Source organism: Schistocerca serialis, chromosome 7 (assembly GCF_023864345.2).
Source record: "Schistocerca serialis cubense isolate TAMUIC-IGC-003099 chromosome 7, iqSchSeri2.2, whole genome shotgun sequence".
Classification (NCBI taxonomy): Eukaryota; Metazoa; Arthropoda; class Insecta; order Orthoptera; family Acrididae; genus Schistocerca; species Schistocerca serialis.
Window position 1 is genome coordinate 120,517,386 of NC_064644.1, and position 1,153,433 is coordinate 121,670,818.

At 42.8% G+C, this 1,153,433-nt stretch overlaps 4 protein-coding genes and 1 pseudogene across 5 annotated transcripts; 3 read left to right on the top strand and 2 right to left on the bottom strand.

The window, feature by feature from the left end:
- Nucleotides 1-361,239: 361,239 nt before the first annotated feature.
- LOC126412919 (uncharacterized) lies at nucleotides 361,240-703,881 on the top strand. Its single transcript, XM_050082808.1, has 6 exons — nucleotides 361,240-361,383; nucleotides 486,264-486,377; nucleotides 542,437-542,557; nucleotides 696,720-696,904; nucleotides 702,852-703,055; nucleotides 703,837-703,881. The coding sequence occupies exons 1-6, from the start codon at nucleotides 361,240-361,242 to the stop codon at nucleotides 703,879-703,881; spliced, it is 813 nt and encodes a 270-aa protein (XP_049938765.1).
- A 1,944-nt stretch (nucleotides 703,882-705,825) lies between these two features.
- Nucleotides 705,826-839,187, top strand: LOC126412920 (SH2 domain-containing adapter protein B). The gene is made up of 13 exons (XM_050082809.1): nucleotides 705,826-705,834; nucleotides 709,362-709,604; nucleotides 721,362-721,637; nucleotides 725,557-726,000; nucleotides 732,381-732,562; nucleotides 739,864-740,142; nucleotides 752,545-752,719; nucleotides 763,344-763,453; nucleotides 763,565-763,710; nucleotides 797,356-797,395; nucleotides 825,064-825,216; nucleotides 832,231-832,350; nucleotides 836,488-839,187. The coding sequence occupies exons 1-13, from the start codon at nucleotides 705,826-705,828 to the stop codon at nucleotides 836,675-836,677; spliced, it is 2,367 nt and encodes a 788-aa protein (XP_049938766.1). The 3' UTR covers nucleotides 836,678-839,187.
- A 49,973-nt stretch (nucleotides 839,188-889,160) lies between these two features.
- On the bottom strand, nucleotides 889,161-889,277 carry LOC126413535 (5S ribosomal RNA; annotated as a pseudogene).
- Nucleotides 889,278-921,411: 32,134 nt separating this feature from the next.
- Nucleotides 921,412-960,583, bottom strand: LOC126412078 (dynein regulatory complex subunit 6-like). Of its 2 annotated transcripts, XM_050081483.1 has the most exons (3): nucleotides 960,140-960,583; nucleotides 958,679-958,817; nucleotides 921,412-922,913 (listed from the first exon to the last, which is right to left on the bottom strand). In XM_050081483.1, exon 3 carries the CDS (start codon nucleotides 922,898-922,900, stop codon nucleotides 921,563-921,565), a length of 1,338 nt encoding a protein of 445 aa, XP_049937440.1. In that variant the 5' UTR covers nucleotides 922,901-922,913; nucleotides 958,679-958,817; nucleotides 960,140-960,583; the 3' UTR covers nucleotides 921,412-921,562. The 2 variants fall into 2 exon arrangements, with proteins under 2 accessions (XP_049937440.1, XP_049937439.1); XM_050081482.1 differs by lacking the exon at nucleotides 958,679-958,817 and having other exon boundaries at nucleotides 960,140-960,582.
- An 87,207-nt stretch (nucleotides 960,584-1,047,790) lies between these two features.
- On the top strand, nucleotides 1,047,791-1,105,311 carry LOC126412410 (uncharacterized). The gene is made up of 7 exons (XM_050081994.1): nucleotides 1,047,791-1,048,313; nucleotides 1,048,421-1,048,584; nucleotides 1,058,516-1,058,723; nucleotides 1,063,733-1,064,089; nucleotides 1,071,263-1,071,798; nucleotides 1,096,680-1,096,918; nucleotides 1,105,024-1,105,311. The coding sequence occupies exons 1-7, from the start codon at nucleotides 1,048,268-1,048,270 to the stop codon at nucleotides 1,105,121-1,105,123; spliced, it is 1,650 nt and encodes a 549-aa protein (XP_049937951.1). The 5' UTR covers nucleotides 1,047,791-1,048,267; the 3' UTR covers nucleotides 1,105,124-1,105,311.
- Nucleotides 1,105,312-1,153,433: the final 48,122 nt, after the last annotated feature.

Here is a 1,153,433-nt window from a genome sequence, read left to right on the forward strand (position 1 = left end):
AGAAACCTCAAGTTCCTCAAAAAAGAAGGAAAAAAGAGAAAAATACATGAAATATCGCTTCAATACTTCGTCGAAATTATGTAAGACATGTTTCTGCTATTCATTAACAACTTTCGTATTTATCAACAATGACAGGAAGCACTCGTGTTTGATCATGAAGAGGAACATTCTACTAAGTACAAAAAAAAAAACAATAATTATAAACATAGTTTTATGTTTCTGCATGTAAACTCTACTTGCCTCAAAAGTAATTGTTTGTGTTACGTAAACGCGCAGAAGTTATGCAATCACCTAATTTTTATTACTTATGAATGGTATTTATAATCTGACAGGATATAAAACACACTGTGAACTAACACCAAATGAAGTGCGGTTCTCATTATGTACAAAAAAAAATAAAATAAAAAAAAGAGAAATCGTCGACCCCCAGTTTCTTTCTTACACATTCGTTTGCTTCTTTCGCTGCGAATGTTACCAATACTGCCGGTAATCCTACCATTTACTACATCATTTATGTATTGCATCAAAATTACCGAACCGTAGTCCGCCCGCTTTGCTGGGTGTTAACGTTCTCGCCTCCCATGTAACCGGGCCCGGGTTCGATTCCTGACTTGCTTGGAGATTTTTCTCCGCTCAGGGACTGGGTGTTGTTTTGTCCTCACCACCATTTCATCCTCATCACCGGCGCGTAAGTCGTCCAATGTGGCGTCGGCTGAAATAAGACTTTCACTTGGCGGCCGAACTTCCCCGAAAGGGACTTCCCGGTCAACGATGCCATACCCTCACTTCCAATTTTTTACCGAACCGTAGTTTTGGTAGAGCGCAACTGTAGGCAATACAAACATATCACGGGATTATTTTAGTTCATCTAAGAATCTCAAGCCTTTTACCGCCGATTTATAATTGACATTTAATTGTAATAAATCTCACCGACAGTGACGGATTTGTGATAAGCCTCCAATTCGTCGTTGCCTTGAAACACGCAGCTTGTAATATGAAAACAATGAAATACGTAAATCCAATAGGCGTCACCAAAGTACTGAGGGGGGAACATCACGTGACCAGTTTTCAATTTCAGTCGAACGTGGTTGTACCGTTCTCATCGTACTTACTCTAGAAAGAGGCGACACGTTATTGAACGTATGTGATCAACCAAGTAAATCACGCCAAGCATGGAGCAATTCTGTGATACAAGAAGGCCACTCATTCCAAAACGGCCGTCTTTCAACTTATGAAAGCCGCACACTTGTGTAGTTTCTATCTTAGGATTTTAGATGTAAGTGTAGAATTATTTACCTTTGTTCCCCTTCATGTGATACCCTTTCATTTTGGTGCACGCACAGATTTTTTCGTGTGTTTAGTACGAACGTTTTTTGGACGTACCCTTTACAATTATTTATTATTTAGCTTTCAGACGACCCAAAAACAGTTTGCACCATCCTCACTCCGTTTCCTGTAATCATAAACACCTATCTCTTCAGTTTTTACCACCAGAAATTTTCTAAGAAAAACTATGCTTTCACTGCAGCTCAGTACAGCGTACAGTTCCCCCAATCGTCAACGGGACATTGCGGTACGCGTCACTTCAAGCTGAAAGCGTACACGTGATGCCAGTTACGACAGAATGGGAAGTTTGTAGCCAAACTGACGTACCTGTACATTGCAGCGGCGTCATTCAACCATACAGTCGCTATTGCGGGATATAAAAAACTGAACATCTCATCTTGGTTAATATACCGCCTTCTGCGACTGTAACAAAAGTTTTATTAAGATCATGTGCATTTCACTTCATTTTAAAGCATCTTCAGTCTTCACTGTAGTACTATGTTTCTTTTTTTTTCCCACAATTCAGTTTCCTAGGACTGTGAACAGTTCTCATGCTTTACCTTACTATTATAAACGGTATTAAATTATCAACATTACTCGTTGTTTCTTTTTGTTTCTTACATTTTTACGTTCTTCCGCGCGCGCGGATTTAATGTGTCCTAACTTGTGCGTGTATAAATCATTACTCCACCATGGTGCAGTGGTGGCTAACGTAGGGTGATTACATTGCCTAGTTTATATGATACTATTTTTGTGCTATCTAGAGAGGTTCTGATTTGTCTGCTATACGTTTTGTTAACTTAAATAGCGTTTGGTCGGTAATGTTTGTATGGTAATTTACTACGATTGCCTTTTGGATTTGTAAGTTTTCGTGTTGCTTGAGGATACGTTTCTTGTTACTGAATCTGCCTATTTTCATGTCTGTTTCTATTGTACTGAAAAAGCCAAGCTCCACTGCTGTTCATATTTCACGTAAGCTTGTAACCCACGTTTCGACTAAAAGGTACTGGTAATTACGCAAACGAAAGGAAAAAAAATTAAATGTGGCAGGCTGCTAAGAAATCTTGAAAGCGTGAAAGATTTGAGCTTCTTCCAAGCCGCAGTTTGACGTAATTTCATATACAAATGTAGAGGTTTCTCCCTGAAACGTCGATTCTGTCACACGTCATTGCAATTTTCACATTTCACATATTTATCGTCAAGGGTTGAATATATTGCTATTTCTAGAAAAAGGAAATTCATCTGCTACCTGTTAAATACATTAAACAAGAGTTTTACAACAATCAACAACTGCATAAAACTGTTCCATAGATCTTCGTAATTTAGTAACAGTCGTACTTCCGTTACCAAGACCTTACATAGCTGTTACAGGGCGTCTGAAAAGTAGACGAAGCTAGCTGTGTACCATTTGTAGACGATAACCATATAAACATATAAACCGATCATGTCTGCCGAGCGAACCGTGTGGATGCAGCGATAAATGTGTAGCGAAATGTAGCAATGTTGCCGTTTAAAGCTACGAGATTCTATCGGGGTTAGGCTTCGTGCATTTGCCAGATTTTTTCGATAAAGCGCGGAGATTGCTGAACGCGTCAGAGCGTTATCGAGTTCCAGCATGTAGCGCAAACATGCTCATTATTCCGTCCTGCCATCTACTCTCCAACTGCGTGTGCTGGCGCACGCGCGCGCGTGCACACACACACACACACACACACACACACACACATACACACACACACAGTTGATTCGCAACACAACCCTATGCCAGAGCGTGACTTGAAAGTGCAATGAATGACGACAAATTACAGAAACAAAAATCGACATTTGGAACAAGGCTTACCGCGATTAAAAATAAGGTTGCATGCTCAGGGATCTCCGATACAGCTTTACTTCTTATCACAGTAAGAGATATACGCAGTGAAGATCACAGTTACTTTTTTCTGTATTACTTTCGATAAAGACTTAACGGACGTGACAGAGAAGAAGTAACTGAGAATGGAGTGATGTACGTTGTAGTATATGTTATTCAATATGTGGAATGAGAAAGGAGTGAAAGAAGCTAAGGAGAAGTTTGGAAAGAAAATTAACGTCCAGGAAGAAGAAATAAAGAACTTTGAAGATGAGTTCAACAGAATGGATGATGCCTTGGAGAGATATCGTTGGATGAAAGTCAACAAAAGCAAACCAAGATTAGCTGGGTGTAGCGGGGTGATATCAAACCATGCTGAGGGAAACGAGACACTAATAATCGTAAGAGAGTTTTGCCATATGCAATAAAAATATGATAAAGGCAAAAGTAAAGACTTTTGTGTATGTAAACTGAAGCGGTGAGTGAAAATTTGTACCAAGGCCGGGAATTGAACCCAGGTCTCCTGCTTACTAAGCACATGTGCTAGCCAGTAAGTCACCTTGGCAGAATGGTTCACACAACTGCATGCATTACCCTGGTACGCCTCCCTCCTCGCTCCAAATTCACACTGCCGCCCCAGTCTACTTTAAATTCCCCTTAAACATGAACAGAATTGCCGAGACTCTCAATGTTCTGGAACAGCACCTCAGCATCGAATGTAAATGCGGGATCCAGCCTCAAACTCGGGTGCAGGTACTTACACAAACGAAATGACACCATTTCAAACACTTCACTGGTCTCATACAGATATGGTTTTTCTGCTCTTGCGTAAGGGGGAATTTAAAGTAGACTGGGGCAGCAGTGATAATTTGGATCGAGGAGAGGGGTGTGCCAGCGTAATCAGTGCAGTTGTGCAAACCACTCAGCCAAGGTGGTTAGTGGCTAGCATACCTGCCTAATAAGCAGGAGACAGGGGTTCGATTCCCCGCCTTGGTACAAATTTTCACTTGCCGCTTCGGTCTATATAAGTATAATCATACCTGTATGACACCAGTAAAGCCTCTGAAATTGTCATTTCATGTACAAAAGTAAATAGGATATAAAATACAGACTAATATCAGGGAAAGAATTCCTGAAACAGAGAAATTTATTTGCAACAATATAAATTGAAGTGCTACGAAGTCTTTTCTGATTATGTTTGTGTGGAATGGAGCCTTAAGCTGAAGTAAAACGTGGGCGATGCACTTTACAGATGAGAATAAAAGCATCTAAAATGTGGTGTTACAGAAGGTTAGATTATGAGATCGGGTAAGTAGTGGAGGTATGATGAAGAGAACAGGGGTAAAAGAGCTTTATGGCACGATTTGACTAAAATAAGGAACAGGTTGATAGGAACGGTCGAAGGTATCAAGGAATAATTAATTTGGTAATGGGACGTAGTGAGTGGGCTAAAAAAGATGTTGTGGGGAGATAAGGCATGATTACAGTAAGTGCGTTGAAGTGGATCTAGGTTCGAGTAGTCAAGTCGATTTCAAACGTAGCGTGGAGAGCTGCGTCAAACCAAACAGTCTGAAGAAAATAATACACTGTGAGTGCAGTGAATCGATAAGTCATCTTTATTAGCATACTCTGACCAGTGCACAATAATGACCATAGATCATTATTTTGGTTTTATCTCCCATAAAGTTTCCAAATTTTATATGTCGTACAGCGCGAACGAAATAATTCGATGAGTAATTGCTGTTTATTAGTGTCCTTAGTGTCTTCTTTTCATGAGAGATCTGTCGCTGGAAATGTACTCTAATAAATCTATGTTGTGCCGCGTGACTTGTGTCACATTGTTAGTGGCACTCACAGTAAAAGCAAGTACAGTGGAGACTTAGAGCTATAATGCCTACAAATGTCCTGGTAGGTGCGCAGCTTGAGCATGACAGCCAGTAGGTGCAGGAGGTAACACGTCAGACTTACACTCTGAAAGATAGTGGTTTAAATGCCAGACCACTGTCTTTAAAATATAGTGTCGTACTACGGTAGCTCTGATTTTTCTAAGAAGGTATACTTTTGCCATAATTACTTAATAACCAACTGATATATTTCATAGAACATTTGAGTTTCCAAAAAATTCTTGGAGGGCTTTGCTTCCTCCAGGAAATAAAACTACACGGTCAAATTTACGATAGAAAATATAAGCTGCTATTTGTGTTATCTTAAGGACGTTTAACGAATTATTAATCGAAAACACTTCCTTGACCAATGTGTACAGGGCGATTGCAGTTAAAGTTCTAGTTTCGAAACACTTAAAAAGAAGATGAAGAAGAACCAATGCTCAGAATGACGTCCAGTTTGAGTGGAATATTATCGAACAAGGCGGAAACGTTATGGAAACAAAAAAATTTAACGAAAATTTTCCCAACAGATGGCACTGTAAGCGTCATAACTTAAATGGGTCCGGCTACAAATGACAGATGAATCGCAATACGACGAGTCTGATGTGAATTGCACATTAAACAAAATGTATTGTGCACTGAGTATGCACGCACATGTTTCGCATTAAGCAGATGTGGCACTGTTAGTCAGATAAAGAGTGTCCAAGACCTAGGGCCAAAACCGCACAAAAAGCAACAATGAAGTCAGTTTTTAGCTGTCCGGCGACTGGCGCAAGACCTATTCGTTGCACTTGAATCTTCTTAGTGTTTACATAAACTGCTGAATGCAGCTACTGCTACTGAGTGAAACTTCTAGTCTCTACCGCCAGATGAAACTACTGAGTGAAACTGAACCAAGTGTCTCGTTACTTACTTTTATCATTTCAACACTGATCTACGGAATTTTCCCTAACGAGGACAACACAAACTTAACCTATTCATTTATTACCCACAATATACAAGCCCAACGCAATCTGACTACTATAGAATGACAACATGGCTTCAAATAATTAACACAAAAGAATGGCCCTGAATTGGAAGAAATCCTAACAATAAGCCATACTTTTCATAAGTCACTTACGTCACAGAAAATCTTCATAACACGAACTACATCAATTACAGCAAGCAGCAACTACAGAGAGCTTATTCATGTGACATCCGGTTCCAAAAATTACATAATCGTCAATAAATCAACTACCCAAACATTGCCAGCTACATCCATCCTCATTTTACAATGCATGTCCTATCAGCACTAAGTCTCCACGAATGACACATGTCCAAGCCGTCCGCTCGCTAACTGCTAGTCCGTCCCACCACAGAGTCTCTTACCGACATCTAAATCTACATCGTTACTCTGCAATTGACACTTAAGTGCCTGGCAGAGGGTTCATCGAACCATTTTCATACTACTTCTCTACCATTCCACTCTCGAATGGCGCGTGGGAAAAAGGAACACTTAAATCTTTCCGCTCAAGCTCTGATTTGTCTTATTTTATTATGATGATCATTTCTACCTACGTTGGTACGTGTCAACAAAATATTTTCTCATTCGGAAGAGAAAGCTGGAAAGAAGAAGAAGATCCGTAACCAGAACGATCTCGGTGCAATTAGCTAGGACTGTTCGAAAAAAACGACCACAGCAAATTTTTTTAGAGGTCAGCTGCACTCTCTCTGTGCAGGAAGCCAACCGCACTCCAGCCTCGCAAATTTATCTCTCGCGTGTTCCGGAACTCTCTCTCTCTCTCTCTCTCTCTCTCTCTCTCTCTCTCTTCTCTCTCTCTTCTCTCCGCCTCTCCGCTGAACAACTGTACCCGCACTGCAGTGTTTTCTCTTGCCGCAGTAGTAGGAGAGTAGAAATTGCTTGTAGTGCAAAGCAGCTATCGTTATTTTCTACGATTTCAGCTGACGTAACCTCGCCATTGAACTCTGAAATATTTCTCTGCAACAAATTTCTTCAGATGTGGCAGTAGATGAAAGTCTGAGGCTGCTAAATTGGTAAGTAATGTGGATATTCCAACATACCGTTTTCCAGATCTCTCCAGCCTCCCACAGCCGTACCATTTTTGTCAGAAGGTGCTTTGTAGTGTTGATTCATTCCTTATGCCTTTCCCCAAAATCTCTTTCATCGAGATGGCCAGAAAAGTTGTATAATATTCGCCAGTTATTGTTTTGCCCTTAGTAGCATAATCAGTAAAAAGAATGCCGTTTTTCATCCCAAAAAATTAACCGAGCAGATAGTCATTTCTTTTCCTATTACAGTCACAAAAAAAACAAGAAGGGAAAGGCGACACTGCTTATGCCTCCGTACGCGCTATAATTTCTCTTATATTCGTGGTCCTTACACCAAATGTATATTGGTGGCAGTAGAATCGTCCTGCCGTCAACTTCAAATCCCGATTCCCTAAATTAGTGTTTCGTGGAAAGGACGTCGTATTTCCTCCAGGGATTGCCATTCGATATGACGAAGCCTGTCCTTCATACTTGCATATTGGTCGAACCTATTGGTAACAGATCAAGCAGCACGCCTCTGAATTGCTTCGATGTCTTCCTTTGATCTTACCTGGTGGGGATCGCAAACACTCGAACAGTACTCAAGAATGGGTCGCACTAGCGTTCTATAAGCGGTCTCCTTTACAATGAACCCCACTTTCCTAAAACTGTCCCAATAAACGGATGTCGACCATTCGCCTTCCGTACTACGGTCCTCACGTTCTCGTTTCATTTCATATGGGTTTTCTACATTACACCTAGGTATTTAATCGACGTGACTTTGTCAAGAAGCACACTATTAATGCTTCAATCCAACGCTACGGGATTATTTGTTTTTCTACTCATCTGCATGAACTTTCATTTCTCTACATTTAGAGCAAGCTGCCATTCAACACACCAATTAGAAATTTTGTCTCTGGTCTTCTATCCTCCTACAGTCACTCAACGTCGATACTTTCCTGTACTGCACAGCGTCATCAGCAAACAACCGCAGATTGCTGGTCAAACGGTCCGTCGGATCATTTATGTGTATAGAGAATGAGAGGGGACCTATCACAATTCCCTAGGGTAGCAGGTAAAGAGGGTGCCAGAGTTCGGTTTATTGGCAAAATAGTGGGGAAATACAATCAGTCTACAAAGGAGATCGCATAAAAATTACTAGTGCGATCTATTCTAGAATATTGCTCAAGTGTGATGGGACTAACACGAGACTGTGAACGTTTATAGAGAAGGGAAGCACGTACAGTCACAGGTTTATTTTACGAATGGAAGAGTTTCAGAGATACGCTTAAGAAACTGAACTATCAAACTATCCAGAAAAAGCGCATTTAAAAAATTCCAAGGCTTTAAATTGCGCCGCGCGGGATTAGCCGAGCGGTCTCTGGCGCTGCAGTCACAGACTGTACGGGTGGTCCCGGCGGAGGTTCGAGTCCTCCCTCGGGCATGGGTGTGTGTGTGTTTGTCCTTAGGATAATTTAGGTTAAGTAGTGTGTAAGCTTAGGAACTGATGACCTTAGCAGCTAAGTCCCATAAGATTTCACACACATTTTCTTTAAATTGCGAATCTAGTAAAATACTACCACCCCCTATTTATTTATTTATTTATTTATTTATTCACTTAACCTGATCAGATTAGGGCCATCAGGCCCTCTCTTACATCGGACCAGTGTTCCATACATGCAGCATTTTACACTTCATAGTTACATCATGACCGTAGTTTGAAATAGGAAAAATAGATTAATCTAGTGACAATATGAATGAAGAATAATGACTAAGACTTAATAAAGTAAATAATGGCAGTATTTTTACAAAAGCTGCTATACGTAAAATTATAATAAAAGCAATAATAATAACAGTAAAAGAAAAACTGAAATAGTAATGGTAAACATGAGAAAAATTGGCAATAGTAATGAAGATTTGTGCAGATGTACATTAATATATTGGTGTATGAAGTAGATGTTTACTGGAATAGCGAGTTTTGTGGAAGGGAGATTTAAGGAGGCCGCATCAGTTACGGAAAAAAAAATTGGGAACTGTGGAAGATGTAGTAGGAAAGAAGGACGTAATGGGGTGAAGTGCATTCATGAACAGAGGAAGGCGTTACTGTTGCTTAAATAGATACGTCATTAACTGTTTTTTTTTTAAGCCAGACATGTTTTTAAGTTCTCTAATATAACGAGGGAGATTATTTCAGAGTCGCGTTGCTGCTACTGTAAAGGACTTCGAGAAGGTGACTGAGCGATGTACTGGAACAGAGAGGATTTTATTATGATGGGAACGTGTGTTTCTGTCATGTTGTTCAGACATGAGCGTTAAGGACGAGGAGAGATATGAGTGACAGTGTACATTTATAAGACAGTAGATGAGACAGAGTGTATGGAATCTCTGCGTTTGTCTGCACGCAGGCAGGATAGTTGTGCATATGCTGGTGAAATGTGATCAAAAAGTCGAACGTCACAGATGTATCGGACGCAGGCATTCATGACAAGTTCCAGACGTTGTGAATTTTCCTGAGAAAGATCTTGTAGGATGATATCGCTGTAGTCAATGATGATCCCGTACGGATATCGAGGACAAGATGAGATTAATTACAGCAGGATTCATATGTGAATGGAACGAGAGCAGGTCTTGATCACTGGTACAGTGGAAAGTATCCTCTGTCAGGACTTTTGTGTTCCTCTATACTAACAGAGGAAGGCGTTTATCCTTTACAGATGGCAGTGCTTGACTTTCTTTGTTGGTGTAAAAACCCTTTAATGTTATCTTTCTGTAAAATCTTTCCGATCTGATCAGTTATTTTTTTATTTAAAAGGAGAGAAACTGTATTAGACCATCGTTGTTTTTCATACTTGTCGTTCGGCCTATCATTATTTGGACGTAGAATTCAGGTTACTTCGTTCTCAGAGTAGCCATTTTTCTCGAAAGTCTACGTTGGATGCTTTAATTCGGCGTGCAGGTATACCGGCCGCAAATCCTTTATCAACACGTCGTTTTTGTTGTGGATGGTGTTAGAGTTCTCATGTAAATTTGTGTCTGCGAGAGTTACCTTTCGAAAAATCTTATGTTCCAAACTTTTCTATAACATGTATGCCGGTCGCAGACGTGCGACCTGTCAGTCAGCAAGACTCGACGGAGGAGCAACGCTTCAGATGATGTTCATCGTAGCTCTCGACGAAATGTTAGGAACAGAAGAGCTTTGTGCATTACTACCTTATACCCCGAAAGGCGTAGCAGTAGTAATGTCATCCAGTCGTGGAAGCCTTCATTCTACAACTTTCAATGATTTATTGATACAAGTATTTCAGTACTTCACTGGAGTATGAAGATTGTGCTTGGCAATATAGTTCACCTGTGATAGTCTTCAGGTGCTCCCTGTTATGTGGAGTCGTGTGTCTGCTTATATTAATGCTAGGCGTAGGGATACCCACCCGCGAACTATTTCTGTGACATAAGGCGGATACGTAGCATAGTCCATGTCCCGTGCGCACTCTTTGCAGTCGAAGGTTAACCAAGCTGCGCCTGACCACCTCGGCTCCGTTATGTGTAGGCTGTGTCGCGCATCTACTGGATGACACAGCAGGTTTATGCTTACATAATAAAGCAAATAACGCAATATGAATACAGCTTTTGCGCTGTTCAATGTGACGAAAGGCAGTCTGAAAGCAGGCTTTACAACGGCCGACAAAAATTTGCTTCACTGTCTCAGTAACATTGTTGTACAATGAGACAGGTAGTTGGGATCGTAGCAAACTGCTCTTCTCCCGCTTGTGCTGGGGTTTCCGACATGTGGGGACGTCACTGCTCTTGGCTCGAGAGTTCTTTGTCCGACAGAGGTGAGAGCTACTTGCAGCCGTCAACCTCCACAGCTCATCTCGCACCCCAACATCTTAACTCTTCCAGCACGCAGGTGGAGCTCGAAAGAGAATTACACATTCGTATAAACACTCTCCCTATTAACTGTGTATCGCACCGCTAGGTGACTTTAGGGTCCAGTGGACTAGCACTGTCATTAGATGTCGGTATAGAGTCCGCCACCTGTCCCAGTAATAACTTTTAGTACGGGTCTAAAACAGAGCGTGGGGAAAAAAAACCACAATACATTACCATCCCAAAGACGGTGCAGAAAACCACTGGCATTCCAAACAGCTTCCAGTCGTCTAGGAAAGGATAAATAGGGATTCTGTACGGTTCTCAAGGGAATTTTATACCGGTTTCTCTGTTCAATAGTGGCAAGTTGAGGTAATAATAATGGAGGTGGATAGTGATCACAAAAACGTCTCTTCAAAGTATACCGCAAAGGCTCAGTATTGTTGAAATGTGGTGACTATGCTGACCATGAACCAGAGATGAGACAATTCATTCCCCTGCTCAGGAAATCGACCCTGGACGATGCGAGCTGTGTGAACAGAGGTCCTCTCGTCTTGCAACACAGCACTACAATTGGAGAGCAAACATTGCACCGTAAGATGGACCTGATTAGCCAATAACGTGACCTTGCAGAATAACCACGGTGCTCATGGCTACCCAGGTCAGCACCAAACTCCTGCCATGTTTCACTCCTGAGACTTAAATTCGGCCAGTTGGAAACACTAGGACACAAGGCTCATCCGACCAAATGACATTTATCGCGGTATTTGCATGTTTTTGTGCATCCCCTGCAGATCAGCTGTTTAATGTGTTAGATATGTAAGCTTTTCTTATACATTGCAGTAAACTCAGTAATCAAGAAACGGCCGCCAACATCTCGTGGTCGTGCGGTAGCGTTCTCGCTTCCCACGCCCGGGTTCCCGGGTTCGATTCCCGGCGGGGTCAGGGATTTTCTCTGCCTCGTGATGGCTGGGTGTTGTGTGCTGTCCTTAGGTTAGTTAGGTTTAAGTAGTTCTAAGTTCTAGGGGACTTATGACCACAGCAGTTGAGTCCCATAGTGCTCAGAGCCATTTGAGCCAGCCAAGAAACGGCCAACAAAATGCACAAAATGATCCTTATTCTTTTGTCTGTCCGTAACCTGTTACTTGATATTTTATGTGGTTTGGTGTACGGAATATCACCTCAGTTGGCATAGCTATATTCCCGAAGATTTGTCTCTATCCTTTTCCGTTCAGTAATTCAACGTGCCTCTACGGTTAATGGGAGATGCTTAATTTAAGCAGGGTATCAAGACAAACGAAGTAACGTTATCCATATACACTGTGTGATCAAAAGTATCCTGACACCCCCAAAAACATACTTTTTTCATATTAGGTGCGTTGTGCTGCCACCTGCTGCCAGGTACTCATTAGACATCGTGAAGGAGCAGAATGGGGCGCTCAGCGGAATTCACGGACTTCGAACGTGGTCAAGTTGTTGGGTGTCACTTGTGTCATCCGTCTGTACGCGAGATTTTCGCACTCCTAAACATCCCTAGGTCCACTGTTTCCGATGTGGTAGTGAAGTGGAAACGTGAAGCTACACGTACAGCACAAAAGCGAGCAGGCCGACCCCGTCTGTTGTCTGACAGAGACCGCCTACAGTTGAAGAGGGCCGTAATGTGTAATAGGCAGACATCCATCCAGATATTCACAGGAATTAGTAGTAGTAGTAGCAGCTTTATTTATCTGTAGATCTCTTTTTATAAGGATATAGGACATGTCAAAGTATTTACAAGTTTAGACCAATTCAAAATAAGCTAATTCGTATACACATACATTTACAGACTTCTCGTTAGAGACTATCATTAGATTTACTCCTGGTATACAATACATTTTGTACAAATAACTTATTAAATAATGTAATTCCACACTGTTCACTCATATCTCACTATCAGTCACTGCAAACACTATACACACATTGTCTCGTAACACTTCACTCCACCTCCCCCCATCCCCCCCCCCCCCCCCCCACACACACACACACACCGGTGATCACTGTGCCATTTTCCGTACCACAACTTCCCATTTGATATCCTGAAAAACTGAGTTAGCATCCCTGTATAATGAGTGAGATGTTGAGCTCAGAGAGAGGAAGAGGTGTTAGTGTTGTGCTTTGCATAGCTTGGGGGATGTTGGATGCTTTATAATCATTATTATTATTTATTTGTATAACCTTTTTTTATCAAACCCCTACTCTGTTTTATCTAAGTAATGCTTCAATGTTTAAAATGTATTGCGTAACAGGTACTTTTTATCTGCCTTTTTATATAAGTGTATTTTCGCAATTTCTTTTATCACTTTTGGTAATTTATTGTACAATTTTATTCCTTAGTAGGAAATGCTGTTTTGAGTTTTATGTTTATTTTTTCTTGGTAAATGTAAGTTGAGTCTAGCTCTTGTTCCATGGTCACGGACAGAGCTGTTTGTGCAATAATTACCAATGTTATTTTTGATGTTTACAACTGACTGGTAAATGTATTCACACGGAGCAGTTAAAATCCCCACTGTTTTGAACAAATCTTTACAATGAGCTCGACTACTATTATCGGTTATAAATCTTATGGCTCTTTTCTGGAGTTTGAAAATTGTGTTCATATTTTGTGCATTTGTTCCACAAAACGGAATGCCATATCTAAGAACTGAGTGTCCATATGAATAGTATGTAACTAAAAGATGCATCTTACACACTGATTATAGGGTTCTAAGGCATAACATGCTGATGACATTCTGTTTGCAAGCACCATTGTGCGTTCACACCACTTCAGCTGAGAATCAATATGCATTCCTAGAAATTTTGCATTTCTTACACAGACTATAGAGGTGTCACTTATATTTAATTTAACATTGTCATTTTCCCTCTTCAAACTGAAATTCATGGCATTAGTTTTCTTTAAGTTCATTGTCTCTTTATTGCTTATTGACCAATCGTAAACTTCCTTGAGACTTTCATTTCCTTTCTCTGCGAGGAGTTCCCTTGTTTTCTCAGTGACTGTAATATTGCTCTCATCCGTAATTCCAAACTGCATCAGCATCCACTGTAAGTATTATGACTGTTAGGTGTGAGGTGAAAAAACTTGGATTTCATTGTCGAGCGACTGCTCTTAAGCCACACATCACGCCGGTAAATTCCAAACGACCCCTCACTTGGTGTAAGAAGCGTTAACATTGGACGATTGAACAGTGGAAAAACGTTGTGTGGAGTGATGAATTACGGTACACAATGTGGCGACCCGATGGCAGGATGCAGGTATGGCGAATGCCCGGTGATAGTCATCTGCCAGCATATGTAGTGCAAACAGTAAAATTCAGAGGCGGTGGTGTTATGGTGTGGTCGTGTTTTTCATGGAAGGGGCTTGCACCCCTTTTTTTTTTTTGCGCGGCACTATCACAGCACAGGCTATATTGATTTTTTAAGCACCACCTTGCTTCCCACTGTTGAAGGGCAATTCGAGGATCGAGCACCTGTTCATAATGCACGGCCAGTGGTTGAGTGGTTACACGACAGTAACATCCCTGTAATGGCCTGGCCTGCACAGATTTCTGACCTGAATCCTACAGAACACCTTTGGGATGTGTTGGAACGCCGACTTCGTTCCAGGCCTCACCGACCGACATCGATACCTCTCCACAACGCAGCACTCCGTGAAGAATGGGCTGCCATGCCACAAGAAATCTCCCAACAACTGATTGAACGTGAGAGTGGAAGCTGTCTTCAAGGATAAGGGTGGGCCAACACCGTATTGAATTCCAGAATTAACGATGAAGGGCACCACGAACTTGTCATTTTCAGCCAGGTGTCCGGATACTTTTGATCGCGTAGTGTATGTTTAATCAGTGTTCTGACTTGCTGTAGGATGGATGGTGATCAGAAGAATCTCCCTCATACATTCCTCACTCATTGATATTAGCTACCCTCCTGTGTGTTCAGATACAACGTGACATTTGTACTTGTGTAACTTTTAATGCTGGTCAATTATTTCAGCAATATTTTTTTCTCTCCTTCAGGTGGGTGAAGAATGAAAAACGATCTCCTGAGATGGTCGGTGGTGGTGAGTATCATAGTGCATTGCTGCCAACATGAGTAATCGTCTCTAATGATACAGAAAAAATGAATACACTTTTTATCTATACTGCAGCTTTTAATATGTGGACCATAAGATTCAGAGGAGGATATAACCATTTTAAACTACTAATAATAATCTGAGCATATGTTTACATATAAAAACGTCATTTGGTAATATGTACAAGCTGTTAATGTAACTTCGCATCCGCTGATCAACTTACGAAAGTATTGCTAGTGGTACTTGCGAGCGAGGTACAGCACTCAGTGCGCATTCACTGCACGTTTACACCAAGAAGACGTAATTTTCTCTGAAAATAAACTAAAACTTTCGATTTTTTTCAGAACTGCCTGACAGAAAAATGCCTATACTGGTTCCAATTGAAGATGATGTCGTTGTTGAGTCTAGATACTTACTCAGATTTGAAGAGGGATTTTTCTCACTGTTGCAATATTCATATTTAAATAAGGATTTCGGGTTTTGTACAGAAGAAACACTGATTTCATTCACTATAGATTGTAAGATATATTACATAAATGAGCAGTGTTAGTAAGAGAAGTTTCATCGTATGGTACCTGAGTCGGAAGTCGACTACTGACGGTCCCCAAAACTACTGCTCAGCTGCAGACTCAAACGAATTCAACCGCTGTGGCTACGTAGGTGCCAATGCTTCAAAAATATATGTCAGTTTCTGAGTCATTTCATATGCATTACGAGATACATATACTCGTATTTGTGTGAGTTACGATGTTAGCTACAGTGAAGAATTTTATAAACCATATTGTGACTAGGATTTTCAACCTGAGACTTGCACCAACCATAATTTGGTGAAAAGATTCCATACCTTTAACACGTGACTTAAGTAATAGAATTTAATTTCTGATTAAAGAACGTAATAAAGTAAAGAATGCATTACTTTTATTAAATATTTTAATAACTTTTACTAAGTATTCATATTTAAATAAACAGATTAAATAAAACCATCAATTATTACCGGAGTTCCTGTCTTGAGAGTATTTTTCACGAGATGCTTTTAGCTTTTAAAAGAAATGTATCCACAACTGCGAATACGATTCGACTTTCGCTGCAAAAATTATTAGTGACTCATGAAAATTTGTGCCGGACCGGAACGACCCGAATCCGGATTTCCGGCTTTTATGCATGCGGTCGCCGTAACCACGTCGGCTATCCGAGCACACCCCCCCCCTCCCACCTCCCCCAATCCCTCCATCCTTCCAACAGACCTACCCAGACCTCCACACATCACGGTGTGCCCACGCCTTGCACTCGCACAGTTGCAGTGATTCCTGCACACGGACAGTTATTATTGTCACGTCCTTTCTAGGCACGTAATATTATTTTTCAGGGTCTGTGTTTTACAATGTATGCTTGTCTCAAATACACTGCATAGTGCACACAGGAAAACAGCAGGTCACTTTCATTTATAAAGCACCTTCTGTGGTTATTCTGAAAATATGAATACACAATATATCTATCAGTTTTCGAATATATAGATTAAAAATAGTATTCCATTATAAAATGGCTGCAGAGTGAGTGGCTAAAGCCGGTCAGAGTGGCCGAGCGGTTCTAGGCGCTACAGTCTGGAACCGAGCGACCGCTACGGTCGCAGGTTCGAATCCTGCCTCGGGCATGGATATGTGTGATGTCCTTAGGTTAGTTAGGTTTAAGTAGTTCTAAATTCTAGGGGACTGATGACCACAGCAGTTAAGTCCATATTGCTCAGAGTCATTTGAACCACTTTTTGAGTGGTTAAGGAGGCTTAGGTCATCAGTCTCCTGTTCATGCCACCCCCGCATCCCCTCCACACCCCCACTCCGCAGGACAAGAGCAGTGTACCCAATCTGTCTGCGTATAGACTGCATTCTGTGCGCTAGTGTGCGAAACTGTTCTAAATGTTTGCATAGCGCGTATCTGAGACGGAATACGGGAAGCAGCCGGCATTCATCTAGTAAGATGCGTGAAACCGCCTAACTGTCACATTTAGGCCGGTCGGCACACAGAACCCCCCTTCCCCCCCCCCCCCCCCTCCCCCCCGGTCATTAATCAGCCGAGCGGATTCGAACCGGGGCTGGAGTTTTCCGCCTGTTTTCGACCCACTTTCTCCTCAGTTGGATTGGTGTTTTTTGCACGTCACATCACTTTTGTAAAGCTTGACGAGACAAGCATTACTGTAGTTTTACGCCTCCAGCACTACAGTACTACGTGTAAAACTACAACAACGTTGCGAAATTGTACAAGGCTGAGGTGAAGATTGGCCGAGAGGCAACGACAGGCATGCGAATATACAATCGATGGTTTCACGAAGGCCAAACCCAACAATGTTCTCAGTGGCCCAAGCCATTATTGCCAGTGAGAACAGATGTATTGCTGGCACGGCCGTACAGAATGTGCAGCCTCCCCGACAGCGGTGCGTCCAACTAGAACAATGGACACAGTAGTGGCACAGTTGTCTATTTACGAGGGGCGTTCTTTAAGTATTCCAACACACATTTTGCTCTGAAAGCAGTTTGGTTTTATTTATGAATACACCTTATCATTCGCCACTATTTTGTCTATAATACCCTATTTTTCAACATAATCTCAGTTCAATGCGACTGAGATACGCCACCTTACTGGGAGGGCCTATGTGCACGCAAGGTGGCACTGTACTGGTTGAGGACGGAGCCAACGTCTTGCTGCGTCACCTTCCCATTATCCACGTACTGCTTCCCACCGAGTGCTTCCATCATTGGGCCAAGAAGATGGAAGTCTTCTATGAGGCAGCGGGGAACTCAGCGGGCACACACCTCCGAAAAGCCCAATTGGTGGACAGGTGTGTCAGAACTACCAACAGAGACGTTCAACCGTGCAGCGAGGTGTTTGATAGTGATCCGTCGATCACCTCGAATTAGCATTTCCGCACGTTCCGACATTGCATGAGTCACATCCACGTGCGGCTCGCTGACACTCGGGAGATTGAACAGATGTGTGCGACCTTGTTGCGACAATAGCAGACGCCTCGTCCAACGAGTCACCGTGCTTTTGTTCACTGACAGATTACAGACATTCCGGAAGTGCCTACGAATATCTGCAGTGCTCTGGTTTTACGCCAAAAGAAACTCTCTGCTTGAAGGTTATATACAGCGCCGACAGCTATCGGAGCTTCATAAAACTATAGGGGCTGAAGCAGGAGTATTCCACCATACCGCACAAGAAGTGTAGCATTTTTCAACTGAAATTGGCCGAGAAAAACGTGTTACATTACTTATTTCGTGTTAGAGGTAGCTTGGATTATTTTCTTCGCCTCCTGTGTTTCGTCTTGTGAAAACTGCGGGGAGGTGGGCTGCCGTCGGAGAGGTGCTTCGGCAGCCGACGCGAGCCTGTGGCCGTATAAAGGCGGGAGTCGTAAATGCAGCGCTCAGCCGCGGCGCCGCTGGTGAATCTCGCGGCCGAGGCTGCACGCAATCTGCGGCCCGAGAGGCCGTCTTGGGACGAGATGGGCCGCCTGATTGTGCCACCCTCCTCCCACCCTCACCCCCGCCCCCTGCTGTGCCGTTGCGGGGGTGGCTGGCTAGAGGGCCGCCGCCCGGCGCCTGTCGCGACCGTGATGAGTTTCATCTGCTGCGCCACACCACTCGCTGAGTGACGACAGCGTGCCGGGCCAGAGAGCCACTTGCTGCGTCGCCGCCTCACCTTAAAAGCGCGTCCTGACAGCGGCCGTGTTCAAGCTGCGCCGAGCCACCCGCTGTCGCTCTGCCGCACCCTCCCACAAGCGCACCGTGATAGAGCGTGTTTCCTTCCTCTTGTTACTGTTGTTGCTGTCATAGCTTGAAGACTGAATTGGAGAAGCTCTCCACGCTAATCTGTCTTCTATATCTACACACGTACACTGTCTGATCAGAAGTCTCCGGACACCTATTAGAGGACATTAATGTGGGATCTGACCACCTGGACTCCTATTAGAGGACATTACTTTGAGATCTGACCACCCTGCACCTTCATCACGCCTTGATCTAAGGTGGGGACACTTTGAATGACGTTTCTGAATGTCTGTGGAGGAATAATATCCTATTTTTCATCAAGAGCCGAAACCATAGAAGATAGTGATGTCGGACGCAGGGGGCTTCAGCAACTGGACATTCTAACTCAGCCCTCAGCCAAATGCTTTTCCATTGGGTTCACGTCGGCGCTAAGGGCATGCCAGTTGAAACGCAACAGCTTATTTTCATACGCTTTCGAAACAAATTTGCATTGCTTGATTAACTATTATCTAGAACCCATACAAGTAATTTCATATTCTGAGCTCTGTAACGTAATTTACGGCAACATCATGTCAAAGTACTTGCTTATATTACGTCCATCCAGTGGTGGTGTTGTTGTGGTCTTCAGTCCTGAGACTGGTCTGATGCAGCTCTCCATGCTACCCTATCCTGTGCCGGCCGTGGTGGCCAAGCGGTTACAGGCGCTACAGTCTGGAACCGCGCGACCGCTACGGTCGCAGGTTCGAATCCTGCCTCGGGCATGGATGTGTGTGATGTCCTTAGGTTGGTTAGGTTTAATTAGTTCTAAGTTCTAGGCGACTGCTGACCTTAGAAGTTAAGTCGCATAGTGCTCAGAGCCATTTGAACCACTTGAACCCTATCCTGTACAAGCTTCATAATCTCCCAGTACTTACTGCAACCTACATCCTTCTGAATCTGCTTAGTGTATTCATCTCTTGCTCTCCCTCTACGATTTTTACCCTCCACGCTTCCCTCCAATGCTAAATTTGTGATCCCTTGATGCCTCAGAACATGTCCTACCAACTGGTCCCCTCTTCTTGTCAAGTTGTGCCACAAACTCCTATTCTCCCCAATTCTATTCAATACCTCCTCATTAGTTATGTGATCTACCCATCTAATCTTCAGCATTCTTCTTTAGCACCACATTTCGAAAGCTTCTATTCTCTTATTGTCCAAACTATTTATCGTCCATGTTTCACTTCCATAAATGGCTACACTCCATACAAATACTTTCAGAAACGACTTCCTGACACTTAAATCTATACTTGATGTTAACAAATTTCTCTTCTTCAGAAACGCTTTCCATCCAGTGGTAGGAAGACATATTGTCAACTAACTTAACTGCAGTTAGGACTTTTCATTTACGAACAACTGTCTAACAAGCGAGATATCAAAAAAATGGTTCAAATGGCTCTGAGCACTATGGGACTTAACATCTGAGGTCATCAGTCCCCTAGAACTTAGAACTACTTAAACCTAACTAACCTAAGGACATCACACACATCCATGACTGAGGCAGGATTCGAACCTGCGACCGTAGCGGTCGCGCGGTTCCAGACTGAAGCGTCTAGATCCACTCGGCCACACCGGGCGGCCGAGACATCAAATACACCGTAATTATAGTATTTAAAAAACCCGGAACAACTCTGCTTGTCCTACTGTCAGCCTGCTATGTTATTGGTTAACATAACGTCTAATTACTATGTAATTAACGGTACTGTAATTCATAAAACGAAGCCAGATTAACAATCTAAACAAATTAAACTAGTATATTTGGGCTTTTGTAGTGTACATTGAAATTCTGTTCACAGTAAAAAATAAGGAACTCATATTGGAAACAGGAAACATAATAGGAATACTTGCGATAATGTAGCTTTAGTGTATTTAGCAGAAATGTAATCACCATTGTGAATTCTATCATTTCATTTATTTTTCTATGGAAACAAGATATATGAAATTGTCTTTATATATCACATTCCATGCATTTCAGTTGGAACCATCGGATGGTAACATGATTGGAATTATTAATAACTTCTGTAATGGTATTTAGCGAATTAGCTAGACAACAATATATTAGTTGTTAGCAAGAGTATATAAGACCAGCGAGAAATCGAGTGGGAGGCCATTATGATGTAAGATAGTGAGCAGCACTCTGTAACGTAAGAAATTGTACATTTGAAAAAGTAACAAACTTTTCACGTCTTTTAAAAACCATGGTGTTCTCTGGCCAGTTTTCACTCAACAAACTCACAGGAAATATCAGCTGCATCGAACCAACGAAATGAATATAAGTTCATGTCAACGTTATTATTTTGAACAAACTGAGTTACACCCACCAAATTTCAAGAACATTTATTTTAGCTGCCATTGACAAAATTAATAGTTCGTAAAGATGTTTGTTCCGAATTATTTTCTGTTGCCAACTCTCATCTCCAGCAATGCGGGAAGACCACACGCAACATTTTAGGAATGTTATTATCCACAAACCATTGCCTCCCAGATGCTGCTCCATACCAGGCTGCACTGAATGCTGATACAGTCATCGTCTCCGAACTGTTCCTCTACAGTACGCAATAAACAATGCATTAAAATGTGTTCATACCCATCCGCATTTACAGTTCTTTTAACCAAAATAATGGTACTACATCCAAACCACGAAAACAGCCCAGTACCTTAACACCGCCTTGGCACTAAAAATGATGAGACGCAAAGGTCTCCAGGCATTCGCCATACCCAAACCCTTCCATCAAATTGTCATAGGTTAGCGATTCCCATAATATGGGCCGCGGCCACCTCTGGGCCGTGGGCAGCCCGATACGGCCGTGACCGCTGGTCGAGAGTCGAAGACAAGATGAAAATTGTCGCGTGATTCAGGGATTTCCCGCGTCAGTCATCTAGATCATCGAGTTGAAATAGGAGTTGAAATGCCCTGTCGCCACTCTGTCATGTCGAAACCTACCCTGTGTTTTACATACACAGACACGCACAAGAAAGATAGATCAGAAGACACTGTTTAAGCCGAACTGGGCTGCCGCACGGGCTTGTCTGGTTGCTCATGGTCTATACACATAACATACCACAATCTGATAGTAATTTGTCGAGTTGATAATTTTTCGGACGCAGTTCGTCACAAGGACAGCTCGCTTGAATATAAAGACACAACAAGAAAGAAAGAAGACACACTGGTGTTTTTAGCCGGCCGTTGTGGCTGAGCGGTTCTAGGCGCTTCAGTGTGGGACCGCGCGCCCGCTACGGTCGCAGGTTCGAATCCTGCCTCGGGCGTGGATGTGTGTGATGTCTTTAGGTTAGTTGGGTTTAAGTAGTTCTAAGTTCTAGGGGACTGATGACCTCAGATGTCAAGTCCCATAGTGCTCGGAGCCATTTGAACTATAGTTGAACTGGTGTTTATAATCTCATCTATGGCTAAGATAATGAGAGACGCAACTTTGCTCGAGTTCGTTGTTACTAGAGGGAAAGAAGCGATCATGGCCCTTCTTAAGCAACCAGCCCAGCATCTTCATGGAGTGACTTGGGTGACGGCAAAAAACCAACATCTGCCTGGCCGGCACTAGAACTGAACTCGGAGAGTTCAGGACGTTAGTCACTACAACATTTCAAACAGTCCTCATGGTGATGTTTTTGTATTACTATCCGTTGAGACTCTTGATTGGTTCCTCGAGAAACTATCTGCGTGAATGAGTCTTTTCAACTTTTCAAAAAAAGTAAAGTATGTAGAGGAATAGAGTGAATGTAGATAGTGATTTAAGGATAAAATTAACCAGTTTGAACCCAGATATTCACCGTATCGTGGCTGACAAAAAATGTAAAATATTCCATTGAGTTTTCATCTAGTTATGACAGCTAAGTAAATATAATAAAAATATTTTCCTTATAAAAAATATAAATATCTTTAAATCTGTCTTCTACAGTATTATTTAATAATCAAGCATGTCAAGAAAAAACCAACACACATACATTATATATATGTTGGAAATGGAAATGATCGTATGGCATTGTTGGGCGGGAGGCCCCATGCGGGGGAGTTTGGCCGCATTGCAAGTTCTTTTTAGTTGACGCCACTTGGGAGACTTGCGGGTCATTGATGATGAAAATGATGATGAAGGGCACACAACACACAGCCCCCTACCGGGAATCGAACCTTTTTTTTTGTAACCATACATATTTATTTAAATACATTAACAACCATACATTCGGACCCCCTGCTTGGTAAGCGAAAACGCAACCGCTACGCTGTGGAGGCGGACATAATACACTCCTGGAAATTGAAACAAGAACACCGTGAATTCATTGTCCCAGGAAGGGGAAACTTTATTGACACATTCCTGGGGTCAGATACATCACATGATCACACTGACAGAACCACAGGCACATAGACACAGGCAACAGAGCATGCACAATGTCGGCACTAGTACAGTGTATATCCACCTTTCGCAGCAATGCAGGCTGCTATTTTCCCATGGAGACGATCGTAGAGATGCTGGATGTAGTCCTGTGGAACGGCTTGCCATGCCATTTCCACCTGGCGCCTCAGTTGGACCAGCGTTCGTGCTGGACGTGCAGACCGCGTGAGACGACGCTTCATCCGTCCCAAACATGCTCAATGGGGGACAGATCCGGAGACCTTGCTGGCCAGGGTAGTTAACTTACACCTTTTAGAGCACGTTGGGTGGCACGGGATACATGCGGACGTGCATTGTCCTGTTGGAACAGCAAGTTCCCTTGCCGGTCTAGGAATGGTAGAACGATGGGTTCGATGACGGTTTGGATGTACCGTGTACTATTCAGTGTCCCCTCGACGATCACCAGTGGTGTACGGCCAGTGTAGGAGATCGCTCCCCACACCATGATGCCGGGTGTTGGCCCTGTGTGCCTCGGTCGTATGCAGTCCTGATTGTGGCGCTCACCTGCACGGCGCCAAACACGCATACGACCATCATTGGCACCAAGGCAGAAGCGACTCTCATCGCTGAAGACGACACGTCTCCATTCGTCCCTCCATTCACGCCTGTCGCGACACCACTGGAGGCGGGCTGCACGATGTTGGGGCGTGAGCGGAAGACGGCCTAACGGTGTGCGGGACCGTAGCCCAGCTTCATGGAGACGGTTGCGAATGGTCCTCGCCGATACCCCAGGAGCAACAGTGTCCCTAATTCGCTGGGAAGTGGCGGTGCGGTCCCCTACGGCACTGCGTAGGATCCTACGGTCTTGGCGTGCATCCGTGCGTCGCTGCGGTCCGGTCCCAGGTCGACGGGCACGTGCACCTTCCGCCGACCACTGGCGACAACATCGATGTACTGTGGAGACCTCACGCCCCACGTGTTGAGCAATTCGGTGGTACGTCCACCCGGCCTCCCGCATGCCCACTATACGCCTTCGCTCAAAGTCCGTCAACTGCACATACGGTTCACGTCCACGCTGTCGCGGCATGCTACCAGTGTTAAAGACTGCGATGGAGCTCCGTATGCCACGGCAAACTGGCTGACACTGACGGCGGCGGTGCACAAATGCTGCGCAGCTAGCGCCATTCGACGGCCAACACCGCGGTTCTTGGTGTGTCCGCTGTGCCGTGCGTGTGATCATCGCTTGTACAGCCCTCTCGCAGTGTCCGGAGCAAGTGTGGTGGGTCTGACACACCGGTGTCAATGTGTTCTTTTTTCCATTTCCAGGAGTGTAAAATACCGTACAGTCTCTGCTCAACTATTAATGCCTCTTTACTGCCTTTAATCTGACAATTTTGCATTATCTGTCTTTAGGTTTGATTGGGTAGTTGATTGAGATTCAAATGGGCAAGAGGAATCGTAATTTTTATTGAAATCGTACTTCATTCATTCCAAGTTTCAACAATCTTAACCGCATTCGTCTCCGACTATTTTACCAAGGGCTTTACTAACATTCCCGGGAGCCGTAAATACGCACGCGCAAGGGCCCGCTCTCTCTCTCTCTCTCTCTCTCTCTCTCTCTCTCTCTCTCTCTCACGCACACACACACACACACACACACACACACACACACACACACACAAACACAGCAATCTGATGAAGCCAATTATACATGAATACATTAGGAAACCTATGATACCAGCTGGAATCTTCATTTGCAGAAAGATAAATTCATATAGCTCCATGTTAATAAAAATTAATTATTTCATGCTTAAATATTTCTGTTCCATGTTTTTAAATCAATGTTGTGTTTTACATAACATTTTCTGAATTTATTTCTGTCGATTTTGCTAAATATTTTCGAGTGGTTGCCTCTGACGTAGATGTAAACACTTTAACACTTTGAATTATATTACAAGGCGCGAGCAATAAATATTACAACACTTTTTATGGAAGCTGGTTGGTTTTATTCAGGATTCCAATACACCATGTTATACCTCATTCTTTTGGCTACAAAAAATTATTTTTCAACATAACCTTACTCCACCTTCCAATGCTAGATGCTTATAACAGTTTCCACAACGGAACTTTGTCTCGAAACCTGGCAGAAAATCCAAAGAGATTCTGGTCGTATGTGAGGTATGCTACGGTAAGACACAATCAATGCCTTCTCTCCGCGATTGCAATGGAGATACTATCGAAGATAGTGCTGCCAAAGCAGAGTTACTAAACACAGCGTTCCGAAATGCCTTCACAAAAGAATACGAAGTAAAGATTCCAGAATTCATATCATAACACGAGTAACGTAGAAGTAGATACCCTCGGAGTGGTGAAGCAACTTAAATCACTTAATGAAACTAAGCCTTCTAGTCCAGACTGTATACCAATTAGGTTCCTTTCAGCGTATTCTGATGCAATAGCTCCATACTTAACAATCATATACAACCGTTCCCTCGACGAAATATCGATACCCAAAGACTGGAAAGTTTCACGGGTCACACCAATATTCAAAAAAGGTAGTAGGATTAATCCACTTAATTACATGCCCATATCGTTAACGTTGATATGGAGCAGGATTTTGGAACATATATTGTTTTCGAACATTATGAGTTACCTCAAAGAAAACGTATTTAGATAACATCGTTCATGTGAAACACAACTAGGTCTTCACGCGCATGGAGTGGTATTAACAAGAGATTTCCAATTGATTCCGTATTTCTGGATCTCCCGAAAGCTTTTGACACACAAGCGACTTGTAGTGAAATTGCGTGCTTACGAAATATCGTCTGAGTTAAACGACTCGATTCGTGATTTCCTGTCAAGAGGTCACAGTTTGTAGTAATTGGCGGAAAGTCATCGAGTAAAATAGAAGTGATTTCTGACGTTCCCCAAGGTACTGTTACAGGCCCTCTGGTGTTCCTTATCTATATAAACGACTTGGGAGACAATCTGAGCAGCCGTCTCGGGTTGTTTGCATTTATCGACAAGTAAAGTCATCAGAACATCAAAATAAATTGCAAAACGATTTAGAAAAGATATACACTACTGGCTATTAAAATTGCTACACCACGAAGACGACGTGGTACAGACGCGAAATTTAACCGACAGGAAGAAGATGCTGTAATATGCAAATGATTAGCTTTCCAGAGCATTCACACAAGGTTGGCGCCAGTGGCGACACCTACAACGTGCTGACATGAGGAAAGTTTCCAACCGATTCCTCATACACAAACGGCAGTTGACCGGCGTTGCCTGGTGAAGCGTTGATGTGATGCCTCGTGTACGGAAAAGAAATGCATACCATCACGTTTCCGATTTTGATTAAGGGCGGATTGTAGCCTATTGAGATTGCGGTTTATCGTATCGCAACATCGCTGCTCGCGTTGGTTAGGATCCAATGGCTGTTAGCAGAATATGGAATCGTTGGGTTCAGGAGGGTAATACGGAACGCCGTGCTGGATCCCAACGGCCTCGTATCACTAGCAGTTGAGAAGACAGGCATCTTTTCCGCATGGCTGTAACGGATCGTGCAGCCACATCTCGATCCCTGAGTCAACAGATGGGGACGTTCTCAAGGCAACAACCATCTGCACGAACAGTTCGACGACGTTTGTAGGAGCATGGACTATCAGCTCGGAGACCATGGCTGCGGTTACCCTTGACGCTGCACCACAGACAGGAGCGCCTGCGATGGTGTACTCAACGACGAACCTGGGTACACGAATGGCAAATCGTCATTTTTTCAGATGAATCCAGGTTCTGTTTACAGCATCATAATGGTCGCATCTGTGTTTGGCGACATCGCGGTGAACGCACATTGGATGCGTGTATTCGTCATCACCATACTGGCGTATCACCCGGCGTGATGGTATGGGGTGCTATTGCTTACACGTCTTGGTCATCTCTTGTTCGTATTGACGGCACTTTGAACAGTGGACGTTACATTTCTGATGTGTTACGACCCGTGGCTCTACCCTGCATTCGATCCCTGCGAAACCCTGCATTTAAGCAGGATAATGCACGACTGCATGTTGCAGGTCCTGTTCGGGCCTTTCTGGATACAGAAAATGTTCGACTGTTGCCCTGGCCAGCACATTCTCCAGATCTCCCACCAATTGAAAACGTCTGGTGAATGGTGGCCGAGCAACTGGCTCGTCACAATACGCCAGTCACTACTCTTGATGAACTGTGGTATCGTGTTGAAGCTGCATGGGCAGCTGTATCTGCAGACTCCATCCAAGCTCTGTTTGACTCAACGCCCAGGCGTATCAAGGCCGTTATTACGGCCAGAAGTAATTGTTCAGGGTACTGATTTCTGGGATCTGTCCACCCAAATTGCGTGAAAATGTAATCACATGTCAGTTCTAGTATAATATATTTGACCAATGAATGCCCGTTTATCATCTGCATTTCTTCTTGGTGTAGCAATTTTAATGGCCAGTAGTGCATGTATGGTCCGAAAATTGGCAGTGGACCCTAAGTAACGAGAAGTGTGAGGTCACCCACATGAGTACTTAAAGGAATCCGTTAAACTTCGGTTCACGATAAATCAGTCAAACCTAATGGCCGTAAATTCAGTTATATACCATGGAATAACAATTAACTTAAATTGGAAGGCTAACCAAAGACTGCGTTTTATTGCCAGAACACTTAGAAAATGTAACAGATCTATTAAGGAGACTGCCTACACTTCGCTTGTCCGTCCTCTTTTAGAATACTGCTGCGAGGTGTGGGATGCTTTCCAGATAGTATTGACGGGGTACATCGAAAAAGTTCTAAGAAGAAAGCACGTTTTGTACTATCGCGGAATAGGGAAAAGAGTATCACTGAAATGCTACAGGATGTGGGATAGACTTCATTAAAACAAAGGTGTTTTTCGTTGCGGGGAAATCTTCTCAAGCCAGCCTTTGTGGCTGAGCGGTTCTAGGCGCTTCAGTCCGGAACCGCGCTGCTGCTACGGTCGCAGGTTCGAATCCTGCCTCGGGCATGGATGTGTGTGGTGTCCTTAGGTTAGTTAGGTTTACGTATTTCTAAGTTTAGGGGACTTTATTTATTTAGCGTATGGCAAGTACAAATCACGTATGAAAAATCTAAAAGTACATAACACACAAAACAGTTACAATATCACAAACAAACATCTAGGTTAGAAATATAATCGATTGCACTGTTAGTCGCATCCATGAAGTCCCTTGTTGGCCCAGGGTAGGCCCTCAGAGGGCATTCTACCACGATATGATGAATTGTCTGCCTGTCAGCGCCGCAGTCGCACTGTGGTGATGGCACTATGCTCCATTTGTACAAGGAGTCCGCACAACGGCCGTGGCTCGTCCTGATCCTGTTAAGGGTAGACCAGATTTTTCGGGGCAAATCAAAGCCTCGAGGTCTGTTAGATGTTCCCAATAAGGTGTTAACCTGAGGCGGTGTCTTTTCCTCCCATTCTTCTCTCCAGCGGTCCTCAAGAATAAAAGCGTTCTTTACCAGATCTTTGGCACTTGCGAGAGGGGGGTGTCTGGATTTCAATCTATTTTGCTCAATTCCATTACTCAGGGTGTGGATAGGAAGATCTGGACTATTTTGGATTTTTCGACACTCCCTGACAAGTGCGTGTTCTCTGCACAAATGTGGCGGCGGGATATGGCTCAATACAGGCAGCCATTGGACAGGAGTTGACCTGATCGTTCCAGAGATAATCCTCATCGTTTGGTTCAGGACTGCATCCACCTTCTTGATGTGAGCACTATTTAACCATATTGGGGAACAGTACTCTGCTGCAGAATAGACAAGTCCTAGTGCAGAGCTACGCAGAACGGAGGCAGTGGACCCCCAACTAGTGCCACAAAGCTTTTAGACAATGTTGTTTCTAGTTCTGACTTTTTCAGCAGTGTTTACAAGGTGTTGTTTATAGCTCAATGTTCTATCGAGTGTCACGCCCAGATACTTTGGTGTTCTAATATATGGAAGAATGCCGCCATCAAAGCGGATCTTGAGCTCTTTGTTTGCTAATTTGTTATTCAGGTGGAAACAAGTGGCCTCTGTTTTGGATGGGCTGGGTTGGAGCCTCCAGTCACGGAAGTATTTTCCTAGAGTGGTCAAATCGCTGGATAGTGTGATCTCAGTTTCCTCCATCACTCGGTGTTGTGTGGCCAAGGCCCAGTCGTCCGCGTATCCGAACATTTTGGATCTCGTCCTAGGCATATCGGCCATATACATGCTGAAAAGCAGTGGAGCCAGTACTGAACCTTGGGGCAGGCCATTATTAAGTTTCATGAATTTACTTCTGTTGTTACCGATGACAACCTGGAATGGTCTATTGCAGAGCATTTCGTTGATAAGGTTAGCCGTTTTTAAACATGGCACGATGCGGAGGAGCTTATAAATCAGGCCCTGTCTCCTGACAGTGTCGAACGCCGCCGTCAGGTCAACAAATACCACTGATGTTTTTTGCTGTCTTTGGAAGCCCGCCTCGATGTAGGTTGTTAGAGCGAGGACCTGATCCGTGCAGCTTCTTTTCGGCCGGAAGCCCGCCTGTTCTACCGGTACAGCCTCCAGGATGACTTCGCTCATTCTCTTCTACATAAGTCTCTCCAGTATTTTATAGATCATGCTGAGTAGGGCGATTGGGCGGTAGCTCAGAGGTTGGTCACTCAGTTTGCCCGGTTTTAATATGGCAACAATTTTAGCCTTTTTGAGAGTGTGCGGAATTTTTCCAGTTTGCAACACGTTAGAGAAGAATCGCGCAAGCCATAATCTTGCAAATTTACCACATTGGAGCAGAAATTCTGGGTGAATCCCATCAAACCCTGGGGCCTTTCCTGGTTTTATATCGTTCAGGGCCATATTTAACTCTTCGACTGAAAAGGGTTGGGAATAAGATGTATTGATCTCTGCTGTCGATTTTAGCTCTTTAAGCTCCTTTTTAATTTTTATAGTATGGGCTCGTTCCTTTGGGGCCCTGGACGTCTTACTGATGTGAACCGCAACTGTATTTGGGGACATAGCGCTGGTCATTCGCAGATTTTTACTTCCACCTCCAAGTCTCCGAAGCAAAGACCACGCCCTTCTGCTTGATCTTGTAAAATCGATTTGTTCCACGGTCTCCATCCACTTAGCACGCCTGGCCGCGTCTAGGCTATGTAATTGATCGTCTGCAATTTCTTTATCCCCATTGTCCAGAAACTGTCTATAAAGCCGTTCACTTTCCTCGCTCCATCCTGGCACATATTCGTTTCTGAATCCTTTGGGCATACTAACTTTAGCTGAGCTGATGACGGCTCCAACAAATCTTTCGTAGTTCTTATACGTTGGGAGTATCCATCCAAGGCATTTATCAAGTTTCTCCGAGAAAGCAGCCCAATCTGCCCTCCCAAAGTTCCATCTAGGACGAGGATAAGAGGATATCAGGGGAATAGTAAGACCTATTTCTAAGAGCACTGGACGATGCTGAGAGTGGAGGAAATCCTCAAGTACCCTGCGAGAGACCGGCAGGGGTTTGTTGTTCTTGTCAGTTGTAACAAAACTGAGGTCAGGGCAGGTCTCAGTTAGCCAAGCGGCTGATTTAAATGTACCTCGGTCTTTGGCGTCAAAGATTAGTTGAGTATTATGATCTTCTGTTCATTTCACCAGGTCTTCGCCGTTTTGGTCAGATATTCGATATTTCCACAGTTCATGGTGGCTATTAAAGTCACCCACGTATATTGCTGGGTGAGGCAGGATTTGAAGGGCTTGTGGGGGCCACGATTGCCCTGGAGGCTTGTATATATTATTTATTGTGACTTCACCCACTTTTATAATGACTTCGTGAATCTCGTTTGTGGTAGATGTTGATACGAGAGCCACTTCTTCGATATTTCTCCTGATGTATGTTGACGTGCCATAATGTCTGTGGTGTGTGGCGCCTATTAGGTCATAGCCAGATATTATGCCCCTTGATCTTAGCTGCTCGTCATCTTCAGTATGGGTCTCCTGAATTGCGACTACGTCAATGTCGTTCTTTGTTAAAACTTTATGCAAGTACATGCATTTGGCTCTACTTACGCCTTCAATATTCAGGTGGCAGACTCGAATCAGCGGTCCGAGTTCTCTAGTCAAAGGGTTCGTTTTGCTGGAATTCATCGTGATTTGCCGTGACCAGGAGATCAACTAAGGATTATCTGGCCGCCTGTACTTTGCTAGTTCATTTAGCGTTACCCAGGGTGCACGTGTAGTATTCTACTACGGACGCGAACTAGCTTTACACCCCTTTTAGGGGACTGATGTCATCAGATGTCAAGTCCCATAATGCTCAGAGCCATTTTATTTTGAATCTTCTCACGAAAATCCAATCACCAACTTTATCCTCCGAATGCGAAAATATTTTGTTGACGCCGACCTATATAGGGAGAAACGATCACCATGATAAAATAAGGGCAGTGAGAGCTGGTACGGAAAGATATAGGTGTTGGTTCTCTCCGCGCTATACTAGGTCGGAACAAAAACGAATTGTGAAGGTGGTTCGATGAACCCTACGCCAGACACTTAACTGTGATTTACAGAGTATCAGTGTAGATAGACGGTAAGTTGTTTGCCCTCATGGTACACTCAACTGGTCCACGTCGGAGCCATTGTCGTGCTGCCTCAATAATTGCGTCAAACGTTCTCGCTATCACTCTCGTAAAGTGCAAGCAACGCCGCGCTGATGGTCCTTCGTTGAACTTTACGGTGTTCTGTTAGGCGACGAAAAACCCAGGAGGCACATGCCTTCGAGTACCCCCAACTGGAGGATAAGTGTGTCATCATTACCAACAGTGACACCCAGTTGAGCAGCGAAATGTTTCATTGTGATCCGTCCAACACTGCTGCAGTTACAGCTGTGTGCGGGCGGCCGGCATACGGGAGATCGGTCAGGTTTGCGCGACCTTGTTGCGGTGATAGCAGACACCTCGCCCAGAGACTTATCGTGCGTTTGTTCCCTGTCAGGTCTCCGTAGCCATTCTGTAAGCGCCTATGAATATCTGTGATTTCCTGGTTTTCCACCAAAAGAATCTCAGTCACAGCTCTCTGCTTGGAATGCAACTCCCTTTCTGACGCCATTTCGAATGTTACGTATAGCGACACCGCTTCTTGAAACTTCATGAAACTATAAGGGCTGAAACGACAGTATTCGACGTTGCCGCACGTCAATTTCCGCATTTTTTCAACCGGAATTTTCTGAGACAAAAGTGTTGATTTACTTATTGAAGCTGACACATAGTATCTCTGTTCTTCCACATCATATACGGACTTGGCGAGAAGTGGTTGTAAATGGTAGACAATTTCCAGAATGAGTGAACTTACAAAGAAATTCCTGGACCTAAACTGTATTTTACTTACCTCGCGTCTGGACAAACATCTTTGCAGATTTCTTTAATGCAGCGCACAGCATACAGCAGCAAAGCAACATTAAAAACTACTACTGAAACTTCCACCCCACAAAGTGCAGTGTGCATACGTACGTAATAACCTGGATGAAGAGTGTGGGTTTTTACTGGTAACAAATAACTGACAAAATTCAAATGAAATTCTATATTCAAGAGTAGTACTTGAAAAAAAAAACGAATTAGTACAGTACTATTTACGTAAGGTGACTTTATGAAATAACTTTAGGGAAGGAGAACCTCATCTTCGTATCAGAGCAGTCCATACAACAATCCTACTATATGAGCTTCGTTACTACAATCTCAATAACGCAGAACAATGCTATGAACTTGCGTGCTTACCTCAATCTCTCAAAATTCCAAAAGACTCAAAAATACACTACTGGCCATTAAAATTGCTACACCAAGAAGAAATGCAGATGATAAACGGGCATTCATTGGTCAAATATATTATACTAGAACTGACATGTGTTTACATTTTCACGCTATTTGGGTGCATAGATCCTGAGAAATCAGTACCCAGAACAACCACCATTGGCCATAATAACGGCCTTGATACGCCTAGACATTGAGTCAAACAGAGCTTGGATGGCGTCTACAGATACAGCTGCCCATGCAGCTTCAACACGATACCACAGTTCATCATGAGTAGTGACTGGCGTATTGTGACGAGCCAGTTGCTCGGCCACCATTCACCAGACGTTTTCAATTGGTGAGAGATCTGGAGAATGTGCTGGCCAGGGCAACAGTCGAAAATTTTCTGTATCCAGAAAGGCTCGTACAGGATCTGCAACATGCGGTCGTGCATTATCATGCTGAAATGAAGGGTTTCGCAGGGATCGAATGAAGGGTAGAGCAACGGGTCGTAACACATCGGAAATGTAACGTCCACTGTTCAAAGTGCCGCCAATGCGAACAAGAGGTGACCAGGGCATGTAACCAATGGCACCACATACTATCACGCCGGGTGATACGCCAGTATGGTGATGACGAATACACGCTTCCAATGTGCGTTCACCGCGATGTCGCCAAACACAGATGAGACCATCATGATGCTGTAAACAGAACCTGGATTCAACTGAAAAAATGACGTTTTACCTTTAGTGTACCTAAGTTCGTCGTTAAGTACACCATCGCAGGCGCTGCTGTCTGTGGTGCAGCATCAAGGATAACCGCGGCCACGGTCTCCGAGCTGATAGTCCATGCTGCTGCAAACGTCGTCGAACTGTTCGTGCAGGTGGTTGTTGCGTTGCGAATGTCCCCATCTGTTGACTCAGGGATCGAGATGTGACTGCAAGATCCGTTACAGCCATGCGGATAAGATGCCTGTCATCTCGACTGCTAGTGATACGAGGCCGTTGGGATCCAGTACGGCGTTCCGTATTACCCTCCTGAACCCTCCGATTCCATATTCTGCTAACAGTCATTGGATCTCGACCAACACGAGCAGCGATGTCGCAATACGATAAACCGCAATCGCGATAGGCTACAATCCGAGTTTTATCAAAGTCGGAAACGTGATGGTACGCATTTCTCCTCCTTGCGTGAGACACCAAAACAACGTTTCACCAGGCAGCGCCGGTCAACTGCTGTTTGTGTATGAGTAATCGGATGGAAACTTTCCTCATGTCAGCACGTTGTAGGTGTCGCCACCGGCGCCAACCTTGTGTGAATGCTCTGAAAAGCAAATAATTTTCATATCAAAGCATCTTCTTCCTGTCGGTTAAATTTCGCGTCTGTACCACGTCATCTTCGTGGTGTAGCAATTTTAATGACCGGTAGCGAAGTCTCGTTAGGCTCTCTCTCAATAATTACATCAAAAATATTCACAGTGCATTTCCATTCTTCAAAATCCGTCTGCCATTCAACTCTGCGCAGCTTAGAATTCGTGTAACCTTGTTAGCACTCTGATACAGAGGCGTGGTAGCGACTCATAGATATTGTAGCAACAATCAAAGATTACTCAACTACATGGTTTTTCTCTGTGTGTACTATTCATGTTGACGTTCGTGTAAGGAAGAGAACTTACAGAGTGATCAAAATAATATGCATACGCCACACTTCGATGCAACTCACTTCAAAATGATGACTAACGTCTGGTTTGAAGACAAGTCAGTGAATATGCAGCATTGAAGTGACACATTACAAAAGACACACACACACACACACACACACACACACACACACACACACACACACACACGAGCGCTGACGGCCGCCTCTGAACGATGCACCGCGACGCGCTGCAGAACCTGACTAAAGAGCAGAGTGCGGTGGCGGACGTCCGCCCTCGGAGACGCAGAGCCCTCGTCGCCTGCTGCTGCTGCTGGCGCCAGACTCGGTATCGATTCCCGGCGGTTTCCGCGAAATCCCTGCGGGCTGGTCGCTACGCCGCCTCCGCCGCCGGCACCGTTTCAGGTGTCGCCGCCATGTAATATGGATGACGGCGATCCGGTTGCGCGGCCGCGCGGTCTTCCCGAGCGCTTACCGCGCTGTCTCGCGGGACAGATTGCCAGCCGCTGCTTACAGCTGTTGCGTGCAGCGCGGCCGGGCTCACGTTTCCCGAGTCTCCTCCAGCCGAAGTACGTCGGCCAACAGCAGAAGAAGGACAGCGTCATTAGGGAAACAGAACGAGGGAAGGGTGGGGATGGAAACAGGTCGAATCTTCTTCGGATGCATCAGCCCTGGGATCTGCCTTAACTAATTTAAGAAAAACGTCGAAAATCATAATCTGGTTGCTTTGACCGGGACTTGAACTGCCGTCTACTGGAATACGAGTCCAGTTTCTTAACCACACCGCTTCTAAGACTGGTTTCAACATTTCAACACGAACAGTCACATGTAACGGTTGTTGGTGCTCTCTGGTGGAGGTCTATAGGTGAGGGTAAGTCTAAAGCAGATCGTTGACAGCAAAATCGTATCTACACACATCAAAAAAAGTTTTGCACCACGTCGGTTCCGAGAGTTCCGGAGACCTGTACAGAAAATTGGAATAGAGATCAACATAAACATCAAACTTCCTGGCAGATTAAAACTGTGTTCCGGACCGAGACTCGAACTCGGGACCATTGCCTTTCGCGGGCAAGGGCTCTACCATCTGAGCTACCCCAGCACGACTCACGCCCCGTCCTCACAGCTTACTTCTGCCAGTAAGTCCGGCACACAGTTTTAATCTGCCAGGAAGTTTCATATCAGCGCGCACTCCGCTGCAGAGTGAAAAATCATTCTGGAAACATAAACATCATTTGCGCTCTTTTTATTGCTCATGAAAACTTCACATTGCGTGTTGTACCACCATACAGCGATACCTTCAGAGGTGGTGGTCTAGATTTCTGTACGCACCGGTACCTCTAATACCCAGTAGAACGACCTCTTGCATTCCAGAATGAGATTTTCACTCTACAGCGGAGTGTGCGCTGATATCAAATTTCCTAGCAGATTAAAACTGTGTGCCCGACCGAGACTCGAACTCGGGACCTTTGCCGTTCGTGGGCAACTGCTTCTGTAAAGTTTGGAAGGTAGGAGACGAGATACTGGCAGAAGTAAAGCTTTGTGACCGGGCGTGAGTCGTGCTTCGGTAGCTCGGTTGGTAGAGCACTTGCCCGCGAAAGGCAAAGGTCCCGAGTTCGAGTCTCGGTCGGGCACACAGTTTTAATCTGCCAGGAAGTGACCTCTTGCATTGATGCAGGCCTGTATTCGTCGTGGCATACTATCCGCAAGTTCATCAAGACACTGTTGGTCCAGATTGTACTACTCCTCAACGGCGATTCAGCGTAGATCACGCAGAGTGGTTGGTGGATCACGTCGTCCATAAACAGTCCTTTTCAATCTATCCCAGTCATATTCGATAACGTTCATGTCTGGAGAACATGCTGGATTCTCTTGTCGAGCGATTTCATTATCCTGAAGGATGTGCACGACGAGAGCGCAGATTGTTGTCCATGAAGGCGAATGCCTCGCCAATATGCTGCCGATATGGTTGCACTGTCCGTCAGAGGATGGCATTCACGTATCGTATAGCCATTACGGCGTCTTCCATGACCACGAGCGGCGTACGTCGGCCCCACATAATGTCAGCCCAAAACAGCAGGGAAGCTCCACCTTGCTGCACTCGCTGGACAGTCTGTCTAAGGCGTTCAGTCTGACCGGGTTGCCTCCAAACACGTCTCCGACGATTGTCTGGTTGAAGGCATACGCGACACTCATCGGAGAAGAGAACTTCATGCCAATCCTGAGCGGTCCATTCGGCACGTTGTTGGGCCCATCTGTACCGCGCTGCACGGTGTCGTGGTTTCAGAGATGGACCTCACAATGGACGTCGGGAGTGAATTTGCGCATCATGCAGTCTCCTGCACACAGTTTGAGTCGTAACATGATGTCCTGTGGCTGCACGAAAAGCATTATTCAACATGGTGGCGTTGCTATCAGGGTTCCTCCGAGCCACAATCCGTAGGTAGCAGTCATCCACTACAGTAGTAGCCTTTGGGCGGCCTGAGTGAGGCATGTCATCGATAGTTTCTGCCTCTCTGTATCTCCTCCATGTCAGAACATCATCATTTTGGTTCACTCCGAGAAGCCTGGACACTTCCTTTGTTGAGAGCCCTTCCTGGCACAAAGTAACAATGCGGACGCGATCGAACAGCGGTATTGACCGTCTAGGCATGGTTGAACTACAGACAACACGAGCCGTGTACCTTTTTCTTTGTGAAATGACTGGTACTGACCAGCTGTCGGACTCCCTCCGCCCAATAGGCGCTGCTCATGCATGGTTGTTAACGATTTTTGAGCGGATTTAGTGACATCTCTGAACAGTCAGAGGGACTGTGTCTGTGATATAATATCCACAGTTAACGTCTGTCTTCAGAAGTTCTGGGAACCGGGGTGATGCAAAACTTTTTTTGTTTTTGTGTATAACTGTGCTGGAGCTACGGTCGACACTTGGAAACACTGTAAAGCAGTTGCTGAATTAAGCGTGCCTATGACAGGAGAAGACACGCCCTATGCTACGCTCCAATAACGCCCCCTGGCCAGCGTGCATATAGGCCGCAGCCGCCGACCGAGCTGGCTCAAATCTGTCAATCTCACTACCTCAGTACGTCGCATCGGGACTCATTTCGCACTGCACCTCAGTACGTCTCACTGTGGTCTAATCTTACACAGCGGTAATACCCATCTCGTACCTCAGCCAGCTGTGAGGGAATGTTAGTCATTGTACATAGTTGTGGTATGGACACGGACAAGATTCAATAATTAGTACATCATCTTTGATCGCTGTTAACCACAGAACTTTCGATAGGACATCATCGGAGTTAAGCATTCTAGTTGTTTCGTAATAAAGTGTATTTTAACGACGTGTCCATTTTTCTCGTAGTGAGAGGAAACCGGCCACCCACCTACCATATCACCCTCTCCTCATCCAGCTAGGAACTGTGGTATCAACGTTCGATACCACACTTGTTGCGGGTTGCAGTTATCGACCGCGGTCCGCATTAGTATCGTTGGACTCTCGAGTCGCGACCAGCGCCTCTAGCGTCGCTCCGCGGCTTGTATCAAGTTTCTAGCGGGCTCTCTTCCACTCTTGCTCGGGACGTCAAGTAGTAACGTAGCATAGCCTTCAGCTGACAGGAAGCAACCTCTAACAAGGCGCTTAGTAATGTATTGCCTAAGTGAGACCGAGCGATGTGGCGCAGTGGTTAACACACTGGACTCGCATTCGGGAGGACGACGGTTCAATCCCGTCTCCGGCCATCCTGATTTAGGTTTTCCGTGATTTCCCTAAGTCGTTTCGGGCAAATTCCGGGATGGTTCCTTTGAGGGGGCACGGCGGATTTCCTTCCCAATCCTTCCCTAGCCCGAGCTTGCGCTCCGTCTCTGGTGACCTCGTTGTCGACGGAACGTTAAACACTAACCACCACCACCGCCGCCTAAGTGAGGCCTCAATAGCTACCTGTGTATGATTGAATGTATGCAGCCAAGAAGAATCCTGTAGAACCAGTTAAGTACAATATGTCTTATTTTTTACCAACGACTTCCAATTATTTTAGTCGTTGCAGGTCCAGACCACGCAGCCAGCACCTTATCGACGTTACTGACAAACCTGCTTTGATTTATGTGTTTCTATTGTTGGCCACCAGTCAACATTGGCGACGACTCGTTCGTCGTCATCATAACAGGAACCACCAAACATCGCAGGAGGGCACAGCCACAACAACAATCGTATCTATATAAACACGAGCAAGAAAGACTCTAGTTACTTTCAGTGCGGATGCACCATATCTTCCGGACCCCTGCTGGACTTAGTGAATGCTACGAGCAGTTGGGCTAAGACTGGGAGGGAGGGGCGCTTCTTGCACGTGGCGCGTGACAGGTTGAGAATTTGAGCCTGGCGGGAATTGTCCTGATGGCCAAGGCGATTAAGGCAGCAGCTCTAGAGAAGCGGGGCATCTGGGTCCGAGTACCGGTCCGATAAAAGTTTTCGGCCTTCACCATTACTTTATTTCAATGGCTGTACGCTGCTGAAGTCCTGATTTGCAGTAATGTAACATTATTTTCTCTCCAGTAGTGTACGCTAGTGACTTTTGCCCACGTCTTGCAGGGAGAGAGTGATGGGCGTCATGTCCACGGACCTCAGTGCAGAATCCATAGAAGTGATACAAAAGGATTTTGCTACGTCCAGATTGTTACGGTAGCGACGAGATCTAGCGACGTTTGAGTACTCGAGCAGCCAGCGACGCTGGCTCAGCTGCAGGACAAAGTGTCAAGGCTGGTCTCTGCTGGAGGGTCAGCTTGAGGCAATGGAGACATCCTCGTAGGAATCCGAGACTTGCGTCTGGCTGGCAGCATCTCGTTCTGGTGAATGCCCACTGGGCCACAATTCGACTCTAGATCCGTCAGTTCTGTGGTTGTGGCAGTCCAGTCGGGGGATGGTGGGCTCGTGGCAGCCTCGCAGCAGAAGCGGATATCACAGTGGACGTCGACTCGATGACGCCAAGCCTGAGGTGATGGCCAGTATTTATACGCACAAACGTGGGATTGTTGCAGTGTGGCCGCCACAAATATCTTCAGTATGCTGAAGAGTTCCTGATAACTGGCAGGTTACCGACCCACAGGCTAGGTATGGCTCCTAGACGGGTGCTATGGTCACAAAAATCGACTCTCTTATGTCAACGAGCCTTCATGTCTTTGGCTCGCGCCGCTACACACGAACGAGGAAAACAACCTGATAATAGTAACTTCAGTGCAGGAAGGGGACGTTCCTTCGAGAGCTTTATTTATTTATTTATTTATTCCAGTCGATCTTAGTTGAGAAATACATTATTCTGGAGCTACAGGAGCTAATGAACGATGAGAACGCGGAAGTCCACGCACTTGAAAACAGTTTTTTGAGGCCATGACAGTCATTGGAATAATGCTAGGAATGTTTTTAGAGATAGCATCATGTTATCTTTAATGATGTCAACTTCGTAGTGAAGATACAGGCAGAATTTTTTAAAATTTTCTGTAAAAAAAATATGCGTGTTTAAAATTTAATTATTAATTGCTTACTACATCAGAAATTATGATGTGGTAATCCCACGCCCGGGTTCCCTGGTTCGATTCCCGGCGGGGTCAGGGATTTTCTCTGCCTCGTGATGGCTGGGTGTTGTGTGCTGTCCTTAGGTTAGCTAGGTTTAAGTAGTTCTAAGTTCTAGGGGACTGATGACCATAGATGTTAAGTCCCATAGTGCTGAGAGCCATTTGAACCAGCCATGATGTGGTAAGCCAAAGAAGCCTGTGAAGGCCACGAAAGAGATCGTAGCTGTAACGGACAAACGCCTAATACTTGCGGTGCAGAAGAAGAAATTATTTTCCTCTTAACTTTTTCGTACTTGATCGAATATAACTTCATTTGCTAAAATTAAAGTATGTAGTATTTCGATTCCATTACTAATAACATTGCAGCTTCCAGTACCACATGTCGGCTATCATATTGTAGTGCTAAGTCTGCAGTACACGTCGTTATCTTAACAAATTAGTAGTATCTCGGCGCTTAAACTTGTAAATATAACAGAAAATCTTGTCTGAAATAACCAAGCATAGATAAGGAAGTAAAGTTTGCTATCCCTCACTGTCCAACTGCAGCTATTATCTTCAGCTAATTTAATGAACAGCTGTGCGCTTCATCATAATACGAATTAGCTGGAGTACATTAATTTAAACGCGCACGTTTCTGTGCGCTCCTAGCTGGTTGCCTGACGTCAGAACAATATTACCAGAGTTTCTACCGCTTAATATATGCACCTTTTTCTGCATAATTTCATGTCATCGTAACTTCGTCCCAGTCATTTAATTTTAGCGAATCTAATTGTTAGTTTTTTACATGTTCATAGACCGCTGCTGCTCCGAAACTGTCCACTGAAATAATGAGTAGCTACTCCAGTTGCTAAAAAAAGTTCTTTGTTTACTCCACAACTGTTTCGGCTTCTATACTGAAAACATTTTCCAGCGTAGTCTGTAAATGTCGTGCTAAATGCAACAAAACTTTGTGCTTAATGATATATGAATCACCAAATAACCTACATAAAAAATGTAAGAGCGTAGACTTTAATAACTTTAAGTTCACAAATGCGCAGTCGTAAAAATACGAGTATAGCTTGCATAGTGCTGGGACGAAGGAAAATCGAATGATTACGAGAGTAAACGTCGGGTACATGTAAAAGTGATATACTAGGAAGAAATTGACTTGTTTTGATTATAAAAGCTGTACTTTTGATAATTCACTGCTCATTGAGTCTTTTTCCTGGTGTGTGGAGATGTCGCATGCGTTACCAGTATGAGCTAAAATGCCATGCATAAAAACAGGTTTCTTCCGGTGCTCATACCTCGGGCTCTGTTGGTTAAGACAGAGGTAGGGTCAAATGTTGTGAATAACTTTAAGCTATTTGTATTCCCAACAGAAGACTCTTTTACTGTAACTATCCTCCAGTACAGGGTCAAAAGCCTTAAGGGGCTTACGGAGGCACCGTTTAGTTCATGGGCGTTTCCTGATAAAACCTGAAAAAAGCGTTTTTCATCATTTTTTTCGCCATCAGCCGCGGATACCCAAATAACAAGCCGCAGCAAATTTCTCAAGTTTTAACGGGATATTCATTGAGTACACATTTATATGGAATTACCATCCTCCCGTTTTCAAAATCTTTGTCACGGAGAAACACCTCAAAACAGAGTTTTTGGTTACGAAAATCGAGCCGCAGATTCAAAGACTGCTACGAACAGCAAACAGCTGAAATTTTTACGATATATTCCTAAGATCCCAATCTCTAACAACCTTGAAAATTATCTTGATATCTTCTTTTTCCCTTTTCTAGATACCGAGGTTCAAGGTTCCCTACTTCTACACGTAAAATACGCACGTAAAATCCGTCGTGAAGCGAAAATGTAGTTTATAAGGTGATATAACACGGATAAATATGTTGTAAAGTGTCTCCGTTGTCATCAGAATGGTTCTGGGAACCTTAAGTTCTATAATGAAGTACGTGCGGAATTTTAGTCCGCGTAAAATCCGGTGTGAGATGTAAAATTCATTTTGCATTATTTCATTGTCATTTAAATAAACCATCAAACTTTTAGTTACCTGTGAAGTTTCTTTCATATAAGTGACAATCCCCGGTTTAGTAGTGAAGGGAAGGAACCAGCGGAAAGCCGAATATGCTCTTGTTTAAAAAAGACTAACTGATAAGTGGAGTACCAGCTGTCTCATTCTACCTTCTACATCTACATCTACATTTAAACTCCGCAAGCCACCCAACGGTGTGTGGCGGAGGGCACTTTACGTGCCACTGTCATTACCTCCCTTTCCTGTTCCACTCGCGTATGGTTTGCGGGAAGAACTACTGCCAGAAAGCCTCCGTGCGCGCTCGAATCTCTCTAATTTTACATTCGTGATCTCCTCGGAAGCTATAAGTAGGGGGAAGCAATATATTCGATATCTCATCCAGAAACGCACCCTCTCGAAACCTGGGACAGCAAGCTACACCGCGATGCAGAGCGCTTCTCTTGCGGAATCTGCCACTTGACTTTGCTAAACATCTTCGTAACACTATCGCGGTTACCAAATAACCCTGTGTCGAAACGCGCCGCTCTTCTTTGGATCTTCTCCATCTCCTCTGTCAACCCGACCTGGTACGGATCCCACACTAATGAGCAGTACTCAAGAATAGGCCTAACGAGTGTTTTGTAAGCCACCTCCTTTGTTGATGGGCTACATTTTCTAAGGACTCTCCCAATGAATCTCAACCTGGCACCCGCATTACCAACAATTAATTTTATATGATCATTCCACTTCAAATCGTTCCGTACGCATACTCCCAGATATTTTACAGAAGTAACTGCTACCAGTGTTTGTTCCGCTATGATATAATCATACAATAAAGGATCCTTCTTTCTACGTATTCGCAATACATTACATTTGTCTATGTTAAGGGTCAGTTTCCTCTCCCTGCACCAAGTGCCTATCCACTGCAAATCTTCCTGCATTTCGCTGCAATTTTCTAATGCTATAAATTCTCTGTATACTACAGCATCATCCGCGAAAAGCCGCATGGAACTTCCGACGCTATCTACTAGGACATTTATATATATTGTGAAAAGCAATGGTCCCATAACACTCCCCTCTGGCACGCCAGAGGTTACTTTAACGTCTGTAGATGTCTCTCCATTGAGAAAAACATGCTGTGTTCTGTTTGCTAAAAACTCCGCAATCCAGCCACACAGCTGGTCTGATATTCCGTAGGCTCTTACTTTATCAGGCGACAGTGCGGAACTGTATCGAACGCCTTCCGGAAGTCAAGGAATATGGCATCTACCTGGGAGCCTGTATCTAATATTTTCTGGGTCTTATGAGCAAATAAATAAAAAATACAGAGATCTGACAAGATTTTATTGGTATAATATGCGTTTTCCATTGTCTTCGTGGGTCAAGTGAATCTTTTTTTTTTTTTTCTTTTAAAAAATGATTTTTTTCTCCAGAGGAATCTGACTTCATCAGAAGGGACTTTGATGTCGTTTCTGTGCACAATCCACCACAGGAATTGTAAGACGACTAGTGGTAATCTCATGCCGGATGCCTCTCGTCACACATGCTCGCTTTTGAGTTACGAACGGCATGCACCAGTGGAGGCGACGTGCATGAAGTCATCTGAATACATACGCACGGTAATGTGCTAATAAAGCCGAATTATTACGAGTGAATCAGCGCCGATGAATCACGGTTGTTCCGCCTCCACAGACAGAAAGGCAAGCACCAGCCATATGTTGGGGGGTGGGTGCCAGTGCGTTCATCCCCTGCTTAAGAAGCGATCGCCGTGACTCACTTGCCTCGAGGGCTAGCTGCGTCCTCTCCAGTTAGGCAGCGCGCTAAGCGCACCAGCCGTAGTGCGTCGATTTTATTGCTGTTTGATTAAAATGCTTGCTATTTAACTGATGTCTTAAAATCGGGGCCCTTAGTCACGCGACACCGTGCATCGTTCTCATTGTGCCACAACAGAGGATCAGTTCGCTTATGCTATCGAGTAAGCAAAATTAAACGCATTACTGTTACCAGCAGTCTGTTTGGTTTATTTCTGGTGTGATTATCGCTCCTGTTGAAGCAGCAGGAAACAAAGGGTCATAGCCCGCATCTCGTGGTCGTGCGGTAGCGTTCTCGCTTCCCACGCCCGGGTTCCCGGGTTCGATTCCCGGCGGGGTCAGGGATTTTCTCTGCCTCGTGATGGCTGGGTGTTGTGTGCTGTCCTTAGGTTAGTTAGGTTTAAGTAGTTCTAAGTTCTAGGGGACTGATGACCATAGATGTTAAGTCCCATAGTGCTCAAAGCCACAAAGGGTCATATACAAAAACACATCAACAAAGAAAGCCAGACAAAATATTACTTCTAAATGCTAATCGCCTTAAATCGTGTACAGTGTGCGGGAATGTGTTGAGAGCTAATTGGAAAACGTGGAATGTATCTTAGATTAGTACTCGCAGGAAAATCATCCGCTGTGGGTGTAAGTGAAAGATGTATTAGGCAGTGGTCGGTAGATTCATGTCTCGCTACACGCAGTAAGAAATTAAATCTTCAGAACCGCGTAAGAAATGTGAACTGTTTCGCACAACACGTAATTCGCCTTCACGTAGACAGTTAACGTCGTAGAAAGGAACAAGGTTTAGATAACTTCTTAATATACGTTATGAATTTGATTTTTGAAGGCATTACATCCTCGTTGCAATTCGTTCTCAAGAGCCCGGGATTCAAATGAAAATAACGGACAAATAATTAGTCACTGCCAGGCGATGTCACGCTAATACCGAGCAACACAATCTCTTCGGAGGGAGAGAGTGCCCATACATTTCTTCGGGTACGTCGTATTCAGGTGAAATCGCTCATAATGACTGACTGCCGTAACGATACGAAATTGCTGGGTCACTGATTGCTATATTTCACCCACTGATACAAATATTGCCAGAGTTTTCCACGGGACTAATATCGTGTCGTCTGGCGGGAAACTCATCGGGTGGTACGGTGCCTAAGCGTTCTTTAAAATAAGGAACTTTGTACGCGACTGTTACCTTGTGCCCTCGAAAAAATAAACTTCCATTTCGCAAGGCGAAAAGTTGTTTCATTTCCAAGAAAGAAAGATGTGGTCTGGTCTTCATATCACCACAACGCAGGAAAAAGTTTTGATTATAATTACAATGAAAATTAATTTATGATCCGCAGTAGATGGCGTTCGTGAGGCCTCGAACGCAGGTTTTACGGGCGAGTGTACAGCAACTGTTCTCGCTTACGAGAGTTATGTACACAGTTTATAACTATACCTTTTCTTGACACATCCCAGTTTTCTCCGTATGCTGTACGGGAACTTCATTTCGAAATCAGAGTAAAGTACAGAAATTTCTGAAAACAGAGCCATCCATTTGAAAACTTAGTACCGAGCGAGTAAGAGCCGTAGTTAACGCACTGGATGCTAAATCTTCACCTTCCTGTCTTCATAGAACAAAGACCTGTGTGGAACCTTCCCATTATAATCGTCACTGCAGCCGGCTGTGCTGGTAAGTACTTCATAGATCACTTCTAAATAATAACGGGTTATATGGGAAATGGTAAAATAAGTTATCCTCATAGATAGCTTTAACGTCCTTGTCACATAAAACATTAAGGACTGTAGTGCAATCGAACGCGACAGTGATACAGAAAAATATGCGATAAATTGGAGTGACCCGTGGGGAAATCAGCCAAATTAAAATTAATTGCGCCTGACAGCCCTACACGCTAAACTCTGCTCGCAAAGCAGCAGTGTGCTATAAAACTGTTATAACATACTCCGAGCGAATTGCGTATACTGACAAAGTGACTCACACACTGCACCAACAGCCTCACTTTATATGATAAAAAGAAAAATTAATTATACGATCTTAAATACCGAAAGCCAAAAGATATACTTTTATAAGTACTGAAAGAAATATTCATTGACATTAACAAAACACAAAAGAGCGTTGCCTCACAGTATCCTTTACCTTCACACTGAAATTTCGTACTAAATGTCGTGTAGCAAACTGTGCTAACGATCTTCAGAATGTAACTAAAACTAGAAATCTTCGCAAATGCGATTCCATAATACGGTCAAGTAGATAACGAATGGTTTTAAAACAAATTCATTTACAGAATTGTGGATAGTTGTTTTAATAATGGACCACCTTTTCATAAAACTACTTTACTTTTGATTGCAGTGTCTCATGTGCTCCCACATATCCGTGATCGTGTTCTGGCAGACATTCGAATGTGAATTTCCTGTAGACCACTGCTGATGGAACGATAGAAAAATACACGATAACAAACCTGCGAAATTCTCGACCTCCGAAGTTGTTGTTGTGGTCTTCAATCCTGAGACTGGTTTGATGCAGCTCTCCATGCTACTCTATCCTGTGCAAGCTTCTTCATCTCCCAGTACCTACTGCAGCCTACATCCTTCTGAATGTGCTTACTGTATTCATTTCTTGGTCTCCCTCTACGATTTTTACCCTCCACGCTGCCCTCCAATACTAAATTGGTGATCCCTTGATGCCTCAGGACATGTTCTACCAACCGATCCCTTCTTCTAGTCAAGTTGTGCCACAAACTCCTCCCCAATTCTATTCAATACCTCCACATTAGTTATGCTGTCTACCCATCTAATCTTCAGCATTCTTCCGTAGCACCACATTTCAAAAGCTTCTATTCTCTTCTTGTCTAAACTATTTATCATCCATGTTTCACTTCCATACATGGCTACACTCCATACAAATGCCTTCAGAAACGACTTCCTGACACTTAAATCAATACTCGATTGTCACAAATTTCTCTTCTTCAGAAATGCTTTCCTTGCCATTGACAGTCTACATTTTATATCCTCTCTACTTCGACCATCATCAGTTATTTTTCTCCCCAAATAGCAAAACTCCTTTACTACTTTAAGTGTCTCATTTTTTAATCTAATTCCCTCTGTATCGCCCGATTTAATTCGACTACATTCCATTATCCTCGTTCTGCTTTTTTTTATGTTCATCTTACATCCTCCTTTCAAGACTGCTCTTCCAGGTCCTTTGCTGTGTCTGATAGAATCACACTGTCATCGGCGAACCTCAGAGTTTTTATTTCTTCTCCATGGATTTTAATACCTACTCCGAAGTTTTGTTTTGTTTCCTTTACTGCTTGTTCAATATACAGATTGAATAACATCGGGGGTAGGCTACAACCCCATCTCACCCCCTTCCCAACCACTGCTTCCCTTTCATGCCCCTCGACTCTTCTAGCTGCCATCTGGTTTCTGTACAAATTGTAAATAGCCTTTCGCTTCCTGTATTTTACCCCTGCCAGCTTCAGAATTTGAAACAGGGTATTCCATTCAACATTGTCGAAAGCTTTCTCTAAGTCTACAAATGCTAGAAACGTAGGTTTCCCTTTCCTTAATCTATTTTCTAAGATAAGTCGTAGGGTCAGTATTGCCTCACGTGTTCCAACATTTCTACGGAATCCAAACTGATCTTTCGCGAGGTTGGCTCCTACCAGCTTTTCCATTCGTCTGTAAAGAATTCGCGTCAGTATTTTGCAGCTGTGACTTATTAACCTGATAGTTCGGTAATTTTCACATCTGTCAACACCTGCTTTCTTTGGGATTGGAATTATTATATTTTTCTTGAAGTCTGAGGGTATTTCGCCTGTTTCATACATCTTGCTCACCAGATGGTTGAGTTTTGTCGGGACTGGCTCTCCCAAGGCTGTCAGTAGTTCTAATGAAATGTTGTCTACTCCCGGGCCCTTGTTTCGACTTAGGTCTTTCAGTGCTCTGTCAAACTCTTCACGCAGTATCATATCTCCCATTTCATCTTCATCTACATCCTCTTCCATCTACTTTTTAACAGTTGGGAGATACAGGAACCAACGTTTGTCGTGGCAAGCTAGACAGGTGCTGAGTGGAATTTTGAACATTGGCCTACATTCTGTATCGTCACAAACTCATTTGCGACACTCGTTTTTCCGCGGTCGCAGACACAATACACACGGTGTCCCAGGAGGAACGGTGAATATTCAGGAATATGTCAGGAACGGACACTCGAAGCCTGGGCTCTAAAAAGGGTACCGTAAGAGCTATGAGAACTTCATCTTCGCTTCTGTGAGACAAATGGCTTCTACGGCAATCTCTTTTGTTTCATTATTTTGAGAGGTAGTAGTCTGGACCAAAACAAGAAAAAAAAGTCCAGTAAAGATCGGTTCTAAAGTGAACACCTTAAGATCTATGACCAATTCTTCATCTTCGCCTACATCTCTTCAACTGAACAAGTGCTCATAGTTCTCAAGCTATACACTTTAGAGCACATGTATGTCAGAGTCTTTTCCTTCGAATAATAGTTTTTGTAATATCCCTGAATACTGATCATTGCTTGTGGGACACACTCTGTGTGTAAAGTATATTAATATTATTTTGTATGTTTTAAGGTAGAAGTATGGGCCTTTTTTGTAACTGCAAAAAGGTTGTGGTCTTTTGTTTTGTTTTTTTTTTGCTGTTACTACTGAGTATCAGGAGAATACGTGAAGCTTCCGCACACGAAGTCGCGTCGAGTATTTCGTTGCTAGCTGCATATGTGCCGAAGGCTATCGCTCCTCCGAGAAACGCGCTCTTGTTGTCCCGAGAGATTGTAAAAAAGAACCAATAATCTGTTATTTTCTATCAACGAAGAGGGTTGTGACATTGTTTGACGTAATGCCAGTTATATTCAGATTGTGTTTCGATCTCAAATAAACTTTAAGTCAATAGCAAGTGGACGATTCTTATTGTTGTTTAGTTAGAGAATATCTCAGATAAAGCTTATATGAGACCAAATTAAATCACGATAGTGAGTTCCAGCGTCACATTTGCTTTATATTTTTACAAGTTGCGAAAAGGAAGTCTCTCAGAGGAGATTAATTTTGACGTTGAGTTAAATCGCATTTTTACGTTAAGGGGCGATTTTACTATTAATAAATGTACAAATTTTACATATAAATAATGTCTGTGGCGATCAGAGATAAATTTTACATTTTATTGATGGCAGCATATGCAGATTAATTTAGCTACTGTCACCGTCCTTGCACTGCTTCTACCACATTTTTCTCTCTCGTATCGGGCCCTAGGAACCTGTAACCACTTTTATAAAAAATAATTGACAGATAGATTATGGAGAATGAGGTTTTTTTAGTTTTTGCGACGACGAAGACGACTATTACAGAATGAAATTTTCGCTCTACAGCGGAGTGTGCGCTGATATGAAACATCCTGGCGGTTTAAAACTGTATACGGGACCGAGACTCGAACTCGGGACGTCTGTCTTCCTGCCAGGAAGTTTCTACTTACAGTTTTTCTCCGTATAGTTCTAATTTATCCGATTTCATCCTTCTCATTTCGCGAGACCTTTACGGGATTAAGTAATACGTATTCGCGCTCTCTTAGAATTTGAATAAAATGCGTGTCCTTAATGCACAATGTCTTTTCTGTTCTGTCTGCCACAAGAGTTTAATTGGTACGTCCATTACGCTCTCTCATTTATTAACGAACCCTTGACGAAATGTGCCGCTCTTCGTTGTCTCCTCTTTCTTGTGTTAATACACACTGAAGTATCCGTATTAAAATTATTCTGCAAGTAGATAAATTACATTTTCTTAAGGTTACTGCAGCGACTCTCAGCCTGGCGTTTGCTTCTCCTAAATTTTATTTTATTATTTACCGCGTGATGAAAATAAGCACTAACAAAAGATTCGTAGACAGATGTCCACGGTGACAATATCGTTGAAGTGTTGTCTGTGATTTTACATTGAAACTGAGTTATTTTAAATGCGACATTTCTCAGAAAGTCTCGACCATGGTATAATGTCATTGTTAGCTGATTTTAACATAATACCGCGACACATGAGAGGGACAACTATTAATGACAAAACACTCCAAAAATATTAGACAAAAAATAATAATAGCTGATAGTATCAGCTGGTTAATCATTTAATATACTACTTCAGTTCGTTGCTGTCTATTGTGAAGCTCTTTCCATTAGACCAACAAAGCGATGGCCGAAGCCATTGTTCGAAGATAACTGGTCGTATAACTGAGAAATTGTTACGTAAAACCATTCGCAAGGACCAGAAACAAATGAACCGCTTCTCGAACTCAAAATTATATTTATCAGATTAGGAGTTTATCCTGTGTATATTTTGAATGAATACCAGATACACAGTTATAGAAATATGGTCTATTTGAGTGAAATAAAATGAAGTAACATGATGATGAGGCATTGATGGATGACAGCCCCAACCTGGGAAAGTTCGGTCGCCATTTGACGTCATATTGGGTGACTTGGGAGTCGATGGTGATGAAATGAGGATGAGAACAACGCAACACCTAATACCGAAGTGGAGAAAATCTCCGACCCAGACGGGAATCGAACCCGCGCCTTCTGCATGGCAGTTAGAAGCACTAACCTCTCATCTAAATGGCGCAACTACCTAAGTCAAAATTACAGTGTATAGAAAATGTGGAGGCTTATGTTATAGCTGCCAGACGATACAAGACGCCTCAGTAAGGCGAGAATAAAAGTACCATAATTCGTTTGTTTCATAGAAAAAGATACACATAGTTCCTTTCCGACTGGCCTTTTTAGCAAAAGTCTCTGGCCAAATGCATTACGTTGATTACAGTTACATGAAGTATTTCAGAAAGAAAGTTATATAGTATTACAGTAGTAACATGCATGCTTTCATCGGTTAACCTTAACTTTATTCTTTATATGTTTACGTAGTTTCATGGAGGCTGTGGCGGTACACCACATAACGTGATGATATTGAATAACTTCGCAAATATAACAAAACTGACGTAGTAACAAAATAAATTTTATCGCAGAAAAATAAGAAAGGCTGTAATCAATTAATACGATCTGAGAATGTAATCGCATTCTCTATTCCTTTTGCAAAGGGATAGCTCTCTGTGCCCTTCTGTTTCTTCGTAGTATAAGAATCCATTTCGCGACGAGGACTAAAACGTGTTAGTTCCATGTAATATTTAGCGTAAATATAATCAAATATTTCTTAAAAATGTCGCTAATGTTTTTCTGTAACAGCTCCTATATTCATGATGTGATATTTTTCAATATTTTATGCACATTTTATAGGGGAACATTGGTGCAGAGGTCAACGCCATTGTTCTGATAACGGCCCAGAGTCGTAATAAATATCTTAATATTTGCTAATTTTGACACTAAAAATAAATGTAAATGTAGGAGAACTCTCTTGATTAGCAGTTGTTCCGTTGTAACATGAATTCTTCCTTTGAAACGTGACAAGTAATCGGTCTCTCCAATATTGAATCGTATTTTAGTTAATTGTGTTCAATAATCTTCCTTCCATCCCCGATTAACGTAAATTGCGAGAATCTCCTTAGGGTCACATTGTTATGATACTAGTATAATATGTATGGAGGCACTATTTCTTTTAGTATACATCTAAGGCTTCATGTCCGTAGCTATTGCATTTAATTACCCTACACGTGACCCCTTGTGGTGGTGAGAAAGAAACGGCGGGAAAATGAGACTGGGCAGTCTGCAAAGACCTCTCGATCAAAGGACATACAAGAAACCGAAACGTCATTTGCATGAACCAAAAGTTCGTATAATTGGACCATCCCTGCGCGTTTGTCATGTAAATATCGAAGGGATAAGTCGAGTGAAATGTGAATATCTCTTACAGTTAGTTTTATTTAGGAAGTTTCGGCCGATTGCCTTTATGTATTTACAGTTGTTACTGTTTCCACTGATTCACGGAGTCTGTGAAAACCTAGAGCCGCACGCACGTACATGCATTGCTGCTACAACGCTCGACAGGACTTTTGGACGAGACAGATAAAGTACCACAACATACCTATTATCTACACGGCTAAAATGAAAGAAAGTACTCGAGCGCATTACCAGAGATACCCAGTCAGGCTAAACGTTACGAGACACAGCTTACTGGTAATCGGGCAAACAAACTGGTCCTTTTGTCTGTCGGACTATTCAGAACCCGTATCCCAGGAAAGGGTGGAAGTATCAAGTTGAAATTTAAGTCTCATATCAATGTCTACTGTCCCTTGGTGATATATATGGTGTTTCCGCGTGCAAAAATTAAACAGGACATGGAGAATGCTCCAAGGAACAATTTGAGTTAGGGAGCCTGAGGTCGGAGAAGCCAGCTTAAGTAGATAATAGGAATAAAATCAAGTTACTGCGTAGTTTTTTATTTACATTAGTTACAGGTAACTGCAAATATCAACATTGACACAATGAATGCCCTCATATGTATTGTATCTTACAAAATGTGCTGAAACTGACGGCCATCAACCTCAATGCAAGCGTGGCATCAGAGAACAATATTCTGACGCACCCTGACAAATATCCCTGGTGCGACACGAATCACATCATAGGCAGCTACAATTCTAGCAACTAATTCCATCTACATGTCCACTGGGGTCTCATACACAAGTGACTTTAGATATCGCCGTAAGAAATAATAAAGGGGGATTCAGGTCAGGTGACCAAGCAGGCCATGGAATAGGACCTCCCCTTCCGATGCAGCGACCAGGAAGTACAGCAGTGCCATGGTTGCGGACACCCACGATGAAGTGAGGCGGTGCATCGTCATGTTGTCGAGACATAGCAAGCTCTGTCGTGGGACTTTGTAAATATGATACAATAGAAATACCTTACGGCAACGTAAAGTAAGCAAGAGCTACATCATGACTTCCCAGTAATCAGGCTTGTCCTCCTTGCTTCCTTGCAGTAAATAAAGAATGTACATGTAAATAAACAGCACGATACGTGTAAACTTGTACGCATGTCAGTTGTAAATAAGCTGGAAAACAGTTATGCTAGGTAAAGCCGTATACCAGTATACTTCAATGTCTCCTTATGCTGGCTTCTCCGACCTCAGGCTGCCTACCTCAAATCGTTCAGTGGAGCATTCTTTATGTTCTGTTACATTTTTTGCACGCTCTTACGGAAACGCCCTGTATATACAGCCATTTATGTAACACATTCTGACAGTCGCAAATTCACTCATCAGAGCCTGCAGGGTACTCCCCGTTGACCTAGTATCATGAAATTTGCCAAGAACCAAGGTTTCAAAGTACAACCATAGGAAAAAAATCAGAAAATTGTTAATTTGTAATTATGTCACACGAAAAAAACTATTTCTTTTGTCACTTGTGGTACGAGTTCAAACTTGAAATTAAAACATTCTAGAGGGACTTAGAATCATTGGGACGGATAACTTGCCAGTATCAATGTTGGTAACAGGGAAAAATCGTCGAGAGCCTAGATTCCCGGAATGGACGGACTTTCTATACCCAGTCCTTAGAGCGTGGGTCCAACTGTCACCTGTCCAATTTTTATGGATGACAATGCGCGAGCCGCCGGCCGGAGTGTTAGTGCGGTTCTAGGCGCTACAGTCTGGAACCGCGTGACCGCTACGGTCGCAGTTTAGAATCCTGCCTCGGGCATGGATATGTGTGATGTCCTTAGGTTAGTTAGGTTTAAGTAGTTCTAAGTTCTAGGGCACTGATGACCTCAGAAGTTAAGTCCCATAGTGCTCAGAGCCATTTGAACCATTTGAATGCGTGAGCCCATCGTACTGCGCAGGTGGAGCAGCTCTTGGAACGGTAGGATATTCGGCGATTGAACTGACCTGCACATTCCCCCGACTTAAATCCCACCGATCGTGTGTGGGATCCGTTGGGGAGATGTTTTGCAACACGTCCACGTGCACCAAGGACCATCCAGCCGTAGTCAGCTGTGCTCGTGGAGGAATGGAAGGCCCTACCACAAGAACTCCCTATCGACCTTGCGGCCGGCGCGGCAGTACGTTGCACAGCATGGATTACCGTCCATGGTGATAACACATTCTATTAGGAAGCATGACACGCCTTTTGTAATGTCCAGGGGACCATCATAAATGGTAAATGTAAGCGGGTCCGCAGTTCGTGGTCCCGCGGTAGCGTTCTCGCGTCCCGAGCACGGGGTCCCGGGTTCGATTCCTGGCGGGGTCAGGGATTTTCAGCTGCCCCGAGATGACTGGGTGTTGTTGTTGTGTCGTCTTCATCACCATTCATCCCCATTATCGCCGGAGGCAATGGCAAACCACCTCCACTAGGACCTTGCCTAGTACGGCGGTGCGGGTTTCCCGGATCGTTCTGCACGCTCTGTAAAGGAGTATGGGACTTCATCATCATCATCAAATGGAAGCATCGTTTACGTCTGTTTCACTTCGTATTTTTTTCAGTTACCTTCTGTACTACAATGTTGCAGTTTCTATGTATTGTCCATGTTTCATCGAATTATGTTACTGTCGCTTGATAGATAGATCATGCGACAGTTACTTCCATTCTTAAGGTTTGTACACCAGTGCATCTATACAGTGTGACCTTGTTCCGTTAGGACTTCGACTATGAATAATAAATTTCATGGATTATGTTCACAAAATCAACCTTCTTTTTCAAAATTTTATCCCCGTGAATCAAACAGCAACTGATATCGTTTTAAAATTGTTTTGAAAAGTCACCATAGTCCTTTCTTGGAATTACACGTAGTACTGCAGTATAATTGACTTGGATGTTTTTAATTTCCTCATAGAGGTGTCCTTTCATTGGCAACTTCAGTTTGGCTAACAACCGGAAGTCGTATATGGATGTGTGGTGTTTGTTTCTTCGGAGATGTCCGAACGAGCAGACACTATGTGGAATCTGTACCTGTGATGCAAACTACACAAATTAAAGGTGGGAGGGATAGAAAGGGAAGGACCTCCAGTGGAAATATCAAAGTAGCGAGCATGGAGGACTGGACGGGAACTGCGGATTGGTAGCAGTGTAGGTAGGCTAGGTGAGCAGAGACAGTCCGCGGAATTGCGAAAAACTATGTGTCTGAATGGCGCAGTAGTTAACGTAACAACTTAGTAAGCAGAAGATCCCGAGTTCGAGTCCCGGTCTGGGACACACATTTACTCCTCGCCGCTGATACCGGATAAAGTCTCACTGCAGCTGATATCAATAATTCCTTTCATTTCCTTTTCTTTCCTTTTCTTTTGTCTCCTTCTACTTTCAATTTACATAACGAGATGTCGGCTGATGCAAATCCGGCGAACAGGGTGGGTGATCCAAGACTGTGATTCGTTTGCTGCCCTAAAACTCGTACAAAATCTTCGCTTTGTGGACTGGGGTGTCATCATGGAGAAGCAACCAGGAACCTATCTGTCGGTATTTGGGATGAACTCGACTAATTGTGCCTCATAAACGCTGGAGGACTCAAACAACTTGATGTTACTCCACTACCGTTCTCCGGGGAGTGTCAGACACGTATTCTTACATTCGCGACCAGGATGCCTGCTGCAGTAATGCTAATGCTTTGACTTTCTACACAGCTAGTTTCGAAACTGCAAGGTTCGTAACGCTGCAACTCGGCACAAGATAGAATTGCAATTTGCAATTTTACACAAGCAGTCCTATCGAAACCGGACAGGAATATTCTTAGTTTATTCGGTCGGCGTACAACGTTCGGCGCACGACGTCCGGCGGGTCGTCATAGTAAATAGGGTGAGAGCGCTAAGAGGTGAAGAGCTGTGCCCCATCCCAGCGCGGGTCGTGCGCGCCGCAGCATCCAGAGGCGGCTACTGCGAGCGCCGGCGGGGGCGGCCATCGATCGCTCCGGGGGCGGAGGGCGCGTGCGCGCCGCCTCGCCATTGGCGCCCGCTGACGTCATCCGGCGCTGACATCATCACCGCCGCGGCGGCCGGCAGAGCCGAGGCCGGCGGCGAGCGTGGCGGTGGAGGCGGCAGACGCGCAGGCACCTGCCCGCGGAGAGGCGACACCACGGCCGGCTGCGGCAGCGGCAGGCGTAGCCGGCGCCCGCGCACGCTCAGGTGAGTGGAGGGATGCCTAGCCGGCAGGGGCCGCCGAGATCGCGCGCTAGCGCCCGCGCCGTGTCGATCGGCCGCGGTGACTCATCCAGCGGACGCCTCGCACGCACTGCGTCTGACACCTGCCAGCGGCAGCGTGGGCGGGACCGCGGCCCACAGCAACTGTGCGCGGCACGTGGCTCGCTCACCGCTTTTGATGACGTTACCTTTAATGAACAGCACTACGTACAACAAGTGTAATGAGTATAAAATACATCGTAACTACAGTAAACAACGACGCCTTCATTCATTATTATTTCTGTTTTATTACTCCACACTATGCATTTCAGGCCCATTGACCCCGTCTTGAGGTGTATTTACTTCTGTACTTACATCCAAACTGTGAAGTGCTTGGCAGAGGGTACATCTCATTGTAACAATCATTACAATTTGTTTCCGTTCGAAACGCGCATGGGAGGATAATTCTAGAATCATTCTTTAAACGCCTGTTTAAGGTCTAATCTAATCTTGTCCTCTCAAGCACTACAGAAGCCACACGGTGGGCTTGTAATAATTTCTAGATCCGTCATTTGAAGCTGATTCTTGAAAGTTTGGAAGAGGTTTTCTTGGGATAGTTAGCGCCTACCTTCATGTGTCTGACAGTCCAGATCCTTACTTACCTTGTGACCATCTTCTACGGGTCAAATAAACCTGTGACCATTCGTACTACCCTTATCTGTACACGTTGAATATCACCCCGTTAGTCCTTTTGGTATGGGTCCCACAAATTTGAGCAACATTCTAGCGCGAATCGCAAGACTGTTTTGCAACCAATCTTCTTTGAAGACTGATTACGTTTCCATAGTATTCTATCAGTGGACCGAAGTCTGCTATCTCACTTACCCAAGACTGAGTCTACATAATCGTTCCATTTCAGACCGCTACAAATTGTTACACTCAAGTACTCGATTCAGTTGTTACACTCAGGTACTTGATTCACCTGACTAATTTCCGTTGTGATTCGTGGATATTGTAGGCACGTGATACTATGTTTCTTAGTTTTGTAAAGTTGTTAGATTATTTTTTTGCTCTCGCAGGAAATTAAAAGCATGCTGTAATGTGTAAACCACAAATGTTGTAAACTGAAGCCGTTGTTAAGCATATTTTCATTGTGTTCTGTACAGTCACGTCCACAATTGCTAAACGCGAATAAATTTAAAGTGTCTATTACGCGTTCCAGCTCTGGTTCTTTGCGTTAAAGTCCCCTAACGTTACGTGTGCATAGATGTAACGTATTTCTTGCCATAATCGTTCCACCTGTCTCTCTCTGCTTTGTTCATATTCATATTACTCGTCCAGCTTTTTCCTTGAAGTGACGCAGTATGAGGAATGTGAGGCTGTCCTAGAATTTTGTTATGGAGCACAAACAATATTTTGATATTAATTTTCCGCTCAGTTGCGTTTGCTGTTTACTTACTTACAAGACGTTTGGAAGCCTTTTAGGACTTCATCTTCTGGCACTTACGCACAGATAATGAAACAATAGTCAGTCGTCACGATATCATATTGCTACGGTATACCCGTCGTATCCTCCACTATGGCAAGTTAAACTATATATACTCAGGGTGTTCCATTTATCTTGACTACAACAAATAACTTTATGCCCAGAAGCAAAATAAAAATAGAAGTATGAAGCAAATGCGTTGTGTAGCTACCAGGGGACATTAACATGCATGATTTCCTTTCTTGTATCTTTGTCCGCTACGAAGATGTGAACAGCAGTACGTCTTTCTTACATAGCGCCCTGTATTTTTTTTTCTGTAATCCATTTCCTTACCTCAATATATGTTCAGAAATGTATCACAGTGTATCACTCACGTACATATGACGTTATTAAAAATGTAACAAGAAACTTTCACTCTGCTCTTGTAGCACATTTGTTGGCGTCGACATTTCAGCCAGCCGCTTTCAATTGAAGGTCTGTGCAAGTACACCAACGAACAGAAATGCTACTCATCTATGATGAAAGTTAGCAAGAGACTGAAATTGCACTAACGAGTTTCATATTTTACTCCAGCAAGTGGACGAGTTACGTTACCACTGTGTGCTAGTGCAGGAGAGTCAGAGTCAGTGTTCTGTTACGTTTTCAATAACGTATTGTATGTGACAATGGTACACTATTATATTTTTCAGGACAGGGCTGGAGTAGAGGAAGTGCATTAACAAATAAAAATACATTGTGCTATTTAAAAAGCCCGTACTGCAATTCAAATCTTCATAACGTACGAAGTTACGAGAAAAGCAATCGCTGGTAAAGAACATTTGCTAGCTTGGTGAATTTTTAGTTCCTTGTACGAAATGTCATTAGGGTGGGTCAAATAAATCTGATGTATAGATACCACAACGATATATTTGACGTCCTTTATACTATGTGGTTTTCTGGTGTTCAGTTTTATAAATATTGTCTCACCGTCAGCAAAACGTTGATTATCCATTTCGCATGTACGACATAGTGATTATGTGAATCGAAAACTTGGTTACTGCTGCTGTTAGTTAGTTAGTTAGTTGAATGCTCCGTAGGTCGTTTCTAGGAATGTTATCGAAATTCTCTGGAGCTAATCAGTTTACATACACACGATTTGTGAGTGGTCATTTACAGGTTATTTCCTAGTACAGGCATTTAAATTTAATATGAGTGAATTTATTAGATTTTAATGCTGCTCAGCTAACTAGTGATGTACTAATTGTTAGTTCATTCACCGCACATTAAACTATTTGTAATTGAAAATTAGTTTATAGAATGGAAGCATTTGTCCAAAGGAAATGATTTTAGGATAGACTTAAATTTTTGCCACATTTCTTACATTATTTTATGTTATTGGCCAAATGATCAAAGCTTTATGTGCTTACGTAGTGTAGTACATTTTGAGCCACTGACAGCCTCAGTAATGAGAGTAAAAAAGGCCATTTTGTTTCCTTTTATTGTTGAGGCTGTCGACATGACTATTCTTTCCAAATTCTGACTTCATGACGAGTTTCATTAGCGAGTATACTTATTGTGAAGGAGCGGTGAAAATCCCCAACAGCTTGAAGAAGCGTTAACAAAATTACTGTTGAACATCGTGCATCATTCCTACTGCTTGCAATCGTTATTTACTGCTTAAGTGATGAGTAACCTGAAAATTATACCATAGATAGTAGTGAATGGAAATATGTTAAACATACTGACCTGCTGAATTGTTTGCGAAGTAGCAAAAGTTGCGAAACCCTGGGTATTTGAGGGGCTCTATAACGCCTTTCTTCTGATTCAAATTTTCCTCAATATGCACAATCATAAGTGTGAAACATTCAGCACCGTGTCCTGACTCCTATTCAGTGTGCTATATTAATTATTGATATGTTTTGGTTGGTTCTGTAGAAACGAATACAGAGTGTCCCACAAGGAAGGTTCAGTATTCAGGAATGTGACGGGAATGATCGTGTGAAGCAAAAATTCCAGTAAATATGGCCTCTTAAGTGCATACCTTAAGCGTTTATCTTGTTCTTTACAGTGAAGCACAACTCTTCTACTGAATAAGTGCTCATAGCTCTTAAAGGATGCACTTAAGAGCCGATTTTTATTATACAATTTTTTCTTCTTTTGTTGCATACTACCTAGTTTCAAAATACGGGAAGCAAAGCGCTTTCAGTCGAAGAGGTTTGTTTCACAGTAGCGAAGGTGAACAAGTGCTCACTGCTCTTAAGGCATTCATTTTAGAGACCTTAATTACCAGACATTTTAGCTTCCAATGAACGTCTCTGTCATTCTCCTGAATATTGATAATTCCTTTTGGAACATCCAGTGTAGAGCTGGAATAAATAATTGTGATGTAAGTTCGCATCTGCCCTGATTTCGTGTTTCTTTACACGGGTTGTGTTACAACAGTGGTGGTTTGGACATATCACGAACGTTAAGGATAAAATTCCAACAATAATCCTTCTTATCACAATATTACGTGAAAATTGGCTGGGACAATTTACGTTAATAGTCATGACCTCGAGCGACAGTGAAAGCACACAGATTTATATAGGTCTCATATGATTATTGAGAGGGGCATACAGTCGAGAAATTCATGTGTGTATACGCCTAGCGGTGGGAGACCATTCCAGAAATTCGAAGGGTAATAAAGAGCTATAAAGAATAAAATGTGACTCCTGTGATTTCTATAATAGGTAGTTTTAAAATGTTTACTCGTCTCTGATGAAAACTATATTTTTTTTATGTCAGTTCGTTATAGCGAGTATGTATTTTGGGTGTTCGCATTGCCTCTATGCTGTTTTGTTTGAGATTCTCCCTATTTTACTATCTTAAATACTACTCCATAAATTATTTTGAACCTCTCATTTCACTACACATCACTGATAATTTTTTTCCCTAACTCTACGTCAGGTGAACAATATCCTCATGAGTCTCGGAAGTGATCTATGGTTCAAATGGCTCTGAGCACTATGGGACTCAACTGCTGAGGTCATTAGTCCCCTAGAACTTAGAACTAGTTAAACCTAACTAACACATCCATGACCGAGGCAGGATTCTAACCTGCGACCGTAGCGGTCTCGCGGTTCCAGACTGCAGCGCCAGAACCGCGCGGCCACTTCGGCCGGCAGTGATGTATGTATATCGTATTCCACAACTAATAAAGCTTCCAATAGAATGTGTAGATGGTGGGGTTAATGATACGTCACAAAATCTTGAGGATGCTGGTACGCACATCTGGAAAGCCTTAAACACATTTGAGAGTTGTAATAACTGCCTTCGTGATTTTTTTATGTTTTTTCTGACAGGCTTGATTCGAATTTCTATTGGTGTCAAGACGTTCCTTCTACATATTTATCCAGAGAACACTATCCAGCAACTAGGTTTCATCTACGAACATATGGAACAGATAATTCTGATTGTGGAACACTTCTCGCATGTGCTACGACTTCATACAACCTGCTCACATGTACCGTAATACTATCGACATTTCTGACAATTTCGCGGATACAAGGTGACCCTCAAGTGCACCGAAACATTTTTCAGATTGTGCAGGGATATTTTTTGAATATTTTGGTGTAAGGGGGCCCGATATCTCCGTTTGCTCGTTACAGAGTTATGACGTAATTATTGCTGCTCCAGTTACGAAATTTTTCCGTGAACATACGTCCACACCAAAACATAAAACTAACAAATTAATGCAACAACACTCAAACCCCCCTCCAGTGGTATAGTGTGGCCGCCGTCGTTGCGGAGATGGCTCGGCGTAGCGTCCGTCGTTGTGCCGCTCTTCCGCTGTGTTCAGTGAACTCATACGTACAACGAGCACTGCCGCAAAAACTAACCCGAGAAAGGACGGTGCACTGCTCAGCTTGAGGACAAAGGGTAAATAAATAAAATGTCGTGTGGCTAGGGCCTCTAGTCGGATAGACCGTTCGCCAGCTGCAAGTCTTTCGATTTGACGCCACTTCGGCGACCTGCGCGTCGATGGGAATGAAATGATGATGATTAGGACAACATAACACCCAGTCCCTGAGCGGAGAGAATCTCCGGCCCAGCCGGGAATCGAACCCGGGCCCTGAGGATTGACATTCTGTGGCGCTGACCACTCGGGTACCAGGGGCGGACGACGAAGGGTAAAGTGGCCATGACAATTATCAGCAACACGTGCGGTGAGTGGCTGGAACAAGATCATTTCAAAACACGACACACAGCGCTTACGTCACACATTTTCACTATTGTGCAAATATTTTCAGTATAATACAGACACAAAGTTTTCTGAGGTAAGAAATCAAACAAAAAGAAATACCTCTGAAACGAGCCACCGGGAACCGCGATTTCTTACACCAAAATTCTGAGGAAATATCCCTGAACATACTCTCAAATTTTTTCGGTGGAGCTCCGGTAACAGTGTACAAAAATTTTCACATTGCATATCGCTTTCTTCTCAGAAGAGAGGCTACCACGAATTTGGTTGAAGTTCTCGTGTTGTGGTAATTGCTACCAACGCACGGACAAAACCTACGTAAAAAGAGTACAGAATCGTTCGTCACTCGCCGTTAATCTTGCACAGTACCACAGGAGACACACTTCCCTACTGTATTACAGCAGAGTTATTGTTAGTCTACAAACGGCAGTTAACCATAGCAATACCAAAATATTTTCCATAATACGTACTACCTTGGTGGCGGGGGGGGTGGGGGGGGGGGATCCGTACTGCCAAGGGGGGAGTAATTTCTACCCAGCACAAAAAATTAAAAGCAAATTTTTTAAATAGCTACTGATGTATATGTCATGTCCAGAACCTGAAAATATCCTTTAGCCCAATCTTAGCAAAACCAACGCATTTTCTGTAACTTGTACATCGTGGGGAAGGGTGCAATAAGACCAGTACAAAAAAATTTAAGAGACACAAATTTCGGTAACAGTCGTTGACTTTTATTCATAAGATACTATTTGAAGATACACAGATGTGTAAGGAGGATCTTGAACCGGAAAATATGAATATGACATTTGTTGCAAAAATTGACATTCACTACTAAGAATTCAATTTTTAACTGAAAAATGTAAAACAAATATGGAATCTAGTATAAGAAATCATGAAAAATTTTTTTTTAAAAAATATGAAGTAAATGACCAATTAAAATACTTTCAAAAGTTGGACAAAAGTATCCCCCTCCCCCCATGGGTAATGCGACCGTTAAAGATCGAACATTGCATTGTTGAAACAGACTAGATTGTTTTCTTGAGATCTATGATCAGATAGCCTGCAGCGTTGAAGATCTCTCTTAGGGATTGCTGCTGTATTAATTAATGATGTATTTATTGTGATAGATGAATTTAAGGGTGGCCGAGCGGTTCTAGGCGCTACAGTCTGGAACCACGCGACCGCTACGGTCGCAGGTTCGAATCCTGCCTCGGGCATGGGTGTGTGTGATGTCCTTAGGTTAGTTAGGTTTAAGTAGTTCTAAGTTCTAGGGGACTGATGACCTCAGATGTTTTGTCCCATAGTGCTCAGAGCCATTTGAATCAATCTGCATTTAAGGTAGAGTGCTGTGTTCAGACAGTCTTCGAAAATTACATAGAATTTTTTTTAATTTTATTACAATGTAGGTTAATCGTATTTTCGGGTATACGGATTCGGTACTTAGATCCATATGTTATCAGTGGTCGCTTTTATGCTGTATTGTATTGCAACGTGGTGTACAGTATTTGTTTTGTGGTTTGCTCGTATTGTTGATCGTCCATCTAGTAATTTTTATAATTTGATGTTTTAACGTCAGATTCCTCAGACTGACAGTTGCCCAAAGATGCTACGTATGTAATTACAGTTGTTACGGTGTGTTGATATTATCATTTTGGGCTATCCGTATCATCTTCGTAATCGATGCGTCCTTGGGAATTTATTTGAATCTATCTGTTATCTTTGGTTAGGAACTCCATAAAATTTTGTATGAAATGTTTGTTCTAAATACGTTTCTTCATTTCAAATGTCATCAGGGCGTTGTGTGTATTTAGATTATCATCTCTTCAAGTGCTTTATTGTTAAACCGTTAGGTAATATGTGTAAAATTTACACTTTTTTACTGCGTTTTTCCCGCTTTTGTACCGTTGAGAATCACCATCTGAAGACTACGTCGTAGCGCCTTCTTCATGAAAGGAGGATGAACACACCCCGATGTTCAGCGGCATTTTCGACATTCTTCAAATCGTTGTTAACTATTTGCTTAAAAGCAAAATTTCGTCGGTTTTGTAGGCACGATAATTTTCAGTGAGTGATACTATTGTTTGCTCCTAATACTCTCACCTGCAGAAAATTCATGTTGTATACTTTAATTCTCAACAGCATTATTTTTTAATACATACAAAAAATGGTTTAAATGGCTCTGAGCACTGTAGGACTTAACATCTATGGTCATCAGTCCCCTAGAACTTAGAACTACTTAAACCTAACTAACCTAAGGACATCACACAACACCCAGTCATCACGAGGCAGAGAAAATCCCTGACCCCGCCGGGAATCGAACCCGGGAACCCGGGCGTGGGAAGCGAAAACGCTACCGCACGACCACGAGATGCGAACTTAATACATACAGTCAACAATGTCGGTGACTCCAACTGTAAACTGTTCCCAATCGGAAGTCATAAAATATTTTGTTAGAAACAGTGAGCTATGAATTTGTCTGTAGTACACAGGAAGCACATTCGTAATTTACTTTCTACAGACGCCTGAGGAGGTAGTATTGAACTTATCGCCTGAATGTAACAGACTCTGCTAGTTGCGTTCTTTCTTCATTTGAATGGTCCTTCATACAATATTAAAATCTCATATGATGCTACTGCTGCATCAGTTACAAATGTTTATTGTCTCTGAAGCACAATAAAAAATTTAATTGACAATTATATTTGCTACACGCTATGTCGCATGTCACATATTGCACACAAAACAAACTTCATAAGGATGGTGATGGTAATCAATTCTGTGTGACAGTGGTAATTACGCTGCAGAATTGGAAAGATAATGTAATGTTATAACGTGACTGATGTGTTAAAAACATTGTATTCATGACGTTTAGTGTGTCTGATTGGATTTTCACCAACAGATGTTTTTATGCTGCACTGTCAACAGCTGTGTCGCTTTTATGACTCGAACATGCAAAATGATGTCATGTGAAATATCTGTTCGCTTACAAGAATTTAATTATCAGCTGTACGGATAAATATTTCACAATTGTTCCCTTTACATGTTAATTCTTCTGGTGTTACAAAATGCTTTCCAAATTAACATTACAACGTTACACAGTTTGTTAATTAGAATTATACAAAGGAAACTTTTTGGACAACGTAAACAGTAGAGCATAATGGATTGAATATATGAAGTTTTGGTTCACGCGATTAATGATTTAATATTTGTTAATTATTATACGGTACGGAAAAAAATGCCACACTTGGCGGTCGGCGTACGATTGCTCATCCATGTACGAGACAAAAGTGTATCATGCAAAACCTAGTTCCGCCGATAGGTTTAACAGAAATGTGATTTTAAAAAATCAATGCCGCTTGCAGCGTGGCCAAGAACAGGTGGCATGAACTCTGCGCTGTGTCGCTATTGTCCCATTAGCTCAGAGAGACGAGGCAATGCCTTGAGGAACAGATTTGCAGCCTCTCTCATAATCGAGTTGCGTTCCCGCCAAACTTTTCTTTTTGTTAACGCATCAAATTGCATTAAATTTACACCTCCACAGTCCGGTGCATTTCATCCCGTTATTGGTACCTTTATTTAAATATTAATACGTAACATGAGTTACTGATGGACGTAAATACAACTTTATTTTATCTATGACACAAACAAAACTAACATAAAATAATAGTGGATACGTTAGCATCGTATGTATCCAATGTCGTAGAAAAAACGCAATGGGTAGGCTACACTGATTTGCACATTATGCTATACACAATGATTCCATTCTGTATGTTTGGCTCCACGCTTATCTGCACACAGCCTTACATGTACATGCAGTTTTCACTTTAGAGATGTTCAAAGCGACCACCTTGTATTTACAAGCACTTCACCACTCGTTGGATCCTACTTTGCTGGACCCTACGCATCCACCAGCAGCTACCATTGCCGAAACGGTATGCACGCGAGCTATTAGGTCGTGTACATCCATGGGCGGAGTACTAGAAACTTGTACCTTTAACTGCCCACACAAACAAAAATTTAGTGAATTAAGGTACGGGAAACATGGAGACCATAGCATTGGACATCCTTGACCTACCTATTTCCCTGGAAATGCTTCATTTAAATAGTTACGCACATTCATTTCAAAGTGTGGCGACGCACCATCATGCTGAAACCGTAGCCGTCGGCGAACGTTTTGTAATGCATCAGGCAAATTATTGCAAACGAACGTGCGATACAGGGGCGCTTTCAACTTGTCCGGCTTGTAAGGACTCCAAAGCCCTCTCACCCCCACAATTCCAGCCGAAGTGTTTATGTCAAAGCGCGCTCACGGGTGACATACGGTTTGTGTTCCAATCAATGATAGCTGTTTTGGAGTTTGAAAATACCTTCACGAGTGAAGCTACGAGGGTTGCCCAGAAAGTAATGCATTGCATTCTTTTCTCAGCCGAAAACAATATGAATGCGAAACGTAACGTGTTCTTTATTTGAAGTCTACTGATTGAGCACGCCAAGTTACCGTCACTTCCGACAGATAGCGTAGCTGCAGGAGAGTTTCAAAATGGCGTCTATAGGTGATGTACGTTGCAAGAAACGTGCTGTCATTGAATTTCTCACTGCAGAGAAAGACACTGTGGGGAATATTCACAAACGCTTGTGCAAAGTCTATGGAGCACCTATTGTGACAGAAGTACAGTTAGAAGCTCGGCACGGATGGTGACGTCACCAGAAGGCGGTTCGCGGATCTCCACGATTTGGAGCGGTCGGGGAGACCATCCACGGCTGTCACACCTGACTTAGTCCGTCGGACTTCCACTTGTTTGGGCCTTTAAACGACGCTATTCGTGGAAGACATTTTGAGGACGATGAGGAGGTGATTCGCACAGTGTAGCACCGACTTCCCCACCAGGCCAAGGACTGGTAGAGAAAGGGCATACACGCCTTTGTTTCGCGATGGAGGAAGGCCATAGAACGGGATAAAATTACATGGAAAAATGGGTTGTGTAGATGAAACACCATTCTTTCGTGGGTTTAATTCTCATTATGTTCAATAAAGAATTGATGAAGGAAAAAAAAGCGGCGCATTACTTTCTGGGCAACTCTCGTAGATTCGTCAATCCATATCATGTCATTTATAAAACGTTCCTGATCTACCACTTGGAGCGAAAGCCATTCGAAAAACTGTATTCGTCGAATGCTGTCTTCTGGCAGCTGGTGTGGGTGCAGTTCTTTAATGTGCAACATGTAAACAACCAGTCTTTGAGATAATTCAGCTGTTTTGCAATATCGCAGGTACGTCACCGAGGTGACTGATAAACGGTTTCATGAATCACATCCTCTCTCTTTATGGAGTATGTCTAGTCCTTGGACGACGTCTGTCCATTACTTGCCTACGAAGATCAGCAGCTTCCCAAAAGCGTCGCTCCACCTGACAGAAACCATTTTTATCGGGATGGCGCCTTTTAAGGTTCTGTGCGGCATCCGCAGCTGCAGCAGCAGCAGCAGCTGCTGCTGCTGCTTGGTTATCGGATGCACTGTAGTGTAACGACCCAAGTTTTGTATAAATGATTTTCTTTTGACATATGACCATGTGCAGACTACGTCACCTACGTCAGTTACAACACACTTCAAAATTATTTAAATTCTTTTTAAATTGTCTCTGAATGGTTCTTGAACGAAACTGTAAAACATCATCATTTGAGTCGTATGCGCAGAATTACGTCACTCAGTCCAATTGGTGTGCGCAAACTTTTTCGATTTAGATGTCGTTTGTTTCTCCTCAGAAATTATATTAATGCAAGTTATCTGCTTTAATCGTTATTAGAACCACATTGAATAAACTTTCAAGATTCAAACTCGTGATGAACGTTGTCAAAAATTAATAATCTTGTCAAATAAATTACGTAACATAATTCTTCATAAATAAATTCTCGGAACACGTATTTAAACTTTTAGTAGCATCCACTTGTTTATTATCTTCCTACATATAGACGTGAACCTGAGCCTTGACAAGATAGAACTGAACATTTACAACATGATTAACTTTCTATGACGTAATTGTTGTAGAAACATTACAAATTCTTAATTTTTCAATTTTTAGAAGCACAACGCAACAACTCGGTTTCAGGATCTTCTGTTGCTCTTTGGCTGTCGACCCGCGACGTATAGTGGCCAACAATTTTCTCTCTGGTCCCGGCAGTGAAGATGCTGTCTCCGTTCGTTGCGCCGCCCTCTCCGTACATGAAACATAAAAAATAAATACAAAAACTTTAGACAATTCACAACCATTACAAATATTACAAAAATACATAAACAAAACTAAATTAAACTTATATTCACCTGCAAACTGGGCTGACACTGGTGGATGGGTGACTCTTCAATTTCACGGCCCACTACAGCACGCAGCATCAAAAGCACATCGACGTGCTCATCGTTTGTGTACTCCATCGGGAAGCCGCCATACATGAATATATATCATTTAAAAGCAATGCGTCCAAGAATTCGCAACACCAGCACCATTAATAAAGAGTGTATTCCAGTTACAAGCAGACTACCGATAAACCGTCGGTTTTCGGGTACTGGTCATTCATACAGAAGTTGATGTACCTCTTTAAAGTTCAGTTCTCAGTGATATACCTCTTGGTACCACACTTTTGCAACGCTTGGTTGGAAGTACTCGGGGAGTTCATTGAGACTGAAGTAAGTCCTATTTTTGTGTTTGTTTTTTAATATGCTTCACCAGTACAATGAGAGAAATATACGAGGGTTGCAACTTTAATAGTGGCAATATTTATTTACAGCTCGTACAAAACAGATACGTGTTTCATAGTTGTACTGACCTTCAAAGTAGTCACCAGCATTGTGTATAACCCGTTGCCAGCCATGTGGAACTCGTAGGATTCTCTTATCAGTGCCAGTTGTGCTGACAGTTCGAGCGGCGCGGTCTATTGCCCGACGAATTTGTAGCACTTCTGAAGCGAATGCCATCTAGTGTTTCCTTCCGTTTAGAAAAGGAGTTGAGCTCACGAGGGCTTAAGTCAGGGGAGTGCAGTTGGTGGTATAGCACTTAGCAGCTCCATCAGTCAAATAAATCAGTAACAGCTTGCACTGTACGTGCTTGAGCATTGTCCTGCAAAATGATGGTCAGGTCCTGCAGAAAGTGTCATCACTTTTGTCTCTATGCTGTCCATTTTTGGAACACAACCTACGACCAGCTGAGACAGAAGTGTTCTCCAGAGGAAGAGACCTGCACGACGACCTGAAATTCCAACCCACGCATCGGCGATGGAAATGCCCGTAACAGTAAAACGTGGTGCCGAAGCCCTAAAATAACCTGGACTATGGATGAATGCAAGAAAGTAATTTGGTCGAATGGGTCTCGATTCACACAGTTTTCAATTTCTGGCCGGGCTTACGTCCCAAGAGTGAAACATGTCGGGGGTTCGGTGGTGATGTGGGCAGTCATATCGTGGTATTTCACGGGCCTTATGGCTACACTGCAAGGTTGCATTACTGCCAAGGATTATGAGACCATTCTGGCTGATCAGGTCCATCCGATGGTACAGTGTTCGCTCCCCGTGGCGACGCTGTATTCCAAGATAACAAGGCGCTTGTTCATACAGCGCGCATAGTCTTTGTGAGCACGAGGATGAGTTGTTGCTTTTCGCTTGGACAGCATTCACCAGAAGTTAATGTTATTGAGACTTTTTGGTCTTCGTCGGATGCAATGATGCGCGATCGCTATCGACGTCCGTCATAGTTACTTCAACTTTCCGTTAGTTTGTAGGAAGAATGGTACAAGAGACCCTTGAACACCGCACACGACCCGTATTTATCCATTCAAAGACGACTAAAAGCTGTTTTGGATGTCAATGGGTATCCTACAGCCTATTAAGCATAGCAATTTGTTAGTGGTGTTTCCATTTTTTTTTCCACACCCAGTACCTCGGTACAGTGTGTGCTCCACTGCTCCTCTGGCCAGTGCATCATCAGGATCAATTAGCTACAGAAATCATGTAGCCATGGTTGCCACACCACCACTGACCAGACGTTTTGATGATTCCTGGAACAGAGTTGATGCAGTGTGGCACGACGCGCACGTATCTGTCTTCCCTGTTCAATCTGGTTCGATGACCATCCGGTTGATAGCTGTTGTTGCTGTCGGAGGTGGCAGCTCTGTTTACCAAATTTCGCGCACCCCTAAGTCACTGTGGCGGTTTTTGTGTATCATCAACATGGACAAGTGCAATGAATATGGATGATACGATACTCTATGGTATTCTGCGGTTTGAATTCACTCTGTTTTTCCTTTTTAGCAGTTGCATTGATTTGATTTTGTAAATGATACTGACAATATTATACACATGTATAATGCATTATTCAAACTACAACTTCTCCCGGATAATTATTTTGTTCAAATTGCACAAGAATTCCACCTGACGTAGTGTAATAATGTTGACTGTAAGCTGTGTTCGTATCACTTAAATTACAGATCGTACATCAGAGCTTTTATAATTTCTTTGTCTTCGATGGATTTAATTGTTCTTAGCAAATTGATCACGAAAGGGAACCACAGAATAGCACCCGCACACAACACTGACGTATGCTACCAGAAATATTTTTTTCCGAGATTCGAGCGTAGTTTAATTTTGGCCACATACATCAGCAATGAAATCTTGTTCAACAATAAATACCATCAGCACTGTTCTTAGAAAATGCAGTCTGATTCGATTAATTTTTTCTTTTATAAATAGAGTTCAGTACCACCGGTGCACATTTATTTCTTACACATCGGAATATTGAAAGTTTGCAGTTTCAAGTAATTTAAATTTGCCGCTGTAATAAAAGTTAAGATGGCGGCCAACAAAAAACAGAGGATTTCTTTTTTAATTAAGATTTTCCTTTTCCCAATAAATCATTTAAATCATTTAAACTGATGCTACCAATAAAAAAATTATTAAATTTTCTGCAAATTAGTTTAACACAAACCCATGCTATTTTCAACTAGAAATACAGACGAAGTTGCTATATAATTGCAACTAACAATGGCTGCGCTTCTTGCAGCTATGATAAAACAATTATTACAAAATTATAATTAAAATAGGAAGTGAATTTTCAATAATTAATCATAAATAGTTTTAACGCATTTGGCTCAATTTGTTTTTACCAGCAAATGAACGTAAAAGTACAATAATTTTACATTAAATGTTTTTCATTTAACAGACCTCAAATCGATTCGCGTCTTGCGTCGGCGATGTACATCAGAAGAAGACGACAAAGGGGTACAAAACAAGAGAAAAGAATGATATAGATTAACAAAGAATGTGAGACAAATATTGTCTCTGTTTTACATAATTATCATCTTTTTAAGAAATAATTACATAATTGAATGAATATTATCCACACGTTCATATTCCACTCGTAATAAATATATATCGTGGATGTTATATCACCTACAAACTTATCCGTGTATTCGTCCTACTGTACTGTATCCTGACAATTAATAAAATTTTGCTATTGTAATTTTAATAACCACCAAACAAAGTGACAGTCACGTTTGTCCTCCTGGCCAGTGAAGTGTGAACGATCAGCTGAGCCCCAGGAGTTGTCCGTGGAAGACGTGGGGAAGTGTATTCTGTGTTGGGCCTAACGGTAGGAGTTGTGTGCGCCAGCGAGTAGCTGCGGTAGGAATCCGCAGGTCAGCGGCCGCTGCGTTTGGTGGGTTTCCGCCGGTCGTGCCAGTTCCACGGCCAATCTGGGGCTTCCTTCCCTGTCTGTGGTCGGCGCGACAGCCACACGACTCTGATGTTTATCTCGGCACTTTGGTGAGATGTAAAATGTTCAGTGAAACTTTGAGCCTATGTCCATGAAGTGAGACTGACGTAGCGGGCGAGCATCATACGCGAGGTGAGCTTGGGAAACCGTATAGGTCTCCTGTGAAACACATTAAGACTGGCTTGGAGGTACGCAAGTATGTCTGCTGACAGACACAGGTCCCAGCTCTGACGCTACCACTGAAATCATCGCCTTGATGTGTTAAACACATACGACGTCCCTCTAAACATCTAAAAGGGGTCACGAGTAAATATAAGCCTAAAAAGGTAACTTACTCCTACGAAACCGGAATATACTAGGATTCCCTACTTCCTCACTGGCTAGTAACTCAAGGTTTTACTTTTTGATGAACATGCTTAAGAACATCGTCGTCGACGTCAGACGTATTTTAAAAAATTCGCTGCCAGGGACAGTCCGTTTAAAATTGTCTATCCTTTAAATGTTTACGATTTAAAATTTTTTTTTACTATCGGTACGCATGCGGCAGCATGCGTTGTCTCATGTGTTCCAGAAGGCCGCGCATAAAAATGGGATTCTTCCGCGTCTCATACCTCTGGTTCTGTTGGCGACAGAAAGGTAGGGTCAAGTGTTTTGGATAGCCCATGGCCTACAAACCATTTGTATGCCCAACAACAGGATCGTCTTGTTGTCGCTATTCTACAGTGCAGGGTCTTAGTAAATGGAGCAAATCGGCTAGTGCTTTCAGCATTTGATGTGGTCTACGGTGGGCCGTAAGAGGTTTATGGAGGTTCCATTAAATCATGGGGAGGTCATTAGAAAACTACAAAAAAGTTTTTTGCCTTTTTTCGTACCAAAAACGAGCCGCGTATTCCAAGACAACTACACACAGAAAATGGCTGAAATTTTTACTGTACATGTTCCTAACATTCCGATCCCGAGCAACCTTGAAAATTTTCTTCATATCTTTACCCGTTTTCGAGAAAAAAGCTTCAAAATTACCCTACATGTACGCATAAAACACGCACGTAAAATACGGTGTGTAGGGAAAACGTGCTCTATAAAGTTATGTAGCATGGAGACATGTGGTGTAATATATCTCCGTTACCAGCAGCAAAATTCTTGGAACCTCATATTGTACAACTGAAGTACATGAAAAAGTTCTCTGCGCGTAAAATGCGGTCTGGCATGTAAAATTAATTTTGTGTTATTTCAATTTCACGTCAGTAAATTATCAAAACTCCCTGACCCATGAAGTACTTTTCGTATGAGTGACATGCCCTGCTGCGGCTGGGAAAATAAGGGACCCAGCGGAAACATAATACTGTCGGAGCAAAAAATAAGGCGAATATGTACCTGTTTAAATAAAAGACTGACTGAAAAATGGGATTCCATCTACCTCAGTCTACCTTCCTCAGCACCTTTAAAACTGTTCACAATAATTTTGGCATGCGAATTTATTTGCGCTTTTTTTATGCTGACAGGAAAGGGGACATAAAATTACTGAGCATTGGTTGTGGTATAGAGAGAGTGAAGGAGAGAATGGTAGTGTGAGAGAAAGAGAGACACGTGGTAGTGGAACATAACTGAAAATGACAGAACAATACTAGGACAAGAATGAAGGAGACAGAGCCAGTGGGAGAGGAATAAATAGAAGGAGAAGTTGGAAATGGTTTGGAGCAAGTGATCATGAGAGAGTCTTTGACAAGGGCAGCAAGGAAGTGAGAGATACTGACAATGAGAACAGAGAGCAGCAGTGGAAAGGAATGAATGAGATAATAGCAGTACAGTGAGAAACAGGGAGACTGACAGTGAGAGGGGACTGTGGCTATGACACAGGAGGCAATGACAGAGAGACACAAACAGATAACTACAATGAGTTGGCCTGAATGGCCGGCCGCGGTGGTCTAGCGGTTCTAGGCGCGCAGTCCGGAACCGCGCGACTGCTACGGTCGCAGGTTCGAATCCTGCCTCGGGCATGGATGTGTGTGATGTCCTTAGGTTAGTTAGGTTTAAGTAGTTCTAAGTTCTAGGGGACTGATGACCACAGATGTTAAGTCCCATAGTGCTCAGAGCCATTTGAACGACTTGTGATATACTAATGAGCGTGAGCGTGTTACGGTGAGGGGAGTCCGTGGGAGTGAGAGATGAGTTGCATGTTAAAAAGAGCGCAAATATGTTCGGACGCCAAAATTTTCAGGAACATTTTTAAAGATGCTGAAGATGGTAGAATGTGGCATCTGGTACCCCTTCTTTCAGTCACAGTCTTTTAATACAAACAGGAGCACATTCGCATTATTTGTACTCCGACAGGAGCATTTTTCCAGTAGTTATTATTAGTATTGTCTGTTTCCGTAGCGGCATGGTCAGCGTGACTGATTGCCTTGCGGAGGACCCGGATTCAGTTCGCCGGACCGCACAGTGGGGAATTCTAGAACGGGGTTCACTCAGCCTCATGATGTCAGCCGAGGAGTTACTTAAATAGGAAGTAGCGGCTCGAAGATCAGGAAAGCAGACAGCAGCCGAAAGGGCGCCGTGATGACCCTAAGCAGCTGGCCGCTGTAGCTGAACGGTTCTAGGCGCTTCAGTCCGGAACCGCGCTGCTGCTACGGTCGAAGGTTCGAATCCCGCCTCGGGCATGGATATGTGTCATGTCCTTAGCTTAGTTAGGTTTAATTAGTTCTAAGTTCTAGGCGACTGATGACCTCAGAAGTTAAGTCACATAGTGCACAGAGCCAGCCATTTATCATTATTTAAGTGAACTTTAATGTGAAATGTAGATGCATAACCCTGGTGCGATGTAAGAGGATGCCTGAGTATACTATTGTGATCTGTTCAAATAAATTAATTAACTAAAATTCAAGAGACGTTTGGCACCTACTTCTGGATGAAAGCCTTCTCTAGAGATCTACATGAATTAAGGTGTGCACCCACAAATTTTCATGTTATTGTGCTGCTCCTAACGTCCTCTCCATCTTTCATTATCGTATCCCAATTATATTTTTCTTTATTCACGTATGCTTTTTATCTTACCATTATGGCGTGAAAACCAGCTATCAACGTCCTTGGTCTACCTTCCATCCCTTCGCCTGGCTGCACGTCCCATCCACGTCCATTTTATTTTATTTTCAATCATAATTACATTTTTTGTATCTTATAGTGGCTGTTCTTCGCAAAACTGAGATAGTGCAATAAATGGAAAACTTGATGATAAAATTCGTAAAATATCTGTTTAATAACGTTTTCAGGAGGCCATCCATCGCCAGTACTACTGTTGCTACGCAAGGAACTTCACTGCAACGCCGGTACCCTAGAAACTCGTATTTTTGTGAGCTGGCGCGTTGGCGTCACAGTGAAGTTTCCGTCAGCAGGCCGTCAGTTTTTGTGCAAAGAGCTTCACTGCATGTCAAAACGCCAGAAACTTCCACATGATTTCGCTTCTGGCGTCTTGACACCGACGTGAAATTCCTTACATAAAAACGGATTTTTTTTATTTTTTCTGATTTCTGTCCATGGCAAAAATATATTAATTGTGTATTGTGTTCCAGTTAACATCTGTGAGCGAATAAATGAACTAAGCTGTTCATTCACTTGAAATGAAGGTCGGAGGGTGGCACGGGTGTATACATTGAATAAATAAATAATTCCATAAAATCACGTCAGACAGGCTGTAAGATGCATAACTTTACAGCTATGGGCACTTGTTTATCTTCGCTATGGTAAAACACATCTCTTCTACCGAACAAGTGTCCATAGCACGTAAGGTATGTGAATTTTAGAGCCCGTGTTTACCAATCGTTTTTCTTATTTTGGTACATACTACCACCTCTGAAAGTAGCTTACCCTGAAATCTTAGCAAGAACTATACCGATACATGTATTCCACTGCCAGGGGTACCACAGCGATTTTCGCCTGTAACCTTCGACTCTGTCGTTTCCGGACGAGGGTCCCTTTGCTCAAATTGATACATTTTCGCTTCTCCATCATCCCTGAAAGTTTGTAACGTCATCACGGAATCATTGTATATAAGGTTTTAATATGTCATGATTTCAACACAGTTATTGGTAACGCAATCAGTTTCAAGATGACATATGCTACTCTATCGTAATGGCAGTTGCTTCAGTCTATAGATATGCGTCTCGCCAAGATTTTGTTTATTGGTAGTAATGAAGTGTACCTAGCTAGTTGCGCTATTTCCATCCCGGTTCACACGTCAAAGATACAGGACTACAACAATAACAGCAAAATTTGCTTTCTGGGGTGCTCTGTAAGTTTAGGAAAACGGGATTAAAATTTCGTTTTTAAAGAACAACTCAGTTATAAGATCATAAAATTGTGTTCCGTGTCTTGGAGTTAAAACCGCATCGGGAAGAGACTGACGCTCATTTGTTCTCGCAGTATGCGTACTGTTAGAAGAGAGAACGTTGCCAGGCAATGTTGAGGCATTCCGTTGATCAACAGAATTCAGCCGCGGAATGATCTCATATTGCCGATAACATACCAGCTCGGTACGCTGTTGTTAAAGACAGTTATAATGTTCAGCGAGCAACGGATCGCTGTGGTAATACTTCGTGCTCAAATTTGAGAAGAGACAGGATGAAATACTATTACATTCGAGAAGCATACAATGAATTCCCCGCGTGCTCCGTCGCTAATGGTACTACCGTCAACTAGGTACACCTGCACAAAGGTACTGCTTTATTTCGGCATTTATTTCACTTCTTGTTATAGACCCTACTGTTCTGACGGGATCGCTTTGTTAAGATGAAGCGTGTCTATAATAGTGTTGTTAGTTCGTTATTATCTTGTCTTAACTTCGAATATTATTATTTCCTCTGATATCAGATTTTATTTTGCACCTTCTTGACTTTTGCGAGTAATAAGCCAACAGTATTACACAGCCCACGGCAGTGCTGCTACGATCGTTGTTAGACGTTTTGTTGAAAATCTCTAATTCTTTCTCGGAATCTAATAAATCCAGAGGAAGTTGTAATTCAAATTGATTACTACGTTCTACAGCTTTGTGCGTGACTTGCAGCTAGTCAGTTGTGCTGTAGCCATTTCTACAATCAGTTTGGCTCTCATTCTGCTTTAAGTACGGTTCTATTGTCGGGTAGTAGGTCACAAGTAGTCACTACCGCAGTAGTACAAGTATATATGCCAACTAGCTCCGCAGATGACGAAGAGATTGAAGAAATGTATGATGAGATAAAGAAAATTATTCAGATAGTAAAGGGAGACGAAAATTTAATAGTCACGGGGGACTGGAATTCGATAGTAGGAAAAGGAAGAGAAGGAAATGTAGTAGGTGAATATGGAATGGGGGTAAGGAGTGAAAGAGGAAGCTGCCTGGTAGAATTTTGCACAGAGCATAACTTAATCATAGCTAACTATAGATTTAAGTGTCAGGAAGTCGTTTCTGAAAGTATTTGTATGGAGTGTAGCCATGTATGGAAGTGAAACATGGACAATAAACAATGTAAGCAAGAAGAGAATACACGTTTTCGAAATGTGGTGCTACAGGAGAATGCTGAAGATCAGATAGGTAGATCACGTAACTAATGAGGAGGTACTGAATACAACCGGGGAGAAGAGAAATTTGTGGCACAATTTGACTAGAAGAAGGGATCGGCTGGTTGTACATGTTCTGAGGCATCAAGGGATCACCAATTTAGTAATGGAGGGCAGCATGGATGGTAAAAATCGTAGAGGGAGACCAAGAGATGAATACACTAAGCAGATTCAGAAGGATGTAGGCTGCAGTACATACTGGGAGATGAAGAAGCTTGCACAGGATAGAGTAGCATGGAGAGCTGCATCAAACCAGTCTCTGGACTGAAGACCACAACAACAACAGGTCACAGTTGCACGCCAAATGAAACCATATGGTTCCAGTGACCCTTTCAACTCTCAAACGTCTATGATGTGTACATGCAGACTGAAGCGACGAAAGAAAATTTGTCCTAAGGCTGGGATTCGAACTCGGGTCTCGTACTCTGAGAGATTCTGTAATGATATTTGAATTTAAGGGGAATACCAAGTGTGCTGAGGCCTGAATGGAAATTTGGATTGAGGAGGGAGGTGTTTTAGGGTAATCCGTGCGGTTGTGCAAAGCGACTGTTACAGTGCGGCGTAGTGCATAGCGCCTCTGCCTAGGTGAGCAGAAGATCCGGTTTCGAATTCCAGCATTGGTAAAAAATTTCATATTGTAAGTGTGGTATGTGTTTTACAGTTTTTGGGCATGGTTCCTCTGTGTATACATTTTGTAAACAATTTCCTTTAGTAAATGAAAAGCACCAGTTTGCTTTTGTTCTACAATATTACTTTTATTGTTAACCGGTTTTCGGCTTACAAGGCCATCTTCAGACAATTACTGAGTGTTATCACCAAAGAAGTTACAATGTATGCAAACAACATTGGAAGAGAAGTAACACTTCTAGACTGAAGTAGAAACATACAGTAAGTAACATCTTTGACAGTGCGGTGGTAATGCAATGAAAAAGTAAAAATTAAATATTACATAAATAACAATGGAGTAGACAGGAAAACCTTCGACAGAAAATAGGAGTAGCATGCCTACATAACAGCGTATATTAATAAACAAAACTAATAAAATAAAATAAAATAAAATTAGTACTAGACAAGGCTACGTCAGGAGGTATGAAACATGGAGAGTGATACACAAACCAATTAAAAGAAGAGACAATTATCAGTGTAACTACAGAATACATAAGGAACTTAAGTAATATCAATAAGATAAACAGAAATAAATAAATGCAGGAAAATGGAGGCTTATTACTTTTCCTCAATCCTTAATCATATGTACAGAAACACTTGTCATCTCTAGGGTCACCTTTTCTTTCTGCAAATACTGAATGGCTTTAAGCATCTCAGTAGTGTGTTTGGTATTCATCTCTTGAACTATACAATTATATAAAGCAGTTTTGGGAAAGATTGTACAGGTTTTTTCTGTTGCTCGTTAGCGTACCGCCTGACATTCCATTTGTTGAAATGTGACGTCAACCCAACGGAACTCTCCATTCTGTCGGTCAAAGTTCGACCAGAAATAGTACAGCACCCAACACTCCGTAAAGTGGCTTCACTAGTATATCTGGATATGCACTGCCTATCAAAAAAAGTGAAGCCCCTTGAAGGGGAGGAGGAAACTAAACGAAACTTCACAGCGTGGGAGGCCACGTGATTTTATTTTGGTTATAACAATATCGAGTCAAATGTACAATGAATTTGGCTGTATGAGGCCGCTTATCAGTATGACACTGCACCCGCTCTGGCCTGGCTGCATTCACTGATTCGGTTGGGAAGAGTCTTATAAATCAGTTTTATTTTCTCCTGAGGTAATCTGGTCCTCAATAGCTGTAACTAGTCCTTGGTATCTTGAATACTGGGAATGTGACGGATTTGAGGTTCTATTTGGTCCCACACATGTTCAATCGGCTACAGATCTGGGACTCTTGCTGCCCACAGGAGACAGTTCATAGAGACACGTGACATGTGTGCGGGAGCATTGCATCGTTGAAAAATGGCACCACGATACTGTCGCATCAGAAGTAACACATGAGGTCGCAAGATGTTCGTCAAATTCGGTTGTGCGGTCAGGGTTCCCTCAGTTGTTACGTGGCATGAACTGAAGTCACCCCTTATCACCGCCAGGAGTACCACCGCTGACACCCTCTAAAACATTGACAGACTGGGACCTCTTCCCACGTCAGAACGTTACTCGCCGACGGTGGTCCTTCGGGGTAGTGCAGAACAGCGCGTTTCATAGCTGAAAACATCGTAATGCTACTCATCAGCAGGGGTCAGGGATTTTCTCTGCCTCGTGATGACTGGGTGTTGTGTGATGTCCTTAGGTTAGTTAGGTTTAAGTAGTTCTAAGTTCTAGGGGACTGATGACCATAGATGTTAAGTCCCATAGTGCATGCTTCCGGGTCACGGCACCAATTCAAACGAAGCTGTTTGTGATGTGTTGTTAACTACAGCCTACGCTTGCGACGGTAATTCCCTAGTCCGGCTGCATCTAGTCTCCGACCAATAATGCTGGATAACACAGAACATGTTGCAGAGTGTTCACTACTACGAGGGCGTGCTGAAAAGCAATGCCTCCGAATTTTTTATTTGAAAGCTCCCAAAACTTTCTAAATAAAACAACCATTATTAACATTCTAAATTTCTATTCTTCATATCCTCGTATTTATTTCCTGACACAGCCACCCCGGCGACGAATACTTTTCTCCCAACAAGAAACCAAGTTTTTGATACAGACACTGTAGAATGTTTGACTTGCTTGACGAAGCCACAACCTCATTTCTGCTTGCAACGCTTCGTCACTGACAAAATGAAGTCTTCGAAGTCGTTCTTTAAGTTTTGGAAACAGATGAAAATCGGATGGGGCCTTTCCGGGACTATATGGAGGATGATTGATGGCAGTGAACCCAAGGTGTCGCATGGTTGGAGATGTCACGTGTGTGGTCTGGCTTGTCATGTCGAAAGAGAGGGTGTCCCATGTGTGAACAAACTCTTCGTATTCGAAACACGCTGTTTCTCAAGCACCGATATAGTTAAGTTACATAGTGCCATGTTAAACGCAGCAATTCGGGCCCTTATAGCGGCAGAGAGTTGAGAAAAGCTCCAAACAAGCAGGAAAGTCGACTGAGTAATATGCATAACATGTAATACCTCAATCGGTACTGAGAATGGAACAAAATTTTCGGAGGCATTACTTTTCAGCACATTTTCATTATTCCCGGAGGAGTAGCACAGATTTATTTATTCATTTATTTGTGGTTTTAGAGCGCATAACTACAGTGGTCATTAGCGCCGAGACTAAAGTAGTAATGCACTGCGAGGCACAATGTTAAAACAGCAACTAAAAAGGACAACACTATAAAAGGCACATCAACAGGCAAGGGATTAAAAGAAAACAGCATAATCAAATGTCCTTAGACAGGTTTGTCAAGTGGATAAAACGAAGAACGCGAGCAGCTGCTCCTGGGTCATCTGCTAAAATGGCATCCAGAGTACACGGCAGGCCAAGATCAATGTGCAGTGAATTAAAATTCGGACAGGACGTTAAAATGTGGCGTACCGTTAGCAATTGCCCACATGGGCAGAACGGCGCCGGCGCAGCCGTCAGCAGATGGCGGTGGCTGAACCGGCAGTGTCCAATCCGTAACCGGGCCAAAACGACCTCCTCCCGCCGAGAAGGGCGTGAAGAGGTCGTCCAAGCTGTGGGGAGAGGTTTCAAGGCCCGAAGCTTGTTTTCAGTAAGTGTAGACCAATCGGCATGCCACAGCGATAAAATGCGCTGACAAATGACCCTGCTAAAATCAGATGAAGGCACACCACAAGTAGCTGTCCGAGGCTGGAGGACCGCAGCCTTGCCCACGTCATCTGCAGCTTCGTTCCCAGGGATACCGACATGGCCACGAACCCACATAAAGGTAACCGGAGAACCGTCGTCCGCCAGCGCAGATGTGAAGGGGTACGATGTACTTGGAGCAGACTACGACGATCCTCCCATGTGGACATCGACGTGGTCGACTGAAACTTTAAGGTCGAGTGTGTCTGCCCTCACGATTCCGTGCATTCCAACACTGGACCAGTGTCACATCCGAATGCCCCACAAACCTGGACATTACATAATTCGATTAGGTGGCCAAATGAATACCCAAATCAAACTTCTTTCAACCACTGCCACTTACTGATAACGCTGTCTAAAACGAATACTCAGCATCTCCGTATCCTCCACAATGACCAGTCAACATCTGACATTCTTCCATTCCCTACTAGGCTTTGTAACAACACTACACATGAACAACACGTGTCACAGAGAATTGCACCTCTAATCATTTACGAGACATGATCAAAAAATTCGGCGAATGAATTTTTTTAGCATCAGCTGCTGACACTACAACCATGTGGTGCAATTTGTCTGATAGCATGATCCGTTGAGGCAGGCAGCGTAAAGCTGTAACACGTTGTGACTTGGCATTCAGCATCCAGAGACGCCATAGTGATGTTTTATTTACCGTATACGTCGCGCATAATGGATATCGAACAACTCGTGTACATTAAATTCTGTTTCAAGTTGTAAAAAAGTGTTGAAGAAACTCATGGAATGCCGAAATTGGTGTATGGCGATTATGCTGAAACTCTCAAGTAGTAGGAGTGATTTAAAACCGGAAATGATTCGGTAGAAGTCAAGCAACATCCAGGATGTTCATTAACCTCAAAAACAAAAGAAAACGTGCAAAAAGAGGCAAAAATTATTCATTGAAACGGGCGAATAACTATTAGAGGGCGTACGGAAGAAGTTAGCATCTCGTACGGGTCCGTGCAAAGCATTTGAACCGATAGTTTGGGAATGAGACGAGTAAGTGCAGAATTTGCTCCCAGACGTTTGACTGATGAACAGGAGGAAAGTGCGTGTCTGTTTGCACAGAGTTGAAAGATAGTCTTCACTCATATTCGAACTTCGTGTCAAAAATTTTAACTGGAAATGAAACTTGAATATATTGGTATAAACCTGATACGAAAATTCAGAGTACCGAACGGGAAACAAGTGAATCACTTCGCCCTAAAAAGGCACGTCAGTCAAAATCGAATATAAAATTGATGCATTTTTTCGATATTGAGGGCACAGTGCCATTAGGGTTCGTTCAGAGAGGAACAACTGTAAGCGTAGAATTTTCCAAGGGCTTACTGCAACGGTTGCGAAGCGATGCAGTTGCGAAGTGATGTACGAAGAAAGCCACCATAAAAATTTCCCAATGGCTTCCTTAATCACGCGCCGTGCCACATCTCGCTTTTGGTTCGCCAGTTTGCACCGGAAAATATCTTCCTGTCAAACCATCGTGGAACAAATGTATCATTCTCCTGGTGTAAGTTTTGCATATTTCCACTCAGTAATGTCGTTCGGAATAATTTTCTAGTGTAACTCATTACTTTGAAATAAGTACTGATTGCACCAATGTGATCAGTAAGAATAATGTGTGTTCACCCACGGACGATGTAGGAATTATAACTGCGTCATCACAATATACATATTCGCTAATAAAAGTCGTCATAAATAAATCATAATTTGTGAAGAACTGCGATGTACAAACCTGAATCACTAGAGGGAAAAATGACCTTTATTATCCATCTTTAAAGTTGTCAGTGGCTGGAAAAAAGAGTTCAGTACGGAGCAACAAAAATGTTTGATCATTTGTCGTTAACATAAAATGTCTGACTGACAGAGAAGCAAGTTTTACACCTAATTTAAAATCAAATCTCCTGGATAACTCCTTCTATTCCATTGACGAATTTTTACTTAAAAACTTGCAGCCAGTAAAAAAAAATGAATGAATTTTAAGTGTAGTTGCATGAGCGGGACTAAGAACAATGTGTTCATTAATGTCATGTTTACATATCGTGTAAACTGACTCGTTCCACTTCATATCGTTAAAAGAATCGTTCAAATGATCTATGGAATACGTACCTGACTAACTAACTAACTAACTCTAGACCCGTCTCACTCACCAGCTTTAACACCATGCGACTTCTGGCTCTTCCGTAGAATTAAAACTGTGCTTAAGGGGAAACGTCTTGACTTCATTCCTAACACTGAGAGGGCCACGACAGATCAGCTGGAAGCCTTTCCAAATGAAGTCTTTTTGCCATCATGGATTCAACGTCGGGATAAGTGCATTGCAAGCCAAGGACAATACTTTGAATGAGATTAAATCAAATTCCATGTAAGCTTGTTACTTTGTTCCTGCTCAAATTATTCACAGTACTTTTTTTATTACACCTCGTACATACCCACGGAAGGTGTGTCCAGGTACGAAGTTATATTGACCTCCGATCATGTCTGTTAGGTGCTTCTCTTTTCTCAGGCATTGCAAATGTAGAATAGGTTGACAGGAGAACAAGCCTTTCACCTACATCCACTTCTACACGATTACTCCATAATTCACAATTAAGTGCCTGGCAGAAGGTTCATCGAACAACCTTCAGCCTATTTCTCTGCAGTTCCATTCTCGAACAGCGCTTGGGAAAACGGAACATTGAAATCTTTCAATGCAAATAATGACTTATTATATTATCGTGATCATTCCTCCCTACATACGCTGGCGCCTACAGAATATTTTCGCATCTGTAGGAGGAAGCTGCTGACAGAAAATTCATCAGAAGATCCTGCCACAACGGAAAACGCCTTTTTTTATGATTTCCACCCTAACACACGTATCATGTCTGTGGCACTCTTTCTATTTCACGATAATACAAAACGAGCTGCCATTCTTTGAACTTTTTCGATGTCCTCCGACAGTCCTCTCTGATGCAGATCCCTCATCCGACGTCGCACACCAGTGTTCCAGAAGACGGCAGACAAACGCAGTGTAGACAGTCTTTTTAGCAGTCCGTCTCTTTAGCCCTTGATCGGTTGCATTTTCTAAGTGCTCTGCAAACAAATCCCAATTTTTGATTGGCTTTCCCCACGACATTATCTATTATTCGTGACTGTAATCCCTAAGTATTTAGTTGAATTGACAGCCTTTACATTTCTGTGGCTTTCCATGTAACCGAAATTTAGCGGATTTCTTTTAGTACTCACGTGGGTGACTTCATACTTTTCATTATTTAGAATTAATTGCACAATACAGGTATATTGTCTAAATCGTTTTGCAATTTGTTTATATCATCGGATGACCTCATAAGATGGCGAACGACAGAATCGTTTCCAAAAAATCTGCGAGGGCTGCTCAGACTGCCTACCAAATCGTTTATGTAGATCAGGAACACAATAGGTCCTGTAACACTTCCTTGGGGAATGCCAGATATTGCTTCTACTTTACTCGATAACTTTAGGTCTGTTACTACGAACTGTGACCCTTCTGACAGAAAATTACGAATCCAGTCGCACAACTGAGGCGATACTCCAGAGGCACACAACTTTTGATTAGAATTCACTTGTGAGAATCGGTGTCAAAAGCCTCCAGGGAATCTAAAAATATGGAATCATTTTTACATTCCCTGTCGATAGTACTCATTACTTCGTGAAAATAAAGATCTACTTGTGTTTCACGAGAACGATATTTCCTGAATCCGTGTTGTCTGTTTGTCAATAAATGATTTTCTTCGAAGTGACTTATAATGTTGGAACGCAGTAGATACGTTCCAGATTCAGATATGGGCCTGTGATTCGGTGCATTAGTCCTATTTCCTTGCTTGGTTATTGGTTTGACTTGTTCAGCTGTCCAGTCTTTGGGTACGGATCTTTCGACGAGCGATCGGTTGTATATGATTGCTAAGTATGGAGCTGTCAGCATACTCTGAAAGGAACCTGACCGGTAGACAATCTCCAGCTGGGGCCTTGCCGTTCTTAAGTGATTCAAGATGCTTCGGTACACCGAGCGTATCTACTTCTAAATTACTCATGTTGGCAGTTGTTCTGGATTCGAATTCTGGAATATTTACTTCGTCTTCTTTCGTGAAAGAATTTCGGAAAACTGTGTTCGTTAACTCTGCTTGAGCGTCACTGTCATAAGTGATATCACCACTGTGATCACGCAGTGAAGATATTGATTGTGTCTTTCCGCTGGTGTACGTTACATATGATCACAGGCTCTTTGGGTTACGTTCAAATTGGTTCAAATTGCTCTGAGCATTAAGGCACTTAACATCTATGGTCATCAGTCCCCTAGAACTTAGAACTACTTAAACCTAACTAACCTAAGGACATCACACAACACCCAGTCATCACGAGGCAGATTGGGTTACGTGCCAGACTTCGAGAGTGAATTTAGTTGTGGGAACTAATAGAAGCATCTCGCACTGAGGTTCCCTCTAAATTTGGAGCTTTTGTAAAATTTCGCCAATCTTGTGAGTTTTGCTTTCTTTGAATTTTGGCATGCTTCCTTTCCAGCAGCTTTCTGATCTGTTTTTTGTACCATGGGGACATACAGAGTGTTTCACAATTCATTTTACACACTTCTAGAGGTTGCAGAGGGGCTCAGTAGACCAAGTCTTACATGGGAACCCAAGTCCGAAAACGTCTCCAAACGACGCTACAGGACATCAAAGTTATAGGCGCGCCTGTAGATATGTGTATGTACGGGGTGGTTCTATGATGATGTTGCAAACTTTCTTGGATGATTTATCAATTTGAGGTAAGAGTCTCTGCTCCGGAAACGAACGAGTGGAAAGTATAGGCGTTCTGATAGCCCTGACAGTGGATTACAGTATACCGGTACTGTTGTCGCTAAGATTGTAGGGTAGGCAACTTACAGAGATGGTAGCATAGATAAAAACAAAAAAAACAGTGCAATAAACGTGGGCTCTAAAATGCATACCTCAAGAGCTATGAGCACTTGTTCAGTAGAGGAGGTATGTTTCATACAAGGGAAGATGAGTAAGAGCTCATAGCTTCTCGAGTATGCATTTTAGATTCTAAAGCCCACATTTTTTCCTTGTCTTGGTCCATACTATCATATCTGAAAGTTGCATACCCTACATTGTTAGCAATGTGTTCCACTGGCAGAGGTATCAGAATGATTTTCACTTGTAGCTTTCGATTCATTCTTTTCCGAAGCAGAGATCATCACCTCAAATTTATGCATTCATCCGTCTCCATCATTGGCGACCGCTGTGGCCGAGCGGTTCTAGGTGCTGCAGTCTGGAACCGCGCGACCGCTACGATCGCAGGTTCGAATCCTGCCTCGGGCGTGGATGTGTGTGATGTCCTTAGGTTAGTTTGGTTTAAGGAGTTCTAACTTCTAGGGGATTGATAACCTAAGATGTTAAGTCCCATAGTGCTCAGAGCCATTTGAACCATTTGATCTCCATCATTCTTGAAAATTTGTGATGTCATCACGGAATCCTCCTGTATATACATACATTTCCAGGCACCGGCGCCTATAACTTCGACGCTCTGAAGCGTCTTTGTATGACGTTTCCGGACGTATGGTCCCGTGTAAAACTTGATCTACTAAGTACCCTCTACAGCCTCTAGAAGCGTGTTACACGAATTATGAAACTCCTTGCATTTCTTTGTTGCTGTCGCTGCTCAGAGCGGAAATTTCTGCAGCAAGCCGCAGATGTTGAAGTGAATCGTGGCTAGTGGCAGAGTTATGAGTGTGTATTTGCTTACGTGACTGATCTGGTGGCGTTGCTACGCTACGTCCATCCGCCAGCCTACCACCTCCGCGGCGGCCCCTGTAAGCCTTCTCCCTTTGGGCAGCAGGCCATGCTACTTGTATAGCCGCTACACCGGCCACCTCTCGACGACCCCCCGCCCCCCTCCCCCCCCCCCCCCCACACCTCTTGCGGAGCGCCTTTTAAAGTGGAGGCCGCCACAAGCGCCGCGACCCCCGGCTAATTAAAGCTGCGTGTCCGAGGGCTGCCTTTTACTCTGGCTCACTGCTCCGAGCTCTAAACTACACTCATTCGCGCGTTTCTGATCTTACACCTGTTTACTAGTAAGCAACGTGATTCAGGAGGAATGGGTGAGATTCAAGGAGCCTGTCATTTAGATATGAAGTTGGCGCTGTTAAGGGGCGGTTACAGAGGGCCGAGCGAAGACACCTCTGCATGAAGCTGTTAGGAACCTGTGAAGCATCGACGACGCTAATAAAACATTTTAAGACTTAAATCTTTTATTCTCAATGATTGAAAATCGTCATTCTTCTGCACCAGCCTCCGCTGTTGCTCATTCAGCTGCGAGTTGAATTCTAGTCTGCACGCCCAGACGATGGTGTGAGAGACCTCGGCCCTGCAGTGGTTTGCCAGCTGACAAGTTGAGCCATTTCCCAGTGCGAAGTGGTGTCAGGCTTGCTACTAGAGTGTCGTCAGTCCCACTACAAATTCTACGATGACCCTTGATGACCCATCCGTGATGTACCTGTTGTCGGTAGTCGTGTGATCGATTGATCTCCTCCCTACCGCTGGTAGTTTTCAGCATATGGGGGCACCCGAGTGTTGAACAGGAATGGGGACCCCAAGAGTCCCTCTTGCGGGCTTCCGTGTTGAAGTTCAGCGCTGCTGGCTAGCACCCTGCATTGTGTCGTAGTCGGAAGACACTCAACTTCTCGATCAGTAGATGGAGGTGGCGAGCAGCATGAAGTTCACCAGGTGAAGGCCTTCACCTCGAGAACAACTTCCCCTAGTTCATAGAGTGTACTGGGGCATCTGGGACATAGATTCACTACCGTATCTTAACTATCGAATCGAGTACTTTTACTGTGTATGCCATCGATTCCAGTGATCAACTCATGACGAGAGCTGCAAAGTTGAGCTATTTAACCATTCAGACTTTAATTTTTTTTCTCTGGAAAAAGGAAAATTTTTACTTATGTATTAATGCTCATAGGCGATTTTTTTTATGATTTTAGATGCAAGATTTATACAAAAATATGTCCTCGTTTTCAAAACATACTTCGTACACTTAGCTTCATTTTATGGACTAAAATAACTAATTACAAAAAATTATCTATTATAATACATTGTAAAATGATCATTCAATAAGTACCATGCATAATAACAATATTCAATTATACAGTGGAACATAGAGAACCAAACACATCCGTGTATTATGGTGCTTCTGCACACTGCTACATTGCCTTGCTCATATTTTCATAGTAATGCCCAACAGTTGGCAGCATTAGCGCATGACGAAAAAATTGAACATTCACAAATGTGTACCTCGGGTTTCCAGTGGGAAAAATTACTTCTATTGCTGCTAAGACACAGTAACAGTTAATGCACACAATTGTAGCCAGAGGGTATGAATTGGATAAAGGGATGCTACAATGCAATAGTCACTTAACAGGCTGTTAACTGCTGTGCCAGTTCCTCTCTATGTGTTCTTATGAAAGAGAGAAAGTTTATTGTAACATGTCTTATGAGCTAACAAATACGCTTACCTCGTTTCCTTTGGTTCTCTGCCACAGTCTCCTTTCTGCTGAGTACATATCCTCATTCGTCAGACAGTGTCGTAATTCGTCAACAACCTAACCTTTCTGAGACATATTGGCTCGCCTCCGCCTCTCGCATGACTTGATTTTGCCTGTGGCAGTGTGAGTCAATTTCAATAAAAAATTTATTTCTACGCTTTACTATTCTGTGCCATAACATGGTTGAAATGCAGCATTACATTTGCCATTTTCAACAGATATTTCCCAACATGATCGCTGGGCACAGGAGTGCAACTACTCGGCTTTTTAGTCGGTTGTGGTTCTTCGTACAGCATCACAATGGGGGAATCTGTGTATGGGGGCGGGGTTGTGGAAGCGAGGGGGAGGGCTCCGAGGAGAACCAATGTTACCAGATTCCAGTCGTCATCCTCATACATCCCAACACCTGAAATAATGGTATGGGGAGGGGAGTGACCTTGGTATAGCGCACGATCACCTCCGCTTCCCATAGCAGATAATTTGGGTAACAGGTGTTACATCTGGTGTGGTAAAGCTGGTGGCTGCTCCATATCAACATAACAGTTAGGGTATAAATGCAAATAAGCATTGTGTACGTACACCCGAATCTTGGAACTTTAACAGAGGCAACTATTTATTTAGAACTTAATGGTTCTGAAGCGAATGCAATGAAGTGCTTCCTTCAATTTAGAAATGAAGCTGAAGTCACAAAGGCTTAAGTACGACGAGTGTGGTGGATGGGTGTGTGTGTGTGTGTTGTCCTTAGCGTAAGTTATTTTAAGTTAGATTGAGTAGTGTTTAAGTCTAGGGACCGATGACCTCAGCAGTTTGGTCCCATAGAACTTACCACAAATTTTCTAAGATTACTGAACTTTATGTGGGATGAAGCTTGATACTCCGTACTGAAAATACACGACGTCTATTTGAAGTTGTGAAAACATTGTGAAACGCTCTATATTTAGTTTGCAATGTCAGAAATCTCTCTCTCTCTCTCTCTCTCTCTCTCTCTCTCTGCGTAGTGTGTGTGTGTGTGTGTGTGTGTGTGTGTGTGTGTGTGTGTAAGTGCACGAAACAAATTATCGAAAAATATGATTATTTAAGTCCTTAATTACGCAGTCAAATGAACAGTAATGTATTGGCTGACGTCACAGTGGACAGTTTTCAACCTTTCAAAAATAAGCCGAAATAAAATCAACAAAAGAGCACACCAAATTAACTGCTACATTTTGTCCGAATAAATTATCAGAAATGGCTTTCATTAGTTTCCACAGCTGTTTTATGTACCTAACTTGTGAAACAAAACTAAGAATACGAAAAAGGTTTCACAAACGGACGTATCACACTGTTCACTGAAAGGTACTTTATATAACGAGAAAATACCTTCAAAACTGAACGTAAGCTATCTGACCTGATCACTGATTATCTGTGTAATGACATTATTCTGTATGTATAGCGTAACTGCATGGCTTAAGCGCTGAAATGTTCTTGCACTTACCTCGGTACAGTAAATATTTTCTCTTGGAAGTGGAGTACAGCAGAGATAAAGTAAAATGGTGAACTAAAAATGATATTCAAAAGCGTGTTTACCCCCACGTGCAATGCAATGCCGACACAAGCAACAGAGGCAGTGGTCCAGATTGCTCTATACAGCAGTACCTAATAATACCCGGTAGCACGTCCTCTTGCATTGATGCATGCATGTATACGTCGTGGCATACTGTCCACAAGTTTATCAAGACACTGTTGGTCCAGATTGTTCCACTCCTCAACGGTGATTCGGCGTAGATCCCTCAGAGTGGTTGGTGGGTCACGTCGTCCATAAACAGCCCTTTTCAATCTATCCCAGGCATGTTCGATAAGGTTCATGTCTGGAGAACATGCTGGCCACTCTAGTCGAGCGACGTCGTTATCCTGAAGGAAGTCATTTACAAGATGTGCATGATGAGAGCGCGAATTGTCATCCATGAAGACTAATACCTCGCCAATATGCTGCCGATATGGTTGCACTATCGGTCGGAGGATGGCATTCACGTGTCACACAGCCGTTACAGCACCTTCCATGACCACCAGTGGCGTACGTCGGCCCCACATAATGCCACCCCAAAACAGCAGGGAACCTCCACCTTGCTGCACTCACTGGACAGTGTGTCTAAGGCGTTCAGCCTGACAGGGTTGCCTCCAAACATGTCTGCGACGATTGTCTGGTTTAAGGTATATGCGACACTCATCGGTGAAGAGAACGTGATGCCAATCCTGAGCGGTCCATTCGGCATGTTGTTGGGTCCATCTGTACCGCGTTGCATGGTGTCGTGGTTGCAAAGATGGACCTCACCATGGACGTCGGGAATGAAGTTGCGCAACATGCAGCCTATTGCACAGAGTGAGTCGTAACACGACGTCCTGTGGCTGCAAGAAAAGCATTATCCAACATGGTGGCGTTGCTGTCACGGTTCCTCCGAGCCATAATCCGTAGGTTGCGGTCAGCAGTAGTAGCCCTAGTGCGGCCTGAGTGGGGCATGTCATCGACAGTTCCTGTCTCTCTGTATCTCCTCTACGTCCGAACAACATCGCTTTGGTTGACTCCGAGACATCTGGACACTTCCCTTCTTGAGAGCCCTTCCTGGCACAAAGTAACAATGCGGACGCTATCAAAACGCGGTGTACTTCCTCCGTGGTGGAGTGACTGAAACTGATCGGCTGTCGGACCCACTCCGTCTAATAGGCGCTGCTCATGCATGGCTGTTTACACCTTTGGGCAGGTTTAGTGAAATCTCTGAACAGTCAAAGGAACTGTGTCTGTGATACAATACCCACAGTCCGCGTCTATCTTCAGGAGTTCTGGGAACGAAGGTGATTCATAACTTTTTCTGATGTGTATATATGTATGGGTGAGGAAGAGAATAAATAATTTCTTTAGGTGTGAAAAAACCATGAGGTAAATGCTTCAACAAAATTTCTGCACTACAGTTGGTTTTACAATAGAGTACTAACGACACGCAAGTATGCAAAGCTTTGAGTTTATTTGAATCGCAATTCTTCAGAAAACTCTTTTCAAAATTCATAAATACATCATTCTTTTATCAGTCATTTCCAACGATCTGTAGTCAATATTTAGTAGCTCAATTCCACATAAAAATTTCTCTTACCATTGAGTTCCACGTCTGCTTCCCAAGACACCTCTACTAGTAATCGTAATGGTCTCTTTGAGCGCCCTCAGGCAGAGAAGGTGTAACAACACAACCAAAGATCGCAGATCAACATAGCTCGCTCTCAGATAGGTACATATCGATACATGAAAGTAAGAAGTTCACAGTTCTATAATAGCTAAGATGAGACACGCACACCTCAAAAAGTATAGCAGCTGAAGTCTTCTCTCTTCCATCACAAGGGAGCACCAAGAAGCGCTTGCTTAGACTGGGCGAGAACGACAGGAAATCTGCCATGATATATTTGTCTTTAGCGAATTAGGGAAACCGTAGAAAACAAAGACGTCAATGAGCTAACAGAGATTTGAACACGGTATCTCGACTGCGCTATGCACACTGCGCTAGCGCTACGTCACTCGGTGTGTGCCGAAAGGAGTTTCGGCCCGTTTGTAGGCCTGAGCGAGGGCGGTGCGGCGGCCTTGTTAATAATTTGCCCTAACTGCGGCCGTTCCGCAACGGGGCGCCGCAGGGAAGCAGCCAAGTCTATGGAGGGTGGGGAGGGGGCCGACGGAGAGGTGGACAGACAGAGAGAGAGAGAAAGAGAGAGAGAGAGAGAGAGAGAGAGAGAGCGACGCTGCTGCGCTCTGTTGGCCTCTTGCTCGCTTTGCCCCTTTCTTTACTTACTTCGCTACGTCCGCTGGTCCGTGAGTCGAGTCCCTGGTGTGCTGTGGAATGCTGCTGCTACTGCAGACACCGTTTGAAGTAATTTGCCGCACACCGCACTGCGCCACGCAACCGCTGGCCCCTTGGGGACCCTGGGTCTGGATAACCTCGCCGAAAGGTAAAGATTACCAACTCTCCGTGGCTCCTCTAGAAAAATAAAGCGGAAGAATGTCTAGCCTTATTAAACTTCTACTTTATTTTTTTCTTTCCCATTTACACTGCTGATCATTAAAATTGAATTCCATGTTCACTCTGATGAACCAAAACATTATGAGCGCTGCCCACCGCCAGACAGAAAGTTGTCTCCTGACAGTGCAGGCACGTGACGCAGCAATCTATACTATATAAAGACAAATTGCAGTTTAGTGTTGTTAATAAAAATCCCGAAAAGTCCTTGAACGATTTTCTTCGGATTTTTATACGATACTCTAATAATTATATATATCTGAAAGTTCTTGACCAATTTACTTCAAATTTTTAAACTATAGTCTAATAGATCTTATTATTGTAATTTTCCCTGAGAGATTTAAGTCTCTCCTTTATCTACGATAATTATTGAAGCAGAAGAAATGAATTAAGGAATTAAAATTTGTGCTGCAGCCGAGACTCAAACCCGGGTCTTCTAACTTATTTGACAAACATGCTAACCATTACACCACCACAACACTATGGTTAACATTGCTGCACGAATTACCCAAGTTGAGTGTCCTCCCCAACACAAACTTCAATTCATATCTTCTGCTTACTTTCCCTTACATTGTTACTACTGCCAGGGCTCTTCGGCATTGGAATAGCACCCCAGCGTTGGACGTAATGGGGAGGGGGAGGCGGATAGGGAGGAGGAGTTGGACAGAGAGATCGGAAAGAAGAAGATTAGAAGATATATCCAATTCCCATACATATTTAGCAATTCCGAAGCATTGTCGGATTCTATGGTGAAAGAATATAAAGAGAGCAGCTATGAATGGGGAGTCATTCTAGCAACGATGGGAGCGGGAAATGGAGAAAACCAGCGCCAGAAGCGAATTTGACCAAGAGTAGGTTACTGTGGCCCAGGATCTGACAATATGCAACCCGGATATGGCGAAAACCAGATCGGTTATTCAAAAATGGGACTTAACTGCTAAGGTAATCAGTCCCTAAGCTTACACACTACTTAACCTAAACCATCCTAAGGACAAACACACACACACCCATGCCCGAGGGAGGACTCGAACCTCCGCCGGGACCAGCCGCACAGTCCATGACTTCAGCGCCTCAGACCGCTGGGCTAGAGATCGGTTATTCCAGAGCAGCAAAACCACTAGTGTGCGACAAGGTGTTCGACATCCATGCATGTTCACAGAACGTGGAATTCGGAGGCCTATCCGCTCTGTGAAGTAGAACAGGAGGCCATATGTGACAGTTCTGCCGACAGGGTACAATTCTGGTGCAAGGACAAGTGTTACGGAGCTCAGCGTTCAATGAACATTGTTGAACGTAGGCCTCCGTATCAGACGCCAATTACATGTTCTCACGTTGACCCTACCACATCGTCAGTTACGATTGCACTGGACACGGAATCATACAGATTTTACCCTGGATCAGTGAAAGCGTACAACAAACGTCGCATTGGTATGAAGTGTGCTCCATACTTGGATATGCTAATGTGAGAATTTCATCGCAGCCGCAAAAACTACGAAGGGTGCTGAACAGTAATGCCTCCTCATTTGTTATTCTGCTCGCACTATCGGTTTAGGAATTTCATGTCAAGCATGTTACTCGGTCGACTGTCCCACTTCGCTGACGCAACTTGCAACCATTTGCCACCAGAAGGCTCCGACTTGTAGCGTGTAACATGGCGGTGTGTAACATAAACTATAGTCCCTACCACGCAGTAGCGAAGAAATGAAAGTGTTCCCTAATTAAAGGTCGCCATTTGCAGGGATGAATGTGAGTACTGGTCTCATGGTATCAGAGACAACGAAATAAAACCGAAGAACAACATGAAAGGATGTTCACTTCACAATCCCTACTGAGTATGAAAGTCTATCTTAAATGAATGTAGTTTCCTAGTTTTCTCCTTTGCGTCTTCATCAAAAGTCGGGAAGTAATAGATATCTACTGAAGAAATTACGGTTCCTTTCATACAAGCAGGAGTGAAAATGTGTCAAATTATCGAGTAAAGATAGTTGGATAAAACTTGAAGTAGCAGATAGTGAGATTATTTTGTAACTCACTAAATTTTTCATTCTCAATTCCTGTTTAATATTTACTGGAACAGCACTGTATCTGTCATTCGCGCTTATTTTTCAGTCTTGAATTTATTTTTGTTCGACATTCTTTTATCACCTTCCTTTCCAAAATACTATCGTACTTTTCCTTCAACTAGCGTGGACTTGAATAATTGTAATCTCCAATATAACTTGAGAAAGCTACTCCGTTTTCACAGTTTTTCCAAACAACAGGCACACAAACTCGTTGTGAACGTTATTTGCATGTGTTATGTCATTGTGTGTGGAATGTTTTAACAGAAATTTGACATCATTTGCTAAGCATGAACACAGTACTGCCTTGAAAATTGCGGCTTCGGTATGGGAAAGCTACACAACCGCCAGTGAGCGGTCTAGTTATTTTTGGTAAGTTTATGAACGTAATCATGCCTATCGGCGAGTAACAGCGTGCTATAATCGAGTTTGTAACCGCACATATGGAGCAACTTCTCCTTCAAAAAAAAAAAAAAAAATATATATATATATATATATGGCTCTGAGCACTATGGGACTTAACTGCTGAGGTGATCAGTCCCCTAGAACTTAGAACTACTTAAACCGAACTAACCTAAGGGCATCACACACACCCATGCCCGAGGCAGGATTGGAACCTGCTACCGTAGCGGTCGCGCGGTTCCAGACTGTAGCGCCTAGAACCGCTCGGCCACACCGACCGGCTTCTTCTCCTTCAGGATGACAGTGCCAGACCACACAAGAGCTCTGCAACAATCTCACACCTTTGGTTCAGTGACCTCGATCATCCTACATTCAGTCTCGACTTGGCCCCATTCTGCTACCAAAACTTGAAGAAAACCTTCTAGAGCTTCACTTTGATAATGATGGAGTGGACGCAGAAGTGAGGTTGTGTCTCTGTCAACAAAGTCAAACATTCTACAGTGGCGGTATCAACAAACTGGACTCTCATTGGGAGAAAGGTGTTTGTCGTCAGAATCACTATGTTGAGGAATAAATGAGTAGAGATGAAGAATAAACATGTAGAATGTTAATAAAGCTTGTTTTTTTTAAAAAAAAAGGCTTTAAGGGTTTTCGCATAAAAAATTTGGAAACGTTACTTTCCGTACATAAGAAAAGAGCGGGCATCAGGATTAACTCTTAGAAATCTCATTTGAATGTTGGCTATTTCTGAAAAGGTCGTATTAAGCCTCACGGTAGAAGGAGAATCGTCTACAAGCACGTACTGGAATTTGAAAGTGACTGTACCGTGGCCTATCGAAACTTCTCACAGAAGGACTACGTAACTTGCAAAACATAGCATTGACACCTAATCGCTTAGACCGCTGCTACTGACGTTATACCCTTGCGTCTTCTAAATAACTCAGAGGGGGACAAACTGAATTTAACTCTTCTTAATACGAGCTCTTATCTCTTGGTTCTCAGTGTGCGTTGCTTCCACTACGCTTTTGTGGATATTAAATGACATTCGTCCGTATTTTTCCCTAGTTTCTCCCCTCTCCCATCCTCGGTCACCCTGTCCAATACCTCCGCCGTACGAAGTTATCTGACATGAGACCCGTAAATGAAGTTGTGCAGGCAGATTCCAAACTATTTTCCAAAATTACACAAAGCATCTGCACTTGCCACATTGGTAACTTCACTTCTTACATTTAAGTATGTCCATCTCGCAGACAATGAGTGTAAAGACTACATTTTCCCTGGAGAATTAGAAGACAAAAAATGGTTCAAATCGCTCTGAGCACTATGGGACTTAACATCTATGGTCATCAGTCCCCTAGAACTTAGAACTACTTAAACCTAACTAACCTAAGGATATCACACAACATCCAGTCATCACGAGGCAGAGGCAGAGAAAATCCCTGACCCCGCCGGGAATCGAACCCGGGAACCCGGGCGTGGGAAGCGAGAACGCTAAAGCATAGAAGACAAGAATTATGCTGTAACATAAGTACGACAGTATACACCAAACTCCTTTCGACACTCCCTGCGCAACAAAGCCCTGCAACTCAGATTGATTTGATCCTTCAAATCTTTATGTTTAATATTTAGCAGAACAAGACAGTAAAAGTAATTTGAATTTCTGCAACTTTTGGTATCCTTTCACCTATTTCCAAAAAGAAGCTACGTACGGTTTTTTGAACATTTAACATTTTTAATACTATTAAGAAATAACCTCGTAAGTTGTAAAGATAAAAATGAAGTTTTTAGACTGAAGCAAGGTCGTAAGTTAAATGACGGGGAAAAGCCTCTGCGAGTATGTAATGGATTGCAAGCGATAGGAAGGGGCGAAGGGAAGGGAGAGGTCCCTTTTAAAAAATTAAAGGTAGGTTCCACTTGCAAAAATTGTTGATTACTGACTGTGAGGTCCCTGGTTCGGTTCTTGCTGCCATCTCATATTGTGTCAAAAATCTGGAACCGCGTTGACACAGGCTGTTGTTGGCAAATGAGAAGTTGTGCAGTAAAATGAAAACCGAAATTGACACGAAGTCTTCTGATGTGGCGTCAAAAGTATAGGTTTGCACCAGGCTGGTAGATAACTTTATCTATTTATCCCATTGTTTTCAGTTTTTAATAACGTTATTCCATCTTAAACCGTGAACGCTTCTTGTGGTCAAATGCACTGTGCTCATGTATTAGCCCAGTACTTAGCCACGTTGGTAATTTTCTCTTTAGGAAAGGTCAGTTTCCTGAACCGTTAAAGCACGCAATAGCAAAACTCCTTTATAAAAAAAAGGAGAAAGAAATAATTTAGACATTTACAGACCTATGTTCACCTCGTCCGCGTTTGCAAAAGGTATTGAGAATGTGGTGTACATAAGGATAATTGATCATTTCAGTTCATATAATTTGCTGTCAAACGTACAGTTGTTTGCTTACAGAAGAGGCTTAACAACTGAAAACGTTATATTCTCTTTTCTTGGTGAGGCTCTGGGCAGATTAAACAAAACGTTGCGGGCACTAGGCACCTTCTTTGTTGTAACTAAGGCGTTTATGTGGATCACAAACTATTACTGTAGAAGTCGAACCATTACAGAAGAAGACGAGGAGCTCATAACGGTCACTCTACAGTAATAAGAACGGCTGTAACACGAAATTCAACTAAAACTGACAGTTTCATTTCACAGAATGGGCATACTATGGTTAATGATTCTGAACAATTCGAATATGTAGGTGTTTAGATAGATAGTAAGCCGTCGTGGAAAACTAGTGTTCAGAATGTTGTTCAAAAACTACTTGCTGCTATATTTACCTTTAAAGCAGTAAGCGAAGGTCCAATGCGAAATTTAGTCCTCTCTGCTTATTTTTATTCGCTTACGACATACAGCGCTATATTCTGGGGCAACTCTTCCCATTCGCAAAGGCTATTTTTTACACAGAAACGGGCAGTTCGAGCAATGTGTGGTGTAAGTTCACGAACCTCTTGTTCACCTCTACTCAGGAATCAGGGAATTTTCAGATTGGCCTCTCAATATTTATTTTCGTTAATGTCGTTTGTTGTTAACAATAGATGCTTATTCTTAATAATTAGCAGCCTTCACTCAGTTAACACTAGGCCAAAATCCAGTGGCATTTGGATATCACCTCGAGTTATCCTGGCTCATTCAAGTCTAAATTGAAGAATTCCCTCATGGATTTCAGATTCTATTCTGTTTGGGAGGTCCTGGTAAAATTAAGCTAATTCCTGTGTTATATTGTTGATTATGGTAATTTACACTCGCAGCTTCTTATGTGGATAGGATTTGTTAAATTTTATTTATGTTAATGTCATGCACTATGTCGTTAAATGACCATGGAGATTCGCATCTCAATTTAGTGCTACGGAAATAGACGTGTAAAATAAAAAAAATTAAAAAACCATGAAAGTACCTTTTTAAAAACTTCCTGGCAAGTGCAGTTGTGTGCCGGCCCACGACTCGAACCAAAAAATCTCTTCCCCTTTATGGTCAGTGCTATTAATACTTTACCTGCCGAGGCAAGATCCACAGCCCATGCTCACAGATGCACTCCCGTCAATGTCTCTCTCTTACTTCCAAAATTTCGCTGAAGCGCTATCCATACCTTTAGGTACTAGCATTCCTCAGACAAAAGTCGTCAGTATTTTAAAACACTACACATTCCGTTGCACAGGGAAAGATACAATCTAATTATTACTTTTTATTTCATAATATAAATAAAATACAGATTGAATCACAAATAAGGAAAAACGATTTGTGCATAGTGCCACAAACTGAGCTACAAACACAGACAGGAGAAAGTAGGTTAATTACAATAAATAAATTAAATAACAATTTTAAATGTGTAGTCTCTCTCTCTCTCTCTCTCTCTCTCTCTCTCTCTCTCTCTCTCTCTCTCTCTCTCTCTCTCTCTCCACCTACCTACCTATCTATATGTCTATCAATCTATCTACCTCTCTCTTCCAAGTCGGAAAATACAAACACTTACAGATCGATAGCAGACGCCTCGACCACAATCAGAACAAATAAAACACGAATGCGTCCCACAATAATAAAACGAAACATGCAAAATGACAAAAGGAGATTGTTCAGAAGTTTAAATGTTAAGTACAGTGAAAATTCTGTGTGCAAATGCAAATATGGAACACATACACATAGAAGACGAATTGAATACACAACAAAAAACAGTGAGTAACGAAAAGAAAAAAAGCTGTTTAAAGCAGTAAGCAGAACATAGGAATTGTTAATAATCAAAACAAACGAAATTGTAAGAGAAAAATCGTACTGTTACAATGACCACAGAAGATGTTTTAAAATAAAGCGAAACGCGTGTGGTCTGGTCTTAACAGCTGCTAAAGATGGCAATTAACGTGTACAGCAAAATTATTTTCCCCGTATTTGTATGTGGAATAACTTTTTGTAAGTGGTTGCTGTGCGGAAGCACAATTTTTAGGTGGGCTGACTAGCTTACCAGTAGTATGATAGGGCGACCGTGAGTTATATTGGTGTCTACCGACTTATAGCGGTCACTTACGGTATTAGGTTTTGAACAGCTCACATTTCCCGTGTTTCCTGGCCTGGAGACCACGGTTGTTTCTTGTTCGTGATAAGATACAGTTCAGACAACTTCAGTTTTTGTTGATAGTAAGTGCTGATTTGTCTTTAAAATAATGTACTGTCTACCGCAAGTCATTAATACGAGTCAGCTTTCGTACTAAACACGATAATCGCACGTGGATTTCTGTTTGAACCGCTGCCAAGCGAGAGTCACGTCATCTCCCTCTTCCTAGAAACGGAATGTCGGAACGTCCCGGCTGCTGCCCTGAGCACCTATCATATTATTTACCAGATGATCAGTGGCAGAAACCTCCGAGAGTGACAATGAGAGTGAAATTCAGGCACCTCATGATGTAACATTCTCTTGGTGTGGATGTAGTCAATGCCAAAATAAACTACAGTGAAGTTAATGCAGTATGTACAATGAGTTTGTAGGTGTTTGGACTCACTGTCATTGAAGGGTTTGTCGGGCACTAACATTTTTGCCAACAACAAGAGCATATGAACACATATTTATATCCACATCTACATAATTCTCTGCAGACTCTCGTGCTTGGCGGAGGGTACCCTGTACCACTAATAGTCATATTATCCCCTGTTCCTGTTCCACGATCAAAGAGTCCTGATCTCTCTAACTTTATCTTCGTGGTCCTTACGCGAAATGTACGTTGACGGCAGTACCATCGTTCTGCAGTCAGCCTCAAATACCACTTTTCTAAATTTTCCCTGAAGTGCTCTTCGAAATGAACATCGCTTTCCCTCCAGTGATACCTATTTTTAGTTCCCTGAGCCTCTCTGTAACATTTGCTTGTTGGCGGAACTTACCGGTATCATATCTAGCGCCCCGCCTCTGACTTGCTTATTATGTCTTCCTTTAATCCGACCTAGTGCAGATGCCAAAGACCCGAACACTTCTCAACGGTGGGTCGCACTAGTGTCCCATATTCAGTTTCCTTTACAGACGGATCACACTTTCCTAAAATTATTATAGGTGTGTTTTTCCTTATGATGTGAAATAACAAATAGTTTCTACATTTAAAGCTAGCTGCCATTCATCACACCAAATAGAAATTTTATCTATCCCGCACACCACAACACAATCAGCAGACGGTTGCGTATCCTGTCCGCCAGATCATTTATATATATATATATAAAATAACAGCTGTCCAATCAAACTTCCTTCGAGCACACCCGTTGATGCTCCTGTCTCTGATGAACACTCGTGTCAAATGCTTTACGGAAATCTAGGAATAAGGAATCTGTCTGTTGCCCTTCAATTATAGTTCGTATGATATCATGTGAGAAAAGACTGCACAGCAGCAAGGAGAGCTCCACCTACCAACCCAAGGGAGCCAATGGGTCTGATGATGGTTTTATAGAAAAAACCGAAACCGGTTACTCATTAACAACAGACGTAACGTGATCAAGACTGAACTTTAATCTAAATATAACAATTGATCACTGTATTCCAAAAAAAAAATGTTTACCAAAATTGAGAAAAGAGCAAGCTGAGTTTCGCACGAGCGATGATTTTTGAAACCGTGCTGACTTGTGAACAGAAGCTTTTCCCCCTCAAGAAAATTTATTGTATTCGAACTGAGAATACGTTGACGAATTCTGCAGAAAACTGGTGTTAATGATATTGGTCTGTAGTTTTGCAGATCCGTTCTTTTACCCTTCTTCTATACAGGAATCACCCGCGCTTTTTTCCAGTCAATTGAGACTTTACGCTAGGTGAGAGGCTGGCGCACATGGCTACAGAAAAATCAAAGACAGCGTGTAGCACAGAAGACACCTTCATGGTACCCAATATAGGAGCCAGACATGCGGTGTTGGACTCCGTAAGTAATAATATATTGAGAATTGCTTTACAGCGTACCAAAGAACTTTAACAATCCTTGGTTTACCAGTGCTTATATTGCAAAACACTTCTCTGGAAATAGATATACCTCTGGTAATGTGACATACATTTCACTGTTTCACGTTAAAAAAAATATGAATCCCAACCAAAGACTGTTTTGCTGCTAACAAAGGGATAAATGACCACGCAAATTACTGTCATAAAATCGTGAAATGTGTAGAGAACTTAGGAATATTCCTCTGCGGCCACATACGACAAGAGGCACATGCGGCAAGGCTGCCAACTTGGCGGCGTTGTTAACAGCATCCTTCCCAGAGCCACTGACTGCTCTTTCCGCTTATAGTACAGTTTTACGATTTACGATATTCTACGCTCTTTCACTGTCGGCAGGTTCGCTTCACAAGTTCGTATGCGATTACTCGTACGCTGCGATGAGAACGTTATTTGTTGTTTCTTCCCAGCGGGGGCTTTTACAAATGAGGACTTGAGTACGTTATGTGATACATCTTTCGTAGAATAAGATGTCCAGATGGCGATGTTCTTCAGTGTCCCGTTAAATGATTATCTTTCTTTCTGTATTTTGCGAATAATAAGTCTGGAAGAAAGAATTGTAACTAGGGTTCTAGACTTGTGCGTAGTAGTATAGATATTCAAAATATTTTCCGTTATTTACATCTCACATAGTGTCTTGAAGAATGTTGAAAGATACTTATTGATCCCACCGCCAGATAATCTAACTATTTTCTGATCACTACCACGGTGTCGTGATGTGACAAGACATCAAGGAAATTGGTACGATCAAAGCTATCGGGGAAAATGGAACCCTCCGTAGTATGACGCGGACGGGCGAACGGCTGGTGAATACAGTCTGCTGTGGTGGGGGACGTGGCGTCGCGAACCGGTGCACGAGGGACAAAGCCAGAAACGTCGCGCAAATTGGAAAGTTTATGGGCCACTTGTCAAGCCATTCACGTCGCGGCGCGCAGACCGCATAAAAAGATATGCTCAATAACACGCGTAGGACTGGTCCCGTGTGTAGCTGTGGCCGCGGGGGCAGGAGTTTCCTTTCCTCCGTCGCGCGGGATATGAGGACCCCAGGAGGGAGGAAAGGCACGGAAAAAGTGTTGGGAGAGTGGGGGGAAAAATAAGGCTGCTCCTACAATTTTATTTTATTCCGCTCGCAGGTGGATTTGGCTGCGTACGTGGCCGTTTATTCTCCGGCGGTGGAACACTAGGGGAGGCTTATTTATGGTGAAAGGTATAAAGGTGTGAAGCGGCGTGAATCTGTGGAATATTAACTCAAGTGGTTACTACCGGCGGAACGCGTCTGCTGGACAATGTACTACTGATTCTCTGCAACAACATAACCCATACGTCAGCGTCAATATATATATATATATATATATTGGTGAGGGATATTTCACAACTATTTTGATATACGAAACCCGTGGTCTCTTGTGCGTCATTACAGGGTAATAATTTAATCACGATTTAGTCCCTTTGTTACCTAAATACTTTTGCTTCTGTGAAAATTCCTATACAACAATGGAAAATCTGTACATAAGCCTGAAAAAGAACTAAGGTTTTGTTCTTCGAATATTTGTTTCCTTAGAACCGGTTTTCAAGAAACTACTGTCTAGTGTGCACACAAGACAATGGTGTGGAGGAAACCAAATATTAGAAACAATGATACTGTCAACCAGTTGTCTCTATACCAACTGTACATAGGACTCTGGTGTTAGAGCATTGAACTTCAGAGTGCCTGCAGATTCTTGTCATCTGCATGGTCCGCCATGTTGTAGTTTGGCAAAAAAATTTGCAAAGATCTGTACGTGATAAAGACTTCTTTAGTTATTTGGGGCTTGGAACTTCATATGAACATGCGGTATAATAGGCTGATGAGGCAGCAGAGTCGAAAAGTATTTTCGTACTGCGTTCTCGTGACGTTTCGTGGCAGCCATGTTGCAACTGAGGCAAGAAACTAAATATGAGCATCTTTGGCCGGCTCGCTCAGACAGCTGGAGTTTGACTTCGAGATACACTGAGGTAATAAATATTATGGGGTGGGGGGCGATATGTACATATACGGATGGCGGCAACATCGCACGCACAAGGTGTAAACGGGCAGTGCAGTGACGCAGCAGTCATTTGTACTAAGGTGATCCGTGTGAAAGGGTTTTCGACGTCATTATAGCCGCATGACGGCAATTAACAGACTTTGAACTCGGAGTAGTAGTTGGAGCTAGACGCATAGGACATTCCATTTCGGAAATCGTTTGGGAATTCAATATTCCTGGATCCACAGTGTCAAGAGTGTGGCGAGAATACCAAATCTCAGGCATTACGTCTCACCATGGACAACGCAGAGGTCCACAGTCTTCACTAAACAATTCTCCTGTGGATTACCGTGTAGGAGTGAAATGATGCGACAACTGGAAATATATTCCAAAGTTGACGGAAGAGGAGCACAGCCACTTTTGTCGGCAAAACATCCAATAGATTAAGGGTGAAATTCTGGGGGTATATGGATCAAATGCGATGTCGCTTCAGCAGTAGTGAAATGGTGCTAGTAATATTTGACCAAGGGCCGGCCGAGGTGGCCGAGCGGTTCTAGGCGCTACAGTCTGGAACCACGCGACCGCTACGGTCGCAGGTTCGAATCCTGCCTCGGGCATGGATGTGTGTGATGTCCTTAGGTTAGTTAGGTTTAAATAGTTCTCAATTCTAGGGGACTGATGACCTCAGAAGTTAAGTCCCATAGTGCTCAGAGCCATTTGAACCATTTGACCAAGCCCGTACAGACGACGGTGGTGATTTTCGGGAAGAAAGAAACTCTTCCCCCATGTGGTTTCCATCTTTTCGGAAAGCTGAATGAACAGCTGGCGGGAAAGATTTTCCATCCATAAGGACGTTCACAAAGCGGTTCACGAACGGCTCCATGACCGAGTAACGGATTTTTGTCGTCGAGTAATTGAACCACTGGTAGTGCGTTCCGACCGTTGTTAGCAGAGACTTTGCGACTACGTGTCAATTATCTGTGTCACCTTGAAGTCAAGTGTAGCATTCAGCAAATGTCACTTGGCCTACCACAACGATGTGTAAGTTATGTTTTGAAGTTCTGTCGTAGGTGTAAAAATTTCAGCCGTTTATCTTCACCACGTCACTACTGCTGGTTGAAGTGGACAACAGAGGGGCCTAAAACAGCACTCTGCCATTTGTAATATCAGCGTGCTTCAACAGCTTTAGTTTCTAGTACTTTTTTCACTGATGTCAGTTTCAGCGTCCTCTTTTTAATTAACACATCAGCTAGGTACATCCGGAACACGAAAAATGGTTCAAATGGCTCTGAGCACTATGAGACTTAACATCTGAGGTCATCAGTCCCCTAGAACTTAGAACTGCTTAAACCTAACTAACCTAAGGACATCACACACATCCATGCCCGAGGTAGGATTCAAAACTGCGATCGTAGCGGTCGCGCGGTTCCAGACTGAAGCGCCTAGAACGGCTCGGTCAACTCGGCCGCCCCGGAACATACAAGTTCCTCCCATTGTACTGTCGAGGGTGATGTGCTCTTGGGAAAGGACCATTGTCTTATGGAGTGCGACGAAGGAGTTTCAACTTCACCTTCATCTTCTGCTTCACGACTGCAGTACAATGAGGTGGCAAGAAGACGCTTAAGTGAAAGCGTTTCATTCGGAGTGAACTAGTGAATAAATTACGATAGTTGGCAGCCCTATTGCCACCTGTCGCTGCGACACTGACAGAGACGTCTTCCTGGAGCGACGGGCGCCCAACGCGGCCCCCCGGAAGTTTCCACTTTCTATGCTAATGCCTGCTCCGCCCGCCTCCGCGCCAAGGCGGGAAGAAAATAGAGGAAAAAGGAAGAGACCGCATAATTCTGTCACGTCCGGGACTTGGAGGCCCAGTCTGTCTCCCTTCGTTTGCTCCTACGACACCTGGCGTCAGCGTTAAGTGTGCGTGTTGGGCTGATGTCTAACTACGGCTCAGCGGGGAGTCTGACGTCATCACCCAGTGGGGATAGCTCAGCGTCAGTTTAGCATTCTACAGGAGGCTCTTCATCTGTATGTTTACAATATCATTGTTAAAATTAAATTTATCCGTATTGTATAGAGTTTGTTACATTCAGCGATTGTGTTAAAAAACTTATAAGATAATTTTTCTACTCTAGTCACATTTCGCTAATATGTATTAGCACGGCGCGCTTCAGTAACAATCTGGCATCGTGAGGTGGTTCATAGTTTTTTTTAATACTTTACTTTCTATGTGCCAAGGCCCTTACCGACCATAAGCCTGCTCTACGAGCCTTATCCATTTCTTTCTGTCGAGTGCACTGTTTGTCGATTTGGTGTTAAAGTTCATCCTAGCTGTGTCCTCTCCTACGTCATCTCGCCAGCTAATCCGGGGTTCCTCTTCCCTTCCTTTCGTTCTATCTACTGTTCTGCAGAATACTATCCCAGGTATCCATTATCCGTCATTCTTGCTAGATGGCCTGCACAGTTCAACATTCTCTTCTTCACCTCTTAGACGATTCTACAGTGTTTGTACAACTGTCTTAATTCACTTTTTCCTTATCCTCCACTTCATTTTATTTCCATTATATATTGGTCCAAAAATATTCCTGAGTATTTTTGTTTCGAATGTTAACAGTTTTCTTTCATCTTTCTTTCTAAATATTAGCGCTTCACATGTGTTCAATGTTACCGGTAATAGCTGACTGATAGAAGCGAATTTTGAAGTTAGTACTAAATGATTTCTTCTTTAGAATTTTATGAAACGAACAAATTTTGTTTGATGTTACTAGAAGGTCATCCATTCCTACATCCATTCTATTGTTGTTACTAAAAGACTCCCTAAGTACTTGAAGCGGTCAACAGTCTTGAAAGATAATCAACCTACAACTCAAAGTGCATCACTTCTGATTTTCTTACATATGACCTAGCATTCTGTCTTTCTTCACAAACACGTAATCCTGTGTTATCAGCAATTTTTTAATCTTCCATCATTCTAATTAACACTGTTGTGGAACTACTTATTAATACTACATCATATGCGTCGGCAAGGCTAGTAATGTTCATCTCCTGCAGTTGGGTCCCTTGTGGATAAGTTATTGGAGCATTTTCCATCGATCTTCTCTGAGACGAGGATAAATAAAATAGGTGAAATGGTGTCCCCCTTGTTTCAGTCCAGTCTACACCTTAAAATTTTCAGTTTCTCATACAGATGTCTTTATATGACATAAATTTTCGTATATACGCATTTTAACTAATGTGATTAACTTTGGGATATTTCGGATTCCTCCATTATATTTACGAGTGTCTGTCGATGTATGCTATCATAGTCCTTTTTGAAATCTAGAAATAGTATCCGGACAACTACATTGAATTCCCACGTCTTCTCAATTATTTGACCTAAACTGAATAAATGATATGATGTGAACCTATTTCTGTGAAAATCGCTTTAGTTGTCCCCAGTTAGTGGTGTAGTAGGGCTGACATTTTTCCAGGCCTTATCAGTCATGGTTAAATCGGTCAAAACTTTTATGTTCGGCGTCTCACCCTTTTCAGTCCTGTCCAGCACAAGTGAAACAATTTCTCTGCGGCAGAAAGTTTTTGTATTATGTCCTGGTCAAACGGATGCAATTTGGTGTCATTTTGGGTGGGAGAAAGGCAAATTTTACGTGATCTAATAGTAGTGGGTTACGGTGCAGCTATTAAAATGCAGTTAAACTTTTCGTCTCTCCTTTTTAATAACACTATTAACCGAGGTCGGACATTCATTAAACAATTGTGTCGTGATCAGAAGCTTTTATTTAATTTTTGTTTAATTGGTAAGTTGTGGAAAGCAGCGTGGTCTCGCAGACTTCCTGCTATGAGTGGTTTCAGCTTCTGAGATCCGTCCATGTTACAGGCTAGAACAACAATTATTCTGCCCTTGCTCAGCTTTCCTCCACGGCACTTTTCATCTTGGGTGCGATCAGGAAGACATTTACAAAAAAAAAAAAAGTTCGATTTCTTCCATGTTGTATATGTTGAGTGGATCGTACCCATTCCAAAACTGTTTCTGTTCATCAATTCATTCAATACACAGAGAATTGTCCTCGCTGACACTCCCTCCACAGAAATTTTTAACGCGATTTCGTGACGTCCTATTTAAAATTTGAGAGCCACCTTTCACGTGCCGCAAATCCTTCGAACCCGTAGACTGGTCAATGGATTTGGCTTTCTCCTTCAACATGAAGCCGCCCACGGGAACTTTTTGTCCTATATACTGATTAATGCACTTCAGCATGCACTCCTCAAAAGGGGGGGGGGGCGAATTCTCCTTGACGTGACCTTTGTCTTCGTGTACGTGAGACACGTCCGGTGACACGATCTTTAGTTATACATAAAAAAAAGGCCACGTGTGACTAAACTCGGGCATACGTGTATAGACAGTTCATCCATTCTAGGAATCGACGATTATCGCCTGTCATCACAAGAAATATATTTTCCACATGATATAATAACAGATTAAAAATTCTCTGATTTTTTCCCTTTACTTGTACTGTTACACCTTTGTTCTTGCCAAATTTGATTCTAGATCAACGGGAGCCAGTGGCCTTGCTTCAGAGGTAACATCGGTTCCCGTCAGATCACTTGGTCAGCACTTGCATGGGTCACCATCCGGGTCTGCTGAGTGGTGTTGGCAAGCCGGGTGCACTCAGCCCGTGAGGTCAGTTGTGGAGCTGCTTGGCTCCCCTAACGAAAACCAACAACGGTCAGGAGAGCGGTGTGCTGACCACATGCCTCTCCGTATCCGCATCCGGTGACGCCTTTGGGCTGAGGATGGCATGGCGGCCCATCGGTGCCGTTCGGCCATCATGTCCTGTTGAGACGATGTTTGTTTGTTTAGATCAATGGGAAGTATCCTTAACGTCGGACAAACAGACAGACGAACAACTATAGTCATCTTATAAGGGTTCCGTTTTTATCAAACCCTTAAAATCGGCAATGGCCTTGCCGCAGTGGATACACCGGTTCCCGTGAGATCACAGAAGTTAAGTGCGATCGGGCGTGGTCAGCACTTGGATGGATGACCATCTAGACCGCCATGTGCTGCTTCCATTTTTCGGGGTGTACTCAGCCTCTTGATGGCAATTGAGGAGCTACTCGACAGAATAGTAGCGGTTTCGGTCAAGAATACCATCATAACGACCGGGAGAGCGGTGTGCTGACCACACGCCCCTCCTATCCGCATCCTCCACTGAGGGTGACACGCCGGTCGGATGGTCCCGATGGGACACTTGTGGCCTGTAGACAGAGTGTTTAAAATGATCGATATTATACACGTTAAAACAGCGAACTGTTTTTGCAGCATATTTTTTCGAAATTTCACTCTCCATAGCTTCAGTAACAAGCTTTTACTTATTAACTGATAGACATATTTTACTTCTAGTTCTCATGCCGTTTCACAGTTTCAAGAAACGCCGTTTGATTACAACACAGTATGAAAGCAGACTGCAGACTCAATGAGATATAGATTGGAGAAACAAACGACAGGCACTGAGAGCCTGTGCTGGGGATTCCAGAACTAGAGGGACTTCAGTGGCACTCACAGATGTAGGGGACTTCGAATCGTGGAGAGGGTGATAGCCCTGAATTCTAATTATAAAATGTTGACGAGATGCCTTCACTACTACAACATCAAATTACCAAGAGGGCCAAAACATATTTTTTTTCAATCCATCGAGTATATTTCAAGGGACCAGGAAAGAATTAAAAATTACTGAGTGTTTCAAATAATCGAGGGCCAAATTATTGAGAATCGACTGTAGCTAGTGCATTCAGGATACATGGAGCTTTTACTACGATTCTCGTACTTATAAATTCTTTTACATACTCAGCCAAAATAATAGACTGTATGCTGCCATCCTCACTCAGTTTTCGTCTCTGGAATCAAAAAGATTAAAATGGCTCTGAGCACTGTGAGACTTAACATCTGAGGTCATCAGTCCCCTAGAACTTAGAACTACTTAAACCTAACTAACCTAAGGACTTAACACACATCCATGCCCGAGGCAGTATTCGAACCTGCGACCGTAGCGGTCGCGCTGTTCCAGACTGCAGCGCCTAGAACTGCACGGCCACACTGGCCGGCTCTCTGGAATCGATGCATGGTCACAATATTACTGCGTGCCCTGCAAGCAGGATCGCATCGATGCCCACTCATCCAGAACATTTCTATTTCGATTAATGTGCGTGGTTACAATTTGAGAGGAATCGCAGAGTTACGTTAATCTGGCGACCGTGTTTTATGCAATATATTCAGCTAGCCGTACAGGCGCAGTCGGTGCCGTGGATAATTAATTATTGTCAAGTGCAGCCGGATATAGGGGTAAAACAACAAACTCGGCGGGATTTCAATAATGCAACACTTCCCTGTCGTTTTAACATACCTTGTAAAGTGTGTGGAAGTTGTTTGTCAGTCATGTGAATATAGTCTGCTGAAATAATGGTAGCTGTTGCGAATTAAGTGTACCAGATTGACTTAATGCACAGGATCGTCATTGTCCGACTGACTGAATGGCAGAATAATGCCGCTGATTGCCTCATTGTCATTCGAAAGTGTCACCGACACGCAGCGCGGCAGTGGGGCCACCGCAGAACGGATCCACAGAACTGTCGAGGGGATGTGGTCTAATTTAATTTCGCTGATTGGCAGCGCAGGGACGTAATGGTAACAGGAGAGGGGGGCGGGCGCACCCAGTGAGCATAAACCCTACATGCTTGCGGTCTTTTAAACAGCAGTACTACAGCCACCATTAAAAGCAAGCACTGCTCTGCTACGGCATTATTGATAATTATTGAAATACTCTTTTATTTCTCTCTGCGGTTAGTCGTTAGCTCAATCGTAACTTCGCGGAATAAATTACTCTCGGCTTCATGAAGTGCACCACATATTAATAATTAGAGATCCTGATTGCATCTATAGTTACTAGTCACTGATGGTGTCGTATGATAGTCGGCCGCTGTGGCCGAGCGGTTCTAGGGCTTCAGTCCGGAACCGCGCTACCGCTACGGTCGCAGGTTCGAATCCTGCATGGTTGTGTGTGATGTCCTTATGTTACTTAGGTTTAAGTAGTTCGAAGTTCGACGGGACTGATGACCTCAGTCCCTTAGTGCTCAGAGCCATTTGAACCATTTTGTCCTGTGATTCTGATGTTTTTATCTTAGATGATGTTGTTGTGCTCTCCAGTCAGAAGACTGGTTTGGTGCAGCTCTCGACGCTGCTCTATCCTGTGCAAAACACTTCACCTCCGAATAACTACTGCAACCTACACCCGTCTGAACCTGCTTACTGTGTTGATCTCTTGGTCTCCGTCTACGATATTTACACCCCCACACCTCCCTCCAGTACTAAATTGGTATCAGTTGATATCTCAGAATGTGTCCTATCAACCGATCCTTTCTTCTAGTCAGGTTGTGCCACAAACTACTTTTCTCCCAATATCTATTCAGGACCTCATCATTAATTAGATAATCTACCCATTCAGTCTTTAGCATTCTTCTATAACACTCCATTTCAAAAACATCTAATCTCTTCTTTTCTGAACTAATTATCGTCCATGTTTCACTTCCACTTGCAGGTTCGAATCCTGCCTCGGGCATGAATGTGTGTGATGTCCTTAGGTTAGTTAGGTTTAAGTAGTTCTAAGTCTAGGGGACTGATGACCTCAGATGTTAAGTTCCACGGTGCTTAGAGCCATTTTAACCATATTTTCACCTCCATACGTAGCTACACTCCAAAAAAATACTTTCAAAAACGAATTCGTAGCACTTAAATTTATATTCGGTGATAAAATTTCTCTTCTTCTCTTCTTCATCAGTTATTTTGCTGCCCCAATAGCAAAACTCACCTACTACTTTTAGTGTCTCGTTTCCCAATCTAATTCCCTCAGGATCACCTGATTTAATTCGCCTAATTCGACTTCATTCCATTGTTTTCTGTTCGTCTTATATCCTCTTCTCAAGAAACTATCAGTTCCGTTCAGATGCTCTTCCAAATCCCTTGCTGTCTCTAACACAATTACAATACCATAGGCAAACCTCAAAGTTTCTATTTTCTCCCGATAGCGATTTAAATAGTATAGCAAATACCGTAACGTGGTGGTCATCCTCGACACTTTAGAAGGGACACATACACGTACCGTATTCAGGGAATCCGGATTTTTAAGATCAGAACTATACGAACTGTTGTTGTTGTTGTTGTTGTTGTTTTCTTCAGTCCTGAGACTCGTTTGATGCAGCTCTCCATGCTACTCTAACCTGTGCAAGCTTCTTCATCTCCCAGTACTTACTGCAACCTACATCCTTCTGAATCTGCTTAGTGTATTCATCTCTTGGTCTCCCTCTACGATTTTTACCCTCCACGCTGCCCTCCAATGCTAAACTTGTGATCCCTTGATGCCTCAGAACATGTCCTACCAACCGATCCCTTCTTCTTGTCAAGTTGTGCCACAAAATCCTCTTCTCCCCAATTCTATTCATTACCTCCTCATTAGTTACGCGATCTACCCATCTAATCTTCAGCATTCTTCTGTAGCACCACATTTCAAAAGCTTCTATTCTCTTCTTGTCCAAACTATTTATCGTCCATGTTTCACTTCCATACATGGCTACACTCCATACAAATACTTTCAGAAACGACTTCCTGACACTTAAATCAATACTCGACGTTAACAAATTTCTCTTCTTCAGAAACGCTTTCCTTGCCATTGCCGGTCTACATTTTATATCCTCTCTACTTCGACCATCATCAGTTATTTTGCTAACCAAATAGCAAAACTCCTTTACTACTTTAAGTGTCTCATTTCCTAATCTAATTCCCTCAGCATCACCCGACTTAATTCGACTACATTCCATTATCCTCGTTTTGCTTTTGTTGATGTTCATCTTATATCCTCCCTTCAAGGCACTGTCCTTCCTTTCGACTGCTCTTCCAAGTCCTTTGCTGTCTCTGACAGAATTACAATGTCATCGGCGAATGTCAAAGTTTTTATTTCTTCTCCATGGATTTTAATACCTACCCCGAATTTTTGTTTTGTTTCCTTTACTGCTTGCTCAATATACAGATTGAATAACACCGGCGTAAGGCTACAACCCTGTCTCACTCCCTTCCCAACCGCTGCTTCCCTTTCATGTCCCTCGACTCGTATAACTGCCATCTGGTTTCTGTACAAATTGTAAATAGCCTTTCGTTCCCTGTATTTTACCCCTGCCACCTTTAGAATTTGAAAGAGAGTATTCCAGTCAACATTGTCAAAAGCTTTCTCTAAGTCTACAAATGCTAGAAACGTAGGTTTGCCATTCCTTAATCTATTTTCTAAGATAAGTCGTAGGGTCAGTATTGCCTCACGTGTTCCAACATTTCTGCGGAATCCAAACTGATCCTTCCCGAGGTCGGCTTCTACCAGTTTTTCCATTCGTCTGTAAAGAATTCGCGTTAGTATTTTGCAGCAGTGACTTATTAAACTGATAGTTCGGTAATTTTCACATCTGTCAACACCTGCTTTCTTTTGGATTGGAATTATTATATTCTTCTTGAAGTCTGAGGGTATTTCGCCTGTCTCATACATATTGCTCACCAGATGGTAGAGTTTTGTCAGGTCTGGCTCTCCCAAGGCCGTCAGTAGTTCCAATGGAATGTTGTCTACTCCCGGGGCCTTGTTTCGACTCGGGTCTTTCAGTGCTCTGTCAAACGCTTCACGCAGTATCGTGTCTCCCATTTCATCTTCATCTACATCCTCTTCCATTTCCATAATATTGTCCTCAAGTACATCGCCCTTGTATAGACCCTCTATATACTCCTTCCACCTTTCTGCTTTCCCTTCTTTGCTTAGAACTGGGTTTCCATCTGAGCCCTTGATATTCATACAAGTGGCTCTCTTTTCTCCAAAGGTCTCTTTAATTTTCCTGTAGGCAGTATCTATCTTACCCCTAGTGAGATAAGCCTCTACATCCTTACATTTGTCCTCTAGCCATCCCTGCTTAGCCATTTTGCACTTCCTGTCGATCTCATTTTTGAGACGTTTGTATTCCTTTTTGCCCGATTCATTTACTGCATTTTTATATTTTCTCCTTTCATCAATTGAGTTCAATATTTCTTCTGTTACCCAAGGATTTCTATTAGTCCTTATCTTTTTACCTACTTGTTCCTCTGCCGCCTTCACTACTTCATCCCTCAGAGCTACCCATTCTTCTTCTACTGTATTTCTTTCCCCCATTCCTGTCAATTGTTCCCTTATGCTCTCCCTGAAACTCTGTACAACCTCTGGTTTAGTCAGTTTATCCAGGTCCCATCTCCTTAAATTCCCACCTTTTTGCAGTTTCTTCAGTTTTAATCTACAGTTCATAGCCAATAGATTGTGGTCAGAGTCCACATCTGCCCCTGGAAATGTCTTACAATTTAATACCTGGTTCCTAAATCTTTGTCTTACCATTATATAATCTATCTGAAACCTGTCTGTATCTCCAGGCTTCTTCCATGTATACAACCTTCTTTTATGATTCTTGGACCAAGTGTTAGCTATGATTAAGTTATGCTCTGTGCAAAATTCTGCCAGACGGCTTCCTCTTTCATTTCTCTCCCCCAATCCACATTCACCTACTATGTTTCCTTCTCTCCCTTTTCCTACTCTCGAATTCCAGTCACCCATGACTATTAAATTTTCGTCTCCCTTCACTACCTGAATAATTTCTTTTATCTCATCATACGTTTGACCAATTTCTTCGTCATCTGCAGACCCAGTTGGCACATAAACTTAGACACGAAGCCCATGCCTGCTACAGTAGTACATCTTGGCCACAATAATTCGTTCACTATGCTGTTTATAGTAGCTTACCCGCACTCCTATTTTTTATTCATTATTAAATCTACTCCTGCAGTACCCCTATTTGATTTTGTTTTTATAACCCTGTATTCACCTGACCAAAAGTCTTGTTCCTCCTGCCACCGAACTTCACTAATTCCCACTATATCTAACTTTAACCTATCCATTTCCCTTTTTAAATTTTCTAACCTACCTGCCCGATTAAGGGATCTGACATTCCACGCTCCGATCCGTAGAACGCCAGTTTTCTTTCTCCTGATAACGACGCCCTCCTGAGTAGTCCCCGCCCGGAGATCCGAATGGGGGACTATTTTAGCTCCGGAATATTTTACTCAAGAGGACGCCATCATCATTTAACCATACAGTAAAGCTGCATGCCCTCAGGAAAATTTACGGCTGTAGTTTCCCCTTGCTTTCAGCCGTTCGCAGTACCAGCACAGGAAGGCCGTTTTGGTTAGTGTTACAAGGCCAGATCAGTCAATCATCCAGACTGTTGCCCCTGCAACTACTGAAAAGGCTGTTGCCCCTCTTCAGGAACCACACGTTTGTCTGGCCTCTCAACAGATACCCCTCCGTTGTGGTTGCACCTACGGTACGGCTATCTGTATCGTTGAGGCACGCAAGCCTCCCCACCAACGGCAAGGTCCATGGTTCATGGGAGTAGGATACAGTACGAACTGTAGCGGATAATAAACTGGGTATTTTGAAATTAGGAGTTAACTGTGGTATATGAATCTTACAGCAAGCATGATGTCTTGAATAACCAGTTGGCGTCAGGCACGTTTCATAGCAAAAGATCGTCAGCCTCATCGAAGGTCGTGGCGCTACCACAAAGGAGCAAAGAGTACACAGTCGTTACCGTTTCAGAGTACCATGTTCGTTTTCGGTCATATCAATGTGGTAAATTCTGCAAACAGTCACATTAAGTTTGAAAGAATTATTTATTTTTCCGTAACTAGTTCAGAGCGTAAGAATATTAGCAGGCAACGGTGAGTACAGAATCACGAGGAAAAGATCTTCATGTTCTGATAAGCCAAAATATTATGAAGAACTGCTTCCTAACGTGTTGGCCCACCTCGGGAACACAGTATAGCAGCGACCTTCCGTGGTATGGATACGAAACATTTTTGGCAGCTTTCGTGATGTATGTGGAACCAAACGTCTACGCACAGGTGATGCAATTAACGTGAATTGTGCGGTGGTGCTTTGTGGGTGCGGAGCTGTTGCTCGATAGCGTTCAAGATATTTTATATCAGGTTCAGATCAGGCGAATTTGATGGCCAAGACAGTAACTTCACTTCATTATAATGCTCCTCAAACCCCTGCAAGCTTTCGTCCTTCTAACGCGGATAGTTATCCTGCTGGAATATGCCATAGCTGTCAGGGAAGACATTAAGCCTGCAGGTGGTCTGCAGCCATGTTAAGGTACTTCACATCTGTCATACTGCCTTCGATTAGCACTACAGGTCCTGCGGATGTGCACGCGCATGTCCCCCAAGGTATGATAACCCCTCCCCCCCCCCCGGTCTGGTCTGTGGCCCGGTGCACGTTTCGCGTGGCCATTCCCCTAGATGGCAGTGTATCTACTGTCTACCATCGACTTGGTGCAGCAAGAACGTGATTTATCCGTCCGGGAGACACATTTTCTTTGATCAATGGTCAAATCTCGGTGATCCGTGCCCACAGATCTCGTAACAGGCGATGTCGTTCGGTCAGCATGAGAATACTTAGGGTCATCAGTTCGATAGCGCCATGTCCAACAATGCGCGGTGAATAGTGAGCTCCGAAACACACGTCCATCCACCAGCATTGCACTTGCCTGTCAAATCTTCCCCACGGTGGCGATTAACCTTCTTTACAGTGTGGGAAAGACTCTGATTTCCACGCTCTTTGATGAGGTGCAGACGTCTACACTTGGTGTCACCATCCTTGAACTACTTTCCATAGTTACTCACAGTAGTGGCAGACGAACAACTAATCATCTTCACCATTTCCTAGATGCTAGTTCCCACTTCTTGGGCCATGACAATCTGCTGTTTGTAACAGTAGTTTATGTTAGTGGAGTTCCCCATTTTGCGGCATGTATCGTCGCTAGAATGGACCCACAATCTTCTCTGCTCTGATTGTATACGCTGCACAATACTTTGAAAGCGTCACTTCTTCCAAACCCTAAAACTGTGTCCCATTGTGACGCAGAAGTTTGAAATTTGGCTCAAACCACTTAGACGTCTCTGAGCTGAGTGCCGCCATGTCGCCGAACTAGTGCCTGTTGGCTGCTTGCGAAATCGTCGAAGTGTCGAAAGGGATGCTTGTCACACTGGCGTCTAGTAATTAGTGACCGGCTGTACATTTGTAAAGTGTTCAGTAAAGGTGCGTGCATGGCATTGTGGGCGTTGCTGAACTGGTGGGTCTCAGAGGAACACTTTGCCGTTCTGTTCCTGCATGTGTCAAAGTCTCAACCACCTGTGATCACGCCAAAGGAGGGCGCGAAACAGGAGAGCTGAAAAAGCGTCATCACCATTTGCTTCTTCGGATCACGTTCAAATTTCGACAAATCGTTTTGAATGGTCTCTAGTGGTTCCACGATATATGCGAGAGCCAAAATAGCGGTCGTGCTACACTCTTAGGGGGTGCGATAACATTAAATAGTGTTGCAAACCTACGGTGTCCTTACAGAAGGGTTGAAACGCCCAGGGGGTGTCAGCAGTACCAAAGGTTGTCAAGAACGTCGTCCTGCTGTTGGCTGCTATGAGAACTATCGCTTTCGACCGCGAAATGTGTGGAAATCAGTGCCACAAGAAAAGAAGTAATTTCATTGATGCTCTTTATGCCACCTCCTGGGGATTTTCGCGTCGACTCTAACCAGTATGACCACCCATAAGAAGACAGCCTGATTTCAGCTTTGGACTTCGAAGTTCTGACCTCTGTCGCAGAGGCGTCAATGAAATATGGTTAAGTGGGGGTGACGACCTTCCAACCCGTGACACGTTCGTGATGACATTGGGCAGAATTGTGGTGCATTTTGGTGCCAATATGACGTCATTAATGCACCTTAACCTCAAATAAACTTCTGATTTCTGGCTTTTTCGCATGTGTTGACACCTTGTTGTGTGATTCTTCGCCGAGCTCTCCGTCATACCATCGCACCATTACAGTGCAAGGGGACTGAGCGATGTGGCACAGTGGTTAGCACAATGGACTCGCATTCGGGAGGACTACTGTTCAAACCCGCGACCGGCCATCCTGCTTTAGGTTTTCCGTGATTCCCCTAAATCTTTTCAGGCAAATGCCGGGATGGTTCCTTTGAAAGAGCACGGCCGATTTCCTTCCCCATCCATCCTTAACCCAATGGGACCGATGATCTCGTTGTTTGGTCCCATTCGCTATGTCAACCAACCAACGGTACAAGGTCGAAGGCGCCTTCAAGCCAGATTTGAAACTTCTGCGTTGCATTGGGGAACAATTACAGGATTTGAAAAAGTGACCCTTTGTGTTGCGCAGTAGACTTTCCTCGGTGCGTCGCGTGACCGCAACGTCGTCAGCGGCGTTCAGTCTGATGATGTTTGGTTTGTGGGACGCTCAATTGCGCTGTCGTCAGTGATCGTACAAAGTCTCAATTTTTTACGCAGTCCAAGCTAGTCACTGTGGCGAATGATAATGGTGATGAACTGATGAGGACAACACAAACGCCCAATCGCCGGACAGAGAAGATTCCCAACCCACCAGGGAACTGAACCAGGGATCCCGGGATTCAGAGGCAGCAACGCTAGGCACTAGACCACGAGCTGCGGACGGCGTTCAGTCTGAAGATGGGTAGTGACCATGATTGTCTGACTCTTCAGTGTATATTACAACGGAAACACTGGCTCTCTTATCGTCTGGCGCGCTGAAAAATTGAAGGCTAAATGGAGAGCGAAATAGCTGTCTCATACGGCGAAGCCGGTATTGTATCGTCAACACGTTGCAGTTGAAAGATCGAAGTCTACCGAACGCCCCCATTACAAATTTGCGGTACACGAATGCAAAAGAGCCCTACAGGCTGCACACCGCTCTTTGTTCCGCGTGCAACGAGAGGCGTGGGTACACAAGGAACGGGTGCAATTTCGCGGCCATTATGTGGAGCAATTACTCTCGCCCTCACGGACCTAAGAGAGGCAGTTTTACGCCTCCGCCGTCTCCGGCGACCAAAGTAGCGGCTCTAGGGGAGCGTAATGACGCAATCAACCGCCCCGGGCGTCCGTCACACACGGATAAACCGTGGTCCTCTCCCGATACCCCGTGACGTTGCTTGCGGTCGCCGGCGTCTCGTCCGCATTGCACCGCACTCCTTGAGCGAACACGCTCTTTCTCCGCGCTCAGCGTAGCACCAAGTGACAAATCACTCGCTTGAGCTTGAGAGCATCGTCAACACCACCGCAGCAATCCAATTGGAATTTCTACAGCGGGGGATCAAATTTCGCTACTATCCGAATCCACATGAAATACCATGGCTTCCCTCAAGTTTTACACAGCCTGCTTACATTGCCATTTGCCATAATATAAACAAATAACCGGTTTTCGTGTAAATAGCTGTTTCCCTTGCAATGGCATAATTTCCATGTACATTTATGAAATGAAGAGCCGTTACTGTGTTGCGCTAACGAGTGCAGTTTCTGTAACGTGTGGAATCCACTGGACCTAAATTTGCCTTGTGATGCGCAAGAGCACTGTTCTCCACCTATACTTTCATCGCAGAGCGGTTACACCTGAGACTCGCATACAGCATGTGCAAAAACATCAACAATCCTTCTCGAATAGTGTGTGGCCAGCGCGACGGATTGACAAGCGAAGGAGTCCAAGTTCGATTCCCGGTAGAGTCGGAGATTCCTTCTGCTTGACCAAGCGAGATGGCGCGACACTGGATTCGCATTCGGGAGGACGACGGGTCAATCCCGCGTCCGGCCATCCTGATTTAGGTTTTCCGTGATTCCCCTAAATCGCTTCAGGCAAATGCCGGGATGGTACATTTGAAAGGGCACTGCCGACTTCCTTCCCCATCCTTCCTTAATCAAATGAGACCGATGACCTCGCTGTTCTGTCTCTTCCCTAAATAACCCAACACCTTCCGCTTGATACAGGTTGGTTCACTGATAGTGACCGGGCCAAATATCTCACGAAATAAGCATCAAACGAAAAAACTACAAAGAACGAAACTTGTCTAGCTTGAAGGGGGAAACCAGATGGCGCTGTGGTTGGGCCGCTAGATGGCGCTGCCATAGGTCAAACGGATATCAACTGCGTTTTTTAAAATAGGAACCCCCACTTTTTATTACATATTCGTCTAGTATGTCAAGAAATATGAATGTTTTAGTTGGACCACTTTTTTCGCTTTGTGATAGATGGCGCTGTAATAGTCACAAACGTTTAAGTACGTGGTATCACCTAACATTCCACCAGTGCCGACGGGTTTTGCTTCGTGATACATTACCCGTGTTAAAACGGACCGTTTACTAACTGCATAAAAGGTCGATATCTTGTTTATGTACAGCTATTGTGATCAAAATGCCCAACGGGCGTGTGCTACGTATGCTGCTCGGTATCCTGGACGACATCATCCAAGAGTCTGGACCGTACGCCGGATAGTTACGTTATTTAAGGAAACAGGAAGTGTTCAGCCACATGTGAAACGTCAACCACGACCTGCAACAAATGATGATGCTGCTGTCGCGGCTAATCCGCACATCAGTAGCGCACAAATTGCACGAGAACTGGGAATCTCAAAAACGTCGGTGTTGAGAATGCTGCATCAACATCTATTGCACCCGTACCGTATTTCTATGCACCAGGAATTGCATGGTGACGACTTTGGACGTCGCGCACAAGAGAAGTTACGGGACGATGACAGATTTTTTGCACGCACTTTATTTAGCGACGAAGCGTCATTCACCAACAGCGGTAACGTAAACCGGCATAATATGCACTATTGGGCAACGGAAAATCCACAATGGCTGCGACAAGTGGAACGTCAGCGACCTTGGCGGGATAATGTATGGTGCGGCATTATGGAAGGGAGGATAATTGGCCCCTGCCGGCCGAAGTGGCCGTGCGGTTCTAGGTGCTGCAGTCTGGAACCGCGAGACCGCTACGGTCGCAGGTTCGAATCCTGCCTCGGGCATGGATGTGTGTGATGTCCTTAGGTTAGTTAGGTTTAACTAGTTCTAAGTTCTAGGGGACTAATGACCTCAGATGTTGAGTCCCATAGTGCTCAGAGCCAATTGAACCATTTGAACCATAATTGGCCCCCATTTTATCGATGTCAATCTAAATGGTGCAATGTATGTTGATTTCCTACGTAATATTCTACCGATATTACTACAAGATGTTTCACTGCATGACAGAATGGCGATGTACTTCCAACATGATGGATGTCCGGCACATAGCTCGCGTGCGGTTGAAGCGGTATTGAATAGCATATTTCATGACAGGTGGATTGGTCGTCGGAGTACAATACCATGGCCCGCACGTTCACCGGATCTGACGTCCCCGGATTTCTTTCTGTGGGGAAAGTGTATTTACAGATAATCACGCTGTAACAGCATGCGTTCTCAGAAATGATAAGTTCACAAAGATGCATGTATCACATTGGAACAACCGAAATAAAATGTTCAGCCGTACCTACGTTCTGTATTTTAATTAAAGAACCTACTTGTTACCAACTGTTCGTCTAAAATTGTGAGCCATATGTTTGTGACTATTACAGCGCCATCTATCACAAAGCGAAAAAAGTGATCCAACTAAAACGTTCATATTTCTTTACGTACTACACGAATATGTAATAAAAAATGGGGGTTCCTATTTAAAAAAACGCAGTTAATATCCGTTTGACCTATGGCAGCGCCATCTAGCGGGCAAACCATAGCGCCATCTGATTTCCCCCTTCAAGCTAGACAAGTTTCGTTTTTGTAGTTTTTTCGTTTGACGCTTATTCCCTGAGATATTTGGCCCGGTCACGATCAATGGACCACTCTGTATACGAACGTAAGAACTTACGGGCAACACGACATAGAGTCCCAAAGCGGAAGGAATCTCCGACTCCACTGGGAATCGAACACTTGACTCCTTCGCTTGGCAATCCGCCACGCTAGCCACGCAGTAGTCGAGGTGGACTGTTAATGTTGTTGCACATACGGCATGCGAGTCTCAGATGTAACCGTTATATAAAAGCCAGAACTAACAAAACGCCAAAGTCGCTACTGGGCCGCAATCACAAATGAAAAAAACTAAGGATAAGACTGTATTTTACTACAATAATCACTCCCCATATACACCACGTACTGCATCTTCCTTTTAGGAGGAACTGATTACGCTAAATGCGCTGCCAGCAAAAATGTAAGCGCTACTATCGGTGGCGCCGGGGTACAAAACGTGCATGCTGAGAGGGGTTGTAGTGTTAACGATTCATTTGTCACGGTCATCGGTAATCATATGCCGCTGAGGAGGCTTGCCTTTGCACCCTCTGTTTTGATTCTGCAGGCAGAAACTGTGCTGAATTTAGAGGTGGTCAGCGTTTGTAGCCTTCATTCTAGGGTACAACGATGCTCCATCGACGAGTACATACTCCTGCTGAACAGCTTCAGCCATTTGAAAGGGGTTACATTATGGGCCTGCTGGAACCTGAGTGGACTTATCGATGAAGTGTTGCACACGTTGGCTACAATTTAGAAGTGATGTGTTACTGCTTTCAACAGTCGTCTATGGGACATTCCCACATCTGTAGACTAGGGCTGTTGATAAAATATCGAGGGTGAAAAGCATTTAAACCGGAAAACTCTGGGAGGTTGTAGGGGACATCAAAACAAATATTTTTTCCTGATGTCATTTTTTCCTATGAGGATTATTTAAACCGGTGGAGGTTGTATTACGCTCTTCAGTTGTTAGAGGCCGTATTACGATCTTTAGTTGTTAGAGGGCGTATTACGCTCTTCAGTTGTAGGCAACTGCTGTCCACCAGTGTAGTAGTGCATTGTCTCTGTTTAATAATGGAGCGATACACCTGGAGTGAGTACACTGATGCGGTTGGTGCGTACTACGTAGCGCACCACAACGGACGAACCGCACAGCGGATTGATCAACAAGTGCGGTTCTTCGTTAATGTGTGGGTCGGTGTTGTTGGGGACTGTTTAATTGGTCCGTATCTGCTACCTAGGCCATTAAATGGCAGACACTATTACAATTTTCTCGCCAGAGCGTTTCCACACTTGCTGGAAGACGTCCCGCTCCCTACAAGACAACGCATGTGGTTCCAACATGACGGGGCGCCAGCACATTTCAGTCGTGGTGTGCGTCGATTCCTGGATCGACGGTTCCCAAAAACGTGGATTGGCAGAGGTGGTTCTGTACCATGACCTGCTCGATCCCCAGATATGTCCCCTCTGGACTTATTTGTGAGGGGAGAGATGCGCAACCTTGTTTACACAACTCCTGTTGCATCAGAAGAGGATCTGGTAGCCCGGATAGTAGCAGCAGCAGGAACAATTCAAGATACTCCTGGGATTTTTGCATGTGTCAGACAGAACATGATACGACGGTGTAAACTCTGTTTACATGTCAATGGAGACATTTTTGAAAATCTACTGTAATTCAAATTGGGTTATGTTAATGTGTTCGCTCTTGGTCATAAAAAAATGGAAAAGGGTTCGTTGGTTTAATTAATTTGCCGCCAGTGAAATCTTCCTCTACCTGTTTAAATACTCCTCGTAGGAAAAAATGACATTAGGGAAAAATATTTATTTTGATGTCCCCTACAATCTCCCAGAGTTTGTCGGTTTAAATACTTTCCACCCCGATATTTTCTATACTGATATATCATTATCGAAAGTCCAGTATCAAGTGCTGATATTTTTATTTTATATTTTCTTCGCAGTTTTCGGTAAATATTTGAAACTGTTCTTTAGAAACTGTAGAAGAACATCATTTTACTTTCACTGTGCGAAGGAGTCTTACTACTTTTTGAGCTTTCATCACGGCCAGCGTTTCTCTTTGACAGTGTGAAGCAGTATAGGTGGCACAAAGTAGCAGTCCAGTTGCGCTGGAGAGTGGTGTTGTGAATGGAATAACAAGTTTTCCGACGTGAATAAATAGCAACCTTGTTACATTAAAAACAATTTTCAGCTCAGCTAGTGTTCTATTTCTTCACATCAGCATTGTGCAAAAACAGTTGCTGAAAATGATGAACAAGAATCTAAATGACAAGACTGGTCTTTGCAGTGGTCAGGGAAGTGTGAGGGGAAGTGCTAACGTAATCGGCCCTCGGCGCTACCAACAGAAGCTGTAACTTTTAACTTCACCAGGCAATTTTGACTTTACAACTTATTTCGCTGTCTTTTGCAGGGAATTCAACACGAAGTAATCCGATATGTGACGAAACCGAACGATGGACCCATCGGTCACCTTTTATTCTGCCACTTACATGCAGTTACCATTGTTAGCAAAGTGGTTATAGCCAATCGTGAACATGGATCGTTTTCCTTTCAATTCTTGCTGATAGGCAGGCTGCTAGCTTGTTGATGCACAGAATATCTGATAATAAATCAATATTTAAATATATAGCTCTAAAACCGGTAGTATATTTTGAATGTGCAGCTGATATTTTTATAGGTTGCTACGAGGATATCTTTTTCGGTGATATATCGTTATTTCTTCGATAAATACCCGACCGTTAGTATTGTTCCTTTAAATATCGATGTACCGGATTCCCGATATTTTCGTAAATATCGACAGTCCAACTGTAGACCAGGTTCTGGACGTTCGCGTAGTGCTCGTACGGACGCACGTCGAGGTCGATGCATTTTGCTATCAGTGGTGGCCGACCGAACATCATCCAGGTACGAAACCTGGGCCCATGTTACAACTGCTGCTTCATCAGGGCTCATTGAGAACCATCTGCTTGCAGCAGGATTAAGGTAACGTGTGCCTCTAGGCAAGGCTGCCACCGATATGCCGTCGTCAAACAGGGCGATTTTGGTGTCATGAAAGAGTTGACTGGAGTTTGGAATGGCGTTCTGTTGTCTTCAGTCATGAGAATAGGTTCTATCCGCATGCGAGTGACGGACGTAAACGTGTATGGCGTAGACCTGGTGATCCGCCTATTCCAGAGGGCATTCAACCACGGCAGACAGGTCTCATCCTAGGTTTCATGGTGCGGTGGGCCATCAGACGACATCAGTTGGAACTCATGATCACATCTGGTTTTTCTGTATGGTAAAGTAACCAGTGCCCGGTACATTGCACAGGCTGTTATTCCCGTGTTGTTGTCATTAGTCGACAGTAATGTGGTGTTCTTTTTCAGTAGGATAATGCACGTACACGTACGGTTGCTGCCATTCGATTGCTATTCTTGATGCGCTCGCCAGCAAGAGTATCAAATCTCGCAAATCGAAAACGCGTGGGACATCATGAAATAGGAACTTAGACGTTATACAGGGCCTTCAAGAACCATGCCGAATTGAAAAAAATAGTGCCTGACTTGCACAACGTGTGTTTGTATCAGTAAATCGCGGGCCGGTAGTACCCCCCACGCTACTTCAGATTTCAATATAATTTTACAGTAATTGAAGCTTGGAAAAGTAAATTAAACTTTCCAGATGACTAGGTCGAAGCCAGCCCCACTTTGCCGTATCTTGTATATTCTGCTTTATGGTAAACAGGACGCAATCCATTTGAATAGAGAGCTGTTATCCGCTGCCTTCTATTCTGGCGCACCACAATATTTCAGGTGTACGAGGCAGGAAAGACCATCATCTCCCGTGTCACCCCGGAGTCCAGGGTACCACCCCGTGCCAGCAGCTACAACAACAACAACAACAACAACAACAACAACAACCTGGTGTACTTCGAAGGTCCGTTATTCCCTACGCTGTAGGTCAGACGGGTGCACTGTCATGAGTGCGCGCCACGTTGAACACCTCCTATAAATATAGGTTCATCGAAGAAAGTATGGGGGCTTGAGCCGTCATGTCACGGACTGCGCGGCCACTCCCGCCGGAGGTTCGAGTCCTCCCTCGGGCAAGGGTGCTTGTGTTGTTCAAATGGTTCAAATGGCTCTGAGCACTATGGGACTCAACTGCTGAGGTCATTAGTCCCCTAGAACTTAGAACTACTTAAACCTAACTAACCTAAGGACATCACAAACATCCATGCCCGAGGCAGGATTCGAACCTGCGACCGTAGCGGGCTTGTGTTGTCCTTAGCATAAGTTAGTTTAAGTAGTGTGTAAGTCTAGGGTCCGATGACCTATGCAGTTTGGTTCCTTAGGAATTCACACACACACAGAAAGTATGCATTTCGGGACCAATGTTTTTTGGACTTATTTTTCTTGTTTAGATGACTACTACCGCCTCTCAGAGTGTGAGAGACTTTTTTCTAACGTCTTGTATATTGGAGAGGCATATTTAGACTGTATATCGAAATATCTATATTCTGAAGCAAAAAACTCTTTCTCCATAGTGAGTCCAAAACATATAATTGTGCTGAGTGCATGACAAATGCCGGCCTGAGTGGCCGTGCGGTTCTAGGCGCTACAGTCTGGAACCGAGCGACCGCTAAGGTCGCAGGTTCGAATCCTGCCTCGGGCATGGACGTGTGTGATGTCCTTAGATTAGTTAGGTTTAGTTAGTTCTACGTTCTAGGCGACTGATGACCTCAGAAGTTAAGTCGCATAGTGCTCAGAGCCATTTGAACCATTTTTTGCATGACAAATCTTCTACATGAAGAATGATTCACAATGAGAACGAGATTTCCTTCTTCGTTGTGTTATGGTGAAAAGTCGAAAGCCGCAGTAAGTGTAGAGAAAAATCTGATTGAAAGAAACGATTGTCTCGCTTGAGATCCGTTTATTCGTTGGACGAAAAAGCTTGTGAAACATGACGGCATAATGTGTCTGTTTATCTGTGAACTAAAATCTCCTAACCTTTATCAGTTGGAAGGGCGTAAATACCCTCAGAAGCAGTGAAGTACGTCGTTTTTCTTATCTAATTCCAGTTCACTAACGCACTTGGCCTTACTGATCATAAAACAGGATCCGCTCAGCATATGCAGGGGCGTTCGGTTAATCTTGTTTACTCTTTTATTGCGTATTCGCCCGCGCGCGCGTGCCCTTCTCTCCGTGTGACTGTGTGTGTGTGTGTGTGTGTGTGTGTGTGTGCGTGTGTGTGTGTGGGTGGGTGGGTGGGAGAGAGAGGGAGAGAGAGAGAGAGAGAGAGAGAATGAATGAGTGTGCGTGTGGGGAGGAGGGGGGCGCATTGGTTGACGTGGGAGAGAGACAGAGAAAGGAGCTGGAGATTTCGGTGTGATAGAGGGGCAGTGTAGAAATAGAGGAAAGCGATGCACGTACCGTTTAGTGGAGTGGAGAGGAGAGGGAGAGAGGCTGTGAGTTGACCGCGAGCTGTGCGCAGTAAGCCGCGCTATCACGCCTCGACCGCGAAGGTTGTATCGCCGCCGTTTATAGCCGTCGTAAAGCGACGCGCGGTCGGCCTGGAGAGCGGCGGGTCGTGTGTGTGTGTGTGTCCGCGAGGCGACAGGTGAGCGCTGATTCCTCCTCCCACGATGGAACTGGCGCAAAATTCCACTCTAAAACTCCAGCTGTAGCCGTACCCTGCGTCCGCATCTTTTCTTGTGAAAGCTCGCATCTGTGACCGAGCGGTTCTAGGCACTTCAGTCTGGAACCGCGCTGCAGCTACGGTCGCAGGTTCGAATCCTGCCTCGGGCATGGATGTGTGTGATGTCCTTAGGTTAGTTAGATTGAAGTTGGTTAGGTTTAAGTAGTTCTAAGTTCTAGGGGATTGATGACCTCAGATGTTAAGTCCCATAGTGCTCAGAGCCATTTGAACCATTTTTTTCCCCCCTTGTGAAGAAGAACAATTACAGCATCGTTCCCGTTTTCGATCCATTGTTTTCCTGTCACAAAGGATATGCAAATAATTTTGCGGTACTTCGCCTTGGTACTGGTCCTGTGGAATGTAAGAACACAGATATACTAACACGCGCTTCCAGTTAGTGAGGTGGTTGTGTTAAAGAAGCTTGCAAGGGGTTCAAATGGTTCAGATGGCTCTGAGCACTATGGGACTTCACATCTGATGTCATCAGTCCCCTAGAACTTAGAACTACTTAAACCTAAATAACCTAAGGACATCACACACATCCATGACCGAGATAGGATTCGAACCTGTGACCGTAGCAGCAGCGCGGTTCCGGACAGAAGCACCTAGAACCGCTCGGCCGCAACGGCCGGCAAGGGGAAGATTATTGGCTTTCGGGCCAAGGGAGGGAGCCTTTCCGAAATGGCTTAGTTTGTAAACAGTTCGCGTGCCGCCGTAGATAATGTAAACCGTACTTGGGAAAATGCCATTAACCAAAACCGGAGTCGAGACAACCGTGATGTAGCACGCTCCGTAAATGACAGGGGTGAACGACTGTTTTGGAAATGCGTACGGCCGAATAGACCGCCCAGATGAATCAAGAGGCTACGTATAATGTCTCCTCAAAGACCGTTCATCGAACTTCGCTGCTTGTGGGCCTGTTATCCACCCACTCTAAATGCAGTTCATGGAGCGACGAAGGGTGGAATTTGCACGCTAATACCGCAACTGAATCTCTACTGAGTGGCGACAGGTGGTCTGTTCATGTGAATCACCGGACAGAATCTCCATCGAACAGATGGCCATTGGCGTATACAGCGTAAAACGTCTAAAAGCAAATACCGTGTAACAACCGTCGAGAGGGTACGGGCCGCAGGAGGGAGCTTTATGTACTGCGGAATGTTTTCGTAGCATTCTGTGAGCGATCTTGTCATTCTGGAAGCCACAATGGATCAACAAAAGTGTGTATCTATCCTTCGGGACCATGTCCATCCCAACGCTGTTTGTTTTTCCTCGGACGCTGACATCTACCAGCAGGACAACGCAACATGTCCCACAGCTCTCACTGCACGTCCGTGGTTCGAAGAGCACCATGGTGGGATTACCGTATTCCTCTGGCCACCAGACTCATCGGATTTAAACTCGAGATCAAAAGCGGAGCGAGTGCTACTGGTGTGTTCCGGTTGCATACTTCAAGGGGCTTGCTTGCTTCCCACTGCAGTTCCGCCAGTCTGACATGGTGAGGCCACGACGTTTGAAATGCGGATTTACTTCAAACTTCGTACACTCGTAGTACTCCATTAGGACGACAAAATGTATAAGCAGTAGCGCGTACTTCTCAAGCGTTATTGAGAAAACCGCAAGATAATTTCGGTCGTCAAATATATACTCGTGCGTGGCAGTATTTGCCATGAAGCGGCGGCAGCCGAGCGGGTGAAGTGGTGGCCCAGAGGCTATCGTCGCGACTTCAGAACTTTGAGTTGCTGGTTCGAAACCAGTTTGTTCCTTTTCTGCCGGCACCGAAACTCATCGTGTTTGGTCAGAGGGTTAGCTGCCCTCTGTAATAAAAAGAACTGAGGTAATGGATCAACAACGAACAGAAACAGGTGTCTTGCGACGGCCGCCACGAGCAGATGCAACGAACGAAAACGAACGAAATGAGGTTACAAAAAAAAAAAAGAAAAAATGGGTAGCGTCAAGCCCCGTAATCGCTGGATCACTGGATCGAGTCCCGTTCGTCAGTTTTTTTTTATTTCTAACACAGTCATTTTCTTTACTATTTATATTACAATTGATATAACGGGAAAAATACGTGGAATCGGATGAACTTTTATTAAATTTACAATGTTATTTGACAGTCTACAAATTTTTATTATCACAAATAATATAATGTTCATAACTATCGACTAGTAAACGACCAAACGCATAAAGTGATACTGAAAATGTATGCTTGTCCGTGTCTTCAAAACTGTTCGTATTTAATCGGAAAAGAACGAGAAATTGCTTCTCGTGAAGACGCTATTAAAATACACTCGATACTGCATGATCAATTATCAGCGCCGATATTTGAGAAAATGCTGCGTTATGCATGGTTTGCTTCCAAATTATCGGCTGAAAGAGAGGTTTCTGGAAATGTTAACGAAGTTTGTTTTTCCACGGAAAACCTCAGAAGACCTTACTTATACGGAAACAGCATTTACTGAATGCAGCAGGTGCCGTTTAACTTTGTTTTCCATGTTTTTACGAAAAATACCATCCAGCCACTGTACTCGTAATGTCGAAAGCGACGATTAATTGTACATCTTTTGAAAGCCGTCTTTGCCGGTGAAAACTTGGAGGTAACAAGTAGTTTCGGGCTCCTTCCAGGTATAAGGGACAAGCATACATTTTCAGTATCACTTTATGCGTTTGGTGGTTTGCTTGTCGATAGTTATGAATATTATATTATTTGTGCTAGCAAAAATTTGTAGACTGCCAAATAACATTGTAAATTTAAGAAAAGTTCATCCGATTACACGTATTTTTCCCATTATATCAATTGTAATATAAATAGTACAGAAAATGACTGTGTTAAAAATAAAAAAAACTGACGAACGGGACTCGATCCACCGATTACGGGGCTTGAACGCTACCCACTCGGCTGCCGCCACTTCCTGGCAAAAACGGCCACTCGCAGGTTTATATTTGACGACCGAAATTATTTTGCGATTTTCTCAATAACGCTCGAGAAGTACGCGCTACTGCTCACACATTTTGTTGTCCTAGTGGAGTACTAAGAGTGTACGAAGTTTGAAGTAAATCCGCGCTCCAGACGTCGTGGCCTCCCCTTGTGAGAACTTTGGCGCTGTAGTCGCTTCGCACTCGCCGACTCGTTCCCTCATACTGAAGCATGCAGGAATATAAGGCTACTGGTGGCTTATTGTTACTAGGGAAGGTGAGTACACCATCTTGCTGCTGTAAAGTATAACTGACAACGCGAACTGGCCGATTTTTGGCATCAGATGACCTTTAACGAAGCTGTGTTTTGTGAGACTGTGCAAGATTGTAGACGAAAATTAATGGATGCAAAGTACGTAGTTGCGAATTTTTTCCATTAGGGAAGGAGTGATATCCGGGATAACTTTCACGCTCTAGCCTACTTTTCAGACTAAAGACATGAAAATTTCGTCTAAAGCAATCAAAATGGTTATATTCTTGTTTTTGCACTTCCACCCTGTGTAAAGGGGTTGTGACTGCTCAATGTCATACAATACGATCACGACGACGCCACTCGATCGACGTTAACACTCGTGGTGTCACTCGCCTTCATACATGGCAGTGGACGTTTGAAAATTCGTGACGCTAGCTCAATGGTCGTCAATTGATTTAAATGTTATTCCGGGCTGACTCTTAATTCGATTACTGCCACGGGGGCGAGGAGAAAAAACACATCCTGGTGACACCAGCATTATGCATATTTAGATGTTCGATTAATCTGAACGGTTTGCAATGTTCCAGCGATTCTATTCGAAATCTATGCTGATGTACCGACAAGGACCATTTCCACAGATAAACATGCAAGTACGTAATGGATGTTCAGTTTCTCAATATAGTTCGTCGCAGTCACACATTATACATCCGCTGTAAAATCAATTTCATGTATTTACATTTCTGGTGTCCCACAATATTGGTTGGCTAAATATTATGACGATGCGTTGCATACAACTTCGACAGGTATTGTTTATGATGTAGTCAAGATTACGTAGTGAAGCCAAAATCGTGGATAAAATTGAAATGCAGGTTATTAACAGTTTTCTATTGACTAACTAAATATGAAACATGAATCGGGATTGCAGGTGATGATCCTATCCTTCTTTCCAGTATTCAATTTAACGGTATATGCACTGTTTTTAGTATTTTAGGTCCCCGTTAATTAATATCTGGTAGTTAAGAAGCGAACTATTTTTATGCTGGCGGATTCTCTTCATGTTCCGCGCACACGCGATTCACAATTTTATGTTTGTTGTTGTTGTTGTTGTTGTTGTGGTCTTCAGTCCTGAGACTGGTTTGATGCAGCTCTCCATGCTACTCTATCCTGTGCAAGCTTCTTCATCTCCCAGTACCTACTGCAACCTACATCCTTCTGAACCTGCTTATCTTATTGTATTCATCTCTTGGTCTCCCTCTACGATTTTTACCCTCCATGCTGCCCTCCAATGCTAAATTTGTGATCCCTTGATGCCTCAAAACATGCCCTACCAACCGATCCCTTCTTCTAGTCAAGTTGTGCCACAAACTTCTCTTCTCCCCAATCCTATTGAATACCTCCTCATTAGTTACGTGATCTACCCACCTTATCTTCAGCATTCTTCTGTAGCACCACATTTCGAAAGCTTCTATTCTCTTCTTGTCCAAACTAGTTATCGTCCATGTTTCACTTCCATATATGGCTACACTCCATACAAATACTTTCAGAAACGACTTCCTGACACTTAAATAAAATGCAGAATTACGTAAACTATAGCTTTCCGCTGCGTACATCTTTCGTGGGTTGCACAACCATAATAGTTTCCCAAGACCAAGAGTATTTTTCCCAGCTAACACAAAGTTCGAATTATGTTGTCGGAGTCATTTTCACCTCAACCGACAATAAACATCTCTGATCACTGTATTTTAAACGTGCTTGAAGAGTCTTCAAAATAATCTCCTTAACGAATTTCGCAGTCTCTTACCAATTTTTCATCGACTAGCCCGATAGCGATAACTGAAGGTAGAGAGCTCAATAATGTGTCTTTTATATGTATTAAAAAACAAACGCGCCCCTATATCTTTCTGTCCCGCTTGGTCTTTGCTACTTTGCTTTTTATTACTTTTCATTATATTGCTTCTTAGTAATACTGTGCAGTTATTAAAGTTTCGTATTACTTTCCCCTTTTTATTCTTCCCCGATTTTAACTAATATGATGCTAATTGACACGCCTGCCCGCAAAGTACCGTTATAGGGTTTACGCGTCAAACGAAAACTGGGCACAGAGCAACGTCACTGTTATAACCCTGCGACAAAAAGTCGCGCTATTCCTGTATTCATTTGGTCATGACAACTCTGTCTATGGATCGACAGCGAGTTCTCTAGCTTATCATACATATCCGTAATTTATTTTAATAATTAATCACCATTTAGGGCCTGCACTTCAAGCTTATGTCATGTTTTCTTGTACTGTCTTTAAGGACTCAGAAGCGTCTCGAAAGTGTATTATGTCAACGCAATTACTAGACACTGTCTGAATCGATATTAAATATCAAAACAAATTTACAGCAGTCTTTGAAAATTTTTTATCTTTATAAATGTATGTAGAAATAGGACAATGTTCACTGTTAACCGATCGGTCGTTGTATTACTAAACAACATGCTTCTGTCATTTAGGCAGGTCGGACATTTTGTAACATTTCAACCTGCACCTGAAAATGGCAATAAAGCCTAAAACATGATTGTGTGAAATAAATGAATAGTAATTTACTGGTTAATGGCTGAAATTTCTTTCCAAACGGTTGCGCTGATAGCGGGAATCCGCCAGCACGTGGTTGTACTTGCGAACTCGTGTACTCGTTCTTCCAGGGGAACCGAGTCGATTTGTATCCGACAACAGACTCAGGTTACCAATGGGCAACGGCGGAGACTCTACGGGAATACGGATACCGCAAGTTTGGACATAAGGTCACCGGACGCGCTGGCGGGTTTTAAGGGAATCTACGGAGCTCATTTATGATCTTTGATTTAAACCCAATCAAAAATCTGTGGGACCACCTCAGCTGGGCTGAACACATCGTGGGTCCTCAACTGACAAACCTAGGGCAGCTGGCCATTGCACTGGTGTCGGCGTGGCTCCACAACCCTATAGGTACCTTCCAGAACGTCATTAATCTTTTCCTGCACGTCCCTCAGCGGTTGGCGCTGCAAAAGGTGGTTACTGACGCTTTTGACAGGTGTTCTCACGGGATAGTGCATGTTGTCAAACAAGTATTCTTTTATTCCTTGAATAAAGACGTCTGTAGAAAGAATCGATCTTCGTTTGCAAAATGACCCTCGTACTCGTACTACTTCTTATTCTTCGCGGATGGATCACTTAGGACCACGCGTAATCGACATTAGTTGGCCTTCCTTTTCGCCCAGTATTCCTTCATACACAACGAATGGTCTAGTTTTCGTTGCACGGACCACGTATGTCGGTCAGTTTTTCTCTCTTCTTTTTCAAAACCCCGTGTGTTTGTGATTTTTCTGATTTCATTTCTGTCGTGTAGATTTGGAGATCTTAATTCTCTGAGTTCTTTTTCCGTTGGTTTATACCAGTTCGGTCTTGTAGTTTTGTACTTTAAAAAATGTATGAATTTTGTGCGCTAAACTGTTTGAGTCCATTCGTTTTAAATGCCCCATGAACTGGATTCTTCTCATGCGCATTGTGTCTGTTATTTTTGAGATATTTTTGTATATATCTGCATTGGGTTTTGGATGATGCACACCGTCTTTAGTTATTGGTCGTATGATTTTCCCCATTATTTTTCGTCCTTTCACTTCTAATTCCGCTTTTAGTGTTCTGTGTTGAAGATCTAGAGTCTCAGATGCGTAGAGAGCTTCGGGTTTAATTACTGTTGTGTAGTGTCTTATTTGCAGTTTCACGAGAGACTCTTTTTATTGTAAACGTTTTCTGATGACTGAAACGCCGACTCCTTTTTCAGGACTCTTGATCTGACAGATTTCTTAGTACTCGTACTATTCTTAATATATAGAAATTGTTTCATTCTGTTCTGGAAATACCGAAAAGAAGCATTCAAATGGTTCAAATGGCTCTGAGCACTATGGGACTTAACATCTGAGGTCATCAGTCCCCTAGAACTTGGAACTACTGAACCCTAACTAACCTAAGGACATCACACACATCCAAGCCCGAGACAGGATTCGAACCTGCGACCGTAGCGGTCGCGCGGTTCCAGACTGAAGCGCCTAGAACCGCTCGGCCACACTGGCCGGCGAAGCATTCATAAATATGAAACTTTGATCAATATATCCCACTGGCGTATCGCTTTGATAGCTCTAGTTGATGGTGTTCGTGCTGTAACACTTTGCATTCAATCACTGTAGTAGTAACTCGTAATAAATAAATTATTAAGCGACAGATTTCTGTAAAACGGAATCGTTTCTATTGGGAGTGGACTCCAAACCAGTGCAGCGCTGCAAGTTGACCATATGGATAAGGAGAAAAGTCCCGAGTTTATCCGTTTTCTACATCTACATCTACATTTATACTCCTGAAGCCACCCAACGGTGTGTGGCGGAGGGCACTTTACGTGCCACTGTCATTACCTCCATTTCCTGTTCCAGTCGCGTATGGTTCGCGGGAAGAACGACTGTCTGAAAGCCTCCGTGCGCGCTCTAATCTCTCTAATTTTACATTCGTGATCTCCTCGGGAGGTATAAGTAGGGGGAAGCAATATATTCGATACCTCATCCACAAACGCACCCTCTCGAAACCTGGACAGCAAGCTACACCGCGATGCAGAGCGCCTCTCTTGCAGAGTCTGCCACTTGAGTTTGCTAAACATCTCCGTAACGCTATCACGCTTACCAAATAAACCTGTGACCAAACGCACCGCTCTTCTTTGGATCTTCTCTATCTCCTCCGTCAACCCGATCTGGTACGGATCCCACACTGATGAACAATACTCAAGTATAGGTAGAACGAGTGTTTTGTAAGCCACCTCCTTTGTTGATGGACTACATTTTCCAAGGACTCTCCCAATGAATCTCAACCTGGTACCCGCCTTACCAACAATTAATTTTATATGATCATTCCACTTCAAATCGTTCCGCACGCATACTCCCAGATATTTTACAGAAGTAACTGCTACCAGTGTTTGTTCCGCTATCATATAATCATACGATAAAGGATCCTTCTTTCTATGTATTCGCAATACATTACATTTGTCTATGTTAAGGGTCAGTTGCCACTCCCTGCACCAAGTGCCTATCCGCTGCAGATCTTCCTGCATTTCGCTACAATTTTCTAATGCTGCAACTTCTCTGTATACTACAGCATCATCCGCGAAAAGCCGCATGGGACTTCCGACACTATCTACTAGGTCATTTATATATATTGTGAAAAGCAATGGCCCCATAACACTCCCCTGTGGCACGCCAGAGGTTACTTTAACGTCTGTAGACGTCTCCCCATTGATAACAACATGCTGTGTTCTGTTTGCTAAAAACTCTTCAATCCAGCCACACAGCTGGTCTGATATTCCGTAGGCTCTTACTTTGTTTATCAGGCGACAGTGCGGAACTGTATCGAACGCCTTCCGGAAGCCAAGTTTGACACGCACGCAAATCTATTTGGTGGATAGCCCAATGGATATTACGTAAATCGGGCGGAAGGAAAAGGCCGCGGCCCTCCACGAGGAAGCTGGGCCAGTGAAGTGTGCGCCAAAGACGGCGGTGGCTGGCTTACGCACGCGCCCTTGCGAGGGCGGAGCAGACGGTGGGCGGGTTTTGTGCGTGCGGTCGCCGACGCACCCTGCGTGCGCTAATGAGGCACTTAGCCGAGGGGACAGCCCCTCATTATAAACTGCAATTTTCTCGAGTTATCGTCCGGCAAATTGATTCCGCAAATTCTTTTTCCTCGGCCGAGTGCTGCAGATGGGTTGTTAAAACAGGAAACGGGTGGGGGTTGGTAGGTAGGTGTGGATGGAGCCACGTGTCGGAAGCGTTGCGGGAGATAGAAGGTGGGCGAAAACACACACCTTGCTGCTCGCTACACGCCATGCTCCCCACCGCTCGCCCTTTAATATAATTTCTCATGTTGGGTGATACACAACTATCCAGTTACGAAACGGAAGGTATTAACTTTGAAAGAAAAAAGTAAACGAACTAAACAGGATCTCTGAAATAGTTTACGACTTGGATAATAATTATTTATCTTCCGCTTTGCCCTGTTTGGACTGTTGCGGCGTTTGCAACCAGTGGTTGACATGCCTGAGCACAAGCTACCAAGTTGCCAGTCAGTGACGAACGTGAAACTTACAATAACGAATTAATAAAGGATGAGTCCGCCTTTTTTTATTACACAATTTATTTAACTCCCAAACATGTTTCACTTCATTTGTGTGTGTGTGTGTGTGTGTGTGTGTGTGTGTGTGTGTGTGTGAGTTATTTTGTGTTTGAAAGCTCATTTGAGTGTTGAACAGTGTTCGTTGCAGATTACTGTTTTGATGACTTTTTCCTTGTATGACAGCTTTTGTCCTGTTGTTAAAAATGGCACAGTTGATTATTGTGTTTTAGGATTTGGAGGCCTATTTCTCTGCAACTCCGTCTCAGTACCAGCATGCAGGATGTCAAGTACCAGCTACAACAGTAGTGGGTCAGCTTGCCTCAGAGGAGGATATTATGGCTTTATGCCACCTGCCTGGCTAGCCGCGCAGTCTAACGCACTGTTTCCCAAGCGGGAAGGCGTACCGGTCCCCGGCACGAATCCGCCTGGCGAATTAGTGTCGAGGTCCGGTGTGCCGGGCAGCCTATCAATGGTTTTTTAGGCGGTTTTCCTTCTACCTCGGCGAATGACGGCTGCGTGCTCTTATTCCGCTTCGGTTACACTATGCCGGCGATTGCTGCGCAAACAGTCTCCACATAAGCGTACATTATAATTACTCTACCACGCTATCATTTGGGGTTACACTCATCTGGTATGAGACGTTCCCAGGAGGGGGGGGGGGGGCGTCCACTAGGGGCCGAACCGCATAATAACCCTAGGTTACGTGTGGGGCGGCGGTGGGGTGGGTGGACTGCTGTGGCCTGTTGTGGGGTTGTGAACCACTGAGGGCTACGGTGAGACGAAGCCTCTCTGTCTTTTCTAGGTCCCCGGATCAATACACACACACACACACACACACACACACACACACACACCACAATGCCTAGAAACCTGTAATAGGAAGTATGAAGCATTTTTTATCATCACATAGGAATTTAATGTCTGTTCCAGTGCTTGCGAAAACAATGAAAAACTAAGGGGTCTGACCTGTTGGTAGAACACAATTTGGTTTGATTCCGCAAACATGTTTCACCACATTTGCGACATTCTATGAGGGATTTCCTGCTGTTGCTTCTGAATCAAATTGTTGGGCATGCAGTAGGACGGCGCAGGTTGTCTTTAGTCAGAAAATTTTCAACAGTCAGAAATAAAACGATAGTTATTAAATATGAAGAAATATTCTGCTTAAATGATGTTGCTTCTTGTGAAATGACCAGCACAATTAGACGTTTGAAATTATTAAAAGTCCTCTAAAATATTTAAGTAATGTCACAGTGTCTCTGAATGATGCCTAAGCAGAGCCCAGAGCTGGCCTACGATACCTGCGGAGACTAATTCTCGGAGACGAACGGACAAACACTGCGGCTTATAGACTCGGCTTTGACTGAAGACCGTATACGACTCAGCTCACTGAAGAGAACTGTCCGCTGCAGCTCAGTGTTCCGGTATTTAACGAAGCTTCGACCAATCGCTATCCACACACGTGATTCCCAAGGGTTGGCAATTGCGGCCCCTGGCGGACCTCGGTATAGTTCTTATTGCGCTTATAAGTGTTCCGAGTGCGGCTTATCGATTGTGGTGCAGTACTCAGGAGTCGTGAGTACAGTCACCACAAAATAGACACAAATTTTGTTTTGGGTTAGGAATATGAATATGTTGAAGTCAGAGTTATTTTCCAATGTTTACACTGCATATTTCAGTTGGATTTCAATTATCGTTACATTATATTACGTTATATGTGCCCTATGGCACTCAAACGAATTTAGCCCCAATTTTGTATCTTTACAACATGTCAGCTCCAACACATGGATGTTAAGGCAACCTCAGAGCAATGTTTTTAGTTTATTAGACAATATATGTTTACTCTACTCCACCCCCCCCCCCTCCCTCTCGATTTAAACGTTAACTATCCGTCTTTTGTCGTTGACAGGATGGTAACTATAGTAATAGGGACGTATCGCACTGCTGTCCGATTCTACTTTTTCTTCCTTCCGTTTCTACAAACGTTGTTCTCACAATGTTTTGTAATCCTTGTAGCGCTGCGTAACTAATATGTATGCCGTTTGCAAGCGGATACTGTACGTTCTGTTTCTGACGGTTCTGCATCCATTTCGTAACTAAGGAAATAGCACCACCAGAATGAGTGTTCCAATTCTCTTAAAATATTTATAATTCGTTTCACAGTTCAAAATTTTCACGTCTTCTACGTACCAATTTCTTCGGTGCGCGTTTCCTCGCGTACGTTGCATTGATCGAGACAAGTATCCTCGATATCACTCTTCTTCTAATTGTAATCCTGATCTGATTGCTGCACTAAGATTGCTCGAAATTTACGCAATACAGTAGGGGCATGAGGTTTTGTGTGTGTGTGGGAAGGGGGGGGGGAAGGGGTGGAAGGGGTGGAGGGGGGAGAGCACGTTGACCTGCGCTAACCACTTCCTCCTGCCCTGTAGCAAAGGAAACGATTTTATCAAATACACACAATCGCAAGAGCGTGCGTGTGCGTGTGTGTGTGTACTTGGAGGGCAGTACAAGAGTAACGACAAATAGCAGCTACAAGCACCGCTGTGTGTGTGTGTGTGTGTGTGTGTGTGTGTGTGTGTGTGTGTGTGTGTGTGTTTACTTGGAGGGCAGTAAAAGGGTAACGACAAATAGCAGCTACAAGCACCGCAGACGACACATTATGAGATACGGTCCACTTTGCCACCAGTCGATCGAGACGCCGTCCCTTGGCTGTGTTCGTATGAGGTTCAGCAGCCATTTCCGGCTAGCGGGCGCTGTTAGGTACGGATGGAATGCTCTATAAAATTTGTGGAATGGTCAGTATAGGGTGACACCCCCTCTGTGTGGCCTCCGCAACATTAGCTTCGCTCTGAGGGGAGATCCAGACGGTCTGGAAAACATTGCTACACCGGGACGTGAGTACGTTGTGGACTGCTCGAATAAACGAAAGTTTGCTATACATTCCAAAGTCTTACTTCCAGGACCGTAGTAACATTGAACCCTGAATTTATATCGGCTTCATGGCGTGACATTTATTTGTTTCCCAAGTCCATACTAAACTAGTAGGTGAGTACCCAGCTTTGTCTGTGTGTGTATTTATAACAGTCTTCAATTATTCCATCTCCTCCAGCGTATTTCCTGCTCCCCCTTATCTGTGCCCTTCTCCTCCTTTCCCTCGCTGTCTGTCCATCCCCTCCTCCTTACCCTTCTCTCTCCACGTCATCGGACTTACCGCAACAGGAGGCTGGTGGTACTTAACCCCACAGTATTTCTTTCGACATGGTAGCTAATGTGTGTACCAAATTAATTTGAAATCGTTCCAGAATTGTCCGTTTATGCACATGTCAAATATATTTCACCCATATTTATGGGGGGTAAGACACCAAACGGGCCGATTTGGAGCAGGAGGAGCACCACAGGACATTTTAATTTCCACTGTCGATACTTTTACAAACAAATTCATAAAACTTTGTCAGCATGACCAGGAAGGATTCAGGATTCACACTCATAGCAGTGGAAGTTCAAAAACAAAACAAAATACATTTTTCTTACATGTCATTAATGGAGGTAATTGCGAAGGTTAAAAGACGCAAAGATGGAGGTCTGAATACAGTCAGCGATGGGCATAAGGATGCACGTTAATCTGCGTCTTGTGAAAGATAGGATAACAAGGAAAACTGAAAAAAAAAATTTCACTGCACTTTAACTATATAACATCGTGGCTGTTATTCTCCTTATTTTAAGAATGGTTCGAATGGCTCTGAGCACTATGGGACTTAACTTCTGTTATCATCCGTCCCCTAGAACTTAGAACTACTTAAACCTAACTTATCTAAGGACATCACACACATCCATGCCGGAGGCAGGATGCGAACGTGCGAACCTGCGAAGGTAGCGGTCGCGCGGTTCCAGACTGTAGCGCCTAGAACCGCTCGGCCACTCCGGCCGGCTTATTTTAAGAAACAAATAGTGTATTTATTATGCAAATTGGAAGTGCAGGGTGTAATGGTACTTGAATTACGTAACCATTACGGCACCTCACCTCAACCTCTCGATACCAGCAATATTCTACTGTGTTTCTGTAAAATAGTTAACATATTTCTGTGACAACATTCAGATTTGATTTCATAAATGTAGAGGTACTTCGATACGTCGATATGTATATATTGCAATGATATTATTCTTATGTGTATTCTTTCTTTTGTCACTATGATCATTGACGTACTTGTAACTCTGATTTTTGGGCGCGTAAGCGGTTATTAGAGAGTCAAGCTTTGGTCGTCATGTTAAAAAGGCGCAAATTGTAGTCAGTTTATGAAATGTGAACTTTCACAGTGAGGAAGATATTTTCAAGTATGTTTTATATTGTGAAGTTTTGGAACGAGTTACGTGATATTGCAACAAAAGCAATAAAAAAGAAGTGTAACCTAAATTCGGAGTGCTGATTACTTTTTTACATCACCATTGTCCTAATCTTCAAGAATGGTTTATGAAACACATCTACGAAACTTTTGAATATCGCAGAATAACACCTAGGCCTCTTTGCATCCGAGCTTGGAATGATCACTACCTAGATTTTCGACGATTGAGCCATGAGTTCACAACGAGACCAGCGTGGGAAACACGAAAAGATGACTGCCTAATTTATCCATTATTTCAAGAAATGACTTTATTAAATGTGCTCTTATGACACCTGCCACATAATATAACTTTGTTGTTGCCCGAAAATGAAATATTTAGCAGCGTGAGCAACACTACAATCATAATTAATTTTTGACCTTTGTTGTGGTAGGGTTGTTAGAAGGGAGAGGGAGGAAAGTAAATGGAAGGAAGTAATGATATCAACTGCATCTGAGTTGGGCTAAAAACTTCCCCACCTGGACACTGTGTTAATCGCAAATACGCGGGTTATCTCGGTACGCTCCTCGGACCGCCACATTACCACTTACCGCAGTCCCCGTCCATGTCGTCCTTGCTCGCTAATTTTAGGTTCCTGCTGCAAGTCAAACGTAAATGTGCATCTGCACTGTAGGATTGTGGATTCATTGCCCATCGAGGCGTACCAATTAACTGAATGCGTGACGTCTCTTCTTTCTGGCTTGCCCGAAACACGACGCATTCGTATAACTGTATTTATTGCTATCAAGATCCCGCGTTAACTTCTTGCATCTCGTCTGTCATTGTGTGATAATTACTCGCCGCGAAGCTGGAAGCTGGCCGCAGTGCTGAGTGTGATCCGCTGCCAGCAGAGACGCGCCGCGCTCCTTGCAGCACGCCCGAGGTGTGAGGTGAGGCGGCGGCGCGGCGCGGCATTGTGCCTTATCGCCGCCGGCGGTCCGCCTCCCTGACCTTTGCGATTCCGGCGCTCCTTTATCACGGCAGCAGCCATAGTTGTCGTCTCCTTCTTTTTTCCTCGCTGCCTGCTCCTTTCTTTATTGTTAACGCCAGCCGCCAGCTGCCGCGCTGCTCTGCTCTCTCGGGGGTCGCCTGGCTGATCAAAGACTCTCTCCTGTCTAATGAACGAAGCAATCCAATCTTCCAGCCTGCCCTCCCGCTAAACAAGCAAAAAAATGCATTCCTTCTCCATTCGGTAGAGTAGAAATGCTTCTCTACTGCAGTACTTCTTACAATTACAGATCACTTTCTGTTGAATCAATCTAACCGTGAACTAGGAAGCATTAAGTCAGCTAAACGAACTATTCAGAAGCTCAAATATTTTATCGTTACAATTAACGGGACAGGTTCGTGAACACAAGAGGAAATCCAGAAACATTTGTCAATTTTTTAAATAGTGTATCTCAAGGAATAATAGTTGTAAGCCCAGGTAATGCTTACCATATTTCGACAGATCTTTTGAGAAACGTTTTGTGTATGCACCACAGCTTTTGGTTCCTCACTTTTCAATCAATTGTATTTTGTGTTGCATGCGAAATAAAGCATGTTAATTATTTATTTACAGCATACATACCAACATCTCGAAATAAAAACAAAGTATAAGCTTTATTTTTTGCTGGAAGCTCTTTACACTATTATTTTTAAAGTACACTTTTAAAAAGACAATGCTGTCATAAGCTACGCCTCAAAAAATTTTTAATAACGGTTATCAAAAATTTCAGTAACTAACTCATAGTTTCTCTTTAAAAAGTCATTGATTTTCAAATTTAAATCATAAGGTAAGCCTTCTTTTCAGTTAAGCATATTTTAGGAAATCACAAAAAATTTCAGCATCGATCTTTTCCGGAAGTTCACTTCGTATAATGTTGTAGCACAAGTTGGTTAAAAATTATTATTTTTAACCAACTTGTACGATATCATCAAAAAAGGGAACTTCTGGGAAATTCAAGCTTAAGTTAAAGTTGGTTCTCTACCTACCCTGCGTAACACTAATGCATCCTAAATCCATATTTTTCTTGATTCTGGTGGTGTTCTACCTCCCTTTCCGTGTTCAGACTACTACTACTTCTTATTCTTGCTTCTTTGGTGACTTCTGCTTCGAAGATTCTCCTGCGGCCAGCGGCATATTTAGTCCAGCATACACTACCATAATCTCCACGACCTTAAACCTTGACACTGCACCATCACTATAACGTAGCAGAGCTTCAGCACATCTATTTTTCAAAGTATTTAGTCCTACCACAACAGTTTTCGCGATCCGTTCCCATACACAGTTGTTAAAACCCTCATTTGGGTTTTGAGTCCTGCCATGTAATTACTTCTCTAATAATCTTATGTCACTAAGACAATAAAGACCACAATGTCGTGAAAAACAAACAAGTGAGAACAAAAATGTTCAAATGTGTGTGATATCTTATGGGACTTAACTGCTAAGGTCATCAGTCCCTAAACTTACACACTACTTAACCTAAATTATCCTAAGGACAAACACACACACCCTTGCCCGAGGGAGGACTCGAACCTCCGCCGGGGCCAGCCGCACAGTCCGTGACTGCAGCGCCTGAGACCGCTCGGCTAATCCTGCGCGGCAAGTGTGAACAAAACACAGCTGTGTGCGTAATATGACATGGAGAAGTCATAATGTGTGCAGACACTTTTAATTCATCTAATTTTGGTCTTTCTTCCGTACAATTTCCTCGAAGTAAACTTTTGAAATGTTAAAAAATTTCTTAACACAAAAATTTAAAAAATTAATTTTTACAATTATTCACGTACTAGTCCCCTTAACGTACGAATTCTTATTGCCAATTGGGGCTACAGTCATTATATGTCAACGGCCTTGCCGAGATAGATACACCGCTACCCGTTAGATCACCAAAATTAAACAACGTCGGTCGAGACCAGTACTTGGATGGGTGACCGTCTGGGAACACCGCACACTGTTGACAATTTTCACCTTGCCTTTACGATAGCAGGGACAGAGCGGTGGTGCTGTAAAATAACTGATCACCATCACAAATGTCCTGGATTTAATTCCAAACCTATCTTGAGTGTCTCATGAAGTCAGGGCATTCGATACTGTTGACGGTGATCCGTCCATTGGATGGGGACGTTAAGCTCGGCCAGCTCCCTTTCTGCTGTTGGAGAGTGGTAGGCTATGTGCCCGCACAGGGTTTCATCCTCTTCCTTCTCTCATCATCTCTAGCACGACCCTACATACATACGCATGCTTTACAGTCATATAAACTTAACAGATAGACAAACCTACGCAGCTTTCATACTTCGCGAACGGAAGGTGCCTGTGGGCACGAGGGCTAGTGAAAACCTCTCCCATTAGGTGGCTGAAACTGCACTTCAGGGTCTCCCTCAGCCATTCGTGCCGTACGACTTTACTATACTTTAGTTATTGTATACTATTTATTTGCAGTTACACTTTTCATTAATTATTTCACTGACTACATCTGTCAGCCGCACGTTGGGAGAGAATTATGAAGTCGTTACTTTTGTAGCCCCACAATGGGCAGCAGTAATACAGCGTGTTTAAAAAAGAATATACGTATTTCGAATTCATATATTTATTAAACTTTAAGACATACGAATATGAAACTTTACACACACATTTACGAATCTCTCAAGTTCAGATTACAGATGTTCAATATGTCCTCCATTAGCGACACGAACAATATCATATCGATATTCAAATTCTTCCCATACTTGGGCAAGCATGTCCTTCGTCACTGATGTTATGGCAGTACGGATCCGGTTCTTCAACTCTTCCAGGTTTTGCCGAAGTGGTGGTACATAAACGCTGTCTTTAACGAAATCCCCCAAGAAGAAGTCAGGGGGTGTCAAATTCTGTGCCTGTGGAGCCCAGCTGAGACATGTTAAGTCGCCAGCTCCTTGACGACCAATCCAACTGTTCTGTAGGGTTTCATTCACATATTCACGCACCTGACGACTCCATGGAGTGCCCCGTCTTGTTGAAAAATGAAGTTGTCTTCGTTCAGCCTCGGAAACAACCAGTTTTGTAACATAGCGAGATACTGCTGACCGTTAACCGTGTTTCCATCAAAGAAGAATGGGCCGTAAATAGACGATCGGGATATCGCACAAAACATATTGACTTTGGGCAAATCTCGAACATGTTCAATGGCTGCATGTGGGTTCTGTAGGCCCCAAATTCGAACACTGTGTTTCTTTACCTGACCATTAACATGGAAAGTCGCTTCATTACTGAACACGATGCGTCATGCAAAAGTGTTGTCATTGTCAATACCATCAAGCATCTCGTTACAAAGTGCCACTCGTTTGCGTTTGTCATCAGGACGCATAGCTTGTAACACCTGTAACTTGTATGGCTTCATAACCAACCGACGTCTCAAAACAGGTCAAACTGTTTTTGTAGGCAGTTTTAACTCCAGAGTGACACGACGAGTTGATTTTGAAGGATTACGTTGGAAAGCAGTCTTTCCTTTCCATACACATCTTGTATCTAGAAACTGTGACACCATCTGCGAATGTTCCACCCACCCATTCTGAGGATCAATTTGGTACCTCAACCTGAAACGTCTTTGCACTGTAATCACGGAATTGCACTTCGCAAACTCGAGAACACAAAATGATTTCTGCTGCGGAGTAGCCATTTTAAACATAGGACGGTTACCAAGCAAAACAGAAGACAGCTGATATCTAGCGGTTATTAAATAAACTAGACTATGTATTAGTTTCGCCAGTAGCCAAACAGAGGAGCAGCGATCGATAGTTTGGACAAAATGATACTTTGTAATACGGATACTCTTTTTGAAACACCGTGCATAATGAATCTCCCGCCTGATGAGCCGTTTTATATATTACCTTGCGCCACATAACCTTAGCCGTAGAAAATTATGTATAGATTACATAAAGAAAAAGCGTGTAATAGGAAACCACTTACATTAAAATAATCGTTCCATTACTAATTTGTCTTTACACTAAAACAAAGAGATAAAAATCAGAGCCTGCAACGGCTAGGATTGCTTGGTCTATGTGGAAGATTAACTGCACGAGAATCATTCATGTGAGTACGCGAATGCAGGTCTGGAAGATGACGCTATAAGTTTCAAACAGTGTGACAAATTACGTGGATATTTCAGTACTACTATGTAATAAATGATAGTATTTTATTATCTTCGTAGTACTGAGATATGGATGCACTCCCTTTGAACTGTGATGCTGAAATGACTACTAGGTGTCACGAGAGGCGGGCCCGTCAGTTTAAAAGGAGACGGGCAGTACTACGTTCTCAGTAGAGAAGCAGTAACAGCAGACTGGTTTGGTAATGACTGGTCATTGAAAACAAACTTAGACTAATCACTGGCTGTGACCTGAATAACATATCCATCAGCAACACTTCAACCCTTCTAAAGCTGGCCACGTCGGCTATTGGTGATGTGATTGTGAACGGTAAAGGCGAAGAAACAGTTAAATCAGAACCAAGCAGACTTCAGGTACTGGCGGACAAGGGGCGATGAAAATAGCGGATAATGTTTCTAAGAAATTAGTGGTACCAGGAGAAGGAATCATTTGCAGTTCCAGCCTGTTACCAGCAGTCCATCTGGCACAGTGACTGTGCGTAGGGAGTTAGAAATAATGGAATAAAACGCGCGATCAGTTCCTCAAGTCGTGCATTTTTGTTGTCAGTGCTAAGCTAAGCGACACTGAAGGTAGTGTGAAGAGCGATGCCACTGGATACAGGATGACTGCAAAGGAGTAATTTGGAGTGATGAATCGAACTATATCCTCTGTCAATCCAGTGGCACGGTTTGGGTTTGGCGGCTGCCTACAGAACGTCACTTGCAATCATGTTTAGTGCCAATGGTGACTTACGGATGGGATGGTGTGAGGGTATGAGTGCATTCTTCGTGGTCAGGGTGTGGTCAACTTCTTGCACTTAGGAAAAGTGCGTAATGATGTGAACACATTTTACTGCATTGTTTATTGTGCACAGTAGAGGGATGGTTCTGAAACGATGGATTTTTGTATCAGCATGTGAATGCACTCTACCGTCAAGCAACAAGTGTGAGACAGTGGTTTGTGGACAATAGCATTCCTGAAATGGACTGGCTTGTCGCGAGTCCCTATCTGAGCCGAGTATAACATCTCTGGAACGAGTTGGAACATCGACTACGCTTCAGACTCAAGAGTCCAACATCTTCTCTGGCTTCGGCTCTTGAGTAGAGTGGACAGCGTTTCTCTACAGACATTCAGACGCAGCATTGAAAGTGTTCCGATCAGAATTTAAGCCGTCATGTAGGGAGACTCCATACCCATATTAATGTTCAGTAATTGCTGTCCGGATACTTTTGATCAAATGGTATATATTCCATCAAAATTTCGCACATTGCACTCAAGAATATAACTCGCACAGATGCGCGTTTCAGCGCTTTTACATTGCCGTGAATGTCCTTGATTTACAAACGAAGGCTTGATGATTATGATTTATTTCACTGTCTGTTTTGCTGAGAATTTCCGCTGTGGCTATCGCAAAAGTGTGTTTCTTACGATCCATCGCCGTGAACGTCCTTGCTTAACAAATGAAGGCTTGATGATTATGATTTATTTCACTGTCTGTTTTGCTGAGAATTTCCGCTGTGGCTATCGCAAAAGTGTGTTTCTTACGATCCTGTAGGTTCAGACAGATGATCCTTTGCCTACTTCCAAATGCACGGTAGAGCAGAACCGCGTTGATGGAGGAACTGCGGTAGAGGGGAGACAGAAGTGATGAGATTAGTACGCGAGCACACCTCCTCTCATGGCATCGGAGGTACGCACTCTCGCACTCTGCTGCAGGTGGTGCAACTGATGCCGCGTCCTGATGGTGAGGTCGGCAGTGTGGATAACGGGGGAGGACGAGGGCGTTCCAAAGCCCGTGTCCTGCGTTGCGTGGGAGTCGTGGTGGTCGCTGGTGGGGGTGGTGCTCAGTTAGGGGAGGTCTGCGTTCAGTTCCGCGGCTAACGAGCAATTTGTGGGTGGTGGAGGCAGGAGGGGGAGGGGGGGGGGGGGCGTACCCACCACGGGCAGGACACGTCCGCGCCCAGATGCGTCATCTCGCTCCTCGCCCGCCCAACAAAATACCCCAGCGTTTTTTGCCGGTGCGCGCAGTATTTTGATATTCAGTCAGGCTCTCGTCTCATATTCCTCTTCTCCTTCCTCCCCATTTATAGCCACGAAAGGCATCCCGTTACGCCCAGGTGCATACTAATTCTATTTCTACACGCGCCGGTTTAAAGATATCTGACATCGCTTCCTGCTACCGGTCCAACATCTCTCCAGTTTCCACCCAAAGGTATGATGTTCAAATGATTCAAATGACTCAAAGTACTATGGGACTTAACATCTGAGGTCACCAGACCCCTAAACTTAGAACTACTTAAAACTAACTAACCTAAGGACATCACATACATCCATGCCCGAGGTAGGATTCGAACCTGCGACCGTAGCAGCCGCGTAGCTCCGGACTGAAGCACCTAGAACCGCTCAAATCTTTAAGGAAACCAACTCTTACGGCAACATTGCTCGGCTGTGTTGTTGTTGTTGCTGTTTGAGTCGCTTAGAATATAGCTTATTAGCCCCCTGTAAGTATTTTCCTTCGATGAACGAGCGCTTTCTCTCTCTCTCTCTCTCTCTCTCTCTCTCTATATATATATATATATATATATATATATATATAAAGGGTGTTACAAAAAGGTACGGCCAAACTTTCAGGAAACATTCCTCACACACACAAATAAAGAAAAGATGTTATGTGGACATGTGTCCGGAAACGCTTAATTTCCATGTTAGAGCTCATTTTAGTTTCGCCAGTATGTACTGTACTTCCTCGATTCACCGCCAGTTGGCTCAATTGAAGGAAGGTAATGTTGACTTCGGTGCTTGTGTTGACATGCGACTCATTGCTCTACAGTACTAGCAGCAAGCATATCAGTACGTAGCATCAACAGGTTAGTGTTCATCACGAACGTGGTTTTGCAGTCAGTGCAGTTTTTACAAATGCGAAGTTGGCAGATCCCCATTTGATGTATGGATTAGCACGGGGCAATAGCCGTGGCGCGGTACGTTTGTATCGAGACAGATTTCCAGAACGAAGGTGTCCCGACAGGAAGACGTTCGAAGTAATTGATCGATCGTGTAGAGGAAATTAAAATAGAATTTCACAAAAAAAATCCAATAACAAAAGTTCTAAAATACGAGCTGGTTGACAGCTAATAACAGAGGGAAGGAACCAGCCTCTCGGACAAACATTTCCATCTGTTTATGCATTTCTGGATACACACACACACACACGCACACACACACACACACACACACACACACTCCCACTCCCTCTCCCTTCCTGTCTCTCTCTCTCTCTCTCTCTCTCTCTCTCTCTCTCTCTCTCTGACACACAGCCTCAACGTATAAGGATCCTGTATTACTCAAAATATAAAATACCAAAAAAAGAAGACTTGAAATGAAACTAGTTGAAACCTCCTTTGCAAATGCTGATGGCTGGCTGGCCAGTAACATAAAAAGAGAAAGATTCAGTCACTGCCATGCTGGAGTGTGTACTGTAAATGCTCGTGTATAAATTATCTTTACCGTCAGTATACTGTGTGTATTGGAAATATGAAACTTAAGTTGATTTGATCTTGCCAAATGGTAACCTGTAATGTAAGTTACACATTACACCTTAAGTGTCCCATAAAACATATTTGCTGACTTCTGTAAGGTCTTCATGTATTCGATTTCCCACTTAATCTTTACAATGGTTGCAGATTTTTTGTCACATAGTACACCAGAGGACATCAATAATATTTTTTGCTTAGTAAAACTAGAAAATGAGTTTTGAAACCGAGACATAGACCGTACAAAATAATAAAGCCGTGAAACCTGCCCAAACATATGTTTTCGTCTGTAATAATGGCGATGTTTTACCAGTGTCCCGACAGTCAAGACAACTGAGGAGTGCAATTTTGTCATATGATGACATGATGGAGACCGTGGCTGCTGTTTGAAGACAAATGTTGATGGTGTTGGGACAGCAACCAGCCACAAATTTACATACAGTTCCTTTATTCAAAGGGTGCCGTTATCAGTTTCGAATCGTTGTGATTCATCCTCAGACGGTTTACACTCTTTCTTTATGACATGTGACATTAATCTGTAAACAACACACCACATGTCATAGAGGAACTGAAAGTAAATTTGTGGCTGGTTGCTGTCGCAACAGCATCAACATGTGTCAACTGAGGAGTTATTTATTTAATCACTTCTCTTAACGATAAAAACTTTGTTTGGAACATCGTTTTGGAAAACTTGAACAACTTCGTTAGTAAAATTACGGGTTGGGTAGAGATCTGAGTGTGCTAGAAGCAGATCTGGCATCTCCGTAGCGGCATGCCCAGCGGCATTCTCTGTTCCTTTAATGTTCACGCAGAGAACCCCTCGACGGGCCGTGCTTTTAAAACAGGCTCATCCCAGGATCGTTTGGAAAACACAGAACCCTTTCCTTGAGGCGGAGGGGGTTAATGGAGGCGAGTAATGCCGCTCCATTAGCACCTCTGCTGCACAGTTATCTTCCCCGAGTAATAAGCGTCACCGCTGCCGAGGGGTTGTCCAATTACTCCCCGTGTTGTCATCTCACGTCTGCGGGCACGGCTCCTGTTAATTTTAGCCGGTTGCTGCACTTCACTGTAATGCGACACAGCCACTGCTAAATATTCTGTCGATCCATCTGATGGTTTCCATGTAGCATTAATCAGTTATCATATTCATCTACTAAGGGCGCTCAAAAAGTTTTGCACAGTCGTCTCTAATTTTTTTATTTTTTGCAGGACGAGAATGAAATTTTTTGTGGCCATATACTTGGAACATTTAGCTATAAGTTGGTGTGTAAAAGTATTTTCTTTTATCTACTGGTGAACCATAATGGACCGTCAAGAAGATGTCAGGTTGCTACAAAGGTCGGTGATGGAGTTCCTCTTCAATACTGGCGATGACTCTGCCACATCGATTCACAGGAAGTTGCTCCCTGTTTATGGAGAGGACACAGTGGATCGTAGCAGTATCCAGCGGTGGTTGCAGAGGTGTAAAGAAGGTGATTTCACTCTACTGGACAATCCATGATGCGGTAGACCTTCGACGGCAGTGAGTGATGTGAATAAGGAGACCATTGGTCAAATCATCCAAAATGACAGATGTGTGACAACACTACAGCTTGCTGAAATGACTCGTTTGTCATTGGGTGTGTAGTATCATTGCCACAGATACTACCACAACGCCGCGCCAACACAAGGTTGGCAGCCCGTCGTCTGCCGAGCAAAGCGCACTCTAGCGGGCTGTGCAGCTCGACGGAACTGGAGTGTGCCTCGTTCACTTCTTAGCTAGATTCCAACCTAGGCAGACGCAGTTTCATAAGCGGCCCTCAGCCAGTTCTGTTTGCATTGATTCTCTGAGGAGGGCCCATCAGGCTTAGTCTCTGAGAATATGTTGTGTTAGTTATAGCAGTAGCAGCAGTCCTACGAACTACTGAAGATAAGTTATTTTTTGGTAAACCTTCCGGGATGTAAGGTCGTGGTCCATGAAACTCTTCAGCTCCTAACGTTTCGTCCAGAGCTGCGCTGGACATCTTCAGAGGGGTGTTTCTCCTCTGGTGAGTCTTGCCGACTGACGGGTCGGACGTCTGAGAGCGACTTATATACCGTAGAAAGAGGGCGTGACCAGAGTTACACGTGATATGCAGAGATAATCTTTGTCAGAGATAAAACTAAACTATCGATCGTAATCTCGTCACAGATAAAACTGCCTAGCAATTCTGTAGTGCTACTGTCCAAATATCACTAAGTTTCATGGTCTCTTCTTTCTTTTAATCGGAAAGAAGAGACCATGAATCTTAGTGTTATTTGGACAGTAGCACTACAGAATTGCTAGACAGTTTTATCCGTGACGAGATTACGATCGATAGTTAAGTTTTATCTCTGACAAAGATTATCTCTGCATATCACGTGTAACTCTGGTCACGCCCATTTTCTATGATATATAAGTCGCTCTCAGACGTCCGACCCGTCAGTCGGCAAGACTCACCGGAGGAGAAACACCCCTCTGAAGATGTCCAGCGCAGCTCTGGACGAAACGTTAGGAGCTGAAGAGTTTCATGGACCACGACCTTACATCCCGGAAGGTTTACCAGAAGATATGTCATCCGGTCGTGAAAGCTTTCATACTATGATAAGTAATTTCATTGTACTATGTGTTTGTTGAATAATAATCATTCTCTCTAAAAGTGTGCCGTACCGCATATTATTGCAACTTGGCCTCCTTTAGCTCCTATCAACTCGGCCTCCTACTTATTTGCATTTAGTAACGAGCTGAAAACACCCACTCGGTTTTTGCCTCTAAACAGTGAGACACAACAGAGTGGTGTGGTATCAGTGGTACAGTCACTAAGGTACAGAAAAATCTGTGCCCGTTGGGTGCCTAGATTAAACGAAAATGATGAAGAAGAATGTGTTCGAGGGTCTCATGAAGACCTTTACTGAAGAGTCCACAGTGTTTTGACGGCGTCATTACCCGGGATGAAACGTGGTTGTTTTCGTCCGAACCTGAGAGCAAAACCCAATCCATGGGGTGGCGTCATGCGGGCTCCATTCGGAAGAATAAACCAAGACTTTCACGAACAGCAGGCCGAAAGGTGATGGCCTCCTTCTTCTGGAATCAGTGTGGTGTCATTTACATTGACTTCTTGGAACCTGGCTCCACACTTAACCGGGACAGTTACTGCTTGTCATTGGACAAGCTGCGACATGCCATCATGACCCACAGACCACAGCTTCAGGGTCAGCTCATCAGACTACACCGTGACAGTGCAAAACCCCATACTGCCTTAATGACGCAGGAGAAAATCAGGAAAATGAGTTGGAAAATTGTTCCTCATCCTCCCCACAGTCCGGACTTGGCTCCGTCTGATTTTTACCTCTTTGGTCATCTGAACGCCCGCTTGCGCGGTAAAACTGTGGTGTCACCGCAAGGCACCACACTTGCTAGGTTGGCTTCAAATCGGCCGCGGTCCGCCACTGTCGATGCTAGTATACCGAGCGCCGCCACTAGGAAACTTATTATCTGTGCGTGGTAACACTACAGTATGGAGGCTTCCTTCTGCAGAACTTTGCGTTCTGGAAAAAGCCTTCTCGTTGTGCTCCCCACAACGCAATGAACAAGTCACGGATTGTAGCTAAACCTAAGCCGGCCTGGCACGTCGGATAGAGAGGAGATGTAGTACCTCCAATAGAACCATACCTCACAAGGCACACTGAAGTAAAACCCACGTTTGATCAAGCAAATTGACGAATTATTTGAAGCTGTAGACTTGAATTCAGGATGAGCGACGTTCAAATTCTAGTCTTTTATCAAAATAAAAATGGGTCAAATGGCTCTGAGCACTATGGGACTTAACATCTATGGTCATCAGTCCCCTAGAACTTAGAACTACTTAAACCTAACTAACCTAAGGACATCACACAACACCCAGTCATCACGAGGCAGAGAAAATCCCTGACCCCGCCGGGAATCGAACCCGGGAACCCGGGGGCGGGAGCGAGAACGCTACTGCACGACCACGAGCTGCGGCCTAGTCTTTTATCACTCCTATTGAGGTTCTCCACATTTTTGTTATCTTTTCCCGACGTAAACATCACAGATTTTGTGCTGTGATGACGGTTTTGTTGACAGTCTTGCGAAATAAAATTAAATTAGTTACATGTATTAGTAAAAAATACACTCTTTGAAATGCCGATGGTAGCAGGGGTAAATGACAAAAAGCGAATAGTTACGTACAATTTGTACACAAAGCACATTACATTTATAAAAGTCGAAGAACATGAAACGGAAGCAGTGGATGAGAAGGGAGAGTTGTAGCCCATACCAAAATTTTGTCAGAGTGTAAATTGGACAATCTGTAAAAGAAACCAAGGAGAAATGTGGGAACGGAATTAAAGTTCAGGGGTAAGAAATGGAAACTTTAACTCCTGTGCGCCCACCATATTGGAATTTAAATGGCGTCCTTTCACTGTCTAAGCAGGATGCTAACAGCAGCTTATCTGCTTCTTGAAGCATAAAAACTCTCCTAGCCTTCGTGATGGATCTATTTAACTGAGTACTATCATGTTCACCATGATGACTGTTCACTGTCTTAATAATGACAGTGTCGATAAGGTCAGGCTTTCAGACCTTAAGCGATGAATAGGTTTCGGAAGACCGAATTCAGTATTTCGGCTTCCTCTCTGTCATCTTTTATTTGGTGCCAGTGTGTCACTGAGAGACAGGATGGATTATTTTGACCCGCTTACTGTCTTTACACAGTACATCCCAGTTCCGTTACGATTGCTTGCATAAAATTACAAAATGCAATACCATCGCGTGGCGAGTTGTGGCGTTACGATTCTCAAAGTTTCAACAACAGCAGTGTAGAAGGTGAAAGTGCCTGCTTCACTGCAGCAGGCGTCCTGATCGCAAATATAACAGGACGAGTCCGACAATTGTCGGTGGAGGAGGAGAAGGAAGAGGAGGTGGGGGGGCAGGTAAGTGCTTAACGTCCCGTCGCCAACAAGGTCATTAGAGACGGAGCACAAGCTCGGATTAGGGAAGGGTGGAGAATGAAACCGACCGTGCCCTTTCAAAGGAACCAGCCCGGCATTTGCCTTAAGCGGGTAAGGTAAATCACGAAAAACCTAAATCTGTATAGCCAGACTTGGATTTGAATTGTTGTCCTCCCAAGTGCGAGTCCACTGTGCTAACCGCTGCCCTATCTCGCTGAGTGACAATTGTCAGAAAATGGTGGTGGAGCAACGAGGCAGCATCAAGTTTTTTTGAGACCTCCGTCGTTGTGGCCAACAATTCATAGAATTCGGCCTGAGTACCGTGAGGCAGGTTCCTGATCGCTCATCTACGACAATGACCGAGCCCACGAAGTAAAGTTTGTGTGCAAGTTTTTTGCCAACAAATGGATCACAGTCCTAGATCACCTGCCGTAACCACGGGGTTTGGCCACATCCTCTTGTTCACCAAATTGAAGTTTGCAATTACACTCCTGGAAATTGAAATAAGAACACCGTGAATTCATTGTCCCAGGAAGGGGAAACTTTATTGACACATTCCTGGGGTCAGATACATCACATGATCACACTGACAGAACCACAGGCACATAGACACAGGCAACAGAGCATGCACAATGTCGGCACTAGTACAGTGTATATCCACCTTTCGCAGCAATGCAGGCTGCTATTCTCCCATGGAGACGATCGTAGAGATGCTGGATGTAGTCCTGTGGAACGGCTTGCCATGCCATTTCCACCTGGCGCCTCAGTTGGACCAGCGTTCGTGCTGGACGTGCAGACCGCGTGAGACGACGCTTCATCCAGTCCCAAACATGCTCAATGGGGGACAGATCCGGAGATCTTGCTGGCCAGGGTAGTTGACTTACACCTTCTACAGCACGTTGGGTGGCACGGGATACATGCGGACGTGCATTGTCCTGTTGGAACAGCAAGTTCCCTTGCCGGTCTAGGAATGGTAGAACGATGGGTTCGATGACGGTTTGGAAGTACCGTGCACTATTCAGTGTCCCCTCGACGATCACCAGTGGCGTACGGCCAGTGTAGGAGATCGCTCCCCACACCATGATGCCGGGTGTTGGCCCTATGTGCCTCGGTCGTATGCAGTCCTGATTGTGGCGCTCACCTGCACGGCGCCAAACACGCATACGACCATCATTGGCACCAAGGCAGAAGCGACTCTCATCGCTGAAGACGACACGTCTCCATTCGTCCCTCCATTCACGCCTGTCGCGACACCACTGGAGGCGGGCTGCACGATGTTGGGGCGTGAGCGGAAGACGGCCTAACGGTGTGCGGGACCGTAGCCCAGCTTCATGGAGACGGTTGCGAATGGTCCTCGCCGATACCCCAGGAGCAACAGTGTCCCTAATTTGCTGGGAAGTGGCGGTGCGGTCCCCTACGGCACTGCGTAGGATCCTACGGTCTTGGCGTGCATCCGTGCGTCGCTGCGGTCCGGTCCCAGGTCGACGGGCACGTGCACCTTCCGCCGACCACTGGCGACAACATCGATGTACTGTGGAGACCTCACGCCCCACGTGTTGAGCAATTCGGCGGTACGTCCACCCGGCCTCCCGCATGCCCACTATACGCCCTCGCTCAAAGTCCGTCAACTGCACATACGGTTCACGTCCAAGCTGTCGCCGCATGCTACCAGTGTTAAAGACTGCAATGGAGCTCCGTATGCCACGGCAAACTGGCTGACACTGACGGCGGCGGTGCACAAATGCTGCGCAGCTAGCGCCATTCGACGGCCAACACCGCGGTTCCTGGTGTGTCCGCTGTGCCGTGCGTGTGATCATTGCTTGTACAGCCCTCTCGCAGTGTCCGGAGCAAGTATGGTGGGTCTGACACACCGGTCTCAATGTGTTCTTTTTTCCATTTCCAGGAGTGTAAAAATCACGATTGCAATGCAGTTAAGGACACCCAAGAAAACAGTGCTCCATTACTAAATGTATTTCCAAAAAAGGACTGTAGTGTCTGTTTACGAACATATTTAAAACGATTTTAGATGTGTGCATCTACATCTACATGGATACTCTACAAGTCACATTTAAGTGCGTGTCAGAGGGTTCATCGAACCACCTTCACAATTCTTTGTTATTCCAATCTCGTATAGCGCGGAAAGAATGAACACCTATATCTTTCCGTACGAGCTCTGATTTCCCTTATTTTATCGTGGTTATCGTTCCGCCCTATGTAAGGCGGTGTCAACAAAATATTTTCGCATCCGGAGGAGAAAGTTGGTGATAGGAATTTCGTGAGAAGATTCCGTCGCAACGAAAAACGCCCTTTCTTTTAATGATTTCCAGCCCAAACCTGTATCATTTCTGTGGCACTCTCTCCCATATTTCGCGATAATACAAAACGTGCTGCCCTTCGTTGAACTTTTTCGATGTACTCCGTCAGTCCTACCTCGTAAGGATTCCACACAGCGCAGAAGTATTCTTAGTGGGTCTGTTACATTTTCTAAGTGTCCTACCAATAATACGCAGCTTTGGTTAGCCTTACTCACAACATTTTCTGTGGGTTCCTTCCAATTTACGTTGTTCGTAATTGTAATACCTAGGTATTTAGTTGAATTTACAGCTTTTAGATCAGACTGATTTGTCGTGTAACCGAAGTTTGAGTTCCTTTTAGCGCTCATGTGGATGACCTCACACTTTTCGTCATTTAGGGTCAACTGCCAATTTTCGCACCATTCAGATACCTTTTCTAAATCGTTTTGCAGTTTGTTTTGATCTTCTGATGACTTTATTAGTCGATAAACGACAGCGTCATCTGCAAACAACCGAAGGCGGCTGCTCAGATTGTCTCCAAAATCGTTTATATAGATAAGGAACAGCAAAGGGTCTATAACAATACCTTGGGGAACGCCAGAAATCACCTCTGTTTTACTCGACGACTTTCCGTCAATTACTACGAACTGTGACCTCTCTGAAAGGAAATCACAAATCCAGTCACATAACTGAGACGATATTCCACAATCACGCAATTTTACTACGAGCCGCTTGTGTGGTACGGTGTCAAAAGTCTTCCGGAAATCCAGGAATACGGAATCGATCTGAAATCCCTTGCCAATGGCACTCAGCACTTCATGTGAATAAAGAGCTAGTTGTGTTTCACAGGAACGATGTTTTCTAAACCCATGTTGACTGTGTGTCACAAGACCGTCTCCTTCGAGGTAGTTCATAATGTTCGAACACAATATATGTTCTAAAATCCTGCTGCATATCGACGTTAACGATATGGTTCATGTAGTTGTTTTGTGAACATGATTCATTACTTTCATTTTTCATAGCCACAGTCCTAACAGAACTGAGACGCACTGTGTACTTAAGACGATGGTCGTTTAAGGCTGTCGGGGTTTTGGAAGCGCCGCGATGGATACGGGCGTTGTAACGTAGCGGGCCCAGGCACCCCGATAGCTAACGAGCAGTTGGGCAGGCATAGCCATCAGGCGCACATGGCCGCAAATTGCCGCTGCTTAGAGGTCGCCAACTGCTCCCGCCGCCCCCGCCTAACACGCCGCCCTTCAATTTCGTATTCAGCTGCGCCTCGGGTCCGCCATTCCGGCCACATGTGCCTCCCCTTGCTCGCTCACTACCCCTTACTGCTCCAGCGATGTACTGCGGGGACCTGCCGACAATTCGATAGACCAGCGTATCCACAAAAATGCTCACTTTCTACTCCTCCACTTCCAGGGGGACAATGACCCTCTGTTGGGAAGAAGACAGTTAGCCAACCTATGCGGTAGTAGTATGGAGTCCTCATGCGAAAGCGAAGCCTTTTGAAACACACGGTAAAGTCACATTAATGTGACTACCGCCTATGTTCGAAGTCAACGTGCAATAACCACTCACAGACCGTAGGTGGCAGCATTAGCAGTGGAAGGTACATAAAGTGTATCGGGGAGACGTGGATAACGGTGCAATCGTTGTCGTTATGCGGAATTACAGGCCCATATCGTTAACGTAGCAGGATTTTAGAACATATATTGTGTTCGAACATCATGAATTACCTCCAAGGAAACGGTCTATTGACATGCAGTCAACATGGGTTTCGAAAACATCGTTCCTGTGAAACACAACTAGCTCTTTATTCACGTGAAGTGCTCAGTACTATTGATAATGGATTTCAGATCGAGTCCGTATTCCTGGATTTCCGTAAAGCTTTTGACACTGTACCACACAAGCGGCACGTAGTAAAATCGCGTGCTTATGGAATATCGTCTCAGTTATGTGACTGGATTTGTGATTTCCTTTCAGAGAGGTCACAGTTCGTAGTAATTGACGGAAAGTCATCGAGTAAAACAGAAGTGATTTCAGGTGTGCCCCAAGGTAGTGTCATAGGCCCTTTGCTGTTCCTTATCTATATAAACGATTTTGGAGACAATCTGAACAGCCGGCTTCGGTTGTTTGCAGACGACGCTGTCATTTATCGACTAATAAAGTCATCAGAAGATCAAAACAAACTGCAAAACGATTTAGAAAAGATATCTGAATGGTGCGAAAAGTGGCAGTTGACCCTAAATAACGAGAAGTGTGGGGTCATCCACATGGGTACTAAAAGGAACTCGTTAAACTTCGGTTTTAAGATAAATTAGTCTAATCTAAAAGCCGTAAATTCAACTAAATACCTAGGTATTACAATTACGAACAACTTAAATTGGAAAGAACACACAGAAAATGTTGTGGGGAAGGCTAACCAAAGGCTGCGTTTTATTGGCAGGATACTTAGAAAATGTAACAGACCTTCTAAGGAGACTGCCTAGACTACGCTTGTCCGTCCTCTTTTAGAATATTGCTGCTTGGTGTGGGAACCTTACAAGGTAGGATTGACGGAGTACATCGAAAGAGTACAAAAAAAGGCTGCACGTTTTGTATTATCGCGAAATGTGCGAGAGACTGTCACAGAAATGATACAGGATTTGGGCTGGAAATCATTAAAAGAAAGGCGTTTTTCTTTGCGACGGAATCTTTTCACGGAATTCCAATCACGAACTTTCTCCTTCGAATGCGAAAATATTTTGTTGACACCGACCTACATAGGGCGGAACGATCACCACGATAAAATAAGGGAAATCAGAGCTCGTACGGAAAGATATAGGTGTTCATTCTTTCCGCGGGCTATACAAGATTGGAATAATAGGGAACTGTGAAGGTGGTTCGATGAACCCTCTGACATGCACTTAAATGTCATTTGCAGAGTATCGATCTAGATGTAGAGTCGGAGCGATTTATCTGACGTCCGAATGGCCGTGATCATTGGTTTTCAGGCTGTTGAATCCTGCCTTGACGTCATTTATGTCGGGTGTAGGAAGCCTGCTTTCTCGGATCGCTAGGCAAACAATTCAAACGAATCGTATTAATGAGTTTTATTACAAAATGAACAATGACAATACTTAACTTTGACAATAACACAGAAATTTCGCAAGTAAAGGGGACCATTCAAATAAGAAATCTCTTCAGTATCTACAATTCCTAAGTGTCTGGTCTTGAAGTGCCTGCTGTAGAAGTGGCCGCGACCAATCTACATCTACATTTATGTTCCACAAGCCACCCGAAGGTGTGTGGCGGAGGGCACTTTACGTGCCACTGTCATTACCTCCCTTTCCTGTTCCAGTCGCGTATGGTTCGCGGGAAGAACGACTGCCGGAAAGCGTCCATGCGCGCTCGAATCTCTCTTATTTTACATTCGTGATCTCCTCGGGAGGTGTAAGTAGGGGGAAGCAACATAGTCGATACCTCCTCCAGAAACGCACCCTCTCGAAACCTGGACAGCAAGCTACAACGCGATGCAGAGCGTCTCTCTTGCAGAGTCTGCTACTTGAATTTGCTAAACATCTCCGCAATGCTATCACGCTTACCAAATAACCCTGTGACGAAACGCGCCGCTCTTCTTTGGATTTACTCTATCAACCCGACTTGGTACGGATCCCACACTATGAGCAATACTCAAGTATAGGTCGAACGAGTGTTTTCTAAGCCACCTCCTCGGGAGCGGTGCTTATGTTTCTCTTCATGTAGAGGTCGCGTTGTCGTCCCGGAGTGGGGTCGGTCAGCGTGCAGTTGGCTGACGTCTTCTTCACAGCCCCCTCTGCTCTAAGGTTCCGGACTGGCGTGCCGGCGCTTGTCTTTACGCCGGAACACGGGCGAGGGGTGGAAACTTTTTCGAAACGGCTAAGTTTGTAAACTATTCGCGTGTCGCCGTGGTTAAAGTATACCGTGCATGGCAAAATGACGCTCTCCAAAACTGGCGCCAAGGCTATTGTGCTGCACCACGGGCCATAGATGACGGAGATGAACGATGGCTGCGGATGTGTACAGGTGAATAGACTTAAGGCTGTTAAGGAGCTGACCACGCAAACGAACCAAGGTGCTACGAATAGTGTCTCCTCAACGAGCGTTTGGCGAACGTTGCTGTTTATGTGCTCCCGCGTGGTAAACACATCCACACTAACTGTTGTTCATCGGCGACGAAAATCTGGACGTCCCCTGAGTGGGAGGCCTTTTCAGATTAATCACTTTTTATTCTCCATCTGATAGATGGTCCTGGCGTGTACCGCCCTGCAACAGTCGTCGGAAGGGTCCAGGCTGGAGAAGGGCGCAGTATTGTCTGGGGAGTGTTTTCGTGGCATTGCCCTAGTGATCTCGTCATTCTGGGACCACATTTGACCAGCACAAGTTTGCATCTATCCTTGGGAACCATGTCCACCCCTACATGCATTTTTTCTCCGTGGCACGATGGCATCTACCAGCAGGACAATGCAACATGTCACAAGCTCACAGTGTACATACGTCGTTAGAAGAGCACCTGAACGAGCTTACCACATTACGCTCCCCACCAAACTCCCTGGTTTTAAACTAGATCGATAATCTGTGGGATCACCTCCATCGGGATGTTCGCGACATGGATCCTCAATCGAGAAAGCTAACATAGCTGGTAACGGCACTGGAATCACCATGGCTCCGTATCACTGTTGGTATCTTTCACAACATGACTGACATTAATCCTGCTCGTCCCCGTTCCAAAAAAAAATGGTTCAAATGGCTCTGAGCACTATGCGACTTAACTTCTGAGGTCATCAGTCGCCTAGAACTGAGAACTAATTAAACCTAACTAACCTAAGGACATCACACACATCCATGCCCGAGGCAGGATTCGAACCTGCGACCGTAGCGGTCAAGCGGTTCCAGACTGAAGCGCCTTTAACCGCACGGCCACACCGGCCGGCCACCCCCGTTCCAAAAAGTGGTTGTTCAGGCTTTTGACAGGTGGTGACATTAATGTGCTTATGCCGTGTATGTGCGTGTATGAAACAATACTTATCGTTTTCTCTGGAATCCAGAAATTTTCTACGAGAGACGTTCCAAAAGTAAAACGTATTCTGATCTAACGAACCGCACATTGCTCCCGCAAACCTCCGTCTTGTCAATGTGTCTTAACAGCGGACAGGAACGCTGTCGAACTATTTATTTATGCGGTTTTAATGTGTTCTACTAAATTAACGATTCTGCCAAATGTGAGATTCCTAGTGTAATAAAGTTCGTGAAGGAAAACAAACACTCTATCAAAATGTACAGAACTGTAACACTTGTAACAAACTTTCACTCAAAGTTTCAATTTTTCTCGTGTTTAGGATTTCTACGATTATTTAGAAGCAACATGATGGAAAATAGCTATTAAAAACATACTTAGCTCCAACTTCAGAAGTAATTGTCCTGTTTCGTATCATCAATACACGTACGGCTTATAATAGAAACCGCAGTCAGACACAGACATGGTTGAACAATGTTGATTTGGATCAAACCATGAACAGTTTCGCATTTATTAAAAGTCCATCTTCAGATGGTTGTTGCAAGTCCCGTTGTTTTTTGTTGCTGGGGCCTCGTTTTATATCTTATTGGTTTGCTGCACTAGGATAGAGAGAAAATTTTTTGTTCACTATTTGGGAAAGTTTACAATAGATTTAGTTCTTATGGCCTCTATCAAAGCATTTATGAAAAGTTTTTAATATGGCGAAAACTTGGGTGCTATATGATTCTGCATGATGAAATCGCCCTGTGTTTTTGTTGTGAATTTTAAAATCAACACATCTGAGGATGTGCACTATGTGAGCGCTGTTCAATTCATTAAAGAGCACACTACACCACACCATTCTCTGTTTAATGGCAGCACACATGATAAACATTTACAAAGCGTGGCCCAGCTTCACATGAGTAACATTTCTCGTCGCTTCGTAGCATTTCATGAATTTGATGGAATGTAGCATTACACTGAGGGTCTGCTGCAATGAAGTCAGACAATAAACAACCTATAGAAGGATCTAAAAGTGAGAAATCGCGAAAGGAAATGCTAACAGCTGCAAATCCGAACTAGTGCATCATGGGTAGCTCGCGACACGTAAAAATTGCCTGCTGACGTAAAAAAACTCAAGGCGTGGTATTAAAGTAGCCTATAATTGCAGATTGATTCTGCTAACACGTTTTGTTTAATTTTTTGTGCAGACATTAAGACTTTAATTATAACTTTTGTGTTAAATTCGTGCTGCGCGGGATTAGCCGAGCGGTCTCAGTCGCGGCAGTCATGGACTGTGAAGCTGGTTCCGGTGGAGGTTCGAGTCCTGCCTCGGGCATGGATGTGTGTGTTTGTCCTTAGGATAATTTAGAATAAGTAGTGTGTAAGCTTAGGGACTGATGACCTTAGCAGTTAAGTCCCATAAGATTTCACACACATTTCAACATCTTTTTTCTTTGTTAAATTCGTGACACTCTCTATATTTTAGATTACATTTTAAATAATTTTTCGCAAAGGTGCTAATATATATATCCTCAATTCGTAATCTGGTTCATAATTAGAGAGATTCATTGGCACAAGGCGACTAATAGCTAAATAATTTATTTCCATAACCAAGCAGCTCCTGTTTTCGAGTGCGTTGACCGTCGTCAGCTTGGTTTTGAAAATATTAGTCATTCATAAGAAAGTGCAAAGGCTCAAATGTACGAGTAATTCCATACCTTTGTAATAGATTTCATTGTAATGGAATGTAAATAACTGATAGTGACATGTTTTCACTATTAATAATACGGACCTTTGAGCGAAATTTTCTCATTTTGGTATCATTATTGGTATCTGTTCCCAAATGCATTTACTGCTTCGCTGTTTGCAAATTATTCACCTATTTTTGATTGCGTCTTACCATATGTTCTTAAAAGAATTAAAGTTCGAAGTTTTACGAAAAATGAAGCGTAGTAACAATTAACTATGCATGTGTTAGCGACTCTCATATTTTGTCTACATTTGTCCAAAGGTTGAAAGTCTCAGTTGTCCTTCATTTTCACGCGTTATCGGTATGTTGTATGCTTGACGCCGATTTCTATTGATTTATTTCTTATTTGTGGCCAACAGGAAATGTTATTACATGGATACGACGTAAAGCGGTAGAAAATACGTTGTTTTTTTTATTAGCAAATATTTGCGTAGATGCTGAGAAAAGAGGCCACTCTAACGTATTTGTTACCTGGTATAGGTCTAACAAACTGAAAACCAATCTGCGACGCAACAAATATATACAGTGTATCTACCAGATTGTGTTGTAGCCGGCCGACGTGGCCGTGCGGTTAAAGGCGCTGCAGTCTGGAACCGCAAGACCGCTACGGTCGCAGGTTCGAATCCTGCCTCGGGCATGGATGTTTGTGATGTCCTTAGGTTAGTTAGGTTTAACTAGTTCTAAGTTCTAGGGGACTAATGACCTCAGCAGTTGAGTCCCATAGTGCTCAGAGCCATTTTTTGATTGTGTTGTGTTTATGATGCAGACGATCTTTAACCCTTTCACTTCTTTTGGGACGTATGTGCTTTACGTTAGTTCAGCAGAGTTTCATGAGACTACTGACTGAAAAACTGTTACTTACTGGCTAAAGGAAAGGTTGTGGGAGGGTGAACAAATTATAACAGGTGATCATCTGACTACTGTGAAATTCGGCCGTGAAACAGTCTGTCTTCCTGCCTTTCTTTTTCAGTTGTGGGTCTCAGCGATCCGCATACGACGCTTTCACAGCGCCCGAGAAGTACTTCTCGGCGTTCAAACGGAAAAGTCGGCGGCGCCTGGGCAGAATTTCCGCTCGCGTCGTTCTCCTTATACCCCCCTCCCTCACTGGCAGTGGGTTTCCGGTACATTTGGTCGGCGGTTCTCCATCTGCTCAGGTCCGGCGAGAAGTGAAGCAGAGCTCCCGGGACGCAACGCAACGTAACGTAGCGACGGGTTTGACTTTCAAATGAACGCGCGGCGAAGAGCGAGCGGACGTGGCCACCGGTTCGGCGAGCAGCCGCTGCCTTTCAAAAAGTCCCGCGGCTCTGAATATTCATACAATTCGGAGCGCGGCGCCAGTTGCAATGGGGAGCTTTCCCCTCGCAGGAGCCAACTTAACGACCAACCTGTTTTCGTGCGCCGGCTTGTCCGGCCTTTGACATTGGGAGTCTGCTTTTGTAAGAAGATTGCCAGGCAACCACATTCGACAGTGTCGCTCGTCATACAGTGCAGTACTATGTTGTGATATTCATCAGGACAAATATGATGCTCGACATTCGAGAGAACAGTTAACTAGCTGCCGTGCAAGGTAGCTGGCTTGGACGGTAGCATATGATGTATTCACTGGGCGTTATACACTGCCGGAAAAAAAATGCGTCACTCGCAAGAACGCGTGCATACTGAGCGGTTGTGATGATAGTGATTCATACGTCACCGTCGCCGGATATCAGATGACGCTCAAGGTGAATGTCTGTTCGCCCACTGTTTTGACTCTGCAGGCAGTAACTATGCCGAGTTTAGAGATGAACAATGTTCACAAAACACATTCTAGGGTACAGCCATGCAAACTGTGATATTTCTGGCTGTGGGCGCCAGTATTTCATTTTGCTAGAAGCTCGCCTTGATGCAGCTTGATACACATGAAGTAGCATATGGTACAAAAGTGGAGTAAGTACAAGCGACAGATGGTACAGTATGTACCAGTGCCGTTGGAGAGTCAGCCAGTTGTACTGAACTAGCTTCTGAGTGGTCGGCATGTTCAGGTGCTAGGCGCCAAAACATCTAACTTCTCTTACTAATTCCACTACTGGCCATTAAAATTGCCACACCACGAAGATGACGTGCTACAGACGCGAAATTTAACCGACAGGAAGAAGATGCTGCGATATGTAAATGATTAGCTCTTCAGAGCATTCACACAAGGTTGGCCCCGGTGGCGACACCTACAACGTGCTGATATGAGGAAAGTTTCCAATCGATTCCTCATACACGAACAGCAATTGACTGGCGTTGCCTGGTGAAACGTTGTTGTGATGCCTCGTGTAAGGACGAGAAATGCGTACCATCACTTTTCCCACATTGGTAAGGGTTGGGTTGTAGCTTATCGCGATTGTGGTTTATCGTATCGCGACACTGCTGCTCGCGTTGGTCGAGATCCAATGACTGTTAGCAGAATATGGAATCGGTGGCTTCAGGAGGGTAATACGGAACACCGTGCTGGATCCCAACGGCCTCGCATCACTAGCAGTTGAGAAGACAGGCATCTTTTCCACATGGCTGTAACGGATCGTGCAGCCACATCTCGATCCCCGAGTCAACAGATGGGGACGTTCGCAAGACAACAACCATCTGCACGAACAGTTCCACGACGTTTGCGGCAGCATGGACTATCAGCTCGGAGACCATGGCTGCGGTTAACTTTGAAGCTGCATCACAGAAGGAGCGCCTGCGATGGTGTACTCAACGACGAACCTGGGTGCACGAATGGCAAAACGTCATTTTTTCGGATGAATCCAGGTTCTGTTTACAGCATCATGATGGTCGCATCCGTGTTTGGCGTCATCGCGGTGAACGCACATTGGAAGAGTGTATTCGTCATCGCCATACTGGCGTATCACCCGGCGTGATGGTATGGGCTGCACTGGTTATACGTCTCGGTCACCTCTTGTTCGCATTGACGGCACTTTGAACAGTGGACGTTACATTTCAGATGTGTTACGACCCGTGGCTCTACCCTTCATTCGATCCCTGCGAAACCCTACGTTTCAGCAGGATAATACACGACCGCAATTTGTAGGTCCTGTACGGGCCTTCCTGAATAAAGAAAATGTTCGACTGCTGCCCTGGCCAGCACATTCTCCAGATCTCTCACCAATTGAAAACGTCTGGTAAATGGTGTCCGAGCAACTGGCTCGTCACAATACTCCAGTCACTACTCTTGATGAACTGTGGTATCGTGTTGAAGCTGCATGGGCAGCTGTACCTGTACACGCCATCCTAGCTCTGTTTGACTCAATGCCCAGGTATATCAAGGCCGTTATTACGGACGGAGGTGATTGTTCTAGGTACCGATTTCTCAGAATTTATGCACCCAAATTGCGTGGAAATGTAATCACATGTCAGTTCTAGTGTAATATATTTGTCCAATGAATACCCGTTTATGATCTGCATTTCTTCTTGGTGTAGCAATTTTAATGGCCAGTAGTGTATGTAAATCATCTGACGGGTAGGGTAAATAAATCTGCCACTGTTTGCTAATGATGCTGTGATGTACAGTGAGGTATTGATATTGAGTGATTACAGGTAGATAAAAGATAGGTGGATAAAAGATTACTTAGCCACAAAATTTCTAGTTTGTGTGATAAGAGGCAGCTAGCTCTAAAAGGAAAAAAAAAAGTTAATGCGCGTGAGTAGTAAAAACAGTCCCACAATGTTGGAGTGCAGCGTTAGTAGTGTGCACCTTGACGCAGTCACGTCGATTAAATATCTAAGCGTGGACGGTGCAAAATAATATGAAATGGAATGAGCATGTAAGCAGTACAGTAGGGAAAGCGAATGGTCTACTTCGGGTAATTGGGATAATTTTAGGAGAGGTTGGTTCATCTGAAAAGGATACTGCGTATAGAACTCTGGTGAGACCCATTGTTAAGTGGTGTCAGAGTGTTCGGGGTCCACATGATGTCAGGTTGAAGGGAGACATCTAAACAATTCAGAAACGGGTTGCTAGATTTGTTACCGATAGGTTCGAACAACAAGCAAGTATTACGGGTTATGCTTCGCTAACTCAAATGATAATCACTGGAGGGAAGGCGACGTTCTTTTCAAGGAGTACTATTCATAAAATTTAAAGAACCAGCATTTTAGACTGACTGCAGTAACTCAAGATTTTAAAAAAGGCTGCAACAGCAACTGTTGAAATTCTTCACGATAAAGGATGACAGCCAAAACAGTTCCAGAATAAAAATTTTATTAAAATTCTTGACCAAGGTTTCGGTACATATAAATATACCATCATCAGAAGTAAGAACATTTAAAATTACATCATCCAATGGAGATTAATAAAACAATTGTGCCAAAGGCGTCGTCAATAATTAAGACGTCTTCTCCATTTATACAACATGACTTATGGGCACAGGGTCAATGCGAACTGTTTAGTCATGTTGTACAAATGGAGAAGATGTCTTAATTATTGACGACGCCTTTGGCACAATTGTTTTATTAATCTCCATTGGATGACGTAATTTTAGATTTTTTACTTCTGATGAAGGTATATTTATATGTACCGAAACCTTGGTCAAGAATTTTAATAAAATTGTTATCCTGCAACTGTTTTGGCTGTCATCCTTTATCGTGACTGCAGTAAGATTCCACTGCAGCCAACGTACATTTCGCTTAAGGACCGCGAAGATACTAGAATTCAGGTCTCTTACGGAGACACACAGACAGCGGTTTTCCCACGGCGCCGACGGTTGTCGCCGAGTGGTTCTAGCCGCTTCAGTCCGGAACGACGCTGCTGCTACGGTCGCAGGTTCGAATCCAGCCTCGGGCATGGATGTGTGTGATGTCCTTAGGTTAGTTAGGTTTAAGTAGTTCTAAGTCTAGGATACTGATGACCTCAGATGTTAAGTCCCATAGTGCGCAGAGCCATTTGAACCATTGCCCCTTGCTCTATGTGCGAGTAGAACAGGTAATGAAATGACATGTAATGGTATTAGGTACCCTCCGCTACGTACGGTACGGTGCCTTGCGGAGTACGTATGCAGATGTAGATTCCATACTTAATGTTGTGTTGTCCTGTCAGTTAGCTTATTTGTTGTCAAGTGAATAATGAAGCAACTACAATTTTATTTAGGAAACTACGTGCAGCCCGGAGAAACAATTTTCATGAGATGTTTGAATGTGTGACTGACCTATGTGTCTCAATTTTACTATCATAGATGCGTGGTGCAAAGTACAGTTTGTGTCTGGGGGGGGGGGGGGGGGGAGGTGGGGGGCGACTGCATTCGTTTCACAAGCTGCATCCTCCGCCATATTATGCTATGCATCAGTGATACTATCTGAAAGAAAAGTAATTATTGGTAATTTGTGTAACCACAGCAAACAGCCGTGCGGCAGTGATAACACGGGTTCCCTTCACATCACCGAGGTTAAGCGCTTGCAGGCTCGACTCGCACTTGGGTGGGGTCCGTTCAGGTCTGCCGAGCGCTGTTGGCAAGTGAGGTACACTCAGCTCTTGTGAGGCCAACTGAGGAGCTACTTGATACTTGACTGAGAAGCAGCGGTTCCGACCACGAAAGCTATCGACGACCGGGAGAGCGGTGTGCTTGTGACCACATGTCCCTCGAATTCCCAACCAGTGAGACCTTTGGTGAGGATGACACGGCAGTCGGTCGGCACCGTTGTGCCTTCCGAGGCCTATTCTGACGAAGAGTTTAGAGCATGTAACCAGTTATGAAACAGTGATGTAGTAATTATCTTTTAAAAACAATTCAATTTAGGACCTAAACACATTTAAACCTCTTTGTTTTTACCCCCACATAATATTTCATTTTACCCCTTATAGGGTAATTACTTCCATTTTGGGAACCATTGACTTAGTGGGATGTGGGAAACCGCATAAAAACCAGACCCAACATCACCAGTTCACGAGCCCTCATCGTTAATCCGTGAGGTGGATTCTATCTGGAACAGGTTCCTCTCCTGAACCCTGGAAACGGTGCGTTTACATTTTTGGCTGTCCGGGTGGGTCTCTCCATACGTATGTAGAGCTTTGTTTTGTACGGTTAGTTTATCCTATACAGAATATAATTTTGTTTATATTCACTCAGTCGTGTTTCACCAGTTCTTAGGCATAGTCACATTTAATAAAACTTTTGTATCAACTGTTCTACGCTTTTACATTCTTATAAATGTTCTCCATAACTGCCATATTGACATATAAGAAGAACGATTTCAAAGATATGCAACTCTGACGGCTTTTACTGGAATAGATAAGAACTATTAATAAAATATCAACAAAACCCCACCAAAGAGCAGTCGCACCTTTAGTTAAACAATACTTCGCTTTATTACTTGGCACTAAAGCAGACTCAATACGCAAATTGTAATTGATTTTACTAAAACCTTCTTCCATGAAATGAAATCTAGCTCTCTCTCTCTCTCTCTCTCTATCACATTTCGTCCTACGTTGCTAAATTTAGTACTACAGCTTTATCCCTTCTTAACGGCTATTAAATTTTGTTGTAATGAAAGGTGTTTTGTAATGAGAATCTGTGCGCACAAATCTCTGAAAGCTCCTTAACACTCTCTTCGTTCTTACATAAACTTCGACAGCAAATTTTTTAATTAAAACATCCTTTGAAGCTGTTTATGAGCTGCGCTGCATGGTCGCTGCACCCGGAATAATTAACAGGACTGTTATCGCTGTATTACATCGGTCTCTCTGCCGTGGGAATAGACGAGCCAGAGCAGTGGGCGTCCCACGCTCATTAAAGCCCTTTCACGTACAAAATGAAGCAATTGCTGTCTCCTGCAGCCAAAGGACTGAGTAGTTTTTCTCGACGGATTCATTTGCTTCAGTTAAGAACGTTCGATATGGCACAGCACGACACATTTAATGAAGGAACGTGAGGCAGGCTATATTTTATCACACGGTAGTTTTCACCTTTTCATCTCGCAACTTCTTTGTGTCACATCATTTCATGGTTCTTTTCGAAGTGAATCGGTTAAGAGATGGCACAGTGGTAAGACATTGGAAATAGATTCGGAAGACATTCGTTTAAATCCGCAACCGACCATCCAGATTTAGATTTTCCTAAATCAAATTCAAATGGCTCTGAGCACTATGGGACTTAACTTCTTAGGTCATCAATCCCCTAGAACTTAGAACTACTTAAACCTAACTAAGCTAAGGAAATCACACACATCCATGCCCGAGGCAGGATTCGAACCTGCGACCGTAGCGGTCGCGCAGTTCCTAACTAACCTAAGGACATCACACAACACCCAGCCATCACGAGGCAGAGAAAATCCCTGACCCCGCCGGGAATCGAACCCGGGAACCCGTGCGTGGGAAGCGAGAACGCTACCGCACGACCACGAGATGCGGGCAGAGACTCTGTCCTGGCTAGACTAATTGAAATGGATGAAACTGGAGTTTCTGTTCGACGTAATTTATCATCATCATTTTGTAACTGAGATTCGGAACTGCTCTCCTCATTAGGAGGAAATGAAATTTCAGTGTGTACAATCGACTTTAGATTTTATAATAGTTTGAACTTGTGTCCGTACTGCAACAAATTGTGTACATGATTTGATACCTCCTACAACTGTCATTTTTTCCATATTGCACAGTTGCTGAATTTTAGTAGAATTAATTTTTATTGAACCTAGCATATTTTATGATTTTTTGCAATTGCGGTTAAATCTTAACAGATTGTTCATGCACTGAATTCCTGTATCTTCCATTTAATTGGAAGCTTGAAATTAGTGTGAAATCTAAATGTGCAGTAAGATAATAAATAAAGGAAAACTAAAAGCTGCGGCCGACGGCCTTGTCGCAGTGGTAACACAGGTTCCCCTCAGCTCACAAAAGTTAAGCACTGTCGGGCTGGGCTAGCACTTGGATGGGTGACCATCCGGTCTGGCGAGAGCTGTTGGCAAGCGGGGTGCACTCAGCCCTTGTGAGGCAAACTGAGGAGCTACTTGATTGAGAAGTAGCGGCTCCGGTCTCGTAAACTGACATACGGCCGGGAGAGCGGTGTGCTGACCACATGCCCCTCCATATCCGCATCCAGTGACGCCCGTGGGCTGAGGATGACACGGCGGCCGGTCGGTACCGTTGGGACTTCATGGCCTGTCCGGGAGGAGTTTTAAAAGCTGCAAAAGGTTATTAAATAATTAAAACAATTTATACTATAGATTAGCGATTTCTAATGCATCTGCATTCTCGGTTTAATATGCAGATGGAGTAGATCTTCTTACCCGTAATAATTATATTTCTGAGAAAAAAAGTAGCCAGTTTCGTCATAGGGTTTCGCTACCTGTGTATACAGGAAGACTCTGTAATTGTAGTTAATAGATTGCAAGTATGAAAAGTGAAAAACGACAGCTCATCTATATTTCAAAGAAACGTTGCAAATTATCTGGCTTCTTTCCAATTGGAACAGTGTTAATTGCTTCCAAACACAGTTGGTGATGGAATTGTGGGGAAAATATTGAAGGTAGCTATTATTGATATTCTGAATGGGGGGCTCCATACGGTTCCCAAGTTGTGCAGCGACCGTAGACCACAAAATTACCAAATAAGCAGCATCCAGTCGCAAGATCATGTTTTCTTTATTTAATTTTGCATATCGATTTCGACTGATTAACAGCCATCATCGGTGCTAGAAATACAAGAATAAAAATAAAAATAATTAATAACAGTGACATAATTAATAAATGTACATAAAGCAAAATTAAATGTATATAGACGCATTAAACCATTTACAATGCACATACAAGTTTACCTTTCAACGTGTATGTTCGCTGAGTAATAACAGTGTCTTAAACAGACGTCAAACATGGAGTGATACATAGAGAACTGACTATGACAGCGAGAAACCAAAAGGGGGTGCTACAAAGCAAACCCGTCCTCTATGCAAACAATATAGTTACAATAAAGATGAGAAGAAGAAATGATATACAAAGTGCGGTAAAAAATAATGAAAAAATACTGAAAAATTTCCAAAATGGATACATTGAAAAAGATTTTGTTAATCACATAGTACAGTTTTATACGACAAAATAAGTTTGTTTCGTTCATGTCCGTAATTTTCTTATCTCAACTTAATTTACTTTACATGTGCATTCAGCAATGTGGCGCCATCTGCCGGGGGGAAAAAGTCCTATCTTCCTGAATATCTTACTGTACGCTAGATGGATGCCAACACCGTTTTTACGCTTTGGCATTATGATTAACTTTGCCCTTCGATAATATGATAAATAATTTTTTTTTAATTTATAATTTTTTTCAAAAGTTTTTAAAAAATTTTATATGGTGTGCTTCTCAGCTATGTTTGTACCTATTTTTACTTATTTGTACAATCACTTTTTGGCGTATATAACTGTACTATGTGATTAACAAAATCTTTGTCAATGTATCCATTTTGTAAATTTTTCAGTATTTTTTCATTATTTTTTTACCGCACTTTGTATGTCATTACTGCCTCTCGTCTTTATTTTAACTATATTGTCTGCATAGAGGGCGGGTTTGCTTTGCAGCGCCCCCTTTTGGTTTCTCGCTGTCATAGTCAGTTCTCTATGTATTACTCCATGTTTGATGTCTGTTTAAGACACTGTTATTACTCAGGGAACATACACGTTGAAAGGTAACCTTGTATGTGCATTGTAAATGGTTTAATGCGTCTATATATAAATGTAATTTTGCTTTATGTACATTTATTAATTTGGTCACTGTTATTAATTATTTTTATTTTTATTCTTGTATTTGTAGCTCCGATGATGGCTCTTAATCAGTCGAAATCGATATGCAAAATTAAATAAAGAAAACATGATCTTGCGACTGGTTGCTGCTTATTTGGTAATTATTGATATTGTCTTTTACATAATATTGTAAACTGTCACAATATGCGCACCGTTACACATGTGGTAAATACCACTGTATTAGCGCAAGCAATCCCGTGATCTCATTAACATACAGTGTACGTGACGAGAAGCCGGTATGAGGAGACCACAGGGGTTGGTCTGTTTTCTCTGCGCAGTGCGTGTGCGCCAGTGTGTGACGTTTGACATAGCCGTGCGGGTACCACTAGCGCCGCACGCCCGACTGCAAACCTACAAGCACTGCTTTACACGCCTGTGGTGTGTTCGTACACAATGCTTTTTGTTGACAATCCTGTGTTAGAGTATGTAACGCTCGCTACGCTGTTGAAATCACTTCCGACGTGTCACCACGTTTGCCAGGCGATTAACTGATTGTCGGCTACCGATCTTTAATGTCCGTAGATCCTAACAGTGAGTATAACCCGGTTCCACCATGGATAATATTTCGTCGATTTTTACCGGGGCACTATGCCATTAAAACGAACTTCCAAAATACTGAATTATAAATTTAATAAAACTAGAAAGTAGCTCTTATCAATGAAATTTATAAATATCGTCCATGAAATTGATAAATAGGGGATCATCTACATGTGAGACTCATTAGATAACTGCTGCTTGAGCGATCATCTATGTTACTGTAATTAAAGGGAGCTAACTACACTTAAATAAACATGTTAACTCTCGACAGTTAATACACATGGAGCAAGACTATTTTCATCTCAGGCACGGTCCGTGTCTTTGAAATATTGGCAAAACCGTGAAATGAGAAACCGCACCTTTCAAAATGGAAAAATTTCAAAAAGTTCAACATTTTTTTTGTGTGTGGAAAGTGTTTCTGTAACATCACGTTGATAATTCTCAGATTAGGACACGCTATGGACAACTGAACAAAATCAATTTTGTCGTGCCACAGACGTTACTCATTTATTATTATTTTAAGCATTTTCAGAGGCCTGAAATATATACATATTTTTGTGAATTTTGTTTTGCGTTATACCCTAAACATTGAACGTTCAGATAAGGAACAATCCTGGCACTTACTAACTTTCTGTCACGTAATAATGGTCCAAATTTTGCTTATAATATTTGCAGATGCTGCGGCACATGTGTGCTTGCTTTGCTGTCTTTAAGGCTATCCTTCTCCTTCCAGTCTATCGAAGTTTCACTAGCATAGCGGTAAAAATGCGAACGTAGGTTACCTTAAGTCTGTTTTGAGTACTGTTGCCAACTGTCGAATATGTGTGTTTGTGACCTCTATGTGTGTGTGTGTGTGTGTGTGTGTGTGTGTGTGAGAGAGAGAGAGAGAGAGAGAGAGAGAGAGAGAGAGAGAGAGAGAGAGAGAGAATCTTATGGGACTTAGCTGCTAAGGTCATCAGTCCCTAAGCTTACACACTACTTAACCTAAATTATCCTAAGGACAAACACACACACCCATGCCCGAGGGAGGACTCGAACCTCCGCCGGGACCAGTCACACAGGCCATGACTGCAGCGCCTCAGACCGCTCTGCTAATCCCGCGCGGCTATGATATTTATGGCTGTGAGTGTGTAGCTTGGTATACGGAGTAATTCAGCTGCCCCTACCGTTATCGTTTTATGCAACCAGCCGTTTTCTAGCAGGGCTTGATGGTTCATGTGCAAGATTTTCATATTCTCTCGCTCGCTACGTGAAAACACTCTTGCCGGCCGAAGTGGCCGTGCGGTTCTAGGCGCTGCAGTCTGGAACCGCGTGATCGCTACGGTCGCAGGTTCGAATCCTGCCTCGGGCGTGGATGTGTGTGATGTCTTTAGGTTAGTTAGGTTTAACTAGTTCTACGTTCTAGGGGACTAATGACGTCAGAAGTTGAGTCCCGTAGTGCTCAGTGCCATTTTGAGCCATTCTTTTTTTTTTTTGAAAACAGTCATACAGAAAAAATGGACCATTTTGTAGGAAATTTAATGTAGTTAAATTTTTTGCTGGGATACGTTTCCGTAAGAGGCCGTAGTTTTCGAGTTAGTCAAGATAAACGTACAAACGTGACCTACAACACTCAGCCTCCACCACTCTATATTTCTAGTATGTTGCTCACGGCACTTCATTCTACCACTGTACAGATATTTGCGACCTCACGAATTGCGTATTTCACACATTCGACCCTTCTTGGGCGTCATTCACTGGTCTTATTAGCCACCGGCTTAGTCCAGCACTTACATACTGTAATACTGCCGTTTGTACAAATTTTTACCAAACAATATTGCAAAATATTGTTGCATAAGAATAATTACATAATTGTATCCGTCAGGCCTTCTGACTACGAAACTGCTGTGCTTGTAAATGTTAAGTTTGGCTCGAACTGTCAACCTAATTAGGTTTAGCGTAACTTTTACAGAAGTCTTTCTTCGTTCACTACCCTGACGGGCACGTTGAAGTTAGTAATGTTAACGAAGAAACCTACTATGCTGGTGGCGTAATAGACTAATCAGTAGAGACCAAAAAGGTCGAAAATCGGGCGTAGTTCGTGCAGTCGGAAATTATTGTTCAGTGATAGAATGGCGTACCACAAACAACAAACTAGAAATACTGATTGTTGAAGGATGAGTGTGAAGCGGGTGTGCGTTTCAAGGTCACTTTCGCCCGTTTTTCTCGAATAACTCGAAAACCGTGGCCTCCAGCGAAAACGTATCCCAGTACGAAATTTAAATATATTAACGTTCCTGCAATAAGGTCCTGCTCCTTTTTTTTCGGTAGAACTAATAGTTCGCGCATAGCAAGAGAGAGAATATGAGAATCTCGCGCGTGGTTTTGAAGGCCAGCTATAACATTGCGGGTTGCATAAAACGCCAGCGGTGGGGACAGCTGAATGACGTTGTATATGTATGTTAGGAGTATGTGTGAATACGTGTAACTTTCTATCTATCGAATTGGGAAAAATGAACATTGAGGCACAACGTGACTAAAAAAAGAATTAGTTGATAGCACCATGTTGAGACATTAAGTAATCGTCAGTCCAATGATGGAAGAAAGTGCGTTTGGAGAAGAGGGGCGCAAGAGTTGTAGAGCGATGCCGTGGATTGACAGCGCCAAGCAGGTTCAAATTGTTGTAGGTTACAGTAGCTACCCAGAGATAAAGATGCTTGCACAGGATAGACAATTCTGGAGAGCTTCTGATGTGACTATATGATTCTAAGCCGAAATTCAATTTTTATAAGCAGGTATTTTTTTGTGATCTGATAGAAACAAGCCTATGTACATCAGCGAGAGTTAATAGCACCGGATGGTGACGTAGAATTTAAGTTGTTGTTTAAATAAATTTAGTACTCTTCGGGGATTGAATTAACTGTTGGCTGGGTAACTTCCTAATTATTAACAACCGAACACCTGATTCAATTTAACTTTTTGTGTATTACTTCGAATAAATGCAAAATCTTGATAACAGTCTTCCATTATAGCTCCGTTGACCTCAGTGAGTTTTATGTTTCAAATTATAAACACGATTATTCGTATTGCACAGTCCTAAATAATACTGTAGTACTGCCCAACACAAACGGTTCACACTCTACGAACATTATTCTTAATGTGAACTCAGCCTGTTCAGACGCTTCTGCTGGTCTCTACCGCGGAACCAGTTATAAGGTATTAACAAACAAAATTGCGGAAATCATTTTTACATAAATTACGCAATTGTTTCAGAACAAGTTTGCTACAACGTATTATTTAGTACGGCCGAAAAGAATCTTCTAATATAATTACACTGTTGGCTAGACTACATTTTTGAAATAAAAATGAATGAAGTAGCGTCGTTAAATAACCTCGTTTAGTTAGATATTAATTACCGAACCATTTTTCATACAAACATTTATTGTGTGTGCGTGTATTGTTGGTTGTAATACATCAATGTTTTTGAGATAAAGAAATAATAATAATACTCGATTCCGGGAACTGATGATGCGGTGATCTTCCTAGAATGTTCAAAAGGAAGTAAATCTGCGACATAATTAATAAACAAAAGGTCGAAATTATGTCTACATCACTCAAAAATTGATATAAAGTTCATATCGCAATGGAAACAGGAATTTTGACATTAGCGGTTAGTTAGAGAATACGCGGCCAATGTTCAGCTATGGAATCGTACCGAGCGACGTAACACAATGTTTAGCACATTGGACAAGCATTGTGAAAGATAACTATTCAAATCCACGTCCTGCCATCCAGATTTAGGTTTTCTACGTATTCACTCAGTCGCACCAGGCAAATGCGGGGATGGTTCCTCTGAAATGGGCACGGCGACATTGTTTCCCAACATTTCCTTCAAAATGGTTCAAATGGCTCTGAGCACTATGGGACTTAACATCTGAGGTCATCAGTCCCCTAGAACTTAGAACTACTTAAACCTAACTAACATAAGGACATCACACAACACCCAGTCATCACGAGGCAGAGAAAATCCCTGACCCCGCCGGGAATCGAACCCGGGAACCCGGGCGTGGGAAGCGAGAACGCTACCGCACGACCAATATTTCGTAATCAGGCTTGTGCTCCGTCCGTAGTGACTGCGCTGCCCATGGGACATTAAATTCTAATCTTCCTTTCCTCCTTCGTTGTACACTCAACGCCAAATAAACAGGTATAGGCATGCATATTTAGGTACAGAGATATGTAAACAGGCAGCATACGGCGTTACTGTCGACAACGACTATATGACAAGTGTCTGACGCAGTGGTTAGATCGGTTACTGCTGCTACTATGGCAAGTTATCAAGATTTAAGCGAGTTTCAATGTGGTGTCATAGTCGGCGCATGAGCGATGGGACACAGCATCTCAGAGATTGCGATGAAGTGGGAATTTTCCGGTACGACTATTTCACGAGTGTGCCGTGAATATCAGGAATCCGGTAAAACATCAAATCCGTGTAGTATCATTACCACAGATACTACCACAACGCCGCGCCAACACAAGGTTGGTAGCCCGTCGTCTGCCGAGCACAGCGCACTCTAGCGGGCTGTGCAGCTCGACGGAACTGGAGTGTGCCTCGTTCACTTCTTAGTTAGATTTAAACCTAGGCAGACGCACGTTCATAATCGGCCCTGTCATGTTTGCATTGATTCTCTGAGGAGGGCCCACCAGGCTCAGTCCCTGAGAATATGTTGTATTAGTTCATGGTATTCCATGTTACGATATTGTCGTTTGCATTGATTCTCTGAGGAGTGCCCCATCAGGCTTAGTCCCTGAGTTATAGCCTTAGCTGCAGTCCTACAAACTACTGAAGATAAGTAATTTTCATTGTACTATGTGTTTCTTGAATAATAATCCTTCTCTCTAACAGTGTGCCGTACCGCATATTACTGCAGCCTGGACTCCTTCAGCTCCTATCAACTCGGCCTCCTACTTATTTGCATTTAGTAACGAGCTGAAAACATCCACGCGTTTTGTGCCTCTAAACAGTGAGACACAATACTCCGACACCGCAGCGGCCGGAAAAAGATCGTACAAGAACGGGACCAACGACGACTGAAGAGAATCGTTCAACATGACAGAAGTACAACCTTTCCGCAAATTTCTGCAGATTTCAATGCTGGGCCATCAACAAGTGTCGGCGTGCGAACCATTCAACGAAACATCATCGATATGGGCTTTGGGAGCCGAAGGCCCACTCATGTACCCTTGGTGACTGCACGACACAAAATTTTATGCCTCACCTAGGCCCGTTAATACCGACATTGGACTGTTGATGACTGAAAACATGTTACCTTGTCGAACGAGTCTCGCTTCAAACTGCATCAATCGGACGAACATGTACGGTTATGGAGACAACCTCATGAATCCATGGACCCGGCATGTCAGCAGTGGACCGTTCAAGCTAGTGGAGGGTCTGTAATGGTGTGGGGCGTGTGCAGTTGGAGTGATATGGGACCCCCGATACGTCTAGATACGACACTGATAGGTGACCCGTACGCAAGCATCCTGGCTGATCACTGCGTCCGTCCATGTCCATTGAGCATTCCGAAGGACTTGGCCAATTCCAGTAGGACAATGCGACACCCCGCACGTCCAGAATTGCAACAGAGTGGCTCCAGGAACACTCTTCTGAGTTTAAGCACTTCCACAGGCCACCAAACTCCCCGCCGCGCGGGATTAGCCGAGCGGTCTGGGGCGCTGCTGTCATGGCCTGTGCGGCTGGTCCCGGTGGAGGTTCGAGTCCTCCCTCGGGCATGGGTGTGTGTGTTTGCCCTTAGGATAATTTAGATTAAGTAGTGTGTAAGCTTAGGGACTGATGACCTTAGCAGTTAAGTCCCATAAGATTTCACACACATTTTGAACCAAAGTCCCAAGACATGAACATTACTGAGCATAGCTGGGATGCCTTGCAACACGGTGTTCAGAAATGATCTCCATCCAAGCCGGCCGCGGTGGCCGAGCGGTTCTAGGCGCTTCAGTCCGGATCCGAGCGACTGCTACGGTCGCAGGTTCGAATCCTACCTCGGGCATGAATGTGTGTGATGTCCTTAGGTTAGTTAGGTGTAAGTAGTTCTAAGTTCTAGGGGACTGATCACCTCAAATATTAAGTCCCTCAGTGCTCAGAGCCATTTGAACCATTTTTTATCTCCATCCTCTCGTCCTCGATGGATTTATGGACAGTCCTGCAGGAATCATGGTGTCAGTTCCCTCCAGCACTACTTCAGACATTAGTCGATTCGATGCCACGTGGTGTTGCGTCACATCTGCGTGCAAGTGTATCAGTTTATTTGGTCCTTCTGTGTCGTATCTTGTTCATCATTATTCTTGGTGCCCGGACCCGGTAGCTGAGTGATATTTGTCAGCTCCCAGATGACGGTATGGACACGTTGCCCAACGAGCCTCACTGGTCTCCTCCTGTCGGCATATTCGCCGGTCTCACTGTCAGCCCCAGTGATGATCTCGGATGTTTCGGCCCAGTTCCATTATATACGATACTTCTTTCTTAAACTCAGTTATCTACGCCTCACCTTACCAAGACAATTTTTACTCAAGACAAAGGCAGTATACAATGTCCTCCAATTAGGTCGTCCACCTAACCAGATTGAATAAAAGTTCCCCCAGGTTGACTGGCGTCATGTATGGCGCGCGGTGTTCGCCTGTTACCTTGACACGAATGTTCAATCTGTCTGGTACCTAACTGTCAATGGTAAGCAAATCAACCAATTTCGCCTTCATCGTATCCACCTCCTCCAATCACCTCTAAGTTCCACGTGTGGAGTGCCAGACAATGATGAACATCGGTTTGTTTGCGGACCGGCGGCGGAGGTTTGGCACTTGGTTCGTCGTATTGTGGCTTTTCTAACGCGGGACATTCCGGATCGGATTACTCCCCTTTCATTATTATTTCCGGAAAGTGACTATTTTCCTCGGACAAAGACCAATGTTGTGAATTGGATTCGCCGACATGCCATTCACTACCTATTTGGACAAACTGTGGACTCTGTAGTCGATTTTTGGACATACCTCAATGACCGTCTTTATGTCGTTATCCGTCACCCTAAATACAGACAATTTTTCTCAAACTTCCTTGGGAGTGTTTTCCACGACCCGCCTCGCAGCTGGAATGTATTAAGCCAAGAGAGAAGAAGGTTTCCTATTTGAACCAATGAACATTTCTGAACAATTTAACACAACACATCAATTTCGAGAAGACGTGACTCAACATATTACCAGCGGGGCGCAGAAGGCCTCTGATCAATTACACAACAAAAAGAAAAAAAGAACAAAAAAGGAAAACAGAAAAAAATAATAAAAAATAAAAATAAAAACAATAGAAATAAAAATAAAATTCAGAAAAATGAAGATTTTGTTTTGTTTGTAAGGATAGCCCTAACCTTGATTTCCCATATTTCCCCTGGTCTATAGGTAGCTCTCTGGAGTAGGTTTAGTCAGGAGCCAATGCCTGAAGTGGACCAGTTTTGGTTTGTTATAGGATGAAAAGTGGCGGTGGCACTTAGGGTCTTTTTTTTTGTAGTTCCAAAAGAAATAAAAGAAAAATAACTACAAATTAAAAAAAAGTGGTCAGCGCGACAGAATGTCAATCCTAAGGGCCCGGGTTCGATTCCCGGCTGGGTCGGAGATTTTCTCCGCTCAGGGACTGGGTGTTGTGTTGGCCTAATCATCATCATTTCAGCTCCATCGACGCACAAGTCGCCGGAGAGGCGTCAAATTGAAAGACTTGCACCTGGCGAACGGTCTACCTGACAGGAGGCCCTAGTCACACGACATTATTATTATTATTATTATTATTATTACTGTTATTATTATTCAAAATGTTCAAATGTGTGTGAAATCTTATGGGACTTAACTGCTTAGGTCATCAGTCCCTAAGCTTACACACTGTTGTTGTTGTGGTCTTCAGTCCTGGGACTGGTTTGATGCAGCTCTCCATGCTACTCTTATCCTGTGCAAGCTTCTTCATCTACCAGTACTTACTGCAACCTACATCCTTCTGAATCTGATTAGTGTATTCATCTCTTGGTCTCCCTCTACGATTTTTACCCTCCACGCTGCCCTCAAATTATAAATATGTGATCCCTTGATGCCTCAGAACATGTCCTACCAACCGGTCCCTTCTTCTTGTCAAGTTGTGCCACAAACTACTCTTCTCCCCATCTACCCATCAGCATTCTTCTGTAGCACCATATTTCAAAAGCTTCTATTGTCTTCTCTCTCTGCAGCTTACACACTGCTTAACCTAAATTATGCTAAGGACAAACACACGCATCCATGCCCGAGGGAGGACTTGAACCTCCGCCGGGACCAGCCGCACAGTCCATGACTGCAGCGCCTTAGACAGCTAGGTTTTTGTTATTCTTGGTATCAGTAACTGCTTAATGTCGTTTCCCAGTCTGGCACGTTACGAGCTGCATCAAAGCAGTTTTGGACTGAGGACCACAACAAACAAAAGAATGTGGAGTAGCGAAGGTAGCGACTGGCAGTAACCAGATAGATGGGAACACATGGACGGGGTGAAATAGAGAGCTTAGTAGACGGAGGACATAGGAATAAAGGTGGCGTGAGCAGTGAACACCGGCGGTGGGGACAATGAGGGAGAGGAATGGCTGCCCGATACCTGCCCAAAAAAACGGTCCCGGCCTGTGAACAAGTAGCGGGCGGCGAGAGATGAATAGCAAAGAGGCGGGGTGTCGGCGGCCGGCAGGTGGCTGGGACAGCTCATCACGCGTGGCGGGCCACACGGCCCGCGCCCTGACCGCACGCATCCCACGCACTCGCCGCACGTGCGCCCGTAGCGCCGGCGCCGCCCTCATGCGTAATTCAGGGAGCGCCCATCTGCATGAGTAACGACCCGGCGCCGACCCACGGCCGGAATTTCAATCCGGCTCTGCCGCTACGCCACACGGCGGCGCGGAGACCCTGCCCGCGGCAGTGCTGTAGTGGCAGCGTAGCGTAGCGTGGCGCGCCGCCGCTCTGGTCGGACGCCTGACCTGTGCCTTCTGATTTACAGGAGCCGCGGACTCAGCCGCTGCTTTACATTTAAATGTTATCGCCAATGGCCGTTCGCCCGCCTTAAATCCTCGCCCCGCGCAAAGCGACCCCTCTCCCCCCACCCCACATATAAATTATACCGACTAAAGCTAACTCCTAGAATTGCCAGTGGTATGTGGAATTGCTTACATAGATCTCCCCGAAGCTACGTCTCCGGTTTGGTGCACCCTCAGTAAGTCCGGACTCAGGTTCTTTCTCCCTTGGGAACCTGTCGTATCCATTCTAGTAATCGCTCCTTGCGTTCCCGCGTTTCAGCAGGAGTGTACTTCAGTCTTCCTCCTGTCAACGGGGGTTGATTATTTCATGATTTCCCGAAGTCGATTAAGACGAATTTTAGACCGAGTGAGATGGCGTAGTGGTTAGCACACTGGATTCGCATTCGGAAGGACGACGGTTCAAACCTGCGACCAGCCATCCTGATTTAGCCGGCCGATGTGGCCGAGCGGATCTAGGCGCTTCAGTCGGGGACCGCGCAACCGCTACGGTCGCAGGTTCGAATCCTGCCTCGGGCATGGTTGTGTGTGATGTCTTTAGGTTAGTTAGGTTTAAGTAGTTCTAAGTTCTAGGGGACTGATGACCTCAGATGTTAAGTCCCATAGTGCTCAGAGCCATTTGAACTATCCTGATTATGTTTTCCGTGATTTCCCTAAATTGCTTCAGGCAAATGTCGGGATGGTTCCTTTGAAAGGGCACGGCCGACTTCCTTCCCCATCCTTCCATAATCTGCTGGGTCCGATGACCTCGCAGTTTGGTCCCCCTGCGCCCCCAAATCACCCAACCCAACGAATTTTAGTACGATTCCTTTGAAAACGGAACGGCCGATCGTCTTCCTGGTGCTTACACTATTCGAACTTACGCTCCACTCTTATAACCGTGCAGTCAGCTGAACCTCAAGTAGCTTAGACGGCAAAACAAACGATAAATTCGGGAGACCAGAGAATGTTGTGAACTGTTCTCTAAGGTAGCGCCACCGCCACCATCGTCGGTGTGGCATTCAGCTGTTTGCTGTGAAGCATTGATTGTTTACAAACACGTGCTTCACACGTATTGCAGTTCAAGACGCGAAACGTTCATTTTCGACCATCGGTTCCTCAGCTAAAAAAAAAAAAATGGTTCAAATGGCTCTAAGCACTATAGAACTTAGCATCTGAGGTCATCAGCCCCCTAGACTTAGGACTAGTTAAACCCAACTAACCTAAGGACATCACACACATGCATGCCCGAGGCAGGATTCGAACCTGTGACCGTAGCTGCAGCGCGGTTCCGGACTGAATCGCCTAGAACCGCTCGGCCACAGCGGCCGGCCTTCAGCTACAAATATCGTACTTTAGTATAAGTTTGACCATCATAGGCAACCTGTTTTTTCTTCTTGCTAATTTCTTAATCGAATTTACTTAAAGTGTTAAAGAAGATAACAGGCTATTCGTTATCCACTTTCGTGTTGTTACTAATGTTGCCTTTTGGATACAATCTGATCTTAGAAACAGCTAAAAGTCGGGACAAAACAGGCTATTCGTTATCCAATTTCGTGTTGTTACTAATGTTGCCTTTAGGATACAATCTGATCTTAGGAACCTGTTGTTAAGAAAACAGACAGAAGAAGAAGCTACAAGTCGGGACATGTATTTAAAAAATACGTAATTTTTCGATGATAGACAAGTATTTCTTCATCATAGTTATGAACAAAGCTATGCTCTAGTGCAGCTGGAATCAAACGCACTCTTCAGTTAATCAGAAGCACCATCTTTAGGGCGGAAACAAATTTCTGACACGTTTCAGCAAACTTCTGATTGGTACAATAAGAAAAGTGGCGGTCACTCATGGTCGAGAAGGAGGGCAAGTTGCAAAGCTGTTCAGAAAACAACAGCGTGGCGGTGATAATACAACAATGGGAGCCACGGGGCTGAGCGTTTTCAGTAAGAACGGTAACTGCACCCAAAACTCGTAAGCATTATGGTGGACGGTTTATGAATGAGTATGGTCGTTGTAAGCTAGCGAGATTGCGGTGTGTTTGTGAGGGCCATGTGACGTGTCGGCTGTGGCGACGTTTAGGCAGGATCACTTTCCGGTAGACGCAAGGGTGACACAATCAAGAGGTGTTTCTCGTCTCCTCTGACCAGCTACCTCTCGAAACCAGGCAGATTTTTCAAACGCTCAGCGTAATGATGGGACTCAGTCATGATGTGAAATCGCGAGTTGTTCTGGTGGACAAGAGGCTCAAAACCTTTCATTTTGCTGTGTTGTAAAATAGTTGATTTGGTGGTACGAACATAACACAGACGGGTAACAAGATTCACCTTCATACTGCATACGGCACGAAATGCTAATAGCACAGTGTACCAAACACCGGAAAAATCATGTGATACTAAATACGTTTGAGTTCAAATGGTTCAAATGGCTCTGAGCACTATGGGACTTAACTTCTGAGGTCATCAGTCCCCTAGAACTTAGAACTACTTAAACCTAACTAACCTAAGGACATCACACACATCCATGCCCGAGGCAGGATTCGAACCTGCGACCGTAGCAGTATCGTGGTTCCGGACTGAAGCGCCTAGAACCGCTCAGCCACAGCGGCCGGCTCGGTTCAAAAATTAGGAGCACTAAACGGCGACTGGCTACGCAATTCGCACTCATCCCAACACAGTAAGCTGCATTTAGTTGTGAACAAACACATATTGCAAATATGTAAAACATGTCGGTAAACAGTGATTCATTGCAGATCAAATGTTCAAATGTGTGTGAATTCCTAAGCGACCAAACTGCTGAGGTCATCGGTCCTTAGACTTACACACTACTTAAACTAACTTAATCTAATTTGTGCTAAGAACAACACACACCCATGCCCGAGGTAGGACTCGAACCTCCGGAGGGAGGGGCCGCGCAATCCGTGACATGGCGCCTCTAACCGCGCGGCCACTCCACGCGGCCGACTCGCAGTTTATTCATAGATTGCTGTCTTGTACTTACGTACCTAAATGTGACATTGCGTTACTAGCATAACTCAAGGGAGGGTGTGTCAGAATCAAAAGTGCGTAACTTTAGCATCACAATGGCCACTGACGTGCCTTTCGAATTGTCCGCTGTTCTCAGTAGACCACTTACGGGATTTTATATCCTTGGTGCATACATACGCTTCCACAGATATTCAATTAAGATTTTAAGGTCTGAAGTGAATAAACCGTACCGTTTCGTCTTTGAATTTTTGGAACTGTAAAATTATTTTGCAATTACCCCGCTGGCTCAGAAGTAAAGTACCATAGTGCTCAGAGCCATTTGAATCAGGTGGTTTTTTTTTTTTTTTTTTTTTTTTTTTTTTTTGCACTTACCCGGCAGGTTCACAGTACGGAATTGGACATGAAACAACCATCCGGACTTTCTGTCATTCTTTTCTAGGCGATAAATCCTACTAATGATCCTTTTGTGGAATAGTTGATTTTTTTATAGTATATCCGGACAGACGTCAAAGTAACCTCTGGCGTGTGACAGGAGAGCGTTATGGCACCATTGCTTTTCACAATATATATAGATGACCTAGTAGATAGTGTCGGAAGTTCCATGCGGCTTTTCGCGGATGATGCTGTAGTATACAGAGAAGTTACAGCATTAAAAAATTGTAGCAGGAAGATCTGCAGCGGATAGGCACTTGGTGCAGGGAGTGGCAACTGACCCTTAACATAGACAAATGTAATGTATTGCGAATACATAGAAAGAAGGATCCTTTATTGTATGATTATATGATAGCGGAACAAACACTGGTAGCAGTTACTTCTGTAAAATATCTGGGAGTATGCGTGCGGAATGATTTGAAGTGGAATGATCATATAAAATTAGTTGTTGGTAAGGCGGGTATCAGGTTGAGATTCATTGGAAGAGTCCTTAGAAAATGTAGTCCATCAACAAAGGAGGTGGCTTACAAAACACACGTTCGACCTATACTTGAGTATTGCTCATCAGTGTGGGATCCGGACCAGATCGGGTTGACGGAGGAGATAGAGAAGATCCAAAGAAGAGCGGCGCGTTTCGTCACAGGGTTATTTGGTAACCGTGACAGCGTTACGGAGACATCTAGCAAACTCAAGTGGCAGACTCTGCAAGAGAGGCGCTCTGCATCGCGGTGTAGCTTGCTCGCCAGGTTTCGAGAGGGTGCGTTTCTGGATGATGTATCGAATATATTGCTTCCTCCTACTTATATCTCCCGAGGAGATCACGAATGTAAAATTAGAGAGATTCGAGCGCGCACGGAGGCTTTCAGACAGTCGTTCTTCCCGCGAACCATACGCGACTGGAACAGAAAAGGGAGGAAATGACAGTGGTACGTAAAGTGCCCTCCGCCACACACCGTTGGGTGGCTTGCGGAGTATAAATGTAAATGTAAATGTGGATGTAGACATCATCAGTTCCTTTCTAACAGGGCCGTAATTTATTCGCGCGTTGGCAAGTTGTGGAGAAGTGAGCGAGGGAAGTAAAGGAGCTCAGATAGGACTCTTACAACCACCAAGGTAAAGTGAGTAACGCCTAGAGATCAGAACTGAGCTTCGTATACACGCATTAAACTCGCTTGCGAGTCCACTAACGCCATCTCCGAACTCGCTGTCTCGAGCCTCGTAAGCCTCCGCCGCAGCCCATTCGTCACCTACGTCTGTTCGCGGGTACAAGTGGAGTGGGCTTGCTCAGAAAGGAGGCGAGTTCTCATATAACCGCGGACTCTCGGAAATCCTGCTGCATACGCAACTGTTTTGAAAGAAATTTCCGTCATTAAATTGTAATTTACTGTTCATTTGACACAGTCATCATTTCGGCTTTATAGACATTCGCAAGTCCAAGTTGAAATGTCACAAAACGTCCGACCTGCGTAAATCACACAGGCAAGTTGTACACCAACATAACAATTGAACGATTACCAGTGAATATTGTTCTGTATATATATACGTTTATTTAGATAAAACTGTTCAGAAGACTGCTATACATTTATTTTAGTATTTAATCAGAGAATGTGTAACAAATATGTTGACATACACAGACTTTCGAGAAGTTACTACGTCTGAGACGACAGTACCAGAAGATATGACATGAGGATGAAGTGAATTCTCGAGAAGGTGATTAACTATCACAATAAATTACAGAAATGAACGATAAGCTACGCAACTCGCTGTTAGTCCATAAACGCAAGTTGCCAAGACTGAACGAATGCCGGCCGCAGTGGCCGAGCGGTTTTAGGCACTTCAGTCCGGAACCACACGACTGCTACGGTCGCAGGTTCGAATCCTGCCTTGGGCATGGATTTATGTGATGTCCTTAGGTTAGTTAGGTTTAAGTAGTCGTAAGTTTAGGGGACTGATGACCTCAGCTGTCAAGTCCCATATTGCTTAGAGCCATTTGAACTTAACGAATACAGAAATACCACGCTCTTGTGTCGCAAGGATATGACAATGACGTTACTCTGTGCCCAGTTTTCGTTTGATGCAGCCCATAAGTTTCCTCATGATGGAGGTGGAATGAACAAAAATAGAACCATTTTGTTTGCACTAGACGAAATTTGTTTTTCGTCTGTAGCGTGGACTATAGCGTGAAACTTATTTCACATACCACTCCCCCTTCAGTGGAACAAATATGCAATACTGTGCTTTGCATCCTTTCATTTTCGTCCTACACCCTGCACAGTCTCACAAAACACAGCTTCGTTAAAGGTAATCCGATCCCGACAATCAGTCATTTCACCTTGTCAGTGCTACTTCACAGTAGCAAGGTTGTGTACTTATCATCCGTACTAAAAATAAGTCACGACTAACCTACACTCCAGCACTCTTCAGTACATTGAAGTGACAAGCCATGGGATAGCGACTTGCACATATACAGAGTGGCTTCGTGTACACAAGGTGTGAAAGAGCAGTGCGTGGCGGGGCTGTCAGTTGTATTCAGGTGAATGATGTGAAAAATTTTCCGATGTGACTGTAGCCGCACGATTGGAATTAACAGACTTTCAACGCGGAATAGTAGTTAGAGCTAGACGTATGGGACATTCCATTTCGAAAATCGTTAGGAAATTCAATATTCTGAGATCCACAGTGTCAAGAGTGTACCGAGAATATCCTCCCACCACGGACAACGCACTGGCCGACGGCCTTCACTTAAGGGGAGCCGGAGGTGGTCAAATCCAAAAAATTACGATTTTTTTTTTGCTACCGAAAATTAATTGGAACATTCCTCTTTAATGTAAACTTTGAATTATTGTTCTACTCGCCCTAGAAGTGGAGTTATTACCATTTTCCTCCACGCCTGCAGAGGAAATGGGAGGCCGCTGAATGATTCTAACACCCTCTCGTGACTTCCTGGCGAACTGCTTGGGATTTTCTTGGCCTGTTACGCATACAGTGCCTTATGTTACGCATACAGCGAGTGTGCAAGGGTTGGCTACATTGTTTTCTGTGACAAATGAAGCGCTAAGAGCGCGGAACATCGTCTCTTTGCTGTTTACCGTTTCGAATTAGTTCAGTGTTGCGCCTGTTGTTGGTAGATGGTAGTATTATACTTCTTGTGTAAACGTTGTTCTGGTTACGATGCCACGATTTAGTAACCGTGTATATAAGAAGAGGAAGAACGTTGGGAAAAGAAAATTAACACTAATACCAAGTTGCGAAAAGCAGTGTGGGCATTGTTCCTTCATACTGCCTCTTCCAATGAATACCCTCAACACAGCCTGTGCCCAAAAGATTCCTGGTGCAAATATAATGCAAAAAAGGACTATGATCACAAACATGGTTTGCCAGCAGCTGTGATAAATGCAATAAAACCAATTTTTCATGACTTAGCACAGCCAGAATTGTTACACAAATGTCTACACGGAAAGACGCAGAATCCTAATGAGAGCGTAAACAATTTGATTTGGAAAGTGATTCCTGAAAGCGTGTTTGTAAGCATAAAAACACTGCACTTTGGCATTTATGATGCAATAGCAATCTACAACCAAGGGAACAGTGTCAAGTGTGAAGTTCTGAAGGCATTAGGATTTACAGCTGGGGTGAACACTGTACGAGCACTAAGAAATATTGACAGAGAAAGGATAAGAGGAGCAGAAAGAAGAGAAAGGCATATGAAGTATGATGGAACAACAGGCCTGAAAAGAAGACAAAAGAGGAAGCTTTTGGAGGATGAAGAATAAGACCCTGATAATTCATCCTATAGTGCAGGGATGTATTGAGAAACTTTGATAGCCATTTCCTGTAAATTAGAATTTTTCGAATATAAGGAACATTTTCTCAAAATCCACTCAAGCTAGAGAGATGAAATTTTTATACAGCACTCCTAGTGGTCAAACGTACATTGTAACACAGCCATTTGGCAATATGTTCAGTAGTTTCATTTCAGTTTAATTATAAAGCAATTATTTGTAAAAAAATTTGGGTCATTAATAAAAAAAATAATTGGAAGGAAACTAGAAAAGATACTCCAAAATCCCTCTGTCATAACTGCAATACTAAACTACTCTATATGTAAAAAAAAATTCAAAATTTTCTAGTTGGTAGTTTATTCATAAATGTTCCTCAAACTTAGTGATTTTAACATGGGCAGTATAGGCACCTCCGGCTCCCCTTAACGACCGAGAGCAGCGGCGTTTGTGTTGAGTTTTCAGTGCTAACACACAAGCTGCGCTGCGTGAAATAACCGCAGAAATCAATGTGAGACGTACGAAGAACGTAACCGTTTGGAGAGTGCGGCGAAATTTAGCGTTAATATGCTATGTCATCGCACGACCGACGCGAGTAGCTTTGGTAACAGCACGACGTTGCCTGCAACCCCTCTCCTGAATTCGTGATCATATTGGTTGGACCCTAGACTACTGGAAAAGCGTGATCTGGTCGGATGAATCCCGATTTCATTTGGTAAGGGTTGATGATAGGGTTCGAGTGCGGCGCAGACCCCGGGAAACCATGGTCCCAAGTTGTGATCAAGGCACTGTGTAAGCTGGAGGTGGCTCCATAACGGTGTTGGCTGTGTTTACATGGAATGGACTGGGTCCTCCGGGCTGACTGAGCAGATCTTTGACTGGAAATGGTTATGTTCGGCTGCTTGGAGACCATTTGCAGCCAAACAACGATGGAATTTTTATGGATGACAATGCGGCGTGTTACTGGGCAACAACTGTGCGCGACTGGTTTGAAGAACTGTGGAAAATTCGAGTGAATGATTTGGCGATCCAAATCGCCCGGCATGCTTCTTATCAAACATTTATGGGACATAATCGAGAGATCAGTTCGTGCGCAAAATCCTGCACCGGCAATATTTTCGCAGTTATGGACTGCTATAGAGGTAGCGTGGCTCAGTATTTCTCTAACGGGCTTCCAACACTTGTTGAGTCCCTAACACGTCGAGCCGCTGCACTACGTCAGACAAAATATATATATATATATATATATATATATATATATATATATATATGAAGAGGGTATCTGTTCTTTCAGACATGCATAGGTGACCATGCAGCTTGTTAGAATGAAATTACAATGAAATGAATACCCTTAGCTGCGTACAGGCGTTGATATAAGTCAACGGGGACAGTTGAAAATGTGTGCCCCGACTGGGACTCGAACCCGGGATCTCCTGCTTGCATGGCAGACACACTATCCATCTGAACCACCGAGGACACCGAGGATAATGCGACTGCAGGGACTTATCTCTGGCACGCCTCCCGTGAGATCCACATTCGCAGCTTGTTGCCCCGCATTATATTCAAAGTGCCCCTGCCCGTTATACTCATTACTCGCGGTTTTACTGCCGATTCCCGTAAGAGTTCGGATACTGTTTGTGCATCCGCACAGAAGAAGAAAATGGTCAAATGGCCAGTGAGCTTTAACTATACATACTGAAGATAGTATCTGTTCTTCTGTGCGGATGCACAAACAGTGCCCGAACTCTTACGGGAATCGGCAGTAAAGCCGCGAATAATGAGTCTAATGGGCAGGGGCGCTATGAATATAGTGCGGGACAGTAAGTTGCTAATGTGGGTCTCACGGGAGGCGTGCCAGAGATAAGGCCCTGCAGTCGCAGTATCCTCTGTGTCGGTGGCTAAAATGGATAGAGCGTCCTCCATGCAAGCAGGAGATCCCGGGTTCGAGTCCCGGTCGGGGCATACATTTTCAGGTGTGGCCGTGCAGTTCTACGCGCTACAGTCTGGAGCCGAGCGACCGATACGGTCGCAGGTTCGAATCCTGCCTCGGGCATGGATGTGTATGATGTCCTTAGGTTAGTTAGGTTTAATTAGTTCTGAGTTCTAGGCGACTGATGACCTCAGAAGTTAAGTCGCATAGTGCTCAGAGCCAACACATTTTCAACTGTCCCCGTTGACTTAAATCAACGCCTGTATACAGCTAAGGGTATTCACTTCATTGTAATTTCAGAAGGAGGTATCTCGTGGCTTTTGCCACCTCACTGGAAGTCACGACTAGCCTCACAGTCCTGCACGCTTCAGTTAGAGGGAACAGGTTGACGTGTATTAAGCGCAGCGCCGTAGTTCTCAGACTCGTCAAACACATGGAACTCCAGCGAGAATGAAGGAAGCTCGCTAGCACTGGTGTAACAGCGGTGCCTTGACTTGTCAAGTAGGCAGACCACTACATTAGCCTCGTACTTTAACGAAATTGCTATTGTTTTCGTTAAAGAATAATTATTAATTATTATTGCTTTTAGTTACTTAATTTGCCTTTCTTTAACTTTCTTCTGTAAGTACGATCTTTGTTGTAGAACCTCTCTCTTATTTACGTGTGGTAATAAAAAATTTCACTTTCAAAAGAATTACGTACATTTAAAAATTACGTGAACTCATATTAACTGATTAAGAATATTTAGTTGAGAATTAAATCCTTTACATAATTCGGCCTTGGCACACATTTTCTAAATGCAGTGGATTTTTTGTCAAATATTTACTGAATTCTATCCCGGCGTTAACTATGGAACACAAGATTATCTCTCTTAGCAGAAAATGGTTAATTATTGCCAAGCCGACATTTAATTATCACTGATCTAACCTACTTCGCTATACATTTAAGTTATTTGAAAGAACCAAAATTGTTAAATTTCAATGTTAACTAACATTAACTATCCGCCTACGAATGCACAAACGTATAATTAGTTTAAAATTCATCAGTCTCAGGATCACTGTAAAAGAAGAACAATTTCTTAATTCACTGTTAATTCTTATCTATCTGTTCCCGATTTACGGGTTTGGTTGATTTTTCCTTTAGCGGAACAATTTTTTAAATGTGCCGCCGCTGCAAATCGATCAGTCGCGGCACAGCCCAGCAACACCGCTAAAACTGCTGAAAATTCTTTAAAGAAATTTTATAGATGACATGGGCAAGCTAATTTACATTAATAATACACACTTTTGATAAATTCTGATATATTTAGATCAAACAATAATTGAACTCACATTAATTTGTAGCGCCTCCTCTAATGGTGGCTAAATCTAGACAGAGACAAAAGAAGTCTACCCACTGATAAATCGCTTCGACACAGCTTCCTCTCGCATTCAGCTCTATACCGAGAAGACCAAAGAATACGCTGTACATGGTTCTTTTATACTACTGCTGACTATTAACATTTCTTTGTAATTTGACAATATTATTCTCCTCTGGCTAAATTTCGCATCTCTGTTATCGCAGATACTGACACATTTCACAATCACATAATAAATATAGAAAAATTACTATCCTAAATACAGAGAGAATATTACTACAAAAAATATTACGATAATAACAAATGTCTTTTACGCAAAATTCAATAATATTTTTTGTTCAATAATTACGGTATATACAACTTGCTCAGAGCGGCGTATATGGTACAAATAAACTCTTGTTCATTAATAGCGTGAGTTTGCCAGGGAACGTTACAGTACCCGCTCCGTTTTAATCTCTTGCAACATCACAATATCCCTCGTTAAAAGGGACACATGGCAACCCCAGTTGTAACGTACCTTAGGTCAGGGAAAATGGCCAGATGAGTGAAAGGAATTCAGTTTTTGACACTCAACACGTATTATCGAAAGCTTGCGCACCCGAAGGAAACTAGCAATTGTTGCGGCGGATACCGGTGTGTACTGTTGTGCCTGAACCACTTTCGCCGCGGGAGGGGAAAACGCACGTTGTTTACGCTATCTCGGAAATAATTTCAGGGGCGCCAGCGGGCAGGCGGCGACACGGTTATTGACTTCGCGGCTCGTTTGATATATTCGCAATCACGGCGGCAATAAAGAGCCCAGCCCAGGCTGGCCCGCGAATCTGGCGCGCCGTTCTGCGGCCGTAATGAGCCTCTGATAAAACGCGTGATGCGGCCAGCTGGCCGTTAGCCGGACAGGTGGTGCGCGCTCTGCCGTACTGCACACACCACTCATCCCGCGGGGCGTTTCGATAACATCGCCGCCCGGCGCGTAATTCAGTCGCGCTGGGCCGCGCAAAATCGTAAATACGCGGCATAATGGAATTCCGACGGTGCTCGCCCGTAGATAGCGCTGTGTCACGCTGTCGGGGCCGTTCAGTCGATAAGCGGCGGAGTTAAACATGACAGTGGCTCTATCGCCACCTCCATCCTCGTTAAGGAGGTGTAAGAAGAGAAACAGGATCTTTATTTTATTTGTTTGCTGTTGCGACGGTCCATGCAAATCGCAAGAAGGGCCGAAGCGCAATATCATTTTGAGGCGAATACAGAAGCAATGAAAGCGCAAGGATACGTTTCGTGGTCGCTGTATTCAATGTAGATGTTAACATTATCAGGTGCATAAACTGTTCTCTGTGCACTTGCGTTAATTTCTTATGAAAATGCGAGCTTTCGACAACATCCACCATTGCCTTCGTCAGGAAAGCGATCTACTGTCGAAGAAGTAACGAAATCGCACAGATGTAAGTGATTTAGTATAGCCAACTGCAACTCAAGATTACGTTGGGCCGCGCGGAGTGGCTGCGCGGTTTAGGGTGCCATGTCACGGATTGCGCAGTCCCTCCCGCCGGAGGTTCGAGGCCTCCCTCGGGCATGGGTGTGTGTGTTGTTCTTAGCATAAGTTAGTTTAAGTTACTTTAAGTAGTGTGTAAATGTTGGGACCGATGACCTCAGCAGTTTTGTCCTTTACGAATTTACACACATTTGAACATTATGATTACGTTGGCGTGAACGATCAAACGTCGCTCACAGTGTCTTAATTTCCGTCACGGCATACAGAGGGTCAACCAGAACTCCACAGACAAACTTCCAGAGGCTGTTCAGGGATACCTTTCGTAGCGGTGACCCATCGGATCAGGATATTTAGTGGGCGTGGAAGCTGAGATGATGAGATGGTGACGCTACTGGTGCAAGAGACAGGGTTCAGGAGCTGGTATGGATGGCTGTCAGACACCCTAGTGCGTCAGTGAAACAGAGTTATATGGAAACATATATAGTAGCAATTTACAGTATGGACTGTCTTGTCCAGAGCGGTTGAAGGCGCGCCGATTTGCACTCTGACGTGTGGGAAGGAATGCAGATACAGCGCTCCATTGGATGCGGCCGTTATGTAGAACTGGACCCAGCGGTGGAGTTGTGCAGGTGGCCGGAACTGAAGTTTGTAGGCGCAGGCTTACGGCGGCTCTCCAGGACCAAAAGCACCTCCTCAGGCTCCAACGTACAACGCAAATTATGATTTGTTCTCCAGATAAAATTAGTTTCTGCCTCGTCCATAAAATTCCATACATGCAAATTCAGAGTAACTACTTCATTAGCTTCTAGATCTACATGATTACTCTATCATTCACACGTAAGGGTCCGACAGAGGGTTCATGGGATCTACTTCAAGCTATCTGTGGATTCCCAGAGAATACGCTGCTTGAAAGTCTTTCGGGCAATTTGATGATGGATGCATGTTACGTCATCGAAAATTCGTTCGGTGGCATACCCGAGAGACTTCCAAGTTCAAGCTATTGCTCTACCGTTCCACCTTGGAACGCCACGCTGGAAATACGAACACTGCGGACTTCCCGTGCGGTTCTTATTTCTCTGATTTTATTGTGTTAATCGTTTCTACCTACGTAGCTGGACGCAGAACAAAACAAAACAATGGCATTCGGAGGAGAGAGTCGGTGATTGAAATTTCGTTCAATCGTCTCCTCGCAAGGAAAGACGACTTTCTTTTAATGACTGCAACCCATCTCGCATATCGTATCGTGACACTCTGTCCCCTACTTCGCGATAACACACAACACGGTGACAGTGTTTGCATTTTGTCGATGTTCTCTCTCACTCCTATCTGATGCGGAACCCACACCGCACAGCAGTATTCCAGAAGAGGATGAACAAGCGTAGTGTAGGCAGTCGCTTTTAATAAATCTGTTGCATTTTCCAAGTGTTGTGCTAATAAATCGCAATCTTTGATTTGAATTTCCCACAACACTATTTTTGTGATGGCTCCTTAAGTTATTCGTTATTGTATTCCCAAATATTTAATTGAATTTACAGCCTTGAAATTTGTATTATTTATTGTGTAACCGAAATTCGACGAGCAAGTTGCCGAACAGTCGTCAAATAGAAATACTTGCACTGAGCGGTTCAACTATCCCAGGCGGTCTCTCTCGGCAAATAATGCCATACTATCAGTTCACCTTTTCATGTTGTTATTGACCTAATATAAACACTTAAAATGCTGCCGTAATCTAATCATTATGAGGTATAATCTTACATTAATCTTAACACAATAAGTGATGTATTGAAGTTAGAAACTATGTATATGTCTTACGGCAGCGTACGTCACTGCGCACAAATTACCCAGACTATAATCATCCAGTTTTTGAGTATGAGAGTACTTAGCAACTTTCAAAACACTTTACACATAATTTCAAACTTTTTAGAAACTTTTTCTGCTGACAGCCTAACAAAGTAACAAAGTTTATCGCTTACTGCATTTTGTATTATGCAGTAAAACTTCAGCATCAGATACTACTAACTTCATTTGCAACGAATTTTCCAGACAGTATCCACTTATACCACAGAACGTACCTGCAAAATTATATCGTTGTAGGACACACAATTCAGGGAATAGGACGTCACAAACGTTGAGATGCATCCAGAGTTAGCTTTCTTAAAACTGTTTACCAGTTTGGGTTTTTACTTTTTTATTGCTCTATGAGTGAACATACCGAAACTAACGAATACAAACATAATTACCGTTTTGCGTCTTGAGTCGTAATGCTTTTATGTGCTTAACGTCAAATATTTAACATATTAACTTATTTGTAAAGTAATCCGACGTTTGAAGCTGTTTTATACACGAGAGTTCGATTTTTTAAGGAGTCGCGTTTGGTGGGAATACTGGTAAATTATCTAAATCAGTCTCTTTTCACTATGGATCTTCGCGGTAATTGTCTTATATACAGCTAAATACATTTCAGTTTATTACAAAGTTTCGTCTATTGCAGGCATCAGATCTCTAATTAAGATTAAAGTAACATAAAAATGAGAAATTCTGTGTGTACGTTACTAGATGTCAAATATTACCACAAACACACACTTAAACATAGAACTCGTAACACAAAGTTCAGTGTCACTTGCCAAAAATCTATGCCGAAGTGGGCATCAACTGCCATAGCTATTGGAATAATTGTATTATAACTCACAATGATTTCCATATTTTTGTGAGTGGATTTCTTAATTTTTCACTTTTTTCGTTTTGTCGAACGGTAACGTCTAAATGCGATTTCCCATTCTTATGTTACTTCAATCTCCGTTATGTATTTCATCACTGAGGTAGACAAAATATTGTACTGAAATATATTAAGCAATGAGCACGGCGTTATTCTCAAAACTCTGAACACCTCGTCATCGACGGGCCGTAAAATCCTTATCTTCGTCTTCCTTGCATTCTTTGGGAGGCAACAGTAACTAATTCTCTCGTCGTCTTGTCCAAAGTCAACTGGGGCATTTGTATTTAAGGATGAAGCTTCCAACTGATGTTTGCTAAGCAGTAATTTTGAGTAAGGAGAATCCCCGAGGCTTTAGTTATTTGAAGCAATATCTTATGCATAGAGTGCAGATGAAAGTTGAGTTTTCCGTTTCGTCTTCCAGAAGACAACGCGTGAGAGTTCAGTTAGTGGACCTGAAAATGTCGCACATTTATCGAAAGTGATGGTCTCCCTGGAATGCTACTGTCGTTAATCAAACATAATTTGCTTCCGGAAATCGTTTGTATTCGATTTATGTACTAAATAGCGATGTCATAAAGCCGTACACAGCAGAAGCTTGCAATTTATTTTTTCACTTTATGGTCTGTTGCAAGGCACGTACGTGTTACACAGATACTTTGGTCACAGAATCATCATAAGCCCGATGTAGCTGTTACATCTTTCCGTTATCTCAAGAAAATACTGTTAATTATGCTGTGTTGTACGGTAGGGAGTGAAAACTTCGCATCATTTGACATCACGGGCAGTAATATAAGATGAACGAGTCCGGATGTGCAGTACATATAACTTTCACGACTCAATCGTTTCCAACGCAGATATTTTACTTCGACAGAAGCGGTAATCATTTCGGCCATATACGACCCATTATGATGGGGGTCTCACGAATTGCGACTTCAAGCCATACGTTTTTTATACACGCTGAAAGTGGAGTCGGGAGGAATTTCCGCCCTTGCCGTTTATATTATGGGTATTAAATTCTGTCGCAGATCTCGCTTTTATTCGTCGTAAGCTGCGGCAACGTCTTCCAGAAATTGCCGCACAGAGAAGAGTTAAGGCAGCACGTAAAGACTGATAAGACTGAAGTATAGTCTCGACCCAACGCAGTGCCTTTGCTTAACAGTAATATGATAATATGTAGTGCTCAAAGTTGATTCCGTGAAACATTTTATTTTAATACTATGTAAAACATCTATTTGAAATGCTGTTCGGAAGATCAGAAGAAATATGCCCTATTTCATTAACTAGATTGATTTTGATGGATCCACATTTGAAGACTTCACATACACTGGTCAGCTAGAACATTATGACCACCTACCTAATAGCCGGTACGTCCACCTTTGGCACGATACCGGCGGTGACTCGTCGTGGCATGGAACCAGTGAGGCCTTGGTAGGTCGTTGAAGGGGACACCACATCGGCACACACAACTCACGTAATTCCCGTAAATACCGGCGAGTTCACGTTCAATCACATCCCAGATGCGTTGGATCGGACTCAGATCTGGCAAACTGGGAGTCCAGCACATCAATCGGAACTCGCCACTGTGTTCCTCGAACCACTCCATCACACTCCAGCCCTTATGACATGGCGCATTATCTTGATGAAAAACGACAGTGCCATCGGGAAACATGATCGTCATGAAGGAGTGTACGTGGTCTGCAACCAGTGTATGATACTCCTTGGCCGTCATGGTGCCTTAAACGAACTCCACTAGACTGATGGATGCCCACGTGAATGTTTCCAAGAGTATAATGGGGCCATGGCCATTTTGTCTCCGCCCTGCAGTTCAGGTGTCAAGGAGTTGTTCTGCTGGAAGACGACGGTTTCGCGCCCTGTCCTCAGCGTGAAGAAGAAGACCATGCAACACTCTGCCACTGCGCCAATTTCCTGTGCCAATGGTCAAGTGTCCCTTTCAGTTGTAGTTGCCAATGTCATGGTATTAACATTGGCACATGAATGGGTCGTCTGCTGCCGAGGCCCATCGTTAGGAGTGTCCGGTGCACTGTGTGTTTAGACACACTTGTACTCCGCCCTGCATTAAAGTGTGATGTTAGTTCCGCCACGGTCCGCAGTTCGTGGTCTCGCGGTCGCGTTCTCACTTCCCGAGCATGGGGTCCTGGATTCGATCCCCGGCGGGGTCAGGGATTTTCACCTCCCTCAAGATGACTGGGTGTTTGTGTTGTCATCATCATTCATCGTCATTCATGAAAGTGGTGAGATTTGACTGAGCAAAGGTTGGGAATTTGTAGGGGCGTTGATAACCATGCAGTTGAGCGCCCCACAAACCAAAAACATCAGCAAAAACATTAGTTCCGCCACAGATCGCCGCCTGTTCTCAGTCTGCCCAGACTACAATGACCGATATCTGTAATTGTCGACTAACCCTGTCAGGTGTCAGGCAAATCCAACACCTTCCATGAAAACCCTGACATGATAAGCAAATCCAGTAGTATGTCACATAGCTCCGAATAAATCGTGGCATTAAATTAACCGAAGTAATATGAGTAACGGGTGAGCAAATGGAACACCACAGACTAACAAAAGAATGCCTAAATGCATGTCATACCTTCCCACCGTGAGACAGACGCAGTTCCGAGGGGGGAAACCAGAACAGAAGCCGAGAGCAGAACCGTGTTAAGCTAGAAGGCCCTACGATAAGGGACGGACACCCACGTCGCCAGCTAACCGCTACTACCACCCCCCAGCCCATATTAAAAGCTAGAGCCCTCCAGAAGAACAATATAGATCTTACGATAACACAAAAAGGGCTACCCCAGCCGCAAGTTTTAGCGTGAGATTTTTTCGCGTCTCTGTTACGTTGCAAACTTTAAAAACATTGCCCCACCACGAAATGTATAACGTTTCTCATTGGATGGACAGAATTTTTGTAGGCGGAGCTTAAGGTTAACATTGAGACCCTAATTGGTCAGATGAAAACACAGCCAGATAGTTTTTTTAAACCAACTTCGGTAAATAGTAGTAAGGAGAAGTTAGGAGAGAGTTGCTTCCGAGACGGCGAGGTGAGCGGAGCTGTGCTTTCCGCCGCCCCCTGACGAACACCGACAAGGTAATGAATGCACGTGATGCCGCATAACAGCGCATAAAGCTTCACTCAGAACTGCAGAAGTCTCATCTGTTACACCCCCCTTTTGTGTAATACTAGTGTCGATCGTCAATTAAAGCTCATGGTGTTCACATTTGCCACTTGAAGTAAAATTCTGAAACGCAATTATTTTTCTGTTATATAGTTATTGAGAAGCCACATCAGCCACTGTAATTTACGACAAGTTAGATAAGTAATTAAAGATAATTGAGGGCCACTGTAGATCATTTCCATAGTTTTCTCTTTTGTGGAACTTAATTTAAACATAGATTATAGATGTGATATGGCATAGGTCATCCTTCGATCCATTGTAGAACTTGGAAACCCATTCAGGGAATATTTGTTCACATTTTTGTTGAATGCAGTTGGTTTTTACCATCCTGTATTAAAACATCTCCTTTTATCAATAGTGCAATTTATAAACAATGTTTTGTGAGTAGAATAAAATTTGCAATGGTAAAGTTAACTCTTTTTTCGACGTTATTTTACCAGCTAACTAAAAATAGGAAAGCCTTGAACCCCTTCCACTAAATTTAGTTAGTTTTAAGATTTTTTTACAGGGAGTGCAGTGGAGCTGACGCTTAAATCATTAAGTATTTGGTTATATCGTCGCTAGTCTCACTGAACTCTTCTGAATTCTACATGTCATGTGTGGTCTGACGTCTCCTTACCAGCAACAGGTCCCAGGTTCAAACTAGTCGATTCCCTAAAAAACACGCTCAGAGCGTCGTTGCGCGAAAGTGGTAGGGAGACACGATATAGAACAACAGACACTACGCAGAATGTTAGAACCCCACGACGTCTGGACGTGGTATCGCCTTGGTTTCGCCACATGTTGAAGCCAAACACCACAGCATACCACGAACAACAGACTAGTAGTGCAATTTTCGAAATGCTCGTGTCGAGCCTCTAGGTCATCATAATCTGCCCTTGATCAAACTCTGATACATCGCGCGCCTTCCCCATTCTACACACAGACAGCACGCTCACTGATTCTACATTTACCATGCGTGTGTCCGACTAGCAGTCATTCCTCGCCAGGTGATATTGCTATCGCCTGGGCCGGTTTATATCGATCACACATCGCTGGTCATAATGTTCTGACTGAGCAGTATGTTTGATGTACTGTAGATTTCCACTGGTATGACACGTATTACTGAACGCTTACACCGGCCTATTACCTTCGACCTCGGCAGGCATAATTTTTTAAAATTTATAGAGATGCGCGAAATTTATTCTTTTCGTTACAACAAGCATTCATTCGATCACGTTACTCTTACAAGGGGACCTCATGGCAATTGGATTTTTTTTTATTTTCCTGTCTTTATGATATGTGAAGTTCAGAACTCAAATATCAGTCACAAAAGCAGCTCGATGCATCTCTAAAAAATGATAGAGAAAATTGACTTTTAAGTTGTCCAACCGTCTTTAATACGTTAAGCCAAGGCCGATTTTTCTTCGACAGGTCGTGTGACTGTCTGGCAGAGTGCTTACTCTGCCAGCACTGCTGAAATTTTGAGGAAAGGTGCGTGTTTTATAAACATTACCCTGAAGCGTAAAATACGTAAGGATGAAAACAATTAACTTTTAATGTAATTTTTTATTAAATAATCTTTAATAAAATTCAAGTAATTAAGAATTTATATTTGCAACGAGAACTGGATCTTTGTGTGCGGTATGTAATTATAAACATGAAGACGTGCATTTTTTATAAAAAATAGCAACTAGATGTTGGTTAATTAGCATAACGAGCGAAAGGAGACTCGAAACAGCAATGACAGCGTGGTGATTCTTGTGGGAATCATGGAATTCTTGGTCCACCAATTATCCGTATGTTGGTTACAAGTTTCGACCATTTCTATTTCATTACCATTACGCACAACGCAGGATTCTTATACCGGAATACTCAGAAAATATTCCTAAACAAGCAAAGAAACTTTGTTAATGGAGTTATGGATCTCCCTGTACAGAGGTGCCGCTGTCAGATACAGCCGTTAAACATGCTACCCATCGAAAAAAACACGCAGTTATTATCGCTGTATCAAACAAAAAAACATCCGGCAATTTAATTTAGTGAGTTCTTAATTCCTTTTACAAATTCTTTTCGTAGGACTAACGAGTAGAAGGAATATTGTACGGTGGAATACGGTGCCTAAATATCAGTCCCAACTGGCAAGGAAGCTGCAAAATTTTCAAACAGGAGATAAATTACGACCTGTTTGAAATAACTTCGCCAAAAATCTGAAATTTAGTATAATTTTGCCGCTGCTGTCGTTCGGGTCAGGTCACTGCTAACGAAATCGCTTTCAGGCTGTTCAAAACCCGAGTGGTAATTAACAACTTCAAAAATAAAGCTCCCAAATAACCAGATTATTTTTGCGATGAGAAACCCCTGTTTGAACCTTATGAAGTACCCGCCTTTTACCTTGGATGCCATTCAGAAGCGCGGCCAACGCACACAATTCACTTCTCCTTCTACCACGTCCGTATTCCTCCAGCATCGGCGTATTAGCCTTGGTCTGGAGAAAGACTCGTCCATTATCCATTCAGGAGATCCGGTGAGCGAATTCACGGGCTGGTAGCTTTCTTCAGAAATCCCTCAGCGGAATCACTCTCCGGAACACAGTCCGAGTATGCCCGGAAGCCGGGAGGAGCGAAGAGGCTGGTTTCCCAACAGACAAGTTGAGGAGCGGAGAGCCGTGTAAATATTTGATAGCAGGCGTGGCTCGCTCTCCGTGAAGCGCAAATACACCGGCAGTAATGGCAATTCGTAACGAGTCTTGCGTATTACTCGGTGAATATTTCAGCACATGCGTGCTGTCTAGAGTGGATTCCCTCGTCACCCCTCGCCTCTTGCTTGAGGGTTGGTTCTGAGGAGCCGGGGACAGGCGATAAATTGAGCGCTGACCGTCAAATTGCATCGTCTGACTGCCGACAGACTATCGTATATTAGAGAAATTTCACGTTCCTAGCAGCAATAAATTCAATCTCTAAGATGTATTAAAGTCTGTGTGGGAGAGAGAGAGAGAGAGAGAGAGAGAGAGAGAGAGCTGGTTCTGGATGGATGCCGAATCTACGCAAAAATATATATGTATTGCAGTCTTCTTATCTCAATCGATTTTAGTACACTATTAGATTACGTCACTGGCAGAATAGATCAAATTATTTGAGATACACAGCCGCGCGGGATTAGCCGAGCGGTCTCAGGCTCTGCGGTCATGGACTGTGGGGCTGGTTCCGGCGGAGGTTCGAGTCCTCCCTCGGGCATGGGCGTGTGTGTTTGTCCTTAGGATAATTTAGGTTAAGTAGTGTGTAAGCTTAGGGATTGATGACCTTAGCAGTTAAGTCCCATAAGATTTCACACACATTTGAACATTTTTGAGATACACAGGTCACTCCGTCAACCGAAGTTGTGAAGATCTTTGAAGCTATGTAATATGTCGAATAAACCTTCTGGAAAAATAGCAAGTGGAACCGGTCTTATAATTTCAGCTGAAGAAATAAAATTCGTAATATATACAAAAAAAAGGAAAAATAGAACGAGTAAGTAAATTTGGATATCTTAGAGCAGCTATTCAAAAGAATGGACCAGAAAATTTTTCAATAGGTATAAGAGTTAGCAAAATGGGAAGAGCATATTGTTCGACAAAGAATATTTGCGAGAAGAAATGCATATCTAGAAAAAACAACTAAAACATTAGAGCATATTGCTGCGACCAGAATGCTTATATGGATGTGAATGCCCAAAGATGAACTATAAACTGGGCAGAATAGAAGTACTTCAAAGACGAATAATCAGAGAAATAATAATTGCCGTACGAACTATTGGCGGTTGAAAAATGGGAATTAATGACGATATCTACATAAATATAGAGAATATATCGGAAGTAATGCCTAAGCGAAGATTAATCTTTTTTGGACACCACCACCGAATTAATGACAAACGTAACAAATATTCATGTTTTTCTGGAGGAAGCTATTTCCAGTAGCATGGATTACAAAGATAAGGAAACATATAGAAAGAAATAACACCGAAGAATCAGAAAGAACAGAAAGAAACCTTTTTAAGAATAAGAAAATAAACTTAGAAGGCTTTCAAAGCAGAAGAAGTAACAAATATGGAGAAAGGTGGACACAGGAAAGGATACGAAAAGATGGGGAGAAAATGAGGCATAGGAAACAATTATCGGGAAAGAAGCGGAATTGAAGTTCTAACGCCATTCTATTTCGTCAATGCGAAAATAAGGAAAGAAAGAGATTCTAAGTGCGTTTGTCCGGAAAAAAATACCTGTTTGTACATGGGCCAATGTGCTTTCACTTCCATATGTCTTTTACGTAGAAGCAGACAGTATAGGCAGTGCGGCATGTAGTTACCACACATCCTAACACATGCTTCACTCCTTCTTCGCAGTGAATCACCCACTTCTTCGGGTACCCTTGGCTCCATACGGATTGCGTCACATGCACTGGTTACATGCTCCTGTAACGTCTGTCCTATGGCGGTGGGTTGAGCATACATCAATGCCTTAAGGTTTCCCATAGCAAGAAATCCAACGGATTCAGATGCTGTGAACGGAGTGGTCGTTGCACCGGACCGCCTCGACAAATTTATCGCCCACCAGAGGTTGCGGTGAAATACTGTCACACGGTCCTTAGTTAAGGCCAGGTTCTTATTCAGCAATAGCCACCTGCCTGCATGAAACGAAACACCATGTCAGCCACACAAGTATCAGCATCCCACACATCCAACCAAATGCGAGAAAACGAGACATCCTTAAAATACTCTAAATATACAAACACCAAACAAAACAGCCTGAATCCATCTTAAATGACATAAATGACAATATTTACAGTAGTATCATCTCTGTTTTCAACAGCTGCCTACGTCATTAAAATTGCAATGCACACACACACACACACACACACACACACACACACACACACACACACACCATGACAGCCGCCTAGTGTACAAGAGATTGACCTCATTTACAGATATATCATCGCACCACAATGTATTAACCCAACCTTTAGGCAGTTATTACAAGTAACAGATATAATCTTCAGACTTCTTGCTTTGTAAAGTTTGCTCTCATACAATCACTCTGTCGTCCCTCTCTCTTTCTCTTTCTCTGCCTCCAGCCTTTCATCATATCTATCTATGAATCCCAACCAAAAATTGTTAATTGTGTGTAATTTTACCACTGTAGCCAATATTATTATCGTACTTAAAGTTTGTAACATTTCACCTGATTGTATAAACGAGTATGAAGTTTAAGCTATTTTAACTTGTCAAAATCGCGTACCGCCTGAAGTGTTTATATCAATGCATGTATTCGACACCTCAAAACAAACACCTCCAAATCCTTTGAAATTTATTCTGTAATAATGCTGTTGCGATATATATCCTTTGTACTTTATGATAATGGTTTCTATTCTGCTATGCGATACTTGCACCCAATAGTTTTCAGACGCCGTATTTGTTTTCAGAATATGACAGTGTACATGTGATGTGTTACGATAGTGAAAGGAACCTGTGACTTCTTGAGGCACTCTATTTTACTTATTTTATGTTTACCGTTAGATATACGTTTAATTTTTTGTCAAAAGAAACTCAAAACCATGTTCTGAAATAGTGTTTTGTTCCTCCACTAGACAGTGCCACAAGTTCCTCCAAAAAATCGTAACACAACACACGCAAATGTCATAATAACAAATTTAAATCCACCTGATGATGGAAGTTTAAACCATTGAAACGCGTCGTGGAGGTAAGTAAACAATGACTGGTTACAATAAACTTGTTTCATTTCATGTCAGTAACACTCACCGTAAAGCCTAACCTAGAACGTTCACAACAAATTTAGTTTGTTGTGCAACAAGTAGTGTTCGCTCGTACCATTCGCCGTCGTTTGCAGCAGATAGGGCTGTGCACAACGTGTCCAGTGCTGCGTTTACCACCGAGGCAACGCCACACGTTTTTACGCTGGCAATAGTGCGATGAACAAGGGACATAGACAACCGAATTTATTTTTTACTGGTGAATGCCGATTCTGCCTGCACCACCACGCATTAACGTCTGGAGACATCATGGTGATTGACTGTTGAATTCTTGGCTTGTGTATCGCCATACTGCTCCTGCACCCGGTATTACGGTGTTGGATTCCAGCCCGGCACGCCTTAGTACTCATTTCCGGTACATTAACCAGCCAGCTTTACATCTCTGAAACCGCAGATCCTGTTGTCCTCCCATACCGTTAGAGCTTGCCGACTGCCACGTTGCAACAGGATAATATGCGACGACACGTGGCACGCCATCTTCAAGACTTCTTCGTTAGCCATTGGACAGCACTGCTCCCTTGGCCTCCCCGTCCTCCCGATCACCGAATCCAGCCTATCGAAAACGTCTGGTCGATGACTGCGGAACGACTGGTGCGTGATACACAGCAGTTCAACTTTGGCAATATGTGGAAGCAGCATAGACTGCTATACCCAAACATATACAGTGTCTCTTTCATTCAATGCCAAGGCGTGTAGCAATGGCGGCAACACTCAATACTGATTTCATCATCATCCTCACTCCATATGAAGCTGTATTTTCAATTATCGTTGTACAGCGTTTTATCTCCCACCTCAATTTGCTCGTGATGTTTTCGATCCTTATTGGTGTTGCATTTTGGATGGCCAGCAGTGCAGTTTGTGCGGCTGCGCTGAATTGTTAATCACTTGCACATCAAAGAATGTCACCCTGACGTTTGTTGCGTGGTACGTTCAAGGTATTGCAGTCCCAATGTCTAGCCCGGTACAATGCCCAACCAGTATATGTACGGCTACTAAACAACCGATCCCAGTAGAAGTGGTACGTTTGCAAGTAGCCCCCTCTCCCTTGTCCGTCTATCAAGTGGGCTGTGTCGTGGGGAGAGGAGGGGAGTCGAGGGTGGAATTCGTGTCGGACAGCAGCGGCAGTAATGCAGCAACCGCCGGCCTCCTGCGGTCCCTTACATCAGAGGCGCCCTGGCGCCGGCCGCCGCTGCGGTATTTTGATTTGACTTGCGGCACGCGGCTTGATTGCGTAGCGAGGGCCGCCGGGCCCGGCGCTGCGAATTAATAACGCCGCCAGCCGGACTCTCCGGGGACCGGCCCGAGTCCACCCCGGCGCAGCTTTTGTTTCGCGTCCCGCGTCCTCTCGGGCGTGACGTAGTGTTGCTGCCGCCAGATGTGTGGTCCTTGATCTTCCTGCAACAGGAAGCCCCCGCAGTAGTGCAGTACGACGCGAAACCTGAAAGCAGGGGTAAATGTTCAAGGTAAATTGTCCTCGTACTTTCTCCGGATGTTTATGACTTCATAAATAAAAGGTAAGACTATCACCACAACGTTTTAAAATAAAGCAGCGGAACTGACCCGCACCGCTTGGTCTTTTTTCCATTTGTTTTCAAAACTGGAAGAAACTACAGTTCATCTCATTCGCATTGCGTCTAACGCGCTACGGTTAGTTAAAGCTTTCGGAATGAGATGCCGTGGTAGATATACAGGGTGTTAGAAAAAGGTGCGGCCAAACATTCAGGAAACATTCCTCACACACACAAATAAATAAAAGATGTTATGTGGACATGTGTCCGGAAACGCTTAATTTCCATGTTAGAGCTCATTTTAGTTTCGTCAGTATGTACTGTACTTCCTCGATTCACCACCAGTTGGCCCAATTGAAGGAAGGTAATGTTCACTTCGGTGCTTGTGTTGACATGCGACTCATTGCTCTACAGTACTAGCATCAAGCACATCAGTACGTAGCGTCAACAGGTTAGTGTTAATCGCGAACGTGGTTTTGCAGTCAGTGCAATGTTTACAAATGCGGTGTTGGCAGATGCCCATTTGATGTATGGATTAGCATGGAGCAATAGCCGTGGCGCGGTAGGTTTGTATCGAGCCAGATTTCCAGAACGAAGGTGTCCCGACGGGAAGACGTTCGAAGCAAATGATCGGCGCCTTAGGGAGCACGGAACATTCCAGCCTATGACTCGCGACTGGGGAAGACCTAGAACGACGAGGACACCTGCAATGGACGAGGCAATTCTTCGTGCAGTTGACGATAACCCTAATGTCAGCGTCAGAAAAGTTGCTGCTGTACAAGGTAACGTTGACCACGTCACTGTATGGAGAGTGCTACGGGAGAACCAGTTGTTTCCGTACCATGTATAGCGTGTGCAGGCACTATCAGCAGCTGATTGGCCTCCACGGGTACACTTCTGCGAATGGTTCATCCAACAATGTGTCAATCCTCATTTCAGTGCAAATGTTCTCTTTACGGATGAGGCTTCATTCCAACGTGATCAAATTGTAAATTTTCTCAATCAACATGTGTGGGCTGACGAGAATCTGCACGCAATTGTGCAACCACGTCATCAACACAGATTTTCTGTGAACGTTTCGGCAGGCATTGTTGGTGATGTCTTGATTGGGCCCCATGTTCTTCCACCTACGCTCAATGGAGCACGTTATCATGATTTCATACGGGATACTCTACCTGTGCTGCTAGAACATGTGCCTTTACAAGCACGACACAACATGTGGTTCATGCACGATGGAGCTCCCGCACATTTCAGTCGAAGTGTTCGTACGCTTCTCAACAACAGATTCGGTGACCGATGGATTGATAGAGGCGGACCAATTCCATGGCCTCCACGCTCTCCTGACCTCACCCTCTTGACTTTCATTTATGGGGGCATTTGAAAGCTCTTATCTACGCAACCCCGGTACCAAATGTAGAGACTCTTCGTGCTCGTATTGTGGACGGCTGTGATACAATACGCCATTCTCCAGGGCTGCATCAGAGCATCAGGGATTCCATGTGACGGAGGGTGGATGCATGTATCCTCGCTAACGGAGGACATTTTGAACATTTCCTGTAACAAAGTGTTTGAAGTCACGCTGGTACGTTCTGTTGCTGTGTGTTTCCATTCCATGATTAAATTGATTTGAAGAGAAGTAATAAAATGAGCTCTAACATGGAAAGTAAGCGTTTCCGGACACATGTCCACATAACATTTTCTTTCTTTGTGTGTGAGGAATGTTTCCTGAAAGTTTGGCAGTACCTTTTTGTAACACCCTGTATAAAACTGTTTCTTCCTGACATTTCGTTTCCAACTACGGGAGACACTGTGGCGTTTGCCGTGTTATTCAGTGCTTTGGTATTTAACTAATTTGTAAATGGAAATGATAATGTTATTTCATTACAGTGAGTAATTACAAAATAATTTCCTTTTCTCCCGGCTAAAGATTTGGTCATGTTGCTAAATAAATCCAAGTTGTGTTAAAGTGTTGTCTGTAAGTTGTGTGTCACTAAATCACAGTTCATACACCAGATTCTATACAACTATTGATTATGATGGAAACAGTTATCTTCAGCAAAATGATCATTAAAACCACCGAATATCAGCCGCGCACAACACAGACGTATGTGACCTGAAACAATATCCTTCGCAACTCGTGCGTAGTTAATTTCGGCTCCATACATCAGCAAGAAAAGTTTGTTATATGGATCGTTCTATGAGCACTGTTTTTAAAGAACCAATCTGATTTGTATTATTTTCATTAAAATGAGTTCGGGACCACCGGTGCACATTTATTTTTACGCATTTTATTACCTTCGGCATTTATGTCTGCAGAGTTGCGTAATTTGAATTTGCCGCTGAGATAATTGTTAAGATGGCGGCAGACAATTAACAGAGATTTTCTATTGTTAGAGCAAATTTCCTTTTAACAGGATAGGTATCTGAACTAATGCCGATCAAACTTTTCTAATGTGCACTACTTAGACTAATTTTCATAAAGCAAACCTTTGATACTTTCATAAGAAACACAGATAAAAATGCGATACAAATCGCTATCATCAATGGCTGCGCTCCTTGCAGCGGAAAGAAATAATTAGCGCAGATAATGCTTATTGAGAGAGGAATTAAAGTTACAAATAATTATTCACTCATATTTAGTATAATAATGAACTCTATTCTCAAGTAATAATCAACAAATAATTACAATTTCTTAACAGACCTCAGTTTGATATGCGTCTTGCGTCCGCAACCTACAAAAGCCAACCAAAGAAAGGTAAAAACAAAGGAAGACAAACGCAGATCATAAAAAGAATTTACAATTATCATTGTCTTTGTGTGATACACATAGATATGCCCAATTACATCGTAAAATATTATATAAATAATTAATATTTATCATCGTTTTGTTTTATTTCCGATAGATAATGTTTATAACCGTTAGAGACATAATTTCCTCTCGTCGCACTGTAGCTATAATTTATCTCGTGGATGTTACAACACCTTCCGAGATACAACAGCTACTGCCACTAAAGCTTGAGGAGCTCTCGCATTTTATAGAGCGCACCACCATACATCACGTGACGCCGACTGTGTAGCTATCTCTGGATGGCGGCGTGATTCTCGATTAAAAGTAATCGACTGTAATTTTATTGCCGCAAAGTCAACATCTATATTTTGTCTACTCCAAACCCCATTATTTTCTATTAAAATTATTATGGTGTTTCTGAATCTCTATCTCTTCTCTTTTCATGGGTGCATAATAATGCGATGTCGTTGCTGAATTTTTTTTTTTTTAATCCCCGTTTAGAGAAAAATCTTCTCCCGCTGCCGAATTTTCGGTATGTCCCAGCCGACAGTTCCTTTTGTGTTCGGCTATGTTGACACTTCTTTTCGTAGTTCCAATATACACTCGCCAGCAACTGCACGAAATTTTATACACCCCAGATGTTGCTACGGAATGTCGTGCATCTTTTGCGGTTCTTAAACATTTAACTGAAGAAAGTCTACATTCTACGATTGTATGCTACGCTTAGTTGTAAGTGCGACAACGCCCTTCTTTTAAATTCACACCGCAACACCGAATTGTTTGCCCCTATGCTTTATTGATAGCCATACTGTACACTGGTCTTAACAGAAGTTGGAGCCTGTTAAACCTGGACGGTTACGTGAAATGAGTGGAATTCTTAGTATGAATACTGACCTATGGACTCAGAGAACTTCAAGGGTCTGTCTTCATTCATGTCTACTTCCATATCCCACTTTTTTGCGCATTGTTTCCTCCTTAGCAGTCTCTTAAACTTCAACCCACTCTTCGTTATTACTAAACTGCGATCTCACTTTATATCTGCTCCTGTGTAAACCTTAAACCCAATATCTGATTTCGGACTCTGCCTGACCATGGTGTAATCTAACTGAAACGTTCGACTGTTTCCCTCCTTTTTCCAGGTATACCTCCTCTTTCGATTTTTTAAGATAATATTCGCTACTACTAGCTGAAATTTACTGGAAGTTCAGTCATTAATTCTCTTTTCTCATCCCCGTTGCCAAGCCCATATTCTCCCTTGCCCTATTCTTCTACTCCTTCCCCAATAACAGCATTCTAATCCCCTGTGAATATTAGATGAATACTGAATTATCCAGGCAGTATCCTCATGTACTTTCTCTGTCTCTTCGTCTTTGTCGTCTTTCCATTTCACTTCACTGACACCACTAAATGTAGATTGAGCCTTAGCATTTCCCTTTCCAGCCCATAATATTAATAAATGCTCGAGAACAAGAAAACACACACACACACACACACACACACACACACACACACACACATGCAGCAGCAGCAGCTACCGTTTCATAATCACTATACTGCTGCCAAAAGGGAAAACATGGGTAACATGAACACAAAAACTGAGGGGGGGGGGGGGGGGGGGTATTTTCAGCCACAACTCCGAACAGGTACACTATGTGATCAAAAGTATCCAGACACCCCCAAAAACAAACGTTTTTCTTATTAAGTGCATTGTGCTGCCACCTACTGCCAGGTACTCCACACCAGCGACTGCAGCAGTCACTCGTCATCGTGAGTGAGCAGAATGGGCGTTCCGCGGAACTCACGGACAACGAACGTGGTCAAGTGATTGGGTGTCACTTGTCTGTACGCGAGATTTCTACTCTCCTAAACATCCCTAGGTCCACTGTTTCCGATGTGATAGTGAAGTGGAAACGTGAAGGGACCCCTACAGCACAAAATCGTACAGGCTGACGTCGTTTGTTGACTGACAAAGACCGCTTACAGTTTAAGAGGATCGTAATGTGTAATAGGCAGTAATAGGCAGACATCTGTCCACACCATTACACAGGAATTCTAAACTGCATCAGGATCCACTGCAAGTACTTGGACAGTTAGGCTGGATGTGAGAAAACTTGGTGTTCATGGTCGAGCGGCTGCTCATAAGCGACACATCACGTCGGTAAATGCCAAACGGCGCTTCGCTTGGTGTAAGGAGCGTAAACATTGGACGATTGAAGAGTGGTAAAACTTCGTGTGGAATGACGAATCACGGTACACAACGTGGCGCTCCGATGGCAGGGTGTGGGTATGTCAAATTTCCGGTGAACATCATCTGCCAGCGTGTGTAGTGCCAACAGCAAAATTCTGAGGCGGTAGTGTTATGGTGTGGTCGTGTTTGTCATGGAGGATGCTTGCACCCCTTGTTGTTTTGCATGGCACTATCACAGCACAGACTTACACTGATGTTTTAAGCACCTTCTTGCTTCCCACTGTTGAAGAGCAATTCGGGGATGTATACTGCATCTTTCAACACGATCGAGGTCCTGTTCATAATGCACGGCCTGTGGCGGAGTGGTTACACGATAATAACGTCCCTGTAATGGACTGACCTACACAGAGCACTGACCTGAATCCTATAGAACACCTTTGGGATGTTTTGGAACGCCGACTTCGTGCCAGGCAACACCGACCGATATCGATACCCCTCCTCAGTGCAGCACTCCGTGCTGAATGGGCTGCCATTCCCCAAGAAACCTTCCAGCACCTGACTGAAAGTATGCTTGCGAGAGTGGAAGCTGACATCAAGGTTAAGGGTGGGCCGACACCCTATTGAATTCCAGCATTACCGATGGAGGGCGCCACGAACTTGTAAGTCATTTTCAGCCAGTTGTCCGGATGCTTTTGATCACATAGTGTATATATGCGAGCGACGTGCAAGTAGTAATGCAACACATTCTTTTCTGAATTTCAGGATGTCAGCAAATCATTTGGCTGCAAAGTCCTGTTTTGCATCATGATCTCCGTTCAGTGTGTCGGTCTTACGCCATGTTATTGGGAGGGGCCTTTAAGCTCGCATAGTACCACTCCAATGTTCGAAGTCCGAGCCAAAGGCGTGCCGCGTCAATAACCTCCGCATCATCCAAGTACTGCTCCCCCGCGAAGTCCAAACTTCATTGAGCCAAACAGTTTGCAATCGGAAGGTGCGAGACACGGGCTGTAGCGCGGGGGCGAGAAAGAATAGTCAAATGAAGTTTCGAGCTCCTCTCGGTTGCGCAGCCTTGTGTGAGAGCATGCGTTGTCGTGGAGATGGAGAATTCTTCTGCATTTTCATGGGGACAAACACTCTGAAATCTTTTCTTCAGTTTCGTGAGGATAGCACAATACACATGCACGTTGGTCGTTGCACCAGCAGGGAGGACAGCAAGCACAATAACTGCTTCAGAACCCCAGAAAAGTGCCACCATGCCTTTACCGGCTGAGGGTGCGGGTCTGAACTTTTACTTTGGAGGAGAGGTGGTGCAGGGCCGCTACATGGATTGCTGTTTTTTCCGTTTCGAAGTAATAAACACATGTTTCAGTGCCTGTGAAGACGGTCAACAAAAAAGGAATTGTCAGGATCAGCCTCGTAACGCGCTAGCAAATCCGCACAGATGGTCCTTTGCTGCTCTTCAGTGTCTTCTGTAAGGCGGAGAGGAACCCAAAGGGCAGACACGTTTGGGTACCCCAACTGCTCGGCAAGTGCATCACCACTGCCAACAGAGACGTCCAGTTGTGCAGCGAGGTGCTTGATTGCGATTTGTCGATCACCTCGAATGAGAGTGTCTGAATCGAACGAGGTGGCTCAATAGTCAGCACACTGGACCTGCATTCAGGAGGACGACGGTTGAAACCTGTGTCCGGCCATCCTGATTTAGGTTTTCCGTAATTTCCCTAAATCGCTGCAGGCAAATGCCAGGATGGTTCTTTTGAAATGGCACGGCCGATTTCTTTCCCCATCCCTGACAACATTCGAGCTTGTGCTCCATCTCTAATCTGACCTCGACGTCGATGGGACATTAAACCCAATCTTTCTTCCTTCCTTTTCAGAGTTCCCGCGTGTTCCAACATTGCAGGAGTCAGAGCTGTGTGTGAAGGGCTGGCACGCAGTAGACCAGACAGGGGTTGTTATGATGACAGACGCCCCGCACAACGACTCACCATGCATCTGTTCGCTGCCAGGTCTCTGTAGACCAGGGGCAGCCAAGAAATCGGCTCGTGGCCCTTGCCAGGACACAAGTGCCTAAACGCTCAGCTGCGCTTTACATTTCCCCCAGCGCCACGCTGTCTGAGCGCGGGGAGGGGGAAAAGCGGAAAACTGTGAATGCGCCGCATTTAAATGGCAGTGCGGTCTCACTGCATACTACTTGTCTTTATATTTCTCAACAACATGGATCACAAGCAAAACAAATTTTCAGTTTTATTTAGTTATTTTTGGTCTACCGAAGACGTAATTTTTATCAGGTGCAAACGGCCGGAATACGGACAGGTGCAGACAATTCCAAAGAGTTTTGCATTCAAGTTGCTACGTAACCGCGACTTATTTAGTTTCAAATTCGAAGAAAAGATCTTTCACACAATTATGTCGATCTATATACTTGTGCAACCACGTGATGGGCCGGCCGCGGTGATCTAGCGGTTCTAGGCGCTCAGTCCGGAACCGCGGGACTGCTACGGTCGCAGGTTCGAATCCTGCCTCGGCCATGGATGTGTGTGATGTCCTTAGGTTAGTTAGGTTTAATTAGTTCTAAGTTCTAGGCGACTGATGACCTCAGCAGTTAAGTCGCATAGTGCTCAGAGCCATTTGAACCACATGATGGAGACTTGGAAATTCTACCTGAGGAAATCAATGTAGGTGTCCTGGACAGTTTTAACGTTAAAAGATTTGTCACTGAAACTCTGAATACCTTGCAGGTCTATGAATTACGTCGGCATATGCCCAAGAGCTCCTCCAACTGAAACGACAAATGGTCTCAAATCTAGTACGGAAACAGTTTATGTGCTTCGGCCTGGAACGTATCACTAGCTCTAGAACGCAGTTCTTTTAAAATTCCATTTTTTCCTCTTTGCAGATATTGAATTTCAATAGCATTTATTTTCTTTTTTAGGTGAGTGAAGGATGACCTGAGTTCTGAGCGGAAGTGAAAACCGATGTTGGTGAGTGGATACATGTATAATTCTAGAGCGGCGTAGATAATAGAGTACTGTTAATCTTTTTAGATGTTGCGGATAATCTGCACTTATGTCCTTCTGTTCTGTAGCTTGTAGTGGATTCCTAGGTACACAGCAATATGCACTTGGAGTGAGGAAGTTGCAAATACAGTGTCGATAATATGTGATTAATCTAAAGAGCGTTGTGCATTTCTTTCATTTCTTCATCACAACGTCATGACCGTACACTAAAATAGCTGACGTAGAACGTTTTTCATTTGAAGCTAATAATGTGGAAATGTTGTTGTTTGGAAAACCTCCACAGAAAATCTCATGTGGGAATACTCCAAAATTTCGGAAAAAGGTATCGCAGAAGAATTTAAATGTATAGGAATAATTTTTGCAGCACACACCAGTAAGGAAAACTCAGTTCAGCAAGGATAAGCCATAACGTGACTGTAATTTTTGGTTTGTGTATCTAAAGGTACATTTAATTTTTTTTTTAGATCTGTTAAGCACTTGTTTTCGCTGACCTACACCTTGGTAGTGCTTATTTCTTTATTTTTACATTTAGGAAATACTTTGTGTTTTGGTTACATGCACTGGGTGCAAGAATACTCTGATTCAAAGAAATTAGAGGATATAGTCCGAAAATTGATCTCAAAAAATGAAAGAGAAATTCCCTTAAAATTCCGAAGTCGATTTACAGTTAACAGCCATGCTGCCTGCTTCCACACGCAGGTCATAATGCGAGAAAATTGTGGAGTTTGAAGAAATTTGTTTCCGAAACTGAACACAGAACCACTATGAGTTTTTATATTCGGGGTGGTTGAAGACAACGAATTAACAGATAGCAGTAGTAGTGACCAGAAGAGCAGAAATGGCCTCGAACGTTTTTGAGAAATGAAATAGGAATTTCAAACGTAAGCTTTCGATGTGCATGAAAAGGAAAAATTTCCAATCAGTGCTTATTTGCCCTTATGGCTCATGGCAGTAAGACTTAGACTTAAACTGAAAATACCTGTGTGAACAGTGGAACGATGGAACAAATTACTGGGAAATAAATTTTACAAGGTGCGCCTGAAGTATTTACGAACAAAATACCTTTACTGGCCTTGAGAGTAGTGACCGTCAGCTAGAAGGGAGAACCGATAGAGGTACTCAAAGAACCCTCCGCCACTCACAGTCAAGTGGCTTGCGGAGTATGGATGTAGATGTAGATATCGGATGTAAACCTTTCATCATCGTACTCATTCGTGGCAGTGGTTAGACTGGACTGTGTAAAAATTGGGACTTCTTGCGGGCGCTGATGACCGCGCAGTTGAAGGCCCCGCAAACCAAACATCATCATCATCATCATCGGTTTTAAATCTGCAGGAAACTATCAACAAACGCTTCTAAAGAAATCTCTCGAAGCTCCCTGGTTCATTCTCGAAGGCAGCTACAGGTCATTCGCAAAGCATCCGGTGCACTCTTTCGAATATTGTCCAAGACTGTGCCTGTAGACCCAAGAGCGCCTCACAGTCTAACTGTCCTTTCAGTCTCTAAAGCGTTCAATACACACACACACACACACACACACACACACACACACAATTTTTACTCACTACTTCAGCACTGTACACTTGCGTTAACATTCCACGCCGGCCGGAATGGCCGAGCGGTTCTAGGCGCTACAGTCAGGAACCGCGCGACCGCTACTGGACTGCTAGGATGCATTTGTTCGAAATAAAGTGTGGGTCGCAAGGTCACCCCAGTTTACGGTACTCTCGAATTATTGTTTGCACTGATTGTTGGCAGGCATAATGGCTGTAACTTACAAGTTGCGTGATGACGTGCGTAGACTTCAGATGTCGAACTGCGCCTCCCCTACTGCACGGTGGCCTTTCACAACGGAGCCCCCACCACTACCGTTGCCCCTTCCCCTCCCACTGCCCCTTCCCTTACCGCGCCGGGCACGGCCGGAGTCACTTTGTGCGCCCTCTAATAGCAGTGAAGTGGAACGCGTGCGTTGACGAGTCCTCGGCGGTTTCAGACGAACTACAGACCGAGAAGATTATGCGGCATTCGGGAAGACGCTTCTGGAACTGTCCCCTGGGAGTGTAGTCTGTAATACAGCAGCAGCGACACAGTTGGCCGGCGAAGACGGCCTACCGCGGCCTCCTTTGATGGCGGGGGCGGGCCTAATGAAGGCGCACCTAATCCGCATGCTAATTCCATTTCATTAGAGGCGCCGGGCCAGCCAGCGCCGTGGCCAGCGGGCCCCCAAGACGGATGGCTGCGACCAGGAGCGCCGCGTGGCTGCGGCAGTAGCAGCGCGCAGCCCGCGGTTGCAGCCGCCCCGGGCCCCTTATCACCCCTTTCCGGCCCACTACACTCCGCTTAACTGCTTCCTCCGGGTCCGCCTCCCCCGCCGCCTCCTGCGCAGCCTCCCTCGCTTCCGAGAGCCAGGTCAGGTCGCCCTCAAACGCAAGGCGCTACCGTCGCACCGACAGCGTACCCTGCAATGCGACGTTTCTGCGCAGATGGAGGTTGCTCCGGCACCTACCGCAGCTGGCGAGAATGAAGAGAAATCATCGTCATGAATACAGCTACAGACGGAACATTGACGGCATACCGTACCTTATGGAATACCACGAAAGAAAAAGTATATCACCAGAGAATTAGCGTATAATCCTGATTACTGGATAGTGCCGGTATGGTAGTTCTGGTTGTTAGATTTGATCGTGACAAGTGCCACCATCGTAAGAGAGTGGAAGAAACTCAAAGATGCTCCATGCACTCCCTGAGGTTTAACGGCACAGTTATAACTTTTACGGATCTTATATGGCGTAATATCGAATTTAGTTTGTGAACCTGGTAATCGTCGGCTTTTAAGTTACTTAATTCAGCCATCAAAAATTCTATCTTTGGCGGCAGCGTTATAAGAGAAACTGAGGTCAAAAACGAAAATTTTTTTCTTTCTTGTAATGTGTAAATGATAGCATGGAAAAGTAAAGAATAATTGCTGATGCTATGATTTTCTTTTAATGCCCTTCTTGGTTCAAATGGCTCTGAGCACTATAGAACTTAACATCTGAGGCCATCAGTCCCCTAGAACTTAGAACTACTTAAACCTAACTAACCTAACACACATCCATGCCCGAGGCAGGATTCGAACCTGCGACCGTAGTGGTCACGCGGTTCCTGAATGAAACGCCTAGAACCGCTCGGTCAAAGCGGCCGGCTATTGCCCTTATTAAAGTAGCTACAGCCTGCAGTTAGCTTGGAAGATGATTCGATTGGTCGACCACGAAAAGAAGTAATGTTTTTCCTTCGTAAAATATTAGTTAGGAATAATATGGAGTTCGTAAAATTAATGTGGTTGCGTAACAATCGCTCACAACTAGGCGCTTAAAAAGGTCGCGAACCAAACGAAAAGCCTCCATATTTAAATAATTCACTTAGACCAAAATAGACACTTTTACTACGACTTTCAATGAAAGAGATTCGTAAAACATTTATTTTCTATTCAGAGTAAAATTTTTGAGTTTTTAAAGTGCGCCAGATAAACACGAACTCACGTTAGCAGACCAGACAACCTCGCAACATCAGCAACAGTACTAGTGATTTTTCATATCATTACACGTATGTATAATTACTGATCTCTCGATCGAGTTTTTATGTTTTTATTCACTATAGATTACGTACATCGCAGCATTTTAAAGATACTGACACAAAATATTATTAAATTTTATTTCATGTAGGCATGCTATAGGTGGTCATATAATATGTATTAATCGTGAAACATAGGGAAAATTTTCTAAGTCAGGCTGTGATGTGGCGCAGTTATAAACTTTTTATTCTCAATTTGAAAATTAATTTCATATAAGTGAGGAAGTATATAACTTAAAACTGTTGCTGACTTCACTGCTAAGGTCATCAGTCCCTAAGCTTACACACTACTTAACCTGAGTTATCCTAAGGACAAACACACCCATGCTCGAGGGAGGACTCGAACTCCCGCCGGGATCAGCCTTACAGTCCATGACTGCAGCGCCTCAGAGCGCTCGACTAATCCCGCGCGGCGTTGCTGACTAAGGGGAGAAGGGCGGCAAATGGGAAAAAATACTTTTATCGATATTTTCGAAGAAAAATCTGTTTTCTGCAAAGAACGTCCGACACACGACCCAGATTCGAGTTCCGGATGGTGCCCGCCAAACTGATCCTAAAGCCGATGAAGGAGAAGGATGTAAGAGTATGTCACTAAGCGGCTATCCCACAACCCGGGACCAGTTGCAGACTGCATGCGTAACACCTTCCAGGGGCAACAAAAATTTTATTTACAGTATTTGAAAAATTAAAACGCTGATATAGTCTACTCGTTAATGAGTATGACCTCATATTAAAATTTTAACACAATAAGACATATATTGCAGTTAGAATCAGTGTGTGTGTGTGTGTGTGTGTGTGTGTGTGTGTGTGTGTGTGTGTGTTTTACGGCAGCGTGAATCACAACGCGCAGATTACCCAGACTATATTCATTGACTATAAGAGAATGAGAGAGCTTAGCGATTGGCAACAAACTTTACACACAATTTCAAACCTGAATGAGATTTTCACCCTACAGCGGAGTGTGCGCTGATATGAAACTTCCTGGCAGATTAAAACTGTGTGCCGGACCGAGACTCGAACTGTGAGGACGGGGCGTGAGTCGTGCTTGGGTAGCTCAGTTGGTAGAGCACTTGCCCGCGAAAGGCATAGGTTCCGAGTTCGAGTCTCGGTCCAGCACACAGTTTTAATCTGCCAGGAAGTTTCATATCAGTGCACACCCCACTGCAGGGTGAAAATCTCATTCTGGAAACATCCCCCAGGCTGTGGCTAAGCCATGTCTCCGCAATATCCTTTCTTTCAGGAGTGCTAGTTCTGCAAGCTTCGCAGGAGAGCTTCTGAAAAGTTTGGAAGGTAGGAGACGAGGTACTGGCAGAAGTAAAGCTGTGAGGACGGGGCGTGAGTCTTGCTTGGGTAGCTCAGTTGGTAGAGCACTTTCCCGCGAAAGGCGAAGGTCACGAGTTTGAGTCTCGGTCCGGCACACAGTTTTAATCTGCCGGGAAGTTTAATTTCAAACCTTACCGAAATATTTCCTCTCTGGCACCGCACGCACCCCTGGCCCCACCCTGCGCCCTCCACCCGCTCCCGTTCTCCCCCACAAAATGTTGAGAAGAAAGACGTTTATCACTTACTACGTTTTCGATTTTCACACATTAAAACAGACAAGACATTTTAATACATTAGTTCTTTACTAGTAACCGTATTCATATCGTGTTTCCCACACAGTATCCACCGGATGAAGTTACATAATTATATCATTGTACGACCTATAGTTCACTACATATGACGTCATTAATATTTAGATGGGTGAAAAACTAGCTTTTGCTTAAATTGGTGCGCAAGTTACCCAGACAAAATTCATCCAGCGTTTCACAATGACAGCGCTTAGCGACATGAAATGAACTTAAAACATAATTTCAAACAATTTCTAAACTTTATCTCGCTTGTACTTTGAAAGTCACACATTCAACGCATCAACACATTTGTAAAGCAATCAGACATCTGGAGGTATTTCACACTTAGAAGTCGATTCTTTAAACAATGGGGGGTTTACCGTAATCACCTAACAGGCAGCATCAACAACCGTTCATTATCACATAACAAATGTTTTATTTGAACTATGAATTCGTCAGTCTGAAATTTCTACCCGTTGTGGACCGATGCGTTTATGGTTCAAATGACTCTGATCACTATGGGACTTAACAGCTGAGGCCATCAGTCCCCTAGAACTTAGAACTACTTAAACCTAACTAACCTAAGGACATCACACACATCCATGCCCGAGGCAGGATTCGAACCTGCGACCGTAGCGGTTGCGCGGTTCCAGACTGAAACGCCTAGAACCGCTCGGCCACTCCGGCCGGCTGACGTGTTTATGTTCGAGCTGAGCCAGAGTACTGGGTTAATTGTTTCATGGTTTAAAAGGCAGTTAGAATTTTTAATTCCGCAATGTACAGCGCCTGTAGTATTATTTACAGAATGTGTGACATTTTGTTCTCTGCATTCCCGCGTTACCTTCATACAGTGAACTGAACTGAAAATATTCTAATTTTGTTTCTCGTAATTACATGCACTGAGCAGTTCGTTGTTATTAACTGCAGCGGGAAGCGGGAACCATTATCTAGTCTTAGTTTTGCCATTTAGTGTTCTTCGGATCCTAAACGCGTAACGTTAACTGCAGTCAAATGCTTATTTTGCGGTTTAAGCCAAGCTCTTCAAGCTGGTAAATTAGTATTTTCAGGAAAATTTTAATGTTGTTCCTTAACAGCGCGGCTCACCCGAGTCAAACTATATAAAAACTGGAAACTAAACCTAGGTTTGCGAAGCCTTGCAGTTTATTTTTTGGAAAATAGAGCTGGCACACCGTTAATACGGGAAAAGCCAAACTCCGCACACAAACTTTTCGAGCTTAACTCTGTTGTACGCTGAGCACTTTGCTACCTCCACACAGAGTATTTCTCTCACCTCTGTACCGTACTCAATTGAGAATACGCTGATAACCTCGCCGTTGCTCCCACTGAGAATACCTTCACGGCTATGTAAGTATGCGCAGCGCAGTATCCCTTTAGAGTTTGAAGAGAAAATATTTCCACTCAGCCGTGCAAATAGCTGTCGAAAACACATTTAAATGGCACCTAGCTATTTGCGCTCAAACAGAAACTGTGTACTCCGCAATTATGTTTGTGGTATTCTTTCGTCAGTGTTAATTGCACGTTGTATTTCTTTGTGTAATTGTTGGTTTATTTGGCGGCACAAAATGAAAGAAAAATTTTCAGGTCAAAAATGTTTCGAAACCTCTGCTAAACGACTAGATTTCTGTACCATGTCCTCCCTTGAAATACTGACACTAAACTCCTCATCTCTGTTTTCCAGAAAAGCAATCTGAGATTTACTACTGAACATGCCATTAGTGTGCATAAAACACTTTTTATCGCAGAAACATCAGACGCATGGTTTTCTAGATATGGTACTCGCATAAAAAATGGTGGAGAGTAGCTGCTGGATGTTTTTGTTGCTGCTGAAAGAACAGCGGCTATTTTTCGTGAATCCTGACGCTCTGAATTGAACCGCAATAGAAGCATATAACCTTGAAAATCTTACAAGTTAACAAAAAAGTTACAGATCCAGATCAATAGTTTGAGTACTTTGAGTAGTTGCCGATAACGATTGGACAATGAGCGAAAGGTCCTTGAGTACTTTAAGAAAACTAAAATAAGATTTAGAAACGAAGCTTCCGAAGTATCTGGGAAGGCAAGTTTATAACCAATTTGTATAACGAGTTTTCATATATGCTGTCTGATCAAAAGTATACGAAAACCCGTATGAAATGCGTCTTGCCACTAGACGGCGCGAGGGGTGGACCCGCCAGTATAAAAGGAGGCGGACAGAATCGGCCACCATTGACCACACGTTTTCAATTGGTGAGAGATCTGGAGAATGTGCTGGCCAGGGCAGCAGTCGAACTATGTCTGCATCCAAAAGGGCCCGTAAAGGACCTGCAACATGCGGTCGTGCATTATCCTGCTGAAATGAAGGGTTTCGCAGGGCTCGAATGAAGGGTAGAGCCACGGGTCGTAACACATCTGAAATGTAACGTCCACTGTTCAAAGTGCCGTCAATGGGAACAAGAGATGACCGAGACGTGTAACCAATGGCACCCCATACCATCACGCTGGGTAATATGCCAGTATGGCGATGACGAATACACGCTGACAATGTGCATTCACCGCAATGTCGCCAAACACGGATGCGACCATCATGATGCTGTAAACAGAACCTGGATTGATCCGAAAAAATGACGTTATGCCATTCGTGCATCTAGGTTCGTCGTTGAGTACACCATCGCAGGCGCTCCTGTATGTAATGCAGCGTCAAGCGCAACCGCAGCCATGGTCTCTGAGTTGATAGTCCAGGCTGCTGCAAACGTCGTCGAACTGTTCGTGCAGATGGTAGTTGTCTTGCAAACGTCCCCATCTGTTGACTCAGGGATCGAGACGTGGCTGCACGATCCGTTATAGCCATGCGGATAAGATGCCTATCATCTCGACTGCTAGTGATACGAGGCCGTTGGGCTCCAGCACGGCGTTCCGTATTACCCTCCTGAACCCTCCGATTCCATATTCTGCTAACAGTCATTGGATCTCGACCAACGCGAGCAACAATGTCGCGATACGATAAACCGCAATCGCGATAGGCTACAATCCGACCTTTATCAAAGTCGGAAACGTGATGGTACGCATTTCTCCTCCTTACACGAGGCATCACAACAACGTTTCACTAGGCAACGCCGGTCAACTGCTGTTTGTGTATGAGAAATCGGTTGGAAACTTTCCTCATGTCAGCACGTTTAGGTGTCCCACCGGCGCCAACCATGTGTGAATGCTCTGAAAAGCTAATCATTTGCATATCACAGCATTTTCTTCCTGTCGGTTAAATTTCGCGTCTGTAGCACGTCATTTTCGTGGTGTAGCACATTTAATGGCCAGTAGTGTAAGAAAATGTTAGTAATATTTCACAACAACGCTTAATTTTTTTCCAATGGTAATAACAACAATTACAAAATTTATTAAACACAACAGCGGAAAGATATTTTTACGGGTAGGGGGGGAAGGTAGAAGGTGACAGTTCTGCTATGTGCGCGGAAAAACCCGGTACGCTTCAGCTGAAGGAGGGAATCGTTACTGTACAAGACGACTGCTGATGTGTAGCCCTCATCTCGTGTGGAACAGCAGACAACCTTTTGCTTGAAGTGCAGCTGGAGTCTCTGTTCAGACGGCCTTACACTGGACTTGCAGTCAGAACACGAGACAGTATCTTCAGGACGAGACCTCTTTCCTTTCGGAGCCTTTACTGCCAGCGGGGACTCGCAGCGGCGGCGCCAGGTTTACGGCAGTCTCGAGGGTCGTGCCATCGATCCCCAGGGCCCATACGTCTCCTCCGCCGTAATGCGATTGGCTCTCTAGCCGCCGCCCGCCGCCTTTAGGAGGCAGTCAACTCCGGCGCTGGCGACTGCCCGGATTGCCTGTGATTTAGGCGCTGAGAACGACCACCCAGGGCGCTAAAACCGCTCACGGGTCATCCCCGTGTCGTGCTTACTAACCGTCTTACAACCCACTTCTTATCTCTCCCTAGGAGATATTTGTTGACACAGTCATCCATACTGGTCCGATAAGTTCTTTCTCACACCTTCTGGAGTAGCTTCATCCTTTTTTTCCCCTCATCATTGTCCGCAGCTCGTGGTCGTGCGGTAGCGTTCTCGCTTTCCGCGCCCGGGTTCCCGGGTTCGATTCCCGGCGGGGTCAGGGATTTACTCTGCCTCGTGATGACTGGGTGTTGTGTGATGTCCATAGGTTAGTTAGCTTTAAGTAGTTCTAAGTTCTAGGGGACTGATGACCATAGATGTTAAGTCCCATAGTGCTCAGAGCCATTTGAACCATTTTGAACCCCTCATCATTCGGTTTGTTTAAGTTTATTTTGTTTTCCCTCTTTTCCCTCTTCCTATTTTCCTTCCCCTCTCTTTCTTTTCCATTGTTTTTCTTATATTTTCCTGTTATTCAATTATATTTTTGATTTTCTTTTTCTCCTTTTTCTTTTAACTTTGAACTACGTCTTTCAGTAATTATCTTCGTATATCCATTTATTTTAATATCATCAAGAATCTCGTAAACCCTCACTACTATTCTTATAAATTCTCTTTACAGCGCACAGTAATACACTGACGGGAGAAAAATCATTACACCAAAAAATAATTAATTTAGAGTAATAAAATTTCGGGAATACATTCGTCTCGGTAACTTATTTAAGTCATAAACATTGCAAAATAACAGGTTGATTTAAGCACGGGATAAACCTTGCAATTGTGAAATGCTGGTAGAGTAACAACCTGTGCAACCACCATAATGTTGAATGCAAATATGCAAAGATGCTTGTGTTGTGTTGTACAGTGACAAGTTGGTTCAAATGGTTCTGAGCACTATGGGACTTAACATCTGAGGTCATCAGTCCCCTAGAACGTAGAACTACTTAAACCTAACTAAACTAAGGACATCACACACATCCATGCCCGAGACAGGATTCGAACCTACGACCGTAGCACCTAGAACCGCTCGGCCACCCCGGTCGGCAGGTGACAGGTGTTGTGGGAGGAAGTTCCATGCCTGTTGCACTTAGTCAATACAGGGACAGTCAATACTGATTGGGAATGACGCTGGAGTTATCGTCCATTGATGTCCCACATGTGTCCATTGGAGACAGAACTAGTGATCGAGCAGACCAAGGCAACGTGTCGACACTGTGTAGGTTATGTTGGGTTACAGCTGCGGTATATGGGCGAGCGTTATCCTGTTGGAAAACGCCCCCTGGATGCTGTTCATGAATGATGGCGCAGCAGGTCGAATCACCTGATTGACGTACAAATTTGCGTCCAGGGTGCGTGGGATAATCGCAAGAGTGTCCTGCTGTCATACGAAATCGCACTCCAGACTGTAACTCCAGGTTTAGGTCCAGTGTGTCTAGCACACAGAGAGGTTGGTTGCAGGCCCTCAATTGGCCTCCTTCCAACCAACGCACGGCCGTCACAGGCACCGCGGCAGAACCAGCTTCCATCAGAAAACACAACAGATCTCCACTCAGCAGCAGTGAGCTCTCGCTTGACACCACTGAAGTCGCAAATGACGATCGTTTGGGGTCAGTGGAATGGCTAGGGCTGTCCTTGAAGTAATCGATTTGTAACAGTTCGTTGTGTCACTTGGGTGCCAATTGCTGCTCAATTGGTGCTGCAAATGCAGTACGATGTGCCAGGGCTATTCGCCGAACACGGTGGTCTTCCCTTTCGGTAGTGCCACGTGGCCGTCCGGAACCCGGTCTTCTTACATGACCACCGTTGCCACCAATGATGTACAGTGGTTATGTTCTTACCACGTCTTTCTGTAGCATCGCAGAAGGGACATCCAACTTCTCGTAGGTCTCTTTCAAACTGGATGAGCTGCTGATAATGCCGTCTTCGTCCTCTTGAAATCATTCTTGAGTTATATCAACTCACTACGTCCAATCTCGAAGGTAACCAATGCTAACGACCGTTACGGCCCATATTTAAAGCAAATCTTATTTTCATTCTCTCACTCGCACTACTAGTGCCGCACTTGTGTGAATGGTGCGAAATTTGAACAGACGTTTTCTTTCAGATGTTGAAACACGGCTACCAACTTTAATTTATGTCGCACAACTCCTCCTTGATGTGGCGTTTTTTTCCCCATAAATGTATAATCAAATGGTAAAGTGCTCTGCCGCTCAGGCCACAGACGAACCAATTGGGACCAACCGACCACAGTGTCATCCTTCGCCATCGGTGTCACTTGGATTTGGGAAGGAGGAGCATAATGTCAGCGCTTCGCTCTGTCGGCCGTTGTCACGGACGTTAGAGCCGCTACTTCTCATTCAAGTGCCTCCCCAGTTACATCACCAGGTTTAAGGACCACGGCCACCACTCCCACTAAGGAAAAATACTTGGCAGTACCGGCAACTGGACCTGGGTCATCCCCATGGCAGCCATCTACGCTGACCTCCCAGCTACGGAGATGGATACGATAATGTAAGCCCACAGGGCAAAAAGTTAATAACGCCGAGGAAACATTACACTATCACATTTGATAATAGTATTATTTCGCCAAGAAACATGGCCCATAGGTTTCTTGAGTTATACCGAATCGAAGTGAAGCCACTTATTCACTATTGAGTTTGGCTGAGTTACCAAATCGCCCGGTCGTTTTTTTACGTTTCAAACACTCGCAGGTATTTTACCGTATGATCTGGTCGCTTATCGGGCCAGTCAGGACGCTATACAGTGCCTGAGCGTTCATCAAACCTGGAACATATGCGTGCTGCCCAGTGAAGAAGATTCCTGTGATTTTCGAAGATAGAAGGTTTCACAGCATACTCACTATGAAGACAGAATAAATGGTAAAAATTTATCAATAACGATGTTGAAGTAAAGATCCTTGTTCATACTGCAGTTCTTCAGACTTTACCGGCGATCTGTTGAACTCCTGGATTGTCTTCATGATAACGTCAGTGAGTCGCCCGAAATTTCCGTACGAAAACTACCCCTAAAGCCTCACAGAGCCACCTCTGCCATGAACAATACCTTCCATACATTACTTGTCAAACAGCTATGGGACGTTGGTGCATTCTTCACCTGAAGTCATTTTATAAGAGACGAAAGAGCGATTCACACTAAATGCCTCCAGCGGGCGTAAGGCGCAAGGAATGGTCTTTTGGAGGTGTTGTTATTGTTGTTTTGTTCATCAGAAGGTTTATTTGATCCAGCTCTCAACGCTACTCTATCCTGTGCAAGCGTTATCATCTTCGGATAACTACTGCAACCTATATCTATTTCAACCTTCTTACTGTACTCACCCCTTAGTCTCCCTCTACAATATTTTATCCCCCACTCTTACCTCCAATTCCATACCGACAATTCCTTATTTCAGAATATGTTTTATTAACCAATCTCTTCTTTTAGTCAGGTTACGCCATAAATTTCTTTTCTCCCCATCTCCATTCAGTACCTCTTTATTATCTGTGCGATCTACCCATCTAATCTTCAGCATTCTTCTGTAGCACCCCATTTAAAAAGCTTCTATTCTCTTCGTGTGAATTGCTCGTCATTCATTTTCAGTTCCGTAGAAGGCTATACTCCAGACAGACACCTAAACACTTAAATTTATCTTACATATTAAAAAACTTCTGTTCTGCAGAAATTACTCCTGTATTATAGCCTGGCTGCATTTTAAATCCTCTCTACTTCAGACATCATCATTTGGTGCCGAAATAGCAAAACTCCGCTAGGCCTACTACTTTTTGTGTCTCATTTCCTAATCTGATCCGCAGAGCAATGCCTGATTTAATTCGCAACATTCCATTAGTACTGTTTTACTATTTTTGCTGTTCTTTTTTAAACTTCTTTTCAAGATGATGTCCACTGCGTTCAGATACTTTTCTCCGAAAACTTCAAAGTTTTTTTCCTCTTCCTCTTCTTCTTCTTCTTCTCCTCCTTGAAGTTTAATTCCCCCTCCAAATTGTTCTTTGATTTCCCTTACTGCTTGCTCGGTTTACAGATTGAACACTGTAAGGCATACGCTACAATTCTGTCTCAGTTCGCTCTCCCGACTTCAGATTTTTATTGCTTGCAACTCTCTTGGTACCTACTGAATCCTACCAAAAAATTGTCGAACCCATGCTACGCAGAATCCCTGCCGTAGTGCGTTGCAAAGGTGGGCTAGTACGCTATCAAGCATCTGGTCTAATATGTTGGCCCAGCTGTGTACTGCACATACAGACGCGCAAAATGGTTCAAATGGCTCTGAGCACTATGGGACTTAACATCTTAGGTCATCAGTCCCCTAGAACTTAGAACTACTTAAACCTAACTAACCTAAGGACATCACACACATCCATGCCCGAGGCAGGATTCGAACCCGCGACCGTAGCAGCCCCGCGGTTCCGGACTGCAGCGCTAGAACCGCACGGCCACCGCGGCCGGCATACAGACGCGCAGCGGGGAGCGTTTTCTTCAGATTCCACTTCGACCAAAGAGATCCACGACACAGGCAAGTACACGACATGAATGGACAACGTAGGAGTGGAATCTGCGTGATGTATGAGGAAGAGGGGGAGGGGGACAAAGTGAGCAGTGGTATGCGCATAGCAGGCGTGCCGCCCCCTGGCCAGGTGGTCGGTCTGTCACCGCGGACAGCTGTTGACGCATGCCGGCGCCCGCCACACACCTCTGGAATCGCATGGCATGGCTCTCTCTGCCCACAACACTACGCTGCCTGACGGCACGTTCCAGAGAGTGCCTCTGAGAGTTTTCGGTAAAAAATAATGGCCTACTTGGCAGAGCTACATCACAATAGCCGGCCGCGGTGATCTAGCGGTTCTAGGCGCTCAGTCCGGAACCGCGCGACTGCTACGGTCGCAGGTTCGAATCCTGCCTCGGGCATGGGTGTGTGTGATGTCCTTAGGTTAGTTAGGTTTAAGTAGTTCTAAGTTCTAGGGGACTGATGACCACAGATGTTAAGTCCCATAGTACTCAGAGCCATTTGAGCCATCACAATAGCCGATGCAGGTTTTTCTAGCGCATTCCTCGGATAATATTGTGTATGTGTGTGGGGGGGGGGGGGGGGGGAGGGGAGGTTGTCATGGAAGTGGTAGGTGCGAGAAATAAACCTTTATTTAACAGAAATGTTGATATTTGTCTTGTGCTTACAACTTAAGGCCTTAGCCCCAAGAAATTATTAAAATCCAAAAGGACTGTGGAATCTAGCACAGCCCTAAAATGACAATAACAACTTCCAAAAAAATTTTCTTTAAGTGCAAGTAAAATAATAGTTCAGCAACCTCAGTAGTGTCTTATCAATTTAAATACTCATGAGCAGTCATCGTTAAATTAAACTGAAGAATACAGCACAACAGCAAAATGACAAAAGACAACTCTTGATGAAATTTTTCTTAAAGCATGTTCAAATAACGGTTCAGTAACTTCAGCAGTGACTTGTGCGATTAAATACTAACGGGCAGTCATCGCTAAATTAAATTGTGGAATATCACCAGCAGTTAAATTATAATAATAACTTCTAATAAAATTTTCCTTGAAGCAGGATAAATAGTACTTCAGGATCCTTAGCAGTGACTTACAAACTTAAAAAGTAATGAGTAGTCATCGTTATACTAAACTGCGGAATACAAGATAGCAGCGAAATGACAAAAAAACTTTTAATAAAACTTTTCTTAATGCTGCTTAAACAGTACGTCGACAATCTCAGCAGTGATTTATAATGAGTAGTCACTGTTAAATTATCAAAACAGACGCAGCGCTAAAATGGCAATAATAATAATTTTTAGAAAGAATATTTGTTTTAGCGTATTTTCAGTAAATGCTAAATCGGCTGATCTCAGGAGTCATTTATCACATTACATACTGCTGAGTAATTACAGATAATTCGCTGAATATGACCAGCACGAAAATGCCAGTAACAGGTTTTAATAATTTTTTTAAGCTTCATTAAATACCAGTCATGAAATCCGTTGAAATGACCTTATGGCATACAATCACATACGGCCAACTGTTGACCATATACAGCTATATTAACCTGGTATCAAAATTAAAATGAGCCAGTATATAAACACCGACCAATAGCCCCTCACAGGTTTACAGACGCTCGTAACATCCGGTCGACGGCGACTTCCATGGTGGCTGAACCAGCCTGTCGCAAAGCAAGTTCGTTTAACATTGCCGCTACTACAACGCATAAATTCACGATTAGATACAAGGCACACATTCAGTCCTGATTAGTACTACAACGGAAAATTTTGGCGAGCACATGGATGCACCTAGAGAACGCTGAAGGAGAAACACAACGAGATGGGGCAACTACAGTTACATTCTTTTTCAACGTTGAAACTCTTCCACTGACAAGGGCCTATGAACGTTCGCCATGGCAGAGCGTTATAATTCAAAGTCAATAATCACTTATAGTCACACAAGGAGTGCTGGAACCTTCCGGAAATGGAGAAAATATTCTCACTCCGAGAACACGTCAAAGTATTCAGCTTTCACTTACTACAAGGTTACTCCGGCGCCACAGATTCCGTATGGGCAACGAAGTTTGCCTAGAAATAGTTATCTTAGGATCCTTCCGTTTCCGCGGCAGATACTCTAATCGGTCCTTCCTCCCTAGTTCACGCCGCAATGCCATTACGAGGAAAATGGCTCAACTCGCAGTAGCATCTTAGTCCTAGCTCTCTCGCTGCGACCCACTTTCCAAAGCCGCTCGCTCTGCCCCCTTTCGGCACACCAGAGAAATTCCGTATGGTTCAAATGGCTCTAAGCACTATGGGACTTAACATCTGAGGTCATCAGTCAAAATGTTCAAATGTGTGTGAAATCTTATGGGACTTAACTGCTAAGGTTATCAGTCCCTAAGTTTACACATTACTTTTTTTTTTTTGTCATCAGTCTACTGACTGGTTTGATGCGGCCCGCCACGAATTCCTTTCCTGTGCTAACCTCTTCATCTCAGAGTAGCACTTGCAACCTACGTCCTCAATTATTTGCTTGACGTATTCCAATCTCTGTCTTCTTCTACAGTTTTTGCCCTCTACAGCTCCCTCTAGTACCTTGGAAGTCATTTCCTCATGTCTTAGCAGATGTCCTATCATCCTGTGCCTTCTCCTTATCAGTGTTTTCCACATATTCCTTTCCTCTCCGATTCTGCGTAGAACCTCCTCATTCCTTACCTTATCAGTCCACCTAATTTTCAACATTCGTCTATAGCACCACATCTCAAATTCTTCGATTGTCTTCTGTTCCGGTTTTCCCACAGTCCATGTTTCACTACCATATAATGCTGTACTCCAGACATACATCCTCAGAAATTTCTTCCTCAAATTAAGGCCTGTATTTGATATTAGTAGACTTCTATTGGCCAGAAATGCCTTTTTTGCCATAGCGACTCTGCTTTTGATGTCCTCCTTGCTCCGTCCGTCATTGGTCATTTTACTGCCTGGGTAGCAGATTTCCTTAACTTCATTGACTCCGTGACCATCAATCCTGATGTTAAGTTCCTCACTGTTCTCATTTCTACTACTTCTTATTACCTTCATCTTTCTCCGATTTACTCTCAAACGATACTGTGTACTCATTAGACTGTTCATTCCGTTCAGCAGATCATTTAATTCTTCTTCACTTTCACTCAGGATAGCAATGTCATCAGCGAATCGTATCATTGATATCCTTTCACCTTGTATTTTAATTCCACTCCTGGACCTTTCTTTTATTTCCATCATTGCTTCCTCGATGTACAGATTGAAGAGTAGGGGCGAAAGGTTACAGCCTTGTCTTACACCCTTCTTAATACGAGCACTTCGTTCTTGATCGTCCACTCTTATTATTCCCTCTTGGTTGTTGTACATATTGTATATGACCCGTCTCTCCCTATAGCTTACCCCTACTTTTTTCAGAATCTCGAACAGCTTGCACCATTTTATATTGTCGAACGCTTTTTCCAGGTCGACAAATCTTATGAAAGTGTCTTGATTTTTCTTTAGCCTTGCTTCCATTATTAGCCGTAACGTCAGAATTGCCTCTCTCGTCCCTTTACTTTTCCTAAAGCCAAACTGATCGTCACCTAGCACATTCTCAATTGTCTTTTCCATTCTTCTGTATATTATTCTTGTAAGCAGCTTCGATGCATGAGCTGTTAAGCTGATTGTGCGATAATTCTCTCACTTGTCAGCTCTTGCCGTCTTCGGAATTGTGTGGATGATGCTTTCCCGACCGGGTTCCCGGGTTCGATTCCCGGCGGGGTCAGGGATTTTCTCTGCCTCGTGACGACTGGGTGTTGTGTGCTGTCCTTAGGTTAGTTAGGTTTAAGTAGTTCTAAGTTCTAGGGGACTGATGACCATAGATGTTGAGTCCCATAGTGCTCAGAGCCATTTGAACCATTTTTTTGCTTTTCCGAAAGTCAGATGGTATATCGCCAGACTCATATATTCTACACACCAACGTGAATAGTCGTTTACTTAACCTAAATTATCCTAAGGACAAAGACACACACCCATGCCCGAGGGAGTACTGGAACCTCTGCCGGGACCAGACGCACAGTCCATGACTACAGCTACCTAGACCGCTGGGCTAATCCCGCGCGGCGAGGTCATCAGTCCCCTAGACTTAGAACTACTCAAACCTAACTAACCTAAGGACATCACACAGATCCATGCCCGAGGCAGGATTCGAACCTGCGACCGTAGCAGCGCAGCAGTTACAGACTGAAGCACCTAGAACAGCTCGGCCACAGCGGCCGGTGAAATTCCGTATATCGATCGGCAAAAATAACCGAGCGTTAATAAATCGAGATACAGACTCACACGGCCTGGCGTCTACCCCAACATTAAGAAACTGTACAGGTATACGACACGATATTGCCGTGCCTGTGTTATTCAGAAATACTATGCAATGTTCCTTCGGACATCCATTCATGCATCGTATTTGTGAATAACACAGGCATTGCAATATCGTATTTATCAGCAGACACCGGGCACAAGTGACTTTAGATTAAAATATCTCCTCCGTACGGGAAAATATATATGAATGTATGAGTGCAGGTGTAGACACATGGTTGACGACGTATGAAAGTTTGCGACTGGCCGTTACTCGTGCTCGGATAGCCTCATGGTAAGCAGGAAGTCTGGATTCCAATCCCGGTCAGGCACAAACATTCGCTGTCGTCATTCCAATATACTGCTGATTTTTGTCCATATTCGCAACCGCGGATACATTTAATGCATTACTGTGCAGGGAGGTTCAGGAGGAATGTTACACATTTCCGGAAGCAGTATGTAGACTAATTCGGATAAAACATGTCATACAACACGTATCTCAGCTTTATTGGTTACAGAGATACAGCCGTTAGAATGTAACTCCAGCACATACTCACAGAAGTTATCAAGAAAAGGTAAATCACTTAGTTCAAACCGAGAGAGGCGGCGCAACGGTTAGCACACTGGACTCGCATTCGGGAGGACGACAGTTCAATCCCGCGTCCGGCCATCCTGATTTAGGTTTTTCGTGATTTCCCTAAATCACTCCAGGCAAATGCCGAGATGGTTCCTTTCAAAGGGCACGTCCGACTTCCTTCCCCATCCTTCCCTTATCCGACGAGACCGATGACCTCGCTGTCTGGTCCCCTCCCCCAAACCAACCCAACCAATCAACCAACTAAGTTCAAAGTTTCTTTTCATAAATTTCACCTCCGACTTCGTTGCACTTCCGAATTCTCTTGACAACGTCTTGAGCAGCGCTTCTGAGACCGTCTTGACGTTATTTTATGGCTGTAAGGGTACTGATACCAACACGGTCCCTACGTATGGACTTCCCGCTTAGCTATCTCTGCCAGACCGGAGTCTACAGGTGGCGCGGTGATGCCCCATCATCCAAGTACAGGAGTGGTCTAGCGACTGCCAATTCAGTGCGTGGCAGGTGGTCGGAGGTGGTCTTGCGGAGACTAGATCTCACCGTTAATAATTGCTGATCACATTTGTTTTGTGTCGAACGAGACAGCACACACCAATGTTTTTTTATTCCAGTGTTTGATCACAATATCAATTCTTTTGACGATGACCGTTTTCAGTCAGTAATGACTATCCTCAGATCTTTTCTACACCATGTCCTAAAGTCGTCAAAACATTGACGATGCCATTACAGCCTTATCACTTTAGGACATGGTGTAAGAAAGATCTGAGGATAGTCATTACTGACTGAAACCGGTCATCGTCAAAAGAATTGATATTGTGATCAAAGACGAATAAAAAACATTTGACAGTATTGGATCACTGTTCATACACGCAGCTGGTGACAGCATACACAATCCACTCACCTTAATGTAATCATTGTCTATGTTCGATGTCGGCGTTTAATAGCCACTCCCAGACGGGAGGCAGCAGGATTAGTAATAGAGGATATATAAAACGTTTCGGCTGGTGTGGGGAGGGGGTGGGGGGGGGGGAGACGGAAAACAGTGGATTCGTTGTCGTAATGCGGAAATGGAGCGATTAATCTAATTCCCAAAAGGAGATGATCATTGGTTTTCGGGCCAAGGGTGGAAGCATTCCGAAATGGCTAAGTTCCTAAATCGTTCGTGTGCCACCGTAGTTAAAGTATACTGTGCATAGCAAAATGGCTCTGTCAAAAATCAACGCCGAGGCAACTGGTCCACCACAGGCCATAGACGACGGGGCTCCACGACGCCTGTGGGCAGGTGTACGGACGTGCAGGCGTGCAACTGTTGAGCCTAAGATAGCCGAGGTGAGCCAAGGGGCTACCAACAGTGCCTTCCCAGTGACCGTTCAGCAAACTTTGCTGCATGTGGGCCTCCGCACCAGGCGCCTGGTCCATGTCCTTATGTTGACTTCTGCTCATCGGCTACGAAGGCTAGAATTTGAGCGCCAGTGCCACAACAGACTACCACCGAGTGGTGACAGGTGGCCTTTTCAGATGAATCACTTTTTATGGTCCATCGGACAGATGGCCGTTGGCGTACACGGCGTGAAACGTCTGAAACCGAAGAGACCACGCTGGAAGAGGGAGCGTTACGGTGCGGGGAGTATTTTCGTTGCATCTCTGGGTGATCTCGTCATGCAACAGAGCACAGAGGACCAGCACAAGTAAGCATATATCCTGGTGGCCATTTCCACCCCTACATGCCTGCAATGGCTTGCTTTCTATATCGAAAAACGGTTCGTTGCAAAAGATGGCCGAGCGGTCTGAGGCGCTGCAGTCGTGGACTGCGAGGCTGGTCCCGGCGGAGGTTCGAGTCCTCCCTCGGGCATGGGTATGTGCATTTGTCCTTAGGATAATTTAGGTTAAGTAGTGTGTAAGCTTAGGGATTGATGACCTTAGCAGTTAAGTCCCATAAGATTTCACACACATTTGAACATTTTTTGCAAAAGATGTCCATTTTACATGGCATTTCTGTCCGATATTCATTCACATCAGGAAATGCCGTCTTCTTATTAGTTTGATTTACTCGTATTCCGTCGTTTCTTACTATTTTTTCCGTGGACTCCACATTGCTTTGCAGAAGTATGTATTTTTGATGTGTATCGCAACACAGTCTATCACCGTTTATTTGCATCTTTTTGGCTAAACATTTCTGCCTGTTCAGTCTGTGTAGTGTTACCACCTTAACTGATAGTTTTCCATTGAACCAATTTTTTTTTTCTTTCTCTGCTGTTCGTAATATGCTTTATGTCATTTCACTATGTAACTATGTATGTATTTGATGTGTAAGAGATCTGAACGAGTATTGAAGATCTAAATGGCGGTTTCGAGGGGGTGAGGGAGGGCGAGAGGCAAAGACGAATGAACAGTGAATACGAAGTAGGAGAATTGGTAATGAGATGGAGGAATTGGTATGAGGAGGAAGAAGTTGAACGATGAGCGTGGGGGGAGTGGGGGGGGGGGGGGTGTAAAGGGAGAGAGAGTGTGACTGGTAGGAGATGATTCTTCTTGTAGGGCTGGTACCAAAAAGCTGTGGTTGGGAAGGGAATGAGACAGGGTTGTAGCCTTTTCCCGATGATATTCAATCTGTATATTGAGCAAGCAGTAAAGGAAACAAATGAAAAATTCGGAGTAGGTATTAAAATCCATGGAGAAGAAACAAAAACTTTGAGGTTCGCCGATGACATTATAATTCTGTCAGAGACAGCAAAGGACTTGGAAGAGCAGTTGAACGGAATGGACAGTGTCTTGAAAGGAGGATATAAGATGAACATCAACAAAAGCAAAACGAGGATAATGGAATGTAGTCGAATTAAGTCGGGTGATGCTGAGGGAATTAGATTAGGAAATGAGACACTTAAAGTAGTAAAGGAGTTTTGCTATTTGGGGAGCAAAATAACTGATGATGGTCGAAGTAGAGAGGATATAAAATGTAGACTGGCGATGGCAAGGAAAGCGTTTCTGAAGAAGAGGAATTTGTTAACATCGAGTATAGATGTAAGTGTCAGGAAGTCGTTTCTGAAAGTATTTGTGTGGTGTGTAGCCATCTATGGAAGTGAAACATGGACGATAAATAGTTTGGACAAGAAGAGAATAGAAGCTTTCGAAATGTGGTGCTACAGAAGAATGCTGAAGATTAGATGGGTAGATCACATAACTAATGAGGGGGTATTGAATAGAATTGAGGAGAAGAGGAGTTTGTGGCACAACTTGACAAGAAGAAGGGACCGATTGGTAGGACATGTTCTGAGGCATCAGGGGATCACAAATTTAGCACTGGAGGACAGCGTGGAAGGTAAAAATGGTAGAGGGAGACCAAGAGATAAAATGGAAATGAGATGAATACACTAAGCAGATTCAGAAGGATGTAGGTTGCAGTAGGTACTGGGTGATGAAGAAGCTTGCACAGGATAGAGTAGCATGGAGAGCTGCATGAAACCAGTCTCAGGACTGAAGACAACAACAACAACAACAACAACAACAACAAAAATACGCATTTTCTTATAGTACCAAAGATGTGTTTAAAATACCTTCAGTAGTTGTATAGCAACTACGGAAATTATGGCCACACAAATTAATTTAAATTCTTTCTTTATAGTTAACTCTTTAAGGGAACAAAGCACACAAAATATGCAAAGCTTCACATCATTCCACTAGCCGGGTCATTGCACGTTTTCCAGTCGAAAATGCGAGTCACTGTTCGGTCCTCCAGAACTATATTTTGTCGATCTGAAGTTTGCTATCTTGGGACGGGTCGTCTTTGAAGAAGGCTTTTTACAACTGAATTAGGCACGTTATGGGTGGAAGAAATTCTTAATGCTATTTTTGACGAAGCTTTAAAAGAAAAATTTTAATTTTGTCCCGCTCTGTCCCGTTCGCTGCAGGAGTTCGCGTTTGCGTAATTTTTACGGTCCGTGAGCAAAGGAGCCTTTTGATTTGCGTGCGGCGAGAGCTTAAATTCTCTTTCACTTCCAGCATCCGGTCGATCCGAGGAGACGGCGCCTGTGGGGTAAATTCATCGGCAGCGCCGGGCGGTAGGTTAATTTTTCCTCTCCTAGGGTCTTTACGCCACTGCCATTTCAGTGAAGGGCAGAGATTAGTGGGATGGGGAAGGGGACCGACTGAAACCGGTGGCCATTCTTTATTAAAATATTATACTACGCGCTCCTTTGTGCTTGCTATCTGTACCGTCCCTCCATTATTCGCGGGGGATGGCCTTTGTAACCAGCAATGCTTGTAGTATCTTGGCCCTGTTCACTTAGCTCCTATAACGATATGTTTACGTAATGTGTATACATAAACATACGGTTATAAATGTCCCCGTTCGTAGTCGCTAATTATAACAATATGTTTACTTTTGTGCTGTAACATCTAGCTATAATCAACGGTGGAAATATACACTCCTGGAAATTGAAATAAGAACACCGTGAATTCATTGTCCCAGGAAGGGGAAACTTTATTGACACATTCCTGGGGTCAGATACATCACATGATCACACTGACAGAACCACAGGCACATAGACATAGGCAACAGAGCATGCACAATGTCGGCACTAGTACAGTGTATATCCACCTTTCGCAGCAATGCAGGCTGCTATTCTCCCATGGAGACGATCGTAGAGATGCTGGATGTAGTCCTGTGGAACGGCTTGCCATGCCATTTCCACCTGGCGCCTCAGTTGGACCAGCGTTCGTGCTGGACGTGCAGACCGCGTGAGACGACGCTTCATCCAGTCCCAAACATGCTCAATGGGGGACAGATCCGGAGATCTTGCTGGCCAGGGTAGTTGACTTACACCTTCTAGAGCACGTTGGGTGGCACGTGATACATGCGGACGTGCATTGTCCTGTTGGAACAGCAAGTTCCCTTGCCGGTCTAGGAATGGTAGAACGATGGGTTCGATGACGGTTTGGATGTACCGTGCACTATTCAGTGTCCCCTCGACGATCACCAGTGGTGTACGGCCAGTGTAGGAGATCGCTCCCCACACCATGATGCCGGGTGTTGGCCCTGTGTGCCTCGGTCGTATGCAGTCCTGATTGTGGCGCTCACCTGCACGGCGCCAAACACGCATACGACCATCATTGGCACCAAGGCAGAAGCGACTCTCATCGCTGAAGACGACACGTCTCCATTCGTCCCTCCATTCACGCCTGTCGCGACACCACTGGAGGCGGGCTGCACGATGTTGGGGCGTGAGCGGAAGACGGCCTAACGGTGTGCGGGACCGTAGCCCAGCTTCATGGAGACGGTTGCGAATGGTCCTCGCCGATACCCCAGGAGCAACAGTGTCCCTAATTTGCTGGGAAGTGGCGGTGCGGTCCCCTACGGCACTGCGTAGGATCCTACGGTCTTGGCGTGCATCCGTGCGTCGCTGCGGTCCGGTCCCAGGTCGACGGGCACGTGCACCTTCCGCCGACCACTGGCGACAACATCGATGTACTGTGGAGACCTCACGCCCCACGTGTTGAGCAATTCGGCGGTACGTCCACCCGGCCTCCCGCATGCCCACTATACGCCCTCGCTCAAAGTCCGTCAACTGCACATACGGTTCACGTCCACGCTGTCGCGGCATGCTACCAGTGTTAAAGACTGCGATGGAGCTCCGTATGCCACGGCAAACTGGCTGACACTGACGGCGGCGGTGCACAAATGCTGCGCAGCTAGCGCCATTCGACGGCCAACACCGCGGTTCCTGGTGTGTCCGCTGTGCCGTGCGTGCGATCATTGCTTGTACAGCCCTCTCGCAGTGTCCGGAGCAAGTATGGTGGGTCTGACACACCGGTGTCAATGTGTTCGTTTTTCCATTTCCAGGAGTGTATTTGCGAACGCCGACCGTGTGCGGCTGTTTCTTGTTGGATCGTCTGATCAGTCGGAAGTTGCATTGCAGAGGAGAGTAAATGCCTATTCAAAACATAATTATTTTTAAATAGCACAATATGAATTTCCTAAGGGACCACAGTTTATCATGCATTTACCAGTAGAATATGGCGCGGAGAAAATATTTCGCCGCATGCAACTTCCGTCCGATTTCGACGAAAGAATTCGTGACTGTGAACTCTCTATTTGGCAGAAACATAAAGAAAATTAAATAACTTCATGAAGGAGTGAGACATAGGTTCTATACTAAATAAACAGTCCATACACCAGTTCCATTTAACTCTGAATTTATGGCAATTAATAGATGAACTTAAACTGCAATGAAGGATTTAACATGGATGCCGTTTTGACTGGCACTTCTCTACTCGTAATGAAAATAATTCCTTTGGCGTTTTCACATACACGTCGCACAATAAATCTACTGCTATGCAGTATTGCACTTTTACTTTACACTAAAATAGTATTATTTTTAACAACAATAATACGGCGGCATGACATGCGCGTCCGACACAAGTTACAAGAGACAAGAGATGAAAAAAATGAGTAACTGTTAATCGAGAATATCTCGTACATCAAAAGAATGTGTAAAAGTGTTCTTCTTCTGTCCGTTTTTCGCGCCGCGGTTTTCAGAGTCAGTATATCACTGCATCTCTGACGGCGCTTCGACAATAAACAAGTTACGTCACAGGTCGTTCACCTTTTACATTCTCGCAACATTATTTGCTAACTGTAGCTGTTGCCGAGCGACTGCTCGATTAGTGAATGATTTAAAATGATAAAGCGATCACATAATATTACAATCCCGTGTGCGTCAGGCAGATTTCTTGTGGAGACTTACTCGAGCACATTTTCACTATTCCTCGCCTAGTGACTCAGACTCCAAAAATTCGTTATTGACGACAGACTAATACCGCTCGGTAAGCTTCCTGTAGTAAGTACCCTTTGTAGTACACGGTCCAGTCACATTAATGTGACCCACGTTTATATTCGATGTCATCGTCTAATAGCCACTCACAAACGGCAGGTGGCAATATTAGCAATGGAGGTTATATACAGCATGTCGGGGGAAAGAGAGAAACTATATAGTCGTTGCGTTTATGCGAAAACGGAGCGATTTATTTGACGTACAAAGGGCTTGATCATTGTCTTTTGCGTACCGTGGTGCACCACGGGTCATAGATGACAAGTATGAACTATGGCTGCGGAGATGTGTACAAACGAACAGGCGTGCAACTTTTTAGTAGGCCGGTCAGAAATATCAAGGGACCACCAACAGTATCTCCTCAAAGACTGTTCAGCGAAGCTGCGTATTGGCCTCTGAGTGGTGGCAGACGGCCTTTTGAGATGAATTACCTTTTATGCTCCATCGGACAGATGGCTATTGGCCAGGGGCGCGCGCAGGGCAAGGGGGGGGGGGGGCAGTTGCCCCTAGTGAGAATTCATTCAGTTGACGAATATAAAAAATACCTGTAACTTTAGGACTCAGTTATGTATGATTTAAAATACCTGTAACTTTACCACTAAAATAACAGCAAAATATCGATAAAATGACGTAAAAATGATATAAAACATATGTAAACAGAATTACAGGATGAACTAGAGCAATGAAAAACTTTAAAGGAGAATCGAACTAAAATTAAAAAATTATGATAAATTTAAAAATTGTGTGTTTTTCTTTAAGAAATCGCGTTCGTTGAAGATGTGCAAAATTGTTATACATCCGTCTTACAGCTATTGCCTACGAAGTATCTTTATTTTTATTTCCACACCCACACGTGGTAGAAATTAACAACAGCAAGTCAGGCAACAATGGGAATAATCAGATGAACCAGCAGTTTATTGTTAACTTTTACAAATGCATTTTTGAGCAACATTAAAGCGTTATTCCTGAAGGCACGCCCGTTGTTCGTTCTTTACGTATTAAAAAAATCAGTTGTTTCATAAAGGGACTTTAAACACAAACGTAAAAAAAATATCTTCCTTGAAAAATAATCTACGATACAGTATCTATATGACGAAAAAAGCAAAATTAAAGATAGATATCCTTCAGTTACTTCCGAATGTCGATTTTAATAGGAAAACAAGTATTTCGGAGAGAAAAAGCTTAGAACAGGACCAAACGAAAATGGCGGCAAAATGTATAGTCTGCTAATGTAAAAACAGGTTTTACTATAGTTATAATGCTAGTTTTTTTATGTTCATAGCCCTGGCATGGTACTAAAAGTGCATCAGTATTTCTAAATTTCATATAAGGGGAAAACATCTGGCTTACCATTAAACGACAAATGTTCTTCAGAGAACAATAGTAATTCAGCAAGCATATTAGAATACGTAGGCCTATTCCAAAATAGAGCTGTATCACATTAAAGAATCATTCTTAGTTAGTACACTACGCAGCTGCAGAACACTATTGTTAAGTGCACAAAAGAAGCGTTCACAGTAATGTAAGTGAATTTGACCAGGTTTACACAGCTGAGTGTAGTGAACCGTTTTTTTCCGGACTGTTAATTTAAATCCAACTGCGTTCACTGCATGAGCAGTGTATTTAAGCGCTTAAACGATTATTAGTGCTGTTGTCAAGTAACAATACGACAACCTATCTTGTCACATAACTCGCAGTGTACCTGTGTTGTTCGAAGAGTATGAGTTTAGCGCATATATATATATATATATATATATATATATATATATATATATATATATACCCAGATTTTACGTTTCTGAACCGTATTCTGCCAATAAATTGTATATGTATATATATATATATATATGTAATGTGGTGAAAATTTTTTGCCCCTACTGAGACAAAAACCTGCGGGCGCCCCTGCTGTTGGCAAGTGACAAACACGCTGCATGCGTTATGGGCCGGGGAATGTTTTCCTCGCATTCCCTAGGTGATTTCGTCATTCTCGAAGGCACAATGGAACAACACAAGTGTGCATCTATTCTTGGGGACCGTGTCCACCCATACAAGCAGTTTGTTTTTCCTCGGCACAGTGGCATCTACCAATAGGACAACCTATCGTGTCATATAACTTGCAGTGTATGTGTGTTGTTCGAAGAGGACCAGTATGAGTTTAGCGCATTCCCCTGAACACCACACTCATTGGACTTGAAACCAATCGAGAATCTGTTGAACCAGATCGATGAGGCTGTTCGCGCCGTGGATCATCAGCCTGGAAACCTGGCGCAGCTGGCCACAGCACTGGAGTCTGCTTGTCTTCACATCCCCCTTGGTACCTTCCAGAATCTGACTGACACTCTTCCTGCAGCGGTCGGCTCTGCAAAAGATAGTATTCAGTCTTTTGACAGATGTTCACAGTAATGTGTCTGGACACTGTACTATCAGCATTAGCTGACGAGATACAAAACTATCCTTACAGGGGGATCGCGCATACTCGCCATCACCGATTTCCTCCGAGTTTATGCTTGACGAGAAATGAAAGTGACAGAATTGGGAGTTACAGATGGCCATTCGTTTAGCAAAAAATACCATTTTTGGCCTGGGTCTGGCGATACATGAGCCATTTCTGTTAGCGTAGTGGAAGGATTTCAGATCGGTAATCTGAGGTCCGTGGGGTCGATTCCATATGCGAAAAGTTTTTTTTCTTTATTCTACACTTTTATATTCAATTTTTATGTTGCTTATACTGCAAATGAACCAAAATACTGCTCAATACATTGTGTTTATTAACTTTTTCATTGAAGACACGAAAAGCAAGAAGCAAAGAAAAACCTGAAATTGCAAATAAACTGCCAGGAAGGAACTGTAAGGCATAGCCAAGAACATAGAATACAAAATTAGATGCCTTTATTACTTTACAGTCGACGATTTACACGAGCTTGAATGGTATACATCGTAATAACAGGAGAACTTATTGGACACATGCAGCTGCGGCAAGCTGCTCGAAACTCAAAATGAAGCGAACGGTATAGGAAGTCCTGTTCTCTTTAATTGCTATCACGTCTCGGAAAGTTATTTGCAGAGTACGCCGTAAGTAGAGTCATTTCTTGGATATTATTTGCAGTACCAGATTTTCTTTTGCCTTTCATTTTCATGCCTGTTATGTAATTACTGTCAAATACAATACCCTGAATATTAATTCGGTTTATTTGTAGTGTAAGTAACGTAAAAACTGAAAATCAAACATTAAAAAATTTTCACAATGTGACACGTTCCTCCTCTCTCTCAAAAGACTGAGATATTTCAATAAATGTTTTTCTCAGTAAATCGCGATACAAACGTAATAATAATTCCAAGAATTTTTGCATAACTCTAATATCGTGACGAGAATGAGAAACCTCCAATGACTATGAATAAAAGTTAGTCTCTTTTAGACAACATGCTGTAAAATCCTGCATGATTATATGCCTGCAAGCATTTATGAAGTAATTCGTCGTCAAAATTAAATTGTGGGGCTGCGGACAGGAGAGCGGTGAGGCGGCTAACGAGGTCATTGTTCGGTGACAGATGACCGATCAGTATGACAAAATTCTTACTTAAAAAATGTACGCGAGGATGAGGAAACGATCGTCAGATACGTGTCAGGGTGGTTCTGCTTTGTAATGAGAAATAAATACGAAAGGACTCTAAAATTGTCCGACGCGCCCTGAGTCTGTTCGACGTGCCCACTGTAAAAATAGAGCAATACGTGTAAAATAATATTCATTATACAGGAAACGAGGAAGGTAAAGCGTTCTTAAATAAATACAGTCAATATTAACAAGAGAATGAATATTTCAACTGAGTCAGAGGAATCACCACTAACATGTTCACAGCTCAACTTCAGACAGAAGAAAGGTGCTAATTTGTTGAAGAAACAGTTGAAGACAGCTAGTTTCATTTATCAAAATGCTGATAGTATCACTACTGAGTACTTCTAGAAATACGGTTCATCAACAGTATTCGGCCACGATAACAATAAAATTATTACTTTTATTTGGCAATACAGTGTATCAAAATGAATGTACAGTTACACACACACACACACACACACACACACACACACACACACATATACATACACACACACGCGTGCGCCCGCATCGTGTATTGGATTAATAGGGACTCGACCCCAAGACGCTCGGATTACTGTTCTGTACTCTTTCCGCCGCTTCAACCCCAGCCTTGAAATTACACTAAGATAATGGCTCATGTTCCTCGAGATCTACGCCAGAAATTCTGTTTGCACCAAACTCTTCGCCATCTGGCGCCCCCACTTCCATCACATTCATTTCTGGCCAAGTCCTACATACGCCATAGAGTTGGACGAAATCGGTGATGACCCGTAGGCCTGATCCCGCTGTTATTAGGTTTGCTTTCTCGCTCGTCTGACTCAACGGAGCTCAAATATCTCTCGAGAGCTTCAAGGCATAATTTTAATGCCTCGACTGCTGAGGTTATTTTTAATGTTTTTAATATTTATTAAGAAGACCAGCGAAGACAGATCGAGCCTGTCAACATAGGTGATGTATTTAAAAACACGAGACATCGTACGCAGCCAAATGACCGGATAGGCGGCCTACCGAAATTCTCGCGTCTCGTCAAAAGACGGCAATGGTAGTCGAAATTTTAATGGAAGCTCAAAATTAATCAAATCAGTATTGCTTCACGTAAGAGGATATGCGGCACATATTTTAAATTTCGTTTTTGTACTGTGTAGTCGCAGTTGGCCCAAATAGATGTTGCTTATCACATATTTCATGTGATGTATAGCTGTCAAGGGGAAGCGTCTGTTTCTTCCCGTTACAGAAAAAAACGATTTTTAATGAGGAATTTTACGTGTACATTCGATAGAGCAGCCCCTAAATTAATATGATGCGTAATTTGGTCTATCGATGTGTATTAACAGGGACAGTAAAACAGGAAGAATAACAAGTGTTGCAACAGCGAATGAATGGCACCGTTCCATGGCGGTAGCAGGGTGGACCGCGAGGCGCTGCTGGATCAATGCTCTAAACTCCCGTTTTACTGTCCCTTTTAATACATGTCGATAAAACAAACATCGTTACAGATTAATTTAGGACCACTCTATCGAATGGACACGTAAAATTCCGCATTAAAAATTATTTTGTTTGTGGCGGGAAAGGAATGGACGCTTTCCATTGACACTGAGCGTCGCATGAAGGATGTGATGAGCTATATTTGTTTGATCTGAATCCATCTACACATAGCATAAACGATATTACAAATATTTGCTGAAACATGTGCGAAAGTACAACTGGCGACTCTTAGGAGAGAGACCCGGTATATACCAACGTGTTTGCAGCTCTTTACTGATATATGTGATCACCTCCAATTTCTTAAATCCGCCGCACCCATAGGAACTCTGTTCTGTAAAAATACTAACAACAACTACAACAACAAAACGATATTATTATTACTACTATTGTTATTATTATCATTATCTATAACTAAAAGTAGTACTAACAGTATAACGATTACGTTATCAGATATGTCACTTTAGTTGCGTATTTGAATTTAATTGTCACTTACGCCGTTTGTGTCTACTGTCACATTTTACGATAGGATATTTGGGAACTAAGTCATGTTACATGTAAAAGAGGATGCCATGCTGAATCTTTTATCAGGTAAAATAAATGACTAAACAAATCCGCACTTCCTCGGTGACTGTGTGATATAATCTTACAGATTTGATTTATTGTAAGCGAGATTTTTTCCCCTCAGACGACGAAACTGGACATTTCAAATTAACACGATCATGGAGGTTCGTAATCAAAACTCCCGCGACTTGCGAAAGCATAACAGAAATTATTAAAACTCACCATGCGTGCATGTCACGTCATACAAAAAGAAGCACTCAGTCTTCTGGCCTCAAGTGGCCCATCGGGACCATCCGACCGCCGTGTCATCCTCACTGGCGATGCGGATAGGAGTGGCGTGTGATCAGCACACCTTACTCCCGGTCGTTATGATGGTTTTCTTTGAACGGAGCCGCTACTATTAGGTCGAGTAGATCCTTAGTTGACATCACGAGGCTGAGTGCACCCCGAAAAATGGCAACAGCGCATGGCGGCTCGGATGGTCACTCATCCAAGGGCCGACCACGCACGACAGCGCTTAACTTCGGTGATTTGACGGGAACCGGTGTATCCACTGTGGCAAGACCATTGCCCTTATATCATGTCATACAAATTGGGTTAAAATTTTTAGTCTCAAAATCTGGAGCTATAATTTCCGTCACCGGTGGTGTTGGTGTAACGATACAGCTTAACCTGAGCAGAGTTGCAGATATGACCTTCAACTGTTCATTGGCGCCCACGATTCAGAGAGCACCAGCAACGCGTACTCGACTGCAGCGACCCACGCTGTAAGTTTTCCGATTGCAGGTCGTAGGGCGGCCGCCCCAGGGGCAATTTCAACCAGCGCAAGCTGCGTAATTGCGTTCCGCAGCGCGCTGTTAATACACAATATTGCCGAGTAATTAAATGATTCTATGCTAATGCGAGGCGTATATCTCTGCTGGTGCCGCGTCGGAGGCCCTAGTCGACGTTGTACGTGGCGTTAGGCGCGACAGGTGCCTCTGTGTGGTAGCGGCTGCCGCAGTCTGGTTGCCTCACTGTTGCCTCTTGTAGGTGGTCTCAGTGGCAACATGAAACAGATACGTGCGGAATACTGTGCTTTCATCTCGTGACTTCGGAGTGACCATTTCCAAATGTAAGCTCACGGGATAAAATGTTAGCAACCCCCACAAAAAAAAGGCACACTCGTCACTTTTGCGTGCTGTAGACAATGCCGAGCTGATGCCAAGCGATCAAGTGATGTTCCACATCTGACATAACGTCATAGCACTCAAGTGGCTTGGGGACCCCCGGACCACAGCGAGCATCGCAGTATCACGATAGTAGGCAAACTCACATTGCAGTGTCCTGCTGCGTGATGGATGTCTTAAGAAATACTGCCTGTTGCAAACCTCATTATTTCGCGAATCAAAACGGTTCACAGGAAAGGTGTTACGATCAGAACGAGTGTGCTTAAGTCGTATAGCGAGTTCAGTGGAGGCAGAACAAAGAAGTTCGTGACCAACAGAGGAGAGGAAGAGCTTCCATTTTGACCGGTGAGCTGGTGTAAAAAATAGAGGAATTTGTTCGTGAAAATTGTCGATTTACAGTGGGTAAAATTTCTGCGATGCGTCATGAAATTAGTTTTCGTGCTGCAAATGTGCACAAAAAGCTTGCTCTGCTTCCTGAACCACGTCCGAAACTAATTTCAGTAAATTGTTGCAACTGAACCACATGAACTCAGAGAATACAGGTGTGGCGCGATAGGCGAGGGGGAGTCTTTGAGTGTGTTGGAGCAGCACAGGACTCAAGGTGTTCTTGGAGAATTTAAGAGCAGTCACGCCAAAATCAGGTTTTAAGGAATGGAAGTAGGCTCTGATAATGAAAACAGTAAAGGGAATATAAAATTAAGACTCGTAATAACAAGGAAAGCTTTTCTGAAGAAGAGAAATATGTTAACATCGAATTCATTTATAACCTTTAGGAAGTCTTTTCGTACCTACTTTGTAGTTTAGCCTTGCACGGAAGTGAAACGCAGACGAGTAGCAGTAAAGATAACTAAAGAGTAGAAACTTTTGAAATGCGGTGCTGCAAAAGACTGCTGAAGATTAAGCGCCAACATCGAGTAATACACACACTGACAAAAAACTTGAAGCACTAAGAATTGGAAGAGGAGGCAAAGTGAAATTTCTTGGGCTGAAAGGGTGTATCATGTTATTGCAGTCATTACAAAACGTAGTCAAATTTATAAAGAACCTTGCACTATGAGCCCACTTGTCAATATGTCGTTGCACCCCCTCTGACCTGGTTGAGTGCAGTGATTCGATTGAGCAAGGTGGTATAAAGCCATTGTGTGTGTGTGTGTGTGTGTGTGTGTGTGTGTGTGTGTGTGTGTGTAATGTGTATTGAACCGGAGACCAAGAAACGACGGAGAGGCTTCGTCCCGCCGTAGCCCTCAATGGTTCATAACCCCACAACAGGCTACAGCAGTCCACCCACCCCACCGTCACTCGCAACTCCATAACGAACCCAGGGTTATTGTGCGGTTCGACCCTCCAGTGGACCTGCCCCCCCCCCCCCTCCCCCAGGAATGTCTCATAGCAGATGAGGACGAGTGTAACGCAAAATATTTGCGTGGTAGAGTGATTATGGTGTACGCATACATGGAGACACTGTTTGAACAGCAATCGCCGACATAGTGTAACTGAGGCGGAATAAGGGGAACCAGCCCGCATTCGCCGAAGCAGATGGAAAACCGCCTTAAGAACCATCCACAGGCTGGCCGGCACACCGGACCTCGACACAAATCCTCCGGGCAGATTGGTGCTGGGGACTGGCACGCCTTCCCACTCGGGAAGCAGCGCGTTGGACCGCGTGGCTAGCCGGGCGGGCGGCTTAAAGCCATTGTCTCCTCTCCTGAGGCAAGGTGACCCACAACTGTTCTATCTTGTACTTGACATCCTGCGCACTGGTACTGAGACGAAGGTTGATGTCCGAGCTGGTCCCTCACCTGTTCTACGAATAAAAAATCTGCAGTTGTTGTTGGCCGTGGGAATATCTCAACTTCACACAGACAGTTCACAGATATACGTGCCCCGTGTGGACGAGCATTGTCCTGCTGAATAGTGGCACTATGATAGTGTCGCATGAGAGGTAACACATGAGGATGCAAAATGTCTGTGACGTACCAGTGTGCCGTCAGACTTCCCTGAGTTACTATAACCTGAAGTCATTACTGACGACTCCCCAACTTATGACTCCAGGAGTAATACCGTTGTGCTTCTCCAAAACATTGGAAGAATGGGACCTCTCCCCAGGTCGCCGCCATACTCGCCATCGATTATCATCCGACATAATGCTGAACTGCGAATTATCGCTAAACATAATGCTACGCCATTCTTCAGCTTTCGACGCTTCCCAATCACTGCGCCGCTCCTAACGCAGTCGTTTGTGTTGTGATGTTGGCGGTAATTCCCTCCTCCGGCTGCTGTTGCTACTCTCCGATCAACTGTGCGTGCTGACACAGAACGTTACAGGGAGTCCATTACTTGGATGGCAGCATAGATGTGAAGAGACAACTACGTGCTTGGTCCACAATATGGTTGACCTCCATTGTGGTGGTCAGCGTGGTCGACCGAAACCTATATAATGAGTATGCTTGCCCGTACGTTCCCGTTCAGTATGAAATTGAGCCACTGCCACATCTGAATGCCCACAAATCTGGGTATTGCACGATTCGACCAGCCGGTCAAATGGAGACCCACAATAAGAACCATTTCGAACTTTGTCAGGAACTAATAACGCTCTCTCTCGTAAGAGTAAGCTGCATATTTGTGTCCTTCACATTGATAACACGGGACGCTGTTCACGCCCTTGACATACCCTAACAGACCTGGTAACAACCTAAACACGAATAACGCTAATGTACGCTGGTAATCGTTCTACCTGTCACAGAGAATTTCAGCTCTAATCATTCACTTGCCTGCTATTATGTATACCTGTAGGAAGATATATTGAAGTCTGACCATGTCGTCTTGATGCTTCACTTTTTCCCAATACATGCATATCTGTAATTTTCAGCAAATGTATTTTTTTTCAGAACAAATTTCAGTGATCAGCTGTAAATAAATTCTATAGTGCTTCGGTTTCTGCAAGTTAGTTTGTAATCTTCAGAAGCTTAGTTTAGCAGTCATTCAATGGCTTATTCATAGAAGAATAACGCCATGGTATGTTCAGAAATTTACATATTGTATGTGATTATTTTAGACACCGTTTGGCAATGTTATTTGATTATTTTAGACACTGTTTGACAATGTAAAGTGTCAAACAGTGTTTAAAATAATCACACACAATATGTAAATTTTTGAACATACCATGGCGTTATCCTTCTACGAAGACGATATTGATTGTCTTCTAAACTAAGCGTCTGAAGATCACAAATTAACTTGCAGAAACCGGTAAAACAAAATAAAATTTATTTGCAACTGATGACTGAAATTTAACCCGAAAAAAGTATACATAATTTCTTTAATCTTTCGATTGACCATGATTCTTTCGTATCTTGTGCCAGCATCTCTAGGTGAATATTACACCCGGCATCGTAGACTATATAATCAGTGTTGCACGTCTTGGCCGTCTTCTGCCCCAGCTATATTTGCTCTGTATTTCTCTTTCCATCACCAGTTCGCTTATTACCGGATGGCGTAGCAGATATTCCCTTCTTTTCTCATGCAGATCTTCCATACACTTCTTCCACACGTATTCTTTTTAATACTTCTTCATTTTGTACTTCAACGTCTACATAATTTTTGACGTTCTACGATAGCAGCACATTTCAAATGCTTCCATCTTCTTGGTCTCCTCCGGATATTAATAAACATAGTTAAAGCGGAGTTTTGTAGAGTCCCGCATCGCGATTTTAGACGAATATCTATTTACAGTAGCCAAGTAAAATTAAAGCTTGTTCGATCTTTCGAATTTTTTACTCATCTTCCTTTTCCACATATTCTGGACTTTAGTCACTGACGGAAGAAACACACATCATACTTCTTTTCCACTTACATCGGGACCGCCCTTACTCTTCAACACGAATTTCGTCCAGGTTTATGGTATATGTAGGGCCTAGCCACATATGAAAGTGCCAGGAGTGGCAGCTCTAGATGGCCAACCGTTTAGTAAAACCAACATTTTGAGCGGCGTTCGTGCGAAAAATGAACTATTTGTGTTAGCGTAGTTTCCATGCAGCGCTTGGCGCAGCGGAAAGGTTATGGAACAGTAATCCCGAGGTCGTAGGGTCGAGTCCTTACGTCGAAACTTCATTTTGTTTTCAGTTATAACGTTACTTACACTTCAAATAAACCGAAATAATGTCCAACGTATTGTATTTATTAATATTTCATGAAAGGTATGAAGAGGAAAGACAAAGGAAAATTGGGGCATTGCAAGTAAATTTCGAGGAAGATATTGTTAGGCGCATGGGGGATCTTTGTATACAAAAATTAGATATATATATATATTCTAATTTTGAAGTTGATGATTTACCCTTGCCGGTGTGATATTCGTCGTAAAAATAGGGGAAGCAATAATTTTCTCGGCATCTTGCACTCGTTATACGGGCTCCATTTTTACTGTTGTGTGGTTGTTTTAAGGTTGCTATAGAAAAGCAGCCCTGGTTTACATACATAAGAGGCTCCGTCTCGTCATTTCGCCAAATACTGGGGAGGGTGAAATACAATGGCATGTGTTTCGATGCAGTGTTTTTCAAGGCCAAAATGAAACTCATGGATCAGTAAGTCCTGTATGCTTGAATTACAGTACCTTTCTAAAATTTTGTTGGTAGAGTTCTCGTGGATGCTGCAAGTGCAGTGTTTCCTTGGAAATTTACACGCAATCCCAAATTTTCCTTCGGTTTTCCTTTTCATGCCGTTTATGAAAATATTAATAAGTGCAATCTATTGAGCATTTTTTTGTTTATTTGCAGTGTAAGTGACGTAAAGAAGTGAAAACAAAATAAATTTTCCATAAGGAATCGACCCCACGACCCTTAAATTACTGTTCTGCAATCCCACCGCTGCGCCACCCGCTGCCTCATAGATACGTACCGTAAATGGCTCATGCCTGCCCTACCCGCGCCTAAAACACTTGGCCATCTGAAGCTCACACTCCTGATGCTTTCATTTCTGGCGAAGCCCTGCATTTACCATAAATCCGAACGAAATAGGTGATGACGAGTAGGTGCAGGCTTCTAGTTAGTCGAAAATCCGCCGCCGCCGTTAGTTGCAGCAAGTGCGTGCAGCTGAGACCGCAGTACATATCTGTCAGACTTCGACCCTTTGTGCCTTCTGCGGCAACCTGTTTACTGACTTGAGGGGACAATCGGGGCGAGTGTGTTTGCAAGGGGGAGGCGTTAATTGCGAAACGCTGCTGCCGCCGCCCGTCATGGGAATCGACACGTGTCCGTCCAGCCAGCGCCAGAGCCGCTCCACTGCTTTGTAAACACACACACACACATATTGCGTCACTGTAGGTCCCTGCCTGCTCTGTGTCCAGTGCACTCACTACAAAGGAGATTCCGTCGGTTTTGAGCATGGAGGTAAGTATAAGGGGAGATGGCGCTACGTATCACAGCCGTACTACGTTTTGAAGCCATGGGGGCGTGGCTCGCTGCCATGACACTCTGACCAAAACATTGCCAGTGTGCTATAGCGCTGCGTGTATTACAGTCGCTAATTGCACCATATACGCATGTAACGTCATCAGATTGATTGTTTCAAAGTTTTTGTTTAAAATAAAATCTCGTAAAGGCGAAATTCCGCGTTTCTTATGATTAAAAATAGTTTTTAATGTAATATTACGAATAGCTAGCCTTCAATGTAAACGATACAATTTTGTTAATTCAGTAATAAACGTGTATCACAAACTAAATAATAGAAACTGAAAACTAAGTTAGCTTTACCCTCCCTCCAAAGCCCCATAAATACGTCTTGTTTGTAATACGTACTGGGACATCTCAGTTACGTTACACTACTGGGAAACACTGTTCATTACCACCAACATTTACTGAAATACGGTACATAGAATGGCAAATCTACACAGTGTCCTGTTTAGGCTTATACTTTACGCCAGTTAATGTAGCGTTAGCTTTTAATTTGGTACATGATGAAGACAAAGTGAGTTACTCAACACTTCTATTATCGACGATACGTACGTATTATACTGAAACGTGAACTTGAAAACTAAGAATTTAATTCTTTGAATTAACATACCTTTTGCAAATGTTTTGGGTGTGTAGGGGAAACTGATGGTACAGTATTTTCACGCAGCCTTACTGTTGAAAGGGAAGTTCGGTCTATGTCCTCTTCTCGGAAATGCTGAGAACATATAGTGCTCCATTTAGACGCACGCCAATTCTTCCTCCTCACGGCATTCTCCCACAAAGCTTTCCGACTTTCGTTTTTAGGAAATCTAAAATCATACAGGAGAAAAACACGCTATAGTACTAGTACCGATGTAGTACACGTTCACTCACAATGAAGTTGTAAAATCACGCTTAACGAGACAACTTACACATGAAATGCTATTCCCTTCGATTTCGCATCACAATCAGAACGATTCGTACATCCGAACACCACACAAGTCACCATAATAGCGCAAAATCCTTCCAAAAGCGAGCGACAAGCCTATGCGCACAAGCTTACAGCAGCAATGTTTTGGTCGGATTGAGATGGCTACCCTCGGCTTCACATAGCTTAACAGCTGTGACGTCATGGCGTCTCCCTCTATTCTTACTTCCATGGTTTTGAGTTTCCTAGTAGTGCGCTGCCTACGGTTATCTCCGGTACTACCACAGGAGGCGATGGTCAAGTCGGGGCCCGGACGCAGGAAACAAAGGACACGGTGTTACAATGTGGCGTACTGTTATCTGTCCACCACGAAATCCGCTGGTTGATAGGTCGTCTTTTCACGTCTCTTCCTGTGAACGTGATATATTGTCAACACGTCTCGTCATTACTTAGTGGGTCCACCCACTGTCGCTAGGGACGAACAGTGTTAGAATCACATGGAAATAATCTTCAGTAGATTTCTGCAACGTTAAGGGGCTCTCCAAGTTCATTATTTACTGACAATAACACCGTCAACAATATATTGTCACACATTCAAGATATTTTAGTGACCCTCACACCATCAATAATATAGTCATTATTTTCAGTTTGCAATAACATGTTCTGAAGACAATATGTTGGACCAGGGTAAAGAGTGTGCCACAGTTGTATTAGCATTGCCTCGTGAAAACAGACAACCGAAACTAATGACATGAAAGAAATGGGTTCGTGGGTGGTTGAACAAAAGGAATGACTATTCACATGTGAACCTATTGACTCGTATCCGAAACACTGACCCAGAAAATTTGTTCAACTATTTTCAAATGAGTCCTGATCCATACGGCAAATTACTGGGGATGATACGGTACAAAATCTAAAAACAAAACGCAATTATGACGGTGGCACATATCCATTGTGGTAGTCAGGAAGCTAAGCTTGCGGAATTCCCAGCATTTTAGTGTATAAAAGTCTGACTTCCGGCACCTACGCGCTTGCTGCCCTCCGCGTTTTCAGCTTCTTGCCGAAATTTGTTCGCAGCGTTTTAATTTCCTTTTTCACATCTTCTAGCTTCGTTTCCGGGTATTGCAAGCGATAAATGTCAGATAACTGCAGATAACTGCTGATACCCTTCAAACTTTTTGCTATCGTCTATGTAATCTGACGATCTTTGATTCCATGGACAGCTCCTGTAACATTCAACAAACAGCAGCGTTGATTGTTTGTTCGTTCCTCTACGTCTCATCGTAGATTCAAGACTGATAGTAAGTGCAAATGTAAACAGCAGTTCTGTGATACTCGCTAGCGCCCTACGGTTATTTCGCGAAACACGGTAAACATCTGGAAAGCAAATATTCTCAAACCGGAGGATATTTATGGACCCGTCAGTATTGCTCTGTCAATATCTCCAGTATTGACCATACTTAAATACTCACCCTCAGGCGGTCAGTATTATCAGTATACTGACAATAGCATTGAACGTGTAAGGAACCTATTACTCCTGCAGTTAAGAGTCATTTTCAGTCATCAGTGTCCCTGATTGCAACAGTGACACAAATGAACCACGACCGCACTGGTAGTTACTCCATATACACAGCACTGAAAAAGACAGTCTGTATTTTTAGAGGTGATAGTGTGGACCAAAAGCAGACCAAAATTTCCAGTAAACATGGGCTCTAAAATGCGTACCTTAAGATCTAGGAGCATTTGTTCATTTTCACTACTGTGAAATACATCTCTTGTTCAGCAAGATCTTTACTATTACGAACAAACTACAGTATGCAGTAAACAAACGAGGGCATACTCCTCTGCTCTTGTCCATGGATACAGCATGTAGTAAATATGTGCTAGTGTTGTTATTTTAAGCCGTATTCGCAGTTCTCGATAATGGCAGTGTGTACGTTAGTTCTAATGCAACCAGTTTGTCTTTGATACGTTTGTGAAATGCTTGTACATTGTAGTTCTATTTTTCCACTCGTTTGCGTAATGGAAGTCTATTATTCCACACGAGGAATGACGGGCATGGTCTTCTGTTATGGTCTGGTAAGAGGAAACAAGCAGATTGCTTTATAGGCTCTATACTTTCAGAGTAACAGAATAACCTGGTCTGATTTGTTTACTGTATTCTGTAGGTCATTCGTAATAACAAAGTACTTGCAGAACAAGGTATGTATTTCCTAATAGCGAAGATGAACATAGGCTTCAGCTCTTATGACATGTATATCAGAGTCCATGTTTACTGGGTTTTTGTCTTCTTTTGTTCCATACTATCAGCTCTCCAAATGTAGAAATGGTTTTTATTTTATTTTAACTCTCACTATTTGATCACCGTCCACATGAACGAGTACTTAATGCAGGCGGTCTACGTAGCTCGCAGTTACAATTATTGATCAGACTCGCAGTGTTCAAAATGCACTGGTAGAGGAAAAAGTGTCAAACGGTTCAGTTTGTTTGGCACGTTGATTGCTATCAAAAATAAAGAGTAAACATAAAAATGCACTACTGGAAGAATCCATGCATCAAAGGACAGTGCTCTATCCAGAGGAGCGCTAAAACACTTATTCCCCTTTTCAGCGGACTGAAATATGAACACAACGGCTGCATCATTTAGAGTATGTGTGCGTGTGCGCACGCGCAGTAGTGTCCAAAATTAAACCAACAAACCGAAAAATTCTCCTGTGTCTAATTCACGATATAATCATAAAAATAGTCAACAGACGTCCGTACAAGCATGTTCTGCACCAAAGATGACATTCCAGTCAACGGACAACCCCAACAACGATGACGTCGGGGCACCTATCATCTACATCTTCATCCATACTCTGCAAGCCACCTGACGGTGTGTGGCGGCGGGTACCCTGAGTACTTCTATCGGTTCTCCCTTCTATTCCAGTCTCGTATTGTTCGTGGAAAGAAGGATTGTCGGTATGCTTCTGTGTGGGCTCTAATCTCTCTGATTTTATCCTCATGGTCTCTTCGCGAGATATACGTAGGAGGGAGCAATATACTGCTTGACTCTTCGGTGAAGGTGTGTTCTCGAAACTTCAACAAAAGCCCGTACCGAGCTACTGAGCGTCTCTCCTGCAAAGTCTTCCACTGGAGTTTATCTATCATCTCCGTAACGCTTTCGCGATTACTAAATGATCCTGTAACGAAGCGCGCTGCTCTCCGTTGAATCTTCTCTATCTCTTCTATCAACCCTATCTAGTACGGATCCCACACTGCTGAGCAGTATTCAAGCAGTGGGCGAACAAGCGTACTGTAACCTACTTCCTTTGTTTTCGGATTGCATTTCCTTAGAATTCTTCCAATGAATCTCAGTATGGCATCTGCTTTAGCGACGGTCAACTTTACGTGATCATTCCATTTTAAATCACACCTAATGCGTACTCTCAGATAATTTATGGAATTAACTGCTTCCAGTTACTGACCTGCTATTTTGTAGCTACATGATAAGGGATCTATCTTTCTATGTATTCGCAGCGCATTACACTTTGAAACGTCCCCTTTGAACAACTTATACATGACTGTGCTTAAACTGATACACAATATTTTTTAGCGCAACGCAATCTGACTTTCAAAAATCCCTACAAAAGAATGGCCCTGACGAACATTAAACTATACCTTTCAGAAATCACTTACCTCACAAAAATCCTCAATACTCGAATTACTGCAATACCGCGAGCGCCACTACTGCCAGCTAAATAAAAGATTCAAACTACGGAAGGCACTAACTACTGATAGGCATAGTTAGCAAATGAAAGATATTAATAGAGAACAAACAATGTATTTACCTTGATAGTCATAATATATATAGCAGTTCATGACAAATTACAAAACTCCGCCATCTCTCTCCCCACATCCACCACTGCTGGCGGCTCACCTCCAACTGCGCAACGCTACGCGCTGTTCACAGCCAGCTGCCTAACACTACAATGGCGAGTATTACAACAATGCAAAGCAGCCACAGACTGCACACAGCACAGCCAGTGATTTTCATACAGAGGTGGCGTTACCAATAAAAAAACCTAAACAGTCTACTTACAACTTGCCTACATTGAGATTCAATTGTCATTCCTTGCACCACGCGTCAATTCGCTGCAGATCCTCCTGCATTTCAGTACAATTTTCCATTGTTACAACCTCTCGATACACCACAGCATCATCTGCAAAAAGCCTCAGCGAATTTCCGATGTCATCCACAAGGTCATTTATGTATATTGTGAACAGCAACGGTCCTATGACACTCCCCTGCGGCACACCTGAAATCACTCTTACTTCGGAAGACTTCTCTCCATTGAGAATGACATGCTGCATTCTGTTATCTAGGAACTCTTCAATCCAATCACAAAATTGGTCTGATAGTCCATATGCTCTTACTTTTCTCATTAAACGACTGTAAGGAACTTTATCGAACGGGGTTTACTGGTTAGTCTCGCATCAACCATCGCTGTGTACACTGTCACAGACGGTGCAATATGGCACAGGGAAAACGACTACAGACTGTCTGTGTTGGAGGGCCATAGGAAGGATGGAAGCAGAACAATCGGAAGCTGATGTGGCCCGATGGCTTAATGCGAAACGTTCTGTAGTTCCTGTAAAGTGGCGACAGTCTATAGAGACCGAAACTGAATCCTGGAAACCAGGGCAGGGCCGACCACGTGTGACATCAGAGAGAGGAATGTTATTTGGCTGTAAGGGCATGACGGTACCGCCTTAGTACCGCAGGGCAACTGTCATCCGACCTCGCAGCATCCACTGGACGGGTTGTATCGAGGCAAACGGTGTACAGAAGGCTTCGCTAGAGTGGCCTTCGTTGTCGAAGACATGCTGCATGTGTACCTCTGCGCGTCTTCACAGGAGGGAACGTCCAGAGTGGGTTGGTCAACATGCCACCTGACGGTCGAACGCCGGCCGAAGTGGTCGTGCGGTTAAAGGCGCTGCAGTCTGGAGCCGCAAGACCGCTACGGTCGCAGGTTCGAATCCTGCCTCGGGCATGGATGTTTGTGATGTCCTTAGGTTAGTTAGGTTTAACTAGTTCTAAGTTCTAGGGGACTAATGACCTCAGCAGTTGAGTCCCATAGTGCTCAGAGCCATTTGAACCACTTGACGGTCGAACAGTGGGCCAATGGTATTTTCACAAATGAGTCCCGATTTGGCCTGGAGAGTGATTCTCCACGCACTCGCATCTGGAGGGAACGTGGAATACGATTCCGGGACGCGATCATTGTGGAAAGAGACCGATATCGAGAAGGATCCCTAATAGTGTGGGCTGCTATTATGTTTACCACTCCAATACCTCTTCACGAAATTGTACTGTTGAATCGGCAAGGATTAACTGCTATCAGGTATCGTGACGAGGTCTTGGGATGTCGTGTAGAGTTGTTGCGAGCTACTGTGGCCCAGACTTCATACTGACTGACGATAATGCTGGGCCTCATAGAGCAGGATGGTTGACGTTTTCTTTGAAACGGAATATAAAGAACGCATGGCGTGAGCTGCTCGCTCTCCCGATTTGAAACCTATAGAGTATGTCTGGGATGCAGGAGGGAGACGGGATGCTTCACGTCAGCTTCCACCAACCACTCTCCAAGACTTGCTTGCAGCTCTGCCTCAACAGGAGACTGATGACATCATTTGGGGCATGTTCCGTCGTTGTCAGGCCTGTATTGCTGCCAGACATAGTCACGCTATACTGAACACATTGAAACGTCCCCTTAGAAAAATTATACATGACTGTGCTTAAACTGACACAAAATATTTTTAGCGCAACGCAATCTGACTTTCAAAAATCCCTAAAAAAGAATGGCCCTGACTAACATTAACCTATACCTTTCACAAATCACTTACCTCACAAAAATCTTCGTTACTCAAGCTACTGCAATACAGCGAGCGCCACTACTGCGAGCTAAATGAAAGATTCAAACTACTGAAGGCACTAACTACTGATAGGGATAGTTAGCAAATGAAAGATTTTGATAGAGAAAAAACAATGTATTTACCTTAATATTGTTCAAAAGTCATAATATATATAGCAGTTCATGACATCCAGTCTTACAAATGTACTGTCTCTGATGGACACACGTCCAGATCATCAGCTCTCAAAACGCCGCCATCTCTCTCCCCACATCCATCACTGCTGGCGGCTCACCTCCAACTGCGCAACGCTACGCGCTGTTAACATCCAGCTGCCCAACACTACAATGGCAGACCAGACAACAATGCAAACTAGCCACAGACTGCACACAGCACAGCCAGTGATTTTCATACAGGGCGCTACGTGGCGTTACCAATAAAAAAACCTAAACAGCCTACTTGCAACATTAATCAGTTGCCGAAATGTGTGTGCAAATCCGTTAAGTTGGAAAAAAACCGAAGAACATTTTTTTCTACCGTTATGCATATTGCAGTTATTTACATTCCGTATTCTTTATATTGTTTTGTGGCAAAATAAATGCAAACCTAGCAACATTTCCATTTGTTGCCTTAATTTTGGACTCCAGTGTATATTTACGTATTGCGTTACAGATAGAGCGACATATCTGCATATGAAAGACACACTGTGGCAAGCATGGCATCTTCTTAGGTTTTATTCCATCAGTGCGCAGTCTAAAACCGGTGGCAGCCTTTCCGTTTCCGCTCCCACATTTCTCGCCGCTTCCTTCCGTCGCACAATACTCCACACGGAGAGCAATTCCCCTGAGTAGGCCCACCACCCGCAAGACAGCACTGTATGAATGGCTGCCTCTCGACGAGGCGGCGTACCAGGTGCGTCTGTGGCTACGGCGCTCTACAATGGTGCCTTTCTCGTAATCCACTGCGCGGCTTCCTCGTGCGCGTTTCCTGATTCCCGTGATAGCACAGCCGCCCTCCACCGACATTACTATCTCATGTAACATTTTCTTTCCTGTTTTATACCATATTATTCCCTGTGGTGTCGAGTATTACATGAAATACACTGACGAACCAAAATTTTATGACCATCTGCTTAATAGCTTGTTTGTCCAGCTTTGGAACGAAATACATCGCTGGTTCTGCATATCAGGATCCGACAGGTTGTTGGTAGGTTTGTGGAGGCATGTGGCATTAGATGTCTACGCACAGGTCATGTAATTCGCCTAAATCACGGGGAGGCTGATTTGCATACGCACTGATGGCGCCCGATAGCGACCGAGATAGCTTCCATAGGATTTATATCAGGCGAATTTGGTCGCCGAGATATCGTCAGTTCACTACAATGCTCGTCAAACCACTGTAGAACGGTTCAGTTATACTGCTGAAAGTTGACATCGCCTTAGGGGAAGACATAAGGCATGATGGGATGCCGGTGGTTTGCAGCCGCCAGCGTGTCAGATTACTGCCACAGGTCCCATGAAAGCGCAGCAGAATGTCCCCCATAACATAACACTGTCCCCACCAGCCTGCGTCCGTGTTGTGCTGCACGTTTCGAGCCGCCGTTCACCTCGATGATGGTGTTTGTGGAGCCGACCAGCGACCTAGCGTAGCACAAATGTGATTCATCCGAAGATCCGATATGTTTCCGTTGATCGACGGTAGAATCCCAGTGGTCCCATGCCTATTGCATTCGTAATTGGCGACGTCGTTGGGTCAAGATGAGAACACTTAGAGGTGGTTTGCTGCAGAGCTCCATGTTCCACAACGTATGATGAACGTTGTGCTCCGAAACAGTTGTACGTACACCAGCATTATGCTCTTCCGGCAGAGATGCCACAGGTCACCATATATTCTACTTTACAGAGCAGACAAGCCTCCGAACACCACGTTCTGTGAAGAGTCGTGGACGTCCAACCATTTAGAGCCTGGTGGTAGTTTCACTGTGCTTGTACCCTTTTCCGTTGATGCTCACGGCAGTTGTAGATGGAAATTCGACCAGCTTCGTCATTTTCGATATACTTGTTCACAGGATGCGCGTAATAATAATCTGCCCTTTGTCAAAGTAATTTATGCCAATGGATTTCCCTATTTGCAGCCCATATCTTTGCTAGGGTAGTCCCCTTACGGGTCTGGCCGATTACACACTCTTGTGACCGCATCATGTTCCCGAAACTCCACCAGGCGGCATCTAACGTCACGTTGGGCATTAGTTATGATGTTTTGGCTGATCAGTGGACACTGTTGGCCATGAAAACTGCAACACCATGAATGCGACATGCAACAAACGTCAAAATGGCATGAAGTATATTACATGATTGGATTGCAGTCACACATACGGAGTAGGTGCAATGCCATCTACACTCTGTATATAAGGAAAGGTTACGCAGAGTGTTTCTCATTCATACTTTGCACCTCAATGTGAGAAGGTAAAGTATCTTGCAGCTTACTCCAGAAATCTGCTGGATTGTGGTTTATAGTTCCATGATCAACTGCTCTCGTATGTCGGGATTCTACGATGACTACACGAATACGGAATCGGTGTGTTAAAGAGAGACACACTCATGCCATATTGTATCTTACCGGCCCAACGTCCCAAGCAAATAGCGCCCGAAAGGACAGATATATTTTTCACACGGCTATGCAGGATTCTGCAGCTGCATCATGTAATTCGATTCGTAAAATGGGCTTGGTATTACGTATACCTCGTGTGTGAACACATTTATAAATGAACAATTTAATATTTCACATTTTCTTCTAGGTCTTAGTATAAAACACAGACTGAACTTCCGGGGAGCGGATGGGAGGTTTGGATCCGTTCACTGACTTTAGGCGTAGCCATAACTTCCTACAATTTCTGATATACTCGTACCAGTACTACTGGAACTTATTGTAGGTTTCAAGCATACCGTATCTTGTGAATGCCTTGTAACATGTGTCACACGGCAGAAAGAAGATATGCTGGTGGTGTCAATGGCAATGTGTTCATTGTATGAAGATAAACAAAGGAGACAATTTCCAGGCCATCCAGTAAAATTCAGCGCTTGATTTCATTATAATCTCATAGTTCCTGTTAAAATAAACTGCAGGTATAAAACTGAAACTCCAGGAAGGACAGGAAACAAAGAAAGTAATTATAGCGGGTATATAGTACAGTAGAAAAAATTCATGATTATAAATGAGGTGATCAAAAAGTTTACGTTCGAAGGCTGTACAGTCTAGAATCGACATGCCAATCGGACAAAATCGCCGTGAGCGTTGAGGCAAGGTCCCACGGACGTACCAGGTTGAAGATATCCATTTTGTAAAACACCATGTCCTGCTGCGTGAAAAAGTCCGTCACTACCTCCTGAATATCGACGTCTGACAGGAATCGTCGACCCTTCGCGGCCTTTTTTAAGGACCAAAGGGATAATCGCGTTGGGGAGAGCTCAGAACTATAGGGAGGGTGTTCTAGTGTCTCCCACTTGAGTACTTCTGTGATACGACTTTTGTGATATGGGGACGTGCATTGTCATGAAGCAGCAGCATCCGTTGTCGCAGTTTTCCTGGACGGTGTTTTTCGACGGACGTGCTGCTCCATACACATTCTTCAGTCGCTGATGGATGTCTACCGGTGTTTGTCCTTCGTCAGCCAAGAAAAGAATAACAGCACGTTGGTCCTATTCGATCTCATTTGGTAATAACGTTGCCATAGTTCACGTTTCCGCACGCATGTCCCAAAGGCATGAATGCCACACTAACCCCTTGCCTTCATGTTGATGCTTATATACCCATGTGGGAGTCCCGCTTTGTTGCATATGCGCTGCAGCTACGCCCTCAAGCGGATGCTTTCGGATCGCCCTTTACATCTACATCTACATACATACTCCGCAATCCACCATACGGTGCGTGGCGGAGAGTACCTCGTACCACAACTAGCACCTTCTCTCCGTGTTCCACCCCAAACGGAACGAGGGAAAAATGACTGCCTATATGCCTCTGTACGAGCCCTAATCTCTCTTATCTTATCTTTGTGGTCTTTCCGCGAAATATAAGTTGGCGACAGTAAAATTGTACTGCAGTAAGCCTGAAGTGCTGGTTCTCTAAATTTCCTCAGTAGCGATTCACGAAAAGAACGCCTCCTTTCCTCCAGGGACTCCCACCCGAGTTCATGAAGCATTTCCGTAATTAACACTCGCGTGATGATCAAACCTACCAGGAAAAAATCTAGCAGCCCGCCTCTGAATTGCTTCTATGTCCTCCCTCCTCGACCAAACGCTCGAGCAGTACTCAAGAATAGGTCGTATTAGTGTTTTATAAGCGGTCTCCTTTACAGATGAAGCACCTCTTCCCAAACTTCTACCAGTGAACCGAAGACGACTATCCGCCTTCCCCACAACTGCCATTACATGCTTGTCCCACTTCATACCGCTCTGCAATCTTACGCCCAAATATTTAATCGTCGTGACTGTGTTAAGCGCTACAATACTAATGGAGTATTCAAACATTACGGTATTCTTTTTCCTATTCATCTGCATTTATTTACATTTATCTATATTTAGAGTTAGCTGCCATTCTTTACACCAATCACAAATCCTGTCCAAGTCATCTTGTATCCGCCTACAGTCACGCAACGACGACATCTTCCCGTACGCCACAGCATCATCAGCAAGCAGCCGCACATTGCTATCCAGCCTATCCAAAAGATCATTTATGTAGATAGAAAACAACAGCAGACCTACCATACTTCCCTGGGGCACTCCAGATGATACCCTCACCTCCGATGAACACTCACCATCGAGGACAACATACTAGGTTCTATTACTTAAGAAGTCTTCGAGCCACTCACTTAATTGGGAACCAATCCCGTACGCTCGTACCTTAGTGAGGAGTCTGCAGTGAGGCACCGAGTCAAACGCTTTCATAATCACAAGACCATCCTAGATCTCAGGAGAGGCAGGTTACGTGAAGAACAAATCAATAATCTGAAGCTAATACACCCATATAGCACTAAAGAGCTAAAGAACACATGAAACTAATGGAAGAAACAGCGCATTCACTTGAATTTAAGGCAGGAGATAGACAAGGCGTGGGCATTGTCCAATCCTGTTTGTCTGTGCTTGAAATTGTGAGCAGAGGACAAGACAAGAAATTTGAAACTTTTAACATCAAAAGAGAAATAAAAATAGTCTGTAAAAGGGAAAACGTCGAAGTTTATTATTTTACGCTTCCAGAATATTTATAGAATCTTTCAGACAGTGAAGTGTAGCACAAAAGCATATACTTAAGCAAAGAGCATAAATAGCTGAATAAATGAGGAAATGACAAACAAAAATCACCATCAAAATTAAATGTAAAGTATAGAAATGTGACAGGAAATGATAAATTCAAATTCCTACGAGAAATGAGCCACTCTGGTGGAGAGAAAAAGGAAGCCTTCTGAGCGGGATTTCTAAGGAAACCTTATTACCCTAGTCAAAATAAAATCTTCATAAAAATCACTCTCTAAATTCAATAACTTATCATTACAAACAGTATTACGACCATAATGCACATACGTATCATAAACACTAATATTAAGATCGATAATAGAAAAAATACAAAATTGGAAAAAGAAAAACAAAATAATGATGAAGATATTAGAAACAGAACACCAATAGAAAAACTTAAATTAACAAGTGAACAAATAAAAATACACCGTCCGAACAGGCCTGTAAGGGCCAACAGCACCGACTAGCCGCCGTGTCATCCTCAGCCCTTAGGCGTCGCTGGATGCGAATGTGGCACGTGGTCAGCACACCGCTCTGCTGGCCGTAGTCAGTTTTCGTGACCGGTGCCGCTACTTCTCAGTCAAGTAGCTCCTCAATTGCCCTGACAAGGGCTGAGTGCACCCCGCTCGCCAGCAGAATTCGGCAGTCCCGGCCGATAACGCATCTAAGTGCTACCTAAGCCAGACAGCGCTGAACTTCGACGATCTGACGGGCACCAGTGTTACCGCTGCGGCAAGGCCGCTGACGGTAACTATACAGCCGTGTAGAAATAAGTTAGAGACGAAATTAGGAGCAAAATAGCAACTTTTATTGGGCTTGACCAGACAAAGAATGCACACTGACAAGAAAAATTTAATAACATTTTTAAAAATTTGAAAAGGAAACGGAACTGGGTAAAGAGAGAGCAGGAAAATTTGGAAGCGACTAATGTGAATAAGCAAGAAATTCAAGACAGGAATTAGGAGGTATTCCAAGTCAAAACAGTTAGAATAAACTATAGGAGGAAACTGGACAGTAGAGAGAGGATAAAAAGAGTTGAATACTGGAGGAAGCGTAAAACTATTTAAGCAGCTTAAAAGGTGTTCCTTAGCTGGTTTTTACTGAAAAGAAAATAGTAATAATTTATTATTATTATTATAACTTCATCGTCCTAAATACCTGGTGGATCATTAAAGGTCTTCAGCATTTCCAAAACAATTTACCTTCTGTGTTTCTTAAAAACTCTAAACAATGGAGCCACGATTGCTGGCGAGAAGTCTTAGAGGAAAGTTGCCGTAGGCCGATTTGGCAACTCCATTGTGCTAACAGCCAAGTTGTTCCTCTCAGTCGCCACGCCGCCTCCTCGTAGCCCCCCTTTGCATCCCCCCCCCCCACCCACACCCCCTCGCCCCCACTCAATGCACTTGCCGCAGGCACCATCACTTTAGAGTTCTCAGGTCCGCCTTCGCAATACTGTCTCCCTCTATAGAAGGGAGTCCGCGGCGAGGTGCGGGGGTGGGGAGAACGGGCGGGACGGTAATACCGGCGTTACGGCGTACTAACTGGAGCAGAAATTTTTCTTTCAATTTGAATTGCATAAATAAAAGTTCTCTTCCCGTTTCTTTTCTTCCTTCGCTGAGTCCACTAAATTTTGAAAGGAGAGAGGCGGTGCTTGGCGTGTGGATGCCATAGAGATAGCGAACGACATCGACTTTCAATAATCGATCCGGCGCACGAGGGAGGCTTCTACGGCGCACGTGGTGCGCGGGATGGGCCTACTTAAATCCGATTTACGCCTCTATCTCTCTCCTCCCCCCACTTTCCTCTAAAATAGCGCCACTGGTGGAGTCGTCTGAAAGCGGGGGAGGCGCCAGTGTCTTGGTATAGACGCAATAGTCAGAGAATTGCGTGGGGAGACAACTGACACCAATATCATGCCAGAAAATGAGTGTTCGTGTCCTGGTGCCGCTAAAATGAAATTTTGGTTGTCAGTAAGTAGAACGGACCTGAAACCGGGTCAAGAACACCTGCAGAGCGGCACCTAGGAAATTTTCCACGTATGTCGTCTTATAAATACGAGGGATGTTCAATAAGGAACAAAAAACATTTTTTTTTCCTCGACCATCTGCGGTTGAAGAAATGTATAATTTGTTGTGGAAGATGCCCGCTTCATCCCCTATGAAGTTCCGATGTGTGGCGGCGCTTTACGTAGCCTTCAAAATCGAATCTGTAACGGAGTTGCGATCCAAGCAGAGCGCTATCACTGAGTTTCTTTTGGCGGAAAACCAGAGCACCACAGATATTTATAGGCGTTTGTAAAATGTCTACGGAGTATGGTTCAAATGGCTCTGAGCACTATGGGACTTAACATGTGAGGTCATCAGTCCCCTAGAACTGAGAACAACTCAAACCTAGCCAACCTAAGGACATCACACACATCCATGCCCGAGGCAGTATTCGAACCTGCGACCGTAGCAGTCGCGCGGTTCCGGACTGAAGCACCTAGAGCCGCTCGCCCACAACGGCCGGCTACTACGGAGTACTGGCAGTGAAAAAAAGCGCGGTGAGCGAGGCGTCTGTCAACATCGCAACGAAGTCGCGCAAACCTGAACCGCCTCTCGCGTGCCGGCCCGCTGCATACAGCTGTGACTCCTGCAATGCTACAACGTGCGGACACACTCACTCGAGGTGACCGACCGGTGACAATGAAACACACCTCGCTGCACTACTGGACGTCTCTGTTGGTAGTGGTGCCACACTCGTCAACTAGTTAGGTTACTCAAAGATGTGTGCGCGCTGATTTCCTTGCCGTCCAACGGAAGATCATAAAGAGCAACGAAGGACCATCTGTGCGGAATTGCTTGGGTGTTAAGAGGCTGATCGTGACAATTTTTTGTCGAACATCATCACAGGCAATGAAAAAGGGTTCATCACTTCTAACCGGAAAGAAAACGGCAATCCATAGAGTGGCGCTACATCACTTCTCCTCCAAAGAAACAGTTCAGGGCTGCACATTCATGTCGACGGGTTTATGGGGCTTTGAAGGGTTATTCTGTCCGATGCTCTCCCTCAAAGTGCAACGATCAACTCGGAAATGTATGGCACTACCCTCAGGAAATTGAAGACACGACTTCTGTGTGATCGCCGCCATAAAAATGCAAACGAACCTCTCCTTCTTCATGACAACAAAAGGTATCACACAAGTCTGCGCACCCGAGAGGAATTCACAAAACTTCATTGGACTGTTGTTCCTCATCCAGCCTACAGCCTGGATCTCTTACCTTCCGACTTCTATGCGTTTGGCCCAATTAAGGACGCACTCCGTGGAAAACAGTACGTGGATGATGGGGAGGTTATTAACGCGGCAAGACGTTGGCTCTGACGTCGATCAGTAGAGCGGTACCATGCGGGCATTCGGGCGCTGCAGTAAGCAGGCGTAAGGCCGTCGCATGGAACGGAGATTATGTTGAGAACTAGGAAGAAGAGTGAGGAATAATATGTTGTATTGGAATCACGAATAAAATCGACCAGCTTTCAGAAAAAAATGTTCGTTTTAATTACGTAACGCGCGTCGTAAAGACGGCGAAACGCGTGTGGCACGACGAATTCATTTTATTCATATGTAATTTGCTGTGACTTGGCAAGACAGCCAAGCCACTAGGAGATAGCCGAAAGGCACGCGTTTAAGCTCACGCAGGCTGGCGTGAGGTCTGGAACAGTTAAGGGAATTTATAGCAGCAAAGAACGCAAGTAACTACTGGAATACTTAACTTTAATTCATAATTGGTGAACATTGGTCTGACGGTACATGCATCACAAGATAAATATCAAATGATAATGGCGCCTTGCTAGGTCGTAGCAAATGACGTAGCTGAAGGCTATGCTAACTATCGTCTCGGCAAATGAGAGCGTAATTTGTCAGTGAACCATCGCTAACAAAGTCGGCTGTACAACTGGGGCGAGTGCTAGTAAGTCTCTCTAGACCTGCCGTGTGGCGGCGCTCGGTCTGCAATCGCTGACAGTGGCGACACGCGGGTCCGACGTATAGTCCCGGACCGCGGCCGATTTAAAGGCTACCACCTAGCAAGTGTGGTGTCTGGCGGTGACACCACATAATTAAACAGATCAAAAGTCATAATTAACTACATAATGTTGTACGCAACTCAGGACGGGAGGACAATAAAAGTTAAAAAAAGGTGGTAGTCATTTTGCGGTGAAGATCAGTAGCAGCCCTACTGAAACTCAGAATGCTTCTTACCAGTCGTGTGAAGGCTTATGATTCCTTCACTAATGTGTCCTCGAAAGGTCGCACGGATGTTTCTGTATTTTCCGGTGGTAAAGGCACAGGGGGTGGACAAAAACGTGAAAACACCAAAACACAGCATATTGCTTTGCCTAGTACGGTGTATGAGATCTGTTGGCATTCAAAACACCTTGTTCAAATGGGTCAAATGGCTCTGAGCACTATGGGACTCAACTTCTGAGGTCATTAGTCCCCTAGAACTTAGAACTACTTAAACCTAACTAACCTAAGTACATCACACACATCCATGCCCGAGGCAGGATTCGAACCTACGACCGTAGTGGTCTCGCGGTTCCAGACTGCAGCGCCTAGAACCGCACGGCCACTTCGGCCGGCAAACACCTTGTATTCCTCTCGTAATGGATAGATATAGGTCCTGTATTATCTTCAAGGGAGCCTTATGCCATTCTTCCCGCAAGATTGTGGCAAGCCATCAAGGACCCTTCTCTCCAAAGATCACAACGGCTCAACAGTATCGAGATCTGGTTACTGTAGCGAGCAGGGAGATAGGGCAACTGACAGTCCTGATCACAAACCAGTCCTGGATGACGGTAGCTGTATGAACAGGATACCTGTCGTCTTGGAACATAGCAACTCTATTGAGGATCAAACGTTGTACAGTAGGACGGGCGTGATCAGTCGGAATGGTCACGTAGTCCTTTTGCAGTTATGCGACATTGTAGAATAACCATGCCGTGCGTCGAATACCACGATAGGGATGCCCAAATAATAACAGAACCCGCCCCCCCCCCCCTACACACACATATTTCTCTTTCTAAGGACATAAATTCGGTCAGAAATTGGGAACAGTGTGAAACAAGACAAGTCTGACAAAATGACATTCTTCCATTGCCCCACAGCCCAGGATCTATAGCTCCAGCACAATGTTTTCCGGTTATAGGCATTTGCGTCACTAATAGTAGTTTTGGAATCCCAGTTCGCCATGCAGTACCCACGTTATGGAGCTTCCCTGGTGTTGTTTTGGTGCTGAGAGAGTTCACGAATGGGACATTCCTTCCTGCAGTGCCTTTTGCAGCTGACGTCCTCTTACTTTCTGACATAATTCTCTTCAATAGTCGACCATATCGATCACTTAACTCACACTTTCGTTCGCGTTGTGACTAAGCTGATGACGTTATTTCGCTTTTCCTGTTCGCGGCATAAAATTTTCGATATGCTGCCGCTTCAAGCACCAAACACTGGCTGTCTTGGTTAGGGAAGCACCCACCCCGAGAAATTGCTCACGTTGTAAACTCTCGTAGCTCCGAGCTAATTCACTCGCAATTATACTGAACACTGTTCTGATCAAAACTGACACTTGCAACGTAGTGAACAAATTGCACAGGTGCCGCTTGTGGTCAAACACAACGGCACAACCTGCAGGTTTAGCGAACATCTGCGTTTGTGTTCAAACAATCAAATCTCGTGGTCTTTCCGTATTTTTGTCCAATCGCTGTATTTTAGACCGGCGGCACAAACACCTCCCAACCGGATACCTGAATTGTTAAGAGATCATTGTCTATGCCACGGGTGGGCATTGGGCCGGATCCGACGTGCAATTGGTTTCCACCCGCCCCGCGGAAGAAATTCGTGGGAAGGCGAGGCGCTCCACTCGCATAGTATTGCTCTCGTGACGCATTTTTGGATATTCGCCATTCTGTTGCTCGTATTTTTCCGGTTTGCTTCTGTATAATACAGTCGACATACAAGTATGTTAAGTTCAAGCAATTTAGATTTTTTAACTTAATAAAATGAGCATGAAATGATGGCTTAGTTTATTTACTGTTACAGAAACAAACCATGGCTATGCGATGAGTCATTAAAAGTGTTTTTGGTCAAATATTTAAATAGTTGTGGCTATTAACACCCTAAATTTCAGGAACTCTAATGGCATGCCTGCGGCCAAAAATAGCAAGTTACGCCTTATTGCTTGTTGACTGGGACCACCTGGTCGGTGCTGAATTTTGTTTATTTATTTATTTATTTATTTATTTTTGTTCTCCGTCATATTAACATTAGTAAATACTTCTTGTCCATTTTGAAAGTACTATGACCCTGCAACTGCTTAAACTGAAGATAATTATAGCAAATTAACCGTTACTAGTTGCTTTTATAGGTTTTTATTTCTCCGTCGTGACGTTTCAAGGTGTTTTGCACCCTGTCCTCAGAAGTTTACATTTATTTACGTATCGTGAACACCGTTTCTTTACTAGCGGTGTTGTATAACGTTGCAATGAAACTTTTTATGACAGCTATTGTGAAACGTCGTAGACCTCTAAGTAAAGAAATAATATTCACATTACATAAATAAATGAACATCCGAAGATGAGGTGAATCTGAATGTATTCTCTACAGCGCGAGTTTCGAGGCATAATTTGCTGGCGTGGTGTGTAAGGAATCAAGTGCCGTTCGTACCGGTGCGTTATCCCACGAACTTTAACGTCACTGGTGCTGCAGTTTTGACTTGCGCTGCTGTTGCGTGACGTGACGAGCTGTGTAACGATACAAGTATGTTTATGAGCATAAACGATGAACTTCCAACCACATAAATTTTTTCGATAGTAACATTGCATTGTCACATTTGTTAAACTTAAGCACTTGTCTGCTCTCATGAGCAAAGAGGCGCATGAAAGAGCACGCCTAACGCTACGTATATGCCATGACGTGTAACGAGAACTATCGCTGTGAAGTGACGATAACTTACTGCCGCCTCGTGCCGAAAGTTGCAACTAATGATGCTGTAGACGTTCATAAACCATTTTTGGGAAATATGCAAATGTATATTGTTTGTTTTATTTTGTTAAAAGGATTATGTTATTAAGAATATTGTAAACTTATGTATTCAAAAATGGTTCAAATGGCTCTGAGCACTATGGGACTTAACTTTTGAGGTCATCAGTCCCCTAGAACTTAGAACTACTTAAACCTAACCAAACCTAAGGACATCACACACATCCATGCCCGAGGCAGGATTCGAACCTGCGATCGTAGCGGTCGCGCTGTTCCAGACTGTAGCGCCTAGAACCGCTCGGCCACTCCGGCCGGCAAACTTATGCATTTCTCATTGTAAGGAGACATGGCTTGTGTGCTAAGGCATATTCGGTAGGGAAGTCCCTCCGGATATATTGGTGCGGCCACATCCCGCCTTTTTCAGTAAATACACTCCTGGAAATTGAAATAAGAACACCGTGAATTCATTGTCCCAGGAAGGGGAAACTTTATTGACACATTCCTGGGGTCAGATACATCACATGATCACACTGACAGAACCACAGGCACATAGACACAGGCAACAGAGCATGCACAATGTCGGCACTAGTACAGTGTAATCCACCTTTCGCAGCAATGCAGGCTGCTATTCTCCCATGGAGACGATCGTAGAGATGCTGGATGTAGTCCTGTGGAACGGCTTGCCATGCCATTTCCACCTGGCGCCTCAGTTGGACCAGCGTTCGTGCTGGACGTGCAGACCGCGTGAGACGACGCTTCATCCAGTCCCAAACATGCTCAATGGGGGACAGATCCGGAGATCTTGCTGGCCAGGGTAGTTGACTTACACCTTCTAGAGCACGTTGGGTGGCACGAGATACATGCGGACATGCATTGTCCTGTTGGAACAGCAAATTCCCTTGCCGGTCTGGGAATGGTAGAACGATGGGTTCGATGACGGTTTGGATGTACCGTGCACTATTCAGTGTCCCCTCGACGATCACCAGTGGTGTACGGCCAGTGTAAGACATCGCTCCCCACACCATGATGCCGAGTGTTGGCCCTGTGTGCCTCGGTCGTATGCAGTCCTGATTGTGGCGCTCACCTGCACGGCGCCAAACACGCATACGACCATCATTGGCACCAAGACAGAAGCGACTCTCATCGCTGAAGACGACACGTCTCCATTCGTCCCTCCATTCACCCCTGTCGCGACACCACTGGAGGCGGGCTGCACGATGTTGGGGCGTGAGCGGAAGACGGCCTAACGGTGTGCGGGACCGTAGCCCAGCTTCATGGAGACGGTTGTGAAAGGTCCTCGCCGATACCCCAGGAGCAACAGTGTCCCTAATTTGCTGGGAAGTGGCGGTGCGGTCCCCTACGGCACTGCGTAGGATCCTACGGTCTTGGCGTGCATCCGTGCGTCGCTGCGGTCCGGTCCCAGGTCGACGGGCACGTGCACCTTCCGACGACCACTGGCGACAACATCGATGTACTGTGGAGACCTCACGCCCCACGTGTTGAGCAATTCGGCGGTACGTCCACCCGGGCTCCCGCATGCCCACTATACGCCCTCGCTCAAAGTCCGTCAACTGCACATACGGTTCACGTCCACGCTGTCGCGGCATGCTACCAGTGTTAAAGACTGCGATGGAGCTCCGTATGCCACGGCAAACTGGCTGACACTGACGGCGGCGGTGCACAAATGCTGCGCAGCTAGCGCCATTCGACGGCCAACACCGTGGTTCCTGGTGTGTCCGCTGTGCCGTGCGTGTGATCATTGCTTGTACAGCCCTCTCGCAGTGTCCGGAGCAAGTATGGTGGGTCTGACACACCGGTGTCAGTGTGTTCTTTTTTCCATTTCCAGGAGTGTATATATAGTTTCAGAACAGTACTATGTAGAGAGTCCTAGTTCAGAGTGGGAGACGAGAAGTCTCTTCTCACTCTCTCTCTCTCTCTCTCTCTCTCTCTCTCTCTCTCTCTCTCTCTCTGTGTGTGTGTGTGTGTGTGTGTGTGTGTGTGTGTGTGTGTGTGTGTGTGTGTGATTATTGAGCTAATTATCAATGAGAGCCCTGAATGACAATGGCAGAATGCTACATTTCTACAAGAAGAGCAGCTAAAAAAATACGTGTATTTATCTAAGAAATGTGCTCTGATTTACTACATAATATATCCCAGATATGTTGTGAAGTTGTGGGCTCTGCAAAACTTAAAGATACATGGTACTGGTTATTAGTACAAAGGAGGAAGCAGTATCATTCAGAGCCAATAGTGTGTACGCCGTGAAGTGCATCTAAAAGTAGCATTTTCGACGGAGGTTTAGTCATAGTTCACAAAACAAGCTTATTTTTGGATGTGCTTTTGTTCAATTCAGACCTCGTACAGGGAAGCCATATTCGAGTTGTGAAAGCCATGCACTGTTCTGATTTCCTAGTTACGTAATTATTATTTGAGTTATTCTTAAAGCAAACGCTTTTACAAAAAAAATGGTTCAAATGGCTCTGAGCACTATGGGACTTAACATCTATGGTCATCAGTCCCCTAGAACTTAGAACTACTTAAACCTAATTAACCTAAGGACATCACACCACACCCAGCCATCACGAGGCAGAGAAAATGCCTGACCCCCCCGGGAATCGAACCCGGGAACCCGGGCGCGGGAAGCGAGAACGCTACCGCACGACCACGACGCTTTTACAGTGTCGTTATGTGTACAGATAGGAAACGATCATTTTTTTCCTTCGAGAGTGTGTGTTAAATTGATTACGTTTTGCAGTGATAATATCTGGTAGAAATATAGTTATAAATATTAGCCAATTATTTAAATGAAGCTAATACGTAAATTATGAACTAGCTAAATCCTCTTATAAATGTTACCTGTTGCTGAAGCCGAACTCAAGAAGACTGCACCACAAGGTAATGAGAAACTTTTACCGTTCTTGTTAAAAGCACTGTGGTGGATTGTACATTACGAAAGTTCTCAGTTAATGTGTGTGTGACGAAATAATACTGTTCTTATCCAAAATTAGTTAGGCTCACGTGGCAGTTCACACAAGAAGTGTAATTTCTTGACAGATGTTGAGAAGTGATTTAAATAATTTCAGCTTTGGACGAACCAAAGGCTCATAAGTGTACAGTTACAAAATCTGTCACCACAGTATGCTAAGCATCGTTTGTGTTTGGCAGGCTAGTTAATATAATATGTCTATGATCATTGTCTATAAAGTGTCTTCCACTCAAAGTAGCTATTTGTGTGTGAGTGTAGATATACTCGTTAGGCATTAACGCACATTAAGTATTCATATAAGTCTCACCTCAAAGGCAGTTCGTATAAAGTTAGGTTTCCTCTACTTTCATTTTGCGATAACTTATTATTTATAATTTATCGTGTGTTATAGTGCAAGCACTGTGTAATGTAGAGAACGATCAGTAGTTTAAACTGCTGTACAGTTAGTACACGCGATCGTTTCCCGTTTTCTTCGAGTCCGGCTGCCAAACACTGTCATTAGAACAATTAACATCTCTAATTAGGATACAACGCAAACGAACGTGCTGCGAGATCGAGTGAATATGCAAACCAGGCCCGCGGATCACCAAAAATTGCCCATGCTTGACCTAGAGGATAGTGAATATACAGGGTGAAAAGTATTTAAACCGACAAACTCTGGGAGGTTGTAGGGGACATCAAAACAATTTCTTTTCCCTAATGTCATTTTTTCCTATGAGGATTATTTAAACTGGTGGAGGCCGTATTACGCTCATCACCTGTAGGCAACTGCTGTTCACCAGTTTAGTAGAGCATTGTCTCTGTTTACTAATGTAGCGATACACCTGGAGTGAGTACACCGATATGAATGGTGCGTACTACGTAGCGAACCACAACGGGCGAGCTGCACAGCGGGTTTATCAACAACAATATCCTAATCGCCGTATCCCGCATCATATGACCTTTGCTGCTGTGCACCAACGTCTGCGTGAGACCGGGTCATTTAGCAGATTACCTGGACAGGGACACCGTCGCACGGTAAGAACGCTGCAATTTGAGAAAGCTGCCTTGCAGCATCTGGAGCGGGATCCTTCAATCAGCACTCGTGCAATTGCACGTAACATGGGGACGAATCATACAAATGTAAGAACAGTAGATCGAGAGCAATTGTTACGTCCATTTCACTTACAGCGTGTCCACAACCTGGAGCCAGTTGATTATCCACACAGAGCACAGTTTTCGCAGTGGTACCTGGAACAGTGTGAAATGCGTCCTACATTTCCATCCTCTGTGTTGTTTGCCGATGAAGCAGCGTTCGGGGGTAATGGAGTCTTCAACATGCACAATTCGCATGTCTGGAGTGAGGATAACCTACATGCCACAGTTACTAGCGCTCATCAAGTGCGGTTCTTCGTTAATGTGTGGGTCGGTGATGTTGGGGACTGTTTAATTGGGCCGTATCTGCTACCTAGGCCATTAAATGGCAGGCACTATTACAATTTTCTCGCCAGAGCATTGCCAGAATTGCCGGAAGACGTCCCGCTCCCTACAAGACAACGCATGTGGTTTCAACATGACGGGGCGCGGGCACATTTCAGTCGTCATGTGCGTCGATTCCTGGACCGACGGGTCCCAGAAACGTGGATTGGCAGAGGTGGTCCTGTACCATGGCCTGCTCGATCCCCAGATATCTCCCCTCTGGACTTTTTTGTGTGGGGAGAGAAGCGCAACCTTGTTTACGCAACTCCTGTTGCATCAGAAGAGGATCTGGTTGCCCGGATAGTAGCAGCAGCAGGAACAATTCAGGATACTCCTGGGGTTTTTGCCCGTGTCAGACAGAACATGATCCGACGGTGGAACCTTTGTTTACGCGTCAAAAGAGGCATTTTTGAAAATCTACTGTAATTGAAATTGGGTTGTGTTAATGTGTTGTCTCCTGGTCACAAAAAATAGAAAAGTGTTTGTTGTTTTAATTAATTTGCCGCCAGAGAAATCTTCCCCTACCGGTGTAAATACTCCTCATTGGAAAAAATGACATTAGGGAAAATTATTTGTTTTGATGTCCCCTACAACATCCCAGAGTTTGTCGGTTTAAATACTTTTCACCCTGAAGAGCTAGAAATCAGTCATTAGTCTACAAGCTGGTAGACATGCACGGAGATGCCAGTGCGTTACGCACGGACACGTACGGACTCGTCGTTCTCTGTGTTTGCTCCTGCCCAGCAGTCACGCAGCCACGCTAATGAAGTCACCGATCACAACAGCGGCCGTGGTGATTACGGCGACTGGGCTATTAGCTGCACGTGACTGCCGAAGCCAAGGCGGGACACGCATATTGTAGTGGGGCCGGGCGACTTCCCCCCCCCCCCTCCCCCCCGCCACGCTACAGCCAACCCTCGGCGCCACACCCTCTGTGTGCTCTGCCGGGAGCCAGTGACAGCGTGCAGAGAGACGGGGCAGCACCAGAGCCGCCAGCATTGACACAGCAGGGATTATGCTAATATAATGACGTCAGCGGCTAATTGACACGGCGCTCCCAGCGTAATAGCGGACGTCGGCGGACGAGTGACCGTACTGAGGGACACGGCAAATGATCACCTCTCTAGGGAGTAACCTCACAGAGCGACTCATCCAGTACCTACTAGAGCCTCATGGAGAGCACCGTCGCTATTCTTTCTGCCAAAACATTACACCTTCCATTGCTTGTAGTGTTCCAAGTAGTCTTGGGATCAGACCTCAGATCCCCCAAAGGTAAAAAAAAGTATACCTTCGCTCCATTTCTCTTCGGCTATTTTGTTGCAGACACGCCAAAAACAAATTCAATGGCGTTTAGTTACGCTGACGATAGCGTACGTGCAATTAGGTGTAACTGAAACTTCCTGGAAGATTAAAACTGTGTGCCGGACCGAGACTCGAACTCGGGACCTTTGCCTTTCGCGGGCAAGTGCTCTACCAACTGAGCTACCCAAGCACGACTCCGCTGTAGAGTGAAAATCTCATTCTGGAAACATCCCCCGGGCTGTGGCTAAGCCATGTCTCCGCAATATCCTTTTTTTCAGGAGTGCTAGTTCTGCAAGGTTCGCAGGATAGCTTCTGTAAAGTTTGTAAGGTAGGAGGCGAGGTACTGGCGGAAGTAAAGCTGTGAGGACGGGGCGTGAATCGTGCTTGGGTAGCTCAGATGGTAGAGCACTTGTCCGCCAAAGGCAAAGGTCTCGAGTTCGAGTCTCGGTCTGGCACACAGTTTTAATCTGCCAGGAAGGTTCATATCAGCGCACCTCCGCTGCAGAGTGAAAATCTCATTCTAGGTGTAACTGAGTTGAACAGTCAGAAGATATCCTAACGGAGGTCCTAGAAGTAGTAGTAAAGCACTATCGTAAATGGAGACCCCAACTAAACGCTATCGAAACGGAGGTTTCGTGATTCCACCTAAATAATAAAAATGGCTCTGATCACTATCGGACTTAACATCTCAGGTCATCAGTCCCCTAGAACTTAGAACTACTTAAACCTAACTAACCTAAGGACATCACACACATCCATGCCCGAGGCATGATTCGAAGCTGCGACCGGAGCAGTCGCGCGGTTCCGGACTGAAGCGCCTAGAACCGCTCGGCCACACCGGCCGGCCAAATAATAAAAGGAAGTCGGCCGTGCCCTTTCAAAGGATCTATCCTGGCATTTGCCTGAAGCGATTTAGGGAAATCACGGAAAACCTAAATCAGGATGGCCGCATGCGGGTTTGAACCCTTGTCCTCCCAAATGCGAGTCCAGTCTCCTAACCACTGCGCCACCTCGCTCAAAAAACCAAAGCATTTGGGGACAACCTTAGACAGAGTTCTATCTTTAAGTACATGAAATGTATTCGCAGTTGCGAATATAGCTGTATAATGGAATGATGACAATGAATATTTGTGCTGTACCGAGAAAGGAACCCGGATTTCCAGATTGTTGCTTTCAGTCAGGCTATCCGAGCACGCTTCACTGCCAGACCCAGATTTTCTTATGTCGTCAACTATGTATATGCAATCTGCACTCGTAGAAATGGCTCTGAGCACTATGGGACTTAACATCTATGGTCATCAGTCCCCTAGAACTTAGAACTACTTAAACCTAACTAACCTAAGGACAGCACACAACGCCCAGCCATCACGAGGCAGAGAAAATCCCTGACCCCACCGGGAATCGAACCCGGGCGTGGGAAGCGAGAACGCTACCGCAAAAAACATTTTCAAAAACCTCTCTTTCAGCCGCTAATTTGGAAGCAAACCATACATAACGCAGCATTTCCTTAAATGTTGCCGCTGATCATTGGTCATGCAGTATCGAGTGTGTTTTAATAATGTCTTCACGAGAAGCAATTTCTCGTTCTCTTTCGATTAAATACGAACAATTTTGAAGACACGGACAAGCATACATTTTCAGTATCACTTTATACGTTTGGTCGTTTACTAGTCAGTAGTTATGAATATTACATTATTTGTGATAATAAAAATTTGTAGGCTGACAAATAACATTGTAAATTTAATAAAAGTTCATCCGATTACACGTATTTTTCCCATTACATCTATTGTAATATAAATAGTAAAGAAAAGGACTATGTTAGAAACTTAAAAAAAGGAAAAAAACTAAGTAGCGGGACTCGAGCCATCGACCCAGCGATTACGGGGCTTGAACGCTAACCACTTTTCTTTTGTTTTCATTTTTGTTCGATATAGTTCGTTGCGTTTGGTCTGGGCTGACGTCACAAGCCATCCGTTCAAGTTGATCGTTGATTCTTTGATTCAGTTTTTTTATTACAGAGAGCACGCAGCCCTCTGACCGAACACGCTGAGCTACCGTGCCGGCTACGACTCGGCCGCCGGCGCTTCATAGTAAATATGGCCACGCACAACTGTACATACTTGACGACCGAAATTATCTTGCGATTTTCTCAGTAACGCTTGAGAAGTACGCGCTGTTGCTTACACATTTTGTTGTCCTAATGGAGTACTATGAGTGTACGAAGTTTGCAGTAAATCCGCGTTCCAAACGTCGTGACCTCCCCTTGTTAGTGCAGTGAAAATAACACTCCATCATGAATCTTCCTATTACTTGTAAGTTATGGCTACGAAGTCAGCCTGTATTTACTGATATCAGTTATTATTTTACCCGATATATAATACCAGTTATCAATTGCAAGGAATTTGAACACCGCTATTAATATGCACGATGGTTTCGTATTTCGTTATTACGGAACGCTCGTCCCTTTCATCTCTCTCTCTCTCTCTCTCTCTCTCTCTCTCTCTCTCTCTCTCTCTCTACCAAGATCGAAACCTACCGCAGCAATTCCTTCCCTTCCCGTATCCTGCGCCTCATGCTCTCCAGATTTACAACTAACAATAGCTGGATTCTTTCGTTGTAGCATTCATTTTTCACGATTCGCCGAGTTTTTCATCAGCAGCAGTGGAGAAAAGGGACACAAGGAGGGGCCGTTGGGGTGGAGATGTGTGCGCCACGACCACCACGTAGCGGAGAATCCTTAAAGCTTTCCGCCCTGCAGCGCGATGGGAACTTTTAAGTGAAGTGTGCATATGCTATTTCGTAATAACCGGTTTTATTTCTGCAAACATTTGCATAAGCTTCTCATTTCCCCGGATATTACTTGGGTTGTGTGTTTTTTCCCGCGGCTGCCACCCTCCTGCCACCGAATTTATTCGACACCCCCCGTTCCCCCATCAGACCATCGCACGGCTGCAACCCGCAAGGTTTAATTTAGACCTCCACCCACCGGCGATACACCGAGAGCGGCGGTGGGTACGCAATCCAGCTTCGGGCAAGAACAAACATCACCGCGACAACGGTCCTGATTCCGTTCGCATCCCCCTTTCCGTTGGATTTATTTGCTCCAGTCAGGATTCGTGTCCGTCTCACGTCTCCTACAATCTACAAGTCAGCTATGCTTCCACAGGCGCAAAAGACACTTCGGTTTCTAGCATGGTGCTTCGTTCGCTGATGCGTGGGAACGTTTACGAAAATATTGGGAAAAACTACGAATACTTTAATGTTTGGCGCCCATTCCACCAGAGAGTGTCAGGGATATGATACACGGATCATTGTGCCACTCATTAAAACAAAGGCGTTTTTCTAGCGTCAAGACCTTCTCATTAAATGTAAATCACCAACTCCCCAAAGTGTGAAAATATTTTGTTGGCGCCGACCTGCATAGGGAGAAATGATCATCGTAATAAAATAAGAGAAATCTACATCTACATCTACATGGCTACTCTGCAATTCACATTTAAGTGCTTGGCAGAGGGTTCATCGAACCACAATCATACTATCTCTCTACCACTCCACTTCCGAACAGCGCGCGGGAAAAACGAACACCTAAACCTTTCTGTTCCAGCTCTGATTTCTCTTATTTTATTTTGATGATCATTCCTACCTATGTAGATTGGGCTCAACAAAATATTTTCGCATTCGGATGAGAAAGATGGTGACTCTTTAGTGGACTTGTTTCATCTTCTAAGTGTCCTGCCAATGAAACGCAACCTTTGGCCCGCCTTCCCCACAATATTATCTATGTGGTCTTTCCAACTGAAGTTGTTCGTAATTTTAACACCCAGGTACTTAGTTGAATTGACAGCCTTGAGAATTGTACTATTTAACGAGTAATCTAATTCCAGCGGATTTCTTTTGGAACTCATGTGGATCACCTCACACTTTTCGTTATTTAGCGTCAACTGCCACCTGCCACACCATACAGCAATCTTTTCTAAATCGCTTTGCAACTGATACTGGTCTTCGGATGACCTTACTAGACGGTAAATTACAGCATCATCTGCGAACAGCCTAAGAGAACTGCTCAGATTGTAACCCAGGTCATTTACATAGATCAGGAACAGCAGAGGTCCCAGGACGGAAAGATTTAAGTGTGCGTTTTTACGGTGCGCTGTTCGAGAGTGGATTGATGACGAAGTAGCTTAAAGTTAGTTCGCTAAACCCTTTACCAAGGACTTGATTGTGTATTGTTGAGTTATCACACAGATGTAGATAAGTGTCCCATACGTTCTGTTAAGACAGTTCCAGCCGAACAAGTTACGTGATTAACATCAGGAACATGTACTTCGGGTGTTTCCCAGTTCGCACGTCTTTCAGCATACCTCACCATAGATCTAGCATCGAATAATAATCGCAACCAAATTCTCACTTCTTTGTACCCATCCATACAGGAAAACGTTCGTAAACTCATTCTCAGTGGCAGATGTCCACATGTCGCACACGTTAACCTACACTCCACGTGCAATTCAGTTCCTGTTGAACTTAAGAAAACTTGAAGGCACTTCCTCTTGTCATCATCATAATGTCCTTCACAAAAATTACCATGTATTTCCGTTCCTCTCCACTAATCCGTGAAACAAGTTGTCTGATACTGAAAAACTATCACATATAATTATTGCAACCGTTTACAAATCTCCACTGGGAAATTTTGAGTTTTTGATTAGTCATCACGGTTCTTTGTTATGCTATCTTTCAGACACTAAGAAGCAATTATTAGTGGGTGGTGATCTCAGTGTTCGTATTGTATAGCAACCTAATAGGATAAATAACATACAAATATCACGTTGATTATATGAGTTGGTTAAAGCATTCATTTTTCTCAATACATTCGAATGAAGACAGTAAATCAAAGATTTTTAGCTTCTTTATAGACGAAGGTCGAGATAAGCAAATAAACGTCCAACCACTAGTTAACTATCAATCGTGATGTGCTAGTACTTAAGGTAACATGATATTCTCGTATAGTACTAAGACTCCAATACAGGAACCAGCTAGGATGATTGGCGACTGGAGGGGAGATGATTTAGAAAATAACTTGAAAAATGTGAATGGGGTAGAACTGATATGAAAAAATGGCAACATAAAATTTAACATACTGCGTGATAAGTTTGTCTCACAAATTTAAGTTTTCCCAGTAGGCAAGTTAGAAATGATTAAAAAAACATGCAAAAATCTGTGGATCACTAATGGAAAAAAGCATTTCGTTAATGGAAAAAGAAAATTTGTGCTATTAATAGTAAGTAAACATCATACTTTAGTTGCATAGCCAAGTTATTAAAGTGTCTAAATGCATGCATATCCGTTGCTGTGAATGGGAAGATCACAGATGGTCAAATATTTTAGTGGTAATTTCTTAAATTTAATAAAGAGAGTAAAATCACGCAGCTTAACAGAAAAATCAAGGCATCATGTTAAGAAAACAACTGCCACAAAATTTAATGATTCAGTGCTCTCATCAATTTCCATATATGAAATTTAATAAGAGGAGAAAACTTCATAAGAAGTTGATTTTAAAGAATTATTGTCTTCCATTAGGAATCATCTTCTATGAATTATGTGTGGTACCGTATAAGTCAGGGCCTTTGTACAGTGACAGGAGCGATAGTTATAATTACCGACTTGTTTCATTGATATTATTCTCTAAAATTTTCGAGGAAGTGTTGTGCGTTAGAAAATTGTCTCGTATTGGTTGTAATGATATACGTTAATTATCAAATCACTATTTTGATTACAGAAAGATTGTTCAACTCACCAGACTTTACCAGGATTAAGTAAAAAACAGAACCACTCAAGATTTCTGTGATATATCCGAGGCGTTTGACTGTGTAAATCACAAAAATTGAGGTTTTATGGAAGTAACAGTATGGATAGTGTATGGCCCGTGTCACAAATAACAAAAATAATGCGGAAAATTATAATTCAGATTTCGCAGACGGGAGATAGTTTACTGACTAGGGCAAATCGTTACTGGAGTTTCACAAGGTTCAGTTCGGGGTCCTCCGTTGTTTCCTGTACATTTTAATGATCTTCTTTGTAATTTAGATGAAACATAATTACTTGTTTTTGCAGACGATCCAATTTACGTAATCGATCTGAACAGACATAAATCAGCACAGTAAAATGTAAATAAGTTTAAATTGATTATTGACTTGTTTCCTACAAATGCTCTCTCTCAGTTTTAGAAAACACAGAATATTCAATTCTGTGCAAAGGTTATAACATCGGTCATAAATTTAACGTATAAGCAGAAGTTAACAATCAAGCCAGAATCTTCGAAATTTTTGAAATTACATATCGAAGGAAACTACACTTCAGAACTTCTTAAATAACTCAGTTCAATCACTTTTGCACTTAGTGTTGTTGCACAAGTCCGAAAACAGACACTATCGTGTCAACATTGATCAGCGCAACACATTAAGTGGCAACATTAGTGCATAAGTTCATCAGTAATCTACTCTGCAGTATGTATATACAGCAATAAAAAAGTTCTGGCCGAAGGAAAGAGGGAGCATAGTGGAACATGCGTATTAATAACCACGAATTAAGAGCCACCATAATAATCCTTTCTCCACAACCGATTCGGCGTCTCAAATTACTTCGGCTGTAGCAGCGCGTATATTCCACTAAACGCCGGTGGGACACTCTTTTTATACATCCATTAATCTCAATTTGCCGCGCTGTGCAGTTTAATCTCTTAAATCGAGCCACGCACAGCTACTGCTTCGTGGCCGCACCCCGTTCCACCGAGAAAGCCAATGTCGGTATTTACGAGTCGCTAATTGCGAAAGGATTTGAATAATTGTTAAACGTCCGGGATTAAGAGTACTATTGGTTTCGCTCGCCACTGCTAGCTCCTCCGTACCTCCTGTTCCCTGCGAAACCAGGAGCTGCAGTTTCGGCGAAACCACATCCCATTGTTCCAGTCACAACGGGCAAGCATACACCGGGATTCTCGATAACGTAGTGCCCATAAATCAAGTCTCTTACTAAAATATTTCTATAGGCGATAAAGAAGTTAATGAACTCCTATCGACAACACAGTGGAGCTCTATCGAAGATGTGATGAGAGTCAATGAGTAGTTGCTCCTTGTATATACAGGGTGTCCCAGAAATGTTGCAACAATCTTCGAGGGTTGTAGAGGAACGAATCGAGGATAGGAACCCGTGTCCGGATGCGTCATCCAACGACGCTACATAGCGTCGCAGTTATAGACACTGGCGCTTCCCAATAGACCAGCCTTTCGGTAGCGAAGGTGACTTTGTACGGTAAAGGGCCGTAGTCGGAACGTCTCGCAATGTTGTTTTGTTATTCAGTGATCGCGACTGATTGCCACGATCGCCGTGAAGAAGACGTAGCTAGCTCCTGAGGAGAAATTCCTTCTCTCCTATGACTGCGATGCTTTGTTGCCTTTGTGGATGACGGATTCACACACGAGTTTCCATCTGCAGTTTATTTTTCTCTTTTACACCATAAAACATGGGAGACTTCAGAGTGTTCCAGAAGAAAAATAAAGTGCGAATGGAAACGCGTGTCCGAAACCGTCATGCACCGAAGCAACAAAGCATCACGTTCATAGGAGACAAGGCCTTCCTACGAGGGACGTTCCGATAGTTTCTTTCTTTCTTTCGCTACTGCCTTTATCCCGCATTGTGCGCAGGGTCGGCAGGGTTAAGGACGGATTTGGCACGGTTAATTTTAAGGGGTGGCCGGATGCCCTTCCTGCCGCAACCCCATACCCCCTAGGATGGAATTAGTGTACCCCAACTGGCTGCGTCTAGTGTAAAAAATGGTTCAAATGGCTCTGAGCACTATGAGACTCAACTTCTGAGGTCATTAGTCCCCTAGAACTTAGAACTAGTTAAACCTAACTAACTTAAGGACATCACAAACATCCATGCCGAGGCAGGATTCGAACCTGCGACCGTAGCGGCCTTGCGGTTCCAGACTGCAGCACCTTTAACCGCACGGCGTCTAGTGTAAATCGTGAAAAAGTGTGAATGAGTTGCAAATGTCTGCGAGTCGTGTAACTGAGGCGGGAGTGGGGACCAGCCCGGTATTCACCTAGCAGGATGTGGAAACCGTCTAAAAACCACATCCAGGCTGGCCGGCACACCGGCCGCCGTGGTTAATCTGCCGGGCGGATTCGATCCGGGGCCGGCGCGCCTACCCGAGTCCAGGAAGCAGCACGATAGCGCTCTCTGCTATCCTGGCGGGTCGTTCCGACAGTAATGCCTCTTATTTTCATTCATGGAAACTACAGGAGAAACATAAATCACAATACAGCTAAACAGAACAATATTTCAGCTACAGACTGTCATTTTTCCACATGGTCACCACCATTCTTTATTCATTTTTATCAATGATGAACCAAAGCCTACATGTCACGCTTGTAAAAATCGGAACCAGCTGAGGTTAACCACTTCCTTACAGCTTTGACAACAGCATTCGAGGCTTGAAAATATTCGCCATGTAGTCCATCTTTCAGAAGCCCAAAGAGATGGCCGGCCGGAGTAGCCGAGCGGGTCTAGGCGCTACAGTCTGGAACCGCGTGACCGCTACGGTCGCAGATTCGAATCCTGCCTCGGGCATGGATGTGTGTGATGTCCTTAGGTTGGTTAGGTTTAAGTAGTTCTAAGTCTAGTGGACTGATGACCTCAGATGTTAATTCCGATAGTGCTCAGAGTCATTTGAACCATACAAGCCATAAATTTAAGTAAACGAAATCAACAATGTAACATAGGATCCAGCTTAATTTTTCAAGGAACTCCTCGGCTGAATATAAGAAGTAACCCATGAAGAAATTCTTCAGTTTAGATTTGAAAGCGCTTGGATTACTGCTAAGATTTTTGAATTCTTTCTGCACAAGAGTCAAGGAAGTGCGGTCCAAATGCAGATTGGATTTCTGCGTGGTATTAACTGAGTGAAAGCTGCTAATTCTTGGGAATAGTTAACGGTATTTACGAGGCCCGAATTCAGGAGACCAAAATTTGGGACAGGTTCAGTCATACCGCCCGAGACTGAAGTGGTTTACAGAATTTTAATATCCCCGGAAGTATATGAAAGACTTGTGGGTCGATTACTTACCATATCTGGATAACGTTATTGCTGAAGAAAAGCAGATGTTAAGTCCCATAGTGCTCAGAGCCATTTTCGTCCTCGCTCGGTACACGAATGGAGAAGGAAATCGATAATATCGGTACGAAGTACCCTTTGGCATGCCGTGAACGTTGGCTTGCAGACTACAAATGTAGATGTAGATTTATCAGGGGAAAATCGGTGAGAAAGTTGCGGTTTTGAAGGCAGCGCGGGCACACTGCAGAAGCCGCAGTCAGTATTCCACCGCAGAGCTGGGAGCGGCGCTGGCAAACTCGTCGCATCCCGTCCCGGCCCGGTCACAGTGGTTTGTTTACGGCCCGCGCCCGCCTGTCGTGTCTTCGCCTGGGCGCGTTTTTAATCACGGCGCGCCACGCACTCTGCTCGCCAAGTGATTTCCCTCATGACCGGCGCTTCCCGTCTCTGTACATCCAGCAAGTGCAGTCGCGTCAGCCGCTGCAGCTTCAGCCGCGAACGTCCCGCGTCACAGTCTTCTCGGCATGGTCACCGAGACGCTGCCGCCACTACATCGCAACACATAATAGTGGAAAGAAAATTTCGAGAAAAACTAATCTATAGCTACACTTCCACCACCACCTCCTCCTCCTCCTCCTCTTGCTCCAACCCTCCCTCCCTCCTTCGCCCTCTATTAAATTAGGATTACAAGCTAATATACAGGATCTGTAGTCGAATTAAGTCGGGTGATGCTGAGGGAATTAGATTAGGAAATGAGACACTTAAAGTAGTAAAGGAGTTTTGCTATTTGTGGTGCAAAGTAACTGATGATGGTCGAAGTAGAGAAGATATAAAATGTAGACTGGCAATGACAAGGAAAGCGTTTCTGAAGATGAGAAATTTGTTAACATCGAGTATAGATTTATGTGTCAGGAAGTCGTTTCTGAAAGTATTTGTATGGAGTGTAGCCATGTATGGAAGTGAAACATGGACGATAAATAGTTTGGACAAGGAGAGAATAGAAGCTTTCGAAATGTGGTGCTACAGAAGAATGCTGAAGATTAGCTGGGTAGATCACATAACTAATGAGGAGGTATTGAATAGAATTGGGGAGAAGAGGAGTTTGTGGCACAACTTGACAATAAGAAGGGACCGGTTGGTATATGTTCTGAGGCATCAAGGGATCACAAATTTAGCATTGGAGGGCAGCGTGGAGGGTAAAAATCGTAGAGGGAGACCAAGAGAAGAATACACTAAGCAGATTCAGAAGGATGTAGGTTCCAGTAAGTACTGGGAGATGATGAAGTTCGCACAGGATAGGGTAGCATGGAGAGCTGCATCAAACCAGTCTCAGGACTGAAGACCACCACAACAACAACAACAACAACAACAACAGTACAGGATCTGAACACGAAATACCCTAGTTTCAATTCGTTTCCAACACAAAATCAAAGAAAATAAATTTATTTCCTTCTCAAAAATAAGTTTATTGTGAAATTAAACTTAAAAAATTTGCGACATCAAATCAAAACACTTCAGTCTGAGCCTCTTCAGTGACGGGAATGATGTCCAGTCTGCATTAAGTTTGTATCCAGATACGCTGCAACATGTGCTGAGCCTGTGACAAAGCAGGGCTGGCACATACTAGGCCCACACTATCCTACGTTAACTACACTCCTAATTTATAACTTAAAGCATATATAATTTTATTTTTTTTATTTTTGTATTTTCTTTATTTCTTATTCAAATATTAATGGTAATACTACGATAGTGCGTACGTGACACAAAACATCAGTTTTGCATAAACGGAAATCCCCTTCAAAACCATAGTATTCCGTTGATGCTATGTACTGTACTGATTGTATTATAATAATTAGTTTCACTATCAATTCAGATAAGACAACGGCTTTGCCGCAGAGGATACACCGGTTCCCGTGAGATAACCGAAGTTAGGCGCTGTCGGACGTGGTCGGCACTTGGATTGGTGTCCATCCAGGCCGACATGCGCTGCTGCCATTTTTCGAGGTGCACTCAGCTTCGTGATTGCAATTGACGAGCTACTCGACCGAATAGTAGCTGCTTCCATCAAGAATACCATCATAACGACCGGGAGAGCGGTGTGCTGACCCCACGCCTCTCCTATCCGCATACTCCACTGAGGATGACACGGCGGTCGGATGGCCCCCGTAGGCCACTCGTGGCCTGAAGACGGAGACGAAGCAGACGGATAAATTCGGATAAAATTTCGTGCAGCCAGCTATACATAAGACATTCTGAGCTAATACGTTAAATCTAAAAGAAGGACCCAGTTCATTACCAAGAGTAATTACCCCTGATTTCAGTAATGTATTTGTATTTGCCCAAACTTGTTTAGTTTATGAGATATTGTTAGTTAAAGATTTCAAATAGTCCAGACTTTTCTACTTGATTATGACCAAAGTACAGTAAAATTTATGGATTTAGTCACACACTTCAGTTAATCTGAAGTTTCTGCATCCAGTGGCACCTATATTATGTGACAATCTTCAATGATTAAGAAATACGTAATTTTCAAAAACTAAGTTACATCAGTCAATATGGATGCTATACTTGTAATCCAGTAAATCCTAGTACATTTTTTGGTACCGTTCATTCTAACAGCTTCTGTACTTGTCAAAACAAACTTGATCATAGATCCAGCTGCCAGTTAGGAATGAATATTTTAACCCACGAGATTTTCAAACTACAACTTAGTAACCAAAATTGCGCCGGCCCCGGTGGTCTAGCGGTTCTAGGCGCTCAGTCCGGAGCCGCGCGACTGCTACGGTCGCAGTTTCGAATCCTGCCTCGGGCGTGGATGTGTGTGATGTCCTTAGACTAGTTAGGTTTATGTAGTTCTAAGTTCTAGGGGACTGATGACCTTAGAAGTTAAGTCCCATAGTGCTCAGAGCCATTTGAACCCAACCAAAATTGCTTAACATTCTAGAGCGAGTCTTAAAGTCGACGCTCGCACAATTTCAGACAGCCCCAAGTATCACTTTTTAATTTCTGTCAGTACGTGTTAATTTCCATTTTTCTAAAGCACCGTTTTTGATTACAGAACAGTATGCAGTACGTCTCGTATTTGTGTTAATTTACATCAGCCTCGGAAATCGTTATATTGCAATATGGTGTTGCATAATCAACACCGTGTGAAATCGTCTGCTGGTTGTGAGGAGTATCTGTTAGAATGCGAGTAACACTCTCTGAGTATATATACAGTTATTGAAATTGTATGTTGGGGGGAACATTATTCATATTTCGTGTACCTGTAAGATACTTCAGAACTGCTTAGATGGTTGTTAATGAACTGCCACAATTAGTAAATATTTCCAGTAGTCACTTGTGTAAAAACTTGCAGACTACGAGACATTTAATATTCCTCTGCATGATTCGCAAACGTCCCTTTCCCTTAGCTGCTAGAAACATTTAAAGTGTGTGAGACCTGGTCATCGTCTATGTAAAATCAGTGACATAAACAAAAACAGGGAGGATTTTTCGTGTGGAACTAGAATGCAGTTGCCTTACTTTTCATTTAGTTGGACACAGAATCCTGTGTCATAAGCTTTTAGATGGTGAACCAGCGAGTGTGCGCAGCTATAGAGTGCAAATACTTCTACAAGTAGGTCCGAAAAGTGAGAAAGTCTTGAATTAGCGAACAGCCTGTCCTTCACGTAGCCGCAGAGAAAAATATGCGGTAGTGTGACACCAGGAGAACGTGAAGGCCAATGTTCAATTGAGAACTGGACCAGTGAGGTGGAGCACCATCTTGTTGAAACCGAACGGTTGATTGTAGGTGTTCAGCCTCGGGGAAAGCAAATACCTCCAACATGTCTAGATGCGTCATTCCTGTGACAGTTTCCTCGGCAAAGAAGAAAGGTCCAATTGTCTTGTTGCAGGTGAGGTTACACCAAACACTGACTTTCGGGCTATCTCTAAATTTTTTCTGATACTCTGTGGATGCTATGAGCCCAGTTGCGAACGTTATACTTATTCACAGCTCCAGGGAAATGGAATATGGCGTCATCATAGTACATTACACCTCATGAGAAAGTAGGAATCTAGTCAATTCGGTTAGGCATTTCCCACGCAAATCCGTATCTTCGTTATTTGTCATCTGGCTATATGGTCTGCGGAGTCTGCTACTGGCATGAATACAAATGCAGCCGCTTTTTGAGGACCTTATGAATAGTTGCACGTGGCGTCTGGAGTTCCCCTGACGCCAGACGAATTTGCGTGGACTTATCTTGCTCTTCAGAGACGCGCCGAACCCTGCATGCTGCTCCAGAGTGCAGAATGCCACCAGCATCCAGAAACTGTCTAAGACTCTAAGCCATGCTTTATCCTCGTGGCGTCTGGTGCAACTTTGTTGCTAAACAATGAAAACAAAACTGCATTTGCACCGTATCAGTGGATTTAAATTCTACCTACAGAAGCCCATGGCGCGCTTCCTCCCGAATTCAAGCCATTTTCGATTGGAAGGACAACACTGAAAACACCCCAAGCGCTATGAAAATTTAGCCAGAAACTGTAGGTATACAAAGTACTGTTAGAAATAAAGATTTACTAGTTTTAAACGGCCTAACAAGTAGGGTATTTCGGTGCATACAGCTGTACATTGCTGGCCACTGATACTGCATCATTTTCAGAGCGGCATGCAAGAAACGTCAAATTCCTATGAGATGTGTAAACCTCCCTACCCTCGTTTACAGTTTAATTTTTACGGCTATTGGTGTGGGATACAGAATGTTTATAAATTCTTTAACAAAATCGTTGTGTATCTTGATTTTCGGCCGATTACACAGAATGAAAAATGCAATTGCGTAAGAGTGTTACTTACATTTTTGTAGTTTTAAACCATGTCAACGTAAATTGAGCTGACACAGTTATATGTCGTTGACATTACTATTAAATACATTCGTGACGCTGTTACATATTGCGTGTAATCGGCCGAATGTCAAGATACACAACGATTGTGTTAAGTCATTTGTAAACATTCTGTATTTTTCAGCTGCTCTTGATAATGGCCTAAGGCCGCAATTGCAGCCGTGAAATAAAGAAAGTGTTACAGTCACTGGCGTAAATATGATGTCTTTTATAAAGTTCTACATGACTATCATTTGACCATCGGACAGACTCCCGTATGGACGGCATAGAATAAGCGTACCTGGCGTAGAGAAACAACTTAAAGATTTGAAAACAAGTAAATCACCAGGTCCAGATGGAATCACAGTTCGATTTTACAAAGAGTAATATACGGCATTGGCACCTTACGTAGTTTGCATTTATCGTGAATCTCTCGACAAGCACAAAGTCTCAAGCGGCTGGAAAAAAGGTGGCTTCAGTATACTCGTATAAGAAAGCTAAAAGAACGGACCCGCAAAATTACAGACCAATATCCCTAACTTCTGTTTGCTTCAGAATCCTTGAATATATTCTCAGTTCGAATACAATAAACTTCCTTGAGGCTAAGAATCTTATGTCCACGAATCAGCATGGTTTTAGAAAGCATCGCTCTTGCGGAACTCAGCTTGCCCTTTCCCCACATGGTATATTGAGAACTATGGATGAAAGGCAGACAGACAGATTCCATATTTCTAGATTTCCGGAAAGCATTTGACACGGTGCCGCATTTCAGGCTCCTAAAGTAGGTACGAGTATATGGAATAAGTCCACAGATACGTGAGTGGCTCGAAGACTTCTTAAATAATAGAATCCAGAATGTTTTACCTGACGGCGAGTGTCCATCAGAGGCAAGGGTATCTTTAAGAGTGCCCCAGGGAAGTGTGATAGGACCGTTGTTGTTCTCTATATACATAAATGATTTGGCGGACAGAGTCGGCAGTAATCTGCGGTTGTTTGCTGATGATGCTGTGATGTACGGTAAGGTATCGAAGTTGAGTGACGGTAGGAAGATGCAAGACGATTTAGACAAAATTCCCAGTTGGTGTGATGAATGGCAGCTAGCCCTAAATGTGGAAGAATGTACGTTAATACGGATGAGTAGGAAGGAAAAAACCTGTAATGTTCGGATACGGTATTTACTAGTGTTCTGCTTGACACGGTCAAGTCGTTTCAGTATCTGGACGTAACGCTGCAAAGCTATGAGGTGCAGCGAGCATGTGATAACTGTGGTAGGGAAGGCAAATGGTCGACTTTCGTTTATTGGGAGAATTTTAGGAAAGAGTGGATCACCTGTAAAGGAGACCGCATAGAGGACGCTAGTGCGACCTGTTCTTGAGTGCTGCTCGAGTGTTTGGGACCCCTACCAGGTCGGGTTAAAGGAAGACATCGAAGGAATTCAGAGGCGGGCTGCTAGATTTCTTACCGGTAGATTTGATCAATACGTAAGATGCTTTGGGAACTCAAATGGGAATCCCTGGAGGGAAGGCGACGTTCTTTTCGATAAACGCTATTGAGAAAATTTAAGAGAACTGGCATCCGAAGCTGACTGCCGAACGATTCTGCTGACACCAGCATACATGGTGTGTAAGGACCACGAAGATACGAGACATTAGGTTTCATACGGAGGCGTACAGGCAGTCGTTCTTCCCTCGCTGTATTTGCAAGTGGAATAGGAGGAAAAATGACAAGCAGCGGTACATTGTACCCTCCGCCATGCACCGTACGGGGGCTTGCGGAGTTTGCATGTAGATGTAGAACTCTCTTGTAATTAGTCGTCTGAAGCTGTTTTATACGTTTTGGGGGAGAGGGGATAGAGAATTTACTGGTAATTACTAATGAGCGAAGTAGTCATGAAAACCAGTGAAGTAGAACTTACACCCATATACAGTGGAACTTGGTTCAGAAAAATTAGGAATCTCTGTCGGCAGGAACTGGAAATGATGAGGAAATATTTCTATGAAACAAAATCGACATCCTGGAAAGACAAGGTTTTCCTGTACGTTACAGTCATCCGCCACAAGAAAGAAAGAAAACGACCAGCAGTTCTTTTGCCTTGTTCCCCGCGTAATGTCGACGCCATCCAAACGTGTGACAACTTCCTCGATAGATATTACGAAAACGTTTGCCGTCATAGCGCCGACGTCTATACTCGCGGGCAACCCGGCACCAGCCAGCGGCCCTTTCGCTTCCTTTGTCCTGGCACTTTTTTCCAGGCTCGCTTCCTTTGAAGTCAGCCGATAATTAGCCGCCTCACCCCCACCTCCGTCTCTGCTCTCCCATAACGATGGCAGACTTCTATTTTTTTCTCTCCTCGGTCCGTTTTCCCTGCTTCTGGCTGAGATAATGCATGCGTATGAACATAAAAGCAGAGCCCAACCGTTGCACACAGCGCGCGTAATTTTAATTGTTCGAGCGTTATGGCTAATTATAGCCCACAGAGTATTCGAAGTGAATAATGTCTCCTCCACCCCTCCCCACCGCCCCCTTACCCTTTTTTGTTCTGTACCCCCGGCTGGACGCGTTGCGCGCTGCGAAGGAAGATGGCACAGCAAGAGGCGATAGGTAGAGGACGGGGCGTATTCGGAAGCGCGTTGTGGGCTCACCTGCCCTCACTAACGACTATTGTTCCCTCTTATCCGCTTTTTGCACCGCTTTCTCAAACAGGAAGTTCCGCCACGAGCCTACCCGCTAATAGAACGCAAGTAACCCCAACTTCAGCTGCCACTTTGTGTCCCTTCTTCCTCCATGAGCTGAATTTACTTCGCTTTATTTACTGCGGGGTGGCGCAGAATAGATGTTAAAAAGTGTTTCTCTGCTGTGGTTTTGTTGTGTACAATGGTACGGAGAGGTGGTCTACAGATAGGTGTGGCAACTGACGCGTTGTAGCAACGCTGGACAGGAGCAGGAATAATTAGCGAACAAGATAGTTCAGTAAAAAGAAGATTTACTTAACTTGTATTCCTCCAAGTGTATGAAGACCCGTAACGAATAATGCAACAAGAAACAGTCCAGCTATCACAATGTCAACTAGTATGTGGCTCCCTGTACTAAGCACAAACGATGGTGTCGAAACGAAAAGGCTCCACATGCAAGTTCGTCGTCTGCCTGCCTTCGCCCGTCCTATCTACATCTACATCTAAATCTACATCTACATGATTACTCTGCTATTCACAACAAACTGCCTGGCAGAGGGTTCAATGAACCACCTTCATGCTGTCTCTCTACAGTTCCACTCTCGAGCGGCACGCGGGAAAAAACGAGCACTTAAATTTTTCCGTGCGAGCCCTGATTTCTCTTATTTTATCGTGATGATCATCTCTCCCCATGTAGGTGGATGCCAACGGAATGTTTTCGCAATCGGAGGAGAAAACTGGTGATTGAAATTTCATGAGAAGATCCCGTCGCAACGAAAACGGCCTTTGTTTTAATGATTGCCACTCCAATTCACGTATAATGTATGGGACACTATCTTCCCTATTTCGCAATAGTACAAAACGAGCTGCCCTTCTTTGTACTTTTTCGATGGCATCCGTTAGTACCACATGATGCGGATCCCACACCGCAGAGCAGTACTCCAGAATAGGGCGGACAAGCGTAGTGTAAGCAGTGTCTTTGGTAGACCAGTCGCACCTCCTGAGTGTTCTGCCAATGAATCGCAGTCTTTGGTTTGCTGTACCCGCGATATTATCTATGTGATCGTTCCAATTTAGGTTATTTGTAATTGTAATCCCTAAGTATTTAGTTGAATTTACAGCCCTCAGATTTGTGTGACTTATCGCGTAATCGAAATTTAGCTGATTTCTTTTAGTACTCATGTGAATAACTTCCCACTTTTCTTTGTTCAGGGTCAATTTCCACTTTTCGCACCATATAGATATCTTATCTAAATCATTTTGCAAGTCGGTTTGATCATCTGATGACTTTACAAGACGGTAAATGTCAGCATCATCTGAAAACAATCTAAGACGGCTACTCAGATTGTCTCCTATGTCGTTAGTATAGATCATGAACAATAGAGGGCGTATAACACTTCCTTGGGGAACGCCAGATATTACTTCTGTTTCACTCGATGACTTTCCGTCTATTACTACGAACTGTGACATTTCTGACGGGAAACCAAGAATCCAGTCGCACAACTGAGGCGATACTCTGTAAGTACGCAGTTTGATTAGAAGACGCTTGTGAGGAACGGTGTCGAAAGCCTTCTGGAAATCTAAAAATATGGAATCTATTGGACATCCCCTGTCGGTAGCACTAATTATTTCATGAGTATAAAGGCTATATTTCGGTGGCAGAGGGCGCTCGTAGGTAATTTCTTTTAAAAAAATCGTTTTTGGCTTTGGGGTACAAAGACCATACATCCAACAACTCTTCTGAAGTGCCAAATAAAAATAATCTCAAAAAAGCGAAATAGCACAACATTACGAAGTTAGCATACGAACACGCTCTTAAAGTAAAACAAAAGAGCAATTAGACAGACTCTAGACAGCCGCCATCAGTAGTGACAATGGTATTGAAGCAGAATTACAAACAGCATTGTACAGAACATTACGACAATCATGCATACGTTCTTACACACTGAAGAACCAAAGAAACTGGTACACTTGCCTAATGTCGTGTAGAGCACCCGCTAGCATGCAAAAGTGCCGCAACACGACCGAGCGTCGGCTCGACTAGTGTCTGAAGTAGTGCAGGAGGGAACTGACACCACGAATATTGCAGGGCTGTCCGTAACTCCACAAGAGAACGAGGGGTTGGCGATCTCACCCGGAAACTGGAAAATGACGTTGGCGTTCACAATAGCACGCCCCTACACTGATGTTACGGGCAGGACAAACTGGCTTACACAAGCAAGCGCTCTGCAATGGACACAATTTTGTTTCGTTGACGGAGGAGAGAGGGGAGAGAGAGAGAGAGAGAGAGAGAGAGAGAGAGAGAGAGAGAGAGAGAGAGAGAGAGAGAGAGAGAGAGACAGAGAAGTAGATAATACAGACTGGCTGGCACTCGAATAAAGACGTCGTACGTTTGGAGAGAATGTGCATACGAAAAAAAAGAAAAAATAACCATTTTATAGGTCGTATACTACGAATGTTTTCCGCTCCCATGGGAACCATCCAGATGAAATTAGGCAATAACATTTCTCACAGAATAACACAAGCAGTTAATCTTTCCGCTCTCTATCCGTGGATAACAAGGAAAAAAAAAAACGTTTTACATATCATACAGAAAATAGCGTCTGCCTCCCTGATCGTAGTCTCTCGCAGAGTGCAAATTTTGAAGCTAATCTAGAGATTTTAGAGTTGCACTAGGTTTGTCTTGTGCGTTCTGCAGCTGAAAATGAAAAAAAAATTAACAAAGTGGTCATATGGATACCTGAATAATATCCACTGGCGTACTTCCTCGCTCCATGGAAATGCGATCTTGCGCCAAGTCGTGTAAGCTAAGGCGTGCCTTTTTCTCTCCCCTCATTTTATCTCCCACCGGCTGGCCATTAAAACGCCACATCTCGTCTCCCGCACCGCCGCGAAAAGGGAAGAGCAGATCGGGTTACCGCCTTTTATTTACTTTCACATACCACTCTCGCAGTCTGTCAGGAAGTTGCTTTAAAGTCATAACACACGTGTTTCACAAATACTGAAAGCATTATACGCCTCTCTCTCGTCCCTTTCCCTCCCCCCCCCCCCCCCCCCTGCCCGGCAAAACCACACCTTCATAAATTTTCTGTCGCTCGGCGTCAGTTGAATTTGGTGAAAAGACGCGAAAATAAGCTGTTTGAACAGCATGCTCTGTAACCGTTGTGGGCATTGTGCTTGTAAGGATCAGTTTAAGAATGAAATACACTCCTGGAAATTGAAATAAGAACACCGTGAATTCATTGTCCCAGGAAGGGGAAACTTTATTGACACATTCCTGGGGTCAGATACATCACATGATCACACTGACAGAACCACAGGCACATAGACACAGGCAACAGAGCATGCACAATGTCGGCACTAGTACAGTGTATATCCACCTTTCGCAGCAATGCAGGCTGCTATTCTCCCATGGAGACGATCGTAGAGATGCTGGATGTAGTCCTGTGGAACGGCTTACCATGCCATTTCCACCTGGCGCCTCAGTTGGACCAGCGCTCGTGCTGGACGTGCAGACCGCGTGAGACGACGCTTCATCCAGTCCCAAACATGCTCAATGGGGGACAGATCCGGAGATCTTGCTGGCCAGGGTAGTTGACTTACACCTTCTAGAGCACGTTGGGTGGCACGGGATACATGCGGACGTGCATTGTCCTGTTGGAACAGCAAGTTCCCTTGCCGGTCTAGGAATGGTAGAACGATGGGTTCGATGACGGTTTGGATGTACCGTGCACTATTCAGTGTCCCCTCGACGATCACCAGTGGTGTACGGCCAGTGTAGGAGATCGCTCCCCACACCATGATGCCGGGTGTTGGCTCTGTGTGCCTCGGTCGTATGCAGTCCTGATTGTGGCGCTCACCTGCACGGCGCCAAACACGCATACGACCATCATTGGCACCAAGGCAGAAGCGACTCTCATCGCTGAAGACGACACGTCTCCATTCGTCCCTCCATTCACGCCTGTCGCGACACCACTGGAGGCGGGCTGCATGATGTTGGGGCGTGAGCGGAAGACGGCCTAACGGTGTGCGGGACCGTAGCCCAGCTTCATGGAGACGGTTGCGAATGGTCCTCGCCGATACCCCAGGAGCAACAGTGTCCCTAATTTGCTGGGAAGTGGCGGTGCGGTCCCCTACGGCACTGCGCAGGATCCTACGGTCTTGGCGTGCATCCGTGCGTCGCTGCGGTCCGGTCCCAGGTCGACGGGCACGTGCACCTTCCGCCGACCACTGGCGACAACATCGATGTACTGTGGAGACCTCACGCCCCACGTGTTGAGCAATTCGGCGGTACGTCCACCCGGCCTCCCGCATGCCCACATACGCCCTCGCTCAAAGTCCGTCAACTGCACATACGGTTCACGTCCACGCTGTCGCGGCATGCTACCAGTGTTAAAGACTGCGATGGAGCTCCGTATGCCACGGCAAACTGGCTGACACTGACGGCGGCGGTGCACAAATGCTGCGCAGCTAGCGCCATTCGACAGCCAACACCGCGGTTCCTGGTATGTCCGCTGTGCCGTGCGTTTGATCATTGCTTGTACAGCCCTCTCGCAGTGTCCGGAGCAAGTATGGTGGGTCTGACACACCGGTGTCAATGTGTTCTTTTTTCCATTTCCAGGAGTGTATGAGTAGTATCCTATTTCTACAAAAATAATTTATTTAATGTGACGCAAATGTTTTTCTAACTGCGTATGTAATTCATAGTGGAACTCTGAACTGTCTTCAGCTTCTGTGAAATACTGTGATTGAATGAAACCCCTGTCTTAGGAATTTTATCACTTCAGTTCATTAAATTAGCACTGGAACCTCGTTCTGGCGGCCGCGAGGACGTGTACGGGCGAATAGACGTGCAACTGTTGAGCAGCTGATTGCTCAGATGAACCCAGGGGCTACCAGCAATGTGCTATTTTTATACCTATGGGCCTCTGCAGCAGGCGCCTAGTTCGTGCACCGATGCTGACTGCTGTCAGCCAGCGACGAAGGATGGAATTTGCACGCCTATACCGCAACTGGACGCCCACTTGAGATGAACCACGTTTTACGCTCCATCAAACAGATGGGCGTTGGTGTGTACGGCATGAAACGTCTGAAACACAACGACGCAGCTCGGAGGAGGGAGCATTATGGTCTTGGGAATGTTTCCTTGGCGTTCCCTGAGTGATCTCGTCATCCTGGGATGCACAATGGATGAGCACAAGTATTCATCTATCCTGAGAGCTATGTCCATCCCTGCACGCAGTTTGTTTTTCCTCGGCACTAAAGGTATCTACCAGCAGGACAATGCAAAGTGTCACACAGCTCGCAGTGTACGTGCGCGGATCGAAGAACACCAGAATGATTTTACCGTACTTCCACGGACACGAAACTCCCCGGATCTAAATACAAACGACAATCTGTGAGACCACATCGATCGGGCTGTTCGCGCATGGATCCTCAATTGAGATTTCTAGCGCAGTTGGCTACGGCACTGGAGCACATGGCTCTACATCCCTGTCTGTACCTTCCAAAACCTCATTAGCTCTCTTCCTGCACGTCTAGCGCTGCAAAAGGTGATTATTCTGGTTTTCGTCACATGGTCACATTAACGTGACTGGACAGTGTAAATTCATATTGTTGTCGTCAGGTAACTGGCAACTGCTTCTTACTCCGATCCTCTTCTGAGTCAGCATTCTTACGATTGCCCCATTTATTATGCACCTTTTGTCCTGGAGGGTCCTAGCCAAGATCTTCTGCACGTCTTAATGTCTACAGTGTCTGTCTTCTCTCGACTACCCTGTATATCACGACCTCATTCCTTACTTTATCTGACCATTTGGTAGCTCCCGGTCTTATTCAGATTCACATCTTAAAATCCTCCAAACATTTGTCCCATCGCAGTGTCCAAGCTTCGACACTGCATAGGACAACAGTTCACACGAAAGATTTCACAAACCTTTTTCTTAATTTTTTTAATGGACCAGTGAAAATAATTTTCTTTCCGCTAAACATCGTTTTCGCAGTAGCTATCCTTTTTTTGAATCATGTACAGTCAGGAAATTTTTTCAACGCTTCCCCTTCCCGAGCACGAATGTGAGTCATTGTGCGTCCATCCTTATATGTCTACCACCGCGCGACTGCTACGGTCGCAGGTTCGAATCCTGCCTCGGGCATGGATGTGTGTGATGTCTATAGGTTAGCTAGGTTTAAGTAGTTCTAAGTTCTAGGGGACTGATGACCTCAAATGTTAAGTCCCATAGTGTTCAGAGCCATTTGAACCATTTTTTTATAAGTCTACCAAACTTATATTGTTATGTTAAAAACGCACGAAACCACGATCACTTAATAAACGTTCATTAGTCTTGGTTAATAAGATATTCTGATTAGTCCTGATTACTGTAGTAGATGCTAACAAGAGAAAAACAGCTCGCATATGTCAGCAATTCCAATGACTTTTTAGTCGCAGCGTATTGGGCACGACAGTTTTGCAACCTTTAACTCTGACGAGTTTCACCAAGAATTAGTGAATTCAATGGCAATGAGCAAACCGGGCAGTGCACAGCTTTAGAACCACCCGCTTAAAAGAAAAATTGGCGGATAAATAGAAATTTAAAGTAAGGTAGGTGAGATGGCAGCAGGCAAAGCATGTGAGGTTATTTTAATAACATGATGTCCGTTTTGGAAGCAGGCATCTTGGATGCAACTCGTAATTTCCAAATGAAAAGTGGATCGTGTGACATACCTAACAGATAGAACATACGCGAGAAAAACAGTGGTTTTCGTTGCAAAATGGTTTTGTGCATTATGCGGATAGCAATAACCTAACAACATGCTGCATAACATGTCGATCACCTCCTGTAGCCTTTGTGTTGTTGCCATCATTTCCCTTGAACTATACAAAATTAAGATATGGTCCATTTCAGAGAAACGCTTACTAGGAATTTCTCCTGTCACTGTACCTCTAACAATTGTACCACGTTCAAAAAGTACCAATTGTGCTGTTTGAATTGTGTTACGTGGGAGTTCTTCAATATAAGTGAAGTCCAGGGATGGACCCAAAACTGAACCTTGTGGTACAAAATTGTTGATGTCTACCGAGTCACTAAAATATTCTTCTCACACAGAATTATTCACCACCAGTATTTGCAGCCTTCTTGTCAAATTTAATCCAAACGAGATGTTTTATGCTCATCAAAAATTCTTGAACTGCTGTAGCGCAATTAAATTTGCCCTCCCTGTGCTTACATTGGCGATCTCCATTGTGCCTCCCCGTATTTTCTGGCCACACGAATTTATCCGATTCCGCAGCGTTGCCACCACACACACGAGGCGCGGAGGAAAGGAAAAAGTGTGGTGGTTATGAAGGCGAGAAGTCTGCGGAGGATATAAGCAGAAGACCGAGCTCCCGGAGGTCGGGAGAGAGCGGTATTAGTAATGCCGGTCGCGTGAAGAAGCAAACAAACCGGCAAAAAGGATCAGGAACAGGAGAAAAAGTTAGCCGGCACCATGTGGGCGAGCAAGTTGGTACGTCCGCAAGCTTCCGGGAGACGCCGCGAGAGGGCTCTGCGATCGCAGAGGTGGCCTGTTTAATATTCATAAGGGGTGCGTGGCTTGGCGCGGACGTGTCTTTACTTTGCACTCGAAAAGCGCCGTTCGCGATCCTTCCGCAGAACAGCGGCGAGCGCAGCCGCCGTCTGATACCCACTCCGTCTACGAGGGAGCTTCAGTAGCATGGGGCGACGTCAATAGATCGCAATCAAGTTATACGGAAATTTATTGCGAGCACACATTTATCTAGCAAATCAAAATGAGAGAACGGCGTATGTAATTTCACGAGACAAAGGATGCATGGTACAGTGAGTCATTGCGAAACTCTACGCTCTGAAAGACCACATTAAAGTTTGCAGAACTGTTCTGTCAACGTCTCGCCTTATACATAGGTCCACCAATTTCAACTTCCTCCGTGTATTCGATCTCATTTCGCGTCAGTTTCTTTCCAACGTACAGGTATTATATGTATTCCAGCGTTCTGTCCCCCTTTTCTTCGACATTTAATAGTGATTTTCCATCTGTACATTGTAGGTTAATTACTTAACATCTTTTTTTTTTAAGGTTTCGGAAAAAACGGAATCTTTATAGGATCACTTTTTTTTGTGGCTGTTTGTCTGTCTGCCTGTCTCGCCGTCGGACTGTTCAAAACACTTTTCCTCAGGAACGGGCTGACTTGTCAAGTTGAAATTCATGACACATATTAATGACAACGGTGAAGCTTCTAAGTCAATGCAATCATAACGTACGGCCATTTATGACACATACTTTGATATTAGTAAACTCGCACATTAAATCCCACTGGGTACTCCCCCTTCATGTAGAAGCAAGTAATTTTGCAAGAAGAAAGAATTCACAGCACAAGAAGATTGTTAATTTATAAGTGTGTCACAGAAAAAAAAATTATCCGACTTCAAACTCGAAATTAAAATCCGTGGGACCGATAGATTGCCAGTATCAATATCGAGAACATGCAAAAATCGTAGAGATCCCCGATATCCGGAATGGATGAACTTCCTTTATACATAAGTTAGGCCGCGCGGGATTAGCCGAGCGGTCTTGGGCGCTGCAGTCATGGACTGTGCGGCTCGTCCCGGCGGAGGTTCGAGTCCTCCCTCGGACATGGGTGTGTGTGTTTCTCCTTAGGATAATTTAGGTTAAGTAGTGTGTAAGCTTAGGGACTGATGACCTTAGCAGTGAAGACCCATAAGATTTCACACACATTTGAACTTTATACATAATTTAGTTTGTACGCAACCCTCAGTGTGCAAGTCATGCTCGCATCTGCCCAATTTTATTTTATAGTCGTTATTCTTGCGACTGAATTCGAGAGCCTAGGCATGAATTCGTTTCCTGCGCCACCCTCTTCGTCTCAGAGTAGCACTTGCGCCGAACACCCTCAAACAGGTATATTCTATGTAATTCTAGTCTCTGTTTCCCCTACAGGTTATTATCTTCTACAGCTCCTTAAGGTTCTATGCAAGTTGATCTTTGACGTCTTAACATTTGTTCTCTTATCCTATGCCTTCTCCTAGTCACTGTATTCCAGGTGTTCCTGTTCTCGCCAATTCTGCGAAAAAAAGCCTCATTTCTTATCAGTCCACCTAATTTTCAACATCCTTCTATAACAACAGATATCAAACCCTGCGCTTCTCTTATTTTCCCATTTTCTCACAATCTGATTCATTCCCGCACAATACAGTGTTCCAAACGCACATCATCAGAAATTCTTTGCTCAAATTAAGATCGGTATTTGATACTAGTACACTATTTTTGTCAGGGATACCCTTTTACCTGTACACGTCTGCTCTTTATATCCTCCTAGTTTCGTCTGTCATACGTTAATTTGCTTCCAAGGCCGCAGAATTATTTCACTTTGCCCACTTCGGGCTACCCAGTTGAGACATTGAGTTCATCACTAACCTTATTTTGCTGCTCCTACTACTTCGACTTCCTCTCAATCCATGTTCTATACTTATTAGATAGTTTATTCCATTCAGCAAATGCTGCAATTCTTCCTGTCTTTCACTGAGGATAGCAATATCATCAGAAATTCTTATCATTGCTAACCTTTCCTCATGAAATGTAATCCACTTCTGAACCTTTCCTTTATTTCCGTCACTGTATCTTCGATGTACAGGTTTAAATGTAGGGGTGAAACACTACATCTCTGTCAGATACCCCTTCTATCAGAACACTTCTTTCTTGGTCTTTCATTCTTCTTTCTCCCCCTTGTTTCTTGTACGTATTGTACGTTTCCTATCTTTCCCCATACCTTACAACCATTTTTTTCTTTATAAATTTACGTTGCATTCTTCCAAATTCGACCTGTTTGACTATCTCCTTCATTAACCCAAACCGTTTTCCTTCACCACTACCCTACCCAGAACATACTGGCAGAAGCTTCCTCACGTTTCCTGGCGGATCCCATCTGCACCTGTATGGTACTTGCAGTTTGAGCCTCGACCTTGATATTTTTCAGTTTTCACTAATTTTGCATTTTTGTTATTAGAATCACTATTTTTAGGCTAGTGATTATGACATTGAATATGGTCTATAAAATACTAAACTAAATAAACTAACCAGTAGGGATATTCTACTAATACAGGAGTTCCGAGATGCATTTTGAAAAATTCACGTTTCACTAATATAGTTGATGTGCAAGAATGAAAAACCAAGAATGGTGCTCGGATTAGTAGGAATATAAGACAATGATTTAGTGTTTCGCCCGTTTTGTTCAATGTGTGTATTGAAGAAGGAATGACGGAAATAAACGTTCGGTAGAGAGGTTACAGTTTGTAGTAAAAGGATATCAGTGATGAGATTTGCTGGTGACATTGCTGTTCTCAGTGAAATTGAAGAACAATTACAGGACGTCTTGAACGAAATGAACTGTATAATAAGCAAAGTTGTGGATTGTGGGACATGAGGAGAAGCAGAAATTATATTAGCGACAAACTAAACATCAGAATTGGTGACAAAGACGTATATGAAGTGAAGAAATTCTATTATCTTTGCAGAAAAATAATACATGAGAGACGAAACAAAGAGGACACAAGAAGCGGACTCGCACAGACAAGAGGTACTAAGTGCCGACTTCACAAAACGCTGATACGCCCAGTACTTACTTATGGCTCAGAAACATGGACAATTACGCCGCAGGGTGAAAACAAACTGAGATCACATGAAAGATGTATATTGAGGAGGGGTTTTGGACCTGTATATGAAAATAGGACCTGTAGAGGGCAAAGAAATTACTTACTTTATGACTGCCATAAGGAGGATGACGTGGGAAAGTTCATAAAGCTGTGTAGACTGAGATGGGCTGGAGATGTAATGCAACTCGGTGAGACAGATCCCGCAAGGAAAGCCTGCTGCAGTGAACCTGGAGGAAGAAGAGCAAGAGGACGACCCAGGTTGAGATGGAGCGACGAGGTTGGAGAGGACGCTGCCCGAGTAGGTTGCCGTAACTAGAGGTCCAGAGAGGAATGGCAGAAAATTATGGAGAAGGCCAAGTCCCATCCCGGGATGTAGTGCCAATGGAAGAAGAAGAAGAAGAAGAAGAATCACAGGTGCAGCAGGCAATCCTGGACAAAATAACTTTCATAGTATCTTAAAGTTAGGAACAAATTTCTGAAAATAACGTATGAAGCACAGCATTGTATAGAGGTAAATCATGGACTACGGGAAAAGCTAGCCCACCCGGTTAGCCGTGCGGTCTAACGCACTGCTTTGCGGGCGGGAAGGCGTGCCGGTCCCCGGCACGAGTCCACCTCAATTACACTATGTCAGCGATTGCTGCGCAAACACTTTCTCCACGTTCGCGTACACCATAATTACTCTACCACGTAAACATTGGGGCTCCTGGTGTGAGACGTTCACAGTGGCGGCGGGGAGGGGGGGGGGCTGCAGGAGGGGGGGGGGGGATGTCCACTGGGGGTCGAACCGCACAGTAACCCTGGGTTCGGGTAAGTGGACTGCTGCAGCCTGTTGGGGGGTTGTGTACTACTAAGGGCTACGGCGGGGACGAAGCCTCTCTGCCGTTTCTAGATCCCCAGTTCCATACAACACAATACAATGGGAAAAGCTGGGGAAAAATAATCGGAGCGTCTGAGATTTAGTGCTGGAGAAGGATGTTGGAAATTTGGTGGAGTGATGGGATAAGAATGGAGGATAGTTTCCACAGAACCGGCGAGGAGCGGAACATGTGAAAAACATTGGCAAGAAGAAAGGACAGGATGATAGAACACCTCTTAAAACACAAAGTAATAATTTTCATGCAAACTGAGGAGCTACTTGATTGAGAAGTAGCGGCTCCCGTTTCGGAAACTGACATACGGCCGGGAGAGCGGTGTGCTGACCACATGCCCCTCCATATCCGTACCCAATGACGCCTATGGGCTGAAGATGACACGGCGGCCGGTCGGTACCGTTGGGCCTTCATGGCCTGTTCGGGAGGAGTTAATAATTTGCATGGTACTTGAGGGAGCAGTAGCGGTTACAGACTGTAGGGGAACACATTAAATGGGATTTTAAAAAAAAGCTGGTGAGGAAGAATCAAGTATAATTAGTTTTATGCAGTTGTCCTTCATGCAACGTCTCGTTTTAAAGTGGCATTACAATGGCATATTATTTTTTGGAAACCTGGTAGTTATAAGTTGTCGAATTAATCTGTACCTTTACCAACATCTTCTAAAAAAAGAATGTTCCAGTAATTTGTTAAAGAGAGAGGTCGTTTTTGCTGAATCGTGCACCACTTCTCACACGACATGTGGATTTGTTGGACTTTGTTTGTTCACTCTTCCACAAATGTCAGCAGCTGATTTACATCTTTACAAAATATTCACACTCCTTTATCGGCATTTATCACACAATATTCCTTCTCAGAAGTTCCAGTCTCACCAGTACGAGACTGGCAAAGGCTCAAATGGTTCAAATGGCTCTGAGCACTATGGGACTTAGCATCTGAGATCATCAGTCCCCTAGACTTAGACTACTTAAACCTAACTAACCTAAGGACATCACACACATCCATGCCCGAGGCAGGATTCGAACCTGCGACCGTAGCGGCAGCGCGGTTCCGGACTTAAGCACCTAGAATCGCTCGGCCACAGCGGTCGGCCTGGCAAAGGCGAACGTACCCAAGGTGACATGACAAATACTGTCGGACAGATTAGCAACGTAGTACGAGGTGCATTCAAGTTCTAAGGCCTCCGATTTTTTTTTTCTAATTAACAACTCACCCGAAATCGATGAAACTGGCGTTACTTCTCGACGTAATCGCCCTGCAGACGTAAACATTTTTCACAATGCTGACGCCACGATTCCATGGCAGCGGCGAAGGCTTCTTTAGGAGTCTGTTTTGACCAATGGAAAATCGCTGAGGCAATAGCAACACGGCTGGTGAATGCGCGGCCACGGAGAGTGTCTTTCATTGTTGGAAAAAGCCAAAAGTCACTAGGAGCGAGGTGAGTTGAGTAGGGAGCATGAGGAATCACTTCAAAGTTGTTATCACGAAGAAACTGTTGCGTAACGTTAGCTCGATGTGCGGGTGCGTTGTCTTGGTGAAACAGCACACGCGCAGCCCTTCCCGGACGTTTTTGTTGCAGTGCAGGAAGTAATTTGTTCTTCAAAACATTTTCGTAGGATGCACCTGTTACCATAGTGCCCTTTGGAACGCAATGGGTACGGATTACGCCCTCGCTGTCCCAGAACATGGACACCATCATTTTTTCAGCACTGGCGGTTACCCGAAATTTTTTTGTTGGCGGTGAATCTGTGTGCTTCCATTGAGCTGACTGGCGCTTTGTTTCTGGATTGAAAAATGGCATCCACGTCTCATCCATTGTCACAACCGACGAAAAGAAAGTTCCATTCATACTGTCGTTGCGCGTCAACATTGCTTGGCAACATGCCACACGGGCAGCCATGTGGTTGTTCGTGAGCATTCGTAGCACCCACCTGGATGACACTTCGCATTTTCAGGTCGTCATGCAGGATTGTGTGCACAGAACCCACAGAAATACCAACTATTGAGGCGATCTGTTCAACAGTCATTCGGTGATCCCCCAAAACAATTCTCTCCACTTTCTCGATCATGTCGTCAGACCGGCTTGTGCGAGCCCGAGGTTGTTTCGGTTTGTTGTCACACGATGTTCTGCCTTCGTTAAACTGTCGCATCCACGAACGCACTTTCGACACATCCATAACTCCATCACCACATGTCTCCTTCAGCTGTCGATGAATTTCAATAGGTTTCACACCACGCAAATTCAGAAAACGAATGATTGCACGCTGTTCAAGTAAGGAAAACGTCGGCATTTTAAGTATTTAAAACAGTTTTCATTCTCACCGCTGGCGGTAAAATTCCATCTGCCGTACGGTGCTGCCATCTCTGAGACGTATTGACGATGAACGCGGCCTCATTTTAAAACAATGCGCATGTTTCTATCCCTTTCCAGTCTGGAGAAAAAAAATCAGAGGCCTTAGAACTTGAATGCACCTCGTATACAGCAGGGGTTGCCGTACCGAAGAGATCGTTTTCTACCCTTGCAGTCAGTCAGAGATTATGCTGCATAGAATAAGATCTGCCCTTCTGGCAAGCAAAGCTTTACAAGCCTTCATAATTGCAGTACAAATCATCTGCTACTACACCTACCTGATCACTTTGCATTTAAAATCGAATTGCTAAGCAGAATGTTCATAGAACCACTTTTTTTCATGACATTTCCACTCTGAATGTGACGGGGAGAAAATGAACACCTAAATCTTTCCGCGAGAGCTCTGATTTCCTCTATTTTGGCACGAAGGTCATTTCGCTACGTGTAGATGTGACGCAGCAAAATGTTTCGGTATTCAGAGGAGAAAGTTGGTGATTGCAATTTCGTGAAAAGATTTCACTCAAACGAATAACGCCTTTTTTTCTTAATGACTGCCACGTGAACTCACTCATCACATTCCCTATTTCGTGATAATACAAACCGAGCTGCCCTTCTTTAACCTTTTTCTGTACCCTCCGTCAATCCTATCTGGTAAGCATCTCGTATCGCGCAGAGGACGAAACCAAATTATTTCCGTTACAACGCCAGATATTTTCCTTCGATTTACGCATGTTAATTAAACACTGTACCGCAAGATAAGACACATGGCAGCTTGCAGCACTGTTGACAGGTTTTAACCACAACGAGCAGAAGACTGAACCGTTGCCACAGAAACGGAAAACAAACTCGTGTTACATGACTGGGTGTGGCAGACGTGGCGAGCTCAATACGTATAATCTTCAGATCTTCTCTTTCCGAATGTACTACACATATGGTGTATTTGAAAACTGGAGAATTTTCTTTTTCATTTACAAGAGATCATGTTTTTGAATACCATCCTCTTCTTTTTCAGGTGAGTGAAGGCCGACAGAAGTCCCCAGCAGAAGTGAGGACCGATATCGGTGAGTGTAGCTGTAGGAAGTGCCTAAGCGTTTCTCATTCGCCGCTAACACTAAGAACAATAAAGAAATGTTTTTATGGTCTTCATAGCGTGGAGGCAAATAATATCTAGAAATATTTCAGAACTTTTGGACACGATTGACTATATGTATGTGCATGGACTGGACAACTTGGAACACACAGAACTAAATGGCTCTGAGCACTATGCGACTTAACTGCTGAGGTCATCAGTCGCCTAGAACTTAGAACTAATTAAACCTAACTAACCTAAGGACATCACACACATCCATGCCCGAGGCAGGATTCGAACCTGCGACCGTAGCGGTCACGCGGTTCCAGACTGAAGCGCCTTTAACCGCACGGCCACACCGGCCGGCACACAGAACTAAAGAGACAGCTATTAGACAAAGAGCAACCGCAATGTAATAATAATCTTTGTAGGAAACGTTTGCTTAAATTGATTTTAGTTAAGGAGTTTGCATTTTTGGTCTGCTTACCGAGACTTTATACATATTTCCTCTGAAATTTTTGTTAAAAAAGTAATGTAGGAAGAAACGACCCTTCTGCTATGAACAGTGTCCGGACTGTAGAGTATGTGATCGCAAATTGCTCGTGAGACGTTACACAGACAGCCGACTAGCAGCAGCAGCAGTATGGGGGCAGAAGCAAAAAAGCAAAATACCGCGAAAAAGTTTCTCTCCGTAGTTTTCTTAGTGTCTCTTCATCGTTTTCCTTACCATCTCCCCCCCCCCCCCCCCCTCTCTCTCTCTCTCTCTCTCTCTCTCTCTCTCTCTCTCTCTCTCTCTCTCTCTCTGTGTGTGTGTGTGTGTGTGTGTGTGTGTGTGTGTGTGTGTGTGTGTGTGTTTTGTTCTTAGCGTAAGTTAGTTTAAGTAGTGTGTAACTCTAGGAACCTATGAACTCACCAGTTTGGTGCCTTGGGAATTCACACACATACATGAAATACTGTGCTTGTATCCTAGTGCTTTCAGCGGAGTATGCTGCAGTTATACACACATTCAAAAGTATTTCTTCAAAGCTATGTTGTAGCTTCTGTCATCGAATCAGTGAGATATAGATCCTTTTACAGTTACTTCAAGATCATTCATCTCTCATGAAGTCACGCGATCAAATAATTTTTATAATTTATAAAATGCATTATACAGGCTGATTCAGAAACTTTAAAAATGTGTATTTAATGAAAGAAACATAATATAACCTTCTGTTATACATCATTACAAAGAGAATTTAAAAAGGTTTTTTTTCACTCAAAAACAATTTCAGAGATGTTCAATATGGCCCCCTCCAGACACTCGAGCAATATCAAACCGATACTCCAACTCGTTCCACACTCTCTGTAGCATATCAGGCGTAACAGTTTGGATAGCTGTTGTTATTTCTCGTTTCAAATCATCAATGGTGGCTGGGAGAGGTGGCCGAAACACCATATCCTTAACATTTCCCCATAAGAAAAAATCGCAGGGGGTAAGATCAGGGCTTCTTGGAGGCCAGTGATGAAGTGCTCTGTCACGGGCTGCCTGGCGGCCGATCCATCGCCTCGGGTAGTTGACGTTGAGGTAGTTACGGACAGATAAGTGCCAATGTGGTGGCGCTCCATCCTGCTGAAATATGAATTGTTGTGCTTCTTGTTCGAGCTGAGGGAACAGCCAATTCTCTAACATCTCCAGATACTGTAGTCCAGTTACAGTAGCACCTTCGAAGAAAGGTGACGCTGACGCCTAGTCAACAGCGCCTCAAGCGAACAGATGTACAACTAAATGAAACTTTATAGCTCCCTTAATTCGCCGACAGATAGTGCTTAGCTCTGCCTTTTGTCGTTGCAGAGTTTTAAATTCCTAAAGTTGTGGTATTCTTTTTGAATCACCCTGTATGTTGTATAAGGATATAAAATACACAATGGGCTAACAATGAAAGATTATCGGATCTAACTACATAAAAAAAAGAGTAGTCGTCGGCTCCCTCTTTTACATATTAACTTAAGTTTCTTTCACTACCAATGCTACCCATACTATCGTTAATTCTACCAAAAGTATACGGAACCGTAGTTTTGGTAGTGCGCAGCTCTAGAACTAACACCGTTCTGTGCCTCCATGGGGACAGAGAAACAAAAAAACTAAGGCAGCAACGCGACGAGACCCGAGTGCTGTAGTTTGGAGGAGACAGACGAGGCGTAATTAAGGGAAAGCAGCTGAGGAGGTGCGAGCTTGGTGGAGGACCTCGCGGTGGATGCTGCAGACATCCATCACGGCGGCAGCCGGCACGCGAGGAGGGGCTGGTCGCGAGAGAAAAGAAAGAATTATTATTTCTTTATATTCACGTCGCGGGCGGCGTGCGTGCGTGAATTCCGCGCTGCTCGTTCTCCGGTACTGTCGCCGACAATCACAACTCGGCCCAGCACTGCTTCCACTTTACACCAGAAGTCACGTAAACACCACTCACGGATAAGGCCTTAAGCCGTTGGCACATGGATCATGCATTCGAGCGTTGAGCGCTTAGCGAGCCGAGTTTCTAACGTTGCCGGCCGCGGTGGTCTAGCGGTTCTAGGCGCTCAGTCCGGAACCGCGCGACTGCTACGGTCGCAGGTTCGAATCCTGCCTCGGGCGTGGATGTGTGTGATGTCCTTAGGTTAGTTAGGTTTAAGTAGTTCTAAGTTCTAGGGGACTGATGACCACAGATGTTAAGTCCCATAGTGCTCAGAGCCATTTGAACCATTTTTTCTAACGTTGTAGGGTTGAGAAAGCACGTTGGAGAGTGTTTCCGAACGCGCAGAGCAATATCTAGCATGAAACTTCCTGGCAGATTAAAACTGTGTGCCCGACCGAGACTCGAACTCGGGACCTTTGCCTTTCGCGGGCAAGTGCTCTCGCAGGAGAGCTTCTGTAAAGTTTGGAAGGTAGGAGACGAGGTACTGGCAGAAGTAAAGCTGTGAGTACCGGGCGTGAGTCGTGCTTCGGTAGCTCAGATGGTAGAGCACTTGCCCGCGAAAGGCAAAGGTCCCGAGTTCGAGTCTCGGTCGGGCACACAGTTTTAATCTGCCAGGAAGTTTCATATCAGCGCACACTCCGCTGCAGAGTGAAAATCTCATTCTGGAATATCTAGCATGTCAGACATTCTGAACGTGAGGTTGAACACAGGCTGGTCGGATGGTAGAACGTGACCTACGTTACAGGACGCCTTGTCTCTTCAGTACACAGTCGCGAGACGCCATATTGACTTTTAGCTGAAGCCCGTACATATAAATGCAGTTTCTAAGCACCCCATGTGTAAATTGGCGTTTGTAAATACCAGAAAATTGTCAGATTTGTTGTAATGAAGTGATGGGAAACGTCATATTAGAGTATGTCATTTCAAGGCAACGGCACGTTGTAGTTTCCATCAAAAACGTATTATTCTTGATACAGTTTGTTATAATTAAATGTCTGATATTAACATATCTACGGGTAAAGCATTCGGGAGAAGATGAGGTACCAGACATGGTCCTAACTCGTTCATGGTCGGTGTAGCGTAGTTAGTAAAGACGCAGGATGGTAAGGTAACAGCTAACAGCTGATGTGTTGCTGCTTCGCGTCTCACTACTACAGGGTGATTCAAAAAGAATACCACAACTTTAGGAATTTAAAACTCTGCAACGACAAAAGGCAGAGCTAAGCACTATCTGTCGGCGAATTAAGGGAGCTATAAAGTTTCATTTAGTTGTACATTTGTTCGCCATTTCAGCCAATAAAGTTTTTGGTCCCTTTTTCTTCGAAGGTGCTACTGTAACTGGACTACAGTATCTGGAGATGTTAGAGAATTGGCTGTTCCCTCAGCTCGAACAAGAAGCACAACAATTCATATTTCAGCAGGATGGAGCGCCACCACATTGGCACTTATCTGTCCGTAACTACCAGAACGTCAACTACCCGAGGCGATGGATCGGCCGCCAGGCAGCCCGTGACAGAGCACGTCATCACTGGCCTCCAAGAAGCCCTGATCTTACCCCCTGCGTTTTTTTCTTATGGGGGTATGTTAAGGATATGGTGTTTCGGCCACCTCTCCCAGCCACCATTGATGATTTGAAACGAGAAATAACAGCAGCTATCCAAACTGTTACGCCTGATATGCTACAGAGAGTGTGGAACGAGTTGGAGTATCGGGTTGATATTGCTCGTGTGTCTGGAGGGGGCCATATTCAACATCTCTGAACTTGTTTTTGAGTGAAAAAAAACTTTTTTAAATACTCTTTGTAATGATGTATAACAGAAGGTTATATTATGTTTCTTTCATTAAATACGCATTTTTAAAGTTGTGGTATTCTTTTTGAATCACCCTGTGTATTATTGGTTTAATAGAAGTATATTTCTCTTTCTGAGAAGTGAGTTTGTTCGATGGGCCGTATCTACAAGACAGCTTCCACTACTTTCAGTAAGATATTTTATATTTAGTTTCAAGTTTCGTGTTCGCCATAGCGTCAGCACGGGGCTGTACCCGTGAAGGCACCGCGTACTAAAGACGTCACGCCACCCCTCTGTCCTTGAAGAATGGCTGGCTGCCGCATCGCGGTATGCGACATTCAAATTACTGCTGAGATGCGGGGGCGCAGAATTCGCAGCTGAGAACATTCCAGAAACGTCGTGGCACCGCATTACTTAGTGCTGGAAGACGTTTGCGAGGGGCTTCGTAACGGTCTTATTTCTAGTGGACCGTGTTAGAAAGGTTCTTCACGTTATGCATCGTATCATGCTTTTTATATTTGATAAACGCATCTACGTTCGCCAGTAGACAACTAGCCTGGTCAGTTACCCTGCCTACACTGAGGTGACACAGGCCATGCGATACAGCTTAATATCCATATAGACCTTTTTTGCCCTGCGTAGTCCAGCAACATGACGTGATTCAGACTAATCAAGTCGTTAGATGTCCCCTGCAGAAATATTGAGCAGAGCTTCCTCTTTAGCCGTCCATATTTGCGAAAGTGCTGCCGGTATAGGAGTTTGTGCACGAACTGACTTCTCAATTATGTCCCACAAACGTTCGATGGGATTCATGTCGGGAGATCTGGGTGGCCAAACCATTCCCTCTAACTATCCAGAATGTTCTTCAAACCAGTCGCAAACAACTGTGACCCGGTGTCATTATCAACCATAAAAATTCCATCGTTGCTTTGGAACATGAAGTCCAGGAATAACTGAAAACGGTTTCCAAGTTGCCGGCTATAATCATTTCCTGTCAATGATAGGTTCAATTAGACCAGAGGACCCAGTCCATTTCACGTAAACATAGCCCAAGCCGTTATGCAGCAACCACCAGCTTGCACAGTGCCTTGTTGGCTGGCTCTGAGCACTATGGGACTTAACATCTTAGGTCATCAGTCCCCTAGAACTTAGAACTACTTAAACCTAACTAACCTAAGGACATCACACAACACCCAGCCATCACGAGGCAGAGAAAATCCCTGACCCCGCCGGGAATCGAACCCGGGCGTGGGAAGCGAGAACGCTACCGCACGACCACGAGATGCGGGCACAGTGCCTTGTTGACAACTTGAGTTCATGGCTTCATGGGGTCTGTACCGAACTCGAACTCTACCATCAGCTCCTAACAACAGAAATCGGGACTCGTCTGACTAGGCGACGGTTTTCCAACCCAGGAGACGCGCTGCAGGCGATGTCGTGCTGTTAACAAAAGCATTGACGACGGTCATCCGCTGCCATACCCCTTTAATGACAAATTTCCTAATGAGATAGGTATATTCCAGGTTTGTTTTGCATCTGGCCCGATAGAGGGCCATCAGTATGTGATGCAAAAACAAAATTCGGTAGACCATCTTCTTTATATACTCTAGGCAGTTCCGTTTTATTTTATTTCCTCTAGCGACGTGTTACGGCATTGCTGCGCGGGATTAGCCTCCCTCGGGCATGGGTGTGTTTGTGTGCGTTTGTCCTTAGAATAATTATGGTTAAGTAGTGTGTAAGCTTAGGGACTGATGATCTTAGCAGTCTAGTCCCATAAGATTTCACACACATTTGAACATTTTTTTGTTATGGTATTGTGGCGGACGAGTTCCTGTACCGGGACTGCAGACAAACAAAAAGTTAATTACGTAGCTTCATTTTCTGAGGCCTTAATAATATCATGACTATCCATCATATTCATTCATTGAATTACTGGAACGGACATCCCTCCAAAGGAAACTCGATATAAGATACGTCGGAGCACAAAAGTTGCGTGCAAACTTCCTCAGTTCTCTAAAGAATAGAAACAGAAAATTCTCACAGTTGCATTACCAAATGCGTAAGAGATAAACATTACAAATTACATTAAATGGCTGTAGGATTGACATATCCTGAATACCCCAAATATACGACTTATTGTACTTGAAATTGGTCCATACTACACAGCACAGTTACGAAAAATGAAACTCTCATGATTCTTTCTAGCGAAGACAATATATTTTTGAAGTAGAGAAAAACGATATAACCCTGTCAGAAAACATGGCAATGCAAGAAAGGCTAGAAAATATAAATGTAACTATCTCCATGAATCTCTGAAGTCTCGGCCCCCCCCCCCCCTCATCGACTTTGGTTGTACTATTTTTATCTCTACACCTGTTTCTTCGATACCTAGCGGTAAAGCCACGTCAGACAAGTAATAACTGCAAGCTTCATTGACGGATGCCAGGAGATCTAGAAAAGTTCAAATTCATGTAGTCCTTCTTCCCACGAACGGATTCCGATTGGAACAGAAAAGGTGAAAAATCATAGTGGCACCAGGCTGTAAGATGATTTGCTAAGTAAAGATGTAAGGGTGGGTCAGTCAAGAGGACATGTCGGCTAAAAGGAAGCACATTAAATTTTTCTGTGTTCACTGTACCTGCTGTGAAACTGACTTTGGCTACCCATTGTAGTGGTGGGTAGTGACATAAGGAACAGAGTTTCTTCTGTTCACCTGTCTTCTGTTTTGGCATTTAGTCAAGAAAGCGGTTTTGTTAGGATCGAAAGTAAGACATAGACCTCCTAATTTGTTCGGTTTTAGTCCAACAGTCAGTGCAGTTTTCTTCCTTGCAATAGGTTTCATGCCTACATGGTATTGTTCCCTTTTGCACGCAACAGCATCTGTCATGTGGTGGACTCTTGTTCACTCAGACGGCTAAGGTTCGTTTGTGAAATTCGTTACCAGTGGTCGTACAGGTAACGTGCTCCATATTCACAATCTGTACAGTCCTAACGCCACCAATCTTTACATCTGTCACACTTTATTCAACATCATTTAAATTACACGCTTCCTGGGCAACTGCGTGTTTTTCCAGAATCAGTTTTCTGAGAGCTTAGAGTAATTTACTTTTGCTGGACGAGGTTTTTCCTTTTCTAGAATATCTAATTTTCATTTCTCACTTCACTTCGCTTCGGTTTTCCTTCCGCTCCTTATTTTCTGGTTTTTGGGACCTCTGCTTCTTTCTGGCAACGAACGAGAATTCTGGTAGAGGGGAGGTGCCAGAAGTGGGGGTTTGTGGCCGGCCGGGGTGGCAGAGCGGTTCTAGGCGCTACAGTTTGGAACCGCGCGACCGCTGCCTCGGGTATGGATGTGTGTGATGTCCTTAGGCTAGTTAGGTGTAAGTAGTTCTAAGTTCTAGGGGACTGATGACCTCAGAAGGTAAGTCCCATAGTGCTCAGAGCCATTTGAACCATTTTTGGGGGTATTTGCTCGCAGTCTTGCGGCACTAATTTCTAGTACTCCCGTAGAAGTACGTGGCTCGGTTTCGTAAGATGGACCAATTCAGTACGGTTCAGTTTCAATACATTGCCACGAATTTTTGACCTGTTATTTTTTATTTAACCTTATGGCTAGAGCCTGCCGTCGAGCAGGCCGTTCGCCAGGTGCCGATCTTTCAATTTGACGCCACTTCAGCGACCTGCAGTCGATGAGGATGATAGGATGATGATGAGGACAGCACAACACCCAGTCCAGGGGCGGAGAAAATTCTCCGACCCAGCCGGGAATCGAACTTGCGCCCAGAGTATTGACAATCCGTCACGCTGACCATTCAGCTACCGTGGCGGACTGACCTGTTACGTGTAAACTCTAAACAGGTTGTACATATTCAGTAATATGGTGACATACAATGATTTGTATTTCGTATATACTAATAAATTATGTTAACAGCAACCGTTTTTAATATTAATGTAGGAATAAAACAAAAAATTGAAAACAAGAATTTGGCCCACTGTCTCTAGGCGTGTTATCGTCCTTAATGATCAGAACTGAAGTCTCGTCTCATGCTGGTACACAGGAATGGGTAAAATCCTTTCCCCGAAAAAAGCCTGAGGATTATATGGGTATGTATGTATTAAACCGGGGACCTAGAAAAGACGGAGAGGCGTCATCCCGCCGTAGCCCTCAGTGGCTCACAACCCAACAACAGACCACAGCAGTCCACCGCCACCCCATACCGAATCCAGGGTTATGGTACGGTTCGGCCCCCAGTGGACCCCCGGGAACGTCTCATACCAAACGAGTGTAACCTCAAATGTTTGCGTGGCAAAATAATTATGGTGTACGCGTACGTGGAAACGGTGTTTGCGCAGCAATCACCGGCACAGTGTAACTAAGGCAGAATAAGGGGAACCAGCCTGCATTCGCCGAGGTAGATGGAAAACCGCCTTGAAAACCATCCTCGGGCTTACTGGCACACCGGACCTCGACACTAATCCGCCGGGCGGATTCGTGTCGGGGACCGGCACGCCTTCCCGCTCGGGAAGCAGCGCGTTAGACTGCGTGGCTAACCGGGCGGCCTTTATAGGGGTATATTTCCGTTGAACTACTTTAGCAGCCTTATCTATTGTCACTGTCAGGCGTGGGCACAAACCGTCGCAGTGGTGAGAACTTTTCCCCAAACGTTCACTAGTTGACAAATGTATCGTTGGATTGGTTGGTTGGTTGGTTGGTTTTGGGGAAGGAGACCAGACAGCGTGGTCATCGGTCTCATCGGAATAGGGAAGGATGGGGAAGGAAGTCGGCCGTGCCCTTTCAGAGGAACCATCCCGGCATTTGCCTGGAGTGATTTAGGGAAATCACGGAAAACCTAAATCAGGATGGCCGGACGCGGGATTGAACCGTCGTCCTTCCGAATGCGAGTCCAGTGTCGTATCGTTGGAGCCCACCACATTACAGACAGCTTCTGACTCGTGCAAAAGAGAGTAGTAAGATGTAATCACAAAAGCTACTGCAGAAAGGAAAACTACAGTGACTGTTGGATTAAAACCGCTTAAATTACGAGGTCTATGTCTTAACTTGGATCCTAACAAAAACACTTTCTTGACTGAATGTCAAGGCAGAAGAAAGGCGAACAAAAAAAAGTCTGGCGCTTACGTAACTACCACTACTCCAGTGCGTAGTCAAAGTCAGTTTCCCGCCATGCACAGAAATCACAAAAAAAAATTAATGTGCTTCCTTTTAGCCGATGTGTACCCTTGAGTGATCCTCCCTTACATCTTTATTTAGCAAACTATTTTTCAGCCTGGTGCCAGTATGTTATCTCACCTTTTCTGTTGCAAACGCAATCCGTTCGGGAGAAGACAGACAGCATGAATGTGAACTTTTCTAAATCTCCTGATATACGCCAATGAAGCTTGCACTTATTATTTGTCTGACGTAACTTAACCGCTGGGCATCGAGGCAGCTGGTATTGAGATAAAAGCGCTACAACCGATTGGGAAGGCCGGACTGTACAGATTGTTGGAGTTACTCTCATATTTATAGCCTTTCTCGGGCTGCCATGATTTCTATGATAGTTACATGGTTTTTCTCTACTTCAAAAATATATTTTCTTTGCTGGAAAGAAGCATGAGAGCTTTATTTTCAGACTGTACTGTGTAGTATGGACAAATGTCAAGTATAATAAAGCGTACGTTTGGGGGTATTCCGGATGTGTCGATCCTATAACCGCTCAAAGTAATTTGTAATGTTAGTCTCATAAGCGTTCAGTAATGGAACTGTGAGACCTTTTTGTTTCTTTTCATAGAACGGATGAAGATAGTATGAATGTTTTGTACTCTGAGATCGTATCTGTTATGACACTTTCATACTCTCGCTCTTGTAATACTTGTTTTAAGCGTCAAAATGAACATCTTCTTAGAGTGACTAACATGTAAAAAGCTTCAAATAACAAGTCAGTGTATAAATAGATTTCAGTAAAAAATAAAGTAAATATCGTTGCTTTTCTGTAACTGTGCAATTTTAACCGAAAATCCTTTCAAAGTAAATGTAGATTTAGAAGCTCACGGTATATTCAGTTCTAAAACACTTGCCTAGCGTAGCATGAGTTTCCTTGGCGGCTTACCACATAACTCACTGTCTCGCGCCTGGATAAATTAACTGCATGTCACAAGGGATCGTCTAAAATGTCTGGAGTCCAGACCCCTGAGCGCGGGCTCCTGTGACGTGCAGGGCGGCGCGATTGACACGCGGAGCTGCCTACCTCCTCAGGGGACCGCCACACGTCACGCAACGCCACACGGCGTCCTTGCGGGATCGGAGAGGTAGCGCGGGATATCGAGGGACTTTAAGCGAGTTAGGCTGCTCACTGGTGCGTTCCGAGGGGATCATCTCAGCACCCTCCACTTTAAACGCGCCGCTTCTACGAACTTCAGACATCTCGACTGCCTGCAAACTTTACCACGCCATCATCTCAGCGGTGAACTTCGGAGCAAAGCGTATCAGATTTATTGAGCAAATACCGCCCACTGATTCTGAGTCTCGAGCGTAATTAAATTTCATGTTCAGTAGCGCCGTTACTGTTTACGTGGCGCGTGGACGGAATTTGTGAAAGGACTGCGATAGGAGTGGCTTGCCATCTACATCTACATCTATACTCCGCGAGCCACCTTACGGTGTGTGGCGGAGGGTACTTATTGTACCACTATCTGATCCCCCCTTCCCTGTTCCATTCACGAATTGTGCGTGGGAAGAACGACTGCTTGTAAGTCTCCGTATTTGCTCTAATTTCTCGGATGTTTTCGTTGTGATCATTACGCGAGATATATGTGGGCGGTAGTAATATGTTGCCCATCTCTTCCCGGAATGTGCTCTCTTGTAATTTCGATAATAAACCTCTCCGTATTGCGTAACGCCTTTCTTGAAGTGTCCGCCACTGGAGCTTGTTCAGCATCTCCGTAACGCTCTCGCGCTGACTAAATGTCCCCATGACGAATCGCGCTGCTTTTCGCTGGATCATGTCTATCTCTTCTATTAATCCAACCTGGTAAGGGTCCCATACTGATGAGCAATACTCAAGAATCGGACGAACAAGCGTTTTGTAAGCTACTTCTTTCGTCGATGAGTCACATTTTCTTAGAATTCTTCCTATGAATCTCAACCTGGCGCCTGCTTTTCCCACTATTTGTTTTATGTGATCATTCCACTTCAGATCGCTCCGGATAGTAGCTCCTAAGTATTTTACGGTCGTTACCGCTTCCAATGATTTACCACCTATGGCATAATCGTACTGGAATGGATTTCTGCCCCTATGTATGCGCATTATATTACATTTATCTACGTTTAGGGAAAGCTGCCAGCTGTCGCACCATGCATTAATCCTCTGCAGGTCCTCCTGGAGTACGTACGAGTCTTCTGATGTTGCTACTTTCTTGTAGACAACCGTGTCATCTGCAAATAGCCTCACGGAGCTACCGATGTTGTCAACTAAGTCATTTATGTATATTGTAAACAATAAAGGTCCTATCACGCTTCCCTGCGGTACTCCCGAAATTACCTCTACATCTGCAAATTTTGAACCGTTAAGAATGACATGTTGTGTTCTTTCTTCTAGGAAATCCTGAATCCAATCACAAACCTGGTCCGATATTCCGTAAGCTCGTATTTTTTTCACTAAACGTAAGTGCGGAACCGTATCAAATGCCTTCCTGAAGTCCAGGAATACGGCATCAATCTGCTCGCCAGTGTCTACGGCACTGTGAATTTCTTGGGCAAATAGGGCGAGCTGAGTTTCACATGATCTCTGTTTGCGGAATCCATGTTGGTTATGATGAAGGAGATTTGTATTATCTAAGAACGTCATAATACGAGAACACAAAACATGTTCCATTATTCTACAACAGATTGACGTAAGCGAAATAGGCCTATAATTATTCGCATCTGATTTATGACCCTTCTTGAAAATGGGAACGACCTGCGCTTTCTTCCAGTCGCTAGGTACTTTACGTTCTTCCAGCGATCTACGATAAATTGCTGATAGAAAGGGGGCAAGTTCTTTAGCATAATCACTGTAGAATCTTAAGGGTATCTCGTCTGGTCCGGATGCTTTTCCGCTACTAAGTGATAGCAGTTGTTTTTCAATTCCGATATCGTTTATTTCAATATTTTCCATTTTGGCGTCCGTGCGACGGCTGAAGTCAGGGACCGTGTTACGATTTTCCGCAGTGAAACAGTTTCGGAACACTGAATTCAGTATTTCTGCCTTTCTTCGGTCGTCCTCTGTTTCGGTGCCATCGTGGTCAACGAGTGACTGAATAGGGGATTTAGATCCGCTTACCGATTTTACATATGACCAAAACTTTTTAGGGTTCTTGTTTAGATTGTTTGCCAATGTTTTATGTTCGAATTCGTTGAATGCTTCTCTCATTGCTCTCTTTACGCTCTTTTTCGCTTCGTTCAGCTTTTCCTTATCAGCTATGATTCGACTACTCTTAAACCTATGATGAAGCTTTCTTTGTTTCCGTAGTACCTTTCGTACATGATTGTTATACCACGGTGGATCTTTCCCCTCGCTTTGGACCTTAGTCGGTACGAACTTATCTAAGGCGTACTGGACGATGTTTCTGAATTTTTTCCATTTTTGTTCCACATCCTCTTCCTCAGAAATGAACGTTTGATGGTGGTCACTCAGATATTCTGCGATTTGTGCCCTATCACTCTTGTTAAGCAAATATATTTTCCTTCCTTTCTTGGCATTTCTTATTACACTTGTAGTCATTGATGCAACCACTGACTTATGATCACTGATACCCTCTTCTACATTCACGGAGTCGAAAAGTTCCGGTCTATTTGTTGCTATGAGGTCTAAAACGTTAGCTTCACGAGTTGGTTCTCTAACTATCTGCTCGAAGTAATTCTCGGACAAGGCAGTCAGGATAATGTCACAAGAGTCTCTGTCCCTGGCTCCAGTTCTGATTGTGTGACTATCCCATTCTATACCTGGTAGATTGAAGTCTCCCCCTATTACAATAGTATGATCACGAAACTTCTTCACGACGTTCTGCAGGTTCTCTCTGAGGCGCTCAACTACTACGGTTGCTGATGCAGGTGGTCTATAGAAGCATCCGACTATCATATCTGACCCACCTTTGATACTTAACTTAACCCAGATTATTTCACATTCGCATTCGCTAATAACTTCATTGGATATTATTGAATTCTTTACTGCTATAAATACTCCTCCACCATTGGCGTTTATCCTATCCTTGCGGTATATATTCCATTCTGTGTCTAGGATTTCGTTACTGTTCACTCCCGGTTTTAACCAACTTTCCGTTCCTAATACTATATGCGCACTATTTCCTTCAATAAGAGATACTAATTCAGGAACCTTGCCCTGGATACTCCTGCAGTTTACCAATATTACGTTAACTTTTCCTGTTTTTGGTCTCTGAGGACGGACGTTCTTTATCAACGATGATAATGTCCTCTCTGGTAAGCCGTCAGGTATTTTATCGTTTCGCCCAAGGGGGGGTCCCTCTAACCTAAAAAACCCCCGCGTGCACGCCACACGTACTCTGCTACCCTAGTAGCTGCTTCCGGTGTGTAGTGCACGCCTGACCTGTCTAGGGGGGCCCTACAGTTCTCCACCCAATAACGGAGGTCGATGAATTTGCAACCATTATAGTCGCAGAGTCGTCTGAGCCTCTGGTTTAGACCCTCCACACGGCTCCAAACCAGAGGACCGCGATCGACTCTGGGCACTATGCTGCAGATATTAAGCTCAGCTTGCACTCCGCGTGCGATGCTGGTTGTCTTCACCAAATCAGCCAGCCGCCGGAAGGAACCAAGGATGGCCTCAGAACCCAAGCGGCAGGCGTCATTCGTTCCGACATGTGCTACTATCTGCAGCCGGTCACACCCAGTGCGTTCAATAGCTGCCGGAAGGGCTTCCTCCACATTACGGACGAGACCCCCCGGCAAGCACACCGAGTGCACACTGGCATTCTTCCCCGACCTACCCGCTATTTTCCTGAGGGGCTCCATAACCCACCTAACGTTGGAGCTCCCTATAACTAATAGGCCCGCCCTCTGTGACTGTCGGGACCTTGCCGGAGAATCGGCCACTGGCCCAACAGGCGAGGCATCCTGTGGTGGCTCGGAAACGATGTCATCACCACTAGGAAGCACCCCGTACCTGTTGGAAAGGGGTAAGGCAGCTGCCACGCGGCCAGATCCCACCTTCGCCTTTCGGCCAGGCACGCGCGAGCCCACCACTGTCCGCCATTCACCCTGGAGTGATGGCTGACCGGTAAGATGCTCACTGTCGGAAGACGCAGCGACATCAGGGGTTCCATATGATTCCAAGGCCACCGAAGTAGGCATAGGTCTCACCACAGTTGCCCCAACGCCACTACGAGCCGACGCCTGCGCCTCGAGCTCGATGAGCCTAACAGACAAAGCCTCCACCTGCCCCCGAAGAGTGGCCAATTCTCCTTGCGTCCGCTCACAACAACCACAGTCCCTACACATGACTATGTTTACCCTACTCTATACGGTGACAAATTCCCAAGATAATCTTCTGATGAGCTACTCTGATAATCAAGAAACACTCACTGAAATACGAGACGCGAAAACTACGCTATGTTTTCCCAGAAAAACTATTTAAAAGCTAAGCGCAGCAAATAAGTACAAAAACGCTTTATACAAACAGTACTCGCTGCTGCTGGTGCTCTCGCTCTGGCTGTCACAAGACAACTGCTGATTCAAGTGACTAGTGGCTAACGGCCGCGAAACAAACAAAAGACGGTTTTAGGGCGCTTTCTGTTCTAAACGATCAAAAAAACACTAAGAAGTCTAACACGAAAACTACGTAAAGTTTTATCAAGAACTGTTAGTTACTATGCAGAGCAGATAAACACAAATAGAATCCCTTCCTTAGTGGAAGGTCGTAAACAAAATGCAAAATAAACGCTTTATACAAACAGTACTCGCTGCTGCTGGTGCTCTCGCTCTGGCTGTCACGAGACAACTGCTGAGTCAAGTGACTAGTGGCTAACGGCCGCGAAACAAACAAAAGACGGTTTTAGGGCGCTTTCTGTTCTAAACGATCAAGAAAACACTAAGAAGTCTAACACGAAAACTACGTAAAGTTTTATCAAGAACTGTTAGTTACTATGCAGAGCAGATAAACACAAATAGAATCCCTTCCTTAGTGGAAGGTCGTAAACAAAATGCAAAATAAACGCTTTATACAAACAGTACTCGCTGCTGCTGGTGCTCTCGCTCTGGCTGTCACAAGACAAGCCTTATTCTGGAAACCAAGCGAGATGGCGCAGTATCTGAGACATGGTATTTGTGAGCGGGAGGACTGAAGTTCAGACTTCCTGTTTGACCTTTCGAATTCCGTTTTTATGTAGCTCCTCAAACTCACTTAATGCAAAAAGAATATCAGGGCTTAAAATGTATTGCAGAATGAGATCAAGCCCAGATTGGGAAAGAAATGTGCCTTCTTTCCTTTCAACGTCACGATGCGCGCACTCATTAGGCTTAAACGACTAAGGGAAACAACGAAAAAACCGAAGTCTGGATAGCTGAACGGAAATTCGAACCTCTCCTCCAGAATGCGAGTCCAGTGGGTTAGCATTCACTCGGTAATAATCGTTTAAGACGAAACGTCGATAGGCTCGAAGCACTATGGGACTTAATATCTGAGGTCATCAGTCCCCTAAACTTAGAACTGCTTTAACCTAACTAACCTAAGGACATCGCACACATCGATGCCCGAGGCAGGATTCGAACCTACGACCATAGCAGAAGCGCGGCTCCGGACTGAAGCGCCTAGAACCGCTTTGCCATAGCGGCCGGCCAAAACGTCGGTAGTCTACTGAGAAGGACACAAAAGAATTCGTTATCATTCTTGACCTTCTGCTCCATCCGTAATGATATCCTTTATCATTCTCATCGTCCTACTTCATTTCCTGGGAGACCTTGCGAAATGCTTAACAGGACGAAGCGACGGAAAGCGAATATTTAGGTAATATAAACCAAATACTGATCAATTGTGACTTGTTTACCTGCAGTAATTCATAACCTTCTTTACTACAAATAGGGTGATATTGCAGTGCCTGCGTTGTTACGAAGAACGATGTAAAGTTCCTTCAGAAATACATGCAGTCCGAAGGATCAAGCACTGCGCCGACTACAGCCATCATGAAATACACGAAATGTATTTGCAACTGCTAAGGAATGTGATTTATGTAGTCTCTAAGCATAATAGTTAATCTTCACGTGTTAGTCTGGTACGTTCATACTAATGAAAATACTTTGTGCGGTATGCACATAACTACTGTTTATAGATTATGAAGAAAGCAAAGGAATGAAGGAAGAAAGATTGTTTTACGTCCTTTTGACAGTTTGATCATCAAAACGGAGCCCAAGCACGGACGTTGAAAAAGATAGGGAAGGAAATTCCCTTTTCAAAGGAACCATCCTGGCAGTTACCTGGAGTGATTTAGGGAAATGACGGAAAATCTAATCGATGGTCGGACGGGGTTTGAAACTTTGTTTTTCCGAATGCAAATCCAATGTGCTAGCCACAGCGCCACTTCGCTCTATGTGACGAAAGTAGTTCTGGATTATTGTTAGATCTGAAGATCGCAGTTAAAGTGCCGCAACCGGTAATGTTGGTCTTCATAATAATTAGTGGTGGCCATTAGATAGTAAATTACTATGTGGACACTGTGTGATGATTCTTAATTTCATATCTCAGTAATTTTGCGGAAAGCTGTTTACAAGACATTTTTTACGCAAATGAACCGCTTTAGGAATACAGCATACTTAGACACGTTGAATGGCCTTCCTCTGTAGTCATAGTCTTTTTTTCATGTTTTGCTGCGAACGCGTTTTCTTGTTTTAGATTAAATGAACCGGCCCTTGTATGTGGTTTTCATCTTGGACAGCTTCCTATTGTTGAAATTTTACCACTTCCGTTAGTCATCTTTTGTGATCTCAGGCATTTCTAGATTATTTTTACACACATAATTGTATATTCGATAGTTGTTTTTATTTGTAGCTCTGTAATTGTTGTCGTAGTAGTTTCCTTTTGTGTTCTACAAATCTAAGAGCATACAACAATCTTTAGTTGAAAATTGCTGATCTAAATCAGTCGGAATAACATACGAATCTTGTCTTACATACTTAATTTTATCATAAATCAAATTTTCAAGTTTTATGAAGGAGTCTTGACTTTAGTGCATCGTTACTTCACCAGTGAATAAATTACAAAAATCGAAATGCACCTCGTAAACTTCAAGCAGTATGAGAAGTGCAGCCTAACGACTGATGTGAAAACAAACGATGGGGACGTTAGCTTCTGTAGAACAGTTAAATAAATTTAGGCTACAATTCGTTCTACAATTACTTGTTAAGACGTCTCACAATTCCTAAAAAGACTCAATTACGCGTAATTCATTAGATACTTCTTTCAAAGAAAAACTGCACACATTTAGATTTAGAGAGTATCTGCCACACTGCCCCAACTTGAAGCATAGCTGCTACCGACTTATATTGAATCTTCTGGGCTAAGAGGCCGGGGCAGACCCATACAGCTATTCATCAACTTTTTTTCCTCCATCACCGAGAGACATCTGCAGAGATGAAACTCTGGGAACTGGTAGATAGTCAGGAATTTATAGAGGAATTACGAATAGTATACACTGTTAATTCAAACTCCACCAGAAAAATTTAGAAGACGTTTCAGGGATATTTCCTGAATGTTTTAGTGTAAGGGGCCTTTGATCCCGGTGAGTCTTTGCGAAATTGCCTTTTGTTTAATTTTTTATCCCTACTTATTGTTGTATCTGTATTGCAAGTAAAATACAGTATCTGATAAAAAGTATTCAGACATCTCTATGTAATCCAGAACTGGCCACTAGATGTCACGAGAGGCGGACCTTCCAGAATAAAAAGAGGCAGGGAGTATTTTTAGTAGAGCAGCAGTAATAGCAGAAGGGATTGGTCAGGAGAGCTCAGCGACTTCAAACTTATGCTAGTCATTAGATTTCCCCTGAGTAACAAATCCATGAGGGACATTTACACACTTCTGAATATGCCCAGTTCTTCTGTTTGTGATGTGATTATAAAGTGGAAACGCGATGGGTCAACCACAACTAAACTAAGAACAGGGACACCTCATATACTGATGAAGCTGCGCCGTTGAGCACTACGGTTGTAAAAAATTGCGTGAAATCATCTTGAGTTCCAAACTGCTACTGGTAGACCAGCTAGCACAGTGACTGTGCATTGTGGGTGAAAAAGAGTGGGGTAAAATGGCCGAGCAGCTACTCATGAGCCACATATCTCTGTAGTTAATGCTAAGCAACGCTTGAGGTGACGTCACTTGACGGTGGATGATCGTCAACGAGTGATTCGTAGTGATGAGTCATCTAATACCCTGTGGCAATCCGATGGTTTCTGGAATGCCCGGAGAACATTACCTGCCATCATGTGTAATGCCAAGAATGAAGTACAGAGGACGTGGTGTTACGATATGAGGGTGTTTTTCGTCGTTAGAGTATGGTTCCCTTACTGTACTTAATTAAACGCTAAATGCGTACAACGTACATAAGAGGAACAAATCTGAGACAATGATGGCTGGTACAAGCATGTCAATGCACCGTATCATAACGCATTATCTGTGGGGCAATGGATTGTGGACAATAACACTTATTAAAAGGGCTGGTCTTCCCATGTTATGTTATGTTATGTTAACAGGGGACCTAGAAACGACGGAGAGGCTCTGACCCCCCCGCAGCCGCAGTGGTCCACAACCCCACGACGACTACCACAGTCCACTTCACCCCTCCGTCGCCCCACACCGAACCCAGGGTTATTGTGCGGTTCGGCCCCCGGTGGACCCCCCAGGGAACGTCTCACACCAGACGAGTGTAACCCCTATGCTCGCATGGTAGAGAAATGGTGGTGTGCACGTACGTGGAGAACTTGTTTGCGCAGCAATTACCGACATAGTGTAGCTGAGGAGGAATAAGGGGAACCAGCCCGCATTCACCGAGGCAGATGGAAAACCGCCTAAAAACCATCCACAGAGTGGCCGGCTCACCGGACCTCGGCACTAATCCGCCAAAATGAACAGCTGTCTACGCCTGTAGTGAGTGTCACCGTAGCTTCACAACCAAGAACGGTCTCGGGGTCCATCGCCGCCGCCAACACCTTGCGGCCGCCAACGCGGAGATCGTCACGGAGAGGCATCGCGCGAGGTGGACGGAGGAAGAAGTCCTGTCGCTCGCCAAGGCAGAGGCCGAACTGTTCCTTGAGAGGGACGCCCGGTTCTTCTTTGTCAATCAAGAACTTATCAGGATGTTCCCCGACCGAACGCTCGAGGCAATCAAGTGCCAAAGGCGGAAAGCTGCCCACAAGCAGCTTGTCCGCCAATTCATGGAGGCGCTTGAGATCGGTCGGGGGGAAGAGCCGGCGTCCCGCCGGGGAGCAGCGAGCTCGCTGCCTGACGCGGGCGAGGCCGCTGCGCCGCCCGTCGACGCAGCCGAGGACTTCGCGGCCGACACCACCGGGCCGCCGCCGGAGGGGCCGACTGACGCCGCCATCTGGGAGCATCTGGCGGGGCTACCTGCTTCCGCCCAGCGTTTCTCTGCCCTGGATCGAGTCATTGGTCTGGGGCGGGGCACGCCGCCCGATGTCATCCTGGGCATGCTCCCGGATGCCCTTGCGTCGGTCGGGTCCAGAGGGGAGAGATCGATCACCAGGACACAGCGGCCGCGCCAACCATCTAAGCGGCCGCCTGCCGCGCCGCCGACGCAGAAGCGCAAGCGGCGCCGCTGGGAATATGCGAGAACGCAGGATGCCTTCCGAAGGTCGCGTGCACGTTGCGTGCGCGGCCTCTTGGATGGCACCCTGCTCCAGCCGCCACCTGCCATCCCTGGTCTGCTGGACTTCTGGGCGGACCTCTTCACTAAGAAGCCCATCTCCACCGCGGGCTTCATTCGTGACCGCCTCCTCCCGCACTCAGAGCCTGTCGCTCTCGAGTGCCTATGGGGGCCTGTCACACATGAGGAGGTCGCCGCCGCGTTGCCGCCCAGGGGATCAGCGGCCGGGCCGGACGGCCTTACCCCAGCGGAGTTGCGGCGCCTGCCGCACGAAGTCCTGGTGAAAGTGATGAATCTCTTCCTTCTGGCCCGCGCCCTTCCGGAACGCCTGCTTCGCGCGCGGACGTCCCTTCTCCCGAAAACGGCTGCACCAACATCCCCCGCTGACTTTCGCCCCATTACAGTCTGCTCGGTGCTGGCGCGGACCTTTCACAAGGTTCTCGCGTCACGCCTGATGCGCGCATGTGCTGTGGACGAACGTCAGCGGGCATTCATCCCTCGGGATGGGATGTTGGAAAACACTTTCATCTTGGATACTGCTCTCACCGACGCAGTTCGCTCCTGCCCAAAATGAACCCAACGGAACATTTTCGAGATGAGTTAGAAAGTCGACTTCACTCCAAACCCTAGCGTTCAGCATTACTACCTTCCCTGGTTTCGCCTCTTGAGCAATGGACTCCGCAGACATTGATTCCTGTTTGAAAATGTTCCCAGTAGATTTCAAGCCGTCATAAAGGCGAAGGTTGGACACTGCCCCTATAATGTCTATTAATAGAGTGCTTGTCCTCATACTTTTGGTGAGATAGTGCCTGTCCATAAAATTTCAGTCGGCTTTTCTGTGATAGAATTCGTTGTACTAGCTAGTAGTCATGTTGTATGAAAAATGCAACTTTTTCCCTTTCATAGGTCAATTCTTGTGGTGTGTAACCAAACAATTAGCTGTTACGTGCTGCTTAGCTCCCTATGCATGACTCATTCCTGTAGCGAAGGTACTGCTGTTTCTTCCCCCAGTGTGGCTAACGTAGAAGTGAGGGACACGTAAAGATAAAAAGGAACAGTGAACGGTGCAGCGTCGGAGAGCTCTAGATCAGGGAGATGAGGGTCCGTGGTAAGCCGTGGGTTGAGACCTTCCCCCTTCCACCTGCTTGGTATTCGTGGCTGGCGCCGCGGCCTTATTCCGGATGCATATTAGCGGATCCCGGCCTGAGCCACGAATTTCCTGACTCGATGCCAGCATAGCGGCTGTAGATACCCCGTGTCTGCAGTTAGCACCTGTATGAATCAGTCAGTGTTGGAACCCTTCTCCAGACAAGTGCTATTCCTCACGTGATGATGAATGCTGTAAACGGAGGATGGGCTAATTAAAACCCTAAACTCAGTATCCTTGTTTGCTGTGATGTTGTATAGGGTGATTCAGCTACCCTACCTATGAGCTTTACGCAACCCACAGTACTTCCAAGAACCACAAGCGAGATTTTCATATTTTCACTCTCGCTACGCACAAACTGTTAATCCTACAGAAAAAATTAACAGAACCTTTTTGTAGGAAATTTAATGTGGTTGAATGATTTACTGGGATATGGTTTCGCTAGAGACGGTAGTTTCCTAATTATTCACGAAGAACGTACAAAAGAGGCCTTCAAACGCGTTTTTCTTGATTATCTCTAAAGCTCTAACATCCAGCCAGAAAGTCATTGTACAAAATTTATCTACATTAAATTTTGCTACGAAACTGTCCTATTCGTTTTCTCTGTAGAAATAATAATTCGCTTGTAGTGAGAGAGAGAATAGGAAAATATTGCGTACGGTTTTTGAAGGCGTTTTGGGTAACAAAATGCCCATTTGTAGGGGCTGCTGAACCGCCCTGTGTATTAGTCGATCACAATATTATTGTACCTTGGAGTGAGGGCGCTTCAGTCAGTTTATCGTGAGTTTTAATGGTTCAAAAGGTTCTGAGCACTATGGCACTTAACATCGGAGGTCATCAGTCCCCTAGAACGTAGAACTACTTAAACCTAACTAACCTAAGGACATCACACATATCCATGCCCGAGGCAAGATTCGAACCTGCCCTGCGACCATAGCGGTCGTGCGGTTCCAGACTGAAGCGCGTAGAACCGCTCGGCCACACCGGCCGGCTGAGTTTTAATCGTGATATTTCATGAGGAGGTGCTAAAACAAATGATGGTATGTGCACAACTGTCTTGAAATTATCCAAAATGCGATGCGGTTTTTCTCAGTCACCACTCTACTTGTTAACATAACTTCACTGTTTGTTTCCGATAACGGTCACAAAAGGCCAAGTGTAATAATACCATGGTGATGTAGTACCTGCTCCTATTTCATCTTACATCATGTCACTTTATAATCTCACACTCCTTATTCTTCGTATTTACTCTGTCTAGTACAGGGACCACAGTAACCATGATTGGACAAATTGTTTTTCCTTAACGTTACGAACTAATGCCCTTCCTCTGGCTGTAGTCGTCAGTTACCGAAGAGAAGGAAATCATGTGAACCACATATGTGTGGATGGTGTCAACTTTGTTCCGTTTGTCATCGTGTTTTAACTGTTTGTGCATTATACTGTCTGAGGCGCAAAGTGGTGACCTGTGCAGAATTTTCCTAGATGAGTGCGGAAAACCGTCTAAAAACCACACCGAGGCCGGCTGGTGCACCAACCACGGTCTTCAGTCCTCTGCTCACCTCCCTGTCTCGCACGCTAGCACACAACACCCTATGATATACGAGTAGGTCATTCTATGGTCTCACACGTAATCTTATAACTGTGCTCTATTAGTTCATCCTCACTCTGTATTTTTCTCGTTACCGTCCACTATATCTTAACATCCGTCGTACGACAGCCAGTCAAGACAGCCATCATCACGAAAAAGTTATGTAAGTTTTTTCACAGGAGCGTCTCTGTAGTCCTTGTACACTTGAAAATTTCCACGCCACAGGCCCGTAGCATCCGCCGGTGGAGCCATTACAAATGTCTCAACCTTTTGACTGCTGGTAAGATGAAGTGACACATTTTGGTTTGGCTCCTCTAACGGAATTCTACTGAGAAGTGAAGAGCGGTGCCCTGGCACGGCGTTTATGTGTGCACCAGGACTGCAGAGGTGTATCTGAGGGAAAAGAAAGAAAGTAATGCGTGACTAAATGATTTGAACATTTCACATCATCTCCACTCAAATTTGCTTACCATTGGAAAATCTATGTTTATTACATATTTTTCATTTTTTATGCCGTAAGCAGCTGCTGCTTACACCGGACGGTTACAATTAAGATACAGCTACTCACAGCGCTCCAGTGTGGGCTGCAGCTGTCGTATGTTAGCGAAACTTAGCAAATATTCTGAAGCATTAATGTGGAACCGATTTATGCTGGAAAAAAATAGTTCCAGTTTTAGGCACCAGGTCCAAAACTGCCGCTGTGAATGCAAGAAATACGTATAGAAATGTTTGCCTATGTAATGGATTACTAACGAGACGTGAGCAGATAAGATCAAATAAATGAGAAAGGCATAATGTTGATTTTAACTACCGCTTAAACGGTTTGTTCGACGTGAGCACCAAAGACATCGAGAAGAAGATTTAAAGCGCCAGATTTGCACCTGATAGCCAAACCTGGAATTAATTTTTTCCAGCGTAAATGGGTTCCACTTTAGCGTATTAGTCTATCTACCAAGTTTCGCTACCGTACGATAATCATAGCCCACACACGAGCTCTGTGAGTAGCTGCACTTTAATAATATCCACCCAATCTAATGACTTGCTCGTTAGACTCCAGTCCCACACTAAATTTTTTTCTCATCTGTTTTCAGTGCAAAGTTGGTTTTGCCTTCTCCTTTATTTATGTTTCCTAGTCTACACCTCACTACACTGTGTATTCTATTGTCGTTATGCCGGAAATGGAGATACAGTGGTGGAATTATAAATAGACATATACAGCTTAACCAGTCACAAGACTGTAATATTTCAATTCGGACTCATTTCATAGCGTCAGGTAACAGTTTTGGTTCTTAGCTCATACGCACCATACACAAGAAAGCAGCTAGTCTAAATTTCCGGATATGTTTCAAATTTATCGCTGTCATTGCTACAGCATTTGGTGAATTAGTAAAACAAAACACTTGAAGGACTGGCGTTGCATACCTACAGTCCTGCAAATCTCCACTGAATACTCCCTTTAGAGCTGTGAGTTTGAACCTTGTATTTTCGCTATTTACAGGGTGGGGCAAATAATTTAAAAGTGATCCGGAGAACAGAGTTCCAGGTTACAAAGAAACACAGCAGAGGAAAGGAAATAGTGTACTAACTTGACTATAGCAGACGTTGAAAGTGACCACTATTCATCTATTGGCACTTTTGGGCCGTAGTCAGCAAGTTGTTGAAGGCAGATCGAAGCCGGACTACTCGAATTACTAGAATCTCATCCGCAATCTTCTGCTGGAGTTCTTGAAGCCTGTGAGGGTTGTAGCGATACACATTAGACCTGAGGGTTTCTCACACAAAGTAATCGCACGCTGACAGACCAGGTGACCTGGGTGGCCAGCTATGGCCGCGACGAGATTGGACTCTGCTGACAACTCTCTCAGGTTTGAAGATTGTGTAAATATTCTCCAAAGTTCGGCCGGCTTTATAGGCTTTTGCTCCACCATGTCGGAAGTAACTGTAGGTCTCTTTCTCCTTCGTTAACGCTGCCATGGATGGTATATTCTCTCGTCCAGGCCACTTGAACTTGCCATACCGTGTACAAAATGTACATGTGTTATAGCCGTTTAGCTTCGTCCGGTTCAGGGAGATGATATAGGTTTTTTATGTTGAAATGCAGTTCTTAATATTATGTAAAAATATGGACAGATTTTTAATAATCACTCCACACTCGAAGATGCAAGAAACATATATCTGTAAGCCGAAAGGCTACCTTTAACCACCGGAGGATGACGGTTCAAACCCGCGTCCTGTCATCCTGATTTAGGTTTTCTGTGATTTCCCTAAATCACTTGAGACAAATGTCAGGATGGTTGCTTTGAAAGGACACGGTCGATTTCATTCCCCATTCTTCCCTAATCTGAGCTTGTGTTCCGTCTCTAATGATCTCGTTGTCGATAAGACTTTAAACACTAATGTCCGCCTCCTCATACCTTTAACCTAGACTCCACCTCTTAATGACGAGATATTCTCCAAAAAGCAGTCAAGTTTCGGATTCTAATTTATACTGTAGAGTCCCTTTGTCCTAATACACAATTCGCCAAAGCGTTTTCCAATTGAATGACTTACATCAGCGTTGAGCCACACCCTATTGTTATTACTGAGGTCAATGCCAGCCAGGCATGCATTCCTAATGAAATGAAAGGATAACAGTCTGATCAAAATTGGTGACGAATACACTACTGGCCATTAAAATTGATACACCAAGAAGAAATGCAGATGATAAACGGGTATTCATTGGACAAATATATTGTACTAGAACTGACATGTAATTACATTTTCACGCAATTTGGGTGCATAGATCCTGAGAAATCAGTACCCAGAAGAACCACCTCTGGCGGAAATAACGGCCTTGATACGCCTAGGAATTGAGCCTAACTGAGCTTGGATGGCGTGTACAGGTACAGCTGCCCATGCAGCTTCAATACGATACCACAGTTCATCAAGAGTAGTGACTGGCGTATTGTGACGAGCCAATTGCTCGGCCACCATTGACCAACGTTTTCAATTGGTGAGAGATCTGGATAATGTGCTGGCCAGGGCAGCAGTCGAACATTTTCTGTGTCCAGAAAGGCCCGTACAGGACCTGCAACATGCGGTTGTGCATTATCCTGCTGAAATGTAGTGTTTCGCAGGAAGAGAATGAGGGGTAGAGCAACGGGTCGTAACACATCTGAAATTCAACGTCCACTGTTCAAAGTGCCGTCAATCCCAACAAGAGGTGACCGAGACGTATAACCGATGGCAACTCCATACCATCACGCCGGGTGATACGCCAGTATGGCGATGACGAATACACGCTTGCAATGTGCATTCACCGCTATGTCGCTAAACACGGATGCGACCATCATGATGCTGTAAACAGAATCTGGATTCATCCGAAAAAATGACTTTTTGCCATTCGTGCACCCAGGTTCGTCGTTGAGTACACCATCGCAGGCACTCCTGTTAGTGATGCAGCGTCAAGGGTAACCGCAGCCATGGTCTCCGAGCTCGAAGTCCATGCTGCTGCAAACGTCGTCGAACTGTTCGTGCAGATGGTTATTGTCTTGCAAACGTCCCCATCTGTTGCCTCAGGGATCGAGACGTGGCTGCACGATCCGTTACAGCCATGCGGATAAGATGCCGGTCATCTCGACTGCTAGTGATACGAGGCCGTTGGGATCCAGCACGGCGTTCCGTATTACCCTCCTGAACCCATCGATTCCATATTCTGCTAACAGTCATTGGATCTCGACAAACGCGAGCAGCTATGTCGCGATACGATAAACCGCAATCGTGATAGGCTACAATCCGACCTTTATCAACGTGATGGTACGCATTTCTCCACCTTACACGAGGCATCACATCAACGTTTCACCAGGAAACGCCGGTCAAGTGCTGTTTGTGTATGAGAAATCGGTTGGAAACTTTCATCATGTCAGCACATTGTAGATGTCGCCACCGGCGCCAACCTTGTGTGAATGCTCTGAAAAGCTAATCATTTGCATATCACCGCATCGTCTTCCTGTCGGTTAAATTTCGCGTCTGTAGCATGTCCTCTTCGTGGTGTAGCAATTTTAATGGCCAGTAGTGTATGTTCTGAAAATCAGATAAATGTCACACTGATGCGTCTTGGGTGTAACACTTTAGTTTCCCGTCAGCGACGGTCGGCAGCTCGATCAGGAGTACGAGTAGAGTTGGTATTTGTTGGAGTGGAGTGCAGTGGTTGCCCGTGGACATCCTCTGGGTCCGGAGGGCGTTGAGGCGTCGACCCCCGGCGCAGCTGTCGCCGCCGCGGGCGCTCCACTTGGGCAACAGAGCGCGCGCTCGCAGACAAACCGCACCCGCGGGATTCAATCCGGCAGCGAGTGCTCTGCTAGTCTGAGGGCGGGGAGAGAAGGTGCAGGGGCCTAACAAATGACGGCGAGGCGCGTGCTTGCGGCCGGGGGAAGGTGAGGAAGCGGGTCCGTAATGGAAATAAAGAAGGCGAGCGAGCCGCCTCCCTGTCCCTCACACCGCGCGTCGTCAGCTCCGCCGGACAAGCTGGCGGGTTCCCAGTAGGCACCAGGCCCCACATGCCCCCTGTACTCTGGCTCCCGAGATCTCGACGAAATCTTCAGGGCCAGATGGAACCCCTATCAAATTCTACACCGAATCTGCGACTAAGTTAGCCCTTCTTTTAACTATAATACACCTTAGATGGATCGAACAGAAATTATTCAGAAAAAGGGGGAAAAACAGATACAGAATTAAGAATACTACAATTGCAGTTACTGCCAGAATTGCTGCTTCTGGTGGCTTCCTTTTGTGAATTTGTTGTTCTTTCCCTTGCTAATGAACACTATAATAATTACAAAGACACGCTGCATACGAAAACCACTGAAGCGTCTGAGGTGGACGGCATCACTATGCCTGGTCACTTTTTTATCGCGTACCCAGTGGCACTGATAGTTAAGGGTAGCCATTCACTGAAATTGGGGGCACTGAAGATGCTTGAACAAGAACGAGGTGGGGAAGAAGAAGAAGGAGGTGAAACTACTGGTAGCGTTGATGCTGTATCTCCAGCCTCTAAAAGAAAGAAATGCTAATTACTGTAGTAAAAAGGTTTAAACATATTGAGCAAAACAAGAACAAAAGTCAAGTATATATATTCTCTAAAGTGCATACCTTAAGAACTACAAGCACTTATTCCTCTTTCCTATCGTCAAACACATCTCTTCTACTGAGAAAGTGCTCATAGTTCTTAAAGATGGCATTTTAGAGCCCATGTTTATTGGCCTATTTTTTCTTCGGATGATCGTCCCTGTTATAACCGCGACTACGACTTTAGCCTCCGGGGCATGACTTTTGAATCACCCTGTTTAATGTATCCATGACAGAAGACACGCTTTTGTGCTACGTACTGTAAAAATTTCTGTATTATTTTGAAAGTATGTATATTTACTATTATACAGAAAAGTAATTCCAAGAAAGCATAAATTACAGACATCTACAAAAAGGGTAAAAGAAATGAGGTGTTGCAGAATGTTGGAGTATATTTTCAACTCAAACGTAATGAGGTATTACGAACAGAGTGACTTTCTCCATTCCAACTAGCATTGCTTTCGGAAACATCGGTCAAGCGAAATTCAATTCGAGATTTTCGCAAGTGATGTCCTAAAACACATGGCTTGAGGCAGTCAGAGAGTAGTGATTCCTGACTTCCGAAAAGCAGTTGACTCAGTTGCACACTAACGGTGATATGGGTTACCAAACGCAATTTTAGACAGGAGTGAGAATTTCTTGACAGGAAGGTCACGCAATTTCATATTCGATGGATAATAGTGGACATATGTAGAAATATCTTCGTGTGCACCCTATGGATATGTGTCGGTACCCTTCCTGTCCATGTTTTATATTAATGATCTTCCAGTCAACATTAATAGGAGCCACAGTCTTGGCTGTTGATGGCGTTATCTGAGATGCTCTCTCTGAAAAGAGCTGCACAAATATTCAGTCGTATCTTGATAGGATTTCAAAGTAGTGAAAAGATAGGAAATTCGCTTGAAACGGAGAAAGTGTAGTATCTGCGCCTCCAACACCAATGAGTCCGATCTGTAGTCAGCCAACTCGTATAAATACGTGGACGTAACAATTTGGAGGGATATGAAAGGCAATGATCGCATTGAGTCGTAGATTAAGCAAGTGGCACGTTTCGGATTATTGGCTAAATGCAAGCAGCCCCCAAACTAGAATGCTTTTAAAAACATTTATGCAACACTTCTTAGTGTATATCTCAAGTGTGTGGGACCCATTCCACATAGCACTATCAGGGGTGTTGCAAATATATAAAGGATGACACAGTGTATGATTACAAACTCGTTTGCCCCATGAGTGAGCGTCATGGGGCTGCAGTAAAAGTTGAACCAGCAGATGCGTCAAGATAGACGCCAACTATTTCGACAAAGTCTAACAAAGTGTCATAGAACCAGCGTTGAAAAAGGAATCTGCGCATGTGCAACAACCCTCCAGGCAGTAAGTTACACGTTTCATTATTCCCTGTACACTAAAAATGTAGATATGAACAGAAGATCTAAACGTCAAGGATTTGCTTCATTCCTCACTGCTGCAATGCTTATCCTGTGCTAGTTTCCCCTCAAGTGCCAACTAACACAGAAAAACTTGTAGTGCACACGCCTAGACGATGCATATTCTTCAACGAACAACTCTTGTGTTCCTTATCTCGAAAAAATCTCGTTGTAGGATACTTTCGGCCTGTATAATGTTGGTCCTGAAGGTTTCGGACAACTGGTGTGTTACAGCATCATGGGTCTTCAGACGGTAGACACATATAAATGTAAAGCGCCATGCATAAACACCTCTGGAGTTTCAGAAGACGGCTGCGCGATAGCTAAAAGTTGGACAAAATGACACATATCAGAGGACGCAGCTTCTCTCCACATTTGTTCGTAATACGCTTCATGGCTTGGTTACAGAGCACATCACTAGGGGGTGGTATGTCGAACATTCAGATAAATCATCCGCTCCATGTTATCGCATCGAATTGCTTCGCTCCTGCAAATAGGGAACCCAGTGAACAAATTTGCAAAGCTGGTTGTACGCTATTGCGCTTTCCCGGGCGACAGCAACTTCAGTGAATTACACACGCAGTCTCTCCCGCCCATATTGACATTTGCTGCGACACATACTTTGCCCGTGTTGAACACTTCTAATGTGAGTTGAAATCTTTGAGAGATGCTCTATTCACTGATATGTGTCTACATTACCGGGTAAAAAGTGCCTGCGTATCTATTAGTGCACATTAATATGGGGTGTATTCACCCTTCACCTTTGCTGGAACGTTTTCAATAAGGCATCTGAATCTCTGTGGAGGAATGACAGCCCATTGTTATACAAGACCGGAAACCAGAGAATGAGATAATGTTGGAGGCTGGAATTTAGAGCGCAGTCAACGTTCGAACGCATCTCACAGGAGTTCCACTGGGTTCATGTAAGGGCCGATGGACACCTCAGTACACTTCAGCAATGTTACTCTCCACATACCGTTGCCTCACGGGTGCTGCTTCCCTCGACAGCGTGCATTGACATCGTCTCCGAACAGTTCCCCTATTATTCGCGGTATTGTCTTTAGCATTTTCTAGACCATAATAAATGGACCACGCCCTAGCCACGAAAAACACCCCTCTACCCTAACAGCAGCTCCTCTGTACTTCACTTTCGGCACTACACATAATAGAGGCTAGCGTTCTACACGAATTCGCCAAACCTAAACCATTCCATCGGATTGCCACAGGGTGCAGAGTGATTGTGCAGAGTGATTCATCACTCCATATCATTCATTTCCAGTCATCCACTGTCCAGAGGCGTCTCTCTTTACACCATCTCAAGACTCACTTAGCACTGAAGACAGAAAAGCTCCGTCTCCACCCGTCCGCTTTGCTCCGTGGCGCCTTCACGAGGGTGCATATTTCGAACGTATACAATGTGGCGACCATGACGTCAGTCATTAGACCCGCCAGTAAAAGAACAAGCACACGAAATATTTAGCTCCAGCAACAGAAACAAACTAACAGAACGTCCGTAGGAACTAGGGAGTTTTCGGTGGAGACAAACTAAATGTACGACAGTAAAAATAACGACGCCATTCCAAAACAACTTAACCAAAAAGTCAAGCGTAAGAAATTTTCAACATTCAGCACAACCAAATATCCACAAGCGAACACCACTGACGTCGTAAATTTTGCTAGACCTTTGCAGCTCCATCCTAGACCACAATACCAGTAGCCCACACACAACTCGAAAATCCGGTATCGCAAATTGTGCTTGACATAAACGGCAGCTAGCACGAGGCCCGCACCACCAACAACCAACACAACCAAATCGTCAGATTCGTTATCCACCCCTTCACTTATCCTATCAATCTACTCGTAAAACGAAGTCCTCAGTAAAAAAACAAAGACTCACTCATGCAACTAATATAAAAAAACCTAGCCTAAGTAACGACGGTGAACTCATGTCGATGATACCTGTCAAGCACAATCTAACACAGTTATCTGTAAGTAAGAAGAAAAACACCAAATTCGTCAAAACTTCCATCATCTCCAACTTCGATATATCCAAACAACTATAAACGTACATATGATACAAATTACAATAAGAAATAAATATAACCACAAAAAATCCCTACCAATCAAGGTCAACCTAGGCTGCCCCCCCCCCCCCCCACACACACACACACACGACGCTCAACACACAACGAATCGTCCACAATAAATTCAAATAACAGCACGAACTTCGTCTTTGACAATACATCTCCGTCCATTGCAACAAGCTATGGTGTAGTCGTAAATTTTTCATATCCATGACTGGAGAAAAAGAAAAATAATATTACACCTCCGATCATAAGTAACACACTGAACTAATAATTCGGAACAAATATGCGAATCCGTCAGTGTGAATATGCAAAATGAAAGTAGCTCACTAGCAGCCCCGTAGAAACGTTTTCAATAACAACCTGACACACTCATCTCACAACGTCAAATGACTCACTAATACACCAAACAAACAATTTCGAAACATTAACAGCCGACACAAGAGAGCGCCACCAAATTCTACAACACGACATCTGCAAACACGACCTGACTCAAAAACACTGTGCTACCAAGACGTCGCACAACACAGTTATGTTCGCGGGTGAAAGCAGTAGGGTGGAACTGCAAATTTCGGTTGAATCAGTGTGATTTACGTATAGCTGTTCGACCATTGTACACTGTTCTTTTCAACTCCCTACCCACAGTCATTCTGAAAGTCGTGAATGGTTCCTTTCCCTGATTTCATGCTATTTTTTACAGCCACCCTCCGCAATGCTGAATGGTCTCTGTGCGTCATTGCGTGAACTCTTCCTGGTCTTGGTCTATCTAAGTTGTTCCTCCGCCTTTCCGCTTCACAGACACGTCAGCAGCGGACGACAAGGGCAGTTTTACAAAGTTTTAACTCTTCCGTTCGACTTGTTGTTTAGGTGACATCCAGTGACGAGTCACGTTGGAAGTCACTGAGCTCTCATTACTGATCCTTTCTGCTGACACTGCTTCTCTACTGACAACACAGTACTCGCCGCCTCCTTGCCTCCTTTTACACTGGTGGGTCCACTGCTCTTGACATTTAATGTTCAGTTCGGATAATTTTCATCAGATAGTGTACTTCTTGTATGTGTTATAGTTTTAGCGCTGTCGTGTTCTGGAACCCCAGAGGTACTTACGAACAGCCCTGTACATTTTACTCCCACATAGGCTGGCCTCGCGTTTCCTGCCGGTTTTCGCTCCACTGAGACGGCACTCCACTGGAGCCCGCATGAAGCCGCCTCGAGGACAATGGATACCGCAAACAAAACGGCAGCCAGGACCGTAGGCGCAGACCGCAAAACACCTCGGCCTGCTTCTGCTGGCGCCTGTGTGGCGCGCTTGCGCGTGAAAAGGCATCGCCGACGCAGACGGCGACGCCGCGAGGGGCTGCGGCGTCCCCGTCTCTAGTGCAGTCCGCAAATCTCCCCGGCCCTGTCGTGCCTGCATAATATCACTCTCGCGCCAGCCAGCATTCTTCTCTCGACGCGCTTTGTTCCTCACCCGTGTTTTTCTCCGTGTTGCTACTCCCATACTTGCTGTTAATGAGATGGCCAGGTAACAAAAATTTCACGCCTTCGCTGTGCCTACCTTGTGACAGCACCTCCTTGTTCTTTCTCTTTCCATTGAGTAACAAGCCTACAGGATTTTCAGAGGTATAGCACACTGGGCCACAAAACTTAAGGACGACAGTAAGAGGGTATATCCGGAAAGTTCGGAAAGATTTGCCGCTAAATGGAAACTACAGAGAAATCTGATAAAGCTTTGCACTGACGTGTAGAGAAGTGTCTTTAGTATGCCCACGGACAGCGTGACGTCGCTCTTCGCAGTTCTGAGTGCACAGTGAGCGCCTAAAGGTGACCAGAAAATAGTGTCTGCCGCCAAGTATGGGTGCCTGGAGAGAGATTTTGCCTGATTTCGTGCAACCCGCATAACGTAACTGTCTTACAGTTCCTTCTTCATGACAGTTCTCGGCCTCACTGCCAGGGCAATGCGACAATATTTTCTCACAGACAACGAGCTACAGTCCACAGTAGAAAATAGTCCTTCTATGAGGAGGGAAGTGGAAAGTTGGTACAACGGTAGATGTCTAAGTCGGAGCAGCGACTATGCAGAGAAGTAGCTGCAAGGTGTAACTAACTGTTGCAAATAAAACTGTTTTGATTATCACTGTGGTTTCCTCGCATGTCGTATCACTGCCAAGTAACATCTCTCTATGGAACTTCGACAGTGCCGGCCGGAGTGGCCATGCGTTCTAGGTGCTACAGTCTGGAAGCGAGCGACCGCTACGGTCGCAGGTTCGAATCCTGCCTCGGGCATGGATGCGTGTGATGTCCTTAGGTTAGTTAGGCTTAATTAGTTCTAAGTTCTAGGCGACTGATGACCTTAGAAGTTAAGTCGCATAGTGCTCAGAGCCATTTGAACTTCGACAGTACATAGAACAAACTACTGCAATGTAGTACCGAAGGTAACTGAAAGGAACACACAGTGCGAAGAACAGAAATGACACTTTTATTCAAAAACTGCAATTTCATAGAAGTCACCGTGATTTTTATGTTCCCTTGGACATAACAAGGCGGGACATAGTTTTTAATAGGGTGCTGTGACGTCTCCTCTCCCCTTTTGTTGTCGCTGTTGATGTTGAGCCGTTACTGCTACAGCACGGTCGGTGGAATGGAGACGCGACGCGCAGTGATGGTTGTCCCCATCGGATAACGTGGAACAGTACCTGAAAATCTTTAAAGAAAATTGTTCCTCGCGTAATGTATGAAAGCCCGTTTGCGAGTGCGCACAGTATTCTCAGCGATGCGAACTGCTGATTTTAATTGTCTGTTATGGTTTTATGATAATTTGCTATGCCCGGTTAGTTAGTTATTGCAGCATTGAGTAAATCATTCATCACCGGCGTCGTTTCACACCACTGAAGCGAGGAAAAATTCATTTCCTGTTCAGTATCAGTAGTTTTTGTTACGTTTCAAGGCAGAATTGTTCACTACGGCACGACGCAGATCCAGAGATAATCTATAATGATATCTTGCTTTCGTGCGTCGTAATATTATTTCAGCAAAACACTCCTTTCAATGCTCAATGTTCATCTAGTCACTCTTTCAATTAAAATGTTCATAGGTAATTAATTTTGATCATCAACTATCACACAGTTCAATTAATGATGGAGACAACGCGTGAGATTTCCATTACTGACGAACAATTTTTATTGTTCCTTCTTAGCAGTTCCGATGGATCAGATCAATCACGATTCTTTTCAGTTCGGTGATCGTGACAATTACGACAACTTTTACAATCGGCGTATTTGTATTATCTTCGTGTGGTCGTATTAATGTTTCCTACTCAAGGCTAATCAGGTATTGCAGTCTTCGATACTATGTCCATTCTTCGTTGTAACTGTTCACTTTGATGAAGGTGAGTCCAACAATAATATCTCCAATAATTAAAGTTCATTAACTCGTCGTACACTATCAGAATATTACTTCAGTTCAAGTTCTCAAGTCAGATAAACTGAGAACAAAGTCCGCGCATTCCATCACGCAATAGTACGTTCTTTTTAATAGGAACAATCTCGTAGCGTACCGTTTGAAGTACTGTCACAAACGGTGCTCTCTCACGACTTGACAGCAAGCAAGCTAGCAAGCGACTAACATTTCCAACATCGAGCATTGTAGACGCATTGAATTTCCTTTTCGCCGCATTTACAACTCTGTTCCACAATAAATGTCATGTCTGACCGAAATATTACTTTGGACTTAAGTTTCGTCATACTGATTTGCAGTTATTACTGAGATGTTTGATAACTAATTAAAAATAACCTTTCTTTCTTTCTACCTTTATATCATGACATACCCAGTAATTATTGAAATTGGTGTTCATCAAAACTTTAAAGTGTGATGCTATTGTCAAAGTTGTCTTACCTGTCAGGATAACACTGTTCCCTACTTTAAATTATCATGACATTCTTATTTGGGTTTTCGGGTATCTTGGGGTGTTACAGTGCGTGAACACCACGGATGGGAATGCATACTCTGCAACTGCCCCCATACTGGACACAAGGTGGGTACGGAGTTCTTATGGTTGGGCGTTCCATTCTTGCAGCAGCGCGGTTCACAACGAGCGCGTGGTCGCTAGTGCAAGGGAAGTTCTGCTGCACGTTTCCGCCACGCACTCCACACCTGTATGATGGTCAAAGAACCACAGCCCACATGTTTGTATGTAAACATAGTGTATTTCAGGAGTGCACTTCATAGTAGTGAAATATGAAGCTATACTTGGTAAAACTGAAATATGCACGTTAAAAAGAACAGTAAGCGTATAACTAAGTGGAAAAACTGTCACCACAGCATAACTGTAATAATGATGCTTCATCTTTATTGATCTCCAACAGTATAAACATGTAAATGAATGTGTAAACACCTTAGGATGGGCTCAAGTCCGAAACCGGTCGTGTGACAAATAAATAACCTTTTATTGTGACTGGTAGCGGATATTTTTCTATACCCTAGATAAAAAAATGTCGTGTGACTAGGGCCTCCCGTCGGGTAGACCGTTCGTCGGATCCAAGTCTTTTGATTTGACGCCACTTCGGCGGGTTGCGCGTCGATGGGGATGAAATGATGATGATGACAACAACACAACACCCAGTTCCTGAGCGGAGAAAATCTCCGACCCACCTGGGACTCGAACCCTTGCTCTTAGGATTTACATTATGTCACGCTGACCACTCAGCTACCAGGGGCGGACTGCGTAAAAATAACGCAATAACAATAAAAACATAAGAGAACCCGCGATTGGAAGTACGTAAAACACCATGATACGTACCTAGGGTTGACATTACTGTACAATAAGGCAGCCAACACGATGAAAACTGATGTAGCCTACAACACGATTCTACCCACACAACAGACTGCAGACCACGTAATAGTAGATAGACTACTGTGAGTAAGACATCATAATACCCTGCCGACATAGTTGACGGAGCGCCAACGAAACGACTGTGCCAATATCCGCAACCAAGCGACACATACCCCTTTCTATACTTTGAGAAGTGGTAGTACTCATCGAAACAAGAAAAATAAGCCCAATTGACATAGGTCCGGAAACGCACACTTTCCGAGATAAAAATTTGTTTATACACGCGTGTATCTCGAAATGTATGCATTTCTGGATCCATATTTATTGGACTTACTTTTCTTGTGTTGGTGTTTACTACCATCTCTCAAAGTATTAGACACTTTGTTTTGAACACCATCTAAATCCTGCTAGGCATTGTAACGACTTTAAACACGAAGAACCCTAATGGCTTCTGATGATCGTTCTACTTGTCCCAGAGAATTGTAGCTCTAATCATTGAAATGCGCGCCGAAATGTGTACGTTTACGAACTTAGATTGACATCCGACTTTGTCTTTTGTCCAACAGTATGTGAAGTGTGCTTAGCATAAGTGGAGTGTTGTGATAGAAGCTGCCCCCTGGACATAAAGCAGCCTAACGCGGCCGTTCGCTCGAAGCGCTGGTCCCGCCGGCAGCTGTTGTCTGGCGGCAGGGTGGCGCTGGTGTCGCGGTCATGCCCGGAATACCGCCCGGGAGATTAGGGCGGTTTCGGTGGGCGGAGGGAAGCCAATAACTCGCCGCAAAAATCGTATAAGGCCGCAGCCCGCTGTGCACACACGCCCGCGGCGGTCGGCGCGTCTTCCGCTCTACCCAGCCCTACAGCGAGGGAGCCCGGAATGTTGACGCCGCCTGCACCCTCTAGTCGATACTTTGCCGGGGTGTTCGAGCCACGTCTGAAAACAAACTTCGTGGCTTGACAAAGGAAACGCACCGTTTAACATACGGTCTTACTTGTTTCCGTTAAAGTGAGGACAGAATAGACATACGTAGGAGTTGGATTACTGGAAACATAGTGCAGTGCAAAAGGCAGATGGTTGTGTGACGGTACGTCACATAAATATTGACTTTTTTATCGGTTGTAAACAGTGAACAATATTGTTAAGGGTGAACCAAAAATTATTTGTATTTTATGTATTTGTATTTTATGAACATAATTAGTATAAAAGATACAGTTAATGTTCTTGAAACAACTGATACGCAGCGATAATTTAAAAATAGCATCTTTATTTAAAACATGTCTATGAAAATAAAAAAGGATCGAAAAGAGACGAGATTGTACAGAAGATGAGGAAGGACGTACTTTATGGCTCTCACACTGTTTTGTTTCGCGATACGGAAGGCAGCCATTAAGTGGCTACACATATTTTATGTAAATTATTCGGTATTCTGCTAAAATAAACTAATTATTGTTATTGCAAAATGAATTTCCTTGTAATAGTTGTCACCTCAAATGGTCGCAGCGGCTAAATATTTTTAACAAGCATTTTTTTTCAGTAATTTGCGCTGCGAGAAGCTCATCTTCCGATGCAGCCTTTGGTCGGCCATTACGCGCTTGAGTATTAATTTATTTTTCAAAATGTTAACAGTAACTCTAAATACGAGAGATTTCGTTGTAAGAACCTTCCTAAATTGCAACAGATAATTAATTTACGTTAAAGTTCATTTTTAAATTATACAGATTCCATGAGTTCAATAAGTTTTATCTCGGCCGCTCCACGGTAACAATCGGAATTCTCTCGAGCCTTGCTTTGCAATCAATAAATAGAAATTAACAAAATTACATTCAATTCAGTTAACAGCAACAATATTTTAGTCATCACGTTCAAAATCTAAAGTTGGTACATGAATAATAGCGGCCCTTCAAGAACCCGTTTCATACTTACTTATGCACGTAAGTAAAAGTGATAAGAAAAGATCATATCCCTGAGAGAAAGAATCATGCTCTAACAAAAGAAAAAATTCACCTGGCAATTAAAAATATATAACGTAACAAATGACAACGTAACAGTTGGAAAAAATAAGTAACGGGGAGATGTGTGAAAATATACAGGAAATGTCAGTAATAATGGCAAAACGAATGTTATTTTCTGTCGACACCTTTACCGAGTCAATGAGAACAACCTAACAAGACAATTTCCTGTAGTTTTGAAAACCAACAGCGTGGACTACGTAAGAAGAAAAGAAACAAGAAATCGAAAAAAAAAACAGAAAAATCTTCATTAATAATAAAACATTAAATCTGGAAACATTGGGAGGGAGAAAAAATTTTAAAAATCCGGAATAACATGGTTGGAAGAGAGGAAAGGAGAAGATGCAGTACTGGAAAATTACGAAAAAAACAAAGAAAGAAAAGCAGCTGAAATTATTCCGTGATCCTACTTAGTCAAAACGAAAAAAAATCTCTGTGTTCGAAAGTACACATATTTGCTCATCGCCGAAACCAAAATCTATTTCTGGACTCTGGCCAGTACATTGCAAAATGCTTGGATCCTCCGTGTTACATGGTGCACAGGGTGGTCAGAAACAGTGTGAAAAGCTTGGAATTGTATTGCACTGTAACTGTGCTGAGAAATAATTGTTAAGGAAAAATTCGACAAGTTTCGCCGTTTCCAAGTTAATTAGCATTGAAATTAGCCAATCAGGCTGTTTCAGGCGCAGTTTCAAGCGGCCCGATAGAGACGGTGTTGCTAAATTTGTTCTTCTTGTGGTTTCCTGAAACCGAATAAGAGAGCAATACAATATTTGGACATGGGACGGTAGTGAGGATCGGATCCGGTCCAATGGCTGAGAAATCTCGTGCGCTATCATCTACGCTATGATAACAACTGACGCTAATTATATCTGGGAGGCTGCCTGATTGGCTAATTCAGAGCTAATTAATTCGGAAACGACTCAACGTAACGAATTTTTTCTTAATAATTATTCTGCAGCAAACCTACCCTACCACATCCTTACAAGTGTTTAACACTGTTTCGGACTACCCTGTATAGGGAAAGAAAGTAAAAGGCAATATACTTTCCACAGATCTTGACTGACGTAGTCCTGCAGTACGTGGAAAAAGTCAATTTCATACATTTATTTTCATTTAATTGTAGAAGTAACTCCAAACATTTTAGTGTATATCTTGTGACCAGACGAAACTATTTTCGTCTGCCCATAGCTGTAGATTCTTTTATTGCTCTGGGGGAAGGTTCATCAAACTAGAACATATGAAATATTAATTCACTTTATTACGTAAATTAATAAAAGATTTACTTAACTTTGATACATTTCTTTGCCACAGGATTATTTGATAATTCACAACTGTCGTTGACTGTGAAAGCATCACTTCATGAACATATTAACAAACTGTTCTTCTGCAGCACAATGTTCAACGTTTTCAGCAGTACAAGTTCATCTGAAACTTTAACTATCACTGTTCTACATGATGATGTTGACTGCTGTAGCTTAGGTCTCGAACTGGACTGAGGTCTTCTTGCTCTTCATAACCTTGACCTCAGCCTGAGGACTCTGGTGTAACTGAGAGGCAAGCGGGGTCTGCTGGAGGGCCCCCATATGTCGATATGAATTACAGCGAGTGTGCTATCGATTCGCGTTGCTGACTTTGATGATGCCCCGCCATCTCTGGACGGTATCACAATATACTTACTAAAAAGCAGAAGATAAGTCGAACGCTAGCATCCTTAGACCAGAAACCACTAAATAGAATGTAGTATGCATGTCGCATTACTGGAATGAAGCTGTAACAGAGACAAGTATTATGCAGCATTTCCAATCACGAGGCAAAACACATGCCTAATAACGTGTTGGTTTATCTTTGGAAAGCAATACAACAGCGATTCCGAGTGGCATCGAGTCGACTAATCCTGTGTAGGTGTCCCAATATATGTCATAGATGTCTACTTACAGGAAACGCAATTAGAAGGAAGGTCAGCGTTGGCCGTAATATTGATGGTTTATTGACAGCAAGATAGATTTTCAATCGCATAGTGATCATCTTCAGTGCTGTGGTGTACAAATTAAACTCATAGGCACTCGTGTCATCAGTAACTAAGGCTAAGAAACGATCACAATAAATCATTTTATTGTGATCGTTTCTTAGCTTTGCTTACTGATAATAACTTGACACCAGTGCCTATGAGTTTAATTTGTACACCACAGCACTGAAGATGATCATTATGTGATTGAAAATCGATTTTGCTGTCAATAAACCATCAATATTACGGCCAACGCTGACCTTCCTTCTAATTTCACGTATATGGTCGTTGTGCACTCAGCACTCTGTGGAGTCGCCAATCAAGGGAACGCAGTTGCCGTAAATTACAGGCCGGGAGTTTATCGGCTTCGTATCAGGCGAATTTGGTGGCTAAGACAACAACGCGAGCTCACTACCATGCTCTCTAAACCATTTTAGCATGACTCTGTCCTTGTATCACGACCAGTTATCCTGCTGGAAAAATGCCATCAAGCTTCAACGGACGCAATGATGTTCACATAGTTCACACCTATCATTTTACCTTGGATTACTGTTACAAGTCACCTGGCCACATAGAAATCCAGGTGAATATCCTCCATAGCGTAATACTGCACCCACCAGCGTATATCTGTGGTGTAGGGAATGTTTTGAACAACCGTTCGCCTGACAAACTGTATCCAGTTACGACCATCGACCTGGTTCAACAAGAAACGAGATTCTTCCGGCAAGGTGACAAGTGTCCATTGATCCACAGTATAATCTCGATGATACGGAACCCATTGCAATCATAATTGACGATGTCACTGGCTTAACATAGGAACACGTGTGTGACGTCTACTACACAGCCCATGGGAGTAATGTGCACCGAACGGTGTACTCCAAAGCGTTTGTGCTTGCATTGTGTACCGTCTCGCGGGAAACCTTTTAAAAATCGTAGTAAAACGTTACGATAACCGCAAGTGAACTGTGTCTAACGGACAAAACTATGCGATTTTATGTATGTAAATGTTCTACCAATGATAGAATATTATTTTTGAATGGGAAAAATTCTCCACCTTTACGTATTTTCAACATAAAAATATTAATAATAAATATATTCCTGTGTAACATATACTAAGAGTAACTAAGTCTATGAGTATATCATGTCATGGAATTTCTGTATAATTGTGTGATAAAGACTTGGATGAATAAAATGATCTGTCTAGTGTCGGCTCTCTAACCTTCAAGACGCTTTTGAACGGACGATTTTATTAAATGTTGTTAAGATTTTTCAGAATACATGTATAAAAATTACTTGCCCTTGTAATCTCATTTCATACCTTTCCCTCCATGTGAATATAATTAAGTGAAAATAATTAAACATCCCTAGATGTCATAATGGCGCATTGCCAGCCATTGCGTGAAATATAATTAATCACATGGTTTCCAGACTTCACCCACAAGATAAAAAGAAAAAATACTTTAAATATTTTTGATACCAGGAAAAGAAACTTTTTTGCAGAAGTTTTCATTAAATATACAGGACGAACGCAAAGATTATAAATAATAATACTAGTCTCTCACTTACTTATGAATAAATCGCTGACTGGTAAAAATCTTATTTTCAATACCGTAATTATTATTCAAATTATAATTAACAGTTTAAAAGGTCAGTATTTAACAAAGAATTTATGTAACAATGACAATAATAGTGCATCTACGTAGGTGATTATATCGTGTCTCTCTCTGCAACAACATTTATTTATCAGGCATTAACTACTACAGTTTTAAACAAACCACGCGTATTTTTGAGCTGGTCGTGTTTGTTGACAACGTGAGTAAATTGTTACAACCCAAGCTAGTACCGGTACAAAGAATTGTTTGCCTACATAGCAACACTGATGATTGTTAGCGTATATTTTAGCCACTACTACGAGTGCGTGAAATATGCACGACATCACGACTTATAAATATTTTTACCCACGATTCCAAACGGAACAAACCGATACGTTTTATAAAAGAGAGAGAGAGATAGAGAGAGAGAGAGAGGGAGGGAGGGAGACGACGACTTGTACAGAGCAGGCTAACCACTGACCTCCACATTTTTGGATGAGGTGTGGGCGTCCAACACCTTGTCGTCTATGCTTGCTTTCTGCGATCTTCAGCCATTTTCTACAGATGCTCACGACAGTAACACGTGAACAGCCGACTGTCTTCGCTGATTCCGAGATGCTCGTTTCCAGTCTCCGGGTCATAACTATCGGCCCTTTTTTAAATTCGCTTGTGTCGGTGAATTTTCCCACTCAGACAAACGGATATGAGATAGGCCGTTCTTAAACAGAACCACCAAGGTTAATAAACGCTAGCGCATACCAAGTCCTGATGCCCAGAGAACACAGAGGTCAATGTCGGGCAGGCTGAGCCTCGTAACTGAAAGCTGGTGGCTTGGAAGGATGATGTCCAAGTTGGAATGGCGGCTGGAATCCTGGCTGTTTAGACCTTGCGGAGACTAGATCCTCGTTTGGCTCATCGAACCGAACTCTGTAAAGAGCGGCTGGGCGGGGTCCTAAATGAACGCAAGGTGGAAGAATATCTTCTCGGCGCTTGGTGGGCACGCAGTTCGTGGATGCGAAGTAGTGCCTGCAGTTGCAGCACAGTTGACGGCTGTACTTGCTCCGATGATGACGAAGTTGGCACCTCTCCTGTCGAAGCAGTGCCTCTTGTTTCCGTGGCGGCTGCTGGAAGTTTCTTTGACTGCAAATGAGTGTGCTGGTGGAATAAATCACAATATTTACTTTCGTTGTTCCCGAGGTAGTTCGACAGCAGGTCAGAGCTTCAGAACTGGCTGGACACGCCTGTATTGCTGGTAGTTGTCACCGCAGGCGAAAGGCTGGGGATATGGCACTTTTCACATCCGTGAGATCAAATTCTGTTGCTGGGTATCGTTCAATAACTTACTGGTCCACTCCGTGTATTGTTTCATATTTGGATTATCCTTGACACATTGTTCACAAAGTGGTGGTGATGATGTTGCTGTACAAACCTGTCCCATGCTTCGTTGTTGACACTCCTTAGGTCACCCAGTGTGCTAGGGGGCATCCTGCAACAATGCTCTAGGAATTTCAATTAGTTCATAGCGTGCCAAATCGGCTTCGCATCAGATTTTGGGTGGGCGCAGTGTGCACGCGCAAATACAAACCTGTCGATGCAGTATTGACTGGAAGGCTGAAGAGAAGTTTACAGGATCCTGCCCCACTACTGTGTAGCCCTCAAATTTATCTAGACAGAAATGACAGGCATCAGACATCTGCGCATGTTACAGGACAAGAGGAAGACTGGCCCACCTCCCTGTTAAACCCATCGGACTGGATGAAGAGGATTGGTAGCTGCCCACCCATACTCTTCTTCGATGATCATCAGGTGTCAGATAATTCTTGCACGTAGCGGTCTCCTGTGTGTTTTGTTTGGAAATAAACGTGTTCAGTTCACTAACACTGATTGGTGTCGACAACAGAAATTCCCAGTTTACCTCTTCACCCTAAAGCTTGCATTCAGTACTGCTTGCTGCTGTCTCGGGTTTCTATTTCAGGCAATATTAGTCGTGCTTTAACAGCAGTACACGGGACTATGGGTTGGTTTCGTGGTAAAGAATTGACCAATATATGCCTTACCTATGAGTTCATTTAATGCTGTGGAACAGCACCACAGCGACACTGTACTAGGCTGTTCCCACCACGACAATGACCACTTCACAGTACGTGTCCTTCATCTCAGGGTTGTTGCCTTGCTCTCTGTTTAGTGTTGTAGCTTTTGGTGATTGAATACTTCACTCCAGTGAAGCCATCTTCACAGAAACAAAGATAAATTTGGTAACAAAGCACGTAAATAATAAATACATTATTTCTCTGTCGAAAGCCAAGGGGTCCCTCATACCCAAATTCCTTAGACTTCTGGAAGGGAAGAGAGGGGGTGGGGGGAGCAAGAAGAGGCACTCCCCCACCCCTTAGAGTCTGAAATATAGAGTTTTTATTCATTATAGAAGTCTCATACACTTGCACAAGTGAGTGGATAAACGTCCTTCCTCTGAGATATAATAATTTTTGGGTCCTATATAAAATTTAGTTCTTGGGGCATGGCGCATCTCGAAACTGACCAACCCAGTTATATCAATATTGGTAATTTTAGAATCTTACCTCTCATTCCCCCCCCCCTCCCCCTGCCACCCGCCACCACGTTAGAAAATTTCGTCGGGCACCCATGCAAAATACTAGAAATTATCCCTAAACAAACTGCCTATTGGCTTCTGTATCGGGTTCTTCGGCCAGATGAAAATCATTAGATGAACATCGGCCGAAGAACCCCATACAGAAGCCAATAGGCAGTTTGTCAACAGGTGGCCACGAAAGCCTTAACAATTTTGTATCCCTGAACAGTACGTGAAATACTATTAAAAGTATCTAACCAAAATTGTATCCTTTTATTCTGTGAAAGTATCAGTGATAAGATTGTCATAAATTAATTATTCAGTGAACCTGTATTTAACTGCGTCTGTGAACTTGTTTCTTGCACCATCCGTTTTGACAGAAATGCAACATGTATTAACTCAGCAATCAAGTTTAAGAGAATAATGCCGTTTGTGCAATGGCATTAAGATGGTACTGGAAAATTAACTTTTGGCCCTGAAGTTTACTTGGTTCTTTCATTGGTGGGTAACTTTAGTTTACTACTCATTTTCATATTCAATACAAGCAAAGGATGTGGATTATGATTCAGGCTGTTAGATTTAAACACAATGTTGATCTCAATATATATATTGTTAAAATTTTAAGTCATACGCAAAACATACTATTTCAAACATTTTCGTAGCACGAATCACTCTTACAAAAAATTTTACAAAACGCTTACTGCGTCAAACCTTGGACATACAAATCCTAACTCCGAACATTATCTAACAAAAACCAATTTGAAATGACTATGTATCTTCTCTCATTTACGTGCTAAAGTTTGGTCCGGGGCAGCGACCTACCTTACCGCTGTCACCATACGTCTGCTTCCTCCGGGCATGTAGCTGCGACTCCTACCTTAAAGCTGTCTGCACACGTGTGCTTCCTCCGGGCACCTACCTGCGAATCCCCAGTTTTTTACTGCGCACGCCCGGCTCTCTTAACCAACAAAGATCCTCCTACTCAAAGATATTATACTCGTTCCACCTTGCGGTTGGAAACTACCGACTATTTTCTGGAGCTACCCTGATCAGACCTTAGCACATACCTTTCACTGGCTGTAGACATGGGTTTCACCGTATGGAGTCTAAGACACTGGCAATGATTTCATCTGTAATGTGTGATTGAGAAAATGGAGTACGCTAAGCCTGTCACATTTGGGGGAACACATATTAAAAATTGCAAAAGAGTGGAAAAAGCTGCACGAAGATCTTGCCAGTAAGTTATAAAAATAAAAAAAGGTTCCCATTTGAGGACAGATAAATGACGGTAATTGTAGCAATTTTTTATTTTCATTTTCTGATGCTAAGTTATTTTTAGTAAGCTCATTATTAACGAGGCAAATTGGCATTCATGCACAATTAAAAGCAGTAATTAGTAATTCCATATGGTGTGCTAGTTACAGAGACTGTTTCATCAGTTAGATGTGGAGGCGAGGCGAGAGGGCAGGGGAGAATGAGCAGCCACGCCTCTGGACTCATTTCTCACTGATGAAAACCGTACACGTACGTCGAGAACAGTCACCGCAAATCAGAATTTATAACCGAGCGCCGGAAAGCGGCCACCGCAGTCTGATTTTGATGGACGTCGCGGGGGGCCGCGCTCGTGTCTCTCCGGACGCCACGGGCACGTGACGTCACTGTCATGGCGGACGGCGAGTGAAAGCTGACGAGCGTCTCTTCACGGCCCACTGCGACTGCAAATTACGTCCTCCGGCGCGGTATGAAGTATCGATCTGTCCTTTTTCGAAAACGTTTCATCTCTGAGTAATTACACCGGCTGCAAAAATTTTTTAATTATATGTGGAACGGGCTTGTTCGCCGGCCGTGTCATCACCCACGTCTGAGCGGAGCCAGCGACAGAGGGAATATTTAATTTTTACAAGAATTCGCGTTTTAATGGGCAATAGAGAAATAGAAAAAATAAATGAGCTCGGAGTCGAGGAAATTTTAATTAAAATGGCTCAAAGCCTTTCAGCTGCACGTAAAAAGTGGTGTCCATTTGTCAAAGTTATGGTTGTTAGCTAGAAATAAAGCAACGCTTCAGACGTTTGGATTCCGGGCGCAAATTGAATTATGAAGAGGAACACTGTAAATAAAAGTAAGCAGCCTGAGATTTATGTGCAGTGTTAGCCTAAGCAGGAGGAAAATACTGGTTTTAACGATAATTCCGTTAAAGGGTATGTTATACCGGCTTTTTAAATGTGTATAGACTTCTGTGGTAACAAATCACTTATGAAGAAATATGTTTGCACGAAAGGGAGCAGTGGGAATAAATAACTTGCGGCATTCACGCACAGTCATCTTCTAGACACCTCTTCAACGAGTCAGGCTTCTGAACTGCACCTTCAATATGTATGACCATTCGTATTCACCGAAAGCACTTGGCGAAAAACACATAAATGTGGTTGGAAGAGAGCCTCTTCCCACTTTCAGAAGCTGCTACGAACAGGTGGCTTGTACGCATCAGCTATACAGTGCCAAATAGCGTTAGGAAACAGCTACGGGAGAAGAAATAGGTAACAACTAGTATGAAACTTCCCTTGCACTACTTCCCCTACGAAAAAAACATTTTCAAGTACAGTTTTAGGTATTCTATCTCCAGCATAGTGCAATCAATTTAAGTGAGAAGGAAGATCAATAATGGTAATCATTTTACTCATCTCGTTGTTGTAGCTCTTTCTCGATAATGTGGCTCTTTGAAAACATAGTTCGCTGAAAAACGGTATGACTGAATTTATATTTTAAATTTGAACACAGCTTCCTACTACTTTGCCCATCTGACTTTCATTTTTTTCCGTTTTGCATTTCCACATCACATCACAAATCGGTCTCAATTCTGCTACAAGCAACAACCAATTCTTTTCTTCAACAGACCGCAACTGACTCAGGCTATGATCCGAGTTAAGTCCAAGAAGAACGAGAATAATACAAATACTCTCAGCTCAGCATTTTTACAAAACATTTATTTTATATCCAAAGAGCTTACATATGGGATTGTTTCTTTTTACAAAACTTTATCGAATTGATTACTAAAGTAGAAACAATGACAGTAATTTCAAGGATGGAAGATCGGGTTTAACGTCCCGTCGACATCGACGTCACTAGAGATGGAGCACAAGCTCGGCTTGTCAAGGATGGGGAAGGAAATCGGCCATGCCCTTTTAAAGGAACCATACCGGCCTTTGCCTGGAGCGGTTTAGGGAAATCCTAAATCACGGAAAACCTAAACCACAATGGCTGGCCGCGGGTTTGAACCATCGTCCTCCCGAATGCAAGTCCAGTGTGCTCACTACTGCGCCAAGTCGTTCCGCCTTAAATTCATGTTTCCTCTTTATAAACATAAGAGCTTGTTTCAGTTAAGTTGTCAGAATTACACAAAGCATAATCACAATTTGTATAATCGAGATGTTAATTTCCCTTTGTCATATTCTACCTTACGTGACGAAAAGAAAGGTGCACCGACCAGTTCCGTAGCACAACACACATTAGCAACAATTTACAATGTTTTATTGATAGAAATTGTACAGTAATTCACTATAGTATGAACATAACGCGTGGCAGTATGGACATTATTGTTCATTTCGAGTGATTTGTCTTTAAACACTGATACAGACCCAGATCCAGTAAACGGCGACTAACATTAACTGCATAATGCCCAGATGGGCTCTTATTGGCAACGATTGTAGATGAGTCCTGTGTTGAGGTGCTGACTAAAGAACCAACTTGACCAGCTGCTGAATGGGAGCCGTGCTTCTGTTTATATCCAAGTTTGATGGACGTCCAGCTGGGGACTGCTTTTGAAATGCCAGGCGGCTGCGCAACGTTGCTGTTGTCGAGAGCGCGCTCTTAGATTCTGGGTTCGGTTGTTTGGGGAAAGAGACCAAATAGCGAGGTCATCGGTCTCATCGGATTAGGGAAGGAAGTCGGCCGTGCTCGTTCAAAGGAACCATCCCGGCGTTTGCTTGGAGCGATTTAGGAAAATCACGGAAAACCTAAATCAGGATGGCCGGACGCGGGATTGAACCGTCGTCCTCCCGAATGCGAGTCCAGTGTGCTAACCATTGCGCCACCTCACTCGGTCTTAGATTCTGATGATAACTAAGTTGCGCCTGAGTCTTTGGGAGATAGCCGCTCTTGTATGTAGGCTGTGTCCTGTATCTCTTGGAAACCAGATTAAACTGTATGTACTTTTCGTTCCTCTAGATCCATACTGAAGAGGTCTTCCATCCTGTAGAACATGCCAGAAAAAGAAGAATACACAAACAATATTTACAAAGATAAACAATTATGCTAATACACCTTCAAAGATCCAAGTGAAATGATCCACATTGATTGGAGAAAGCAAAAAAAAAATTCTGAAACATTTTTATTTAAAAGGCAATAAGTATCTTGTCACAAAATATGTAAATGTTCAATACACTGATAATTCTTAGGCTATTGCAGCCATGCATCATCAAATAGAAAAATCATTTGACAGCACTGATTTACAATGATTGCATTACTGCACTGAATTTGTACAGAATACACGCATAGTCGCATTTGATGTTATAAGTAACAAATGCACATCAGTTTGTTCTACTAAGCAATTCATCAGTACGAGTTGGCCAACAATAAATCCTTCGGGCCCCTCTTAAACTGAACTTTATTGATAGTTCAACTTTTTATGGCTGCTGGAAACTTACTGAAGCTACCAAGAATCAAAACAAATGCTTAAGAGAAAATGTACGTAGTTTCTAATGAATAATCTGATTCTGCAATAAAAAATGAGGGTTCCCATTTGAAATTTTGAAGTTGCCTCCTACCCCACCCCCAGGGTGCTGGGGTGGCCGGCTAATTTTAGCACCAGCAGATGTCGCCCTCGAAAATAATCAACTTTGGATTCTACGCAGTTTTTCGTGTGAAGGTTCTTTTTCGTGTTATTCTGGTTTGTTAACTTAAAATTTACACCCTGTATATTCCCGTACAGGTGAGACTTTTACTTGAAAGTAATTCAGAATAACACAGACACTACTGATATGTCTGCGTAAGCAGAAGAAACTAACGACCAAGTCCGAAAAACAATTTATTTGGACTGTTCTATTAACCAAAACAAATTCTCCAAGTATAGTACCAACACCAAACAATGATCCGTCTTCGAATCACAACTACATACAATAATGTAGAAAATAACTGAAATAATTCCCTACTAACTCCACCAGAGACTTCTCCAATATACCAAGCCTAATCCAGAGATCAGCGAGAAGATCCAAGCCGGGCTGCCGAGGCGGCAGCTATCCATGTCTGCTGGCGGTCGATGAACTGCCGATGTGTGGCCCAGCGCCGGCCTTTATAGCGCTTCGGCGGATGAGTACCTCGGAACTATTTTCCATCACGTGGTTTGACGTGTGAAAATAGTTCCGGGATCTGCAGCGACCTCTTCCTTCTACATCTACATTTATACTCCGCAAGCCACCCAACGGTGTGTGGCGGAGGGCACTTCACGTGCCACTGTCATTACCTCCCTTTCCTGTTCCAGTCGTGTATGGTTCGCGGGAAGAACGACTATCTGAAAGCGTCCGTGCGCGCTCTAATCTCTCTAATTTTACATTCGTGATCTCCTCGGGAGGTATAAGTAGGGGGAAGCAATATATTCGATACCTCATCCAGAAACGCACCCTCTCGAAACCTGGACAGCAAGCTACACCGCGATGCAGAGCGCCTCTCTTGCAGAGTCTGCCACTTGAGTTTGTTAAACATCTCCGTAACGCTATCACGGTTACCAAATAAGCCTGTGACGAAACGCGCCGCTCTTCTTTTGATCTTCTCTATCTCCTCCGTCAACCCGATCTGGTACGGATCCCACACTGATGAGCAATACTCAAGTATAGGTCGAACGAGTGTTTTGTAAGCCACCTCCTTTGTTGATGGACTACATTTTTTAAGGACTCTCCCAATGAATCTCAACCTGGTACCCGCCTTACCAACAATTAATTTTATATGATCATTCCACTTCAAATCGTTCCGCACGCATACTCCCAGATATTTTACAGAAGTTACTGCTACCAGTGTTTGTTCCGCTATCATATAATCATACAATAAACGATCCTTCTTTCTATGTATTCGCAATACATTACATTTGTCTATGTTAAGGGTCAGTTGCCACTCCCTGCACCAAGTGCCTATCCGCTGCAGATCTTCCTGCATTTCGCTACAATTTTCTAATGCTGCAACTTCTCTGTATATTTATGTTTATGTGGGCCGGTAGTGGCACCTGGTGTCTTTGCTGTGTTGTTGTTGTCGTTGTTGTTGTGGCCGTTCATCAATATTGCCTGTCGGTTGTGTAGTGCTTCGGTGTGCCTGCGAGGCGGGCAACCGCGGCTGCAGGCTGTCAGTTTGGTTGCTGATGCTCTAGGCGCCGTGATGTCTCGTGGAGAAGCCCACAGCAACTACAGTATCGTATTTAAGGGTTTCGCACAGTTTTCTCTCATGAAAACCACCAGACGAAGTAGATTCGATACATTAGGCTCCGGTCCGCAGGATAATCTGACCATAGGACGTCAGAGCTGAGGATCTGGACGGGCGATACGGCGGAAACTGCAGAGACGTCGGCGTCACATGGCAGTCATCCTTTGTTGCCCACCCCCGTCTCAGGTCTCCCCCTCGGCGAAGAAAACGATGGGCTAAAGGGAAGAGGATGAGGATAAGGATGAGTACGAGGACGCAGTCGAGGGCGAAACAGAAGGAACGATGGCAGTAATAGCGCGGGCTGCAGCTGGCGGGATTCACAGCTCGGCGCCGCCGGCGCAATATTCTCCGGAGCTCACACGGCACGCGCTCGCACGGGCGCTGATGTTCTGCAATATCTGGCGGCGCCTGCTGCGGGCGCGTGGGGTGGGGGGAAACGTATCAGATTATGCCCGGGTCCGCTGACCGATCGCTTCATCCTCTGCTCCAGGGCGGGCATCAGCAACGGCCCTACAGTGTCCGTGGCGTTCTGGGAAGAAGGCTGCCGGCCGGCGGAGCGTATAATGCCTCGCCTCGACAGAATACATCATCGAGCGCTGCGGATCCGAGTCGGCCCGATATGAAAACATTACCGGCAAATGCGCTGTTTTTGGGATACGCCTGAAGCACGAATACACCTTCAACGACGTTCTACGTCCACATACTAATAAGCGAGGGGGGTACGCAATGGTTAGAACACTGGACGCGCATTCTCGAGGGCGACGGATCAAAACGGCCATCCTGATTTGGTTTTTTGTGATTTCCCCAAGTCGCTAAAACCAAGTGTCAGGATGGATCCTTCGAAACGGTACGGCCGCTTGCCTATTTCGTCCTTCCCTAATCCGAGCTTGTGCTCCGCCTCTAATGACGTCGTTGTCGATGAGACTTTAAACACTAATCTCCTTCTTACATATGAATATATACACTGGAAGCCACTGTATAGGTAGTAGCAGCGAGGCCTTCGTCAAACTGCTGCCGTAACTGATTGAGCTGATAATGTACAGGGATGGACAAAAACATGGAAAAACAATACATTACCATGCTACACTACTGGCCATTAAAATTGCTACACCAAGAAGAAATGCAGATGATAAACGGCAATTCATCGCACAAATGTATTATACTAGAACTGACATGTGATTACATTTTCACGCAAATTGGGTGCAGAGATCCTGAGGAATCAGTACCCAGAACAACCACCTCTGGTCGTAATAACGGCCTTGATACGCCTGGGCATTAAGTCAAACAGAGCTTGGATGGCGTGTATAGGTACAGCTCCCCATGCAGCTTCAACACGATACCACAGTTCATCAAGAGTAGTGACTGGCATATTGTGACGAGCCAGTTGCTCGGCCACCATTGACCAGACGTTTCCAATTGGTCAGAGATCTGCAGAATGTGCTGGCCAGGGCAGCAGTCGAACATTTTCTGTATCCAGAAAGGCCTGCACAGGACCTGCAACATGCGTTCGTGCATTATCCTGCTGAAATGGAGGGTTTCGCAGAGATCGAATGAAGGGTGGAGCCACGGGTCGTAAAACATCTGAAATGTAACGTCCACTGTTGAAAGTGCCGTCAATGCAAACAAGAGGTGACCGATACGTGAATAGCGGTGATACGCCGGTATAGCGATGACGAAGACACGCTTCCAATGTGCGTTCACTGCGATGTCGCCAAACACGGATGCGACCATCACGATGCTGTAAACAGAACCTGGATTCATTCGAAAAAATGACGCTTTGCCATTCGTGCACCCAGGTTCGTCGTTGAGTACACCATCGCAGGCGCTCCTGCCTGTGATGCAGCGTCAAGGGCAACCGCAGGCGTGGTCTCCATGCTGCTGCAAACGTCGTCGAACTGTTCGTGCAGGTGGTTGTTATCTTGCAAACGTCCCCATCTGTTGACTCAGGGAGCGAGACGAGGCTGAACGATCCGTTACAGCCATGCGAATAAGATGCCTATCATCTCGACTGCTAGTGATACGAGGCCGTTGGGATCCAGCACGGCGTTCCGTAGTACCCTCCTGAACCCACCGATTCCATATTCTGCTGACAGTCATTGGATCTCGACCAATGCGAACAGCATTGTCGCGATACGATAAACCGCAGTCGCGATAGGCTACAGTCCGACCTTTATGAAAGCCTGAAACGTGATGGTGCGCATTCCGCCTCCTTACATGAGGCATCACAACAACGTTTCACCAGGCAACGCCGGTCAACTGCTGTTTGTGTATGAGAAATCGATTGGAAACTTTCCTCATGTCAGCACGTTGTAGGTGTCGCTCTGAAAAGCTAATCATTTGCATATCACAGCATCTTCTTCCCGTCGGTTAAATTTCGCGTCTGTAGCACGTCATCTGCGTGGTGTAGCAATGTTAATGGCCAGTAGTGTAATACGTTGTAGGATAACCGGTGGCAACAGCAAGAGCTTCAAGTCGTGTCTAAATGATAAGTACGTGGGGCGTTCAACAAGTAATGCAACACATTTTTTCTGAAATAAAGTTCTGTTTATTCAGGATAGCAATACACCATATTATTCGCCAATCTTTTGGTTACTAAACTATATTTTTGAACATTATCTCCGTTCAGTACAACGGCCTTTCGCCACCTTGATGGGAGGGCCTGTATGCCTGCATGATACCACTACTGGACGACTTCGGAGCTACGTTCTTACTGCAACTTCCCCATTCGAGACGCAAAGCGCCGCAGTGGCGACAACTCGAAAGAGTTGCACCAGGCGAACGGTCTGCCCGATGGGAAGCGCTAGCCACACGGCAGTTCCATTTTACTTCCGTATTACCCAAGTGCTGCTTCCCGCGGAGAGCATCATCTTTCATTCCGCCAAAAACATAGAAGTCAGTAGGCGCGAGATCCAGGCTGTAGGGCGGATGAGGAAGAACAGTCCAACGAAGTTTTATGAGCTCCTCTCGGTGTGCAAACTTCTTTCCGGCGTGATTAATTGCCAGACGACGGAAATTAACAGACTTTGTACGCGGAATGGTAGTTGAAGCTAGACGCACGGGATGGTTCAAATGGCTCTGAGCACTATGGGACTCAACTGCTGAGGTCATTAGCCCCTAGAACTTAGAACTAGTTAAACCTAACTAACCTAAGGACATCACAAACATCCATGCCCGAGGCAGGATTCGAACCTGCGACCGTAGCGGTCTTGCGGTTCCAGACTGCAGCGCCTTTAACCGCACGGCCACTTCGGCCGGCACGCACGGGATAGTCCATTTCGGAAACCGTTAGGGATTTACACATTCCGAGGTCCACAGAATACCAAATTTCAGATATTACCTCTCACCATGGACTACCCAGTGGCCTGCGTCGTCCACTTAATTGCGTTGGCATGTGGAGGAGAAGTTCGTTAGCATTTTTGTGGCGCCGAACACGCTGAAATCGATTCTTCAATTTCCTGAGGGTCTGCCGGCATGCGGGAGGGCGCACAGGTTTGCGCGACCATGTTCCGGTATACAGACGCCTCACCCAACGTCTCGTCCAGCTTTTAATCACTGATTGGGTTGATTCGGGGGCGAACAGAACAAACTGCGAGGTCATCGGTCTCATCAGATTAGGGAAGGACGGGGAAGGAAGTCGGCCGTGCCCTTGCAAAGGAACCATCCCGGAATTTGCCTGAAGCGATTTAGGGAAATCACGGAAAACCTAAATCGGGATGAACGGACGCGGGATCGAACCGTCGTCCTCCCGATTGCGAGTCCAGTGTGCTAACCACTGCGCCACCTCGCTCGGTTTTAATCACTGACAGGTCTCCTTAGACATTCTATAAGCGCCTATGAATATCTGCAATGCTCTGGTTTTCTGTCAAAAGAAGCTCAGTGCCGGCTCTCTGCTTTAAACGGACCTTCGTTACAGACGCCATTTTGAAGGGTACGTGTAGTGCCACCATTTATCGGGCCTTTTTGCTTCCAAAATACTGGAAAGTTCAGGTAACTATGATGTAGGTGGATGGCGATCAGACGCACCCTTCCCTCCAAAGTAAACAACAAATGCTCAATATTATTGAGATCTGTTGACCGTGGCGGTCAGGGGAGATTCATCCACGTGCTCACAAAACCAGTCCAGCACGATGCGAGCTGTGTCAACAGGGCCTCCTTCGACGTGAAACACAGAATTACAATTAGGTAACAAACATTGCACGATGAAATGGGCCTGATCAGGTAAAATGGTCACTAAACCTTGACAGTATTCCGACCTTGCTGAGTGGACCCTTGGAATACCACGACGCTGCTGCCCAAAGCATCTGCGAACACCCACGTAAACGTGGGCAGGACTTAAGAATGTGACACCAAACTTAGCCAACCAAATGCCATTCTTCCACTGCTTGACAGTCCAGGTTTTATGGTCTCGGCATGACGTTTTCCTGTCATCAGCGTTTGCATCATTGAAGAGTGGTTTTGACGCTCCAGCACGGCCTGCAATTGCGTGCTTATGTAACTCACTTCGTGTTGTTTTGATGCTGACAGTGTTCGCGAGTGCGACATTTACCTCTGCAGTGACTTTCATAGCTGTCGTCCTCTTTATTTTTCATCACAGTCCTCTCCAATGAGCATCCCTCCGGATCACTCAACACACTTTCATCCGCGTTGTGACGTAGCGAATGATACTTTTTCCACTTTCCTTGTATGCGGTAGAATGCTTAGATACGGTGCCTCTTGAAACACCAAACACTTCGGCTTCGTTGGTTACGGAAGCTTCCACCATACGAGCACCAGCTGTTTTCACGTGTTTGAATTCGCTTAGCTCCGACGTACTGCTCTCACAACTACACAGAACACCGTTCCGACGACGATTGACACTTGCCACGTTCCCTTCCTTCTTCCTATACACCAGTAATGTCATATGGTGACAGATATCCCCGCGAGTCTGATGGATTGTAGCTCACGAATGTACTGAAGGTGGCTATTTACAGCTGAAATCTGGTTGTGCAAGAATAATTAAAACAAAAAGAAAAACAGTGAGATTGCGACTCTGAACCGTGTTCCGAGCATTCCTTACAACAGTGTACGGTCGCTGTTCACAACGGTTCATTATGAACTCAAAGTTGGTTACCTGGAAAATTCTCAAATGGTTCAAATGGCTCTAGCACTATGGTACTTAACTTCTGAGGTCATCAGTCCCCTAGAACTTAGAACTACTTAAACCTAACTAACTTTAGGGCAACACACACATCCATTCCCGAGGCAGGATTCGAACTTGCGACCGTAGCGGTCGCGCGGTTCCAGAGTGTAGCGCTTAGAACCGCTCGGCCACCCCGGTCGGCGGAAAAATTATCATTAAGATCACCTGAAAATTAATAAAATGACGTTAAAATGACACGGGACAAATGTAAAGTAAATTTTAAGATGGACTCAAGTAATAAGAAAATCTATAGGAGGTTGGAATTTAAATCACAAAAAGAATAATTTCAAATAGCTATGTTTTTTCTTTCAGAAATTTAATTTTTTGAAAATATAAGAAAATTGTTGTTTAATCGTCTCAGAACTTTTCTAGCAAGGTATTGTGTGACAGCATGCAGAGATCTTGTTGCTGAGGGAACGTCTGTTGCCGGACAAGTGCTTGTAATTACAGAATCTTCCTGCACTTCTTGAAGCGTTTGAAGAATAAATTCAGTTTCCTTTAGTTTCAAAAACGAATCAGAAAAACTTTTAGTGCAATGTGGATACGAAATCTCGATATATTTAAATACCCATACCCGGTAAAAGTTAACAACAGTAAACGACGCGACAGTGACAACAAACAGATACAGCACCACTTTATTTTCAATATGTATAAATACATACTTCAGCAACATTGTTGAACTTTTTTTACAGACACACAAATTGTTCGTTCTTAACAACATTAAAAGAATGAGTTGTTGTGTCGGAAATGGTACTTTATTTGTATTACGCATTATCCTACAAGTTGTACATGAGCGGGAACACGGTGCAGCTTCCACATAAATCGATTTGTAAAGCGATCTTGAAGCTTGTGGTAGTGGTTCAAAAGCGCAAAATGTGGCAAGTATTATCCATATGAACTCTTTAATGACAGGAAAGCAGTTAATGTAGAGAATAGGGCTTACGTCTAAACCAACAGAAACTAAAGTCAATAGCGTGAAAACGTAAAATGTGGGAATGTAAAAGCAGGTTTTTCTATAATTATACTTTTAGCTTGTTTAAGTTTACACCAAGGACCAGGTAACTAAACGTACTCTGTAGAAACTAATAGGAAAAAAATTTCTAAATCACCTATCTAGGGAAAATGTTTTGCCTCTAGTGACTTGAAAAGCTGCGGCGCCTCTGACAATAACAATTTCTGTTTAACAGTAGAGTAAAGAATACGTGAATTTGTTGTGGTTTTGCTAAGGAGAATTCCCTATATGCTAAACGGAGTCGTTCTATTAACAGAAATCATTTTCAACCAAGCCCTGATGCTGTAGTCTACATAAAGCGTTTCACAGAAAATTATATCATTCGACAGCATAGAACGAAGAGGGGCGTCGTCAGAACTTATTTTACCTCAAAAACCTGCAACATTAGCATCTGATGCCTTTTCAACAGTCTTCCCAAATCAGTCATCTTATATCATCGCAAAGTTCCCAGAGAAAAGGAAATCCCGTGATACGAGTAGACATGGATTGGAACATAGGGAAGAATTACAGTTCAGATAGTGCTGCATTAATGATGAAATAAGGGAAGAAGACCGAGCGAGGTGGCGCAGTGGTTAGCATACTGGACTCGCATTCGGGAGGACGACGGATCAATCCCGCGTCCGGCCATCCTGATTTAGGTTTTCCGTGATTTCCCTAAATCACTCCAGGCAAATGCCGGGATGGTTCCTCTGAAAGGGCACGGCCGACTTCCTTCCCCATCCTTCCCTAATCCGATGAGACCGATGACCACGCTGTCTGGTCTCCTTCCCCAAACCAACCAAATAAGGGAAGAATTACAGTTCAGATAGTGCTGCATTAATGATGAAATAAAAACATTCACAAATTTCAGAGCGTTTGCTCCAAGCAAGTTTCCAAAAGTTAGCGCACTGTAGTTCAAGATACTTGCGTTGCATTACATAAATAAGTTTTGTAGAATGTGTACTGAAAATTCTTACATCAATTACAAAGTTTTAAGACTTTATGGTACAAAAGGAGATAAATAATTTTCCATTTGATCCTTAAGTTACACAACAAATTTAAGGCACACAGTTAATTTGTAACAAGTAGACAAGATTAGACAGTGTGGTGAATATTCCTGATAGAGCAGATAGTACTGCAGGACAATCTCAACACATTATGAAATTAATGATGTGAGATCTTCAAATTGTAGTACTGGTGATGAAAAACAGTGTAATAAAGCAAATTTCCTCAGAAAGCAGTCACAATTAGTGTTCTCAAAAAGAATCCAATATAGTGATCAAACTTCTTATTTGTGGCCAAAATGTTGCAATCATTCCCTTCTGGTTACGTTTCCTGAAAAACAATGAAGTGCTTTCATTACCAAATCCAATACACCGAAGGAAGCTAAATGCAATTTTTGGTCCGTGTAAAAGATTGGGAGAAGAAGTCAAGAATAAATGACTGAGTTAGCTCATACAGACAAACCCAGCTAATAGCTTACATCAGTGGAAACTAATTTTCGTATACACATTTGGGAAGTCGGAATAACTCCGCTTTAGCGCAAGCATACATGTTAAATATTAACAGGAAATAAAAGGTTACAGAAGATTTTATCTTACATTCAAATAATATATTTCGGGTAAATTTCAAAGTTTCTGCTCAGAGAAAGTCGAGTCAAGCTTTGTATTCGGCAGCACGTTGGGTCCCCATTCGTAACGTCACAGAAGCTATAGCCAGGCGAACAGTTTCAAGAGGATCTCATTACGTGAAGATACTTCGAACCAGGCATCATTTTTCTTTAACACAATTTTCATGCCTTTGATGCAGATCCATGGCTGTGTGTTACAGCACTTTAATGTGAATGTTTCCCCGCCTTGTTATCCTAAGCCCTTAGGCGTCACCGGGTGGAGATACGGAGGAGAATGTGATCAGCACACTTCCCTCCCGGCCGTTGTCTGTTCCTCAATTGGCCTCAAGAGGGCTGAGTGCACGCCGCTTGCCAACACCACTCGGCAGACCCGGATGGTCACCCATCCAAGTGCCAGCCTAGCCCGACAGCGCTTGACTTCGGTGAGCTCAAGGGAACCGCTGTTACCACTACGCCAAGGCCGTTAGCAAATTCGCCATGATGCAGGCTTTTTGAGTGTTGGAGAAGGATTTGAAGGATAAATAAGGTATAAAGTGGTCAAATCAAGTGACATTTGACGGCAAGAAGTGTGGAATAACCGCTTCTCTAAACTTGCGACCAATCACGTCGATTGACAATTTTGTTGCATGTTGACTTGCACCATTATGATATAAATAAACGTTTCGAATGTTGAATATTAGTCGTCGTCTTAGTTATGGTCCCGAAAGAGTTCTGAACATGTTAAACTGACGTCCCTTGGTGGCTGTCACAGTAGAACTATTTTCATCTTCAAACAAATAAAGGACAGCGATGCCGAAGATGCCAATAGCAAAAAATGGTTCAAAAGCTCTGAGCACTATGCGACTTAACTTCTGAGGTCATCAGTCGCCTAGAACTTAGACCTAATTAAACCTAACTAACCTAAGGACATCACACACATCCATGCCCGAGGCAGGATTCGAACCTGCGACCGCAGCGGTCGCTCGGCTCCAGACTGTAGCGCCTAGAACCGGACGGCCACTCCGGCCGGCCTGCCAATAGCACACACTGTTGCACCTCACTATTGTTTCCGTACATTTTACGGGGATTCTCATTGGTCCCGTACCGGAAATTCAGTTCATTGATCTCCATACTGAAATAAAAGTAAGCCTCACCACTTGTGATTATTGCGTTACCCTTTTTCTTCCTGTATTATTTGCTTTCGAATGGACAAGTGTCCAGGTCACTCATAATGTGATGCCTTAAGCTGTTAAACGACACACATTTTTCTATCGTATTCCGTTCACACAGGGAACGAAGATAAAACAAGTGTCTACAAGGATCATTTTAATGCCGGCCAGAGTGACCGAGCGGTTCTAGGCGCTACAGTCTGGAACCGCGCGACCGCTACAGTCGCAGGTTCGAATCCTACCTCGGGCATGGATGTGTGTGGTGTCCTTAGGTTAGTTAGGTCTAAGTAATTCTAAGTTCTAGGGGATTGATGACCTCAGATGTTACGTCCCACAGTGCTCAGAGCCATTAGATCATTTTAATTTTCGAGATTTTATTTCAGTTACAATTGCGTGATCACGTTTTCGTACATCAGTTAAAATTTCTGTACAGATATCACAATTTAACAAACTTTAGAAGGAGGTGCATGTAGAGAAAGTTTTGGAAGACCTGGAAGATAAATCTAGGACAGGCGCTACAGACACCTATCACATTTTCCCTCCAGATCTTACTTCATTTTTAGGACAATTGATTTCTAGACAGTTTTTGAATCTTATGTTATATTTTGACCATCGTCGTAGTTTTCTTTGGTTCCTCTTTGCTGAACGTAGGAACTTCCATGATGAATATTTGGTTTTTTCCAGTTGGAAAATTATCGTATTTCTGATTACTCATTGTATACTTTTTTGTAGGATAAAAAGTTTCTTTTGGTTTTAACATCGCTTGTATGTGATTGTTGGATGGGTTTGTTCTTTACATTATCTCAAATTTCTTTTGAGATAATTAGCACTTCTTCATACTTTTTCTAGATATAAACTTATTTGCCAGACCTGGCACTAAATCGCCAGTTAGGCATTGGTTACGCGGCTTCAAGTGTATTTTATTTAGGTTTTCCGTTTTTTTATTATCTCCTCCACTTCCTTACACGAAGAAATCATTGCGTCATTGGTGAGGAATTTAAGATATAAATTGTTCCAAATGTTGTCCCTGTTACGATTTGTATATTTTTCTGTATTTTTTAGTCTCTGTTTTAGTTGTTAGTAAATTATTTTTGTTGTTGTTTTCGCGTGAACACTTCTTCCGCGGTTGATTGTTATTTTTATGTAGTGATGATATTTGTTAATTGTCGTAAAATATAAAATCTCTTAGCTTTCACTGAACACTTCATTTCCTTTTTTTTCAGGTACGTACTTCGGCAACATTCATGTCCGCTTCCTGTACTGTCACAGTTACAAAACTGTAAGTACTGCAGTCGAAGATTAGTATGATATTATTCTCTATAAATTATTTTCAGTAACGGACACACGCCTCCAGGTTGAGTGCCTGAAGAATTGTGCTCAAAATGACAGAAAAACTGATCTGCTTGTTACGCTCCAACTGAACCTGAATGGAAAGATTTCCTATGCCTTACAGCGCTGCCATGTCAACGCCTCACTGTTGACTTTCCGCTGCTCTGTATTTTCACAGCAGCGTATTGGTGATAGCCATAGAAAGGTGGATGGAAGGAGGGGGGGGGGGGGGGGGAGGAACGGTGTCACGGCGGCAATATTGCACCCTTTATCCGCAGAATATTGTAGCGTCCGTTGGAAGAGCGGTGGAAATGAGAGAGGAGCGTTGCAAATGAAAGCCATTTTCTGGTGCGTGGCTACCTCCCCTCACACTTCACACTACGTAGAGGAAAGAGCAACACTGTTTGCCCGTTTGTATTGAGAAACCCACTGTACCTCATCCCGTGAACGAGCAAACTTCGAATGCCCCATTGTATGACATTACAATGATTGCAAATTGCTGCAACCGATACGCAGTTTGAGATGGTGATGTATACTATTCCCATTTCCGGGGCAGCTATTTGAGCTCACAATATGTTTACGGATTACACTTCGCGTCCGGGAAATGTTATCATCTGGCTGTCCAACAATAGAATGGGTTTTACAACGCGTCTGGAATCTGCCTGTTGAAGGAAAATGGCACGGCAGGTAATTGCAAGGTGGGATAAATGTGAACAGCCGCGTATTGCTTTTACGTCGCCGTGGCCATCTGCGCCGTTGCATCGCCAGGTAATGCACATAGCTTTTGTAACGCGTTCTCCGAACTGCCTGCCGTAGTAGTTATTCACATCGGCACAACGCCAGCTTTTTCTTCAGTTACGATACTTAGGTCGTATTTTTCCTAATAGCGTATTGTGTATGTGGCCAAATTAAACCACACCGAATATCAGAGTTTTTTAATAAAATTAGTGGCCTTTGACATTAAGCATTTAGCCAGACAAGTATATGTGTATACAATATCACTTACGTAGCATGTACATTATAAATTACATTAATTACAGGTAAACTTCCTAGTACAGTCTGTACAAATACGCACTCAACACAGTCCATATATCAAAATTTCTTACTCTCGAAACTTTGTGTCTGACTTATAACTGGATATCCGTTTCTTGCAGAAACTGGGAAACACTGACATAGTCCGTTGTCGTCAGCCGTCGAAACAGGTCCTTCACAGATGTATGTTGGTGAATTCTTACTCTGATAAAGGTCGTAAGAAACTTGATGTGTGGTCTGTCATAGCGTGAACATCCTAATATTACAAAGGTGAGGTCTGCAATTTGAGTTGGGTGGTCTTCGCACTATGGAGATGGCTGAAGTTTCATCCTTTAAAGATGTGAAGGATAACGGCCGTGGTATGAAATGTCACTATCAGCTACAACGCCTCGGTTGGGTCCCCGTTAAAGCAGTCATAACACTGGATGTGCTTTCCAACGTGAACTGCAACCGGAGCACTCTTTCACGTGAGTTGTCGGCGATATTTGACGTATGATTCTAAATGGGCAGGCCGAGAAAGGTCTCTACCCTGACCTCCCAAATCATCCGACCTCAGTCCTCTGGGTTTTTCTAGCTGGTGTTACGACAAGAATGATGTGTACAGCAATCGCTAGATACGGTTGAAGAAGTGTAAGAGCGAAATGTTCCGCAGTGTCAAACTTTACGAGATGAGCCGGGAGCTTTGGAAGAATTGGTAACTTGCGTCAGTACTGCATACATCTGCAAGGATAGCGTGTGCAGCACCTCGTTTAGCAGCTGCGAGTGTACTGGAAATTACAGCACGGAAAGTACAAAAGTAAGCTCACTGGACAAAAAAATTTACCAACCCTACATAAATCATTGAATACCGTGTAATGCTGCCCCCGGCCTTGATATTCCCATAGATTCGGTTGGGAAGCGAGTTCACAAAGTTGCTCAGGTGCGTCGCCTCCATGTTATGCCACACTCTTAGTATTTGATCGCACAGTTCCACCAACTTGTGGGGATGCTCCTGTTGGTATCTTACCCGCTGTTACAACATGCCCTACAGATTTTTATGGGCTTCAAGTTAGGCGATTTTGCAGGCCAGTCGAGATCTAATAGGGTGGGCGAGTGTTCAGAACAGCAGCCACGTATTCTTCCATCGCGATGAACTTTTCTGTCATCTTGAAAAATATGGCTATCGTTAGCCTCTTGCGAGGTGACCGACTCCAAATGTTCCTTGCATGGACTCTCCGTCGCGATTTTCTTTTCCTAACAGATTGAGATAAGCATTCACTTACCGCCTGTAGCAATTCCTCTTGGGTTTGGAAGTTATTTTGATTCACAAGCCGCTAAACGCGTCCCTGGTCTCTCTCTGGCAGGATACATCTGCAAAGGCTTGAGATTCATCTGTGTGTCCTCATTAGGGTGATTAATTTTTTGTTCCTTTGAGTTTGCTATTGTATTGCTTGTTAAGGGAGGCCTTGGCTGAAAGTGTAGCCCAGTTAGATGGAGGACTTCCTGAAATTTTGAAATAGGACAATATTTCATACTGAAGTCAGTAGTGGCTCGCAATGAGACATTTACAATTCTCTAAAACCTCTCAGTTGCGGACTGGTACGTTGTTACTTCTGTTATCGTACATTTTTCCCCGTGTCTGTCTTGTCTACTACTTGTGATAAACGCTACATAACCCTAAGATGTAATACAACAGTGTGCATAAAGGCTAAATCGAATTGTATATTACTGCCCTACTTAAAAAATTCCGTAAGTTATTTGAGCATGCTTTCTGTAAACCTTTGGGAAGGGACAGAATTTAATTGCAAACTGATAACTGAGGTAGGTCTCCAAAACGGCATTACACTTGTCAGTAAGTTGATAAGAGCTCTTAGTTGCGCAGACAGAGAGTAAGAAGGTACTCACTTGTAGTGCAGCGTTCTGTCTTCAGGCCACAAGTGGCCCATCGGGACCATCCGACCGCCGTGTCATCCTCAGAGGAGGATGCGGATAGGAGGGGCGTGTGGTCAGCACATTGCTCTCCCGGTCGTTATGATAGTTTTCTTTGGCCGGAGCCGCTATTATTCTGTCGAATAGCTCCTCAGTTGGCACCACGAGGCTGAGTGCACCTCGAATAATGGCAATAGCGCATGGCGGCCCGGCTGGTCACCCATCCAAGCGCCGGCCACGCCCGACAGCGCTTAACTTCGGTGATCTGACGGGAAATGGTGTATCCACTGCGGCAAGGCCATTGCCCAACACTTGTGGTACACGTAGGCAACAATAAGACAGATAAATGAAAGAGTAATAACGGATTGCTCCTGGCATCATATCTGACATTTCACGTCGTAACACGTTCTCCAGGTGCGTAAGTATGAAGAACATTTAACAGAGGGGGTCGATGTTACTATCTTGACCGCTGGTGTGTGCTGATGCATACGCTTAACGTTGTGTTTTGTGAAGTTACGCTTCCCCAGCTTGCGAGTGTGCTCCAGTAAAAATATGTAACTTGGTTCGATGTGAATTTCTATAACATAGCATGCACATGAGGAAACCACAACGGAAATAAGCATGTCAGGCTACGAAAATTTGAAAAGAAGAATCTATAGAACCTAAGATTCTAGAGAACAAGAATGCAAGCTAGCACCCACTGCTGAGGTAGGTACAGATGTACTGAAAAGTGTTTTGACATTGAAAAGAACAACTGTTTGCTTAATTCATGGACTTTCATTGCTGTAACTTGACCATACATACGCTACGGTATGGAAAAAGTGGAAGATCAAGAGGGAAAGATGTCATCACAATGTAACTTATTCCACTGATTAGGGACATGACACTATACAAATGATTAGCATTACAGACGTGGACATGCACTGTGACTGTGGGAATTCAGTACGGAGTAGCGCCACAACGTGTTGCAATCACAGCCGCTAGACGCCGTGGCACGGAATCAAAAGAGCACCTGAATGTGCTCCTCGGGAATACTCTGCCACCCGGTTCGTGGGCGCGTCCGCAAAGCATCAAATGTGGCTGCAAGGGGACCAGAACGAACAATTTGCCGGTCGATCACATCCCCGATACATTTGACAGACGACATGTCAGGCGAACAGGCAGGCTAGGGAAGCAGTGGTACCCGCCGTTCTTCGAAGAAGGCCTGCATATTCCTCGCCACATTCGGCCAGGAGTTACCCTGCTGAAACATGGCATATGAAACGGCGTGCAGGAGGGGCAGTGCCTCGGGGTGTAAACTGTCCCCGAGGTAGCGGTAGCTGTTCAGGTTGCCCTCAAAACGTAGGAGGCAAGATCGTGTGCGACAAGCAGTAGCGCCCCAAACCATCACACTTACCGTTCGTCCGCTATGCCGCGCATCAATACAGTCTTCCCGATTGCGTTCACCATGGCGGTGTCAAACACGTATGCGGTCTTCACTGTAGGACAAGTTGAACCTGGACTCGTCTGAAAACACTTCATCTTGCCACTCAACATGCCAGTGTTGACGTTCAAGTACCCGTTCCGGTCTGCGGTGTTGGTGGGTTCTGGCGGCGCAATCACACGCTTGCCACCAGTCCATCCCACAGTAAACGGTGTCGAACCATCGACGCAGACGTGTCCACACCCCCTGCAGTGTTCCAACGTCGCGCCAACACCGTGAACGAAGCTGTTTTATCCGTTACGGCCAGGCGGACAAGATGGCTGTCACCTCGCGCTGTGGTCACAGAGTCTCATTCGTACCCTGTCAGAACTGTGTACGGCCCTCTTCTCTCCACTGGTTCCACATACGTCTCACGTAGAAGCAGCTTGCCCTGTACAAGCCGCAGTGTCGGGGGACGATGGACCCACCTCCCGGATACCAATCATTCTGTCCCGTTCAGACGCACTTTCAGGCCGATTTTCCACCCTGTGCTGTCGGCGATGTATAATAGCACTTGGTTACCTAGTTCCACTTCGTATGATGGCTCCGAATCGATTCACAGTTACGTAACACTAACGTGTTCGGTCACAGAAAAAAATGGTTCAAATGGCTCTGAGCACTATGGGACTTAAATTCTGAGGTCATCAGTCCCCTAGAACTTAGAACTACTTAAACCTAACTAACCTAAGGACATCACACACATCCATGCCCGAGGCAGGATTCGAACCTGCGACCGTAGCGGTCGCGCAGTTCCAGACTGTAGCGCCTAGAACCGCTCGGCCACCATGGCCGGCCGGTCACACAAAAGACGACGCTGTTGGGCCTACGTGCACCCCACTTCTCTGCCATTTAAGTCACTTATCGTGGTTCCGATTTTCTATACGGCCTCTTATCATGGCGTGTTGCAGACCATTGCTTCTGGGTACCAATGATAGTGTATTATAAGGATCCCCGTCGCGTTTTTCTGACTGTGTCTGAAGGCTAACCTCGACACGGATTTCACTAATAGACAGTGTATCATGAGGGAGGTTATAGTATATAATTTATTACCACTACGCCGGACAAGACGTCCAACCGCAGGCATTATCGTTACTGTTACCCGTCCGAAGCCACGACGGGTCGCTAGTACTATATAATCCCCAAACACGGCTGCTTTTAAATCTCCTAAAGCAAACGATGATGACTGCAGCAAGTTCATAGTGGCTGATCGATGTAAGAGGATTTCAGGTGTGCCGCAGGGGAGTGTCGTAGGACCGTTGCTATTCACAATATATGTATAAATGACCTTGTGGATAACATCGGAAGATCACTGAGGCTTTTAGCGGATGATGCTGTAGTATATCGTGAGGTTGTAACAATGTAAAATTGTATTGAAATGCAGGAGGATCTGCAACGAATTGACGCATGGTGCAGGGAATGGCAATTGAATCTCAGTGTAGACAGGTGTAATGTGCTGCGAACACAAAGAGAGAAAGATCCTTTATCATTTAGCTACAGTATAGCAGGTCAGCAACTGGAAGCAGTTAATTCCATAAATTATCTGGGAGTAGGCATTAGGAGTGATTTAAAATGGAATGACCATATAAAATTAAACGACGGTAAAGCAGATAGCGGGCTGAGATTCACTGGCAGAATCCTAAGGAAATGTAGTCCGAAAACAATGGAAGTAGGTTACAGTACACTTGTTCGCCTACTGGTTGAATACTGCTCATCGGTGTGGGAACCGTACCAGATAGAGTTTATAGAAGAGATAGAGAAGGTCCAACGGAGAGCAGTGCGCTTCGTTACAGGATCATTTAGTAATCGCTAAAGCGTTACAGAGATGATAAACTCCAGTGGAAGACTCTGCAGGAGAGACGCTCAGTAGCTCGGTACGGGCTTTTGTTGAAGTTTCGAGAACATACCTTCACCGAGGAGTCAAGCAGTATATTTCTCCCTCCTACGCATATCTCGCGAAGAGACCATGAGGATAAAGTCAGAGAGATTAGAGTCCACACAGAGGCATACCGACAATCTTTTTTTCCACGAACAATACGAGACTGGAATAGAAGGGAGAACCCTCCGCCACACACCGTCAGGTGGCTTGCGGAGTATGGTTGTAGATGTTGAAACTTCTCTTTTTGGCATAATTATATGAGTGTAGAGAGAGACACGGAGGCGACTGCTGCCATGCGGAAGTATTTGGGCGGAGCGACGACTCGCTACCCACGGTGCGAACCGTCGGCAGCAAACAGCGCGGGCACGGGCTATTTCCAACACGCGAGGCGTCGGCAGCGCGTGTGTGCTGTCGCCGCTGGGTGCGGCAGAGTGGGGTGGGTGCGGGTTTGCCACTGCACTCGCCGCCATGTGTGACGTGTGTGTAGCGGGCGTGTTAGCTGCTGCGGATGCACACATTGCGCCGCGCCGGCTGTCGCAGAAGGGACAGTAAAAATAAAAACAGGGAGCAGCAGCCGTCACGCGGGCCTCGGCGCCGGCTGCGTGCCAGAACAGCAGTGCGACGGTGTGAGGCGCCGACGCTGACACACTGCTGGCTGCGAGGGTGCTCTGACGGGTGCGAGGGATGGAAAAAACGGACCAGTTAAAACCGATACGAATATTTTAGTTCTGAATGACCGGTTGTTGTTGTTGTTGTTGTGGTCTTCAGCCCAGAGACGGGTTTGATGCAGCTCTCCAAGCTACTCCATCCTGTACAAGCTTCTTCATCTCCCAGTGCCTACTGCAACCTAGATCCTTCTGAATCTGCTTGGTGTATTCATCTCATGGTCTCCCTCTACGATTTTTACCCTCCACGCTGCCATCCAATACTAAACTGGTGATCCCTTGATGTCTCAGAACATGTCCTACCAATCGATCCCTCAAATTTCTCTTCTCCCCAATTCCATTCAATACCTCCTCACTAGTTATGTGGTCTACCCATCTAATCTTCAGCATTCTTCTGTAGCACCACAATTCGAAAGCTTCTATTCTCTTCTCGTCCAAACTATTTATCGTCCATGTTTCACTTCCATACATGGCTACACTACACACAAATACTTTCGGAAACGACTTCCCAACACTTAAATCTATACTCGAGGTTAACAAATTTCTCTTCTTCAGAAACGGTATCCTTGCCATTGCCAGTCTACATTTTATGTCCTATCTACTTCGACCATCATCAGTTATTTTGCTCTCCAAGTACCAGAACTCATTTACTAGTTTAAGTGTCTCATTTCCTAATCTAATTCCCTCAGCATTACCCAATTTAATTCGACTACATTCCGTGAATAACCGGTATCTCTCAACAAATATCGAGAGAATAAAAGGTATCTCTCGCTCTTTGTTTGGCCTCCGTTATAACATAGATTTTTATTTTTCACTCCACAGAAGCGCCAAAGTAAGTGGTATAGGCATACGTATTCAAAAATAGAGATATGTAGGGAGCCAGAATAGGGCGCTGCGGTGAGCAACGTCTGTATAAGACAAAAAGTTTAAATAGTTTAAATGTCTCTGAGCACTATGGGACTTAACGTCTGAGGTCATAAGTCCCCTAGACTTAGAACTATTTCAACCTAACTAACCTAAGGACATCACACACACATCCATGCCCGAAGCAGGATTCGGACCTGCGACAGTAGCAGTCACGCGTTTCCGGACTGAAGCGCATAGAACCGCTCGTCCACCGCGGCCGGCTAGACAAAAAGTGTCTGGCGCAGTTGTTAGATCCGTTACTGCTGCTGCAATGGCAGGTTATCAATATTTGAGTGAGTTTGAACATGGTGTTATAGTGGACGCACGAGCGATGGGACACAGCATAAAGTGGGAATTTCCCCGTGCGACTATTTCACGAGTGTACCGTGAATATCAGGAATCCGATAAAATATCAAATCTCCGACATCGCTGCGGCCGGAAAAAGATCCTGCAAGAAGGGGACCGATTACGACTAAAGAGAATCGTTCAACGTGACGGAAGTGCAACCCTTCCGCAGACTGCTGCAGATTTCATTGCTGGGCCACCAGCCAGTTTCAGCGTGCAAACCATTCAGTGAAACATCATCAATATGGGCTTTCGGAGACGAGGACCCATTCGTGTACCCTTGATGACTGCACGACACAAAGCTTTACGCCTCGCGCGTCAGCACCGACATTGGACCGTTAATGACTGGAAACAAGTCTCGTTTCAAATTGTATGGACCGGATGGACGTGTACGGATATGGAGACAACCTCATGAAATCATAGACCTTGCATATCAGCAGGGGGCTGTTCAAGCTGGTGGAGGCTCTTTAATGGTGTAGGGCGTGTGCAGTTGGAATGATATGGGACCCCCGATACGTCTAGATACGACTCTGACAGGTGACACGTGCGTAAGGATCCTGTCTGATCACCTGCACCCATTCATGTCCATTGTGCATTCCGACGGACTTGGGTAATTGCAGCAGGACAATGCGACACCCCGCACGTCCATAATTGCTACAGAGTGGTTCCAGCAATAGGCTTCTGAGTTTAAACACTGACCACCAAACTCCCCACACATGAACATTATTGAGCATATCTGAGATGCCTTGCTGTTCAGAAGAGATCTCCACTACCTCGTACTCTTACGGTGTTATGTGCATCCCTGCAGGCTTGATGGTGTCAGTTGCCTCCAGCACTACTGCAGACGTTAGTCGAGTCCATGGCACGTCGTGTTGCGGCAATTCTGCGTGGTCGCAGGGGCCATACACGAAATTAGGCAGTTGTACCAGTTCCTTTGGCTCTTCAGTGTAATAGCCGGGTCTAAAAACCGAAATATCAATAAGTCACAGCAGCAGTGCTAAAATTTGCTTCCTAAATAAACCTTTTCAAACGATGAGTAAAATTTATTCGTAAAATTCCCATTGCTCTGAAATATTGCGTTATAACAGAAAATGGTAAAAGCGATCAGTGTTCCTTTAATAACAATGCCGACAGGAACGGGCAACAAACGTTGCATAAGAACTGCTAAAGTGTTGCCCAGACAATAATGTTCCTGTTACCCAGTAGCGGGGCCTGTCAGATGGTCTGCGTGTACATGCTGTGTACAAGACTCGCCCACATCAGGTCTATACGGTAATTTCTCTCTGTCGTCGTCGGATATCAGTCGTATTGCAGAATGTAACCATACCTAGTCTGGAAGTATTTTACGAAATACGGTATCAATAGAGCGCAGTGCTCCATTTGCTTTAAAAGATTAAAAACGAGAACAGTCACAAGAAACTTGCGACATCTTATGACGAGAAAACTTAAAACTTAACAATTCATTCATAGTTTTCCTTAAAAATAAAAAGTAGCCTATATGCTGCTTGTGTCCACACCATACGCCCTTATCTGTTTGTAGCCTTAAAAAACGGACAGATCAACACCAAAAATAAAGTTCTTTATCCTCAGTTTTCCTCTTTTAGCACTGAAAATTCGTAATGCCGAAATAGTGATTTCATCAAATGGTTCAAATGGCTCTGAGCACTATGGGACTTAACTTCTGAGGTCATCAGTCCCCTAGAACTTAGAACTACTTAAACCTAACTAACCTAAGGACATCACACACACCCATGCCCGAGGCAGGATTCGAACCTGCGACCGTAGCGGTGGCGCTGTTCCAGACTGTAGCGCCTAGAACCGCTCGGCCACTACGGCCGGCTACAGATTTTAAAGCATATAGATACCATTACTCAATTATGTAATGCCTGTTAACCTATCTTTTCGTCTTTATACAATCAGATACACGGTAAATTAAAGTCCAAATCTGACACGTCCTCAGCAAGTTATTTTATGTAGAGAAAGTCGTACAAAACAGGCTGCCTCAGGTCCTATGACATTCGTAATCTAAACATATTGAAATTTATTCTTTTCCCTTCATTAATTTTGGGTGGTTCAATACAAACAAGAAAAAATTAACTCGGCTGATCTATGTCTGTCAGAGTTAACATTGTGCAGTTCTATTACTTCTATTTTTGTTGCCGTTGTTGCTGCCAATAACTCATGTCAGTATTGCCGAACGCAATAATTTATAATCGCCAGTTATCGGATAATGTTTAATCTCCGTATCCTACTCCCTAGCGCCAGCTGAACGCAGGGCGTTAAACCAACGATAGGAAATTGAATGTGTACATTATGAACGCTGCGGTATAATACGCTACACTATTGTTTTAAAGCAGCTCCCAATCGGAGTACGCACAGAATAGGCGTCTTTAAATTACTCCGACATGTAAATTGAAACGAAAATCTGCGAAGCTGGCAAGATAATTAATTTCCTGCTATCAACAGAATTAATACTGAATAATCGTGCTGAATAATTAATTCGATATTAGTTAACTGCCATTTCCTCTGTTATTTATGTGAAATAGTAGATAAGAGGATTGTTCTTTTTTTCGTACTTGTTTTGAATGTCCTGTCTTCGGTTTACTTTGATTTCATCTTCTATCTTCTCCTACCTTGTGAAAATGTACTCGTCTTCTAAAACTTAATACACCTTACCTCCTGATAATTATTTTTACAAATTGTGAGACAAATTTCAACCTCTCTTTGTGAAACACGAGTTATTTTTGAGTTAGTGCTCATACCCAAAAGTGTTTCAGCACTTTTTTAAAAAATCTGAGTATACAAGGTGGGTTTCTAAAAGAATTGCGAATGAATATTAGAGTTGAAATATTTTATTGTGTATATTGCGATAGTGCTTTTTATCTTCATTACTTGTTGATTAGGTTTTGTTTATCATTTGATAACTAATTGGTTAGCTTATTATATGCAACAACCCCATGTTTTTATTAAAGTAGTTGGAGGAATCACTGAAAATCCATTTCTTCAGCGTAATTTACTGTGGGAATTAATTTGTGATTACTGTTTTTGGATGTACTTGCCCATATACAGAACGTCCGTGAAGTCGCGCCATCGCATCAGAAATTCGTAACTAGGAGGGTAGTAGAAATAGAGTATCTTGGTTTGTTGAAAAACATTTACCTGTTATCAGTTTTTTCTTTCTGTTATGTCAGAATATCAATGAGTGTCCCACCTTTCGTTCGTAGACCATGAAGGCGATATTAGAATACTACCTACGTACGAGTCAGGTCTGCAGCACCTGAAGTCCTGATTGCTTCAGTGATTCGTCCTCGGAGGGTAGCAATGTCATTGTCGTGTTGTTTTGACGCGATCCTTGACGTAACTCCACAAAAAGGAGTCCAACGGCATTACATCAGGAAAGCGATTTTCTCTTAGGAAAAATCATTCAGCGCATTCCCACATTCAGACTTCAATTCAGGAGTACACTATCATGCCGCAGTATGTTAGACGGCTGCAACTCTTCATTCTGTGGTAGGAGGAACTGTTCGAGCACGTCCACGTGAAAATTTCCCGGTATTGTTTTCTCTGTGAAGAAAAGTGGATCGGCCACCCTACAGTCTGTTAGGCTACACGAAACGTTAAGCTTCGAACTGTCTCAGATGTGTTCACGTTTATTGTCTAGGTTTTGGAGCCCCAGATGTGAATGCTGTTTCGTATGAAAACAGGCAATCTTTCACGTAGTCACTGACAGCATCTATGGAGGCCAGTAGGGAGCACACTAATGCATACTGTAGAGGATGGTACTTGGGCTCAATGATTGAACAATTTCTATTTTTTCGCAAAAAGGCAGAACTGCTTATGTAACACTTTATGTAGAGCTCATCTTAAGTCCTTCGATTCGCTTGATGCACGACGAACTGACTTCTTGGGACTGCACTGAAATGCATCTTGCACTCTGTCAACCCGCACTTGAGATACACGGGGACGTGCACTTTGAGGAAGTTCCTTGACACTGCTTGCTCCTTTAAAGAACCTTCTGAAGAATCACATTGTGCTTGTTTTTGCCGATGATGCCCTCCCATGCTGACATCGATAATTACGCACACAGACTTTGATTCTGCATAGCAGATGACACATTGGGCGTTCTCCTGATCTGTCGTCATTTTGATGCACGCCAAATCAAATTTGCAACAAAGGACAGAGGACAAAAATGAGAGCTGGTAAACTTTTTTCAATAAACCACAATTCACTATCTTTAATAAGTGTCACGTTATGATTTTTTTTAAATCATATCGGGACTTTATGGACACTATGCATACATATTTCTCTTGTGAAGATAGTTATAAAACCATTGCGCATGTCATTTTTGATTACGATCATTTCTGAAAAATCCTAACCTACTAGCAATTTAGGTAAAATATGTCAAAGTCACAACCGACACAAAAAATGTTTTAAGCCTAATTTTACATCGCAACAATTATCAAATAACGTCAGCCACAAGTTGATGAATAAAATCTTACGTATTCAGGTTTCAATAAAATAAGAAACTGATGGAACGTATTTGGGGTCGAAAACTGACGTAAGATGAATCTGTGTTTCGCTAAAACACATGAAATCTAGTCTTATAACTTATTCAGCACACAACTGAATGCTAAAAACCAAATTAAGATTAATCCTTTTCATATGTTTTTTTCTTTTCCCTGTCCCTCGAATTTTACACTCTACTGATAGTTCCAGTGTGGTGTAAACTATTTTCAGAAGGTCTCGCACTTGTTTAACTAACCTGTCCCCCTTTTGGTAAATGTTTTACTGGGACTGTAGTGTGAAACATATTGTAGATTTCCTTCCTGAGCTAACTGTTTAGTACTTTTTCATTTGCACTTGATCGTAGTTCAAAGCTCCTGTTAAGTTCCAAAATCAGTTTTTTTTTGCAGCATGTTTCAAAATATTTTTTTCCAAATTCACCTCTTCCGGGTTTCTCATGGTCCAAGTTTCACGTATATGAAATACTATGCGCCAGACTTCAGACTTACTGTTTCTAAACCCCCCCCCCCCCCCCCCCTTTGGCAGCTACGGAAGATATCTACGCCATTTAAAGCTAGTATTCCTGCCTTTCTAGGAAAATTCTATTAGCAGACTTTTATCTCTTTGTGGGACACACTAGCCGTAAAACACCGAAATGATGTTAGAATACCTTAGAGCTGTTTATAATACGTTGCTGCTACGACGTTGGTTATTATTCGGATCAACTTCAAAAAAATGGTTCAAATGGCTCTGAGCACTATGGGACTTAACTGCTGCGGTCATCAATCCCCTAGAACCTAGAACTACTTACACCTAACTAACCCAAGGACATCACATATATCCATGCTCGAGGCAGGATTCGAACCTGCGACCGTAGCGGTCACGCGGTTCCAGACTGTAGCGCCTATAACCGCACGGCCACTCCGGCCGGCGGGATCAACTTCACTCTGACAAAAGCAAGACTATGTTTCTGTTTTGTAGATTACGTATACTCTGCCCGTTTACTTGCTCTGTCGCCACTACGATCGTCGTCAACATGAGTAGCAACAGTGTCAGCAGCAAGGCTACACGAATTCGTAGTTAAAGTGCAGATATCTGTTACAGAAACGTATACTAAACAATCTCCTGCTGGAGAAGAGCACTGTGCTGCTATTACGTTTCCAACATTTACATTGAAACTGGAAAACCAAGTGACACAGAAAAGGGGGGGGGGGGGGGGTAAAAATCGTAGGTTCGCCAACTGCCAAGTAATCTACCATACGAGAGGTTTCACAGCTTTTTAAAAGGCAAACTATTTATCTGTCATAAAACTTTACCAGCGCATTGTTGATAACAACCAGGAATGTAATAACGAAATTAACGAAACAAGAACCCGTTTCCTTATTCAGCATTCTCATGAAATGCACAGAACGTATACAAGCACAAGATTTGAAACTACGAATTTCTTGCAGTATTTAGTCACACTGTTCTAGTGTAAATTTTTCTTAAAGATGCTGCCGATGAGACTGCGGACTGGCTGTTCATTTGGACAGTTCATACAGAAACTAAATTAAACTCTGTAGCAGCCTGAGTCTGTTATTAGACATATATTAGATAAGATGTGTCTGATAGAGAAAAAGAACAGGAAAATTTTCTACTTTGTAAAAAGAAATACTTATTCTAAAATTAAATTTACGTTAACAAATTGGTAATAAAAGGTAAGCCCTTCTGTGATTACAGGATGACCCTGTTAAATAGGAACGCTTTATTTCCATTCGTGAGTAGTTGTTGTTAGTGTTTTTGGTATACAGCTAAGTACAGAGTGAACATTCCTCTACACGATATTTAGTTAGTTCAAATGGTTCAAATGGCTCTGAGCACTATGGGACTTAACATCTGAGGTCATCAGTCCTCGAGACTTAGACCTACTTAAACCTAACTAACCTAAGGACATCACACACATCCATGCCCGAGGCAGGATTCGAACCTGCGACGGTAGCGGTCGCGCGGTTCCAGACTGAAGCGCCTAGAACCGCTCGGCCACACCGGCCGGCTTTAGTTAGTTACTGTAGTCGTCCATATTAGGCTCTTCTAGGACAATATCCTCCAGAAACGAAACTGTCTTCTGTACCGCAAAACACGGTTGTACGACTAGTTGAAACTCTTAAGGAATGTGAGGAGCATTTCCTAAATGATGGCAAAAGTGACGCTCTGTACTGTGTACTCAACAGAGAGGTCGCCAGACAGCTGGGTCCCGTCAGTAAATGACTATCATTCGCGAGGAGTGATCAATCAAATGAGGCCTGTTGTGTCTGCTGGCCCGATTATCAAGACGGATGGCAGAGCACTCCTGCGGTAGTCAGCCAGAGAGCCTTCCCGTGTTCGCCACGTGGCGGCAGGAGCATGCCCCGTGCGGGATGATTGACCACCGACACTCCAGGCGGAATTCGCGAACCTTTCTATGCTGTTGATTCTAGTACTAATTGCACAGAGGCTGCTCTCAGACAAGTGTAACAGTACGTCAGCTACAGAAACCTAAAATTTATAATTTCACGGTTTTCTGCAGTACCGATGGCAAAAAAGAAAACAGCGAGGTGTAACTGGATATGGTTAGAGGGTGACATGGAAGAACCAAACAAAAGTAGACGGGAAGGCACGCATAATGTTAAGAATGTGGTACAGGGCAGTCTGTTTCAGAGTCGTGTGCCTGAAACAGATGGAGAAAAATTTAGTGTTATTCAGTGTTATAGCCCGCTGGACGTATCCGATGTTATGTTGAAGTTATGGATTGATTGTAGGGATTTGATACATGCGGAGAGATTATAAGGACATCAGCGTCTAGAAACCGATGAAAAAAACAGAGCGTGTAAATCTCCTCGGCTATTCAGTGGCATCCACCGGTAAACGTTCTTTGGGCGTAACATGCTCAATTACTGCTCCATGACTTCTATCATCCTCTCAATTGCGTGAAGTTTCAAGAACCAGCGAGTGATTTTCCAGTTTTTAATTAATAGAAAAGGTGCTTTGGAGAAAAGATAAGCAGCTGTATAAACATCAAGAGAGCGGGTGGGTAAGCAATCATAAGCCAAGAATGAAAAGGTGAAAGGTGGAAGGAGTGTATAGAGGATCCATACAAGAGAGATGTTCTTGCCGGCCGCGGTGGCCGACCGGTTCTAGGCGCTTCAGTCCGGAACTGCGCGACTGCTACGGTCGCAGGTTCGAATCCTGCCTCGGGCATGGATGTGTGTGATGTCCTTAGTTTAGTTAGGTTTAAGTAGCTCTAAGTTCTAGGGGACTGATGACCGCTGTTAAGTCCCATAGTGCTCAGAGCCATTTGAACCATTTTGAGATGTTCTTGAAGGCAATAGTATAGAAACTAAAATGGACGTATGTGAAGATGATATGGGAGATATGATACTACGAGAATAGTTTGATAGACCTCTGGAAGATATAAGTCGAAATACATCCACGGGAAGACACGATATTCCGTCAGGACTACTGATAGCCATGGGAGAGCCAGCCATGACAAAACTCTTTCATCTCGCGTGCAATATGTATCAGACGGGCGAAATACCCTCAGACTTCAAGAATAATGTAACAATTTCAATTCCAAAGGAAACAGTTGCTAACAGGAGGAGTAGGAGGTTAGTGTTTAACGTCCCGTCGACAACGAGGTCATTAGGGAAGGAGCGCAAGTTCGGGTTAGGGAACGACGGGGAAGGAAATCGGCCGTGCCCTTTCAAAGACACCATCCCGGCATTTGCCTGAAAGGATTTAGGGAAATCACGGTAAACCTAAATCAGGATGGCCGGAGACGGGATTGAACCGTTGGCCTCCCGAATGCGAGTCCAGTGTGCTAGCCACTGCACCACCTCGCTCGGTAGTTGCTAACAAGTGTGAAAATTTCCGAACTGTCAGTTTAATAAGTCATGGTTGCAAAATAATAACACGCATTCTTTCCAGAAGAATGGAAAAACTGATGGAAGCCTACTTCGGGGAAGATCGTTTTGGATTCCGGAGACACGTAGGAACATGCAAGGCAATACTTATCACATAAGACAGGTTAAACAAAGGCAAACCTACATTTATGGCATATTACTCTCTTTGAACTTCTGAAGGCGGTAGGGGTGAAATCCAGGGAGCGGAAGGTTATTTACAACTTGTACGGAAACCAGACGGCAGTTACAGGAGTCGATGGGCATGAAGGGGAAGCAGTGGTTGAAAAGCGAGTGAGATAAGATTGTAGGCTATCCCAGATGTTATTCAATCTCTACATTGAACAAGCAGTAAAGTAAACCAAAGAAAAATTTGGAGTAAGAATTAAAGTTAAGGGGAATAAAAGAAGTTTTGAGGTTTGCCGATGTGACTGTAATTCTGTCAGAGACAGCAAAGGACTTGGAAGAATAGTTAAACGGACTGGACATTGTCTTGAAAGGAGGATATAATGTGAACATCAACAAAAGCAAAACAAGAGCAATCGAATGTAGTAGAATTATATTAGGTGATGCTGGGGAGTTAGATTAGGAAATGAGACACTTAAAGTAGTAGAGAAGTGTTGCTACTTGGGCGGTAAAATAACTGATGATGGTCGACGTAGAGAGGATATAAAATGTAGACTGACAAAGGCAAGAAAAGAATTTCTGAAGAAGAGAAACTTATTAGTATCGAATATAGATTTAAGTGTTAGGAATTCTTTCCTGAAAGTAGTTGTATGGAGTGTGGCTATGTAGGGAAGCGAAACATGTACGATGACAAGAAGGGAATAGAAACTTTTGAAACGCGGTGCTATAGAAGAATGCTGAAGATTAGATGGGTAGTTCACGTAACTAATGAGGAGGCACAGAACAGAACTGGGAGACAAGAAATTTGTGGTACAACTTTACCAAAAGAACGGATTGATTGATAGGACACATTTTGCGACCTGAGGGGATCACCAGTTTAATACTGGAGTGAAGTATGGGGGCAATAATCGTAGAGGGAGACCAAGAGATGAATACAGTAAGCAAATTTAAAAGGATGTAGGTTGCAATAATTATTGAGAGACGCAGAGGCTCGCACATGATAGAGTAGCGTGGAGCGCTGCATCAAATGTCTTCGGACTGAAGCCCACAACAACAACAACAACAACAGTAGAAAGGTGCAGTTATCCTCGAACCGAAACTTGGTTGGAACACCATCGTAGCCACGGCCATATTCGAGATGAAGCCTCTGCTTTCGTCTGACCTTTGAACTGACTTACCCGCCTGTTATAGGGGGACCTACAGTTTGACGTGGATTCCGAACCACAGTGCAACTCGTAATTTTTCACACTGACAACAATTTCAAAATAAAATGTAAAGCGGCCGACTACCTGCAGTTCTCTCCAGTTGAGAGTGAAAAACCATTAGAACGCATCGTGGAAGCTGAACTAAAATATGTGAATGCCATAGGAGAACTGTTTGTCTTAGAAATGTCATGCGCCTGCGACCACATTGTTATACAATAAGCGCTGCAGGTCTATTTACAGGTTATACATTGCTTATGGCTAGACTTGTTCGTGTATCCTTCCGACAGTTCGGGTATTCATTGGTTATCAATATCAGTTTACTTTTCTGAGTCATTTCAGTGCTCAGGACATTCCAGAGATTGGAACTACTGTGAGCAAAAACATAAACTCAATTTTAAAGTCGAGGCTGTGTTACCAACTTGGCGACCATTTTGGAAGCCGCCGTCTTGGATGCAAGTAGTAGTTGTCAAATGCAAAGGCACTCACTCGACATATCAAAAATACAGAGAATTGCACGAAGAAAACAATGACGCCTTTCATTTGGGCATAGCTTTATCATTCTCGAGTTATGTCACATTTTGTATGGGACAAGGCAAACGCTTGGAATACATTAAAGGCTACACGATGTGCTTGATGTTTTCCTCGTGTAATTCTATATCTGTTTCGTACAAAGGAGATGACTCTGTTTGCATTTGAAAATTACAATTTCATTCAAGATGGCGGCTTCCAAAATGACCTCCATGCCTGTTTCTCCCATCTCATACTGGTTCTCCTCTGTAGCAGAGAGGGCAGCGCGGCTGACTGCCGTGCTGCGGGACCTGGTTTCAATTCCCGGTACTGCCATGGATTTTTCCTCGGTAGGAGGACTGGAACGAATTGTACTCAGTCTCTTTATCCCAACTGAGGAGCTGCTCCACAGATTGGTAGCGGCAAAACTCCTCCACACTGCTTCCAGGTAACGCCATTGGCAAAGGATGACATGGCAGTTGGTCGGTGCTGATTGGCTCGTCTGTAGCCAGAACGGCGGTGCTTTCTGCTTATCCATTTAGTACTACCTGACTTTAAATTCCTTCATACCACGTATTTATACCTCGTATTTTTGTTTTTGAAGGGTGGTTCTGTATGTATGGGCCACCCAACATTTTCTCCAGTGTTCAATAAAATGTATTATGCAGATTCTACCACAGTTCTAGTAACTACCTATCAAAAGGCTAGAACTCCCTGGCAGAATAAAACTGTGTACTAGAGCAGGACTCGAAGGTGGAACCTTACATTATTGTACAGTTCTCTTACTGCCTTCATAACTTAACTTTCGCCAGTACCTCACTCCTATTTTACAGACTTACCAGAATGTTTCCCCACATGAAGGATCCTCATTAGAAACCAAGACTCGAGCTCGGGATCTTTGGTTTCCGTGGGCAAGTGCTCTATGAACAGAGCTACCCAAGCACGACTCATGACCCTTCCTCTCAGCTTCTACCTTCCAAACGTCACAAAAAAAGATGGCTCTGAGCAATATGGGATTTAACATCTGAGGTCATCAGTCCCCTAGAACTTAGAACTACTTAAACCTAACTAACCTAACGACATCACACACATCCATGCCCGAGGCAGGATTCGAACCTGCGACTGTAGCGGTCTCGCGGTTCCAGACTGAAGCGCCTAGAACCGCTCGGCCACACCGGCCGGCCAAACGTCACAGAAACTCTCTTGCGAAACTACCAAAACTAGCACTCGTGCCGGCCGGGGTGGCCGAGCTGTTCTAGGCGCTTTAGTCTGGAATCGCGAGACCGCTACAGTCGCAGGTTCGAATCCTGTCTCGGGCATGGATGTGTGTGATGTCCTTAGCTTAGTTAGGTTTAAGTAAAGTTCTAGGGGACTGATTACCTCAGAAGTTAAGTCCCATGGTGCTCAGAGCCATTTGAACCACTGGCAATCGTGGAAGAATGAAGCACTTCTTTCTTCCAGGAGTGCTAGTCCTGCAAGTTTCGCAAGAGAGCTTGTGTGAAGTATGGTAGGCAGAAGACAAGGTACTGTTGGCAGTGAAGCTGTCAGAACTGTTCGTAGGTCGCGGTCGGGTAGCTCGTTCGTTAGAGTACTTGCCTGCGAAAGCCAAAGGTCCTGAGTTCGTGCCTCGGCCCTGCACACAGTTTTAATCTGCCAAGAAGTTTCATATCAGCGCATACTGCCCTACAGAGTGAAAATTTCATTCTGAGCTGTACTAGGTTTATTGATTGCGATGTCCTTCAGCTTTTATTTCGTGCCTCTATCGCCTCTGCCCTCCCGACGAGCGGAGATAAAACCTGAGACGATAAAAAGCGCAGCAGAAGGAGGCGCCGGCTGGGTCGCTAATGACGCATCGGCAGCGCGTGATCGATGTCCGGCCCCGTGCGATCGCCAGCAGGCAGTCAGCTTTTTGTCGCAGCCGCTGGTGACGTGAGCCAGATGGATCGCCTGGTTGACGCGTCGCTCAAAGGCCGCGGCGCGAATAGAACGGCTGCAGCCAGCCAGATTGCCGTTTGCGCACGGTTCACCTGGTCGCGCGCTGTCCGCAATAGCTCCATCATCGGATTTTCCGAACGAGAGCCACTCTGCCTCCATACAAGGGGCGCGGACAGCAGTTATCGCGTGCGTCACTGGCGACTGGTCGAGCGGAAACTTCCGCTTCTGCGTGTTTTAGCCGACTTCGCGATACGGACAAACTGTTCACTGTTGTCGCATCCATTGTGCGCACGTACAACGTGGTCTCATAGAAGCTTGAAACGGAAGCTTATCATATGCCGTAGCACGAAATCGCTGTGAGTCATCCTGTTTATATATTTATTTATTTACACTGATGATCCAAAACATTATGATCACTGCCCGTTGGCACATTGCTGCCTGATGACATGTTCTACATCTACATACATACTCCGCAATCCACCATACGGTGCGTGGCGGAGGGTACCTCGTACCACAACTAGCATCTCCTCTCCCTGTTCCACTCCCAAACAGAACGAGTGAAAAATGACTGCCTATATGCATCTGTACGAGCCCTAATCTCTCTTATCTTATCTTTGTGGTCTTTCCGCGAAATATAAGTTGTTGGCAGTAGAATTGTACTGCAGTCGGCCTCAAATGCTGGTTCTCTAAATTTCCTCAGTAGCGATTCACGAAAAGAATGCCTCCTTTCCTCTAGAGACTCCTACCCGAGTTGCTGAAGCATTTCCGTATCACTCGCGTGATGATCAAACCTACCAGTAACAAATCTAGCAGCCCGCCTCTGAATTGCTTCTATATCCTCCCTCAATTCGATCTGATAGGGATCCCAAACACTCGAGCAGTACTCAAGAATAGGTCGTATTAGTGTTTTATAAGCGGTCTCCTTTACAGATGAACCACATCCTCCCAAAATTCTACCAATGAACCGAAGATGACTATCCGCCTTCCCCACAACTTCCATGACATGCTTGTCCCACTTCATATCGCTCTGCAATGTTACGCCCAAATATTTAACTGACGTGACTGTGTCAAGCGCTACACTGCTAATGGAGTATTCAAACATGACGGGATTCTTTTTCCTATTCATCTGCATTAATTTATCTATATTTAGAGTTATCTGCCATTCTTTACGCCAATCACAAATCCTGTCCAAGTCATCTTGTATCCTACTACAGTCACTCAACGACGACACCTTCCCGTACACCACAGCATCATCAGCAAACAGCCGCACATTGCTATCCATCCTATCCAAAAGATCATTTGTGTAGATAGAAAACAACAGCGGACCTATCACACTTCCCTGGGACACTGCAGATGATACCCTCACCTCCGATGAACACTCACCATCGAGGACAACGTACTGGGTCCTATTACTTTCGAAGTCGTCGAGCAACTCACATATTTGGGAACCAATCCCATATGCTCGTACCTTAGTTAGGAGTCTGCAGTGGGGCACCGAGCCAAACGCTTTCCGGAAGTCAAGGAAAATGGCATCCGTCTGATACCCTTCATGTTGTCAGTTTTCGACAAAACAGCGTCAATTCATTTTGTTTTTTTGTTGATACACTTCCACGTGCGCTCCGTTTATTAGCTGTAGAGCGTCTACGCGATGCTTAGTTTCATCTACATGTACACTTACATGGTTACTCTGCAATTCACACTTAAGTGCCTGGCAGAGGGTTCATCGAACCATCTTCATGCTACTTCTCTACCATTCCACTCTCGAATGGCTCCTGGGAAAAAGGAACACCTAAATCTTTCCGTTCGATCTCTGATTTCTCTTATATTATTATTATGATCATTTCTCCCTACGTAGGTGGGTGTCAACAAAATATTTTCGCATTCGGAAGAGAAAGTTGGTGATTGAAATTTCGTAAAGAGATCTCGCCGCAAAGAAAAACGCCTTTGTTTCAGTGACTGCCACCCCAACTCGCGTAACATATCAGTGACACTCTCACCCCTATTGCGCGATATCGCGAAACGAACGGCCCTTCTTTGCACTTTTTGGATGTCCTCCGTCAATCCTACCTGGTAAGGGTCCTACACCGCGCAGCAATATTCCAGCAGAGGATGGACAAGTGTAATGTAGGCTGTCTCTTTAATGGGTTTGTCGCATATTCTAAGTGTTGTGCCAACAAAGCGCAGTCTTTGTTTCGCCTTCCCCACAATATTATCTATGTGGTCTTTCCAATTTAAGCTGCTCTTAATTGTAATTCCTAGGTATTTAGTCGAATTAACAGTTCTTAGATTTGTGCGATTTATCGTACACCCAAAGTTTATCGGATTTCTTTTAGTACCAATGTGGATGACCTCTTACTTTTCTTCGTTTAGTGCCAATTGCCATTTTTCGCACCATACAGAAATTCTCTCTATATCATTTTGTAATTGGAATTGATCGTTTGATGATTTTACTAGACGGCAAATTACAGCGTCATCTGCAGACAATCTAAGGAGGCTGCTCAGATTATCACCTAGATCATTTATACAAATCAGGAATAGCAGAGGGCCTATGACACTATCTTGCGGAACGCCAGATATCACTTCTACTCGATGATTTACCGTCTATCACTATGAACGGTGACCTCTCTGAGAGGAAATCACGAATCCAGTCACACAACTGAGACGATACTCCATATGCACGCAATTTGATAATAGTCGCTTGTGAGGAACGGTATCAAAGCCTTCTGGAAATCTAGGAATATGGAATCGATCTGAGATCCCTTGTCGACAGCACTCATTACTTCATGGGAATAAATATTTTCTGAATCCTTGTTGGTTATGTATCAATAAGTCAGTTTCTTCAAGGTGATGCCTAATGTTCGAGTACCGTAAATGCTCCAAAATCCTACTGCGGTAGTGATATGGGTCTGTAATTTAATGGGTTACTCCTATTTCGTTTCTTGAATATTGGTGTGACCTGTGGTACTTTCCACTATGTAGGAACAGACCTTTCGTCAAGTGAGCGGTTGCATATGATTGCTAAGAAAGGCGCTATTGTGTCTGCATACTCTCCATGTCTTTGCCAATCTCTTCCGTGCCCGCCTCTGCAGCATCTGATACGCGTACTGTAAGATTTTGCACATCAGTAACTGATGAACTGAACACGTAACCTCACAAAAAAGTAAAGAAGGGTTATTTCTGGTGAACGTGGCGTCCATACGTTGAACCGTCTCTACTGTTCCATCTGCCGCAGAATGTTTCGTCTAAGAAATGGCAACCATGTAACCTTCTGCGTTGTGGTGTACCGTCCTGTAACTGAGGTAAATCGTAAAATGTAGAAGTGTATCCATTAAAACCTGAGTTAAGTTACAGCTATGCAAAAAACCCGCGTAGACCTGTGGAAGTGTATCCATAATAAACGTTACGAGCTAAGCTAGCATTTGCAAAAACTGCATAGCTGTATCTAACATAGTTGTTTAGAAATAAATTGTTGTATTCAGGGAAAGATTTGAGGCTCAGCCTAAATAACAGGGAAATAAGCTGATCGATAAGTAAACGGAATGGAATGGAATACGTAGTTGCCGGCCGCTGTGATCGAGCGGTCCTAGGCGCTTCAGCCCGGAATCACCCGGCTGCTACGGTCGCAGGTTCGAATCCTGCCTCGGGCATGGGTGTGTGTGTGATGTCCTTCCGTTAGTTAGGTTTAAGTAGCTCTAAGTCTAGGGGACTGATGACGTCAGATGTTAAGTCCCATAGTGCTTAGAGCCATTTGAACTATTCTGAAGACGTAGCTACCGCTGTAATGAAAATGCGTTGGACGAAGTGAGGACATGTAGTTAGGCGACTGGGTGGTACAGGGACTAAGGGAGTCCTTTGCTGGATTCTAAGAGGGAAGAGAAAATCTATACGACAAACTTATTCACGAAGAGCAGATAATATTAGAAAACAAGTATTACCTACAAGAGTAGTGTAGCTGAAGACTGTAATGCGGAGCCGCGCGGGATTAGCCAAGCGGTCTCGGACGGTGCAGTCATGGACTGTGCGGCTGGTTCCGGCGGAGGTTAGAGTCCTCCCTCGGGCGTGGGTGTGTGTGTTTGTCCTTAGGATAATTTAGGTTAAGTGGTGTGTAAGCTTAGGGACTGATGACCTTAGCAGTTAAGTCCCATAAGATTTCACACTCATTTGAACATTTTTTTGTAATGCGGAAAAATTTTGAAGCGGCTTCTGTCCTAAAGAAGATGTCCAGTGGCTGATGATGTCATCGTTTTCGTTGCTGTTATTGATGATTATGATGATGATGATGATGATGGTCCTGATACAAAGGTTACTGCACTAAATAACTACATGTGATAGTCATGTAAAGGATCTTGCTGCACTCCTCAACCCTAGGTTCGTAAGTGAAATGTCAGATCCACCATATTTTCTGCGACAGACTGGCAGTGCCGTATGTTACGGATGTGCTGTGACTGTTGTGTGTTCATTTGCATTAACCGCTCGATCCACGTAAGAATGACGAAGGTATTATTGTGCTGGTGCATAAAATTGCAGCGCTTTCCCAAAAGTTTAATAAACACAGCAGATAACAGAGACTTTAGTTCAAATGTTGCAAACGGCTCTGAGCACTATGGGGCTTAACATCTATGGTCGTCAGTCCCCTAGAACTTAGAACTACTTAAACCTAACTAACCTAAGGACATCACACACATCCATGCCCGAGGCAGGATTCGAACCTGCGACCGTAGCAGTCGCGCGGTTCCGAACTGAAGCGCCTAGATCCGCTCTGCCACCGCGGCCGGCAGACTTTAGTTTTCAGTAACATATTACCCTTTCCTATTTACAAAAGTCTTCCAACGCTGGGATAACTTTTCGATCCCGCGACAGTGGAAGTCACGTGGTTTTGAGACAAAGAACTCGTCGAGCCGTGTACGGAGCGCATTTTCCTCCGGAAAGTAAGTTGCTTGAAAGTTGCTCGATAGAGAGCGAAAAAGGTGAAAATCTGAGGGCACAAGATCAGGTGAGTGAGGTGGGTGCGGAATGACTTTCCAACCCAATTCCTGCATAGTGTTTTTTTGTCAGTCCAGCAAAATGTGGACGGACGTTACCATGAAGTAGCATCACTTCACGCAGTCTTCCTGGTCGTTGTTCTTGGATTACTTACGCAAGACGTCTCAGCTGTTGACAATAAATGTCAGCAGTGATGATAACATCTGGGGGAACCAATTCGTAGTACACCACACCGTTGTACGAGGAGTTGATGCTTTGTTTGGGCTCAACCATTCCTTTTTTTTCCTTACGTTGGCGTAAAGACACCATTTCTTGTCACCAGTAACGATACAGGATACAAACGGTAAGTGCTGTTGGCGAGCCAATTGTTGACGAGGAAACAGATACGCGCATATGGCCTCCTGATGAGTTTTGTGGTTTTGGCTTAGAGCATGAGATACCCATATACCCGATATTTGAATCTTCCCCATTACAAGCAAATGTCACACGATGTCGGCATAATAAAAGTTCATCACAGTCACCGGTTCTCGAGTACAATGATGTAGTTCGTTGTAGATTAATTCGTTTAAACGATCTATATCAAACCCGAGAGGAAGAGTCCCTAATGTCCAAACGACCCTGCTTAAAACAGCCGTGCTCTGTCCGGTAGCATTATGCCCATAATCGGCGCAAATGTTTCTCGCTGCCTTCGCTGCTGTCAGCACTCTACTGAACTCAAACAGAAGAACACGTTGGAAATGTTCCGAATTCTTCACTTGGCACTCCATTTACTAGCGTCCACAGCTCCATTCACTATCTCCAGGTGACAAAATGACAATATGTGAAGTTATATAGCAACAGTGAACCACAAACAAAAAAGACAGTCGATAAATAGACCCTTAGCAACCGGTTGCCGATGTTGTATCAAATCCTACTGCAGTGCTGGGAAGAAGGCACAGTACCTCAAGACATGCGAGATGCAAACATAGTAACAATCTATAAGGGAAAAGGCGACAGAGGTAATTGTAACAACTATAGAGGAATATCTCTCTTGAGCATTGCTGGAAAGGCATATGCAAGGATAATCCTGAAGAGACTGGAAACCTTGGCTGCTCGGATCTGCCCGGAGTCACAGTGTGGATTTCGAACTGGCAGATCCACAAGTGACATGATATGCACCTTGCGCCAACTACAAGAGAAGTGCCGTGAACACAAAGTGCCATTATGTGGCTTTTGTTGACATCAACAAAGCCTTTGACACCTTCAGTAGGGAGGGACTCTACAGCATATTGGAAAAAAATTGGATGTCCCCCAACTTTGCTGTCTTTAATAAGATCTTTTCGCGACAATATCCGCGGCTCTGTGATCTTAGATGGCAGTAGATCTAAACCATTCAGTATGAACTGTGGCGTAAGACAAGGCTGTTTGTTTGCACCTACACTTTTTGGAATTTTCCTCTCGGGTCTGCTCCAAGTAGCTTTCGAGAATTGCAATGTTGGAGTACATCTGCATACTAGGAAAGATGGAAGGCTTTTCAATGTCGGTCTTATGAAGAGTAAGACAAAGCGCTACGAGATAGTTGCTCGTGAACTCCTGTATGTTGATGATGCTGCAATTGTTGCGAACCCCGCAGAAGAGCTGCAAGAGCTAGTATCAAGATTTAGTCACGCATGCCACCTATTCTCGATGAGTGTAAACAGCAGTAAGACCGTAATTATGGTTCAGGGTGCTAACACAAAGCCGAATATCACACTAGATGGCACTACTCTGCAAGTCGTAGATAACTTCTGCTATCTTGGATCTAATATAGAATCAAACATGTCTGTTGGCAAGGAAATTGATGCTCGCATTGGAAGAGCTGCGACAACTTTTGGCAAACTCTCTACACGTGTTTGGAAAAACAACAAACTCTTTTTGACCACCAAAATTCTTGTATATCAAATTTGCGTCCTCAGAATCCTTTTGCATGCATCGGAAACATGGACTACCTATGACAAAAAATAACGTCGCCTTAATGCTTTCCACATGCGGTGCCTGAGATCCATCCACGGAGTACCGTGGAAGGACCGGGTGACCAACGAAGCAGTGCTATCTAAAACTAACTGCAACGATATTTGAGCTATCTTGAAGCAGAGACGACTCCGCTGGCTGGGACACGTCCACCGTATGGATCCTGACATATTACCACGTGAGGTGATGCTTGGAGAGATTTCTACAGCCAAAAGACCTGAAGGACGTTCGGTATTGAGGTTCAAGGACTCCTGTAAACGAGATATGGAGAGCTTTGGAATCGACACAAACAGATGGGAGGCACGGGCTAGCATGAGACCAGAGTGGCGTGATGATATATCATCTGGAATGTCGAAGCATGATGAAGGCTTGTTAGACAGATTAAGGCAGAAAAAGCTTCGCAATGCTACCACTGCTCCTGCCTCAGCAGCCAGATACACTTGTGACAATTGCGGCAAGAGATGCCGTGCTGCCATTGGCTTGACAAGTCATATGAAAAAATACAACCATAAACACACAGACACTGCAACAATCATCTACCAAGATGTCGTGGCCAGTGTATAGCAACCGGAATATCAACGTGCAAAACAAAAGGGCTACGAATTTACGCGCCAGTCTAATATCTTCTGAATAGCCTGGATTCTGTTAACTGTTGTGCTGGTGGACAAGTAAAGGCTTCTTGTCGTTAGCGTGATGGGGCTTTTCTCAGATACGTTCGGGGAAACGTGTTGCTTTTTCTTTTCTTAGCGAAAAATCTGTTGCACTGCAGTTTCAGTGCAGACGGCTGTGTGCTTGTCGGATCGTGTTGTCTCCCAGAGCGAGATTCGCGCCCCGTCGGTCCCATCCCGTCACACACATGACGCCAGCCAGCTCCGGTCCTATCCGTCAGCGGGCAGGGGCGTCGGGGGAAACGTGGGGCAGCTTTCAGCTTTTTCAATCTCCCGCCGCCCGCCACCGTGGCGCCACTGGTAGCGCCGCCCCCTCCCTAAACCCCTGCGCCCTAACTCGTCACACAGCACCGGAGGGCTGGCTGGCCCACACAAATCTTAATTTGGCTGTCGCCGGGCGTCACCGAGCCTACCCGACGCCTAAAAGGAAGGCTACCACGGCCTGTGAAAACCTTTCTTTGATCTCCTCTCCGGGAAATACGTACACATTATCCATAAGTAATACGTGTGACGCTTGTGTCAATGCAGTCTAAAATGCGAAACATCTGAGACAACTTTTATATCCCTAGCATTTCCAAAGCTGCAAAAGAAAGAAAGAAAATAATAGAGCTGAAGTGCTAAGATATCACTTCGTTATCTGAGCCATACCAGCGAAAATGTTCCACGAATCTTATTGCCACTTGCCCAACGTTTTGGCTACATTAACGAGTTTAAATTTCATACAGTGGCTAACAATCCCAGATACAATACGCCTTGCGGAAACCAACGCTAACTTGGCCGCCATATTGACGATGGTGAGACCACTGAGAGCAGTCAGTTTCGTTTGTCCGTGTAGAAAGTGAATTACAATTTTGTGGTGAACTGTTTAATTTTACTTTGCAACGAGTTTAGTGCAATATAAATTAATCATGCCTAAAGTGTGTTTACCGAAGCTGCACGCCTCGAAATGGCAGGAGCTACCGTAGAGATGGGCAGCAAGTATGAAATGGTACAAATTGTTTCTAACTACAACGAGTACATCTGCTCAAATCACTTCGAAGAGAAACATATGTAAGACACAAATCAGAGGCTCCTCTGTCCAAGGCAGTGCCAACTGTCTTCAATTGTACATAACGTTTAAAAAATAGTGAAAGATGAAATCACCCAACCAGCGTCCAGAACGCGAACTTTCGAAAATTTGGTCAGTAATATTCTTAATGAATCATCAGCAGCAGTAAGTCTGTAATTTAATAATTATACTGCTTTTACAGCTTTTATTCAAACAAAAATACTGTTTCTATTAGCTAAAACACAACGCATTACGACGATTACGCCATAATCGTCATTTTGCATTTATTACCGTTCAGTTTGCTAGTGAAAAGAAGTTATCGTGGGTGGACGAAATTGTTTTGAGTCGTCTTGCAATCTTATCTACATCGAAAAGTTTATCGATATTTCAACTAAAACTGTCCTTGTTGCTGCCAATGCACACACAAATCAGAATCATGAGCTGTCTGAATTTAGCCAAACTTAACCTCAAGGGGAGTGTGTGTGTGTGTGTGGGGGGGGGGGGGGGGGGGGGAATTAACACAACAGACGATGTCCTACACTATACAGATAAAATGGCGGACGGGTATTCTGTTTGTTTCTGACATGGCGGGCATATTGCCAGTTTATGAAATTTAAACTTGCTCGGCTACTTTTACTAACATAACAAAAACGAAATTCTATTGGCGTCCATGAAATGAATCTCCTTCATTCCTGTCATCATGTACAATTTCACAACTACGATGATAAAGTCTCTCTCTCGTGTGTACGTTTGTGTTTGCGCGTATGTGTCGTATTTAGTGACATCATTATCGATTGTGTTTATATAAAGATTCTGAAACTACCGCAAGTCACACCGTGGCAGGAGTATCTTTGATGATTTTTCACCAATTTGAACAAGTTTTCATGGGGTTTGAACGTAATCTCTGCACTTGCCTGTTTCTGACGGTTCCATTCGCTTTTTATCATCTATTTACACAGATACTTCGTCGCACATTGATGTTGGATAGTCGGCAGTGTGTATAAAGCATTTCATTATTACATGGCTCTGAGTTACTCGTGGAATATTTGATGATATGCAGTTTGTTCACGGAAGTGATCTAAATTCGCAATAACAACAAGAGAGAGGAAAGCCTGAAGATACGGATTCTGGATTTCCGTTTTGTAGCGGACGATCGTTGCAGGTAACAAGGGTAAAACTACAGCGGTAACGATCAGAGAAAGGCAGCCAAAATATGGCGTTGCAAGCTCATAGGAGTATAACCACCGCCAACAGTTATGAAGGGCGTAACTTGGACTATGCCAGACCCTCGCGATGGCGAAACTTCCGTCGGCCGCCGACTCGGATTCGTGCGTCAACAGGCAACACGTCAACCAACATTCATTGTTCATCTTCTGGTATGTACGCGTAGGGTTCATAGATCACAAAATTTTATTTTATTTTTCTTTTTTCATTTATGGGAATGTGTTAGCAACGACCGAGAGTCTCTCTCTCTGAGACACACACACACTCACACACTGTAACGGCTCCCTTTCTTTAAGAAAAGTTCTATCTCTCATTCCGATCGCTAGAATTTACATAATTTAACTCGAATGAACCGCGGCTATATAGAGCATAAATAAAAAGAGCACGCGAAAAAAATAAATAAGCAGCATAAAAATCCTAACTGGGGTCCTAGAATTCGCATCTGACTGTATTCTATTATTTTCCGCCGCTATGAGAGCTGGCAGTAAAAACAAAGAACACTCAACGATAAATCAAAGCAATTGAAAAAGTTGCGCACTGCACTAAATTTCTGAAAATAAAATGAAAATACTTTCATTTCAGCTCATTATATAAAAATTAAACCATTGTTAACTAAATTAAAAACACATTATATATTGAAACTTCCTGGCAGATTAAAACTGTGTGCCCGACCGAGACTCGAACTCGGGACCTTTGCCTTGCGCGGGCAAGTGCTCTACCAACCGAGCTACCGAAGCACGACTCACGACCGGTACTCACAGCCTTACTTCTGCCAGTACCTCGTCTCCTACCTTCCAAACTTTACAGAAGCTCTCCTGCGAACCTTGCAGGAGAGCTTCTGTAAAGTTTGGAAGGTAGGAGACGAGGTACTGGCAGAAGTAAGGCTGTGAGTACCGGTCGTGAGTCGTGCTTCGGTAGCTCAGTTGGTAGAGCACTTGCCCGCGAAAGGCAAAGGTCCCGAGTTCGAGTCTCGGTCGGGCACACAGTTTTAATCTGCCAGGAAGTTTCATATCAGCGCACACTCCGCTGCAGAGTGAAAATCTCATTCTGGAAACATTATATATTCTTTGAATAAAATTACAGGCATTGCGCTTCGTACGAGGAGGGTTCAATATGTGATACAAAACTTTTTTCTCGGACAATTTCTTTTGAAAAAAATCGACAATTTGTTGTGGGACGTCGTGGAATAGTCCTGTAGTAAGCTCTATGGTTTCATGAAGTTCCGGTAAGTAGCGGCGCTTTACGTAGCCTTCAAAATGGAGTCTGTAACGGAGTTACGTTCCTAGCAGAGAGCTGTCATTGAGTTTCTTCCGGCGGAAACCGAGAGCATCGCAGATGTTTATAAGCGATTGCCGAACGTCTACGAAGACCTATCAGTGAACAAAACCACGGTGAGTCGTTGGGCGTGGCGTCTGTCGTCATCGAAACACAGTCGTGCAAACGTGTCAGATCTTCCTCGTGCCGGCCGGCCGCACACAGTTCTGACTCCCGCAATGTTGGAACGTGCAGACACTCTCGTTCGAGGTGACTGATGGATCATTATCAAACACTCGCTGCACAGCTGTACATACCTGTTGGTAGTGTTGACACATTCGTCCACCGGTTGGGGTACTCAAAGCCGTGTTCCCGCTTAGATCCTCGCCGCCTAACAGAAGACGATAAAGAACAACGAAGGACCATCTGTACGGAACTGCTTCCTCATTACGAGACTGATCGTGACGGTTTTCTTTTTCGAACATCGTCATAGGCGATGAAACATGCATTCATCACTTCGCAAAGCCTCACACAAGTCTGCACACCCTAGAGGATCTCATAAAACTACAGTGGACTGTTCTTCCTCATCACCGCTACGGCCCTGATCTCGAACCTTCCGACTCCCTTCTGTTTGGCCCAATGAAGGATGCACTCCACAAGAAGCAATATGTGATGAAGGGCAGGTTTCTGATGCAGCAAGACGATGGCTTTGACCCCGACCAGTAGAGTGGTACCATGCGGGCATACCAGCCCTCTCAGTAAGGTGGCGTAAGGCCGTCACACTGAACTGACATTATGTCGAAAAGTAGGGTTTTGTAGCCAAGCGAATGGGGAATAATATGAGTACTGCAACCCTGAATAAAACCAACCTGATTTCAGAAAATAAGTTGGGTTGTTGTTGGGGAGGAGACCAGACAGCGGGGTCATCGGTCTCATAGAATTAGGCAAGGACGGGGAAGGAAGTCGGCCGTGCCCTTTCAAAGGAACCATCCCGGCATTTGCCTGGAGCGATTTAGGGAAATCACGGAAAACCTAAATCAGGATGGCCGGACGCGGGATTGAACCGTCGTCCTCCCGAATGCTAACCACTGCGCCACCTCGTTCGGTAGAAAATAAGTGATGCATTACATATTGAACGCACTTGGTAGTGTCAAACTTCCTAATAGTCAAAAACACTAATGTCCATAGCTGATCCAACTATGAACTCGTCAGTCTAGAATGAATACAATGAAATGATTGAATAAGACAAAGTTCAAATTTTCTGTTTCTGGCGAGACAACGGCGGTTTGTTGATTCCGCGCCGCTTAAACCATTGTTCGGCTCGTCCTTCGCATACACATAAGTTTCCCGGCCACTGTATTTCCCGGAACGCGAAGCTGAGCTGTGAATCGGACATTCCTAGACGTTGATAATTAACACATTATTCCCAAAATTCTTAACAAAAGGATTCATTTTTGGACTGGTTGCCTTTTCCCACCACTCAGCAACAGTTTGATATTCATGTTGCTAGCCCTACGTTTGAAATTAATGTTTTAGCAAGGAGTAAAAAATATATGTGAGTCCCAAAAAAACACCGACAAATTTTAGGGATAGGTTCCTTACACCAAAAACAAGAAAAAAGCTCTAGTAAACAAGAGCTCTAAGGCACTACCTTAAGACCTATGAGCACTCGTTCATTATCGATACTGTGGAACACATCTCTTGTACTGAAAGCTCTGTGTTTTTCATGTTTTGGGAGGAGGTGGTATGGACCGAAAAAAGAAAAAAAAGCCTAGTAAACATGGGCTGTAAATTGCATATCCTTAAAACTATGAGGACTTGCTCGGTGCCGGCCGCGGTGGTTTCGCGGTTCTAGGCGCGCAGTCCGGAACCGTGCGACTGCTACGGTCGCAGGTTCGAATCCTGCCTCGGGCATGGATGTGTGTGATGTCCTTAGGTTAGTTAGGTTTAAGTAGTTCTAAGTTCTAGGGGACTGATGACCACAGCTGTTAAGTCCCATAGTGCTCAGAGCCATTTGAACCAACCATTTTGAACTTGCTCGGTAGAAGAGATGTGTTTCAGACTGGCGAAGATGAACAAGTGCTCATAGCTCTTAAGGTAAGCATTTTAGAGCCCATGTTTACTTAACCGTATAAGGAAACCGTTCCTAAATATTGTCGGTGTGTTTTTTAGGAAACCCTGTATATATAACTGCAGCAAGGGACACTGGACGTCATCGTCCCAGAAATATATCTATTTCCAAACACCCCCTTCTGACCACTGCTTTAGGGCGGTTTCCCAAGATTATCAGGGGAACTGGAAGACCGTCTCTGATAATCCCAGCTGGGATCGCCTCTCTCCCATACCCATCCTACTGTTAGATTTGTCTGGAAATAACAAAGTAATACAACTACTTTTCATACTCCAACCGATATCTGTGGTTATCCTTTAACATCTTAAACAAAATTTAGAGTTATCAAATCTTTTGGTGATTAACTGTATCGACTATAACTTCTTTGTTTCACAAAGCTGACGAACGTCTTGGTCAGAGGTAGGGACTGATCTCCACTCCATTCTTGTATATATAGACATTTCGAGTATTTGCACGTACCCTTCTGGAAGCTTCCCTTTCTCTTTAAGTGTTCAGGTTGCTGCTGTTGATTACGCTTAGTTTTCAACTCTGACACATGGTGCGTAATTGCTTTATGGTATACTGTGTGCATGAGAGAGCCTTAATGTCGTCATGAAACCCACTTAAGTAATTACACATAAGAAACAAACGCCATTTCTGTGCGACGTGGAGAACCTCCTCACATACCTTCGCACACACTCCCACCACAGTTCTCTCTCTCTCTCTCTCTCTCTCTCTCTCTCTCTCTCTTTGTGTGTGTGTCTGTGTGTGTGTGTGTGTGTGTGTGTGTGTGTGTGTGTGTGTGTGTGTGTATCTCCCTCTTTCTCTCTCTCTCTCTCTCTCTCTCTCTCTCTCTCTCTCTCCCCCTTCTCCTCTCTCCATCCCTTGCCCCCGGTCCCTGCGGTGCGGGCACCCCACCAGACCCCTGTTTCCTCCCCCGTGTCCACGATACGCCGCCCCGCATGGAGGCGACGTCGGTATCTCGCGGCAATATCCGGCAGGTGCCGCCGGCAGTGCTCGAATTTGTTATAGCCGTCACCGGAGCAACGACATCGTCGCCCTCCCTCACCCCTCCCCTCCCTCACTTTGTCGTCGTCGGCCGCTTTTCCGCCGTGTCCGCAGAATAATCGTGTCCCCATACATCGCCAATCTCCTCCTCTTTTTTCTATTTTCTGCCATACATCCTCTTGTCGTTTATTCCGGCACGGGAGCGATGCCTCGCCGGTGAAGTTTGACACCGGGCTATCCACTACCGCGTGAAACATGGCGAGGTCGTGTGTCGCGGGGTGAAGGCGTATTATTCTGACCGGCAGTGACAGGACTGGAGCGATGAAATACGGTAAATGTAACCCGTCTTTGTACACGCACTGGATTACCGCACAGGGTTTTCACAAAAAGCTTCGTGAATTAATGCCCCAGAAACTTAATACTCTTTTGAGGATTACCTTTCTGCGCCGACTCATTACTGTGTAAGGGGCACTTCTGACGTCTGTTATCTATCCTTCATGGAATTCTACACTACTGCTTTCTCTCCTCTTTCTGCTTTTTCTTCTTTACTTAAATCCTCCATTTCCGATGGTTCAAATGGCTCTGAGCACTATGGGACTTAACAGCTGTGGTCATCAGTCCCCTAGAACTTAGAACTACTTAAACCTAACTAACCTAAGGACATCACACACATCCATGCCCGAGGCAGGATTCGAACCTGCGACCGTAGCGGTCGTGCGGTTCCAGACTGTAGCGCCTTTAACCGCTCGGCCACTCTGGCCGGCTCCATTTCCGAAAACCTCTTTATTCACGCAGGCTATCAGTTGTGAATATCACAAAATGTGCTGTACATCAAAATTAGTCTTTCACACTCAGTAGGAAAACAAATTGACAACGCCATCCTCAGCAAAATGGCTCTGAGCACTATGGGACTTAACTTCTGAGGTCATCCGCTCCCTAGAACTTAGAACTACTTAAACCTAACTAACCTAAGGACATCACACACATCCATGCCCAAGGCAGGATTCGAACCTGCGACCGTAGCGGTCGCGCGGTTCCTGACCGTAGCGCCTAGAACCGCTCGACCACACCGGCCGGCAGAGCATCTGTTTAATTGCAAAGTATGTAAGCATGTAATCTCAACTCTTAACGAGTAAACATCGCACTTTCTCCGCTCATTATTATTACAACTTTCACTACATGTGGTATGTCATTTTGGATTATTTCCAAATGATACTTATACCATTTAGTATACTCTAGCCCTGATTTAAACACGTACATTTAAATCCATGGTATTTAGCTTACCCATCATACCCTGTCAGTCTAAAAAGTTTAGAGAGTAGATTAACGAAAAATGTAGAAAAGTTGAGGTGGTTGTCTTAATGCTACAGGTGTTCTGCATTGTCTCCCCCCCCCCCCCCTCCCCACCCTCACCACCACCACCACCACCACCACCACCGGTTGAGTATAGCGCGCAGAACGTTCATACATTCATACGAAACTGTCAAAAAAGTCCTCCTTTGGGATGATTTTCAGCTCGCGCGTCATATTGGCTTGAATGTCGGTTAAGTCGTCAAAGCTCTGACCCTTTTTGTGAATTTCTGCTATTTGTCGTTTTGTCATAGGTTCGCATTAATAACACCATTTCGTCACCTGTGATGATTTTTCCAGAAAGAATGGTCGGCGTTTGGCATTTCAATCAAGTCACAGCAGGCATCCACGCATCGTTGTTTTTTATCGGAACTCATGGTTTGTGGGACGATCTTCGCGCACACATTTCCCTCCCTTAAAACATTCTGGAGAAGTCTTGATACTTCATTTTGATTTAGAAATGTTTCTTCAGTGAGATTTGTGGCACAACTATGTCGACTCACTATACCTGGATCAGAACAACGATGTCGTCGTTGCCGGCCGCGGTGGTCTAGCGGTTCTAGGCGCTCAGTCCGGAACCGCGCGACTGCCTCGGGCATGGATGTGTGTGATGTCCTTAGGTTAGTTAGGTTTAAGTAGTTCTAAGTTCTAGGGGACTGATGACCACAGATGTTAAGTCCCATAGTGCTCAGAGCCATTTGAAGCATTGAGCCTTGCTTCCAGCGTGCATATATACCGTTTTGTCATTTATATTGATTCTTCTCCAAACTGAGTATCATGCATCTTCGCTGTTTGACTCCAACCAATAGGTTGAAAGTGACTGACTGAAAGACTAGCAAAATTTAAAAACGCATGCGTGCTCGAACAGAAAACCCACATTATCAAAACTGCAGTGACCTTCGTATGGCTGTTTGGCGAAGAATTTGGTTCACTAGATATGATACATTTACGTAGCCAATCTGCTTTTGGGACGGTCCCTGCATTTCTCTGCCTTTGCCGTCTTGGGGATTGTGCGGATGTAATTTTCTCGAAAGTGCGATGGCATCTCTCCAATCTCACAGATTGTACAAACTACCTTGAATAATAGTTGATTGCCTGTTTCTTAATGCATTCTGAACTTGTTCATGTCGTTGTCATGAGTGTGACGCAGTGATCTCTATCTAAAGTGGACGTCGAACTCTAGCTGTCCACAAGTGCCTGACAAAGATAGTCACATTCCGTATCTTGTCAAATTACAGCATGGCGGCCAGAAAGTCTCATTATAATGCAGGAGAAAATACTTTCGATTCTAAGCCGACAAAAAGAAAAACAAGTATTTAAACAAAAGCCCAAAAAATTGGTAATTCTCCTGCATCACTTCAGAAGTTTCCTGTGATCCGGACATTACAGGCTGATTACAAAACGGATTCTGCTTTATTTCTCGTATGCTTCACTCATACATCTCATTACTAGCGAAAGAAGACTATGAGATGCGTCATAAATCAATAAAGTAGGTGCTGCATTATCCAAACCTGTAAATAGTGTAATTCGTAAAACCAAGTGTTGTAAGCACTGCGGAGTTCTCTTCAACAAAGCTGCCATTGATTACTCAGACGTGCTACTACTGGTAAATTTTTCTTATGAACAAAGTTAATAGTTACTAAGAATAATTTCCCCGCCCGATTAACCGTGCGGTCTAACGCACGGCGGCCGGGGTGGCCGAGCGGTTCTAGGCGCTTCGTCTGGAACCGCGCAACCGCTACGGTCGCAGGTTCGAAACCTGCCTTGTGCATGGCTGTGTGTGATGTCCTTAGGTTGGTTAGGTTTAAGTAGTTCTAAGTTCTAGGGGACTGATGACCTCAGATATTAAGTCCCATAGTGCTCAGAGCCATTTTTTTAACGCACGGCTTTCCGTTGGGGGTTGGGTTGTTTTGGGGAAGGAGACCAGACAGCGAGGTCATTGGTCTCATCGGATTAGGGAAGGACGAGGAAGGAAGTCGGCCGTGCCCTTTCAAAGGAACGATCCCGGCATTTGCCTGGAGCGATTTAGGGAAATCATGGAAAACCTAAATCAGGATGGCCGGATGCGGGATTGAACCGTCGTCCTCCCGAATGCGAGTCCAGTGTCTAACCACTGCGCCATCTCGCTCGGTCGGCTTTCCGTATCGGTAGGGAGCGCCTGGTCCCCGGCACGAATCCGCCCGGCGGACTGGTGTTGAGGCTAGTCTGTGGATGTTTTTTAGGCGGTTTTCCATCTGCCTAGGCGAATGCGGGGCGGGCTGGTTCCCCTTATTCCGCCTCAGCTACACTATGTCGGCGATTGCTGCGGAAACAAGTTCTCCACGTACGCGTACACTACTATTACTCTACCACGCAAACATAGGGGTTACACTCGTCTAGTGTGAGACGTTCCCTGGAGGGGGGGGGGGGGGGGGGAATCCGGGAATCCACCGGGGGCCGAACCGCACAATAACCCTGAAAGAGTGGTTTGGTGTGGGGCGGTGGAGGGGTGAAGTGGACTACGGTAGTCGTCGTGCGGTTTGTGGACCACTGCGGCTACGACGGGGACGGAGCCTCTCCGTCGTTTCTAGGCCCCCCGGTTAACATACAAGTATAATTTGATATTAAAATGTGCAAGGGCAATTACCCTGGTACACTGCAATCTTGTATTCTCCTTGCCACTCATCGTCATAGATACACGTACGAGTACTGCATACGCGATAATAAATTTCCTTTGGAAGGGCATTAAATGTAGAGTTTTCAGGAAAATTATCTGCAAATTTGGTGAAACGTAGGTCAATTTTGACAACAGATACTGATTTACAAGATGGCAGGTAACGGTTGTCAAGAATATTTGTTGAAAATTCTTTCCAGATTACCGCAAAATATACATAGTAAAGATACAATTCACACGAGATATTTCTGGCACACTAAAGTTTAAGTCACCATTTGCAAGAATAGAACCACAAGAGTGACTAAAATTCGTAAAAGATGCGAAGAAAGAAATATTCTGGTTACGTAGCCTCCTACTAATGAAGTATTGTAATCTCGTGGTGATCTGACAAGTAACTGCTTCAATCACCATAGCATAACGTAAATGATCTGAAATGGGTACATAATCCTCACTAATTTACAGCTCAATTGAAACTTCTTGCCGGCTACCAGTAAGTAACTGCATAATCTAAGAATTATCATATACGCCTCACATGTTTTGTGACAAATTTGTTATTATCTCTTAACTGAAAATACGTTTGGGATGTTTCGGCTTAGTCCACATCCATGAGGACCACTTCACTTGGGATCTGTTGAGGGGACACGCGCATGCTCATATTGTTTCTGTATCTATGTATTAATAGCGACCTGCCCCGGCTTTGCACGGGTAACACAAAGTATCTTCTGCTGAACGATAACGTGCAGTGATAAGTACAAACCTTCCTCGTGAATCGGTCTATCTACTAGATAAAATTTCGTTAAAATCTGTACATTATTTGCTGAGGTTAACATTTTCATGCAGGCAAACAAATTCGGTGGGGGACTTTAATTTGTACCATGTAGCATGTATATATTTTCTGACATATCGCACATCCTTGAGGATCTACTCACTAATGATCTAGGAAACAAAAAGTGCATCTAATCTAATCCACAACACTGCAGACTAAGCAGACAGTAGAAATCTCCAAGCACGTTGCGGTTCTGTACTCGGAGTCCGCCCAGAGAGCAGCACTCGGGCAGTGTAGAGATGACTGGTGTAGCGAGCAGCGCCACCTCACCGCAGACGTGCCGTGTTTCCGCCTCGGCCGGACGCAGCCTGGCGCCCTCCTCTCACGCTCTCCTGGGAGCAGCCGTGACTTGTCTACTCTCGGCGGGAGTAACGGCCTGTGGCGGCCACGAGCAACCCAACTCGCCCCTCAAACTCCGCGAAACTCGGCGGTCACGGCCGGTCGAGCGCGACCCCAGCGCCCACACCGCAACAAACACACCTGCGCGGACTTGACAACTTTCAAGCGTTACCCCATCCCACGCCACCCGCATGTAGCTTCCACGATTAACACGTCTTCCGGCTCACGGCACTTACATCTTCAACTCTGGGAATTACTCATCTCTTGACCGGACACAGGCCATAGCCCGCGCCGCATAAAGGTGGTAGGCTCAATGTATTGCTGAGGTCTCCACCCTCGAGTGGCAATTCGTAGTACTGCAGGGTGGGCGAAACAAGACTGGCCTGGAAAACTAGCCTCATCCCCGCGGCTTCGCCTGCGCGTGCATTCGGCACCTAATATATTGAACACACTTCCTCCTCCCCCTCTCTGGATACACCACTTTCTTCATCTGTCTGTCCCTGTCACTCTCCTAACAGTATCTATTTCTTCCCCCCCCCCCCCCCTCCCCCCACTCTTTCTGTTTCTTCGTCTCCTCCATTCCCTCTCATTGTCTATTTTCTCCACCCCATCTCTATCCCCATATCTTCCTCCCCTCCCTCAGACCATATCCCCCTCCCATTCTCTTTCCCTCTCCACTTCCCCCTCTTCCTATTCCACCTGCACTCTACCCCACTACACCTTCCATCATGCTCATGCAACTCCTCCTCCTCCCCTCCCTTAGCCCACATTCTCCTCCCTCTCACTCTGCTCATTTCCTCCTCAATCCATCTCAACCTGTCCCAAGCTATGTCCATCAGCATGTTTAGCCCATGCAACAGAGTTCAGTGAAGCAGGCCAATGCTGCACATCTGTCATACAGGCCATTTTACATGTCATTTATTGCCCTCAGACATGTAGACTGCCCCTGCAAAACAGGTTGATTTGGCAGGCTGGTACCGTTCCTATGCAACATGTCTGTTGTGCAGGACAACCTATATGCCAGGGGCTAGAAAACACGTTTTTGCCTTTATCTCTGCTCCAGTTTGAACTAGGGGATTACAAACCCCACAGTGTGGAAACACGTGATGCCTGCTGTTTCTGTGCCAAATTTTGGTGAAATCGATCCAAGGGTTCTGAGGTGATCCAAGTCATATATGTATACACTGTGCTGTATATATATATATATATATATATATATATATATATATATATATATATATATATATATATGTAACAGATAAGATAGATGCAGGACTGAAATTCGCTAATGAACATCACAGAAGATGCTGAAAATTTATTAGCTATAGAACGTGTTTCACATCATTGTGCCACTAACCTTTCCATTGCAGACTTTGTGGGAGGTTTTGCCAAAACAGCTATAGCGCTAAACTCTCTAAACTCTTGGACAAATACTTCCACACCTGTTTTCCTTGTGGTTTACATAACATGAAACAAAGAACGCTTGCTGTTATATTGTGTGCAGCTTTTTGCGTTGCATTCGACTGGTCACTAAACATGTCTGCTCCTATCATTTGCCATGTGAGGTAGCCACGCAGTCTGAGGCGCCTTGTCACGGTTTGTGCAGCTACCCCCGTCGGAGGTTCGAATCCTCCCTTGGGCATGGGTGTGTGTTGTCCTTAGCTTAAGTTAGTTTAAGTTAGATTAAATAGTGTGTAAGCCTAGGGGCCGATGACCTCAGCAGTTTGGTTCCATAGGAACTCATCGGAAATTTTTCCTATAATTCACTCAAAAGTAATGATCCAGTGAAATACTCAAGACAGAGAATGTGAGAGAGAGGCATGAGCAGACATAGCACAGTACCTGATTTGCCCATGGAAATCAGGTTTTCCACCAATTTTTTTCCGGCATTTTCTCTGATGGAACCTTCTATCGCTCATTAACATGGGTCAGTTCTGTGCCAGTTTTATATTTTCTGGCTCATTTTTATTTTGCCCATCCTAGTAGTAGTAGTAATGTAGAACAAGAAGAAGATCGGGTGTGGCTGCCCAAGAGCGAGAGTCTCAATGTCTTCCTTAGGTACGCCCTGGTGGACAGCATTGGTGGTGACACTATGTGAATCTAAACTCTTTCCTATGTTCTTAACAGTAAATTGTTAATTTTATACATCTCCGTTTCCTAATTACTTTTAAGCTGCAACTTTGTTATAACAATAAGCAACAAAATCAACACCATTTCAATTTAACAGTGTGCATGCACGATCTGTTTTAATCACTAGATGGTAGATCATATGAAACAGGCAGTAAATAAAAATACATCATTGAACACGTAAGGTGAATATAATTACGTAATCGATTAGCAATTATTAAAGAAAAATCTATCACTACACCTAGCAACAAACTTTGCCTTAAAGTAAAATGATACCAGATGAATTGTATTTTTTATGCGTGAAGCGCCTTTATAAGAGCAGCACAACACCGCTGATTGCTTGCTGATAACATAGATACCATACTATCCTTCTGAAACTGTACTGTGTAGTTCCTATAAGAAATCTGTATTTCCGATGTTGAAACCAGTTAAATTTATCATACTATGTTTTGCTACCGAGAGCTGAGGTTCTACAAGTACTAAAGATCAAACAGGATAACAGGCGCCATGCGGGACCTAGTTCCAAAATTGTTTCACTTCTTCACGAAGGAAGTTACGGTTCAAAAAATGGCTCTGAGCACTATGGGACTTAACTGCCGAGGTCATCAGTCCCCTAGAACTTAGAACTACTTAAACCTAACTAACCTAAGGACATCACACACATCCATGCCCGAGGCAGGTTGCAAACCTGCGACCGTAGCAGTCGCGCGGTTCCGGACTGAAGCACCTAGAACCGCTCGGCCACCGCGGCCGGCTTTTGTTCAGGAAGTTGGTGCCATATTCGGTAGCCAAGAACTGTTCACCATAGCTCCTCCGCACCTTTCTGTCCAAGTAATGGCCGTGAAAATTTCTTCCACCACCAAGATCCGAACTGGGTACCTCCGAGTCGAGCGCCGCCGCACAGACGTTCGTTTACGACCCAGACTACGGGGGAAGGCCTGTAGTTCTAACAATCTTCCATAAAGTACCGATTCATTTATAATTCAACAACTGAACGACCTTGGAGAAGGGAAAATCTTTAGTGCTGTATAATAAACTTACCTCATATTTATCTTAAATTTCGATAGCATACATGTAGTTCTGACAGTACATTAATTTTTATGCATTTTCCTTGTTGTTTGGTACCATTCACATTCAATACAATTACTCGTGTGCATTTCTCTGAGTGTACCCATGTAAGCATCCAGTTCTGTTTTGTTTGCACAGTTAAATTAACGTTTACTATAAAACAGACGAGCAGTATTACTAAAAGACTAAAACGATCACCTGGTCGCTGTTACAGATTGCGTATCTAACCGATTCTAGGGACAAAAAGATTTGGTTTTCAATATTTCATACAGTTATTGACTGATTTTTTTTTAAAAAAAGTGCTGCTATAAAGGACTCATTAAGGGGTTTAATCTTAGGTTATAGGTACAACACAGTAAGTCAAGTATTAATGTCACAAATTGTGTCTGTCTTGAGACATTGTAACTCACGGTGTGCAAATTATCCAGACTATATTCATGCAGTATTTGAGAATGAGAGCAATTAGCGACTTTTTCTCGCTCTCAATACCCGTAAAGTAATGAATGGAAAAATGTATCGCTTACTACATTTTCACTGATCATGCAGTAAAACTTCATCGTCAGGCATGATGTTTTATTTTGTTGCTTCTTTACTACTCAGTCTATTCGCAAAACATTTTGCAAACAGTATCTACGTACAACATTGAATGTAACTGCAAAATTATACCGTTGGACGACAGGTAGTTCAGCAGTTAGGACGTAATGAACATTCAGATGCGTGAAAAACTAGCTTTTCTTAAAACGGGACTGTTTTATCGATGGTAGTTCTATTCTTTAAAGAACCAGGGTGGAGGGTTACTTTTTCTGAATTAACAGGATTCTCAAGGAACTGCTTCCTTAAACCCAGTTGCCATACATGACATATTGTGATTTCCACAAGCCGTATTGCATCTATCTGCTGCACGTAGCGTATATCGTTGTGGTTGTGCTGCTAGACACGACACTTGCACTGCACAGCGGCTTGCGGAGTATATATGTAGACTTAGGTCCATCAGACTACCAGCAATGAAAATAGAAGCTGCTAGGTGCATACTAATAATACTGCTGCCCACACTGCTGTAGCAAGGAAAGACACTCATTTTTAGACACAAATTACCACACAAATAACACAAAAGGCGATACGTTAAAGTGTTTTCTATCATCTTGTCACGGAGTCAGTATCAGTCATCACGCTACCATAAAAAAAAGTAACTGTGGCCAAGCCTCATCTCAAGATGAGCCTGGAAAAAATATCGAGAACTAGTTTGTGGAAATAAACAAATATTTTATAAGTGACTGGTCGCCTTTATCTGTACTTTTCGGTTAATACGCAGTCTTCCGTTCTACAGTATCTATAATGGATCAGTATTGATTTCTACCATTTGTATATTTTTCATCCCAAGGGTTTGGGACACTTCACAGAAATTCGTCGAACACATCTCACCACGGCATGTTTTTTCGTTTTAACCGTGTCAGGAGAGCCATCTGTGTCCTCCCAGACGCGGGCAGACTGTGGAAAGCTCACAGAGCCTGTTGCACGCGCTCCTGGAATTCCTTGGCGTTACAGACCCTTCCGCCTGAATGTCCCCGGAATCCTTCGATACCGTCACTCCCAGTGACAAGTATTCGATGCAACTTATTGTTCTGAGAGCAATGTTTGCAGCTAACATGTGTTGCTCTACTACCGTGACATTTTATAAGAAATGTTTTTGCTCGCCTGCCCATCAGTTTGTGAATTTCACACCTTAGGATGTCTCAAACTCCTTCGTGTTTTTTAAGAGGTCTGTGATAATTCATGAAATGCAGTTTTCTAATTAATATAATTCAAACACGATTTTGCGACTTTTTTGTGGCACTTTGTAGCAGGTTCGAATCCTGCCTCGGGCATCGATGTGTGTGATCTCTTTAGGTTAGTTAGGTTTAAGTAGTTCTAAGTTCTAGGGTACTGATGACCTCAGATGTTAAGCCCCATAGTGCTCAGAGCCATTTTCTTTCCGTCAATTACTACGAACTGTGAGCTCTGTGACACGAAATCACGAATCCAGTCGCATAATTGAGACGATATACCATAAGCATGCAATTTGATTACAAGCAGCTTGGGAGGCACAGTGTCAAAAGCTTCCTCTAGAAATAAGGAATCGATATGAAGTCCCATGTTAGTAGCACTCAACACTTCGAGTGAGTAAAGAGCTAGTTGTGTTTCACAAGAACGACGTTTTCTAAATCCGTGTTGATTGGGTGTCAATAGACCTCTTCGGGATAACTCAGAGCATATGTTCCAAAATCCTGCTCCATATCTTAGTACAACCTCTGACTTTGTGTTTGGTAGACCCTTGTCATTCTACGATTCGCTTCTCTCTGATTACTACTCTGAGGACTGGTAATCGTGTATGGTTTCTGTTTCCGTCGTAACATGGTTAGCGTTTGAATTTCTGAAAAAACTGAGTAGTGGGAGGAAACAATCATCCCGTGAGATACAACACCATGATACTGAAACTCACTTGTGCGTTAAAAGCGTGGGTCCCAATCCTGTCTAAATGGCAATTAACTTCACGTGAGAAACACTAACTTCCTTTCTGTGCTCTAACTTCCCGCGTTTTAATAACCGTACATTCTAAGTTACACAGAACAGCTCACATAACCATTTCCACGAAAAGTGATGTGATGCCATACAGTGCGAAAATTTTCGGTTCGTAACTACGAAAGGAAGACCAGGGGAAATCCAATCGCGAGATAACTGGGTGGACCCCTGGGTCTCCCCTACGGGCCGATGTGTCGCGTCTGGGTTGAGATGAGCGTCACACAGCTTGAGCGATGGTTAACGTCCCAAACGGTCCACCTGTTACTTGGCTCCTGACGTTCCCCCGAAGAGCAACCCGTTTTGTCCGCAATTGCGTCGGCTGTCAGCGGCGAGCTCTAAAATTTTACAGCCACGCCCCGCCTTGCGTAGACAATTTGAGGACGCGCGCCGGAACGGCGTCGTTCTCTGTTACGACGCGGCGCGTCGCGACGCCTGCTGCCTGGGACATTGGTGCGCCTTGGCGAGTGCAGCCCGCTCGTAGCAGGCCTATACTGTACGCATCCCGCTTTAGTACAAATATAGACGGGGATCGCATGCTGAGTCGTGAAATCCGATGGGACTGTTAAATTTTCCTTACTGTGCCCGTCGGGAAGCGCCCAGAGGGCTGGCTTAGAACACTACAAGCGCAAGCCCTTTCCGCACGGAGTTTGCTCGGCTCTGCGCTTTGTGCGAGAGAGAGGCGGGGAGAGAGAGAGAGAGAGAGAGAGAGAGAGAGAGAGAGAGAGGGGGGGGGGGGGGAGGATGAGAGGGGGGGGAGGGTGAGAGGAGGAGGGGGGATAGAGGGCGGAAACACTACTTACAGCTTGGCGGAGTTTGCTGAAGATGCTACAGCGTAAGGTGCGGTTTCAAGTATTCTTTAACAAGCGGTCGCTTTAGATCAAAGACCATTTTCCAGTGCCAGTAGAACAAAGATCATCAGTTCAGTTGAAAACGTATGTTCCAGAATACTAGTAATACTCAAAGCCTGTGTCAATAGCAAGAGTTACATTGGAGAACAATGACGTCAAATAAGGATCACAATATCCAAAATTTGATTAGAAGTTGGACCAGGAAATATAAATTAGTAGCAGTAAAATTACGCACGCAGATAAATAGACGTGCGATAGTTAAACATTTCACGATAGCTATACAGCTAGTAAAAATGCTTTTATGGTACGGAATACATAAATGATGATATAACCGAACACCCAGAAGTAGTGTCAAAAATGTTATTTATTTATTTACAACAATTAGTTAGTTAACTTGATGTGATTACACCGTGAGGCCGTCTGTTACATCAGGCCGGAGTTTCACATATACAGTACCTTTTAAACTTCATAGTTACCTAAAAAATAACAAATAATATTAAAACGACTTGAGTGTATGAAGTGCCAATGTGAGCAAATAATTTTGAAATAATTAAGTTAATACTGGCAGTACTTGCACTAATTCTGCTGCTGCTGTCACTACTACTACTACTACTAATAATAATAATAATAATAATGACGATGTCAGGTATAAAAAGGATTTATTGGTGTGCAAGATATATGATTTCCGATAAAGCGAGTTCTGGGGAAAGGATATTTAAGGAGACTGCACCACCTAAGAATACTGGGAAATGAGTAAGAACTGGTTGAAAAGAAGGATGTACAAGCGTAACGAGTGCGTACAGGGATAATTGTAATCCTAACTGTCGCTTTAACAGGTATATCATTAGCTCTCTTCTGAAGCTGGCGATGTTATTTAGTTCTCTAATATAATGCGGGAAGTTATTCCAGAGGCGGGTTCCTAATGGTGAAAAGGTCTTCGAGAAAGTGGCTGAACGATTACGTGAGACAGAAAGGATTTTGATCTGACGCGAACGGGTATTTATGCCATGTTGTTCAGACAAGGGCGTTGAGGCTGAGGCGAGATATGAAGGACCGTGTACGTTGATATGACATAACAGTAGACAGAGCGCATGGAAATTACTGTGCTTGTCTCCAGGCAGCCATGACAGCTGTGCATGTTATGGTGAAATATGATCGCACATCACAGATATAACGAACAATGAAGTTACGTGCTCAGTCCAGTTTTGATTTTCATCTATTACTACTCTAGACTCTTCGCTGAAGGAAAGAAGTTGATACTGGTTCATTTAGGGATAAAAATGGTAGAGATACCCGAAATTTCAAACTAATGAGCCTGGAGTGAACAACGAGTACCGCCTGGGTTTCGGATGGATTGAGCTTTAACTCTAAATCCTGCGCCCATTTTGAGACTCCACACCGGTCGGTACTGCAATTCTCGCTAGCTGTCTTCAGGTTGATTAGTACTGCACTTAGATAAAACTAGTGGTCATGAACGTACATGTTGTATTTGCAATAGGATAACACTGATAACGCATCATTGGTATGAAATGAAAAGACGCTTATAAGTGCAGATTGGCGGTACACAAATCGTGAGCAGTAGGCGACACGTTGCGTAAGTTGTCGCAGCAGCACTGAGCTCTACAGCCGTTCCGCAGGTGTCGGCACCGAAGCTCATAGGCAACCTAAGTTTCAAAAGACAGATGCTGCTCAACCATACAGGAGGAGCCGCATGGAGCGTTTAGCTTACAACGGGACCGTACCAACTTCGCTCGCCGATTTGATCCTTATTGACAGGCTGTGTAGTGCACAACTACGACATAAAACATACGCCAACAGGAAGACGCAGCTCTGAATAGTTTATGAGAAAACAGAGTTTGAAAATTTTGGCCTTGCTTATATACTTTGTGTGGTCGCTAGTATTCAAGCAATTCGCAGAGCATCGAGTTAGCGCTAAGTTTCGTAAGTGCGAGGTGTGTGTATCGAATCTCGCTGGCGATACTTCTTTTTCTTTTTTTTTTTTGTAATTCCCACTAACAACAGATTTATTATTTCCATACACTGTATCCTGAAAAAAGGAGAAAAATATTTTTTTTAAGTCGGCTGGACATAAAAAGACGATCCACGACAACTTTCAATCAAACTGGTATATTCATTTTATTTATGTTATTGTATCTACGTTTGTGACAAGTATAGCGTGTAACCTACAGAGAACTGCACGAATCAGGATTATACTGATAGCAGAAACAATGAAAACAATTATTACTGCGTAATACAGCGTATGTAATGAATGTCTAATTTTTGCATGTGCATGGTCCTTTCGATGCTTCTATTCCAAAATATTCTTGGTTTACATTCATAAACGATTCTCGCCATTCGTAAACGATTCTCGCTCATCATACAATTTCGTCCTATGCTACACATATCTGTTGTTAGAATTACGCGGAAATGACAGAAAAGTAAGTGCAGACTGTGCGATTCCATCCAATGACATCGCTCTTACTAAACTAAGCGATAACTCGCTCTGCTGTGAACTCCGTGAACATTAGCGGCCATAAATATTTACAAGCACGGCTAAATTTTTCAAACTAAATCCTCTCGAAAACGGTTGAGACTTGTGTCTTCCCGTTTACATATGTTGAAGTCCTAGTTGTGCCCTACACACCTGTCAAGATGAATCAAATCTATAAGGGAAAATTCGTACGGTCCTCTTGTTAGTTTAACTGGAATGATACTTAAAACTGACTCTCCGTGGAAGATGACTCTCAGTAAATAAACTGCGTTCGAGAAAGTGTCAGTTACTGTTCAAGACAGTGCCTTGCCTTGCGGTTCAGACTAAGAACTTCTGGTCCTGCGTGCTTCAGGATGTTGCCAGCAACTTACGAGGGAAGGGTACCCCCAGTGCTTCATCTGTTCTGCTCATCTTTAGCACGACTGTAGTGCATCCTTAAACAAGATAAATGCAGTTCTCAAGCTTTTTCGAGAAATCGAGGTTCAAAGTTTTACGAGCCTGTTGAATATACAATAAAAATATACAACTCTCCTACGATCGGCTACGCACAGAGCGTACATATATGGCAGACTGTCAGCAGTTCAAGTTGCACCGGAACAAACTTAACTCTGTACGGAGACTGTCATGTATTATAGTTGATCACTACAAAATATTTGGATGGATATTCCGAAATTGAGCTCCGATCTGTCGCGAAATGTAAACCACTGCGAAAATGATAAATGTTTTATCTGCAATAATAAGCTACACCTTACTGCTCCTTCTCTGAATAGTCGACGCTCCGACTTAGACATTTATCGTAGCGTTGTACCAACTTTCCAATACCCTCCTCATAAAAGACACCTGCCTGTGCTTTCCGCCAGTTCCCTAAGGCTCATTGTCTGTGCCAAAATGTTGTCTTCATAGCCAGCGGTTCATGTAAGGCGAAATGAAACTCAGAACGAGCAGTTACGGGCTGCAGGAGCATCTTCATGGTCCCTGCAGAGTGCGGCCGAGAATTGTCATGAAGAACGAAAATCATGACAGTTACATTATGTTGGCTACACGATATCAACCAAAATCTCTCATCGGGCCCTCGTACTTGGCGGGTGACACTATTTGTAGGCACCTACACGTGTCCACTGTGCGCTCAGAATTGAGAAGAGCAACGTCCCACGTCCGATGGGAATACCACAGAAACTTCCCAACACATCTGTGTAAAACTCCATCGGATTTTCACAATGGTTTCCATTTCGCGATTGATCGGAACTTACTTTCCTAGTAGCTCTCGTATTTTAATGAAAAATTAAAGAATTTTTAGAAGAGCTGGGCGACCTGCAAATAGGTATGTACTACAGATGGGCAAAATCAGTGATCCATTGAGTGTATGTTTCCTTTGTGTGGCATTCTCGTTTACTGCGTTCGAGGAAGAAAAGGAACTTGCAAAGCGTGCTTTTTTTAACCGCTCTGTAACAGTCACATATCATCAAGGAGGAATAACTGTTGGAAGCACGTAAAGTGACGTCGCTAAGCCCTCTGGATGACGTGTAATTAAAATGTTTAAAAGCAGAAGCCGTCCGACACCTCTGCTCACGTAGCTTTTTCAGCGGCGCAGCGCCCCCTGTTGTAGCGGCAACCGAGCGCACAGCCGCGTTGTGAGGGTAGCGTGGCGTCCAGCGCTGGACACGGCCCCCTACTCCAAAACTGCTCGCAGTTCATTATGAGAAGCGCGCCCAGGGCCCAGCGCCCTCTGTATCGCAAATAGCATCTCTGGATTCAATAAACGGCCCCGCGGGGGCCCGGCGACGTTCAGGGGCGGCGACGCTTCATTTCAGGCCCGCCTCTCTGCATCGTCCCCCATAGAGAGGGCCGGTCGCAAATAAGCAATATCGCGAACTCCCGTGGCCGCTTTTAAAAATGCACTGACGGCACAATGCGGCGCTAGCCGTCGGTAAACTGTATGGTGCTTCTGCACTGCTGCTGCTATTCTGCCGCGTGGGATGTTCTGCAGTGTCTCAATTAATGCTTAGAGGCGGTAAAAAGCGCCCATAATTTATGTCGGTATACTGACGTCTATGGATTTTATGAGACTGTAAAAAGGAAGTCATAACACGTTGTAAATTAAGAGCCCTCAAGGGATTGCTCATCCACCCAGCAGGAGAAATTTTCTTCCTTTGGATATAAATCATTGATGGGTATGGTGAGTGTTGTGAAACGTAATGGCAAATAAAAAGTGTGCGCTGGCTGGGACTCGAATCCGGAACCTTTACGCGTTAGGGGCATCGCTCTTACCGACTGGGATACGCAAGCACGATTCACGATCCGCAGTCACAGCTTTACTCCCACCAGTATCTCTCTCTCTCTCTCTCTCTCTCTCTCTCTCTCTCTCTCTCTCTCTCTCTCTCTCTCTCTCTTTCTTTCTTTCTTTCTTTCTCTCTCTGTCTCCTATCCGTCCCTCCCTCCATCCAGCTTTCCAAAGACTCTTTCTGGAAACATTCCTTGGGGTGTGACTGTGCCATTTTCAAAAGTGATACGCCAGAAAGGTGTGCAGAAGAGTTTCTGTGAAGTCTGAAACGTACGAGAAAGGTACTTCAAGAAGTAAATCTATGAGGGTGGGTCGTGAACAGTGGGTGCATAGCTTAGTTGATATAAACGTTGCCTGTGAAAGACAAGGTTCGAGTATCGGTCCTGCACATACTTTTAATCTGCTAGGAAGTTTCCAAATTTTGTGTGAAGACTCTCTGTGCATTGTGACTGTATAAAGCATTTTACTGTAGACGACAGTGTCAATAGGATTGTTCGATAGGAGTAGTCCCATTGAGGCTACTGTAAATAAATTTGATATCTGATAGTGATCAGAAGATAGAAACACGTAGTTAATTCAGATTTATTTCATCAGTGGCTTTCGGTGGTTCTAAAATCTTTCTTTTTCAGATACGAGGTTTGGGGGACTACACTCATAAAATGTATTGTCTTTAAAATCCTCCTGATGTTATTCTCAGAATTTCATTATTACCACTATTGCTATCGAAATGGAGGTTAATAGCTAGTAGCCCGACATACTAAATTACTTGTTCCTAAATTGCTTCTCTGAGGAAAACGATACTGCCATTGCTGTTTTCAATATTTGCACGGACATCAAAATGACGGATATCTAAATAAGTGGGCAAGGAACAGGAAATCAGCCAAAATCGCTGAGCAAATGATATGAGAGTAAATCTGATGGGATACCTATATGATTCTACATAAATGTATCCGAAAGAAATAGTTCCTCTTATGGCAGCAGTGTGCCTCACGTCGTTGGAGGATAGAAGCATTCCTAGTGATCAGCAGAAAGCGATGGTAGTCCAATAAACGTACAAAACTACAGGCCTATATCGCTGAAGTTGATCTGTTGTAAAAGTTTTGAACAGATTTCATTTCACCATGAAGATGCGTATCAGGATTGGTTTAAATAGTCGCTGTAACTGTCGTGAGCGTTAGTTATGTTTGAGATTGGACGTAGTGACATGTTAGTCAACAATGCCTTTAAGGCGTCAAAGACGAGGTCGTGTAACAGGGCTACAGGAAGCTGGGTGTTCCGTCAGCGATACTGCAGAAAGACTTAGCAGGAATGTAGCCATTGTACATGGTTGCTGACAGCAGTTGATAAAAGAATGTAAGGTCGCAAGTAGACGGGGCTCAGAACTGACACGTGGCACAACCGAGAGGGAAGACCACCGTCTTTGGCGTATGCCTCAGCAGCAGCAATTTGAGAAGCAGCTGGCACCACTGTGACATAACGAACTGTTACAAATCGGTTACTTCAAGGATACCGCCGAGGCTGACGCCCTGTGGTGCGCATTCCACTGAGCCCAAACCAACGTCAAGTAAGATCTCACTGGTGGGCAGGGCGGAGGACTGTTGTATTTTCTGATGAAAGCTGGTTCTGCCTCGGTGCCTGTGATGGCCGTGTGCTGGTTAGGAGGCGGCCTGTTGAGGGCCTGCAACCAACATGTCTGCGAACTTGACACACTGGACCTACACCTGGAGTTACGGCTGTGGTTAGATTTCGTGTGACTGCAGGACCACTCTCGTCGTTATTCCACCCAGTCCGACGGCAAATTTGTACGTCAGACTGCTGATTCGACCTGTTGTGTTGCCATTCATGAACAGCATTCCAGGGTGCGTTTTCCAGCAGCCAAACGCCCGCCTACATAACGCTGTTCTAATCTAACATGCTCTACAGAGTGTCGACATGTTGCCTTGGACTGCTCCGTCACCATATCTGTTTCCAATTGAGCACATGTGGGACATCACCGGACAATAATTCCAGCGTTATCTACAAACAGCATTAACCGTTCATGTATTGACTGATCCAGTGCAACAACCGTGGAACTCTATCCCACAAACTGACATCTGGCACCTCTACAAGACAATGTATGCACGTCTGCAGGTATATATTCAACAGTCTGGCGTCTACACCAGTAGTTTAATACATTAGCATTTCAAATTTGCAGTGGCTTATCTAGCGGTTAGATTCACCTGTCATCTTGCAATGTTAATCACTTAAATACACTACTGGCCATTAAAACTGCTACACCAAGAAGAAATGCAGATAAACGGGTATTCATTGGAGAAATATATTATACTAGAACTGATATGTGATTACATTTTCACGCAATTTGGGTGCATAAATCCTGAAAAATCAGTACCCAGAACAACCACTTCTGGCCGTAATAATGGCCTTGATACGCCTGGGCATTGAGTCAGACAGAGCTTGGATGGCGTGTACAGGTACAGCTGCCCACGCAGCTTCAACACGATACCACAGTTCATCAGGAGTAGTGACTGGCGTATTGTGACGAGCCAGTTGCTTGGCCACCATTGACCAGACGTTTTCAATTGGTAAGAGATCTGGAGAATGTGCTGGCCAGGGCAGCAGTCGAACATTTTCTGTGTCCAGAAAGGCCCGTACAGGACCTGCAACATGCGGTCGTGTGTTATCCTGCTGAAATGTAGGGTTTCGCAGGGATCGAATGAAGGGTAGAGCCACGGGTCGTAACATCTTAAATGTAGCGTCAACTGTTCAAAGTCCCGTCAATGCCAACAAGAGGTGACCGAGACGTATAACCGATGGCACCCCATACCATCACGCCGGGTGACACGCCAGTATGGCGATGACGAATACACGCTTGCAATGTGCATTCACCGCTATGTCGCCAAACATGGATGCGACCATCATGATGCTGTAAACAGAACCTTGATTCATCCGAAAAATGACTTTTTGCCACTCGTACACCCAGGTTCGTCGTTGAGTACACCATCGCAGGCCCTCCTGTCTGTGATGCAGCGTCAGGGGTAGCCGCAGCCATGGCCTCCGAGCCGGTAGTCCATGCTTCTGCAAACGTCGTCGAACTGTTCGTGCAGATGGTTGTTGTCTTGCAAACGTCCACATCTATTGACTCAGGGATCGAGACGTGGCTGCACGATCCGTTACAGCCATGCGGATAAGATGCCTATTGTCTCGACTGCTAGTGATACGAGGCCGTTGGGATCCAGCACGGCGTTCCGTATTACTCTCCTGAACCCACCGATTCCATATTCTACTAACAGTCATTGGATCTCGACCAACGCGAGCAGCAGTGTCGCGATACGATAAACCGCAATCGCGATAGGCTACAATCCGACCTTTACCAAAGTCGGAAACGTGATGGTACGCATTTCTCCCCTTACACGAGGCATCACAACAACGTTTCACCAGGCAACGCCGGTCAACTGCTGTTTGTGTATGAGAAATCGATGAGAAACTTTCCTCGTCTCAGCACGTTGTAGGTGTCGCCACCAGCGCCAAATTTGTGTCAATTCTCTGAAAAGCTAATCATTTGCATATCACAGCATCTTCTTCCTGTCGGCCGTCCGGTTTTAGGCACTTCAGTCCGGAACCGCGTGACTGCTACGGTCGCAGGTTCGAATCCTGCCCCGGGCATGGATGTGTGTGATGTCCATAGGTTAGTTAGGTTTAAGTAGTTCTACGTTCTAGGGGACTGATGACCTCAGATGTTGAGTCCCATAGTGCTCAGAGCCATTTGAACCATTTTTTCTTCCTTCAGTTAAATTTCGTGTGGGTAGTACGTCATCTTCGTGGTGTCGCAACTTTAATGGCCAGTAGTATATATTCCCGAAGTTTCATTATTATACATTTGGTGCTTTTTTATGTTGCGGCTTTTTGTCAGTATTTTTGGCTGTTTATTACCGACTATGTAGCGATTTCCGAGGGTGTGGTTTCGCAGGGACCTAAGAGTACAGCTTCAATTGTTGCGAGTGGAAAGAGCACTCGATTGCACTCGATAAATGTGCTGCGTCATGTACAGTAAGAATCAAGTGAAAGTGGCCTCTTCTGGTTGATCAGAAGGGTTATGCCTCAACATATTGAGTATAGTAATGCCTGCCCCGTGCAGAGAAAGATGTGACTTCGTTAACAAACGAATCGGTGATAGTGTCTTTGCACCTCGCCAGCGACTTGCAAATCGCGGCGGGAGAAGTAACAGGAATGACGTTTCCTAAAAGACCTGTTTGAATGGAAATTCGTTAATCACTAGTTCAGTTATAGTTCGAGTTCCCGTGGGCCGCAGCTGGCAGTGTAAATGCCTTTCTCGGAAGCTCCAGGGCCACAGCGCAGCTGCCGACAGAACTCTCCGGCGGGAAGCGGTGCCGAGCGTAATTATTGAGCTGCGATCCGAAATCGCAGCTCCTCGCGGCTCCGCCTGGCCGCGCCGTCGCCTGCAGCGGCGGCTAACCTCGTTAGCGACGCCCCCGCAGACAAAGGCCGCCGCCGGCAGACACCGCAATTAAACTTGCGCGACAGTCTCGCGGGAGAGCGCAGCTGAGGCGGCTACCTATCGGCGCGCCGCAACCGCTCTGCGCAAGGGCCGTGACGCATCTCCGCACCCGGCTGTGTAGGATCGACGTACGTAGCCTTTGCGAGAAAAGCCAGACCCCTCAGTTCGAAAGCTTATAAGCACCCAGGACAAAAAATTACTCACCCCCAGCAGACATCACTCCGATTCCGATTAAAACCGCATCTAGCCTGGAAAATAGCCACAATTCTGCGAGGGAGCTAGTCCACAGTTTTTTACAGGTACCCTTTACCAAGCTGAAACCATTCACTGTTAGAGATGTCCATATGTCCATTATAATTATCCGGGCTGTTATGCCGTGGTCGGTTGATGAAATCAATTCCCAACGTTTCGTCCCCGTCTGCGGAGGATATCTTCAATTGGGCCTGTAGCTCGATGGAAGGCCCAACACACTCACTGGCTCGCTACTGACAGCCGCTAAATTCCGAGTCCGCGCGCTCCCACGCCGAGGCGTGACGTCACGTGTTTTGAAAACGTCAGTGCAATTGGCCGCTGTCCGTTCCCGTCGATCGCCGTCGCCATCACCCAGTGGTGGACGGGTGGTACATATCATCTTCAATACCGGCATCCGGGTCAGTTAGGTTTAAGTAGTTCTAAGTTCTAGGGAACTGATGACCTCAGAAGTTGAGTCCCGTAGTGCTCAGAGCCATTTGAAGCATTATAGTGCGATTGCGTCCCTATAGAGCCTTCTGTAATATCCACTTGTGGCCACTAGTACTTGCGTCTCCTCAAAACGAATATCGTTTCTCCTCTTCTACAATTGCCCTTGTGCTCTTCCAAACGTTTTGAAACAGTTCTTTTAGTGGTACTGTTGTGTACATAGTTCCGCGTAGTCAGCGCGTACACAACTTTCCCACTAGAGCGCGTCCCGCTAAGCACAACAGCGCAGGCACAGCGCTCGTCCGTCTCCGCACTACGAGATGGCGCTGCCTTAGAGATGGACCAAATTCTGCTTCCGCCGATCCGCGTATTAATATGTAACGCAGCCAATGACATTGCTGCTAACGTAGAACCTTTTCTCCTCGTGGATCACACTCGCACAGTGATACCTGAACGCGTGAGGTACTATAACGAGTGTACAGACCTCCGATTAGTCAGTCTGCATTTGTCTGCACCAGTCTGCATTGGTCTGTACCAGTCTATAGTCAAGTTTCAGTCTGCACCTAAGAAGATTGTCATATTCCTGTACATAGCCATGAAGAGAAATGTATAGACAATTTGTCAAGTATCAGAGATATGTGAGAATAAGATTAACGTACCATGACCAAAGGAACTTCAGATTGTCAGTTGTAAATAGCATCCATAATCAAGTTACGTAAGGTTTATGCTTTTTATTATTTTAGTAAATGTGTGTGAAAATTAATCAAGTTCTGTTTAAAGTTGGTCACCGTCAATCGGCTACTCTAAGCGTGCAAATGGCATTTCTATCGTCTGACCTAACGGCAGAAGATCAACACGTCATGATAAGACCACGAGACATATTGCTGACTCTCGCCTACTTCGCTGGAGCGACAAGCCAAATAATCTGATGGTGTGTGTACCGAAGGTCTTACAGTACGCACACCACAGGTACCCACATAAACATATCCAAGGCTGCAAGGGATGCTATACACTCCAGCTTTTTCCAATGGTTTGCGAGCGTCCTTGGCAAGCTTAAGGTATTCCTGTACCTTCCTTGTGGGCTTGTAAATTACGGTAATATTCCGCTTCGCCAAGATCCTCCCTATTCTTTCCGTTACATATTTAACAAACGAAAGGAAAGCCTTAGATTTTGCAGTAGCCTGTACGTCACTATGGTTTCTACGTGGCTTTCTCAACGCACGTTTTATTTCGGCGGACGGATATCCGTTCTTCATTAGTGCATTGTGGAGATGTTCCATCTCAGCGTCGAGCAACTCAGGTTTACAAATATTTCTAGCTCTGTCCGTTAACGTCTTGATAACACCCCGCTTCTGTTGTGGGTGGTGGTTCGAATCCCAGTGCAAATAACGGTCTGTGTGCGTGGGGTTGCGGTATACTGAGTGGCCCAAACTACCATTTTCGTTTTTAAAAACAAGCACATCGAGGAAATGTAATTCGCCGTCTACCTCCTCCTCCATTGTAAACGGAATTCTCGAGTTTATACTATTCAGATGCTCGTGGAACCGGCTTAGTTGCTCTCTGTCATGTCTCCACGGCATAAACGCGTCATCCTCGTATCGTAACCATACATTTGGTTTTTTACTGGCAGTACCTAAGGCCTGTTCTTCGAATTTCTCCATAAAGAAGTTTGCAATTATGGGACTTAGGGGGCTTCCCATAGCCACACCATCCGTTTGTTCATAAAAGAGTTCATTCCACTAGAAGTATGTGGTTGTCAAACAACAGTTAAACAGTTCTGAAATATCGGCAGGAAAAATTCGATCCAGCTCTTCCAATACATCATTAAGTGGTTGTCCCACAGAGCTACCGAATTAATAGTATACTGACTGTCTCATTTAAGCCATTGTTCCAGAAAGTTGCAAATATTCTCTGTGGGATAAAAATCGGATGATTTAACTATTCAGTTGAGGCGCGGTAAGATTGCATCATTATTCCTCAAACTAGGAATCCAGACTACCTGATCAAAAGCATACGAAGAAAATGGTTCAAATGGCTCTGAGCACAATGGAACTTAACATCTATGGTCATCAGTCCCCTAGAACTTAGAACTACTTAAACCTAACTAACCTAAGGACAGCACACAACACCCAGCCATCACGAGGCAGAGAAAATCCCTGACCCCGCCGGGAATCGAACCCGGGAACTCGGGCGTGGGAAGCGAGAACGCTACCGCACGACCACGAGATGCGGGCGCATACGAAGAGCTATTAGTCTAAATTAATATTGGGTACCCACCCTTAGCCTTTATATGACAACTTGAACACTGCTGCCGATAGTTTCAGTGAGGTGCCTGAATGTCGGCGGAGAAATTCCAGCCCATTCTTCCCTGATATCCAAAACCAGATTGGGAATGACCTTAGACGCAGGGTTCTGGAGGCAAGTCGATTTTCTAACTCATCCAAACGTGTTCCACTCGGTTCAGATTGGGATTCAGAGCAAGCCACTCCATTTCAGGAATACGAGGTGCTATCCAAAATTTTCGGGACTGGTGCAGCCATCTGTTGAAAACCTTACCTATGGACTAATGGTCACCATCACCCTCAAAGTAGTTCCCATCTGCACGTACACACCGGTTCCAGAGCATCTGCCACTGTTCTAACGTTTTCTGGAAGTCCTGTTCTTTGAGGATGTTTATCACCGCCAGCGATGCTTCTTGAATTCTCTCTAGAGTGTCGAACCGACGGCCTTTCAACCTGAGTGTCAGTTTTGGGAATAGCGTGTAGTCGCAAGGTGCCAAATGTGGCGAGTACGGTGGGTGGGGTACAACCGCCATGTTGTTTTTTGCCACAAAGGACCAGGTGAGCAACGACGTCCGACAGGTCACGTTGTCGTGATGCAGCAGCCAGTTCTCTTGACGCCAAAGTTCGGGCCCTCGTCGCCGCACGTTTTCCGCAAAAGGTCACAGTAGTACGCGTAATTCACTGTTTGGTTGGTTGGTACGAATTGTTTGTGCACAATTCCCTCGATATCAAAGAAAACGATGATCATGCTCTTCACTTTGCTCTTTACCTGCCTCGCTTTTTTGGGTCTTGAAGATCCCGGGCTCTTCTACTAGGACGATTGTTGCTTTGTCCAAACACTTGTTGAATCATTGCAAGGGTCTCCGTAGCACTTTTCTCGAGATTCGCACAGAATTTGATACACACGCGCTGTTCTGTTAGCAGATCCATCGTAAAATCGCCACACACCAAACACAGAGTATTACGGAAATCACTGTGGACACGCAACACGTCCACCCAGCTGAATTCCACTCCGCATAGTGACTCGTCAGATATGCAGCTCTCGCCACCTAGCGGTGCAAAGATCTACTGCTCATACTTTCCAGATGGCAGCACCAGTCCCGAAAATTCTGGATTCCACCTTGTATTAGTGTCTACAAACCACTGTCTTGCATACGAGGTCTGTTCAAAAACTTCCATAACATTCGTAATTTCAGTGGTGTGTTGGAGTGAAATGCGGTTGGCATTGCTGAATGTGTAATTGGTGGAAGTTTTTTGTTGTATGTCGATTAGTTACTGTTCAATGCTGTATTGAGTACAACGCTGTGTCGAGCAGTTTGCGAATTTCAAAATGGCAGAATTGGAGGAACGACTTGTCTGCATTAAATTATGCGTGAAACTCAAGAAAACCTTTGTGCAGTCACACCAAATGATGCAGGAAGCGCAGGTAATGAATGCTTAAGCCGTAATCGCTGTTACGAATGGTTCACAATGTTTAAAAATGACTGGTCGGAAGCTAACGATGACCTTCGTTCAAAACGCCCTTCATCACCTGCCCGGGGTGGCCGAGCGGTTCTAGGCGCTACAGTCTGGAACCGCGCGACTGCTACGGTCGCAAGTTCAAATCCTGCCTCGGGCATGGATGTGTGTGATGTATTTAGGTTAGTTAGGTTTAAGTAGTTCTAACTGAACACAGATCAATTGAGAAAATAGGAAGAAGTTGTGCGGAACTGTGAAAAAATAAACAAAATATACAAACTGAGTAGTCCATGGGCGACATAGGCAACATCATGGAGACCGTCAGCTCAGGAGCGCCGTGGTCCCGTGGTAGCGTGAACAGCTGGAGAAGGAGAGGTCCTTGGTTCAAGTCTTCCCACGAGTGAAAATTTTACTTTCTTCATTATTGCATAGTTATTATCTGTCCGTTCGTTCATTGACGTCTCTGTTCACTGTAATAAGTTTAGTGTCTGTGTTTTGCGACCGCATCGCAAAACCGTGCGATTAGTAGACGAAAGGACGTGCCTCTCCAATGGGAACCGAAAACTTTTGATCGCAAGGTCATAGGTCAACCGATTCCTCCACAGGAAAACACATATGATATATTCTATACGACACTGGTGACGGAATGTGCGTCACATGACATGAATAAGTTGTCGATCCACCTAACTTGTACACTTGGCGAATGGGTAAAAAGATTCTTCTACCTTGCCCAATTTAGATTTTCTTGTGAATGTGATAATCGCTCCCAAAAAAGTGACGAAAACATAAGAGTTTGTCACATAAACGTAAAATAAAAAATTAAACTTTTCACTCGATGGAAGATTAGAACCAAGGACCTTTCGTTCCGCAGCTGCTTACGTTACCACAAGACCACGGCGCTCCTGCGTTTCCAATGTCCTTGATGTTGCCTATCTTCCCATGAACTACTCAGTTTGTGTATTTTGCTTATTTTTTCACAGTTCCACATAACTTCTTCCTGTTTTCTCAATTGATCTGTGTTCAGTTTTTCAAGGCCTATCCACTGTGCGAACTTATAACTAAATCTGAGGGGGGTGCGATGGGGAGGTTCCCTTGTAAGTTCTAGGGGACTGATGACCTCAGAAGTTAAGCCCATAGTGCTCAGAGCCATTTTTGAACCTTCGACGCCTAACGACGACGCTCATGTCAGGTACATCGACGAAATTGTGCTTACCAATCGAAGGCTGACTGTCCGAGAGATTGCAGAATAACGTAACATATCAGTTGGGCCATGTCATGAAATCCTGGCATAGCATCTTGGAATGCAACGTGTTGCCGCCAAGTTTGTTCCACAGTTCATGAATCAAGACCAGAAAGACCCTTGCCTCGCAATCTGTGAAGAGCTTTTCGATCGTGCAGAGGAGAACGAGATGTTCCTTAAGAGAATCATAACTTGTGATGAGACGTGGGTCAACGGTTATGATGTTAAGACCAAGGTTTAATCTTCACTATGGTTCGGGAAAGTTTCTCCAAGCCAAAAAAAGCTCGTCAGGTCAGGCCAAATGAGAAATCCATGCTACTGACTTTCTTTGTATTCGAAGGATTAGTTCATCATGAATTTATACCACAAGACAAACTGTTTAATGATGGCACTCTCGGAATGTGTTGCGACTCCCGAGAGAAAATATGATAAGCAAATGTCCTGAAACGCGGCGAGACAATTCATAATTATATATATATATATATATATATATATATATATATATATATATATATATATATAATTTACACGGTAAGTCCCGTAGGACCAAATTGAGGAGCAAATCTCCAAGAACATGGAACGTGTCAGTACAATAAATTACAACATAAAAGTAATAACAGATAAAAATAAAATGTTTATGAATCTGAAAAAAGTCAGTCCATCAGTTTAAGTAAACGGAATCAACAATACAACAAGAATCAGCTTAATTTTTCAAGGAACTCCTCTACAGGATAGAAGCAGTGACCCTTGAGGAAACTCTTCAGTTTTGATTTGAAAGCGCGTGGATTACTGCTAAGTTTTTTGAATTCAAATGGTATCTTACAGAAAATGGATGCAGCAGTTTACTGCACACCTTTCTGCACAAAAGTTAAATAAGTCCTATTCAAATGCAGGTTTCATTCCTGCCGAGTATTAACTGAGTGGAAGCTGCTTATTCTTGGGAATACGCTAATATTGTTAACAAGAAATGACAGTAAGAAATATATATACTGAGAGGCCAATGTGAAAATACCCAGACTCGTGAACAGCGGTCGACAAGAGGTTCGTGACCTTACACCACTAATTGTCCGAACCGCCCGTTTCTGAGCCAAAAAATTCCTTTTAGAATGGGAAGGGTTACCCCAAAATAAAATACAATACCATACGACATAAGCGAATGAATATAAGCAAAGTAGACTAATTTCCGTGTCGAACGATCACTCACTTCAGATACCGTTCGAATAGTAAAAATGGCAGTACTAATTCTTTGAACAAAATCCTGGACTTTCCATAGCAGTTTACTATCTATCTGAACACCTAGAAATTTGAACTGTTCAGTTTCACTAATCATATGCCATTCTGTGAAATTAAAACGTCAGGTTTTGTCGAATTGTGTGTTAGAAACTGTAAAAACTGAGTCTTACTATGATTTAGCGTTACTTTTTTTTTCTACAAGCCATGAACTTAGGTCATGAACTGCAATATTTGAAACCGAGCCAGCGTTGCACACATCCTTTACAACCAAGCTAGTGTCATCAGCAAACAGTAATATTTTACAGTTACCCGTAATGCTAGAGGGCATATCATTTATATAAATAAGGATCAGGAGTGGCCCCAACACTGATCCCTGGGGCACATCGCTTCTTGACAGTACCCCACTCAGAACCCACATCACAGCCATTCTCAAAAATGTGAATAATGGCCTTTCGCTATCTGTTGCTAAAGTAAGAGGTGAACCAATTGTGAGCTACTCCCCGTATTCCGTAATGGTCGAAGTTCTGGAGCAATATTTTGTGATCAACACAATCAAACGCCTTAGTTAAAACAAAAAATATGCCTAGCGTTCGAAACCTTTTGTTCAACTCATCCAACTCACAGAGAAAAGATAATATAGCATTTTCAGCTGTTAAAAGACTTCTAAAGCCGAACTGTGCATTTGATAGCAAATCGTGTGATATAAAATGATCAATTATCCTTACACACACAGCCTTTTCAATAACTTTGGCAAACACTGATGGCATAGAAGTAGAACTAAAATTGTCTGCATTATTCCTTTCTCCCTTTTTATAAAGCGGCTTTACTACTGAGTACTTTAATCGCTCAGGAAATTGACCATTCCTAAAGGAAAAATTACAAATATAGCTAGATACAGGAATAAGATGTGCAGCACAGTAATTTAATATTCTGCAAATCACTCCATCACAACCATGAGTCCTTAGTCTTCAGTGATTTAGTTATTGACTCGATCTCCCCCTTCTCTGTATCACAGATGAGTATTTCAGACATCAATCTCGGAAAGGCATTTGCCAAAGGAGTTATATGACTCTCTGCAGAAACTAAAATTTTATTTAATTCACCAGCAATGATCAGAAAATGATTGTTAACTTCAGTACATATATCTGATTTACCAGTAGCAGAAATAGTTTTAATTCGAACTGACTTTATATCGCCGACCTTGTGGTGCTGACCAGACACTTGCTTCACAACTGACCATATGGATTTAATTTTATCCTGTGAATTAGCTGTTCTATTTGCATACCACATACTCTTTTCCTTCCTAATAACATTTTTAGGAACCTTACAATACAGTTTGTAATGGGCTACTGTAGCTTGATTGTGACTACTTCTAACATTTTGATATAATTCCTGCTTTGTTCTACATGATATCCTTATCCCACTAGTCAGCCGCCCGGGCTGCCTATTACTGCTAGTACCCCGTTTAGAACGTTCTAATGGAAAGCAACTCTCAAAGAGCATGAGCAAAGTGTTAATGAAAGCATTATATTTATTGCCTATGTTATCAGCACTATAAACATCCTGCCACTCTTGTTCCTTGACGAGGTTTAAAAAACTCTGTATTGCTGTCGGATTAACTTTCCTACATAGTTTGTAATTACATGTGACATATATTTGAGTATAAAAGCCTTTTAGTGTTAAAATTTGTGCATAACAGTCTGAAAGGTCATTCACCCTTTTACTAACAGAATGCCCATCTTGCATCACGATAACTAACCCGCACATTTATCTCTGTTGGTGCGTGACTATTGCTCTAAAACCGCCATCACTGTGCTGCCTCCTCCTCCGTACGCTCCAGACCTGGCCCCTGCGGACTTTTTTCTACTTCCAAAGTTGAAAACCTCGTTTAAACGACGAAGATTTGTTACGATAGACGAGATAAAAGAAAATTCGCAGACGGCGATTCGTGCGATCCAGCAAGAGGCGTACCAAGACAGCTTCCGGAAGTGTAAACGGCGTTGGGAGCGCTATATCAATTGTTTCGAAGGAGTCCATTCACAATCAGTAAAAGGTAAGCACAGATAAAATTTTTTGGACAAAGTTCCGGAATTTTTTGAACAGCCCTCGTTCATGAGCTGCGTCTTGAGAGGGCGCATTTTCATGCTTATACAGTCACCGCCTCCGAATTGGTCACCGAGCGAGGTAGTGCAGTGGTCAGTACATAGGACTCGTATTCGGGAGGACGACGGTTCAAACCCGCGTCAGCCGGCCGCTGTGGCCGAGCGGTTCTAGGCACTTCAGTCCGGAACCGTGCGACTACTACGGTCGCAGGTTCGAAACCTGCCTCGGGCATGGATGTGTGTGATGTCCTTAGGTTGGTTAGGTTTAAGTAGTTCTAAGTTCTAGGGGACTGATGACCTCAGAAGTTACGCCCCATAGTGCTCAGAGCCATTTGAACCATTTTTTGAAACCCGCGTCGGGCCATTCTGATTTAGGTTTTCCGTGATTTCCCTACATCGCTTCAGACAAATGCCGGTATGGTTCCTTTGAAAGAGCACGGCCGACTTCCTTCCCCATCCTCCCTTAATCCGATGGAATCGATGATGTCGCTGCTTGGGCCCTTCCGCCAAATAAATCAACCAACCAACGAACTGGTCCTCTACAATATTCGGTACACGATGTATACATATCGTACCGCATTCAGCATTTCCTTAAGCGCAGTCAGGGAACCACGCCGTAACACCACATCCTCTGTATTTCACTGTTAGCACTACGCGGAACCTCAGGTAAGGTTGCCGAGCTTTCCCCTAATTTCAAGCCTTCCATCAGACTGCCGCAGAGTATAGCGCGATTCATCCACTGTTTGGTGGCGTCGTTCTTTACTCCACATCAAGCGTCACTTGGCGTTTACTGCAGAATTGTGTGAGGTGAGAACGTTATTACGGAAACAACGATAAAAAAGAATGCCAAATTCAAAAGAATGCAAAATGCCCTCGATTGTCGATGTTTTACTAAAGCACGAACTTTAGCACGGACTTCAATGCAAAATACCTTAAACAGCTTCCATGACGAAACTCTGTCTCGAAATTCCGCAGAAAATCCAAAGAGATTCTGATCGTATGTAAAGTGCTCCAGCAGCAAGAAATAATCCATATCTTCGCTGCACGATAGCAGGGAATTGACCCCTACTAAACGCTGTTTTCCGAAAGTTCTTCGCCAAAGAAGACGAAGAAAATGTTCCAGAAGAACAGGTGGCAATATGAGTAACTTAGAAGTAGATATCCTCGTGTAGCTAAGCAGCTTAAATAAATTAATAAAGACAAGTCCTCCGGTCTAGATTGTATACCAATTAGGATCCTTTCAGGGTGTGCCGACACAGTAGCAACATTATTAGCTATCATATACACCCACCCGCTTCTCGAAAGATCTGCACTCAAAGACTGGAAACTTGCATAAGTCACTCCAATACCCAAGAAAGGCAATATGAGCAATCTGCTGAATTACAGATCCATATCACTAACTTCAATTTCCACTACGATATTGGAGCAGCTATTCTGTTCGAATATTATGAATTACCTCGCCGGCCGGGGTGGCCGAGCGGTTCTAGGCACTTCAGTCCGGAACCGTGCGACTGCTACGGTCGCAGGTTCGAAACCTGCCTCGGGCATGGATGTGTGTGATATCCTTAGGTTAGTTAGGTTTAAATAGTTCTAAGTTCTAGGGGACTGATGACCTCAGAAGTTAAGTCCCATAGTGCTCAGAGTCATTTGAACCATTTTTTTGAATTACCTCGAAACACAGAATTCGCTTGTGAGGAATTGCATCAAAAGCCTTTTGGATATATAGAAATGTGCGATCCCCTGTCGATGGCACTCACTCATTACTTCATGTGAGTAATGAGGTAGTTGTACACATTTCACAAGAACGATATTTCCCGAATCGGGAATCGGGAAATATCGTTCTTGTGAAATGTGTACTACTACCTCATTACTCACATGAAGTAATGAGTGAGTGCCATCGACAGGGGATCCCACATTTCTATATATCCAAAAGGCTTGTGATGCAATTCCTCACAATCGACTTCTAATGAAATTACGTGCCTGTGCAGTATCGCCTGGGTTGTGCGGCTGGTACGTGACTTCCTGCCGGAAAGATGACAATTCATAGTAATTGACAGGAAGTCGTCGAATCAATCAAACAGAAATACAATCTGGCGTTCCCCAAGGAGGTTCATAGACTCTCTGCTGTTCCTATTCTATATTAACGATTTAGGAGACAATCTAAGCACCCCTCTTAGACTGTTTACAGATGATACTGTCATTTACCGTCTCGCACAGTCATCAGACGATCAAAAATAATTGCAAAACGAATCTGACAAGATGTCGGTATGTGTTGAAAAGTGGCAGTTGACTCTATGTGATGAAAAATGTGAAGTCATCCTTATGAGTAGTAAAGGGAATCCTCTAAACTTCGGCCAGATCTCACACATCTTAAGGCTGTAAACTCAATTAAATACTAAGACATTACTGCACGAATATCTTAAACTGGAACATTAGCATAGATAAAGTTGTGGGGTAAAAAGCAAACCAAAGAGTGTGATTTATTCGTAGGGTATTGTATTGTATTGTATGTTAACCGGGGACCTAGGAACAACGGAGAAGCTCCGTCCCCGCCGCAGCCGCAGTGGTCCACAACCCCACGACGACTACCGCAGTCCACTTCACCCCTCCGCCGCCCCACACCGAACCCATGGTTATTGTGCCGTTCGGCCCCCGGTGGACCCCACAGGAACGTCTCACACCAGACGAGTGTAACCCCTGAGTGTGCGTGGTAGAGTAATGGTGGTGTACGCGTGCGTGGAGAACTTGTTTGCGCAGCAATCGCCGACATATTGTAGCTGAGGCAGAATAAGGGGAACCAGCCCGCATTCGCTGAGGCAGATGGAAAACCGCCTAAAAACAATCCACAGACTGGCCGGCTCACCGGACCTCGGCACAAGTCCGCCGGGCGGGTTAGTGCCGGGGACCAGGCGCTCCTTCCCGCTCCGGAAAGCCGTGCGTTGGACCGCTCAGCTAACTGGGCGGCCTATTCGTAGGGTATTTATAAGATGCAATAAGTTTACTAAAGAGACTACATACAACAACTCTTGTCCGTCCTCTTCTGGAGTATTACTGCGCAGCGTGGAATCCGCATCAGCTAGGATTGACGAAGGACATCATAAAAGTTCAAGGAAAGACAGCTCGTTTTATATTACAGCCAAATAGGGGAAAGAATTCACGGATATGATCAGCGAGTTGGTGCCGGCGGCGATGATTGAAACAAAGTCGTTTTCTCGTTGCGGCGAGATTTCTTCACGAAATTTCAGTCACCAACTTTCTTTCGCGAATGCGAAAATATTTTGTTGGCTCCCACCTACACAGGTAGATACGACCATCGTGACAAAATAAGATCAGTCAGAGTTCGCATGGTCTTTGATTCTATTTTTCCCACATGCTCAAAAAATGGTTTAAATGGCTCTGAGCACTATTGGACTTAACATCTGAGGTCATCAGTCCCCTAGAACTTAGAACTACTTAAACCTAACTAACCTAAGGACATCACACACATCCATACCCGAGGCAGGATTCGAACCTGCGACCGTAGCAGCAGCACGGTTTCGGACCGAAGCGCCTAGAACCGCTCGGTCACAGCGGACGGCTCCCACATGCTATTCCAGAGTTAAACGTTCGGGAATTAGTCCGAAAGTGGCTCTATGGACCGTCTACTGAACACTTCAGTGTGAATAGCAGAGTAGTCGTGTAGATGTAGGAGTTGAACATACGTACGCCAAACGCCAATAAAATGAAAATGAGTAGTAACAGCTCCTTTCAAATTTCAGTTTACTTCGGTCGGAACTCGGGCAGTTTCAGCTCGCCTGTCGTGGCCGCAGCGGCCCTCTGCAGTCCCGCTAACTGCACAGCGGCGTGTATGCGGTGCGTTTTCAATTTGTCGGCCCACCCTCCTACAGTGGGCACAGGGCGTGACAGCCAGACCGCGTAAAAAGCAAACGCGACAAACGGGATCCGCAAACCGGCCGCTAACGACGTTGTGGGTTATTAATGAACACAGCGGTCGAGCGGGGGCAGGCACTGCGGTGTCCGAGGTAGCCGAACGGCTAGCGCATGCCGTGGGGATACGCGACCTCGTTGTCCTTGATACGAAGTTCCACGAAGCCGCGTCAGCACACGAAGCGTGAGGCGCTGACTGCCTGCGGGGTCATCTGGTGATGCCAGTCTTCTCAGGGGATCGGGTGCCAAATGTAAGCACAGATGTCGAAACCTCTCGCGGTTCTTTGGCCGTGTCTTTGGTCATACGGCAGTAAAGGGGGACGTTGACGAAAAACACACACTATTTCAAAAATGCACCAAATCCACAGTTTTGGAGATATGGCAATGAAATTTTGTACCACAATTTACGTGAAAGTAACACATTTACATATAAAATCATTTGATTATATATATTCAGCTTTGTTTTTAAATGAAATCTGAAGTTTTATTTTAAAAAAATAATTATGTTCCTTTTTCTCAGAAAGTATTCAAGAGATTTCTACAAAAATTTCTCTGCTTCATCTCTTTATATGTTTTAAGCTTCTCTCATGAGATCTTTGGAATAGGTCAAATAAGAGAATTTTCATAATTTTTTAATTATAATTCCAGAGGCACAATTTTAAATTCATGCAAAATTCCAATCACGTTGTCGCATATCTCAGATTGCAATCAAAATTTCAAAATTTGCTCTTGAGACAACGTTTATTAGGTTTACAGAAATATGTGTACAAAATTTCATAATTCTGGCATTCATAGAATCTGAGGGAAAGGTACATAAACTTTAAAAAACAAACTTTTCAGGAAACGCAATTCAAAGTTCAACCTAACTTTTTTCCTTACGTCAGTTTTCAGTAGGCACCACATTTGTACACCGGGTCGTCTTTCCCTTCAAGGCTTCTCTTCTGGTTTCTTGTTGTCTGTCTTCTTTCCTTTACCAAGTCATCAACTGACTTTTCAGCTGCAGAGACGCACTGTAAATCTATTTTTCTCTGGATGTCTTGAGTAAAATTTCCTATCTTGAAGCCAATTCTTTCTAACACCTTCATCCTCCCGACGTTCCCATCATTAAATACAATAACTGCATCATAAGTTACAATTCTGACAACTGTAGCAGTTGCAAATGTGTTTTTAGAGCATCATTTCCATATGTGTGACTTTAGAGGCTCATTTAGATTTTGGGTTTTGCCATGAACACAGTTTTTGAGAAGTGCAGGATAGACCAAAGATGATCTATAAATCGAAAGAGTATGTATCACGGCCTTCTTGATCCATCCCGGACACGTTTGCTTGAAAGCAATACACAGAATCGCTGTTCACTCAGCTGGTATTGAAGTGCTGCTTCAAAACGTGGACGTGGCTGGGAGGCCGCGTCACACTTTTAATTAATTTTCAGGCACTTCGGATGTGATTTCAACATTGGCACTTTGGGAACTTATTGTCCATGAGCTGTAAAAATAAATCGAAAATTGACATTTTTGGTCAATTTCATCAACGTCCCCCCTTAAAGCAAGGGAGTAAGGGTTTAACGCCCCATTCGCAGGAAGGTGATATTACAAGGTGTAGTCATAAAATTTTAACTAACATCTCGGAATCAATATTTTGCTTGTTTACGAGTACGTTCGATCAACGCCCAAGTACAGACAGGTTATAATTAAACTTTGACTACTTGAGCCAATGTAGACGGAAATCTGTTTACTGTATCGGTACCCGGATTAATAGTAATCACGTTCAAAACGTGCACTGCAGGATTTGCGTTGTTAGTAGTCTAGTGTCATGATTTGGCGTTAGGCACCGGTACTGGTACAGTGGCGTAAGGTTGAAACACAAGCATGAGTATGCGTCACAGTTGGAGACAGCGAAAGTGAAGCTCTTTTATCGCACCAACTGCAATAGTGCTGCTCGTCCTCGCGCATGTTGAGGCTTTAAAAGAATACGGCGAGGTTCTCTTTCCACACTGTGCTTGAAGGACATAGTTTGAAATTCGAATTAACTAGTTATTTGGTAATTGCTTCTGGGAAAGGCCGGCTGCCAATTGCCTCACATATTGTTGACGAAGTTACCGTTGCCATGGCCGATAATGCAGGACGCAATGTGCGATATTCAAGCAGCGCACGAGCTGTCTCACAATAGTTGAACATTCCATGGACCACGGTTCGAAAGGTGCTGAGAACAACTGTGAAATGGTATCTCTGCTGCGGTTCCAGGCTGTCATGGTTGCAGATGGTCGTCACATTGAGTACGGAACTAACAAATGTTACCCTCACATGCGGAAATTAAAATGTGCTTCTTTCAACAGTTTATTCCTTTTTTCACTTTCGCACTTCCTTAAAAATGTTTCCACAAAGTTGCTTTGCCCTATGATCACTTTTTTTTCATGGGGGCCCTCTCAAATAGCGAAAGTTTAATTATAATCACACTGTATTACAGAGATGCTTCGTCAACTCAAACGGGAATAGTCTGGAGGGAAGACGACGCTCTCTCCGCGAGGCAGTATTGCGGGACTTTCGGTAACCAGCATTTGAGGCCGACTGCAGAACGATTCTGCTGCCGCCAACGTACATTTCGCGTAAGCACGACGAAAATAAGATGTGAGAAATTAAGGCTCTTACAGAGGCTTTTAGAGAGTCGTTTTTCTCTCGCTGTGTTTGCGAGTGCAACAGGAAAGGAAATGAATAGTAGTGGCACATGATATTCTGCGTTATGGACCGTACGGCGGAGAATGTATGTAAATGTAAACTGAAGAGCCAAAGAAATTGGTACGACTGCCTAATATTGTGTAGGGCCCCCGCGAGCACGCAGAAGTGCCGCAACACGACGTGGCATGGACTCGACTAATGTCTGAAGTAGTGCTGCAGGGAACTCACGCTATGAATCCTGCATAGCTGCATATAAATCTGTAAGAGTACAAGGGGTGGAGATCGCTTCTGAACAGCACATTGCAATGCATCCCAATTCTGCTCAATAATGTTCATGTATGGAGCGTTTAGTGGTCAGCGGAAGTGTTTAAACTCAGAAGACTGTTCCTGGAGCCACTCTGTAGCAATTCTGGATGTGTGGGGTGTCGCCTTCTCCTGCTGGAATTGCGCAGGTGCATCGGAATGCACACTGGACATGAGTGGATGTTGTCTGGCCGGACGAGTCTCGTTTCAAATTGTATCGAGCAGATGGACGTGTACGGTTAGGGACACAGCCTCATGAATCCATGGACCCTGTATGTCAGCAGGGGACTGTTTATCTACATCTACATCTATACTCCGCAAGCCACCCAACGGTCTGTGGCGGAGGGCACTTTACGTGCCACTGTCATTGCCTCCCTTTCCTGTTCCAGTCGCGTATGGTTTGAGGGAAGAACGACTGCCGGAAAGTCTCCGTGCGCGCTCAAATCTCTCCAATTTTACGTTCGTGATCACCTCTGGAGGTATAAGTAGGGGGAAGCAATATATTCGATACCTCCTCCAGAAACGCACCCTCTCAAAACCTGGACAGCAAGCTACACCGCGATGCAAAGCGCCTCTCTTGCAGAGTCTGTCACTTGAGTTTGCTAAACATCTCCGCAACGCTATCATGCTTACCAACTGACCCTGTGACGAAAGGCGCCGCTCTTCTTTGGATCTTCTCTATCTCCTCTGTCAACCCGATCTGGTACGGATCCCACACTGATGAGCAATACTCAAGTATAGGTCGAACGAGTGTTTTGTAAGCCACCTCCTTTGTTGATGGACTACATTTTCTAAGGACTCTCCCAATGAACCTCAACCTGGCACCCGCCTTACCAAGAATTAATTTTATGTGATCATTCCACTTCAAATCGTTCCGTACGCAAACTCCCAGATATTTCACAGAAGTAACTTCTACCAGTGTTTGTTCCGCTATCATATAATCATACAATAAAGGATCCTTCTTCATATGTATTCGTAATACATTACATTTTTCTGTGTTAAGGGTCAGTTGCCACTCCCTGCACCAAGAGCCTATCCGCTGCAGATCTTCCTGCAATTCGCTGCAATTTTCTAATGCTGCAACTTCTCTGTATACTACAGCATGATGCTGGAGGCTCTGTAATGGTGTGGGGTGCGTGCAGTTGGAATAATATGGGACCCCTGAAACGTCTAGATACGTCTCTGACGGGTGACAAGTACTTAAGGATCCTGTCTGATCAGACAGAGTGCTTACCCGGGTTTCCTGTTTTACCTTAACCGCTTCAGCTATCCGTGCACTAATCACGCCCCGACCCGAAATTCCACATGTCGTCGTCTATGTATCGCAACCTGCACCCGTACGTTCCGTATATTTCTATCCAGAAGTACGTATTTATTGAGTCGAGGGTCTGGTACTGGCGAATAAATACGAAATACGAGTGCATGTGTTATTAAGAAGTACGATGTAGTGTTCCTTGGTCATGCATGATGTACCAAACACCATGTTAGACTCAGAAAGCCAGAGGTAAAACTCTCCACAACAGTGGCTTAGGGGTCGGCAGCTGGAAATTTAGTGAAATTCGGAAATTTGTGGTAAGTTCCTATGGGACCAAACTGCTGAGGTCATCGGTCCGTAGGCTTGAATACTACTTAATCTAGCTTAAACTAACTTACGCTAAGGACAACACACACACCCATGCCCGAGGGAGGACTCGAACCTCCGACAGCGGGAGCCGCGTGAACCGTGGCAAGACCCCTAAGACCGCGCGGCTATTCCGCGCGGCGTCGGCAGCTCATTGCGACAGTACAGCAGGCGGGACAGGTAGCAGTTTCGAAGGCGCAGTCATCTTCGTGAACGGTAGCAGCGAATCACATGTTCATCCTCGTAGCTGGTGTACTGCAATATAATTCATGTGAAGGCTCTGAAGCCCGAGTGTCTATTACTGTTTGTCTGAGACAGTGATGTTATGCCTGGCCTACAATGAGCGAATGTGCCCTACTATTCTGGGACCATCAGCAGTATTCACCACCAATCTGCTTACCAAGAAAGACTTTCAAGGCTCAGCTTCTTACTTTTCCGCCATACCAGCAGGCTGATGCATGTTCTTGTGAAACTTTTACTCTCTCTCTCTCTCTCTCTCTCTCTCTCTCTCTCTCTCTCTCTCTTGCGAAATCAAGCTGTGCTGTCAGAATAACGTTATTTCGTCTCCTCACTTAGGTCATGTTGCTGAGATTATGATACAAGCCTCTCGCTCGTGCGAGGGAAGGCAGTATCTTTCAGGTGTGTTCTGCTCTCCGTAACGTCAGCTTTCCGCTTTCTGTAATGTCGCCTTTCTGCCCGTTTGTCAATTTGATTGTGACATCGGATATTGGCCTGGTTTGCCTCGATTTGCTGCTAGCTTGGGAGGGCTTTGAGGAAATTTTGCATTTGCCAGTAATACACTTCTGCTGTGTAACAGAGCAGTACCTGGAGTGACTGGTCCATCTTTATTTGAAATTGATTATCATCCCTCTTTAAACAATTCTTCGAGCTTTGCTGCAGGGCTGTAGGGAGTAACAGATTCCCCATAGCCCCCCCCCCCCCCCCCCCTGTAGCATTGCATAGGCCAAGGCTGAAGATTTGTCGAGACGAAAGCAGAATCTGATTGCTGTATATTTTTCATAGTGCGTTTGAAAAAATAAATGCCTTCCACAATCCAAGAGGAACTTGATTTTCTACTCCCGTGCTGAGAAATCAGAAGCAACGTGGAGGCACCAGCGGAACTGTACGCACAGAGGAGTTCCGACGGCTCGGATTCTCAGAGACCCAATAATGCGTATTTAATACTCTCCGCTTTTCCTGATGAGTAAAGGCAGTTTCATCGGTAAAGAGAATAATTTGAAGAAAGAAAGTAGTGTCCTGACGTATCATCATAACCGAGAGACAGAAACCCATGTATCTTCTGCAATCCCTCTAATTAATCCATATTATAGAGACGAGGCTGTTAGTATGCAAATTGTGAATAACGGTGGACTCTTCCAGGGCACGCGCAGTTTCTCTGGAGCTAAAATCAGCTGCCAGGACATCTATTTCATTCGCTCCGTTCGTTGGAGGCTTGCGCATCCTCTGCTTAGTGTTGCAATGCCGTTCCAATAATTATGTTTCACACATTCAATGAACTGTCATTATCGTTGGACACCGTCTGTCACGATGCCTTTGTGTGTAGCATTCATCTCTTCTCTTCGCGTTCTATCTGCAGTCTCTGTAAAGAAGTAGCGTATCTGCTTTCCATCGGTTTGTGAAGCACACTTGTTGTTCCAAAATATCCAGCACTCAACACACGTGAACGACACAGACAGAATGAGAACTATAAGGGGCATGAAATGAAAATTAGACACATGGGAAATAATAAGTAAACGGTTTATTGTTTCAAAAGTAATCGCCGTAACTGTTAATTGACGTATACTACTGTGAGATACGACAGGCAATGCTATCATGGAAAAATGTTTGCGGTTGCCTACGGTACCATGATTGTACTCAAGTGTGCACCTCTTCGTCCGAATCAAATCGACAGCCACGAATGTCTTTCGTCGGGACTCCAAAAATATTAAAGTCGCATGGGGAGGGATCGGGACTGTATGGAAGATGTGTAAGGACTTCCCAGCGAAACTACTGTAGCATAGTCCAAACAGCCTTGGCAGCAGTTTTGCTCCTTATCTATCGTGACTCTTTTCCTTGTCTGTGCAAAAAATCACAAGCTTCCACATGACACTGATCTCTGATTCATGTTTAAAACGGCCGTAGTGGCCGAGCGGTTCTACGCGCTTCAGTCCGGAACCGCGCTGCTGCTACGGTCGCAGGTTCGAATCCTGCCTCGGGCATGGATGTGTGTGATGCCCTTAGGTTAGTTAGTTTTAAGTAGTTCTAAGTCTAGGAGACTGATGACCTCAGATGTTAAGTCCCATAGTGCTCAGAGCCATGTTTAAAACAGATAAATCCTAACTAACTAAACATTTTAACTACTCGGAAACTACGAATTTGAAAGACTGAAGTTGATACCAAAATCTCTGTAATTAATATAGCTGTGAAGAGAGATTTTACATCGTTTTGTGAGGGCTTCCTCACAATTCATGTAGGTGAAAATAGACTCGCCACATCTTATACGGTTCCGGAAATATTTTAGGTGAACAGTTCCTCTGTAATGAATACGTGAAGGGACTGATACCGCTTCTAGCATCTGTTTACAGTTGACTGCGCCACAAGTCTGATGCGAAAAATTGTAGGATTATGTCCCCGACGTCAGTCTCTTGCAGGATTATGTAACACAAATGATAGTTGTCTGTGAAGACATTTCTGGATACAGAACAGCTTCTTTTTGGTTAACAACACTGTTTTTGTTCATTAGGTGCAGAAGGCAGTAGATAAAGGAAACAAGATTGATGTAATGCTCCCTTACTAGCAAAAAGATTTCGATACTGTTCCACGCCGTTGCCTGGTAATCAAAACACCTACATACGTAATATCCCAGCAGAGATGCCACTGGACTGAAGTCTTGTCAAGAAAAATTCATTATGTCATTTTCACGGAGGGGTAATGCCACAAGCGAAGACATTATTGTTGTCAGATTGTGTGTTGGTGCCAATGCTGTTCGCATTACCAATAAGTGACCATTCATATAACGTCTTTATCGCCCTGTGACAGTTCGCAGTGGTCGGAATTGTTAATAGTGAGACGAAACATGAATAATGTATGTCAGCAATTGGGACAGATGATTCTGAATCCACAGCTCATTTATGTGAATGGATTACTCAGTTCGTTACTGCAGTGTCGACTATTCCCCCGATTCTGTATCGACTTGTTGGCAGAAACAAGTTGAAGTAATAGTGCTTTATTTGTTATTATTCGTTGAACCTATTTTGCGTCGTTGTGTACTGCGTAAATTACAGTAACAGTTGGGTGACTATGGTTGTATTAGTACGAAAACGCGCTCTGTCGTAAACCAGAATCTGGGAGGCAATGTTTTGTGGACAATAACATTCCAGAAATGGTCTGGTCTGACCAGAGACCCTACCTAAACCCAGTGGAATACATTTTGGATGACTTAAAACATCAATTTCGCTTCAGAACCCACCGTCGTTCTCTCTAGATTTGGCTTTTCAGGAAAACTGGGCCGCCACTCCTTCACATACCTTAAAATATCTCGCTGATAGTGTCGCTAGCAGAATTCAAGCCGTCATAAAGGTAATGAGTGGAGATACTCCATATTGAGCTCCATTCTAGGTGTTCTGATGCTTTTTAGTGGATAGTGTCATACAAAAATATATAATTTATGTAACTGTATTTTTTCAAATTGATAATTAAATCCCTTTGACTACACTTCGCTCGTAGCTCCATGTACATAGTTTAGTTGAGTGCTGTAATTGCTCCTTCTCTCTCTCTCTCTCTCTCTCTCTCTCTCTCTCTCTCTCTCTCTCTTCTAACGGCTACATGTGAGCTCGTATGTTGTGGTTATTTATTACTGGAACCGCGCTACTGCAGCGAATATCTCCTGGGACGTATAAAATTACGCAATCTGTACAGCAAACCCGACACGGATGTTAGGTGAGCCCATTCCCGAGGGTAGTCTGTCGTTCCATATTTTACAAAGATAATACCCGTCAAAAGGAAAAATCGACTCGCTTCGAGCAAATGGTGCGGTTTCCAATACTTTTTTTAAAAAAATGCGTCAGATTTATTTTTGCTCCGTCCCATGCATTGTGGTGTTAAAATAAGCGCCTTTCGCACGGTCCGATGTTTATTGCTTGATTAAAGACGGTACTCTCCGCTGACAACGGCTCATTTCTGTTAAATTCAGGGATGATGCACCACAAGGATTACGGTGTCCTAGCTCTGTGCGCGCTCTCTAATGCTTTGGTGAACCCATTTCTCTTCCTTTTATCAGGACAAAGTCACTAGCTGTAAATGTTTTAAAAGTCCTATGGGGCTTGGCAGTAATTTCTCTGATGAGGAAGTTATTTATATGCCCATTCGTTTCGATGTCTGACATTGTTGCAGTGCCCTAAAAGAAACATATCGGCCATAAATCAAGGTCTCACGTTTAATCTGACCCATTCAGTAGATGTGAAGCTGTGCGTAGACCTTGGATGGCTATTCCGAGTTCACATTTTTCTGTGCGTGTAGTATTTGACATGTGAGCGCTACGATTTCTGATGGACAAAACTCGCTATAGACTTCCTCGTGTATTGGTAGCCTGAAAGAGTACGCTAGAAATGCGAACGGTTTCGCCATAGTACAAGAGGCGTTCAATAAGAAATGCAACACATTTTTTTCTGAAAACAGACTTTTTTCACTCAGAATTCCAGGACATCACGTTATTCCCCACTCTTTTGGCTGCAAAACCCTATTTTTCAACATAATCTCCGATCAGAGCGGCGGCATTACGACACCTTACTGGAAGGCTTGTATACTCGCATGGTACCACTCCACTGGTCGACGTCGGAGCCATCATCTTGCTGCATAAATAATCTCCACAAAATCCACGTACTGCTTCCCGTCGAATGGATCTTACGAGGGCTATTCGAAAAGTAAGGAACGATAGGTCGCGAAATGGAAACCACACTGAAAATCAAAACTGCTTTATTTGTAACAGTTAGCTACACGTTCCAGCAACTTCTCTACACAGTCGCCGCTCAGACTTAGACATCTGTCGTAGAGTAGTACGAACTTTTCAATTCCCTCGTTATAGAAGACAGCCGCCAGTGCTTTTAGACTATTTTCTACTCTGGACTGCAGCTCGTTGTCTGTGTCAAAATATTGTCTTCATAGCCATCGGCTCATTTGAGCAGAAATGAACCTCAGTTGTAGCCTATTACGGGCTGTATTGTGGATGACCAAATACTTCCCATCGAAAACGCTGCAGGAGCATCTTCATTGCCCCTGCAGAGTGCGGCCGAGAATTGTCGTGTAGAACGAACCGCATGATAGTTACGTTATGTGGATTGCATAGCTTCAGGCGAAATCTTTCGCCAGGCCCTCATACTTGACGGGAGACGCTAATTTCTAGCCGTCTTTACGTTCTCACTGTGAGCTCAGAACTGAAAAGAGCGACATGATGCTATCGACGGGCATACTAGACACAGTGCCCATCCCATCTGCGCAAAGCTTCATCAGATTTTCACTGTATTTTCCATTTCGCGACCGATCGTTCCTTACTTTCCGAATAACCCTCGTACATTGGGCCAAACAGATGGAAGTCCGAAGGTGCGAGATCCAAGCTGATGTGGCGCCACCCCGTGGACTGCCATTTTGTTTCCGGTTCGATGTGATGAACCCATGTTTCATCGTCCGTGACGATGTTCGACAAAAATTTGCCACGATCAGCTTCGTAACGCGCAGGCAGTACCGCACAGATAGTCCTTTTCTGTTCACGGTCTTCTGTTAGGTGACGAGGAATCCAACAGGCACACAAATTTGAGTTCCCCCAACTGATGGACGAATGTGTCAGCACTACCAACAGAGGTGTTTAGTTCTGCAGCGAGTTGTTTGTTTGTGATCCGTCGATCACCTCGAATGAGAGTGCCCGCACGTTCCAACACCGCAGATGTCACAGGTGTGTGTGGGCGGCTGTCACTCGGGAGATCCGACAGGTTTGCGCAAACTTCTTGCGTTGAAGACAGACGCCTCACTCAACGACTCACTGTGGTTTTGTTCACTGGCAGGTCTCCGTATACCTTCTGCAATTGCCTGTGAATTCCTGCGATGCTCTTGTTTTCCGCCTAAAGAAAGTCAGGAACAGATTTATACCTAGAACGCACCTACGTTACAGATGCCATTTTGAAGGCTATGTACAGCGCCGCCTCGAAAAAATGGTTGAAATGGCTCTGAGCACTGTGGGACTCAACATCTTAGGTCATAAGTCCCCTAGAACTTAGAACTACTTAAACCTAACTAACCTAAGGACATCACACACACACCCATGCCCGAGGCAGGATTCGAACCTGCGACCGTAGCAGTCCCGCGGTTCCGGACTGCAGCGCCAGAACCGCTAGACCACCGCGGCCGGCCGCGCCGCCTCGTATCGGAACTTCATGAAACTATAGGAGCTGAAGCAGGAATATGCGGATGTCCCACAACAAATTTCGCATTTTTTAAACCGAAATTTACCGAAAAAGAAATGTGTTGCAATGCTCTCGTTGAGCGCCACTCCTAATTCCGTAGACGTACAATCGCAAAATAGTATCACGTGTTTGTGAGAAAGGTAGACGAATGGGAAAACTGGTAGAAGCTGATCTCGGGGAAGATCAGTTTGGATTCCGTAGAAATGCTGGAACACGTGAGGCAATACTGACCCTACGATTTATCTTAGAAGATAGATTAAGGTTCAAAAATGACTCTGAGCACTGTGGGACTCAACATCTTAGGTCATCAGTCCCCTAGAACTTAGGACTACTTAAACCCAACCAACCTAAGGACATCACACACATCAATGCCCGAGGCAGGATTCGAACCTGCGACCGTACCGGTCGCGCGGTTCCAGACTATAGCGCCTAGAACCGCTCGGCCACCTCGGCCGGCTGTGTGAAGTGTAGCCATGTATGGAAGTGAAACATGAGCTATGAATATTTTACAAAAAAAAGAGAATATAAGCCTTCGAAATGTGGTGCTACAGAAGAATGCTGAAGATTAGATGGGTAGATCACATAACTAATGAGGAGGTACTGAAGAGAATTGGGGATAATAGAAATTTGTGGCACAACTTGACTAGAAGAAGGGATCGGTTGGCAGAACATGTCCTGAGGCATCAAGGAATCACCAATTTAGTATTGGAGGGCAGCGTGGAGGATAAAAATGGTAGAGGGAAACCTAGAGATGAATACCCTAAGCAGATTCAGAAGGATGTAGGCTGCAGTAGGTACTGGGAGATCAAGAAGCTTGCACAGGATAAAGTAGGATGGAGAGTTGCATCAAACCAGTCTCTGGACTGAAGACCACAACAACAACAAGTAGATTTAAACGCGCTCACACACACACACACACACACACACACACACACACACACACACATGTACACACACTGTACGTTTTTCTTTTTTGTGTAAATTAAATCCAATGTTGAACGTTTTTGTTGCTTATAATACCTAATCTGAAAACTTTAGAGGACTCACTTAAATCCCGCATCTGTAAGACATGTTAGTTTTGGCGTGACAGCAATATAGCTCAGACAAAGGAGCCGGCCGAAGTGGCCGTGCGGTTCTAGGCGCTGCAGTCTGGAACCGCGAGACCGCTACGGTCGCAGGTTCGAATCCTGCCTCGGGCATGGATGTGTGTTATGTCCTTAGGTTAGTTAGGTTTAACTAGTTCTAAGTTCTAGGGGACTGATGACCTCAGCAGTTGAGTCCCATAGTACTCAGAGCCATTTGAACCATCAGACAAAGGTTGTATAGTTTCAGACAACGCTACCAAAAATAACTTGACTGACGTACACTGGTCAGCCGGAAAATTATGACGACTGCCCACCGCGAGACTGAAAGTCGTGTGGTGGCGTAAGCAGTTTATGTGTTGATGTGTCGTGGATCTGTTGTCAGAGTAGAGTGCTGGTGCGGGCATTGATGGTTCAGCGCACTTTGCTGAGCATGCGGCTCCGCAGCTGACGACCGTTGTGTGTTCCCAAGTTGGTCCAACAGCGTCGTCATTTACGGTTCCAGTGGGCACGGTATCATAGAGAACAGAAAGTGGATCAATGGAAACGTGTCGCGTGTTCCGATAAACCGCGTTTCTTGTTACTCCAGTTCTATGCTTGTGTCCGGATACTTAGTTTTCCAGGCGAACAGAAGACATGCACTGCACCACGAACACAAGCCAATATGGGCAGCATTGTGGTTGGTTGGTTGGTTTGGGGCAGAGAACCAAACAGAGAAGTAATCGGTCCCATCGGATTAGGGAAGTACGGGGAAGGAAGTCGTGTGTGATCTTTCAAAGTAAACATCCCGGTGTTTGCTTGAAGCGATTTAGGAAAATCACGGAAAATCTAAATCAAGATGGCTAGAAGTGGGTTTGAACCGTCGTCCTCCCGAGTTCGAGTCAATTGTGCTAACCGCTGCTCCACCTCGCTCGAGGCAGCATTATGCAATTGAGGACATTTGTCTGGGCTTCCAGGTGACCTGCAGTCGTAATCGAAGGCACCATGACAGCTGTGGACTACGTGAACATTACTGCAGACTACCTGCGTTCCTCCATGCTTCATGGTTTTCTCGACAGCGATGTCAGCTTCCAGTAGCCCGTAGGATAAATGTGTATGTCGGAAGGCCAGAATCGTGAGAGGGTGGTTTGAGGAGCGTGACAGCGATCTGACGCCTTCGCTTGATCTGAGCCCGGTGGAACGCATCTGGGACGCTATCTCGCCCAAGGTCCACGTCCACAAACCACCCTCTCGTAATTTAGGGGAATTGCGTTATTTGTGCGTATATATCTACTGCCACACGCCTCCGGAAACATACGAGGGTAATCCCAAAAGTAAGATCTCAAAAAATGGTTCAAATGGCTCTGAGCACTATGGGACTTAACATCTATGGTCATCAGTCCCCTAGAACTTAGAACTACTTAAACCTAACTAACCTAAGGACAGCACACAACACCCAGCCATCACGAGGCAGAGAAAATCCCTGACCCCGCCGGGAATCGAACCCGGGAACCCGGGCGTGGGAAGCGAGAACGCTACCGCACGACCACGAGATGCGGGCAGTACGATCTCCTATTTTTTTATAAGTACATAGACCTGTTTGTTTCTACAATGGTTTACATCAGTTTACAGCTTGAACATTAAGCTATTTTTCGACATAATCGCCATTTCTCTCGATGCATTTAGGTAGACGCTATAGCAGTTTCTGTATGCCCATATCACACCAGCTCGCTGCCATGCTGTTCAGAAAGTTATGAACCTCTTCTTTCACCTCGTCGTCGGAGCTGAATCGCTTTCAGACCAAATTTTGTTTTAACCTAGGGAATAGGTGATAGTCACTGGGCGCCAAGCCAGGAGTATAGGGTGGGTGATTATGTTCCACTGGAACTGTTGCTGGATAGCAATAGTTTGCCGAGCGCTGAAATGCGGGCGAGCGTTGTCATAGAGAATGTGTACGCCCTTGCTCAAATTCCTCTTTTCCGGTTCTGAATTGCCCATTTGAGTTTTTTTCAGCGTCTCACAGTACCTGTCAGCATTAATTGTGGTCCCACAGATTCAGCTCCGACGACAATGGCAGACACTGAAACGATTGGTCCGGTGTTGGTGCGGTGGCGGGGGGGGGGGGGGGGGGGGGGGGGGGAGCGGGGGGGTTTGACTGCTGTGGCCTGTTCTATATCTACATCTACATTTATACTGCGCAAGCCACCCAACGGTGTGTGGCGGAGGGCACTTTACGTGCCACTGTCACTACCTCCCTTTCCTGTTCCAGTCGCGTATGGTTCGCGGGAAGAACGACTGTCTGAAAGCCTCCGTGCGCGCTCTAATCTCTCTAATTTTACATTCGTGATCTCCTCGGGAGGTATAGATAGTGGGAAGCAATATATTCGATACTTCATCCAGAAACGCACCCTCTCGAAACCTGGCGAGTAAGCTACACCGCGATGCAGAGCGCCTCTCTTGCAGAGTCTGCCACTTGAGTTTATTAAACATCTCCGTAACGCTATCACTATTACCAAATAACCCTGTGACGAAACGCGCCGCTCTCCTTTGGATCTTCTCTATCTCCTCCGTCAACCCGATCTGGTACGGATCCCACACTGATGAGCAATACTCAAGTATAGGTCGAACGAGTGTTTTGTAAGCCACCTCCTTTGTTGATGGACTACATTTTCTAAGGACTCTCCCAATGAATCTCAACCTGGTACCCACCTTACCAACAATTAATTTTATATGATCATTCCACTTCAAATCGTTCCGCACGCATACTCGCAGATATTTTACAGAAGTAACTGCTACCAGTGTTTGTTCCGCTATCATATAATCATACAATAAAGGATCCTTCTTTCTATGTATTCGTAATACATTACATTTGTCTATGTTAAGGGTCAGTTGCCACTCCCTGCACCAAGTGCCTATCCGCTGCAGATCTTCCTGCGTGTCGCTACAATTTTCTAATGCTGCAACTTCTCTGTATACTACAGCATCATCCGCGAAAAGCCGCATGGAACTTCCGACACTATCTACTAGGTCATTTATATATATTGTGAAAAGCAATGGTCCCATAACACTCCCCTGTGGCACGCCAGAGGTTACTTTAACGCCTGTAGACGTCTCTCCATTGATAACAACATGCTGTGTTCTGTTTGCTAAAAACTCTTCAATCCAGCCACACAGCTGGTCTGATATTCCATAGGCTCTTACTTTGTTTATCAGGCGACAGTGCGGAACTGTATCGAACGCCTTCCGGAAGTCAAGAAAAATAGCATCTACCTGGGAGCCTGTATCTAATATTTTCTGGGTCTCATGAACAAATAAAGCGAGTTGGGTCTCACACGATCGCTGTTTCCAGAATCCATGTTGATACCTACATAGTAGATTCTGGGTTTCCAAAAACGACATGATACTCGAGCATAAAACATGTTCTAAAATTCTACAACAGATCGACGTCAGAGATATAGGTCTATAGTTTTGCGCATCTGCTCGACGACCCTTCGTGAAGACTGGGACTGCCTGTGCTCTTTTCCAATCATTTGGAACCCTCCGTTCCTCTAGAGACTTGCGGTACACGGCTGTTAGAATGGGGGCAACTTCTTTCGCGTACTCTGTGTAGAATCGAATTGGTATCCCGTCAGGTCCAGTGGATTTTCCTCTGTTGAGTGATTCCTTGGACACTTATTTCGATGTCAGCCATTTTTTCGTTTGTGCGAGGATTTAGAGAAGGAACTGCAGTGCGGTCTTCCTCTGTGAAACAGCTTTGGAAAAAGGTGTTTAGTATTTCAGCTTTACGCGTGTCATCCTCTGTTTCAATGCCATCATCATCCCGGAGTGTCTGGATATGCTGTTTCGAGCCACTTACTGATTTAACGTAAGACCAGAACTTCCTAGGATTTTCTGTCAAGTCGGTACATAGAATTTTACTTTCGAATTCACTGAACGCTTCACGCATAGCCCTCCTTACGCTAACTTTGACATCGTTTAGCTTCTGTTTGTCTGAGAGGTTTTGGCTGCGTTTAAACTTGGAGTGAAGCTCTCTTTGCTTTCGCAGTAGTTTCCTAACTTTGTTGTTGTACCACGGTGGGTTTTTCCCCTCCCTCACAGTTTTACTCGGCACGTACCTGTCTAAAACGCATTTTACGATTGCCTTGAACTTTTTCCATAAACACTCAACATTGTCAGTGTCGGAAATTTTCGTTTTGATCTGTTAGGTAGTCTGAAATCTGCCTTCTATTACTCTTGCTAAATAGATAAACCTTCCTCCCTTTTTTTGTATTCCTATTAACTTCCATATTCTGGGATACTGCAACGGCCTTATGATCACTGATTCCCTGTTCTGCACATACAGAGTCGAAAAGTTCGGGTCTGTTTGTTATCAGTAGGTCCAAGATGTTATCTCCACGAGTCGGTTCTCTGTTTAATTGCTCGAGGTAATTTTTGGATAGTGCACTCAGTATAATGTCACTCGATGCTCTGTCCCTACCACCCGTCCTAAACATCTGAGTGTCCCAGTCTATATCTGGTAAATTGAAATCTCCACCTAAGACTATAACATGCTGAGAAAATTTATGTGAAATGTATGTGAAATGTGTGGGGTTGTGGACCACTCTCGGCTACGGTCCCCGCTTCTATACACAATACAATCGATTTGGGATATCGTGTCATAGAAAAATTAAAATTCTGTTGTGAGTGTTGTTTTTATATAATTATTTTTTGTACATCTTTCATTCCGAATTCGTGAGAGTAGAGTGGACAGTAGTGGTCATTTGATAGTACCATGAGTGATACTTAGAAGGTGCAACAGGTCTACTAAAGAGACTGCTCACACCACGATTGTCCGCCCTATCCATGAGTATTTCTGTGCTGTGTGGGATCCGCGTCAGGTGGGACTGACGGATGACATCGAAAAAGTTTAAATAAGGGCAGCTCGTTTAGTGTTATCGCGAAGCAGAGGAGATAGTGCCATATATACGTGAATTGCCGTGGCAGTAATTAAAACAAAGGCGTTGCGACGGGATCTCCTCATGAAATTTCAATCACCAGTTTTCTCTTCCGATTGCGATAACATTCTGTTGGCACCCACCTACATAGGGAGAAATGATCATCACGATAAAATAAGAGAAATCAGGGCTCACACAGAAAAATTTAAGAGCTCGTTTTTTCCGCGCGTCGTTAGGGAGTGGAACGGTGGAGAGACAGCTTAACGCCGGCCGAAGTGGCCGCGCGGTTCTGGCGCTGCAGTCTGGAACCGCGAGACCGCTACGGTCGCAGGTTCGAATCCTGCCTCGGGCATGGATGTGTGTGATGTCCTTAGGTTAGTTAGGTTTAACTAGTTCTAAGTTCTAGGGGACTAATGACCTCAGCAGTTGAGTCCCATAGTGCTCAAAGCCATTTGAACCATTTTTGAGACAGCTTAACCTTCTGCCAGGCACTTTATTGTGAATAGCAGAGTAATCACTTAGATGTAGATGGTTACTACTTTAGGATTTATGTCGACTGCACGTGGGAGAGAAACAATCGCGAAATCCTCTGAGTTATGTGGAGAGTATTTCTCGTGAGAAAGAAAAGTCTCTGCACATTTGTAAGTCGCTGCGACAGCGTTCGTGGTAACGTAACGCCCCTTAGGAGTTACAGCGACAGGCCAATGGTGCGGGGGCGGTGGCGGGGGCGGAAGTTGGCTTGTTTTGACGGTTGCTCAACTTCGGTAACTCCGGATAACGGATGGCGGCACGCGCAGCTTTGATGTGGCGGCTTCCTAACGAATTTCGACGCCGCGGGAGGAAATGGAAAAGCGAGCGGCTCCAGCAACAAAGGCCTCTGGTTTCGCTTCCGCGCGTGGATCGGCCACGCTATCCGTGAATCTCTGCAGATTTGCATTCCCATCAAGGCTCTGCGCTGCTTTTGACGTCAAAGGCGCGTCGTAACAATATTCTTTGACAGCCTCTGCTCCGACTGTGCTGAAGTGTGAGCTACAAAGACTCGGCCAAATGTGATCCAAATCAACGCAATACTGATATTTCTCAGTTTCAGGCTTGATAACTTGATAACATTTACGACACATTTCGATGACCCGCTATTTTTTTCGGCATTCTTTATTTCCGTGAGATGTTCTTACATTTGTTTGTTACATTTCGTGTTTCTATAAATATATTTGCTTATATCAAAACCGGCAAAACACAGAAGCAAAATGATCTGTCACATTTTCTCCGTGTCACTGATTATTGGTGTGCTTCTGGATGTACTGCCGGGTTGTTGATTCCATTTTACGCACAAAATTTCGACGACTTCTGCAGAAGCTACTGCGTAAAGATACGAATCCTTTTTACAGCATTGTGTAGTGCGTACAGCACAGGAACTGTTCTATGACGATTACTGTGTCAGCATGACAATGCACTTTGTTGTAAAGCAGCATCTGTGAGACAATTGTTTGTGGAGAATAACATTCCTACAATGGACTGGCCTGCCCAGAGTCTTGACCTGAGCTCAATGGAACGCCTTTGGGATGAGTCAGAACGTCGATTTCGCTCCAGACCCCATCGTCTAACGTCTGAACATTCTCTAGTTTTGGTCCTTGAGGGAGAGTAGGCTACCACTTCTCCACAAACATTCAGACAACCATTGAAATTGTCCCCAACACAGTTCAACTGTCGTAGAGGCGAAGAGTGGACACACCCTACATTAATGATCGCTAAGAGATGTGTGGATACTTTTGAACAGATGGTGTAGACAGATAACATTTTTAGATAAAGGCATAAACCTTCTAAAAATGTTTGGATTCCATTAAAATGTGTGGAACCGACGCACGTAACTATTTTATTGTATTTTTTTTGTTCACAATCACTGCATTAGTTTCTTCCCGTGATATCATTCACGATTCAGATTGCTACGACACCAGTTACTATTAACGCGTTGCTTACACAATCATGCCGTGAACATCTTTCTGTGAAATACTGCCGAGAAGAACTGATACGTAATTGACTTCCATCTGTGATGATGTATGTATGTTTACTTAGGCTACTGTCTCAGACGTTCAGCGAATGAACCGAAGTAGAGACAAAAAGATAGGAATGTGTGCTTTATTGTGCCGTCGACTGCAAGGCTGACGGGGGCAAAGAATTACAGCAGCTGGGCAGATATTGCTTACAGTCTTGTAGATTCAACTGCTAATTTTCTTGCATCACAGGTAAGTATCTTCAACGAAATATCATAGGTAGCACGCCATTAAATATAACCACATTATTAGAACCTTCACAGTCGTAGCTTCAAAGTTTTCCCCGCATCGTTGTCGATGTTGACTGATATGGTATCTTCATAAGGTAGGAGAAGAAGATGAAACTGATAACTATAGACGAGTTTTTGAAAATTTTTCGAAATTGGCGGCGTACAGAACAACAATTTATAGGGGCACAGGTGTTGTCGGCGAAATTTATTGATTTTATTGATGAAATCTTCGCATTTCAGTTGAGTGGCAGCGTTGTCTTGTAGCAGCGAGTGTACTATTTGTCATCTCCGCCTTCCTGAACATCATCTGAAGATGAGAAGCAGGAGACTCGTTGAAACGTTGCTAATTAAAGAAGAGGAGCTACCCACGTTTCTGAGCGCAAGGCATTAATGGAGTTGTGTTTGGTTTCTTGAATCGCTCATAATTTAAGCATTCACTAGACAGTACGAGGTGAGGATTAAAATTGCTAATTCGGTATCTGCTGTGACTTTTTACAGGAGGGTATATTCCTTGATGAGTGTTGGAATTATTGGTTATCCAGTGGATTGGCTTCAGTCTTGCTTAGGATACAGACGATTTTATTAGGCTGTCACATAAAGGGAGACCGAGTTATTTTAATATGTGATGTTCCTCAGGGCTCCATAATAGGCTATCTTCTTTTTTGAAGTACACAAGAAGGTTGGCTATAACTGTTGCAGATAACTCCAGGATTGGTTTGTATTAGAGATTCAGGCAGACTTTGATCTCACATTCAGCGTGTGTACCTAATTTCATGTGCCAAAGTTTTCACTACCAACGACAACTTACGTAGTATCACTGTATTCCTCTTTTCACTATCAGGTACGGTAACGAAAATAAATGTGTAAAGGCGAACATTTTAGGTTAAACTTTACCTATGTGTCGACTGAAACCACAGGTTACTGTTGTCAGTCAAAATTTATTTTATTCGCACTACTGAAGTATTTACAAAGCGTAAGTGATGTAACACGACAGAAAAGGTTGTCTGTGACCCCTGGGGCAGTGCCACAGTTTACCTGAAAGTCGCAAACTCAACACACACACACACACACACACACACACACACACGTCGCATTAATTCACATAAATTTACCTGATGATGGAGGTCTACACATCTGAAACGTGTTCCATAGTAGAAGATCTTTCGTTTCAAGGTACAAGATATGGAGCACGACTGACGTAACACGGCTCAGCTGTCCGCACGTTGTGTAACTAAGAATTTTTCTCATCATAAAACTCTGTAACTGAAGAATTAGTAATATATTCCAAATATCTTAAATACAGGGCCATTACAAATGATTGAAGCGACTTCATAAATTCACTGTAGCTCCATTCATTGACGTATGGTCACGACACACTACAGATACTTAGAAAAACTCATAAAGTTTTGTTCGGCTGAAGCCGCACTTCACGTTTCTGCCGCCAGAGCGCTCGAGAGCGCAGTGAGACAAAATGGCGACAGGAGCCGAGAAAGCGTATGTCGTTCTTGAAATGCACTCACATCAGTCAGTCGTAACAGTGCAACGACACTTCAGGACGAAGTTCGACAAAGATCCACCAACTGCTAACTCCATTCGGCGATGGTATGCGCAGTTTAAAGCTTCTGGATGCCTCTGTAAGGGGAAATCAACGGGTCGGCCTGCAGTGAGCGAAGAAACGGTTGAACGCGTGCGGGCAAGTTTCACGCGTAGCCCGCGGAAGTCGACGAATAAAGCAAGCAGGGAGCTAAACATACCACAGCCGACGGTTTGGAAAATCTTACGGAAAAGGCTAAAGCAGAAGCCTTGCCGTTTACAATTGCTACAAGCCCTGACACCCAATGACAATGTCAAACGCTATGAATTTTCGGCGCGGTTGCAACAGCTCATGGAAGAGGATGCGTTCAGTGCGAAACTTGTCTTCAGTGGTGAAACAACATTTTTTCTTAATGGTGAAGTGAACAGACACAATGTGCGAATCTGGGCGGTAGAGAATCCTCATGCATTCGTGCAGCAAATTCGCAATTCACCAAAAGTTAACGTGTTTTGTGCAATCTCACGGTTTAAAGTTTACGGCCCCTTTTTCTTCTGCGAAAAAAACGTTACAGGACATGTGTATCTGGACATGCTGGAAAATTGGCTCATGCCACAACTGGAGACCGACAGCGCCGACTTCATCTTTCAACAGGATGGTGCTCCACCGCACTTCCATCATGATGTTCGGCATTTCTTAAACAGGAGATTGGAAAACCGATGGATCGGTCGTGGTGGAGATCATGATCAGCAATTCATGTCATGGCCTCCACGCTCTCCCGACTTAACCCCATGCAATTTCTTTCTGTGGGGTTATGTGAAAGATTCAGTGTTTATACCTCCTCTACCAAGAAATGTGCCAGAACTGAGAGCTCGCATCAACGATGCTCTCGAACTCATTGATGGGGACATGTTGCGCCGAGTGTGGGAGGAACTTGATTATCGGCTTGATGTCTGCCGAATCCCTAAAGGTGCACATATCGAACATTTGTGAATGCCTAAAAAAACTTTTTGAGTTTTTGTATGTGTGAGCAAAGCATTGTGAAAATATCTCAAATAATAAAGTTATTGTAGTGAAATCGCTTCAATCATTTGTAATAACCCTGTATATTACACGGTACATAAATAAGCAAAACTCGCAATATTTACAAACGCTGTTAAAAACACGACATCATGTCCAGTAACAACAAAAACAGAAGAAAATGCCAGGGACTGCTTATGGTAGTCTTTAGTGCGCTTTCCTTCATGTGATTCTAAAATAGGTCATTAGACTGAAGCACTAATCATGAAAAATCACTTGTACCTAGGTACACTATCCTTCAGATACAACATTCTTCCCTCTATTATTTGCCTAAAACTTCGCTCCATCATTTTGAATCTTTCAATAAATGCTCGAGTTTTTACATCTTACGGGAACAGTGCAAAGTAATGAACAACAATGGACCCAACATTGAACCCTGTAGAACCAACTGACGATTTGACCCTTGTCTCCTTCCTGCATTACTCGCAATATTAAGCACGGCTTTTTATGAATGAGTTGTTTATAGCGCCACTGATTCCATAAACTGTAAACATTATTAGAATACTAATGAATCACCTTATTTTGGGAGATGATCAGTACTAAATCTGGGACTTGCTGGCAAAGAAATGGGTGTTGTTTGAATGGTCGTGGCCTAGAGTTTCGGAAAATCGCCATTAGATGTTAGTCAATATGTCTTCTCACTTTTCTATCATTCAGAAGTAAGATGGCGTCCGCTCAACAGAAGGCTTTTTGTGTGCTGCAGTTTGCAAAGAGCGAGTCAGTGATTTCGGTGCAGCTCCCTTACATCGGCGTTTTGTCATTGATCCGCCTGCACCCAAAAACATTCGTCGCTGGTATCGTTAATCTGGAAAGACGGATGCTTGTGCCAAGGTATGAGACCAGGTCGACCTCGCACTTCAGATGGAATGGAGGAAAAAATGCAGCAAACATTTGAGCGGAGTCGACGAAAGTCCACTTGCCGCGCAGGTAGAGAACTGGCAATGCCTCACACGATTTTTTGGAGCTGTTAAGGCACCGTTTGGTCTATGAACCATACAGACTACAATTAGTGCAAGCTCTTCGGGTTGGTGCTGATAGGAAACAGGTTGACTTCAGGACATGGAACACGATTGAATTTTTATCGCGGTTAATTTTCAGTGATGAAGCAACATTTAATGTTAGAGGTAAAAAGTAAACTGACATAACGTGCGAATATGGGTAATCCATAACCCTCATGACGTTACTGAGCACGAAAGAGGCTCACCTTGAGTGAAGGTTTTTTGGGCCATTTCTCGTGAAGAAGTTACGATCCCTTCTTTTCTGAGAACTGGATTTTTTCCACAAATTCAGGAAGATTCGGAGGACTTCGTTTTTCAACAGGATGGAGCTGCAGCACACTTGCACAACAAGGGCGCACAGGACCCCCAGATACTGCCCTGCAATCTTGGAATCAAAGATCGCCAGAAATGACCCTTTGCGATTTTTTCTTGTGAGGATATGTGAAGGAAAGTGTGTTCATCTCCTCTTCACATAGAAACGTGAAGAGCTGAGTAACAGCTGCCATAACTTCTGTAAAAGTGGATACAGTGTGTAAAGTTTGACAAATTTAGCTATTGTCTAGGTGTTGTTCGTGCTTCTGCTGATCGTCACATTGAGCATTTGTAATAGCAAAACTAAAACTACACGGTTTTGTGTGTGTTTTGCAACTGATCCCGTGTTTGTAGTACGTTTTATCAATAAATACGGAGTTTTGAAATCAGGTTATTCTTTTTGAAACACCCTGTACTGTCACGATTTGCTCAGTTCGATGCTTTTGGAAGGAAGGGCTTGGTTCCAGCAGCTGCGTGTCTTGCTAGTGGCCCGTCGCTTTTCCAACGGGAGAGGCGCGCCTTTCCGGGCAGAGTGTCCCGTAATCAGGTTTCTTGGCGGGGAGACGGTGGCGCCAGTGCGCGGTAATCTAATGAGCGAGCGGCGAGCGCGGCTGCCTCCGCCTCTGCCGCCCCCGGGGGCAGATTGGAAGCGACGCTGATCGCAGCCGCCCCCGCCGTCCCCCGAGACGCGGAGGATGACCACGGAGAGCGGCCTCCTGCGCCCAGACCGTTGATAGCTTTGTTCCGCCTCGCCTAAACCCGCCGTGCCTTCACGACCTCGCGCTGCTTCCTTTCTTCCGCCGTGCGTTCGCCACCTAAACAAAGAAGAAACTAAACACTCAAAAACCATACCTCTTCTTAAGTAACAGAACGCAGTACGTCGTCCTCGATGGCGAGTGTTCATTACAGACGAAGGTATCGTCATGAGGGCGCCACGGAAGTGCGGTAGGACCGCTACTGTCTGTACATGTAAAAGGCAGTATCCTGACTGAATGACTCACCGTCGACCAGCCCGAACCGCTAAGGGTATAAATTCTAAAAATGGTTCAAATGGCTCTGAGCACTATGGGACTTAACATCTGAGGTCACCAATCCCCTAGAACTTAGAACTACTTGAACCTAACTAACCTAAGGACATCACACACATCCATGCCCGAGGCAGGATTCGAACCTGCGACCGTATCCGTCGCGCGGTTCCAGACTGAAGCGCCTAGAACCACTCGGCCACCACAGCCGGCATAAATTCTAAATTTGGGAAACCTGTTTAGGCGTTGTTTATGACAGAACTTTTCGAAATTCCATCCCTAAGGCGATGTAAAAGTTTTTTTAAAAAAATATGTTGCTATTAAGGCAATTTCAAAGCTAGACCTAAGAAAGTTCATATTTGCTTTTTCGGTCAGAAATAAAGAAAAATGTTTTTCAGAATTTTTGGGAACTTCGCCCCTCTGAGGGCGAAATAGTGGGTGATTTTTAAAGTAATAATTATTAAAGAACTAAAAAAGTATTTAGAAAGCTTTATGTATGAAATTAGATATTTCATTTCTCGGTTACAAATAAAAAATACGTGCTTTATGGTTTTTGGAAATTAAACCCCTAAGGTGTGAAATGGGAGATAAAAATTTTTATGGAAATGTTTCATAATGAAACCATTTTTAAAGCTACAGCTATGAACATTTTTATTTCGTTTTTCTGTTAGAAATAAAAAATAGTGTTTCACTGATTTTGGACATTCAATCCCTAAGGGAGGGGGGGGGGGGGGATAGATGAAAATTTTTAAAGCAAAATCTATGAAAACTACTATCTCTCTTCTCGGTTAGATGTAAAGAAATATTTGTTTGAGGATAAAAGTTTCAATGTAAATTTCATCACAATAACGCACAAGGCATGATTATCACAAACCTTGGTCTCCAGCTACCAGAATTGCGTTTTGATGAGAACTAGATTCGGAAAAGAACATGCTTCTATGGCTTTAATCAGCGTTAAAAGTTTAGAAGATTTTGCGTTTTGTGAACTACATAATAATTCTATTAAAGAAAAACAAAAACCAGAAAATCCGTGCAGACTGTACATTCCATGCGACAGAGGCAGTGGGCGCTAACTAGTTCTCCATATACATAAATGATTGCTGATTATTATGTCGTGTACGGGAAGGTGTCGTCATTGGGCGACTGTAGAAGGATACAAGATGACATATGCAGAAATTTTAGCTTGTGTGATGAATGGTAAAATGCAGAAACACGTAAGTTAATGTACTAACCGTATGGGGCGAGCCGCTTGATTATGGGTGTGCAACGGCCTTATTGGATAACTTCAACGGTAATTATCTCGGAAACGGCGCAACGTATCGAGTTTTGCCCTTAAGAATTATTTCTCAGCACAACCTAACGTGCAACACCCTTACAAGCCTTCCATACTCATTCTCACCACCCTGTATATCCTAGGACTAGCTTAGCGTCCGCTGCTGCGCTTGGGCAGTCTATATGGTCTGCACAAATTTTTTGTTGTCCTTTAATCAGATTTTTATGTTTTTTTTCCAAAATTTTAACTCCTTCCAAACTTTTCATGTCAATATGGTCATAGAAGCAGGATCTTTTCCGAGTGGACTTCTGACCAAAAACTGATTCTGGAAGCTGGAGTCCAAGGTTTTTGTTAATGATGCCTTTTACATTCTTGTATGATATTACCATAGGAATTTTTATCCCCTATCAAGTATTTATTTATGTCTAACCGAGAAGTGAAACACCAATTTTCATAGATTTAGCATTAAATCCTTTTTTAATGTAACGAAATATTTTCTTAAAAATCTTCACCGCCTATTTCAAGCCCTAAGGGGTTGAATTTCCAAGAACAGTGACACATTTTCAAAATTTTAACTGAGAAACCAAATACAAATTTCCATAGACACAGCTTTGAAAACGTTTTCATAATGAAATAATTTCATAAAACGTTTCATCCTCTAATTCACTCTGTTAGGGTACTGAATTTTCAAAATTACTGAAAGATGTATTAAATTACTGAAATATGTATTCTTTTTTTATTTCTAACTGAGAAGTCAAATGCTAATCTTCATAGATATGGCTTTAAAAATGCTTTAGCAGTTCTTTAACAATGAATTATTTCCAAAAAAACTTTCATCCATTATTTTACCCCTTTATTGATTAAATTTCCAAAAATGCTGAAAGACATGGTTCAAATGGCTCTGAACACTATGGGACTTAACACCTATGGTCATCAGTCCCCTAGAACTTAGAACTACTTAAACCTAACTAACCTAAGGACATCACACAACACCCAGTCATCACGAGGCAGAGAAAATCCCTGACCCCGCCGGGAATCGAACCCGGGAACCCGGGCGTGGGAAGCGAGAACGCTACCGCACGACCACGAGCTGCGGACGCTGAAAGACATACTTTTTGTTTCTAACTGAGAAACCAAACACCAATTTTCGTACTTCTTTCAAATTTTCCTTAAATGCTACGTACTTTCAACTATTTCATACCTTTTAGAAGAGTAAGCTCGAACAGCCCCTTCTTAAATGATGGCTATAGTGTGAAATTCACGGCCTCTCCTGATTTCTTGTATCTGTTGTAGGGGTTTGGGATGGCCGATGATGAATCAGTGAGTGAGTCAATCAGTTGGGACATTGCCGTTTATGTAATAGTAGGGATCGGTAGGATCGCCTTTATTACAGGTAGCCTTCCAAACCTTGGGCTTGGAGAAGTAGTTGAGGAAAAACGCATAATATCTTAATCACTGAGATTATTTTACCTTCAGTTGAGAAAACGAGTTGCTGGAAAGGATAGTTGGCCGTAGAGCTGAGAGGAGAGCCGCGCGCAGCTGTGGAGGCGGGCTAACGACGCCCGCGCCCGCGCCGGCGGCTGCGGGATCGAGTCCCAGGCAGGTAGTTAGGAGCTCCATAATTAAGACGCATCGCCGGCACAGAGGCCACCTCTCACGGGGCCATGCATATGGAGCAGCGCGCGATTAGGCCCTCATCACACTAACGCCCGGGCCCCATTAGACGAGGCGCGACGGGCTCGTAACTTGGAGCGAAGCGTCAGCCGCGTCGACACCCTCCCAACGTCTTCCTCCCCACTGGTGACGCGAGCGCAGCATAGCGTACTGCACACCTGTGGCACCCTATCTGCAAACTGATCACAGTTTATGTGTTGATTTGTTATTGCTATAGTTACGTTCTACACAATGATGAGTCAAAATATTATTACCACCTGCTTACTAGCTCGTTTGTCAGTCTTTAGAACGACATAGGATTGGATTGGATTGTTTTGGGGAAGAGACCAAACAGCGAGGTCATCGGTCTCATCAGATTAGGGAACGACGGGGAAGGAAGTCGGCCGTGCCCTTTCAAAGGAACCATCCCAGCATTTGCCTGGAGCGATTTAGGGAAATCACGGAAAACCTAAATCTGGATGGCCGGACGCGGGATTGAACCGTCGTCCTCCCGAATGCGAGTCCAGTGTGCTAACCACTGCGCTACCTCGCTCGGTTAGAACGACATACATCACTGTGCTCCGCATCGGGGATCCGCAAGTTTGTTGGTAGGTTTGCGCGCAGGTATGTGACATTGGATGTCTACACACAGGTCGTGTAATTGGCGTCTATAACGGGACACTGATTTGCGTACGCGATGATGGTGCCCGACAGCGAGACAGATAAGTTCCATAAGATTTACATCAGGCGAATTTGGTCGCCCAGATTTCAACGTGAGTTCGCTGTAATGGTTCAAATGGTTCAAATGGCTCTGATCACTATGGAACTCAACATCTTAGGTCATCAGTCCCCTAGAACTTAGAACTACTTAAACCTAACTAACCTAAGGACATCACACACACCCATGCCCGAGACAGGATTCGAACCTGCGACCGTAGCAGCCTCGCGGTTCCGGACTGCAGCGCCAGAACCGCACGGCCACCGCGGTCGGTGCTGTAATGGTCCTCAAACCACCGTAGCACGGTTCTAGCTTGTTCAAATGTGTGTGAAATCTTATGTGACGTAACTCTAAGGTCATCAGTCCCTAAGCTTACACACTACTTAACCTAAATTATCCTAAGGACAAACAGATACCCATGCCCGAGGGAGGACTCGAACCTCCGCCGGGACCAGCCGCACAGCCCATGACTGGAGCACCTAAGACCGCTCGGCTAATCCCGCGCTGCAGTTCTGGCTTCGAGACACGGACAGTTATACTGCTGAAAGAAGACATCAACGTCGGGGAAGACATCAAGCATGAAGGGTTCGCAGCTGTCAGCGTGTCTTCGATTACTACCATGCAAGCACAGAAGGCTGTCTCCCATAGCATAGTACTACTCCCACCAGGGTGCCTATTCTGTATCTTTCCGCCATTGTGCCGATTGTTTCGGTACTCAAGAGCGGCGAACGGTCTAGTACTCTAATTAGAGCCCTTGCATTATTCAGTATGCATTTCGGAAGCGATACCCGTTCAGGTCTAGAGAACCGAAGAGCTGTTGTCGGTTCGCGTCGCGCAAGCCAATCAAAAGCAAGCGGCGCACAGCGCCAACAGCACAAAGCGGCTAGCAGACGACACAGGCGCGATATTCTTCGAAGCACCGAAAATTGCGTTTACGTTGCCATAACGCATGACGCCGCATTTCATCGAGCTGACGTACCCGCCTTCATCACTCTTGCCGCCTCCTTAACAGTATCAGGTGCAGTATATCCATTTCCATGATTCTCAGCGGAAATGCATAGAAATTATTGCAGTTTCCCTGACCGCATGTTTCCATGCACGCATAATAACGATAGCGTATTTGACTGTATTCTGCAGATTGTCGTAAATGCCGCATTATGTCATCTTATTCTCATTCACACTGACGTCGTGTTTTGGATTTTACGTTTCGAAAAATGAGTTAGGTATAGTGTGTAGTGCCACATTGTATTAATACACCTATAAAAATACCGGAAAAATTGATTCTCAGAGTTTCAAAGAATATGAAGGTAAACAGAATGTGGTTATAATTCGCTCCTAGAGATCCAAATTATTAAGTGGCGCACTTCCCTATATGATACGTCAACGAATTGGGTCTTAAAAACAAAATTGAATGGCAAATGGTTCAAATGGCTCTGAGCATTATGCGACTTAACTTCTGAGGTCATCAGTCGCCTAGAACTTAGAACTAATTAAACCTAACTAACCTAAGGACATCACACACATCCATGCCCGAGGCAGGATTCGAACCTGCGACTGTAGCGGTCACGTGGTTCCAGACTGAAGCGCCTTTAACCGCACTGCCATACCGGCCGGCACAAAATTGAAGAAACGCATTTTCGAGAGCTCCTCCAGTTCGTCGAAGTTTATAACATGCATCTCATGAATGAAAATGTTTCGTATATGATGCTACAGTCTAAAAATATTGCGTCGGAGATCTTTCATCTCTGTCTACTGTTGTTGAGGATTCGGTCACAGATAAATACTTGTGACAAGCAAGATTATGAAGATGACTGCTGCTATTTACATTCCCAGTAATTTAAGTTGTGCTCTTAGATTCATGTCTAACCGCATACTCGGAAATCGTTACATATTCGGAAAAAATGGTGATTTATTTCCGACAAGAAAAAATATAAAGGTCACTGTTGGTTGTTTCGCTCACAGCAATTTCATCTCCAGCAATTTCATGTTTCATTTTTTAAACACACAGAAATCACGAAATCATAAATGAGGAAGTGCTCTCTTACATATAAGTAATAACAAATATTGCAGTAGAATCTTAACTTACGCGAATAACAATGTCTCAGAACGTGTTGCATATATGAAGGGGAAAAAAAATATTTCTGCACCCATCCGTGGGTGAACCCGTGGCTTTTCGTATCGCATTCCCGCGTGCTAACCACTTCGCCACCCCAAACAACAGAAACACAGTGCGCAGTTCGTGTACTATTGGGTAGAGGAACGTAGGCTGACTTCGTTGCCAAACGGTGCTGCATAAATCATAAATGCGTGATAGTTTGGAAGGTTTCCAGTATCAGGCTTCACATAATTGCTTTCCTTTGTTACTTCAAAGTTGTAAACACGTTTCGATAATTGCTAACTAAACCATTTGTGGGAAAAGTACGCTTAGTCACTAGTAACGTCAGTTCACACTCTTGTAATATACGTAAGCAGAGCCGATGTCTTGATATTTAATGGTCTTTAAACTCTTATTTGCACAAAAATAACACGTATTGTGAGAGAATATTGACGGAAACCTTTTTTTATGTAACCATTCAAAGTAACAACCTAACCTAACCATATTTCTAACAAAGGAAAATAGTCTATTAAGAACCCACTTTCCAACCGGATGCTTCTCTGGTGATTCTTTAGTAACACAATCACTAAATCCAAAGCTGAAACCGCTAAATATGTTCGAAATAACAAATTATAGGTGTACATAAACCGCAGCTCACCGATCGACAGGGCCAGACCGAAATCCAAAACTTCTCGGTACAATTATCGTAAAATCGGTGGGAGGACCGTTCGGTAACAAGTCTCAGAAGCTTACTGAATAGGATATTTGGATAAAGAACCGAAAATGACATCACTATTGAGATTAACCTACTACACCGATCAGTATGATCAGAATAGGGCCCCAGGCTGTGTCCGTACCGCGCTGCACCTTACCAGCCGCCGTTTACCTCGATGACGACGTTTGTGGAGACAACCATCGATCTAGTATAGCAAAAATGTGATTCACCCAAAGAGCCAACACGTTTCCATTGATTGATGGTCGAATCCCGATGATCCCGTGACCACTGTAATAGTAAATCGTTGGGTCAACATGTGATCACGTAGGAGTGGTCTGCGGCGGAGCTCCATGTTCAATCATGTACGATGAATGGTGTAGTACGAAACACTTGCTGGTGCGTGCACCAGCTTTGTGTTCTTTTGGCAGAATGCCACAGATCTATCCTACTTTACAGAGCAAATAAGCCTCCGACTCTCACGGTCTGTGAAGAGTCGTGGATGTCCAACCAATTAGCGCCTGGTGGTAGTTTCACTGTCCTACCTCTTTTCGTAGATGCTCACGACAGTAGCACACGAACAGTCAACCAGCTTAACCGTTTTCGAGATACTCGTTCACAGGCCTTCGCTAGTGTGATCCTCCGTCCGTGTCTGCTCCGCATATCCCACATTCTAATAGCTGGGTCCCCCCCCCCCACCCCCCCACCCCCAAGCGTCTAGTCTTTTCAGTTTGTTTTTATAATCGCAGTTCGCACTTAAACATTCCTGTTAAAGATAAAACTCTCTCAGCTTTAGTGGTATCTCCATATTCCACACTGTACATCAGTATTTTTATACTCAATAAATACAAGCACTTAGCTAGAGCAGGCATTGCCTGCAGCGGAAACAGCGACTGTTGAAATTAAGTTTTTCAGGACGACCACAAGTCGCACTTAGTATGTTCTATTGACTGGTTTCGCTCTTTAATTTAACAAACAACTGCTGTACTCTAAACTGTAAATACCAGAGTTTATAATGATGCTCTTGTTAAATTAAAGAGCGAAATTGGTCTATAAAACATACTAAGCGCGACTTGTGGCTGTCACGAGGGGTCACAAGGAGAGGGGTCCCAATGCCAACCAACCGCCATCGCTTTGACGCTAACGTCAGGAGACCGGACCGCAACGAACGCTAACCGCTTCGCTGGCTCCAATTTCCCGTCCGTACACACTAAGCAAATCGCTGCCAATGAAACTGTTGGCTATCGTTCGTTGGCCTACGGTGAACGCGCCTTTGAATTAGAGTAGAACTTCACACCCGATATCCTTAATTATTTGTTGGATATATGCCAATCTCAATCATCCCGTACAGTCCGTACGCATTGCAGCTCCATCAAGTGCCATGGAAATTATTCCCTTATGCTCAAACACACGTCGTATCGTCCTATACCTCCTTCTTGTCAGTGTTTTCCAAATATTACTCTGTTCGTCGACTGTACGAAGAAACTCCTTACTTTTATCTCAACAGTCCACTTAATTTTCAACATACTTCCACAGCACAACATTAGAGATGCTTCGATTCTTATCCCACTTTCTTAGAGTCCATGAGTCACTACTAAAAGTACATTCTCAGAAAATTATTTCTCACATTAAAACCGGTGCTTGATACTAGTGTACTTCTTTTGGCCGGAAGCATCTTGACTGCTGTGCAAGTCTGCTTTTTATGTTCCAAAATGTTCAAATGTGTGTGAATTACAGAGGGACCAAACTGCTAAGGTCACCGGTCCCTAGACTTACACACTACTTAAACTCACTCAGACTAGCTCAAACTAACTTACACTAAGAACAACACACACACCCGTGCCCGAAGGAGGACTCGAGCCTCTGGCGGGAAGGGCCGTGCAGTCAGTGACATGACGCCTCAAACCGCGCGGCCGCTCACCGCGGAGCTTTTTATAGAGTCCTTACTTCGTTCGTACTATGTTGTTTTCTTCTAAAGTAGCAGAATTCCTATACTTCGTCTACTTAGTCGTTTCAGTTTTGATGTTAAGTTTATCATTAACCTCATTTCTGCTACTTCTCATTAATTTTGTCTCTCTTTGGTTTATCTCAATCCTTATTCTGTGCTCGTTAGACTGTTCATTCAGTATATCATGGTAATTCTTACTAACTTTCATTAAGAATGCTGTTTCATAATCCTATCGTTGAAATCCTTTTACTCTGAATTTTAATCCCACTCCTGAGTCTTTAATTATATCGCTTCAACAATAAGAGAGAGAGAGAGCTGGCCCTCCTACCTTACTAGTTATGATCCTGTAAATGGTGTGCAATTACCGTGAACTGATATCTAGCCTTTTGCAGGGGGATGTACATTTTAACGCTGACTTCGAAAGGTAGTGCAACTTTGCATTTTACACACTAACAAATCATTTCCCCATATGAAAGTAACGTACAAAATAACTTAAATCTTAAGCTAAGCAATCACACGAATTTTCATTAGTCGCGAAATATTTGTCGATCCTTGTTGTTGTCGTCTTCTGTCCGAAGACTGGTTTGCTGCAGCTCTCTGCGCTAGCCTATCTTGGGTAAGCCTCTTCATCTCTGTATAACAGCTGCAACATTACATCCATTTGAACTTGCTTACTGTATTGTAGCCCAGGCATCCCTCTGTAATTTTTAACCACCACCACCAACACACATTCCTCTATTACTAAACTGACGATTCCTTGATGACTCAGCATATTTCCTATCATCCCAGCTCTTCTTTTAGTTAGTTTGTACCATAAATTTGTTTTTCACTGTTTACAGTCAGTACCTCCTCATGAGTTGCTGTTCTGGTCTTCAATCCGAAGACTGGTTTGATGCAGCTGTTCGTGCTACTCTGCCCTGTGCTAAACTCTTCATCTCCGAATAACTACTGCAACCTACATATTTCTGAATCTGCGTACTGCACTCATCCCTTGGTCTCCCTCTACGATTTTTACCCTCCGCGCTTCCCTCCTGTAATAAATTGGTGATGCCTTGATGCTTCAAAATCATTCGTGCAAACCGATTCCTTCTTCTAGTCGGACTGTACCACAGATGTCTTTTCTCTCCAGTTCTATTCAGCATCTCCTCATTAGTTACGTGATCTACCCATCTGATCTTCAGCATTCTTCTGCAGCATCACATTTCAAAAGTTTCTATTCTCTTGTCTAAACTGTTAATCGTTCGTGTTTCACTTCTGTACATGGCTACACTCCATACAAATACTTTCAGAAAAGACTTTCTAACACTTAAATCTACACTCCATGTTAACAAATTCCTCTTCTTCAGAAAAGCTTTTCTTGCCATAGACATTCTACATTTTATACACACTCTACTACGGCCATCATCAGTTATTCTCCTGTCCAAATATCAAAACTGATCTATTACTTTCAGTGTCTCGTTTCCTAATCCAATTGCCTCAACATCACCTGATTTAATTCGAGTACATCCCGTTATCCTCGTTTTGCTTTTTTTATGTTCATCTTATGTACTCCTTCCAAGACGCTCTCCATTCCTTTCAACTACTCTTCCAAGTCCTTTGCTATCCTTGACAGAATTGTTATTGGTTCTTAAAACTGCTGAAAAGCAAATGCTGAACGGCATTGCGACAAGGGATTCAACGCCATACAACTTCTGGTCGTGTATTTTGTTGCCTCATTTGTATGGATTCTGGTCTCTCTGCCCCTTCTCTCAGAGAAGTCAACAGGAATTTTCGCGTCCTCCAAGGGCAGGTGTCGGAGAAGTTGCGCCGCAAAGGCGGCAGTAATCACACAGTTAACAGCCATTTTAAACTGTAATTACTGTGTAATTGGAGGAAAATATCAGCAAAGCCCCGGATGCAACTTGTTCTCCCCCTGGGGAGTGTCACCCCTGCGCGCCGAGCGCCACCCCGCGTCGTGTCGTGACAGGTCCTTAAACGGCGACATTTCAAATTAAAATCGCCGGCTCTCCAGGCTTTGGCACGCCCTTTTTTTAATCACAAAGGTGTCAAGCTACTTGTTAGCGCGAGATGAAACTTTGGGCTGAGACGCCGGCTGGCAGCCGGCGCGCTCTGGCCGGCGTCGACGCCGATTGTTCATTAAAAAAGTTTTATGAGCCCCGCCGACGCTAAGCGGTCGCGACGCCTTCGCCAGCAGATGCTGCGCGGTGGTCGCGCTCACGAAAACAAAACTTCTCGCGGCGCGTGTCCCCAACTGGCGCCTCAGAAGATATTTCTGCTTTTCGTACCAAGTGTAAAGAACACTTGTCCTGATACTTTTTTGATCTTCGACTTGTCTTTACGAACTTAATGAAGGGTTGCAAGGCATGTGAGGGAAAGAAGAGGTGAGCTGATATCGATAGTGCTTTGATTTCGTTATTTTAATGTACAGTGCAGAGTACCCCTCATTTTGAAAGTATTTTTCCATTGCGTGACATTTTTTGAGCAATTGTCTTGTTAGCGCGTCCATGAAGTAACTAAACAATAAAAAGATAACGTCATAATTAAACTACCTGTTTTCATTACACAATTGACAACGGAAGTCGCTGAGTCACTATTGCATCGTGTGTTCCTACATTTCTCCGGGATCCGAACTGATCTTCCTTGAGGTGTGTTTGTACCGGTTTTCCATTCTTCTGTAAAGAATTCGTGTCAGTATTTGCAGCCGTGACTTATTAACTGACAGTTCCGCAATTTTCACATTTGTCAGCACCTGTTTTCCTTGGAATTGGAATTATTATATTCTTCTTGAATTCTAAGGGTATTTCGCCTGTCTGATACATCTGCCTCTCTAGATGGAAGAGTTTTCTCAAGGTTGGGCCTCCCAAGTTTGTCAGTAGTTGTAACGGAATCTTGTCTACTCCCGGGGCCTTGTTTCCACTTAGGTCTATCAGTGCTCTATCAAAATTTTCACGGTGTATCTTATCTCCTATCTCATCTTCAATTTCTACAATATTGCCCTTAGGTACATCTCCGTATGTGGGGTGGCAGGCGGAATAATAGAATAAATGTTTTGTATTTATGCTGTTGTTTGCCGTTCTCAACACTGGCTCTCTAACTACAATATTGGCAACCAGAAAGTGATTAGCAAAACGTGGAGCCTGTAATTAGAATTCCTAGTGCCCACTTCATCTGAGAAATACATTTATAGCTACAGCTTATAGCTCTGAGGAATTAGGAGATTGTCTGGGATTCATAATCAAAAACCATTCTCTCTAAAATATTCACTATATTCTGAAAGTCACAGACCAAAAAGAATCCACACAATCCAACTACCAGAGCATTTCAGAGTCTAATGCGCTGATGCAACTATAACTGTTCAAATTAAAAGTGTAAGCGAATGCTCCCCATAATTTGATGATAATGTTCATCAAACGCCACGCTAATAATGGTAGAATGTCTGTCCTGCAGCGGCACGTGAAAATACGACATACGCAAACTGAAGATAGACCATTAAAGTCATCCCAGAATTAACACTTCACTCGAAAACGATTTCATAGTTACGCGTATCCCGAGTAACTTATTACGGCATCCTAGGCTGTTTATAGCAATGATGCCGACGCGACGCGACTCTCGGCACAGGTGGTGCGCTAATCAGCTTCTGGAGAGAGCTGGGGCCTTCCTTTTTCACGCAGCTTTCTTACATATAAAGCCTGATCAAATCCGCTCTCCCGACTAGCTGCTGGGCTAGTAATGCACCACTTTAAGTTATCGAATAAATCATTGCTTCCTTTGCTGATGGCCGATGAAGCTCTCAATTTAAATGTACAATCAGCACACAGGTAAGCAATCATAATAAAAGTCTGACGTGGCTAAGTCAAATATTTTGGGCGAGATAATTAATTTAATTACACTACACGCAGTAGACGAGCTCTGAACTTGCTCTTTGGAGATACGCTGTAGCTACAGTTTTATAGTTATTCTGTTGAAACTTCTCACATTTTTATGATTATAGCGGATCTCCCTTCTACTTAAATTTAAACATCCTAGCTTTATTTATTCGCCTACTTAATCTATCTTGCTTCCTTAATTTCTAAGACAAAAACCAGAAAATCGTGAATTTCGACTAAAATTTTAATTTGTGAGATCCAGAATAATGTTTCTACTAAATTATTATGCAAAAGGAATCTAAATATAAATTTTTTAGGTTCTAGCTTTTTTTCTGTTGCGCCAATGATTTTTACAGAAAAACATCCAAATTTCGAAAATGGTTAAAGTTATTGAACTGATATCCAACACATATTGATTTTGTATTACTCCTGACATGCTAGAAACGTTTCAGGTTATTTACTTCATTTTAAAGTATTGCGCAATATTTATGACGTCAGAGCTAGTTACAGCAGACTAGGCTGGCACACAATGGAAAGAATGATGTGAATTTTATAAGGCGTGAGTATGCTGCTTCCCTACACGTTGTATAGTCTTCTATATACTCCTTCCATCTTTCAGCTTTCCCTTGTTTGCATAGGACTTGTTCTCCATCTGAGCTCTTGATATTCATTCACGTGGTTTTTCTGATTGGCGGTATCTATCTTTCCCCTAGCGATATATGATTCTGAATCTCTACATTTGTCCTCTAGCCATTCCTGCTTAGCCATTTTGCACTTCCTATCAATCTCATTTTTTAGGCGTTAGTATTCCCTTTCGCCTCCTCCATTTACTGTATTATTATACCTTCACATACACTGGTAGCATTGTGAAATTCACGACGGCAGTGCTGAACAACATGGACAACAACACTACAAAAATCATTATCTTCTGCCGTTGTTAGGCTTTGCCTATTACATCCACGTACAATGATGAGTCCAAATCGTTCTATCTGGTTTTGAGCCTCCCAATGTTTCTTTATTCTGTTGGTTAGTATTCGTGTAGTACTCTCGGTAGGCTGTCAGCCTACATCTTTCTGATGTGCTCGTTTCATTTCCTCCTGTACTCTCCTAGATTTATTTTTATTTTTTTTTATTCAGATACACCAGTTCTGTTTCTGCTTTTAATTCTGTATTTCCCTCTCTATGTTGCCTTGAGTATGCTGCTACATGTCTGATAAATCTCCACACTAACTTAATCATGATGCGAACCATCTCCGAATATCAAATTGTTCCTAGAAGTTTCGCTACATGTTAACTATATAGGCGAGTATGGAATCACTCTATCTACGCTGTCTGATCCCTAGTACTTGGACATCACTATGTAAGCTAAACTGAGCACTAAATGTCACGAGAGGCGGACCCACGCGTATAAAATACAGGCGGTGTTGTGTTGTCAGTAGAGGAGGAGTTAACTGCAGAATCGGCTCCGAGTTGTCGAAAGTTTATAATGAAATTAAATATTAGCGTTACTTCCCTTGCGCGCTTTGTAGTTCTTTAGTGGACAGATGAGCGAGGAGCAGATGCGGTCGTGGACAGGGAGTTAAGATATTAATTTGTTCTACATCTACGAGGGTAATCCCAAAAGTAAGGTCTCGTATTTTTTATAAGCAAATAGACCTGTTTATTTCTACAATGGTTTACATCAGTTTACAGCTTGAACATTTAGCTATTTTTCGACATAATCACCATTTCTGTCGACGCATTTTTGTAGATGCAGTAGCAGTTTCTGGTATGCCCATGTCATACTAGCTTGCCACCGTGCTGTTCAGAAAGTTATGAACCTCTTCTTTCACCTCGTCGTCGGAGCTAAATCGCTTTCCGGCCAAATGTTCTTTTAACCTAGGGAACAGGTGATAGTCACTGGTTGACCAGGTTCCAGGCTGCAGAAAGGAGATTTCTCCATAGTTTTAAAGGATGCACAAGTAAGATCACTTGGGAAATAAAGACATTTCAAATGAATCACAAGATGATTCAGTGCACAAGGAAATAGAGCCAAAGAGAAACAGATGGTGGGAACATGTAGATATAGTTGATGAAAACAGCCTTTCTAAACAATTCTAGACTACAAAACTAGAGGGATAAGACAGAGTGAAAGACCACGGAGGAGATGGTTGGACTCTGTCGGGCAGATCAGCTGAAATCAGCTAATATATGTAGGGAAAAGAAGACGGCGAAGTGTTATTACCAAGAACAATTTTTATTACTACGATTATAATGCTGAAAACTAACTTATATTATGGAAACACGGGGCTGCTTACTGAAGTCCTGTCGCTCAAGTGTGTGATAGATATCGGATATCCGGTTTCATCCGTCAGTAAGCATTTATCAGGCATCAAGTAATAGGACCTGCCCCCGTGCGCTTTCCTTTTAGCCTCCTTCATCCGGCTTCGCAATTTCGTGAGGTCCGGCGATAACAGTACGTCGCTTTTCCCTCTCTCCAAACACACACACACACACACACACACACACACACACACACACACACACAGCCACATAAAAAAGCAAACACAGGAGGAGTAGGGAGCCTCTAATGGGACGCCTCGGTCAACACGGGCCTAGCCGATTTATCATCCAGGCCACCCCAGCGCGTCTCTGTGTACACAGCGGCCAGTGGCGCGGTTCGTTTGATCCACTCGGCAGACAATGGCGAACCGGCGTCACGTCAAATATTCAGCGCCACTTCTGCCCACCATCTGTCTTCCTGGCCAGCAGGCGACGTTTAGAAGACAAGATCATGAGGTCCCCATGCCAAAGAAGAGGGCAACATGGCACACTGCGATTGACAGGTTTGTGCATACAGCTGAGCATACACTCTATTATGCCACAAGCATTGAAGATTATATGTGAAAGACAGTGACACAGTAGCGCTGCTAGGATGAAAGAATAAAGCAGCTGTAGCGGGAATAGGAAAGTAAATAGCAAATTTCATATAACCTTTTTAGAACTTTCGTGATATGCATTCCACAAAACATGTACCTTGCTGCGGTGGGGTGGCTTGAGTGACTTGCTGCACAGTAGAATGATAAGTAAGGAATAAAATTTTGTTACAAGCCAATGAGGATGTCGCTAAGTGGGGCACGTCCTCCGGCTACGCAGAGATGTAACTGAATGTCAACACGGGAGGCCCGAAGTACAAACAAGCTGGGAGTTCGTTTCATCAGATTATGCGAGAGGGAAGCAAACAACTGATTCAGCAGTCTGACAACAGTGCAGAATAGAAGAACGCTGTACTGCTAAATGTAGTAACTACAATTAGAGATGTAATAAATACCCTCTCATGATGCAGACTTCGCATAAAGGATTCATTAGAGCAGCTAAGAACGCTGACAGGCTCAGAAAACGAGAGCACGTTCAGTCAGCAGTGCGTGAGGGATCACGTCATCGCCTGCTATACAATGTCCCTTCTCCCCAAGTTCATTCTCAGAGTTAGGCCATTCCATCTACATATCGAAGGAAGACCAGCTCTATTAAGTTGCAGGATGCTCTGGTGAATGCAACAAGTGTCTACAAACTGCCGCCAACTTGGGAGTCCACTGCTGCAAACCAACAGCCATACGGCCGTGGAGGGGGATAACTGACCTGCATGCCTCAATCCTGCCAGTCACAACAGTGACCGATCTTCCGCGAATGAAGAACTGACACGCCCTTCTGTAAGCTGTTCAATGATGTAGGCACTGGGCACCTGTACCACCACTACTGGGACAGCACAAGCCTTACCGTCTGTATGTTAGGACTCCACTAACGCTGTTCTTGGTGTTACTGCTGGGTCTTCAGCATACACGCCATCTCGACAACCAACAACTCAATGCTGATTTCTGGAGCCAATCGTAAGCGCAGCTTCACTCATCGAGAGCGTTGAGGCACTGACGGAAGTCCACAACCACAGCATGCTGCGCACACACGGCCGCCACATCCTCCTGCAATGGGGCCGCAGCACTGGCCAAAGGCAAAACATGACCTGTGTCAGCAAGTTCCTTGCATGGCACTGACATACCACCTGCTGCTTTCAAGCAACTCTAACTCGGTGCGTCCGTCGCTAGGCAGCTTCAGGAATAAATGATTCCTTATTAAATGATGTCTCATTAACATCCCGGTGTTCTACCTGATCTGTAACACACATACTTCCCCGCTGCCACCTGATAACAACACAAATCCTGCCCGTGTAGTAACAGACTGGACTATACTGACGTACTCTGAGGACAACTGCTCTACATTAGGCGAAAGGTCCTGACGACTGCTTGTGAAGAGGTACAGACGACACATAGAACAGGCTGTATTACAGACATGCCATGTCATTGTACTGCATCACTCTATTCCTGGGCAAAATACAAGATTTTCCAAAATAAAACCTAACTGGGAAGTGATTTCTGTCTTTTTAAGCATCCCGGAGCAAGTGAACTTCTACAGAGCATGGCAGTATGTGTATACATCTAAACATTTACTACGCTAGCCACTGTTGAGTACATGACAAAGTGTAATTTGTACCAGTATCAGACATGTTTTAAGACATTATCGTCTTTAGTCAAACATAACTACATTTTAAAAACTTCGTTATTAATGCTATTACTATTATTATTAATCATTGTTAATATTACATAAACGATCATGTAGCCACACAGGCCCAGATGCAGATTGCCCATCTAAAGGTTTCAAAAAAGCACGATTTGTTGCATTTCGTATAACTATTGGCCTAATTTAAAATTGCTGTCGTAATCCATTGATTAGGTGCGATACTCTTATGTTAAAGGTTCAACACAATCTTCTTTTTCTTGTGCCTTTGTCCGGTACAAGCGCATGGCCAACATGGTTATTTACAACGTTGGCGTGTTTAAATTAAGGGTTGGCCGGACATCCTCCTGTCGCCTTTTCCTAAAATGCGTACTAGAAAATGACAAGATAAGATTTTTAATTGTAAATAAATTTACAGCAAGCGATTCTTCTTAAAGCGTGTTCGAGAGCTCTTCGAATAACTTTCCAAGAGGAGAACGTAATTAAAATTTACAGGAGTTCACTACAAGTGGTCTGCTGTCAAACCGTCAATTGGGAGCGTCTATTACGAATGTAAATAGAAACTTCAAAACGACCACGTAATTTAAAAAAATCGGCGTTCATAATGGGTGCAAGATGCAGAGGAAAGAGCTTCATAGCGTGCTTTTTCGATGAACATCATTCCAACACGTGTAAACCAACTGTAAAATAACAAAAACATCAAATTTTGTATACGAATTTCTCGTATATCACTTTCAATAATAGGAAAAATTGAGTAAATTCCACATAGAGGCTCGACTCGACCCCACGACTCCCGATTTAGCGCTGTGTAGTCTTTTCGCTGCGACAATTGCTGCGCGAAAACTAGACTGACGTTCATGGTTCATGCCGCACCCGATCTCCTTCAAAAATGGTATTTTTCCCCAAGATCCTGCAGCTCTCAGTTTTCTGGCCAAGCCCTACATATACCAAAAATTTGGACGATATCGGCCATGACTAGTACGAGCGGTCCGCTCGTGAAATAATCACATGAAAATAATTACTCAACTTGACTTTGAATAAGCAGGCGTCGTTGAATCAACATACCGCTTCATGTCTAGAATTAGTTTATTCCATTGCTGCGATACTCGTGCACTTAAGGACTAGTATTCAAATAAAGTAACTACTTGTAAATGCTATGAAATAATTCATGATATATCTCCGTTCACTAATGTACTGGGGTCGTGAACTGAGATGACAAAAGTCGTGGTATACCTTCTAATATCGTGTCGGACCTCCTATGCCCGGCGTAGTGCAGCATCTAGACGTGACTTGCACTCAACAAGTCGCTGGAGATCCCCTGAAGACATTTTGCCATTCTGCCTCTATATCGATTCATTATTGCGGAAGTTTGCAGGAATTTGTGCCCCAGTTGATCTCTCGATTATCTCCAATAAATGCTCGAGGGGATTCATGTTGGGAGATCTGGGTGGCCAAATCATTCGCTCGAAATGTCCAGACTGTTCGAACCAATCACGATCAGTGGTGCCCCGGTGACATGTCTCATTCTCATCCATAAAATTTCCATCGTTGTTTGGCTGCAGATGGCCTCCTAGTAGCTGTACATAACCATTTCCAGTTAATGATCTGTTTATTTGGACCAGAGGACCCAATCCACACCATTCTGGAACCACCACCAGCTTGCACAGTGCCTTGATGACAACTTGGGTCCATGGCTTCGTGGGGTCTGCACCATTCCCGAACCCTACCACGACCTCTCAGCAACTGAAATCGAGACTCATCTGACCAGATCATGGTTTTCCAGTCGTCGAAGGTCGAACCGATATGGTTACGAGCCCAGGAGAGCACTGCAGGCGATGTTGTGCTGACAGCAAAGGCACTCGAATGGGTCGTCTGCTGCCACAGTCCTTTAATGGCAAATTTCGCCGCACTGTCCTGACGGATACGTTCGCCGTATGTCCCACACTGATTTGACGTAGAGTTGCTTGTCTATTGCCACTGACAACTCTAGCCAACGCCGCTGCTCTCGGTCGCTAACTGAAGGTTGTCGGCCACTGCAAGCTAATGCCTGAAATATGGCATTCTTGGCACATTCTTGACACTGTATATCTCGGAATTTTGAATTCCCTAAAGATTTACGGAATTGAATGTCCCATGCTTCTAGCTCCAGCTACCATTCTGCGTTCAAAGTCTGTTAATTATCGTTGTGCGGCCACAATCACGTCGGTAACTTTTTCACATGAACCACTTGAGTACAAGTGACAGCTCCGCCAATGCGCTGGTCTTTTATAGCTAGTTCAAATGGCTCTGAGCACTATGGGACTTAACAGCTGTGGTCATCAGTCCCCTAGAACTTAGAACTACTTAAACCTAACTAATCTAAGGACATCACACACATCCATGCCCGAGGCAGGATTCGAACCTGCGACCGTAGCAGTCGCGCGGTTCCGGACTGCGCGCCTAGAACCGCGAGACCACCGCGGCCGGCTTATAGCTAGTGTATGCGATGCTACCGCCACCTGTATATATGAATATCGCTATCCCTTGACTTTTGTCATTTCAGTGTGTATGTAATGGTGCCCGATGAAGTAGTTCTACGTGAAAGAGAGGCTCGATCCAGAAGTTCGATGTGGACACGGCAGTCCATTTTGTGGCTCTCTAGCAAGAGTAGTGGAGCGATAAGAGGCGGTGGACACAGCCTCCTAAGTAAGTCGGCTCGCTGGCGGTCGGTGCTTGCTATGTGGCCCTCTCGGGCGATAACACTTAGCCGGCGCGTTCTGGATGATCCCCGGCGGTAATTTAGCGTGGCAAGGCCGCCAAGACGCCCTCGGGACGGGGAGGCGCTCTTTAGCATACAGATGAACAGTCCGCACCGGCGCCCGCTGCTAAGCATGACGGATGGCGACGCCTTATTAATTAAGCCGGACTCGCGGCCATAACGAGGATTAGCTGCACCTCTCCCACCCCTGCTGTTCCCGGCTATGGGGGTGATGCACGCTCACAGCGGCCCCCGTGCGTAAAATTTAATGTCCGGTCGCTGCGCGCCCGTATGTCTAGCACGCCAAATTCGACAGCCTTCCCATGACCGCAAAACAAGCGCCTCTAGCACTTGGAAGGCCAAAAGTCATAATCTACATGTGTTACTTCTACTGTATATCGCTCTGTTTAGTCTTCCTATTGAGTGTTACATGTGATGTGATTGTTTACTAGTTTGAATGTGTTTCTCTGGTGTTCCCGCAGATATCTGCACTGTGTAGCTGGAGCCAGCTCAAACACATGCTCATTACGTCTTTCATGCGACGCTTATTATCGACGGAAAGCGTCGTTTTGTTTCCCGTTGCAAACGATTGGTATCCCACCGCTGTCCAGGGCGACTGCGGACACATCTGCGCTGGTCTTCAGGGATCAGTCCGAAGTGGAACTCATCGCTGAAGACAGTTCTACTCCAGTCAATGATGTTCCATGTCGAAGACTTGTCCGGAGACTCCGCGGACAGTGATGGGATACTAACTACACTTTCGCTTGTCCTACGGCCCGTCAACCAGGAGTCTAAGGTGTCACTTCTTTTCATAGCAGGATCGCTTTGGTTGTCATTCGCGAAGCCCTTACAGCACAACGGTACATCGGCGATATTCTGCGTATGTTTTGTTGCCCTTCATACCAAGTCATCCTGGGCTTACATTTCAGCAAAATAAAATCCTCTCGCACACGGCGAGTGTTTCGACTGCTTGTCTTCGGCTTGCCAAACCCTACGTTGGCCAGCAATGTCGCCGGATCTCTCCCCAGTTGTGAATTTTTGGAGCATTATGGTCATAGCCGTCCAACCATCTGGCCCAGGATTTTGACGCGCTAATGCCCCAGATGGACATAATTTGGCACTCTTTCCCTCAGCAGGACATCCAGCAGCTCTGTCAATCAATTCCAAACCGAATAACTTCATGCATAAGGATAGATCTAGACCAAGGAGTTATTAGGTTGCTTAGATTTTTGAAGTTCCTTCTGTTGAATAAGTCATCCAATTTTTCTGAAATTGATATCATATGTTTGTAAATATACATCACATCTACACATATCCGTCCCATTTGGATAACTCCTGCTTGGTGCGTCTTTATTTATCTTAACAGTATATTATACAATTGGTTACCAAAAGGGATACTCTGTCGCCTAAGTCGCAGGCACTAGCCACACACCGGTGTACCGCGGGTTGCCACCCTGCCCCTGAAGTCAGCGATCCAACCGCCACAAACCAAACCCGCAGCAGTAAATTCATTGTGAAAAAGAAAAGCCGCCAACCAAAAATGGAGTAGGTCAAACGTAGAAGAGTACCAAGGCTATGCCTGTGACCAAAGCTATGACGAGTACCAAAACAGAAAGGAAGCTAGTCTCCGTCACCTCTTTGATGAGTGACGATAGCATGGATAATGCTCATCTCTTCCGAGATACTATTGCAATGACAGATCCAGCACATGTTGTTGGAGAAGATCATATCTTGGCTAAATTTCGAGAAGGAAAGACGAATCCTTACAGCTACAGATATGTCTGCACCATAAACACTTTCTGGAAGGTCGCCTACAAGTTATCTAAAGCCTGTACACATAAAGAAAATAGTTTTTCATTTAAATTAAAAAGAAATATCGCTTATTAATAAGATTCATGTGATAGGGAAAGTGGCATTTCCCCATGTTGCTACTGGTCTGGGCAATATCAAATGGTGCTGTTGACGTTAATGAGAAAAAATGTAAGATAGTGATTCTCTTTTCCGTAGCTCTTATTTTTGTATTAATTTAGATATGCTAAGTATTATTTTAAACAGTTCTTACCCATTGCTGGATAACAATATAGTATTAGAAATAGGAAAAATAAGTAACGAAATTGATATAGTTCACTCTGACGTACTTCTCATGCCATAAAGTTCCTAGAAACATCCCCCACAGAAGAATACCGGTGATACATATGTATCGTTTTGTGTGGCCTCTATCTCATTTTTAAGATTTCAACCTTCTGTCTTCAATTTACACCACAATACTACTTGTGTATCATATTTTGCATGAACTATATCGTATTTAAGAATTTCTGTCCAAGAAAATGATATACTGTTTTTATTTTTTCTAGTCTACATTTGCAACTTTAAAAAAACTTTAAAAAATTTAATACAGTATCATTTCTAAGCAGATTATGTTCACTGACATTTAAAATTTTTCACAACACCTGTTCCTTTACTTAAAAAAAACGCGAATTTTGTGATTTTGAATCGTATTTAGGTTAGCTTATCCTATGAAAATTCCATGAGTAATGGGTGTTCTTTTTCTGCGCAGGTGTCGCTGTGTGACGAATACAGTCTTCCGGTGGACTTCGTCAACAAGCGAAGGCCCCACAGTTTTGGCGCCGGGCTTGCCAACTGGACCACTCCCAGTCCTGCAGGCGAACAGGTAGGCCTGCAGCAGCTGCAAGAGATTGTTCGCGGAATGACTGCACCAGCACGGGATAAGTGGGACTGAATTCCCGACATTATTCCACAAAAACAAATGAGTAGTAAAAGGACGAAGTTCATTCCGTGACGCGCTGTACACTCTGTTCAGGAATATTTAATGTTGGTCTAGACCATGGCCGTTCAAGGTACCGCTCTATGGCGCAGCGTGATTCCGCTCTTTGCTCCAGCTCCATCGCAAAATTCTAATTAAACATGTTGAACATTTAATAAAGACACTTATTACAATAGCCTTAATGCCAAACAGATTTTCTAATTCAAGGAAACATTGCCAGTAAAGAAAGGAGAACAAAATGAGTATAAAGACATACTAAATACGAAAGTTACTGGATGACGGCAAACTGAAAGGCAGAACTAGGAAACTGAGTGACAAAGAAAATATACGAAATTAACCCACTTCGGTTTTCTGTTGTCGCTTTCTACTATTATTTACTTTTCTTTGCATAAGAGCTTCAGTGTTGGGAATGACTGATTCAGCACAGCTCACTTTCAAAACACATTTCAGATAGTAATCTAATACGGAGCATCTCAGTCACGTTTTTCACAGTTACACTAGGGAAAAGAACTGATCACAATTGTACGCTAAGCCGAACAGACTAAACATCCATGCTGCATGGCTATGAAGTTTGGTGTAACGCTTCTCGAACAAATGTTTATCATAGTGACTTAAAGTCTTTCTGCTCTGGTATCTCTCTTTCAGTTCTGAATCGCGCTGAAGATCTAAGATTTCCATTTGGAGAGGGTGGCTTACAGAATCGATGGCAGCAGAGTACGAAGTAGCAAAAATTCCTTAATCTGTTTCCAGGCGCAAAATATCAGTGAATTTTATTTCAAATTCAGTATGCAGTTTTCTTAAAAGATCTATATACTAACCAAAACCCTCAGCAACGGCAACGTTTGTTAATGCTGACTGTTTCTGGAAGTAAGAGACGTTTCTAGCCTCGAGCCGCCTCTCCCAGAGCGACAGTTTCATCTTGAATGCCATTATATTGCCACAGAAGTGGATGATGAGAATATCGTTCCCTTGAATTGACACACGCAAGTCCCAAACATGTCCTGTCGCATCAGTTAAAAAGGCGAAACCAAAAATGCATCTGTCATCCGGCAGTTGTGGGACACTTTCTCCCTTCAGTTCCACGAATAACGATAGTTCTTAGCGCAGCTCCATGAAGCGCTCCAGAAATTAACACGACTGAGCCAGGAAACCCCACGGAGATAAGGAAAATTTCCATATCCATAACCGACATCGTCCAGAAACACTTTGAAAAAGCGATGATTGAATCCTTTTGCTCGAATAGAATTTTGACAGCCAGGTTCATAACATTATTCAGTTTTACGCTTTTGGAACACAGATGTTGTTCATGAATCAGGCAGTGTACAGGGATAACCAGGAGATCATGAGTCTTCGTTTTTCTCTAGACACCCCCTAGAAGTCAAGAGAGTAATCCAGAGACAAAGAAAAGGCAACAGTTCATTGTCAGCTGAGACTCCAAATCTTCCGCTAATTCTTCAGTTCGGCGCATTACAGTGGCTCGATGAAGTGACGCAGACTCTAGCTACGGAACCAGCTGTGGGCACAGCTCTTCTACTGCTATTATAAGGCACTGTCTAATAAATTGATCTTCAGCAAATGGCTTCAAGCGCACAGCTATCTGCTAAGAAATTCTGTAGCTGATTTTCAGAAGAGTCTCTTCCAGGATGATCAACGCCCCCCGCCCCCCCTCCCCCCCCCCAATTATGTGAAATATTTTTATATGAAATAATATCAGTAGATCAGTAGATCGAGTACTCAAAACTGACATGGTAATAATTTCCTCCGCTGCCACATTATTACAAGCAGAACTTACACTATTGGCCATTAAAACTGCTACACCAAGAATAAATGCAGATGATAAACGGGTATTCGTTGGACAAATATATTATACTAGAATTGACATGTGATTACATTTTCACGCAATTTGGGTGCATAGATTCTGAGAAATCAGTACCCAGAATAACTACCTCTGGCTATAATAACGGCCTTGTTATGCCTGAGCATTGAGTCAAACACAGCTTGGATGGCGTGTACACGTACAGCTGCCCATGCAGCTTCACCACGATACCACAGTTCATCAAGAGTAGTGAATGGCGTATTGTGACGAGCCAGTTGATCGGCCACCATTGACCAGACGTTTTCAGATTGGTGAGAGATCTGGAGAATGTGCTGGCCAGGGCAGCAGTCGAACATTTTCTGCATCCAGAAAGGCCCGTACAGGAGCTGCAACACGCGGTCGTCCATTATCCTGCTGAAATGTAGGGTTTCGCAGGGATCGAATGAAGGGTAGAGCCACGGGTCGTAACACATCTGAAATGTAACGTCCACTGTTCAAAGTGCCGTCAATGCGAACAAGAGGTGATCGACACGTGTAACCTATGACACCCCATACCATCACGCCGGGTGATACGCCAGTATGGCGATGACGAATACACGCTTCCAATGTGCGCTCACCGCGGTGTCGCCAAACACGGATGCGACCATCGTCATTCTGTAAACATAACGTGGATTCATCCGAAAAAATGACGTTTTGCCATTCGTGCACCCACGTTCGTCGTTGAGTACACCATCGCAGGCGCTCCTGTCTGGGATGCAGCGTCAAGGATAACCGCAGCCATGATCTCCGAGCTGATAGTCCATGCTGCTGCAAACGTCGTCGAACTGTTCGTGCAGATGGTTGTTGTCTCGCAAACGTCCCCATCTGTGGACTCAGGGATCGAGACGAGGCTGCACGAACCGTTACAGCCATGCGGATAAGATGCCTCTCATCTCGACTGCTAGTGATACGAGGCCGTTGGGATCCAGCACGGCGTTCCGTATTACCCTCCTGAACCCACCGATTCCATATTCTGCTAACAGTCATTGGATCTCGACCAACGCGAGCAGCAATGTCGCGGTACGATAAACCGCAATCGCAATAGGCTACAATCCGACCTTAATCAAAGTCGGAAACGTGATGGTACGCATTTCTCCTCCTTACATGCGGCATCACGACAACGTTTCACCAGGCAACGCCGGTCAACTGCTGTTTGTGTATGAGAAATCGGTTGGAAACTTTCCTCATGTCAGCACGTTGTAGGTGTCGCCACCGCCGCCAACCTTGTGTGAATGCACTGAAAAGCTAATCATTTGCATATCACAGCATCTTCTTCCTGACGGTTAAATTTTGCGTCTCTAGCACGTCTTCTTCATGGTGTGGCAATTTTAATGGCCAGTAGTGTATTATTGAGCAGTAACTTACTTCGTTTGAAAAGCTGGCTTTCAATCAAAGATTATTCCCTTCCGTTCGTCGTACTCTGCCGCGTGATTTACTGCATAATGACGTCTTAAATTGAATTTCTTTATATGTTTTAATACTTTGTGGCACGGTAAAAATTTTACACGACCATCGTTTTCAGTAAAAAGGTACAGATCCTCGCAAGCAACTTTAAAAAAATGATTCAAATAGCTCTGAGCACCATGGGACTTGACATCTGAGGTCCCCTAGAACTTAGAACTACTTAAACGTAACTAACCTAAAGACATGACACACATCCATGCCCAAGGCAGCATTCGAACCTGCGATCGTAGCGGTCGCGCGTTTCCAGACTGAAGCACCTAGAACCGCTCGGCCACGCCGTCCGGCATCTTTAAAACAAGTTGCCTGCTGCCAGGTATGCTTGCTCCTTCTGCCACGTGTAAATAGTGCTGGAGCTCTTTCCGTAGTTCTCGCCTGTCGCTCTGCTCACTTCCCGCGGCTCCGCGCTACCATCAGCTGTGGTCAAGAGTCCTCATGGCCTGGGCTTTGACTGTATGTGTAAATAGTAAAAATCGTCTCTTACAACCAGCTGATGGGAGCAAGAAACAGTGTCATTCAGGTTTTACTCACCGGAAAATAAGTTGTAGGCCTTCAGTTTATCAGAATTTGCTCCAGATTTCTGCATCTACATCTACATTTATACTCCGCAAGCCCCCCATCGGTGTGTGGCGGAGGGCACTTTACGTGCCACTGTCATTGCCTCCCTTTCCTGTTCCAGTCGCTTATTGTTCGCGGCAAGAACGACTGCCGGAAAGCCTCCGTGCGCGCTCGAATCTCTCTAATTTTACATTCGTGATCTCCTCGGGAGGTATAAGTAGGGGGATACCTCATCCAGAAACGCACCCTCTCGAAACCTGGACAGCAAGCTACACCGCGATGCAGAGCGCCTCTCTTGCAGAGTCTGCCACTTGAGTTTGCTAAACATTTCCGTAACGCTATCGTGCTTACCAAATAACCCTGTGACGAAACGTGCCGCTCTTCTTTGGATCTTCTGTATGTCCTCTGTCAACCTGATCTGGTACTGATCCCACACTGATGAGCAATACTCAAGTATAGGTCGAACGAGTGTTTTGTAAGCCACCTTATTTGTTGATGGACTACATTTTCTTAGGACTCTCCCAATGAATATCAACCTGGCACCCGCCTTACCAACAATATATGATCATTCCACTTCAAATCGTTCCGTACGCTATTCCCAGATATTTTGCAGAAGTAACTGCTACCAGTGTTTGTTCCGCTATCATATAATCATACAATAAAGGATCCTTCTTTCTATGTATTCGCAATACATTACGTTTGTCTATGTTAAGGGTCAGTTGCCACTCCCTGCACCAAGTGTCTATCCGCTGCAAATCTTCCTGCATTTCGCTGCAATTTTCTAATGCTGCAACTTCTCTGTATACTACAGCATCATCCGCGAAAAGCCGCATGGAACTTCCGACAATATCTACTAGGTCATTTATATATACTGTGAAAAGCAATGGTCCCATAACACTCCCCTGTGGCACGCCAGAGGTTACTTTAACGTCTGTAGACGTCTCTCCATTGAGAACAACATGCTGTGTTCTGTTTGCTAAAAACTCTTCAATCCACACACACAGCTGGTCTGATATTCCGTAGGCTCCTACTTTGTTTTTCAGGCGACACTGCGGAACTGTATCGAACGCCTTCCGGAAGTCAAGGAAAATGGCATCTACCTGGGAGCCTGTATCTAATATTTTCTGGGTCTCATGAACAAATGCTAGGCAATGCGCCAGTTTGACCGAAACCGTTTCCCGATGCTAATCGTTATGCAGGCCGAAGAAGTGGAAATTTTTTGTCTCGCGAAATTATTGACGACCGAGCTTGGCAGCAATTACGAATTCGTTGCGCAGAGCGGAATTAAAATCCGGCCCGGCGCGGTGCACAGAATTATGCGGCCCTGTTCCCCCGTACAGAGTGCGGCGCGCTCGCTCGATTGCGGCCGCGCGGCGCGTCATGTGTTTTTTACGATGCGGCAGCGCTTAACACCGCGAGCTCGGGGAAAAAAATAAGTGTGCGGAATTAAAAAATGAAAATAAAAATATTTGAAAAATAAAGGGCGACGCCGGAGGCACGTGACGCGCGGTAATTATGTAGTTGGCTGCGAGAGCACGGTCCGGTGGTCGGGAAGCGATTAGGGGCGACGGCGTGGGATTACGGCAGAGCTTCTGCTACCACTGGCCGGTCGATATACACGTCACACAGTGCAGGCCCGGGGCTCGAATCTGCAGTCCCCACTGGCGCCAAATCAACTGCTGGCCGGCGCAAAGTAGCGGCAGTCTGACAAACCTCGCTGCGTCCACAGCGCAGCAAACTGATGACGTCAGCTGAGAAATATTTTAGTGCGAACAACTAAGTATAATCTGTGTTGCAATCCGTACCTCAATCAGTAAAAACGGAACCTTGCAGGAGCATTCTGTTGTTCGTCCGTCCGTCAGTTTGTCTGTCCGATTTTTAAAAATCTCAGGAGCGAGTATCAAGTTGAACTTTATGTCACATAGCAAGATCTGCGGCCCCTTGGCAATGTAAAAATTTGAAGGTTCTCAGTTAATGAAATGAAAAGACACGGCGATTTACGTCCCTTACTTTGATACTCACAAACTAATTCAACAAAACTTGTAGGGTCCTTAATGTTCACACAGAATCATGACATTTGGAGAGAACCAAGGTTTCACACTACAAATAAATGAAAAATACTTCAAAAAATTTAATTTTTAATTAAAGCACACAAAAAATACATTTATTTTCATTTGTTTTCCGATTTCAAACTTAACACTCACCTAAGGTTACCATATACGGCGAACCCTTGCATTGCCGAATGTGCCTTGCCTTTCTCCTCCCACGGTTTACTGAAGACCAGTATGTTAGACTAGTAGAAAACATTCCGAAAGTCTTGGAATTTCCGGAACCGATATCTTGCCAGTATCAATGTCGCTAACAGATAAAAAATAGTCAATATTTTCGATTCCCGGTGTGCGTGAACTGCCTACATAGAGAATTCAGTTTGTACGGAACTCTCAGAGCGCGATGCGTACTCGCATTTGATCTTTTTTTTCTATTTGACTCAAATGAAGGTGAAACATTGTATATTGCATCAACTAATCGAGACAGTTTTACACCGTGTTTCACAAACTGTACAACATATATTTCTGACTATAAGCCCATTTTCCAGCACAAAACTGATCGCAAAGATGAAGACCAAGCAAAGATGCACATGTCAACATCTGTAGATAATTTCGATACATTATTAATATCTTATCTATATCTTACAAAACTCATTAGGAAGGCATTGACAATAACAATGAGTAAATATGCATGGAGGTAGAGATATGTGCACAGGAATTGAACTCTGCGTCATTGTTTACTTATGAATGAAACTACCAAGACTCTTCTCCTACGCAGCGGTTGTAACATTGGCTACAAGGGATGAATAATTGAACTGAGTTTGCTTAATGAGACTACCATATCTATTAATTGTTCTTGATTTTCTTTTAAGCAATGTTCGACAAAGGATGAAACTGACCTCTTCAATCTCAAGCTTGTTTGGTGCTCCCCAAACTTGCTGCAGATTGACCTCCAAGTCTGTCCAATATAGCAACACTGACATTCTTGGCAAATGATATTACAGATCAACTTTTCATGATGTTGGGTTGTTTATCTTTTGAGTTGAAGGAACACCTACCTAATGTCCATGGGACATAGACAGCCCCTGAGAAATCCTTTGCCTTTAAAATCTTGTGTATCTGATTTGAAATTTTACCTCTAAAGATAAACTACGTCATTCCCTTTTCGGTCTACCAGGAGTGAGAGTCTTGCTATAACAGACAGACTGGGAGGTCAATCTGTACTAGGCTCAGAGTACATTACAGAGGTCGAAAATTAAGGAAGCCAGATTCATTGTTCACTGAAGATCGCTTAATCGAAAACCAAAAATATGTAATACATGCAGACGTCCTACTCATAAAGAGAAATGGTGCAAAGGTCATTCATTTAGAAATGTTAAAAAGTAAGAGACGCATTTGTGTATCGCCACATTTACTACTGAATGAGCAAACTCAATCCGATTATTCACCTCTTTTAGACAGTGTTACAACCTCTGCACAGGCGATGAACCTTGGTGCCTTCATTTATAAACATATAATGATACGAATTCCCATTCCTCTCCGCGTAGCTCTATTCCGTTTTATATTTATTCTTAGATATTGTAAATTTTCTTCTAATGAAATTTGTGCTATATATGAGACTGTGTCAAAATTATTAACGGAGATAACTATTGAAGATTAAATCAATAATCGATAGTTTAAGAAGTTGACACATCTTCGTCTGATTTCCATCTTGGGGTTCAGTTGTGTACTAGAAAATGAGCTTTTAACCCATAACCTATGTAACCTATGTGGTGCACTAATAATAAAGAGTGTGACACAAGGTTAAAAAAGTTTTTCGATTAGTTATTTCGAAGCCTATTTTTCACTACTGGCCACTAAAATTGCAACCTCAGAAAGTATAACCAATTATGAAATTTCATCATTAACTAAATTTCCCGTCACTGCTTGGCAGAACATGACACCCAGAGACCGTAGCTTCAGCAGAACGCCATTTTAAATGTGTTAACTCTGTTTTCATTTTGAACGTGGATTTTTACGATTTAAATCGTAGTGATTGAAAAACCGCATTTCTACAATGACTTTTTCAGCGGTTGTTATAGATATGCGTAATTGCCGAAATAAATGCCTTTTGTTGCAGTTTTGATTATTATTAATTCCTTTATTACTAAACAACAGAGTGTAGCTACAAAAAGAAGTAACAATAGCTAAGCGTTTTAATTACTTCTTGTGTTTACTTGCCTTACTTTCGGGTCATACCTCCTTCAAATGAACGCCGGAGCTAAAACGTGGTTTTATTGTTGTAATTTCCGTTTCTCTCAGTTACCGTTCCGCTGTTGTTATGCAAGGTAGATAGTAACGGGTTCAAACTCAGTTTTCCTTTGCGCATTAAACTGGAAAGTTCGTATCCGACATATTTTTTCTACTGATGCTAAAAATACTTCCGTGTTAAATATGTGAGCAGTCAGGGGACTACTAAAAGAAGCGTTTCATTTCTCAGCAATTCACTACAGTCAAACACAAAACAGCACTTTCCAAGGCAGGGGGGGGAGGGGGGGGGGGAAGAAGAGTTGTTAGAGTTGTTTGCTTCCAGTAGTAACTGCAACATAGAGTCGAAAATCGCAATGCATTCGAATTATGTAAATTTTTATTGATGCGAGAAATCCATTGTAAAAACTACAGAATCCTACATTAAGACAGTTTCTGGACACGAATACGGCTGAATCAGTGTCCGCTGAGTCAGGATTTCGAAAATGCTACTTAGGTGAATATTACAATGCATTAATAAAATCATTAAAATGAGTAAAAATGAAAATATGTGGATTTCAGTCGAGAAGTGAACTGGTTCTAGGGGGTCTTCATTTGCAGGGACATGGTTGAACCATTGGATCCTTTAGAAAATGAAACAATAAAAGCATTCCTGCTTACAAAAGAGTGTCTGGGAAAAGTTGTCATTTAATTTCTTTAGTGCGATAGGCCTATTTCGACAACAGGCTATTTACGAGTAACAAACGACGGTGCCCACCAATGAGATACGGAAGTCAAGAACTTTGACGTAAGTATCCACATATACACACACCATATAGCCACAACATGTAAATACAAAAAGTTTATGCAAATAATGATAAAATTCTGTGAATTATTCACTGTAGCCCAAATAGACCTATCGCAGTAAAAAAGTTCAATTGACTGCTTATACATTACAAGACTTTTATCACCCTTCTTGCCCAGAAGAGCTTAAATTATTGCAAATTTATTTACCAATTCATCACAATTACTGTGGCCTGAAGAAATTTAATACGACTGTGTACTATTTACATCTCAGAGGCTGTGTCATGCACGAAAAAGGCTAGAACAACTTTAAAAGTGCTATTTCCAAACATGCTTTACGTAACCTACGTAGCACAAAGTTTTCACAGGGTCTCGAAAAACTATTTTTCCAATATTAAGAAGACATTGGACCAGATATGTCGTAGCCCCTTCAGCCTATCATAGCGAGATGAAGGACATGAATTTCAGTAGCAATTTACAGCGCTTCAAATTTCCCCAGTATAACTAAGATGGTCATCGCTCTGTAACCAATTGTAGCAGCAAAGAAACTTCTCGAATCTTCGGAACTGAGAATTGGCTTAACTTTCATTGCGGCCGAATTCGATTTTCTGCCTCAAATGATCTGCCAGCTTCAAGAAACAGGGCAGCTTTGGTACCACTTCGTAACAAAACTCCTGTATATTCCCTCACACTGTGTTCACAAAGTTGTATTTCGCAATAAAACGTACCCTACGCTATCAGTTTACGTCTAATTGCCTTCGCACAAACGCTCCAAAGTCATCATTCACCCAGTTACGCTAAGCTGCCTTGCCAACAATACGAAGCGAATCACTAGTAAATCGACAAAACTGATCTCTTCACAAAATCTCCTTCTCTCCGCTTACAGTTGAGTTATAGAAATTCTTCGATAATTAACGAGGTTTTCACAGTTGCATTTACACCACAGATTTACAAAAGATCTTACATTAATTAACGTAACTAAGTATTTAAGTGTAAGTCTTTCGAAGTGATTAATAGTCTTTGTTTTGAATCGTGATGCGCACTGCTGCCTACTTGTAGGTGGATGTAAACAAATTCACAGCTGGGCTGTTGTCACACGCATGTGCGTTCTGCTGTTCATGCATATAGCATTTGGGCACACACACAAATGAAGATTCGATTGTCTCGGCCACAGATAGCGAGGGCATCCATTCACACTCGCTTCTCCGACGTGATTCCTTGACAAGTTACATGATTTGCATGGCATTATTTATACAGAAGATACGAAAATGATGATATGTAGAGTGTTAACATCAGAAAGACTGCTTTTTTTTCACGCTGATGTAGTTACCTTAACTAAACTAGGAAACATAAAGTTGTTTAATATGGAGATACATTTAACAACTGATGAAAAAAATAAAATTCAGTTCACTGTTCTAGTCTAGCATTTATAACTAAAATTCAATTTAACATAAGGGAAAAAGGAAATTGCATTTGTTCATTTAATACTAAGCTGACATTCTGAGTCACATTCTTGTTGATTTCTAGTATTATCAGAAGGGTCATCTTTCTGCTTTTCTTAAAATAATGTAAAAAATCAATTTTACATCACATGAGTTGTTTACTGTCAAAATTTGGTAGGCAACGGTTGAATATTTCTTAATTTGCATTTCTCTGATGACCAGATAACCTATCTGCCACAGCTCTGTTTGACTGACCAACGCATGTTCTTTCCATGATGCTTGCACGTGGTTTAATACACACTACTTTGTGCCAAAGAATGCAGTAAGTCTCTGATATTGAATAAAAAGTTTGATACGCTGTTGGTACTATAAAACGCAAGTCTCTAGTTATGATATTTTACCTTTTTGCGAATTCAGCTGAAATTTTGCCGACATATTGGATGATACATTCAGTCTGTGTAACTTCCGACTGGTTCATATTTCCCAGCGGACAGAAGTGGCATTTTCTTTCTTTCTTAGCAAGAGTTCAGCAATCGTTGCGGTTACTGAATGATGGCGTTCCAGTCTCTTAGTAACTCACGACCATGTGTTTGAGATGCGGAGAGATCTGGAGAAAGTAATGGTGAACGCAACACTCGAATTCTCTCTGTATCGAAATAGGCGAGGACAGCACGGGCAACAAGTGCTCTTGTATTATCTTCTTGAAGGACGTCCTGGTGACCACGAAGACAGGACACAGACACCTATATCTCCTCACACGTCAAAATGTTGCTTAAAATCATAACCTCAAAGGATGCCACAATAAGGATCGCTAGGTTGACAGGTCGTGTTGCTGCAGACGTCTTCCCACAAACCCCTGGATAGCTGTCTTGCTGCGAACAAGCCCGTTTCGTGACTCAGACTCAGATTAAAGATACGTGACGTGGCTGTACCAGGGAGTGCTGAAGAGTAATGCCTACGAATTTTGTATCCGAACACTCTTAAAATTTTTTAAAGTAAAAGAAACGTTATTATCATTCTACATCTTTATTCTTCATGTCCACGTATTTATATCTCAACATAGTCACCAACACCACGAACACAGTTCTCCCAACGAGAGACCAGTTTGTCGATACCGTCACTGTAGGAAGTCTGACTTTGTTGTCGGAGCCACAGTGTCAACATCTGCTTGTAACGCTTCATCACTATGAAAATGAACTACTCGTACTTCCTTTGCTTTCTTTGGAGGTCATAAATCAGTACGTTCCCGCTACTCTGAGTGTTGTTTTATCTCTGGCGTATTGTAGTGGACCAACGTTTCATCTGTGGTCACAAAATTGCTCAAAAAATCTTCTTGGTTGCTCCGAAAACAGGTCGAACATTGTTCTCACACATCCACTCTGATGCGTTTGAAATCCTGCGTCGATAGTCGCAGCGTCAATCTAGAAAACCATTTTCTCATATCCAATTCCACTATCGAAATGTAATCCCTACGCCTTCAGAAATTTCTCGCACTTTCAGTCGGTGATACTCCATGACCATTTTATGCAGTAACATCTGGGGTAGGGCACTTCTTGGCCGACCACTACATCGATCATCGTCTAAACTGTCCCGGCCAAATTTAAACTGATTTGTTCTCGCTTCCCGCGCCCGGGTTCCCGGGTTCGATTCCCGTCGGGGTCAGGGATTTTCTCTGCCTCGTGATGACTGGGTGTTGTGTGATGTCCTTAGGTTAGTTAGGTTTAAGTAGTTCTAAGTTCTAGGGGACTAATGACCATAGATGTTAAGTCCCATAGTGCTCAGAGCCATTAAACTGATTTGTACACTTAGCAATAGTTGAATATGAAGGAGCAGGGTCCCCCAGTGCTTTCTAAAAATTGACATGAATTTCCTTTGCTGACAATCATGTTTTTTACGAAGTACTTAATCACTGCTCGAATCTCGGATTTTTTGTCACAAATCACTACACGGAGACAACAGAGACACGTACGCACCACAGATCTCTAACCAGAGCACTGGCACGCCACGTGTTGGATCGTAAAAGGCCAGCAATTATTACGCGGGAAACGTCGCTCTAACACTGACGTCTGATGGTGATTCCGCGAAATTTTCAAGCTACCCTCGTCTGATGCTACCGCGACACCTGTGCAGAGATTGTCTCACGTGCAGCTTAAATTAACTGACAGGGGGACTGGCCCCCACACGCTACCGTTTACTCTGGCGTCCCTGAGAGTCCCGCCTAAACTGAGAGCGACTTCCTCTGCAGTGTTTCTACTGCTTCCCCCCTGTCGGTCCCGATGAAGAACCCTTCCTCTGTGGGGACCCTATCTGTCTCCCATCATCGCCAGGGGGAGAGGTCGCCGCCTGTTAACTGAGTCTTCGCGCACGGCCGTAGTCGCAGCATTGACGTCGCATTCAGGGTCACAATGCTGGCCCGAGAACAAAAAGGAAACGGAAACTACAGCATATCGAGCGTTTCTCATCTGACAAGGGCCTTCGCATCTTTTCGAGACGAAATAAAAAATGAAAAACTTAAATGCGTAGCACAGGATAATGTTAACAACGCGAAGAGCGTGCCGGGAAGCTCATGACAGGAAAGCCGAAATGAAGACGCTGCACATAATCCTCTTTGGAAAGAACTTTTAAAAAAGCGGAGGAAAGCCGATCAGTATAGCTTTCTCCAGCCTGCCGTTACTCGTCCACGGAGCAACCTGTTTGCAGCTAAAGCCTTTTCGTCCGTTGTTCTCCACCCTCTAATATTCTTGACGTAGCGGTCCACTGTTTTTACTTCTTTGGAGCAATGAATCTGTGGAACAACAAAATTCTCCTCTAAAACTTCCCATGCTGTAAACATCGTGTCCTCACAATGTGAAAATCTGCTCCTTCCCGAACGCGGAAACGGATTACCAGGAATCATCAGAAATATTTTTACTGTAAGAATGGAAATGTAAGCAAGGAAATGTAATTGGTGTTTGCAACAAGACAACTGATGAGAGAATGAAGGGAATAGCTGAGGTGCTAACATCAGCCGCAACTGGGCACTGAAGTAACTCAGTGGCGTAAGTTGAAAATTTGTGGCGGACCCAGTATCGATCGTGCGGCTAGCCGAGAACACTTTCTATCGAACTCAAATTCTCAGCTTGTCGCACACTACGAGGTACCGTCCCTGTCAATTTACCTCATTTGCTCGCAAAGTTGCCGGCGGTTGTGACCGATCGGTTCTAGGTGCTTCAGTCTGGAACCGCGCAACCGCTATGGTCGCAGGTTCGAATCCTGCCTCGGGCATGTGTGTGATGTCCTTAGGTTAGTTAAGTTTAAGTAGTTCTAAGTTCTAGGGGACCGATGAACTCAGAGCCATTTCAGACATTTTTTGTTTTGTTTTTTGCTTTTTTGAGCACGCAACGTTTCCTGTATTCCCGCAAGATGTTCGGACCCTATTGTGCATCCGCACTGAAATAACATGGCAGTGAAGCCCACAGATGTACTACGTAAGTGTGACGTCTGATGTGATGGATATCTCCGACAGAGCAGACAACCACACATACATGGAATAGCTGATGTCATTTTAGCAGCTCAACAGAATGGTTTCAGTAAAAAACCATCCAGCACAAATAATGTCAGTAAAATTTAGAAATACAGAGGAGGAAATTCATATTTCTTGCCACTGATTTCTAAGCAGGTTTTTGATAAGGTAGATAAGAAAAATCTGTGGGGTTTACTGACCGTACGGTCTGCCGAACGCTGTTGGCAATCGGGGTGCACTCAATCCTTATGAGGCAAACTGAGGAGCTACTTGATTGAGAAGTAGCGGCTCCGGTCTCGGAAACTGACATACGGCAGGGAGAGCGGTGTGCTGACCACGTGCCCTTCCATATCCGCATCCAGTGACGCCTATAGCCGAAGATAACATGGTCAGTACTGTTGGGCCTTCCGAGGCGTATTCGGACGAAGTTCAGTTTTTAAAGACTAAGAAGTCATTCAAATGAACTTGAAAAGCGAAGTCCGGACTTTCGGTCGAAGTGCAGCCCTTCTATCCGCTGCGGACCTAGGAGGGGGAGGGTTGGCGTGTCATTCGTCAGGACCACCCTTTGCTCCCGAGAAACATCCCCATACTCATTTTGGCAGACGTCTGAGTAGACTTCGGTCCATCCTAGAGGGACTGAAACGGAGAAAAGTCGCCGACCCTACCCGGAATTTAACCCGAGACCCTCAGGGCCGAATTCTAGTGCTGTATCTAATAGACTGCCACGGCCATAAAAGGACTTGATAGGCTCTGTCGGAAGTCTTTATAGAAATATGGATTTTAAAATTAAACTCGACGTGCGCCAGTGGCTGGCATAAGGAGTAAATGAAGGTTTCAAGTAAGGTTGAACCCTGTTATTATTGTCTCCATCGGAACACCATTCACACCGCCCTTTCCTCTCCACTGCACTAGAGCTACGTTCGGAACTATTTAGGAAGATTTGGTGTGGTCTAAACAGGGTTCGTGTATCACACGCAAGTCCTACGGTTAACCTACACAGAAGGGGCATCGTCGGTAGCTCTGGATTTGACTGCGGGGCAGCAGAGTAGACCGTGAATCACATTGTCCAACAGTGTTCCAAAAGAAGACACTTCTGGAACCAACAGTTGACTATCGACTGGACATCAAATATTGACGACGGGTGGTTTGAATCAAAGTGTAGCTATTCACGGAGGTTCAGTGTGGGCTGTAATTATCGTATAGCAGCGAAACTTGATACAGATGTTAATGAGTTAATGCAGAACCAATTTACGCTCAAAAAAAGATGTTAATGAGTTAATGCAGAACCAATTTACGCTGAAAAAATTAGTTCCGAATTTGGTCATCAGGTGCAAACCTGACGCTGTATAGAATCTCGTCGATGTCTCCGGTACTCATATTAAACAAACTGTGTAAGAGGCTGTTTGTAATGAAATCAGAGTTATGCCTTTCTTACGTGTTTGACCTTTTCTGCCCATGCCCCGTTCATAATCCATTACAAGTGGAAAAATTTCTATACATCTCTCTTGCATTAACAGCGCCAGATTTGGACCTGGTGATCAAAATCGGAACTCCTTTTTTTCCGGGATAAATCGGTTCCGGATTACCGCAGTAAAATATCTACCAAGTTTCGCTGCCATACCATAATTACTGCCCCATTGGGCTTTTTTTTTAACTTGGAATTTATAATTTGTAATTTTTCTTTGTAATATTTGTTATCTTCGATTTTAGTTTTTCTTTTTTATCTTTTGTTTGTAAGCGATAGATCTCAGTTAGCCGTACGACAAATAGTAATAGCAATAACTGAAACTTAAAACTGTCTCGGACTATAGATTATTCCGTGATATTTTGGACGGACTGACAGATTTCCGTGGCTTGTTCCAAGATATACAACTTAAGACGGCCGAAAGATTCTGCTCTGAAATATCGTTGCTGGAACTTAAATCCGGAAGTCCGCGCGAAATTTTGTGGAAAACCATAACTGTTAGAAACACAAACTGCAAACTTCAGCGGCTTCGGTACAATCCAGTGTTTGAGCTGTGTCGTAAATTTGGGGCCAGCACGGTTTTCTGCTCCGAACTAGTAAAAACTAGGACGCAAAAACATCCATCAAGAACTACTGCGAAGCCATTTCTACTCTAAATGGAGCGGAAAATAACGCGAATAACGGTGAATAGCTTTCACCACACACTTGAATGTGAATCGACCTAGTATCTATGCAACCGTACGTGGAATGCTGTGTGGGGGAATTTCTCGCTGCTTTGTATGCATTATGCCGATGCACTTCAGCACTTTGCCCATAACTGATGTACTCCGTCTCAATTACTTAAATATGTAGATGTACGTGAACCCAGTTTGAGGGAGGGGAAAGCAGGTCAACGAATATCCACTTCGGCACTCGGTCCTATCAGTAGTCTGTTCCAGACTATTATGGCTGTACTGTGACCTTTGAAGAATAATGGAAGGAGACAGATAACTGCTATTTCAGCACTCGCGACAAACAAATGTAAATACGATGTTCTGACGGTCTTATTTCCCCGGAGAAGGGATTCGAAAGAATAAGAAACGTAGACGCTTTGGGCAGACTGCGGAGGTTCGAGTCCTCCCTCGGGCATGGGTGTGTGTGTTTGTCCTTAGGATAATATAGGTTAAGTAGTGTGTAAGCTTAAGGACTGTTGACCTTAGCAGTTAAGTCCCATAAGATTTCACACACTTTTTTTTGGGGGGGGGGGGGGGGCAGACTGCACACCATATACGTGTAAAATACTCCTTTGTCTTCACAGAACAAACTTAGCGCAGAACCCGTAAACTGCTGTCGTTTTTTAAGACATAATAAATCGGGAAGAGTACTGAAAATTTTGGTTCCTGTGTCTATGACGCGACCGTTATACTCTATTTATCCTCTTTTAAGATTTCACCTTTCTTTTGAAATACGCTTTAAGACAAAGAAAGACGCATTTCAAAGCAATTATCCGAATGGGACGTAAAGAGATAGTTGCGTAGTAGACGTACAGACAAATAAATGATTAAAATTTCAGAAAAAATGGATGGTTTACTTAAGAGTGAGAGCTTCAGAAGTTGAGCAAATCGATAACGCGTTGGTCCACCTCTGAACATTTTGCAAGTAATTATTCGGGTTGGCGTCCATTGACAGAGTTGCTAGATGTCCTCCTGAAGGACATCGTGCCAAACTCTGTCCAAATAACGCGTTAGTTTTTCAAAATCCTGAGACTGTCGGAGGCCCCTTCCCATAGTGCTCAAAACGTTCTCATTGGGGAAAGATCCAGCGACCTTGCTCGCTCGGTAGGATTTGACAAGCACTGTGATAACCAGTAGAAACTATTACCGTTAGAGAGCATTATATTGCTGAAATATAAGCCCAGGATGACTTACCATGAAGCACAACAAAACGGAGCGTAGAATACCGTCGACGTAAAGCTGTGCTGTAAATGTGCTGCGGATGGCAACCAAAGGGGGTCCCGCTATGGAAAGAAATGACACGTCAGACCGCTCCTGGTTGTCTGGCCTTAGGGCGAGCAACAGCTGTCGTAGCCCACCGATGTCCAGGGCGTCTCCAGACCCTTCATCGTCCCGGAATCTCATTGACTGGAGTAGAATTCTCTTCAGTGATGAGTCTCGCTTCAAACTGAGCACCGACGACCAGCGAAGATGTGCCTGGATACGCTCCGGATAGTGGTGGGATAGCAAAGTGAATGTCGCCCCGCTATACGGCCTGGCAACCAGGGATGATGGTCAGGTGTGCCATTTCACCCTGTCAAAGGCTCTCAATTACAAATGCGCTAGAGGAAGGTATGTAGGAAGCCCTCACAAGAAATAGAGTACTGTAACAGACAATTTACACTGCTGGCCATTAAAATTGCTACACCACGAAGATGAAGTGCTACAGACGCAAAATTTAACCGACAGGAAGAAGATGCTCTGATATGCAAATGATTGGCTTTTAAGAGCATTCACACAAGGTTGGCGCCAGTGGCGACGCATCCAATGTGCTGACATGAGGAAAGGTTCCAACCGATTTCTCATACACAAACAGCAGTTGACCGGCGCTCCATGGTGAAACGTTGTTGTGATGCCTCGTGTAAGGAGGAGAAATGTGTACCATCACGTTTCTGACTTTGATAAAGGTCGTATTGTAGCCTATCGCGATTGCAGTTTATCGTATCGCGACATAGCTGCTCGCGTTGGTCGACATCCAATGACTGTTAGCAGAATATGGAATCACTGGATTCAGGAGGGTAATACGAAACGCCGTGCTGGATCCCAACGGCCTCGTATCACCAGCAGTCGAGATGACAGGCATCTTATCCGCATGGCTGTAAAGGATCGTGCAGCCACGTCTCGATCCCTGCGTCAACAGATGGGGGCGTTTGCAAGATAACAACCATCTGCACGAACAGTTCGACGACGTTTGCAGTAGCATTGACTATCAGCTCGGAGACCATGGCTGCAGTTACCCTTGACGCTACCTCCCAGACAGGAGCGCCTGCGATGGTGTACACAACGACGAACCGAGTGCACGATTGGCCAAACGTCATATTTTCGGATGAATCCAGGTTCTGTTTACAGCATCATGACTGTCGCATCCGTGTTTGGCGACATCGCGGTGAACGCACATTGGAAGCGTGTATTCGTCATCGCCATACTGGCGTATCACCCGGCGTGATGGTATGGGGTGGCATTGGTTACACGTCTCGGTCACCTCTTGTTCGCATTGACGGCACTTTGAACAGTGGACGTTACATTTCAGATGTGTTACGATCCGTGGCTCTACCCTTCATTCGATCCCTGCGAAACCCTACATTTCAGCAGGATAATGCACGACCGCATGTTGCAGTTCCTGTACGGGCCTTTCTGGATACAGAAAATGTTCGACTGCTGTCCTGGTCAGCACATTCTCCAGGTCTCTCACCAACTGAAAACGTCTGGTCAATGGTGGCCGAGCAACTGGCTTGTCACAATACGCCAGTCGCTACTCTTGATGAACTGTGGCATCGTGTTGAAGCTGCATGGACAGCTGTACCTGTACACGCCATCCAAGCTCTTTTTACTCAATTCCCAGGCGTATCAAGGCCGTTATTACGGCCAGAGGTGGTTGTTCAGGGTACTGATTTCTCAGGATCTATGCACCCAAACTGCGTGAAAATGTAATCACATGTCAGTTCTAGTATAATATATTTGTCCAATGAATACTCGTTTATCATCTGCATTTCTTCCTGTTGTAGCAATTTTATTGGCCAGTAGTGTATATAATACCTCATATGAACAATAAAGAAAGCGGACGAAGCCGCAGGAGAAAAGCTGGTAGAATATAAAATATTTAGTACGACAATTCTTTCGTTACATGTGTTACCAAAATAGCTGTACGGTTGTTGTGTTTCTGTAGGAGTATCGAAGCTCGAACTCATACTTCCACAAGCTGGTTGATGTAGGTATACTGCAGGATGAGAACCTCTCATATTAGGTTAGTGCGTAAGTTCGTAGAGTTCCATAAGTTTGATAAACACGATATATGCACATAAGAGATACTTCAGTCATCAATAATATAACTCATTGTCCTTCACTATTTATAACAGAGTGCTAACACTGGGGTAACTTTTTGACTCCACGACGGTAGAAATCGCGTGGCTTTGGAGACGACGAACTCGTCGAGCCATGTTCGGGGCGTATTTTCATCCGCAAAGGAAGTTCCTTGTTCCTTAGAGAGCGGAATAGGTGGAAAAACTGAAGGCGCTAGATAGGGTGAATAACTCGCGTATACTATTTTTTGTCAGTCTAGTGGACTGTGGGCTTGCGTTATCGTGGTGGAGCATCACTTCACGCAAACTTCTGGTCGTTGTTTATGGATTGCGTCTGCAAGACGTCTCAGTTATTGACAATAAATGGCAGAAGTGACGGTTACACCTCTGGGAAGCAATTCGTAGCAGACCACGCCGTCACTGTTCCACCAGATGCATAACACTGTCTTTTGTGGATGCTCGCAGGTCTTTGAACAGGGAGTTGCAGCTTTGTTTGGGTTTTTTTCTTTTTTTGTATGTCCATCCTTTTGACACTAGGCCTTTGGGACGACGGCCGTTTACTGTCGTGAGAAAATAAAACGCCTACAGACGTCCTTATGATTTTATTTATTTTGTTGAAACCAGTTTCGACGCTTCAGTGCGCCGTCTTCAGGCTGTAGTTGATGCGGAAGTGGTTGACACGATCCCTATACATATCGCATCAGTGGCCGGCATAACTGGATACGCAGATTATCTTAAAACTTAGGTGTTAGCACTCTAACCCTCAACTGTCAACTGACTGGACCAGATGGTGCATTGAAGCTCTGAAACTGGTTGCAACAAAATAAATAAAATCGTAAGGACGGCTGTAAGCGTTTTATTTTCCACAATTTCTTTTTTTTCCCATTATGTTTGCATAGACCCGGCCGGGGTGGCCGAGCGGTTCTAGGCGCTACAGTCTGGAACCGCGCGACTGCTACGGCCGCAGTTTCGAATCCTGCATTGAGCATGGATGTGTGTGATGTCCTTAGGTTAGTTAGGTTTCAGTAGTTCTAAGTTCTATGGGACTGATGATCTCAGAAGTTAAGTCCCATAGTGCTCAGAGCCATTTGAATCATTTTTATGTTACCATATAGACACCATATCTCTTAGCCAGTAACCGTACGATGAAGGAATAGCCTGTGTTCTTTACGAGCCAGTTGATGACGATCAAGCCGATTGTTGTGATTTTGGCTTAGACCATGCGGTACCCATACACTCAACTTTTGAACCCTCCCACCGGCGGAATGATCACAGTTCATCACATTTACCAGTTCTGGAGTACACTGTTGTGGATCATTGTGGATGAATGCGTATAAACGATCTTCATCAAACCCCGAAGGTCTTCCTGAACGTGGAGAGTCACTAACGTCAAAACGATCCTTCTCAAAATGAGAAAACCATTTCCTTTCCGTGCTCTGTCCAATGGCGTTATCCTCATACACGACGCAGATGTTTCAGGCTGTCACTCTCTACTGAACTCAAACAGAAGAATGAGTTGGAAATGATCTGATTTCTCCACTTGGCTCTTTATTTTCTAGCGCCCACAGCCCATTTCACTACCTCCAAATGACAAAATAACAATATGTGAAGTCAAATAGCAAGAACGAACTACAAATAAAAATGGCAGTTGATAAATCAACCTATAGGAACCGGAATATCCAACATGCAATACAAAAATGCTACGAGGTTACGCAGTTTTGTAGATGATCCATGTCTAACAGTGTTTATCTTCGTATTTGCCTCTTCCCGGCCACCGCATGATTTAAAGGCGCCCATAGTGGTGCTAGCGCATTGTTCTACCATGTTGGGCGCTCCCCTTTCCTGCAGTGTGCTGCTGCTGGAGGCTCTGAAGCATCTGGGCGCATCACTGTGGCTTCCGGCGGGCAGGCTGAAAGCTTATTGCAAATATTTACGCCACCCACCGGTTCGATCGTGGCCCAGCCTCCTTATTACCCAGGGCAATAAAATTTCACTCGAATAACCGAGTCTGGAATGCGTGGTTTAAGAAGAATTTACCGTTACAGACATCGGGACAGGCTCCAAGGCTATATAACACACTCACAGGGCGATTCACCCAAATATTTTCACCCTTTTATTTCGTGAAGGGTACAAGATAACGAAGCAAGATTTTCGGCAAATGATAGTGTAAGTAGCAGCTTTCTAAACCTATCGACAAGATGATTTAATGATAGAACGATTGTTGTTGTTGTCGTTGAAATATTCTCAAAAATATCAGAGAAATGAGCTGTAACTGAAAGACGACGCGGCCGGAATCAGTTGTTGCGGTGTAAATACTGCCAAGTGAAGCTCTCGTACTAGGCTCCGTAATTGTATCAAGATTTTCGACTGTTCACTTGCTTCCTCAAAAGCAGCTCTTCGAACCTGAGTACGTACACACATTTGTAATAGTTATCCTAAGCCTTTTTCTGATACGCAAGACAGGACTACTATACTGAGGTGACAAAAGCCATGGGATACCTCCTAACGTCGTGTCGGACCTTATTTCGCCCGACGTAGTGCAGTAAGTCGACGTAGCATGAGCTCAACAAGTCGATGGAAGTCCCCTGCAGAAATACTGAGCAAGGCTGCCTCTACAGCCGTCCATAATTGCGAAAGTGTCGCCTGTGCAGGATTTTGTACGCGAAATGACCTCTCGATTATGTCCCATAAATTTTCGATGGGATTCATGTTGGGTGATCTTGGTGGCCAAATGATTCGATCCATGGCTTGTTCTAATGTGTTATTGTTTATCACTATTTTTGCTCTTATTTGTTTTTCAGTCTGTTACTTTTGTTTTATTTACAGATATAACCTTTCGGTAAGTTTCTAAAGCGTTATTCAGTTTAAACACATTTTCCCAAAATGAGCTTTCAACATCTATTCATAAATTCGTCTATGGAGCAAAAGTAGTCGTAAAGCATAAATGACTTCAATTTGTTTTGTAAAACTTGTCTGCCAGCACCTTCAAATCACAAGGGAAGTGGTCAAATATTTTCATAGCTGGATACTTTTCTCCTTTATGTTCAAAAGTTGGGTACAGTGGTTATTTTTGTCCTGAGTGGTAAACTTTCGATTGTTGATGATTATTAGCAATACACTTCTTAAGAAAGTAATTATACAGTGAGACACCAGGATGGAGACAAGATATTATCCATTCAGCAGGTTTCTTTGAAATGAATAGTTTGTGTCTCTGTGTGGGATTGTTCCAGAAAATTGCTCTATTATGACACCAATGAGTTAGAAGTCAGCTGAAGTTCTAAAATTTTACAATTAATTAATAACCTATAGTATCATTCATGTATGAATGACCTTTTCTACCTCATACTATTACATCTTGCCTCCTCTGTACTTCTCATGATGAACGATTAAATTCATAAGATGTCATATGAAGCTCCCTCGCGTATGAACGCTCGGAGACTATTTGCGCCAAAAATCTAATAGTGCTCACTAAAGCGAGCGAATATCACACCGCCGGCCGCGGTGGTCTAGCGGTTCTAGGCGCGCAGTCCGGAACCGCGCGACTGCTACGGTCGCAGGCTCGAATCCTGCCTCGGGCATGGATGTGTGTGATGTCCTTAGGTTAGTTAGGTTTAAGTAGTTCTAAGTTCTAGGGGACTGATGACCACAGATTTTTGAATATCACACGGCAAAAATAGTATGGAAGAACGTATAATTTTATTTCATAAAATACGCGCTATGACCTGGATACGTCACACTTTCTGTAAATTAGTGTTCGTCAACGGAAGCATTTCATTGCGAATTAATTAACTTATTTAGATACACGTGAGGAGCATACGGACCTCTGACAAGTCGATTATCTTCACTTATGCAAAATATTCACTTCGCGAAGGAAGGAACTAAATTTTCAAAGAACTTTCTATGGACTTTTTGTAAACTCCGCGCTGCAGATTCGTCATCTGCGACTCAACTTCACGAGGGGATTTGGTTCCCAGGTCCTGTTATAAATCGTTCGAGGAGGAGGAGCAGGAGGAGGAGGAGGAGGAGGAGGAGGAGGAGGAAGAAGAAAGAAGGGCAAGAATCCCGGACACGGAGTCTGCGGAATTCTAATAAGGAAGGAATGCCCAGCACAAACGGCAGCTCAGAGAGGCGTAGCGCTACTGTTTACTGTCGGCTTACCGCGGACGCTTCTGTGGGATCAGGGTGCTAGATTCCGCTGAACAACGCGGTGCAACGCACGTATTTAATCTAAGAGTCTTGTATTCAGCAAATGCTCTTAATGTCAAACATAACTATTTGGAAGGAAGAGAACCCCCTACCACCGGAAGCAGTTGCTGAGAAGATATGGCTTTCTTGCACTCAACTACCATACACCCTAGCCACAGAGCCAAATAGGGCTAGAAAACATCTATAGCAGAATAGCAACACGGATTACCAGCAGTTCACAATGATTTATTAATAAGAAACTTTCCAATACTTAACATAAGTATGAAGATTGTAGGATGTGAGGTCCGCCAGTTATGCAAAACACCGTCTTTTTCTCAGCACCCAAACGTTTTCCGTCAACTATCCTCCCCCTGCCATCTGAACACCTGTTACGAAAATTTCTTTCAGCATCAGTACTCGAACACGCTATTTCCAGGTTAAGGATTAGCACGCTGCCTTGTTAATGGGCGGTTACCAACACGGGGGAGACCACACATCTAGCGAATAATATCGTGAGTCTGGCACTGCGGTCAGCATCGTAATAATTAATCTCCTCTCCTAGCGAGTTATCGTTTCACGTAAGCACATCAAAACGGCGAATCACAGTTGATTTTCAAAACAAATTTGTCTCCGCCATTATATTTTCGAAATCTTCATTGGACTAGAGAGCACCTTTAAAGCGTGTCGTCAGCTGCCTACAAACTAGGAGATGGTGACAGTACTGTTGCCCATCTCCGAAACACTTTTAACGGAGTAAGCCACTGGAGAAAGACATAAGCGTAAATTTCGCTGAAAAGCTCCCGTTTCTCCTTATTTAAAGAGGTGAAGATCTGCGGAACGTGAGATCGCCTTGAAGAATGTAACGACGCCAAGGGAAGTGTAGCGTCGTAATGGCCGCCATATTCTCCGGGTACCCCCATTCGCCGTCAGCCGTCTCTCACAATAGCCGCGTCTGCTCGTCCGTTACCCGTCTTACGCCTCCTTTTGGAGCCTCCCTTCACATTAACGGCGTCTTATGCGTCTCGTCATGCGACGGAGTCCTGCCCTATTGCTGTTTCAACGACGGCGGGAATGATTATGGGGAAGAAACGCACTTTCTCTACCTCAGTACGTGAGACACCCCAGGTGGCGCAAAAAGACGCACTGCTGAATAACAGCATTTTTAGACTGGTCGCTTCTGACTTCTGACGTCATAGTACTTGCGGGTAGGTCTTTCATGGATGATGCTGTTGTATACACAGAAGTCGCGATGTCAGAAAATTTTAGTGAAGTGCAGAAATATCTGCTGCAGAATCTTACAACATATTCAGAGTTCAAATATACTGAGGTATCTTGAACACAATTATTTACTCCACGCCATCCAGCATGGATTCCGAAAACTTACATTGTGCGAAATCCAGCTCCGCTTTCCTCGCTTGACATCTTGAAGCCATGGATCAAGATAGTCGAGTAGATCTAAATCAAAATGGTTCAAATGGCTCTGAGCATTATGGGACTTGACATCTAAGGTCATCAGTCCCCTAGAACTTTGAACTACTTAAACCTAACTAACCTAAGGACATCACACAACACCCAGCCATCACGAGGCAGAGAAAATCCCTGACCCCGCCGGGAATCGAACCCGGGAACCCGGGCGTGGGAAGAAAAGTATACAGATACTCAGTCAGATGTGGATTACATTTCAGAGTGGTGCAAAAATTGCCATCTTCCGCTAAATGTTCAAAAAGTAAAGTATCCTATGACTATAAAATCAGTGAGTCACAAAATCGGTCAACTGATAAAGACGCTTGGGTGTAATAATTTGTAGAGAAATGAAATGGAAAGATGGCGTAGGTTCAGTCGCAGATAATGCACGGGGCAGACTTTGATTCATTCGTAGGATACTGGTAAAGTACTGTCAGCCTATATAGGCGTTCTCAAAAAATCCTGTCCGCAGCTCGTGGTCTCTCTGTCACGTTCTCGGTTCCCGAGCACGGGGTCCCGGGTTCGATTCCCGGCAGGGTCAGGGATTTTCCCCTGCCTCGAGATGACTGGGTGTTTGTGTTGTCCTCATCATGTCATCATCATTCATGGAAGTGGCAAGATTAGACTGAGCAAAAGTTGGGAATTTGTACGGGCGCTGATAACCGAGCAGTTGAGCGCCCCACAAGCCAAACATCATCATCAAAAAATTCTTGTGACACTTTAGAATGTTGCTCGAGTGTAGGACCCAAACAAAATATGATTAAAACGATATTTTTAGCGTATATAGGATTAGCCGAGCGGTCTAAGGCGCTGCAGTCATGGACTGTGCGGCTGATCCCGGCGGAGGTTCGAGTCCTGCCTCGGGCATGGGTGTGTGTGTGTTTCTCCTCAGGATAATTTAGGTGAAGTAGTGTGTAAGCTTAGGGACTGATGACCTTAGCAGATGAGTCCCATAGGATTTCACACACATTTGAACATTTAACGTATATAGATAAGGGTTCCGGGGAAGATCACTGTTTTGTTCCACGGAATCGTCACGTAAATGCTGAAATATCTGAACTAGCAGAAATCTGAGGATGCATACCAACTATGCCGCCAAAACTTAACAAAGTTTCAATTATCAGCTTTAAGTGACAATTCTAGGAATATGTTTGTACCCCATACGCATCGTTTCCGTGGGGGTCGCGAGGACAAGATTAAACTAATTACAGAGGAATAATATTGATCATATTGAGCACCACAGCTGACACCATTTTAATGATGAATGAAAATCACCTCGGATGTTCAAAAATGGCTCTGAGCACTATGGGACTTAATATCTGAGGCAATCAGAACTACTTAAACCTAACTAACCTAAGGACATCACACACATCCATGCCCGAAGTAGGATTCGGTCACAGCGGCCGGCTTCACCGTCGATTGTATTATTTCACATTTATTGTGCTACGACAAGTTTCGTTCTTCGAACATCTTCAGGCTGAGGATTCGTGCTGAAATGAGGATCTAAATGTTTTAGTTGTCGAATTTAATTTTAAAGACCAACTCCAGAAACAACTATCACAAACATTTCGCCAGACGGTCGGCAGAATGTTTGTGATGATTGTTTCTGGATTTGCTCTTTAACATTATATACGACAACCAGACCAGTTATATAATGTCTTTAGGACAACTCAGAGACCTGTAGATGTTCTAAGAACAAAACCGGTCGTAGAACGATAAATGTGTAACAACACGGCCGGCCTCGGTGGCCGAGCGGTTCTAGGCGCTTTAGTCCGGAACCGCGCGCCTGCTACGGTCGCAGGATTGAATCCTGCCTCGGGCATGGATGTGTGTGATGTCCTTAGGTTAGGTTTAAGTCGTTCTAAGTTCTAGGGAACTGTTGACCTCAGATGTTAAGTCCCATAGTGCTCAGAGCCATTTGAACCATTTGAACCATTTGGTTTGACTCTAGACAACTGTAAAACCGTGGCCTGGTCATATGAGTCTCTATTTCAATTGGTAAGAGCTGATGTAGGGTTCGAGTGTGGCTCAGACCCCACGAAGCCATGGACCCAAGTTGTCAATTTGGCGCTGTGTAAGCTGGTAGTGGCTCCATAATGTTGTGGGGTGCGTTTACATGGAATGGACTGGGTCCTCTGATACAACTGAACCAATCATTGACTGGAAATGGTTATGTTCGGCAACATGAAGACCGTTTGCAGCCGTTCATGGACTTCGTATCCCCAAACAACAATGGAATTTGTACTGGATGACAATGTACCATGTCGCTGGCAACAATTGTTCGCGATTTGTTTGAAGAACATTCTGTACGATTCGAGTGAATGATTTGGCCACCTGGAGCGCTCAATGTATATCCCATTGAACATTTACGGGATATAATCGTGCGATCAAGTCGTGCACAAATCCCTGCATTGACAAAACTTTCTCAATTACGGACGGTTATAGAAGTAGTGTGGCTCAGTATTTCTGCAGGGAACTTGCAGTGACTTATTGAGTCAATGCCATATCGAGTTGTTGCGCTACGTCAGGCTAAAGAATGTCCGAGGCGGGATTAGGATGTATCCCATGTTTTTTGTCACCTCACAATATATGAATCAGTGTCCATAAACAGGCGGAGAGAACAGTTAGAACCGTTATTATTTGTTTACAAGAACGAGCAAAAACCACTGGAAAGAGTTACATCCAATTAATATTTGGAAGTATGCGTACGTAGCAATGTAAAGTGGAGAGATTGTGTAAAACTAATGGTAGGAAAAGTGATTCGGGACGAAACTCATCACACAAATCTGCGCGAAGTGCAGTTCATCGCCGAAGTGGATAGTTTAAGAAATCTTTCTTCGACCGATACTTGAGTATTGTGTCAGGCGGGATGAGATAAATGGTGCAGGAGAGGGCTGATTTACCCCAGGGTACACAGCGAAACAATGGCATCATTAACAAGCGTTTATTTCTACCAGCAATATACATCATGATGGACATCGTCTAGACCGCCCAGGCGATGATGCTTTCTCGTCAATATCACTTTCTCAAGCTACCAGTGGGATAAACAGAACGTTGCCTAATTGAAATTAGGGATCTCCGGTGCTCGTTCTGTGTAGCAAATAGCTTCCTTCCGAAAGTTATAGCTTCATCGCTTCTGTTAAACATCAACGTCGTCTGATCATTTTCGCAGAAATGCAGACTTAGCAACGGTAGTCAACGCCTGTTTACGACGACAGTGCGCAAAATTTTATAATGATGATCTTTGACAGCTTGTGAAACTATGAAACACACCATGCAATGCACAAAAAAAAAGAGAAATGGAACTAACCTTGATAACAGTACATTTATTTGCAAAAGTTTTACATCCATGTGTTACTTTTAGACACACCCTCATAGCTGCTGAAAGTCATCGCGTGTCTGCAAACCAAATTACTGCGATATTTGTTCAGAGTAGCGGTTGCAGCAAGCCTGACGAATTAACGAGGGTGTGACTCATTTACATAACGGCAAACAAGTCTCGTAGCGACGCCAGAAGGGGCGCGGCAGGACATTGCATCTGCGAGTTAACAAGTGTTCCGCGTCAACCAGCAGCGTCATTGTCCATAAATAACCACAAATAAAAGCAGACGTACCGTCACAGTAACACCAGTCACTCACTAAATCATGAATTTCAACAATCTGCCCATGTGAAAATTGATAAAAATGAGAATGACAGCAAAGGAGCTAGGAGGCTGGGATGTAAAATACAGCAGTATCGCTAACAGCGCAGCAGGAGAACAAAATATTATGAGTTTTATGCAAGAAAGCGTGATAATTACTCATTTTTTAGCACGTGTACGAACGTCAGAACTTTAATAGTGGCAACTATTTTTGTACAAATTATAAAAAGTTGGTACATGTTTAGAGGTTTTACTGTCCTTCAGAGTAGTCACCAATATTATGTATAAGCCGTTGGCAGCGATGTGGAAGTCGTAGGTCGCACTTAGGAGCCCCATTTGTGTTGAGAATTCGAGTGGAGGTGTCTATTGCCTGACGAATCTCTGTAACGGTTCTGAAGGGAATGCCATGAAGTCCCTTACAGCACAGCGGTTCGTCGATGATATTCTACGCCTCGTTTGGTCACCCTTAATGCCAACCCATCCTTGGCTTACATTTCAGCAAAATAATGCCCGACCGCACACTGCTGCTTGTCTTCGTGCTTGTCAAATCCTACCTTGGCCGGGAACATCGCCGGATCTCTCCCCACCTGCGAACGTTCGGAGCACTATGGCCAGGACCCTTTAACCAGCTCGGGATTTTGACTGCCTAACGTGTTAGTTGAACAGAATTTGGCGCGATATCCCTCAGGAAGACATGCAACAACTATTTAAATCAATGTGAAGCCGAAAAACGTCTTACATAAGAGTCAGAAGTGGACCAACATGTTATTCGCTGATTCGATTTATGAATCTCATTCTCTTAAATAAATCATCCAATTTTTCTGAAATTGCATTTGTTTGTCTTTACATGCATATGACAGCCAACAGTTTCAGTCCAGTTCTGATAATTTCTTCGTGGTGCAACTTCTTTTCTTTTTGGCTTGCATTGTAATTAAGTGAAGTGGCAACCAAACCACAATTCAGGTTGGCGTGTAGAATGTATGAGACTGGAGACACACCATCCGACTTCCGCAGAAACATTATCCACAAAATTCTGAAGACAGTAAGAGCAGATAAATGCAAAAACTGTAATACAGTCACCTAATTCATCGAATCTGGTGACATAATCTATGTAAAGAAGAATGGAAGGGTCAGTTAGATGAGGATCACGCGGGGTTTAGCAAAGGTAAAGGCACCAGAAAGGCAGTTCTGACGTAAGGCTAGATAATAGAAGCAAGACTTACGAAAAATCGAGACAAGATCATTGGACTTGTCAACCTGATTTGATGCAACAAACACTCCATGCTCGTCTACCCAGTGCAAATGTCTTCACCTTTGCAAAACTACTCCAACCTACATCCATTTGAACCTGCCTGCTTTATTCAGATCTTGGTCGCCCTCTGCAGTTTTTACTGCCCACACTTACTTCCATTGCAAAAAAGGTTATTCCTTAACACCTTAGTATGTGTCCGGTCAGCCAGATTTCTCCTTTAGTCAGGTTTTGCCATAGATTTCTTTCTTCCCCCAGTTTGACTTAGTGCTATTCGATAGTTTATTCGATCTACCCATCTAATCTCCAGCATTCGTCTGTGGCACCACATTTTAAAAGCTTGTACTGTCATCTTGTCTGATCGACGTATCACCTACATCCGTAAAAGGCTACACTCCACTAGAAAAGACATCCTAACACATAAATTTATATTTGATGTTAACGAATGTCTCTTTTTCAGAAATTCTTTTCTTGCTGTTGCCATCCTACATTTTATATCCTCACCACTTCAGCCATCATCTGTTATTTTGCTGCCCAAACAACGAAACTTACATACTATTTTTAGTGTCTCATTTACCAAACTGATTCTCTCAGCATAGCCTGATTTATTTAGACTACATTCTATGAACTTTGTTTTGAAGGGCTATGTTGTACTAAAATGTTGTCTTCTTCGGGTCCTACGATGTTAGGCAGTTTATTTATTTATTTTACACATCTATTTCCGTAGGACCAAATTGAGGAGCAGATCTCTAAGATCATGGAACGTGTAAGTATATGAAATTACAACATAAAAGTAATAACAGATAAAATAAAATGTTTATGAACCCAAAAAAATGCAAACCATAATCGGCCGCTGTGGCCGAGCGGTTCTAGGCGCTTCAGTCCGGAGCCGCGCGACTGCTACGATCGCAGGTTCGAATCCTGCCACGGGCATGGATGTGTGTGATGTCCTTAGGTTAGCTAGGTTTAAGTAGTTCTAAGTTCTACGGGACTGATGATCTCAGATGTTAATTCCCATAGTGCTCAGAGCCATTTGAACCATACAAGCCATAAATTTAAGTAAACGAAATCAACAATGTAACATAGGAACCAGCTTAATTTTTCAAGGAACTCCTCGGCAGAATAGAAGAAGTGACCCATGAAGAAATTCTTCAGTTTAGATTTGAAAGTGAGTGGATTGCTAAGATTTTTTAATTCTTTCTGCACAAGAGTCAGGAAAGTGTGGTCCAAATGCAGATCGGATTTCTGCGTGGTATTAACTGAGTGAAAGCTGCTAATTCTTGGGAATAGCTAACGGTATTTACGAGGCTCGAATTAAGGAGACCAAAATTTGGGACTGGTTCAGTCATACCGCCAGAGATTGAAGTGGTTTACAGAATTTTAATATCCCCGGAAGTAGATGAAAGACATGTGGATCCATTACTTACCGTATGTGGACAAAGTTATTGCTGAAGAAAAAGCGTAAGCAACAAATTAATAATAGTCATCTCTTTCGCTGTCGCATTGGAGATATTTTTTCATATTCTGTTTCCGCCACTTGGCCGCGGCAGGGGTAGTTTTCAAATCTCAGATTGACTGACAGTTAAAATAAAGCCAATTGAACTTTGGAGTCTCCCCCCCCCCTTGCTCGACCTCAAGAACTGCCACACGCGTTCGGCGCTAGAGGGGCTTAATACGAAAGTGGGTGCAGGGAAAGGGCGGGGCGCCATCGCGGAGAAAACGGAAGTAGCTCCAACTTTCCGGGGAGAGAAGGAGAGCGGGGAAGGGACAAGTCTTGGCAGCTCGGGGTCCTCTTTATGCTGAAGAGTACGAGGCTGTTGAAGGCCTTTGTGCAAACTGCGGCGCCTAATTGGAAGTCTCGGCGACAGAAGGCCCCGTCCACGTCCGTGTTAATGGGGTTCACCCTGGCTTCACCAAGTAAGGGTGGCCTGATTGACTGAGAATCGACCATCCTCCAATGTATTCTCATGAATTACGAAGCCACACAAAATGAAGCCATACGTAGCAGTATACAGGGTGTTACAAATAGGTACGGCCAAACTTTCAGGAAACATTCCTCACACACAAAGAAAGAAAATATGTTATGTGGACATGTGTCTGGAAACTCTTACTTTCCATGTTAGAGCTCATTTTATTACTTCTTTTCAAATCACATTAATCATGGAATGCAAACACGCAGCAACAGAACGTACCAGCGTGACTTCAAACACTTTGTTACAGGAAATGTTCAAAATGTCCTTCGTTAGCGAGGATACATGCATCTACCCTCCGTCGCATGGAATACCTGATGCGCTGATGCAGCCCTGGAGAATGGCGTATTGTATCACAGCCGTCCACAATACGAGCACGAAGAGTCTCTACATTTGGTACCGGGGTTGCGTAGACAAGAGCTTTCAAATGCCCCCATAAATGGAAGTCAAGGGGGTTGAGGTCAGGAGAGCGTGGAGGCCATGGAATTGGTCCGCCTCTACCAATCAATCGGTCACCGAATCTGTTGTTGAGAAGCGTACGAACACATCGACTGAAATGTGCAGGAGCTCCATCGTGCATGAACCACATGTTGTGTCGTACTTGTAAAGGCACATGTTCTAGCAGCACAGGTAGAGTATCCCGTATGAAATCATGATAACGTGCTCCATTGAGCTTAGGTGGAAGAACATGGGGCCCAATCGAGACATCACCAACAATGCCTGCCCAAACGTTCACAGAAAATCTGTGTTGATGACGTGATTGCACAATTGCGTGCGGATTCTCGTCAGCCCACACATGTTGATTGTGAAAATTTACAATTTGATCACGTTGGAATGAAGCCTCATCCGTAAAGAGAACATTTGCACTGAAATGAGGATTGACACATTGTTGGATGAACCATTCGCAGAAGTGTACCCGTGGGCACACAGCTGCTGATAGTGCCTGCACACGCTGTACATGGTACGGAAACAACTGGTTCTCCCGTAGCACTCTCCATACAGTGACGTGGTCAACGTTACCTTGTACAGCAGCGACTTCTCTGACGCTGACATTAGGGTTATTGTCAACTGCACGAAGAATTGCCTCGTCCATTGCAGATGTCCTCGTCGTTCTAGGTCTTCCCCAGTCGCGAGTCATAGGCTGGAATGTTCCGTGCTCCCTAAGATGCCGATCAATTATTTCGAACGTCTTCCTGTCGGGACACCTTTGTCCTGGAAATCTGTCTCGATACAAACGTACCGCGCCACGGCTTTTGCCCCGTGCTAATCCATACATCAAATGGGCATCTGCCAACTCCGCATTTGTAAACATTGCACTGACTGCAAAACCACGTTCGTGATGAACACTAACCTGTTGATACTACGTACTGTAGAGCAATGAGTCGCATGTCAACACTAGCACCGAAGTCAACATTACCTTCCTTCAATTGGGCCAACTGGCGGTGAATCGAGGAAGTACAGTACATACTGACGAAACTAAAATGAGCTCTAACATGGAAATTAAGCGTTTCCGGACACATGTCCGCATAACATCTTTTCTTTATTTGTGTGTGAGGAATGTTCCTGAAAGTTTGGCCGTACCTTTTTGTAACACCCTGTAGATACAAAATATATAGCATCTAAGATTTCTGCGTCATCTAGTATCTGTTCTTTTTCTTCTTTATTTTCGTACTAGTTGTTCGCGGCCACACCTTCTGTGGCTCAGCTTGGTTAAGTGGAAAAGAAAGTAAACGGAAAGCATACATTTCTAACATGTATGGGAATTGGATGTACGCCTTAATCACTTACCTTCCCCCTCCTCCATGTCTCTGTCCTCTCCTCCCCCTCTTCCCCCTATATTTGCCCATCTCCTTCTCCTTGCCCCTCAACCTGTCTATCACCTTCTCGTCACTTCTTTGTCCATGTTGTCCTCCCTTACTCTCTCTCTCTCTCCGTCTCCTCCTGATACCTCTCCCCCCCTATCTTAGTCCATCATCTCTTCTTCCATTCTTCTGTCCATCTCCCCCTCTCTCCCTCTCTCCATCTTCCCCCGCCCTCCTCTCTCTGTCCATCTCCATCTTTCCGCTTTTCTATTTCCATGTTTTCCCGCCCCTCTGTCCATCTCCTCTTCTGTCCTCACCCCGATCTTGAAACTTGTTTATTGTCACTGCATAGTCAGATTCTGTATCAGTATTCTAATAGATAGACAGATAGCCCATGTTATTCCAAATGTTCATTAGGGTACTGTCTAAAAGTTTAAAGTAAATCTTTCAAGAAATTTCTAGATTTTTTGGTCAAGTTTTGCTACAAATTTCGTTTTTTCCAACTCTTTTCAGTATCTCTTTATTAGTTACATGATCTTCCGAAATAGCCTTCAGCATTCTCCTGAAACACCGCATTCCAAAAGTTGTTTTCTTCTTTTCTGAACTGGATATCATCCACGTTTCGCTTCGCTTCCGTATGAGGCCACACTCCAGACAAATAACTCAGGAAGGACTTCCTAATACTTAATTTATATTCGTTGTTAACACACGTCCTTTTTCAGAAATACTTTATCCGCATTTTGTATCCTCTCTAGTTCAGCCATAATTAGTTATTTTGCTGTCCAGGCAACAACAGATTGTCCGAATTTTTTCTGTGTCGATGCTTCGCACAGCTTTTATAGAGCTGCAGAAAAGGACCACTCCCACACAATAATGCGATTCCGGCGACTATTCACACCCCTTCTTAAACAGGGCTGCAGTGTATGTGGATAAAGAACAGCTGTGATAGTTTTCCAGAGTCTTTCGCTTTTATACGGCAGAAGTATTGCGGTAGTCTGAAGATCGCAAGAAGCCGTGCTGTACATTAATGCTTCATCCACGGACTGAAATGCATCAGGCGAGAAGTGTGAAACAGCAAGATCAAAAACTGTTATTTCCATGAATTGGGGGGGCTTCTCAAAGTCTATGGAATGCAACGCAGCAAAACGGAGCTACGAGCGAATCCTGCAGCACAGTTAGCACGGGTGCGCAATAATTTGCAACACTAGCAACTTGCCTTGGCTCAATCCTAAGCTGCTAAAAAGTTTATTCTACCGATCAGTATGGGTTTTTTCGGAAGGTTTCCCACATTCGTTTCGTCGACTGCTGGTCTTAGGTCACACATTACCAAAACTACCGCAAAAATATACCCCACGAAACTTTAATTAACATTAAATAATATAAGGCATCTGAAAATACTGCAAGAAATCCATTAACACATTCAGATATGAATTAGTATAAGACATAGTGCAGTGATGACGTTAAGCTAAATGGTACTTCCTATTTATTAATTTTTGTTTTCCTTTTCAGATTGTTCTGTTTTAATGTCAAAGCAACATTATTGTGATACGAATAAAAGTATTTTGTAGTGAATACCTTGTTACAAGTAAATACTCTGAAGTTATTCACAAAACGTCAAATCAAAAGGGTGACGTTTATATTCGTATTAGTAATATAAAAAACTAGCTAAGTACCCAGCTTTGCCTAGATATGTGTTTATTTCAATCTTGAATTAGCCCAACTTGTCTTCCTCCCTTTTCTCTCTCCATCTAGTCCTCCTTCGCACTCCTTATCCATTTCCTCCTCCCCTCTCTCTCTCTCTTTCTGGCCATCCTCTCCTTTTTCCTTTATCTATCTCCTCCTCGCGTGCTCTTCTGTGTCTGTCTCTTCTTCCTCCTCCGTCTCTCTGTCAGTCTCCTCCTCTTCACTTTCAGTCCATTTCCCCTACATCTCTCTCTGCCCATCTCCTTTTCCCGCCTTCTCTCTCTCTCTCTCTCTCTCTCTCTCTCTCTCCATATCGTCACACTTACCCCAGTAGGAGTTTGCTGGTTCTTACTCCCACAGTACACCTTTCCAGGTGGTAAGTAGTATGCGTATCAAGTTCGGTTGAAATCGATCCAGGGGTTTAGGGGGAGATTTTTGGCTGTCGTCTTGCCGCGTTCGAACATGTCACATAAGTTTCACGTATTTTCAGATACTTCACAGTTATTGGTACACATATTTCACCAGTATATCTAGCGAATTTCGCCTGCTGTTTCGCTTTCACGCAGCTCCATCTTTGTGACGTCACATCTCCCGAACTACATGTCGTACAATACTACAATTTTGTAGGTACAATCAGTGGCATATGTGGATACTGTGTGAGAAGTGTGTTGCGAATAGACTTAACAGCAAAGAAGTAACAAATTTAGATGTCACGCATGACGCAGCAGTTTTTGACGCACCTCAGTCATTATGACGTCATATTTCCTGAACAATGTGTTGTACAGTGATGTAATTTTGCAGGAACACTCAGTGGTAAGTGAATACTGTCCGATAAGTGTATCACGAATACAGATTGTATTGAGAAGTGATAATTTTAAATGTCATACTTGATGCGGAAGTTTTATTGCATAAATAGTGAAAATGTAGGAAGCGATACATTTTTTTTTCCTCTCATTATTTTACGGGGGATTCTCAGCAAGCGGTAGTTTGAAATTAGGAATGAATAATGTCTGGATACTTGCGCACCGTGGGCTAAACACCTTTCTCACACTCACACCTACATCTTTGATAGGTGGACTATTCTTACCCTCATAGCGAGTCTGTCCACACAGTAAGTGACACGTGTACAAAGATGGGTTGAAATCGATCCAATGACTTAGGTTGATATATATATATATATATATATATATATATATATATATATATATATATATATATATAGATGTATTTCGCAGCCGGTGGTGGTGGTGGGTAGTGTTTAACGTCCCGTCGACAACGAGGTCATTAGAGGCGAAGCGCAAGCTCGGGTTAGGGAAGGATTGGGAAGGAAATCGGCCGTGCCCTTTCAAAGGAACCATCTCGGCATTCGCCTGAAACGATTGAGGAAAAGCACGGAAAACCTAAATCAGGATGGCCGGAGACGGGATTGAACCGTCGTCCTCCCGAATGCGAGGCCAGTGTTTCGCCGCCGGCCGCGGTGGTCTAGCGGTTCTAGGCTCTCAGTCCGGAACCGAGAGGCTGCTACGGTCGCAGGTTCGAATCCTGCCTCGGGCATGGATGTGTGTGATGTCCTTAGGTTAGTTAGGTTTAAGTAGCTCTAAGCTCTAGGGGACTGATGACCACAGATGTTAAGTCCCATAGTGCTCAGAGCCATTTGAACCATTTTGTATTTCGCATATAAAAGAAATGAAATATGCTCATCGTTACGTATCGAAATAATCTACCTGGTGCCTGTCACCCATTTGAGACACAATGCGTTTTATGCACTTCCTCCCAAATTTAGTTCTCAGGACACGATACATACTCAAACTCATCGAACCAGTTTTATAAAAAAACCAAATTTCAGCATCTTTCCGCCTCTTGAACAGATTTATGCGTGCGCACATGGATAGAGTAGTGTGGAGAACGGCTTGAAACCAGTTCAAAAATGTTTGTGAAATCTTGTGGGACTTAACTGCTAAGCTCATCACTCCCTAAGCTTACACACTACCTAACCTAAATCATCCTAAGGACGAACACACACACACACGCCCGAGGGAGGACTCGAACCTCCGCCGGGACTAGCCGCACTGGGCACGACTGTAGCGCCCTAGACCGCTCGGCTAATCCCGAGCGACGCTTGAAACCAGTCTCCGGGCTGAAGACCACAACAACAACATTCTGCGGTGAATGTCAGCGCGGCAGTTGCTTTTCCTACAACGTCGGGCAGATTATAGTGAATCAGACAACAGCAAACAAGTCAGCGCAGCATTCATCAGTGACAAATCGCTACAGAAATAAGTACAGGGAGCAGTACGGCAGTTTCGGCTCCAGCGCGCGATCCCCCTCCACTTGCAGCCCTCCTGTACACTGAGCCCCGAGGCTCTTGTCTCCGCTCGCCAGACTTTCCCCCTGCGCCTTAAGCGGACTAAATTAAAATCGGCAATGCATATTAAGCGGAGTGCCTCGGTGTCTGGGAGACAACGGAATTACCGCAGCGTTCGCGAGAAACTTTGGTGCGCCTTCTTGCCTCCAATTTTACTTAGACTCCTTGCACGTTGTTTCTTAAAGGTGAGGCTCAGCCCAGTTCACACGCGCAGGACACGGGCATGCATGCTTTTATACATCCACATTCATCTCGTTTACTTTGTGAATGAAGATGTATAAAAACATACAAACGAGAAAATATTGTGTGATAATGCAGTGCAGTGTGTTGGAAACCGAACGCCGGTGTACCGAAGAACGTGTAGAATTGACGTAGGGGCCAACAAACTGATCACTGAAGATGCTGTAAATTAAGCGAAATGCGTTTGATCTGAATAACACTAGATACAGTCGCAAAAGATGACAGAACTCTCACATTCCTTGGAAAGTTTTATATGTCGTCAGAAACGGCATAACACCAGACTAAAACCTTCTTAACAAACAGAATGTGATACATCTTTCTCCACGCCGAGGAATCGTCAGAGGCATAGTGTCTGGTCTACATCTGTATTCCAAAACCTGCAGTGTGGAGTATGGCGTACTGTGCAAAGCGTACCATTACTATTTACCCCATTTTTACCATATTAATGAGCGCAGAACGAGAAGCACTATTACCTCCATGCATCAGAGTACATTCTAATTTCTCCAGTCAAATGATAGATTCCTGTGAGTTAAATGACCTGTAGTGCACTCATGTCGGAAAACCTGTAAATGTAAAAGCGTATTCTTCTGAGGCCAGAGCCCATTCCAATAAAGTGTTAGGTTGGTACGTAAGTTCATAGCGTTCTTGCGTAAGTTTAATAACACGACAGATACAAATAACAGATACTTTAGTCATCAGTTATAAGTTCTCCTTCATTATTTAACAATCTGCCAACGCTGGTGCAACTTTTCCAGTCCGCGACTGTAGAAATCACTTTGTTTTGAAGCGAATAATTCGTTCAGCCGCGAATAATTCGTTCAGGCATTTTCTGAGCTCGTTTTCATCCGGAAAGGAAAATTCTTTAAGGTTGTTCGATAGAGGGCGCAAGATCAGATATATAAGGTGGGTGCGGAATGGGTTCCCAACCCAGTTCTTGTATAGTGTTTTTTTAGTCAGCCTAGCAGAATGCGGCCGGGCGTTATCGTGGATTAGCGTCACTTCAGGCAGTCTTCCTGGTCGTTGTTCTTGGACTTTGTCTCAGTTGGCCGGCCGCGGTGGTCTAGCGGTTCTAGGAGCTCAGTCCGGAACCGTGCGACTGCTACAGTCGCAGGTTCGAATCCTGCCTCGGGCATGGATGTGTGTGATGTCCTTAGGTCAGTTAGGTTTAAGTAGTTCTAAGTTTTAGGGGACTGATGACCACAGCAGTTGAGTCCCATAGTGCTCAGAGCCATTTGAACCATTTTTGGGACTGCACGCTGGCAGGAAGTATCTTACAAAAGACAGAAAATGAAAATTGGATGCTACAGTGTCAAATTGTTGTATGTAACGTATCATGTGTAAGTATTTGCTGAATTGCAAAGAAATTTAAGTGTGTGGCCTGTGATGAAGTACTGCTGCCTACAAAGGTATCTCGTACCGCGTCTACAACAATGACCACAGCGGTACTTTGGCGGACGACGAGTATGCTGCTCTGACGCCTCGCAAACGCGTAGGCGCCTCAGCAGTGGCGGGGGCGGCGCAGATACCGCCCCCACGTCGCTTCCTCCGGCAATCTCCCGGCTCAGCGGCCAAATTAAAATTAGCAATGCATATAAACAGCTCGCAGTGCGCGGGAGATTGCCACACCTATCCCCCGCGAGCCTGTTAAGCCCTGGTGCCGAGACCCTCCTAACTGTTAAACTTATAAACACGTCTTCAAGGAGCCGCGCCACCGCCGGCAAACTCTAGACTTGTAGCAACGTGTGTCACTTCCCTGCAACATTCTTTCTTTTTTCTCTTTTTATGTTAACTCTTGGCGACTAGTCTGTACAATCTCAGCAGCCTAGTAGTGTACGCATCACAGATTTTTCTTCCTTTTTGGCAATGTTGTCAAGGGACTTCCCAGCAAATTGGATGCTATTAATTTTTTTCTGTCTTGAAAGATTTCATCCTGTATACCATTTCCATTTGGTCTTCATAAGTCTCTATTAGAGATTGTTTCTGTTCTCCATCTCTAAAGCTGTGTTCATATTTTGTTTGTGGACTTTTTATCCGTTCGTACCCATTCAGCCATCTTAGTACTGAAAAAATGATGCGACAGTGTACTCAAGGCGATTTACTTATCAGTTATGATTATAACGATATGAACGTAAGGAGAACATAACATCCAACTCCCGAGTGGACTGGACCTGGACCCTTTTGCTAAGCTAAGAACCTGCCGCACTGACCCAGCAGCCAGCAAGACAGATAACCTTTTGTAGCTCATTATACTCATATATAAGTGACCATGAAGTGGTAACAGCAGTTCCCTGATGGTATCTGTGATTATGTCCCGTAACTTGATACATTTTTAAACTTTTTAATCCAAGTCCCGTTTACATATTTTCGTTTTTTATTTCTTGGTTTTCGATGTTTTTGATTTGAACTCTGCAAGCAATTATGAGAGTTTCAGTTGCATAATCACACGTCTATTTTTTTAAAAAAAGGTTTTGTAAATGAGCTATTTTTGCATTTTGTGGTAGAGATTTTTATAAATGTACCCGAAGTGACAACTTCCATGGTTTTCATTTTTCCAAATAATCTTCTTTAGTGTTATCAAAGAAGAGGTTATAGAACTTTTCCTAGTCGAAAGTTGTTGTTTTTTTTGAAGAAGAATATTAGTTTTCTTCGAGGAAGATTTGTAAGTTTCTTCGGAAAAGCTTCATCTTTTTCCGAGACGGTTAATCTTTTCTTTTTAAGATTATATATATATATATATATATATATATATATATATATATAAACATTTACGTACATATATATTTTAAAATTTATATTCTTTTTGAGAAAGGTTTACATCTTCTATAATTTTTTATCTTTTTTTGTCGGTGGTCTTTATTACTTTCACTGCAAATAAATTATTAGTTACTTGGGAAAGGAATTGTTAGTTTTTCGAAAAAAATTGTTCAAATGTCTCTGAGCACTATGGGACTTAACTTCTGAGGTCATCAGTCGCTTAGAACTTAGAACTAATTAAACCTAACTAACCTAAGGACATCACACACATCCATGCCCGAGGCAGGATTCGAACCTGCGACCGTAGCGGTCGCTCGGCTCTAGACCGTAGCGCCTAGAACCGCACGGCCACTCCGGCCGGCTTATTCGAAAATATGTTTTTAGTTTTTTGAAAAGGAATTATTAATTTTTCGAAAGGGAATTATCTGTTTTTCAAAAAGGAAGTATTAGTTCCTCAGAGAGGGGTTTCTGTATGTTTCGGCAAAGAGTTCTTGTAAGTAAATTCAAGAATGAAGAACCGCGAATTATGTTGCTTCATGGAAAATGCAATTTGAAAAGGGAGGATAGGTCTAAGAATATGGGGCTAGAATGTCCTATTTCGCGAGCGCAAGGTCGATTTAAGGATAGAAAAGAGCCCTTTTTTTCAAAAAAAGGTTAATAAAACTATTCGAATAAAAAAGATTGTACAGTGAGTAAAGGCCATGGACCAGTAACAAAATAGAAAAAAATTAGAACAAAAAAGGAAACAATGTGGTCCAATGGTTCACGTTGACTACTTACGCAGAGGTTTCGAATTTGATTACTAGTGAGCCGGCCGGTGTGGCCTAGCGGTTCTAGGCGCTTCAGTCTGGAACCGCGCGACCACTACGGTCGCAGGTTCGAATCCTGCCTCGGGCATGGATGTGTGTGATGTCCTTAGGTTAGTTAGGTGTAAGTAGTTCTAAGTTCTAGGGGACTGGTGACCTGAGCTGTTAAGTCCCATAGTGCTCAGAGCCGTTTGAACCACTTTGATTACCGGTGAGCACTAAGAATTTTTCAGTGGCAGAAGTGGTTCTGCTCAGCTGTGTGAGGCCAAACGAAACTATTTTAATAAATACGTAGCAAGATCGATACGCAGACTGACAAAGTAGCGTCAGACGGAAAGGTTCGCACTACGATGGAGGGCATATAATAGTCCCTTAACTTGTGAAACTGGGGGTGTAGCCTACTGCGAACGAAGAGTGATCGGTAGCACCTGGTTTGGCTTGGCTTTCCTGGAGTCTGTAAGAGCGGGTGACCCGGAGAAAGGCTTGAGGCGCGGCCCAGGCGTACCCCCCTCCGGCAGGTGTTTAATTGGACAACACTCCGCACCCGGGCCTAACGAGTTTCCGCGCCGCCTCTGCTCTCGTGACGGAAGGGTTGCCGCCACCGCCACCGCTGCCGCGGCCTGTGTACACAGCTGATAAGTTACAAAAACTCGCCCCTGGTTGCTGCCTCCTGGCGTGATACTGTAGGGGCGCTGCCAACCCGTCGCAAAGAAAAACAGGCTTGCTGGCAGGGGCTGCTAGAAGACGTAATAAAAGGGGGAAGGAATGCGCGGACGGCTGGAGGGGAGGGGAGAGGTATTGTTCCAATGTCCTGACATCTCCACAAAAAATCTGGGTTTTTAGCCACTTCACACAGAGTTCCTGCATTTTTTCACGCCAATGCTGATATGCAGCATAAAGCACCTAACTTTTAGGGTTTAGTACCAGAAATGGTAGAAACGAAACCCTTACAAGATCGCTTTGTTGTCTGCCTGTCCGACAGTTAAGTATCGTTTTTCTCAGGAACCGGTCGACGTATCAATTTGAAATGTACACTACTGGCCATTAAAATTGCTAAACCACGAAGATGACGTGCTGCAGACGCGAAATTTAACCGACAGGTAGAAGATGCTGTGATATGCAAATGATTAGCTTTTCAGAACATTCACACAAGGTTGGCGCCGGTGGCGACACCTACAACGTACTGACATGAGGAAAGGTTCCAACCGATTTCTCATACATAAACAGCAGTTCACCGGCGTTGCCTGGTGAAACGTTGTTGTGATGCCTCGTGTAAGGACGAGAAATGCGTACCATCACGTTTCCGACTTTGATAAATGTCGCATTGTAGCCTTCCGCGATTGCGGTTTATCGTATTGCGACACTGCTGCTCGCTTTGGTCAAGAACCAATTACTGTTAGCAGAATATGGAGTCGGTGGGTTCAGGAGGGTAATACGGAACGCCGTGCTGGATCCCAACGGCCTCGTATCACTAGCAGTCGAGATGACAGGCATCTTATCCGCATGGCTGTAACGAATCGTGTAGCCACGTCTCGATCCCTGAGTCAACAGATGGGGACGTTTGCAAGACAACAACCATCTGCACGAACAGTTCGACGACGTTTGCAGCAGCATGGACCATCAGCTCGGAGACCATGGCTGCGGTTACCCTCGACGCTGCATCACAGAAAGGAGCGCCTGCGATGATGTACTCAACGACCAACCTGTGTGCACAAATGGCAAAACGTCATTTTGTCGGATGAATCCAGGTTCTGTTCACAGCATCATGACGGTCGCATTCGTGTTTGGCCACATCTCGGTGAACGCACATTGGAAGCGTGTATTCGTCATCGTCATACTGCCGTATCACCCGGCGTGATGGTATGGGGTGCCACTGGTTACACGTCTCGGTCACCTCTTGTTCGCATTGACGGCACTTTGAACAGTGGACGTTACATTTGAGATGTGTTACGACCCGTGGCTCTAGCCTTCATTCGATCCCTGCGAAACCCTACATTTCAGCAGGATAATGGACGGCCGCGTGTTGCAGGTCCTCTACGGGCCTTTCTGGATGCAGAAAATATTCGACTGCTGCCCCGGCCAGCACATTCTCCAGATCTCTCACCAATTGAAAACGTCTGGTCAATGGTGGCCGAGCAACTGGCTCGTCACAATACGCCAGTCACTACTCTTGATGAACTGTGGTATCGTTTTGAAGCTGCATGGACAGCTGTACCTGTACACGCCATCCAAGCTCTGTTTGAATCAATGCCCAGGCGTATCAAGGCCGTTATTACGGCCAGAGGTAGTTGTTCTGGGTACTGATTTCTCAGGATCTATGCACCCAAATTGCGTGAAATTTGTAATCACATGTCAGTTCTAGCATAATATATTTGTCCAATGAATATCCGTTTATCATCTGTATTTATTCTTGGTGTAGCAATTTTAATGGCCAGTTGTGTATGTCACATATCAAGTAAGACCCTTGGCGGGGTACAAAATTTAATCTTCTAAGTCAATGCTATCAAAAGATACGACCATGTATCTCACAAATTTTAATACTCGCAAAGTCAGTAATTAGAACTTACAGAGTATTTCCCGTTGACCTAGAATCATGAAATTTGGCAAGAAGCAAGGTTTCACAGTACAAGTAAAGGGAATGATACGAAATTGTTAATTTGTAATTATATTGTCTTTTTTTATCCTACTGTGTCTTTCTCTCCGTCTGTCAAGACCCCTTTTCCTCAGAAACTGGTGGACATATTATGTTGAAATTTATGACACACACTGAGCTCTAGAGCCGTTCAGCGATGTGAAAATATTAAGCTTCTAAGTCAATGAAGACAAAAGACACGGCAATACATGTAACGTATTTTAATACTCGCACACTCACTCATCAAAATCTTTAGGTTACTTCCCCATGACGTAGAATCAGGAATTTCGCAAGAGGAAAGGTTTCACAGTACAATTAAAGTAAAAAATTAGTAAATTGTTAATTTTTAATAATATTACACGAAGAAATATATTTTGTCGTTTGTTATCCGACTTCAAACTAGAAAATAAAAATATTCTCGAAAGTGTTGGAATCCTTTAGTGTAGAGTCTTGTAGTGCAAGGAACCAAGGGAGAGGATGTTGTTATGGTTGGGCGGCATCCTCTTTCTACAAAACAAATGCACACATGGGATAATATGTTTCATTATTTCCATGAACTGGAAACATTTGCTTAACTTGAATGAAGTCCATGTTTTGTGGTACAAGCTCATCAGTAATAGTCTTCTTGCAGACTGAGGTAATGTCCATGTTGGTAATCTTGCTATTACAAACTTTAGTTTCTCACAGCTAGTAAAGTACAAATCCGGTTGAGGTAAGCTAATCCCGCTACAGTCACTAATCTGGTCAGGATATACTGTCGTTGCCTGTGACGAACTAAACTCACTCTGCGAGGAAACTGACAGACGCCAAACTGGATGATTGAGTGAGCCCCTCTGGTCAGCGGCGGCGGACGAAATACATGCCGTCGAGATGGCGTTGGCGGCATGTTGCTTGTGGGTGTGTCTCTGGCCTCTCTCGTGACAGGTGCTCTTGATCCAGCGCCTACTAATCGATCTTGGCGCTTCATATTTGCCGACCGGTGTGCTGGTGACAGCTTATGCCAGCACACTGCGACCGATATCTTGCCAGATTCATTGCTGATAAGTGACAAAAATCATTGAGATCCTAAAGTCCTGGAATGGATGAACTGCCTACACACACAGTTAAGTTTGTACAGAACCTTCAGTGCGCGAGTCCTATTCCCAATCGTGAGGGACTCTGGAAGTCATTTAGATGCATAATTAAAAATTATATGAAATTTAATTTGAATCAGAAGGCATACTATAATTCTGACATGTACCTTAGTTAATACCATAGCTGTGACGTCACTAGCCACCATGTTGAAAGCAGATCTCTCATTGCGGGTCTCAGGCTTAGCATGGTATCGACGTGTGTAGCAAGCAGGTGCTTTGAGAGCTACAGGGCTCAAATTTTCGATATGGCTTCGTACCATCGCTGTATACCGGTTTTCGTATTAGGGAAATAACAGGGAAATCAAATTCACTGATGGAGTTTTGAAATTCTGCCACGAGGTAGCAATCGAATGACATTAATCGAGGGTGTGGAATGAAATGGGCGTCACAAAGTCAAAACTTCAACTTTTAGTGGCATGGCTATAAGTGATGTCACCCGAGTGCCGCCACTAGAATATGGATGTTTCCACAAACAATAACGGTGACACTATTCGAGTGTCGAGCGAGTGGCGTCACTTTAGTTACAAGTGCAAACTCGGTTTTGAAACCTCGTTATCGGTGAAATGATGCTGTAACCAGTCAAACGTAGGTCTTAAATGCTTACATACTCGCATTGACTGTACTAATATGATTCCAGTTTAAATGGAACTGTGGACATTGCACTGATTCTGCGACTTCTGTCTGGGCGAGGAAAGAATATTTTCGTGACAGAGAAAGCGTCAGTCACCAGAACAAAGAGATTTATTGTGGTAACCCAATTATAATACGTGAAGTAGACTTCTACTTGCGCAATATTCTAGATGATGTGCGTTTGCCCCAATTTTTTTCAATGTGAGAACGATAACAGGTGACTCGTATCAGCGCATGATGGAGGATTTGATAACGCCCGTAACGAAGGAATATGGAAAAACGTTATGAAAATAGATGAATGGTACACGCTTCGGCCGTGAGTAATAACAACCCAGGCAGCAGGAAAGGCTGAAGATTGCAGTAATCAGCTTGCCGAAGTATCGCCCCATTCGGACGACGCCCCCCGGCGAGAACATTCCAAAATAGCTATACGCCTGCAAAGTCTAAAATCACGCATAATAAATACTCTATTTGTGAATGTATTTTTAAGGGATTTTGTTCCGCATTTTGACCAGTACTACCTCCTGTAATAGTGTGGGACACTTTTTAAAGACCATGTAGAGGATGATTCAGCTGCCCCTACCTGTGAGTTTATGTGTGTCGCAACTCCTTAAATACCTTGACTGAGATTTTTGTATTCTCTCACTCACGGTGTGCAAACCATATGCCCTACAGGAAAAATGAACGTGACTTTTTTGTAGGAAATTTTATCTTGTATTTTGTTCTGGGTTCCGTTTTCACTGAAAAGATTTTAGAGTTATTAAAGAAAAACACGTTTGTTGGTCACTTTTGTTTCTCTTGAATAATTCCAAAACCACGGCCTCTTGCGAAAACACATCGCAGTACAAAATTTAACTACAGTAAATTACAAACGAAAAGGCCCTATTCGCTTTTCCTGTAGGATTAATAGTTTGTGTGTAGAGAGAATATGAAAATTTTCTTTGTGGTTTTTAAAGGCATTGCGGGTTACATTAAACCATAGGTAGGGGCAGCTGAAATAGGATGAACCCAACAACCACCGAAAAAATTTTAGAGGTTGTATCGGATATTTTCTGAGTATTCCGGTATAAGGAATCCCTGTTCTCTGGTGGCTTGTTGCAGAAAAGTAATGTAGTTATTAATAGTTCGGTTTCCCACGCCAATTAAATTTGTTTCGCTGAAAATGCTTTGGCAACAGTGATAAAGTATGTAACATTTGATCGCCAAAACCTACAACACAAAACACAGCGTAATACTGGAACCTTCAGAAAAAATACATATTCTCTGGTGTTGCCGTCGCTGTGGGAACAGCTCAACATAATGTCGTTTTTGCCGAAAAAATTCATATTTAGTTATATGGAAAGAACGATCATTCGAAGCGGAAAAGTCCAGTAAACATGGGCTTTCAAATGCATTTCTTAAGAGCTGTGAGCACTTGGTCAGTAGAAGAGACGTGTTTCACACCATCTAAGATGAACTAGTGCGCATAGCTCTTACGGTATGCACTTTAGTGCCCGTGATTTTTGGACTTTTTTCTTATTTTGGTCCGTATTACCTCTTCCCAAAATATAGAAAACAAAGAGCATGGAGTAGCAGGCATTTGTTTCACGCTAATGAAGATGAAATGTCCATAGCTGTTAAGGTATGCATTTTTTTCTTCGAATGATCGTTCCTGTCATATCCCTGAATACGGCTTCGACGTGTGGGGCAAGAGTATTGGATCACCAGTGTACGCTTTTGTGATACGACTTTTGACTCACCCTGTATATTGCTGTTAACATACCTCAAACAGTGCCGGAAAAACAAACCCAAGATAGAATCCAAAGCTACTGCATACAAGCTTGAAAGCGAACAGTAAAGTGAGCATTACTGTTGTCAGCACAAAGCACCGAGAATGAATGAATGAATTGAACAAGTTTGTTTGCGAACAAGACACAGGGCGCACACCGTCAACATTTGCACTGTTGGGCTGATATTTTCAGTGCACCGAAGGAGCAAACAGAAATGCAATCACTCTAAAGTGAGACACCCGAGATCACGATCTCATTACACATTAACCAGTAAAAACCTAACGCCAACTCGACACATGTATAAAGCAGCCTTAAACGCCTGATTTCTTTACAAATGCGTTATCTGTTAAATATTTGGCGTTAAGCATGTAAGCGAGAACAGGTTTAGAAAAGCTTTGAAATTATGTTTAAAGTTTGTCAGGTGGGTAAGCTCTCTTATTCTTAAATACGTATTACATGAATATAGTCAGGGTAATTAGTACGACCGAGCGAGGTGGCGCAGTGGTTAGACACTGGACTCGCATTCGGGAGGACGACGGTTCAATCCCTCGTCCGGCCATCCTGATTTAGGTTTTCCGTGATTTCCCTAAATCACTCCAGGCAAATGCCGGGATGGTTCCTCTGAAAGGGCACGGCCGACTTCCTTCCCCATCTTTCCCTGATCCGATGAGACCGATGACCTTGCTGTCTGGTCTCCTTCCCCAAACAACCCAACCCCCCTAATTAGCACGCCGTGAGTTAGGTTACTGCAAGACATAACCTATGCATAGTTTCTAACTGTAATATTTGGCTTACTTTGCTAAAGATTTAACGTAAGATTATATCTCTTAGTGAGTACATTATGACAACATTTTATATTTTTAATTTGGTCAACAGTTGAACCAATAACTGTAGAAATGAACAAGTACACTTTTACAAATTTTACAGGAGAGACAAGAAATGGTTCAAATGGTTCAAATGGCCCTAAGCAATATGGGACTTAACATCTGAGGTCATCAGTCCCCTAGACTTAGAACTACGTAAACCTAAATAACCTAAGGACATAACACACATCCATGCCCGAGGCAGGATTCGAACCTGCGGCCGTAGCAGCCGTTTGGTTCCGGACTGAAGCTCCTAGAACCGCTCAGTCACAGCGGTCGGCACAGGAGGGACAAATAAGTTTTATACAAAAACTGTGAAGCAAAATCATTCAAAAAATTTTTCTAAAAATATACAAATTTAAGGTGCTTTAGTGGAAATATCTGTTTTTTGCAGCGAACAATGTGGAATGTAAATTAAAGGACTTATATTTTGAGGATAAAAGTTTATTTTTATATATTTTCCTCGAACTAAATATATTTCAAACATTATCGCATCAAAATAAGTTCGTGGACTAAAACATGCTCTTCAGTTTTACCTCTCCACGCTGTATCTCTCTTTGCTGTCGGAAGTGTCAAAATCTCGTTCCAAAATTGCATCGTTCTTCCGCAATGTAAATGAAAGTTTATTTAATATCGTCCATTTTTAATATGTTCATGGTTAGTCTGGCTTTGTAGGCAAGTTCCTTGGGAAGTTCTAGGGTCATCTGAGTATTTTTGAAATAGAAGCCTTCATCTCGCAGGCTGTTTGTTGTTTCACTTACACTGAACTACCCGTGGTGTATCTTTACTGAAAGAAAAATCGTAATTGATATGGTAAAACAATCATTTTCTCCTTTCAGGATCATTACTGATACAAGTCTTTTTGGTAGAATCTTGGCCACCGGTTACTGTACTCTGTAATGTCTTCTGTTTCCAAGAGAACAACCCTAAATTTGCCTTTTTCTGTGAAAAATCAAATATGAGGCCTACCACCTCACTAACAGTGTAATATGGTTCCTGGTTTCTCAGTTTTCTCCTAACCATGTCGAAATCGCAGTATTGCCTGCAGCAGATAGGGAACACGTCCAGGGCGTGTTTCCTTTCTGCAGTAAGCAGTGAACTATACCTGTTGCTGGAGGAGCTTTACTAACTGTGGACTAATTCCGTTATCTGTAGTAAACGATACGGCTACCCAAGTGGACGAATTTTGAACACTTTTCAGCATTTAGTGATTGAGATATATGAAATACTGAAAATCAAAGCCGGGGTACTAGAAAAGAATCCGAGAAAAACCTCCGAAATTTTGTCGATAGAGTTCAAGTTCACACCGCATAGAAGGTTAAACCATCCAATAAGCCGTAATTACACTCATTTTTTAATTTAGAGTTCCTTTTCTGTTCAAGTGATTAATGACCCTAGATTTGAAACGGCAACCACTTTCGAGCTGCAGTCTATAATACGGCACCCGTAGCATCTCGAGAACCGAATGTTTAACGAAATCCATAGCGTATTTATTTTCGCGGGGGAATGAAGTGACGGATGCGCGTTTCGGGAGAAACTGAAGCACCTCTAGAGGGCGCCGCGCTGGACAACTCTGAGGACAGGGGCTGTGATTGTAGCAGCCGGCAGAGCTGCGACGCCAATTAGCCGCCTCCTGCTCCCCGGGTCTGTTTGCTTTTTGTTTCCGCCCCAGTTCGAGTGGCGGTAGGGAGCGGCGGCGCGCATTTGTTTGGCTCAAAAATCGAATCAAAGGAAGACCTTGCGAGCTCGCGGCAGCTAATCAGATACCGGCTCTGCAAAGTCCGCTCTGAGAGCGGAGCGGAAAACCCGCCAGCGACTGCGCGCCGCTTGTGTCGCTTTACGGAGGGGGTGAGGAAGGGGTGGATGGGGGGGGGGAGGGTGGAGAGGGTAATTAGATTCCTGCTGCCCTCGCCTATTCAATTACAGCTGTCCGATGACGTAACTGCGCGGACGTGTCCCGTCCGCTTGTCTCCTTTTAGCGCCGCTTCTGCCTGCCTTCTCACTGTCTTCTGCCTTCACTGTTGCCAAATAACTTACTGCCTTCAAATGGAAGGCATAATCAGATATGCCAGTCGTTCTTCCTTCAAAAAGCGTAACGTAGAAGTCTCTAGTGTATTAGAGAACAGAAACGGAGCGGGTACGACTGCTGTGTTGAGGGTTGCATACCTTAGAATTCAAGGCGCCGCATACAGGCTTCCTTCCTTCCTTCACGCCACCGTTAAGGTGGCGCTGCGGTCCCTTCCTGCTGGTCATCAACTCGTTCTGTGTTACTAAAGTGTTCAGGGTAGTAAATCTGTGACGTAGCAAGGAAATTTGCCGTACGATGCTGCTGTTGTAGTGTAGGACTGATGACCAACTCTTGGGATCAGATGACCTTACTACGAACAGTCTTTTCCGAGACAGTGACGGGTGTAAGATGAAAATTTAGTGATCCAGTTTATACAATTGTAAATTTGTTCTGTAAGAGGTAATCTGATGGTAGGAAAAGCATTTCTGTTATTGTCTGGTATGGACCACAGCGACCACTAACGAACCTAGCAGAACATTTCTGAACTCATTCGATGTCTCGTGTCATGCCTACTTGACAAGGGTACCAAACGCTGGAACAAAACTCTAGAACTGATCACACTAGCCTCTTGTCAGCCATTTGCTTTACAAATGCATTGCGTTTTCTGAGAACACATCCAACAAATCTAACTTTTCCATTCGCCTTCCCAAACACTGACTTTAAGCAGGCCTTTTATTCCATGTCGCTTCTTACTAATAGCACTAAATATTTAACTGATGTAATGTGCTGTAGATGTACTCTCTTCAAAGTACACACGGTTAAGGAGTGCTTCAATTCAATATATCAAATGGAAATTATGTCCCCTCGTCTTTCGCTATTATGTGTTAGTCATTTCCATTTTCTTGTTTCTTTATTTTTTTGTCGTTTGTAAATTTTTATCGTCGTTCTGGAATTAAGTGATTAGTCTTCCAATTTCCAAATAACATTGGCTCGGATAGTCAAACTGAATACGAGGAAAATAAGTAGATGTAGCGTAATGCACAAAATTCTGGTCTGCGAGACAGGGAGATGGACCAAACCCTCATGTTCATCTGCCTGCCAAAAGAACGACAGCTGCTCTGACCAAGCTGTATATGGTTCTGAAGCTGTTTTCCACGCTAGACTAGCGAAATGACGTGCTGTATCCCGTCTCCGCCTCATAGATATAACATGCACACAGTTAAAATACGATGCACACAGAAGAAAGCTTCCAGAATTTACGATATTGCAATGGCTGTGTTATTCCGAATTGCATTGCAATGTTCCTGTGGACACGGACTCACGTATTCAGAATCACACAGGCACTGCAATATCGTATTTATGTGCCGACACCGAGCAAGCGACATTCAAGTGAAATATCTCCCCTTTACGGGAGTATGCGTAAAGGATGTAAGAGTAGAGATTGTAGACATACGGTTGACGACATGTGGAAGTTTGGGTATGGCCGTGAGTCGTGCTTGGATAGCCTAACGTAAGGCAACCGCCCGCAATAACCTGGAAATCCGGGTTCGGTCCCGGTCCGGCCCAAATTTTCATTGGTGTCATTCCATTAAGCAGCTGATGGTTGTTCAAATTCGCAACTGCGAATACATTTCGTGTATACAGAATTTACAGACTGCACACACACACACACACACACACACACACACACACACACATGAAAGCGCGCGCGCGCATTCCATAAGGCTAGCTGAGGATCGTCACAACAGCAACCCCGCTCATTGATTAAAAACAAAAACTGAATAATCGCAGATGAACGTTTTCCTGTTATAATCTGACCTAGCTGTGGGCAGAAGAGAAAGATAATGGATCTTATTCGAAATACTTGGTTCAAAGTGTACCAGTGCGTTTAATGCTTTAATGAGCAAAACTGCACAGCGGTTAAGTCGTTGGTACGGAGTCCGTTCCTCCACCCTTCCCAAGCCATATTTAGGTTCTTTTTAATCTATTACAACAAATGCTGAGATATTTATTTTTGAAGGACGCGTGCTATTTCCCTTCTGATCCTTGTCCTGTCCGAGCTCCTGCTCCGCCTCTAATGACCTCGTCGGCTACGGGACACTACACTCTAATATTCCTTCCCTCAAAGTTTTTTTATAGCCTGTACGAAATAATAGCTCTGTAAATGTACTTCACCAGAAATGTGTCACGTCCGTTCAGTCCATTTTCATTTAAAAGATGTATTTCAGGACCACCTTCTTAAGGAGTAAATTACTCAGCTACAGCCCTCTAGAATTCAGACGTCCTCTTGCTCACTTGATAAATTTCCCAAAGAATGGAACACTATTTTGAAAAAACTTGTATGGAAATATTATGGACGATTCCCTATGATAATAAGCCTTACTTTCGAGCTAGCCACCAAAAATGTCGGTGGCTGCCGTTCGGTTTTCCTACAGCTATTCGTGCGAGTTACTTCCACTTCCTATGGCTTCGTAGCCGTATCCCTAGGTATTTAATCGATATAACAAAGCCCACAAGCTAATCGCTACAGCCAGGCAATAGAGAAAATGCTCTTCCTGTTCACATGAATAACCTTATACTAATCCACTCGCTGTGTATGAGAAATAATTGTTTACGTAATTTTGGATATAGGATTATGCGCCAAGGACACTTTCCTGTAAAGCACAGTCTCATATACAAATAATTTGATACGACATCCCACACTACCTGACAGATCATTTACGCGCATGAGAACATTAACAGTTCTGTCCCTCCTCGATCTTTCTTTCTTTGAATATTCAAAGATGGAGATTATGTACTGACATGACTACGCCAAAGAATTCATCATCGACCATATTTATAGCAGTTATGTTAGTTTGTTCAGCTTGGAACCTATTATCAAGTATGGTCACACACACTGGTCATCGAGAACATTATGACCACCTACATAATAGGCAGCATGTCCACCTTTGGCACTGATAACAGCGGTGACGTGTCGTGGCTCGGAAGCATGGCAGGTCACGGGAGAGAGTTGGCACCACATAGCACACAAGAGCGATGAGCGTTGACGGCCCTTCAGTCACATTCCAGATGTGTTCGATTGGTTCAGATATGGCCAGTTGGGACCAGCACATCAATTGGAACTTGCCACTTTGTTCCTCGAACCACTCCATCACACTACTGGATTTGTGACATGGCGCATTATCTTGTTGAAAAATGCTACGGCCGTCGGGAAATATGATCATCATGAAAGGGTGTACGTGGTATGCAACCAGTGTACGAAACTCCATGGCCGTCATGGTGCCTTGTACGAGCTCCACTGGACCCATGGATGTCCACGTGAATGATCCCCAGAGCATAATGGGGTCGCCGTCAGCTTGCCTCCGTTCCGCAGCACAGGTTTCAAGGAGCTGTTTCCCTGTAAGACGAGTGATTCGCGCCCTCCCTTCGGCATGGCTCAGCCACTGCGCCAAAGTCCAGTGCCAGAGATCACCTTCCCATTTCAGTCGTAGCTACCGATATCGTGGTGTTAACATTGGCACGTGCATGGGTCGTCGGCTGCGCAGGCCTGTTGTTAGGGATGTTCGGTGCACTGTGTGCTCAGACACACTTGTACTCTGCCCAGCATTAAAGTCTGATGTTAGCTACAAAATACTCGTGCCGAGCCTCTGGGCCATCTCAATTTGCACATCGGTCAGACTCAGATAGATCAAGTGTCTTCTTCATTCTGCATACGGCCAACACGCTCGCTGATGTTATTAGGTCTACAACTTTGCTTCCGCCGTATTTCAATACACAGCAGTAGCGGCAAGTGGGTTTCAGGTGGTTGGTCATACGTGCAATACAATAAGCTTAGGCATCTGTGAACATCATGGCATAAAAATATTAGTCGATATGTGATTGCATCGCCGGCCGAAGTGGCCGTGCGGTTAAAGGCGCTGCAGTCTGGAACCGCAAGACCGCTACGGTCGCAGGTTCGAATCCTGCCTGGGGTATGGATGTTTGTGATGTCCTTAGGTTAGTTAGGTTTAACTAGTTCTAAGTCCTAGGGACTAATGACCTCAGCAGTTGAGTCCCATAGTGCTCAGAGCCATTTTTTTGTGATTGCATCATAAAGTTAGTCTCGATTAAGTACCTCAATTTACGTAACCATTTCTCGCCATTTGCGGGAAGTTTTAATTTTCTGCTTTAACATGAAGAAATATGCGGCTGTGGCTCTTAAAATGCTGGGTAAGACCAATGGTGAGGGAACTATTAGTGAAAGAGCGTGCAGAGAATGTTTCCAACGCCTTAAGAACGGTGATTTTGATGTCGAAGACCGGCATGGCGGCGGAAGACAGAACGTTTTCGTAGCTACTGAAACAGTCGAAGACAGTCACAGGACATCATTATCGGAAGCAATTGATGCGTTCGAGCCCAGCACTGAAACACAAACGGCCACAATACAGCGATAGACACGTAAAAGTACTTTTGCAGCAGGTCAGTGTTCGATCCCATGTTGCAAAACCCGTCAAAATATACATCCCTCCCGCCGTATTCTCCATACGTTGCTCTCTCTGACTACCACCTTTTTCGATCTGTGTCATACAGTCTGGCTGACCAGCACTTCCGATCATATGAACAAGTGCAAAATTGAATCGATTCATGGATCCCCACAAGAGACTTCCAGTTCTTCCGCCACGGGATTTGTATGCTATCCGAAATATATGGGAATGTAGTGGCCACCGATGGGCAGTACTATGAACCATAATTTTTTTGTAAGTTTTTCACAATAAAGCCCCGAACTTCGAGCAAAAACGGCGGAAGCGAAGTTGTAGAACTAGGACATGCACCGTGCGTGCGTCTGACTAGCAGTCATTCCTCGCCAGATGACACCGCTATCGCCTGGATGTGGTTATATCAATAGTAGGTCTGTGGCCATAACGTTCTACCTGATGTGTTCATAATTTGTGTGTCTCAACACTGTGACGTACTGCTTTAGTTTTACACACTACTTTTTTTGTGCGTGCTTGAATACATTTTGCCTACATGAGGAGTTTACCCAGGATCCTGTTGTTTGTGAGGTTGAGCAGTCTGTTTGCTGACTCGCAGCAGCGCGAACCTTTGTGCGCTGTATTATAAAATGTGATAAAACATGGTCGGAAATGGGGCATAAATACAACAATATCGCCTGCAAAATGGACAAATTCTGCATTCTGAATGAAATACAGTGGTAAATCTTGAACATTTACGTTTGCATCAGAATTCGGAAGATGAAGGTATAGTAAGATGTAAGGATTCAAGTGAACAGAGTAAGGAGACAGAGAATAAAGTGTGAGAAACGCATTAAATTCTTACGGTCCGCCTTTCTCCTGTTTCAGGTGGAGGTGGTCGAGGCGTACTGCGACCCCCGGGACTCTAAGGCGTACCTGGAACCCGGCGAAGAGGCCAGTGGCAAGCTATATACCAGTCCTGACAGAGACTACTCGCAGCCATACACAGGTAGGCCTGCCAGCACGCCACGTTCTTGCTCATAATGCCGCAAAATGTTGTCGTATTGTCCTGACTGTGTCCATACTGTTTCTTCGCTGTTGAGGTACAGAATACCATGTCACTGGCAAGAAGTGTGTCTGACGAACAATGAACTACATATGGAGAATTGAACTACTCGGCCATGGCATACTTCCTCTCAGTGGCTCAGGCTGAGCAAGGACCTTCTGGCATGGCTGCAGAACAGAGTCGGGCGGTGCACTGCTTCCAGCACCACCGAAAGAATCCTCCAATTTGTGTGGCTCGTGACACGTAGATTTCAGTCTGCCACATTTTAAGTATTCCTATTTTTTGCTCGCACAAGAGGGAAGGGGTTTACCAGCTGATCTTTCCATTATTTAAGTAGACTGAGATACGAATGTGGTATAGCTATTACAATTTTATGATACTTCCGAAACAAACAAAAACAGATAGGTTCTCTGTTAGCGATCAGCCAACCAAAGTAGTTTCCTCAGTGTTTGTCTTAGCATTCACTGTGTTCTATGCCTCTGTCCGATTTGTGATGCAAGTTTTAGAAGAGAGACGACCTTTTCTGTTTTACTTATTCGTTGAATCTTTCAGCGGAGTGAAAATTAGACTCTCTAGAGATTACACAATGGATTTTTGTCCGAATTTTCGTAACGAAATTAACAAAGGAAAATGGACAAATGTGGTATGAAATCGGTCAGTATGGGGCCCAGTCCTGCAAAAAAAAAGTTTAATTGCTTGAAAGTAATCTGGGTAATTAAGAAAAACTTAACTAGCGATTTCAGGGAAAATTTAAATATTTCGCGAGAAGTGGCTGCTAGTGTCAAAAAATATGAAATCGCAGCATAATAATAGATTACCGATCGATATTGAAACATATTTCATGCTTTCTGAATAAAACTTGAAAATACAAGAAAATGAAATAAACGGTCAAACGGTTTGTGAAATGATTTGTCTGAAAGTAAGACATAAAACAGGTTACAGAAACATTTGACCTGCCTTTGAATGTTGCTCGAAATCTTGTAAAGGAAATGAGGTGTCGATTCACAGCTGAAAGTTCAATATTTATCTTAGAATCCTAGCCTTTAATAGAGAAATAGGACATTTGTCTGATGGAATTTCACTGATTGGTGTCCTTATGTCATTAACCCATGACCATCTCAGCTGCTGCACATGATTCCGAGTATCATAAAAAGGCGCACCAGTATTTCTACAATCTATTCTGTTTCTTACTTTTAAACCACTCATTTCATAAAACATTTGACCGCTTTTTTCATATTTTTTGTGTGATGGAATATGATTAAGCTGGTAAGTATTCAGGAAAAAGGAAAAAAATGAGTGCAGCGTGGCTCTAGCTGAAGACCGTATTGCGCTGCAGAAACTAAAGGAGGCCTCATACGCAGTGTTATTCCGAAATACGGTATTATGTCCGTTTGCACACGCATGCATGTCCGAAGGAACAAGCACTGCGGCGACTACAGCTGTCATGAAATACATGAAATTTATTTAGGTTAGACTCGATTAGTACTTGTTCCATAGATCCCGAATACGACACTTCGTAATGGTGTGGAACGTGTCAGGTTAATAAAATGTGTCTATACAAGATATTACATTACACAAAATATTACATGACACTTAACATTTTTAATTTTTTTTTTTTTTTTTTTTGTGGGGCTTGGGGAAATTACGCACTAAGTATATCCAAAAATTCATCTATGAGTAGCACGAGTTGCCATTAAGAAATTCTTTTAATTTCCTTTTAAATGCTATATGGCTTTCTGTCAGACTTTTGATGCTATTAGGCAAGTGACCATAGACTTTTGTGGCAGCACAATTTACCCCCTTCTGAGCCAAAGTAGAGTAGTGAAGATCATTCTTTCTCCTAGTGTTGTAGCCATGCACAATGCTATTACTTTTGAATTCGTTCGGATTGTTATTAACAAATTTCATAAGTGAATATACAGGGTGATTCAAAAATAATACCACAACTTTAAAAATGTGTATTTAATGAAAGAAACATAATATAACCTTCTGTTATACATCATTACAAAGAGTATTTAAAAAGGTTTTTTTTCACTCAAAAACAAGTTCAGAGATGTTCAATATGGCCCCCTCCAGACACTCGAGCAATATCAACCCGATACTCCAACTCGTTCCACACTCTCTGTAGCATATCAGGCGTAACAGTTTGGATAGCTGCTGTTATTTCTCGTTTCAAATCATCAATGGTGGCTGGGAGAGGTGGCCGAAACACCATATCCTTAACATACCCCCATAATAAAAAATCGCAGGGGGTAAGATCAGGTCTTCTTGGAGGCCAGTGATGAAGTGCTCTGTCTCGGCCGTCCAGAACTTTTCCCTTTGCACAAACACCCATTCTCTGTAAACTGTTTATACCAACGTTTAATACACCACCTATCAGGAGGTTTAACACCATGTTGTTGTTGTGTTGTTGTTGTGGTCTTCAGTCCTGAGACTGGTTTGATGCAGCTCTCCATGCTACTCTATCCTGTGCAAGGTTCTTCATCTCCCAGTACCTACTGCAACCTACATCCTTCTGAATCTGCTTAGTGTATTCATCTCTTGGTCTCCCTCTACGATTTTTACCCTCCACGCTGCCCTCCAATACTAAATTGGTGATCCCTTGAAGCCTCAGAACATGTCCTACCAACCGATCCCTTCTTCTGGTCAAGTTGTGCCACAAACTTCTTAACACCATACTTCGTTCGAAATGCACGCTGAACAACTGTCGTCGATTCACTTCTGCCGTACTCAATAACACAAAAAGCTTTCTGTTGAGCGGTCGCCATCTTAGCATCAACTGACGCTGACGCCTAGTCAACAGCGCCTCAAGCGAACAAATGTACAACTAAATGAATCTTTATAGCTCCCTTAATTCGCCGACAGATAGTGCTTAGCTCTGCCTTTTGTCGTTGCAGAGTTTTAAATTCCTAAAGTTTTGGTATTCTTTTTGAATCACCCTGTATATATTGTGAGTCTACAGTGAAGATCTCTAGCTCTTTAAATAAGTGTCTGCAGGATGATCTTGGATGAGCTCCAGCAATTATTCTGATTACACGCTTTTTGAATGTGGACTACCATCAGCTGTATAATGGAATGACGACAGAGAAAATTTGTACAGGGGCGGGATTCGAACCTGGCTTTCCCACTTATCGCCTTACAATCTGGCTGTTCGAGCACAACGCACGGACAGACCCAGGCTTCCATATGTCGTCAGACATGTTTCGAAGGAACATTGCATCGTAATTTGAGTAACACAGTGACTGCAATATCGTATATATCCGCCGACACCGGGGAAACAACTTTCAAGTGAAAAGTCTCCCACGTACGGTAATATACATAATGTAAGTACGAGTACGCCAACGGCCTTGCCGCAGTGGTAACAGATCACCGAAGTTCAGCGCTGGCGGGTGGCCATCCGATCTGCCGAGCGCTGTTGGCAAGCGGAGTGCAATCTGCCCTTGTGAGGCAAATTGAGGAGTTACTTGATCGAGAAGTAGCGGCTCCGGTCTCGGAAACTGACATACGGCCGGGAGAGTGGTGTGCTGACCACATGCCCCTCCATATCCGCATCCAGTGACGCCTGTGGGCTGAGGATGACACGGCGGCCGGTCGGTACCGTTGGCCCTTCCAAGGCGTGTCCGGACGGAGTTTAGTTTTTAGTTCAAGAACGACTGCAGTTTGTAGACATATCGTTGAAGACATATGGATGTTTGGGCTGGGCGTGAATCGTGCTCGGATAGCCATTGGTAAGGCGACTGCTCGCGATAAGCGGGAAAACAGCGTTCGAGTCCCGGTCACGCACAAATGTTAATTGTCGTCATTCTGCTATAAAGCTGATGGTAGTCCATACTCGAAATTTCGAATACACTTCTTGACGATGATTTTGGTAAATGTACACTACTGGCCATTAAAATTGCTACAGCACGAAGATGACGTGCTACAGACGCGAACTTTAACCCACAGGAAGAAGATGCTGTGATATGCAAATGATTAGCATTTCAGAGCATTCACACAAGGTTGGCGCCGGTGGCAACACCTACAACGTGCTGACATGAGGAAAGGTTCCAACCGATTTCTCATACACAAACAGCAGTTGACCGACGTTGCCGCGTGAAACGTTGTTGTGATGCCTCGTGCAAGAGGGAGAAATGCCTACCATCACGTTTCCGACTTTGATAAACGTCGGATTGTAGCCTATCGCGATTGCGGTTTATCGTATCGCGACATTGCTGCTCGCGTTGGTCGAGATCCAACGACTGTTACCAGAATATGGAATCGGTGGGTTCAGGTGGGTAATACGGAACGACGTGCTGGATCCCAACGGCCTCGTATCACTAGCAGTCGAGATGACAGGCATCTTATCCGCATGGCTGTAACGAATCGTGCAGCCATGTCTAAATCCCAAAGTCAACAGATGGGGACGTTTGCAAGACAACAACCATCTGCACGAACAGTTCGACGACGTTTGCAGCAGAATGGGCTATCAGCTCGGAGACCATGGCTGCGGTTACCCTTGACGCTGCATCACAGACAGGAGCGCCTGCGGTGGTGTACTCAACGACGAACCTGGGTGCACGTATGGCAAAACGCCATTTTTTCGGATGAATACAGGTTCTGTTTGCAGCATCATGATGGTCGCACCCGTGTTGGGAGACATCGCTGTGAACGGAGATTGGAAGCTTGTATTCGTCATCACCATATTGGCGTATCACCCGGCGTGGTGGTATGGGATGCCATTCGTTACACGTCTCGGTCACCGCTTGTTCACATTGACGTTAGAAAAAATGGTTCAAAAGGCTCTGAGCACTATGGGTCTTAACATCTGTGGTCATCAGTCCCCTAGAACTTAGAACTACTTAAACCTAACTAACCGAAGGACATCACAAACATCCATGCCCGAGGCAGGATTCGAACCTGCGACAGTAGCGGTCCCGCGTTTCCAGACTGGAGCGCCTAGAACCGCACGGCCACACCGGCCGGTTATTGACGTTACATTTCAGATGTGTTACGACCCGTGGCTCTACCCTTCATTCGATCCCTGCGAAACCCTACCTTTCAGCAGGATAATGCACGACCGCATGTTGCAGGTCCTGTACGGGCCTTTCTGGATACAGAAAATGTCGACTGCTGCCCTGGCCAGCACATTCTCCAGATCTCTCACCAATTGAAAACTTCTGGTCAATGGTGGCCGAGCAACTGGCTCGTCACAATACGCCAGTCACTACTCGTGAAGAACTGTGGTATCGTTTTGAATCTGCATGGGCAGCTGTACCTGTACACGCCATCCAAGCTCTGTTTGACTCAATGACCAGGCGTATCAAGGCCGTTATTACGGCCAGAGTTGGTTGTTCTGGGTACTGATTTCTCAGGATCTATGCACCCAAATTGCGTGAAAATGTAATCACATGTCAGTTTTAGTATAATAGATTTGTCGAATGAATACCGGTTTATCATCTGCATTTCTTCTTGGCGTAGCAATTTTAATAGCCAGTAACTCTTGGGGAGGCTGCAAATACTGGATAGAGGCCATGCAGACAAACACCAGAGAGACAGAAACAGCGATTGTAACCTGGTTTTGGATACAGCTGATCTATAAAACCGACGCTGTGTACTCCAGACGGGATGTGCCACAGGAATGCCGCGAGTATCGTACGGGATGGGAATAAATTTAGCGAAACGGCCGGCGGAGCCGCAGACGGCAGAGCCGAGGACAGGGTGAGGCTGGCGTGATTTAGGTTTCATTATGAGGGGCGGGATTGGCTCCCCGCCGATACGGAACGCCCCTCCCTATCCCCTGCCGCGCACTTAAACGTTAATAAAACGCAGTAATATCTCAAGCGCGGCGCAAGCCGGCTCCTTGAAGGGGGCTGCTGGAGGGGAAGGCGGAGAGTGGAGGGCGCAGCGAAAATTAAACACCGTCTGTCTCGTCTGGCAGGCGTCTGGTGCCGCTGCCCTCCGTCTAGGTCGGCTGTCTGCTGGCTCTAAGGGCGCGTTGTACGTGAGCTCTGCATCAGGTGGTACTGTACCGACACTGCCTGGTGCCCCAGATATAGTTGCACTGTCCGTGGGCATTCCTGTCATGCTGTAGACAAGACCTTTTCCTGAGTCACGGCACCTGACCTGGTCCTACACGGCCGAACTAGCAGTGTGCATCTCCTCTCAAGCGCTAGTCGCGTGAGATCCTGCATGGCACTGAGTATACTAAATGCTGACTGCTATTGACAAGGGATTTCAGATCGATTTCGTATTCCTAGATTTCCGGAACGCTTTTGACTCTGTACTACACAAGCGGCTAGTAGTAAAATTGCGTGCTTATGGAATATCGTCTGAGTTGTGTGACTGGATTTGCGATTTGCTGTCAGAGAGATCACAATTCGTAGTAATTGACGGAAAGTCCTCGAGTAAAACAGAAGTGATTTCAGGCGTTCCCCAAGGTAGTGTTATAGGCCCTTTACTGTTCCTTATCTATATAAACGATTTGGGAGACAATCTGAGCAGCCGCCTTCGGTTGTTTGCAGATGACGCTGTCGTTTATCGACTTATAAAGTTATCAGAAGGTCAAAACAAACTGCAAAACGATTTAGAAAAAATATCTGAATGGTGCGAAAGGTGGCAGTTGACCCTAAATAACGAAAAGTGTGAGGTCATCTGCATGAGTGCTAAAAGGAACTCGAAAACTTCGGTTACACGATAAATCAGTCTAGTCTAAAAGCCGTAAATTCAACTAAATACCTACGTATTACAATTACGAACAACTTAAATTGGAAAGAACACACAGAAAATGTTGTGGAGAAGACTAACCAAAAGCTGCGTTTTATTGGCAGGAAACTTAGAAAATGTAACAGACCTACTAAGGAGACTGCCTACACTAAGCTTGTCCGTCCTGTTTTAGAATACTACTGCGCGGTGTGGGATCCTTACCAGGTAGGACTGACGGAGTACATTGAAAAAGCTCAAAGAAAGGCAGCACGTTTTGTATTAGCGTGAAATATGGGAGAGAGTGTCGCAGGAATGATACAGGATTTGGGCTGGAAATCATTAAAAGAAAGGCGTTTTTCGTTGCGAAGGAATCTTCTCACGAAATTCCAGTCACCAACTTTCTCCTCCGAATGCGAAAATATTTTGTTGACACCGACCTACATAGGGCGGAACGATCACCACGATAAAACAAGGGAAATCAGAGCTCGTACGGAAAAATATAGGTGTTCATTCTCTCCGCGCGCTATTGGAATAATAGAGGATTGTGAAGATGGTTCGATGAACCCTCTGCCAGGCACTTAAATGTGATTTGCAGAGTATCGATGTAGATGTAGATGTAGAATGACATGACATACGCAGACGGAAAAAAAATTCCAACAGAAAGAAGGAGCTGTGCGACATAAACGAAAGTTGGTAGGCGTGTTTCTACATCTAAAAGATGACCTCTATTCAAAATTTGAGGTAGTCGCATAAGATAGGCGCTATTAGCGCCACTATGAGGATGCTTGCGTTATGTGCGCCTTAACGGTCGTGAGCGAAATTATCTTTGACAGTGGACGAGATGAGTTGATATTAGTCGAGATTGCCTTTACGGCAAAAAAGACGCCATTATCAGCATCTCACTGAGTGCGAACCAGGTGGTGTAATAGGGCTACGGGAATCTGGATGTTCCTTGTGCGGTACTGCAGAAAGATGTAGCCCCTATAAATTACTGGTGGTAACGGCGGCCACGAGAGTCTACGGCCGCAAGAATACCGAGCTCCAGGCGGCCACGTGGCGCTACGAGAGGGAAGACCATCGTCTTCCACGTGTGGCTCTGGTACAGCGTACTGCATCAGTAGCAGCATTTTGGGCAGCAGTTGGCACCCCAGTGGCACGACGACTGTTGCAGATCGGTTACTTCAAGGACAGGTCGAGTCGGACGCCCTGTAGCAAGCATTCCACTGAACCCAAACCACCGCCATTTGTGATTTCAGTTGTGTCAAGCGAGAGCTCATTGAAGGGCAGGGCGGAGGTCTGTCGTGTTTTCTGACGAAAACTGGTTAAGCCTCAGTGTCACTGATGGCCGTGTGTTGGTCAGGAGGCCAGTTAAGGGTCTGCAACCAACCTGCCTGCGTGCTAGACACACTGCACCTACATCTAGAGTTATGATCTGGGGTGCAATTTCATAGGACAACAGAACCCTGTATTCAAGTCTATTTTTTACTGAAGGATGGATACTGAATTAGAGTTTTTGAACTGGAAATGTTTTCTGAATTTTACGAGGGCAGTTCAATAAGTAATGCAACACATTTTTTTTCTCGGCCAATTTTGGTTGAAAAAACCGGAAATTTCTTGTGGAATATTTTCAAACATTCCCGCTTCGTCTCGTATAGTTTCATTGACTTCCGACAGGTGGCAGCGCTGTACGGAGCTGTTAAAATGGCGTCTGTAACGGATGTGCGTTGCAAACAACAGGCAGTGATCGAGTTTCTTTTGGCGGAAAACCAGGGCATCTCAGATATTAATAGGCGCTTGCAGAATGTCTACGGTGATCTGGCAGTGGACAAAAGCACGGTGAGTCGTTGGGCAAAGCGTGTGTCATCATCGCCGCAAGGTCAAGCAAGACTGTCTTATCTCCCGCGTGCGGGCCGGCCGTGCACAGCTGTGACTCCTGCAATGGCGGAGCGTGCGAACACACTCGTTCGAGATGATCGACGGATCACCATCAAACAACTCAGTGCTCAACTTGACATCTCTGTTGGTAGTGCTGTCACAATTGTTCACCAGTTGGGATATTCAAAGGTTTGTTCCCGCTGGGTCCCTCGTTGTCTAACCGAACACCATAAAGAGCAAAGGAGAACCATCTGTGCGGAATTGCTTGCTCGTCATGTGGTTGAGGGTGACAATTTCTTGTCAAAGATTGTTACAGGCGATGAAACATGGGTTCATCACTTCGAACCTGAAACAAAACGGCAATCAATGGAGTGGCGCCACACCCACTCTCCTACCAAGAAAAAGTTTAAAGCCATACCCTCAGCCGGTAAAGTCATGGTTACAGTCTTCTGGGACGCTGAAGGGGTTATTCTGTTCGATGTCCTTCCCCATGGTCAAACGATCAAGTCTGAAGTGTATTGTGCTACTCTTCAGAAATTGAAGAAACGACTTCAGCGTGTTCGTAGGCACAAAAATCTGAACGAACTTCTCCTTCTTCATGACAACGCAAAACCTCACACAAGTCTTCGCACCCGAGAGGAGCTCACAAAACTTCAGTGGACTGTTCTTCATCATGCACCCTACAGCCCCGATCTCGCACCGTCGGATTTCCATATGTTTGGCCCAATGAAGGACGCAATCCGTGGGAGGCACTACGCGGATGATGAAGAAGTTATTGATGCAGTACGACGTTGGCTCCGACATCGACCAGTGGAATGGTACCATGCAGGCATACAGGCCCTCATTTCAAGGTGGCGTAAGGCCGTAGCATTGAGTGGAGATTACGTTGAAAAATAGCGTTGTGTAGCTAAAAGATTGGGGAATAACCTGGTGTATTTCAATGCTGAATAAAACAACCCCTGTTTCAGGAAAAAAAAGTGTTGTAGTACTTATTGAACTGCTCTCGTAACTGTGAAGTCATAAATCGAAGTTAACGAAATTCTTTTACTACCGGCTGCTGAACACACATCATCAAACATATCTGAAATAAACTTTCTAGGAAACTTAGGAGTTGATGTTCTTACTTCTATCGTCTCAGTGGCAAACTTTACCTCTTCTTTCTGCTGCTATGGTCCTCTCGAATACAGCTGCCGTAGAACATGCTAATTGGTGACCTAATGAAAAAAACTCATTTCGTTGTGGTGAGATGAAATGTTCGTCAAATAAATAGAGAGGCACTGTAATTCACTTCACGTTATTTACGTTAACCCAAAATCCAGTATTAACAAAAATGATACAATACGAAGAGCGATAAAATGTTCGCGCCCTCTCTTCGTCAAGACACACATACTTCTCTCATTTTTCGACTTAAAAAAAAGTAATAAAGTGACAGTCACATCTCTCTCATCTAACAGCATCTCTACTTCCTATTTTATCTTACTTATACCTTTTTGGAAACATCTAGCAAGTGCCATTACAGCCACTCTCATAGTTATCGCATGCACCCTGACGGCAGATCCATACGTCACTCTGGTGATTCAACCTGATTCGCTGCCATTCTTGAGCAGTTTCGAAGGGGTGTTTTCCAGTAGTATAACGCTCGCATGCACACCGCTGCTGTAACCCATCATGCTCTACAGAGTGTCGGCATGTTGCACTAAACCAAATAATGCATGCGTGTACTAATTCCTATCACGTCCCGCGGTCAACCGTGCAGTTTGAACGTCCTGATGCAAACCGTTCAGAAATTATGACAATTTTATTTCGTATAGTTCAATAACTGTTGCCCTGTATAAAGAAGCATTAATAACAATACAAACATATGTTAAATTTTTTGTAATGCCATTATAGCCTAACGATTTATCCCCTCGAAACATGTCGCTAAATAAATAATTTAGTTGTCAACAAATTCTGTGACACGTAGCGGTATTTGAAAACCTTTTCATACCCAATTTTCCTTTTAAGCTGATACAACATCAAAAGTCCCACAGAGAAACCAACCAAATTGCTATTCTAACCCGTCCTTGAAATACTAATTAACATATCTCACAATGCATCAAATCAAATAGACCCCGATGTCACAAAGGATCCGGCCTACAATTCATTTTCGCTCAAGTCGTGTCTGCAACTAATGGGTATGCAACATGCGGGGTATCCCAGAAGGAATGATCAATATTCAGGAATATGACACGAACGATCAGTCGAAGCAAAAAAGCGTAGTAAAAATTGGCTCTAAAATGTATAGCTTAAGATATATGAGCACTTATTCATCTTCGATACTTGGAAACAAATCTCTTCTACTGCAAATTATTTGCTTTTCACTTTTTGGGAGGAGTTAGTATTGACCTAAACAAAAACAAAACAAAAAAATTGTCCAGTGAACATGGGCTCTAAAATAGGTACGTTATGAGCTATGAGTATTTGTTTACGAGAAGAGCGGTGTTTCACAGTAGCGACGATGAACAAGTGCTCATACCACTAAAGGTATACATTACATAGCTTGTGTGTACTGGACTGTTTTACTTCCAACTATCGCTCCTGTCGTGTCCTTCAATATTGACCATTCCTCCTGGGACACACTGCGTAATGAATGTAGGTGGCCTGATTTCTGCTTACATATTGCGGATGTGCTGAAATTCGCATATCCAAGCTTGTAGTACTCTTGATACGATTTTCACGTTTGTTACATGCCACCTCCATGGTGTTACAGATTTAATGAGCAACATTGTATCACCGAGTGCAAACACTAGTGGTTTGTACAGTCGTAAATGCCATGCGACTTCTTCTTTCTTCTGCTGAGTGAGCATTCGCTACCGTGACTCTTCACCGACTATCGCAGAGACTCGCAGACTGAGTGGAACTGCTTTTTTTTTTTTTTTTTCCTTTCAACAGACCTCAGTCTGCTTTCTCTCTGTCAGCCATTCTCGCGCTTATCTGCGTCTCAATGCGATTTTGCCTTTTCCTCTTCGTTCGCTTCCCCGCCCCCTCTTCTGCGGACCACCAGGCACTGGCGAACACTTACTTTACGGTTCCGCTTTCCCCCCTTCGAGTCGCGGAAGGGTAGCGACCGTGCTCCAGCGAGAAATTTATAGTGTTTTAAGCATTTTCACGTTCCAAAAGACTTCTCAATTCTTTCAGTCGTAGGAACGCATCAAAGGGGAGGAATTTATGAATAGGACTTGTGGGACGGCAAAGTAATCGGAAGGGGTGGCTCGTAAATACTCTGGGGTTGCAGTCTCAGAAACGGGTGCCAGATGTGGACGACGAAGAATCTCAGGGAGTCCCAAGCATTCAGCGTCAGCCATGTGGAATCTCGCTTTTCGGAAACAGTGACCGCAGTAGCGCTACGTCTAACAAATAGCATTCTATGTCACATACATTTTGATAAAAATATCTAGTTTTCCCGAGACACAAACAGCAAATCATGCGTTGCAAACTACTGGATTCTTCACGTGTGGGAAGACAATCGCAAGCAAATAAGCGATATTTCTTGCAGTTTCATATTTCAGTACTCGCCTGAAAATAGAGATCTTTTCGCTTGCCCTAAAGAGGAAGGCTGAAAGTTATTTGGCTCTGCTGCAATGGCGGCCGGCAATTCCTCGCGAAATGTGCACACGGGAACGGAACCCACAGTTTTTGTCTTCATAGATTCAACACTTATCGATAGACGTCATATCTCACACTAAATATCCAGACTGTGTTAATTACCTGTCATTGCAAAATGCGTCTGTGTATTACAACTCATCGTGAGCTCTATGTCAGTATCTCTAAGAAAAGAAAAGAGAATAAAAAAGAAATGATACGAAACTATAAATTTGAAAAGTTCTAAAATTTCCTGATTATCATAAAATGCTGCGGTATGTGAATGCAAGACGGCCGCCGTGGCCGAGTGGTGCTAGGCGCTTCAGTCCGGAACCGCACTGCTGTTACAGTAGCAGTTTCGAATCCTTCCTCGGCCTGGATGTGTGTGATGTCCTTAAGTTAGTTAGGTTTAAGTAATTGTAAGTCTAGAGGACTGATGACCTCAGATGTTAATTCCCATAGTGCTTAGAGCCATTTGAACCAATTTTGTGAATGCAAAGTAGAATCACAGTTACACTAATAATCGAAATCATTACGACCTCCGGCTCGACAGGAAGTTGGTCCACCTCTGCATAAAATAGCAGTGATTCTGTGTGGCATGGATTTGGAGGTTTCTGGATGTACGTGGTACCTAATGCCTGCGCAAAATGGTTTGTGGGAGCGGATCTGGTGCCCCATACTGTCCTAGATACGTTTAGATATGGCGAATATGATGGTCAAGAGATTAACGTGAGCGCACTGTCATACTCCTCAAATTCTGACTTTCCGACCTCGTAGGACACCAACAATATTGCAACAAAGTGAACTTCTGATATCGATAGCTTTAATCCTTTGTTGCCTGTTGGTAGTTCTAAGCACCACTTCTTTCAATTCTTGTTTATTCTGATTGCACACACATTTCCCACATCCTGGGCTGATGGTGCGTTGAAATACATATTTATGTTGTGTTGGGAACACTTCGCTACCTGCTAGATAGCGTTAGTTAGTCGAAGATTACGTTTGTATAATCTTTGGTGACAGAAGGTTTGCACTGTTTATTGTCATACAGTTATTAGCAACCTTTCTGTTTACTAGCGTAGATATGACGCAGGTTAGGTTCTATTTGCTTTCTCGTACAGCTCTTCCGCTAAATCTGTAGCTTTTATTTACGAAGTAAGCCGAAAACCAAGTGACAGTTTACATTACTTTCTGGCCTAGCGTTGCCATCCTTCCCGACATATCGGGACCGTCACCGTTATGGACCTTCTTGTTCCGACATCCCGACAATATCCAATTTTGTCCCGATTTTGCAAAATACTGTTACGAGCTTGCCCCAAGTACTGAAGTAACATCATGTGTTACCGCAACATGTAAACGCAGCCACAGTTAGTTGTATTTAGGTCAACAAGTTTATTTTAACAGAGTCGACTCACAGAGGGCGTTCATGTTGAGTATCCTGTATCGACGATGCAAGCACCTTCTAGATCTAGCGCCATTATTCGAGGAAATACCAAGCTTCTCCAGTAGTACGTGGCTGGAACTATTTAAGCAGCGCGGCGCGAAAGAATCGAGCAGTTCCCATGTGAAAAATTTGAGGAAGAGACAATGGCATTCTATACCAGCGCATTTGATTACTTAGAGAAATGAGTTATTTCTTTGAATAAACAGCAAGTATTTGATTGGATGACGCTATCTGGAATCACTGTTTAGATGATGGCTAGAAACACTATTATATATCTGATTAAAAATTGTGTGTAGATTTCAGGTGACAATTGTTTCACGACTATATGCACCTGACGCGCCTTTTGGAAACTAAGAGTGACTCGAAAGAACGTAAGTCTCCGTGGAAGAAAGGTTCATTTAAAAAATGGTTCAAATGGCTCTGAGCACTATGCGACTTAACATCTGAGGTCATCAGTCCCCTAGAAGTTAGAACCACTTAAACCTAACTAACCTAAGGTCATCACACACATCCATGCCCGAAACAGGATTGGAACCTGCGACCGTAGCGGTCGCGCGGTTCCAGACTGAAGCGCCTAGAACCGCTCGGCCACACCGGCCGGCTAGGTTGATTTACTTTCTTAAGGAAGCCGAAATCCCAGCTGCTGTAACTATGCGAGTATTTTTATATTTCTGTTTCCGCACACAACACTACTGTGAAAAGGGTATTTTCGCCGATCTCGACCCGGTGAACTGTTGAAAGAAATCGACTGTTGCCAAGGACTGTGGAGTCTTACATTGCCAGTTTAATTACAAGCTGACTTCATGGAGTTTTATAAATACATAAAAGGGAAAAACGACTTGCTGAACAAGGTGAAATCTTTCGAGAAAGTATAGTGTACCAACTACTTCTGCCTCAAAAAGTGCCATGTTATTGTATCCCAATAAAAAGTAATTACACAAAATAAACAGTTCACTTCATTTCTACACCCCCATCTCAGGGTCCCGACGAGGTACCAACGAGATATGGCAAGCGTAGTCTGGCCGTACGAGCATTTTTTGTGTACAGCAACACAAGCGTGGTTTGTCGACTTGGGTGCTATTTTTCCTGTATTCTACGAGGTTTGTCGATCTAGCTGCCTAAGGGTCAGGCTCATTTTACTCTTAGCACGGTTCTCATTATCGTATATATTGTTTCACAGAGAACTACCACGTTTCGGGCACTGGAAATACTAACAGATGATAGAATTGTTGCAACTTTTCTAAAAGATTTGCCAGATGATAATGATGTTATGTAAGGAGGGAATGATGCTAATAGCCCTACAGGTATAAGTCTTGACGAGATTTTTGAAAAAGCTTTTGATTTTGATACAATTTTCGAAAGACTTTTGATAGAATGTGCACCAATGGATCTCGAAATCAGTTTACCTGAAACTATAGAGAAATGTGAAAAACAAGAAATAAATGACTGCTTCCGTGTAATCCCTGTCAAATATAGCAATATACCTGAGACTAAAGCCGACAGAAATTGAAGGCCACGTAGGTAACCTATTTATTTTCTTCAAAGGAAGAAACAGTGTGAAACAGTACAACGCAGTGAAGCCTGTATAATGCGGTTACAAACCCTGTCGTATTGCAGCACTGGAAAGCTACATCGTTGCCTTTAATTTTTATCAAGGAATAAATGCAGTTTTGGGGACGGAAATTGAAAACAGTGTTTTAGAATAGTTTTAGGTTTTTCAGAAAAGTTTTGCGCCAAAAGAGGAGACAAGACTTTGATAACATGTTACTTAATTTTTGCTGCCTGAAGGGCAAAGAGAAGAGAAAATTTTGATTTGTGGCATTATGTGGATAAATATGAAACGTTTACGATCAGACTTTTGACCTTCTCAGAAAATGAAAACACGTGACTTTCATTATAGGATTTCATCCCCCAGAATTCGATACTTTGTTGAAAGACAACAAAGTTGTGTGCCTGGCTTCCAATTACCATGAAACAGAAGTAGTATTTCTCTGCATAAAGCAGGAAGATGGTATTAAAATCAACGTTCAGTGCTCTTCTGTAGTAAAGGATTGTACTTGTAACATGGGATCTGTGAACCATGCTGACTGACTGAGATCTGCTTATGGCCTGCGAAGAAGATCCAAGAGGTATTTCTAGTTCCTTATGAACTCTTCTATCAGCTGTATAGAACGTTTCCATTTTTTTAATTTAAAAGGAATGTTGCTCAAGCACTGTTAAAATGGTTCAAATGGCTCTAAGCACTATGGACTTAACATCTGAGATCATCAGTCCCCTAGACTTAGAACTACTTAAACCTAACTCACCTAGGGGCATCACACACATCCATGCCCGAGGCAGGATTCGAACCTGCGACCGTAGCAGCAGCGCAGTTCCGGACTGAAGCGCCTAGAACCGCTCGGCCACAGCGGCCGGCCAAGCACTGTTAGAACAGACGAATGCACAATACATCAATCCGAGAACTAGAAGCCAAGTTCTGACAGAAAGCAATACATGCAACAAAAGGAAGAAATTAGTTCCAATGGATGTAAAATCAGAAAAAAGTCACTTATTGCAGTAAACGGAGGAAGATTCGCTGCATGTAGTAAAAGAATCTGGACTAAACTCCAAATGTTGATTTTGTGGAGTAATTTTGTGGAATAATGAAACGAAATGCAATGAAAATAAAAATATTTTTGCTATACTCCATTTAGTAACTGTGTAATTATCTTCTTTATGTTCACTAATTTGTAGCCTTTGTCCATTATGACACATTTCGATTCGCTGCTTAGGAAAAGTGCTGTAATGAGAACTCACAAGCTGCGACATGGTCGCAAATTGAACACTGACCCGAAAATAGAATAAATTTCCTTTACTTCATGTCTATGATCACAAATTTTTATGTCATCAGACCTCTGGTTTCGGTCTATAATGACCATCTCCAGATTTGGTTTATAAAAAAAGCTGTTTGTTTTGAAAAGTAATGCTGGTGACAAGATGACTCTTGTGTATGCTATTCTTTACATATGTTCGACGATGCTGGCGCTGATTTTGTGTTTAGCATTTGACGACGCCACTATGACTCCAATATATCAGGATATGTTTTCATAAAACAGATCTGAAGATGGTCGCTACAGACCGAAACCGGTAGTCTGATGACGTAAAAATTTGTGAGCATAGACGTGAAGTAAAGGAAATGTATTGAGAACTGTTGGTTGTAAGCCACTGGAGGCTCAGATCTTACTCAACAGTACCACCTTCGTAAAATGGCAAAGAAATAAAATTAAAATTATGAAAAAAAATCATAGCTATTTTGTTACTGTTTATTGCGAAATTAATGTGTCTTCGAGAGTTCAGGCAATCAAGGGTTACGGTATCGATAATAGTGCCCTTGCTCTTTTCACTGGCTTTGCAACGTCACAATAGAGATGCTACGTGAACCGAGACACACGTGGCGTAGTGCACGATCAAGGCAAGCCAGTCTACGTCACGTCTGGCCGTTGGCTTCCCTCCCACCCCCTCCCTCCTTTCACCCCTTGCCATTAGCAGTGATTACTGGTGGTCCGGGTTCTGCTACAGGTGCTGTCAGAGACGCTATTGGTAGCTCAGTCCTACGTACGGGGGCGGCAGAGAGAGCGGCATCACACAGCCCCGCACAAAGAATGCTCTCTCTGTGCACAGGGCGATGCGTGCCTGCAACGAAAGGGGGAGAAGGTGCATATGCGCGCCCGTTCAGGCAGATTAAAGAGCAACGGCGAAAGCACGAGTGCCCGCCAGCGAGTGTGCTAGCGGAGGCGAGAAACGCCCACGCCGCGGAGCGCGCCAAAGGAGCAATTTTCGAAATGCAGTGGCACGAGAAATAACTCGCGAGTTTCCAGGTGCGAGCGAGATCAAACCGACTTTGACAGTAAACGTTGATGTATACATTCGTTTCTGTTAGCTGGTAATCCATAAAAGCAGAAATAGGCGAACAGTTCAGATATTGTCTGGATAAAACAGAGAATAAAACACAACCAGTCGCTCATACATCAAAAATCAGTAGTCACCCGTAATCACATTATATCACAGAGGTAGGCGGTGCTGTGTTTTAATTTCAAGTCCGAAGTCGAATAAAAAATGTAAAAATCTGTATAGCGATTCAAAAGCGCCATGTGTCATTTAGATTTGTGTTTAGTTTTCCTACATTCCTCAAATAAATTCTGGTATTGTTCCTAAATCTTTATCTGTTGGTTGGGTCAACACACGAATGTTAATCGTCTCAAAAATATAAAAAATTTGTCGGGTGGGGGTAAGAATCGCGCACTCAGGTTTCCGGGCAAACTTAGTTCTGTATATAGACAGTTCATCAATTCTGGGGATATAGGATGTATACAATTTTTGCCTATTATCAACATTGCTACTGGCAAGACATGCGTCCCAGGGATTTCAAGACTTTCGAGGATGTTATAATTTCAAGCCCAAAGTCGAATGAAAAATGAAAAAAGAATATTTTTTCGTGTGATATACCAAAAATTTACAATTTTCTGATTTATTCACTTTTGCTTGTACAGTGAAATCTTACTTCTTGCCAAACTTCTTGGTTCTGCATCAAAGGGAAGTACTCTATAGATGTTAGTGAATGAGTTTGAGAGTATCAAAATATGTGACATATATGGCCATGACTTTTGATTTCATTGACTTAGAAGCTACAATTTTTTACATTGTCAAGGGCCCGTAGAGATTAACATATAACATAAATTTCAGTTTGGTACGTTTTCGCGTTACTGAGAGAACAGGTTTTGAATAATAAGACAGGCAGAAGTGATCATTTAAGGTTTCCGTTTTTATCGATTGAGTTGTAGAACGCTAAAATTAATTTAATTTTAAGAATTTCCTAAAATTGGCCTATAGCTTAATGGTAAGTAACGAATACAAGAAGAAACCGGCAAAAAGTAAATAATAAATTGTTCTGAAGTTGAGGTTTCACTTTGGAAGCGCTGGGACGTACGGTTTTCAAGCACCTATCACCACCCATGTTTGAAAGTAATTTTACGTTTTCCTTAGACACAATCCCGCATCTCGAAACTTCCATGGACACATAATGCCTAAAACAAATAACAGTACCAAACAACAAAAGTGGGCCTAAAATTTAAAAAGAAATTATGTCAGCGGTATATACTGCAGCAGTTGGTTCTTTTCAAAACCTCATAAAAGCAGTTGTAGAAAATCAAATTTACGTTACAATAACTTTAGATATACCTACTTTCACTACCAATGAACTCCTCAATATGTTCACTGTTTAAAAAATGAGACACTTAAAGTCGTAGGTGAGTTTTGCAGATGACTGTCGAAGTAGGGAGGATATAAAATGTAGGCTGTCTATGGCGAGGGAAGCGTTTCTCAAGAATAGAAATTTGTTAACATCGAGTATAGATTTAAGAGTCTGGAAGTCTTTTTTGAAAGTATTTGTGTGGAGTGAAGCCATGTATGGAAGTGAAACATGGACAATAACTGGTTGAAGAGAATAGAGGGCCTGCCGTTGTGGGCGAGCGGTTCTAGGCGCTTCAGTCCGGAACCCCACGGCTGCTACGTTCGCAGGTTCGAATCTTGCCTCGGGCATCGATGTGTGTGATGTCCTTTGGTTAGTTAGGTATAAGTAGTTCTAGGGGACTGATGACCTCAGATGTTAAGTCCCGTAGTACTTAGAGCCATTTGAACTATCTGCCCAGCTATAGAGCGGGCGGTATCTACCGGAAAAGGCAGGAAAGTAAACAAAGGCCACAACTCCAGAAAGCAGCGATACTTGACCTGAAATCTTGGCGGTGTACTGATAAAATGCGTGCGTAGAAACAGACACATAGCGGGATCGCCTCCCGGGCAGACGACGAAACTTTTCAGTCTGCGTTTAATCTGCCCATGACCTCTCAGCGGTTTGATGAGTCGCCAGGAACGTCACGTGGTTCGAATTCCACGTCAAACTGAAGGCCTCCTTTCCCCGATTAGATAACTGGAGTACATTAGGGACAAGTAAGTCTCGAAAGTGAATTACATAGAAATACTTATACTCGGCCATTGAGCCACAAGAAGTTGTTATTATATACTTTTTCCTGCGTTATTCTTTCTGTATGTGAAGGCTAATCTCAGGAAGTACTGTGGGGGTTTTATACAATTTCCACTAATGGACTGGAGGCCCAGAGTAATTATAGATTTAGTGCAGTACAGGGGGCACTGCACTCCAGCATATCTTATTGATGCATTGTTTTATGACATTTTAAGCGAGCAACGCAACTCTGTAGCTGTATTTACGGGTGGGTCTAAAAATGGGACACCGTTTGTTGCTCTGTTGTTTCCCCCGATCGTATCCTCAGGATCCGACTGCCTCAAGACTTTACTGTCTTCGATGTGGAATTATACACGATCTTGCATGCACTGGAGCTGATGAGATGTGTTTCGAGTGCTAAATTCCTTGTCTGTTCCGATTCCCTTATTGCCATTCACTCTCTACAAGGCTTGTACCAAGCAGATAAAGTAGTCCGGAATACGCAGGACGCTCTCCTCTGACTACAAAGGTTGAGGAAAGAGGTGTCTTTCTGCTGGGTGCCAGTATTGTGGGGAACTAAGGGGCGGATGTAGCAACAAAGGACGCATATCGCGAGCCTCAGTTAGTGTAGTCTGCCATCCCCCAGCATGCTCTCGCCTCACTGTTGAAGCAACGAGTCACGCGTTGACGAAATGATGACTGACTGGAAGTGCGTCTCGTTAAGTCCACAAGTCGGCCATGGCGTATCCCCTGCAGTAACGCGGGTGGGAAGAGCTCGTCCTGATACGTTTTCGCATAGGCCACAGCCCATTCATGCATGGGTTCTCGCTCCGGAATTTGTGGTGCTTGGGGGGTACAGATCACAGAGCGTCACATTTTACTAGACTGTGTTTTATTTTCGTTCCAACGGGTGCCAGCTCATTTGCTAACAGACTTGCCGTCTATTTTAGCTGTGGTATGACTTTTAAGGTTTTCTTGAGTTGTCCGACTTGTTCCCTGAAATTTTAGGAAGCCGTTTTTAATGCGTTATTAGGGTGGCTGATTTGTCAGTGTGTTTGGTAATTGATCAGTCACCCACATATTGCTGTGAATCTCTTTTAGTTTTCCTCTGGTCGTCGTTGTACTTAATTTACGGTTTTCCCACATCTCACCATTTCTGGCGTTATTTTCGATGTTGTGAGCTAGTGTGACTGAGCGGGTACTCATGTGTGAGACTGGGGGAGAGTGAGCAAAATTTTATGTCAGTCTTCTTTTATTTCTTATATCGAATTTTCTACGTTTTAACCACATTAGCTTCAGTTGATTTTCGTACGGGCGCTGATAAGCTCGATGTTGTGCGCCCCTAACCCTCTAGAGCAAAACAAAGCTCCTGATTCACGAGGAAGGTTTCTATATAGCTAATTAGCGCTTCGCCAGGTAATTCATCCGGCCATGGATATTTAATGCTACTCGTGCTAAGCCAAGTCGGGTGCCTAATACTGCATAGTTTTCACCTCTAGTCTTATAGTGCCTGCGCTAAAGTTTGATTGCAACTTGTTGTTATGAAGTCTCTCACTGACAGCGTGTTTTCCGCAGTTAGCCTCAAAGTGATGATTGATCCAAAAATAGTTACGTCGCTTTATTGCTTACCAGTTTGCTAACTTCCAGCCTAATGCTCTGCGGCAAGGTGCTACACAGAAACAACATCGCCACTGACTTGGAGGGAGAGAGCTGTCGGCAGATTCAGAGGGGGGAACTATTTCCGGAAGGTGCGCGCGCCTTATCTGGCAGGTCACGTGATCGCCCTAGCTGGCACGTACCAACTTGCGCCGTAAGCCAGTTACTGCCTCTCTCGGGCTGCTCATTCAGTTAAGCGCTTAACGTCCGCCGCTCCCACGTAGCATCCTACTTGGGTAGAATGTCTTGGACGATGCCGTCGCAGTGCTCAAGGAAATTGCTTAGGCCCACTTCGCATTCTGTGTCTCTGAGGTCAACTGCTTTCCATTAGGCGAAAGCTCCTGACGGCTGCTTCTGAAGCAGCTGTGGAAGCCGTTCAGAACTTACTGTAATTGAGATATACACAGATGGGAATCCAGGGCAGGGTTATGCTGGTGTGGGCTGCGGCAGGGGCGGAGCGGAGGTTACAGTATGTTACTTTCACATCCTCCGCCTCTTGCCCCCTCGGAAAGCGTTCGTAATAGGCCCGGATCAGGAGGGGGGCGGGGGGGGGGGGGGAGGACGCAAACCGGGGTATCTGCCCCAGCCGGCAATTTCAGGAGGATGCCAAATTCGTATTCTTGAAGAAAAAAAAACTTGTTTCACAAAGCACCTATCATCCAGCTCATGTTGGTCTGTCAGTTACTCACATGATTTTGACACGCATCCCAGTTGGTTTTTGAACACATCCTAAGCTGATTTCTTGGGTGCGTGCATAGTGCATATGATGTCTCTGGAAGGGTAATCCCCATCGCATCTAGAAATAAACTTCCCGGCAGACAAAAGAGGAGGGGTTATACGAGCTGAGCCGATAAAACCCGAATGGGCGAATGCCAGTTGCTGTTTATGTATTTGATTTGGTGAGCGAATGATCAGCGTTGTTATAATTACTAGCCGAATCCATAGATTCAGATTATCAGAGTGGAAAAAAACGACTAACAGGAATAGCATGTAATAAAGATTAAATATTATCTCCCGAATGAAATTTTCACTCAGCAGCAGTGTGTGCGCTGATACGAAATTTCCTGGCAGATTAAAACTGCCCGCCGGACCGACACCCAAACTCGCGACCTTTGTCTTTGGCAGGCTAGTGCTTTACCGATATATGGCAGAGCACTTGCCCGCGAAAGGTTCTGAGTTCGATTCTCGGTCCGTCACACAGTTTTAATCTGCCAGGAAGTTTTACATATTATCCAAAAAAAGAAATTTTGACAGAAAATTTTTGCCGGATCGCTACATTAATATTGGCCAGTTGTACAGTCCCCAGTTAGCAGCCGCTTGAGTTCTACCGTCAGAAGAGCGCGGAAAACGTGTTGTACGAACACGTAATAACGTCTAACCTTTGATTCTGGCAGGGATAGTGAAGTTAACAGTAGAATAAGTTTTGACAATGGCAGGAATAGTTAAAGAATTAGTGATGACAAGATTGTTTGTTAGAACGAGGAAGGAGAAGAAATGGGGACATCATACAAATTATATGAAAGAATATGACGATTCCATATTTACATAAAAGTTTTGTACTACTACTTTTCGAGCTCATGCTTGAGAAACTGTAGCGTATGAATGAAATGTGAAACTATTTCCTGACATGAAACTTTTTGCTTGTAGTAGGCCTGATAGGCGTTTGATTTTGGTATTTTGTGAATTATGTTCTGTCGTGTTATTTATGTAAGTGACACTCCTAAAAATGAACATTTGTGCCAAAACAGTCTTCTTTATTTGGCTTGTGTTACAGTTGCTGCAATATTAGAAAGGCCTATTTCGTTTTATATAGCAGACAGTAACAAAATTGACGTAATCATATCGAGAAACCACACCAGTCTTGGGTACTATTCGTATTAACAGCTTTCTCACTGTTAGACAATGACATTTTGATTTTTCGTGTGGCAAACTGTTTGACGAACTTTCGAACTTTGAGGTAACAGGTTGTTTCGCAGGCAGAAAAGCACACCGTGTAAAGAAGTAGCAAGATTAGAGAGGAAAAAATGCTGGGGCCTAAGTATTGTAGAAATGTGTACTGTCTTGATTGTCGCCTATCTTTACTGCTTTCATGTTTCCTATATTTAATTTTATGTGAATAAAAGAAAAAGTTATTAGCTAATAGGCAGTAAAGTGTGCAAATTTTCTGAAGAGTTCCTATTCTCCCAATCACAAATAATCGTACCAAGTAATATTACCGGCCGACTGGACCAGAAAAGGCACCAAAGGACGTTTTAATTTCCACTGTGCTGAATATACGTTTGATGGCTCCCACTATAAAATACAAACGCTTGAATTCCACAGAGCGAAATACAGTGACGTGTGATAGAAGAATGCTGTGAGAAAAGGCGTAGCACTACACTTTGACACACTTAAGACCAAATAACATGTCTTACACTCCCTCGAACATACATGTTTTATTTATCAAACTCTTCAGAAATATATGCCCTACAGAATGAACATATTTTTGTAAAACCGTTTTATTTTTTATTTTTGGCGACCTGTCTCAAGCGCTCAAGAGGGGTGTGGGGGGGGAGGGGCCACTATCAAGTTTTAAGTTTTTCCCCGTTTCGAAAATACTGTAGATCCGGGGCTGGTCAGCATGAAGCTTTTTGCTTCAAATGAGCGTTCCTGTCATATCCCTGAATCTTGACCATGCCTTCTGGAACAGCCTGTGTATTTTGAACTTGTGTAAGTCACGGCGCACAAATTGCCAGATTGTATGCATCGAGTGTTTGGGAAGAGCACTTAGCGACTTCTAATAAACATTGCACATAATTTCAAACCTACGCTTCCCTAAGCACTCCAAAAATATGGAAATCGCATGGTGAGATATTGTACTGTATGGTGGATGTGTTAGGGTTTCTCAGCGAAACTTCTACAGCGTCCTCCGGGCAACCCTGACAGCACATGGGCGGGCATTACCCTGCAATGGAATGATGTCAAAAAATGTTCAAATGTGTGTGAAATCTTATGGGACTTAACTGCTAAGGTCATCAGTTCCTAAGCGTATACACCACTTAACCTAAATTATCCTAAGGACAAACACACACACACCCACGCCCGAGGGAGGACTCGAACCTCCGCCGGGACCAGCCGCACAGTCCATGACTGCAGCGCCAAAGACCGCTCGGCCAATCCCGCGCGGCGGAATGCTGTCGTCCAGTCACCATTCGTGAGTGTCTGGACTTGATATCCCGCTTCAGTTTTTGCAAAGTGTCCACGTACCGCTGTGCGTTAATTACCGCGATCTCTTCCCATCTGATTTCCAATTTTTTGGAGTCTTGAAGAAAGACATTCGTGTCCATTGATTTGCTTCGGAAGAAGAGGTGCGTGCCTGAGTACAATCATGGTTCCGTAGGCAACAACAAAAATTTTTCAGTGCAGGCGCTGACCACCTTGTCTCACAGTGGAGTAAATGTATTCGCAGTTATGGGAATTACTTTTGGAATAACAGTTGAAAGACGTGCTTTCATTCTCATTATTATGCAAAACTTTCAATTTTTTAAATTTTTGGTCATCATCATCATCATCATCATCATCATTTAAGACTGATTATGCCTTTCAGGGTTCAGTCTGGAGCATAGCCCCTTTATAAAATTCCTCCATGATCCCCTATTCAGTGCTAACATTGGTGCCTCTTCTGATGTTAAACCTATTACTTCAAAATCATTCTTAATCGAATCCAGGTACCTTCTCCTTGGTCTGCCCCGACTCCTCCTACGCTCTACTGCTGAACCCATGAGTCTCTTGGGTAACCTTGCTTCTCCCATGCGTGTAACATGACCCCACCATCTAAGCCTGTTCGCCCTGACTGCTACATCTATAGAGTTCATTCCCAGTTTTTCTTTGATTTCCTCATTGTGGACACCCTCCTGCCATTGTTCCCATCTACTAGTACCTGCAATCATCCTAGCTACTTTCATATCCGTAACCTCAACCTTGTTGATAAGGTAACCTGAATCCACCCATCTTTCACTCTCGTACAGCAAACTTGGTCTTGGTACCGACTTCCGTCTTGCAGAAGAGAGTAGATCGTAGCTGAGCGCTCACTGAATTAGCTTTGCTACACCTCGCTTCCAGTTCTTTCACTATGTTGCCATCCTGTGAGAATATGCATCCTAAGTACTTGAAACCGTCCACCTGTTCTAACTTTGTTCCTCCTATTTGGCACTCAATCCGTTTATATTTCTTTCCCACTGACATTACTTTCGTTTTGGAGATGCTGATCTTCATACCATAGTCCTTACATTTCTGATCTAGCTCTGAAATATTACTCTGCAAACTTTCAATCGAATCTGCCATCACAGCTAAGTCGTCCGCATATGCAAGACTGCTTATTTTGTGCTCACATATCTTAATCTCACCCAGCCAGTCTATTGTTTTCAACATATGATCCATAAATAATATGAACAACAGTGGAGACCGGTTGCAGCCTTGTCTTACCCCTGAAACTACTCTGAACCATGAACTCAATTTACCGTCAACTCTAACTGCTGCCTGACTATCCATATAAAGACCTTTAATTGCTTGCAAAAGTTTGCCTCCTATTCCATAGTCTCGTAGAACAGACAATAACTTCCTCCTAGGAACCCGGTCATATGCCTTTTCTAGATCTATAAAGCATAGATACTCGTACAATTCCCTGTTCCACTCATAACACTTCTCCATTATTTGCCGTAAGCTAAAGATCTGGTCCTGACAACCTCTAAGAGGCCTAAACCCACACTGATTTTCATCCAATTGGTCCTCAACTAATACTCGCACTTTACTGTCAACAATACCTGAGAAGATTTTACCCACAACGCTGATTAAAGAGATACCTCTGTAGTTGTTACAATCTTTTCTGTTGCCATGTTTAAAGATTGGTGTGATTACTGCTTTTGTCCAGTCTGATGGAACCTGTCCCGACTCCCAGGCCATTTCAATTATCCTGTGTAGCCATTTAAGACCTGACATTCCACTGTATTTGATGAGTTCCGACTTAATTTAATCCACCCCAGCTGCTATATTGCACTGCAATCTATTGACCATTTTCTCCACTTCCTCAAATGTGATGCTATTTCCATCATCATTCCTATCCCGTTCTACCTCGAAATCTGAAACATTAGTGATCGTATTTTCACCTACATTGAGCAACTCTTCAAAATATTCCCTCCATCTGCCCAAGGCATCCACAGGATTCACCAGCAGTTTTCCTGACCTGTCCAAAATACTTGTCATTTCCTTCTTACCTCCCTTTAGAAGACTGCTAATTACACTCCAGAATGGTTTTCCAGCAGCTTGACCCATAGTCTCCAACCTGTTTCCAAAGTCTTCCCAAGATTTCTTCTTGGATGCTGCAATTATCTGTTTGGCTTTGTTTCTTTCTTCAACATAACTCTCTCTGTCTACCTGAGTTCTAGTGTGTAGCCATTTTTGATACGCCTTCTTTCTCCTTTTACAGGCTGCCTTAACTGTGTCATTCCGCCAAGCTGTTTGCTTCATCCTACTTTTACACACTACTGTTCAAGACATTCTTTAGCCACTTCTAGTACTTTGTTCCTGTACCTTGTCCATTCCTTTTCCAATGACTGTAATTGACTACATTCAACTAACTGGTACCTTTCTGAGATCGCTGTTATGTACTTGTGCCTGATTTCCTTATCCTGAAGTTTCTCCACTCTTATCCTCCTACATATGGACCTGACCTCCTGCACTTTCGGCCTCACAATCCCAATTTCACTGCAGATTAAATAATGATCAGTGTCATCAAAGAATCCCCTGAATACACGTGTGTCCCTCACAGCCTTCCTGAATTCCTGATCTGTTATTATATAGTCAATGACAGATCTGGTTCCCCTGCCTTCCCAAGTACACCGGTGAATGTTCTTATGTTTAAAAAAGGAGTTTGTGATTACTAAGCCCATACTGGCACGGAAATCCAAGAGTTGTTTCCCGTTCCTGTTGGCCTTCATATCCTCTCCAAATTTACCCATAACCTTTTCATACCCTTCTGTTCGATTTCCAATCCTGGCGTTAAAATCACCCATGAGCAGAACCCTGTCCTTGTCCTTTACTCTAACAACTACATCACTGAGTGCATCATAAAAACTATCCATCTTATCTTGATCTGTCCCTTCACAATGCGAATATACTGACACAATCCTGATTTTCTTGCTAGACACTGTCAAATCTATCCACATCAGTCGTTCGTTTACATACCTTATTGGAACCACGCTGGGTTCCATTTCTTTCCTGATGTAAAGCCCTACACCCTATTGTGCTATTCCTGCTTTGACTCCTGACAGGTAGACCTTGTATTCTCCCACTTCCTCTTCTTTCTCACCCCTTACCTGAATGTCACTAACAGCTAAAACGTCCAGCCCCATCTTACTTGCAGCCTCTGCCAGCTCTACCTTCTTCCCAGAGTAGCCCCCATTGATATTAATAGCTCCCCATCTCATTACCATTTGTTTGCCAAGTCGTATCTTAGGAGTCCCTGGTTTGTCAGTTAGAGGTGGGACTCCATCACCTCAAAAGGTCCGAGGCATTTTGCTCTGATTGTTGCCAGCATCATATTCATAGTACCAGGGAAGCAGGTTGCTAGCCTTACTTGCCCCGAGTGCCATTGGTTTTTACCCCTAACGGTTGAGAGACTAACCGGTGGATTTGGTAGTCTTTTCCGTATGAGCACAAAGGTGACCACGATTCAGAATATGTCCGAGATGCCCAGCCTTATTCCAAAGTAACTGGTACCCCGACTGTCGGGACCACTTGCTTGGCCACTCATGCGTTGCCCGTGGTTCATGAACTAGGACATGACTACAGGAACCCACACCATGAACCACTAATTTTTTTGTTTATTAATAAAAACATGTTGTTTCGTCAGTTTATATTTTGCAGTAGTATGCCTGTGTGGCTAGATTATTTTCCATGCTAATTTCACATTGGCTAGCGAGAGAGGATTGGAGTAAGATATTTTCTTTTATTTTTACATTCAGTTCAGCAGTCTCCCTGGTGTAGTCATGTTGGATTTCTGTTCCCTCCATAATCGTTCTCGAAAGCGTGGGCCAGCAGTTTGAATGGTCTGTAGAGGTAAAGTAGTCCCCTTTTTTTTATTTTGACTAGTTGTATTACCAATTTTGTACTTCATACAAACACCTTATGTGCTGTAAATAGGTCTCCCTGACGAAACTCTGACCGAATTCTGGCGAATCACGAGCCATGCCTCTGAGTTCGAGAGGCCAGCTATAACGGTATCTAGTTAGGCTGCAAAAATTGTGGCCTCTAATTGGCCGGTTTTGGGGTGCACCAATTCTCGCCCCCAACGGATGAGACATGGAACAACTCCTGCAACTCCTGCTAGCGTGTGGGAGCGAGATGTTGCAGACCTTGGATTAGTAAGCATGCGTGTTCTCGACGAACAGCAAATTCGTTCAACTGTAATGTATTTAGAACGTTAGGGGGTCCATTAGTTAGTGAGCATTGATATTTCCCGTTTTCTTGCAATTTACTCCCGTAAATTCAGTGACTTCTACGTTATGCGGAACTTGGCGTCAGAACTTTTTCCGTAAAGTAATTCAAATTCACGAAGCCAGTCGTTCTACACGCTAGAGAAGAGATTTTTGTTCTTAAAGTTACTTTACCGGCTTCAGTGGCATTTTCTAAGCATTTTTGTAATATGCGTGTGGAACTAATAATTTATAAATTTTTTGAAACATAGGTCCTGTCCCTCTGTATCAGAGCATGCGACCACATGACGAGTGGTTGGCCTTTAAATCAACCTCATAGCAACTGCTTGTACTCGAGGTGGTGTAATCAGTATTTCTCAAAGGATAAACCGTGTGATGGGTTTTATCGAGATTTCCTTAATTTGGAAATGAGACGCCACTTTCCCATTTTATTATTCTTTTTCCTGTGTTGGTTCTTCATTAGCGACGGTTACATGATGATAATTTCAAAATGGTTCAAATGGCTCTAAGTACTATGGGACGTAACATCTGAGGTCATCAGTCCCCTAGACTTAGAATCACTTAAACCTAACTAACCTAAGGACATCAAACACATCCATGCCCGAGGCAGGATTCCTGCGACCGTAGCAGCAGCGCGGTTCCGGACTGAAGCACCTAGAACCGCTCGGCCACAGCGGCCGGCATGATGATAATTTGCTTCTGTTGTTGGTCAATAGCATAATTGTTTAGTCACAACGGTCAGGTTCCATGATCACTTTGGCGTTACGTTTCCTTCGCCATTGTGGAGAAATTAGGCTACTGAAACAGTGTTTCTATCCAAAAATATCATGTCTAATTTTAGCAGAATAGGTCTGACCACCTAGATAATTCTGTGTTTGTATAACACCAAGTTTCCTTTGTAATAAACTTTTCGATTTGCATTGCTGGGGCTCAGTTTACTACCTCAGATCCATTTCGACCATTGGTATATCAAATACTTCCCTTCTGAATAAGGGAAGTGTCATGGTTTACTGTTAGTCACGAGCAAAAATTCCACTCGATGTGGTGAAAGCCGGTTGCCTTTCTTTTTAGTGGGCTGTGGTGAACGTTGGAACTATTGAGCTAAGAGGCTTTGTAGAGTCAGTTTCCTTAAGTCAGAATATTAAAATCACTAATTATAATAAAGCTGCACTGCCAAAATAGCCATAACCTGTCCATTCATCTTATTTGTTAGGAGAGCTATCCAAAATTTCATTATACCAGCGAAATTGGACCACGAGGCACCACGTTTAAAGTTTACACACCTTGAAAGGGTACAGTACCACCCGACATTGAAAATAGGTACAACATTCTTCGTTATTCTTGTCAGACCAACATATTTTTGTAGTAATAGCTCAATTTCACTTAATACACCGAAGCCGGATACCAGTGTAGGAAGGAAGGACAATTTAATTATTTAATTGATCACATGTGCATTCCCACAAAATAAATCCCTATATCCATTTTGGTGAGATCTGCGAAATGAATGAATGTATGGTCGTCTGCTAACCGTAGATAGTGAATGTGAATGTATGATCATCTTTGAGACGGTCCTTTGGTCACCTTCGGTGGAACCAAAGAGATGAAATTTATGTGAGCTTTGAGCGCCTGATATGTGGCTGACCAATACGGTAGCAAGGTGCTACCCCACCTGGACGGAGGTGCGAGGGTGCGAGCTGACCTGAAGAACGTCCATGTTTCAGCACTCTGGCGGTGGATCTGTGTTGGTAAGACCTGTCTTAGTTGTGCTCCGTAAAGACAAAAGAGTGGAGAGAATGGTATGCATGTGGAATACTTAAGAGTAGTTTAGAATAATAATTTCTTTATTTCAGGAACTTTTGTGGGGAGAATTAAATGTCAGGCAGGTAATATTAAGAGGATCGTAGTAATCTTCAGAAGTGACCAACGGTCACAATGAAACCACGTGTAGCAATAAGTTGAAATACTTCCGAGAGCTTAAGTTAAGCTGAATTACTGGCGTGTTTACTATAAGTTGTAAATATTTAAGAAGTGGCGTGTGAAATTAGAGACGAGTACTTCCACATGGTGAGTACTGTGTGATTCTCAATCTGTGTATGAGACAAAGGATAAGGAGAAGTACTCATCCATGGTATCAGTTGAGGACCCGCGTGTGTGATGAATATGTTCTTTATATTACTTTGCGTGTTATGTTTCCGTGTGGCGCTTGATTCAAACTATAATACTCTGAGAGTGAAGCAAGGGAAGTCAGCCGTCTATCCAGCAACGCCACTTGGCTTGCACTGCACGGGAAGATCTGCATATATCCTCCAGAGTTCATAGTAGGAAAGAAAAGTTACGAAGTGGGGCAGTGTCGTGTGAAACTGGGATGAATACTAATTGAAGTGGGAAAGCTGAAAGTGATGTAATTATAACGTTGCGACTATTCCTTGTGTTGTATTCCATGTTGCCAGTGTGGTGTATTTCATGTAATTTAAGTATGTGTGGTTTGCATGGGAGAGTAGCAAGATAGGTTCAGAGGCAGTGGGTTATGGTTCAAATGGTTCAAATGGCTCTGAGCACTATGGGACTCAACTGCTGAGGTCATTAGTCCCCTAGAACTTAGAACTAGTTAAACCTAACTAACCTAAGGACATCACACACATCCATGTCCGAGGCAGGATTCGAACCTGCGACCGTAGCGGTCTCGCGGTTCCAGACTGCAGCGCCAGAACCGCGCGGCCACTTCGGCCGGCAGTGGGTTATGCATGTTCCTTTTTGTACCGCTCGGTCTGGAGGAAATTTTCGTGATGATGGGTGTGAGAGTCGAAGTGTGAGATATAGCAAAAGATCCAACATCCTATCCAGAAAGTGCACTGTAGCGTTAGATAATTACGAGACCATAAGATAGAGAATCACCAATGTAAAGCCATGCCCACTGGGCGGAGTTTCTCTTGTGCAATTGTTGTACAAAATGTAATGGTGTGTTTAGGTTATAGAATTTATCGGAATAAAAAAGATAGTGAAAAGAAAAAGATTGGTGGCCTTTTCCTTCGAATAGTATGTTGTCTTGATATCCAGAATTTATAATGTGTGCGCCATTCATATTCAGTGCGATGGCCACGTGTTGATCAAAGCCGTTGGGTAAGAAAGAAAGTGTGGTATTGTCAGTGCATAGTGAACAGTCAGAGTTGTATAAATTACAAATAGTCAGATGTGCGTTATCCGTTTCCGTTGCGTAATATTCAACAGGAGAATAATTTGTAACTTAATGGTGAGTACTAGAGCTCATGTTACTCGATAAATAAGAATGAATCCACTCGCTTGTCAGACCACTCATCTTGCAGGCCTGACTGCTTGATGCCACAGTATGAGCAAGGCATGTGAGTGCCGTCTGTGTTGTTTGCATATGACTTCCTCTTACAGCTGGCTCTTTCCCGCCGATCTGAGGCTATTATTAAGTGTAGAGGCAGTGTTACACGGTATCTCATGGGATGTGATTAATTTTTTGATCCGTGTGCTTCTACTGTACTACGTAAATGCTGTTTACGACGCACTTAGTAGTTGGCAGCAGAATGCAGACGCAGACAGTACCTGCTAGTGCCTTCGAGGGTACGCGGGCCGCTGATGTTCCTGAGACATGCCTCGGTTGTGGCCGTAATCAATGTCGGGGTTGAGAGGGAGGCGCGCACCTGCCTAAGACGACAGGAGCGGAAGACGCTTCCACAGCAGTTGCGGCGACTTCGGCGTAGAACGGAACGGTAGAGCGGGAACAGCGGCGCCTCGGAGGATTGGAAATTGCGTCGTTAGCGCAATCGCTGCCGCCGTCGCGCCTGCGCATGTTAATCTTGATGAAATGTGCAGCCGGGCGCCTACTTGATGAAGTTAAAGTCGTATTTACTGGGTGCCGGGGGCGCAGGGCGCCTCCCGGATTTCGGCACTCGGTTACTTGCCGGTGCCACGTAGAGGTGAGAGCGACGCGCCAAACAAAGTTACCTCTCTGAGGCGGTTGTGATTTGCCCCAGCCAGCCGAAAAGAGAAGAGTGTAAAGTCGATCAGCCTTAGAGTGGAAAACTTCACCGAATACTTTGGGGTGTCTTGAGATTTCTTCGAAGCAGCAGTCAGGTATACAAGAACAGGTATCAAGGCAACAGGCGGTGTTACACGCTATTACCGTGATCTCTTCTTAGGTGACTGTTTTTATATATATATCTATATATATATATATATATTTTTTTTTTTGTCCACTGTATTTGCATGGTGCTACAGGCCTTTGGCAAAACTTTCGAAACGAAAAATGCGCGCTCGCGCTTGAGAATAAACGCAGGTGCCAGCCAAGCTTGCAGGTTACGCTGTTGTATTTGACCACGAACGGCATATGTGCAGTGTCCTCAATACTTGGCAAGTGTCATTCGTGATCAGAACAGTTTTCTGTGTAGATATAAGAACGTTATATTGGGTCTAAGTGAATTCGGACGTGGGCAAATGCACTACTGGCCATTGAAATTGCTACACCACGAAGATGACGTGCTACAGATGCGAAATTTAACCGATAGGAAGAAGATGCTGTGATATGCAAATGATTAGCTTTTCAGAGCATTCACGCAACGTTGGCGCCGGTGGCGACACCTACAACGTGTTGACAGGGAAGTTTACAACCGATTTCTCATACTCAAACAGCAGCTGACCGGCGTTGCCCGGTGAAACTTCGTTGTGATGCCTCGTGTAAGGAGGGGAAATGCGTACCATCACGTTTCCGACTCTGATAAAGGACGGATTGTAGCCTATCGCGACTGCGGTTTATCGTATCGCGACATTGCTTCTCGCGTTGGTCGAGATCCAATGACTGTTAGCAGAATATGGAATCGCTCGGTTCAGGAGGGTAATACGGAACGCCGTGCTGGATCCCAATGGCCTCGTATCACTAGCAGTCGAGATGACAGGCAGCTTATCCGCATGGCTGTAACGGATCGTGCAGCCACGTCTCGATACCTGAGTCAACAGATGAGGACGTTTGCAAGACAACAACCATCTGCACGAACAGTTCGATGACGTTTACAGCAGCATGGACTATCAGCTCGGAGACCATAGCTGCGGTTACCCTTGATGCTACATCACAGACAGGAGCGCCTGCAATGGTGTACTCAACGACGAAACTGGGTGCACGAATGACAAAACGTCATTTTTTCGGACGAATCCAGGTTCTGTTTACAGCATCATGATGGTCGCATCCGTGTTTGGCGACATCATGGTGAACGCACATTGGAAGCGTGTATTCGTCATCGCCATACTGGTGTATCACCCGGCGTGATGGTATGGGGTGCCATTGGTTACAGGTCTCGGTCACCTCTTGTTCGCATTGACGGCACTTTGAACAGTGGGCGTCACATTTCAGATGTTTACGACCCGTGGCTCTACCCTTCATTCGATCCCTGCGAAACCCTACATTTCAGCAGGATAATGCACTACCGCAAGTTGCAGGTCCTGTACGGGCCTTTCTGGATACAGAAAATGTTCGACTGCTGCCCCGGCCAGCACATTCTCCAGATCTCTCACCAACTGAAAACGTCTGGTCAATGGAGGCCGAGCAACTGGCTCGTCACAATACGCCATTCACTACTCTTGATGAACTGTGGTATCGTGGTGAAGCTGCATGAGCAGCTGTACCTGTACACGCCATCCAAGCTCTGTTTGACTTAATGCCCAGGTGTATCAAGGCCGTTATTACGACCAGAGGTAGTTGTTCTGGGTACTGATTTCTCAGGATGTATGCACCCAAACTGCGTGAAAATGTAATCACATGTCAGTTCTAGTGTAATATATTTGTCCAATGAATACCCGTTTATCATCTGCATTTTTTCTTGGTGTAGCAATTTTAATGGCCAATAGTCTAGGTCCGAAACAGAGGTAACTGCAGTCTTTGGTGTTTCAAAAGGCGCCATACCGAACATTTATACGCATATAAGGAAGGTGGGAAAATATCATCCACCGACTCACATCCGGAGGAAAGTGTGTGTTGGGTGACCATGACAGATGGTCACTGAAGAGAATTATGACGTTAATTCGGAAGACGAAGGATTCCAAGGCATCTGTCAGCACCGAAACAACACGAAGGCTGTTTCATAAGCAGTGAATTACTGGGCGAGCGGAAATAACAACTCGTCAGTAACATTTACATAAATGATCTAGGTGATAATCTGAGCAGCCCCCTTATATTGTTTACAGATGATGCTGTAATTTCCCGTCCAGTAAAATCATCGGACCATCAATTCCAATTAAAAAATGATCTAGAGAGAATTTCTGTATGGTGCGAAAAGTGGCAATTATCACTAAACAAAGAAAAGTGCGAGGTCATCCACATGGGTACTAAACGAAATCCGATAAATTTTGGGTATACGATAAATCGCAAAAATCTAAGGGCTGTCAATTCGACTAAATACCTATGAATTACAATTACGAGCAACTTAAATTGGAAAGACCACATAGATAACATTGTGGGGAAGGCGAAATAAAGACTGCGCTTTGTTGGCAGAACACTTAGAAAGATGCGACAAACCCACTAAAGAGACAGCCTACATTACACTCGTCCGTCCCCTGCTGGAATATTGCTGCGCGGTGTGGGGTCCTTACCAGGTAGGATTGACGGAGCACATCGCAAAAGTGTAAAGAAGGGCAGCTAGTTTCGTGTTATCGCGCAATAGGGGTGAGAGTGTCACTGATATGATACGCGAGTTGGGGTGGCAGTCACTGAAACAAAGGCGGTTTTCTTTGCGGCGAGATCTATTTGCGAAATTTCAATCACCAACTTTCTTTTCCTAATGCGAAAATGTTTTGTTAACTCCCACCTACATAGGGAGAAATGATCATCATAATGTAATAAGAGCTCAAACGGAAAGATTTAGGTGCTCCTTTTTCCCACGCACCATTCGAGAGTGGAATGGTAGAGGAGTACACTATTGGCCATTAAAATTGCTACACCAAGAAGAAACAGAGATGGACAAATATATTATACTAGAACTGGCATGTGATTACACTTTCACGCAATTTGGCTGCATAGATCCTGAGAAATCAGTACTCAGAACAACCACCTCTTGCCGTAATAACAGCCTTCATACGCCTGGGCATTCAGTCAAACAGGGCTTGGATGTCGTGTACAAGTACAGCTGCCCATTCAGCTTCAACACGATACCACAGTTCAGCACGAGCAGTGACTGGCGTATTGTGACGCGCCAGTTGCTCGGCCACCATTGACCAGACGTTTTCATTTGGTGAGAGATCTGGAGAATGTAATGGCCAGGGCAGCAGTCGAACATTTTCTGTAGCCAGAAAGGCCGGTACGGATCCTGTAACATACGGCTGTGCATTATCCTGCTGAAATGTAGTGTTTCGCAGGGATCGAATGAAGGGTAGAGCCACGGGTCGTAACACATATTAAATGTAACGTCCACTGTTCAAAGTGCCGTCAATGCGAACATGAGGTGACCGAGATGTATAACCAATGGCTCCGCATACCATCACGCCGGGTGATACACCAGTATGGCGATGACGAATACACGCTTCCAATGTGCGTTCACCGCGATGTCGCCAAACACGGATGCGACCATCATGATGCTGTAAACAGAACCTAGATTCATCCGAAAAAATGACGCTTTGCCATTCGTGCACCCAGGTTCGTCGTTGAGTACACCATTGCAGGCGCTCCTGTCTATGATGCAGTGTCAAGGGTAACCGCAGACATGGTCTCCGAGCTGATAGTCCATGCTGCTGCAAACGTCGTCGAACTGTTCGAGCAGATGGTTGTTGTCTTGCAAACGTCCCCATCTCTTGACTCAGGGATCGACACGTGGCTGCACGATCCGTTACAGCCATGCGGATAAGATGCCTGTCATCTCGACTGCTAGTAATACGAGGCCGTTGGGATCCAACCCGCCGTTCCGTATTACCCCCCTGAACCCACCGATTCCATGTTCTGCTAACAGTCATTGGATCTCGACCAACGCGAGAAGCAATGTCGCGATACGATAAAACGCAATCGCGATAGGCTACAATATGACCTTTATCAAAGTCGGAAACGTGATGGTACGCATTTCTCCTCCTTGCACGAGGCATCACAACAACGTTTCACCAGGCAACGCCGGTCAACTGTTGTTTGTCTATTAGAAATCGCTTGGAAACTTTCCTCATGGCAGCACGTTGTAGGTGTCGCCACAAGCGCCAACCTTGTGGGAATGCTATGAAAAGCTAATCATTTGCATATCACAGCATCTTCTTCCTGTCGGTTAAATTTCGCGTCTGTAGCACGTCATCTTCGTGGTGTAGCAATTTTAATGGCCAGTAGTGTAGTATGAAAGTGGTTCGATGAACCCTCTGCCAGGCACTTAAGTGTGAATTGCAGAGTAACCATGTAGATGTAGATGTAGATGCCGAAGTCATAAACCTCGACTGTGAAGCAATGGAAGGAATTCTCTTGGCCGAATGAGTCTTGTTTCACACTGTTTCCAACTTCTGACGGAGTTTACGTCCCATGAATGAAACATTTGGGCGGCCATATCGTCGTATTCCATGGGTCCTATGGTTACTCTGCAATGTCGCATCACTGCCAACGATTACGTGACCATTTTGCCTGATCAGGTCCATCCCATGGTGCAGTGCCTTTTGCCCAATGGTGATTGTGTGTTGCCAGACGACGGCCTCTGTTACCACAGCTCGCATAGTCCAGGACCGTTTTCTGAGCACGAGAGTTAATTTGCATTTCTCTCCTGGCCGCAAAAGTCACCATATCTCAGTCTTGTTGAGCTTTTGTGGACTGCTTTGGATAGAAGGGTGTGTGATTGCTATCTTCTTGCATCATCGATACTTGGATTTGCCCTTATTTTGCAGGAAGAATGTTATAACACTCCCTTGAAAACCATATAGGATCTGTATTTATCCATTCCGAGACAGATGGAAGCTATTTTGAATACCAGCGGTTTTCTTGTACCGTATTAGGCATGGTAAGATGTTGTGCTTTTGGTGTTTCCACGTTTTTGACCAACCTTTGTATGTAAGTATCTTTACCAGCTATCTAGGACAGTTATCGCTAGTTCTCCAACACCGATTGTTACAAGATATTGCGACTTCACCTTTATTTCTTTGGTTCGTTTCGCCCCTTAATGATCACGAGTAAGTTGTTCAGTTCGTCTTCCTTCTTTCCAATTGATTCCCTCCCTCCGCTTGTTTCTCTTCGCTTCTGTGATCTTAATTTTGATCCCGATATCAGGCCACCAATGATATTCCTTAGTTTCCTGTAGCTGGACCTATCCTGCACTGACGTGTATTGATTTCTTTTTACTTTATTCGAATGAAATATGTCATAGATGCCTACTCCTTTACCTACACTACACAGCTTTTGCAAAGGTCAGTGTGTGGTATCCAGTGAGGCCCCTGGAACTTCATAACATCCCATGGCATAATTACTGTGACATTTCATCTCAAAACGTATGTATATTACATCACATATGGATATGTGTATTTTATCACGTAATATACAACTAAAGGAGGCACAGCCAGAATCCTGTTGATTGTATTAACGTTTTGCACTCTTTGTTTCGTTAGTGGGTTAAGTCATGGACTAGTGTATTGCAGAGCCCTCATCGGCAGCCAAGTTATTTGTGGGCCGTTTTGTTTGTTGGTATTTTAATACTGAGTGGCCAAATAATGGGCGCTTTAGATGCAGTTTCATTTACGCAAAATCGAGTGGTTACCTTGTTTCGTAAACCTATCAGTGAATTTGAAGCTGTAGATGAGTAATACATCACAGAAAGAAATCACTAAAGGGGGTGAGAATTTCTTCCCAGGGGTATAAGTAAGTGAAAGGACCGGGAAGAGAATTCTTCTTAGTGTCGTAGCCACCTCGCCTCTCAGGGCCCTGGTTTTCTGGGTATGTGCTCTTTCGTTTAGCGGCCCTTTCGTGACCATCCGACATAGCGCTGCATTTTGTTCTGCATGTACTGCATGTATACCAAACGCCCCATTAAACGACCAAGGCAGCGCTGGATGGACGACCTGGCGAAGGACGTGCCAGCCCTGTGGATTGAAGACACCTGGGGGTATCGGGCACAAAACAGGATGGAATGGAGGCAGTTTGTGGAAGCAGCGCGTGGTCTGCAAGGCCAGTGATCGCTGGGTATCATCTGTCTGTACTGCTGGCTGTGCTTGTACCAAACACAGTCAGTGAAGTGAAGCATCGTCGTGTTGTGAAATGTACCTTTCATTGTTTTATTGGCGATTAAACGTTTTAAATCACAACAGTGGCACCGACGCGTACAGGGTCATACAGGAGGAATGTCAGAAAATTTGTGAGGTGATTCTACACGTGAAAGTAATCTGAAAAAGTCCTGTGAACATGTGTCCAATTTTCGATCGTTTCGGAACTAGAGCGGGTTGAAGACTACAAATATTGACGAGTGAATCTGAAGACAAGTGTGAATATTTCCAAAAACCTTGTTAGCACAACGTTTCCTATTATCCATAAACGACGGGAAATAATAAGTCCATTTTATAAATGTAAAATACGAGGTAACCGTATGATGCAGTATGCTTGATGCAAATTTTTACGGTATAAATAATTCGGCAGTTACTGCGTTACTAATTTCTATATTAACAAAGTAAGAGATATTTGTAACCGTAACGTGCATTTAACTGTCTCACGAAGCCTAGGAACCTAAGAAACTTAACATAATCTGTTACTTTTATGCAGTTTTGAAAAATAATGTCGATGCATTGACGGTATGACAAATGTACCAGCACTTAAACAGTTGCTCACGTCGTTAACTATGGAACCAGATCCATTGTTTGTAAATAATACCCAATTCCTCAAAGGCAAAATAAACAATAATAACAAAACAATAAAGCTCAACGTAGGGTGGCACAGTGTTTCAACTGGGTCGATACAGTAAATTTCAATATTATCACACTGTGCTACCACATCGGCAAATTTTGGTCGTGTATTTGGTGACAGAGTCTGCACACAAGGCGTATTGTTTTAAGCTGCCACTTCCGCAGCCTCTAACAACGGACGCCCACAGAGGACTCTCCTGTCACAATGGCCGTTAATTAATGTTTGCGGAGATCAGTGAAGGCTGCCACCAGCGTATGGAAACGAGTCGCATCTAAAGCGCCACATTATGAAGCAATATCGGCGTGATAAATGCGCGTTCATTAGCAAAATGGCCCCATACGCTCTTCGGTACGTTTTGAATTTATGGCCGCATATTGGCATTTCTGTATGTCACACTGCTCGTTCGTTCGGAATCTGCGCTACAGAGGCATTACTGCTGTAATTATTTTGCATAAAAAGATATCGCACAGCTAGATTTGCAATGATAATCTCATTTTCTGACAGCTAAATGGTTTCATTTTAATATCATGTGATACTTTTTACGCTTGTCTACTATTTTTTGCCACTAATCATAAAAATTTTCGATACAAGTGCTAAGGTACTTTCCGCTTTTTGACAACGATTGTGATTGTGTATCCTAATCATATGCAGTCTTCCAAAGGATTCTGCTGCTAAATAAAACATACTGTTTTTAACTTAAAATATGTACAGTACTTCTGTATAATTCATCCACTGTCGTTTTGTCTCCTTTGCGCTATCCAAAATATCATTCGTCCTCTTTACTGAATAACGAAACCACTGTTTGTAAAATACGTTAGACCTAGCCAGGACCTTAGTCTGTATAGAAGCGAATAATACATAGCAAAAAAAATATGCAATTTCCTGAAAACACACATAAAGCATTACCTAACATGATAAGCCAGAGTATTTTCATGTAGCTCATTAATTTATCTGAACTGATCGTATTGTACGTAGTAACTGTGTCATTCCGTGATCAGGGAAATAAAAAGACTTTATTCCATTCACACTGTTCAGTTTCGTTGTTCTGCTCCCAATATTTGGCTTCCCGATATTAGTACCACCAGTTCACTGTTAACAAAGCTGGGGAAACGCTGGGGGTCGTTTGCAGGTATACCCTGCTTAGAGACGCCATTACTGCTAGTTCCCGCTAAGTAGTTCATGCATACACACATCGGAAAAAGTTTTGCATCACCCCGGCTCCCAGTACTCCTGAAGATAGACGTTGACTGTGGATGTTGTCCGCAGCTCGTGGTCGTGCGGTAGCGTTCTCGTTTCCCGCGCCCGGGTTCCCGGGTTCGATTCCCGGCGGGCCAGGGATTTTCTCTGCCTCGTGATGACTGGGTGTTGTGTGATGTCCTTAGGTTAGTAAGGTTTAAGTAGTTCTAAGTTCTAGGGGACTGATGACCATAGATGTTAAGTCCCATAGTGCTCAGAGCCATTTTTTTTACTGTGGATACTGTATGACAGACACAGTCCCTTTGAATGTTCAGTGATGTCAGTAAACCCGCCCAAAGATGTAAACAACCATGGATGAGCAGCGCCTATTAGACGGACCGATTACGACAGACGATCAGTTCCAGTCATTCCACCAGGAAGGCAGTACACGGCTCGTGTTGTCTGTAGTTTAACCATGCCTAGACGGTCAGTACCGCGGTTCCATCGCGTTCGCTTTGTTGTTATGTGCCAGGGAGGGCTCTCAATAAGAGAAGTGCCCAGGCGTCACAGCTTGAACCAAAGCGATGTTGTTCGGACATAGAGGAGATACAGAGAGACAGGAAATGTCGCTGACATGCATCGCTCAGGCCGCCCAACGGCAACTACTGCAGTGGATGACCCCTACCAACGTATAATGACTCGGAGGAACCCTGGCCACCAAGTTGAATAATGCTTTTCGCGCAGCCACAGGACATCGTGTTACCACTCAGTGTGCAATAGGCTACATGATGCGCAACTTCACTCCCGACGCCCATGGCGAGGTCCACGCCACCTTGCAGCGTAATACAGATGGGCCCAACAACACGCCGAATGGACCGCTCTGGATTGGCATCACATTCTATTCACCAATGAGTGTCACATATGCCTTCAACCAGACCAATCATCGGAGACGTGTTTGGAGGCAACCCGGTCAGGCTGAACGCCTTACACACACTGTCCAGCGAGTGCAGCAAGGTGGAGGTTCGCTGCTAATTTTGTGGTGGCATTATGCGGGGCCGACGTACGCCGTTGGTAGTCACGGAAGGCGCCATAACGGATGTGCGATATGCGAGTGCCATCCTCCGACCGGTAGTGGAACCATATCGGCAGCACATTGGTGAGGCATTCGTCTTCATGGACAATTTGCGCCTCCGTCGGTCACAGCTTGTGAACGACTTCCTTCAGGATAACGTCATCGCTCGACTAGAGTGGCCAGCATGCTCTCCAGAGGTGAACCCTATCGAACGTGCCTGGGATAGATTGAAAAGGGCTGTTTATGGATGACGTGACCCACTAACCACTCTGAGGCATCTACGCCGAATCGCCGTTGAGGAGTGGGTCAATCGGGACCGACAGTGCCTTGATGAACTTGTGGTTAGTATGCCACGACGAATACAGGGATGCATGAATGCAAGAGGACGTGCTACTGGGTATTAGAGGTACCAGCGTGTACAGCAATCTGGACCACCACCTCCGAAGGTCTCGCTGTATGGTGGTACAACATGCAATGTGTGGTTTTCATGAGCAATAAAAAGGGCGGAAATGATGTTTCTGTTGATCTCTATTCAAATTTTCTGTACAGGTTCCGGAACTCTCGGAACCGAGGTGATGCAAAACTTTTTTTGATGTGTGTACATTGGTAATTAGCATAAATACGTGAACTGTTATGGCAAAAAGGTATTCGAACACGTTTTGACAGAGTTTCAGATTAATCATACAGAGCTACAGAGCAGGATTCTTGCATTATGAAAGCGAGATGACAAAAGACAAAGGCGAGCAGCCAGACGTTTCCTAGCTACCCACGGAAAAAACTGAAGGGCGCGCCTTCGTTTAGTTGTAGAGATAACGTAAATATTAAAGTATCGGCTCTTTGGTCACATTTCTTTACACAAAATTTTACATAAAAAGTATTTTTTTAGAAAACTGTACTACAAAATGTACGAAGCGTCTAGCATTAACGTTAATGAAAGAACCTGGAAAAAGGTCTTGGAGTGAACACATCACGAGGGTCTCTGAGTCTGTGATTGCAGATGCTCACGTAGGACCCGTTACAAAAATTGTATTTGTTACGATTTGTCAAGATTCCATGGCGAAGCAACAGATAAGTGGTAAATATAAAAAATAATAGTTATTTCTGTCCACTTAACGAATTTGCTACAATCCTCAGTTTCTCTATATCCCTGCAGTTTGTTTTTGTCTGCTTTATCTACTAGCTGAAAAGTTCTTCACGAACTACTGCCGACAACTGCAGCTCGCTGCCAAATTTATAAAATAAGTCGCCCTCTGCACTCCTTACACAATAGTAGTCGATTCCGGGCGCCTGTATAAAGAACAACTCCTTTCTCGCTGCTCATCAACGGTGTTCCGCACCTATGTTTTTCTACAGAACACGAAGCCACTTCAAACATTATTACAGCGTATTCGACCGACAACACAACTTGAGCACGACTGGCGAGTAGAGAAAGCGACAGTCCACTGAGATATGAAACATGAACTATACGAATTAAACATTTAACACATGACAGGCTAAATCAATGAGGACTTTCAATGCTTTAACCTGCTTCGTTGTGTCATTCGCGCTAGAATACATTCCACGATCTTTAATGTAGGTTCACAGTGCCTGACGATCAATCGCTGAGCGTGATTGGCGTGAGTTTGTTTACGTTAGGTTTAAACTTGCGATGAACAAAGTATGCCCATGAGACGGCTGGTGTCTGCCGGCAGGACTTCGCTGCTTGTTCTACGCATGCACACAGTGCATTTTCCGCTTAGCGTGCATTCGCACCTTTTAACAGCGAAAATTGCGTGGCGCGGTCATAGTAATGACGTGACAGACTATCTAACCAGTCAATGTATCCTGTTCCGGGGCTTTCGCAATGCAGCATTAAACTACGTTCTCAGGTACCACGCTTTGTGGATGTGACCGTTCCAAGTCATGGAACGTGGATAAACTGAAGTATCTGTGGAGGCGAGACTCAGTCGATAGCGGAAAGCCGGCCATGAACGATCTTCTCACAGAAAATGGTACTGTAGTGAGTTCATTTTCTGCTGCTGTTTTGTTTCAAAGAATGAATCGGGTCGTGGAACCAAAAGAATAACGGAAGTAAAGTTGGAAGTGATTTCTTAAGTACAATTTCAGGACCATTTAAAATTACTGACACCGAACTCAGTAACAGACACCCAGACGATTTCAGAAACATTATTACCAGTGCCTGGGTGCCAATGTGATCATCTTCTGGAACTCGAATGACCACCAATTTCCAAATCAGATACTGATATTAGACAGGCAGTGGGTGGAAAAACAAAATTTCAATGACTTTACGCTATCCAGCCGCAGGAGACTATTGGAAGTGTCTGTAATTTTTGTTTGTTTTTTTAGAAAATTACAAATGGTTCAAATGGCTCTAAGCACTATGGGACTTAACATATGAGATCATCAGTCCCCTAGACTTAGAACTACTTAAACCTAACTAACCTAAGGACGTCACACACATCCATGCCCGAGGCAGGACTCGAACCCGCGACCGTAGCAGCAGCGCGGTTCCGGGCTGAAGCGCCAAGAACCACTCTGCCACAGCGGCTGGCCAAAAATTACAGCTAGTAAGTTCGTAATTGATGCATGTGAAGCTAGCCGAAAGAAAATTTAACATTTCATATAGACCTATACATACGAATTTCTTTTCACTTAATAATTTCGAATGCTTTGGTCGTTGCTAAACAAACGGGCAAATGTAAGTATTCGTTTCGTGAAACCAGAAGACTTTTGCTATGTAAATGTCATCAGCGAAGAATATTGACCGCTGAGTATCAGGTATCTTTCTCAACTCACGGCGGTAACCACTCCCCAAGGTTTTAAATTTCGAAACCAACTGTTTTGGTCTGACAGCAACATACTGCGAACTCACTGAAAATTCTCTTTGCCGCTGCCGTTCTTTCGTGTCTGTCTCTGTAATGTTCCAGACTTACACCATATAACACTGTTTCACCTACATACAGTTCCAGGAGGAGCATAGAGACATTCTCTTGTAATAGTGTCATCTGACCCGCTGTGGACATGGTGGAGGCAAATTCACCACTGAAAATCAGTCACGTTTGATGTTTCAGGAAATTTATGACACTTGGCTGCTTTGGAATAGTTTATTAATTTGCTGTCGGTTTCGATCAACGTTCATCGTCTGGCACCTGGAAAACAGAAATGACAAAAAAGCCTCAAAGTGCAAAACGTAGTAAAGACACGAAGCACAAAAACGTAACTTACGAAAAATTGGCCACTAAAAATCATATGTCAATGATGCTGAACTCTACAATCTCATTAACTGTCAATATCATGAGTAACAATACAGGAGAACAATTTTCACACACCATCAATCTTCCCCAGGCGGACGCAATAGAACATCTTTTTGGTGTTGACATTGCAACGGCAAGTATTTTAGCTATTCAGGCTATGTCCTGACTACATATGGCCAGTCTCCTGGTGTGTGTGCTTGAAGAAGGTTGCTGATATCTGAAAATTATTGTTCTTTTGTATTATTACTCAAAGAATTGACAGTTAATGAGATTATATGGTTCAAGGTAATTGACATGTGACAGTTTTTCGTTAAGTTACATTTTTGTATTTCGCGTCCTTATGACGTTTTTCACGTTGACGTTTTTGTTGTCACTTATGTTTTCTGATGTTGATTCAGGTGCTATATGATTGCCTTTGAGGGAAACCAGTAGCAAACTAATGAATTGTTCTAATGCAGCCAAGTGTCATGAATATCCTGAAACATCGTATACCCGCTGCTGATAGTTGACTGAAGAAAACATTTGAGGTTTACTATGAGGAGTAAGACCTCATGCTTGTCTATGACGATATAGTATTTATGCGCGGGGTAAATGAAATACACGGGCCCTGCAACGAACTTGTGACGTCACACTATTCGGCTTGTCCGCCACACTTCGCGAAAGCTCGACTCCGTGCAGGCCAAACGGGAAGTCAATATTTAATTGAAAAGGTACTCACTAAAAGTCATGTGCTATTGAGAACTTCCATGCACTGAAACACGCAATCAAGAATTATTACACTCGGCTAAAATAGTTGCTCGTTTCTCACTGGACGCGTGTGCTGGCACTCATAAGACCTGCAGTGTCACGTGATGTGACGTACGTGCCACGGCCTGTCTTTTTCGTGATCCTCGATTTGCCCGACGCTTCGTTCACATGGGTCATAGTCCACGAAAATACTGCTCATGCTTGCGCGTCACGCACCATGGCAACGAATCTTCAGTGTTGTCTACTGATGAGCATGTTGGTGTAAAGAAAGGGGGAGAGAGACAGATACAGACAGATAGAGAGAAAGAGAGAGAGAGAGATCCGAGAGGGATTCAAAACAAAAATTTATGGAGGCGTGCCGTACGCTGAACAGAATTTTAATCGCCGCCCCCCAACCGTCCGTGGCACCTTTGCGAGCCACCCTTGTCCAGCAGCGCGCGTTTCATTAGGGGGTGGCCGGTTATCGCGTACCCTAACAGCCCAAATTATTTCTGGGAGGGGAGGAGGCGCCCCCGAGTATCCATCAGCGGGCGGCTAACCGGAGGAATTCCCAGCTGAAAAATACCAGAGGAGGGTGCGCTCTGAATACTGCGCCCAAAATGCTGGGTGCCATCGCCGGAGCTGAAGTGTTAATATACGGTAGTTCCCGTGAGATAATGGGGACGCTCAGCAGGGAGGCTGTAAACAGCTTCACTGGGCAGCCTTCCCAGCACTCGCCGGTCCCCGCGTATAGTGTCGTTCGCTTTATACGCACGCGTCGTCCGAGCGCGAAATTATGATCGCCTATACAGAGGGACGGTTTAATGCGGCATTCGGCCAGCGCCCCTGTTGACGTTCTCAACGGTGGCGACACAGCAGGCATCTCTGCAAACAGCCAGTTTCAGCTTTCGAGTGACCTGTGTGAAAGTGCAGCTGTTACATGGGGGCCCTCAAGATTGGCGAAGTTTTACGTAAGTTCGAAATGAAGGGCAAACTTCAGTGCGAGATGCTTTTAATATTTTCCACAATGAAACTCTGTCTCGAAGTCCGGCAGAAAAACCAAAGATATTATGGTCGTATGTAGAGTACGCCAACGAAAAGACACAATCACTACCTTCACTGTGCGATAACAATGGTGATGTTACTCATGACAGTACCACTAAAGCAGAGTCATTAAATACAATTATCTGAAATTACTTCACCAAAGACGACGAAGTAAATATTCCAGAATTCGAACCATGAACAACTACCGACACGAATAACTTGAACTAGATATCCTCGGCGAAACAAAGCAGCTTAAATCACTTAACCATGCCAAAACCTCCGGTCCTGATTGTATGCAAGTCGAGTTCCTCTCAGTGTAAGCTGATACAATAGCTTCATATTTAGCAATCATACACAACCGATCACCCTCATTGAAAGACCGTACCTAAAGACTGGGTAGTTGCGCAAATCACACCAGTACCAAGGAAAGGAAATAGGAGTAATCCGCTGAGTTACAGCCCCATGTCGCTAACGTCGATTTGTAGTATGATTTTGGACGTATACTCTGCTAGAACATTATGAGTTACCTGGAAGAAAACGATTTATTGACTAATAGCCAACACGGATTCAGAAAATATCATTCTTATGAAAGAAAATCAGCTCTTTACTCTCACGAAGTAATGCGTGCTATCGACAGGAGATATCAGACTTATTCCATATTTTTAGGTTTCCAGAAGGCTTTTGACACCGTACCTCACAGCGACTTCTAATCAATTTGCGTGCCTGTGGACTATTGTCTCAATTGTACAACTGGATTCGCGATTACCTTTCAGAAAAGTCACGATCCGTAGTAAAGTCATCGAATAAAACAGGAGTAATGTCTGGCGTTCCCCGACGAAGTGGTATGGTCCCCCTGCTGTTCCTGATCTACGCAAACGATTTAGGATACAATCTGAGTAGCACTCTTGCCAGTTGATGCTGTCGTTTATGATTTTATAAAGTCATCAGATGATCAAAACAAAGTGCAAAACGATTTAGACTACATATATCCGTATGGTGATAGTAGTGGTAATTGATTCTAAATAATGAAGGGTGTGAAATATCCACATCAGTACCAAAAGAAATACGCTAAAATTCGGTTACACGATAAACCACATAAATTGTAAATTCAACTAAGTACTTGGAGATTACAATTACGAATATCTGAGGTTGGAATGACCACACAGATAATGTTTTGGATAAAGCAAATCAAGGACTACGTTTTATTGGCAGTACACTGAGGGAATGCAACAGGTATACTAAAAAGACTGCCTAGGCAATGCTTGTACGTCTTCTTCTGCGCTAGTGCTGCGCGGTGTGTGATCCGCAACACACAGCTTCGGCGGAGCTCATAGAAAAAGTTCAAAGAAAGGCAACTCAGTTTGTTCTATCCCTTAACAGAAGAGATATCGCCACGGATATGGTTCGTGAACTGGGCTGGCAATCGTTGAAACAAAGGCGTTTTTCATTGAGGCAGGATATTCACATGAAATTTCAATCAGAGTGTGAAAATATTTTGTTGGCGCCCACTTACATAGGGAGGACTGATGATCAGAATAAAATAATAGAAATCAGAGGTTGCACACAAAGATTTAAGCTTGAAGCAGGTGCAATGAACCCTGTGCCAGGCACTTAATTCTGAACAGCGGAGTAATCATATGGTTTTAGATTCAGCTATTGGGTTTTTTCCAAATTGTAGCTCAACTCAGAGTTTTTTTATGGATGCACATCCACATGTGCTCCGTTTGTGGCCCATTGAACGTGTAGGCTACACTCATTTTCTCTCCATGTCGTTTCCAGAATCTCTTCTGTCACCGCCTCTGTAACATTTCGTATCAGTGCCGTAAGACTCTGCACAACAGGAATTGGTAAACTGAGCACTTTATCCTTAGGTAAACTCGCAAAAAAGTCGATGGGGTTGTGTCTGGTGAAAGTGGTGAGCATTGTGAGGGATCCACGGTTCCTCACTCAGAGATAACCATATTAATGCACGCACAAGTCAGGGCTAAGCCAAGAATCGATAGTCCAGAGCAGAGTACGGCGAGCGGATGATACTGTTAGCAAGCACAGAAGAGAATAGCGTCATTGTTGTAATTGTGTAGCAGGAGTAGGCGTATCGTACCAGTTCACGGTGTTGCCAAATCAGCTTTTTTAGAGGTAATTGTAGTTTCTTTTTGATACGAGTAGCATTAGCTGGCGTGGGGATCTATGGCGTTATTCACAATCATTTTGCTTCTTTTCTGGATTTTTTTCTTGGCTATAGGAAAACATTAAATCCCACGTTTATTAGAGGAAAATTGTTTGCAATGAACGAAGACTTCCAAACACACTTCAGTATTCCATGAAAGTGTATTATTAGACAGAATTAAGAAGCATAACAAAGCAAGCTAAAGCTTTATTGGTCTGTCTTCTTGGCTTTTTAGCATACACTTACACAGTTGAGAGCCTTACTGGAAACGCTGTTGCAGCATAGCTGACATCAGCAACTCCACAATAGTGTAAGACGCTATTCTAAGCGAAGGAGCCTTTGATGTATCCAGCGTGAATCAGAAGTCATACGCTTTACAGTTGGAATAAATAATCTGCCAGCGACTGAGCTGAGGAGAGGAATAGCGTACTTCTATTCAGTGCATTAGTTCCCAAGTGAAAGAAATAACGTAATATTACAGTGAAGATATTATTAATTTCGTCCTGTAACTACTTAGCAGAAACATTATTTCTATTTTTATTGCAAGAAAAAGAAAGTTATGTGAAAGAAACTGACATAAAGATGTTTATTTAAATACTTTTTTGCCTCAAAATACCGAGATTTTGAAAATGGACTGATATTTTATAATGCCTATGACAGAAATGAAATCTCTAATTGTTATTTTTGCACCGAAGTGCATCCAGAAATGATTTCTCCAAAGAGATGTGCAAGACGCGACTCAAATTTTTAATCTTTTGTGCTTTCCGGAAGCCTTAAAGTTTTTAATATCTATACTTTCTCTCTCCGGCTATTAAAGCCATTAAAATGAAACTTTGTATATGCATTTAAGATGTGCAAAATCCTGTCGAATAGTTATTTCTTGAAGTTGTTGCAAGCTGAATTACATATCTGGTATGAGTAAAGGTGAGTACAATATTTTTCAAGAACTTGATTCCAAAGGAAAAAAAATTCATCAGTATAACAGCATCGTTGATTACATTTTGGCTTGTATTGGTATAACATTTGCTCGAATTGTTCTTCGTAAAGATGGACTTCCCTAACTGTATTTACCTTACTTGCGGTTTCGTATACATCAATACACCTCTTAAATACATTACACGTTATAATTATTGCAAAACTAAAGCTGCACAGTTATAGACCTTGTTTTATTTCAACTTTCTTATAGCTCTTTTTTTTTAAGGCACATTAGGCTTATTTCGTTTTAGAGGGATGGCAACACTGCCGGCTCAGTGCGTCCCATATTGCCGTGGTTTGCCCTCAACAAACCGTAAGAATTATTCCGGATGTTTAGAAAGTATCTGTTTTGCCAAAAAGTCATTATAAGTACGGAGTGCCGATATTATGCGTCTGCGTTTACCGGGCCGGCCAGTGAATAGCAGTGAGCGTATTGTCGTAACGGTATAACGGCGTGTGACGATATTGTGATGTATTTCACCTGTGCTGAGCTTGGACGTGCATAGATGGGTACCACATAGGTAGTACTGTCTCCCATTGTGATGAATAAGAATATGTCGCTTTACTTAGTGCCAACTTCCACAACCTTGGATACTGCAAAATCTCTATTCCGTGAATATAGTATTATTGAGCAGCCAAAATCTCCCGTAACAGTTAAAACCGATTATCTCTTATCATTAGGTAACGGTCATTAAAAGGAAAGGTTAGGCTGCTAGATTAGTCACTAACAACGTCAGATGTGATTGGGGATGTTTCATAATGATTACGGACCGTCTCTACCGATCCATATGTCCGAAAAAGGTTTCATTCAAGGACTGGCGAACAAATAAGCCCAAGTCTGCCAGTGCACCATCTTGTTGAAACATTACCCGCTGTTGATATTCCTGTAACTCAGGTGTATCGTAAAGTTCCAACATGGGAGGGTAAACTGTTGCGGTAAAGGTGGGCCCAGTTCAAAAGTTCAGTAATTGTGTTGTGCATTAAGCCACACCATCCATTCACTTTTTTGCTTTCTTTTACCTGCTGTACCACGCGATACGTAGGTTCTCCAACCTGCAGATCCAGACATCATGCCTGCTTACTTTCCCAGAAGTGAGAGCAGTCGCTACATAAGAAAAAGAAACCACAATCAGGTAGTCATTGCATCGATTCATTTCCGCATGTTCCTAGGAAAGTTAGCGTGTGTGGGCTTTTCATCTCGATGCAATCTCACAGAATACGAAAATGTCAATAAACTACACTACTGGCCATTAAAATTGCTACACCACGAAGATGACGTCCTACAGACGCGAAATTTAACCGACAGGAAGAAGATGCTGTGATATGCAAATGATTAGCTTTTCAGAGCATTCACACAAGGTGGCGACACCTATAACGTGCCTACATGAGGAAAGTTTCCAACCGATTTCTCATACACAAACAGCAGTTGACCGGCGTTGCCTGGTGAAACGTTGTTGTGATGCCTCGTGTAAGGAGAATAAATGCGTACCATTACGTATCCGACTTTGATAAAGGTCCGATTGTAGCCTATCGCGATTGCGGTTTATCGTATCGCGACACTGCAGCCACGTCTCGATCCCTGAGTCAACAGATGGGGACGTTTGCAAGACAACAACCATCTGCTCGAACAGTTCGACGACGTTTGCGGCAGCATGGACTATCAGCTCGGAGACCAAGGCTGCGGTTACCCTTGACGCTGCATCACAGACAGGAGCGCCTGCGATGGTGTACTCAACGACGAACCTGTGTGCACGAATGGCAAAACGTCATTTTTTCGGATGAATCCAGGTTCCGTTTACAGCATCATGATGGTCGCATCCGTGTTTGGCGACAACGAGGTGAACGCACACCGGAATCGTGTATTTGTTATCGCCATACTGGCGTATCACCCGACGTGATGGTGTTTGGTGCCATTGGTTACACGTCTCGGTCACCTCTTGCTCGCATTGACGGCACTTTGAACAGTGGAGGTTACATTTCAGATGTGTTACGACCCGTGGCTTTACCCTTGATTCGATCCCTGCGAAACCCTACATTTCAGCAGGATAATGCACTACCGCATGTTGCAGGTCCTGTACGGGCCTTCCTGGACACAGAAAATGTTCGACTTCTGCCCTGTCCAGCACATTCTCCAGATCTCTCACCAACTGAAAACGTCTGGTCAATGGTGGCCGAGCGACTGGCTCGTCACAATACGCTAGTCACTACTCTTGATGAACTGTGGTATCGTGTTGAAGCTGCATGAGCAGCTGTACCTGTACACGCCATCCAAGTTCTATTTGACTCAATGCCCATGCGTATCAGGCCGGTGAGAATCGAACCTGGTGCTATAGACGAATGTTGAAAATTAGGTGGACTGATAAGGTAAGGAATGAGGAGGTTCTACGCAGAATCGGAGAGGAAAGGAATATGTGGAAAACACTGATAAGGAGAAGGGACAGGATGATAAGACATCTGCTAAGACATGAGGGAATGACTTCCATGGTACTAGAGGGAGCTGTAGAGGGCAAAAACTGTAGAGGAAGACAGAGATTGGAATACGTCAAGCAAATAATTGAGGATGTAGGTTGCAAGTGCTACTCTGAGATGAAGAGGTTAGCACAGGAAAGGACTTCGTGGCGGGACGCATCAAACCAGTCAGTAGACTGATGACCAAAAAAATATCAGGGCCGTTATTACGGCCAGAGGTGGTTGTTTTGGGTATTGATTTTTCAGGATCTATCCACCCAAATTGCGCGAAAATGTAATCACATGTCAGTTCTAGTATATTTGTCCAATGAATACCCGTTTATCATCTGCATTTCTTCTTGGTGTAGCAATTTTAATGGCCAGTAGTTTATACACTTTTATCATCTACATGAAATGTATTTCCTGGGCAGAAGACTTTTTTCAAATATTTGGTCATTATTCACGAGCAGCTCCACTTATGAAGTTTCTCTGCGTTCCTCACAACCATGCCATTTCTTATATTAATAAAATTGGCAGCCGTCACAAGCTCTCTTTCTGCTTCTCACTTCGTCTTATGAATGCTGCATTACTGAAATATTGGTATTGTAAAAGTGGGACGCCATCCGGGGCTTGATACACCCTTTCTGGATCAACTATTGAGGAGACTGCTTGATACAGAGCACCGTATGACGTGTACCGCAATACGCACCCTGATGATGGACGGTGGGCGAGGTCCGAAGCGCCAGCGACGGATGGCAGCCAGCGGCTACGCTAGGCCTCAGTGTTAGGCGCGCCCTTGTTCCGGGATTAGTGCTGATTAATGGGGCACTGCGAGCCGGCCTGGGAGCGGTGCCAGTGCTGGGGCCGGGGGGAGACACATGTGAGGCTCTCCAGCCGCAGTGTGGTACATCTTCCTTGATGAGAGGACTGTGTCTTCCGGGTGACGGTACACTGTTCCAGTAATGTGCGGTGATCGTACTCCGCTACCTCTGACGTCGACTCCTTGACGAATATCTGCAGAGAATACTCGGCAATAACGAGTAGACAAATTGGGCTGCTAAAATACATGCACCAATAAACGAACAACAGTGTTAGCTTGTAATTCTGCCAGCTAATGTGGGTCTTCTGTGTGGTACAAACACGTCCACGCTAAGCAAATTGATATCACACTTCTCCTGAGAACCAGGTTGTCCACTACCACAGCTGTAACACCGACAATTGAACTTCCTCACAATAACCCAGGACTGCAAACAGTAAACTGGGCCAAAAGTAGAGATATGGTCAACTTGTGTCTTGAAAGGAAGGTATATGATGAACATCAACAAAAGCAAAACGAGGATAATGGAATGTAGTCGAATTAAGTCGGGCGATGTCTGAGGGAATTAGATTAGGAAATGAGACACTTGAAGTAGTAGAGGAGTTTTGCTATTTGGGGAGCAAAATAACTGATGATGGTCGAAGTAGAGAGGATATAAAATGTGGACTGCCAATGGCAAGGAATGCGTTTGTGAAGAAGAGAAATTTGTTAACATCGAGTACTGATTTAAGTGTCAGGAAGTCGTTTCTGAAAGTATTTGTATGGAGTGTAGCCATGTATGGAAGTGAAACATGGACGATAAATAGTTTAGACAAGAAGAGAATAGAAGCTTTCGAAATGTGGTGCTACAGAAGAATGCTGAAGATTAGATGGGTAGATCACATAACTAATGAGGAGGTATTGAATAGGATTGGGGAGAAGAGGAGTTTGTGGTACAACTTGACTAGAAGAAGGGATCGGTTGGTAGGACACGTTCTGAGGCATCAAGGGACCACAAGTGTAGCGTCTGAGGGCAGCGTGGAGGGTAAAAATCGTAGAGGGAGACCAAGAGATGAATACACTAAGCAGATTCAGAAGGATGTAGGTTGCAGTAGGTACTGGGAGATGAAGAAGCTTGCGCAGGATAGAGTAGCATGGAGAGCTGCATCAAACCAGTCTCAGGACTGAAGACCGCAACAACAACAACATGGTCAACTTGAAAAGAACAGTGCTGCTTGTAACTACTCGTATCATAGGACTTGCCTCTGGACGTCACGAGAACTGGAAGGTACGGAAATTGCAATACTGTCAGTGGACTAGAGCAACAAGATACGAAACATATCTCCTAAAATGGGGATACCTGTGCGGTTGTGGTGAACTCCAGAAAACGCAGCAGATCTAAAAAGCGGTCACCTCGTCTCCCGATATTAGCTGCAGGTTGCCTATCTAACGGCTCCCAGGGGCAACAGAAATCTGATTTCCATTATTTCACATTATTAGTGACCGAATTAAAACTTAAAGTGCTGTCATAATTCTACTCATTAAAAGGTATAATCACGCATTAAAGGTTTAACGCAATGAATCTGGTGTTAAAGCTAGAACCTGTGTATACATCTTGAGGTAGATTTACTCTCTCCACGAAAATCACTCATACCATGTTCATTCAGCATTTGAGAATGAGAGCACTATTAGACTTACAAAAAAAGCTTTGCATATAATTTTCAACGTTCACGAAATTTTTTCTCCCTGACAGTGCCCCACAAAACATGGAGAGGAAAAAAGTTCATCGTTTACGACATTTTCGCTGTTCATGCAGTAAAACTTCAGCTCCAGTCGTGACGTTCTAATTTATTAATTCTTTACGGCTAAATCTAATTGCAACAGATTTTGGCGACGGTATCCACATATACCACTAAACGTGCTTGCTACCATTGTAAGGCACATAGTTCAGGAGATATCAAGTCATAAACATTGTGACATGCTTATGCTTAAAATGGAGAGCAGAATATCGACAGAATACTCTTTTATAAGGCAATCAGACGTTGGAAGCTGTTTTACACATGGAAGTGTTTGATTGTCTAAAGAATCAGTGGGGCAGTGGGAGAGGGAGGTGCCAGAGTTTTCCTACCCTGATTGCCCCATCCAGCGCAGCGTCACCCAGCGAGGTGGCGCAGTGGTTAGCACACTGGATTCGCATTCAGGAGGATGATGGTTCAAACCTGCATCCGGCATCCTGATTTAAGTGTTTCGTAATTTGCCTAAATCGCTTCAGGCAAATGCCAGGATGGTCCCTTCCCTAATCCGATGGGACTGATGACCTCGCTGTTTGGTCCCTTCCCCCAGATCAACCAACCAACCAACCAACCAGTGCGGTGTCGAGGATCTCGTTTGCTTCGCTATTTTCTAGGCTAACTGAACTGTTCCTTTTTTACATATTCACTTGTCGTTTTTCTGTTGTAGTTGTTAGTGTTACGAGCGCTGCTTGTGTACTTCTTAACGCTGTGTTTCATTTTAATTTGTGATTCCGTACTTCAGACACGAATAAAAAATTGCGGCTATTTAATCCAGGATTGTTTTACATTAGGAGAAAGTAGGAGAAGTGATAGGTGATGTCTCTAATGACTGACGAGCCATCCAGTCTTATTTGACGATCAGGAGTAATGGAGAAAGAAAGGGAGGAAGGAAGTTCGGGTTTAATACTTCGTCGACAGCAATGTCTTTTTATGCCATAAGCGATTTGTGGGAAACCACGTGGAAGCTTAATCTGTATCGTATCGATTCCATGGGAATGACTGTCCCCCACGATCGTGATGTAAAGCGGGAGAGAAAGAAAATATTGGGCGTCATCTGTCTTCTCTGTTGCATTGCAGATCTAGATTTCAGTTGACAGTGCAGCTATCATCAGCGCATATGAAGTAGTCATGTAGACCGAATGTGATTATAACGACACATACTCCAATATAACTCAGGCGTATGCAACCATTAGTCCTTGACGTGACATTACGACTGGTGCCGACCTTTCTGTCCTAGCTCAATCTGGATGGAGAGTCGAACAGCCTACCCCCTGAATGCGAGTGTAGCGTCTTTTTCCCTGCGGCACCTTGCTCGGTAGCAATAGAAAGAGGAGGAGAAGAGTTATTATTTAAATCCTATCGACATCAAGGCCAATAGGAAAAGTATCACTACAGCACCTATATGGGGACGGGGAAGCTGCCAGTAGATGGAAAACCATGGTAACAGAAGGTGCAAATCAAAGTAAAATAATAGACCTCTGCCTTAGCCACAGACGTGTCGCAGCCAACCGACCGCTGTGTCATCGTCAGCCAATGGCATCATTTGGGTGTGTGATGGAGGAGCGATGGTCAGCACACCAATCTCTTGGTCATTGTCCTCTTTGTGGACCTCGAAACCGCTACCTCTCATTTAGGCAGCTCATCAGCTGGCATCGCGAGGCTGATTGCAGTCCCTGACCATACTGAGACTGGAAACTGGGTACTCTCCATGGCGGTCATGTACACTGACAACTCACCCACGAAGGCGACAAACCAAGGAGAGGGGGTATTACAGGTAAAGTTCCATTAGGTCAACTCATCTGGCCAAGGATTATGAGTAACTCATTTTCGGTGTGTGTGTAATTTCCAAATTTTCAGATTACAGAACGTCCATACAGTAATTGAAACGGATTATCGTTCCTGTCATTTCCTATCAGCAGAACCTCCTTCAATGGACACTTGTTTCATTTTTCCAACACATCAACAGATGCTGGGTGTTCTGGGGTTCCCTAAGAAGACCATATGGTATGCTGTCCTTCGGTTAACGTTGGCCATCCTACTATACTTGCCTTTCACGTAGAGACTCCATTAAGAAGTAAGTGTACAGCGTCCATAAACGAAAAGGATATTAATTACTCGCCGATGGTCCTTTCTTCATTGGAAAAATGGGGCGTTGATTCCCAGCTGTCATTTCTAAAGCCTTTTAGCTTGTTGGTTTTCAACGAGAAGTATTACTATTACTGAAGAAGCTGTGGCGTCAAAGAAGTCAGTGCCTACCTCTTGGATCACCATACAGAGGATCCATCATTCCTTTCTTTTTCACCGCAACAACATTCTTCCTTATAATAAGCTAGCTGCAATGTCCGGTGTTGCGGCGGCCGTTGTGGCCGAGCGGTTCTAGGCGCTTCAGTCCGGAACCACGCGGCTGCTGCGGTCACAGGTTCGAATCCGTCCTCGGGCATGGATGCGTGTGATGTGCTTAGGTTAGTTAGGTTTAAGTAGTCCGGGGGACTGATGACCTCAGATGTTAAGTCCCATAGTGCTCAGAGTCATTTGAACCATTTTTTTGTCCGGCGTTGCCTGAGATGTTTAATATTCACCACACAACTTGACTGGCGCTGTGCCTTGTCGATACTTATATTGAATACTCGCCGCATGGGGAACTGCGATCGCTGTAAATCGAAGGGCATATCTGAATCACATGGTATCAATGGAATGCGACGAGTGAATATGTCTTCACCTGTATGAAAAGATTTTTAGTTGCGCCATCAGTTGCTAAATTTTGCGGTAAGTATCTCATTGCGTTTTTGGAAATTCGTCTTCTGTTGTTTCAGCTCATTTTTCATTGTTTGAGGTAGAGCTGTGTTTGAGTACGACTCAACTGTTCGAACAGTTTACGTCACAGTTCGGGAAATGTCGGGTTCTGTTCGATAATTTGATCGGCCCGCGATCTAGTGACTTCTGTTGGTATTATTTCCACGCTCTGCCTTAGCGTTTGTACGGCGCTGTGGACTTCAATGATAAAATTACTGTGAAACACAAACTAAAATTTCTTGTACGGTACGTGTCACATGCAGTCAGGGCAACTATTCAATAAATAAGAGTTTCCAATCATGTATCTGTCAAATTCTCGACCTGTACCTCGTCCTGTGATCTAGCGATGCTACTGTCTGTATTATATTCCTGCGATAGGAATTATAGTCAGTTTATCATGGTGTATTTAGTTCGTTAGGCATTCAATTTTTCACTGATTTTCGTCATTGTTTCATCTGACTGTAGAAATTTGAAATAAATATGCAAAGAACTTTTAGAGATTTTTGGTAACAACAGTCCCCCTTTATATGTACCATATATGTATATATTTCAAGTCAGGTAACGAAATCTTATGTAGGCTGTGGTCTTCCTCTTGCCTTGAACGCAAAGTGTGCAAAAGTTCGCCAAGATGGGAATAAAATCGTAGATTGATATGAATTATAAGCAAACAAACGTATACTATTCTTATATGCATACGACTATATGAGACATCCAATAATTAGATGAATACTACGTCACCGTGCTTTGAGTGGGTAGTGGAGTCCATACAGCAACTCGGCCGTAGTCAAAAAAGTGTCAAAGATCAGGCTCTAAAGGCCAAAGGACGTGCCACGTAGATTTAGTCACATAAACATTGGATGAGATATTTCACGATATTCGCATTTCTCCTTGTCTTGGGAGAGTGTTTCGTGCGCTTCGAAGCTTTGTCCGACGTTCCGCCGAGATATGCAGGGTTATTACAAATGATTGAAGCGATTTCACAGCTCTACAATAACTTTATTATTTGAGATATTTTCACAATGCTTTGCACACACATACAAAAACTCAAAGTTTTTTTAGGCATTCACAAATGTTCGATATGTGCCCCTTTAGTGATTCGGCAGACATCAAGCCGATAATCAAGTTCCTCCCACACTCGGCGCAGCATGTCCCCATCAATGAGTTGGAAAGCATCGTTGATGCGAGCTCGCAGTTCTGGCACGTTTCTTGGTAGAGGAGGTTTAAACACTGAATCTTTCACATCACCCCACAAAAAGAAATCGCATGGGGTTAAGTCGGGAGAGCGTGGAGGCCATGACATGAATTGCTGATCATGATCTCCACCACGACCGATCCATCGGTTTTCCAATCTCCTGTTTAAGAAATGCCGAACATCATGATGGAAGTGCGGTGGAGCACCATCCTGTTGAAAGATGAAGTCGGCGCTGTCGGTCTCCAGTTGTGGCATGAGCCAATTTTCCAGCATGTCCAGATACATGTGTCCTGTAACGTTCTTTTCGCAGAAGAAAAAGGGGCCGTAAACTTTAAACCGTGAGGCATCCAGAAGCTTTAAACTGCGCATACCATCGCCGAATGGAGTTAGCAGTTGGTGGATCTTTGTTGAACTTCGTCCTGAAGTGTCGTTGCACTGTTATAACTGACTGATGTGAGTGCATTTCAAGCACGACATACGCTTTCTCGGCTCCTTTCGCCATTTTGTCTCACTGCGCTCTCGAGCGCTCTGGCGGCAGAAACCTGAAGTGCGGCTTCAGCCGAACAAAACTTTATGAGTTTTTCTACGTATCTGTAGTGTGTCGTGACCATATGTCAATGAATGGAGCTACAGTGAATTTATGAAATCGCTTCAATCATTTGTAATAGCCCTGTACTTAGCAGAAGTTGTGTAATGAGTCCTGGTCGCACCAAGTTTATTCAAGATCCTATTTCCCTCGCTATTAACGCGACCATCACGATGGTGGCCAAACGACGCCCCTCGTGAACCGCGTTCCACTGCGTTAACTACCGTGCTGCCACCGAGAGATGTCCCGTTTGCGCTGCTGGAATCCCAACCGTTGCGCATCCCTCGCGAGCGCCTTTATCCGGAATCCCGCTTTGATGGCATTCCGAACAATGGCGGCCGTTTCAATTAGGTTCCGGGCTATCGCAGCGGGCACGGACTGCTTGGCCCTGCGCTGGACGCTTAACGTTATTAACGAGCGGCAGCGGCTGCTATCGACTCGCATTATGAGCTGCGCCAGATAGTCGCTGATTAATGGCGCCTGTCTCTGGTCCTCGCCACCCGGCGCTGTGACGTCACGGCTGCATTTCACTGGCAGTCTCCGGCGGGAGCACCGCGCGCGACTCTCTATCCCGTCTAATAGGCCACCTCACTGCCAGTGCGAGAATGACGCAACTACACATACGCTGAGCGGTGCATCGTGCAAATTAATTCAAGGTGATGAAGAGTCTAGGAAACTTAGAAAATCGGGAATTATTAGGCAAATAGTATTTACTGGACAAGTCTGGGAGATCAAATGGTTCAAATGGCTCTGAGCACTATGGGACTTAACATCTGAGGTCATCAGCCCCTAGAACTTAGAACTACTTAAACCTAACTAACCTAAGGACATCACACACATCCATGCCCGAGGCAGGATTCGAACCTGCGACCGTACCAGACTGAAGCTCGTAGAACCGCTCGGCCACCCCGGCTGGCTTTCCGAATGTACTTGTGATCAAAAAGCGATACTGATAGCTAGAGCCCAAGGCTTTTGTTACTCGTACATTTGTGTTCTTGTGGTGATATTCACATAAAAACTTTCGTCTCCTAACACATCTAACCGAGAAGTCAAGTAGCAAATTTCGTAACTCCGGGTTTAGAAATGCTTTTGTAGTTCTCTAATAATGATTTGTTTTTTAAAAAAATCACCCACTATTTTACTCCTGAGTTTATTCCAAAAATGCTGTAACACGTATTTTTTATTTCCGACTCAGGAATCACATACCAATTTGCATAATTCGAGCTTGGAAGACATCATATATTTTCAAAAAGCCATTCACCCCATATTTCACTCTCTTAGGAGCGGAGTGTTAGAACAATCAATTTTTTAACGTGCCTACAGTACAAGATCAGTACCCTATCCAAATTTCAAGTTTCTGTGCTTATCGGTTTGGGCTAGGCTATGAGTTCAGTAAATCATTCTGGCCCTCTTTCATCCCCATAGGGGTTCACTTTCCAAAAACAGTTAAATGTATTTTTTCGTATCTAACGGAGAATCCAAATACTAGTTTTCATATATTTAGCTTCAAAAATTGCTTTCACGATGATAAAACATTGCACCCCTTGTGGGTTTAATTTCTGAAAACTGTGACGTCTATTTTTTTTTTATTACTAACATACAAACCAAATGCAAACTTTCGTTGTCTACCTTCAAAACTGCTTGCGTAATGAAATACTTCCAATAGTTTTTCGTCCCCCCTATCACTCGCTACGGGATGGAATTTTGAAAAATCTCTTCTTAAACAACGCCTACAGTATAAGACTGCCATCCTCACCAAATTTCGAGTTTCTGACTTTAGTGATTTGGACTGGGTGAGGATGAGTCAGTCAGTCAGGATATGGCCTTTTATGTGTACAGATTACAGAAGTTGCCTGCACTGGCTGTTTGGTAACATACAACTTGATTCGTTCCACATTGCTGAAGGCGTTCCTTCAGGATGCGACGTGCGGATATCACGAAGAATGAGAGGATGGGTGGAGAGGATTTACCTGATGCTCCCAGGAAGAAGGCGAATTTAACTTGGCGACATTCTCAGCATCCAGTGCATTATGCGAGTGCTAATAAAGAAGAGAAGGATAAAGCCGGCCTAATTCCGAGCCTCGCGCTCCCGACGGCTCTGCAAATACGCAGCTCGGTGTGCGGCCGTAGCTCTCTTTTATCCGGAAGCGACAGACGCCTTCCGCAGCGGTTAGCGCCGTCAAGGCCGGCACAGGAAAAGCAGCAGTAACAATAATGCTGTGCTGTTTGTCAGTGCCTGCCTGCCCGCCGCGTGGGGATTCCGCTGCCCCCTTTCCTTACTACTCCCCTGCCCCCACCCTCGCCAGCTGTTAATTTGGGAGGGCACTGCAGCTCCGTGTTTATTTTAATGAGCCGCTTAGCGCCGACAAGCGCATCGGCTTCCCCGGACGTCAAGTTCCCTTCCTTCCTTCCTCCCTGCAGCGCGTGTTGCGTGTTCACGGCACGCCACGCCCTAATGAAGAGACGCACCGCCGGTACGCAACGGCGGTCGAACTCGTCGGGGGCGTGAGGGCTCCGTGCAGAGCTGCGATTAAGTCGTCTCCGCCCAGCGACAGTAGCCTCGCAGCTCTGGGAGTAAATCTCGCCCTCACCTGGCGGCGCCAGCGGTAGCGTAAAGACATCCTCTCACGGAACGTGAAAACGCACGTGGACGAGGAGCGGGCGACGTCACAGCGTGGACTTCCACGTTCCACTACATTGCGAAGTGTGAGTACAGTTAGCCTTCTGCCGCCGAGCAGTGTGTCGGCAGTGCGCAAGTAGCAGCAAGTGGCTTATTTAGCGTTCGTATAAGTGTAGTAGTCAAGTTGAAAATTTGTTTGAGTGTTAGGGCACTTGTTTAGTTAAATCCGTCAAATTATTGTGTTGTTTCGTATTTAGCAGGGGCAGATTTGCATTTTAATATCTGCGACGTGCCGGCCAGAGTGGCCGAGCGGTTCTAGGCGCCACAGTCTGGAACCGCGAGACCGCTACGGTCGCAGGTTCGAATCCTGCCTCGGGCATGGATGTGTGTGGTGTCCTAAGATTAGTTAGCTTTATGTAGTTCTAAGTTCTAGGGGACTGATGACCTGAGAAGTTAAGTCCCATAGTGCTCAGAGCCATTTGAACCATCTGCGACGTGTAAAAGTCGCGTAGTCGTCTCTAATTTGTTTATTTCTTTCAAATAGTCTTTGTACGTTACTGACAGTACAGTTAGCCTTCTGCCGCCGAGCAGTGTGTCAGCAGTGCGCATGTAGCAGCAAAGGAGGTGGCTTACAAAACTGGTTCAAATGGCTCTGAGCACTATGGGACTTAACATCTGAGGTCATCAGTCCCCTAGAACTTAGAACTACTTACACCTAACTAACCTAAGGACATCACACACATCCATGCCCGAGGCAGGATTCGAACCTGCAACCGTATCAGTAGCGCGGTTCCGGACTAAAGCGCCTAGAGAGGTGGCTCACAAAACACTCGTTCGACCTATACTTGATTATAGCTCATCAGTGTGGGATCCGTACTAGGTCGGGTTGACAGAGAAGATAGAGAAGATCCAAAGAAGAGCGGCGCGTTTCGTCACAGGGTTATTTAGTAAGCGTGATCGCATTGCGGAGATGTTTAGCAAACTCAAGTGGCAGACTCTGCAAGAGAAGCGCTCTGCATCGCGGTGTAGCTTGCTGTCCAGGTTTCGAGAGGGTGCGTTTGTGGATGACGTATCGAATATATTGCTTCCCCCTACTCTTGTACCTCCCGAGGAGATCACGAATGTAAAATTAGAGAGATTCGAGCGCGCACGGAGGCTTTCCGGCAGTTGTTCTTCCCGCGAACCATACGCGACTGGAACAGAAAAGGGAGGTAATGACAGTGGCATGTAAAGAGCCTTCCGCCACACGCCGTTGGGTGGCATGTGGAGTATAAATTTAGATGTAGATGTGAACTCGAACCTGGCATGTCTGATTTTTGTCTCGTGGAAACGAACGTGGTCAATGAGATGCGACATCATGTTTACGACACAAGCAGAACTTAGGACCGCTATATTGTACAGACTTAAACTCCGTATATGTTGGGTCTTTTATACAGGGTACGTGGTATGAATATAGCCCGTTTCAGAGCGTCAGACCATTAGCCGCGCTCTTGTACTGGGATTAGTGCTGATTAATGGGGCACTGCGTGCCGCTCTGGGAGCGATCGCAGGGCTGGAGGTGGGTGGGTGTGGCAAAGAGACATGTGAGGCTCTCCATTAGCAGAGTGGTACATCTTCCTTACCGAGTGGACTGTGTCTTCCCGGTAACGGTATGCAGTTCCAATAACGTACGATTCAATTTTTTAGTGTAGCCCTGATCGCACTCCGCTACTTCTGACGTCGACCTCATGTCGAATATCTGAAGAGAATCGTCGTCAATGACGAGCGGTCAAATTGGGCTGCCAAGACTAATGCGCCAATAAAACAACAACACTGGAAGCTTGCTATTCTGCCAGCTAATACGCGTCTCCTGTTTGGTACAAACACGTCCACACTAAGCAAGCTGAATTCACACTTCTCCTGAGCACCAGGTTGTCTACTACCACAGCTGTAATACCGACAACTGAACTTCCTCACAGCAACCCAAGATTGCGATACCGAACTGTGGCCAAGGTAGAGAGAGATACGGCCAGCTTCAAAATACCATCGCTGCATATAACTATCGGAAGTTCCTATACTGACAGTGGAATGTAGCAACATGATACGAAACATATCTCCTAAAATGGGAATTCCCGTGCAGTTGCGGTAAAGTCCAGAAAACGCGGGAGATGTAAAAGGCCGTTACCTCGTCTCCCAGTTTTAATTGGAAGTTGCCTTTCTGTTTGCTTCCAGGGACAAAAAATCTGATTTTCATTATTTCATACTCTTAGTGACCGAATTAAAATTTAAGGTGCTGTCCGTAATCTACTCATTGAAAGGTATATCATGCATCAAATGTTTAACAAAATGATCAAGTATTAATGTTAAAACCTCTGTATACATATTGAGTGGAGTTACTCTCGCCGCGAAGATCACCCAAACCATACTCATTCTGCATTTGAGAATGACAGTTTTTTTAACTTACAAAAAAACTTTATGTACAATTTCAGAAGTTTACTAAATTTTTTCCTCCCTCACAACGGCCCACAAAATATTGAGAGGAAGAAGGTTCATCACTTACTACATTTTCACTGTTCATCACGTAAAACTTCAGCCTCAGTTCCGTCGCTCTAATTTTTTACTTCTTTACAGCTAACTCTATTTGCAACAGATTTTGCACTTATTATCCACATATATCACTGAATTTACCTGCAAAATTATTTCATTGTAAGACATATAGTTCAGGAGGTACGCCGAGCGGTCTAAGGCGCTGCAGTCATGGACTGTGCGGCTGATCCCGACGGAGGTTCGAGTCCTCCCTCGGGCATGTGTGTGTCTGTTTGTCCTTATGATAATTTAGGTTAAGTATTGTGTAAGCTTAGGGACTGATGACCTTAGCAGTTAAGTCCCATAAGATTTCACACACATTTTTTTCAGGAGGTACGAAGTCATAAACATTGTGATATGTGAAAAACTAGCTTTTGCTTGAATCAGAGCGCAAATTACCCATCAGGTGCAGTCCCGAGGATCTCGTGTTTGCTTCGCCTTCTTCTGGGCTAACTAACGTAACTGAGCCGTTCCAATTTTGTATGTTTACTTGCTATTTTTCTGTTGTTAGTTGCTAGCGCTACTAATGTACTTCTCTCTTCTACTCTCGTAACTTATATCACTATATTTCCTTTTAATTTGTGATCCCATACTTCAGACTAAATAAAAAATAGGGGATATTTAATCTAGGCTTCTTTTACATTAGGGCAAAGTAGGAGAAGTGACAGGAAGGGATTGACGTCGTGTTCGAGACAGAATCGGTGATGTCTATCGGGCTATGCAGTCTTCTCTTTCGACCAGGAGTAATGGAGAAAGACAGGAAGGAAGTTTTGGGCGTAATCTGTGTCATGTTCGATTCCATGGGAAAGACTGTCCCCCCACGATCGTGATGTAATCCAGGCCAGAAAGAAAGTCAGCATTGGTCATAATGTCAGCTGTCTCTTCTATTGCACTGCACATCCAGATTTCAACTGACACTGCAGTTATCATCAGTGCGTTTTAAGCAGTCATGCAGACTGAACGTAATTCTAATAGCACATACTCCAATATATCTAGGACATGTACAAGCAATAGTCCCTGACATGACATTACGACCGATGCTGACCTTCTTTCTGTCCTAGCTCAACTTTGATAGCCGGATGTGAAAGTTGAGCAGCCCACTTCCCAAATGCGAGTACAGCATCGTTTTCCCCTGTGGCACCTTGCTCCATAGCAAGAGGATGATATCATGGCCAATAGAAATGTATCACTATAGCACCTATACAGGGACTGGGAATCTGTCGCCATATGAGAAATCACGGTAAACGTAAAGGCAAATCAAAGCAAAACAAGGGTCCTCCGCTTTGGCTACAGTCAGGTCAGTCGCGACCGACCGACCGTCTTGTCATCCTTGGATGTGGCGTGGAGGGGCGACTCTCAGCACACCGCGTCCGGCCATTGTCGTCTTTGCAGACTCGGATCCGCTGCTTCTCGTTCAAGCAGTTCTTCAATTGGCATCGCGAGGCTGAGTTCAGCCAGTACCAGTCCTCCCACCAACGAAGAATACCTACAGTACCGGGACTCGAAACCGGGTGCTTTGCATAGCAGTCATGGCAGTTCTGACGTACTGACGTAAAGAGCTGTTATTCTATGAGGGCGTAGTGAAATGAAACAAAACAACACAATCGTATTTAATATGTATACCATTGGTTCCCAGTCTCGGGATAATTATAATCTGAGGGGTAAAATTAAGTTTTCTGAGATGTAAAAAAAAAAAAAAAAAAAAAAAAAAAAAAAAAAAAAAATAGATTCGATTGTGTCTCACGAAACTAAATTTATTTTTAGAAATGTTTTACTATAATCACTGTTTCATAGTGCTGTAACACTGGTTATGTAAGTTACGAATAATTACATTTATCTCAAATACTAGCAAAATGCCTGTGAAACGAATGTATGAACATCATCTTCCTCAGAAGCGCCGCTACTACACACGGGCTTCGTAGCATGTATTTTTGACAGTCAAACAGAAACATATACTGAGGTGACAAAAGTGGTAGGACACCTCCTAATAACGTCTCAGATCTCCTTTTGTCCCGCGCACTTCAGCAACTCGACGTGGCGTGGACTCAATACATCGGTGGAAGTTCCCTGAAGAAATGAGCCAGGCTGCCTCTGCAGCCACCCATAATTGCGAAATAGTTGCCGGTGCATGGTTTTCTGCACGATGGGATTCGTTTCAGGGGATATGGTGGCTAAATCATACGCTTGAACCGTCCAGTATTTTCTTCAAACCAATCGCGAGCAACTGTGCCCCGATTATACGGCGCACTGTCATTCATAAAAATTCCATCGTTGTTTGGGAACATGAAGCCCATGAGTGGCTCTAATTGTCTCGAAGTAACCGAACAGAACCATTTCCAGTCAATGCTCGGTTCATTTGGGTAGCCAACATTATGGAGCCACCAACAGCTTGTACAGTGTCTTGTTGACAAGTTGGGGCCATGGCTTCGTGCGGTCTGCGCCACACCCAAACATTACCCGCAGCTCTTACCAACTAAAATCAGCACTCATCTGACAAGGCCACGGTTTTCCATCGTCTAGGGTTCAGTCGATATGGTCACGAGCCCAGCAGAGGCGCCGCCAACACACTGCTCTTTTATACCTTGTGTAAGCGATGCTACAGTCATCTGCAGATGTGCACATCGCTATCCCATATCATTGTATACGTTAAATATGCTGTAGTGTTTGACGAAAATGCCTTCCCTAGTCGTAAGTACACTACTGGCCATTAAAATTCCTACACCAAGAAGAAATGCAGATGATAAACGGGTATTCATTGGACAAATATATTATACTAGAACTGACATGTGTTTACATTTTCACGCAATTTGGGTGCATAGATCCTGAGAAATCAGTACCCAGAACAACCACCTCTGGCCGTAATAACAGCCTTGACACGCCTGGGCATTGAGTCAAACAATGCTTGGATGGCGTGTACTGGTACAGCTGCCCATGCAACTTCAACACGATACCACAGTTCATCACGAGTAGTGACGCGTATTCTTACTACCCAGTTGCTCGGCCACCATTAACCAGACGTTTTCAATTGATGAGAGATGTGGAGAATGTGCTGGTTAGGGCAGCAGTCGAACATTTTCTGTATCCAGAAAGGCCTGTACAGGACCTGCAACATGCGGTAGTGCATTATCCTGCTGAAATGTAGGGTTTCGCAGGGATCGAATGAAGGGTAGAGCCACGGGTCGTAACACATCTGAAATGTAACGTCCACTGTTCAAAGTGCCATCAATGCGAACAAGAGGTGACCGAGACGTGTAACCTATGGCACCCCATACCATCACGCCGGGTGATACGCCAGTATGGCGATGACGAATACACGCTTCCAATGTGCGTTCACCGCGATGTCGCCAAACACGGATGCCATAATCATGATGCTGTAAACAGAACCTCGATTCATCCCAAAAGATGACCTTTTGCCATTCGTGCACCCAGGTTCGCCGTTGAGTACATCATCGCAGGCGCTCCTGTCTGTGTTACAGCGTCAAGGGTAACCGCAGCCTTGGTCTCCGAGCTGACAGTCCATGCTGCTGCAAACGACGTCGAACTGTTCGTGCAGATGATTGTTGTCTTGCAAACGTCCCCACCTGTTGACTTAGGGATCGAGACGTGGCTGCACTATCCGTTACAGCCACACGGATAAGATTCCTGTCATCTCGACTGCTAGTGATACGAGGCCGTTGGGATCCAGCACGGCGTTCCGTATGACCCTCCTGAACCCACCGATTCCATATTCTGCTAACAGTCATTGGATCTCGACCAATGCGAGCAGCAGTGTCGTCATACGATAAACCGCAATCACGATAGGCTACAATCTGACCTTTACCAAAGTCGGAAACATGATGGTACGCATTTCTCCTCCTTACACGAGTCATCACAACCTTGTGTGAATGCTCTGAAAAGCTAATCATTTGCATATCACAGCATCTTCTTCCTGTCGGTTAAGTTTCGCGACTGTAGCACGTCATCTTCGTGGTGTAGCAATATTAATGGCCAGTAGTGTACTTCCCGCAAAGAACTAGAAATTGTATCATTATTCATTTCATAACAGATAAATGAACTGACAGCATAACACAAAAGTAAGTATCTAATGAATCTGCCTCGGGCATGGATGTGTGTGATGTTCTTAGGTTAGTTAGGTTTAATTACTTCTAAGTTCTAGGCGACTGATGACCTCAGAAGTTAAGTCGCATAGTGCTCAGAGCCATTTCTAATGAATCTGAGATTTTCCAGACACTTGCGATCTGTGGACAGGCTGCACGACCAGGAGACGGATCGTTGCGATCCTTCACTCGTAAGTGGTGGTCCCTAACAAGGCAGCACACGCGATTTTGCAACGTCAATAACGCCCCCGTCCTTGCGTATGCAAATAAGTGAAACGTATTCTCGTCCCCTTTTGACTTTGCTGCTTAATTTGTTCTCCCTTTGAAGCGCCAGTAGGTACATCAAGGACCGCTCTTTAGCATCCGGACCTCTCGAGCGGTCAGTGCCGGCTGTTGGTTATTATTTTGCAAAACCGGCTCCACGCTAACTACTCCAGGACCGAACGAAGGCGGGAGGACAATTTTTCAGATGGCTAAGCGCCAGACAGCGTACTGTACCGCTCAGCCGTTGCCTCCGCGAGCGGTGAGCGGTAATAAGCCGGAATGTGGTGCATGCGTTTCATTAGCCGGCGGTCCCTCCCACAAAGCCACGCCGGCTCCTAGGAGACTGCGTTCGCTCTCCCCAGAGGGGGAGACTGCTTCTAAACTCCCGCCCATTCCTACGCATATGTTGGAGAATCACACACACACACACACACACACACACACACACACACACACACACACACACACACACACACACATGAAACGTGCCGTCGGTGGGCGGAGGTGTGTATGTGTGTGTGTGTGTGTGTGTGTGTGCGTGTGTGTGTGTGTGTGTAAAAGGATGGTGAGAGACAGCCGCACGCAATGGCATACCTCATTGGATCCCCGTTTATTTTCTGTACCCTTCTCCCATTCATAATTAAAGGGACAGAAAACCGCGTACAATAAGCAGAAATGCCTTAGTTGGAGCGCCGCCATAGCGACGTCGCTGGTGATCGCGCCTGGTCTGTGCCTCAAGGTTCACATCTATGCCTTCTGCGTCATCATTTCAAATTCTGTTTCATTAGGCATGGGTCCTACCACAAAAGCCGCAGTTCGCATCTGCCTCACTGGAAATAAACCCTACCTCTGTCTTAGGCGTTTTGTTGTTTTCATTGAGGGGCTTATTAACTGAGTGCGGCTGTCACCTCGAACAGTTCGCGTACTGTTAACAAGTGCATCTTCGCATGCGGCAACCGCGTTCACCAGGGGATCGTACGAACTTACATTACTAGCCATTAAAATTGCTACACCACGAAGATGACGTGCTACAGACCAGAAATTTAACTGACGTGAAGAAGATGCTGTGATATGCAAATGATTAGCTTTTCAGAGCGTTCACTCAAGGTTGGCGTCGGTGGCGACACCTACAACATGCTGACATGAGGAAAGTTTCCAACTGATTTCTCATACACAAACAGCAGTTGACCTGCCTTGCCTGGTGAAACGTTGTTGTGATGCCTCGTGTAAGGAGGAGAAATGTGTACCATCACGTTTCCGACTTTGATAAAGGTCGGATTGTAACCTATCGCGATTGCGGTTTACCGTATCGCGACATTGCTGCTCGCGTTGATCGAGATCCAATGACTGTTAGCAGAATATGGAATTAGTGGGTTCAGGAGCGTAATACGGAACGCGGTGCTGGATCCCAACGGCCTCGTATCACTATCAGTCGAGATGACAGGCATCCTATCCGCATGGCTGTAACGGATCGTGCAGTCACGTCTCGATCCCTGAGTCAACAGATGGGGACGTTTGCAAGACAAGAACCACCTGCACGAACAGTTCGACGACGTTTGCAGCAGCATGGACCATCAGCTCGGAGACCATGGCTGCGGTTACCCTTGACGCTGCATCACAGACAGGAGCGCTTGCGGTAGTTTACTGAACGACGAACCTGGGTGCACGAATGGCAAAACGTCATTTTTTCGGATGAATTCAGGTTCTGTTTACAGCATCATGATGGTCGCATCCGTGTTTGGCGACAACGCGGTGAACGCACATTGAAAGGGTGTATTCGTCATCGCCATATTGGCGTATCACCCGGCGTGATGGTATGGGGTGCCATTGGTTACACGTTTGGTCACCTCTTGTTCGGACTGACAGCACTTTGAACAGTGGACGTTACATTTCAGATGGGTTACGACCCGTGGCTCTACCCTTCGTTCGATCCCTGCGAAACCCTGCATTTCAGCAGGATAATGCACGACCGCGTGTTGCATGTCCTGTACGGGCCTTTCTGGATACAGAAAATGTTCGACTGTTGCCCCGGCCAGCACATTCTCCAGACCTCTCACCAATTGAAAACGTCTGGTCAATGGTGGCCGAGCAACTGGCTCGTCACAATATCCCAGTCGCTACTCTTGATGAACTGTGGTATCGTGTTGAAGCTGCATGGGCAGCAGTACCAGTACACGCCATCCAAGCTCTGTTTGACTCAATGCCCAGGCGTATCAAAGCCGTTATTACGGCCAGAGGTGGTTGTTCTCGGTACTGATTTCTCAGGATCTATGCACCCAAATTGCGTGAAAATGTAAACACATGTCAGTTCTAGTATAATATATTTGTCCAATAAACACACGTTTATCATCTGCATTTCTTCTTGTTGTAGCAATTTTAATGGCCAGTAGTGTATTTCGCCAATTTGATTCATATTGACATGGTGTATAGGGCACGACTAGGTCCTCTATATGTGTAAACAGGAAGATGCGACTCTCAACCGATTTTGAGAAAATCGAGTTTGAAAATTATTAGCGTGCTGATGCTATACGCTTCGTTGAGCTGCTACTCTTCACGGACTACACAGCCGCGCGAGTTAGAGTATAGTTTCATATGCGCGGGCTCTGAGCACTATGGGACTTAACATTTCAGGTCATCAGTCCCCTAGACTTAGAACTACTTAAACCTTACTAAACTAACGACATCACACACATCCACGCCCGAGGCAGGATTCGAACCTTCGACCGTAGCGGTCGCGCGGTTCCAGACTGAAGCGCCTAGAACCGCTCGGCTGCCAGCGGTCGGCCAGGGAAGTGTGATTGGACCGTTGCTGTTTACAATATATATAAATGATCTAGTAGAAAGCGTCGGATGCTCTTTAAGGCTATTCGCAGATGATGCAGTTGTCTATACCAAAGTAGCAACGCCAGAAGATAGTAAGAATTTGCAGAACGACCTGCAGAGAATTGATGAATGATGCAGCCTCTGGCATTTGACCCTGAAATTAAATAAATGTAACATATTGCTCATACATAAAAAAAGAAATCCACTAGTGTACAGCTATAATATTGATGCCGGCCGCTGGTGGCCGAGCGGTTCTAGGCGCTTCAGTCTGGAACCGCGCGACCGCTACGGTCGCAGGTTCGAATCCTGCCTTGGGCATGGATGTGTGTGATGTCCTTAGATTAGTTAGGTTTATGTAGTTCTAAGTTCTAGGGGCCTAATGACCTCAGATGTTAAGTCCCATAGTGCTCAGAGCCATTTGAACCATTTGAATACTATTGATGACAAACAGCCCCTGCTGTAAAATATCCAGGCGTAACTATCCAGAGCGACCTTAAGTGGAATGACCGTGTAAAACAGATACTGGGAAAATCAGACACCAGACTAAGATTCATCGGAAGAATCTTAAGGCAATGTAACTCATCCACGAAAGAAGTGGTTTATAAGGCGCTTGTTCGCCCGATTCTTCAGTATTGTTCATCTGTCTGGGGTCCCTGTCAGGTAGGACTGATAGGGAAGACAGAGAAGATCCAACGAAGAGCGGCGCGTTTTGTCACGGGTTCGTTTAGCTGGCGAGAGATCGTTACGCAGATGTTAAACAAACTCCATTGGCAGACGTTACAGTAGGGGCTTTCTGCATCACGGAGAGAGTTACTATTGAAATTTCGTGACAGCACCTTTCAGGAGGAATCAGACAACATATTACTTCCCCTAACACACATCTCGCGTATTGACCACGAGGAGAAATCCGAGGAATTATAGCCAATACAGAGGCTTACCGACAATCATAGTTCCCACGCACTATTCGCGAGTGGAACAGGGTTGGAGGGATCTGATAGTGGTACCGAAAGTACCCTCCGCTACACATCATTAGGTGGCTTGCGGAGTATGATGTAGATGTAGACTAATACAATCATTCTTATTAAATTTAACTCCGTGTACTATTTAGTTGCCTCTAAACGGCCAGCATGTAGCGGTACACTAATAAGTCAAGTATATACACCCTTTAATACTGGATCTTTGTGCGTAATTTCGATAGTTATCTTGTAAATGTTCTAGCGAATATATAACTTAAGATAAAAGCAGATAGATGCCCACTATGAGATAAACGTGGTGTACTCCTATCTTTCTACATGTTACGTCTGTGCCAGTGACCATTAAAGTGGGAGATTGCCTCTATAGCCAGAAAATGAGTGAATATCTTGGTTTCGCTGTTGATTTTGTTGAGATCATGGCGAATTACTTACGGAATTATTTCAACAGCAGTGCTGAATACAGCAACAGGAATCGTCTTCTGGCTAAGTTTCTGTGTATCGCAGCCCAAGCCACTGTAAAAGTATCGGCTTTCGGAGGGTATTTACGTCGCGCAACGACCGTTGAAGAACAATTTAACGGTACCATACATCGCGTTAGCGCGCTTGGTAACTCCTGCCCGCTGTCCGTCGCTAATTAGGGATGACCTAATCCGTTAATTACGTGTAACAGGTTCCGATGCTCGACCTCTCGCGCGATAACAGAATCCAGGCACCTATCGATTATTTAAACGGTTCCACGTACGCTGGAAACGTTGAAATAGTTCGCGTTACTGTATTAAAGTTTTTAAATATCTCACATGATTAAGAATCATGTTGATTTTAGCCCTATTTCGGAAACATACTAGCAAACTAAACTGCCGAAATCATTAACAAAGTTTTCACGCTGCCTTCAATAAATAAGCATTCGAATTTAGAAACAGTATCTTTTCTATGTAACTACGTGGTCTTGCTATACGTAACTTTAACATAGTACGTCACGGTTGTAGAATACGGGACAAGTACTCCTCACAAGAATGTATTAGTTAGGAATAGTCTATGTAGAGGATGTTGAACAGCTTTTAATAAAGGTTGGAAGCTACACTGTCCAATACACAGCTGTACATATTTCAGTTTAATACTCGACTTATGTCAAACTGTGACCATCCTCGTACCAGAAAAGTTTTATTTAACTGTGCACTCAACATTCGCAATAACAATTCCAAAAATGTAACGTTTATAAATAATGTTTAGTCTTTTTGTTAAATACAAACAGCTGTCCAAAGAATATACGAAATAAAAAGGCATGACTAAATATTACTTATAAACATAATATTTCTGAGGTGCTATTTTTATGTACACAAGTATCTGCTGCAGTTGAAAAAACTTGTGAGTATTGCTAGTATTTTTTGCTACAATATTCAAACGTCCACTTCACCTATAATCTTCCTGTATCCATTAGGTGTGTACGAGAGGTCATTTGAAGCAAAAAACATCATATTGACATAAGCCCTACTCCGAATAGTTTCCGAGATATGTCTAATGTACATCGTTATTTTTCTGTATGATTCAATACAGGAAGATTATTTTTAAATCATTTTAAACGACTTTTATTTGACGAGACCATTCGATAGAGCGGTCCCAAATTAGTCTAGTGCGAGTTTCCTTTTATCGACATGTATTAACATAAATACTTAAACACGAAGAATAAACAGTGCTCGAGCCGCGACTGCAGCGTCCGTGCGCGCGCTGACTAATACTGTCATGCATCAAATGGTTATTCTTCGTGTTTTATTGTCCCTGCTAATATCGATAAACAGATATCGCACTAGACTAATTTCGGACCGCTCTATCGAATGGGCACGTAAAATTCCGCTTTAAAAATCATTTTTCTGTATTGAATGCTGCAGAAAATTAATATCGATGTACATTAAATGTCTTCTGTCATGAAAATCATTCAGATTAGGGCATATGTTCATATTAAGTGTTTTTCTTCAAATGATAGTTCCTGTCGCGACTGTTCTTACAGCGGTTTCGTGTATAGTGTTCTATTATGTGTGCCAAAAATCAATAAAACAGCTTTCATAAGTTATGCTCGTTGTCTTGTTCACAAGTACAGGGGTATGGTAGTGAAAACTAAGTAATTGTCTGCGAATGTTCGATCACTGTGTGTTCGCCTCCATTGGCTCCAGAATGCGGGCTTTCAAATAAAACGATGAAAGGATGTGATGTGATGGCCCTCTACTAAGTACCCACAGACTCAGAGTTGAAATATTAAACGTTTTGGCTGGTTTCATTGTCTATGGGCTGGGATACGTAGTTGCGGCATTACAAGCCAAATACTGCTGAGTCTATCGAATGGTCGAAGCTTCCTATCACTCGGCAATTGCGAATTTTATAAATGAAAGATTGCAATTAAATAATATCAGCAGGTACTATCTTAAACACTTTAAATGATGAGTACGATAGTAGAAGTACTTTTGAGAATGCGATATATTTCTGTAAAACACTTATTGGTGACGATGGTTCAGCAATTAAATAAAATATAAATTGAATAACAGGGAAACAGTAGATTCCTACTGCACGTAATTAGTTATGAACGACAACATAGCTCACGAGGAAAAAATGGCTCTGATCACTATGGGACTTAACATCTGAGGTTATCAGTCCCCAAGAACTTAGAACTACTTAAACCTAACTATCCTAAGGACATCACACACATCCATGCTCGAGCCAGCATTCGAACCTGCGACCGTAGCAGTCCCGTTGTTCCAGACTGAAGCGCCTAGAACCGCGCGACCACCGCGGGCGGCAGCTCACGAGATATTCACTTCTAAACGCATACTACGTCTTCACTGTAGAAACCTCGGAAATCTCTCAAGTTCACAAGTCCGCGATCCGAAGTATTTCTATCTCGTGCGACCACGCGCAAACTTCTACACTCCAAGTCTCTCTCCCAACCGTGCGCCCCTCGCGCCGTATTGTCCCAGACTCACTATCCCCTCTCGAAACGATGCTCTTGTCCCACTTCCATCCAGTCTCCCCATTCACGAGCGCTGCGGTTGGTTAGAGCGCTCCCTCCATGTCTCCAAGCCAACACATACTCACAAACGTATTGAAACACATACGAAATGCTGGATTTACATTTAAACAACTTGAAATTAAATAAATATTCCTTCGGCTGAACTATAAACACGCTCTGACGCACATTATTAAATACATAAACAAATTAAATAGACATATATCAAAGGAATAGCGAGCAAAAGTAGACCAGTAGCCTAACGTCTCTGTGCTTTCTAAAACACAGTAAATAATTGACCAATTGCTTCATGAATAGCGTATATCAGATGTAAACAAAGACGTAGATGAATAAATATATTTGTAAGCATGCTGCTACCATTTTTTGGTGTAACTGTGGAGTACTTATGGCCTGACGCGATCGATAGTAATCTACCACTTTGACCTCCAATAACTCGTGTACTATTCAAGTTACATGCCTGTAATTCATACCAATTTAGGTTTATACTAATAGCTTTCTTAAGACATGTCGATCTACGAAATCGGATGAACCGTTTAGAGTTTGGAAATTCGTTGCTAGGTGTTATTTGTATAATTTACCGTCAGATACTAAACTTTAAATTGATAAACATATTGAAAATCTGATTTCACCATCAGAATCGTCGTGCAGATAATAGTAATGTACATGTTTCTTTTTGAGGTATCATGATTCATCTGGCTACTATTAATTTCTATACGAGCTGTGAAATGTCTGCCATGATGGTTTCACAACGTTACTCACAGCATTGGCTAATTCCCTGCAGGTTGGAGTTACTTGTATCACGAAAAGATTTTACTATAATAAAGCACCATGAAGGCCATCATTTACACATTAGCTCTACATAGCCACGACCTGTACTGCACGCCTTGTCGAGTAGCGTTTCATTGTCGAGTGACGTGCGTGGATCGCCATGTCAAACGTGATCGACATCAAATATTTGTTACTAGCTGAATGTCCGGCGTTCTTTACCACGTATTTATTCTAGTCCTATTAGCCCATATCCTCTTTCCCTCTCCCTCTCTTGGCATTCGCTCCTTCCCCTGACTCTGTCCATTTGCTCCTCTTCCCCCTCTCCATTCATCCCCTGCCCCGCCCCCCCCCCCCACCCCCACCCACGCCCAATGTCTATTTTCACCTCTCCGTCTCTGTGTTCATCTTCTCCCCCTTCAGATGTGTCAAGGGGTTTAAGAGGACCTTTTTGCCCGGGGCTTTGCCCGCATGAGCACATGTCACTTGTAATTAAAGTATTATTACAAAAAATGGTTCAAATAGCTCTGACCACTATAGGACTTAACTTCTGAGGTCATCAGTCCCATAGAACTACTTAAACCGAACTAACCTAAGGACATCACACACATCCATGCCCGAGGCAGGATTCGAACCTGTGACCGTAGCGGTCACGCGGTTCCAGACTGTAGCGCCTAGAACCGCTCGGCCACTTCGGCCGGCGTATTATTACACATGGTGCACTTCTGTCTCTAGAGAATTTCGCCCTGCAGATTCGTTTCCACGCAGCTCAACACGCTTATGACGTCATTCTCCTGAAATATACATCGTACAACGATGTAACTTTGTGGGTGCATCGAGTGGTAAATGCGGATCCATTATACGAAATATAAATGGTTCAAATGGCACTGAGCACTATGGGACTTAACTTCTGAGGTCATCAGTCCCCTAGAACCTACTACTACTTAAACCTAACTAATCTAAGGACATCGCACACATCCATGCCCGAGGCAGGATTCGAACCTGCGACCGTAGCGGTCGCGCGGTTCCAGACTATAGCGCCTAGAACTGGTCGGCCACTCCGGCCAGCATACGAAAGATAGTTGCCAAAGGCTCTTATTCTCAAATAATAGGTGAATACAGTCTGGTATCTGCTTTTTGTGAGCTACACTCCTATTTCACCCCTACCCGCTTGAGAGGTAGTTGGCTCTTATCCCTAAAGTGGTTCTTTCCAGACAGTAAGTGATGTGTGTACTGCGTTTGTTTGAAGTTGATCCAGTGATTTAGGAGGAGATGTAGAAAGAACGCACAGACATACATACATACAATTTTATAATGTGTATAGATTTAGTATTTCACATCTAGAAGGTTAACGAAATTTCTTACGTTCGTAGTGTTTGCATATTCTGGGATATTCCAAGCTTGTGTACACTGCAGCACTCTCTGGGGAGTCCAGTTTTGTTCTGTCTGTGTTGTTGTCACTAATAAACGTGGTAAGTGTTGCACTTCACTGGCGACCCTGCTTTCGGATAAGGACTTGATTCTGATTACAGGGTGACAGTATTATCCTGGACTATCGCCATTCAGTGATTATTTCTTCCCCTGCTGATTGGTGAAAATCAGTGTAGCGTAGCTCCGAGCATTGTAGTATGTCTACGGGTACTGTGCCGTTCCCAGGCCTCAATAGCAACGACCGCGAGGAGCAACCGTTTCTAAAAAGCCTTCCGTCCAATTAGAAGCGGGCTTCTCCAAAAGGCAGACGGAGCCCTCTCGTTCCGGCCACATCCCCCACTGTCCACTGTGCGCGGTCTGAAAGGAACACGCTGGGGATTGTGCCGCCTGTGTGGGTGGAGTGGCCACTGCCACGGGGCAAGGGAAAGCCGGCCAAGGGGTTCGCCGCGGGCTACTTGTATCGCGGTAAGCCACACAAAACTCCTCCCCATGCTCGGTTTGAAATTTCAGCTCTCTAGGTTCTGCTGGAAACGAGCGGGATCAAAATCCCGTATACTGTAGATAGTGCGTTGTATCACACTGACCCTGTTTCCATTACTATATCGGCAGAGGCCTGCAACGATGGGGACGTTGGGAGTAATTGTTTACGTTGCGGATAAAAGCGGGCATCCGCGTGTTAGCTGTGGATATCAGCAATAATTCCTCTATAGTTCAAAGTTAAAGGACAATATCAATCTTACTACAACTCTGCAGGTAACCGTACGCTCCGATTTATTCGCCAGCCAAACGGATCCGCTAGCTAGCTGTACTCCAGCCAGGTGACTTCTGTCTTCGTTTGTTCCTTCGAGGATACAAGTTGCTCATCACCCTCTGCGGCTTCGTAGATGCTGAACTAAATAGAGAAATAGCGGTAAGTATGGGTCATGTGGCAGTGTGGGCCGCTCTTTCTGTTTATCAGGTTTGCCGAAAAACAGCGGAGGCGTGCAGTTCTTGCAGTAAAGCGTACACATCAAACCGCCACTTGCTGGAACTGGAATGATGCAGCTGTTGAGTTCGCGTCACAATTAATTTTTATTTGTTTCTGAGTGTCGAAGCTGGTGAACGGTGTAATTTTCAGCATCGTTTTATACTTCTAAAGGTAAAAAGTAATATTACCATACTACTGTTAATACGAAGGGCGTTTAATAAGTAAATCAGCAAATTTTTTTCTCGCACAGTTTCGGTTCAAAAAATGCGAAATACGTTGTGTATCATTGTGGAATACTACCACTTCACCCCTTATAGTTTCATGAAGTTCCGATAGATGGCGGCGCTAAACGTAACCTTCAAAATGGACAAAGACCTTGTAAAAATAACTAGACTCACCGAGGACGCTGCAGGCGCGGGATATTTTGATCCTTAGGCTGGACTCCATTGTGGTGCTACGTGTCTGGAAGGCTGAAGTCTAGTGTTGCTTTTAAGGATACATTTTTTGGAGCATACGTACGGTATTTGTTAATAGTAACTGTATTGCCTACACATCCTTGTGTACCTGAAGAAAAATGGTGAAGAGTTGTGCAGCGTCTAATTGCACGAATAAAGGCCGGAAAAGAGTCTATATTAGCTTTCACAGATACATGTATATGTTTACATGTTTTATATTACGGACTTGAGTCAGAGCACTTACTTTTTCAGCGGGGATATATCACAGATTTTACAGTCTTTTTTTAACTGTAGCTGCTATGTTTGACAGTACTGGTGGCTACGAGGCTCGAAAATAAATACATTTCAACTGAAAAATTTGTAACACTTAAAAACTACAGGCTACAGTTCACGCTCATTCTTACGTAATAAGCTGCATTTGGTTGTCATCAAAGAGTTATGGCAAATTACTTTTAGTACGTAGAAAACAAATCGGTAAACAGTGGCTGGTTGCCGTTTGCTCATAAATTAATCGCTATCTTGTAGTTACATACTTCAATGACACATTATGTTTATGACATAACGCGAGACATTGTATTTATGACATAACGCAAACGAAGGCTTGTAAATTTACCAACACAATGGACATCTTCCAAATTGTCCGTTGTTCACAGTAGACCACTTACAGGGTTGTGGAGCCTTGGTAACGGAGATGCGTTTCAAATGTCACTGCCACGGGGCAGTTTCTTTTGGCCGGAAACCAGACATCGCTGATACTCACAGGCGCGTGCAGGAATTCTACGCCGCGCGCCATTAGCCGAGTGGTCTAGAGGTTCGAGTCCTCCCTCGGGCATGGGTGTGTGTGTTTGGCCTTAGGATAATTTAGGTTAAGTAGTGTGTAAGCTTAGGGACTGATGACCTTAGCAGTTAAGTCCCATAAGATTTCACACACATTTTGACAGGAATTCTACGGAGACCTGGTAGTTAACAAAGGCACGTGAGTCGTCGGGCGAGACCTCTGTAATCATCGCAACGAAGTCGCGCAAGCCTGTCCGTGCGGATACCCTCATTCGAGGTGATCGACGGATGACAGTCAGATACCTCGGTGCCCAACTGGACTTTCCTGTTGGTAGTGGTGACACAATCATCCACCAGTTGGGGTACTCAAAGATGTATGCCCGCTGAATTCCTCGCCTCATAACAGAAGAACATAAAGAGCAACGGAGAACCATCTGTGTCCAATGAAGGATGCACTTTGCGGGAATCAGTATGTGGATGATGAGGAGGTTGCTGATGCTGCAAAACGTTGGTTCCGACGCAGATCATTAGCGTGATACCATGAAGGCATACAGGCCCTACCAGTACGGTGGTGTAAGGTCGTCAGATTATGGTGAAAATATAGTTCTGTAGCCAAAAGAGTAGGGAATACTATAGTGTATTGGAATCCTGATTAAAATCAACCGGCTTTCAGAAAAAAATATGTTGCTTTACTCATTGAACGCCCGTCTTATTTAAGTAGGCTAATGTACTCAAGATTGTATCCGCTCACACAAGCCGCTTTCCGTTTCCGCCGTGTCTTAATGTGCAATGTCACTCGGGTAGTGCGGGCCATAGCAAAGTCGGCTCCTATGGGCCATGTAAGTAATATTCTTTGTTTTTAGGGCAAAACGCCAAGACTGAAGAAGTAGTGTGTCGATGCGAGTCAGGGGAGTGGTCTGAGACTGCAATGAAGCAAGCATTTTGGAAGATGAAAGAGATGTTGCCTATAATTCTGATGTTCCTATAACTACGTTGCAAATGATGGTTCAAATGGCCGCCGGCCGGTGTGGCCGTGCGGTTAAAGGCGCTTCAGTCTGGAACCGCGTGACCACTACGGTTGCAGGTTCGAATCCTGCCTCGGGCATGGATGTGTGTGATGTCCTTAGGTTAGTTAGGTTTAATTAGTTCTAAGTTCTAGGCGACTGATGACCTCAGAAGTTAAGTCGCATAGTGCTCAGAGCCATTTTTCAAATGGCTCTGAGCACTATGGGACTCAACTGCTGAGGTCATAAGTCCCCTAGAACTTAGAACTACTTAAACCCAACTAACCTAAGGACAACACACACATCCATGCCCGAGGCAGGATTCGAACCTGCGACCGTAGCGGTCGCGCGGTTCCAGACTGTAGCGCCAGAACCGCTCGGCCACCAGCGGCCGTCTACGTTGCAAATGAGATTAAAATCATTGTTGGGAATCAGCAAATGTCTACGACAGCTCAGATGAGGCTGTTCAAACCACAATTTTAAGATTTAGATTCCTGGTTAACGCCATTAACTAAACTCAGTTTATATGGCTGTGTGTGCCGCCATATTGGCGGGTGACCTTGAACGAGCTTCGCTTGGCAGCGCCGCGGCGGATCGCGCTCTAGTTTTAACACAGCGCGATCCGCTGGAAAATTCAGCTTCCGGTCCGCCATCTTGTTTCATCGCCGCGCTACTCCCTGCCGCGCCCAGCTTATCAGTGGCGTATATCTGCTACACAAGCAGCTGCACGCTCATTCCACTCGAGGTAGCCGCACTGAACTCATAGCCATGCCGTACAGGAGGAGAAGATACACAAGAAGATCAAGATTACCTGTTTACAAGACTGTGGATACATTTAGTCTTACACCTAATAATGTAGCACAGGAAGAGCTACTAAATGGACCTATTACTTTTGTAGGAGCTAAGATTCATTTTTCTTGTACAACTACAGAGGTTCTAACTGGTAATAGTTGGTTAACTATTGCTATTGTAAGGGGCAATGATAAGCCTCAATTAGGTTTGGAGTCCTATTACGATAGAGACATTATTTGCTATCGTACGTGTTCTATTGGAGTTCAGGGCGACAGGAATTATGGTACAGCTATTGTAGTTACGGACAAGCCATTCTCTTTGTATACAAGGAACAGGAGACGTGTTAATGCTAATGAAAGAGTTAATATTTCGCAGACAATTTGAAACGGCGTCGCAGATTTAACAGAGGAAAGAGACTGGGAGGTAAATATTTCTATGAAAACTCTACGAAGAGTCGCCCAGGAAAGTCTCGCAGAAAACCTCAGCGCGCAATTTTAATCCGTCGTACCAGGTTCAATAGAGTACAAGTTGAAGGTTTTTTTAACTAATGTCTTTTTATTGTCTTCTACTTTTGATATATGTAAAGACTAGCTGACAAACGCCTTGCCCGAGTATTCATTTTGCCAATTTTCTATTAGAAACAAAAACGAAAAAATGAACTGTGCTTGTTGTGAAATAAAATTTCATTTTCATGTACTCCTAGAAACCCCATTGACATTATGGAACAGTCGCACAAAGAAATATGCATAATGTACAAATGCATAAGTACAGTATCCAAATTATAAAACGTGATCCCGGGCAGTTTCTGTACGCTGGGTGCAGCTGCTTTGCTTGTCTACAACTCGAATTTGTAAACGTCTCAATGGCAACGCTTCTTCATACCTATATAGAGGGCTATCTTTTTCACCTACAACCCTTTGCGCTTCGCAGTTGAAAGCTGTCAAAAACGCTGCCTGATATAAGGGATTTCCTTAAGTTAACTCGACTTTAGGGGTGTCTTAGTAGTAAAGAACGGTTGTTCCAAAAATTCTTGCATGATGTGGCATTTTTTCACAAATCTCAACGTTTATGACGTAATATATCCTGAGCTATGTGTCGTGTAATGATGAAAATTTTGTAGAAACGTTCAGAGGCACATGTGGATACTGTCAGAAAACTATGTTACGAATATAACTACTAGAAAAGAAGTAATCAATTATAACATCATGCACAGTGAGGTAGTTTTCACGGATCCCATTGTCTACGGCATCATATCTGCTGATCTATGATAAATAGGTGGCTCTTATTACAAAGCAGTTGTTGCTCGACGGTAAGTGATATGTGTACGAAGTTTGATTGAAATTGATCCAGTAGTTTAGGAGGAGATAAGGAACAAGCGCGCATGCGCCCACACGCCCACACGCCCACACACACACACACACACACACACACACACCTTTATGTAATACGTGTGGATTAATTCTGTATGTGAATCACTAAAGCACGTTTCTTATATCTTGTTTAAAAAACATATATTTGCTATGTGTCCCATACAACCCGACACTTTTCCTAACATCTCCAATGGTTGATGTTACAAAATCTTTTCTTGAGGTGTATCGTTTTGGTTGGAAATCTTTTTATTCCATACATACCAAAACAAATGTTCAAATAAAGATTCCACGTAGTTATCCTTTATTTCAGAACAAAAACAAGTTTAATACTATTTTTTGCGATAGTGCGTCATCCTAGCAGGTGCTCTGCTATATGAACATCGTAAAATTACGAAGATATCCACAAAAACTTCAATAAATTGGTGAAACATTGATCACTCTACACAGAGGCGACGAAAGTCATGCGATAGCAGTTAGCACGTATACAGGTGGTGGTAGTATCGCACACGCCAGGGTTAAAAGGGCAGTGCATTGTCGGAGGTGTCAGTTGTACGCAGATGATTCCTGTGACAAGATGTCGGACGTGATTATGGCCGCACGACGGGAATTATCATATTTTAAACGCGGAATGGTAGTTGGAACTAGACGCATGGGACAGTCCATTTCGAAAATCGCTAGGGAATTCAATATTCCGAGATCCGCAGTGTCAAGAGTGTGCCGAGAAAACCCAATTTCAGGCATTACCCCTCGCCACGGACAATGCAGTGGCCGTCGGCTTTCACTTAACGACCGAGAGCAGCGGCATTCGTGTAGAGCTGTCAGTGCTGACAGACAAGCAACAAAGCGTGAAATAACCGCAGATGTCAATATGGGACACACGAGAATGTATCCGTTAGGACAATGCTTCGAAATTCGTCAGTAATGGCTATGGCAGCAGACGACCGACGCTAGCACCTTTGCTAACAGCACGACATCGCCTGCAGCGCCTTTCCTGGACTTGATACCATAACGGTTGGGCCCTAGACGGCTGGAAGACCGTGGTTTTGTCAGATGATCCTGGTTTCAGTTGGTAAGAGCAGATGGTGGGGCTCGAGTGAAGAGCAGACCTCACGAAGCCATAGACCCATGGACCCAAGTTGTCATCAATGCACTGTGCAAGCTGGTGGTAGCTCCATGATGGTGTGGGCTGTGTTTACATGGAATGGGCTGGTCCTCTGGTCCAGCTGACACGATCATTGGCCATTTGCTGCCGTTCTTGGACTTCATGTTAACAAACAAACGACGGAATTTTTGTGGATGACAATGCTCCATGTCACCATCCACCAGGTTAGTCGAGGGCGCTAATGCGCTGCTTTCTGGACTCGGATAGGCGCACTGTCACCAGATCGAATCCGCCTGGCGGGTTAACTATGGAGGCCGGTGTGCCGGCCAGCCTGGATGTGGTTTTTAGGCAGTTTTCCACAGCCCACTAGGTGAATACCGGGCTGGTCCCCACGTCCCCCCTCAGTTACACTGGTCGCAGACATCTGAACACATTTGCACCATTCCATGGAATACACTAGACACAGACATTTGGGGTACACTAAATCCATCCTGGGGGGTACAGGCTGGCGGCAGGAAGGGCATCCGGCCACCCTTTAAAATAACCTTGCCAAATCCGACTAACCATGCCGACCCTGCGTCATTGCGGGAAAAAGGCACAAGCAAAAGAAAAATGGCCATGTCACCGGCCACAACTGTTCGTTATTGCTTTGAAGAACATTCTGGATACTTCGATAGAATGATTTGGCCACTCAGTTCGCCCGACATGAATACTATCGAATAATAATCGAGAAGTAAGGTCGTGCACAAAATAGTGCACCGGCAACACTTTTGTCATCTCAGTGTATAATTTCATTTCTAGTTAGTCGTGATGCAAGAGGAGTACGCAGATAAACATTTCTGTCAGTATCCTATCTAGCTTTTTACGTACATACGGACGCCAAAATGTTTAGGGTACTTCTCCAGGTAATTTGAAGCTTTAAAACTGTAAAACTTGCAGTTCACTCACCATATTCCCAGCATTGCTTTTACAGCCGGCTGCTCGTACTTTATTAGGTTTTCGGGAGCAAATGCTCCCATCAAATCAGCAATATAGCACTGACATTATTTTTGAGAGGTAACGAAATACGAGAGAGGATTAACTCGGTCACGGAATGAGTGCTTGTAAATTCCATATATGCAGCATTTTCACAGTTGCGCTGCCTACAGCGAGAGCGCGTGACCTGTTCCTGCCATCAGCTGAAGTCGCCGCTAGCAAAGTAATGACATTACAGATGCCTGTATAGCATTAAACACACGTTCGTCGCAACGCTGGTCGCTGCTGCCGAAATCAAAGCATCGCCGTGTGAAAGAGAGCAAAAGGCTACCCAAAAAGGGGGAAAGGGACGAAAACAGTGAAGGAATTACATTTAATCAGGACGTAAATTCAGCCTCTGCCGGGTTTTACGATATTTATTGTAATTTAATCTGGAGCTGTATACCTGTGTTGGCCGGCGGCATTAGCAATCAGGGCGGGTAGGTGGGCCCTCTCACGTGGCTGCCACGTGGATCCGACCGGACAAAAGGCTGCGACGCCCTCAGAGCGGCACGTAATCCGCCAGCCGATAATTTTGACTAACGGCGTGGCGCTGTGCAGCGCGCTACAATAATTTGGCGAAAGGGCTTTAATATGCGATCGCTTGGCTTTCGCGGGCAAGAGGCCTCGCCAGATTTACGTGCGATCTCTCTCTCTCTCTCTCTCTCTCTCTCTCTCTCTCTGTCCTGGCTGGACACAGTTTATAGGTAATGAAAGGCTTCGTTAAAGCCATATCGGAAAGGGGTGTGTCATCGAGCAATTTGTGTGTGTGTGTGTGTGTGTGTGTGTGTGTGTGTGTGTGTGTGTGTGTGTGTGGAGAGAGAGAGAGAGAAAGAGAGAGAGAGAGAGAGAGACAGACAGACACAGACAGAGACAGCGTTTTTCCTTTCCCAGAACCAATTGAGTTGCAGAGAAGTCATACACGGAAGCAAAAAATCACTCAACCCCACACACAATAAATATAACAAATGGTGTCTCAGAAAGATTCATCCTATTTCGCTAGAGTGTATCTTGTACATAAACGAAAGTAGAAATTTTAACTAGCTCATAGGACTACAGAGTTTTATTTTCAGAGGGACCAACCTATTTTACAAGCATAGTTATGATGTTTTAATTACCACTTCAACATAAGATTCGCTTACCTAATACATTCACAGTGTATGAATTAAATGGTATCTTGAGGGGGCTGGAGCAGATGTGGTGTAATCATGCTATCATATTCCAATTTGCTCCGATCCTCTAAGAGTCCTTCATGCCATCAGTAACATATAAAAAACGTAAACTCTCTCCACAAGCCCAGGCGACACTGTCGGTATCGACCGACCGCCTTGTCTTCCTCCGTCATTGGCGTCATGGAATGAGGTATAGAAAGCGTGGGGTCAGCACACGTCTCTCCTAGTCGTAGTCAATTTTAGCTACCTAGAACTGCTACTACTTGGTCAAGTAGCTCCTCAGCTGTCATCACGAGTTTAGGTGCACTCTGTTCCAGTACCGGGAATCGAACCCAGATCCTCAGAATGGCAGCCGCGATTACCATTCTCCTACAGAAGCAGATATCGATCACATATACCCAGCAGAAAAATATATTCTGATGTTCCACGTCACCCTGCTCCACCTACAGACGCATGACAGGGTGGTGCCGTTCCGCTTGCCATCAGGGCAGGTGGGAATTCAGGGGAACGAAACAGCTAAGGATGCCTGTTTGGGATGATACAATTTCCCGTTCTACCGCCCATGTACATACAGTTACCTCGCTGTTGAAGCGCATGACCACGTGTCTGTAGGGGTGTGAATCGTTGGGGTTGACGAATAAGAAGCTGCATTGGGTGAAACCTACTGCACGGTCGAGACGTTTCTCCATCCGGCCTCTGCGGAAGTACCCGCTAATCTGCATGCAGAATATTGAAGAAAAAAGACCATCATAATGTTTTGGTAACAGGGATCCGTGGTGTCCAGTGACTCATTATAGAATAATTGCATTTTGTTTGATTTCTTACTCCCATTCACCTTTGTATCTGCATTGCACTGAAAATACTTGCACAACAGTGCAAATGTCGACGGTATGCGCTGTGTGTCTTCTTTCGAAGTAAACATGTTCCATTCACTCACGGCACTCACTACCGACAATTGTAAAGCCCACTTTATACTTCCCCTCGCGCTTGCATTCATTACCGCTCGGTTCTGTCTCGGTTTTTTTTCGGCAGTATTAATTGTACGTTGACAGTGGTACACAGCAGTCTGGGTAGGTTTATTGATGAAGAGTTGGCCGATATGCAGATCGTGTGATGCGTTTACCGAGTGCATTGGACTAGAGGTACAATGACGTTGTGCTGAGGTGTTTCCGCAACAATGGCAACCACATACACTACTTTCATGGCTGGAAGTTATTTCATTACTCTGTATTTGTTTTAAACGTTTCAGTGATTCTATAATATAAGATTTTAAATGTGATGAATATATTTTCACAGATACAAAGATAATAGTGCTATAAAACCAAATAAATCATAAGTTGACACTTCCTGGCAGATTAAAACCGTGTACCAGACCGAGACTCGAACTCGGGACCTTTGCCATTCGCGGGCAAGTCTACCAACTGAACTACCCAAACACGACTCCCGCCCCGTCCTCACAGCTTTACTTCTGCCAGTACCTCTTCTCCTACCTTCCAAACTTTACAGAAGCTCTCCTGCGATCCTTGCAGAGCTAGCATTCCTACAAGAAAGGATACTGCGGAAACATGGCTTAAACATCCCCCAGGCTGTGGCTAAGCCATGTCTCCGCAATATCCTTTCTTTCAGGAGTGCTAGTTCCGCAAGGTTCGCAGGAGAGCTTCTGTAAAGTTTGGAAGGTAGGAGAAGAGGTACTGGCAGAAGTAAAGCTGTGAGGACGGGGCGGGCGTCGTGCTTGGGTAGCTCAGTTGGTAGAGCACTTGCCCGCAAAAGGCAAAGGTCCCGAATTCGAGTCTCGGTCCGGCACACAGTTTCAATCTGCAGGGAAGTTTCATATCAGCGCACATTCCGTTGCAGAGTGAAAATCTCATTCTGAAATCATAAGTTTGTTATTCACTGCTAATGAAACACGGGTCCCTCATCCGAAAATACTCAGAAAATATTCCTCAACAACCTTCAATATTTTATCATAGCTCTAGGAAATGCAAAATGACATACACAATATCACCATTTGCTGCACTGAGCAACAGCTCTCTCCAACGTTTTCGCTGTCACTTTTTTTTCGGAGCCAAACACATTAACGTATGGTTGTTTTAATTTGTATCGTATTCAGAAGTAACAATAAGAAAAAAATACTTCCCGTCGTTTCGGTTTTGCAATGTAGGGAAGCGTTGGACGTACAAGGTTATTCATGACTACCTCTGGGGTTTTAGTAGACGACTGTGTAAAAACTGCAAGGCATACAGAAAACAGGCACACAACGATGGATAGAGCAGCTCACCAAGTTTCAACACTCATTACAGGTGCTCAATATGTGCGCCGTTTGTGACGCTGCAGCGTTTATTGGTGCACGCAATTCATTGACAGGAATTGTCCTGAAAGGCGTCACAGCAGCCCGCTTTGCGCATCTATTCATTGGGTTGCCTATACGTGCAGGCGCGAAGTACATCCAAGCGACAATACGGAGCAGTGCGAAGCAGAGAGTTGGGATTGAAACTCGAAGACAGCATAACTCACAGCCGCAAACTGTAACTGTACGAATTCTGCAAGCCATTAGCGTGCCTCCTGCTACCAGCACGACACTGATGCATTGCAATAACGTGCAGCAAATTCCCACTGGTCTTCTGATAACCTAGCGTGGTACACATACGACCAATGATACTGAAAGGGTTAAGTGCGGGACAGTGCATACGTAACAACAAAAAACAAGAAGTTCAAAGCTTCGTTGTTCAAGAGGCACATAGAAAGTGCAAATTTCGTCGGAGACAAATGCAGTTTATTAGCCACGGAAGAACAGTTTCTTCCATCAGTACTTTCTCCAGCTAACTAATACCTCCACAAGCCGGCCGTCGTGGCCCAGCGGTTTTAGGCGCTTGAGTCCGGAACCGCGAAAACTGCTACGGTCGCAGGTTCGAATCTTGCCCGGGCATCGATGTGTGTGATGTCCTCAGGTTAGTTAGGTTTAAGTAGTTCTACGTTCTAGGGGACTAATGACCTCAGATGTTAAGTCCCAGAGTGCTCAGAGCCATTTGAACCATTTGAACTCCAACAGGGCTTCTGTCGAACAACCATCGCGAACGTACTACATCACAACGCTCGACTTAAAATCTATGGGACACCCAGCTTTACTGGTGCACACATGTGAATTATTTTATCTTCTTCGTACTGGAGCAACTGACTATTTACTACAGAAATATGTAACGCATTTGCAACTGGGCTATTACACGTCAACGTCTTGCAGTAATCCATTGTACATATATCACAAACGATTTTGTATTGGTTTTCAACGCAACAAACGTAAACACAGAAACAAAAGCAGCTCAAAAAATAGGCTCAGCAGAGAAAATATTAGTCACGCCACTCTGGTCGTTTTGCAGCGATGTAGATGATGTACGACGGTTATTCGGAAAGTAAGGAATGATCCGTCGCGAAATGGAAAATACAGTGAAAATCTGATAAAGTTTTGCACAGATGCGTTGGGCACTGTGTCAGGCTATGTAATCCACATAACACTACTGTCATGCGGTTCGTTCTACACGACAATTCTCGGCCACACTCTTCAGGGGCAATGAAGATGGGAAGTGTTTGATCACCCACAATACAGCCCGTAATTGGCTACCCCTGAGGTTCATCTCTGCTCAGACGAACCGCTGGCTATGAAGACAATATTTTGACACAGACAACGGATACAAGTCCAGAGTAGAAAATTGTCGAAAAGCATTGGCGGCTGTCTTCTATAACGAGGGAATTGAAAAGTTGGTACAACGCTACGACAGATGTCTAAGTCTGAGCGGCGACTGCGTAGAGAAGTAGCTGGCAGGTGTAGCTAACCGTTGCATATAAAACAGTTTTGATTTTCACTGTGGTTTCCATTTCGCGACCTATCATTCCTTACTTCCCGAATAGCCCTCGTATAACTGGATCCAGACGATCGTGTGAGCCTACGACGCTGACGTACTCCATGGCAGTGAAGTGGTAGTCACGTGTCAATCGATTGTTCAATTGGTTGACCTGGAGAAGTGACTAAATGGCAGAGGGGAACTATCGTGTTTGGATGTGTCCTTGGCCACACAGTAAATTACGTTGCATCCATGGCCACATAGTGAATTAAGTTGCTCGATTTGTTAATGTATCAAGGCGACCTGTCCAACATGTTTATAAGGACTGGCGTTCCACTTGCTGCTGTGTAACACGGCCTGGTCTTGAAGAGAGTTACAAAAACGAGTGTTTTTCCGTGTCAATGATAATCGGTCTCAAACATGACGGAACTGCTATTGTTAGTGGATACGGTTCCATCTCAAATTTCACTGCGAAGGGAACTGCACGCATTGGACAGCTGAAACCGAGTACCATGGAAAAGGCCGTTGTTCACAGCGGTGCATAAAGCTACATGTCTTCAGTAAGCCAAACAAGACGTCTGGCTGACAGCAGCTGACTGGAGCCCTGTAGTGTGGTCAGTCTAGTCACGCTTTTGCCTCTTTTTTCAGATCATGAAAGGTCTCGAGTGCCCCAACGACCCAATGAGACTTTTAACCTATAGTATTTGGAGCGTATAGTTCAGACCAGAGGTGGTTCTGTGATGTTTTAGGGGTATTTTCGTACCATGACTTGTGCGTTCTCATTCAAGTTACCGTGAACATGAACCAGGACGTTTATCTGAACATTCTAGGTGTCCAAGTGATTCCGTTTCTTTTACATCTTCGTGACGAGTTTTCTGCAGATACTGAAGTCTCCCAAGATGACTACAGCCTTGTTCACAGGACTTCACACATGCATTCCCGTTTTGACGAATACTTAGTTATCCTTCACTGGCGCACTACGTATTTCGACGTAAATCTCATAGAAAATGCTTGGGACTGCTTGGAACAGCACGTGAAATGTAGCAGTCAACAACCTGAAATTAGTGGCCTCGCCTGAATATGCATTATTAAGGCTAGCCTTAACTCATGATGTGACTTACCAGTAACGTACACTACGAGGTGAGGTCTCTGGGGTCCCTGCGTTTATATCGAGATTTAAGGGTCAAATTATTTGAAATGTTTAATTTTTACAATTATTTAAGTATTGTGTGAATACTTCTTGTTGGCTTTATTGTGCTACATAAAGCAAGCGGTATTTTACTTTTCATCACATGAAATCATGTACTTCTGTGAAGTCTTTTAAGTATCACACGTAAACGAACTGTTAGAGTGTTGAATTTCACATTCTGAAAAATTTTAATATCTCTGTAGGAAGCAAATTTTCACATTAAACTGAATTCCATGACTTAAACATGCACATAAATATTTGCACAATTTACGTACAAAAAAGCCTGTAAAATCGACATTGAGTGCTGGTATCTACATTGTCCTTTATTATCACTCAGAATACATTTGATTTTAACGAACATTTTAAGTATTTTCTTAGAGAAACGGAAAGGTCTTCATCACCAGCCTCCTGAAGTTCCTCCTCTGAATGATTCCCCGTTAACAGAAATTCGATCACTGGCTACTGTAAAATCGTCGTCGTTTTCGTCTGTTTCTTCATCTGTATCACTGACGTTTTCCTCCAACCCCCAACTAATAATTTCATCAGTCTTACGATCCTTAAAACTAAAACGTCCCTGCAAACACTTTTTGTACTGTAACGAAGAAAACAGGTACGATCTAGAACTCAGCAAGTGTCAACAACAGATAAACCACAACAGACAAAGAAGGCAGTAATATCACCGACAGCAAAACGTTGTAGGGTTGCCGATTTAAGGAAAGGAAAGGGGGAAGGGGGTATAGAATCATTCCGCCGCAACTGACCCTAGAGAGCGAGTTCAAAAAATTCTGCGCTATCTGAGAGACCACCACTAGTGGTTTAAGGACCAAGGTTGCGCTACACAGTATTACATTTACAAATATAAAGCGTATTTCATCGTCTTTGCACCAAAAGTCTAGCGGTGATAGATAATGCCATAGGGAACGACTTTTGTTAGAGATAAAATGTTGGCGGACGCTTCCCTTGCGGCGCTAGGCGTCTGTTTATTATTGGTTATGCCCCTAGAGTGCAGCATGGTGTAGGCACTCTCCGGCGTGCGTGTGAAATATGTGTTGCCTACAACTGATTCATCGGCTTCACATAAAAAGGGCAGACTGAGTTTCTAAAATGGCTTTCTCTGGTTATAGGCACTGATTCTTAGGGTTTTGTTTTTGAAATGCACTGGGGTAGATGATATGCAGATGCAGCATACCTAGTTATTGTATCCTGAGAGCTGGGTGAAACCTCATCGTCCCAAGACCGGCGAATTCAATAAAAAGACGCCTAGCACCGCGGGGAAGCCTAGCGAACATTTTGCTTTCAGCAGAGTTCTTCACGACGTTATCTATCACCATTAGACGTTTGATGCAAAGACTTTGAATCCTTACACTTTTGTTTTTTACCATCATCTAGTCATTATTATTATTATTATTATTATTGTTATTGTTGTTGTTGTTGTTGTTGTTGTTGAACTGAGATACAACTTTCTAATGAGTCAAAATAAGTAAAAACTTCCAAAAGATGTTAAAAAAGTTGTATATCATATGAATAGCTAGATTAGATCTAAAGGAAGCAACAGAACAAATACATAAATTCGCAACATTTATATAATATTCGCTTAGGATGACTAGTTCTTTTTCCAACAGACCTACATTTACCCCTCAATAAAAATTAAAGGATTAATAAACATTCAATGAAAAATCTAAATGCTAGTAAACATTCGGTGTAAGGAAACATTCCATTTATGGGGAACATATTACGTCGAAAATTACTCTACTCGGCGGCAGCAGATGTGTTGTCACACCTTCCACGCACGCTCCTAAGTTTCACTGCAGCGGCAACACTCGGTACTCTCCGCCCGACCCAGAAGGCCTTAATCTCAGATTCTGGAGCTGCGTGTGGTCTTACGAAATGACGCGGCTTCTTTCACCACTGTCGCGCCTCACGCTATCCCCATCTGTGCGCGCTTCGTTTCCATCTTGAGCAAACATCTTCAGCAGTCCGTCACGGTTCATTGCGCCGCGTCTCCGCCGCACCCCCCCCCCCCCTCCCCACCCAGCAAGGCCCCCATTGAGGTGTGCGCCCACGAAGGGCCCGCCATCTGGTAACCAGATGAGCAAACTGTTTGCCCAGCGCGGCTTGCCCCGCCTGAATATCCATGAGGCGACGGGGGATTGATGGTGTGCAGTGGCTTACGTTGGCGCCAGTTGAGCTGGCTCATCCTTGCCTCGCCACCTGATGTTAATATGGAACCTGAGGAACAATGGCGCCCATTACTATTAGAAGGACGAATCCTAAATGCAATGGAGAGCAAAATACGAGGGGCGTTCAGAAAGTAATGAAACATTTTTTTCTGAAAGCAGGATTCTACTACAACATATTATTCGGCACTCTTTTGGCTACAGAACTCATTTTTAATCATAATCTCTGTTCAATGCGACGATCTTAAGCCACATTATTGGAGGGGGGGGGGGGGCACGGTACCACTCTACCGGTCGACTTCGGAGCCAACGTCCTGCTGTATCAGTAACCTCCCCATCGTCCTCGTACTGTTTCCCTCGGAGTGCATCCTTCACAGGGCCACACAGATGGAAATTGGAAGGTGCGAGATCCGGGCTGTGAAGTGGACGAGGAAGAGCAGTCCCATGAAGTTTTCTGATCTCCTCTCAGGTGCGCAGACTTTTGTGAGGCCTTGAGTTGTCATGGAAAGGAGAAGTTCATTTCCGTTTTTGTGGCGACGAACCCGTTGAAGTCGTTTCTTCAGTTTCCTGAGGATATCACAATACACTTCAGAGTTGAATGAGATTTTCACTCTGCAGCGGAGTGTGCGCTGATATGAAACTTCCTGGCAGATTAATACTGTGTGCCGAACCGAGACTCGAACTCATGACCTTTGCAGAAGTGAAGGGGACGGGGCGTGAGTCGTGCTTGGGTAGCTCAGATGGTAGAGCACTTCCCGCGAAAGGCAAAGGTCCCGAGTTCGAGTCACGGTCCGGCACACCGTTTTAATCTGCCAGGAAGTTTCACACTTCAGAGTTGATGACCATCAGGAGTCAGGGAGGGAACCAACAGAATAACCTCTCCAGAGTTACAGAAGACCGTGGTCATGATTTTATCGGTCGAGGGTGCGGCTTTGTACTTTTTCTTCGGAGAATAAGTGGCGTGGCGCCACTCCATGAACTGCCATTTTGTTTCCGATTCGATTAGTTTCAGAGAGAGCAAAAGTCTGTAGAACAGAACGCATATTGAGCTTCAGTGTGGTAGATCAAATTTCGTTGCCTTCCAGTCAATAAACAATCTCAATGTCAGGTGAGCCAAATTTGTTCTCAGAAGATAATGAGGCATTCGGCACGAAAAATTTTCCATTATAGCACTGAGTAGTTGGTTTTCGATCTCTCTCTTTTTACCCGTAGAATACCTCAGCCTTTTGGATCACTTGGCACTTGTGCTAACGGACGAAGTACTGTGAGTTGCTTCCACTTAGGTCAGGACGGGAAGAGCACAGCGAAAATTGCCCGGCTGCAGTCGGCAGAGTTTGTGGAAGGGGCCCGAAACTTCATCCCAGGCTGTGCAACCCATTTCCGGAAACGAAATCGCCGAAACTTCATAACCAGCGGCCGAGGTTCCTGGTATTCCTGACACTGTTCTCCCTGCGAATCTTCAACTTCCTGCTTAACAGTCCACCTATCTTTAAATATGTCGCTTTGCTGACCAGTATTCAACACACACTTAGTATTAAGTTCATTCTCTCGTGTATTGCTGTTGTCAGGGGCGTATCCGTTTTACATCACACACACACACACACACACACACACACACACACACAGTATATATATATATATATATATATATATATATATATATATATATATATATATGTGTGTGTGATCAAAAGTATCCGGACACCTGGCTGTTTGTGGCGCCCTCTATCAGTAATGTTGGCCCACCCTTAGCCTTGCGGACAGTTTCCACTCTAGCAGAGATGGCCCTGCGGTAGAATTCGTCCGGCTGACTATGGAACCATGGATCCATGTCTTGGCTTCATCTTTACTTGGGAAATGCTGTCCTGCCAGGAACTTCTTCAGCGGTCCGAAAGCGTAGAAATCACACGCCAATATGCTTCCACCATTGCATTCAGGCGGGACATGACATCGTCAGTCAGCGACGAACTCAGCCTCCCCGTCTGCCCATTATCATGCAAGACTTCACGATCCTGGTCGAACTCACAACACCACCACCCCACAATTCTCAAAGCGAGAGAGTTTTCCCCATACGTGAGCTTCATTTCCCTGTAGATCTCGATGAGCATTCGTTGCTTGCCCCACAGAAAACGAATCACACTTCGTTTGCTTGCTTAACGTAAGATTTTTAGTTTCACAGTTGAACTCCATATTTTCCATAGCCAGATGGCAAAGTGCCATGCGTAGTAACTTTATAATTCGTGTATCAGATGGTACGTAAAACTGAATTTCTTTCTCTCGAAATTGTTGTTGTTGTTGTTGTGGTCTTCAGTTCTGAGACTGGTTTGATGCAGCTCTCCATGCTACTCTATCCTGTGCAAGCTTCTTCATCTACCAGTACCTACTGCAGCCTACATCCTTCTGAATCTGCTTAGTGTATTCATCTCTTGGTCTCCCTCTACGATTTTTACCCTCCACGCTGCCCTCCAGTACTAAATTGGTGATCCCTTGATGCCTCAGAACATATCCTACCAACCGATCCCTTCTTCTGGTCAAGTTGTGCCACAAAATCCTCTTCTCCTCAATTCTATTCAATACCTCCTCATTAGTTATATGATCTACCCAGCTAATCTTCAGCATTCTTCTGTAGCACCACATTTCGAAAGCTTCTATTCTCTTCTTGTCTAAATCATCTATCCTCCATGTTTCACTTCCATACATGGCTACACTCCATACAAATACTTTCAGAAACGACTTCCTGATACTTAAATCTATACTCGATGTTAACAAATTTCTCTTCTTTAGAAACGCTTTCCTTGCCATTGCCAGTCTACATTTTATATCCTCTCTACTTCGACCATCATCAGTTATTTTGCTCCCGAATTAGCAAAACTCCTTTACTACTTTAAGTGACCCATTTCCTAATCTAATTCCCTCAGCATCACCCGACTTAATTCGACTACATTCCATTATCCTTGTTTTGCTTTTGTTGATGTTCATCTTATACCCTCCTTTCAAGACACTGTCCATTCCGTTCAACTGCTCTTCCATGTCCTTTGCTGTCTCTGTCAGAATTACAATGTCATCGGCGAACCTCAAAGTTTTTATTTCTTCTCCATGGATTTTAATACCTACTCCGAACTTTTCTTTTGTTTCCTTTACTGCTTGCTCAACATAAAGATTGAATAGCATCGGGGAGAGGCTTAAACCCTGTCTCGCTCCCTTCCCAACCACTGCTTCCCTTTCATGTCCCTCGACTCTTATAACTGCCACCTGCTTTCTGTATAAACTGTAAATAGCCTTTCGCTCCCTTTTTTTACTCCTGCCACCTTCAGAATTTGAAAGAGAGTATTCCAGTCAACATTGTCAAAAGCTTTCTCTAAGTCTACAAATGCTAGAAACGTAGGTTTGCCTTTCCTTAATCTTTCTTCTAAGATAAGTCGTAGGGTCAGTATTGCCTCACGTGTTCCAACATTTCTACGGAATCCAAACTGATCTTCCCCGAGGTCGGCTTCTACCAGTTTTTCCATTCGTCTGTAAAGAATTCGCGTTAGTATTTTGCAGCTGTGGCTTATTACGTGTGATAATTATAAACTGTGTAATATGTTTGTAACACTTAAAGATCTGAAGATGGTAATGCAACTTTGCTGAAACTAGTAACCAGGATTTGTATCACACTCTTGAGCGTTACTAATCAGTCTGAAGCCGTTACAAGGTTGGATTAATAGAAGATACAGAGAATATTCAACGAGAAACGGCACGATTTTAGTGAAATGTTGCTTGGGTAAGGGGGACGTGGGAGGTCAGATCCATGATTCCTCTCCCTCTCTGCGATTAGCGCCTGACTTTAACTGCTACGTTGCAAAATCGTGACCGAGAGCCACTGGCAGTGGAGCTCGCTAATGCGACCACACGCATTGGCAGCGTCAGCGTATTGTTTCGCGGCCCTGCAGAAGCGCCGTCCGCCACCCACCAGCTGCGGCGCCTGCTGGCAGGAAGTGCGCGGCGCTAGGCAGAGCTGACGTCACGCTGATTGGCGCTTGTTGCGGGCTTCATGAATTTCAGGCTCGCCCCCCGCCGCCTACCCTCTGCCGTCCCGCGTTATCCGCCAGAGTGAATTTCTATGGCCGACCAGAATTAAACGTCCCCTTTAGGCCCTGAAACTGCACTTGTTAGTCCGCCCTGCTGAATCGCTGGCAAAACGAACACAGGCTTCGCTTTAGCTGCGTAAACGCCAGTTAAGGAGGGCTTTTGAGCCTTTCCATCACAGCGAAAAGCTATTCACCCACGTAAACATTTGCTCTTGCATGTTTTCGTGCTTTCACTTTATTGATCACGCACGTGATTTCGGTTCTCTGTTTCAGAGCTATTCATTTTTAGATGGTTTTCGGAGTCAGCAAGAGATACTCTCGTGAATTATTCTCCGGGAATACTCATTGCTTAGGAAGGAAGTACTGACTGCACAGAAGTGACCAGTGAGAATAATATGTGGTTTTCACCACTGTCGTCATCTATGAGTCCTTTGAAAGGGCTGCTGGTGAGTCTTTCTGTTTGGAATGGCTGTGGTCCATGAAACTTTTACGTTCCTCACGTTTCATCCAGAGCTGTGCTGGACGTCTTCAGAGGTGCTCATGGTTCCTCGAAGTCTTGCCAACTGACAGGTCGGACGTTGAAAAGCGGATAAGCACTGTTAAAAAAAGGCCGAGTAGAGGTTTATACATGATCGCCAGAGAGAATCTTTGCCAGAGAGAATCTTTGCCAGAGAGAATCTTTGCCAGAGAGAATCTTTGCCAGAGAGAATCTTTGCCAGAGAGAATCTTTGCCAGAGAGAATCTTTGCCAGAGAGAATCTTTGCCAGAGAGAATCTTTGCCAGAGAGAATCTTTCTACATCTACATCTACATTGATACTCCGCAAGCCACCCAACGGTGTGTGGCGGAGGCCGAGTAGAGGTTTATACATGATCGCCAGAGAGAATCTTTGCCAGAGAGAGAATCTTCGTCAGAGAGAGAATCTTCGTCAGAGAGAGAATCTTCGTCAGAGAGAGAATCTTCGTCAGAGAGAGAATCTTCGTCAGAGAGAGAATCTTCGTCAGAGAGAGAATCTTCGTCAGAGAGAGAATCTTTGTCAGAGAGAGAATCTTTGTCAGAGAGAGAATCTTTGTCAGAGAGAGAATCTTTGTCAGAGAGAGAATCTTTGTCAGAGAGAGAATCTTTGTCAGAGAGAAACTTTGTGGGAGAAAAACTTTGTCGGAGGTAATCTTTGTCGGAGGTAAAACCCTGGAGGTATAACAAGGGGATTTAACATTATGTTACAAATTTGAATCCAACGTGCACCATGTTAGTTGCCCCAAACATTAGCTTCTGGTGCAGGTATTTTGATTAAAAAAATTCCAGCTTGCATGTATGAATCATTCTGATTAAAAGGCTAAAGTGTAAAGGAATCACATTTCATTCGTAAGTGGACTAGTTCAAGCAATATTTTTTTTTATATACATAAATTTTGGTAGCGCTGTTTACTTCTACTGTAGGGCTTTTATTTGTCATTTGGCAGATTTCCTATCAGTCCACTTTGGAAAGCTCTGTGGGTAAACTTTATGAGAGGGAAAGATTGGATACCAACCAAACATGTCAAAATATGTTCTCAGCATGTTCAGGAAGACGACATAGACTGAACATTAGTTTCATCAGTCGGTATTAAGGAAAATGCTCGGCCGGCCAAAGTGGCCGTGCGGTTAAAGGCGCTGCAGTCTGGAACCGCAAGACCGCTACGGTCGCAGGTTCGAATCCTGCCTCGGGCATGGATGTTTGTGATGTTCTTAGGTTAGTTAGGTTTAACTAGTTCTAAGTTCTAGGGGACTAATGACCTCAGCAGTTGAGTCCCATAGTGCTCAGAGCCATTTGAAAATGCTCGATTACGAAAGCAGCCTTAATATATCTCATATTTCTCTTCTCGGCTATTCGAAATGTATAACGAAAAGAAGGCTACATTAACGAGGCGCAGTGCTTCGTATTAGTGGATCAAACATGCATTTAAGACCAGAAAAAGTCTGGAGATGTCTACCTGACGCCATCGTATTCACAAAAGCACTATAATTCAAGATAACTGTTGCGTGCACACAACAGAAATTAAAAATAAGAAGCAATCTTAAAAAGAGGTCTGCTAATGTTTAGGAGCATCAAACATGGTAACACCGGCTTTCAAGTAACGTTCACGCAATTCAGTAGCGCCATCACCCCTTATTACACCTCCATGGATAAACTTAACTGTCGATTCTCGTCTGTCAAGGATAAAACTTATCTATCGATACTGTAGAATAATATTCTTGAAAAATCGATCATTACATCCCACCTTAAATACATAGAAGGTGTAACAAAATTTAGCGTCATACTAGCGACGGACAAGGTGACGGAAAGGTAAAGCGAATTAGAGTAAGCCAGTGGAGAGACACTATTTTGATAGGAGTGGGATGCAAATACACAGAATTAGAAATTGTTAACTAGATATGACAGTAAAACTTTTACGTAGGATGTTTTATTATGTGACGTGGCCTTTTATGCTCAACTGCTAACGTAAGTAATATAAATTTTGATGAAGACTCCCTTAGTTTACGAGTCGTAACCATGGTCAACTGGTGGGCTGTCTTTACTATATAAAAAAAGACCAACATTATTTCAAAAACATTAATGTATGGTTATTTTAATTAATGTCTCAGTCATAATTCACAAAATAAAAAGAATGCTTCCCACAGTTTTGTTTTCGAAGGGGGTTAGGGAGGTGGGGGGATTACGAAATACACGATCATTCATAAGTACATCTAGGTTTTCAGACGACGACTGCGAAAAACCTACAAAACACACTGAAAATAGACACACACCAGGCAGGGCATCTCTCCAAGTTTGCATCTCACACTGTAGGTGCTGAATATGGGCTTCGTGTGTGCGTGCCAAGCATCAATTCGTAGGTGCAAGTCATTGACACGATGTGTCCGGGAAGGCGCGAATGCAGCTCCTTTTGCCAATCTGATCATCGGGTCGCCTATCTGCAGGTGCCAACTAACTCTGTGTGACAATGCGGAGGCAAGGGTTAACAATGTAACTTAAGGACAGCACAACCTGGAGGTGCAATCCGTAGCCGGCGTTGTGGCTGTGCGGTTCTAGAAGCTTCAGTCTGGAACCGTGCGACTGCTACGGTCGCAGGTTCGAATCCTGCCTCGGGCATGGATGTGTGTGATGTTTTTAGGTTAGTTAGGTTTAAGTAGTTCTAAGTTCAAGGGGACTGATGACCTCAGATGTTAAGTCCCATAGTTCTCAGAGCCATTTGAGCTATTTTGCAATCTGTAATTAAACAATTCTGCTAAACATTAGTAGCTTTCTCTTTACCAGTGGGACAGTAATACATAGCTATGAAATGCAACAAATTGCAATTAGTTTAGTGATAACTTACGTAATCTCCCCCTCCTTCCTAATTCCATTTTTTGCCCACAATAAGCAAAGTCTTTTATGAAAAATTTGAAAGGAGCGAAGATTACAAAAAATGTTCTAGTTTACTTAGCTTTTCGTGTAGAGGTGGCTGCAGTTCTGCTTGTGTAGTGGTCTGATTCTTGAAGCTGAATTTCTCACATTTTTGGGCCTCATCGTTGAATTATCTAAAGAAATTTGAACATTGTTGTTGCTGAATTTTTGTTGCTACGATAATATATTTTGTCACATTTTAGTGTATCATACAGTCTTTTGAACTTTCACATTAACAAAGTCGAAATTACATTGTTCGCCCAAAATACAAAAATATGTCCGACCGCATCAGAGACAAGCTTACGACTGCTTCACTCTGCGGAAATAACAATATTCCAACGGGTTTACTGTTTTCTTGACAAATTAATAGAAATTCATTTCGATTATTATTTCACAAATGAAACCAGTAATAAACGTAGTAAACAGTACTATACTGGGTAATTAATAATAGAAATTTTAAGGGTACCAAATAGTTGATTCTTTCAAATGTTTCTAAAACGAGTTAATAATTTTAATTTTACGTTCGGAGCTAGTATATATCGACTTTCTTTCTTTCTTTTTTTGCTTGTGCCGTTTTTCCCGCGGATACGGTGGGTCGGCATGGTTAACCGGATGTGGCAAATTCCCGGCGGGGCCAGGGATTTTCTCCTCCTCGTGATGACTGGGTGTTGTGTGATGTCCTTGGGTTAGTTATGTTTAAGTAGTTTTAAGTTCTAGGGGACTGATGACCGTAGATGTTAAATCCCATAGTGCTCAGAGCCATTTGAACCATTTTTTTGGATGTGGCAATGTTAGTGGAAGGGGTGGCCGGATGCCCTTCCTGCCGCCACCCTGTACCCCCCCCCCCCCCCCCCCCCCGGGACGGAATTAGTGTACCCCAACTGTCTGTGACTAGTGTAATCCATGGAATAGTGCGAAAGTGTTAAGATGTCTGCGAGCCGTGTAACTGAGGAGGGACGTGACGACTAGCCCGGTATTCACCTAAGGGGATGTGGAAAACTGCCTAAAAACCACATGCAGGCTGGCCGGCACACTGGCCGTCGTCGTTAATCCGCCGGGCGGATTCGATCCGGGGCCGGCGCGCCTACCGCGTTAGCGCTCTCGGCTAACCTGGTGGACCAGCTAGTAGTATTTATCGACTGTAACATCGAAAATAAAGCAATTCCGTTTTATAAATTTTAGCTTGAAATGCAACATATTGTGTACAAAATTATATGAAAGTTTTCAGAAAGGCAGCTGAGACAATACTGAACTGTCCAAAATTCGAAAAATAATACTGGTCGACAACTACTGTTGAGGAAAAGCAACGCTAGACGAGGATGTCCCATTACACATATCGTACGGTTCATACATCCTGTCGGTAGTCGAAGGGTTAAGTCTTGAAGAAGAGGGAGGAAGGACATTTGCTGGATATAACTCTGGCTGACGATATATCAGACTGCCGAATGCGACGTGTTGGAACAGAGAGCTGCTCGCCAGCACAGCAGACGGCCACCAGCGCCGAGCCCATTGTGCGGCGCACACAATGAGGCCTCAATCAGCGACTGGCCGCCGCTCGCCGCCGTCCTGCACCCGGCGACCGCTCTCTCAATCGCCGCCGCTCCAGCTCCATACCGCGTTAGCCAAAATTATGCCCGCCCCCGACCCGGCCGCTGCCTCCATTTGTATGGAAATTTGTGGTAAGCGAGTGCGCGCGCGTGCGTGTATGACGTAGCGGTGCGTGCGCTGCTTGCACTGATTCGCGCGCGCTCGCAGAGTGACGTCTGCATAAATCGCTCACGCGTCTCTGCCCCGTCTGGACAGCTAGCGGACGTCCAGCGAGGCAGGTGCTTCGCGCCGCGCTCTGCCGGGGTCTTGCCTTCGGGATAGACTGACTGTTTTTGCACGCCACTAACCCGTCACCAACGATTCTTTAAGGAATCGAAATCCCGTGTATAAAATAGCTTCCAGCCACTGACTACTTTAGAAATGAGTATAATATTCTCCGTTTTCAGCAAAAGGTATTTTCTCACACATCGCAATGTTTATGAAGTCATAACTTCTGAGATATGTGTCATACAATGATATACAATGACGCGACAAAATTCATGGGACAGAACTGTGCACATATACAGATGACGGTAGTATCGCGAACATTAGGTATAAAAGAGCAGCGTATTTCGGGGACGTCATTTGCACTCAGGTGTTACATGTGGAAAGGTTTCCGACGTGATTATGGGCGCACGATGAGAATTAACAGACTTTGAACGCGGAATGGTAGTTGGAGCTACACTACTGGCCATTAAAATTGCACATTCAGAGTGATCAAGACACTCACCGGACGTGACAGTAGGAATACGTATTAGGTTAGACATAGGATAAGATAGGATAACAACATTAGCCTAGAACTGCTGCGATTCAAACATGCTGGGCCAGCCCGGTGCCAGGGGCATGCCCTCTGGGATTAGCTCGGTCGGCACGGCGAAAACGTAGGTTTATAACACGCTGGCACACCTGTAACGCTGCAGGTAGAGTTGCGCAGTTACCCAAGTAGTAAATACAGAATAATATCAACTTCAAGAACGTAGCAATAGAAGAAATATGTAGAATAAGACACCAGTACAACTAGAAATGCCCGTAGTAAAAATAGAAATAACAAAATTTCCAAGTAACTAATCGAGATGAGCTGCAGTATTGTAAATAAGTCAGGACCCACAAATATATTAGGTGGTGGGTTAATACACTACTGGCCATTAAAACTGCTACACCACGAAGATGACGTGCTACAGACCAGAAATTTAACCGACAGGAAGAAGATGCTCTGATATGCAAATGATTAGCTTTTCAGAGAATTCACACAAGGTTGGCGCCGGTGGCGACACCTACAACGTGCTGACATGAGGAAAGTTTCCAACCGATTTCTCATACACGAACAGCAGTTGACCGGCGTTGCCTGGTGCAACGTTGTTGTGATGCCTCGTGTAAGGAGGAGAAATGCGTAACATCACGTTTCCGACTTTGATAAAGGTCGGATTGTAGCCTATCGCGATTGCGGTTTATCGTATGGCGACATTGCAGCTCGCGTTGGTCGAGATCCAATGACTGTTAACAGAATATGGAATCGGTGGGTGCAGGAGGGTAATACGGAACGCCGTGCTGGATCCCAACGGCCTCGCATCACTAGCAGTCGAGATGACAGGCCTCCTATCCGCATGGCTGTAACGGATCGTGCAGCCAAGTCTCGATACCTGAGTCAACAGATGGGGGCATTTGCAAGACAACAACCATCTGCACGAACAGTTCGACTACGTTTGCAGCAGCATGGACTATCAGCTCGGAGACCATGGCTGCGGTTACCCTTCACGCTGCATCATAGACAGGAGCGTCTGCGATGGTGTACTCAACGACGGACCTGGGTGCACATCATTTTTTTCGGATCAATCCAGGTTCTGTTTACAGCATCATGATGGTCGCATCCGTGTTTGGCGACATCGCGGTGATAGCACATTGGAAGCGTGTATTCGTCATCGCCATACTTGCGTATCACCCGGCGTGATGGTATGGGGTGCCATTGGTTACACGTCTCGGTCACCTTTTGTTCGCATTGACGGCACTTTGAACAGTGGACGTTACATTTCAGATGTGTTACGACCCGTGGCTCTACCCTTCATTCGATCCCTGCGAAACCCTACATTTGAGCAGGATAATGCACGATCGCATGTTGCAGGTCCTGTACGGCCCTTTCTGGATACAGAAAATGTTCGATTGCTGCCCTGTCCAGCACATTCTCCAGATCTCTCACCAATTGAAAACGTCTGGTCAATGGTGGCCGAGCAACTGGCTCGTCACAATACGCCAGTCACTACTCTTGATGAACTGTGGTATCGTGTTGAAGCTGCATGGACAGCTGTACCTGCACACGCCATCCAAGCTCTGTTTGACTCCATGACCAGGTGTATCAAGGCAGTTATTACGGCCAGAGGTGGTTGGTCTGGGTACTGATTTCTCAGAATCTATGCCCCCAAATTGCGTGAAAATGTAATCTCATGTCAGTTCTAGTATGATATATTTGTCCAATGAATTCCCGTTCATCATCCGCATTTCTTCTTGGTGTATCAATTTTAATGGCCAGTAGTGTATTAACATGGGACGTACCACGGGTGGTGCTGACATTGAAGATGTCAACTTCGCCTCTGCCAATTGCCGGCAGAGTACAACCCACCAATGACCGGATGACAACGCACAGAAACCTACTCGGAAGATAGAAAAGCAGCTATCGCCCTTTTGGTTATAGATCATCTTCTAGGGCTGACTTAGACAGGGAACGTCGCTTAGTGAACTTCTAGAAGTGAACAGTTGTTGTAAATTGCATTTTCTATGCTGTACCTACGATTATTTGCACTTAGCCATTGAGTGCCATTTGTGTTGTATTACATGCAGTGTTGCAGACTTAATCTTCAACAAGTGACATAGATAAGTTAACCTTTCTGACTCATTTGTGTGACTTTGTTACTCATTTGTTGAAATGTTGTAGAAACTTCGTCTCCTGTCTTGTTACCTGACCCTGGGGCATAGCTGTGTAATAGTAGCAAGGAGAAATTATCTTAGCGGTGTACTGTCCCAGAGGTCGTTTCACGAACTCACAAGCTCGTCCTACCGTAACAACAGTGTCAACTCGGCCTGCACAGCAGTAGGGACGAGCCCTTTACGAAACTGGCGACGAGGGTTTACAAATATAAAAACCAATATGCATAAAAACGTTTCAGCTCCTATGTGCAATGTTGGACTAATATGAAACTTCCTGGCAGATTAAAACTCGGGAGTTCGAGCCTCGGTCCGGCACACAGTTTTAATCTGCCAGGAAGTTTCATATCAGCGCACACTCCGCTGCAGAGTGAAAATCTCATTCTTGGACGAATATAGTTGTAAACCTTAGACTTTGGAAGGTCCAAGCATCAAACAAACATCCATCAAGTGGCCTTTGGACAAAACGAATGAAAACAGACGTATTCAGTCTTTTCCCACAATGTGATCAGTAGTTTACCAGAATGGAATGCCAAAAATATCGCAGTAAGCAGCACGTAAGAGCCCTCGACAAGTTGCTGAGTTCGGTCCGCGGTGAGGCGGGGGAACGAGTGTGAGGGGAGGATAAAGGGACTTTTCTCCAAACTTTTCGGCCTACATTTCGCTGGGTACAGTTTACAGGAAACAGTTAGATACACTATTCTAGAGTAAATAACACTCTTTGTCATTGTCAGAGACGACGAACGTAACGTCCACGGGAAGCAGCACTGAAATACAAAGTTAGCCAAACTACTTCGTTTTTATTCTTTGGAAAGCCCGCGGAGTCGCAGAACAATCGGCGCTGCGCTGACGCGCGCTGAATTGGCTGCCGCTTCAGTCCTTTGTTTGTTTCCGCTGTGCGGGAAAACTTCTCTTCGCGCAGCTGCCTGCACCCCCTCCGCCCACGCTTTGTTCTTTTATAAATCAGTTAATGCGACCGACCTCTCTTTTGTTCGCCGCGTCCCCTTAAAAAGTCGCCCCTGCCTTTTATTAGCGCTCTGCGCTTAAGCTGTATCGTGCAGTGGTAAGCGTTCCGAATGCCGCCGTTCGGGAGACAGTTCGCTGTGTTTGCACGATACTTAACTGACGGATGTTCAGTGCTCTAGAACGCGACGACGGCGGTTGTGCATCGGCAGGAGCGGAGGTGTGTGTCGTGAACAACGTATATGACAGACAAGTGAAACGACGACATACAAAACCAGTCTGCAGCCTTAATGTGTGGCGTATAAAAGAAATTATTGAAAAAGGTGCACAAAATAGCTGCTTATAATAAGTAATCTTTATTCACGACAGACTGTTCCTGCTTTATCGCCATTTTCAAGTACGTCTAGATTGGTGTGACGACCGTATTATGTCGCTATTGGACTGTCCTATCATCGTCACTGTCTTAATAAGATGGTAAATGACGTCAGTATGTCGAAAATAAAACGTTAATTATGATGTGACAGTAGTCTAACAGTTACCTAAGAGTAGAATTGTCAAATTACTGTCACATCGTAATTAACATTTTATTTCAGCATATTGATGTCATTTACCATATTATCAAAACAGTGGCAGTTATAAGACAGTCCTCTAACGACTTAATACGGACGTCACATCAATCTAGACATACTTGAAAATGGCGATAAAGCCTCTTCCTATAAGCAGCTATTTTGTGCGTCTACTCTAATAATCATGTCGTTATCAGACGTACAATCTGCTGATGGCCCTAAAGAAGAAAAATCACCAAAGAAATATTGAACATTTTATTTTTTTAAAAGGAAGTAAGATTAGAATTTAACATTCCGGGAAAGATGAGGTAATCAGAGACGGCACAAAAGCTTGAATTGGAGAAATACGGTGATTAAATTCGTCGGTGTCCTTTCTAAAGGAACCATCGCGATATTCGTCTTTATCGGTCTAGTTGACAGGATTCGGATTTGAATCGCCGCCTACCGGAATCAGAGTCCAATGGCTTAACACTGCGATACCGCTCCCTATATTTTTCTTGCAATGAGACTACTAGCAAGGTCATAAAAGGCGGCCGCTGTGGCCAAGTGGGTCTAGGCGCTACAGTCCGTAACCGCGCTGCTACTACGGTTGCAGGTTCGAATCCTGCCTCGGGCATGGATGTGTGTGATGTCCTTAGGTTAGTTAGGTTTACGTAGTTCTAAGTCTAGGAGACTGATGACCTCAAATGTTAAGTCCCATGGTGCTTAGAGCCATTTGAACCATTTTTGAAGGTCAGAAACACACTACAAATGACGCTGAATGGGAATAGACAGAAGGTTTCACATACCTGTCTACAGTTTTCTGATTATAATACTCAAGATACATGATAATGCTGTTACCCATGATGACCACTTTTTCATGCACTGCAACGCACGTTACGAACCTTGGTTACTTCACGGAACAGTTTCCTTTCGTGCACGATTTGTCACCATTTCGGCCGATCTGAGGTTGAAGAATGAATTTTTTATGCTTCTATCCCTAACACTTGCAAATAACAGGACAGCTGTCCAGCTATTACTACGAATTGTGACGCGACAATTGCAGTGAAAAGTTAACAACCTTATTTTTTTCCCCTGGTTTTCTATTTGTTCTTTAACTTTGTTTGTTTCTCTCTTTTAGTACATATTACCTTTAGAGGTCTCGTCCGTAATTTCATTGCAACAAGACTTCTAATTTAGGGAAGACCGGCAAAAAAAATAGTCTAGCTTAAGGACAAGCCGTGCAGAAGTAATGCTTAGAAGATAAAGAAAGATCACGGTCGACCTAGAAATACATAACTCTATATTTGTTGGCTCCAGTAAGAAGTAAAACAGTTCAATGAGGTGTTGTGGAGACGTGAATCCGAATGAAATCGTCCGTGCGTGAGGAAATAAAACTACAGTGGTTGCTTACTGTGTCCTGCGATATTCCACCACGTCCAGCTTGAATTTCTGCTCACAGTCTAAACATTCTGCGTGGTGTCTGTTTGTTCTACATCGTGTCTCCCTATCACTTTCGCGCAACGACGCTCTGAGCGTGTTTTTTAGGGAATTGACTGGTTTGAACCTGGGACCTGTTGCTGGTAAGGAGACGTCAGACCACACAAGACATGTAGAATTCAGAAGAGTTCAGTGAGACTAGCGGTGATATAACCAAATACTTAATGGTTTCAGCGTCAGCTCCACTGCACTCCCTGTAAAGGAATCTTAATACTAACTAAATTTAGTGGAAGGGGTTCAAGGCTTTCCTAGTTTTAGTTAGCTGGTAAAATAACGTCGAAAAAGCAGTTAAGTTTACCATTGGAAATTTTATTCTACTCACAAAACATCGTTTATAAATTGCACTATTGATAAAAGGAAATGTTTTAATACAGGATGGTAAAAACCAACTGCGTTGAACAAAAATGTGAACGAATATTTCCTGAATGGGTTTCCAAGTTCTACAATGGATCGATGGATGACCTATGCCATATCACATCTATAATCTAGGTTTAAATTAAGTTTCACAAAAGAGAAAAATATCAAAATGGTCTACAGTGACCCTCAATTATCTTTAATTATTTATCTAACTTGTCGTAAATTACAGTGGCTGATGTGGCTTCTCAATAACTATATAACAGAAAAATCATCGCGTTTCAGATTTTTACTTCAAGTGGCAAATGTGAACACCATGAGCTTTAATTGACGATCGACACTAGTATTACGCAAAAAGGGGGTGTAACAGATGAGACTTCTGCAGTTTTGAGTGAAGCTTTATGCGCTGTTGTGCAGCATCGCGTGCCTTCATTACCTTGTCGGTGTTCGTCAGGGGGCGGAGGCCGGCGCAGCTCCGTCCAGCTCGCCCTCTCGGAAGCAACTCTCCAGCAACTCTCTCCTAACTTCTCCTTACTACAATTTACCGAAGTTGGTTTAAAAACAAATTATCTGGGTGTGTTTTCATCTGACCAATCAGGGTCTCAATGTTAACCTTAAGCTCCACCTACAAAAATTCTGTCTATCCAATGAGAAACGTTATACTTTTCGTGGTGGGGCAATGTTTTTTAAATTTTGCAACGTAACAGAGACGCGAAAAAGTCTCACGCTAAAACTTGCAGCTGGTGTGGTCCTTTTAGCGTTATCGTAAGATCTATACTGTTCTTCTGGAGGGCTCTATCTTTTAACATGGGCTGGGGGTGGCCCTAACGTAACAGAGACGCGAAAAAGTCTCACGCTAAAACTTGCGGATGGTGTCCTAACGGTTGGCTGGCGACGTGGGTGTCCGTCCGTCCCTTATCACAGGGCCTTCCAGCTTGACACGGTTCTGCTCTCGGCTTCTGTTCTCGTTTCTCCCCTCGGAACTGCGTCTGTCTCACGGTGGGAAGGTATGACATGCATTTAGGTATTCTTGTGTTAGTCTGTGGTATTCCATTTGCTCACTCGTTATTCGTATTAATTTGGTTAATTTAATGTCACGATTTATTCGGAGCTATGTGACATACTACTGGATTTGCTTATCATGTCAGGGTTTTCACGGAAGGTGTTGGATTTGCCTGACACCTTACAACAGTTGCTGCAGATCTGTGCTGTATCTGTGGAGCAGAGGAAACAGGAGGAGCACTGCTGTAATGCAAGATCCGTAATGGGCACAGTTTCACCCAAATTTCTATCCCCTGTGATAAATTTCTTCGATTTACAGTTACGCCTATTACCAAATTCTTCTCTTCGAGCATCCTGCTCCTCCATACGTTAAATACGTTCTCACAAGTTCATGTTAGTAGGGGACAGGGGGAGCTGTGCACCAACAGGACTTCCTTTTGTGGTCAAAAATTCCATGATGGAAGTGGCCTTGTGACAAGGGATTCCCCAAGTTTAACACAAAACGTGATGGCATAATGTTGCTCTAAATTCCGCTGTTCCATTTTCGTAACACCCAACAAAAACACAACTTCACTGACGGCACTCTCAAAAATCACGTGATGGCTGTACGGAGCTGAAACACGGACTGTGCATCTGAAAGGGATGAACACACCGGTCTACATAAGTAGAACAACACCGTGTTGCAATATCGCTTGCAGTGTTTGAGTGTCATTACTTTTCTCACACACTTCTTATGCAGACGTTGCTACATCCCAGCACTGACCTATGCATCTGGAACACGGGTAATGAAGAAGAGAGATGTAAGCAGATTACTGGCATGTGAAACGAAGTTCATCAGAAGTAGGATAGGAATAACAAGGGGAGATAGGATGAGGACTGAAACGGTAAGGGAAATAGTGAACGAGGAACCGCTGCAGAGCTGGGTAGAAACCTCAAAGCTAAGATGGTATGGGCACTTAAAGAGAACAAGAGCAACTTGAGCATTTGATGACTGTTTTTAAGGAAAGTGGATACACCGAGAAGCAGATTCGTCGGGCTATGGAGTTTGGACCATCTCCGGAGGTGTACGAAGAGGAACATAGATCTGTGGCCTTTCTTCCTTACGCTGGAGGCTTATCGTTTAAGATTGGACGAATTTTAAGGAATTTTAACATTAAGAGTGTGTTCCGTCCACATTCTAAGATTAGGGCTCTGCTCGGCTCTGTGAAGGATGATTTGGGGCTTAGGAAACCCGGGGTGTACAAAATTCCGTGTCAATGTGGGAAAGCTTACGATGGCCGTTCTATTCGAACAGTGAATGACAGGTGTGTGGAACATCGCCGTCATACGAGGCTACAACAGCCGGAAAAATCGGCGGTAGCAGAACACTGCCTAAATGAGGGACACAATATGAAATTTGAGGAAACTGTTGTGGTTGCCAACATTTCCGGTTTTTGGAACAGTGTGTATAAGAGGCGATTGAAATTAGGTTGGCTGATAATTTAATCAACAGAGACCATGGGTTTCCTCTTAGTAAGACGTGGAATCCTGTATTATCTCGCATCAAAACTGAACGTTCTTCGGTGCGGCCTTGATTGCGATGTATCGTTGCCAGCAGTGTTTCACTAAGGGCGGCGCCACCTCCCTGTTTTGGAAGGCAGAAACCGTAATGAGCGGCGCATGCGCCGTGTACTGAATGGTGGCCTATATAGGACGTCGATTTGCAACCTGGCGTCAGTTCTCAGCGGGACTCATCAGCAGAAGCAGCATTTTCCTGAAGATGGCGACCAGTTGGATCGCCGAAATATCGACTCAAGTTGATTTTAGGATCCGGCAGCAAACCCGAAGAGACTTTCAAGACCTATTACGCCGGGAAAGCCTACGTAATCACAGAACAAGAGGATTCCCAGGAAGATACATGAATTGGAGATGCGCAGGAAACGACCAAAAGGAAGACCAAGAAATAGATGGCTGAAAGGTATAGAGTGAACACAGATAAATGGTGCGGTAAACAGGGATAGATGGCGAGGTTTATGTTCCAGACAGAGCCAGCCCGGATTTAGAAGCTGTTCAAGGAGAAGAAAAAGAAGATGACGATGATGATGGTGTTGGAGATCTCTTCACACGGTATAGTCGTAGAAGTACCCCGGTGTATTCGGGTTTAAGAAGCGAAGGACACGTATGTTCCGAGCATAGACATTGACAGTGAAGGTGAGGGCCAATGGTTTGTTCTGCGGAAGATTACCGCCAAGAATCTCAGTCGGACTGGGTGTGCGCCCGTAAAAACCGCCCATAATCTGTGGCCTGGAGCAGCCACTTGCGGCTTACCGCGGCCATTGTGAGCGAGTGCAATAGCGGCGGCGATTCCTGATCCCCGCGAGGAGAGCCACAAAGGAGCCGCCACAATGGCGCAGGCGCCAGCCTGGGGGACGCGAATGGGATAGGGATCAAGGGGCTTTCATCTTTCGCCCAGCCCTGCCCCTGTGCCTCCGCGACGCTGCCCGTGACATCGCCGGCTGTACGGGACACGTCATCCAGATAACCTCTCCTTGCTCCACCGGCATCGACACACCGTGTCTTCATACAGCCACGAATCCCTCACCCCTGTCGTCCGCTATAACTAGAGTGACAGAACACGCCATCTTCACGTAAGAGGTAGAGCTCGTCCCACAAGTTTCTCCGTGTCCTGGAGTAGAGAGATACTACTTCCAACCCTTATTGTCTTTGCCTTCGCCACACAGGAATTATTAAGGTGGTAGTGATTTTTCAGACACTCTTCAGTTGTGCTCCATAGCTTTTATGGAAAATATTTATATACAGGGTGTTGCTAAACGATACCGACAAACTTTGAAGAACTGTAGAATGCGTCTTGAGAAACAAATTCAGGATAGGAACCTGTGCCCAGGAACGTCATCCAATGACGCTACAAGGTGTCGAAGTTATAGGCTCTGGCGGCTGCTATTAGGCAACCCCTTTGGCAACAAAAGTTACTTCGTATGCTTACAGACAGTAGGCGGAACGTCTTGGAATGGTGTTTCTTATTTAGAGATCGCGACTGATTGCCACGATCGACACTGTAGATGATGGAGATATTTGCTGTGTAAACAGGCCTTATCTTCTATGAATTTGATGTTCTGTTGCGTCGGTGGATGACGGTTTCGAAGACGAGTTTCCATCCATTCTCCTATATACCGTACAACATTGGGGAATTTAGAAGACACCAGGATTGAAACCGATGTCCGAAACAGTCATACAGCGAGGCAACAAAGCATTGGATTCGTAGGAGACAAGGCCTGTCTACGCAGCAGTTAGCCCCATCTTCCCCACTTGTAATCAAGCGCGATCACTAAATAGCAAACAACATTGCGAGACGTTCCGCCTACGGTCCTTCGGCGTAAAAAGTCACGTTTGCCGCCAAAGGCGTGACCCAGAAGTAGACGCCGAAGCCTATAACTTCGAAGCTCTGTAGCGTCGTTGGATGACATTCTCGGACATGGGTCCCTATATTCTGTTAGTTTCTCAGGATACTCTCTACAAACGCCCTCCACCCCCATCCGTAAGTTTGTCGGTATCGTTTTGCTCTATGTACCATTTTCCACAAAATGTCTTTACCTCCAAGATTCTACAACAACTATTATAAAATTCTGAAATCAGATGGATGACAACATTTTGTTGACACTAGTTGCACCATTTTAAAGATTGTAGCAGTTTGTGGTGGCGTATATAAACATTTTCTTCTGTTAAGTTTACTTCAGCTGTTGTAAATACGTCACTGGATTTGGAGGAGTCCTAATGAAAAGCAGCTCTCTTTAACCTATTGACTACCGCTGGGGCGCAAGAGTCCCAGAACAGGCTATCAGAGAACCAGTGGGAGTCTGCTACAGTTTATTGCTACTGTATGTATCAATGTACCTCTTGAAAAGGGAAACCTGCTGACGTTTTGTAGAGTTATAGTAATTGCATCTTCCACTTGTTTATAGTGCTCTCTACAAGTTTCATTGTTAACCATCTGCTTCGCTTAGTATTGTCACATCGAAATAACTCGCGTCTTGAGATACCTTCTATGAGCAGGTTTGCAAAGGATGCCCCTGGCGCACCTTACCGAGCAATTTCTACCAAAGAAATATACACATATACTGACGTTGTCATGTGACAAATGGTGCCTATATTAACCACATGCAATGAGAGTTAAAATCTGAAGAGATGCTGTGTATACTGATGTGTGTCTCTTTTCAGTATCTTTTGTAGTTTTTACACAATCATCTATTGAAACCAAGGACTTACTTTGGAATAATACTGCAAGTTCCTCCCTTCCCCACGTTAGAAAAGGAAATGTTGGCAAATATTTTTCTTGAAATTGAGACTACAACACTCATTAAAATAGCCATACGTTAATGTCTGTCATCGTTCCGAACAAAAAATTTATAGCGAAGAGTTAGAGATTGATACACGCAAGACAACGCCTATAACAAACAGAAAGATTACAAGATTGGTGGCGAACATACAAAGCATGTCACTGAGTAGGTATAGCCTGTTTATGGATAATACCAAGAAGCGATATGAAATAGAACGAAGGGGAAAGGAAGGCGTAAATTTACTGGAGGGGTGAAAGAATCGCAGGGACAGACGTAGATATCAGTACGAGGAGTAGACAAGAAGGTTTAATTACCATCTCGAAAAATAAAATTAAGTAATTGATTTTTATTTTGTTTGCAATTATGTGTGTACAATTTCGGTACGTACTGGAATCCCCCCACCAACGCCACTCCTCCCCTCCCCCCCCTCCCCCCCTATCCCCCCCTCCCCCCCCTCCCCCCCCCCCCCCGCCATAGATCGGCAACAGGTAGTTAGAGGAGCCAAAATAATATAGCATCGCCCATATACCGGCTACGTAACTTTATTCTTTTGAGGTTACAGTTATTACATCTTTGCAAGTCCCTCGGATATCGATGATGATCAGCATTTATGACAAGGAGACCTTGCAAGCGATATGTTTGGAGAACTGTAAGAACTGTATCAAACCATTTACACGGTAGATATCCGAAAAACAACAAATTTACAGTGCCGAGAAGCACATTCTATAGGACACTTGATTCGCTTGTATTCGACAGGAGTGTGGTCCAAAATCGTGTCCGGCAACTCATATTAATATTTTCTGTGATATTTCTAAGTCACTTATGGCAATAGGCGATATTTCCTTAAACGAGGATAGTTCTAATCGCTATCCATATGTTTTATTTCGTCTTTTGTGATACGCACAGTGAAACTAAACTCTGAAGCGGCCTTTCTCTTCTAGCGTCCACATATTACTGTGGGGATAATTTAAGGCCTTTGTAGGCCCTTTTCACGTTATTAACGTAGCATCGCTTGAAGTTAGCGACTTTAAATTGTTGGTGCCGAAGCGACCATTCCGTTATACTGGCCTTTCGTCTGCGGCAGGCGTATTCCATTGGAGTGATTGCTTTGCAAAACAGAGGTAAACAGCAATAAACAGACCTTGTTAGACTACCAGCGCACCGCGTCCACTTCAAAAGCTCAGAGCCCCCGTTTTAATTAGGATCCCGCAGGAAGTCTGGGAATAGTATGGAGGGGAGGGAAGAGGGAATGTGGCTGGACTCGAGTAGGGAGCACACAAGTTGGGGAAGGCTCGCCTGGGAGGGGGACAAAACCACGACGGACTCCTGCCGGGTCTCGTTTCCCTCTCTCCCGGGGAAGCCCCCAGCAAGGTAGCCAACCCTCCGAGCAGAAAGGCTGGTCGCCTTCCGGGACATGATGGCCTTTGTCGGTTGCAGTGCAGAGTCGCCTTCTCCTCCCCCCCCTCCGCTTCTCCCCTCCCTCCCTCTCTCTCTCTCTCTCTCTCCCTCTCTCTCTCTCTCTCTCCCCCTCTCTCCCTCTCTCTCTCTCTCTATCCTGGGTGCGCATCATTTGCGTTTCCCTGCCGCAGCGTCAACATTATTAAAACAGTGTCCCCAGCGATTTGCTCTTCGTTAGTGGCCGAGGGCGGCGGACAAAAGCGACAGGTTTGCTCAAGCCTGTTTGCGCTTCTGTCATCCATACCCCGATGTGTGAACGACGCAGGAAAGCTCTGGGAATCTCCCATGGTGATAGAGTACGTCTTCTATGATACTTCGTTCCTTACGTACGTAGTCAGAATAACTGCCTAAATATAGCAAGCAAGTGTCGTTACACTACAGCTCTGAACGATGTAGTAATTCTGCTGGGGCTTGAGTGTTACTGAGTTACGGAATTAATTAAGTATTTATGCAGCCAATATTGCCTACGCATGGGCTGAAGACAGTCCATAACATTTTTCCTAGGAATATCCTGTGAATTTTTATTGTAGCTGCTGTTTAAGTATCTTGGGGACGTGGCTATTACATTTCGAAAGTGATCACTTACTTGCTTACATCGATCCATGTGGCCATTGTTGTGTCGATCTTCGTCTCTTGGATGTGCCTGGTGCATATGCTACCGTACATTAATGAAATTATTGTATCTAGTTAGTAAAATGTATTGTCTTTTGTACTGAAAGTGTAGTATTTTCTCCGCCCCAATGTACAGCACTGGTCAATCCCAAATTACTTCTAAACATACATGCTTGTAACATACTTTTCGTTCACGTATCAGTTCTCAACATAATCTAACACGTGTTGACATTATTTTAAAAAAGATACATATTCTCAGGAATTCACCGCTCTTCCGATCTCCGCTGAAGTGCTCCAAGGATTATAACTACGTGCAGGTGAAGCCGACTTGATGGCTTCCTTTTAGTGGCTGCGACCGCCTTTGAGCGCAGTAAACAATCCTCGTTCCTGGGTACATAGCGTATACATGAAACGCAGAAATAGAACATTTTCGACTGTAATATCGTTTCTACTTGCTAACTTTACCAAATTTGTCCTTTTCGATTACCGTTCGTCTATTCAGCACCGGTGTGGCGCGGAAGGGAAGGGAAACATGGAGTGGGGTAAAAATTACAAGCAGAAGAGAGCGAAGATTTTCTGGGTATGCCTTCAAATCGTCATACAATTGCAAATCTTCATTTAATAAGAAGTTTCATATTCAACATACATTTTTTCTATAGAATACTGATTATTTTCTACCAACACTGCTACACATAGTCTTGTTCTTTAAAAAATACCAATTCTGCATTCTTTAAATCCATTTACTCTTTGGTGATTCTGTATATGTAATGAATTCGTCATGTCCGGCCAGAGAAGTTGCATAAGAGTGGATTTTGCGCAAGCCTCCGACGACCGCATGCTACGTATTTGTTTACGATTCTGTGGCCATGCCATAGCGTTGCCGCAGTAGGAGGCGTCTGTGGTTGTCAGTCAGTACGAACGACAACTTCTTGCACTTCGTGGTTGAAACCTATCAAAAGCGATGCCATACGCCAGGATCTCCCTCGCCTAATGAAATGTAGGAATTGTGATAGAGTTCTGAGTGCATAATAGGTGCAGAATTTCTCGATCTGGAGGAATAAGGTGGTCAAGAATCAATTTTCTTGTGTAACAGTATAGCTTCGTAAATCATGTTTCTCTGTTTCCATCGCTATGAAATCCAAAGATACCTCAGCGATGAAAAACAGCAAATGCAGTACGAGCAGTCACACTTGCCTGTCACACCATGTCTTTGTGAGCCCTCTTTATAGAAAGAAAAGCATCTGCCTCATTATAGTTATGTTTGACAATAAACTAAACGCATGTTAAAAAGTTCACCATCATTTCGTTCTGGAATATCTTCTAGCTACCATTATAAACTGATGTATTGTTTTTACTTGCTCACTTAACCATAAACTGTTTACACACATTGTTCAATTACAAAGAGAAACTCATCTGTAAGAATGCAATTATAAGTAGAAATTTCTATTCTTAAAAAAATAAAAGCTAACATTTATTTTAAAATGAACTGAAACTTTTAATTCATGACCCTGGAAAAGATATTGCTTTTGTGTAAATTCAGGCAGGAAATATTAGTTCCCCATTTTGTACATATAACTTTATTTATTAAAAATTGGTTATCCCAAAATTTAACTTGGAGACTTTGTCGACTGAAAGTATGCAATCGTTAACTCTGCTTTGCCTCTCTTGAAGAGCCATAACAAGTGTAAATGTTCTCACATCTGTTAAAGAAGTTACAGAAAGTTTGCTTTTCACGTTAAACGCATACACCGTGAGAGCTTTTGGCCATCCGCTAAATTTATCGATACTCACGCCACTGCCGTGACAGTGTTTAGCAGATGAACAGAGGATTTTTTTAACTGAGGAGATTAGAATCATTATAGCGGGCACAGCGTCATTTAAACAATCATTCTTGCTGCACTCCATACGTGAATGGAACGGGAAGAAGCCCTAATAAGTGGAACAGTGGGACGTACCCTGTGCCACTTCACAGTAGTTTGCAGAGTGTATACGTAGATGTTAAATATGGTGAAACGTAACTGAAATTTAGTTTCGTTTAACGGAATAATATGGTCTTGTACAGGCAACAGAAGAGCATTGTTATTGTCATAATAATGCATAATTTCAGAATACACTTATATACATAAGCTCTGAAACATAACGTAGAACAGCTTTCACAAGCTGTGTGTGGTAAATATTTAGAAAGTACGGGAGGCCCATCATAAAAGAGTGCAGCTACAATTGTCGCTTACTCAGCTTTTCATATTACGTCAGAAAAAAATTAAGCATGCTCGCACGCAAAGTCCACTGTATACTCGTATGTTGTGCCACACGCTAGCTCATCAACGTCTGCCGCAAGAGAAAAATACTCACTGCGCTCAGACATTAAAACAACATGGCTTATGCATCAATATCTGTGAATACCATCTTCTGAATTTCAAATTCTAATATGGAAAATTGGTGGCTTTGAAAAAAAACTAGCTGAACTTTTTTTGTCTAAATAACTTGTCTATAGTTTGTGCCCTTTTGGTGACGTTATCAAAAACACTTTTTGGATCTTACATTTTAAACAATCCTTAAGGAAAGAAAAAGAAAATTTGTAAGATAATTAATGAGTTTTTAATGCAATGAAAAAACAACATTTTCTTGAAAATACTGTAATTGCAATTTTAGCATGTGAAATTATTATCATGAGAAAATATCACATTCATTGTTTCGCTTTACGGTAATAAGTCTACAATCCGCAAGGGAATGCAGGTTAAAACGTTACCCAACGACAAACTGTTCCCCAGTATATTGTGGATGTAAAATTTGTTTACGTCACAATCTGTCATTTGTTACGCCTTTGTAACTTCGTACCAGAGTACAACTTAAAGGAATGTGTACTCTGCTTTATCAAAACAAACTGCAGAATCGCATGTCCAGTGTTGAGATGGCTGTATGGGCACGTGCTAAAAGCCAATAAATTTTAAAAAAAATTTAAAAAACGTTGTATTGATTGGCATGACATGGAACGTTACCAGAAACAGTTTTTTTTATGAATATCACTGAACTGGTGCAAACAAAAGAAAACCTTCGTTAGACAAAAAATGTTTAGTTTTAAGACCTTTTTTCGCTGGTGCTAACATTTTCCGTATTCTCATGTGAAATTATGAAGTTGAATCTGTTTTCTCCAGCAGCTTTCAGACAATGTAAGGACCAGCATTCTGTTTACGCTTATAGGTTTGCTTAATACTCATTTCACCCGAAGAATTTCCGGAACAAGTGCGTATACTGCAGTTCTGAAGCACTCTTTGTAGGAAAAGCCTTTTTCGCTTTTACCCTCTCTCTCCATCTCCACCTCCCTCCTTTCTTATGATTTTACGATTATTCGTTAAAGTTTGTCGATAACATTAAAGCACCCACCTCTGCTCAACTCGGACCTAACCCGATTCGAATCATGGTAGTGGGAAATTTCCATTTTCAGCATTTTTCCGGCAAGGGAAGAAGAAGTGGTGACCTAAAGTTTCTAATCACAAGTCTTAGCGCCTTTGTCCGCTAAGGGAGACATTTACCGTGGCAGCCGTGGGTCCCGTGGTAGTGCACACTACTGCGGACCACATCCATGCCTTCATGCCTGATGTCCTCCCCGACGGCATGGCATCTTCCAGAACGATAAGTGTCCTTGTCGCAAAATCAGAATCGAGCTATAGTGGTTTTAAGACCATAATAGGATCTCGCATTGATGTCTTGGCCATCATGTTCACCTGATCTAAACCCGATGAGGAACCTGTTCTCAGCTCACTAACCACTGGCTCACAATTCACGGGAAATTCGTAGTCATATGGTGCCACATATCGCTGGAAAGCTACCAAGGACTTGTCAACCAGAATCGCTGCTTTACTGCATCTCAAGATGGACTATCCCGCTACTAGGCAAGTAGTGACAACTTTTTGGATCGAGGTGTATCTCTCGCTTCTCTTCATTTAATTCTTTATCGCGCCATAGGGCACATCCATATAAAAAACTATGTTCCAGGATTTGGATGTGAAGAAAGTTAACCTTATTCAGTTTTTAAATTTTCAGTGAGAAGCGAGTGCTGATTCCACACTGAGAAAGCTGATGTCGACTGGACGTTACGTTAAATGAAACGCGTCTCTCTGATTCTCATGACAAGTTAACAATAAAGCTCTGCAACTCTGGTTGGCTACGTATTGCTAGGTAAAAAATGTAATGCTAAGCATGCTCCAGTTTGAAACAAAGAAACACCGTGGTCATTATTTTAGGATCACGTTATATTTCAATTGTGGTCGAACGGCACCGATATTGGTTGCATTCATTTAGGATAAACGATATTGCCGTATTCATCGTGTTGTTGGTATCTTTCTCAACAGCAATTCATGGAATTTAAGCTCACCACAAACAAATTGCATGAAACAATATGGACGGCTCTGAACGAGTTTCACCTCTTGAAACGAGAGCTCTCGTGCTAAAAGCGGCGCGGTGCACTTCAACCACAACGAAACTCTGGCGGAGAGGCTCGCCACTGTTTCAAAATAACCTGTTATTACAATACTGGACGTTGTTTATTCGCAACAAGTTTGCTATTAGTTTACTAGTTTTAATTGGCGTCACCTGATAATTCCTTCGGTTCTCAGCACAAATTTTCTTGTTTCTCGTTGTACAGTACTCGACTTTAGCGAACGGATCTTAAACATCAAAGGGAACGTACAGTTTTCTGTCCTCCTCTCTAGGATCTAAGGACATAGATCACGCACCGTATGTCATTTTGCTCGGAATCGGTGATTCTGGTCTCTGTCGCTCCCCTTGACAAAAAAGTTAGATTTGCCGTTTTTTTTGGACTAAGTATGTGTATCAGCCACAAAAATATGCCTAAGACACTGCCACAAAAATGGGCACGGAGGCCTAGTCAGCGTGTAAACTGAAGAGCGAAAGGTGTTTCCGCGGGAGAGCGCTTCAGCTGCAATATAGACGCCATAAAAATCTGTTTCCCGTCGAATAGCGGCATTAATGTGTCATGACTGACGTCGCGCATGTTTGTGTGCGTTTCTAGCGTCCCGTACCTCAGTCGGTATAAAATGTAAACCTTACAGATCAATTTGTTGTCCGTCCTTCCGTCTGTCTGTCTGTCTGTCTGTCTGTTCGACTGTTAAAAACCCATTTCGTCAGGAACAAGTACGCGTATCAAGTTGGATTTATGTCACATACCAACGTCTACGATCCCTTGGCGATGTACACAATTTAAACTGACTGCGATCAAAAGACACGGCCAGTTACATCTTGGTTTCTCTCACGAATTCGTTCGCTTTTCGTTACAGTGCAATCACAACGAACGTCTAGGAACACACCTCCCCGCAGAATAGCTACGACAGAGATGTCTGCTTACAAAATTCACACACAATGTCGTGCACAGTATAGCTAAATAAACTTTGTAAACAAACTATTTATTTCCTACAGTAAACATCATTATTGTCGACAATATGATGTCATTTCTCTGCATGCTTATAAACGCTATTCCTCCAAAATGTGGGGTTTTCAGTTTGATAAACTCTTCGACGTTCAGTCTCCAGTTTTTCAAGGAGGTGAGGCGTTTGCCATACAGGAAATTCTGCAAGGAACCTAATAGATGGATGTCGGATGGGGGAATGTCTGGCGAATGCGGCGATTGGGGTAAAACATCCAGCTCAAAAGAACGCAGCTTTTGACGGGTCACCGTAGAGGTGGTATGGCGTTGTCGTGGTGAAAGACAACATAGTGTCCCAAATTCGGTCGTTTCTCGGAAATGACTGCCTTGAGGCGATCCAACTGCACACAGTATTTCTCGGAAGTGGTAGTCTCATTCGGAGGAAGTTCATAATACAGGACACCTTTACAATCCCACCATATGCAAAGCAGAACCTTTCTCGGATGCAGCCCTGGTTTAGGAACTAATAGTAGCGGCTGCCCTGCCCTGCGCCAAGGTTTACTTTTCCGTGCGTTGTTGTACACGAGCCACTTCTCATCTCCAGGTACCAGCCGTTCCAGAAAAGGAGCATTCTGATTGCGTCTCTATAAGGAGTCACAAATGGACACGTGCTGGATCAAATTCGCGTCACTCTGTTGGTGACGAACCCAAAAATCACGAGTATTTAAGTAACTCAGCTTCCTCAAGTCCCTGGCTACAGTAGCACCAGCGACACCGAGCTCCAATGCCGACATCTGCGTTGTCATTCGTGGATGGTTGAGTATCATGTCGTTAAGCCGTTCCACATCCGTAAATCGTTGACCGTCCAGACTGAGGTTTGCCTATTAGTGAGAAATCCCAAGCTCTAAATCGACAAAACCACTTTTGACAAGCTCGAGCCGTTACTGCATCGTCCCCGTATATAGTGCAAATCCTCTGCCGGCAGTGTGAGGCGGTTTTCCCCGTAAGATAGTAAAAAAGCGTAAGATGACGGAAATGTTCCTTCTTGCTTTTCATAACTTATAGACACACGTTCACGCTGTTGCATCTAACGCCAGGCACAAATACACGGGCATATCCAAAGGCGCGTCAGATTGTCGACGTCTGCGTCGTAGGGGCGGTTAGGCAACTGTGTTACCCTGGGGGGCACGGCGGGTGCAGGGTTTCCATGCGCTATAGATGGAACGCGCGAGCAAAACGAACTTTACGGAAAAACCCAGTATGTTGAGACTCGCAAACTCACTCATTAAAACCTGTCGGATACTTCTCATTGACCTAGAATCATGAAGTTTGAGAGACAAGGTTTCACAGTACAGATAAAGGGAAAGAATGAAGAAATTATTAACATGTAAGCATATCACAAGAAAAAATATATTTTGTCACTTCAGAATTTATATCTTCTCGAAAGTCGTGGAATTAATGGGTCAGACACCTTGCCAATATCAATGTCGGTAACAGGCAAAACTCGTCGAGGTTTTCCATTCCTGGGATGGATTAACTGTGTCTGTACATACATAATTAACTTTGTACGGAACACTCAGAGCGAGAGTCCAACTCGCACCTGCCCAATCTTAGGTGTTGTTTTAAATAAGTTACTATAGGTAGCTTACTTTTGTTGATATGTGAGAGTGGTTCTAAGGTTTGTTCAGGAAATGAAATGAAATGTCGTGTGGCTTAAGCTCCCGTCGTGTAGACCGGTCCCCTGGTGCACGTCTTTTTAGTTGACGCACTTCGGCGACTTGTCTGTTGATGGGGTCGACATGATGATGAACACAACACCACAACCGACCCCCGGCCGTAGAAAATATGCAAACCGGCCGGGAATCGAACCCGGGCCCCTTGCATGGCATTCTGCCGCGCTGACCATTCAGCTATAGGGGCGGACTTTCAGGAAATCAAAAATGTACACGAAGTTAGCAAGGCACTGCTGCATACAAATTTTCCACGCAATCGCCATGGTTGTCTAAGGATTTATTCTGTCGGCATAGAACAAACCAGGATTCCAGGTCTAGGAGCGATTTAACGACAGCGTACTGAACGTCGGCATCCATTCTGAAGTGGCGACAGGCCAGATGCTTCATTAACGGTGTGAAGACATAAAAATCGCTTAGTGCGAGACCCAGGCTGTATTGAGGGTGCTGTAATTAGGTCTATCGGAAGTACCTCATCAAATCGCACGCAACCGGGAACGAACTCATAATCTTCACTTTTACTTTTCACTACCTTAGCACAGAAATTGTTCCCAAAAAGACTTACACAAGTTTAAGTGACATCTGATAGGAATTAAAGTTTGAACAACGCACATATACACATCATAAGTGCAATAAGATAACACTGAACACATACCTTTTATATATATTCTTTTAAATGATTACTTCAGGTTTCTTTAGCTAGAAAACAACTGTTCAGTTTGGTTTCTTCCTGATATAAAAGAATGAAATGGGGGGTCCACAAATTATACTTTATATATATATATATATATATATATATATATATATATATATATATATATATATATATGCAAACCATACACACTTTTCAGAAACATTTTGCATTATGATAAAAGTTGAATTACTGCCCCACTTAAAATCATTCATCTTGGAAAGTTTTAACATTATTTGAACTGACAATACTCTCTACAACGACAGAAATAACTTCAGGTAAGCCGGCCGCAGTGGCCATGCCGTTCTAGGCGCTACAGTCTGGAACCGCGCGACCGCTACGGTCGCAGGTTCGAATCCTGCCTCGGGCATGGATGTGTGTGATGTCCTTAGGTTAGTTAGGTTTAAATAGTTCCAAGTTCTAGGGGACTGATGACTACAGATGTTAAGTCCCATAGTGCTCAGAGCCATTTGAACCATTTGAACTTCAGGTAAAAGTTCAACTTCAGTTAACTGCAAGACCAAATACTTTATAACACCACTTGTGCAGCAAGTGATTTTCACTCACAATTTTTATACTGCTGAACATTAAAATACTGACATTTATAAAATGGAAGCAAACCGAAATCCATTGGAGATTTTCATGGATTCAATAATTAATGTCTCCCTTTACATCACTTCAGTTAATAATCTGATTACTCACTTCTATATATTTTTGCATTCAGAACTATGCATTGTTAGATAACACAGATGATTAGCAGTTTTTCGCACACAAGGTACTCTGATATTGGTCACTATGAGGAGAGGACCCTGATAGGTACCAGGAAAGGAAACAATTCATGGTTCGAACACAAATTTTAGTATTATTTGCATTATTATTGCAAATTAATTCACACAAATACGCTGGTTCATACTGATACACAGTTCTAACCTCTGGAATCTGATGAAGTGGAGGCGCAATAGTGGTGGCGAGCACGTGGTGGCTACCTGGTCTCTCCTTCAGCAGTAATATCCTCTATTTAGTTCTTCCTGGCGACGTATCATTTTTATAGCCATTTCCAATGCGAGAGGACCATTTTACAGCCGCAGTAACAACCTAGGTCATTCCATCTCAAATTAGGTACTGGATGCCTCGCTCGGCAGCTGCGCTGTTGACTCGTCGGATGCTGGCTACTGACTTCTTACTGTGCTCTCTCGCTTGCCACCCAGATTGAGCGCCAATTCCACCTTTTGGCGTGCGCAAACTCACTTCCGTTGCGGAGGCGAAGTACTATGTCTTTTTCATTATACAATGCAGGTTCCTAAGTAAGCACCATTTTTTTACATTATTATTTCCTTTACATAAACAAACCTATTTTAGAAAGTCTCATTATTTAAATACACAGTTGCAATTGTACAAAACATATTTCGTATAATTACCATTTTTTCACACACAGGGTACTCAGATATTGGTCAATATGAGGGGAGGACCCTGATAGATACCATGAAAGGAAACAATTCATGGTTCGAACACAAAGTTTATTACTATTTGCATTATTATTTAATAATTATTAACTGTTTCCTTACAGTAAATCAATGATATTAAGCAGTAAAGAGAAAACATTTACAATTCAGAATGAGATTTTCACTCTGCAGCGGAGTGTGCGCTGATTTGAAACTTCCTGGCAGATTAAAACTGTGTGCCGGACCGAGACTCGAACTCGGGACCTTTGCCCATGCGGGCAAGTGCTCTACCAACTGAGCTACCCAAGCACGACTCACGCCCCGTCCTCACCGCAGTTAGGAAGGCAGGAGACGAGGTACTGGCAGAAGTGAAGCTATGAGGACGGGCCGTGAGTCGTGCTTGGGTAGCTCAGTTGGTAAAGCACTTGCCCGCGAATGGCAAAGGTCCCGAGTTCGAGTCTCGGTCCGGCACACAGTTTTAATCTGCCAGGAAGTTTCATTTACAATTCATATCAATTAATTACACTGAACAACTATTCCCTATCGATCATGTAGTTACATAGGGACCGATGACCTCAGCAGTTTGGTCCCTTAGGAATTCACACACATTTGAACATTTTGAAAGTTTTAAGTTACTAATGTCATACAAATAAAAATTTTCGAAAATCTGAGCGATTATGACCGTGACACTACAATGGAAAATAGAAAAAGAAAGGCACACCACGAAGGATTATCCCAATGGGACGAAGTTTGGTAGTTGTGATGTATATTTACAAACAAATGATTACAATTGCAAAAGCACTGGATGATTTATTCAACAGAAAGAGATTCACAAATTGAGCAAGTGAAGAACGCGTTGGTCCACGTCTGACCTATAAGCAAGCAGTTATTGGGCTTGGCATTGATTGATAGTTATTGGATGTTCTCCTCAGGGATATCGTGCCAAATTCTGCCCGACTGGCGCGTTAGGTTTTCAAAATGCCGAGATTGTTCGGGGCTCTGGCCATAATGCTCCAAACGTTTTCGACCGGGAAGAGATGCAAGAAACTTGCTGGCCAAGGGAGGGTTTGGGGCCGGCCACTGTGGCCCAGTGGTTCTACGCACTTCAGTCTGTAACCGCACGATTGCTACGGTCACAGGTTCGAATCCTGCATCGGGCATGAATGTGTGTGATGTCTTTAGGTTAGTTAGGTTTAAATAGTTCTAAGTTCTAGGGGACTGATGACCTCAGATGTTAAGTCCTATAGTGCTCGGAGCCATTTGAGCCATTTTTTTTAGGGTATGGCAAGCACGAAGACAAGCAATAGAAACTCTCGCCATGTGAAGGCGGGCATTATCTTGCTGAAATGCAAGGCCGGGATGAAGACGTATCTGGAGGTGCCCTGGATAATGGTGGGATACCAACATGAATATCGACCGCCATCCGGCCCTACAGCTAGGAAAGATGGTCTGCGGTGCCATTTCTTTTCAAATCAAGATCCCTTTGGTTGTCATCAGCATCAACCTGAAAGCACAGCGGTATGTCAACGATATTCTTCGTGCCGTTTTGTTGCTCTTCACGGCAAGCCATCCTCGGCTTACATTTCAGCAAGATAATGTCCGCTCGCAAACGGCGAAAATTTCTACTGCTTGTCTTTCTGCTTGTCAGACCCTAGCTTCGCCAGCAAGGTCGATGGGTCTCACACCAATTGAGAACGTTTGTAGCATTATGGGCAGGACACTTCTTTCAGCTCCAATTGGACAGAATTCGGCACGATATCCCTCTGGAAGACACCCAACAACGCTATCAATAAATGGTCAATTCACGAAGATCTTTATCTTGAATAAATCATCCAATTTTTTTGGGAATGTAATCATTTGTTTGTCTGTACGTCACATCTACCGAATTCGGATAATACCACCGCAATGCGTAGTTTTTTCTTTCTTAGAATGTGGTGAAAATCTCGTTCGGAGCGCATGCGGTGCAGCTTAGATAGCTTTTGCAGGCCAGACTGGGGTTCCCTCCCAGACTGAAACCCTGTAAGCGTCCTACACTCCTGGAAATGGAAAAAATAACACATTGACACCGGTGTGTCAGACCCACCATACTTGCTCCGGACACTGCGAGAGGGCTGTACAAGCAATGATCACACGCACGGCACAGCGGACACACCAGGAACCGCGGTGTTGGCCGTCGAATGGCGCTAGCTGCGCAGCATTTGTGCACCGCCGCCGTCAGTGTCAGCCAGTTTGCCGTGGCATACGGAGCTCCATCGCAGTCTTTAACACTGGTAGCATGCCGCGACAGCGTGGACGTGAACCGTATGTGCAGTTGACGGACTTTGAGCGAGGGCGTATAGTGGGCATGCGGGAGGCCGGGTGGACGTACCGCCGAATTGCTCAACACGTGGGGCGTGAGGTCTCCACAGTACATCGATGCTGTCGCCAGTGGTCGGCGGAAGGTGCACGTGCCCGTCGACCTGGGACCGGACTGCAGCGATGCACGGATGCACGCCAAGACCGTAGGATCCTACGCAGTGCCGTAGGGGACCGCACCGCCACTTCCCAGCAAATTAGGGACACTGTTGCTCCTGGGGTATCGGCGAGGACCATTCGCAACCGTCTCCATGAAGCTGGGCTACGGTCCCGCACACTGTTAGGCCGTCTTCAGCTCACGCCCCAAAATCGTGCAGCCCGCCTCCAGTGGTGTCGCGACAGGCGTGAATGGAGGGACGAATGGAGACGTGTCGTCTTCAGCGATGAGAGTCGCTTCTGCCTTGGTGCCAATGATGGTCGTATGCGTGTTTGGCGCCGTGCAGGTGAGCGCCACAATCAGGACTGCATACGACCGAGGCACACAGGGCCAACACCCGGCATCATGGTGTGGGGAGCGATCTCCTACACTGGCCGTACACCACTGGTGATCGTCGAGGGGACACTGAATAGTGCACGGTACATCCAAACCGTCATCGAACCCATCGTTCTACCATTCCTAGACCGGCAAGGGAACTTGCTGTTCCAACAGGACAATGCACGTCCGCATGTATCCCGTGCCACCCATCGTGCTCTAGAAGGTGTAAGTCAACTACCCTGGCCAGCAAGATCTCCGGATCTGTCCCCCATTGAGCATGTTTGGGACTGGATGAAGCGTCGTCTCACGCGGTCTGCACGTCCAGCACGAACGCTGGTCCAACTGAGGCGCCAGGTGGAAATGGCATGACAAGCCGTTCCACAGGACTACATCCAGCATCTCTACGATCGTCTCCATGGGACAATAGCAGCCTGCATTGCTGCGGAAGGTGGATATACACTGTACTAGTGCCGACATTGTGCATGCTCTGTTGCCTGTGTCTATGTGCCTGTGGTTCTGTCAGTGTGATCATGTGATGTATCTGACCCCAGGAATGTGTCAATAAAGTTTCCCCTTCCTGGGACAATGAATTCACGGTGTTCTTATTTCAATTTCCAGGAGTGTATATCAAACTGTTCGTCTCGACCTCCTTTACACGACTATGGTAGGATGTAATGAATCAGCGTTTATACCATGTATGCCATCCTAACCCACCCAAGCAACGCACAAGGCGGCACTCAGTGTCGCTATGGGCACTGCTCATAATGCTTTGACTGATCGGTGTAGTGAATTATTCAAACACAGTAGTATTACACCTTCGAGTGAGGAGTCGAATCGAAGATACTGTTGTTGTGCCAGAACATGCACAACTGACCTGAAAGCATTGACAGTCACCTGTGTTCTTGTTTACTGTAACGTCACCACGTGTTTCCGATAACAGCCAAGAAAGGCCGAGTGTAGTAATGTCGTGGTTGGGTAGTGCATGTAACACTTGTTTATTTATTTCTTCAACTGTCCGAAATTTGTCCAATGCATTCACAAAGATTGTTGTACCTTGAAACTTCCTTGGAGATTAAAACTGTGTGCCCGATCGAGGTACTCTCTCTTTGTTCCATAGATCATGAGTACGACACTTCGTAATGATGTGGAACGTGTCAGGTTAATAAAAGGTGTCTATACAAGATATTACATTAGAAAAAATATTACATGACACTCAATAATTATTTTTTTTGTGGAGGTTGGGAAATTACCCACTTACTATATCCAAAAATTCATCCAACGAGTAGAAGGAGTTGCCATTAAGAAATTCTTTTAATTTCCTTTTAAATGCTATATGGCTATCTGTCAGACTTTTGATGTTATTAGGTAAGTGAACAAAGACTATTGTGGCAGCACAATTTACCCCCTTCTGAGCCAAAGTTAGATTTAACCTTGAGCAGTGAAGATCATCCTGTCTCCTAGTGTTGTAGCCATGTACACTGCTATTACTTTTGAATTCGTTCCGATTGTTAATAACAAATTTCATAAGTGAATATATATATTGTGAGGCTACAGTGAAGATTTCTAGCTCTTTAAATAAGTGTCTACAGGATGATCTTGGATGAGCTCCAGCAATTATTCTGATTACACGCTTTTGTGCAATGTACACTCTTTTACTCAATGATGAGTCACCCCAGAATATGATGCCATACGAAAACAGAGAATGAAAATAGGCGTGGTAAGCTAATTTACTCAGATGTATATCGCCAAAATTTGCAATGACCCTAATAGCATAAGTAGCTGAACTCAAGCGTTTCAGCAGATCCTGAGTGTGTTTTTTCCAGTTCAACCCCTCATCAATGCATACACCTAGCAATTTTGAATATTCTACCTTAGCTACCGATTTCTAATCTAAGTCTATATTTATTAATGGGGTCATTCCATTTACTGTGTGGAACTGTACAGACTGTGTTTTGTCAAAGTTTAATGAGAGCCCATTTGCAGAGAACCACTTAATGATTTTCTCTCTCTCTCTCTCTCTCTCTCTCTCTCTCTCCCTCTCTCTCTCTCTCTCTCTGCCACTATATTCATAATTATTGCAAATTTATATGTGGATCACTTCGAACCAATGTCAGCCTGGTTGTATGAACAAACCCAGTAACATTTTTTCGTGCAGGTGATTATTTTTGTAGTCCATTCCCGATATCACATTCGGATCTCTGCCCCTCGCACTTCCTCAGGATCCGTTTGTTTCCCCGCTCTCGAGAAGTGTCGTCGCCTTTCATAGCTAGCACCACGGTCCCCTCGCCACTGGGCGGTGACACAGTGCATCCTGTCGTCGAAAATGTCGGCCCATTGTCTGGGCTTCGCGCGCGCGCGCATGCACACTTTCACGCCACACGCGTCTTGTTATCTCCCGCGATTGAAAACTGGAATCGAGGCGTTCGATCTGACGAGGGTGTGCGCGCGGATGTTTCCAAACACGACAACAGCAGCAACACCGGCAGCAGCCGGGACTGGGGCGGCTGCGGTGCTAATGTCGCGAGATAAATCTCGCACGTGCGCCTCGTTGTGGCCCGGGGGTGCATCCTCTCGGCGCGGGAAATAGCGCCCACATTGAATAATGCATTCCCAAGTCATGACAGGCGTTGGCGTAATTCACGGGGAATACCTCAACATTTCATTCGCTCCTGCGCTGCCGGAAGAGGGCTGCGAGGGGAAGGGGGGAGGGGGGGGTGTTGGGTTGGGTATGCAGTGCATCCCCCGGGCGAGGTTCGTGGAGGACGAATCCCAATAAATCACACAAAGGGAATAGGGGGAAGAGGATGTAGGGAGGGGGGGGCGTGTTCTGTCGGAATCTGACTTTCAGTGAGACTGCCGGATTCTGGTCGGGAGTCGGCGAGCCCCAGGGCATTGATTGTCGAAATATGGAAGTGCCGGCCAGGGGTGGAAGGGGGGGGGGGTGCAGTGGTGTCTGCGTGCTGCCGGGCGGCCGTGCAGGGCAGTGGAAGCGATGCAACAACTCATCGATTAGGCTTCTTTTGTTTTTATTTTTTCTCTTGCAAATATCGTCAGACCCTGGTGGGCAAAGCGGGATGAGAGAAGAGGCAGAAGAAATCACTACCAATGGGATTGGCATTAATTAGACAATTCAGAAATTAGTAGAGCAGATTCTGTAGCAGGGTGGGAAGAGGGGAGCTCAGCAAAAAATTTAATTCCTTCATTTTCCTCTTCTTCTTCTTTTTCCTGTCCTTGCCGCGTGTCCTCATGGGGTCAGCATGTTATTCCGGATTTGGTTGCGTTAGCGGTAGAGGATTGTCAGACATCCATACCACTGCTAACCCTTCCCCAGCACCATCACCATCATCATCATCATCAGTGTTCTGCCAAAAGGCAGGTTTCCACATGGTAGTTCACCAGTCCGTCCGGTCTTCCGCCATCCTCTTCAGGTCTGCATAATTTCCTCTTCCCTTTAGGTCGTCTCTCATCTTATATCTCCTTCTTCCTCGCAGTCTTCTCGCACAAACCAATCCTTCGAAAGCATCTGCTAGCAAGCACTCCCTTCTCAATGAATGTCCCAACCAGCTCTTTTTTCCTATCTCTTACAACCTTAAGCAGACATTTTCTCTCACCAACCATTTCCAGTACTTTTTCATTACTCACTCTTTCCATCCAGCTTATTCTCTCCATTCTCCTCCACATCCACATAGCAAATGCTTCTAACCTTTTTTCATCCTCTCGTCTCAGCGTCCATGTTTCTGCCCCATGTAGTGCCAAACTCCAGACAAAACATTTGCCAAGCCTTTTCCTTAGTCCTTTATCTAATTTGCCACGTAAGAGTCTCCTCTTCTGTTGAATGCCTTCTTCGCCATGGCAATTCGAGATTTCACCTCCTGGTGACATCTCAAGTCTTCAGTTATTGCTTCCAAGATTTTTAAATGCACTTACTTGGCTAATGGTAGATTTTCCTGTTTTAATATTGGACAGTCTGTATCTTGTACCCCAACACCAAGGACAAAATTTGTGTACCCCATCTGTCTGTGCCAGTGTTATCTCATCTGAAGGTGTCAGAGCGTTTTTAAAATTATGTGACTCGTGTGAGTCAGGTAGGATGCGGGGACCAGCCCAGTAATCACCTAATAGAATCTGTGAGACTACCTAAAAACCACATCCAGACTGACCATCACATCGGCCCTCATCGTTAATCGACCAGACGGATTCGATCGCAATCCGGCACGTGCCAGGTGGCGCAGTGGTTAACATGCTAGTTTGGCATTCGGCAGGATAACGATTCAAACCTGCGTCCGGTCATCCTGATTTTAGTTTTCTATGAGTTTCCTAAATCGCTTCAGGTGAATGCCGGGATGGTTCCTTTGAAAGGACACAGCCGATTTTTTCCCCATTCTTCCCTAATCCGAATTAGTGCTCCGTTTCTAATGACTTCGTTGTCGACGGAACATTAAACATTAGTCTCTTCCTACTCGGAGGACCGGGACGTCTCCCTGAGTACTTGGAGTAGTGTGTTACAGCATGCAGCTATCTAGGCGGCTAGCAATAACATTTTACTTGTGTTTATTAATTGCATTTACCCATTGAGAGAGAATGTCTGCTAGGTGAAATTAATTACACTAAACACGAGATGAGTTGGGTTCAAAAAAATGGTTCAAATGGCTCTGAGCACTGTGGGACTTAACTGCAGTGGTCATCAGTCCCCTAGAACTTAGAACTACTTAAACCTAATTAACCTAAGGACATCACACACATCCATGCCCGAGGCAGGATTCGAACCTGCGACCGTAGTGGTGTCGCGGTTCCAGACTGAAGCGCCTAGAACCGCTCGGTCACCCCGGCCGGCAGATGAGTTGGGCTAACGAGGAGGAGTTCGGATACATGTCGGTGGTCTGCCACAGGCAAGAAGGTTATGAGTGCCCTGTTGAGGGTGTGGGTGTTCTCTCGCAGAGTTTGGTGGAGAAGGGTTAGTCACAAACAGCTCGATGACTGTAGAAACCTTCATTTGCTTTCCAACAGGTCATAGTAACAACTCATACCTACGTCAGGCGCGCGCTGGGTGGCCACCAACGAACTCTCAAGCCTCAGTGTACGATGTGCAGGGGAGACGCAGGCGGCAGTCACTACTTGTATCTCAACACGTTGGTGAGGCGACATTGCGTTGTGTGCGTTGCCCAGCGACCGGCAGTGCTAGTTCAGCTGTGGAGCGAGGCCCATGGGCAGGCAGGGCTTGGCCGTAGGCGAGGCTGGCTGGCAGGCGACCCCGATAAAAACCTCAGAAGCGTAGAGGTAATTCACCTTCTAAAGTGATGAGTAACCGTATGAATGAGGATTTATGTACCATCGGTCAAAAGTGTTAAAAACTTTTTTTCCACCAGATAGGTGTGTAACATGTTAGAGATATTGCCTCCAATTTTCAGAGTTAATTCGTTCTACAAATTATGTAAAATCCATCTTGCTTTAGCAAATATGTAGTGCCACACCTACTTCTGTACATGACTCTGTCCTTGTCCGCGGTGTTTTATTACTTCCTGTCATCCGAGAAGACTTCTGTAGAGCACAAAAGGCTGTGAGACCATTTACGATGAGATTAATTGCGATGTATTACAGAAATGCACACATGGTGGAACAAAATCCGAACAAAAGCTTAAATATCCTCATTTAAAAGAGACTCCCAAAGTCAACATTTCGATCTACTGTTGTTAAAATTTCCTCACATGACGCGTGTCTGGTGTTCAGTGATGGTAACACTACAAAAATCAGGACCCTTATAAGGCTAGGATTTAACACTACAAAAATCAGGACCCTTATAAGGCTAGGATTTGATCCAGGTTGCTGCAGTGAAAGCCTATTGAAGAAGTTAGGCGATGTGCGTATTCCTTGTTCTGAGATGTTAGTGAAGGATATTACCAAAATGGCACGCCAGAAGATAAATAGGTACCTGAAGATCAAAAAGACTAAATGTATCGTTACAGCCAACATTAAGGTACTTGTTTCTGGCATAAATGCTTTCTCCTGCACTTCTCATAACTTTCATTTTTCAGTGTATTAGGAACATTTTCAGCTGAATCATTGCAAATGAAAAGGTGAAACTTACTACAGACTTTGCACATACTATTACACAACTCCCTGTGTTTTTCAAACTGCATTAAAATCGAATTTATTAGAATTTTCAAGAAAAATTTCTATATATCATACAATATAAATGTAAAAAATAGTTTCGAGTGATTCAAGACTGATATTAAAAAGCTGGTACAGTTTTGTTTATCTGATTACTGAGACTAACCTGCCACATTCTGAAAGCGAGAAATACAGTAATCTTTGAGAAAATGTGCCTCATGTGATAGTATGTATTCTGAAAGTATCCGGCAACGCCCTTATCAATTTCTTTGACGAAAAACATTTTTAAAAATTCAGATTGTAGACAATAACTTAATGACAACATGTGCAATATTTGGATCAATTACCTATCAAACAGTAAAAGTTACATTAGCTTATACAGGTATGTACCCATGTACTTTTCCGTACGTCCCTGCAGTCTTCATTGTTATTTCTTTCTTCCTTCTTTGCTATAAGCAGCAGTCTCGTTAGCTGTAACTGTAAGCACTTTGCTTCTCAAGTACTTTCATTCCGCATTGTGCGCATTTTAACTATGTGGAAAGCTTATTCATTCCCTCTCCCAATGTCACACGTCACCCATTCACACCATCTGATCAAAAGGATGTGTGCACCCATTAGTGTGCATTAATATGGGATGTCTCCACCGTTCGCCTTTTTGACTGCTTGAACTCTGCCCGGAGCACTTTCAGTGAGGTTTCTAAATGTCTGTGAAGGAATGTAGCCCATTCTTCTGTAATACTCGAACCCACAGAACGTGTTGATGAATGCTGAGGTCTGGAGCGAAGTCGACTTTCTAACTCAAGCCTGAGGTGTTGTATTAGCTTCAGGTCGACATCCTAGGCAGGCCAGTCCACTTCAGGAATGTTATTCTCCACAAACCATTGCTTTACAGATGGTGCATTATGATAGGGTATATTGTCACACCGACCCGCTACTGTACGTACAACACAGTACTGTAAAATGCGTTAACATCCTTCCGCATGTAACCTTTTCTTCAGTACAATAAGGGGACTACATTCTAACGACGAAGAACACTCGCATACTGCACTTCCACTTCCTTCGTACTTCACTGCTACACACATGATGGCTGCTAACGTTCTACAGGCATTCGCCCAACCCAAACCATAGACTAACTAATTCCATAAGTTACACTTGGCGTGAGCTTTCACTACAGCACTCACTAATAATTTCATATTTTGCATACTATTACTTTATCATGCCAATTTTTTGTGGCAACAAATTATATTTAATGTGTTATTTTTAGGTGAATATTTACATATTTTCATTCAGGTTACTCTAATACACATGACATAAAAATTTATATACTTTTTGTGCCTTGGCTGATTCTAGTGCTAACATTTTCGAATAAATTTTCTTAATCACACAATTTTTTATTCTTTTTGTTTCAAAAACATTTACAAGTTGTAATAGCTTCCAACGTTTGCAGCTACCTTAATTGGAATATCATTTTACATTAATTTGTTGGAATGTGTTCTTTTAAAATATATGAGAGATTGCTAATGGACAACTAGTTTTTGAATAATACAAATATGTGTAATGTTGAAGAAATGTTAAGTAAGCAAAATGATTACTGCTCGTACATTCATGCTTAAATGGCCTTTAAATTTTAAGAAAATGCAATCTCTTTCTTGAAAAAATCATGCATAATAAATTATGATCGGTGTAATAGAAAGGTATTGTTCGCATGGCATCTATTATTAAAATATTCAAAGCCAATCGTTATTTTGGTATAGTTTTGGCGTTTAATGAAGAAGAAATGTGTGAATGAACGTCAGTAACATAAAAACCTATGTAAGTAGAGAATGTCATAGTACTCAGAAATAACGTAGGCAGCGCTTCAGTCAAAATGACAATTTTGTATAAGAGATACAAGAATCATCACAAATTGTATCTTTTACGTCACAGTAAACATGGTACAATGCCCAGTTTCATTGCAGTGTGTATCTGTTCGCATATTCCATACACAACTACTAAATGTAAGGATTAAATAATGATTTTACCGAGTTGTATAATTTCGTTAGATTCTACAAGTAGGTGTTTACTAGAGAATGGAAACATTCTCGTATAGCAGCAACAGACTGTTTGTTCAGAGTTCCAACTGGAAGTGAAAACTGTGCGACGATGAGGCCGCCCGCAGCCGGCAAATATTCCCCATGCCGCGCGATTGCTACGTCGCTCGCGCACTGGCCGCCATTATCGAGCAGAAAGCAGACCATCCGCACATCCATTGATCTATTGTTAGAGCCATCTTCGCCAGGGAGCGCTCCATTATTGGAGCCCGAGGCGGCAAATATCAGCGGAGCCCGTATTGTCCGCAAGTTATAGCACCGAGGCAGGCACAGATATTACGCCTGCTCTGCCGACCCGACCTGCAAGTCTTACAGTGCCACTGTCTCGATTGCAGTTAAAGAAGCACTAACTTCTAGTTTAGTTCCAAATAAACTAGTTGATTATTTCCCGATGTTCTGAATGCCTCACATACTTTTTTATCATAGAAAGATCCATTGACGTTCACGAATCATAAAAAATCTTACAATGGTATAGATCGTATCCATAATAAAACCGTAAAACAGTCGCGTTTGTCTCTTTGTCTTTTTTAACACGCTAATTTCCAAAACTACCCGACGAATTTTCTGTGTTGTCACTAGTAACTTGAGCGTAGCTTGGAGCAACGCATAGATCTTATTTTGTTAAAATAGGATCACGGAAACAAAAACATCACAATTCAAAACTTTAGCAGTCTGCTCAGTTGAGTAGCTCCGATGCTGACCCTAGCTATATGACCATCAAGGAACCAATCGATAGCGCTGTTTGTTTCGTAGTACACCAGGGAACCAATAGATGGCGCTGTTAGTTATTTTCTCTCTATGACGGAAAATTTTTCGGAAGTTTGCATTGAGACAACAAAAGTAATGGAGTTTCTCCTAATATCTTGTCGGATCTCCTTTTTTTATTTATTTATCGTATATTCATATACCACTGAACTATCATTACTCGCTAAGAATAAAGTTTTTATATGATTCACTAGTCGTTAAATAAATAAACGTATGATACAATTGTTTTCTTTCGACACATTATCCGTATTCTTAACTTAGAAACGAAAGACACACATATGCCTTTTCGTATAAAAAACCTTGGCCTTGCATTGCTCTGTAAAATTACTTTCTTCTATTTCTTTTTAAGAAGTTCGCTTTCAAAATTAATCGTTTCTTGATTCTCTCTGCTCCCTGCACGATTTTTATAACCACTGCCAGGCTTCTGTTTCATGGCATCGTTCAAAGAGAACACCTTCTTCATCTAGTGGAAGCATCTCACGATTGCCAATGCTCACGCTGTTTAAGATTAAGAGGGAAAAATACTTTAGAACCGTATTCGTGTATCAATCGTTTCCAGTGCGTTACTAAGAAGTTGGAGAAGAGAAGAAAAATGTTCGGTGGGAAGCATGTCGGGATATCTGGATGGCAAAATCCTCCACTCGAATTATCCACAATGTTCTTCAAACCATTCGCAAACAATTGTGGCCCAGTGACACGGTGCATTGTCTAGAGACAATTTTTGTATGGTGCGAAAAACGGTAATTGGCATTAAACAAAAAAAAGTGAGAGGTCATCCACATGGGTACTAAAAGAAGTTTTGGGTATACGATAAATCGCACAAATCTAAGGGCTGTCAATTCGACTAAATACTTAGGAATTACAGTTACTAGCAACTTAAATTGCAAAGACCAATTAGATAATATTGTGGGGAAGGCGAAACAAAGACTGCGCTTTGTTGGAAGAACACTTAGAAGATGCGACAAACCCACTAAAGAGAGAGCCTACATTACACCTGTCCGTCCTCTGCTGGAATATTGCTGCGCGGTGTGGGATCCTTACCAGGTAGGATTGACGGAGGACATCGAAAAAGGGCAAAGAAGGGCAGCTCGTTTCGTGTTACCGCGCAACAGGGGTGAGGGTTTCACTGATAGGATCCGCGAGTTGGGGTGGCAGTCACTGAAACAAAGGCGGTTTTCTTTGGGGCGAGATCTATTTACGAAATTTCAATCACTAACTTTCTCTTCCGATTACGAAAATATTTTGTTGACACCCACCTACGTAGGGAGAAATGATCATGATAATAAAACAAGAGAAATCAGAGCTCGAACGGAAAGATTTAGGTGTTCCTTTTTTCCCACGCGCTATTCGAGAGTGGAATGGTAGAGAAGTGGTATGAAAATGGTTCGATGTACCCTCTGCCAGACACTTAAGTATGAATTGCAGAGTAGCCATGTAGATGTAGATGTCCATGGCTGTTTGGGAACATGTAGTCTATGAAAGGCTGCAAATGGTCTCCAAGTAGCCGAACGAGAGGACCCAGTCCAGGTAAACAGAGCCCACGCCATGATGAAGCCATCACCAGCTTGCACAGTGCCTTGTTGACAACGTGAGTCCATCACTTCGTGGGTCTATGCCACTTATCATCAGGTCTTACCCACTGACATCTGGACTCGTCTGACCACGCCACGATTTTCCAGTCGCCTAGGATCCAACCGATATGGTCACGAACCCAGGAGAGTTGCCACAGACGATGTCTTGCTGTTAGCAAAGGATCTCGCGTCGATTGTTTGCTGCCATAGTCCATTAACGCCAGATTTCACCGCACTGTCCTAACGGATACGTTCGTCGTACGTCCCACATTGACTTCTGCGGTTATTTCACGCAGAGTTCGTTGTCTATTAGCACTGACAACTCTGCGCAAACGCCGCTGCTCTCGGTCGTTAAGTGAAGTCCGTCGGCCACTGCGTTGCCCATGGTGAGCGGTAGTGCCCGAAATATCGTATTCTCGGCACACGCGTGACACTATCGATCTCGGATTATTGAATTCCCTAACGACTTCCAAAATGAAATGTCCCATGAGTCTAGCTCCAACTGCCGTTCCGCCTTCGAAGTCCGTCATTTCCCGTCGTTCGGCCATAATCACTCTCTGCCCTTTTATATCTTGTGTACGCGTTATTACCACCATCTATGTATGTGCGTATCACTACCCAATGACTTTTTGTCCTCTCTTCGAGCTCTCCATATTGTTATCTTTTGGCAAGATAACGTGAGACCGACAGAGAGGTTTTTCGAATACAGCACCGACCAGCACTTTGAATCTGAGCACTATGGGACTTAACTTAGAACTACTTAAACCTAACTAACCTTAGGCCATCACACACATCCATCTCCGAGGCGGGATTCGAACCTGCGACCGTAGCGCCTAGAACCGCTCGGCCACATCGGGAGGCACCAGCACTTTCTCCAGATCTCCTGCCCACTGAAAACATCTCATCATGCGTTGTCAAAGTACTGTGGCACCACCATTATCATCCATGCTCCCCAGCCCCAGATGGGAAAGAGTCAAAATTGCCAACGGTGGTGGCTGCTTTGTATACTAAATTTCGCACCCCTGTACATCCCTTAACCATATGAGTTCCAAGACTATGAAAAAATATGTAATTTTAAATCTTTTCAAAAACTTAGTCTCTGGTATAGTAAGCAACGAAATCGAACAGAAATTAACAAAAAGTTAACAATTAGTTGATTTAAGAAAGCTTGAGCAATTTTTTCAACCACCTGTGTGAATTCATGCATTATATTTGAAAGAAAATTCATTTTTTCCCTAAAGACAATTCAAATTTTTCCTAGAGACAATCCACATTTCAAAACTTTAATGAACTGACAAAAAAATGGCTCTGAGCACTAGGGGACTTAACGGCTGAGGTCATCAGTCCCCTAGAACTTAGAACTACTTAAACATAACTAACCTAAGGACATCACACATATCCATGCCCGAAGCAGGATTCGAACCTGCGACCGTAGTAGTCACGCGGTTCCAGACTGTAGCGCCTAGAACCGCTCGGCCACTCCGGCCGGCCATGAACTGGCAATGGCTAAAACAAATTATAATCCTCAATAACAAGCAAAATTAGGTCCACAGTTTAATACACTTTACATCAAAACTAAATACTGCCCTGTTGCTTTCATTTCGAAAAAAAGTTACATTCAGTTAGCTTTTGATATTTTTACTTTCACTGTCAACGTTCTCCACGCTGTGGGCACATGGAAAAAGAACCGCATGTGACAATCTTCTAAAATCGCATAGCACACTATCCGCGCCGACGGCTGCTTTCAGAGCTGTAAGCGGCTGCTACAGTGCACTACATTTGTTGAAGTATCTCTGTCTACGACTAGATGGCTCGGTCTTACAAACAACATCGGTAATTTCGTAATAAAGGTACTGATTCCTCAATACGTAATTAATAAAATGTTACTTTGAGGCAGCAACCACTGGTGTTCAAAGTGTTAATCATCTGAAAATTTAACCATGTGTTCTTCCTGCCGCGATGTATATAAACAATACCATTTCGTCATTTACTATCAGTCGTGATGTATTCTAATAGTCAGCAATGTATTGTCACATTAGTACGTATGACCTTAGTATATTCTATGAGGAAAGGGACTTGTATGGTTCTTTCAACATCATTAATTCCCTTAAAACAATAGTAAATCATGAAGTCAGATGTTAGTTACAGAGGCACGCACCTGATTTTCTTTGGAGTTGCGGAGAAAGTAAGCGAGTGAGACAAGTAAAGAATCGGCCTCTTAATTCCACGGTCTGTGACGTGATAGTTGTTAGCAGCCGTGGCACGCAGAGCAGACTGCGACCAGGAAATGAAGGCAATTTCCGGTCGTGGCGAATGTATTAAACGCCTCTCGCAGACCGCGCTGCGCACGGATGCCTGCATTAAGGGGCGCGCTTCGCGGGATGCATACCAACCAGGAGGCAGGCGCTTCCCCACGACCTACACATCTGCGACACAGTAGCCAATTATTATTAATATTATTATTAATATTATTATTTGTGAGTTGGGGCGCTAAACAGCCAGGTCGTCAGCCCTAGTAGCCAATTAGAAGCTGCCAAATGTTGTACCACCATACAGCGAGGCCTTCAGAGGTGGTGGTACAGATTGCTGTACACACCGGTACCTCTAATACCCAGTAGCACGTCCTCTTGCATTGATGCATGGCTTTATTCGTCGTGGCATACTATCCACAAGTTTATCAAGGCATTGTTTGTCCAGATTGTCCCACTCCTCAACGGCGATTCGGCGTAGATCCGTCAAAGTGGATGGTGGGCCACGTCGTCCATAAAAAACCATTTTCAGTCAATTCCAGGCATGTTCGATAGGTTTAATGTCTGAAGGACATGCTGGTCACTCTAGTCGAGCGATGTCGTTACCTGAAGGAATACATTCACAAGATGCGCAAAATAGGAGCGCGAATTGTCGTCCATGAAGACGAATGCCTCGCCGATAAGCTGCAGATTTGGTTTAACTATCGGTCGGAGGATGGCATTAACGTATCGCACAGCCGCTATGGCGCTTCCATGGCCAGCAGCAGGGAACTTTCACCTTGCTGCACTCGCTGGACAGTGTGTCTAAGGCGTTCAGCCTGACCGGCTTGCCTCCAAACACGTTTCCGACGATTGTCTGGTTGAAGTCATATGCGACATTCATCGGTGAAGAGAACGTGATGCCAATCCTGAGCGGTCCATTCGGCATGTTGTCATGCCCATCAGAACCGCGCTGCATGGTGTCGTGGTTGCAAAGATGGACCTCGCCATGGACGTCGGGGGTGAAGTTGCGCATCATGCAGCCTCGTTCACACAGTTTGAGTCGTAACACGAAAAGCATTATTCAACATGGTGGCGTTGCTGTCAGAGTTCCTCCGAGCCATAATCCGTAGTTAGCGGTCTTCCATTGCAGTAGAAGGGGGGGGGGGGGGGCAGCGGCCTGAGCGAGGCATGTCATCGACAGTTCCTGTCTCTCTGTATCTCCTCCATGTCCGAACAACATCGCTTTATGTCAGACCAGGAGTCGAACCCAAGTGTCTTGCTTACTAGGCAGACACAGTGTTTATCCCAACTGCGCGGACTAGGCAAGCACCGCTCTCGTCAGACCCAATTTTCAATTCACCCACACACTACTTACGTAGTGCCCTTTGCCCATTAGCCTCATTATTTGTGAGATAATGCCGATTCCCGTAAGCGTTCGAGTGTGGTTGCATCTGCACTGACGTATCCGAAAGTACACAAATTTTCAACGTATCTCATCGATTTAAATCAATGCCGACTAGCAGCTAAGGTCATTTATTCTTTTGTGTCTTACCTCGATTACATGGCTGTCGCCTATCTGGATACCGTTCGTGACACAGAAGTAGCATGGGTTGCATAAAACGACGTTTTATGCCCCATCTCAACCACCCTGTAGGTCGTAAAATGACTTACAATTTTGCAAGCCCATTCACTGGAAAATGTGAATACTCTCTGAAAACTGGAAATTTGTGGTAAGGACTATGGGACCAAACTGCTGAAGTCATCGGTCCCTAGGCTTACACACTAATTAAACTAACTTACGCTAAGGACAACACACACACACACACACACACACACACACACACACACACACACACACACACACACACACCCATGCCCGAGGGAGAACTCGAACCTCCGACGGGGGGAGCCGCATGAACCGTGAACGGCTATTCCGAGCGGCAAAATACTCTTGCAAAATGTGCTGCAAATAGAGTTAGTACTCTAACAGTAATAAATTAAAAAGTAAGCGGTATACTTTTTTCCTCTCATAATTCTGTGCTAGCAGTAGTTTCGAGATTGTTTGAGCTTAAGTGCAAAGTTTGTTCGAAGTAGATAAGTGCTCTCATTCTCAGATACTGGATGAATATAATCTAGGTATTTTGCACGCCGTGAGTTATACTGCCTCACGACTTATATACAGTTTCTCACCATAATACTTGTCTTACTTGTTGAACTTTTACCGTGAGTTTATAGTTCTCAAAGAGTAGATCATGACAGCATTTGAACTACTTAAATTCAGCCAATACTTATATGGATTACTGAGAAACAAATTTTTGTTGTCCGTGGCATTAACTAGATAATGTGCAACTGCGACCGGGTGATATTTTTAATGGTTTGGTAATGTAAATTACAAAATTTTCATATAAATATCAAGAGATAAAATGTTATTAAAACTATAGAAGCTTTTTTCTTCTACTTGTTAAGTGTGACATCCTGCTACGGAGTGACGAATTGGTAGAAAAATGTGTTCATTGGTATGTTCAGTTTTTTACATAACTTTTATTACAAAATCTGAAAGGGACTCCACAGCACATAAACAAAACTTCGTGGTGAGACCCCGAGCACCGCACTGCGGCTCCTCCTAAGACCTCCAGCGACGTGAGTGGCCAGCTCTGCAGCCCGGGCGGAATCCCGGGAAACTCGGCCACTGGTTGTAAAGTTTCGACGCCTTCGTTTTAGGAACTGCGTCGTCCTCCCCGCTCCAAAACCAGGGACGAAGTTCTGGGTCCGCTGCACAAACTGTGGCGCCTGGCGCCGGCTGAAGCTGGGTGCATTTCGCCATCGTCTTCGCGTCCTGACTCAAACGGAACCGAAGGAAAGCTCCGCTTATCTGAGACACACTTGAGAACTAGTCTAAAAATACCGTTCTTTCTTCGTACACGAAGAGACAGTAAACCAACTACTCAGCATTATAATGGATAGCTCGTTTCTACTTTCATTCATTAATTCACGTCAATCCCATCATGAATGTGAGCGTTCAGAGATGTGGAAGTAGTAGTTGTACATAGACAGGCAGCAACAACCATTGCTGGCTACTTCTGAAAACTACTACAACAAATTATTACTAGTGGTAATCCACTCATACTAATAATTATGATATTACTTCATGTTCGATTCCATGGGAATGATTGTGAAGTAATTCAGGACAGAAAGGAGGTCAGCATCGGTCGTAATATCAGGTTTTTTTGTTGCCGATCTGTATTTCAGCCAACAGAGCGCCATCATTTGTGCTTTATAGGTAGTCATGTAGACTCAACGTAATTACACTCCTGGAAATTGAAATAAGAACACCGTGAATTCATTGTCCCAGGAAGGGGAAACTTTATTGACACATTCCTGGGGTCAGATACATCACATGATCACACTGACAGAACCACAGGCACATAGACACAGGCAACAGAGCAAGCACAATGTCGGCACTAGTACAGTGTATATCCACCTTTCGCAGCAATGCAGGCTGCTATTCTCCCATGGAGACGATCGTAGAGATGCTGGATGTAGTCCTGTGGAACGGCTTGCCATGCCATTTCCAACTGGCGCCTCAGTTGGACCAGCGTTCGTGCTCGACGTGCAGACCGCGTGAGACGACGCTTCATCCAGTCCCAAACATGCTCAATGGGGGACAGATCCGGAGATCTTGCTGGCCAGGGTAGTTGACTTACACCTTCTAGAGCACGTTGGGTGGCACGGGATACATGCGGACGTGCATTGTCCTGTTGGAACAGCAAGTTCCCTTGCCGGTCTAGGAATGGTAGAACGATGGGTTCGATGACGGTTTGGATGTACCGTGCACTATTCAGTGTCCCCTCGACGATCACCAGTGGTGTACGGCCAGTGTAGGAGATCGCTCCCCACACCATGATGCCGGGTGTTGGCCCTGTGTGCCTCGGTCGTATGCAGTCCTGATTGTGGCGCTCACCTGCACGGCGCCAAACACGCATACGACCATCATTCGCACCAAGGCAGAAGCGACTCTCATCGCTGAAGACGACACGTCTCCATTCGTCCCTCCATTCACGCCTGTCGCGACACCACTGGAGGCGGGCTGCACGATGTTGGGGCGTGAGCGGAAGACGGCCTAACGGTGTGCGGGACCGTAGCCCAGCTTCATGGAGACGGTTGCGAATGGTCCTCGCCGATACCCCAGGAGCAACAGTGTCCCTAATTTGCTGGGAAGTGGCGGTGCGGTCCCCTACGGCACTGCGTAGGATCCTACGGTCTTGGCGTGCATCCGTGCGTCGCTGCGGTCCGGTCCCAGGTCGACGGGCACGTGCACCTTCCGCCGACCACTGGCGACAACATCGATGTACTGTGGAGACCTCACGCCCCACGTGTTGAGCAATTCGGCGGTACGTCCACCCGGCCTCCCGCATGCCCACTATACGCCCTCGCTCAAAGTCCGTCAACTGCACATACGGTTCACGTCCACGCTGTCGCGGCATGCTACCAGTGTTAAAGACTGCGATGGAGCTCCGTATGCCACGGCAAACTGGCTGACACTGACGGCGGCGGTGCACAAATGCTGCGCAGCTAGCGCCATTCGACGGCCAACACCGCGGTTCCTGGTGTGTCCGCTGCGCCGTGCGTGTGATCATTGCTTGTACAGCCCTCTCGCAGTGTCCGGAGCAAGTATGGTGGGTCTGACACACCGGTGTCAATGTGTTCTTTTTTCCATTTCCAGGAGTGTATAACGACGTATATTCCAAATGTAAGACAGGTACAAGCATTAGTTGAACTCTGTACAATCTTAATTGCGGAGAAAAATAACAACGTAGAGTGCCCACCGGTATTATAAAGCCCTTCCTGCTCCCTGAAGGAGACTGTGGTTTACTGACAGAACATCAACTTCCATCTTAAGGGGGAGCTTACACCACGGAAAATTCTTCAACATCTCCGTAGGGTAGGAGTCAAAGGTTCCTCAACTTGTTGACACAACTCAACAGTGGGAGATGATTTAAAACCTATATTCACTCCCCGTGAATGCCGTCGCGATTTGTAAGTCACTATCGGAAAGAGAATAAGCATGTTAAAACACTAATTTTCCCACTATTATCACCACAATTCTTGCGTCAGAAAAACCACTCGTTACGGCTTTCGGAGATATTGTTAGCTGCATGTGCGCTGGACTCAGATTTCTCATTGATAGCTTCTGTAACATAGTGCAGAAAGCCTGCCAGGCGACAGCGTCACATCAATGTAGTCCTTCATCTTTACCTTATGGAAACTACGGTATAACGAGATGATGATACAATATCACTTCACAACGAATTTTGCTGCCCACTTCCATGATTTGTTATCATGTGTTATGAGCTACTACTGTATGACGGTACACAAACTGGTTTTGATCATGAGATAAACCGCTCAGTCAGTAGACTGCTGGCTGCTTGGTACGAACACCAAACACAAAACAAATACAACAGACACATATAAAAAATAAGATCGCCATCCACCGTCGTTCTGTAAAGCCTCAAAATAACGACAACACCAGAAATTTGTAGAACCACTTGTTCCGAAAACTCTAGGCCTGCCATCTCTGGTTGGAATTAAGTGGTATAAAGCTTGTTTTGATTTGTAGTAAATTTGTATGTATAAATTACTAGAAAATTTGTGAACATAAGTTACAAAGCAACCTGTACAAGTCTGTTTCTTCCTCGCATCGGGCCATACCAGAGAGAGAGAGAGAGAGAGAGAGAGAGAGAGAGAGAGAGAGAGAGAGAGATAGTTTATATGATATTGAATGTCTTTTAACCTCAGACTTTCAAATTTTGTGTAATGTCTGATATTCTATGAGTCATGCACGTAGCACTGATTAATCACCCCACGTCCAAAGTCGTTTAGCTGATGTCGGTGATGCCATGTCGACTACGTATCTGCCATTAATATACTGCTCAGATATCGTGTGTACATTCGTGGCCACACGCGACGTACAGTTGCGACATTCCCTGGTCATACACGGCACATCTTCATATGGAACAATCCTCCCCGCGACTTTAGGACACTAATTTTACTTCTTCTAACGGCATTCTAAACTTCTTGGGGGGGGGGGGGGGGTGGAGTAGCCTTCTACGGAAGTGAAACGTGGACGATAAGCAGTACAGGCAAGAAGGGAATAGAAGCTTTTGAAATGTGGCGCTACAGGAGAAGAAGAACGTAAAATCGGTAGACTTCATAACTCACTAAGGTGAATTGAATCGAACTGGGAGGAAAAAGAGAGTTTTAGCACAATTCATCTAAAAGAAGGGATTAGTTGGTATCCAGAGCCAGCAAGGAACGGTAAATTGGGTAATGGAGGGAAATGTAGAGACGGGGGAGGCGTAAAAAACGTACAAGAAGACCAACATTAGAATGCAGTAAGCTAATTCAGACGGATGCAAGTTGCAGAAGTTATGCAGAAATTTAAAGCTTTCTGCTTCTTTCTGAACTAAAACTGACAACATAAAAGGTATGATTTCAGTGAAAATGCCCTGAAGTGTTCCCTTTTTGTACAAGATTTTGACCACAAGAATAAATATTAACGCCTTTCAGTGAAAATGTCCTGAAGTTTTCCCTTTTTGTACAAGATTTTGACCACAAGCATAAATATTAACGCTAGCCGATCTCGATTTGCTTGATGTATTCAGAAGCAGGGAAGCTTTTACTGCGCAACGAGAACATATGGGGAGCTTGAACAAATATTTAAATGTATGCAACACTACGATCAAACCCTATAATTTCCCGGCACAACCTAAAAACGTATTTATAAGCCTAACGCCTAATCATAAATGAATATGAAATACGGTAGTCATTCCGAAGAATATTCAGGATCAGCCTGACGTGAGAAGTTGTCACCGACACTGACTTACCTCGCTGGCTGTGAAGGGCTTGGAGAGAATTCGAAGTATATCTGCTGAGGGCAGCTCGTTTTGAATAACAACTCCGCTGAAAACAGAATGCATTTAGCAGCTTGTGTTCAGATCAACTACTGATTCACTTAAAAAGAAAGAGCTCATGGAAATATCCAGAAATAATTACAATTTTCATTACTGACTGTGGGATGAGAATAAATCGAAAGCTCTTCAGAACAACTACGTTTTATTTATTTTTCCAGCGGGCAGTTGTAGTAATATTATATTTGGCGTATAACGGACCATGTGAAGTACAATGCAACAAAACACGAATATCAAAGCAAAAGGAAACTCCATACAGTGTAGAATTCGCGTATCAGTATTAAATAAGTGGAAAGGTAATTTATTCCATACCCTAATCTCGCAGATGGATAACTGAAAGACTGGTGATTCGTGAACATCGAGGAAAGTCTCTCTTTTTTAACAACGGATGTTAAGATTGGATACAACGAAAGCTACATCTGTAGCTCTAAAAGCGTTGCAAACAAAATACTACGCCAAGCTGAGCTTGCATAGCAGTGGTATCACCAAAAGTTCTTGTATGTCGACCATTGAAATGTTCCATCGACTCCATACAGGCTGCATCCCTATGATGCATTTGGCCCAACCCCTCAGGAAATAAGGTGGCCATGAAACAGCATGTAGAAGAAGCACACCCAAAAACAGGAATCAGAGTGTCTTTTTCTAATTATTTACAGGAGCACGGTGCCTCTGAACTCTGCCGCACTTATACATGATTGGTCAGCCAGCTGTTCGTCCAATGGAATCGGGCATAGATATACTTTCACTAGGTAGACAAAGACTGTAGCAAGCTTAGCAGTTGAGAACCCACGTAATGTTAACAAAGGTACGAGCATACGGAGTAGGTTCCCAGATATTTCAAGGGCCGAAGACTTCCTAAGTAATAGAACACAGTGCACTGTCCTCGTCAGCGAGTATTCATGAGAGACAAGGGTATCGTCAGGACTGCCCTATAGATGTCTGACAGAACCTCTCTTGTTGGCTATACACGTGACTGATCTGGCGGTCAGGATGAGTAGCAGTTGCGGGTGTTTCCTGATAGTGCGGTGTACGGTAAGGTGTCGAAGTTCACTGAAGGGTAAAAGATGACTTAGACGAAATTTCTAGTTGGTTCGATGACTGAATGACGGCTAGTTCTAAATGTGGAAAAACTTTAGTTGATGCAGAACAATCACGGAATATTCAAACCCAGCATTAAAATGTGTTCTTTGACACAGTCACATCGATTGAATATCTCGGCGTAACGTTCCAAAGTGATCTGAAATGGGACGAGCATATAAGGATTGTAGTAGGAAAGGCGATTGGTCGACTCCGGTTTATTGTGAGGATTTTAGGAAAGTATCATACATCTGTAAAAGGGACGGCATACAGAACACTACTGCGACCTGTACTTGAAAACTCAGATGGCTCCAAACACTATGGCACTCAACGTCTGAGGTCATCAGTCCCCTAGACTTAGAACTACTTAAACCTAACTAACCTAAGGACAACACATTCATCCATGCCCGAGGCAGGATTCGAACCTGCGACCTTAGCAGCAGCGCGGTTCCGGACTGAAGTGCGTAGAACCGCTCGGCCACAACAGCCGGCTACTTGAGTACTGCTCGAATGTTTGGGATCTCCACGAAGTCGGATAAAACGAAGACATCGGACCAATTCAGAGCCGGTCTGCTAGATTAGTTACCGCTAGGTTCGATCAACACGTAAGCATTAAGGAGGTGGTTCGGGAATTCAAATGGGAATCCCTGGAGGAAAGGCGACTTTCTTTTCGAAGAACACTATTGAGAAAATTTATAGAGAAGTGGCATTTGAAGTTGACTGCAGTACGAAGCTCCTGCCGCTAACATACATTTCGCATAAGGACCATGAAGATATGAGAAATTAGGGCTCGTACGGAGGGACCTAGACAGCCGTTCTTCCCTCCTTGTATTTGCGAGTGGGTCAGAAAAGCAAGTGGCTGGTAATGGCACAAGGTATTCTGCGCCACGCACCGTACTGTGGCTTGCGGAATGGTCTGTTCAAAACATTCCGGAACGTTGTCCGCAAAATTTTTCTAGGCTTACCTTTTCTTGCCGGCCGCTGTGGCCGAGAGGTTCTAGGCGCTTCAGCCCGGAACCGCACTGCTGCTACGGTCGCAGGTTCGAATCCTGTCTCGGGCATGGATGTGTGTGATGTCCTTAGGTTAGTTAGGTTTAAGTAGTTCTATGTCTAGGGGACTGATGACCTCAGATGTTAAGTCCCATAGTGCTTAGAGCCATTTGCACCATTTTTTTACCTTTACTTATTGAGCACCGTCTCCTTGGAAATACTCCCCTCAGCAATTGATATAGCGCTCCTAGCAGTGTTTCCACTGCCGGAAGCAGTCTTGGTAGGCCTCTTGCTGGTTCGCACAGAGCGCCGTCTGCCAGTTTTCTTTTGTGTGGTCTATAGTTGCAAATCTTCGACCTTTCAACGGGGTTTTCACCTTTGGAAATAAAAAAAGTGTCCGGAGGGGCCAGGTATGGATAGTACAAAGCATGAGACAGCACAGTGATTTCGTTTCTTGTGCAATAGTCACGCACCAACAGGAATTAATATGGGGGTGCGCTAACGTGATGCAAGAGCCATGAATTTTCTTGCCACGTTTCAGACCGTTTCCTTCTCACATCTTCTCCCATGCGTCGCATCACGTCCCAATAGTACCATCTATTAACTAATTCTTCAAAGTCAGAGAAAACTATCAGCATAGCTTTGACATTTGACCTGTCCTGACAAGCTTTTTTGGTATCGGAGAAGCTTTCCCGGCCCATTGTGAAGACTGAACCTTGGTCTCAAAAAAAATGGTTCAAATGGCTCTGAGCACTATGGGACTTAACATCTGTGGTCATCAGTCCCCTAGAGCTTAGAACTACTTAAACCTAACTAACCTAAGGACATCACATACAGCCATGCCCGAGGCAGGATTCGAACCTGCGACCGTAGCAGTCGCGCGGCTTGGTCTCAACATCATAACCGTAGACCCACGTCTCGTCACCAGTTACGATTATATTAAGGAACATCTCGTTCTCATTTACGCGATCCAAAAGCTCTTCACAGATTGCGAGGCAAAGGTCTTTCTTGGTCTTGATTCATGAGCCGTGGAATGAACTTGGCGCAACACAATGCATTCCAAGATGCTGCGTCAGGATTTCATGATATGATCCAACTGAAATGTTACATTCTTTTGCAATCTCTAGGACAGTCAATCTTAGATTGGCACGCACAATTTTGTTGACTTTCCTCACATGAGCGTCGTCGAAGGGCATCCTGAACGAGGGTCACCTTCAACTTCCATCCAGCCATGTTTAAACCGTGTGAACCATTCGCAGCACAGAGTACAGCTTATGCACTCATCACCGTAGGCTTCCTGCATCATTTGGTAAAGGTTTTGAGTTTCACGCAAAATTTAATGCAGACGCGTTGCTCCTCTAACTCTGCCGTCTCGAAATATGCAAACTGTTCGAGACAACGTTGTACTTACCACAGTACTGAATAGTAACTAACAGATAGACAACAATGAAACTTCGGGAAGTTACACATTAAGCAGAGGAGAATTCAGGGATGCCAACCGCGTTTCGCTCCAACACACCATTGGCGCGAAATTACGAATGTTGCGGTATTTTTTGAACGGACCTCGGATACGTTGTTGTTGTTGTGGTCTTCAGTCCTCAGACTGGTTTGATGCAGCTCTCCATGCATACAGTAAAGATGCATGCCCTCGGGAAAAAAATTACAGCTGTAGTTTCCCCATGCTTTCAGCCGTTCGCAGTAGCAGCACAGCAAGGTAGTTTTGGTTAGTGTTACAAGGCCAGATCAGTCAATCATCCAGACTGTTGCCCCCTGCAATTACTGAAAAGGCTGCTGCCCCTCTTCAGGAACCACACGTTTGTCTGGCCTCTCAACAGATACCCCTCCGTTGTTGTTGCACCCACGGTACTGCCATCTCTATCGCTGAGACACGCAAGCCTCCCCACCAACGGCAAGGTCCATGATTCATGGGGGAGGACCTCGGATGCACTAGTATACATCTACATGATTACTCTGCAATTCACATTTAAGTGCTTGGCAGAGGGTTCATCGAACCACAATCATACTATCTCTCTACCATTCCACTCCCGAACAGCGCTCGGGAAAAACGAACTCCTAAACCTTTCTGTTCGAGCTCTGATTTCTCTTATTTTATTTTGATGATCATTCCTACCTATGTAGGTTGGGCTCAACAAAATTTTTTCGCATTCGGAAGAGAAAGTTGGTGACTGAAATTTCGTAAATATATCTCGCCGCGACGAAAAAGTCTTTGCTTTAATGACTTCCACCCTAACTCGCGTATCATTTCTGCCACACTCTCTCCCCTATTACGTGATAATACAAAACGAGCTGCCCTTTTTTGCACCCTTTCGATGTCCTCCGTCAATCCCACCTGGTAAGGATCCCACACCACCCAGCAATATTCGAACAGAGGACGAACGAGTGTAGTGTAAGCTGTCTCTTTAGTGGACTTGTTTCATCTTCTAGGTGTCCTGCCAATGAAACGCAACCTTTGGCTCGCCTTCCCCACAATATTATCTATGTGGTCTTTCCAACTGAAGTTGTTCGTAATTTTAACACCCAGGTACTTAGTTGAATTGACAGCCTTGAGAATTGTACTATTTATCGAGTAATCGAATTCCAACCGATTTCTTTTGAAACTCATGTGGATCACCTCACACTTTTCGTTATTTAGCGTCAACTGCCACCTGCCACACCATACAGCAATCTTTTCTAAATCGCTTTGCACCGGCCGGTGTGGCCGAGCTGTTCTAGGCGTTACAGTCTGGAACCGCGCGATCACTACGGTCGCAGGTTCGAATCCTGCCTCGGGCATGGATGTGTGTGATGTCCTTAGGTTAGTTAGGTTTAAGTAGTTCTAAGTTCTAGGGGACTGATGACCTCAGAAGTTAAGTCCCATAGTGCTCAGAGCCATTTGAACCATTTTTTAAATCGCTTTGCAACTGATACTGGTCTTCGGATGACCTTACTAGACGGTAAATTACAGCATCATCTGCGAACAACCTAAGAGAACTGCTCAGATTGTCACCCAGCTCATTTATTTGGATCAGGAACAGCAGAGGTCCCAGAACGCTTCCCTGGGGAACACCTGATATCACTTCAGTTTTACTCGATGATTTGCCGTCTATTACTACGAACTGCGACCTCCCTGGCAGGAAATCGCGAATCCAGTCGCACAACTGAGACGATACCCCATAGGCCCGCAGCTTGATTAGAAGTCGCTTGTGAGGAACGGTGTCAAAAGCTTTCCGGAAATCTAGAAATAAGGAATCAACTTGAGATCCACTGTCGATAGCGGCCATTACTTCGTGCGAATAAAGTGTAGAAAAGTGCATCCTACCAGTCTTTAGACTGAAGACCACAACAAAATATTGTTTTAAATTTTTGAGTTGTAACTACGACGACGCTTCCATCACGATGTTGATAAAGTTAAAGAGCGCTTCTGTGTTGTTTCAGATGGGTCTTCGGAAGCGAAGGCGTCCGATCTCGACGATGATGGCGTGTACGAGGACGTGGGCCTGCCTGTAGAGCCAGCAGAGGACGCCGCCGCCACAACAGGTCCGGCCGCCGCCGCCACCGTCACCGCCTGCGTCACAGTCGTCTGCGTCAGCGCTGACAGCGAGCAGCGCACGCCGCTGCACGTGAGTCTCCACTCGCGTGTCGTACCTCCCAAAGTAGTCGCTATGTCACGTTCAAGGTCCAAAAATGCCACCATGTCGCTACAAGTGTTGTCCGCAGGCAGCTGCCGCAGCAGTCAGCCCTACGCGGCGATAGAAAATAGTTTTTAAAGTCGCTATCTCCTCAATAAGGCCACGGCCTTGCCGCAGCGGATACACCGGTTCCCGTGATATCACCGAAGTTGAGCTCTGTTGGGCGTGGCCGGCGATTGAATTGGTGACTATCCAGCCACCATGCGCTGTTGCGATTTTTTCGGGGTGCACTCAGCCTCGTAATGCCAATTGAGGAGCTACTCGACCGAATAGTAGCGGCTTCTGTCAAGAATACCACCATAACGACCGGGAGAGCGATGTGCTGACCCCACGCCCCTCCTATCCACATCCTCGTTTGAGGATGACACGGCGGTCGGATGGTCCTGGTACGCCAATCGTGGCCTGAAGACGGAGAGCTTTTTTTATCTCCTCAATAAAAATCTCCTTCAAAAATCTAAATCTCCTGTATTGTATAGATCTCTACAGCATATTTAAGCATGTAAAAATCTGCTCTTAATTTTAATCAGCTTAACAGTTACGTTAATTTTTTTAGAGGGGTAACTCCTACGCTGTTTTTCCAGACTTACATATCTTATTGCGTTTGTTATGTAAAAGCTTTGAAAGATCGCGCTTCATTTTTTTCCCAATATTTAGCTCTTAACAAGTATGAAATTTAATTTCTCTCTCACCAGGACAATTCAAGTAAAAATTTTGAAATTCTTGAACAGTATCTCTATTACTAAATAGCTGCGGCCAGCTAGTTGCACGTTAACTATCTAACGACTTCCAAGAGCAAAAAAATTTGAATTTTTTTAGCATTTCATACAATTATTGACCGAATCCAAAAATTTTAAATATTGTCAGGATCATCTCATTATGAGTACAATGTTACATTAAGGGTTTAACAGAATAATTTAAGTTTTAAAATTAGAAATTGTAAATACGACCTGAGGGAGCCTAACTCACGGCGCCCAAATTACCCAGACTATATTCATTCCATCATCCGAAAGTAGCAAAGTCGACATAATAGGGTTTTGTGTCTTCAACCATAATGGTGTTACATGTGTAACTTCAAATATTTAACACATTAACTCCTTCGTGAAGTAATCAGATATTGTTGTTGACGATGATGATGATGATGATGATTGGTTTTTAGGGCGCTCAACGACACGGTTATTACCGTTCGTACAAATTCCCAGTCTTAATTATAAACCTTAACAGGCACTGAAATATAAACAAATATTTTTGTATACCTCTATCCCGGTCGCCCTCTATTGAAGATCTGTTTGAGCAGTCTGTTTTCATCCAGTCTAACTAGATAGCATAAAATTTAAATTGTTGTTTCCGCATTGTGTCCATGATCTCTTCGGTGTATTTCTAGAGCTCCTCGTTCTTCTTATTCTACCAAGTCCCATCTAGGTTTCCAGAATTTTCCTGAGAATTTTCCCTTTCTTCTTTTCAAGTTCATACAACTGTCCCTTTTATATAAAATAAGATACTCGCAATCATGGAGCCGTTCTGGTTTCATAACTGAATTATAATGCCTGGTTTTGACGTTACAGATTACTACCCGTTTTTTTTCCACCGTTCTGTGTTCGTTTATAAGCAAATTTTCTTATCTATCTCCAGCTTAACTCATGATTCAGACTTATTAGAGACCCAAACCTGTTTCATTAGGATAAAATAATGATACCGAAATGAATGATGTGACGTGGGTGATGTACGTTCCTTCTTGTTCTGTGGAGGTGATGATGAGGACCCGTTGTAATACCAGGTTGGTTCAGTAAGGATGTGGGATTGAAGAAGATGGTATACGAGCTGGACGAGTACATTGCAAGGAATTAATGGATGGAATGCTAGTGTTCCGAAGGCGGATACAGTTCATGTTAAGCAGAAAAAGGATGGTTTGGTGCCTTCGTTCACGGCGGAAGTAGTAGTGAAACTCACTTCTGATGCAAAAGTTAGATTTCAGGAAATGATTCAGAGATGAGGTGCTGTATTCATCGCGCATAAAACATTATCAGTCCTGACAACATTTGTTACTGAACAAGTATATACAGTACTTAACTCTGTTCTAAGGAATACCAACGTTAGAGACAATATTTGACTAGTAATAACATTCTATCAAATTCCTAGTCAGATTAAGTTAAACGTCCAGAAAATTCGAAGTCCATTCGCTTAGCGATGAATTGGATGGGCGAGCGGCGGCCGTCGGAAGTAAACCAGCTGAATCCGCATTTGAGTTCGACTTGATCCTCCACTTCACTCTGCCGTCGACGGTAAGTGCAGACCACTATATACCCGATGGGCAGAACTATAGTGAGCAAAGCACTAATGCTGCCCAAGTGACCGACGCAGCAAAATAATGCGGCAAAGACGACGGTCTCCGTACGCCGGACCGGAACTATAGTGTCATCTCGCCGCGTACGCCTGCTACTCAGGCAACCCGGCTGCCTTTGCTGCTCCGCCTAGAGCGTCGTACCCCGTGCATACAGCGTGATGGAAGGTGGGGCATTTCCTGGTATACGTGCGGAAATACGCCAAGGTTCTCGGTAATAGAAAGTACAACAGGAAGTTTCGATTCGAGATTAAGTCGATCCCAGGGGTTTCAGAAGGTGTACTTACAATGAGTTGGACTATGGTACATGTGGGTGAAGGTAATCAGGTATGGAAAATTAGGCAGAGTGCCTTGCTTTATAGATTTTAAGTGGTGGTGGTGGTGGTGGTGGTTAGTGTCTAACGTCCCGTCGACATCGAGGTCATTAGAGACGGAGCGCAAGCTCGGGTTAGGGAAGGATTGGGAAGGAAATCGGCCGTGCCCTTTCAAAGGAACCATCCCGGCATTTGCCTGAAACGATTTAGGGAAATCACGGAAAACCTAAATCAGGATGGCCGGAGACGGGATTGAACCGTCGTCCTCCCGAATGCGAGTCCAGTGTGCTAACCACTGCGCCACCTCGCTCGGTAGATTTTAAGTGAGAGTTAAAACGTGAGAGTAGCGAAGTTAATTAAATGACGAGATAGAAGTGGGTACAGAAGGAGTATGAGAAAGTCATGTAACAAAGATAACTGGCGTCTGTGGCAAACTGCGGCTTTATACCCAACTTCCTTCCTTGCTCCCCTCCCCCTAAAGGAATCTGCTTTTTTGTTTAATACCCATCCCACTCCTCCTCCAATTGTCATTGTTAGTTTCCTACATTTGAATGCGTTATTACAGCAAAATTACAATGTAAGTGCTTTTCTTTAATTGTTGACTATTTTAGGTGGGTGTTTAGTCTGGGACTTTTTGGTTGCCTGTTTCAACAAGAAGTCATCAAAATTCCAATTGCAAACTACATACCAATCAAACCGTTTACATCTCTAACTTGTTAGTAAAATGAAATGAGCCGTTTCAAATGAAGTAAGTAAACGGTGCAAATTTAAGTAAGTTGTTTTTGTGTGATACGAGGGGACTTAAAAAGTTACGGCACACATTATTATGGCGGACCAAGTAACTTTTATTGAAACCTGCAATACACATCGAAGTGACAAAGATACCTGATACTATTTTTCAACATTATTACCAAGTCTCTGTAAGGAACAATCGGAACGTCCTACCAGTCGCTCGATTCTTCGACGACAGAAATCCATTCGTAGGTCACGAAGCATTTCGAGAACTGCTGTGTGAACGTTCCCAAAGTTGGAAAAGCTGCAACTGCTGCGAATCAACTCCTCAACTGACTGGACATTGTCGTCTGTGCTTGATGGTCTTCCTTCCCGATCAGCACAAACCATGTCTGTCCGACCTTGGTCAAATTGTTAGCACCATTTATTTAAGGGTACGCGACATGGCATTTGATTCAGAATTCCACGATGAATTTGTCTTTAATGTAGATGTTTCACCCGCAAGAATCGTACTCCGCCGCATACTTCAACTTTGGACTACATTTCCAGTTGCCGCGACACTTTATTGTGACCCTGTAAAGCACCTATTATCCATACTGCAGCATAAATGTGTCTGCAAGGTAACCACAGCACGTTATCTCTTCTGACAATGCGCCACTCTTGTTGGGCAATGGCCTTAGGGTGGCATGACATGTGTAACAGTCTTTTTGAAGCTCTTTCGTGTAAACTGAAACTAGGAGAAAATCACGCAGTCCAAAGGCACACTGTTTGCAACGTTAAAACGTTTCCTTTTCCATTGTTTCATTGCCGATTCATGCATTGCCATAATAAACAAAACAACAAACGCAAAAGGTACGCTCCGCACTGTTGTATTGGCTGACTTGGCATAGCGAAAATGGCTACATCTAGTAGTAAAAAAGAATGGAGAAATGTCTCCGAAGCAGTGAAAAGGAGGTCTTACGGAACCGTTGCGCAACGCAGCTCAGTCCGAGTCTTTACAAGATTTCCTTTCATACGTCCTTTCTGTTTCCTGCCAACTACTCATCCTCATCCTCCTCTTCCTCCTTCTCCTTCTTCTTCTTCTTCTTCTTCTTCTGCTTCCCCCTCTTCCTTTCCACATTTCTTTCGCCCATCACAGTTACGTCACTGCCAAGAGGTAGTAATGTAGAATTATCTGGGTGGGACGCTATTAAAGATCTAATTTATTTATCAAATATGTTATTTTCTTTCCACGTGTTTGTCAAACTTAACCTCAGTTTTGAAGCAGTTTACCTGCTGAATGTATTTTGACACAAGGGGAACTACCAATGCAGACAAAACTTTTCTCGCATTGGTTTTAGCATTATGTATAAAGAAGGGAAAGAAAAACTACGCTAGTTGGAAGTGAGAGATAAATAAATGCATGAAAATCTGCTAAAGAAAACATTACACTCGAAACCTGATGCTTTCATCGACTTTCGCCGAATGGACAGTCAAATTTGTTGGAATTACTTCAGAAAATAGAAAGCTATAATTATGCGAAAATGTATTCCCTTTTCTTGACAATTATCTATAATTCTAGATACCTGGCAACTGGAGCATTTATCTAAGATTCAAATTTGTAGCCTGCATTTCATTTCTCACAGCGTGTGAAAATGCTCTGGAAACATGTTAAGCAATAAACGAAGTATTGCAGAACATTATTGTTTGTTGCCCACCCTTTCGTACATCGTGCATAGAATATTGATTTTTTTTGTTCAGTACGCGTTTCTGTGTAATATTTGGACTGAAAAGGCGCAACAGCTCTACTATCTTGGTAATAGCCGGCAACCATTTATTTTGTCAATATAATTCTACGGTAACGTTTACAAAAACTGTGGAAACACGTGATATAAAGTGAGAAACAGCAATAAGAATTCTTTTTTGCTCTAAATACGCTGCAAAACATCAACATTCGGACAGCCATCTTTTGAAGTCTGGCAAGCAACCGACTGTTGTTTGACAGCTTTAGGCATAAACAGTCAAGCTAGTCTGTCAACTCGGACGTCAGTGAATATTTTTAACAAACGCGTCTAACACTGTCATTGTTCGAGAAACAGGTCAAACGCCGTCCCCACTTGCCAGACAAGTCAGACACACTATTCGTCTAACAAGCAAGTTTGTCACAGACTCAGTTTGATAAAGAAGTCCAGCACGGACTTCGTATGACGAGCACGTCAAACAAGGACTCTGATTGACAAACACGTAGTACACGGATTAAGTTTGACAAACAAGTCAAACCCAAATTTTGTTTGACAAACACGTCAATCAGCGCAGCATTATTTGATCGTCTACATGAGCTTTTGCATACTGCAACGTCAAACAATGACTCCGTTTGACAAACACGTCGTACATGGTTTCCTTTGATACACAAGTCACACTCAAACTTTGTTTGACAAACACGTCGATCGTAGCAGCATTATTTGATCGTTTACACGAGCTTTTGCATGCTGCAACTTGGTGTGCGCGCTTGCAGGGTGCTCTCGACGAGAGCGGGGAGTGGTACGAGGAAGCTGAGCTGGTGCCGCAGCAGACGCAGCTGCAGCCGCCGCAGCCTGCCGCGGGGGCCGAGCGCCGCAACAGATCGCCCTACTACTACGCCGACCTCTTCCGGGAGCGCGACGAACCAGAGCCGCCGCCCCCGCCGCTGCCAGCGCCCTCTCTGCGCCGCCAGCAACAGGTAGACACACACGTGGCGCCGCTCCCACCAGCTTTCCTACACCTTAACCGGAATAACAAAGCGATGGACAGCTACGGGGAAGCTGTCATAGCAACAATCACTGGTAGAATAAGTTTGGCCGCTCCCTCTGACCTGCCCACAGTTACCATATCGATCTGTTGTAGTCTACCTGTAAACTGATGAGCGAGTAGGTCGTTTTGGTAGGGAAGTAACCTCTCCAGGAAAAAAGCCTTACCTTCCGTACTAAATGACTACGAATGAATTTCCCGCGTAAGCGAAGCACCTAGAAGACAAGGTCCGGCGTCATTAACTTAGTACATGTACACGTCATCGACTGTTGTGTATACTCTCATCGTTTACACAATGATACTTGCAGTTACCTGTGCCAGATTGAACAGCCAGTAGAGTGCGTTAGTGTTATTCGTCTTTGGCGTTGTTACCAGGCCTGGTAGGATATTTATCTGACGCGAATAGCGTCAGACGTTTCGCGATAACTGTGAAAGATTCAGAGATGTCGCGTATTCGTATGAGAAAGCTTTATCGCCACCTGACAGAGTTTGAAAGGAGCGTAAATGTGGGTCTTCATAATGTTCTTGCAACAGTCTCTTTTGTTTTTAAAGGAGTTCTTCTCTTCGATTTTCCCCGTGAACGTCGTACTGTGAAGGCTGCATACTACTGCCAACTTTTGGACCAAACAAAACGTGACAATCGTCCAGTTACTGGGAAAGCTTGATGATCTATGGGCGTCGACTGAGATCAACCTGGTGTCCTCTGTCGACAGTTCACAGACAACTGTGCTTTACAAGAAGGAGCACTGCAGACGTGATTGAGGGCGAACGGACGTGCTAGCTATTCATCTGTCCCTAAAAAATTTTGACTCAAGGGAAAAAATCATAATTTGAACTGTGAATTGCTAGCAGGTTCCGTCTCCTGCCGATGCATGTGATGATTCCAACGATATAATACAATTACAACTGAGCAAATTAATGACATTAGAACCAACGATACTATAAAAAAATGGGAAATAATTGTACAGAGCATGGAGAACAACCACCTAACAATGAGGTCAGAGCAGGCTGGGGAAAACCGAGTCGACAAAAATATGCGAGGTAACCACAGATACAGCTACAAAAGGACAGCCAATCAGCGGCGAGCTCGTGGTAGTCAAAACCGTGAAGATCTGGTCGAGAGAATTTCTGAGACCGCAACAATCATTTGCAACATACCAGAATTTTACTGATACTTGCAACGATGAAACAAACTAAGAGAAGCGTATTGAAACAAATGGGAGATTTATTGGAGACGAAACACAAACGGGGGGAAATAGTTAATCGTATATTCATACGATCCGCCAAGTTTAACGATTGAGCCACTACTATCACCGTGTTAAAAGGCCATGGAAAACTGGAATTCTGTTACAAACGGTTAAAAATAACTGAAGGCGAATTGCACACATGCAACGGAGAAGACAAAACTATTGAAGGCTTGTTTTTAGACGGTAGTAATTTAACTACAGAGAGGGATACTCTCAGCAAACAAATAACTGAGAAAGGACGATGAATGGCTATCAATGTATAAGACTTAGTTCATAAATTCACAACAAATTTTTACAACTTTGTATAAGATTCCCGGTAGCATGAAAATCCTTCGGTGTCAACTATAACCTCATAAATACCCTGAAAAACTTGGATGTATGCTAGAATGCTAACAGATTTGTACCCCTATTCATTGACACAGTTATCAGATTATTTCACAAAACAAAGTGAATTTATTCCTACTTCAATGTTCATTTTAATTGTAAATAACTTGAAAATTCATATACGTGCATATAGATATAAATATCATATTTAAGTTAATTGTTAAGTTTTGATCCATTCTAATTTTGTATTTGTAAATTAAGGCACATGACGTAACGGCTTAATTTGTGTTATCCTGGCTGATCTTAAATTCTATTGGTGGCATTAGAAGTTAACCTTCAAACATGTACAATTACGTTGTAAAGGGGGCATGTTCAATAATTAAATAGATACTAGAAATTTTCGAAATGGTACGAATGTTATTAGTTATCCAACGTCAAATTTGTAGCGTTGTTGGAGACAGGACTTTCAGATATTTCCTGCAAAAAATGTAAGTTGAGAAAAGAAGAGATTTAAATTTAATTTATGGTTTCGTTTTCACTATTGTCCTACTTCAGTCTTACCGATCTATTGTAGTTCTCAGAATAAAAATTCGTTCGTACTCTCTATACACTAGCAAACATTAAAACATGTGGCCTTTACATTTCGTTATTAACAACACTTCTCTCACAGTACCACACGTAGACTATCTTACTGTCGTACTAAAGTGCTATTTTCAAGTTTTCCTAGCTTTGACAGGTCAGCTAAACCGGACTATTTCTCGGCACTTGCTTTTCCAACGCATGATGTGGAACGTGTATGTCCATGTGGTAATGCAATGAATGATTATCCTGGAGTTTCATTTATGTTATGTCTTTTCAGAAATGCATTTAGATAGTATTTATGATTGAAAATATTTAGCTTTTCGGCAGATTATTCCAAATGACGAACTCTTTATTATTACGTGCAGATTCAAGTGTCTCATGTGAGAGTCACATCGGTTGCGCTACTTGAGGCGCGATGTGGCACAAAGCAGTTTTACACTAGATACACAATGTTCTAGTTTCCTTCTTTCTCTTAATACATCCTCCGCGCCTCCTTCCGTCTCAGCTTGAGTTTGTAGGTATCCCTCACGTGTAATCTCTCACTAGAAGATGGTTCAGGTAAAAATTAAATAATGTCAGTGAATTCAAATGATCAAAAGTCTAAAAATAAAATGTGAGACAGTTACCTTAGTGAATAATAAAGAGTGACACATCTAGCGAGCATAGGGTTACAACGACACTTGAAGCTAGTGCAACCTACAGGTGTAATTTGTAATTATAAGAATTCTGCAAGCCATTAACAGACTTTCCTTTAGCAGTGGGACATCGATACACACCCATCACAGCCACAAAATTTCCACTGGTTCTGTGATACCACACCACATACGCACGTCGCAGTGGTAATGTAATGCACACACTTCCGCACGCCAGTCGCCAGTTGACTGTCGCTTCATAGACGTAGCTTCACAATGGCGCATTTGCGACCTATTTAGTTAGTTAAATCATTCGAACGATTCTTTTATAGAAACGTTATGGAGTGAGTCAGTTTACAGAATATGTAAACAAGATTACTGTCAAAATTGACGAATGTATGATTATTTAGTCCTACTCATACAACTAAAATTAAAAATTAGGTTGCCTTTTATTCGGGCACTAGTTTTTAAATAGAAATTCTTCCATGGAATAAAAGGACTTGTTCCGGAGAAACGAATTTAGGTTATATTTAAAAGTTGATTTGCTACCTGTCAGAACATTTCATCGTATTGGGCAAACGGTCAAAACATTTTGTTGATGTATTTTGACCTCCTTTTTGATTAGGTTAGTGGTGTTTAACGTCCCGTCGACAACGAGGTCATTAGAGACGGAGCGCAAGCTCGGGTTAGGGAAGGATGGGGAAGGAAATCGGCCGTGCCCTTTCAAAGGAACCATCCCGGCATTTGCCTGAAACGATTTAGGGAAATCACGGAAAACCTAAATCAGGATGAAACTTCCTGGCAGATTAAAACTGTGTGCCCGACCGAGACTCGAACTCGGGACCTTTGCCTTTCGCGGGCAAGTGCTCTACCAGCTGAGCTACCGAAGCACGACTCACGCCCGGTACTCACAGCTTTACTTCTGCCAGTACCTCGTCTCCTACCTTCCAAACTTTACAGAAGCTCTCCTGCGAACCTTGCAGAACTAGCACTCCTGAAAGAAAGGATATTGCGGAGACATGGCTTAGCCACAGCCTGGGGGATGTTTCCAGAATGAGATTTTCACTCTGCAGCGGAGTGTGCGCTGATATGAAACTTCCTGGCAGATTAAAACTGTGTGCCCGACCGAGACTCGAACTCGGGACCTTTGCCTTTAGGTAGGAGACGAGGTACTGGCAGAAGTAAAGCTGTGAGTACCGGGCGTGAGTCGTGCTTCGGTAGCTCAGCTGGTAGAGCACTTGCCCGTGAAAGGCAAAGGTCCCGAGTTCGAGTCTCGGTCGGGCACACAGTTTTAATCTGCCAGGAAGTTTCATATCAGCGCACACTCCGCTGCAGAGTGAAAATCTCATTCTGGAAACATCCCCCAGGCTGTGGCTAAGCCATGTCTCCGCAATATCCTTTCTTTCAGGAGTGCTAGTTCTGCAAGGTTCGCAGGAGAGCTTCTGTAAAGTTTGGAAGGTAGGAGACGAGGTACTGGCAGAAGTAAAGCTGTGAGTACCGGGCGTGAGTCGTGCTTCGGTAGCTCAGCTGGTAGAGCACTTGCCCGCGAAAGGCAAAGGTCCCGAGTTCGAGTCTCGGTCGGGCACACAGTTTTAATCTGCCAGGAAGTTTCATATCAGCGCACACTCCGCTGCAGAGTGAAAATCTCATTCTGGCTAAATCAGGATGGCTGGAGACGGGATTGAACCGTCGTCCTCCCGAATGCGAGTCCAGTGTGCTAACCACTGCGCCACCTCGCTCGGTACCTCCTTTTTGAGCCACTTATAGTATTTATTATAATTAAAAGTCATTTTACCTCTAGTTCAATATGTATAGCCCTCACTGTTCTTCTTAAATTACGGTGGAGTCTTTATGACGAATTTCATTAGCGAATATATGTGTTGTGATGTTGCAGTTAAAATGGCCAACTGCTTGAAAAGCTACTTACATGACGACTGCGGCGGAAATACAGTTATTATTCTTATTGCCCGCCTTTGTGAAATCGATATTTTCTTTATAAGTGCTGAATTCACCCAGAAAATTATTCCATATTCCATAAGATGACCAGACTCTGTTAGATCTTTAAGTTGTACGCAATCCATCTGAAATTCCGGTCACAATCGTTTGCAACAATAATAATTATTTCAATAAAAATAAATTTTTATTCTTAGACGTTTTTAAATCGCACTAAAATGTATGAAGTAATTTCTCCTAGCCCCACATAGCTTGCTAACCACATACAGATAGTTCTGAAAATTTGCGATTCTGAATGGCTATAAAATATTTGTAAGATTTAAAATGAAAAACAGGCATGAATAGTTTCTCTCTGCTCAAGTGTCTCACGCTTTTCGTTATAAAGTCTCATGCATTTCATTATAAATCATACAAGTTTTTTTTTCACAACCACAAATTTTTATAATTGTCTGTATGGGGTTAGGAATCTGTATGAGGCTGGGAGAAATTGGTTTATACTTTTTGGTCTAATTTAAAAACATGTTATATTATAAATTTATTTTTATATAAATAATTATTTTATTCAACCAAAGGAGGTCGTTCAGCAGTAATACCAGGTGTCCTTAAGTCCCACAATTACTTCAAAAAGTCATAACGTGGAAACTATTAGAAATAGAGCATCATGGTTTTTTGTAAAACGTTTATCACTTATTGAGTTGAAATATGCAAAGTATGTCAGGAGGTGGATTCTTTTGTTTCCAAGACTAGCAATTACACGAAGAGCATGCATGGCTGAACTTAATTGTTTGAACAGCTCAGTAATATGTTTCTTCCAATCACAGATTTCATCAGTATGTGCTCTTAAAAATTTAGAGTGCTTTAGCCTGTTTACAGGCAAATGTTCTTGTACTGCATCAGTTGTTGCTATCTATCTGTTCAGAATTGAATATAGTGTGTTTTCTCAAAATTTAGGGAGAGTCCAGTTTCAGAGAATCTCTTAATGATTCTTTGAAAAGCATCACTAACTATCACTTCAGTTGCTTTCTCACTAATGGGATATATTACAGTAGTAGTATCACCTGCAGAAAGTACTAATTCTGCTTGATGAATTTTAAGTGGGAGGTAATTCACATATTTATGGAGTAGAAGTGGACCCAGAATTGGACCTTGTGGGATTCCCTGATTTCTTCCCAGTCACTCAAATTTTCCACCTTTCCGCCATTGTTTGAATTATTTGTTTCTTAAATATGATTCAAACCAGTCGAGTAGCTGCATGAAAAATTTTCCTCGATTCGCAAAATCTATCAATTCTGATTGATGAATTTTATGTGGAAGGTCATTCACGTATATAAGGAGTAAAAGTGGATCCCAAACTGAACCTTGTGGGACACTCTTCCTGATTTCTCCGTAGTCGCTCAAATTTTCTACCTTTCTCCGCCCCGATCCCGTTATCAGGTTTTCTTGCCCGACTCTGCAGAGCGTATGGCGGCAGCGTACTGAAGCGAGCCGTGTGGTGTTCAGGGGTACCGCAAGTGCGTGAGCCTCGACGCAGCCGCGCCTTCGTGCCCCGCCAGCCAGCAGCGGCCGAGCGCTGCGGCAGGGGCGCGCGCCTACCGCAAGAGCGCCAGCCTCGACGCCACGCCGCTGGCGGCGCTGCTGCTAGAGGCGCCCCCCTCCACACACCAGCAGCAGCAGCCAGCCCCACAGCCCGGGGGACATGCGCCCATGCCGCCCCAGCACCGACGAGTCGCTGCCTACCAGCAGGTCAGCACCACAAACCACCTCCCCTCCTTTTTCTTTTTAACACTACTTAATTAGGTCACCTTCTTGTCCATCTGTCCGTTAAGTACAAATTTTACATCTGTTTCTGAACTAGCTACCCGATGAGCTAGAGACTTGAAGCCCGCCCGGTTGGCCGGGTGGGAAGGAGCGCCTGGTCCCCGGCACGAATCCGCCCGGCGGATTTGTGTCGAGGTCCGGTGAACCAGCCAGTCTACGGGTGGTTTTTAGGCGGTTTTCCATCTGCCTCGGCGAATGCGAGCTGGTTCTCCCTATTCCGCCTCAGTTCCACTATATCGGCGATTGCTGCGCAAACAAGTTCTCCACGTACGCGTACACCAACATTACTCTACCACACAAACATAGGGGTTACACTCGTCTGGTGTGAGACGTCCCCTGGGGTGTCCACCGGGGGCCGAATCGCGCAATAACCCTGGGTTCGGTGTGGGGCGGCGGAGCGGTGAAGTGGACTGCGGTAGTCGTCGTGGGGTTGCGGACCACTGCGGCTGCGGCGGGGACGGAGCCTCTTCGTCGTTTCTAGGTTCCCAGTTAACATACAATACAATACAATAGAGACTTGAAATTTTAAATGCAGCTCGAAACTGAATCACAATGCAGTATGAAGCTGCTTTCTCGTCTGTCTGATCCTTATACAAAAAAAAGTACACCAATTTAGAGGTGTCAAATTCACCCAAGATTTGTTGATTCAACAGTGCATATGGAGTACATGAAATGATTACATTTACAGATCAATAGCACAAGTGGTTCTGAGTTACAGCCCATGCTGAAAACCACACATTGGTGCGTGGTGTAACCTCCACGGGCGGCAATGCAGGCGCTGACTCTAGCGTCCAGTCGATTGTACAGATGGCTAATACAGTCCTGTGATACGTAATGTCACGCCTGCTCGAACTGTCCACTTAGCTCTATAAAAGTAGTTGGTTGACGAGTCACATGGGCCACTTCTTGTCCAATCATATCCTACACGTGCTAGACTGGAGGCAAGTCCGGAGATTGTGCTGCCCAGGGAAGGTGCTGCACATCTCGCAGAGCACCTTGAGTTTCACGGGAACTGTGCGAGCGTTGTCCTGTTGGAACAAAACACCACATTCGTGTTGCAAGAACGGCAAAAGAACGGGCTTAACAACATTCAGTTGCTTATTAGCCGCCCCTCAAGACACCCCGAAGGTGAACAAGGGTTGTAGCTTATCGCATACCAGATGGTAAGGCAAAGGGTGGGTCCATCGCTTGCTTACAGGCAAAATCTGCTTTCATCGCTGAAGTCAATGGCATGCCATTCCAACTTCCAAGTGATGCTCTAGCGGTAATAGTTGAGCCATGCACGTCGATGCTGTGGTATCAGTGGAAGACGAGCTACAGTTGTGCATGCCCATATTTCCTCTGCTGATAAACAGTTCGCAACACTTTGTGTAGATACATCTGGGCTCACAAGCCGTCTTTTCTGTGCTGTGGTATCTGTACGTTCTGCCACTGTTGCCCTTGCAATATAACGATCCCGGTGGGCATCTGTGCTGCGTGGATGTCCAGAACCTCGTCTGTGAGTGTGAGAATGTTCACGTGACCATTGATACCAGCGTCGTTGCACAAGTGACGCAGCATGTCCAACTTGTGTGGCAGTTCTACGAAAGGACCATCCCACCACTCGTAAGGCCACAGTTTGACCACTTTCAAACTCGCTAGGTTGGCTGTATGGAAGCATGAGTGTGTCTCTGTGGCATGGTTGCCTGCTTGCTTCACACATCTGCACTACATTGAGGTTTCTGTCTGTGACTATTCCCTATTAAAATGTAGGCACAGATGGCGCTCTGGTAGCTATGCCACTACGCTATCAGTTGGTGGACGATGTTAAAACCATTATCAGTACATCTACTATCGCCCAGGTGGCATATGCCATCGTCAGATCAAAATCGACATCGTCTTTCCAAGTACACTAATTCTTTTTTTCAGGCAGTGTAGTCCATGGAGGTGGGGATGGAGGAGAAAAGGTTTGGAAACCCCTGACATTTAGGCTGCCTACAAAAGCGGCATGTTGTGCATGTAGTTTAGGATTGCGTTCCAAGCTTTATGCATAGAATATGATGACGGCCACAAGACGGCCCCAATGCTTCAGCCAGCGATACTGACACCTCCGCAGCGCTGACCTCACGGTGTTGCGGGGCCACACCCACCTAGCCGGCTTCATGGCCGCTCTATAAAGCTAGCCACAGTTCATATCTGCCCCTTTGCAACCGAATACACAGTAAAGTGAAACCATTTCTAACACCTTGCCACTCCGGAAGGAAAAATCGCCAAAGGCGATCACTCTTTGGACACAACATGCCAAAAAAAAAAAAAACTGCCTTCAGTCGTATATTCGCTGCACGCTCCTCTCCTTCCAATTGAAACAGTTGGTTTAGTCTCACAATTCGCTATGCCTTACGTTTTCGCTTCTGGGTTACGCTTTTTGAACTTCGTTATTCTGCCATGCTATCTCTAGTGTCGATTTTCCTCTTCTTGTTGGTCTCCTGTTCACACTCAGCTAACCACATTCAAAACCGTTGGCCAGATGACCAGACGCTGTTGGATCTTTAAGTTGTTCGCAATCCATGTCAAATTCCGGTCACAACAGTTTGCAACAATAATAATTATTTCAATAAAAATTAATTTTTATTCTTAGACGTTTCTAAATCACACTAAATCTATTAAATAATTTCTTCTGGCCCCACCCAGGTTTCTAACCACATACTGATAGTTCTGAAAATTTGCGATTCTGAATGGCTATAAAATATTTGTAAGATTTAAAATGAAAAACAGGCGCGCACACAGAACGTAATTGATGCATGAATAGTTTGGTTCTGCTCCATGTGTCTCATGCTTTTCGTTATAAAGTCTCATGCATTTTATTATAAATCTTACAAGAATATTTTTTTTCAGGAATCACAAATTTTTAGAATTATCTGTATGGGGTTATGAATCTGTATGAGGCTGGGAAAAATTGGTTTATACTTTTTGATCTAATTAAATAACATGTTATATTATAAATTTATTTTTATTTAAATAATTATTTTATTCAAACAAATGAGGTCGTTCAGTGGTAATACCAGGTGGCCTTAAGTCCCACAATCACTTCAAAAAGTTTATAACTTGGAAACTATTAGAAGTAGAGCATCATGTTTTTTTGTAAAACGTTTATCAGCTCTCAGAGTTGTTTTTCTGTTATGCCAGAATTTCAGTGCGTGGCCCACTCGTCGTTCGTAGAATAAAAAGTCGATATTACTGTTCTTCTGATGTGGATCAGCAACGTAGCACCAACAGTTACGATTGCTTCGTTGATTTGTGCACAAAGGGCAGCCGTGTCATTGACTTGTGTTGTTTGCGCGCAATCCTTGGCCTAACCCCACAGAAAGAAATCTAATTGTCTGACATCGGGAGAGCTTAGCGGCTGTGCGATGGGACTATGCCACCCATCCAACTCTCAGGAAATATGTCATTCAGCACATCCCATACGTCCAAACTCCAGTGTTCGGGCGCCACACCAATCTGGAAGATGAAAAACGATTGCAGCTCTTCTATCTATGGTAAGCAGTAGCTGTCAGAGCATGTCAAAACAATCATTTCCCGCTATGGTTCTCTTTGTGAAGAAAAATCGGCTTATCACACTGTCGTGTATTATGCTACAACAAATATTAAGCTTCATGCTGTCATGTTTGTCTTCACCTATGTTGTGTGTGTTTTTGAAGCCTTAATTCCTAACATTGTAGCACTCCACGTGTCCTGAAATGAGGAACATTGCTACTTCTGAAAAATGACAGTTTTCAGTTAGTCATAGCTTCAGTGAAGACTGTTATGGAACACGGGAATGCATAATGCAGAGGATGATCGTTTGGCTGCAAGGCTTGCATCGTTTGCACGTTCTACATAAAACGGCATAGCCGGTTACGTAACAGTTTATGCACAGACGATCTGTCTCCCTGCAGTTCGTGTGATGCAAGACGAGTTTACTTCTGATGGTTGCGTTGAAATGCAGCTTGCACTTTTTGAATAAGTGTACCGAGGAGGTGGCGCAGTGACTAGCTCACTGGACTCGCATTGGGGAAGAAGACGTCCTGCCGTCCTGATTTAGGTTCCCCGTGATTACCCTAAATCGCTTCTGGCAAATGCCTGGATGGTTCCTTTGAAAGGGCACGGCCGACTCCCTTCCCCACCCTTTCCTAATCCGATGGGACCAATGACCTCGCTGTTTGGTCCCCTCCCCAACTCAACCAACCAACCAAACAAACAACCAAGCTACCTACCAACCTATGAATAAGTGCTTGGGATACAGGAGGATGTCCACTTCGAGGATGGTTTTTGGCACTGCCTATCTCTTTAAAGTTTTTGAATAATTTCATTGCCCTTATTTCTGCCGGTGGTGCCCTCACATAGTGATATCGATAACTTTGGAATACTGTTGTCACAGATTTGGATTCTGCACACCGGATGACACATTGTGCTTTCTCCTGGTCTGGCGCCATTTTGATGAACTCCATGTCAAATCTGCTACGAAGGAGAAAGCAAAAAAGCTTTGAGAGCTGATAAACGTTTTGCAACAAACCACAATTCTCTGTCTCTAATAGTTTCCAAGTTAAGAATTTTTTAAAAGATCGTGGTACTTCATGCAGACGTAGTACACTGGACTCACATTCAGAATGAATGCACTTCAAATCCCCACCAGTCATCAATTCCCTAAGTGTGACAACACAGTGAAAGCCGTTCACCTGTATGCTGACTTCGCCGCGATGTTAAGCAGTTATTTGCACCTGCAGTTGCACACACAGAACGCTGGTTAGCCTGCCAGTTGGAGCCATAATACCAGCAACTCAGCTGCTTTGTGTCACATGCACTCTCACTGATATGCATTCTCTCAGAAACAAAGTTAAAGAAACTAATCAGGAAAAGTGTTGATTCTTATGCTACTTACAGCTTCATATGTTAGCTACATCGTGAACTGCATTTTTCGTCAGTGGTCATATTTATTGTGATATTTCGAAATCAGGTAACCCACTCCGCGAAATTCTAACGATTTGCAACGAATTACAGAAATCCCTATGATTTTACACTATGTGCACTTTAGATCGTACATTGCTGTGGGTGAATCGTGGGAGTATACCTATATATTCAGTGTGGATTTTATGTAGCGCACTCTCTTCCACCCAAGAGAGTACATTGCTCATGACATCCACAGTATTTCATAAATATTGTTCAAGATTTCCAAAGAAAAATATTCACATAACTACAGATTTTTTCCAGTGGGTAAAGTATTTTTTTTAGAATAATCAGTGGCTGGTGAAGAACTTATACGTTTACTTTTATACTGGGAACGAGCTTTTTCTGAAGCTATTGCCCTGTATTGTCTCCATTAGCTTGTTGGATTCTGCCACAACTGTAACTGCATTAGCATCAAACTGAGGTGAAACTTTCTAAGCTCAGCTGGCTTTCATCAAAAGAAGCGAAATTAAACTTGGATTAAGAGAGGCGTACGTAATACTCAGAACTCAACAGTGATGGCGCTTCTGTATTCTGAGGAAGGAAGTAACGAAGAAAGATTAGGATTTAATTAACGTCCTGTCAGCAACGAGGTCATTAGAGTCGGAGCATAAGCCCAGACGGTGGCTGAAGCCTTCCAATGGATTTTATTCCTATAATTCAGTATCTGAGAAACATGAAAACAATTCACAGTATTCAGCGCATAATATTTTTGTTCCTAACCCCATTCAGAGTGAATTGCTGAACTTATACAGAACAAATATCTTTTGATGTGTTAAGCACAAAAATCTGTTTTCATCTTGCTTAGTAATTGCAAGTGGTTTGTAAAAGGACTTTTTTGGCTCCAGAATGGTAATCCTCGACGAGACAAATGACTATTTCGTAGCTCTGAAGTTGTGACCACTCTGATGACTTGCAGAATTCTGTCGACTACTCACCGTAGAGAAAATAGATTATCATACAGGTCAATATCTCATGAAAAAGTTCATTCTCGATATAAGAATAACATGTAATTTCTTCACTTATTTTGCTGCTAACCCACATTAATTTACATTCGTCTATCTATGGCCTACAAAAAATTACACTTCTCCATTTAAAAATCTGGAGCTACTCGTATATCATAATACACTCCTGGAAATGGAAAAAAGAACACATTGACACCGGTGTGTCAGACCCACCACACTTGCTCCGGACACTGCGAGAGGGCTGTACAAGCAATGATCACACGCACGGCACAGCGGACACACCAGGAACCGCGGTGTTGGCCGTCGAATGGCGCTAGCTGCGCAGCATTTGTGCACCGCCGCCGTCAGTGTCAGCCAGTTTGCCGTGGCATACGGAGCTCCATCGCAGTCTTTAACACTGGTAGCATGCCGCGACAGCGTGGACGTGAACCGTATGTGCAGTTGACGGACTTTGAGCGAGGGCGTATAGTGGGCATGCGGGAGGCCGGGTGGACGTACCGCCGAATTGCTCAACACGTGGGGCGTGAGGTCTCCACAGTACATCGATGTTGTCGCCAGTGGTTGGCGGAAGGTGCACGTGCCCGTCGACCTGGGACCGGACCGCAGCGACGCACGGATGCACGCCAAGACCGTAGGATCCTACGCAGTGCCGTAGGGGACCGCACCGCCACTTCCCAGCAAATTAGGGACACTGTTGCTCCTGGGGTATCGGCCAGGACCATTCGCAACCGTCTCCATGAAGCTGGGCTACGGTCCCGCACACCGTTAGGCCGTCTTCCGCTCACGTCCCAACATCGTGCAGCCCGCCTCCAGTGGTGTCGCGACAGGCGTGAATGGAGGGACGAATGGAGACGTGTCGTCTTCAGCGATGAGAGTCGCTTCTGCCTTGGTGCCAATGATGGTCGTATGCGTGTTTGGCGCCGTGCAGGTGAGCGCCACAATCAGGACTGCATACGACCGAGGCACACAGGGCCAACACCCGGCATCATGGTGTGGGGAGCGATCTCCTACACTGGCCGTACACCACTGGTGATCGTCGAGGGGACACTGAATAGTGCACGGTACATCCAAACCGTCATCGAACCCATCGTTCTACCATTCCTAGACCAGCAAGGGAACTTGCTGTTCCAACAGGACAATGCACGTCCGCATGTATCCCGTGCCACTCAACGTGCGCTAGAAGGTGTAAGTCAACTACCCTGGCTAACAAGATCTCCGGATCTGTCCCCCATTGAGCATGTTTGGGACTGGATGAAGCGTCGTCTCACGCGGTCTGCACGTCCAGCACGAACGCTGGTCCAACTGAGGCGCCAGGTGGAAATGGCATGGCAAGCCGTTCCACAGGACTACATCCAGCATCTCTACGATCGTCTCCATGGGAGAATAGCAGCCTGCATTGCTGCGAAAGGTGGATATACACTGTACTAGTGCCGACATTGTGCATGCTCTGTTGCCTGTGTCTATGTGCCTATGGTTCTGTCAGTGTGATCATGTGATGTATCTGACCCCAGGAATGTGTCAATAAAGTTTCCCCTTCCTGGGACAATGAATTCACGGTGTTCTTATTTCAATTTCCAGGAGTGTCGATAAGAAAGTTTCGCATGTTAACTGTAAGGCGAAATACTCTGCTCTTTGCATAGAATCATTTGACAAAAACTTGTTTCCATGTGTCCATCTTTTTATGAGATACGATGGATGCCATGGGGAGTTCACTCTCGCTGTATAGTTTTCCCACGAGAACAGAAGTAAATGTTCTCCAAGTAATCCATTTTTTTAGATTTAAGATAGATATATCTCCTCTTAAGCTTAAATAAAAATTCAGGAATTGTATGTCCATCCTCGTGATCGGAGATCTAGGGGATTTCGGCCATTCACTTATGTAAGAAAATGAAACACCTGCATCTGTCCTTACGATGTCATTTATTGTATGCCTACCAGTTTCGGTGCTGCAGTGCACTATCTTCATATCTTAGCTGATGCTAAAGAGGTTAACACCATCCGTATACATGGTGCAACAGTGGCCAATCTCACTGATTTATGCAGACTACCTGTAACTTTGATGTTGTCCAACCATCAACTGCAGTTACAGATAGTCTGCGTAAACCAGTTATGTTGGCCACTGATGCATCGCGTTTACAGATAATGTTAATCCCTTTACCATCAGATAAGCCTTGAAGACAGTGCACTGAAGCACCGAAGCTTGTAGCCGTACAATAAATGAAGTCATAAGAACGAAAGAGGAAGCCGCCTGGTAGAATTTTGCACAGAGCATAACTCAATCATAGCTAACACTTGGTTCAAGAATCATAAAAGAAGATTGTATACATGGTAGAAGCTTGACAGGTTCCAGGTAGATTATATAATGGTAAGACAGGGATTTAGGAACCAGGTCTTAAATTGTAAGACATTTCCAGGAGCAGATCTGGACTCTGACCACAATCTATTGGTTATGAACTGTAGATTAAAACTAAAGAAACTTCAAAAAGGTGGATATTTAAGGAGATGGGACCTGGACGAACTGACAGAACCAGAGGTTGTAGAGAGTTTCAGGGAGAGCATTAGGGAACGATTGACAAGAATGGGGGAAAGAAATACAGTTGTAGAAGAATGGGTAGCTTTGAGAGACGAAATAGTGAAGGCAGCAGAGGATCAAGTAGGTAAAAAGACGAGGGCTAATAGAAATCCTTGCGTAACAGAAGAGATACTGAATTTAATTGATGAAAGGAGGAAATATGAAAATGCTGTAAATGAAGCAGGCAAAAAGGAATACAAACGTCTCAAACATGAGATCGACAGGAAGTGCAAAACGGCTAAGCAGGGATCGCTAGAGGACAAATGTAAGGATGTAGAGGCGTATATCTCTAGGGGTAAGATGGATACTGTCTACAGGAAAATTAAAGACACCTTTGGAGAAAAGAGAATCACTTGCATGAATATCAAGAGCTCAGATGGAAACCCCGTTCTAAGCAAAGACGGGAAAGAAGAAACGTGGAAGGAGTATATAGAGGGCCTATACAAGGGCGATGTTCTTGAGGGCAATATTACGGAAATGGAAGACAATGTCGATGAGGATGAACTGGGAGATATAATACTGCGTGAAGAGTTTTACAGAGCTCTGAAAGACCTAAGTCGAAACAAGGCACCGGGAGTAGACAACATTCCATTAGAACGACTGACAGCCTTGGGAGAGCCAGTCCTGACAAAACTCTACCATCTGGTGAGCAAGATGTATGAGACAGACAATATATCCTCAGACTTCAAGAAGAATATAATAATTCCAATCCCAAAGAAAGCAGGTGTTGACAGATGTGAAAATTACCGAGCTATTAGTTTAATAAGCCATGGCTGCAACATACTAATGCGAATTCTTTACAGACGAATGGAAAAACTGGTAGAAGCCGACCTCGGGGAAGACCAGTTTGGATTCCGTAGGAATGTTGGAACACATGAGGCAATACTGACCCTACGACTTATCTTAGAAAATAGGTTAAGGATGGGCAAACTGACGTTTATAGCATTTGTAGACTTAGAGAAAGCTTTTGACAGTGTTGACGGGAATACTCTCTTTCAAATTCTGAAGGTGGCAAGGGTAAAATACAGGGAGCGAAAGGCTATTTACAATTTGTACCGAAACCAGATGGCAGTTATAAGAGTCGAGGGACATGAAAGGGAAGCAGTGGTTGGGAAGGGAGTGAGACAGGGTTGTAGCCTATCCCCGATGTTATTCAATCTGTATATTGAGGAAGCAGTAAAGGAAACAAAAGAAAAATTCAGAGTAGGTATTAAAATCCATGGAGAAGAAATAAAAACTTTGAGGTTCGCCGATGACATTTTAATTCTGTCAGAGACAGTAAAGGACTTGGAAGAGCAGTTGAATGGAATGGATAGTGTCTTGAAAGGAGGATATAAGATGAACATCAACAAAAGCAAAACGAGGATAATGGAATGTAGTCGAATTAAATCGGGTGATGCTGAGGGGATTAGATTAGGAAATGAGACGCTTAAAGTATTAAATGAGTTTAGCCATTTGGGGAGCAAAATAACTGAGGGTGGTCTGAGAAGAGGAGATATAAAATGTAGACTGGTAATGGCAAGGAAATCGTTTCTGAAGAAGAGATTTTGTTAACATTGAGTATAGATTTAAGTGTCGGGAAGTCATTTCTGAAAGTATTTGTATGGTGTGTAGCCATGTATGGAAGTGAAACATGGCCAATAAATAATTTAGACAAAAAGAGAATAGAAGCTTTCGAAATGTGTTGCTACAGAGGGTTGCTGAAGATTAGATGGGTAGATCACATAATTAATGAGGACGTATTGCATAGAATTGGGGCGAAGAGAAATTTGTGGCACAACTTGACCAGACGAAGGGATCGGTTGGTAGGACATGTTCTGAGGCATCAAGGGATCACAAATTTAGTACTGGAGGGCAGTGAAGAGGGTAAAAATCGTAGATGAGATGAATACACTAAGCAGATTCAGAAGGATGTAGGTTGCAGTAAGTACTGGGAGATGAAGAAGCTTGCACAGGATAGAGTAGCATGGAGAGCTGCATCAAACCAGTCTCTGGACTGAAGACCACAACAACAAGAGCAACAAGAAGAACAGCTATAGGTGTTTCATTTTCCTACAAAAGTTGAGTACATTAACTACATTTCGTATGTAGCAATGTATAACCTAAGATGTACGAAACTTAAAGTCATCGCGACTCTTACTTTCCTACTTTTCAATGCAGTCTTTTCGAATTTCGTTTGGTGGATTACATATTTTCAAAGTATAACAGTAACTATGACCATTAAAGAAACGATAGCCACTACACCATGAAACGACTGAATAAGGCTATAAGATACGAATAAATCAACTTTTTTACCAATTACGTTCTTTAACAGAGATTGCAGAGCAGCTAGCATGTGCGCGTTGCTGCTTTTGCAATGTCGGCCAAAGCGAGCAAAGATTGTTTTGTTCATTCCTCTAGCAACTTCTGTTAATCAGTACAGCGTTAAACCAGTCCAAAGATGCAAATTTTACGCTTTTACACTCGATGACTAGTTTCGGGGCGAGACCCAGTTTCAGATCATCGTAACATAGTCAAAAATCGTATTTCCGAAGACGTGAGAACCGTGTCAAAAATGTGCAACGAACAGCTACAGCGCCTACAAATATGAGTTATCTGCATGTGCTGTAAGTGTTCGTTGCACGTTTCTGACACGGTTTTCACGTCTTCGGAAATACAATTTTTGACTATGTTACGATGATTTTAAACTGGGTCTCACCCCGAAACTAGGCATCAAGTAAAAAAAAAGTAAAATTTGCATCTCTGGACTTGTTTTTCGGTGTACTGAAAGAAGTGGCACCAACATTGCTTAGCCCGGCACTGTTCATGCCCTGGCACAGACCTAAAAATACGTATTACACTGCTGACTTAAAATGAGATACAAACACCGAGTGAGGCTGCACATTGGTTAGTACACTGGACTCGGGAGAACGATGGTTGAAGTCCTCGTCTAGCCTTCCAGGTTAAGGTCTTCCGAGATTTTCCTTGATCACTCCAGGCAAATACCGGGATGGTTCCTTTGAAAGGGCACGACATATTTTCTTCTCCATCCTTGAAACACGCCGAGCTTGTATTTCGACGCTAATGACTTCCATCTTGACGGGACGACAAACCGTAATCTTCCTTCCTTCCTTCCTTCCTTCGACAAAAGACGACAGAAAGCGTATTACTGGTTGCTGGAGCATCGTCGCCGTGCGGCAGGTGGCGTCGTGTTCCTGCGCGGGCGGAAGTGCGACGGAAGAGCCCGGGCAGCCGCAGCCACAGCAGGCCACGCCTCCGCTAGGCGACGACGCACGCTTCAGCGACAGCGACGCGGACCTCGACGACGAGTACCTGGACATGAGCGGGCAGCCGCGCGCGCGCCGGCACATCTACGAGACGGCGTTCGACTGCCGCGTCGACCGCGCAGCCGCCACCGACGACACCGAGGACATCGACCGCCTCTCCAACCACCCTGCACTGCACGGTTTCTCCAAGGTACAGTACGCCTGCTGCATTGCATGCGCGCGTATTACTACACTCGTGCTCACAAATTAAGGATAACTGCAGAATGTGGTGCCACACAACGTGGCACTATACAAAACTGGCACATAGGGAACACACACGACACAGATCTGTGAGTCCACGGTATTGGTGATAATTTGAGAAAACCTGTCCATTATAATTATCCGGGCTGTTATGCCGTGGTCGGTTGATGAATTCTGTGTCAATTCCCAGCGTTTCGTCTCCGCCTGCGAGAGACATCTTCAAGGGGGTCTATAGCTCGATGAAAGGTCCAACACACCCACTGGCTCGCTACTGACTGCTTCTAAATTCAGTGTCCGCGCGCTCCCGCGAACGTCAGTGCAATTGGCCGCTGTCCGTTGCCGTCGATCGCCGTTGTCATCACCCAGTAGTGGACGGGTGGTACACATCTTCTTTAATACCGGCATCCATATACCGTTTAATTTCACGCCCTCCTCCTTTCGACTGAAATTATTAGGGTGTTTGGCGATTTCGATTGCTTCCCTGTAGAGCCTTTCGTAATATCCGCTTGTGGCCGCTAGTACTTGCGTCTCCTCGAAACGAATATGGTGGTTCCCTGGCTGGAAAGCATGCTCCGCAACAGCTGATCGTTCCGTTTCTCCTCTTCTACAATTGCCCCTGTGCTCTTCCAAACGTTTTGATATGTTTATGTGGGTACCACTAAAAGAACGGTTTCAAAAATGGTTCAAATGGCTCTGAGCACTATGGGACTCAACTGCTGAGGTCATTAGTCCCCTAGAACTTAGAACTAGTTAAACCTAACTAACCTAAGGACATCACAAACATCCATGCCCGAGGCAGGATTCGAACCTGCGACCGTAGCGGTCTTGCGGTTCCAGACTGCAGCGCCTTTAACCACACGGCCACTTCGGCCGGCGAACGGTTTCAAAACGTTTGGAAGAGCACAAGGGCAACTGTAGAAGAGGAGAAACGGAAGGATCAGCTGTTGCGAAGCACGCTTTCCAGCCAGGGAACCACCATATTCGTTTCGAGGAGACGCAAGTACTAGCCGCCACAAGCGGATATTACGAAAGGCTCTACAGGGAGGCAATCGAAATCGCTAAACACCCTAATAATTTCAGTCGTAAGGAGGAGGGCGTGAAATTAAACGGTATATGAATGACGGTGTTGAAGAAGATGTGTACCACCCGTCCACCACTGGGTGATGGCAGACGCGAAAGAGTACAATTCGGATACAGAAGCGAATGCGGGCGGTCGGTCTTTAGGAAGCTAGGAAGTGAAAAGACAGAAAATTTCGCGTTGTGTGGTATCGCGGGACTTAGTCTCTGAGCGGTGAGCAGCCGCGCACCTGGTGTGAACTCTAATCTTTCGCATAGTTAACGAGGTGGAGTAGTGGACTTGTAATTCGCGATGAGATTGTGAATGATCGAACTGTGTCAAATGGATGTGCGCCCGAATGTAACAGTACCTCTAAGTACGACCACTTTCGCTATTAGTTTGCATTCTGAATAAACATTATTCTAACCAAATCGCAGCCGTGTGGCCTACATCATTTATGGGCCGTTAATTTAGTTTCCGATATTATTATTATTACTGTTATTATATGTTATGTTAACTTTGTATTTCACAAACTTGCCATCCGACAGATAATTTAACCAAAGGGTCGCAAGTGTCTAATTTAGGGCGTGTAATGCGACACGTCCGGTTCAACACCTAGACGAGTTTGAGCCAAGACATTTCGACGAAGAGGAACCGCAATGAGCCCGAACATCTTTGGGATGTTAGCCCGCAACATCTACATGGGCGCTCTGCAGATCTCACAATAATTCTCTATTACTCCACTCTCGAACAGTGCGCGGAAAGACGAACACATGTATCTTTCCGTGCGAGCTCTTCATTTCCCTTATTTTTTTATGATGATCGTTTCTCCCTATGTAAGTCGGCGTCAACAAAATATTTTCGCATTGATGATTGAAATTTCGTGAGAAGATTCCATCGTAACGAAAAATGGCTTTGTTTTAATGCTGTCCACCCCAAATTCTGTACCTTGTCAATGACACTCTCTTCCCTATTTCCGGATAATACCAAACGTGCTGCTCTTCTTTAAACTTTCTCGATATACTCCGTCAATTCTATCTGGTAAGGATCCCACAACTAGCAGCAGTATTCCAAAAGGGGACGGACAAGCGTAGTGTAGGCAGTCTCTTTAATAGATCTGTTACATTTTCTGAGTGTTCTCCCAGTAAAACGCAGTGTTTAGTTTGCCTTCCCCAAAACATTTCTGCGTGTTCTTTCCAATTTAAATTGTTCGGAATTGTAATTACTAGGTATTTAGTTGAATTTACGGCCTTTAGATTTGACTGATTTATCGTGTAACCGAAGTTCAAGGGATTCTTTTTAGCGCTGATGTTGATGACCTCTCACCCTTTATTATTTATGGTCATCTGACAATTTTCGCAGCATTCAGACATCTTTTCTAAATCGTTATGCAATTTATTTTGATCTTCTGGCGACTTTATTAGACGATAAAAGACAGCACCGTCTGCAAACAACCTAAGACGGCAGCTGAGATTGTCTCCTAAACCGTTTATACAGATAAGGAACAGCAGAGGGTTTATAACACTATATCGGGAAACGCCAGAAATCACTTCCGTTTTACTGAATGACTTTCCGTCAATTGCTACGAACTGTGACATCTCAGACAGGAAATCACGAATCCAGTCACATAACTGAGACGATATTCCATAAGCACGCAGTTTCACTACAAGCCGCTTGTGTGTTACAGTGTCAAAAGCCTTTTGGAAATCTAGAAATACGGAATTAATTTGAAATCCCTTGTCAATACCAACAACACTTCGTGTGTGTTGTGATAGTTGTGTTTCATAAGAACGATGTTTTCTAAATCTGTGGTGACTGCATTTTCGTAAATGTTTCCCTTTCTGGCCGTTCTTAGATCCGTCATATTTAACACCGCTACGTCTCCTCGGCCACAAACGGCTTCTACTCCGTTTCCCTACGACTTAGGTTCTCGTCTGTCTCACTCGCACACTACAGCGCTTAGGCCTCAATAAACAACAGACGCCTGTGAAGTTCCCCATCTCGTAGTGAATCTGCGCGCTTTGTGGCACGTGGTCCTGGACGACAGGGTTCGTTTCACAATTCCTGTAGATTAGATTAGATTAGATTAATTATTCATTCCATAGACCCATAAAAGAGGAAATCCACCTGGGTGTGTAATATGTCAGATAAACACATTACAAAAATGTAATTAGAAAAACTTGAGTTTCGCTAATTTTAATGATCCTCAGTCAATAAACAGTAAAATTATGTACATGAATTAAATTGAAACTTCTAATATTTACAGGTTTAGTACCTACATCTGCTTTCATTAAATCCATCATTCAGACATTTGCTAGTTTCTTGGCTATTACAACCAAGTATTGTCAAAAATTAAAGTAAATTATTCATTTCAGTGATCCTCAGTTAAGAACAGTCAGATTATGTACAAGATTTAAAATTAAACCTCCACTATTTACAGACTTAAGACTTACATCTGCCTTCCATACATCCATCATTCACTAGGTAAGTAGTTACTTGGCTGTTATAACCAAGTATTGTCAAAAATTAAAGTATAATTAATTTTCATTAAAATGGTCTACTGCACTTGTTGAGAAACTCATGTATGGAATAGAAGGAGTTGGCCACCAAAAATTCTTTTAAATTATGTTTAAATTGAGTCTTGTCTGAAACTAAACTCTTAATGGTTGCTGGTGAAAATATGCGTTGCTGAATACTGGACTCTTTCGGCCATATATTTAAATGAGAGCGCAATGCTCGTTAACTTACAATGTAGACGAAAACGCCGGGGTGGCCGTTGGGTAAGAGGTGTGTGTGTGGGCGCGTGCTGCAGCCCAGCGCCACGCCAGCGGCCGCCGCCCCCGGAGTGGTTTCGCTGGCGCCGCGCGCCGGGCCCTCTGACGACCCGTCCGGCCTGGGCATCTTCACACCCAAGGACCTCCGGCGGCGCGTGCACCAGCGCCGCGTCACGCTTGTCGACGACACCAGCCTGTCGCGGGACCTCGACTCGCTCGACCTGGACGAGGACGACGAAGACGAGTCTCGCCCGGCGACTGCGGCCGCGGGCGCGGCTGCGGGGGCGGTGGGGGCGGCGCCGTCCCCGCCGTCTACGGCGCCGCTGCCCGCCAAGTTCAGCAAGCCTCCGGGGGCGGGCGCGGGGGCGGCTTCCGGCGCTCGCAGCGCGCCCTGCCTGCCCGCCTCCGCTCCAGAGTCCGGAACCACCGCAGGCCGCCTGAAGGACGCGCGGCTGCCCGTCAAGTCGCTGCGAGCCAGGGAGGTGAGTCCGCCGCGCTACGCTGCAGACGAGCGGCCGCCTAGCCTCCTCCATTTTTAAGACAAACAGAGTAATACTGCTGAAAGAGAACCAACTGCAGAAAACAATCCCTGACGGGATAAGGAAGGAACAAGGTCACACAGGGTGATAATTGTTGAACTGTACGGGGGAAAAAAAAACATAAATTAGTTTCAAACTACGGAGTGCACACACTTTATTCAACATGTAAACTTCAGTACAGATATTCATATTTAGATTACGACATGTTCGATATGCCTGCCACCATTGGCGATGATGTGGCGCAAACGAACAGCGAAATACTGCTTGACCCGCTGAAGTGTCGGAACATCTATGTTGTCGATGACCTCCTGAACGGCTGTTTTCAGCTCAGTTATGGTTTTGGGGTTATCGCTGTACACCTTGTCCTTAATATAGCGCTACAAAAAGAAGTCACACGCGTTCAGATCCGGAGAATATGGCGGCCAATCGCCACCCAATCGCGACCCGTGCCATTTGTCTCTGGGTACCCCAGAGCCAGAATGCGGTCCCCAGAGTGCTGCTCCAGGACATCAAACACTCCCCTGCGTCGATGGGGTCGTGCTCCGTATTGTATGAACCACATCTCGTCGAAATCAGGGTCAGTTTCGATAATTGGCTTGAAATCATCTTCTAAAACCGTGTAACGTTCGGTAGTCACCGTGCCATCAAGGAACATCCAGTGGAAATTGCACACCACACACTCACCCGATGAGGGTGAAGAAACTTTCGGTCGCGCAATGCGTATTGTCAGTCCATCAAATGCGCCAATTTTGCTTGTTGACGAACCCATCCAAATAAAAGTGGGCTTCGTCGCTAAACCAAACCATGTGTGCACAATTCCCATCATGCCCCGTGGCCAGCCGCGCAGTTTAAATGTACTCACGCAAACCGTTCAGAAGTTACGACGATTTTATGTCATATAGTTCAATAATTGTCACCCTCTACATACTCCCGGAAATACCTTCCAATGGAGATTCGCCCAATTCAAGGTAGAGATAAAATGTCTTTGGCAGTGTAGGTGTAAATGTTTGAAAGCACACAAGAGACACACCAAATAAATGGTAATGCTCTGTCTGTACTAGCATTTTAGCTCCACAACTCAAGAAGGCAGTAATCTACGTAGATCACCATCGTATACAGGGACTGGACAAAAATATGGAAGCACTGCGAGCAATGTGTGCTTGAACATAAATGCTGATGCTGGCCAAGCCTGCGCGTGGTGTTGCTACATTTTCCTGGACTCAGGTTGGCGCGCCAGCCCCGGATCGAATCCTCCCGGCGGATTAACGACGAGGGTCGGTATGCGGCCAGCCTGTATGTGGTTTTTAGGCGGTTTTCCACATCCCGCTAGGTGAATACCGGGCTGGTCCCCACGTTCCGCCTCAGTTACACGACTCACGGCTATCTGAAAACGTTCGCACTATTTCATGGCTTACACTAGACGCAGACAGCTAGGGTACACAACCTACATCCCGGGGGGTTCGAGATGGCGGCAGGAAGGGAATCTGGCCACCCTCTGCTACTAACACTGGCAGATCCGTAATAAAACGGCAGGCCCCACGTTGCAGAGGAATTAAGGCCCAAAGAAAGAAAGAAAACACCTGTGCGTTGCCGTCAGTAAGCTGCAAGTTTGGTCAAAACAGTGTTGTGTCTCGTCGTGTATGCATCATCTCCAAGTTAAATGAATTCGAACATGGACAAACTGTTGGTTCGTATATGGTGGATGCTTTCGTAACCAAGATAGCCAGTGTTTGATCTCTGAAGAGTCATCATATCTAACATTTATACCGCACACAGCAAAAGCGAGAAACGTCATCCGCTTAGTCACAATGCAGACAAATGTGTGTCTTGAGCCATCGTGGCAGCGGTTCAAAAAATGATTCAAATGACTCTGAGCACTATGGTACTTAACATCTGAGGTCATCAGTCCCATAGAACTTAGAACTAACTAAAACTAACTAACCTAAGGACTTCACACACACCCATGCCCGAGGCAGGATATGAACCTGCGACCGTAGTGGTCACGTGGTTCCAGACTGAAGCGCATAGAACCGCTCGGCCACAGCGGCCGGCTGGCAGATGGTCATTGAACAGAATTGTGACGAAAAATAGTATGACAGCTGCAAAAGTCACCGCAAAACTGAATGTCGCATTCGAGAACTCTGTGACCGCCAACGAAACACGAAGGCAGCTCCATAAGAAGGTAATTACAGAGCGAGCTGGAATTCCAAAGCCACTTAACGGCGATTCAAATGACCGTAACAGGAAACCGTGGTAACAAAGCTATGAAACCTGGACTATGGAGCAACATAAGAAAGTCATTTGCTCCGAATGGTCTTTTTCCACACTGTTTCCAACTTCTGGCAGAGTTTATGTCCCACGAGTGAAACATTGCGGGGGGTTTCCTGATGATTTTGACAACCAGTTCCATGGGCTCCATGGTTACTCTGCAACGTCACCGAGGATTGGGTGACCATTTTGGGTAACCAAGCCCACTCCATGGTACAGTATTTGTTTCCAATGGTGATTATGTGTTCAAAGGTGACAGGGCCCCTATGTACGCGTCGTCCAGTAGTAGCTTTGTGACCACGAGGATGAATTGTCGCATCTGCACTGACCACCACACTCACCAGATCTCTGTATTACTGAGTTTTTGCGGTCTGCTTTGGAGAGAAGTACGCGTCATCGCTATCAACGTCCATCATCGTTACCTGAAACTATCACTATTTTGCAAGAAAAATGGTGTAATGTTTGCTTGAAAACCATGCAACACCTGTATTTACCCATTCCGAGACGACGGCAAGCTGTTTTGAATACCGACGGTTTTCCTGTACCGAATTACGCATGGCAATGTGTTCGGTTTTTTGTTGTTGTTTTTTTTTGCATATTTTGTGCATCCCGTTTAGTAGCCATGGTACCTTTCGTTCCAACAAAGGATTAATGTCCATCATGGCAGGTAGTTAGAGTCATCAGCAGAGAGTGCAGATACCCCTGAATGCGTGGCTTTGTGGATGGACGACTGATCTCACGACGCAGTCACCAATAATTCCAGGCCATAATTGAGGCTAAACGGCGCTGATGGTTCGTTGCCACCATACTATGAGGATTCTCTATAGTCCAGATGTGAGTGTTCAGATGTTTGACGATACCGCCCGTCGTAAAGGTAGCCTCATCTGTGAGTGGAATGGGTGACAGAGATCCCAGCGACGAAGCCGCCGCCTCGGAGGCAAGTCCGTATGTAAACTACTGGCCATTAAAATTGCTACACTAAGAAGAAAGGCAGATGATAAACGGGTATTCATTGGACAAATATATTATACTGGAACTGACGTGTGATTACATTTTCATGCAATTTGGGTGCATAGGTCCTGAGATATCAGTACCCAGAACAACCACCTCTGGCCGAAATAACGGCCTTGATACGCCTGGGCATTGAGTCAAACAGAGCTTGGATGGCGTGTACAGGTACAGCTGCCCATGCAGCTTCAACACGATACCACAGTTCATCAAGAGTAGTGACTGGCGTATTGTGACGAGCCAGTTGCTCGGCCACCATTGACCAGACGTTTTCAGTTGGTGAGAGATCTGGAGAATGTGCTGGCCAGGGCAGCAGTCGAACATTTTCTGTACCCAGAAAGGCCCGTACAGGACCTGCAACATGCAGTCGCGCATTATCCTGCTGAAATGTAGGGTTTCGCAGGGATCGAATGAAGGGTAGAGCCACGGGTCGTAACACATCTGAAATGTAACGTCCACTGTTCAAAGTGCCGTCAATGCGAACAAGAGGTGACCGAGACGTGTAACCAACGGCACCGCATACCATCACGCCGGGTGATACGCCAGTATGACGATGACGAATACACGCTTCAAATGTGCGTTCACCAAGATGTCGCCAGATACGGATGCGACCATCATGATGCTGTAAACGGAACCTGGATTCATCCGAAAAAATGACGTTTTGCCATTCGTGCACCCAGGTTCGTCCGCGAGTACACCATCGCAGGCGCTCCTGTCTGTGATGCAGCGTCAAGGGTAACCGCAGCCATGGTCTCCGAGCTGATAGTCCATGCTGCTGCAAACGTCGTCGAACTGTTCGTGCAGATGGTTGTTGTCTTGCAAACGTCCCCATCTGTTGATTCCGGGATCGAGACGTGGCTGCGCCATCCGTTACAGCCATGCGGATAAGATGCCTGTTATCTCGCCTGCTAGTGATACGAGGCCGTTGGCATCCAGCACGGCGTTCCGTAGTACCCTCCTGAACCCACCGATTCCATATTCTGCTAACAGTCATTGGATCTCGACCAACGCGAGCAGCAACGTCGCGATAGCACAAACCGCAATCGCGATAGGCTACAATCCGACCTTTATCAATGTCGGAAACGTGACGGTACGCATTTCTCCTCCTTACACGAGGCATCACAACAACGTTTCGCCAGGCAATGCCGGTCAACTGCTGTTTGTGTATGAGAAATCGGTTGGAAACTTTCCTCATGTCAGCACGTTGTAGGTGTCGCCACCGGCGCCAACCTTGTGTGAATGCTCTGAAAAGCTAATCATTTGTATATCACAGCATCTTCTTTCTGTTGGTTAAATTTCGCGTCTGTAGCACGTAATCCTCGTGGTGTAGCAGTTTTAATGGCCAGTAGTGTAATAATACATGCACACGTTCTTCTGGCAGTTGTCGTGGAGCATGTTCCACAACATCGTCAGGCATACCCCGTGATGGCGGGCCACTTGCCTGTCACTGTCAAAGATCTTTTGTCTTCACCTTCAAATGGGTGTACCTCCCTTGCAATAAGTTTTCTGCTATATTTCAGTGCGATCTTTTTTTCTCCCTCTCCTTTTGGCGATCGTTCATTTAGCAAAATCACTCTAATGAAGTTAACACATAGTACGTAGTGGGGCGATCACTCTGTTGTAGAAATAATTCAAAAGCCAGGATTGCTGAAATACTGTTTACTGGAAAACCGGTTTCAACACACTAAAGGTGCCATAATCGGATCTGAATGTAGATTAACATCTATAAACCATTTGGATATAACGAAACATGAGGCAGATAGCTGATACAAAATCATTGTCACAAAAAGATAAAAAACAATTGCTCTCATGGTCATTCTTTTCAATAAGATATGTTAAACCGAAGTCACAAGATAAATCTATTTGGTACATGAGCGCTGCTCGACTAACAACGGTCGGCATTACACTGTGATGTTTTATCTTGTGACTTCGGTTTTACATATCTTATGGAAAAGAATCACCATGAGAGCAGTTGTTTTTTATTTTTTTGTGACAATGATTTTGTATCAGCTGGTCTGCCTCATGTTTCATATCCAAATGGTTTATAAATGTTAATCTACATTCAGATCCCATGATGGCACTTTTAGTATGTTGAAACCGGTTATCCAGTAAAAAGTATTTAAGCGATCTTGGCTTTTGAATTATTTCTAAAAAATCACTCTGTATACATGGTATTGATTTTAACTGAAGACATCTAAATACCTCGAAAACTAGAAATCGGATCAATGAAAGTTACAATTCCAAATTGTTTGTTTCCGGAAGGGGGGGGGGGAGGGGGGGTATTCAATGATACAATACTAGGCCCCCACCCCACAGCAGAGTGAACAGGTCCCTTGAAGCTTCCCAGGTTTGCGGAAAGCTAAGTTGGCCTGCTTTAACCAAGCTGTACTCTTGTTTTCCATTGCGGCAGGATGAGCTGCTTTAATGGTTGCAGTGGAGATAGGTGCAAACTTCCAGAATGAGATTTTCACTCTGCAGCGGAGTGTGCGCTGATATGAAACTTCCTGGCAGATTAAAATTGTGTGCCGGACCGAGACTCGAAGTCGGGACCGTTGCATTTCGGGGGCAAGTACACTTGCCCACGAAAGGAAAAGGTCCCGAGTTCGAGTCTCGGTCCGGCACACAGTTTTAATCTGCCAAGAAATTTCAGGGGCAGACATGTTAGGAGGAGAATTTGCACACCTCTGGTTTGCGCCACGTCAAATATCTTTGTCAAAGAAAATATTATGAATACTTGATCGTATTTCTTTGTCAAAGAAAATGTGATAGTGTAAATTCCACCTTAACGGAATTTTGTATGTTAAAACGTTTTGCAGTTACCACGGCGCGAAATGCATCACCACCACCACCACCACCAGAACCACCACCCGCATCACCACCACCACCATCACCATCACCACCACCACCATCACCACGGGGGCGGCGGAGGCGGCGGCCGCCTCCCGCCGGCCGGCCTCGGCGTGCCGCCCCCGACCGCCGTCCCCGACCCCGCCCCGACGCCCACGCCGCCCCCGGCGCGGCCGCACGGGCTCATCCTCGAGTTCAAGGGCCGGCCGGCGGCGGGCAGCAAGTTCTCCAGCACGGAGAGCATGGCGACCAGCAGCAGCGGCGGCAGCCTCGAGTCCATCCGCTCCAGCACCAGCGAGGGCAACCGCTCCACCAGCAGCTCCGACAGCCGGCGCAGCACCTCGCTCAGCTCGCATAGCTCAGACTCCAGCGGCGCCGACAGGTAGGCCTACCTCACATCACACCCACCAGTCATCTGGACTTCATTTACTCACATCTGGAGAGGAGAAATGGTAAACGTTCTAACAAGGGGAGGCCTAGACACAGTCAACCAATTCCTCATATTTGGCAAGTCACTGTGGTAACCTAAAATGAAAGTGTCTAAGATACACTATATGACGACAAAAAAGACGCACCAAAAAGGAATAATTCGAATGGGACGGAAATCAGTAGATGTGATACGCATGTACAGATAGACAAATGACTACAAAAAAAAATTTCCAATGGGTCTCAGCACTATGGGACTTAACTTCTGAGGTCATCAGTCCCCTAGAACTTAGAACTACTTAAACCTAACTAACTTAAGGACATCACACACATCCATGCCCGAGGCAGCATTCGAACCTGCGACCGTAGTGGTCGCGCGGTTCCAGACAGTAGCGCCTAGAGCTGCTCGGTCACCTCGGCCGGCAAATGACTACAATTTCAGAAAAATCGGATCATTTCTTCAAGAGAAACAGACCCACAAGTTGAGCATATCAATAACGTGCTGACCCACCTCTGGCCATTATTCAAGCAATTATTCGGTTTGGCATTGATTGACAGAGTTCTTGGATTTCCTTCCCAGGCTCAAATGGCTCTAAGCACTATAAGACTTAACATCTGAGGTCATCGGTCCCCTAGACTTAGAACTACTTAAACCTATCGAACCTAAGGACATCACACACATCCATGCCCGAGGCAGGATTCGAACCTGCGATCGTAGCAGCAGCAGTGCGGTTCCGGAATGAAACGCCTAGAACCGCTCGTCCACAGCGGCCGGCTCCTTCCCAGGGATATCGTACCAAATTCCGTCCAGTTGGCGTGTTAGATCGCCAAAATCTCGAGCTAATTGGTGGGCACAGCCCATAATGCTCCAGACTTTTTCAATTGCAGAGAGATCGGGCGACCATGCTGGCCAAGGGAGGATTTGACAAGCACGAAGACAACCAGTAGAAACTCTCGCCTTGTGCGGGCGGGCATTAAATTATTGAAATGTAAGCCCAGGATGGATTCCCATGAAGGGCAGCAAAACGGGACGTAGAATATCGTCGACGTACCACTGTGTTGTAAGGGTAACGTACCGCAGACAATCAGACCTAGTTGTCAGGCCGTATGGCGGGGCGACATCCCAAGGCGTCTCCAGACACGTCATCGCAGCTCATCAAGGCCTGGCAGCTCATTGACTGGAGTAGAATTGTCTTCAGTGACGAGTGCCGCTTCGAACTGAGCCCCGTTGACAAGCGAGTATGTGACTGGAGATTCCATGGTTCAAACGGCTCTAAGCACTATGGGACTTAACATCTGAGGTCATCAGTCCCCTAGACATAGAACTATTTAAACCTAACTAACCTAAGAACATCACACATATCCATGCATGAGGCAGGATTCGAACCTGCGATAGCAGCAGCAGCGCGGTTCTGGACTGAAGCGCCTAGAACCGCTCGGTCACAGCCGCCGGCGATGCCATGGACAGCGATGAGATACAAACTTGACTGTCGCCCGCCAATGAGCCGACAAGCAGGAGCGATGGTGTGTTTTGCCATTTTATTTTACAGCAGGACTCCTTTGGTTGTCTCCCGCGGCACCCTTAAGCCCATAGGTACGTCGACAATATTCTACGCCCCGTTTTGTCGCCTTTCATGGAAAGCCATTCGGGCTTACATTTCAGAAAGATATTTCCCTCCTGCACACGGTGAAAGTTTCTACTGCTTGTCTTCGTGCTTCCCAAACCGTAACTTCGCCAGAAAGGTCGCCGAATCTCTCCACAATTGAGAACATTTTAAGCATTACGAGCAGGACCCTCCAAACAGCCTAGGATTTTCATGATCCGACCAACCTATTGGACATGATTTGGCTCGACATCCCTCAGGAGGACATCCAACAACTCTGTTAATTTTGCCAAGCCGAATAACTGCTTGCATAATGCCAAGAGGGGGCCAACGCGTTACTGACTTTTTCACTTTGTGGATCGCTTTCTCTTGAATAAATCATACAATTTTTCTGAAATTGTAATTGTGGTGTCACCGCCAGACACCACACTTGCTAGGTGGTAGCCTTTAAATCGGCCGCGGTCCGTTAGTATACGTCGGACCCGCGTGTCGCCACTATCAGTGATTGCAGACCGAGCGCCGCCACACGGCAGGTCTAGAGAGACTTCCTAGCACTCGCTCAGTTGTACAACCGACTTTGCTAGCGATGGTTCACTGACAAATTACGCTCTCATTTGCCGAGACGATAGTTAGCATAGCCTTCAGCTACGTCATTTGCTACGACGTAGCAAGGTGCCATTATCAATTGCTATTTATCTTGTGATGCATGTACCGTCAGACCGATGTTCACAAATTATGAATTAAAGTTAAGTATTCCAGCAGCTACGTACTTTTTTTGCTAGTATAATTACTTTACCTGTTCCAGACCTCACGCCAGCCTGCGTGAGCTTAATCGCTTGCCTTTCGGCTTCCTCCTAGTGGCTTGGCTGTCTTGCCAAGTCACTACAGTAATCGTTTGTTTATCTCTACATGTGCGTCACATCTGCCGCTTTTCGTCTCATTCGAAATATTCCTTCGTGGTGCGTCGTTTTTTTCTTTCTTTTTTGTCTTGATAGTATATTTTGGTTCAATACTCCCTCGATTTTGAGAGAATATCCCCTAAATTTCAACATGCACAATCTACACAAAAATGACGGGATCAGTAGACAATTGAAAATTGAGTTTTTTTCATCAGCATATGCGGGGTCTGCAAGCTCATATTTTTCTAGAAATCGAGGAAAGAAACTGTTGCGATTGCTCCTTGCGTACTAATAAGTACACGCTGCTGAACAAAAGCGCCGCTGCCGTTGTGACCAAGACATTTCACTGGGGAACGAAGAAACCGTGTCCGATTCCCAAACAGATTGTGCAAATTTTTTATTTGTATTTTTTCCATATCGGAATTGGTAGAAGGATTAATAAGGTAAGAAAATCGATAAGGAATTATAACAAGGTAGGCAAATTAATATTTCAAATGACTTTTATTAGTAAAGACTGAGATTTTAAGCCTCGCTGTACGAGAACAGTTCCGCATAAGACTGCTGCAGATTTGTCACGAGGTATCGCAATCACCCAAGCACACGATGCTTCTATACAGTCAGGTGTGGCGCAGAATTTTATTTTGAGGCTTCAAAATTGCATCACCGGTGACGCTACGATACAGGTTGGTATCCCACCGCTGTCGTGGACGTCTTCGCTGGTCTTTGTGGTTCAATTTGAAGCGAGATTCGTCATTGAAGAAAACTCTACTCTAGTCAGTGAGACTCCACCCCGAAAATGTGTCTAGGGGCGTCCCGTCCAGCGATGAGATAACATCCTCACTGTCTCTCGCCATACAGCCCGACACCCAGGAATGATGGTCTGGGATGCTCTTTCATAACACGACCCACTTGGTATGTTTGCATAACGACCACAGCTGAACCAACGCGTTATTTAATTGCTCAATTTGTGAGGGTCTTCCCCTTGAATGTATATCCAGATTTTCTGAAACTAATGATTTGTTTCTCTGTCCATGTACATCCCTCCGCCACACACCGTTGGGTGGCTTGCGGAGTATAAATGTAGATGTAGATCTACCAGCTTCCGTCCCATTAGGATAATTCCTTTGCGGTGTGTCGGTTTTTTTCCATATCGTGCATTCATATATCACTGAACATTCATTACTCGCTATGAATAAAGTTTTTATATGATTCACTGGTCTTTAAATAAATAAACATATGATACAATTATTTTCTTTCGACACATTATCCGTATTTTTAACGAAACGAAAGACCCTTTTTCTAACCAATAAACATATGCCTTTTCGTGTAAAAAAAACCTTGGCCTTGTACTATTCTGTAAAATTACTTTCTTCTATTTCTTTTTAAGAAGTTCGCTTTGAAAATTAATTGTTTCTTGATTCCTGCTGCTCCCTGCTGACGATTTTTTTAACCACTGCCAGCCCTCTGTTTCATGGCATCGTTCAAAGAGCGCACCTTCTTCATCCAACGGATGCATCTAACGATAGCCGATGCTACCGCTGTTTAAGATTAAAAGGGAAAAATACTTTAGAGCCTTATTAGTGTATCAATGGTTCCCATTGCATTACTAACAAGTCGGAGAACAGAAAAATGCAAAGAAAATAAAAATCACGTAACAGGTGCGTATATTGAAGCGACAGAAGTCGTGGGATACCTGCTAGTATCGCGTCGGAACTACTACTGCTCGGCGCACTGCAACAAGCCGACGTCTCATAGATTCAACAAGTCGTTGGGTGTCCCCTGGAGAAATATTGAGCGATGCTGCGTCAATAGCCATTCATACCTGCGAAAGTGTTGCCGGTGCAGGATTTTGTGCACGAACTGACCACTCGATTATACCCCATGTCAGGCAATTAGGGTGGCCAAATCATTCGCTCCAACCGTCCACAATGTTCTTGAAAGCAATCGCGAATAATTGTGGCCCGGCGAAATGCCGTGCTGTCATAATATCGTTGTTTGAGAACATGAAGTCCATGAATAACTGAAATAGTCTCCGAGTATAACCATTTCCCGTCAATGTTGGGCAAACTTTGACCAGAGGACACAGTCCATTCCGCCCGCATCTCGTGGTCGTGCGGTAGCGTTCTCGTTTCTCACGCCCCGGTTCCCGGGTTCGATTCCCGGCGGGGTCAGGGATTTTCTCTGCCTCTTGATGGCTGGGTGTTGTGTGCTGTCCTTAGGTTAGTTAGGTTTAAGTAGTTCTAAGTTCTAGGGGACTGATGACCATAGATGTTAAGTCCCATGCTCAGAGCCATTTGAACCATTTTTGAACACAGTCCATTCCATGTAAACACAGCCCACACCGTTATGGAGTCACCACCCGCTTGCACAGTGCCTTGTTGACAACATCGCTTCACCACACTCGAACCCTACCATCAGCTCTTACCAACTGAAATCGAGACTCATCTGACTGGGCCACGAGTTTCCAGTCACCTAGAGCCCAACCGATACGGTCACGAGCGCAGGAGAGGCGCTGCAGGCGATGTTGTGCTGTTATCAAAGGCACTCGCGCCGGTCGTCTGCTGCCATGGCTTATTGACGGCAGATTTCGACGTATTGAACTAACGGATACGTTCGTCGCACGTCTCACATTGATTTCTACGATTATTTCACGCAGTGTTCCTTGTCTGTTTGCACTGGACAACTACACTCATGCTCATAAATGAAAGATAATTGCAGAATGTTGTGCCACACAACGTGGCACTACACAAAACTGGCGCTAATAGCATAGGCACATAGGGAAAACACACTACACAGATCTGTAAGTCCACAGTATTGGTGATAAGTTGAGAAAACCGTCCCGAAACACATGTGCTACAAAACGACACTGTCTCCTGCGCATGTACCCTACATTTATATGGGATATGATCACCATGTACACGTACACAGGCCGCACAATGGGTTTGGCATATTCTGGATCATGTGGTCAAGCAACTGCTCGTGTATAGCCTCCCATTCTTGCACCAGTGCCTGTCGGAGCTCCTGAAGTGTCCTAGGGGTTTGAAGACGTGCAGCGATACGTCGACTGAGAGCATCCCAGACGTGCTCGATGGGTTTTAGACCTGGAGAACAGGCAGGCCACTCCATCCGCCTGATATCTTCTGTTTCAAGGTACTCCTCCACGATGGCAGCTCCGTGGGGCCGTGCGTTATCATCCATCAGGAGGAATGTGGGACCCACTGCACCCCTGAAGAGGTGGACATCCTGGTGTAAAATGACGTCCCGATACACCTGACCTGTTACAGTACCTCTGTCAAAGACATGCAGGTGTATACGTGCACCAATCATAATCCCACCCCACACCATCAAACCACGACCTCCATACATGTCCCTTTCAAGGATATTAAGGGGTTGGTATCTGGTTTCTGGTTCACGCCAGATGAAAACCCGGCGAGAATCATTGTTCAGACTATACCTGGACTCGTCCGTGAACATAAAACCTGGGACCACTGTTTCAATGCCCATGTACTGTGTTCTTGACACCAACCTTTATGGGCTCTCCTGTGACCAGGGTTCAGTGGAATGCACCTTGCAGGCCTCTGGGCGAATAAACCATGCCTGTTCAGTCGTCTGTACACTGTGTGTCTGGAGACAACTGTTCCAGTGGCTGCGGTAAGGTCCCGAGCAAGGCTACCTGCAGTACTCCGTGGCCATCTGCGGGCTGTAGCGCCTGGACATGTTTCGTGTCAGCTGGAATCGTTGCCATAATCTTGAGATCACACTCGTGGCACACAGAGGGCCCTTGCTATGACCTGCTGTGTTTGACCAGCCTCCAGACGCTCTAGTACTCTACCCCTCACAACGTCATCAATGTGTGTTCTTCGAGCCATTTTCAACACACAGTTATCATTAGCGCGTCTGAAAACGTCTGCACAACTACTCGAGGCACCGTACTCTGACATGCACCAACACACCTCTGCGAATGTGGATTGCTGCCAGCGCCATCGTGCGACGACCGCAGGTCAAATGCACCGCACGGTCATACCCCGAGATGATTTAAACCCGCGAACCGTCCACCAGAGCGTTGTTTCACCATGTATCAGCATTATCCTCAATTTATGAGCATGAGAGTATAAGCAAACGCCGCTGCTCTCGGTCTTTAAGTGATGGCCGTCGGCCATTGCATTGTCCTTGGCAGAGGAATGGCTTGGTATTCTCGGGACACTCTTTAGATTGTGGATCTCGTAATATTGAATTTCATAAAGATTACCGGAATGGAATGTCCCCTGTATCTAGCTCCATCTACCATTCCGCGTTCGAAATCTATTAATTCTCGTCTTGCGGCCAAAATCACGTAGGGAACCTTTCGACATGAATCATCTGAGTACAAACGACAGCTCCGCCAATGCACGGGGCTTCCAAGCCTTGTCTACAAGATTTTACAGCCATCTGTATATGTGCATATCGCAATCCCACCACTCCTTGGCCGCTCAGAGTGTGTCAGGACTAAGTATGTAGGCGTCGGACACTAAATGTACAACTTAAGCCATAGCTCTAAGGACATCGCAGGCTGCGACCCGTGGTGCCAGCTGATTAGAACGTTTTCATATTAGCCATTATCAGAACGTCTCGACAATGGCTAGAAGGCTTTAAGCCAAAATATCGCAAGAGAGGAATGATGTCCCGATTGCATGCCCAAAACCTTGCGAAAGATTCTGTTCGCCGGGAAATCTCAACTGAACGTTGAGCGATTGGCAGGAATCTGTTCACCGCAGGTACCACCTGCCTCTGGGGAGCGGCATGCAGACGACGCCCGGCAGCGGCCTGGGCGGCGGCGTGGGCGGCGGCATGGGTCGCTTCAGCAACAAACTGCACATCCTGTCGCCCATTTCCGACAAGTCGTCGCAGGAGCCCGCCTCCTCCACGGAGACGTCGGACAACAACCGCAACAACAACAGCACGCGCGCCTCGCCAGAGGACCAGGGTGGAATCACCCCCACCAACGAGACCAACACCAACACCAATGTCACCGCCACCATCACCACCAGCAACGGGTATGTACCCTGCTCTCTTGTCCGACAGACTGCTCAACATAATTTTGCACCACCTGGATATCTGCGAATGTGTGTTAGCTTAGTGACGAGGGGAGATGCGAATGAAAGAGTGAGCCTTATGAAACTAGAACATTAATTTATGAAATAATTTTTACTGCTTCAGTCTCATTATATTAAAAATTGTTAGCAAGACGCGTTTCGGAAGAAATCTGTCATCAGGTGCATTGCAGCTACATGCACGTTAATCAGAAGTGTGATGGGGATTATTTGCTGCGAGTCCCACTGAGCTTATATACCTAAACTTAATTCTGTACAAAAAGATTCATTTATTTCGTGTATACCTAAGTGCGTTGTATGTTTAAATAATTTCTCCGTGATCTTTACTCACATTATTAGTGGAAATTTGTTTGGCACTGAGAGCACAGTAATAAACACATCATCACTTACGTGAAATTGGTCAAAAAGTGACATTTTATTATTATTATCTCTTAATAAATAAATTGGAACACGTATTATGTTCGAGTATAATGACTTTTCTGGAGACTAGAAATCTACTCTGTAGCAATCAGCATGAGTTTCGAAAAAGACGATCGTGTGAAACCCAGCTCGCGTTATTCGTCCACGAGACTCAGAGGGCCATAGACACGGGTTCACAGGTAGATGCCGTGTTTGTTGACTTCCGCAAGGCGTTCGATACAGTTCCCCACAGTCGTTTAATGAACAAAGTAAGAGCATATGGACTATCAGACCAATTGTGTGATTGGATTGAAGAGTTCCTAAACAACAGAACGCAGCATGTCATTCTCAATGGAGGGAAGTCTTCCGAAGTAAGAGTGATTTCAGGTGTGCCGCAGGGGGTGTCGTAGGACCGTTGCTATTCACAGTATACGTAAATAACCTTGTGGATAACATCGGAAGTTCACTGAGGCTTTTTGCTGTAGTATATCGAGAGGTTCTAACAATGGAAAATTTTACTGAAATGCAGGAGGGTCTGCAACGAATTTACGCATTGTGCAGGGAATGGCAATTGAATCTCAATGTAGACAAGTGTAAAGTGCTGCGAATACATCCATAGAAAGAAAGATCCTTTATCATTTAGCTAAAATATAGCAGGTCAGCAATTGGAAGCAGTTAATTCCATAAATTATCTGGGAGTAGGTATTAGGAGTGATTTAAAATGGAATGATCATATAAAGTTGATCGTCCGTAAAGCAGATGCCAGATTGAGATTCATTGGAAGAATCCTAAGGAAATGCAATCCGAAAGCAAAGGAAGTAGGTTACAGTATACTTGTTCGCCCACTGCTTGAATATTGCTCACCAGTGTGGGATCCGTACCAGATAGGGTTGAGAGAAGAGAGAGAGAAGATCCAACGGAGAGCAGCGCGCTTCGTTACAGGATCATTTAGTAATCGCGAAAGCTTTACGGAGATGATAGATAGACTCCAGTGGAAGACTCTCCAGGAGAGACGCTCAGTAGCTCGGTACGGGCTTTTGTTGAAGTTTCGGGAACATACCGTCACCGAGGAGTCAAGCAGTATATTGCTCCCTCCTACGTATATCTCGCGAAGAGACCATGAGGATAAAACCAGAGAGATTAGAGCCAACACAGAGGCATACCGACAATCTTTCGTTCCACGAACAATAAGAGACTGGAATAGAAGGGAGAATCGATAGAGGTACTCAAAGTACCCTCCGCCACACACCATCAGGTGGCTTGTGGAGTATGGACGTAGATGTAGATGTAGAATAATATTTCATCCCTCCTGAATAATTTAATGCATTTGTTGATTAATTCCAATTGGAAGTGTACTTTTTATCATTTCAAAGTTAATAGTACAAGCGTAAAAAAATCCGGTCTTTCTACATTGACTTGCTATCTCTGGAACTATTCAATCTACAAGGCTGTGGTTTTCAGCTATTTATTCCTTGAATTCATGTTTAGAGGTTGGATGCACTGTGTAAACAGAAATGGCAGTATTGCACTTGCATCTTGTGGATTTACTTTGTGGGCGTAGTGTTTTATACGTGTTGAACAGTAAACATAGTGTTTTGGGGTACTATTATACATTCTTATACCTCTTTTCAACATGACGAAAAGAAAGAGTTCTTTTAAGAAGTGAAGTTTCCATGGAAATCACCATACCACTGGATCTGAATCCAGTGCTGATCCTGAAATAGATGCTTCACAGACACACGAAAAGGACACGCTTACTACATCTACATCTACATCTACATTGATACTCCGCAAGCCACCCAACGGTGTGTGGCGGAGGGCACTTTACGTGCCACTGTCATTACCTCCCTTTTCTGTTCCAGTCGCGTATGGTTCGCGGGAAGAACGACTGTCTGAAAGCCTCCGTGCGCGCTCGAATCTCTCTAATTTTACATTCGTGATCTCCTCGGGAGGTATAAGTAGGGGGAAGCAATATATTCGATACGCCATCCAGAAACGCACCCTCTCGAAACCTGGCGAGCAAGCTACACCGCGATGCAGAGCGCCTCTCTTGCAGAGTCTGCCACTTGAGTTTGCTAAACATCTCCGTAACGCTATCACGGTTACCAGATAACCCTGTGACGAAACGCGCCGCTCTTCTTTGGATCTTCTCTATCTCCTCCGTCAACCCGATCTGGTACGAATCCCACACTGATGAGCAATACTCAAGTATAGGTCGAACTAGTGTTTTGTAAGCCACCTCATTTGTTGATGGACTACATTTTCTAAGTACTCTCCCAATGAATCTCAACCTGGTACCCGCCTTACCAACAATTAATTTTATATGATCATTCCACTTCAAATCGTTCCGCACGCATACTCCCAGATATTTTACAGAAGTAACTGCTACCAGTGTTTGTTTCGCTATCATATAATCATACAATAAAGGATCTTTCTTTCTATGTATTCGCAATACATTACATTTGTCTATGTTAAGGGTCAGTTGCCACTCCCTGCACCAAGTGCCTATCCGCTGCAGATCTTCCTGCATTTCGCTACAATTTTCTAATGCTTCGGGGAGATCAAGTAACAAAGGAGATCATGTAAATGGTTTAGGTTATGTTTTATTAGATGTGAGTGTGTTAGGACAAGTTTTACAAGGTGCTGTATGTGGTGGACAAATTCGCATCTTCGAGGACACATCTGCAAGGACTGGACTAGCTAACAAACTTGTTGTTCAGTGCAAAGTTTGCAGGCTCTCTACGTCATTTTGGACTTCCCAAAAGTGCAAGTATGACTTGTCTGAGAGCAATGTTAGATTCTTGTATGGAATGGGGTGCAGAGGTAAAAGATTGACTGCAGCTCAAATATTATGTGCGACGCTAAACTTGTCAGTCCCACCAACCAGATCAGGTAAGTACACAGAAGTAATTGGTGAATGTGTCAAATCTGTTGCTGTTGCTTCCGCTGCTAAAGAAGTAGTAGAATTAAATAACATGACAGACTTAACTGTGTCAGTTGATGGTACATGGCAGAAGAAGAGAGGCCACACATCTCAAAATGCAGTTGCAACTGTCACTAGTGTAGACACAGATAAAATTTTAGACATCGAAGTGCTAAATAAATACTCCCATCAGTGTAAATCAGTTAACAATGGAACAAGTGAAAGTCATAAAACAAATTGCGCCAAGAATTATGAGGGAACTAGTGGGGGTATGGAGACTGCTGCAATTATTGCTAGGATCAGGCGCTCACTGCAGGAAAGAGGTGTGTGCTGCACTGAGTAATTGGGGGATGGTGATTCAAAGGTCTTCAAATCAGTCGTGGAAAACCAACCTTATGGTGAAAAGGACATTTTGAAGACTGTGTGGGCCACGTTCAAAAACGGATAGGAACACGCGTTTGAAAATTGAAGCAGACAAAAGAAAAAGAGAAGTTACTGGATGGAAAGACTCTAAATGGTAAAGGAAGACTTACAGACAAAAAATTGATGAACTCCAGCAATATTATGAAATGGCAATAATGAACAACACATATGACTTAAAAAGAATGAAAAGAGCAGTGTGGGCTACATTCTTCCACAAATCATCCACTGATGATACACCTATACATGGTCTTTGCCCACCTGGTGTTGATTCATGGCGCAAGTACCGCAAAACTCAGGCAGCGGGTACAAAGGAACAATTTAGGCACGAGAACAGCATACCATCTGCAGTGATGGGGGTAAACAAACCAATTTATAGAGAGTTAGCTCATCCTGATCTTCTTTTCAGATGTGTCCATGGTCGAAGGCAAAACCCGAATGAGTCTTTCAATAATGTCATTTGGACCCGCATACCATAAAATGTCTTTGTAAGCATGAAAACTCTATGTTTGGGTGTTTTTGATGCTGTGACAACGTTTAATTATGGCAATAAGGGAATAATTAGGGTACTAGAGCAACTAGGTATCACTCCAGGAGCCAACAACTGCAAGTCTTCCAGCAAATAGATCGACTCAGAATCATGAAAGCACAGCGTGCAGCAGAGTAAATGACTAAAGAAGCAAGAGGCGGGAAAAGAAGGAAGCTTCTAGGTTTGTAGAATGATCAAGTACACGATCCAGACAATGCCGATTATGGGCCTGGCTGTTTCTAGAAGCTGCCATGGCTCCATATGTGAGTTAATATCAAATGAAATGTTTAAACTTAATTTCCCGCAAATTAAATTTTTGAAAATATTTGACCCATTATCTCAGGAACTATTGCAGATACATATGTCTTACTTAACACTATGTTACCTCTTAGTATACTGCACCTGCTGAACCACCAAAACATCTCTACTTTAACGGTTTTTGAGAAGGAGCAGGGGACTTTTTAAAAAAAAAAATTGAACATAATTTTTGAAAAATCATAACTAACTAATTATTTTCTGTATATTCTGATCCTGGTTCAGTAATCATAAAAGGAGTGAAACTATACTTCCTAAAAATTTCAGATCTATATCTCTCAAAGGTTCTGAGATAATGGGTTATTAATATTGCAAATTTAACACTGGAGGTATAGGACGTATGTACTCCCCTTAATACTTCCACATTCAGATGTTCACGGGCCAAATTCTCTTAACTGTTGCGATAAATTTATATCAGTTGCGAAGATACTACCAACAATGAAAACACAATATTTTTATATAAGTATATTTATTTTTCAGTGGGTATCAAATAATCACATTATTTAATAAGTACTATACATAAATATGTATATCTTAGCAACTAAAATAAGTTTATATTAGCTGTTAACAGTGTCTGGACTGTAAACATTTGAATGTTGAAGTGTTAAGCGATGGTATGTTTGTTACTGTGCTCTGTGTACCAGATAAATTTCCAACAAAAATGTAAGTAAAGTCATCAGTGAGATTATTTAAACATACAACTCACTTAAGGCGCATAGTGAAATAATTGAACCTTCCTGTGAAGGTTTAAATGTCGGTACACAACATCACTGCCACATTCAGCAAACAGTCCTCATCAGACTTCAGATTAATGTGCATGTAACTGTAATGCACCTGGTGATAGAATACTGACGAAACACGTTGTGCTAATAAATATTAGTAAAGTTGCTGACCTCAACCAGTTCTATACACTGCAACATGGGTAACTTAAAACATTAAATTTACTACAAAATAAAAATAACAGAATAACTAAAATAGTAGCTGTGTAAATCTTTGTACTATGATCAAACAAATATCTCCTGCTAGGTGAAATTAATTACCATGTTGTCCCAACCTGTGCATTTTAACATGCTTGCATTCCCTTTGTTGTCGACAGGATAGTCAGAACTTTCTGCTCTGGTCGGATACTTTACCAGTGGCCTTCCTACGTTCAACCAGTCTGTGAGGAGGGTTCCTTTGACGACATTCTGCAATTTTCAATTGGTCCCAAGCGTATCTAGCAGAATTCGTGTCAGCAGATATCCCAGGCTATTCCATTCGGTTGATTACAGTCTTCTGGAGGAAGTTAACGACCTGGGGACAGCATCCTAATACGCTATTCTCTTGAAAACCTGCCTCGCAGCCGAAGTCGCAAGCTTGTGCTGTGGTGCTCGACTAGGGAGTACCCGTTTCGAAACTTGTTGAAAGAAAACTCCACTGCCTACACTTGCCCAAGGGGAGGAGAGGCATTGACGTAAATTTCCGATCATCAGATTTTGCGCCAATACTCAGGCTTAAATTTCCAACTTCTCCGCAGTGTCTTATGGTGCGAGAACATGTGCCCCTAACTGTCGATGTTAATCCGTCCCTCAATGAGAACCTAATCACGATGGCAAACTTGCTGCTGATCGAGAGGAGTCGACCGTGTGTCGGCACCGGTTTCACTCCCTTCCTTTCTCATCGTCAAATAACACTAACCCGACGCCAAACTATACACACATCCATTACAATCACATACATTCAACAGATGCGCTTAAGACACAAAGCTTGTAAACCGTGAGGAAAAGCATAATTGTGCACCTAAGGAAGAAAACCCTCTCCGATACTCCGCTGAATCCACCTCTTGGGGTCGCCTGGCGAACAAAGCCACATGGCGCTTTCTTTCTAGCCTTGTGCTGTGACCGTTGTCACATTTTGCTACACGATAACTGAGTGACAAACCTGAGTCAGTCGCTACATTTATTGCGAGTAGAGTAAATACAGTCATAGCTCTTTTAAATAATTCCCACATAAAAGTCCATGAATGATCAGTTAGACGTAAAATAATAAACGAGGTAGTTCACAGTTCCCAGAGTGTTAAGTCCATTCAAGGGTTTATAATTCCTCCTTCCTCTTTAGTACATGATTAATTGTTGTTTGTTCCGTATGATTAGCAAATAAGGAGCAAAGAAAGACGTACCTTAATGACGGGGACGAACTTTCTCGACATCAGCACAACTCTAATTGTTCGTCCACAACTAATAAAGTGATGCGTGACTGTGGAAGGTAATGGAGATATTGCAACGCTGGTATTAGCGTCGAAGAGCAATTCTTATTTAAATGTATCAGACTTCGAAAACCCAATTCTGAAAAGATGAAAGTTTTTTTTTTAATTGATCATACAGTATGCATTGAAGGCCGCATCAATGACTGCCGATCAGTAGCTTCGTTGTATTAGTAACACCATCGTCGTCCTTTACCCCCAATTGCAACTTTGAAAATACATTGAAAGACAAGGGTTAGGACAGAAAATAATTATAACATTACATCGTGTTTAAATCAAATGTAGTTAGTGTAAACAGCACAGCATCATCACCTTCTGCTACCCGTGTAGACAGATAAGGCGCTAAAAGTCAAGTGAAGTAGGGAGAAGTAAGCCAGCAGTATCAAATGTTTTCAGACAGAAACATAACGAAAAAATTACAGAGAACATAATGTCGTAATGTCCATAATATCTTATACTTTTTGGAGGCTGTCGACTGATCTTTCTCGATACTTTAATTCCCTATTATAGGGTGCTGCCGTGCTGGGCGTCGTGCAGGAAGTACACCTCGTAGTCCACCGTACAATTCACAGTGATGCGTATAAACACAACTCTAAGTCGATAGGCCGTGTGCCCCCCCTCCCCCAAAAACCTGACTAGAGACAGGATACTGTTACGCTATAGTTCACTGCACGTGACTGGCTTAGCGAAGTTGTGCGGTAACCTTGGCGTCGCCTGGGAGAGTAGCACCATCCGTGAGCCTGACTGGAAACTAAGATGTGGTTGCGCTGTTGCACGCTTCTGCGGCGATATAAGGTGTCGGGCAAATCCTTGACTCATCGCTAAAGACAAGCTGGCGCAGTTGATCTAGATTCCATTTCTGGTGTTCCTTTCACCAAGTTCTTCGCACACCAAAGTGCTGGGGGTTTGTATTGTTATTCTTAATGAGCGCCTGGAGGCGAAAATTGATCTCCTGGAGACGGTTGCTTCTGTTTGAATCGACACAACTCTCCCATTTACCTCCAATGAGGCAACGCGCAGTTCCTTTGCATTCTGATCGTGGTGGCTACGAGCCATAATTTTGTGGGCAGCCCCCTAAACACGACATTTTTTTTTCTTTTTTGTTTTGAGTTGTCAGTCTTCCAGTGGATTTGATGCTGCCTACCACAAACTCCTTTATCGGCCAAACTCTTCATCTCAGAGCAGCACTTGCAACCTATGTCCTTAATTGTATTTGCAGGATGTATTTCAATATCTGTCTCCTCCTGCAGATCTCTATAGCTCCCTCTAGTGCCGTGGAACAGCGACAAAGCCAATACTAAAGCTGACCCCGTGGAGAAACTGAGAAAAGAAAAATAATAAAGAGGACAAGAAAAACGTAAACGTTAATGTATAGAATGATTTCCGGTAGTCTAAAAAGTACTGAGGAAGACGTTTCGGATGTTAGGCAGAGCACGTCCTATCGAAATAATGAGGGTGGTGCAGAACATTTTTAACAGTTTTCTTTTTTTTAATTTTAAAATTCTTTATTCTTCAAACTACATGATACATACCCTACTGGCCATTAAAATTGCTACACCAAGAAGAAATGCAGATGATAAACGGGTATTCATTGAACAAATATATTATACTAGAACTGACATGTGATTACATTTTCACGTAATTTGGGTGTATAGATCCTGAGAAATCAGTACCCAGAACAACCACCTCTGGCCGTAATAACGGCCTTGGTACGCCTGGGCATTGAGTCAAACAGAGCTTGGATGGCATGTACAGGTACAGCTGACCATGCAGCTTCAACACGATACAACAGTTCATCAAGAGTAGTGACTGTACCGAGCGAGGTGGCGCAGTGGTAGCACACTGGACTCGCATTCGGGAGGACGACGGTTCAATCCCGCGTCCGGCCATACTGATTTAGGTTTCCCGTGATTTGCCTAAATCGCTCCAGGCAAATGCTGGGATGGTTCCTTCGACAGGGCACGGCCGACTTCCTTCCCCATCCTTCCCCATCCTTCCCTAATCCGATGAGACCGATGACCTCGCTGTTTGGTCTCTTCCCCGAAACAACCCAACCCTAATGCTCCGCCTGAAACTCTCAGTAACCTCTGGTTCTGGTTCAGTAGTGACTGTCGTATTGTGACGAGCCAGTTGCTCGGCCACCATTGACCAGACGTTTTCAATTAGTGAGAGATCTGGAGAATGTGCTGGCCAGGGCAGCAGTCGAACATTTCCTGTTTCCAGAAAGGCCCGTACAGGACCTGCAACATGCGGTCGTGCATTATCCTGCTGAAATGTAGGGTTTCGCACGGATCGAATGGAGGGTAGAGCCACGGGTCGTAACACATCTGAAATGTAACGTCCACTGTTCAAAGTGCCGTCAACGCGAACAAGAGGTGACCGAGACGTGTAACAAATGGCACCCCATACCATCGCCAGTATGGCGATGACGAATACACGCTTCCAATGTGCGTTCACTGCGACGTCGCCAAACAGGGTCGCGACCATTATGATGCTGTAAACAGAACCTGGATTCATCCGAAATAATGACGTTTTGCCATTCCTACACCCAGGTTCGTCGTTGAGTACACCATCGCAGGCGCTCCTGTCTGTGATGCAGCGTCAAGGGTAACTGCAGCCAGGGTCTGCGAGCTGATAGCGCATGCTGCTGCAAACGTCGTCGAACTGTTTATGCAGATGGTTGTTGTCTTGCAAACGTCCCCATCTGTTGACTCAGGCATCGAGACGTGGCTGCACAATCCGACACAGCCATGTGGATAAGACGCCTGTCATCTCGACTGCTAGTGATACGAGGCCGTTGGGATCTAGCACGGCGTTCCGTATTACCCTCCTGAACCCACCGATTCCATATTCTGCTAACAGTCATTGGATCTGTACCAACAGGAGCAGCAATGTCGCGACACGATAAACCGCAATCGCGATAGGCTACAATCCGACCTTTATCAAAGTCGGAAACGTGATGGTACGCATTTCTCCTTCTTAGACGAGGCATCACAACAACGTTTCATCAGGCAACGCCGGTCAACTGCTGTTCGTGTATGAGAAATCGGTTGGAAACTTTCGTCATGTCAGCACGTTGTAGGTGTCGCTACCGTCGCGAACCTTGTGTGAATGCTCTGAAAAGCTAATCATTTGCATATCACAGCATCTTCTTCATGTCGGTTAAATTTCGCGTCTGTAGCACGTCATCTTCGTGGTGTAGCAATTTTAATGACCAGTAGTCTATTAACCCACCACCTAATACATTAGTGGGACCTGATATATATACGTATTTACAATGCTGCAGCTCATCTCGATTAGTTACTTGGAAATTTTGTTATTTCTATTTTTACTATGGGCATTTCTAGTTATACTGGTGTCTTATTCTACATATTTCTTTTATTGCTGTTACAAACCTACGTTTTGGCCGTGCCCACCGAGCTAATCCCTGTGGCGATGCCCCTGGCACCGGGCTAGCCCAGCATGTTTGATTGCTGCAGTTCTATGCTAATGTTGTTATTCTATCTCATCCTACGTCTAACCTAATACTTATTCCTACTGTCACGTCCGGTGAGTGTCTTGATCAGTCTGAATGTGCATCCTCCCCCTAGTCCGAGACGTGGCGCATCCCAGCCGTGAAGCGGCTGGTCAAGTCTACGTCGCAGCGGAATAGGACAGGTGTACAGAGTCTCAATCGGGTTTAGTATGTTATTGACTGCTCCTTAAAAATTCTTTTAAAACTTTGCTCGATATTTCATTGGAAAGTTTGTTTAGGGTTTGAAAATGGTCCCCATGCCTGAGCAGGTGGTACGTGTCGTGATTTGGTAGTTGTTGTCTTGGAAATTCTTCCAATCCATATGTGGCATCCAGCAAACAAGTTCTTAACAGTATTGGTTAAAAACAGTCTTGGTTGCAATTTTTAGTTTTTTATTTTCAACGACGCGTTTCGCCTTATTTAGGTATCTTCAGGTTATCTACATAGAAAACAGAGAACGAATACATCTATTTAAGAATCGCGATCGCGTTGTGCAGACTTGGATAACCTATAACCATGTATAAACAGATCACCTATTGAAAGAGAAAATACCTTAATTTGGTATTTCTTAGAAGAATCCTTTAGTCAATGTAGCCAAAGGGCATCGTCAAATATATCAGGCCAACATCGCCTTCGTTATGCTTACACCCGAGCCCCCATCTTACTCTGTTACTCGCTCCTGTGAACGGGAACGCGTTATGCAGATCTTGGTGCCTATCGCGTCCGTCTAGAAAAGGTAATGATTTTACTATTTTATATTTCTAGTTTTTACTGAGTTTAACGAAGGCGATTTGACGATGCCCTTTGGCTACACTGACTAAAGGATTCTTCTAAGAAATACCAAATTAAGGTATTTGCTCTTTCAATAGGTGATCTGTTTATACATGTTTATAGGTTATCCAAGTCTGCACAACGCGATCGCGATTCTTAAATAGATGTATTAGTTCTCTGTTTTCTATGTAGATAGCCTGAAGATGCCTAAATAAGGCGAAACGCGTCGTTGAAAATAAAAAAACTAAAAATTGCAACCAAGAATGTTTTTAACCAATGTAGTTGTTGTCTTAATTGTGCCGCTACATCGTCGAAGAGGTGACACTCATACACCAAATGGTCTGGGGTGCCCTGTATGACTCCACAGTCACACGTTGGGGTAGCCCGCTTCCCAAACCGGCATAGGTATGCTGGGTAAGGTCCATGTCCGGTAAGGAAGTGCAGCAGTCCTCTTGCTGGCTTGAAGTATTTGAGCCGTAATCGCTCCATAATACTGGGCAGCAGTTCGTGCGTTCTACGATTCGTCTCGTCGTTATCCCACTGTTCCTGACAAAGTTCTTTCCCCCTACGTTTAATTTCAGATTTATTTCCTACGTGAATCCCCATTAGTTCAACTGTTTTATCCCTCTTCTCCTTTTTAACAGTTTTTTTTAATCTTTATTTCCAAATCTTATTAATTATACAATTTTAACCCACTACCTTATATGATTAGTGGGTCCAGATGATGATACAATGGTTATTATTGCAGCTAAATCTTAAGTTATATTTAAGTAACTAGTTAGTAAAGTGAGCTACAGGATAATTGCAATGGGCAAAGTTAGTTGATTTTGATTGTATGTGAATTACTTAATAAACCTAACTATTAACTAGTTACTAATGCCTAAAGCGTTACATATGTGTCAGTCAAAAGTATAAACCTACTTATAGAGCCTTGCTCATTGAGCTAAACCCAATGAGCGTGCCCCTGACACTGGACAGGCCAAGATGTTGTCGCTGCAGGTTCCTAGTAATAGTACCTAAATCTAAGTCCTACAACTAATCCTATCCTAAAGTCAAGTTCGGTGCTTGTCAATGATCGGTAATGTTGCCCCCCACTCCCCCTAAGTCCCGACCGCGAGGGACTTCCAGACTGTAGAAGTCGGCCTGTCCACGCTCAGGCGGTATGGGAATGGGGTAACAGTTTTTGTGGCTTCAAGTATCAACAGTTACGGTAGAAGGCGGTGTGTTGGCAGGCCCGGCGGCGCAGTGACGCAGGCGGAAGGGCGGTTCGCGAAGCGGCAGCGGGCGCCGCAGAACCGCAACCTGATCAACCTGATGGGGCTCCACCAGTCGTCGGGCGAGGCCGAGGTCCAGGGCTCCGACAGCGGCATCTCCATAGAGTCGCGCACCGGCCACCAGCACCACCACGTGAGTGTACTCTCTCAGCCACGCTCTATCGTCGAACCGGTGGCAGCAAAGCGTAGCAAAGCACGCTCCGGCGCAGAGGAAGGTTTCAACATCGCGATGCCTCAGAAGACTTTTTTTGCTGAAGTGGTCGTGCTGCAATCTTCCTCCGTGTTAACATATGGTTCATCCACGAATTCAGTCTTGAAAAACAGTAATCAATTGTTTTGTTTTATGTATTTGTTATTCTATTTAGCCTTAGCAGATTACTCCCTTCTGGCGCACTTTGGCTTTCGATCAGGAAAAATACCTACCAATACATGTTACAAAATATTTCAATTTTTCATGTGCTCTTGTGGTTCAGTTATGTACGTCTGAAATATTATTGTCAGGGAAATTATAATTCCCAACACAACAATAGTGGATAATAATAATAATAATAATAATAATAATAATAATAAAAGACTAACAAAAATACTGAAAACAGAATTGACAGCAAGAAACAAGACAAAAGCTATAAATACTTATGCTATACGAATATTGACCTACTCATTTCGAGTAGTGAAATGGAGTAACACAGACCTAGAAGCACTCACACTTACACGATCACAATGCCACAAATATAGAATACATCACATACATTCAGCAACAGAAAGATTCACATTAAGCAGAAAGAAAGGAGGAAGGGGATTTATCGACATAAAAAACCTACATTATGGACAGGTAGACAATTTAAGAAAATTCTTTCTAGAACGAGCAGAAACTAGCAAAATACACAAAACAGTCACTCATATAAATACATCGGCTACACCACTGCAATTTCATAACAACTTCTACAACCCTTTAGATCACATAACATCAACAGATACGAAGAAAGTAAATTGGGAAAAGAAAACACTACATGGCAAGCACCCATATCATCTAACACAGCCACACATCGATCAAGACGCATCCAACATATGGCTAAGAAAAGGCAATATATACAGCGAGACGGAAGGATTCATGATTGCAATACAGGATCAAACAATAAACACCAGATATTACAGCAAGCATATTATTTAAGATCCCAGTACCACAACAGATAAATGCAGACTTTGCAAACAACAAATAGAAACAGTAGATCACATCACAAGCGGATGTACAATACTAGCAAATACAGAATACCCCAGAACACATGACAATGTAGCAAAAATAATACATCAACAGCTTGTCTTACAACATAAACTTATCAAACAACACGTTCCCACATACAACTATGCACCACAAAATGTACTGGAGAACAATGAATACAAATTATACTGGAACAGAACCATTATAACAAATAAAACTACACCACATAACAAACCTGACATCATACTCACCAATAAAAAGAAGAAATTAACACAACTAATCGAAATATCCATACCCAATACTACAAATATACAGAAGAAAACAGGAGAAAAAATTGAAAAATACATCCAACTGGCTGAGGAAGTCAAGGACATGTGGCATCAGGATAAAGTTGACATTATACCAATTATACTATCAACTACAGGAGTCATACCACACAATATCCACCAGTACATCAACGCGATACAGCTACATCCAAACGTATATATACAACTACAGAAATTTGTAATTATTGATACATGTTCAATTACCGGAAAGTTCCTAAATGCAATGTAACATATACCGTACAGTTAAAAGGAAGTCACGCTTGATCAAGGTCGGCGTCACTTTCCATTTTTAACCAGACATAACGTCTAAGAAAGGAAAGAAATAAAATGAATCTCCAGATGAGAAACACCCGAAACACAGTGGTCACTTTTGTAGATTTTAAAAAGGCCTATGACTCAATAGACAGAGTAGCGCTCTGCAACACGCTGGAAGAATTCAGCACTGACAGAAAGACAACAGCAATAATTCGGCAATCATTAACTGAAACAGTCTCCAAGGCTAAATTTATGGGGGATATCTCTGAACCATTTGAAATCCAAACTGGGTGCGACAGGGTGATGGACTTTCACCATTACAATTTAATTCTTGAAAAAATTATCAGGACATCGGAAAAAGAAGCCAAAGAAATCCAAATTGGCATTAGAAAAGATAAGAGATTCAATGTGAAGTTTTTAGGTTTTGCAGATGACCTTGCAATCCTCACAAATAATAGAAAAGAAGCCACTAACGTAATAGAGAAGTTACACGAAATTACACAAAGAACTGGCCTGCAAATTTCGTATGAGAAAACCCGGTACATAGAAAGAGTGCCACAAGACAAATTGCCTATTGTACCAACCCATGGGAAAATCGTACAAGTACCACACTTTAAGAACCTGGGAGAAATCATCTAGCCATCAGGGATCAACCTAAAGGCCAATGAGGAAAGAATAAAGAAACTACAGAATGCATATAATCTCACGTTGAAGTATTATAACAAGACGTCCATATCCATTAACGCAAAATTGAAGCATTACAACACTGTTGTACTTCCGGAGGCACTGTATGCATCTGAAACAACACAAATAGGTGGGCAAACTAAAATCAAAGAAATAGAGAAACAAGAAAGGAAAATTCTCAGGAAAATTTTTGGTCCGATACAAGAGCAAAGAATCTGGAAGAAGAGACCAACATCAGAATTATATAAATACACAGACAGGATTACGGATACAATAAGGAAAAGAAGAATGCAGTTCTACGGACATATCCACAGAATGAATGAAAACAGAATTTCAAAGCGAATTCTTGAAGTCATCAACTCAGGCAGGGGAAAAACAAAATGGATAAAAGAAGTTGAAGAGGACATCACACAAGCACACATAACAGTAAACGATGCAGAAAACAGAACTGAATTCAGGAACATCATCAAAAAACATAAATTTTACACCCCAACAGAGAAAAGACCAGGATGCAAATGGACAGCGGAGCGAAAGAAACAACACAGTGAACACATGAAGAACATTTGGGCTCAGAAAAAACATAAACAATCATCATAAAGGAATTCAAGTTCAAACGCTCTCTTTAAATGGGAATAATCGAAAATAATAATAATAATAATAATAATAATAATGAGGGAAGGTGAGGTAAACTGCTCAGAGCGGGGGAAGTGCCCATTGCATATTTCTTGTCCTGAACAGTGCTGATGCCTGCTGAGAAGTGGTCAGACTAGCTCTGGTACACTCTATCGTTGTTGCCAGTGAGTTTGGCAGAGAAAGGTTGTTTCGTTATTTTTGTATTTCAGTCGTGTTATGTAAACCACGTGATTTATACACTGCTCAAAAGAATTAGGGCAACGTGACTTTGGGTGTCTGCCATACTCCATTCAGTAATAATTGAGGACTTTGTATGTTACCAAATTGTACCTTTACAACAAAACACCATTACATCATCGTTTATTTACATAAAAAGAAATGAAATGTCCAACAGGTGTATAAAATGAAGCGGAAACAATCATTTATCCTTTCATGCTGAGAGCATCAGTAAATGTACGCCCTCCGTGAGCGTTTATCACCGCCTGATACATACGTGACATGCTGCATACGAGGGTCACTCTGTAGCATCCGTTCCCAATCTTAACGAGAGCTCTTGAGAGTTCTTGGAAAGGATTTGATGGAACAGGACTGCCCAAATACGCCTGTCAACCACGTCCCACACTACTCGATGGATTCAGGTCGGGACTCACCGTCGCCCATTCCATCGCTCGAGTGTCCAGTCGACGCAAGACAGCCCCGCTGACGCCCGCCGCATACAAATATAGCATCTGCTTCGCAACATTATATCGTTTCTTTTCCTGCATTTTAAGGTTTTATAGACAAGATTAACATGTGTTCTTGGTTTTCATATGGTGTGTTGAAATTTCCATTGAAACTAAACTCGCCTTGTGTGTGTGTGTGTGTGTGTGTGTGTGTGTGTGTGTGTGTATGTGTGTGTTTTGTCGTAATATGTTGGTAAAGAACTGTGGCAGATTTCTTCTTGGGGGTTGAGTCCGTTGAAAGTCACCGTGTTTATCTGTAGGTTCGTTCGCCGATCACCCCAGCGTCTCTCCAACTCTACGTCGACATAGTGTAGCTGAAACTTTATATAGTAATTAAAAAGAGTAATACTTACGTTCGAATCTCACCTAATTATTTATCAGAGTTGAGCACTAGTTTATTTCTTGCTTGAACACAACTTTTATTCTTGCTATCGAGTTGTAATACGTAATATTCGCAATTATAGATTCCCTTCGTCTGTATCAGAGCAAGAACAAAATCGGAGTCATTAACATTACATTCAGCAACAGAAGTAATAAAAATCAGAGATAATGCATTTATAATGTTCGCTTTTATTATGCAATGTGTAAGGTCTCTGGTTCCTACACACAGCACAGTATCTATAATAAAATGTGATATTACAAGGTCCTCTTTCGTAAACTGTTCATTACAGTGTGATCGGACACGACGACTCCAATGAACCTTCTGAGATCGTATTGCAGTGCTCTGACGGTAGCCGTGCGAAGCCGCAAGGCACAGATGTCGTTCTTCACGTGGGGTTGTTATGCGTCGACGATTCTGTCCAACTCGCTTTGTGTACTGACCTGTTTCCCCGTACCGCGTACGCCACCTATGGATGACAGTGGCGAGACATTGGCATCTCCAGCAACACCAAGGAAAGTCCATTCTTCTTGAATCAGACTTACACGTGCTTGGTTGAATACAACGTCCACAAATGGCAACTGCCATCTGTGTATCTTACACAGGACTGGTACACTCGCACTCACTTGTGACTTATCAGCTGACATTCTAATGCATAACACGGCCGAAAGCTGATGAATAACTTTAGTTGTTGCATGCACTGAAAGCGAAGATCTCGATCTATGCAGTAAGACTACAGGTACCGCCTGTATCAAAACAGATTTAGCATATCGGAAGCCGATGCGCATACTCCCGTGATTCTTTCGAGGAGTGTATTGTTCTTGTTACGCCACTTCTACGCGTAATAATATGCTTTTACCATACCAAAGTTTAAACAACGTCTTTTGGCCTAAAAATATAGTTACTTGCTCTTTCTTTCGGTTCGATAGTTTCATCTTGAACCACTAACACGGACATGGTGTCCGATAGGGAAAAGTGGTCTATGTGTTTACCGCAGTACTAGTTAGGTACTTTCAAATATCGTGCATAACACCGCAGATGTGACTGACTTCTAAATCCTTTTACATAAAGTAGCTATCGCCCGTCATTCTATCACCTTGTGACGATTTTGAAGTAATTATTTAATTTATACTGCTTAAAACCCTCTCCGTTCTGTTATAATTAGCCTAATTTAAAAATCTTATTTGCTCCAGCCGCTTTAAATTGTTTCAGATAGTAGAGCTTCAAGATGCCCAAAAAAACATGAAAACATGACAAGAAATCATGACACAACCTCCCCCCCCCCCCCCCCCTAGGCAGAGAAAAGTGGCCACTATGTATGCCTCCAGAAAAATGCGTATAGTTGCTGAATATTGTTTTATTTTTCGCTTTCAAATGTTTTGTTTGATACGTTACAACATGTAAATTAAAAATATGTAAGAGGTAAGTTGATATCACTACTAATGGTTTTGCAAAATTCATTTTCTCTAAGAGTGGCCACTTTACCCCATCTTACCCTACTAAATAGTCTAATAATTATAATAATAATAATAATAATTCAATATTGATAACAGCAGGCATCAAGAATAGCATTAATATCAATGTTATATCGGAGTCAAAGACTTTTGAAGCCATTTTTATTTTCTTCATATTGTCAGAAACAGAAGGGATAGTGACAGAGTATAATACTGAAATGACAGTGACCATACCTATACAGGATGGGCCCTAAGTCAGATCTCAGTAGCAATCCTTAGACTCTGTAGTAGCAATCCTTAGACTCTGTTTTGCCTGTCGTCGTGGTAGTGATTTGTGAACCTGAGTAATGCGTTGTACACATAAGTCATTGATACAGTCAGTTTGAGATTTTTATTTGTTGTTATCTGAGAAACAATGAACATAAAGTTAACTACTGAACGGCGTGTATTTGTTTTGCAAAATGTGGTGGGAATATGACCAAAATTACAGTGATGTTTCTTGTTTGTGTGTGGCACGTTTTCGAAACATTCAAGCTCTATCTCGACAAGGTATTCGCAAATTAAATTTAAGATTTGAAGAGAACGGGACGATAGTGGAACTTCTTCATACAGGTAGGCCAAAGTCTGTTACTTAATGTGGTCGTCCAGTGTTTTATGCAATCACCGAGCGTATCTCAAAGAAAAGCGTGCAAGGAGTATGAAATAGCAAGAACAAGGCTATGAAGGATTCATTAAACGCTGAAATTGAGACAATATAGGCGTACGTTGCTTAAAGACGTAGGTGAAGATGATCCGGATAGGTGTGTGGAATTCTGCGAGTTGGACATTGTCCGCTAAGAAGCAGTGCCCGAGTTTTACAAAAGCATTCTTTGGGGACGAAGTGATTTTTAAGGTGAATGCAGAGTTAAGACACACACGTGTATTCTAGGCTTCTACGAAGGCCTGCGTGACGATGGAAACAGAGTTAAACTCTCATGACATGAGAGGACGGGCAGAAATTTTCAGTGGTAGGCTGTTTGGGCTTTATTTTTTTATTTTTTATTTTTTTTTTTTTTAACGGGACTTGCAAATTCTGCAGATTACTTAGACATGTTTCAAGAAGTGTTAAGACAACTGGACAAAGTTACTTTTTGATCATCTACTGCCTGTTAAGGAAAGATGCTGAAGCAACACCGTATGGAGTTACTGTGAGAGACTCCCTGAATGAAAACTTTGATAAATGAATTGGCAGACGCGGTACTACTGAATAGTCTCCACAGATATCGCACCCATGGATATGGGTTTGAGGTATGCTAGAATATGAGGTTTATTTCTCAAGATCCGTGATGTCGAACGTCTGAAGGAGTTAACACAATCAGAATTTGAAAACCTATAATCTAGGAAGATTTTTGACAAAATTTGCAAATCAGTGTTGAAAAGATGCTATGTTTGCTTAGACCACCACAGAAATTACTTTGAGCATCGATTGTGGGTTCACTGAACTCTACATCTGTTATTGTAATGATAGTAAATTTGTAGTTTCTCTAGTGTTATTTCACCAGCAGCGTTTTTGACAACTGACTTACGGCGACCCTCTACATTGAGGCTACAATTTCACTGTTACCACCCATTTTTATTGGTAATAGTAAACTTGTAATTTCAACTGATAACAATAAAAGTCATGGTAAAGCCTAATCTAAAAGTTTGACATTTAAAATGACAGAACCTGTTAAGAAAGAGCAGGTACGAGGGGGCGTTTGAAAAGTCAATGCAAAAATAAAAACTACTTATCTGTTTAGGGTAAACAATTTTTTAGTTTTCGACATATTCTCCTTTTAGACTTGTACACTTCGCCCAATGGTGTTCTAATTTGTTGATCTCTTCAGAATAATAGGAATTGTCCAAGTCTGCAAAATAGCTGCTAGTTGCTGCAATCACCTCCTCGTTTGAATAAAGTCTTTGTCCCGCCCGCCATTTCTTCAAATTGGGGAACAAATAGTAGTCCGAAGGAGCCAAGTCTGGAGAATAGGACAGGATGTGAAACGAGTTGGAATCTTATTTCCATTAATTTTGCGACCACAACTGCTGAGGCGTGTGCTGGTGCATTGTCGTGATGGGAAAGGACCTTTTTGCCGTACAATCGCTAATGTTTTTCTTACAGCGGTTTTCAAACGGTCCAATAACGATGAATATCGTGCACCTGTAATGTTTCACCCTTTTCCAGATAGTCGATGAGGATTACCCCTTGCGAATCCCAAAAGACAGTCGCCACAACGTTTCCGGTCGAAGTAATGGTCTTCGCCTTTTTTGGTGCAGATTCTCCATTGGTAACCCATTTTTTGGATTGTTGTTTGGTCGCAGGAGTATAGTAATGTATCCATGTTTCATCCACAGTGTCGAAACGACGCATGAAGTCCTGCGGATTCTTCCTGAACAGCTGCAAACCATCCTTGCAATACTTCACACGATTCTGTTTTTGGTCAAGCGTGAGCAATCGCGTAACTCATCTTGCGGATAGCCTTCTCATGTCAAAATGTTAATGCAAAATATTATGTACCCGTTCATTCGAGATGCCCACACCATTAGCAATTTCACGCACCTTAACTCTTCTGTCATCCATCACCATATCATGGATATTATCAATGTTCCTGGAGTCGTAACCTCCACAGGGCGTGCAGAACGTTCAGCATCACTTGTGCTCATATGGCCACTCCGAAAATTTTTAAATCACTTATAAACTGTTATGTTGAAAAAAGGAACAAAGCCAAACAGATAACTGCAGCATCCAAGAAGAAATCTTGGGAAGACTTTGGAAACAGGTTGGAGACTATGGGTCAAGCTGCTGGAAAACCATTCTGGAGTGTAATTAGCAGTCTTCGAAAGGGAGGTAAGAAGGAAATGACAAGTATTTTGGACAGGTCAGGAAAACTACTGGTGAATCCTGTGGATGCCTTGGGCAGATGGAGGGAATATTTTGAAGAGTTGCTCAGTGTAGGTGAAAATACGATCAGCAATGTTTCAGATTTCGAGGTAGAATGGGATAGAAATGATGATGGAAATAGGATCACATTTGAGGAAGTGGAGAAAATGGTCAATAGATTGCAGTGTAATAAAGCAGCTGGGGTGGATGAAATTAAGTCGGAACTCATCAAATACAGTGGAATGTCAGGTCTTAAATGGCTACACAGGATAATTTAAATGGCCTGGGAGTCGGGACAGGTTCCATCAGACTGGACAAAAGCAGTAATCACACCAATCTTTAAACATGGAAACAGAAAAGATTGTAACAACTACAGAGGTATCTCTTTAATCAGCGTTGTGGGTAAAATCTTCTCAGGTATTGTTGAAAAGAAAATGCGAGTATTAATTGAGGACCAATTGGATGAAAATCAGTGTGGGTTTAGGCCTCTTAGAGGTTGTCAGGACCAGATCTTTAGCTTACGGCAAATAATGGAGAAGTGTTATGAGTGGAACAGGGAATTGTATCTATGCTTTATAGATCTAGAAAAGACATATGACCGGGTTCCCAGGAGGAAGTTATTGTCTGTTCTACGAGATTATGGAATAGGAGGCAAACTTTTGCAAGCAATTAAAGGTCTTTACATGGATAGTCAGGCAGCAGTTAGAGTTGACGGTAAATTGAGTTCATGGTTCAGAGTAGTCTCAGGAGTAAGACAAGGTTGCAACCTGTCTCCACTGTTGTTCATATTATTTATGGATCATGTGTTGAAAACAATAGACTGGCTGGGTGAGATTAAGATGTGTGAACACAAAATAAGCAGTCTTGCATATGCGGATGACTTAGTTGTGATGGCAGATTCGATTGAAAGTTTGCAAAGTGATATTTCAGAGCTAGATCATAAATGTAAGGACTATGGTATGAAGATTAGCATCTCCAAAACGAAAGTAATGTCAGTGGGAAAGAAATATAAACGGATTGAGTGCCAAATAGGAGGAACAAAGTTAGAACAGGTGGACGGTTTCAAGTACTTAGGGTGTATATTCTCACAGAATGGCAACATAGTGAAAGAACTGGAAGCGAGGTGTAGCAAAGCTAATTCAGGGACCGCTCAGCTACGATCTACTTTCTTCTGCAAGAAGGAAGTCAGTACCAAGACTAAGTTATCTGTGCACCGTTCAATTTTCTAACCAACTTTGTTGTATGGGAGCGAAAGCTGGGTGGATTAAGGTTACCTTATCAGCAAGGTTGAGGTTACGGATATGAAAGTAGCTAGTAGGTACTAGTAGATGGGAACAATGGCAGGAGGGTGTCCACAATGAGTAAATCAAAGAAAAACTGGGAATGAACTCTATAGATGTAGCAGTCAGGGCGAACAGGCTTAGATGGTGGGGTCATGTTACACGCATGGGAGAAGCAAGGTTACCCAAGAGACTCATGGGTTCAGCAGTAGAGGGTAGGAGGAGTCTGGACAGACCAAGGAGAAGGTACCTGGATTCGGTTAAGAATGATTTTGAAGTAATAGGTTTAACATCAGATGAGGCACCAATGTTAGCACTGAATAGGAGATCATAGAGGAATTTTATAAGGGAGCTATGCTCCAGACTGAACGCTGAAAGGCATAATCAGTCTTAAATGATGATGATGATGATGATGATGATGATGATGATGATATAAACTGTTCTAATCAAAGGTGCAGTCACCGTAATGTTTATCAAGCTTCTCTTTAGTCTCCTGAGGCGTTTTGCCTTACATAAAGTAATGTTTAATCACCACACGAAATTCTTTTTCGTCCATTTTTTGACAATCTCTCGACTCCCTTGATTCTCAAGAATGCCAAACACAAAGAAATAGACCAATATGGCTGAAACTTCGTGTGCGTTCTTTCCAAAGATGCTACTAACTAAACATGACCTCGATACGCGCCGGTGGTACCGTCTCTCGGACTTTGCACGGACTTTTCAAACGCCCCTCGTAGTTTCAAAATATGGCTCTGTAGAAAAGGAGGATGGAAAGGTGCCGGGGCGATTAATAGACTGAGCTGCAGACAAGTATGTGGAAGAGGGAGCTATCGCGATAAAAGGTGGACCGTTAACTGTCTTTTGAAGTTCGAAAGCAGGTTAATTTCTGAGAATTTGATTGTGCAGAGTGGTGAGAGCAGTTACTTGCAGGCGGCGGGCGACTTCTCGGAGCTACCGTTCGACATGCCCAAGTTGCGGCGGCGGCAGCGCCAACTTCAGCTGCAACAGCAGCAGCTGCTGGGCGACCCCAGGGCTCCCGGGACGGCGACTTCCGTGGCGCCGGCCGCGACAGCGGGGGAGCCGGGCGGTGACGTCATAGGCGGCGGGGGCGGCGGCGCGGCACGCAGCAGCGACGCCTCCTCCGTGGACCTCGCTGACCTGCCCTTCGACATGCCCAAGCTGCGGCGGCGCATGCGCAACTCGCTCGGCGCCGGGCTGGCGCTCTCGTCGGCCGACGCGGGCAGCACCGAGTCCAGCGCGTCTTCGAGTCAGGGCGGCCGAAGGGACAGCCAAGGTCAGTGCGATTCTTACTGCCCGCTTGCTAGCGACGCACTTAACAACCGAATATATAATGGGCCACAATGGCTCCCATACACGGATGTTTCCTAAAGCCGTCGGCACACGGACCGTGCATCCGAACTTTGAGCGAGTTTCTGACGTCATAGCGTGGAGTAGCACGCTCGGGAGTGTCTCCGAACGTGCAGAGCGATATCTGGCATGTCAGATATTCTGAGCGTGCGTCTCAGCGTTGACCAATGAGAGAGCACAACGTCATCTACGTCACAAGCACGCCGTCTCCCTTAACCACAGGTTGTGAGGTGCCATATTGGCATTCATTTCAAGCCTATATGTATATATGCCGTTTCTGAGCACCAGCAAATTGAGAATCACTGGAAAACCCGTTGCTAACTGTGTAATTCGTTCCAATAAAATAATGAGAAACATCATATTCGTGGCAAAAGAATTGTTGTAACTTGCGTATTATGAGAGTAGGCTATTTGAAGGCAGCGACACACTGAAGATGCACCCAAAACGTATTGTTCTTGGTACAATTTGTTATAATTAAATTTCAATTAGTAACATATCTACGATTAAGGTTTTCAGCAAGGAGTAACACAATAAGATTAGATGCAAAGGGTCTCATGTTCGTTTAGCATGCCGGCACGGTAGCTCAGCGAAAAAAAGAAAAAGAAAAAAAAAGCGTCTTCGGTCAGAGGGCTGCGTGCTCTCTGTAATAAAAAAAACTGAGTCACGGAATCAACGATCAACTTGAACGGATCTCTTGTGACGTCCGCCCAGACCAAACACAACGAACTATATCGAAAAAAAAGAAGTGTAATGAGTAGCGTCACTGTTCTGTACTGAGTATTTAGTTGGGGCGGTGGTTCGCCCCTTGCCACTACCGAATTTTTTTTCATAACATTGGCGTTTTTATTAGGTTCTGATACTTGATTATGAGAGTAATATAAATATATACTATAATATTTGATGTTAGGTAGCCGGCCGGAGTGGCCGTGCGGTTCTAAGCGCTACAGTCTGGAGCCGAGCGAACGCTACGGTCGCAGGTTCGAATCCTGCCTCGGGCATGGATGTGTGTGATGTCCTTAGGTTAGTTAGGTTTAATTAGTTCTAAGTTCTAGGCGTCTGATGACCTCAGACGTTAAGTCGCATAGTGTTCAGAGCCATTTGAACCATTTAATGTTGGGTAAATATAAGTTCACCTTTTTTTTTTTTTTTTGAGGGGTGACTTTGTTTGATTGGCTTAATCTACAGGATAGCTTGCACTACTTCTATAAAGATATTTTGCTCCTTTTTCTTTTACCCTTGGTAATTCATATGTTGCAAAGATTCTGCTACTGGGTAGGAACAATGATAAATTAAGACTGACCTTGGGGTTTTACTGAAATGTGGGAATGATGAAATAATGTTTATCTTATGCGGAGAAGTATTCCAAATTTGTAATGCACTGTTTGTAATGGAACTTTTATAAGCCTGTGTCCTTACTGACTGGATATGGTACTTTCCTTTTCGTGGTCGATGGAGTAAATGTGCGTTTTAATAGAGCTAGCATGCGAATTTTAGGCGCGCCCGTTGAGTAAACAGTGTGATTTACGAACTAGATGCATCCTTCAACTGCCGCTGCAGTGCGTTGCGATCGCGTATACCACGTTGGGACCACGTGCCGTATGCACAAGCCACATCGTTCCTGAGCGTTCAGCAGCACGTTGAACTTGGCACGCTCAACGTTAACGTTCGACAGCACGGTCCGTGTGCCGACGGCTTACGGGATAATAAATACACTGCAGGAGAAAAAAAGCGGCACTATCAAGGACAATGTTCAGTGGTATCAAAGAATACCACAGTGAGGTGACAAAAATCATGGGATGTCTCCTAATTTCGAGTCGGACCTCCTTTTTCCCGGCGTAGTGCAGCAACCCGACGTGGCCTGGACTCAACAAGTCATTGGAAATCCCCTGCAGAAATACTGAGCATTGCTGCCTGCCTGCCGTCCATAATTGCCAAAGTGTTGCCATTGCGGGATTTTGCGAATGAACTGCCCTCTTGATTACGCGCCATCGACATCGCTGCAGCGCCTCACCTGGGCTCGTGACCACATCGCTTGAACTCTAGATGACTGGAAAACCGTGGCCCGGTCAGATGAGTCCCGATTTCATTTGGTAAGAGCTGATGGTACAGTTTAAGTATGACGCAGACACCACGAAGCCATGAACCCAACCTGTCAACAAGGCTGAGCAAGTTGCTCCATATGGGTGTGGGCTGTTTGCATCGAATGGACTGTGTCCTCTGGTCCAACTGAACCTATCATTGATTGGGAATGGGTTAAGTTCGGCTAATTGAAGACCATTTACAGCGATTCACGGAGTTCGTGTTCCCAAACAGCGATGGAATTTTAATGGATGACAATGCACCTTGTAACACCTCGGTTCAGTTTACAGTGATAAAAGCTATAGAAAGAATAATTTAACATTAAGAATAGAATTTTTAGAGGGGAAAATAGTGTAGAATGAGAGTTCGGTAATTGCAGATCAAAATTATAGTATATCAGCAAGTAGTTTAACGTCTATGTACAGCAAAGCCACGGAAGCTCCGTCATGGAGAAGGCAGTGACGTTAAATTCTTGTGATGAAAAACCTGTAAAAAGGCCTGATCGTCATTATTGCCGCCTTTTTTCCTTGATTGTTTCGTTAAAGGGCGGGGAACCCGTGTCAGTCGGCGAGACAATAATTAGATTGGACTTTATCGTGTTAAGATTCACGATAAACTGTTAGAATATTACGGAGATTAAAAGTGATGTAGTGTACGATCTCTGGCTGTTGGTAGCAACGGAGTATTAAGGGGATTTTAGGACTTAGTGCTAGATTGGAACTTTACGGACATATAGACGACAGAAACTCAAATTATCTGCTGATACGAGTGAATTCAGAGGTACCGGTATTCAGATATTAACGTGTGGACTTTTGAAAGTTTCGTGTGCCGTTAGTTGCGAATCTGGACGTAGAGCGCGTGCATATCGGCATTTGCGGGCTATTTAGATTCCACCAGGCTAGGAACCGTTTAAATAGACCATCATCCATCACCATCTTAATCCTTGAATATAGAGTGAAAGTGAAATACAAGAGTGTTGTACTTATTTCATTTACCTAGTACTAATCAGTGAAGGTTTTATGGAACCAAAGCTATTCAGCACTAAGTCAGCACCATCTAGCGGAAAGCGTAGGCATTAACTAACACGCTAACTGAAGTGAACGTTTACGTGTTTTACGGACTGCTTAATATGAACTTTTGTGACTGTTTGACGTCCCCACTCCCTCCGAAAGGTGGCGCAGGCTGCCTTAATCATAAAAAGGGAGAGTTTTAGCCGGGAAAATTACTAAATAAAAGCGATATTTACAAGACTCGCAGTAATAGCAAAACACAAGGTCCGCACCTCATCGGAGAGTCGTCGCTGTCACGTCGGGAAGTAAAGCCGGAAAACCTACCGACGATACATATCTACGAGCAGACGTCGACGTGGAGTACCTAAAATGGGAACCACAAGAGAGTTGGGGATGCTTCAATCTTCTCACTGGGCCACAATTGTTCGCGCAATTTCGGTTGAAAAAATGGGGAAATTGTTGTAGGACATGGTGGAATATTCCCGCTTCATCCCGTACAATTTTATGAAGTTCCGTTAGGTAGTGGCCTTCAAAATGGCGTCTATGACGGAAGTGTACTCCAAGAACAGCGCTCTCATTGAGTTTCTTTTGGTGGAAAACCAGAGCATCGCAGATATTCACAGGCGCTTGCAGAATGTTACGCAGATCTGGTAGTGAACAGAAGCACGACGAGTCATCGGGAAAGGCGTCTGTCATCATAGCAACAAGGTCGCGCAAACCTTTCCAGTCTCCCTCGTGACGGTCGGCTGTACACAGCTGTGGCTCCTGCAGTGTTGGAACGTGCGGACAGTCTCATTCGAGGTGATCGATGGATCACAATGAAGCACCTCGATGCGCTACTGGACGTGCCTGTTGGTAGTGCTGACACTCTCGTCCACAAAACCTTATTGGTCTATTCTTCCTCATCCACCCTACAGTCCGGATCTCGCACCTTCAGACTTCCATCAGGTTGCCCCAATGAAGCACGCACTCCGCGGGAATCAGTACGTGGATGATGGTTAGATTATTGATGCAGCAAGACATTGGCTCCGATGACGACAAGTAGAGTGGTACCATGAAGGCATACAGGCCCTCCCAGTGAAGTAGTGTTGGACTGTCACATCGAACGGAGATTATGTTGAGAAATAGGGTTTTATAGCCAAAAGAGTGGCTAATAATATGATGGATTGGAATCCTGAATAAAACCAACCTGATTTCAGAAAAAGAAGTGTTGCATTACTTACTGAACGTCCCTCGTACAAACACCGCCTGGAAACTGGTTGAGATATAAAGTCCTTACATCCACTGGCAGCAGCAGTTGCTCTAGGATTTGAAACCGATTGTCATCGAAAAGGTGTGACACCCATGTCCGACCCGTGCTGGTTAGGATCGTTTTACGATCGCTGTTCTTACGCTGTGTTCCATGCCCCCGATTGCTTTCTAGACTCGTTCGACAATCAGCGTTGATACAGCAACTAATGCATTGACGGTGTGCTCATGGGCACGTCCAAACACAACAGCTTCTTTCTGACATTCTGTCACGCCCCCCAAGTCGACATATCGTCCAGCGTATTTTCATGTAACCTGCCGGCACATGCACATTACTTCACTGTGAGGAGTTACGTCAGGAGTGCGGGGTCACATGGACTCCTGGTACTAGTCTCACGCCATCTAAAACGCTACAAAGCGACGAGTGCGCGCTTTTAGGAGGACTACCACTATTTTGTCGTGTGAGGTTATCATTCCCTGCTTCACCGTGGGTAGTCCACTTGGCTGTTAGGAACACAAGAGCCGGAAATGGCTTTCGGTGGAATAGAGTTATCTAGCCTGGAGCTGATGGGTTGGTCCTTCCTTTATCCGCTTAAAGTGGGTAAAGAAAGAAGAAAAACGAACAGAGTGTTAACAGCCCGTCGCAGACCTGGTAATTTGGAGAGCGGTACAATCTCGGCCATGCCCTTTTGAAGGATCAATGTTGTCATTCGTCTTAAGCGTTTTACGGAACTGGCAGGAAGTATAAATCACCATGGCCGGGCGCGGTTTTGAGCTGCTGTCCCGCTGAATAGGGGCACGATGTTTTGCCACTGTCTTCATCGGTGCGCGGTTTTATGGTCGGAATGTATTAGGCCAGTTTAAGGGCTAGTCACTGTCCCTTGACAACGCATGTCTTCCAGCACCTGTTGGAAATGATCCTGCAAAATGTCGTGGCAGAAAGCAGAGAATTTCAGTGAAGTGCTGTTAGTTAGAAGAGGAAATAAAGTCTCTTCGATACAGCTGAATTGCAGCAGAGAACTGTCTGTCTTGTCAAGATTTATTAGAAGATCTGAGGATATTAGACAGAACTCGTAATTCACTGCAGAGACGAAGTGTATTGCAGCTAGAGTCTAGTATCAGACGGGGAACATCTTTAGCAAGTACGAATGTACAGTAAATTTTATCATCTAACGTGCTGAATTTGTATTGTATTTCTTTTTAAGAGAAGCCATGGATCAATTAGATGGGGGCTTGAATTGAAAAGATCACATTTAAAATACTTTCGTACCAACTAGGATAAAATTTCATACTAAAGTCAGTGGCGACTGGTAGTGAAACATCCACGATTATCTGGAAAAGAGCTCCTTTTAGGATCCACGACAGCTGAAACGTGCTTGCTTCTGGTACCTACATTATCTGATCAAAATATCCAGACACCTATTAGTGGACGTTAAGGTGGGGGTGTGTCCACTCTGACCTTTTGTAACGGCTTGAATTCTGCTGGGGAGGCCTTCAGAAGGTGTCTGGACGTATGTGGAGGAATGGCAGCCCATACTTTCTCAAGAGACGAAACCAGAGAAGGTAGTGACCCTGGACGCTGGAGTCTGGATCGAAATGAAAAGTCTGGCTCCTCGAAAATGTGTTTCATTGGGTGCAGGTCGGGACTCTGGGCAAGTCAGTCCATTTCAGCAATGTTACGGTCCACAAGCCATTGCTCACAGATGCTTCTTTATATCATGATACACTAATGGTCATTAAAATTGCTACACTACGAGGATCACGTGCTACAGACGCGAAATTTAACCGACAGGAAGAGGATGCTGTGATATGCAAATGATTAGCTTTTCAGAACATTCACACAAGGTTGGCGCCGGTGGCGACACCTACAACGTGCTGACATGATGAAAGTTTCCAACCGATTTCTCATACACAAACAGCAGTTGACCAGCGTTGCCTGGTGAAACGTTGTTGTGATGCCTCGTGTAACGAGGAGAAATGCGTACCATCACGTTTCCCATTTTGATAAAGGTCGGGTTGTAGCCTATCGTGATTGCGGTTTATCGTATCGCGACATTGCTGCTCGCGTTGGTCGATATCCAATGACTATTACCAGAATATGGAATCGGTGGGTTCAGGAGGGTAATGCGGAACGCCGTGCTGGATCCCAACGGCCTCGTATCACTAGCAGTCGAGATGACAGGCATCTTATCCGCATGCCTGTAACGGATCGTGCAGCCACTTCTCGATCCCTGAGTCAACAGATGGGGACGTTTGCAAGACAACAACCATCTGCACGAACAGTTCGACGACGTTTGCAGCAGCATGGACTGTCAGCTTGCTGCGGTTACCCTTGACGCTGCATCACAGACAGGAGCGCCTGCGATGTGTGCTCAACGACGAACCTGGGTGCACGAACGGCAAAACGTCATTTTTTCAGATGAATCCAGGTTCTGTTCACAGCATCATGATGGTCGCATCCGTGTTTGGCGACATCGCGGTGAACGCACATTGTAAGCGTGTATTCGTCATCGCCATACTTGCGTATCACCCGGCGTGATGGTATGGGGTGCCATTGTTCACACGTCTCGGTCACCTCTTGTTCGCATTGATGGCACTCTGAACAGTGGACGCTACATTTCAGATGTGTTACGACCCGTGGCTCTACCCGTCATTCGATCCCTGCGAAACCCTACGTTTCAACAGGATAATGCACGACCGCATGTTGCAGGTCCTGTACGGGCCTTTCTGGATACAGAAAATGTTCGACTGCTCTCCTGGACAGCACATTCTCCAGATCTCTCACCAATTGGAAACGTCTGGTCAGTGGAAGCCGAGCAACTGGCTCGTCACAATACGCCAGTCACTGCTCTTGATGAACTGTGGTATCGTGTTGAAGCTGCATGTGCAGCTGTACCTGTACACGCCATCCAAGCTCTGTTTGACTCAATGCCCAGGCGTATCAAGGTCGTTATTACGGCCAGAGGTGGTTGTTCTGGGTACTGATTTCTCAGGATCTATGGAGCCAAATTGCGTGAAAGCGTAATCACATGTCAGTTCTAGCATATTATATTGGTGCAATGAATACCCGTTTATCGTCTGCATTTCTTATTGGTGTAGCAATTTTAATGGCCGGTAGTGTACATTGTCATGGTGATACAATCAGTCGCCTTCTCTGAACTGTTCTTCTACTCTACGCAGTACACCATGCTGTCAAATTTGTCCATATACTTCCGCTTTTAGCATTTCTTTAATCACAGTAAGGGGACCACACCCTAACCACAAATAACCAACTCATTCCGTAACGTCATCTCCTCCGTACGTCAGTGCTTGCACTAAACAAGGTAACGTTCTCCAGGCTTTCGCCAAACCTATCCTCTTCCAACGGGTTCCCATATGGTATTGCGTGATTCATCACTCTAAGTCACTTTTGGTCATCCACTGTCCAGTGGCGTCATTTTTACACCGACCCAAGCGTGGTTTAGCATTGACTACAGAAATATGTGACTTATGACGAGCTGCTCGACTGTTGTACCCCATTATTTTTAACTTTTTACACCCAATCACTGTGCTTGTTGCACTGCCGGTGACACCTTCGAACTCAAGAGTGATTCCTTCCGCAGATTTCACGCAGTTTTTTTCAACCACCCTCTGCAATGCTCGGCAGTCCCTGTTCACCATTATATGACGTCAGCCTGATATTGATTTAGCTCTGGTTGTTCCCTCGCGTTTCCACTTCACAATCACATCACCAACAATCATCTTGGGCCGCTTTAGAAGAGTTTAAACGTCCCTGGTATATCTGTTATTTAAATGACATGTTTGACGCCACTGAAATCTGCTGACGGACCCATTCTGCTTCCACAATGACAACATAATTTTCCCCACCTCCTTCGATAACAGAGCGAGGTGGCGCAGTGGTTAGCACACTGGACTCACATTCGGGAGGACGACGGTTCAAACCCGCGTCCGGCCATACAGATTTAGATTTTCCATAATTTCCCTAAATCGCTTCAGGAAAATGCCGAGAGAGTTCTTTTGAAATGGCACGGCCGATTGCCTTCCCCATCCTTCCGTAATCCGAGCTTGTGCTCCGTCTCTAATGACCTCACTGGACGGGACGTAAACACTAATCTCTTTCTCCTTCTACATCTACATCTGCATGGATACTCTGAAAATCACATTTAAGTGCCTGGCAGATGGTTGATTGAACCACCTTCACAATTATCTATTATTTCAGTCTCTTACAGCGCGGAAAGAATGAAACCTATATCTTCCCATACGAGCTCTGATTTCCCTTATTTTATCGTGGTGATCGTTCCTCCCTATGTAAGTCGGTGTCAACTAAATATTTTCGCATTCGGAGGAGAAAGTTGGTGATTGAAATTTCGTGAGAAGATTCCGTCGCAACGAAAAACGCCTTTCTTTTAATGATTTCCAGCCCAAATCCCGTGACACTCTCTCCCATACTTCGCGATAGTACAAAACGTGCTACTTTTCTTTTAACTTTTTCAATGTACTCCGTCAGTCCTACCTGGTAAGGATCCCACACCGCGCAGCAGTATCCTAAAAGCGGACGGACAAGCGTAGAGTAGGCAGTGTCCTTAGTAGGTCTGCTACATTTACTAAGTGTCCTGCCAATAAAACGCAGCCTTTGGTTGGCCTTCCCCACAACATTTTTTGTGTGTTCTTTCCAATTTAAGTTGTTCGTAATTGTAATACCTGGGTATTTAGTTGAATTTACGGCTTTTAGATTAGGCTGATTTATCGTGTAACCGAAGTTTGAGTTCCTTTTAGCACTCATGTCGATGACCTCACACTTTTCGTTATTTAGGGTCAACTGCCACTTTTCGCACCATTCAGATATTTTTTCTAAATCGTTTTGCAGTTTGGTTTGATCTTCTGATGACTTTATTAGTCGATGAACGACAGCTTCATCTGCAAACAACCGAAAACCGAAAACGGCTGCTCAGATTGTCTCCCAAATCGTTTGTATAGATAAAGAACAGCAAAGGGCCTATAACACTTCCTTGGGGAACGCCTGAAATCACTTCTGTTTTACTCGATGACTTTCCGTCAATTACTACGAACTGTGACCTCTCTGACAAGAAATCGCAAGTCCAGTCACATAACTGAGACGATATTCCATAAGCACGCAATTTCACTACGAGCCGCTTGTGTGGTAGAGTGTCAAAAGCCTTCCGGAAATCCAGGAATACGGAATCGATCTGAAATCCCTTGTCAGTAGCACTCAGCACTTCATGTGAATAAAGAACTAGTTGTGTTTCACAGGAACGATGTTTTCTAAACCCGTGTTAACTGTGTGTCAATAGACCGTTTTCTTCGAGGTAATTCACAATGTTCGAACACAATATATGTTCTTCTCCTTTTATTATGGCGGGCTCGCCTCTTATGGCATCTAGTGGTCAATTGCGCATTACGTAGGAGTGTCCGGTCAATTCTGATGAGATAGTGCATACTTTCTCCTGCGTCAGTTTTCACTATCAGTTACGATATACCCAGTATTTAATTTCCTGATCCAGTGCCTGAAGCAAAGTAATTGCATGTGACTATTCCCTCTGTCTTATTCGTCTTTGCCGATGCCCTCTTCAGCACTGTCACATTCTGTTAGATTCCATCCCGGCAGAGACGTCAGATAGTGGCAAGGACTTTGGGGATCCAGAGGAACAGTTCAAAGGCGGCACGGGCGCGGACCGGCGTCGGAAAGGCAGCCCGCACCACGCTGGCCGCCTGCGATGCGAGTTTTATAGCAGCTTCTCACAAATGGGACGAAATTTCGGTGCGGGAGATTGCGATAAATCAGGCCGTGCTTTACGAGCAGATGCCGGCGGTGGGACGAGATTGGTTACTGCTTTTCAGGGATCCAGCCGACCCGCCGCGCAATATAAATACATTCCCCCCCCCCTCATCGGCAGTTGCGGCTCCGAGGATATCCGATATTGATTCATAACTGCTAGAGAAACATGGTTTCGCGCGGGGAGCGCCTCGTAAGCTACGCGCTTAAGGGAATGTATCACGCGTGCTTCCAGTGTTTTTGTCACGCTAAATCCAGTCTGCTGTCAAAAAGGAGATTTGTCTAGAATTTTCCATTTTAGGTGCAGGCCCGGAGAAATTTCCGTTTTAGCTGAGGACTTCGTCCTGGTTGTAAAACGTTAACAACTATTAAAATTTAGCTGAAGCATCTAACATTCGTGACAGATCAAAAATCCAGCGACGCATTTCGATCTCTAGCTCTGATCATCAAATAAAACATACAATAATTTGTTCCCGTGGACGTGTGATCTTATCACGAATATTATGTGGCTGAGTCAAATTCTGATATTACACTAAACAGAATTCTCGTTGGAATCTTGGGTATGCGTCAGAGAAATGATACATAAACTTTGGTGGTTCAAAACGAGACTCGTTTGAAAAGAATCAAACATGTAAGGTGTTTCAAAGTGTTTTTAACTGCAACGAAATTCGTATTTATTTTATCATAGGGCCTTCGTTTTATTCATTTAAAATATTGTCAGTGTTGCATTGTCGTCTTGGAAATTGGAAATTTGTGGTAATTTCTATGGGACCAAACTGCTGAGGTCATCAGTCCCTAAGATTACACACTACTTAACTTAACTTAAACTAACTTACGCTAAGGACAACACACACACCCATGCCCGACGGAGGACTCGAACCTCCGACGGGAGAGCCGCGCGAACCGGAAAAGGCGCTCAGACCACGCGGCTACACCGCGCGGCCATTGTCGTCTGATTTCGTTTATATCTGGTAGTGTTGTTTCTAATTTCCTGGTATTTTTATGTTTGAACAGACCTATGTCGCCTTATTTCGCTTTTGCTTACAGCAGAAAATATTTCCTGGAGTGAAACACGTGAAAATGTTGCACGACTGTTTGTTTATTTAGTTTCTCATGGCTAAACGTACGTATGTCACTCATCAGAACTTTCTTGTAATGGGGGTCCTTAGCTCCTATCAATAATATGTTGTCATCCTGCTTTCAGCTCTTTGAATTTTCTTTACGATTGCTATTTCGGCATTAAGCCATTTTCAGACATAAGATTTTGACATATAGGCTAACGTTAGTCAGTGATAACAACATAATATACACACACCTGTGTAACACGTCGTTATTTTTGCCTAATGTAAACGAAACCTTATGTCTGAAAATAGCTTAATGCCGAAACTGCAATCGTAAAATAAAATTCTGACAGCTTAAAGAATGATGACAATATTTAGAAAACTCATCAGAGCGTCCAGGAAAATGTAAATAAACATTACTGATGCAATATTTTGTCGTGCTATACGACAGTAAAGATGTAGCTCTGCGGTCCAATCTAAAATTAGGCGGAAAACATTATTTCCACTTGCAGGAGCCCCTGGAAAACGTACATGCAGACAACATTTCCAGATATAAGCGAAATCAGACAAAAATGCAGCCATTCACAAAGCTTTACATGGATAAAAGGAAACGCGTATCGTAAAATAAATAAGCATTATTTGGTAGTTGTAAAGACAGATTCGAAATAATTTAATTATTTATACAGCAACTATGGGCAACGGGAGACAATAGTGGGAACGGTGGAGACAATTATTAACATTGTGACAAAACGTGTGGTTCACAAGAACAGAATTACCTTCATCGTTGTTGTCGGAATCACTCGAAGACACTGCTGCCTTACACTTCGTTACATTTGTAACTGAGCCACTGTAAACGCCATCTGAACCATAAAAACATTCATTCACACGGTCATCGTGGTCTTTTTTCTCACCAGGAACGACTGAATAATTATCATCAAAAACTTCCGAAAGTACTCCAGATTTTCTTTCATTTCCTTCTGTTTTCTGCATAGGACCACCTCTAAATATAGTAGGAATTTCAACAGGAAAATACTAACTATCTGAAATATGAGAATACAATCAAAATGCTAAATAATCAAAAATTACATGAAGGCAATCAATAAATAGATGAAGTAGTTAAAGTATATCACAAAGAAAGACATCTACAGGCAGCGTGTAAAAAACACGAGTTATCTCGCGATCCGCCCGTAGAAGATGGCTCGCGAAACACGAGAAAACTCGATATCTGCCTGCATTGTGTTAATAGATAGTCGCAGTTTCTGAACGCAAGACATGTTCAAAACTGCGAACATTAACTGAAATGGCATTTGTGGCACATGTAAAGTGGGAGAAAAAGTAAAAGTTTTTAACTTCTGTAGATGGCATATAACACCGTGGGAGACGCCAAAGGACTTTTAAAATCTGTTGGTATAGATGGATTGTCTTTAAACAGAATATTAGATGAGCTTCGATAAAATTGAAACAATGGTACTGGAATGTCGTCGGACCAAATCAAGCGATGCTGGGGGATGGGTATCAGAAGTGACACACGAAGGCAGGAAAATAACTCACGTCGGCAGAAGCAAAGATGATACGCAGTTGACAATAGCAGAATAGATTTTCGGGAAAAAATTTATATGTTAACACTTAATTTCAATGTTAGGAAGTTTTTTAGAGGGTTCGTCTGGAGTGCACCCCTATACGGAAGCGAAAATGGACAATAAACAGTGCTGACCAGAGAAGAATAGTAGACTTTGAAATCTGAAGTTACAGAAGGTTCCTAAAGATTAAATGGGTAGATCTGATAACTAAATAACAGGCACTGAATCTAAGTGGGTGAAAATAAATTTATGGCACGACATGACTGGAAGGAGGGTCAGGTTGACAGGCATCAGAGGGAATACCACTTTGGTAGTGGAGGTAAGAGAGGGAGGGGGGAAACTGAAGATTGACACCAAGGCTCGACTATTGTATGCAGGTTCAAGTGGATGTATGCTGCGCTATAGTTATGTAGAGATGATGGGGCTTGTGCAGGATAGACTGTATCAAACCAGTCTCCAGACGTGGCCACTACAACGACGTCGTCACATCACTCGGTGACTTACACATAGAAGCTAGTAGAGGCACAGGTTACATTTACGTTATCAGTTGCCAGACATGTGGAATACGTTTCATGCGCACTGTGTCCTAGTTTCCCGTAATTTGGTGCAGGAAATGTGATTAAGGTAACGACAATCATGGAAGTGTTGTTAGCAGGCCGCACACGCAAGTTCTCGAGCTCCTTTATGTCGTGTGTGGTCGCCGTAAATCTCTTCCGGCAGTTGGCGCAAATTGTAGCCAGTTTGGGTGGAGAGGCCTAACTGCTTCGGGATAGCTCGTTACCCTCTGTGTTCGCATTGTTTCTGCGACTGGTGCTGCCGTGTGGCGGGAATAGACAGTGAGGGAGGGGGGGGGGGGGTCGTTAAGGGTTAGTGTTAGACTCTCCCCAGCTGGAAACACGAGCTGGGCTGGCATTTCGAAGAGTGTACCGACCTTCGACTAAAATCCACAATACAAAAGCTAAAGAAGTGAGTTCCTCTGCTTCAGCGGTGCAATGAGGTCACATTTTTTTGGAGTATGACAACTTAATAAAAACTGTGACTTCACAGAAATTTGATCTGAATTAAATGCATTGAAATGGATCGATGGGGATAAACTCAGTTAAGATGTAAGGACACAAAACTAATGGAAGTGTCCTGCATTCGTTGAGAGACCTTGGAAAGACATCCGAGAAAATCATTGAACAATTCAGCGCTTCAAACTGCAGTGTTGCGAGAATCACGGCAGAGAATTGTGCACAAACTCACACTGAAACCTTGCAAAGTGCAAAGTGGATTTGTAGTCTTACTCTTATCCACTGAGCCACCGACAGATCCTTCCATGACGGGACAGTTGAACGAAAAGCAGCAAGAGGAATACTATACTATTTTTGTGACTTACTACCAGATAGAACAGGACATCTCATTCCCAACGCAGAGAAATCTTTAGACTTAAAAGTAATTTCGTGTGCACCTCAACGGTGTTTTACAGGGTAACTACTGTATACAATATGCACTGCCTGACAAATAAATTTAAGCACTGTGGAGACACGGTCGGTTGTCAATGTACTTTCTTGCGCGTACACACCGTCGGCGGATATGTAAATCACCGTAGATGCAGTTCTCTGTGACAGAATGATCACCAGAGTGGTTGGTTGATTTGGGGCGGGAGGGGGGGGGGGGGGAGACCAAAGAGCGAGGTCATCGGCCGCATCACATTAGAGAAGGAAGTCGGCCATGCCCTTTCAAAGGAACCATCCTGGCATTTGCCTGAAGCGATTTAGTGAAATCACAGAAAACCTAAATCAGGTTGGCCGGACGCAGGTTTCAACCATCGTCCTGCCGAATGCGAGTCCAGTGGCTAACCACTGCGCCACTGTTCGTGTTTAGCTTCTCTACCAGGCCTGGTAGGGTATATAAGGAGAGTGAATAGCTTCAGAAGTTGAGTGATTTCTGTGAAGGATAGTTGATGAGATGAATGGCAGCCAGCTCTAAATGTAGAAAAATGTAAGTTAACTCTAATGAGTAGAAAAACAATCGCATAATGTTCGAATACAGCATTAGCGGTGCGCTGATCTGCACAGTCACGTCGACTAATATCTCGGCGCAACGTTGCTAGGCGATATAAGATGGAACGAGCCCGTTAGGACAGTATTAGGGAAGGCTTCGGTTTGTCGGGAGAATTTTGGGAAAGTGTGGTTCATCTGTGAACGAGACCGCGTATAGAACACGAGTGCGACCAGTGCTGAGTACTGCTAGAGTGTTTGGGATCCCCACCAGGTCGAATTAAAGGAAGACATCGAAGCAATTCAGAGTCGGGCTGCTTGATTTGTTACCGGTAGGTTCGATCGACTCGCAAGTATTATGGAGATGCTTCAACAACTCAAGTGGCAATCCCAGGAGAGAAGGCGACTTTCTTTTCGAGAAAATTTAGTGAATGGCCATTTGAAGCTGACTGCAGAACGATACTACTGCCGCCAACATACATTTTCGCGTCAGGACCACGAAGATAAGAGAAATTAGCGCTCTTACAGAGGCCTCGTACAGTCGTTTTTCCCTTGCTCTGTTTAAGAATGGGACAGGAAATGAAATCGCTTTTAGTGGTATAAGGAACACTCCGCCACGCAGCATACGTTGGTTTACGGACTACGTATATGTAGAACAACACAGAGGTGCCGCGTATTCGTGTGCAACAGCTTTATCGGCACAGCGTTTGAAACGGACCTCATTGAGGGTCTCCATTTGGGCGGCTGGTCGAATCGTACAATATGCAGAACTGTGGGCCATTCTGGGCTGCATAGGAACGTAAGGGCAGACATACTCATCGTCAAGGTTCCGGAAGACCCAGTCTGATCATCACAATGGAGAATCTCCGTACTGTGCACCGAGCACATCTTCACCCCTTCACAGCTGCGCTGCCCATTCGAAACACAAGTAATGGAGTCACTGCAAGACTGTGTCATCCCGCACCATTGGTCAGACTAGCAGCAGCAGGACTAGGGCATTACCGCCTCATGTGTAGGCTGCCGTCAATACCATAATACAAACTCCTTCGTTTGCAGTGTTGCCGCGATTGGGAAGCTTGGACTGCTGAGAATGGTATCGCATTGAGTTCAGTGAAGAATTGCGGTTCTGCACTAAACCGGCAGACTATCATCGGCGGGTACAGTGGCGACCATGGGAGAAGTACGACTCTTTCCACGTTTTGCAAAGGCGCAGCAGTATTAATCCCTGCTCATGGTATGGGGAGCCATCGGGTATCAATTCAGATCACGGTTGATAGTGCGGGAACTCTAATGGCGCAATGGTACGTCATGCACGTTGTACGTCATCATGTATTAATTGTCATGCGACAGTATTGTGATGCCATTTTTCGAGAGGACAATATTAGTCTCTGCGAACTGTCTGCGTTATGTTGAGGTCCTTCCGTAGCCAGCAGATCCTCGGATACACTATGTGATCAAAAGTACACGGATGCCTGGCTGAAAAAAAAAACCTTTAAGTTCGTGGCGCCCTCCATTGGTAATGCTGGAATTCAATATGGTGTTGGCCCCTCCTTAGCCTTGATGACAGCTTCCACTCTGGCAAGCGTAAGTTCAATCAGGTCCTGGAAGGTTTCTTGGGGAATGGCAGCCCATTCTTCACGGGGTGCTGCACTGAGGAGAGGTATCGATGTCGGCCGGTGAGGCCTGACACGTAGTCGGCGTTCCAAAACATCCCAAAGGTGTTCTATAAGATTCAGGCCAGGACTCTGTTCAGGTCAGCCCATTACAAAGATGTTATTGTCGTGTAAACACACCGCCACAGACCGTGCATTATGGACAGATGCTCGATCGTGTTGAAAGATTCAATGGCCATTCCCGAATTGCTCTTCAACAGTGGGAAGCAAGAAGCTGCTTAAAACATGTAGGCCTGTGCTGTGATAGTGCCACGCAAAACAAGGAGTGCAAGCCCCCTCAATGAAGAACACCGCCACCGCCTCCGAAATTTACTGTTGGCACTACACACGATGGCAAATGACGTTCACCAGGCATTCGCCATACCCACACCTTGTCTTCGCATCGCCACATTGTGTACCATGATTCGCCACTCCACACAACGTTTTTCCACTGTTCAGTCGCCCAATGTTTACTCTCTTTGCACCAAGCGAGGCGTCGTTTGGCATTTACCGGCTTGATGTGTGGCTTATGAGCAGCCGCTCGAAAATGAAATCCAAGTTTTCTCACCTCCCGCCTAACTTGCAGTGGATCCTGATGCAGCTTGGAACTCCCGTGTGATGGTCTGGATAGATGTCTGCCTACTGCACATTACGACCTTCTTCAACTGTCGGCGGTCTCTGCAGTCAACAGACGAGGTCGGCCTGTAGGCTTTTTGTGCTGTACGTGTCCCTTCACATTTCCACTTCACTACCACATGGGAAACAGTGGACCTAGGGATGTTTAGGAGTGTGGAAATCTCGCGCACAGACGTATGACACAAGTGACACCCAGTCACCTGACCACGTTCGAAGTCCGTGAGTTCCGCAGAGTGCCCCATTCTGCTCTGTCACGACTTCTAATGACTACTGAGGTCGCTGATATGGAGTACCTGGCAGTAGGTGGCAGCACAATGCACCTAATATGAAAAACGTGTGTTTCTGGGAGTGTCCGGATTCCTTTTAATCACACAGTGTATGAATCCCATGTGTGGGACCAGTTCAGAAGTCAGCTCCATCCCAGTGGCAGTATCCGGGATATCGATGAGCATTTACAACGGTCGTGGGCCAACTTGAGTCATGAGAGGACACAAAAGCTTTATGACACTCTCCCTAGATGAATCAGTGCATGTGTCTGGGCCAGCGGCGGTCGATCATACGGAGAAGTGGCCTCATACTGCCAAGTTCTTTCGAAGTTTGAGTAGATTTTGCGATCGCTCAAATAACAAACTGTCTCAAAGTGTCAAGTTTTACCTCGTTTCCTTATTCCCTTTTGGGATCTTCACGTTTTTGCTAGGCTATATATATATATGACCTAGTGGATAACGTCCGAAGTTCCATGAAGCTGTTCCCGCGTGACGCTGTTGTATAAAGGGAAGTCGTAACGCTATAAATTTGTGGTGAGTGCAGATAGACCTGCAGACTATCGACAAAAAGAGCCGGGATTGACATACACAGATCCAATGTGTCGCGCATAAGTAAGTTTAAATTCCTTTTGTTGTATAAGTTCACGACTGTTGTCGGATAATGACTGCAAGCAGTCACATCCATTAAGTATCTGGTTGTGTGTGTATATATATGAAAGGATTTAAAGTGAAACGACAACATAAAACAATCGTAAGAAAGTCGGCTCCCATACTGATATTTGTTGGAAGAATCTTCGGGCAATGTAGTACACCCACGAAGTACTTAGCTGTTAAAACTCTCGCTCGATCTTTATTTGAGTATTGCGAGGCGCTCTGGGACCCTTATCAGATAGGACTTCCAGAGGACATAGAGGAGAACAGCGCGTTCCGTTACAGGTTCAGTTAGTAAGTGCGAAAGTGTCACGCAGACGTTTATCCAATTCGAGTGGTAGACGCTACAGGGTTCAAATGGTTCAAATGGCTCTGAACACTACGGGACTTAACTACTGAGGTCATCAGTCCCCTAGAACTTAGAACTACTTAAACCTAACTAACCTAAGGACATCACACACATCCATGCCCGAGGCAGGATTCGAACCTGCGACCGTAGCGGTCACGCGGTTCCAAACTGACGCGCTTAGAACCGCACGGCCACACCGGCCGGCCGACGCTACAGAGAAGGCGTTCTGATCACAGTGTGTTTTACAATTAAAATTCGGAGAGCGTTCGTCTGTGGAAGAATCAACCAATATATTGCTTTCTTCTATGTACACTGTATGACAAAGAAGTTCCTCGACTGATTTTATTTCTGGCGTATAACCGACGCCAGCGCAGTAACTACGGCAGCAGCTTAAACTAACAGCTGTAAACAACAGAAGTGCTTTCGAACAATCAGTCGTGAGCAGGCAGTACTAATCAGTGGACATGCGATATAATTTTTATCGACGCTGTTGTGTCACAAATCGTAATGGAGAAACATCTCCAGAATGTTTTGAAGAAGAGAGAAGTATGTGCACACCTTGACTTCAGAACAAAAACGACGACGCGTGGAAGCCTACTGCTACTCGACGGAAATGTGAAACGCAGACAGTTCTCTTCTGGAGAAAATCAACACGGCTAACGAAACTTGGTGTTATCTATAGAACCTACCACAAAAGGACAAAATGCAGAAATTTGCATGAACTGATGATGATATTTGGTTTGGGGGCGCTCAACTGCGTGGTTATCATCGCCCGTACAAATTCCCAATGTTTTCACTGTCCAGACTCGCAACTTTCCCGAATGAGATTAAACGATGAGAAAAACGCAAACACCCGTTTTCGGAACGGAGAAAATCCCCGACCTGCCCGGGAATCGATTCCGGGACCCTGTGATCCAGAGACAGCAACGCTAGCCAGTTTTTTGTTTGTTTTTTATCTCATTTTGTACGTGATTGTTCATTGCATTTGTTCGGGACGGACGTCCCACAACAGCCGTTCAAGTTCATCGTTACTCCATGCACTCAGTTATATATATACAGGGTGTTTCAAAAATGACCGGTATATTTGAAACAGCAATAAAAACTTAACGAGCAGCGATAGAAATACACCGTTTGTTGCAATATGCTTGGGACAACAGTACATTTTCAGGCGGACAAACTTTCGAAATTACAGTAGTTACAATTTTCAACAACAGATGGCGCTGCAAGTGATGTTAAAGATATAGAAGACAACGCAGTCTGTGGGTGCGCCATTCTGTACGTCGTCTTTCTGCTGTAAGCGTGTGCTGTTCACAACGTGCAAGTGTGCTGTAGACAACATGGTTTATTCCTTAGAACAGAGGATTTTTCTGGTGTTGGAATTCCACCGCCTAGAACACAGTGTTGTTGCAACAAGACGAAGTTTTCAACGGAGGTTTAATGTAACCAAAGGACCGAAAAGCGATACAATAAGGGATCTGTTTGAAAAATTTCAACGGCTGGGAACGTGACGGATGAACGTGCTGGAAAGGTAGGGCGACCGCCTACGGCAACCACAGAGGGTAACGCGCAGCTAGTGCAGCAGGTGATCCAACAGCGGCCTCGGGTTTCCGTTCGCCGTGTTGCAGCTGCGGTCCAAATGACGCCAACGTCCACGTATCGTCTCATGCGCCAGAGTTTACACCTCTATCCATACAAAATTCAAACGCGGCAACCCCTCAGCGCCGCTACCATTGCTGCACGAGAGACATTCGCTAACGATATAGTGCACAGGATTGATGACGGCGATATGCATTTGGTTTACTGACGAAGCTTATTTTTACCTGGACGGCTTCGTCAATAAACAGAACTGGCGCATATGGGGAACCGAAAAGCCCCATGTTGCAGTCCCATCGTCCCTGCATCCTCAAAAAGTACTGGTCTGGGCCGCCATTTCTTCCAAAGGAATCATTGGCCCATTTTTCAGATCCGAAACGATTACTGCATCACGCTATCTGGACATTCTTCGTGAATTTGTGGCGTTACAAACTGCCTTAGACGACACTGCGAATACTTCGTGGTTTATGCAAGATGGTGCCCGGCCACATTGCACGGCCGACGTCTTTAATTTCCTGAATGAATATTTCGATGATCGTGTGATTGCTTTGGGCTATCCGAAACATACAGGAGGCGGCGTGGATTGGCCTCCCTATTCGCCAGACATGAACCCCTGTGACTTCTTTCTGTGGGGACACTTGAAAGACCAGGTGTACCGCCAGAATCCAGAAACAATTGAACAGCTGAAGCAGTACATCTCATCTGCATGTGAAGCCATTCCGCCAGACACGTTGTCAAAGGTTTCGGGTAATTTCATTCAGAGACTACGCCATATTATTGCTACGCATGGTGGATATGTGGAAAATATCGTACTATAGAGTTTCCCAGACCGCAGCGCCATCTGTTGTTGAAAATTGTAACTACTGTAATTTCGAAAGTTTGTCTGCCTGAAAATGTAGTGTTGTCCCAAGCATATTGCAACAAACGGTGTATTTCTATCGCTGCTCGTTTAGTTTTTATTGCCGTTTCAAATATACCGGTCATTTCTGAAACACCCTGTAATTACAAAGGGCAGCTGACCCCCCTGACCGAACACGCTGAGCTACCGTGCCGCTATGACACTAGATCACGAGCTCACATGAAGTGTCAACGCTTTGACGACATAACCGACTTTCAAGCCAATGTGAAGCGCGAGTTGAGACAACATCCCAAATAAAGACTTTTCCAGCGGTTTCACGTGCTTGTATGAACGTCATATTCAAGTAGGGGGAGACTATATAGAACATCTGAAACATTAGATCCACTGTCTTATAGACTTTCTATTTTTTATCAATCCAGCCTGGACACTTTTTGGACTGACAGGGTGTATCTCGGGAAAAGAGGTAAAAGTAAAATGAGATAAATTCGAGGTCAAACATTCTTTCCGCACACCATTCGCGACAGCAACAGGAAAACGGGGAAGTGACAGTAGCACACAAAGTACCCAGAATGAGATTTTCACTCTCCAGCGGAGTGTGCGCTGATATGAAACTACCTGGCAGATTAAAACTGTGTGCCGGACCGAGACTCGAACTCGGGACCTTTGCCTTTCGCGGGAAAGTGCTCTATTAACTGCCCGCGAAAGGGAACGGTACCGAATTCGAGTCTCGGTCCGGCACACAGTTTTAATCTGCCAGGAAGTTTCACACCAAGTACCCTCCGTCGAACACTATCAGGTGGCTTGCGCAGTGTAGAAGCATATTTAGATGCAGTAAGACTCCGAGACCAGTTTATGCAAGTTTAGAAAGAAGAACGGCCACAGAACCAAATACCAAATCGAGGAGATGGCATTGCAGAGGAACCATTTCAGAAACTTATCACGCTGCCATCACCGTTAGGGTTGAGGATAAGAAGAAGGAGAAGGATCAAGAAGTGATTGGATTGAGGCTTTGGTTCCGCCACTGGAGGTCGTTTGGAATGCGAGACTCGGGCTATTAAGCTGCGTGTCGGCTGCTGGTGCGTGATGACTCTCGTCGCAGCCTGATGACTCGCCGCGCAGCAGCGGCACTCGTCAGGCGGGCAGCCACCCCCGCTCTCTCCGGCTGCCGCCTGCACAATGGGACGGTCGCTCTCGTCTCTCGGTGCTGATGAACGCGGCGCAGCCCTTTGTCTGCGTCGCGCCTCCACACTAACACCTCCAGCCGCCACCCCCGTATCACTGACCCGTCGCGCCGCTGCACTGTTCCAGTGTACGGCTTTGTCACCCTCCCGTCCTTATCTGGCGCGGTAATCAGGAGTATCCGCACTCAGTCTGCCCAATCATTTGCTCGAACCCGGCTCTTCGTGGAACGCGTCACATGTGCGTATCCGTGCTGTGCGGACTGCTGCGATGAATTGCCATACTGTGATTTTTTATTTTTTATTGATTTATACATTTGTGTCAGCCGGCAAAATTACGACCTTCAGGCTCTCTCTTACGTCTAAATCAGACAACTACACTAAAGAGCCAAAGAAACTTATACAGCTGCCTAATATTGTGTAGGCCCCCGCGATCACACACAATTGCCGCAACACGACGTGGCATGGACTCGATTAATGTCTGAAGTAGTGCTGCAGGGAATTGACACCATGAATCCTGCAGGGCCGTCCTCGTAAGGATACGAGGAGGTGGAGATCTCTTCTGAACAGCACGTTGCAAAGCATCCCAGACAAGCTCAATAATGTTCATATCTGGAGAGTTTGCTGGCCAGCGGAAGTGTTTAAACTCAGAAGAGTGTTCCTTGAGCCACCCTGTAGCAATTCTGGACATGTGGGATGTCGCGTTGTCCTACTGGAATTGCTCAATTCCTTTCGAATGCACAATGGTGTGAACTCAAGAACATCCTGCAGAAGCCTGTTTAGGGAACTAGGGATACTAATTACTGCTTCCCAATATATTTATTCTTTAATGAAATTTGTCATTAAAAATATATCACTTTTTCAAACCAACAGCTCAATTCATGGAATCAGTACCAGAAATAAGAATAATCTTCACAAGGATTTAAAGTCACCTAGTATTACACATAAAGGTGTGAATTATTCAGGAACACACATTTTCAATAACTTGCCAGCACCCATAAAAAGCTTAACAACCAATGAAATTCAGTTTAAGAGAAGCCTAAAGGATTTATTGGTGGCCAACTCCTTGTACTCCATTGATGAATTTATCAGTAGAACCAACTGATTTGTGTGTGTGTGTGTGTGTACATTTAACTTCTGCACAATTTCAGTGCAGTAATGTGTTCATTGTAAATAAGTGTGTGTGTGTGTGTGTGTGTGTGTGTGTGTGTGTGTGTGTGTGTGTGTGTGTAAGTACAATCTAACTTACGCACCATTTCAGTGCAGTAATGTGTTCAATGTAAATAGGTATTATAGTAGTTGTAATACACGTTTATTACGTTATAAATAAATAAATAAAACTTTTTTATTTTAAATTCAGTGCATTAGTATTTGTAAAATGATTCTTTCATATAGTGTCCATTAAAAAATGACGATCATTCCACTTGGGACCTGTGGGATGGTACATTAGCTTATTTGTTTGAGTTGTAAATATTTGTCATGTATTGTTGTTTTTCTGACATGTTCTACATCCTGGAGGACCCCCTCACTACGGATCAATTGGAATGAAAGTAAATCTAATCTAATCTAAGGGACATGAATGGATGCAGGTGATCAGACAGGATGTTTACGTACGTGTCACCTGTCAAAGTCGTATCTGGACGTATCAGGGGTCCCATATGACTCCAACTGCATACTCCCTACCCCATAACAGAGCCTCCACCAGCTTGAACAGTCCCCAGCTGACAATCAGGGTCCACGGATTTATGGGGTTGTCTCCATACCCGTACACGTCCATCCGTTCGATACAATTTGAAACGACAATCGTCCGACAGGCAATATGTTTCCTGTCATCAACAGCCCAATGTCGGTGTTGACGGTCACAAACGAGGCGTAAAGCTCTGTGTCACGCAGTCGTCAAGAGTACACGAGTGCGCCTTCGCCTCCGAAAGCCAATATCGATGATGTTTCGTTAAATGGTTAGCGTGTTGACACTTGTTGATGGCACTGAAATTTGCAGCAATTTGCAAAAGGGTTGTACTTCTGTCATGTTCGACAATTCTCTTCAGTCGTCGTCGGTCCCATTCTGGCAGGACCTTTTTCCAGCCGTAGCGATGTCGGAGATTTGATGTTTTACCCGATTCCTGATATTCACAGTACACTCGTGAAATGGTCGTACGGGAAAATCGCCTCTTCATCGCTATCTCGGAGATGCTGTGTCCCATCGCTCGTGCGCCGACTGTTACGCCACGTTCAGACTCACTTAAATCTTGATAACCTGCCATTGTAGCAGCAGTAATCGATCTAATAACTGCGCCAGACTCTTCTACATCTACATCTACAGCCATACTCCGAAAGCCACCTGAAGGTGTGTGGCGGAGGGTACTTTGACTACCTCTAGTGGTTCTCCCTTCTATTCCAGTTTCGTATTGTTCGTGGAAAGAAAGATTGTCGGTATGCCTCTGTGTGGGCTCCAATCTCTCTGACTTTATCCTCACGGTCTCTTCGCGAGATATACGTAGGAGGGAGCAATGTACTGCTTGACTCATCGCTGAAGGTATGTTCTCGAAACTTCAACAAAGGCCCGTACCGAGCTACTGAGCGTCTCTCCTGCAGAGTCTTCCACTGGAGTTTATCTACCATCTCCGTAGCGCTTTCGCGATTACTAAATAATCCTGTAACGAAGCGCGCTGCTCTCCGTTGGATCTTCTCTATCTCTTCTATCAACCCTATCTGGCACGAATCCCACACTGGTGAGCAATATTCAAGCAGTGGGCGAACAAGTGTACGATAACCTACTTCCTTTGTTTTCGGATTGCATTTCCTTAGGATTCTTCCAATGAATCTCGGTCTGGTATCTGCTTTACCGACGATCAACCTTAAATGATCATTCCATTTTAAATCACTCCAAATGCCTACTCCCAGATAATTTATGGAATTAACTGCTTCCAGTTGTTGACCTGCTGTATTGTAGCTAAATGATAAATGATCTTTCTTTCTGTGTATTTGCAGCACATTACACTTGTCTGCATTGAGATTCAATTGCCATTCCCTGCACCATGCGTCAATTCGTTGCAGATCCTCCAGCATTTCAGTACAATTCTCCATTGTTACAACCTCTCGATATACTACAGCATCACCCACGAAAAGCCTCAGTGAACTTCCGATGTTATCCACAAGGTCATATATGTATATTGTGAATAGCAACGGTCCTAGGATACTCCCCTGCGGCACACCCGAAATCACTCTTACTTCGGAAGACTTCTCTCCATTGAGAATGATATGCTGCGTTCTGTTATCTAGGAACTCTTCAATCCAATCACACGATTGGTCTGGTAGTCCATATGCTCTTACTTTGTTCATTAAACGACTTGTTGCCTTATATAGGCGTTGCCGACCGCAGCACCGTATTCTGCCTGTTTATCTCTGCATTTGAATGCGCACACCTGTAACAGTTTTTTTGGGGCTTCAGCGTATCTGAGGCGGGACTACTTTGAAGACGACATAGCTGACGCTGGGGAATAAGTAAAGAATCTTAAAGAGAGATAAAAAATTTTTGATCACATCTCGTACACACTGACACACGGTGCGGAACGGACAGAATGCGTACCGTACGTGATGCGGCCACGCATATGTGGAGCCTCGCAAAATCTCGCGAACAGACGCGCAGGCAATGAATGCCGCCGAGGCGTGCAGGGACCACGCGCGCGCGATGATAAATGTCCCAGATTACTCCAGCTAACGGCCTCCCGTGATGTGTGGCGCTCGGTAATTAAGCCCGCGACCTGCACGGTCATAGCGATGCTACCAGGGCGGATCAGGCCCTCCCCTCGTTGCATACCAGATATGCTTGGGTGCCAGTTTTACGCCAGCCAGCCTCTGACTTACCGACGAGGAACTCGTAGGATAGAATGGAGAACTTGCGAGCCATGGTGTCTGGGGACAGCGGTGTTCAAGGTCTATAGTCTACGCGTGTACGCAGGCACCTGACTCCCCATCCAATGCGAGAAAGTCAGAAGAGGACATCCGCTAAAATTTCAATTAAGATAGCGGAAGAACAATGGGAGGCTGCGATAAGGGGGCTGTATGAATGATACCGAAATAAGGGGCCGTGTTAAATATTCCGGAAGTTCAAGATGAATCGCAACTTTTGGAGACTAGCTTCAGTATTCGAGTCGTCGGGGACTGGCGATCTAGCACAGCTGGCACGGTAGCTCAGATGACAAATTCTGCTCCCAGGTGCACGAGTAGTTTCGAGATGTAAAATTGGAGTATTAATACAAAATGCAGTTTTCGACTGAAATGCATGCGGAGGTGTCAGTGGCATTCTTCGTGGCGACTGCTATAACCTAACAGCCCACAAAAACATTCCACCAATTCTGTATTCATAGATACGTACAAACTGGACTCATCTTCATTAGGATAAAAAACACACACATTATCACTTTGTCGCATTGGTACAAGACTCGTGGCTTTGGTACAGAAAACTACACTACTGGTCATTAAAATTGTTACACCATGAAGATGACGTGCTACAGACGCGTAATTTAACCGTCAGGAAGAAGATGCTGTGATATGCAAATGATTAGTCTTTTCAGAGCATTCACACAAGGTTGGCGCCGGTGGCGACACCTACAACGTGCTGGCGTGAGGAAAGTTTCCAAAAAATTTCTCATACACAAACAGCAGTTGACCGGCGTTGCCTGGTGAAACGTTGTTGTGATGCCTCGTGTAAGGAGGAGAAATGCGTACCATCACGTTTCAGACTTTGATAAAGGTCGCATTGTAGCCTATCGCGATTGCGGTTTATCGTATCGCGACATTGCTGCTCGCGTTGGTCGAGATGCAATGACTGTTAGCAGAACATGGAATCGGTGGGTTCAGGAGGGATCCCAACGGCCTCGTATCACTAGCAGTCGAGATGACAGGCATCTTATCCGCATGGCTGTATCGGATCGTGCAGCCACGTCTCGATCCCTGAGTCAACAGATGGGGACGTTTGCAAGACAACAACCATCTGCACGAAGAGTTCGACGACGTTCGCAGCAGCATGGACTATCAGCTCAGAGACCATGGCTGCGGTTACCCTTGACGCTGCATCACGGACAGGAGCGCCTGCGATGGTGCACTCGACGACGAACTCGGGTGCACGAATGGCCAAACGTCATTTTTTCGGATGAATCCAGGTTCTGTTTACAGCATCATGATGGCCGCATCCGTGATTGGCGACATCGCGGTAAACGCACATTGGAAGCGAATATTCGTCATCGGCATACTGGCGTATCACCCGGCGTGATGGTATGGGGTACCAATGGTTTCACGTCTCGGTCACCTCTTGTTCGCATTGACGGCACTTTGAACAGTGGATGTTACATTTCAGATGTGTTACGACCCGTGGCTCTACCCTTCATTCGATCCCTGCGAAACCCTACATTTCAGCAAGATAATGCACGACCGCATGTTGCAGGTCCTGAAGGGCCTTTCTGGATACAGAAAATATTCGACTGCTGCCCTGGCCAGCAAATTCTGCAGATCTCTCGCCAATTGAAAACGTCTGGTCAATGGTGGCCGAGCAACTGGCTCGTCACAATACACCAGTCACTACCCTTGATGAACTGTGGTATAGTGTTTAAGCTGCGCCATCCAAGCTTGTTATAATAACAAGAAATAAATATTAAATGAAATTTACTCGTATTCTTTCAGTTATATAAACGGTTACTGTTGACGGAGCATTTGACGATTACATGTAATACACTACTGGCCATTAAAATTGCTCCACCAAGAAGAAATGCAGATGATAAACGGGTAGTCATTGGACAAATATATTATACTAGAACTGACATGTGATTACATTTTCACGCAATTTGGCTCCATAGATCCTGAGAAATCAGTACCCAGAACAACCACCTCTGGCCGTAATAACGGCCTTGATACGCCTGGGCATTGAGTCAAACAGAGTTTGGAGGGCGTGTACAGGTACAGCTGCCCATGCAGCTTCAACACGGTACCATAGTTCATCAAGAGTAGTGACTGGTGCATTGTGACGAGCCAGTTGCACGGCCACCATTGAATTTGCTGGCCAGGGCAGCAGTCCAACATTTTTTGTATCCAGAAAGACCCGTACAGGACTTGCAACACGCGGTCGTGCATTATCTTCCTGAAATGTAGGGTTTCGTAGGGATCGAATGAAGGGTAGAGACACGGGTCGTAACACATCTGAAATGTAACGTCAACTGTTCAAAGTGCCGTCAATGCGAACAAGAGGTGACCGAGACATGTAACCAATGTATACCATCACGCCGGGTGATACGCCAGTATGGCGATGACGAATACACGCTTCCAATGTGCGTTCACCGCGATGTCGCCAAACACGGATGCGACCATCATGATGCTGTAAACAGAACCTGGATTCATCCGAAAAAATACGTTTTGCCATTCGTGCACCCAGGTTCGTCGTTGAGTACACCATCGCAGGCGCTCCTGTCTGTGATGCAGCGTCAAGGGTAACCGCAGCCATGGCCTCCGATCTGATAGTCCATGCTGCTACAAACGTCATCGAACTGTTCGTGCAGATGGTTGTTGTCTTGAAAACGTCCCCATTTGATGATTCAGGGATCGAGACGTGGCTATACGATCCGTTACAGCCAAGCGGAGAAGATGCCTGTCATCTCGACTGCTAGTGATACGAGGCGTTGGGATCCAGCAAGGCGTTCCATATTACCCTCCTGAACCCAGCGATTCCATGTCCTGCTAACAGTCATTGGATCTCGACCAACGCGAGCAGCAATGTCGCGACACGATAAACCGCAATCGCGATAGGCTACAATCCGACCTTTATCAAAGTCTGAAACGTAATGGTACGCATTTCTCCTCCTTACACGAGGCATCACAACAACGTTTCACCAGGCAACGCTGGTTGGCTGCTGTTTGTGTATGAGAAATCGGTTGGAAACTTTCCTCATGTCAGCACGTTGTAGGTGTCGCCACCGGCGCCAACCTTGTGTGAATGCTCTGAAAAGCTAATCATTTGCATATCACAGCATCTTCTTCCTGTCGGTTAAATTACGCGTCTGTAGCACGTCATCTTCGTGGTGCAGCAATTTTAATGGCCAGTAGTGTAATTTTTCAAATTCTATTCTTGGAGAACAGAGAAGACATGCAGAGGAGCTCCGATTTGCGCAGGGACAGTCGTTTAGGTCTGATCGTAAATAAATGTAAGATACTGCGCGTAAGTAAGTGAGGAGTTTCAGTACTATTCCATTACATTGTTGGCGATAATTAACTGAAAATCGGAACAATCGCAATAATCTAATCGTAGCCGCACGGAGCGATCGAAAGTGAAATGATTGCATGAGATTAACTGTAGAGCAGCAGATGCCAGGTTGACATTCGTCGGAACGCCATTTTAAGAAAATAAAGGGTGCCCCAGGAGTAATGGTCAATATTCAGGGACTTGAGAGGAAAGATAATTCGAAGAAAAAAGACTAATAAACATGGGCTCTGGTCTGCATAATTTAAGAACTATGAGCACTTCTTCATCTTCGATACTGTGAAACAAATCTCTTCTGACCAAGTGCTCATAACGCTTTTAAGATATGCATTTTAGAGTAAATCTTTTTGCTTCGAATGATCATTCCTGTCGTATTCCTGAATATTAGCCATTCCTCCAGGGGCACACTAAATACAAAGAAGAGCCATGCACTTCGTCACGAGTACGTTTACTCGACGCAAGAGCTTTACAGAGATGCACCATAAGTTCAAGTTGCAAACGCTACAGGAGAGGCGTTCTGCATTACTGCGGGATTTACTATTAAAATTCCGAGAGCGTAAGTACCAAGATGAGGGGAGAATACATTGCTTCTTCCCTTCTCGTGAACTCCAGCGAGAGAAATCGGAGAAATTAGAGCTTCCTGACAGCCGTTCATCTCCACACACACGGTTAACAGGGAAACGGGAGGGCCGGAATGCGGGGAAGTGGGGAATGGGTAAATGATACTGGCACCAGAAGTTCCCTCCACCTCACACTGCAAGGTGGCTTGCGGAGTATTGATGTAGAAGCAGACCCTGTATAAAACTTCCTGTCCGATTAAGATTGTGTGATGGACTGGGACCCCAACCTCGGACCTTCGCATTTTGCGGAAAAGCGCTCTAGCGACTGAGCTACCAAGCAAGACGCACGACCCGCCTTCACAGTTTTACTTCCGCAGTACCTCCTGTCCTCCCTTCCAGACAGTATCTGTTCACCATAAATGCATCTGCAGCCTTATAAGATGTCGTAACTCTGTTTTCACCCAGATGAGTCGTAAAACGTCAAACGATGTGGCGACCTACAGTGTCTTGTCATTATCATAATAACTACAAAGATGTTGGTGTCAGCGTCACTTTTTCGGATGAAACTGCGATAATTTCTGCTTCTAGTAAGGCGGATGTGAAATACAGAGGGGTCCAAAAAAATGTATCCACTGTTTAGAAGTCCATAACTTGCAAACTAATTGACGGAGTTGTCTCATTTTTGGTGAAAGTGTAGCTTAAAGTCCAACTTAAATATATCACTGTAGGTGTTCGAAATGGTCACCATTAACATCCACACACAAACGATGCCGCCGAACTGCAGCACGAACTACTGATTGCAATGTGTTCAGTTGGATATTTGCACACGAATGTACAATGGATTCTCGAAGTTCATCCAATGTGCGTGGCTTTTGTCGATAAACGATGTCCTTCAGTGATCCCCACAGGTAAAAGCCCAAGGAGTTAGGCCTAGGGAACGTGGTGGATACTCCAGAGCACCTCTACGGCCTATCCATCTTCCTGGTAGATTTTCGTCGAGATACGCCCTAACACGATTTTGGTAGTGGGCTGGCTCACCATCTTATTGAAAGTAAACTCTTCCGTCTCCATCCAAATCTCGGATGGCAGGTAAAATGGACGTCTGAAGCTTCTGAAGGTACACCCCATCGGTAACTGTGCCGTCAAAGAAGAATGGCCCAATCAAGCCCTGGTAAGACAACCCACACCACACGTTTACTCCTGGCAAATTAACGGCTTCGTCTACATGGACTTTCGGATTTTCGGCGGTCCAGTAGAGGCAATTGTGGCGATTTACTGTACCATTGAGTTTGAACTGTGCCTCATCAGACCACACAGTCATCTCTGCAAACTCCTCATTGTTGCGCACCATGTTAGTAAACCACTCGCAGTACTCCACTCTACGATCTGGGTCGTCCTCGTTCATTACGTGTGGCAATCGTGGGATGTAGCACTTCCACTTTGCTCTCTTCAAAATTCGTCGAACACTTGAGCGACTCACTCCAGTTTCACCGGCACACTGTCTCACATACTTCTGTGGTGAGAGAGTGAATTGTTGCAACACACGACGGGAGTTAGCTGAACTAGTTACTGTTACCAATTTTGGCTACTCGAGCAGATCTAAACACACGAATTTGAGTATCTACATCTAAAACCCGCAAGCCACCATGCGGAGCTTGGCGAAGGGCACTTCTGGTACCACTTCCCTTATTACGAAATTAGAATTATATATAAATGCCTTCAGCTGCTGACGGGCGTTGATATATGTCAACGGGGACAGGTGAAAAATATGTGCCCCAACCGGGACTCGAACCTGGGATCTCCTGCTTACAGGGCAGACGCTCTATCTATCTTTTTCTAATCTCATTTTTTTTTCTTTTTTGTTCGTTGCATCTGCTCGGTGCGGACGTCGCAGGACATCCGTTTCAGTTCGTCCATCTGAGCCACCGAGGGCACAGAGGATAGTGCGACTGCAGGGACTATCTCGCGCACGGCCCCGCGAGACGCACATTCTCACCTTATATGTCCACACACTTCATTCGTAGTGTCCCAACCCAACACACTCATTACTCGTGGAAGACATTCTTACCAAGTCCTGTAAGAGTTCGGGTAATATGTGTCCGAAAGAACAGACACCATATCCATGTAAGTATATAGTTCTGGCAATACCGACCATGATCTTCTTCTTCTGTGCCGATGCACACATATTACCCGAACTCTTCCGGGACGTGGTAAGAATGTCTTCCACGAGTAATGAGTGTGTCGGGTTGGGACTCTACCAATGTAGTGTGTAGACATATAAGGTGAGAATGTGGGTCTCGCGGGAGGTGTCCGCGAGTTAGTCCCTGCAGTCGCACTATCCTCTGTGCCCTCGGTGATTCAGATGGATAGAGCGTCTGCCATGTAAGCAGGAGATCCCGGGTTCGAGTCCCGGTTGGGGCACACATTTTTCACCTGTCCCCATTGACATATATCAACGCACGTCCATACCATCAAGCCGGGTGATACGCCAGGATGGCAATGACGAATACACGCTTCCAATGTGCTTTAACCGCGATGTCGCCAAACACGGATTCGACCATCATGATGCTGTAAACAGAACCGGGATTCATCCGAAAAAGTGACGTTTTGCCATTCGTGCACCCAGGATCGACGTTGAGTACACCATCGCAGACGCTCCTGTCTGTGATGCAGCGTCAAGGGTAACCGCAGACATGGTCTCCGAGCTGATAGTCCATGCTGCTGAAAACGTCGTCGAACTGTTCGTGCAGATTGTTGTTGTTTTGCAGACGTCCCCATCTGTTGACTCAGGGAACGACACGTGGCTACACGATCCGTTACAGACATGCGGATAAGATGTCTGTCATCTCGACTGCAAGTGATACGAGGCCGTTGGGATCCAGCACGGCGTTCCGTATTTCCCTCCTGAACCCACTGATTCCATATTCTGCCAAGTCATTGGATCTCGACCAACTCGAGCAGCAATGTCGCGATACGATAAACCGCAATCGCCATAGGCTACAATCCGACATTTATCAAAGTCGGAAACGTGATGGTACGCATTTCTCCTCCTCACACGAGGCATCACAACAACGTTTCACCAGGCAACGCCGGTCAACTGCTGTTTGTGTATGAGAAATCGGTTGGAAACTTTCCTCATGTCAGCACATTGTAGATGTCTGCACCGGCGCCAACCCTGTGTGAATGCTCTGGAAAGCTTATCATTTGCATATCACAGCATCTTCTTCCTGTCGGTTAAATTTCGCATCTGTAGCACGTCATCTGCGTGCTGTAGCAATTTTAATGGCCAGTAATATATATATATATATATATATATATATATATATATATATATATATGGCTGTGTGTGATGTCCTTGGGTTAGTTAGGTTTAAGTAATTCTAAGTCTAGGGGACTGATGACCTCAGAAGTTAAGTCCCATAGTGATCAGAGGCATTTGAATGATTACGAGCTGAACCATGTAGGCCCGCTGACCCCATGTCAGCAGTCCTCAGCTTATTGTCTAGTGGCTAGCATTGCTGCCTATGGATCACGGGTCCCAGTTTCGATTCCCAGTCCAGTCGGGGATTATGTCGTCCTCATCAGTTCATCATCATTCGGGAAAGTGGCAAGACTGGATAGTGCAAAGATTGGGAATCTGTACAGGTGCTGATAACCTCATAGTTGAGCATCCAAGAAACCAAATATCATCATCAAGTCAGCATTGATATCGTGGCGTCACACTACCTACCGGTAAATTGTGCCTGCAGCTTTCGTGGTCGCTATAAACAGAAGGTAATCAGGCACCAGTGTGACTGGAGCAGACGTGCAGGATGCCTCGCAGCCGTATACATCAACCGTACCCTCAAATCAGTGAGTTTGAAAGAGTGCGCATTATTGGCATGAGAAAACGTGATGTATCCATCTGGAAAATTGGTACTGGTGTGGGACAGGGTGTTTCAGCGTGCAAACGGTGTGTGCAGTGATGATTCACGGAAGGCCATAAAACTCGACAACCTGGGTCGGGCTAGACCATCCCCTGAGAAGATCGACACCTCATCCGAATGGCATTGCGGGAGAGACGTGCACTTTCCTCACAGTGGCACAACTGTGGAACAGTGGGACACATCGAAGAGTATCAGAGGTAATGGTCCGTCGCTGTTTATTACGGCATGGGTTACGTGTGCGCCATTTCTCCGTCTACCTTTGTCGAATGTGTAGAAGTATGCCAGGTAACAATGGTGTATAGAACGACGTCACTGTGGGTAGGAATGGCATCAGATGGTGTTTTAAGACGACACCAGGTTCCGCATTTTGGTTCGCCGCTGATAAGGGGAGCGGTATGACAGTGACTGCATTCGCACAAGACATACAGAGCCAACCCAAGTCCTTATGGTGTGGGGTGCTATTGGGTACAACAAAAACTCACAGTTGATGCGTGTCCAGGGCACTGTGACTAGTGTGACCTACATCAGTGGCATCCTGCGACCCGTAGCCATACCCTTTCTACACAATACCCCAGACACAATTTTTCAGCACGACAATGCACGACCACATATTGCTGTTCTTCTCGGTGTCAAAGGATGTCAGCCTTTTGCCCTAGCCCGCCGGATACCCAGACTTGTCGCCAATCGAAAACGTGTAGAATATGGTGAAACAAGGGGTGCAGCGCTGTGCTTCAATGTTAAGCACCACAGATGAACTTTGGAAGCAGGTGAATGAAGCGTGCATGGCTGTACCACAGGATGCCATTCGCACCTTATACTCGTCGATGCCGTCACACATGGAACAAGTTATCAAGACCCATGGCGGATTCTGTGCCTGCTAGGCAACAGGACACATGTTAAACTGAGGTAGCCGGCCGCGGTGGTCTTGCGGTTCTAGGCGCGCAGTCAGGAACCGTGCGACTGCTACGGTCGCAGGTTCGAATCCTGCCTCGGGCATGGATGTGTGTGATGTTCTTAGGTTAGTTAGGTTTAAGTAGTTCTAAGTTCTAGGGGACTGATGACCACAGCAGTTGAGTCCCATAGTGCTCAGAGCCATTTGAACCATTTGAACTGAGGTAAAATGCTAATCATTTCTGCAGAACATACGTACATCTTCTGTAAGTATGAACGTCCTATCTCTATTCGTCCAAGGTGTCTGCCGTCGGTGACAAATGAAAATTTGCGCTAGAAGAGATATATCTGTTGAAGTGAGCCCCTAATCGACATGAGAAGAAGCACGAACAAAAAAAAATAATACAAATCAACTACTTCATTACAATAAGATAAGGAATGAGGTGGTTGTCCCCAGAATCGGCGAAGAAAGGAACTATGGAAAATACTGAGGAGGAGGGACAGGATGATAGGAAATGTGTTTAGACATCAGGAAATAACTTCCCTGGTGGTCTGTAGAAGATAAAAACTGTAGGGGAAGAGAGAGATTTGAATACATTCAACAAATAATTGAGGACATTTGGTGCAACCGCTGCTCTGAATACTACTATAAAGTGAAAAGGGCGACACAAGAGGAATTTGTGGCAGGCTGATTCGCAACACTCAAAAACCGGATGACTCCAGAAACATCTCGGCCAGTGGAAGTGTGACATATTACAGTGCGATGATTGAAAAGGGAAAGGCTATTACCATCTTCCGCAGTGAAAAGATCTCGAAAAATCCAATTCAGTATTTCGGCCTTCTTCTGCCATCTCTGTCTGCAGGTATTGTAACCAGTTGTCCGGGACTGTAGTGTATATCCGGTACGGGGCAGTCACAGGTTAAAAAAAAAATGCGGCGGGTGGGAGAGGGTACTCGCTGTTTGAGATATGCGGCTCAGTTGCCAACAAAGGGTTGTCGCCACTTTTGTCCTCTGGCGCGTTTTACGTGGGGACACGGCCCTGGCGTGGGAGGCAGCCACAAATAACTGCAAAACCAATACGCAGCGAGCTGCGCTGACCACCAAGCTGGCGCGCTAATTAATGTGGAACACAGGCGGGCAGGCCAAACATAGCGCCGGCTGACAGTTCGCGATAATTAAGTTGAATCGCGCCCGCCCCCAACAGCGCTGGCGCGCTTTCAGGAGCCGCGGGACCTGGCGCCACAGATCACAGCACAACCGCGAATCGATTTCTGCCCGCCTCCCATTCTATTGCAAGTGCAGCCGCACGGAAGACCTCTCGCGTCCAACGGGACGTGCGCGTAGGGATAAGGTACCGAACGAAAAGTATTTTGCTTTGAGTAGCGTCGGAAGAAAGGTATCGATACATGGGGGTATCGATACTTAACTTTGATATAAACAGCAGATACTAATACTGTGCTGGAACAGGTCTCGAATTGACGGAACAGCTTACGTCACATTTCGAGGAACCTCGCGGTCTGTTCGAGGTTTTGATGGCTCCGCGATCTAGCGACTTCTGTTGGTACTACATCTACGATATGTCTCAGCGTTATTAATATACTAGGGATATTAGTAGCAATCGTAGCTGTGGATCAAGGACTAAAATATGTCCCAGGGAGCAGATCATATATTAAAACAGCAACTACGAAATAAATATAAGACCTCAACAAAAGTGAACTCCAGTTATCGCGTTTCCGCGATCCAGTAACGTCGGCTGGTACAATTTCCACGACAAGTCTTGTACCTGTAATTTACTCTTCTGATCGATATTACAGTCAGTTTAATCTGATTTATTTCGTGGATTAGGCAATTAATTCTTGATTAATTTTCTTCTGACTATTACCATCTTGTTTTCAAACTGATACAAACGTGGTAACGTTTTACCCATTATTCTAATATGTGAACTGGGGTGAAATGGTCATTTTCAGCGAGCTTGGTAAATCATTATCGTCTCCAAGAACCAAATAAAATATTGTACTTGATTCAGGGTCAAGTGATATTTTTCAAACGCCAACATTTTCGCCTTTGCGTGTTAAATTAACCTGAAAAATCACCAGAAATATTTTTATATCCATAAATGCGTTCAATATCCTCTGTTAGTCCCATCTGGCACGGTTCCCACACACTTGAGCGATATTCTAGGATGGGTCGCACGAGTGTACTGTAAGCAATCTCCTTTGTAGACTGATTGCATTTCCCTGGTATTCTACTAATGCTATATGCTCTACCTATGGGTGAGCCTACGTGATCGTTCCATTTCATATCCCTACAAATTGTTACACTCAGAAATTTACGTGAGTTGACCAATTCCAGTAGTGATCTTTTAATACAGGATACTACGTTTTTTTCGTTTTCGGAAGTGCACTATTTCAATTTCTGAACGCAAAGCAAGTTGCCTATATTTGCAGCATTTTGCAATGTGATCAACATCCGACTGAATATTTGAGCAGCTTTTTTCAGACAGCATTTGATTGTAGATAACCAGATCACCTGTGAAAAGGTCAAAAATGGTTCAGATGGCACTGAGCACTATGGGACTCAACATCTGAGGTCATCAGTCTCCTAGACTTAGAACTATTTATACCTAACTATCCTAATGACATCACACACATCCATGCCTGAGGCAGGATTCGAACCTGCGACCGTAGCAGCAGCGCGTTTCCGGACTGAAGCGCCTAGAGCCGCTCGGCTACATCGGCCGGCTGTAAAAAGTCTGAGGTGACTATTAATATTATCTGCAAGGTAATTAATATACAAAATGAGCCGCAAAGGACGCAGCATGTTGCAACACCTATATGTCTTCTTCATTGGGTGTCAATTTATTTTTGTAAGATACTTATAGAAAGTTCGAGGTTGTTTTCCTATTTTAGGCCTAAAAGTTATAACTTGTGCATTTTTGTTTCCTTTTGGTTGCTCGCCTGAAACAACATTAACTGTGAAGTTGAGTTTCTACAGGCTGGGTTGCTTTTATACCATTTTTTTACGGTTTGACAGAATGTCATCTGCGAAGTAGTCGAAATAATGTGTTTGAAGAGTTATGATTTTTAATGCTTTTTTCCGAGGCTAGAAGTTGTGCATGTCCCGTATTTTCGTTTTTGGTCGTATCGTACATTTGGCGTGTTTTCTCTGGTGGTTTTAATTACATCCACTGCTTTTCACACCTTTCTCACTACACTCTCAAGTGGTATCACACATTTTCAAACACAAAAACGAGATCTGGAAAAAGACGCGTTTCGCCATTTTCATCGACAGATCAGTTATTGTCACTCCTCACTTGTTCATCGTTTTGTGAGCAGCTTTATCATTAGGCGTCACATGAACCACGTGATAAGCAGTGCGGAAAAGAATTTGGAAATATGTCGCGAAACGTCAGAGCACTGCTCCTGGCAACCCTAACCGACCACTAACTTTTTCCACAAATCGGCAAATTCATTTGCATCAAATTAGCTCAGTGCTGAGTTTAGCGAGAAACGAAAGCAAAGAAGTGTGACTAACACGAAACTGTGTAAAATTTAGTGGGTTTTTTTTTCATTTTTTGTACAGGGCCAGTAGAAATTTTTAAATTTGGCTTCTCATTTGACAGTCTTATTATTATCTCTAAATTTGCGAGTTAGTTCTAGGTTTTCCATGCATTTTTTTCTTTTACTGTGGTTTCTGTAATTTTTATAGGCCAGCGTAAATGCAATAGGACGGACCTGATGACCTGGCTAATAATCATGTGCGATGCATGTAATCATTCGCAACCGTAACTTCATTATCGGAGGGCCTTCTAGCATGCGAGGTATGTGGGTGGTTCAACAGGTGGCAGGACCTGTACTGCAAGATTAATGACACTTGGCTGCGTTTACATTCTCCAGGCGATGGTGATTGGGTACGTTGACGGGGCGCGTGGTTTTGATGACAGGGCTGTCGTAAATCAAGCGTAGGTGCTTTCGTAAGAGCAACGACGTTTACGTACCGAGAGATAGTAAAAGACAATGACTAATCTCCCTTCCACCCTGTCGATGACGAGATCATAAGAGATGGACCACATAGGATACGAAATCAGCTGTTCCCTTGTTTAAGGAACGATCCCGTCACCATCCGTGGTTGATTTACTGAAACCATGGTTAACGAAACCTGGGAAGTCGAACGGGGATATATATAACTTTTTACTTATCTTCACTCGCATAGTCGGCTCCCTTTCTTCATGTCTAGGAATCTGTTTCTTGAAGCTGAAATTCTCACATTTTAGGTTTGATGGTTCATTGGATCTAAATAATTTTGAAGGATGTCGTTGCAGAATTTTTGTTTTTACGATCATTTTTTGTCACATTTTATTGTATCACTGTCTTTTGAATTTTCACATTAACAAAGCTGAAATTACATTGTTCGTCCAAAATACAAAAATACATCCGATCGCATCAGAGGCGTGCTTACTACTACTTCACTCTTCGGTTAAGCGCGTATGACCTCAGTTGTTTTTGCGCTCTAAAACAAAATAAACAACTTTGTGGTAAAAACAGTATTTCAAAGGGTTTACAATTTTTCTTCGCAAATGAATTTCAGTTAGTTTAGATTATTATTTTATTAATGAATCCAGAAATAAACATAATAAACAGTATTAGATGGCGTAATTAATGATAGAAATTTTAAGTGTGCCAAATATTTCGTAATTTCAAATGTTTCTAAAAAAAAAAAGACAATTTTAACTGTACATTCAGAGCTAGTGTAACAGGAGAGTGTAACAACGAAAATAAAATAATTCCTTCTCATAAATTTTAGCTTGAAATATAACGTATTGTGTATAAAATTATATGAAATTTTTCAGAAAAGCAGCTGAGATAATACTGACCTGTCCAGAATTCGAAAAATATTTCTGGTATCGACTACTACTGTTGAGGAAACGTTATGCTAGAGGAGGATGTCCCTTTACAAGGGGAAGATGCAGGAGGCAGGTGGAAGGCTTAAATGGGCAGTGGACAGGTGGAAAGGAAGAGGAGGAGGAAGAGCAGATGGACAGAGGGAGGGGGAGGAAGACGTGGTTGGAGACAGGGCTCAGAGGAGATGGATACAGACAGGGGGAGGAGGAGATTCACAGACAGAAGTGGAGAGTGGGTTGGACAGAGAGATGGGGGAGGAAGTGGTGGACACAGAGAGGGGGTTGGGGGGGGGGGGAGGAAGAGAGATATGTGCGTGTCGAGCGCATACATGAGTGAAGCTGCAGAGGAAAGGTTTGTCGTCAAATAAAGATAAAACCGTAGCAAATCATTCATTCAGTCATCGTCTGAGCAGCAGTATCGATGACCCCATGTGTCACTGACGATCGTACTTTCGTGTTGTCATCATTAGCTTAGTTGAACGAGTAATCGCAGTTTGTTATTGTTGTTGTTGTTGTGCCGGCCGCGGTGGTCTCGCGGTTCTAGGCGCGCAGTCCGGAACCGTGCGACTGCTACGGTCGCAGGTTCGAATCCTGCCTCGGGCATGGATGTGTGTGATGTCCTTAGGTTAGTTAGGTTTAAGTAGTTCTAAGTTCTAGGGGACTGATGACCACAGCAGTTGAGTCCCATAGTGCTCAGAGCCATTTTTGTTGTTGTTGTTGTTGTTGTTGTTGTGGTCTTCAGTTCTGGGACTGGTTTGATGCAGCTCTCCACGCTACTCTATCCTGTGCAAGCCTCTTCATCTCCCAGTACCTGCTTCAGCCTATATCCTTCTGAATCTGCTTAGTGTATTCATCTCTTCGTGTCCCTCTACGATTTTTACCCTCCATGCTGCCCTCCAGTACTAAACTGATCCCTTCTTCTAGTCAAGTTGTGCCACAAACTCCTCTTCTCCCCAATTCTATTCCATACGCCCTCATTAGTTATGTGATCTACCCATCTAATCTTCAACATTCTTCTGTAGCACCACATTTCGAAAGCTTCTATTCTCTTCTTGTCCAAACTATTTATCGTCCATGTTTCACTTCCATACATGGCTACACTCCATACAAATGCTTTCAGAAATGACTTCCTGACACTTAAATCTATACTTGATGTTAACAAATTTCTCTTCTTCAGAAACGCTTTCTTTGTCATTGCTAGTCTACGTTTTATATCGTCTTTACTTCGGCCATCATCAGTTATTTTGCTCTCCAAGTAGCAAAACTCATTTACTACTTTAAGTGTTTCATTTCCTAATCTAATTCCCTCAGCATCACCCGACTTAATTCGACTACATTCCATTATCCTCGTTTTGCTTTTGCTGATGTTCATCTTATACCCTCCTTTCAAGACACTGTCCATTCCGTTCAACTGCTCTTCCAAGTCCTTTGCTGTCTCTGACAGAATTACAATGTCATCGGCGAACCTCAAAGTTTTTATTCTTCTCCATGGATTTTAATACTTACTCCGAACTTTTCTTTCGTTTCCTTTCCTGCTTGCTCAATATACAGATTGAATAGCATTGGGGAGAGGCTACAACCCTGTCTCACTCCCTTCCCAACCACTGCTTCCCTTTCATGTCCCTCGACTCTTTTAACTGCCATCTGGTTTCTGTAAAAATTGTAAATAGCCTTTCGCTCCCTGTATTTGATCCCTGCCACCTTCAGAATTTGAAAGAGAGTATTCCAGTCAACATTGTCAAAAGCTTTCTCTAAGTCTAGAAATCGCAGTTAACGAAGTATAAAATGATGATAAATTTTTGCTCGTTGAAAATTAAGCGTGAGCAGCCGTCTGATGTCTTCGAAATCGGTAAGGCGCTATTTCCTTTTAATAAATGGCATTATTAACTCTGACTGGTTTCCGGATTGTTTTTCTTTTCGTTTGGATTAGCTTTCAATTTACGGCTTTTCGAATTTTTTTTTGAGGAAAGTTTGCACATAGCCCGTCCAACTGTTGCGTAGTTTCGTATTTCTCCCTCCTACATCCGAGATATGGAAGTTCCGTGCAAAAGGAGGATCAGCTATCTACTAACAAAGATTTGGTCTTTCTATATATGCGTATTCTGTGAAAGCCCTGCAGATACTGCTGAACTGAGCAGTGCCCTAGAAGGCACGGTGGCGTCACGTCGTCAGGACAGCGGCGTGTCCACGGAAGGAGATAATAAATGCAGAGATACGAGCGGCCGACACCGCCTCTGCGGAGTCCACCTCACCTCCGCCTCTCTGACGTCAGCGGTAACGACGTGACAATAGAACGTCGGCGCCCTTCACTCCATTAACGGCGCCCCCTTTTTATCAGCGACCCTGTCACGTCATTGGTGCTGCCTACCTTTCTCCCTCAGGCGCGATTAAAAAAAGGAAAAGAAAAAAAAACAGAGACAGAACACCTAAAGGGGAAGAGTTTAAAGGATTTCGATTGTACCTGTCGCTTTCTTTACCACAAGCCCATACTACTTCAACCAATACCACCTTATTAATCTTTCACTCTAAGCAGCTCTCGGCGCGGTGGCTGACAGGACCAGCATTTCGTAAGAAGTTTCGGGGCGATTGATGACTCCGGACCGACATTCACCTGTTTATGTTCGCTGCCAACCTTAGTTTTCGGTACTGTATGCAAAGAGTATCGAACGTATCAATAAATTTAAATCATTTCGAACTTAATTACACACAACATTTCTACATCCTCCATTCATCGTGTTGGAACGCGGGAAGAATTGTTAAAATACCTCTGGACGTGCGGTATTTAGTCTAATTTTCTATTCATGCCCCCGATGGAAGCGATATGCAGGTGAATGAAGCCTATCTCTAGATCTTTCTCTTAATAGTGGTTCATGAAATTTTATACGCAGATGATCCAAAACATTATGACAACCTACGTAACAGCTTGTTTGATCATCTTTCCCGGCCGGAGTTGCCGAGCGGTTCTAGGCGCTACAGTCGGGAACCGCGCGACCACTACCGTCGCAGGTTCGAATCCTGCCTCGGGCATGGATGTGTGTAATGTCCTTAGGTTAGTTAGGTTTAAGTAGTTCTAAGTTCTAGGGGACTGATGACCTCAGAAGTTAAGTCCCGTAGTGCTAAGAGCCATTTTTTTATCATCTTTGAAACGAAATAAATCATTGCTTCTGCGTATCAGAAATCCGACAGTTTGTTGGTAGGTTTGTGGAGGTATCTGGCAGTAGACGTCTAGGTCATGTAATTCGCGTAAATAAGTGTGCGCGGTGATGGCGCCCGGTAGTGGCCCAGGCAGGTTCCATAGGATGTACATCAGGTTAATTTGGTCGCCAGACATCAATGTGAGTTCGCTATAATGCTCCTCAAACCACTGTAGCACGGTTCTGACTCGAAGACACGGACAATTATACTGCTGAAAGATGACATAGCCGTCGAGGAAGACATCAAGCATGAAGGGATGTACGTGGTTTGCAGCTGTCAGCGGGTATTCCAATACTACCATAGGTCCCATACAAGAGCAGGAGAATTTCTCCCATAGCATTATACTGCTCCCACACGCCTGCGTCCATGACATGCAGCATATTTCGAGTTGCTGTTCACCTCGTTTGTGGAGACGACCAGCGACATAGTGTAGAAAAAATGTGATTCAGTCGAAGAGCCGCCACGTTTCCATTGATCGGCGGTCGAATCCGAATGGACCCGTGCCCACTGCAATCGTAATTGACGAAGCCATTGGGTCAACATGTGAACACGTAGGGGTGGTCTGCTGCGGAGCTCCTTGAACAGTGTGCTACGAAATACTTGTGCGTGCACCAGCAATGTGCTCTTTCGGCAGAGATGCCACAGATCACCATCCTACTTTACAGAGCAGACAAGCTCCGCACTCCACGTTCTGTGAAATCGTGGTCCAGCTAAAACATTCATATTTCTTTACGTACGACACGAATATGTAATAAAAAATGGGGGTTCCTGTTTTTAAAAAAACAGTTGATATCCGTTTGACCTATGGCAGCGCCATCTAGCGAGCCAACCATAGCGCCATCTGGTTTCGCTCTTCAAGCTAGACGAGTTTCATCCTTTGTAGTTTTTTTCGTTTGATGCTTATTTCGTGAGATATTTGGCCCGGTCACTATCAATGGACCACCCTGTATATTGTGCGTGCGATAGTACTGCCATCTGTACGTGTGCATATCGATATCCCGTAACTTTTGTCACCGCCGTGTATTCTCCACTGTAATATATTCGGCTGCTGACCTAATAACACAAGCCAATTTTCTCCGCGTCTGACATAAAATCTGCTTTTGATCTCATCAAGTGAAGAGGTATGCAGCGGAGGCTATTAGTTGACACGATTCACTATGAGGATACGTGGTCAACTGTTTCAGAAAAGCCTTTTTTTGTGGTGAAGTATCAAGTAATCAGAGTCGCTACGTTAGACGAAAGTACTCGAGTGTTGATATTCTTCCAGATTTTTTACCAAAATCACAATTGTTGTTTTACTGCTCGTGGATGCGGCGGCAGCCCTCAGCAACGTGGTTTGAGGTTGCTGGAATTAAAGAAATATTCTGTTAAAATGAAACAGCACGTAGTTCAATAACATGAATTCTCAAATATTCGTAGTATTCCTATTACTTGTTGATTCACCTCCCTCCCTCACAGACTAAAATCATACTCAAACAGTCTAATGGAATTAATTGCAACAAAAAAGTTTAGTCGCTAATTCTCTTCAGGTGTTGGTGGAAGAAGGTAGGGCCACTGGGCGAAGGGGGTGGAGATAGGATGGGTGTGGTCTTCGGTTAAGATGTGAACACTATAATCCAAATATAATTATGAAAAGCAGATTCTCACCACGTTCACAGGCGCTTCATTAGGTATCAATGATGATTATCACGGTGTTCCCTGAAGTGTTCAAGACTGGTGAGTATCGTTTATAGGGCATAGTACACGAAGTGCCCAGCCAACTAAACTGTAATGTTTGGCCAGCGGAAACATTCCCGATCCGGCTGTAACAAATGCGATGTCGTGATTATGTGAGGCGCTGTCCTGCTAATAAGAACCAGTTTCTTTTTCGTCAAATTTCAAATGATGTTTTGGTCCCGACTTGAGAATCGATGTTTTCTGTGGCACAGGGAATTCGACAATGGTTGCTGAGCGGTCTCTGTGCAAGGTAGGCTAGGTTCAAATTTCTACGCTTCGGCACGGTGTTGGTGGCGAGTCCATACCACGTTGTCTGCACGAAGGTGACCATCATTCGATGGAAGACGTTGCTCCATACCTTGTCAAACTGAGCTGCGGAAAGTTGGTCCCTGGAAGGAGGGGAGGGGGGAGGGGAATGAACTGGATGAGCGCTAAGCAAAGCGTCGCACGTGAATGACGTGGAGCTACATAGCACCTCTCGCCCTGTGGTTTCAGAGTTTGGTAGCAGACGGCAAAGTATTGTGGTACAAAATTAATAGCGACAGCCCGAGGCAGCGATGGGTCAATTCTGTGATGGAAGGATTGATAAAGATATTTAGTTATGCTGTCGTACTGTTAATTTTGTACGCCTTTTTAAGGATAGTGGCAGTGCAATGGTTTTCTGGATTTTTACAACTAAGTCCAAGTCTGCCTAACTTTTTGCGTGTGGCGAGGACTTTGAAAGGTACTTTGAATACATTGCATTGCCAGACGTACCAAGTTGTAGACGCCAGGACCTGCCTACGCAATATCCCTTTGGTATTTTGCACTGTAATGCGCCAGCTAATACTTATCACATCAATTGGGCAGGCAGTAAAGAATAAGCCCAGATGTTTCTGAATTTCAATTCACAAGGGTGTTGCAGTTCGTGTGGAATTCGACCTACGGGTAAGACTGCAGATATGCGTTTGTTCGGCAGTGCAGTGTTATGCAGAATCTGTTGGACGAGCTGCGTGTCTCTGCCCTCTTGGAGTATCAATGTAGAGTCGTCTGCATAGGCACGGATCACTAATTAGAGGCCATATACAGTCATGTCCGATAGTGCGTGGTGGAGATGTCGTCGCAGGAGTTCCGTAGCGACCGCGAACAAACTAGCGGACAAAGGACAACCCAGTCGAAGTCATCTTTAAAAAGAGATTGGTTTCGCGAGCGTTTCGTTTATTTTTAATCTTGACTATGTGCCACAGGTACATGAAGCGGTGAGATGAGATGAAAACTGAGAACAGACATTGTTTGCAGTAGATTGTCATAATCTATTCGGCCATACGCTCTTTCTAGGTCTAAAAATGTGGTTGCGGCTGACGTGGTCGCCTGCCACATACTTACAGGTGATGGGCAAAAATATAGAAAGACCGCAGAGTAATATCTGCTTGAACATAAATACAGATACTAGCCAAGCATGCAGGTTGCGCCATTGTATCTGGCCACGAACGTCACCTCCGCAATGTTCTCAGTACGTTGCAAATGTCAGTCACGGTCAGAACAGTGTCCTGTGTAGTTGCGATTGCATTACATCGGAGCTAAGTGCATCCGAATATGGGAAAATTGTTGGTGCTCCTATGGTGGGTGCTTCCAAAACCGAGGTAGCCGAAGTGTTTGGTGTTTCAATGGTCACCGTATCGAAGAGTTATACCGCATACAGGGAAAGCGGAGAAACCTCATCCTTAAGCCATTACGCGGACGGAAGTATGTGTCGAGTGATCGTGACGGGCGATCATTGAACACATCTACACCTACGTGATTACTGTGCCTGGCAGAGGGTTCAATGAACCACCTTCAAGCTGTCTTTCTACCGTTCCACTCTCGAACGGCATGCGGGAAAAACAAGCAGTTGAATTTTTCTGTGCGAGCCCTGATTTCTCTTATTTTATCGTGATGATCATTTCTCCCTGTGCATTCGGGTGCCAACAGAACGTTTCCGCAATCTGAGGAGAAAACTTGTGATTGAAATTTCATGAGAAGATCCCGTCGCAAAGAAAAACGTCTTTGTTTTAATGATTGCCACTCCAATTCACGTATCATGTCTGTGACTCTATCTCCCCTATTTCGCGATAATACAAAACGAGCTGCCCTACTTTGTACTTTTTCGATGTCATCCGTCAGTCTCACCAGATGCGGATCCCACACCGCACAGCAATACTCCAGAAAAGGGCGGACAAGCGTGGTGTAAGCAGTCTCTTTAGTAGACTTGTTGCACCTTCTAAGTGTTCTGCCAATGAATCGGAGTCTTTGGTTTGCTCTACCCACAATATTATCTATGTGATCGTTCCAATTTAGCTTATTTGTAATTGTAATCCCTAAGTATTTAGTTGAATTTACAGCCTTCAGATTTGTGCGACTTATCGCGTCAATGTAGTCGAATTAAATCGGGTGATGCTGAGGGAATTAGATTGGAAATGAGACACTTAAAGTAGTAAATGAGTTTTGCTATTTGGGGAGCAAAATAGCTGATGATGGTCGAAGTAGAGAGGATATAAAATGTAGACTGGCAATAGCAAGGAAAGCATTTCTGAAGAAGAGAAATTTGTTAACATCAAGTGTAGATTTAAGTGTCAGGAAGTCGTTTCTGAAAGTATTTGTATGGAGTGTGGCCATGTATGGAAGTGAAACATGGACAATTAATAGTTTGGACAAGAAGAGAATAGAAGCTTTCGAAATGTGGTGCTACAGAAGAATGCTGAAGATTAGATGGATAGATCACATAACTATTGAGGAGGTATTGAATAGAATTGGAGAGAAGAGAAATTTGTGGCACAACTTGACTAGAAGAAGGGATCGGTTGGTAGGGCATATTCTGAGGCATCAAGGGATCACCAATTTAGTATTGGAGGGCAGCGTGGAGGGTAAAAATCGCAGAGGAAGACCAAGAGATGAATACACTAAACAGATTCAGAAGGATGTAGGTTGCAGTAGGTACTGGGAGATGAAGAACCTTGCACAGGATAGAGTAGCATGGAGAGCTGCATCAAACCAGTCTCTGGAGTAAAGACAACAACAACAAGAACAACAACATCGCGTAATCGAAATTTAGCTGATCTTTTTTAGTAGTCATGTGAATAACTTCACACTTGTCCTTATTCAGGGTCAATTGACACTTTTCGCACCATACAGATATCTTATCTAAATCATTTTGCAAGTCGTTTTGATTATCTGACGACTTTACAAGACGGTGAATGACAACATCATCTGCAAAAATCTAAGACGGGATTGTGAGGAAAATTAAGGGCACGATAGCTGAAAATATCACTGCAGGACTGAATGTCGCACTCGCGAACCCTATCAGCACCAAAACAACAGGAAGAGAGCTCAGTAAGGAATTGCAGGGCGGCTGGAATTCCAAAACCACTCATCAGTACTCCAATGGCCCGTAACAGAAAACCGTGGGGCCGTAGCCTTAAAAGGTGGAGTGGCAATGGAAGAAAGTCGTTTGGTCGGATGTGTTTTGTCTCACAGTCTTTCCAGCTCCTGGCCCAGTTTACGTCCCAATAGTGACACATGGCGGGTGTTCAACAATGATTTGGGCTGCCATATCATGGTATTCTATGGGCCCCATAGCTACTCTGCAAGGTCGCATTGCTTCCAAGGATTACGCGACCATACTGGTTGATCAGATCCATCCCATGGACAGTGTTCGCTCACCGATGGTACTGCTGCCTTCCAGCACGGCAAGACCCGGGTCCAGACAGCTCGCATCATCCAGAAATGGTTTTATGAGCACGATGATGAATTTTCGTATCTCCCCTGGCCATAGCAGTCACCAGATCTCAATATTATTGAGCCTTTATGATCTACTTTGGAGAGAAGGTTGTGTTATCGCTGTCCACCTCCATCATGGTTACCTGACTTGCCACTACTTTGCAGGAAGAATGGTATAAGATTTTCTGTATTTAATCATTCCGAGACGACTGGAAGCTGTTTTGAAAGCCAACGGTTTTCCTACGCATGGTAATGTGTTCTGTTTTTTTGTGCTTCCACATTTTTGTCCACATTCTATACATTAGATCTCTATAATGCGCAAGAATGTTCGTCATTATGGGCCGTCAGTGGAGCTGTGCTGGTTTCATGTCAGGGCACGCGTAATAGAGGTGGGATTGACGGATGACATCGAAAAAGTTCAAAAATGTTCAAATGTGTGTGAAATCTTATGGGACTTAACTGCTAAGGTCATCAGTCCCTAAGCTTACACACTACTTAACCTAAATTATCCTAAGGACAAACACACACCCATGCCCGAGGGAGGTCTCGAACCTCCGCCGGGACCAGCGGCACAGTCCATAACTGCAGCGCCTCAGAGCGCTCGGCTAATCCCGCGCGGCATCGAAAAAGTACAAAGAAGGGCAGCTCGCTTTGTATTATCGCGAAATAGGGGAGACAGTGTCACACACATGATACGTGAATTGGAGTGGCTGCCATTAAAACAAAGGCGTTTTTCGTCGCGACGGGATCTTTTCATGAAATTTCAATCACCAGTTTTCTCCTCCGATTGCGAAAACATTATGTTAGCACCCACCTACATAGGGAGAAATGGACATCACGATAAAAAAAGGAAATCAGAGCTCGCACAGAAAAATTTAAGTGCTCGTTTTTCCCGCATGCCGTTCGAGAGTGGAACGGTAGAGAGACAGGATGAAGGTGGTTCGTCGAACCCTCTGCCAGGAATTTTATTTTGAATAGCAGAGTAATCACGTGGATGTAGATGTAGATGTTTCAGTCTGTTGTTAAGAGCACGCGACAGCAATTGAAAGTAGGAGTTTAAAACGTAATCAGCCGCATGCTGCTCTATCGATGTACCCCCAGTGTTGAGACGGGTGGAGCCATACAAGAATAACGGGAGACCGTAACGGATGTTGACCGAGCAGCGGCCGATTCCAAGACAGGTGCATCTGGTGCACCCGCCAGCCATCCATCAACGCGGCGTGGCCGCAGATTAGGACTGACCTGGCCAAGAAGGACCGGCCGCTGCGTCCAGACGGCGGGGCTGATGGATTGCCGGAGAGCCCCAGCACGGCCAATTCACTTAGCGCTACACGACGGCCGCAAGACGGAGCACCGTCTGGAGCCCTCGGGGAGACCTCGCCCGCTCCGCCACACCTGCTTGAGACCCAGACACGATCTGTCAAAAGATAGATCCTTTTTCTGGGATTAACGTCCTATCGACATCGAAGTCATTACACAGAGCACCAACTCAGCTAGGCGACGGGGAAAAGGAAGTACCATAATGTTGTTTGTAGGAACCGTCATAGCATTTGACTGATGTGATTGAACAAGATAGGAAATTAACTCCCCTAATAAATACAGGGTGTCGATAACTAAAGTTCCAGTTTCAAAACGCTGTAGAAAGAGAACCACTGCTCGGGAAGCTGTCAAATTTATACAGCCTATTATTGGCGCAGGGGAAACGTCACGGAACAAAAAAATTAACGAAAATTTTCACCCTAGTTGACACTGGAAGCGTCATAAAGTAATTGGGTTCGGCTACAAATGGCAAATGAATCGCAATACTGTCATTATGGTGTGAGTTGCTCATGAACGTTACTCGCCACATTGCAGAGTACGGTTCAGCATTCAACAGTCAGCATTCAACACTTCTCCCACTGTTAGTTAGGACCACAGCCTAACATATACAGTCGCGACACTCACTGCTGTGAAAATTGTTACTGTTTGTCAGTTGGTGCTACACTAGCGCCCCAAGCGGCTAGAAAGCAGCCGTAAAATTGGAATTTCTTTTTAGTTATGTTTCCAGTTACTTAGCGAAAGAGTTATTACATCCTTGCGTTCCAAGCATTAATAAATTATCAACAGACGTGAATGATCACGCAATACATGTAAAAACAGTCGTATATCCCCGGCTCAGTGACATAAGCTACAGCTTAATGATAAAGAAACACTATCTAAGATGCGTATAATTGCGGCTTACTCCTATGAAAACAAGAGAATACAAGCATATATTTCATGCATAAGAAGAATATATTTCTTTCCTTGTCTGTTCTTATTATGACAGGCATTTTTATTGACACCTAAGGACTTTGTAGGGAGCCTAATGTTTCGCACAGTCTTACACTTCACATGGCTTTCTAATATGTGAATATTTTTGTGGATGTAATTACTTTTGCTCCAAAAGTGAATGTGTTGAAGATTCTTGTGCAGCCACTATTGCTGAACTGGTTTCTTCTGTGTCGGGGAAACAGTTATATTGCTTTTGTTCTTTTATTATCAGTCTGTGTGGTTTTTCCTTCAGCTACAGTTGTGGTCCCCCCCCATGAACCATGGACCTTGCCGTTGGTGGGGAGGCTTGCGTGCCTCAGCGATACAGATAGCCGTACCGTAGGTGCAACCACAACGGAGGGGTATCTGTTGAGAGGACAGACAAACGTGTGGTTCCTGAAGAGGGGCAGCAGCCTTTTCAGTAGTTGCAAGGGCAACAGTCTGGATGATTGACTGGTCTGGCCTTGTAACAATAACCAAAACGGCCTTGCTGTGCTGGTACTGCGAACGGCTGAAAGCAAGGGGAAACTACAGCCGTAATTTTTCCCGAGGGCATGCAGCTTTACTGTATGATTACATGATGATGGCGTCCTCTTGGGTAAAATATTCCGGAGGTAAAATAGTCCCCCATTCGGATCTCCGGGCGGGGACTACTCAAGAGGATGTCGTTATCAGGAGAAAGAAAACTGGCGTTCTACGGATCGGAGCGTGGAATGTCAGATCCCTTAATCGGGCAGGTAGGTTAGAAAATTTAAAAAGGGAAATGGATAGGTTGAAGTTAGATATAGTGGGAATTAGTGAAGTTCGGTGGCAGGAGGAACAAGACTTCTGGTCAGGTGACTACAGGGTTATAAACACAAAATCAAATAGGGGTAATGCAGGAGTAGGTTTAATAATGAATAGGAAAATAGGAATGCGGGTAAGCTACTACAAACAGCATAGTGAACGCATTATTGTGGCCAAGATAGATACGAAGCCCACGCCTACTACAGTAGTACAAGTTTATATGCCAACTAGCTCTGCAGATGACGAAGAAATTGAAGAAATGTATGATGAAATAAAAGAAATTATTCAGATTGTGAAGGGAGACGAAAATTTAATAGTCATGGGTGACTGGAATTCGAGTGTAGGAAAAGGGAGTGAAGGAAACATAGTAGGTGAATATGGATTGGGGGACAGAAATGAAAGAGGAAGCCGCCTGGTCGAATTTTGCACAGAGCACAACATAATCATAACTAACACTTGGTTTAAGAATCATGAAAGAAGGTTGTATACATGGAAGAACCCTGGAGATACTAAAAGGTATCAGATAGATTATATAATGGTAAGACAGAGATTTAGGAACCAGGTTTTAAATTGTAAGACATTTCCAGGGGCAGATGTGGACTCTGACCACAATCTATTGGTTATGAACTGTAGATTAAAACTGAAGAAACTGCAAAAAGGTGGGAATTTAAGGAGATGGGACCTGGATAAACTAAAAGAACCAGAGGTTGTACAGAGATTCAGGGAGAGCATAAGGGAGCAATTGACAGGAATGGGGGAAATAAATACAGTAGAAGAAGAATGGGTAGCTTTGAGGGATGAAGTAGTGAAGGCAGCAGAGGATCAAGTAGGTAAAAAGACGAGGGCTAGTAGAAATCCTTGGGTAACAGAAGAAATATTGAATTTAATTGATGAAAGGAGAAAATATAAAAATGCAGTAAGTGAAACAGGCAAAAAGGAATACAAACGTCTCAAAAATGAGATCGACAGGAAGTGCAAAATGGCTAAGCAGGGATGGCTAGAGGACAAATGTAAGGATGTAGAGGCCTATCTCACTAGGGGTAAGATAGATACCGCCTACAGGAAAATTAAAGAGACCTTTGGAGATAAGAGAACGACTTGTATGAATATCAAGAGCTCAGATGGAAACCCAGTTCTAAGCAAAGAAGGGAAAGCAGAAAGGTGGAAGGAGTATATAGAGGGTCTATACAAGGGCGATGTACTTGAGGACAATATTATGGAAATGGAAGAGGATGTAGATGAAGATGAAATGGGAGATATGATACTGCGTGAAGAGTTTGACAGAGCACTGAAAGACCTGAGTCGAAACAAGGCCCCCGGAGTAGACAATATTCCATTGGAACTACTGACGGCCGTGGGAGAGCCAGTCCTGACAAAACTCTACCATCTGGTGAGCAAGATGTATGAGACAGGCGAAATACCCTCAGACTTCAAGAAGAATATAATAATTCCAATCCCAAAGAAAGCAGGTGTTGACAGATGTGAAAATTACCGAACTATCAGCTTAATAAGTCACAGCTGCAAAATACTAACACGAATTCTTTACAGACGAATGGAAAAACTAGTAGAAGCCAACCTCGGGGAAGATCAGTTTGGATTCCGTAGAAACACTGGAACACGTGAGGCAATACTGACCTTACGACTTATCTTAGAAGAAAGATTAAGGAAAGGCAAACCTACGTTTCTAGCATTTGTAGACTTAGAGAAAGCTTTTGACAATGTTGACTGGAATACTCTCTTTCAAATTCTAAAGGTGGCAGGGGTAAAATACAGGGAGCGAAAGGCTATTTACAATTTGTACAGAAACCAGATGGCAGTTATAAGAGTCGAGGGACATGAAAGGGAAGCAGTGGTTGGGAAGGGAGTAAGACAGGGTTGTAGCCTCTCCCCGATGTTGTTCAATCTGTATATTGAGCAAGCAGTAAAGGAAACAAAAGAAAAATTCGGAGTAGGTATTAAAATTCATGGAGAAGAAATAAAAACTTTGAGGTTCGCCGATGACATTGTAATTCTGTCAGAGACAGCAAAGGACTTGGAAGAGCAGTTGAATGGAATGGACAGTGTCTTGAAAGGAGGATATAAGATGAACATCAACAAAAGCAAAACAAGGATAATGGAATGTAGTCTAATTAAGTCGGGTGATGCTGAGGGAATTAGATTAGGAAATGAGGCACTTAAAGTAGTAAAGGAGTTTTGCTATTTGGGGAGCAAAATAACTGATGATGGTCGAAGTAGAGAGGATATAAAATGTAGGCTGGCATTGGCAAGGAAAGCGTTTCTGAAGAAGAGAAATTTGTTAACATCCAGTATAGATTTAAGTGTCAGGAAGTCATTTCTGAAAGTATTCGTATGGAATGTAGTCATGTATGGAAGTGAAACATGGACGATAAATAGTTTGGACAAGAAGAGAATAGAAGCTTTCGAAATGTGGTGCTACAGAAGAATGCTGAAGATTAGATGGGTAGATCACATAACTAATGGGGAAGTATTGAATAGGATTGGGGAGAAGAGAAGTTTGTGGCACAACTTGACCAGAAGAAGGGATCGGTTGGTAGGACATGTTCTGAGGCATCAAGGGATCACCAATTTAGTATTGGAGGGCAGCGTGGAGGGTAAAAATCGTAGAGGGACACCAAGAGATGAATACACAAAGCAGATTCAGAAGGATGTAGGTTGCAGTAGGTACTGGGAGATGAAAAAGCTTGCACAGGATAGAGTAGCATGGAGAGCTGCATCAAACCAGTCTCAGGACTGAAGACCACAACAACAACAAACAGTTGTGGTATCTTATGTGCTACGTTAAATAATTTAGATATTGCATTCCATTCACGTTCCCTATGTTCCATATTCACTGAGTTGACTGGAAGTATAGTGAAGAAAACTTCGCGTTTTTTGAGTAGATATACGACGTTTTGCTGCAAAAGGTCATGTCTTCTGCTGTTTACTAGTATTTTTTGTTCTTAAAGAACACGATATTCTCCAGTAAATATCTGTAGGTTACAAGAAAACAGTAAATAAACTGTTCTGTAATGTAGCGGTTCACACCTCCTAGGGTCGTCAGGAAAGGTAAAAAAAAGAAAAAAAAAGGCAAATGTTGTGTCTTCTTCTTGTTGGTGCTGCAATTTACTGCGCTACAGACGCTCCCGTTCGTAAAAAGCATACTACAGACCAATAGAAACAATTAAGTTTCCCTTTTGGCTTTCGCAAGATCTCGCCGAACTCAACAGTATAACTTCCTGGCCGCTTGGTGCGCTGCAGTCACAGTGGGTAACAATAAAAGAGGCGGAGTGTCGCGACTATTATGTTAGACCGTGGTTAGGACGGTGTTACACTGTCACATTTCTTTGTCAAAGTTGGTATGTCAAATGTTTATGTCAAAGAAATTTGATGGTTTAATACGAAACTTTGTCAAATCTCGCCTGTCGTCAAAGAAATATAATCAAATCTAGAGTCTTGCCGTAGATTTGATCACAAAAGTCGTTCGTCTTCCGTTCACTGCAATGTACAATGTAACCGCTTGGAGCTCTGTAGTGTGCTAGTATACATTTCTTCAAAGTTGGTGTGTTCCTTCGACTTTTTTTTTTATATAAACTTGCTTCGACTGGGGTTCGAGGTGAGTAAGGGACACATTGCACGCTATTAATTGTGTTGATGGGCAGGCGACTTCACGTCCAAAATCACCGCTACAGCCATCCACCTCTACATCTGGGTACATCCAGGCAGCTTTCCAGCAAGCCGGAATAGAGAATGTGGTTACACTCTAAAACCAAATTCTTTCTTAGCTTTCCATTCTACTTTGTCTATTTTTGAACTCTGGGTGCCACAAGTTAAAAAGCGCTTCATCTGTTTCGTACTTACTAATTTTGTGGTTGTTGGAACACTAATTCCATTAGTTAAATCATTCAAAAATAAAGTTAGTTCTTATTGCCCATATAGCGTACGAAACATTTATTTACCTTCACATATTCCCTCTTCAGTGCTTTATAAATCGCTTCACACGTTTCTGGAAATATTTTGGCTAATGTACAATGTGATATTAGAGTGCTGTGTTGTAAAGAGAGGTAGCTCTCTCACCTGTCTTCTGCACATATAGCATTTCTCAAGAGAGTATTCTGTTCTGTAATATGATAAGGCACTTTACTGAGCAAATACTGAAATACACTCTCACTCATTCGTAAGTAATTTATATATAAGACTTGACGTCCTCCACTTGTAGCTCTCGTAACAAATTTTGCTGAATACTTTTACTATCTCGACGTAATATCTATGGCTTCATCCAAATATGTTTCATTTTTTCCGCCGCTTTTCTTCCAAGTACGCACACAATGCAATTGTGGTGCTCAACTGCAGCGCATAATAAGTTGTTGTCCGCCATCTTGAAATTTGACGAAAAATATGACGACAGTGTAATACCCCTTTCAAGCGCCAAGTCAAAGATTTTTGTGAAAGAAATTTGACGAATATTTGACCATATTTCTTTGTCAAGGAAATATGATAGCTTAATACTGGCCTTAGGTATGCCAACCCACCACGGTAAGATCATATCAGATCGTATGGGAAAAAACGGTTGTTAACTGTGCCAAAGCCAAAAACCACCTAAAAAGCAACAATGAAATAGGTTTTTAACGGTCGTAAGACTGGCGGGAGACAAGTTCAGTATGCTGTCCAGTGTCTTCTGTCACAAGTTGAAATCGAGAAGTAGTACGTTCCACGACTGATCCCCAATGTCACAGGATCTAATTCAGAATGCGTTGTGCAATGCGTGGCATCAATTCAGCTACGTTTGTAATCAAAACACTGAACACAATGTCTTTCAGATAATCCCACAGCCAGAAGTCACATGGACTAAGATCAGGTGGCCTGAACGGCCAGACTGTAGGGAAATGACGACTGATAATTGTAGCATTTCCAAAATTTCACTGCAGCAACTGCTCCACTTGCTGTGCAATGTGCGGATGAGCGCCATCTTGCAAAACTAGCCACAAATCCACGCCGCTGAAGAGTTGGAACGACTGGTGTGCAGTAGAGCCTCATAGCTTTTACCAGTGACGGTACAGGTAAAAGGACCGACAGGAACCATCTCCTCGACAAGATATGGTCCTACGATAAAACAACGCGATCAACTCGCACCACACAGCTACCTTTGCTGAATGAAGTGATACCGGTTAACGTGCATGCGGATTTTATTTGCCCATATTGTACAGTGATGCGTATTGACATGTCCTTGAAGACGAAAATGGGCTTCGTCTGTCCACATAATGTTCCATGGCCATTCATTGTCCAGCTCCATGCGAGCAATAAATTCCAGAGCGAATGTTCTTCTTGCTGGCAAGTTAGGAGGAAGAAACTCCTGACCATGGGTGATTTTGTATGGACAGCAATGCACGACGTTTCGTAGGATTTTATGCGCCGTGTTCGTAGGCATGTCCAACGTTTGGGCAATTCCCCGTGCACTGCATGCTAGCACGCCAGCGCTCGACCCCTCCCGCAATGCTGTGGCTACATCTTCGACAGACGTCGGATCAACTGTTTTCTCCCTCTTCCATATTACACTTCAGAAGAACCTAAGTTTCCAAATTCTTTAATCATTTTCTACATAGCCACTCGTTGACCAGTCTGGTGTGACAATAGAAAACAGCAAAAGTAAAAGTGAAACATGAAAATTCGCGTTCAAGAAATCATTCACCCAGAAGGATCGTACAAGCTTACCGTCGTCTAACCATCGCACATGAGTCCCTTAAGGACGACATAGAGATAAGCATCCCTGACATAGAGAAACAACTGGGAGAGTTGAAAACAAATGAGACGCCAGGTCCTGATGCAATCCCAATTCGGTTTTACAGAGAGTACTATGGGCATTGGCCCCGTACTTAGTTTGCATTTATTGCGAATTTTTCGCCGAACGGAAAATCCCAAGCGATTGGAAGAAAGCGCATATGTCAGTATAAGTAGCATAAAAGAACGGATTCGCAGAGTTACCGATCAATAACCTTGCATTACTGTAGAATTCTTGGACATATTCTGAGCTCAAATATAATTTCCGTGAGACAGAAAAGCTTCTCTCCACGATTCGGCACGGATTTAGAAAGCATCTCTCACGCGGAACTCAGCTCGCCCTTTTTCTTGTGAACTGTGGATGAACGGAAACAGGGCGATTTCATATTCCTAGATTTCCGAAAAGCATCCGACGCGGCGATCCACTGCAGACTACTGACGAAGGAACGAGATTGCAGAATAGGTTCCCAGATAAGTGAATGGCTCATAGACTTCTTAAGTAGCAGAACGCAGTACCACAAGCTGCGACATTGTCGCGAGAAAACAGTGACCCGTATATGTAATAAGTTTCCTTTAATTTACGTCTATGGTCACAAACTTTTTGTTAACAGATTACCGGTTTCGGTATTCAATGACCATCATCAGATCTGCAGCAAAAATGGGGAAAACATAAATACACTCGCAAACTGTCTACAGCTTAAGAACAATACGTAGACCATCATGAAAGGTAATACTGACAAAATTTACATTTGTGCGCTTTAAATATGAAGAGGCATACCTGTTTCATAAAAACATTCTTTTCTTGCAACGGAGTGCCGCAGGGTGCGAGGGGCCCTCTGCCTGTCACGTTCCTCCATCCACTTCCCGCCTATGCGGAATTCTGGCGTTAACGCTAACAGAGGGCGCTGATTATGTGCAGCACTATGTTTTCTTTCATTTGTGTCTACTTTAGCGATTTGTTTTATGGTTGCTTAATTTTACCCGTTGCACTATCAACGGTGTTTAATATTTGTCATTATCTAGAATATTGGCACTAGACCACATGTCAACCACTGTTTCTTAACTCTTCCTCTTTTTAACAATCTTACTTTTGTCGTGTTCTTCTTTTTATTGCTTTTTATTACTATAATGGCTTTTATACGTTATAAGCTTATTACAGACTTCAACCATTGTACCCCCTTTATTTTCGCTGTTTCAATTAATTATTGAACTCTAATGTATGCCGACATTAGCGACATCTGGTGAACTTACAACACAAACATCTTGTGGCTACTGTACGGCAGCTTGTTTTAAACAGTAGTACTACAGACAACATGACTCATGCATGTGATGTTATTTATATGGTTTTGACGATGCATCTACTGATTCCGCATTTAACATTTGACGATGCCACTATGGCTGTAGTACATTAGGACTTAGTTTTTTTATGAAACAGGTATGCCTCTTCATATTTAAAGCGCACAAATGTAAATTTTGTCAGTACTCCTTTTCATTATGGTCTATGTATTGCTCTTAAGCTGTAGACAGTTTGCGAGTGTGTTTATGTTTTTCCCATTTTTTGCTGCAGATCTGATGGTGGTCATTGAAGACCGAAACCAGTAATCTGTTAACAAAAAGTTTGTGACCATAGACGTAAATTAAAGGAAACTTAGAACCCAGTACGTTGTGATCGACGGTGAGTGTTCATCAAAGAGGAGGGTATCGTCAGGACTGTCCCAGAGAAGTGTCGTAGGACCACTGTTGTTCTCTGTATACATACGTGATCTGACGGACAGGATGTTCAGAATTTGCAGCTGTCGGCTGTTTGCTGATGACACTGTGGTGTATGGGAAGGTGTCCTCGTTGACTTGCCATTCTATATTCACGAAGGTGCAAAGCTGGTACTTTTTGCCGATGATACAAGTATAGCTCTTACACCCAACAGACAAGAATTAACTGGTGAAATTGTAAACGATGTTTTTCAGAAAATCATTAAGTGGTTCTCTGTAAATGGGCTCTCATTAAACTTTGACAAAACACAGTGTATACAGTTCCACACATTAAATGGAATAACACCATTAATAAATATAGACTTCGATCAGAAATCGGTAGCTAAGGTAGAATATTCAAAATTTCTAGGTGTATGCATTGATGAGGGGTTGAACTGGAAAAAACACACTGAGGATCTGCTGAAACGTTTGAGTTCAGCTACTTATGCTATTAGGGTCATTGCAAATTTTGGCGATATACATCTAAGTAAATTAGCTTACCACGCCTATTTTCATTCTCTGCTTTCATATGGCATCATATTCTGGGGTAACTCATCATTGAGTAAAAGAGTGTTCATTGCACAAAAGCTTGTAATCAGAATAATTGCTGGAGCTCATCCCAGATCATCCTGCAGACACTTATTTAAAGAGCTAGAGATCTTTACTGTAGCCTCATAATATATATATTCACTTATGAAATTTTTTATTAACAATCCGAATGAATTCAAAAGTAATAGCAATGTACATGGCTACAAACTAGGAGAAAGGACGATCTTCACTACTCAAGGTTAAATCTAACTTTGGCTCAGTAGGGGGTAAATTATGCTGCCACAAAAGTCACTTACCTAATAGCATCAAAAGTCTGACAGATAGCCATATAGTATTTAAAAGGAAATTAAAAGAATTTCTTAATGACAATTCCTTCTACTCATTAGATGAATTTTTTGATATAGTAAGTGTGTAATTTCTCCACCCCCCACCCCCCAAAAAAATATTAAGTGTCATGTTATATTTTGTGTATGTAATATCTTGTATAGACACCTTTTATTAACCTGACACGTTCCACATCATTATGAAGTGTCGCATTCATGATCTGTGGAACAAGTACTAATCTAATCTAGTGATTGTAGTAGTAGGCCGACCAGATCTCGAGGAGAAAAAATCAGGACACTTGTGTTTATACTTAACTTCACAACTACACTTTTCTTTCTTGTCAGTTACTATGATATTTTGAAATCGACAATAAGTCTAGGATGATTCAGCAGCTGAGAAACCCATAACAAGAATGTATCTTCGTTTTGTGAATTGGAAAGGCAAGTGTAAGTACATTACAGACAAATAAAATTCTTTTCTTCAGAAATAAAAAAGACTGATAAATACTTTTCATTATAATAGCCCGGATATACCGGGTGATCAAAAAGTCAGTATAAATTTGAAAACTGAATAGATCACGGAATAATGTAGATAGAGAGGTACAAATTGATTGGCTCTGAGCACTATCGGACTTAATATCTGTGGTCATCAGTCCCCTAGAACTTAGAACTATTTAAACCTAACTAACTTAAGGACATCACACACATCCATGCCCGAGGCAGGATTCGAACCTGCGACCGTAGCGGTCACGCGGTTCCAGACTGAAGCGCCTAGAACCGCACGGCAACACCGGCCGGCGTACAAATTGACACACATGCTTGGAATGACATAAGGTTTTATTAGAACCAAAAAAATACAAAAGTTCCAAAAATGTCCGACATATGGCGCTTCATCTGATCAGAATAGCAATAATTAGCATAACAAAGTAAGACAAAGCAAAGGTGATGTTCTTTACAGGAAATGCTCAATATGTCCACCATCATTCCTCAACAATAGCTGTAGTCGGGAAATAATGTTGTGAACAGCTCTGTAAAGCATGTCCGGAGTTACGGTGAGGCATTGGCGTCGGATGTTGTCTTTCAGCATCCCTAGACATGTCGGTCGATCACGATACACTTGCGACTTCAGGTAACCCCAAAGCCAATAATCGCACGGACTGGGGTCTGGGGACCTGGGAGGCCAAGCATGACGAAAGTGGCGGCTGAGCACACGATCATCACCAAACGACGCGCGCAAGAGACCTTTCACGCGTCTAGCTATTTTTTGTTCTAATAAAACCCCTTGTCATTCCAAGCATGTGTGTCAATTTCTACCTTTCTATCTACATTATTCCGTGGTTTATTAAGTTTTCAAATGTATACTGACTTTTTGATCACCCAGTACATTGATGAGCCAAACCACTATCACCACTGCCGTGACTGTATTTATTAGACTGTGACTAAACATTTACCGTAATTCGCGCCATGTGGTCGGCATCGAGTCGAACGTTGGATATATATCGATAGGGGTTCGCACGTTCGATAGGGAATCTTTCTAGGATATCACCGACTTGGTTTAGTGTATAAACAAATAACAAGTTGTCAGTTTTCATTTTAGAAAATCTGACAGCCTTAACGTATACGTATCTTTACGGACGCCTGTGATCGTGTTGTGTTGTGAAATGCTGCAGGTGTGTGCGCGCGGCCCGGCCTCAGCCTGAACTTGGGCGGCGGCGACGCGTCGTCGTCCGCATCGCCTCTTCGACGGCCAGCGCTGTCGCTCGACCTGCCGGCGGGAGTCGCGGCGCAGCCGGGCTCCATCGACGTCTCCTTGCCGCTCGAGAGGCAGGGGTGCGTATTACCTAAAGCCTTTTGGATAGGGTGGATAGCAATGTGCGGCTGTTTGCTGATGATGCTGTGGTGTACGGGAAGGTGTCGTCGTTGAGTGACTGTAGGAGGATACAAGATGACTTGGACAGTATTTGTGATTGGTGTAAAGAATGGCAGCTAACTCTAAATATAGATAAATGTAAATTAATGCAGGTGAATAGGAAAAAGAATCCTGTAATGTTTGAATACTCCATTAGTAGTGTAGCGCTTGACACAGTCACGTCGATTAAAAAATGGTTCAAATGGCTCTGAGCACTATGGGACTCAACTGCTGTGGTCATAAGTCCCCTAGAACTTAGAACTACTTAAACCTAACTAACCTAAGGACATCACACACATCCATGCCCGAGGCAGGATGCGAACCTGCGACCGTAGCGGTCACGCGGTTTCAGACTGTAGCGCCTAGAACCGCACGGCCACTCCGGCCGGCATGTCGATTAAATATTTGGGCGTAGCATTGCAGAGCGATATGAAGTGGGACAAGCATGTAATGGCGGTTGTGGGGAAGGCGCATAGTCGTCTTCGGTTCATTGGTAGAATTTTGGGAAGATGTGATTCATCTGTAAAGGAGACCACTTATAAAACACTAATACGACCTATTCTTGAGTACTGCTCGAGCGTTTGGGATCCCTATCAGGTCGGGTTGAGGGAGGACATAGAAGCAATTCAGAGGCGGGCTGCTAGATTTGTTACTGCTAGGTTTGATCACCACGCGAATGCTAACGGAAATACTTCAGGAACTCGGGTGGGAGTCTCTAGAGGAAAGGAGGCGTTCTTTTCGTGAATCGCTACTGAGGAAATTTAGAGAACCAGCATTTGAGGCTGACTGCAGTACAATTTTACTGCCGCCAACTTACTTTTCGCGGAAATACCACAAAGATAAGATAAGAGAGATTAGGGCTCGTATGGAGGCATATAGGCAGTCATTTCTCCCTCGTTCTGTTTGGGAGTGGAACAGGGAGAGGAGATGCTAGTTGTGGTACGAGGTACCCTCCGCCACGCACCGTATGGTGGATTGCGGTGTATGTATGTAGATGTAGCTCTTCACCTTACTCGGCTGCGAGGGCCTGCCTCTCTTGTTGCACTTGTCTGTCCGAAGAGTGCAGTTCTTGTAAAGTACCACTCTCCCCAATACACTCAAAAAACGCACACCCGAATGAAACGAATATAGGTAGATGTGATGTCACGAACAGACAAACAAATGATTACAATTTTTAAAAAGTGGAGGATTTGTTTAGGAGAAAGAGCTTCACAAATTAAGTCTGTAATGTGTTGTTCCACCTCTGGCCATTATGCAAGCAGTTATTGAGCTTGCCATAGATTGATAGTTTCTAACATCCCTACCACAACATAGGTCAAAAATTAATTATGATTGTAGTGTTGCTCACGCTGCTAAAATATTGCATTTTCGGGCAACAACAAAGTTATATTATGTAGCAGGTGTCATTAGACACAGTTAATGAAGTCATTTCTTGAAATAATGGATAAACTAGGCACTCATCTTTTCGTGTTTCCCACGCTGGTCTCGTTGTGAACTCATGGCTCAATCGTCGAAAATCTAGGTAGTGATGATTCCAAGCTCGGATGCAAAGAGGCCTAGGTGTTATTCTGCGATATTTATAGATGTGTTTCAGAAACCATTCTTGAAGATTAAACTTTTGCAAGTTCGGACGATGGTGATGTAAAAAGTAATCAATACTCCGAATTTAAGTTACACTTCTTTTTTATTACTTTTGTTGCAATATCACGTAACTCGCTCCAAAACATCACTTCACAATATAAAACATACTTGAAAATATCTTCCTCACTGTTAAAGTTCACATTTCATAAACTGACTACAATTTGCGTCTTTTTAACATGACGACCAAAGCTTGACTCTCTAATAACCGCTTACGCGCCCAAAAATCAGAGTTACAAGTACAGCAATGATCATAGTGACAAAAGAAAGAATACACATAAGAATGATATCATTGCAATATATATCGATGTATCGAAGTACCTCTACATTAATGAAATCAAATCTGAGTGTTGTCCCAGAAATATGTTAACTATTTTACAGAAACACAGTAGAATAATGCTGGTATCGAGAGGTTGAGGTGAGGTGCCGTAATGGTTACGTAATTCAAGTACCATTACAATTGTATGTCCTCCTAAGGATATCGTCCAGAATTCTGTTTAATTGGCGCGTCATATCGTCTAAATCTCGAAATGGTTGGAGGACTCTGCCCATAACGCTCCAAATGTTCTCAAATGGGGAGAGAACTGGCGACCTTGCTGGCCAAGGTAGGGTTTGGCAAGCACGAAGATAAGCAGTAGAAACTCTTGTGGGCATTATCTTGCTGAAATGTAAGCCCAGGATGTCTTGTCATGAAGGACAACAAAATGGCGTGTAGAACATAGTCCACGTACCACTGTGCTGTAAGGATGCTGCAGATGAAAACCAAAAGAAATGAAATTGCACCCCTGACCACTCATCATTGTCAGGTCGTACAGCAGGCGACAATCACGTTGGTATCCCATTGCTGTCTGGAGCATCTCCAGTCTGTCTTCGGCCTGGTACCTCATTGACTGGAGCAGAATTGTCTGCAGTGATGAATCCCACTTCGAATTGAGCTCAGATGCCCAGTGAAATATCTGGAATGCATAAACGGTATCAAACCCCTAACAGAAATCAGAAATGAATCCTTCAAAAGTGGTTGCTTCCCTGGCTCTCTGAAGCATGCCAAAATTTTACCAGTTCACAAGAAAGGTGATGTAGAAAACGTTGAGAACTACAGACCAATAGCCCTATTGTCATGCTTTTCCAAAGTGATAGAAACAATAATGAAAAATAGGCTTTTGAGCTATCTAAGTAAATTGAACCTCCTCTGCAATGACCAGTACAGTTTCAGGCCTGGTAGAGGTACAGAATCTGCAATAGCACAATTTACAAAAACAGTTTTAGAAGCACTAGATGAGAACAGCTATGTAACTGGCCTTTTCCTAGACCTGTCTAAGGCATTTGATACAGTTGACCACCAGAAGCTGTTGCATAAATTAGAGGCACTAGGAATAATGGGAGTGGTTCTCAAATGGTTTCATTCGTATGTAGAAAACAGAGTACAGTCAGTAGAGATCACACATGTCTCCAGTGAATCAAAGCACATTGAGAAACATATATCTGATCCACAATATATCAATATTGGGGTCCCTCAAGGAAGTGTACTAGGCCCTGTATTATTTCTGGTGTATATAAATGATTTCCCGCAACATATCATCCATGGAGAGAAGATATTGTTTGTGGATGACAGCAACATAGTAATCACCAGTAAGACACCAGCACAAATATTGGAAAATTTTACTGAAGTGCTGAGGGATGTTCACAAATGGTCTCAGGAAAACAAAGTAACTCTCATTGTAAAGAAAACAAGTACAATATGCTTTAGAATGAACAGGAAACAGAGTCCCTTAAATTTAAAACTAGATAGCATCTCCATAGATGATGTACCTACAACAAAATTCTTAGGGTTGCACGTTGACAGCCAAATGAAGTGGAATGGACATGCTATGAAACTCTCAAAAAAGATATCCACAACATGTTGTGCACTTAGAGTCCTTGTATCCGCATGCAGTAGTGAATATTTGAGAACTGTATACTTTAGTTATGTTCATTCAGTAATCAGTTATGGTATTATTTTCTGGGAAAACAGTGCTCAGAATTTACAAACAGTATTTAAAATGCAAAAGAGAGCAGTAAGAATTATAAGAAAAAGCAGTAAGTGGGCCCACTGCAGAGAACTTTTCAAAATGTTGGAAATTCTAACTGTTCCTTGTGAATTTATATTCCAAACCATAGTGTACATCAAGAAAAACATAGAAAATTATAGCACAAATAGCAGTTTTCATAACTATAGTACAAGAACAAGTCACTGTCTTCACCTAGACAAGCAGAAAAAATATAAGACTCAAAATAGCTTCTTGTATGAAGGTGTAAAACTGTATAATAAACTGCCACAGAAAATAAAAGAAGCAGATAACATGTACTGCTTTAGGAGAAATCTTAAATTGTTTTTGCAGGAACATTGCTTTTACACTATAAGAGAATTCCTTAGTACAAAATGGTTACAAATAGCTTGTTTCACAATATTTTGATAAGGAGGAAAAATGATTGTAAATAACTTACATGTCACAATGTTTAACTACATGTACACAATATTTTGATAAGGAGCAAAAATGATTGTAAATAACTTCCATGTCACAATGTTTAACTACATGTAACAACAAACTGTATAAATATATGAATGTACGCAACTGACAACATCCATACATTTTAAAATGTCCACGGATAGCTAAATAAATAAATAAACCCCAGGAAGTGGTGGAATACCAACCTGACTGTCGCCTGCTACACAGCACAATGAGAAATAAAGGTCTGGAGTGCCATTTCATTTCATAACATGACCCCTTTGGTTGCCATCCTTGGTTCCCAGCACAATGGTATATCAACGATATTTTACATCTCATTTTCTCGCCCTTCATAGCAAGTCATTCTGAGCTTATATTAAAGCAAGATAATGTCTGCCTGCATAAAGCAAGAGTTTCTACCGCTTGTCTTTGTGCTTGCCAAACCCTGCATTGGCAAGCAAGGTCGCCACATCTCTCCCCAACTGAGAACTTTTGGAGCATTATGGGCAGGGCCCTCCAAGTAACTTTGGATTCTGACAATCTAGCACGCCAAATGGACAGAATTTGGAACAATATCCATCGGGAGGACATCCAACAACTCTGTTAATCAATACCGAGCCAAATAACTGGTTGCACAAGGGCCAGAGGTGGACCAACACGTTACTGTCTTCCTCAATTTGTAAAAATCTTTTTCTTAGATAAATTGTGCAATTCACCTGACATTGCAATCATTTGTTTGTCTGTACATGTACATCATCACATCTACCGATTTCTTCCACATTTTGATAATTCCTTTGTGGTGTGTGGTTTTAATTTTTTCTTAATATCTTGAAAACTGTGTTTTCCAGCGAAATCGTATCCCAGTGCCATGTTTAGCTGCATTAAATTCCCTACAAAAAGGTCCTGTTCATTTCTACTGTGGGACTGATAATTTGTGCATAGAAAGCAAGCAAGTATGAAGATCTTGCACACGGTTTTTTTTAAGTTGTTGCAGGCTGCATAAAACCTACTGGTAGGCAGCAACTGAATCACCCTATATAGTCTGGGAGCCCATGACAAAATAAATCTGCAGTTATTTTGTATTATAAGATGTAAAGGAGACTACAGTTATATGTAAAGAAATTACAGTTCATGTGGAACAATACAACTATACATAAATGCCATTTACATTGATGCTCCCATCCCAGTGTGTAGGAGGGAGTGAAGGGCTTTAGTACATAAACTCCTTGATTGCTGAGGGATCTATTTTTCCGCAGTATGCTACACTTTTTTGTCACAGGTCTTTCAGAGATCTTTCAGAGATCGTTTTAAGGGGACGAAGATATGTAAGACACATGGGGAGGTAGCAGATCTGTAAGCAGTATGCTCCAGGACCTACCATCAATATTTTTGAGGGAACTTGAGGATCATCTTTATCACATGTTACTTAGCATTATCCTGGAGAAGCACAGTTCCATTTGAGAGCCTGCCTCTGCAATTTTTCTTGCTGGCCTGTTCGAGCTTCAGCAACATGTTGCATTACCACACACTGTTGACTGTTGCACTCCTTGTTATTCAGTCAATGAGTTGAGGTTCTTCTTCGTTGAAAAAGAAACTGAGCAGCACTTTTCTAACCTTCAGGAGAGAGTGGGTATTTTTTATATGAGGGGAGCAAGGACTGCACCATGCCATACTCATCCATTTGGAGGCAGGGTCGAAGTGGTGACACCACATTTCATCATATAGCACCATCTGAACAATGTAATCCATTCCATGATCCATGTCTTTCAACTGAAGGGTGAGGCGAACACCCATTCCCACCATCTTCTCGTACTTTGAAAGATCTGTGGATGCAAAGAAATAGGATAACTGGTCTTTGTGCTGAGTGGGAGGAATCCATCGTGCAACAAACTGCAGAACAACTCTTCAGAAATGAGGAAATTGCCATGAAGCCATACTCTGCTTGTGCAACTCAGAATATCATCGTACAATGCTCAGAAACAAATTAACCCACTAGGAACACACACAGTGCTGCTACAGTGTAGGACTCCTTTTCAACTGGGCATTTTAATATGTTAATATTGACAACCTAACAAAAAACAGCCCATTATCAAAGTTTGGATTCTGGGGCATGTGACAGTCATGCTCTTTTATCTGTTAAGAACTTGTAGTTATGCTGATAAAGCATGAAAAAGTTTTACATGTATAAGGTGGTTTCCAGACATTCAATTTTATGACATGTGTGGAAGTGCATGTGGGTCACATGTCCCAGGATCCAAACTATATGATAATGGGCTTTTTTCTGTTAAGTCATCAATAACAACATACTGAAACAACAAGCAGTATAAAATAGTTGCACTTTTATGTTACAGACTCCTGGCCTAACACTCTCTCATTATTTTAAATGTATTACCTTAATTGCATGAATTATGTGAATGCAACAGAAGCAGCTGTGTTATTACAAAGAGCTCAGATGTCAAGTCTTTAGTAAGCAAAGAAGGGAAAACTTAAAGGTGGAAGGAGTACATAACTATCAAGCCAACATTATAGAAAGAGAAGAGGAAATAATGAACACAAAAGTAAAACATTGACACTGGTTCAACCACCATGTATGGGAGATGAGAACTGATTATTTTATAGGTTTTTTTGGCCTGGTATGTAAATAGCGTGTTTTCCAGACTTGAGTTCAATATTATACCTACTCTGCTCAAACTAAATGGCCTATAATATAAGTTTCAGTACTGCTGCAGACGCAATATATTTGCTGCAGTTACTTAAGAATTTATTTGTTATAACTGATATTTAAGCCCTGATCTTGTTATTTTGTGACAGGTGGTACCATGGTGCCTTGTCCAGAGTGGAGGCTGAGAATGTCCTCAGAGTCCTCCGTGAGGGCTCATACTTGGTGCGCAACAGCGAGTCAGCCAGACACGACTATTCACTGTCACTGAAGTAAGTCTCCTATCAACTACCACTTAAGGAAAAACACATGGTTTTTCTGTGGAGAAACAACATAATAAGTAACACACCGCCACCTAATCAGTGATCTCAATAAACAGTAATGTTCTGTTATCATTTTCAGCGTTGTTACTCCAAATTTCTATCAGTACGAATATGCTATGGATGTGCTTTTCATATCTTTGATCCTTATTCTGCTTTCCTCCTCCTCCCCCCCCCCCCCCCCCCGCCCCCCTCCTCCACCAGTCACCTATCTGAAATGCTTACTTAAGATTTATCTTTCCTTATGGACATCAGCCATATGCATTCATTTTCCTCCTGAATGTTTTCTAGCATCCTTCACCAAATTGGATCATGATTTTGTTCTTCACTTTTTTTTTAATCCAGCAAGGGTTTCCCTTGGCCAGTATGCTATCCATTCATGTGATTACATATCCCAACCATCATCCTTTAAATTTCATTACAGCCTCCCACTCAAGTATGTTTCTTGATCCACTTCTTTGTTCTCCTGTCTCTTCGGTTGGCCTAATTCCAATTGTGCATCTCTCCATTGCTCACTGAACAATCCTCAGTCACTGAACTGAAAATAGTTACATTGCATGTTGTAGTGCACGCCAAGGACACCATATTCATTATCTGACCATATAGGGATCACCATTATTTCCACTTATGCAGTTTGTTGCAATATGAAGTAAAAGTATCATGTCAGCTTCATACTTGATCAGTTATATGCCTGTAAAATGTGAACCTGTTTTTTATTCTGAAATTAATTTATGTTCTTTCAAATTAAGCCTCAAGTTCTCAATACAGTCAAAACATAGATGTTATGTCTGTCTTAGTCTGTCTGTTTATGAAATTATATGTTTCTCCTTATATCACTTGGAAGTTATCTGCTAGTGTCATGGGAAAAGAATGAAGAAATAAATATTAATAGATGCATCTATGACAGAAAGTAAAAAATCTGCTTGTACAGATAAATATCATATACATTTTTCACTTACAAACATTCATGAATGGACATCAGACAATGGATAACTTCCGAAAACTGAAGTAGTACCAGTACTCCAGACTGTCTTCATGTACATAGACCATTTGCTATTGTGTGGATGCTTTAATATGGCAATTTTATGAAGGGTGCGGTTGAATTACTGTTGCGTAAGGTATTGATAGATGTTGGGCCCATATTATCTTCATCATGACATTCCCAACCTTAGCAAATAATTATGGTAGCCATTACTGAATATATTGTTACTTTTTGCTTTGTGTTGCTCATTGATCATTGTTTCCTTATTTTGAAATGAATCTACTCAAGGTCCATCACAGTGATCAAGTACAACTTCTTCAATCCCAAGAATGATTAACAGTCACTGTCAACCACACACCAGTGTTGCTTTCATAGGAGCACAAATCTGAATGTAGGCTTCCAGTCCTGTGTGAGGCATGCAGGGCTTGTTCAGCAGCACTACTCCTCTCCTCACAGCAGTCTAAGTCCTCATTTGTTTTCGCTTGTGACTGACTGTCACATGAACATGTCCACACTATAACAGTGTAGCTAACAAAAATAGCAACAACAGAACAACAAAGAGAATATTGAATTGCAGCATAACTATACTATGAAAAAAACTATGAAAGTATGGAAACTGAACTCAAAATAATTCCATAATTTTTCTAGCATTTAGAACAGTTTCTCAGGAAGAGAAGGAATCTGAGTCCTTAAACCATAAGGGAATGTAACATTCTTACAGATGATTAATGACCTTATCATACACACAGATGAACACCTCATTAATAGCTGGTTGGTCCGCCTTTTGAACACAATACAGCAGTGATCCTGCATGACATACATTCAACATGTCCTAGGTAGGTTTTCCAGAGGTACGTGGCACCATATGCCATGCAGAGATCATAAAATTTCCATAAACCAGGAGCTGATGATTTGTGGGTGCAGAGTTGGCAACTGATAGTGTTCCAGATATGTGCCATCGGGTTCAGATCAGGCACATTTGGCAGCTGACACATCAACATAAGTTCACTATCACATGCCACAAATGACTGTAGCATGATTCTTCCCTTGTGACATGGACAGTTATCTTCCTTGAAGGTGCTACTGCCATTGAAGAAGACACCAAGCCTGAAGGAATGCAAGTGGTCCATTGTATCTACATATGTCACGGTGCCTTTGATTACTACCTTAGGTTCCATGGAAACCCAAGTAAACATCCCCCCACGTTTTAACACTGCTTCCACCAGTCTTTGTCCATGTTGTGGTGTATGTTTTGATCAGCCATACATGTGGATTACATTATATCTGTATACAACTAAAAACTTGGTGTAACAAGAAATGTGATTCATCCAGCCAAATAAATAAATAAAAAATAAATAAATGACATGATTCATGATCCAGCCTTCATGCTCCTGTGGCCACTGCTATCATAATTGATGATGTTGTTGGGGCAACATACTGGTCAACAGTGTGCACTGAACAGTGTGCTCTAAAATGCATATGCATGCACCAGTATTGCAAACTCTCATCGGATTATCAATAGATCATTGCAAATCACGTTTTACAGAATGGGAAAGGTTCTGACCTTCACTTTCTGTGAATTGGCTTGGGTATCCAACACCTCATTGCCTACTCATGATTTTACCATCCTTCAGCTACTTTCTGTAGGTCCTCATGACAATATAACATGAAGAGTCAACCAACTTGACTATTTCTGAGATACTCATTCCCAGGGATAGGGCCATAACAATCTGCCCATTGTGAAAGTGGCTTATGCCTGGGATTTCTCATTTGTGGCCCATATTATTGCTAGAATAATTCTCCTCTCATCTCTACTCTACTTGGATGCTTTTTCTTATTGTGTCAAGTGCCCATATTGCTGCCAGATGACATTCAGTCTCACTGTGGGCAGTGGTCACGAAGTTTTGGCTCATCAGTTAATTTTCTTCAAGGGGTAACTGGTTTTTATTTAATTTCTCCTGTTCACTTATGTGATAGAACAACAGCTAATATGGAGATCTTTAGTGTGAGTTATCTAAAGCAAACTAAATAAACTAAATGATAGATAAATTGTATTCTTGACTGCCCAAAAACAGTCAGAATTAAATCAATAGCTGTATTTCTTCCAAAAAGGGGAAAAGCAGTTAAGAGGTTTGGTTTGGTTTAGTTTATTAGTGCCCTTCAAGCGATACTAAAAATATAAAATTAATGCACAGGCAGTGTGTTACAAAAAGACACAAGAAAATAATGCATTGGTCTTACACAACATCCATGAATAAATAAATAATTAGTTGACATTCGTGCAGTGCACTTTGGAAAATACATTTATCACATCATTTATAGCTGAAAGGATATGCAAACAAAATATAAAATTTCCAATGAGAACAGCATTATTGAAATGACAGTGAAGAAAAATAAGTGTTTGTTAGCGATTTAGTGATTCATAATATACTTCCACATTATAAAAACATTTATTCAACAAGTACTTTTTTTTATTTCTGTCTTAAATTTTCCCTCAACCTAAATTTCCTTGATACAAATTGGTACGGCATTACACAGCTTTATTCCGTAATGACTGAGATGTTTTTGAGTCTGTGTGTTTCTTGCTCTTTGTACATGCTGATTCTTAATGATGCATCTATTGTAGTTATGGAAATCTGAATTTATATATAAACTACTGATGTGTGTTTTTGTAGACAATACTCTTTTTGAATATGCACAAAGATGGCACTGTAAGTATCTTTAACTACATAGATAAGTGCCTGCAAAGTTTATGTGGAGAGCTGTATGTAATATTTGTAATGGGTCTTTCCTGTAATTTAAAAAGTCTCTCAAGCCCCAGAACATTATTCCATATGATACAGTAGAATGGGAATAAGCAAAATACACTAATCTTGCACATTCTGTGCTACAAACTCTAGAAATTATTCTCAGAAGAATTGAGTTTTTGGGATAGGTATATGACGTGGTCTCTCCAGCTCAAATTATGATCAATGCACATGTCCAAAAACTTTGTAGACAGTACTGTAGTTCTATTGATAAGAAATATTCCACTGATAATCTTGACACTGAGTGCCCATAAGCCCTTCCCCCAACAAATACTCATTTTTAATTTTTTTTTATTCCAGGGGTGCCCGTGGATTTATGCACATGCGTATCCAGCAAAACAAAGAATCAGGCAAATTCATCCTCGGCCAGTTCAGCAAACCATTTGACAATATTCCTGAGATGATTCAGCACTACACAGTCAACCAATTACCAATCAGAGGAGCAGAGCATATGTGCTTACTGCATCCAGTGATAGAACAATTGCTCTAGCTACTCTCCAGTCCGCCGTGGATCATACTGCGGCAGGACTTGTGACTTCATCGGATGCTGCTATTGCTGTGTATGAAGAAAGTGGGTATCATTCAGAACACTGAATGTCTTACCTACTAACTCATAAACTGCAGGTGTAAATCAGTTACCTTGACCTGAGGGAAAAGTCATCTTTCAACTGCTGCTGTATGGTCATGTTGAATTAATTCTGGAGCCATTATTTCAAAAAGGTTGACAGAAATTCTGGAAGAAAATGGTCAGATTTTTTTTTCTTTTTACCCAGATGAGATACCTTCAAGCAACAGACAAAAGAGAAAAGTCTGGATATGCCATTACATGAACAGTGCAGTGATTATAATTTTGACACTAATAATGTTTTATAACTTGTATAGCTTTTTAGTAGATTTAAACCCATTGTGCAATGCCTGTAAAATAGGAGTCCATGTAGATAGTTGTCATGTGGAACATTCCAAGCCAAAGAGTAGCTGTGAAGAATTTTATTATACATACAGATATCTATCGACACAGAACATAAAACAGTAGTTGCTGAACTATATTTCTTAGCTAGAATAGGATGTTTATATTTGTTGTTGCTGTGATCTCATTTTCTGTATGTATGAGGAGAAACAGTGTTTATTTTGAAGATGGGAAGATTATATTTCAATTGTAGTACTATTAAGGCAGTTACGAGAGCCATGTAACCGAGAAATATGGCAGATGCATCTTGATTCTTATGTTGAAGATACTAGAATAATCCTATTGGCAAATTCTGTCTTTCATATTATGTTAACAAATATTTTTTGTGTATCTGAAACTGGTAGTATTCTTGTCTGTTGTCAACATCAGCCATTGGATGTGTGACAAAAAACTGTGCTTACCCCGTTCTGATGAGCCTTGTCTTATTTCCTGCTTCACTCTATATGTTTTTGTGTTATGAGAATGTCTTCTCTTAGTAAATTTCCTTACTTTTAGTATATTTAATACCTACATTTATTTGAAAATTCAAAAACTCTTACTTCCTTCTGTAATACAAAAAAAATTAATTTTCCCTTTCTTTTCCTTGCATCCTTTCAGTTTTCATGCTAGAAATTCTATAAAATAAATGAGTTACATGCTTTAATTCATTGAGAGCCCCATTTTATTACAGTGTATGCCCTTCAAAGTATGCTCAGTTCACAGCCATCCGTCCACCAGTCTGTCTTACCGTCCTTTTGTTAATGCAGACAACTGCAAGCTACCAGTGACAGCGAAGTAGTTTGTGACATTTCCAGTGGCCCTGTAATGTAATTGCGAACAGGTCACCTGCCACTTTTACTTCCTCCTACAATGTAATAATATATCTGTAAACTAGGCTACCTATTTAATGAAGTGGGCAAAAGTTTTTATTAAATTCATTCTACTTTTGTATACATACTTGGTACCAAAAGTCCATAATGTCAATGAGACTGAATGAAATTTAGAGCTTCCCCCTCCAAACTTTCACCTCTCAGATTGGGAGACATGTATGTAGAACTTTTTATAAAAACTGTGAAAAATTCTGATTGTTTTTGTTGACTGTTGAACAGCTTTACGTTTGGCAGTAAAAGAAAAATTGATTATAAAAATGTCAATAATTTAAATTACTCATATTACTGTATTATTTTAAAATCAAAGAATTACGCTGATACTGATTATTTTGTGTAGCATCTGTTGCATATGTCTGTGTGTAATACCTACTGTAAACATTGTCAGTGCATAATGCATAGTTTTGTATACGTTTCACTTGCCAGCCAAAGTACAAACTGAACTATAACTGCAATCTGTGGTAACAAGCCCAATATGAGTAACTGCACAGACACGCAAACTGTAAAGCTGAGTCTCATATTGTAAATGTAGTTACTGTAGGACCAAAACTATAGGGCTTCCATTCAAAACAACTGCTTCTGTTAATAATTTGTGTATTTGATTAAGCTGTCAACATTGTTCAGTGCATCTCAGAGAAAGATCTACATACTATACATGAAAAATTGTCGCAAAAATCTGTGAAAATAAAAATGCTTGTTACCTAATCTTGTGGAAAAAGTTGCATTTCACACAGAGAATCAGAAAATCTAGAAGACAGATCTCTGTCAGCGGAATGAAAATCAGGCTTACTTTTACCATCACAATGAAACACAAAAAGAAAGTGTAGAGACATAAGTTAGCTATTAGGTAAGTTATTGTTAGTTTGTTAGAAGAGAACATCATTCTCAGAGTTACCTCAACTACAAGTTCTCCATACTGAAGAGGAGTCAGAAATAACTGAATGAAAGTGCAATATTAGTTTCTTTGTTGATAGACATTTATATTTGTATTGAATGTTGTGTGAAGGAAAATAACTAATACAAAATGAATACAGTTTAGAATATTACACAAGTTACCATTCATAAGACTTAGTAATAACTAACTAAATAAATGACTTGTTAGAAAGAACATTATGATTGAAAATGTCATGCCATGATTTAAGTGAATAAAATGAGTCTGATAATGTTTGAGGAATCAAGACACCTTCTTTGGGTTGATGTCACATTTTCACAATGTAGTAGGATAATAGGCCACTGATGATATGATTGCCTAAAAGGAGTCACAAGAAGTAGTTCCTCCAGCATTTTAGCTTTTCATGCCACATGTAGCACACATTTCATATCTTAAAATATAACAAATAAAGTTTGTTGAACCCCATTGTTCTCTATAAATAAGCTTTTTGGGTGAAAACATTCAGCACTCCATATTAAATTAATACAAATTTTGGACAATATGCATACAGAATATTCCTGTCTCAGAAGGAAGCTTTCTTTGTGCCGCATTTTTTGAAAACCTTGACAACTTAGTTATTTCTATTCCAGGTGCACTTCTCTAATTAAATTCTCAAAATGTGCAGCAAAATCAGAATGGAAGAGCAGTATAAAATTAAAGGCAACAATCATGCAGCAAATTATATATCAAATATAATTTTAAGATAATTCTTACAATTATTCAGCTGTATCAATATGACAAATGATGAGTACTGAATTGAATTGACTAGATAAATACACGAATAATAAGTTCTGACTGTGTTTTTGGCATAAAGTCTTCCTATCTTTTTCTCACCATGAATTTCCATTGAATGTGCACAGATGTGATTTTAAACAATTACTTGTGTAATGTAGCTTTTACATTATATATATGTTATTTGCTGCAACGTAGTGTCAAAATTGAATACTTCGCACCCACGGCTGACATACAAATGATAATGTGAACACGTATGTGAGAGACAGAAATCTTCTAAAAAGAGTGTAATCCATTTACGTGTGTTATTTTACTGGGAGATACAGGAGGACCAAAGTTCATTACATCATATTAATTGAGAAGAGACTGGCTGGGACAATAGCCTATATTTTTCCACCTTTGCATATTAATATTTTCTTTCAATTGAAACAGTAATCTGATAACAGAAAGACAGCATCATTATCTAACTTACTTCCACCACCACATACTTTCCTCCATTTATTTAAGAAAAGAAAGATTAGAAGAAAGCCCCATTTATCATACATTGATACAATTTTGATTTAAATGCATATTCAGTAATATTATTAGATATTTCTCAGTTGGAATGTGAGAGACAAGTGAGTATTCCATCATATTCTATCAAATGCTGTGCATCATACAACATAGCTTCACCCCAGATGCATCAATTTTCTGTTGTTTTTCTGGTCCTTTACCCCTGTTTTCCTCTTGGCTGGTTTTCACGTAAGCCAAAATTGTTAGAAATAGGACAGTAACTTCTATTTGAGAAGAATGCTTAACTAAAATGATTTGATGATGTGATGATACTGTTATTCACCAGGATCAGTAATAAAATTAACAAATATTTAACACATGACAATTGGTATAGAATCTGAATAATGCTGCATGTGATTAGAAGTGTCACTCAATAACAAAAATTCAATTTATCATTGCACACAGCAATACACTTAATCTCTTTACTTCATTCCATTGTAGTGCTGATTTCAGACAAATTTCATCACACTTTCCTAAATAAACTTTATAGTACCTCTACTTTATTTTGATGGCTTATAAATAACATGGTGTGTAAATTCTTACAAAGTGATAACAACCGCATCCTCCATTTATTGAGAAATGTAACACAGAAAATTTACTTTGTATCTCCAAAGAAACAGTGACTCACACAAATGTTACTGCATTGTGGAAAAAGGCTAAGCTTATTGTGCATGTGAGCATAAGGCTGTCAAATTCAAGGGGGTTTTCTTTCATGCATAAATTAAATGTTTCAGATAAGAAAAATGCTAACTTACAAACATCTACCCTCAGCTGCTGTAAGGAGACTGGCTTACTCAAACTAACTTCAGTAGCAATGATCAGATTCATTTGTGTGTCTGCTTTTCAGATCCACACCAGAGAAAGACTAATCTTGGTGTACTAAACCAACTAGGATTTTAAATGGTGAATCTGTAGATTTCTTGAACAGAGCTCTTTCTGTCTGTCATTGTTATTAGGAATCTGAAAATAGGATACCAATACTGTAATGAGTTGTCTCCAAAAATATTAGTGTGTGTCTGATAAATAATTGCAGTCATTTTTCAATCATTAAAAAAATTTGCCTGCAGCATCTTTGAAACTATTATGCAACTTGATACAAACAAAAATGGAAACTAATGTCCAGTTTAAAACTGTGTGCTACATTTTGTATGACTAATAAACTATTTTTCACAATATGATTATCAACCACTTGAAATTCAAAACAATTCAAAATTAAATTATTTACCATTGTATTTTTATTATCTTATGTTCTCAAAATTACATTAGCACAATCAGATAAATTTATGATGATGAGCTAAATAATACTACCTGCTGATACATTTTTAACATTAGATGTGCATAACTGGTGCTGTTTCATTGTGTCTAAGTGTATTTTTTAAATACTACAATGATATTTATGTTCTTCCTGATCTTGAGTGCCAAATATTTCTAAGAAAATTTTTGAAATAGTATGCTTTGAAGAAATTTAAATACATGTGACAGACATACTGCATATGTTGAACACGAATTACTGTTCAGTTTTGAGGTTCATGTTTACATTATTTTATATATGTGAATCTTTGCTACAGTAGTCAAATAGTAGCATTTAATACAAAGACCTAGTTTACACAATCAAAATAACAGTAAAAATTAGTATTGGATAATGTAATTCCTAGCTTCAGTATGGAATCTGTTTAATGTATAAAATTAATGACAAGAATTTTTGAAATGCTATGCTGTGAAATAACAGAATTTGGTTTGATTCAGAAAAAATGCTCATCATCGTGAATAGTTATGTAGCTGCCCAACAATTGTCTGAATTTCATCACACAAATTGCCAGTTCCAAACTTGTGAGTCAGTATTTCACTGTAATTCCTGTTATGTTTAATAACTTAGCATGTTATATTAAGCAGAAACAAGTTATCAAGTTACCTGGATTACTTGTTCAATCTTTGTTCAATCTATGTCTGAGAAGATATTTTCATTATATTGGTGTTGATATGACTGGTGCTTCCATTTCTTTGTAACTGACTGCACAATAGGAACTCTAAAGTGGCCAGATCCAATAAAAACAGTGGCTTACAGGCATAGTTATGCACATCCATTACTGAAATATCCCATCTAATATAAAAAGCATTGTTAAATAAAACAGGTATTCTGCACTGAAGTTAGGTAAGAATGGCACTGCAACTTAAGACTTGGAACTAATATCTTCTGTCATCACTGCTCATGTAAAAATGAAAGTGCAATAGATTAAATTTTATTTTGTTATGTAAGTGGTTGTGATAATTTTGACAGGAAGATGCCATTTATATCTTGTCAATATGTGCAATATTAGATTTAGACACAGTTGTGTTTGCTACATGTTTAGTTACTATATGTACGTATATTATAAAACTTTTACAGGGTTGTTTTCTTATTATTGGAAGATTACTGTATTGTTATGTTTAACTATCATTCAGTGCATTCTGTAATTCAGAAACTGTGTACCTTCTCGTCCTCATGGACAGAGCATTCTGTAAAAAAAATGACAGAAGACAGAGAGACACAGGATGTATTTTAGCATATTCTTGTGATTTTTCATATACCTGAATATAAGAGATTAACAATAAACATCAACTGTGTTTTAGTTTCTTTCTCAATTTAAGAACGCTAACATTCTTCTACTTTCCAACTGTGGCATATGCTGCTGGGTCATATTTAATAAATAGTGCAACAGTGACTGAAAGACACATAAAAACAGTATTTTTTTCATGCTTATAATTTTCTACATGCATGGGAATCAAACCCAGTACCTTACCCTTTGTGAGCAATGCTCTTACCAAGTCAGCTGCCCAAGCATGACGTATGATCCACTCTCGCAGTTTCATTCCTATCAATATCCCTCTCCTATTTTTAAAAACTTCACTGAAGGTCTTATCCCCAGGAGTTATTGTCAAGCAAGGCATGCTGAAGAGGTAAGATTTAAAACTGATATAAATAATCAGATCATAAAACAAGTCCACTTTGTCAAGTGCTTACTGTAGCTATGACATCACATGTGCAGCAAACAAATAGAGAAGAAACTGAATGCCTTCAATTATTTTTGCATACTACTGAGAAGAAAAATTCAAAAATAAATCCTACTGAAGTTCTGTAAAGTAACTGTAGCACCTGATTTTTCTGTGGGGCTGAGAACTGTATGGAATTTATGGATAGAAAAAGAAATTTATGGATAGATAAAGAAACAAATAGTGATAAATCACAAATAATTTGAGATTTAGAATCAAACAATGGAAATGCCAGGCAGTACAAATGGAGTGTATTCCTATTTTTCTGATGAAGGCTGTGGCCAAAAGCATTTTAACTCTGTATCAAGTATCAGGCCAAGAAATTTGGTCGAGTATTCTTTTTTAATGTATTCATCACCCACCAAATTTTAGTTTTCATGAGTTTTTTGCCTCCCAAGATCAAATTCAATACAGACAGAATTATTTGTGTTTAATTTTAGTTTGTTTTCATTAAAATACTGCAGAATTATGCCTGCTTCAGTAATGGATTCCACTTCTCTTAATTGTGCCTATCTGCAGTTTAATGTGTCGTCTTTATGGTAAGTAACAGTCTGTCTTTTACTACAGTACCTTACCTACTAGAGTTACTTATCATTGCCTGGAATTATTATCTACACAACTTTTTCTAAATTTAGTTGAGATAACAATGTTACATGTATGGACTGTACATAAAAACAATTTGCTATTGCAATACATAAATTAAAGAATTTACAGTTTGTGACACAGTCTTCAGATCTCAGATTCAAATATTTACAGTTTGTGACACAGTCTAAGATCTGAGATTCATATATTTTTAGATAGATGGTCTTCCATCATATGAGTGTACTAAATCTAGAATCTCATCTATTGAATACTCAGGATTGTTTAAGAGCCATAATTTTAATTTCTTTTTTAGCTCTGTAATGGGCAATTTGGAGATATTAGGATGGAACCAATTCTGTAGTTTTATGTCTGCATAGTGAGGGCTTTTCTCATAAAGTGTTGTCCTATGAGAGATGTTGTGGGGTCTCTCTCAGCCTCTAGTGTTGTGATCATGTATTTCTTTATTAAGTGTTTTGTTACTGTTTACTGCCATAATGATTATCTTAAGTACATACAGGTTATGAACAGTTAGTACGAGGGCATTTAGAAAAGTAAAGATACAATGGCTCGCAGTCCTTAAATAGAACATTTATTTAGAAAATGTCAGTTGCATCTTATTAACTGGATTATTTGTTACTTTTCGACATAATCACCCCCATTATCCAAAATTTGTTAAGTTGGTGCACAAGCTTTTGTATCCCACAGTCATAGAAGGTTGCCACCTGTTGTCGGAACCACATTTCAACTTCATCTTTGATCTCTTCATTGTTGTGGAATGATTTTCCACCAAGATGTGACTTCAGGTAACGGAAGATACAAAAGTTGGTGGGTATAAGGTCCAGGCTGTATGGTGGATGGTCCAATACGTCCCATTTGAATTGTTTGAGTAGTGCTTTGGTTACGAGCGCTGTGTGAGGCCGAGCGTTGTCATGAAGCAAGGGGACTCCACTTGTCGGCATTCCCCTGAGTTTGTTTTGAATTGCCCTTCGAAGACGTTTCAAAGTCTGGCAATATGCAGCAGCATTAATTGTCGTTCCAGAAGGCATAAATTCCAACAGAAGAGTGCTTTGTCTGTCCCAAAAAACAGAAGCTATGATTTTCTTTGCTGAAATCGACGTTTTGCATTTCTTGGATTTTGATGAATTCGAATGGCACCATTGCATTGATTGTTGCTTGGATTCAGGTGTATGGTGATAAACCCATGTCTCATCACCTGTCACAATGTGATCAAGGAACTCATCATCTGCTTCAGCATAGTGTGTGAGGAAGTCGAGTGCAAAGCCCATCCTTTTCTTTTTGTATTCTTCCGTTAACAGTTTTGGAACCCAGCATGCACACAATTTCCTGTACCCTAACTTGACGGTCACAACATCATAAAGAGTTGTCATTGACACGTCCGTTATGATCTGATGGAATTTGTTCAATGTGAGACGTCTATTTGCACAAATTGCTTGCTCCATTCTCCGAAGAAGGGCATCAGAGATCACAGATGGCCGACCTGTTCTTTGTTCGTCATGGACATCGGTCCTACCTTCAGAGAAATGATGACACCATTTCGTTACATTTTTTCGATTCATAATGTTCCCATAAACAAAAACAATTTCTTTGTGAATATCTGCTGGTCGCTGATCTTTTGATGAAGAAAACGTATGATGGAGCGTACTTCACATTTGGCGGGATTCTGAATCAGCGCAGCCATTTTAAACACGACCTACTCCAACCAGAAGCAACGTTCAATTGCCGAACGACTGCAAGGAGGAAGCTAACAGTTCAAGGTTAGCACCAGTGTTGCAAACTTGCTCACCAAAACTCTTCTGTTCCTCTGGCATACAGTGTATCTTTACTTTCCGAAATACCCTAGTATTTTAAATTCTTTAAACAAATATCTGCAGGACTCCCTGGCACATTTTTTCCCATAATTCTAAGTGCCTTCTTTTGTAGGATAAGCACACTTTTCATATTACCTTTACTACTGGATCCCCAAACCTCTATCCCATAGATTAGATGGCATTCAAATAGTGCAAAATATATTTGCCTCAGAGTGGTAATGTAACAAAAAGGTGTCAGTTTTCTTAGGGCATATATGGTCGCAGATAGCTTTTTGCATGCACATGATCAGACCAGTTTAACTCTGAATTAAGTGTCAGGCCAAGAAATTTGATTGAGCATTCTTTTTTAATGTATTCGTCACCTATTAAAATTTGGTTTTCATGAGTTTTTTGCCTCCCAAGATCAAATTCAATATAGACAGATTCATTTGTGTTTAATTTTAGTTTGTTTTTATTAAAATACTGCAGAATTATGCCTGCTGCAGTGTTGGATTCCACTTCGAGCTGCGAATAGCTTGGATTGTGGCATATTAACATTATATCATCTGCATACAAGATAATCAATAACATAAATAATAAAGACAAGAAGTGGTCCTGGCTGTGCTTCGAATGCCATAGTTCCACAGTTTGTCCAGCAATGTGTTCATATCAACACAGTCAAATGCTTTTTGTAAGTCTAGAAAAATGCCACATACATGTTCTGTATTATCTATTACTTGAGTGACATCTTCAATTAAGTTGGATGCTGCTGTAATGGTGGATGTTCCCATTGACAAACCCCCACTGCTCCTTAGAAATCACATTTTTGCTTACCAGGAAGTTCCAGATTCTTATGTATATAACTTTCTCAAAGATTTTGGATATTATTGGAAGAACGGATATGGGTTCAAAGTTTTCTACTAGGTTTCTGTTTCCTTTTTAAAAAATAGGCACAACTTTATCAGTTTTCAACTCATCTGGAAATAGACCATCTTTCATATGAAAGATGATAATTGCTGATAAAGGTGATGCAATTTTATGTTTCTTAAGAGTGTCCAGACTAAGTCCATCATATCCTTCTGCATGGGAATTCTTCAAGCTACTCACTATTTTAATTATTTCTTGTTTACTTGTTGGTGTCAAAAATATACTTCCTGACACTGGTGTTCCTCTGAATTTGTATTTGTGATTTGTAAGCCAATTGTTTATGCTGGAGCCAACAGAAGCAAAGTAATTGTTAAATAGATCTGCTACCTTATTCTGATCAGTTTCTATTGTGCCATTTACCAGCAGGTGATTTTCAGTTGTATGTTTCCCAGATTTAGCTATTTCTCTATTTACTAGTGACAATGATGTTTTGAAAATATTATTTGTGTTTTGAATGACACTTCCAAAATGTTTCTGTTTTTCAGAAATTAGGAGTGTCTATACAGTATTTCTGATACTTTTTTAATTCTTCTTTTAATTTTTTATTGCTCAAGTCATTTAACAAAGCATATTCGTAGCATCTTAGTTTTTCTCTAGCCTCAATGACTGAACTTGATATCCAGTTTCAGGTTACAGCATGCGACTGAATTCTCTTTTTTATTAATGGGTAGGCTTGGTTGAGAATGTAGTATAGTTCACTCGAGAGTTTGCCATAACTATAAAGTGTTATTAGAATACTGTTCCAATCCACATTCCTTAGCATGTTATTCAAATGTGTTCTAATTTGGTCTGTATTCTTCCTAATATATCTGTAGCAACTGTGTGTAGCAACGTTTTTCATGTTCACATCTAGTTCTGCTGTGTGGTGGTCTGACAAAGCACTTATAATAACAGAAGATGTCAGATCATAAACATGAATACCAGTGATTATGTTATCTATTGCAGACTGGAATGTTTCAGTCTCCCTGGTTGCAGTGTTTATTGGGTATCTTTCAATATATTCAAGCAGAGTATACTTGAATAGTCTAGTGTGTAACTTACCTGCTAACTTATTCAGGTGTGATATTAAAGCATTCTCTATCATATCACAAAACTTTGTAAAGTTTCCACCTGATGGTCTATATAAACATATAACACAAATTTCATCATTTGGTATCTTTATACATGCTGTACATAATTCAATTGTCCCTTATAATGAATATTTACTTACATTTACAGAATTAAAATCACACCCCCTCCTCTGATAGAAGATCTGCAAAACTTATTGGCTAGTACCATGTTTAGAGGTTACAAAAGTTCTAATTTGGCATCATATAACCAGTGTTTACTAATAGCAAGCACATCAGGCATAGTTTCATTTATAAACACATCTAATTGTTCATATTTATTGCTCAAACCCTGTACATTCTGGTGGATTATTTTAAAGTTGTAAATACCGTGTTGTAGATTTCTCTGCTTTTTCAACTTAAATAAGATCATATCTCTGTTTCTCTTGTGGGCTTCCTCCTCTTTCTGGTTTCCACTAAAAGCTCATTTAGATGGGATGGAGGCACTGGCTTCTGTCTATTGTCTGAAGTTTTTTTAGTTGACAATACTGGTTCTGCCAATATTGGAGTTGATTCTGCTGCTGTTGTGGACAGTTCTGCTGTTGCTATTGATTGTTCTGTTGCTCTTGCTGTTTGTTCATTTGTTCTGCTGGTATTAGGGCTGGCTCTGCAGTTGATGGAGCTGTTTTTGCATTTGTTGTTGTTACTCTAACTGTTCCTGATGTTCTTACTACTGTCAGTAGCAAATATCACCATTGCCTTGAATGTCACAGACAACTTGTTTGTAGGTTAAAAATAGTATTGCACCAAGCACCAAAGTTTGTGGGATATAATGTTTAAAGTTCCACATTCTGAATGTAGTCTTATTCCTGTAGTATCACTTGTTACTACAGCCCTTTTTCTAATGTTAATATAAGGTGATTCTGAAAGGGTCTCACAATTTTACTTACATCCAGAATTTTATCAAGAAGACTTCTACAGGTATGCAGGTATCATCTTACAGAAAAATACTGCAAGTTTCATCCCATAAATTCACTGTTAACAAATATACATGGATTTGTTGCCTGTATGTATGACAGTCATTGGTGGGTTGCATATGTCTTACAAACATGTGAAGAAACAGATGAAGTAAAGGTCAACTTCTTGCATCCACATGGACCATCTCCATCATTTGTGTTTCCTGCCAAACCAGACACTTGTGTCATCAGAAAATGAGACATTATCACAAGAGTGGATCCAGTGACACCAATTGCAAGGACGTACAATCTCCCTGCATCAGATCTGGCGATCATTAACAATTTAGTTGGAGAATTGTGAGGGGAGATCTAATAACTTTTCATTGCCTTTTCATTACAACTGTAATGTAAATAATTCATAATACCATTATAATAATGTAAACCATATTTTTGTACAATATTACCTTCTTCATTTTGGTAGTGTACTGATACTGACAAAATATTTTTTTGTGCATGATGCCTTTGGAGTGTCATCTTGATATTTACCATATTTGTATTAACATACTGGAGCAATTAAACATTTTTTTCAAAAAATTGAAGATGGGGTGTTTCGAGATATTGGAGGTCAAGGTCAATTACCTTTAGTATGAAAATTCTCAGAAACCTGCCATGTGGCATATCAATGTAAAGATCTATTCATTAGCTTACCAATGGGACCATTTTCATTGCTGTAACTGAATTAGGACCAGAATTATAGTCATTTATGTTGTGATATACACATGTAAATTTAGCACAAATTCCAAACTTTCCAGACCTGTAAATTTCTTCACAGTTGTAATACACACCTGCAAATTGGTATTTTTCCACCTCTTATCTGGGTCTTTGAATGCACCAAATTTGAAAGAAATCAGAGAGGGCCAGGTTGAAAGGCGCATTGAATTGACATGGAATGACCCGCAGTTATCTGCCCCTCATGTTGCCTGGATTGGTATCATCTGCCAAGCCAATTTCACACTGCAACAAAATGTCATACCCCACCTCAAAAAGCTGTCCCACCTTCTCCTAAACTATCTGAACAGTGGTGTTTCCCTTCTTGTCTCTCTGCAGCTCCCTAAATTCTTGTCAGACCCTATGCTCCTTTTGCACCCATCTTCCTACCTACCCTGTGCACCCTCCTATCACCACCTATAACAGCCCTGTAACGTCATATATCGGTTGTTATGTAAACACTGTTCGGCCTTCTATATCAGCATGACTACCACCAAATTATTAATTGGGATGAATGGGCATAGGCAGAGGGTGTATACTGGCAACTCGCAATATCCTGTTGCAGAACATTCTCTACAACATGACAATTGTGACCTCAGCACCTGTTACACCAAATGCGCCATCTGGATTGTTCCCCCAGACATCAGTTTCTCAGAACTCTGCAGATAGGAACTAGCATTACAACATGCCCTTGGTTCTCGCCACCCATCTGGCCTTAATTTACATTAATTTCTTCCATCTCAGCATTTCTTCGCTGTAACTACTCTTTGCTTCACTCCATTTTCATTTTCTACATATTTCATTGTCTTATCCATCTATTTTTCACCGCCCCCCTCCCACCTCTGTTACGTACAATGCATTTAGCTCTTTGCTCTTAGTAACTCATGCATGATGTTTAAGCAGTAATCTCTGTCAGCATATTACCCTGTCTCTCCTTATCCCATATGGTAAGTCTCTCTGACCTGTAGTTCTGAGTGACTTTCCCAAAATCTACCTCTTTTCCTAGACCTCTCCAGACCTTTTCCTTCACCCCTATTCCTTCCCCTTCAGCCCTTCTGCCTGAAGAAAGAGCCACTGGCTCTGAAAGCTTGCCAGTTACAACCGTCTTTTATGTATGTGTTCTGCCGCCGCTTGGTGAGTAGATTTTTTATCTATCTAATTAAATTTTTTTTTAAATAGAATGTGAGGCAATGTCATGATATTAAGACTTATCACTGTTTACTTACTTTATTGATAGCATCCAATAGCACTTGAAAAGATGAGTACAGTGATATAATGCTTATTAATATTGAGGTTTAAAGGCTTCACAAAAGAATCGAAGAAATATTCCAAAAGGCAAGCTTGAAAGGCAAGCTTACCAGAATTTGCTATTGTGTTATAAACACACTCATGTGAGGCAATGTCATGATATTAAGACTTTTCACTGTTTACTTATCTGCACTGCAGAACTAGCAGGAACTGTATCATCTTTCAGCAGGTTATTTCTGCTTCAACATTCCTTGCATGCAGACATGTATACCACAAGGAGAACTTAGACAAGCTACTTTTATATGGCAAATAGTGGCAGATGACATATTGCCAAGGAATATGGGATCAGCCATAGGACTGCTACTTGCATTTTTCATTGACATAAATTCCACCCTTATCTGTCACAACATGAGGCACTCTGAGGACATGATTTCGAAAGCCATATAGAATTTTGTCAGTTTGCTCTGCATCACTTGGGAGACGACACATGTGTTTCCAATGTTTGCACTTTACCAATGAAGCAACTTTTATGAACCGCATTAGTGTAAATTTACACAACAGGCACAACTGGGCACCTGAAAATCCAAACTGGCTTTGTCAGGTACAACAACAATGGCCATGAAGAGTAAATCTACATTGTGACATCATAGAAAAAGCCATTTGTAGGTCCTCATTTTATCTCAGGGATGTTAAATGGAAATATGTAAGCACACCTTCTTTCAAACTTTCTATCTGTTCTTCTAGTAGAAGTACCACAGGATAACCAACAGTGGATGTGGTTCCAACATGGCAGCTGCCCAGCTCACTCTCCCATGTTGCAGGGCAAATACTGAATGAAAAGTTTCATGTCTGTGAATATGACAGAATGCTGCAGTACAATGCCTGGTCAGGTCTCTTGATTTGACTTCCCTTGATTTCTTTCTCTGAGGAGCACTGGAAGATGCAGTCTATCATGACGCCCCAACTATGCCAGACCGTATGTGCCATCGAAGTGACACAGCATGCAGGGCCATATCACCCATGGTACATTCATCTGTTCATCTTGCTCTTTAAAAATGGCCACAATTGTGCTTTACAGTCAATTGTAAACAATTTGAGAACATACTTAAGTAAAGTGCAAAACTATGTTTTACTAAGAAAAGTGTTTATTTTGTGGATGGCATGTCTTCAGTCATTCTGAGTGAACTGTTTAGTTTACTTAATGTGTGTTCTGTCTAATTTTGAGAAGCATTTATGGACATTGTCAAACAGCAGGAGAATACCTTAAGAACCATTCGGCATCCCCAGGCAAAGGCAGGCCAGGTATAATATTTTTTCAGACGTAAAAAAGTAGACAGAGTAGTTTCCTTCTTTCCTTGAATAGGGCTATTTATCATTATGAACTATGAATAACTGACATTCCTGTTTCAGTTGTGACAAGTAAGCAGCAATGATGAAGGTTTGATAGGGAAACTTCCTACCAAAACTGTAGTTGTCTCCACAAAAACCGGGAATTGTACACACATTTGAAATAGTTTTGAAATAGTTTTCCTAAGCCCCATCTAATGTGCCAGAAGCTAGCATATGCCATGAGTTTCAATCTCACCATTAACAAGCATCACATCACTGTAATCCTATTTCCAAGTCTACATCTACATCTATACTCTGCAAACCACCATGAGGTGCATGGCAGAGGATATGTGTCATTTCAAAAGTGCTCATTGGTACAGTCATAGGATACTACAGTTTTTCGTTTTGTGAAGTGTACAGTTTTTACATTTCGGAACATTTAAAGCAAGCTGCCAATCTCTGAGCCACTCTGAAATCTTATCAAGATCTGACTGAATATTTACGCAGCTTCTTTCAGACAGTATTTCATTAAGATAACTGCATCATCTGCAGGAAGCCTGATTTTACTACTAATATTATCTGTAAGGTCACTGATATACAACATGAATAGAAAGGGCCCCAACACACTTCCGCAGAGCACAAACGAATTACTTCTACATCTGACAAAGACTCTCCATTCAAATTAACATACTGTATCCTCCCTACCAAAAACGCCCTCAATCCAGTCACAAATTTCACTTGATACCCCATATTATCACACTTTTGACCACAAACATAGGTGTGGTACTGAGTCAAATGCTTTTCAGAACTCAAGAAATACAACAGCTATCCGACTGCCTCCATCCAAAACTTTCAGTACGTCATGTGAAAAAAGTGCAAGTTTAGTTTCACATGATTTATATTTTGTAAATACATGCTGATTGGCATTGAGGAGATCAGTATTTACACAGGTCCTTTTGAAATTTGTGAAATGCCACATCCCAATGCATACAGAATCATCTATCTTCGATCCAGGAAAGTGTCTGGACTGAGAAACATAGTGCAGCTTAAACCATATGTATCATAAACTTGCACTTCAGTAGCACATCGCTCATATACAGATTGATAAATTTGTTTTTTTTTTTGTTGTTGTTTTGTATACATTTGAAAGTGGTGAATTTTGTCTTTTGAAAACCTGTGAGTGATACATTTGAAAAGTACTTTTCAGTACTGAGGCCAATGGGATTGAGAATTTGAGAATGTAGATTGATGATGAAATTGTTTTACATTTATACATCAGCTTATGATATTTGACGAAGACATCAGGAATTTTGACTCTGAAGATGCTTTTCATGCTCAATCTAGGGATGACAGCAGCAGATAGGGGAGATTGAGTTGATTGTGTGATGTTTCTAATTGGCGATTTTGCATGATGCTATCACTCTGGTGGATGTCTTGTAAATCTTTAGGACTTTTGGATAGTTTGTTCAGTGAACGACCAGCCTTTTCATTATTTGTGCTACACATTCTTGAATGAATATGTTGAATTTAGTTATTTTGTTTGTTGTGATATGGCAGCAAATTGCACTTTGTTTCACCCTTATCAACAGGCTGGAGGGGGGGGGGGGGGGGGGGGGGGAATTTTAACTTAAGGATTTATGATGTGTTCAGGTTAGATGATTTTAACTTTGCTTAGTACATATGAGATATTATATGATTCAGAGCAGATGATTTTCTTAGAGGAACAAGTTCAACACTAACGAGACTGAAAATAAAAATTAACACTTTTACTTAGACTGTGCAGTTTCAGTGGCATAACTTGGATAATACTGTTGCATTAAAAACACATCATTTAAGTTATTTTGATGATTTTTGTCTTACTATTTTGCATAAATTTCACTTACATTGTACAGGGTAAGCTTATTTGATGATCCTTTAAGACTGAATAATTTCTGGGTAACAAACTTCAGAATTCATTACTGATTGTTGCTGTGTCATACAGTTAACACACCTATTGCATCTACGTACGAGTTATTCTTCATGAAACCTCAAGATGACGCTGTGCATCCTGAGACACTGAAAGAAGATAAAACCTTACTTGGCACAGTGCAATTAGTGCAAACATGACGTGATGTTAATGTTTTTAACACATGATGGGAACAATGTTGTGGTTATTGATTCTAAATACACACTCATACTAACTACATTGAAAATAGTAAACCCACATTTACACTGCCCATACTGTTTACATTAAATGTTTGTCAAGATGAGTTGAGCAAGCTATTTAGATTTGGGGCATTGAGATTATCTTGACCTAGCTATTCCATACCATACCTGGATTTGACTTTTCCATAATTACTTAGGGGGACCTGTCAAAGGAAACTATCCAAAGATGACTTTTCTTATTTGTATTTTGTGCCATTTTCATTGATCTTGTTTAGTGTATTTTCTGTATTTTGTATATGCACAGCCATGCTCAAAAGTATCCGAACGACCTGAATTACATTTCGCCTGGTACCCATGCAACCCACATGACGCAGCTGTCTAGCAGGTCCTTTAATCGCTCCTTGGTACAGTCGTTTGACTATTGAAAATGGGTCCAACAAGTCACCACTAGAAAACTCTGCTCTGTATCGCAATAACTCAAGATGTAAAGTAATACCACGATACTACAAATATCAGGGAACACCTTATCACAGATAAGACTGCCCTTAAGGCTTGTCAGCTCACATTTATTGCAATAAATGACACACCTGGAATGTTACCACTCTCATTATTACGTCAGATAGGTAATTCACGTAGCAAGTTCGTCGTATTCATGATTTCCTCCTCAAAGTAACATACTGTACTTGTTATTTAACACAAAATGACATTAAATATTTAAGTTATTCACGAGCAGCTAGTTGAGAATATGTATGAACTTCAAATTACACGATGAACCGTCTCGTTCTGCACATAGATTCAAACCCAGGTCATGCAGACTAAGATTTCGTGGCTGACGGAAACTAACAGTAATTCCTGACTAGGCATACAGAGAGTGATACACCTCGATTTTAGACAGTATCAGTTAGCGAATATCAACTTTGAATTACATAACGTAAACATTTTTAATGGACACGATCTATTGTCCCTGTTAAAGTACTACTAGAGATGTTAAATAATGCTTCTTCACAAGTAAATTACTTGAGATGCCGTGAGGTAAAGCTTTGTGTTGGACAGGGATTCGAACCCAGAACCTAATCGGATTGTTATCGAAGCACAATCAACTGTGACATATCGGATTTTCTCGCCAGTAGTTAGATGTTTTAACTGAAATGACGAGACGAAACATTAATTTTTTCCTTCCCAGGACTCCAACCCGGAACCTATCGCTGCTATATTCTAGAGAAAATGAACGTTAAATATGGATTTGTTACACCAGCAGCGACATGTGAGTATGTTTGAACTATTGTATTGTATTGTATTGTATTGTATTTTTATTGATCCAGACAATCGTAGTATTGTACAGCTGTACATATGATATTGGATAGGTCAAGAGAGCTATTTACAAGTAATTTTTACAAATTGATTTTTACATTATTTTGTAGCAAGGAAATTATCTACCTTAAACAAAACAGTCAATACAAATCATAGAATTGTAAGGTTGTACATACGATATTGGAAAGGTCAAGGGAACATATTTACAAGTAATATTTAATAAATTGATTTTACATTATTTTGCAATGGTCCAAGAGATATTTTTTTAACTTATGTGAGAAGGCTCTTGGGTTCTTTGTTGCTTTGATTTCATTGGGTAAATTATTATACATTTGTATCCCAACATTTAAAACGCTTTTTTGGTAGCAGGTAGTTCTGGACTGAATCATATGTAGGTCAGATTGCTGCCTTGTTGCATAGTTATGAATATCTCCATTGAATTTTAGTGTGCAGTCATTGTTTAACAGGTATGACTTGACAAATGAGACGATATTATAAATGTAAGCAGAGGGCAGTGTCATAATGCCATTTGTCTTGAAATGTTGTTTGCATGATTCGTTATGTCTTAGATTACATATTATGCGTATTGCCTGTTTTTGCATTTTGAAAATATATCTCACTAAAATATATCTACCTCCAGGTGAGTTCCCCCAAAATATGATTCCATACTGTAATGTAGAATGGAAGTAAGCATAATAAACATGTATGAGAACAGATTTTGCGACTGATTTTTTGAGTATCCTTAAAATGTAACACACAGTTGAGAGCTTTCTTGAGATATAATTTGTGTAAGTCTCCCACTTAAGATTTCCTTCAAGCCATATGCCAAGAAACTTGACAGAGTCCACACACATAAGCTCTTGGTTATTTAGAATCACATCAGGCATTTCTTGTTTTTGGGATGAGAGTCTGAAGTTGATGTACATTGTTTTCTGTATGTTTATAATCAGTTTGTTCTCGTTGAACCATTTGCTGAGTGACGACATAAGCGGTTTAATTTTTTGGCTGTGGTCCTCTGTATCAGTACCCGTTATTAGTATACTTGTGTCATCGGCAAATAGTGTGGTATGTCCTGTAGCAAGCTTCATGCTTATATCATCAATGTATAGCAGAAACAGTATGGGTCCCAGGATTGAGCCTTGTGGCACACCATATCTAATGGGCATTGTGTCAGAGGAGTGGACAGTAGATCAATGGGTGGTTGTATTCTTTTTTTCAAAATTAATTTCAACTTTTTGAAATCTGTTTGACAGGTAAGATTCTAACCATTTGTTTGCAATTCCTCTTATACCTTTATTTGCTAACTTCTTAAGGAGTATGGTATGGTCAATTACATCAAAGGCTTTGGATAAATCTAAAAAGATATCAGAAGTGATTTCCTTATTGTCCAGTGCTTTTAAGGTTTTGTTGAGATACTCATAAATAGCTGTGGTAGTTGTCTTTTGCTTTCTAAAAACATGCTGGTGTTTTGTCAATAAGGATAGTTTATTAGTAAAGTCTTCCAATCTAGTGTAAAATAATTTTTCAAATATTTTTGAGAATGAGCTGAGTTGTGCTATGGGCCTGTAATTGGCTACATCATTTTTAGAGCCCTTTTTGTGAAGTGGTGTAATTTTAGAAGTCTTTACTAGGTCAGGTAAAACTCCATTTGTAAAGGATGCATTTATTATGTGGTTAGGGGTTCTACAATGGATTCTCCACATTTCTTTACAGTTAAATCAGGAATGTTGTCACTACCACTGGAGCACTTATTCTTTAGTCCTTTTATAGCTGTAAGTACTTCAGTATTGGAGACTTTGTGAAGAAACATTGATGCCTGTACTGGTATGGTATCTATTAGTGTTTGGTGTTGAGTATCTGGTCTATAGCAGTTGTTCTTTATCAGGTTTTCTGCTATTTTGCTAAAATAGTCATTAAAACCATTTACTATTTTTTGGGGATCTGATGTGACTTCATCATTTAGGTTTAGTTTTAATGTTTTGTTTATAACCTGCTGCTTACTGATTGTTTCATTTTTACAACTGTCCACAAGCCTTTCATTTTATTGTTAGATTCCTTTATAAATTTATCATTGTATAATTTTTTTGCTTGTTGGATAACTTTTCTGTAGATTGCAAAATAGGTCTTACAATATGACCTAAACTGATCATCGACATCATGGTGTTTCATGTGATTTTTTAAGTCATGCTTTTTTTGGCTGGAAATCCTTATCCCTTTTGTTACCCATGAGTTTGTGTGTTTGTTTCCGATTTTCCTGGATTTCAGTGGAAATGCAGTATTGAAGTGGTGGAGAAAAGTTTCATGGAAGGAATTAAATATGTAGTTTACATCATTTTCTTTATAGACCTCTGCCCAGTTTTCAGCCATTAACAGATAGTTAGAAAGCCTTATATTATCATCATTAAATTGCCTTTGCATTTTGGTTATTGTGGGATATTGTCCTATGTAATTAAAATTCGATGTTAGTATTTGGGATTCATGGTCACTGTAATCTGTGCTGATGACTTTGATTGAGTGGTGTAGTTTGTCTGCGTTTATGAAAATCTGATCTAGAGCTGTTTTTGAATTTTTTGTGATCCTGGTTGGTGTGTTTACAGTTGGGGATACGTTGAATGAATTTGTAATATTCAACAATTCATCTTTGTTTTTTCCAGGTGTGAGGAAGTCAATTTTAAAGTCTCCACTTATCAATAGATTTTTGTTTAGTGAGTGAATTTTTGTGAGTAGTGCTTCGAGGGAGTGTTTGAAGGTTTGGATGTTCCCATCAGGGGCTCTATATACATTCAGTATCAATAGGTTATAGTCTGTTAAGATAATTAAGGAGAATTCAAAGTCTGTTTCTAATTGCATATTATTGTACATTGTGGGGCTTCTGTATCTTAAATATTTTTTGACATAGATTGCTGTACCACCTCCCTTACTTTTGTTCCGACAAGAATAACCAGCTAGAGTAAATTTGCCACGTAGCGTTTTTTTTAATTTTGTCTTCTGTTAACCAGTGTTCAGTAATACAGAGAACATCTAAGTGTGGCTTTGTTTTTAGGAAGAGAATTATTTCTAGTAACTTATTAAACACTGACTGCACATTATGGTGTAATATTTTAAAGGATAATAGTGATTGTTTCCCAATGGAATGATTTTTGACACCACTCACCGGGTTTTCTTGTAGTTTTGGTTCATGAAGATTTTGCTCTGCACCTGTTTTCCTTTGGTTTGCTGCTAGCAGGGAGCTACTGGTGTTCTTGCCCATAAAAAATCCTGGCTGTAGGCTGGAGGTCTGCAATTTCGTGTTGAATATAAATAATATAACGAAGAGGTCACTGCTGACTGGGAATTGAACCCCACACATATTGTTGTTGACTACACACAAACAGACGTCAGCTACCAAATTTTTCTCCACCAGCAGCTCGGAATAACATCCTTGAACTTACAGTGATGTCTGAAATAGTTTTGTGTGTCACTGGGAGTCAAAAACATCAGATATCGTTAGTGTTGACAAAAAATGAAAATGCATTAAAGATCAAAATTATTATCCACCAGCAGATACGTGTTCTCATGCTAGAGCCTAATAATACATTATGAAAACTTTAGTGCCGGGCCAGGATTCGAACCGATTCACGCGCAATATGTAGAGATTTTGAGGAATCTGCAGTTTTGAACAAACAACAAATTTTAGTCGAGCTGTATTGTCATGAAGGGATCGAATTCCGCGTTAAGGGCGGTCTGAGTTGCATTCCAAGCTCAGAACCAATTTTATCGACATACAGAAGCTCAAATAAAAGATGGAATAAGTGTCCTGTGACCCTACATTGCGTTTGTTTCGTCACTAGAAATAAATAACTAGTATAAGAAAGGTTACTGGTGATAGAGTTCCCACATTTAGCCACTCCTGACTTTATTGTGGTTCAGCGTAACGTCTACTTGGTAGAGAAGGAACATCATGTTTAATGTGAATTTCAGACCACAATGCCATTATACATTCTTCACTTCGCGTAGTCAGAAGAGAATAGAATGTGTCCCTCCTTATTAAAAATTATCAGCAGAAGCTAGAATCGAACCCAGACCCCCATCATAGGAACCTATCGTCAATCCAACAGACCGCCAAATGTTCTTCTCTGAGACTCATTTTTCTATCGTAACACCGTTGCGGCACACTCGGTGAGAATTTTGACACACAGGGTCCCTGTGGTGGTTTGCAGCATGTTCAGTACATTCATTTACTTGGTTGACCGAATCGCCATGAACTAGCTGCCTCGGCGACCCAGTGCATACATTCGACTCTATTTTGTAATCACCGTCATAAAATCACGTAACTGCCAGCTACACAGAACTGCCAACAGTGTAGGATGCAGAAATTTAAGTAGGAAGTGTTCCTTTCCATTTGTTGAAACGTCGTGCAGTGCAAAAGAAAATCTGTAACTGTCTGTCTCTCAGAAGTCTAGATCCGGCCATCTGCACTATCTCACAGCACTGTGGAATGTGGAAGTTCTGGAGGAACTGTTCTTGACTTCTGGAGACGCTGTAGCTAAATGACAGCTACTAGTGTAACGGTAAGCTTTGCATACTGTAGGTAAAACGTCACTAGTTCTATTACATTTGCTGCTACATTTTTTTTAAATGCAGTTCTGCTGTCTTCTGAAGTTATCAATTTAATTGAACTTTGAACATAATTCCCTTCACTTCTCAACCCAAAATAGCCGCATGTGGAAAAAGGGCTAACTTCTGCGACATTTTTTCTTTTCAGGTTTAATAGATGGCTAGGCAGCAGATACATCTCGAAGCTTTTGCATTATGTATAGTCAGAAAAGTATTTTCCACATTAGCTGTCGTCTGGTAGTGGCATTTTATTCTTCTTCAAACCTTGTTTGACTGCTCTAATTCAGAACAAGTTTTCTACATGCATGTAATCAATAAACTGCATGTGCATTGTCAGACTGTTAGAGAAAACATCAGAGAATTCGCGTATATCTTTGATAATTAATTTCTCTCTCATGTTTAGTATTGTTTTAACAACACTTAAAGAAGCTTTACGAAAATTGTGCACTGTATTATAAGAAATGAAGTGAAACAACCCACGATAACCTTAAGACAAAAGTCTTTTTTAATAAAACTGAGTATCTGTACACAAGCCTGCTACTATCGGCACGAATTAGTAAAATACTACGCACTTATATTTCGATTGGGTCTGTGTTCAATTGGTATGCTGTGTCATACTCAACAGGTATGCAAATGTGGCATTTCATAAATAAAGTTATGTATTCCTAGAAACCCAAAATTTGCTTGTGAGCAGCGGAAAGAAGCGTTACCTGTTGTGCAGCATTGTAAGTTTTTCACCATTGCACTTTGAGCTGAAAGTATTTTCTTGCGATTTCCTTATCGATGTTTGATCTGACTGCATGTAGCTCTTTCACACAAGTAATAAAAACGTTAAAGTCAACGAGACTGGAACCGCGAACCATAACAGACGCTATTTCACAGGTCAGCACGTCCCCACAGACCTAGGGATGAAGTACGTGTTGCACGTTCCTCTTACAAGGCCAAAAGTGACTAGAACTCGTAAACCGCTATTTAAAGAACGAGATTATTTGCGATTTCCACGTGCAACGGCTTTCCTGGGCTGAAACCCGTAAATTTACAAGCTTTTGTTACACCTCAAGCAATAATAGCTCAGATTATTCAATGGAAATTACAGGAAAAATCAAGTGAACTTTGAGGCTTAATTCCGTGCACACCAGGAAGTAAGTCGTCGATCACAGAGTTGCCAAACATACCTTGCCTTGTTGCCAAATCTCAGTTTCAGTACCAGCAGGAAGAAGACGAACTGATGTGACCCTACAGCAGGCTGTGAAGTGACCATAGCTGGCGTCTCAAAGACACGGCTGCTACTGCCTGGAATACGTAATGCGTCTGATTCGCATTTCTGTAACTAGGTTTAGGGACTGGGGCATAGTTACTAATAGTAGTCAGAACTGACTGCCAACTAAGCATCATAAATCAGTAACTCTCATAGATGTTTTTATATTTCTTTCGTAACTGTACTCAAAACTAAGAAACTCATTCATGAACAGTTTTGCAACTGTGCAATACTTTCCTAGATTATAGAACCGAATACTAAATTTGAACTAATATTGCGAAAATTTTGAACTTGCGTAGCTTTGAATGAAAATCCTTCTATCCATTGCAAAGGAAAACAAATTATTTTCTAATACATTCTCTGTCATACACATCTTGAAACAGGTCACGTCGACCAAATCATATGGAACAACTGACAGTGACGTATATCGGAAGGCAGTAAGATCCTTTGGCTTTTGGTTTGGCAATATACGACAGCCATTCCTAGGCGGAAGTAAATGAAGAAAGGCAGCGCGTTTTTGTTATTAAGTAACGTCTTCATCAATTATTTTAGTTTTAACGTAAACTACGAGTAATTGCTGATGTTTGATATTAACATGAAAAGGATTCCGTAGACAGGGAAAGAACCTCTTCTTGGGAAACTACTTCTATGACCAAAAGGCCTTAAATGATCTTCAAGCACATGTGTTCCAGCAGCGGTATGAAGAAAATGATAGTAATAATAATGGTAATAATCGAATTATCCGGTAACTTCACCCTTCACAGTGAACTTTCTCGAACTAAGAAATTTCCTGAATTGGGGAAATTTCAAAATGGCTTCACATCGAGACTATGTTGCCTAGAAGAGTCTTTACATCCTGCTGACATGAGAATAGCACAATCTCCGCGTCAGAAGCTTGCTTCTTCTTAACGATTTAATAGACTTTCATTTTTTTCCACCGTGACTAATTTTGTAAACTAAGCACATCATCTGTTACAGCACACTCCTGGGGCTGGGAAATGTGGCCACAATGGTCTGGTGGAACGAACTATCACAAGTGCAATGCGTGGATTCAGGCATTTACTTTAAAAAGGCACAAACATATTTAATTTACCTCTCGTAACCTCAAGAGAAAGCTGTTATAATCCAGAATCCGCATTAAACATCACGTTCCTTCATTCCCAACTGGGCAGAGCCGGTTTACATCAAGAAGGAAAGATAAGTACAAACTATGTGTGAAATTAATTTGTTTGTGGACTCGTGTGACTGTCAAAATGGTTCAAATGGCTCTAAGCACTATGGGACTTAACATCTGAGGTCATCAGCCCCCTAGACTTAGAACTGCTTAAACCTAACTAACCTAAGGACATCACACACATCCATGCCTGAGGCAGGATTCAAACCTGCAACCGTAGCAGCAGCCCGGTTCTGAACTGAAGCACCTAGAACCACTCGGCCACAGTGGCCGGCTGTGTGATTGTCAACAAAATGAATAGAGATGAGGGTAGCAGTGATATAGAAGTGAAAGCTGTTGGACCCAATCAGGACACGCATGGTCCGAGTGAAAACGTAGCAAAGAAACAGTAAAAACTGATATTTTGCAATTAATTTGGCAAAACTAGAGGAAATGAAGACAGATAAAAATACCAAATGTATTGCAGTTAATGAACAGTTAACCAAAAAATTACTTCACTACAAGGAAAATTAAATGACCTGAAAATGGAAAACAATAGTAAAATGAACAGGGTACAGTATCAAATAGGCCATCTTAGTAATCAGGTTTCGGAGCTAAAAAATGAGTTCTCAGAGGGGTTAAGAAGTGTGAATGGAAAAGTTGACGTCTTGTTGTTGTTGTTGTGGTTTTCAGTCCTGAGACTGGTTTGATGTAACTCTCCATGCTACTCTATCCTGTGCAAGTTTCTTCATCTCCCAGTACCTACTGCAACCTATATCCTTCTGAATCTGCTTAGAGTAGTCATCTCTTGGTCTCCCTCTACGATTTTTACCCTCCACACAGCCCTCCAAAACTACATTGGTGATCCCCAGATGCCTCAGAACATGTCCTACCAACCGATCCCTTCTTCTAGTCAAGTTGTGCCACAAACTCCTCTTCTCCCCAATTCTATTCAATACCTCCTCATTCATTATGTGATCTACCCATCTAATCTTCAACATTCTTCTGTAGCATCACATTTCGAAAGCTTCTATTCTCTTCTTGTCCAAACTCTTTATCATCCACGTTTCACTTCCATACATGGCTACACTCCATACAAATACTTACAGAAATGACTTCCTGACGCTTCAATCTATACTCAATGTTAACAAATTTCTCTTCTTCAGAAACGCTTTCCTTGCCATTGCCAGTCTACATTTTATATCCTTTCTACTTTGACCATCATCAGTTATTTTGCTCCCCAAATAGCAAAACTCCTTTACTACTTTAAGTGTCTCATTTCTTAATTTAATTCCCTCAGCATCACCCAACTTAATTCTACTACAGGGTGGCGCAGATGGATCGGGTGGTTTTAAAATACTTGTCAAACTGTCAATTGTAAAGGTATTGGATTGAAATAAAGTGCAAAACGTGTAGTTACAATGGAAGTTTATTAACAAAAAAATAGTAATGTTAGTTTTTAAAAATTACATCCATCAAATGCCCTCCTTCTCGAGCGACGCATTCTTGGAGTCGGTCCTTAACGTTCCGCATTGCCCGCTCAAGCACGTCACCAGGAATTGATGTGATTTCGGTGTGAATTGCTGCCTTCAACTCCTGAATGGTCCGGGGTTTGTTCATGTAGACCCTTGCTTTTAAATAGCCCCATAAGAAAAAGTCACATACCGTGAGGTCCGGTGAGCGAGGGGGCCAATGGACATCTCCATTACGGGAAATCAAACGGCCAGGGAACAGAGCGCGTACAGCTTGCATTGATATCCTAGCGGAATGTGCAGTTGCCCCGTCTTGTTGGAACCACATATTGCCCATGTCGTAATTGTTCTCTTCAAGTTGTGGGAGAAGAAAATCTTCAATCATGTTCACATAACGCTGCGAATTAACAGTAACCGCCTGCTCCCTTTCATTTTCCAAAAAGTAAGGACCAATTATCCCTACCGTAGAAACGCCACACCAAACCGTCACTTTGTCACTATGGAGAGGCCGTTGGTGTAGATCTCTTGGGTTAGTGTCGGCCCAGTAACGGCAATTTTGCTTGTTTACGTATCCGTTAATGTGAAAGTGAGCCTCGTCAGACATCATGATAATCAGGTTTACATCTTCCAATAACTCCAACATCTGTTGGCTAAACTGAAGCCTTTGAAGATGGTCTGTTGGGAGAATCTTCTGTACCAACAGGATTTTATAGGGGTGGAATTTCAGTTCTTCGTTAAGAATCCTTTGAAGGCTCCGACGTGACATTCCAAGAGCTTGAGCACGACGTCTCGTTGATCGACGTGGGCTCGCAGTGACATCGCGTCTCACACGCTCCACGTTCTCAGGCGTTGTTATTGTTGGCGGTCTAGGCGTCCATTTTGGAGCACATGAACCAGTAGTGCGGAAATTATGCACCCAACTCAATATCGTATCTCGCTTAGGAACACTACCGCGAGGTGGGATGTTGAAACGCCGGCGAAAGGCACGCGTCACAGCAACAATTGACTCGTTATTGCGTATGAACTCTTCCACTGCGAAAACACGGTGCTCAACGGACCACGTAGCCATCGCGACTGACTGCCAGGCTGCAACTGAAACTTCCCGTCCCCCCCCACCACAGGACGAAGTCGCCGAACACCTGGCTACCCCCTCCAGATGTACAGTCCACTTCAAAACCACCCGATCCATCTGCGCCACCCTGTACATTCCATTACCCTCGTTTTGCTTTTGTTTATGTTCATCTTACATCCTCCTTTCAGGACACTATCCATTCCATTCAACTGCTCGTCTAAGTCCTTTGCTGTCTCTGACAGAATTACAATGTCATCGGCGAACCTCAAAGTTTTTATTTCTTCTCCATGGATTTTAATACCTACCCTGAATTTTTCTTTTGTTTCCTTTACTGCTTGCTCAATTTACAGATTGAATAACATCGGGGAGAGGCTACAACCCTGTATCACTCCGTTCCCAACCACTGCTTCCCTTTCATGTCCCTCGACTCTTATAACTGCCATCTGGTTTCTGTACAAATTGTAAATAGCCTTTTGCTCCCTGTATTTTACCCCTGCCATCTTCATAATTTCAAAGAGAGTATTCCAGTCAACATTGTCAAAAGTTTTCTCTAAGTCTACAAATGCTAGAAATGTAGGTTTGCCTTTCCTTAATCTTTCTTCTAAGATAAATTGTAGGGTCAGTATTGCCTCACGTGTTTCAATATTTCTACGGAATCCAAACTGATCTTCCGCGAGGTCGGCTTCTACCAGTTTTTCCATTCATCTGTAAAGAATTCGCATTAGTATTTTGCAGCTGTGACTTATTAAACTGATAGTTCGGTAATTTTCACATCTGTAAACACCTGCTTTCTTTGGGATTGGAATTATTATATTCTTCTTGAAGTCTGAGGGAATTTCACCTGTCTCATACATCTTGCTCACCAGATGGTAGAGTTTTGTCAGGACTGGCTCTCCCATGGCTGTTAGTAGTTCTAATGGAATGTTGTCTACTCGCGGGGCCTTGTTTCCACTCAGGTCTTTCAGTGCTCTGTCAAACTCTTCACGCAGTATCATATCCCCCATTTCATCTTAATCTACATTTTCTCCCATTTCCATAATATTGTCCTCAATTACATCGCCATTGTATAGACCCTCTATACACTCCTTCCACCTTTCTGCTTTCCCTTCTTTGCTTAGAACTGGGTTTCCATCTGAGCTTTTGATATTCATACAAGTGTTCTCTTTTCTCCAAACGTCTCTTTAATTTTCCTGTAGGCAGTATCTATCTACAGTGAGGTAAGCCTCTACATTCTTACATTTGTCCTCTATCCATCCCTGCTTAGCCATTATGCATTTCCTGTTGATCTCATTTTTGAGACATTTGTATTCCTTTTTGCCTGCTTCATTTACTGCATTTTTATATTTTCTCCTTCCATCAATTAAATTCAATATTTTTTCTGTTACCCAAGGATTTCTACTAGCACTCATCTTTGTACCTGCTTGATCTTCTGCTGCCTTCACTACTTCATCCCTCAAAGCTACCCATTCTTCTTCTACTGTATTTCTTTCCCCCATTCCTGTCAATTGTTCCCTTATGCTCACCCTGAAACTCTGTACAACCTCTGGTTTAGTCAGTTTATCCAGGTCCCATCTCCTTAAATTCCCACCTTTTTGCAGTTTCTTCAGTTTTAATCTACAGTTCATAACCAATAGATTGTGGTCAGAGTTCACATCTGCCCCTGGAAATGTCTTACAGTTTAAAACTTTGTTCCTAAATCTCTGTCTTACCATTATATAATCTATCTGATGCCTTCTAGTATCTTCGGGCTTCTTCCATCTATACAACCTTCTTTCATGATTTTTGAACCAAGTATTAGCTATGATTGAGTTATGCTCTGTGCAAAATTCTACCAGACGCCTTCCTGTTTCATTTCTTGCCCCCAATCCATATTCACCTACTGTGTTTCCTTCTCTCCCTTTTCCTACTATCGAAGTCCAGTCACCCATGACTATTAAATTTTCATCTCCTTTCACTATCTGAATAATTTCTTTTATCTCATCATACATTTCATCAATTTCTTTGTCATCTGCAGAGCAAGTTGGTATATAAATTGTTGTAGGCGTGGGCTTCGTGTCTATCTTGGCCACAATAATGCGTTCACTATGCTGTTTGTAGTAGCTCAGCCTCACTCCTATTCTTTTTATTCATTATTAAACCTAATCCTGCATTACCTCTATTTGATTTTGTATTTATAACCCGGTATTCACCTGACCAAAAGTCTTGTTCCTCCTGCCACTGAACGTCACTAATTCCCACTATATCTAACTTTAACCTATCCATTTCCCTTTTTAAATTTTCTTACCTACCTGCCTGATTAAGGGATCTGACATTCCACGCTCCAATCCATAGAACGCTAGTTTTCTTTCTCGTGATAATGACGTCCTCTTGAGTAATCCTCGCCCGGAGATCTGAGTGGGGGACTATTTTACCTCCAGAATATTTTACTCAAGAGGACACCATCATCATTTAATCATACAGTAAAGCTGCATGCCCTCAGGAAAAATTACGGCTGCAGTTTCTCCCTGCTTTCAGACGTTCACAGTACCAGCACAGCAAGGCCGTTTTGGTTAGTGTTACAAGGCCAGATCAGCCAATCATCCAGACTGTTGCCCCAGCAACTACTGAAAAGGCTGCTGCCCCTCTTCAGGAACCACCTGTTTGTCTGGCTTCTCAACAGATACCCCTCCATTGTGGTTGCACCTACGGTACATCTAACTGTATCACTGAGGCACACAAGCCTCCCCACCAATGGCAAGGTCCATGGTTCATGAGGGGTTGACTCTTAGAAAATAAATTTATTGTTTTGGAAAATGAGTTCATTGTCGAAACTGCCAGACAGACAAAGAATGTTAATGATGTCAGAGTTGAACAGAAGGCCATAGTGTAAGAAATGGAACAGAATTTTAGTAGTTTAGATTTAAAAAATTTAAATGTTGAAGACAATATGCAAACTAATGTAAATGTTTTAGATCCAAAAATTACAGCAGTTCAGGAAAATTGCATTCACAAAAATCTGTATTCAAACAATGATATTGCGTTGTCCAACACTCCAACCAAAAGTTTTCCATCAGACAATTTACATCCAGTGGATTTTCTGCACCACTGTAGAGACAGTTTTGTGTCAGGCATGAGTGACAATCAAAAACTTAAATTTGTTAGAAGACATCTTGAAGGCGAAGCTCTGTCTCGCATAAATTTAAATTTGAGACAGTGGGAAACAGATCAAAGTTTTGAAAAAAGTTTTTGAAATAAATTTTGGTCCGAAGATGAACAGGGGAGAATCAAAAGTGAATTTTTGAATGGTTCTAATTATAGGAATAGGGACGATACTTTGAAAGAGTTTTGTAAGAATCAACTTAAGAAATTAACACACCTTGACAAACAATTTGATGAAATGACCTTGATTGATGCACTTAAAAGGAGATTACCAGAAAGGTTGCACTGGGATTTAGTACACAGACCCGATGATTGTCTTGAACAAATTTTACGGTATGCTGACAGGCTGGACAGGACAGTACAAAGAAGTATGTACCATAACAATCGGCATGATAGAGATCACAATGGGAATAACTACAGAAACAGAGATATTGGTAACTCCCATCAGGATCAAAATGTTAATAGGGGGAGAAATTTCAAACATCAGCAGAATAGGAATAATGGGATGACCATGGGCAATTTAATAGCAGAATCAATCATAGAGGTAACTACCCGGGAAACGGCAGTCCGCCTCAATGAAGGTCCACAGTTTTGGGGCAAGGAAACACAACAAGCACAGGACCCCAATTTACACTTGTAATTAGATGATACTAACAGTGTTAATGATATAGCCCAGATGTCTGAAGGTGAACAGAAGAAATGTCAGATTTCTCATTTATGTTTTGATCAAAAGCTTTGGGATACTGTGCTTAAGTATAGTGATGTAAGTGCTAATCACAAACCAGAATGTGAGAGTAATGAGAATTTTGATGTAGTACATGCTAACGATTTCTTCTCTTGGTCAGAAAACAGTGTTACTGATGTATCTGAAGATAGTAACTGTTCTGAAAGAACAGATACCAATGATGACCATGCAGCTTCTCTAGAAAGAAATGATAATTAATTGAAACCCTCAGCTGCTAACAGGTGTTGTTGATATACCTCAATGGGGACAGCTGAAAATGTGTGCTGCGACCACGACTCGAACCCAGGATCTCCTGCTTACATGGCAGGCGCTCTATCCATCTGAGTCACAGAGGGCCAAGGATAGCACTTCCCATGAGACCCACATTTCCAACTGTCCACAACCTACATTAGTAATGTTCCTAAAGGATATTTGCCCATTCACTCATTACTCACACCAGCTAAGGTGATGATTCCCATAAGAGTTCGGGCAAAGTGTGCACATTCGCACAGAAGGTCAATGGCCAGGTAGCCTTTAACTATATGAAGATAGTAACTGTTCCAAAAGAACATATACCAATGATGACCATGCAGCTTCTCTAGAAAGAAATAATAATTAATCGAAACCCTCAGCTGCTAACAGGTGTTGTTGATATACCTCGACAGGGACAGTTGAAAACTGTAGGTTGTGGACAGTTGGAAATGTGGGTCTCACGGGAAGCGTGCAAAGGATAAGTCCCTGCAATTGCACTATCCTCTGTGCCCTCAGTGGCTCGGATGGATAGAGCGTCTGCCATATAAGCAGGAGATCCCAGGTTTGAGTCCCGGTTGGGCCACACATTTTCAGCTGTTGCCATTGAGGTATATCAACAACAACTGTTAGCAGCTGACGGTTTCGATTAATTATTATTTCTTATTGATATATGTAAATCGGATGATGACTGTATTGGATCTTAAATAGGTGGTATTTTTGTCGTAGATGTGAATGAGAGCTTTGAAATAACTGTAGTTGGTAAGTCTGAAACTGGTAGCTTATCGCAAATGAATGGAGGAGTTGGAGATGAGTCTTGTGTTGTTAATGATGTTGTTGATGAACTAATTTTGGAACAATATGATGATGATGATGATGATGGTGGTGGTGAAGATGGTGATGATGATGATAAGTATCAAGTATTTGTGGAATTTAAGAACAATGAAGTTTCAGAGTTATTTGTAAATGTTGTTGACAATATAGATAAGGTAAGTGATGTTTGTGATGATGTAAGTGAGAGTCATGGAATACCAGTCCAGTCAATGCAGTTTTTTTTATTAATGTCATGCAAAGTAATGATCCAAACAGTAAAGGTGAGGTATCTGTAACCCTAGAGAATAAAGATGAAAACTCTTTGAAGTCTGTTAGGGACCATATTGATGATAACATAGATAAATGTGCATTCTGGAATAAGTTAGCTGTGGTTAGTCAAAATTTGTATCCAGATTGGTGGGAATGAAATGAAAGGTCTAAGCAGGAAGTTTGATTTTGACAGTAGTATATTTTGTGCTTATATATTTTGTGCTCGTGTATTTTGTGCTCCTTCTGTGATAAGTGATGTTAGTTGTGCTATGGAACCCATTCATTGTGTTCAATCTTTACCTGACAACATGAGTAACCAAAGTAATGCCATGATACCAGTAAAGTTGATAAAACCCTGCAAAGACAGTGTGAATGTAGCATTTAATGAAATAGAAAGTGATCTTTTACATGAAGTGTCTAATAACGGAGATGATGATTCAGATTTTGGGTGTCCTTACATTGAGATTAACATTGATCAGTGGGAAGTAAACTGCTTGATTGATGCAGGAAGCCCGATTTGTTGTATATCTGAACAACTTAGAGACAACAACCTTGAGGAAATGCCCATTGCAGGTGTAAAGATAAGAGAAGCAACTGGTAAGCAAAACAAGTATTTAAAATATCTAGTACTGTTAACATTTAGTATAGAGGACAAGACCTTTGAACATGGATGCATAGTGATCTCTAGTCTAGAAGAAAATACACACTATGTTTGTAGATTCATAAGGCTATATAATTGTGTTGTGTTTGTCAGGGATGTAGTATATAAGACGATAAGATTTTTAAAGTTCTATCTCATCTATTGACTGAGTTAAAATCTATGATACACTATTTAATTATGTTTCATATAGATTTGTGTTTTAGAATTTGATACATATCTGCCATGAGCCTAAATGCATAGATCCTTTTGCAATTTTGAAATGGGACAGTGTTCATAATTTGTACCATAAAAATTAGGAATAGTATCTTAGTGCATCTGTGTGTATCACCTTGTTAGTTCTATTTTTTTTTTTTTTTTTTCCCCCATTGGATTGAACTCTGTTTATTAATGTTTTATATGTGAACACTTTTTAATATTATCTGACATAAATCCTAAAAAATTGCTTTTGGAATATAAACAGGGAGAGCATATGTCATGTGATGTGAAGAAGGTATTAAACAACATATTTAGTACACAAAAAAGTTTCAGGATTTGATGTGAATGCTAGACAGGAAGTTACCTATTTGTTGGAGCATGTGATGAGAACTATAGGGAGGAGGATGAAAGATGTGGGAGGATTCACTACTCCCCACACAGCTGGATGGCTGTGCCCTGCTGGACCAGTTGACTTAACAAGAGATCATAGGTGCTGGGTAATGTATTCAAGCATCTGTCATCTACATTATTGTTGTAACTGAGATTTGCAAATTGCAGGTGTGATTTTGTGGGTGTAAACTTACAATTCGTAATTCTAGTAATTTACCTTGTCTCTGTATTTATTTCTATGGTTTAGTGTTGTAATGTTGTAGTTTTGACTTTGTATTATTTGTCTTGTACAATATGTTCCACAATCTGAAAATCTGAATGCCATGTCCTGATATATGTATAGATTATGACGTGTATAGTAGATATTTTTCTTATGTTTTCTGTAATATGTTATGTATCTGATACTCCTATACATCTGTATTCTGTCTTCTGGCATCATTTTGTACACTGTGTGGTAGGTCTTACAGTTTGTCACAAAATATTGTAAACACATTGTTTCCAAATTTTGTGAGGGTGGTACTATAAAGGGACACCCTCCTCTAACATTACCTTTATTCAACAGAAATAATCGATACCAAAAATATTTTCGAATCTTGAACAGGTTAATATTATCTCAGTTGTTTTCCTAAAGGAATTTCATATGATTTTGTACATGGTGTAGTATATTTCAGGCTAAAATGTATAAAAAATAAATCACTTTTTTTTGTTACAATCAATATGTACTAACTTTGTATGTACAGTTAAAATTTATTTTTTTTTTTTTTTTTTTAGAGCTACTTGAAAATATGGATTCATTTAGAAAATAATGATACAACTTGCTGAAGATTCTTCTTTTGTCAAGAAAATTTGTAAACTCTTTGTAACATTGTTGTTACTGCAGAATGAGTTAGTAGGGGGTATGCCTCTGATGTGATCAGATGTGTTTTCCATCTTGGCAATAACAATGTAATTTTTGATTAAAAAGTGGAGATTGTAAAGACGGTGTGATATAGAAAAATGTGAAAAAATAAAAATCAAGATAAAAAACAGGCAATTCTTCAGTAATTATCATGTCATTTGGAACCTACAATATCAACAAATTTCAGCCTCAAGTATCAGCCCCTAGACATGAAGCACTAGAGCCAACTACGAGAAAAGAAGATAAGTAAGAAAGTTTACTTGTAAATCTTACTCCTCTTGAAGCTTATTGAAAGAGTCAATTGTTTTGAAGAGTGACAGTCAACAGGTGATGTGAGGGAGGGTAAGGTTACAACGTACTAGTGCAAACTAGTGTTTTTCTACTTGCTGTCAGCTTGCTGTCACAGAGACAGATCATGTGTGAATGGGAAAATCAATGGCTCGTTGTAGAGAATAATATTGTAGGGTAAATTAAGCTGATAATGTGATATAGGAAGACACCTTTTCAATAACTTAAGGTGCGTTTTCCAAAGAGGGAATGTTGGCTATGGCTGCAAGGGGTACACCACATGTTATAGGTGTTGTCTGGTGGCATAAGTAAAGTGGTGGTTGATGCAGCTCCTGTTGAGGCACTGCACCTTTGAGCAGTGCTGGTACCTTGTGAATGAGGCTTTGAGGGTGATGATGCCATGAGATGTGTAGCAGAAAAAAAATCAGTTGGAGGAACAATGAGCCACTTACGGAACATGATAGGCTTAATGTCACAGCATTGGTGCCTTTGTTATTCAAGGAGGGTTCTCATTAAAGGTAGGCCCCTCTCAACCTGGGAGCTGAGTGACTTGCCCTTCCTTTTAATATTCCCCAATGTACCCCTCTCTCTTCTCCGAGGAAGGAACCGTTAGCTTCGAAAGCTAGGAGGTGTATCACTTTTATATTTATATGTGTCTATGAGCAGTACTGCATATTTTGTCTCGTGAAGGTAAGTATTGGCCAACAATCTCATAATTTACTAGTTTTCTCATGTGAATAATCCTCTCTCTCTCTCTCTCTCTCTCTCTCTCTGTCTCTCTGTCTCTCTCTCTCTCTCTCTCTCTCTCTCTCTCTCTCTCTGTGTGTGTGTGTGTGTGTGTGTGTGTGTGTGTGTGTGTGTGTGTGTGTGTGTGTGTGTGTGTGTGTTAAATACAAACATCCCATTTTACATTATTGTTTTGATTCTGAAAACATACAGCAAGAAGAACAAGTATGTTATGAAAGGAGCAAGTAAATAAGAAATTTGGTTACATTTTAGAAACTGAACCACTGTTTTTAGTTATCACGGCTACTCATTGTCTGTATTTAAACTAATGAATTTTTTTGTCAGCATCGCTGTGGACCTAGCAATGGTGGTAGAGTGAGGACTTTTATCTTATAATTAGTCACATGCTTTAGTCTAAATAAATACCCATGTTCTAAATGATTCATTATCTTCTCTTCACAGGAGAAATATAATGTCAGGTAATGTCAGATTTCAGTTACCACTTGAAAACATTCACTGTCAAAAATAAATAAGCTATTATGCCACTACAATATTTTGATGGAGAGTGGAATTCTTTTCAGAATTATTTGAAACAAAAGTTTGATGAACTGAGAACAAAATTTGACATATCCTTTATATTCATTCTTTATTCATCTCATAAAGTACATGTTACTACAGATCATCTGATGTTATTGTACAGGAGACAGGATCACTGCAGAATTTTTCAGTTAGGTGAAAGGTTTCTTGAAGATGTTACAGGTTCTTTAATATATCAGTTTCTGTAAGTTGAAAAACATGTGTAAACTAATTGACATTTAATCAGTATAAAAATTCTGAACTTTTGTAATCATTTAGTTTATGCCTCATTATGCAACACCAGCTGCAACTGTGATCACACCATGGGAAACAATGCCAGTGGCAGCAAACCCGAGTGAGAGTAATCAGGCTGCTTTCATCATGGTTGCATGTTGTGTACCTTGGAAAATGCAGTTTTAGGTGGAAGGAAGAGGCATTAATCAGGCTTCACACAAGACTACACCCAATATAGTGTGACCTTTTCTTCTGAGAAGACCCAGTAGGGTGTGTAGATTGTGATTGTTGGTGCAACACATTTTATTGGACTGTGTTTACGTATTTTACTATGTAGTAATTATTTCTTTTAATAGTATACATTCCATGCAAAGATAAGTTAACCTTTTAAGATATCAGCAAATAAGGCCATTTATACACATCTGAGTGCATGTTTTAACATACTTGTCCTTTGTACATGCTCTCATGGCACAAAACAAAAATCATCATCATCATCATTATTATTATTATTATTAAACAATAAAGGAGTGTCAATATCTTGTCAAACAGTGTCATTCTTCATCAAGGAATTTCTCTAACAGAGCTATAATTTTTTGCAATCTTTTCAAGATTGTCTTCCATCACAATTCAGTTGCTAATTTCTTCCTTATAATAAATGTCAAACAAAATAATGACCTATTAAGGATATGTATTGCACAGCAGTTTATTCCAACGATATCTCTTCTGCAATGAAATATATGCACCAGATGCATTTTTATTTTTACTGTAACTGATGTGTATATTCAATTGCAAATCAATATTACAATTGTGGAACCTGTCTCACTATGCTCCATACTCTGGACAAGAAATTAAATTCTCTTTTCTTCAAACATCTTCTTATCAAGAGCACAGAATGCTGAATTCAATAACAGTGAAATATTAGAGTTGCTAATGAAACAGATATCCTGTGCAAATAAATCAAGAACTACACTGCATGTTTTCACGACTTCTTGACTGCCTGTTTTGTTACATGTTATGAAACTAAAGACTTGATCTTTACAGCATTTACAAGTTTGAAAATCAGCTTGTTGATGTGGCATGTATGGCATAATATTGCTACCAGTTTGATGTAAGATCAGTCTTTTCACAATCCAGATATTGGCAATATTCCTCATGCTGCCAGCAGGAAATTCTCTTGCACAGATGAGTTCGCCATTCCTATCCCAGCAAAGACCATTGAGGAAACTAAAATGTTATTGACAGAAGTCTCAATCCTTTGGCAGTACTACTGTAAGAAGCGACTCAGACTCAGCCTAAGTAAACAGAATGCTCATGCTTCCATTTCAACAACAAGATATGTCAACTGTCAACTGCAAATCTGTTTTAATGGAAATCCTGTAAAATACAACCCTACTCCAAAGCTTATCTATGAGACTGACAGACCCTTAAGTAATACTACAGCCAAAGTTCACACCAATAATAATATCCTTCAAAAACTGTGTGGATTAACAGCTGTAACACTCCAAATACTGTGCTCCTGTGTGGTTAACACATTGGCTGCTGTATGCTTGGTGCTGGATGTTTCACAGCCAGGCCAGGTGCACAGCCTTAGGCATGACATTCTGCTGTTGCTCTCGGCGGCCACACAGCGGTCAACATGTTGAATAATAATAATAATAATAATAATAATTTTATTGTCATTCAGCTGATTACAGCAATAGACGAAGTCAAGAGCATATATTTCTACATAAACTGCTATATAGATGTAAATTGGTTTACATAAAATAGGTACACGTTAGAATACAGTATTTTCATCTTCAAAGAATTCATCAATGGTGTAAAACGGATTGTTCACTAGTAGCTTGTATAATTTAGCTTTAAAGATATTTACAGGCAGTTCTTTAAAGTCAGCACTTAGTCTATTAAACATCCTTAGTCCAAGAACTAGGTAAGAGTTACGCAATTTTGATAATCTATGATATGGTACGTCTACAGATGTTCTGTTTCTAGTATTATGGCTATGAATATCACTTCTCAACACAAAATTAGACACATTGTTTCTAATGTACATTAAAACATTGTAGATGAATAAGTTTACTACTGTAAGACACTGCAATTTAATAAACAGAGGTTTACAATGTTCTGTTTTATCAGAATCCGTTATTATTCTTATTACTTTCTTCTGTAAAAGTAAAATGCCATTTACATGACAACTACTACCCCACAGTAAAATTCCATAAGAGATGATGCTTTGGAAGAAGGCAAAATATGCTGATCTCACATAGTCATTGGGAACATGTCTTTTTAAATTTCTAATTAGATAAATTACTCTTGAAAGCCTAGCCAATATATTTTTAATGTGTGGTTCCCACGTCAATTTATTGTCAATAGTAACACCTAAAAATTTAACAGTTTCTAATTCCTGGTAGTTAGGAATCTCTTTGAGGCTAAAGTAAAGTGTCTGGGTTTTGTTTTCATTTAGCAAGAAGCCATTACCTTTGAACCATAATGAGGACTGAGCAAGGGTATTTTCAGTCAGTGTTTTCAGTGCACCTAGATCAGAGCTTTTATGTAGAAAAGTTGTGTCATCAGCATACAATACTGTATGAGAATTTATGAATAAGGGCAGGTCATTAATCATTAGTATAAACAGTAAAGGTCCAAGCACCGACCCTTGAGGCACTCCATACCTAACATTAACCAAATTTGATTTCTCCCTACCAATGCACAAAACTTGTTGACGGTTCTCTAGAAAAGACCTGAACATATGTATACTGTTGTCATCGAAACCATAGTAAACTAGCTTATTCAGCACAGTGTCATGCTCTACACAGTCAAAGACTCTGCTCAGGTCACTAAATGTAGCCTGGGCATAGTCCCTAGCCTCGAACACATCTAGGACTAATTTTACGAGGGAGTCCGTTGCATCCGTTGTGGATTTACCTTTCCTAAATCCAAACTGTTTATCACTAATTATATTTAGTTTACTCAAGTAGGCACTAACTTGCTCATACATAATCGTTTCTAAAATTTTTGAAAAAACTGGGGTTATGAATATATAGGTCTGTAACTAGCGGGACAGTTCTTTTCCCCTTTTTTGTATATGGGCAGAACTCTAGAAATTTTTAGTATGTCGGGGAACTTACTTTCAACTAGGCATTTGTTAACACAAAAGGTTAAAGGATAAATCACACAATCAATAACATCTTTCAACAAATTACATGACATATCATGGTAATCAACACTAACTGAAGGTTTGAAATTTTTCACTATTTTTAGGATATTATTTGGGCTCACTTCTGTGAAAGTGAAGGTGCTTGGGGGAAGCTTTTCAAAGCAGCTGTCCATAATACTAAGTGCATTTTCAGGTGGTTTGATTATTGAACTACTAATTTCTTCAATGGACTGAATGCAATATTTATTAAATTCTTCTGGGGTAATGGCAATTTCCTCTTTGTGTTTAGTGTGTGCAATGGAGTTTATTACACTCCAGGCCTTCTTGCATTTATTGTTAGATTTTTCAATGTTTACTATCTTATGCAGTTTCTTTGCTTCATTTATTGCCTTCCTATACTTGCATTTAGCTTTAGCATACAGGTTTTTATACAGTTCTGATTTACTGGTTTTGTACAGACTAGAATACAGCATAACAGTATTTTTCAGTTGCCCTTACTGTGGAGTATACCATTCCTTAGTTTTTCTTTTCTTGTAATTACTACTAATATTCACTGTACATTTTTTCAGAGGGATGTTATTTTCAAATACATTTAAAAAGACGGAGGAAAAACTTTGTGAATACAATATCAGCTGAACAGTGTGGAAGCCTAATAAAACGTGTGTCCCAACTGAAATAAGTGAGGGCATGTCTAAACCTACCCATCCTCTCTCTGCTCACTGGTCTAGTAATCACAGTTTTAGATTCTGGTTTGGTGCAGTCTGAAGTTACATTATTAAGACTAAGATATACTGCATCATGGTCTGAGAAAGGGAAACTAATTACATCGGTGGACATACAAGTTCTCTTAGTATTTGTAAATATATTGTCTAGACAGTATGAGCCTCTGGTAGGTTTGCAGTTAACATAGTACATGTTAAATTGTCGAAGCACATTTTTGAGCTCCGTCACAGTCTTTCTGTCCTGCAGGACATCAAAACTTGAATTGATATCCCCTCCAATGACAACATTGTATTTTTTCCATTTCGGTATACATATGTACATTAAGAGTTCCTCAAGTTTCTCCAGAAAGATATGGGGGTCACCACTAGATGGCCTGTACACTACTACTACCATTAGCTTAAGGCTCTCAATTACTAGACCTGATATTTCAAAATGCATTTCATCACAAAGGGTATTGAGATATATCCTGCCACAGTTTGGTGCAAGAGGTGTTTTTGCATATATTGCTACCCCACCACGTAAGTGCTGTTTTCTGCAATAGCAACTAAGTAGTGTGTAATCATCCAATACTTTGTAACCAAGCTCATCCTCTTTACACCAATGTTCACTTAAACATAGAATATCTATCACGTTTTCATCTGAAAATTCGATGACAATTAAGTTTTTATCTGCCATGCCCTGAATATTGAGGTAGCATATTTTAAACTCTACTTTAGGCATTTTTTTTTTTTTTTTTTTTTTTTTTGCATATTCTCTTGCCATATTGGTAAGCTCTATACCCAACCCAACTCAATAAAACAGTGCTTATAATCATAGTGTGTCTAAAAGCTATACCAACTCATTGCCTTCCAGCTCAAAGCCACATCTCTTTATTTGAAATCAGAAAGCAGGAATCTTGGTTATGTGAGTATAAGAAAATACTGGACAATCTGGAGTGTCCTGTTCATGACTATGTCCCAAGTGCTACATCTGACAGGTTAAAATCTAGACAGCAATAAATAGGAACTGCTACAGAACTTCTCAATGAATGATTTTATATGCACCATGAATGAGAGCAAAAATGGGTCTAGCAAGCACCACTAGGAATACAAAGTGACCAAAACAGTAAACCGGTAGGCTTCTATTTGCCTCAACACACGTGGAAGACAGTTGATAGAATCTGTACAAACCACAGACTATGCTACTTTTCAAATGGAAAAAGTGCCCAGCCATGTTGCAGTTGTGTTGAGACCATCCAAAACACTTTGCACGAGTGTACTTTAATATCAAATCTTAGCAACACAAAAGATGTCCTGAAACTGATTCGGATGATGCTGACTGAATGAGAATCTATGTAACACATTTGCCATATTTTACCTATTTTTATTACTACCATTGTTTTATATCTGTAAAATATAATAATGTCATGTTTTCCACCATGCACTAAATAAATAAATGTGCAAATGAATTTACTGCTTACATGTTTATATAAAAGTTTTGTGTACAGAGTATTTGAACTGCAAATGAAATACTATATAGTTATTCAAGTGTGTACACACTCAGTGCCTTTGCAAGCAGTGTCATAAACTGACAGTATTGACTAATTATTTACACAAAAAACAAAAGGAAAGAAAAAATAATTCCAATAATTATTGATTGAGTGTTAATACTTCTGAACAGTGACATAGTTTTTCTTTTTTAATTAAATACTACCTGAGAAACCTGGTATTCCCCAAGTATTTCTTTATAGCTATGCCTGAGACTTTGTACGCACTAATTTATTTTTGACTTAGAAAGCTTCTTTGTACATAACATTTGAAGTAGTATGATTGGAGACATGAATGAAGAGCTTGTTTGTTTTACTAACATGGGAGAGAGCCACAGAGAGCTGGCTGTTCAAAAATCAAATAGCACTAAGGTCCACACCTGCAACATGCACGTCTACCCTTGTGCTTTGTTTATGGCCATGGCATAATATAAGCCCAACAGGAATTGTACACATTTAAAGCAGATTGGGAAATTATTAGGAATAAGTGGGATTCAGGGCGTGAAACCTCTCTCGCCTGCACCACTTCCCCTCAAAATTTCCACTTCTATGCTGTTACCTTGGAAAGAAGTAATTTTAAGTAGCTGTGGATGAAGGGTTCTGAAGAGTGAGATAATGCATGATGCTCTTGGAGAGTTACATTGTGCCTTTCTTTTGGAAGGAGTTTCTGAAAAGCATATTAAAGCCTGATGTTGATAAGCCAAACAAGTCTCACCTCAGGGTATTCATTGGACTATTGATACTGCATAGTCAGTCTTTTAGCCATTCTGGTATATTCATAAAGAATCAACCTTTTTCTAGATATATTAATCCATAAACAAAATGAATCATCATCATCATTTAAGACTGATTATGCCTTTCAGCGTTCAGTCTGGAGCATAGCCCCCTTATAAAATTCCTCCATGATCCCCTATTCAGTGCTAACATTGGTGCCTCTTCTGATGTTAAGCCTATTACTTCAAAATCATTCTTAACCGAATCCAGGTACCTTCTCCATGGTCTGCCCCGACTCCTCCTACCCTCTACTGCTGAACCCATGAGTCTCTTGGGTAACCTTGCTTCTCCCATGCGTGTAACATGACCCCACCATCTAAGCCTGTTCGCCCTGACTGCTACAGCTATAGAGTTCACTCCCAGTTTTTCTTTGATTTCCTCATTGTGGACACCCTCCTGCCATTGTTCCCATCTACTAGTACCTGCAATCATCCTAGCTACTTTCATATCCGTAACCTCAACCTTATTGACAAGGTACCCTGAATCCACCCAGCTTTCGCTCCCATACAACAAAGTTGGTCGAAAGATTGAACGGTGCACAGATAACTTAGTCTTGGTACTGACTTCCTTCTTGCAGAAGAGAGTAGATCGAAGCTGAGCACTCACTGCATTAGCTTTGCTACACCTCGTTTCCAGTTCTTTCACTATGTTGCCATCCTCTGAGAATATGCATCCTAAGTACTTGAAACTGTCCACCTGTTCTAACTTTGTTCCTCCTATTTGGCACTCAATCCGTTTATTTCTCTTTCCCACTGACATTACTTTCGTTTTGGAGATGCTAATCTTCATACCATAGTCCTTACATTTCTGATCTAGCTCTGAAATATTACTTTGCAAACTTTCAATCGAATCCGCCATCACAACTAAGTCATCCGCATATGCAAGACTGCTTATTTTGTGTTCACACATCTTAATCTCACCCATCCAGTCTATTGTTTTCAACATATGATCCATATATAATATGAACAACAGTAGAGACAGGTTGCAGCCTTGTCTTACCCCTGAAACTACTCTGAACCATGAACTCAATTTACCGTCAACTCTAACTGCTGCCTGACTATCCATGTAAAGACCTTTAATTTCTTGCAAAAGTTTGCCTCCTATTCCATAATCTCATAGAACAGACAATAACTTCCTCCTAAGAACCCGGTCATATGCCTTTTCTAGATCTATAAAGCATAGATACAATTCCCTGTTCCATTCATAACACTTCTCCATTATTTGCCGTAAGCTAAAGATCTGGTCCTGACAACCTCTAAGAGGCCTAAACCCACACTGATTTTCATCCAATTGGTCCTCAACTAATACTCACACTTTCCTTTCAACAATACCTGAGAAGATTTTACCCACAACGCTGATTAAAGAGATACCTCTGTAGTTGTTACAATCTTTTCTGTTTCCATGTTTAAAGATTGGTGTGATTACTGCTTTTGTCCAGTCTGATGGAACCTGTCCCGACTCCCAGGCCATTTCAATTACCCTGTGTAGCCATTTAAGACCTGACATTCCACTGTATTTGATGAGTTCCAACTTAATTTCATCCACCCCAGCTGCTTTATTGCACTGCAATCTACTGACCATTTTCACCACTTCCTCAAATGTGATGCTATTTCCATCCTCATTCCTATCCCATTGTACATCGAAATCTGAAACATTACTGATCGTATTTTCACCTACATTGAGCAACTCTTCAAAATATTCCCTCCATCTGCCCAAGGAATCCACAGGATTCACAAGCAGTTTTCCTGACCTGCCCAAAATACTTGTCATTTCCTTCTTACCTCCCTTTCGAAGACTGCTAATTACACTCCAGAATGGTTTTCCAGCAGCTTGACCCAAAGTCTCCAACCTGTTTCCAAAGTCTTCCCAAGATTTCTTCTTGGATGCTGCAATTATCTGTTTGGCTTTGTTTCTTTCTTCAACATAACTTTCTCTGTCTACCTGAGTTCTAGTATGTAGCCATTTTTGATACACCTTCTTTTTCCTTTCACAGGCTGCCTTGACTGTGTCATTCCACTAAGCTGTTTGCTTCATCCTACCTTTACACACTACTGTTCCAAGACATTCTTTAGCCACTTCTAGTACTGTGTCCCTGTACCTTGTCCATTCCTTTTCCAGTGACTGTAATTGACTACATTCAACTAACTGATACCTTTCTGAGATCATTGTTATGTACTTGTGTCTGATTTCCTTATCCTGAAGTTTCTCCACTCTTATCCTCCTACAAATGTACCTGACCTCCTGCACTTTCGGCCTCACAATACCAATTTTGCTGCAGATTAAATAATGATCAGTGTCATCAAAGAATCCTCTGAATACACATGTGTCCCTCACAGCCTTCCTTAATTCCTGATCTGTTATTATATAGTCAATGACAGATCTGGTTCCCCTGCCTTCCCAAGTATACCAGTGAATGTTCTTATGTTTAAAAAAGGAGTTTGTGATTACTAAGCCCATACTGGCACAGAAATCCAAGAGTTGTTTCCGGTTCCTGTTGGCCTCCATATCCTCTCCAAATTTACCCATAACCTTTTCATACCCTTCTGTTCGATTTTCAATCCTGGCATTAAAATCACCCATGAGCAGAACACTGTCCTTGTCCTTTACTCTAACAACTACATCACTGAGTGCATCATAAAAACTATCCATCTTATCTTGATCTGTCCCTTCACAATGCGAATATACTGACACAATCCTAATTTTCTTGCTGTTGTTGTTGTTGTTGTGGTCTTCAGTCCTGAGACTGGTTTGATGCAGCTCTCCATGCTACTCTATCCTGTGCAAGCTTTTTCATCTCCCAGTACCTACTGCAACCTACATCCTTCTGAATCTGCTTAGTGTATTCATCTCTTGGTCTCCCCCTACGATTTTTACCCTCCACGCTGCCCTCCAATACTAAATTGGTGATCCCTTGATGCCTCAGAACATGTCCTACCAACCGATCCCTTCTTCTGGTCAAGTTGTGCCACAAACTTCTCTTCTCCCCAATCCTATTCAATACTTCCTCATTAGTTATGTGATCTACCCATCTAATCTTCAGCATTCTTCTGTAGCACCACATTTCGAAAGCTTCTATTCTCTTCTTGTCCAAACTATTTATCGTCCATGTTTCACTTCCATACATGGCTACACTCCATACGAATACTTTCAGAAATGACTTCCTGACACTTAAATCAATACTGGATGTTAACAAATTTCTCTTCTTCAGAAACACTTTCCTCGCCATTGCCAGCCTACATTTTATATCCTCTCTACTTCGACCATCATCAGTTATTTTGCTCCCCAAATAGCAAAACTCCTTTACAGCTTTAAGTGCCTCATTTCCTAATCTAATTCCCTCAGCATCACCCGACTTAATTAGACTACATTCCATTATCCTTGTTTTGCTTTTGTTGATGTTCATCTTATATCCTCCTTTCAAGACACTGTCCATTCCATTCAACTGCTCTTCCAAGTCCTTTGCTGTCTCTGACAGAATTACAATGTCATCGGCGAACCTCAAAGTTTTTATTTCTTCTCCATGAATTTTAATACCTACTCCGAATTTTTCTTTTGTTTCCTTTACTGCTTGCTCAATATACAGATTGAACAACATCGGGGACAGGCTACAACCCTGTCTTACTCCCTTCCCAACCACTGCTTCCCTTTCATGTCCCTCGACTCTTATAACTGCCATCTGGTTTCTGTACAAATTGTAAATAGCCTTTCGCTCCCTGTATTTTACCCCTGCCACCTTTAGAATTTGAATTTTCTTGCTAGACACTGTCAAATCTATCCACATCAGTCGTTCGTTTACATATCTTATTGCAATTATGCTGGGTTCCATTTCTTTCCTGATGTAAAGCCCTACACCCCATTGTGCTATTCCTGCTTTGACTCCTGACAGGTAGACCTTGTATTCTCCCACTTCCTCTTCTTTCTCACCCCTTACCCGAATGTAACTAACAGCTAAAACATCCAGCCCCATCTTACTTGCAGCCTCTGCCAGCTCTACCTTCTTCCCAGAGTAGCCCCCATTGATATTAATAGCTCCCCATCTCATTACCATTTGTTTGCCCAGTCGTATCTTAGGAGTCCCTGGTTTGTCAGTTAGAGGTGGGACTCCCGTCACCTCCAAAGGTCCGAGGCATGTCCATACCAAAGTTTAATTTGTTTTGGCTGTAATACGAACATCAAAGCAAATATATTACAAGGAAAAGATAGTCATACCAGATAACAAAATAAAGACAATATGGGATATAGTGAAGGAGGAGACCAGTAGAACCAGACATGAAGAGGGACAAATAGCTTTAAAAGTAAATTATACATTGGTGACAGACGTGTATAGTGTTGCAGAACTTTTTAACAAACATTTTATAACTGTTACTGAAAAGATGAGGTTGTCAGGTTCTGTAGATGCTGCTATGGAATACCTCAGACCAGACATTTCAAGTAAGTTCCATAATATGAATTTGACCCTCACTACCCCAGCAGAAATAATGTCCATCATAAAATCTTTAAAATCAAAAACATCTAATGGGTTTGATGAAATATCAATAAAGTTAATTAAAGAATGTGATTCTGAGTTACGTAACATATTAAGCTATCTGTGTAACCAGTCATTTATCAGTGGAATATTTCCTGAATGGTTGAAATATGCTGAAGTTAGGTCACTGTTTAAGAAGGGAGATAAAGAAATAGCATCAAATTTCTGTCCAGTTTCACTTTTGCCAGCATTCTCAAAAATTTTAGAAAAAGTAATGTACAATCGGCATTGTAACCATCTTATCTCAAATAGCATACTTTCAAAGTCGCAGTTCGGATTTCTAAAGGGTTCTGATATTGAGATAGCTATCTACACTTACAGTGAATATGTGCTTAATTCATAAGACAAAAAATTTCAGGCAACTGGTATATTTTGTGATCTGTCAAAGGCATTTGACTGTGTAAATCACAATATCCTTTTAAGTAAACTAGAATATTATGGTGTAACAGAAAGTATTGCAAAATGGTTCAAATCTTATATCTCTGACAGGAAACAAAGGGTATTACTAGGAAAGAGACATGTATTAAGCTATCAGGCATCATCCAACTGGGAATTAATTACATGTGGGGCCCCCAAAAGGTTCCATTTTAGGGCCCTTACTTTTTCTTGTGTTTATCAGTGACCTTTCATCAGTAAGATTACCAGATGCCAAGATCGTTTTGGCTCTGAGCACTATGGGACTCAACTGCTGTGGTTATCAGTCCCCTAGAACTTAGAACTACTTAAACCTAACTAACACACAGCCATGCCCAAGGCAGGAGTCGAACCTGCGACCGTAGCAGTCGCACGGTTCCGGACTGCGCGCCTAGAACCGCGAGACCACCGCGGCCGGCAGTTCGTTTTGTTTGCTGATGATACATACATTGCAATAAATAGCAAATCAAGAGTAGTCTTAGAAAGATCAGCTAATAAAATATTTGTGGACATTAATCACTGGTTCCTAGCCAATTCTTTGTCACTAAACTTTGAAAAAACACACTACATGCAGTTCAGAACTTGTAAGGGGTATCTGCCTAACATATAATGACAAGCAGATAGAAGAAGTGGACAGTGTTAAATTCTTGGGACTGCAGCTTGATAATAAATTCAAATGGGAGGAGCACACCACAGAACTTTTGTAGTGTCTTAACAAATCTCTATTTGCAGTGCGAATTCTGTCAGACATAGGGGATATAAAAATGAAAAAGCTGACATACTATGCTTACTTTCATTCCACAATGTCATATGGGATTATTTTTTGGGGTAATTCACCAAGACAAGCTAAAGTTCTCCGGGCACAAAAATGTGTAGTAAGAGTTATATGTGGTATGAACTCAAGAACATACTGCAGAAGCCTGTTTAGGGATCTAGGGATACTAACTACTGCTTTCCAATATATTTATTCCTTAATAAAATTTGTCATTAAAAATACATCACTTTTTCAAACCAACAGCTCAATTTATGGATTCAATACAAGAAATAAGAATAATCTTCACAAGGATTTAAAGTCACTTATTCTTGTACAAAAAGGTGGGCATTATTCAGGAACACACATTTTCAATAACTTGCCAGCAGCCATAAAAAGCTTAACAACCGATGAAATTCAGTTTAAGAGATGCCTAAAGGATTTATTGGTGGCCAACTCCTTCTACTCCATGGATGAATTTCTCAGTAGAGCCAACAGATTTTTTTGTGTATGTATATGTAACTTCTATATATCTAAAAACAAAGATGATGTAACTTACCAAACGAAGGCATTGGTATGTTGATAGACACACAAATAAACACAAACACACACACAAAATTCAAGCTTTCGCAACCCACGGTTGCTTCATCAGGAAAGAGGGAAGGAGAGGGAAAGACGAAAGGATGTGGGTTTTAAGGGAGAGGGTAAGGAGTCATTCCAATCCCGGGAGCAGAAAGACTTACCTTAGGGGGAAAAAAGGACAGGTATACACTTGCGCGCGCGCGCGCCACACACACACACACACACACACACACACACACACACACACACACACACACACACACATATACAGGTACATGAAATGTGTGTATCATCATACCAACGCCTTCGTTTCGTAAGTTACATCATCTTTGTTTTTAGATATATTTTTCCCACGAGGAATGTTTCCCTCTATTATATATATATAACTTCTGCACCATTTCAGTGCAGTAATGTGTTCATTGTAAATAAGTGTGTGTGTGTGTGTGTGTGAGTGTGTGTGTGTGTGTGTGTGTGTGTGGTGTTGTTGTTCTATTACATGTTTATTACCTTATAAATAGATAAAACTTTTTTTTTTAAATTCAGTGCATTAGTGTTTGTGAAATGATTATTTCATATAGTTTTCATTAAAAAAAATGATGATCATTCCACTTGAGACCTGTGGAAGGTACATTAGCTTATTTGTTTTTGTGTTATTGTTTTTCTGACATGTTCCACATCCTGGAGGGCCTCCTGACCATGGATCAATTGAAATGAAAGTAAATCTAATCTTTGTATGACCCATCACTGAAAAATGAAATTATATTTTCACTAGAATCTTATGCTTCAATATTTATTATAATTTCCACCTGACAAGATATCCAGAATTTAAATAAAAGTAAGAAAAGAATTTGAAATGAAGGAGATTTGAGCCAGAAAGTCTTACACTACCAGACTTCAATGCTATGCATTAAGCTACAGACATGTATTTAAAATTTGCATACTGTTTTGCACTTAACAGTGCTTGGACGTTATCTCACCTTTAGGGACAACTTTTTAGAGTTTTTATATAAAAATTGTGTAGCACTGCTTTAGGAAACTGATGTGTGGACACATACTTTTCAATCTTTTGTTTGGCTTCTAGTATAACACTCTTTAGCCACCATAATTTTTTAAAAAAATGACAATTGCAGCAATGTAATATTTAACCTTGATCAGACAACTGTGTAGAGGAGACATTCATAACTGCATCTTCATAATGCAACTAAACAATGGAAAATCCAGGATGGAATAATGACAAAATTATGAAAAGGATTGTTACTTTTCATCATATAGCAAAGATGCTCAGTTGCAGATATGCATAACAAAAAGATTGCCAAACAAAGCTTTCGACCAAACAGGCCTTCATCAGAATTGGACAAAGTACACACACCCACTCACGCAAAGGCACTCACACACATGTGACCACAGTCTCTGGCTGACTTTCCATGTTTCACTTTTGACGAAATAAAGCTTACACATTGCCCCAAGCTACACTCAAGTTACCTGTGAAAAACCCGTGATAATTAATCTAGCAGTCTGGGAGATTAGTTTGTTTGAACAGACAGACATAACAGTTTCACAGTTTTAATATTAGTATAGATGTGATGCTCCTGATGTTTCTATACTTGGAACTTTGGTGTAAGGGTTGAGGATGTATAACCATTTATATGGGAGGAATATGTAAGAGCACTGACTTTTTCACATTACTTGGAGAGATATTTTCCCTTTTCATTTCCAACCATAAACATGTGAATACCAAAAGAAGTCTCATTAATGTTGTGCTTTGAGAAGAGCAAGTGTTCCAGCATATGTTGGTTAGTCAGGTTTCAGGTCATTCCAAGAATGTTGCCAATGCTAAAATGTGTGGCATGCTACAGCATGTGGTTTACCCAGAGAAGACCAATGCCACTGGCTTTCCATGGGAAAAGGTGGTCTCACTGCCAATATAGACTAAAAGATGGGGTAGAAAACTTCCTCAGCTCATAACTCTTTCCATCTAATGTGTGCTCTTATAATACTGGAAGTATTACCAAGTAGTATTGGTCAGGTTTAACTGCCAAATTTACTCACACAAAGTACTTGGGACACTGTTGTGTTCGTAAACTGAACACTTTGTCATTACTGAATTCCATTTTCTGTGCTCTTCATCAGTAGACTGTTAAATGATATTTAAAGAAAAGAGATTCATAACATGTGGTGTGGGATTAATTATGTAGATGAGATTACCAACTAAAATTTGACAGATGGCAATTATGAAAACACATAGACAATTAAATTTGAATCTAGGAAATCGTACATAAATTACAGAACTTTTGGTATTTTAAAATGGGGAGTTCAAATTTTTCAACCTCTGACACATACTTGCAGTACTGCCAGAGTTTGATATCACATGCATCTACAGTAAGGTGATTACCTTTCTGGAACAAGAAAATAAGCACTCCGTCTTCAGGACACAAGTAGCCCATCAGGACCATCCGACCGCCGTGTCATCCTCAGTAGAGGATCGGATAGGAGGGGCGTGTGGTCAGCACACCGCTCTCCTGGTCGTTATGATGGTTTTCTGTGACCGGAGCCGCTACTATTCGGTCGAGTAGCTCCTCAATTGGCATCACGAGGCTGAGTGCACCCCGAAAAATGGCAACAGCACATGGCGGCTGGATGGTCACCCATCCAAGTGCCGGCCACGCCCGACAGCGCTTAACTTCGGTGATCTGACGGGAACCGGTGAATCCACTGTGGCAAGGCCGTTGCTGAAACAAGAAAATGGGACTTTGTTAATCGTTCTCAGTGAAACAAGGGACAAAAGAAGACGTGTAAAACTGTTTTGTTGTAAATACAAAGGTTTCAAAACTAATCACAAATAAATAATGTGTAACTTACAAATATAGTAGCTCTAAATTCTCTCCAGCTAAACAACCCTGTGGAATTACTAGTGCTGGAGTCATTTTTTATTGATATCCTATTCATGAATGGATCTTATTCAGTAAGTCCATCTTACCATACAAGATTTTGTAAAAATTTACTTGTATTATTCATGTTCACCTTATTAATCAACATAACTTTCAAAGTCTGTACTGAAAGAGCATTCTTCTGAATTGTCCACAGGCCATTCATATGAGAAAATGGTTTTTCAGTGGGCGTATTAGTTCCATGTAAGCTATAGCCCGCATCTCGTGGTCGTGCGGTAGCGTTCTCGCTTCCCACGCCCGGGTTCCCGGGTTCAATTCCCGGCGGGGTCAGGGATTTTCTCTGCCTCGTGACGGCTGGGTGTTGTGTGCTGTCCTTAGGTTAGTTAGGTTTAAGTAGTTCTAAGTTCTAGGGGACTGATGACCATAGATGTTAAGTCCCATAGTGCTCAGAGCCATTTGAACCATTTAAGCAAAGACAAAATTCTAATATTTTAACAGAATTGGTATAAGACATGGCGTCCATATTGCAATGTGAAATAATTTCTACCCAACAGTTGCTAGGTGATGTTTTTTCCAGTTTCCATTTTTGTAATATTTTTGTTGATATATGTAGGCAATAGACAAATACTAATTATACAGACCAGTATCATCTATTATAGTTGACACAGCCATCTTGTGAATGAAATCTTCAGTCTTTTGTATATCCTCCCTCTGGGGTACTCCTACATCAAGTGTTACCCAACTGTAGTCCTGTAAACTCTCAGTGGGTTCTAGTCACTTATTTAGATATTAGGTACAGTTTGATAAAATGTATGTTTAAATTTTGCAATCTCTGATGATATACCTTACCAAGAACCGATCTGGCAGGTGATATTAGACACCTTCTTTACCCTTAGAAACTAAATTAGCTTTTAAATCATTTAACACCGAAAGTACTTCAAAAACTGTAATTGTTTCACCCTCTACATTTTGAACTGTGGTGTGTAAAGTTGATGCTTGGTTGTGAAGAAAGTAGTCAAGCATCTGATGAAGAATTTTTGAAGAATTTTCAAACAAATTGGTATTTATTTTGAGATTCAGAAGACTATTTCAGAGGAACAAGCATAGTCAGAAGACATTTAATTGCAGAGAGGAAAGTAAGACATTCTTGTTCTGCCACAGTGTAAAACTTTGTACCCTTGGTCTAAAAATTTACAAGATTCTTTATGATTTTCAACCCTTTCAGTATACATATAGAAATAAGAACATATTTTAGAAAAAATACATTCAGTATCAATAGAGAGGTCAACAACAGCCATCTGGATAGTATTGTGGCTTATATTAGCAGAACAAACAACCCCAAGCAAATTATGATGTCAATTTCCTTTTAGTTTTGGGAAAACATTGTTGACACCCTTTCTAGATACACCTCCAAAATTTTCTGTTCATATTATCTGCACAAAGAGAAACTGTTTCTTTCTTTTAAGTTATTATTTTTCAAACACTCATTCAAAAATGTAGCAATGATTTCTGAAGTTTCTCCAGTCAAAGGTTTCAGATCCAATATTTTAACTTGTATGCTCTCAGCTGGATTATAGTGGTATTAGTACTGGTTGTAGCTGCACTAGTACAGTAGTTTACTCATCCAGATACAATATCCATTGCACCAATTTCATTAGAAAATACATATCATAAAAAATAAATAAACAAGAGCGCGCGCACGCGCGCGCGCACACACACACACACACACACACACACACACACACACACACACACACACACACACACACAAGGATCTACAGCTTCTTACACAATATAAGGGTGGACACTGAGCTAAACAATCATATTCAAAATTGCATATAAAATTACATAAATGAATGGAAATGATATTTTACACGGAATACTTAGCTGAGATTTACATACAAACACATAATAGTCAACACTTCTGTTTGTTTGTTTATTTATTTAGTCCTTTGATCATATGTAGTACAATGTACAAGATGGTATTGTCTTAGCTCCAGTTTTAAAGAGGACAGTTTTCAGGATTATATATAGTTCTACATGTATATGTTACAAAAGTGACAGATCTACACATTTATTGCAGTTTAAGTATTCATTTACTGAATAGAAGCAGAGATACTGTTGATATTCTCTAACAGATCTTTAAAAGCATTTATATTTAGTATGCATTTCATATCATTTGACAACTTATTGAATAGTTTTATTCCAATGTAACATGTACCATTCTGGTACAAACTTGTATTAGCTAAGAGTAAATCCAAGTTACCTTTTAATCTACTATTGTGATTATGTAAATCACAATTTTGTCTAATACTGTTATCATTTCAAATAATGGAAAATCCAGGATGGAATGTAGCAGTATTATGAAGACGAAAGTTGCTACTCACCACATAGTGGAGATGCTGAGTCACAGACAGGCACAACAAAAAGACTGTTATCATTTCCATTACATTTTTTTAAAAAATATACATTAGTGTGTCAAGAACAAACACGCAAGGTAGTGGTAACATGTTCAGTGTTTTGAACATCAGTTTATGCAGCTGTCTAGCTCTGTTTCCTGTAATAATCCTAATGTCTCTTTTTCAGATTCTGAAGCTCACCAGGATATGAATACATACTTTAGATGTGCATTAAAATATAGGTAGTAGACAGATATTAGAGCCTGTTCATTTATGCATCCTTTTAGAGGCCTTAAAAATAGTATCTTGTATTCAACTTGGCATTAATGTGTTCAGTTATGTTTGCCCCACCTTAGGTCACTTTGAATCCAAATGCCAAGAAATTTTGTTACTTCTTTATTCACAATAGTTTGTTGATTGATGGTGATATCTAGATACCACAGGGTATTGTTTTGAGAGTTATGGAAATTTAATGCTACTGTTTTCCTGTTGTTTACTACAATTCATTGTTGACCAATTAGGTAATTGATTTGTAACAGAGTTTACTTCATGTTGGATATCATTATTTTTTGCTGCTTTTATTAATATTGTTGTGTCATCAGCAAATAGAATTATTTTGCATAATTCAACATGCACATCAAAATCACTGATATATATTGGGAAAAGAAGAGGTCTCATTACTGACCTTTGAGGGACCCCCATAGGGGGGGACTATTTGTGCTTTTTTCATCTACATGTCTAATGCAGAATTTGTGCTTGTGGTCACTGAGAAATGAACAAATCCATTTGTTTGCTAATTCCACAGTACTCAAGCATGTTTGGAAGAGATTTGCGGTTTACCATGTCGAAAGCTTTAGTTAAGTCTAAAAATATAGCTTTTTTCTGTTGTTTTTCCATCAATGGCTATTAAAACAGTGGTTATGCATTCATAGATTGTTGTCTTGATTGATTTCTTACTTCAGAAGCCATGCTGAGAACTGGCTAATACTACATTCCTGTTTATAGACTTTTTTAATTTACTGCACATTAGTTTACCAATCCTTTTAAAAACAGGATGTTAATGTAACAGTGCAGTGGTTTGTCACTTTATCTTCATCACAAGCTTTGAATACTGGAATAACTTTGGATGTGTTTAGTTGATCAGGAAAGATGTCAGTCTCTAATGAGTAGTTACATATATGAGTTAGGGGGGTCCATAGTAATTTGGAGGGAGAGCTGATTTGTTTTGTCCTCATCTTTCCATTTCAAAATTAACTGTCATTCTTCTTTTGTTTGCATTTCTCAGCTCACTGATTGTGTGTACCATGTTGATTTGTTGCTTCTATTTTTGATTGCAGGTGTTACACATTATGTCATTTTGAGATAGGATGAATAATTATATTCATTTTATGACTAAGTATGCTGTTTTTAGAGCTGTAACAGGCTTGACTGTTTCCTCCCTGCTTACATAATCGACAAACACTGATAATTTATAGCTACTGATCTGGTTTTCTGCTTGCTGCCAATTTCCAACAAATTTAGTTTTTATTAAATCTTCAGATATTCCAGTGAAGTAGCAGTTTCATTCGGTTCTGTAATCATTTTGTTCATGTATATGTTCTTGTTGGTTTTCTTATTCTTCCCTGTTTCCTTATTTATAGTTTTTATTTTAGTTGCAGAATTTTTATATTGCTATCATTGTGCATTCTTTTTCCCTGTCTTATGTCCTTTTGTAATTGTTGTGTAATTTTTGTAGTGAGTGTGCATATCTGCTGGGATATTATTTTTCTTGTCGATTCTGTGCAGTTCTTTTTTTTATGGCTATAAGTTCTAACTCCTTTAGTAATCCAGCTATTGCCTCTTGCATTATTTCTGAAATTTACCATTACTGTATCAAAGTGCTGCATCAGTTTTTCTATAAATATGCCTCATTGTGCAGTAATGTATTAAAGAGGTTTATGCTTTCCTGACAGAACATCCTATATTTAATCTTATGTATGTTGTTGTTTGCCTGTCCTGTTTCGATGGTGATGGTCATTATTAAGACTTTATGGTCACCAAATGCTGTATTGAATACTTTTACAGATCACTTAAATTACTCTTTATCAATGAGGATTTGATCTAAGGCTGTCTGACTGGTTGGTGTCAGTCTGATTGTAAGGTTTACTGTGATTTTAAGAGATTGACCACAGTGGCTCTCTCTTTACAGTTATTGCGAAAGTCTATGTTAAAGTCACCACAAATTATTACATCATATCTCATTGCATTTACTTTATTTAGGAAACATTCGATTTATTCTAGGAATACCTCAAAGTTTCCTGATGGGGAATGCTACACTTACATTATTATTGAATTTAATTTTGGAACTTTATCGCTTCCATCTCAAAGCTGTTCACAACTTTGGTGGGTAAAATTAGCTACATTACTAACTTCTGTATCATTCTTGGTGAGTACGACTTGTCAACCAGAGAGAAATTTGGTAGGGAGACAGATTTTATTAAGGTTTCATCAAGCCAGTACTCAGAAAGACACATTACAAAAATCTCTTTTAGTTCATGCATTATTAGTATATTTAAGTCTTCAACTTTGTTTTACAAGAAATGAATATTCTGGGGGAAAAGCTCTTAATTCCTGAATTGTGGGAATGTCAACAGTACCACTTACCTTCAGTTTAAATGCTGCTTGTTTAGAACTGTTGTAGCTGTTGCTTTTGGCAACAAAAAATCCTTCAGATGACTTGGCTACCTCATGTTCCTTCTAACTGCCCATTCAGAACCACCTCCTGCCAAAATGGTTGTTGTTGCTGTTGGTGTGTTGGTTGTTGATACTTGTGATGCTCTGCCAATCCTGTTGAATTTTCTTCTGATGCTCGAGTGGTGTTTCCATTGAGACTGCATGTCTCGCAACAACATATGATTTTTCAGTTACTGGGGCAACTTTTTTGGAAAGAGAAGGAAAAAAAACAGGTTCACAGTTGTATTGATTAACATACTGTCGTCTTCTTTCTTCCGTGTAGTTGGTTTGGTCCTGATGATTGTTAATTCCTTTTATATCTTCTTTTTTCTTTTCTGTTACTCTAAACCCTGCTCAGTTGTAGTTTGCGCTGATCTGATTACTTTTTTTCCTATGTCTTCTGCCTTTTTTTCTGAAATCCACTTATTAATAGTAGTTTGTACTGTTTTAGTCATTGTCTTTCTTTTGCATTCTGCTTTCTCCTTTCTTATTCCCTGCTCATAATTTTCTGAGGTTTAACATTACCTCTTGGAACTTTTATTTCATTCTTGCTAATAAGAAAAGCCAATCTTTCACATATCTTTTCTGTCCTTCCCTGTTTAAATATAACACTTGTAAAATGCATTTGTTTTGTCCTAGTCTCTTCATTTCAAAATTAACTGTCATTCTTCTTTTGTTTGCAATTCTCAGCTCACCGATTGTGTGTACCATGTTGATTTGTTGCTTCTGTTTTTGAATGCAGGTGTTACACATTATGTCATTTTGAGATAGTCATAAAATGAATATAATTATTCATCCTAAGTTTCAGTACAGTCTGTAATGTTTTGTACACATATTTTTAATGATTTGAATAGGGTTATCAAACTCATCTGTACCTCCTATTATCACTGATGTATCATCTATTGCGAAAGTTTTTGTTAGGTTTGCCACATTTTTTGTAATTTCCTTTAACAGTGCACCTGTTTGATCATCATTTCTGCCTGGTAAAAAGAGAGTAACTTCTCCTGTAGAAGTGATCCTTATGCTCTTCCTGGCTGTACCTTGTTTTTCTTGTGTTTCACATTTCTGACCATTTCGTTTTGGGCAACCTTATTTGTAACAGACAAGCTATTGGACGCTGTCACTTCACTTATTTTTACTATCATTTCAGTTTCAACATGTTTGTTTTTTGCACTTGTTTATCAGATTTTTCAATGCCATTTCATTCAATACACAAAGTTCGATTTTCATGTTTTTCATTTCCTTAATGTGTCTCTTAAGCTATACAGTTTTCTAAACATTTTATGTTTCCTACCAATTTATTTATTTATTGGTCTTGTGAATCTAGGACCGTGCAGTGTACAAAAGATATTGGACCATTCATTAATTACAATACACATTCCTTGATTTTTTTCCTATTTTTTTCAGACATCATTTTAACAAAAGATAAAATTATACAATATTTTCTTACTCTACACATTATATAAAAACAGTCTTAAGCGGTGAGGCAGTTTTGTTTTTTGAGGTATTTCCTTAATGTATAGAAGCAGTATTCGACCAAGTAATCCTTCAGTTGATTTGAACTTGTTTAAGCCCATTATTATTTTTGTGGATTTGGGTAGTGCATTGTATAATTTGATGCCAGGGTGGAGTATGCCTTTCTATAATAGCACTGTGTGTCTGCTTCTCTTCTCTCTAATTCACTCCCACAATTAACACCACACTTTAAGATTAATACTTCTGTCATTGCATTGTATGCATTTATCAAGTCTGTTGCTCTATTTTTAACACGTCCATTTCCTGACCTTGTCGTTAAAGGCCTCACAGTTTTTAGTTTTTTTTCCCACTGTCACTACATGTACAAAAGCCTTATGTTTTGGCATTTTCTGCACAGAATACTATTAAATTAAATTCAAAATATTAATTCAAACCACAGTAAACACTTGTCTGAAAGTACTATTGACACTGACTATGGCGTATAGTATGGGAATGTACTTATTTGCTACTAGGTATTTGTTTATAGTCTAGTAGTGGTTGGGCATTAAAAATTTGAATATTGATTCCTTAAATGCAGCCGACACCCATCAAAGCCTGGTGCAAAATTCTATATCTTGGCAACATTTCAGAGAGTCTTGCAAAATAGTCAAAGTCTCTCAACTACGGATCTGTATTTTATAATACCAATAACATAAGAAAATTTTTATTCAATAGCAAAGACAAAATTTATCCATGTCACAGAGTGGTATACATAAAATCACTTGCAAGCACTGTAAAAAAAGCATCTACTGGTCAGTCAGGTAGAGGACACAGAATGCCAGCCTAATATTAAATGATCAGACTCAGTTTTCATTTTCTCCCTTGTTAAATTAAGTTTTCGTTACAAATACGCGACTCAAACTGTAAATTAATATTATTTCTCATCAATTTCTCCCTTTTCTTGGTTAATGTAATTATTGTAATATTTTTCTCATGTACCCTATATTGTATTTTCTGTACAAATAAAATCTATGTCACACATCATGTTTATCTGTGTTTGTAATATTCAGTTTTCACCCACAGACAGCCTGAGAAGCCAAAAGCCAGTTTGTGACAAAATAAACATAATTTTGCACAAAATCAGGAAATGTTTTTCTTTTTAATATTATTGCCATGTCTGCCAAGCACCAACAGAAAATTCAGTAAAACTTTCTCATTTGGCTATCATGTCAGACCATACTGAACACCTTCAATAAGTTCAAATTTATTCCTACTATACTGTCTTTTCTGTCTAGTTCCATTATGACATTTTCACTGAACTGAGTAATACCTCATTGTTTACTCAAACCTTTGCAAAAATTGTGTTGGTTTACAGACAAGAGATTAAGTGCAAGGAAATTTGTAAGTCTGTTTTTCATGACTGCCTCTATCACTTTTGAAAATACAGATAACAAAGCTATTGGGCTATAATTTCCCACTTCATATATACTGCCCTTTTTATACAATGGTTTTATTTTTTAAATTTTTTATCTTTTTGGAAACACTCATCCTGATAATGATATATTTATGACAGGTAAGAGTGGTTCCGATATATTTTTGATATTCTCTGAGCTTCTGATTTATTTGTGGGGTACAGCAATATTACACTGGCAATTTTTTCTCTTGAAACAGAGATTCTACTATCCCTAAGGCAATTTTTACTCAGGTTGACTGCAGTAATTATGAAGTAGTTCTTTATGTAATTTCCTAGTGTAAGGTTTCTGCATAACGTCTTGACTTAACACTTTTATTTATTGTGATGTTTAAAGCTTTCCCGGCGTACTGACTGTTCCATAAAAACATGGGAGAACTGCCGGATATCAGTAACGTCCTGCTACGATATTTCGGCGCAGAGCTTTCTGGCCATCTTCAGGTGAGTGCCACTGTAGTAGTACTTTTATTTATTTCTTTTCCATATTGTCTTTGATTGGTTTGCTGTCCTAAAATTACTTAGTCATTGTGTATTTTATTAGCCTTTTGAATCATCTTCCTACAAATTTTATTTTATGTCTTAACATAGTCTGTGAAGTGTTTATCTTTGTTGTCCTTTTTGAGTTGACTGAGATGTTTTAGAATTTGACTAGATACTCTGAAAGTGGGTGATATCCACCGGCTGTTGTTCCTTGGCATGACAGATTTTTGTAAGCATTTTTTTTTTTTTTAACACATCTCAAACAGGGACATGAAAGCACTAGTAAATGCACGGAATGAGTCATCAGTGGTTATTTTTGCAAATATGTTTTCCCAGTTTTCCTCTGCTAACATCTGAATAAAACTATTTGCTGTTTCTGTACAGAAGTACCTTTTATATTCCTACTTCTATTTCATTACCCAGTATACATGATATGATATGAAAGACCTAAGTTTAGTGCCTCAGTAACACCACTTTCCATATTTGTGAAGATATATAATGTGGAAGATGTCAACTCTGTTATTCTACTGAGGATTGTTAAGAGTCTTCACTTTCAGTTAACATATTAATGTTAAAGTGCCCACATAAAAATAATTTCATTTCATTGTAATAGAATGTGTTTAAAGCTGCCTACAACTTTTTAAAAATACTCACTTGTGATCTATATATTGATATTACAATTATTTTTTGATTCTTCTCATTTTTATCTCTATGGGACATGGTTCAAAACGTTTTTCATTATTTAGATGGTCCACTTCTGTTTTCACTTTTCATTAATAAAAGCATCCTCCTTCGGTCCACATTCAAAACAGTTTCCAGTCATCTCGAAGTGGATAAATACAGATGCTGCATAGTTTTCAAGGGAACATTATAGCGTGCTTCCTACAAAATAGTGGCAAGTGCAGGTAACGGTGATGGTGAGATTTGGTGACTGTGGTGACCAAGGGAGGTGCAACATCTCATCCCTACACTGAGGAAACCAGTTCTGGATGAAACTAGCTTAGTGAAGAGGGACCCCTGTCATCCCAGAATACAGCATCACCATTGGGGAACAAACACTGTACAATGGAATGGACCTGATCAACCACAGTGGTCCTGGCAGTAAAGCGAACTTGCTGAGTAACCATGGGGACCATGAAATATCATGATTTGTCTGTCCAAGTCATCACCGAATCTCATCAAATTTCACCCTAAGGACGTAAATTCCACCAGAAATTGGACAATGATGTTCTTCCATTGCTGCAAAGTCCAGGTTTTATGGCTTCGGCACCACATTTTCCAGTTACTGGCATTTGCATAATTGATGAGTGGGCCTGGAATTCCAGCTCACTCTGCAATTGCAAGAACTCCCTTCATGTTGTTTTGGTGCTGACAGGGTTTGCAAGTGTGACATTCAGTCCTGAAGTGACTTTTGCAGTGGTGATCCTATTATTTTCTGTCACGATCCTGCAACACACACTTTTGTCCGTGTTATGACTTAGTGGATGATATTTTTCCACTTTTCCTGTATTTGATATGAATTTTAGATACAGTGCCTCCTGAAACACGAAACACTTTGGCTATGTTGGTAAAGGATGCACCCACCATATGAGCACCAACAATTTTCCCATGTTTGAATGCTCTGACTTATTGCACTCAAAACTACAAAGAACACTGTTCTGCCCATGATTGACACTTGCCCATGATTGACACTGCACATGTGTCTTTCATGGTCAAATACAACAGTGCAATCTGCAGGCTCAGGTAGCATCTGCAGTTTTGTTCAGGCATACATTTCTTGCCCTATTTACATATTTTTTCCATCCTCTGTAAAGTCTCAGTGTCCCTTAGAAACCAACCTCAGCTGCTGCTATGTAAATGCTAATTCAGCTTGCCTGTACTGAACTGAGATACTTTAAGACGTTCTGAAAGAAGAATCCACACAATCATCACTGGAAAATTCACCATTTCTATACTGGGGGGGGGGGGGGGGGGAGAAGATATGCTGTTTTAACTTGCCACAATTACTATGGTTAGAAGTTTCAAAAATCATTTCATTCTCTTTGTAATTTATAATTTCATTGGATAGATAAAAAATCTACTCACCACACGGCAGCAGAACACACATATAAAAGAAAGTTCTAATTATGCAAGTTTTGGAGCCTGTGGCTCCTCCTTCAGACAGAAGAGTTGAAGGTGAAGGAAGAGCTGTCCCCAACAACCAGTCTATCCTTCTCATCCCATCCAGTAAGTCTCTCCTGACCAGCATTTCTGGGTGACTTTCACAAAATCTATCCCTTTTCCTAGAGCTTTCCAGTCCATCGTTCTTCCTTCCCCCTCAACCCTTCTGCCTGAAGTAGGAGCCACAGGCTTCGAAAGCTTGCCTAATTATAATTATCTTTTATGTGTGTATGTTCTGCTGCCACTTGGTCAGTAGATTTTTTGTCTATCCTATTAAATTATTCTGTCAAAAATTGATTGTTTTTGTTGTCGTTAGAGTTCGTGTATGAGTTCCCAGTTCCCAATAAGGTGTGATCTGACAAAAGTCTATGATAAAGTATACAGGAATGTAAATAACTGTTCTCAATATTACTGCCTTTTACCAGGTTCATTTCAGCACCATGCTTTACACCAGCCAAACATAGCAAAATTTTCTGTTGCAACACAGCAAAAGGTCATAAAAATGTTCATCCTCTGAAAATGTGCCATCTGACTATTATACGAGTTTGATAATACATCAGATGTTTCACCACATTCTGCAGTTACACATTAACAATTTCACAACACAGTCATACTTCATAGTACAGTATTGAATGAGGGATGTAATGTTAGGGAAAGCTACTGTATCAGGTATGTCAGACTGTAAAATTACAGGGAATAAATTTCACCTAGTTATTAGTTAAGTACAATTTACTCCCAGCAATAAATGGAAGAGGTTTTATCGGCAAAATAGTTTGAATTTGGACTGATTTTGTAATAAAGTAAAATGACATTAATGAACTTTTTAAAGTCATGTATTTAATATTTCCCCTCTGCATATGTTTTGTCTTCTAAACATATTTCACTATTTTTGTCCTGTCTACAGTCCCATACTGTTTTGATAGAATTTTTTTCATTTTTTATGCCTCTTACAATAAATGTACTAAACTCAATAAGTATTTCCAGTCATTGTCAGTGCTCGGATTTTCCCCTTTTCTATTTCTTACAATGCTATGTTAATGGTTCATGAATCTCAACATATGTCCCACTAACCTGTGCTTTATTTTAGAATTGTTTTATTACAGACTTCTTCCCTCATGCAGTCCTGCATGTGCATACCTCTTCATTTTAAGAAGTTTGTTTGCTCACTTAATTTGTAAATTTTTCCACAGTACATTACAAATGATTTTATCACCATGCTTCTGTTGTACAATTTCAAATACTTTTTCCCTAATTCTCTATCAATCTGCACGTTAAATCTCATCCAGTTTGGCTGTTTTTGTGTAATCCAATTTCTAAAGTAATAGAATAATTTCATTGCTTATAGTATACACAAGCCTTTTTTTCCTTTGCGTTTCAAAAATTCCAATCCTCCTTTCCATTGCCCTATTTCCCTCTCATATTGTTTTGTTTAGTCAAAACTCTATTCCTTATTCATTAAATTGACATTCTAAATTCTTCTCACTTTGTGCTATAAGGATTTTGTTGCCATGGAGCATTGGTGAGTATTATTTACTTCTTCAATACTCAAGTTCAGCAGCGGTAATAATAGCCTATAACTTAATTTTGTAGCCTCCTTGGCATGAGCTTGTCTTTATCTCTCATTTTTTTCTTGCTTCAAACTGGGCATCTACACACATCAAAAAAAGTTTTGCATCACCTCAGTTCTGAGAGTTTCGGAACCTGTACAGAAAATCGGAATAGAGATCAACATAAACATCATTTCCGCCCTTTTTACTGCTCATGAAAACCTTACATTGCACGTTGTACCACCATAGAGTGAGACCTTCAGAGGTCATGGCCCAGATTGCTGTACATACCGGTACCTCTAATACTCAGTAGCACTTCCTCTCGCACTGATGCATACCTTTATTTGTCATGGCATACTATCCACAAGTTCATCTAGGCATTGTTGGTCCAGATTGTCCCACTACTCAACGGCAATTTGGCGTAGATCCCTCAGAGTGGTTAGTGGGTCATGCCCAATTTATTCCAGGCATGTTTGATACAGTTCATGTTTCGAGAACATGCTGGCCACTCTAGTCAATCGATGTCGTTATCCTGAAGGATGTCGTTCACAAGATGGGTGCGCGAATTGTCATCCATGAAGACAAATGCCTAGCCAATATGCTGCCAATATGGTTGCACTATCGGTCGGAGGATGGCATTCATGTATCGTACAGCCGTTACGGCGCCCTCCATGACCACCAGCAGTGTATGTCAGCCCCACATAATGCCACCCCAAAACATCAGGGAAACTCCAACTTGCTGCACTCGCTGGACAGTGTGTCTAAGGCGTTCAGCCTGACCAGGTTGCCTCCACACACGTCTCCAACGATTGTCTGGTTGAAGGGATATGCGACACTCATCGGTGAAGAGAACATGATTCCAATCCTGAGCAGTCCAACCAGTATGTTGTTGGGCCCATCTGTACATTGCTGCATGTTGTCATGGTTGCAAAGATGGACCTCGTCATGGACGCCAGGAGTGAAGTTGCACGTCATGCAGCCTAGTTCACACAGTTTGAGTCCTAATACGACATACTGTGGCTACACGAAAAGCATTATTCAACATGGTGGCATTGCTTTCAGAGAGCCATAATCCGTAGTTAGCGGTCATCCACTGCAGTAGTGAGGGGGGGAGGGAGAGGGGGAGGGGGGCCACCTGAGCGAGGCATGTCATCGACAGTTCCTGTCTCTCTGTATCTCCTCCATGTCCAACAACATCGCTTTGGTTCACTCTGAGATTCCTGGACACTTCCCTTGTTGAGAGCCCTTCCTGGCACAAAGCAACAACGCGGACACGATCGAACCGCAGTATTGACCATCTAGGCATAGTTGAACTACAGACAACACGAGCCATGTACCTCCCTCCTGGTGGAATGACTGGAACTGATCAGCTGTTGGACCCCCAGAATCTAATAGGCACTGTTCATACATGGTTGTTCACATCTTTGGGTGGGTTTAGTGACATCTTTGAACAGTCAAAGGGACTGTGTCTGAGATACAATGTCCACAGTCAACATCAGGTCTTCAGGAGTTCTGGGAACTGGGGTGATGCAAGACTTTTTTTTTTATGTGCGTATATATTGAAGACACTTCATTTTTTTAAATAATTCCAAATGTCTCAAGAATTTTGAAGATCATATTTCCAACTAACTTCAGGAAGACTATCTCAGCACATGAATATTACAAGACTGCCGTTTTTACTTCCCACCTGACTGAATGTACAGTAATAATTATTCCTCTAGTACCTTAATGCTTCCTGAATCCAAAGCGATATTGTTCTAGCAACTCATAAATTTCCTCCTCCTCCTTTGTTAAACATTCCTTCAGGTATATTACACCGAAGTCCCAAAGAAACTGGTATAGGCATGCGTACTCAAATACAGGGATACCTAAACAGGCAGAATACAGCACTGCGGTCAGTAACACCTATGTAAGACAATAAGTGTCTGTCACAGTTGTTATATTGGTTACCGCTGTTACAATGGCAGGTTATCAAGATTTAAGTGAGTTTGAATGTGGTGTTACATCGGCGCACGAGCAATTGGACACAGTATCTCCGAGGGAGCGATGAAGTGGAGATTTTCTCGTATGACCATTTCACATGTGCACCATGAATATCCGGAATCTCTGACAGCTGTGGCCGTGGCCAGAAAAAGATCCTGCAAGAATGGGACCAATGACGACTGAAGAGATTCTTTCAACATGATAAAACTGCAACCCTTCTGCAAATTGCTGCAGATTTCAATGCTGGACCATAAACAAGTGTCAGAGTGCAAACTATTCAATGGAACATCATCAATATGGGGTTTCAGAGCCGAAGGCCCTCTTGTGTACCTGATGACTGAATGACACAAAGCTTTACACTTCACCTGGGACCGTCAATACCGATATTCGACTTTTGATGACTGGAAACATGTTGCCGGTCGGACCAATCTCGTTTCAAACTAAATTGAGCGGATGGATGTGTATGAGTATGGAGACAACCTCATGACTCCACATGGGGCATGTGCAGCTGGAGTGACATGGGACCCCTGATATGTCTATATACGACTCCAATAGGTGACCCATATGTAAGCAACCTGTCTGATCACCTGCGTACATACATGTCCATTGTGCATTGGGCAATTCCAGCAGGACAATGTGACACCCCATACATCCAAAATCACTAGAGGGGCTCCACGAACACTCTTCTGAGTTTAAACACTTCCGCTGGGCACCAAATTCTGCAAACATGAACATTTTTTAGCATATCGGGGATGCCTTGCAATGTACTGTTCAGAAGATATCTCCACCCCCTCATACTCTTACAGATTTAAGGACAGCCCTGCAGGATTCATGGTGCCAATTCCATCCAGCACTACTTCAGATGTTAGTCAAGTCCATGCCACGTCGTGTTGTGGCACTTCTGCGTGCTCATGGAGGCCCTACACTATATTAGGCACATGTACCAGTTTCTTTGGTTCTTCAGTGTACAAGATAGATATATCAGATTCAACAGGAAAATATTCTCACATTTACCCCTACTTATGCATCTGATAGTACTCTACTGTTACATAGAAAACTGACAGCATTTTATATACATTCCTAGCTCTTACACCAGCAGTTCAGTATTTCTGAAGATATCTGCTGCTTCACGCATGCACTCTTCATCCAGCTCAAATTACTGACTTTTTTCCACTGTCACACCATTACTAAACCACCTGTTGTCTCCCCCCCCCCCCCCCAAGCTCCGCTCCTCCATCACAGCTATGGGTGGATTCAGGGAGCCATCATACATACAAAGGGCCAGTATTTTTTTTTAATCGAATGGTCGAAAGAAGATTACCATGGATGTATGCGATTTATAGAAGCTTTTGCAATAAAATGTTAAGAATGCACTTAAGAAATTAAAAAAAGAAAGAAATAATATCAGTAAGTCACCATGTTTTATTATGATCAAACATGCACTAAAGAAAAATGAAAAAGTGTTTAAAACTTGCAGAGCCATAAAAGATTTGCACAACACTTCTGAACTAAACATAAAGGTGACGGAAGTAGGGCACTCAGCTTATAGAGGAAGAAGTGATGTGTAAGAGAAGCAGAATGAGTGAGATGGTATAAAAATGTATCTATCTATTTTGAGAAAAAATTCTATAATATTGCAATCAGAGGCTACATTAATTATGTCTGAGATACACTTATGTCATAAAATGCTCCAAGGATGAACAAATGCCATTACTATGCTTCAGTACAGCTATATTCTATCATACAGACAACTAATGGACTCCAGCCATTCATCTATCCTCTTCTGTACTTAAGAGATTATTCTACGTCTGCATTCTGCAAACTACAATGAAGTACATTTGGGGGGGGGGGGGGGGGGAGGTAGTTTACTTCCAGTCATACCCATATTAGGATTTCTTTATCTTCCATTTGCTACATATGGGGTACAGAAAAAATGACTTCTTAAATGGCTCTTTGTGCACTACATTTTCTCTATAATTTGGCTTTGTAGTCCCTACAGGAAAATTGCTAGGAGGTTGTAGTACATTACTACATTCCTCACTTAATACTGGTTCTTAAAACATTCACACAATGTCCATCTTCATCTTCAGGTGACAGCTAGTCCAGGTTTTTCTGCATTTCTGTGATCTACATCTACATCTACATTTATACTCCGCAAACCACCCAACAGTGTGTGGCGGAGGCCACTTCACGTGCCACTGTCATTACCTCCCTTTCCTGTTCCAGTCGCATATGGTTCGCAGGAAGAATGACTGCCGGAAAGCTTCCATGCACACTCGAATCTCTCTAATTTTACAGTCGTGATCTCCTCAGGAGGTATAACTAGGGGGAAGCAATATATTCGATACTTCATCCAGAAACGCACCCTCTCAAAACCTGGACAGCAAGCTACACCGCGATGCAGAGCGCCTCTCTTGCAGAGTCTGCCACTTGAGTTTGCTAAACATCTCCGTAATGCTATCACGCTTACCAAATAACCCTGTGATGAAATGCGCCACTCTTCTTTGGATCTTCTCTATATCTTCCATCAACCCGACCTGGTACGGATCCCACACTGATGAGCAATACGTCGAATAAGTGTTTTGTAAGCCACCTCCTTTACTGTGTTTAAAGCTTTCCCGGCATTGATGGACTACATTTTCTAAGGACTCTCCCAATGAATCTCAACCTGGCACCCGCCTTACCAACAATTAATTTTATCTGATCATTCCATATGCATACTCCCAGATATTTTACAGAAGTAACTGCTACCAGTGTTTCTTCTGGTATCATATAATCATACAATAAAGGATCCTTCTTTCTATGTATTCGCAATACATTACATTTGTCTATGTTAAGGGTCAGTTGCCACTCCCTGCACCAAGTGCCTATCCGCTGCAGATCTTCCTGCATTTCGCTGCAATTTTCTAATGCTGCAACTTCTCTGTATACTACAGCATAAGCCGCATGGAACTTCCGACATTATCTACTAGGTCATTTATATATATTGTGAAAAGCAATGGTCCCATAACACTCCCCTGTGGCATGCCAGAGGTTCCTTTAATGTCTGTAGACGTCTCTCCATTGAGAACAACATGCTGTGTTCTGTTTGCTAAAAACTCTTCAATCCAGCCACACAGCTGGTCTGATATTCTGTAGGCTCTTACTTTTTTTATCAGGTGACAGTGTGGAACTTTATTGAATGCCTTCCAGAAGCCAAGGAAAATGGCATCTACCTGGGAGCCTGTATCTAATATTTTCTGGGTCTCATGAACAAATAAAGAGTTGGATCTCACACGATCGCTGTTTCCGGAATCCATGTTGATTCCTACAGAGCAGATTCCGGGTTTCCAGAAATGACATGATATGCGAGCAAAGAACATGTTCTAAAATTCTACAACAGATCGATGTCAGAGATATAGGCCTATAGTTTTGCGCATCTGCTCAACGACCCTTCTTGAAAACTGGAACTACCTGTGCTCTTTTTACAATCATTTGGAGCCTTCCGTTCCTCTAGAGACTTGCGGTACATGGCTGTTAGAAGGGGGCGAGTTCATTTGCGTACTCTGTGTAGAATCGAATTGGTGTCCTGACAGGTCGAGTGAACTTTCCTCTGTTGAGTGATTTCAGTTGCTTTTCTATTCCTTGGACACTTATTTCGATGTCAGCCATTTTTCCGTTTGTGCGAGGATTTAGAGAAGGAACTGCAGTGCGGTCTTTCTCTGTGAAACAGCTTTGGAAAAAGGTGTTTAGTATTTCAGCTTTACACATGTCATCCTCTGTTTCAATGCCATTATCATCCCAGAGTGTCTGGATATGCTGTTTCAATCCACTTACTGATTTAACGTAAGACCAGAACTTCTGTCAATTTGGTACATAGAATTTTACTTTCCTGTGGGTCAAACAAATCTCAGATTATTCTACTCTTCTTTGTAGTTGCGCAACACCCCCATCCTTCCTATTTAGTAGGCTCCCACCCATTTAAGAAGTACTCTAGGATGGGTCACAGAACTACTCTCTTAGCAATCTCATCAGTAGTCAGACAGCATTTTCCCAGCAACCTACCAATGAAATGAAGTCTACCACCTGCTTTTACACACAACTTTTTTCTATATGATCACTCTACTTTGTAGCCCCAATAGTTACACTCACATATTTGTATGACTTGACTAGTTCCAGTTCTGACTTTATTAATATTGTAATCTTATATGTTTTTCAAACAGTGGAAAATCCAGGATGGAATGTAACAGTATTATGAAAAGGAACAACACACACACACACACACACACACACACACACACACACACACACACACGACTGCAGTCTTTGGCAACTGACATCACACTGCAACCAGCAGCACCAGTGGGTGATGGGAGTGGCAACTGGGTGGGGGTAATGAGGAGGCTGGTGTGGGGAGGGGGAGTGATAGTAGGGTAGGGGTAGGGGAGGGGGTGGGGGACAGTGATGTGCTGCTGGGCAGCACACAAGAACAAGTTGGAGAGAGAGTAGGGCAGCTATGTTCAGTTGGCAGGTTAGACAGAGGGCAGGGGGAGGTGGGATGGAGGGGAGGGGAGGGGAGGGGGGAGGGGTAGTGGAAAAGGAGAGAAGTAAAGTAAAAAGACTGGGTATGATGGTGAAATGAGGGCTGTGTAGTGATGGAATGGGAACACAGAGGGGCTAAATGGATGAGGACAATGACTAATGAAGATTAAGTTCAGAAGGTTTACGGGAATGTAGGAGATATCATAGGAAAAGTTCCCACCTGTGCAATTCAGAAAAGCTGCTGTTGGTGGGAAGGATCCATATGGCACATGCTGTGAAGCAGTCATTGAAATGAAGGACATTGTGTTGGGTAGTGTGCTCAGTAACAGGGTGGTCCACTTGTTTCTTGGCCACAGCTTGTTGGTGGCCATTCATGTGGACAGACAGCTTGTTGGTTGACATGCCCACACAGAATGCAGCAGAGTGGCTGCAGCTTACCTTGTAGATCACATGACTAGTTTTGCAAGTAGCCCTGCCTTTGATGTGATATATCATGTCTGTGACTGGACTGGTGTATGGGTGGTTGGAGGATGTATGGGGCGGACCTTGCAGCTAGGTCTATTACAGGGATATGAGTCATGAGGTAAGGAGTTGGGAGCAGAGGTTGTGTAGGGATGGATGAGTATATTGTGTAGGTTCGGTGGACAGTGGAATACCACTATGGGAGGGGTGGGAAGGATAGTAGGCAGAACATTTCTCATTTCAGGGCACAACGAGATGAGAAAGCAATTCAGCTGCTCCAGCCCTGGGTGGTATTGAGTTATGAGGGGAATACTCCTCTGTGGCCGGACGGTGAGACTTTGGGAGATGGTAGGAGACTGACACTCATCACTGCAGATGCGACGACCATGGGTGGCTAGGCTGTATGGAAGTTCTTGGTATGGAAGGAGTGGCAGCTGTTGAAAAGGAGGTACTGCTGTTTGTTAGTATGTTTGATATGGACATAGGTACTGATGTAGCCATCTAGAACAACATCTAGGGAGGTGGCTTGTTGGGTTGTGTAGGACAAGGTGAAGCAAATGGAGGAGAAGCTGTTGATGTTCTGGAGGAAAGTGGCTAGGGTGTCCTCACCCTTGATCTAGATTGCTAAGATATCAGTGAAACGGAACCAGGTGAGGATTTTAGGGTTCTACGTGTTTAGGAAAGATTCCTCTAGATGTCCCGTGAATAGAATGGCTTAGGATGGTACCATGTGGGTGCCCACACATGTACCCCGGATTTGTTTGCATGTAATGCCTTCAAAGGGGAAATAATTGTGGGTGAGGATGTACTTGGTCATGGCGACTAGGAATCCACTGGGCATTGGGAAAGGTAGTGTTCAATAGGTGGAAGGCCATGGGCATTAGGGTTGTTAGTGGAAAGGGAGGTGGCATCAATAGTGCAAGCAGGAGATCTGCGGTAAAGGAACACGAGTCATTGGGGGAAATGGTTGGTATCTTTTATACAGGAGGGTAGGTTCTGGGTAATAGGTTGAAGGTGTTGGTCTATGAGAGCAGAGATTCTCTCAATGGGGGCACAGTAACCAGCCACAATGGGGCGTTCTGGGTGGTTGGATTTATGGACTCCCCCATCCAACTGTGAACCACCCCTATTGCTCCCTAATCATCCCCTATTAAATTCCACAATTTCTTAACCATGCAGCTTGCCTCATCAGCATACCCCAAATCCCTCAACATGCAAACTAACCTTACACCTGCAGAAAGAACAGCAGTCCACCATCTAAAAACTGATCCCAACTTTATAATCCTACCTGCAGACAACAGCTCCACCAATGTCGTTTTGAATTGCGAGGATTATCTCACAGAAGGACTCCACCAGCTGTCAGATACATCTAGCTATATACCTTGCCACAATCACCCCATTCCAAGAATCCCTCCTTTATAAAAGATACCAACCATTTCCTCCACCGACTCATATTCCTTTACCACAGGTCCCCAGCTCATCACTACTCATGTCACCTCCCTTTAAACTAACATCCCTAATGCCCATGGCCTCCCACCTATTGAACACTACCTTTCCCAACGCCCAATGGATTCCAGACCAACAACCTATTTCCGAGTCGCCATGACCAAAACATCCTCACCCACAATTACTTCCCATATGAAGGCATTACCTACAAACAAATCTGGGGTACGGCTATTGGCAACGTCATGGCACTGCCCTAAGCCATCCTATTCATGGAACATCTAGAGGAATCTTTCCTAAACACATAGAACATATCACCTGGTTCAGTTTCACTGATGATATCTTAGCAATCTGGATCGAGGGTGGGTACACCCTATTCACATTCCTCCAGAACCTCAACAGCTTCTCCCCCATTTGCTTCACCTCGTCCTACGCAAGCCAACAAGCCACCTTCCTAGATGGCTACATCAGTACCTCTGTCCATATCAAACCTACTAACCACCAGTAATACTTCCACTTCAACAGCTGCCACCCGTTCCATACTAAGAAGTCCCTTCCATACAGCATAGCCACCCATAGTCACTGCATCTGCAGTGACAAGCGTCCCTCTTTAAATATACCGAGGGCCTCACTGAAGCCTTCATAGACCATAACTATCCTCCCAACCTCGTACAAAAACAAATCTCCACTCCTTATCTTTCAAGTCTCCTACCATCTCCCTAAGTCTCGCCGTCCAGCCACAGAGGAGCATTCCCCTCGTAAATCAGAACCACCCAGTACTGGAACAACTGAATTACATTCTCTGCCAGGGTTTCAACTACCTCTCGCTGTGCCCTGAAATGAGAAATGTCCTGCCCACTATCCTTCCCACCCCACCCACAGTGGTATTCCGCTGCCCACCGAACCTACACAATATACTTGTCCATCCCTATGCAACCCCTGCTCCTAACTCCTTACTTCATAGCTCACATACTTGTAATAGACCTAGATGCAAGACCTGTCCCATATGTCCTCCCACCACCACCTACGCCAGCCCAGTCACAAAAATCACATAACCTGTTAACGAGAGAGTTTCCTGTGAAACCAGCCACGTGATTATAAGCTAAGCGGCAAGCACTGTGGTGCATTCTATGTGGGCATGACAAGCAACAATGTTTCTGTCCGCACGAACAGCCATTGATAAGACTGTGGCCAATAAGGAAGTGGACCACCCTGTTACTGAGCTCTCCACCCAACACGACATCCTTCATTTCAATGACTGCTTCACAGCCTGTGACAAATGGATCCTTCCCACCAACACCAGCTTTTTTGAATTGCACAGGTGGGAACTTCCCTGCAATATATCCCACATTACCGTAACCCTCCTGGCCTCAACCTTCACTAGCCATTGTCCTCATCCATCCAGTCCCTCCCTGCCCCATTTCAGAACTACACAGGCCTCATTCCACCATTGAACCCAGTCTTTTTACTTCTGTCCTTTACCACTGCCCCCCCCCCCACCTGTCCCCCACCGCTAACATACTATCCCTCCCCCTCTCTGCCCCAGCCTCTTCATTACCCCCACCCAGTCATCACTCCCATCATGCACTCGTGCAGTGCACTGCAATGTGGATTCAGCTGCCAGAGACTAGTCGTGTGTGTGTGTGTGTGTGTGTGTGTGTGTGTGTGTTTGGCAAAGGCCTTGCTGGGTGAAAGCATATGTGTGACACTCTTTTTGTTGTGCCTATTCACGACTCAGCATCTCTGCTATATGGTGAATAGCAACTTTCCTTTTCATAATACTGACACTTTGCTTTGCACATTTCATAAAGGGTACAATTTTTCTCCTCGGAACATTTAATGCATGTTGCCAATATCTGCATCACTTTGGAACTTTACCAAAATCTGACTGAATATTCATACAGTTTTCCTCAGTTACACAGTCTAGTCACATTAATGTGACCATCACCTTTCTTCAGCATTAACTTGCTATAACCACTCACAGACAACAGGGGGCAGCACTAGCAGTGGAGAGTATATAAACCATGCCAGGGTGACACAAAAGAGAGTTCGCTCATTGTCATAATGTAGAAATGGAGCAATTGATCTGATGTCCAAAAGGGCATGCTCATTGACTTTGAGCCAAGGATGGAACCATTTCCGAAACAGCCAAGTTTGTAAACAGTTTGCATGCAGCCGTAATTAAAATATACTGTGCATGACAAAATTACACTATCAAAAACTGGTTCCAAGGCGACTCTGGCACTCCATTAGCCATAGATGACATGGATGAATGACAGCTGCCGAGATGTGTACAGGCAAATAGACATGCAACTGTTGAGCAACTGACTGCCCAAATGAACCACAGGGCTACCAATAGGGAAGGACGGAGAAGGAAGTCAGCCGTGCCCTTTCAAAGGAACCATCCCAGCATTTGCGTGGAGCGATTTAGGGAAATCACAGAAAACCTAAATCAGGATGGCCGGACGCGGGATCAGTGACTGTTCAGTGAACATTCCTGCACGTGGGCCTCTGCACCAGGCTGCTGTTCATTGGTGACAAAGGCTAGAATTTACAAATCAGTGCCGCAACTGGATATCTACTGAGTGGCGACAGGTGGCCTTTTCAGATGAACCACATTTTATGCTCCGTCAGACAGTTTTTAGCACGTACAGTGTGAAACATTCTGAACGGAAACACCCTGCAACAACTGTTGGAATGGTCCGGCCTGGAATGGTCTGTGGAATGCTGTCATGGCATTCTCTGGATGATCTCATCATTCTGGAAGGGACAATGGATCAAACCAGTATGCATCTATTCTTGAGGAACATGTCCACCCCTACATGCAGTTTGTTTTTCCTTGGCATGATGGCATCTACCAGCAGGACAATGCAATGTGTTACACAGCTCACAGGGTACTTGCACTGTTTGAAAATCACCAGGATGAGTTTACCGTATTCCTCTGACCACCAAACACCCCGGATTTAAACCCAATTAAAAATCTGTGGGACCACCTCAATCGGACAGTTCGCACCATGGATCCTCAACTGAGAAACCTAGCAGAGCTGGCCACAGCACTGTAGTTGGCATGGTTCCACACCCCTGATGGTACCTTCTATAACCTCACCACCACACTTCTTGCATCTCAAAGTGGCCCATGCTGCTAAAAGAGGGTTCTTCAGGATTTTGACAGGTCGTCACATTAATATGACTGGACAGTGTAGTACTTAGTAATAGATGATTGCATGAGCTACAAAAAGTGTGAAAGTAGTATTAATGTAGCCTGCCAGATCACTAGTATAACACAAACAGCGAAGACCTCACTCACTTCCCTGGGGAATACCTGAAGTTACATCTGCATCTGTTGACGACTCTCCATTCCAGACAAAACACTTTGCCCTTCCTACGAAGAAATCCTCAATCCAGTCATAAATTTTGCTTGATACCCCATGTGACTGTACTTTTGTTAATAAGCATTAGTGTGGTACTGAGTGAAACACATTTCAAAAGTCAAGAAAAATTGTATCCACCTGATTTCTTTGTTACATGGCTTTCAGGATCCTATTTAAGAAGCATCTTGACTATGATATGAAGGGCTTATTTCAATAGTGGTAAAGGTCCATTTTTGTTCAGAGATACATAGTCCTAAAGTTAAATGAGTGCTGAAAAATCTGCAGTTAAGATACCAGAAATATTCAAGTATATATTCTTGAATATACAGGGTGATTCAAAAAGAATACCACAACTTTAAAAATGTGTATTTAATGAAAGAAACACAATATAACCTTCTGTTATACATCATTACAAAGAGTATTTAAAAAGGTTTTTTTTCACTCAAAAACAAGTTCAGAGATGTTCAATATGGCCCCCTCCAGACACTCGAGCAATATCAACCCAATACTCCAACTCGTTCCACACTCTCTGTAGCATATCAGGCGTAACAGTTTGGATAGCTGCTGTTATTTCTCGTTTCAAATCATCAATGGTGGCTGGGAGAGGTGGCCGAAACACCATATCCTTAATATACCCCCATAAGAAAAAATCGCAGGGGTAAGATCAGGGCTTCTTGGAGGCCAGTGATGAAGTGCTCTGTCACGGGCTTTGCACAAACACCCATTCTCTGTAAACTGTTTATACCAACGTTTAATACACCACCTATCAGGAGGTTTAACACCATACTTCATTCGAAATGCACGTTGAACAACTGTCGTCGATTCACTTCTGCCATACTCAATAACACAAAAAGCTTTCTGTTGAGCGGTCACCATCTTAGCATCAGCTGACGCTGACACCTAGTCAACAGCGCCTCAAGCGAACAAATGTACAACTAAATGAAACTTTATAGCTCCCTTAATTCGCCGACAGATAGTGCTTAGCTCTGCCTTTTGTCGTTGCAGAGTTTTAAATTCCTAAAGTTGTGGTATTCTTTTTGAATCACCCTGTATACTTGAATACTTCTGGTATCTCAACTGCATATTTTTCAGCACTCGTTTAACTTTAGGACTATGTATCTCAGAATGAACAAAAATGGACTTGTACCACTACTGAAATAAGCCCTTCATATATAGGTTTACACCTCTACTTTTTATTTTTCAGAAATGATATTTGATCTTTCTGTGCACATTAATCTTATCCAACAAATACAACTTTGTAACAAAACTAATTAGGATACATTGCTACTCATCACACCAGGCACATTTAAAAATAAAAGCAAAAAAGAGACAGACACACACACACACACACACACACACACACACACACACACACACACACAAAACACCACTGTCATCCCCAGGCTGCCCATGGGAGCTGTGGGTATCCCGGCAGGGAGGGATGGTATGCCACTAGAGGCAGCATCAGGAGGCTGTGCTGGAAGGAAGGGGGGAGGGAACGGGGGAGGGAAGAGGAGAGGAGAGGAGAGGAGAGGAAATATTTAGGATAAGGAAAAGAATTATGCAGGTGACTTGGGGGATGGAAGGGGTGTGTGAGACTGGAGTGGGGATAGGGAAGGTCATAGAGACAGGACGAGGACAGAGGGGTTACAGGAACAAATGATGTGCTGCAGGGAGATGCCACAGACTGTGCAGCATTCATTGAAGTGAAGCACATGACATTTTGCAGCATCCTCAGCAACTGGGTGGTCCAGCTGTCTCTTGGCCACAGTTTGTCGCTGGCCATTCACGAGTAGTCATGTGCACGTGTTAGTAGTCATGCCCATGTAGAATGCAGCACAGTGGTTACAGGTAAGTCGGTGCATCACCTGGTTCCTTTCACAAGTTGCCCTGCCTTTGATGAAGGGACAGGACTGAAACAGGTGGTAGCGAGAGTATGTACAGGACAGGTCCTGTGTCTGTATCTTTCACACGGATATTAGCCATGGGGTAACATAATGGGAGTTTGAGTGGAGCAGCGATGAACAAGGAAATCGCTAATGTAGGTTGGGCAGTGAATTACCACACTGTGGGAGATAATGACAAGAATATTACTCATTTCAGGCCACAACAAGAGGTATCTGAAATCCTGGTGGAAAATTTGATTCAGTCATTTCAGTTCTGGATGAAACTACAGACATCTGGACCACCCAGCTGCTACATTTCGCCCAACATGAAGTGTTTCAATTCAATGACTGCTTCACAGCCTGTGCAGTCTGTATTCTCCCCACCAATACCAGCTTTTCTGAACTTCACAGGTGGAAACTCCCCATGCACCATATACTTCACTGCCATAGTCCCCCTGGCCTCACTCTTTGCTAGTCCCTGTCCTCCACCTGCCTCTACACCCCACCATCCTCCCATTCCAAACGCACACATGCCTACTATCCCCTGATGTTACACATAATGGCCCACCATCCTCTCCCCAGCAGGTACCTGCACACTCCCTCAGGTAGCACTACAGCATCTTCCCAAGTCGCTACCCTGCTACCCCTTCCCCTCCCTGCACCATGCCTCTTCTGTACCCCATCTATTCACCCCAGCTAAGATTGCTGCTCACTGCAGTCAGGCCTCAGCACCTGGAGACGGCAGAGGTCGTGTGTATATCAACCCATGGGTGTGTCTCTAAATCTGAAGAAAGACTTTGTCCAATAGCTTACTCCACTTTTAGTTGTGTTCTTAATTCTACCTGTTTGCTGCACAGCATCTTTTCTATGTGGTGAGTAGCAGTCTATCATAATTGTAACTACTCCGTTCTGGGATTTCCATTGTTTGGAATACAACTTTTCCATTTTTTACATTTCTTATCTCTAAACCATTTTTGATTCTTTACTCTCCCTGCTGATTCCATTTGTAAGCACTGTGTACTGATGGATTCCCATTTGACAATTTGGTATTGTCTGCTTCCATCTTTATCAATAAGTTCAGATAGTGCAGCAAGATATTTGTGTCTATTTTTCCCTTGTATTTTTCGCACCTGCAGTGGCCTCTCTGGTCCTAATTATTTCCTAGTTAACTATATTTTAGTACACTTCTAGTTAACGACACTTTTAGGTAGACCAGCGATGTTAGCTTCACAGATTTTCACCTTTTTTTTTTTTTTCCTTCCTTCTAATTTACCACTACCCCACATTCTCATTTGCCCTTATATTTTCTCTCCTTTCGATTCTGGAAGTGTGTTAATTGCTCAAACAGTCTGATACTTGCAACAAAGCTCCAGAAATCTTTCTCCTTTTACATACATTTACCTCCCCTACTACAGTACTGCAATAGCCCGAGGCTATTCTCTTTCATATTACATCGACTTTGTTAACATATCCTACTATGTTATCATAAGGTTGTGACATGAGCAAATAAACTTACTAAAATGATCACTGATATTCACTTTGTCTATTCTTGATAATAATAACTGGATCAAAACTTACTGCCAAATTAAAACTGTGAGCAAGACGCGAACTCTAATGCAGGATCTTTGACTTTTACAGGCAAGTGCTCTACCGAATGAGCTATCCAAGCATGATTCAAAACCTGCCCTCACAGCTTTACTTCTGATGGTACCTTACTCCCTACCCTCCAAACTTCACAGAAGTTCTCCCACATACCTTACGAGGTTAGCACTCCTGAACGAGAGAATATTGCACAGACATGTCTCAGCCACAACATAAGGCATTATTTCCAGACTGAATTCACTCATCAGTGGAGTGTGCCCTGATTTGATACTTCCTGGCAGATTAAAACTTGATCATTGTAGTGTTCATAGTAACTCAATTTGCTACACACTTACCCTTTCACAGAAATGCCAATACCCATTATGCCTCTGGCATTAATGCCCATGGCGTCTTGCACTCTAAATCCATTCAACAACGATAAACACAACCTGAATGGTGGCATTATTACCTTACAGGTGTCTGACACAGTTTTTGTCTTCTTGGCATATTTGTGAAACAACACACTATTAATAGATGAGAAGTGGACCAAACGGTAATACGAGGCTGTACAATCCAGAACAAACAGAGACAGTATTGAGACTTCCTAACAGATTAGAACTGTGTGTTGGACTGGAATTTGAAGCTGGAACCCAGCCTTTGGAAAACAATTCTCTAACCAGCTAAGTGAAAGGCAAGATGCCTGGTTCGAGTTCTTGTTCAGCATATAGTTTTAATCTCTCAGGACATCACACAAACTAGTGAACACTCCACTGCACAGTGAAATATTCATTCAAGTGACAGTCTTAAATGATTTATTTTGATGGTCTGTAAGACTAAATGTTGTATCATTATGCAACTCCATAAGTGTTACATCAAATTATGGTAAATAACATTCATCTGCTGTAACGTGCTGTAAGAACTGAATAAACACTGCCACAAAATTAACTAACTGAAAAAATTGTCTGTAAAGTTAATTGAAGAAGAGTAGTTCCCACATAGAAAAATCAGTTCCATCACCCAATATGGTATCATGTTTCACAATCAACACATAGTATGTGCCTTCACTTAGGAACACTATATCTTGTTAAATATCAGTTTGTTACAAGATATCATTTGTACCACAACATAATATAGGCTCTGAACAAGAACGTTAATCTGGTACTTGTAAATAATGAAAATATCAAGGGTTTTTGGAAAGCTAGATAACTGGCAGGATGAGATGTTACAAAAATTACTCTGTGAGCTATGAAGCTAAGTGCCCATTTTCACATTCCTTACAGCACATAACAATGTGCAACCCAAAGTGTATGGGAAAAGTCATGTGATTAGATGCACCACAAAGTGCATGTCAGGAGACACTATTGCACACACGCAGATGGCAAACTATCATGGCACTGAGTGCTGAAAGAAAATCTTCAATTCTTGCTTTCTCTGCTACGTTATAAAATGTGGCAGTGAACAGCACAAAAGAAACCAGCCACTAAGGGGGCACAAATGGATGAGCAGGCAGGAGGAGTGGGGAAGCTACACTTTCCTTTGTGGGTGTGACTCCTTTTAGAGGCCAGGTACTAATTTTGATGCGAAGCACTCGTTTTGACTTTAACTGGGGATGCTCAAGGATAGTTATAAATTTCTACTTGGTCTTGTGCAAAGAAATTAACACAGCAGACATTTTGATGAGAAAAACGATTACTTACCAGCAAAGATTCTATGCCACTGGCGAATCAAAATCTGTCAAAAAACTATACTTTTTGGTACAGACGCATCATCATAGTCAGCACCAATTCTCTTCGAACTCTCAGTGACATGCCTTGCTTGGCAGCACTACGAAAACAGAGTACTTATTTTCTTTTCAATATCCTCAATTGTCATCTGCAGCCTACACTCTTAACATTCAGCAATTTTATTTCATACTATATTATGTTTGTCCTGCTTGTGATAGTCTTTAATTCTGATAACAAATATGACTTCAATTCATGTTGTTCAGTTAAAACACTCTTGTGTTATTTGCACCAAGTTGCCATATTCTACCTTCATGCTTCTCGAAACCACCTTGCCAACGTGCTGCAGGCACTGAAGTGCACAGCATACATCTCCACTGCTTGAAAGCACACTTACGAGCGAAAGCTTTGGCCTCTATGGAAGGCATTCATGTAAGATTGTATATGCTTTTGTGCAGTTGCCTTCAATTCCATGCAACATGCAGCAGTAGGGTAGGGGTAGCAACTTTAGGCAATGTACACATCTCTGTGAACTCTTGTTGTGCACTGAAGGGAATGTTTAATATGGCAGTATCAGAAAAATCTGCTCTAGATTTAAGTATTGTGGCTACCATTATAATTAGAACAAACTGTGCCCCCCTGTTAGCTGCTGACACAAAAAACAAGAGATTAAAATAGCAAGAGATTAAAATAGCAAGATCCTAAAATGCAAGCTGTCTTATCCAAAGCCCTTATTTTATAAATTCCTTTTTAAAGTCTCTGAAAGCACAGAAACTACTGGTACTTACTGTTAACAGCAGCAGATAACAGCAGTGTAGCAGCTCATTTACTATTGGGAAATGTACATAGTGGCTTAGATTCATGAAGAGTAGCAACTAATTAGTGTACTAAAAATGGTATAGCTCTTTTTGAAGTAGTTGTTTCTTGCCCTACAGAACTAATGTAAAATAAACCACTATAAATACACTGTACATTCCTTCTAGGACTTCCAGTGCAGATGTGTATGTATTAAGATTAGAGAAATTACATTTAATACATTGAATGTTTTACATTGTGCTACTAAAAGCATCCTAATTTGCAGATAGTGAGTGGCTGCATAAAATTTATCCCTGATGGTCCAACTTAAGAGAGAAATGATCTAACTTTCTTTGAAAAGTTATCATAATATGTCAGAAAACCATTACACACAAAATAAAAACCATAACATAATTGCAAAAATTAAATCGCTGTTTTCTTAAATTCTGATATGCACCTCACTAACTCAATAGTCAGGAGTTCTATAGTCACTACCAAATGAAAATAACAACTGATCAAGCAGGCATCCACATTCATGAGCTCTGAAATTAACATCTTAAGAGCTTTGAGTATATCTTCATCTTCAATACTGTGAAACAAATCTCTTCTTACATCGAACTCTTTGCTTTCCATGTTTTGGGAGGAGGTAGTATAGACCATAACAAGAAAAATTGTCTAGTAACTATGAGCTCTAAAATGCATAGCTTAAGAGCTATGAGCACTTCTTCAGTAGAAGAGATGACTTTCACAGTAGTGAAGATTAACAAATGCTCATAGCCCTAAAGGTATGCACTTTAGAGCCCATGTTTACTGGACATTTCTTTTTTATATTGATCCATACTACCACTTCTCAAAATATTGAAAGTAAAAGACCTTGCGGTAGAAAAGATTTGTTTAACACTGTCAAAGATGAAGTGCTTGTGCCTGTTAAAGTTTGCTTTTTAGAGCTCATGTTTACTAGACTTTCTTGCTTTGAATAATCGTTCATGTCATATCCCTGAATATTAACCATTTTCCTACAACACCATACAGTTATGGATACAAGTCACAAATGGCCCAGATATCTGATGGAAAATATCTATGATCACATTTTAGTGTGATACATTAGTAAATACAGGTGCACGAAAACCTGATGATCATTTGGAAAAGATTGATTGCTGCTTACCGTAAAGAAAACAAATCAAGGTCCAGACAGGTACGATTAAAAAACACTCACATACAGGTTTCGGTCAAAGCCTTCGGTGCCTTCTTTACGGTAAGTAGCAATCAATTTTTTCTACATTGTTAATATTCATGCCTGGAGTTTCCATTGTCTGATCATCATTTGGAATAGGTATGGAACATGTAAGAAGTGTGCAGAGTTTGCAGTTCAGTATCGCTTCTCAGCAACAAGCACTTCCTCATCTTTGACAGTGTTAAATAAATCTCTTCTACAGCAAGCTCTTTACTTTCAATATTTTGAGAAGTGGTAGTATGGATCAAAATAAGAAAGAAATATCCAGTACACATGGGCTCTAAAGTAGATACCTTCAGGGCTATGAGCACTTGTTAATCTTCACTACTGTGAAAGACCTCTCTTCTATTGAAGAAGTGCTCACAGCTCTTAAGGTACGCATTTTAGAGCCCACAGTTACTAGACGATTTTTTTTCTTGTTATGGCCTATACTACCTCCTCACAAAACATGGAAAGCAAAGAGCTTGCTGTTGGAAGAAATTTGTTTCATGGTATTGAGAATGAAGATGTTCTCAAAGCTCTTAAAATGTTAATTTCAGAGCCCATCTATACTAGAATTTTCTATTAGTTTCAACTCGTATACAAATAACACAATATGGTTTCTCAACTACATTATATGTAGACAGTTTCTCCAGCAAATGTAAACAATATTTATGGGAGTAGACAACATTCAAAGGTTTATTTGATTACTGTAGCTGTCCATAAGTATTTCTGATTCATTTTTAAAATGTGTATATTGTGTAAATAAAAGACAGATAATATAAACACTTTTATTATTTCATTACACTTAAAATATCTGTAACTGACATGAAAACAATATTATAAGTGATAAATACAATATTCACAGCAAAGAAATGTCACCGTTTTTAGCAAAGATTTTTAATAATGATATAAGAATATGAAGCAGTCAAGGACACAGTTCAGCTTGTTTTGTTGATACTCTTAAATGAGGCATTTCGGCACAGAGAATAGCTAGTGCTTCATTATCAATGTTCATACAGTAATCAAGTTTAAGCTCTCTAAGGTTCGTCAAATGTTGAGGAAAAACTTGCAAGGGAAGACTTGCAACATTAATTGCATCAAGGATCAGTTCTCTAAGTTCAGTCAGAACTATAAGACGTGTTAAGCTTTTCTCTGTTAGTTTGCAGAAACCAAGATTGAGGTACTTCAATTTACTACACTTTAAAACAAAGTCCACAGCAACATCTGTAAGTTCTGTGCAATAATACAAATCTAAATCTTCCAGGTTCTTGCATTTGTGTAGATTCCTCATTGCATCATCACTAATACGTGTCGAATATCTGAGAGCCAATCTCAAGAGATTTGGGCAGTTACTACAAATAGTGTTAACCAGAGTGTCATTTATTTCTGCATAATTGTTTAGTTCAAGTTCCTGTAACTGACTCAATGCCTTTTCTTCAAAAATATCTGACATCACATCTGTTCTTACACCACGAGGAATTTTTATGCTCAGGGCCTTCAAGTTTTTCAGTGTTTTTATGATACCAAAATTGTGTGACTCAATGTAGCAATATTTGCTGTCTTCTAACTGCAGTTTTTCCAGCCTGTCCTTACAAATGTCAAGGAGAGGAATCACACATCTGCCATCTTGAGTGAGTGGGCTAATGCTTAAACTCAGTAGCTTGTTCTTCTTTTTCTCTAAGAAATATTCTAGTTCAGTAAAACTGCACACAACATAACGCATGTGTAAATGCTGTAACGCTGGGCAGCCCTCTGCTAAATACTTCAGTGCAATGGGTTTGTCTGATCTGCCTATAAGATAAATGTCATTCAGGTACTCCCATTGGCCCACAAGTTCTGCCAATTCTTCTCTTACTAGCGCAGATCCTGGGATAGTAATTTCCTCCAGTTTCGGACATTCTGAAACAAGATTCTTGAATGCTTCATAAGGTAACTCAAGCTGAGGCACACAGAAGTCTAATTTACGCAAATCTTTGCAGAATTCTGCTAATCTGTTAAGAACTTCTCCTGATGATCTAAACCAGATACAAAAACACTGCAATTTTGGAACTTTTTTTAACAGTGACACAACATATTGAATAGATGCACTTCCCTCTACACTTAAACAGCTGTTCTTCCACAGTACATCATTTGAACACACTTCAGACCAACGACTGCAAACAAATTGAACATTAAGTGCTATATCTTCAACAGAAAGATAAAAAAAGATCTGCAACAAAATTTCATTTGGAAGATCGTTTATGCTAAGTGGAGGATCATCCATCAGATTCAATGACCTGAAAAATAGAAATTATCTAATTTTAAAGAGCACTGACATACACAGCAAAAACTTGGACTGCCAATAGATAGTTAAAGTTTGGGTTTTTTACAATAATTATGAAGGGATGTAAGAACAAAAAGTACACAAATGCAGTTTAAGCAAAAATTACAACAATTAATTAAATAACTCTATGCATGGATTAAGCATGGGAGATTTAATCTAAACATACTGAAACACACTAAAAACACAAAATCACTATGTGAACTATGGGCCATATATTACAGCAGTCAGAGCATGATACTTACAGTTTTCAAGATAATTTAAAACCATAAGCCCATGCGGACACACTTTGAATTTCACAAACTAGATGGCATTCAATATTAACATATGCTTACGTACAACGAATATTGCCTGGTTGTCTACAAACAGCAGACAACTAGCCTGATTGAATAGTTTGAAACTTCCTTACTACCTTCATTGAGATTGGAGGAAAAACACCAGAATGTGTAACCTCAAAGTAGGCCGCCGAATCTGCTCAATCTGGTATTTAAAATAAACTGTTAAAATATGGTAGCCCAATACTAGGCACTCTGTAGCATTATATTATTTTTTTAAACCTGTATGTCCCTTTGAGTACAAAATTTCACTTTGCCAGAGAATATTTGGAAGTTCAGCATTTCAGCTTACATTTTGCTGACTTTTACATTGGTCCCCGAATTTCCAATGAGAATCTGGGCATTAACTTATATGCCACTGACAACATTAGACACTGCTAATATTTCTTAGGATTTTAAATGAGGATCTGCTACATTATTTCTTACAGTAAAGCATGGTCCTTATGGTAGCCAAGTGTGTTTCTACTAACTTCAGTCTATTTGCACTTTTACAATTTGCCTTCACCTTCTACAGCTTTGTACTTTTGCTGGTGTAATAGTGTAACAGTGATTTCTACATCTCTTGTTATTCTTCTCAGTAGCCTACTGACTTTTGTAGAGCTCAGTAAACTATTTGCCTGAACTCGAGTTACAATTCACCAACAGATTTATGACAAATATTTCTATCTCCAGTTTCAGACATAATCTGTGCAAACTAAGTGGAATTTTACGTAACCTGTAGACTGCTATGTTTATTTTTGTTGCCATTTCTTTCTTGATTACCACTGATGCTATGACTGAATCACAATTGCACATCACTATACCGTGAATCTACATTGGCAAGCTGAAACTTTATGACAACTGTCCATCGCTAAATTCAAAGTTGCCTGGTGGCACTGTAGGGATGCGATATGGTAAGGAAAGTATATAAGTGAAGAATAGATGAACAGAGAATCATTATAGTGATGATTAAGACTGCAGGTAGGGATATCCACTGACGTAAAAGACTTTGACAAAGGGCACATTGTTATGATCTGGCATCTGGGACCGATTATCTCAAAAGGAGAAACTGGCAGCATTTTTGTGTGTAACTGTCATGAGCCTCCACAGAAAAATATTGAAGGACAGTAAAACTATGTGTAGGCCACAAGTTGTTGGACATCCACACCTAATCACTAATCTGGAGATCAAATGCTTGCTCCCATCTGTAAAGTAGGATAGATGGCAATACGTGGCAGATCTATTGACAGAGTACAATGCTGGTGCAGGTACAAGTGTTTTGCAACATACCATTCAGTGCACATTGCTGAACATGGGACTCTAGCACATGACTCCCACTTGTTCTCATGTTGACCCAAAGACACCATCAGTTACAATTACAGTGAGCATAGAATGATCAATATTTGACCACAGATCAATGAAGATTGATCACCTGATCGGATATATCATGTTTCTTGTTATAACAAGTCAGTGGTCTTGCCCAGATATGCCGTCAGCCAGGTGAATGGTTACTTGGAACAGGAACTGCACTTTGAATGCAGGCCAGTGGGGGCAGTATTATGCTATGGGGGATATTCACCTGGGCTTCCATGGTACCTACGGTAGTAATTGAAGACTCTGTCACAGTTGTAGACAGCGTATTTTTACTGTGGAACACACACATTCCTTCATTCCCAATGTCTTCCCTGAAGGACAAGCACGACAGTGAACCTCAATATCTTGGCCATCAAATCCACCAGATCTGAACTCAATGGAACCCATCAGGGTGCTATCAGGTGCCAGCTCTGTGGCCACTAATCACTGGCCTGTAATTTACAGGAATTGCGTGACATTTGCCCACTTTTGCTACCAGCCATGTACCTCCAGAAATTACCAAGAACTTATTGAATCAGTGCCATGCAGAATAGCACTTGTATTGTGTTCCAAAAGTGAGCCAACACTCTTATCAAGCATGTGGTCATCATGTTTTGGCTGATTAGTGTATAGGACAAAATTTATTGTCCCCAATGAAGCCAAAGATATCTGGGTATGACAGTGAATGAACTCTGTCATATTTAGCTTTAAAGCTAAGGAAAAATGATATACTGGCATAGAGATTATCATCAATATGTTACACCCTCAGAGTCCTGATAACAGTGTGAAACAATCAGTGTCTTATGGTTACATACCGTTCCTGTGTATATCTAATTTTCGGCTATAGAATCACTTTTTGGGTATCAAATACACAAAATATTGGTATCATTTCCAAACTACAGGAAAGGGCGATTCAAAAAAAGGCTCACTATACAAAAGACTCATTGTATAGATATGTTTATAGACTCTCGTGAGGTGATTCTATTTGTGACACGTCACATGCTGGAACACAGTAACACTTTCATAGTGACAAGAAACATTAATAATTATTTCCATTAACATCTGTATCCAAAGTCACTAACCACTTTTGAAGAAAAATTTAAAAGAGCATCTACTTGGGAATAAAATGGCATGATAAACATCCCAATTAGGTTAAACAAATAACTAAAACTGAAATATTAAAAATACCTATTTTTGGTTGCAATAAGACCTCCAGCCACCAAAAATTATCTCAACAATTAGTCTGCCAAACTGATTATCATTAGATGGATTAAAATACACCTTTATTTTCATATACATAGTCCAGTACTTTCTTTCAATTATTTGTTACATCATTACTATTCAAGATGCACTTGCTATCCTGTTTTTAGTTCTACTATTGTCCGATTTGATGAATACTTTAACTCCAATCCAGGTATGCCCATTCTGATGGGTTACTCTATACAATCATCAAGACAAAGATTTACAGCCAAAACTGTACAGTGATGAAAGCAAAATAATACGATATTTTAATCTGTCCAAATTCACTCAGTGTGAAAAAGTTTTCAGCCATTAAAAAATGCATTTAAGCATATCTGAAATAGACATTACATAGTCAAAAATTATTTAGATAAAGAAACGAGCCCAGTGAAAATGAAACATACAGTAATAATAAAATTCTATAATATGCTTTCACAGTAGAATGTGCCTTATTAGTTTACCCTACACACAAGAACTGTGCCGTATAATACCAACTTCTTTCCATGTTACCTAACCCAACTCATCATTCATTATAGAGGGACAATTAGTTTTATTTTCAGAAAGACAAATGGAAAAACCATGAAGAATATAACAAAATATATCCATTTTATTTGTCAAACTTTTCCTCACTGCAGAGTTCCCTGGTTCTGAGTTGACATAAGTCTATAGTAGTTGAAAGACTTCGTGTCATTACTACTTGTAGGCCACTATCAACATTACAGATCTAACAAAACATTAATGGCATTGTAGTAGCTATTACTGTGGATAGTAAATATTGTATTGGACAGCCAGGCTTCTTTCTTTCAAACTGTGTTATGAAGCAATTCCAAGCCACCTTGCAGATGTTACGAGTCCTTGGTGCAGGTTTGTTTTAATATAGAGTGAACCAAAGTAAATAATTAATAATGTTACTGAACGCTATTTTTAATCTGTTTAGCAATAAGTTGTTATTGTTTTGGTCATCAATTACAAGATTGGTTTCATGCTAATGCCCATAGCACTCTAGTTTGTGCAAATTTTTTAATATCTGCACAACTACTGCACCCTACATCCATCTGAAATTGCTTACTACATTCAACTCTTTGTCTCCCTCAACAACATGACCCCCCCTCCCCCCCCCCCCCCCTCTCTCTCTGTCTCTCTCTCTCTCTCTCTCGCTCTCTCTCTCGCTCTCTCTCTCGCTCTCTCTCTCGCTCTCTCTCTCAGAAAATTTCCTATTTCTTCAGCTGCAGATGTGTCCGATCAACCTCCCTTCAATCAAGCTATGCCAAAAGCTCTTTTCTTCCCAATTTGATTTAATGCCTCTTTGTTGTTACTGTTACTGTCCATGTTTCACCTCCTTATAAAGTTATACTTCAAACAAATACTTTCAAGCAATACCTCATAACAAATTTATATTCAGTGTCAACATACTTCAGAAAAGCTTTTCTTGCTATGGCCTATATTCGTTTTATATCCTCTTTCCTTCTGCATTGTTAATGACTTTATTTTATTTTATATTCCATAGGTCCTACTGCACTGGGATCGCAAGAATGCAGAACAAGCCAGTTTTTACGTTTACAGTACAATTTGTTATTTTGTTGCCCAAATATCAAAAACTGTCAACTACTTTCAGAATCTCATTTCGTAGTGCAGTTTCTTCCCCATCATTTGACTTAATTCAACTACACTCAGTTAGCTTTGTTTCACTTTTATTAATGTTCACCTTACAACCTCCCTTCAAGATACTATCCACTGCATTCCACTGTCCTTCCAAGTCATTTGCCATTTATAATAACTGTAACGTTACCGGACAAACATTTTTTTTTTCTCTCCCTCAATTTCTACATTGTTCTGAAGTTATGTTTACTTCTAGTGCCATGTACAGATTTAATAATATGAAGGAACAGGTTACAACTCCCTTCTCGATTACTGCTTCCGTTTCATGTCCTCTGACTCTTAGAACTGCAATCTGGTTTCCATACCAATTAAAGGCAATCTTTTGGTACCAGTATATCCTCTCTGATAGCATCAGAAATGCAAAGGGTGTATTCCAGCCAACTTTGTCAGATGTGTTTCCTGAATACAACAATGCTATAAAAGTGGGTTTGCCTTTCTTCAGCATGTCTTAAGACAAGTCATAAGGTAAATATTGCCTGCTGTGCTCCTACATTTCTCTGGAATCCAAACTTATTTTTCCCCAAATTAGTTTCTCACAGTCATTCTTCTGCAGATACTTCATGTTAGCATTTGCAACCATGGCTTATTAAACTAATGAATACATTCATCTGTGCCTACCTTCCTGGAACTGGGATTGTTACATTCTTCTTGAATTCTGAAGGTATTTCGTCTGTCTTATATTTAGTATACACACACACACACACACACACACACACACACACACACACACACACACACACACACACACACACACTAAATGCTTTGCAGCTACATTGTGTTGGCTGAATGCACAATGCTAGGATTGCCATTTGGGAGGTAGACTGAGGTGAGGTTGTGTAGAGTGGGTAGAGGGAGAAAAGATGTGAAAAGCAGGAGACATGGTTGGGGAACGGAGGCTGATGGTTCGAAGTGAGGCAACTGTGTGCGGGAAAGGAATGCGGGAGGGAGAGGCAATAAGTGTACGACATAGGAGTGCAATTTGTGGACACCAGAGCCTGTGTGTGTGTGTGTGTGTGTGTGTGTGTGGGGTGGAGGGGGGGGGGGGGGGTTCTCAATGACAATGATGTGGAGGAGTGGGCTAGGAGAGGATGATAGAACAGAGGAATGGAAGACTGTGTCAGTGCAATGGTTTAGCAGAGGTTGAGTCCAAGAGGATTACAGGAATGAAGAATGTGTTGCAAGGATAATACTGATCCAAGTGGCACAGGCTATGAAGCACCCACTGCACTCTTGCATGTTGTGCTCACCACCAAGTGGTCAACTCTGCTCTACACCGCAGTTTGGTGGTAGCTATTCGTTCTGGTGGACATCCGATTGGTGGACATATCCTCACAAAACGTTGTGCAGAAATTTCAGCAGAGCTGATGTACTATATGGCTACTTTTACATGTGGTCCACGCTCTTGTGTGATAAGATTAGAGTAGGATGTATCAGATGGGTGTATAGGTCACGTTTTGCATTTACATCTTCCACAGGGATAAGATCCCTATGGCAAGGAGTCAGGACGGAGTGGCATAGGGATGGACCAGGATGTCGTGTAGGATGGTTGGGCAGCAGAGTACCACTCTATGAAAGGTGGTGAGGATTGTGACAGCAGAACAAATGTCCCTCGTTTCCAGGTACAATGATAGACAACTGAAGCTCTGGGAAAGGACGTGGTTCGGTTGCTCCAGTCCAGGATGATATTGGGTGAGGTGAGCTGGGGGAGGGCAGGCCACTTTACAGCTGTTTCTTGGGTATGTTGGAAGGATTAGGGGTGTGTGGAGATACAGCATGGGAAACCTGTGAACTTGGGGGGATAGTGCTTGTCTGTGAAGGCATTTACAAGAACATACGCATCCTGGGCAAGGGAATTCTTGTCACTATAGGTATGCTATCCTTGGGTGGCCAGGCTACATGGGAGTGATCTTATGGTGTGGAAGAGATGACAGGTATGAAAATGCAGGCACTGTTGATAATTAGCGAGTCTGATATGAAGAGAGGTGTGGATGGAGCCATCAGACAGTTGGAGGTGAACGTGCAAGAAGGTGGCACATTGAGCTGAGGAGGACCATGTCACCTTCCAGGAATTTCTTACCACCAACTTCCTTTCCCGGAATACGAACTTCTCAGAAGAAGCAAGAACAGCCATCCATAATCTCAAGACAGACCCTGATTTAATTCTCTGCCCTGCAGACAAGGGCTCCATAACTGTTGTCATGAATCACAGTGACTACCAGACAGAAGGCACCCACCTACAAGCTCTGCCATTGCAACCCCACACAAGGTGTCCAACATACACTGCAGTGCTACTCAAATCCTTAAGCCTGTCCCGAACACTTACCCTTGAATCTATCTCCCACCTCATCCCAACAATCCCACTCCCCCCTCCTTCTACAAACTTCCCAAAATCAATACATATACATACATGTTCTGCAAACAACCATATGCTGCATGGGTGAGGCTACTTTATACCACTATTTGTCATTTACTTTCCAATTCCACTTGCAAATAGAGTGAGAAAAAAAATTACTGTCCATATGCCTTCATACATCTTAACAGTCCGTATGTGAAATGTATATTGGTGACAGCAGAATCTTTCTTCAGTCAACTCCAAATGCTGGGTCTCTAAATTTTCTCAAGAGTTTTACATGAAAAGATCACCTTCTTTCCTCCAGGGTATGATGTATCATGCAGCGTAACTTGCTGTGATAGTGCGAGAGAGAAAGAGAGAGAGAGAGAGAGAGAGAGAGAGCGAGAGAGAGAGACACAAAGATATTGTTAATTACTCTGTGGCAGTCAGTGCTCACATAATTATTCTTAGTAGATAGAGCTTTTGTTCTTCTTGAGAGTAAACAATTTTAGGAGAGGGGAGCCATTCTTGTGATGTAAAAATCGATGCCATTGCGAGTTTTTTATTCACATTGTAAAATATAAGTGTATATGGAAGGAAATCAGTTTGTAGAACAATAAAATATTGTTCCTTTCAAGAAGGTACGTGTTATTATACACCCAGCGATATACTTCTATTGTGATTTACTAATAAACGCCAGCTTGAGAACAGTTCCGACGGGAGCATTCAGTTCTAGTGAAATAGTTCAATGTTTTCTTCGGAAAAGAAGTCACTTCATGGATCATTCAAATCCACAATAGTACCTGGACATTTCTCAGAACTGGAAGCAATCTTATTGCTATGCAACAGAGCCCCGAAGAATATTTCTCCGTACTTTGGTTACCACTTTCAGCTCAACACGGTATCTGCAAAATCTGGAGCAGATTTCTACAACAGCGGAAGCGTGTAATCGCTATCAGTTTCACACATCGCACTGTGTACGCTGTATGTATTTACCCACAACAGTGAACACAAAAAAAAATTATTTTTTTTCAAAGGAGGCTTTATGTATGGCGACCGTGACAGTACAAGATCCTGATACAACACTCATAGTGAACCTGCAATATAACTATGTTAGTAATTAATGTTTCATTGTGTGTATATGTCTAGTTTTATAGAGTAACTACATTATGGTCCTTTGTATGTTTCATGCTAACAGAACGTGCGGGAGTATCTTGTGAAGAGAACGAGTACGCCGTCCCAGCAGCCGAGCAGAAACTTCAAAAAGGCCAGAACATTTGAATTACTAGCTTTCTTGAGCATTTATGCATTGTAGTGACCTTTCATGTATTACTTTTCTAAGTATAAAAAGTGTTGCTACATTACTTTTACTAGAATTCCAGTATTTCAGTTGATATAGTAAGACAATATTTTATGTGTTATCTATGTACTGTGTTTGTGTCACATTGTAAAGTGTACATTAACAGCATTAGGACATTAACGTTTTTTGCGTGTGTAAAATTTAATAGTCACTTTTGTAGGACTTACTTAGAGGAGAAACTGTCAATTGCTTATTTACATGGTGATAACTAGATCTATGTTAAAAGCCAATAAGCAAGCACACAACACAATGCCACAAAATGGATTAAATAGTGTGAATGCAGCATCAACTAGTGCCACAGAATTTAATACCGCCGCAGTTACCGATATGTCGATTATGGCTGAGCAACCAGCAATAATTAATGCGCTCACGCCGTCGACACAAACGGTTGCTAGTTCCGACATTCATATGTCGAAAGAAGTCCAGAGAAATATGCAGCAACCAACAAACAACATGAATTTCATCTCTGACACAGACGCGTACGAAAACGAAATGACTGTTCCGAAAATTGTGTTGGTACAATCCTCATTAAGCCCAATGCAATCGTCAATTGCTGAGAATACCGATTTGTTATCCCAGCTGATGTCAAGTTTGACTGTCATAACACAAGGGATTCAAGCATTGGAAACCACACAATCCACTTTTGCAACGATATGACGATATGAATCGCAGATTCCAAGTATTGGAGAGTGCGCAATTTAATTTGGCTCAGGAGCAATCTAATAAACTAAAAGAAATAAATGATAAGATTACTGAAAAATTCCAGAGTTTGGAAACAAAGCACAGTCACTTGATTGCCATTGCCATTGGGCTTACTCGAGGATAGACACGACACACTCACTCTCGAAGGCGAGAAACACATAGAGAAACTTTTCAATGAACATAAGATCGCATTCTCTTAGGACACTGAAGATTGGGCGAACGAGCAAACCGAGACAGTGCGAAATTATGTTGACAAAACCTTGAAAGAAACGGTTTCTAACGTGCAAGTTAACAACGAAGCTGCACAAGAACAACTTAAAGCAGAAGTTAAAGAGGTTAAGGAGAATATAGGAGATGAATTTCCTGCTTGGAAAGCAAAGATAGAAAATACATTAAAAGCATGCCAGCAGGGTCTAGTTAATACTAGAGGGGCACATACTATTTGCAGTTTATCAAAAGCAGACATTATTCCTGATGAAACCAGTGAAACCGAATCCATGCAACAATATCCATGTATTGGTGCATATTCACGTAATCAACCAGAAACAAATTATCGAGATTATCATTCAACGCGAAGTAGCCACCAGAATACACCTGTGACTATGATTGAAGAAAAAATGCTTAAATATCGTCAATTCCAGATATTTATTCCCGAAAGGAAGTCGATCAATCCCGTGGTATTTATCAAGCAATTTAAAGGGATTTTCCTGCGAATGTGGACTGAGCAACAAAAAATTATGTACGTTGCAGGATTCACACATGGAGATGGATCGATTCGGGCGTCAGAAGCATCCGATTGGTGTCAAGATTATGACCAATTTGAACGCGCTTTCTTGCACAAATACTGGAATAAGGGAGTACAAGAAAGACTACGTAAGGAAGTTTTTAACCCACAACCTTTTTCTTTCAAAAATGGATCTTTAAGAAAGTATTTCGAGAAGTATATAAATAAAAGCAAATACTGGAATGAACCAATCCCGACGCAGGATATCATTCGAATATTAAAGGGCAAACTTCCACTTGAAGTTCAGGAAAAACGTCTACACGTGCCTGAACAACATGTGGAAGATTTTCTAGCCACATTGGATTCAATCGACATTCTGTTCGAAGAATCACGTGTGCGCTATAACCAAGTTACCAACCTAACAAATACAATAGTAACAACAAACAGTATGGAAACAAACCTTTTGCACACAATTCACCAAACCCACAGGTGAATCATTTCCAGAAAAACGTGAAATTTGGTAACGAAAATCCCGACCAGTGTAATCATGACCAACAATGTGAACAAACATATAAACGGAAATGGAGGAAGAATAATAAGAAGAGGAAAGGATACTATCAAGAAGGGAATTATCAGCACAAACGCCGATATCAGCAACCAACCCAAGAATATCACAACCAACCACAAACTTCAGGTTGGGTACCAAATGCTAATGCAAATGAATGGAGAAATCAACCACCAATAATAACTGACGTAACGGAGCAGACATCTACTAATAATGGACAATCGTCAAACTAAACTCGACTGTCAGAAGCCCCGACGGTGCAGTCGAGGAAGTTTTGAGGGGCGAAAATTCAAGCGTCAATTTTTTTCGGTACAATGATGGCAGATTATTAATGAAGAACTTCAGCATGGTATGACGCCTTGTCAAGAGGAACATATCACTGAACCTGTTGCGAAAATTCAGGCGGCAATTGAAGGCATTACTGTCAAAGTTACTTTAGATACAGGAGCAGCAGTAAATGTCGTTTCTGAGACGTTATTTCAAAGAATACTTCAGAAAGCAAATCCACAGATTTTTCCTGTTCAATGTTGTAGAATTGTAGGTCCTACTGGTCATAAGTCTTGTCAGGTTATAGTGCAGACTCAACTCCAGTTAGATATAGGAAATGAAGCTATAAATTGCACGTTCCTTGTAATAGAAAAATTGGTTGAGGACTGTATCCTGGATATAGATGAATTTAGAGAGAGAAATTGGCATATCGATTTTTCTCTAGGCTGTGCCAGTTTTACAATAATGGATCAGAAACATCAAGTGAATCTTCTCAGGGAATATAGTACCCATGGAAAGTATTGTCAGGGACGAAAGCTGCAAATAAAGTGGATACATAGCAAACCTGCACGTTATTACCAAATTAATTACTTGCAACCAGTTTTAAACCCTGAAGATATGGTATATGAAAAGGTGCAAGAACCTGAATATTTGCAACAACACCAAAGAAAGCAATTATATGATCTTTTAAAGGGATATCATGAAGTCTTTCAAGAAAGTCCTGGTGTAATCAAGGGATACACATGCCATTTACATGTGGTACCACACCAAGTTTTCTGCCGTATTTTTTATCCAGTACCGTGGCACAAACGAAAGGCAGTTGATGCGGAAATCCACCAGATGCTTGAATGGGATCTGATCGAACCTTCGACGAGTCCATACTGTAGTCCGCTTCATGTTGTCTCGAAAAATGGAGGAAAAGTTCGTCTCGTGCTAGATGCACGGCAGATAAATAAGATTATCGTGCCCGTGCGAACTCATCCGGAAAATATCGATGAGCTAATTCAAAAGTTCGAGGGGATAAAATACTTAACAAATATTGATCTGAGAAGTTCATTTTGGCAGGTGGCTCTAGACGAACCATCAAAAAAGTACACCGCGTTTGTACATGCAGGTAGAAGCTATCAATTTAAGTTTTTACCTTTCGGGCTAAACGTGAGCTCAGGAGTTTTTATAAATGCTCTAGATTACGCATTGGGACCTGCACTTCGAAGCAATTTAACTTTGTTTGTGGACGACATGCTCATAGCTACGACCACATGGAAGGAGCACGTTGATTTATTGAGAAGAGTGTTAGAACGTTTCAAGGAAGCAGGCATAACCGCAAATCTGCAAAAGTCCCATTTTGCTCGAGATAAAATCAAATTTTTGGGTCATCTTATAAATGGAAAAGGCATCTTACCAGACTCCGAGAAACTAAAGGCAATCAAAAACTTTGCAGTTCCAACAACAAAAAGGTAATTAAAGGGCTTCCTCGGAGTTGTCTCTTTTTTCAGGCGTTTCATTCACGACCACTCTATTAATGCAGAACCGTTCTACAGCTTGTTGCGGCAAAAATACTCCGTGAGTGTGGACGCAACAATGTCAGAATGCATTTGAAGCAATAAAACATGTCTTAGTCAATTCACAAATATTATATCATCCAGATATAAGCCAAGAATTCAGTTTAATGGCAGATGCTTCAGAAATTGGAATACGTTCATGCCTCTTCCAAGTAAAGATGATAGATACAAAATCAACTTTCTGTCCAATAGCTTTTGCTAGCCAACTCTTAACTGCTTGTGAAAGAACATATACGACTACCGAAAGGGAAGCATTGGCCGTAGTCTGGTCATTTAAGAAATTTTACTATTACTTATACGGAGCGAAGACAACATTATACTGTGACCACAAAGCTTTAAGTTTTTAGCAAACATGTAAATTATTACATCCAAGATTAGCAAGATGGACGCTCTCACTCCAAGAGTTTCAATTTGAAATTAAATACATGAGCGGACAGGATAATTTCATCGCCGATGCACTGTCTAGAATGCCAGATGGAGATTTGTCAACTATCAACATCATGGACAATCCGTCTGAATTTAATGTTCTTATAATGACTGATAGAATATATGGGAAACATTTTCTTGACATGTGTAAGAACATGGAAAAACTACAGAATGAAGATCCTCGTTGGCATTTAATAAAGGAAACTTTAGCAAAGCCTGGAAACGATGATCTGAAGAGACTGTACAAAGTTGAGGACGACGTCTTATTTTACAAAGGGCATCTTGATTCAGGTAATTGGAAGGTGTGTATTCCCGAGAAGAATGAGAATGACTTAATTTTGCACACGCACATCACTTGGGGACATTTTGGAGTATTGAAGTGTGCTCGGAATATTCAAGCATATTGCTGCTTCCCAAATATTCGCAGGAAAGTACACAGACAGTTAAGAAAATGTAAAATTTGTCAGCTATCCAAACCAGGAAATTTTTGTGTGAAAGATTTCCTACATCCTATTATACCCACTAAACCGCTGTCAATCATTACGGTCGACGTCTGTGGTCCTCTACCATCATAAAGGGGAGGATGCAAATATATTGTAGGTTTCTTGATATATTCACTAAGTATGTCGAACTTAATCCATTAAAATCAGCTACTGCTGCATCCATAGCCAAGAAGCTGGTCAAGGATTATATAGGCAAGGTAGGTGAACCAGAGGCTATTCTTTCTGACAATGGGTCAATGTTCACTGGATTTCGTTGGAGGCAAACATTAACCAGTTGTGGTATAAAACAAATTCTAACATCAGTGTACCACCCTTCGGCGAATCCCGTGGAACGAATTTTTCGTGAATTAAACCGGTTCATGAGAACATATTGCCACAATCAGCAACCCAAATGGATCGATTATCTTTACGATTTTCAGGAAATTGTAAACAATATGCCACATACTACGACAGAATACACCCCATACGAACTGATGTTTGGAAAACAGGAACAGAATGACTGGATTCGACCAATTTCTATAGTAGCTATTAACAAAATAGACCTACAAAATAAAGTACGACAATCCTTACTCAATATAATGGACAAGGCAAGAAAAAGGAAAATATATTTTGACAATCGACTTGGAAAAATAAAAACATATAAAGTGAAAGACCAAGTTTTAATAAAAACTCATCCTAAGACTTCACCTATACAGAGGAAGAACACAAAATGGCAATTATTGTATCAAGGACCATTTGTGATTACCAAAATACCCCATCCAGGAACTTATGTTTTGAAGGATGTGAAGAATGGAAAGGTGAAAGGAAAGTATCCTCATCACTTGTTAAGGCAATTTCATGATGACTGAAGATTCTGAAGATTGAAGATACTATTCTTATCAAATAATATTGATTAGATAATTTTCATTAAACCTATGAATCATACTTAGGATAGTTTCTTCCTTTTTGCAATTTAGTAGTTAGTTTTTCTTTTCAGGCACAATGTACGAGAGATATGCAGACATTATGTATTTGTTTTCCACTGTAAAGATAAGTTTTCTTTTCAGTATGCAGAGAATTTAGCTATAGTATGAATGATTTCTTTTAAATTTTTTTTTATTTAGTTGATAGTAACTTCAATCAGGTTTCACAATGCATAATGACCATGGGTTAGTGATTCAAATGAATCTGGTCTATGGCAAGATATTTTTTCTTATGTCAATTTAACAATGTCAGTATATGTTTGTATTTGCTTTTTTACTCACTGAGCTGAAGTCATGCTGTTCGGAAGGGGTACCCCGTTCTCAGTTTTAAAAGGACGCCTATTACTTTGTTTCAATCTTTTGTGATGGACATTGTCTTTATAATTGTACTACTGTTGTAGCATACCTGTGTATGTAAATTATGTTATGTCAATTGTTGCTCGCGAAGTTACCAACTGAGCGAATGCCTTTCAGTTATAAGCACATCTGAAAGATGACGAGCATAAGTTGACACGGCAGCACCAGTTGGATTTGTGTATAGTGCATTTTAGGGTTGTTGATAGAAATGAAGTACACCTTACGACTTCCAAATATTTCAAATTCAGGACAGAGAATTAGAAAGAACTTTAGATTAGATTCTATTCCAGCTCAGCATAGATCAAACGCCTTTTCCACGGAACTTACACTGACTCTTAGTTTCATGTTAACCATATACGGAAAACCATAATACCCACGAGGAGACGGTGAAACGGGAATACAATTCAATCAGTTACCCGGAGATGACAGATAGAAGGGAATCGTAGATGGACGTAAACCAACGCGTCGACGGTTCACCTCAAGACACAGAAGATTAACAGTGTTGTGTTTCTTTTGTGAACAGTGTTTAAATTCATTCAAAAAAAATCCATATTGTAAATTTTTTTTTTTCCATTGTAATTCAATTAATTTTCTTTGCATATGAGAAATACGAGGATGGTAAATCTACCCCGAGGTTTTCCTTGGTTTTCCTTTGTGGGGCATGACCGAATGGCTACATTATCTGTTTGAGACATCCCAAGGCGAGTGACAGAAGCTTTGAGTGATGATGAAAAAGATTTCTGATCACATCTCATGCCATCCTCGACAAATGAATAAAAGCAAGCATGTAAGCTATGCATATAAGCTGCATCAGGAATTTTCAAGCAGCACAGGCTTTGTCAGCAGTATATGCACCCAAATCTATAATTTCCATTTAGATAGTCATTCACTAATACCAAAATATCATAAGAAATATAGTGGACATTAATACTCTAGTGGACATTAATACAGCGTCATAAACAATCACCAATATAGTGTTGTGTGAACGCTCGTGTTTGTTTTTGCCCAAAAACATTCATCCACAAGAGGGGCATATATGATGTATCATGCAGCGTAACTTGCTGTGATAGTGCGAGCGAGCGAGCGAGCGAGCGAGCGAGAGAGAGAGAGAGAGAGAGAGAGAGAGAGAGAGAGAGAGACAAAGATATTGTTTATTACTCTGTGGCAGTCAGCGCTCACATAATTATTCTTAGTAGATAGAGCTTTTGTTCTTCTTAAGAGTAAAAAATTTTAGGAGAGGGGAGCCATTCTTGTGATGTAAAAATCGACACCATTGCGAGTTTTTGATTCACATTGTAAAATATAAGTGTATATGGAAGGAAATCAGTTTATAGAACAATAAAATATCGTTCATTTCATGAACGTACGTGTTATTATACACCCAGCGATATACTTCTATTGCGATTTACTAATAAACACCAGCTTGAGAACAGTTCCGACGGGAGCGTTCAGTTCTAGTGAAATAGTTCAATGTTTTCTTCGGAAAAGAAGTCACTTCATGGATCATTCAAATCCACAATAGTACCTGGACATTTCTCAGAACTGAAAGCAATCTGATTGCTATGCAACAGAGCCCCGAAGAATATTTCTCCGTACTTTGGTTACCACTTTCAGCTCAACACGGTATCTGCAAAATCTGGAGCAGATTTCTACAACAGCGGAAGCGTGTAATCGCTATCAGTTTCACACATCGCACTGTGTACGCTGTATGTATTTACCCACAACAGTGAACATACAAAAAAAAAATTTTCTTTTTTTTTGAAGGAGACTTTATAAGGGGTTCTCACTTAAGTTCATCAAGCATCTCGCGTGTTCATCGAAACTAGAGGTAACAAACTTAGCAGCCCGTCTCTAAATTGCTTTGCTGTCTCCTTTAATCCGACCTGGTGGTGATATCAAACATTTGATCAGTACTCAAAAATGAGTCACACTAGTGTTCTATATGCAGTCTCCTTTATAGATAAACCACACTTTCCTAAAATTTTCCCACTACATAAAAGTTGACCTCACCTTCCCTACTGCCATCCTTGCAAGCTCATCCCATTTTGTATCGCTTTGCAACATTACATCTTGATGCTTAATCGAGGTTGGTTGTTGTTGTTGGGATGTTTAAGGGGGACTAAACAGCAAAGGTCATCAGTCCCCCATTCCAAAATCAGGCGAGCCGAAAATCGACGGAGCAGGTAAAAACCAAAGGGGGAGGAGACGTCCCCCCAGGCGCGAAAAGAACACAAATGCAGCAACAAACACTACAGACAAGAACAGGACAGAGGAACACCAGACAGAAAGAAACAGAAGAAAGGAAGATGGCCGGAGACTGGTTGACTGACCACGAGAACAAAAAAAGGGAAAGAGTCAACCATCTCACGGCACACCAGAACAGTAACAGACACAAGGACAAAAGACACAGAAAGGGAAAGGTGCAGGACCTCCCTAAATCGAACCATAAAACGGACTACCACGGATAAAATTTAAAACGTCATCAGCCATGGAGGCATTGTCGGATAAAACCAAAGCCAAAGTGCCCGGGAGATTAAAAGATTGCCGGAGTGTGCGCAGTCGAGGACACTCCAGCAAAATGTGGCCGACCGTCAGCCGGGACCCACACCGACACGGGGGGATCCTCCTGACGCAACAGATGGCCGTGCGTCAGGTACGTATGGCCGATGCGCAGCCGACACAGGAGCATCGAGTCCCTGCGAGAAGCCCGCAGGGAGGAACGCCACACAGCGGTCGTCTCCTTGACAGCCCGCAGTTTATTCGGGGCCGTCATGCCATGCCACTTAGCAGCCCACATCCCAAGCACCTTACGGCGCAACACCAGCTGCTGGTCGCGAGCCGTAAGGCCGATCTCCAAAGCTGGGGCGTCTATCGCCCCTTTGGCCAGCCTGTCAACACGTTCGGTCCCCGGGATGCCAAAGTGACCTGGCGTCCAAACAAAAACCACCGAACGACCAGAGTGGGCAATGGTGGAAACAGACTCCCGAATAGAGGACACCAGAGGAGAAGAGGGATAGCAGCGGTCGATGGCCTGGAGGCTGCTCAGGGAGTCACTGCAGATGACGATGGACGCACCTGAGCAGGAACGCATATGCTCAAGAGCGCGCAAGATGGCCACCAGCTCTGCAGTAAAAACACTACAGCCAGCTGGCAAGGAGCGCTGTTCAACATGGGCAGCGTGAGCAAAAGCGTAGGCAGTGCGACTATCAACTAGGGAACCATCAGTGTAGACAGGCTCACAGCCCGGAAATGAGGCGAGGAGCGCAAGAAAACGGCGACGGAGGGCCACAGGCGGAACCGAGTCCTTAGGTCCCTGTGCCAAATCCAGACGGACGGACGGACGGGACAAACACCAGGGAGGCGTAGGTGTACGGACCCAGAAGGGAGGCAGAAGAGGGAATGAACCCAATTCCGACAGCAGGGACTGAACGCGGACAGCGACGGAAAGCCCAGACCTAGGTCGCCGTTCGGGCAGATGGAGGACCACGGCAGGGAAAAGCAGGCGACGATTGGGATGGCCTGGCGAGCAATGCACGTGGACAGCATAGTCGGCGAGCAGTCGATGGCGGCAAATCCGCAGCGGGGGAACCCCGGCCTCCACCAGTAGACTATCGACGGGGCTCGTACGAAAAGCGCCAGTTGCAAGCCGGACCCCACAGTGGTGTATGGGGTCTAACAACTTCAACACTGAGGGTGATGCAGACCCATAGGCCAGGCTCCCATAATCAAGCCGAGACTGCACAAGGGCTCTGTACAATCGCAGCAGCGTGCAGCGATCCGCACCCCAAGACGTGTGGCTAAGGCAGTGGAGGGCGTTGAGGTGCCGCCAGCATTTTTGCTTCAGCTGAGTAATATGAGGAACCCATGTGAGCCGGGCATCAAACACGAGTCCCAAGAAGCGGCAAGTGTCCACCACTTCAAGCAGGTGGCCGTCGAGGTAAAGTTCAGGATGAGGGTGGACCGTCCGACGCCTGCAGAAGTGCATAACTCGAGTCTTGGCTGCAGAGAACTGAAAACCGTGAGTCAGAGCCCATGATGCTGCCTTCCGAACGGCTACCTGCATCCTGCGTTCGGCGACTCCCGTAGTCGTGGAGCTAAATGAGATGCAGAAGTCGTCGGCATACAAAGAAGGAGACACCGACGACCCCACGGCTGCAGCCAGACCGTTAATGGCCACTAGAAATAAGGACACACTCAACACCGAGCCCTGCGGGACCCCATTTTCCTGTGTATAAGAAGAACTAGAGGCGGCACCGACTTGCACCCGGAAAGAGCGGTGCAATAGAAAGGTTTGAAGAAAAGCCGGGAGCCGACCACGAAGACCCCACTCATACAACGTGGCGAGGATGTGATGCCTCCATGTGGTGTCATACGCCTTCCGCAGATCGAAAAATACAGCAATGAGATGCTGACGTCGGGCAAATGCCGTACGGACAGCAGATTCCAGCCGCACCAAATTGTCCACTGCAGACCGGTCCCGACGGAAGCCACCCTGGGATGGAGCGAGGAGACCGCGCGACTCAAGGACCCAACACAAATGCCGCCCCACCATACGTTCGAGCAATTTGCACAAAACGTTGGTGAGGGTAATGGGACGATAGCTGTCTACCGCCAGTGGGTCCGCACCGGGCTTCAAGATGGGGACAATAACACCCTCTTGCCATTGCGACGGGAACACGCCTTCGCTCCAAATGCGATTAAAGATCGCGACAATGTGTCTCTGGCTGTCCCTGGAGAGATGCTTCAGCATCTGCGCGTGGATGCAGTCTGGGCCTGGTGCTGTATCAGGGCAATCGGCGAGGGCAGCGAGGAATTCCCTCTCGCTGAAAGGAGCATTGTATGTTTCAGAACGACGCGTGTGGAATGAGAACGGCGTCCGCTCGGCTCGCTCCTTGAGAGAGTGAAAGGCGGGGGGATAAGATGCAGTCGCTGAGCTCTGAGCAAAGTGCGCGGCAAGCCGTTCAGCAATGGCGGCAGCGTCCGTGCAGACAGCGCCGTCCAAGGAGAGCCCAGGGACACCCATAGGGGTCTGGTATCCATAAATCCGCCGGATCCGGGACCACACGAGTGAGGGGGAGACATGGGAGCCCAAGGATGAGACATACCTCTCCCAGCACTCCTGCTTACGCCGTGCAATAAGATGATGGGCGAAGGCACGGAGCCTCTTAAAGGCGATGAGGGTCTCCAGAGACGGGTGCCGCCTATGACGCTGAAGAGCCCGCCTACGGTCGCGAATAGCCTCAGCAATCTCCAGCGACCACCAGGGGATAGCCTTCCTCCGAGGGAGGCCAGAAGAACGGGGGATGGAAGCCTCGGGCGCTGAAATGATGGACGTGGTTAAAACACGGACCACCTCGTCAATGTCACCCTGTGGGGGAGACTCAATGGTTGCCGCAGAAGTAAAAGCCGGCCAGTCAGCCCTGTGGAGAGCCCAGCGGGGCAGGCGCCCAGAAGAATGACACTGGGGCAGTGACAAATAGATGGGAAAATGGTCACTACCACACAGGTCAGGGTGCACTCTCCAGTGGAGGGATGGGACAAATCCAGGGCTGCAAATAGAGAGATCGATGGCCGAGAACGAGCCATGGGCAACACTGAAATGCGTGGGAGCACCGGTATTCAAGAGGCTAAGGTCGAGCTGAGCCAACACATGCTCCACAGCCCGACCGCGGTCATCGGAGACAGCCCCACCCCATAGAGGGTTGTGGGCATTGAAATCGCCTAGAAGCAGCAAAGGTGGCGGGAGTTGAGCCAGCAGTGCAGCCAAGACATGTCGGGGGAGCTCCCCATCCGGAGGAATGTAAACAGAGCAAACAGTAATAGCCGGCGAGAGCTCAACCCTGACAGCGACTGCCTCTAAAGGCGTCTGAAGGGGTACTGGCGAGCTACAAACAGAGTGGTGAACAAAAAGACAAACCCCACCCGACGCTCGTTGACAGGCAGCGCGGTTCTTATAATATCCCCGATAACCGCGAAGGGCGGGGGTCCGCAGTGCCAGAAACCAAGTTTCCTGCAGAGCAATGCAGAGAACAGGGGAATCACTCAGAAGCATCCGGAGCTCAGGCAGGTGGCGGAAATAACCACCGCAGTTCCACTGGAGAATGGAAGCAGGATGGGACTGGGAGGGCGTGAATGCGACTAAGAGGCAGACAGCGCCTCAGAGCCAACTGCCGCCACCGGGGGAGAGGCAGCTGAGTCCATAGGAGAGGCCCCCAAGGGTTCCGTGAGGGCAAGATCCGCGGCAGAGGCGAGGATCTCCACCTCATCCCCGGAGCCAGGACTATGTACAGCAGGCGGTGCTAAAACCGCCGGAACGTCCTTCTTCTTGGACACATGCCGTTCCTTCTTCTCACGTCGGCCCTTAGGATGAGAGGGCTGGGAGAGCTTCTCTGAAGGAGCGTCGGAGGCTGACGACGACGCAGAAGCCCTACGACCAGCAGGTGGCGGAACCTTCAGCCACTGGCTGACATCCGGCTGGGTAGGAGAAGAAACGGAGGAAGGGAGAGCCTCGAGGGACCCCTTCCGCGAGAGAGGAACCGGCGGAGGCAACGCCGGCGGAGAAGGAGGGGGAGGGATCGAGCCTCCCGGTTGTGGAGCAGATGTCACTCCCGAAGTAAGCGTGGGGGGAGCGACAGAAGAGGGTTTGCCCCCAACTGCTAAGGGGGCAACAGAGGAAGGCTTGCCCCCAGGCACGAGGGGGGCAGACAGAGATACATGACCCCGAGGGCCCACTGAAGGCGGCGCAGATGAAGCGACAACCGTCGCTCACGTGGGCGACGATAACGTGGCGGCAGCATAAGACGTTCGAATGGAAGCAGGCAGTCTCTCGATAAGTAAGCCGGTCCAGGGTCTTAAATTCCATTATCTTCCGCTCCTTATGAAGAACGGGCCAATCCGGCGAGCATGGAGAGTGGTGCTCCCCCACAGTTGACACATACAGGCGGAGGCGCACATGGAGAATCAGGATGAGAGGGGCGTCCGCAATCTCGACATGTAGCGCTGGATGGGCAACGGGAGGACATATGCCCAAACTTCCAGCACTGGAAGCACCGCATCGGGGGAGGCACGTATGGTTTGACGACGCAACGGTAAACCATCACCTTGACCTTCTCGGGCAAGACATCACCCTCGAAGGCCAAGATAAAGGCACCGGTGGCCACCCTGTTTGTCTTGGGTCCTCGATGGACACGACGGACAAAATGCACACCACGTCGTTCCAAGTCGGCTCTCAGCTCGTCATCGGATTGCAACAAGAGGTCACGATGGTAAATAATCCCCTGGACCATATTTAAGCTACTGTGGGGAGTGACGGTAACAGGGACGTCACCCAGCTTATCACACAAGAGCAACGCTCGTGACTGGGCTGGGGAGGACGTCTTGAGGAGGATGGACCCATTCCTCATTTTTGACAACCCTGCCACTTCCCCAAACTTATCCTCCAGGTGTTCCAAAAAAACAGAGGCTTCGTCGGAAGAAAGGAGTCACCATCAGCCCTGCTGCAGACAAGGTATTGTGGTACGTAAGGCTCCCGCTTGGCACTAGATCGGCGTCCCTCCCATGGCGCAGCCAACGAGGGGAACGTCTGAGGGTCATATTGCGCAGCATCGAAGTCGACTCTACCTCGCTTAGAGACGCTGGTGGCCGTGCGACCACCAGCTTGGTGTGATTTATTGCGCTTCATTGCGCCACATCCGCCCAGATGACACCTACTCCGAACGAGGGCTCTCCCCAAGGGTGCCACCCAGCCAAAGCAATGGGGACCTGGCCGATATCCCGTTGCCCGGAGTCCCCGTGCCCCAGACAAGATGGGCACATACTCCTTGGCATGCATGGGGAGGAAACAGCTCTGGCATCTGTAGTGCGATCCCTGCGTGGTCAGGGGGCTACCACCAAGAGGGTACATGACGACCCCACCACAACGGACTGGCTACCGTGCTGGATTTTAGGTGTTGAAAGGGTCCACAGTTGTCGTGGGCGCTAAGAAGAAGAGTGTGCAGAAGGCGAGAAGGAGACAACCCAGAAGATGTTGGGCGTAGTCCCCCCCCCACACGACAATAGGTAACATGCAAGATGGTGGAGCAAGATGGACCAATAGAAAAACACCACGTAACGTGTCCTTCCCCAAATGGCACGCACTAACAACGGAAATTTGGAAAAAAAAATAGGTCAAACCCAAGAGGGGACCATCACAGAAGGCCAAAACGTTTGAGACTCCTTTTAGTCGCCTCTTACGACAGGCAGGAATACCGCGGGCCTATTCTTACCCCCGAACCCGCAGGGGGGACTTAATCGAGGGGACTGTGTCGACCAGCAAACTGCTATCACTATATTTGAACATTACTAGACTGTTTTTTGTACTTATCTGCATTGACTTATGTTTTTCTACATTTATAGCAAGCTGCCATTCATCACACCAACTAGAAATTTTGTCTAGATCATCTTGTATCATCCTACAATCACACAGTGAAGACATCTTCCCATACACTACAGCATCACCAGGAAGCAGTCAAAAACTGCTGCTGAACCTGTCCTGTAAGTCCAACAATCCTGGACACCACATTGTAGCTCTTTACAGTACTCCCACTGAAATAAGCCAAACTCTTGATATGTACAAACATCCAACAATACCTGCAGTGTGACAACTGTCACCCCTTCCACACCAAAAAATTACTCCTATATAGACTGGCCACCTGTGTTCTCTTGCCCAGAATGCCAATGGTCTCTGAAAAACCTTCAAAGACAGGCAGTGTCCCCCAAGCCTAGTCCACAAACAGATTTCCCATCTTCGCCACGGCTTCGATTAATTATCTATCATCATACCTGGAAATCAGTGACATCCTACCTACAGTTCTTCCCACACCTCCTAGGTTGTATTCTACTGCCTACCCAGTCTACAACATATCCCAATCCATCCCTATGCCTATCACAATACCCAACCACTAGCTAAAGGGGTCATTCCCTGTAGAAAACCCAGACCTGCCCAATTCATTCAGCAAGCGCATCCTACTCCTATCACAGGCTATCAGTAACAGGGCTACCTGTGAAAGCAGCCATGTCATACCACCTCCACTGCAATTTCTCCACAACATTTTATGTGGGCATGACCATCAGCCAACTGTCCACCAGCATGACTGGCCACTGCCAAACTGTGGTCCAGAGCTGAGTCTACCACCTGTTGGGTTTTGTTTTGCTTTTAGGGTGCAAAAAACAACTGGGGTCATATGCGTCCAATTCAAAACTATAGAACACGAAGAGGAGTTAAAAAACGACTATATGTCAGTCCCAATTGACATAAGAGAAGACGCCTAAAACAGGCATGTGGAAACACGGCTAAAAAAGACACCATACAGAAACGGAGGTCCAAAGCTAAATATTAAATGGCCTTCGCCATATTGCTTTGGCAGATAAAAAGTAAAATGTGGTCGATAGCCCGTGTGTCATTTGCTAAAACAGCCGATAACTCAGACAGCAAACCCAAATGGGAATGTAAACGGTTAAAAAATGGGCATTCCGTCATGAAGTGGAAGAGAGATAAAACTTGGCCACAATGTATACGAAGTGGTGGGGTAGCGCCAATTGTCAAATGACGATGGCTACAAAGGCAGTGCCCAATATGCAGCCTAGTTAAAATGACTTCCTCCCAGTGTCTACCTCTTACTGATGGTGCGTGCCACTAAGCATAAAAGTATCAAGTTCAATGGCTGCTTCACATTCCATCCCACCTGGAACCCTTCCATCTGCACGAACTTTTCTGAACTACGGAGACGAGAGATACCCTTGTGAAACATCCTTCATTACAGTAATCCTCCTGCCCTCAAATCTCCACTAACCCACTGCACCCACACTCTCCACCCATCAGTTTCCTCTTTCTCTGTCCCGTCACCCACTCCCAAGCCACTCCATAAAATTGTCATTGTGCTCAGTATGAACTCACTGGCTCCAGTGGCCCCATGTTGCACTGCTATGATGTGTACTTGTTGCTTCTTCCTCCCACATTCCTATCCCACACACTTGCTGCCTTCCTCTGAGCTGTCATCCAGCCACCTTGCCGCCTGCTTCCCACTTCTTTTCTCCTTCCTCCAAACCCACCCAACAAAACTTGAGATCAGAAATGAGTTCTGTATACTCACTTTAAACTCGCCAGTGGGTCTTACAGTGTCATCTCCGGACTCTGTCATCTCCATCACTCGTCATTTAACTTAAAACTCGTCACTTGTATCTGTTGTCAGGTTCAAGTGGAAAACACCAGTGTAGAAAGGAAAGTGGGTACATGAGTTCGCAAGTATAACTCAGCACTCGTGGCATTACTGTTACATACGAAACTATTGGGCATGACAATTATTATACACCACACCAATACACTGATCATTTAGCAGTGAATATTGTTCTGTTTATACATACACACATTTGTGTGTGTGTGTGTGTGTGTGTGTGTGTGTGTGTGTGTGTGTGTGTGTGTGTGTGTTTGTTTACATTCACATGTTTATATGTATATTTGAATGTATATGTATAAAACTTTTCGAAAATTGCTGTAATTTTATATTTTAATATTTAATCTCTAGTATGAGAATGTCTAACACACAAACTTTCAACACATTACTAATTCTATGATAACTGTACCAGAAGCAAAGTGTATATTCTAAATGGTGATTAACTAGTGAAATAAACTTACAGTAGTCTACAAAAAAGTTACAGAAATGAATGATGAACTACATTGCTCACTATTAGCCCATAAACACAGGTTGACCTGATTTTATATATAGCGTCCTTTTTGGTTCCAGGGACATAACAGTAACATCACTTTGTGCCCAGTTTTCCTTCGCATGGAGCACATACTTTTTTTCATGTTAGAGGTGAAAACAATAACATGTCCATGTTTTTTACATTGATTTAACTTTGTATGTTTATCATGCAAAGTGTGGACTATCCACTCTTCTCTAATGAAACACATTTGCAACTGTATACAATGCATCTCTTAACTTTTGTTTTAAACCCTCCTGGTCTCACAAAACACAGCTTCGTTAGAGGTCATCTGACCCAAACAACCAGTTATTTCATCATGTCAGTGCTAATTTACAGCAACATGGTCATGCACTCAACCCCCGTACTAAGTCGCAACTAGTCTCAGTCTAGCTGGCTTCAGTAAGAGAGAAGCGCTCAACAAGTGGGAAGTGACTGCAGTGCCATTATTCTCAGGCTCTTCACACACCCAGAACTGAAGTGGGGAAAAAAGGAATGTGATTTAGCATTGACCTAACAGCAGCACCTTGATTTGTAATGTATCTGACCCTCAACATTTAGAGTTGTACTCATTCAGTTTTAGATCTCTAGACACAACCCCTCACCCCAGTCTACTTGCTGAACTGCAGTCCCAGGATTGGGTGTTCAGCTGGCACTGTGTAACTGTAACAGAGGTGTGTGTGTGTGTGTGTGTGTGTGTGTGTGTGTGTGTGTGTGTGTGTGTGTTATCTTCATAAACCAAACTTGTATCCTGCCATGCCACACAGACAGACGTTTAAATCCAATATCAGTTTGAAGAAAGCCACAACAAGTAATGGATATTAATTAACGGCAAGCATATCCACAGCCATTTTTTATGGAATCTAAAACCTATTTTACTGTTTTGAAACTTCCTGGCAGATAATAACTGTTGCCGGACCAGAAATCGAACCTGGGATCCTTGCCTTTCATGCAAAAGTTCTCTACTACCTGGGCTATCCAAGCATGACTTGCAATCCAACCTCACAACTTTGCTTCAGCTAGTACCCATCTCCTAACATCAAATTTCACAGAAGTTCTCTTGCATTTGATGTGAGACTAGCACTCCCAGAGAAAGAATATTGGGGAGACATGCATTTGTGTCTGGAGACCTTAGTTGATAGAGTACTTGCCCATGAAAGGCAAAGCACCCAGGTTCAAGACTGGTGTGTCACATGGCTTTAACCTGCCTGGAAGTTTCAGATCATCTCAAACTCAACTGCACAATCAAAACTCATTCTGAACATTTTACTGATACCTCCTATTTCCCCTGTAACTGAAAATACCAAATGGCTTCCCTTAGCATTGTATCCTAAAAGCATAATTATATGGACAGTTCCCACGCAAACTACATCTATCAGTTAATTGTACTGTAGATACACATTACTAAAAAAGATAGAATTAGTATGTTTAGTGGTCAATAAATACAGTTGTTCATTAGTTTTGCGTTTTATTTTGTACAGGTTTGTTTCCTCCACCCCCTTCTATGAAAATAATAAAAGGTTGATCATTTTAGTTTTCACAGCTGTCTCCAGAAACCGTTTTCCTTGAACTGAGCAACTAAACCTATCAGAGAAGCAGCGTGTAATGAGAGGAATGGGGTACCGTAAATACTTTGCCCAGGTCAGGTACCTTATTCAGGGGAGTTAATCTAACACTACTGCTAGTAGCATAGTAGCAGCTTTCAGTCAAAGGAACTTCAACTATTCAGAAATAGCAGTAATTCACTATATGCTTGAAAACAGCAGACCACTGTCATTGCACTCTAAGCAATATTTGGAAATTTCTAACTTCCATGGTATTAATACAATACTGACAAGATCTGACTGGAAAACAAGCAAAACAATGAGTAACAATAAGGCCCCTCCCTCACTTACCCTCTCCCCCATCTCTCTAAATCTTGTTTACATGACTGTCCAATCCAGAATGTGGTGAGTGGTTATTTTTAATAATCTTTTGATAAATAGATGGGAAAAATAGAAGCATAAAAAATAAGTATAAAATATGTATGTATTGGATTAAGATGCACAACTTAACCTAAACAGTTACTATCAATACTTCAATTTCAGCTCAGCTGGATTCTAAAAATTGAATCTTTGGTTTAAAGTCTAGCACAATACAAATTCTTGACTGGATAAAGGGGTGGAAGGAGTGAGCACACTCTTACATTGGAATTATAGGGAATGAATACTTTAAACAAGACTAGATCGCAAAAACTTGTACAGAACACAAATGCTTGTCACATAAGTCAGTATTGCAAGACTTTTGATATCTGGAACCTTAATAACCTTTCAGGAAGGATATAAAATATACAACATATCAACACACCTACAAGTATATAATAGAGTGAAACATTCCACGTGGGAAAAATATTCCTCCCCACTCCACCAAGAGTGTCTTTCCGCCGTCCACCTAACCTTCGTAACCTCTTAGTTCATCCCTATGAAATCCCCAAACCTTCTTCCCTACCCTCTGGCTCCTACCCTTGTAACTGCCCCCGGTGTAAACCCTGTCCCATGCACCCTCCCACCACCACCTACTCCAGTTCTGTAACCCGGAAGGTGTACACGATCAAAGGCAGAGCCACGCGTGAAAGCACCCACGTGATTTACCAACTGACCTGCCTACACTGTGATGCATTCTATGTGGGAATGACCAGCAACAAACTGTCCATTCGCATCAATGGACACAGGCAGATAGTGTTTGTTGGTAATGAGTATCACCCTGTGGCTAAACATGCCTTGGTGCATGGCCAGCACATCTTGGCACAGTGTTACACCGTCCGGGTTATCTGGATACTTCCCACTAACACCAACCTATCCGAACTCCGGAGATGGGAACTTGCTCTTCAATATATCCTCTCTTCCCATTATCCACCAGGCCTCAATCTCCACTAATTTCAAGTTGCCGCCACTCATACCTCACCTGTCATTCAACAACATCTTTGCCTCTGCACTTCCGCCTCGACTGACATCTCTGCCCAAACTCTTTGCCTTTTAATATGTCTGCTTGTGTCTGTATATGTGTGGATGGATATGTGTGCGCGCGCGCGCGCGAGTGTATACCCGTCCTTCTTTCCCCCTAAGGTAAGTCTTTCCGCTCCCGGGATTGGAATGACTCCTTACCCTCTCCTTTAAAACCCACATCCTTTCATCTTTCCCTCTTTCCTGACGAAGCAACCGTTGGTTGCAAAAGCTAGAATTTTGTGTGTATATTTGTGTTTGTTTGTGTGTCTATCGACGTGCCAGCGCTTTCGTTTGGTAAGTCACACCTACAAGTATACATACATTCATCTAATAAAAGAAGAGAGGTGAATGACTGCTAAGTATGTTGTTAAACCATTGACTTATTGGTAAATTTTTCAATCAGCATAGACCAGTTTCACAGAAAGGAAAACCTGGATGCCAGTTACTGTTTAAAAGTGATAGTAATGTAGAGAATTTCAATCGTCGTCCTCTCTCCGCATATTATGACACTCAAGAAGCTGCAACATTACCAACAGCAAATATTAGGCTATATATAGCTAACTGACACCAGCTGTATATCTCATTTCTTTCAGCATCACACTAAAGCTGGTTATGGATACTGTATGTTATTTCTTCTTCCCGTATTACATTTATGAATGTTACCACTATTTTTGAAATGTTATTGATTGTAGACAACAAACTTCATAAGGGGCTAAATTTATCATATGAATGTTGCCATTATGCCTAACTGTTAGAAGAGTCATCTACAATAAGTTTTAGAGTAGACACCACACAGAATAAAAATTCCCACAACAGCTTTCAAAACTATTAGTTCCTTCGCAAGGGAGGAGAGAGGAATTGGTTAGGTAAGGTTAAAAAGGATGAGCAGATCACTGAGACCTCAAGAAGAGACAGACCCACCTGTTGCACAGATGAGGAGAGTAAGCTGAAGTTAGAGGTGTAAGAGAGAGGAAGTGAACAAAGACAGTACATTGGTACACACTGTGCCAGCTTCAATCAGTGAGAGTAGCATGCAAAGATGGATTTGAGGAAGACAAATGAATAGTGCAATTACACACTAGAAGAAAAAGCTATAGTAATAACAATAATGAGAATGAGAGGAGGGAGGAGAAGGAAGATAATAAGTGAAAGCAATAAAAGAAATGAGACAAAATAGATAAAAATTTATTAACAAAAAGGTGAAAAAAGGGCAGGGGTAATATATTAACAAAAGTTAAGTCCAAGAAGGGGTTGGGATGCAAGAATGCATTGGAGGGCAAGTTCCCCTCTCTGGATTTCAGGGACACTAGTATTGGGTGAAAGAATCGCACCATGTGGTGTAGAAGGCACCCAAGTCCTTTGTGTTATGCTGGAAGGCACTTCCAGCAACTTGGTGCTGGGTGTCCGCAAGGCGTACAGTTCCTCTATGCCCATTCATGTGCTCAGCCAGTTTAGTGGTGCTTGTTTGCATAAAATACTGTGCAGTGGCTATGGGCTAGCTGACAAACAACATGCACGGTTTGGCAAGTTGTTCTAACTTTGATATTACCAGATTTACCAGCAGTGAGGCTGGAGTAGGTGGTAATGGGTGGCTGCACAGAGCAAATTTACAGCGGGACTTTGGATTGGAATAATGGCTTTGGAATGCCATAAAATTTGACTAGCACGTTAGAGAAATCAGGAGGCCAACAGATGGTCACAATTGGATAGTGGATGATGCAAGGAGGATACCAACGAGACAGTATCATATTTCAAGGTTTGACTTAAGAAAGTCGTAGCATTGGAGAGGCAATGTGTTGAGGAATTCAGGGCCTGAGTGATACTGCAAGGAGAATGGGGCAGGGTTTAGAGTTTCTTGGAAGTGAGTGCTAAACTACTGCCCCAGACATTTTCTGTTGTCTGTTGTTGTTGTCCACTACTGCTATCACCCCATGGTGCACTAGTACATTTTTATTTTTTTCAGCATCGGAATACAGACACCATTCAGTTCCACATCCTTGAACAATGGCCAGTTGCACTCAAGTTTTGAAAAGAAAACATATTACTTCATATCTCTATATTCCGGAGGTAAAATAGTCCCCCATTCAGATCTCCAGGTGGGGACTACTCAAGAGGACGATGTTATCAGCAGAAAGAAAACTGGCATCCTACGGATCGGAGCGTGGAATGTCAGATCCCTTAATCGGGTAGGTAGGTTAGAATATTTAAAAAGGGAAATGGATAGGTCAAAGTTAGATATAGCGGGAATTCGTGAAATTCGGAGACAGGAGGAACAAGACTTTTGGTCAGGTGAATACTGGGTTATAAATACAAAATCAAATAGGGGTAATGCAGGAGTAGGTTTAATAACAATTAAAAAAATAGGAGTACAGGTAAGCTACTACAAACAGCATAGAGAACGCATTATTGTGGCCAAGATAGACACGAAGCCCACACCTACTATAGTAGTACAAGTTTATATGCCAACTAGCTCTGCAGATGAAGAAGAAATTGATGAAATGTATGATGAGATAAAAAATTATTCAGGTAGTGAAGGGAGACGAAAATTTAATAGTCATGGGTGACTTGAATTCAGGAGTAGGAAAGGGGAGAGAAGGAAACATAGTAGGTGAATATGGATTGGCGGGAAGAAATGAAAGAGGAAGCCGTCTGGCAGAACTTTGCACAGAGCATAACTTAATCATAGCTAACACTTGGGTCAAGAATCATGAAAGAAGGTTGTATACATGGAAGAACCCTGGAGATACTAGAAGGTATGAGATAGACTATATAATGGTAAGACAGAGATTTAGGAACCAGATTTTAAACTGTAAGACATTTCCAGAGGCAGATGTGGACTGACTACAATCTATTGGTTATGAACTATAGATTAAAACTGAAGAAACTGCAAAAAGGTGGGAATTTAAGGAGATGGGACCTGGATAAACTGACTAGATCAGAGGTTGTACAGAATTTCAGGGTGAGCATAAGGGAACAATTGACAGGAACGGGGGAAAGAAATACAGTAGAAGAAGAATGGGTAGCTCTGAGGGATGAAGTAGTGAAGGCAGCAGAAGATCAAGTAGGTAAAAAGACGAGGGCTAGTAGAAATCCTTGGGTAACAGAAGAAATACTGAATTTAATTGATGAAAGGAGAAAATATAAAAATGCAGTAAATGAAGCAGGCAAAAAGGAATACAAACGTCTCAAAAATGAGATCGACAGGAAGTGCAAAATGGCTACGCAGGGATGGCTAGAGGACAAATGTAAGGATGTAGAGGCTTATCTCACTAGGGTTAAGATAGATACTGCCTACAGAAAAATTAAAAGAGACCTTTAGAGAAAAGAGAACCACTTGTATGAATATCAAGAGCTCAGATGGAAACCCAGTTCTAAGCAAAGAAGGGAAAGCAGAAAGGTGGAAGGAGTATATAGAGGATCTATACAGGGGCGATGTACTTGAGGACAATATTATGGAAATGGAAGAGAATGTACATGAAGATGAAATGGGAGATACGATACTGCGTGAAGAATTTGACAGAGCACTGAAAGACCCGAGTCGAAACAAGGCCCCAGGAGCAGACAACACTCCATTAGAACTACTGACGGCCTTGGGAGAGCCAGTCCTGACAAAACTTTACCATCTGGTGAGCAAGATGTGTGAGACAGGCGAAATACGCTCAGACCTCAAGAAGAATATAGTAATTCCAATCCCAAAGAAAGCAGGTGTTGACAGATGTGAAAATTACCAAACTATAGTTTAATAAGTCACAGCTGAAAAATACTAACATAATTCTTTACAGACAAATGGAAAAACTTGTAGAAGCCAACCTCGGGGAAGATCAATTTGGATTCCGTAGGAAAGTTGGAACACGTGAGGCAATACTGACCCTACGACTTATCTTAGAAGAAAGATTAAGGAAAGGCAAACCTACATTTCTAGCATTTGTAGACTTAGAGAAAGCTTTTGACAATGTTAACTGAAATACTCTCTTTCAAATTCTAAAGGTGGCAGGGGTAAAATACAGGGAGCAAAAGGCTATTTACAATTTGTACAAAAACCAGATGGCAGTTATTAGAGTCGAGGGGCATGAAAGGGAAGCAGTGGTTGGGAAGGGAGTGAGACAGGGCTGTAGCCTCTCCCCGATGTTATTCAATCTGTATATTGAGCAAGCAGTAAAGGATACAAAAGAAAAATTAGGAGTAGGTATTAAAATCCATGGAGAAGAAATAAAAACTTTGATTCGCCGATGACACTGTAATTCTGTCAGAGACAGCAAAGTACTTGGAAGAGCAGTTGAATGGAAAGGACAGAGTCTTGAAAGAGAATATAAGATGAACAGCAACAAAAGCAAAACGTGGATAATGGAATGTAGTCAAATTAAGTCAGGTGATGCTGAGGGAATTAGATTAGGAAATGAGACACTTAAAGCAGTAAACGAGTTTTGCTATTTGGGGAGCAAAATAACTGACTATGGTCGTAGTAGGGAGGACATAAAATGTAGACTGGCAATGGCAAGGAAAGCGTTTCTGAAGAAGAGAAATTTTTTAACATGAAGTATAGATTTAAGTGTCAGGAAGTCGTTTTTGAAAGTATTTGTATGGAATGTAGCCATGTATGGAAGTGAAACATGGACGATAAATAGTTTCGACAAAAGGAGAATACAAGCTTTCGAAATGCGGTGCTACAGAAGAATACTGAAGATTAGATGGCTAGATCACATAACTAATGAGGAGGTATTGAACAGAATTGGGGAGAAGAGGAGTTTGTGCCACTACTTGACAAGAAGAAGGGACCGGTTGGTAGGACATGTTCTAAGGGATCACAAATTTGGCATTGGAGGACAGTGTGGAGGGTAAAAAATCATCATCATCATCATCATCATCAACAGGCAAAAACGGAATTTTACTTCAGTCAGTAGCAAACAAGGACGTGAGCTGTGCCTTCACTGAAGCTATGAACATGAAATGATGGGTTTCCCCACTGAGCACTGCATGAAAGCCTGAAATATTTTAATACATGTGAGTAGGAATTGGACCTCAGATAACTGTATTTGGCAATTCTCCTCCACAGACAAATGGCTTTCATTATTTCACAAAAATCAGACATGGGATGAAAATCAGTAAGTTTCTCTGCCGATAAAATGCACAGCTTGTTCATGGGATGTCTGCTGCACCTGCCTACACAATCTTCAGAACAGGTTGGCAGCAGTTCATACGTTCTTACATGACAGGCTCTTACCACAAATGTTGCAATATGTAGACACCATACCATCTATTCCAGGAACAAAAGACTCGGCATTTTAAGTTCTGTCAACAGGTACTTCATCTATTTAATATTCACATATAAAAACTGATACAGAACCTTATAGCTAGTGAGAAAATGCGACTGCATTAACCTGACCTTAAGACTGTCTTTGGTGAAAACTCTAATGTAATAAAGTAATAAGCCCAGTCGGTTTCTGTGCCCTACCAAATGGATCCTTAGTTGGCGGGTAGGGAAGGCCCTGCAGTTCTGCAGGGTAGATGGGAAATAAAATATCATGCACAGACCAACACAGAAATCAAAATCCAAAGGAGGCTGCCGCCAGTTTGAGTGGCCTTTGGTCAGTGTCTGTTTCCGAGCTTAGGGGCAGTTGAGAAAAACCTCTAGGGCTAACAACCATGGTTGTAAACCAGTGGCTACAACAGTAAGAGACATCCAAAAATAATATTACCAATCATGGAAGAGTGTGATGTGAAACGAATTTATGACATTCTTATTTTTTTAAAAACAAATCAATTGCTGGATATGACACTCTTCCTTGAACCTTCTCTATTCTTTCCATTAACACTTCTGTCCCCAAGTGACAATACCCAAGATTTTTGTAAACAATCCTTCAAAAAAAGATTTACATTTTCTGAACATTTGCACAATGGATCTTAGCTTTCCACACAATTAGTGATACTTGGTGATTCTACCAAGTTTCTGTGGACAGTAATATCTAATATCTGTTCATCAAGACCATTTAAATGACTTAAAGTTGTCAGCCATCATAAATTACATTATACACTCTTTTTTTAAAAAAAAGTACCACGAAGGAATTATCCCAATGGAGAGGAAATTGACGGATGTGACAGACATGTACAAGCAAACAAATGATTAAAATTTCAGAAAAATCGGATGATTTACTCAAGAGAAATAACTTCATAAATTGTGCAAGTCAATAACACATTGATCCATGTTTGGCCCTTATGCAAGCAGTTACCTGGCTTGGTTTGCATTGATACAGTTGTTGATGTCATCCTGAGGAATGTGGTGCCAAATTCTAACTGAAGTGTTAGATCTTCAGAATCCTGAGTTGGTTGGGGAGCCATGCCCATACATGTTCCAAATATTCTCAACTGGGGACAGATCTGGCAACCTTGCTGGCCATGGCAGGGTCTACCAAGCACAAAGACAAGCAGTAGAAACTCTCACCGTGTGTGGGTGGGCATTACCTTGCTGAAATTTAAGGTCAGGATGGCTTGCCATGAAGACCAACAAAACAGGGCACAGAATATCTTTGACGTACTTCTATACTGTAAGGGTGCAATGACAACCAAAGTGATCATGCTATGAAATGAAATTGCACATCAGACCATCACTCCTGGTTGTCAGACCTTGTGGTGGTCAACAGTCAGGTTGGTATTCCACCACTTGTCTGAAGACACATCTTCGATGGTCATCAGGACTCAATTTGAAATGGGACTCATCACTAAAGACTATTCTACTCAAGTCCATGAGAGTCCTAGTCAAATGTGCCCGGCACCACTGTTGGCTTGTTGGTGTACAGAAGTCAACAGTAGTGAGCTCTGGTACCACTCTGTGAGCTGTCTACCAATGGTCCTCATGATCTTTGAAGCACAAGCTGGACATCAGATTCATGATTTCGGGACTCTGAGTACCTCTCTCACGATCGCTCAGATGTCAATTTCTGTCATCTCTCTGGGTCAACTGTATCCTTCTTGAGTCTGTTTTCAGCCATGGTTGATGCATTCCTGCCAACATCATTGAACAGTAGCATCACTCCTAATCAAATACCAGTAACTCGTTTTTTGTCCCCTACTACATGTCCTCTCTCAAATGTTGACATCTGCATACATTGTTCAGGTGACTGTCTGCGAGGCCTAGTTACTTTGCATCGAACACAGAATGAAAATCGCAAAGATTGTATACTATGGAATTGGCATGTCTCCTCTTTACTACCCTTGCCAGCTGCATGCTGAAAGTGTATAACTTCGCATTTTCCGTCAATGCCTCTACAAATATCAGTTTGTAACAAACCTGTGTGTAACTGCTTCATAGTGTGTCATTTTTTTTTATCTTAGTGTGTATTTGCTTTCATTGTTTTTTTTTTTTTTTTTTTCCCCTACCACAGAAATCAAATCTGTAAGTCGTTCTGCAGTTCACAACTATTACCCATAATTGTCACATCTCTAAATACAACAATCGTTGCCTGTGAGGTCTCAGAGAAATATTAGTTACTGCCCAATCACATTTCCTTCAAGTGCAGTAATGGAACGATCTGATCACAACATAAATATCATAAGCAATAAAGATAACATCTCAATGAATATCTTAGGTACTAAGTAGAAAACAGACATAAACAAGCCAGTCTTGTTTATGTGCCTATCAACAATTTAGTGCCTCAACTATTAGGGGAGTTGTTACCTCTTACGCCTCCAATTATTTCCTTTCAGTATAGGCCTAGTAGAGATTACTTTCAGAGCTTACGTATTTGGTTCTATGGGCTTTGAAATCCTCAATCCAGTCCTGAGTTTTTCCATCACTGAAGCTCTCACCATCCTCACTGGAAATCACATAAAATACTAGATCTTCCCAGTCACTTGAGTTTAGCAACATTCACTGTAAGTGTAATTTCTTATTTTTGTCTAAAAAAGCTTTAGATAATTAAGTTAATCTGTGTACTTTCATTAACTGATATCATATGGAATAATTTTCTGGGGCAATGCCACACATATACACAAAGTATTTATTGTTCAGAAACCTGCTGCGAGTAAGTCCATTCTTGAACTAACGTAGAAAACAGTTTAAAAAAGACGCACAGCACAATGAGGCGGCAGAATCACAGATTCTCAATGTTAGGCGAAAACTGTAAATATTCAGAAGTAAATAATGGTGAAAACCTGTAGCTAAGGAAACGCGTCTATCACATCAAGATAGATACGTTGGTAGAATGACTGTTTGTACAGAGTGGAGACAATAGGTCTGCAAATTGTGGAAGGCTCAATAATAGAGCAGAAGAGACAAAACATTTGTTACAAACTAATAACAATATGTTTCAGTGCTGACTAAGATTAATTTACATTCAATTTTTACATTAAAATGGGTTAATTCAAATAATGTCCATCAGATTAACAAAAAAGCCACGCATTGATGGGAACCCTGAAACTGGAACCAAGAAGCAACACGTCTGCACCCGTTTAAACAATAAACTGCGTGTTAAAGCCATTAACTTAAACCGCACATGAAACATTTTACTAATTAACATAATAAATGGGGCACCGAGATTTTACGAATGCAAGATACACCACAGTGTGCTATGTCTGGAAATGACGGGAGTTCACAATGATATAGTAGACATAACCTCAATGAAGAAGAACACTACATTGCAAGTGAGATAACAATTCAAGTAGCGAGATGACACTATGCATTGTCAAAACAAAATGTAAATCGTATTTCCAGTGTTGAGATGCCTGTATGAGCGTGTATCGAAAGCCAATAAATTAAAAAAAAAAGGTATGTTAAAACTATTAAAGATGGTATTCAGCAATATTTTCACTGCATTTACAAACCAGTCTACTTTGTGCTGCAATACGAAAAACTGAATACATTACATGTTACAAGCACCAATGTTTATAAATAAGCATATTTGTGCAAGAGATCTACATTTCTAACATGTACAGGCACTTCAAAAAATACTTTTTTGACAGTTCAAGGCGCGGCGCAGATATTCTCGTCTGCCCAAAGCGATCCCGGCACACTATAAACAGGAGAGACGCACAAAACTCTATGTCATACAAAATATGCCTGCTTATAAACACAAATAAATGTTCATATCGTTATTCACTATGGTTTTTAAAAGATAAGTACGAAACTAAAGGCCCGTACCTGCGTGAGATATCCACTGGAAAATCGACACTACTTTCAGCGTACCATACAATCGTTCAGTATCAATATATCCTTTACTAAACGTGCTTATGGACTGACAAGTTACATACACGCCCCCAAATTAGCGCACAACATCCAACTGCCCTACATAATATGTACAAATTGTACCATATTGTGACTTCTTGGATCAATAAAATACAGCTGACATCCAACAAGTAACATCTCATGCGCCGCAAAAGGTAGTGATAACGATAATTACAGACAGTACACAGATATATGTAGGGGGCCACACATATTCAATAGTATTGTCAAACTGTCAATATATTGACCCTCTGAGGTCGCTTATGGATGAATTGTCAATAGTATAAATAATGATAAACAGCATTGATGGACCTCAAAATATTCTAATTATTGTCAATCCATACTTAACGTGTGAAGTCAAATCTTGACGATTTAACAATTCCATTGATATGTTGAAAGAGCTTCAGAAACCAGCCACGCGGCGTAGTGAGCACTGTTTATTATTATTATTTTTTTTCAATTCACCGTTGTGTGTATCATACCACAAATTCAATTTTAAGAAGTTTTTTAATACAAAAGAATTTTAATAGGCATATGCAAGGAAAACATTGCATGTGCCACTTTAGTACTGTTAACAGAGGATTCTGTATTACAGTGCTTGATTCATTAATTTGAAAATATAGTATAGACCGTTGTGGTACATAGCAGATTTGAAAAACGCTCCCATTTCGTAAAATACGTCATATATCTGCAGTGACTAGTAACAGGTCTGCGAAATAATGTCTGTTTCACCAAATGATCACAAAGCATAAAAAAGTTTTACGTTAATTGTCTCCACAGGTCTGTAACAGGCACATATAATTAGTTCACAGGTTTCCATAGAATTTTACTAATTGTACTTTCTTATATTACAGAACTAAACTAGAGCATTAGAGTAACCTGTCTAACGCGCAATTTCTTGTCGAATGCGATTGCCTCTCTCATTGACGTATTTTGCTTCTCTATTTTATCTCGTATCAAGACTACTAGCTTGTCGTACGAAGCAGAACTCATCGTAAAATAATTTATTATCTTTTGGGTCCATAATTCTGATTTCAGTCAGTAAATTAACATGTGACCAGTCGCTGGTTTTTTCAACCAATCTCGGACCCATTTCCTCATTCTCGCTGTTTTCTGTTGGTTGCAAGCGATAGCTAATATAACTGCAGTACACGCTTTCTTTTGGGTATTCGACATCCTAACCTTGTAAAATTGCGTTATCAACTGACAATTTTTGTCACTGTTATTGACAGTGTGATATTATACTGAAGATTTGAGAAACTAATACTGTCAATAAATATTGAACATGTGCAGTCTCTTTAGTCTGTGGAGCTCAATTAGCCTCTCTGGACCTCGCTCTGATCAATGTTTGTGACAACATGGTTTGTACCTTGTAGGACAATAAAATATATTTGTATGGAATCGTACGGCCTGTCAGTTGTTATTATACCTAACTACTATCACGAGAGCCGTACGTCCTCCAAAGCAATCACGGTCTTCTTGTTTCAATACACACGTGTTAAAATCGCGTTTCAGTAATTGCTTACATCAACAAAGCACTTATTTTTTATATAATCTCGAAATGCTTACTTTAAATGCAAAAAATTACGTGAAAATGTAATTCTGAGAACAACATTTCTTTAATTACCTCAAATGAGGCGCTTAGCCGCCACACACTGGGCAACAGGCTGCAGGGTAAAATCGAGATACGGTATCTCGCCTTCCCGTGCATCTGTCACCAGCCTGCAGCCTGGTGTCCAGTGTACGCCTCATCGCTCTTGTTCACCTGAAGATGGGCTTATAATCGCCCGAAAGCTGTCATTATTATTAATACAGGGTGTTGCCGACTAGCTCTGCAGATGATGAAGAAATAGATGAAATGTATGACGAGATAAAAGATATTATTCAGGTAGTGAAAGGAGACGAAAATTTAATAGTCATGGGTGGCTGGAATTCGTCAGTAGGAAAAGGGAGAGAAGGAAACATAGTGGGTGAATATGGACTGGGGGGAAGGAATGAAAGAGGAAGCCGCCTTGTAGAATTTTGCACAGAGCATAACTTAATCATAGCTAACACTTGGTTCAAGAATCATAAAAGAAGGTTGTATACCTGGAAGAATCCTGGAGATACTAAAAGGTATCAGATAGATTATATAATGGTAAGACAGAGATTTAGGAACCAGATTTTAAATTGTAAGACATTTCCTGGGGCAGGTGTGGATTCTGACCACAATCTATTGGTTATGAACTGCAGATTGAAACTGAAGAAACTGCAAAAAGGGGGGAATTTAAGGAGATGGGACCTGGATAAACTGAAAGAACCAGAGGTTGTAGAGAATTTCAGGGAGAGCATAAGGGAACAATTGACAGGATTGGGGGAAGGAAATACAGTAGAAGAAGAATGGGTAGCTCTGAGGGATGAAGTAGTGAAGGCAGCAGAGGATCAAGTAGGTAAAAAGACAAGGGCTAATAGAAATCCTTGGGTAACAGAAGAAATATTGAATTTAATTGATGAAAGGAGAAAATATAAAAATGAAACAGGCAAAAAGGAGTACAAACGTCTCAAAAATGAGATCGACAGGAAGTGCAAAATGGCTAAGCAGGGATGGCTAGAGGACAAATGTAAGGATGTAGAGGCTTATCTCACTAGGCGTAAGATAGATACTGCCTGCAGGAAAACTAAAGAGACCTTTGGAGAGTAGAGAACCACTTGTATGAATATCAAGAGCTCAGATAGCAACCCAGTTCTAAGCAAAGAAGGGAAGGCGGAAAGGTGGAAGGAGTATATAGAGGGTTTATACAAGGGCGATGTACTTGAGGACAATATTATGGAAATGGAAGAGGATGTAGATGAAGACGAAATGGGAGATAAGATACTGCGTGAAGAGTTTGACAGAGCACTGAAAGACCTGAGTCGAAACAAGGCCCCAGGAGTAGACAACATTCCATTAGAACTACTGATGGCCTCGGGAGAGCCAGTCATGACAAAACTCTACCATCTGGTGAGCACGATGTATGAGACATGCGAAATACCCTCAGACTTCAAGAAGAATATAATAATTCCAATCCCAAAGAAAGCAGATGTTGACAGATGTGAAAATTACCGAACTATCAGTTTAATAAGTCACAGCTGCAAAATACTAACGCGAATTCTTTACAGACGAATGGAAAAACTGGTAGAAGCCTACCTTGGGGAAGATCAGTTTGGATTCCGTAGAAATGTTGGAACACGTGAGGCAATACTGACCTTACGACTTATCTTAGAAGAAAGATTAAGAAAAGGCAAACCTACATTTCTAGCATTTGTAGACTCAGAGAAAGCTTTTGACAATGTTGACTGGAATACTCTCTTTCAAATTCTGAAGGTGGCAGGGGTAAAATATAGGGAGCGAAAGGCTATTTACAATTTGTACAGAAACCAGATGGTAGTTATAAGAGTCGAGGGGCATGAAAGGGAAGCAGTGGTTGCGAAAGGTGTGAGACAGGGTTGTAGCCTCTCCCCGATGTTATTCAATCTGTATATTGAGCAAGCAGTAAAGGAAACAAAAGAAAAATTCGGAGTAGGTATTAAAATTCATGGAGAAGAAGTAAAAACTTTGAGGTTCGCTGATGACATTGTAATTCTGTCAGAGACAGCAAAGGACTTGGAAGAGCAGTTGAACGTAATGGACAGTGTCTTGAAAGGAGGATATAAGATGAACATCAACAAAAGCAAAACGAGGATAATGGAATGTAGTCGAATTAAGTCGGGTGATGCTGAGGGAATTAGATTAGGAAATGAGACACTTAAAGTAGTAAAGGAGTTTTGCCATTTAGGGAGTAAAATAACCGATGATGGTCGAAGTAGAGAGGATATAAAATGTAGACTGGCAATGGCAAGGAAAGCGTTTCCCAAGAAGAGAAATTTGTTAACATCGAGTACAGATTTAAGTGTCAGGAAGTCGTTTCTGAAAGTATTTGTATGGAGTGTAGCCATGTATGGAAGTGAAACATGGACGATAACTAGTTTGGACAAGAAGAGAATAGAAGCTTTCGAAACGTGGTGCTACAGAAGAATGCTGAAGATAAGGTGGGTAGATCATGTAACTAATGAGGAGCTATTGAATAGGATTGAGGAGAAGAGAAGTTTGTGGCACAACTTGACCAGAAGAAGGGATCGGTTGGTAGGACATCTTTTGAGGCATCAAGGGATCACAAATTTAGCATTGGAGGGCAGCGTGGAGGGTAAAAATCGTAGAGGGAGACCAAGAGATGAATACACTAAGCAGATTCATAAGGATGTAGTTTGCAGTAGGTACTGGGAGATGAAGAAGCTTGCACAGGATAGAGTAGCATGGAGAGCTGCATCAAACCAGTCTCAGGACTGAGGACCACAACAACAACAACAGGGTGTTACAAAAAGGTACGGCCAAACTTTCAGGAAACATTCCTCACACACAAAGAAAGAAAATATGTTATGTGGACATGTGTCCGGAAACGCTTACTTTCCACGTTAGAGCTCATTTTATTACTTCTTTTCAAATCACATTAATCATAAAATGGAAACACACAGCAACAGAACGTACCAGCGTGACTTCAAACACTTTGTTACAGGAACTGTTCAAAATGTCCTCCGTTAGCAAGGATACATGCATCCACCCTCCGTCGCATGGAGTCCCTGATACGCTGATGCAGCCCTGGAGAATGGCGTATTGTATCACAGCCGTCCACAATACGAGCACGAAGAGTCTCTACATTTGGTACCAGGGTTGCGTAGACAAGAGCTTTCAAATGCCCCCATAAATGAAAGTCAAGAGGGTTGAGGTCAGGAGAGCGTGGAGGCCATGGAATTGGTCCGCCTCTACCAATCCATCGGTCACCGAATCTGTTGTTGAGAAGTGTACGAACACTTCGACTGAAATGTGCAGGAGCTCCATCGTGCATGTTGTGTCGTACATGTAAAGGCACATGTTCTAGCCGCACAGGTAGAGTATCCAGTATGAAATCATCATAACGTGTTCCATTGAACGTAGGTGGAAGAACATGGGGCCCAATCAAGACATCACCAACAATGCCTGCCCCTAACGTTCACAGAAAATCTGCGTTGACGACGTGATTGCACAATTGCGTACGGATTCTCGTCAGCCCACACATGTTGATTGTGAAAATTTACAGTTTGATCACGTTGGAATGAAGCCTCATCCGTAAAGAGAAAATTTGCACTGAAATGAGGATTGACACATTGTTGGATGAACCATTCGCAGAAGTGTACCCGTGGAGGCCAATCAGCTGCTGATAGTGCCTGCACATGCTGTACATGGTACGGAAACAACTGGTTCTCCCGTAGCACTCTCCACACAGTGACGTGGTCAACGTTACCTTGTACAGCAGCAACGTCTCTGTCGCTGACATTAGGGTTATCGTCAACTGCACAAAGAGTGGCCTCGTCCATTGCAGGTGTCCTCGTCGTTCTAGGTCTTCCCCAGTCGCGAGTAATAGGCTGGAATGTTCCGTGCTCCCTAAGACGTCGATCAATTGCTTCGAACGTCTTCCTGTCGGGACACCTTCGTTCTGGAAATCTGTTTCGATACAAACGTACCACGCCACGGCTATTGCCCCGTGCTAATCCATACATCAAATGGGCATCTGCCAACTCCGAATTTGTAAACATTGCACTGACTGCAAAACCACGTTAGTGATGAACACTAACCTGTTGATGCTATGTACTGATGAGCTTGATGCTAGTACTGTAGAAAATGAGTCGCATGTCAACACAAGCACCGAAGTCAACATTACCTTCCTTCAATTGGGCCAACTGGCAGTGAATCGAGGAAGTACAGTACATACTGACGAAACTAAAATGAGCTCTAACATGGAAATTAAGCGTTTCCGGACACATGTCCTCATAACATCTTTTCTTTATTTGTGTGTGAGGAATGTTTCCTTAAATTTGGCGGTACCTTTTTGTAACACCCCGTATATCGTAATGACATGCCACTCTGTATTGATGAAGATGTAAATTTAGTTATTTTTGCTGATGATACAAGTATAGTAATCACACCCAACAAACAAGAATTAGCTGAGGAAATTGTAGATAATGTCTTTCAGAAAACTATTAAGTTGGGGTTGGGTTGTTTTGGGGAAGGAGACCAGACAGCAAGGTCATCGGTCTCGCCAGATTAGGGAAGGACGGGGAAGGAAGTCGGCCGTGCCCTTTGAAAGGAACCATCCCAGCATTTGCCTAGAGTGATTTAGGGAAATCGTGGAAAACCTAAATCAGGATGGCCGGACGCGGGATTGAACCGTCGTCCTCCCGAATGCGAGTCCAGTGTTTAACCACTGCGCCACCTCGCTTGGTAACTATTAAGTGCTTCTCTGTAAATGGACTCTTACTAAATTTTGAGAATATTAGTATATACACTTTTGTACAGTAAATGGTGTAATACAATCGATAAATATAAGTTTTGTACAGAAACCTGTTGCTAAGGCACAATATTCAAAATTTCTGAGTGATGAGAAATTAAATTGTAAGAAACACATTGATGATCTGCTGAAATGTTTAGGTTCAGCTGCCGGCTGGTGTGGCTGTGCAGTTCTAGGCGCTTCAGTCTGGAACTGCATGACCGCTACAGTCGCAGGTTCGAATCCTGCCTCGGGTATGGATGTGTGTGATGTCCTTAGGTTAGTTAGGTTTAAGTAGTTCTAAGTTCTAGGGGACTGATGACCACAGATGTCAAGTCCCTTAGTGCTCAGAGCAATTTGAGCCATTTTTAGGTTCAGCTACTTGTGCCATCAGGGTTATTACAAATTTTGATGGTAAATATATCAGTAAATCAGCCTACTATGCCTATTTTCATTCACTCCTTTCATATGGCATCATATTTGGGGGTAATTCTTGAGTAAGAGGAAAGTATTCGTTCCACATTAGCATGTAACAAGAATAATAGCTGGAGCCCACCAAAGATTAACTTGCAGATATTTATTTAAAGAACTCAGCATATTCACAGTACCTCTGCAATACATATATTCATTTATGAACTTTATTAGTAGTAATGCACCCCAATTCAAAAATAATAACGAAGTGCATAGCTATAACACTAGAAGAAGAATGGTCTCCACTATTCTGGGTTAAATCTGACTTTGACACAGAAAGGAGTGAATTATGCTGCGACAAAAATCTTTGGTCATTTGCAAAAACAACATTAAAAGTGTGTAATGCCGGAAATGCATATCCTCCTATTTCCATCTATTGTACTATAATTTGTTTTCCTTATTTTTGCTACCTGAATATATGATATTTCTGTGTCTTTACATATTGTAATTGTTTTACTATTTGTATATATATATTTATGCATTTATGTCGATGTATAATTGGTTTGTTTCGTAAATATTATTTGTATTTTACGCTGGGTCTTGCCTAGGGAAAACTGCTATCGAACGATTACATCGATAGGTCGTGTGAAGAATCAAAGTGTGTAGGATCTTTGGTAGTGTTAACTCTGCCGCGTGGAGCGCAGGCAGAGCTGTGGGAGTCTGGCTGGAGTAGCGAGTGGAGCAGGTGTGTTGTGTGACGCTCCCGCGAGTTGCCGCGCTTTCGGGGTTTGGCAGCATGTAATTGCGCTCGACTCGCGATGATAGTTTCTGACATGGTGTCGCGGACGGGAAGCATTAGCTGGCGCACGTCAAGAGCCCATTTCGCCTGGTGACCGTGTCGAGAAGAAGGCGCGCCAACATCCAGCTTCTGCAACAGCGACGGCCGACAATGAGTGACTGTCGCCACCTCCTCGATCGACGGCTTCAAACCTTCAATCAACCAACAAGGAAGACTAAAAGCTCGTAAAGTTTCAGAACTGTATGGCAGACCTCAGCTTTTCAAATTGTTCCATTTGCCTCGCAAAATTACAGCAACTTAGCATGAACCTTTGTTGCTCATTGTCCCAATTGCATTGCCAAGCAGGGTCCCTTCCTTTTCCGAAATGAACCCGAGTGTCGTTGAAATTCAAACGCCAGCATAATTCCATTTCACTGCTTTAATTTCAAAGTTCACTTTAAGTATTCATAGCTGGTTACAATAGCTAGATTACACAGGCACAAATTAAGAGTGCGAGTTTTGTTACCGTATTTTAGCTTACCTGTGACTGCAGCTCAGCTTGGTACGTACTAAATTTTACTATTGTTAATTGTTCAGAATCGTTTAATTCAAGTTAAATTTCTTCTTTCTAAATTGCGTAGATTCAAGTAGCTTTAGAAATGATTGTTGAGGTAGTCCAAGACTAACTGTATTTCGATGTGCTTCAGAAAGAAAGCTCACTATTAACTTCAGTCACTAAATTAACTTTCGATTTTCTGGTTTCATTAATTCTTTTGCTAAATTAAGTGTAGCGAAATTTATTACTTCTGACAAACTTTCAGTTTTCACACTACACGTGTCAACCTTCAGTTGCCACACTTCTAGTGCTAATTATATGTGTAATGACCTTTCCTTTTCAGTTATTATAGTAATTGTCCATAGGACTGGCGACCGTAATTTCCCCCAAATCTCAAATATCTAATTACCGCTAGTTGATTGTTAACGTAACGGCCGCACATTTACTTTCTTTATTAACTTTATCCCTATTTCAAAATTAATTTCCACCAGTTTCACTTGCATTTTTCCTTTCATTTAGATGTAACCCTTTCCTCCCTCCTTACCGACAGGTTAACTTCGGTGACGATTGCTTTTCCAAAATTCCCATTAGGTACACACGGTTTCATTTTTCACTGTCATTAAGGTCGTTAAGTGAGGGGGAGGTTACACGTGGCGACCTGGTGACAGGACAATCTTCAAATTTGAGGTTGTTCTGGACACGAATTTTGCATTCTACAAATCTCGTAACAAAGTACTGGTTACGAAATGGTCGATACGTCAGCGAGAATATTAGTGTGAGGAATCCTGATTAGATTTGAGATTTGGCATTTATATTGAAAATTATTAAAATGAGTGAAGGCAACAATTACCAAAATTTGGTAGGCTTGGATAAGGAACAATCGGTCGAACAGTGGGGAACGCGCACCGCGGTACCCATTGTTCAGGGACAGGCGGCTAGCATGAAAGACACGACCGCCGAAACGCAACAAAGAGCAGAAATGGAATTCCACACTTTAGAAAATGTTTCGGAGTTGGAAGTGAAAATCAAATGGGAATCCCTTGATGACGAATACGGGGCGACAATTAAAGAGGAAACCGCTATGGAAGTAAAACCGGTAGTTTCCGGGAATTTAACTGATTTATTGAATGTTTTGATTAACGAAATCAAGAGTCAATCGGCCAAGCAAGAAGCTCAGTCTGAAAAAATTGAACAAAAGCTAGACAGTCACAACAAAGCTATTAATGTTGTTAACAACAATGTTGGAGTTGTTAACACAAAAGTTGATAAAATCAAAGAAGTTATTGTTGTGATTAATAGCGAAATCGGTAATCTTAAACAGGAAATGATAGGCGTTCAGGCGGAAATTGCGAGCATAAATACTCGTTTTTATTCCGAAATTAGCAGAATCGAGAAAAGTGTAGGAGAATCAGCTGCTCCGATCATCGACAATAAGGTGATGGAACAAATTCAATTAGTGAAAAAAGAGGATCAAAAGAAGGTGGAAACTTTAAAGGCTTTAGTATCCGAAGTAGATACCAAAGTGATGAAGCAGGCTAATACCTGCGAAGAGAAAAAAAGGGAAGTAGAAACGCTTGCGACAACCACTGGCCAAGTAATTACGAGAGTGTCTGAATTAGAAAAGAAACTTGACGAAAAACAGAGCTATGTGCCAATCTATGCACATAGTTCGGAATTGTTGACGACAGAGGAGTGGTCCGACCCCTTGAAAAAAGGCGATATACATGCGACGGATTTCATTAAGAATTGTGAAAGAGTTTTACCCAGATCATGGACTGATGAGAGAAAAATTAATGCGATTATTGATGTGTTGGCTGGTGATGCCAAGCGTTGGGGCTTAAACCTCAACATTACGAACCTGACTTTTGACGAATTTAAAAATTTGTTTCTGGCTGAATACTGGTCAGAGCAAAAACAGCAAAGTGTCTGGCGCGAATTTGTCGTATCGAGGCCTTTCGATGCGAATTCGCGCGGTTCGATGAAGGAGTTTTGTGAGGGCTGGATCCGCAAGTTGGAATACTTGCGTGATCGCCGCACGGAATCCGAAATAGTCTGGGAACTCTACAAAAAGCTTCCACATGATACAAAACGCTACGTAGGATGCAATTACAGAACAATAAATGATTTCCTGGAAAGAGTGGAGGACGAGGACAATTGGCGCAATAATCGCGACAGTGGTAGAGGCCGTGGTAACAACAACGGGTACCACAGCAACCACAACAACGATAACCATGGGAATAATGCATACCGCAACCATGGCAGCAATAACAATAATGGTTCGGATCGTAATAACAATCGGTACAATGCAAATAATAACAGGAATGACGGAAACCAGTATCATACTAACGTGACACGGGCTTCACAGAATAGAGGGTGTGATCAGCCTCCTCAGCAGCATCTGGGGACCGTATCTGCTGGGACGAGACAGGGAAACCATTAGCCACGCCGGTGAGGGGCCGACCGGGCGTGGAGAAATTTTGGTGGCCCAATAGCAGGAGAAAACCCAGGTGTCGTCGATATGAAAATTCCGTGTGGAATAATCAACGGCGGGAGAGTGTGCCAATGTTAGGAGAAAGGAGTGCGCCCACAAGTAGTAGATCAGCTGTATACACGGCAGTAGGAAGTACATTCACTGTCAGTGAGAACAATTTAAGTAGTGATCTGGAAATCGATTATAAAGTGGCAGCTGTAATACCCACAGCGGAACTGGAGATTGAGTTTAAGAATGATTCTCAAGTGTTGAGAGAAGATCAGATGTCGGATAAAACGTCCGTCATCGAGCGAGGGGATGCAGAGAGGGATGAGGTCTGGTTAAGGCAGTTCGGTCGCTTATACGACCAACTAAGAGATTATAGGGGCCTGTATGGGAGAAGTGTTTATGGGGAGCGCGTGCAGGATTTTCCGCGTCTCGTCCCGCAGGAAGATAGCGTTTGTGAAGTGATAGAAAGTTCTGGCCCTAACCGGCAGACTTTACTAGAAATAGTTGATGTTAATGGGGAGCACGAGCAAGATTGGTCGTGTTTCGTCCCGCAAGAGTTGGATGTTGAAGTAGTAACGGAAAGTTCTGGCCCTAACCGGCAGACCTTACCGAAAGTTTCAGTGGTAGAAGTAACCGACCCATCTGACGCAAACCTCCAGTTTAAACATTGCGAAAGTATTAAGGAGAAAGATTGCGAAAAATTTAGTGATAGCCGGACACGATTGGTAGAAAACCACGTAGATTACAGTGTGTATGAGGTTAGAGCTGACGTTATACGGTCAGACGATAACAGTGTGGGTTGCGCAGATCTAGAGGAAGTAATTGCAGATACTACTGGGCACATTTCTCCAGGTAGATTGGCAGATGAGATCAATCTGGCTAAAGAGGAATCAACGAAGGTGACAATTAGTGAATTGATAGCAAAGCAACACTCGCTAGTTGACGAGTTACAGGAAAAGGTTTCGGTATTGGAGGCGAAGCTACAGACAAAGCCTCAGGACAAACGTGTTGAAATTAAAACTGTATGTGAACAGAGGCTGAAAAAGCCGCCAGATAAACCGGATTTAGGATCAAAGCCGAGTGGTTTTTTCTGGAATGACCTGGATATAGACGAGGATTTACTGTGGGAAAATAAAGAAACAGGCGAGGACAAGTGTAGACAGATAGTAGTGTCTGTTAATATGCACGACCTACAACTAAACGTGTTGATTGACACCAGTGCAGAATTGAGTGCTGTATCTGGGAAAATATTTGAGTTACTGAAAGACAGACCTGGCATCGTAGTTATGCCAGTAACAGAAGTGAAAATTATCGGTACTACTGTGAAGGCCAGTAAACCGGTCACAAAACAGATTTTTGTCAACTTCGAGATATGTGGGGCACGATTTGAACAAGAGTTTGTCGTCGTGCCAGACTTAATTACGGAAGTAATTATCGGGTTAGAATGGCTATTAAAGTACCGTGCAGTGATTAACTGCGAAAGCAAAACTTTGACATGTATGTCACTAGATAAAACAATGGTAGTTGGTTTTGACGAGGCAGGAGACGGTGTGCATAGGCAATACCAGCCTATACACATTGTTAACTGGCCGGATGACATTGACGTAGGAATGAGTTTGAACTGCCGTAACATGAGGAATTTCGGCATTGACAAAAGTGTAGAAAGTGAATTGGAAGAGATAATCAAATTCCCTCCACGGATTAACATTAGTATTGGTGTGAAAAAAGATCGTTTGCGAGAAGTAATGAAGCTAAAAGCCGATGCTCGCATACGTCGTCATGACGCTAAAGCGCGTTTTGCTAAGTTTGCGATCGGAGACGTAGTACTTGTAAAAGTTCATGAGAAATCGAGCGAGATAGACCATGAAATCTCTAAATTTAAGTTTGTTTATAATGGACCATATAAAGTCATTGGTATACCTCACACAAATGCTTATTGCTTAGAGTATCCAAGCTCTGGAAACTATTAGGTATACGGAACATTGTAGACCTGAAATTGTACCAACCTAGGATTGATTAATACCACAGAATGGGTAATTTGTACAGTATGTAAAATAGAGTGTAAGATTTAACGATTTGGTAGATTGCCATGCTTTTGACTGACCAAGGTCATTAAAGAAGTTGTAATTAATAAGTAATTAATTTTGATTAATCAATTTAATTTTAATCAATTTAATCATGATCTAATCAACTGAAAAATCCAAGCTGCTAGTTTCAATTTTCAGCTGAGTCACAGTAGATTAAGGAATGTAAATATGATTTTGTAAATAGCTGTAAGATTCCATAAATATGTGATTTACTAGTCATTGCCGATGTACTTAGACGCTGTTTTAAGTTTCAGGCTAGTATATGCGTGTGATGATGGACAGTGTTGAGTTATCCACTGTGACAGTGTTTATGGACTCCTTGAGATTACTCGGGAGTGAGTTTTACCGAAAGAATTCAGTGAAACGGACGTTCTGGAAATGCCGTTACAAGGGCGAGAGAGATCAAGCGTGCTGCACAGGCGGGCGCAACAATACTGGCGGGGCGGAACCGCTGTCGGCTCTTGTGCCGCTGTCGGCTCTTGTGCCGCTGTCGGCATTCTTTGTACTTGCGAGTACGGAAGGCGGAGTTGTTTTTCTTCCCGGACAGCTGATATGAAAGAATTCTGTTGTCAATATTTATGTTTTTGTCGATCTGCTGTATATTATTTTCTTGTTTTGCGTTAAGTGCACACTCATGGCAAGAGTATTAATTACGAAAAGGTTATATAAAATGTGTATTCTATGTAATTAATAATTAATTTGCGTATTTTGATCTACCTGTTTTTTATGACCATGTACTCTGATTAATTTTGTAAATAGTATTCCATTTCTTGATAGTGTTACGGATTTTGACGATTTTGGAATAGCTAAACCATTTTCTATATTTTCTATGAATTTTAATATGTTGTCAACCTGTTTTATTTTGTGCAAGATGACAGAGTGGACTAAGATTAGGAGTGTCTCCACTCAATTATTATTGTCTAAAAATTGATTTATGGTTAATTAGACGAATGCTAAATGTTGTTGATGTTTTGAGCATATGCATTTCCGCTGTTTCTTTTTTGGGACATTTTCTGAGTCTGTTTACGTTACACGAACATCCTCAGACAATGTGGGGCACGTGTAACGCCGGAAATGCATATCCTCCTATTTCCATCTATTGTACTATAATTTGTTTTCCTTATTTTTGCTACCTGAATATATGATATTTCTGTGTCTTTACATATTGTAATTGTTTTACTATTTGTATATATATATTTATGCATTTATGTCGATGTATAATTGGTTTGTTTCGTAAATATTATTTGTATTTTACGCTGGGTCTTGCCTAGGGAAAACTGCTATCGAACGATTACATCGATAAGTCGTGTGAAGAATCAAAGTGTGTAGGATCTTTGGTAGTGTTAACTCTGCCGCGTGGAGCGACAGGCGTCTAAAGCTAGCGAAATGAGGGATGCTCAACTACCGTACCTACCGATAGATGGCTCTACCAGCTGATTACTGTCGTCTGCATTGCCCGCCATATTCGAATTTGGCAAGAAGTTCTCTCGGTCTGTACGGTGTATAAGGAATTAAGGATTATGGAAATGGTAATTTCTTGTTCCGCTTTCAATTGTACGAAGCGATGGGGTAAGGAAGATGACTTACCATTTCACAGGTAATAGGACTACTGATACAATACATACTTAGTGCGTTTGCTAATTAGATGTTTTTGAACAGGTTTCCTCTAAAGCACCCAGAGCTGCTGAAGAAGTGGATTACTTCCGTGAAGCGGAAAGGTTTTAATCCTATGTCTTGCAGTTTTCTTTGCGGAAACCATTTCCGACAAGATGATTACGTAGTGAGCCCTGGAACGTGGAAGAAACGTCTCAAACCCGAAGCAGTGCCATCAGTTTTTGACTTTCCGACACATTTGATGCCACCAAATAAACAGCCACGACGACATGTTGTTAGGATTTTGAGTGACAACGATGCTTCTCCATTTGAGGTAGCTAATTAATTTCCTTGCTATGTGTGTGCTTTTTACTTTTGTGAACTTATTTTGTACGGACACAAACGGGCTACATAGGTCTAAGCAATGTTGTAATACAGGTCCATATTTTTGTTTTTAGCGTTCTGTCATGGAATCCGTGCTCGATTTGCCCACTGTAGAAGCTACTGATTGCGAGGAGAATGTTGTCAATGAGAATTCTTGCGTGGAAAGCATGACCCATTTATCCAATGCAGAAGCTGCGAATTGTGTCGAAAACGTTAGCATAAGGATGTTTTCACACCCCAAAGTTTTCTTATAATATTTTTTCATCATGCCTTGAGTTATTTCAATCATATATAACGAAATTATTTCTTTATTTCAGAGTGCAGTTGCTTCTTCAGTAATTGATTGTGGTATACAGTCGAAAGTAGGAATGGAAGACAAGGCGACCGAAATTTGCAATTTTTTCTCAGACATTGTGCACGAATTAAAACGTAAACTGAAGTGCGTCCGTGAAAAGAAGAGAGAAGAAAGTGTTTTCCATGGATGACATCATAAGTTCATTGAAGGAGGGGGGGCATCTTCCTGAGAAGTTACATAACTTCCTCAATCATCAGAAAGGAACACAAGTGGAATTAGTGTGCAATTTAGTGAACAACTCTCTCTCGCCAAAGGGTAATAGATACACAACAAATGTGAAAATGTTTGCGATGACTGTGTACTTTTATTCACCAGCAGCATATGCATACCTGCAAAAATTAATGCCTCTGCCCCATAAATGCAAATAATCATATAGAATTATCTTTCTAGCACCACAAAGTACAGAATACAGTGATTACAGTTACACTTGGAAATCTAGGAAATTTCAGTCTTCATGTTACATGCCTAATTGTCATCAACATTTACTTTTATTATACAGTTGCACTTTTTGCTGATTTGAAGTGTGTACTACATGTTAAAAAGATTTTGTTTGGTTATAGTAATAAAAGCATTTCACTTTGTTACTTCATATGACCCATACGGACCTAAAATTATCAAGTTATGATGACAAAGGAAGGAATTAACATTAAGGAGTCTTACTTCACAGAAATTATGTAACAATGGTTACACTTTTTGCTAGTTAACTTTAACATAAACCATTTAGTTTTCCATTAACAGTGAAAGCAGTTGCATGAGTCACGTAAAGAACAAAGTTTCCCATAGGGAGCTAAAGTATTTTACATTTGAGTTATTGCAGACCCAAAGTATTGTGCTCTTCATATTTCTATTTAAAAAAGTTTGTAACTCAAATTCACAGACATTTTGGAATCTGAACATACATGTGTGTAGCAAGGTACTTTTCATGTGCCGGTGGAACCTTTAATTTTCTGGTTCAAATATAATTTATTTCATGAATTATCTTTAATACCAACCATGTCTGAATGCATTATTTACCATTTAGAAGAAGAAATATTAGTGTACAGAATAACAAACCTCATGAAAAAAGCGAGAGATTGTTCAGTACAGAACTTAGAATGGCTCTTTATCAATAGCAGGTAAAAAGAAGGCTTCTATTAAATGTTCAAATAAACCAGTCAGTACCTCTTAAGTTACCATAGAGGTGATACAGTAATAAAACAATTTACTTTTTCAGAATTTCTGCTAAGTATTGAAAGTGCGAAGACCTATTCAGTTAGTATTTGCTTTACCAATAACCTGTAGTACAAGCACTCATATAAGCAGGTAATTATGGGAGTCAAGAGTTATGTTAAAATTAAAGATACTGACTGGTATTACTTGCTCACAAAACGTTGTAGTTGCTGTACAGTTTATGCTCAATGTGGTGTACCCAATGTGATTCCTGGAGGACATAATATTCTGTTATCCTATGGGAGTGCACTGGTACCACACCTATTGAAAGAAAGTTTTGCTGTGGAATAGTTGTATCAGACGTCTGTACCAGAAAACATATCTCCACTGTGACACCCTCATGGTCTTGGTATGCTGTTAGCTATTATTACAGGAATACTCTTCACATGGAGGAGGGAGAGAGAGATGGGAGGAAATCATGTTCTTAGGAGGAGCAAGCTTTAAAGCAGCATATGCTGTTAAAGCATAATGAGATTTTCTTTTTCATCATTTCCAACATTGTACACAACTTTCTTGCACTTTTATGTTATCACATTTTTCCCCTTGAGAATGGAGAAGAGAGGGGGGGGGCGAAAAAAATTAAGCGAGCTTTCATAAGAACTGAAAACTCTACTTGCGTCATTTGTTATTTTCAAAATGTTACTCTCTTTCCAAATACTGTTCTATTTCTTCAAACCAATTCTGAATTTTTCAGGTTACTACATATTATTTACTGTACATTGTCCAGCAATACTTCTGTTGTTACCGGATAGTTTGTAATTTGGCACTACCTTTGTGCCACTGGTATTGGCTACTGTACTTTTGCAGAGAAGAAAATCGACTGGACTAGAATGTGCTGTCAATATAGGACAGATTCAGACAATATGGAGCTTTTTACACTAAATTTGCAATACAATGTCACCCTCGTCTCACACAGATTGTATCAGCCATTGGGGTGCCTGTCTGGCCAGCTTCTGCAGCTTTCGCTTTCAGGTTTGTTTTTTTCTTGGGCCCTATACTGACAACCAGTCATTCCAGTGATTGACACCATGTCATAAACTGGAACCAAGATTCACAGAAATAAAATTCCATGGTTGTAATTCATAGTGTAATTAACTTTGCTCACTGACATTTTTGAATTCAATTTTAAAATAAAACCATGGTACCAGCCATTTTTTGGGTGTCAGACTGGAAAATTACAGTTTTAAGACACCCCAACCTTAAAACTAAAAGCTGTGATCGATGTTATTTTCAACAAGTTCCTTCACTTTCTACATCATCATGGATCAGTCCAGTATCATATTATTACTAGACTTAACTTCCAAATGATGAAAGTCATGCATTTAAGAGGAGCCTTAACGTTGGCCTTTATGTTTGTCTCATTTAAATGTATTTCTTGGCTCGTATCAAAGCCTGAAGCACTGTCAAAAACTGGTGCTTCTACCTTATTACTCAGTTAAAATACACCATGCCACGCACAGGCGTTAATAAAATCATGACATTTACATTTCTGATCAAAGAGAGGGCCACATTCGTAAGTGAATGTTGCAATTAGTGTCAGCATATATGCAGATCGGTAATGCATCACTTCAGATAAAGAAGAATAACAATTTTTCCGTTTATACTTAAGTAATACTTTAATAGTTCAAGTGTAATTTCTGTTGTCAGTAAAGATACCCCTAAGCAAACTATGTCACCTTTTTTTTTTAAAGAGACGTCTTCACTGTTTTCCAAACTTGATTTTCCGAATTATACCTGTAGTTAAAAGCTTTGGGAAGTAAGGTAATTTGTTGACCTCCATTGAATCTTAAATAGTGTTTGAATATGGGGAAATAAGTACTCATAAAATTAATAGTAAACGATTTATAGGTCAGCTTCTCAAACTTCAAAAACACACTCAAATTTAGGAATTTCATAGCAGAACTGTCACTGTTTTTTCTCGCTAGATCAGAAACACTTCATTATGTTGATGTGTAGATGTCTAGAACATCCAATATAAAAGACTTATGAGGGCGCAGAACGAAAAACATTTTCATCCGTGTTTTGACACTTCGTTTTTTGCCAAATTCAGATGTGGCGGACACCAGTGACTTCTGGCGAACACTCAATGATATGATCTTTTGCCGGCACGCGCTAGAGCCATCTATCGGTAGGTCTGGTAGTTGAGCATCCCTCATTTCGCTAGCTTTAGACGCCTGTCGTGGAGCGCGGGCAGAGCTGTGGGAGTCTGGTTGGAGTAGCGAGTGGAGCAGGTGTGTTGTGTGACGCTCCCGCGAGTTGCCGCGCTTTCGGGGTTTGGCAGCATGTAATTGCGCTCGACTCGCGATGATAGTTTCTGACATGGTGTCGCGGACGGGAAGCATTAGCTGGCGCACGTCAAGAGCCCATTTCGCCTGGTGACCGTGTCGAGAAGAAGGCGCGCCAACATCCAGCTTCTGCAACAGCGACGGCCGACAATGAGTGACTGTCGCCACCTCCTCGATCGACGGCTTCAAACCTTCAATCAACCAACAAGGAAGACTAAAAGCTCGTAAAGTTTCAGAACTGTATGGCAGACCTCAGCTTTTCAAATTGTTCCATTTGCCTCGCAAAATTACAGCAACTTAGCATGAACCTTTGTTGCTCATTGTCCCAATTGCATTGCCAAGCAGGGTCCCTTCCTTTTCCGAAATGAACCCGAGTGTCGTTGAAATTCAAACGCCAGCATAATTCCATTTCACTGCTTTAATTTCAAAGTTCACTTTAAGTATTCATAGCTGGTTACAATAGCTAGATTACACAGGCACAAATTAAGAGTGCGAGTTTTGTTACCGTATTTTAGCTTACCTGTGACTGCAGCTCAGCTTGGTACGTACTAAATTTTACTATTGTTAATTGTTCAGAATCGTTTAATTCAAGTTAAATCTCTTCTTTCTAAATTGCGTAGATTCAAGTAGCTTCAGAAATGATTGTTGAGGTAGTCCAAGACTAACTGTATTTCGATGTGCTTCAGAAAGAAAGCTCACTATTAACTTCAGTCACTAAATTAACTTTCGATTTTCCGGTTTCATTAATTCTTTTGCTAAATTAAGTGTAGCGAAATTTATTACTTCTGACAAACTTTCAGTTTTCACACTACACGTGTCAACCTTCAGTTGCCACACTTCTAGTGCTAATTATATGTGTAATGACCTTTCCTTTTCAGTTATTATAGTAATTGTCCATAGGACTGGCGACCGTAATTTCCCCCAAATCTCAAATATCTAATTACCGCTAGTTGATTGTTAACGTAACGGCCGCACATTTACTTTCTTTATTAACTTTATCCCTATTTCAAAATTAATTTCCACCAGTTTCACTTGCATTTTTCCTTTCATTTAGATGTAACCCTTTCCTCCCTCTTTACCGACAGGTTAACTTCGGTGACGATTGCTTTTCCAAAATTCCCATTAGGTACACGCGGTTTCATTTTTCACTGTCATTAAGGTCGTTAAGTGAGGGGGAGGTTACAAGTGTCACAGATAGCCACCGAGCATTTAAAAAGAAATTTAAAAAATTTCTCATTGAGAACCACTTCTACTCAATAGATGAATTTTTAGATATGAAGTAGTAATTGTAAATAAATATATAAATTTTTGGATATGAAGCAGGAAAAAAATGTATTTTTAAAGAAAACTTTTGTTAAATTGAACATTTCACATGATTATAAGATGTTGTATTCATGATCTATAGAACAAGTATTGAAGATGAATAATTAAACAAATAAATCCTTTCAGACTGAAGTGGTTTATTATCTGATTGTAGTATGGTGAGTTGCAGATGCCCTATCAACCAAGTGTTATGATTCTAGATATATGAGGAGTCGAATTTTGCAAAGTGGAGAGCTTCCGCCACTTGTTAAGTGATGGATCACTAGTTCCTCCATGAACACTAGATATGGAGCACTTTTCAAACTTAAAACTCGGAAATTACGTGTTGCATCAACGATTTTTGAATATTAGTTCATAAAAATTCAGAGAAGTAGTCAACTTGGAACATAATACTTTTTTGCGCTCCAGAAAAATAGAATTTCCGATGTTTGAAGTGATAATTTCTGTCAGTTCCTTCAAATACTTTTATTATTATTGTAATCATTGATATTTCAGTACTACAATTTCAAGAAGTTGTGGTGTCTGTATTTGCCTCCATAACAAATGTCACAAACGCATACCCATTATGAAGTAGTCTATGAAGTTCCTTTTGATTCGACAGTTATGGAACTTCCACAGATTTAAACCTACTACACAGTAATCTCTATTTCTTTAGAAGTTTCTTTAGATTGTATACCATGGACGGCCTCTCTGATCATGAACTGCTCTACTGGGTACAATCTGTCCAGTGCATGGTCAACTATTCTTTTAAACTTGAGCCACAGTTTCTCTACATGCTCCTGTTGCAAGCTAAAGGTGCCAAGTTCGTCATTGAGACATGACACTACTAGTTCTTTGTCTAGTTTTCTGAACACATAAAACATAATATTTGTTAAAGTTGCTCTTTGTACTTTGACATTCATTGTTGCCATTAAGAACCTAGGTGCCTCATGGTCACTGGTACCAATTCTGCTGTGGACATCCTCAAAGAGGTAAGGTCTGTCTGTCGCAGGTATATCTAATACACTGTATTTCCATCATGATAGTCTCCAAACTATCTGGTCCAGGTAGTTTTCAGAGAGGGTATTTAGTAATATTTCACAGCATTTTTTGCCAAGCATACCAATAACAAAAGTATAAGATCCCAGCGGACTGCTGGATGATTAAAATCTTACCCAGTGATTACGCTTTGAATCAGGAACTTACATACAAGTGAACTGAGATTTCCTCTGAAGTTTTCAGTTTGACCTACATCAGGTGTTGCATCTGGCTTCAAAGCAAATACCATTGAGTCAAGTGCTTAGTTCCCTGACCATAAGCACATTCAATTACAAAGATATTTGCTCCATTTTGCAGTCACCCAATATTAATAGAGGTCACCATCAGCCAGTAGAAACTTTCTAAAGCCTAGTTTACATGACGACATTGGCTTGTGCCACTTGTTGCGTGAAATGAGTTGCGCACAAATGGTTCTGTATATGTCCAGTACCATTTAGCCATTTAGAATACTTTACTACTACACATTTGGCAACAACGGTTATTACCACAAATTTGGTTAACTTTAACTGCTGATGAAGTGCAGCCATTGCGAAAATTGCTCCAAGTTGCGAACAGGGCTCACACCTTGCAAGCTAACATCCCGAAGATGTTCGGGCTCACATGCAGTTCCTCTTCATCGAATTGTCTTGGCTCAAACTCGTCTAGGAGTTGAACTGCACGTGTCGCATTACACTCCCTAAATTAGACATTTGCGACCATTTGGTTAAATTGTCTGGCTGATGGCAAGTTTGTGAAACACAAAGTTAATATAACATATAATAACAGCAATAATAATATCAGAAACTAAATTAACGACTCATAAATGATGTAGGCCACACAGTTGCGATTTGGTTAGAGTAATGTTTATTCAGAAAGCAAACTAATAGCGAAAGTGGTCGTATTTAGAGTTACTGTGCATATCCATTTGATACAGTTCAATCATTCACAATCTCATAGCGAATTACAAGCCCACCTCGTTAACTACGCAAAATGTTAGAGTTCACAACAGGTGTGCAGCTGCTCAGCACTCACAAACTAAGTCCTGCAATACCACACGATGCGAAATTTTCAAAGTCGTTTCACGTTCTTGGTGCGTAAAGACCGACTGTCCGCTTTCGCATCTCAATCCAATCTGTACCCTTAGGTGTCTCCAGCCGAACTGTCCGCTTTCGCGTCTGCACCAGCACTCCCTCTCTGCCTGACCCTGGCCGCGTTTCCCGCGCGCCGAATATCCTCGCTCAACTGACTAGGGCAGTTCACTTTCATGAAGCCGTCCATCTGATTGTCTACAGCTTATTCCACATTATTTTGCACCTTAACATATTTAAATAATCAAAGCTTGACCACTTTCATGCCCTAAATAAAGTAACAATAGTATCGATCGCATAATAAACAAATTCTTTTACATAAAACCAGTATAATTTCCTTCTTAGCTTTGAATGTCATGGCCAGTAGCATTGCACCAATGTGCTTTCTGATAAATGAACAAAGAACAAAAGTATTGAGCACTTATCTCTTCAACAAATAAACTATTTCATAATGATTCAATAAGGTGTCATGCTGTCATCGTTCATGCTGTCAATGAGGAGGAAATGATGATTTGATGCTTAACTGAAAATACTGATAATTTAAATTTACTATATCTTTTAAAAACATAAAGTTACGGAGTTGATATTTACAGCGTTTGTCATTCTAATGATGCACTTCTATATGAAATGTCGATCGTTAAGATCGACCAAAGCGTTCAGATTTTAGTATTCAGCTCTTTGTTACAAAACTTATTAATTTCACTTTAACAGTAAATCCTAAACTATTATAGAATTGATCAGTATTCAAGTTTTATCGGGATCACCATGAAAATTTATGGAAAATGGAAGATTAAAATTACTGTGGCTTCATTCCCTGACTTACTACAAAATTAAAAAGTTTTCGTAAATGTTTCCCTTGATGGCCAATCTTAGGTAAGCCATATTTAACACCGCTACGTCTTCTTGGACACAAACTGTTTCTACGGGGTTTCCCTATGATGTAAGTTCTTGTCTGTCTCACTTGTACACTACAGTGCTTAGGCCTCAATAGACAATAGATGCCTTTGAATTTCCCCATCTTGTGGTGAATCTGGACCCTTTGTGGCACACGGTCCTGGATGACATGGTTCAATTCACAATTACTGAAGGCTGACACTTTCGGCCATATACTTAAATGAGAGCGAAATGCTGGTGAACTCACGCACCTCCACTTCATAATATGTTGGCGTGCCGTATATATGATCATGTAGTACCCCAATTTACAAGACTCAAATTCATAATACAATAACATAAATATCCTAAGCGCCAGATCAATAGTGTAATTATTTGTAGCATGCTTTACATTTAAAGAAACTTATATCTAACATAAATTATGAATTGCGGCATATTAATTAAATACCAAAAGAAGTTATACATTTATCAAAATCGACTGTCTATAGAAATGCCACAGAAAAATCAGCGCCATTGCGCTCACTTTCACAGGACCTTTTCGTCACAACAAAGTCTCCAGCGGCACTCCACAGATTCGGAGCCAAGTACCCCACTGAAATTCTGTATCGCTCTGCATTCCATCGCCAACGTTTTTCGGGAACAAATCTGTTGAAATTCGAATCCGGTGTACACACCAGAAAACAAACACTTTCCAAAATCACCCAGGATCTGCACTGAACGATTTCCCCACTGGAATCGATACAAACAGATCTAAACTACACAGTAAACAATTGACGTACATCGTTTGCAAGATGCTCGTAAATTCTTCACTAATTCTGACACATTATTCAAGTCCCACTAGAGACATGCATCTCGTGACAGAATGCCAATCGAGTTCATCGGCAAATTAATATTTTCTTTTAATTTAAATAACTGCCTTAGACTCAAAACTCACAACAAATATGAACAAATCTCATCCTTAGTTTAATTCCATGCAGTGAAGCTGCGTACACCAATCGATCATCCATACAACAATAATTTATTCCCCAAAATATTCTCAGATAAGTAGATAAACATACATTTGTCTTCCTAGGTAAGCATTATTAATTTTCATATTCCAAATATCTCCAACCTGCATGGACCCAAATTCGAGTGACCATAACTTATGATTTGGAAATTACAACAAACATAAAGCTATCCAAAATCTGAAGCCTGACACATACATACACATAAATAAATCCCTTCTATACTCCGAAAAACGTATTTATATGCACACTGTGCACTGATTTTTTGACTTGAAACCATTCACCAAATAATTGAGTTCTCTGCCCTCGCACCCAAATCTGCGCCTAAACTATCTCTTTATAATTGCACAGACCTTGTGCCAAGAAAAATCCTTATGCGATAAAACAACAAACAAGCTACAGTAAATCCTGAAATAAAACATGGCAAATTACCCCTCCACACTTATTGTTCTCTTCATCTCAACCATGTGTAATTATGGCGTGCACAGTCTGGTTGTCCCCCATCAAAAGATTCTTAAACTTTTACTTTCCTTTTTTCACTCTCAATTTGAAAATCCAAGCACCTTCTCAAGCAGTGAAGTGAAGTTTTATATTTACATAATAAATCTGTTCCCGTCACCACATCTTTTACAAGTAAATTCACTACAAAGCATCCTATACTAAAATGCTTCTCCTCGCACTTGAATTTCAAGAGCACTTCTTGCCTTATTGGCTCACTTAAACCGCCAACTGCCGGTTTAATTTTTACACAATTTACAAGTAGTAATACTGATTTCTTATTCTTTACCCTATGTACAAAACCTTCCAACACTGCCGACACATTACTTCCAGAATCGAGCAGCGCATCTACTTTCTCGTCATCTACTTTAATTTGAATGATAGGCTGTACATTAATCATTTCTTTTCGCCCTAAACACTGTTCCCTCAATAAATCATTCTCTATGTCTCATTCCTTCTCTCCCATCTCTAAAGTACACATATCCTGTTCGATCCACCCTTCAATTTCGTAGTCATCCCAAATAATTCATTAAATGCTTCTTTCGCCCCAATTTCATTTTTTTCCCTTCTAGACCTCTCGCTATCTTAAACTTCCCTCGAGTCCACAAATGGGGCAATAAGGATCGTAAAGTTCTACCATACCAGAGCCAATCAGTTCCAGTAAAATGACATTCCTCCTTAAGATACTACTCTGTCCAAATATAATTTTCTATATTAGAATCAAACTCACTGTATTCTCGCTTAAAATTATCGGCATTAGTAGCTACAACATCATTATCATGAAATGAAGCATTACTTTCTACTTCCACTAGTAGCTACAACATCATTATCATGAAACAAAGCATTACTTTTTACTTCCACATCATTACAAACACCTTCACAAACAGCTGATACACCTTAGAACTTGAACGAATAAAACCTCATTTACCTCTGTCGACAAATCACCCATATAAGAACCGTACATAGTTTCATCATCCTCTGTCGTTACATCACATAAGTTGTAGCTACAGCGTCGTGCAATTTCGGAATCAACAGTACCATTAAATTCCGCTGCGTTTTGATTTAAACCTGAGCATAATACCTTTTTCTCTCCTGCACGGTCCTGCGCCACATTAATTTCAGATTGCACATCAAATTCAGATCCACATTCATTTTCAAACAAAAATTCAAGATTCACAGATACATCTAGAATTTCGGGTTCACCTCCATTACTAGAAAGATACACACAGATTTCTTCCTCTGAAGTATCAATACCAGCAGCTTCAACTTTCGTAACTTCAGCACAGAAAACATCATTACTACCTTCCTTCAAAATTAATTCACCAATATCCGCTGATACACACACAGATTCATCAACAGCTTACGAGACTAGTGCTACACCGCCCTTATTAACCTCCTTAACAACTTTCGCCGTCACAGCATCACCTGAAACATCATCATCTTCATCACTATAATCGTAACCACTTGTTAGTACCTCTTTAGAATTTTCTATACCATCTAACGCCACCAAATTCAGTTCCACATCAGCCTCCTTTAGGCACATAGAATCTTTCATTGTATTAACATTCACACACTCTTTCGTCTCATATTCATAAAACAAATCATTTAGCCTTAGATCGTCGTCATCGCCTTTATCGTTATCTTTCATTATCTTAGGATTACGCCTTTTATATACCATCTGATTTGAAAATTTACCTATTTGATTCCCATCTCTTACTAATTTCATTTCAAGTTTCTGATGTCTTTTTGCCGGTTTATTAACACCTAGCACATTTCCGTTTACTTGCGTCCGATTTATCTCCGGTTTATTTTGCCATCTCTGGACCTGAGATGCGGCGAAACTTAGTTTCCCGATCTCCTATTACTTCTGTTTATTTCGCCAGGTGCCGGTCCCTCAAATCTAAGTTATTGGTGTCTGCCCCTGCCACGAAAGTATCCGTTCCCATTACCTCTTTGAAATTAATCATTAGATGTGTTCTTGTTACCGTTTACCTTATCAAAACTGTTGTTTGCGTTCCGTTAATAACTTACCGGATGTGTTTCATAGTAGCTACTCGGACTGTAGTTACGATTTCCACTCTGAAAACTATTTGTCTTTGCGGTTTAAATTTCAACGCTATTCTAATTTTTCTACAAAGTCCAAAAATTCGTCTATTGAGTTTCTAGGATTGTGCACTAGATCCAACTGCAAATTTTCTGGTAACCGCCTTTTCAATGTCGTAATTTCAGTAAGCACTCCCAATGGACGTTTCACATTCATTAATCTTGCAAGTTCACGTTTTGCAAAATCCTCGCATCGACCCATTCCCATATTTAAATGTTAACCCATTCAGAAACTCATTTTGGAGTCAAATTTGCTTCGCTTCACTCTAGAACTTGTTCAGGAAACTGCTTTCAAATATTTAAAAAATGTTCAAATGTGTGTGAATTGCTAAGGGACCAAACTGCTGCGGTCATCGGTCCCTAGACTTACACACTATTTAAACTAACTTATGCTAAGAACAACACCCACACATCCATGGCTGAGGGAGGACTCGAACCTCTGACATGAGGGGCTGCACATCAAATATTTTGTAGGTAATGCATGTATCACTGTGTGTATTTACCCGTGGTTGTGGCTCACTTTCCAAATGTCTCTTCACGAATTTTATCTTCGCATCATCGGACATTCCCCTTATAAAACCATCCCTGCATGCTGCTAGAAAATTTGCTGGGTGATATTTCCTGTCGTCTGCAAAACATTTGACCAAGTTCATCCACGGGACACTAATCACTGTAGAGGTTTGATTTGCAGCTAAAGAATTCAGTTCGCTTTTTATTTCATTGATTTGCTTTCTAATTTCACTGTTTTCAGTTTTAATGCCAGATTCTACTTGTTCCTTTATTTTATCTACTTCTTTCTCCCCTTTACCAATTCGAATGGCTAAGTTGCTAATAACCTCTGTCGTGTCAGCCGTTAGAGCATATTGCCTACTCATACAATTTCTTACGTTGCCTCACAGGTCTGCCTGCAATTTCTCCACCTTATCACTGAATTTTTTCTCCGCTTGATCCACTGTAGAGTCAAGCACCCCAACTTAATCAGAAATTTTGACCATTTCATCCCGAATGGTTTTTAATTTTCTGTCTATCAGTTCCTCGATTCCACTAGACATTTCACGTACATCGCCTTTCACAACCGAAGCTATTTCGGATTGAACCGAATCAATTTTTAAATTTACATCAGCCATATCGGTTTTAACGGAGCCAATTTTTCAATTTACATCATCCATGTCAGTACCAACAGAATCAATTTGGAATCTCATATCGGTTTAACACAATTAATTTTGAATCCCAATCCTCTTATCATTTACATTAATTGCGACATCATGTCTCCCCCAAATTCGTCTCCCTTGCCTGATTTCGGACTATTTGCCCCACTAAATTCACCGCCGATCACTCTCTCCTGCTCCGACTTCAGGCTAAGCAGCTCGCTAGTATTTTAGGACCCATACAACTGGCCGACTGCTTATTATTAGCGACGTCTATTCTTGGCGATTGAACTACAGAATCATACATAATCTCGCTATCAGCGAAGGTACTTAGCTTTGTCGTGCTGGATCCTTTTGCTATGGTATTGCTGTCGCTGTTGCAATTGAAGCCGACGCTGAAGATCTCGTAGCCCCAGCTGTGATACTGCAACCGCCGCTGCGCGATGAATCGCCGTTGAAGATGCCGCTGCTGGCTGGAACCACATGCTTTCAATGTGACCTCTTATCCCTGTTACTTTTTTTTATCACTCCTAACCACTGCTAAAACTCAGTGCACACAACTGTTGCAATATTTGTAGTTCATAGCCCCCACACAAACTGCCTTAATTGCCACAGAATTGGGACCTGGGTCACAGAATGTCGATAACTGTGAGAATTACAATTGTAATTTCACAACTATTAAAGAAACCTAATATTCAGTCCTGAACCGATCACACATTAAACTTTAGCGAGAGGTCCTGCCTATCGAAGTTCAGGTAATACTTTTAGAAACACTTTGCTGAATTCAAATCCAATTCTAAACTTTTCAGAGTTCATATTCCGCAACTAACACTTTCCAAAATCCAATCCTGTTCCAACACTTTTCAAGATTCTTATCCTTCAACTAGCACTTTCCAAATTTCTACCCCAGGCGAGCCAACAATTGCGAGCTAACATGCAGTTCCTCTTGGATCAATCTCGTCTAGGGGTTGAACTGCACGACCTAAATTAGACATTTGTGACCATTTGGTTAAACTATCTGGCTGATGGCAAGTTTGCGAAATACAAAGTTAATATAACAATTAATAATAGTAATAACAATATCAGGAATAATTTAATGGCCCATAAATGATGTAGGCCACACAGTTGCGATTTGGTTAGAAAAATGTTTATTCGGAAAGCAAATAATAGCGAAAGTGGTCGTATTTAGAGTTACTGTTACACTCCATCGCTTATCCATTTGACACAGTTCAGTCATTCACGATCTCATCGTGAATTACAAGTCCACCTCACTAACTATGCGAAATGTTAGAGTTCACACCAGGTGCGCGGCTGCTCACCACTCAGAGACTAAGTCCTGCAATACCAACATGGTTCAAATGGTTCAAATGGCTCTGAGCACTATGGGACTTAACTTCTGACGTCATCAGTCCCTTAGAACTACTTAAACCTAACTAACCTAAGGGCATCACACACATCCATGCCCGAGGCAGGATTCGAACCTGCGACCGTAGCAGTCGCACGGTTCCAGACTGTAGCACCTAGAACCGCTCGGCCACTGCGGCCGGCTACCAACGTGGCTTCGTTCCCTTACTTACTATAGAATTAAATAGTTCCCATAAATGTTTCCTTTTATGGCCGATCTTAGGTCCGTCATATTTAACACTGCTATGTCTCTTTGGCCACAAACTGTTTCTATTGGGTTTCCCTATGACGCAAGTTCTCGTCTGTCTCACTTGCACACTACAGCACTTAGGCCTCAATAGACAATAGATGCCTGTGACTTTTCCCATCTCATGGTGAATCTGCGCCCTTTGTTAGACGCGGTCCTGGACGACAAGTTTCGTTTCACAATTCCTGAAGGCTGACTCTTTTGGCCACACACTTAAATGAGAGCGAAATGCTCATTGCTCGACTTGCACATCACAGTGGCTGCCACTACAATCTTCACGCCTACTGAATGCAGCCAAGCCATTCCGGACCAGGTCGATGCATCATTTCTTCACTACAACGCCGCCACCACCCAACGGCTGCCAAGCATTCCTGTGGAACTACCAACTCTTATTGCCATCATTGAGAAGCTCGCTAAGGAAATAGAAACATTGCGACTATGGACTGTGGCAGCGAGAGTGCAATTGCATATCGCACCCCTCTGCCCCAGTCTGATAGTTTCAAGCTTCTTCAAGCAGATATTTGCTGGTTCCACAGGAGTTTCGATCATCAAACCATGAAGGACACAAAGCCATCTTCGTACACAAGCACCAACACGATCTGGCTTAAGCGCAGTAGATAGTGACACCCATCTACAATACATACTGCAGAAGTCCCACCGTTGCTTTATGTTAAACAGGTCTCGTAGGGCCACTCATCGTACCACCAGCTGGGGCATGACTCTGGAAACTACAGCTTTGAACGTGACTACACTCCACTACCTTACAAAGGGTGTTCGTTACCAACCACTCCTAAGGCTCAGTGTAGGTGCCCCGGTGGTCCTGGTCGCCTACGGTGGACTGGAAGCCGAGCGGTGACCTCTCCAGTTGTCAGGATGCTAGGAAATGACTGTGGATGCGTCAGAAACGCCAAAGAAACATTATTAATTCATAACACCTTTATTCCTGCCGAGTACAATGTGGTCCGCGTAACACAGGCTGGCTGAGCTTGGTGATATCAACGACCTTCCCCAAGTCCTCGCTGACTCGGAGCAATGACACCAGCTCCAGGCCGCACCAGTCTTGCTAGCGCAGCACAGCGTGCTGTTACGTATTGGTAGAATGCCCTTACTTCGGCCGCGCGTAGCTGGCGGCGCCCGGCTGGCCAGCCGGCTCGGCAGCGGACAGCAGGCGGCAGCATGTAGAAGGCTCCAGGTTGGAGTCCCGGTGCTGTCGGCACGAGAGGCGTTCTCGTAGTGTGGAGTGTACTCTATCCCACCCTGTCTTCTTCCCTGCTCCTCCTGGTGGCTCGTCCACGGTGGACGGGCGGAATGGGCTGCAGTCCCCCAGCGTCATCGGCTCACCTGGTTGTGACGGCGGATGTACAGGGCCTAGGCCCCGCACGATTTCGACGACGGCTCACTGATGTGATCAGCATTGGCGGTGAGCGAGTCTGCCGCGATGTCTGCTAATCCTGGGTTGATGATTGACAACGGCAGCAGAGAGGACCAGAGCTGGTACTGTCCCCTCACGTCTGCTGCTGGGTGGGCTGCCCTTACTGCAACATATCCTTAATAAAGATTAACATGTCGATCACCGAGCTGAGCGCTACGCAGCGACCCAGTACACATCTAACTGCAAGTCTAACTCCGAGTGCCTTGCTGCTATCAAAGCTGGCGTATTTAAAGGAAGCACGAGCGACGTCCTGACGTCATGCTCGTTTGTAATGAACGCATTCGTTCCACTTACACTACTGATTTATCTGTCGTACTCGCCCCTTAGGTGTTCTTGTGACAGAGTTACGTGTTGTTACGGCAGACTTACGTGAAGTTATGAAATGCAGTACAGCTGACGCTATACCTCTGTCTTACACTCTACGAAAGTCTCCGTCTAATACAAACCCGCGTGCTAAGCAATTCTCTCTCTCCTGTTGTGTGTAACCAGGCCACTGCCCCTGTGTGACGACACATTCCAATACGTGCACAATCCTCTTGCCTCTTGGCTAACCTACCGCCTCTGGGTCTCAGCATAGGCAACGAAAATTTGACAATATTCCACATTTCCAGCTCTTTACTATTCCACGACACTCATCGTACCACCGGCTAGGACATGACTCAAGAACTACAGCTTTGAACGTGGCTACACTCCACTACCTCACAAAGGGTATTCATTACCAACTACTCCTAAGGCTTAGTGTATTTAATCGACACAGGTCTGATGACAACTTGCTGCTAACCACATACCACCTATATACCAAAAATACCAGTATGCCCCCTTAATGGCAATTAACCAGTCTGTCATATACACAGACAGTCACAAGACTTTAATGTTTGACATCGGTAACGCCAACAGCTGCAAGTGAACTTTTGTGTCAGCTGACATTGCTCAGCCTGCTTTGGGCGCTGCTTTCCTCACACAGGCTGCTTTGACTGTGGATTTACAAAGTTACTGCCTGGTACATTCCTTTGATGGTATCATTTGACAACATACACCACTCCCAAAGTAGACAACTTCTGTCTCAAACGACGGTTTGTGTTACTGGGAGTTCTAACCACCACACTTGATACACAAACTCCGTAACATGTAAGAGGATAAAACAGGCATGTGTGAAACTACCAAGTTACGTGAGAAGAAAAGTATGTCAGAAGATACTGTGATAGCAACAGGTTGCGAACTACAAGCAGCTCCCAAAAAATTACAGAGGCTTGTTACACCCCCACAGTACAACCATGCTTCTCACACAGCGGTGTCCTCAGGAACACAGCGGACCATGAAGCCATGGGGCCTGACTACACACACAATGGTGCATCATATTAGTGCCGCACCCAGTCTGCTAGTTTTGTCATGCGTCCATCAGATCATACAGGAATGACTGCGTGAGAGCAATGTCTCCATTGAGTGGGTTAAGCTCACCTGGGTTTTCCCATCACGACGAAAGCAGGCAAACCATGACCAGGCTTAAACTGATGGTGCTCCTTCTGACCGCCTTTCTATGGAACCAGCTGTCTCACTTACTTCAGTTATGTGCCCACCAAGCCAAGCCATGTATTCACGAGCTGGACCTAATGTCAAGTTCAAATTCCCCTTTATCCCCAGTGCTCCGAACTTTAAGTAGAGTGGTCAGTGTGGGAGTGGCATAATCGACTAACTGATATGTGACAAGTGGTGAGTGTCTTTCACTTCTCATGTTCTTTGTTGCTTTCTATTCTCTTTAGCTCGTTAATGTTTACACAAGTGTGTCTTCTGGATGTGCACAATAAAGTGCAACGATGGTACATGTGTATATTTCATACATAGACGGTAATGTCCTAACAAAATAAACCATAGAACTATAGAAAGAGAGATACTGAATGAAACACGTTTGGCAGTCAAGAGAGCAATGTGTGAAACCTTGAGTGAGTACCATAGCAGAATATTGCCAAAAGATCTTTCACAATACCAAAAGAAATTCAGGATTTATATAAAGGCTGTTAATGGCATCAAAGCTAGTGTCCAGTCACTCATGAACAAGACAGGAACTGGAATGAGAATAGCAAAGGAAAAACATAAATGCTTAACTCTTGTTTTCAAAGTTTTTTTACAAAGGCAAAACAAGGGGTGTTGCACCAATTTATTACTATTATGACTGAAAAGATATAGTGTCAGTGGTGTCGAGAAACACATCAAATCGCTAAAACTGAACAAATCCCCAGGGGCTGATGTAATCCTCGCCAGATTCTGTGCTCAGTTTGTGGCTGAGTTAGTTCCTCAGTTAACTATAATCTGTCGTAAATTTACCCTCAATATGTTACCGGAAACAGATGTTTAGACCCAGAGGCATGCATAAAACATCACCCGAAATTGTGCAAAACGCGTTCTCTGGAAATTATTTCGAGCACTTATTTCATGAGCCCACTCGAATAGTATACAGTTGTGAAAACACACTTGACCTCTTAGCAACAAGTAATCCTGAGCTAATAACAGCCATCAAAACAGATACAAGGATTATTGAACACAGGATTGTTGTAGCCAGACTGTAACTCCCAAATCCTACAAAAGTAAAACGAAAAATATACCTATTCAAAAAAGCAGATAAAAATTCACTTGACGCCTCCCTGAGAGACAATCTCCACTTCTTCCAAACTAATTATGTAAATGCAGACCAGAAGTGGCTTGAAATTCAAAGAAATAGCACCGATTACAATTGAGAGATTTATAGCAAATTAACGAACGACAGAGCTGTTCTCCCTTGGTACAATAAACAGTCAGAGCACAGTTCCAGAGACAACAAAAAAGCATGCCAAATTTAAATGAAAGCAAAATCCCTAAGATTGGCGATTTTTTACAGAATCTTGAAATTTAGCACAGACTTCAACGCGAGATCCTTATAATAGCTTCCACATCGAAACTTTGTGTTGAAAGCGAGCAGAAAATCCAAAGAGGTTCCTCTCGTCTGTAGAGCATGCTAGTGGCAAGACACAATCAACACCTTCTCTGTGTGATAGCAATGGAAATACTATCGATGACAGTGTTGCTAAAGCAGAGTTCCTAAACACAGCCTTCTGAAATTCCGTCACCAAAGAAGACCAAGTAAATAATCCAGAATTCGAATCAAGAACAGCTATCATCATGAGAAACTTAGAAGTTGATATCCTCAGATGAGTGAAGCAACTTAAATCACTTAATAAAAGCAAGTCTTCTGGTCCAGTCTGTATACCAATTAGGTTGCTTTCAGAATATTCTGATGCGAAAGCTCCCTACCTAGGAATCAAATGTTATCACATGCTTGACAAAAGATCCATACCCAAAGACTGGAAAGTTGCACAGGTCACACAAATGTTCAAAAAAATGAAATAGGAGTAATCTACTAAATCACAGACCCATATCGAAGTCGATATGTAGTAGGATTTTGGAACATATATTGTGTTCAAATTACAAATTACTTCAAAGGGAATGGTCTTTTGACACATGGTTTCAGGAAACATCGTTCTTGTAAAACACAACTAGCTCTTTACTCTCACGAAGTGTTGAGTGCTACTAACAAGGAAATTCAGATTCATTCCGTATTTGTAGATTTTCAGAAGGCTTTCGACACTTTACCTCACATGTGGCTTGCAATCAATTTGCGTGCTTGCAGTGTATTGTCTCAGTTATGTGACTGGATTTATGATTTCCTGTCAGAGAGGTAACAGTTTGTAGTAATTGGTGGAAACTTATCAAGTAAAGCAGAAGTGATTTCTGGTGTTCCCCAAAGTAGTGTTATTGGCCCTCTGGTGTCCCTTCTCTATATAAATGATTTATGAGAAAAACTGAGCTTCCATCTTAGGTGGTTTGAAGAGGATGCTCTCATTTATCTTCTAGTTAAGTTACCAGAAGACCAAAATAAATTGCAAAACGATTTAGGAAAGATATCTCTATAGAGCAAAAATTGGCATTTGACCCTAAATAACTAAAAGTGTGAAGTCATCCACATGTTTGCTGAAAGGAATACATCAGACTTTAGTTACATGATAAATCAATCAAATATAAAGGCCATAAATTCAACTACATACCTAGGAATTAGAATTTCAAACAACTTAAACTGGAAAGAACACCTAGATGTTGTGGGGAAGGTTACTGACAGAACACTTAGTAGACACAGCAGATCTACTAAAGAGTATGCCTACACTACATTTGTCCATCCTCTTTTTGAGTATCGCTGTGCGGTGTGAGATCCTTACCACATTACCTTTGGAGTACATCAAGAAAGTTCAAAGAAGGGCAGAACGTTTTGTATTATTGATAAATGGAAAAGAGAATGTCACAGACATGATACAGGATTTGGGGTGGACATCATTAAAACAAAGACGTTTCTCGTTACAGTGGGATCTTCTCACGAAATTTCAATTGCCAACTTTCTACTCCGAATGCGAAAATATTTTTTAGATGCCGACCTACAGAGGGAGAAACGATCATCATATTAAAGTAAGGGAAATCAGAGATCGCGCAGAAAAATACACAGGCGTTCGTTCTTTCTGTGAGCTGTTTGAGAGTGGAATAACAGAGATTTGTTGCGAAGGTGGTTCGATGAATCCTCTGCTAGACACTTAAGTGTGATTTGCAGAGTATCCATGTAGATGTGAATGTAAATCCTTAGAACAAAGAGTTGTCCAGTTGGTGGAAGAAAGCACAAGAATCAAGAATATTTATTCACATTTTATCATTTTACAACGAAATAGGTGATGATGATATTTGGTTTGTGGGGCGTTCAACTGCATGGTTATCAGCACCTGTAGAAATTCCCAATCTCTTCAGTGTCTAGACTCACCACTTTCCCGAATGATGATGAAATGATGGGGACAACACAAACACCCAGTCACCAGGCAGAGAAAATCCCTGACCTGGCCGAAACTGAACCCGGGTCCCTGTTTTCCACAGGTAGTAATGCTAGCCACTAGATCACAAGCTGTGGACAATGAAATAGGCTTTGTCACTGGTGTATAGTACAGTATGTAATAATACATACATGACAATGAAATAATGTCAATAAACTATAGTAGACATATTAAGCAATAATAAAATACACTACAGGAAAAATTCTAAGAGCTGGTGTCAATAAACTATACTGCAATACATTATGGTATGAACTTTGTGCATAATAAATGGATAGAGTGAGTGTACAAGACATAATTATACCAGACAAAATCACAGCATATAACAGTTCAATAAACTATAGGAAAATTTTTTAAGTGCTAATATCTTCCTCAAGCTTGTCAAAGAATTTTAGCCTTAGCTGTGGTGTTGTGTTCATGAATTTCCCCCTTAGTAGCAAATTATGAATTAAAAAAAAAAATAGAACGAGGACACATATTGTGGGTACTCTGAGCCTGGAAAAAAGAGAACGACTGTGTTCCAGATGACCTGTTTTACATATAATACACAAGACGTTCTTGTATTTGTTAAATATTCTTAATGCCTGGGGACTGTACACATACAGTTAGACCACATGAGACATGTGACTGGAGTAATACGAATTATGTCACCCTAAAGTAATCCAAGCTCACTACATCCTTAAGCTCCAAAATGAGTATCGCACCCAAGATATTTTTTCACACACATGATGGACATGTTCCTCCCAGTGGAGTTCAGAGTCAATGTAAATACCTAAAAGTCTTACTTAATTATTTCCTAATGCATCTGACATTCCCATTAGGAGTTGCTGGGTGTCAAGTAGATCACACAGAAGTTTATTAGCTGCAGATCAGTCCAAGGACTTATCAAGAGTTTCCTGTATTACCCTACTCAGATCTGAAATTCTCTAATGTGTAGCAAGTAGTGTTGCATCATTGGCATAACATACTACAGAGTGAGCTATGTTATTAGGCAGATCCTTGACTGCTGTAATGATGAAGAAACATTTGAGAATAGAACCTTGTGAAATATGTGTGCTGATTTCAATTCAAGAAGAATTAACATTTCTGTCTAAGAAAAATTGTTTTCTGTTGCTCAAATAAGAATTCACGAAACTACCATCCAATATTCTTGACATCCATTTGTTGCAGAAGCCTCGAACATATTCTGAGCTCAAACATAATGAAGTATCTCAAACAGAAGAACCTTCTCCATACCGACTAACATGGATTTCGAAAACATAGATCATGTGAAACCCAACTTGCACACTTCTCACATGACATCCTTAAACCCATGGGTCAAGGCAGTCAGGTAGCTGTAGTATATATTTCGCGATTTTCAGAAAGAATTTGGATCAGTATAACACCTACACTTGTTATCAAAAGTGCAAACGTATGGGATATCAAGCTAAAATTGTAACTGAATTGATTTCTTCATAAGGAAGACGTAACATCTAGGATGGAGAGTCATTGACAGATGTAGAAGTACCTTATGGGGTACCCCAGGCGAGTGTATTGGGTCCCTTGCTTGTATGTTGTATGTTAATGACATCACAGAAAATATTAACAGTAATCAGTTATTGCAGGTGACATGGTTAGCTCCAACAAAGTACAGCCTGAAAGAAGCTGCACATCAGGCAGACCTTGATAAGATTTCTAAACAGTGCAAAGATTGGCACCTTGCTCTAAATGTTCAGAGGTGTAAAACAGTACGCTTTACAAAACGAAAAAAACATAGTATCCTATGAATATGATATCAATCAGTCACAGTTGGAAGCACTGAACTTATAAAACTACCTGTGTTTAACAATTTGCAGAGACATGAAATGGAATGATCACATAGGCTCAGTTGTAGGTAAAGTAGGTAGCAGATAGGTAGAATACTAGGGAAATGCAATCTGTCTACAGAGGAAATTGCTTACAGATCACTCATATGACTCAATCTAGAATGTTGCACAACTGTGTGGGACCTGTACCAAATAGGGCTAACAGGGGACATTGAATGTATACAGAGAAAGTCAGTAAGAATTATCTTCATTTGACTGATCTGTGAAAGAGTATCACAGAAACGTTTAAAGAACTGTTCTGACAGACCTTTGATGATAGACAGAAACTACCCCACCAAAGTATAGTAATATAGTTTCAAGAACCAGGTGTAAATGATGACTCTAGGAATGTACTACAGCCCCATATACAGAGGGTACATAAAGTCCGAGAACACTTTCAGTTATTTATTGCACAAGAACTAACCATTGCACAGATGTCACACATATTGCGTTTTGAAGAGAAACTCTGAAAGTTTTTTTTTGCAAACATTCGATATGCGAACCATGAGTGTCCTGATAGATGTTAATACGGTAATCGAATTCTTGCCTTACCCATCCCAGCATGGCATCATTGACTGTGGCAGTCGCTTCCCGTATTCTCTCCAAGAGCTCTGCTATATCACGTGGTAGAGGCAGTACATACACCAGACCTTTAATGTGTCCCCACAGGAAAAAGTCACAAGGAGTGAGATCTGGTGATTGGGGAGGTCATTTCATGAAACTTTTGTCCACTTCTGTAGCACAGCTAATCCATCGATACGGCAGCACCACTAGGTCCAATTTGGATGGTTTTATAGACAGCTTCTGCCGCAGGACTCCTTATGAATATCTCTCACACACACTGCACATTCACTTCACTCACACTGGGACGTCAGCTTCTGTTTGCCAGGCGCAAGCAACCTATTTTAACGAATTTGTTGTGCCAGTGGTAAATGACCTTCCTTGTTGGTGGCTTCTTACTGTCCTTGGTTCTAAACATCCGATGAACAGTTGTAGCGCACTTGCTTTTGTCGAACTCCAACACACATAAAGGTCGCTCTGCACCTAAACTCCTCATTTTTGCGACTAGCACTGACTATCGGCAAATTACCAAACTACGCTGTGGCGGTATACATGAAAAAAAAAAAATTTCAGGGTTGATCTTCAAAATGACAAAAATATGATTTCTGTACAATGTTTGGTTCTTGTGCAATAAATAATTGAAAAGTGTTTCCAGACTTCATGTACACACTGTATATCAGTCCCACTAGGGTCATGAGGACGAGATTAGTTTAATTACAGCATGCACAGCGGCATTTAATCAATCATTCTTCCCCCACTCTATATATGAGCAGAATGAGGTAAAGCACTGATAACTGATACAGCGGGAAGAACCCTCTGCCGTGCACTTTACAGTGAACAGCCATAAGTGTAGATGTAGATATGGATGCCCTGTTGTGGAAGAAATTTTAACCTTTGTTATTTGGCCAGCAATGGGAAGAGAAGTAGTGATCTAAAGTTCCTGCTCATTAAGGCTGGTCCTTGCACAGAGATCTGCACAAATGACTACAAACATCACGACTGCACAGATGTTCACATTCATTTACACAGAGAGGTCTTTTGCCTATGAGCAGAAGACTTGTGCAGATCTGAGAAGTGTGCAAACCTAGAAGTTGTGGTTGGAGATTTGAGCAAAACTGCTTAAACGTGTGGTGGCAAATTACATCTTCACGACAAATCATATGTTTGGACAGGATTTCGCAGTAAATCTGTCACACAAAACATTTTTGAGTCAGTTAAGCGTTCGTTTGTTCAGTCTACTATTTCTCATCTTTACATTCATTTCACAGCAAAATCTAAAACGGTTGATATGTATCAGTGCTTCAGGAAGTTAATTGCTAAATTTATTGAAGCATATGGAAGAAATACATTTTTGTGGAAAGTTAATACAAAGGATAGCAATAAAAAAAGCAGCTGCTTACTGTTATTTAATAGCGAAACAAGAGATGTTGGCCCTACAACAGTTAGGGCAACTGTAATTTAAAACAAATCTTTACATGCTTAAATGCAATTATAATTCAGTCAAGACTGTCTTATGCCATAATATTTTGTGGCAGTATTGATAAAGTATAATATCTTGCAGCAATGACTCAGGTAGATAAGAATTCTTATACTTGTGTGTCGCTGCATTTACTCTCTAATGGAGAATGTGGTTCATAACAAGAGTGAATTAAACTTGTAGTGTGTAGCTAACTAGCAATATTAAAAGCAAACCTTCTGTATAGACCATGAATTCCTACACCTCCTACTAGAGCTCAGAATCCAGTTTTATATTACAGTGTAAAAGTTTATACCAGGTTGCAGGTAGACTTCATGTCGGTGACTGAAAGTCCCCACACGCTCTGAAACAAAGTAAAACATACTTGATTGACTTTTCCTACAGTTTATTAGATTGTATGGACTTTCAAACATGTCTAAAAATCTAAAAAGCATTCTCTGTAACTCGTGACAATTGATACTTTACACAGGTGAGATACTTCACTTGTCTTCATGAAATTCTTCTTCAGAACAGTGTTCCGGCTGGAGTCGCCATGCGGTTCTATGCGCTACAGTCTGGAGCCGAACGACTGCTACGGTCGCAGGTTCGAATCCTGCCTCGGGCATGGATGCGTGTGATGTCCTTAGGTTAGTTAGGTTTAATTAGTTCTAAGTTCTAGGCGACTGATGACCTCAGAAGTTAACTCGCATAGTGCTCAGAGCCATTTGAACCATTTTCAGAACAGTGTATACAGCTTCACATGTCATATATTATTTTGCTCAATTTTTGTTTCAACACTACTGGCGAAATTACTCTCCTCACACAAGTATTTTGCTGTGTTACAAATGAGTTATGAGTGTAAATAGATGTTAATATGTTTCCATGTACATAACTCCATATAAACAATTTTGTAAGTTGTTGGGTTCACAATGTAACTCACAAAGTAAATTAATATCTGGAAACTACCATCGCTCAAGGAACAGCTGTCTAGGATATTTAGATCATTCTTTCCACTCATGGCACTTTGTTAATATTTTTAAGGCTAGTTGTGGGTATAGAAAATCGTGCAGATATCTGTGCAGATAGAGTGTTGTGATGATTAATTGCATCCACAGAAATTTGTATAGATACATGCATGGACAAATTGTTGTGTGCGAACTGGTCTTTAGACTCTGTGCCGATGTCTTGGTGTATTGGCCCTTGGAGTGAAGGAATAATGTTGTTGATAGTGATCTGACTCTCAGATGGCGACGTGAAGATCGTTGGAATTCGAGAGCAGTTGACTCTCTACGAGCACTAATTCCAATATCTCCCACCATTCCTTCCACACCATATGTCATCAATTTTTTTCAAAGTGGGCTGGATAACTGGCAGAAAGCTGAGCTCAGGCCACATGATAATTCTGTTCAATAGCTAGCGCAATATCTAGACACAATAATTTAAAACTCATTTTAGTATATTTAAGGCATATAGCAGCCAGGAGGTATCCACATTCAATTGGTGTCGCAATGTCTCATGTTCCATTGTTTCATCAAGTAAATTCAAGTACCACTAGTGGCCTTATTGAACCTATATCATGGCTATATCTGGCCCACAGTCTTTAGTTTGCTGACCTGTGATTCACATCAATACAAACTCAAAAATACACTGTTTAATTTATCATCACAGTTATCAACATAGAACCCATACATGCTTGACAATCAACAACATGAAGAATGAAGTCAAAGATAAACCACTCACACTAGGAGCTTTGCCAAAAAGACAACGCAGATTACCTATATCTGACCTAATGCCTATTTACTGAATGTGGGATTTACTTTCATTTATGTGTTGTATTGTCCTATACCTTACTTTAATCGTATGGTATGGAATGTAGAGTGCCTCAGCGTAATTATGTGTAATATTTGATAAGTAATAGCATGTGATATTATGAGATAATGTGCTATGAGATAATAATAATGTAGCCACAAACATGTTTTAAAACACACACTCTGTTTTCAAAATGATATTCAACCAAAAAATATAATTGTTATCCTATTTACATCATACTTCTCTCCAGTAGATTCATCAAAAATTGCAATACTTTTAAGAATCTTTGTATTAATAAATCTGTCGACAATACCATCAAGAACACAATTAAATTTCATAATAAATGTTTTATAATAGTAACTGTGTAAGAGGAGCTGTAGACAATTTTATCTTATACATGAATCACTTCAAAGCTCTATTGCGCAATTTGGTAGTAAAAATGAAGAAAATAATGATTGCCAGAAATTTTGATATAGATTTTCGAAAGAATGTAATTCCTCCAGTAAGTATTTACTGCAGTCAGCAGCTCTGTTTTCCAGTTTCATTTCTACTACAAACTTTCAAATGAGGACAGCTGTGTGATCGAAAGCAGCCATGAATTACTTCTATGGCTGGAATATCAGATATCTCTGACAGAGAACTATACTCCTGGAAATTGAAATAAGAACACCGTGAATTCATTGTCCCAGGAAGGGGAAACTTTATTGACACATTCCTGGGGTCAGATACATCACATGATCACACTGACAGAACCACAGGCACACAGACACAGGCAACAGAGCATGCACAATGTCGGCACTAGTACAGTGTATATCCACCTTTCGCAGCAATGCAGGCTGCTATTCTCCCATGGAGACGATCGTAGAGATGCTGGATGTAGTCCTGTGGAACGGCTTGCCATACCATTTCCACCTGGCGCCTCAGTTGGACCAGCGTTCGTGCTGGACGTGCAGACCGCGTGAGACGACGCTTCATCCAGTCCCAAACATGCTCAATGGGGGACAGATCCGGAGATCTTGCTGGCCAGGGTAGTTGACTTACACCTTCTACAGCACGTTGGGTGGCACGGGATACATGCGGACGTGCATTGTCCTGTTGGAACAGCAAGTTCCCTTGCCGGTCTAGGAATGGTAGAACGATGGGTTCGATGACGGTTTGGATGTACCGTGCACTATTCAGTGTCCCCTCGACGATCACCAGTGGTGTACGGCCAGTGTAGGAGATCGCTCCCCACATCATGATGCCGGGTGTTGGCCCTGTGTGCCTCGGTCGTATGCAGTCCTGATTGTGGCGCTCACCTGCATGGCGCCAAACACGCATACGACCATCATTGGCACCAAGGCAGAAGCGACTCTCATCGCTGAAGACGACACGTCTCCATTCGTCCCTCCATTCACGCCTGTCGCGACAGCACTGGAGGCGGGCTGTACGATGTTGGGGCGTGAGCGGAAGACGGCCTAACGGTGTGCGGGACCGTAGCCCAGCTTCATGGAGGCAGTTGCGTATGGTCCTCGCCGATACCCCAGGAGCAACAGTGTCCCTAATTTGCTGGGAAGTGGCGGTGCGGTCCCCTACGGCACTGCATAGGATCCTACGGTCTTGGCGTGCATCCGTGCGTCGCTGCGGTCCGGTACCAGGTCGACGGGCACGTGCACCTTCCGCCGACCACTGGCGACAACATCGATGTGCTGTGGAGACCTCACGCCCCACGTGTTGAGCAATTCGGCGGTACGTCCACCCGGCCTCCCGCATGCCCACTATACGCCCTCGCTCAAAGTCTGTCAACTGCACATACGGTTCACGTCCACGCTGTCGCGGCATGCTACCAGTGTTAAAGACTGCGATGGAGCTCCGTATGCCACGGCAAACTGGCTGACACTGACGGCGGCGGTGCACAAATGCTGCGCAGCTTGCGCCATTCGACGGCCAACACCGCGGTTCCTGGTGTGTCCGCTGTGCCGTGCGTGTGATCATTGCTTGTACAGCCCTCTCGCAGTGTCCGGAGCAAGTATGGTGGGTCTGACACACCGGTGTCAATGTGTTCTTTTTTCCATTTCCAGGAGTGTAGATACTTATAATGTACCACATGGTTCCATGTTAGGACCTTTACTTCTTTGTGAATATTAATTTTCATTAGTAATGTGCTGGATGACAAATATTTTTGGTCTGCACAGAATAAAAAGATTACAATAAATAAAAAATCAAGTACTGTTTTAGAAAGAGTTGTTAGCTTCATTTACATTTAATTTTATTCAAACATTTCATTGTCAGTATATTTTCAAACAATTCATGACATACAACTGAGCAACAAAAAGACATTTCTACTCAACATACATATAAAATATTAGGATATGCAGGAAGATGAGATATGGTGCTAATATTTTTTTAGTTTTAGTTTTAGTTTTAGTTCAGATGGAATGAAGATAACATAGAATTGATGAAACAACAAAATGTATCTTTATTTGCTGTGCGAAATGCTGTCATTCAGTAGCTCATTAAGCCAAAGGAAATCTTCTCAAGTCCAAAAATAAATTGAATCCACCATAATTTGAATTCAAGAATTCTCGGCAGTAGTAATTACTGTATTTCGGTATATTTATTTCTCAGCGAAATTTGTCAAAAATAATATACCACTGCTTGAAAACAACAGCCCTATATATGCAATCAATACAAACGTTAAGGACAATATAGAGAAAGGCATAAAATCAATGCATTGTTCCAAGAAATTGTATATTATTCAGGAAGACACAGTTTCGTTACTTACAGGCAATCATAAAAGATTTTACCTAAATTAATAAAGTAAAGTTCCAGAGGAGCCTAAGGGCTACAGAACAATTCCTTACAGTGACAGTATTTATTATTAAAGTCATCTGTTGTACTTGTTGTGGTCTCCAGTCAGAAGACTGGTTTTGTGCACCTCACTACACTTGTCTACATTCGCAAGCTTCTTCATTTCTGCAGAAATACTGTATAGAAAGCACGGCATTCGAGTTAGTAGTTACATATAATCACAACTAACAGGTCGTACGATTCCATACAGACACAACTTACAAAGAATGTTGTCACAAATACCAATCAGAGCCAACTAACTGCAGGTCCAGCGAGGTTAATTGAGCTATCTCAGGGTAGCGATATTTTTCTCGACGGCTCCATGGAGTTTCGTCCCCTACCCCCGCCCCCCAGAGACCACCCTTTCCTTAGTGTGCAGGTCGTCAGAGAAAGCTGTGTGCACCGGCGGGATGTCTTTGGGGTGGAGGCGTTAATTTCTGAAATGTCGTAATCAGCGAGGTGCACCGGCGGGCGCAGTGTGTGGCCAAAGTGCGAAATGGGACGAGCCGTCAGAGGCTGAGGGAAGGGGAATGGCATTGCGGTGTAGACATTATGATGGGCTGCGACTGGCGAGACAGCGGGGGACTTGATGTCATCATCAGCGACAGAGCAGGGGGCAGTGTACCCAGCATAATGATTAGAAGTTGGCGAGGCTTCGAAATAGGCGGCGTCATCCCCGGCGTCGGTGGCGGGAGTGGCTTCTTCGGGAGCAGTGATGATGAACTCTCCATCGGTCGTGAAGCGAGATGTTAAACCTGCTGTATCGACGAAGGAGGGCAGGGGCATGGCATGTTTGATAAACCTGGAGACTGTAATGGAACCTGTTTGCCTATTTACAAAACTGGCGGAGTCACGTAGGGTGGCAGTGAGTCACATAAGGTGACATTAGTGTCTTCAAGCAGAAAGTCACTCATATTTAGTTGTATTTGAAGTGTGTGGCTGTTGGCAATGGAGGTGACGATGCAGGGCGTGCCACCAGGGAGTCTGCTCAAGTCCATTCAGGCTTCCGTCTGTTTAAGGACACTGTAGTACTCTTTCCTGAGATGTAATGTCAAACATGTTGGTGTCCCACTTGACTTCGTGATATGGGCCACTGTAGGGGCATGCAGAACTTAGGCTTTCCGTGATGGGTAGTTGGTGACATCCAGATGTTACATATATGCTCACGAACTTGCTGCACTAGTTCCGTCAGGTCATTGTCCTGTATAGCTACACCTTGGATGACAAATTCTTTTGAGGGGGGGAGGGGGCAGAGCGCTCACCATATGAGACCTTAGCAAGCGAGGCATTGCTATGAGCAGTCCTAATTCCGAGAAGCACCCAGGGCATGGCATAGGTTAATGCTGCATTGAGCACACGGTGCCATTGTTCCACTAGACTGTTCGACTGGCAGTAATAAGCAGTTGTGTGGAAACGATGGCACTTGCAAAGTCGACACAGTTCATTGACAAGGCAGACTCAAGCTGACAGCCTTGATCTGTCGTCAGCAGTGTAGGACAACCAAACCTGGCAATCCAGTTGAAAGCACAGGCCTTGGCAATTGTTTCATGTGTAGGGGAGCAGAAAGTTCTGGCGTTTATAAGATCATCTGTGAAACCTGCTCCTCCTGTTATATAGGGCACACTGGACATGCTTTCACCATCAGATATAAAGAACATTTTTTGAGAAAAAATGGCACCAGTCCCCTAAATTCATCCTTTGCCGATCATCTCTTAATTACTGGACACGTGCCTACAGCCATTGGGGATAGCAGTATTCTGCATACCGAAAAGAAGGGGCGTAGGTTAGATGTTTTAGAGGCATTGGAGATTTTCAAACATCTATCTCGTCATGATGCAGCTGCGAAATAAAAACTTTTTCGACTGTATAAAGCCGTTGCTTGATCTTTGATTCAGATTTCCTCATGCAGTTTGCCGAAATGTTATTTTCCTGTTACGTCTTAGCTGTTTTCTTGTATGTCATGATCGACTTTTTTTTACGTTACAAAATGTATCTCTGTTCAAAGCAGATAAATATGTAACTTCATCTTATTATTATTAGTGTTTACATTATGCTTGAATCAGCTTCATTACAATTTCATGTGTCTAATTTGGAATGTACAGTAGCCTAGTTATTTGTGCGGCTGCTAGATGGCGCTCGTAGCAACACCATGTTTACTTGCCCACACTTTCTAACATCGGCACCTCAGTTTTATTGCAACTCGTGTTCACTCAGGTACGATCAGCCCTTAGCGGCTCGCCATCTTATCTTATTTGCAACTTTTCATGACGTCGCCTTTCCGGCTTAGATTTCTTAGAATGTGAGTTGTAAGTACTGCTTCTCTTTCCAGTCAGTACACACTTTAGTTTATTAATGTCTTATATACCTATTATGTTTTAGAACTGTTAGTTTAATTCTGAAGACGACGCTCTTAGTAGCATCGAAACCTGGTCAATTTTGAGTTAATATTTGTGACCGAGGGCTTATTTGTTCTAATATAATTCTGACAATGGTCATTGAACCTTAGCAGCTATGTTCAAAGTTATATATGTTCCAACGCTCCTACCATTTTTGGGAAACGTTCTGTATGACTGAATGATATGATTCACTCAGTGGTTAATAACATTATGTTGATTCCGTCATAAGATTATTTGGGATACTGAAATTACCAAGATAAATAATTACAATATGAAGAATCATTGGAATCTGTATCTATAATTAATTGTTTTTAATCTGCTACGAACTGCTGAAACTTTCTCCAGGCATTGAGTAGTCCATTGTTATGAAAATTTTTATGTATTCATAGTCATAGAGCATAAATGCCGTTTATATCATGCTCCTGGCTTAGTATTGAAATGATCATTCTAATGTCAAACATAAAACAACTTTCATCATTGTATTATAAAGTCAAAGATTTATTTAAACTTAGATGTGTTACTTTCCATGTAGCTAACATAAATTTACAATCCTTTAAATCCATTTGTATATGGAATTTAGTCACTACCGAAAACAACTTATATCCATAATATTTAACAATTATTTGACATAAAATATTCACTCAAATGAATTCATAAATGAATATATATATGCACACACGTGTATAGAAAGTTCTGTTGCTGTTTACAAACCCACAAGCTGTATTAATATCAAACTGGTCCTTATCAGTTACCCTTTAAGGCAATTCACACTGGCTAGTGCATCTGGTCACATCACAACCCATCAAAACACCCCGCAGTAACTTTCCAATGGAGGCATCCATACCGGCAATCATGTCATATTACGTCAAGTCACAGCAACATCAAGGTTTCTTGGGAAGAAAGTTTTGATGGCTAACTTAATTTTTAATCAATTCTTAATTACACGACCCGAAGCTCATTTCTTCCTGATACACAACCATGCAGCATGCACCCATCTTCATACTTCATTTTATTGTGCATACCTTGGTTGATATTAGTTGTTTTAAATCTTTGCTATTCGTTATTTATATTTCTTATAAATTGTTTCATTCCTGTATTTTTCTTGTTAAACTTTATATTTTTGTAATGGATGACAAAAGACTAATTGAAGTAGTGAGGCAGCAGTCTGCCTATGATGTGATATGAGTGTAGTAAGTTACTTGCCCTCTACTACATTTATAAAGTGGATTTTTATACACACTCGTTCTGTATTTAATATTTTAGAAGGAAATGGATTGCTGCAACTGGAATAAAAAAATACTGTGGGTAGAATCATACAGACGAGTATGTGAAATTCATTTGTATGTTGTCAGACATTTGTAATGTTTGATAAAGAAATGGACTGTATCCTTCAGACACTGCAACAATAGCAGAATGCTTTTTTCTGAATTATATACCATGTAATGTATCACAGTTGTTTCTTTAAATATGTATTTGTGGCAGGGTTATTTATTGTCAAGTAGCTCTCTGCATGTGAAACAGTTTTCCAAGCATTACTGATCAAATTTATGTGGTTTCACTTCTCAACCCAGGTACAAATAAGTCACTTCAACTATTAAAAGCAAATACCAGATGTAAAGAAAGCCTATAAATCTTGAAGGGATAGGTATTGATGGAGATGTTTCTATTGCACAGAAATTTGCATTGGACTGACAACTAAACTTAAAAAAGTCAATTTTTCATGGGGATGTGATAACATCTCATATCACTGTGTTCCTTTTAGTAATTCTGGCTGCTGTTTGAAGTAACAAATGAAAAACATTGATGGATTTTCTAAAATATTTATAAAATACCAAGTACTCTTCTTCCAGCTCCTTGGAGCCTGTGAATTTCTCCTTCTGTAAATGTAATAACATTTTCTGGGACCACACTTCTTTTTTGTGTTGATTCACACTTCTGTCTTTCTTGTGTAACATATAAGCTATCCCTGCAAGCAGCAAACCATTTGAGTCCATAAACGCTATTTTTGCACGGCATAAAACAGTTGAAAATCGTTTTGCAAAGACCGCAATTCCATCGAAAAACATATGAGGACAGCCATGTGAGCTGAGGTCATCTAACTTGAATTGACCTGGCGTAACATACAGTGTGAATACACGCCGAAATGATGGTGACATGATGTGACTGTGCTGTGATGCCTAGTTCGACTTGGTGTTTACAATAAAATAAAATTTTGATGAGTCACTTCAGAGTCTAGCACACAATACAATCAATTTTAGTGATGTTTTTCTATTTCAGGTTATGTGTAGTTATCTACATATTTTGAGTATACACTACTACATGAAACACTCTTGGATAGGAAGTATGCAACCAACTAACAATAACTGTAGCCTGAGGGTCACTCAGTTTCCTAAAAAATCATATATCTTGCCAGGATAAAGAAACCAATAAATAAATAAAACACATAGTTTCATACATTGAGTGGATAACTTCATGGTCCCGTGAGACTGGTATGATTTAGGTCTATTGCCTTCTAAAAGACATATCTTATAATTTCAAGAAGTGTAATGATGGATGCAACTTTCTTATGGAATGAAGGGATATTGTCGCCTTGGGGACTGTATTTTTGTGGGCTATGCATTCATAGAGTACAGAGATCAATAATCCTATGGTTTATCTTAACAAGACTTAAGTTTTGCAGAACTTTACTTACAATTTTCATTTTTACTTACATCCGCTTTTGCCTTTAGTTGTCAGATGACGATTTCTGCAAGCATCATAGTGTGTACAAAGACTTAGCACATATCGTATTTATGTACAAAGGTATAATATCTGCAAATGAGTCATACTTTATCTGTTTCTTATGCAGGTCGCCTTTTATGGCAGGCAATCCACATTCATGAATGGTACAATGACACAGCATCATGTGATTTCCTCAGTTTCCATCTGTCTGGTTTTCATGCCTCCTGGTGATGCATCAGTTGACATTACAGTGACTAGTACTGCAATAACAGGATGCCTGAGTACATGTGTGCAGAGTACTCTGATACGTTGCTTATTTATTGTGAAGCTCGCTGTAATGGCAGGTACTTTCCAAATCATGTGACCCCATCTCATACCATGTTTGCCAGAGCAGAACAACGGCTGTGGAAAGCATTCACAAGCATTAGACCAAACTGTGGTATTTCAAGAAGGCAGCACACTGTTGTATTGGAAGAGGAAGTGCTTCACCAAGCTGAAGAGAACGTGTCGGCGAGTACTTGAGCCATTGCACTTGACTTGCATATGTCTCACTCGTCTGTCTGGCATGTTCTGCATGAACAGCAGTTCCACCCGTATCATCCCCAAAAGGTACACGCCATGACACAAGCGGATTTTGTGCACTTGTCAATTTCTGCACATGGTTTTTTCACTTTTGTGTTGATTGTCCTCCGTTTTTGTTCACCAATGAAGCGCATTTCAACAGAGAAGGTGTTTCAAACGCTCGAATTAGCCACATTATGGATAAAAAACCAAATCCACTTGTGTACAAAAATTTCAGTACACCTCCATTATCAGTGTCTAGGCAGATAATTGCGATGGTTATGTGATTGAGTCGTACATCCTTCCTCCCCACTTGATGGATGCCAGGTACTTGACACCCCTGCAACAAGCACTGGCAGAGTTTTTGGATGATGTGCCATTGGACATTCAGCACGAATTGTGGGTCCAGCATGAGCACTAAAAAGAATCCGCTAAATTTCAGTTACATGGAAACACGATAAATCACAAAAATCTAAAGGCTGAAAAGTCAACAAAATATTTAGGGATTACAATTACGAATAGCTTCAGTTCGAACATCCACACCAATAATGTTGTGGGAATGCAAATTAAAGACTGTGATTTATTGGCAGAATACTTAAAAAAATGACAGGTTACTTAACAGTTGGTTTACACTATGCTTGGCCTCCCTCTACTGGAGGACTGCTGTGCAGTGTGGGATCCACATGAGATAGGACTGACAGAGCACATCAAAAAAGTTCAAAGAAGGGCAGAGAGTGCCGTGGATACAATACACGAATAGGGGGGGCAACCATTAAAACAAAGGTGTTTTTCACTACAGCAGGACCTTCTCATGAAATTTCAATCACCAATCTTCTCCTCAGAGTGTGAAAATATTTTGTTGGTGGCCACCTATATAGGTAGAAATGATCATCATAATAAAATAAGAGCTCACGTGGAAAGATTTAAGTGTTAATTTTTTCCTCAGACTGTTTGAGAGTTGAACAGCAGAGAAATAGCTTAAAGCTGGTTCTGTGAACTGTTTGCCAGACACTTAATAATGAATTGTAGAGTAATCATATAGATGTAAATTTAGATGCAGGTGCAGATGGTGCGACAATACATTTTGCAGATCATATCTGAAACCATCTGAACATAGTCTACAGGAACAAGTGGATCAGTTGAGGCAGACGACATGCTCGGCCACCTAGATCCACAGATCTAAAACTTTTGGACTTTTTCTTGTTGGGACACATGAAGAGTCTTGTTTACGAGACCTCTCTCCAGTCAGAGAAAGATCTGGTTGCACAGATCATGGCTACAGCAAAAGCAATTAATCTTACACCATGCATTTGGACAATATTTATGTGAACTTACTGTGCAGATACATCGTGTGCACCAAAATTAGTGGTCATCATATTGAACAGCTTTTGTAATATTATAGTTAATAGGAGTGAAATCTGTACATCTTGTTTTCCTGGTAACATGGAAACTAACCCTTTCCGCACATGGGTTCCTATTTAAAACTTAATCTACTAAGTCCCCTCTACAACCTTTAAAAGTGTGTAACATAATTTGTGAAATTTCCTGTATACATACAATGAGTATACTGTGAGATATCTGTTTTTTATAAGAGTATCTTGGCAAGGCTTGATATACACAAGAACATGGATAATAGCTCTCGTTTGTAGCACCATTGTTCTGTTCAAGTGCGTATCAGCACCACATCCCCATACTTCTAGCCTGTAATTTATAAATGGGTAACTTGTCCCATAGTACACTGTTTTTGTTGTTTTAATATATACAATTTTGGACGATTGACTAAATATGTACAGTGCACTGCTTGTTTTCCTGCATACAAAGTTAACACGATTTTCCCATCTAAGATTGCCATCCAAGTGCAGACAAAGGAATTTGCTGACTTCATTGTCTGTACATGAAATTATACAAATACTTCCTGTTGCATGAGTTGCCTACTTTGAACTCCACATACCACGATTTTGTATTATTAACGTACTAGTTACTAAAATACTTGGACATGTCTGATGTCACAAGTATTTGGAAATATGTCATATCCTCCTCATTGTCAGCATAAAATTGCAGAGATATATCATTAGCATGAGTAAACACATGAGAAATAGAAGGTTGTACAACGTAATATGTGCATATGAGAAAGAGAAACGACACCAGTATTGCTCCTGTGGCACACTATGCATTACTGTTTCAGTCCCAGATTGAATGTTGATTTCGGCATCCCATTTTGATAATTTAAATTTGTGCAGTGTTTACAGTTTTTTAGGTATATGGACGGGAACTCCAGATACATGTGTGTGATATTGGGAGCCCACAGTTTCTCCAAGAGAAGTGCATTGCTGAACAGATCAAATTCATTTGTAAGGTCTAAAAATATGTCCACTGTATTCTTTACTTCATCTAGATCACTATAGACTTTGTGCAAAAATTTTGTGACAGCTGTGTGGTGTTACAATCTTTTCAAAATCCATGTTGGTTTTTCCAAGGACATTGTTTCTGTGAAAAGGGACTAAGCTGTTCTGGTATCACTGACTCAAAATTCTTACTAAATTTAGGAATCACTGATACTAGTCTGTAGTTTGATGCTTCCTCATTTGATCCTTTTTTATGTATTCGTCTGACAATACTCCTCATCAGTGCACTGGGAAACATACATTATTTAATGCTACTGTTCATGAGATACATAACTTGTTTAACCACAACATTAGTGGATTTTTTAAGTACTGTGCTGTAAAGAGAACCCCAGCCACTCGAGTGTTCGTTTTTTACCTGTAGGATTATTTTTCTTATGTTTTGTTCTAACAATTCCGCAAATATGAAGACCTTATCTGCTGTGTGGCAGTGTACTGAGTTCTGAATGGATTTAGGTATAAAATTATAGGACCAGTTAGGGAGTTAATATACTTGTAAAGAATGTTAAAAACAGTTTTCTTGTCTTGATCTTAGAGTGTGACATTTATTGCTTCCCCTTTCGTGGTCGTAAATGTTTTACAGTATTTTTCAATGAGGTTCCAGGAAGTGCGACTTACATTTGTTGACTGTGCTACTGATATACAATAAATTTGATTCCTACGATTTATGAGTTCTGATTTGAAACTTTGCTTGGCATTAGTATATTTTTCTTTGGAATGTGGAGTCCAGATGATTTGTGCATATATATATAGAGAGATAAATCATATTTCTGCCTGAGCTTCAATAATCTAGCTGTTAGTTTTTACATGTGTCTTTTCTCTTGCTGATTGAGAGCAAAGTACATTGTTGTTGCTTTAACTGGACAACAAGACTCTAAACAACTCAACAAAATTGAGTAGAATTTATTCCATTTATTATTTAGTCATTCTAAGTGGTAGATTCTGTCCCAATCCTCTCTAGTTAGTGTGTTTCTAACTGTAATTATGTATGTATGGGTTAGGCTTCGTCTCTGATTAATTATTTTTGCCATTTATGGAGAATCCAAATTCATCTACATCTACATGGATACTCTGCAAGTCACATTTAAGTGCCTGGCAGAGGGTTCATCGAACCATTTTCACAGTTCCCTATTATTCCAATTTAGTATAGGGCCCAGAGAAAACGAAAACCTGTACCTTTCTATGGGACCTCTGATTTCCCTTATTTTATCGTTTCTCCCTATGTAGGTTGGTGTCAGAAAAGTATTTTCGCATTCAAAGGAGAAAGTTGGTGAGTGAAATTTCGTGAGAACATTCAGCCGAAACGAAAGACGCCTATATTTTAATGATGTCCACCCCAAATCCTGTAGCATTTCAATGACATCCTCTCCCCTATTTCGCGCTAATACAAAACATGCTACCCTTCGATTAACTTTTTCGATATACTCTGTCAGTCCTATCTGGTAAGGATTGCACACTGTGAAGCTGTATTCTAAAAGGGGACGGATAAACATAGTCTAGGCAGTCTCTTTAGTAGGTCTGTTACATTTTCTAAGTGTGCTGCCAATAAAATGCAGTCTTTTGTTAGCCTTCCCCACAATATTTTCTATGTGTTCTCTCCAATTTAGGTCGTTTGTAATTGTAATTCCTAGGTATTTAGTTGAATTTACAGCCTTTAGATTTGACTGATTTATTGTGTAGCCGAAGCTCAACGGATTCCTTTCAGCATTCATGTGGATGACCACACACTTAGGGTCAATTGCGAATTTTCACACCATACAGATATTTTTCTAAATTGTTTTCAATTTGTTTTGATCTTCTGACGACTTTACTTGTCGATAAACGACAGTGTCATCTGCAAACAACCTGAGACAGCTGCTCAGATTGTCTCCCAAATCGTTTATATAGATAAGAAACAGCAAAGGGCCTATAAGACTACCTTGGGGAACGTCAGAAATCACTTCTGTTTTACTAGACGACTTTCTGTCAGTTACTAAGAACTGTGACCTCTCTGACAGGAAATTATGAATACAGTCACATAACATATTCCATAAGCATGCAATTTCACTGCAAGCTGCTTGTGTAGTACATGTCAAAAACCTTCTGGAAATCTAGAAATACGGAATCAATTCGAAATTCCTTGCCAATAGCACTCAACACGCTGTGCAAGTAAAGAACTAGTTGTGTTTCACAAGAACAATGTTTTCTAAATTCGTGTTGACTGTGTGTCAATAAACCGTTTTCTTTGAGGTAATTCATAATGTTTATACATAATATATGTTCCAACATCCTTCTGAATATCAACGTTAATTATATGGGACTGTAATATAGTGAATTACTCCTATTACGTTTCTTGAATATTGGTGTGACCTGTTCAAGTAATTTGCTGCCAATAATGATCAGGGAAGTGAAATTCTAGGTTTGTGTTGTATTGTATGTTAACCGGGGACCTAGAAACGACTGAGAGGCTCCATCCCCACTGCAGCCGCAGTGGTCTACAACCCCACGACGACTACCTCAGTCAACTTCATCCCTCCGCCGCACCACACCGAACCCAGGGTTATTGTGCATTTCAGCCCCAGTGGACCCCTCAGGGAATGTCTCACACTAGACGAGTGTAACCCCTATGTTTGGGTGGTAGAGTAATGGTGGATTACGCATACATAGAGAACTTGTTTGCACAGCAATCGCCGACATAGTGTAACTGAGATGGAATAAGGGGTCCCAGTCAGCATTCGCCGAGGCAGATGGAAAACCGCCTAAAAACCATCCATAGACTGGCCAGTTCACCGGACCCCGACACAAAGCCGCCGGGTGGATTCGTGCCAGGGACCAGACGCTCCTGCCCGCCCGGAAAGCCGTGCATTACACCGCACAGCCAACCAGGCGGGCTGAAATTCTAGGTTACTCAGCTTAATACTATCGTCATCACATTTGCCAATTATTACACAGTCCAACCTATGGGAGATTAAATCAGCTAGTCTGGTTTCTGAAGGTATTTGCAATGTTATATTAATTCAATATACCTGACAATTTTAAATTACTAATATTATAGGAATTTGTATCAATACTGAAATCAGCAAATTTTTTTACTGTGATTTTTGAAGAAATGGTCCGTTCTCCATTTGGCAGATAACAGGCACCCACCACTTCGTGTTTCATTGTGCTGTTCATGAACCTTCGTAATATATCACAATGCCAGCTAATTCAAGTGACAATACCCTTTAGTACTGTTCAAGAAATAATCATTAGTTAAAAAAAGAGGTATACAATCCCCTATACAATGCTGCCTACAGTAACCACCTGGTAGGGATTAACCATCTAATCTAATGTATCTTATTTCATCCTGATTTAGACCACGTTCTGTTAGCGCTCGAAAATGTGTATTATACAGGGTGAAACGAAATCTGTGGACTCAGGCTTTGCTGCGCCTCACATGCCAGTGATAAAAAAAAGTCTCTCACAAAATTTCGTCTAACGAGTACATCAGCCAGAAAAAGGACGTTAAAGAGTGGTAGTCTGGGAACACTGTAACCACATGTATGGTATCTACCTCTGTAGGAGCAATTCGTTATGCTATGCAGATGGTGCATTTGATACAGTTTTCGGTTAGCATTCAGGAGGTCAAGGGTTCGATCCTGGATTGGGGCGTATTTTTTTTATTTTCTAATTTCGTTCTGCCATTTCATACTGTAATATACACCGTTTCTTAGGTCACATGTATCCTAAATTTACTACATTCTGTAATGCTGAACACAACAAATCGGTGGTTAGACAGATACGAAATAGACCGTTGAAGCATATGACCTGTCACAGGACAGAATAACTACAAAAACAATACCAATTTCGAGATGCTAAAGATGATAGCACAGTACTATAGCACAACATCTAATTTCATTTATACTACATGTAATATGTGCCCTCAGATGTCGCATATTAGCAACCAGTGACAACAAAAATCTCCATATTAATGACCACATGACCTTCACAAGAGAATACGTTGTCCTCAGAACAACAGACGATCAAAATGACATCCCTGCATGTCCCAACATTGCGCAAACCGCCGGATCATACAACTCTGGACCCTTCAAAGCAAAGTTGTGTTCTCAGTAACAAGATCAGCATAAACACGCGCTACCAATTCGTCCACATTCGTTGACAGAGTAGAGTTCATGAGCTTCTTCAGGTGTCCCCACAGAAGAAGACCAGGGGATTTAGGTTAGGTGAAAGCGGTGGCCATACAACTGGGACAGCCAAAGTGGCCGTGCGGTTCTAGGCACTGCAGTCTGGAATCGCATGAGCGCTACGGTCGCAGGTTCGAATCCTGCCTCGGGCATGGATGTATGTGATGTCCTTAGGTTAGTTAGGTTTAACTAGTTCTAAGTTCTAGGTGACTAATGACCTCAGAAGTTGAGTCCCGTAGTGCTCGAGCCATTTGAACCATACAACTGGACTCCATGTCCAACCCATTTCCCTGGAAATGTTCTGTCCAAATATTGTCGCACATTAATTCCAGAGTGTAGAGGTACACCATCAAGTTGGAACCATTTCCTCTGCCGAACATGTAGTGGAACATCTTCCCGCACATCAGGCAGATAGTTTGAGAGGAATGCATGATACCTTTATGCAGTCAACCAGTCAGTCAACATGTAAGGTAGGTTGTTTGGGGGAAGAGACCAAACAGCGATGTCATTGGTCTCATTGGATTAGGTAAGGATGGGGAAGAAAGTCGACCGTCCCCTTTCAAAGGAACCATCTCGGTATTTGCGTGGAGCGATTTTGGAAATCATGGAAAACTTAAACCAGGATGGCTGGACGCGGGATTGAACCGTAGCCCTTCTGAACGCGACAAAATGTAGGGGCCCAAACACCTGTCGCCCAATATTCTGGCCCAGACGTTGATACTAAAGCGAACTTGATATTCACGGTCGTGGGTGACGTGTGGGTTAACCACACACCAATGGTGGCCATTGTGCATATTGAAGACACCCTCACTAGTGAAGGCTGCTTCATTTGACTATATTACAGTGTTCACAAGGTCATCGTTGGCTTCCTGTTGTTGTAGGAACCATTCATCTACTTGCACCTTCTTGTACGTGACATTATTCTGGTGGAGACGCCGGGTATTGGACCTTGTGATAGCGCACATTATCGACAACACAGTGGCTCCCATCAGGCCAGGACAGAGCCGCCGTTTACGTGGCAAGAAACCAGAGCTCGAGCCATATTCGACAGACCGTAATCTATCGGAGACAGAAGAAGAAGAGGACGTTACGATGACAGCAACCGTGTGCCACCACATGAGGCTTCCTTCCGGGTTCTCTAGTGACGATGGCCAATATCCAAACAAGTGGCTGAAGTTATATGAGCGTATAGCCAAATTTAACAAATGGGATGACACCGTGTGTTTGGCTAACGTATTTTTCTACTTGGAGGGCACTGCCAAGCACTGGTATGAGAACAATGCGGAGACGTTCACAAGCTAGGAAGTATTCCAGGCGAAACTGCGCAAGTATTTCGGGGACACACATTGACAGAAGTGCAAGGCTGAAGATAAATTAATGTGCAGGGCACAGCGTCCAGGAGAAACTACAGCATCCTACGTTCAAGACGTCTTGGAGCCGTGTAAAGTAGTGGATCCTAGAATGAAGGAGGAAGAGGTTGCACATCTCATGAAGGGTGTTGATGAGGACCTCCTGAAGTAGGTTTCGACAGCAGATGACCTCATAAAATGGTATAGTATCTACAATCTTGTAAGACGATAAATTCCAAGGGCTGTGTATGGCCACTTATACCCACACGAATGGTTCATCTTCCTGTAGGTTTTACGTATTTCCCATTAGCCACCTTCAGCAGAGATGTTTTGTTGTCGACGAATATCGAGACAATGCATCAAAAACGAATTACACGCAAGAAGTTTGAACGGCTTCCAACGTCCTATCGATGTCTGTGATGCAGGAAGCAACTGATTTCACAAGTGTTATTCATCAGATAGTGAGCGAGGGAGTTCAGAAGGCACTTGGATTGCACGGCCAGCAAAAAACCGAGACGCGTCAAAAGGTCGTAAGGGAGAAAGTGGAACAGACATTGAACCCAATCTCTAGTCCTTCATTTCGCTTTAAAACGGTAAAAAGTCGAGACCTAGAGGGAGCTGCGTTCCTACAATGCTGCATGAGGAACCTGTTTGGGCACCAAGGGAGACTGACGTTTGAGGACCCAGGATAACCAACCAGTATTTTTCCACTGTGGACGACAAGGACATGTGGTGCGCTATTGTCAAGAAAGGCAGTGGATATTTGATGATACCCGCGCCAGGAGACAGCAGACCGCTCTTAGCCGACGCCAACTCCGGGACGACGAAGATGAACACGAAGATGTGGTTGTAGGACGACGTAGGTCACCATCGCCGCAAGCTAGCCACTGCAGAGGACGCTCCCCAACACGCCGATCAAGGTCTCCATCGCCGTTTAGAAGCTCCAGCCGATCACCTAGCCGCCGAAACCTGGGAAACTAAAGGGTGCGACCTTCCTTGCAGGTGAGGCCGCCAAAGAGAAAAATCCTCCTCCGTCGACCATTACAAAAATGATAGGAAACTACGTCGATAGCCTCATGGATGGCTGAGCAGCCCAAGCTCCTGTGGACTCTGGAGCATCATATTCAGTCATTTCGGAGAAGTACCGTCGCCAGTTGCAGAAAACCGTATTCGTCGACAACAAAACATCTCTGCTGAAGGTGGCTGATGGGAAATACGTAAAAGCTGCAGGAAGATGTACCATTCGTGTGGGTATAAGTGGCCATACACAGCCCTTAGAAATCATCGTCTTACAAGATTGTAGTCATGACTTCATTCTCGGATGGTACGTTTTGAAAGCTTCTCAGGCAATTGTGTGATCTCTCGAAGATTATGCTAGACGAGATGAGATACTGTGGACAGGAAGATGCGCATCTGAGTGTGTGGAGACTGTGTGGTGGATGAAGTGATCATGCCTGCAGTCAGCACTAGAAAGGTAGCTGTCATGTGACATTACAGGCATCAACCCATGGATCTTGTAGTGGAATGTAAGAGAAACATACCACTGAAGAATAACTTGCTCATCGTCGTATCGTTTAAGAACGGATTCGGTGAATTGTGGATAGTTAACTGTCGCCAAGAACCGCAAATCCTTTCAACACACATGTGAGTAGCAAACGCTGAGCCGTTAATTGAAGAACAGCTGAGCGTCATAGAAACCTCCCATGAAGAGTCTGAGGGAGAAATTAGCGCTACCACTACGAGACAAGATCTTCGAGCTCAACTATCACCAGATCTCACTAAGGAACAACAGAAGGAGCAACTTGCCATTCTTCAAGAGTTCTCTTAATGCTTCAATCCAAAGGTGAAGAGCAAATTATACAAACCGACGGTGAAGCACTGGATTAGCACTGGAGGTCCTCAACCAATACGCCAGAGTGTCAGCATCGGAACGTCGAATTATCTGCTGCGAGGTAGAGAAAATGATGAGGAATGGCATCATTCAGCCTTCGCAGAGCCCATGGACGTCGCCAGTGGTCCTCGTCAGGAAGAAGAATGGCAGTTGGCGCCTTTGCGTTGATTACAGGAAGCTTATTAAGATAACTAAAAAGGACATTTACCCTCTTTCACGAATTGGCGGTACACTGTCTGAAGGGGGATAAGTTTTTCTCAACCATGGACATGAACTCGAGGTACTGGCAAATCGAAATAGATGAGACTGACCGTGAGAAAACTGCACTCATCACCCTGTATCACTTTAAGGTAATGCGATTTGGTTCGTGTAATGCACCAACAACTTTTGAATGGATGATGGATAATCTTCTAAGGCACCTGAAGTGGACAATTTATCTTTGTTTTTTAGATGACATTATAGTGTTCTCAGAGACATTTGATCAACATAAAAGACCGTTCTTAAGTGTCCCCAATAAGGCGGACTGAAACTTAATCCAAGGAAATGTCCCTATGCAGCAAAAAAAAAAAAAAAAAAAAAAATCAAAATACTGGGACACCTTGTGTCAAACGAAGGTGTGCAGCCAGACCCAGAAAAGGTGAGATCTATAACGGAATTTCCTATTCCTAAAAGTATTAGAGATGTGAGAAGCTTCCTCGGATTATGTTCTTACTACCATCGTTTTATCAAAGACTTTTGTATCAAAGCCAGGCTACTCCAAGAGTTGTTAAAAGCTGATGCTAAATTTACCTGGGGTTGTGCTCAACAAGATTCCTACGACGTGCTGCGAAAAACTCTGACGACTGACCCCGTACTTTGTCTGTATGATGAGAGAGCACCTACAGGACTACACATAGATGCCAGAGGGTATGTGATCGGTGCTGTTCTGGTGCAAATTTCTGATGGGAAACAGAAGGTTATAGCTTATGCTTCTAGGACACTTACAAAAGCCGAGAGAAACTACTCAACTACAGAAAAAGAATGTCTTGTTGTGATCTGGACCATGTGCAAATTTCGACAGTATCTCTATGGAAGGCCACTCACAGTTGTTACAGACCATCATTCACTTTGGTGGTTGACGGGTCTTAAGGATCCAACAGGGCGACTCCCCAGGTGGGCTCTATGTCTTCAAGAGTATGACATTACCATAGTGTACAAAAGTGGAAGGAAACACCAAAATGCCGACTGTCTCTCAAGAAATCCTGTGCGAGACCATCAAGACTTTGATGAAGGTAGTGACTATCTCGGTGCACTCCAAGAGCTCTCTGCTGAGCAGAAGAAGGACGCCAAGATATCTCAAATTATGCTTGCCTTAAATCGGTCAGAGGGTGTGAAAGGACAATTTAAGGTAGTTAATGGATTACTTTGCAAGAAAAAATTTGATCCGTTTGGAAAGAGGCAGGTGTTAACCAGAGCTGAGGAATCTCGGCAGTTAGCTCGACTCCGCACGCTGCAGGCTCAAGAAAACGATCGCCAAAGGTATGACGCGAGCCACCGCCCTGTTGTCTACCAGCCTCGTGACCTCGTCTGGATCTTCACTCCTGTTCGGAAGGTTGGTCTCTCTGAGAAGCTCCTCAGGCGCTACTTTGGACCTTGTAAGGTTGTAAGACAGTTGTCTGATGTTACTTATGAAGTTGAAGATTTCGACCCCAACACAAGACGACGAAAGATCAGATATACAGTCCACGTGCTTCGAATGAAGCCCTATAAGGATCCTGCAACCCAGGGTAAATTCGAAGCTCCGGTGACAGGCAACAAGTGGAAAGGTGACGAAGAGAGTAGTGGCAAAAGAAATTCTAAGATCACCGCCAGGGCGAGAATCAGTCATCGGGAGTCGGAGTATGCAGGACTGATGACTCGTTCCCAGAGTAGGAAGATGTAACACCAAGACGCTGTTCACTTAAGGAGGGAGCAATGTCACAGAAGAAGCTCAGTAGCAATGTAGTGTAGTGGTTATGATACTTAACTGTTGTATGGAGGGTGCTGAGTTCAAAACTCAGCTGTACTGTACAATTTTAATTTCTATATTCACTTCAAGTACATTCTAGCAGTATCCACAAATGTCAAGAATCATTGTACCAGAATCTTCTGTAGCTGTATATATAGTATATGTGTTCTGGGGGGAGGCAGTTCACTCCGCGCTCTTGTATGCGCAAGTGCTGTATAAACCTTTGTTAATTGAAGTTAGCGATCATCATTCATCTACTTACACCTTCTTCTAAGTGACACTATTTTACTAATAATCATGTAAAAAACTAAAATATCAGTTAGCCAGAGCAGCAGCGCAAAAATTTTCGGTTTTAAGTGAACCTTTTTTTAAAAAATGAATAAGTTTTGTTTGTAAAATTTCTGCTGTTTTGAAATATTGCGTTATAACAGAAAATTTGAAAAGAGATCAGAGCTATTTATTAACAATGCAAACAGAAATGAGCAACAAACGTGATATTAGATTCGGTATAGCGTTGTTGAGAAAATAATGCACCTCTTACCACATGGTATGGCCTGTTAGATTATATGCAGGTACATGCAGATTTGTCCCATCTAGTCTATATCATAGTTTGTAACAGTCTTTCTCAAACATCCATTGTATTACTGAATGTCACCATCATTAGTCCAAAAGTATTTTATGAAATGCATTATCAATGAAGTACAATACTCTACTTGCTTTAAAAGCGTAAAAACCAGAGAATCCACAATGAACTTGTGACTTCATATGAGGAGAAAACTTAAGACTTAACAATTCATTAATAATTTTCAAAAAAAAAAAAAACAGAAAATAACTGTTTCACTGTCTGTGTCTGCATACTTATTTGCTTGTTGTCCTTGAGAATCGAAAATTAACAAGAAAAATTGATTTCAGTTTTCTCCCTTAGCGCTGACTATTCATAATGCCCAAGTAGTGGTATTATCAACCCAGATTACAACATGACTTTTAACATAGTTTCAAATGATTAGCATAGATTGGAAAATACTGGTGATTTTTTAAAGTATTCAATAACTTATCACTTTTCGAGAAGTTCTCTTTTATTTGTCTATTTAATTTAATATTTTGATTCTGTGTAACCTGAAACTGAGAGAGTCAAAAAATTTCTGTATTTATTACAAGAAATAATATAAATAAAAAACCGAAAATCGATTATTCCAGAAAACAGTTATTTTGAGCAGTTTTAACAGAGGTTAAACTGGCACTGAAAATACTGGTAAAACCGAAAACTGGTTGTTTCAGCAATAACCGTCATCCACAGTAGAAGTTATGGTGTCTGTTGTGTGTGGTTATGATGTTTTAGCTGCTGATTTTGGTACTGATGTCAGAGTTGTTTTTGATGATACTAGTGATACTGCTGTTTTCGCTGTTGATGTGGGTATACTGTTTGTATTTTACCTTATTTTAGTTTCCATAAGTTTTTTATTAGTATTATGCAGTCAAAATATCCTATGTGGAAGTGCATGTGATTGTGTGGTATAATGTGATTGTACTGCCACAGTACTGAATACTACTTCATTTTGTAACCTGTAGTTACACATAATTCATGAGTGGATTCAATGATGAAAACCTGAGAGTGTGTATTATTTGCTTTTAAATTTTGATTCGAGTGGGAGGATGTTTGTAGTACGTTGATTTCTGCTACATGTATTGTTTGCAGGACCAGTAAACAATGTGTGACTGTGTTAAATTGTTTGTATTCACAAGAAAGAATGTCTTAGGCCGGTATTACACTATCAACTTTCTTTGTCAAATATCTTTGTCCAATATCTTTGTCAAAGATATTTGATGGTGTAATGGGGAACTTTGTCAAATGTCGTCCAATATTTGATCAAATCTAGGGCCTCACTGTAGATTTGATCAAAGAAGTCACTTGTCTTCTGTTCACTGCAATGTGACATGTTACCACATGGAGCGCTAGCATCGCTGCATTCTGTCGTCTGTAGTGTTTTCATAAACATTGGAGGTAAATGCAATTGGTGTGTGCCGACAACTACAAAATTAATAGAGATGTATGAAGCCGATGAGGCACTTTACAACGTGAGGCATGCTGAATACAAAAATAGATTACAAAGGTTGGAGACCTGACCTGACCTGACCTAACCTAACCTAACCTAACCTAACCTAACCTAACCTAACCCTCTTCTGTAGCAAGTAATCGGAGTGTTACAGTGAGCCTGTCTTCTGCAGATGTAGCAGTTCTTAAGTGAATATTGTGCTTTGTGATATGAGGATACACTTCATTGAGCACATACAGAAACGTGTGCTCATCCATTCTTAAGTAATTGAATGCTTTTATCGTGTTGTCGTAAAACCCATGGCTTTACCCAGGTTTGTTTCCTTTTTTCCCCCGCTTCTCTTCCGCATATGCACACAGTGCAATTGTGGTACATGCAACTGCTGCGGTTAATAACAAGTTGTTGTTGCCAGCCATCTTGAACTTTGACGAAAAACTGGAGGACAGTGTAATACCACAGTCTAGACTGTGGTAACACCCCTTCTAGCGCTACGTCAAAGATCTTTGTCAAATATATTTGATGGAATATTTGACCACACCTTTGATCAAATCTTTGACAAAGAAATTTGATAGTGTAATTATTGGCCTTAGCTTCTAAGACTGAAAAGCATACACAGTCACAAGAAGCAACACCATTCAAATCAGAAATATATACCCATTCCATGATAAGATCTAATAAAGTTTAATTCCAATTCCATCAAAAGCTGGTAATGTGGAGTTCTCCATTTAATGTGAGGAAGCACGAAAAATGGAAGGGAATTAAAATAAGGTAGAGTACGAACAATATACTTACAAGGAATTTAAATCTAGCAGTTGACACATGGAATCATAAGTAGGAACAAATATACATGAGGCCACGGAACATTATATGAGAAAATCCGTTTTTGTTTTTTGTTTAATATGAAACAAAAACAGATAAGGGTAATTTACTACACACAATATTACAGGTCTGTGAAAAAATAAATGAGAGTATGAGCACCATATTCACGATACAATTCAAAGAGTGCAATATACCTAAGAAGTTGTAATCAGAAACACAGCACAAGGAAACCAGCTTCTATGTTATGCCATGTCAGATAATTTTTATGTTATTTCCACTCAATAATCGTCACATGGTCGAAATTGCAATACTGGTTTTGTAAATAAATAATTTGACACTCAAAAGGCAACAACAATGTCGTTTACAAAATTTTAAGTAAGCATGACCACAGCTACAGAAAGTTATTTTTGATAGAGATTCCACAAATACGTTACTTTGCAAGGTCACGAAAACGACTCAGTTTCCATGTATGCACTTTACAACTAGACAATAAGGCCCACCAATAAAGAATAAAATACGAATTAAAAACACGGATTTCGCGTTATGTTTTCTTGTAGTCAGAGTCCACTACCAGGCCACTAGAAGTGCTGCTGTTGTTTTTTGCTTCCATAACGTAACCTGGTCCTTGCACTCTTATATTTGGTTCTTCTGTCGTCCACCAGCTCTCTCAAGCAGTGTACGATACATGAAACATAATAATTACAATTGTAATTAATGAAAATTATAAAATGTGACTTTGTCCTTTGTGAAGTTCTTCATAAAAAACGTATTTAATTAGTGGCTCGACATTCTGAGTGGCAGAAATGTGTAACAATAGACACCCATTGAAATCAGGAAAACAAAGTGGAATCTTGAAACATACCATAAGAACCTTAAAGCAGCTTTTGATGTATTTTTTGATGCTCCTTAATTCAGATAGAAAAGACTCTGTTACAGGAATTCCCACACCTACAATGTACAGCTGAACTGCCGACTCACGACTGTTACATTTTAATCTGCACTCACATGCTTTTTCTCATTACTGACTCACACGAAACATTCGGAATGGCATCATTTCTGAAAGTTGAGAAAAGTCAGATTCCTTTTAGCATGCCATTTTGGAGCCATCTGGTTACATCTGTGTAAAATGTAACCTGTTGATTGTTATGTAACCCCTAATACCGTGTTTTACAGAGGGCCCTTGAGTGAGAAAATATTCTGATAGAAAAATACATCAAGCTGAAAAAGAGTGTCATCATACAGTGTTCTGAGCATCGTAAGTGATGAACTATTCAGCACTCAAACAATGTGGATCTCACTCTGAAAAATATTTACACTAATGAGGAACGTTTTCAATTTTAATGATTAAAATACTGGTTTTCATCTTAGAGTTCATATTGCTTTTCAACAAGTTGGTTCAAATGGCTCTGAGCACTATGGGACTTAACTGCTGAGGTCATCAGTCCCCTAGAAATTAGAACTACTTAAACCTAACTAACCTAAGGACATCACACACATCCATGCCCAAGGCAGGATTCGAACCTGCGACTGTAGCGGTCGCGCGGTTCCAAACAGTAGCGTCTAGAACCACTCGGTCACTCCGGCCAGCCCAACAAGTTGGTGTAAGCTTACTGAGGCTCTTTGGAGTAGGGTTTTTTGCGCCAGAAATTAATGTTTTATGAAGAGTGGCATTTCCCTATCTTCCTCTTAGAGGCTGTTTGTTGGTGATGATTTCATGGCTCTATATTCTAGCCTATAAAGTTTTATTAGCATATGTCTTTCGGAGTTTACATAAGCAGAAGACCCATTCATGAGGTGAGACGATATGAAAGGTATAGGGCGATCACAGAACTTGGTTATAAGCCACAACATACATGAGTAACTGATTTTAATATGTTAATTGTTTTCCCTAGCTTGGGGCTCAAAAATACCTGATTTGTTATGCGCAAGTAATCCAACTATCCAAACAAATATCCCATAATTTAACTGAATTTTGTGTTGAAATGAAAAGTTTGTGAGCTGTAGTTTAAGCCTTTTTTTGGTAAAGATAATGATAGGTGATTTGGATGTTTCTACACTTACACAGTCTGCAGTGATCAACTCTGACGGCGCTTTTGCTGTAGCTTCATCCAGATCTGTAGATGATGTATAATATGAATGTCGTCTACATACTGAAATATTTAAATTGTCAGCCTAAGCTGCTCCTCTAATTTGGCCGCAAATATGTCATACAGGAAGGAGGCAGAGCTTTGCCCCTTGTGGAAGTGCTATTACTACAATCTGATGTCTATATAGATTTTTTTTGGTTGCGTTATGTAGATTGTGCACTAGTAAAAAGTCTCGTGAAGACCTCGATGGTAAATAATATGTTGCGACCGCTACACACGTCCATTGCTGTGGTCGTAAGCATTATCTCCGTTCGAGCCATTCTGACAAACAGTTATGGCACGGGTTGAGTGACTGTGCGGTGACAAGAGAATGGCGTCAGTCACCATACATGTGTCAACCGCTTGGAGCACTGTGTTAATGCTTACTACTTACTCCTTGGAGTTGTAACTCGTTTACTTCATGTTTATTCCGGTCTCTGCTTGCTGTATGTTGTCAGGTTGCCTATAGTAACTGATTGTTTCCGTTCTGTTATTTCGAGTTAATAAAACTGTTGAAGCCTATGCTCAGCGTGTGATTGAGCACTTATTAAGAATGGGTAACACCACACGATCTAATATTCCCGTCAGTGATGACCCCTAGTGATGAGCGCTGAGAAGACTGGTCTGCAATAATACTGATTACAAGATAGAACTGCCTACGGGATTGCGACTGGTCGTTCGCCTTGCGCCACTTTGGACGCATAATCTAGTTCCCTGATTTGCCCAGTTCGAGGCCAGCTTTTGCTGTGCCAGAGTTACAGTGGACGCGACTATATTCGCATTCATAGTGAGTCAATGCGATCAACACTGCGCTATCGAAGTTCACGGTGTAATCACGGTTCCACTGGCAGAGAACGCCTACGAAATATTATAGACAGAGCTTATTCGTAGAATTGCAGCGTCGCAGGAAGACCGTATCAGACAAGTTTTGACTCACGAAGACATAGGCGTCAGAAAATCATCCCAGCACCTGAGACACCTCCACAGCAAGGTGGACGTTGGAACAGCGCCTGACAATCTCTTGTGCACACTATGGATTAGCCGTCTGTTCCACAGGTAAAGACGACATCGCCTTGCAGATAGAGATGCCTCTGGTCGCTGTTGCTGTACAATAAGTCATCGCCCTGAACCAACATGTTAGTGCTGTGGTAATGGTTAGTAGTGAGGTGTCCATGACCCTGCCTGTCTTAGGCGCTGATTAAGATGCACTGTCTGCCAAAGCTGATGCACTAAGTGCACAGATTGACACATTGATGTGGCAAGGAGGTCCTAGTCCCTACAGAGGACGTAGATGCAACAAATAAAGGACGAAAGTGTTTAATAGACCTTAGTATCCTGCCCAGAGCGTCACTGCGCTGTTGCAGACCACTCACTGCATTTAGCTTGTCCACCGCAAATGACTCAGCAATTGTGATGTCTGGTACTAGGTATGAAGACTTGAATTTGGGATTTTATCATAGCAAATTCCCATCTAGTGCGCAATATTACCAGACTTATGGCCACTGCGTACCATTGTGAGGCTAGAACAAACGACATCAAGGTCATACAGGTTGGAGACGAGGAGCACCACCCAGTGCTACGTGAACTCCCAACCTCAACGAGACCTCCAGGCGCACCACAGCAAATTTTGCATGATACAGTCCACCACATAAAAACCATGGTCCTGGCCTGTCTCTCGCCGGCCAAGACGATTGGCTCCAAGACGCCTCGCCACTCCTAAAGCGAGACGGCGTCATTCGACCTTCCAGCAGCCAATGGGCGTCTGCACTACGTTTAGTACCCAAAAAGGGAGGCACTGGCTTCATTGTTATAGACTGTGCGACGACATAATCCCAGATTTCCGTAGCAACAGAGAACGTTCTGGAGACTGTTGTTATGAAACCTTTTGCAGTGTGTGAGAGCAACTTTATGACATTTGGCCTACGTAATTGTGCACGTACCTGGCATCAGTTCACTGACTCTGTCGTGTACAGGTTGGCCTTTTATTTTGCCTGTTTGGACAACATGTTAGTGTATTTATCGTCCAAAACTCAACATTGCCAGCACCTGAGAGAAGTTTTTGAGCGTTTTGAAAAGTACAGCTTGGTGTTGAACACGGCAAAGTGAGTGTTTGGACAACGTGAATTTGAATTACTGTGTCATTGAATACCTGTAGCAGGCTCATGACCGCTCACCGATATAGTTGAAACCATATTGCAGCTACCTAAGCCATCTGCAACAAAAAGAGCTATGGAGATACTTAGGAACGCTCAGTTTTTGCGGCCAGCATTTACCATACACTGCAGAACAACAGGTGCAATTGAGTGCAGCACTAGCTGGTGCCAATGTTAAGGGCAGTTCATCTGTGGCTTGGACTGAGGAGATGAATGCGGCTTTCAAAGTGACCAAAAAGAGCCTAGCACAAGCAGAAGTATATATGAAGGTAGTATCTGTTCCCGATAGAACAGATACCATTGATGACCGTGCAGCTTCTCTAGAATGAAACGATAATTAAATCGACAAGGGATAAGTCCCTGCAGTTGCACTATCCTCTGTGCCCTCAGTGGCTCAGATGGATAGAGGAGTGTCTGCCATGTAAGCAGGAGATCCCGGGTTCGAGTCCTGGTTGGGGCACACATTTTCAACATGTACCCAGTGATGTATATCAACGCCTGTTTGCAGCTAGGGTGTCGATTTAATTATCATTTCATTCTAGAGAAGCTGCACACTCATCAATGGTATCTGTTCTTTTGGGAACATATATAGTTAAAAATGGCTACCTGGCCATTGACCTTCTTGTGCGAACACACACACTATGCCTCAACTCATATGGAACTTGGTAGATTAATCTTCCATGAGTAATGAGTGTGATGGGCAAACATCTATTAGGCGCACTACGAATGTAGTGGTGTGGACATGTTGGGAATGTGGGTACATGGGGAGCGTGCAAGGGGTAATTACCTGCAAACGCACTGTCCTCTGTGCCCTTGGTGGCTCAGATAGATAGAGCGTCTGCCATGTAAGCAGGACATCCCGGGTTCGAGCCCCAGTCAGGGCACACATTTTCAACATGTCCCCAATGATGTATATCAACGCCTCTTTGCAGCTAGGACATCGATTTAATTATCGCAAGCAGAAGTGCTAGCACACCTCAAGCTCGAAGCACCAGTGGCAGTGGTGGATGCCAGTCAGTTAGTCATCACTGCAGCTCTCCAACAATGGGTGGAGAGTGCATAGCAGTTGATGGCTTGTTTTTTGCACAAGCTATCTATCGCCTTCCCAGCAAAGATGGAGTACAGACAATGGGGAGCTGTTAGCTGTATATCAAGCAATTAAGTACTTTCGACCGCAGGGTGAGATGAGAGAGTTTGTGATATACATGAGCCATAAGCCCTTAACATACACTTTCAAGAAAAACAGCAACACATGCTACCAATGGCAGAACAGCCAACTGGAATTTATTAGCCAGTTTAGTAAGGACATTCGCCATGTATCAGCTATCACTAATGTGGTTGCTGACTGTCTCTCTAGAGTGGCCACCATCTCATGCCCTGTGAACATGATGGCAATTGCCAAGGCGCAACAAGAAGATGCCCAGCTGCACATAATATTGCATGACGGCGCTGTGGCACTTAAGTTGTGGCTAGTCGACATGCCCAGCAAGAACATCAAATAGTATTGTGAGGTGTAATGCTGGAGCCTGGTCGACTTTCAAGTTAGTATTTCAGCGATTCGTGTGGGCAAGGATAGAAAGAGACTGCTGTGAGTGGACGAGAACTTAGCAGCATTGCCAACTTTGAAAAATCACTTGCCACTTTCACTCAGCAATTGGAGAGTTCCCAGTCGCTTCTTCATGCTTCACACATGTCCATCTTGACATGGTGGTACTACTTTCTCCATTGGATGTCCTGTGAGTGATAGATATATACAACGGCCTGAGGCAGTACCTATAGAAAACGTTTCCACAAAACCACAAGCCACTGCTTTCACATCAACCTGGCTGGCGACATTCCGCTGTCCACTCCACATCACTACCAACAGAGGCCGACAGTTCAAGTTAGACTTCTTTGTGTAGTTGGCGAATTTCTGTGGCTACACACAAAATGACCAGTTATCAATCAGCCAGCAATGGTATGGTAGAACAACAGCATCGGATGCTGAAGGCTGTGCTCACGAACCATGGAACATCTGGGACATCTGCACTGTCCCAGTCCATAACTGATATAAGGTCATTGATAGCGAAATTGGTTTATGGTGAGACGTTGCACCTGCCAGTATAGCTAGTTGATGCGAGCCTGCAGTCAGAAATGGACGACCAACCATAATTCCTTTGCAAGTTACAGGAATATGTAAACCACATCACATCTACAATGGCCTCCAAGCATTGTTGTCCAACTACTTTCGTATACGACGACCTCAACGGCTGTTCGCATGTCATGTTATGCACACACTGTTACAAGGTATTTCGGCAGCCACCCTATACTGGTCTCCACCATGTTCTGCACAGAGACACATTCACAATGACTGTAACAGCGAACAAAAAACATGCCACCATGTTTCTTAGCAAAGTGAAGCCCACTTAAATTTTCAAGGAGGCATTACCGACCTTGTGGTCAGGAGCTGCATGCCACGCAAATGTGACACCGCAATTTCCAATCCTACTGCCACAACAAGTTGATGCAGAAACTATGCGCATTACCCACTCCAGACAACATGTCCGCTTCCGTGCTCGGTTTAGAGAAGATGTACCACACTCCACTTTCTCCAAGGGGTCTCCTGTAGCGACAACTACACACATTGATTGCTGTGGTTGTGTGCATTAGCTTCGTTCATGCTATCCAGAGATGCACTTATGGTGTGAGTTGAGTGACTGTGTGGTGACAAATGAATGGTGCCAACCACCAAGTTTGTGCCCACACATTGGAGCGCTTTGTTAATATTTATTGCCTACTTCTTGGAGCTGTGACTCATTTACTTTATGTTTATTCTGTTCTCTGCTTGCTATACACTGACAAATTACCTAAAGCAACTAATTCTTTCCATTCTGTTATTTCAAGTTAACAAAACTGTTGAAGCCTATTCTCACCATGTAATTGACCACTTATTAAGTATGAGTAGCACTACACATCTAACATTCCCGTCAAACCGGTAGCCCAAGAAGATTTATTTTTTGTAGCCAATGTGCTGTATCTACATTGTTGTGCACACATGCTATGTCCAGCAACAAAGCTGAAGTAAAACCTAGAATAGCAAAGCATAGATTGTCTATTGCACCTTTTTCTCTTTTAAATTCAATTTGTGTGGTTCATAACTTATTCTTGTATTCTACCCACAACTCAGGGAACTGTTTTATTATACGTTCAAAAGGCTTCATCATGTATGGAGTCAGGTGGTCAATATTATTATTATGTCTTGGATGTTTGAATAGCAATAGATTAGTTCATATTGCTGGTACATAGCCATATGCTCAGGGTTCATTTAAGTAGGTACATTTTAATGAATTATTTTAAATGCCAGGGGCAAGGCAGTTGAGTATTTTAAGAGTTTATCCAAATCTTCTTTAGTGAAAGGTTCCACAAGAATACTCTTCCGGTGACTTACTTATTGATCCTTCTTTGGTATATGTTCTTTCTACTGTTGGTGGAACGATCTTATCAACATATTGAAACAGTTGACGAAGTTGTTTCCAGGATGTGTTTTTCGTTAAGCTTTTCTATCAACAGCTATATGTGAGATATTGATGTGCTTCCTGACATTGTTTCAGAATACACTAAACTCTCGCTAATCTTGCCCTCAATAGCCTGATCTCTCAGTAATCCAGTCCACGTTTGCACTTTAGTTGCTCGAGCAGAGATGATGTGTACAATGTGAATTATCAGTTGCAACAATGCTAATCATTGCTGTACATATTTGAATGTATGGTCTATCTTTGCAGTTTGGTATCATGGTTTCTAAAAATAAACATGTTACAGCAGCTATTAAGCAGAAAGTCGAAATTTTACATAAGCTGAACTTAGGTTCTTCACAGGAAGCGGTTGCTGCTGAGTACAGTGGTGGCTGACTATTTATAGCATCAAAAAGAAAGAAGATGTTATTCAAAATTGTGCAACCTGAATGAAGAGCGAGTTGTGAAAAAGCAAGTTGTGCAAAAGAGTGAGAATGAAGAAATGGTCATATCTGTTTATAGTATGAAGAAGGTATTGTAAGTGGCAGACGAGCAAAACTGTAAGATAGACCAAAATTTAAAAGATGCAGAAATAATCAAAAATATGTAGCAAACCAATGATGAAAGTATGATGAAGAGGACATAGGAGGAGAGACCACAAAGATTTCTCGCAATGACGGCGCTGTAACTGTAGAAATTTTTCTGGTGTACATCATGGAACAACCATGTACATGAAGTACAAATGTTAATGCTTGTAAAGGGATTGCGTGAAAAAGCATTCCACCGTCGTGTATCATCACTGCACCAGCTAAAAATTTGAGATGTGTTTCATAGAGGGAGATATTAATGTATAAGTACATACCGAAGAACTAAATTTTCTATGAAAATGAATGTTTCTTTGGATGTAATAAAGTAATTCACTATGTGTTTAAATTAAATTCCAGCCAATCTCAATAATCCAGCACTTCCGCTAATCCGACAACCATAAGTGCAACGAATGGCCTTATTATGGGAGCGAGAGTGTAGTGAATGTGCTCCAAGACACAACTAGATATAGCACAGATCTTATTGCAATTATAATAATTTTTATGGGGTGTTTTACCTATACTTCATGAAGCTTAGTCTACACTGTGCTGTCACAAGCTAACATCCTTTACTCCACCAAGACACTGTTGGTCCTATTAGATATTGAACCACTTTGTTCTGTGAGAACAAAGTTTTATTTACATTTCTTATACATTTTTCATACTTTTTATTGGCAAAAACTTGATGATTTATTGAGTGTAAAGCCTCTTCCACCTTTTAGCGGCCATTCACCCAATTCACTTTCACTATGTTCCATTTTGATATTTGATTATACGTAAGTAGTTCCTGGCTTTTAGTAGTTGATAGTTTTATTGCAAAAAGGTCTGATTCCATGGCATATGGAATGACTTTTCAGATGAACACAGAAATCATAGATGTAGAACATTTTGGGAAGTCTCCTGCTGATATCTGAATATATGCAACAACTATTGTTGCATGTGTTCCCAATTCACTTTCAGCACATAAACAGAGCTGGCCTCTTTATCCATGGTGGTATCTATTACTTTTAGCACTCACATAAGCTACCTATTTTGTCTGACTGTTTCGTGACAGGTCTTGATTAGAATTGGTATTATGTGGCACTGAATTTGGATGTACTGACGCTGCAGTTTCAGTCATCTGTGTGGCTGTGATTTTACCTTGCCGTTTCTACACAGGTTTACGCAGGAGGGATAATCAGTATTAAGGAATATGACAGGAACGATCATTCGAAACATTAAAGTCTAGTAAACATGTCGTCTAAATCACATACCTTAAGAGTTATGAGCACCTTCTTCATCTTCGATACAAATTTCGTCTACTCTATTTTGAGAGGAGATAATATGGGCCAAAATAAGAAAAAATTTTGTAGTAAACGATGGCTCTAAAATGTATACCTGAAGAGTTATGAGTGCTTGTTTAGTAGAAGAGATGTTTTTAATAGCAGTGCACATGAACAAGTGGTCAAAGCTCTTATGTTATGCACTTTTGGCCCACATTTACTGGGGATTTTTTCTTGGTTTGTTCCATTCTACCTCCTCTCAAAAAATGGAAAGCAAAGAGTTTGTAGTAGAATAGATCTGTTTCGCAGTATCGAAAATAAACTGCTCAAAGCTCTTACGATAGGCATTGACTAGACATTTTTGCTTTAAATGATTGTTCCTGTCATAGGCCTGAACATTGACCATTCCCCTGGGACACCCTGTTTGTGGTATAGTATAACTAGGAATTTTTCACATAGCAAATTTTACTGTAGGCAGTTTAGTTGAACACTTTTCCTCATATGTTACAGCATCTTCTAATAAGCATTTGCTGGTTGTCTTACATGTGGTATCCACCTCTATGTCAAAATTTGTGTTTACACTTACGTCACTGGGCACCACTATCTCACCCACCGGTTTAGCTTACTGTGTGGACTGGCCAGCTGCTATTAATTCTGAAAGAATCTATGCCATATTCTCCCTCTCAGTGTGTCATTACATTTCACTATATAGACACAGTGAATCTATTCAGATATGTAACACATACACTAAACTTCTGTTCTAGGACAGCTGAAGGATAATTACACTGCTGATTGTTAACACTGCAAGCCAATGAATGCTACATGTAACGAAGGTGTAATTACTGAAAAAGATACTACATGTTCCAGGATCCCATGTCTCTCATGTTAATACGAAATCTGTGGATTTAGGAGAGCCATATCCAATTCCATGCAGGATCTCAAAGGTCCCTCGTGATTAGCACTTGGGCGGACGACATATTGTTCATTTTGCCATGTAGGAACCTCCAGCCATACAACATACGTTAGCAAATTGGCTAGTTTCCAGCAACAGGGATAATGCTACGACATCTGGAGCATCACAGACTGTCATCACAGCGACAGTTGCAGCTTTCGTTGATGGACCAGTAGAGGGACACCAACAGGAGTGGTGTCATATTGGCGGTTCTAATACAGCTTGATGATGGACATATCCATACATGGAGGCTCTGAGATGGACAAATGTTGCCTGATTTCACTTACCTTCGTCAAAAGGGCTTAGTACCTGGTAAAATGGTAAGAAATGCCAAAGGGTTTGCATAACTGTATTTTCAACAATAGTCGTTAGAGCCCAACTATGTGTGGCTCATCTGAGTGGTATGTATGCAGATGCAGTATGCAAGATAGAGCATGAGTACACTTCACATAAGCATGCATGCCAAGATGAGTGATGCTATCCCACCTCAAGTCATAGCCATGTGAGCACTTGTCAATGTGCACGCCAATGCCACAAGCCTGTCTGTCACCACATAGATGCTGCATGTATGCACTCACTTGCACATAATCTGCGTACTTGCACTGTTTGTAACAGTGATGCACTTCCCTTACCATCAGACTTGCAAAAGTTCAAATGACGAATAACGAGTAAAGACAAAAATTGTTGTTTCGTTATTCATGAATAAGAAATAGAAATATTTATTTGGAACATTATTCATCTACACGAATAAAAACATTTATTCACCATTTGTGAATAAAAATTTTACAAATAATAACTAAATTTGAAATACAATGACACCTATTGCTCCAGTTCTTCATCATATACTAAACAAATGAGCATTTTGTTGTTTTTAAATTATTTTTCAGGACAACCCTTTTTTAAACAGCTTATCAGAAATGTTATTTGATTTTCAAAGATTTGCCATTGTGACACACTAAAGAAAATACTTCCTATACATGCAAAGATGATATTGGTGAGTTATATCTCTTGAAACTGACATTATTTCAGTTTAAATATACAAGACTTTCAAATAAAAATTTTCTTCTGCAACAACTGAGAAATCATTAATTTCACTGTAGTTTTTGGCAAGTAATTTCATCGTAATTCCACATTAGCCTCACCTCTGAAATCATGTACAAAGTATTTTTTATGTTGTAACATCATTTGAAACTCATGGCCCGATTTCTTTAACATTTCTTTGGCTATTATACACTCCTGGAAATGGAAAAAAGAACACATTGACACCGGTGTGTCAGACCCACCATACTTGCTCCGGACACTGCGAGAGGGCTGTACAAGCAATGATCACACGCACGGCACAGCGGACACACCAGGAACCGCGGTGTTGGCCGTCGAATGGCGCTAGCTGCGCAACATTTGTGCACCGCCGCCGTCAGTGTCAGCCAGTTTGCCGTGGCATACGGAGCTCCATCGCAGTCTTTAACACTGGTAGCATGCCGCGACAGCGTGGACGTGAACCGTATGTGCAGTTGATGGACTTTGAGCGAGGGCATATAGTGGGCATGCGGGAGGCCGGGTGGACGTACCGCCGAATTGCTCAACACGTGGGGCGTGAGGTCTCCACAGTACATCGATGTTGTCGCCAGTGGTCGGCGGAAGGTGCACGTGCCCGTCGACCTGGGACCGGACCGCAGCGACGCACGGATGCACGCCAAGACCGTAGGATCCTACGCAGTGCCGTAGGGGACCGCACCGCCACTTCCCAGCAAATTAGGGACACTGTTGCTCCTGGGGTATCGGCGAGGACCATTCGCAACCGTCTCCATGAAGCTGGGCTACGGTCCCGCACACCGTTAGGCCGTCTTCCGCTCACGCCCCAACATCGTGCAGCCCGCCTCCAGTGGTGTCGCGACAGGCGTGAATGGAGGGACGAATGGAGACGTGTCGTCTTCAGCGATGAGAGTCGCTTCTGCCTTGGTGCCAATGATGGTCGTATGCGTGTTTGGCGCCGTGCAGGTGAGCGCCACAATCAGGACTGCATACGACCGAGGCACACAGGACCAACACCCGGCATCATGGTGTGGGGAGCGATCTCCTACACTGGCCGTACACCACTGGTGATCGTCGAGGGGACACTGAATAGTGCACGGTACATCCAAACCGTCATCGAACCCATCGTTCTACCATTCCTAGACCGGCAAGGGAACTTGCTGTTCCAACAGGACAATGCACGTCCGCATGTATCCCGTGCCACCCAACTTGCTCTAGAAGGTGTAAGTCAACTACCCTGGCCAGCAAGATCTCCGGATCTGTCCCCCATTGAGCATGTTTGGGACTGGATGAAGCGTCGTCTCACTCGGTCTGCACGTCCAGCACGAACGCTGGTCCAACTGAGGCGCCAGGTGGAAATGGCATGGCAAGCCGTTCCACAGGACTACATCCAGCATCTCTACGATCGTCTCCATGGGAGAATAGCAGCCTGCATTGCTGCGAAAGGTGGATATACACTGTACTAGTGCCGACATTGTGCATGCTCTGTTGCCTGTGTCTATGTGCCTGTGGTTCTGTCAGTGTGATCATGTGATGTATCTGACCCCAGGAATGTGTCAATAAAGTTTCCCCTTCCTGGGGCAATGAATTCACGGTGTTCTTATTTCAATTTCCAGGAGTGTATTTCTGCAGTTTGCTGCAAACCTTCCTTGGTCATGGGCAGCAATATAGGCGAAGTATTTGTTTTTTAATTGTGGGTAACTGCAGTTGGTGTAGAAAGATGAAAAAAAATCTTACAATCGTCTCTTGACACTTCATCTAGAAAACAGTTGCTGGAGTGTTGTAATATTATTAACTCGTTTGTGTACTCAAACCCAGTGTGTCTTTCGAAATGTTTCTCTTTCAAATCTCTATTTAACTGTCAGTATGTATGTCAGATCCAAAAACTATCCCATCCTCTATTGCAAAGATTACGCAGACTTATTCCTAAAGACTTTTGGATGATTTTGGACTTCAGTACTCCATAGATGTTTTAGGAGAATTTAGATTTGAGGTCTGTTAACTTTAGCCATCAACAAACACTGAGACCTTACTTTTTTCACTTATTTTGTAGCACTACAACCACGAACGAACTGTGTAATAATATCAACGAGATATCCATATCCGACGGTTTTCGCAATTGTGGTACAGTAGAGGAAGATGTTGGAGATCTGTTGGCTGCCATCTCATCTTTCACTACTTACATAGAGAACTTTCACACAGCAGGGCTAGGTGGGAAGTACTGTCAAGTGCAGACTCCCTTGAACTGGGTCACGTCAACAGTGTAACTGCCAAGGGTGTCCACCTACGAAGCATATTTATGTTTCTGTGCTCAATCGAAGGTTGCTTTGAACACTATAATGCTTTACTACACTTAGTGGTGTGCCCTCGCCTTTTTCCCATTTCTGAACCAACTTATACAGCCAGGTTAGAGGGAGATCTACAGCTCAACATGTGCTCCCAAACACGATGCAACTTTACTTGGTAGTTTCCCCATTGTTACATGTTATGTAACACAAAAAAGAAAATAGTAAGACCAGTGGGGGATCGAACCACAAACTTTCAGCTTTATAACCAGTAACTTAATCCACTGTTTCACTGAAGCACATAATTTACAAGCCATTAATAACTTTGTAATAAATAAAACTGCACTGCAGCACGGGAACAAAAATTACTGATGGAATTTGACAAAAAGTAAACAACGGAAATATAATGGCGTTCTATAATATTCGCTATTTAAGTTACGAATTCATGAATAAATTTTCTTGAATGATCTACTTACTCAAATAATTATCTAGACCGAAATTTATTTGAATAATGCTCATCTCTGTTTACCACTACAACCTATGCTTCCTCCCTCTTTCCAGTCAGTGCACTTAACATTGCCAACTGTAATGAGTCTTATTACTCCATTTTCTCAATTTTCTCATGAGAGCCTACAGTGTAGTTAGACCGAAGTTTTTTGTTAATTATAAAAAGTGGCAATTATAATCAGTTGTCACACTCCTCAACGTAAATCTTTTTCATCTGTTCTGTCCAAAATATGCCTCAATGTAATACAATTTTAGCTGCAAACTGAATGAAAGCCTTACTTCATCATCTATTCATTCACATAACTTAACAGTTCCACTGCTAATTCGGTGACTTCCAATAACACTCAAGTTCGATTATATCTTTAATTTTCGTTATACATAGCCATCTTCAGTCGCTGTGGTAATATTTGTTGTATCTCAGATATAAAGCATACAATTTCTTCATAGAAAACATAGACAACCAATATCTAAAAAGATTTTCTAATTCTAAATGCATTCCAACGCTTCCCGCAATTGTTAGTGCCATTACCTTGTGATGAAGCTGTATAGAGTCCACGAGCAAAAGGGCTACTTGTCTGTTGCACTGCACTCAACACTTGAACAACCTCATGGCGAGTGAGGAAACTGCTGGCTATGTAACGTGCAAAGCAAGTAATTGGGAACAAATGCTGCTCACTTCAGTCTTCATGCAGATGTAGTGCTGTAGTAAAAGTTAGATTTCCGACGTGGCTCTCTTTCAATGTGATAACACAGAGCCGCATATTGCCTGTGCTGTTCTGTCCTACCTTTATACATAGTGAGTTCCGTTCTCCAGGTCTCTCAACCACTGAAAAGCATCTGGTCATTGATGCCAAGAGACTGGTATACCACCAATCAAAAAGTAATTCCTATTTATGAACTGACAAACGGTTGAAGAAGACTCGAGTGATGTTTCCAGATCTGTCCTCCATGCTCCGTTCAACTTGACGTTCGGCTGGATTAAACCAATTATTGGTACCAGAGGAGGCAGCTCCAGCTATTGCATTTCATACTCTGTGTATTTTCAAATCCCTTAAAAATTTAATCATGTAATTTTCCTAGCTATATGATAATACTCCCATCGTCAAGTTGAAACAATATTTCGATGATTTAGCGGACTGTCATCTTCAGATGAGACGTTGCTGTTGCTGAGTGTCATCAAAAGGTGGTACAATTGTGTGCATGCATAAATATGGGGACCTTTGTCCCATACAAGAGAGTCAGATTTTTTTTCCAAAGGTACATACAAGAATGCAATATAAAAGCACTAATTGTACTGAATGTCCTATGGGTTTATGCTTATGAACATGATGAATGGTGACTGTGTACAGTCTTCAGCAGCACTGATTTTTACTGGTACCTTATTGACTGACGGAGATATACAGTGTGGTGCAAATGGCTCTGAGCACTATGGGACTCAACTGCTGAGGTCATCAGTTCCCTAGAACTTAGAACTACTTAAACCTAACTAACCTAAGGACATCACACACATCCATGCCCAAGGCAGGGTTCGAACCTGCGACCGTAGCGGTCGCGCAGTTCCAGACTGTAGCACCTAGAACCGCTCGGCCACCCCGGGCGGCAGTGTGGTGCAATGAAGACATTTAATGAAGTACTGTCCCTAGTGATCAGCATGAGTGAATACCATGCGGGGTACTCGGCGCTATTCCTGGTACTGCCAGGGTTTTTTTCCTTGGTGGGAGTACTGGTAAGGGGTGCACCTAGCCTCAGGAGGCAAACTGAACAGTTACTCGACAAATTAACAGATGTTCCAGAGTCAAGAAACCTGACGACCCGGAGAGTGGTGTGCTGACCACATGCCCCTCCATACCACATCCAATGATGGCATTGGCAGAGTATGCCACAGTGGTTGGTCGAGTCCATGTGGTCAATCTAGCGCCAGAAAGTAGCCCTTCACCTTTACCTTATACATTTTAAGTAATTTTACACATTCATAGATATGACTGTAGTTTTGATTTTACAACATTCTGCATTGTCTATAAACGTTCTCGCTTCCTTTCTGGGTGATATGGTGATGTGCAACTCATCTTCTAAATATTAAAAACATACAATTTTGATTACTTTACAACTAAACACAATAAATATACTACAGATAAATATGAGTGACTTAAATGTATACTAATAAGTATGAGTGTCCTTGCATTTTACAAATATCTGACTACCAGCCATCATGTTCACTGCTTTGGTGGATGGGATAAGGGTGTAAAAAATACAAGGTGACACTTAGAGAATGAAAATATAAACATATTATTACTGGGAAATGTAAGGGCTATACACTGCACGAAGTGGCTATTAATCTTAGTAGGTCCGGCCATCTGGTGGTTGGGTCTCTGTGGACACTAGGCCCAGGGAATGAATGCAGGCGTTTGTTAAGTGTCTGGCCTGCTTGTAAAAAGTCCTAGGCATATAACAAAAGTGTTCCCAGAGTGGCTGGTCTCCTGCCAGCTTGTGAAGCTCCCATGGCAGGTGCAGGCCAACCTTCAACTCCCTTTTCTGTACCTATGGGGTCATCCTATGTGAGAACTCCCACACTGCTTTAGGGTACTCGAGGACCGGTCAGGATATTTCAGTTAAAATGGCACCCTAGCTGTTGTGGGAGCGTGGATGGGGGTTCAATAGGAAATAAAGAACTGTAAGGTTACCTATTGCCATTAGTGTGGTGGTTTTGTTATGAGTACACTAGATCGGTCTTCTGTTGGGAGTGACTCTGAGGTAGAGCACTGTCTTCTCCCATGGTACAGCTATGCCTTGGATAGTCACTGGTGTAAAGTCAGGTAGTAAGGCCATCTGGATATGGCAATGGCTTGCTTGTTTGTCCCATTGAACGATAAGCACCACTTAGCTGCCCACTCACATAGTACTTCGCCCCATGGAAGTGACATTGTACATGTGCAGAGTTCACACTACACGTTTAGAGCAGTCTCGTCTGTGCAGGGGATGTTTGTACCTCAGCTATGCTCCAGGGATAGGCTGAGTACAGTGTATACAGCAGAGCGCTGATTGCACTACGCTGTGGAATGCTGGCCAGTATCTGGCACTGAGGATATGCTACCTTGTACTTGCATGTAGAAGTGCACTCCCCAAGGTAGGACAGGAGGAGCCATATATATGACACTAGCATCCCATGTACAAGAAGTTGATACAGGAGGTCATAACAGAAAAGAACTCCTGGCATTCGATAGCACCCATTGCTTTCTTGATGAGGTGTAGGAACTGGAAAGTTGTGGTGTGACCTCTGCAGAAGCCAAACTTCATTCTATCCCCATGTGCCACTTTAGACAACGTTGATAGGTTCTCTTTGACACCTTCGAGAGCGATGACAAGAAGCTGATGGTGCAATAGGTGACTAGGAAGTGTGAATCCTTTTCACTTTTTGTGACAGACACAACCTCTCCAAGATTTCAGGCAGCTGGGAACTGCCTAATACACTGGATGTTGAAGATGTCTGCAGCAGCTTGTAGGTGACAGATGGCAGCTGTTCCAGAATCCAATTTATTAATTGGTCTGCCCCTCCAATCTTTATGACGTGAAGGTAGCTGAGTTGTCAAGTCACCTCATCTGCAGTGGTGTGGGCTATCTAGTCGTCCTCTGCGGGTTCAGTCACCTGCCATGATGGCTGGTCTGCAAGCAGCTGGATGTAGGGTGCATATGTTCGATCATAGATCTACATTTAAATCTGTACTTTGCGAACCACTGTGAAGTGCATAGAAGAGGGTATGACCAATCGATCCAGTCATTCCAGTTTCAGGGTGGGAAATACAAATATGACACTTAAAAACTGTATCACCCACCTTTTCTTCACATTTTACAGTTAAATTTATTAAATTAAGGGATTTATTAAAGAATTTAAGAGCTTTTATATAGTTAAAATGATTTAAAAAGGAGGTGTAATGAATGTAGATGACGTTGGTAGCACTGCTGAAAAATATTTGCTGGCAAAAAAGGTCGATTCTATTTTTGTGTTAACAGATGGTGTTTTGTTTACTGTCAACCTAATCTCACTTTCCCATTTCCTGTTCATGTGCTCAGTACAATGTCTAATCGTGGTTGTAAGAACTCTGCTGATAACTTTTGTTATATTTGTGATGAATTTAGATTAAAAAACAATAAAGAAGCATTACTAAACTAAAAGAAGGCGTCTTTGTCGGACATGACATTAGAAAATTGGTGTCTAATGTTAACTTTAAATCTACAATGACCTTAAATGAGAAAGAAACATGGGTATCACTCAAGCAAGTCGTTACAACGTTCTTAGGACATGACAAAGACCCAGAATATGTTTCTATTATAGCTAAAATGTTAAAGAAGCTTAAAACTTTAGGATGTTTAATGAGCCTGAAAGTTCACTTTTTGAACAGTCACCTTGATTACTTCCCGGACAATATGGGAGATGTTAGTGAGGAGCATGGAGAGTGTTTTCACGCTACCAAGGCCGCTGGAACACCAACATGATGGAGGACTATTGTTGGTCAGTTCGCCGAGAAGTTCAACAAGCGACTCATCATAGAAAAAGCTACACAAGAAGCTTCAGTGAAAAATGAGAAAGAAAATACAAACCAATTCCAGCTGACAAGTGAAACCTCTATTAACACATATCATTGTTTTAAGCAGCTTACTGTAAATACAAACCATGCTTACATTGTAACAAAGCATTTCATTAATTTTCCAGTTTAGCATGTAGTATAGGGTTTTTATACTATATAATGAAAGGAATATTGTTCGAAAACTATGGGTGATACAAATAAACTAAGGCTAGATTTGGATTGAGCTCATAAAAGTATACAAAGATCAGTTAACAAACTAATTTTTTTAAAAATTTCTCTTAGCATGTGTTATTCACGATGAATGGCCTACTGTCATGAATGAAGGCTTGACACAAAAAGTTGATGAGGCAATTCGCCGAAACAGGCGCTTTGCTATTGACGATTTGCATCAGAAATTTCCACAAGTTTCGATATCAGTGTTTTTTTTACATTGTTACTGACAAACTTCACTACAAAAAATGTGTGCGAGATGGTTTCTGGAAAAGTTAACAGAAAAACACAAGACAAAGCGAATGTCACTTTTTTGTTTATTTTGGAACACTATGACAAGGATGGTGACGACTTCTTGAGTTACATTGTGGCTGGTGATGAAACGTGAATTGCGCGCTACACCATAGAGAATAAACGTCAATCCAGTGAGTGCCATCATTCGAACTTCCTGACGAAACCACGAAAATTCAAGCAAGAACCTTCAAGACAGAAAATCATGCCCACGGCTTTTACGGGCCGGGAAGGGATTGATCTGTTAGACTTTTTGCCAAGAGGAATGACAATAAATGATGAAAGGTACTGTGAAACATTATTAAAGCTTAGGCTCGTGATTCAAAATTGCCAGGGGAGACTGCTCTCTAGCGGCGTTGTTCTGCTTCAAGACAATTCTCGGCCTCATGTTGCGGCAAGAACAAGGACGCAATTGGACAAGTTTCATTGGGAATTATTGGATCATCCACCACACAGCCCAGACTTAGTGTCATCAGACTTGCATCTGTTTCCAGAGCTAAAGGAATTTCTTTGTAGAAAGCGCTTGGAAAATGACGACATTTTGCAATAAATTGTTACTAACTGGTTTAATGGTCAGGCAGCAGAGTTCTTTGATGCTGGGATCCAAAGCTGATCCCACGACTTGACAACTGCTTAAATGTTCATGGTGACTATACTGAAAACTGAAAAAAATATGCATATTGTATTTTGTGGTACAATTTATGTTCCTAAATAAAGTATCTCTCACTCCATTACAAATCGGTTCTTACTTTAAAAAAGATCATCTTATAAATCATTGTAATTGTATTAGTTGTCCTTTGTACTTCAGTATTCATTGTTGCTACAACTGCCTCATATCCACTGATACTAGCTCCGATATGAGCATCCTCAAAGAAGTCAGTTGTATTCGTTACCATTAGGGCTAAAACATTACCATGATAAATGGGATTCTGAACTAACCATTCTAGATAGTTTCCTGAGAAGGCATTTTCTAATGATTCACAGGATATCTTGATATACCACCACTCACAAAACTATAATTAACCCAATTGATTGTTGGAGGATTAACGTCTTCTCCACTGATTACAGTATGATTAGGAAACTTGCATACCAGTGAACTGAGGTTTTATCTTAAGGTTTTCAGTTACATCAGGAAGTAAATCTTGTGGCTGGTAGAAGGATCCCATTATAATTTTATGTACGCCCTTGATATTGTATCTTGCTCAGACAATTTTGATGGAATTTCAAATGTCTACTTCAGTAGATCAGAGTTTCCTGTCTACTGTGACAAACACACCACCTCCATTTCCTATCATTTCGGTACATGCTTAAATTTTCCCCAAGAATCTCAGTACTGTGAATTATAGGTTTGTCTCCTGTGTAAACTTCGTGTACAGGAGGTGAGCGGGAGTTGTTTGATGAGGTGTTGCTGGTTGTCATTGCAGTTGTGGTGTGGTGTGGCCACTGCAGCTGCTGAGGAGTAACCTCCAGACCCCCAGTCAACACCGAGCAGTAATCTTTGGAGATGATACCACTTAGATTAATCTCTGTGCATGATATAAGCATGCCATTCAGTTCCAGGTCCATGATGACTGGAACATGGTCTGATGACAGCACTGTCGTGTTCTAGGCACTGACGGTGGCCTGTCATAGACTCTTCATAACTGCAGCATCAGGAACATCAGCTTGTTCTCGGTTTGAAAAGATTGTTGGGTCATATGGTCAAGATATGATTGGGTTATCAGTCTCTGCAGGACTCATTAGTTGCCAGTCATCAATGTTTGTAAACCTGGAGTTCTACAGGATATTTTTAGCATTAAAGTCAGCATCTACGACTATGCTGACGTGAAGTGATAGCAACACAAAGATGTCACAAGCTACAGATGCACACAGGTGTGGCCTGCACAGTATCCTGTGACTGGCTCCGAGAATAGTCCCTGACCGTATTAATAGGATTAACAAATAGCTTACTTGTAATAAATTCCATCAGAAAAGAAACCTAGTTATCAAAAGCTACAGCAATCAGCTGTCCCATTATACACTCCTGGAAATTGAAATAAGAACACCGTGAATTCATTGCCCCAGGAAGGGGAAACTTTATTGACACATTCCTGGGGTCAGATACATCACATGATCACACTGACAGAACCACAGGCACATAGACACAGGCAACAGAGCATGCACAATGTCGGCACTAGTACAGTGTATATCCACCTTTCGCAGCAATGCAGGCTGCTATTCTCCCATGGAGACGATCGTAGAGATGCTGGATGTAGTCCTGTGGAACGGCTTGCCATGCCATTTCCACCTGGCGCCTCAGTTGGACCAGCGTTCGTGCTGGACGTGCAGACCGCGTGAGACGACGCTTCATCCAGTCCCAAACATGCTCAATGGGGGACAGATCCGGAGATCTTGCTGGCCAGGGTAGTTGACTTACACCTTCTAGAGCACGTTGGGTGGCACGGGATACATGCGGACGTGCATTGTCCTGTTGGAACAGCAAGTTCCCTTGCCGGTCTAGGAATGGTAGAACGATGGGTTCGATGACGGTTTGGATGTACCGTGCACTATTCAGTGTCCCCTCGACGATCACCAGTGGTGTACGGCCAGTGTAGGAGATCGCTCCCCACACCATGATGCCGGGTGTTGGCCCTGTGTGCCTCGGTCGTATGCAGTCCTGATTGTGGCGCTCACCTGCACGGCGCCAAACACGCATACGACCATCATTGGCACCAAGGCAGAAGCGACTCTCATCGCTGAAGACGACACGTCTCCATTCGTCCCTCCATTCACGCCTGTCGCGACACCACTGGAGGCGGGCTGCACGATGTTGGGGCGTGAGCGGAAGACGGCCTAACGGTGTGCGGGACCGTAGCCCAGCTTCATGGAGACGGTTGCGAATGGTCCTCGCCGATACCCCAGGAGCAACAGTGTCCCTAATTTGCTGGGAAGTGGCGGTGCGGTCCCCTACGGCACTGCGTAGGATCCTACGGTCTTGGCGTGCATCCGTGCGTCGCTGCGGTCCGGTCCCAGGTCGACGGGCACGTGCACCTTCCGCCGACCACTGGCGACAACATCGATGTACTGTGGAGACCTCACGCCCCACGTGTTGAGCAATTCGGCGGTACGACCACCCGGCCTCCCGCATGCCCACTATACGCCCTCGCTCAAAGTCCATCAACTGCACATACGGTTCACGTCCACGCTGTCGCGGCATGCTACCAGTGTTAAAGACTGCGATGGAGCTCCGTATGCCACGGCAAACTGGCTGACACTGACGGCGGCGGTGCACAAATGCTGAGCAGCTAGCGCCATTCGATGGCCAACACCGCGGTTCCTGGTGTGTCCGCTGTGCCGTGCGTGTGATCATTGCTTGTACAGCCCTCTCGCATTGTCCGGAGCAAGTATGGTGGGTCTGACACACCGGTGTCAATGTGTTCTTTTTTCCATTTCCAGGAGTGTATGTTCCGACTGATTGGTTCACGGATAATATCTTACAACCTCACAGTCACCGTACGCTAGTGGAAGTGGACTAAACGAAGAGACGCTTTGTTAACGTTTCTTCTGGTATGATCCGTAGGTGACATCGACCGCCGTTTCGTTGACGTCTAGTCGTTTAGTGTGATCGGTCTTTATTCTTGATGCCTAGTCTGCTCCCAGTGAATAACTATCAGAGTTAACAATAATAAAAGCTATGGCCAGTGATCACTTAGCTGTGACAACAGTAGCAACCTCTGTGGTCAGCGGAAGTAAATGTGGTGTTTGTAGCTTATTTTGACATTTACTGTTAGGTATATGGACTACTTTCCGTAGCACCGTTAACCGAGCATATATTGTTGTACATCACTAGTGTTTAAAACAACGATAATGTGAAGCGACTAGTCAAGTCCAACAAGCATGCAGGGAATTTAAACCTGATGGAAACGTTTTTGTATAATCGCTATGCTCTCCTTAAAGTGGAACCCAAATTGTAATACCGTTCTAACGCCAGACAGATTTGCAAACCGTACCTTATCCTGGAGGTGAAAATTTGCATGTGAGCCGAAGGGAGGAGGCGCACTCCACTGATATTCATTCAAAGTCGTGTTGACAGTGATGTGAAACTAATGCTGCACTTCCTCTGCGAATTTTTGTTTACCAAGAATATAGTGCACTGTTGCTTGCCGTGTGCTTGTGAAACAATGACTCGATACAAAATGTAAATATGCATAATAAAGCTTTTTTGTTTGGATTCGTATATTCCTTAAGGGGTAAGTTGTTTATCTATTGAGACCTATCATGTTTCACCGCTAATTTGAAATCGAAGGTACGTAGCTGTTATATTGTGCTTATCAAACATCAATGTGGCCCATTTCAGGCTGTTTAGTTTCTGGTGCCTCAACTGGTGAATGCACTGACCTACACGGAAGAATTATTGCTCCAGGCCTTCATTACGTTCCCGGTCCAGATTCGTGCACATTATGCATTTGCGACAGTGGAAGCCCAAAGTGGTGTAAGGCAGTTCTTTGTTCGCCGCCACAGGTTCGTGTATTTGAACTACCTGAGCAAGTGGCTTTTTAATCTTAGAATGAAATTCGGTGTGTGCATTCCTAATTACCTCCTAATACAGTAAGACACACAAATGAGTCTGCCCTAATGCCATGCCAGTTAAGGTTTTTTTACACACACATTTCAGTTGATAGTACGAACTACAAAATAAGCATGAACAAACACAAATGCTTAACATAAACACTTTTCATGGAATTTGGTCGATTGTTCACTTTCCTGTATTAATTTGATTGCACGTCATGTTTACAGTCATAACAAGACTGATGCAAGTATTGCAGATGCAATGGAAAATGTAGTAAAATTGTTATAAAGGGGGTTACGACTCGTGAAAGGGCTGTTTGAACAGATTGAGTAATACATGAGCAAGAATCTCTCAGGTACAATAAAGGTTTTAAATGAGAATGGTGGAACAATAGGAGGCAATGGAGATAAGCCCATCCCAATGATAACCATTTTTTTCTCTTTTTTTTTTCTATATAGTGTACATAGTGTTTATGTAGTTGTAATATTTGTGTTCCATCAATTTCAGTGTGACACTTTCTCATACCAATGATGGAGACTGCTAGTATAGTTTGCAAACCATGGTGAGGATATGCCCTAATGTACAAGTTATCAGGGTTTCTTCCTGTTCCATTCACATATGGAGCATGGAAAGAATGATTGTTTGAATGCATCTATGCTTGCAGTGATTAGAATAATCTTATCCTCACAATCCCAAGGTGAGCGATTGATCCTACCCACACGTTGTATTGTGTTAGCCTCTGTCCGCCTCCCCCCCCCCCACACACACACAGTGGAAGGGAGGAATTTTATTATTAGGTTTAATTTGTATCAGTTTTGGCCAGTTTTTCAGTATTATGAAGATTCTGCGAATGACATTCTTCAATCTTCAGTATGGATCTGTGGAACAAAAGTGAATGAAGTAAAGTAAGATACAGCTTCCTCAGGCTGTCACCTCACTGCAAAACTTAGACCTCATGGTAGGCTACAGATCACTCTGTTACCAGCTTACTTTCCAGTACCTAATATACACACAAAAGATTGTCTCTGTTCTACTTGGTTCTGTTTGTGCACATATTAGCTCATATGCCATATCGTCATGTTATGGGATGAAGCATACATACGGTATCAGTAGGTTCAGTTGACCATCAAACCAAATTCATGGGCAATTAGGAGGTTTGTAGTGTTCTGTAATGTTGTGCTAACAAAATTGCGAATATAGTTTTTCACACTTGTGTAGCTATCTAGTAGAGCAGTCCAAGGGCACTCATACAACAGTTTGTAAGGGAGGGGGCTAGACCTGGGGTGTGGAGTACTTTTAATATTTTGGAAGGTGAATAGTGACTTGTACGTAGCCATAAAAAAAAGTTCCAGTTCTGTCCTCATTAAAAACCTATGTAATACTGACTTTAAAATCATTTTCTCGAAAGAACAACACCTGACTACAATATATTTTTCGTTTCTCTGGGAGTTTGGCGTGAGGGGGAGATGCCCATACTTGGAGTTGTCACTTGGGTTTATCAGACAGTCATTGACTAGCAAGAAATCAATGTGTTATCAAGAGTACGTCACATTTCTCAGACATTTCTGAAGCTCTCACTCTTAATATATTACACACTTCAACAGCTGTATACATACCTCAGGTCTACTTCATCAAAGAAAAATTGTTTGAGTTATGAAAGTGTTAAATTTTGGTTAAAGTCACAAGGCGTTAGCAGTTTTATCTGGTATCATTGCAAACACAAACATGGTTTTAATGGTGTGTGTGTGTGTGTGTGTGTGTGTGTGTGTGTGTGTGTGAGAGAGAGAGAGAGAGAGAGAGAGAGAGAGAGAGAGAGAGAGAGAGAGAGAGATAGTGTGTTATACAATTGTTGCAAGAAAAACCAATGTTTAAAGGCAAATTCCATTCTGAAAACTTCAAAGGTGTAATATGTATATGACATGGATTATATAATGAGCAAGTTGGATTTGGCATTTATCTGTTGATGTAGTCAGTTAAGCTGAATGGAAAGTTTAGTAGTGGAAAGACTGATAAATTTGTAGAAAGGAATAGTGAAGAGGGGAGTGGGGGAAGAATGGATGATTTTTACCTGAAAATTTTCCAGAGTTTTTGATATGTGTCTGAAATATATCTGTTGGGTATCCTGCAACTACAATGGTCAGATGTGGATGAGAGGAGAAGGATGACTCATTGGTAATGGCAACTTAGGTACTGGGTGTTGGGTGTGTATCATGTACATAGTGTATTTGAAAATTTGTGTGTATACAACAGTGCTTCCAACAGCATTTCACCATGAGTCAGTGTTTGAGTATTACCACCCATAATGCACTTGGGTGAATCTGGTTTCCATTTGGCCAGATTTACTTAATCACACTAGTCAACATGGGGACCAAAAACTGCCAATATGTCACAACATAATAAGTCACTTTGATGTGCTGTTGAGGCTTGCCATTCAGGAGCTTGGTGTGATAGTACATTGCTCTTCAACCTCTTGGGTTGGACAGTTCTGTGTTTTCACTACTATGAAATGGTAACTGTGTAGCTTCTGGATCATACATGAAGATGTAAATAGAATGTCTTTCATAAGACTGTTCAGGAAAATTGGTCTGCCTATGATTTGATGGTGCTTAATAGAAAGTTAACATATCCACCTGCTGCGTCTATTTAACAGAGAAACCCACTGTATTTGTCACATGATCTAATCTGTTATTGCCAAACATTTTTTAGTACATCTTAGAAACAAGTCTCCCAAAGGACAAGATTTGGCTGGCATAATTTTGAAAATATGTGCTCAATAAATAGTTTATTGTCCCTTGTCATGTAGAAGCACACATTAGATGACCATCTGGTAGCACTGCTTAAATTATACTGCAAATATTTGTCCTAAAGATACAGAGCCATCATTGAATGTTGGGGCAGAGATTTGTGGAACAGTGTTTTTCTGTCATATGACGTAGCTATTAATTCATAGGAATAGTTTCTTATTGCCTAAAGAAATTTAAAAAAGGAGGAGGAAACTAAAATAGTCATCTGTTTTTTACTTTTTGTAGCTATGTAGGAATCTCATATGTGAAATATATGGGGAAGTCAATGATACTAATTATTCAAAATTTCTATTTCAGCATATCATTTAGAAGTGACAAACCAATTGTATTGTTTCTGCAGTAAAATTTATTTCCTGTGAAATGTTCGAGCTGAGAATTCTTCAGCCCTGATGCAATATGTAGTGAGAGTGTAGCAGCAATACCTGCATCACAGAAAATGTGCTTCCTTACTGCAACACCCAGTTGGGTGCGCTATCGTTTTCAAAAGTTCCAGGTTTTGTGCTAATTTCTGAGACTTATTTTTCAGCTCCTTAGGCCACGAAATTAAGTATTGGATATGTGTCGTCCTATGGGATGCTGCCTAAAAACAAAAGAGAGAGACCGACCATTAATATCATAATTGATTTGCTAACTTGAGCCACTTCAAGTTAAGGAGCTTTAAATTTGATGCCTCTCTCTACGATATTTGTATCCTATGCAACAGTTGCATCCCTCCCTGCCTTCAACTGCCCTTTCCCAACCCTCTCCCCCACTCCCCGCTTTCTCTCTCCCATCACCATCCCACCTGACACATCCTCAGCAGCAACATGGAGGTAGCCAACAAATGTTCATAAAACATACCAGAAAATGAAAACGAGCAGTTTGCTTCAGTAATGAAAAAGTACATAACTACTATTGAACCTAAAATGCACGATATCAACATATTAAAAAAGAAAAAGGATGCTTGGGAAAAAAACACTCGTTGAATATAACATAGGAGCTCTAACACAAAGATCACAATAGCAGCTTAAAGTGATTTGGAAGGACAAGAAAGTGAAAGCAATGAAAATGAAAGCTAAATGTAAATAGAGTATAATTTCAAAGTGGCGATGGAGTAGATGAGACGAAGATCGATGATATAAGCCAAATGGTTATTCATATGATCCCACAGATTTTCAAGGGGATAGCTGAAGATTATGTGATAATTTGAAGTAAATTTGATGATAACTGCTCTGAATGTAGCAATGAAACTGGTGAAGGTGAAACTTTATCCCATAGTCATGAACCTTGGCATGCGTTCTCTGGTGGGAGCTAATCAGAAGATGCTCCCAGCAAAAGAGGGAGAGAACATGCGGTTGTGTAATTTTAATTAAAGTAATTAAGTATAATGGGTCTTCTGACAGTTTGGTCTGCAGCATCTGCTTTTGTCTGAAATGCATATTGTTCGACGTCATTCACCTCCACAGCATCAGGGTGAAATACATCACTAACTTCTATTCCAAAGTTGTGTAGAACTGCAGCAGCCACAATAACATTCTCACAGTTGTTTGGTTTAAATCACATTGTTTTAGTGAGAATTTGGAAATGTTTCCTCCAAACACTGAAATCTCACTCTACTACACTTCTGTTAGCAATATGGGCTCTGTTGTAGCATTGTTCGGCTTCCGTGTAGGCTTGGAACACAGGTGTCATAGGATGTTCGTAGAGAGCGTATCCACTATTTCCAACAAGCAACCCATCATATTGTCCATTTTCAAATTCTGCAGCAACTCTATTATTGCGTGCACCATACGTGGAACCCGGCCAACGGCTTACCACATTCAAAATCTTCATATTGGCATCACAGATGATTTGTGTATTGATGGAAAAGAATTTTTTGCGATTTCTGTATAGTTCTGCTTGTGCTTCAGAAGGACAAAGCATGGGAATATGTACACAGTCTATGGTCCCCATGACATTAGGGAATCCACCAGTTCGCTAGAATTCCCTTTTGTTTTTTGATGTATTTTCTTGGCTCTATGGCATGGACACAAACAGTGGTTTTAAGGCAGGTAAATTGTTTGTCACACTGTTAAAACCTCTTCCAGCAGTAATACAATGAATATTAATGAGATCCCCTGCTACGATTTGATAAGTACCTGCGCGAAAGATTTGCAGTCCACAAAGAAGTTGCAGCTTAGGAGACAAAGCACAGTTCGTGTCAGAATTATGCTGTAGTGCTCCAGCATACCAAGCAGCAACTCAAAAGATTTCTTACGAAACCCAAGCCGCTCTTTGAAATCATTGTCGCTGTACATCACAAATGTGTCTCTTCTCTCCATTACACCCCTCATTCTTAGGATGTTCACCTCTTCTTCCATCTCCATATATTCTTCATAGTCCAGGTAATCCATGTAATTCGACACTTAAAACATAGAACTCAAAGATCACATCGTACTCTCTTACTTTACTCCTACTACTGCCTAGGCATAAATTTTGGCCTTTATTTCCTCCTTAAGTTACTAATGTAGTAGCTTACTCTTCAGTGGTGCTCTCCACCGGTAATGGAGTAAATAAGTTTAGTGCACAAGTAAATGAAAAATTTACTTCGGGAGTAATTTACTCCTTTAGTTCAGTATTATTGACTGGAAGTAGCCGATTTCCTTCTCCCTTAGTAACTTACTACTCTAGTTTTGCTTACTCCTGGTTGGTGCTTTCCACCAAACTAGTGCACTGGGAAAACTGATTCCGGTTACTTCAGCAGACATCAAACATTCAGCTTCTGGGAGGAGAAAATGGTGGCTTTATGGCATCGATACAAATATTTTGTAGGCAACAAGCGAAATAAGTTTTATCATAAGAGCATTTAATGTGGTTGAGTAATGACAATAGAAAGATACTGTGCAAGTATGGAGAGCTTCATTGGACAAACAAAATTGGAATGCTGTCAGTACAAGCATAAAGGATAGCTATGTGGGAAACATTCAACAAATTCAAAAGCAAGAGTTGTTGAAAAACTCCAAAGAAGTTTTGGTTTGGATAAAGTCAGTGGCTCAAACTTATCGGTCCAGTTGCTTCCTGGTCATGATTGTATCAAAATGGAAAATGCCAAACGTGGCGTGAAATGCTTAATTCTTTCTTCTGAGTTAGGCTCATTGAAGAAGGCCGCTAGCGAACAATTCTTATTTTGTCGCCACACAGATGTGAAAATGGGAGACATGATTCGGTGTAGAGCTATGACACTTTTTTTATTCCATCATAACAAATGTATCTTTCTAAATGGTTCCATAATATTATCATGAAAGGTCATTGCTTACCTTCAGAAAATTCACATTATTTGGTCAGTAGAACAGAAGGTTGAAAGTCAATTGCTGTCATGAAGAAAATACAAACTTTTATTTTTAAGTTCATAGGAAGACCAAAAAAGTTTTTATTCAAACCAAAATATTGGTTTGTTTCAACAAAAACTCTACAGAGAAAGATAAAAACTATAATTTTTAAGAGTATGAGTTTCTAGATTCACAAATAAGTTTTGATATATAGTCATCCATTGTGTGATCATTGTATATTCCTTGTACCAGTTTGGTGACTTCTGGACTAAAGATAGAGAATAACTCGTGTCCTTCTTCCACGATGACTGTTCTTGCTTCTTTGATTACATTGTGTTGTCTTAATCATTCAACATTCAGTAAAGTACTATCTATTAGGCTTTGTATTCTATAGGAAGTGTAGGCCTATTGGCTGCATTTTCTTTTTTTTTAGCATAACACAAAATTTTATTGGATATCGCTAGTTGATAACTCATCTCATTTGAAACATGGCACAAAACTTGCAGCTGCGTAGTGCCCAAATGCTCCATAATGTACTAAGGCTAAGGAGCAAATGGCCAATGTGAGGTCTTTTTCTATTGTCCACCACCAGTTTCAGACATGAAAAACACTGTTCGACAAGGGTTCTATTTATGATATTAAAGTGATGTAAACAAAATCTTGTTGTCAGGGATACTTTCTATGTAATATGTATACATACATACATGTATATCCACAATTCATGGCAAACACAGGGACATTGTCATTGGGTTATCCCCCACCACACCTATGTCATTAAGACCACCTGCAATAGTTCATTAACTCGAACGGTCTCAGCTGGTCGCTGCCTCGGCAGTAAACCTTCACTCTTTCCAGAGGCAGGTGCATTGAGTTTACAACGGTGGTGTTAACCTTAAATTGTGTCAGTCTTAACGAGTGGGTGTTTTGGCTGACAAGTAACCGTCTCTGTCATATTTCCAAGCAGAGTTGAACTTGTAAGTTCGTGTGTTTAAATGGATGTAGCCTGGTGCTGAAGGTAAACTGACTGCTTGTTTTTACATATCTACACTTCTCTAGTATTAATGTAGTACAGGTGTATTACTGGAGAGGAATTTTTAAATTTTCGGAAATGCCACATCATTGTGGATGTCAATATAAGTCAAACAACCTCTGCTATATCTGTGGGAAGTTCACCTTTGTCAAAAATAGGAAGAAAATTTCAACAGTAATAAAGAAAGCATATGAACATTACTTTGGAGTAGAGGTAGGAGACAAAGATAAAGAATGGGCACCACATTTCTGTTGTGCTACATGTTAGTGCAAACTAATTCAGTGGTGGAAAAACTAAAGAGAATGTGGCGTTGATCACCATGCCCATGGTGTGGAGAGACTACAAGGACCACGTTACTGATTTCTATTTCTGTCTAACAAAAATTCTGTGTTTTACAAACAAAAAATGTAAGAGGCAGGTTGTTTAGCCAGCTCTTCCTTCAGCGAGAATGCCAGCGCAGCATTCTGACAGCCTCCCAGTTCCTTCAACAGCCCCAGGTCAAATGCGAAGTGACAGTGAAGTAAGTAGTACTGAAGAAGTCACAGATGATGATCCTTTATATCACTGCACAAGTGAGTCATTGCCACATTTGTTAACACAAGCAGATTTAAATGATTTAGTATGTGATCTAGGACTAAGTAAACAAAAGGCCTAGCTGCTTGGTTCAAGATTACAAGAGTATAATCTACTCCACCAAAGTATTAAATTCACTGTGTTCAGGCACATAAATCATGCCTTTATTTCCTATTTTGTAATTGATGGAGCTCTGACATTTTGCAATGACGTTGCTGGCCTAATGGAGGTGCTAAACTTCACCAATATTTCAAAGGAGTGGGGAGACTTTTCATAGATGCGTTGAAAACAAGTCTCAAGGGTGTTTTGCTCCACAACGGAAATAAAATACCCTCTGTTCCTGTAGCTTATGCCAGCTTGACCAAAGAGAATTACGAATTCGTACAAAGGATTCTAAATTTATTACAATACAATGAATACAAATTGAAAACATGTGCAGATTTCAAAGTAATTGCTCTGGTACTGGGAATGCAACAAAGCTACACGAAGTGTGCCTGTTTTCTTTGCGAGTAGGATAGTCGAGACAGAAATTCTCACTACTTGAGAAAGAAATAGCCTAGGCGGAGATGGAAAGTGGGCAAAAAGAATATACAATTCGAAAGTCTGGTAGCTCCTGAAGACATACTGCTTCCACTGCTTCACATCTAACTTGGCCTAATGAAACAATTCGTAAAGGCCATGAATCCAACAGGCAGCGGGTTTGCATATCTGGCTACCAGATTCCCCAGTCTTTCAGCTGAAAAAATAAAGGAAGGTGTATTTATGGGCCCACAAATCAAGGAGCTGAAGAAAGATGCAAATTTTGAAGCACGTTTAACTGACAAAGAAAAGACAGTGTGGGACTGTTTCAAGATGGCGTCAGAAAACTTCCTCGGAAGAAGAAGAGCTGCTAACTACAAAGCAATGGTGAATGACATGATCAAAGCATATCAAGATCTGGGGTACAATATGTCTCTGAAGGTACATATGATGGACTCTCATGTGGACTACTTCACAGAGACTTATAGTGACATATTGGATGAACATGGCAAAAGATTCCATAAAGACATTTCTGCCATAGAAAGGCGTTATGAAGGGAAGTGGGTACTTCCTATGTTAGCAGATTATTGCTGGAATATCATTTGAGAGAAGAAAGATTCACAATACAAGAAAAAAAGTAATGTACATTACAATACAGGGGCTCATTTTACTGTCAATTTTCTGTAATTTCTCGTGTCAAATAAATGCTACAAAGCATATACACAAAGATTACTGTGTTATGTATGTTGGATCTCACCCTCCATTAATGTGATGAACTTACGACATCATAGAAATGTGAATTTGTTATCGAATTTCACCTCATGTTTGCTGCACTATATCAGATACAGAAAAGAGAAATAAAATTGTGATTACTCATGAACAATCCCTGACAAAAAAAAAAACAAAAAAAAAAAAAAAAAAAAAAAAAAAAAAAAAAAAAAAACTGAAAACAGTTTTGAATTCAGCACTTAAAGTACAACTAGGATCACAATCTATTTTTTCAGAAATAGAAAAAAAGTTTTTTGAACAGTGAAATTTATCTCCCTGGTTTTTGTGCTGTACCTTATAATTTATCTGATTGTTAAAGAATAGTCGTACTGATTTCAGTACAAGACCATTTGTTGTCAGTTAAAATAAGAAATAATACATTTAAGGATCAGTTTCTGGTTGTAAAATACTATTTGCATGTTACAGTATTAAATTTTCATTCCCTTCCCCCTCCCCTGCCCTTCAGTTGTAATGATTGCTTATTTGCTATAACCCACACAAACATTGAAAGCCTCATATGCAGAAATAAGTTCTCAACATTGTCCCAATAATATGTGTCCTGCCATTCAAAATAGCATGTGTCGGAAATTGTAGTCACTGCAAAGGTAGAGATTGTAATGAAAAGTATATGAGAAGAAAAGATGGTAGATTTATGAGCAATAAAGACTGAAAATTATGTTTTGTTGACAAGTCTGTTTGCACTTCTTAACTTAAGTGCTTGGAAAAGCTACCTGGGTAATTGGACCTTTCCCCATAACTTGGGCAAATACCAGGATGCAGAATCTGTTGATCTGAACAGTACAAATTAACTATTCACTGAAGACTCAGGTCAACACCAAGGAAAAAAATGCTTGATGCCATAATCAAGTTTTAAAATTTGTCATGCAATATTTCATTTCAGGATTGCAAATCCTTTCGGCTGGGCAATTCGTGCTGCGAGTTTATCTGCCTTGATACACTTGAAACACTCCAGAAGCCTTCAGGAGATTCAAACCATGAGAGCACGACTGACTTGGGCCTCCGGCTGATAGCATATGCCATCACTGTGGTGCTGTTCTTGTCCCTTTTTTTCTTCCTTGTGCACCGATTTAGGCAACGCAAACTCAGAGGTAAGTGTGTCGGAGACACACACACACACACACACACACACACACACACACACACACACAGAGAGAGAGAGAGAGAGAGAGAGAGAGAGAGAGAGAGAGAGCGAGCGAGCGCAATTGTGGAAAGTGATGGCAGTGTCGGCTGCTTGACAGAACTGAACTCTGCATTCAGAATTATGTGTCCGTAACTGTGTGCATAATTTTTATAATAGGTTTTGTGTGTGTGTGTGTGTGTGTGTGTGTGTGTGTGTGTGTGTGGAAAACTGCTGTGAAACAACTGAAGTGTATAATTCATGGTCAAATTGAGAGATGCTGACAATTAAATCTTATGGGTACTACATCCTGGAATTCCTGTAATGAGTAATGCGATGTTTGCACTGAGTTTGAAAAATGTTTTGCAACGGTGTTTGCAGCTACTGCGGGCCTCTCAGTGTTTGCAGCATGTTGCAAACATGAAAATAGCCGTCTGTGGCCATGTCCATACAGATCGAAGGAAACATTATTTCTGGCCTACTACTACTAAATGCCACTGTTTGACCCAAGTGTTTGTTTATATTAAGACTTTATGAATTGTTGTAGCACAATGTGGTATTGTGTTGCCTCTTAGAGAGTGAAGAGTTCAGATGTAAGAAAGAAATTTGTGCTTCTGCCAACATAATACAGATTAACTGTATCAGATACTCTTTGATGCAGAACTGAATTAATATAAGAGAATGAAATAATCATCAATGAGTGTGGACGTGGTAGGGGAATCAACAACTACTACAGGTTCTCCTGTCGTATCTTAACACCAGTTGTGGCATTACTGTAGAAGAGGTGGTAGGCATTGATAATTAAGAGGATTTGATTGAATTTATTGATGTATTATATGTTTCACTATATAAGTATATGTATTATAATTCCATGTTATTCACACAGTTGAATTGCTGATGTGTGATTCTTAAACCAGAGCTTCACAAATTGCTGGAACTGTTTGATATATAGCCGGCTTTGAAATGTAGAATAAATATGTAAGCTCTGAAATAAATCTCTTATTGTGAAAACTGAAGACTAACAGTAAATCCATGCTTCACAGAATATTATTTTCCGAAACTTATCTTTCTTTGAAATAAATTTCTCTAACCAATTCATTGCAATTTTAAAATTGGATGGTGACACCCAAGTGCAGGTACAAAAAGCATCACTTCTTCCACATTCAACATGTGCAGCACACCATTCACACCAAGTTTGCTACAGTGTGTTTATGCTGAGCATGACGACTGTGCGGTTGTAATCATCTGCTTGTGTTGTCAAGTATTAGTAACGCAGCACCACATATCATTAATTCATCCTCTTCACTGGACACAACATAGTACTTAATGTGAATGGACAGCATAAAATTTTACCGAGCGAGGTGGCACAGCGGTTAGCATACTGGACTTGCATTCGGCAGGCTGACGGTTCAATCCCGCATCCGGCCATCCTGAGTTAGGTTTTCCGTGGTTTCCCTAAATCGCTCCAGGCAATGCCGGGATGGTTCCTTTGAAAGGGCATGGCCAACTTCCTTCCCCATCCTTCCTTAATCCGATGAGACTGATGACCTTGCTGTTTAGTCTCCTCCCCCCCCCCCCCCCCTCCAAACAACCCAACATAAAATTTTGCTGCCTATGTCATTGTTGCGAAGGATGGGATAACATGCAGAGATGTGTGTTGCTAGTGTGGCCGGGGATGCAAACAATGAACATAGTTGTAAATGTGTTGCAATTTTGGTCAGAAGCAATTTTACGTGATTGACTGGAAAAAATGCTGCAGACATGGGTGGAAACAATGTTGTGACTGGAAACATGTTTTTAAATTCATATAATGTGGCCAAATACTCCATCTTTGACAACCAGCATGAACTGTAAACAGTGGTAATTTCTGAAGACAAGTGACAGACAGTTTTGTATCATTTTTCAAGGTAGTAGACATTGATGTCTGGAAGAAGTTGTTCATTATGGAACATAATCAGTGTTGCATTGCTTGTTAAAGATCTCATACCACCTGAAATTTAGTATCTGGCTGTTCATTCCATATCTCAAAATAATGAATTTAGGATTGTCTACCATCTGTATAATCTTAATAATAAAATTTGTAGTGACCTTAAAGATTGCACTGAAAGACAATCCATAATCTTACTATGCTTAAACCCCACAGTGAACATAGGTTATGTGATGTGGTTAAAGATATAATAATACAGTATTTATTCATCTCTCTGTTCCTTGCTGTACTTCCTTGTGTAGAATGTGAAGAGTTTTCGTATATTTGTGTTTGATGATACCAGGATCTTGGCAGTGTCTCTTTACTGCAACAATTGAGTCTTGTTTTGTGCACCTTGTTTCGTCAAAGTTACAGTAATCTGATTACTACATCAGCACGTAATCTAAGTACTACATCAGCACTTACCCTAGTATTTGTTCTAGGTTCTTTTTTCCCTTCATATCAAGAGTATTTTGCTTCTTAAATTTTTTTTTAAACAAAAGTATTACAAACCAGGAAGGTAGATGATTTTTCAAATTAGATCGTTTGATGGAAATTTGTGTACCTATTCCGTTTGTACTCTTTCAGTGGTCTTTCTTTACTTCCAGTTTTTCCACCTCTCGTCTACCACAGCTACATTTCCATTGCTTCTAGATGTTTGGCACCCAGTAGAGAACAAACAACTGCTTTGTGTGATATCTGTTTCATTCTAATTCAGTTGCACAGCTATCAGCTGAGAGGTCATAGAATACTTATTAATATGTCCAGAACGTATTAACAGAGAAATTGATGATGATGATGATGATGATGATGATGATAACAACATAATATACATGTAGTGTAAAAATGTAGTCCATTTAGTAAATAATAGTGACCTGTTCCCACTTTGCGTGGTTAGCACTTGTTCCCGCTTTGCGTGGTTAGCACTAAGTACGGCCACACTACTTGTCTGGCATAGCGGTAATTTTGTTTACGGGTCCCTGCATAGTGTTATGATTAAAGTTCAGAGAATGATGTTAGCTAACTCTTTCAACTTAAACAATTTATGCAGTGTAGTCTAGCAAAGTTCTCAGTAGGTGCAAATGTTATCTGTTCCTTATTTAATTGGTGTTTGAAGACAGATCTTATGACAATGACAGGAGCTGCAAACTACCATGCCACTCAGTCTGCCTGACTGCAACACCATTTTGGCACAAGCTATGGCTGCTTTCTGGCTGCCTGACTACACACCTGTAAGGCATGGTCTCTTTGACCACAACAGAGTTTGGTGCAAGCTTTGATCACTTGCTCACTGCCTGACTCAGACGACGGCTGGCACGCACTGCGTTACCTGTATACTTCGTACTATTTCTGAATTTCCCTTCACACCCATCAAATGTTAACTCTATACCAAAAGTTCTGCTCGTAGCAGCTTAATCTCTGATACATCCTGCATTGCAGGTCATTTAGGGGGTAGCTCACACTGGGCTCCCAGAAGCAGTGGCTTGGGCCGACCTGGCAGTGCTGTCGGGCTGTGTACAATTTCTTTTTTTTTTTTTTTTTTTAAAAAAATCAGTCTATCTATATATGAAAATCAAATCAAAATCACTACTGTAGTGTCTGAGATTGGCCCGAACATACAAAAATTGTCATGGGGGATGGGACTTTAATTTATATATGTGTAGAAGAAGATAGCTAGATTAATAAAGGCTAAGGAAAATGTCAGATATTGCCATGGCCTATAAGTAGGAACCTTCCAAGTTTTCACCTTAGGAACCTTCCAAGTTTTCACCTGGGATAATGTGGGAAAACCATGAAGGATCCAAAATGAGGGTTGTTGGATTAGGTAAAAAACCTTGTCTTCTCTTCACATGAATAATTTTCAGTTGTTTTAGTGGCATAATTACCATAACACACACAGAAATTCATTTCATGCAAAGCAGTAGTGTCTGCTTATCCATTTGTTTCAGAGAATAGCATTTCCAGAACTAATTAGAAGGTTATGAAGCACTCCTGCAGGGAGTAGTAGACTGAAATGAGAAAATTGTACAACTTGGCTTTGAGAGCCTGCAGTTCAGTTTCCTGCTAACAGCCTTCAATATTTGTGGGATACTAATGCTTTTATAAGAGGTCATGTTATCCACCAAAAATTTAATAACCTGTTGTATATGACCACTTGTATGTTACCGAGTGAGGTGTCACACTGATTAGCACATTGGACTTGTGTTTGGGAGGACGACAGTTCCAATTTGTCTCCAGCCATCCAGATTTAGGTTTTTCTTAATTTCTCTAAATCACACCATGCAAATCCTGGGATGGCTTCTTTGATAGGGCATAGATGGTATCCTTCTCCATTCTTAAAAAGCATTCCGAGCTTTTGCTCCATCTCTAATGACCTTGTTGTCAACAGGACGTTAAACACTAATCTTTCTTCATTCTTTCATTCATATATTAATGTGTGGACCTACAAGATAAGCCGGTTATGAGTTTCTCAACTGTCCTCCATTTATGTCACAGGAAATCAGCTTTGGATTCTGCTTCCACTTTCATCGACGTGTGTGTGTGTGTGTGTGTGTGTGTGTGTGTGTGTGTGTGTTTTTCATTTATTTGAATGCATGCATAAACACTCCTTGTCTTTTGTAGATGTGCATCACAGTAAATGTTGCTCTAGTTCCTTTACTTTCATTCCAGTCTTGTCCTGCAGAGTTATTTCCTCACATTTACATAATTTTGTGATAGTTGACTATTTGATTGTTTACTTTATACATTAATTTTAGAGTTATATGTGGCAGTTAACTGTCAATTTAATAAGAAGTGCATGTGGTCTGCACAGTGTAAAAGGAAAGCTACATGTTTCTCTCTGATTAGGATTTAACAGTACACTTTCCGGAAATGAATAACTTTCCATGAAGTGAAATGTTAATTGTTAAAATACATGAAACATTTGCCCTTGTTACCACTTTACAGTTTACTTAATTACGGCATTTATTTTTTGTATTTGCACTGATTTGATTGAGGGATTTTTGCTGTTTCAGGACGACAGAATAGACAGCTGAGTGAAGATGAACGCAGCTTAGGCAGTATTGGATATATTGCAGGAAGCCTTGCTTATTTGCCAGGCAGTGTAGGCAGTTACCTTGGATCAGCGGCAGCAGCAGATCCCCATCATCACCACCACCACCATTTGGAATTCCGATATGGAAATGAAGAAAATGGTGCTCATTATCCACTGTGGAAACCACCTGGGTCTTCCTCAAGTAATGGTGCTGGTTATTTTCCCCGTGGTGAAGCACCGCCACCTTATGAAGAGGCAGTGGCTGCAGCTAGGGCAGAGGCTGCCCTTGCGGTTGCTGTTGCAGCTGGAAGCTTGGGGACCACTACTGTCGGAGCTGGTACTGAACATTCACTCTTGTGTAGCCGATTTGCTATGTATTTTGACCTGCCCATGTTCTTTCTAAGACTTATCTCATTCATTCATTTCTAGACAAATTTCCTTGTATGACTGTTATCATTATACATACATAACTTCACTATTCGTAGCTTAGGTACATTACAGTATTGGGGAGAAAAAGAGAAACAGGCTAAACATAAGACCTTCATTATACAGACATATACACTGTTCGTGCTGTAGTCTTTAGTGCAAAGATTAGTTTGATGCATCTCTTCATGCCACTCCATCCTGTGCAAGCCTCTTCAGCTCCGAATAACTGCTGCAGCTTACATCCATTTGAACCCGCTCACAGTATTCATTTCTTGGTCTCCCTTTACAGTCTGCTTTCTGTACAAACTGTAAATACAGGGCGTTTCAAAAAGAAAGAGCAGATTTCAAACATTTATTTCTCAAAAACTACAAATGATAGAAACACAATTCAAACGTTTCTTGTCAGAGAAAGGTTCAAAGTTTTTCAATGGTCCGCGCAGAAGTTCCATGCAAATCCGCAGTGGCGCTGGCGTTTGTTTGTAGGAAAATGGCGACGACACCACAGGAACGATCATTTTGTGTGCTGCAATTTGCAAAGTTAGAGTCCATTGTTGGTGTGCAACGTGCATTCCGCCGTCAATTCAACAAACAGCCGCCTCGTCATAAGCAAATTTATGAGTGGCATCACAGATTCGTAGAAGATGGTTGCATCTGCAAGCGAAAAAGCACGGGTCGTCCACGCACATCGGATGAAAATGTCGAGCGTGTCCGTGCAGCTTACGAAAGGAGCCCTAGAAAATCCACGGCACGGGCAAGTCACGAACTAAACATGTCTAAAACAACGGTATGGCGCGTTCTGAGTAACCGTCTGCACATGAAGCCGTACAAACTGCAGTTATTGCAAGCATTGCGTCCTGACGACCACAACAAAAGGTTCGAATTTTCAACTGCAATTCTACAGGACATGGAAGAGGACAATTTTGCCGAACGATTAATTTTTTCAGATGAATCAACATTTTTTCAGATGAATCAACGTTTCACATTTCTGGTAAAGTTAATCGGCATAACGTACGAATTTGGGCGAGTGAAACTCCGAGGGACGTTATTCAACATGAAAGAGACTTACCAAAGGTTAACGTCTTTTGTGCAATTTCGGTAAACAAAGTTTATGGACCTTTCTTTTTCATGGAGAAAACTATCACAGGAACCATTTACCTGGACATGTTAGAAAACTGGCTATTTCCTCAACTTCAGGAAGATTCAAATCACTTCATCTTCATGCAAGATGGCGCCCCACCACACTTCTCTGAACCTGTACGACGGTACCTAAATAACACCATTCCAGGACGGTGGATTGGAAGAGCAGGAGCACAAGATCAATGTCATCGTCTGTGGCCTCCCAGGTCACCAGACCTTACTCCCTGCGATTTTTATTTGTGGGGGTACATAAAGGACTGTGTTTATGTCCCACCTATGCCCGCTACTCTTCAAGAGGTACGACATCGAATTGTTGCGGCCGTGAATTCGGTAACTAAAGACCAGTTGCGTCGTGTGTGGCAAGAAATGAGATACCGGTTTGATATTTGTCGTGTAACAAATGGTGCTCATATTGAGGTACAGTTTTGATATTTGTTGTGTAACATTTGGTACTCATATTGAGTGAAGGGACCGTTGGAATTGTGTTTCTATCATTTGTAGTTTTTGAGAAATAAATGTTTGAAATCTGCTCTTTCTTTTTGAAACGCCCTGTATAATTTTGCTCCATGTATTGTATCCCTCCTACCCTCAGAATTTCAATGTGTTCTTGTCAACATTGTCCAAATCTTTCTGTAAACTTACAAATGCTATAAACATAAATTTGCCTTTCTTTAACCACTCATCTAAGATAAATTGCAGGGTCACTATGAAGTCTGGGGACATTTTGCCTGTCTCATATATGTTGTACACCAGGTGGAATACTTTTTATAAATTTTGAATTACAAATCTAAGGTAAAAGAAACAGAATTAACCTGATTAACACGACGCAAATGAAATACAAAATTGCTTTAGTAATGCACCTTGGGTTTTGTGTTACAAGGTGGTATTAGCAAACAAGGCATATTTGTTTGCTTACATATTTTCACCATCCTCTTTGGCTGCTTTGTTAAGATGTATTTTAAGACTTCTTTTACATCTGCACAGCTCTTTACATCTTTTATTTTCTTCGCAGTTTATCATAGAGGTTGATTCTTTAGTAAAATACGACAGTTAGTGGTTTAATTTTATTCTTTCTAGCCAGGTACAATCAACCATTGTGTCTCGTTTTCTTTTTAAAAAAATTGTAGTTTGGAACATGTATTCACTTAGAACTGTCAAAATACCTCACTTCTTAAAAAGTTAAATGGATTTGGCTTGTTTGCGACTTTTGGTCATTATTCTGATGACCTTTTTTGAAATTTGAATATGTTTTTCATATTCTGCGCATTTTCACCCCAGAAGGTTTGTGTGTGTGTGTGTGTGGGGGGGGGGGGGGGGGGGGTGGGGCGCAGGTGCGAATTGCGCGCGAGTCACGTGTATGCACGTGCGGGGGAGACTTAATTGCTGATCCGCATAATACCTCAAAATTTTGTGCCTTACATACTTTCTGTTGTCCCATTATGTACTTTAATTCTTGTGACATTAGGTATTTTATGTATATAGAACTTTCTGTAATTAGTCTTTTTTAATTAAGAATTACTGTCTTGTTTATTGACCACTAACTTTTTCAGCAATTTCTGAAATATTTCGTACTTACTGTTTACCCAGAGCAAAGCATGTATTTATGAAAAGAGGAAGAGCTGCCATTGCTTTGATTTCTCATTTCAATCACAGTATTCCTGTTATAATATTTCAGAGACTTGTATACTACCTGATTGTTATTCACAAATGTCAGTACCCAGATAGCAAGTACTGGGTGATTATAATTAAAGTGCACTACTCACAGAGGTGTAGTTTGGGCTGTAATTATCATATGGCAGCGAAACTTGATAGATATTCTAAAGCATTAATGTGGAACCAATTAGTGCTGGAAAAAAATTAGTTCAAATTGTGGGCTCCAGGTGCATATCTGGTAGTGTGAATGTAAGAAAGATGTATAGAAATGTTTTTATATGTAATGGATTAGGATTGTGATATGGGCAGAAAAGGTCAAACAAGTGAGAAAGGCATAAAGTTGATTTTATTATTAACAGATGCTTTCACAATTTGTTCAGTATGAGCACCGGAGACATCAGCGTGGCATCTGGTGGCCAAAACTGGAGCTACTTTGTTCCACTGTAAATTGGTTCCACATTAACACACCAGCATGTCTACTAAGTTTTGCTGCCATACGATAATTACAGCCCACACTGGACTTCTGTGAATAGCCACACTTTAATTATAACAACTCTGTGTAGTATGCAGCATTAAGGAATGTTGGAAATATTCTAGTGTATTGCAGCTAACAGTTATTATGGTTTGGTTGAAAGTTCTTCAGTAACACCTCCTCCGCCCGTGTCCCCTTTTATTTTAGACAGAACTGTTTTTATTTCATGTGTGAAATCTTGTGTTTAGTTAAGAGTTGTACATGAAATAGGGCTGGACAAGAATGAAAACAGTCAAAAGTTCTGGATAACTTGTGTGCTTGGTTGTCAGATGACATGTTAAAACATTTAAAATATGTTCATTCAAAGGAATTGGATTCAAACTCTTGTCCAGAACTTTTGATTTAGGCTAACCTGGTTCCTGGTTTTCCAAACCCATTTTAAAGGAAATCTGATGGTTGTTCCCTTGGAGAGAGTTTCATCAGTTCCTCTTATTATTTTCACTGAACTTTGTGCCTTCCTCTCTATTGACTTGGAGCCTAATAGAACAGTGTACTCTAATCTTCTTTACTTTTTATTACCCAATTCTCAAAAAATCTCATTTTATACATCCACTATTTTTCTGTCTTTAGTCAGTTGCTGTAACCATGTTTCTAAAAGCCACTCATTCTTTATCTTTCATAAATTCTGTCACTGTGGCTTGACAGAGTGGGTGAGTATCACACTGTGAACCCAAAGGCTTTGGCGATAAATTCTCAGTTGGTCAGAGGATTTTTCCTGTCACTTAACGCTTCTGTAACACTTACCAATATTTTGTATAAGCAAAAAATACTGAGTTCAAATTAGACTGTTAGTTCCATTATAACTGGATGAATAAGTCAGTTTAAAGGTCAGAGGAAGTGAAGGACATACCACCTCTAACAGTGCCATACCTAGTAGAACATTGTTGTGAGAAGGAAGTCTTTCACAACGGCACTTATATGTAAAACTTTCTCGGTTTTCGTGCCAATTTTTAATATGACGTTAGTGTTCTGCACAGCGGTCGGAAATGGTACAAATGGTCTGACCTATATAATTGCTTGCACACTCACAGGGGATATTATAAATTCCAGGGACCCTGGGGCCGAGACTGTCCTTTAGAAAAATGACATTACTGTTGGAGGACAGTACGTACAAATGTCTTAAAAGGGACCAAACTTCGACATACAGCAGAAAAACCATGGAGCTACTGAAGAATTCCGGTCTGCCAGATGATGATATGAAAAATCTCTGAGTCCGAGCTCCTAGACCTCCCAGGTTGTACGGACTACTGAAGATCAACAAGGATAATGTTCCCTTGAGACCTATTGTCAATGCAGTTGATTCTTCTACCTACAAGCTGGCCAGATACCTAACAAAGTTGATGACTCCTACAGTCGGCCGGTTGTGAACATCACATGAAAAACTCCCAGATGTTCATTGAGAAAATCAAACAGATAAGAGATGGTCCAAATGACATTTTAGTCAGCCTGGACATGGTATCACTGTTCACAAAAGTTCCTGTGGAGGACACTTTGAAAATGCTCGCGGATCTTTTTCCTCCTGAAACTATAAAGTTGTTCCGACATGTGATGATGACCACCTGCTTCTTGTATGGTAATAAATTTTATTAAATGACTGACGGTATGGCGATAGGCTCTCCGTTGTCTCCATCACTGGCTAACTTCTTTATGGAGAATTTTGAGGAACATGCATTAAATTTGGCTCCCCTCCATCCATCCTTATTTTATCGTTTTTTTGACAATACATTTATGGTCTGGCCACATGGCGCAGAAGCTCTCAAACAATTCATGGAACAGCATACATCCAAACATCTGGTTCACTGTCTACATGGAGAAGGAAGGAAGGCTGCCATTCTTAAACATTTTAGTACGACGACAGGCAGACAGGCGTCTCGGCCACTTTGTATATTGTAAGCTGACACATACTGATTTATACCTTAATGCACAGAGTTTCCATCATCCTGCTCAGAAGAGATCCATTTTGAACATGTTGGTATATAGAGCAAAAACTGTTTCTGATGAGGACTGCTTGAAGTCCGAAATTAACCATCTGAATTATGTCTTCCAAAAGAATGGCTATGGTGCACACGATATAAGGGCAGCGTTCTCAAAAAGGAAAAGTGAAAATTCTGCACTCTCACACCATTGCGGTTCTTCCTTTTTGTGGCACTATATCCATCAAAATAGGAAGAGTCCTGGGTAGATAGTGTGGAAGCAATTATATAGGTCAGACCATTTGTACCATTTCCGACTACTGTATGCAACACCAATGCCATACTAAAAATAGAGAACTGGAGAAATCGGCAGTTATGGAGCACAGCCTCTCGAACAAACATAAAATACTGTTCGATGAAACAAAAAATTCTGCCCCGTGCCTCCACATACTGGGATACTGTTATGAAGGAGGCTGTGGAAATAAGAATGAGCGAGAACAACTTCAACCGTGGTAGCGGATGGAAATGAAATGAACGTTTGGCGTCATTGGCCAGGAGGCCCCTTACGGGGCAGGTCCGGCTGCCTTGGTGCTGGTCTTATTACATTTGACGCCACATTGTGTGACCTGTGCACCGGATGGGAATGAAATGATGATGAAGACAACATAACACCCAGTCCCTGTGCAGAGAAAATCCCTGACCCATCCGGGAATCGAACCTGGGCCCCTTAGGATGGCAGTCCGTCATGCTGACCAGTCAGCTATCGGGGCAGACTGTGATAGTATCCGCTATCTGAGTAGTGCATGGAAACAAGCGCTCAATGCAGAGAAGTGGTAGAGACATTCCTTCCAAGGTTTAGATTCCAGGAGAAGCAGTGGCACCACTAGCGCACACATTGACGCTGTCTGCGACAGCAGAACGTAATCGCTGACCAGTCACAAGCCAACCAATCAGAAGCCGTCCACGGGCTATAAAATGGCACCACAGCAGCAGTGAGGACAGTCAGTTGCTCCTGACGATGACAATGGAGGCTATCGTCGAAAGCTCGAGATTTTATCCCAAATTGACATGGCAAGAAAACCGAGAATGTTTTACAGCACATTGTTGTGTTCAAAGCAACCTTTGTGTTGCAGAGAGTTTTAATTTAGATTACAGGTTGAAGGACATAATCTGTGATGTGGAATGAATGAAGTTGTTCGTTAACATAGAGAAGTTGCTGTCAGAAACAGATTTTGTACTCTTTCATGCTAAAAAACAAAATTGTGTGATATTGTAACTGAGACAACCTGAGGGGTTGGTTCAGCTGCATTTTTTCCAAGCGCAGAAGATTCTTTCCTTTGGGAATTAGTGTTGTGCAATAAATGTATTTAGTTTTGATTACATGGGCTGGAATAGACATGGGTAAAATAGTTGGAAAGTCTCTGCTTTGAAAAGAGATGTTAGTAGAAACAAGAACTGAACAGAATTTTTGAAAGACAAAGTTCACCAGTTTTTTAGACATTTACAAGAATAGTAATTACTGCAGTTTGAAACGGTGAATGTAACAAATTAATCAAAGATCATATTGGGAGTATCAAATTGTGTGATCACCAAACACTTGATTAAATATTGTTGGCATTGCCATTTAATGGGGAGAATGTGTAGAAATTTTGATGTAATGATAAAAGCGTTCATACTAACTTTAGCACAGCTATTGTATTCTTTTTCCCCAGCAGTTTCTCTGCAGGAATTTTATATAGAGCAAAGTGGATCATTTGTTCTTGCTGTAATTGTGTTCGTATTAACTGTTTATTTCCTTTTTGGGTCATAATTATAAAACTTTCTTACAAAATATTCTTTGCAAATTCAGGAGCTGTTACGAGTGGACTCGGTACAGGCCATCGAACAATACCCATCAACTTGGCCACCAGTGGCAGCTTCCGCATCGAAACAGCACCTGTGCCGGCAGTTCCTGTGACTGAGGCTGGTGTATCCAGACCTGCAGCTGAGGCACCACCTGCTGCTCCAACAGCAGCACCACGGCGTCAGCGTCCTTCATCCTCTGTAGCGGGAAATACAGAAATGACTGGTGCCCAGTCTGTTCATGCACGTTTGGTCGAACAAGGTTCTAGCCAGCCGATGCCATCCAGCCGCTCAGAAGACATCATACGCTCGGATGTCTTCTATGAGGATGTGTTAGTGGGACCACCGTCAGCTCTTGCGTCAGTTGAAAGTTTCAATCCGAGGAACAGTGTTGCTGCAGCAGTTCCGGTCTCATCATTACAAGTCCTCCCTCCACCTCCTGAGGAGGGACCCACTTCTCCTGAAACACGTCCACGACTTGATGATGTTGGCAAGGGTCCGTCACTAGACAGCAGTAACACGGCTTGTAGCTGCTCTTTCCAGGTAAGTTAATTATAAACTGGCAGTTCTCACCTCAGCACACCTCTGTAGCAGTACAGAAGAGTAGCATTCAAAAAGTACACCTAAATCTGTGTTGCAGTAATATAACAGGCATGTAATTGGAAGTTGGTTAGATCCTTGGCTGCTCTTTTTTTCTGTCTAAATGTTCCAAGGTTACTGATTTGCTTCATTTCAGAAGAAATTACAAGAAACCAATAAAGTTGGTAATGAATGACAATGGATGTTATAAATTTTCAGGAAACACAATAAATGCATCTAATGGAAAGTCCAGGGTGAAACAATAATATGAATATTAGGACAGATAGCTACTCATTACAGAGAAGGTGTAGAACAGGAGACAGTGCATTTAATAGGAGAGGGGTCAGGCATCTGGATCCATCCCATCAACACCAGCCTTTCTGAACTGCATAGGTGGAAACTCTCCCTGCAGTACCGTATTTACTCGAATCTAAGCTGCACCTGAAAAATGAGACTCGAAATAAAGGAAAAAAAAAAATTCCCGAATCCAAGCCACACCTGAAATTTGAGACTCGAAATTCAAGGGGAGGGAAAAGTTTTAGGCTGCACCTCCAAATCGAAACAAAGTTGGTCCATTGTAATATGAGACACAATTTAGGTCGAATGAAAGACGATACAGCTACAGTAGTTTGGTTCGAGTCGTAAGATTAGCAGTTAAGCTTTACCAGGTAGCCACTGCTATGTGTCAGGCGCTCCGTCTGTATTTATATGGGTACTCTTCCTTTTTCACGTGCTTCGTCTGGTTTGAATCGATTGCTTATTCTGCTTTGATCTGATAAGTGCCGTTTTCTTTGTTATAGGTGTTTACGTCACTCTAAGCTGAAAATGCATTACTGTCCTGTGTCACGCATTGTTTGTCGCATTCTGATAGTGCGTGTTTACGGCCTGTCGCCGCTCGCGGCATGGCTTGCTTTTGTGCGCGCTACCTCTGCTTACAATTAAAAAAAAGAGAGAGGAATTGTCTCATTAGCGAAACAATGGCAAGAGACTGCTATTTGTTGTCACTTACACTGCTGATTTCTTTGATAATGATCAACAAGAACCGAATAATAGACTGCGTATGATAGAACATGTTCTGAATGAGAGTTAGGCGAAAATTTTTCTCCGTTTGAAAATCTTTGCGGCCACTTCTTTAGTACATCAAATTCTGCACAGAAAATAGTCATCTTAGATTTAAAAATCTAGTCAGTTGCCGCGCTTCATTTCTGGCTGTATCACTATTAGGCATAAGAATAATACGAATATAAACATGACACGATACGTATATTGTTCCGCGTTTGCTGTTGTCTCACTCTAGTTTCGTAGTTTATTAGGCAGACAGGATTTAAATGAGATAGCAGCAAACACGGAAGAATACATGGCAAAATGTTTATATTCGTATTATTCTTATGGTGAAGAGAATACTGCATGTGATTCACATTTCATCAGGTTTCTATTAGCAACCATCTCTTATCACAGGTAGGAAAAAATTCAGGACGTAGAGTTGGCCATATTGACAAACATCCCAAACAGTCTTGCCAGTCGGATTTTCGTAGTACATTGAAATTCTGCTACATTCGAAGATGAACAATACGAAATTTGTGTTTACTTCGTTTGATAATGTATGAAAATGCAGTGGTCGAAACTCGGGGCGGAGAAAAAAAAAAGCTCGTCTTCCACCTTTTTTTTTTAAATTTATTTACTGACGCTGAGGTTTTGGCGCCAGTATTTATCTTTGTGCCTACAAAGGTGTAAAATACGGTAGGTGTAACACTTTGTAGGGATATGGAATGGAATGGAATGATCACATAGGCTGTCATGGGTAAAGCCAATGGTAGACTTCAGTTTATTGGCAGAATACTGGGGAAGTGCAATCAGTCTACAAAAGAGACTGCACACAAATCACTCATGTGACCAGATCTAGAATATTGCTCATGTGTGTGGGACCTGTACCAAATGGGACTAACAGAGGTACTGAAGGTACTGAACTCTTGAAGATAGGTGTAAACTATGTCGAGAAAGTCTGTTAGCAAAACTTCAGGAACTGGCTTTAAATGATGGCTCTAGGAATATACTAACTACAGCACCCTATGTATCACCCACGTAGGAATTGTGACATTGAGATTGGAATAATTACTGCAACCTCATAGGCATTCAAGCAATCATTCTTCCCACGCTCCATATGTAAATGGAACAGTAAGAAACCCTAATAACAGGTACAATGGAAAATACCCTCTGCTATGTACTTCATGGTGGTTTGCAGAGTATAGATGTAGATGTATCAAAATGAATGAAACAAGTGGCCATCTTTTGAGTGCATTGACTGAGAAGCATAAATTCTTTACATTGCCATGGAATCATGGTGCTCATTACTTGACATGAATTTGAACTTGATACTGTTATATAACCATATTTACCTGTGCTAAGGTGTCTCTGGTAGCTGCACCTACTTCGGATCTGGCCTTAAAATGGTTGCTAAAAGTAATCTATTGTCAGTGATGTAGTGCACACTGAACATACAGTCAAAACGCTTTAATTGCAATTTGGGGCTAAACAAATACAGTTGGTGGCCAGATCATGTCTCGTATATTACGATTTATGCACATGCAGTTACTTAACCACATACTACACTCAGTTTATATCTGAAGGTAGTTGTTAAAGTGCCTAACAGTGATGTGATTGTTCACAGCAGTTCTCATGTGGATAACATGTATAATTAACACAGTCACTGAATAAAGTTCTTAAAGCACTGTCTTTGTAGTATAACAGTTATATCGAAACAAAAACCATGTGCACAATAAGTAATTATTGATGGTAGCAATGTTCTTAGTCTGAACCTATTGTCACAGTGAACACTGTTGAAGTTTGGCACAATCCATATTAATAATCATACATTCCCTATCCAGTCAGTCACTAAATTGCAGAATGATCTCCCAGATGTTAAATTTGAATGAAACTTGGCACATTGTAAGAGTTGTAATTGTGCTAACTTGTCTGCGCTATATTTTTTATACACATATCTTACTCGTTTCATAACCTTCCACAGACTGACTAAAGTGGCTTCCAACAGCCTCTCTTTTGTAAGATTACAACAACTAGAACTACATTTAACTACTGTTGTTTGCTTGAGTTTTACAAGTTACAGTTACAAATGTACGTTCCTGATTATCTGAATAGTGGAGAGAGATTCTTGTGAATGTGAGCTTTTAGATACGACAGTAACTGCTGTGGAATTGTGCTGTATAGTTTGACAAAATATGGGGTATTACTTCAGTAACAATGTTTTAAGAAAGAATGCTGTTCAGTCTGAAACTAGAGTGCAAGATTCACTTACATATTTTTGTCATTAGCAGTATAGATACTTCAGTTATTTATATATACTTTTGATTTACTTTATCAAGAAGTTAGCTGTCAGATATATCTTTACATATGAACAATGATAATGAAGTTCTGTAGCACTGATATTTGTAACTAGCATGGTTTTTAGGTAAACTAATCACACATATGAGTTCTGATGAAGCAAAAAATGTAATTGTTAATAGAGCTGAGCTGGCTAAGCCCTGAGTTAATATTCAAGATTTTTGTTACTGTGCATATGTCATAAAAATAACACTAATGAAGATCTGTGCAAAAAGAAGTGGTCAAGATAAACAAAAAGGGTGGAAGAATCCACCTGCTTTGTTACATCAACCTATTCCAGAGAAAAAGGGGTCTTAAACAGTCAGACAGGCAGGCAGGCAAGCAGACAGAGCGACAACAAAGTGATCCTATAAGGCTTCTGTTTTTACCAATTGAGGTACTGAACCCTAAAAAAGGAGAGGAAAAACTTACCTTTAATACTCGATTAGAGGAAAATACGATGAAACACGATTTGGTTGGAGTAGTACACACACAATACCCAGTGAAGTAATTAGAAAGCAAATGTTAATTTCCACATGATTTCAATTTGTGTTTCAAATTAATTTTAATATTTATTAGGTTTGTCACTTAACTGATTAAGCAGTCAAAAATTTTTGTGCCTACATAGCTCACTCTTTTTCTGTGGAAGGCTAAGGATGAATGATGGATAGTGAAAGTAATTTATGCTTGTAGTATTATATTTATGAAGAGTACTACTTCTTTTGAATTGGTGTTGAGGAGTACTACTACTTTTGAATTGGTGTTGTTTGTTGACATCACATGTCATGAGAAAGTGAATTTATAGTGAGGCTTTGCATCAGTATGCCCAACTGGTTAAAGACCCGTCAACAAGGGGTTGTAGAGTGTATGCCACATATTACACCCTTCAGTAGACATATTTATTCCACAATGAAAAGTAGCCCGAGAATATAACGCAAAGCTGAGTATGACGCACTTACATCTTGCTTGATGGCATTCAAATATGACCTGTTGAGAAAGTGTGATACCTTGCCATATGTGGTTTTCTACATAGTCGTAACCTACTATTGGCATTTACTGTCGACTCATCTATACAAATGGCCTCTTATTCTGTAACATGAGCATCCACTGTGCATACCTGCCCGTGAAATGCATGGAACAGAAATACACGCAGAAATACGTGTATCAGGATGCTGTAACACCCCACCCCCGTCCCCTCTCCCCACTCACCTCCGCTCCTCCATCCTGCTCCGGGGAGGGTTGGAGGTGGAGGTGGAGGGGGGGGGGGGGGCAGGGTGGTGATGGATGGATGTGGTATGACTCATGCTCTTCACAGATTTCTGTTGTCCATCCTAAACTTGATGAGTGATTTACTGCACTTCAGATGTTATATGCACTGTTAGAATCAACATTTGATGGCAAGGCACTATTGGGAGTGTTCTCCAAATCAAGGTACTTCTGTTACATTCTTGACACCATGGCTCATACATCAGGCAGCAACAATCTTTCCATTAATTGTGTTTGTGTGTGTGTGTGTGTGTGTGTGTGTGTGTGTGTGCACTTGCTTGTGTGTGGGCACGTGCGCGTGAGCATGTGCATGTCATGTTTCAAGTTAATGGCTTCTCAGGTAGGAACTACTGGAGTTGGGCACTAATGCAAGTGTGCTCGTGCCCCCCCCCCCCCCCCTCCTACCCCCTCCCCAAAACACACACACACACACACACACACACACACACACACACACACACACACACACACACACACACACACACTCTTCTCAGGGTATTTGTTATTTTGCATATCTTTGTTATTTTGTGGCAGATTGATTTTACTGGATGAGCATGTTGTCTTCTGAATTGCATTTAAACTTTCAGTCCATGCATTGTTTAGCAATTGTCATAGTTTTTGTTGCTCATTGTTATATGCCACACTTAATAGCACACTCTCATGAATGCCACTTATTTGTGGTGATAAAGTGGCAGAATATGGTACAAAGTTGAGTAAGAATATTCAGATGTTTGGTAGAAGACCATTTTATTACACTGTTAACTAGATGCACAATGGGATATTGAGCCAAAGCTGATGATCCTACCAAATTCTGAGAGTAATTAGGCTAACATGATGGACCTAATTGACTTTAGTTTCTCGTCTGGGTAGCGATATAGCTGAAACTGAAAAGACAATGGGTCCATTCGAGCAGCAGTCTGAAACAGATAACGGCTTGCACCGTGAGGAAGCAACACTCACTAGACAGGGAAGTAGCTTGCAAAGGATCACAGTAGTAGTGTGAAGAACAGTTGGTGGTATAATTTACTTTTGTTGCAAGGTAAAGATCCTCATCAGAAAGCTAAAAAAAAATTGTTCTTTTAAACTGATGATACAAGGTGTGATCAAGAAGTAATGGGAATTTTTTAATTTCACTGGCTTTATTCATTCAATTTTCAAAGTTTTTTATCTTATTGGTACACATGCTCATGATGTATCTTTGCATTTCGAATTTTGTTGTTGTTGACAATCAAGAAGGTGATACATATTTTTGAATGCTTGGGGAATTTATACTTTTGGAAAAGGTGGATCAAAGATTTTATATTAAATTTTGCTTGAGAAGTGGAATAAAGTGCAGCATCACATTCGAAATTTTGACTGGCTTTTGGCAAATCTGCTATGAGCAAGACAAGATTTTATGAGTGGTATGAATGTTTCAAAGAAGGCCAAGGTGATGTTGGAGACAACTGCCCTGGATGTCGTAGCACATCAATGACTGACAAAGTGTGGAAGAAATATAGAAAATGGTTCTGCAAAACTGCCAAATCACCATCAGGGAGGTTGTCAAAGATGTCACATATCCTTTGGCTCATGCCAAGAAATTTTTTGGATGTTTTGGGCATGAAATGTGTCGCAGCAAAGTTCATTCCGTAATTATTTAATTTCAACCAAAACTGACATCACACAGGAATTGCTGAATGAAGTCAACAACAATCCAGAAGTAAAGAAAGTTATAACAGGTGATGAAACATGGGGATACAGGTATGACGTTGAAACCTGGGCCCATTCCTCCCAATAGAAACTGCCTGAAGCGCCAAGACCAAAAAATAATTGACAAGTTTGATCACATGTGAATGTTCTTCTCACTGTTTTCTTTGATTACACTGGGGTAGTGCATTGTGAGCTCCTGCCTTACGATTGTATGGTCAATAAGCAACACTACTTGGAAGTTATGCAACATTTGCATGTAGCAGTCCAAAGAAAATGTCCAAATTCTGGTGAAACCAGTTGTGGAAATTGCATCATGATAATACCCTTGCACACACCTCGATGCTTGTTCATGATTTTTTGGGAAAAAGCATTATGCTGCTCAGCCATCATATTTGACAGACAGACATGGTCCCCTTGTGACTTGTTTTTATTCGTGAGGCTGAAGAGAACCACAAAGAAAATTGTTTTGCCACTGTTGATGAGATTAACAAAACAAAATCACTGAAGGAGCTGAAAACCATAATGAAAAACGAGTTTGAGAAGGACTTTCAAGTTTGGAAAAAGTGCTGGTCCAAGTGTATTCTATCAGAGGTGGATTACTTTGAAGTTGATGTTAATGAATTAATAAAGATTCTTTGAGGAAAACAAAAATTCCCATTATTTTTTATCACACCTCATACAGGGTGACAATTATTGAACTATATAAAAAAAAACATAAATTAGTTACAAATTACTTATTTATTCAACATGTAGACATCACTACAGATATTTGGATTTAGATTATGACATGTTCGATATGCCTGCCATCATTGGTGGTGATGTGGCACAGACGAATACCGAAATTCTACGTGACCTTCTGAAGTGTCGGAAAATCAATGCTATCAATGACCTCCTGAATGGCTGTTTTCAGGTCAGCAATGATTTTGGGGCTATTGCTGTACACCATGTCTTTAATATAGCCCCATAAAAAGAAGTTGTGTGTGTTCAGATGCGGAAAATATGGCAGCCAATCGAGGCCCATGCTAGTGGCCTCTGCGTGTGTCAGAACCAGAATGGGGTCCCCAAAGTCCTCGTTTAGGACATCAAACATTCTCTTGCTTCAATGGGGTCAAGTCCCATCTTACATGAACCACATTGTGTCGAAATCAGGGTCACTTTGGATAAAGGGGATGAAGTCTTCTTCCATGACCTTCACATACCATTCGGTAGTCACCGTGCCGTCAAGGAATATCACAATGATTATTCTGTGACTGGACATTTCACACCACCCAGTCACCCATTGAGGGTGAAGAGACTTCTTGATCGCGAAATGTGGATTATCAGTCCCCCCAATGCGTTATTGTGAAACCCAACTGTATTCATGTCAAAGTCATGTTTTTCAGTTCTGTGGACAATAGAGTTGGCAAAACACAACCGCCGTTCGATAGCCCTGGAGCTATGAGTTTGAATTTTGTATGGGAAGAGATGCAGGTCTTCAATAAAAGTTTATCGCAATGTCTCCCGGTTGATTCCCATCTGCTATGCAGCTCATCTGATCATTTTCTTGGGGCTGCTTTGAAACACAGTGTGTGTCTTCTCGATGTTTTCAGGAGTTTTCACCCTTTTGGATTACTGACATTGCCAACACTATCATCACGAACACTATCCATTCTCTTAAACTTACTTATTGATTGATAGCACACTTGGCCCAGTTGTCTTCAGTTTGAACTCAGTTGCAAATGTCCTCCTTTGAACTGCAGTTGGGCTGTTAATGCTCACACGGTAGGCTTTCACAAGTGCTATACACTCAGGCACGCTGTTTCAAGATATTTTCACATGCAAATGACCGACAACAACAAGGCGCATGTGCATGCACGTAATAATTCCTTTCATGCCTCATGGGCAGCCATGCAGTTTGAACGTTGTAATGCAAACTGTTCAGTAGTTGTGACGATTTTATTTCTTATAGTTCAATAATTGTCATTCTGTATATATTTCTGCTGAACTCACAAGGGGTAGTCAGATGAAAACCAAACACCTGTCACAGCAGGAATGGAATGGTTCCATTAAAAATGCTTGAAGACATTTGTCCCAGTGGGAGAAGAGATGATCAGGTCCTGTTTTGTAGAAAGCAGTCGACTTCTGACAGATCCACACCACGTGAAAACACATGGTGACAGATTTCGGCTGTATGGAGGGTGTTGCAGTGTTTCCCAACCAAATTGCTGAAGCGTAGCCTTTGTCCGATTGGCAGTGTGGGGGGCAGGCATTGTTTGCAATAGGATGATCTGTCTGACAGCATTCCTGGGTGTTTTGACTTTCCAGTGCATCATAGTTTCTGCAAAGTGTCTTCATAGTGCTGTGCATCGATTGTGTTTCCACACTCAGGGAATTTGATGAGCAGAGGGCCCTTGTAGTTGAAGGAGGAGGTCAACATGAACTTACTGGAATTTATGTGAACAATCTTTGGATTTATTTGGCAGGGGAGATGTGGGCTGTTTGCCCTCAGTTGTCGGAATTCTGTCGGATAGAATCATCCTGCTGCACGATAATGCCTGCCCCCTCACTGCCAATCAGTCAGTCTACTCTTCAGTGATTTGATTGGGAAATTGCAACATCTTCCACATAGCCTGGATCTTCCACCATGTGTTTTCACATATTTGTTACCCTGGAAGAAGACATGTGGACTCTGGTTTCAGTCAGATAAGTAAGTGCAATAGAGGGCACAGTTGTGGATCTGTCAGTGGCTGACTGTGTTCACATAACAGGAAGTGATTGTCTTGTCTCCCAGTGGGAAAAATGTCTTAATGTATGTGGTGATAACTTTTGAATGGAACCATTCCATGGTCCCGTTGTGGTGTGTATTTGGCTTTCATTTGACAGACCCTCATATAATCAATATTTCTGCAACTTCCTGGCAGATTAAAACTGTGCGCCCGACCATATCAGCGCACACTCCGCTGCAGAGTGAAAATCTCATTCTGGAATATTTCTGCAGTCTGCAGTACACACTTAAATGTCTGGCTGGCAGGGTGTTCTTCGAGCTACTTTCATAACAGTGTGTGGGAAAAATGAACACTTAAATCTTTCTGTATGAACTCTGATTTCTCTTATTTCATTATGATAATCATTTCTTCTGTAGAGATTGGTGATAATAAAATATTTTCACACTCAGAGGAGAAAGTTGGTGATTGAAAGGATCTCGCCGCAACGGAAAATGCCTTTGTTTTAATGATTGCCCTCCCAGCTTGCTCCCCATCCCAACTCATTCATCATATCCGTGACTCTTTCTCCCCTGTTTTAAAATAAGACAAAATGAGCTGCCATTCTTTGAACTTCTTCGACGTCCACCATCAATCCGATCTGGTGAGGATCCTATAAAGCGCAGCATCTACTGTAGCAGAGGATGGACAAGCATAGTCTCTCTTTAATAGATCTGTGGCTTCTTCTAAGCGTTGTTCCAATAATTGGCTTCCCCACAACATTATCTGTATGGTTATTCCAACTTAACTTATTTGTAATTGTATTTCCTAGGCATTTAGCCAAACTGATAGCCTTTAGATTTGTGTGATTTATTGTGTAATTGAAATTTAGCAGATTTCTTTTTGTGCTAAAATGGATTACATCACACTTTTTTTAATTGAGAGACAATTTCCATTTCTCGCCGCATTCAGATATCATATCTAAGTCATTTTGCAATCGGTTTTGATCTTCAGATGACTTTAATAGATGGTAAATGACAGATTCATCTGCAAATAATGTAAGAGTGCTGCTCAGATTGTCTCCTAAATTGTTTATGTAGATTAGGAACAGCAGAGGGCCTGTAACACTTCATTGGGGAATGCTGGTTATCACTTCTATTTTACTCAGTTATTTTACCTTTGATTACTGTGTACTGTGATTTTTCTGAGAGGAAATCTTGGATCCAGTCGCACAACTGAAGCGATATTCCGTAGGCACATGATTTGATCAGAAGTTTCATGTGAGAAATGGCATCAAAAGCCTTTCGGAAATCTAGAAATATGTAATCAATTAAACATCTCCTCTTGATAGCATTTATTACTTCATGTGAATAAAGAGCTAGTTATGCTTCACAAAAACAATATTTTCTGAATCTATGCTAAATGTGTCAGTAGGCCATTACCTTCGAGGTAATTCATAATGTTCAAACACAGTACATGTTTATTGGTGTGACCTGTGGAATTTTCCAGTCTTTTTGTATGTATATTTCGTCAAGCGAGCGGTTGTATAAGATTGCTAAACATGGGGTGATTGCTAATTATGGAGCTATTGTATCAGCATACTCTGACAGGAACCTTATTGGTATGCTGTCTGGGCTGTAAGACTTGCCTTTATTATTTAATTCAAGCTGCTTTGCTAAACCGAGGATATCTACTTCTACTAGGGTCATTCATCAATTAAAGAGACAAATTGGTCTGGAGGAAAAAGTTTATTTTTACAAAACAATACTTTTTCTACATTTCAGCATAATTCCCTTGAACATTTATGCACTTGTTCCAACAGGCTACAAGCTTTTTTATTCCGGTTGCAAAGAACTCTTTATCTTGATGTTTGAACCAATTTTTTCACAAACTTTTTCACGTCCTCGTCCTGGAACCACTTCCCATGAATGCCTTCTTCAGTGCACCAAACAAATGGAAATCACTAGGTACTAAATCAGGACTGTAAGGGGATGAGACAGTACTTCACAGTCCATTTTGTCGATGGTTTCACCAGTTGAGCAGTATGTGGACGTGCATTGTCTTGCTGGAGAATCACACTTCTCCTCTGAGATCCATGTCGTCTCTCCCTCATGGCTGGCTTCATCGTGTTTAAAAACAAATCCGTGTAGTATTGGCTGTTCATTGTACACTGCTCTTTGAGATAATCACAAAAAAAAACTGTACCTTCAGCATCCCAAAACATTGTCAGCATGACTTTTCTTGCTGATGCTTGGGTTTTGAATTTTTTCTTGACAGATGAGTTGGTTTGCTTCCACTCAATGCTTTATTTTGATTCTGGCTCATAATAGTGAATCCAAGTTTCCTTACAAACTAAAATTTTCTTCTTCTCTTTCATAATGTTCCTTTAGCTCTGTGCACACTCTCAACCTTGTTTCCTTGTGTAGCTGCATCAACTCCTTTGGGGCCCATCTTGCACATGTTTTGTGGTATTTCAGCTTGTTACAGATAATGTTATGAACTGTACCAGTACTAACTTGAACCTTATCAACCATCATTTCCACAGTCATAAGGTGGTCGGCACGAATAATATCATCAATTCGACTTCCAAGTGAAGTAGTTGAAACTGCAACTGATCGGCCAGAACGGTGTTTGTCAGTCACTGAATTGCAACCATTTTTGAACTGCTCTACCCACTTGCAAAAATTTGCATGAGTCATACAACCTTCATCATAAACTTTAGACATTCTACCATATAAATTCAGTGGTTTCTCACCTTCAGAAAGTAAAAAACCAATAACAGAACGTTGTTCAACTAATGTGGATGTTTCAAGTGGACTCGCCCTCTTGAAAGGTATTTTTGAGGTTGTAAACAAAACAATGTTGATACATCAGCTAACCAGGCCTCATCCCAGTGATGCCAACTTAATGCCATAAAAGTACCAAACTTGCTCTACTAACACTTTTTTCCCCCAGACCAATTTATCTCTTTTAATTATTGAATGACCCTTGTGAGTTAGTCATGTTGGCAGTTGTTCTCCATTTGTCTTCTGTGGTGAAGGAATTTTAGAAAACTTTGTTTAATAACTCCACTTTAGTGCCACTGTCATTGGTTATATTACCATTTGTATCACACAGTGAGGGTATTGATTGGTCTTGCCACTTGTGTCCTTTACATAAGACCAGAATTTCTTCGGATTTATTTATTTATTTCATATTTTGTGACACAGTTTCACTGTGGAAGCTACTAAAAGCATCTCACGTTGAAGTCCATGCTAAGTTTCAAGCTTCATTAAAACATCACCACTCTTGGAGATTTTTTGTTCTTTTTAAATTTGATATGCTTTGCTCGTTGCTTTTGCAACAGTGTTCTGGCATGTTTTGTGTACCATGGGGGATCAGCACTATCCAGTATTTATTTGGTTAAATCTCTCACTTGCCTAAGATACTATTTCTTTGAATTTAAGCCACATCTCGTTGACGCTTAAATAGTTAGTTAGAAAGGAGTGGAGGCTGTCTCCTAGGAAGGCACCATGAGAATTTTATGTGCTTTTTTAAATAGATGTCTTTTACACTTACTTTGATGGATTCGGATTGTGCAGTGGTCAGTCTCATTAGAATGATCTGGTGGTCATTAATCCCTGTATCTGTCATGATGCTCCCTTCCTGCTCAGGATTAGTTGTTGCTAAGACATCAACATTTCCGATTCTGAATAGACTTCAAGAACTTGTATTTCATAATCAATAAAATTTGAACCATGGACCTTGCCGTTGGTGGGGAGGCTTGCGTGCCTCAGCGATACAGATAGTTGTACCGTCGGTGCAATCACTACGGAGGGGTATCTGTTGAGTGGCCAGACAAACGTGTGGTTCCTGAAGAGGGGCAGCAGCCTTTTCAGTACTTGTAGGGGCAACAGTCTGGATGATTGACTGATCTGGCCTTGTAACACTAACCAAAACAGCCTTGCTGTGCTGGTATTGCGAACGGCTCAAAGCAAGGGGAAACTACGGGCGTAATTTTTCCTGAGGGCATGCAGCTTTACTGTATGATTAAATGATGATGGCGTCCTCTTGGGTAAAATATTCCAGAGGTAAAATAGTCCCCCATTTGGATCTCCTGGCGGGGACTACTCAGGACGACGTTGTTATCAGGTGAAAGAAAACTGGCGTCCTACGGGTTGGCGCGTGGAATGTCAGATCCCTTAATTGGGCAGGTAGGTTAGAAAATTTAAAAAGGGAAATGGATGGGTTACAGTTAGATATAGTGGGAATTAGCGAAGTTCGGTGGCAGGAGGAGCAGGACTTCTGGTCAGGTGAATACAGGGTTATCAATACAAAATAAAATAGGGGTAATGCAGGTGTAGGTTTAATAATAAATAAAAAAATAGGAATGCGGGTAAGCTACTACAAACAGCATAGTGAACACATTATTGTGGCCAAGATAGATACAAAGCCCACGCCTACTACAGTAGTACAAGTTTATATGCTGACTAGCTCTGCAGATGACGAAGACATTGATGAAATGTATGATGAGATAAAAGAAATTATTCAGATAGTGAAGGGAGATGAAAATTTAATAGTCATGGGTGACTGGAATTCGACAGTAAGAGAAGGAAGAGAAGGAAACGTAGTAGGTGAATAAGGAATGGGGGTAAGAAATGAGAGACAAAGACGCCTGGTAGAATTTTGCACGGAGCACAACTTGATCATGGCTAATACTTAGTTCAAGAATCGCGAAAGAAGGTTGTATACATGGAACAAGCTTGGAGATACTGGAAGGTTTCAGGTAGATTATATAATGGCAAGACAGAGATTTAGGAACCAAGTTTTAAATTGTAAGACATTTCCAGGGGCAGATGTAGACTCTGACCACAATCTATTGGTTATGAACTGTAGATTAAAACTGAAGAAACTGCAAAGAGGTGGGAATCAAGGAGATGGAAGCTAGATAAACTGACAGAACCAGAGGTTGTAGAGAGTTTCAGGGAGAGCATTAGGGAAAGATTGACAAGAATGGGGGAAAGAAATACAGTAGAAGAAGAATGGGTGGCTTTGAGAGATGAAATAGTGAAGGCAGCAGAGGATCAAGTAGGTAAAAAGACGAGGGCTAGTAGAAATCCTTGGATAACAGAAGAGATATTGAATTTAATTGATGAAAGGATAAAATACAAAAATGAAGTAAATGAAGCAGGCAAAAGGGAATACAGACGTCTCAAAAATGAGATCGACAGGAAGTGCAAAATGGCTAAGCAGGGATGGCTAGAGGACAAATGTAAGGATGTAGAGGCATATATCACTAGGGGTAAGATAGATACTGCCTACAGGAAAATTAAAGAGACCTTTGGAGAAAAGAGAACCACTTGCATGAATATTAAGAGCCCAGATGGAAACCCAGTTCTAAGCAAAGAAGGGAAAGCAGAAAGGTGGAAGGAGTATATAGAGGGTCTGTACAAGGGTGATGTACTTGAGGGCAATATTATGGAAATGGAAGAGGATGTAGATGAAGATGAAATGGGAGATATAATACTGCGTGAAGAGTTTGATAGAGCACTGAAAGACCTAAGTCGAAACAAGGCCCCAGGAGTAGACAACATTCCATTAGAACTACTGATTGCCTTGGGAGAGCCAGCCTTGACAAAACTCTACCATCTGATGAGCAAGATATATGAGACAGGCTAAATACCCTTAGACTTCAAGAAAAATATAGGAAATCCAATCCCAAAGAAAGCAGGTGTTGATAGATGTGAAAATTACCCAACTATCAGTTTAATAAGCCATGGCTGCAAAATACTAATATGAATTCTTTACAGACGAATGGAAAAACTGGTAGAAGCCTACCTCGTGGAAGATCAGTTTGGATTGCGTAGAAATATTGGAACACGGGAGGAAATACTGACCCTACGACTTATCTTAGAAAATAGATTAAGGAAAGGCAAACCTACATTTCTAGCATTTGTAGACTTAGAGAAAGCTATTGAAAATGTTGACTGGAATACTCTCTTTCAAATTATGAAGTTGGCAGGGGTAAAATACAGGGAGCAAAAAGGCTATTTACAATTTGTACAGAAAACAGATGGCAGTTATAAGAGTCGAGGGGCATCAATGGGAAGCAGTGGTTGGGAAGGGAGTGAGACAGGGTTGTAGCCTCTCCCCGATGTTATTCAATCTGTATATTGGGCAAGCAGTAAAGGAAACAAAAGAAGAATTCAGAGTAGCTATTAAAATCCTTGGAGAAGAAGTAAAATCTTTGAGATTCGTTGATGACATTGTAATTCTGTCAGAGACAGCAAAGGACCTGGAAGAGCAGCTGAACGGAATAGACAATGTCTTGAAAGGAGGATATAAGATGAACATCAACAAAAGCAAAACGAGGATAATGGAATGTAGTCGAATTAAATTGGATGATGCTGAGGGAATTAGATTAGGAATTGAGACACTTAAAGTAATAAAGGAGTTTTGCTATTTGGGGAGCAGAATAACTAATGATGGTCGAAGTGGAGAGGATATAAAATGTAGACTGGCAATGGCAAGGAAAGCGTTTCTGAAGAAGAGAAATTTGTTAATATCGAGTATAGATTTAAGTGTCTCTAAGTCGTTTCTGAAAGAATTTGTATGGAGTGTGGCCATGTATGGAAGTGAAACATGGACGATAAATAGTTTAAACAAGAAGAGAATAGAAGCTTTCGAAATGTGGTGCTACAGAAGAATGCTGAAGATTAGATGGGTAGATCACATAACTAATGTCAAGGTATTGAATAGAATTGGGGAGAAGAGAAATTTGTGGCACAACTTGACCAGAGGAAGGGATCGGTTGGTCGGACATATTCTGAGGCACCAAGGGACCACCAATTTAGTGTTGGAGGGCAGCGTGGAGGGTATAAATCGTAGAGGGAGACCAAGATATGAATACACCAAACAGATTCAGTAGGTTGTAGGTTGCAGTAGGTATTGGGAAATGAAGAAGCTTGCACAGTATAGAGTAACATGGAGAGCTGCATCAAACCAGTCTCAGGACTGAAGACCACAACAACAACAAGACATCAAGACATTAAGCATGTTTCCACAACCATTTACATATCAAGTGGGCTCCTGAAGTAACTGCTCAAAATGATGTTTGGGAAAACCAATTAATACAATTATTGATGATGTTTTATTCCTACCACTGCTTTAAATACATATTTTCGCCAACAAATTGAAAGTAGATTGCAGTCACCACCAACTATAATTGTGTAGGTACCTATTTGCGATGAGAACCAAGTTTTCTTAACTTTTCAGCAACTGTATTGTCTGAGTAGGGGGTTGATAAAAGGAACCAATTATTAATTTATTCCTGTTGTCAAGTGTAACCTCTACCCATACTAACTCACTGGAGTTATGTACTTTAATTTTGCTTACAAGATAAACTATATCTAACAGCAACAAAGATGCTACCACCAACTGTATTTAATCTATCCTTTCTAAACTCTGTTTGGCTCTTTGTGAAAATTGTGGCTGAACTTATCTCTGACCTTAGCCAACTGTCGGTACCTATAACAGTTTGAGGTTCAGTGCTTTCTGTTAGTGCTTGGAGCTCTGACTCTTCCCTAACACAGCTAAAACACCTTAAAACTACAATATTGATTATTGCTGTGTCTACTCATTTTCTGTATTTTTTCTGCACCCTTTGAATGTGAAACCCTTTTTGCACTTTCCCTAGACACACTAATTCAAAAAAACACCCAGTTCATTCCACATATCCCCCTCTACCCGTATAGCCACTTCTTGAGTGTAGTGGACACCTGACCTATTAAGCAGAATCTGAAATCCCATCACCCTGTGGTGCAGGTAGAGAAATCTGCAACCTACATTGTCACAGAACCGTCTGAGCCTCTGATTCAGGCCAGCTAATCGGCTCTGTACTGAAGGTATGCAGTCAGTCTTGTCATTGATGCTACAAATGGTGAGCTCTGCCTTCATCTTGCCAGGACTGGCAGTCGTTCCCACTTCAGGTAGCCACCCAAAACCGGAGAGAATCTCTTCTGATCCAACATCATTAGGCTGCGTTCACACTGCCGGCCGGGCCGGGCCGGGCCGGGCTGACGCGTACTGGCTCGGCTCGTGCCTATCCAGCTCAGGCCGACGTGTAGTGCATTCACACTGCGCGCCGCGCCGAGCCGGGACGGCGAAATGGGGGAAAATCCACTTCTCCGATTTTCATGTTCTAAAAATTCTTAGCGGTATATAAGACTGCGCCACATCGTTTTATGAACTCATTTTTTCCTTAAAAGAGTTACTTACGTCGTGAAAAAAGAAAAAGTCTACTTTTCGTTTCGCGTGATTTCTTAGTTTCGTAACGCTTCCCAACCGATTTTGAAGAAAGTATGCGGCTAAAAAATCTGATTTTTGTACACGTGCTAGTGTAACATCTTAGCTTCGTATTGAATCATTTATCTTTTCATATTTCTTAACAGTCATTGTGAAATGATGCTATTTGTCAACGTTGTGCACTTGATTTACAAATCTTGTAGTGAAAAAGTTATGTAGCGGGTAGCTTACTGTTAGATCCGTTTTAGACCATACATTGTTGCGAATGAAATGTAGCTAAAAGTACCAAAAAGTTTTTGAATTGATAATGACACTGATATCTGTCTCTGGTCACAAGTAATGCGAGATATTCAGTGGCGTCAGTGCCGCGTCCGCAAGCCACGGAGTTCGAGCGGTTACAGCTTGGTTTAATGTAGTCATATAATGCAGGACAGAAAAAAAAACTAATTACTAGTGATCAGTGGTGTAAAACTAATCACAAAAACAAACTGGAGATTTGTGATACGTTTACTGCAGAAACTGAAGCGCAATTCTGTAGTCTCGTTGTCTACTTTGACAGAAAAAATAATGGAGAGTTAATGAAACTACTGTACATCGACACAGATGTGCGTTTCATTGTTCTTCATTGTTTTTTTTTTTTCTTCCTTGGCGGGCTGCGCTGCACTGTCAAGGTAATCCCCACTCTTTGGCTAAATGGGTGTCAGCTGCCGGAGGCCAAATAAATAAATTTTAAAAAATCCCCACCCTTCGACAGCTGACAAGCAAGTCAGTAGAAAACGCAGCTGCAGCCAACAGCCGCTCGCCTTTAGCTAGTCTGTGCTGTCGTGTAGAACAATGTCTTCACTCTTTTATTCGTATTGTTTTGAATCTGCTCTAACTCGTCGAGTTTTGAAGTACAGAAGAACTAGGAGGTTATGGATTCATCCCATGAATAGCGACAGACATTTAGGAGAGTTTTTTTCTTTATATGAAGAACTTAAAAACTATCCTTAAAAAATTTTATTCAAATTACAGAACGAATCATAATACATTTCAGTATGTGCTGCAGAACATTCAAGACAAAATTTCTGCCGGCCGCGATGGTCTCGCGGTTCTAGGCGCTCAGTCCGGAACCGCGCGGCTGCTACGGTCGCAGGTTCGAATCCTGCCTCGGGCATGGATGTGTGTGGTGTCCTTAGGTTAGTTAGGTTTAAGTAGTTCTAAGTTCTAGGGGACTGACGACCATAGATGTTAAGTCCCATAGTGCTTAGAGCCATTTGAACCATTTGAACAAAATTTCTAAACAGAACACAAATTTTCGCAGAAGTATAACAGCAGAAGAAAAATTGTGTATAACGATAAGGTAAAATTCGTTAGTACACACTTTTTGGCTCGCAGTAGAACTTTCTACAGCATTCACTACCTCCAGTTAATTGTAGTCATGCTTTTGTATTTTAAATTTCACAAACGCTTACCCTTACCTCTGAGGGGAAGAGAGTTTATGGGACTCCTGAGAATCATTAGGAAGTAATTAGCTTCGTCATTTTGGGTAATGTCTTGCTGTGCCTTCAACGAAGAATCGCAGAAATACTCCTTCAGAATTTTCTAACTATTTTCTTCTTTTTTCTTCATGATGCAGCGCTTGGCAGTGGTGATGGTTCATCATGTGGAGCCACTGATGACCTCACAGAATTCTTTTCATTACCTTGTAAGATAGACAGATTGATAGGCGAAGAGTTTTGAGATAATGCCCTTTGACTCAGTGGTTCTATTTCCACTGATAAGGAACTGCCACAGCATGACTTTACAATGCATTATCATCTGGTAGGGACACATTTCCGTCCCTCAGTGACACTCATATCTGTCTCCGTTTACAAGTAAATGCGAACTATTCAGTGGCGGCAATGCCGCGATCGCTGGCAAGCTATTGTTGTAAATGCATGTAAATACGGTAGATTAAATAAATGAAATAAAAGTAATTTCGCATGTATCATTATAATAAACGTAATTTTTCCTCACTGATTGTGAAATGTGAGGTAACATCTTAAAATAAAAGACGTGTGCAGTCACACTTGTGAAGAAAGCAGAAGGGAGACGTGTGATGCGTGTACTGCAGAAGCTGTAGTGCTGCGCCACAGGCTCGCGCCTGCGGTCGGCTCGCGCCGGCGATATTAAACACTCGGGATGTCGCCGGCTCGGCTCCGGGAGGCTCACGCCGTGTCGGCGCGGCCCGGCCGCCAGTGTGAACACCGCAGTTCAAAACCATGTGTTTGATATCGAAGCGGGCGGCGGCCCGGCCAGGCTCGGCTCGGCCCGGCCGGCAGTGTGAACGCAGCCTTAGTGCTGACATCAGCCACCAGCTGCAGTTCGTAATGCCCTGTGCTCTTCATGGCATCTGGAAGCACTCGTTCCACATATGGTATGACTCCTTCCGGTATGCACACAGTGCACCCAAATACACTGTCATAAACCCATGTGTTTGATTTTTTAGTTGATTTTGCTTTTAAGAAGTCCTTATAAACAGTTTATTCAATTTTTTATTTCTGATATAGCAGTCATTGAATCTTAACATAATTACACTCTAAGACATATAAAATGATGCGTCACAAAGGAATGATCCGAATGGGATGGAAATCAGTAGATGTGATATACATTTACAGGCAAACAAATGAGTACAACTTTTGAAAAAAAAAATTTTCATTATTTATTGAAGAGAAAGGGCTTCAGAAATTGAGCAAGTCAATTACAAGTTGGTCCATCTCTGGCCTCTATGCAAGTGTTATTTGGCTTGGGATTGATTGGTAGATTTGTTAGATGTCCTCCTAAGGCATATCATGCCAAATTCTGTCTAAGTGGCATGTTACATTGCCAAAATCTCAAGCTGTTTGAAGGACACTGCCCATAACGCTTCAGAAAAGCTCAGTTTGGGAGAGATCTGGTGATTTTGCCGGCCAAGGTGGGGTCTGGCAAGCATGAAGATAAGCAGTAGTAATTTGTCATGTGCGAGCAAGTGTAAGCCTAGTATGGCTTTTGATGAAGAGTAACAAAATGGGGCATATAATATCGTTTATGTACTGCTGTGCTGTAATGGTGCCTTGGTTAACAACCAGAGGGGTCTTTCTATGAAAAGAAACGGCACCCCAGACCACCACTCCTGTTTGTCAAGCCGTGTGACCTGTGAAAGCCAGGTTAGTATTCCATCAATGTCTGGGATGTCTCCAGACATGTCGTTGCTGATCATCAGAGCTCATTTGAAGGGTATGCATCATTGGAGAGAAAACTACACCAGTCAATGAGATTCTAGGTTGATGATGTGTCCGAAGATGCTCTGGACAGCCAATTTGACTGTTGGCCACCATACTGCCCAACGACCAGGAGTGGTGATCTGGGGTGGCATTCCTATTCATAACAGTCCTCCTTTGGTTGGCATCCACGACACACTTACAGCATAGCAGTAAGTCGATGATATTCCATGCCCCACTTTGTTGCCCTTCATGGCAAGCCATCCTGGGCTTACATTTCAGCAAGATAATGCCTGTCTGCACACAGTAAGAGTTTCTAATGCTTATCTTCGTGCTTGCCAAACTCTACCTTGCTGGATCTCTCCCCAACTGAGAACACTAGGAGTGGTATGGGGAGGACCCTCCAACCAGCTCAGGATTTTGAGGATCTAATGTGCAAGTTGGATAGAACTTGGGACAGTGTTCCTCAGGAGATCATCCAACAAGGGCAATCATTTCCAAGCTGAATAACTGCTTGCATCAGAGTCAGAGGTAGAGCAATGTGTTATTGACTTGCTCAATTTGTGAAGCTCTTTCTGTTGAATAAATCATCCAGTTTTCTCTGAAATTGTAATAATTTGTTTCTCTGTAGATGTACATCACATCTATTGATTTCTGTCCCAGTTGGACAATTCCCTTGTGCTGCATCATTTCTTTTTTTCTCTTAGAGTAAGTGTTTGCTGCTTTCTATGGCTTTGTCTTAGTTGTAAGAGACTGAGGTAATATTAACTTGAGCACTTTATATGCATGTCGTGTAATGAGCTTCACGGTGGGTGTAGTGCATCGCACGTACTACTCTGTGCAAATGTACTTGTTGTTATCTCACACATTAAAGTACTGACTTCTTTTAGTTTGTGTGCAAAATGTTTGCAGATTTTATTCAAATCAGTCTCAATGATAACAGATACATTATGTAAATGGCACACAAGTGGCATCTGGGCAGTAGTAATAATTAATGAAAAACAAAAGTATTAAAACTGTAAATATATGCTTATGAATGCCCTTTCTTCATTCGTGTGTATTTGATTCAAATATATATTACGTTTCTGTACTGGGGTGTAAAAATGAATATTGTTGCTGATAATTAAAAGCAAAATAGTCTTGACAATTAAGTAAAATATAAATATTGAGTACATTATCCTGCATGCCCAACTGATTTGACAGGAACAAAACTCCAAGAAATATGAGACATCAGTCTGGTGACTCAGACTCTGCTTACATGCCACAAATGATATAATTAAGCTCACTCCAAAACAAATATAACTTTTATTGTATTTTATTTTCTACCTCCACACAAATAATAGTTGAAATTATTGTACAGGATAGGTTTTTCCGAGTTCCTGTAACCTCTGTATTTCATGTGTAAATTTTATATTTGTGAAAGCACAATATCTCGAAAAGTAAACTGAAAATCACCCTCAGGTATAACAGTGTACCACAGTTAATATTTGTTAGCCAGCAAGAAGAAAAATTTGAAGCTTTCTTAATTTCATGAAGTTAACTTATCAAAGATTACAGACTTGAAAAATGCAGTAGGTCAAATGTAAATCTATACAAATTTTCAATCACATTGTACAGTGCTATTAAAATCATTTATGACTAATTATTGATGTGAATTTGTTTTGTTACATGGTCTAATTAAGGATACAATAAATTGGATCTATCTTTCGTTATTCATTGCAATGGTTAGCACACTCGACTCACATTCGAGAGGATGACTGTTCAAAACCCGTGTCCAGCCATTCTGATTTAAGTTTTCCGTGATTTCCCTAAATTGCTTCAGGCAAATGCCGAGATAGTTCCTTTGAAAGGGCACGGCTGACTTTCTTCCCCATCTTTCCCTAATCTGATGGGAACGATGACTTCGCTGTTTGGTCTTCTCCCCCAAAAGCCACCAATCATTATTCCCTTGATCAATTCTAATGAAAAACTGCTTGGAACACTGAATGATATTTTCTGTGACAGCTGCTGTGTATGAAGAACAAATGAAGAGCTCAGACATTTCACGACACTTTTGCCAATACAAGAAATAAACACAGCATTCAAGCAGTGCAAAAGTCCCACATTGTGTCAGACCGTTTCTGACTACACATCCACAGGTGAACCAGTTTGAAAACTTGAATGGACTATCACAGATTCACTGATCGAACAAATGCAGTGCAACATGAAAACTTTCTTATTCATTTTCAGTTTTTTGAGTTGGATAACTTTCTTATATTTGACACCATGAAGAAAACCCCTTCTCAGTGTGGAGGACTATAAAGTGAACATGTAATACTGAAATATTCTCCTTTACAAGTATTTACCGAAATGTATAAGACTACAGAGAGCTTTTGAAACAACAAAATGGTCTCTAGACAATTAGTTTTGTTGTACTGTCACATTTCATGTATCTATTAATAATCAGCACTTCTGTCTTGGAGAGATTTTGATATTCACAGCAGTTGTCCAGAATCTCACCATGTAGCTTCTATATGTTATCATTGTGATAAACTAGCAGGCATTGTTGACTTTATTGAAAATATTTCTCTTTACTATCAGTTGTGCTGTGAACCAGAAAGGTTTAATCGCGAGGATTGACTCAGAGTAGTGAGGTGGGTTGTAGGTAGCCTCTTTACATTGTTACTTTCTCTGCCCAAATCTTAGACCATAAGGTCACAATCCTTTTGCTGCTTAGCACAGAATAAAGTGTGTCAAGAACTACTGGTATTCACCTACTTCATGCTCTATTTGTTGTTTAATCCTGCCTTATAAAACACTGGAGAAAATGTTATATGTACAGTCAAAGAGACTTATCGGGATTGACCTTATCTCCATTTTGTGGAGTGGGTGGATTATATCCATCAAATTTTTCTGTTATGCAAATATTTGATAATGCCTTGTGCAGTGGGTCATCAGCATATTTGCAAATTTCTGCAAAATGCGTTGAAGTTTCTGAACTCTTTGAGTGCTGCTGCCACCTCTTGAGCTGCTGGGGTATTTGTTTATTCATTGTTGGTAATGTTTGGGTTGTTTGTGTTAATTTTTAAAAGTTGCCTGGGTTCCTCATAGTTCAATAAAATTATTTTCCATGTTACTACTTTTCAGAATTAGCGTAGGGTAACTCTATCTTTGTAGGTTTCTGTACATGTCATCCATAGGTATTGTGATGGTGTCTGGAATTTGATTTATGGTAGTTTTTAGGGTCCTGAACTTCAGTTGGTAAAAACAGAACCTTATAGGATCACTTTCTTGTCCATCTGTGTGTCTAGTGTGTATCAAAGCAGATCTTCATACTATACAGGATAAATGCTAGGGAAGAGAAAGGAAAAAAGAAATAAGTGAATGATTGCCTTTCCTTGCTTTTGTTTTTTCTCATCCCTTACTATGATAAAATGTTCTTACAGAATGTTTGATATTCTTTGTTTGCTCAGAGAGTCTTAGTGTTTCTTAAAGTTGGCAAAGACTGTAACCAAGTTCCAGTGTGGTGGTCATACAGCCATTAGAAAAAGGTGGGTGTCTACAAAGAGATGTCTGTATTGGTAATACGTAATATCTCATGGAAAACAAATGTTGCAGGGTAAAGGTTTGAAACCAAGACATTCTTTAATGACTTCATGTGCTGTTGGTGGCAACAGGCACACCAATGCCTCAACCTTCATCAAAAGTTAGAAGAAACTACTTGACATCCTCTCCCAACTTGCTGCTCTGCCAAGTGTTTTGCTAAGTCTCTGCCACCCAGTGTCCCCTTGTCATTTTCCTGTTCCATGCCTCATTCTTACGCCCTCTAAATGCCTTCCTGTGTGACCTGTATTCACTACATACCACCTTTGTCGCTACCTATGTTCTTCTGTGATGGCTATCTCCTTTCCTCTGTCTTTCTCAAATCCTCCAGCCTTACTGCCCACCCACCTTCATACACGTTTTTCGTATTCTTTGAACTGAATGTTTAGTCCAGTTTCAAAGCTATAGTAATAAACCAGGGTTTCCATTATGCCAATATCTTTCCAGGGTCAGTTTTGTAAGTGTAGCATAGCACAGATCTGTTAACTTAAAAGCCCTTCTTAGTAATTTGTGGGCAATTTGATGTGCTGCTGTTGGACTTTGTCAGAATGTACAGTACAATCTTTTTTTTATTTTTATTTTTTGTTGAATTATATATGACATTTTCATGTGGATTTGTGGACTTTACTCTTGTGATGTGGGTTGTAAACGTTATGAAGTATTACCAAATATACAATAGTTAACTTTAGTTATCCAGTGGGAATATAATAGCTCAGGTATAATTGGACATTAATTGACATTACAGTGCCTGCCACCCCCTCCAGTACTACCAACAGACGATAATGACGATTATCGCAGTGAGTGTGAGAACTGTAAGAGTACTCCCCATGGGTCCAGTTATTACCTGGATGAGGAAGGGGAAGGTGATGCTCCACAGCAAGAGACTATGACGCTTCATCGGCGGCCAGAACATGATGAAACAGCTGAGCAAAGAGGTTATTACCGTACATCACTCACACTCCCCACAAATACCCGCAGGACCAGGTAAGAATGTGTATGTATTAATAAGTAAACAGGAAATAGGTTACAATTAGGCTGTTGAATTATGTCAATGTATGAGTGGCATTCATTAAGTAATGCAACACTTTTTGCTTTTTTTTGTTTTTGTGAAAGCAGGTTGGTTTTATTCAGGATTTCAGAGCGCCATGTTATTCCCCACTCTTTTGTCTATGCCGCATGGTACCTCTCTACTGGGTGTTGTCAAAGCCAACGTTTTGCCACATCGATAACCTCCCCATCATCCATGTACTTCTTCCCACATAGTGCATCCATCAAAAGGCCAAACAGATGGAATTTGGAAGTTGCAAAATCCGGGCTTTATGGTGAATGAGTAAGAATAACCCAGTGAAGTTTTTTGCACAGACTTGTGTGAGGGCTTGCATTGTTGTGGGGAAGGAGAAGTTTGTTTGCATTTTTGTGGCAATGCACATGCTGAAGTTGTTTTTTTTTTTTTTTTTTCAATTTATTGAGGATTGCACAATATACTTCAGAGTTGACAATTGAATACTGAGGGAGGACATCAAACAGAATACCGTATTTACTCGAATCTAAGCCGCACTCGAATCTAAGCCGCACCTGAAAAATGAGACTCGAAATAAAGGAAAAAAAAATTTCGCGAATCTAAGCCGCACCTGAAATTTGAGACTCGAAATTCAAGGGGAGAGAAAAGTTTCAGGCCGAACCTCCAAATCGAAACAAAGTTGGTCCATTGTAATATGAGACACAATTTAGGTCGAATGAATGACGATACAGCTACAGTAGTTTGGTGCGAGTCGTAAGCTTAGCAGTTAAGCTTTACCAGGTAGTCATTGCTATGCGTCAGGTGCTCCGTCTGTATTTATACGGGTACCCTTCCTTTTTCATGTGTTTCGTCTGGTTTGAATCGATTGCTTATTTTGCTTTGATCTGATAAGTGTCGTTTTCTTTGTTATAAGTGTTTACGTCACTCTAAGCTGAAAATGCATTACTGTAGTACTGTGTCACGCATTGTTTGTTGCATTCTGATAGTGTGTGCTTATGGCCTGTCACCGCTCGTGGCATGGCTTGCTTTTGTGCGCGCTACCGTCGCTTTAAAAAAAAAAGAAAAGAAGAAGAGAGAGAGAGAGAAGGGAATCGTCTCATTAGTGAACCAATGGCAAGAGACTGCTATTTGTTGTCACTTACACTGCTGCTTTCTTTGATAATGATCAACAAGAACCAAATAATAGACTGCGTATGATGGAACATGTTCTGAACGAGAGTTAGGCGAAAATTTTTCTCCGTTTGAAAATCTTTGCGGCCGCTTCTTTAGAACATCAAATTCTGCACAGAAATTAGAGTCATCTTAGATTTAAAAATCTAGTCAGTTGCCGCGCTTCATTTCTGACTGTATCACTATTAGGCATAAGAATAATACGAATATAAACATGACACGATATGTATATTCTTCTGCGTTTGCTGTTGTCTCACTCTAGTTTCGTAGTTTATTAGGCAGACAGGATTTAAATGAGATAGCAGCAAACATGAAAGAATATATGACAAAATGTTTATATTTGTATTCTTCTTATGGTGGAGAGAATACTGCATGTGATTCATATTTCATCAGGTTCCTATTAGCAACCATCTCTTCTCACAGGTAGGAAAAAATTCAGAATGTAGAGTTGGCCATATTGACAAACATCCCAAACAGTCTTGCCAGTCGGATTTTCGTAGTACATTGAAATTCTGCTACATTCGAAGATGAACAATACGGAATTTGTATTTACTTCGTTGGATAATGTATGAAAATGCAGTAGTCGAAACTCAGGGCAGAGAAAAAAAGCTCGTCTTCCACCTTTTTTCTTTTTTTTTTTTTTTTAATTTATTTACTGACGCTGATGTTTTGGCACCAGTATTTATCTTTGTGCTTACAAAGCATGCCTGTGTAGCGCTACGTATATTCGATATTTGACAGCAGACGTTAGTTGTGGCGGCACCTAACAACATTTTTCAGAACTTCGGCTTGCTTTGCTCTCGATTCTAAGCCTTACATTTGTCCTCTAGCCACCCCTGCTTAGCCATTTTGCACTTCCTGTCGATCTCATTTTTGAGACGTTTGTATTCCTTTTTGCCTGTTTCATTTACTGCATTTTTATATTTTCTCCTTTCATCAATTAAATTCAATATTTCTTCTGTTACCCAAGGATTTCTACTAGCCCTCGTCTTTTTACCTACTTGATCCTCTGCTGCCTTCACTATTTTGTCCCTCAAAACTACCCATTCTTCTTCTACTGTATTTCTTTCCCCCATTCCTGTCAATTGTTCCCTTATGCTCTCCCTGAAACTCTGTACAACCTCTGGTTTAGTCAGTTTATCTAGGTCCCATCTACTTAAATTCCCACCTTTTTGCAGTTGCATTTCCATAGCAAGAATTTATTAAGCAAAAGGTTTGATAAAAAAAACACAGTTTGTGTGATTTTCTAATGGAGAATTGCTTAAGTTTTAGCTTATTTCCAACTAATTTCTGAGGATTCTGTTTGTCATTTTGTGCCTGTGCAGTAGTTGGCAACACTGATGTGTGTAAAATATGTATAACAAGTTATCATTTATTTCTGGTAGTCATCTCAATATGAGACACTTTCAAATACAAAACATACAAACTTAGATTTCGGTACAGCTTTTTGATGGTGAATATGAGAATGAGTGAGTTACAAGTATACTGATATTCATGAAGTATGTTTCAGCTATCTATTGGGAGTGTGGAATTTTTGAAAACTGGGCATCTAGTTGCATAGAAATCAAGGGAGGTTCAGTTCCAGACTAATAGGAAATAAATCATTTAAAACTTAAATTGATATTTAAACATCAGGTGTTCAATGTTGTTATTAAGGTAAGAAGTGTGTAATTAAAATTTGTTTTACTGAAGAAATAGGAAGTTTTAGACTGTGTGGCTTCTTTTCATTTTTCTTGAAGTAAATATTGTAAGACTTTGTGGAAGTTAGTTCATTCTTATTCTTGAAATGATGTACCTGTGTCTGAGTTGTTATTTACCTATCATTGTGAAAGTCTTGGAAAAGATTTTTATTGTCTGTCTCCCCTTGCTGGTGTCTGTTGTCTCCTCTTTTATGTCACAGATGTTTCTAGATGTTTGAACGTCATGTTTTCCTATTTCGTTCATCGTCTTGCAGATACATGTAAGCAAAACCTCCTTCCAAGGACTGTTGCAATTGCGGTATCTAGTGCTACAGATTACATATTAAATGTAGATGGGGATATTCACAGTGAAGTAGTGCAATAGCATTCCGTGTAACAATCAGGGTTCTCTCACTTCTTTCCTAGTAGAGGTTCCCCCTCCTCCCACCCCCCACCCCACTTCACCCCCTCCTGCTGTATATCTTTCTTTATGTTTCCCAAAAGCAACAAACAGCATCACCATCGTCATTGCCTATGTTTCTCTTAATTGATTAAGAATCTACTTCATGTCGGGCACAGGTAACAATATTTCAGTGTTTAATGCTGTGTCTTTCTCCTTCATGTGAACTGAACGTTATGTCTCTCTTGAGGAAAGAGAGCTGTTACTGTCCTCCACATGTGCCACACTTCTCTTGGTTAGTTAGTAAGCATTGTGACACCACACCCTTTTACGACAGGTATTTTCTCTCATTTGTGAATAGGTGAGACTCTCATGGATACCAAATATTGGTCAGTTTTGTGAAGTAATTGAATTGGCAAAAAGTGAAACCATGAATGGGGATGTGTCTGTGATGTGCAACTACTGAATAGGAGCAACAAGCTACATGTTTCTAGAATTTTTATAAAATTCTTGTTCAAAACTTTTGTCTGTAAAAGAAATTAATTATTTGTGTATTCCTAGGAAACAGTTCACAATATGTTTCTCATGTATATACTATATGAAACAAAAGCTGCACACATAGTACTCTTTATAACATCAATGAGTGTAAATACACTACAGTTTTTTTCTTAATAAGGATACCCACAATGAGTTTTCTCTTTATGTTGATCAATATGCATTTTGAAGACTGGAACATACTGCCCTGTCCGATCCTGTTTAATATTGCTATTTGTGTACTACATTAGTGTCCAAAAATGCAACATAATGAGGAAAACAAGACAATATTAAGTCGCATGAAAATTGTGGCAACTGCTGTCATTGTAACCATGTGATATATAACAGCTTTGACACAGCCATATGTTCTTAACAAACTTTATATCTTCAAATGATGTACAAGAACCTGAAGAAGCACACTGCATATCATTTTCCATTTTGCCTGCAACTGAAGCAGCATACTGCGTATAATTTGTCATCTCGTATGCATTAGATAGATGGTTTTATACTTTATGTTGAGGAGTGCTGTTACTGGGAATGTCAAGAGAATGTAGTTTGGACTCCAAAACAGAGTGTGGATAACTGGAGAACTTAAAGTTTGTGGTACACAGAAGTTACCTAGTTGCAGCACATGCAGCACCTCCCACAAAGTGACCACTATTGGCTGTGGCAGAGGCATAGAATTTGAGGAGACATCAGACTTTTGCCAATAAAATAGGTTGACCAATGGTTGATGACCCATTATCTGTCATAAATATATGATATAATCTATGGAGAAGTGCCAAGTAACTGACATATATGTCAGCAGGAGCTTCAAAGTAATGTATTCCGTAGCAAACTGTCTACTGGCAGCTGCATACAACTGTTTACTTTATCAAACAGTGTGCCTCTTTTACTCTTACTGGCACAATGAATGACCCGCATAATACTGCAACAGCATTTACAGTCTTCTTTTGTGATGCCCACTGCTCTGGAGAGAACAGGGTGCTCACCACAAGATTCAGGAAAGATCCTGTAGCATATTGTTGGCATAATTAATTGGAAAAGTCCACTGCATTTTCCATTTTATTCATGACCTCTTGTGTATAGGTAAGTCACTTCATGTAAAATCTCATTACTGTTTACAGGCTTGACCCACAATAATTTTTTGTTGTTTTTGTCTTGTTTGTAAGATGTCGTTGCTTACATGTATACATGTTTGTAATGTGAGGGAGCATCAAGAGATACATTTATTGCATTAAGTGTAATTATAATGTAATTTTTAACATTAATTTATGTTTAATAATATTATGCACACACGTGCAGACCATGTCTGCATCTTACATTTGCAGCAATCTGGGATGGATAGTGGAGGTAAGGTGGCATGGGGTGTAGTGGGGGATAGGGGAGGCGGTATTGATAGCAGGGTAGCTCAGCCTCCCAATTCTGCACGTAGCAGCCCACCCTGCCCTCACCATGCCCCTGCAAGCTCCCACAAGCAGCACAACATCGCCCCACTCCATGCTCCATGCCTCCTTTCTTCCACTAACCATCCCAGATTGATGCACATCAGATGCCAGCATGATCTGCAGTTGTGTCCCAGCAGCCAGAGATAGTAGGGGTGTGTGTGTGTGTGTGTGTGTGTGTGTGTGTGTGTGTGTGTGTGTGTGTGTGTGACATTTTCTCTCACCTCTGTGTGGTGAGTAGTAATGTGTCCTTTTTGTAATATTGTTGTTGCTGTTTCATCCTGGATTTTCCATTCTATTTTATATATTTTTTAAATTAAAAAACATATCAAACTTAAAAAGTAGTAAAAATATATCTAAAAACAAAGATGATGTGACTTACCGAACGAAAGCGCTGGCAGTTAAAAATAGACACACAAACAAACACAAACATACACACAAAATTCAAGCTTTCGCAACAAACTGTTGCCTCATCAGGAAAGAGAGAAGGAGAGGGAAAGACGAAAGGGTGTGGGTTTTAAGGGAGAGGGTAAGGAGTCATTCCAATCCCGGGAGCGGAAAGACTTACCTTTATATATCCCAGGGGGAATGGTCGGTATTTAGATATGACAGGAACAATCATTGGAAGCAAAAAATCTAGTATAGATGGGCTCTGAAATTAACATTTTAAGAGCTTTGAGTACATCTTCATTCTCAATACCATGAAACAAATTTCTTCCAACAGCAAGCTCTTTGCTTTCCATGTTTTGTGAGGAGGTAGTATAGACCATAACAAGATGTCTTTAAATGTGTCTGCTTGTGTCTGTATATGTGTGGATGGATATGTGTGTGTGTGCGAGTGCATACCCGTCCTTTTTTCCCCCTAAGGTAAGTTTTTCCGCTCCCGGGATTGGAATGACTCCTTACCCTCTCCTTTAAAACCCACACCCTTTCGTCTTTCCCTCTCCTTCTCTCTTTCCTGATGAGGCAACAGTTTGTTGCGAAAGCTTGAATTTTGTGTGTATGTTTGTGTTTGTTTGTGTGTCTATTGACCTGCCAGCGCTTTCGTTCGGTAAGTCACATCATCTTTGTTTTTAGATATATTTTTCCCACGTGGAATGTTTCCCTCTATTATATTAAAAAGTAGTAAGTTTGCAGTTAGCTGATTTGCGGAAAAACAGCAACATAGCCATTCATACTTGTCCCATTGACTACATTATTTATATACTTCAGCAAAAAGAACTAACTCCCAGCTCCTGTTTGAAATAAAAGATACAAAAAAGTAGTCATCTGTAGATAAGGTAGTACCCATCTGTAACTTGTGCTCAAGAAAAACAAGCAAATTAAACACATCAAAAAAAGTTTTGCATTACCTCGGTTCTGAGAGTTCTGGAACCTGCACAGAAAATTGGAATAGAGATCAACATAAACATCATTTCCGCCCTTTTTTTAATTGCTCATGAAAACCACACATTGCATGTTGTACCACCATACCTTCAGAGGTAGTGGTCCATATTGCTGTACACACTGGTACCTCTAATACCCAGTAGCATGTCCTCTTGCATTGATGCATTCCTGTATTCGTTGTGGCATACTATCCACAATGATTTGGGGTAGATCCCTCAGAGGGGTTGGTGGGTCACATCATCCATAAACAGCCCTTTTCAATCTATCCCAGGCATGTTCTATAGGGTTCATGTCTGGAGAACATGCTGGCCACTCTAGTCCAGCGATGTCATTATCCTAAAGGAAGTCATTCACAAGATGTGCACGATGGAGGTGTGAATTGTCGTCCATGAAGACGAATGCCTCAGCAATATGCTGCCGATATGGCTGCACTATCGGTCGGAGAATGGCATTTACGTATTGTACAGCCATTATGGCGCCTTCCATGACCACCGTTGGCGTACGTCGGTTCCACATAATGCCACCCCTAAAGACCAGGGAACCACCACCTTGCTGCACTCACTGGACAGTGTGTCTAAGACATTCAGCCTGACCGGTTGCCTCCAAACACATCTCCGATGATTGTCTGGTTGAAGGCTTATGCGACACTCGACTGTGAAGAGAACGTAATGCCAATTCTGAGTGGTCTATTCGGCATATTGTTGGGCCCATCTGTACCGTGCTGCATCTTGTCATGGTCCAAAGACGGTTCTCACCCTGGATGTCGGGAGTGAAGTTGCGCATCATGCAGCCTATTTATGGCGCACAGTTTGAGTCGTAACACAATGTGCTGTGGCTGCACGAAAAGCATTATTCAACGTGGTGGCGTTGCTGTCAGGGTTCCTCCAAGCCATAATTCGTAGGTAGTGGTCATCCACTGCAGTAGTAGCCCTTGGGAAGCCTGAGCAAGACATGTCATCGACAGTTCCTTTCTCTCTGTATCTCCTCCGTGTCCGAACAAAATCGATTTCGTTCACTCTGAGGTGCCTGTACACTTCCCTTGTTGAGAGCCCTTGCTGGCACAAAGTAACTATGTGGACACGATCGAACTGTGGTATTGAGTGTTCCTTCATGGTGGAATGACTGGAATGGATCAGCTGTCAGACCCCCTCTGTCTAATAGGTGCTGCTCAAGCGTGGTTGCTTACATCTTTGGGTGGGTTTAGTGACATCCCTGGACAGTCAAAGCGACTGTGTCTGTGATACAATATCCACAGTAAATGTCTATCTTCAGGAGTTCTGGGAACTGGGGTGATGAAAAACTTTTTTTTGTTTTGTTAGTGTATTAACTCGTAGTCGTAGTTATAACAGTGGTCAGAAAAATGTTTGAAACAAGAGAGAATGTTGTATTCATAATTCAGAGGTAATGACCATGAGATAATTGTGTGTGCTAGTAATATTGAACGTCTTTCACAGAACTGGATCCAGCGGTGCACCTCTCCATGGCACAAGGGAGAATTGGTTCAGCAGCATGCCAGCTTCATCTACATCATCTACTTCATCAGAGGAAGAATGAAGTTTTCCTCTGTCTATATGTGATTTTTTTCCTTTCTTTAAAGAAATTTAGTTATTGCTCAGAGCAGACAGCTGTTTTAATGCATTTTAGACAGGTATTTTCTGATACTGAACATTGCTCAAAAGAAGAGTTTTTTACTATTCTTTTATCTACTTGAATGATTTGGGTCTTCCAGATTGACAGAAACAATTGTGAACATTGTGAAGTGTATTTAAAGACAGTTAAAAGAACTGTTAATAGGAAACGGATAATAGTAATAGACATGCTCAATACCCAATAATGACGAATTTGGTGGAAACTTCACTTAACTCAGAGTTTTAGATTTGAATGTGACCCTCTAAAGAAGAAATGAAATGATTTTTAAGGTATGGGCACAGTTCATCAACAGAATTATCTTCAAATTTGAGGCTCACCTTGCTCAGTGTTTTACTGTGGTCCATTCGTAATTTGCAGTCAAATGCCAGTTGTTGATGTATTACAGACTAAATTGTTGCTTTATCTGACCTGCAAATAAAAACTTCGATTTCAGGAACTACTTTGTAATTGGAACCTGATGACGAGGTTCCTAAAATAAAGCATTGATGGTTCTTCAACAGCTTGTCACTCAACATTGGTGCCAGGATACTGGTATCATTGGTTGTTTGTTACATTGCAGTGATGGCAGTAGCGATCATTGCTGTTAATCATCCAGAAAATTAATGTACGTCTTTGTAGCATGGACATTTTGGTAACAGTTGCTCTCATTTCTGTATGGTGCAAAGCTGTCTGCAACTTCTAATGCATTTTTAACATTTCATAAAAAAACATAGGAAAACTTCTACATCCAGGATAATTTAAAAAGTGACAGTTAGTCTAGTGTTGTCAGAATAGATGTTTTTATTAATATGTAAAGCAGGTCACCAGTCTTCATGCATTTTTAAAAAATAAATGCAGAAGTTCCAATAGTAATCATGCAGTGAATGGGTTTAATTATATGAAAAGGATAAATCCCCCCCCCCCCCTCAAAGTATTATCTACTGAATAAGAATGCTGGTCTGCATTCATTTGGAACTTTGTACTCTGACAACACCTGTGACAGTGTTACTGCCTATTATAAGAGCTGACGGTTTCTACCTTATAGCTCATCAAAACAGTCTATTTGTTCATTAGCCTATGTAAAAAAGCTATAAAATTGTTCTGTCACTTTGGAGGACCCTTTAAATTTACACATGATTCTTTGTGCCCTCACATATACCAACCTTATTTTATTGCTTTTTGATACTTTTATTTTTCAAAGTAAAAATTAGTTACTATTATTTCTTTATCGAGAGTCTTTATGTGTATGTATTGGAATAGACTTATTGCTGCATTTTCTTGTTATACGTCCATACCCTTTTTTTACATTTCAAAATTGTTTTGAGAATCTTTACTTGTATGACTCAAACATATGGTTGTGTCAGCACAGCATTATTTGTGGTGCTATCTTTTCTTTGTTACTATGTGAAAACTTAACTGTGAAGATTTTACAGTGCATTTAATGAATGAATGTGTGTGATATGTATTCTGTACAAACATTTGAAGAGTTTAACTAATATATCTCTGTATAGGGAGAGCACATTTGTGCTACACTGTTACACAGTATTTGGTGTTTTATCTCTTGCAGACAGTAATGATTGTATGTGAAATAATTTAATATCATGTATGATATATGTGTGATACATTTGTGTCATTTGCTGTACCCCTCAGTTCATTGTATCTTGATTCCTTTCACATTCCAGGAATTTTTTGCCCATCTCACTGGTATTTTAAATATAGAACAGCTGCTTTTATATGAACTTTATATTTTTAATTTATAACTGCATGTTGTTGAAAATTCAGAAGAAAGATAATTTCTGTTATTAACTCTTCAGTATTACTTCTATTGCTCTGGTACAATGTCGAGCTAATGTTTCATTCCCCTTAGAACAGAAGAAAGATATGAAGACTTCAATGTTCAATTTTATATTGATATATTTGTGGATTACTTTTTGTGAAAGCTTGTCATTAATGTGTAAGTTATAGTGATTTACACATAGTTGCTGGAAAGCCTCTGTCTGGAGGTGTCATTTTCGTACATCACAGCATTCTCAGTTTCTGTGATTTGCTAGCAGTTATCTTGTGTGACTGATTTCTGATATTTCAAATGTGGGAGTGGTGTCAGTCTTCAAGAGCTAATCTTATCACTCACATTGTGGCAAACTGAAATAGTCTATGATCCTTACTTTATAAATTCACAGATTTTGAAGAGAGAAAAGGATCCATTCCTGGGTTAAAACTTCCAGCCTCAGTTACTGTTAAATCTCAACAATATGAAATTTATTCTGGTAGATGTGTGTTTAATTTGCCAGTCTGTTTCACCACTGCAAGCACTGCCTGCCCACTTAATAGGACAAGTAATTCATGACACATGTTTTGTAAAATTCTGGAATGTGAAAACAAAGTAACATGGGCAGTTATCTCCAGTTGATGAGCAAACCGATATGAAGACACTTAGAGAAACATGTATAGCATGTTGGAGCCAAACTTTATTTCCTGCTATATTTGCTTTTGTCCCTCCCTCTATTCTTTGAAGAGCTACCTACTATCCATCTCTAAATTCTACTCTCTTCTCTCTTGTGCCTCCTCCCTCCCTCTTTCCATTTCTTTCTGCGTCCATCAAACTACGTCTGTAGTCTACCGGCCTTCTAATGGTCTTTGGTGAAAGGTACTTCTGATGCCACTCTCATTCCCACCTTTATCTTTTCCATTCACGTTGAGGAAGGGAACACAGTAGCTACCATGCTGGACTTGCTTTCGGGAGGATGACAGTTCAAATCTCTGTCTGGCCATCCAGATTTAGGTTTTCGTCTATTTCCCTAAGTACTTCCTTTGAAAGGTCACTGCCGATTTCCTTTCCCATTCTTACCTAATCTGAGTTTGTGCTCCATCTCTAATGACCCAGTTGTTGACGAGACATTAAGCACTAATCTTCCTTCCTTTTCCCATTCTCAAATGTTGCGAGAGAAGAATGACTTTTGGCAATTCTCTGTGTGACCTCTGATTTCCCATATTTCTCATCATGGTCATTTTGTGAACTGTATGTGAGAGGAGGTAGTATATTGTTCAACTCTTCTTGGCTGCTCTCGGAATTTTAAGAATAAACCTGCCTGTGGTTTACAGTGTCTCTCTTCTAACATCCAGTGATGGAGTTTATTGAGATCTCCTTAACACACTTATGCTTTGTAAATGAACTTGTAACAAAACTAGTCAAACTTTGTTGGATTTTCTGTATCTCTTCCATTAATCCAACCTGGTAGTGATCCCAAACTGACAAGCAGTACTCAAGAATGGGTCAAGCAGTTGTTTTGTAAGTCACTTCGTTTTGTGGTTGAATTATATTTCCTTAAGATTCTTCCAGTGAACCTCTATTTGGCATGTTCTTTTCCTAACATTCCCTTCATCGCGCACTTCCTGTCTCTGACCCTCTGTTGCTCACTACATACCTACACTTCCCCTATAGTATGATCTAGAATGGCATCCTCACATTATTTAAATTACTTTAAGCTAATGTGGTTATCTCTCTCCTTGTTCATGAAGACATAATCAGGGCTCAGTAATAAAAGGAAGAACTGAGGTTAAACAGAGTACGTGTCCTACCAGTTTTAAAGAAAATACATGCAAGTGTTGTCAAGAGCTGTTTTTTTTTTTTTTTTGTTATCATGAGTAACTGGTAGACCGTTCCAGAATTGACTTAGGATATGAAAATGGCTGTCATCTTGGTCCGTAGGAGTTAAGCCAGAGATGATTATATGTATTATCATGGGCAAGCTCTTGAAATTGCCACAGTGCATTGGTTTATGCAATTTTAGTATGATGACTGACATATCTTAAGAAGGAACATTTTTCTGGGAATGTTGTGGATGTTACAAGAAAGTTGTGATTTTTTCCCTTATTTTCTGCCAGACTGAAAATAAGAATTTTTGAATTTGTTTTTGGATGGGATCCATCTTGAGCAAACACAATTTTATAAAAGAAGACAAAATGTGTTTGCTCAAGGCAGATCCCATCAAAAAACAAATTTACTTGTAAGCAAACACAGATAGAAGAGCTTCAACCTCAAGATGAATAATAATTTTTTACTTTAATTCCCGTACCCACCCTTTCGCTTTTCCTTTCCCTTTCCCTACCCCTCCCCCTCCCCTCCCCTCCCACTCCCCTCTCCGTGCCCCTCGCAAGGCCTTGTGACTTGGGTTTCACATTAGAAATATTCCATATCGTTGTGCCCTATTCATGTTACGTCATACTTTTTATCATCTGTATTCATATAATCATAAAATTTGTACAGAATCCTGTGTTTCATATTAGAAATATTCCATGTTGTTGTACCCTATCATGTTACATCATAACTGTTTCATATATATTCATAAAATTTATATGGAACCTGTGCCAAAAAAGTTCCTTCTAGTACTATTTGTCTTCTGTGTCTTGATGTACATTATTATAAACGGTCTTCCATCTTTTCAAATGCTTCATTAAATTTCATAATTTTTGTCTAATGTTAGCATTCAGCTTGCTGAACTTTAGTTATTACATTTTGATTTGACTGTTTGCTGTGTGTCTGATTTTAGTATTTGAGCTTCTTGAATAGTTTTGATGTTTCACAAGCGAGAAAGATTGCCGAAACAAATAGACTAAAAATATGTATGTACCAGTAAAAGTTTTTCAACCCAAGTTTTTCATTTTGGGTGACGATGAAGAATGTGACAAAATTGATAAGATATCATTACACATGTATAGAAAATTAAAAAAGAGAAGGGGATCTGTTTCCTGTTTCATGATTTCATTGTACAGTTATTTTTTCCACCTATGCATCCACTTTCTTTTCACAACATTTGTGTTTAATTAGTTATACCAGACCTTAAGCCTTCCTCATCCAATTGTTTGCCAGGCATGAGTATTACTGTGACAGTATGAACTTCCTTCATTATTACTTTGGTTGTTCCTTTCTTGCTCTTTACAAATATTCACTTTTTCACTCATGTTATTTCTGCAATTTCTCTTTCAGTGTTAAATGTAGGTTATTCAGCTGCTTCTCCTGTGCATCTTTCTTAAAAACTAGGTATATTTGAAATGGTTAACTTTCATGGTAATATCTCAGTAGATATGCAGGTGGACACCATCATGTAAACACTGTTCACATGCAGCCATTCAGTTCTGGTTATGTACATATTTATCTTTGTGTAGCATAACAGTTAAAAACATTTTTCCACACCCCATTTTATTTTGTTCTATACTTTGAAAGAACAGTCTGAACTGAATAGGGCAATTATTCTGCTACCTATAGTCTGACCTATTCAGGTGCCTCAACAGTAATATGTGAAACAAATATGATTGTAGCACTAAACATTGCCAGCTTTGAGTAGGAAATTTTTGTAGAGTTTCTTGTTTTCCTGTACATCTCTTTTATAAATATTATGTACTTTTTGAATACTTTTTTTCTTCCACAGCTGATTTTTTTTTTGTTTCTTCCTGAATTTTCTGTCCAGTCTCTTTGTATCAAAAAATAGCATCCTTGACACATCTGTGTTCTGTGAAATCATTATTGGCAGTTGTACCTTCTTCTCAACCCTAGAATGTATTGATTTTATAGGTTTCATAGGTGTGTAAAAAAAAAGTTGTAGCTTGCCTCAACATGTTTTGTTCCATTGCATACAACTTACTTTTTATTTAGATTAAAGATACTTCTTCTTTACTTTTGCTGCCCCATTTCTTTCATTATTTCCTCATCTTAGCAGAAGTTTTTTGCTTCATCTCACTGCTTTCTAAGCTTGTGCACTGCTCCCCCCCCCCCCTCCCCCCCCTTTTGTCTCTTTCAGAAACTTGTTATGGAATTATGTCAGTCTTGCTTTGTTAGATCTTTATTTCTTTTTTCATGTTGAATATTTATGTAAAGCAATTATTTAATGTCCCCTCTTGTTCCTATGTAGACATCCTGTTCAAAATTCGTGTAATGAATTTTTATTAGTTACATGCATGTTTGCTTGTAGTTTTGTGATTAACAAAGTAACCCACTTTACTGTCAAATCCACATTGATCACAGAGTTTTTTGTATTTGGCCTGTGTCACCATCTGTGCTGCAATGTGAGTAGCTTTACTGTTCATAGATCATTGTTCTGGGTTGATGATGATCTTATCCTGTACGTTAAGTTTACCTGTATCTGTTGAGTTTCCTCTGTTTTCAGGAGACATGTTCTCTATCTGTGTGGTATCTCTCCTTTCCAGCTGTTGTTTGTTGAGCATTTCTACGTTACTCAGGTTTTCTTTGTTTTTTCATATTTTGGTGTGTGTGTGTGTGTGTGTGTGTGTGTGTGTGTGTGTGTGTGTGTGTGCGCGCGTGCACGCGTGCGCCGGATTTCAGCATTGCTTTTTAAGTTCTAAAAGTATGTGCGATGACTGTGCTTGCAAACAGAATATTGAGTTTTCAACTGTTTTTTCATCCTAAAGGATGTACTAAATATTGAGAGTATTAGTTGGTCAGACAATTTCGGATGAGACATTCCACACTACCAGTGTAACTGTTTTGCTTGTAATTAGTTAACCATTAGTGAAATCTTCTGAGTTTTTAATGTTACTTGTCTAAAATTCTTTGCAATGTTTACATTGCATTGCTGATTATGTATTTACACAGTGGCGTTGGAGTCAGTGTGATTGACAGATGTGTCTGCTGACACTGTGTCAGCAGATCAGGCAAATTTCGACAAATACAAATACGTACAGGTACATAGTCCGATAACAGCATTGTTCAGTGTACATGGTAAGACTGGAACACACAAACTGTTGTTAACTTAATCACATGCAATTTGTTACTCCATTCTTTCAGATCTTACATGTTTCTTTTTAGAATGGCACTAGCCTCACCAATCACAGTGACTCCGAACTGTCAGTCACAGAGCTCTTTAAAAACATGAAAATAACTTAGTATGTGTTATATGTGAAGTTCTCTTATCTCTTAAGAGAAAATATTACCTATGTAATATGCAAACATAAGTTTGATAAAATGCATTTATTTATTTATTTTGTAATTTCAGTATATGAATTGTGCCAAATATTCCATCACTGCCATGAATGTGATGTTGCTTTAATAATTAAATGTTTTGAATATCCAGTAATGGATTTTAAAAAGGCTGTGTGTTTTTCTTCACCATCTTAATATTACTCTCTTTTTATAGTTTTCTGTTCTTATGGAATGTTAGCCTGGTGATATACTCTGTACAATTAAAAATAATTGACAACTGTAAAAAAATGAAAAAGTTATAAAACTATCAATCTCTTCAGTTTTGATATTCTTCTTTTGAACCATTTTTGTGAACTATAACGATTAATGTCTGGATAAGTTGTGAAAGTAGATGTACAGTAGTACTTTGTTGTGTGACAATTTGACAGTTTCATAATTGCTCATTATTTTATTACGTCATTCTTTTTTTTCTCATTGATTTCTAAGTGCGCAGTGTTAATTTTGCTCATCTCAGATTGATCCCTCTGTTGTTTATACAGGTGTTATATTTGCCAATCTTCTAACAACAGCATTTTTTATATGTTTCTTTGATTCCGGTATTTACAATGAGTAATTTATTTTGTCACTGTCATAGAAAAGAGTATGCAAGCATACTTTTGCAGAAAACAAAATTTGAAACAAGAAGGGGATTCAAGCAAACATTTCAACATCCCACCCATAATTTTTATTTTTAAAGTAAATGACTTTTCCTTAAAGAATGCTTTTTATTGTGGCTTAGCTATCAAACATTCATTATGCTTCAAAGTACTAGTGTACAGTATCCATGAGACAATTAACTGTACCATGATGTTAATCTTTTCACAAATATGTACAAAATGCATTCTGTTTCAAAATTGTATTGGCTCTTTTTAGTTTTTCCTTTTTTTTGTCAGAAGTAAAGAATGTTACCATTCATTGTAATTTCTTAGTTTTTAGTGTCACATTATGTAGAATTTTTTTTGATCGTGTTTATAATGGATTTCTGTGTCATTATATTAAATCTGTGAAAAACAGAAATTTTGAAGAGACATTTAAGGTGGAACAGAATCTATTTGTGTTTGACATATTTTAATTTTTTTCTGTTTTACAGCTATCACAATTTGTAAAATGTAATTTTATTTATTGTAGTAACACCTACACTTCCATATTTATGTCAGTATAAATTTGATTTATGTAATTTTTCTGTTTTTCTTTGTATTCTGTTCTGTGTAGAAGTTTGGTGTTACTACTGTTTCCAATATAGGCTTATGTACATGGAATGCAGAGTTCCATCACAGATCATTCTTTAATTTTGACCGGGTCATATGCTGAGCTTTAACAATCTCTAAATACCAGAAACATTTTGCCATTTCAGTTGACAGTTTGAATGAATAAGGTTTCATGAGCCCTTTTCTTGTCGTTGTTTTATAACTACAACATTATTGATATATCAAACATCTGTGTACTACCACAATTCTTTTTTACAAAAATAAAAAGGCATGTGGCTCACAGCCTAGTGCAAGCCTTTCAACAGGTTGTGTATCTGTTTCTGCATTTTCCACTTCCCCTGAGTGTCGGTAACAGTAGTTGTTAGGCCATACACTTGATTATAGTTTACTTTGGTAAAGATAATTAGTGGATAGAGTCTAGTGTCAAGTTTTAATAAATTCCTTTACCTCTTTTTTTTTCTCAGTATTTCGTAGAGATGTTACAATCCTTAATTTTCATTGTTGAAATTTAATACAATTCATCCACAACTAGCATTTTCTTTTAGTTACGTTTTTAAAGTTTTGTTTACAATCTGCAGATGTGTGTTTTAGAGAAAACTTTGAGATGTAATTGCTGGCCAGTACTTCAAATGTATAAAGGTGCAAATACTCTTAGCTTTTGGCAGTAGTAGTTCCTTCCTTGGTGAAGAGAAGGAGAGAGAGGAATAGGTCGAGGAAGATTAGAAAGGAAAGTCAGGTCACTCAGTCTTCAAGAAGAGAGGTACACAGCTTTTGTGAGGGCCTTTAGTAGGACAAAATTTTATGTTATTGGTACATTCTAGAACCTTCTACATTAAGAAGGATACTTGCTATATGTTACATATGTGGCATTTCCCCCCATAGTTCTCACCAATCTGCACAATCACTTCTGTTGCAGCTTGCTGCTGCCATGGGCATGTTGGGTCATAGGTGTTAGATCATTAGTGAAAAGAAAAGATGTCACACTGAAAATAGTGTCTTCAACAGTGTATGTTTTATTTGAATTATTCACTAAATTTTGATAGAATGCAGTGCTTAAACAGGAGAAGCCATAAGAGGTGCAGAGCAGCATCATGAGTGAATACTGACTGTATAACAGATCCACAAATAATTACATTGTTTTTGTGTTATGCAAACACAAAATGCATACATCAAACATTGCAGATTGCCACATTGTGTAGCAGAGAATAGACTTTTTTGACACATTTGTAAATTTGCACTCGACCAAACTCAGTTAGTATAATGCACTCTCGAGCTTTTTATATATTCTCAAAATAATAATAATAATAATAATAATAATGTGGTGTCAAGTTGTGTTCATTTAAATATATGAAGGGTAGCCATAAAGGTAATTATTGCCACCTTGAAAAAATAGTGATGTAATTAATTTGTTGTTTATATTTCTGGCACATGTTGAAATCCCCACTCCACAGCACTATAGCACTCTGCTAGAGGAGCTAAAATTAAATGACACATCCAGTTGATAAAGTGGAGTATCTTGCAGTAATTCATTTCTGGCAGTAGCAGAAGTTCTTCAGCTGTGTCAGACCAATCCAGATGGCTCCTTCACTTGTCTTCATTGGCCTAACATGGCAAGGAGGGTGAGGGGGTGGGGTATGGAGGGTGGGGGAGTGGGGGAATAGATTGTAGATTGATGGTGAAAATCCCCATTTGACAGTCATGATTTAGATTTCCGTAGTTTCGTTAAGTTATGAAGACAAATGCTGGGATGATTCCAGAATGAATTCAGACTCTACAGTGGAGTGTGTGCTGATTTGAAACTTTGTTAGCTTAAAGCTGCATCCAGCACACAGTTTTAATCTGCCAGAAAGTTGTGAATGGCAGGATGGTTTCTTTGAAGAGGACAAGAGCCGCTTTCCGTCCTCTCCCAATGTGATATTGTGCTTTGTCTATAGTGACACAAGCATTGAAGTGGATCTGAACCCTAATCTTCGTCCTTATTCCAGTATTTCCTTTGTAAAGTCATCCTTAAGCATGTTTGTGCACAAAGATAGGAAAGCCAAAGATAACAAATATGCAACAATAAATGTAGGAGTGTGGAACATTTTGCAACAGAATAGGAATTGCAGCGGATGGCACATGTAAAACTCTTTGTAAAACTTAACTGTTGTAATGCTACACATTCATTTAGAGCAGGGGCGGGCAAACGTTGCACGAGGCTCATGAGCGCACAGCGCTGCACGTGTGCTGCTCGCATGCAACCGTCGACTGGGGCAGTGGCGACAGCCGGCAGGTTGCGGCAGTGTAATGCCAGGCTAAGCTGCGGACGTTGAAGCGTAGCGACTACTATGTAGTGACGTCGTATTTCAAGAACCGGAAAATGCAGAGTGAAACAAGGAAACGGAGAAGTGGAGATTTGATATCTTTTAAAAAGGAATAGGGGAATCATTTTTTCTTTGTGCGAAAACGTGAAAATTCAAAATGTTTAATGTGTGGCAGTATTCTCGCTGGTCAGCGGAAGTTTATTATTGAAGGCCATTATAACAAATTTCACAAGGACGAGTACAATTTATTGTCGGATTCTGAGCGGAAGGGGTAATTGACTGAGCTTAAGAAGAGCGATCTGACGATACTAGATGAATCTGTCGTAGTCGCTGTGGTCACGAGAGATCTGCGACTTCCTTTCATCATGTCTCTCATCTAACTGATTTAACATTTTATGGAGCACTGTTTTCAATTTTTCAGGACAACAATAACAATAGCCCAGCGGTACGAGCAAGTTATAAGATTGCGCTTAATACAGAGAGAGCTGTAAAACCATTTGCTGAATTAGTAAGTGTCATTTAAAAGCAAACACCAGTGATGAAAATTTAAGTAACTGTTTGCGTTTTTCTGTATGTAGAAATTTTGTTCCACTCCATCTGTGATAATTAAATAAAACGTATCGTAGGTAATAGGTACTCTTTCAAAAGATGACATCTTTCAAGCACTACTAGCTTTATTTTGTTCCATTCTACCTGTGATCATTAAATAAAACGTATCGTAGGTAATAGGTACTCTTTCAAACCACGATATCTTTCAAGCACTCATCTTATTCCTCCATTCAATGAAGCAAGCTAGGAAACAAAACGCATTGCAGAGGAAGGAGCGGACAGAAGGTATGGTGGGGAGGGGAGATAAGCGGGTGGCCAGCTTGCCCCTGTGTGCACGCAGAACACATGTTAACTGCACGCGTGCAAGTGCACCGCACACGTGCAGGATTCCTGCCCGCCCCTAATTTAGAGCAAAAGTGAAGGTAAAAGTAATTCAATTTGGAAAAGCATGACGACCAACGAGGACTACCCTGAAAGAGTAAAATTTTGCCCATCAAGACACAAACATTACTTCCATCTTTCATGGCAATCTGTCAACTGTTTCCTGAGAATATACCTTACAGTAAATTCTACTTAATTTACAATGCAGTTTTTGCTCTCAAGCTATTGCATATGTAAGGCAGACATCTCAGTAGCCATCCTGCAGGTCCATAATAAGATATTAAAAGTACAAAAGCTGGTGGCACAGACCACAGTGCAGCAGTTTTCTTAGAAGTGACATGCTTTATTATGAGGCTGTTGGTGCAATTGTGGCCTAACCCACAGCACACTGGTTTGTGGGAATGGGCACTGGAAGATATTGACGTTTGGAGAATTGATGTGTAAGGTAGTGATTGCGGCATATAGCAATGATTGTGGCATACATAACTTAGTATGGTGTCTGGTAATCAGCTATGCGTGGAGTTAACCATAATAGTGTTTTTAGACCATTTTTTTGTATGGGTTTGGCCATTATTGTTTCGATGCACTTGGCCGTAATACACACAACGTGGGATAACCTGTTTTTGCTTTACACACTGTGGTCAAACATTGGTCAAGATACACATGAGGTGTTAATGTTCATCATCCGTATCATCATTTACAGGGATGGTGTCGCCACACGGCTGTGCAGATGTCTTCAAGCTACAGTAATAAACATGGCACACTGGGGATACAAATTGCAACAAGGTCTTTAAATCATTCTTTTTCAATGTGCTAATAGTGTGTCCATTGGGATATAGTATGTCCAGAGTCTCAGTTACTTTCGACCCTCGTTTAGCAAAACTGACATCGGCAAACTGGACATCTGGCTCATTGGAGTTCTTATAAAACATGATATGAGGAGAGGATGCTTTGTACTGAAGCCACTGAATATGGAACCATTGCACTCTGGTATTTTGTGTCGATACGTTATGGTTACGTATGTTTCTCTCTAAACCTACTGTGGACGTGAAATCTTTCCTTGTCATCTGTATAGAAGTGAAGGGTTGTTTTTTTTGTGCAGTGATGATGACATTCATCCAGTCAAAGGATGTGTATATTTTCAGGTGAAATTTCCTGTTCTTCATGATTATACCGAAGTCCTGGTCACATGGTAGGTATGAATTCTCACTGACTAGTAATTTATGGTGGATTACTTCCGGTGTGAAGTCTGCATGCAGAACCATGAACTGACACAGAAAGGCCATTTTTGTATTCCAATTTTGCCTGCCACATTGATCCAAGTACATAATCAGTTGCTTTGTTTGGACATTATGCTAACTGTAATGCATGAGACATGATTCTATTTCTTGCAGTCCTCAGGATGCTTCGCTCTACTCCATACATACATGTTAGCTTTCTTGGTACATAGGTCGTGTATTCCAATGCAGTATGTCAACAATTGCCGCTTGTAGCAACAGATACCTGTTGTAAGCACCAGTGTCGGTAAAGTCCTCATCAAATCAAAGGCAATCACGGACGTATCATCCTGATGCCTCTCTTCTGCTGCATCACGATGCATTCCCATCCCCACGCTATCAGCCTTTCATTGATGTAACTCTCTTTCACGTTCCCACTTACCCTTCTCTTCTGTGGTGTCAGTTGCAGCATGTTTGATGTTATAGAGGTCACATTATGGCAGGAATCACTTACAGGGGGGTGAAAGGACAGTTTAAATCTTGTATTAAATATTTGACCAAACATGTAGTACAAGACCAGATCATCATGGTCAGCTTTATACAAATGGTATAACTTCCCCATTCTCAGGTCTGGTGACAAATACTTCTGATCCATTGTTTCATTCATTCGTGCATAATGGCTCGTATATGCTGGAAACCATTTAATGAAGTTCTCTATCGCAACCGTCTTTGCTATTGGTGTGCCTCGCTTATCGATGGGTGCTGCACTTTGTGTGAAAATCTGCAAAATGTTCTTAAAGAATATTTTACACACCTTCTTGTCCACTCCCTTTTCATTTCAGAAATGGTATAGACGTGTTTTTACTCGTCGCGACTGTGTTGTACCAGAGGAATACGCGTGTGCTATAGGGACTACCTTCACCATAGCAAAAATGTATGCCAACTGCAAGTCGAAACTACGTAATGCGTAGAACGAGTCAAATAATTGTTGCTGGTGTTCAGGTGAAAAATATTGACCACATTCCTTCGGACACGTGCATGCTCCGAGGGTGGGAGATTTCTTTAGCACTACATTTCCCTTCACGTTAATGTATTCTTTACCTTTTGAGCCCTTTTCTTTTTAAATATTCCATGCCGACAGGTGTGCATTCCGGACCCGTTTTCTTCTTCGTTGTGCTGCAATTACGGTACCAGTACTACAATTCCCCTCCGGTATGTCTATGGTTGACATAGTAGGTATGGTATCTTTCGATGTACCAGGTAGATTGGGCTCTGCTAACATGACATATAACTCATCCGCTGTACCACCTGCACGCTGGCTGAATGGGCCAGGTGCGCATTCCACATCTGAGGCATCGGTAGTAGTGTCCAGTCCAAATAGGTCTGAAATGGAAATGTCCCATATCTGCACCGGTGTCCATATCAAGTCATATGAGTCCAACAAGGGAAAATAACACCATCCTTACCTTGCAATGCGGCTTCGACATTGTCACTAGGGCTACCGCACGTGTCGTTATGTAGCGCACGCGCGCGCGCCCACACACACACACACACACACACACACACACACACACACACACACACTCTCTCTCTCTCTCTCTCTCTCTCTCTCTCTAATGATCGTTCAGCACAGCTGACGCTGCCACATTGTCCATGGTGTCTGAATACATGTCCGGCGATTGTAGGACATAATGGTAGGGTGTAAAGTGTTGTTCTACGTGAATATCTCATTTTTTTCAAAAATGTGGGTTAGGCCACTATTGCACTGATAGCCTCATATGTGAATATGCCCCTTCACCAACTTTTTTCTCCTTGTACAACTGTAGTTAAATAATGACTGAAGATCTGTGGTGTGGACGACAAAACCACTAGTATAAATATTCGAGTACTATCTGTCAAAAACAAAATTATTTATTTATGCATTTATTTTACCTGGCAAGATTAGGGCCTTCAGGCCCTCTCTTACACCTAACCAGGCATACTCAGATTCAACAAATTTCAGTTTCTACAGAACATTAAGGATATATAACATGTTATACAGTATTAATGTTAAAGAAAAAAAATAGAGATTATAAAAGTAGTACAATGATAATTATAACAATCAAAAAATAATTATAACAATCAAGAATAATAATAATAATAATAATAATAATAATGAGTATGTGTATGAAAGTAAACATATTTTTCTTTTATGAATGTCAGTCCTATTGCTAGTTGAGAATTTTCTCGTTATATTCTTGCAGCTTGTGAGTTATTCTCATCAAGCAGAGACATAAGACGATGGAATGGGGTGAAAGAGATATAGAAGAGGTAGATAGGTTAGAGGAAGAGAAATAGAATGGTAAAATTCGAAGCTATGATGGAGAGGAGAAAGAAAAAGATGAGAGGGGGACAACAATGGTGGCTATACCGTCCCTAATATGTATGTCTTGAGTCCCCTCTTAAATTATCTTGCATGTTTTTGGTGCATAGAGAAACTTTTAAAGATATGAGTGGGAAATAGTGCTTTGAGCTAGTGGCAGTGCTCAATAAATTTTGTGTGTATGTAACAAAAACAAACTAATAATATTTATATTTCAATTGTGTAAAATGTGAGTAATCAAATTGCTCCTTGTTCCACATATTGTACTGCATATGACACATGCAGTAGCAAAAATACTTGTGGAAAATTCAGATTTTTTGGGAGAGTTGCAGTACCATGAAGTAGGGGGAGATGATGATCACAGTTTCAGAACACTGAATGAGAACTGAGCACCCCACATTGTCAGACTTTTCAGACCATTTGCTGCTTTAGTTGTTACCAGCTTTGATGCTGTATTGAAACTTCCTGGCATTAAAGCTGTATGTTAGATGGGGACTCGTACCTAGACTCGCGCCCTTTACGAGCAACACTGTTACTAGGTTATCAGAAGTATAAAGTGTGCCTAGATAGTTCAGTCGGTAAGAGCACAGTGTGGAAGGGTCTGCCATGGAGCCCTAGTAAAGTGCACAGTTTTAATCTATAGGAAAATTTGGAGGCTGGTATTTTGCTGTTTTGTGCAAACCTTTTTCTTATTTAGGTCACATGTAATTTGCATAGCTGAATTGGAATTATTTAATAATTGATTTTCACTTCCCTTTCAGCAACAATGGACCAGATGACACTGTATTTGATATAAGAATTTGTTACTTTAACAAAGCTAAGCGATGATATAACACCTGACATTTGCTGCATGTGCTTTACCACAATTACTAATAAATATGAGCTCCCCAACAGGAATTTGAGAAAGAAAGGTATTAGTTACTGACTTGCTCAGTGTAAATTGGCTTGCTAAATGTTAGAATGAAGTAACTTTGGGATGATGTGTCATTGCCAAGTAACATAACTTACATACAAAAGCTTCTACAGTATGCCGCTGAAGGTAATTAAAAGAAATTCACATTAAGATGAACAGAAATGACGCTCTTATTCTACGACAAGAAGTGTGCTCACATCACTGCAATTTACGATAGTGCCTGGGACATTACAAAAGATGGGAAACGCTTCTTAATAGACTGTATGATCACCATGAAGAACAAAGTGTGCTCTGCAATACACTCCCAGGCTCGATGGTAAGGAGTTCTTGCGGTATGAGGTTCCATTCCTCGAACAGCACACTCGACAACTGCTGGATGGTTGTTAGTGCATATAGACGAGCTTTAGTATATCTCCCAAGCACATCCCACACATCCTAATTTAATTCAGTGGTACAGGAAGGCCAGTCCACTCACCGAATATTGTCTCATTTCAAGAGCTCCTGCGCTGTTTGATGCAGTCGAGAATTGTCATCCACTCCTAAAAAGACACACGTGGGTGGGTCCCTTCTTGCCAGTTGCACAATGTTCTGGCCGTCTACTGCTGTAGTTGACCACAGCTGATGACCTCCTGTCATTTGGACAGCAGTGCCTGTGGTTTGGAATGCTCTCCATGCATGTAAAACAACATTACAAGTGCTACCAAACTTTTAGTCTACATTCTTCACACACCATCCTCCTTCCAGTTTCTCAGTGATTCTTCCTTGGGTGCAAATGTTATGTCCAGGCCATGTCGTAATGAACATCACTACAGTGCATCACTACTGCTTGCCGAGTGATGCACACACGGTCTTTTCCTGTTACTTCAACTACCTTGTGCTGCGGGGCCAACCCCATTCGGTACTGTAGTTACACTGACTTCTTGCCATGTGAAGTCTGGCTTTCTGTACCCGACTGGGAAACCTCTGCCAAGATGCTCCCACGCTTTCATGCATTTCCGTCAAGTTGTTAATATGTCATGTTACTTTATCTATCTCGTCCTAATGATGCGCACTGCCATATGCTAAATAAATAAATTTATCTCGTCCTTAAGTTTTGCAGAGTAGCATATTTTTGTGCAGACTTCAATGTACAAAAGCAAGTTACTTTTGTGAAAAATGTCTGTCATATAATATACTGAAATAAAATATCAGGTACTATTGAGTATCCACCTTGAGCTTAGTGCAGTTTAATTAAAGAGAATTACACCAGATGGGTTTTGCTTTCATTTATTTAGCATCTTCCGTGGTTATTTTGCAAATTCGATACATGTGCTTGTACATTTTTGGTTATTTTAGGTTAAAAATGGCATTTTGTTTATAAAGTTGGTGTTCAAGTTATTCATGGTGTTTCTATACATATTCTGCTTCTTCTCTCTTTGCCAGCAGCAGTTGAAGTTGAAACGTTTCGATTCACATATGCACTTGGCAGTTTTGGCCATTCTGCATTATGTACACTTCACTTTTGTAAACTGTTTCTCACTCTGCACAGTAACAGTGTTTATGTCTGTTCAAATTTTTTTTTTTTTATGTTGTGTTTCCAACCTGTGAAACAATTTTGTGTGTGTGTGTGTGTGTGTGTGTGTGTGTGTGTGTGTGTCACATCTCCTCTCACATTTCTACCTAACATAGAAGACAATTTCACTAATTGGGGCGATTGATTGCAAACTTTTTTATTTTAATTTTTTTTTAATTTTTAAGTAGTTGCTGATCTCAGTACAAATTCAGTATTGGGCTTGTCCTGGTTCATGAGATATGCCAGAGGAGTCCTGTGGGTCTGGGTCCATCTTTACTGCATTCTCCCCTCATCGGCAATGAAATCCACTTACATATTTGATCCAGTCTTGTCAAATAGTGTGAGAGTTTTTAGAGCTCACTCGCTTTACTGCTATTTGCATCAGTATTGGACATTGGTTTTGGTTCTGGCTCCTGTTTTGTGTGCTATTCTCTTCTGGAATTTTATTCTCTACATATTCTTGTCTGATTCACGTCACCTTTCTCACCTTTAGCCACTTTGTCTTAAATTTTGACACCTTTTAAAATTTTTGTGACCTTTTTCAATATTTTTTTGCTCTTTTCAGAAGAAAATAAATTACTCACTTTTGTTTCCAATTTTCTATATTCATATTTGTTCATTTAACTTTTTGTAATGCTTCAGTGATGGAAGCAGATAAAATCTAACCTGTGGGGCATCTGAAATTTGAGACAGGTTGTTCCTTTTTATTTTTCTATTTCTGACACAAATTTGGTACTCTGTTCAATTCTGAAAATGAAATGATGGGGAAAATGCAAATTCTATAATGACCTGTTTGAGAAGACGATACAGTAATTTGAAAGCTGAAGTCTCTGCCTGAGGGAGAAAAACTTAGTGAAAGTGAACTATTTTGCAATGTGTGTTCTTCCTCCACTAATTCTGAGAAAAGGTTTTCAGGCGGTTTTTAACCACTCACTTTCAACAAAACATAAGTTCTTTCTTTTGCTTGTGCCTCAGTTCCACAGTTTGCACAGGTTCAGCGATGTCACAATCGGATTTGGCATGGTTCATTTAAAGGGTTGACTGGATGCCATCCTGCTGCCACCCCAGATCTCCCGGAATGGAATCAGTGTATCCCAGCTGTCTACATCTAGTGGAAGCCATGAAAGAGTGCAAATATGTTGCAAATGTCTGTGAGTTGAGTATTAACCTTGTGGGGTGTGGAAAACCTCCTATAAACCACATCCACACTGGCTGGCACACTGGTCCACGTCATTAAGCCACCAGGCAGATTCGATTTGGGGCCAGCACGCCTACCCGAGTCCAGGAAGCAGCGCATTAGCACTCTTAGCTAACCTGGCATGTCTTTCAACAAAACATGGATCACATCAGTTACATTTAGAACTTTCAGATCAACCACAAACTTCAGTTTTGGTATGTGTGCAAACAGTACAGACGTTAAGTACCAAGGATAGTTCACCACCACCGAACTGATGTGGACAGTGAAATTAGTGATTTCTGATTACTGCACATAATTACCAAATGATATCTGTAAAATTTTTAAGATGATATTCTCTGATAATGTCCATGAACATCTCATAAGAAAATGAGATACCTGATAACTGATGGACTGGCATCACATTTCCAGGAACGTATATTAGAGGAATCATGTTCACCATATTACACATTGATTTTTGATCAAACTACCAGTGTTAAAGATAAAAAAGAACTACAAACAACCATTACATTTTGGTCAGAGTGCAAGTGTTGCATAACATCACAACACCTATGAACTTTGTCAAGAAAGCAGATGGTGAAACATTACATCAAAAAATTATGTGAAGCAGTTTCTGTTGCCAACTTGTCCCTAAATAGGCTAAATGCCTTATACTGGGATCAGGGTCAGATGGACCTAGCGTTAATAAAAAAGTGTTTAGGCTTTTAGATAGTGATGTCCAGAAGACCTGAAGAATATGGACATTAGAACTTGCAACATTCATACAATGCATAATGCCTATGTAAAGGCTCTGGACTATTCCTGTGAAGAAGAATGCAAATTTCTGGTAGATATTTACCATTATTTTGATGGTTGGCCACTCTATTGGGAAGAATTTGAAGGAATTCAATCTAACATTCCAAATCACAAGTTTTTAGTCATACAACAACAAGGTGGCTTACTATCAAACATTTTTGACTCGTGTATTTCTGAAGTTCTTCATAATGAACTCTTTACATTTCATGATTTGCTTCCTCTTGAACAACTTGTTAGTGACCTAGAACCGAAGAGGTTACTACACTGGAAAAGCATGAGAAGTTGTGGCTTCTAAAGAATGCTCAAAACCACTACATCACAGCTTGCAAATGTGATGGCAAAGATGTGCTTGTTAAATACACATCTGAAAATTTTTAAATTTATGACATCTGCGAAAGTATAAAGAGCAGAAACTGCAGTGATCTGTCAAAGGTTGTAAGAATGTTGCCTTTAATATGTGGTAAGATCACTTATTAGATGAGTGGAAAGTTCTACAGTTTGAAAAAGATGACCCAACTTTAGATAACAAAGGTATTGACAATTACGGGCAGTAGTAAATCTTGAAAAAAATACTTGTCGTCCATAGAGTTAAAGTATTCAAGTGTTTCAAAACTTTTTATGGCTTCTCTTACATTGTCCCACAGAAATGCAGGCACAAGGAAAAGATACTCCATTTTGAAGCACACATTGGTAGAAGACACAGCAGCAATGACCACAATATTTTTAAAGAATGTTTTGGCTGTAAGGATGCTTAGGGACCCTAATTTCTTCTATATGTCCAATGAGTAAGAGCTGATTAGGCATGGACAGCAATCACATGCAAATTGTACTGCTTACAAGGAAGAATGTGAAAGGAAAAGAAACACAAATTAGAAGAAAAACAAAAAGAAAAACAAGACATCTTCAGGAGTACATTAAAAAGATGAATAACATGAAAAAAATCAGTTGAGTATGAAACAGCTGTTCTGAAAGAAAAGAAAAAAGGACACAAACTATTTCTCTCTCAAGTTTCAGCTAAATTGAATAAAACACTAAAAATGATTTAAAGGCAGAAAAATTGGCCCAGGGTATGCTTGATGGTGTACAAATCATGAAAGTAGAAGAAAGAATGGACGAAGAGGAAATGGAAATCATTCAGAAAAACCATGGGGAAAGAAAATTGAGTTTGATTATTTTATTTTTTGCTAAGATTCCTAGGAAACAGAAACCTAAAAATATTTTGTAGATGTTTTTCAGCATTCCTCTGTGGAATGACATTAGATGTAAAAATGTGATGTAGATTTTGTGTGTGAATTATGATTACCAATATTGTATTACCAATACTAAATTGCCAATGTACTTGCATATATCAATAAATTTGTATGAAGGAAGAAAAGGCCATATGCCATCCAGGATCATAATAAAGAGGTTTATTATGGTCTTATTTGGCCTTTTTTTAGTGGGGGACTAACAAAATTGAAAACAATTCATTTTTTTCATACCTGTTTATTGAAAGAATTTGTTACCTTTTATTTACCTTTTTCAAATATTTTGTCACTTTTTCACTTTTTTCAAGTGTCTCAATGGCTTGCAATCTTGCTGGTCGCTTTAAAATGTTATTCATAATTTGCTCTAATATGTAGTTACTTTTTAATACAGTTGGGAATTTTTCAAACTTTTTCAAATTTATTGTTGTTGTTGTGGTCTTCAGTCCTGAGACTGGTTTGATGCAGCTCTCCATGCTACTCTATCCTGTGTAAGCTTCTTCATTTCCCAGTACCTACTGCAACCTACATCCTTCTGAATCTGTTTAGTGTATTCATCTCTTGGTCTCCCTCTACGAGTTTTACCCTCCACGCTGCCCTCCAATACTAAATTGGTGATCCCTTGATGTGTCAGAACATGTCCTACCAACTGATCCCTTCATCTAGTCAAGTTGTGCCACAAACTTCTCTTCTCCCCAATCCTATTCAATACCTCCTCATTAGTTATATGATCTGCCCACGTAATCTTCAGCATTCTTCTGTAGCACCACATTTCGAAAGCTTCTATTCTCTTCTTGTCCAAACTAGTTATCGTCCATGTTTCACTTCCATACATGGCTACGCTCCATACAAATACTTTCAGAAACGACTTCCTGACACTTAAATCCATACTCAATGTTAACAAATTTCTCTTCTTCAGAAGCGCTTTCCTTGCCATTGCCATTCTACATTTGATATCCTCTCTACTTCGAACATCATCAGTTATTTTGCTCCCAAAATAGCAAAACTCCTTTACTACTGTAGGTGTCTCATTTCCTAATCTAATTCCCCCACACTTCACCCGACTTAATTCGACCACATTCCATTATCCTCGTTTTGCTTTTGTTGATGTTCATCTTATATCCTCCTTTCAAGACACTGTCCATTCCTATCCACTGCTCTTCCAAGTGCTTTGCAGTCTCTGACAGAATTACAATGTCATCAGCTAACCTCAAAAGTTTTTATTTCTTCTTCATGGATTTTAATACTTACTGGGTTACAACCCTGTCTCACTCCCTTCCCTTTCATGCCCCTCGACTCTTATAACTGCCATCTGGTTTCTGTACAAATTGTAAATAGCCTTTCGCTCCCTGTATTTTACCCCTGCCACCTTCAGAATTTGAAAGAGAGTATTCCAGTCAGCATTGTCAAAAGCTTTCTCTAAGTCTACAAATGCTAGAAACGTGGGTTTGCCTTTCCTTAATGTTTTTTCTAAGATAAGTCGTAGGGTCAGTATTGCCTCACGTGTTCCAATATTTCTATGGAATCCAAACTGATCTTCCCCGAGGTCGGCTTCTACCAGTTTTTCCATTCGTCTGTAAAGAATTTGCGTTAGTATTTTACATCGGTGAATAATAAAACTGAATGTTCGGTAATTTTCACATCTGTCAGCACTTGCTTTCTTTGGGATTGTAATTATTATATTCTTCTTGAAGTCTGAGGGTATTTCTCCTGTCTCACACATCTTGCTCACCAGATGGTAGAGTTTTGTCAGGACTGGCTCTCCCAAGGCCGTCAGTAGTTCTAATGGAATGTTGTCTACTCCCGGGGCCTTGTTTCGATTCAGGTCTTTCAGTGCTCTGTCAAACTCTTCATGCAGTATCGTATCTCCCATTTCATCTTCAACTACATCCTCTTCCATTTCCATAATATCAGCCTCAAGTACATTGCCCTTGTATAGACCCTCTATATACTCCTTCCAACTTTCTGCTTTCCCTTCTTTGCTTAGAACTGGGTTCCCATCTGAGCTTTTGATATTCATACAAGTGGTTCTCTTTTCTCCAAAGGTCTCTTTAATTTTCGTGTAGGCAGTATCTATCTTACCCCTAGTGAGGTAAGCCTCTACATCCTTACATTTGTCCTCTAGCCATCCCTGCTTAGCCATTTTGCACTTCCTGTCGATCTCATTTTTGAGACGTTTGTATTCCTTTTTGCCTGCTTCATTTACTGCATTTCTGTATTTTCTCCTTTCATCATTAAAATTCAGTATCTCTTCTGTTATCCAAGGATTTCTACTAGCCCTTGTCTTTTTACCTACTTGATCGTCTGCTGCCTTCACTACTTCATCCCTCAAAGCTACCCATTCTTCTACTGTATTCTTTCCCCCATTCCTGTCAATTGTTCCCTTATGCTCTCCCTGAAACTCTCTAAATCCTCTGGTTTAGTCAATTTATCCAGGTCCCATCTCCCTAAATTCCCACCTTTTTGCAGTTTCTTCAGTTTTAATCTACAGTTCATAACAAATAGATTGTGGTCAGAGTCCACATCTGCCCCTTGAAATGTCTTACAATTTGAAACCTGGTTCCTAAATCTCTGTCTTACCATTATATAATCTATCTGAAACCTTCTAGTATCTCCAGGCTTCTTCCATGTATACAACCTTCTTTCATGATTCTTGAACCAAGTGTTAGCTATGATTAATTTATGCTCTGTGCAAAATTCTACCAGACGGCTTCCTCTTTCATTTCTTACCCCCAATCCATATTCACCTACTACATTTTCATCTCTTCCTTTTCCTACTGTCGAATTCCAGTCACCCATGACTATTAAATTTTCATCTCCCTTCACTACCTGAATAATTTCCTTTATCTCATCATTCATTTCCTCAACTTCTTCATCATCTGCAGAGCTAGTCGGCATATAAACTTGCACTACTGTAGTAGGCGTGGGCTTCATGCCTATCTTGGCTACAATAATGCATTCACTATGCTGTTTGTATTAGTTTATCCGCACTCCTATTTTTTTTATTCATTATTAAACCTACTCCTGCATTACCCCTATTTGATTTTGTATTTATAACCCTGTATTCACCTAACCAAAAATCTTGTTCCTCCTGCCACCAAACTTCACTAATTCCCACTATATCTAACTTTAACCTATCCATTTCCCTTTTCAAATTTTCTAACCTACCTGCCCGATTAAGGGATCTGACATTCCACGCTCCGATCCGTAGAATGCCAGTTTTCTTTCTCCTGATAACAATGTCCTCCTGAGTAGTCCCCGCCCGGAGATCTGAGTGGGGGACTATTTTACCTCCAGAATATTTTACTCAAGAGGACACCATCATCATTTAATCATACAGTAAAGCTGCATGCCCTCGGGAAAAATTACGGCTGTAGTTTCCCCTTGCTTTCAGCCGTTCGCAGTACCAGCACAGCAAGGCCGTTTTGGTTAGTGTTAGAAGGCCAGATCAGTCAATCATCCAGACTGTTGCCCCTGCAACTACTGAAAAGTTTGCTGCCCCTCTTCAGGAACCACACGTTTTTCAGAATTATGACCTTGTATTTCTTTCAGTTTTTGAGATACACACTTGTAGCACAGAATGAGTTGAAAGACATCACTCCTGTGCCAAACAACAATTGGTTCAGTTGTACTGGATGACTAGTCTTGGATCTATGATCCGATTTATGAGCAGATGTCGACTACACTGAGTAGGAAATCAAGGGTTCACTTTGCGTATGTTCATTTTGTGACAGACAACAACAATGGATACTGGAATAGAAATTTTCATCTTTCCTCTTTAAACAAGACCAAGGTGGCAGTGGTACTATGTATATTTTAATTCAATTTTGAAGTTTGAAATTGATTTGATAGAAAGTGTCAAATTTTTTTCAGCATTGCTTTCCAACACTTGGCAGTAACTTTAAATCGTTATCACAAATTTGTGTTTTACCCTTCTGGCAATTAATCAATTTCTTTGTGTTTTCTGATTTTACTTCCAATTCATGAGAATTCATTTTTGAAGAGAAGAGAAATAAATGTTTGCAACACTTAGATGTTCATCATGACTGTCCACACACAGCCAGAATCAAGTACAAATAATTGATTCAGTAGTTTGATGCGGGATGGGTCCACAGCCTTCATGTAATTATTAAATAGCTGTTTCTTCTTATGGATGTAAAAAAACAGGGTGTATACGACCCTGGACAAGCGAGAGATCCGGGAAAAGCCCAGGAATTTTTTCATCCGGGAAAAACCCGGGATATTTTTAGAATTCCGAGAATTTTTCATTGTTTTAGTTTGCAGTTAAATTTTTGTAATTTTGAGTGGTAAGAATCTATACTCTAACAAAGGATATTACTGTATCCCGGTACTGCAGAATAATACTTCAACAATAAAATATAAACGAGAGAAAAAAAATGAAAATATCTTAAATTGCAACGGAAATGCGCCATATAGAACAACGACACACAGTGCTCATGCAAGCGTCTGCCAATTGAAAATGTGTCAAAGGCTTTAGGAAGACTATGCAGTGCTTCATAACAACAAATTGCCTCCGATAAGCGTGAAGTCGCAGCTGTTTACATTCGATTTGTTTTAGCTGTTACTCGAGGGCTCATGTGCATGAGCAGTTGAGTCACGTTTGAGTAGTAGATTCTCCCGCTTCTGGCTACAGGAATATGGCTATTGGCTGTGCAAGCAGTCGCAGTAAGTAGTTAGATGCTACTGGAAAAAGGGGGCGCCAAATTCATATTCTTTAGGAAAAAAACTTGCTTCACAAAGCGCCTAGCATCCAGCGCACGTTTGTCAATCGATTATTCATGTGATTTTGAAACGCTTACCTTTGGTTTTTGAACACATTTTAAGTTGATTTCTGAATGAATCATAAGTTGACTTTTGAATGCATGCATAGTGTACGTGATGTCTCTGTCAGGAGAATCCTCGTCGCATCTAGAAATGAACTTTCGGCAGACAAAAGGGGACGGGGCTATACGAGCTGAGGGAGTAAAGCCGAACGGATGAATGCCAATTGCTGTCTGATTATGTGGTTGATTGGGTTTGCGAATGATCAGCATTGTTATAATTACTAGCGAAATCCATAGATTCGGACTACCAGAATGGAAATAAACGACTGACAGGAATAACAGGTGAGGAAGATTACGTATTATCTTCTCGGTGTATCCAAGGAAATGAAATTTTGACAAAAAAATTTTTGGCTAGATTGCTACACAGTCCCCGGCTAGCAGCCGCGTAAATTCTATTCTGGAAGTAACGCGGAAAACGTGTTGTTCGAACAGGTAACTACGCGTAACCGGAAAATCATCGCGGGATAACTAAACCTGTGATTCTGGCAGGGTTAGTGAATTTAATCGGCGAACAAATTTTGACAGTGGCAGCAATAGCTACAGAATTGGTGATGACAAGATTGTTTGCTAGAACAAATTATGGAAGAATAAGACGATTCCAAATTTATATAAAAATTTCGTAATACTACTTTCCGATCTCATGCTGGAGAAGCTGGTGCGTATGAATGAAATGTGAGACTATTTCCTAACAAAGCTTTTTGCTTGTGGTAGGCCTAGTAGGCATTTGATATTGGTTCTTGGATTATATTCTGTCATGTTATAAAAATGGCAATTTGTGCCAAAACTGTCTCGTTTATTTGGTGTGTTACATAATTGCTGCCATATTAGAAAGGCTTATTTTGTTTTATCTAGCAGACAGTGACAAAATAGACGCAATCAGATCGAGAAACCACACCAGTCTTGGGTATTATTTGTATTAACAGCCTTTTCAGTATTAGATAACGACATTTCGATTTTTCAAATAGCAAAACATTTGACGAACTTTGATGAGGTAGGGCCTAATAGATTCTTTCGCAGAAGGAAAGCACGCCATGTAAAGCTGTAGCAAGAGTAGAGAGAAAAAATGTGTAATTTCTTGCTCTTGTCAGTATTGGTTTTATATATCCTATATTTAATTTTATGTCACACAAAACAGCAAGTTATTAGCTAGTAGGCAATAAAGAGTTCAGATTTTCTGCAGAGTTCTTGTTCTCTCGATTACAAATAATCCCATCCGCGCCTTTTTTTTTTTTTGTAAAAAAAAAAAAAAAAAAGAGGGGCAGGCTGTCAAACCGGCCGACTGGGAGCAGGAGAGGTACCACAGGACATTTCAATTTCCACCTCCTGAATATAGTTTGGACGTGCGGTAGAAAAATGCTTTATGAAGAGGCGTGGCCTGCACTTTGGCATACTTAAGACCAAATAACATGTCTTACATTTCCTCAAATACATATGTTTTATGTTTCAGACTTTTCAAAAGGTGTGCACTACTAGATGAACATATTTTGAAAATTCGATTTTTTAAAATATTGACCCGGTTCACAAATGTCGTAGATCCGGGGTGATGCGCAGAGCAGTCTGAGTTATAGTGGGTTGTCTCCACGTGATCCGTGTTTACATTTAGTGATTTTGCTGTTTCCCCTTCGTTTACCCTCACGTCAAATGAAAACAAAACGGATATCTGTAGCCAGGAGCTATCAAGTGAATTAAAACACATTCACATAATTACGGAAGGCTGAAATATGCCATTAGTTTCAGATTTTATTTAGTTTCCACCTTTCTGACAGTCGACCATTAATCACCTTGCGGAGCAATGAAGTTATTTTTGTCTGTTTGCTAAAGAAATTTGACTTTTGTTACCCTTTTCCGCAGATGCAGTCAATGTATTTGAAACGAAATGTTTAATTCCACAGTACTGGCTAGTTTCAACTGTTCACTGCATTTCAAGTGCACGTTTTCATTTTCTAGCACGTATGGCATAATGCCATAATAAAGAACGAAACATGATATAATACAGTACTGGTGCTTCAAGAAAAATTGCATCCCGAAAATCAGGTCGAGGTCTACTTCATTGGGAATCTGGACATACGAATGTGCCCTTTAAGTATGCACTTTAAATGTGCACATTTTAGTATGGTTCACGAAATTCCGATGCTCTTGCAGTATACATCTGATGTCTTGTTTCTTTTATGACATAATGTATGATCTTTCAATGTTTTACACGTACGTACATACGGGCTTCCTACGTCATGGTAGCTATACAAGCGCGGTGTCACCTGTTATCTGCGCTCTCTGGCAACTGCTGAAACGAACCCGTTTCTAGCAGGTCGCGGGAAAATATTGCGAATATTGGTTTGAAAAGCGTTACTTTCAAAGTAAATATCCTTTTACGTAAGTTGAACTATGTGCAATAATGTACCATGAATTTATTAAATCACAGAGCGTTTGACTCTCATTTAAAAATCAACTCTTTGATGCCGAGCCATTTAGAAGAATTTCGAACCCTGAAGATAAGATATGTATGTCATTATTAAAAATTTTGCTGGCACATTTGTGTGTTATATCTTAAAGTGTAACACACGCAAAAATGATCAACAGTACATGCGAAAGCTTAGTTCCTCTTGCAGCTTGAGACCAATATTATATATGAAATCTTTGCTTTTCTTGTAGCAACACTATGTATATTAATTTAAAATAATAACTTTCCCTGTTTGTGTGTTCGTGCTACTTAACAGTGATGTTGTGTTGGCTGGCATCACGTGTCCCATGCTCTGAATATACGCGTCATCGGCTGGCGAGATCACGCGACATGAGCTACGAACGGCTTACAAAAAAGCCCATCGAAATCTCGATTTCAATGATTCGGAAAGTAACATGCGTTGTTTGGTAGAATTCCAATGTATACTTTCGTAATATGAAAATACACAGCGTACATGTTGCTGCACATTAAAGATATGTCCAAAACGTGTCTTTTTCCCTGAGTTTCGTTTTCTAAAGTGCCGGGAAATTGTACGCTCGTGTATAAAACCAAGGATTGATAAGGGAAAATATACTGTCACCCGGGAGAAAGTATATTTTTAACCTGGAAATCCGGGAAAAATACGGGATTTTATTTTCCTTGTCCACGTATGCACCCCAAAAAAAGCATAAAAAAATTTGTCACCCATTTGTGGAAATGAGCATGTTTAACCAGTAAACTCCCAGACCAATTGTTTCAAGAACTGAATTCCCATTTATCACTTTATAAATGAGTAATGTATTAAACTCTTCCCTTTTCATTATTGTATGGGGCTGAGAGTGAGAAAAGGTTTAAAATAATGTTCAAAATTTGTTGGAAGTTACTAAGTGCTCTCATCAACAAACACTGGATGAGTATAGTGTGGGTAAAATAAACTTTGTTTTGCAGGTACATGCAGTGGTACATGTCTGGAAAATGTATTGCAAACAGAGTCATTAATAAAGAAGTAATAAATTTAAACATAATGTCTGATGCTGAAGTTTAACTGTATGAACAACAAAAATGTAAAAAAGAGATAACCTTTTTTCTTTCATGTTTTTTTTTGGGGGGGAGGGGGGGGGGGGTTCTCAATGAGAAGTTTTGAAAAGGTTTGAAATTATGTGTAAAGTTTGCTGGAAGTCACAAATATGGGATGAATGTAATCTGGGTAATTTGCACAGAGGGAGCTACGATGCCTCAAGATATGTTTCCTAACTTTAATATTTGAATTATTGTGTTCTACCTTTAATGTAAGATTGTACCTTCTAATGAGTAGTATATGACAGCATTTTAAATATTTAGATTGGGTCAATATTTATGTGAAATACTGAAAATCAAAAACTTTGTTGCCCCTGAGGCTGTTAGATAAGCAACCTGAAACTTGGACTGGGTATTTTAACCGTTTAGTATAGTCAGACTGTTATATATTTCTATTTGATTCATTCTGCTGGTGTCATTATCTTATTTGTTTAATTTACACTGCACCATAATAAAAATTCCGAATATGACACTGTTATTACTTGGGCCTGGATTTTAATGACAAGTCATATTTTTTTCCTGAACTTTACCATAAATTTGACAGCAATTTATGCTTTACTTCTGCCAGTACGCCCACGAAAGGCAAAGGTCCCGAGTTCGAGTCTCGGTCCGGCACACAGTTTTAATGTGCCAGGAAGTTTCAGGGTGTCGTAGGTTTGGAATCACTTGGGTGTTGACTGAGGAAATGTTCAGCAGCAGACAGACCATGTATGTGGGGGATGTTGGCATAGAGGGAGATGGCATCAGTGGTGACAAACAAGGTTCATGGTGCAAGTGGGATGGGCATGGATTTCAAATGATCTAGGAAATTGTTGGTGTTTTTAATATGGGAGGGAAGTCTTTGTTCTGTGGGTTGCAGGTGTTGATCAACTAAAGCAGGTATACATTTGGTGGGTGCTTTGAAGCCAGCAACTATAGGACAGCCAGGATGATTGGGTTTGTGGATCTTACAAAGAAGGTAAAGGCAGGAGTATGTGATTTGGGTGGGGTAAGATGTTCTATGGATTGAGGTGTAAGTCCTTGTGAGGGGCCTGAGGTTTTTAGGAGTGACTGGAGGTCAGTTTGAATCACAGGGATGGGATCTTGATAGCAGATGCTGCATGTGGAGGTATCAGACAGTTGGCGTAGACCTTCACTAACATACTCCTGTTCGTTGAGTACCACAGTGGTAGATCCTTTGTCTGCTGAGAGAAAAATGATGATGTCATCAGCTTTTAGGGAATGTAGAGCCTGGAGTTCTGCTGAGGAGTGGTTAGCGTCATGTTGTAAGGACCTGAGGAAAGATTGTGAAGCAATCCTGGATGTGAGGAATTCTTGGAAGGCTTGTAAGGGATGATTCTGAGGTAGTGATGGTGGATCAAGTCGGGATTGTGGTTGGAACTGTTGAAGGCAGGTTCAATGTCAGGTTTACCGTTGGAAAGGTTTTGGGATTGCGTTGAAAAGTGATATTTCCAATGGATATTATGTGTGATGGAAAGAGGTCCTTTACCAAAGCAGCATGGTTAAATGCAGGTTTAGGGCTGAAGGGGAGACCCTTGGATAATACAGATAATTCGGGAAAAGGGGGGGGGGGGTTCTATGGGTGAGAGGTTGAGAACTTTGTGCTGTTGTGTCTGGTTCTTGTGACTATAGGTATTATTGGTCTGGGAGGCAGTGGAGACAGCTGCTGGATTTAAGGAGGTTGGCCAAGCTCAGTTTGTGGGAGAGGAGTGGTGGTTGATGGTGTGACAATTTGGGGAACTGCAGAGGGACAGGAAGGGAAACACCACTGTTGTGGTAGTTTAGGAGAAGGTGGGATAGCTTTTTGAGGTGAAGTCTGGCATTTTGTTGCGCTCTGACATTGGCTTGGTAGATGATACCATCCAAGGAACCATGAGAAGCAGATAACTTGAGGATTTTGTAGAAGAAGAGAAATTTGGTGGAGAACAAACTGGCAGATGAAGCACATAGGTCACAGATTTTTTGGGTAAGTGCAAGAGATTGCTGTATTTGGAATGATAGAAGAGGCTGGTGTAGAGTAGAATTACATCCAGAATCAGGGACTTTCAATGTTAGGCTTTTGGGAGTAACTCCAAGGGACAAGCAGGTTTCAAGAAATAGAATGTGGGACCTTAATTTTGATGGTGCAAAAGCATGTTTTCGAAAAGAATGGATGTAAATGTGATGGGATTCATCATGCAAAGAGAGGACGTTTTGGAGTGTTAGAAATGGTGGGGTGGCAAAAACGAGTGGCAGAGGGCAAAAATAGATAGAAACACGGAAGAAAAGCAGAGAAAAAATTCTGAAAAATAAGAAGAATTCGCACGAAAATCGTGAGAACAGACAATGGTTAACAAGAGGCAACGAGTGGGCGATAACTTCTCATCACAACAGCAGTCTATAATATCCAAGAAACTCATTGGAAAAGAAGAAAAAAACAAATGATATAGACAGTCGCGGAGAGAGATAAAGTTTAAAAACTGTCCGGACAGAAAGAGAAAGTCACAGGAGATTATGTAAACTACTTCGCTTGGCATGAAAGTAATATACGAGATGGCAGTAAAAGTCGATCAGATCGGTTTGGCAAAAAATAAATGCACAAAAACATGTAAGAATTGTGTGGAAACAGGATAAGTGAAAGAAAATAGCTGTCAAATTTGAAAATAAATCAGCGGTGGATGATTGGGAGAAGACCCTGCAGCATAATGAACTGTAGGCCAATTCATAAATAACAGTGGAATTCTTACATGCAAAAATTGTAAATAATAATGGTCCTGGCTGCATGCACAAAAACTGGTACTGGAAAAGATGGAGGGGCGAAGTGTTGATTAATCTATGTGGTACAGATAAATAAATGATCAGACAACTAGCACAAAAGACAGAAAACAGAAGATAGTCTGAACAAGACAGATGACAACAAAAACTGACAAGAGGGTTACATAAGAAGAAATGATGGCCAAATGGACTAATATAACAACGAAAATAATCAATTACTGACAATATAATCAAGCAACAGGAAGGAAACACACATTCAAAAGAGTTTACCTTTCGCGAGCTTTCAGAGCCAGTGGCTCTTTCTTCTGGCAGAAGATCTGAAGGGGAAGTAAGAGGCATGAAAAAAAGCGCTGGAGTCATTTAGGGAAAGGGGTATAGTTCAGAAAAGCCACCCAGAACTCCTGGTCCGGGGATACTTACCGGATGGGATGAAAAGGAAAGACTGATTGTTTGGGAGTGCACCAGACAATATTTGAAAACCTGAAAGCCTGAAAGTGGAAGACAAGGCAATATGTAAGACAGAGATTACTACTAAAACATCATGCATGAGTAAAGCAAGTACTAGTACTACACAGAGTAAGTACTAATTCTATAGTAAATACTATACTCACAGTTTGTTCAGAAGTGACCTTTGTATTACATAAAGCACTCCGTCTTCAGGCCATAAGTGGCCCATTGGGACCATCCGACCACCGTGTCATCTACAGCTGAGAATGCGGATAGGAGGGGCATGTGGTCAGCACACTGCTCTCCCGGTCGTTATGATGGTTTCCTGTGACCAGAGCCACTACTGTTCGGTCAAGTAGCTCCACAGTTGACATTACGAGGCTGAGTGCACCCTGAAAAGTGGCAGCAGTGCATGGTGGCCCAGATGGTCACCAATCCAAGTGCCAGCCACACCCGACAGCACTTAACTTTGGTGATCTGATGGGAACCGGTGTATCCACTGCAGCAAGGCCGTTGCCTTTTGTATTACATGGTACAAAAAAAAGTAACAAGAATGTCTTTAATAAACTTATGTCAAATCATTTTATTTTTTAGTGTCATATTTATAGACATTTTAGGTCATATGTGCTTGCATGTTTCACTGTTTTGTAGGGTGATTAAAAGCCGTGCTCTATTTATTATTCAACCAATAGTATTATATTTCTTTTATTACTTTGTGAGCTACTCAGACTGGAAATTCTACTAGTAAATTTTAACACCTTTGACAGCCGCAGCCTGTCTCTGATTTAGTGACCAACATAAATTGAGTTAAAAGCTACTATATACAAAAATTCAACAGACAGTCAAGTGTCCATAAAATACACCTCGAACCATTCCTCAAAACTGTTACCATAACTACTTTCTATAGTTTCTGGGAACTAAGCACAGTTTAGTAACAACACTATATCATTTCTAGACACAATTACAAGTGAAAATTTTCTGTGTCATCCCATACTGGTATTACAAATCATGTGCTGTAGCACTCAGCTTCTCAGATGCTGTCAGCTTTGTTAAGGACAATGACAGAACTGTACCTTATTAAAAATCGATTACTATCATTTGATCAAATAGATTTTTGTACAATATATCAAAGAAGGTGGAAACATTCAGGCTAAACACAACAGAAATTTTTTAACTTCAAAGTGAAGGTACAGCAATTTCCACAACTACACAAGATACTTCCCAACATAAGGGCATATTCTTTCACAGCATGTGACAGTGGTGAACAGTTCCGATATATTTGTTTCCCATGAAACAGTCCATCAGGATGGTTACCAATAACAGCTGCATGGTGTAAATAGTTGAATTGGACATTGGCATCGATCTCTCTTCCACAAACTCTTTGTAGATTTATGTTTGTCAGCCATTGTGTATTTATTGTTTCCCATCTGTATATGTTAACATACTTACACAAATATAAAACAAATAGTGATAAATTAATGTATTAGTTGCACTGCTTTATAGAAAATACAGGTACAATTTTGGATACATGTTTACATTTTTTCTACAAGCTCTGTAGGAATGCTAATATATGAAACAGTGGTGGAATAGCCTTGGAATAATGCCTTTAAACTAAGTATAACCAATCACTTCAATAAGCTTTCAATTGCATTGATACTCTTGCTTTCTTTATAAAATTAGATACATGAATTTGTTTCAAGAACTTTCTGTTAGCTCTTTGTCTGCTAATTACCTTTCAAAACACCATTAATAAAGTATGAAACAAATCTAAATAGGGAAATATATAAAGAACAGTTTTCTGGCCAACATAATGCACTGAGGTTTCATTTCTTAGGTATGCCCACTAGTCCTTCTCTTGAAATTATTTTGTATCTGTTAATGAGATGAGTTCAAACAATAAGGGGCTGAAACCAGTTCAGCACTACAAATTAATTCATTAAACTGAATGAAACTACTAATCACAGATGATTTATTAAAGTCAGTTGTTATCTCCTTATCTGGTTGCTTGAGCAATGTTATTCACTTTGACTCAAAGATTACTTATGCTTTTTGTGGGTCATTGCTTATGTAGCTGCTGTGGATCCTGTTGCAGACTGTTCTGTAGGGGTTTCTGTAGTTCCTTCATCCTGTGTAAAAAAGGAAAAAAACTATACAAATAACTTTTTAAAACTTCATTTAATGTCATTTACTGCTGCAAAACATACTAATCCAACATTTTAACCATGCACATACTTACAGATCTCTCTAAATAGAGTAAATTCTTTCTGATGGTGACTCAAAATTATTATTAATTCCTACTGAAAAGTATCAATATATTTTGTGTCACAATATGATGGCAAAAACCGCATCAATCAAGATGCTGATTGAGTTCTGACTGCATTTGCATCTCTTTATAATCAGAGTTCACTCAGGATTATTGAATCCCTTGATACACTTAATATGTTTCTGCCATTATCATCACCAGAATATGTTAAACAAAGTAGTAGTGAACCATGTATCAGAAAACTCAGGCCCCAAAGCGAGTTCACCAAGAGTTTTACCTCTAGTTTATGTATACACTTCCCATTCTGATTTCTGTTGTTTTGAAGAGTTAAAAAATAACATTAGCAGGTCCATGTCATAAACAAAATACAACTCAGAACAAAGGTACATGAGTTCAGCCATTGCTTCACAAGCAAATTGTGCATGATACTGGCTAAGAAACTGGCTCCCAGTGCATACTCACACTGTTTCGTGTAGCTTTTCCTGAGCTGTGCTGCACTGGACTGCCCTATCTTGTGCTCTCTGTATCCCATTGTGCACTGTCTGGCCTTAAACCTATTTCAAGTGAATGACTTTATTGTCTCAGCAAACTGCTCATGTCATGGAGTGCTGCAGTGCTCTGGTATATTATGCCTTTACAGAGATTCACTCGATTGTTTTTTTGTTTAGATGTTTGCGCCAAAATTGTTGGTGTCCTGATTGTTGTCTACCATGCAAGTAAAGTTATGAGAGTGTGTCCTCCTTATAAAAAGTTGGAATACAGTAAAATCATTGAGGAATTAGCAATGATAGTGGTGTTTATTTACAACAAAATCCAAATTCGTAACGAATATCTTGACAAAGGCATATGGTAAATTGTGCACCTCACTGAAAACTGAAGAAATAGGAAAAGTGTCCTCTAAATGTTTCATTTCACAGTCGTTAATTTACTCAATAAAATAAACACATGTGAACACATCATACTGTTAGAGGGCCTTGCCTTTTTATTTTAAGCCACATTTCCATGAAAATTTGCACATGCACCCCCCTCCCCAACATCACCTGTAGAGGCCGGCAAGTATTTCCACATGGGCACTAAATAAAGTTCTGCAGAGATTTGTTCTAGAATTTACAGACATGTAATGAAGAAAAGATATTTTCCTCTTCATAGAAATCATTTTTGGGCACTAAACATGGTAATGACATAATTATCAGTGGGAGACAAACTGATGTTTGAAAATCACTTTTGAAAGAGCAAAAATAATTTAGAATTCAGCTTGATCTGTATTTGTTCCCATTTCATACTCAGATACAGGTATGCAAGACATCCTGCCAGCGTCTTTTAAGTTACAAGCAACCTGTTGAGACACTCTAACTATTACTGTAGTAAACTTGCTGCCCCCCCCCCCCCCCCGCCCCCCGCTCCCCATGAACCATGGACCTTGCCGTTGGTGGAGAGGCCATACCGTAGGTGCAACCACAATGGAGGGGTATCTGTTGAGAGGCTAGACAAATGTGTGGTTCCTGAAGAGGATCAGCAGCCTTTAGCCTTTTCAGTAGTTGCAGGGGCAACAGTCTGGATGATTGACTGATCTGGCCCTGTAACACTAACCAAAACGGCCTTGCTGTTTTGGTTCTGCGAACAGCTGAAAGCAAGCGGAAACTACAGCCGTAATTTTTCCCGAGGGCATGCAGCTTTACTGTATGATTAAATGATGATGGTGTCCTCTTGAGTAAAATATTCTGGAGGTAAAATAGTCCCCCATTCAGATCTCCGGGCGAGGACTACTCAAGAGGACAACGTTATCAGGAGAAAGAAAACTGGCATTCTACGGATCGGAGTGTGGAATGTCAGATCCCTTAATCGGGCAAGTAGGTTAGAAAATTTAAAAAGGGGAAATGGATAGGTTAAAGTTAGATATAGTGGGAATTAGTGAAGTTCAGTGGCAGGAGGAACAAGACTTTTGGTCAGGTGAATACAGGGTTATAAATACAAAATCAAATAGGGGTAATGCAGGAGTAGGTTTAATAATGAATAAAAAAATAGGAGTGCGGGTAAACTAATACAAACAGCATAGTGAATGCATTATTGTAGCCAAGATAGACACGAAGCCCACGCCTACTACAGTAGTGCAAGTTTATATGCCGACTAGCTCTGCAGATGATGAAGAAGTTGAGGAAGTGAATGATGAGATAAAGGAAATTATTCAGGTAGTGCAGGGAGATGAAAATTTAATAGTCATGGGTGACTGGAATTCGACAGTAGGAAAAGGAAGAGATGAAAATGTAGTAGGTGAATATGGATTGGGGGTAAGAAATGAAAGAGGAAGCTGCCTGGTAGAATATTACACAGAGCATAACTTAATCACAGCTAACACTTGGTTCAAGAATCATGAAAGAAGGGTTGTATACATGGAAGAAGCCTGGAGATACTAGAAGGTTTCAGATAGATTATATAATGGTAAGACAGAGATTTAGGAACCAGGTTTTAAATTGTGAGACATTTCCAGGGGCAGATGTGGACTCTGACCACAATCTATTTGTTATGAACTGTAGTTTAGAACTGAAGAAACTGCAAAAAGGTGGGAATTTAAGGAGATGGGACCTGGATAAACTGACTAAACCAGAGGATGTAGAGAGTTTCAGGGAGAGCATAAGGGAACAATTGACAGGAATGGGGGAAAGAATACAGTAGAAGAAGAATGGGTAGCTTTGAGGGATGAAGTAGTGAAGGCAGCAGACGATCAAGTAGGTAAAAAGACGAGGGCAGTAAAAATCCTTGGGTAACGGAAGAGATACTGAATTTAATTGATGAAAGGAGAAAATACAAAAATGCAGCAAGTGAAGCAGGCAAAAAGGAATACAAACGTCTCAAAAATGAGATTGACAGGAAGTGCAAAATGGCTAAGCAGGGATGGCTAGAGGACAAATGTAAGGATGTAGAGGCTTATCTCATGAGGGGTAAGATAGATACTGCCTACAGGAAAATTAGAGAGACCTTTGGAGAAAAGAGAACCACTTGTATGAATATCAAGAGCTCAGATGGAAACCCAGTTCTAAGCAAAGAAGGGAAAGCAGAAAGGTGGAAGGAGTATATAGATGGTCTGTACAAGGGCGATGTACTTGAGGATAATATTATGGAAATGGAAGAGGATGTAGATGAAGGTGAAATGGGACATATGATACTGTGTGAAGAGTTTGACAGAGCACTGAAAGACCTAAGTCGAAACAAGGCCCCGGGAGTAGACAACATTCCATTAGAACAACTGACAGCCTTGGGAGAGCCAGTCCTGACAAAACTCTACCATCTGGTGAGCAAGATGTATGAGACAGACAATATATCATCAGACTTCAAGAAGAATATAGTAATTTCAATCCCAAAGAAAGCAGGTGCTGACAGATGTGAAAATTACCGAACAATCAGTTTTATATGTCACAGCTGCAAAATACTAACGCGAATTCTTTACAGACAAATGGAAAAACTGGTAGAAGTCGACCTCGGGGAAGATCAGTTTTGATTCTGTTGGAAGACGTGAGGCAATACTGACCCTACGACTTATCTTAGAAGAAAGATTAAGGCAAGGCAAACCTATGTTTCTAGCATTTGTAGGCTTAGAGAGAGCTATTGACAATGTTGACTGGAATACTCTCTTTCAAATTATGAAGTTGGCAGGGGTAAAATACAGGGAGCGAAAGGCTATTTACAATTTGTACAGAAAGCAGATGGCAGTTATAAGAGTCGAGGGACATGAAAGGGAAGCAGTGGTTGGGAAGGAAGTGGGACAAGGTTGTAGCCTCTCCCCGATGTTATTCAATCTGTATATTGAGCAAGCAGTAAAGGAAACGAAAGAAAAGTTCGGAGTAGGTATTAAAATCCATGGAGAAGAAATAAAAACTTTGAGGTTTGCCGATGGCATTGTAATTCTTTCAGAGACAGCAAACGACTTGGAAGAGCAGTTGAACGGAATGGACAGTGTCTTGAAAAGAGCGTATAAGATGAACATCAACAAAAGCAAAATGAGGATAATTTAAAGTAGACGAATTAAGTCGTGTGATGCTGAGGGAGTTAGATTAGGAAATGAGATGCTTAAAGTAGTAATGGAGTTTTGCTATTTGGGGAGCAAACTAACTGATGATGATCGAAGTAGAGAGGATATAAAATGTAGACTGGCAATAGCAAGGAAAGCATTTCTGAAGAAGAGAAATTTGTTAACATCGAGTATTGTGGTGTCAGGAAGTCGTTTCTGAAAGTATTTGTATGGAGTGTAGCCATGTATGGAAGTGAAACATGGACAATAAATAGTTTGGACAAGAAGAGAATAGAAGCTTTCGAAATGTGGTGCTACAGAAGAATGCTGAAGATTAGATGGGTAGATTACATAACTAATGAGGAGGTATTGAATAGGATTGGGGAGAAGAGGAGTTTGTGGCACAACTTGACAAGAAGAAGGGATCGGTTGGTAGGACATGTTCTGAGGCATCAAGGGATCACCAATTTAGCACTGGAGGGCAGCGTGGAGGGTAAAAATCGTAGAGGGAGACCAAGAGATGAATACACTAAGCAGATTCAGAAGGATGTAGGCTGCAGTAGGTACTGGGAGATGAAGAGGCTTGCACAGGATAGAGTAGCATGGAGAGCTGCATCAAACCAGTCTCAGGACTGAAGACCACAACAACAACAACAACATACTTGCTGCATTCCAAAAAGCACAATTACTAAGTTTTTGTGTAGAATGCTGACTGCTATTTACTATACCCTGAAGCTGCATATGAATCAGAACAGTTCACTTTGTTTTTAATTCCTATCAGTGTTCTGAGAGGACACTAGTGCAGTAAATATAAGTATTCCAGTACTTAAATTTGTAACCAGTCTTGGTACCATTGTGGTGAACAAGTCACCATTCAGTGTTTGCAGCAGTTTCCACTTAAGAGTAGCTTCATAGCTCTGAAGGCACAAATGCATTTTCTATTTCCACTTCTTTGTAATTTTAATATTCAGTGGCTAAAGCAAAAATTTATCATTACTATACTGAAATCACAGTACCTTTAAAATATGGATATTTCTGCAGTAACAAGAGCATCAGAAAGACCATATTCTAAAATACAATAGAGTTTGAAGATATTGCATTAATACAAATGATATTGCGTCACTTTAATATTGTACTGTGGTTAAAGGGAGTTTCTGAAATCTAGCCTGACATTCCTATCACAAAATGTAATAACATTTTAGTACTTTCCAAAATATTAAAATAGCTGAAGACAAAGTTCAGTATATGACAATGACACTAACTACTATTCGCATGATACAACTTTTCTCTTTTAAAAGGGATGCTATGAGTGTAAGCAAATGGTCACATCTTATGGGCTGATGAGGAGAGAGGAGAGATGTAAAGGAAACAAGCTCACAGGGCAGGTGGCACACTGGAATCAACCTTGCATGGTGCCCCCCTAAATTCTAAAATTTCACAGGTCCCATAGTCTGTCCTAGCAGATGACTCTCCCCTTGCAGTCACACCTAGACATTCTCTAAAGCAACCGCGTCATAGTGGATACATACTGACAGGAAAGTCTTTCCCCAACTATCACAATCTGCCTACTGGGGCTTCTGCTTAGAATTCCTGGCTGCACATGAGGGAGGCATTGTTTGGTGTGTGCTAATGGTGAATGGTTGATGCAGCATGCATGCAAATACTCCTCCTTTTGTTTGTGAACCAGACCTTTTATTTGTCTAACAATGCTTTCACTTGTGAACTAGTGCTTTAATTTGTGGACAAGTACTTTCATTTGTGAACCAGTGCTTTCACTGAGGACCTGAGCACTGCATGATGACTATTTGAGGAAAAATCTGGTGAGTTGGCCTTGTGCATTGCTTAGGACAGGTAGCTTGCAAGTTACACAACTTTCTGAGCAGTACCAATCACAATCTAGTAGTTGATGACTTATGTGCCACATGCCCTTTAGCATTCCCAAGTTGCTTTGGAGAGCCGCCTTTCGATTTCTGGAGGCCTTTAGTTTCATATGAACACAAACACCCTGTACCCATGTACTTAGCATTACTTTTTGCCAATGCCAAGTGTCCACATGGATGATCCTGTTGAATTCTAAAACAGTTATGGAACTTCGTTCATGTGCAATGGCACCTGCTCACACTGTATCTTTTTTTAAACTTTTGTTCATAGTTTCCCGTGGCCTCTCTGAGGGAGAAATTTTTAATGTTTATGTTGAACTTTTGAACTTGCATTAACCATAATGAAGGCTCCCACCTACAAACATAACATGTGTTTGTTTCTTTGCCCAAACTTCTTTATTGTGCAAATCATGCCTAAATTGTGTGTATACATCATATTTCCCCCCTTACATTTTTGTTAAATAATGTGCTGTATCCTAATAAATAGCTTGTCTCGCTGAAAATTCATCTCCTCACCTTTTATTGTTTCACTTTCAGACTTCTATTTTTGTTCTCCTTAATTTACATCATTCAGTAGCTGTGATGTGCACTGTGTAGTGAAACACTTATGATTCTACCAGTGTTACCACACTGAAGACCCAGAATTCCAGCAGTCCCGTTCTACTGAACCCATTCCTCATGTGTTCCATGCTGTGCACTTTCCCTGTTAGGCTAACTTCAAGCACCTCTGCATTGCATCATAAGCTCTGCGTGGTGTTTAATCCCTGTTTCCCTCCATGCCTGCACTTTTATGACTGCCGAGTGCACATTTTTTTTTCATCCTGCAGTTATGTCCAAACTGCAGCGCACATACGGAAATGATCCCACTGAACAGAATCCTGAAATGTTGTCTGTGGCAGAGAGTGTTTCATCTGGTCAGACGGAGTCCATATTACCTGCTGGCACAGGCAGCTAATTCAAACCAGTTCCTTGCACAGTTTGCACACCCCGTGAGTGCTGCTACGCCTCAGGTGCTGGTCCCATAGCCAACTCATCAGTCAAACAGAGCTTCTGTCCACCTCCCTGCATTCGACTTCTGTGATTTACGCCTATGGTTTTCCTCCACTGATGCAATCCTTGCTGGATCCAGAATCGTAACTGCCATCTGCTTCACATCTGCTGTGCAGTGAGCTACGTTAATTTAAGTATTAACTGTATTTTTCTTACTTGTCACCTCTTCTTCCATGTGTTTTTGCTTTTAGGAAGCTTTGCTTTTCAAGTACTAGTAATAGTGTTCCATAGATTTCGTGTTTGTTTTGAATACAGTCAGAGAGAGTCCCTTTAGTCAGCTGTGGTGCCAGTAGTGCTAGTGTTTGTTTTGAATACAGTCCAGAGACAGGTAGTGCTTATATTCATTGTTTTCAACAAGAAGTGTCTAGTAACCACAGTTTGGTCAGCTATCAGCCGCCTTTAATGAATGAGCAGTCTGGTTAAAAGTTGATTAACTCTCTGCAGTAAATTGATTTCTTAGGATGTGTGACTGCTGTGTATGGATTCAGGAGAAGCTGGCCACTGTTCGGGAACAGCTGAATGTGTTGATGGCTGCGGTCAGCCGTCTTCAGGCTGCTGCCTCGGAGTGTGGCAGCAGTGGGGAGTCTGGTGCGTCGCATGGTATACACCAGGTGTTACATGCTTCACCCACAGTCCCTGCTGTTGAGACATCTTCATGGGTACCGGGTGCGGCTGGGCCACCCTCTCCCCAAGGGGAGTGGCGGGTTCAACGGCGTTTGCATTGGACAAGGCGGAGGGCCAATATGGAGGCTGGCTGTGTGACATGCCCTGCTCTGCCTGTGAGTGGACATGTGGCCACTCCTTCAGCAAGGTCTGAGCAGGAACACGGGAGGGGTGGTTATTAGGGATTGTAGTGATTGAGAGCTCCAATGTTAGGCGGGTGATGGAGCCCCTTAGGGAAATAGCGGAAAGGTCAGGGAAGAAGGCCAGTGTTCACTCTGTCTGCTTGCCGGAGGGGTCTCATCTGAGATGTGGAGGAGGCCCTGCCGGCGATGATAGAGAGCACTGGGTGCACCCGACTGCAAATTGTTGCTCATGTCGGCACCAATGACTTCTGACATCTGGGGTCAGAGGTCATCCTCAGTTCATACAAGTGGCTGGCGGAGTTGGTGAAGGCGGAAAGCCTCGCTCGCAGGGTGGAATCTGAGCTAACTATTTGTAGTATCGTTCCCAGAACCGATCGCGGTCCTCTGGTTTGGCGCCGAGTGGAAGGCTTAAACCAGAGGTTCAGATGATTCTGCGGAGATCTGGGGTGCAAATTTCTCAACCTCCGCTATCGGGTGGAGAAATGTAGGGTCCCCCTGAATAGGTCAGGCATGCACTACACACAGAAAGCAGCTACAAGGGTAGCAGAGTATGTGTGGAGTGCGCATGTGGGCTTTTTAGGTTAGAGAATTCCCTCCCTAGGCCTGACAAGACGCCTCCTGAGACGCGACAAGGTAGTAGTAGGCAAAGCGCAACAGGGAATAACAATATTAATGTGGTAATAGTAAACTGCAGGAGAATCTATAGAAAGGTCCCAGAACTGCTCTCATTAATAAATGATCACAATGCCCACATAGTACTAGGGACAGAAAGTTAGCTGAAACCAAATGTAAACGGTAATGAAATTCTAAACTGAGATTAGAATGTATACCGCAGAGACAGGCTGGACAGTGAAGGGGGAGGCATGTTTATAGCTATAAAAAGTGCAATAGTATCGAAGGAAATTGACGGAGATCCGAAATGTGAAATAATTTGGGTGAGGGTCACGGTTCAAGCATGCTCAAACATGGTAATTGGATGTCTCTATAGGACCCCTGGCTCAGCAGCTGTTGTGCCAGAGCACCTGAAGGAAAATTTGGAAAATATATCGAGTAGATTTCCTGACCATGTTATAGTTTTGGGTGGAGATTTTAATTTGCCGGATATAGACGTTAATAATGGGTGGCAGGAACAAAAAATCCAGTGAAATTTTATTATGTGCATTATCTGAAAACTAGCTTGAGCAGTTAAACAGAGAACCGACTCGTGGCGATAACGTATTAGACCTTCTGGTGACAAACAGACCCAAACCATTTGAAACAGTTAATGCAGAACAGGGAATCAGCGATTATAAAGCAGTTATTGCATCGATGATTTCAGCTGTAAATAGAAATATTAAAAAAGGTAGGAAGATTTTTCTGTTTAGCAAAAGTGACAAAAAGCAGATTTCAGAGTACTTGACAGCTCAACACAAGTTTTGACTCAAGTACAGATAGTGTTGAGGATCAGTGGACAAAGTTTAAAACCATTGTACAATATGCATTAGATGAGTATGTGCCAAGCAAGATTGTAAGAGATGGAAAAGAGCCACCGTGGTACAACAACCGAGTTTGAAAACTGCTGCGGAAGCAAAGGGAACTTCGCAGCAAACATAAACATAGCCAAAGCCTTGCAGACAAACAAAAATTACGCGAAGCGAAATGTAGTGTGAGGAGGGCTATGCGAGAGGTGTTCAATGAATTCGAAACTAAAGTTCTATGCACTGACTTGTCAGAAAACCCTAAGAAATTTTGGTCTTATGTCAAAGCGGTAGGTGGATCAAAACAAAATGTCCAGACACTCTGTGGACCAGAATGGTACTGAAGCAGAGGATGACAGACTAAAGGCTGAAATACTAAATTTCTTTTTCCAAAGCTGTTTCACAGAGGAAGACTGCACTGTAGTTCCTTCTCTAGATTGTTGCACAGATGACAAAATGGTAGATATCGAAATAGACGACAGAGGGATAGAGAAACAATTAAAATCGCTCAAAAGAGGAAAGGCTGCTGGACCTGATGGGATACCAGTTCGATTTTACACAGAGTATGCGAAGGAACTTGCCCCCCTTCTTGCAGCGGTGTACTGTAGGTCTCTAGAAGAGCGTAGCGTTCCAAAGGATTGGAAAAGGGCACAGGTCATCCCCATTTTCAAGAAGGGACATGGAACAGATGTGCAGAACTATAGACCTATATCTCTAATGTCAATCAGTTGTAGAATTTTGGAACACGTATTATATTCAAATATAATGACTTTTCTGGAGACTAGAAATCTACTCTGTAGGAATCAGTATGGGTTTCAAAAAAGACGATCGTGTGAAACCCAGATCACGCTATTTGTCCAAGAGACTCAGAGGGCCATAGACATGGGTTCCCAGGTAGAGGCCGTGTTTCTTGACTTGGGAAAGTCGTTTAGTGGACAAAGTAAGAGCATATGGACTATCAGACCAATTATGTGATTAGATTGATGAGTTCCTAGATAACAGAACACAGCATGTCATTCTCAATGGAGAGAAGTCTTCCGAAGTAAGAGTGATTTCAGGTGTGCCGCCGGGGAGTGTCGTAGGACCATTGCTATTCACAATATACATAAATGACCTTGTGGATAACATCGGAAGTTCACTGAGGCTTTTTGCGGATGATGCTGTAGTATATCAAGAGGTTGTACAATGGAAAATTGTACTGAAATGCAGGAGGATCTGCAACGAATTGATGCATGGTGCATGGAATGGCAATTGAATCTCAATGTAGACAAGTGTAATGTACTGCAAATACATAGAAAGAAAGATCCTTTATCATTTAGCTACAATATAGCAGGTCAGCAACTGGAAGCAGTTAATTCCATAAATTATCTGGGAGTAGGCATTAGGAGTGATGTAAAGTGGAATTATCATATAAAGTTGATCGTCGGTAAAGCAGATGCCAGACTGAGATTCATTGGAAGGATCCTAAGGAAATGCAATCCGAAAACAAAGGAAGTAGTTTACAGTACACTTGTTCACCCACTGCTTGAATATAATCACCAGTGTGGGATCCGTACCAGACAGGATTGATAGAAGAGATAGAGAAAATCCAACGGAGAGCAGTGCGCTTCATTACAGGATCATTTAGTAATCACGAAAGTGTTACAGAGATGATAGGTAAACTCCAGTGGAAGACTCTGCAGGAGAGACGCTCAGTAGCTCATTACGGGCTTTTGTTGAAGTTTTCGAGAACATACTTTCACTGAGGAGTCAAGCAGCATATTGCTCCCTCCTATGTATATCTCACGAAGAGACCATTAGGATAAAATCAGAGATATTAGAGCCCACACAGAGGCATACCGACAATCTTCCTTTCCACGAACAATACGAGACTAGAATAGAAGGCAGAACCGATAGAGGCACTCAAAGTACCCTCTGCCACACACCGTCAGGTGGCTTGTGGAGTATGGATGTAGATGTAGATGTAGATGAGTGACCTGAGCTGGCTGTCACAGTGAAGGATCATGACATCATAACCAATCCTATGCAGTCTGACAGCCACTATAAATTAAAAGAATACCTAATCACATGATTAACATCGTCCAAAGTGCAATGCTCCCAAGCACTATTTTCTTTTGAGAAATGTTCCAATATGAGGCCCAGTCAGCTCCCACAACATGTCCACACCTTAATCAAACCCTGTGTCATGCTGGATAAGCTTTTATTCCACAACAGGAATTTTCACTTGCCTCCTGTGATCTTATGGCACTCTCCACACAGAACCATACAGATATCAATGTCATCACCATTAATTGCAGACTGGATGTTCGAGCCCCTGACCTGCCCACTGACCTCAGCAACCACTCGACCACATCTGCAGTCCGGTCCCCTTACCCCTGCCCGCCACTCCGGAGCCCTTATGCCACCACAGCAAGTCCTTCAGCTGCCCTGAAATACAAGCAGCAGTAGCACCTCAGGGTGCACAGTCAAATAAAGCGAGTTGGGTCTCACACGATTGCTGTTTCTGGAATCCATGTTGATTCCTACAGAGTAGATTCTGGGTTTCCAGAAATGACATGATACGCGAGCAAAAAACATGTTCTAAAATTCTACAACAGATTGATGTCAGAGATATAGGCCTACAGTTTTGCGCATCTGCTCGATGACCCTTCTTGAAAACTGGGACTACCTGTGCTCTTTTCCAATCATTTGGAACCTTCCATTCCTCTAGAGAATTGCGGTACACGGCTGTTAGAAGGGGGGCAAGTTCTTTCGCGCACTCTGTGTAGAATCGAATTGGTATCCCGTCAGGTCCAGTGGACTTTCCTCTGTTGAGTGATTTCAGTTGCTTTTCTATTCCTTGGACACTTATTTCGATGTCAGCCATTTTTTCGTTCATGCGAGGATTTAGAGAAGGAACTGCAGTGCGGTCTTCCTCTGTGAAACAGCTTTGGAAAAAGGTGTTTAATATTTCAGCTTTACGCATGTCATCCTATGTTTCAATGCCATCATCATCCCAGAGTGTCTGGATATGCTGTTTCGATCCACTTACTGATTTAACGTAATACCAGAACTTCCTAGGATTTTCTGTCAAGTCGGTACATAGAATTTTACTTTCGAATTCACTGAACGCATCACGCATAGCCCTCCTTATGCTAACTTTGACATTGTTTAGCTTCTGTTTGTCTGAGAGGTTTCGGCTGCATTTAAACTTGCAGGTTGCTTTCGTAGTAGTTTCCTAACTTTGTTGTTGAACCACGGTGGGTTTTTCCCATCCCTCAGATTTTTACCCGGCACGTGCCTGTCTAAAACGCATTTTATGATTGCCTTGAACTTATTCCATAAACACTCAACATTGTCAGTGTCAGAACAGAAATTTTTGTTTTGATCTGTTAGGTAGTCTGAAATCTGCCTCCTATTACTCTTGCTAAACAGATAAACCTCCTTCCCTTTTTTTACATTCCTACTTACTTCCATATTCAGGGATGCTGCAATGGCCTTATGATCACTGATTCCCTATTCTGCACTTACAGAGTCAAAAAGTTTGGGTCTGTTTGTTATCAGTCGGTCCAAGATGTTATCTCCATGGGTCGGTTCTCTGTTTAATTGCTCGAGGTAATTTTCAGATAGTGCACTCAGTATAATGTCACTCGATGCTCTGTCCCTACCACCTGTCCTAAACATCTGAGTGTCCCAGTCTATATCTGGTAAATTGAAATCCTCACCTAAGACTATAACATGTTGAGGAAATTTATGTGAAATGTATTCCAGATTTTCTCTCAGTTGTTCTGCCACTAATGCTGCTGAGTCAGGAAGTTGATAAAAGGAGCCAATTATTAACCTAGCTCAGTTGTTGAGTATAACCTCCAGCTATAATAATTTACAGGAATTATCCACTTCTATTTCGCTGCAGGATAAACTACTGCTAACAGCGACAAACACGCCACCACTGGTTGCATGCAATCTATCCTTTCTAAACACCGTCTGTGCCTTTGTAAAAATTTTGGCAGAATTTATCTCTGGCTTCAGCCAGCTTTCTGTACCGATAATGGTTTCAGCTTCAGTGCTTTCTATCAGTGCTTGAAGTTCCAGTACTTTACCAATGCAGCTTTGACAGTTTACAATTACAATACTGATTTCTGCTTGGTCCCCGTATGTCCTGACTTTGCCCCGCACCCTTTGAATCTGTTGCCCTTTCTCTACTTGCCCGAGGCCATCTAACCTAAATAACTGCCCAGTCCACGCCACACAACCCATGATACCCGTGTAGCCGCCTGCTGTGTGTAGTGGATTGCTGACCTATCCAGCGGAATCCAAAACTCCACCACCCTATGGCGCAAGTCAAGGAATCTGCAGCCCACACGGTCGCAGAACTGTCTCAGCCTCTGATTCAGACCCTCCACTTGACTCTGTACCAAAGGTCTGCAATCAGTCCTGTCGATGATGCTGCAGATGGTGAGCTCTGCTTTCATCCCGCTAGCGAGACTGGCAGTCTTCACCAAATCAGATAGCCGCCGGAAGCCAGAGAGGATTTCCTCCG

Excerpts from the sequence above, each read along its gene's own strand:
- LOC126412919 (XM_050082808.1), top strand. The coding sequence starts at position 361,240 with ATGGCAGTAATAGCGCGGGCTGCAGCTGGCGGGATTCACAGCTCGGCG. Across the intron at positions 486,378-542,436 it reads CCAGTCCTGCAGGCGAACAG|GTGGAGGTGGTCGAGGCGTA; the intron begins GTAGGCCTGCAG and ends CTCCTGTTTCAG. Across the intron at positions 703,056-703,836 it reads CTCTGCGCCGCCAGCAACAG|TTCACAGACAACTGTGCTTT; the intron begins GTAGACACACAC and ends CTCTGTCGACAG.
- LOC126412920 (XM_050082809.1), top strand. Across the intron at positions 763,454-763,564 it reads CAGCTGCAACAGCAGCAGCT|CAGCGACGCCTCCTCCGTGG; the intron begins GCTGGGCGACCC and ends CGCGGCACGCAG. Across the intron at positions 832,351-836,487 it reads GACTATTCACTGTCACTGAA|GGGTGCCCGTGGATTTATGC; the intron begins GTAAGTCTCCTA and ends TTTTTATTCCAG.
- LOC126412078 (XM_050081483.1), bottom strand. The coding sequence starts at position 922,900 with ATGGATGATCCTCCACTTAGCATAAACGATCTTCCAAATGAAATTTTG.
- LOC126412410 (XM_050081994.1), top strand. The coding sequence starts at position 1,048,268 with ATGCATAATAAAGCTTTTTTGTTTGGATTCGTATATTCCTTAAGGG. Across the intron at positions 1,058,724-1,063,732 it reads TAGGCAACGCAAACTCAGAG|GACGACAGAATAGACAGCTG; the intron begins GTAAGTGTGTCG and ends TTGCTGTTTCAG. Across the intron at positions 1,071,799-1,096,679 it reads CTTGTAGCTGCTCTTTCCAG|TGCCTGCCACCCCCTCCAGT; the intron begins GTAAGTTAATTA and ends TTGACATTACAG.